Here is a 944,519-nt window from a genome sequence, read left to right on the forward strand (position 1 = left end):
AACTTTCAGTTACAGCACTATTGATCTGTCTGACAATAGTACCTTAATGGTTACGGATGATACAAAACAAGACCGACTACAATATCTCAGACCTTAATCGGTAAATTGAAATAACATTTTGGGTGAGACAATTCAAGAAAATGGTTCAGAAAAATCTGCTATAGAGGAGAGGATACAAAAGATGGAAAGAGCTTACGGTAGAACTAAGAATACTTACAACAAAAAGTACTTATCAACAAAACTTAAAATAAAGCACTACAACACGGTAGTGAAACCAGAATGCCTGTATGCCAGCGAATGTCTAGCACTGAACTACAAGCTTGATAACTTATAAATATTAGAAAGAAGAATTATAAGGAAAATATCAGGTCCTCTAAGAATTGCAGAGTTTTGGAAATGAAGAAGTATCAATAAAATTTACCAGAACATAGAAAACATATCAGAAACAATAAGAAAAAAGGAGATTGCTGTTTCTTGGACACATTTATAGAATGGATGACAATAGACTAACTAAGCGAATCTTCAAGTACCTTTGGGAAAAGAAATCAACCACCACCTGGATTCAAGAAGTCAAGAAAGACCTGGTAAGGAACAACATACGAGACGAAGAATTATTGGAAAGAAAGGTTTTTAGGAAGAAAGTCTTACAAATGGAAGGATACCAAGGGAGGAAGGAAAAGAAAACAGGCACGAAGTGGACTGAAGATAGGAAAAAGAAGCACAGTGAAACAATGAAAGAATACTGGAAGAAAAGGAAAGAAAACTAAGGAGAAAGAATTGAAATTGTAACGTGGTCCTTAGAAGGCCGGAACGCAAGAATAAATAAATAAATAAATAAATAAATAAATAAATAAATAAATAAATAAATAAATAAATAAATAAATAAATAAATAAATAAATAAATAAATAAATAAATACATTTATAATACGTAGTGAAAATCGCAATGTGTGCCGTTTCATAAGAAGCAAGAATTGGTTTATAGTGTCCCTAGTCAAAATACAGTAGTAGGCCCACGATCAAGTGTATTCATCCGGGACTTACATCGTGTTGATAAATTTTAGCCGTCAATTATCTCCGCATTGACTCTGCTTGTTACTGTATCTCCCAAAGAATCCCCTCATCACCTGGGGAGTTTTCATTGTCCCGCACTTATCTTCTTAACCTTTTGCATTATGCTGTCTTATTTAGACACAGGTGTACCCAGGGCCTGAAACGCTGCTTTGGGCACATACTCTTTGCCAGCATTTATTTCATATCATGATTGGTCATTGTCAGTACTTCTCTTACATTGTCCTTGGGATTTCTTATTCTGTCTTCTGGGTGGCAACTTGTTTTTTATGAATATGAACTGAAATATCAGCTAACTAATTTTATTGACCATCGTTAACATCTCAAATTTTTCTCTCCACTTATCAAGAACACCTTTTTCTAATGATAATCTTTGATCAAAGAAAGGGATTGTGTGTAGGTAGAAGTTATTTTGGGCCATTATGAGACATTTATGTTTCATTCGAGCTAGGACAGTGGCACGCAGATATAATCTTTGAATGTTGTTCGATTTTGCTGGGAATTCGTTAAGATACATGTTGTGCAAGGATATACTTTGTTGTGAATTCGCAGTGAGCGCGGAATTACGATGTGAGTAATCATTTTCCTAGTATGTATGGGATTATTGTGGTCGTATTATGATATGGTGAGTCTGCGAGCGCGGACTGACTATTTTTCACGCTGAAATTCTCGGCGGAGGCAATGACGATTCCTTGTGTACATCGATACATTCATCAGTATTGAATTTTTCACTTTTTTGTGGTCCCGGTACCGTGTTTTTTAAGATTGTGAATGTGCGTGTTTGCTCTCATGACGTATACAAAAAGATAACGCCTGAAAGAGGCGTGTGACTAGATTCTTATTCTGTACAGATATGGCTTAGGTTCGTGAATGAGGAAGGGACAAGGATTGTAGTAGCATTTTGCCGTTGAAAGCTGCCAGACTCTAAAAAGTAGTTTAGACCTGTCTGTGGCAACTTCTGCAGATTTTAATCGTCTTGTCTGACGGTTTTAATGTTGATTCAGGGTTAGGCTGATTAGGTTATATTAATCGTGCTATGACTTCAAATATTTATCATGAAAGACAAATAAAGGAAATGTGCGCTCTTCATGCTCTTAACAACCTTTTTCAGGAAAAGAATGCATTTAGTAAGTCAGAGCTCGATGAAATCTGTTATTCTTTATCTCCAAATGTGTGGTTCAATCCCCATAAGTCCCTTCTAGGTTTTGGAAATTATGACATTAATGTCATTATGGTTGCATTAAAGAATAGAGGTTATGAAGCTATATGGTTTGATAAGAGAAAGGATCCTAGTTGTCTGAACCTGAACAATATCTTTGGTTTCATCTTGAATGTACCGAGAGATTGCAGACTTGGGTTTGTTCAGTTACCTTTAAATCGTCGTCACTGGATTGCCATTCGACAGATTCAAGGGAACTTCTACAACTTAGATTCTAAGTTGGAGGATCCAGAAGTTATTGGTAATACGACAGAACTAATATGTTATCTTCAAGACCAGCTGAAGCTCCAGGAAAAAGAACTGTTTGTAATAGTTTCAGAAGAAGTAGACAATAATAAAAGCTGGTTTCTTGGTTCATGTTGCAGTTTCCGTGTAACTAAAGACAGTTCAGATGTACAAACCTCGAAAGTAGTTGCCAACAATAATGATGGTGCTTCAAATTTTGCAGGAGAACAGTCAAACTCATCAGATACTCGAGAGCCATGATCATCAAGCTACGTGACTGTGTGAATAATGAAGCCACATTCTCTCAAAGTAAGCAGTTACTGGCGTTATCCACTGTTCATTAAGATGCAAGGTAGCCTGCAAAACAATTCTTTAAGAGATTAAAGACTTATATGTTTCTAAGGCTGTAAATGTCTCAGGAAAAGTACTGACGTTTTGTGTACCAACACAACATTTTATGGAGATATGTACCCGAGCTTTGCAAATATTAAACAATGGTTGTGTTAGCTTAGTAGGCTGGTGAGGTTTAAAAGTAATGTTTATGAATGATTATATAGATCATGCCATTGTTACTTCTTAATAAGCTGAAAGAATATGCAAGGGCTGTTTGATATGTGAATTTGTTAGAAAGCAAATTTATACAACACAATTAAGGTAAATAAATTAATATCATACAATAAGCTATTGTCTTCTTATGTGTTGGTTAATGTTGGAGAAAACTATATTGGATCGTGACTCAATTCTTATATACAATTCTCTGTAAACATATCCGTGAGAATTTGTAGCCTATTATTGACTGCATATACTTATATTGCTCAAACTTCTCAGTACATGTATATTGTCATTTATGGAAAAGAAAGAAATTGAATTATAATTCTTCTTCCTGACCCTTTTCCCTACATTTTGGGGTCGGCACTTCACGTGGATTTGGCCCATGCTAGACACCAGGCCTATGTGGGGGGAATGTATTCATTATTGCATGTTTCTGTCAGTAGTTTGGTGTGTTGTATGTAAATGAAGAGATATGTATTAGACGAATACTAACACCCAGTTCCTGAGACAGAGGAATTAATGATTCGTAATTAAAATTCGTGGCCTGGCAAGTAATCAAACCTGGAACCCTCTGAATCAAAGGCCAGTATGCTGACCAGTCTAAGAATTGAACTCTTAAAAACGAGAAGCATGTTTGTTGCTTATTACTTGATGAAACGTTCAACACTTCACAAAGATACATTTTTCAAGAACATTAAAATCAGTTTTAAGTTATTTAATGCTGATAAAATTTTTCTCTCATTTCTAAAATGCAGTTGTTCCTGTCATCAAGTTTAAAAATTCTGTCTCATTTAGAATAAACTGAAGGTTGTACTATCTATTTTAAAAACCAGTGGACAGTGGCCCCTTCATATTATGCCTCAACGTTGGCCGACTAGCATATGCAAAATATTATGTCGTAGCTTTTAACATTGTCGGCCATTGCAACCAAGTCATGAAATTAGATTACAAACCAAGCTAGTTGGCCATGTGGTTGGGGTCGTGCAGCTGTGAGCTTGCTTTTGGGACATAATGGGTTCGAATCCCACTGTCGGCAGCCCTGAAGATGGTTTTCTGTGGTTTACCATTTTCATGCCAGGCAAATGCTGGGACTTAAATAAGGCCGTGGCCGCTTCCTTCCCAATCCTAGCACTTTCGCATTCCTCAGTCACCGAAATACTTCAATGTGTTAGTGCGACGTTAAACATACATATATACATACACACATCTTCATTGTAGACTGTTATGCCTTTCAGCGTTCAGTCTGCAAGCCTCATCTTTGCCACAATCCTCTTTTTGTAAATAGTTCTGTGGCCTCGTTTAGTTCTATACCTCTTATCTTTAAATCATTAGAAACCAAGTCTAACCATTGTTGTCTTGGTCTCCCTTTACTCCTCTTACTCTCCATATCAGAGTCCATTCGCGTCGCATGACTCCACCACCAAAGATGGTTTATGCGTACAGCTTTATCTATCAAGTTCATTCCTAACTTAGCCTTTATCTCCTCATTCTGACTACCCTCCTGCCATTGTTTCCACCTGGTTGTACCAGCAATAATTCTCGCTACTTTCATGTCTGTTATTTCTAACTTATAAGATATCTTGAATCCACCCGGCTTTCACTCCCGTAAAGCAAAGTTGGTCCGAAAACAGACCGATATAAATATAGTTTCGTCCAGGAACTGACTTCCTTCTTATGGTTAGTGCACACCAAAGTTAATGAAAACATTTCTCCAAATGTTAATAATAATATATTTAATGCAGCCAAATAGCCATAACAGAGAATATAGGTTACATTGATGGGTTACATATTTGCATAATCACGTATAGACATTGTTCTTCTTGTACAGAATTCAATGTGGTACTGTTCACACGTTTTTCCACATAGTTTGCACTCACAGTCTATACTTGGGTCATGGAAGTGTTTTGATTTGCAGAGTAGGTGATGAAAACCGTGAACTGCTAATCTTGTAATGACATGTCTTAATTCAAAATTAGCTTTTGTCCACGAGCGATCTATCATTGCCCCTGTGCCATAGAAGTCTGGTTGGACTTCTTCTCTCTTCTCCAAATGTTAATAAACTTTTGTTAACGAAGTTCTTCAACATTGTGTCCACGCCAAAATAGTTGTTCGTGAGGTTACAATTAACAAGGTCCCAGCTGCAGCTTTCATTATTTTAGTGAATACAATTAGCCTAGATAAAAGTGCAGATGCAAAGTGTGCCAATGAAAAATACTAGAAAGTCGAGTCAAATTAAGTTTGGAAAGAACACTTATGTTAATTCTCTTGAGAATGCCCCCTTGTTGACAGTAACTGAGTCTGAAATTGCAAGTAATGATACAGAAAGCCGGCTCCACAGGCTATAACTTAAAAGATTCCTAGCAACTGGTGATATTTCACTTGTCTAGAGTATCAAAACAGGCAATTTCAGTTGTTGTGTCTGACGTGTTTGAAGTTTTATACAACAATATCAAGGAATTGGTAAAGGTACGAAATAAAGAAAATCTTAATTTAACCTACCTAGTTAGGATGGTATTATTTTGATGATATACAAGCAATTATGGGAGGTTAGGTTATTCAGCGAGGAGCGAAGCTCAAAATTAAACTACATTAGAACACAACTAAATGAATATCATACAGAATTAAAGGTACTCTGTATTAGAACTTTTGCTTGCGATTTGATAGTAAATTTTTATAAGAAATAAGAAATTATCATATTCCATGCTACGAATCTACGTGCCCTAATTGCGTCCTTGCGCATATGCAAACCAAAATGTTAACGAAAATACAAAATTTTTAATGAAAAGTTTCATTCACAAAAGTTATAGAAATTTTGTTTATCAACATGCTTGAAAAGTTAATGAACGCACTATTTTGTTTATTAACATACAAAAATGTTCATGAACATTGTTCATTAACAGTGTTTATTAACAAAGTTAACAAAAACATCTTGGTGTGGACGCACCTTTACAGAATACTGTTGACCGCAACGGCGAACACGCTGCATTACCTGTACTGTACCTTGATTCAATCTCACTTACTGTTACCATCAACAACATTAAAAATTTAGGCCTAAATTGCTAATCTGATGGCCATCTTAGAATCTGCTCGAACCATTGGCAGCCATGACACTTGAAGGCAAATCATAATCCTTATTTCCTCTGAATCTGCCGTAGAAAGGATCTGGAGAAATTGTGTGATGGAGTACGGTCTTTGACAAGGTGTGCATGGTTAAACTAACAAATAAATAAATGTAGGCTATGAATTCAGTAGAATGAAGTCAGGCGAGGGTTGACGAGAGAGGTGCTATAGAAATATTAAAGTGGTGAAGCTGGTAGAATACCATGTGTGGAAGGAATGTTACACTCAGCCAGACATCTGGTGGTCTCAAGTTTAGAATCTGGGGTTGCCCCATTTAATAGCCCCTTACAACAGGCAGAGGATGCCGTAGAGATATTCTACGCTTCAACCAGTGGATGAATGTACTGCTTGTTGCGGAGCAGTTCTGTGAAGGTAGCCATAAGTAGCAAAAAGCGTAAAACCTAACAAACTACACAAAGAACCAGTATTGAAAAATTATACCAGAATGGCACTAAAGGTATGTCATTAAAAGGCAGTGGTATCTTTCTCTAAGCGTGTGAATTCCTCAATGAACTGCTGTGCGTATAACATGTCTTTCTGTAGTGAATTACTTTATTGTTAGTGTATGATGCCAAATTGTCCATCCTTCTACATACATAATTCTTCTTTTAACCAAGCAAATGCCGACAATATTCACCGAGCTTATTTCATTATAACATTATTGCAGCATTAAAAGTGTTTGAAAATGGCGTGTTTATTTTTGAATTAAACTTTAATTTACAATAACCTGTAATCTCATCAACTCATTGAACTGATAATAGGGTTAACTATTAAGGCCAACAAGTGGCAGCCACCATGACAGTTACAGGCATAAGTTAGTTCGCTGTGCTTCAACCAGGGGCGCTGTAACGAGTATGTTTAGCAGTCTTTATATTTCATGTCGTCGGTTACCATCCTGGGAGAACACACAACCTAAATACTTGAAATTACCTACCTGTTCCACCTTTGTATTCCCAGTCTAACATAGTTCTCTTGGATTTCTTACCTACTGATATCAATTTTAATCGTAGAAAGGATTATTTTCCTACCATACTCATTGCACCTATTTTCAAGTTCCAAGATATTAGATTGCAGGCTTTCGGTGCAATCTGCCATTAAGACTACATTTTCACCTAACTGAATCCCTCCCAGCCACTTAATAGTGTTACGAATAATGTTTTATTGCTCTAAATTTTTTTAGGACTAGATGATGTACCCGTGCTTTGCTACGGAATTCTACATTGTATACAGAATTCTAGGTTAAGTAGTGTACACCTTGTGAGCAAGATTGTATTGTATTGCATAGCAACGTGACTCTAGAAATGCGACGGGGAAGTCACCAAACGTCTTTTCTCATATGAAGACTGGGTGAGGGAATTTTCATTGTAATGGTAGGTCTGCTTACCTAGCATCAGTCACAATCAGGTTGGGGAGTTTTCATTATAGTGGCAGACACTCTCTCTCTACTGGCTTTTTTTATATTCTCAGAAAGACTGTCTTAGTGGTTTTCCCAAGTGAAATGAACATAGATCATTACAATGACGTCAGTGGGAAAGGCACGATTAAAAACAATATGAAATAATCAAATGAAAAACCACGCATTTTCTCACTTTTAACAAACAGTAATACACTGCTGATCTAACAGTCCAATGTTCCAGAGCTGGAATGGCCAAGCTGCAGACACAGCCGTGATCCGTGAACACTCTTAGTCTTTTTTGTCGGAGGGGGGGGGGGGGCAAATAGTGGAGAGTCCCAGGGCAAATCTGTGCCTTTTTACTCATCTCCTTCCTAGGAGTAACCGATGAGTCGGAATATCTCATTTCACTACACTGGTGGCGGAAAAATCTATCTGACTTGGAGACAAATTTTTCCTCCAAGCCAGAGGAGAAAACCCCTCTTCACTACTAATTTGGAATAAAATGAATGTAGAATTTAATAAAAGTGAAAAGGAAGATGCTTTTCTTAAGTAACGGGTCTTTTCATGGTTGAATTTTGAATTATTTAGTGAATTGTAGTGCTATAATTTGGAATATGCCTAAATTGTAATTCTAGACCAGGTCATACTACTAAGTGAGCCTCTGACAAATCTGCACACTGCTCATTCAAAACAGCGCGTCAGAGTAGGGAACGAATAGCTGAATACTATGATGAACCAGTGTGTTACGTACTAGCAATATCAGACTCGTGTATGGACCAGAGGAATGACATGCTAAGGAAAACAGTTTTCTAACTCCTCAGCTCTTTTCCGCCAATATTCAGTCAGACCGTTATACTTGGTACGCAGTCTGGCTCCATGGCTAAATGGTTAGCGTGCTGGCCTTTGGTCACAGGGGTCCCGGGTTCGATTCCCGGCAGGGTCGTGAATTTTAACCATCATTGGTTAATTTCTCTGAAGTACTTGTTTGATTTTTGTTTGCATGAAGGAACTTTACCAAATGAATGGAGAGTTGCTATAGTAGCCCCTGTATATAAAGGAAAGGGTGATAGGCATAAAGCTGAAAATTACAGGCCAGTCAGTTTGACATGCATTGTATGTAAGCTTTGGGAAAGCATTCTTTCTGATTAAATAAGACATGTTAGCAAAATTAATAAATGGTTTGACAGAAGGCAGTTTGGGTTTAGGAAAGGTTATTCCACTGAAGCCCAACTTGTAGGATTCCAGCAACATATAGCAGATATCCTGGATTCAGGAGGTCAATTGGACTGTATTGCGATTGACTTATCTAAGGCATTTGATAGGGTAGATCATGGGAGACTACTGGCAAAAATGAGTACAATTGGACTTGACAAAAGAGTGACTGAATGGGTGGCTCTGTTTCTAGAAAATAGAACTCAGAGAATTAGAGTAGGTGAAGCTTTATCTGTCCCTGTAAAAATTAAGAGGGGAATTCCTCAAGGCAGTATTATTGGACCTTTGTTTTCTTATATATATCAACGATATGTGTAAAGTGAGGAAAGCAATGGCAAACTACCTCACTCCTCATCTTGCCTAGTATGCCTCAGTTTGGTGCTGCCATTGGTTTTTGGGGTTTCCTTATAACCGCATAACCTTTGGTGGTGCTGTTTGAGGATCCAACCAGCCTCCGGGCTGATGACCCTAACAGACAACAACACATGTGTAAAGAAGTGGAATCAGAGGGGAAATCACATAAATATGACTGTAAATAAAGGGTACAGATCTCTGCACATGGTTATGAGAGTATTTAGGGGTTGTAGTAAGGATGTAAAGTAGAGAGCATGTTTGTCTCTGGTGAGACCTCAACTTGAGTATGGTTCCAGTGTATGGGACCCTTACCAGGATTACTTTATTCAGGAACTGGAAAAAATCCAAAGAAAAGCAGCTCAATTTGTCCTGGGCGATTTCCGACAAAAGAGTAGAGTTACAAAAATATTGCAAAGTTTGGGCTGGGAAGACTTGGGACAAAGGAGACGAGCTGCTTGACTAAGTGGTATGTTCCGAGCTATCAGTGGAGAGATGGCGTGGGAGGACATCAGTAGACGAATAAGTTTGTAGCCTATGGTGTCTTTAAAAGTAGGAAAGATCGCAATATGAAGATAAAGTTGGAATTCAAGAGGACTAATTGGGGCAAATATTCATTTATAGGAAGGGGAGTTAGGGATTGGAATAACTTACCAAGGGAGATGTTCAATAAATTTCCAATTTCTTTGCAATCATTTAAGAAAAGGCTAGGAAAACAACAGATAGGGAATCTGCCACCTGGGCGACTGCCCTAAATGCAGATCAGTAGTGATTGATTGATTGAAATTGAAATTGTGGGCTAAACAAAAGATAGTGTTATATTGTTTTTATTCTTTGATTGGACTTCACTGATGAAGGGAATGCATATTGTTCCAGAAACATGTATGAATGAATAAATCATTTTTCAGTCATTGAAAGTGTATTGACAAGGTGAACCCAACATAAACTATTTTAAATAGTCTTTAATAGATTTAGACAAGTCAGTACAGGATCAAATCAAATGCCCAATCAACAGTAACTAGGTAGTGTTGCTGACCATACTTCTTTACAACTTTTACAAATTTTCAAGTGTACTTGTTATTGGATTGTCACCCCTACTTGAAGCGATCACCCTGGTTTGGCTACGGATAATTAAGCTGGAGGTAGGATAAGCATCAAGGCGAATCCTCATTTTTCGGTTCATGTACGGATCTGTTTGTCTGGGGCAGCACGGTGGTGATTCTTCAATATTTGAGCAAGTCGCTCTGCTAAGCCGTTAGTGGCTGGGTAAAATGAAATGTCGTATGGCTTTTAGTGCTGGGATATCCCAGGACAGTGGCTGGGTGACCAGGTGCAATGAATTTTTGGAAAAGTTCTATTTGTTGAACAGTAGGTTCAAAATTCATTGCTTTGAAAAATGGCTGCATTGTTTGAGACAATGTTTGCTGGGAATCCATGACAAGCAAATATTGTGGAGGTACTTGTTGGTGTACTTCGTAAAATTTGCACTTCAGCCAGTTTCAATTTGGCGTCCCCACAAATCAGGAAGATGCAATTTTCAAAAGGCGCTGCATATTCAGCCTGCACTCTCTCTCACTTCTCTTCTGGTTCGTCCCATGGATGCACTGGTGATTTTGGTGGATTTTCTCTTTTTCCTTCCTTTAAGAAGGAAGCCATACTTTCCATTGTCGACTTAGTTAAATGCAACATACAATTTTTGCACTCTGTCAAACATACAAGGTTCTACAACGCTCCCATTGCTCCGCCCCTACTTCCCTGCCCCCCCTCCCCGTCCACGTAACAGTATGCTAGTTTATAACATGAAGAGGGAACTAACCTCCTCCCCTGTCAAATAGGAAGGATCCAACATTCCTCTCGCTCATCCCTTGCTTCCCTTGCCCCCCTCCCCTCTCAATGGAACAGTATGCTAGTTTATAACAAGAATAAGGAATTACCTCCTCCCCACCATCTAATGTTCCCCTCACTCATCCCCTTCCTCCTCCCCTCTCAGTGGAACTGTATGCTAGTTCATAACAAGAAGAAGGAATTAACCTCCTCCCGCCCCCCCCCCCCCCCCCAAATACAATTGGAAGGATTCAACGTTCCCCTCGCTCAACCCCTCCGCCCTTCCCTCTCCGTGGAACAGTATGCTAGTTTATAACAAAAAGAAGGAATTAACCTCCCCCACTGTCTATAGGAAGGATCCAACATTCCCCTCGCTAATCCCCTCCCCCCCTCCCCTCTCCGTGCAACAGTATGCTAGTTTATAATACGCAGAAGGAATTATCTTCTGCTCCAACCAATTGGAAGGATCCAAAGTTCCCCTTGCTTGTCCCCTGCTTTCGCCTACCCCCTCATTGGAACAGTATACTAGTTTATAACATAAAGAAGGAATTAACCTTCTCCCCCATCCAATAGGAAGGATCCAACGATCCCCTCGCTCATCCCCCCTCCCCCATCCCCTCTCCGTGGAACAGTGTGCTAGTTTATAACATGAAGGAATTAACCTCTCCCTCACCCAACCAATAGGACGGATTCAACGTTCCCCTCGCTCATTCCCTCTCCCCTCCGTGGAACAGTATAGTAGTTTATAACATGAAGAAGGAATTAACCTTCTCCTCCCCTGTACAATAGGAAGGATTCAACGTTCCCCTCCCCTCTCCGTGGAACAGTATGCTAGTTTATAACACGAAGGAATTAACCCCCCCCCCCCCTGTCCAATAGGAAGGATCAAACATACCCCTCGCACACCCCCTCCCCTCTCCGTGAAACAGTATGCTAGTTTATAACAAGAAAGAGTTAACCTACACCCCCCCCCCCCCTCTGTCAAATAGGAAGGATCCAATGTTCCCTTTGCTCATCCCCTACCCCCGCCCCTCTCCATGGAACAGTATGCAAGTTTATAAGACGAAGAAGGAATTAACCTCTCCCGCTGTTCAATAGGTAGGATCCAACGTACCCCTCGCCCAACCCCTTCCTCCTCCGTGGAATAGTATGCTAGTTTATAACACGAAGAAAGAATTAAACTCCCTCCTGTCCAATAAAAACGATCCAACACTACCCTCGCTCATCCCCTCCCCTCTTCGTGGAACAGTATGCTAGTTTATAACATGAAGGAGTTAACCCCCCCCCCCCCCCCAACCAATAAGACGATTCAACGTTCCCCTCGCTCATCCCCTCTCCCCTCCGTGGAACAGTATGCTAGTTATAACATGAAGGAATTAACTTTCTCCCCCCCCCCCCCCCCCCTGTACAATAGGAAGGATCCAACGTTCCCCTCACTCATCCCCTTCTCCTCCCCTATCCATAGAACAGAATGCCAGTTTATAACAAAAAGAAGGAATTAACCTCCCCCCCCCAACACGTCCAATAGGAATGATCCAACATTTCCCTCGCTCATCCCCCCCCTCGCCAGGCCTGCCAACCGCAAAATCTCTCCCTAAAATTCATAAGACTGACGTCCCCATTCGACCTATTATTAATTACAGACCGAGTCCACTTTACAAATTAGCACAGTTCATTCAAAAATTTCTTAAGAATAATTACAGGTTTTTATCGAATAAGTCTGTAAAAAAACACCATAGAACTAGTTGAGAAATTAAATAACTTTAAAATCCAACCACACCATTCTCTACACTCTTTTGATATTGTCAATATGTACCCCAGCATTAATGTCAAAAAATTATTTCCTATTATTGAGAAGAATTGAAACATATAGTTGCTTAAGCAAACTTGAAATTATTGATTTTATGACCCTCTTAAAATTAGTAGTTACTAACAACTTCTTCATCTTCGACAATATAATTTATCAACAAGATGGTTTGGCTGTGGGTTCTCCAGCCTCAGGGATCCTAGCAGAAATATACCTAGACTTCTTAGAACACAATTTCATTGATAACAACAACGACTTTAAACACGTATTATTTTGGGCTAGATTTGTAGATGACACATTTGTGATCCTAGATGATAGAGTTATTAACGCGGCATCTACTCTTAATAGCCTCAATAAAATTGATCCGCATATTAAATTCACTCTTGAAACAGAATCAAACAAATCAATTAGTTTTCTAGATATAACAATAAGCAGATTACCTTCATCATTATCATATATGATTTATAGAAAACCCACACATACAGCTAATACCATAAAACAAGACTCTTTTAACCCACAGACACATAAACGTGCCTCGTACAACAGTATGGTTAACCGTGCCTTCAAAATTCCACTATCAAAGGAAAACTTAAATAAAGAACTAAATATCATCCGCTCCATTGCCAAATTTAATGTTTATAATAGATATTTTATTGAACAAATTATTAACAAATTTGAACACCGTCCTAACACAACACTCTTAAAAGATAATCCTAAACCAGCTGCTTACTCCACATTCACATTCAATATAAATGCCTACAGTATTGCTAATGTCTTCAAAAAACACAATACCGTGATTTCTTTTCGAACTAATAATAGAAACCTTGAATCATTACATAACTCCAACTCCTTAAATAAAACAAGTGTCTTTTCTATATCAGGCGTATACCGTTTTAAGTGCAACAACTGTAACTCTTCTTACATAGGTCAAACTGGTCGTAACTTCAAAATTAGGTACTTTGAACACGTTAATGCAATAAGATACAACAGATTTTCGGCAGTGGGACAACACATACATGACACAAAACATATTTTCACTACAATAGACCAGGATATTGAAATTCTCAGCACTCTATAAAGGCCCTCTCCTAGACATCACTGAAAACTGTTTTATACACCTCGACCAGTTTTTCAATCCAAATCTTAACCTGAATGATATTTCTGAGAAGCCCAATGCCTTTTTCGATTTTCTCATCTCCATTTTAAATAACCTAAAGTCAACAAGTAAGCGATCAATCTTTCACAATTTACACAATACCCTCTCATGCCATTTCCCCCTTCCGCAACACCCCCATGATCCTCCTTAGATACCCCCCCATTTTCCTTTCCCTCCCACCCTCATTATTCCCCACCCTTTTCTCTATTTATCATCTCCCATTCATTTATCAATCACCACAGCAAGCTGTTTCGAGTTGAGCCTCACATTTTAATTTCTTTTAAAATTTCTTCCTATTTTTTAATATATTTTATTTGGTTTTATTCTTTTTAAAGATTTAAATTATTTTCTAATTTATATATCCGCTTCGAATTGTCGAAATTAAGTCCTACACTGTTTTCCTAAGACTTCAATTTCGTCACATTTTACTCTTCGGCCGGAGAAACAAATGCCTACAAGACCTGCCTAGAAACAACTATACATAACTGCATATCATAAGTTCAGTTTAATAACGAGTTCTCCTTCAAGTCTGCATATTAGAACAAATCCTTTAACTCATTATCGATCTCAAATTACAACATCTTCATATGTGAATGCAGCATAACAGGATTGTACTAGACCTGCTTATGAACTTCAACTAGATTTGTTTTGGCATGAAATAGTGGTGTTCTTTTTACTCTTTTGACTGTGATCATTGGGTTATGAACATCAATTCGAATTGCTTCGACATAAAATATTGTTAATTTTTTTTCTGTGATCATTGTGTTAGTTGTTTTTGGATCTTTATGTCTTAATTTTTGCACTGCTTTGCTAATTGGCTGATGATGACACTTCAAATGTGTTGAAACCGGTCCCAAATGAACAGGTTGTAACTTCTATTTGGTTCAACTTAACAACGGAGTATTGAAAGGTGGATCCTTCCTACTATATAATATTGTATATAACAGTATGCTAGTTTATAACACGAAGAAGGAATTAATCTCCCCTCCCTGTCCAATAGGAGGATCCAACATTCCCCTCACTCATCCCCTCCTCTTCCCCTCTCCACAAAACAGTATGCTAGTTTATAACATGAAGAGAGAATTACTCCCCCCCCTGCCCCGTCCAATAGGAATGATCCAATATTCCCCTTGCTCAACCCACCTCTTCCCCCCTCCATGGAACAGTATGCTAGTTTATAACAAGAAGAAGGAATTAACCTCCCCCCATCCAGTAGGAAGGATCCAACACGTCCCTCGCTCCTCCCATGCTTCCCCTCTCCGTGGAACATTATGCTAGTTTATAACATGAAGAAGAAATTAACCTCCCCCCATCCAATAGGAAGGATCCAACGCTCCCCTCGCTCATTCCCTCCCCTCTCTGTGGAAAAGTATGCTAGTTTATAACATGAAGGAATTGACCTCCCCCCATCCCATAGGAAGGATCCAACGTTCCCCTCTCCGTGGAACAGTATGCTAGTTTATAACAAGAAGAAGGAATTAACTTTCTCCCCCCATCCAATAGGGAGGATCCAACGCTCCCCTTGCTCATCCCTTGCCTCGTCTGTCTGTGGAACTTTGTGCTAGTTTATAACAAAAAGGAAGAATTAACCCCCCCATCCAATAGGAAGGTCCAACGCTCACCTCGCTCATCCCTTGCCTCGCCTCTCCATGGAACAGTATGCTAGTTTATAACAGGAAGAAGGAATTAACCCCCCCCTCCTGTCCAGTAGGAATGATCCAACGTTCCCCTCGTTCATCCCCTGCTTGCCCACCCCCCTCCCCTCTCCGAGGAACAGTTTGCTATACCCAAAAAATTTCCACTAGCCTCTCCATGATCACAGCCCTGAAACAGTAATAGGAGACATGCATTACGCTTCGACAGACCAGATAAGTACAGATGTATTTCATTAAATTAATATGGTGACTTTTGTATTCTGATACAATAACTTTTGCTAACACTTGTGCTATTGGACAGGGAGGGAGGTTAATTCCTTCTCTCTATCCTTGTCTCTATCATTGACAAGTTTATGCAACGTAAACAATACTATACATATATATAATGCTTGTTGTTTAAAGGGGCCTAACATCGAAGGTCATCGGCCCCTACATATAAATGCATAATTTAAGTGATTTGATAGAATCTGAGGATTTTCTCTTGTCAATGCACATGCTTAACACCCTTTTACTAGGCTTTCAATGTCTCAATTCCAGGCCAATAGACGTAGGGACAGGCCAGCTGTTTGATTTTTATCATGCCCAAATGAGTTTCGTTAAGTTCATTTAACACCTAATCTCATATTCCGAAAGGGATAACAGATCTATCTTGTCTAAACAGCACACCCTCATTCAGATTATATTCAGAAACCACCCGTTCATTCTGTAAATTAAAAACAAGTTTAACTCTGTTTCATGTTTCATCCTGAATAGTGTGAAATATGATTCGTTCGCTTAAAATTTGAAAAATTAGGTGCGTACACAACTGGTTAACTTCAAAACACTGTCTTGTTTTTTTTTTTTTTAATACATTAACATACTTGCCAACTTTCCCGATTTAGGCGGGAGACTTTCGACAGTTTTTTCCCGCCTCCCGATTATTCTATTATTTCTTCCGATTTTAGCTTATTTTTTGGTGAAATTCAAACATTTGTTTTCAAATCGCGCCATTTCAGCTTTTTTTACGCCAGTGGGCAGAAGTCCTTTGCTCATTGGCCGCTTTCAAGTGAAATGAAAAATGAAAACCTACAACCTGTTTTCCAGTCTTTGACCGGGTCAGGGATGGAATGAATGAAGCATATATAGGCTGTTAGTACAATGGGGTCGCCACTCCCAAAGTGATTTATTAATGACTGATAGATGCGATGAAATGAGAATGGAGAGTGTTGCTGGAATGAAAGATGACAGGGAAAACCGGAGTACCCGGAGAAAAACTTGTCCCGCCTCCGCTTTGTCCAGCACAAATCTCACATGGAGTGACCAGGATTTGAACCTCGGTATCCAGCGGTGAGAGGCCGACGCGCTGCCGTCTGAGCCACGGAGGCTCTTTTCAAGCGAAATATCGACGTTTATTAATGTGAGAAATGTGCACGAATGTGTGATGTTCATTGAAACCTGTATATCGTGACACGCTTATCGATTGTCAATCTCTCATTCTCGCGTTTTATGTTCGTGCAAGACCGCCTACAATACAATTGTCGGTCTTGGTTCATGTTCGTTCACAGTTCGCATCAGTCTAGTCGATTCTAGAGACTAGTCGTTAGACATGGAGTCTTTTTTAGTAATTTAGTGACAGAATTTCAATTATAACAGCTAGTGACTTTTCTAGAAATTTTAGGAGCCATTTGGAGATAATTCTGACTAATTTTAATTTATCTCAATATAAATAAAGTAAGAGTTTCATCTGTAAATTGCTCAAAATTGAAGAAGAATGATATTTCTGTACAGGTCATGATCACAGGAACAAGGGGAAATGCACGTTTATAATTTTCCATAATTTCTGTCTGTATGTATGTATGTATGTACGCTCATCACGATAAAATGTCTGAAGAGAATTCAATGAAAATCAGTATATGAAGTCGGGGAATAAGTCGCTACAATCTAGCCATAAATAATTTTATTGATGGTGAGTGAAATGGTAGTTTAGGGAAGGGCCTAAATTCTCAAATATTTATTATTATTGGCCCTATCGATAAATACTACATAACTAAAGTTATATATTATTAAATTTCCTATCATTTATGTCATACATTTTTACCGTGCCGGCTATGATAACAGAAATATTCGTGAATTTGTATTTTTAACCAAGCTCGTTGCTTAAGTGCGGCCAGTATCCAGTGTTCGGGAGATAGTGGGTTCGAACCCCACTGTTGGCAGCCCTGAAGATGATTTTCCGTGGTTTCTCATTTTCACGCCAGGCAAATGCTGGGGCTGTACCTTAATTAAGGCCACAGCCACTTCCTTCCCACTCCTAGACTTTTCCTGTCCCATCATCGTGATAAGACCTATCTGTGTTGGTGCGTCGTAAAGATTTTGGATTTTTGTTGCTAAGTCCATATCAGCGCCGAGGTACGAGAAAATGGATGAACAGAATTTAATGAAAATCGGTATGTAAAGTCGGGGAATAAGGAACTACAAACTACGCTGTAAATAATTTTATTCACCCTGTTCAAAATGGTAGTTGAGGGGAAGGTGCTAAAAATTTAACAAACTTCACAAAAGTTATAGAGAATACAATTTCTGATTATTTATATCTTATTCACTTTTACTGTACCGACTATAATAATATTGGTGATGGTGATTAAATTGTGAAGAATGAGAAAAAAGACTTGAAGCAACGATCGCTTAAATAAAAACACGAGGGAATCATGAAAGAAAGGACGACTCACTTTACTCTAATATCACAGAGTCGGAAGAAAACTAAATGTGAAGGCCTCCAATATGGAAAGCTCATAAAATTGATCAACACTGTTTGTTGTGATGTACTCTGTGTATTCTGCTGCCATTTATCTCCGATAGATGGGATTACTGCTGCGTATAGAGTATAACAGCCTGCCTGAATATTGGCGGGAAGTAGCTGGGGAGTTAGATCTCTCTCTTCTTTAGCATGCCATTCCTCTGGTTCATAAATTTTCTGATACTACTGGTACGTAACACACTGGATCATCATAATATTCCAGCTATTCGATCCCTACTCTGAGGCAGTGATTGGAATGAGCAGTGTGCACACTTAAATTGAATAATTTAATTTTTGTGGCCTGGTCATTCTAGCTCTGGAACTTTGAACTGGTAGATTGACACCGTAGTACTTTTCGCTAAAAGTGAGAAAATTTGCTGTTTTTCATTTTATCGAATATTTCATATGACAGCATTGCTTTTAATCGCGACCTTCATACTGACGTCATTGTAATGACCTCTGTTGACTTCAGTTGGGAAAACTATAAGGACAGTCTTTCTAAGAATTCTGTAGCGAAGCACAGGAACATGAGTTAGTTCATCATCATCATCATCATTTGCCTTTATCCAGCTGTAGCCGGGTAGGGGCAAATATGGTTCCTCTCCACTTTCTTCGGTCTTTCCACCACTCCTCCTCCAACACTGTGTCCCAGTCCAGGTTTCTTTCTATAATGCTGCGTTGGATGGTATCCTTCCATCTCAATCGTGGTCGTCCACGGCCTCTCCTTCCTTCGATTTGCATTTCCATCACCTTTTTTGGCATTCTTTCGTCGCTCATTCGCTTTATGTGCCCAATTTAAAGATAAAAATTTCATTGTTCCGTATTGAAAGTATTAACGTTAAAAATTGAATAATTGAAAAAGAGGTTCAACCTATTCAATACATAAAAGAAAGAAATGTAGTGATTACATTCTTATTTAATAGTAACTATAAATGGGACCGGTTTCGACCCTAGTCCAGGTCATCGTCAGCCGTAAAAACATGTAAAACAATGCATATGAAAAAGAAAAAGATTAAGTGAACTCTGGATCGGTATAAGATGAAACATAAATTAACGATGGGGGTAGAAATTGTGAGTCACTTAAAAGAAAACAGTATGTAATATTAAGAATGGTAGTATGGCACACGCAATGATAGGCGAAGTCTCACAATGTTTATGAATATTGGAGAACGGTCAAATGGGTTAGTTTCCACACTCTGTCAGGCACAAAGTCACAACACTATCAAATAATATATGAAGATCATAAATAACTTGAAGTCGCAGACGAATAGATTTGTAGAAGCAAACCGCCAGCTCCCGGTGATCAGCGCGGCACATTCAAGGTCATGCGCTGTGGTCTCGAACGCCAAAGTAGAATGGAGAATATCCTGAAGGTCCAGTATTTGTCTCGGTTGCGGGAAGTTAAGTACGTATATATAGAAATATACAACGCAAATCAGTATAATTGAATGAGTACTTGTGCTCCTGCTAAGTTCTTGGAAAACAGTTGACTTGAAAAAACAATTGTAAAGAGAAAAAAATATAGTAAAAAGTGCAATATCGGAAAACAAATGAAAACTTATATGCACAGTGCGCTATTTTTTAAATTGAAAAAAGTTTAGGTAATGATTGAAGTAGTCGAAGTTGGCGCAAGACAAGAGTTAAAATTTGAAAGAGGAGAACCGAAATGAAGGTCGATGGTTTTTTTTTTTTTTTTTTTTTAATAGAGAAGGTAGAATAAATTAAGAGGAAGAGTGATAGTGAAATAAGAGAAAAAATAAAAGAAATTGGTGTCTTGGAATTTGGAATTTTTGAGAAGAAGAATTAGGAAGTCAAAAAGGATATTGGGTTTTTCAGAAATGTCGTTTAAATTGAAATTAGGGTTGAAGTACTGGTCAAGGTGGATAAAGCAATTTTCAGTAATGTTTAAGAGGGGGCCTTTGTTAATGATTTTAAGTATATTCATGTCATTGTCAATGCTGGTGAAACTATGCTTGGAGTCTTGTATGTGCTGTCCTATGGCAGAGAATCTGTTGTATTGAATGGCGTTGACATGTTCAGAGTACCTGATATTGAAGTTGCGGCCAGTTTGTCCGACGTAGGAGGAATTGCAGTTGTTGCATTTGAATCTGTATACACCAGATTTAGAAAAAGCATTAGACTTATTTAGAGATTTAGAGTTGTGTAAGATATCAAGATTTCTATTGTTAGTTCTAAAAGAAATTTTCATCTTATGTTTTTTAAAAATATTAGTTATTTTATAAGCATCCTGAGTGAAAGTGAAGGTGGAAAAAGCAGTTGGTTTTATTGTGTCTTTAGATAAAGTGGTTTTTGGACGGTGTTTGAATTTGTTGATGATGCGGTTTATGAAGGAGTTGTTAAAGCCATTGAATTTAGCAATGTTGCGGATGGTGTTTAATTCATTATTTAAATCTTTTTTGGACATAGGGGTGTTGAAGGCACGAAAAATTAAGCTGTTATAAGTAGCACGTTTATGAGCTTGGGGGTGCGAAGAATCTTGTCTTATTGTAGTTGCTGTTTGGGTTGGTTTTCTGAAAATTTTGTAAGATAAAGAAAAAGGATGTCTAGTAATAGTTAGGTCTAGAAAATTAAGAGTTTGGTTGTGTTCTGATTCGAGGGTAAATTTAATGTTAGAGTCTAAGTTGTTGAGATGAAGAAGTGTAGAGGCTGCGTTGGTTGATTCCTCATTTAATATTACTAATGTGTCATCGACATATCTCGCCCAAAAGAGGATGTTGGAGAAATTATTATTATTATTATTAATTCTTGTGCTTTCTAAGAAGTCGGGGTAAATTTCAGCAAGAATGCCAGAAGCTGGTGAGCCCATAGCCAAGCCATCTTGTTGATAAATGGTGTTGTCAAAGGTAAAATAATTATTGTTGAGAACTAATTTTAAAATAGAAATGAAGTCTTGAATTTCAAGTTTACTTAGGTTACTGAATTTGTTTTATAATGGGGAATAATTTTGAAATTGGAATACTAGGGTACATGTTAACAATGTCAAAAGAATGGAGAGAAAAATTTGGTTGGATTTCAAAATTCTTTAATTTGTTCACTTAATCTTTTTCTTTTTCTTTTTCATATGCATTGTTTTACATGTTTTTACGGCTGACGATGACCTGGACTAGGGTCGAAACCGGTCCCATTTATAGTTACTATTAAATAAGAATGTAATCACTACATTTCTTTCTTTTATGTATTGAATAGGTTGAACATCTTTTTCAATTATTTAATTTTTAACGTTAATACTTTCAATACGGAACAATGAAATATTTATCTTTAAATGCACAAGCTAACCAAGCTAAACAAAAAGCCTTCTCTTACATGGGCCTTAAGATCAAGATCGCTAAATTAGGAAAAGACATCGACTTCCTGAAACAATGCATATCCTACAATCTAACCCCGAAATTTCCTCAAAGTTGTACCAGAAAAAACATTTCTTCTCCTCACATGTTAAAAACCCAAAGAATAACCAACAAAATTTGGTTAAAAAACGAAATTCGTTTCTTATACAAGAAAAAATCATTTTTAAACAACAGATTATACGAAACACATCTAGAAATTGCTAATCTTCTCCTGAGTGCACAATGGAACCTCTTCCTAACTCAAGTAGACAATAAATTATTTCACGTACTGTCAATCAAACAACAAACCCTAGAGAAAAAACTCAAAATTCTTAAGAACAACTCTTCTTCACATAAATTCCAGTTTAAGAACCGTAACACACCCTCCAAAACTATTGAACAATTCCATCCTCCCATCGTAAATCTATCTAAAACAACTCTGAGTGATGTTGAAAACTCAATTCTTTCGAAGGGCTTCAAACACAATTGGCCCAATTTCAACACGTTCAATGTAGCCACCAATTTAATTATTGAATCTGAAATAGCCATTAACAAAATGCCAACAGATGTACAAGATGAAATCAGATATGAAGTAAAAAGGAAACTCGAAAAAGTCTTCATTAACAATAACAAAAACACTTCTCTTATTAATAATAATAATAATAATAATAATAATAATAATATTAATAATTTAATTAAAGATAATAAAATCATTTCAGATCTTAAAAAGAAAACAATGACAATAATCTCATTATCACCAAATCTGATAAAGGCAACACTACTGTCATAATGGATAAAACTGACTACTTAGATAAAACCAAAAACTTTTTCAGTGACCCTTCTTTTTCTATAGTAAAAAAAGACCCAACCACAAAAATCCAACGCCTACTCAAACATACTTTAAAAAACGCTTCCCTTCTCCTCACAGATCAAGAAAAAACTAAATTAATAAACATGAACTCAGGACTACCCACTGCCAAAGCCCTCCCTAAAATTCACAAAACTAACATTCCCATCCGTCCAATAATCAATTACAGACCCAGTCCCCTATACAACACTTCTAAATTCATCCAAACATTTTTACTAAAAAATTATCGATTTTTATCCAACAAATCTATCAAAAACACTTCTGATCTAATCAACAAATTAAAGAATTTTGAAATCCAACCAAATTTTTCTCTCCATTCTTTTGACATTGTGAACATGTACCCTAGTATTCCAATTTCAAAATTATTCCCCATTATAAACAACAACCTAAACAAATTCAGTAACCTAAGTAAACTTGAAATTCAAGACTTCATGTCTATTTTAAAATTAGTTCTCAACAATAATTATTTTACCTTTGACAACACCATTTATCAACAAGATGGCTTGGCTATGGGCTCACCAGCTTCTGGCATTCTTGCTGAAATTTACCTCGACTTCTTAGAAAACACAAGAATTAATAATAATAATAATAATTTCTCCAACATCCTCTTTTTGGGCGAGATATGTCGATGACACATTAGTAATATTAAATGAGGAATCAACCAACGCAGCCTCTACACTTCTTCATCTCAACAACTTAGACTCTAACATTAAATTTACCCTCGAATCAGAACACAACCAAACTCTTAATTTTCTAGACCTAACTATTACTAGACATCCTTCTTCTTTATCTTACAAAATTTTCAGAAAACCAACCCAAACACCAACCACAATAAGACAAGATTCTTCGCACCCTCAAGCTCATAAACGTGCTACTTATAACAGCTTAATTTTTCGTGCCTTCAACACCCCTATGTCCAAAAAAGATTTAAATAATGAATTAAACACCATCCGCAACATTGCTAAATTCAATGGCTTTAACAACTCCTTCATAAACCGCATCATCAACAAATTCAAACACCGTCCAAAAACCACTTTATCTAAAGACACAATAAAACCAACTGCTTTTTCCACCTTCACTTTCACTCAGGATGCTTATAAAATAACTAATATTTTTAAAAAACATAACATGAAAATTTCTTTTAGAACTAACAATAGAAATCTTGATATCTTACACAACTCTAAATCTCTAAATAAGTCTTATGCTTTTTCTAAATCTGGTGTATACAGATTCAAATGCAACAACTGCAATTCCTCCTACGTCGGACAAACTGGCCGCAACTTCAATATCAGGTACTCTGAACATGTCAACGCCATTCAATACAACAGATTCTCTGCCATAGGACAGCACATACAAGACTCCAAGCATAGTTTCACCAGCATTGACAATGACATGAATATACTTAAAATCATTAACAAAGGCCCCCTCTTAAACATTACTGAAAATTGCTTTATCCACCTTGACCAGTACTTCAACCCTAATTTCAATTTAAACGACATTTCTGAAAAACCCAATATCCTTTTTGACTTCCTAATTCTTCTTCTCAAAAATTCCAAATTCCAAAACCCCAATTTCTTTTATTCTTTCTCTTATTTCACTATCACTCTTCCTCTTAATTTATTCTACCTTCTCTATTAAAAAAAAAAAAAAAAATAAAACCATCGACCTTCATTTCGGTTCTCCTCTTTCAAATTTTAACTCTTGTCTTGCGCCAACTTCGACTACTTCATTCGTGACCTAAAATTTTTTCAATTTAAAAAATAGTGCACTGTGCATATAAGTTTTCATTTGTTTTCCGATATTGCACTTTTTACTATATTTTTTTCTCTTTACAATTGTTTTTTCAAGTCAACTGTTTTCCAAGAACTTAGCAGGAGCACAAGTACTCATTCAATTATACTGATTTGCATTATATATTTCTATATATACGTACTTAACTTCCCGCAACCGAGACAAATACTGGACCTTCAGGATATTCTCCATTCTACTTTGGCGTTCGAGACCACAGCGCATGACCTTGAATGTGCCGCGCTGATCACCGGGAGCTGGCGGTTTGCTTCTACAAATCTATTCGTCTGCGACTTCAAGTTATTTATGATCTTCATATATTATTTGATAGTGTTGTGACTTTGTGCCTGACAGAGTGTGGAAACTAACCCATTTGACCGTTCTCCAATATTCATAAACATTGTGAGACTTCGCCTATCATTGCGTGTGCCATACTACCATTCTTAATATTACGTACTGTTTTCTTTTAAGTGACTCACAATTTCTACCCCCATCGTTAATTTATGTTTCATCTTATACCGATCCAGAGTTCACTTAATCTTTTTCTTTTTCTTTTTCATATGCATTGTTTTACATGTTTTTACGGCTGACGATGACCTGGACTAGGGTCGAAACCGGTCCCATTTATAGTTACTATTAAATAAGAATGTACTCACTACATTTCTTTCTTTTATGTATTGAATAGGTTGAACCTCTTTTTCAATTATTTAATTTTTAACGTTATGTGCCCAAACCATCTTAGTCGGCTCTTCTCTATTCTATCATTAATTTTTTCCACTCCAATTTCTTCCCGGATTTTCTCATTCCTTATTTTGTCTCTTCTACTCTTCTGTATCATACTTCTCAAGAACTTCATTTCGGCTGCCTGTATTCGACTCTCGTACTTCTTTGTCATTGTCCAAGTTTCTGCTCCGTAAGTTGTTATGGGTACGTAATACATCTTGTACATAGTATCCTTTGCTTCCATTGGCACATCTTTGTCCCATAACATATTTCTTACACTATGATAGAAACAACTTCCAGCTTGAATCCTTTTACTAATCTCAGCATCCAGTCGAGCATTCTCCATTAATTCACTCCCCAGGTATTTAAACGTTTCCACTACTTCCAGGGGCTTGTCTGCAAGTCTAATCTGACCTTTCCCTTCTTTCTCCCCTCTAGTCATAACAAGAGTTTTACTCTTTTCTACACTTATTTTCAATCCACATTCTTCAATCTTCCCATTCACCACATTCAACTGTTCTTGAACCTTCCTGTCGTCTTCTCCCCAAATCACAATATCATCTGCAAATAACATCATGTTCATTTCTCTTCCTCCATATGCTGCTTTTGCTGTTCTCATGATGTCATCCATTACTATTGTAAACAGGATTGGTGATAGAACACTTCCCTGTCTCAGCCCACTAGTTATTTTGAACCAACTTGTCCTGCCAACTTGTGTTTGCACGCAACTACAACATTCCTTATACAATGCCATGATCATGTTTATTAATCCCTGTCCAATTTCTTTTTGCACCAGACTGTCCCAAACTTTCGTCCTAGGGACACTGTCATATGCCTTTTCAATATCAATAAATGTCATCACCATATCATTCCCGTACTCCCAATGCTTTTCCATTAGTTGTCTCATAATAAAAATGGGTTCTATTGTTGACCTTCCACTTCTGAAACCAACCTGATTTTCCTGTATCTGCTTCTCAACCCTCAACCTTATTAGTTAGTTATTTGATCGAAATAGCATTGCACTCCCCATAATTGCACGGGTGCTTGATGGAATATATTAATCTATACATTTGCTAAGTAATGGCATGACTGATTCACACATGCGGAGCATGAATTCATACTATTTTCGGAAGGCTTATCAGAGACCGATCCCCTCACATACTTCCTGTGAGGCAATAGAGATGTGTAATTTTTAGTCTTGTAGCCTCGTATAGCAACAGTGGGGCTTTGAGACAATAAGTGTTATATAGTACTGTATTGCACAAGACATGCAGAATAAGCAGTTTTGACCAATTGTATCTCCTGATTTTTCCTGATTTGCATATCAAAATCTCCTGATTTTTGGTTTTCTAAAGTATGCATTAACTGTATACCTAACAGAGTCAGGAGTAACTTAATTCAACATGTGATGGAGAAAAACATGCGCCATCTTGGGCATCACATGAGCTGGAACTGTCTGCTTTGGATTTGGCTGGTGATGCATACTTTGGCGAGATGACCTTCTCTTCCACCTAATATATGTACTGACTCGGCATTCTAATGATTGGGCTTAGCACATCGAAAAACAGAGGTTATCAAGTCAGTTTTTCCACTAGAGAGAGAACCTTGACCCTATATTGTGCTGTCAGGGCTCGATGAATGGTACTCTTGCTATAATTGGGGCTGAATGAATGATAACGAAAATGATGATCTGAGCTAGCAGTAAGTATCACCATTGCCAAATTCAGATGCTACACAGACACTTGTCTGGTTAATTCCCTGCTTTTGATTCTAGAGGTAGTGACAATGGATTGCAGTAGCTGTTCCCATAAGCAACTGTACCATAAATCTCTCTTAGAAACACATCCGAAATTGTACATTGACACTGGCACTTAATTGTGAATTCGCACTCAGTCTAATTACGTTGAGTTGTGACAAAATCGACGATGGACTGTCGAAAGAGGTTTTTTTTTTAATGGATGTATGAGTTTGAATGTCCAAATTTTTGTGCTCCCTTGGAGTGATGTCGAACTTGGATGTCACTTTTTGGTTTAACTTCTGGGAGCGTATTTGTGAAACATTATATGATGTAATTTTAAATTAATGTAGTAATGGTCCAACTTTCAATACTGTAATATTCTAAATTACATTAATTAGGGACTAGTTTCGGCCTGGGCTGGCCATCTTCAGCCTTAACGTAAAACACCTAATAACTAAACAAATGTACATGCACACAATTGACATAAAAACAAATGAAAACAAATATATACAAAGTGACATTAAAAACTGGGATGGAATATGAATAAATTTGAAAATGAACTAGGTTCTAACATCTTGAGTATGTTCATCATTGAGAATAATTTCAAGTATTAAGTATTAATTTATGTACACAGAACTGTTAGTTCTAATACTGCTGATCATTTCAATAGGAACTGGTAAATGTTGATCCTGTAGTTTGTTATCAAATCTATACGTGTGGTGTTAGCTATATGTAATCCATTGGACACTGCTGTAAATAACCACTAGCTCACAGGGAACTGTTAGATGTTGTTTCATCTTCAATCAAAATAATAAATGAGATGCTCTCATGGTGCTTGTTAAATCTTGCTGAAATGTTGTTGGACATTGTCAGGACAGCACATGAAGATGTGGTTAACACAGATAAATTGTGTCTGGTATAAAATTTTTGCGATTCATTGCGGTGCCCATGAAGTTAACCTGATAAATTAGATAAAATTAAATTAATGAATTGAATGAGAGAATGTGTTAGTTAGATGGCATACATTGTACTTGCAATTCAATACGGATCAGAACCATGAAGTTTATAACCTATGATAAAACATTATATGGTCTATTAGAATGTTACTTGTGTTGCTAAAAATTGTGGAGTAACATGCCGCCTGTCACTATGGAGGTTCGAATCGGGGACTTCTCAAAGTAGTTAACGATAAAATGTTGTAATCTTGTGGCTTCAATTGGACATTCAAGATCATGCATCCAATCAACTAGAAAAAAATAAGCTCTTTGGACTTTAAAGACTGTACAATTAAACCAACCAATATAATTCCACTAGTCAGAATAACCAAAAAAATAGCTTCTTTTTTTCTTCTACAAATAATTTATTCATACAAAAAAACACATATTTTATTAAATAACATCCAAGTCAGCATGACAATTTTAAATATTTTATCAGGATACAAATAACCAGGATCCTTTATATTTTGATCTTTGAGTATAGGAAGAATGGCTGATGCCCAAATAGTCTCGTTAAAACATTAATAATTTTTAATGTAAATGAAAACTATTGTATTGAAAAGGTGGACTCTCAAAAAGTGTTATTTTTTTTAAAAATTTAAGTTGCTCAATATGGACTCAAGATGACATGTATAACTTGTAACACGACCTAGGTTGCATTTGGTAGTCAATGAGGTAACACACTCAACATTTCCCATGTAGCTGTCCAGAGTACTTTGTGATGGAGCTGACACTAGACGAACCGAGCTCGATAGCTGCAGTCGCTTAAGTGCGGCCAGTATTTGGGAGATAGTAGGTTCGAACCCCACTATCGGCAGCCCCGAAAATGGTTTTCTGTGGTTTCCCATTTTCACACCAGGCAAATGCTGGGGCTGTACCTTAATTAAGGCCACAGCCGCTTCCTTCCCACTCCTAGCCCTTTCCTGTCCCATCGTCGCCGTAAGACCTATCTGTCATAATCTATTAGCTTCATTTCTGTATTGATTGCTACTACAACATAAAAATAATTTAGAAGCCTCCACCTTATCGATACAATATTTATTTACTATAATGCATTAAATTCAGTACCGGTTTCGACCCCTATGGGGTCATCCTCAGCTGACACACATTAAATTGGTTTCAAAAACATCACATGTAAGACATTACACCTTCATACAACTGACCCAATTAAACCAAACATTAAAAAGTTGCTTATTAAAATAGTAAATGGATCTTTTTCTTTGGCTTAAAATGTATTTGTTATGTGAGGCATTATCAGCATGTCCCATCTCGAAACTGCTTTTCGTGAAGTTGATTTTCAGTTTTCTCTCTTATCCTCTTTTCCATTATCTTTGGCACCTGGGACATGCCCTCTTCTTATTGCCTGCTTTCCTATCATCTTCCTTAAAAATCTGTACAATTATTATTTTTTGCTAGTCTTCTGGAACCTCTTTCCATATACTTTTAAGCACCCAATCAGTCCATTGCTCTAGCTGCCTTTATCATGTCAACAACTTCATCTATTGCAGCAGCTTTCCCCATTTTCATCTTATAAATTGTATTTCAACTTCATTCTCGTGGTTTGCTTCCCCACTCCTTTCCTACACCTACATTAGAAAACAACACAATTAGATGTAATTCTGAAGCCAAATGGAGTTCTGCAAGAAGTGGTTCAATCAATTTCATTATTGTTAACCAGATCACCACTGATGTGCATTTAGAGCAGTCGCCCAGGTGGCAGATTCCCTATCTGTTGTTTTCTTAAATCATTTCAAAGAAGTTTGAAATTTATCAAACATCTCCTTTAGTAAGTTATCCCAATCCCTTATTCCTCTACTTATAAACAAGTATTTCCCCCAATTGGTCGTCGTGAATTGCAACTTCATCTTCATGCTCAACTAAAACAACAGATGCACAAATGAGCTCAAATCCTATAAAATTAATGGTACTTTGTCGTTCCACGCTCATGTCCTTACCCCCAAACATTTTCATAAGTCAAATCATTTGTAGGAAATGGCAATTCCTGCTCTCCTTTATTTACAAGATCATTACTTTCTCTCCATATTGCTTTCAGTGCTGGGAGTGTCTGCTAGTGATCAGAAACTGTACACCACCTGCCAGCCATGTGAAATAAGCTGCTTACTCTTTGTGTTCTATTTAAGTAATCACAGTAATAAATTTAGCGTAGAAAAATTAAAACTGCTGTATCATATTTTGGAGTGAAAATCCTAGAAATGAAAAAACTTATACATAGAGGATTTCCATGTAAATAGTATGGGTAACAATTAAGCATAAGATGATACACTTGTATAACAAACATTCTTCTGCGGCTTTATTTTCAGGGCATTTAACATATTTTACAATCACCAAAGAAAATTCCATGTTGCTGATATGAATGTTCCATCACTTTGACTTTTCTGTGGCACTGGCTCAGCTGGTTGCTTCTGCATTGAGTAAGGCTAGCACTAACTGTTGGACTTGTTCCAAAACCTTGCTGTAGCCCTCTCCAGGAACTGTTGCCAAGAATTCTTGAGCATTTCAGATTGTCTCACACAGCTAGCACTAGTTTACAAAATTGTCTTATCTGTTTGCAGTGCTGCACTAATGACCATCACATACAACAAAAGTGAAAGGGAGTGCCTTTTGTAAACACAATGGCTGTGGTAGAGAATCCATTGCTGGTCCAGGCTGTGTATTCCTTTAAAGGGAAGAACAATGATGAGGTGAGTTAAAGGAACACATGGGAGGTTGCTACAATAGAAAGGACAATTTTCACATCTTAAAATAGATGGACTCTAGACCCAAACATTAGTTTGTTCTTGGACAAGATTTTTCTCTTTCTGGATTTGTCGAGTGTTCCTATTCTGTTGATAAACTGAACCATAATATGTGTTGTAACCTATGGCTTTACTGGGAAGTAACTCCAATACAAAATTGATATCTCTAGACAACAACGAATAACATTAATCTACAGATGTATTAGGGACCAGAGTCTTGTTTCATCTTGTTTTTGGCTGTCCAGTATAGAGCTGGCAAATTCCTCCTCGAGTCCTGTGCACTGAAGTAGGCATTTGAGTCCATCACTTACCCACTAATTTTGCAGATGGTACACCTTTCCATCAAGTATATTTTGATTCTAGCTAGATGTGCAGGTAATCAGTCATGTTGAATGCTTTTTTTCCTCAGTTTGCTTTTTATTTTCTGCAGTCGCTTAAGTGCGGCCAGTATCCAGTATTCGGGAGATAGTAGGTTCGAACCCCACTGTCGGCAGCCCTGAAAATGGTTTTCCATGGTTTCCCATTTTCACACCAGGCAAATGCTGGGGCTGTACCTTAATTAAGGCCACGGCCGCTTCCTTCCCACTCCTAGCCCTTTCCTGTCCCATTGTCGCCGTAAGACCTATCTGTGTCGGTGCGACGTAAAACAACTAGCTTTTTATTTTTGTCCCGTAGGTCATATTTTTTTTCCCATTTCAGCATTGTAGGAAGTTAGGTAGGGTTAGTCAGGGTAATTATGAGACAGACCAAAAAAAGGGGAAAAATGAGACACTCAAATTTTTCTCCTCTGATTAATGATCTCAACACTTTGCATGAATGATGTTATATATCAGTCTTATATCCATTATGATAAAATAATTGAAAAATCTATGAACTATATATCTACCAGTAGACAAGGTTTTCCTGAGTGGTGTTTTTTCTAACCAAAAAAATTTCATGTGTTGCACTTTGTATTTTGTTACTCTGACTCAATCCAAAAATCCAGGGAAGTGTTTGTGGTTTTATTTCATAGTATAAGGGAGAACCTTCCTTTTCAGCTTGTAAACACAATTTTAAGTTTTTGATTTGAGAAGAAAATTCATTTAAAAAAACAGGGCTAAATATGAGACATCATGAGGATAAAAGTGAGACACTTGGTACACTTGTTTCCGTACCTAAATACTTATCCTACTTTCAAAAATCAAACGCACTGACAAAACCATAATCAAGTGAAAAAGAGTGGACCCAATAGCAAAGGTGATATCATCTGAAGAGTATTCTCAGCTTATGAGGGAAAAGCAGAAACCAGTTCATAAGGAGAATAGAAAGGGTACTGGTATTCAAAAGGCAACAGTTCCAGCAGTAAAACCTCCATCTAAGACAAGAGCAAAAGTTGATTCGTCTGTCTCAGCTTCAAGCGAAGGTGAAGATTGGCAAGGTAGCGGTGGAAGTCTTGATGAAGTTGATCTACTTGACACAGATGCTGAGGAAATGTCCATGGCAGATGAAGTAAATCTGGGTGACTTTGTACTTTTTGAACATTGAAAGTTGTGGAAAGCAGCATTCTTTTCAGTATAAACATGTTGCCACTGTTCATAAAGTACTGGGAGGTAGAGACATGAGTGGACAATAACAAAACTGCGTTAGGCTTAACAAAAATGACATATCCGTTGTGGAAAAGTCAAAATTACTGGCGAAATTGCCTGTTCCAATAATAACAGGGAAAGATAGAGGCATTACATTTGCATTCCCAGGAACAGTTGATGTTTTTGAAAAAAAAAAAAAAAAAACCCCTAGAACTACAGTTTCTGCTAACCCACTTTTAGCCAAGTGAAATGTCTCATTTTTTCACCATTCTGATTACAATGGGCATTATATATTTATTTAGTATCATTAAAATGTAACATAAATTAGGACATAAAGCTCAGGTACCATTTAATTAGATGGTATAATGTCAACAATCTATACTACATAATTTTTGTCAGGAGAATGTATAAAGATGTATCTCAAGCCTAAATTTTGTGTTATCGAAACATGGCCATTTTGTTCCTATAATAAAAGTGAGGAAAGTGTTGCAAACTATTACACCCAGATTTTTTTCCGTCTTCCTTTGACCCTAAACTGTCTCACAGTTTTTACAGTCTTCTACAATACTGTCTCACTTTTCGCCTGGGTTGTATCTTAATTCCCCCTTTTGTGGGTTAAAAATGAGACACACATTTATATTTATTTTTCAAAAGTTAATGAATACATAGTAATCTGTAGTTTCTGTTGCTTTTTGTAACACCAGTCACAACTTATTATGATTATTTGCATAATTGTCACTATTGTAGTTTGTTATTTATGAACAAAGTTGTAAAAAATGTCTCATATTTACCCTGACTGACTCTAGTTTCTTTCTTCCATTTTTCAAGGTTTTTATGTGTGATTATCTTCTTGATTGAGTTAGCTGCCATAGGTTTGCTTCTCATGTACATACTAGTACCTTCTTATTGCTAGTTTATCTGCCAGTTCGTTTGTAAAGTGATGTTTGGTATTTGAGCTATTGAGTAGTTGTATGGACTTCACTGATGAAGGGAATGTACTATGTTCCTGAAACATGTTTGAATAAATGAATGACGAGTGTATTGACATGGTGGAACCTCCACTACTCGAATTTTCAGTATCTCGAAGTAACTTAAATTTCCCGGCTGTTTGTCCCATTCTTCACCTGTATTTATTTCTCTATTACTTCAAATTTGGTTACACGAATTTCTGGATTTCTCGAAGCAAACATCCCTTAAAGCAAAAAATTCTCTGTAACTCAAATTTGTGGTTTGTGAGGAAGAGTTAACAAGTAAAGAAGGGGTTGCAGTGATGCTGGAAACTAATACGTGAAAAACTCGAACTTCTGGTGATTGGAAAAGCCTCGCTGTTTCTCGGGTGTGAATTAATTACCAGTCACCTATGAAAGCATCCCCTCGAAATCGTGGATGACATGCTCCATTTACTGCGTGGTATCGACGTGAAGTTTCAGCGCGAAGGGACAACTGCCCTGCTCATCCCAAGGGGCTCGTTCAGGTGTTAAAGGCAGTGCGCGTGGTTTTCTTGCCACCAAACTTCACATGGACCAGGGTGTGATTGAAAACTTGAAGCAATTGAGTAGGAAGAAGGCTGTTCAGAGAATTCTGAGAGGAATTGAATCCAAGGAGTCATTAACGGACATTACAATTGATAGCAATGCTGGACTGATGTGAAGGTGACTCAGGAGCATGAGAACACAAAGTCACTTGTTCCTAAAGAATGGGTGCTGTATGGACTCTGACATTATAGTGGCAATGTTTTATTAAAAACCACCTATTCAATACATCAAAATGTTATTACATTTAGAGTTTCCTCATTAATACGAAGTTATATGCGGGACATGTTTCGCTCCTTTATAGAGCACCATCAGCCAATCTAGAATCTCAAAGGTTGGTTTATGTTCGTAACTAATAAATTAAAAACTATTTGTACATTTTACAATCTTATTTTACTAAAATATCATAGAAGGCAGAATCATTGGTAGCTTGCCTCATTAACAAGGACTTAATAGTAGAAAAGTTGATAAAAATATATTCATTTAAAATTATGGTAGAATAAGTTTGCTCTCAAATATTTACCAACAATTAGTATGTCTAAAATCTTGAAGAATGACTTGTAATTCAATCTTAAGAACTAATAATTAGGTTATAGTCATTTGTAATATGAAAATGAGATTGGGCTTTCCTTTGAGGATAAGAGTCTATAAAAATTCTAAGATCTCGTCATCTTGATAATTGAAACATGTGACAGGATAAACCTTAATCTTCACGAAGTTTAAACTCTTGTTGTCATTTGACATCGGCAATGTTGTTGTTTCTTGTTACAGACATGCCAACAAGCAATAGCCTATTTAACAACTTTTAGCTACACAGTTCGTCGAATTACGGCCCTTTCAACTACGCTTCATTTCAATTCATTGCTTCAAATCTTTGGTCATTGATGTCATCAAGTTTGTACACGTTTCAATTATCAACGTGATGTGATCTTAGAATTTTTATAGACTTATCCTCAAAGGATAACATAAACTTTTAGCCCAATCTCATTTTCAAATTACAAATGACTATAACCTAATTATTAGTTCTTAAGATTGAATTACAAGTCATTCTTCAAGATTTTAGACATACTAATTGTTGGTAAATATTTGAGAGCAAACTTATTCTACCATAATTTTAAATGAATATATTTTTATCAACTTTTCTACTATTAAGTCCTTGTTAATGAGGCAAGCTACCAATGATTCTGCCTTCTATGATATTTTAGTAAAATAAGATTGTAAAATGTACAAATAGTTTTTAATTTATTAGTTACGAACATAAACCAACCTTTGAGATTCTAGATTGGCTGATGGTGCTCTATAAAGGAGCGAAACATGTCCCGCATTTTGATGTATTGAATAGGTGTTTGTTGTAATTAAACAGACTTTCAAGATGAGGTTAGTTATTTCCTATAGGTACCGTCAACGCTGCTGCTGAGCAAGAAGAATAATATGATGATTCCCATCGAGAAGAGTTGTACCATCAACAGACTAGGTGAGGCTACGTACAGAGTGAGTGGAATGTAAATGACAGTGTTTTCACAGCAATAAAGAAGGTTAACAGTAAAAAAAAAAAACCAGAAGAGACTAACAAATTATTTCCACAGGTCTTAATGGAGGTATTTTTCTTGTGTCACTACTGTATGTACTGTATCCTGTCTTCTAAAAAGTTGCTATGATAAGGGATATAATTATAAAGTGATGCTGTAAAATAGTGTTTGTTTGTTTGTTTGTATGTTTAAATACTGTTAAAAATAATGTATTCAGGATAAGTCCGTAGATACATATGATTCAATTATGTGACATACATGCTCAAAAATGACATTCTCTATATCTCGAAATAAAAAGTAGCTCCTGAGGTGATATTGAGGTTCCATTGAACTATTTTAAATAGCTTTTGTTCGTATTCTTTTACTTCCTGCATTCATTATAATCTGATGACTCAAGATTTCTTTCCATATCAAGGATGAGCTTGTCAGGGGCTGAGAAAGACTGTTGTGTTTGTCTAGTTGTACACAAAGAATATTGCTGAGCTTAGAGAAATAAAATCGTCAGATATCAATGTTTTTTTTACTATTTGTTTTACTTTTCACGATGGGATAGCACCTATATTAAAGGTTCCAAGATATCTACCATTAAGACCAAGTCGTTGGCATAGACCACCTAATTGTTTCCTTCCCACCTACTTTATACCTTTCACTAGATGATACATGTAAACTTGAACAATAAAGGTCCACTGTCTGCAGCCTTGAAGATGGTTTTTCATGGTTTCCCATTTTCACACCAGGCAAATGCTGGGACTATACCTTATTAAGGCCATGGCCTCTTCCTTCCTGGTCCTAACGCTTTCCTATACCATCATCACCATAAGACCTGTATGTGTCGGTGCGACGAAAAATAAATAGAAAACAAAAAAGTAACAAAGGTGAAATATTTTAGCCTTGTCTAAGCCCTATAAGAACCTTGAACAAGTGTCAGTTCTTACTGCAGCCCAAAATACCTTTGATTGCTTTTAACCCTTTACTGCATGCGTTTGGTGACAAAAACTTGCAAGCTTGCATTCAGTATTTTAGATTTACCAGCAATTTTTAACTGGAGCTAATACTCGTATGTGATGTGCTTTGCCATAACAGAATGAACATATGATTTTTTGCGATTATTACGATAAGCTTTTAACATGAATGGAAAATTCTAAATTCTCATGGAGGGAATTAGATATTTTTCACCAATAGAGCATGTCATTCAAAGACTGATCATTACTAGGTATTGGAAGGCACAAGCGTACTTTGAGATCGAGCCAGTGATAACTGCATTGGGAGGGAGGAGTTCCTTTGGTTGTCCACGTATTGTATTAAAAAGTGCCTTAGCTGGAAAGTCGAGACCCATCCAAAGGGATGGACTGGGGATATGAGAACAAAGCTAGTGAAGCAAAATATCTGTGACATATTAAGGCATTTCAAGGGCAGGAATCTAATGAAAGAAAACATCATAAAAATGGTACTGGAGGTCAGTGACATTAACAATTCAGGAAACCATAAAATATAAGTATATTCCACTGAAGATGCTTGGTGTGCTTTATTTAATGTTGTAAAGAAATTTTCTTGGGAGACAACTATGAGGTTCTAGCAGAAACTTTGTTGACAGCATATCAGGATAGTGTCACTTTCTCTCAAATCTTGGTGTTGTAAGAGAAGAGAAGATATGATAGCAGACTATTGTTAGTGCTTGCAGGTTCCATTTTTATGGATATTTTGCTTCATTAGTGAGTTAACTAGCAACATTGAAGGATATCCCCCATTATGTATGATATGACTTGCTTTTCAAAACATTAGGATATCCTTCATTAACTTAAAGAAGATATAGTAGTCAGCATGTACATCAACAATTGAATCGGTCAGAGCTGAAAAGCATTAAATCAAAATTGCACATTTTTTATTGTTCAATATTCTGAGGGCCTTCAAACAACATCAGAAGAAATTGTCATTCTGTTTATGGCTGTAACCACTGCTATGTGTAGAGCGATCGGAGGAGGAAAGCATTAAGTCAAAAGCAAAGCAAAGTCATCTCCGTACAGGCCATGAAGGGCCCTGGAGAGGTGGATGGTAAAGGCTTCCACTATCCGTAACCTTGGCATTTGATGGGGTAGAGTGGTTAGCTCTACGCCTGGCCGCCTTTGCCCCTGGGAATTAACCTGGTACTCATTTTTGGTGTAGGCTGAGTGAACCTCAGGGCCATATGCACCTCCAGAAGTGGAAATCTCATTTCTTAAATTTTACGACTTCCTGACGGTGATTCGAACCCACGTCGTTCCGGGCGAACCAAGCACATCTTTACTGCCTCGGCCAGGCAGCCGCTAAGCATTAAGTCGCCGACTTGTTTTCTATCTCCGCCGTACTTAATGTTTGCTGCCCTGCAGGATTCCCACGCTGTATTATTGTGTGGTATTTCTTGGTTGCTCACTACAGGGAGTGTGCATTTCTTGTGTGTTTTGTCTCCTAAAAGAAACAGACAAGACAGTCTTAATAGGAAAAGCATCATAAAAGATGCTATCCGAAAAGCTTAAACTACAGTGGGAAGGTTGCAGGTTAGTAAATACAGTGTATGTGCAGCAAGTGCTGGAGTAGTTGTGTCCTTATCATAGCACCAAGAAGGTTAGGTAACATCAAATTTGTGGCCAAGGAATCAGGTTTTCTGTAGATACTTTTTTGGTTGTGATATAAATTCTGCTGTTTTATTCTCTTTCATTTTGACCAATACCATTGTCTACAGTGAGCTGGCCCTGAATGGGACTGTAACATAGAACGGCGTGTTTTTTTAAGATAATGATCACGCAAGTAATCTTCAGATTATTTTTTATGTTTATAGGTGCCGCAAGTGTTTTGAAAGGATTGGTGACAATGATAAAGTAAACATTCTGATCAAGTTCCATGATCTGCCAAGCAAAGATTCCCAAGACTTGTATTTATTAGACCTTATTGAAGCAAGTGATATCAAACTGTGCAGACCCAGAAACGAAAACGCCGAAGATAAACAGAAGAAGCGTACTTCAAGTTTTCAGTATTGTGTGAAGATCAGTTTAAGAAGGACATTGTGTCAAAAAGCTTTCCAAAGTTTACATGCTATAGATATGAAATGGTTACTTAACGTAACTCATGCTCTACTTCGTGGAGAAGCGCCAAAAGATAAGCTTGGAAAGAATTTTTTAACAACACTTCTGAATAAGTTAATAAAGCTATACATGATCATATAACATCATTTCCTGTGAAATCTTTCCACTATGCTGGGAAGGAAGTTCAATATTTGGATGCTTGCCTCTGTGTGAAATCCATGTATGAACTTTTCTGTGGTGCATACCCTGACACAACTGTTAAATATGATTAATACAGGAAATACTTCCCGTGAAAACTTTCATTATAAATTTTGAAGATCCCTTGTGCGAAGAACTCAATTTAAAATTAGAGAGTCCTCACATCTCCAAAAATTCTAAGCTTGCTGCAAATGCTGGACTGGAAATCCATCACAGCAGGAGTCATAAATTTTATAGGTCTTTACAAGAAGTGCCAACATAGTGAGGACACAGGTGCCATAGCTTTTGATTTTATGCAAAATCTGCCTTTGTCTAGGATTCCAGTGCAAGAAGTATTTTACCTGCGTCAGTTGTAGTTTAATGTATTTAACGTTCATGATCTGAGAACTGGACAAACTGTAGTCTATCTTTACCATGAGGGCAATGGGAAAAAGGGACTAATGAGGTGTGCTTCTTTTTGAACCACTACGTAACGCATTATATTCCTCAAAGTGGGAAACACCTTCACTTATTTTCGGATGGTTGTCCTGGCCAAAATAAAAACCACACCATAGTCAGAATGTGTATGGGAGGCAGATTTCAGTCAATCACTCACAGGTTTCCTGAACGTGGTCGTTCATATTTACCTTGCCACACAAATTTTGGTGTATTCAAGAAGAAACTGAAATGAATGGCGTATGGCTTTTAGTGCCGGGAGTGTCCGAGGACATGTTCGGCACGCCACCTGGCATGTCGTTTGATTTTACTTGATTTGACACCCGTAGGCGACCTGCGCGTCATGATAAGGATGAAATGATGATGAAGACGACACATACACCCAGCGCAATTAACCAATAATGGTTAAAATTCCCAACACTGCCAGGAATTGAACCTGGAACCCCTGTGACCAAAGGCCAGCATGCTAACCATTTAGCCATGGAGCCAGATACTAAAAACTGTTGATAGACTGTATACACCTAAAGACTATGTACAGTAGTGATAATTATATGTAATAAATATCATTTTTGGTCCGTATTGATGATATTTGATTGAAATAATAACAGTAAGTTATTTATTAGACCACCTAATCAATACAAAGTCTAGTCTCGGATGATTTACATAAATTTGTTAACTAATAGTGGTACATGTTTCGCCTTCCCTGAAGGCATCATCAGCCATAGTCTCAACCTTAAATTAAAAATAAGTGTCTAAATAACATGGAATAATGAAATGAATTTTAAAATCTTGAGGAGATTTGAAGTAAAATAACATTAAAAATAACAATGATGGTTTAAAAAATACAATGTGATGAGATATAATAGTGGAAGTATTAACAAAATTAACATTAGAAGGCTGCTAAAATAAGTGCAATGGATAAAACAACAGATTGTTATACAACAAGTAGTAAGATTGCATAAAAATTTGATAGTCTGGCGGTTATAATTAGACGATGGCGAAAAATCGTATATAATCAAAGTAAAGAAGAGAGAATAAAAGTCAAAGGTTGGTCGAGAGATCTGAAGTTAATCATAATCTTGAAGATAAAAGACGAAAGTCAGAGGCATATGGTGAAGTTGTAGAACACGTTGAGGATATGAAGTTGTAGAATAGACGTTGAAGAATAGTTTCAAATAGGATCTCTATGGACCATGTCAAAATTTGAAGTAATGCTCAAATATTGCAAGTTGTGAGTTTGTAGATATCCTAGTTGAAAAGGCATATAATAGTGGAATCTGTAAAAGGAAGCAAGAAACGTAGAGTTAATTGTGTGAAAAGATATTTGAAAATATTGAAGTAGAATCGTGTGCACTTACCATTTGACGGTGACGAAGATAGCTTGTAACGTTATGAGTTAGAAGTATTTGCAACAGTAGACTTCTTGCTACTTGTGTTATAGCTGAAGGTTTGTGTTGGAGGGGGATCTGTTTGCGTTGACGTAACTATTGACTTGTTTGTAGTATTTGGAGGGGGCTGCTGTTGGTGGGAGGGAAGAAAGAGAGTGTATTACTGCGCGTGTTGTATCGGTGTAAGGCCATTGGAGGGAGCGATGTTACGGTGGGTGTGGCTATGGGTTTATTGGTTGTATTTGAATTAGAGGTACTAGCGGTGGGGGGAAGGGAGGGGGTATATTAGCTGTAGAGGAGGTGGGAACACTAATTGATGTGAGGTTGAAGATTTTTAAGAATATGTTGGTGAGGGGAGTTGATTCTCGTAATAAAATAAGGATCTGTTCATACAAGGGGCTTTTTTTTTTATCAATAATGTCATTTAGGTTCTTATCTTTATTAAAATGTTGGTCTGTCATGAGTTTACTTTTATCGACTCTTTTTAGGATATGGAGGTCTTCTTCTATTGTGGTGAATTTTTGCTCTGTGTCCCTCGTGTGGTTGGCCATTGCGGAGAATTTGTTGTGTCTTTGGGCATTGTAATGCTCGGCGTATCTGGTGGAGAAGCTGTGGCCAGTTTGGCCAACATAAGAAAAATTACATGTAGAGCATTTCAATCTGTATATTCCTGATCCAGAAAAACTATTGTCTGTGATGTTAATAGAGTTGTGATTAAAGAATAAATTACGATTAGTGTTTTTTGTTGTGTAGGCTACTTTTATTTCGTGCTTCATTAATGAATTGGTTATCGGATAAATACTATGGTTAGTGAACGTGAATTTAGCGTATTTTGGTTTGACGGGTTTCAATGGAGTTAAATTTGTAGCTAGTTTCAGTTTGGTTTTATTAATGATTTTACCAATCATACTCGTGTTAAATCCATGGAATTTAGCTATTTCCTTAATAAATAGTAATTCTTTCTTTAAATTAATAGAGGACATAGGGATCTTTAATGCTCTATATATTAAACTGTGATAAGTGGCTTTTTTATGTGAGTTGGGATGTAAAGAATCATTTTTTATGGTTGTTGGAGAAAGGTGGGTTTTCTGTATATTTGGAAGTCGAATTTGTTCAATGCTCGTGTGATTTCGATGTCTAAGAAGTTCAAAGAGTTATTGAACTCATCTTCTTTAGTGAATTTTATTTATTTATTATTAATCGATACGGCCACCTGTGGGCCACGTTTACACAATCTTTCTTCTGTCACGCAGACTGATACCCTTCTCTTTACACTCTCGCCAAAGGTTCTTGAGTCTTTGACTTCTTCTTGCTCGTTCTTCCACCGAGATGTTCCGTGGCTTCGCATGTTGCTCTTCAGACGCATCCCTCAATCCCGCAACCTCCTTCCTAAATGATGTCCTTTCTTTTATATCCTCCTCCTTGATACCTATTTCTGCCAAGTCATTGTGCACGTGTGTAAGCCATCCCGGTTGTTTTTTCCACCTTTCCTGCAGAAGTAGTATCCTGTTGGCCAATCTCTCAGGGTTCATTCTTTTGATATGTCCATAAAACGTCAGTCTCCTTTTTCTCATCACAGTCGTGATTCTTTCTACTGTCTTGTAGAGCTCCAAATTCGATCTTAACCGGAATGTGTTTGGGTCACTCGTCGACTTTCTAGGGCCTAATATTTTTCTCAAGAATCTTCTTTCTCTTTTTTCAAGGACTGGGTCAGCCATCCTCGTCAAGGATTATCTAAGTTGTTGAGAAATGATAGTATGTTATTGCTGTTGTTGATTTGTTTATCAATGTTAGCTATGGTATCGTCAACATAGTAATGCCAAAGACAGAGTCCGTTGATGTTATTAATAATCTTACTATGTTCGAGATTATCTAAGTATATATTGGCTAGTATCTTCGTCACCGTCAAATGGTAAATGCGCACAATTCTACTTCAATATTTTTAAATATCTTTTCACACAATTAACTCTACGTTTCTTGCTTCCTTGTACAGATTCCACTATTATATGCCTTTTCAACTAGGATATCTACAAACTCACAACTTGCAATATTTGAGCATTACTTCAAATTTTGACATGGTCCATAGAGATCCTATTTGAAACTGTGGTTCAACTTCTATTCTACAACTTCATATCCTCAACGTGTTCTACAACTTCACCATTTGCCTCTGACTTTCATCTCTTATCTTCAAGATTATGATTAACTTCGGATCTCTCGACCAACCTTTGATTTTTATTCTCTCTTCTTTACTTTGATTATATACGATTTTTTGCCATCGTCTAATTATAACTGCCAGACTATCTACTTTATTTTTATGCAATCTTACTACTTGTTGTATAACAATCTGTTGTTTTATCCATTCCACTTATTTTAGCAGCCTTCTAATGTTAATTTTGTTAATACTTCCACTATTATATCTCATCACATTGTATTTTTTAAACCATCATTGTTATTTTTAATGTTATTATACTTAAAATCTCCTCAAGATTTTAAAATTCATTTCATTATTCCATGTTATTTAGACACTTATTTTTAATTTAAGGTTAAGACTATGGCCGATGATGCCTTCAGGGAAGGCGAAACATGTACCACTATTAGTTAACAAATTTATGTAAATCATCCAAGACTAGACTTTGTATTGATTAGGTGGTCTAATAAATAACTTACTGTTATTATTTCAATCAAATATCATCAGTACGGACTAAAAATGATATTTATGACATATAATGTCAATGCCAACCAGGCAATAGTAAAACCTAACAAGTACTTGCACCTGAAAATTGAAATAGGCAAGATTTCTAGAGATATCAAGTTTCTTAAAGTTTGCTTGAAATTAGAGTTGGTACCTAAATTTCTCAAATCTTTACAAAGAAAAAGTCATCTCTATTCAAAATCTAATGCCACTCAGAAGAAAGTAAACAGCATATGGTTGAAAAATGAAATTAAACTATTGTTACCTCTTTTACAGTGGTAACACAAAACAAGGCACAAACACAATTAAAAGGGGAAGGTAAGAGCACAATATCAGAAATCACTACACACTCAGAAAAACATTAGCTGGCATTACACGGATCTCCAACAAAAACATGTACGTAAATATCAGTAGGGCCAACTAGTGGACAACAAACCGGGACGATGAAAAAGGCTGGGAACCTACCCAAGGCATGGACATAGATAGCGGATTCCGAAATAAATCGCCGTGATCCTTAGATTTGAAAAATATTATTTACAAAATAATTTTACAAATACATTCCAAATACAATTCCAAGTTACGAACTATAAGTTCAGTAATATACATAGATTAGAGGCTCTTTGATATTGCTTTCGTAGCAGTGTAAATTCAAATTTCAAATCATCTATACATCTAGTTACCAATGCAGTTGTACAATGCAATTTACAGTGCAGTGAAACAGGTTCCCCAAAATCTAGCGTACCTCAAGTGATACAGAACTACCAGAGGCAAACCGCAAGGGAAATAATATTAAACTACAACCTACATATCTTAGTGAAACAAGAAATGGGAATGCCTCGGAAACGAACAGGTAAGCCCAGCTGAAAAACTAAGGCGTCATAAGTAACTAATTTGGCGAATATAGGCGAGGTTAGGGCAAACTCCTGTATGAAAAGCAAATCGGAACATTACGGAAATTTTAGCAGGAACGGAATTCAAGAGTGCTTACCCAAAGGAGTGCCATCCCGGTAACCGGGCGACGTCAACCAGATAGGCTGTTCACAGACAGACAGATAGACCAAGACCGACAGAATTCAGAATACCGAATTAATTCGAACACTGCCTCGCTCTCTATATATAGGAAATTCTGGCCTTGGAGCAGCCAATCAGCGTGCACGAGTTCCCTATCGCCACCTAGACTCACCAATCACAACCTTACTTTCGGTCGCGAACTTTGACTAACATTCTAGAATACGCCTGATTGCGAATGTCGTATTTCCAGAACAGTCAGAAATATTTTCCAGAATACATTACCCACAAAACAACACACCCTGTTCCATAATTCATGTAACTTTCTGGATCCTTCCAGGAAATATAGAACAGAATTCTACTATTTACAAATGCACATGTGACCAATCTTACACAGTACAGGTTTGGTTGTTACGTTATATCATGCTTTACAAATAACAGTACAGGTTAGGTCATAATAAATAAAACATCATGTTGTACTTCACAAATAAAGTCTTAAAAACAAACACTTTCCACTTGCACTACATAGTTCACTTGTGACATCTTCCTCCCCTCGAAAGTCGAGCCATGCTCGACCATTAATATAACCTCACTGGGGAGCAAGCGATAAAACGTTCTCACACAGTACCAATAGTAAAGATACCTCACTCTAACACACACAGAAAACCCTAAACCATAAATTACTTTGTCTTCAAGAAAACAAATGTAAAACTCCTGACCAAAATACAAACAACAAAGTGTCCCCTTTCCATTTGACTAACATTCCTACAACAATTAATCCATCTAATACAACATTCTCCAACCAAGAATTAAATCTATTAGATAAAGGCATCAAACATAATTGGCCTAATCTCAAAAAAGCAGAAGACATCATCACTACCATCGCTGAAACCGAAACTAATATCGATAAACAAATCCCGATTGATAAACAGAATGATGTACGTTATGAAGTAAAAAAGAAACTCCCAACTTTGATTAATGAGATAACATCTAATGATAACCACGTCGTCTCGAAACAAATTCTAAACCTGAAATCCAAAATCCATAACAGCAACGTAGTAATTACAAAAGCAGATAACACCATAGTAATAATGAACAAACAAGATTACATCAGTAAAACTGAAACTTTTTTTTCAGACAATACCTACATAATTAACAAAGATCCAACAAACAAAATACTGGGCGAGTTGGCCGTGGGTGTAGAGGCGCGCGGCTGTGAGCTTGCATCCGGGAGATAGTAGGTTCGAATCCCACTATCGGCAGCCCTGAAAATGGTTTTCCGTGGTTTCCCATTTTCACACCAGGCAAATGCTGGGGCTGTACCTTAATTAAGGCCACGGCCGCTTCCTTCCAACTCCTAGGCCTTTCCTATCCCATCGTCGCCATAAGACCTATCTGTGTCGGTGCGACGTAAAGCCCCTAGCAAATAAAAAATAAAATAAAAATACAGCGTAACTTAAAGAACCTTCTTAAAAATTCTAACTTCATTTTAAATGATCAAGATTATCGGAAATTAACTGTAATGAACCCAAAATTCATAAAAAGGCTGTCCCCATTCGGCCTATAATTAATAGTATAAATAGTCCTACCTATAAAACTTCTCAATTCCTACACAAATTCCTGAAAAAACATTTCAAATTTCACAACTCCAACCCCATAAAGAACTCGATCGAACTTTGTAATTCCCTAAATAAGTTCAGTCTACAACCAAACCACATTTTATGTTCTTTTGACATCACCAACATGTATACTAATATCCCTATCAATAATACTATTAACATCATAAAAAAACAATCTGTTGAAACATAGCACATTGAGTAAAATCGAAATTGATGAATGGTTAAAATTACTTAATTTCGTTTTAGACAACAACTATTTTACCTTCAATAAGAAAATTTACAAACAAGAAGGTCTAGCGATGGGAGACGCGTTATCTAGAATACTAGCCGATATATACTTAGATAATCTCGAACATAGTAAGATTATTAATAACATCAACGGACTCTGTCTTTGGCATCGCTATGTTGACGATACCATAGCTATCATTGATAAACAAATCAACAACAGCAATAACATACTATCATTTCTCAACAACTTAGATAATAATATTAAATTCACTAAAGAAGATGAGTTCAATAACTCTTTGAACTTCTTAGACATCGAAATCACAGGAGCATTGAACAAATTCGACTTCCAAATATACAGAAAACCCACCTTTTCTCCAACAACCATAAAAAATGATTCTTTACATCCCAACTCACATAAAAAAGCCACTTATCACAGTTTAATATATAGAGCATTAAAGATCCCTATGTCCTCTATTAATTTAAAGAAAGAATTACTATTCATTAAGGAAATAGCTAAATTCAATGGATTTAACACGAGTATGATTGGTAAAATCATTAATAAAACCAAACTGAAACTAGCTACAAATTTAACTCCATTGAAACCCGTCAAACCAAAATACGCTAAATTCACGTTCACTAACCATAGTATTTATCCGATAACCAATTCATTAATGAAGCACGAAATAAAAATAGCCTACACAACAAAAAACACTAATCGTAATTTATTCTTTAATCACAACTCTATTAACATCACAGACAATAGTTTTTCTGGATCAGGAATATACAGATTGAAATGCTCTACATGTAATTTTTCTTATGTTGGCCAAACTGGCCGCAGCTTCTCCACCAGATACATCGAGCATTACAATGCCCAATGACACAACAAATTCTCCGCAATGGCCAACCACATGAGGGACACAGTGCATAAATTCACCACAATAGAAGACCTCCATATCCTAAAAAGAGTCGATAAAAGTAAACTCATGACAGACCAACATTTTAATTAAAGATAAGAACCTAAATGACATTATTGATTAAAAAAAGCCCCTTGTATGAACAGATCCTTATTTTATTATGAGAATCAACTCCCCTCACCAACATATTCTTAAAAATCTTCAACCTCACATCAGTTAGCGTTCCCACCTCCTCTACAGCTAATATACCCCCTCCCTTCCCCCCACCGCTAGTACCTCTAATTCAAATACAACCAATAAACCCATAGCCACACCCACCGTAACATCGCTCCCTCCAATGGCCTTACACCGATACAACACGCGCAGTAATACACTCTCTTTCTTCCCGCCCACCAATAGCAGCCCCCTCCAAATACTACAAACAAGCCAATAGTTACGTCAACGCAAACAGATCCCCCCCCCCAACACAAACCTTCAGCTATAAAACACGTAGCAAGAAGTCTACTGTTGCAAATACTTCTAACTCATAACGTTACAAGCAATCTTCGTCACCGTCAAATGGTAAGTGCACACGATTCTACTCAATATTTTCAAATATCTTTTCACACAATTAGCTCTACGTTTCTTGCTTCCTTTTACAGATTCCACTATTATATGCCTTTTCAACTAGGATATCTACAAACTCACAACTTGCAATATTTGAGCATTAGTTCAAATTTTGACATTATTATTAAGCGTATGGAATTTACAGAATGGACAAGTATATACAATATTATACAAAAGAAAAACCTGCAAAGAATACATGGTAAGTAGGGAACAATTACACATGAATATCTAAATTGTTTATCCACTGCACTAGGGATACTGGGACATCATCAAAGTCTTTTCGGTCTCCACCATAAGCACGCAGAGGGCATTCGTCCATTATATGATGCATGGTCTGGACTAAAGCACCACAATCACACGCTGGAGAGTCCCTGAAGCCCCACTGGTGAAGGGAGAATGCAGATCTTCCACAATTCGTGCGGAACCTGTTTAGTGATGCCCACGTTCTTCTTGGCAAGCTGAAACCAGCTGGGGCGTGGTTTGGATTAAAGAGGCTTGGCCACTCCGGAGCTGTACGAATCCATTGCTCTTTCCATTCCTCTTTTAAATTGAAACCAGCATCCATTAGATTCTTAGCTGTTTTCATCGGTGGCTTACGGGATTTCAGCCTTTGTCTCCAGAGATCTGCAACATCTCTATGGATAGGTAGAGTTGGATTGGATATGATCTTATTATATTCTTGAACAAGGGCTCTTGAACGTTGCAGGCTTGGTGGAGCAATGTGGGACAGGACTGGCAGCCAGTGCGTTGCAGTAGGCTTCAGAGTACCAGAGATTATACGCATGGTGGTGTTAAGTTGTACATCGACTTTCTTCACGTGGCAACTGTTAAGCCATACTGAAGAGCAGTATTCAGCTGCAGGATACACGAGGCCAAGCGCAGTATGTCGTAATGTGTCCGCTGAAGCACCCCATGAAGTTCCACACAATTTAAAGAGAATATTATTACGTGATCTCAAATTAGATCCGAGGTTTTCAAGATGCTTTCTATAAGATAGGGTTTGGTCAAGCGTTACCCCGAGGTACTTTGGATTAGGATTGTGCTTTAGCACTGAGCCATTGAAGTGTACTTGGAGTTTTGTATTAGCCAACTTGTTGTGGAGATGGAAGCAAGCAGATTCTGTCTTATTCATACTGGGTTGTAGTCTCCAGTTTCGGAAGTAAGAGCTAAGTGTATCCAGGTCAGACGTCAGGATGGCCTCGGCATGGCTGAGATCTGGATGTTGAATGGCAATGGCTAGGTCGTCTGCATAAGAGAATTTTACTGCTTTTGTCTCAGGAATATCCGATATGTAGAGATTGAATAGAAGAGGTGCCAATACTGATCCCTGGGGAAGGCCATTTTTTAGTTTCCTAAGACGACTAATGTCATCATACATGACAACACGGAAGAGCCTTTCGGTTAGCATATTGTTGATCAGTGTGGTTACAGTTTTGCAAGGGATAACTCGCAGCTTCAACATCAACCCTTGCCTCCACACAGTATCATATGCAGCCTTTAGATCTACAAAGACTGCAGATGTTTTAGTACCCCTTTGAAAACCAGCCTCAATGTGAGTTGTTAGTGCTAGCACCTGGTCAACACAGCTTCGGTTCTGTCTGAATCCAGCTTGCTCTACTGGGATCACTTTATTAATGGCTGAACTAATTCTATTGTACACAAGTCTCTCAAGGAGTTTATAGCAAACACTCAGCAATGCTATTGGTCGGTAGCTATCGACTTGGTCTTGCGGTTTACTGGGTTTCAGAATTGCAATGATCTTGCTTACCCGGAATTTATTTGGCAGATGCCCAGACGATAAGATATTAGAGTAGAATTTAGCCAACCAGAGCCTTGTGTTTGGACCAGAAACTATCCCATCAAAGCCAGCTGCTTTACCTGGTTTGAGGCTTTTAATAGCAGTATCTACTTCCAGATGTGAAAATGGTTCCGAGTATATAGAGTTCTCCTGCAAGTTGCTTTTCTGTTGTTTGAGCAACTTCTTTACTTGGACGGTATGTTTCTTATCAGAGGGCGCTCGTGACATATTAACAATATGTTCAGCTACTAGGTTGGGGGTCCTTGTGGCAGGTTCTGTTTCCTGAGAACTGCTGGACTGTTTGAAGTCCATAGTCTCCACTTGTGCTGTCGAGACTGTAACAGAGCACTCTCCACCCTCACAAGTTTCACTCCATCCAGGGACATTCTCTTTCTGCAGCCCTCTGGGAATATATTTCTTGGCAATTCCAGCAAAACGTTCGTAGGCAGTATGAATCAGACACATTTGTCAAGATCTTTTGAAAAGCAATCCCACTTGGCTTTATTGAAATTCCAGCGTGGTCGAGGTGTGCTTTTAACCAAAGGTAGTTATCATGACAGGTCTGTGTTGACTGTGGGGAAAGTTTTCCGTTACTTTCCTTATAGTAGGCAGGACAATACCATTTACATCTTCAGTGACAAAGCAAACATCAGGATTGTATTCTCTCTTCCAGCGGGCTGACTTCAAGGTTCCTCTATCTTTCACATCGAAAACCAGGTGTAGATTATTAGCTTCAGCCCAGGTGACTAGTTGAGAGCCACATTCATCTGCATCATCATATTTCCAGTTCGGATGGTGACTATTGAAATCTCCGACATATATTGCTGGATGACTCTGGGTGAGGAGCACTTCATTTGACCAAGCCACAGATGGTGGTGGTTTATATACATTTACCACTTTGATGCCCGATATGTCAACAGTTACCATGTGAACATCGTCAGTCACCGTTGCTGAAATGAGCCGAACATCTCGTAGATTTGAACGAGCATAGGTTGCTGCCCCATACATCTGGTGGTAGGTTGCCCCAATAGCGATATAACCAGGAATTTTTCCTCTCGATCTTAGCTGTTCCTCAGTCGCAGTATGAGTTTCTTGAATGGTCACTAAATCGATGTTGTTTTCAAGAAGGATTCTAGAAAGATGTTCACTCTTCGATCTGGATATGCCTTCGATGTTTATTTGGCATATTCGTAAAGAAGGTCCTAGTATCTTTGCAGGTTGGTCCTGAGAAGGACCATTTGCAGAAGTTCTCTCTGAGTCCATTTGGCCAGGAGATCAACGTCTGGTGATAGTTTGGCTGCCGATTTGTTGTTGCTCGCTTAGCACCACCTGGGGAACACGTGCAGGGCAATGTGGAGGTAAATCCTGCGGACGTGAGCAAAATTTTGACATGGTCCATAGAGATCCTATTTGATCCTATTTGAAACTGTTCTTCAACTTCTATTCTACAACTTCATATCCTCAACGTGTTCTACAACTTCACCGTATGCCTCTGACTTTCGTCTTTTATCTTCAAGATTATGATTAACTTCGGATTAACTTCGGATCTCTCGACCAACCTTTGACTTTTATTCTCTCTTCTTTACTTTGATTATATACGATTTTTCGCCATCGTCTAATTATAACCGCCAGACTATCAAATTTTTATGCAATCTTACTACTTGTTGTATAACAATCTGTTGTTTTATCCATTGCACTTATTTTAGCAGCCTTCTAATGTTAATTTTGTTAATACTTCCACTATTATATCTCATCACATTGTATTTTTTAAACCATCATTGTTATTTTTAATGTTATTTTACTTCAAATCTCCTCAAGATTTTAAAATTCATTTCATTATTCCATGTTATTTAGACACTTATTTTTAATTTAAGGTTGAGACTATGGCTGATGATGCCTTCAGGGAAGGCGAAACATGTACCACTATTAGTTAACAAATTTATGTAAATCATCCAAGACTAGACTTTGTATTGATTAGGTGGTCTAATAAATAACTTACTGTTATTATTTCAATTCATTATTATTACAGTAGTAGGGGCTGCCTGGCCGAGGCGGTAAAGGCGTGCTCGGATCGCCCGGAAGGACGTGGGTTCGAATCCCCCTCAGGAAGTCGTAAAATTTAAGAAACGAGATTTCCACTTCCGGATGTGTATATGGCCCTGAGGTTCACTCAGCCTACACCAAAAATGAGTACCAGGTTAATTCCTGGGGCGTAGAATTAACCACTCTATCCCATCACGTGCCGAGGTTAACAATGGTGGAAGCCTTTACCTTCCACTCCTCCAAGGGCCTTCATGGCCCGTACGGAGGCGACTTTGCTTTTTTTAAATTTTTATTATTTCAGTAGTGATAATAGCGAATAGTAAGAAAAATGTTGAAGTTCACATAGTGGAATACGATGAGGTGGTAAATTTCAATGCGTGGTGGCCATCGCTGTTCAAGATAACTGTTGTATGCAAGGAAAGTATGAAACTACTTAAGAACCATAAACAACCATTTGTGCCCACGAAATTCAAGCAATTCAAATACGACAGGAAGCAGACTGGAGCGATTCAAGCGTCAGTCTACATAGACTTCCCAGTCATGCATAGCCTACATTTTATCTGGGAAAACCAAAATTTTTAATCACGCCTGCAATGCCTTATGAGAGGGCATATAAGGACATTGGAAAAATAATGCAGTATGTTGAACACGAGGGACACAATTTGTACCAGGATATTTTGAGTGGCCAACTATGGCAAGTGAAAGGAAATCCTTGTGAGGTTTCATATCGTGTGTGGTACACTTGGGTACACATTTTAACAGTGGCGTGCGGTGAACTCATTCGTTACCCCAGTGGCAAAAATGAAAGCAATCGTAGCCCTACTACACTCTCTAAAGTCAACATTACCATTTTATAAGGCTGCATTTTTTGCAGAAAGGTCTTTCAAGAATATTTTGAACCACAAACTCGCACATATTTCTGAATTGATGTTCACGGCAGTGACGACTCCATCATAACTTAATCTATAGCAGATTTTAAACAGTGTACTTACAGTTTCACCCGGTGACACTTCGTGATAGTAGAGTAGTCATGGTTTTGACACAAATACACTGGGACTATTTGTTTTTAACTTAAAAAGCCTAACCTAAACTGAATCAGCATAATTTAACTGGTATTTTATCGTCGCCGAAGTTTTATGTTTTCACTTGCTTACTGAGTGTATGTGGATCAACGACAAATGAGGGAAAATATTCATCACGTCTAATAGCACACATTATATTCATGAAGAATGGCACAGAACTCCTGGAAACTTCACCTATAATGCAAGAGTAACACTAAAAAAATTCACTATATATACCTCCATTACAGACAAGCAACTACGAAATTCTTTTACTTCGCGCTTAGTTTTGTGTTCATGCTGGTCAACCTAAATATTTTTCTGCAGCTATCGGCAAACATACTCTACACGTGCCATCGATGAATTGCTTGAAAAATCTTTATACATCCCGAAATCCAAGGATAAAATATATTCATCGATATTACTATTGATTTCATAAACTGGCTCTATTTTTACCAGCAAGACGATGTGTAAATTGTGGCGCTAACATACTAACATACCTTTCCCAAGCTATTAATGGTTATGAATTTCATGTTTTTGGTCCGTATTGAACTGAGAATAATATATAAGTAATAATAATAACAACGTAAACGTTTCCACCTTTTCAATACTAAAATATATTCACAAAATTATAAATTACACGGTACTAGAAACAATAATGCAGCCAACCTAAACTCAATCCGAAATTTAATCAAAGGTACTTTTCCAAGACAATTACACTTTCTCCCGCATCCTTCAGCCCCACCTTAAGCCCTCTTCCTAAGCCATATATAATTTTATATGTCATTTCAATACAAGAACTTACTGATTTCCATGATTATAATTTTTACAACACCCCATTTATACTTTATTCTTTGTTAAAAACCTCTTAGTATGTGTATTCCTTGTATTATTAACTATTACCATAATAACATCTCATTTCATCTACCACATTCACTTGTTAGTCTTTAAAATAACATTTTCTTAGGATTTCGCCAAAAGTGATCTTTGCTCCAATACGGCTGATGATGACCCCTAGATGGGTCGAAACTAGTACCGTGTAATTTATAATTTTGTGAATATATTTTAGTATTGAAAAGGTGGAAACGTTTACGTTGTTATTATTATTACTTATACATTTTTCCCACAACCCCGCCCCGCTCCCAGGACAAGTCGATCTATCAACCAAGCGACTTAAATTTTGCTGGGGTAGCTCTCTTCCACGATGGCTCACTGGAGAACCTGAACTGAGTTAGAGACAGCTGTACCGGGCTTGGCTTAGATGTTCGTAGTTTTATAAACTTTATAAAAAGCATTTTAAGGAATAATAAGGAAATGTAAGTACAAAGTTATTTACCCCAGCGCTGCTGGGGCAGATGGGGTTCAGTGCACGCCACTGCATTTTAATAAAACTATCATGTGAATTATTCATTATAGATGAGACCATAGAGCTGAAAAGCATTAAGTCAATTTTTTTAAATTTTTTCTGAAAATAGTTTGTTACTTTAAAATTGACCTTCCATTAATGCAAATATAGCGAGACTTAGAATGTCTAATATCGACATTGCATGTTTCTTACGTTCTCTCGGAGTAATCACATTTTCTCTCTCTCCTGAAAACTGATTGAATGCTTTTCAGCTCTGACTGATTCTATTAATAGATTTTACCTGCATCAATACTGTGATAATTTCATTTTCTTAAATGATAGTCTTTTAACACTTATACTTTTGCAATGATCCTCTTGCGGGATTAAATGTCGGAACTTTTTAAATGTTTATATGTGTGTGTTTTGTAATTTTAACTTATGGGATTCAACCCCATTTGATTTGAATGACATTGTGTCCTAATGGTTAATACCCGAGGATGCCTGCAATGTACAGCCGAAACTAGTGATATAAACTATGTATTGATTAGGAGTCATATCCATCAGTACGGGCCTAGCATTGAAATTTATTGCATACAAGTCTTGTTTTTGTCGAACCTTACTGGCGAGAGCTGAAACACATGTGGAAGATGTCATACAACTGTATTTGCATCCTGGTATTTTCACGGGAGTACAGGCACTTTGATGGCATCGCTTTTTACTGCTGAGAATCAGCCACTTGTTCATGATTATGACGATACATTTAACAATGAAAAGTTACTCAGAATGTGAGAAATCCATCTGCATTGTACTGACTGACGTGGGGCCATGGGTCTTAAGGGCTATGTGGTGTGACATCACCTAATGTCAGGGTCCTTTTGCCAGCCTTTCTCTTCAGCACTTGTGAAATTCTACAGTCCATGGGAGTGGAAGATCTTTTTTGTGTGGTATATTGACAGAGAATCTGAGGATAGTATTAATTGTTCAAAAAGAGATGAAGTTCATATCATCATGTGAACCTCTAGATTACTCTTTGTGGATGACTGCTGTTCAATTAGTGAGGATGTTCAGTTTAATCAGTGTTTAGTTTGAGAAAAATAAACTATCCTATCATGGGTGGTTTGAATAGGTAATTTTATCATTATTTTTACTTTTTGACATTTCGGTTCAGCCATCTGGGCTGCATGTCATTTCATCACCATTAAGGAATTCATCACATGTAATTCCCACTTCCTTTATGTCCTTTTCGACCCTGGTGAAGCAAGCTCGTTTGGTCCTTTATCCAGGAAGTAAGCCGTCTGAAATCATTCATGTCAGGTGACATAGAAAGCGATCTTGTTTTTTCAAATAGTGTGTGTTACTTTTTCCAAGACTTTCCTCAGGATCTTCCTTTCCTTGGCTTCTATTTTCACTTTATTATTCATCACAAGTTGTTGTTATTTGCAGCTTTGCTTCAAGAAAGGTGACATCATCACCATCACTCAAAAGGAGGAGGGTGGCTGGTGGGAGGGAACTCTTGGCGAGAAGACTGGATGGTTTCCGTCGAATTATGTGAAGGAATACAAACCGCAAGGTAAGAAGTGGAACAACTAATTTGATGTTGACAATGAAGCTGCACGCATTTTACTGGCTCTTGCACAATGTTGGAATAGCAAAGAAATTTGACTCGTCCAGTCGGACCAGGTGGAGACCTTCATTGACGTCTTAAATGTAGACTGGGAGTTGTGTGTTATGTTCAGTGGCTAACAACACTTCTACAGGAAGTAGCTCATCTGGTCTTCGTTTCAGCTGTGTGTGTTTCATCTTACCACGGCATTCAGCTGTAAGACCTGCAACCACTCTTCTCGTTAATGCTGTGTCCAATGGTCTCTAATATTCTTGTCCCATTAAAATTTCCCTTTGGGTTTTTCTTTCTGTACCAAGGAAGTGGCTGTGTGGTTGGCAGCCCTGGAGATGCTGTTTTCTTTCAATGGAATTGCTTGTTGTAATTGTATTTTAACTTTACTTTATTATCACACTACTGTAAGTGACCATTGCCACCTATTTCTTAATAATAATAAAATTTTCACAACAGGCAAATGCTGGAGCTGTACCGTAATTAAGACCACGGTTGCTTCTTTCCCACTCCTAGCCCATCGCCGCTATAACACATATTTGTGTTGGTGAGCGTAAAAGATTATTTAAAAAAGTTATTTCCGTCCAGCTCGTTTTCTGCCATATTCACATTTTTGCAGCTTAAGGCGTTTCCAATTTACCCAGAGTCAACTTTCACTTCCAAAGAACAATGTACAGATGACTTTGCAAAGGATATTCTGAGTTCTATATTAATATGCCTCCTCTGCGAACCATGTGACCTTGACGCGGTGGGGAGGCTTGCGTGTCCCAATGATGCAGATAGCCGAGCCGCAGGTGCAACCATATCGGATGGGTATCTGTTGAGAGACCAGACTAACGAATGGTTCATCGAAAGGGGGGTAGCAGCCTTTCGGTAGTTGCAAGGGCGGCAGTCTAGATGATTGACTGATACGGCCTTGTAATAATACTCAACATGGCTTAGCTGTGTTGATACTGCTACACGGCTGAAAGCAACGGGAAACTACAGCCGTAACTACCTCCCGAGGACATGCAGCTCTCTCTGTATGAATGATGTACTGATGATGGCTTCCTCCCGGGTAAAATATTCCGGAGGTAAACTAGTCCCCCATTCGGATCTCCGGGTGGGGACTACACGAGAGGGGGCGATCATCAGGAAGATGGATACTGACATTCTACGAGTCGGAGCGTGGAATGTTAGAAGATTGAATCGTTGTGGTAAGTTAGAGAATCTGAAAAGGGAGATGGATAGGCTAAAGTTAGATGTAGTTGGTATAAGTGAAGTACGTTGGCAGGAAGAACAGGATTTTTGGTCAGGCGACTACCAAATTATCAACACGAAATCAAACAGGGGAAATGCAGGAGTTGGTTTAATAATGAATAAGAAAATAGGGCAGCGGATAAGCTACTACGACCAGCATAGTGAAAGAATTATTGTCGTCAAGATAGACACCAAACCAATGCCCACCACAATAGTGCAGGTCTATATGCCTACTAGTTCAGCGGATGATGAAGAAATTGAAAGAATATATGAGGATTTAATACAATATGTTAAAGGTGACGAGAATCTAATTGTGCTGGGAGACTGGAATGCAGTGGTAGGCAAAGGAAGAGAAGGTAGTACAGTAGGAGAATTTGGATTGGGACAAAGGAACGAAAGAGGAAGTCGGCTGGTTGAATTCTGCACTGATCATAATTTAGTCCTTGCCAATACTTGGTTCAAACACCACAAACAACGGCTGTATACGTGGACGAGACCTGGCGACACTGGAAGATATCAAATAGACTTCATTATGATTAGGCAGAGATTCAGAAACCAGGTGTTGGATTGCAAAACTTTCCCAGGAGCAGACGTGGACTCTGACCACAACTTGTTGGTCATGAAATGCCATCTGAAGTTGAAGAAATTGAAGAAAGGAAAGAATGCAAAAAGATGGGATCTAGACAAGTTGAAAGAAAAGAGTGTGAGGGATTGTTTCAAGGAACATGTTGCACAAGGACTAAATGAAAAAGCTGAAGGAAACACAATAGAAGAAGAGTGGAGAGTCATGAAGAATGAAGTCAGTAGGGCTGCTGAAGAAATGTTAGGAAGGAAAAAAAGATCAACTAAGAATCAGTGGATAACTCAGGAGATACTAGACCTGATTGATGAACGACGAAAATACAAGAATGCTAGAAATGAAGAGGGCAGAAAAGAATACAGGCGATTAAAGAATCAAGTGGATAGAAAGTGCAAGGTAGCTAAGGAAGAATGGCTGAAGGTGAAGTGCAAGGATGTCGAAGGCTGTATGGTCCTGGGAAAGGTAGATGCTGCATACAGGAAAATCAAGGAAACCTTTGGAGAAAGGAAATCTAGGTGCATGAATATTAAGAGCTCAGATGGAAAGCCACTACTAGGGAAAGAAGACAAAGCAGAAAGATGGCAGGAACATATCCAACAGTTGTATCAAAGTAACGATGTAGATAATTTGGTTCTGGAACATGAAGAGGCTGTTGATGCTGATGAAATGGGAGACCCAATTTTGAGGTCAGAGTTTGACAGAGCTGTGAGTGACCTAAATAGGAACAAGGCACCTGGAATTGATGATATTCCTTCTGAATTACTGACTGCCTTAGGAGAAACCAGCATGGTAAGGTTATTTCATTTAGTGTGCAGGATGTATGAGACAGGAGAAGTCCCATCCGATTTTCGGCAGAATGTTGTTATACCTATTCCCAAGAAAGCCGGTGCTGACAGGTGTGAAAACTACCGCACCATTAGTTTAGTATCTCATGCCTGCAAAATTTTAACACACATTATTTACAGAAGAATGGAAAAACAAGTTGAAGCTGAGCTGGGAGAAGATCAATTTGGCTTCAGAAGAAATGTAGGAACACGTGAAGCAATCCTGACTTTACGACTGATCTTGGAGAATCGAATTAAGAAGGACAAGCCCACGTACATGGCATTCGTAGATCTGGAAAAGGCATTCGATAATGTTGATTGGACCAAGCTATTTATGATTCTGAAGATGATAGGGATCAGATACCGAGAACGAAGAATTATCTACAACCTGTATAAAAATCAGTCTGCAGTGATAAGAATCGAGGGCTTTGAAAAAGAAGCAGCAATCCAGAAAGGAGTGAGGCAAGGCTGCAGTTTGTCCCCTCTCCTTTTCAATGTTTACATAGAACAGGCAGTAAAGGAAATCAAAGAGAAATTTATAAAGGGAATCACAGTCCAAGGAGAGGAAATCAAAACCTTGAGATTTGCCGATGATATTGTTATTTTATCTGAGACTGCAGAAGATCTCGAGAAGTTGCTGAATGGTATGGATGAAGTCTTGGGTAAGGAGTACAAGATGAAAATAAATAAGTCCAAAACAAAAGTAATGGAGTGCAGTCGAACGAAGGCAGGTGATGTAGGAAATATTAGATTAGGAAAAGAAGTCTTAAAGGAAGTAGATGAATATTGTTACTTGGGTAGTAAAATAACTGACGATGGCAGAAGTAAGGAGGACATAAAATGCAGACTAGCACAAGCAAGGAAGAGCTTTCTTAAGAAAAGAAATTTGCTCACTTCAAACATTGATATCGGAATTAGAAAGATGTTTTTGAAGACTTTCGTGTGGAGCGTGGCATTGTATGGAAGTGAAACATGGACGATAAGTAGCTCAGAAAGAAAGAGAATAGAAGCTTTTGAATTGTGGTGTTACAGAAGAATGCTGAAGGTGAGATGGATAGATCGAATCACGAATGAAGAGATACTGAATCGAATTGGTGAGAGGAGATCGATTTGGCTAAATTTGACGAGAAGAAGAGATAGAATGATAGGACACATCTTAAGACACCCAGGACTTGTTCAGTTGGTTTTTGAAGGAAGTGTAGGTGGTAAGAACGGTAGGGGTAGACCATGGTATGAATATTACAAACAGATTAGAGCAGATGTAGGATGCAATAGTTACGTAGAAATGAAAAGGTTAGCACAGGATAGGGTGGCATGTAGAGCTGCATCAAACCAGTCTATGGACTGATGACTCAAACAACAACATATTAATATGTTTGCCTTTTTTGCCACTGCTATTCTTCTTTTCATCTGATCATGTTGCCAAGATAACACAATTGTTTCACCTGATCAATTCTGATATTATCAATTTTTATATTGGTCTTGATTCTTTCACACTACAATTGCTTTCATTTTCTTTTCGTTGACTTTTAATTTCCCTTTTTTACGGGTGTATTATAACTCTTGCACTATTCTGTTAATTTTTTTTCCCCGAGTCTGCAACTATGACATTGTTATGAGCAAATCTGATACAGTGTACTATTGACTTCTCTTTAAGTACTGTGACAGTATTTAGTGTAGTGTACCTCCCCAGAAAACCTTTTGGACTGGTGTCTGTGCCGGTAGAAATTCGTGTCAATGAACCTTGTGAAAGAACATTATCGTTTCACATTTAATGTGAAATATCTCGCCATTCTTGTTTGAAATTGTTTACCATATCTTGTCGCGCTATGAAATGCTACGCTCTGGCAACTAGGCTTTAAACTTTCGAGTCTGCCTGAGGGATTCTGTGGGCATTTGGTGCCTTTAGAACCTGTTAGTTGGCCTCGATTTATTTACTGTTGGTGCACGAGCAGTTAAACTGGAGTGGTAGCAGAGCAGTGATTGTTTTTGCTTCACTGTTGTTCTGCACCTGATTTTAGTTGTTTCTGCTGTCTGCAGCATAATTTTCCTCCTCATTTTCCCTTGTTTAGTACAGTGCAGTGCTGTATTGATTTAGTGGTGAATGAAAATCAGAAACAAAGAGAGTCAAAACTTATTGTGAACTATCATTGTGAAAGGAAGTGCAAGGATCTCGTGTAATTCTTTCATTGATTTTGTTGCATGTCTACTACGATGGTGCGCACTGTTATGCACCCCTCCTTCCTGCGTCATGTCGAATTGGAATATGAGCTATCTATTCGTGGCCTTGAACCTGCCCGTACTGTTGCCGAATGCGCTCCCTGCTATCTGCTAACCTCCCTGGTCCCCATTAACCTATCAGTAATTAACAGGAACAGAGTTGGTGAGTACATGAATTTTATCTGTAATGCCTTGAGCGAGATTAATGTAATAAGGAAGGAATTTATTGAGTTGCCTCCATCGAAAGCCCAGATAAACCGGCTGAGGGCCAGAGCAAGCCACTACTCGGGTCGAATCCAGGACTTGTTGTCCATCAAGCCCGATGCTGAATTTATATCTGAATGTGCAAGGTTATTAACGGTCGTTTCAGGTATTACTGTTGATCTGGATTTGTTGTTAGTCAGCAGGGATATGGAGAAATGCTCTATATCAGTCAGTCACAATCCCATTGTACCTACCTCAAATATTCCTTCAAACCAATCTGTGTCCTCTTCATGCTGTGTGACAGCTCCTTTTCTAGAAAGTTTAGTGTCTAGGTTAAATTCTGTTTCATCTCCAAACTGCCTAAAGGAAGTTTTCCGTGGAGTGAGGACCTTTACGGTGAATTCCATCGACGAAAGTGTTAGATTTCTACGATTTCTTGTAGAGTTAACCGACACTGGAAACATCTATTCCGTCGAATACTTGGGGATTTTTAGTGCCCTCTCCCCTCATTGCGAAGGGATCCTGAAAAGGGAAATTTCAGAGGCTATTTCTCGAAATTTAACTATTAATGCATTTCATGAGCTTGTCTTGTCTAAATTCATCCCCTCCCTCGCTCTTCAAAGTCTAGTTCCGCAGTACTGTTTTAGGACGCAGTTTCTTAACACGTTCACTGCGTATTAGCAGAGCGTGACATACCCGCCAACCTGAGCAAAATATTTGTGTGGAACTCTTTAAAAGTTGTAATTATTGAAGTTTTCTACGTTGGTAGGACGAGTTCTGTCGAACTCATGGACTTATCCCACTCACGCGCCATGCGCGTCGGTAGATTACTGTGCATTATTTACTTCGGATAGCAAACAAATGCATGAAGTATGTTACAGACATAAATATATTCATATTTACACTTCTCTATTACAGAATTTGACAAACAAAAATGAAATACTTTGGCTAATTGGGTAGGTCTCGTGATGTTGAAGGAACCACATTGTCGGCCATCAGAAAAGAATATAAATAAAATGATAACATAAGCATCACGACACAGTCAAAAATGATTACTGCACATTCAAGTTACTTATAAATGTGATGAGGAATAAATGACAATTAGAAGTTCTTTCGTGTTATACACATATATGATGCAAGAATAAACGACAATTACAAGTTCAGTTTTTTTTTTGAACATATTGCAGTAGTGGAATTTATTTATTTCAAAAGCAGAAACACTCGTAAGTCTCCTGAAGAATTAAAAAAAAAAAAAAAAAACGCAGTGTCTTAGCTCACATTGAAGTGGTCTTGCTGCTCAAAGATCCCATAAATGAATGATGACGTATGACGACGATTCTGGAGAGGAAATTCGCAGGAAATGGAATATGCATGCGCAGAAATGGCTACGGATGAATCTGCTAGTAGACTGGACGTACACGATGTGCGGGATGACAAATAGAGCCTTTCTTACCATGCGGGAAACCTGTGATTTACGTTTCCTAGCAACTGTCCCACGACACACTAGGCGCGTGCTCCGCCCCTGCTTATAAAGTAGCATCACGAGCCCAGCGCGTGATCCGCATTGAACGTGTTAATGAAAACCTGCTTGCTTGTGCTCTCAACTTAAGGTTCTATTGCAAAGTTTTTAAAATTTCTATTCCTGAAGGGGAAATAGTAGCTAGAATCCTAAAAGGTATCTCTCCTTCATACCGCTCCTACCTCTCAATATCCAGGTATCCTACCAATTTCCAAGAGTTGGAAGAAGTGTGCTCGTTTGCAGAGGACGTGAAACACGGGGATGCTTCGAGACCTATTAATGTTCCTCCTCCTACTGTGCCCTCCTATCCAGTTGATCCTCTGACTTCTAATGAAGTGAATAATTGCAAATGCTTCAATTGTGGTTCCAAGAATCATTTGAAAAACCATTGCCCGACTTTGAAACTTAATTCTGGTGGTTGGTATACCTGTGGCTCAAAACAGCATCTTAAAAAGAACTGCCCCATGTCATTCCATGGGAGTGGTCGGTGATTACAGGACAACAAAGGAGTGTTTGACCATCCTAAACCTGTAAATTCTGAATCTTTAGAAAGGTCTGTCTATCCTTCACGATGCAATAAAATATCAGCTCATATTCCCTCCTCTGGTCCTTGCGCCTTGGTTGAGGTTAATAATGAACCGGTAGATGCTCTTCTCAATACTGCTAGTGTGGTAAGTTTAATTAATTCTGCTTGGTACCATCAGATGAAAACCTCATTTAAGTTACCTGAATTGGAACCTAAAATGTGTCTCTGCTAATTGTCAGTTCTTGGAAATCTTGGTTTCAGTCAAGGTCAAGTTAAGAATTGGTAATTTTACTTGGAAAATCAAGTGCTTGGTAACACTTAACCTCTCCTGTAACGTAATTGTAGGGGCCAATTTTCTGTCTAGGGCTGGACTGGTTTTGGATTTACAGTATCCAAATTTATTTTTCAAATTTTCCCCCAATTTAAAATTTGACTTGATAAACGTCCCATTGAAGATGTCTATTGTTTCTTGTGTGGGTTACCCTCAGTCTGATGAGCCTAGTGACATTGATCGCCTTGACCTGAACCATTTGGGGGACACTGAAGCCTGTCAAGTCCAGGCTCTATGTAAGGAGTTTCCGGAAGTTTTCACTAGCAAGTTAGACTTGACTGATGTTCTCGAGTATGATATTGAGTTGTCAGACCATCAGCCCGTTCGATCTCCCCCTTACCATCTTTCCCCACCCTGTATGTTGGAATTGAAGATTGTTGAGCAAATGGAGAGAGGTGGAGTCATTAGACCTTCTACTTCACCGTATGTGTCCCCAGTGTTCTTGGTACCCAAGCCTTCTGGTGGCTTTTGCGCAGTTATAGATTATTGGGTCTTGAACAGCAAGATTGTGCTTCAATCTATCATGTTGCCCAACCTTCATACTTGTTTTGGATGATTCTCTGGAGCAAAATTTTTCACGGTGCTGGATTTGAACCAAGCATACTACCAAGTACCCTTATCCAAGAGATCCATTCCCCTGACCGCTTTCATAACGGATTGGAACCTGTATGAATTTCTGAGGCTCCCATTCGGTATATCGTGCGGTGCTGCAGTGTTGACAAGGCTGTTAAATTACATTCTCTCAGATATAAAATTCAAATTTGTGTTTAATTATTTAGATGATTTGGTAATTTTTTCAAATACGTTTGAGGAACATATGCCACACGTCAGGGAAGTCTTGCAATGACTAAAGAGGGCCGGACTATCAAAGGTGGCATTTGACAGAACCAGCATGTCCTTCCTAGGACATGTAGTTTCCTCTGAAGGTGTTTCAATGGATCATTCCAGAACTCAGGCCTTCAGGGATTTCCTGCCACCTAAAGATGTTAAAGGTGTCGCCCGTTTCCTTGGTATGGTGAACTTTTTCATAAAATTTATCCCCAACTTCGCAGAGATAGCAGCTCCGCTGAACTATCTTAGGAGGAAAAATGTTAAATTCACTTGGAATAGTGCCCAGCAGGAAGCATTCAATTCATTAAAAGTTGCATTGACCAATGTGTTGGCAATTCCAGATTTTGAGAAGCGTTTCATTGTTCAAACTGATGTCTCTGGGCGCACTATTGCTGGTGTCCTATTACAAGAACATGATGACGGACATAGGCCGGTGGCTTATGTATCCTGGGTCCTCAGCGATCTGGAGAGTAAATACTCCATCTACGAACTGGAGTGTCTAGCTGTGCTGTTTACACTAGAAAAGTTTAGATCCTTTGTTGAACATGTGAATTTCGATCTAGAGACTGACAATCAGGCTCTTTCCTGGGTGTTGAATCAGTCCAAAAGGACCAGTAGGATAAATAGGTGGGCACTACGAATCTCATCTTTTAATTTCAATGTTTGGCATATCCGTGGTTCCGAGAATGTCATTGCCGATGGTTTGAGCAGGATGTTTGATGGTAATTATTGTGCTGAAGTGAACCCGAATGTCGATGAGCTTCCAGTCAATGCCATCGGTGTTATTGCCATCCTTACCGATCTTCCGTTGTTGTACCATGAATTTGGGGATCATCAAAAATTGAAAAGCATCATTGACACAATCAATAGTGGGACCGAAGTTAAACCTTACTCCTTATCTAAGGGCGTTCTCTGTTGTAAGGGTCTCAAGGACCATAACTTCAAAATTGTCGTCATCTTTAAATATTACCACTGCTCTCCCGTTGGTGGTCATTTAGGTAACTTCAAAACCCGTCAGAAAATTAGGGAGTTCTTCGTTTGGAAGAAAATGGATAGTGACATCCGAAACATGATCAAATCCTGTAAATCTTGTGCCATCAGCAAACCTTATTTAAATAACCGCGTGTGGTGGTTGTCATCGTCACAAGCTTCACGCTGAATGGAGCGGCTGTTCATCGATTTCGTAGGTCCCCTCCCTCTTCTTTAGGAAATGCCCACATCTTTGTCTGTATAGATGCCTTCTCCCGGTTTTGTTGGATCTTCCCCACCAGGTCCACCAATTCCCATACCTCCATCTCCTGTGTAAATTCCATTTTCGCATCCTTTGGTCCTCCCAAGTTCTTAGTATCTGATTATAGTAATTCCTTCACCAGTAACTCTTTCAAAAGGTATCTGTTTAAGTTGTGCATCTCCCATGTTACTACTACTCCGTACTATCCAAATCCTTCATATGCCGAGAGGATGAATCGGAATCTAAAGTCTGCGTTGATAGTGTATCATCGTGACAATCAGCCCAAATGTGACTCCTGTCTGCATTGGTTAGCTCATGCCTTTTAATTCCGCTATTCATGAGTCACATGGTAAGACGCCTATGTCTCTAATGTTCAGCTATACCCCGTACTCCCCGATGTCTAATGTTTTATGTATCGAAGATCTTCTGCCAGAATTGTCAAAGCCTAATGATGTTCAAAGGATCTGGAACGAAGCCAAAAAGAATTTATCTGTGTCATATGAGAAGGTCAAAAGGAAGTACAATAAAGATAGAAAGCCACCTAAATTAAATGTTGGTGATCTGGTATATGTTAAATTTTACCCCATAAGTAAGGCCGTGAATAAGTTTTCGGCAAAGCTTGCCCCTAGATACCAAGACCCTTGTACTGTGTTGGAGTTCTTGTCTCCGGTTTCTATTTTGGTAAGTGATCCTGTGGCAAAATGAATTAGGCGCATTCACGTTTGCCAAATTAAACTTGGTTAAACGGCAATGTTGTACTCTTTCCTCTGCTGGTTGGATGCGCCTTTGGTAACTAATCCGTACATTTAGTTGAACCTGGCACGAATACTGCGGGTTGGTGAACGAGTCAATTTGGTCCTTCCTGTATCTAGGGTTGGTGCCCCTTGTGTATTACTGTTACATTGTTTGGTTTCTTCTAGCCTGAAATCTGTTTAGCCTTGCCTGTCTTGTGGTGATGGTATTATTTCTTAAATATATTGTATTTGTGTAATCGAACCTTGTGCTCGTGTGGTGTGCAACTAAATTGCCACGGTGGAAGTCTAATTTAATCTAATTTGAAATTGTGCACCTGAAACTGATTTCTTGTTTACTCAAGGTTTAAAAAAAGGTAAATTAATGGACTTATTCCTTTCGTGGCTCAGCATAGAATTTATTGTGCTGGATCCATCTATCATCGAGCGGCTTAATCATTGTTGGGCTATGGTGCGTTTGGGATGGAGTGAGTGGAAGTGTATTGGTTGGTGTCGGAAAGGTTGTCTGCTTGCCTTGTGCAAGGACTGTATGTCTTAAAGTTGTTTCATTTTCTTACTACTGATGTTTTGTGTTCATCTATGACTAAGTGATCTAACACTCTTCCTTTCGGGTATACTAGGCAGCTGTTTCTAGTCTTGTATTCTATGTGTGAACCATTGATAATCTTATTCTACCTGTAAATGCTTTTGGTGTGGCATTTATCATCCTAACCTTTCGATTTAACATTGATTTGAAATTGTGTAGAAAATCTGTCTCCTCGTTCCTTATCTGCTGGTATTTGGTTTGTGCACTACTGCGAGGATTGTGGTTATATCCCCTGTCTTGTAACTTGGTAATGTATTTGTGGTATGGTTTTCATCCTTTGAGTTGTGGATTGTTGATGATGAAGTGTAATTTACCTTATCTACTAATTGCTGTATGGGTTGCTCGGTGGTACTATGTAGGATCTTTTTCCTGAGGGATTATCTCCTTTGTGCCTACAGGGTATGGTCCTAGTCCTCAGCTTGTACCTTGTTTTTGTGGTGTAATTTCTGCTCGGTATTGTGCTGAATTTGTGTAATGGCTGGTAAGCATGCGTTGGGGATGGATATACTTTAACCTCTTGTGAGTTGGATCGTGTTCGTGACTGGTCATTATTGTAACAGTGTTTTTGCTTCAGATGTTTGGTTATCAGGGCACTTTGGTTGGGATGTGATTTGTCCTTTAATTCACCTCTGTGTTGCGGTAGATTTGGCCATTTGTTAGTGGATCCACAACTCTGATGAAGTAACCTTTCTTGAGGGAAATATCTTGATTTTTAGTAAGCTCTGGTTTCTTCAACTTGTGCTTTCCCACTTGATCTCGGTCCGTCGTCAACATTCTATATTTTGTAATTCCAGGCTCTTCTTAAGTATCCTGCCAACCTATGGCTTTTTTTTTTTTTTTTTTTTTTTTTTCCTAGTGAAAGAATTGTGGAATCTTTAGGTTGTGTTTCTTTCCTTCATCTTTCTTTTACCAAGCATTTTCATTGGAATGGCTTCATTATCTGCCATGTATACCTTTGTGGACCATTCCTCTGGTCATTCTTCTTCGAACCATATGTACCCTGTGTCTCTCATCAATTGTATATGAGTTAGTTTACTTGTATCTGGGCGTTGTTTCTCGTGTGGTACCTTTGATGGGGCTGTTATGGATGACCTACTAATCGCGAACCCTCCAACGTGTAAACTATAGGAGTCTCCTAACGTGCCCATCGACTCTGCTGTTGCTATATTTAAGCCACCCTTAACCATGAGTTATTTTCAATGTCTTGTGTCGTTTCGGTTGGTATTCCTTTGGTCTGGTGAAAGTTTAAGGTTAACTCTCCTTGAATATTTCCCCGGGATTTAGTGGGTAACTGTGGATAGGTTGGTGATCCTATCCTAGCGAGTATGTTTATCCGCTGCTAATTTCTGATCCTGGGCAAATTGATGAGTTCACCGCTCTGTAGTTATGTGTGTATGTAATTTGATGTTTTTGCCCTCCTGATTTTGCTCCATTGATACCATACCATATTTTCCCATTGCATCATTTCTATTGTGTCTTCCTGTACCTTTAATTTTGAGACTATCAGTTTTGTGATCTCTGATCATTGAAACATTTCTACTACTTCTCCTTCTGTTATTTTAATGAGCCATTTGTGGTATGTGTTCTAGTTCTCTAGTGTAGGACTAAGTGTTAGTGTGTACCTTATGCGCTGGCATGTACTTATTTACTAGATTCTGTGCATTCCTTTTGTGGGTACTTATCGTGGTGGAGTAATCCAGTGTATTAAATGTTATTCCCGTTCTTGTTTCTTGATTGTTGTTGTATTGACTCTTCCTTTTCCTTCCGTGCCTAACCGGACCAGTGGAGCCCTCTGAGCCTCCGTTAGTTTATCGGTGGTTAATGTCATGTAAAGTTAATTGATGGATCTATTGTAACTATATACTCACCTGCTTTATTTTTATTTCCTGTTTTCCTTAACTTGCCCCCCTCTGGGCCTTATCAAAAGCTTGATTAGCCTGTTATTGCTGATTTGCGACACGAGATGATGCACATCCTTAAAACCTAAGGAGATTTGTAACAATGTACAGACGACTTTGCAAAGGATATTCTGAGTTCTATATTAATATGTTTGCCATTGCTATCCTTCTTTTCATCTGTTGTCCTCTCTGATCATGTTGCCAAGATAACACAATTGTTTCACCTGATAAATTCTGATATTATCAATTTTTATATTGGTCTTGATTCTTTCATACTACCGTTGTTTTCATTTTCTTTTCGTTGACTTTTAATTTCCCTTTATTACGGGTGTATGGTAACTCTTGCAATATTCTGTTAATTTTTTTTCCCCGAGTCTGCAACTATGACAATGTTATGAGCAAATCTGCTACAGTGTACTATTGACTTCTATTTAAGTAGTAAATTAAATTTACATATGTGTAAAACATTACTTGAATGAGTATAGAACCATCTTATTTCATTCCTTTTAAATATTACATTAAATTTTAAATTCAAATATTAAATTAAAAATAAAATAATAGAAAACAATAAATTAAATATTAAATTATATTTTTAATCAATAGCTGAAGTAGCATCAAAACATCTTGCTTTGTTTCTTTTAAACATTAAATTAAATGTAAGAACCATTTTAATTATATTTCCATTTGTTTAGAGCCTCCGTGGTTCAGGTGGCAGCCTGCCCGCCTCTCACCGCTGGGTTCCGTGGTTCAAATTCCGGTCACTCCATGTGAGTTTTGTGCTGGACAAAGCAGAGGCACCGGGCGAGTTGGCCGTGCGCGTTGAGGCGCGCGGCTGTGAGCTTGCATCCGGGAGATAGTAGGTTCGAATCCCACTATCGGCAGCCCTGAAGGTGGTTTTCCGTGGTTTCCCATTTTCACACCAGGCAAATGCTGGGGCTGTACCTTAATTAAGGCCACGGCCGCTTCCTTCCAACTCCTAGACCTTTCCCATCCCATCGTCGCCATAAGACCTATCTGTGTCGGTGCGACGTAAAGCCCCTAGCAAAAAAAAAAAAAAAAAAAAAAAAGCAGAGGCAGGACAGGTTTTTCTCTGGGTACTCCAGTTTTCCCTGTCATCTTTCATTCCAGCAGCACTCTTCAATATCATTTCACTTCATCTGTCAGTCATTAACCCCTCAGCGCCGACCTCTATACGTGGTATAGACCCCCTTTTCTTCCGTAGCCGCCGACCTCTATATGTGGTATAGACCCATACATGGTTTCGCATTTACGGCTATAGCGCGAAGAGTTTTGGTGTTATGGATATGCAAATTGTTTTGTTTCCAAGAAGACATTTTCGGGTTTATCAGTGTTCTAAATAAGTATTGAAAATCGTTAAAGTGTAGCTGCTTTTGCAAGGATAAGTATATGTCAATTATGTCTGAGCACCAATCCCTGCTTTTTTAATAGTCCGTTTGCTTCATTCTTTCCCACAGAATAAAATAAAGAAATGATGATCTGAGAAGTTTGTCTTTTCGTGTGATGTTCTTTGCTCTAATTTTGTATTAAGAGTGCGGTTTATTTATTATATTTGTCTTTATTTCTCAGCTTGTAGTCTTTTCGTAACTCTCTACGAGTACTCTGTATAGGCATCAGTTAGTGCTGCTTTCTGTCATACGACACAAGAAGCAGTTGTGCATGGTATATATCTCGTTTGAAAGACGATGTATCGACCTTTTAATCTGAAATATGTATCGCGTTGTTTTGATTCGTCATAAATGTTATTCCCCTCATTCAGTTTCGTCCTGCCGCTTTCGGTCCCGCTGCAGCTTCATCAGCTTGTGTGACGCACCGCGCTCAATGGCTAGCTCCTGCTGAGTGTAGCGTGTTTGAAATATTGTATAATTCAAATGAAAGTTTAGTCGGAAGTAGTAGTGGCAGTATTAGCAGTAGTGATAATGAAATAGATGATGTAGCAGTGGTAAATGATGAGAGTGACGATGAGGAGGAACCAGTACTTGGAAATTTCGTGTAGGAGGCTATAGATATGCATACAGGTCAAAGGGAAGCTTTCAACAGTGAATTATGATTCCTAGATTCTCCAGTAATATTTAGACAAGTCACAGGGACAAACATTGAGCAGTTATCTTATCAGTTTCAGCTGTTGGAAAGTAGCATAATGGGAGAGTTCTGCCGCCTCCTCCTCCTCGCGCGGCGCGGGAAATTTGAATTCTGGCGGGAAATTTGAATTTTGGCGGGAGATTTGAATTTTGGCGGGAGATTTGAATTTGTAAACAAAGCCACGTGCTTTTTGACAGCTGTCATCGACAACAACGCATCGCTAACCTCACTGCTGCCATCTTGACGGGCCTAAACCTCACTAGTGCCAACTTAACCTAACTAGCGTGAGGTAAACAAAGCCACGTGTTTTTTGACAGCCACGTGCTTTTTGACAGACAACAACGCATCGCTAACCTCAGTACTGCCATCTTGATGGGCCTAAACCTCAGTAGTGCCAACTTAACCTAACTAGTGCGAGGTAAACAAAGCCACGTGTTTTTTTGACAGCCACGTGCTTTTTTTGACAGCTGTCATCCGCCATCTTTAAACCACAAAGCACTGTGCTGCCCTCTTTAGATGCAAAATTCGTCACCTGTCATCCGCAGTGCTGCCATCTTGACGGGTCTAAACCTTAGTGCTACCAACTTAACCTAACTAGCGCGAGGTAAACAAAGCCACGTGTTTTTTGACAGCTGTCATCCGCCATCTTTAATCTATAGAGCACAGTGCTGCCCTCTTTAGCTACTTACCTTTGAAATGTGGTGGCGGATAATTTGAAAAATGCTTTTTGACAGCAGCCATCTTTGTGCACCATGCTGCCCTCTTTAGCTAGATACCTGTGGTGGCGGGCAATTCCACATGACATCAGCCATCTTTAATCAATAGAGCACTGTGCTGCCATCTTTAGCTAGATACCTTTGAAATGTGGTGGCGGCAAATTGAAAAATTTCACGTGCTCTTGTTTGGAAACAAACTCACGTGCTTTTTTGACAGCTACCATCCGCCATCTTTAATCAACAGAGCATAGTGCTGCCCTCTTTAGTTTGAAATGTGGTGGCGGCAAATTCCACGTGCTCTTGTTTGGAAACAAAGCTATGTGCTTTTTTGACAGCTGTCATCCGCCATCTTTAATCAACAGAGCACCGTGCTGCGGGCAATTTCGTCAGCTGTCATCCGCCATCTTTAATCCACAGAACACCGTGCTGCCCTCTTTATGGCTACTACCTTAAGCACGTAGTAGCGGGCAATTTGAAAAGTTCTGTTAGCTATCATCCGCCATCTTTAATCAAGAGAGCACCGTGCTGCCATCTTTAGCTAGATACCTTTGAAATGTGGTGGCGGCAAATTGAAAAATTTCACGTGCTCTTGTTTGGAAACAAACTCACGTGCTTTTTTGACAGCTAACATCCGCCATCTTTAATCAACAGAGCATAGTGCTGCCCTCTTTAGTTTGAAATGTGGTGGCGGCAAATTCCACGTGCTCTTGTTTGGAAAGAAAGCCATGTGCTTTTTGGACAGCAGTCATCCGCCATCTTTAATCCAGAGAGCACCGTGCTGCCCTCTTTATCGTAGTAGATGTAAATTCGTCACCTGTCATCCGCAGTGCTGCCATCTTTAGCTAGATACCTTTGAAATGTGGTGGTGGATAATTTAAAAAGAGAAATTCTACAGCAGCCCTCTCTCGACGCTAATTGCATAAGATGGCGGCTATACATGACTCCTTAAGGGTGCTTACGCAAGATGGCTGCTATACACAGGTTCTTATGAGACGCCCTTGGGATGCTTGCGCAAGATGGCAGTTATACAAGGCTCCTTATGAGATGGCCTAGGGATGCTTGCTCAAGATAGTGACTGCTCTTATGGGACGGCTTAAGTGTCCTTGCACAAGATGGCTTGAGACGCCCTAAGGATGCTTGCGCAAGATGGCGGACACAAGATGGCGGCTATACACAACTCCTTATGAGACGCTTTAAGGGTGCTTGCGCAAGATGGTTGCTACTCTTATGAAGAAAGCTAGCTTAGAGGCTAAAGTGTCGTGCTAGTTCAATTCATTAAATTTAGGGCTTAAATGCAAAATGTTAAATATATTGAAAACGGTGCACCGTAGAGCAAAACGGACAAAATTTTTCTGCCTAATACCCAGGTTCGCAGTATGAGGAACAAGAAAACCATAGTCTAATGATGGGATCAACGGTTCGGTTCCTACTTAGGCCCTTTGGCATTTGCTCTGTTTTAGCTTGTATTGAAGCGAGTCTTCGTAACAAGATCAGGTCTAACTATGGTAGAGAGTATAACGTACCGTGCTGGTTCGATTCATTAAATTTGGAGGCTTAAATGCAAAATGTTAAATATATCGAAAACGGTGCATTGTAGAGCAAAACGGACAAAATTTTTCCGCCTAATACGTAGGTTCGTAGTATCAGGAACAAGAAAAAACATAGTCTAATGATGAGATCAACGGTTCGATTCTTACTTAAGCCCTTTGGCATTGGCAGCTATCTATTTCTACAAGATGGTGGCTGCTCTTATGAGACACAAGATGGCTTGAGACGTCCTAGGGATGCTTACGCAAGATGGCGGACACAAAATAGCTCCTTATGAGACAGCCTAGGGGTGCTCGCACAAGATGGCAGCTACTCTTATGAAGAAAGCTAGCTTAGAGGCTACTGCGCAAGATAACAGCTGCTGTTATGCATGTGGTGGAGGGCAATTTGAAATTCTATGTGCTTAATCAACAGAGCACCCTGCTACCCTCTTTAGCTGAAATGTGGTGGTGGATAATTTGAAAAATTCTTTTGACAGCTATCATCTTTAAACAATGGCGACTATACATAGGCTGTTAAGACCTTATCATTCTCCTCCTCCTCCTCCTACTCCTCCTTCTCTACCTCCTCCTCCGCCTCTTATGTCAAGGCATAGCTTTATATCGAACAAGTTTAAACCTGCAACGCGAAGGCAAGCGTGTGCAGCGATAACATTATTATGCATGTTTAGACTTTCAAAACATAAGAAGAGTAGAATCAAACGCTGTACTCGATACGACATGTGATCAGAACATTGATTGATGCGTTCAGAAAACAAAATAAGTGATCAAGACTAGAATCGAACACTGTACTCAATACATCATGTGTTTAGAATATGTCAGGGGATACCCTTGTTCTAAGAAGATAAGATTGAAACATAACAAGACTAGAATAGAACACTGTAATCAATGTTGCTAACTTCAACATGTGATCAGAACATTGATTGATGTGTTCAGAACACAAAATAAGTGATCATGACTAGAATCGAACACTGTACTCGATACAACATGTGATCAGATCATTGATCGATGTGTTCAGAACACAAAATAAGTGATCAAGACTAGAATCGAACACTGTACTCAATACAACATGTGTTTAGAACATGTTAGGGGGTACCCTTGTTCTAAGAAGATCAGAATGAAACATAACAAGACTAGAATCGAACACTGTAATCGATGTTGTTAACCTCAACATATGATCAGAACATTGTTTGATGTGTTCAGAGCAAAAGTACAATTTTGATGATTTGCTTAGTGTAAAATCAAAAACTATGGAAACACACTGTGCACATATCGCATAGCTAACTCGCTCAGTAAGCAATATTGCAAAACTACAACTTCAATGATTTGCCTAGTGTAAAAATCAAAAAACACACTGTACCCATACTGCGCAGCTAACTCGCTCGGTAAACGATATAGCCAAAGTATAACTTCAAATTATTTACCTTCCATCATTCGTCTTGTGTGAAAATCAGTCGAACAAGTTATCGCATAAACATGTAACATGAAATATCAGTCAATCTGTTGGCATGGGTTACAAGCATGTAGCTTATGCGGGAAGTAAAATTAAACAGAACGCTAGTGCTATAAGAAATACTCTGCTTACATTTAAGTCCCTAGCTGTTGAACAAGTTATTACATAAATATGTAACATGAAATATCGGTTCGCAAACATATTGTTTCAAGGATGAAAGGACTCTTCCTCCTCCTTACCGCACATTCCTTGTAGGGCTAAGGGGCTAATGGGCTAAAGGGCTAAAGGGCTAATGGGCTAAAGGGCTAAAGGGCTAAAGGGCTGAAGGAGCAACAACCTCATCGATCGCTATCAGCAAGAACGCTTGTACTTTGTTAAGTGTAGAAAATTAATCTTTATTTGTAAATGGTTTCATGTTCAGAACAAGGAATGGAACCTAGGTGTTACGTCTTACCTAATAAAATCCCCGAGGTGCGATGAGTTACGTTTTTCGAACTAGTGTTTGGAACACTGAACTTTTCAAGATGATAGCAGAGAGTTTAGCAATGTTCTGTTGTTGGATTATAAATTCCGCGCTACAACATGCATAAGGTGGCAGCCTTGAGGTTTACTGCCGTAAAGATGACAAGAGTGAGGTTAACAATGTTCCGTTGTTGGATTTTAAATTCCGCGCTATAACATGCATAAGGTGGCAGCCTTGAGGTTTACCGCCGTAAAGATGGCAGCAGTGAGGTTAGCGACGCTCTATTGTCCTTCAAAGTGAGGTTAGGGTTTGTCAAGAAGACAGCTGTCAAAAAAGCACGTGGCTATGTTTACCAAACAAGAGCACGTGGTCGTGACGTCACGGTCATGTAATCAATCCTTAGCTCGACGTCGTTAAGAGCAGCATTAGGATTAGCTATGCTCAAAAGTTTCGGGGACAGAGCAGCAGTATGAATTGCCATGTTTCAAAGTGTGTACACATCACCTATCGATTTTACATGCATCGCCCATCGAACTAAACTTCATCCGCTAGATCGTGCTGCTATCTTAGCATAACCTATACACATAAAATTAAAGTACAATGAATAGCCATGTTTCAAAGCGTGTACACATTACCTATCGATTTTGCACGCATCGACTCTCGTACTAAACTTCTTCCGCTAGATTGTGCTGCTATCTTAGCATAACCTATACGCATGACCTTAAAGTACAATGAATAGCCATGTTTCAAAGCGTGTACACATTACCTATCGACTTTGCATGCAACAAATATCGTACTAAACTTCTTCCGCTGGGTTGTGCTGCTATCTTAGCATAACTTATACACATGAACTTAAAGTACAAAGAATAGCCATGTTTCAAAGCGTGTACACATTACTTATTGATTTTGCATGCATCGAATCTCGTACTGAACTTCTTCCGCTAGATTGTGCTGCTATCTTAGCATAACCTATACCCATGAATTTAAAGTACAATGAATAGTCATGTTTCAAGGCGTGTACACATCAACTATCGAATTTGCATGTATCAACTCTCGTACTAAACTTCTGCAGGTAGATTGTGCTGCTATGTTAGCATAACTAAGACGCATGAACTTAAAGTACAAAGAATAGCTATGTCTCAAAGCGTGTACACGTTACCTATCGATTTTGCAAGCATCGACTCTCGTACTAAACTTCTTCCGCTAGATTGTGCTGCTATCTTTGCATGTCCTTAAGGTACAAAGAATAGCCATGTTTCAAAGCGTGTACACATTACCTATCGATTTTGCATGCATCAAATATCGTACTAAATTTCTTCCGCTAGATTGTGCTGCTATCTTAGCATAACCTATACCCGTGAACTTAAAGTACAATGAATAGTCATGTTTCAAAGCATGTACGCATCAACTATCGATTTTGCATGTATCGACTCTCGTACAAAACTTCTTCAGGTAGATTGTGCTGCTATCTTAGCATAACTAAGACGCATGAACTTAAAGTACAAAGAATAGGTATGTTTCAAAGCGTGTACACATCACCTATCGATTTTGCATTCATCGACTCTCGTACTAAACTTCTTACGCTAAACTATGCTGCTGTCTTAGCCTAACCTATATGCATGAACTTAAAGTACGAAGAATAACCATGTTTTAAAGCGTGTACACATTACTTATTGATTTTGCATGCATCAAATATCGTACTAAACTTCTTCCGCTAGGTTGTGCTGCTATCTTAGCATCACCTGTACGCATGAACTTAAAGTACAAAGAATAGCCTTGTTTCAAAGCGTGTACACATTACCTAATGATTTTGCACGAAACGACTATCATACTAAACTTTTTCCACTAGATTGTGCTAAAATCGTGTAAGTGTGCTGCTACCTTAGCAAACCCTATCGATTTTACATGCATCGACTATCGTACTAGACTTCCTCCGCTAGAGCATGTAGCAATCGCTTTTGTGTATCCCTAACCCATGTGCACGAACTTAAAGCACAAAGAAGAGCTATGTTCTAAAGCGTGTACACATCACCCACCGATAATGTATCGAATATCGTACTAAACTTCTCCTGCCAGAGCGTACGACTATCGCTTGTGTGTGCGCGAACTTAAAGCATAAAGAATAGCAATGTACAAAAATCTTGTAAACAAAGCAGCAGCATTAAGTATAGCCATGTTTAAATGCGTGTACACATCATGTATCTATGATGCACGCAGTACTAAACGTATTCCATTAGAACGTACAAAGTTCGCATGTGTTTGTGCTGCTATCTTGGCATGGCCTATGTGCATGAACTTAAAGCATAAAGAATAGTTATGTGTAAAAAATCTTGTGAACACAGCAGAATGTTTACTACGTAGGTGTAGACATTGAACTTTGCATGCTGAGGCAGCATACTACGTGACCGTGACGTCACGACCACGTGCTCTTGTTTGGTAAACATAGCCACGTGCTTTTTTGACAGCTGTCTTCTTGACGAACCCTAACCTCACTTTGAAGGACAATAGAGCGTCGCTAACCTCACTGCTGCCATCTTTACGGCGGTAAACCTCAAGGCTGCCACCTTATGCATGTTATAGCGCGGAATTTAAAATCCAACAACGGAACATTGTTAACCTCACTCTTGTCATCTTTACGGCAGTAAACCTCAAGGCTGCCACCTTATGCATGTTGTAGCGCGGAATTTATAATCCAACAACAGAACATTGCTAAACTCTCTGCTATCATCTTGAAAAGTTCAGTGTTCCAAACACTAGTTCGAAAAACGTAACTCATCGCACCTCGGGGATTTTATTAGGTAAGACGTAACACCTAGGTTCCATTCCTTGTTCTGAACATGAAACCATTTACAAATAAAGATTAATTTTCTACACTTAACAAAGTACAAGCGTTCTTGCTGATAGCGATCGATGAGGTTGTTGCTCCTTCAGCCCTTTAGCCCTTTAGCCCTTTAGCCCATTAGCCCTTTAGCCCTTTAGCCCATTAGCCCCTTAGCCCTACAAGGAATGTGCGGTAAGGAGGAGGAAGAGTCCTTTCATCCTTGAAACAATATGTTTGCGAACCGATATTTCATGTTACATATTTATGTAATAACTTGTTCAACAGCTAGGGACTTAAATGTAAGCAGAGTATTTCTTATAGCACTAGCGTTCTGTTTAATTTTACTTCCCGCATAAGCTACATGCTTGTAACCCATGCCAACAGATTGACTGATATTTCATGTTACATGTTTATGCGATAACTTGTTCGACTGATTTTCACACAAGACGAATGATGGAAGGTAAATAATTTGAAGTTATACTTTGGCTATATCGTTTACCGAGCGAGTTAGCTGCGCAGTATGGGTACAGTGTGTTTTTTGATTTTTACACTAGGCAAATCATTGAAGTTGTAGTTTTGCAATATTGCTTACTGAGCGAGTTAGCTATGCGATATGTGCACAGTGTGTTTCCATAGTTTTTTATTTTACACTAAGCAAATCATCAAAATTGTACTTTTGCTCTGAACACATCAAACAATGTTCTGATCATATGTTGAGGTTAACAACATCGATTACAGTGTTCAATTCTAGTCTTGTTATGTTTCATTCTGATCTTCTTAGAACAAGGGTATCCCCTAACATGTTCTAAACACATGTTGTATTGAGTACAGTGTTCGATTCTAGTCTTGATCACTTATTTTGTGTTCTGAACACATCGATCAATGTTCTGATCACATGTTGTATCGAGTACAGTGTTCGATTCTAGTCATGATCACTTATTTTGTGTTCTGAACACATCAATCAATGTTCTGATCACATGTTGAAGTTAGCAACATTGATTACAGTGTTCTATTCTAGTCTTGTTATGTTTCAATCTTATCTTCTTAGAACAGGGTATCCCCTGACATATTCTAAACACATGATGTATTGAGTACAGTGTTCGATTCTAGTCTTGATCACTTATTTTGTTTTCTGAACGCATCAATCAATGTTCTGATCACATGTCGTATCGAGTACAGCGTTTGATTCTACTCTTCTTATGTTTTGAAAGTCTAAACATGCATAATAATGTTATCGCTGCACACGCTTGCCTTCGCGTTGCAGGTTTAAACTTGTTCGATATAAAGCTATGCCTTGACATAAGAGGCGGAGGAGGTAGAGAAGGAGGAGTAGGAGGAGGAGGAGGAGAATGATAAGGCCTTAACAGCCTATGTATAGTCGCCATTGTTTAAAGATGATAGCTGTCAAAAGAATTTTTCAAATTATCCACCACCACATTTCAGCTAAAGAGGGTAGCAGGGTGCTCTGTTGATTAAGCACATAGAATTTCAAATTGCTCTCCACCACATGCATAACAGCAGCTGTTATCTTGCGCAGTAGCCTCTAAGCTAGCTTTCTTCATAAGAGTAGCTGCCATCTTGTGCGAGCACCCCTAGGCTGTCTCATAAGGAGCTATTTTGTGTCCGCCATCTTGCGTAAGCATCCCTAGGACGTCTCAAGCCATCTTGTGTCTCATAAGAGCAGCCACCATCTTGTAGAAATAGATAGCTGCCAATGCCAAAGGGCTTAAGTAAGAATCGAACCGTTGATCTCATCATTAGACTATGTTTTTTCTTGTTCCTGATACTACGAACCTACGTATTAGGCGGAAAAATTTTGTCCGTTTTGCTCTACAATGCACCGTTTTCGATATATTTAACATTTTGCATTTAAGCCTCCAAATTTAATGAATCGAACCAGCACGGTACGTTATACTCTCTACCATAGTTAGACCTGATCTTGTTACGAAGACTCGCTTCAATACAAGCTAAAACAGCAAATGCCAAAGGGCCTAAGTAGGAACCGAACCGTTGATCCCATCATTAGACTATGGTTTTCTTGTTCCTCATACTGCGAACCTGGGTATTAGGCAGAAAAATTTTGTCCGTTTTGCTCTACGGTGCACCGTTTTCAATATATTTAACATTTTGCATTTAAGCCCTAAATTTAATGAATCGAACTAGCACGACACGTTAGCCTCTAAGCTAGCTTTCTTCATAGTAGCAACCATCTTGCGCAAGCACCCTTAAAGCGTCTCATAAGGAGTTGTGTATAGCCGCCATCTTGTGTCCGCCATCTTGCGCAAGCATCCTTAGGGCGTCTCAAGCCATCTTGTGCAAGGACACTTAAGCCGTCCCATAAGAGCAGTCGCTATCTTGAGCAAGCATCCCTAGGCCATCTCATAAGGAGCCTTGTATAACTGCCATCTTGCGCAAGCATCCCAAGGGCGTCTCATAAGAACCTGTGTATAGCAGCCATCTTGCGTAAGCACCCTTAAGGAGTCATGTATAGCCGCCATCTTATGCAATTGGCGTCGAGAGAGGGCTGCTGTAGAATTTCTCTTTTTAAATTATCCACCACCACATTTCAAAGGTATCTAGCTAAAGATGGCAGCACTGCGGATGACAGGTGACAAATTTACATCTACTACGATAAAGAGGGCAGCACGGTGCTCTCTGGATTAAAGATGGCGGATGACTGCTGTCCAAAAAGCACATGGCTTTGTTTCCAAACAAGAGCACGTGGAATTTGCCGCCACCACATTTCAAACTAAAGAGGGCAGCACTATGCTCTGTTGATTAAAGATGGCGGATGTTAGCTGTCAAAAAAGCACGTGAGTTTGTTTCCAAACAAGAGCACGTGAAATTTTTCAATTTGCCGCCACCACATTTCAAAGGTATCTAGCTAAAGATGGCAGCACGGTGCTCTCTTGATTAAAGATGGCGGATGATAGCTAACAGAACTTTTCAAATTGCCCGCTACTACGTGCTTAAGGTAGTAGCCATAAAGAGGGCAGCACGGTGTTCTGTGGATTAAAGATGGCGGATGACAGCTGACGAAATTGCCCGCAGCACGGTGCTCTGTTGATTAAAGATGGCGGATGACAGCTGTCAAAAAAGCACATAGCTTTGTTTCCAAACAAGAGCACGTGGAATTTGCCGCCACCACATTTCAAACTAAAGAGGGCAGCACTATGCTCTGTTGATTAAAGATGGCGGATGGTAGCTGTCAAAAAAGCACGTGAGTTTGTTTCCAAACAAGAGCACGTGAAATTTTTCAATTTGCCGCCACCACATTTCAAAGGTATCTAGCTAAAGATGGCAGCACAGTGCTCTATTGATTAAAGATGGCTGATGTCATGTGGAATTGCCTGCCACCACAGGTATCTAGCTAATGAGGGCAGCATGGTGCACAAAGATGGCTGCTGTCAAAAAGCATTTTTCAAATTATCCGCCACCACATTTCCAAGGTAAGTAGCTAAAGAGGGCAGCACTGTGCTCTATAGATTAAAGATGGCGGATGACAGCTGTCAAAAAACACGTGGCTTTGTTTACCTCGCGCTAGTTAGGTTAAGTTGGTAGCACTAAGGTTTAGACCCGTCAAGATGGCAGCACTGCGGATGACAGGTGACGAATTTTGCATCTAAAGAGGGCAGGACAGTGCTTTGTGGTTTAAAGATGGCGGATGACAGCTGTCAAAAAAAGCACGTGGCTTTGTTTACCTCGCACTAGTTAGGTTAAGTTGGCACTACTGAGGTTTAGGCCCATCAAGATGGCAGTACTGAGGTTATCAATGCGTTGTTGTCTGTCAAAAAGCACGTGGCTTTGTTTACAAATCTGTCAAAAAGCACGTGGCTGTCAAAAAGCACGTGGATTTGTTTATCTCGCGCTAGTTAGGTTAAGTTGGCACTACTGAGGTGTAGGCCCGTCAAGACGGCAGTACTGAGGTTAGCGATGCGTTGTTGTCTGTCAAAAAGCACGTGGCTGTCAAAAAACACGTGGCTTTGTTTACCTCACGCTAGTTAGGTTAAGTTGGCACTAGTGAGGTTTAGGCCCGTCAAGATGGCAGCAGTGAGGTTAGCGATGCGTTGTTGTCGATGACAGCTGTCAAAAAGCACGTGGCTTTGTTTACAAATTCAAATCTCCCGCCAAAATTCAAATCTCCCGCCAAAATTCAAATTTCCCGCCAGAATTCAAATTTCCCGCACCGCGCGAGGAGGAGGAGGCGGCGGCAGAACTCTCCCATTATACTACTATGAAAGGTTTGTTTACGTAGTACAAAATACGCTTCTCGGGCGGGAAACGAAATATTCAAGGCCGGCGCGCATCAGATATTACAGTTCCAAGGTTGCAGGAAATACGTTTTATCAGGAAATTAGCACCCAAGAGTGAGAAATCCAAACCTCAGAGATGTTTTATCGCGTGTTCAAAACACGGTGAAAAGAAGACATCGGTGTACTGCTGCCAGGAGTGTGCCTTGGGTCTCTGTCTCGAAGAGTGCTTCGAACTCTATTACACGGAACTAAACTACTAAGGAAATGTGAAACAATTATGTAATTATCTTCATGTACATAGTTCTACCATAAGGAATTCCAAATTTCGTGAATATCGGGCCACTCTTATACTAGTAGTAACGCTTTAAGTGAATCAATGTATTTCAGTCGCGCGTAGTTGAAATCTCATCCGGCCGCGGGATAGGAAGCTCTTTAAACGGCTGCGACGCTGAGGGGTTAATCATTGCCCCAGTGGAGTGCGACAGGCTACAGCATCCGGTACAATTCCTCTCCTTGCCGCTAGATGGGGCTTCATTCATTCATTCATTCATTCCATTCCTGACCTGGTCGAATGACTGGAAACAGACTGTGGATTTTCATTCATTTCCTTTTTTTTTTTTGTAAATGTCTGTGTCTAATAACCTAAAATGAAAAATATATATGTATATTGTCCCCTTCAAATTTGGCATATAAGAAATATTTGTAATATCTATGAGTGTAGATTATCATTTTATTAGCACGGGTGGAAATTTTCCCAACTCCGTGTTACAGAGAGCAGTGCTCTGGCACGAAACCGGATTTTCCAAGCGAGAGGGGAGCTGTAGATTTTTGTGTCAGGCTGCCAGCTGTCCTCAAGTGACCCACTGGGAGAAGCCAAGGTCGTCCGATCGATAACGAGCAAGGCCACGTCACACCTGACAGTACTCTAATGAAATGTAACAGCCTATCAGATGCAAGTCACTGACCAATCAGAGACTACTACGGCAATACACCGCAATCTTAAGATGATTAAATACCGGTGTTTCCAGAAGAAACCTTCTCTTGATTTTGACTCTTTCTTGGATGATTGTCTTGGGAAATCTACGCTGACATTCACGTCGCAGACACTCTTGGGTTCGATCACTCGGCAGAACAGATTCATTGTCCATCCTAGATCTACGAGTTTAGCAGATTTTACGGACGAAGTTACGTATAATTCAACAATATAATTCATCGTGTGTGTGTGTGTGCAGGGCACATCTTAAAACTTATTTGTCAGTTTCAGCTCCTACTACTTGTGAAGAAAGAAGAACTACTGCATGCTGATAGAGATAATTCAAGATGCCGCTACATCAGGAAGAGGAAGCCTACTACTATTCCATGTTAATCATCGCAGCTACAATGGTGTACTAAAATGTAAGGCAACCTGCGACATGGAGGAGACGACCGGTGGTGGATGACCTACCACATGTTCCGGGTCATCGGCAGAAATCCAGTCTCATCAATCATTTAAGTACAATTTTATAATATTTATCTGTTCATCTTTGGGGGATAATGCTTCCTTATTCATTTGACGTAATTTTCTTCTAGTCTTGCTGTAGTTGGATATTTTCGTTCTTCTTTCCATGGTGTAAGGTAGTTGTTAATTGGGTGTGAATGATTATTGGTTCCTATTAGATAGCTAGTGATGTGTGAGTGTCTTCTACATTTATTCTAGCTGTCCCATTCAATAGTATAGGAGTGATTTAAAATCATTGTCGTCGCCGATAATAATAATTTAATTTTGAAATAATTTATTTTTGTTGGAAGTCATGTGGGACAGATTGTCGGCACGTTTATCATGTCAAATTTTCCGTATACATTATTATTTTTCTCTATGTGGATTTTCAGGCGTGTTAGTGTCATCTGGTAATTTATCGAACCTTAGCTTACGCGGATTTGTGATCTCGCACATTTAATAATAATAATAATAATAATAATAATAATAATAATAATAATAATAATAATAATAATAATTAAATTTCATCATGGGTTAAATAAGAAATTAAGGGTCATGAGTGTAAATATTGTTTACTCTTATGTGTGAAATATTAATATGTGCTCTAGTAGGGTAAATGTGAGCCTGGAAAATGGCCGAATCTTGACGGATTATTTATTGCATTTATGGACTTGGGAATGGATCAGTCATTTATGTTTGACTTATGAATCCATTTATTGAGTCTCATGTGAAGAATATTTGTTGAGCATAATTTCTTCAGGTGGAGCACGTGTTAGTTGATAGACACTGATTTTAAGTAATAATAATATCGTGACTCATGAACCATAAACGGGTACGTTTGTATTTGACCTGCGTTATGTGCGTTTCTGTAACGATAATTTTCTCCGATGATATCTATCGCTGATATTCTCACGAGCATCGTTGTTGAATGTATCTTCTTTATTTAAGTGATAATCCTGACATCATCACACTCCTAGTTGATGCAAATGGTATTTCTTTACCCGATACCGTCATCAAAAAATTTCTAAGATTTAGATTAAAATTAAAGTGTAATACTCATGGACTAAAAATCGTTGTAAACATTGTAAACTGTTACCGTGTACCCCAGTGTGAATGCTGTGTATGTGATTAGTTATTATTTCTGTGGATTGTGATATTTCTTGTGATTACCATTTGACACGATCACATGTTCGTTCCGTGAGTACTGATTGAAAATATCGTTGTTTGTGTTGCTCCCATTTGTTGAGAAGTAAATCTGTAGTGGATTTTATTCCGAAATTAGATAGAGCAGGGTTTAATGTCTTAGATAAAAATGAATAAGCAAGTGTTATGTCCGGGGACAGGAGTCACAAACAGTTTATTGTAAAGCCTACAATACTAGAATTTTTCTATGTGTGTAATACTGAGGAAGGATATTGTGTTAGTTTGAGTAATTATTATGGAAATTTTTGAAGTGATAATTATGGAAAATTTTTCATTTTGTATAAATCTGAGGAAGACATGTTGAATAATATTTCGACAGAAATTTTGATTATTTTTTTTTCATTTTCAGTCTACTTGAAGTAACGTTAATTTAACACGTTAAACAGAAAGGAATATAATTTAATCGATGATGATAAATGAATCGGAAAATATTTATTAAAAATTTAATTTGTAAATAATCATGTTAATATTAGAGAGAGGTCTTCTCATAAAAACCCGTTTATTATTTTATTATGTCAGATGTAGGCTAATCCTCGTCTGTGTATTTCCAGAAATTATGTTACCAGAATTATGGGAAGAATATTTATGTTGAACCGAACGAACTGGCAGAGAAGATGTTTAAATTCCAAGATTTTGTCCGATTTAAATTGTTGTTTAAGAGTGCTGATTTGTAATAAATGTTAAAACCTAATACTTGATAGTGTTGATTTTATTGTCGCTAGTCCTTATTTCTATTCCTGCCCTAAAAATTTTTGCAAAGCCAGAAAACGAACGGTCTGTAACTGAGACTCTTGTTCTCCGGCTGAGTAGCCAGGTAAGAAGGGTGCAATATATATTTGTTCAAAATGATCATGACGTTTCACAGGCTTGGTCTATCTTGGGTATTGTATTCCCCAACACTCTCTTCATGTGTCCGCTCTCTTATTCTTGTACTTTCTTTCTGATATTTTAATTTCTCATAGGCCGGGTTGTTCACAGGTGTCCAATCCCTTGGTTATCATGTTTGTATCAGGGGTGGAGAATAACAGAAGATGGCTTCATTGTATAACTATCATCAATAAAATTGTTGTCCATTCATTTACCAATGCTTCCATCTGAGTTTTCCATACAAGTTTCTGGCCCAACCCGGCCGGACTTGCATTAACCCTCACGACTCGTCTGTCGGGCGAGACCCGACATAACATTTTATCACAATTAAATTGAAATAACAAATAACTTAATTTAATTTCTTATTTACCTATGCATTGTTTTTGCATTTTATTCGGCTGATGATGACCCAGATTGCGGTCGAAACCGGTACTGCTTCTGCTCATAATTAAATAGGAATGTAACACTACTTTTCTTATTTACTTGTACTGAATAGGTTGAACTACGTTATTTGTTATTTCAATTTAATTGTGATACAGTTCAATACGGAACATCATGAAATTTTTATCTTTAAATGACATTGTAATGCCCACTGCTCGTCTGCCGTTTCTTAGCCGACAAAATAAACGATGCTATACTGTTCTGCCATCTTTTGGTTCAGCGTGGAACTTTGTAGAATCCAGATATTATTTGACAGTCGGTCAATAATCTATTATTTAGAGGGCAGTGTAGCCGTCAGCTGTCCACTCACGCACACGAAAGGTCGAGCGATAGTAAACAAACATGGTCGCCATGTGCTCTTCTAGTCATATATAGTTTACTGTTCAATGTTGTATATGTCGGGTAACACACAAAACCACAGTATTTTTGCTCCTCTTCACCTTCCTTATTCCCTAAATGTGAACTGGCGATGTTCGGCTTGTGTACCATAACCCAACATGTGCCTGATGCTGACTGCTGGCACAATAAATCAACTGATCCCGATTTCAAGAAATTGCCGTTTAGCCTACAAACTACCATGTGATATGAAACCAGAGACTGAATAGAGTTTTTCAATTGCTTTTTAATGATAATTTATTCAGTGAAATTATTAACAAAACCATTCGGTATGCGATAACGATAATAAAATAATAATATAAATGCAAAATAATTTATCTTAAATTGCACATATTGCTTTTATTTGCTCCAGTATAGCTTGCTTAAAACGTTTATAGCCTAAATACATCATTTAAAAGCAAATGCTATCTCCAAAATCATGAAAGATGAATACAGGTCATATGAGATAAAAATTCACATTTAAATACGTCTAGTAGAGGCAACACAGAAACGAGGGGTAAGGGTTAATAGGGGGAAAAAAGGGACCAGCAGAAAAATCTTTAACTGGTGTATTGTGGGTCAAGGTCAGCGAGTTCACAACCAGCCTTATTATGCTTTTAAGACTGGCAATTCAATGTTTATTTGATATAATGTTTTAGAGCCCAGATTTCTTAGCACTAATAGGCTAGAATCCATCCTGCTCTACAGTTAGACAGGTCACTTGCATCCATCCATTGTGTGGGCTATAAGACCGGAGTATTACTTCGTAAGACAAGCCACTAGCAGAACTGAGCTCATCTTGCCTGCCTTATATTGGGAGGCTGGCGAGAATAGAAGCCCCTGGAATTCTCAGGAATCAGAAAGCTTTGGGTTTCTCTTGCATAGTCAGGGAGGCCGAGATGACAGAGGGGTCTGCCCTGGAGTGCTTGTCTCGTGTCTCACTGATTGTTTGCAGTTGCGCGCTCGTCCCAAAGCTCATTAAAAACCCATTAAAAAAGCAGACACCATCGCAGTATGAGAAACTAATTTAAGAAATGGATGATAAAATACTCTGGAAACTTACTAGGGGGAATTAGCAGAAAAATACCTAGCTGAAAGTAGATGGTGTAAAAGGAGGTGAATATAACCTCATTCTATAACTGTTGGTATGTTAGGCCAAAAGCTAACAGAGCTTCGTACGAAAAAATACCCAGAGTTTGGGTATACACTCCACAAACAATAACAAAAATTATACCATCAAAACACACATGAACATTGTGCCGACTGGAAGATAAAGTGTTAGAATTCACTGACTTTATATTGCGCATGGAAATAAATTATGATGAAAAGTTAACATCACAGAGCGCCTGAAATGACTGACATGACCTAAAATCTCAACAGATGGCAATAAAGATAACATAACTGACAAGATTTAAGTAAATAATAATAATAAAAATCGTATGGCCTCAGCTACCGTGTGCAGACATTTCGATTTTACGCCATCAGGCTGTCTGCTCGTCAATTTCGACGTTCCGTTTTACTCTAGGTCCGCTAGATGGCAGACAGAGTAAACCGGATCTCTCTTGGGCGTTTATGGCTGAGATTTAAATAATTTTGTCGGGTAAATACCAAATGTATCACCAGAGATCTTTTACATGCCGACATCGTACGACATGGAGTGTCGAATGGACTTTTTTCCGCCCTTCAAAAATCCGACTACCTCTGCCGGGTTTGAACCCGCTATCTTGGGATTCGGAGGCCGACACTCTACCACGGATCCACAGAGGCAGCTACGATTTAAGTGAACACTTTCAATAAAACTTGCAGATGGATCACCAATTTTAGAAAAATACATTATGAACTGAAATAGAAATAGTGACACACTGTGTCCTCATCCAACACCAACATACAGTCTCTCAATATCACTGGCAAAATTACAGAGGATCTCACGAATGGACATAAGGAACAGAGATTAGCAGAGGACACACCCACATAGCTGTTGACAAGAATTTGTGTCATGCTCTGCTACCTCGCCTCAGTTAACAACCTCAATAAGAATATGGGTGAGGGGCCATGAAGAAAGACTTTACATAACATAATTAAATTTAAAAACTTGAGTCATGTCTGGCGCCAGGGAGACGTGAGAACTAAAGAGCCAAACACTCCCTTTCTACATTTTGCTGTGTAGTTTTCTATGTAACAATAAAGCCGTGCACTGTACAAATTGGTACAAAATACTAACTTTAATAGTTATGTTAAATTATAGTAACAAAAAAATGTGCACGCGTACCTTTATTCATAATTCCCCTAACCTACAAGATTGCTGCCAGAAGATCTTAACTTTAAATTAAATATAAAAAAAAGATAAGTAAAGTGTGTCGCCGGTGGTGAGTTGATAGAGTCGGTGGAATCATTTAATTCTGGATTTGTCATGAAGCAATCAGTGAAAGAAACTAAGTAATGGACATTTTGAAGAAGTCTTTTTTTGTTGGTGTAAATTCATGTAAATTTCTGTGTTTTAATTTTGTGAAATTTGGGGATTTAAAGAATTTGTAAGACTTACAGGAAAGACTGTGAACTGTTAATATTTAATAATCATTATGAGTGTTGGAAGTAGTGATGGGCAGTCTGAGACGAGGTCTCGAGATTTCTCGGGATATCTCGAGACTAGCGCAGGCACTATTTCTCGCGAGAAATTTCGAGAGATCTCGAGAGCGTTGTGCGGCGAGCAGCGTGTCGTAGGCCTACAGATAGTCGGAGCTGAATGTTGTTTGTGCCGAGTATGCGAATAGCCAACCACGAACCTAATCCATTTCGTAAATACGTGTCAACAAGCGACTAGGGCGTTCATTCTCTCATTTCTATCGAAGTCTATTTTGACGCAGTATAACATAAGTATAAAGGTTACACATTCTGGCATTGTATGCACTGGTATTGTAAGTACGCGAATGAATAGGCTAAGTACAGAAACTGACGGCTACTGTAGGTATACCGACCTGGATACTAGAGGCGTGATTCGAACTCGAGACGAGGCAAGATGAGCCCTGCTGTCTATGCAACCACCATTACGCATGAGTGGAATGTGTAGTCTAAAATGCTTGAGTTTTCTCCAATTCTTTCGACAGGTTATCGTTATCAGATCCCACATTCAATATCATATTATGACCACTGCTTTTATTTACCGATATTTTGGTGACGACGGAAATAATTCCTTAAAATTTTATGGAGTATTCTCGTCATATGTAAAGTTTGCATAATTACCCAACAACAACAAGAGTACAACAAGCAATTCCATGGAGAGAAAATATTAGAAGAAATACTACTAGTTTAACACTCTAAATCCAGCTGAAAATCACCAATTCAGTGTCCGTCGTTTACAGCTTTTACTTTCCACTTTACACTAGCGCTAATCATCTTCTTAAACGATTTGATACCAGAAGAGAATCTATCAAATACTGCTGCAGGTAATTTATTCCAATACCTCATGGCCCTGTTTACGGAGGAAAACTTGCCCACATCAGTATGCTGGTTATTATTACACTACTGTAAGTGAACATTACCACCGGGATATTTCCCATTTGCGATGTATTTGTTAATAATAATAATAATAATTAGGTGTTTCGGTATATGACAGTGCAATATGTAATTGTGTCTAGTTGTACGCAACAACATGAAGACGATGTCCAAAATGCAACGTAAGTCGTGGATGTCGGTTATTTTGAAGAGATGCCACATAGCACAGCCCGCTGTGTTGTTTATTCAAAAGAAGTAAAATACGCCGGCAGAAATACTTCTGGGACGATCTGACACTTAAAAACACATACTACAAATGAAGAACAGCTCCGGCCCGGCCTGCATCACAGGAAGCTACCCTGCCGAGGCTTCGAGGTAGGGTTACATTCTGATAACAGTTATTAACAAATTATACGGGTTATTCAGCTAAGAAGTCCACCTACATAACTCGTGAACAGTTTAAGATACTGACATTCTGTTTTCACTTTCGTTAATGCTATTAAGGAGCTCATAGTTCAACATGCAGTGCTTCCCTAGGCTTTTGACAAAATTTGTCATCACACATGTTTCTATATGAGAACTGCTGATGATAACTATCAAGCTTACACTCGTAGTAACTGGGACGTCGCACAGCTTGCAGCATACGAGAATCGATCTCGAGAGCGTTACCCATCACATCTGCTGAAAGAATTGGAGCAAAGTCGGGCGTTTTAGATTACACGTTCCACTCATGTGTAATGGGGGTTGCATATGTAGCAAAGTACATCTGCCCCATCTCAAGTTCGAATAATGCACGCCTCTAGTATCCAAAGTAGGTGTACATCATATCTACAGTTATTAACAAATTATGCAGGATTATTCAGCTAAGATGCCCACGCTAAATCGTGAACAGTTTAAGATACTGACATTCTGTTTCCACTTTCGTTAATGGCATTAAGGGGTTCATAGTTGAACATGCAGTACTTTTCCAGGCTTTTGACAAAGTGTATTGGCTCACACATTTTCATATGAGAACGTTATTTCGCGCAATAACTGACCCTGATATACTATCAAGTTTACAGTCATAGTTACTGGTACGTCGCACAGCTTGCACTTCAGGAGGATGTTTATATTAGTTAAAAAGGTCCCAAACCTTGACCTAAAGGTTGTTTACAGGCTGAAGATGCCCAAAATAATGGGTGAAACATGTACCTGACCAAATGAGTCTACATAAAATCATGTAGATAATAACCACATTAAACGTGGAAAGTATTGAATAGGTGGTTTTTTATTTAATTATCCTTGATATCTATGCCTAGTCTCGAGATCTGCGACGTCAGTCTCGAGAGTCTCGAGCGAGAGCGTTGCCCATCACTAGTTGGAAGACATGGTTATTGGAGATCTCCAGTAATATGTTTGTTGTAACCCATTTTTTGTATCACCCTGCAGTTGCCACATGGAGGCTTCGATCACAAAATCGCCGAGTTTCGTAATCAAAACCTCTAGAATATATTTCCCACATTCCCATATATGGTGCTGTAATGCCATTGGTGAAAATAACATTAATTTGTATTGGTGAAACTTCGAGTCGAATCATAGGTAGCTTCCCTGATTGGCTGTTTGAGTATTTCCCTATTTGCGGCCTTTTGGCTCCTCAGCAGGAGCAAGGCTCTGTTCAGTGTCTTTGGTTTTCGTACGTCGTAACGATCGGACGGACCTTGTAAGGTGGTCCGCTCAGCTGCTCCATTCATCTTGGGGTAAGCACGTTTTCTTTTCTCAAGTGTTAAATTAAAATGTAAGTTCATTTGTTCGGAGTTTACCTTAGACCCTGGTTTTCACCGTTTTGATTTTGTAATGCCTTAGTTTGTCAGCTAGGCATATAATTTGTTTTGGAGGCAATTCCTTTTATTAACCTTTTGTGTAAATGTAAATTTTAATTTTCCTTCCGAGTTGCCTCCAGTAATTCTGTGTCAATTTAGTGTACGCCTGTTGAGCTATGCGTTACTCACTGATGTGTATTAAGAGAGGACTGCCCCTCTATAGGCCTCTGCGCTAAATTTAATTTCCATTGTTTTCCTTCCTTGTAACATTTTTAGATTGCCTTGTAAGATGTTTTTATAATTATGTCATATTCTCCGTTAAAATTTCCTTGTATATTTCAATGTCGAAGTTATGCTCGCCTTTTAAATTTAATTGTAATTTTGTGTAGATATTTACTTTTCTGAAGAACCACCGATAGGAACCTCGTGGTTCAATTTACCTTTTTCTTAATTGATGATGTTATCCTTTTAATTGGTGTTCTTTATACCTTGTTTAAATTCTATATTGTACCAGAAAAATAGCCCAACTTTATGGATTCATTTTAAAGTTAGCATGAAGTAGGTCTCAGGGCAATTCTGGGTTGTTTCTAGCTAGGGAGGCAGGGTCCTATCTACAAAATTTTTTTAAATAGATTGAAGAATAGTTTTTATTCAGAAAATGCATTTTAAAGTGCACATCACCTTACTGTTGATAGTCGCTGTCTTCAACATCGCCTTTTGATGACCTGTGCTCCTAGTTCACCAGGATGAATGGGGCTGGAACATGTTCTAGAGGTTGCCAATATTACGTTGAAATAAGGCCGGAACACCCAGGTTGGTTTGAGTCTCAAACTTTTGACGATCCGGATGATCTCCGATGTTCGGACGTTCTCTGACGTTCTCCGACGATGTTGCGGGATAATCACTCGTCACATAACTTATACGAGTGTCCAGAATTACACAGTCCCCCGACACTTTGGTTTAACAGCACTGTTTAATTCAATATGGTTGGGATATACCGTCGAATTCACTCTTAATCTTGTAGATAGAATTTATAAGTTCACTAAAGATGTAGATGCCATTAGCATCGAGATTGGAAGAAAATAAAGCACAGTTCATGAATAGAAATAATGAAACTGAAAATTGTTCACGCACAGTTTGTGGTGATTTTTCCACTAAATAAAGTAGCACTTGATGTTGAAAGAAATGTATGACTGCTCTAAAGTTTATCAAAGACACTGCTGTCAGTCATAAATAATACTAAACACTTTTACGAAGAAATAAGGTTGAAAAGAAAAGCACAGTTTGTTGTTAGGCGCACTTGACATTAAATAAAATAGGTGACTGTTCAAGAGTTTATCAAAGGCACTGCTGTCAGTCGCACACAAATAATTGACACACCGTTCAGAAGAAATAATACACAATTCTGTTTGAATTGAATAAAGAACACAGTTTGATTTCGGAGTGAATTACTTGTGTCCTAGCACATGGTTATACTTTTATCATGATAGTCATTTGCATTAACATTCATGGGAAAGTTCGAACACTTTCATAAATACTCGTGTCTATTAAGGAAATTATGCTGACTGAGATTTAAAGAAAAAATGTCACAGTTAATAGTATAACATAATAGTGTCACACTGAAATTAATGATATGTGTTCAGAGATTAAGCTCTGCTGACTGAGATTTAAAGAGGAATATCACAGTTCCTAGAATATTGCAGTAGTGTCACATTTAAATTAATATTGGTTCAGTTCCACAAGAACGAAAGTAAGTTATATCAAGAAGTTTCTACTGTACATGCGCACAGAATATAAGTTGTACTTTACTGCTGACACGACTTGTCACAAACAGAGTTCTAACACACTCAAAAATTGTAAGTTCAACTTAACTGATGGACTCAATGTCCATTATAAAGACTTTGTTATACATTAGAATTCACACACGCACAATTTATAAGTTGAACACGACTGTCAGAGTTTAAGTCCCACATGAAGACTTTAAATATTCAAAGATACTGTCAGCACTTCGACGAACACTGCAGCATGGAGAGTCAGGCTGAACACTCAGCTATGGCTGTCTGATCTGGGTAAAGTGAGCTATCCTTATATTCAGTTTGGGGCTCCTACGTCATCAGATAACGTGATGTCTTGAGGCTGATTATCTCGCAAATCCCTCGACGGATTTCCTTGAGATTTTGCAATTTGAGACGTTTATGTTATCCTCTTCAAAATGACGTATCGCTCAAGTCGCTGCGATTACTATTAGAGAAGATTCAAGTTTTTTTCAATGGAATGTTCATGAAGGCGTGACGTTCATATCCAGAACATACCAGGCCATGCAGGCTACACGTGGCATCAGGCGGGTAGTCTAGCTTGTCCCTGCAGCTACATCACATACACAGCTGTCGCTGACTCGCCTGCTCGCTCCTCTGAACGTAAACAAATCAAGTTCGCTCTGAACGTCTTGTGTGATGATGAAGTACAATTAATAGCCAAAAAATACGGCATGTACAGGTCGTAAGCGGTGCAATATATTGAGTAAAGTCAGACAAAATGGTTAATGTTCTCACGTTTCTTTCCCTACAACGTCACGTAAGATCTCGTCCTCTAGGATTTCCCGGCCTGCTTCCCATACATCCTTTCTGTAGTTGTCATGTTGGTTATCCTGTGTTGCCATGTGTTGTTGAAATTTAAAATGTTTTTCCGGGTGTATCATCGGCTGACGTTATTCTTTCAGGTTTGTTATTTTGGATGATTAAATCATTACTTGTTATATATGTACCTTGTATTATGTGCTCTTCTTCTGTAAAAAGGGTGGCTTACAAAGTGAAATGCATAAATAATGAAGCACCTTTGTAACAGGTTGTGGTTCAGGTATTACAGGTACATCAACTCTCAAGTACATGTAAATGCAGTTGGTAATCACATGCAGACCCGGTAAATTAATAGTAATTTTATTGGTCTTGCATCCCACTAGCTACTTTTACGGTTTTCAGAGATGCTGAGGTGCTTTTAATTCCTATTAAATCTACGGACATGGGGCTGACTGCCTGAGCTACTCAGCCCTGCACAGAACCACTAAGGATAGTGTGGAATTTCCTACACAAAACTTGAAATAATTAGTTGAACCCCAAGTAAATAATATTACATCAGTCTTGGGACTAGTTTCAGCTGAGTAAAAATGAAACATATCATGTGATACAATCCTTCGACCAGTACTTGTGTGTGGTTCTAAAGATAAAAATTTCATAATGTTCCATATTGAAATGTATCACAATGAATTTGAAATAATAAATAAGGTAGTTCAACTTATTCAATACAAATAAATATGAAATGTAGTAATAATTCATTTCTATTTAATTAAAAGCGGAAGCGGTACCGGTTTCGACCCTAATCTGGGTCATCATCAGCCGAATAAAATGCAAAAAACAATGCATAGGTAAATAAGAAAATAAAAGAGTGAGTCTTTCACAAAAACAGTTGAAGAGGCAAAATATGTTAATGGGGATTGGCACGGTGCAATTTTAAATCGTAAAATCTAGAAGAAGTAGAAAATCAGTCACTTATAAGAAGTAAGGCGCGATCTTCTGAATAGTAGCACAATACACGCAAATTTCAGCACTGTCTCATAATGTTTACAAGAAGAGGTGAAAAGTTAAATGAGCCAGCGAATGAGGCGGAATGTCACAATATAATTAATGAATATGAAGTCCCAAAATTTTTTAGAAGTCAAAGACGAGTCGCTTGATTGAAGCGCAACACACTCAATGTCCGGCACTGTGCTTTCAAATGCCGACTGAACTCAGTAAATAGCTTCTTGACGAACCAGTCTGTAATTGCTTCGGTTGCGAAAAAGTGTGTGTGTGTGTGTGTGTATATATATATAAATAATACAATTTAATATAATTTTTAAGTTCAAATGTCTTTTTTTTTCTTTGCTAATTGCTTTACGTCGCTTGACACAGATAGGTCTTATGGCGACGATGGGACAGGGAAGGGCTAGGAGTGGGAAGGAAGCGGCCGTGGCCTTAATTTGCCTGGTGTGAAAATATATAGGCATATGCACTTTGCTTACAGGGAGCCATGAAAACTGGGATCTCCAAAATTGATTGAGACATTTTCATTTATTCAGATCTCTGTACAATCTTTTTAAAGCATGCTCGATGTGCTAAATATACAGACATAACAACAAGCACTGCAGTGGAAAATGGACGCTGTGTTGATAAAGGTCCTAAAATGTATGATCACATTGACAAATTTGTGGAAGAGTACACTGAAAAAAAAAAAAAAAAAAAAAAGAAAAACCTTCAATACCTTGGAGAAGGTGTGAAGAATCCAATACTTAAGGCAAAATTTTGTGTGTTTAGAAGTGTTTTGTCAGATGTTGAAACTTTCCTCAGAAGATTTCAAAGTTGGAAACCTGTGGTGCCTTACCTTTATACGTTGCTTGAAGAACTTAATAATGAGATTTGTTAAGTCTGGAAAGATAGCTGAAGCAAGTACTTCCTAAAAGTTAAAATATGTGGACTTACAGATAGTGCCAATCTGCTTTCAGTAGAAGTGGATATTGGTTATGTTGCCAAGAGTTTACTCAAACAAGTTACATGTTCTGAAAAGGAAAAAGGTACTTGTAAGAATGAGTTCAAAAAACACCATGTTAGAAAAACTCAGAGAGAAAAGTCCTCTAAAATCACATTTAGCACGGAGTCTCTCTGCCCTAGATGCTCAAATCCAGTTTGGCAATGAAAAGGATTGATGTCGTTCTTGAAAACTTCCACAGCCATACAAGAATATATGATACAAGTGCTGAAAAGGCCAAACGACAGTTCTGTCTGCTAACCGAGGAAGCTCGGAACAATGCAGGAACCAACAAACAAATTAACGACTTCATTTCTAAAAGAATGGATGCCTTGGAATTGGATGAATTTTACTACAAACTTTTAGGAGAAGATGAGAAATATGAAGATCTCTGGTCTGTAATGAAACTTTGTTTCATTTTATCCCATGGTAATGCATTTGTTGAGACAGGCTCTTCTGTCAATAAACATTTACGAGTCGAAAATCGTTTAGAAGATCCACTTGTGTCCCAGAGAATAATTTTTGATAATGTGAAACACGTTGGTGGTTTAAGGAAAGTTACTATCAATAGAAGTATGCTTACCTCGATCCGAGCTTCAAGAAGAAGGTATCAGTTACAAAAAATAATTAATAACTGGTTCAATAGAAGGCAGCTCAACTTGTAGGATTCCAGCAAGATATAGCAGATATCTTGGATTCAGAAGGTCAAATGGATTGTATTGCGATTAACCTGTGGATTATGGGAGACTACTGGCAAAAATGAGTGCAATTGGACTAGATAAAAGAGTGTCTGAATGGGTGGCTATATTTCTAGAAAATAGATCTCAGAGAATTAGAGTAGGCGAAGCTTTATCTGACCCTGTAATGATTAAGAGGGGAATTCCTCAAGGCAGTATTATTGGACCTTTGTTTTCTTATATATATATATATATATATATATAAATGATGTGAGTAAAGAAGTGGAATCAGAGGTAAGGCTTTTTGCACACAATGTTATTCTGTATAGAGTAATAAATAAGTTACAAGATTGTGAGCAACTGCAAAAGGACCTTCGATAATGTTGTGAGTTGGACAGTAGGCAAACGGGGTTAAAAGTCAGGTTGTGAGTTTCACAAATAGGAAAAAGTTGTCTCAGTTTTAATTACTGTGTTGATGGGGTGAAAGTTCCTTTTGGGGATCATTTTAAGTATCTAGATGTTAATATAAGGAAGGATCTTCATTGGGGTAATCACATAAATGGGATTGTAAATAAAGGGTACAGATCTCTGCACATGGTTATGAGGGTGTTTAGGGGTTGTAAGGATGTAAAGGAGAGGGAATTTAAGTCTCTGGTAAGACCCCAACTAGAGTATGGTTCCATTGTATGGAACTGTCACCAGGATTACTTGATTCGAGAATTGGAAGAATTCGAAAGAAAAGCAGCTCGATTTGTTCTGGGTGATTTCCGACAAAAGAGTAGCATTACAAAAATGTTTCAAAGTTTGGGCTGGGAAGACTTGGGAGAAAGAAGACGAGCTGCTCGACTAAGTGGTATGTTTGTAGGTTGCTAATAAATTTATTATTTAAGCACCTATTCAATACATTAAAGAAGAGATCTAGTTCAAAGACATTGAGAAATGGTATGTTGACAATGTTATGTTCCGAGCTGTCAGTGGAGAGATGGCGTGGAACGACATTAGTAGACGAATAAGTTTGAGTGGTGTCTTTAAAAGTAGGAAAGATCACAATATGAAGTTGAAGTTGGAATTCAAGAGGACAAATTGGGGTAAATATTCATTTATAGGAAGGGGAGTTAGGGATTGGAATAACTTGCCAAGGGAGATGTTCAATAAATTTCCAATTTATTTGAAATCATTTAAGAAAAGGCTAGAAAAAGAACAGATAGGGAATGTGCCACCTGGGCGATTGCCCTAAATGCAGATCAGTAGTGATTGATTGATTGATTGATTGATTGATTGATTGATTGATTGATTGATTGATTGATTGATTGATTGATTGATTGATTGATTGATTGGTATAAAAAGAGCAATCAGAAGAGGAAAAGAAAAACATGGAGAATAGGAAAATTGAATTACAATTGAAAGATTTGGAGGAAATACAGAAAAAGTTGAAAACTGAAAGAGAAAAGCAGGATGTTGAAATTGAAGGGAAGAAAACATAAAAGGAAAACGGTAATATTTTCGATAAGTGCAAACTTACAAAATAATTTATTAATATCCACCTGTTCCACAAAAGATTTTGGAGAAAATCAATCAATTCCTTATAGTTGATTCTTTGGCAAGTGCCATTAGGCTGTTCATAACATGTATATTCGCCGCTCAACCAGCTATTCTACTACGAAACATTATGTACCCGACTCTCGCTCTTAATTATTACTAGGATGAGATTCTAATATATTGAAAATTTTTAATTAATCCACACATCATATTATAACTAATGGTGTACAATCATTGGAAAATACTATTGTAAATACCAAGACTTTTTTTTATCATTTTGATAATTAATTATAGAATCAACCTTTACATAATTTTTGACATTGTAAAAAACTTTTTATCCCTGTCACATGTGAAGTCAACAAAACCAAGTTTTTATGACTTAATTTAAAATTAGCATAACTTTCCACTGCTTTGGAGAATTAATGACCATTAATTACAATATTATTATGAACTATTAGATTTTAGGGATAGTGTTATATATAACATCTGACTCAGGGCCCTGACCTATTTAATGGCTGAAGATGCTTGCCATATCAAACACTGGCCGGGCTGAGTGGCTCAGACGGTTGAGGCGCTGGTCTTCTGACCCCAACTTGGCAGGTTCGATCCTGGCTCAGCCCGGTGATATTTGAAGGTGCTCAAATATGTAGGCGTCGTGTCGGTAGATTTACTAGCACGTAAAAGAACTCCTGCGGGACAAAATTCCGGCACCTCGGCGTCTCCAAAAACCGTAAAAGTAGTTACTGGGAAGTAAAACAAGTAGCATTATTATTATATATCAAACACTATGTAATAATTGCATCCTAATTATAAGGATTGTATTGAACAGGTGGATGTTAATAAATTATTTTGTAACTTTCTAAGTGCAAACTTTTCTTTTTCATTCATATCTTTCAAATTTGAAAACTGTTTTAAATATAGACCTAGACTAATTGGAATTCATTATATTCACCTACATTAACACAAGAGTGCTTTAAATCCACATGAAATTGCTGTGGTAAAATAATTTTATTTTCATATTTGAATATTCTTATTAATAAGTTAGTTCCTTGGAAGTGCTAAGATAAAGGTAGGCCTGCATGTTACCTTTATATATAAAGTGCCATCAATGTAATTGTTTTTCCATAAATAATTGAAAAAAAGGAAGTGGAGAGAGAATTGAGCCAGCTATGGGAATGGTGGAGGCTGGAATTTCCTTTTTTGTTCCTTGTAAAACATGCTGTTCAGTGAATTAATTTGTCACTCAGTTTTTGTGAGTCAGGGAACTTTTTGTTAGTAGGTCAGAGAAAGTCAGGGAAACTTGAGAGAATATTTGTGTGGACACTATGAAGAGTTTCGCGGGCATGAAGTGGTTACATTACTCCATCGAGAGCAATCTATGTTGATGTCAGAATTGCCTTGTTTAGTCAAGCACAAACAGCACTGAGGGCAACATATCTTGTTTAAAAGGAATTCTCATTTCTGCGTAACATATTTTCTATCTCGTGGTTCAGTCATATTCCACTTTCTCATGGCAAAGACATAGAGAAGTGATTCATGCTGTCATCAAGTATAACATAATTTTTGTTGACTGTGTTACAGAAGTTAAGGATTTTCTCTACACATGACCTTGCTTTTCGGAATCCAGCTTGATATTTACAGAGTTCTTGGTCCAGTTGATGCGCAGTGTGGTTCATAACATCGTAAGTGGTCTGCAGGAGAGAGATTCCCCGATAGTTGTTTGGATCAGTCTGTGTGTATGATTGCTGTTATCCAAACTGTAGGAATTTGCCTAATTTCCTAAAGTTTCATGATGAAGTTGTCTCCTGCAGTTCTGTAGTTACTTGGTCTTCCCCTGCAGTCTTCTTGTCTTTAAGTGATTGAATGACTTCCTTAATTTCCTGGACATTCAGTGGGACTGAAACTAGATGAGGCTACTTTGGGAAAATTTGAACTGAAACATTTCTTGAGTTAAGTAGTTTAGAAAAATATGTTGCAAGGGTTTCACTGTTAATGTAGGCAATTAATGGAGTGATGGTGGGCAATATTTAGTTAATTTTTGTTTGAACATTCTTTAGTAATTTTGCGAGTTATGTTTCCTTTGTAGTTTCCAGTTTTACTTCTTCACTTTGTTTACAAATTTTTCGTAATGATTTAGTAACTATGTTTCTAATATTTGAAACTCTTGAAACCTGGTTATGTCAGTTATGCCAGGCCTGTTGTCTGAGTTGTACGAGTGTGTTCACCAAGAATGTTAGTGGTCCTGCTTGTTCTTGTGACCATTTTTGTCGATCTAATTTTGCTGCTGCTTTCCTGAAATTTTCGTTATCTTTAATATTGTCTACGTTCTATTTTCATTGTGGAACCTGTTAAGTAAATTTTCTTTTTTCTGGAATCATGTTGAGAGAGAATTTTGTAGGAGTCTAGGGCTTTGAAGTACTTCGACATGATGTGTTGGATGTTTTTTTTTTTTAAATGTTGTCTAATTGATTCCAAAATTGTTTGGTTTCTCTTTGTTGCTAATGTTAGTTGGTGCATGTCCATTAACTAGAACATACAGTTTATTTCCAGTTTAATTGACACGGTGGAAAGGTATCCTACATCACAGCTGACAAGGGGGCATTCGCTACTCGTCACCGCCGATTTCACTCAAATTTATAAAACATATACGGTTTGGCTAGAAATGAAAGTACCCGAAGTGGGAACTCCAGATGGCCAAGCGTATAGAAATTAAAAATAAAAATATAAATGTTGACGTGGCTCTCGCACCGCATAAGCCAGTTAGTGCGGATGCCAAGCAGTAATTGGCGTAGCGGTAAGAGCTCGGACTGGTAATTCGATGGTTGTGGGCGTGGGTTCGGCTCCCCGCGTGGAGGCTGTCTTTTTTCCCTCTCAACTTTTATATTATTCATTCTCCAATTAAGCAAAGGGGTGAATAATTCATTTTATTCATTTATTTGTATGCAAAAAGCATAGAAAAGGTAAAAAAATTAGGATTTCATTGTCAGACTTTCTTCTACCTGCACCAAAAATCTATTTTTTGTGTACAGCCGCCAGGAGCAACCGTCAATTGTCAGGTGAAAACGAATCTTACAGCGAAATAACTATTCGTGTTTATGGCGCATTCCTCAAGGAGGGGAGATAGCCAATAAAGGAGAAAAAAGAAGAATTTCTGTTTGAACACGTCGGGAAAGTTTGCAACGGAAAAATTTTCCACAATTATGCGCTCATTAAAAATGACGTCCTATATGTCTTTTGCATATAAATAAATAAAATAAATTGAAATAAATGAATAATATAAAAGTTGAGAGGAAAAAGCCAGTCTCCACACGCGGAGTTGAACCCACGACCTTCGAATTATCAGTCCGAGCTCTTATCGCTTCGCCAACAACTGCTAGGCGTTCAATCTAACGTAAGTGGCTTATACGGTGCGAGAGCTGCGTCAAGATTTTTATTTTTATTTTCTATATGCTTGGCCATCTGGAGTTCCCACTTCAGGTACTTTCATTTCTAGCCAACCCCTGCATGTTTTATAAATTTGAGCGAAATTGGCAGTGACGAGTAGGGAATGCCCCCTTTGGAGTCAAGCATTGATTGATTGTCAACCTTAACTCGTTCGCGCAGGTTTTCTTTAAAAACCTTGTAATTTTCTGAATAAGACTGGCATTTATCCATGTAACTTGATTCTTCATGTACAATAATTTTAATGTTACGTTCTCTAGATTTATTTATGATATTTTTAAGTTTGGCGAGATCATTAGTCAAATAATACCAATATAGTTGGTCCGTTATTGGACATTAGTCAGAGTCATGTTCTTACGGGGATTTGAGGTACTCCCAACTTACCTTCTTGCACATTTCTGTGGTCTACCCCAGAATCCAAATAGACCATGTGAGATTTAGACCCCTGGGGGTAATTTATTTTAGAAGGTGCTTTCTTCATATTGATTTACTTGGTCGAGGTTTTGACGAAGTGTTGTTAGATCATGTGCCACATGGTCACTGCCTGTTTCGAAGTCCACATCTGTCCCAGCATTGGGATGCACTCTGAAGGGGTCAGGTTCTTTGGTTACCATAAAGACTGAGATTATTGTCACTATTTGTAACTGATGCTTTCATACTTTTTACTGAATGAAGTACTGTTTAAAAAATGTCCACTTTAGTGTCAAGAGTACATTTCAATCTTAATTTTTTTTAAAGATGTACTAAATATTAAAAAGAAAAGAACACAAAGTTAATTATAAGTTTTTCAAATTGAATTACATTTATACTAGTTTCTACTGCATTTAATAGTACAACAAATGGGCAATATCCTACATGGCCAAAATCCGACACTATCATTCAGTAATCAAACCAGAAGGATTGTATGCCTCAGAGTGTCTTATTTTGAATAAAAAAGGGGAGCTACAAGAACTGGAAAAGAAAGAAAGGAAGATCCTAAGGAAGATTCTGGGACCCCAGAAAACTACTGATGGAACCTGGAAAAAAAGGAAAAACAAGGATCTTTATAAACATACGGAAAAGATCTCAGACACAATGAGGAAGCGAAGGTTGAACTTCTACGGACATCTAGTAAGGATGGATGAAAGCAGACTGACCAAAAAGATCTTTAAGTACATTGTAGGATTGAAGGCCACCACTAAGTGGGTAGAAGAGGTCAAAAGAGATGCAGAAGAAGTTGGAATTACACTAGAGGTGATCAGTAAAAGGAAAGAGTTTAGAAACATAATCAACAAAATCAAATTTTTTGAGGACAAACCACCTAAAAAGAAGCCCAACCGGATAATCTCTGAGGAGGAGAGAAAAATACGAAGCGAAAGAATGAAAAGGTTCTGGGAAGAGAAGAGAAGAAAGACCAACAAGCCTTAAGTTCTATGCGGTCCACAGTTGGCCAAATTCGGAAGAAGAAGAAGAAGTACTTGTTATAGGGTGTGAAACATCATTATAAAAGTATGTTTCCTGGCAGATGCAGGAAGATAGTTTGACTAGTTGAAGGCTGTTCGAGCTTGCATTTGAGCAGCAGTATGCACGACATTCTCCTTGTCCTCATCTCAGCAGCAAATAGTGTGCCGTACTTGTTGGTCAGCGTGACATCACCAGCAGCGTGTTCATCCTACGTGGGCAGATGACTTGTTTGTAGATTTATCCTCATCAACACGTCGTTAAGAAATTTCACACCACTTCGTCCAAGTGGACGCCCTAACGACAGCGTAGTTGATGTGAAAGCAAGTGCCACTACAATTGAAGTGATACATCTACCGAAATGTTGTTACACATGCCCGCAAACAAAATTGCCAAGAATTGACTTTATGCAATGGAAATGCGCATGGTTCACTCCATTCAAGATCACTCCGGCAGCAGATGGAATGGCCATATGTTAGAGGCAGCTCCTGGAACAGTTGCCAACACATCCTCCTGGCACTAACGCAGGCAATGACTGCATGAGAATCTTTAGCGAAGTGGCGATCATAGAGTGGACCCTGCCCTGGTCAGAAAGGTCATAATTTAAATGTAGCAAATGCTATCTTTCCTCATTTCTTATGAAATTACTATGTACAGTAGTAATTCTTATTTGTGTGTCATGTTGCAGAATGTGGCAGCCCTGCTGGAGGAAAAATGTCCCCTTCAAAATTGCCACTGGAATTAGTTATGCAACAAAAGGCTTACCGCAACCTGGTACTCAAAGATCTGATTGACTCAGAAAAAGCCAATGTTGCAGAGCTTCAGGGACTGTTGAAGAATTTTCTTCATCCTCTAGAAAAATCTGAAATGTAAGAGTATTTGTATTTTACCTGTTTAATTGTAATGAGAAGGTCATTTTGCTATTTTTGTTTATTTATTTCTATTCTACTCTTATATGATCATAATATTTGTGTATGGAGCGGTAATGAATGGAAAAGATAACCATTGTCAACCTCTGGCTATCATTTTGCTACTAAACCCTCTACATAGAAATTAATTATACTAATAACAGGGTTACTTTGTAGACTACTTGGTGGGTAGACGAATCCATCCGCTGATTGTAACCCATGGAAGCAATTCTTCCACCCTTCTGCTGAGCGGAAACATTCTCGTCCAGCCTCAGTCGATCATTGACATCTTATCTGGTGAGGCTGACTTCGGAGTTGCCTTGTATATTAACAGAACTTCTCCTAGAAGTTACTGTGACGCATCATCCCAGGTTCTCATGCTGGATTATGATGAGATGCTAGTCAGCACAAAATCAACTGGGAAAGAAAGTTGAGATTTGTGTGAAGTCACAAGAGACTGATGGAATTGGTATAAAATGAACAACACAGTTCTATGCATATCAGTTCCGAGTAAATCAAAAGTGGTTGAAAAAATTTATTTTAAATACTATACCGGGGATGGCAGACCTTTACCGAATAGCGTGTCAGTGTGCCCTCGCAAAGCATCGTGAAACCCCTCATTTGACTATTAGATTGCATTACAAATGAATCCACTCGACTAAATATTTCATGATTTTATTTTGCAAACATCACTTGAAACATTTTAAAAAGATTTAAATTTTAATAATAAGGTATATTTTTTCCCTTAAGCTTGTAAGATTAAAAAAAATGGCTAAAGATTTAATTGAGATATACTTCTTTATTAACCCTTTATAGGACAAAAGACTGGGGGGTTTTAAAAAATATATTTTATGGTTAATTTGTACATGAAATATATGAATGACGAGGGATTTACAGCTAGTTTATGGATTTACACCTTATCTCATAAAATAGGAGGTAGGATATTGTTATCCCACTAACCATTCCAGATAGGTAATGTTTGTATGTGGGCAGTGGGATAATAATTTCCCACTTAAAAATATTTATGATAATGTGCTCATAAAGTATTAATTACTTTATTGACATCAATATAATACAATTATATAAGATACTACATGGCCTATGGAATAAAAAATGATAATGAAATCACTCAAACCTAATTTACTTTGGTTGTAGAAAAATTTGAAAATACTCTTTATGATTTGTGAAATGGTTCAAAGCATGATTTACATAACACAACATTACATTTCATGCATATCATGTTACTGTGTTTCTCCTGCTGCTAGGTAGTATACTGTGTACAGCGACGATATCTTTTTAGTAGCTCAGGTAGATGGCTGCCGATATCTGATAATCTCAGCACATTTTCGATCGTTGCTTGTCCATCAGACCTGTTTCTCTTCCTTCCGCACCCGTTCGCTGGAGAATAGCCAGGGCGTTTCTTGCTCGAAAATGACTGTAACAGTTCATTTACTAGTTGTGACCTAAACTTCAGGTGTGACGTACCTTTTGTCTTCTTCTCTTTAATTTCCGCTTTGTACACTATGTATGAATTGACAATCATACAGTCCAGGAAGTGATAAAAAATCTTGAGCCACAATCTTCTTGACCTGCCAATAAAAGATAACATGAACCTATAAGATACTATGTATAGGAATTCCAAACATAATAGGTTGTGTGTGTTGAACATTGTTTTTGCTTACCAGAGTAGGCCTAATGGACATGGTCTTCAGCATTATTATTATTATTATTATTATTATTATTATTATTATTATTATTATTATTATTATTATTATATGTGAAAAAGACCAGAAAACTGATCACGCAAAGCTCACTTAGAAGTTGTGCATATCCTTCTTTGCTAGGCAGCCTTCAGTATTTCTCTCATCGTGGTTCTTCGTTCTTCTGTCCACTTAGCTTCTGTCTTCTTCTTGTGGTTTCTCTCTGACTCTACTTCCCACTTGTTGATTTTCGTTCTGTAGCAGGTTCGGTTAGCAATGTCGGCCACTTCGATTCCTGATTTTTCCAGGTCATGGCGGATTTCTGTTGTCCGCCTATTTGTTTTGATGTTTGCTGTTGCCTCAAGTAAGATTCTTGTCAGTCTGTTTTCTGGAAGGCGTTTGCTGTGTCCGTAAAATTTCAGGCGTCTTTTTCTGATGTCGGCCGCAAGGTTTGAGAGCTCCTCGGTTTTTGTACAAGATTGCAGTCCATTGCAGATTATTATTATTATTATTATTATTATTATTATTATTATTATTATTATTATTATCATTATTATTATCATTATTATTATCATTATTATTATTATTATTATTATTATTATTGTTATTTTTTTTTTATTTTTTTTTTTTTTTTGCTAGGGGCTTTACGTCGCGCCGACACAGATAGGTCTTATGGCGACGAATTATTATTATTATTATTATTATTATTATTATTATTATTATTATTATTATAGGAAACATGCTTTACCTATGTTTGTGTTTTGAAACCACTTATTAGGGCGACTAAATAGCACAAATACAGTCCAACCAAAATTAGGCCTAGATCTTACATAAAAACCCAAGTACTGACTAAGTGCAAATGACTATAACATCTGTGTCACAAATAGATTTGCTCCTTGAATAAAACATGATAAACTGCATCTCTGAAGTATATACTAACCTTTGGAAATCTTCTGTCTTGAGTATTCCACACCTTCTTCCTACAAACACCGTTTCACTGCAGCTGAACCCATTGAGACTGCCACTGTACGCGCTCTAGGAACCACTTCCCACCTAGTGATCTAAGTGGCAGTAGCGATAAGGTTATTAAGTTTGGAATGAAACTGTGCAGCCCTCTTACACTAGTAAGTGAAACTGCATGCTCTGAAACATCTGGGAAGATAATCTCCCAAAGATCTATAAAGAGTTTTTAAGCATAATGTTAAAATATGCTATGTTGCCAGATTTTTTAGCTATTTATTACCAGTAGATGTTAAAAAACATTAAAATGTGCCACCTAGTATTGAATAGGTTCAGCCCCACCATTTTGTAGTGTGTTGTTGACAGTTGAATTGAAGCCCACCATCTCCTGAGCTTGGCCAACTCACTGTATTCAAACTCTTCGAATGGGGACAGAGTGTGAAATGATTACATGAACAGAAGAATTAAACAGACATATCGTGGAAATGAACCTGGCATCCTGTGAGATGTTGGCCTGTCCGTTGTGACCTCGTAGCAAGTGTGTGTATGTTATTGACAGCAGAGTGGCATGTTTAGGGCTTGGAAGGATAAAAAAAAAAAAGGAAGCCATTAGCAGAGTAGGTTGTCCAACATAAGGAAGTACCACCCCGCACACCTAGTGACGTAGAGCGGCATGTCTTGGTGCCAAATCAAACCAAGAGCAGTCCCGACATGTTGCCACCTACATCAACTGGAGGACATTAAAGTAACGCACATCACAATGGCAGGCAAACAACTAAACAACAGATACTTGGAGAAAAGATCCATCGAGCACCAGCGAAGAAGAGAATGACAACACGAATATAAAGACAACATTTTTGAACTCAAAGGAATGAGAAAACAGAACGAGTAGTTCAGAAATGAAACCAAGAAATCCAGCGCCTAGACAAGGAACTAGAAACCAAATGCATCACACCAAAGAGCAAAACAATCAATGCAGACAAAGCAACTAAGGAAAAAATAAAACAGCTGGAACACAGTATCCAGGCAATACAAGAGGTGGAAGAGCATAAGCATCATCATTATTGAAAGCAACAAAGACATGGGGACGAACTGAACAACAGAAAGACCTACGTACATAGGCACAGATAAACCTGGGAAAATGTTAGTAAGGGTTGAGCTCACACTCTCCATCGTGAAGAACAAGAACAAACTGCTACATACGTGACAATATGAGCAAGAAAGAACCAGGAATCCAAGTAGCACTCACAAAAAGGGCAAGAGAGGAAGGAAACATATTAAAGGTAGGATACCTGAAAGTGGATAAACTCCCAGCAACAAGATCAAACCAAAGGCATTATCCCAAAAGAGGGAACTAATAATAGCAAGGGAAGTAGAACTTGACGATGCACTAAAAAAAATTAAATTCAACATCTTATCGCTCAGCGAAGTAAGACAAGTAGGAGAAGTGATAATTGAACAAGAGAATGGTGACCTATTCTGCTACAAAGGAAGAACACCAAGCCAGAAAGGCATAGGCTTCATAATTTTAAAAAATGAAGTGAAACATATGGTAAACAAAATAATTGGAGTTTCTGGAAGAATAATGGCATTAACCTTACTCGCAAAGTTATCCAAAATTCCAATCATCCAAGCACAATGACCAGTACTGAACAAGGCTATGACTACCCTGAAGAAATAAAAATCACCTACAGACCTTGTCATAGGAGCCTTTCACAGCAAAGTAGGCTGGTACACACAAGGTGAAGAAGGAACAGAGAGTGAAACGAGAGAGGTGAAAGACTGATCTAGTTTGCATGAGAACAGAAATTGAAAGTTGTCAATTCGTTCTTTAAAAAGAATCCACAGTTAAGATGGACGTGTCAGTCACCCGAGAAGAAAACAGGAACAAAATCAAATACGATCCTCAGCACAGGACTAGGGAACTTCCAGGTGATCAAGAACCTACAGAATGATACGAGCAGTAATGAAGATCAATAGCAGGTGTATGTTCCCAAACAAGTGAGGCTGAATATAGAAACAGTGATGGAAGCAAATTTCTAGAGCATTTAGAAAAGCAACTCTCACTGCTCTGCATACTAGAAGCAGGCAACTACAGCATCGGTATGAAGGAGACTCTCATCACACTCGTAGAACGGGGAGAAAAGCTAGAACACTCGACAGCCTGTTACACTGACAAAAAAAGAAATTCAGAAAGATATACGTGAACACCAAGAAAAATGCTGGAAACCACAAAGTCCACTGGAGGAATAAAGAAGAATGTAACCAAAGGGAAACGGTGGATGTTGGAAGGCAAGAAAGCATCAGGAACGTTATATATGACCTCCCACCAGAACACGATGATGAGACAGTAGAGAGCAAGTTCCCCTATATTGCCAAGCGAAGTAAGGAGACCCGCAGTCAAGATTGCATCTAGAATGTGTTCATAAAGGAGGGAGCGGAACTTCTAGTACAAACAATTACGGTAATTTTGAATAAGATCCTGGAAACAGAAACCATTCCAGAGCAGTGAAAATCAAGGACAGTCATCCTACTATACAAGAAAGGACCAAAAGATGATCTCTATGACCAGTTTGTACAAGGCTGATGAAACAAGTGGATGAGAACCAACCGTGTGAACATGCAGGTTAGCACTCCAGACCACATTCACACTCTTAACCAGATCACAGCTAAGACATGGCCTTCGTTACTTACAGCGAGGCATTCGATTCAGTGCACCACAGGCACTAAGCAACCAAGGAATAGATTCTAAATACATGAACATTCTGGAAAAAAGTCTACAGTCAGAGCAACGAGAAGAGACTGTTAATGCTGATGACATTACAACGAATGCTTATCGAACTAAATACAACCAGTAAAAGAGTACGACTTTCAATGAACTGCAACAAAACAAAATAGGCCAACAAACTCAATTACAGTCGACAGAAATGCACTGCAATAAGTTTATCTAGGCCATCTGATTTCGCTGACACAAAGAAGTTAAGACTTAGAAGGCATTTGGGGGCTGTATTTCATACTGCTGGATAAATCATTAAACAGGAAGCTCAGACTAGAGGCACTCAACACATGCATCATTCTCGTGTTGATTTACACCTGTCAGAGCAATAAAAGTATGTCAAAGGAAAATAGTGGGCATATCATTGGAAGGACAGAGTTACAAACAAGGGACGCCACTTCAGAGACCGCAAGAGGACAGTGGACATGGGTAAGGAACAACAGGACAGTGGAAAACCATGTGGTAAGAGAACATGGGCAGGACAGCGCAATCCACAACTGATTGGAAAGACAGTGGTTCAAGCGAAGAAAAAAATGTGAAAAGTTGTAAAATAAGAGTTATGAAATAGGTTTATAGACAGAAAACTTACACGAGTGCAGTGAATAGTGTTGAAATAAGTACTAAATATAGAATAGAGACGAAAAGGAAAGGAAAGGCAAAATGTTAAAAGTAGATATAACTAAGTCAGTGGAAAAATACTATAAAAAATTACATTAGCAACCATCTCAAACACAAGATCAGTCGAACAGAGCTCCTCCTCTCGAGGAAGTCTTTTGCCCTTCATGGGGCACTACAGGTTTATTCATTCAATTTTGTGTTGAGGCAGTCTAGACTAAACGCTCCAAGTATCAGACACCTCTTTGAATAGATGGAACTATTTCTTCTTCTTCTTCTTCTTCTTCTTCTTCTTCTTCTTCTTCTTCTTCTTCTTCTTCTTCTTCTTCTTCTTCTTCTTCTTCTTCTTCTTCTTCTTCTTCTTCTCCTTCTTCTTCTTCTTCTTCTTCAGTGCGGATCACTATGAAAACAGCACTTGTGATGATGTGGATTGTTGGTGATAGCATTTCAATTTGAAAGGAAAAGGGCAAGCGGAAAGTCATCGATCTTTAAAGAGGAGTGCAAAATGACTTACCGTATTTACGCGAATAATCCCCGCCACCGAATAATCCCCACACCCTACTTTTAGGAAGGTTCGTTTTGAAAAAATTAAATGAACTAAAATTCCTTCCATTGAAAGAGTAACATAGGCATGAGCAAACATTTCACGACACTCTGCGAGGTCCACGTGGTCTTTAACGCAAATATGAACGCGTAAATTTACGGATATATCTGCTTTGCTGAACATGTTTTTTTGAGAGATACATTATCACTGCTATAAAATATATTTGCCATGAAAATTATCAAGTAGGCCTATGTATTTCATTAATCTGAACTTTAAAGTAGGCTGTAGATTGAAAGATTCGTTGTCTCCTGCATCACTAGTATCCTCTCCTAAATTACTTACAAATTTGTTACACACCATGTTTAAAACACTTTTCACACACGGTCTTTTCTTGACGCGGATATTAACACGACTGTTGGTGGATAATTATTTTTTGTGCATTGTAAACAGTTGAAACAGACACACCGCCAAACTCGGATATTCGTTTTGCGATATGGTAAAACCTCGTTAATTAAAAGTCGTTGCGATGCAAAAATCAGGCTTTGAATAACGTGATTTCGAATTAACCGCCAACTCGTACTTCAGAAATGCCAACCCTTCACGCGTCAGAAAATATTCTAAGATCCGTTACTGCATGCAATTAACATTGATTCACAGTTTAAACCTTTCAAATCCAATGGAAAAGAACTATTTCCATAATGTATTCAACAAGGTGCATTTATGATATTGAAATAATGCACTTGGATAATTCACTGACAAACATAACCTCACGCAATGAAAGAAAAAAATTAATATTCAAAGACGAGAAGTCTATGCTGGCTCCCCTGTGCAAGTACTTTATTCATTGGATTACTGTACTGTATGCATTTTAGGTGCCTTCTACTTGCATGGAAAGTACCCGATGCCCTTAAAACATCGTGACTTATCGGACTTTCCTATGATTAGGGCAGAAAGTCTTTCGCTTCCGTCTACATTGCAACACAGTACAGTGACCCCATCTCCTTTTAAAAAGTCTGTTTGGGCTAGACATAATAAAAACAGTGCAGTTTAATTGGCATTGACAGTATTGTTCGTTGCATACGAATTGATTATAATTGTCAAAAACATATCAGATGTAAGTCTTTTCAGGCGTTTGCTCTATTAACCAGCGTTTCGTCTTAGGTCTGACACTAGATTCATCAGAGTGGGATGTGTCAGACCCTACCCACTGACGCTGGGGTGTATGCAGGTAAACTTATCAGGAGCCCTTATAAGAGGCACAGTCTGATAACTGCATACACGAAATAAATCTCCACAATGGAATTATTGCCCGCCTAGCCATTCCGAATGGGAAATATTTTTCACTAATAGAGCATGTCAAAAATGTCAAAAACATGTCAAATGTAAGGCTTTTCAGGCATTTGCTATATTAACCAGCCATGCTTTTTCAGCAACTGTCGGCATCGCCAGTGTTCGCGGATTCTGCTTCTTCACACACTGCCTGTTACGTGATACTATGGTGTTCCTTAAAACACTGAATACAAAAGAATTAGGAGATCACTCGAACTTAGCAGTTATGAAACACACTATAGACACATTGAATTGAGTGAAAGTGCAGAAAGCTACCCTTGCACGTTCTGGAAGACTCATTCTGTTGTGACGCAGAGAAATTTTGAATTTAAATTACTGTGTAAAATACTATTTTTTAAACGTAAAGGCAGTTTAAAATTTAAAGTCCGAATTATTTTCTGTTTATATATGACATATGGGGGCAGTTTTCTTCCATCTGCGGTTACACAAATTATAACTGTACACCTAATATCGAAAATTAGGAGAGCCAGGAGCGTGTTGCCAACATTGAAGCAAATAAAACCCGCATCCCAATTTTGTGCCTCATTAAAAAAAAAATATGCAGGGGTTATTCGCGTGAATGTGGTATTTATTGATTTCACATACAGTGGAACCTCGATTCTCCCTTTTTTGAGAGGCCACAGGAAAAAGCATACAATACGGGAAGAGGGAAAATCCGGGAACGAATTAAAACTATCAACAATTTGGCTAAACATCACAAAAATAAAATATGTAGGATTATAATCTTACAAAAACAGACCAGAAGTACAGCCCCAATGGGGCTTGGCCTACCAAGCGACCGCTGCTCAGCCGAAGGCCTGCCGATTACGAGGCACGCATGGTCCTGTGACGAATCCTCTCGGCCGGCACCCCTGGCTCCCTAGATCGGGGTTTGCTATCTCACCATTAGATTGCTCCTCAATTAACGGTGGACCTGGAATCAGCCCTCATATCCAGGTAAAAATGCCTGACCTGGCCGGAATCCAACCCAGCACCTCTGGGTAAGAGGCAGGCAAGCCAGACCGCGGGGCCAGCTTCAAACATTAATTATATGATTTAAAAATCTCAATACTTTACTTTCCGTTTTACTGGGAAAACTTCGTCTGTTTCCCTTACGAACTTCATTTAGGTCAGCAACTTTGATCAGCCAAACTTGCACTGAGTAAATTGGGCCTGTATCAACTTTTAAAGGTTATGGTTTTGAATGTAAGTATGGATTTTCAGAAGTCTGGACTAGGCAAAAGGAAGACTTGGAGGATTTCACAAAGGTACGAAAACTGTCGAGCAAGGCTATTAGGGGCGTGAAGAGATATTATGATAGGTCAAGGCTAGAAATGTTGGATGAAGAATTCAGATGATACAACACCAGAAACTTCTATTGGGCATTCAAAGAGGAGCTTTCAGGGTATAATCCACCATGCTTTCACTTCAAGAACCCAGAAGGAAAGTTCCGCCTGTAACCGTGGGAATATAACAACTGTCAAGAGCCTAAGTAGACACAGTAGATATCTGCCTCCCATCTCAACCATATACCCTTCAGCAAATAACTACCACCATCAGCTGCCTCAACAATAACAGGGCACCTGGGGAAGATGGCATCATTGTAGAAGCCCTTAAAGGAGGCAGAACTATGATCGTAGAGGTTGTACACTGGATCATGGTTGACTGTTAGGAGACTGGCAGCTTTAATACACCCACTGCACAAGAAAGGTGACCGAATCACTGTTGCCAATAGCCTACAAGGTTCTGTCTAGGATTCTGCAGGACAATGTGCGGTCACAATTAGGGAGGATTTCGGCGAGGACAGTCCAGCACAACCGTTCTCCAATTAAAACATAGGAGGGGCGTGAACATCACCATTGTATTCGTCGACTTCACAAAGGTTTATGAATGTATTGACTGCCACACACTCTTCTCAGTGCTCCAAGGATGAGGACTGGGTTACAACAGACAGCTTCTCCAAACTAAAATTCAGATGAGAATTGTCTCGGAGTTTCAAGATGACAACTGGTGTGAGACAAAGAGATGGCCTCTCACCTATTTTCTTCAATCTGGTGCTTGGAAAATTCATAAAGACCTGGGGACTTACACTGAGCAATCTCGGAATCAAACCAGTTACCACTGGAACCAGAATACAGAAGATCGAGATCAGGAGCCTGGCCTTCGCAGATGACATCACAATGCTAACCATCAATTCTACGGATGCTGCAGTAGCTATTCAATACCTACGAGACAGCGGCGAAGACAGGACTGCAAATATCACATGACAAGAGTTAGCACCGCAGGAAAGCCCCTTTGACGACCATCTATGGAAAGATTGGAAAAGTCAATCGATTACCGTATCTCGGCGAATGGGACCATCCCCCAGTGGTAGAAACGGAACCTCCATCTTGGACAAATGTGCCAATCTCAACGCAGCATACCAACTGTCACAAAATCGTTACAACAAGAAGTGCATTTTGAAGAACGTCAAAATGTGCCATTACAAGACTATTGTCAGACCCCAGTTCTTATATGCTGCGGAGACCTTACTGATGAACAGGAAAGGTATGATGGACAATATGAAAAAAGTCAAAAGATGTATCCTTTGGAAAATTCATGAACCAAGAGGGCTTCCATATGGAACCTAGAAAGCGAACTCTCAACTGTACCAACAGTTGGAAATGGGTAACACTAGCGTGTGACGTAGGCCACTAATTTTTTACAGGTACTTTCTGAGGATGGCCAACAGTAGGCTTATGAAGATATTCTCACTCATCAGAAGCTACAAGACTGGAAGCATGTGGCTCAATGAAGTAAAAAGAGATTTTTGATATTGATGACACAGACCACCCCAAAACTTGTAGTTTCCTCTACCAAAGGTTGTTAAATCTCTTTCACAGGAAAGGAATTTTGATATTTAGAAATTTCATGATCCATATTGAAGTGGGATTACAATAATTGAATTTAAGAGGGTTCCTCCTATTCAATACAAAGACATTTATTAACGTGAATGAATCACATCTCGCTCATATGAGGTACTAGTTTCAGCACTAAACTTGTGCCGTCATCAGCCAACAAGTCAAATTGGGCAAACACAATATAACTTTAAAACACACTATAACACCTGCTCAGATGAATATGAAATAAAATATGGTACATGATGATATTGCATTTCAGTTTAAAATCCATTTAAATGACGATGACTCCATTGTTGTATACCCATGGCAGTTTGTCCAGCTTGTATATGTCTTTAGTTTCTTAATCTGTTAAAATTATGCTGCGGAGTTTAATGTCATATGACATATACACTATGTGTATTCTGTAGTTTGGTTCCGAAAAATAAACATGTATATGATGAACTTGTTTAGATCCAAATAATTAATTCCCACTTCAATATGGGTTTTGGAACCTGGAGAAGAAATTAGAAGTCGAATTAGGCAAAAGATAAGAAGGAAAGACTAAAAAGACGGAGCTGGACTGATGGATGCGATTATGAGGTTAAAGGGCGAGGCAGAGGGGAGGGGTAGAGGCGGAGCAACTGTCAGGGAGCTAAGGTGGAACGGAAGGATGTGGTAATGGGGGTAAATGATGTGGATATATACTGCGTATGGTTTGAAAGATCAAATTGTTTTTAGGCGGTCTAATATTTTTTAACTATTTAATTAAGAGATCATAAAGAATAAATGATTTCTTGGAAATTTCATTTAAGTTATAGTTAGAGTTGAAATATTGATCGCAATGAATGAAACCATTTTCGACAATGTTCATGATTGGCCCTTTGTTTCTTATTTGAAGTATCTCAAAATCATGTTCTGTATCAGTGAACTTATGATTAGAGTCGTGAATGTGTTGGCCTATAGCAGAAAACTTGTTATATCTTACTGCGTTGACTTGCTCTGAATATCTGGTTGTGAAGCTGCGTCCTGTTTGTCCCATGAAAGAGGCGCTGCAGTCGATACGCTTGAATTTAAAGATTCCGGATTTAGAAAATCTGTTAGAGGTGTTGACTGATGTTGAATTGTGTATAATTTCTGAAGTCCTATTATTAGCTCTGAAGAAAATTTTTACATAATGTTTTCGAAAGGGATTGGTGATTTGATGGACATCGTCGTTGAATGTAAAAGTAGATGAAACGGTAGGTTTAGGTTTTTCTTTTGCGAGAGTAGTCTTAGGCCGGTGTCTAAATTTATTGATTATCTGTTCTATAAATAATCTGTTGTAACCGTTAAATTTGCGGATTGCTCTTATAGTGTTGTTCGCTATTGAGGTCTTTTTTAGACATAGGTATCGTGAACATACGATGGACCATGCTATTGTATACTGCACGTTCGTGTGTTTGGGGGTGTATGGAATCTTGACGAATAGTATTGGCAGTTTGTGTCTGTTTTCTGAAGATTCTATATGAAAGAGCAGATGAATTTCTGAGAATAGTTAAATCCAGAAAATTAATTACTTTATTATTTTCGGACTCAAGCATAAATTTGATGTGGGGGGTCAACATTCTTAGACTTTCTGGAATATACAAAAATAAATAGCAACACTTTTCTTAACATCCTCATGTGGGCCAGGTTTGTTGATGACACATTTGTTATAATGGATGAAGAAATCGAGAATGCGGCCTCTACCCTGCAAGAAGTTTTTATTTGATGCTTTATTGTCCGTCGCCTTCGTGTATCATATTTCCTGCTCGCTACAGCAGCATGTGTGCTTTACGGCTGGGGATTTGGGATGGCAATTGTCATACAAGCAAGATAGGCTAGCGAATCAGTTAATCGGTTATAAATTTCATGTTGTTGGTCCGTATTGAACTGAGAATAACATATGAGTAACAACACAGTAAAGGTTTCCACCTATTCAATACAAAATATATTCACAATATTTTAAAATTACATGGTACTAGTTTCGACTCATCCAGGGGTCATCATCAGCCATATCAAAGCAAAGATCACTCTTGACGAAATCCTAAGAACAAGTGAATGTGGTAAATGAACTGAGATGTTAGTATGGGATAGGTGAGTAATAGCTAATAAATATACAAAGAATATACATAAGAGGTTTGGAACAAAGTATAAAAGGGGGCTTAGTGTTGTAAAAATTATATAATCATGGAAAATACAGTAGTAATTCCTTATAATGAAGAATGCAATGTGAAATGACACATATAAAATTATATATGGTTTAGGAAGAGTGGAGGTGGTTTGGGGGGGAAGAGGGCTTAAGGTGGGGCTGAAGGGTGCGGGAGAAAGGGTAATTGTCTCAGAAAAGTACCTTTGATTAAATTTAGGATTGAGTTTAGGTTGGCTGCATTATTGTAGGTTGCTAGTAGAAAAACTTAACAAGTTCAGTTTGCAACCTGATCACTCTATCCACTCTTTCGATATTGTAAACATGTACCCAAGCATACAAGTATCAAAATTAATTCCGATAATTATAAACAATTTAAACAATAACAGCCACTTAAGCAAACTAGAGATACAAGACTTTATCACAGTATTAAAACTAATCCTCAATAATAACTTCTTCACTTTCGACAATGTCATATATCAACAAGATGGTTTGGCAATGGGGTCACCGGCCTCAGGTGTCTTAGCAGAAATATACCTGGATTTCCTCGAATACACCAGAATTGACAATGAATTTGAAAATATTCTCTTTTGGGCCAGATATGTTGACAATGTCTTTGTAATCATGAATGAGAAATCAATTGACGCATCCACCACCCTCTTAAGACTCAACAATATTGATCCTCATATCAAATTCACACTATAATCCGAATCAAATGTAAAATCAACTTTCTAGATTTAACCATCACTAGAAACTCAGATTCTTTCACTTATAAAATATTCAGAAAACCCACTCAAACAGCCTCCACCATTCGCCAAGATTCAGTGCACCCCCAGTCCCACAAACGAGCCACATACAACAGCCTAGTTCACCGAGCCTTCAGCATACCTATGTCCAAGAAAGATCTAAAGAACGAACTCAACACAATCCGCGGAATCGCAAAATTCAACGGCTCCAGCAACCATTTTATAGAAAGGATAATCAATAAACACAAATATCGCCCAAAAACTACCCTAAAAAAAGATACAACTAAACCTCTAACATTTTCCACCTTCACGTTCAACAATGATATCTACAAGTTAACCAATATCTTTAAGAAACAAGGCGTTAAAATAGCCTTCAAAACCAACTATAAGAACATGAACGTTTTACACAATACTTCACACATCAACAGGACCAGCAGTTTTTTAAAATCAGGAGTTTATAGGATCAAATGTAACAACTGTGGAAAAACCTACATCGGGCAAACTGGTAGAAACTTCAATATCAGATACCACGAGCACACTAACGCAATAAAATACAACAGGTTTTCAGCCATTGGCCAACACATGCAAGATTATAACCATAATTTCACCAATATCGAACAAGACATGGACATCCTCGTATTAGCAAACAAGGGCCCTTTACTCGACATAATGGAAAATTACTACATACACCTAGACCAATACTTTAACGCCAGTCACAATCTCAATGAAATCTCAGAGAAACCCAACATACTCTTCGATCTATTTATCACTTTCCTCAGAAACAATAATGCAGCCAACCTAAACTCAATCCTAAATTTAATCAAAGGTACTTTTCTGAGACAATTACCCTTTCTCCCGCACCCTTCAGCCCCACCTTAAGCCCTCTTCCCCCCCAAACCACCTCCACTCTTCCTAAGCCATATATAATTTTATATGTGTCATTTCACATTGCATTCTTCATTATAAGGAATTACTACTGTATTTTCCATGATTATATAATTTTTACAACACTAAGCCCCCTTTTATACTTTGTTCCGAACCTCTTATGTATATTCTTTGTATGTTTATTGGCTATTACTCACCTATCCCATACTAACATCTCAGTTCATTTACCACATTCACTTGTTATTCCATAATAATCTTACTGTTAAAATTAACATGTTCTTAGGATTTCGTCAAGAGTGATCTTTGCTTTGATATGGCTGATGATGACCCCTGGATGAGTCGAAACTAGTTCCATGTAATTTTAAAATATTGTGAATATATTTTGTATTGAATAGGTGGAAACCTTTACTGTGTTGTTACTTAGTTAATCGGGACGAAAGATTGAGTTTCTTATCATGTGGTGGTTCGCACACCATTAACACCGTTTCTGTGCGTAATTTCGTTGGATTTGTATGCCTCATGTTTTTTCTAGCGGTTCTGTGCTTTTCCCCATGTCCAAGTCATATGTTAATAATGTATGAGACATACTGATCTGTTTTGTATGTGGTACTTTCGCATATTTCAGTGCATTTTTGTTTATTCTTATTTCATAATTTTAATGAGTTGAATGAATTTCAGGGAGTTGTGTTGGTGACAGTTTCTGCTATTTTCTCTTCAAGTTATCTCCAAGTGTTCAGAGATACCTATAAAATTAAATTTCCATACGTTTTACAGTCTAATAAAGGAAATTTTTATGCGAATCACCTCGGGAGATAAATTTTATTTCAAGTTATTGAAATTTCGAGATATAGAGAATACTGTTTGTGAGCATGTATAGCTACGGGCTTTACATTATGTTTAACGGTACTTAAAAATATACAAAGAAACTATTTTATGAAATCACTTTCATTATAACCCTTATTATAGTAACTTTCTAGAAGACAGGACACAGTACATCCAGTAGTGAAACAAGAAACATAGCTCCGTTAACACGTGTGGAAAAAAAAATCCGTTAGTCTGTTCTGTTTGTTGTGGTTAACCTTTCCTCCCTTCACGTTGAAACTTCTTGTCAATACGAAGACAGTTTGAAAAGTTCTCAGAATCACCGCTAGATGTCAGTGCTAGAGCAACAAGGTTCCCGCGCAATAATCACACATCCTTTGTGAGTGAACACATGGCGCGTCAGTGCTCTACCTGCAGGAGTGTGGTAGCTACGACTCTTTGTTGTTGTTCCCGTGTAGTGATTTGTGACAATGGAAAAAACTGAGATTCGAGCAGTGATTAAATACTTTGTAAAGAAGAAAGGTATGAAAGCAAAGGAAATTCATGCCGACTCTGCTCCTTCATTTTCAACTGTTACCAAATGGACCAGCAAGTTTAAATTTGGTCGGGAGAGCTTGGATGATGATCCGCGTAGTGGACGGCCAAAAAGTGTTACGACCCCAGAATTTATCGCAAAAGTGCATAAAATGGTCATGGAGGATCGTCAACTGAAAGTGCGGGAGATTGCTGAAGCTGTAGGGATGTCTTCTGAATGGGTATATTATATTTTAACCGAAGAATTGGGTATGAAAAAGTTATCCGCAAGATGGGTGCCGCGGTTTTTGACATTGGACAATAAACTGCAGCAGATTGGAAATGTCCGAACAAAGTCTGGCCCGTTTTCAGTACAGCCAACAAGATTTTTGTGCCAGTTTGTTACTACAGATGAAACTTGCGTCCACTACTATACCCCAGAGACAAAACAGCAGTCAAAGCAGTGGAAACATGCTGATTCACCACCACCAAAGAAAGCAAAGGCAGTGCATTCGGCCGGAAAGGTCATGGCCTCAGTTTTCTGGGATGCAAAAGGCATTCTGCTGATAGATTATCTTCCTACTGGCCAGACAATTACGGGGCAATACTATGCAAACCTCCTAGACCAACTACAGGAAAAGATACGCGAAACAGGGCCTGGTTTGGCAAGGAAAAAGGTCATCTTTCATCAGGACAACGCTCCACTGCACACAAGTGTTATTGCCATGGCAAAACTTCATGAACTGGGGTACGAATTGTTGCCACATCCACCTTATTCACCTTATTCACCTGATTTGGCACCATCAGACTTTCATCTATTCCCCAAGCTGAAAATTTTCCTCGGTAGATGGAGATTTTCTACAAGGGAAGAACTGACAGCCGAATTGGAGAGGTATTTTTCAGGCCTGGAGGAATCTCATTTTCGAGATGGGATCAAGGCATTGGAACATCGCTGGACCAAATGCATTAGTCTACAGGGAGGCTATGTTGAAAAATAAAAGCAGTTTCACCGAGGTAAGATACTTAATTCTAGTACATTCCGAGAACTTTTCAAACCACCTACGTACACGCAGCCGAGTTTCGTAAATGGAGCTCGTCATACGCGACTTCTGGGCTTGCTTTCGTATGTGACTGGTAATTAATTGACACCCGAGAAACAGCGAGGCTTTGCCGATCACTAGAAGTTCGAGTTTTTGGTTGCTGTCATATTAGTTTCCAGCTTCACTGGAACCCTTTCTTTACTTTTTAACTGTTCCTCACAAACCACAATGCCAGATTGCACAGTTAATGTTGCACAAAATTCCAGTTACAGAGTATTTTTTGCTTCAAGGGAGGAAATATTTGCTTTGAGAAATTGAGAAACTCGTATAACCGAATTTTGAGAATAGAGAAATAAATACACATGAAGAATAAGACAAACGGCTGGAAAATCTAAGGTAGTTTGAGATACTGAAAATTCAGTTAATGGAGGTTCCAGATATCGAGGTTCGACTGTGTTATTATTCGTATGTATGTGTCATAAATGAGAGTGATTAGGTACATTTTTTTGTAACCATTTTAATGTTTTTTGTTTGTTTTTTGTTTAAGATTTTAAATTTAATGGTCAATTCACATTGTAACTGTAGATATGTATGCCTTTTATCCGGTCCTTTTTTCATTTAGACCATGGCACATTATATGTGATGAAATCCAAGAAAAAATTCCTATGTTTTATTTCTAAAAGTTGGCATCTATGATAAAGATAGTTGTTTCTGTATCAAGAAAATCAAAAATCAAAATAACTTTATTTGCAAATGAGGTGTTTACTTTGGTGGCAAATGATACACATAAATGCATTATCAAGCACTAAATTTTAAATTAAAAAGAAAAGAAGACATTTTCCTAAAAGACAGCTGTACCATATAATTCACACAATTTTTTTATTAAACACACAGCTCATCTTTAATAAATTTATATTATTTACAAAATTCTACTCTTATCTTCTGTACTTACACACATAAAAACTTATATACAGTATCTGGAATCACTTCCCATAATACTATACAACTACTATAACATTTAAATTTACATTACTTTTTCTTCTTCTTCTCCTTTTTTTTAAATTACAATTTTGGTACCTAACATGCATAACGACCTGCTGCGTCTTAACCAGAGCCTGAGTTCCTGAAGGGCCTTCACTCATAACTAAGTCCAAACAATTGTACATGTGGTGTGAGGTTTCAGAGTGTTTTACTTTTGTTTACAGCCTGAGCCGTGAGGAATACAAACAGCTGGTGGGTAACATCGGCAATGTTGTGGAAACGCACCAGAACTTGCTGGTTACTCTTGAGGAATGCAGTCAGCGTCCCCCCTTGGAACAACGGGTGGGTCGAGTCTTCTTGTCGACAGCTCCACGCATGAAGCAGGTTCACCAAGCCTACTGCGCCGCTCATCCCAGGGCAGTGTGTGTGCTCGACAAGTACAAGTACGTACTTGGCTTACTTTATGTTTCTTCGGTTTTAACTTCCCACCCAAAATTTCCCCCGCAACCCCTCAAAATTTTGAGAAACCTCCCCAAAAATGTGGATGTTTAAAGAAAAAAAATTTTTTGTGTGCACTTTTGGGAAATAATACCTAAAAATACAGAAAGTACACAAGAAAAGCAACTAAAAGTGTACTGTGATGTTTTGATAGGCCAGGCGCCCCTACACACACCTCCACTTAACTATTCACATCGTTTACATTTGCTCTCCCATCTTCAACTTGTAACTTCAAAACTCCGCCCCTCCCCTCCATTCTTCTTTTCATCATCTCAAAGTCCCTCCCCCCCATACCTCTTCCTAAAAACAACATAAGAAGACGAAGAGGGGTAATTTGGTTCTTCACCAGGCTTCAAAATAGCAATTACTCGAGCCTTGTGCCATAAGTTTGGGATTTTGAGGAATGAAAGGCAGTAATTGTAAAGATTTAGAAGCCAACTTTTCATGACATTACCAAAATGTTTAATTTGCCATTCTTACATGTATGGACGGCTGCTTCTGATTCATGAAGATCACATCACTTCACTGTTCTGATTGTATGCCTTATCTTCAAAATGTTTTCTAAATGAAGAACTCTTAGTTGTGATGCAATTTTATTGGCAGTGATGTTTGCATATGTGGCACTTGTATTAGCAGTCTGAAAGCTTTCTGACTATTAACAGAAAAGTCGGTTTCCTCCATTAGTTTTAGCCGTTTTTTTCTCTTGTTCTGTGTTATTGTTGATATTAGCTCTTTGCCTGCTGAAATGGTTTTGTCACTAAAAGGATTGTCTTCACACAGTGAAAGATTATTATTCATAAGATCAGCTGTATTAGGTATTCAGCCATGAAAATATTGTGTCCTGCATCCTCAGGGCATAGGTAACCAAGATGCCTCTTCACTGCATCCACAAATTTGTCATATTCTTCTGGTGTTGGCTGGATATCACCTGCAGAACTATCCGAAGTAGAAGTAAATTTCTCCCAATTAGCTTTCTGGAAATTGAATTTCTATGGTAGGGTATAGTGATCCGTCATCCTACTGCAATAACTTGGTGCATCATAGTTCTATGTTGAGAGTTAGGTACAGGAGAGCAGACTGTCTTCATGCCTATGTGCTCACTGGCAAAAATCAGATCTGGATTGTATCTACTTTGCCAATGCCCACTATTGAAGGATGGACGAAGTTACTATCATGAATGAGAGTTAACTGGACGGTATTGGCCCATTTGAACACCTCTTCTCCATTATCGTTGTTTTGTACTATACTGTGACTGTTAATGTCACCAACTACAAAGTTGACACTGTTTAAGAAACAACAGGAGGTTTATATACAGAAGGCACGGTGCAGTTATTCTGTTCAACAGTTAATATCCTCATGTTCAGAGACGGACGTGGACATGATTTGACGATCTGGTCAAACAAATAAAGCACCTCCATACTGCCTGTGAGATCTCTCGGCAATAAATCTCAAGCCAGCAATTTTGGGACGTCGTCCTTGATTGTCTCTATGTATCTCTTGTAGGCAAAGTATGTCATAGTTGTCAGTTCAACATATTTCAGTTAGGAGCTCTGCTTTTGCTGATGAAAGTCCATCTATATTAACCCGATGAGTTCTTCGCCCGCCTATAGACGGGCTGACGCGGCCGGTCCAGCACTGCTACGTCTGTCTATAGACGGTGCGCAAGAACTTACATTTTTTTTAGTTTCCCGGCTCACTCCCGAGTGCCAATTTGATCTCTGACATGTTCTCCCATCTGTTGGGCACTTTGTAGAACTAATTGATCCCATCTGTTGGGCATTATATAGAACTAATTGATCACAGATTATATCTTCGGGAAGTTACCTACAGAGCTTTTTGTAGACGTCTGTGGAGTTCATCTGTGATGTAAACAAACGTGGCAGAACAACAATCTAGTTGCTTTTGCAGCGATGTTATTTTGGATCAAAGAATCCTTCAGTTATTAACAGCAGCGGAAAGTGATATTGGATATGATGATTTTTTTTTAATTGTTAAGTAAGAGTGATGCAGAAAGTGCTGAATATATTGTATGTGAGAGAGAAGCAGAGCCTCCTTCTAAACGAAAGAAGAAAAACATGGTGAGTTCAAAAGCTATTTTTTCACTATTTTCGTTGAGGACCGATTACTTTCAAGGAACTGTGACAGACTCTGAGGGCCAAGTAGTGTTTGATGACAACCATAAAATCGTTGATTTTTAAAAATTTTGTGTCAGTGGAGTTTGTGCAGATAGTTAAACAAATCGGCATGAGTAAGGTGAGGATTTATAGGCACTAAAAATACCCAAAATAGGCAGGCAAATATGCACTTAAAAATTGCAATATATGCACTAAAATGGTAAAAATAGGCACTAAAAACCAACCCGAATATACCATCTGCTTATCATTTAAAATTACTCAGTATATGTGAATCATGCCACTTCGTTTACGCTAAGGAACAAGTGACCACCAAAATCATGAAAAGGTAAAAGTAATAATGATTATTATTTATTATAATAATTATTAATACAATTGAAGACACTTATCTCTTACAGACAATAATTATGTGAACAGGACACTTCAAACGAATCTTAGCACGTTACACTGGGCAACCAGATATTGTTCCAAATTTTGCACATTAAATCTTTGCCTGTTGTCTGTTAATATATTTTTAAATTGTGAAAATGACCTTTCCACTTCACATGAGGTCAGGGGACAGTATGTAAAAGCAGCTAGCCCTGCTGAGGTGAAACCTAGTAGTGGTTGTGCTGCGTCGTTCCCTGCGAGAACAGCAGCGATGGCCAATGCGTCCTTCCAGCCGGGATTCCTCTGCATTATGCTTCGAAATTTGGCACTGATCTTAACTCTTATCGGTGCATTAAGGTTAACCATTGTCACCCCCATCTCACGAACAATCCCTACGGCCTTTACAGAGGAATTTCTCTTGTCTTCCAGCTGCTTTATTTGGGAAGGTAGTTGTTCCAAATTTGAAGAAATGTATGTGAAACCACTGAAAATCTTCGGATTGGCCGGTGTCGCCTTAGATTCTATAATGCTTACTCCATCTTCATCAAAACTGTCCACTACCTGCAGAATTTCATAAAATGTCACTTACCAAATTTATACAGTGTTATATGTGTTACACTTCCTAAAATAACTGCATTAATACACCTAGGATTAACCATTAAATATAAAAGAAGAATATTCCTAGGAAAACTGCTGAAAAATGGTTTGATAACCTGAAGCATAAAAGTAATTTTAAGACCGTTAATGCTACATACCTCTCCAATCTTATTGACATTCTCGGCATAGTATAGGCCAGCATACAACCACGTGCCCCAATGGGTCAGAACAGGCTGAGGTGGAAGGGGGATGTCAGGGAGTGCATTCTTGAAGGCTGATATCCGGGAAGGAGTCTTCAGGAACACTTTCTTCACACTCGAGACAACTGCATTTACCTCTGGGAACGTGACTCACTTCCTCGGCAAGTCTATGAAGTGCACGAGCCAGGCATGTAACATGCATCAGCTTCAGAAAAAACACATTTAATGCCTTTCCGGCTTTCAGCATATATGAAGCAATGTCATTGAGGAGAATTAGGTGTTTCTCGTCATTATCATTTCTTAGCTACAAAACTTCTGAAAGAGTAAATAGAGAAATTGAATAAAACATACATGACAGTTTATTTAAGTATTTATTTATTTACATAGTTTACGCCAACATAGGAGCACTTAAATCAAACCCAAATACATTTACATTAACAAAGAATTAACTGAAGATTTAGCTTGCATCATCTTCCTTTCCCAAAACCTCTTCATTCTGGCTGACCTGGCTGCCCTTTCTTCATCAGATATGACATATTGTTTGTGTTGTACAGTTTTTAATGACAATCTTATTTGTTTGTTCTTGAGAATCCTTTTTTCTTCTCTATTTTCAATTTGCTTTTTGTTTTACTTTTCCAAAAGTAATTAAATAGTTGTTTTATTATCCTATTATCATTTAATCTAGAAAGATGACAGAAAAAGGCAATTCTTCTTTTTCTCATCGTATCTGTTATAGATTCCCTTTCCCTATAAACCACTGCATTAGGCAATAATCTCCATTGTCCATCCACCTGATGTTTTTTATTAATGGTTGTTCTGAGTATCCTTCTGTTAACTTTTTGCATTGTATCAGTTGTTGCTTTGGTGTTCAATTTAAATAGTGTTTCACAAGCATAAGTCGCTTCAGGTTTAATGACGGAACAGTAATGTTGAAGTTTAGCATTTATTGAAAGAGATTTTTTCTTGTACGTTGGCCATGTAATTCGATGTGCTTTTTTTAACTTAAATGTTCTGCTTTTTATTGATGATTTGTCATTGGAGTTCCCAGTTATAATTTCACCAAGATATTTAAACTTATTCATAATTTTAATTTGTTTGGTATTGGCTAAGGTAATGGTTGGTGCTGTAACAGGGAAGGTTGGCATTATTTCTGTTTTTTCATATGAAATTTGCAATCCAACTTTTCTTGCTATGTTATCAAGTTCTTCTATTTGCAATTTAGCTTCTTCCATATCATTAGCAAGTAGTGCAAGATCATCAGCGAATGCTAAACAATTGAGTCTTATTTTTCTGCCAATCTTGATGTTAGGTTGACACATCTTATTCCATTCCCGCATGATTTTTTCCAACACACAATTAAACAATAATGGTGAGAGTCCATCTCCCTGCCGAAGTCCAGTATTAATGTCAGATGGCTTTGAGAGTTCATTTCTAAATCTGACTTTAGATTTAGTGTTCTTAAGGGTAATTCCAATAAGGCGAATAAGTTTTTGATGTAAACCAAATTCTTTTAGGATATTCAATAGTGACTCACGATGGATACTATCATACGCCTTTTTAAAATCAACAAAAGTGATAACTAACTTTTTGTTTCTAGCCCTATGATGCTTCATAATCCACTTTAAACTGATAATTTGATCTGGACAACTTCTTCCTGGACGAAAGCCTCCTTGGTATTCTCCAAGTTCACAGTCAAGTTGTTCTTGAATTCTCATGTATAATAACTTTGAAAAAATTTTGTAAGTGATATCCAGCAATGATATCCCCGATAATTGTTGGTATCTGATCTATCACCTTTTTTATGTAAAGGGTGTATTATCGCCATATTCCACTCTTCGGGCATTTTTTCAGTATTCCAAATGTCTATGAGGTATTTATGTAAATTCTGAATGGTTTGTGTATTAGCATTCTTTCATATTTCTGCAGTTAGTTGATTCTCCCCTGAAGCTTTGTAATTTTTAAGTGAATCGATGGCTTTCAACACTTCATTGTAATCTGGTGGTATAACCTTTTCTAATAGTGTTTTATTTTTTGAATGAAGGTCATACTCTAGGTATTGTGTTGGTTCTTCACTATTAAGTAATTCTTGAAAGTATTGAGCTAAAATTTCTGCATTCTCTTGGTTACTATGTGCCAGTTTTCCATTTGTATTTCTCGCCATAAGTGTTGGTGGAGTATAGTTTGATTGGTATTATCGAAACGTTTTATAAAAATCCCTCGTCTTATGTTGTATGAATGCTTCATGTATGGCGTTTAATGATTCTTTGTGATAATTTCTCTTAACCCTTCTGATTTCTTTGGCTGTTTGTTTTCTAGCATTATTTAGTTCTTCACGGGACTTTTCTGTTCTCTTTTGTTGATCATTCAACCATGCTTTGTGCCTGTTTTGAATTGCTGTGTCACTCTCCACATTCCACCAAGCATGTTTCTTTCATTTTTTAACAGGAGCAATTTCTTCAGCTATGGTTTTTAATTTTTCAATTACCGTCCCCAAATTGTCGCTTAGAGGAGTTTTAGACCTTTCAAAATACAGTTTATTATTAATTAAATAACTAGGGTTATACTTCTTCCTCCTATTGGACGGATATTTTGTTCTTTTTTGGCGTTAATTTTATTTTAATCTTGGAAATATAGTGATCTGAATCTATGTCTAGCCCACGGAGTACTTTCACATTATAAATTTCTTTGTGATAATTCACGTCCATGGCCACATGGTCAATCTGGAACTCCCCCAATTTAATATTAAGGCATTTCCAAGTCATTAGTTTGTGTGGTCTTTTTTTAAACCTTGTAGATTCCAAAATTAATCCATGATCTATACAAAGATCAATTAATCTTTGACCATTTTTATTTGTAAATTTATGCGCTGGCCATTTACCCACTACTGTATGAAATTGTTTTTCTTTTCCTGTTTTAGCATAAGTCACCAAGTAAAATTTTAATGGGTGTATCAGAGATACCTGAAATCAACTGGTCCAATTCTTCCCAAAATTTCTCTGTTTCTTCCTTTTCTTTGTTATTTTTGTCATTTGTTGGGGCATGGACATTTATCAATGTGTATGTTTTATTCTCTACTTTAACTGTTAGGAGTGCCATTCTTGGGGAGGTCGAAGAAAAAGCTTCAATTGAATCTAATATGCTGTTATGGACCAAGAATCCTACTCCAAATTGAGGAACATTCTTCATCACTCTTTTCCCTGGAGGTCCTTTGTAAAGGCAATATCCTCCTGATTCTAATGGGTCCTGATCTGTATTGCGCAATTCTTGAAGAGCTGTACTGTCTTATGCTGGTCCAATACATCTGTTAAATGTTTTAACTTGCCAACTGTCATAATTGAATTGATATTTAATGTTTGCAAAAAATGAAAATTGTCTTGGTTTATTGAATTTCAGTCTTTTCTTAACCGTATGTGTCTGCATGTCATCTGTTGGGCTTCCAGGCGCTCTGACTCGCCTTGATCTTCTATGTGACACCCCACCGTATCCGAGTGGGGTCTTTCTTTGGAGCTGCTGATTTTGTATGTCCAAACCGGTGGATTTATTCGTGAGAAGACTCATCATATTTGGCTGATTATCTGATCAATGATCAATGTTTCTGACCGTAGTCAGGGTTTACCATTCCAGATGTGATCTGGAAGGATGATTAATGAAATATGGATTGATGAATGATGAATTTGTGGAGTGGAAAAGTATGGAAGGGATCCAACACTTCGAAAAATGAAGACATCCTCCATAGGAAGACAAGGGCCACGAAGGGCGTGAAAATGAAAGACTCCCTAGCCCTCGCAAACCTAATAGCGTAGGGGTCAGAAAAGAACAAGAGTTGACCAAGAGAGGTCAGATAGGATAGATTAAAGTGAGGAGCCCGGCACAAGTAAGTGGAAGCAATACCAGGACTCATCTAAGGGCCCCGTGATCGCCAACTCGCACTCCAAAGTTCAGAGCCCATGGGGCCCCTTTTAGTCACCTCTTACGACAGGCAGGGGATACTGTGGGTGTTATTCTATTGCCCCCACCCACAGGGGAACATGACAGTTTATATATGTTACGCATTTTAAAATTAGAACTGTATTATATTTTTTATGGAAATGATTTGGGTGTGAAAGAATTACTTACGCAAAGCGTCTCTAACAATGCGAGCTATCGTGGCATGATTAATGGCCTCAATTTCCTTTGCAAGGACTAAGTGAGGTCTCCTAGGCTTGCTGGATGTCAGTTTACCAATGACTACATTGGCAATCATTCGACCATAGCTGTCTGTTGTTTCGTCTACCGAGAGCCAAAAGGGGGAGTCACCCACATCATCCCTTATGTTTTGTAGCACCTAAAACCCAGTATTTATTAAACTTAGTTGTCATAATCCTAATACTGTACACATATATTTTATTGAAAAAAAGAAAACTATACTGAACACTCAGAGTTAAAATAATATTTGAACTTACAGGTTGATAAGATGGCTCCAGATAGTTTTTTCTGAGAATCGACTGGTCAGGAATAATTCTCTTTGTATGTTTTTGCAAGAAACCCCTGAACTCCTGGTTGTCTAGCTTCCTCCATGGGATATTCGCTGTGAAATGTGCACGGCAGAGCTCTGTATTGAATGTTTTCTGAGAATTGTCCTCCATTTGGTGGAGAATTGGCTGCAGGCCTGTTGCTTGTTTTCTTGTCTTCAACATACATAGCAGTGTTCTTGTGCTTGTCCAGACAGTATTTCTTTACACATTTTATCTGAAGGGACAGAAAACAAAACAGAATATTAACTTTGAGAAATAGTGTGGAAAAACATTAGTAGGCCTGCCGTGTAGGAATTAAAAGTATTAAGCATTTAATAAACACTGTACTTACTTCTTTTGAACAGGCTTGGCAAAATATCACTTTCCCATCAGTAGTGAAATTTGAGTCGCCATTGATCCACTGCTGATACAGAAATCTGCACGATTTGTCCTTCGGCATTTGTTTGAGAAATTATTGCACTTCGTTTAGAGAATGGAAAGCACTCCCCGCTATTTCCTCCCTGACACCTTCAACTATATTAACACCAATGTATGTGGTCCACTAACAATCTGGCTCTAACAGATATTTTTAGGAGCCCAGGAATTCCAAAATTACTTGCAGCTTAGTACAATACGAGTAAACTGATGTGTAAACAGCTCTTCCCACCGGGCACGTTCTCTCTCTCTCTCTCCGCCACCTCTTCAGCAGCAGGGTGCAGAATCAAGGCTACCTCGCTCCAAGCAGAATCAAAAGATAGAACGCTGTTGTCCTCTCTAATCCCATTTAAAGTGCCTGTCTTTGGTAGCTATAAGTCTATAAGCCTGTCTTTGGTAGCTATAAGTATAGCTATAAGTATAGCTATAGCTATAAGTAGAGATGGGTGGAAATATACGACTTAAAAACTTAATTAATATTTGTCGTTTTAGGCACTTAACATGCAAATATCTTCAAAATACAATGCATGAAATAAGCATTTATTGGCACTATAAAACCCATGTATTTCCTTTGAAAATCGACTGAAACAGATTTTAGACTTATAAGCATACGATTCTGGGTTGAGGATAAAAATAGGCATTTATGACGAAATCCTCACCCTAGGCATGACAAACAACCAGTAGAAAACATTTAACTATCACCACATTCCCGGTTTAGAAAGTATTTAAAAATAACAACTTATGTTATTCTAAGTTAAATGTATTAGTTACCTACAGATTTTAGGGAATATTATTTTGGACTCTTTACTATGTATAAAAAAATGTACGCATTCAACTATATTAACACCAATGTATGTGGTCCACTAACAATCTGGCTCTAACAGATATTTTTAGGAGCCCAGGAATTCCAAAATTACTTGCAGCTTAGTACAATACGAGTAAACTGATGTGTAAACAGCTCTTCCCACCGGGCACGTTCTCTCTCTCTCTCTCTCCGCCACCTCTTCAGCAGCAGGGTGCAGAATCAAGGCTACCTCGCTCCAAGCAGAATCAAAAGATAGAACGCTGTTGTCCTCTCTAATCCCATTTAAAGTGCCTGTCTTTGGTAGCTATAAGTCTATAAGCCTGTCTTTGGTAGCTATAAGTATAGCTATAAGTAGAGATGGGTGGAAATATACGACTTAAAAACGTAATTAATATTTGTCGTTTTAGGCACTTAACATGCAAATATCTTCAAAATACAATGCATGAAATAAGCATTTATTGGCACTATAAAACCCATGTATTTCCTTTGAAAATCGACTGAAACAGATTTTAGACTTATAAGCATACGATTCTGGGTTGAGGATAAAAATAGGCATTTATGACGAAATCCTCACCCTAGGCATGACAAACAACCAGTAGAAAACATTTAACTATCACCACATTCCCGGTTTAGAAAGTATTTAAAAATAACAACTTATGTTATTCTAAGTTAAATGTATTAGTTACCTACAGATTTTAGGGAATATTATTTTGGACTCTTTACTATGTATAAAAAAATGTATGCATGGGCACAAAAGTCTAATTTTGTTTCCTATCAAAATAATATTGATCATAAGTGTAGGATTTTCCATTTGCATTTATATTTATAAAGAACGAACATTTATAAACATTTCAAGCTAATCACCCCACTGATAAGTTAAAAATTGAGGCTTCTACAAAAATGTTTACATACGAATGGAAAACTCAGCACTGAGGTACCAAACAGTCAACTGGTAACTCCGCACCGGGCATAGCTCAGCCAGGGAACGGGAGTCCCAAGGGTGGACCATTCGTTTTCTGGCTTTACTTAATTTTGAAGGCAGGGAAAGATACAAGGACTAGCGACAATAACACACAAATATAAAACAACAGGTTTTGACATTTATTGTGAACTAACACATTTAACAACAACAAAATTTGACGGATAGTCTTGATAAAATAAAATTTTATTCTTCTCTGCCAGTTCTTTTTTTTTTTTTTTTTTTTTTTTTTGTCTGCACCAAGTCTCCTTTTATGTTGGCTGACATTATTCTGTAAAAATATACACCTGGATTAGCCTACTTCTGGCTCAACAAAATTATAACAAAATGTAAATTATTTTGTAGGAGGACCTCCTTTCAGTAATTAATTTTAACAAATTAAATGAAAATGAAATTAATCTGATTTCCTTTAGCTTGAATATTAATAACCATATTCATTCATCTCAATATTTGTTTATATTATTCCTTCCTTAGGATATCGAATAAAGTGTCATTTCACTTAAAATTGAAAATTAATTAAATCAAAATGTTATCAAAATATTATTCAAAATGTCTCCCTTGGACTTAAATTATTTTGCACTATTGTGCTGGTACAATAATTAATTTCCTCAACCTTCCTCTAATATTTCGCCTAACTAATGAAAAAGTTACCTTTTAATATTTTCATCTGACAAATGAAAAGTTACTTTTTAATATTATTTCATCTGACAAATGAAAAGTTACTTTTTAATATTTGACACTTTCGGATAAATTTTTAACATTGTCGGCTTTACAAATTTAAATGGTGAACGGAGTCCACGGAAATGATCTTTCCTTATTCATTACCGTGTGATACTCTAAACTTGACTTAAATAACCAATAAAATTCCTTAAAGGTTTAAATTCAAAAATATTATGCCATTATAAAGAACAACGCTGATAATCAAAATTCAACATAGCGAACACGTGGTCTGGCCAAAATCATGGTCAAAGAAATATTACAATACACTGAAATAATACCATTCACACACATAGCATTCACACTAGGGCACACGAGAATTATTTACACTATTTACAGTGAATTCTAGCCTTTGAATATTAATTTCTGATTTTTACTCCTAAATATTGGAAATCTCTCGATGACGGTATCGGTCAAAGAAAAAAAATGATTTTACGTCTCTCTGAAATGTGATGAGGTGTAGGTAATCACTTAACAGAGAAATGAAATTAACAATGTTGTCCATGGTAATATCAGCGGTTGATGCCTGAAGAAATTGGCGACTACAAAAATGCACATAGAACAGGTTAAATACAAGCATTCGCCTTAATGGTTCATGAGTCACAACATTATTATTACTCAACAGTACATCTACCGATTAACATGTGCTCCACATGAAGAAATTACGTTCCACAAACGCATTCTCCAAATAAGACTCAATAAATGGATTTACAAGTCACAAATGAAAACCTACAACCTGTTTTCCACTCATTGACCGGGTCAGGGATGTAATGAATGAATCATATATAGGCTATTAGTATGATGGGATCGCCACTCCCAAAGTGATTTTTATTAATGACTGATAGATGCTATGAAATGAGAGTGGAGAGTGGAGAGTGTTGCTGGAATGGAAGATGACAGGGAAAACCGGAGTACCCGGAGAAAAACCTGTCCCGCCTCTGCTTTGTCCAGCACAAATCTCACATGGAGTGACTGGGATTTGAACCATGGTATCCAGCGGTGAGAGGCCGATGCGCTGCCGTCTGAGCCACGGAGGCTCTTCACAAGTCACAAATATACAGTAATAATCCATTCACAAGTCAATAAACTATAATAAATGATCCGACGAGAATCTGCCATATTCCAGGCTCATATTTACCCTAATTGAGCACATATTAACATTACACACACATAATCAAGCAATATTTAAACTCATGACCCTTATTTATTTATTTAACCTGAGATGAAAATTCATTATGATTATTATGATTATTATTATGATTATTATTATTATTATTATTATTATTATTATTATTATTATTATTATTATTATTATTATTATTAGATGTGTGAGATCTAAATTCGTGAAATAGGGATTCAACAAAGTGTCAGACGACACTAATGCGCCTAAAATCACACATGAGGAAACTTTTACATAGAAATCCGGCGTAACATAACATGCCAAAAGTCTGTCCCACACGACTTCAAAAAAAAAATTTTTCAAAAATTAAATTGTTAATTATCGGTGAGGACAGTAATTTTTAAACACTCTAGACTATTAAATGGGACAGCTAGAATGATCCTAGAAGACATGCACACGTTCTCGCTAAACTAATAGAGATCAAAAGTCATACACACACGAATGACAAAAACTACCAACTCCCGTCGGAAAGAAGAGTGAAAATATTCAAATCTACTGCAAGACTAGAAGAAATATTACCACTAATGAATAAGAAAGCATTATTTTTACAAAGATGAACAGATAAACATGATTAAAGGGTACTCAAATTGATGATGTAACTGAATCTTCGCCGATGATCTGGAACGTGGTCAGCTCTCTGCCCCGGGGTCGCTATCTCCCCATGGCGAAGATTGCCTACATTTTTAGTAGATCATCGTAGCACCAATATTCCAAATGAAGTAGTTGCAGGCTTCTTCTTCATAACACGACAGCATCTTGATGTACTCGTTCCAGCACGTGACGGTGTCTTCTCTCTTCACGTTGAGTAGAGGCTCAAACTAACAAATGGTTTTAGAATATGTCCCAGACACACACGCGATGAAATTAATTATGAAAAATACGTAACTTGTAACGAAGGAGATCTGCAAAGCTCGTAGATTCAATTACTAATGATTTAATAAATAAGCATCTTGAAGTGGACAGAAGAAATCCCTTCGAAGTTCCAGCACGCAGCAGAGTAGAGCAGCGTAGAGCAGAGATTAGCAGCATGGAGATTAGAGAGCGTTTTTTCCGGAAACACGGTTTTTTATACATATCCAGGGAAAGGGGTGTGTCACTATAATCATCCATAATTGGTTGACGTCTGTCGTTCATTTCTAGAAATTACTTCCGCTGGAGACTCACATATACAACCCGTGTGTGTCTTGGTGACCTTGGCTCACTCCTTCACTGTGTCACGTGGACAGCTGATCGCCCGCAGAGAAAAAATCAATACATTTCCCCCTTGGAAATACCGGTTCTCAACCTACTGGGAGCTGTCTCTGTTATACAAGGCTGGCGAATATCGTCCACTCTGATGAATTAACCCTAGAACTGCTGCAGGTTTTTCTGTCAAATGCTGCAGTTATTTTCCCGAACATACACCATGAAAATAAAATCATGCCTGTAATCACATATTAATACTAAGAAATCCATATTATATACCAATAGAAAGCTTAAAGACTGATCTAAATGAAGATAATTCAAATAACGAAAAATATTGCCACGATTTCTAACTATCGTAAAATGCAATTCAAAATTCTTTTAGACAAAGGAACCTGAGGAATTTGTGATAGATAATTTATTTCTGAAACATGATATTCTGAAACGAACAAGTATTTTCTTACGTATTCCTCCACATTTATCCACTTTTCATTTTGTTTGCAAAATAAAACTCAAATTTTCATCGAAACCAATTTGAGTTCTTTTCACAAATTTCAAACCTACAGCTTATCTTAGTTTTCTTTAGGTCAATTTCTTCTTTCCTGTGTTGTGATCAAATTCCTTATAACAATCTACAAAAATATCAACAGTTCACACTTATCCCTTCGCTGGTTTCTTCAAATATTGACGTACTGCCAATAATAACATAACCTGCACCGACTTGAACATCATACCGGTCATCGGAAATTCCCATTATTTCCAAGGCACCTTGTACTTCGCTGTCACTTTCACTATTTTCAGGAATAATTTTCTCGTCGGAATTAAAACAATAACCACTGTCACCATCAGTATTGTTACTAAGATCTTCGAAAATCGAGCGCTTGATTTCAGAATCGTCAACAAAGCGGGCTGCCATCTTGATTCTAAGAACATGTGAAAGTACTTTCACTTCTACAGCTAAATAAACTTGTCCAGACCAATGTTTGTGTTTTAAAGACTTTCAGCATTGAAGATAAAAGTATAAGTATTCAGGTGGTACCTTTATTATTGCCATCTGGTGACCAATTATAAACCTACGGTGGAAGAACGACACCGTCTCTCAGAAAGACGATCGCACTTGACGAAAAAGTGCACCGTCTTCCAGAAAGACGGTCCGCAGTTCTAGGGTTAAAAGGCAAATATAATAAATGCTTATTGTATGCCAAATTTGAAGGGGACAGTACAGGCTACACGGTGATTAGTTCAAGTGATTGTACTATTTTATTAAACTAGTAATAATAATAATAATAATAATCGTATGGCCTCAGCTACCGTGTGCAGACATTTCGATTTGACGCCATCTGGCTGTCTGCTCGTCAATTTCGACGTTCCGTTTTACTCTAGGTCCGCTAGATGGCAGACAGAGTAAACCGGATCTCTCTTGGGCGTCTATGGCTGAGATTTAATTAATTTTGTCGGGTAAATACCAAATGTATCACCAGAGATCTTTTACATGCCGACATCGTACGACATGGAGTATCGAATGGACTTTTTTCCGCCCTTCAAAAATCCGACTACCTCTGCCGGGTTTGAACCCGCTATCTTGGGATCCGGAAGCCGACACTCTACCACGGATCCACAGAGGCAGCTATTAAACTAGTGATTAACTTTTTTTTTTTTTTTTTTTTTTTTAGTGATATTTGTTCGTGGCTTCGACCTCTGTAGATCTTTTGCCACTACTTTCACCATATGATAGGAACCTGCGTGTAAGTGGAAGTGTAGAGTGTTGAATGTGAGGACGACACAAATACTCAGTCCCCAAGCCAGGGATATTAATAATTTACAATTAAAAACCCCTGACCCGGCCGGGAGTCGAACCCGGGGCCGCGAGGTGACAGACGGACACGTTGCCCCCTACACTGTGGGGCCGGACAGTTATTAACCATAGAAGGAATGGAATGTTCAAAGTGGCAGCAGCAGCGAGCTCACACCAAGTTTGCTAGCAGCGGTCGGCTCTCCTCGTGTGCAGCACATATTTTAAATACGAAATACTTCAAGTTCGGATGTTAGATCAGCATTCCTGGTTCAGTATATATATCCCCCCAAATATAAGTTCTTCAGTTAAGATACTCATGAGGTAACGTGAAAATAAAGTGAGATGAAATGGAGTTTATAAGTTAAACAACAGCAACTCATGAGGAAATATTTTGGAATTAAATAAAATTTTAAAGTTAGATAATACAGTAGAACCCTGTTTCAACTTGCCAGCTTTTAATGAAAATTTTCGTAAGGCCCAGCCAAATCGCCATAAGCACAATGTTATTTAAACCCCCTTCTAACGAACCCCGACATAAGCAAAGGTTCGTTTTGAAGGAATATATTTCACATAAATTACGATCGTACATCCCATTGTAATGGAAATTTGCGATAAGATACATTTTTCTAAACTTGCTTGAAATGTTAATTAACTTCAGTTTTCACGTAATCTCAGTCCGTAGTCAATGTGTTAATTAAAGCGCTCCTTTAGCGTTGTGTGGAATCACGATAAATTGGCGCAGCCTTTGGAAGTCACTGTTATCGGCAAGCAGCAGTCCCTGTCATGCTAGATGCCATTGGTTAGTCATGTCCACTGAACTGTAGGCAGTACCGGAATGACGGCTGTATGGGAACGAAGTGCAGTTTCTGGCGAGACTAGCTGTACGGCCTAGAGGCATAACTGACGTGTGCGTACATGCTGCGAGACACAAGTAACTTCACGAAATATAAACATTTAGGTGGAAGGTCTCTTGCTGATTTACAGTGAAACATACATTTCAGAAGCCTAAAAGCAATTAGAAACTGAAGAGGCTATGGATATTGAACAAAATAAAAATGTATTCTAGAAAAAATTACGGAATAAGTAAATAGTACCTGAACCATCATCGATAGACCTCAAGTTTAAGTGTACAAAATGTAGAGCTGTTCAAGCACTACAAAAAAGGTCCGTGAGGGCATATTTTTATCTCCAACCATTTGACCTTTAGAGCGATTTTAGTTCATAGTCGGTGGTAAACTTTTCAAATAAATAAATGAATAAATAAATAAATAAATAAATAGGGAATTTTCCCAAATTTTACATCCAAATAAAGTGCCTAATCTCCTCTAGGAATCATTAAGGATTAAAATAATCTTGAAAGTACATAATTTGCATGAACAGCTCAGGAGTTAGGACTGTTTTAGTTGGGGTGGGTCGCTAGTTAAGCTTAAAATATCCATAAAGATGATTAATTTCATATTGTACATCAAGCCTGCGACATTTCTACCATCATATTTTTCAGCATCCGCAATAACGGCAGTCAGTCAGTCAGTCAGTAATAATAATAATAATAATAATAATAATAATAATAATAATAATAATAACAATAATAATAATAATAATAACAATAATAATAATAATACATTTAAAAATGTATGATTAATCCCATAATGAAATTAAATATCCTTTGTCCAGTCATTATCTGAAAAAGGAGAATCTTCACTAATGATAGTTAAATAATTATGTCTCCAGTGAGGTAAGCTGCCTTAACCTATAGCCACAGCGCTGATACAACGGCTAGGCATTTCCGTCTTGCAGCACCAATCGCTGCTTAGGAATCACATGGAGCGTGCAGACCGAAGAATATCTGCAGCTTCATTCACTGTTTTTGTTCCTTTGTGACAAGTTGAGCTACGAGTTACTTGTGTCTGTGATGAGTGTTGTACTGCGAGTTACGGCGTACAATGTTGATTATGGCTGCTAAACGTAAGAAGCTGACTCTTCAACAAAAGATTGATATCATTAGTGATGTTGAAAGGGATTGTGGCGTACCACTATCGAAGAAGGGGGCAATCGAACAAGAAAAAACCACAATTCTGCAGCCCAAGTCCTCGACTGTCAGCGCGGTCATCAAAGAGATAAGAGGCTCTTCCCAGCATGAATCACGCCAGCTACTGAGAGAAGGGCCTCAGTAAAATCCAAACACAGGAAGGGGAAGCAATGGAAATCTGGGCGAGGCCAATAGGTCAACGACCATAAAAGAGGGTGGAAGGAGTATGAGGTAGAGCAATTCACCTTTTCTTATAACTTCCACACGAACAATTTTCCGGTGTAGCAGTGATTTCACATAGTCCTCAAATTATACCGCTACAGCCTCACGCCCCAAAGGCACACACCAGGGTAGGGTGGTAAGTTGAGTTTGATTACATAGGTAGATACATATAGTGACTGGCGAAACATTAGAGTTCACACGCATCGTTGTTTTAGAATTGAAGCATCACAGGGCAGGTAGTCAAGAGATGGAAGTTTTGACAGTCTTTAGCTTTATGATGTAATGGCAACAGCACAAAGTCAATGTTGTTGACAGGATTATTTGTGGCACAGAAATTATGAATACGGTGTGGCCATTACCATGTTCATACTGCCAAGTAGATGTTGTTTACACACAGTTGATGCGAGCACAGGCAATGGCTACAGTCGTACAGCATAACAGAGTGGTAATCTAGCCCATTTGCGGCACAGATGGAGAAGTTTACATAATTAAATTACGTGCGCACGTAGCTGACACATATGGAAGGGGTAGACACACCATGTATAAGATGAATATGTAGCACCTGAGAACACCAGTCGGTCACAAGACATGCATGCCTTACGGACACTGTTCATAAGTGCCAGTTCACCACAGTAGTATTAAAGTTACGTGAAATGCCTTAGATCACACTGAGGTCCAAATTTTCGCTACACTATACCGCGAGAAGTTTAACTAGACTTGCATGACTATAACTACAAGAAGTTTACAATAGTGTTTGTACAAGATATTACAATATGCCTGAAACAGGTAATTTTTCAATTATACAGTCTTCACTTGGCTCAGGTGAACCCTTTTTATTCTCATAGCAATGAGGTCACTGACGAGCAAGGAGACAGGAGTCAAGAATTGTAAAACAGTGCAGGGACCATTGAATCGAGTAGCCAATTTGGCAGCAAACTTGTTAGTTTTCTTACTGTAAGGATAAGTCTCGACAAAGACTTGATCACCCACAGATATACAACATGGCTTATGGCTTTTATCATATTGTTTACGCACATTCTCATATGATACAGCTAACCTAGCCTTGGCACAATCCCACACCTTGCGCATATCATGAGCGCACATATTTTCAGGAAAAATCTCGTCAAGTTTCAGGGCATTAGACAATAGAGAATATGGTTTGTAACTCAATATCATAGTAACAGGAGATTGCATGTGTGTCTCATGAACCGCAGTATTGAAAGCATGAAGACTGGTATCCCATTTAGATTGATCGGAATGATGGGAAGCAATGAGGGCTGATCTTAAATTGCAATTAACTCTCTCCGCAAGGTAGGGACAAGGGTAGTAGGTGGTAGTCGTTACATGGGGGATAGACAGATCGAAGCAGAATTTCTTAAAGGTATTACACCGAAATACTCTAGCGTTATCGAAAACAAGGAATTTACAAGGACCAAAACAAGAGAATGTGGATGTTAACTTAGATATAGTGGTCTGAGCATTAGCAGTCATTTTGGGAAGATCCAGCAGAAACAAGTAAAACCGTCTACGCACACAAGAGCGAACTGGTGACCCAAACGAGACCTCGGTAACGGACCCACGAAATTTATGTATAACCTCTTCATCGGATGTGTAGCAGGTGAAGAAGACGAGAAACCAACACGGGTATTCAAATTCGGTTTGCTTATGGCACAAATTTTGCAAGACTTGACCATTTTACGAATTTCCACATCCATCCCTTTCCAAATGAAATAGGATCTTATTCTTTGACGACTTTTAAATACACGAAGGTGTCCTCCGCAAACAGATTCATGACAATATTTAAAGATAGCCTGAATGAGTTCAGATGAAACAACAATTTTGAACCTTTTGTCACTACGTGACTTACAACATAAAACTCCATTGACAACAGAATAAAGTTTAACAGTGACACCAGCAGAAATCTGATCGATAATACATTTAATTTCAGGGTCATTAGCTTACACTTGCTAATGTCCTGATACTGTACTGGAAAATCAGTAAGAATTGCATTAATTGGGACTGTAGTGCCCACACAAGGTTGAGGCAAATTTAGAACTGGAGCAGGATCAGGATTATCTTCTTGAATATCAAACATGTGGCTTAAGCCATCGGCGACAACATTTTCAGATTCTCTTATGTGCCGAACAGTGAATTTGAAGGAAGAGATTCTAATAGCCCATCGAGTCAATCTACCAGATCTACGGGGTCGACTGAGAACCCATGACAATACCATATTGTCAGTTTCGAGCTCGAAATGGACATGCTCAACATACATGCGGAACTTCTCAAGGGCGAAAAGAACTGCTAAGCCCTCCAACTCATAGATGGAATATTTACTCTCTAATGGTGACAAGCATAGGCAATAGCTCGACGACCGAGATCGGAATTTTGCAATAGGACGGCGGCGACAGCTTTAGCAGAAGCATCGGTTTGGATGATAAAGGTTTTGGAGAAGTCAGGAATAGCCAAGATTGGAGCGTTAGATAGAACCACCTTCAACTGATCAAAAGCATTTTACTGGGGTTCCTCCCAGATGAACTTTTGGTTTTTCTTCCAAAGCAAATTTAGGGATGAATTTCTTGAAAAATCCAGCCATGCCAATAAATGTGCTTAACCCTTAGCATCTTTCGGAGGCTTGAACTTTTGAATAGCCTTAGTTCTGGACTGATCGATAGACACACCATTTTGGGATACAATATGCCCTAAAAAGGAAATCTGACTACGGGCGAAGTTGATCTTTGACAGCTTGACAGATAGACCAGCCTTCCTGAATCGTTCTAAATCTTCCTTGATGAGAAAGTTTCACTGTACACGATGACTCATCCAAATAGTGGTATACATAGTTAAATGTTATGTCTCCGAGAATAGAATCTAGGAGTCTGGTAAAGACTGCAGCGCCAGTCGAGAGCACGAACGGTTGAATTCGTACAAGTTCCAGTCGGTACAGAAGGCAGTGAGATGCTTGCTCTCCTCGTCGAGGAGGATGTGGTGATAGGCCTTATTGAGGTCAAACGTGCTGAAGAATTTAGCTTCATGAAACCATGCAAAACATGAGTGTAGATCAGGAAGAGGTACATCCCTTTGTACGAACAGATTTTATTTCTAATACAAGAATCAATTCCCCTCACCAATATATTCTTAAAAATTTTCAACCTCAAATCAATAAGCAGTCCCACCTCCTCTACAACTGATACACTCCCGTCCCTTCCCCTCACCGCCAATACCTCTAATTCAAATGCAATCAACAGACCCATAGCCACACCCACTCTAATATCGCTCCCTCCAATGGCATCTCACCGTTACAATACGCGCAGCAATAGCAGCTCCCCTCCGAGTACTACAAACAAGCCCATAGATCTCCCTCCAACACAAACCTACTTGTAGTAAGAAGTCAACAGTCGTCAATAACAAGTTACCCTCACCATCGTCAAATGATAAGTGTGCACAATTTCCACTTAAACATTTCATTACGATTTTTTCACACAATTAACACCACGCTTCTGGTTTCCTTTTACAGATTCAACTGTCACATAGCCTTTTGACTAGAAAGACTGAACAACGTTTTAGCATCGCATCAAATTCAGATGGTCCATAGAGTTTCAATTTAAACATTGTTCATCAACCTTCAACTATAACTTTGTATTTTTTCATCAGAGTGAACCACAACTTCACCATATGCCATTGACTTTTGACTTTTATCTCATGTAAACAAATAATTACAGGTCACTTGACTATCCTTCGACATTATTTTATTCAACATTATTTTTTGAATAATACGATTTTAATCGTCATTTTCGTTTTTGTCTAATTGTAACCGCTGGTCGGTCAACATAATTTTTTAGCAAGCTTACCTCTATTTTTAACAGACTGTTGCCTTGTTCAGTAGCCTTCTAATGTCAATATTGCAAATACTTTCACCAATTGTATACTCCTCACTCACAACATTGTACAACTCTTTTACTGTTCAAGTCTCTCCAAAGCTTTTTAAAAATTAGCTTTCTTTTATTTATACACCTGATTTTATTTCAAGCTTAAGGCAATGGCTGATGATGCTTATATACAAGGCATTTTACTTAACATGTCAGTGTAAATCAACAAAGACAAGAATTACTGTATTGATTAGGTGGTCAAATTAATAAATTAACTTATTGTTATTATTCCAATCAAATATCATCAATACTGATCAAAAATTATATTTATCACATGTAATATTAATTGCCTATAATCAATAACTGGACGGAAGCCACCAGAGGTTTTCAGTACTAAGCATATTAAAGATAAAAATTTCATTGTTCCGTATTGAAATTATTGATGTTAAAAATTAAATAACTGGAAAGGAGGTTCAACCTATTCAATACTCAAAAGAAAGAAACGTAGCAATCACATTTCTATTTAAATGGGACCGGTTTCGACCTTAGTCTAGGTCATCATCAGCCATAAAAAACATGTAAAATGTTTATGAATGTTGGAGATCAGTTTCACACTCTGTTAGGCACAAAGACACGACACCACATTCTGTCCTGCACAAAGTCACAACACTACCAATCAACATGCGAAGATCAAAAAGGCTTGAATTCGCAGACGAACAGATCTGTAGTAGAAAGCCGCCAGCTCCCGGTGACCAGCGCGGCACACTCAAGGTCACGCGCTGCGGCCAAACACCAAAGTAGAGTGGAGAACGTTTCGAGGGTCCAGAACCTGTCACGGCTGCGGGAAGCCAATTACGTATATAAAAATATACGACGCCAATTAGTACAACCGAATGAGCACCCGTACTCCAGTTAAGTTCTTGGTAAACAGTTGACTTGAAAAAACAATTGTAGAGAGAAGAAAAAAATGTAGTAAAAAGCGCAATATCGGAAAACAAATGAAAACTTATATGCACAGTGCGCTATTTTTAAAAAGAAAAAACGTTTCCTTTCTCCTCACAGATCAAGAAAAAACTAAACTAATAAACATGAACCCTGGACTACCCACTGCCAAAGTCCTCCCTAAAATTCACAAAACTAACATTCCTGTCCGTCCAATTATCAATTACAGACCCAGTCCCCTATACAACACTTCTAAATTCATCCAAACATTTTTACTAAAAAATTATCGATTTTTATCCAACAAATCTATCAAAAACACTTTTGATCTAATCAACAAATTAAAAAATTTTGAAATCCAACCAAATTTTTCTCTCCATTCTTTTGACATTGTCAACATGTACCCTAGTATTCCAATTCCAAAATTATTCCCCATTATAAACAACAACCTAAACAAATTCAGTAACCTAAGTAAACTTGAAATTCAAGACTTCATGTCTATTTTAAAATTAGTTCTCAACAATAATTATTTTACCTTTGACAACACCATTTATCAACAAGATGGCTTGGCTATGGGCTCACCTGCTTCTGGCATTCTTGCTGAAATTTACCTCGACTTCTTAGAAAACACAAGAATTAATAATAATAATAATTTCTCCAACATCCTCTTTTGGGCGAGATATGTCGACGACACATTGGTAATATTAAATGAGGAATCAACCAACGCAGCCTCTACACTTCTTCATCTCAACAACTTAGACTCTAACATTAAATTCACCCTCGAATCAGAACACAACCAAACTCTTAATTTTCTAGACCTAACTATTACTAGACATCCTTCTTCTTTATCTTACAAAATTTTCAGAAAACCAACCCAAACAGCAACTACAATAAGACAAGATTCTTCGCACCCCCAAGCTCATAAAGGTGCTACTTATAACAGCTTAATTTTTCGTGCCTTCAACACCCCTATGTCCAAAAAAGATTTAAATAATGAATTAAACACCATCCGCAACATTGCTAAATTTAATGGCTTTAACAACTCCTTCATTAACCGCATCATCAACAAATTCAAACACCGTCCAAAAACCACTTTATCTAAAGACACAATAAAACCAACTGCTTTTTCCACCTTCACTTTTACTCAGGATGCTTATAAAATAACTAATATCTTTCAAAAAAAATAATATGAAAATTTCTTTTAGAACTAACAATAGAAGTCTTGATATCTTACACAACTCTAAATCTCTAAATAAGTCTAATGCTTTTTCTAAATCTGGTGTATACAGATTTAAATGCAACAACTGCAGTTCCTCCTACGTCGGACAAACTGGCCGCAACTTCAATATCAGGTGCTCTGAACATGTCAACGCCATTAAATACAACAGATTCTCTGCCATAGGACAGCACATACAAGACTCCAAACATAGTTTCACCAGTATTGACAATGACATAAACATACTTAAAATCATTAACAAAGGCCCCCTCTTAAACATTACTGAAAATTGCTTTATCCACCTTGACCAGTACTTCAACCCTAATTTCAATTTAAACGACATTTCTGAAAAACCCAATATCCTTTTTGACTTCCTAATTCTTCTTCTCAAAAATTCCAAATTCCAAAACCCCAATTCTATTTTCCATGTCTTACATAGTTCCCACCCACATTTTCTACCTCCAATAACCCACCCTCCTAACCCACCTAAAACTACCCCTCCTTCATTTCCCTATCTTATCTTTCCTCATTACCATCTAACTTCAATTTTTTTTATTCTTTCTGTTATTTCACTATCACTCTTCCTCGTTTAATTTATTCTCCTCTTTCAAAAATTTTTGTCTTGCGCCAACTTCGACTACTTCAATCACAACCTAAAAATTTTTTCTTTTTAAAAATAGCGCACTGTGCATATAAGTTTTCATTTGTTTTCCGATATTGCGCTTTTTAGTACATTTTTTTCTTCTCTCTACAATTGTTTTTTCAAGTCAACTGTTTACCAAGAACTTAACTGGAGTACGGGTACTCATTCGGTTGTACTAATTGGCGTCGTATATTTTTATATACGTACTTGGCTTCCCGCAGCCGTGACAGGTTCTGGACCTTCGAAACGTTCTCCACTCTACTTTGGTGTTTGGCCGCAGCGCGTGACCTTGAGTGTGCCGCGCTGGTCACCGGGAGCTGGCGGCTTTCTACTACAGATCTGTTCGTCTGCGAATTCAAGCCTTTTTGATCTTCGCATGTTGATTGGTAGTGTTGTGACTTTGTGCAGGACAGAATGTGGTGTCGTGTCTTTGTGCCTAACAGAGTGTGAAACTGACCTCCAACATTCATAAACATTTTACATGTTTTTTATGGCTGATGATGACCTAGACTAAGGTCGAAACCGGTCCCATTTAAATAGAAATGTGATTGCTACGTTTCTTTCTTTTGAGTATTGAATAGGTTGAACCTCCTTTCCAGTTATTTAATTTTTAACATTACTAAGCATATTGGAGAAGTGGAGGGTCGAAAATGCCGTTGTGGAGCATTTCATCAATGATATCCTTTAGAATTTTCATTTTTCGAGGGGCCAAACGATATGGTGCGGATCGAACCACAATGTTATCAGAAACATCAATCTTGTAGGTAAGTACATTGGTACAACCCAAACAATCAGTGAATACATCCTGAAATTGGTCACACATTTCCTGAATTTTGTCAGCTTGGTTATCATTCAGATGATTTAAATCAAGCTCCACCTCAACACAGTCATCGACATCCATGACAGCCATAGCGGTGCACAAATATGTGATGCGCGTAGGAAAGCTAAGAGATTGACAGAATTTAAAACTAAGACACTTGTCTTGCAAATTAAACAGCATTCCCACCTTGGATATGAAGTCAGCCTCAATGATAAATGGACAAGACAGATCTTGCACAACAAAACATTTAATTTTCCAAGTAAAATTGAACAATCCAACCTTAATCGAAACAGATCCCAGCATTTTAAACTGTCTCCCATCAGCACTAACACAATTGAGGACCTCAGCTTAAATAGAAGGAAGTTTACATGGGCTAGACATCCTTTCATACCATTCAGCGTCCATCAGACATACAACGCTACCTGTGTCAATCAGAGCACTAACAGGTTCGTTACTGATTTCAATATCCACCATGGGCACACACATAGATATACTGGCGGAGATACGATCACAGGATGGGGGAAGATTGGTTTTCCGACAATTATAACCCTTGTTAATGCCTCTCGAACCGTTTTTCAGGTCTAGTCATTGTTTTCCTGCACGGTCAGGGGGTTTACCGCTGTTAACCCTCTTAGAAGGACAATACCTTTGAAAATGTTCCGGAGATCCACAAACATAACGACCAGGTTCAGGGTTGGTAGGAGATGACACATTAGTACGTCGAACCTACGGACACTTATTGCGCAAATGGTCCTGCGCGCCACAGGCATAACACTTCCTGACAGGATTGCATTTGGGTGAAGTTAGAAGATGGTTCTGACTAGTTCTGACAAGCGATGGAGCAGGTACGTCAACTACACGTGAAGTGTCGGCATACTTGATACTCGTTGCAAGTGATAAAAATCATTGCTATCCGTATTGAAGATACTGAATGTAGGATGCTAAAAGGTTAGTTTTTTCCACCTATTCAATACATATAAATTTTATAAATTAGGAATTTATTATTGATTCCACTTGAGACATGTTTCGCCCTTCATCGAGGGCATCATCAGTCAAAATATCACCTCTCCGCTTTCACGCACACAGCTCTAAGATCGGCAAGTGAACTAGGAGTGTCGATGACGGACAAATATGACCTATATTGAGGAGAAATACCTTCCAATATATCCTCAACCATCTCAGACTCCGGGACAGACAGCTTGAACACTTCGCAGTAGAAGCACAAATCAAGAATATAGGTTGTCAATGTCTCCTTCGATGCTTGGACTCTAAAGCAAAATTTTGGAATCAAGGTTCTTAACGCCTTAGCTGGAATATAATTTAGCAAAAGGAATTTGTGAAACTTATCGGTTGACACAGACTCATCAAGAGCCCAGGCAACTTCAAGTTTAAGTACACCAAGACAATTTGGATACAAAGCATGGAAAATCCCCTTATTGTCAATGTCAAACACATTGGCAGTTTGAGTTAGCTCAACAACAAATCTTAGGAATCTGATGACCTCTTCAATGGTGTCAATATTGAAATCACAATTCCGACCCTTGAACATATCACTAACAGAAGAGGGAACATTATTACCAGATGAACAGTGTTCGTGTAACACTCTTATAGTAGGCACAAGATCGTTAGACGTGACAGGTACACTGACATTTTTAAAGTGTACACCCTTATCAGCGTTATCATGAGTGACTTTAAACGACATAGTCTTAATTCCAAGTGAGTTAAGCATGATGCCAATATGATCAGACAACGTCACACCGAGAGAAAGTAATTCAGAACACTCCTTCAAAATCTGCACGTCCATACAAGTATCTAGTAAGGCGTGCACGTGACCTACAAGGTGTGAGATACATGCCTTAATCCTTTCTAACTGATATTTAGATGGTTCAAGTTCCTCAAAATGATTACAAATCACACTAATTTCTACCAAGGAATGCTTAATGAAGGTTGTATGCTCACGTATATCCTCAGGGCTAAGATCAGGAATAGCAATAGGTGTATCACCAACACCAGACAGCAAACCAGCATCAGAAGCAATAGTACCGGTGCTGCTCAAATTACGGATCTTCAGCTCGTAATAGAGCTCAGCATTCGAGAATCTGGTACAGGTCTGGCAGGCATCGTCGATAGATGTGTAACAAATTACCAGAACAATAAGCAGGTGCACCTGGCCAGTACTAATTTTTTTACAAAATATACACTGTTACCCACGATGAATTGCTCCACCAAGGTAATGGGTGAGGTAAACATACAGGCAGAAAAAAGGTTAGGAAGCAGGAACGAGGAGCGTACCACATTTACTGAGTTTCGGTAATAATCATTTCTCAGGGTGAAATCTTGCTCACTTCAGTAATCATAGCAACAGCGTAGTCAGAACCACGCTCTGTTACCACTCACTCTCTGTGGCGTACCGACAGTCGAAGAAGTGAGCAATCGAACAAGATCATCATTATCATCCCAAATCATCGACTGTCAGCGCGGCCACCAAAGAGATAAGAGGCTCTTCCCAGCATGAATCACGCCAGCTCCTGAGAGAAGGGCCTCAATAAAACACAAACACAGGAAGGGGAAGTGATGGGAATCTGGGCGAGGCCAATAGGTCAATGACCATAACACAGGGTGGAAGGAGTATGAGGTAGAGCAATTCACCTTTTCTTATAAATTCCACACGAACAATTTTCCGGTGTAGCGGTGATTTCACATAGTCCTGAACTGACACTAAGAACACGACGAAGATCCAGTGCTGTGGATTTGGTCAAAACTAGCAAAATAAACTGCCAGGAACTGGACCCGGGCCTCTTACAGATAACAAACATATAAGAGACGCAAAGAAATAAAAATATAACAGTAATAAGGGCAAGAACTTTAATTTATTATGGAGAGAAAAAAAAAGGTTGCATAAGTAAAGCAAGAGGGCCAAAAATCAAATAGGTAATATTAATAATATGTGGCCCATAACCAAAATACACCAGATTCATTGATTATAGCACCTTCACACACGCTTACCTTCATAAAAGACGTGATGCAAAGTATGATATAAGGACTTGGCATCTATCATAATTAATTGAAGAATATGAATTCAGATGGGTACAAAGCATTTCTTTGTAGCACATCAGGTTTAAACAGCCATAAGTTTAGGGAGTAACAGCACCTAATCATAACATTCTCCCTTTCAATTCCTCAGATAAGACATAAAAACTCTCAGCAATAAAATCACGTCCCCCGAGAATACAATATCATTAAGTAAAAGAGCATAAAATGGGAGAAGAGGGAAGGGTGCACCGAGCTCATAAAATTCAAGCAGAGACAAAAAGAGGAAGTTACCATGGTTTCACGCCAAACAACATAGATAAAACAGAAGGCGCCCAGCAAAGAATAAACCCAATTAAATTAAAAAATAGGTAAAGAAAGCCAAGGACGGCAATGCAAAATGAACCATAAATAAGTAAATTCGACACAAAAGGTATCACGGACCCAAGCGTCAGCACCACCCACGCTCACACAGAGACGAAGGGGTTAGGTCGCCGAATAGAGGGATGTATAAGAACGTCAATGCACAGCACATAACAAAATAAACAACCGCTCTCGAGCTCAGACAATATGAACCAGAAAGTGGTCCATTTTACAGAGACGGAGTGTCTCCAACACCAAAACACACAAAAGAAGGCCAATCGCGTTGTTAGCTTGTATTTATACCAAGTCTATGAAGTGGACATGAATTATACAGAACCCGCGATAAAATAATACAACATGAACTCAAGCGGAATGTTAATGAAGCAACATGAGTAAAAGGTCTCGGCCGCACACAGCAAACAATCTCACACACACACACACACACACACATGAATCCGTGTCACCTTCTGTTGTCAAAACAAGCATAGTGAATCGGTAAAGGCAAAACGAAGTTAACACACAAATAAATTAGAAACACATGTAATGAGGGAAACCTTTCTAACCTAACCATGGTGAGTGCAGAATGAAGCAATAATAAAATCAAGAGAAGATTAAAGAAAACTAAATACCTCAATTATACAAGCAATTCACGTTCTCGAAAGGCTGAGTTATGTACAGACATCTTGAATCTGTAAAAATATCTTTTGTATGCCACAAAGGCGACTTGGAAATCCAATCGTTCCATCTTCTCAAGTCAAAACTCCCCACCCAACCCACCAGAAAGATAATCCAACAAGACGGGGCAGAAAAGAAATGCTTTGACTTATGCTAACGTATGAGATGCCATCTACTGCAATAAGGAAAGATTACATAGTCATAACAACACATGATGGGAAAGAGTAATAGTTCATAGGTACAAGAGTTTGCTAGGAACGTGAAAACTTCAGAAAAGGCAAACGTACCATAAAGTGATATGGTGCGGTTGAAATATTCTAAGTGCCCCCTCGAAAATGAATTCTGTCTTGCTGATCAGACAAGAAGAATTCATTTTACTTGAAGGCTGAAGCTTGAATTAAATGTGTGCGCACGACTACAACTAAACTTAATACTAAGGTAATGCTGGTACATGAGTACAATACAAAGGTGGGTACATATTTGAGAATGTACGTTTTCTTTCAGAAATACGTGTAGACGTAACTGTCCTATCACTAAGGTCAACACAAGGAAATGATGAAGAGCAGAGTCTTTTAAGACCTGAGGTGTGTCACAGTCCAGGAAAGCGTATAAACATGTGCATGATGTAGATGTTGATTCCCATAGGGAACCTAGAATATTTGTCCTGAATGAGTAAATTTATAATACCAATATAATGGTCCGTTATTGGACATTATAAATTATCCAGCTAACTCATTCTTGGTTGCCTGCGTTTCGCCCTCGTGTGCTAAGTTAGGCTCGTCAGTTGGGGCTTAGCACACCACCCAAGACGCAAGGCTAGTGCATACCGTGGAGGCCACTGCATAGGCTATTATTAAACATGTGCATGTCGAATACGATCACACTTCATTTTCTCCATATATTACGATTCGACTCCTGGCTTTCCTTTTGTCGTTATTAATCTGATTTCTTAAAAAAGATAACAGTTTTCTATTCCTGAAACAGAAAGAAGTCTGAGTATACCGTTTTCTCGCTAAGATATAATCCAAATTTACATGGTAGATGCAGAAAACAATATGATAACTCAGTAAAAATGAAGTAAAATGTATGTTACGGTTTCCTTGGGTAATATGGTTTTAACAAGGATACATGGGCTTTGGAGAAGTCATGCGTAGTGACGTCCTCCAGCTCGACCGCCACAGGTCCCAGGAATTTAACGATCCTTTTTGGCTCAGACCATTTCTGACATTGTTTCCCGCTGGCATGGTCCGAGGAGGAACGGACAGGAAATTTCTTGATTAAAACTAGGTCTCCAACACTAAAAGACTGGTTTTCTCTCCTTGTTATACCTCGGAGCCACCTTGTTCTTCGCTTTTATCAGATGATCGGAAGCTATTTTCCATTTTTGTTCCACACTCGCGCGACGGGAAGGAGCGGAGAAATATTCGATATTCCACTGCAACATAAGCGGATCATTTGGGATTCTGCCCAGAAACAGTTCGGCTGGGGTGAATTGGCTGGATTCATGTACAGCGGTGTAGGAACCTAGGCTGGGGGTGAATTGGCTGGATTCATGTACAGCGGTGTAGGAACCTAGGCTGAAAAAAGACAAACAGGTGTCCCAACGGGACTGGTTATTTTGGTGAAAGGTAGATAAACATGTTTTGAGGTTACGATGGAATCTCTCGATTAGAGACGGTTGAGGGTGGTGAGGGCTAAGACGGATATGCTTAATAACCCACGAAAAACACATATTCTGAAAACTAGTACAGGTGAAGACATATGAATTGTCTGACACTAATGTCTTGGGAGGTCCAAAAATGGCACAAATTTGATGGATAACAATTTAGTGGTGACGGCAGAATTAATTTTCCGGACAGGGAACAGCCAAATAAACTTAGAAAAACCATCAATGACGTATAGTATGCTGATATGTCCGTTCCGGGATCTTAGTAGAGGTCTGAAGAAATCAATAAATAGTTTCTCTCCAGGAGCATTAGTCACATCGGCAGAATGAAATCCAACTTGACTATTTTGAGTGGGCTTGCACTTTTAACAAACGTCACAGGTTCTGACATACTAACAGACATCTTTCTTTAGGCTCGGCCAATAGTAATTTCAAGCGATTTTATGAAATGTTTTTAGCTGTCCAAGGTGAACTCCCAAATATGAGTCATGGTAGTAATTCAGAATCATGGTCCTCAAGGCACGGGGAATAAACACTCTTGAGGACTTGTTTCAAGGACACTTATGGTTCGAGACACCCTTCTTAATTTCGAAAGACTCGTAGCTGAGGTCATTCTTGGAAATCCCGCCCATTATCTTAACACACTCATCGTCTTGCCTTTGGAATTCACCTATATTAGTAAAGTTCCAAGGGTAATTTTGAAGAATGTTGACCGAAAGATTAGAACCAGAACTGCATTCAACGTTATAGTTGGGATTTTCCACGACATCAAACATGCGTGACAGACAGTCAGCCACGATGTTGCCTTTGCCTCTCACATGCACAACAGTAACTTTATAAGATGACAAGCGAAGTATCCAGCGGGCCGTTCTCCCTAACTTTTTTACGTTTGCGCTCATCCAAGATAAGGCCTGAATATTGGTGTGAATCCAGAAATGACGGTGTTCTAGGTAGGAGTGAAACTTTTCAACACCGAGAACGACAGCTAAACATTCTTTCTCATAAATAGAATAGCTTAATTCCGAACCATGTAGCATCTTGCTAAAATATGAAATAAGGGCCAGACTATCATTCTCTAACCTCTGATTCAAAACGGCAGAGACTGCAATGTCACTAGCATCGCGTTGAAGGACGAAGTCATTGTCTTTTTTTTTTTTGGTAGTTGCTTTACGTCGCACCGACACAGATAGGTCTTATGGCGACGATGGAACAGGGAAGGGCTAGGAGTGGGAAGGAAGCGGCCGTGGCCTTAATTAAGGTACAGCCGCAGCATTTGCCTGGTGTGAAAATGGGAAACCACGGAAAACCATTTTCAGGGCTGCCGACAGTGGGGTTCGAACCTACAATCTCCCGAATACTGGATACTGGCCGCACTTAAGCAACTGCAGCTATCGAGCTCGGTAAAGTCATTGTCGAAATCGGGACTGTGCAGTATCGGAGCCTGACAGAGGGCATCCTTGAGTTTGCTGAAAGCTTGTTCTTGAGAATTACCCCAACAGAAACGAGTATTCTTTCTTTTCAACAGGTTCAAAGGGGCAGAAATGTCAGAGAAGTTTGGGATGAACCTACAATAGAACCCAACCATACCAAGAAATCTACGAATACCACAGACATTCTTAGGTCTAGGAAACTCGCGGATACATTTCACCCTGTCAGGATTTACAGAGATGCCAGAATCAGAGATGATGTGTCCCGAAAACTTGATCCGTCTAGTACATAAGGATACTTTCTCCGGGTTGACCGTAAAACCATGCCTCTTTAGCCTTGTGAGAAATTCACGGAGATGGGCAATGTGTTCTTCAAAGGTGTTAGAAAAGATCACGACATCATCGAGGTACGAAAACAGACAGGAGAACTTTTAAGTCACTGAAGACCGTGTCAAGTATGCGGCTAAGTGTTTGAGCACCAATGGAGATACTCATAGGCACCTTATTAAACTGATACAGGCCGAAAGGATTTGAGAAAGCAGTAAATTCGCGACAACTAGGATCCAAGGGAATCTGAAAGTAAGCTGAATTGAAGTCGAAGACTGAATAAAATTTGGCTTTCGCGAAGGACTGCAAGGCGGACTCTATCTTACAATGATGTACCGGTAACGGTGGTACAAAACTAAGTCCCCGTAATGGAAATTTAAAACTTACGCGTTACACTCCAGACCGGCAGCGAAAGACTGACTGAACAGCGAGCAACAGCTGTGTGCGTGTGACGTAGAACGAGTGACGTCACAGCCTGCCTCACCGCAACACAGAGAGCCTAGACTAGTTTGGAATGTTCCTCGAGTTTCTATGGATAATAACATTCCCCACAATAATAATTAGATAAAATTAACCACATTATCGTGTAGCCCAATCCTTTATCTACATTCCTGCAAAGTTTCACGTAAATCCGACATGAGACGACGAAGTTATGAAATGAGATGTGAAGGCACGGATCGGATATAAATACAGTACTGCTTCGCTTAGCAGATCAGTGTGTGACCAGTGTGTGTATGTGCACGCATGGCAGTGGAGTTTGTGCAGTCGGTTCGCGAGGACTGCGATATAGCGTGAAGCGGCCGTCATACTTCGAGTCAGTGGACTTTAACTCAATCGCGACAAGTATGAACTTGTACGAGTTTCTTTAAACTGTGAGTGATAAACTTCTGCTCCAACGGGGCGTGATATAAATTGTGCTTCACCTGAACATCATCAAGTGACTTTATTCTACACGAGTGTCTGAGACTTGTGAATATTTTTCAAGTGCTCGTAATTTAAAGTTTAATGTTGTGGACAGGATTTGGAACAGTTTGCTCCTTACAAAGTACTGAATACTACAAGTTAACGAGACTGTGCTTTAATTCAGACTTACTCAAATTGCAAGCATGACGATGTGAACTGTGCATTTCAATTCTACTAAGAACTGTACATTCCAGTTCTACGAACATTCAGCTGTGCGTTTCGATTCTATGAACAGTCGAACCAAGGACTGTTAATACATGATTAATTTCGTTTTATTTTTATTTCATATCATTACCAGTGTGTGAACAAGTCTGAATTCATGAGTGAAACATCCTTATTTTTTTCCGATCCGATTGATTACATTGAATGGTGCTTCAAACTAAGAACTAAGTCGTGTGGCATAACTTCACATTATGCCAAGTGCTACAAACTTTAAGTGACTACTTTAAAATTCGACGATGAGTTTCGAGTGGATTTTCATTTTATGAGTGTTAAACTTATATGCTCATTCGAAAGCAGTTTTAGCATTAACTTGCCCCAAGGCTTAACGGTGTTCATTCACGTTCATCATTTACGTGGTCTATCTCAGCGCCCTTCATCAGCACCGTATGCATCTTCAAGACGTCGAATGGATCTTCTAGAACTTCCATCGAGGGAGGAATGGTGGTCCACTGGTTTTTTTTTTTTTCAAAATGGCACCCGGTAATGACGACGTAGTGTTTTATCCTCCGAGTAAATTAACTGTAAAATGTGACGAAAAGTGCGGAAAATGTCGAAGATTAGTGAAAAATGGAATGTTGTGTGATTCATGTGATTGATGGTGGCATTATAAGTGCAGAAATTGCCCTAGAGACATAAAAACGAATGAAAATGTTGACTGGATTTGTGAGCAGTATGTTCGGAATGTAGTTCGCGACGGCGTTGACGATGAAGCACCGAAAACAATCGATGAGGAATATAAAAGTGCATTAGAAATTATAAACATTCTAAAAAAGGACAATGAGACTCTTAAAGTTGAAAATCAAGAATTAAAAGAAAGACTGCGATCGCTAGAATTTGGGACTGACCATTCTTCGAGTGATATACCGGTACCAGTAACAAACTCGAGCACGTGGTGTCAAGCAGTTCATGGATGGCCGGCTAAGAAGAAATCTACAACCGAATTTCCGGAAATAAACATCAGAAATAGGTTTTCTGTCCTAAATAATTTAACTCAGGAAGAAAATGATCGCGCGCGTGATACCAAATCATCCGTTGCCGTGCCGACGTTAAAATTTAGGCCTAGATTTCAGATTCAAGACCCAGTTAGGCCTAAATCAGCAAAGGTAGCTGTGTTTGGTGATAGCCAAGGAAGGGAAATTGCGGGAGTGATAAACGACGAGAATATAGCAGCAACCGGTGAAATATATCCAGGAGCTTCTATCAGCAGTGTCCTGGAAAACGTAGAAGAAGCAACAAGGAACTTCGGGAGCGGCGATGCAGTGCTTATCATCGGTGGGACGAATGACGTAGCTCACGACGACGCCAAGAATGTAAGATCACAACTTAAACATACACTAGGGAAGCTGACCCACACTAACGTCTTTGTAGTGAACGTGCCCCACAGGCATGATTTGATTAGAGACTCGTGTGTGAACTTTGAAGTGGACAAGGTTAATACAGATATTGTTAAAATTTGTAAACATTTTCGGAATACTCAGGTTATTGAATGCAGCAGTTTTGAGAGATACTGTTATACAAAACATGGCCTCCATTTAAACAATTCAGGTAAACGAAAGATAGCAAATATTGTCCTAGATTTTATTAATCTTAAGATATGTACTGTAAAACAGGCAACTCCCTTGAGTTATAATACTGACCAGGAAAACTAGTAGAAAGAGCCAGCTGTACTTCAAGCTGGCTCAGTCAACTAGAAAAAGAAACTCAGGATAGTAAGGAATTTCAAGTTACCCAATTGCAACAGTCAAGTTTTAGGGAGGAAGGGGGTCTGAGATTGCTCTTGGTAAACTGTCAAAGTGTAGTAAATAAACAATTAAAATTCGGTACATTGATGGAATCTTATGAGACTGATGTGGTGATAGGAGTGGAATCGTGGTTGAGAGAAGGGGTGAGTAATAGAGAAGTATTTCCAGAAGGGTATACAGTTTATCGTAGAGACCGAGGAGATAAAAAGGGAGGCGGGGTGTTTATTCTGGTGAAGGAAACTTATTGTTCACATGAATGGTTTACCGATGAAAGGGATGAAATATTAGGGATAAAATTAGTTTGTGATAATATGAAGGAGGTGGGAATTATAGGAACATATAGGCCTGGAAGAGAGGAAAGAGACATGGAAATATTTGAGAAAATAATAGATTATACTCATAAAAACAATAATAATGATATGGTAATAATTGGGGGAGATCTAAATTTGCCTGAAGTTGAATGGAATGGAGCTGCAAGTGAAGCCCATGAACAGAAACTGGCAAATAAGTTAATTTGGGAGGGAGGATTTACACAAGTAGTACAAGAACTGACTCGTCTCAATAACTTACTAGATGTATTCTTGGTTAAACCATGGGAAATTGTTAATAAAACTGAGGTAATTGAAGGAATAGGAGATCATAAGGCTGTAATAATGGATGTAGGACTCGTACCAAAAAGGCTTAATAAGAGGGTTACACAAGACAAGAAATTGTACAGAAAAACTAAACTTGATGAATTTGGGACTTACCTTAAATCACAATTCAGTTGTTGGATACGTGTGGACACACTTTGGGCTAAATTTATAGGAATGATTTGGGAAGGAGAGAAGAGATTTGTGCCTGTTAAGAAGGGTAAAATGACCTGGAGAGTTTAATATCAAAAGTACTTCAGAGGGATATGTGATGATAAAAATTGGTTCATGAGGAGCCGGTATGGATTTAGAAAGAAATTTTCTTGTGAGGCACAACAGGTGGGATTTCAGCAGGACATATCAGATCAATTGGATTCAGGAGGTCAGTTAGATTGCATAGCCATAGATCTTTCCAAAGCCTTTGATAGAGTGGAACATGGAATATTATTAAAGAAATTGGAGGGAATAGGATTGGACGTAAGGGTTACACGTTGGATAAAAGCATTACTAAATTCAAGGGTTCAGAAAGTCAAAGTAGGAAATAATGTATCGCAGGAAGAGAAAGTTTGGAAGGGAATTGCACAGGGTAGTATAATCGGTCCGTTACTTTTCTTAATATACGTAAATGATTTAGGGAACAATATAACATCAAAAATAAGATTGTATGTAGATGACATGATTGTTTATAGGGAAATAAATAACATTGAGGATTGTTCAGAATTACAAAGGGACCTTGAAACTATCCAACAATGGGTTGAAGAAAATAATATGAAGGTTAATGGAGGCAAATCAACTGTTACAACTTTTACAAACAGCAGCTTTAAAACTGAATTTGAATATACTTTGGATGAGGTAGTTATCCCAAAAGATGGCAAGTGCAAATACTTAGGTGTGAGATTTGAAAGTAATTTGCACTGGAAGGGTCATGTTGATGACATTGTTGGGAAAGCATACAGATCGTAACACATCATAATGAGGCTACGTAAAGGATGCAATAAAGAATTAAAAGAAAAAAGTTACTTAAGTATGGTTCGTCCATTCTTGGAATATGCAAACAGTGTTTGGGATCCTCACCAAGAATACCTAATAAAAGAAATAGATAGTGTGCAGAGGAAAGCAGCAAGATTTGTAACAGGGGATTTCAGGAGAAAGAGTAGTGTATCAGAAATGTTAAAGGAACTTGGGTGGGAAACTTTAAGTAAGAGAAGGGAGAAAACTAGACTTATAGGATTATATAGAGCCTATACAAGAGAAGAAGCATGGGGAGATATCCGTGAGAGGCTCCAGTTGGAAAATAATTATATCGGCAGGACTGACCACAAATATAAAATTAGAAGGACTTTTAGCAGAAGCGCTTGGGGTAAATTTTCATTCATTGGGAAGGGTGTGAAGGAGCGAAGGAGTGGAACAGTTTACCAGGGGTAGTGTTTGATCCTTTTCCAAAATATGTACAGATATTCAAGAAGAGAATAAACAGCAACAGAAAAAATAAATGAAGTGTTAGAGGGCATTCGACCAGTGCAGGTTATTGTAAAAAAAAAAAAAAAAAAAAAAAAAAAAAAAAAAAAAAAAAAAAAAATGTGTGTGATTAAATTAATTCCATCCCCTGGTCTAAGGAGTTGGACAGCCAAAGTAGGGGACTGCCTGTAGGGGTGAAGTACAGTGGGGACTTCGAGGGCCCTGGGACCGCTACGGTAGCTGTGAAGGCCCTTCAGGAACTCTGAAAATTGGTGGCAAAAGGGGCTCTGGTTAAGACGCAGCAGGTCGTTATGCTACTTAGGTTCCAGAATGGGTTTAAAAAAAAAAAAAAGTAAATAAATGCAGTGTAAAGTTTAATCTTATACCAGTTGTATAGTATCATTTGAAGTAATTCCACATACTGTATATCAGATGACTATATTTTTAAGTAGTACAGGAGATGATATAAGTAGAATTTTGTAAGCAATATAAATTTATTAAAGATGAGCTGTGTGTTTAATAGAAAAAAATTTGTTAGCGTAAATTGTATTGTATTATAGGAAAATTTTCTTCTCGTGTTCATTTAATATTTAGTGCTTGACAATAGTGTATTTTAGTGTACCATTTGCCACCAAGGTAGACACCTCATTTGCAAATAAAGAGATTTTGATTTGATTTGAATCCAAGGATATCGCCAACCCTAGGGCGAGGAACACTTTCTACTGTATCTTCTGTACAGAGGTGACATGATTTTGCACTTATTAATAAACTCAAAAAACATTTTCGAAAGATTTTCTCTAAACGAACCCTCTCCCTCTGTATGCACTTCAACAGATTGGTACACGCCCTGCGTTTCTCGTGCTCACCGAAGTACCACATTTACTGTTACAGTATAATTATTAAATTAATGTAGTAATGGTCCACCTTTCAATACTATCATAAGTTGTGGTGTTGTTGTTGTTGTTGTTGTTGTTGTAGTTTGAGTCATCAGACCATAGCTTGGTTTGATGCAGCTCTCCATGCCACCCTATCCTGTGCTAACCTTTTCATTTCTACATAACTATTGCATCCTACATCTGCTCTAATCTGCTTGTCATATTCATAACTTGGTCTACCCCTACCGTTCTTACCACCTACACTTCCTTCAAAAACCATCTGAACAAGTCCTGGGTGTCTTAAGATGTGTCCTATCATTCTATCTCTTCTTCTCGTCAAATTTAGCAAAATCGATCTCTCACCAATTCGATTCAGTATCTCTTCATTCGTGATTCGATCTATCCATCTCACCTTCAGCATTCTTTGTTACACCACATTTCAAAAGCTTCTATTCTTTTTCTTTCTGAGCTAGTTATCGTCCATGTTTCACTGTTTGACCGAGATGGAACTGTTGTTTTGTTTACGATCTAACCTTACCTCTGGTGGTCGCGTATGATAACCACATATAAAAAATAAAAGTACACTTTCGGAGGACCACTTAACTGTTGTTAAGAAAATATAAAACAAAAAGAGCACACAAGTCACTTATTTATTCAGATGTACGGGAACTAAAAAACACACTAGTACTGTAAGTACTTCTTGTACATACACAATTATATATTTATACATGAGGTACTTACTGACACAAATTAACACTAGAAATATTCTTTACACTTGAAGACGTAATTGTTATTGTGCCAATGGTTGCTGCACTTGAAATGTTAATACTGTTGTGCAATTACATTATTTTATGAGACTGTTGTCTCCACATGTTACTCGCGGCATGTCTGACGCTCTTCTCCCCCGCGTCCCTAGCCAGTCACTTGCGCCAGAAAGCAGTCCTGGAAGCGAAGTGCTGCCCTCTATACACAATTTCAACAAATATAAATAAAATACTACAATAATGTTAAGTTAAAACACAAATAAGTTATAAAATTACTTAAATATAACTGTTAATGCGATATGTGCAGTAACATTCACTTCCATACAATGCCACGCTCCACACGGAAGTCTTCAAAAATATCTTTCTAATTCCGATATCAATGTTTGCAGTGAGCAAATTTCTTTTCTTAAGAAAGCTCTTCCTGGCTTGTGCTAGTCTGCATTTTATGTCCTCCTTACTTCTACCATCGTTAGTTATTTTACTACCCAAGTAACAATATTCATCTGCTTCCTTTAACATTTCCCAATCTAATATTCCCTACATCACCTGCCTTCGTTCGACTTCACTCCATTACTTTTGTTTTGGACTTATTTATTTTCATCTTGTACTCCTTACCCAAGACTTCATCCATACCATTCAGCAACTTTACAAAGGTGAAAAATGAGAGTATCCTCCTAATTCAATACAATAAATATTCCGTCATTAGACGGAGTAAACAAATTCAAACATGTTTTGGCTCATTTGAGCCATCTTCAGTGAAAAATGAGGGGAGATTTTGAAATAATTTACATAATATAAGTTGAAAAAATGCTAAAAAACATAATGAAGGAGCAAATGAAAAACAAACAAAAGAGAGCCTAGATGGAAACAAAATTAGCACAAATATACAATATTTTACATCAATATGCGGAGCCGGCCAGTGTCTTGGAAATATTGTATATTTGTGCTAATCTTGTTTCCGTCTAGGCTCTCTTGTTTGTTTCTTCATTTGCTCCTTCATTATGTTTTTTGGCATTTTTTCAACTTATATTATGTAAATTATTTCAAATCTCCCCTCATTTTTCACTGAAGATGGCTCAAACGAGCCGAAACATGTTTGAATTTGTTTACTCCGTCTAATGACGGAATATTTATTGTATTGAATTAGGAGGATACTCTCATTTTTCACCTTTGTAAAGTGAAAACCGTCAATACGGAATGATTCTAATATCTTGTAATGTAATTCAGCAACTTCTCGAGATCTTCTGCAGTCTCAGATAAAATAACAATATCATCGGCAAATCTCAAGGTTTTGATTTCCTCTCCTTGGACTGTGATTCCCTTTCCAAATTTCTCTTTGATTTCCTTTACTGCCTGTTCTATGTAAACATTGAAAAGGAGAGGGGACAAACTGCAGCCTTGCCTCACTCCTTTCTGGATTGCTGCTTCGTTTTCAAAGCCCTCGATTCTCATCACTGCAGACTGATTTTTATACAGATTGTAGATAATTCTTCGTTCTCGGTATCTGATCCCTATCATCTTCAGAATCATAAATAGCTTGGTCCAATCAACATTATCGAATGCCTTTTCTAGATCTACGAATGCCATGTACGTGGGCTTGTCCTTCTTGATTCGATTCTCTAAGATTAGACGTAAAGTCAGGATTGCTTCACGAGTTCCTACATTTCTTCTGAAGCCAAATTGATCTTCTCCTAACTCAGCTTCAACTTGTTTTTCCATTCTTCTGTAAATAATGTGTGTTAAAATTTTGCAGGCATGAGATACTAAACTAATGGTACGGTAGTTTTCACACCTGTCAGCACCGGCTTTCTTGGGAATAGGTATAACAACATTCTGCCGAAAATCAGATGGGACTTGTCCTGTCTCATTCATCTTGCACACTAAATGAAATAACCTTGCCATGCTGGTTTCTCCTAAGGCAGTCAGTAATTTAGAGGGAACATCAATTCCAGGTGCCTTGCTATTTAGATCACTCACAGCTCTGTCAAACTCTGACCTCAAAATTGGGTCTCCCATTTCATCAGCATCAACAGCCTCTTCATGTTCCAGAACCAAATTATTTACATCTTTACCTTGATACAACTGTTGGATATGCTCCTGCCATCTTTCTGCTTTGTCTTCTTTCCCTAGAAGTTGCTTTCCATCTGAGCTCTTCATATTCATACACCTAGATTTCCTTTCTCTAAAGGTTTCCTTGATTTTCCTGTATGCAGCGTCTATCTTTCCCAGGACCATACAGCCTTCGACACCCTTGCACTTCTCCTTCAGCCATTCTTCCTTAGCTACCTTGCACTTTCTATCCACTTGATTCTTTAATCGCCTGTATTCTTTTCTGCCCTCTTCATTTCTAGCATTCTTGTATTTTTGTCGTTCATCAATCAGGTCAAGTATCTCCTGAGTTATCCACTGATTCTTAGTTGATCTTTTCTTCCTTCCTAACATTTCTTCAGCAGCCCTACTGACTTCATTTTTCATGACTCTCCACTCTTCCTCTGTAGTGTTTCCTTCAGCCTTTTCATTTAATCCTTTTGCAACATGTTCCTCGAAACAATCCCTCACACTCTTTTCTTTCAACTTGTCTAGATCCCATCTTTTTGCATTCTTTCCTCTCTTCAATTTTTTCAACTTCAGATGGCATTTCATGACCATCAAGTTGTGATCAGAGTCCACGTCTGCTCCTGGGAAGTTTTGCAATCCAACACCTGGTTTCTTAATCTCCGCCTAATCATAATGAAGTCTGAAATAAAATTCAGGAAACTCAATCGTCAAAAGTTACCAGTGTTTCTCCAGAGTGTGGCATGGGCTCATCAGTTGGATACGGCACCTTGTCCAAGACACTGGCCGGCTAGCACGCTTTTAGCGACACCACTGCAAGCCATACATGTGATAAGCACAATGCAGTGCCGACGTACTAGGGCGAAACACTGGTAACTTTTGACGATTGAGTTTCCAGAATTTTATTTCTAGCTATCTCAAGCCATATTTTGGTAATAATGAAGTCTATTTGATACCTTCCAGTGTCTCCAGGTCTCATCCACGTATACAGCCATCGTTTGTGGTGTTTGAACCAAGTATTGGCAAGGACTGAATTATGATCAGTGCAGAATTCAACCAGCCGACTTCCTCTTTCGTTCCTTTGTCCCAATCCAAATTCTCCTACTGTACTACCTTCTCTTCCTTGGCCAACCACTGCATTCCAGTCTCCCATCACAATTAGTTTCTCGTGACCTTTTACATATTGTATTAAATCTTCTATCTCCTCATATATTCTTTCGATTTCTTCATCATCTGCTGAACTAGTAGGCATAAAGACCTGCACTGTTGTGGTGGGCATTGGTTTGGTGTCTATCTTGACGACAATAATTCTTTCACTATGCTGGTCGTAGTAGCTTACCCGCTGCCCTATTTTCTTATTCATTATTAAACCAACTCCTGCATTTCCCCTGATTGATTTTGTATTGATAATTCGGTAGTCGCCTGGCCAAAAATCTTGTTCTTCCTGCCAACGTACTTATACCAACTACATCTAACTTTAGCCTATCCATTTCCCTTTTCAGATTCTCTAACCTACCACAACGATTCAAACTTCTAACATTCCACGCTCCGACTCGCAGAATGTCAGTATCCATCTTCCTGATGATCGCCCCCTCTCGTGTAGTCCCCACCCGGAGATCCGAATGGGGGACTAGTTTACCTCCGGAATATTTTACCCGGGAGGAAGCCATCATCAGTACATCATTCATACAGAGAGAGCTGCATGTCCTCAGGAGGTAGTTACGGCTGTAGTTTCCCATTGCTTTCAGCCGTGTAGCAGTATCAACACAGCTAAGCCATGTTGAGTATTATTACAAGGCCTTATCAGTCAATCATCTAGACTGCCGCCCTTGCAACTACCGAAAGTCTGGTACCCCCCTTTTGATGAACCATTCGTTAGTCTGGTCTCTCAACAGATACCCATCCGATATGGTTGCACCTGCGGCTCGGCTATCTGCATCATTGGGACATGCAAGCCTCCCCACCGCGGCAAGGTCACATACTTATTTTAATTAAGATAGGACCACTAATAACAAATATTTGCGAATAAAATTTTTGGGCTTCCCCTAAACAACCATTTCTTTCAGAGTGAATAAGATTATTTATAGTTTATATTGTAGCAATTTATTTTAGAACTTTACATACTGGTTTTCATTAAGATAGGACCACTAATAATAAGAAATATTTCAGAATTAACTTTTAGGCCTTCTCGTAAACTACCGTTTCTCTCAGTGTGAAAAAGAATATTTATGGCCTAGATTGTAGCGACTTATTCCCGGACTTTACATACCGATTTTCATTAAATTCTCTTCAGTGGTTTTCTCGTGATGCGTGTACAGACAGAGAAATTACGGAAAATTAAAAAATGCATTTCCTTATTATATGGACATGACTTATACAGAAATACTATCCTTTTCAAATTTTGAGCAATGTACAGACAAAACTCTTATTTTATATATATAGATAACATAATCCAGCTTAAACTTTGAGTTCAATACTAAATAGAACATATTTCGTCCCAATTATGGAACATCTTCAGCTAAAAGATTTACAAATATTGACCTAAACAATAAAACATTTGTGATGATTATGATAATGGTGATAATATAAAATGTTCATTCATGTTGGGTGAAAATTCCAACAAGTTAATGTCCAAGTTAAAGAGTAAAATTGACGTAAGGGGTCTTGTTTGTTGAATCTTGAAGATGTCCAAGTTGAAGAGTACAATTGATGTAAGGGAAGCTGGAGAAGTATATGCTTGTTGAATATACTTCAGAATATGAACGATTTTCTTAAAATATGATGGAAACTCTTGAAAATAACCGTAGTTGGAGTTGAATTTAAAATTCACTGTTGAAATAAGTCTGAAAAGGAAAGGATGAAAATTCGTAATAATTTACGTATAGTAAAAAAAATTGTATTGTTAATACTTTTCACCTGCCACTTGCAAGAGGCTCCATGGCTCAGTGGTAGGACGCAGGCCTCTCACTGCTGGGTTCCGTGCTTCAAACCTGGTCAATCCCTGTGAGATTTGTTCTAGACAAAGCGGAGGCAAGACAGGTTTTTATTTATTTATTCACGAAGCACAAGATACAGCTACATCTTTGAGAATAATTTCAAGTATTAATTTATATACACAGAACTGTTAGTTCTAATACTGCTGATCATATAATATTTCAGTAGTAAATGGGAACTGGTAAATGTTGATCCTGTAGTTTGTCATCAAATCTATTTGTGTGGTGTTAGCTATATGTAATCCATTGGACACTGCTGTAAATAACCACTAGCTGACGGATAACTGTTAGATGTTGTTTCATCCTCAGTCAAAGTAATAAATGAGATGCTCTCATGGTGCTTGTTAAATCTTGCTGAAATGTTGTTGGACATTGTCAGGACAGCACATGAAGATGTGGTTACACAGATACATTGTGTCTGGTATAAAATTTTTGCAATTCATTGCGGTGCCCATGAAGTTAACCTGATAAATTAGATAAAATTAAATTAATGAATTGAATGAGAGAATGTGTTAGTTAGATGGCATAGGTTATATGTGACTTACCTCTCAATACAGCATGAGGTGTGTGGTCTATTGTTGAGTGTGCTTCAGACTAACTGTTGTGAGATTCAAATGAAAGGGAAGGAGAGGGGAGGGGAAGGTCCTGAAGGAGAGGGTGTTGGGGAGGGAGGTTTAAGGTGGTGCTGAAGGATGTGGGAAAAAGGATGGCTGTTTTGGAAAGGTGCTGTGAATATTATGAAAAACTGAATTATGACTTGTTGGTTTGACATTGCTGAAAATGGGAATTAGAAGGTCAAAAAGAATATTTGGTTTTTCTGAAATTTCATTAAGATTATGATTTGGGTTGAAATATTGTTCTAAATGTATGAAGCAGCTTTCAGTAATGTTAAGGGTCCTTTATTGATGATTGTGAGAATTTCCATATCTTGTTTTATGTCTGTGAATTTGTGCTTATAGTCATGCATATGCTGTCCTACAGCTGAAAATTTATTGTATTTCAGGGCATTGACCTTTTGTGTGTACGTTATCTTAAAATTTCTCCCGGTCTGTCCGACGTAAGAAGAATTAAAACTCTTGCAAATGATCCTGTATGTGGCATTATGTAAGATTTGTGCGTTTCTATTGTTTGTTTTGAAAGCTACTTTTACATCGTGCTTTTTAAAGATGTTGGTGATTTGGTAGATTTGTTCGTTGAAGGTAAAGATAGAAAGAGAGGAGTTGTTTTTCTCATCTTTTTTCAAGGTGGTAGAAGGGCGGTATTTATATACATTGATTATTTTATCTATAAAGAAACTGCTGTATCCATTGGATTTAGCTATATGACGAATAGTGTTCAACTCATTTTTGAGGTCTCTTTTAGACATTGAAACATTGAAGGCTAGGTATACTGTGCTGTTGTATGCTACTCGTTTGTGAATTTGGGGGTGTGAAGAATCTTGACGGATTGTGGTGACTGGGTGGGTTTTCTGAAAATCTTATATCTTAAGTAACTTGAGTGTCTGATAATAGTTAGGTCTAGAAAATTTATTTTCTGTTCAATTTCGGATTCAAGTGTGAATTTTATATGTGGGTCAATGTTATTTAGGGTAATGAGAGTGGTAGCTGCGTTTGTAATGCTCTCATCCATAATTACTATGGTGTCATCTACAAATCTTGCCCAGAAAATGATGTTAAAGTTATTATTATCATCAATTTTCGTGTGTTGTAAAAAATCCAGGTAGATCTCAGCTAAGATACCTGAGGCCGGTGATCCCATAGCCAATCCTTCTTGTTGATAAATAACATTATCGAAAGTGAAATAGTTGTTGCTAATAACTAACTTAAGCATAGACATGAAATCCTGTATTTCTAGTATACTTAAGCCGCTGTATTTGCTTAAATTGTTTTGAATGATGGGGTATATTTGTATGCTAGGATACATGTTTACAATATTGAATGAGTGGAGAGAATGAGTGGATTGAATGTTAAATTTTTTCAATTTATCGATCTGTTCTTTAGTGTTTTTGACGGATTTGTTCGATAAGAAATGATAGTTTCTTCTTAAAAATCTTTGAATGAATTGCGATGCCTTGTATAAGGGACTTGGTCTATAGTTAATGATCGGGCGAATGGGGACGCCGGTTTTGTGTATTTTGGGAGGGCTTTGGCGGTGGGTAAATCTGGGTTCATATTAATTAATTTAGTTTTTTCTTGATCTGTTAAAAGATATGAAGTATTCTTGAGGGTCTGCTTAAGTTGATGTTGGATTCTTGCAGTAGGGTCTTTTATTATTGTAGAGAATGAGCTATCTTTAAAAAATTGATTTGTTTTGCTTACATATTCATTCTTGTCCATTATGACGGTAGTGTTGCCTTTATCTGCTTTCGTTTTTATGATATTATTATCATTGATTTTCTTTTTTTAGAGCACGTATTTGCTTTTGTGCGAGGGTAGAATCTTTGTAGCTATTGTTGCCATGAGTAAGGGGTTAATTATGGGAGTTACTGTTATCTGGGTTGAGAACGGAGTTTAATTTTCTTCTTACTTCAAATCTTACTTCGTCTTGTTTATCTGCTGGTAATTTACTAATGGCTAATTCTGCTTCTACTGTTGTAGTGATGGCTGTGTTCAGAGTGTTGAAATTAGGTCAATTGTGTTTAGGGCCCTTGGCTAAAATGGAATTTTCGTCTTCAGTCAGTGGTACTTTGGACAAATTTATGATCGGAGCGTGAAATTGGTTGGGCATCTTAGGCCTGGTGTTTTTGTTGGTTTCTTTAGAATGGTGGTTGTTGAGTTTAGAGTTCATTAAATGCAGCTTTTTCTCTAGGGTATGTTGTTTCTTTGATAATTCAATGGATAATCTATTGTCAACTTGGGCTTAAAATAGGTTGCAGTGAGCATTCGAAAGTAAAGTTGTGGTTTTGAGGTGAGTCTCGTATAATCTATGGTTAAGAAAGGACTTTTCCTTGTATAAAAATTTGATCTCTTCTCTCAGCCAAATCTTATTTGTTCTGGTTTGGGTTTTAGTAATTTGAAAAGAAGATTGATGATTCTTAGATTTGCTTTTAAGAAAGTTGGGTGTCATATTGTGAGCGATACACTGTTTGAGAAATTTGATATCTTTGCCTAATTTGGCTATCTTGACTTTAAGACCTAAATATAAATAGGCTTTCTATTTTGCCTGGTTGGCTACGTAATAATAGGTTATAAACTTCATGGTTCTGATCTGTATTGAATTTTAAGTACAATATAATTATTAAATTAATGTAGTAATGGTCCACCTTTCAATACTATAATATGTAATATTCTAAATTACATTAATTAGGGACTAGTTTCGGCCGGGGCTGGCCATCTTCAGCCTTAATGTAAAACACCTAATAACTAAACAATTACAATTACTTACAATTACTTACAATTCAGTACGGATCAGAACCGTGAAGTTTATAACCTATGAGGACTCTATCTTAGGAAGAGGGAAACTGTCGAAGATAACCGAAGATAACCTTATAGTTCAGGACCCTGTAATCATTGACCATACGCTCTTGACCATCTTTCTTGGGGATTAAAAAGGAGGACTGCTGTAAGGTGACTTTGATGGGCTTATGATACCCTTATCCAACAAATCATTGACGCACTTCCTTATGGCGGCTAGTTTAGGAGAAGAACAAGGAAATGGAGGGAGTCTAACAGGCGTGTCATCTTTCAGTATGATACGATATGAAAACTCCTTAGCACATCCTAGCTTTGCAGACAGTACATCAGGGAATTCTTCCAGGAGACTATTTAGCATGATAGTTTGATTTTCAGACAGATCACTTAGGCCGATGTAAGATTTGTCGTCAGATAAGGAACACAGGGGCTTGTTTCTGAAGGGACTCTCAAAGGGGAAACTTTGGTTCGATCTAAAACGGAAAGTGAAGGACCGACTGATGAAGTCAATCGACAGTCCAGTAGCTAACATGAAGTCAGTACCTAGGATGAGAGGAACGGCGAAGTCTGGGACGACATTGAACCAGAATTATGAAGGTATTTTAATATCATACCATCGACAAAAGATTGATTGATGAAAGAACTACACGATCCGGTGTCTAAGAGAGCGTGAGCCGCAAAGAAACTTGGCCCAGGGTGAAGATGAAGGAAGTCCCCAAATTTTGTGATTAGGACAGTTATTCTTCGGCACCAACAGCGGGCCATCGCGTTGGTGCAAAGCTAGTTTCCCTGGTTAGAATTGCATCGAGGGCATATGTTGCGATAGACCCCAGTCAGACCACATTGACTGCACTTTATAGAAGACTTCAACCTACAGTTACGGGAAATATGTCCATCTTTACCACAATTCCAACATTTGACAGGATTCGCAGCCTTACGGCGAGATACATCTTGGCTCAAGAGAGCATTGGTAATACAGCCCGAAGAATGAGGCGATTCAAAACGATCAGTAGACCTGTTAGAATGTCGCACACTGGTTGGCGACCTAGCGAGAGAAACAGTTTTAGGCGAGGTGCGACAAGCCGTATCTGGAAAAGAGCAATCAGCAGGAGGAGGAGGGGGTTGATACATGTTGTTCAGTTGCAGTGTCGACTCAAATTCACGGCCAAGACATGATATTGTCAACATAATTTACTTCCGACCTCTTTATAAACAATTTATATTGTGGAGCTAGGTTGCAGTAGAAGGTATCGAAAATTTCAGACTCATGAATTCTAATATTCAAGCGATTAAATAGGGTAAGAATACCGGTGGCATATTCGTCGATGGGTTCATCCTTTACTTTGAGTTCTCCTAAGTATCTCTTGCTTTAATACGAAGTCCATATCAGATAACCCGAACCTAACTTTAAGCTCTTTGATGAAATCAGACCAACATTTAATTTTGTGTTTACTTAAACTGTACTATTTGCTGGCACTACCTTCCAGGAATGACGGGTACAAATTGGTCTAAAGGCATCGAGGTGCATGCCACTATATCCTCGACCTTTTCTAAAAACTCAATAACAGAGAGTCTTTTTTCTTCCCCGGAAAATTTCAAGTTCCATATACGGATGATATCAAGAGCAGGGTTAAAATAGGGAGACCTGTCGGTAATGGAATGAGGAATCTGATCCATAACTCTCATGTTCGTGCCAGGGATACGTTCATGACCACTATCACCAACCCTGATATCCGCATTGCTACAATTTGTACTAGCACGAGGTGAAGCACCATTATTAGTTTCATTATTACTCTTGTCTGGTTCAATACCCGGAGAGTCATCGGGTACCATCTCGCTATCACTACAAGCATGCTTACCCATATCGTTGTCCATAGTTTACAGATACAATATGCAAGACCAAATAAAGGAATAGTTCAAAAGATCTTGAAAATCAGGAGTGAAAGTACTAAAACACTGCACAAGATACAATCAATTGTGCGTATGTAGAAAGCAGTGTCGGTAATGGAAGGACATGTATTGCTCATAATAACATACAGTCACATCATGACGTATTTTCAGGGAGTTTGACGAGTCCAGCTGTGTTTCACCAAAAATCGCCCTTCTGGTGGAACATTTTGACCAAATCATGCTCTGCCAACCAATTGAACTGACACTAAGAACATGACGAAGACCCAGTGCGGTGGATTTGGTCAAAACTAGCAAAAAAAACTGCCATGAACTGGACCCGGGCCTTTTACAGATAACAAACATATAAGAGACGCAAAGAAATAAAAATATAACAATAATAAGGGCAAGAACTTAAATTTATTATGGAGAGGAAAAAAAAAAAAGGTTGCATAAGTAAAACAAGAGGGCCAAAAATCAAATAGGTAATATTAATAATATGTGGCCCATAACCAAAATACACCAGACTCATTGATTACAGCACCTTCACACACGCTTACCTTCATAAAAGACGTGATGCAAAGTATGATATAAGGACTTGGCATCTATCATAATTAATTGAAGAATATGAATTCAGATGGGTACAAAGCATTTCTTTGTAGCACATCAGGTTTAAACAGCCATAAGTTTAGGGAGTAACAGCACCTAATCATAACATTCTCCCTTTCAATTCCTCAGATAAGACATAAAAACTCTCAGCAATAAAATCACGTCCCCCGAGAATACAGTATCATTAAGTAAAAGAGCATAAAATGGGAGAAGAGGGAAGGGTGCACCGAGCTCATAAAATTCAAGCAGAGACAAAAAGAGGAAGTTACCATGGTTTCGTGCCAAACAACATAGATAAAACAGAAGGCGCCCAGCAAAGAATAAAACCAATTAAAGTAGAAAATAGGTAAAGAAAGCCAATGACGGCAATGCAAAATGAACCGTAAATAAGTAAATTCGACACAAAAGGTATCACGGACCCAAGCGTCAGCACCACCCACGCTCACACAGAGACGAAGGGGTTAGGTCGCCGAATAGAGGGATGTATAAGAACGTCAACGCACAGCACATAACGAAATAAACAACCGCTCTCGAGCTCAGACAATATGAACCAGAAAGTGGTCCATTTTACAGAGACGGAGTGTCTCCAACACCAAAACACACAAAAGAAGGCCAATCGCGTTGTTAGCTTGTATTTATACCAAGTCTATGAAGTGGACATGAATTATACAGAACCCGCGGTAAAATAATACAACATGTACTCAAGCGGAATGTTAATGAAGCAACATGAGTAAAAGGTCTCGGCCGCACACAGCAAACAATCTCACACACACACACGCACACATGAATCCGTGTCACCTTCTGTTGTCAAAACAAACATAGTGAATCGGTAAAGGCAAAACGAAGTTAACACACAAATAAATTAGAAACACGTGTAATGAGGGAAACCTTTCTAACCTAACCATGGTGAGCGCAGAATGAAAAATAATAAAACCAAGAGAAGATTAAAGAAAACTAAATACCTCAATTATATAAGCAATTCACATTCTCGAAAGGCCGAGATATGTACAAAGACAAATTGAATCTGTAAAAATATATTTTATATGCCACAAAGGCGACTTGGAAATCCAATCGTTCCATCTTCTCAAGTCAAAACTCCCCACCCCACCCACCAGAAAGATAACCCAACAAGACGGGGCAGAAAAGAAATGCTTTGACTTATGCTAACGTATGAGATGCCATCTACTGGAATAAGGAAAGATTACATAGTGGTAACAACACATGATGGGAAAGAGTAATAGTTCATAGGTACAAGAGTTCGCTAGGAACGTGAAGACTTCAGAAAAGGCAAACGTACCATAAAATGATATGGTGCGGTTGAGTCCTCAAATTAAACTGCTACAGGATAGCCAAGTACCTTTGTCACAGATGGCAGAAATATATGACTTGGCATCCTCTACGCTGTTTGGCATCATGAAGCAGAAGGAAGCGAAGAGTGTGGTTCTGGGGCAAAAATATGGAAGAATATTCATTCTTCGCCGTACGAGGGACTAAAAAACATTTTAGTGAAATGGTTCGTGGGAAAAGGAGCGAGAATGCTCCAATTGACGGGATCATACTTAAACAAAAAGCTTGAGAAATCGCACTTAAGCTGGGTTTGGTCGATTTCCATGCTGGTTTGATCATTGCAGAAAACGGCACAATCTTTTGTTCCAAAACATGTCCAATAACGGACCATTATATTGGTATTAAAAACATGTGCGGCGAGAGTGTGGAAGTTAATGACGATACAGTTTGAGTACTGGAAAAAGAATATGTGACCTCAACTGTTTGAAGGATATGATGCTATGGATATTTTTAACGCCGATGAAACGGGAGGGTTTTTACAATTTGCTCTCGTCCAAGACATATGCTGTTCACGGAGAAAAATGCCATGGAGGCAAAAAAAGTAAAGATAGACTGACAACATTGTTGTGTGTTAACAGCGACGGGAGTGAAAAATTACCCTTGCTAATAACTGGAAAATTTAAGAATCCAAGATGTTTCAAGAACACCCGTACACTCCCACATAGATGACATCGGATGTAAGATGGGATCAGCAGGAAGACAGATGTCCAGCTCATCCTTCAGATACATCTTTTTCCTGCGGAGTATCGAAGTGGTTTTCTTTCCTCCTAACTGCACCAGTCACCTGGAGCCTTTGGACCTGGGCATTATTCATTCTGTGAAAGTGAAGTACAGGAAGGCCCTTGTTCAAAGAGCTATTTCTTTCCTCAAAAGAAATGAGGAAATAAAATTGAATACACTCCAAGCCATGCATATGTTTGTAGGAGCATGGCAACTACTGAGAGTCAACTCAAGACCTTAGCGGTCCCTTTGACTTCTGGTAGGTGAAAAGGCTTCCGCAGCACCAAATAGTTCCCTAGGTTTGTTACTTGTTCCTGAAGTCAGGGGCTTCCTTCAGTTTGGTTGTATATTCTGGTGAACTGACTTGATGAATTAAAAATTTTTGCCCTGTATAAATATGGAAAATATATCACAGATTGTATGTTATTCGGGCTCGTTACCAACTCTTATATTTCATACATAGATGGCTATGAATAGTTACTGTTCTAAGTGGTGTATGCAGCAAAATAATAATTATTTAACATGAGATTGATATCTTATTGCACTGTGTACTTAGTAAGATTTGTTTGAGTGCATTTCATTGCTGATAAGTTCGCATACTATTTGCGACGTTGAAGATGGATCCAAGAAAACTGTTGGCAAGACTGGCTGCAGTGCAACAGTATGTTCAGTATTCATAATGGCTGCCAGACATGTGTCATGCAGTGACGCTCGAGTCCCCTGTGAAATACTTTAAGGCAAATAAAAGTTTTAAATGTATGGGAATCCGGTGTGGATTGTGGAAGACGTGGTGAAAAAGACCGCGCAGCTGACTGGTGTTTTTGTGTACAGTGTTTACGCCGCTCTCGCGGAATTTAAACTCCACGGAAAATTCAAGTCTCCAGTGAAAGGTCGACCGGCGTCCAAAGGGAAGAGTGTTCATGTGTCACAATATTCTGATTTTGTTTTAGGTGGCATTCGGAGAAAAGTGTACAGTTTTTTTCTTAAGAACAAAATTCCGACTGTCAAGAAAGTGACAACTGCAGTAAATAGAGATGCCGAGTTACCTAATTTCAGTGAGAGTACAATTCAGAGGTTGATAACGGATTTGGGATTTGTCTTTAAGAGGCGGAATAGAGCTTCAGCTTTACTGGAACGAGCGGATTTAATTCAGTGGCGTCACAAGTACCTAAGGTCAATCAAGGATTATCGTAAACAGAAGCGCACGGTTTATTACCTTGACGAAACTTGGTGTAACGCTGGACATACACCATCTAAGGTATGGCAGGACAGTACGATTAAAAGCAAATGCCAGGTTTTCATTAGTGGTGTAAGTACCGGGTTGAAAGCGCCAAGTGGAAAAGGGGGTCGTGTGATCATAGTACATTGTGGGAACGAGAAGGGTTTCGTTGATGGTGCGGGACTTGTATTTAGAGCCAGAAAGTCCAGTGGAGATTATCACCAGGAAATGGACTGTCTCAGGTTCGAAGCTTGGTTTAAGGAACTACTACCGAATCTTCAGCCGAGTAGTGTGATTGTGATGGACAATGCCTGTTATCACTCTGTCAAGCGTGAAAGGATCCCTACATCGTCTTCCAAGAAAATTGACATGCAGAAGTTCCTAAGGGAGAAGGGAGTGTACTTCGAGGATAGCTGGATATAAGCAGAACTCATGGGTTTAATTCAAACTGTGAAACATAAGTATGAAGGTTACCGTATTGACAGCATTGCTGAACTGGCTGGACATACTGTGCTTCGTTTACCTCCATATCACTGTGAACTGAACCCGATAGAGCTAATATGGAGCCAGGTCAAGGGTTACGTTGCTCTGAACAACACCACTTTTAAACTTGATGATGTCGAAAGGTTACTACAGGAAGGGATCGCCGAAGTTACACCCGAAAAGTGAGTGAACTGCGTCCGTCACATTATGGGAGAAGAGACGAAACTGTGGAATCTGGACTTCCTAATGGATGCAGAGGAAGATAGGTTTGTGATCAGCGTTGACAGTGACAATGAATCGTCAAGCGGTAGTGTCAGCTGAATAGAACAAATGGATGGAGATTAGCTACGTCACTCGTAAGTTATACTGTTTGAATACAAATCATATATTGTCTTAAGGGAATTCTTATGTTTTCTAGTGGTGCTATATCGTATGCTCTGCTGTGGCTGTTTATATATGTTGTGAGTGTTTCTGATGACACGTTTCCGTAAAGTCGCTGAATTTTAGTTTTAAGAAAGTGTCTCAATATGTAAGCAAGCAATCAAGGTGAAGGAAAATGTCACTGAAATAAGCTGCATGCCACATGTGTGTGATAGAAAACGTTTGCTCGTTTGGCTGCTCGTCAGTAGGCTCAGTTCGAACTGAGCACTCGCCGTAAATAAAACAGAAAGGGCCTTAACACGGTATGGGAATAGGATGATGATGATGATAATAATAATTTTTACTTTATATTCGTAACCGCCCTCTACGTTCAGAAATGTTGTCATGAGGGGATCGTGAGTTCGTTTTTACCTTCCGAATGACGAGACTACAATATTTGCAACATTCCTGGAAACATTGTATTTTGCAATCCGACTGTGAGAGACTGCCACTGACAGTCGTTGCACGAGAGTGGAATTGTATACTTACAGTATACTTCATTCACTACCAGATTACAGGAGCACAGTGTAATGGTGTGTCACACCCGTGAGAGCTATGTAGCATCACTAAAGCGCAACAAGATGAGACATAATCACATCACATTTTATCCCAACTAAATTTACCGTGTAATTATTAGCAGAAGAAAAAGAAGAATAAGCAGCTAGGACATAGTTTCAAGTTGGATCCAGCTGCTAAATGAAAATTTTATATATACTGTATTTAGGTTTACAGACATGCAGTTTTCAATAACTAGTCGGGATTTATTTATATAAAACTCAGAAATAAATTAGCACGCCAAAAGGGAATAAAAATTACACCAACAGTAAACTGCAGATGGAAGGGAGAAAGAGAATCGAATAGGCCTGACACTTGGAAAATACCTCTCTGTAACTCCTAACTGAAGTAATAGAAAAATAATAATCACAATAATAATAACAACTACTTAACATAACAGGAGATGAGGAAAATCGTCTTTGAAAAATACATAAATCATGGTACAAAAAATGGGAAGGGGATTAATAACATTTTAGTGAGACATCTTCCCAGTCCCATTAGCGTTGAAAACTGAATGCTTTCACTGGGCTAGTGGTGTTCTTTTCCACATTGACTCCGAGTTAATGATTAAAAACATTTTAGTGAGACATCTTCCCAGTCCCATTAGCGTTGAAAACTGAATGCTTTCACTGGGCTAGTGGTGTTCTTTTCCACATTGACTCCGAGTTAATGATTAATAACATTTTAGTGAGACATCTTCCCAGTCCCATTAGCGTTGAAAACTGAATGCTTTCACTGGGCTAGTGGTGTTCTTTTCCACATTGACTCCGAGTTAATGATTAAAAACATTTTAGTGAGACATCTTCCCAGTCCCATTAGCGTTGAAAACTGAATGCTTTCACTGGGCTAGTGGTGTTCTTTTCCACATTGACTCCGAGTTAATGATTAAAAACATTTTAGTGAGACATATTCCCAGTCCCATTAGCGTTGAAAACTGAATGCTTTCACTGGGCTAGTGGTGTTCTTTTCCACATTGACTCCGAGTTAATGATTAATAACATTTTAGTGAGACATCTTCCCAGTCCCATTAGCGTTGAAAACTGAATGCTTTCACTGGGCTAGTGGTGTTCTTTTCCACATTGACTCCGAGTTAATGATTAAAAACATTTTAGTGAGACATATTCCCAGTCCCATTAGCGTTGAAAACTGAATGCTTTCACTGGGCTAGTGGTGTTCTTTTCCACATTGACTCCGAGTTAATGATTAATAACATTTTAGTGAGACATATTCCCAATCCCATTAGCGTTGAAAACTGAATGCTTTCACTGGGCTAGTGGTGTTCTTTTGCACATTGACTCCGAGTTAATGATTAATAACATTTTAGTGAGACATCTTCCCAGTCCCATTAGCGTTGAAAACTGAATGCTTTCACTGGGCTAGTGGTGTTCTTTTCCACATTGACTCCGAGTTAATGATTAATAACATTTTAGTGAGACATATTCCCAGTCCCATTAGCGTTGAAAACTGAATGCTTTCACTGGGCTAGTGGTGTTCTTTTGCACATTGACTCTGAGTTAATGATTAATAACATTTTAGTGAGACATCTTCCCAGTCCCATTAGCGTTGAAAACTGAATGCTTTCACTGGGCTAGTGGTGTTCTTTTCCACATTGACTCCGAGTTAATGATTAATAACATTTTAGTGAGACATATTCCCAGTCCCATTAGCGTTGAAAACTGAATGCTTTCACTGGGCTAGTGGTGTTCTTTTGCACATTGACTCCGAGTTAATGATTAAAAACATTTTAGTGAGACATATTCCCAGTCCCATTAGCGTTGAAAACTGAATGCTTTCACTGGGCTAGTGGTGTTCTTTTCCACATTGACTCCGAGTTAATGATTAAAAACATTTTAGTGAGACATCTTCCCAGTCCCATTAGCGTTGAAAACTGAATGCTTTCACTGGGCTAGCGGTGTTCTTTTCCACATTGACTCCGAGTTAATGATTAATAACATTTTAGTGAGACATATTCCCAGTCCCATTAGCGTTGAAAACTGAATGCTTTCACTGGGCTAGTGGTGTTCTTTTCCACATTGACTCCGAGTTAATGATTAATAACATTTTAGTGAGACATATTCCCAGTCCCATTAGCGTTGAAAACTGAATGCTTTCACTGGGCTAGTGGTGTTCTTTTCCACATTGACTCCGAGTTAATGATTAATAACATTTTAGTGAGACATATTCCCAGTCCCATTAGCGTTGAAAACTGAATGCTTTCACTGGGCTAGTGGTGTTCTTTTCCACATTGACTCCGAGTTAATGATTAAAAACATTTTAGTGAGACATATTCCCAGTCCCATTAGCGTTGAAAACTGAATGCTTTCACTGGGCTAGTGGTGTTCTTTTCTACATTGACTCCGAGTTAATGATTAAAAACATTTTAGTGAGACATATTCCCAGTCCCATTAGCGTTGAAAACTGAATGCTTTCACTGGGCTAGTGGTGTTCTTTTCCACATTGACTCCGAGTTAATGATTAAAAACATTTTAGTGAGACATCTTCCCAGTCCCATTAGCGTTGAAAACTGAATGCTTTCACTGGGCTAGCGGTGTTCTTTTCCACATTGACTCCGAGTTAATGATTAATAACATTTTAGTGAGACATATTCCCAGTCCCATTAGCGTTGAAAACTGAATGCTTTCACTGGGCTAGTGGTGTTCTTTTCCACATTGACTCCGAGTTAATGATTAATAACATTTTAGTGAGACATCTTCCCAGTCCCATTAGCGTTGAAAACTGAATGCTTTCACTGGGCTAGTGGTGTTCTTTTCCACATTGACTCCGAGTTAATGATTAATAACATTTTAGTGAGACATATTCCCAGTCCCATTAGCGTTGAAAACTGAATGCTTTCACTGGGCTAGTGGTGTTCTTTTCCACATTGACTCCGAGTTAATGATTAAAAACATTTTAGTGAGACATATTCCCAGTCCCATTAGCGTTGAAAACTGAATGCTTTCACTGGGCTAGTGGTGTTCTTTTCCACATTGACTCCGAGTTAATGATTAAAAACATTTTAGTGAGACATATTCCCAGTCCCATTAGCGTTGAAAACTGAATGCTTTCACTGGGCTAGTGGTGTTCTTTTCCACATTGACTCCGAGTTAATGATTAAAAACATTTTAGTGAGACATCTTCCCAGTCCCATTAGCGTTGAAAACTGAATGCTTTCACTGGGCTAGTGGTGTTCTTTTCCACATTGACTCCGAGTTAATGATTAATAACATTTTAGTGAGACATATTCCCAGTCCCATTAGCGTTGAAATCTGAATGCTTTCACTGGGCTAGTGGTGTTCTTTTCCACATTGACTCCGAGTTAATGATTAATAACATTTTAGTGAGACATCTTCCCAGTCCCATTAGCGTTGAAAACTGAATGCTTTCACTGGGCTAGTGGTGTTCTTTTCCACATTGACTCCGAGTTAATGATTAATAACATTTTAGTGAGACATCTTCCCAGTCCCATTAGCGTTGAAAACTGAATGCTTTCACTGGGCTAGTGGTGTTCTTTTCCACATTGACTCCGAGTTAATGATTAAAAACATTTTAGTGAGACATATTCCCAGTCCCATTAGCGTTGAAAACTGAATGCTTTCACTGGGCTAGTGGTGTTCTTTTCCACATTGACTCCGAGTTAATGATTAAAAACATTTTAGTGAGACATATTCCCAGTCCCATTAGCGTTGAAAACTGAATGCTTTCACTGGGCTAGTGGTGTTCTTTTCCACATTGACTCCGAGTTAATGATTAAAAACATTTTAGTGAGACATCTTCCCAGTCCCATTAGCGTTGAAAACTGAATGCTTTCACTGGGCTAGTGGTGTTCTTTTTCACATTGACTCCGAGTTAATGATTAAAAACAATTTAGTGAGACATCTTCCCAGTCCCATTAGCGTTGAAAACTGAATGCTTTCACTGGGCTAGTGGTGTTCTTTTCCACATTGACTCCGAGTTAATGATTAAAAACATTTTAGTGAGACATCTTCCCAGTCCCATTAGCGTTGAAAACTGAATGCTTTCACTGGGCTAGTGGTGTTCTTTTGCACATTGACTCCGAGTTAATGATTAATAACATTTTAGTGAGACATATTCCCAGTCCCATTAGCGTTGAAAACTGAATGCTTTCACTGGGCTAGTGGTGTTCTTTTCCACATTGACTCCGAGTTAATGATTAATAACATTTTAGTGAGACATCTTCCCAGTCCCATTAGCGTTGAAAACTGAATGCTTTCACTGGGCTAGTGGTGTTCTTTTCCACATTGACTCTGAGTTAATGATTAATAACATTTTAGTGAGACATATTCCCAGTCCCATTAGCGTTGAAAACTGAATGCTTTCACTGGGCTAGTGGTGTTCTTTTCCACATTGACTCCGAGTTAATGATTAATAACATTTTAGTGAGACATATTCCCAGTCCCATTAGCGTTGAAAATTGAATGCTTTCACTGGGCTAGTGGTGTTCTTTTGCACATTGACTCCGAGTTAATGATTAAAAACATTTTAGTGAGACATATTCCCAGTCCCATTAGCGTTGAAAACTGAATGCTTTCACTGGGCTAGTGGTGTTCTTTTCCACATTGACTCCGAGTTAATGATTAATAACATTTTAATGAGACATCTTCCCAGTCCCATTAGCGTTGAAAACTGAATGCTTTCACTGGGCTAGTGGTGTTCTTTTGCACATTGACTCCGAGTTAATGATTAATAACATTTTAGTGAGACATCTTCCCAGTCCCATTAGCGTTGAAAACTGAATGCTTTCACTGGGCTAGTGGTGTTCTTTTCCACATTGACTCCGAGTTAATGATTAAAAACATTTTAGTGAGACATCTCCCCAGTCCCATTAGCGTTGAAAACTGAATGCTTTCACTGGGCTAGTGGTGTTCTTTTGCACATTGACTCCGAGTTAATGATTAATAACATTTTAGTGAGACATCTTCCCAGTCCCATTAGCGTTGAAAACTGAATGCTTTCACTGGGCTAGTGGTGTTCTTTTCCACATTGACTCCGAGTTAATGATTAAAAACATTTTAGTGAGACATCTTCCCAGTCCCATTAGCGTTGAAAACTGAATGCTTTCACTGGGCTAGTGGTGTTCTTTTCCACATTGACTCCGAGTTAATGATTAAAAACATTTTAGTGAGACATATTCCCAGTCCCATTAGCGTTGAAAACTGAATGCTTTCACTGGGCTAGTGGTGTTCTTTTCCACATTGACTCCGAGTTAATGATTAAAAACATTTTAGTGAGACATATTCCCAGTCCCATTAGCGTTGAAAACTGAATGCTTTCACTGGGCTAGTGGTGTTCTTTTCCACATTGACTCCGAGTTAATGATTAAAAACATTTTAGTGAGACATCTTCCCAGTCCCATTAGCGTTGAAAACTGAATGCTTTCACTGGGCTAGTGGTGTTCTTTTGCACATTGACTCCGAGTTAATGATTAAAAACAATTTAGTGAGACATCTTCCCAGTCCCATTAGCGTTGAAAACTGAATGCTTTCACTGGGCTAGTGGTGTTCTTTTCCACATTGACTCCGAGTTAATGATTAAAAACATTTTAGTGAGACATCTTCCCAGTCCCATTAGCGTTGAAAACTGAATGCTTTCACTGGGCTAGTGGTGTTCTTTTCCACATTGACTCCGAGTTAATGATTAATAACATTTTAGTGAGACATATTCCCAGTCCCATTAGCGTTGAAAACTGAATGCTTTCACTGGGCTAGTGGTGTTCTTTTGCACATTGACTCCGAGTTAATGATTAATAACATTTTAGTGAGACATCTTCCCAGTCCTATTAGCGTTGAAAACTGAATGCTTTCACTGGGCTAGTGGTGTTCTTTTCCACATTGTCTCCGAGTTAATGATTAAAAACATTTTAGTGAGACATCTTCCCAGTCCCATTAGCATTGAAAACTGAATGCTTTCACTGGGCTAGTGGTGTTCTTTTCCACATTGACTCCGAGTTAATGATTAATAACATTTTAGTGAGACATATTCCCAGTCCCATTAGCGTTGAAAACTGAATGCTTTCACTGGGCTAGTGGTGTTCTTTTGCACATTGACTCCGAGTTAATGATTAATAACATTTTAGTGAGACATCTTCCCAGTCCCATTAGCGTTGAAAACTGAATGCTTTCACTGGGCTAGTGGTGTTCTTTTGCACATTGACTCCGAGTTAATGATTAAAAACATTTTAGTGAGACATATTCCCAGTCCCATTAGCGTTGAAAACTGAATGCTTTCACTGGGCTAGTGGTGTTCTTTTCCACATTGACTCCGAGTTAATGATTAATAACATTTTAGTGAGACATCTTCCCAGTCCCATTAGCGTTGAAAACTGAATGCTTTCACTGGGCTAGTGGTGTTCTTTTGCACATTGACTCCGAGTTAATGATTAATAACATTTTAGTGAGACATCTTCCCAGTCCCATTAGCGTTGAAAACTGAATGCTTTCACTGGGCTAGTGGTGTTCTTTTCCACATTGACTCCGAGTTAATGATTAAAAACATTTTAGTGAGACATCTCCCCAGTCCCATTAGCGTTGAAAACTGAATGCTTTCACTGGGCTAGTGGTGTTCTTTTGCACATTGACTCCGAGTTAATGATTAATAACATTTTAGTGAGACATCTCCCCAGTCCCATTAGCGTTGAAAACTGAATGCTTTCACTGGGCTAGTGGTGTTCTTTTCCACATTGACTCTGAGTTAATGATTAAAAACATTTTAGTGAGACATCTTCCCAGTCCCATTAGCGTTGAAAACTGAATGCTTTCACTGGGCTAGTGGTGTTCTTTTCCACATTGACTCCGAGTTAATGATTAAAAACATTTTAGTGAGACATCTTCCCAGTCCCATTAGCGTTGAAAACTGAATGCTTTCACTGGGCTAGTGGTGTTCTTTTCCACATTGACTCCGAGTTAATGATTAACAACATTTTAGTGAGACATATTCCCAGTCCCATTAGCGTTGAAAACTGAATGCTTTCACTGGGCTAGTGGTGTTCTTTTCCACATTGACTCCGAGTTAATGATTAACAACATTTTAGTGAGACATCTTCCCAGTCCCATTAGCGTTGAAAACTGAATGCTTTCACTGGGCTAGTGGTGTTCTTTTGCACATTGACTCCGAGTTAATGATTAATAACATTTTAGTGAGACATCTTCCCAGTCCCATTAGCGTTGAAAACTGAATGCTTTCACTGGGCTAGTGGTCTTCTTTTGCACATTGACTCCGAGTTAATGATTAAAAACATTTTAGTGAGACATCTTCCCAGTCCCATTAGCGTTGAAAACTGAATGCTTTCACTGGGCTAGTGGTGTTCTTTTCCACATTGACTCCGAGTTAATGATTAATAACATTTTAGTGAGACATATTCCCAGTCCCATTAGCGTTGAAAACTGAATGCTTTCACTGGGCTAGTGGTGTTCTTTTCCACATTGACTCCGAGTTAATGATTAAAAACATTTTAGTGAGACATCTTCCCAGTCCCATTAGCGTTGAAAACTGAATGCTTTCACTGGGCTAGTGGTGTTCTTTTGCACATTGACTCCGAGTTAATGATTAATAACATTTTAGTGAGACATATTCCCAGTCCCATTAGCGTTGAAAACTGAATGCTTTCACTGGGCTAGTGGTGTTCTTTTCCACATTGACTCCGAGTTAATGATTAATAACATTTTAGGCAACAGAAGCGATGTAGAATTAGAACTTAGCACATTTCCACTTCAGTCACAGGCGTTGGCTCTGTAGTCGTTCACAGCGAGCAAGAACTGCCAGCCACGGAGAGAAGGGGAAGAGTCCTCGTTCGTGCCAGAGAGTTTAAATACCGTAATAACAGTCTCTGTTCCACAGTGGGTATTTGTTTCAAGAAATAGACTCTAACACACACATTTCTTCAATGTGTTGGAATAAAATATTGTTCATGGAATTGCTATATATTATATAATCTGTCAGCTTCTTCATACTTGCATGGTATATATTCAACCAATTTAAGCTTCTAGTAATACATTTTTGATAAAACCACATGATGAAGTATCATGAATATATATGCAGTTTATAGTAAATGTTGAAATTTTAGACTGAGCAACGAAAGAGCATGAGACATTAATGAGTTTAATTTCAGTTGTAGTTCGATTTGATACATTAACTCCCAATTAGAATAGTTTCACGGTGTAAATTAAATTTTACTTACCCCCTGTGGGTGGGAATACAGACGAAGAATACACCCACGGTATCCCCTGCCTGTCATAAGAGGCAACTAAAAGGGGTGACCGAGAGATGATTGAATTAGGACTATGAGATTACTTGTAATTAGTACCGTCACGCAGGGAACACCATGGGTCGCTTTTACTTGTGCATAGTATCACTATGTTAGGTACACAATAGCTTTGTGATTAGTGGCGATAGTATGTGCTTCCGGCTGGGTTTTATAGTACCTGTGATTAGTACCACTATATGAGCGACACCATGGTTCTGCCTTGCCTATGATTAATACCCACTATGTGAGGAGCACCATGGGATATTATGAGTCCCTGTGGTTAGTACACTTGTGTGAGGAACACCATAGGTTTGCGTTGCCTGTAAATGGCGCTGCATTGTGAGAAACACCATAGGACTGTGTTACATGTGCGCATGACATTACCTGTGAGCAGTACCATAATGTGTGGAATACCGCAAGTCTATGCTACTTTTGAGTAGTATCACAACATGACAAATACCATGATTTTACTTTCCTAGTGATAAGTACCATTATGAGGGGCCGATGACCTGGATTTTGGACTCCTTTTGACTATGAGCATAATCGATTCAGTATTGTGCTTTAGAAGCAGTCCCTTGGTCAGTAATACTATTGTTTATTGCTAGTTTCTCGGAATGTGGGGCATTGCGAGTTAGATCCACTGATTGTTTTAAAATTCCCATCCGTCCGTCTGTCCATCTGTCCATCTTATCTTCTGGCCATTGGAAGATTATGGAGTTTTATATTGTCATTACTTTTTGTCTCATTTCATACCATTAGGGGCTGATGACCTAGATGTTAGGCCCCTTTAAACAAGAAGCATCATCATCAATATTCAATTTTAATTAGAATATGCATGACTAGCTCTGAAATGTCAGGGGAAACTGATATGGTAATGAAGTATACCAGCGACTCAACACCAAGTGTGAGGTCGTTGGAAATAATCTGAGGGTGTCAGATCTCGAGATTCTAGATCCCATGTTGCAGAATAAACCTCATGTGTTTTTTCATGTTGATGCTGAGGTCGACATTTGACCCAATTTTACATTGCGTCAAATGATGAAAGGGTATTGGGTATATGGAAAGGACATGGTAGTAACGTTTCTAGATATTGAAAAGGCATATGACAGTGTCCCAAGTAATTTGGTAAGGAAAACATTGACAGAGGCACAGATTGGGATTGAAACAATGCAGATTGTATCAAAATTGTGAAAGCTGTGTTAGAACCAAAGTGGATCAAACTGAATGGTTCAGAGTTGAGAAGTGTATTGTCTCCCTTACTCTTCATTATCATCATGGATAGAATTCTGCATAATATCAAGGAGAAGATGATGGACGAGCAAATAGTCTATGCTCTTTGCTGCTGACATTGTAGTTTGGGGAGATAATGAAGAGGAAGAACAGACACAAGTTGATTTAAGGAATGAGGAGATAAGAAATTTTGGAATGAAGATTAGTACTGCAAAAAGCAAGACTTTGATCAAGACGAGAGGTAACAGAAAATCCAGGCGAGTGATAAAAATAGGAAATGAACCTCTTGAAGGAGTGAAAATTTTTAAAAATTTGGGCAGCATGATGTTACAAGATGGAAATTTGAATGGAGAAATTGATTTAAGAATACAGCTGTCTGCAAGTTTCTACCAGTGTGTGAGAGACATTGTATGGAACAAGGATGTGCCAGTGAAGTGAAGAAGGTTTTATACTCGTCCTATTAATAACCTTTACTGACCTATACTAAGCGGAACCAAAGTAAGGTACAAGCAGCCAAAATGAGGTTCTTGAGCAGCATACAGCGAAAGACAAGATGAGATAGAATACGAAATGAGGAAATAAGGAGAAGCATGGGAGTGTGTAAACTTCAAGAAGAGATTGATATAGCAAAGCTAAAATGATGAGCATGCCAGGAGAGAGAATACCAAAGAAGACATTCATGGATACAGAGACTGGAAAGAGGCCTAGAATGAGATGGAGGAGCTCTGTTGTGGACTGTGCAACACCCCCTAACAATTATGGTGAATGACGTTCGGCTAGTAAACGTCATAGGGAAGTGCAAACCGACCAGAACAATCAGGTAATAACACATCAAGCATACAAGGAAGAGTGCAGTAAAGCACCCATAAATAAACAAAGAAGAGGAAAGGGTCCCTAGGAATTGCTGAGAAACTCACCAAAAATAACACCAACATTTTCAAAAAATTTAGAATAAAACTATAATTGATAAATAATATTTGCATTAAAATTAAATTTGAAAAATTAATAAACTTTGGTAAAATAATAATGAAGAGAAACTTGCAAATAACAAAATTAAGCAATGAGTATATTTAATATTCAGAAAATAAATAATTTAAATGTAAATAAACCTTGTTCGGTTGTAATTAGTACTATTATATCACACCAAAATATCCTGGTGTACCAGCCTATTCTAAACATCACAAATAATTAACATATTAAATGGAATTAAAATTTAAACAAAAGAGGGAAAATGGGTTGGATGGCTAAATAGAAGGCTTTTGACAGAACCCAGTAGAGGATCATTTCCCACAATACCCACATAAACGATGGTCCCACAACACATCACATACATTTTAAAACAGTACACAAATACAGACCATAATGTCCAAATAATTAATTACTTAAATCACAAAGCCATAGTAGGCTAGGGAAGGAATAAAACCCTTGATAAGTAAGAGAACTGGGCAGTTCAGTTAACACGACCACCGCACGAAATGAGACAATCCATTATTGTATTTTCACGATGCCACACACAATTTAACACTATCGCAGACAAGACAATAATGAATAATAATCAATTATGTAACTGCCAAGCAAAAATAATAGGAAGAATAGACAAGAACTCTCGATACTCATACTAGGACTGTCCAAAACCCTCGATTAAAACCCGTAACGTTATAAGTACTTTGTTGAAATATTATCATGTTAAAATTAATGCGGGTTTACCAAAATAATTAGGACAATAATCTCGTAAAACACCCGCAGTAGAGATGGAAATAACCAATCCAACCCAAATTATATATATACCAAAGAAATATTAAAATGTACAAGACTAATAATAATAATAATAATAATAATAATAATAATAATAATAATAATAATAATAATAAAATTTAAAAAGTAGCGACTAGTGTAAGCGTAGTATTAGGTTAAACACGGGCACGAGAAGGCCGAAACACATGAAAGGATCCACGAATCAAAAATAAACATGAATACGTGCACAAAATACTGCAACGATAGCGATAATTTATAACATTAAAAATGAAAAATAGTAACCACACACGCATCCAGGACATAGCACAGAAAAATAGAATGAATCCAAGGGAAAAACAAATTTAAGCCAAAGCAATGGAGAATTTCAACGGTTACCTAAGCACGACAATGGGCTTCCGTTACACACGACACACACTTGAAGCAAGAACGCCATACCACAAAACTGAGATATCATATTAAGTCACAATAAACACACAAACTAGAATATAACTACATCACACCATTAAAGGCGTACTTACATTGATGCCAGTTATGCCTAGGTAACTTACCCGTGTTTGGCCTAACACTACTACACTCCCAAGTAAGAAATAAAATAAAACAGATTTACACTCAAATAACTATTATAATATAAGAATAAGGTTTAAAAAAGACGCAGTTCCCTTGCTGGGATTTATATATTCCCTTTCAACCTATACCCGAAGATAGGTCCATCATATTAGAAGCCGCGAAGGGCTCCATAGCTGCAATAACGTCCGTTTTCAATCAAGCCAACAGGTCAACAGACATACTCCACAATATGCCACTCGCGGCGAAACCATCTAGCATAGGTACGCGCTCTGGTGAACACAAATTGCAGTTCTAATCGACGCACACATGTGGCGTAGGAGTTCATGTTGCTGTGTCCACATTACGATCATGCACACCAGAGATAACAACTTACAGAATAATTAGGTGACGAGATGTCCCAAAGGCCACACATCAAATGAGTAGTAGACATGTAGAGCACATGTTCCGTGCCCTTACACTGAGGATTATCTGTGTCGTACAGATACCTAGTTTAATCATACAGTTCGTGTAATAGCGTCAGATCCCGATTTAATATGGTTATTGTAACAGTAAAAATGTCATCACTCGATACACACGTACCAGGCCGAGTATGCAGAGTTCAATTGCAGAAGATGAGCTGTGCCGATAAGGCACGCAATTTAAATACATATCTAGTAGACAGTTCATCGTCCGAACTATATATATTACATTATTAATGCTACAACTCGATAACAGTAAAGTAGCTAGGTGGAGGGCTTTGGTACACTACCCTACCCAGAGAGAATCTGGAAAAGAGGAAGAAGAAGAGAAGCAAACAAATGTCAGTAGTGTTCAGACAAGGGATTGGCTGTAAGAATAACTTTAAAGTACAAAAGCGAAACTGTAATTTGGTATTAATCAAGTACCGGTAAATCAGTATTCCAATTGAGATAAACAATAGAACGAAAGCATAGGAATGGCATGGGAAGAAAGGAGGGAGCTAACAGGCCTTGGCAAAGCACCACCACACTGAGCTTTGCACTATACATTCATCAGGAGGGGAACAACTAATGCCATTAACAAAGAGAAGCTATGCTATTTCAGAAATTAGGTCTGCATGCGTCGAGCAACATGCGGGATCTTATCATGGCATGGTCCGATGGCTACTTTGGTGTCATTCAACAGTGGTAGGCTGTGTGTCTCCCTGCATCCAGACGCGCAGGCCACGCACGGATGTCCAATAGAAAGACCTGCACCAGGTGAGCCGAATCTGTCCTTGGCCACTACCGTCGCAAGCAGATGATAAAATAACTTTGATTTCGGAAAGATTGGATCTGTATCCGTCGAGCAGTTCTGCTTCAGAAGTATTGGATCTGTATCCATCGAGCAGTTCTGCTTCAGAAGTATCGGATCTGTATCCATCGAGCAGTTCTGCTTCAGAAGTATCGGATCTGTATCCATCGAGCAGTTCTGCTTCAGAAGTATCGGATCTGTATCCATCGAGCAGTTCTGCTTCAGAAGTATCGGATCTGTATCCATCGATCAGTTATGCTTCAAAAATATCAGATCTGTATCCGTCGACTTCAGAAGTATCGGATCTGTATGCATAGAGCAGTTCTGCTTCAGAAGTATTGGATCTGTATCCATTGAGCAGGTCTATTTCAGAAATATTGGACCTGTATCCATTGCGCAGTTCTATTTTAGAAATATCGGATCTTTGTGCATCGAGCAGTTCTGTTTCAGATATACCGCATTTGCTCGTCTATTAGAATGCCCTGGCTTCTTGAGACAAAGAAAATGAAAAGAATCTTGCATATGTGATCCCCAGTGTAATTCATCAGAGAAGAACATCAGTCCTGCTTCGAAGCTGGTACAGGCAGTATTGTAGCTCCGATGGCATCGCACAAATGGGTGAATCTGATCCGTGCAATGCAAACACACATCAAAATTATGCGGTATATTTGTCCATCTCCTTAGCATACTGCAGTTCCAATGACGTCGCACAAATAGGTAAGCAGATTGCAAGTACGCATCAGTCATGCGATATGTCCACCACTCTGTGGAACAGTTAGCACAATTAAGTGCTATTGCTGCTATTGCCTAAAAATGTTGCACCACGTCGGGATGAGGACATTATTTTATTTTAGCTGTTGCTATTAATATAGCACGTAACAATAACTCGGGCCAATATAGTTAAGTAGATAAGTTTCATGTTCCATATTGATGATCAACTTGGTATGGGTTTAGATCCACCTAATCAATGCAATTTTGTTTACTAAATCACTGTATTATTTATATGTGGGACTAGTTTGGACCCTAGCATACAAAACACGATGGTGTGTTGGGATTACAGGGATGAGCTGAACACATTCATGGAGTCTCAAGGTGCAGCCAGTCCTGGTCTTCTCGTACTCACTACTGGACTGAGTAAACCGTTCCGTCGACTGGAGAAGTACGCTGGTATGCTGCAAGAACTGGAGCGCCATGTAGAAGAGAATCATCCTGACAGAGGTGATACGCAACGGTCTGTCAGTGTCTATAAGGAGATTGCTGTGAGTCTATAGTTTATTTATTGACATAATCGACAGCCTCCTCTTTCCACACTGATTGGTTTTTATTCTGTATTTATATGAATTGATTTGACACCTCTTTGTTCCTTTCCAAAGACAATCTCTAGTTCATGAATTTTGCTTTTGTGATGTGTTTCAGTCAACGTGTTCTGCCACACGACGTCAGAAGGAGTTGGAACTGGAGGTGCTCACGGGTGGTGTTCGTGGTTGGGAAGGTGAGGACTTGTCTTCCCTGGGAGAAATACTCCACATGGGCTCTGTTGCAGTCGGACCAGACCATCGTGACCGCTACCTCGTGCTCTTCCCTACCACATTGCTAATTCTTAGTGTGAGCCAGCGAATGAGTGCCTTCATTTATGAGGTTTGTGGCTGATATTTCTTACTCATATCATTAGAGAATAAGGGTGGAGTTTCACTTTTACTTTTGTATCTTGTGTATATTTTTAACTAATTTTTTGTTCAGCTCACAATCAGCATAATGATACCGTTCCGATTCATCGCCATCATTGTCAGTTTTCTCCGTTCCAGCAAGACGAGTTCCAATTCTGCATGGTAAATCAGTTTAGAATAATGAACACCTAAACGTGGACATTCCTAGATGGTGTGTATCGTAACTCTGTCTGTTGTGTAAAATCCTTTCCTGGTGCATGTTGTGGCTCAGGTCTTCAAGACCTTGGAAGCTTGCTCTTCCACAAAAATGTAAGGTTCAACCTTATTCTTACACGCTAAAAACTAGATTTGAATTGCTTGAAACTGAGGAAAAGCAAAGTGATAGCTGTGGCAAGAAATGGAGTCCACCATCACTCTAATGGGGCAGGGGCACAAAGAGACAGCACATGCAGCCAAACATTCTTGTTACAGAGCTCTTGTTAAGACAGCCCAATGAGCTGCAAGAAAAGACAAGGAAATAAATTGAAGTCACCAGTGCCAATAGAACTCCAAGAAGTTAACACACAGAACATTTTCATGTTGGTAAAGGAAATTCAGACTATTTTTAATACTTAAAGGAGCAATCAGATGGAAGATCCTGACTGTACAACAAAATATTGAGAATACATGGTTTGATGGCACTAGTGGTGAACTAGAACCAGCTATGCTTCAGGAAGAAGTAGGAAATCAGTATCAAATCTCTTGAGATCCTCCCATCGGTTCATTGCCCTGATGTCATATTTATCCCTAGGCACTACGTTTCTATCAAAACGATTAATTCCAGCTTTCCTGAAACCACTGATGATAAGGTCAGACCGATCATTTAATCGGGTTTCTCCCATGAGTTGCAAAAGGACAACCATGGTGATTACATTGCCACTGAACAAGTTTTGTATCCCAAGTGTTCTTGAAGGAACAAAAAACGAAAAATCTATTGGTTAAAAAAGATGACTAGTATGAGGTGGAAGTTACTTTGGCTTCCACAGCTGTGTCCAATGATCTATTGTCAACGTGGCTTTTGTGGCCATCATATATTGAAAGCACCGGCCTGTTTTCACCAAATGCTGGCAAAAGAGAATTTTTAAAATATGAGAGGAGGATCCATAGACTGTTCCAGGGGCAACTCATTGGTCTCTAAAAGAGTGGAGGAGCTCTTCCTCCAGTAGCATTGCATTTCTTGGTCCACTTGGTCCAACAACTTTACTTTCATCCAGGTTCCATATATTCTCTGGTTCAGGAGGAAGCTGCATGCTAACAACAAAGAGTATTCGGCCATTTTCTTCTGGGAATATTCCACACCTTCTGGCTTCTTCACAGACAAATTGTGGCACTTCTTAAATCCCAGGAACCAGTCCTCACCTGGAATTCCATTCTTGAAAGACTGTCCGGCTCCATGGCTGAATGGTTAGCATGCTGGTCTTTTATCGCAGGGGTCCCGGTTCGATTCCTGGCAGCGTCAGGAATTTTAACCATAATTGGTTAATTTTTCGGGCACAGGGGCTGGGTGTATATGTCGTCTTCAAAATTATTTCATCTTCATCACGACGCGCAGGTTGCCTACGAGTGTGTAAAAAATTAAAAAAGACCTGCATCTGGCAAGCCGAACTTGTCCTCGGACAGTCCCGGCACAAAAAACAGTACACTTGGTTTTTTTTTCATTCTTTGCCACAATGTTGCCAACCCCCACTTTTCCATGAGGCAAGCCTTGCTCTTCAGGAATTGCTGTGCTGCACCCCAGAGTTTTGCTTTTAACTCCTATAGAGAGTAATTTTTGGAATTCCATACTGCTTAGAAGCCCTATACAGATCCTTGTCTGATGTTGGTTTAATGCTTCATCTGAAGTCTCCTTGGAATGAGAACAGTATACAAGGTGCTGTACAGACAGGTCTTATGGCGACAGTGGGAGAGGAAGGGCCTAGGAGTGGGTAGGTGCAGCCCCAGGATTTGCCTGGTGTGAACATGCAAAACCACAGAAAACCATCTTCAGGACTGCAGAAAGTGCGGCTCTGCACGACCGATGGAATAAGAACTCCCCTTATTGGATGGTGTGCTGTAGTCCCTAAATACAGAAAACATCAGCTGGGGCAACTATAGGTCACTGGGGTTTATTAAATAATAACACCAGACAACAAATATAAAACATTTGCAGTGGGGCTCATAAAAGTATCAGTGCATTATTGCAGATTGTTATTTGTTTTACATCCCACTAAGTACTTTAGTGGTTTCTGGAGACGCCGATATGCGGGAATTTTGTACCACAGGAGTTATTTTTCGTGCCAGTAAATTTACCGGCACGAGGCTGACGTATTTGAACACATTCAAGTATCAAATATCACCGGGCTGACCAAGATCGAACCTCCCAAGTTGGGGTCAAAAGCCACTCAGCCCGGCAGATTACATTGTTTCTAAAAGAAATGTCAGCTGTAGCCACAGGGTTATTAAATATTGTTTTCTGATCACACTCAACTAGCCTATGTATGAGGAATGACTGTTGTCTTACGCCACACTTTGATCGGCTCGAGTTGAAAATCCAAGGTTTCAACATATGCACTAGTGTTGAAAGATGCAGATGCCTGTCTATTTCCTGCATTTTAATTCTTTTTGTCTTCAATTGTAAGGGATTACTCAACTTTTTCAGTATCCATAACTGGACTACCTGAACACAAATATACACCATGCTTGTCAACTTCACATCCGTAGGTAGGCTATCGCGACGTTTGCTACCCTTCACTGTATCACTCAACACACAATAAATTTCAGAATGAAACTGAACATGCGCATTCAAGTTGTCTCGGAATTAGAAAAAAAGATCCAAACACATTGAAATAATGAATGTAGAATATGGAAATTTTGGCAATATATTTGTTAAGGTAACATATGTAATTGATTAAAGGTACAAGACTACAGGTTAATATTCGTGCGAGAAAAGCCATCGCGAATTTGCCATGCTAGTCCATTAATAACCAGTTTAATCGCCTGACTGTTGAATGCAGGCATGAATTGTGTCGCACAGGTGCCGGATGTCAGCTGTGGGATGGAGTTCCATGCCTGTTGCACTTGGTCGGTCAATACAGGGGTGGTTAATGCCGATTGTGGATGACGCTCAAGTTGTCGTCCAATGCTGTCCCTCACGTGGTCGATTGGGGACAGATTGGGGGTTGAGCGGGCCAAGGCAACATGCCGACACTCTGTAGAGCACGTTGGGTTACAACAGCAGCATTATCCTGTTGGAAAACATCCCCGGGAATGCTGTTCATGAATGGCAGCACAGTAGGTTGAATCACCAGACGGATGTACACTTCTGCAGTCAGGGTGTGTGGGATAAGAGTGCTCCTGCTTTCATAGGAAATTGCTCCCCAGATGGGAACTCCCGATGTAGGTCCAGTGTGTTGATGCCGCAGACAGGTGGAATGCAGGCGCTCACCTGGCCTCCTTCTAACCAACACACGGCTGTCACTGGTACCAAGGCAGAACCGGCTTTCATTGGAAAACACAACGGACCTCCACTCCATCCTCCAATGAGCTATCGCTTGACAGCACTGAAGTTGCAGACGGTGGTGGTTTGGGGTAAGTGGGATGCACGCTGCAGGGCGTCTGGCTTCAAACTTTTCTTCAAGTAATCGATTTTGAACAGTTCGCTGCATTACTGTGGTGCCAACTGCCGCTCGAATTGCTGCTGCAGAGGCAGTCCGCTGTGCCTCAACCATACGCCGAATACGGTGGTACTCCCTCTCGGTGGTGCCACAGGGACGTCGGGAGCCCGGTCCTCTTGTGAGCGTACCTTCTCGTGACTACTTCTGCCAGCACACATGCACAGTGGAGACATTCCTGCCAAGGCATTCTGCTGTAGTGTGGAAGGAAAACCCACCTTCATGTAGACATATCATAAGGCCTCGTTCAACCGCACTGAACTGTTGATACTGGTCTCTATGTCATCGTAAAGGCATTCTTGACCCCCTCGCAGTCACTCTGTTTAATCTCGTAGGTAACTAACACTCTCGCATAGTACAGCCGGTATTTAAATCAAACCTGATGCGGAACGTCATGGGGTCGCTACTAGTGCCATGCTAATGCGATTTGCGGAAAATTTGAATCGGTGTCATCTTTCAAATGTATAAACACGCCTACCAACGTCCGTTAATCTTCTTGGTGTTTGTATTCTAGTGTAACTAACAAGTAAGCTGTATTAAGGGAATACAAACCGATTGCTGTTTTGTACTGATTTTAATGTGTGTGTGGGTTTTCCTCAATTTTACGAAAAATCTGATATAATGACAATCTGTTATAGCGAGAAAATTTTTTGCCCTGTGGTGAGTAAATTAAAAAAGAGAAAAGTGACTTTGTGTTTTATTTACAAGAAGTTAATTCTACATAATAATTATGTACTTTGTAATTATGTACTTTGTAATTATGTACTTTGAAACTGAATAAAATGTGCCTTTGTTTTAAGAAATACTTCACATGTTGTTGTAAAGCATCCGGAACTCTTACCTACAATAGCAAAGACAAGTGCTGTGGAATTTTTGTCAATTTAGTTGTAAAATGTGCAGTAATATATTAAAGTAATTGCATAGTCCCATCATCACTGGAAGAATCATAGTTGTCGTCACCTTCCCATTTCCGTTGAGTAAATAGCGTTGTCTGCCCTGACACAGTACATTCATTACGACAACATACAGGCAAAGCTATCAGGGGAAGGTAAGCAAACTGCATGACAATTCTAACAAGGAGGTTGCCTATCCAAGGGGTGAGGTGACACAGTGCCAGTTTTTCTTCACTTAAATTCTGGGAAAAAATATGCGTGTTTAGAATATATACAGTGTATTTTATATGGAGGAGTGCTTCAAACATTTAAATATAGTGGAAATGAGTTATTTCTACTTGATGTAATATTGATTATTTCTTTCCTGGAATAGTACGGTGATAGCAGGCAGCCCTGCCAATGAGAGTCCCAGAGCACACTCACTTCTGGGAAGGGTTATGAGCGAAGACCTCAACGGAATCTACAGCGGAGAAGATGGACTTCGGAACGGTGGGGAATGCGATAGAGTACTTGAGTACGCTACTCATCAGTGGCGTTTGTTTCCCATGTTAGGGTCGGCTGCACGGGCGGCTGTTCCCCATGTAAAGGACGGCCTGAATAATTGCTGGCAGTAGCTCTAAAATGCTTTTGGGTATGGCGACCCCTAAAATGAGTGGTGGTAATTATCAGCCTGCTAAAAGCGATTGTTCCGAGTGGGCAACCAGCAATTAATATTATTGTAAATGTCATGACGCTAGAGGAGTTGGTTGATTTGGAGAAGGAGAATGTTGCAATGATGCGAGTGACTGAGGAGAAAGGGAGTGAAGAGGAGGTGAGGCAAAGAATGGAGTAGGAGTGATTGTTAACAACATCCTGGATGGAATCATGGAATATAAAGGTGAAGGAGGTTGTTAAACAAAATAAGAATGGAATAGAATAGGAAAGAAGGAAGGAAGATCATGTATCAGGAAATTAAAAGTAAGTGTAAAAAAGTGGTAAATGAGAAAAAGAAAAAGAGTTGAAAAGGATGTAAATGGTGGAGAAAGAATGTTCTATGGATTACACAAAACAAATGAAGGAAGAGAGTGGAGATCCAGAGGAGTAGGTGGAAAGATTATTTTGAATAGACTCCCGAATGTGAGAAATGATGCAGATGAGAGTGTAATCGTAAATGAAGACGATCCAGAAAAGGAGAGGCAATGGCAGAGGTGGAAATGGTTGTTAAACAAATAAAAACAGGAAAAAGCAGCAGGATGGATGAAATATGTGTGGAAATGCTAAAGGCATCAGGACCTATTGGTAGAGGCACCTGTTTTTCACAAAGTGCAAAATCCCAAAATTTTTGCGAAATCTTACAAATTTGGCTCAAAAACGCAGAACTATATACTTTTAAGCAAAATCACAAAATAATTTACGAAATTATTTGGAATTGCATCCTTTGAAGTTTACGACGGAGATTCGAGGCGAGTTGTGGCAATAAAATCCGATAATCGATGCCACAATCGACATTATAATACCCTTCACAATTAATTATTCATTATTTTCCACCTAGTCGATACCATGATTGCTTAAGGCAATTTAATGGTTAAAACTGGTACATGTTTCGTATTTTATCAACATCTTCAGCCACATAACACTGTTTAGATGAAAAAATATATAAATTGACAGGAGAAGTCCATTGTAGCCAGAATTCATAAGAGCGAAAAATTTACTCGCTGTAGCGGATTGTCGTTATACCCGATTTTTGTATAAAAGTCGAAAGAACCCCCACACACATTAAAATCAGTATACAAAGGCAATCAGTTTGTCCAAAACTTGCGTTTCCGGGGATGATATCCACACTACGGCTTACTTGTTTGTTATTTTTCATGAAAGTGTGAGTTTAATTTCATTCTTAAAAATTTATAGTACCTCCTCTGCGAACCATGTGACCTTGCCGCGGTGGGGAGGCTTGCGTGTCCCAATGATGCAGATAGCCGAGCCGCAGGTGCAACCATATCGGATGGGTATCTGTTGAGAGACCAGACTAACGAATGGTTCATCAAAAGGGGGGTAGCAGCCTTTCGGTAGTTGCAAGGGCGGCAGTCTGGATGATTGACTGATACGGCCTTGTAATAATACTCAACATGGCTTAGCTGTGTTGATACTGCTACACGGCTGAAAGCAACGGGAAACTACAGCCGTAACTAACTCCCGAGGATATGCAGCTCTCTCTGTATGAATGATGTACTGATGATGGCTTCCTCCCGGGTAAAATATTTCGGAGGTAAACTAGTCCCCCATTCGGATCTCCGGGTGGGGACTACACGAGAGGGGGCGATCATCAGGAAGATGGATACTGACATTCTGTGAGTCGGAGCGTGGAATGTTAGAAGTATGAATCATTGTGGTAGGTTAGAGAACCTGAAAAGGGAGATGGATAGGCTAAAGTTAGATGTAGTTGGCATAAGTGAAGTACGTTGGAAGGAAGAGCAAGATTTTTGGTCAGGCGACTACCGAATTATCAACACAAAATCAAACAGGGGAAATGCAGAAGTTGGTTTAATAATGAATGAGAAAATAGGGCAGCGGGTAAGCTACTACGACCAGCATAGTGAAAGAATTATTGTCGTCAAGATAGACACCAAACCAATGCCCACCACAATAGTGCAGGTCTATATGCCTACTAGTTCAGCGGATGATGAAGAAATCAAAAGAATATATGAGGAGATAGAAGATTTAATACAATATGTAAAAGGTGACGAGAATCTAATTGTGATGGGAGACTGGAATGCAGTGGTAGGCCAAGGAAGAGAAGGTAATACAGTAGGAGAATTTGGATTGGGACAAAGGAATGAAAGAGGAAGTCGGCTGGTTGAATTCTGCACTGATCATAATTTAGTCCTTGCCAATACTTGGTTCAAACACCACAAATGACGGCTGTATACGTGGACGAGACCTGGAGACACCGGAAGGTATCAAATAGACTTAATTATGATTAGGCAGGGATTCAGAAACCAGGTGTTGGATTGCAAAACTTTCCCAGGAGCAGACGTGGACTCTGACCATAACTTGTTGGTGATGAAATGCCATCTGAAGTTGAAGAAATTGAAGAAAGTAAAGAATGCAAAAAGATGGGATCTAGACAAGTTGAAAGAAAAGAGTGTGAGGGATTGTTTCAAGGAACATGTTGCAAATGGAGTAAATGAAAAGGCTGAAGGAAACACTATAGAGGAAGAGTGGGGAGTCATGAAGAATGAAGCCAGTAGGGCTGCTGAAGAAATGTTAGGAAGGAAGAAAAGATCAACTAAGAATCAGTGGATAACTCAAGAGATACTAGACCTGATTGATGAACGACGAAACTACAAGAATGCTAGAAATGAACAGGGCAGGAAAGAATACAGGCGATTAAAGAATCAAGTGGATAGAAAGTGCAAGGTAGCTAAGGAAGAATGGCTGAAGGTGAAGTGCAAGGATGTCGAAGGCTGTATGGTCCTGGGAAAGGTAGATGCTGCATACAGGAAAATCAAGGAAACCTTTGGAGAAAGGAAATCTAGGTGCATGAATATTAAGAGCTCAGATGAAAAGCCACTTCTAGGGAAAGAAGACAAAGCAGAAAGATGGCAGGAACATATCCAACAGTTGTATCAAAGTAACGATGTAGATAATTTGGTTCTGGAACATGAAGAGGCTTTTGATGCTGATGAAATGGGAGACCCAATTTTGAGGTCAGAGTTTGACAGAGCTGTGAGTGACCTAAATAGGAACAAGGCACCTGGAATTGATGACATTCCCTCTGAATTACTGACTGCCTTAGGAGAAACCAGCATGGCAAGGTTATTTCATTTAGTGTGCAAGATGTATGAGACAGGAGAAGTCCCATCCGATTTTCGGAAGAATGTTGTTATACCTATTCCCAAGAAAGCCGGTGCTGACAGGTATGAAAACTACCGTACCATTAGTTTAGTATCTCATGCCTGCAAAATTTTAACACGTATTATTTACAGAAGAATGGAAAAACAAATAGAAGCTGAGTTGGGAGAAGATCAATTTGGCTTCAGAAGAAATGTAGCAACACGTGAAGCAATCCTGACTTTACGTCTGATCTTAGAGGATCGAATCAAGAAGAACAAGCCCACGTGCATGGCATTCGTAGATCTAGAAAAGGCATTCGGTAATGTTGATTGGACCAAGCTATTTATGATTCTGAAGATGATAGGGATCAGATACCGAGAACGAAGAATTATCTACAATCTGTATAAAAATCAGTCTGCAGTGATAAGAATCGAGGGCTTTGAAAACGAAGCAGCAATCCAGAAAGGAGTGAGGCAAGGCTGCAGTTTGTCCCCTCTCCTTTTCAATGTTTACATAGAACAGGCAGTAAAGGAAATCAAAGAGAAATTTGGAAAGGGAATCACAGTTCAAGGAGAGGAAATCAAAACCTTGAGATTTGCCGATGATATTGTTATTTTATCTGAGACTGCAGAAGATCTCGAGAAGTTGCTGAATGGTATGGATGAAGTCTTGGGTAAGGAGTACAAGATGAAAATAAATAAGTCCAAAACAAAAGTAACGGAGTGCAGTCGAACGAAGGCAGGTGATGTAGGAAATATTAGATTAGGAAATGAAGTCTTAAAGGAAGTAGATGAATATTGTTACTTGGGTAGTAAAATAACTAACGATGTCAGAAGTAAGGAGGACATAAAATGCAGACTAGCACAAGCAAGGAAGAGCTTTCTTAAGAAAAGAAATTTGCTCACTTCAAACATTGATATCGAAATTAGAAAGATGTTTTTGAAGACTTTCGTGTGGAGCGTGGCATTGTATGGAAGTGAAACATGGACGATAACTAGCTCAGAAAGAAAGAGAATAGAAGCTTTTGAAATGTGGTGTTACAGAAGAATGCTGAAGGTGAGATGGATAGATCGAATCACGAATGAAGAGATACTGAATCGAATTGGTGAGAGGAGATCGATTTGGCTAAATGTGACAAAAAGAAGAGATAGAATGATAGGACACATCTTAAGACACCCAGGACTTGTTCAGTTGGTTTTTGAAGGAACTGTAGGTGGTAAGAACGGTAGGGGTAGACCAAGGTATGAATATGACAAGCAGATTAGAGCAGATGTAGGATGCAATAGTTACGTAGAAATGAAAAGGTTAGCGCAGGATAGAGTGGCATGGAGAGCTGCATCAAACCAGTCTATGGACTGATGAGTCAAACAAGTACCGTATTTCTCCGAATCCAAGATGAACCTCACTTTTTCTTTCAAAAATGTGAATCAGGCTCAAAAGGTGCTTTGTAAAATCATATGAATGTCTTTGTTGTCCAGTACGCATTTTAAACGCCGAACATTGACATTCGTTATGCCGTATTTTTTTCTTGCGGCTGTACAATTCTTTATTTATGGGGGTTTAATGACCATTAATTTACAATTGGCATCGTAGTACCAAAGAGAACCCGTTGAAAATTTGCCGGCAATACCTATTCCATGCGTCTCTACAATCCAACGATCCATCAGGAAATTATTCTTGCTGTCTATAAAACTGTTACTTTTACTCAGTGTCAGATATAACCGGCAACCACTACGTGCACGTCTTGATTGCTGGATTCACAATTAAGTATTTATTTTCCACCTAGTCGATACAATGATTGCTTAAGGCAATTTTTAATGGTCAAAAGTGGTACATGTTTCGTATATTATCAACATCTTCAGCCACATAACACTTTCATTTTCGACTTCTTTAAAGCATCCTTTTTGCAGACCGCTGACTGCATTTTTTGTACAGTACGCATTTTTTTTTAGCTTTGTCTTCACGCTAACGTCAAATATTGCCTTTAGTTAGGCCTATGCACAATTATTCTACATTTCCGAATGTTTAATAACCATTAACTTAAAATTGGCATCATAATATCGACGAGAACCCGTCATTAATTTGCCGGCAATACCTTTTCCACGTATCTTTACAATACGACTATCCATCACGAAAATATTCCTGCTGTCTATAAAACTAAGCGTCAAGTAAAATAGATGCATTATAACTCTGCCACTGAGTATCCGTGACCTTTCTAAGAATTCGAAGACTCGCATGTTTTGATGCCGTTCTGCAGATTTGAGAAATGTTTTTGTAGGGGCTAATAGAACGTCATTCTCTCTTCACTATTTTTCAAGATTCAGTGACGTTACACACAGGCACTGTGCAACCGGTTGTCGCAGCTAGCGATGTATAATACAGAGGCGGTCGTTTATTGTCAACGTATTTTTTGTGTACGTGTACGTGCGGGAGTGAAAAGAAGCAGCGTGGTTACCGCAGTAGTTGCCAGTGGTATTAGCTACTGTTAGGCCGGGAATGCAAGACAGCCCTAGCCCTTGATTTTTTCGCATGAAATTCTGAGAAAAAAACGTCGTCTTGGATTCGGAGAAATATGGTTTCACTCAGAGGCTTCTGTGGGAAACATTCCAGATTTCTTCTTCAAACGGCGTTGCCTAACCTGATCGTATTTAAGGTATCATGAAACATACTGTATTTGTAGAGAAATGATAACCTCCTCACTAAAATTTACATGTGAATAGCCTTTCCGAAATGTAACTAGACGCAAGAAAATATGAACTATCCTCTGAAATTAGTGATGTTCTCTGCCATATCTTGAGGTGTGCCACATTCTTACTTAACTTCAGCCTTTATTTTTAACGAGTTGACAACTGCTTTTATTACATATGATAAAATTCATTTTTGGGTCCGTATTGAAAATATCTGCTATCGGGCATGTTATTTACGCATTTATTATGAAAACGTGTTGTCGTCTTTCATTTCGAATTTTCTTTAGATTACAGCAGTCGACAGGTATTACTAACCAACTCCAACATCGCCTTCGAATTTCGACGAGAGAGCTCGCAAATGCACAGTGAGAAAACTATACCGTACCGAAGATGATTGACCACATTTTGTGGCAAACGTTTCAGTTTTCTTATTCAAACAGCATCACCTACCCCAACTTAACCGTACTATACATATGATGAAAACACGCTTCTAGCACCAGTAGAGAAATTATAACCTTACCTCTGAAATCAATTATGCACTCTGTCATATCTCGAGGTTATCCCATTCCTACGTAATTGCAGTATTTAGCATCAACATTAAGTGATCGTTTAGTCTGCCTTTATTTTTAATGAGTTAACAATAGTTATCGGACACATTATTTACGCATTTATTACGAAAATGTACTCTTTCATTTCAAATTTTCTTTACGGAACAGCAGTCGATGGGTATTACTAATCGACCCCGACATCGCCTTCGAATGTTGACGAGAAAACTCTCTTGTGGAAATAGCGAGGAAAGATACCGAAGGTAATCGATCGCATGCAACATAATCTCTAGGGTGCATAAATATTGGTAATAGGAAAAATCGCGCGTAAGCCCTCGTAATAACAGATGTGTCGGTGATAGGGCTCTCGCTGTGACCGAAGGATAATGCACAGTTTAATATAGGAATTTTGAAAGTACAGCAAAAAGTTGGTGTTATAGTGGGGTTCTCGTTATATGCCGTACTCGCTATAGCGGACTTCTCCTGTATATACCAAAAGCTAAGATATAGTATATCGATTATCGCTAAATTAGCTTCCTGTGAAGCGAGAAATTTATCATACTAAGTGTATATAGTTACGTGTAACGTGACGGTGTAATTCCTAGTGCCTGTTGAAAATCGCTGCTGATTGGTGTGTTTAATTGCCTGTTTTGTGCTCAGTTTATTAAAATGGTTGTGACAGTTTTAATCGAGAAAAAGAATTTGCATTGGAAGGATTTTACGTGTTTGACAAAACTAGGAATGTGCAAATACTGCAATGTGTGAATTGAGTGGCAGAGAAAGGACACGTGCCTGAAACACATTAATAACAGTTTCACGTAAGAAGAACAAGGAAAAGGCGCTAACGACGACAGGCATCAGAAGACAAGCTAGTCTCACAGACACTAGTTCAGCAGAAAAACGAGTGGAAAAACGTTAAAGAGACATTCATTTTATCTACAATTCGAGCTTTGATTGAGGCAAGTATTCCACTGGAAAAAGTTGATCATCTGAGTGGGTGGAGAAATATATACCAGGTTTGTGTAATACTATACATTTTTTTTCTGAGGAAGAGATGTGTGGTTATGTTTTTATAATACCTTTGTGTGGTTATGATAGTTTTCTCGTTTAATGACATTTAGGACTAGATAATGCATACTGGATCCCTCATTTAGTTACAATTATAAATCATTTCATTCATTCAGATGATGTTAAATAACCCTCCAATATTAGGCCTATTGATTTTTTTTAAGGTGTTGGAGACTTGCCCACAGCTGGAAGACTGAGGGAAGGTTCTGTACCTCGAACCATCAAAGAGGAGGATCAAGATTAAAAGAAGCTGTGAAAGATAAGAGAGTTTGTTCTTTGTGATGAAACGACTGAAAAGAAAGGGCAATATGTAATTATGGTTTTGATAAATGTGCTTAGTTGTGGCGATAGTACAGTTCAGAAGTTATTTATAGGAGGAGTGGAAGTTACTGCAAATGTTAATGCTACAGAATGTTCACAAGCAATTATGAGTGTAATTTACAAACTTTACATTGGGTACCAGAATGTAGTGTCTATAACTTAAGATTCAGCACGTTACATGGGCAAGTGTATAAACGCAATTAGGGTTCTAGTTTCAGAAGGGTTGGTACACATGCCATGCTGGGCTCATAAACTGAATTTGGTAGCAGTGTGTGGGCCATGGAACTTCGTGCTTTGAACCAATGTGTTGTACAGGCAAAACACATCTTTCTTAATACATGAAAGAGAAAGTATGTATACATTCAATTCTTAAAACAGAAATATGAAGACTAACCCACTAAAGCTAAACTCTTCCCTATTCCTGTGATCACCAGGTGGAACTCATGCTTTAAAAGGGTTGAGTACCTTGGAGAATATCTTCTTTATCTAGTAGACTTTGTTGAAACTATTGAAGACGAGAGTGTTGCTGTAAACTATTTTGTAGCCTTGACCCAAAATGAAGTAACAAAAATTCATTACCTAATTGTTTTTCTTGTTGAGCATTGTTCAAAATGTAGTAACTTGCTCCGCTCACATTAGAGAGTTCCGACATGCCGTTAATTCATGTACTACCGGGCGAGTTGGCCGTGCGGTTAGGGGCGCGCAGCTGTGAGCTTGCATCTGGGAGATAGTGGGTTCTAATCCCGCTGTCGGCAGCCCTGAAGATGGTTTTCTATAGTTTACCATTTTCATACCAGGCAAATGCTGGGGCTGTACCTTAATTAAGGCCACGGCCGCTTCCAACTCCTAGCCGTTTCCTATCCTATCGTCGCCATAAGACCTATCTGTGTCGGTGGGACGTAAAGCAAATAGCAAAAAAAAAAAAAGGCATATACCGGTTTAAATGCAATAACTGCAATTCTTCTTAGATAGACCAAACCAGACACAACTTCAAAATTAGATACTCAGAATACGTTAATGCGATAAAATACAATAGGTTTTCGAGAGTAGGGCAACATATGCAGGACATAAAACATAATTTCACTACGTTAGACCAAGATATTGAAATTCTCAGTGTCCTAAACAAAGGCCCTCTCCTTGATATCACTGATCCACCTGACACAGCTCCCCTTACCCCCACATCCCTTAATCCCTCCCCCTTCTCCTACCTCTACTCATTATCTGAAGGTAAAGGTGGAGTAAGTTGGTGGTTTAGGATTGTCATTTAATAGAGTTGTATTTGGTCGGTGTTTAAATTGATTGATTATTCGTTCAAAAAAACCTGTTGTAACCATTTAATTTAGCGATGGAGCAGATGATATTAAGTTCCTTATTAAAGTTATCTTTGGACAACGGTATTTTGAAAGCGCTGTCAACCATACTGTTGTAAGAGGCACACTTATGTGTTTGTGGTTGGGAAGAATCTTGTCTTATGGTAGTAGCTGTTTGTGTGGGTTTCCTGTAAATAACATAAGATAATGAATAAGGTAGTCTGCTTATTGTTATATCTAGAAAGTTGATTGATCTGTTGGATTCAGTTGAAAGGGAGAATTTAATATGGGGATTGATCTTTTTGAGATTATTCAGAGTGGAGGACACATTAACAATTCTATCTTCTAGAATTACCAAGGTGTCATCTACGTATCTTGCCCAAAATAGTATATGACTGAAAACTGTTTTATACACCTCAATCAATTTTTTAATCCTAACCTAAACCTTAATAACTTATTTGAGAAACCGAACATCCTTTTTGACTTCCTTATCTTGGTTTTTAATAGATTCAAGTTGACAAGTAGGTGGTTGACCTTTCACATCATACACAACACCTTCTCATGCTACTTGCCCCTACCACAGTGCCGCCTGATCCACCTTAAACAACTCCCCTTACCCCCACATCTCTTAATCCCTCCCCCTTCTCCTACCTCTGCTCATTATCTGTCCTGACTTCCACTTATACTTCATTTATTAGCTCCTCTAAATACGTCTAGCCGCCACGGCAAGCTGAATAATATTACTTGTTTTTTAACGTACCAATTCCCCCCCCCCTCGTTGTCTAGATATCGCTGCTATCATTGGAGGGCGGGACATCTAAGTCTCGAAATTTGATAATTTGGGACACGAAATACTGAGAGAACTTAGTAGGTAGTGTAGCTGGAAATTTCCATGAGTACAACTCGATACATAAGCCTTGTTGTACAGTCACATCCCAGAATTTCTTAAGGAAAGCCTCCTTGAACTCTTCGTACGTACTGAAGGTGTACTAGGAACTTTTCTACCGTTCTAAGTTTCCTTTCCAGTGGAATTCTACAGTCGGCCATGTGATCTTCCATTTCTCGCACAGGGCTTCCTATCATCTTTTCCTGTAAACTAGCGGGGTTTGTCCTTAGGAGCACATAAGATATTATACACTGGGACCCCTCCTGCCACATTTGGAGTCGACGTCCGCTCTTCCGATCTCGGTAAGTGTAATATCTCACTCAACATGGCGGGTTCACTAGTCTGACTCAGCGACCTCTCCATACTCTGTTGTATTCAAAAATCAAATCAAAATCTCTTTATTTGCAAATGAGGTGTCTACCTCAGTGGCAAATGGTACACTAAAATACATTATTGTCAAGCACTAAATATTAAATTAACAAGAGAAGAAAATTTTCCTATAATACAATATTATACAATTTACGCTAACAATTTTTTCTATTAAACACACAGCTCATCCTTAATAAATTTATATTGTTTACAAAATTCTACTTATAATATTTCCTGTACTACTTACAAATATAGTCAACTGATATACAGTATGTGGAATTACTTCAAATGATACTATACAACTGGTATAAGATTAAACTTTACATTGCATTTATTTACCTCTTTTTTTTTTTACCATTCTGGAACCTAAGTAGCATAACGACCTGCTGCGTCTTAACCAGAGCCCCTTTTGCCACCAATTTTCAGAGTTTTCCTTCAGGGTCTTCACAGCTACCGTAGCGGTCCCAGGGCCCTCGAAGTCCCCACTGTACTTCACCCCTACAGGCAGTCCCCTACTTTGGCTGTCCAAACTCCTTAGACCAGGGGATAGAATTAATTTATTCACACACATTTTTTTTTGTTTACAATAACCTGCACTGGTCGAATGCCCTCTAACACTTCATTTATTTTCTCTGTTGCTGTTTATTCTCTTCTTGAATATCTGTACATATTTTGGAACAGGATCAAACACTACCCCTGGTAAACTGTTCCACTCCTTCGCTCCTTCACACCCTTCCCAATGAATGAAAATATACCCCAATCGCTTCTGCTAAAATTCCTTCTAATTTTATATTTGTTGTCTGTCCTGCCAATATAATTATTTTCCAACTGAAGCCTCTCACGGATATCTCCCCATGCTTCTTCTCTTGTATAGGCTCTATATAATCCTATAAGTCTAGTTTTCTCCCTTCTCTTACTTAAAGTTTCCCACACAAGATCCTTTAACATTTCTGATACACTACTATTTCTCCTGAAATCCCCTGTTACAAATCTTGCTGCTTTCGTCTGCACACTATCTATTTCTTTTATTAGGTATTCGTGGTGAGGATCCCAAACACTGTTTGCATATTCCAATAATGGACGAACCATACTCAAGTAACTTTTTTCTTTTAATTCTTTGTTGCATCCTTTAAGTAGCCTCATTATGACATGTAACGATCTGTATGCTTTCCCAACAATGTCATCAGCATGACCCTTCCAGTGCAAATTACTTTCAAATCTCACACCTAAGTATTTGCACTTGCCATCTTTTGGGATAACTACCTCATCCAAAGTATATTCAAATTCAGTTTTAAAGTTCCTGTTTGTAAAAGTTGTAACAGTTGATTTGCCTCCATTAACCTTCATATTATTTTCTTCAACCCATTCTTGGATACTTTCATGGTCCCTTTGTAATTCTGAACAATCCTCAATGTTATTTATTTTGCTATAAACAATTATGTCATCTGCATACAATCTTATTTTTGATGTTATATTGTTCCCTAAATCATTTACGTATATTAAGAAAAGTAACGGACCGATTATACTACCCTGTGCAATTCCCTTCCAAACTTTCTCTTCCTGCGATACATTATTTCCTACTTTGACTTTTTGAACCCTTGAATTTAGTAATGCTTTTATCCAACGTGTAACCCTTACGTCCAATCCTATTCCCTCCAATTTCTTTAATAATATTCCATGTTCTACTCTATCAAAGGCTTTGGAAAGATCTATGGCTATGCAATCTAACTGACCTCCTGAATCCAATTGATCTGATATGTCCTGCTGAAATCCCACCTGTTGTGCCTCACAAGAAAATTTCTTTCTAAATCCATACCGGCTCCTCATGAACCAATTTTTATCATCACATATCCCTCTGAAGTACTTTTGATATTAAACTCTCCAGTATTTTACAAACTATACTGGTCAGGCTGATTGGTCTGTAGTTCTCTGGTTTCCTTTTATCACCCTTTCCTTTATAAATTGGTATTATTATAGATTCCTTCCATTCTTTTGGTATTACACTATTATTTATGACATAGTCAAAGAGAAATTTTAAATAAGGCACTATGTACCACCCCATTGTCTTTAATACCTCCCCAGTAATTTAATCACTTCCTGCTGCTTTTCCTTGCTGAAGCAGTTGGATTTCTCTGAAAATATCTTCATTTGTGAATGAGAACCTTCTTGTTTCCCTCTGTGTCTCTCCCTCTCTATCTTCTGTTACGGTTTCCAACTCCTGACAATCATGTACTGAATCTCTGAATTCCCTACTAAATAGGTTTGCTTTTTCAGTATCTGTTAAATAGTGTTCACCCCCTTCTCCCACCATTGTAGGAATTTGGATTCCTTTTCCTTTTTGATTCCTGATATATGAATACAGCTTTTTTCATTTCCCTTTGTGGTCATTACCCTCTTGAAGTATGCCATTCATATAATTCTCTTTTGCTTCCTTTTTCACTCTATTCAGTTTCCTCATTAGCTGTTTTCTAGTTTCTCTACTCTCCCTACCCTCTTTGATTTTCCTGTTTACTATTCTACATTTTCTTTTTTAATTTTCTTATTTCCCTTGTATAATAAACAGGGTCTGAGGTCATTTTACCCTTCTTAACAGGTACAAATCTCTTCTCTCCTTCCCAGATGATTCCTTTAAATTTAGCCCAAAGTGTATCCACATTACTCCCTTCACTTATTCAACAACTGAATTGTGATTTAAGGTAAGTCCCAAATTCATCAACTTTAGTTTTTCTGTACAATTTCTTGTCTTGTGTAACCCTCTTATTAAGCCTTTTTGGTACGAGTCGTACATCCATTATTACAACCTTATGGTCTCCTGTTCCTTCAATTACCTCAGTTTTATCAACAATTTCCCATGGTTTAACCAAGAATATATCTAGTTAGTTATTGAGACGAGTCGGTTCTTGTACTACTTGTGTAAATCCTCCCTCCCAAATTAACTTATTTGCCAGTTTCTGTTCATGGGCTTCACTTGCAGCTCCATTCCATTCAACTTCAGGCAAATTTAGATCTCCCCCAATTATTACCATATCATTATTATTGTTTTTATGAGTATAATCTATTATTTTCTCAAATATTTCCATGTGTCTTTCCTCTCTTCCAGGCCTATATGTTCCTATAATTCCCACCTCCTTCATATTATCACAAACTAATTTTATCCCTAATATTTCATCCCTTTCATCGGTAAACCATTCATGTGAACAATAAGTTTCCTTCACCAGAATAAACACCCCGCCTCCCTTTTTATCTCCTCGGTCTCTACGATAAACTGTGTACCCTTCTGGAAATACTTCTCTATTACTCACCCCTTGTCTCAACCACGATTCCACTCCTATCACCACATCAGTCTCATAAGATTCCATCAATGTACCGAATTTTAATTGTTTATTTACTACACTTTGACAGTTTACCAAGAGCAATCTCAGACCCCCTTCCTCCCTAAAACTTGACTGTTGCAATTGGGTAACTTGAAAATCCATACTTTCCTGAGTTTCATTTTGTAGTTGACTGAGCCAGCTTGAAGTACAGCTGGCTCTTTCTTAGTTTTCCTGGTCAGTAATATAACTTAAGGGAGTTGCCTGTTTTACAGTACATATCTTAAGATTAATAAAATCTAGAACAATATTTGCTATCTTTCGTTTACCTGAATTGTTTAGATGGAGGCCATGTTTTGTATAACAGTATCTCTCAAAACTGCTGCATTCAATAACCTGAGTATTCCGAAAATGTTTACAAATTTTAACAGTATCGGTATGACCTTGTCCACTTCAATGTACACACGAGTCTCTACTCAAATCATGCCTGTGGGGCACGTTCACTACAAAGACGTTAGTGTGGGTCAGCTTCCCTAGTGTATGTTTAAGTTGTGATCTTACATTCTTGGCGTCGTCGTGAGCTACGTTGTTCGTCCCACCGCCGCTCCCGAAGTTTCTTGTTGCTTCTTCTACAAGCACTTGATCTTACTGAATTCCTTATTTGTTCGTAAGTCTAAGAGATCAGTCTTGTCCCGCATATGTACAAGTTCCTATTCCACTGAGCTCATCTTATTCTGGTTCTTCTGGCTAACTTCAGCCTAAGCCTCAATACTGAATCCCAATTGCTCATTATATACCTTCACTGTTTCTCGGTCTGCTGTTATCATTTTCTTCTCATCCTTCCCTTTTTCGGCTATTTTTTCTTCCATATCTTGTCTCAATTGCATTTCCATCTCCTTCGGTCGTCTGTTGAGCATTTGCAATCAGGCTACTTATTTCAGTTGACATAGGCTTGAAACGAGTCTCCGTGTCTTCACTCAATTTACCAATAGCACTCCGATTCTGTCCCATCTCGGTTCGAGCCTCATCCAAACTTGAAGTCATTTCTCCTAGCCGTCTGTCTATGTTTGCTGTGTTATCCGCCACCTTGCTTGCTAATTCCTCAACAAAGTCGCGTATCTTTTCTACCTGTGCTTGCACTTTGTTCTGTACCTCATCTAGCCGTTTCTCCAATCTCTCCATACCTTCTTTTACAACATTTTTGTACAGTGTCATTTTTTATCTCTAATTCACCTGTCGCCTGTTTTAATTGCGCGCTCAGTTCCTCACATAATTTCTCGCTATTATCCGCGACCTACTTAAATTGTTCCTCCCTTAATTCCTCTCCTAACTTTCCTACTACTGTGTCCATACGTCACACATTTTCTTCTGCTGCCAAGTCCATACATGCCAACAAATCGGCTAACGTCACTGCCATTACTATCTGTGTATAGAATACGATGGTGCGGCATGCTGTCTGTGGCTAATGGTTTGTACGTATCATCAAACCTCCATGTACTATAACTGAATTTAACATACAAGCTTCTATTACCTTACGTTAATCACATAAAACAAAACAATATGGCTCAGTAACTCGCCATCTACAAGCTTCCTACTGAACTAAATTTATGTTTGTCTAAAATCGCGATAACAACACATAAAATCAATCGCATCAAAATAATTTAGAAAAATTTACCAACTTTATAGCCCCAAATATATTATCCAAAATGTCTTAAGTTTCCTATATTTTTGGGCTCAAAGCTATGTGCTAGACAACAACACATGGCCATGTTCTTATTTCCGACTTGAGGCGATGTTGCCAATAAACAACTGCAAATGTCCGGCCTCTGGGTACAAGCTGTGGTCATTCCCAGACTTCGAACCTACATCCTAACATCTGCCCACAATAAAATTGGCCCTAAACAACAAAATGCCACACGTTGGGCCATCAATATGCACCATTTCCTGTCCTTAAATCGACTAATTCAGGGGGATGCTGTCCGAAAACTGGGCGTAAGAAAATCTCTAAATAAACTTATACTAATTAGTATATGGACAGGAGATATGGAGGCATATTTTGAAGTGAGAAATAAGGGGTAGAATGGATTTATTGTTCCAACACATAAATACGGTTCATACTAAATGAAAACCAAGACAAAGTTAGTAATATCATCCAAAATCGGTTCACAATTAGAATTAAAGAAGGTTCAACCTATTCAGTACGAAGTGTGTTGTACAAGGTGTTCAGAACATGTTATTTATTATTACTAGTACCGGTTTCGAGGCTTAATGGCGTCATCATCAGCTAGAAGTCACAAAGTGGGCAGGGTACATAACATAAAATTGTATACATGATACATGCATTGCAAAGTACAAATGATTGACTGTTTTTACATTAAGAGCTAGATGAATAATGAGTAAAATATGATGGCATAATATAACGCATAGAGGCGTTATAGTCTAGTTTTCCGTAACATCGAGTAAAGGGCCTTTGTTTATGTTCTTGAGAATTTCTAGTACAAATGATTGACTGTTTTTACATTAAGAGCTAGATGAATAATGAGTAAAATATGATGGCATAATATAACGCATAGAGGCGTTATAGTCTAGTTTTCCGTAATATCGAGTAAAGGGCCTTTGTTTATGTTCTTGGAGAATTTCTAGTTCTTGTTCTATGGTAGTGAAATTATGCTTTGAGTCATGTATGTGTTGGCCTATCCATGATGGCAAGTTCATATATTTATTATATGTTAAGTAAATGAAATACCTTTATTTAATTTCAGGGAAAATTACCATTGACTGCAATAACTGTCAGTAAATTGGAGGACGCAGAGTCGTATAAGAATGCATTCGAAATCTCAGGTAAGATTTATATTACAGTATTGACCTACATTACTTCAAACAAATGTCATTTTTGGTGTGTATTGACAATGTTGATTAGAAGGGGAGTAGACCACCTTTTCAGTACCATCAATATTCAGAAAAGAATTATTAGTGATCTAAGCCCACTAAGGAGTAGTTCCTCACTTTCGTTCCCATTATCTCTCGAGTCCTGCTAGTTGGTTTTCCTTTTTATTTCCTGTGAAAGGTTTGCAAGATTTATCAACGTTTGGTAGAGGAGACTACGAATTTTGGGGCTGTCTGAGACATCAGTATCAGGAATCTCTTTAATTCATTGAGCCACATGCTTCCAGTCTTGTAGCTTCTGATGAGTGAGAATTTGTCCATTCCCAACTTAAGTCAGTTGGTACAGTTCTGGGAGCACTCTTGGCCCCTCCGCAACATATAACAACTGGGGTCTGACAAAAATCTTGTAATGGCATATTTTGGCGTTCTTCGAAATGCACTTCTTGTTGTAATGGTATTGCGACAGTTGGTGTGCTGCGTTGAGATTGGCACATCTGTCCAAGATGGAGGTTCTGCCCTACCATTGGGGTGGAGCCATTAGCGAGATACGGGAATCAATTGACTTTTACAATCTTTCCATAGATGGTCGTCAAAGGGGCTTTCCTGCGGTGCTATCTTGTCATATGATATTTGTACTCCTGTCTTTGCCGCTGCCTCGTGTAGGCATTGAACAGCTACTGCAGCAACCATAGAGTTGTTAGTTAGGATTGCAACATCTTCTGCAAAGGCCAGGCTCCTGATCTCGATCTTCCGTATTCCGGTTCTCGTGATAACCGGTTTGATTCCGAGATTGCTCAGTGTATGTCCCCAAGTCTTTATGACTTTGTTGAGCACTAGATTGAAGCGAATAGGCAAGAGGCCACTTCCTTGTCTCACACCAGTTGTGATCTTGAATTTCCGAGACAATTCTCATCTGAATTTTAGTTTGGAGAAGCTGTCTGTTGTAATCCAGTCCTCATCCTTGGAACACAGAGAAGAGTGTGTGGCAGTCAATACAGTCATAAACCTTTGTGAAGTCGACGATGTGCACGCCCCTCGAGTGTTTTAATTGGAGAACAGTTGTGCTTGGTGCAGGACCGTCCTCCCCAAAATCCTCCCTGATGCTCACTAATAGTGTGATCACAATGGTTCTCCACATTGTCCTGCAGAATCCTAGACAGAACCTTGTAGCCTATTGGCAACAGTGATTTGGTCACCTTTCTTATGAAGTGGGTGTATTAAAGCTGTTTTCCAGTCATCAGGTATCCTGCCAATCTCCCAACAGTCAAGCAGGATCCAGTGTATGACCTCTGCGATCGTAGTTCCGCCAGTTTTAAGGGGTCCGCAATGATGCCATCTTCCCTGGGTGCCTTGTTATTCTTGAGGCAGTTCATGGTGGTAATTGTTTGCTGAGGGGTAGATGGTTCACATGGGACAAAGATATCTACTGGCCGTTGAACAACTGGTCAAAGCAATCTGCCAGAAGTTGCACGTTCTCATGCTTACAGGTAACTAACATCCTTTCTGGGTTCTTGAAGTCATGGCATGGTATGGTGGATTATACCCTGAGAGCTACTCTTTGAATGGCAGATAGAAGTTTCTGGTGTTGTACCATCTGAATTCTTCATCCAAGTTTTCTAGCCTCGACCATTCATAACATCCCTTCATGCACCTAATGGTCTTGCTTGACAGTTTTCTTACCTTTGTGAAATCCTCCCAGTCATCCTTTTTCTTAGTCAAAATCATTTACGACGGCAAGTCAGTAAGTATCTACAGTTTTGCTCTAATTGTCTTTAGGTTGGCTCTATGGCGTTGTTTGCTCAGCAGCCGCTAGATGGCACCGTTGTCTACGTGTGTGGTAGGTTTCAGCGTTATCAGATCAGTACAGTTGCGACGTAAAGATGGCCATTTACATCAAGGAGGAACAGTGTTCTGTAATCCGTTTCTTGTGATCTGAGGGTGTACTAGATGCAGAAATTCATAGAAGACTTTCAGCACAATACGGGGACAATGTTTTGCCACAGCGAAATGTTTACCAGTGGATTGAACAGTTCAATGATGGATGAGGAAAGATCCAGGTGTCCATCTGCAGCCGTAACTGATGCCAATATTGAACAAGTGCGTGGTATGATCCTGAATAACAGAGGAGTGTCTGTTGATGATGTGGCAACCATATGCTCATTAGCCATGGTTCTGAGACTGCAAAAAACGGATTACAGAACACTGTTCTTCCTTGCTGCAGACAGAGAGTCGCAACAGCACAAGCTGTACTGATCTGATAACGCTGAACGTAGACAATGCCATAGAGCCGACCTAAGACAGATACTTGTTGACTTGTACATTTACTGTAGATGTTTTGTCTGTACGTGAGAGACATCCTCAGCTGTTAACAAGATATACTGTAAAAATTGGTGCAAAAAAAATAAGCATGCACTTGATGAGAAAACACTGAAGTCTGTTATTCGGAGCCAATAGTTGACATCAATCACTAAAATGGGCCAATGTAGAGTGAAGTTGAAGCATGTCAAAAAACAATCATATGTTCCCCTGTACTAGCAGGAAAATTCCACTCCACTTGATATCGCTACCTCAACACTCTGTCTCGATTTAGAGAGGAGTTCCCCTGTTTTGCAGTCAAAAGTCAGAATTCTGTTATTATAGTACGGTAAAACTGTAACTCGTAAGTTATTGACAATTGATCACTATCAAAGGGTAGAGAAAGGTCCACCTGATTAGCTTAATGTTGTGTGCTATATAATTGGTCCTAGTTTCGACCCTACATACATTGGGGTCATCTTCAGCCATGATCTAATTGGAAACATACAACCAATAATAGGAAAACAATTTGGTATGTCTGAGTACGAAACATTGATGAAGTCTGACTACACATTTAAACTGTTGTGGTTGGTGTTGAACTATGTCAACATCTGGTCCTTATCTGTATAGTAAAGCCATTTCATTTATAAATTATGTCTTGCTGAATAGTAACATATATGTAGCTTGAAGGGGGCCTTTTGCTGAAGGCTGTGGTTACTATTAGATTGGAAACTTCTCTTAAAAGTTTGGTTTTGTCAAGGCGTTAAAGAGAAGCAGTCTGTGAAAGGAATTAACAATTGTTTTAAAAAAGATTATGGAAAATTTCTTAACCTTTTTGCTCTCAGCCTATATGCAGGGCGTTGCTCGAAGAAGCTCAAACTAATTTCTGTGATTTTCCAACAAAATTACAAAAAATCAACATGTAAACATTTTAACACTAATACAGGAAACTGTGAGTATTTCAAAAATGTATTATTATTGGTAAAGCCAAAAAAAATTTAAACTTTGAAAATAAATTATGCTTTTCAATGACAGAAATATCAGACATTATTGCATCTTTCTTCTTTACTCTTAGACCTGAAAGAAGGAACATTTAATTCTGAATAATTTGATATCAATATGATGTGTGTGCTGCAATTCGCTCATGAAGTATGACACACAGTTATTCATTGTACATGTGACAGTCCTCGCGGTCCGATGCACGGTGAGCAGCTGTGACTGTGTCACTTCCCACATAGCGGGAATCACTTTCGGCAAAAGAAGTTCATTATTACTGTCTAAATCATCTGAAAATACAAGGATATCGGCCTAATTCAGCTTTGAATATGGCCTTGCGATTATGATAAAAGGAAGATGCAAGCACGTGCAATGGCAGAGTTATGAGGAGGAGTAAAATTATAGTTCGCCAAGTACAGCAAACTCACGATTTACCAAGGAAACAAAATAAACTCTAAATAAAACTCATAGCAAGATCAAATTATTGTTTTCATAAGCCAACCAAAACAGATCCACGTAATAACAACTTCGAATAACCACAACATAAACATTCACGGTCAACAGACTTCATTTGTCGAAAATAATGTAGAGTAAAATGCAAATTCAATGCTTTAAGTTACTCCCATAATCAACTGTTACCATTTAGCAGCCACGCAAATGACCAGAATCCCCAAATAGGACAGAGCCGATGTATCGGTGCCATGAGCTTTCTCGTCATATCGGCGCGCTTAGTGTGAAAGGGTTAATAAGGTGATATTAGAGAATGCAGGTGACTCACATCAGCTCGAGTTGTTCTGCGGAGCGCTGAGTGGTGGACGGGTTGAGGGGAGTACGTAGGTTATACGTCCTTGTTGCAGTGTTAATTATCTCTTCAATTAAGATATTGATACTTTCGGAAATCTCGTTCAAATAACCATTCACTGATACATGCAAAGGTTATAAAATGATTGATGTAATGATCCTGCGTATGGAAAGAAATGCATGGAAAACAGTGACAAATCAATTCAATGCTTTGAGCGGTGGTAAATGAGATATCTATTGCACGTACATCAAGTATGGGGATTTTGAATCTGCCATTATCTGTATGTTGAGTGTGACGAGTTTGGGAAGCTTAGACTGCTCCCTGCATGTTGTCCCGGTCCCCTAAATGACCAGGTTTGGGCCGAAGCTAATTCGTCTGTCTCGTGTGTTTCCATCATTGTAAGTTGGTGGTTGATTTCAGCCCAGGGTGAGAGGGTCGCTCTCATCATAAGGGTTGTTAGTCTATATAGGCACCAGGGATTTAGCCGTGGCAGTTGTTACCAGCCTGACATTGGATGAGCCCCTGAACATGGGTACAGACGCTTCAGATTAGACACTGCTGTTAAAAACAGGAACAGATATCTTTTACTGTCAATTAGTCCTGAGCGCTGGGCTGTCTCTTCCGCCACCAGAGTCAGTCTTCTCGACAATAGTGCTGTTGAGGTCGTCACTCTTTATCTTGAGCTTTGCTCTCCATATTTATGTCCCCAGGAGAGAGGGTGCTACAGCATTATAAAACTCGAACTAGATCTGTATGTCCTATTGGATACTAAGAATAGGCCTGCACAAGTGCGGGGGCCTCCTGTATGGATCAGGTTATTTTTATTAAACTTTTTAACTTTACAGTTAACTTATAGTCTTGTAAGAGTGACTTTATCTCAGCATAGGCTAGCTTCGAGCTTGATGTCTGATCTAAGATATCGGTTGTTATTTTATTGCAATCATCCCCTTCACTTCTCCATTCATGGAGAAATTGCAGTATTTTATATCTGTTCATTTTAAACCCATTTCTTTCCATGATTCATTTTAATTTTAATTTTCCTTTTTCATGAGATTGGAAATCCAACTAAGGAGAGACTTTATCAAGGTTTGACTGATAAATAATTTTCGTTGCTTGTTTAAAGAGTCTGAAGGTAGTGAGTGATAATTAGAAATGGAAGACAGTAAGTATTTGTTAAAAAACAGCACTGGCCTCCCTTCTTTCTTCTTGGTGTTGACAACATTTGATCCTGGGAAGTCAGAAACAAGCATAAAGAATAAATTTTCTGCCAGGTATTTTTTAGTCAGTCATCACCATCACATTCATTGTCCCTGTCACTGTCTTGTGTGCCATCGAGATTGAACACTTTTTAAACATGCACAGTCAACAATTTTTCATATTATGTTTGGAGACAATGCCAGAATTTCAAAAGGTAGCAGGCACAGTGGAACACCAATGCATGGCTCCTGCAATGCAGTTTTGCTGGTGTTTTAGGCACACTCGCAGGAGGCAGTAGATTAGTTAACCTCCATATCTGAGACAAGGTACAAACCTGTTCATGCTGATTTCACGCACCACATTTTCGATCTATATTCAGACAAAATCGAATTGGATTGTGCTAAAGAAAAACGCTTTCTTCTGCCACTGCCATCTGGATTCACACTGTTGATAACTCTTGTGAGACTTCTTCTCAGAATTCTCAGGAAAAGTTTGAAGAAACTCAAGAATTTTTACACGTTGTTAACTAACAACTCGTTGGTTAAGAGCTGTTGATGAAACTGGACCTGAATCTACACGATAGCAAAAACGTAGTTTATAGCAGCTTCTGACACTACTGCGCTGGCTGATTCCTGGCCAAGGGGACATTTTTTGAACCAAGGAAAAAGTTAGCTTACAGTTGGGTAAATATGGTAGCTGTTTAACAGCTCCTACTGTCTAATTCCTTGTTAGATTTAGTATTGTTTTATAATTGCATGGTATGTTAATATCAGATTGTGTGACCAGCTGAGGATTGCCTAAGTAAGGTCGAAACTGGTCCTGTAGATTTAATAAGATAAAGTATTGATTAAGTGGAAGCCTCCTTTTCATTGTAATTGAGCTCCTACTGTGTCGACAGATTGGATTTTGTTGTGCATACTTTTCAGATAGAACTAATATTTTAAAGTACATCTCCATTTTTATTCCTCTTATTGTAGAAATGCTTGGAACATGTACATACAGCTAATAGATAAATTTTATTTTTCCCATTTTTAGCCTAGTGCTGTATCGTCAACGGACAGACAACCTTTTTGTACTTAATCCAAGGTAAAAGTGAAGTACAAGTGAACTGTCAAAATTATAATTTTTTTGTTTTGTTTTTCAGGGCCGATGATCGAACGCATTGTGGCAATGTGTCAGACTCGGGACGATCAGCAAACCTGGGTGGACCATCTGAAACAGCAGATTCGTGTCATGCGAAAGTCCTCCGTGTCGTCCCCTCCGCCTGCATCGCCACCCGCCAGCAAGCCGCAACCTCTCCCACCTCCACATGTAAGTCTGCCCGCCACATCACCTTATGCCCGTCTTGCTGCTCATTTTGCTTCACTGGTCAAGCAGGGGATTATCACACGCAAAGTGCTCAAACGTTTGCTTTATTCTCAATTCAGCGACATGAAAGTGAACATTTTAGGGGTAAAAATTCGTCGTAGTCACAAAGTGGAATACGTAATCTTTCCTCAGCGTGTCAGTGTGGGTACCAGTCCGGTCCACACGTGGATAGGTTCCAGCAGTACAGAGAGCCTCTCAAAGACAAGGCGGGACACATTAACTAGGCAGAACGCTGTGGATGAGAGTTGTGGTAGTTGTGCCAGCAATCCATTTGGTTTCATTCATTATTATAGTTCGTCTAATACTGGAAGTGTAGGTAGCGTTGTTATAGAGTCAGGCCAGTCTAGTTTTGAAAAGACATCTGCACATAGGTCTTTTTCGTGCACTGTATGTGAGGATCTAGCACACATAGATGAAGACGTCTGTTCAGGTATGAAATCAAAACCTGAGCACAAAGGGCCATGTCGCCAGATTCGACAAAGCTTGCCTTGTATGTTGCATTCAAAACACTTCAGCTCGCCAGTATCATCATCTGTTTGTTTTTTTCCCACAAGCCACAATCAAGAAGTTAGTACCAAGGATTTGCCTCAGGAACAATACTCTCCAACAACTACTCATTCCTCCAGTCTTGATTTACCTGCCAAAATGATTCCTGTTCCCACGGCAATGATGGCTGAAATTCTGTATAATCCTGATTTGTACTCGAAGGTGAAACATCAGGAAAGTGGTGGCAGTGGCAAGAGTGTGGAAAGTGTGGACACTGTGCACGACTTACCAATGTGTCGTAGCAATGACTGTGAGTTGTTAAAAAAGCAGACTAATTCAGACACTGGAGTTCGCCGTAGTCCAAAGTCAAAGCGATGCTATAGTTACCAATATATAAATATTACTACGAACAAGCCAAAGGATAGCTCATGTTGTCAGTATTGTAGAGACATCCCTTGTAGCTCTCGTTCATCTGATTCAGGTCTGGCAGACATCGCAGGTAACAGCTCTGCAATGGCCTCCCCAGATTTATCTGGCTTACGCCCTCGCATATCGCACTTCTCCATCCCGGCTCATTCTTTCACACCTCGGGAAAGTAGCGAGTTAGACTATGAGGCTCAGTGTGTGTGCACTTCACCGTTCGGTTCGACACCACGTACTTCTGCTCAACCTTCCCTTATGTCTGAAAAGATCTTTGTGGATTCCACTGAATCTGCAAGTCCATCAGTAACATCATCGTGCCTGGATGCCAGTCCGGTGACCACTCCGCAGAGTTCAACGTCTGGTATCTACCGTTCCGGGATGTATGCTCATTGGTGGCTGAAGACTAAACTCCCACTCTCTGCTCTGAGGATTGAAGCATCGCCACCCACAGGCAAGGCTCTCTTGTTGATGTTTAGACCCGCAGCAATGGTTTCTACACTCTTCACCCTCTCTGTTGTATATTCCATCTGTTATAAATATGTCGCATTAATCCACCAGTTTTATTGGCTGAATTGAGTTCTGTGTGGACTTGACAACAATTAACAATAATTCTTTAAAAGAGTTCACTCCAACTTTTGAATACAAATTGGACTATCCACTTAAATATTCATTAATAAGATGTCTTTCATAATTCGTAGAATTTGTTTTACGTTGCACCGACACAGATGGGTCTTATGGTGATGATGGGATAGGAAAGGCCTAGGAATAGGAAGGAAGTGATCATGGCCTTAAGTAAGGTACAGTCCCAGCATTTGCCTGGTGTGAAAATGGGAAATCATGGAAAACCATCTTCAGGGCTGCTGACAGTGGGACTCGAACCCACTATCTCCTGGATGCAAGTTCACAGCTGTGTGCCCCTAACCGCACGACCAACTCGCATGGTCTTTCATAATTCAGTATCTGAGGATGACCCAACAAGGGTCGAAACATGTACTAGTTTAAGTTGATAGTCCAATTTGTATTGGAAAGGTGGAGGAGTATAAATAAATTGTTTAAAAAAAGTTATTGTTGTATGTAACTCATTGAATGTTCATTTCAAAATAAGGAAAGAGAGCACTTTTTCAGCTGCAGCTTTCAAAAAAATTATTCTTTCTCATAGATTATTTTTACCTTAAATATAGTGAAGGATTGAATAAAATCCTTACCGTAATAGGAGGCCTGTTCAAAAATGAACTATACATGGAAAAGAAGTGCAGTTAGCTTTGTACTACCCTGCTGTAGTAATACAGTCTGAGTGATCATGCTGTGATTTCAGTTTGATCTCTTCAATTGACTGTAACTGTTCTTCTTTCTGGGCGAACCGGGACTAGATCAAGTAAATAGGGAGGACAGAAACAGCCCTTTCACAATTATAAGCTCTGAATTTCATTTTTGTTCCGTATTGAAGGGCAATCATAAGAAACCTTTTCAGTACAATATATCAATACATCAGTCTTGAGACTACTTTCAGCCATCTTCAGCCAGATCATGTGATAACTAAAACATATGTATATAAGATAAAGACAGTGTTGCAGGAATAATTATAACATTAAAATATATTCTTCCTCTTCCTCCTCCTCCTTTTCTTCTCCTTCTTCTTTTATGACCGCATAGGATCGCTGTAGTCAGTTCATCGTTGAGGTCTCTTTGAAGGTATTGTTCAGGCTTTGCGATCCTCCCAGTACTTCTTCAGACGCTCTGATCTTCGTGCCCTTTCCTCGGTTAAAAATGTGCGTGTTGTTGGTTTGTTTCGTGTAAGGGTAAAGCGGAGGTTTGTATTCTTAAGTTTTGTATTCAATTTTATCTTATTTGTGGTGTCTTCTGTTGTAAGGCCTATTTCCTTCAGATCCTCTCGTACTTCTCTGATCCATTTATACCCTGTTGTGGTATTTTTTGAGATGAGATTGTATTGTACTAGTTGTTTCAGAAGTCTCGAATCCTGCATCCTCATGATATGTCCAATAATCCCAGTCTCCTCTCACGCATAGTATCGGTAATGGGTACCAGCTCTTTGTATATGACTTTGTTAGGTATTATCCGCCACTTATTTAAAGTTAAAAACTTCATAACTGATCCGTATTGAACAAATAGTAACAATGTTAAAAAAGGAAAAATGTTCCACCTTTTCAATACCATAACACTGTTGCATGAATCAATATAGCAACATATTTAATTTATTAAGGGACCGGTTTCGACATCTGTCCATGTCATCATCAGCCTACACACAAAAAATGGCAAGAAGTTAACAAAATGGTAGCACTTATGACACTTTTCTTGAATTAAAAATGTGAAAAAGTGTTTCTGGTTGTGATCTTCTTGACATAATATGATGTCTTTAAATAGAGTTGGGACCTCAGGCAAGGAAATAAATCTGCAAATTAGGAATGAATAAATTTTGCAGTTGATCACAATCTTGTAATTTATTTATTACTCTGTACAGAATAACATCATCTGCAAAAAGCCTTATCTCTGATTCCACTTCTTTACCATATCATTGATATATATATATATATATATATATATATATAAGAAAACATAAAGGTCCAATAATACTGCCTTAAGGAATTCCCCTCTTAATTATTACAGGGACAGATAAAACTTCGCTTACTCTAATTCTCTGAGTTCTATTTTCTAGCAACATAGCCACCCATTCCGTCACTCTTTTGTCAAGTTCAATTGCAATCATTTTTGCCAGTAGTCTCCCATGGTCTACCCTATCAAATGCATAGATAAGTCAATCACGATACAGTCCAATTGAACTCCTGAATTCAGGATATCTGCTATATCTTGCTGGAATCCTCCAAGTTCAGCTTCAGTGGAATAACCTTTCCGAAACCCCAACTGCCTTTTATCGAACCAGTTATTAATTTAGCAAACATGTCTAATATATTCAGAAAGAATGCTTTCCCAAAGCTTGATAATGATGATGATGATGCTTGTTGTTTAAAGGGGCCTAACATCTAAGTCATCGGCCCCTTTCCCAAAGCTTACATGCAATGCATGTCGAACTGACTGACCAATAATTTTCAGCTTTATGTCTTATCACCCTTTCCTTTATACACAAGCGCTACTATAGCAACTCCATTCATTTGGAAATAGCTCCTTCATGCAAACAATAATTATGTAAGTACTTTAATTATGGTACTATATCCCAACACATTGTCTTTAGTATATCTTATCAATTCCAGCCGCTTTTCTAGTTTTCAACTTTTGTATCTTACTGTAAATGTCATCGTTGTCATAAGTAAATTTTAATACTTCTTTAGTATTAGTCACCTCCTCTATCTGGACCTTATCCTTGTAACCAACAATCTTTACATACTGCTGACTGAATACTTCTGCCTTTTGAGGATCCTTGCATACACACTCCCCTTCTTCATTAATGATTCCTCGAATATCCTTCTTGGAACCTGTTTCTGCCTTAAAGTACCTATACGTACTCTTCCATTTTTCACTAAAATTTGTATGACTGCCAATTATGCTTGCCATCATGTTATCCTTAGCTGACTTCTTTGCTAGATTCAATTTCCTAGTAAGTTCCTTCAATTTCTCCTTACTTCCACAGCCATTTAACTCTATTTCTTTCCAACCTGCATCTCCTTCTTAGTGTCTTTACTTCTCTGTTATAATAAAATGGATCTTGACCATTCCTTACCACCTTTAAAGGTCCAAACCTATTTTCACATTCCTCAACAATTGCTTTAAACCCACCCCAGAGTCTGTTTACATTTCTATTTACCGTTTTCCACCGATCATAGTTACTTTTTTTAAACTCCCTCATGCCTGTTTTATCAGCCATATGGTACTGCCTAATAGTCCTAATTTTAATACCTTCCTTTTTTTCACATTTATTTTTAACTACGACAAAAACTTCTTCGTGATCACTAATACCATCTATTACTTCGGTTTCTCTATAGAGCTCATCTGGTTTTATCAGCACCACATCCAGAATATTCTTCCCTCTACTTGGTTCCTTCACTTTCTGAATCAGATGCCCTTCCCATATTAACTTATTTGCCATTTGTTGGTCATGCTTCCTGTCGTTTGCATTACCTTCCCAGTTGACATTTGGTAAATTGAGATCACCCGCTACAATCACGTTCCTTTCCTTATCGTTTCCCACATAGCTGATTATCTTATCAAATAATTCTGAATCAGCATCTGCACTACCCTTTCCCAGTCTGTACACTCCAAAGACATCAAGTTGCCTATTATCTTTAGAGATGAGCCTTACACCTAGAATTTCATGTTTGTCATCTTTAACTTTTTCGTAACTTACAAATTCTTCTTTCACCAGAATGAATACTTCCCCTCCTACCATTCCTATCCTGTCTCTACGATACACAATCCAGTTCTGTGAGAAAATTTTTGCATCCATTATATAATTTCTCAGCCATGATTCAACTCCTATTACAATATCCAGTAAGTATATATCTATTAAATTACTTAATTCTATCCCTTTCTTTACAATACTTCTAAAGCTGAGCACTAACATTTTTATGTCATCCCTACTTGATTTCCCGCTTTCTAGGCCACCCAGTTTTCCTGAATGTACCTCCCTATAACCCTTCTAAACATATTTCCTAACTTATATGTACCACTGCGGTTTAAGTGAAGGCCATCTGAGCGCAGATCGCAATCTCCAACCCACCCATTACCGGGCGAGTTGGCCGTGCGCGTAGAGGCGCGCGGCTGTGAGCTTGCATCCGGGAGATAGTAGGTTCGAATCCCACTATCGGCAGCCCTGAAGATGGTTTTCCGTGGTTTCCCATTTTCACACCAGGCAAATGCTGGGGCTGTACCTTAATTAAGGCCACGGCCGCTTCCTTCCAACTCCTAGGCCTTTCCTATCCCATCGTCGCCATAAGACCTATCTGTGTCGGTGCGACGTAAAGCCCCTAGCAACCCACCCATTAGGATCTAGAAATCTCACTCCCAGTTTCCCACATAGCCACTCCGTAATCTCATTTAAATCCCCAATCACCTTCCAGTCAGTATCCCTCCTACACAGTATTCCACTGATAACAATCTCTGCTTCCTTAAACTTCACCCATGCTGCATTTACCAGATCCCACACATCCCCAACTATGGTGGCACTTATACCTGCTTGTTTTACGTTGTTAGTGTTTGTTGTTGGGTATTCAGCCCAAAGGCTGGTTTGATCCTCCACAGCTATACCAACAGCTGTCGATGACCTAGTCATCACCAAAGAGGTGTACTATGGAAATTAGGAGTGTGGTAGTTTCCCGTCTTTTCCCGTTAGTACAAACGTGAAACACTACCACCTTCTCCTTTCCCTCCTCCTCCTATTCTACTTTCCTCAAAATCTGCCTTAACCTAATTCCTGGATAACACTCTATCCTGGTTCCCTTTCCTCCACACACTTTTCCCACATGTCTAACTATGGAATCCCCCATGACCAGAGCCTCAGCCCTACCCACCTCATTTGATCCCCTCCCCTCGTGGTCAGTCTTATCTTTCCTGACAGCTGCAGAATCTACTTCCTCCTCCTTTTTCTCCATCCCATGACCCTGTTCCACCTGTCTTTCCCTATTCACTACTCCATATTTCCCTTTTCTACCTTTTCCCTTTCTCCTACTTCCACACTTCTTAGCAACAGTTCCCTCTTCCTCGTCTTCCCTCAGTTGTTCTACCTGCAGTGACTCGTACCAATTTCTCACAGACACCTGTTCTGAATTCTGATCCTGAATGGAGCCCTTAGCCTGCAATCTCTTTCCCCTTAAAACATTAGACCACCTGTCTTTTACAATTCCCCCATTTCCTTCCCATCCCTCTTTTACACCTACTGTATCCTGTAGATTGTTTGAGGGAGGCCTACTTTCCTTCCTGTCCTCTGAGAGAATCCTAATTATCTCCCTCAAACTCTCCAACTCCTCCCTCATACTCCTTAATGCCTGGCCACACCCACAGTTCCTACATGTGCACTCCTTAGCCATTCTTTACTGAATAATGAAAAGAAAAGTAAAAGTAAGATAACTTATTCTGGGCAAAATAAAAATTATTATTATTATTCTCATGTCAGATACATCAAAAAAAAAAAACAGTTTCAATAATTTCAAGTAACATTTAAATAATCTTGGACCAATACAACGCTACTTCAAGTCCTCTCTTCGTAGCTCGATGCAGGTCATCTTGCGTGCACAAAGATGGACACAGCGGACACTGAAGCATATGCTGAATGGTTTGATCTTCTCCGCAGTCACACTTGGTGTTGTCGCCATTGATGAAGCCCCATCTTGCCAAATTAACTTTGGACCTTCCCACTCCTGATCTCAACCTATTGAGAGATTTCCAGATTGTCCAGCTCTCATTGCAACCGGGTGGCAAACGTTCCTCAACCGCCATCTGCTCAGAGCCTTGGGGGATCTTAGTCTTCCATAGCTGTATCCTTGCCTTCTCAGCTGGTACTATAAGTTCCTGAGATGTTCGTAGGAAGCTCTTCCTAGATTTCAGTCTCTGTACTGGAAGCTCATGTCCATGCAGTAGATGAGTACTTTCATGCTTAACCTTTGTCCTTTCCTTATTTGTAGCTACTTCTCTTCGCACACCGGGTGGTGCTATCCCTGCAAGACGATAGAGTTTTTCAGTTGGAGTAGAGTTTAGACAACCTGTAACAAGTCTGCAGGTCTCATTAAGTGCTATGTTTACCTGTCTGGCATGAGATGAATTGTACCAAACAGGGCAGGCATATTCCACTGCAGAATAACATAAGTGCCGTGGCGGAAGCACGAATAGTTTTTGGTTGACTGCCCCATTCTGATCCTGATAATTTACGTAGAAGATGATTCCTGGTGGAAACTTTAAGTTTAGTGTTCATGCAGTGTTTCTTGAATGTAAGAGCTCTATCAAGCGTCACTCCTAGGTATTTTGGAGTTTCACAGTATTGTAACTCAACACCTGACCACACTATATGCAGCTTACGATGAGCTTCCCTTTTTTTACAGATGAAAGGCACAAACTTGTGTTTTCATAGGGTTAGGCTTTAACTGGTTTGCCTTGTAATAGGATGACAAACTTTTGAGGGCGATGGTTAGATTCCTTTCCACTGTCTCGAAGTCTGTACATTGTGTTGCTAGAGCAAGATCATCAGCATACAAGAAACTTCTGCTATTTGGAGCTACCGGCTGGTCATTCGTGTATATATTAAAGAGGATTGGTGCCAGCACACTTCCTTGAGTTAAACCGTTTCTTTGTATCCTCCACCGACTGCGCTGTCCTTGGTAATCCACAAAAAACCTGCGGTTCTGAAGAAGGGTTGCGATAAATCTGGTTATCTTTATATCCTTGGTCAGATTGTAGACTTTAACTAACAGAAGTTGATGGTTGACGGTGTCATACGCTGCAGTCAAATCTACAAAGACTACACTTGTCACCTTGTGTCTTTCAGAGCCATCCTCAACGAATTGTGTAAGATTCAGTAGTTGTTCAGTGCTGCTCTTACGCGGACGAAATCCAGCTTGTTGCGGTATGAGGAGAGGGTCAATCATGGGTTGAATGCGATTTAGGATCATCCTTTCCAGTAATTTATGTAGATGATTCCAAAGTGTTACCTCTACTACAGTGGTAACACCAAACAAGGCACAAACACAGTTAAAAGGGGAAGGTAAGAGTACAATACACAATATAAGAAAACACTACACACCCGGAAAAACAGTACCTAGCATTACGCGGATCTCCAACAAAACAAGAACATAACTATCAGTAGGGCCAACTAGTGAACGACAAAACGGGAAGATGGAAGGGTTGGGAACCTACCAAAGGCATTGACATGGCTTAGATAGCGGATTCCGAAATGAATCACCGTGATCCTTAGTTTTTAAAAATATTATTTACAAGATAATTCTACAAATACATTCCAAGTTATGAGCTATAAGTTCAGTGATATACATAGGTTATTCGTAGCAGTGTAAATTCAAATTACAAATCAACTGTACATCTAGTTACCAATGCAGTAGTACAATGCAATTTACAGGTTATCCAAAATCTAGCGTACCTAAAGTGATTCAGAACTATCAGAGGGAAACCCCAAGGGAAATACTATTAAACTACAATATACATATTTTAGTGAAACAAAACGGGAATGCCTCAGAAACGAACAGGTAAGTCCAGCAGAAAAACTAAGGCGTCATAAGTAACTAATTTGGTGAATCTAGGCGAGGTTAGGGCAGACTCCTGTATGAAAAGCAAATCGGAACATTACGGAAATTTTAGCAGGAAAGGAATTCAAGAATGCTTACCCGAGCAGAGTGCCATCACCGAAGCCGGGGGACGTCAACCAGATAGGCTGCTCGCAGACAGATAAACCGAGACCGACAGAATTCAGGATACAGAATTGATTCGAACACTGCCTCGCTCACTATATATAGGAATTACTGGCCTTGGAGGCAGCCAGTCAGCGTGCACGTGTTCACTATCGCCACCTAGACTCACCAATCACAACCTTACTTTCGATCGCGAACTTTGACTAACATTCTAGAATAGGCATGATCGCGAAAGTCATATTTTTCCAGAATAGACAGAACACACTTTCTAGAACACATACCAACAAAGTAACACACCCTGTACAAAAGTTATGTAACTTTCTGGATCTTTCCAGGAACTATAGACAGAATTCTACTATTTACAAATGCCTATGTTACAACATTATACAGTACAGGTTAGGTCATTAAATTATCTTATGCTCTACAAATAACAGTACAGGTTACCTCATGATAAATAAAACATTATATAGTACTTCGCCAATAAAATCTTTAAAAAGTTACATTCCACTCATGCTACATAGTTCACTTGTAACAAAAAGGGTGACAGGTCTGAAGTCTTTAGGATGATTTCCTTCCTTGCCAGGTTTGAGCAAAGCAATTACTCTACTTTTTCGCCATGTCTTTGGTATCTGACCTCTGCTCACACATCTATTGAAGAGTTGCAGAACCCATTCTTCGGTTTTAGGCCCAAATTTCTTTATCTATTCTACTCGAATGTCATCTAGACCCGCTGATTTTCCATTTTTACATTCTTTGATGACTTTTTCCAACTCCAGCATGGTGAAGGGGACTTTTTTCTTCTTGAATCTTCCTCTGTATTTTTGGCCTTCAGATTTTATTGGTTGCTTTCCCATTTAAGAGCAGTTGGTGTGCTATCTGATTTGCAGTGACATTGAAATGTTGGTTTAGTCTTCGTTGGATCATTGTTAAGGTGTTCCAATAATCTCCAGGCTTTATGGCTATCTCTTGTAAGATCTATACTTTCAATAGTTTTCATCCACTGATTCCGTTTTGATGTTGTCAATGATGACATGAGATTGTTCCCAACTTCCACTGTCTTTTCTCCTAGGGGATCTTCTTCAAACAAAGTTGCATATTCCGTAAGCTGGGCAACAAGGTCTGAGGTAAGGCCAGGGACATACCATGTCCGACAGCCTCTAGGTATGGACTTTCTGGAGCATTTCTTTACGGCATCAACAAAAGTATCGTAACACTCTGGTGTTGGCTGGATGATGGACACTTCAGCATCTAACATCTCTGCAAACTTTGACCAGTTTGCCTTTTTGAAGTTATACCTCCTTCGGAATGGAACACTGTGGTCTGACTGCTGCATAAACCTGGCACATTATTGGTCTATGCTGCGAGTTAGGTATTGGGTTGAAGACATACTTTACACATTGTTGGCTAATATTATTACTGCTGAAAATCAGATCAGGGTTATATCCTCGTCTCCATCTGCCACTGTTAAATGAAGCTGGTAGTTTAGCATCATGAATGAGAGTTAGGTAGTTTGCTTCTGCCCATTCTTACACTGCTATACCACTCTCATCTTCGTATTCATAACCCCACACATTACTATGGCAATTGAAATCCCCAATTACTATTTTTGTGTGTTGATTCTGAAAATTGGAAGGATTACTAACAGTAAATTCAACTCCAGGTGGCTTATGCAGAGAGGAGATGGTGCAGCTACCTACTTCTATAGTGAGGACTTCAATATCATTTTCCTCCGTGAAGGCTGTGGACTGAAGCTGAATATCAGGTCGGACAAATATGGCACTTCCGTACTTTTGGTGTGGCCGTTCAACAGCTAGACGCATTCCATTAATTTTTGGTCTACGCATTTCACTACTACTGTGTGTCTCCTGCATGCACAGTATGTGGCAATTGTGTTGAGTGCATAGATTTTGTAACAGTTCCTCTTTTGTTGAAGATATACCTTCAGTGTTAATAGAAATAATTGTTAACTGTGGTCCTGTAAAGGACCGTGAAGATGATGTTTCTGGTGTGAAAGGATCAGCCGTCAGCACATTTCGTAATAATGTCCGACGTTGCCCAGGGTACACCCGATTGCTATTTAAATCTCCTTTTGCCATAATTGCAATCTTCGTGGAGGTTCCTTTCGTGTACCCCAAAATAAAAATGAAAGGAAAGAAATATTATCTAGGATAGTTCACAAAGATCACACGACAATAAGGTACCGGTAATTAATATAGGCTACTACTTCACTACAATACTACTTAATTGTACGATTTTTTTTTCTACAACACCCCAACAGGGTGTAAATTGCTGTTAATTATTGGAAACAGAGAATAATACACAAAAATTACACAATTCTAAACTGCAGTTAAGTCTACAACGGAATTCTAGTAAGAGAGTTTTTACAGATACCACCGATACTGTACTACACAAATATTTCACAGTAATAGAATAAACACACTATTTTCTAATAAAATACTATAATTCACTACAATAATTTTAAACTATGTTCAGACTACGTTCAGATACTACAGTACACTACAATAATTTAAACGACATTCAGACGTATTCTAATTACAGCAGATTATTACTAAGTACAAAGAGAACAGGAAATCCCAATTAAAGTTCGAAATTCGCAAGACTACTCAAAATAATAGAAGCAGCACTCTAATTTCTAATAAGTTACTATAATACACTACCATAATTTTTAAACTACGTTCAGACGTATCCTAATTGCGATATGTTATTACTAAGCACAAATAGAAATGAAAATTCCAGTTAGGCCTAATGTTAGATATTCGCAGAACTACTGATACTCAAGGATTACCAACAAAGTTAAACACGTAGGCAGATTAATATTAGTACTAATTTATCGTACTATGCTGTAATAGAAATGAAACCTGCCATTTGTACAAAAATACACATGAATATAACAGGCAAGATACTATGTAAAATATCGTATCTACACTCCAATTCTCAACTGAAATGATGTTATGTGATTATTACAGGAGGTGGATTACTATTATTTTCCCTACTCTGCGGGGCAGAGAGTAAAAGTGTCCTTAAATACTGAAAAATATGAGGTTGTTGATAATAATTTCTCAAAAGTATTTCTGTCTAAACTACACCAGGGACTTGATTTGCAATTATTGGGATGTAGGAACTTTATTATTTGCTAACCACTCTTAAATACTGAAAGATCGAGGGTGTGAAATATAAATTACGGATACTTTAACTGCCTACTCAGAACTACAAATGATTGGAATACAAGAAACAGCTGATTTTTATTTATATTTTCTTGATGCACTACACCCTTTGTTCACGACTATAGCCAGCAATGCCAATATTTGAATACGAAGAGCGATAATGATCAATAACAATACGACTGTTAACTTTTTTGCCAGTGAAATACTGTATATTCTGTTGAAATCCTTTCTTTAAACAAAATTTACAATAGTATTGCGTATTTTAAAGAAGTTATTACCTTCGTGATAAGTGGGATCGTTGAACTGCTATTTGAAATACCCTGTCAAATGCCCGCACTATAGACTACAACCGCTGCCAAAGTTATGACTCTTTTTAATGTTCCGTCTATGTAAGTATTTTATCAACAAACCTAGCCCTTTGAGTGCCGGCTGAAATTGCTTAGTACAGTGCTAAATGTGCCAGGCCCAATTTCCTTAATATGCAGAGGTTTGAATAAATGTTCATAATTTTTTAACTACTGAAGTTAGTCGCATGAATCCTGTTTTTGGAAGGTGCTCAATATTCCATTCTCCCATTTAGCATTCCAAAACTTTAAATATAATTAATGATGAGTATGTGAAAAAATCTATAACTTTTTAAACCTTTTTCTGATTTTTTTAAAATTTTCAGTTTGAGAGCCAAAAAATGTTTGAGCCTTATACTCACCACCACCATACATGGATCTGTACACATCCTGAAAACTCACCTGTTCGGACCTCCATAATTTAAAAAAAAATCTGTATCATCGCTATATTTCTATGTGATACTGACATGCTTTACTTTGTCCATTGTGGCAACCCGTAATTGCGGGAAGTCGTTGATTCGTTCAATAAATGTATAAAACACAGAATAGTTAATAATTGACAGAAATGCAACATTTCATCGATCTGACAGTGTTTTTTAGAATTGGCAAATAAATTAGCAAAGTACTACATTGCATGAAAAAACACTATAAAAAAAGACAACGTACTAACTGCAAGAAGAGAATGAAACAAACCACAATAACACTGCTTAGGACCCTGTACTTCCATGAAAGGCATTGTAAACTGAGTGGATTATCCTCACCATTATTTCCTTCCAGTCATCAATATTTTCGTCATCACTATCACAGATATTATGACCAATTTGCACCATTATCATTTTACTGATGTGATGTTCCTGATTCACTGTCACGTTCACTATTATCAAACTCACTCTCACTTTTTTCACATTTCTAGAAAACTTCCCCCTTCTCCGAGGATTCACTTGAAACAGCGCTAATGTCTTGTTCTTCAAGCCAAGCACGTTTACTGCTGGAGGCCGCCATGTTGTATGTCAGTCAGCTGTCACTCACTCCGAAGAAAATTTAATATTTCAAAGCAAAATAACTACGGACTCTTCCAGATAGAGGACCCTGCCATCCAGCGATTATAGAAGGAAATCAACGCCGGCACTTCTCGCATAATTTCCAAGCGTTGATATAATCAACATTGGCACTCAAGGAGTTAGTAATAATATTAAAAAGAAAGAGATATTTCTTCTTTCACGCAGTCCTAAATTACAGGTTGTAATCTAGCGAACGCTTACGGAACTATTCAGTGTGAAAATTGTAAATAAATACAGTAGAAGTCTGCTATAGCGAGTACAGCATATAACGAGAAGTCCGTTATAGCGACGACTTTTATCTGTCCCTTCAAAATTCCTATATTAAACTGTGTATCGTCCTTCGGTTACAGCGAGAACCATATCACTGACGCATCCGTTATTACGAGCGATTAAGTGCGCCCGATTTTTTCCTTTACCGATATTTATGCACCCCAGCGATGATATTGCATGCGATCGATTACTTTTGGCATCGTGTCCTCGCTATGTGCACTAGCGAGTTCTCTCGTCATCATTCGAAGGCGATGTTGGAGTTGATAAGTAATACCCTTCAACTGCTGTTCTCTGAAGAAAATTCAAAATGAAAGATGATAACACATTTTCGTAATAATTGCGTAAATAACGTGGCCGATAGTAGTTGTTAACTCGGTAAAAATAAAGACTGAAGTAAATGATATCTTAATTTTAATGTTATATACGGAAATAAGTACTAAGAATGTGATACACCTCAAGATATGGCAGAGTACATCACTGATTTCAGTGGATATTTCATATCTTCTCGCGTCTAGTTAAATTTCGGAAATGCTATTTACATGTAAATTTTTTGCGAGGAGGTTATTTCTCTACATGCGTTTCACACATGTTTTCATGATACATATACGGTTAGGTTAGATGGCGTTTTTGAAGAAGAAAGCTGAGGCGTTTGCCACAGAAGTCTCTGGAGTAATACTATATTTCTCCGAATGCAAGAATTTTTTCTCTCAGAATCCCATGCGAAAACTCAAGGGTTGTTGCATTCGTGACCTAACAGAAAGTTAATGGATACCACTGGCAACTACCACGGTAACCACGCTTCTTTTCACACACGCACAGAACTCGTTGACAATAAACGACCGCCTCTTTACTATGCCAATATAATGGTCCGTTATTGGACATTATAAATTTTCCAGCTAACTCATTCTTGGTTGCCTGCGTTTCGCCCTCGTGTGCTAAGTTAGGCTCATCAGTTGGGACTTAGCACACCACCCAAGACGCAAGGCTAGTGCATACCGTGGAGGCCACTGCATAGGCTACTTGAAGCCACCAGCAGTGCCAATGCACTATGAGAGCTATGTCTCATTTCCAAAATTTGATGCCTGCCTGGCCATCAGATAATACAGATGTTGATTCCCAAAGGGAATTTAAAATATTTGTCCCGAATGAGTAAATTTATAATACCAATATAATGGTCCGTTATTGGACATTATAAATTTTCCAGCTAACTCACTCTTGGTTGCCTGCGTTTCGCCCTCGTGTGCTAAGTTAGGCTCATCAGTTGGGACTTAGCACACCACCCAAGACGCAAGGCTAGTGCATACCGTGGAGGCCACTGCATAGGCTACTTGAAGCCACCAGCAGTGCCAATGCACTATGAGAGCTATGTCTCATGTCTAATAACGGACCATTATATTGGTATTATAAATTTACTCATTCGGGACAAATATTTTAAATTCCCTTTGGGAATCAACATCTGTATTATCTGATGGCCAGGCAGGCATCAAATTTTGGAAATGAGACATAGCTCTCATAGTGCATTGGCACTGCTGGTGGCTTCAAGTAGCCTATGCAGTGGCCTCCACGGTATGCACTAGCCTTGCGTCTTGGGTGGTGTGCTAAGTCCCAACTGATGAGCCTAACTTAGCACACGAGGGCGAAACGCAGGCAACCAAGAGTGAGTTAGCTGGAAAATTTATAATGTCCAATAACGGACCATTATATTGGTATTATAAATTTACTCATTCGGGACAAATATTTTAAATTCCCTTTGGGAATCAACATCTGTATTATCTTTACTATGCATCGCTCGCCGCGACAACCGCTTGTACAGTGCCTGTATTTTTCTCAAATCTGCAGAATGGCATCAAAACATGCGACCCTTTGTATTCTTAGAAAAGCCATGGTTACTCAGTGGCAGAGTTATAACGCTTCTATTGTACTTCACACTTAGTAAAATTAAGTTTTATAGACAGCAGGAATATTTTCGTAATGGATAGTCGTATTGTAAAGATACATGGAAAAGGTATTGCCGGCAAATTTTCAACGGGTTTTAGTCGATATTATGCCAATTTTAAGTTAATGGTTATTAAACACTCGGAAATGTAGATGTATTGCCGGCAAATTTTCAACAGGTTTTAGTCGATATTATGCCAATTTTAAGTTAATGGTTATTAAACACTCGGAAATGTAGATGATTGTGTAGCTGCAAGAAAATACGGCATAGGCCTAACTAAAGCCAATATTTGGCGTTAGCGTGAAGACAAAAGAGCTAAAAAATGCGTACTGTACAAAAAATGCATTCAGTGGTCCGCAACAAGGATGCTTTAAAAAGTCTAAGATTAAAATTGTGAAATATGTGCACAAAAAACGCAAGGGCGGAATGACCATACCGCGGCGCAATAAACTCGTTCGTTGACTTTCAACGTCCGCGATTAGGCCTATACGTCGCTACCCGCTGAATTTGGCCGAACCAGCAAGCGAGACTTGCTTGTAGCGGTAGCCGGTTATATCTTACGCTGACTAAAAGTAAGAGTTTTATAGACAGCAAGAATAATTTCCTGATGGATCGTCGTATTGTAGATGCGTAAATAACATGGCTGATAGCAGTTGTTAAGTTGTTAAAATTAAAGACTGAAGTAAACGATATCTTAATTTTAATGTTATATACGGAATTTAAGTAAGAATGTGATACATCTCAAGATATGGCAGAGTACATCACTGATTTCAGAGGATATTTCATATCATCTCGCATCTAGTTGAATTTCTGAAATGCTATTTATATGTAAATTTTTGAGAGGAGGTTATTTCTCTACATGCGTATTTTTTGAAGGAAAAAGTGGGGTTCATCTTGGATTCGGAGAATTTGGAATAGGTATTGCCGGCAAATTTTCTACGGCTTCTCTTCGGTATTATGATGCCAATGTTAAGTTAATGGTCCTTAAACCCGCGGAAATAAAAAATAATTGTGCAGCCGCAAAAAGAAATACGGCATGACTAAAATCAAATGTTCAGCGTCTAAAATTAGTCTAAAAATGCGCAGGCCTACTGTACAACAAGGCATTCATATGATTATACGAAGTTCTTTTTGAGCCTGATTTAAATTTTTTGAAGGAAAAAGTGGGGTTCATTTTAGATTCGGAGAAATACGGTAGAATATTTTTTTCAGAACGAAATTAAACATACACTTTCTCGTAGTATCGGAATACGAAAAATAAACAAGTAAGCCATAGTGTGGATATCATCTGCGGAAACGCAAGTTTTGAACAAAGTGATTGCAGTTTTATACCGATTTTAATGTGCATGGGGGTTTTTCCGACTTTTATACAAAAATCGGATATAACGACAATGTGTTATAGCGAGTAAATTTTTCGCTGTTATGAATTCTCTCTATAACGGACTTCTACTGTACCACTAATCCCAGATTACTACAAACAAAGACTAAACACCAATATTTGTGGAACTAAATGTATCACACCCACACACACAGAAAATTTGCTAAATTTCTACAACTGTTAACTATTTTATCACTGAGATAATACAGAGCTGTTGGAACAGGCAACCACTTGCTGTGGGGCTGAAGGATCCAGAGGATGCATATTTTTAGTAATCACATGATCTGTTTACCTTTATTTTGGCTGAAGGTGGCCAGTAAGTGGCCGAAACTAGTCCCAAAACTGATGTAATATTATTTACTTGATATATTGTATTGACCGAGCTCGATAGCTGCAGTCGCTTAAGTGCGGCCAGTATCCAGTATTCGGGAGATAGTAGGTTCGAACCCCACTGTCGGCAGCCCTGAAAATGGTTTTTCGTGGTTTCCCATTTTCACACCAGGCAAATGCTGGGGCTGTACCTTAATTAAGGCCATGGCCACTTTCTTCCCACTCCTAGACCTTTCCTGTCCCATCATCGCCGTAAGATCTATCTGTGTCGGTGCGACGTTAAACAACTAGCAAAAAATATTGTATTGAAGAGATGAACTCTCTTGTCAATTTATTCCTTATAATAATAACACTTTTACATTCAACCTGACCTGCCACGCTTCCTTCAGTCTTGGCGAATCTTTTCCTGTATGTCTCCCCAATTTGAAGTGGCAATCAAAATGCATATTCTATACTTTGCATGGCGTATGACTAGGAACTTACGACTTTGCATTTGCATGATTATTTATTGAACAGGCCTCGTTAGTTTATTTCTCAATTAACTAAATTTGCGCATTCAGCTCGTGCGATATTGAACAACATGAACATTAGAAAGGTACTGGAAAGTATTAACCATTAGGCGGATTATAACAGCAGCTAGCAAGATATGTTCAGATTAATAGGAAAAAAATGCAAGAGTGTAGTTTTTAATACGAGCAGTGATATTATTTGAAATTTCTTTTTGGAGAGAGCAAAGAAACTTGTCTTTACAAGATGGCAGATCATGTAAACATTGAGATAAGGATTGTAGAAACCATGCTATTTGTGTGTTTTAACTTTTAACACGAAGCTATGTGTGCTGAGTGATCACTAACAGACCTTGTACTGTGTACTGCTGAATGCCCCTCTCTATATACTGTGATCGTACGGCATTGTTAAACATCGCCCAGTCGGGAAGGTTACAGCTTCCTCTGGTTGCTATCAGACTTATTGACAGCAAGCTTCAGGAAACGAAGATGATGTGCAACTGTAGCTTGTTCCTGAAAACTGTAAGAGCTCTTCAGGGATTTTGTTGTTACTCGAGCTTGATTCTCGTTAAAGATCACGGAACTATGTCAGGGTTGGTACCTGCAAGATGTTGCCAGCGCTTGTTGGGAAAGTTACTGTGGTACAACTATCCTGATCTCCATTCTCCTTGTTGTGTACTTGATGAAGACCCAGGACATGTGCGAACCCAACAGTTTTCAGTTTGGTAGCATAAAGTGTGATACTGCCAAGCTAATCACTCGTTAAGACTCTTAAAGCACCTATTAAAGTAACTGCTGCTTTGAACCCCACAGTTGGTAGCCCTGGCTTCCCATTTTCACATCAGGCAAACAAGGCCACGGTCATCGCCATAAGAGATCTGTCTGTTGGTATGGCTAACCTGTGCCACAAGCAGAATTCTTCCGGCAAGGAGATCTTCTCGTAAATGCTCCTCCACCTCCCACTGCTGGTAGGACCAAAATCCATCATGGAGCATTTGTCTATCAATGAGGGTTACGTCCATCCTCGAGAAGGCGAGTGACGGAGAAGATGTTCAGCGTCTCAACATAGGCCAGAATGGTTGTTTAACTAAACTCATTAAAAACGATTTAAAATAGTTTGTTCTGTTTCTCTGCGGGGTCTGATATGACGTGAGGTGAATCTGTCATGGCTGGTTGTGATATATGATAGTAGGAAGGGAGAGGGTGAGCCTACTCCTGTTGAATACCAACAAGGCTTATGAGCACTGCGGAGAGGCTTTTGGCACGCTATCTAGTGATTAGAAATTGCATTCTGGTTAAGTCCACCTTGTCGGTTAATGAATCTTATTTATTCACCGTACATGTTTCGAGAATAGTAAACATTCTTGATATGATACGTAACGTAGTTAACCAGTAAGCACTGATTCACTGGATATTAAACAAACATTTTACATGATTACAAGACAAACAGTTTCAAGACACCTCTCATACTTACCCCTGTGGCTGGGGGTAGTACAGTAACACCCACGGTATCCCCTGTCTGTCAACTTGGGGGCGTGGGTTGGTGACCACAGGGCTCTCAGCCGAGTCCCGGCATTGCTTCCACTTACTGGTGCCAGGCTCCTCACTTCCGTCTATCCTATCCAATCTCCCTTGGTCAACTCTTGTTCTTTTCCGACTCCGACGTTATTAGAGCACCCGAGGCCTAGGGAGTCTTTCATTTTCACGCCCTTCGTGGTCCATCTCTTTCTTTGGCCGATATCTTTATTTTTCAAAGTGTTGGAACCCTTCCATGTTTTCCCTCTGATTAGTATTATACAGAGGATGGTTGCCTAGTTGTACTTCCTCTTAAAACAATAATCACCACCTCTCATACTGCCACCTTTAATTTAATAAAACGCTAAAAAAGACACAAGTTTGCCACATGTCCAAAAACTTCCCATATCTTGTCCATCCTGCCCCCCCATCCCTGATTTGTCAAGATCAACTACTCATCTGTGGGAAGTGGTACTGATTTACTCAATGACCATTTTAAAATCCCCTTGGAAGTTTTAACATTCACTGCACGCATGAGTCCATCACTACCAGGGTAGGTCTTGACCACAACAGCCCTCCTCTACTGGAGCGGTCTTCATGAGCACGACAGTACCAAGTGTTGCACAAGGCTGCTGTAGTGTCTCCTTAGCTGGGACAGAGAGTCATTGCTTAAGTCTGGCTCCAAAAAGGAAACATGTGGGGAACCAATTAGGAAATGTGCACGTGTTAGGGGGAGGGGGTCAGCAGGATTACTGAACAAGCTTCTCTCTGACATACCAAGGTAACATGTGTCTGAGGTGATCCAAAATGTGGACAACCTGGAGGTGTAAAATGCCACTTCAACTGTTCGCTAGTTGCAAAGGTTTCCAAGTCTTTCTTGAATTATACAGAAGTAGTTTTTGTAGTTCTTTACTAGCCTCGACAAAATTAGTCCCATTATCAGACTACACATTCTCAAAATGAAATGAAAACCTACAACCTGTTTTCCAGTCAGTGACTGGGTCAGGGATGGAATGAATGAAGCCCCATCTTCGGGCGAGAATAGGAATTGTGCCGGCTGCTGAGGCCTGTCACACTCTTCTAGGGCAATGATTAATGACTGACAGATGAAATTAATTGATAGTGGAGAGTGTTACTGGAATGAAAAATGACAGGGAAATCCGGAGTACCCAGAGAAAATCCTGTCCCGCCTCAGTTCTTGTCCAGCACAAATCTCACATGATGTGACTGGGGTGAGAGGCCGCCTGAGCCACGGAGGCACCAGAGTACACATTCTACGAGCTGTTGGCTACAAATGCACTTGATGTTAGACTACTAACCAGTCCCTTAGTGCACACTTTTGGGTTGCCTTACTTCTAGCAGGTCCAGTGTAGTCTACACCAACATTCATAAAGGGACGAGAAGGCTGGACAGGAACATCAGAGTACTGTCCTCACTGCGCCCATATCTCACTACTTGACGAGTACTGCCGTCATAAACTGGAGATGATTGCCTGTATGTAGGAGAGCTCAGGTGATTTCCAGGAGGCAAGATTCAAAGGTAACACTGACTGATTTAAACTTCCTCCTACTCTGAAAACTACTTCTTCGTCCAGAAATGGATGGAGGCTGAGAAGACTGCTGCTCGATGAGATCAGTTCCTTCCTCTTCAGTGTTTCAATCTCCTTCTCATAAACGGAGTGTTGTACAATCTTGACATAAGTCCTCAATGCTATCGTTGGTGTCCATCGTACCAATCATTTTGTCAGAATGCCATAACTCCATTGAGCTTATCAAGACTTGAAAAATGCTCAGTAATTGTACCACAGTCTGTTAATGATACCAAGCTTTTAATGCTGATAGTATGGTCTTCTGGCATAGACTACTTAGTGCTAATGCAAACTTTTTCAGACCAGTCTGATTGAGGATACTTCAACCATGAAGCACCTTGTGATATTGTATACAGCAACTCAGCTGTTGGGGAAGATGGCCACTATCAAGCTTCGTGTTGTTTGGCCATAAGAACAGCTGCTGCACACAGTTACCAGCATTGTTTACAGTTCTCACTCGCATGCGTTTGTATTTCCTTAATCCAAGAACTGGCAACTGTCGAATATTCGACACTTTGGTCTTCAACATGTTCGTATTTCATCACATAATTTCCTCAGTTCTTCAACAGATGTCATGATAGTCATTCTCGATGTCCACAGCAGCTGTGAGTTCCAACCTCTTTGGGCGCATATTCACAGAAATAAATGAGTGCAGGTTGAGCACCATTGCTGTAGTGTCGAGCTCTGCTTTGCTATTCTATTTTGTAGTTTTCCATTTGGCGCGAGTTATTTACTTCTGTATTCGTGGCGAAGTTAGAGCTTTATTGTATATATATATATATATATATATATATATTGTTTGATTGATTATATACATTTTTAGTTGAGTGTGTCTCTAAATCTGGCAACTTCTTTATGGAAAATTAGTGACACATTAAGGCAAAATTTGTTAGAATATGAAAGTGACAAATCTGACTTAGGATATAGAGAATGAACCGTCAGATTCTGAATCGAATTTGCAATTTGTTTCAGCTATTTCTTCCCATCAAATATTGGAAAGTGAGAGTGATGACAAGCCCTCTGTATAATAGGAATCAATTGAGGGATGTTCCACCATTCAACACTCTATATAATATGTAACATTTATTAAATGAGTACCGGTTTCAAATCACTTGGAATCATCACCACAGCAAATAAATAAATCTGTACCGGGAGGTACACCCCAATGCCGCGCATTTAATTTCAGCGCCTAAACAAACTCCTTTAGTGGCAAAACAGTGAAACTGAAACTACACTAACATAGAACTCTACTCTGAAGATGTCGCCAGAGAAATAAGATGTAATTTTGTTATTGTGAAGATTCCTGAACTGACTGAATTTCTACTAGTTTTGTTTGCTATACATCAAGAAGTTTGGACATTTTCCCACAGATGACACTACAAAAACTATGATCATGCACCCTAGTGTGAAGTGAAAGAACTTTTGATTTAAAGAAGTTTTGTATTCAAAATTTTTTTTCTAATTGATGTTCATTTATTTTTGGGTTGGCAATATTTTCGTTTCCTTTCCGCCAGTTTTGAATCTAGCCAATCCCCAATTTCTGTAATTAATTTTCTACCAATCGCAGGCTTCTTCTCCGATTCTGAGTGTTACTTTTGAAATCTACCAATAAAATTCTGTGGGTGTGTCTTGATTATTCATGAATGATCTCGAACCTTCCCTGAGGGTTTATAAACTGCGGCTTTTCGGCCAATTGATCGTCATCTTACTGAGTGTGTGTGTCAAAGCAGGAGGCGGGCGGCCTCTTTAATCGATCGGCAGTTCATCAACAAGGTAATGGCCACATACATGTTTCTTTCTTTCTTGCTAACTCCGCAGTTTAACCCAAGGGAAAGGTCCGAATCTTTAATTATGTAACCTTCTTTTCTAAAATGTAACTTTCTGCCGGCTAATGTCAAAACCTTCATAAATCTTTAACTGTAAATCGGGGATAGAGAGTGATGTACCCTCTCGAGCTCCCCTTCATCTTGGTTTGAGGTGACTACATTTCATAACTATTTTTCTTTCTGTAATTGGTTAATGTAATTCCTATACGAGTCACCTCCATAGTTTGGGAATAGCCCCTGTTTCATCGGCCTAGTGCCCTTTAGGTTTTAAGTGTTCATATCTAGGAGTGCAAGTATTCACCTCCATTCTTTTGTGTTTGGGCCAATTAATTTAACCATTATTCTTGTTCCATGAAGGCCCAGTAGGTTGTAAGTTGTGCCTTGAGAGGCCAGAAATTGTAAGTTGATCTTGCCGTGAGTAGGCTCGGAAAACTGAGAGCCTGTTAGCTCTTTTTCAAAGTTTTTTAAAGATTAATGAATGCCTCGTGAAGGCTAGATGTAATTTTGGGAGCAAGTGCTCTTTGAATTAGGGGATTTCTGCCTTTGAGTAAATTTGTGCTCTTTGTAAATTTGAGCTTGTAGCTCAGGAAATGGAAAGCTAAGGGCTTAAAGCCCAAGGTGTTAAGGTTCTGAATCTTTGATTTTTTCCCAATCTTGTTTAATGTTTGCTGCTTGTACCTGTAAAAATTGTTAAATTTTGAGTTCTGAAAATATAACCTTCAGTTTAAGCTTTTAATTAATTTTGACATTGTAGTTAGACCCATTCACCCCAGCACCTTCTTTAACCTCTTTGTGCTCCACGGGTAACCCCGTAACAAAATCAAAAGGGTATTAACACACATTCAACATGAAATCTGTCTGCCTGTGTAGCGTAACGGTTAGTCTTATTAGCTGCCGTCCTCAGAGGCCTGCGTTCGATTCTCGGTACTTACTGGCAGGAGGGTTCGTATGTGCCTACATTTTAAAAAGATTTTCTGTCTTAGGCACTCTTTAATAATAAACTATCAAAATTGGTCACTGAAAATGGTCTTCTACCCATTTGTATTGTGCAACAATATTCTAGCATGAAACCAGCTGGTAGTTTATTATTTTAAAGAGTGCGTGAGACAGAAAATCTTTTTAAAATGTTTTTATGCCTCTTGAAAGCTAATTGTACGTCCTTAACAGCTGAATAAGATATACTTACAAAGAAATTTTATTTAAAGTTTGGTGTCATAGTAATTTTTATAATAGTTACAAACAATTTGACAATGCAAGGAGCTGTATATTTATAAGATTGCATAAGTTTTATGACTTTTCTAGAACCTATCAATGAATATTCAAGATAAACTTAAATATTATAACTAAGCGGTCCACCCATTCAATACAATATATAATGTATAGTACATGTTTCGTCCCCTAAGGGACATGATCAGCTAATAATAAATTAACATTAATATATCAGAAATAAATATTATTAAAATTGGAAAGAGACATTAAAATTTTTGACATTTAAAATAAGATCTTTGAAATTTTGTTAAAATTGTAAGTCGTAAGACAGATAAAACAATTAAATTGTCCATATTTCTCTTGTTGATATTCTTGGAAAATACCAGTTTTGCTTATAAAATCTTAAAATATCATTTGTTGTAAATCTGGAAATATGCAGGAACCTCAGCAAAAGTTGCCCTCCATCAACAACTTGTCTCTATCTGGATTAAAGAAGAACTACCAGGACAAAACCGACCCTAATAACTACAGGGGAATCTCTCTCCTAGACATAACATACAAAATATTTTCAATAATCATCCTTAATAGGATAAGTTTACAACTTGAGAAAGAACTAGGAGAATATCAAGTAGGTTTCAGACCCTGGAGGAGCTGTCCTGATCAGATCATGAGTCTTAAGTTGATAATGGACTATAACAGGAGAAGAAACAGAGATATGGTGATAACATTTGTAGATTTCAAATTTTAAGACACCTTGGACTACACCCCAAATTAATAAACATGATAAAATTGACTCTCACCAATACCAAGTCAAAAGTGAAGTTTAGGGGTGAAACATCAGAGACATTTGAAATTAAAACTGGACTACGGCAGGGAGATGGGCTCTCACCACTATTATTTAACTATGGTAATGAGGGAATGGTTTAGAAAATGTCCCCCCAAAATAAAGATTGGCCGAAAAATCAAAACAAATTGCCTGGGTTTTGCTGACGATTTAGCATTACTAGCAGTGGACATAAAAGAAGCAAAAACCCAGATATCAGAACTTCAAAACATTGCAAATAAAATTGGCCTCAAAATATCATTTGAAAAAACAGAAATTATGCCCCAAAAACCAACACAGCTAAAAGAAGTCACCATAAATGGTAATAAAATCAAAATAGTAACTCTGTTTAAATATCTTGGAGAAGTAATAACACATAACCTAAATGAAAAAATCTCAATCCAGGTAAGAACAAATAGATTAGCTAAAGCACAAAAATTAACATGGGATATCTACAAAAAGAAATGTCTATCAATAAATACAAAAATAAAACACTACAACACAGTTATAAAACCGGAAGCTACATATGCAGCAGAAACACTCTTTTACCTGAATAAACAATCAAAGACTGACAGACTTCAGAAAATTGAAAGGAGGATTGGAAGAACCTGTATCAACAAAAAATATCAGAAAGATGGACAGTGGCGGTTAATACCTAACAAAGTCGTGTACAAAGAGCTAGAACCCATTACAGATACTATGCGTAAGAGGAGACTGGGATTCTTTGGACATATCATGAGGATGCAGGACTCGAGACTTCTGAAACAACTAGTACAACACAATCTCGTCTCAAAAAATACCACAACAGGATGTAAATGGATCAGAGAAGTAAGAGAGGATCTGAAGGAAATAGGCCTTACAACAGAAGACACCAAAAATAAGATAAAATTGAATACAAAACTCAAGAATACAAACCTCCGCTTTACCCTTACACAAAACAAACCAACAACACGCACATTTTCAACTGAGGAAAGGGCACGAAGATCGGAGCGTCTGAAGAAGTACTGGGAGGACCGCAAAGCCCGAACAATCGCTTCAAAGAGACCTGAACGACGGACTGACTAAAGTGATCCTATGTGGTCATAAAAGAAGAAGAAGAAGAAGAAGAAGAAGAAGAAGAAGAAGCACACTTGATTTGTATTTCTTGGTGAAAGATTTGTTTGTCTCAAATATTATTACAATATTATAAGTCCACCTGTTCAATACAATACAATATCATCCACTATTTCATATGGTCAAAATTTTATACATAATACATAAAAGTCAATGCTACATGTTTCACCCTCCTTACGGGCATCATCAGCCTATATCAATCTTAAAAATAATACATATGGAGTCATTCTAATCTTATAAATTATAGGTTAAAATGTTGAAAAATGATTTCGTAAAACATTATACAGTAACATCTAATGCACCAAAGTATGTTAAAAAAGAGTAAATTAACTGTTTTTGAAGATTAAAACGTGGTTAAACATGAAATTTGAGAGTTTAAAACTAAAATGGATACTTTTTTTATAATATCATTAAGACTGTGATGGCCTGGAATGTAAACACAATCATCAAAGGGGGATGTTTCTTCAATATAAAAAAAGGATCCATTTTAGTTTTAAACTCTCAAAATTCATGTTTAACCACGTTTTAATCTTCAAAAACAGTTAATTTACTCTTTTTTAACATACTTTGGTGCATTAGATGTTATTGTATAATGTTTTACGAAATCATTTTTCAACATTTTAACCTATAATTTATAAGATTAGAATGACTCCATATGTATTATTTTTAAGATTGATATAGGCTGATGATGCCCATAAGGAGGGTGAAACATGTACCATTGACTTTTATGTATTATGTATAAAATATTGACCATATGAAATAGTGGATGATATTGTATTGTATTGAACAGGTGGACTTATAATATTGTAATAATATTTGAGACATACGTCATCTTCAGTACGGAACCAAAATGAGAATAGTTACTTGTAACTTGGTAGCCAACCAGGCAAAATCCAAACTAAATAGGTTTATCAATCTTAAAATTAAAATATCCAAGTTGTCTAAAGATATAACATTTTTAAATCAATGTTTAAAACTAAAATTGATCCCAAAATTTTTGAAACCTACACAAAGAAAGAACTTTACCGTCCCAAGTATGAACAAAGTCCAAGATAAAGTAAATGTAATATGGTTAAGGAATGAAATTAGGTCACTATACAAGAAGAAATCCCAATTGAACTTACAACTATATAAAGTTCATTTAACGGTAGCTCAGACATTAACCCCATTACAATGGAACTCTTTCCAACTTCACGTAGACTACAAAATGATGGTTTTACTTGACAAGAAACAGGCTACTTTAGACAAGAAATTATATCACATTTAAAAGAATCTCAAATGCAATCCATTGTACAGAATACAGATAAACAAAGAACAAGTACTTCAAATGTCCACACACCCACAATCGTTAATTTAACCAACGTGCAGTTTTCTGGAACAGAAACGGAACTCCTGAATAAAGGTCCAAAGTATAACTGGCCTAGTGAAAAAAAGGACTTAGATATTATTACCACAGTGGCTGAGGTAGAACATTTCTAAACTCCCCTTTGAAGTTCAAAATGACATTAGATTTGACATAAAAAAGAAATTACCTACACTAGCTAAAGAACTTAATGCTAAATCCGACTCTAATCAAAAATCTTTAATACGTAATTTGAGAACGAAAATAGAAGATAATAACATCATAGTCACAATAGCTGACAAGGGAGGGTCTATGGTGTTAATGGATAAGGACAATTACATAAATAAAACTGAAGAGTTTTTTAAGGATAAGATTTATACAATAGTTAGCAAAGATCCTATCGTAAGAATACAACGCTATTTAAAATCTATAATTAAGAACTCCACATTCCTTCTCAATGAACAGGAACAACAGAGACTGATCAACATGAACCCCAGCATTCCAATAGCCAGAGCCCTACCTAAAATCCATAAAAACAACATTCCCGTACATCCGATTATCAATTGCCGTAATAGCCCTACCTATAAAGTTTCCAAATATATTCATGGTTTTCTAAAACAACATTATAAGTTTAATAATAAACTTCCTTTAAAGAATTCAATCAAATTTTGCGATATTTTAAGTAAATTTGACTTACAACCTAACCATGTAATGTGTTCCTATGATGTCATAAACATGTACCCAAATATACCTACTAAAGAAACAGTCAAAATTATCTATGACAATATTTCAAAACATAGCAGCCTGAGTAAGCTGGAAATTGATGAATTTATGAAGATCCTGAATTTTGTATTGAATAACAACTTTTTCTCCTTTAATGGTAAGATTTATCAACAGACTGGCTTAGCCATGGGTGACCGTTTGTCCGGCATCTTGGCTGACATTTACATGGACTCAATAGAATACACAAAAATCAAAGAACATATAAAAGGTATATGTTTATGGCTAAGATTCGTGGATGACACTTTTGTAGTTATTGACAAAAATGTTACTAACAGCGACGAAGTTTTAGAGAATTTAAATAAAATTGACCCTAATGTAAAATTCACTAAAGAAGATGAAGTTAAACAGTCCTTAAATTTTTTAGATATAACGATCACGCGCGCCAATAATACTTTCGATTTTCAAATCTACAGAAAACCCACACAATCTCCTATAACTATAAATAGTTCCTCTTTACATCCTAAATCTCAAAAACAAGTGTCATTCTATAATTTAATACACAGAACCTTAAAAATCCCACTTTCCCCTAATAACTTAAAAATAGAATTAAACTATATAAGGAACTTGGCTAAGCTTAATGGGTTCAAAGTTGAAATGATTAACCAGTTAATCAATAAAATTAAATATAAACTATCCACGAATCTCATTCCTGATAAACCTAAAAAAACTAGTTTCGCTACATTTACATACAATAACCCAGCCATCCACCAGATCGCCAACACACTGAAGAAATACGACACTAAAATTGCTTTCAGAACAGTAAATACAAATCAAAGTATATTTTTTAATCATAATAAAGACAATTATAAAAACAGCCTTTTTTGAGATCTGGTATTTACAGACTAACTTGTGCTCAGTGTGGATTTAGTTATGTTGGACAGACTGGGCGCAGCTTTTATACGAGATATATGGGCATTACAATGCCTTAGAGCACAACAAATATTCAGCGATGAGCTCACACATGAGTGAAGGAGGACATCAGTTTACATCAATTGATAAAGATCTCACTATTCTAAAATGTATAGGCAAAGGAAAACTTATGAATGAATTAGAAAATCTTTTTAGACCAAGCCTATAACAAAGACCATAATCTTAACGATGCCACGGAAGCAAAAAAATCCTTTATATGAGCTAACTCCAAACTTATTAGGCATGGTGAATTCAAAACATAATACAATCCCGCAAACTTTTATAACTTCTTGTTCTAAAGCTTCCACCACCTCGTCAAATGTTAGGCCCGCCCATCTTGCTCCTAACAGCCCTCCAATAACAACACATGCGCGCAAGGATCCACCCACCATTACCCCCCCTCCATGTCCTTCACTGCCTCAGCCACACCGTTATAATACTAGAAGTAGAAAGCTCAGTCAAGCTAGCGTTGCTGATACAACCCGACGTACTTAATACGCACCGTACGAGTAAGTACCGCCTTAGGCATTTTTCGCAATTAAGTATTTAATTTATTTTCCACCTAGTCGATACAATGATTGCTTAAGGCAATTTTTAATGGTCAAAAGTGGTACATGTTTCGTATATTATCAACATCTTCAGCCACATAACACTGTTTAGATGAAAAATATATAAAATTGACAAAGTAATGCTTTAGAGGAAGTGTCCTTAAAATTAACATTTTTGACGTACCGGAAGTCTCTTGTACAGTACGGTATTATTTAACCAACTTTCTTCTACATTTTGTTTCAGAAAAACTTGATCATTCTTCCAACTAATGTTTCAACGGAATTATAACCTCAACTTGACTGTCTTTTAAATCCAATCGACTACCCATAATTACTGACATCCGCTAGCTTTTACATACGTTTTATCATTAGCAATGCCTCTACAAGTAGTTCCATTTTCTTTTCTACTTTCAGATATACCAACCGTACACAGTTTAACATGTTTATTACGTTCACACTTCCGTTTTAAATACCTGACAGTGATTTTACCATCTTGGTTTCAAACTATGGGAATTGAAGAAACATCCCCATTTGATGATTGTGTTTACATTCCAGGCCATCACAGTCTTAATGATATTATAAAAAAAGGATCCATTTTAGTCTTAAACTCTCAAAATTCATGTTCAACCACGTTTTAATCTTCAAAAACAGTTAATTTACTCTTTTTTTAACATACTTTGGTGCATTAGATGTTATTGTATAATGTTTTACGAAATCATTTTTCAACATTTTAACCTATAATTTATAAGATTAGAATGACTCCATATGTATTATTTTTAAGATTGATATAGGCTGATGATGCCCGTAAGGAGGGTGAAACATGTAGCATTGACTTTTATGTATTATGTATAAAATTTTGACAATATGAAATAGTGGATCATATTGTATTGTATTGAACAGGTGGACTTATAATATTGTAATAATATTTGAGACATACGTCATCTTCAATACAGAACCAAAATGAGAATAGTTACTTGTAACTTGAAAGATTTGTTGCTGGGCTGAGTGGCTCAGACGGTTAAGGCGCTGGCCTTCTGACCCGAACTTGGCAGGTTCGATCCTGGCTCAGTCCGGTGGTATTTGAAGGCGCTCAAATACGACAGCCTCGTGTCGGTAGATTTACTGGCACGTAAAAGAACTCCTGCGGGACTAAATTCCGGCACCTCGGCGTCTCCGAAGACCATAAAAGTAGTTAGCGGGACGTAAAGCAAATAACATTATTATTTATTATTATGAAAGATTTGTTGAAACTTAATAAGCATTCCTTAGATGGTATAATAAATTTAAATGCTTCAGAATTTAAAGTCAGCTCGGGGCCGTGATGGTAAAGTTCTGTGTGGTAATGGATATAATTTTATCTGAAATAAAATGAAAAAATAAAAAATGAAAACTAATATAAGTGTAAGTAACGTGAAATGGAAGATGAAATAAATATAACGTATAGTATGATTTACGGAGCTGTTAATATTCCGCTTTCAACCCAGGATTAAAAAAAAAAGAAATTAATACTATATACCATTTAGCATACAAGAATGGCTATAATAAAGAGTTTGTAAACAGGATTATAAATAAAGTAAAAAATAAGCCTAAGACTACGTTAATACAAGAACAAAAAGAAAAAGAGAATAAGTAATTTGCCATATTTACATATAATAGCAGTAAAATATATAGTATTACGAATCTATTCAAAAAACGTAATTTAAGAATCGCTTTTAGGACTAACAACACAAACTCGAAATTATTTTATAACACTAATATCGTTAATAATAATAATAATAATAAATTCCAAAATTCGGGTGTTTATAAACTGAAATGTGCTAGTTTAAAAAGTTACATAGGACAAACAGGTAGGAACTTCATTATAAGATATCAGGAACACACCAGAGCCAAGAAATACAACTGATACTCGGCCATGAGCGAACACATGACCGACTCCAATCACATGTTTACAAACATAGATAATGACCTTAAAATACTGAAAACCGTAAATAAAGGCCATTTATTAAACATATATGAGGAAATCTACATTTATCTAGACCAGAGAAACAATCCAACAAATAATATCAATGAACATTCTGAGAAGTATAACATTTTATATGAAGAACTATTAAAAGCGAAAGTTAGGAAGAAACGTCAGACTCTAACACGTCACACGCTTGGTGACACTCAGGTTGTTCACCTTAGGACACTCTCCTACTTCCCCTCCACACTCCCTGCTCAGCGTAGCAGCTACCAGTACTTGTTTTAAAGCAGTTGCACGCTTACCTCGGAGTGTCTCCACACATAGGGGCCAATAATAAGGAGTAAGTAATACAATTTTATTACATTACGTTATATTTATTTCATCTTCCATTTCACGTTACTTACACTTATATTATTTTTCATTTTTTATTTTTTCATTTTATTTCAGATAAAATTGTATCCATTACCACACAGAACTTTACCATCACGGCCCCGAGCTGACTTTAAATTCTGAAGCATTTAAATTTATTATACCATTTAAGGAATGCTTATTAAGTTTCAACAAATCTTTCACTAAGAAATACAAATCAAGTGTGCTATTTACAACAAATGATATTTTAAGATTTTATAATGTACCCGTAAAAATGTGTTCATATCTTTAAGGCGCTTGATATTAAATGAACGAGCACGATTCTTAACCTAGGGAGTGGCTTTATCATTGGAGCTGGTACAGAGAGAGGTATAGTCATCAATTTGAGAGATTATTTTGATAAATTGAGTTTATTGATCATCAAAAGCAAGTTCATATCACCTTCGTACAGCAGCGTGGAAGTGTCGTGGCTGGTTGGCACCTCCAAGTCCTGGGATGGTGCTGGACATCAACTGGGCAGGGACCACACCTGCTCGGATGAGGAGTTCTGGAATGTCTGGAGGTTCTGGAAATGTCTCGACGTTCTGGAATGTCCCGACGTTCTGGAATGTCTCGAAGATTGGCACACGTTCCTGGGTTCGATTCGAGACGTAATTCACACCTGAATTTCCTGCACGGCACTCCACACATTCAGGGCGCTGTCTGAACAGATATGACCCTTTAATTATGGTTACTGCACTCTAGATATTAAATCAAACGTTCTGGAATAATCACTCGAAGAACAAGTACTGGTAGAAATGCAAGTTCATAATGCAAGCTCACTATAAGTCAGAATGTTCTAGAGGATTACTGTCACTGCAGTCCTAAATGCATAGTTCTGAAGATTTAAAACATATTGGCAATGAATTGAATAAGTAGCACTCGGAAACTGTCCTGTTGCATTAATAAGCGAAGTGAATAGCCATTAAAGAAAATAATATTCGAAAGAAAAAGTCTGACTTCATAAATTATGGATCACTCAAAATACTGGAAAGTTCTAGGCTTTCGGGAAATGCGATATGCGTATTCCGAATTGTCACAGTCTTTAAGAATCAAAACATAAGTCCCTGTGCAGCACTTGGAAAGCATTGCATATTTCGCAATTAAACGTAATGTTGAATGTCCCCTAAGTTCAGTGTTCCAGAAATTGATTCAAAAATATAAGTTCGAATAAGTTCGAAACGTAAGTTCAATGCGATACACAACACACGTGAAATTCAATCGTCGTCGAATAAGTAAGTCCTTATGTGGCACTTCAAAAAAGAACAAAGTTCCAATGTGTAGAAATAACAAAGTTCCAATGTGCCAAAATGTTAAAGTCCCAACACGACACTCGAAAAAAATAAAGTTCCAACGTGTCGAAATGTTAAAGTCCCAACACGACACTCGAAGAAAATAAAGTTTCGATGACAATGTTCCAGTACGTCACCTTAAGAAAATAATAAAGTCTTATCGCGACACTTGGCGAAAATAACAAAGTTCCAATGAGACGCTTCAGAAAAAAAAAAAAAAAGTTCTTATATGGCACTTTAAGAAAACATCAAAGTCCAATCACGACACACGAAAAAAACAAAGTCCCAATGTGGCAATATGACAAAGTTCCAATACGATGCTCTCAAAAGTAAAGTCCCATTCAAGAATATGACAAAGTCTTGATACAACACTTAGAGACAATACCGAACTTGGATTTCGCAGACTGTCGACTAGAAGTCGACACGCACAACACTTCTCTTGTCACCCGTGTCACAGAGACGGCGGAGTGACAGACACTGAATTCGTAGGTCGGGTGGGCCTCCTTTTATACACGTTCGCATGGAAGTGTCTAGAACTCGGGTACTGTCTACCCTAATAACTTCTATAATACTCGGTGGATTTTCTTGAAATCTTAGGAGATGATGTCCATTGTAAAGGCTTTTAAGTTGGCAGTGTCAAAATAGCGATAACTTAGCTCAAAATGTACTTTTGAGGACGGGCTGGATCATTACCATATATGGTAGCAGATAGCTGGCTTACGGCGGCCACGTCACTCGCTGGGTACGTCACTGCGTTCGGCGGGCTGCCTACCTTCCATCTCGTGCGAAGTTCAACAAACATACTTCGGACTTCTGTCGTAGCGGTGTCCCCGGTACAATAAGCAAAACTGGTATTTTCCAAGAATATCAACAAGAGAAATATGGACAATTTAACTGTTTTATCTGTCTTATGACTTACAATTTTAACAAAATTTCAAAGATCTTACTTTAAATGTCAAAAATTTTAATGTCTCTTTCCAATTTTATTAATATTTATTTTCAATATTTGTAAATTTGTGTTTATGGTCTTTGATATGTTGTCCTGAAAATGAAATGAAAAATGTCTTATGTTTTATTGCATTGATGTGTTCGTTATATTGTATCTGGAAGTTCCTCCCAGTATGTCCTATGTAACTGGCTTCGCAGTCGTTACATTTCATGCGATAGACTCCTGAGTGGTTGTATCGATTTTTATTGTTAACAGATTTAGAATTATGTAAGGTATTGGCATTGCTGCGTGTGGTGTTATAAGCTATTTTTAGGCCTCGTTTTTTAAAGATGTTCATTATGGGATGTATATGGCTGTTATTATAGGTGAATGGTACGTAGTCCTTTTTGGTTTTTTCAGTTCTGATAAATTTGGATTTGGGTTGATTTTTTATTTTGTATATGATCTTATTGATCATTTCTTTTTTAAACCCATTCTGTCTGGCTATTTCATGGTTTAAATTAAGTTCTTTATTTAGTTCTTTTTTTGTTAGTGGTATGTTGTAAGCTCTATATATCATCGAAACAGACTTTCACCGTATTAGGTCGTGTTACGTACATGTAGTACGTGTTGAAGAGATGTTAAGTACAGAACAAAAATGGCCAGCCGGACACCAGTGGGATCCGAACCCACAACCTCCCAATTTTGCGTCGGTTGCTCTACCAATTGAGCTATGAGAAAAAAAAAAAAGAAAAACTTTAAACTAATTAAAAATCTTGCATATTAAGGTTACATTTGAACATTCAAAATCAAAATAATTTAATCCCTAAACGAGATATTATACTACATTTCATCTGACCCCAGTCACAGTGTCCTTCATCTTAGATGATGAAAGCGGAGACGTCCGCACTCGCTCAGTCTCAACTGCAGACAGTGTCATTTCCATTTAGACCACACTAGCGTTAGTGTCTGGGAGTAGTTGTGCGCTCTGGTGATAGACTCCGTGCACACGACTAGTAATACATTTCACCGATAGATGTTGTCAGAGTTACCTCAGCCGTCACATACGGGCTACAACGAAAGAATGTTTCACAAAAACTCGATGACGATATGCCAGCATAGGCTCATTTAAAATGAACAAAAGAAAACGTTGACAATGTCCAATGCATCTTAGCATTTAAGCTTAGCCGTGCTGTACAGGCACGTAATTTAAAACATACTGCTTCTCGAATAGAGTCTAATCCCAAGTAATATTTTGTTCCTGTAATAACGTTACAAACACTTGCTTATTTGTATGTATGTATGTTTAGTCCTCAGCCCAAAGGCTGGTTGGATCCTCAACAACTCCGCCATCAGCTGTCATAGATGGCCTAGGCATCACTGAAGAGGCGTACTAGGGAAATGAGTGAGGTAGTTTCCCGTTGCTTTCCTCACCGAGCCAGAAGTTGCTATTACATATCAGTCTACCGAGCCCACTGAAATGCATGCACCAACCAGCCCTATGAGCAATATTTTCACACCATTCATAGCAGGGACTGGCTGCAGAAGGAATGGCATTACTAGCATCACTCATACCTCAGTCACTTTCATTTTGTCAAAGCCAAGGATAAAGCTGAGACAGATCAATGAAAGTAGCAAAATTGCTCTAGCCTATACCAGAAGACATAGTGCACTGTAAACACTAGGTCCTGCCAGCAAAGGCACACTTGCTTACTTATATAAACTATATTCAATTAAATATGAAATAGAGAGTGCACAAATGTGCACTCTGAGCGCACAGCCACAGACATGCTCACTAATAACCCTCTACCATATGTAATTATATGTGATTAGTCCCACTTGCACCATTCCTTAACACTTGTACGTAAAAGTTTTTAGCAATGAAGAGCCTGATTTGAAAGCATTACTGTGATGGAGAAAATCTGTAGTTATTTACCTTCATTAAATCTAATAGACTTAAACTACTGCCTAAAGCATCAAAAACTTTTGTGCTTCATGCACCTGTATATATACCCTATAAAAAGGTAACCTAATTAAGCCAATGGGTCCATATCCCATAAATAGAATTAACCTCCTTTTAAAGGTCGATTTACATATCTCCGGGACGTGACGGCGCTTTCCGTGACGTGGCGCAATCTTCCGTGAAAATAAAATATCGCCGCCATGTAAACGAAGGGATGAGTTCCAACACTTCCGTTGACGTCATTCGCCGTGACCTTCAGTGCTTCTCCGTGATGCGTGCCGGCAATATGTATTCGCTCGCCAACGATATTTTCTTGCTTTCACGGACGTGATTTCTCTCTTCCCGCCTTCCTGCTTCTCTGCTTTCTTTGAGTACGGAGGTTATCTGTGTACGTTTGAACTGTTCTTTACCTCCCAAAATGAAGGACGAACTGCTGATTGAATTAGTGAAGGCACACTCTTTTCTATATAATTTAGCTGATTAGAAATATATGGATAGTGGTTTGAAGAAGTGTGTATGGGGCAAAATTGGCGAGAAAATATAAGCTGAAGGTAGGTAACTAACATTTTTTCCTTTTTAAGAAAATCTGTACATAGGCACCGACTTTGGCGAGGCAAGGCACTTTCTGCCCCCAACCTACAAAGTCAGGGGTATTAAAAATTAATCAACAATTTCATTTAATTTTTCAAGTAATTATTATTTAATTTTTCAAGTAATTGAAAGCAAATGCAGTGTGTCCATGAAATTTTACTTCGTCGTCCTTCAAGCACTTATATAGAGTAGAAAACTCTCCTTCCTTACCCCTGCGTTTCCATGTACGATGAACCCACTGTTTCTTCCTCTCTTTCTCCTCTTCGTCCAAGATTATAGCTATAATTAACAGTTCATCATCACTAAAAATCTCATCATGGAACATGGATTGCTGACTTATAACTGCACGGAACTGAAGTGTGAGAACAGACGTGAAAAATTAATGTCGGAAAGGATGGATACGGACACAGAGAGCGCCGTCACGTCGCGGAGATGTGTGAATCGACCTTTAATCTTTAATACTCCTGAAAAACTCCTATTTACTGCCACTTGGACGTCTACTTCGTGGTTAGGGGTCTGAATAGGGTTAGAAATTAATTTAATATCCTTTATTCCCCTGATAACCAATACAAAAAACATTATATCAACCAAAGCATCGTTGAAATACTTCCTAGTACAAGCTGTTGCCTCAGCTGTAACCAAGTACTCTTCTCCATCATCCTCATATTTACATTTTTAAGTAATCCTTTCATTACAGAATCTAGAATCTTTCAAACTCTAATCTCTTCAGCGTTGTTACTAAAAATGGTCTCCCTTTTTTATTTCTGGGTATGAAGGAAGGGTTAAGATGAAAAAATTTCTTCATTCTGATAACTTGACAAAAAAATCACCCCCCTATTATTTCTGGCTTTATTGAAATTTGGATTAATCATTACCACCTCAGTTGTGATTGGATCATTAGGTGGTTAAGTAAATTAATAGCTTACTCTTCAATGAACCATGTTGGTTGAATAATCTCGGCAGTAGTATATGAGAACTATACTTTATCATTTACACATTCCTAAGGTTGTCTGTTGTTCTAGTATTCAACACCCACCACATCTACCATATTAATAAAAAAACTTCCCGACTATAACCAACGATAGAGTTACAAAGTCCTATATGTTCCTACTTCTTGTATCTCTGGATCAGCTATCTCCTTTCCTTGGATTCTTCCTTAAATGGATGATCATCCAAACTTTGACCAATATAAACTACTATCATTACTAGGCTATCACTCGTTAACAAGTATGATGTCCTCCAAAGGTAAAGTTCAAATCACATGAGTTCTTTGATGACTGTATAATCCAATTCTGGAACCATAGACTCTTCCACAATTTTGGCACATGGTGTCTTGAGTAGCCACTGGTCGTTGAGGGTTGATACTTCTGCTGTTCATGCACTCTTTCCTAGGAAAAGTTTCCTTCACTGTAGTTCGAAGAATAGATGCCCTTGGTGGACGATACGACACCATTCTGGTTGAGTGGATTCCACAACCTCCCAATTTTCAGGGTCAGTTTGACATTTCTTTAGATTTGCCTTCAGAACATCTTTAGAGTGTTTTTGTTGCCCACCCTGTTTTCTCTGTCCAACCTTCGACTGACAGTACACAGTTTGTTTTGGAATGTGTGACTCCGGCATGCGAATTACACATCGAAGCTGGTGTTTTATTATGAGATCCTCAATGCCGGTTGTATTAGCTTGCTTCAAAAGACTTCAGTTAGTGCATCTGTCTTGCCATTTTATTCCTAGGATTCTCGTAATGCAGCGCTAGTAGGCATAGTAAGTGCGTTCTGTATGTAACCCAAGGTTCACAACCATAAAGTAGAGTTGGAGCAACAATGGCTGGTATACATACAGTACTGATGTTATGGTTGTCAAACACCCTAGGCTGCGCTGGCACACTTCAGACAGCATTTGTTCAAAGGTCTCTGCCCAGATAGGGAAAGTGTTCAATATTTTTTAAGCTAGTTTCATTAATCATGATAGGAGGACCAGCAGCGTTACAGGTCATTGCAGGTTGATATAAAATTTGTGTTTTACTGATGTTAATGTCCAGACCAATGGTCCTATATGCCTCTCTAAATGCATCTAGGGTATGCTGACGATCATCATCAGAGTTTGCCAATATAAGATTATCGTCTGCATACTGGAGTTCAAGAATAGAAGTAGTAGATACCTTGCAGTCTGCTAAGATTGAATAGTCCTCCATTTGTCCTGTATACAATTTGTACCCCCTTTGACGAAATGAAGTATGACACCAATGTGTACACCCGTTGTGATCTTAAATGGTTCTCCAGGTCCACTGTTGTTAAGGACTGCACCATTCATATTATTATGCAGTAATCAAAGAATCTGTGTGAATATTGGTGGGCAACTAATTATGGATAGTATCCTCCAGAGAGTTTCGATATCATTGAATGCCATATATAGAGACTGACCTTGTTCTCTGGATTTCTGCTGCAGTTGCCTGTCGCAGAAGATCATATCAGTTGTGCCTCGATTTGGTCTAAAGCCACATTGAACTTCAGGCAACATTTTCTCAGCCAGTGGTTTCAGGTGGTTGGTCAGTATTCTGGCGAGAATTTTGCCAGCAGTAGGAAGCAACGATATCCCTCGATAGCTGCCACATTGTGCTCTATCAACCTTGGCTCACTCCGGTGGTATTTGAAGGTGCTCAAGTACGACAGCCTCGTGTCGGTGGATTTACTGGCACGTAAAAGAACTCCTAAGGGACTAAATTCTGGCACCTCGGCGTCTCCAAAGACCGTAAAAGTAGTTAGTGGGACGTAAAGCAAATAACATTATTATTATTATTATTATTATTATTATTATTATTATTATTATTATTATTATTATTATTATTATTATTATTATTATTATTATTATTATTATTATTATTATTGTAGATCACCAGGTATAGTTCCAGTTTGCCATATTTTGTGTATCTTGATTTATCAGTTTCATTTTCCGTATTGACAGTTATCGTATGTTATAGATTTTAACACGAATTGTATATTTTAACATGCCATTCAACATGTACCACATATTTTAAAATGATATGTACCTGTATAGTTAATAATAATTAACCCACACGATTTTTAGGCCTAAAAAGATTCACCCACAGTTATTTTTGATTGTATATATAGTTAATTTTAACTTTAAGTATGCCCAATTAGAACGTAAGACATACTGTATATCTGACTTTTATAATGGACAAGGCAAATCAATAAACTTGACTTATGTGAAGATAATAGTGTACAGCTGAGGATGACCGCATGTAAAAAGGTCGAAACCGGTAAAAAAAAAAGAAATGTATTGAAAAGGTGGAAACTTTCTTGTCTATACCATATTTTGTGTATACAGTAAGTTAGTGATGTGTTCCTTTTCTTGAAGAGCTCATCAGGAATGCCATCCATGCCTGGTGTCTTATCATTCTTGAGTTGACTGAAGGCAGTTTTCACTTCTAGTAGACTGGGAGCTTCATCAAGATGGTCTTGTATAGGGCTCTGAGGAATTTGGGTAAAGATGTTGTCATCAATTTGTGTCCCAGTTCAGAAGTTCTTCAAAATGTTCTTTCCAGTGGAAGTTGATGGAGTTTGTATCTGTAAGAAATTTAGTATCATCTTTCGATTTTATGACAGTCATTCCATGGTGAGATGGACTGTATAAAGCATGGGTGTTGTTTGTGTCGGCTAGATGCTGCACTTCACGGGACTTCAACTTTTACATTTTGTTACACTTACCTTTTGGAGGTAGATTTAGGGTTATTTTCCCAGACATTGCTTTCCTTTGCATTTCTATGAGAGAATGAAATTCTAGGTCATTGTCATCAAACCAATCTGCATGTTTCTTTTTTACGAAACCAGCCGATTCTTGACAGGCTGAAAGCACTGGTGACTTGAACGTTTGCCAATGGTCTTGAACATTCTCAGTCAGCTTTTCAGCAGGGAGTTGGTGTAATTTAAATTTAACGATATCATCTTTGAGACACTCGATGTTCACCCTACATCTGATATGCTTTCCCTGCTTCCTGTACTTCTGATTAACTTGCAGAGCGATAACAGACCGTATCAGTCGATGATGAGTCCAGCAGTCATCAGCACTTATCAGAGCATCTATGATGAATACGCCATATTTGTCTCAGGCACGTACAATCACGTAATCGATTAGATGCCAGTGTTTTGATCTGGGATGTTGCCATGAAGTGGTAAAATTGTTCTTTTGTCGCAAGAGTGTGTTTGTGATTACAGGGTTATGTTCAGAACATTAGGTTAGGAGAAGACTTCCATTAGAGTTGCTTTTACCAACACATTCTTTACCAATTACACCAGACCATATTGCTGAATCCCTGCCAATTCGGGCATTGAAGTCTCCTAGAAGGATAATTTTATCTGACTGGTATATTTTTTAGAAGCACATCAAGTTGGGAATAGAATTCTTCCTTCTAGTCATCATCGGAGGTGGGATTTTGAGTTTATTAACTTAACCTTTGTGGTTTGATTTTTATAATGGCCCGTATTGACTACAATCACTACTCCATTATACCTTTGATAATTAAAAGTCAGCCTTGCAATACTTGGGTTGTTTAATTAATTGTTTTTGATCACCTCATACACCGTACGTGTTTTGAGGACCTTACTCAGTGGTTTTTTCTCTCAAAACTAATTATTTCTTGGACCCCTTAACTTAATATTAGACATCAAACTCCAAAGTTCTAAACATCTATTAACCGAAAATGTCAAACACAGATCGGATGTAAGGCTTTTCAGGTGTTTGCTCTATTAACCAGCGTTTCGTCTTAGGTCTGACACTAGACCCATCAGAGTGGGATGTGTCAGACCCTACCCGCTGACGCTAGGGTGTATGCAGGTGAACTTATCAGAAGCCCTTATAAGAGGCCCAGTCTGATAACTGCATACGGGAGATTAATCTCCACAATGGAATTATTGCCCGCCGAGCAATTCCGAATGGAAAATTCCCTCCAGTTATCAGACTGTGCCTCTTATAAGGGCTTCTGATAAGTTCACCTGCATACACCCCAGCGTCAGCAGGTAGGGTCTGACACATCCCACTCTGATGAGTCTAGTGTCAGACCTAAGATGAAACGCTGGTTAATAGAGTAAACGCCTGAAAAGCCTTACATCCGATCTGTTTTTGACATTTTTGACATGCTCTATTGGTGAAAAATATCTAATTCCCTTCATGGGAATTTAGAATTATCTATTAATCGAAATTGAATGTGTGTTATGATTAAAATGTCAATTGAATCAAAACAAATCGCTGAGGAAGAGGACAGCAAGGTCCTTGAAACATGTACGGTGTATGAGGTGGTAAAAAATAATTAAACAACTCTTAAGTATTGACAAGGCTCACTTGTAATTAACAAAGGTACATCGGAGGTGAGAGTCTGATAACTCGCTGGTTATTAGTGACATTAAGGCGAATGGGAGCCAAACCAACTCCATGGATATGAGGCCCATTCGAATTCTTCCCTTGTTTCGCTGAGTGCATTAGTGTCAATGTTGAGCAACAATCGCTGTTCGTCCATCAGAGTTCCAAATAAGAAAATCCATTCTTGTTTTGGTTTGACCACAAATGATGTAGAAATAGGCTGACTGTGTTTAGGACACCTTTTTCTAGCACCTCACGATTCCTGAACAGCGTGCTTAGTCACCAATGCAGTACACGAATTACTCTACAGCCCATCCTCGAGCAAAGCGAAGGTCACACATTCGCCGCCTGGCTTGTTGCCAGGAGCTCCCAGATAACACGCTCCTGCTCCCGACACAACTCACGGATCACCGCAGTGCTTGGAGTCGTACGTGAAGAGATGGTACAATTCTTCGGAAGGTGCTTCTGCGTGACGTCTATTATTGTGGGAATGTTGTTGCACACCAAGAGTCACACAATCCTTGACAGTTACAGAACCTTTGCCCAGTGGCATAACAACTACGATGACTGGAGGTCCCAAACTTCTGCAGCCTTCATCCACCTTCCCAGCTCATGCGCCTGGTCCGCTGTCGAGGTCTTCTATGATTTTGACCATTATTGATTCATCCACCTTTAGAGGTACAAAGGTAATCCCAAAAATAAGGCCTCCCATTTTTTTATAAATACATAGACCTGTTTATTTCTACAATGGTTTATATAGCACCTGATGAGTGTCTACATAATAATAATGAGGAAATTAAAATCAAATTAACGCCATGTTCGTGTTGCGAAAACTTCAACTTAGAAGTCTAACAAACAACAACTATGGAAGGATGTGGAAGGGCCGTGAGATCGTATCTCGGTGTGGAGAAAACGAAACACGCAGCAACCACCCTTAAGCTGAAATATATCAAAAACCTAAAGTACTACATCAAATAGAAAATAAGGCCAACAAATATTGTAAAAAAAACTTAATACTGAACTGAAATACATACTAATAGACAACAGAATACTACAGCTCTTCAGAGAGTAGGTTAGGAACAAAAGAGTTGACTCTGAAAACACAAATGCTACTATGGCTGTCCATCGAGGCACAGTCATTCAAAAACGAAAAATTAGTGAATGTGGAAGTCTAGATGAAAACTCTGTTATGTGAAAACAAATTACATTACCGCCAAAAGTTGTATTAAATAAGAAAAGGCCGAAACACAAGAATGAATTTAAGTCAAGTGAAAAGTAAAATATAGTGCATACTGTAAGAGGCTGGAGTCCCAAGGCGGGATGGACGCAAAGCACGTCCGCCCGCTGAGACACAGACAAATGCCTTGCTCACACAAGGAGCCAACAACAACACTCCAGGTCTCCATATTCACCAATAAAAAAGGTCGTTATTTCGACCAGTTAAAATACACTTCCATATATGGACAAGGTCAAGAGGGTTCGATTACGAAACATAGCAATTTCGTTGTTGAAACCTCCACATGTCAGTACAAGCTGACACAGAAGTTGGTTATCAATTTAAATGCAAGTTACAACAGACCGATGACACAACCACAACTACAGGAAATTTTTATACCCAGATCTTTTTTAACATAATTCTTCTTCATACCCATCAGTTGCAATAATTAAAGAAAATAACTTTCAATATATTCTTCGGTAATGTCTTTGTCGAGAGTCCTAAAAACCTTTTTCTAATTAACATTTTCTAATTCACATGAATTCACAAAACATAATTATTTTTTTGCATAAGCATAATGTTCCTTTTGTTTTCAAAAACAGCTGTTTTAAATAAGTTTTAAAATGATGACAAGGCCAAAATTAAATCACACTGCATGACAAGGATTTCTGCACACAGCTGTTCAATGTTGGTCACATCTTCATCATTAACGTCCTACCACAGGCGACAGTTTACATCTTGTACATAATCACCATTTCGGTCAATGCATTTTTGTAGATGCTGTGACAGTTTTTGTATGCCCATGTCCTACCAGCTCGCCGCCATGCTGTTCAGGAAGTTGTGAACCTCATCTTTCACCTCGTCGTCGGTGCTGAATTGCTTTCTTTCAACTTAGGGAAAAAGTGATAGTCACTGGGCACCAAGTCAGGACTATAGGGTGGGTGGGTGATGTTCCACTGAAACTGTTGCAAGAGAGCAACGGTTTGCCGAGCGATGTGCGGGCGAATGATGTCATGGAGAATGTTTACGCCCTTGCTCAACATTCCTCTTCTCTGGTTCTGAATTGCCTGTCTGTGTTTTTCCAGGGTCTCACAGTACCTGTCAGCATTAATTGTGGTCCTCCCAGCAGGCATAAAGTTGACCAACAGTACCCCTTTTTGATCCCAAAACACAGTTGTCATGATTTTACCGGCAGAGCATGTTTGCTTGCATTTCTGCAGCTTTGGCGAAGAGGGATGCCGCCACTGGCGTGATTGTTGCCTGGCCTCAGAGGTGAAGTGGAACGCCCAGTTTTCATCACCTGTGACATTTGAGTCCAAAAAGTTGTCCTGTTCAGCTGCAAAGCGTTGAAGAAATGTGCGGGAAGAATCAACTCATTGCCGCATGTGGTCTTCAATCAGCATGCGTGGCATCCATCTTGCGCACACCTTTCGGTATTTCAATTTTTCTGTTAAAATTCTGTGAGCGGCGCTTCGGGAAACCTCAGGAACCAAAGTGCAGAGATCATTCAGAGTGATTCGCCGATCTTCACGCATGATTTGCTCAACCTTCACGACTGTCTCGACGGAAATTGGCGGTCTTCTGCTCCTTTGTTCGTCGTGAATTTCAGTCCAACCAGCTGCAAACTCTCTACACCACTTACAAACATTTTGGCATCCATGCACGACTCTCCATACACTTCCATCAATTGGCGATGAATTTCAATCGGTTCAGTACCTTTTGCATTCAAAAACCGAATAACTGTGCGCACTTCGCACTTGGCGGTAACATCCAATGGTAGCTCTATTCTCAACGGCTGCTAAGCCAAGACTGAGTACCTCAGCACAGCGTGCGCATGTTTACATGCGAGTGCAGTAGACACTACACAGTGTTGTGACCAACAGCCACATGAAGAGAGTTCTGTTTTTTTTTTTTTTTTTTTTTTAACCAGGTGAGTTGGCCATGTGGTCAATGGCGTGCGGCTGTGACCTTGCATCCAGCAGATAGTGGGTTCAAATCCCACTGTCGGCAGGACTGAAGATGGATTTCCGTGGTTTCCCAGGCAAATACTGGGGCTGTACCTTAATTACGGCCACGGCCACTTCCTTTCAATTCCTAGGCCTTTCCTATCCCATCACCGCCATATCTGTGTAGGTGCGACATAAAGCCATTAGCTTTGTCAAAAAATAGGAGACCTTATTTTTGGGATTCCCCCTGTGGGTGGGGGACGCAGATGAAGAATACACCTACAGTATCCCCTGTCTCTTGTAAGAGGCGACTAAAAGGGGCCCAAGGGGCTCTGAACTTGGGAGTGTGGGTTGGCGACCACGGGGCCCTTAGCTGAGTCCTGGCATTGCTTCCACTTACTTGTGCCAGGCTCCTAACTTTTGTTTATCCTGTCCGACCTCCCTTGGTCAACTCTTGTTCTTTTCTGACCCCGACGGTATTAGAGCATGATGATTAGATGTTGATTCCCATAGGGAATCTGAAATATTTGTTCCGAATGAGTAAATTTATAATACCAATATAAATGGTCCGTTATTGGACATTATAAATTTTCCAGCTAACTCATTCCTGGCTGCCAGCGTTTCGCCCTCGTGTGCTAGGCTGGGCTCATCAGTTGGTACCTAGCACACCTACCAAGACGCTGGCTAGTGCATACCGGGGAGGCCACTGCGTAGGCTAATTGTAGCCACCGGCAGTGCCAATGCACTATGAGACACTTTGTCTCATTATCAAAAATTGATGCCTGCTTGGCCATCAGATGATTAGATGTTGATTCCCATAGGGAATCTGAAATATTTGTTCCGAATGAGTAAATTTATAATACCAATATAAATGGTCCGTTATTGGACATTATAAATTTTCCAGCTAACTCATTCCTGGCTGCCAGCGTTTCGCCCTCGTGTGCTAGGCTGGGCTCATCAGTTGGTACCTAGCACACCTACCAAGACGCTGGCTAGTGCATACCGGGGAGGCCACTGCGTAGGCTAATTGTAGCCACCGGCAGTGCCAATGCACTATGAGACACTTTGTCTCATTATCAAAAATTGATGCCTGCTTGGCCATCAGATGATTAGATGTTGATTCCCATAGGGAATCTGAAATATTTGTTCCGAATGAGTAAATTTATAATACCAATATAAATGGTCCGTTATTGGACATTATAAATTTTCCAGCTAACTCATTCCTGGCTGCCAGCGTTTCGCCCTCGTGTGCTAGGCTGGGCTCATCAGTTGGTACCTAGCACACCTACCAAGACGCTGGCTAGTGCATACCGGGGAGGCCACTGCGTAGGCTAATTGTAGCCACCGGCAGTGCCAATGCACTATGAGACACTTTGTCTCATTATCAAAAATTGATGCCTGCTTGGCCATCAGATGATTAGATGTTGATTCCCATAGGGAATCTGAAATATTTGTTCCGAATGAGTAAATTTATAATACCAAATAAATGGTCCGTTATTGGAGATTATAAATTTTCCAGCTAACTCATTCCTGGCTGCCAGCGTTTCGCCCTCGTGTGCTAGGCTGGGCTCATCAGTTGGTACCTAGCACACCTACCAAGACGCTGGCTAGTGCATACCGGGGAGGCCACTGCGTAGGCTAATTGTAGCCACCGGCAGTGCCAATGCACTATGAGACACTTTGTCTCATTATCAAAAATTGATGCCTGCTTGGCCATCAGATGATTAGATGTTGATTCCCATAGGGAATCTGAAATATTTGTTCCAAATGAGTAAATTTATAATACCAATATAAATGGTCCGTTATTGGACATTATAAATTTTCCAGCTAACTCATTCCTGGCTGCCAGCGTTTCGCCCTCGTGTGCTAGGCTGGGCTCATCAGTTGGTACCTAGCACACCTACCAAGACGCTGGCTAGTGCATACCGGGGAGGCCACTGCGTAGGCTAATTGTAGCCACCGGCAGTGCCAATGCACTATGAGACACTTTGTCTCATTATCAAAAATTGATGCCTGCTTGGCCATCAGATGATTAGATGTTGATTCCCATAGGGAATCTGAAATATTTGTTCCGAATGAGTAAATTTATAATACCAATATAAATGGTCCGTTATTGGACATTATAAATTTTCCAGCTAACTCATTCCTGGCTGCCAGCGTTTCGCCCTCGTGTGCTAGGCTGGGCTCATCAGTTGGTACCTAGCACACCTACCAAGACGCTGGCTAGTGCATACCGGGGAGGCCACTGCGTAGGCTAATTGTAGCCACCGGCAGTGCCAATGCACTATGAGACACTTTGTCTCATTATCAAAAATTGATGCCTGCTTGGCCATCAGATGATTAGATGTTGATTCCCATAGGGAATCTGAAATATTTGTTCCGAATGAGTAAATTTATAATACCAATATAAATGGTCCGTTATTGGACATTATAAATTTTCCAGCTAACTCATTCCTGGCTGCCAGCGTTTCGCCCTCGTGTGCTAGGCTGGGCTCATCAGTTGGTACCTAGCACACCTACCAAGACGCTGGCTAGTGCATACCGGGGAGGCCACTGCGTAGGCTAATTGTAGCCACCGGCAGTGCCAATGCACTATGAGACACTTTGTCTCATTATCAAAAATTGATGCCTGCTTGGCCATCAGATGATTAGATGTTGATTCCCATAGGGAATCTGAAATATTTGTTCCGAATGAGTAAATTTATAATACCAATATAATGAGTTAGCTGGAAAATTTATAATGTCCAATAACGGACCATTTATATTGGTATTATAAATTTACTCATTCGGAACAAATATTTCAGATTCCCTATGGGAATCAACATCTAATCATCTGATGGCCAAGCAGGCATCAATTTTTGATAATGAGACAAAGTGTCTCATAGTGCATTGGCACTGCCGGTGGCTACAATTAGCCTAAGCAGTGGCCTCCCCGGTATGCACTAGCCAGCGTCTTGGTAGGTGTGCTAGGTACCAACTGATGAGCCCAGCCTAGCACACGAGGGCGAAACGCTGGCAGCCAGGAATGAGTTAGCTGGAAAATTTATAATGTCCAATAACGGACCATTTATATTGGTATTATAAATTTACTCATTCGGAACAAATATTTCAGATTCCCTATGGGAATCAACATCTAATCATCTGATGGCCAAGCAGGCATCAATTTTTGATAATGAGACAAAGTGTCTCATAGTGCATTGGCACTGCCGGTGGCTACAATTAGCCTACGCAGTGGCCTCCCCGGTATGCACTAGCCAGCGTCTTGGTAGGTGTGCTAGGTACCAACTGATGAGCCCAGCCTAGCACACGAGGGCGAAACGCTGGCAGCCAGGAATGAGTTAGCTGGAAAATTTATAATGTCCAATAACGGACCATTTATATTGGTATTATAAATTTACTCATTCGGAACAAATATTTCAGATTCCCTATGGGAATCAACATCTAATCATCTGATGGCCAAGCAGGCATCAATTTTTGATAATGAGACAAAGTGTCTCATAGTGCATTGGCACTGCCGGTGGCTACAATTAGCCTACGCAGTGGCCTCCCCGGTATGCACTAGCCAGCGTCTTGGTAGGTGTGCTAGGTACCAACTGATGAGCCCAGCCTAGCACACGAGGGCGAAACGCTGGCAGCCAGGAATGAGTTAGCTGGAAAATTTATAATGTCCAATAACGGACCATTTATATTGGTATTATAAATTTACTCATTCGGAACAAATATTTCAGATTCCCTATGGGAATCAACATCTAATCATCTGATGGCCAAGCAGGCATCAATTTTTGATAATGAGACAAAGTGTCTCATAGTGCATTGGCACTGCCGGTGGCTACAATTAGCCTACGCAGTGGCCTCCCCGGTATGCACTAGCCAGCGTCTTGGTAGGTGTGCTAGGTACCAACTGATGAGCCCAGCCTAGCACACGAGGGCGAAACGCTGGCAGCCAGGAATGAGTTAGCTGGAAAATTTATAATGTCCAATAACGGACCATTTATATTGGTATTAGAGCATTCGAGGTCTAGGGAGTCTTTCATTTTCACGCCCTTCGTGGCCCTTGCCTTTCTTCGTTCGATACTTCATTTTTCGAAGTGATGGATCCCTTCCTTTCTTCTTTTTCTCTCTGTCTACCCCCTGTGGGTAGGGGATGCAAACAAAAAATACACCCATGGTATCCCCTGCCTGTCGAAAGAGGCGACTAAAAGGGGTGACCGAGGGATGGTTGTATTAGAACCATGAAACTACTTTTGATTAGTATCATCTCGCGGGGAACACCATGGGTCACCTTTACTTGCAGGTAGTACCACTATATTAGGTGCACCAAAGGTTTGTGGTTAGTAGTAGCAGATTGTGGTTCACTGTGGGTTTCCAGTACCTGTGATTAGTCTCATTGTGAGAAATACCACGGGTCTGGGCGTTGCCTGTGATCAGTACCACTATATGAGCGACACCGTGGGTCTGCGTAACCTGTGATTAGTACCCACTATATGAGGAACACCACGGGAATACCAGCGTCCGTGATTAGTACACGTAGGTGAGAAACACCATAGATCTGCGTTACCTGTGCGGCGTAGAATACTTGTGAGTAGTACCATCTTGTGTGGAACACCGTGAGTCTACGCTACTTTTGATTAGTACCCCAACATGACAAATACCATGGTTCTACTTTACTAGCGATAAGTACTATTATGAGGGGCCGTTGACCTGGATTTTGGAGCCCTTTAGCCAACAAGCCTCCTCGATTCAGGATTGTGCATTAGAAGTGGTCCCTTGGTCAGTAATACTATTTTTATGATAGTTTTTGGTCGATCCACTGATTGTTTTAAATTCATATCCGTCCATTCATTCTTCATGACAATTTTTATTTTAGTCAGTGGATGGTTTTGAACTTTTAATTTGTCATTACATTTTGTACCATGAGGGGCCGATAACCTAGATGTTAGGCCCCTTTAAACAACAAGCATCATCATTTTTGGGATTACCCTCGTAGTTTCCCACCTCAAGGGCAATAGAGTGCCCTAAACTCCATTTGCTCCTCCGCCTTCCAAAGACGCCGTTGCCATGATAGAGGAGGGCTCCTTATCCTGGGAGTCACTCGGTCGCCAGAGCCTCATCAGAATGCACCGCGTGCAGGTGAGGTGGACATTTGAGTAGTAGATTTCCACTCCTTACCTCCTGACGTAAACTACCAATTCATCATAACTATTATAGTAACCTTGTTCTACTAGCAACTCTTCATGGAACCCAATTAACATACAGCCCATTCTTACTCTAGGTGTTAGGGTTTGTCTTTCTTTTCACTATTGGTGGATTAACTGGAGTGGTATTGGCTAACTTCTCAACTGATATTATCTCACGAGATGTATATATATAACCTTTCCACCACATTAAAGTCTTATGACTTATCTTAGATTACAGTAACATTAATTTATTTTGAAATTAGTCAGTACATGTTCTTGTTTTTCATTGAAAACATCGAAAACATCTTCAGCCGTGATCTTGAATGACAGTCGAATGCAAAAAAGACAAGTTAGATACGTAAAACACAATATTGACAACATCTTGTCCTTGACGAGATAAAAAGTCTAAATGTCTAAAGAGTCTTTGGTTTTATCATTGTTGTCACTATTTGATATCTCTTGATGTAAAAGATGTGTTTATTCACAAAATGCCACTAGAAAACTATGCTAAGATAAAGGGATTTTAACATTTCTTAATTAATACGTGAAACGGTAGTATACAACATTCAACCCTTGATGTGAATGGAAAGGGGGAATTTTCTTGTCAGATGAAATGGACTGATTGTGTTCAAGATGGAAAGCAACTATCTGTGATGTGGTTACGTCCAAATCACCTGACCACACCTCTCACGGCTGACATGGAGCCTCCTCCTATATATTTACCGTAGCTCACCCCATATTTACTGTAGGTACGGATGTAGACACAAGCGTATTTGGTCTTCTAGGATTTGGAGCTCACCTTGTATTTACTGTAGGTATGGATGTAGACACACGAGCGTATTTGGTCTTCTAGGATTTGGAGCTCACCCCGTATTTACTGTAGGTACGGATGTAGACACACGAGCGTATTTGGTATTCTGGGATTTAGAGCTCACCCCGTATTTACTGTAGGTATGGATGTAGACACGAGCGTATTTGGTCTTCTAGGATTCAGAGCTCACCTTGTATTTACTGTAGGTATGGATGTAGACACACGAGCGTATTTGGTCTTCTAGGATTTGGAGCTCACCCCGTATTTACTGTAGGTATGGATGTAGACACACGAGCGTATTTGGTATGCTGGGATTTAGAGCTCACCCCGTATTTACTGTAGGTATGGATGTAGACACACGGCATATTTGGTCCTCTAGGATTTAGAGCTCACCCCGTATTTACTGTAGATATGGATGTAGACACACGGCATATTTGGTCCTCTAGGATTTAGAGCTCACCTTGTATTTACTGTAGGTATGGATATAGACACGAGTGTATTTGGTCCTCTAGGATTTAGAGCTTACCACATGTTTACTGTAGATATGGATGTAGACAAACAGCATATTTGTCTTAAACGATTTGGAGCTCACCCCGTAATTACTGTAGGTATGGATGTAGACACGAGTGTATTTGGTCCTCTAGGATTTAGAGCTTACCACATGTTTACTGTAGATATGGATGTAGACAAACAGCATATTTGTCTTAAACGATTTGGAGCTCACCCCGTATTTACTGTAGGTATGGATGTAGACAAACAGCATATTTGTCTTAAACGATTTGGAGCTCACCCCGTATTTACTGTAGATATGGATGTAGACAAACAGCATATTTGTCTTAAAGGATTTGGAGCTCACCCCGTATTTACTGTAGGTATGAATGTAGACAAACAGCATATTTAGTCCTCTAGGACTTAGAGTTCACCTCATATTTACTGTAGGTTTGGATGTAGATACGAGCTTATTTCATCTTCTAGGATATAGAGCTCACCCTGTATCTACTGTAGGTATGGATGTAGATGCACTGCATAATTCGTCGTCTCGGATTTAGAGCTCACCACATATTTACTGTAGGTAATGATATAGACACGCAGCATATTTCGTCTACGGATTTAGAGCTCACCATATATTTACTGTAGATATGGATTTAGACACACGAGCGTATTTTGTTTTCTAAGATTTTGAGCTCAATACATATTTACTGTAGGTATGGATGTAGATATGAGCGTATTTCATCTTCTAGGATATAGAGCTCACCCTGTATCTACTGTAGGCTTGGATGTAGACATGAGCGTATTTGGTCTTCTAGGATTTAGAGCTCACCCTGTATTTGCTGTAGATATGGATGTAGACACGAGCATATTTGGTCTTCTAGGATGTAGAGCTCACCCCGTATTTACTGTAAGTATGGATCTAGACATGTGCGTATTTGGTATTCTAGGATTTAGAGCTCGCCATATATTTACTGTAGATATGGATGTAGACACACGGCATATTTGGTCCTCTAGGATTTAGAGAGCTCACCACATATTTACTGTAGATATGGATGTAGGCACACAGCATATTTAGTCCTCTAGGATTTAGAGCTCGCCACATATTTACTGTAGGTATGGATGTAGATACGAGCGTATTTCATCTTCTAGGATATAGAGCTCACCCTGTACCTACTGTAGATATGGATGTAGAGACACAGCATAATTAGTCCTCTAGGATTTAGAGCTCACCATATATCTACTGTAGGTATGGATGTAGACACGATTATATTTGGTCTTCCAGGATTCAGAGCTCACCACATATTTACTGTAGGTATGGATGTAGACACGAGCATATTTGGTCCTCTAGGATTTGGAGCTCACCACATATTTACTGTAGGTATGGATGTTGACAAACAGCATATTTAGTCCTCCATGATTCAGAGCTCACCACATATTTACTGTAAGTATGGATGTAGATGCGAGCATATTTGGTCCTCTAGGATTTAGAGCTCACCGCATATTTACTGTAGATATGGATGTAGACACGAGCATGTTTAGTCCTCCAGGATTCAGAGCTCACCATATATCTACTGTAGGTATGGATGTAGACACGAGCATATTTGGTCCTCTAGGATTTGGAGCTCACCACATATTTACTGTAGGTATGGATGTAGACAAACAGCATATTTAGTCCTCCAGGATTCAGAGCTCACTACATATTTACTGTAGGTATAGATGTAGAAAAACAGCATATTTAGTCCTCTAGGTTTTAGAGCTCTCCACATATTTACTGTAGGTATGGATATTGACACACAGCGTATTTCGTCTTCTAGGATTTACAGCTCAGCACATATTTACTGTAGGTATGGATATAGACACACAGAGTATTTAGTACTCTAGGATTTAGAGCTCTCCACATATTTACTGTAGGTATGGATGTAGACACACAGCATATTTGGTCTTCTAGGATTTAGAGCTCGCCACGTATTTACTGTAGGTATGGATGTAGACACGAGCATATTTGGTCTTCCAGGATTCAGAGCTCTCCACATATTTACTGTAGGTATGGATGTAGACGCACAGCGTATTTCGTCTTCTAGGATTTACTGCTCAGCACATATTTACTGTAGGTATGGATATTGACACACAGCATATTTTGTCTTCTAGGATTTAGAGCTCACCGCATATTTACTGTAGATATGGATGTAGACACGAGCATATTTAGTCCTCCAGGATTCAGAGCTCACCAGATATTTACTGTAGGTATGGATGTAGACATGAGCATATTTAGTCCTCTAAGATTTAGAGCTCACCGCATATTTACTGTAGGTATGGATGTAGACAAACAGCATATTTAGTCCTCTAGGATTTAGAGCTCACCGCATATTTACTGTAGGTATGTATGTAGACACAGCGTATTTAGTCCTCTAGGATTTGGAGCTCACCACATATTTACTGTACCATGTAGACACACTTCAGCCACTAAAGAGTCTTTGGTTTTCTCTTCGTTATCACTATTTGACATCTCTTGTTGTAAAAGATGTGTTATTAATGAAATACCACTTGAAAACTATCCGAAAATAAAGTTGTGAGGGAGGGTAGGCAGAAATGGTTTGTGGATTAATCAGCACGGCAGGTGAAGTTTATGATGGGTGGTAGCATGTGTCTGCATGAACTAGTGTCGTTAAATATTGGTATGAGCATCATAACAGCATGCGATGTGTGTTGTTCATTTCCAACCCTTTAACAATTGAGTGACTGTACTAACAAACGTCAGCAGTAATAACTGATCATTACCATCAATGACTGAGCAGTAGAGTGTCTCTGGCTAACACACATTAGATAGTTTGGAAGAAATTGCAAGAAAAACACCTTACATCAGTAACTCACCTGTCCTGTCCTTTTATCATTTTTGAGCTATAGGATGCCATGTTGCTTTTTACATTTTTACTAAATTAGTAAATTCTTATGCCAAGGAAAGGAAGGACTCTTTAAAGCTAATCTTGTGTTTCAGTTGATACATTTCATATAAGTAGCCTCTCTTCCTTCAAAGATTTAAAGTTAGGTTTTTACTGTGTAAATCTTGCATCCATCATGTCAAAACTAGATCAATGCTGTATAACTGTAAGTTGCTAATGCTGTCCAGTTCCTCATGTGTTCAAGAGACAAAAAGGTAATATGATTTAGGGTCCAAGAATTCTTAATTACTAAGATATCAGTGTCTCAAATGTTCTTTGCTAGAATTTAGTTTTGAATTACTTATAATGATGCAGTCTGTTGTTTGCATTACAAGAAGTAATTAATAATTTTAATTTCTTATTAATGTAATGTTTGTCAATATGGATCATGATGAAGTTTATAATTATTGTATGTTACAAGAAGTGTTTGAAATACCTAATCCTGCAGTGCTGCAGGCTTGTTCTCATTGCGTTAGAAACATGATCAGAAATGTCTGGTGTTGATAGAACTAGATTGAGTAAGTGCAGAGGCCTACAGGATGACCTTTTTGTCTGCACTACACGCGAGGAATGTCGTGGAACAGTCGCTATAACAAGGGAGTTTCCATGTTACAGAAGAGCCTCTTGACCGGTCCCTTGTCTCCACACGTCAGCATGCTGAAAACGAGCAGCATCAGACCCGCAGTCCGCCCAGTTGACAAGGGCTGGAGCATGTCCTGCCTCCGTCCATCGCCCCCTCTCCGCCCATGTTTAGCTCTCGGCCGTGACGACAGTTCGCGCAAGTCAGGTCGTGGCTCCAGGAAACCAAGTAAGTGAGAACTCTTGTTTCATTTGTGTGAGATTGTGCTTCATTGCCCCGTTTAACTAAGATAGACAATGGTCGGCGTCAATCCCAGTTCTTCTCTCATCTTGATGTGGGAAGTATAGGATAAGTAAGCCCCTACTTTGATTAGTTGTATCATTTGCAATGAGAATAGAACCCCTTAATAAGATCTGAGTCAAAGCCAGGCTGAAATGGTTTGGTCAAGCTGAAGTGTGGTTTGAGGAGGAGGGCGAGGTGAAGACACTCGTTCGCCGCATCCGGGAAACCAGACCTGGTTCAACATGAACCGAAATACACTGCTCTCCCGGCTTGATGGTACAGGTGATTATTTTCATTTTGACCGTATTGAAAATCAATTATTAAATGTTGAACATGAATTAAGGTTAAATTAATGTTCGACGTTTAATAATTGATGGTACAGGCCCGAGAACGTGTGGAGCATCCTCCAATTGTTACTTTTTTTTTACTTTGTTGATGGTCTTCAGAACGAATTCTAGGGTGTCATGGTGTCATTGGCATAGTGATAGCTTCACGCTGATCTTTTATTCCTTTTCAACTCATCAAGGGCAATTAAAATAATTGCTTAAGGGATTGCGGAGAGCATATAGCCTTGTCTCGCATTGTCATCCTTTCGGTAAAACAGCTTCTTGATTATATGTCAGCCGATATCATATGTAACAGTACTATCAAGTAAACATAGTTGATATAAATTTCACATTTTCAATACTGTGAAATATTTATTTACCTATTCTATTCGGTTCGTTATGACCCCTAAGGATCACCAGTGACTTGTTCAGCACGTCTTCCTTCTTCCCAATACCTCTTCACTCTCTCACTCCTCTTTCTCTCTGCTTCCGTGATTTGAATCTGGATCCTGGTGTCCGTCCATCTGTGACCTTCCATGAGCTTTCTGTATTTTGGACCTGTCCTGTACTGTCATCAGTGGATATTTTTCCTTTATGCCAATAGTCTCCCAATTTTCTCTGACTTCCTTCATCCACATATTTCCAGTTAAGCAGGTTGCATTCCATACCTTCTGCGTCAGCCTACTGTCATTCATCCTCATGAGATATCTAACAAATCCTAACCTTCACTCAAGATTGGTTCTATACTCGCATATAGTTCCTGCCTTGATCTGTGTACCAAGATTTCACCTTGCATTTTGGTGCCCCATATATGTCTCAAGATTCTTCTTTCCTCCTTCTCCAATTATATGCAAGCTCTCTTGCCCAATGTCAGCGTTTCAGTTGCATACAATGCAGCATTCCTGATGGTTATCATGTAGTGTCGCAGTTTGGCGTTCCTGAAGGGGTTCTTCTTTCCATATGTAGTCATGGCTTCATATCATAGTTTCAGCAGCAGTTGAGCTTTGTCTTTGGTACTTTTGTTGCTTTGTACTTTACCCGTGATGTTCTGACCTAGCTATCGGAAGCTCTTGACTCTCTCTACCAATTGGCCTTTTACATTCCAATCAGTCTTCATATTCAGTAACTTCGTCTTGTTGTAGGCTATTTTTAGACCAACCTTTGCTGCAGTCTCGGCTAGATTTGCTGGTGCCAACTTCACGTCTTCTTCCTTCTGATGTAACAATACCACATCATCTGCGAAGGCAAGGCAATCCACTATGACATTGTGTTTGATCTTATATCCAATCTGTACACCTTCAATTCCCATGTTTCTAGTCAACTGTATCCACTGCTTCACCACTTCTTCCAAAACTAGGTTAAATAATATTGGTGACAAACCGTCGGCTTGTCGTACTCCCGTCTTAATTTCGAAGCTGTCTGACAACATACTCCGGTATTTTACTCTAGCGGTTGTAGCCTCCAATGTTTCCCCCACCAATACATGTGTCGTAATCACGTAGGATGTTCTGTAGTGTGTTCCTGTCTCTCGAGTCGTAGGCTTTTGCGAAGTCTTCAAATGTCTCTATTGTGTCCTTTCCTTTCCGGTGTCTGTGTTCTGTGATTCTCTTGAGTCCAAAGATCTGTTCTATGCAGTTTCTCCCTTTCCAGAAACCACCCTGGTATTCTTCTATGGTCGATTCAAGCTGTGCTTCCACTCTATTCAGCAATACTCTCGAGAGTATCTTGTACCCAATGTTTAGCAGCGAGATACCTCTGTAGTTGTCCAGTATTCTTTTGTCTCCTTTCTTATGTACTGGTATAATTATGACTTTTTTCCAGTCACTAGGTATCTTCTTATTTATCCAGATATCCACTATTATTCTATACGTGCTTTCTTCTATTGCAGGATCTCCTCGGTGCATATACCATCATTACCTGCCGCTTTGTTGTTCTTGAGATCCTTGGTTGCCTTCAAACTTCTGATCTGGTGGGTGCTCGTCCTTGGTTGATGTCTCTGCTGTACTGTAGTGTCATACTCCCTGTGGATCTTTGAAATATCTGCCATTTCCTCGCATACGTCTTTTTCACCTATTTCCAACTCCCCATCTTGTCCTTTCACAAAATGTTCTCTCGCCTCATAACCCTTTATCTTGCTCTTCATCTCCTAAAAGAAGGATCGTGACTTGTTTTTCTTAAACGCATGATCTTCCAGCCTCTCATTCCACCTTTCCTTCTTGGCAGCCATCCTTCTCTCTGTATGAAATGTTGACAGGTCCTCTTCCTTCTTGGTAGTCTGCCACCTTAGCTAAATGTTCTTCCTGTACTCCACCGCCTCTTCACTTTCTTCTGTCCATCACTCATGCTTCCTTCTCTTGTTATTAGAGGCCAATCATTTGGATTCTTCTCTAACCTTGTCCTTGAAGTTCTCCCATTTATTCTCCACTGTCAGGTTCTTCATGTATTGATCTCTTGTTTTTGTTCAGCAGTTCTCTTTCGATCTGGTGTGAGTTTGTGTTCGTGTTTGTCCTGGTTCTGTTTGGTATCCATCCACATTTTATTTCAGTGAGATAGTGGTCAGACTCCATTCTGCTGTTTTTTCTGACTTTGGTATTCATGATCTCCGCATGGTTTTTGTCTCGGATCGCTATGTGGTCTATCTGCCCGGACTTACCCAGGTTGTCTTTTTTACTCACCTTGGCTTTACAGTGTGTGGTCATGATTTGCACAAGTTTGCAAGCCTTTCTCCATTCTTATTTGTTCTCTTGTGCGCAGGGTAATCCCTTACAGGCCCTTTGAAGCTCCTTTCAGTGCCTAGTTATCCATTTACCTATTAATTGGATTATAGTGGAACATGTTTTGTCCCAAAATATTATATTTTAATAGGTAAATTACAGTACTGAAAAGGTGGAATTTCAGATGTATTTAACAATGTCAATTTCATAGAGTAATGCCATCAAGACCCCGGACTGGGTTTCTCTCTCTTTTTCTTGATTGTTTGTTCCTTTCCACTTTTAGCAGAAGATTGTTTAGGGCTTCTCAATCTTAGGGAGTAGTTGCTGACACAACTGCAGGCAGCACATTGCACTGAAGGATGTGCTGCAAGGGAGAGGTGTGTGCCAATCCAACTGCGAGCCACTGTAATGCTGTTTCGTGGTGGTACCCAGCATTTCCCTGGAGAGTGTAGTCATATCATTAAAGAACATTTCAATTTGAAGTACATCAGAAATCACAGATACCTGAGTAACAGAAAACGATTTTCTGTAGTCTTCCGTTCTTCTCTTCTTTTCAGTTCCAAGTATTGCCATTTTACCATTCTGTGCAGTGCTCTGCTGTTGCTGGAGTGCTGCTAGTCTTGTCTAATCTCTCTCGCTCTAGTGAACACCACTATCCATATCCAAACATCAGTCTCTTTGCAAGTTTGAATTTCTTTGCACTTAGATTTGCGGAAAATTTGTGAGAAGCCCTCTTGTATGCCAACTCAAGGTGGTTTAAATTAGCCCAACACATCGTGTGCTGCTCTAATCTGTTTGGTCTGCCCCTACTGTTCTTATCACCTTCACTTCCTCAAAAATTAACTGGTGTCTCTTCTTGTGGTCAAATTTCACCAGAACCATTCTCCTTTCTCCAGTTTGATTCCTTGTTCATTCATAATCTACTCATCTCACCATACAATATTTGAAGTAAGCAAACTTGGTTCTGCTAGTCTGCATTTTATGTCCTTCCTTCTCCCATCGTCGTGCAACAGGATTAAATCCAGATCAAGTATCCCTGCCACCCAGACCGTCTCTCGTGATGTCTGTCCATGGGCATAACTTGTTTGGATAAAGTAAAGAAAAAGGAAAGATTAGCTGATATGAATGCAGATAGAAACAGCTATAGACTAACAAACAGAACAGTTGATTAGTTAAGAAAAATTTGTTTTATAAATGGTTGTTTCGATCTGTTTGGTGTGAAGAGTTTGTATGCTCAATCAAAAGATAAGTGCAGTAATATGAAGAAAACTGATAAACTTACCTTATTTGTGCCTGTTTTAGTCAACTTCTTGCTTTTGACAAGTTGTTGACTACCTTGAGTTTCTGAAATGCACTGTTATTTCCTAAGCATGGGAAATAATAATTAGACAGTGACAGAAAATAATTTAATATGACAGTAACAAGTAGTAACTGAAAACTACCAAATATTGGTCACATTTTAGTTACAAATATTAGATGCAGTAACTATCAAGGTTTGTTGATTGTGTTTCTCAGATGAAAGAAGTTTTGAAGAGGACGCACAGATCTTGCGTGTTATTGAAGCTTATTGTACAAGTGCCAAAACTCGCTACACGGTCAACTCAGGTATGTAAGGATTCAGTGAGTTTTGTTCATTGTAAATACTCATTTGAAGTGAACAATTGAAGTCGTGTTGTATGTTCTTGTTCTTAAATATGTATATTCTCTTTGTATATTATTATTCAAATTACATCAAGTTATGAGATAACTTATAAAGCAGCTTTCAGAGTGCTGTCCAGCTTTACTAACAAACTAACTTTAAATGATTTAATTCCATACTAGTAACATTTGATCTATTTTGAAATCTTTCAAAAATACTCTAGGACCAATATTTTAAGAAACAAACGTGTAAAAAGTCTATTAAGGATGTTGTGGATCATTGGCATGAATCTTATAGAACTGTGCTACTTCAAGACAACTGTAACTGAATGTTGTGCTGATCATCTTCGCGTTCATTTATACCTGGTCTAAAAAAAATTCAGTACTCAAAATTTGGAGGGATAATAGAAGAGAATGTTGGAAATTGTGTTACATTTCCATTTAATTGTAATCCTTTACAAATAAAGTGCAATACACCTGACTTCAGCACTGCAGAGCTTTTATTGCAGCTCTTTTTAACAGCTAAATTGAAATGTAGTAATTTCCTTCACGACAAATACCTCGACGTACTGTGTTTCATTCCTACAAGGTTGAGTTATGAATTTTTTTTGCACGTGGTATTTATATATTTGTGCATGGAACTTACTAGTTTCCTTCTCTCCATTAATTTGCTGGAATTTAATTCTAAACCTTTTTTGTACAGTGTATTGAATATAGGAGAGAGAACGCTGGGGAGTGTTGGATGATTACCTAGTTCACACTTAGTTTCTAATTATTTTTTCTGTTTTTATTTCAAGTATCTCAAGGTTGTCATTTGAGACACAAACATATCAAAATTGAAAGGAGTTTCAACTTGTATTGTAACATCTACAGCTCTCCAGCAGGTTACGACTATTTGAGGTTAGTTGCACAATTGTTACTTTGTTTCCTTTCCAGTGGCATTACAAATAAAGAAAAAATTAAGAGATTTGCATTGGAATTTGAATATATTATTTGCATGCAGATCCACAAAAATCCTGTTAATTTCTTGGAAAAAGTTATTTTGGTAAAAAAAATCATAATTCAACATGTTTGTGAATTATTTTTTCACTGTTCAGAATCAAATTCTGTTCTTAATTGTGATCCAGGGTAATGAAATGTTTGATTATTTCCACTTCTATACCATTTCCTTTACTAAATTGAACTAGTTTCCCCGCATATGAGGAACCATTATTTGTTACTTTCAAGCTTTCGAAATATCTTCCTCAATAGCTGCCATATTCGTTTAAAATCTGACAAATAGTAAGCTTGTTTGGAGAAAACAAGCAAACTACATGCATTTAAAAAGTCGTCTGCAGCAGTTCCCTACACCAGCTTGTAGTCTTTTTTTGTTACTTATCAGTATATCAAGTTCGAATAAGTTGATACAAAGTTATGCTCAATCAGTTCATAGTATAATGAACATAAATCGTTTTATAAGTGACTAGCAAGCAACCATGATGCTTGGAATGTTGTGAATCGTTGTGGTAGGTTAGAGAATCTGAAAAGAGAGATGGATAGAGTAGAGTTAGATGTAGTTGGTATAAGTGAAGTACGTTGGCAGCAAGAACGGGATAATGCCCACCAGAATAGTGCAAGTCTATATGCCTACTAGTTCAGCAGATGATGAAGAAATCAAAAGAATATATGAAGAGATAGAAGATCTAAACAATATGTAAAAGGTGACGAGAATCTAATTATGATGGCAGACGGGAATGCAGTGGTAGGCCAAAATTAAATGAATGAAAAGGAGGTTCAGCCTATTCAGTACTTAAAAGAAAGAAATGCAGTAATCACATTCCTATTTAAATGGGACCGGTTTCGACCTTAGTCCAGGTCATCATCAGCCGTAAAAACATGTACAATGTTTATGAATATAGGGAGGTCAGTTTCACACTTTGATAGGCACAAAGACACGACACCACATTCTTTGTGCCTATCAAAGTGTGAAACTGACCTCCCTATATTCATAAACATTGTACATGTTTTTACGGCTGATGATGACCTGGACTAAGGTCGAAACCGGTCCCATTTAAATACGAATGTGATTACTGCATTTCTTTCTTTTAAGTATTGAATAGGTTGAACCTCCTTTTCATTCATTTAATTTTTAACATCAATAATTTCAATACGGAACAATGAAGTTTTTATCTTTAAAAGTGGTAGGCCAAGGAAGAGAAGGCAATACAGTAGGAGAATTCGGATTGGGACATAGGAATGAAAGAGGAAGTCGGCGGATTGAATTCTGCACCAATTATAATTTAGTCCTTGCTAATACTTGGTTCAAACACCACAAACCCTGGTTGTACATATGGACAGGACCTGGGGATGCTGGAAAGTATCAAATAGACTTCTTTATGATTATGCAGAGACCCAGAAACCAGCTGTTGGATTTTAGAACTTTCCCAGGAGCAGACGTGGATTCTGACGACAACTTATTGGTCATGAAATGCTATTTGAAGTTGAAGAAATTGAAAAAAGGAAGGAATGCAACGAGATGGGATCTACATAAGTTGAAAGAAAAGATGTGAGGGATTGTTTTAATGAACATGTTGCACCAGGACTAAATGAAAAGGCTGAAGGAAACACAGTAGAAGAAGAATGGACAGTCATGAAGAATGAGTTCTCTAGTGCTACTGAAGAAATGAAAGAAAGGAAAGATCAGTAAGAATCAGTGGGTAACTCAGGAGATATTAGACCTGATTGATAAACGATGAAAATACAAGAATATGAAAAATTAAGAGGGCAGAAAAGAATACCGGCGATTAAAGAATGAAGTAGGTAGAAAGTGCAGGGCATCTAAGGAAGAATAGCTGAAAGAGAAGTGCAAGGGTGTTGAACGTTGTATGGTCGTAGGAGAGGTAGATGCGGCATACAGGAAAATCAAGGAACCCTTTGGAGAAAGGAAAAGTAGGTGTGTGAATATTAAGAGCTCAGATATGGAAAACTACTTCTGGGAAAGAAGACAAGGCAGAAAGATAGCAAGAATATATCTACTTAACGAGTGCCACGTCTTTCAATAATCCATGCAGAGTTCACGAGACCGAACATAAATCCCCTTCTACCCCTGTTTACGTCGAAAAATGGAATGATGACAAGTTCACTTTATGAACGCTGGTCACTCAGTTCTAAACCATCATCATAATGATCATCCGAAAAACCTCAAACATCTGATTCATGTGGATTTCTTTCGGGTAAGTCTCTTATCCATTCCTCCTCTTGTGAATCCACCTTGCTACAAAGTGCCATTGTGGTGTGACTTACGAGTGAATAACGCAAATACAAGCTCAGATGCACAGTGTGAAGGTCAACATCAACCCGATACACACGGGGCTGGAGGAAAGTTTGAATTGCTGTATAACATTTTTACTCTCCATGAAGAAATAAGGAGACCAAATTTTCACTGTGTTCTGGAACTGAAAAAACAAAAAACATCCAACAATTCATTTAAAACAGTCCACCTAATTTTTAAGGGACTCTTCCAGCCAAACTAATTTTTGTTCAAATTTGGACTTCTGTTCTAATAAGCATTCATCTTACTACAACAAGACTAAAGAACTATGAACATTTTAAATATTGAGGTTTTATTATAACTGTTGAATGTCTTTTATCTCATTAATTTCTTTATCTATTACTGTTTTATTCGTGTCTTTTTTCTTTGTACTCTCAAGCTGAAGATGACCTCAAGTAATGTCAAAACATCTCCTATTATACAATTTCTTAGACAGACCAACAACTTTGTATTGAACAGGTGGAGAGTATACTTGTACATTTGTTTTAGGAATTTTTCTGTATACTCAAGTCAATACGGAACCAATGTAAAAATTTATTACATGTCAAGGAAATAAAACTGCACACACAGAGAATGTAGAACCATGCTTAGTAGTCGTGCACGGAGAAAATGTCTGGGCCCAGAGAACTGTCTCAGAAATGTCCCTTCCCTGCCACAACAGATAAGCTGTGATGACGAATTGCATACAGAAATTATAGTAGACAAATGAGGCAATCCACTTAATCAATACAATATAAAATTGGTACATCAATTTATTTTAATCATGGTACTAGTTTTGGCCTATTGATATTAGGACATCATTAGCCATACGATGTTAAAACACTCAAAAAACTAATTGGCCATACATATAACAAAAATAGATAGCATAATACTTGAAAATTATTCTAATCTAATATTCAATATCCATGAAAATAAGTCACTGTCTTGAGGATATAACACAACACGTGAAAATTCTTATGATCTGTTGGTATACTTCAATAAATATAAATCACATTTGTTGAACACTTGTATAAAATTAAAAGCAATTGGTGAAAAATTAAGATAGAATAGATTGATGTTAAATTATATCTTGGTTGATTATGTAATGAAACAAAGGTAAATAGGTTGTATAGTAACATCAAAGAATCGGTTAGGGGCGCGCGGGAGATAGTGGGTTCGAATCCCACTGTGGGCAGGCCTGAAGATGGTTTTCCATGCTTTCCCATTTTTACACTGTACGTTAATTAAGGCCACTGCCGCTTCCTTCCAACTCCTAGGCCTTACCTATCCCATCGTCGCCATAAGACCTATCTGTGTCGGTGTGACGTAAAGCAACTAGAAACAAAATAATAGAATGCCTGAATTCTATTGTAAGTTATTAAAATGCAGAATGTCAATGAGAGTGAACAATGGTGAGAATTATATGATTAAAGAATTAATAGACTAATCAGTGTGTTCATTTCTAGTGGATGTCAACTCAACTCAATCACTACTGATCTGAATTTAGGGCAGTCGCCCAGGTGGCAGATTCCCTATCTGTTGTTTTCCTAGCCTTTTCTTAAATGATCGCAAAGAAATTGGAAAATTATTGAACATTTCCCCTGGTTTATTCCAATCCCCAACTCCCCTTCCTATAAACGAATATTTGCCCCAATTTATCCTCTTGAATTCCAACTTTATCTTCATATTGTGATCTTTCCTACTTTTAAGGACACCAGTCAAACTTATTCGTCTACTGATGTCCTCCCACGCCATCTCTCCACTGACAGCCCGGAACATACCACTTAAAGTCAAATAAATATGAAAGTTTATTTGTTCCAGCTTTTCAATACATAAAAAGAATTTTTAAAAAAATTAAAACTGTAGGGACATGTTTTGCTCTTTAATTAAGAGCATCATCAGCCTATATCTCAAACTGAAAGTTACCTGATTGTAATTAAATTAAATATAAATGTGAAGATGATGTTACAAATGGTGAGCGAAATGGTTGATTAAAATATGGATAGTCGTAAAATTTATACACCCTCCTGAAAGTCCTTGTTCAAATATAGCAAATAGGTGTCCTGTGGAGGTTGAGGGCATAATAGAAAACTAATAGATCCTAAACAGATTGATTAACACATTAATGAATAAAATGTAGCATGGTGCATTAATACATTGCTCACTTCAAGTGAGGTCTACGGTAAATTGAAACAAGAAGAGTAGTAGAGAAAATTTATCAGTGTTAAATATTTCGAACATTGGGAATAAATCAGAGTGGAGTTCAGATCCAATTCTTAAAATTCATAGCATAGAGACGCTCCTGTGGTCCATTTTAAGTGAGGTTTATAATATTATGTGAAGAAATAAAATTGTAGTCCGAGAGAAGAAGGGTGCTTGATGGTAAGTGGCTTGTCAAATGGTAGTTGGAAGGAGTAACTTGTGTAGAATTGAAAGAGAAATTAGGATTGAAGTCTGAAACAAAAGGAGAATTGTGTTTTAAAGAAAGGAAGAAAGGAGAGTTTAAAGAGAAAATGAAGTTTGTAGATCGCTTACCTTTTTAGTAATGTTGAAATAGGTTGACTTAAAGAAGAGTTGAAGAGAAAATGTTGTTTGTAATTTCATTTATTTTCAATTGTAATTGTATTAAATGGTTGCTATGGTAGCGATGAAATGACTGATATTTAGTTGCTAGTGTTGCAGAATGAAGTGAGATTAAAGGAGGAGAGGGTTGAAGCAGTGCTAAGAGTATGTGCTGTTGGCTGTGGCGGGTAGCGGGAAAATGAGTGTAAGAGCAACTACACACTATCAGAAAACACTATACACTCAGAGAAACATCAGCTGGCCTACACGGATCTCTGCCAACAACAACATAATACGAAATATCAGTAGGGCCAACTAGTGGACAATGAACCAGGAAAATGGAAGGAACTACGACCTTCTGAGGACATGGATATGGCTTAGGTTGCAAATTATAAAATAATTCACAGTGATCCTTAAATTTGAAAAATATTATTTACAAGTGAAAATTTTACAAACACTTTCCGAACAAAATCCACCAACTTACAACTTACGAAGTATATGCTCCGTGATACACATATCTTAAAGATTCTTTTATAATGGGTTTCACTACGAGTTTCAAACTTCAAACCAACTATACAACTAGTTACAAATCCAGTAGTACAAAGCAAGTTAGTAGGTTAAAAGCAACGTAAAAACAATTACAATTTACAGTGAAGTGAACGTACTCCCCTAAACTCTAGCGTACATCAAGAGACACTGAACTACCAGAGGCAAACCCCAAGGTAAACGTATTAAATTACAATCTACATATTTAGTGAAATAAGAAATGGGAAAGCCTCGAAAACAAACCAGGAACCCCAGCAGAAAAGCTAAGGCGTCGTAAATAATTAATTTGGCGAATCTAGGTTAGGCTAGGGCAGACTCCTATACGAAATTGCAACCAAACATTACGGAAATTTTAGCCGGACGGATTTCAAGAGTGCTTACTCGAAGGTGCGCCATCCCAGAAGCGAGGTGTCGCACACGACGCAGACCAACACAGACTAAAGGCAGATCAGGCCAAGACAAGACCAAATTCTCACGAACGCTGCCTCGCTCACTATATATAGAAAACCCCTGGCCTTGGAGTAGCCAATCAGAATGCATGAGTTCGCCCATCCCCTCCTAGGTTCACCAATCACAATTCCTTCTCCCGTCGCGAACTTTAACTAACATTCTCGAATTTACACGTTCGCGAATCTTCCATTTCCAGAATACTTAGAAAATTCCTTGTAGAATACATAACCCACAAAAGGCACACAGCCTGTTCAACAATTTTCTAGATACTTCCAGTAAGTACAGAATAGAAATCTACTATTTACAAATACATATGTTACAAATATTACACAGTACAGGTTAGGTCATTACAAATAAAACATTATATCATACTTTACAAATAAAGTCTTCAAAAACACTTTCCACTACCACTATCTTGTTCACCTGTGACATCTTCCTCCCCCCCCCCCCCCCCCCCCCCGAAAGTCGAGTCACACTCGACCATTAACATAGTTTCCTTGGGGAGAAAGCAATAAAATGTTCCCACACAGTACAGATGGTAAAGATACCTTATTCTAACACACGCGATTTCTGGACGTAGACCTTCTGATAACAAACAGAACAAACTGTCAGCACACCACAGGTCCCTTTAGTAGCCAAGATTTTAAGATTCATCAGTAATTTTCAAAATTAATAAAGGTGTTCATAGATCCACCTATTCAAAAAATATCACAAAATCTACATGGATAGTCAGATTACACTCCAAAACGCCTTCTGAACCTTTTACAATTGTTTAGGCAATTTGTACTCTGTCCACCAAAGGATGTACACACTTTCTTTCTGCCAAATGTTATTCAGCTAGGAACTTCTCACTTGTTGCCAATCAGCGTTCAAAAGCCTCCTATTAGGCGAGTTATGGACTCAGTATTTTGTACCACCTTTCCACACCAGACACAGCACAGCTAGGCCACAGGTTCTTGCTGATGATGCGGCTGCCGACATGGCCGTCTGTCGCCAGCCTCCATTCAGTTTCAGTCCGATCGAGGTAGCCATGTAATTGCAGTGTCCAGTGGTATCTTGCACCAGATAAGCAGCAGGGTGAGACACCATCCAGGCAGACTGCCACCATTAGGACGTTCGTCACAGGATCGTGGTATGGCATGGTAGCGCCCAAGGCACAGAGTGTGCCTCCCAACTTGGCACTTCAGGTTGCTGTCCGAAGAAGCTGGTCACGGCAGCCACTGTAACACAAACAAACCGCAGCAGACAGGGGAATACTTAAGGAAAGTATGCTGCTGGGCTCAATGCTCTTGTGCAGTCACCCAAAGGGTGGCTTAATAAGTATACAGTAGGGACTCTCCCTCACACACCAGGGATATTAGGGCACTAGCCCCGGGGTAAGCACTGCTATCTATAATTCATCTGACAAGATTATGGTGGGGGTGAAAGGAAACTATAGGAGTTTACCCTAAACCTGAAAGTAAGGGGAATAAATTCCAAGGAGTGACCCTAAAGTAAAACCTACCTAACTTATAATACTAAATCCATTACACTAGAGGATAGCTAAAGTATTCACCTTCACAATTACTTACAACTAACTTGCAACCAAACTTATTATTACCTTATTTAAACCTTATAAATACCTTACAATAAACTTATTTTATAACTAAATTCTTACAAATAACTTACAACTTACATGGTCATCAACAACGGTATTTACCCTTCCCTACCAGACTTAAGGTACTTTGACCTGGCGGAGGTGGACTTTGCTGATCCTTTTCCTTTCGGAATCGCTCACCAATAATGTCACCGGGGTAAGGAACTTTAAGATGGTGCAGGGACCTCGAAATCTGGGGGCCAACTTACTGATAACATGGTCCGCAACACTACTGACGGGATGAGTTTTAATAAACACCTGGTCACCCACAGAGAGCTCGTGCGGCCTTCGCCCATGGTTGTAATTACGCTGGACCTTAGCGTAATAAACCTTCAAGTTCTTTCGTGCACGGTACCAATTAGCTCGGATCTTTTCTCGGCTGGCATCATCGGGCAAAAGATCATTAATTGACCATAGGTTAGATGGAGGAGAATTTGGAGTAAAAGCCAACATTAACGAAGCAGGGGTTTGCTTGTGGCTTTCATGGACAGCAGTGTTAAATGCAAATGACAACCAATTCAGTGAGGAATCCCACTTGGAGTGGTCTGAGGAGTGATAAGCGATGAGGGCAGATCGCAGGTTACAATTCACTCTCAGCATAATTGGGCTTCGGGTAATACGGGGTAGTGGTTACATGAGCAATGGATAGATCAAAACAGAAATTCCGGAACTGGGCAGAAGTAAAGGCTCTTGCTTTATCACTTACCAAGAATTGACAGGGTGAAAAGGAGGCGAATATCTGTTTCAAGCACAAGATGGTGGTGTTGGCGTTAGCCATCCGAGTGGGGAACAGCCACGTAAAACGCGAAAAGGCGTCAACACACACGAGTATGAAACGATGACCATTCCGAGATCTCGGGAAGGGCCCGATATAGTCTATGAACAGTCTTTCCATTGGGCGAGGAGCTTGCTCAGAAGACAAGAGACCTAGATGAGTATTCGGGGCGGGTTTGCTGATGTTACAAATCTTACAGGACTCGACAAGGGTACGAATCTCGCTATCCATGGATTTCCAAATGAAGTGGTTACGAATCTTCTCTCTTGTTTTGAAAACACCCAAATGACCGCCCACTGGGGATTCATGAAAATATTTGAAGAGAGCCAGGACTAGGTTAGTAGGGACTACAATTTTGGGGTCTCTACGACTGCGAGCAGGACAACACAGGACACTATTCTTAAGAATGTAGGGCTTAACATGCTCACCGGATTTAATCCTGTCGATAATCCCTTTTAACTCAGCATCGTCCTCTTGATGTTTGGATATATCCTTAAAAAGGAAGGGAGAGTCGGTGAGAAATACATTAACAAAAGCTGATACTTGTTCGGGAGATGAGTCAGTTGGCTCTGATTGAGGGTCAGAGCTGCCTGGATATGACATCCTGCTGAGGCCATCAGCCACAACGTTTTTCGTGCCACGAATGTGGCGGGCTTGAAATTGGAAGGCTGAGGTGTGCACTGCCCAACGGGCTAGACGACCGGTCTTTCGTGGCTTGGCCAGTACCAACTCAACGCCTAATTGTCAGTTTCCAGATCGAAAGGAAGATGTTCCAGGTACATTCTGAAGCTTTCTAACGAGAAGACAACAGCCAAGACTTCCAACTCATAAATGGAATAATTTCGCTCAGCAGGATTCAGGGCACGTGAAGCATAAGAAATAGGACGACGCCCTTCTTGAAATTCCTGTAGAAGAACTCCGGATATGCCTGAGGAAGAGGCGTCAGTCTGAAGGATGAAGCGTTTAGAAAAGTCTGGCATAGCCAGTACAGGAGCGTTACATAAGGCAGATTTCAAGTCCATGAAGGCTTCACGTTGGGCATCACCCCACACAAATTTGGCATCCTTTCTTCTCAAAGCATTTAATGGGGCTGCACATTCAGCAAAATTGGAATGAATTTGTGAAAGAAATTAACCATGCCAATGAATCTGGCTACAGCCTTGACGTCCTTTGGAGGGGGAAAATTCTGGATGGCGGCAGTACGAAACTGATCGATGGAGACACCCCTCCCCGACACAATATGTCCTAAGAAGGACATCTGGGGTTGTGTGAAGGAAACCTTGGATGCCATGAGGGTTAGACCTGCTTTATGCAGTCTTTCAAGCACTTCGTTGAGATGGAGTAGGTGTTCCTCGAAGGTTTTGCTAAAAATTACAAGACCATCAAGATAATTATAAACGAACTTGAACTTAATGTCCGATAAGACATAATCTAGTAACCGTGTAAGGACGGCCGCTCCAGTCGCCAGACCAAAAGGGACACGTTCGAATTCATATGGGTTCCAATCGGTTGCAAATGCAGTGAGATGCTTGGATTCTTCGGCAAGGGGTATCTGGTAATAAGCCTGATTTAAATCGAAGGTGGTGAAAATTTTTGCATTAGCGAACCAAGAAAAACAAGAGTGCGAATCACGAAGTGGGACAGATTGGAGGGCTACCTTACGGTTCAACATCCGATAGTCGACTACAGGCCGATAACCATCTTGCGGTTTAGGGACCAGAAACATGGGAGAAGAATAGGCTGACTTGGACAGGCGTATCACTCCGTCAGCAAGCATTTGATCAATGATAGCCTTCAGGGCTTTCATTTTGGGAGGTGACAACCGGTATGGAGGAGAGCGAACAGGTATGTTATCCGTAACCTCAATTTTGTATTCTAATACATTGGTGACACCTAACCTGTCGGTGAAGACATGAGGGAACTTATCGCAGAGTTTCCTAAGTTGATTGGCCTGCTCTTTGGTTAAGTGATTAAAATCAAAAGCCTTGGGTTCATCAGAATCTTCAGGAACATCGGTAACGTGGCAAGGCAGAATAGGGGAGCGATCACACAGCTCAAAGGTTCTTGCACAAAATTTAAAACGGAATCTGTTGAACTGGAGGTCCAAAATCATGCCTGTTTGAACAATAAAATTTGCACCCAATATGAATTGGCAGGATAAATCCTTTGCCACTAGAACTGGCATTTTCCAGGTGAAATCACAGACTCTAATCTTGACCTCTAGTGATCCTACAATGTTCAATGAATTGGAATTAGCAGTATGGCAGGTTAAGGACACGGATTGTAATGTAGGTAACTTGCAAACAGTTTTCGTAGAATCGTACCAGGTCTCACTCATCAAGGTGACACTACTCCCAGAGTCTAGTAACGCACGGATAGGTTCATTATTTACCTCTATGCATAAATATAGTAGTTTACAAGAAGGTATGGCAGAAATCCTACAAGATTGCAAGAAATGAACACCAGGGTCAGACTGGGAACAATCATTAGCCTCAGAATTAAATAAATCAACCAAGGTGCAGTCATGATTGACAAGACAAGAAGGCATGTTTTGGGATACAGACCAACAACATGAAATTCATAACCCTTGTTAGGATTTACCATCAGAACTGGCGGTTAGTCGTCTAGCACTACTATGGCCTGGGGGTCCAGAGCCAGAAATGTTACGTGGGCACTGCCTAGAGAAAAGCCTAGTTGATCCACAGTTACGGCAAGAAGAATTGGTGGAAGAGCCTCTACCCATGGCAGGTTTCGCATTGCCTAATGTCCCAGCCTTGGGACAATCCCGCTTGAGATGAGCCGTGGAGCCACAATTGAAGCACGAACGAGGATTATATGAGTTGGAAGCAGGTGACGGGGTGGTTTTAGAATCCTGAGGAGAGGGCATGCTTATAGGAGGTGGGGCTAATGCAAGGCGTAGCTGGTCAGCATATCGAATGCCTTAAGCGGACACTGTAATTGCTTCCAACTGGGCGAACGTTGCTAGTCGGGGTGAAAGAACCAGATATGATCTATAGTTCGGAGCGAGACCTTCAATTATGTTGGCAACAATCTGAACCTCTGAATATTGGAGCCGGAAAATCTTAGCTTGGAGCTTAATGTCTTGGACATATTCAGATAATGGCTCGTTGAGATGTTGTACTCTGAAATAGTGCTTCTGCACTAATGCAGACAGGGCACGAGCAGGAATGAAATATTCAAGCACATGTGGCATGAAACTGATCTATAGACCTTCTTTCCGAAATGGCCCTGACAATATGCTCAGAAAGAGCCCCAGAGACATGCGGGTATAGAATTTGAAATACGTTGTCGTTACTGAGATTATACACTATTGCCTGATCCTTGAACTCGGTTAGAAAGCGAAGGAAGGAAATAACTTCATCAACAGAGTTAGCTGAAAATTTAGACACCCCCTTAAACACAGTGGTCAACGGGTGAGGCAGATTGGAGAAAATCTGGGGGAAAAACAGGTGTAGGGGGTGCTTGGGAAGGCTTAGAATAGTCCAGAGGGTTTAGTGAGGCCTCGTACCTTTGATTCGGGTGCCCTTGTGTAAAGGACGGAGTACAGGATAGGTTAGGACTAACGTTATCCTGCAATGTTACGGGGGCAGACAACCTCATTTGAGAAAGGTTCTCACTAACCTGAGAGACCATTTGGACATTAACCGGTTGTGTAGAGGTTATGCAACTTGATACTGGTGGCGCTAAGACAGGGGTGTGGTTTTGCACCATTGCATCCGAACCGGATTGATTAATAATAGAGGGCAAACACTGAGCCACAACAGAATTAGCAGAAACCACAGGAAAACTTGTACAGGTACCAACATGCAAAAGAGATATATCATTAGAATGACTTACAGGTGTCCTAGTTCCAGATAATGAAACAGAAGATCCCAGGGCAGCATTAGTCACCTCAGACTCCTGAATAGGCCTAACACCAGCACTGGGTGTCAGATCGCACACTTGAGCAGCAACAGATGCATCACCAGAATTAACACTGTCACTCATTTCAGATGGGGTAGACACTTGAATTTCAGAAACCGTGTTACTTAACTTATTGCCTTCAAGCAAACCACTGATTTTGTCGAAAACTCTGGAAAACTGTTCTAGTAAGGTTTGACATTTCTGCCGCTCAACTTCCGGCAATTCGATAGACAACTAATCCTTAATCCTGTCTAAATAATGTAATAACTGCCCCTTAACCTGCGCTAATTGGCCATGCGAGGGATTAGAAGCACCAAAGGACACAAGAATGGCGTTAAATTCAGTTAACCTATCTTTAATAACGGCCAAAGACTCTCGCAACTCGTCTGTAGTTAACTCAGATATGGTTATAGATAAGTCAAGGGACTGCTTCAACAGGCTAGTGTCATCTCTGACATTGCCTGTTGAATTAATTTTGCAAATTTTAAACTCGTAAATCAGTTCTGCCTTTCTTAAATGGAAAGGATTAGGAACAGCGCGAGCCATCCTGACAGGTAGAAACAAGATTTGAAGCGATATACGAACCACAACTTTTACGGAGTTTTAGGTTAGGTATGATCACGGTTCACTTTTCTTCGTCGGCAACCCAGCGCTTGTCTCTGCTACCAAATGTAACCTTTACTACGGCGGTTACACAAAACAAGGCACAAACACAGTTAAAAGGGGAAGGTAAGAGCAACTACACACTATCAGAAAACATTATACACTCAGAGAAACATCAGCTGGCCTACGCGGATGTCTGCCAACAACAACATAATACGAAATATCAGTAGGGCCAACTAGTGGACAATGAACCAGGAAAATGGAAGGAACTACGACCTTCTGAGGGCATGAATATGGCTTAGGTTGCAGATTCTAAAATAATTCGCCGTGATCCTTAAATTTGAAAAATATTATTTACAAGTGAAAATTTTACAAACACTTTCCGAACAAAATCCACCAACTTACAACTTACGAAGTATATGCTCCGTGATACACATATCTTAAAGTTTCTTTTATAATGGGTTTCACTACGAGTTTCAAACTTCAAACCGACTATACAACTAGTTACAAATCCAGTAGTACAAAGCAAGTTAGTAGGTTAAAAGCAACGTAAAAACAATTACAATTTACAGTGAAGTGAATGTACTGTCCTAAACTCTAGCGTACATCAAGAGACACACCCCAAGGTAAATGTATTAAATGACAATCTACATATTTAGTGAAATAAGAAATGGGAAAGCCTCGAAAACAAACCAGGAACCCCAGCAGAAAAGCTAAGGCGTCGTAAATAATTAATTTGGCGAATCTAGGTTAGGCTAGGGTAGACTCCTATACGAAATTGCAACCAAACATTACGGAAATTTTAGCCGGACGGATTTCAAGAGTGCTTACCCGAAGGTGCGCCATCCCAGAAGCGAGGTGTCGCACACGACGCAGACCAACACAGACTAAAGGCAGATCAGGCCAAGACAAGACCAAATTCTCACGAACGCTGCCTCGCTCACTATATATAGAAAACCCCTGGCCTTGGAGTAGCCAATCAGAATGCATGAGTTCGCCCATCCCCTCCTAGGTTCACCAATCACAATTCCTACTCCCGTCGCGAACTTTAACTAACATTCCCGAATTCACACGTTCGCGAATCTTCCATTTCCAGAATACTTAGAAAATTCCTTGTAGAAAACATAACCCACAAAAGGCACACAGCCTGTTCAACAATTTTGTAGATACTTCCAGTAAGTACAGAATAGAAATCGACTATTTACAAATACATATGTTACAAATATTACACAGTACAGGTTAGGTCATTACAAATAAAACATTATATCATACTTTACAAATAAAGTCTTTAGAAACACTTTCCACATCCACTATATTGTTGACAATTACAATTGAAAATAAATGAAATTACAAACAACATTTTCTCTTCAACTCTTCTTTAAGCCAACCTATTTCAACATTACTAAAAAGGTAAGCGATCTACAAACTTCATTTTCTCTTTAAACTCTCCTTTCTTCCTTTCTTTAAAACACAATTCTCCTTTTGTTTCAGACTTCAATCTTAATTTCTCTTTCAATTCTACACAAGTTACTCCTTCCAACTACCATTTGACAAGCCACTTACCATCAAGCACCCTTCTTCTCTCGGACTACAATTTTATTTCTTCACATAATATTATAAACCTCACTTAAAATGGACCACAGAAGCGTCTCTATGCTATGAATTTTAAGAATTGGATCTGAACTCCACTCTGATTTATTTCCAACGTTCGAAATATTTAACACTGATAAATTTTCTCTACTACTCTTCTTGTTTCAATTTACCGTAGACCTCACTTGAAGTGAGCAATGTATTAATGCACCATGCTACATTTTATTCATTAATGTGTTAATCAATCTGTTTAGGATCTATTAGTTTTCTATTACGCCCTCAACCTCCACAGGACACCTATTTGCTATATTTGAACAAGGACTTTCAGGAGGGTGTATAAGTTTTACGACTATCCATATTTTAATCAACCATTTCGCTCACCATTTGTAACATCATCTTCACATTTATATTTAATTTAATTACAATCAGGTAACTTTCAGTTTGAGATATAGGCTGATGATGCTCTTAATTAAAGAGCAAAACATGTCCCTACAGTTTTAATTCTTTTTTAAATTCTTTTTATGTATTGAAAAGCTGGAACAAATAAACTTTCATATATATATTTGACTTTATTGTACATTTCAATACGGACCAAAATATGAGAATCATAACATGTAACATACCACTTAATCGAGCAGCTCCTTTCTCCCAGGTCTTCCCAGCCCAAACTTTGCAACATTTTTGTAACGCTACTCTTTTGTCGGAAGTCGCCCAGAACAAATCGAGCTGCTTTTATTTGGATTTTTTCCTTTTCTTGAATCAAGTAATCCTTGTGAGGGTCCCATACACTGGAACCATACTCTAGTTGGGGTCTTACCAGAGACTTATACGCCCTCTTCTTTACATCCTTAATACAACCCCTAAATACCCTCATAACCATGTGCAGAGATCTGTACCCTTTATTAACCATCATATTTATGTGATTACCCCAATGAAGGTCTTTTGTTATATTAACACCTAGGTACTTAAAATGATCCCCAAAAAGGAACTTTCACCCATCAATGCAGTAATTAAAACTGAGAGGACGTTTCCTATTTGTGAAACTCACAACCTGACTTTTAACCCCGTATATCATCATACCATTGCCCACCGTCCATCTCACAACACTATCGAGGTCACCCTGCAGCCGCTCACAATCTTGTAACTTATTTATTACTCTGTACAGAATAACATCATTTGCAAACAGCAAACAGCCTTATATCTTTCCACTTCTTTACACATATCATTGATATATATAAGAAAACATAAAGGTCCAATAATACTGCCTTGAGGAAATCCCATTTTAATTATTACAGGGTCAGATAAAGCTTATCCTACTCTAATTCTCTGAGTTCTATTTTCTAGAAATATAGCCACCCATTCACTCACTCTTTTTTCTAGTCCAATAGCATTCATTTTTGCCAGTAGTCTTCCATCAAATGCCTTAGATAGGTCAATCGCAATACAGTCCATTTGGCCTCCTGAATCCAGGATATCTGCTATATCTTGCTGAAATCCTACAAGCTGAGCTTCAGTGGAATAACCTTTCCTAAACCCAAACTGCCTTCTGTCAAACCAGTTATTAATTTCGCAAATATGTTTAATATAATCAGAAAGAATGCTTTCCCAAAACTTACATGCAATGCATGTCAAACTGACTGGCCTGTAATTTAAGCTTTATGTCTATCACCCTTTCCTTTATACACAGGGGCTACTATAGCAACTCTCCATTCATTTGGTATAGCTCCTTCAACCAAACAATAATAGATAAGTATTTCAGATATGGCACTATACCCCAACCCATTGCCTTTAGTATATCCCTAGAAATCATCAATTCCAGCCGCTTTTCTAGTTTTAAACTTTTGTATCTTACTGTAAATGTCACTGTTATCATAGGTAAATTTTAATACTTCTTTAGTATTACTCACCTCCCCTATCTGGACATTATCCTTGTAACTAACATTCTTTACATACTACTGACTGAATACTTCTGCTTTTTGAAGATCCTCACGTACACACTCCTCTTGTTCAGAAATGATTCCTGGAATGTTCTTCTGTGAACCTGTTTCTGCCTTAAAGTACCTATACATACCCTCCATTTTTCACTAAAATTTGTATGACCACTAATTATGCTTGCCATCATGTTATCCTTAGCTGACATCTTTGCTAGATTCAATTTCCTAGTAAGTTCCTTCAATTTCTCCTTACTTCCATTACCATTTCTAACTCTATTTCGTTCCATTCTGCACCTTCTTCTTAGTCTCTTTACTTCTCTGTTATAATATAGTGGATCTTGACCATTCCTAACTGCTCTTTGAAGGTACAAACCTATTTTCACATTCCTCAACAATTGCTTTAAACCTATCCCAGAGTCTGTTTACATTTTTATTTACCATTTTCCAGTGTTCATAGTTACTTAAAAACTCCCTCATGTCTGTTTTATCAGCCATATGGTACTGCCTAATAGTCCTAATTTTAATACCTTCCTTTCTTTCACATTTATTTTTAACTATGACAAAAACAGCTTCGTGATCACTAATAACATCTATTACTTCGGTTTCTCTATAGAGCTGATCTGGTTTTATCAGCATTACATCCAAAATATTCTTCCCCCTAGTTGGTTCCATCACTTCTGAATCAGATGCCCTTCCCATATTAACTTATTTGCCATTTGTTGTTCATACTTCCTGTCGTTCGCATTACCTTCCCACTTGACATTTGGTAAATTGAGATCACCTGCTACTATCACATTCCTTTCCATATCATTTCCAACATAGCTGATTATCTTATCAAATCTCGTTGGCTGAACGGTTAGCGTACTGGCCTTCTCTTCAGAGGGTCCCGGGTTTGATTCCCGGCTGGGTCGAGGATTTTAACCTTAATTGGTTAATTCCAGTGGCACGGGGGCTGGGTGTATGTGTTGTCTTCATCATCATTTCATCCTCATCACGATGCGCAGGTCGCCTACGGACGTCAAATAGAAAGACCTGCACCTGGCGAGCCGAACCCGTCCTGGGATATCCCGGCACTAAAAGCCATACGACATTTCATTTCATCTTATCAAATAATTCTGAATCAGGGTCAGCGCTACCCTTTCCCGGTCTGTACTCTCCAAAGACATAAAGTTGCCTATTATCTTTAGAGATGAGCCTTACATCCAGAATTTCATGTTTTTCATCCTTAACTTTTTTGTAGCTTACAAATTCTTCTTTCACCAGAATGAATACTCCCCCTCCAACCATTTCTATCCTATCTCTGCTATACACACACCAGTTCCTTGAGTATTTCTGCATCCATAATATCATTTCTCAGCCATGTTTCAACTCCTATTACAATATCTGGTAAGTATATATCTATTAAATTAGTTCAATTCCTTTGTTTACAATGCTTCTACAGTTGAGTACTAACATTTTTATGTCATCCCTACTCGATTTCCAGTTCCCTGTTCGCTTAACACTGCTCCCTAGGCCACCCCATTTCCGTGAATGTACCTGCGTATAACCCTTCTAAACAAGTTTCCTAACTTATATGTACCAATGCGGCCATCTGAGCATAGATCCCTGTCTCTTACCCACCCATTAGGATCTAGAAATATCACTCCCAGTTTCCCACATACCCACTTCATAGTCTCATTTAAATCTTCAATCACCTTCCAGTCAGTATCCCTCGTACACAGTATTCCACTGATAACAATCTCCACTTCCTTAAACTTTAGCCGTGCTGCATTTACCAGATCCCACACATCCCCAACTATGTTGGTACTTATACCTGCTTGCCTTACGTTGTTAGTACCAGCGTGAAACTACCACCTTTTCCTTTTCCTCTTCCTTCTCTTCTACTTTCCTCAACATCTGCCTCAACTTGATTCCTGGATAACACTCTACCCTGGTTCCCTTTCCTCCACACTCTTTCCCCACATGTCTAACGATGGAGTCCCCCAAGACCAGAACCTCAACCCTACCTACCTCATTTGATCTCCTCCCCTCCTGGTCAGCCCTATCTTCTCTCACTGTTGCAGAAGATACTTCCTCCTCCCTTTTCTCCGTCCCATGACCCTGTTCCACCTGTCTTTTCCTTTCCACTACACTGCATTTCCCTTTCTTACCTTTTCCCTTACTCCTATTCCACACATCTCAGCAGCAGTTCCCTGTTCCTCATCTTTCCTCGGTTGTTCTACCTGCAGTGACTCGTACCAATTTCTCACAGACACCTGTCCTGAATTCTGATCCTGAACAGAGCCCTTAGCCTGCAATCTCCTTTCCCTTGAAACATTAGACCACCTGTCTTCTACAATTCCCCCATTTCCTTCCCATTGCTCCTTTACACCTACTGTATCCTGTACATTATTTGAGGGAGGCCTACTTTCCTTCCTGTCCTCTGAGAGAATCCTAATTATCTCCCTCAAACTCTCCAACTCCTCCCTCATACTCCTTAATGCCTGGCCACACCCACAGCTCCTACGCTTGCACTGCTTAGCCATTATTTTATGGAATAATGGGAAGAAAAGGAAAAAGAAAATAACTTATTCTGTGCAAATAAAAATGAAAGGAAAGAAATATTGCCTATAAAAATGAAAGGAAAGAAATATTGTCTAGGATAGTTCACAAAGATCACACAAAACAAGGTAGTTAATATAAGCTACACTACAATACTACTTAGAGATATGAAATTTTTTTCTACAAAACCCCAACAGAATGAAAATTGCTGTTAATTAGTGAAAACCGAAAGTAATACACAAGAATTAGGTCTATACAATGCTAAACTGCAGTTAAGTCGACCCTAATTAGTGCAACAAAATTCTAGTAAGAGAGTTAATACAGATACCACAGATACTACAGATACTGTACTACACAAATATTTCACAGTAATACAATAAACACACTAATTTATAATAAGATACCTACTGTAATACCGTACACTACAATGATTTTAAACTACATTCAGACGTATCCTAATTATAATACAACAGGTTATTACTATGCACAAACTGAAATGGAAATTACAATTAAAGTTTGAAATTCGCAAGACTACTCAAAATAATAGAATAAGCACTCTAATTTCTAATAAGTCACTACAATACACTACAACAGTTTTTAAACCTCTTTCAGACGTATCCTAATTAAAATAGGTTATTATTTAAGCACAAATAGAAATGAAAATTGCAATTAGACCTAAAGTTTGAAATTCGCAAAAACTACCGTACTCTAGGATTACCAACAAAGTTAAATGCGTAGACACATTATTTCTTTAGTATTACTTTCTCGTACTATGCTCTAATAGAAATGAAACCTTGCATTTGGTTAAATGCTTAAGTATCGGAAGGATTGCCGTACACAAAGAAAAACACGAATATAACAGGCAAGATACTATCTAATATACCTTATCTTCACTACAATTCTCAACCGAAATCTGGTTATGTGATTGTTACAGCTGGTGGATTACTATTATTTTCCCTACTCCTCCATGTGGTGGAGAATAAAAGTGTCCTTAATTACTGAAAAATACGAGGTTGTCTACAATAATTTCTCAAAAAATATTTGTGTCAAAACTACTCCTACTACTCCAGGGACTTGAATTGCAATTACTGGGATATATGAACTTTATTACTATTAGCTAACTGCTCATGAATACTGAAAGATCGAGGGAGCGAAATATAAATTACGGATACTTTAACTACCTACTCAGAACTACAAATGATTGGAATACAAGATCAGGTGATTTTTATTTATATTTACTTGATTACACTACACCCTTTGTTCACGGCTGTAGCCAACAATGCAATATTTGAATATGAAGAGCGACAGTAATCAATAAGTATACGACTGCTAACTATTACCGTGTACTCTCTTTAACTTCTTTTTAAATGGAAGTACAGGCGTATCGTGCTTTTTAATGTAGTAAATTATTTACCTTCACGATAGTTTGAACGAATATCTATACGAAATATCGGAAAAGTTGCGGCGGAAATTACAATGAGTTACAACTCCTTATGATAATCTCCCTTTGTCAGTATTATACCAACGAACCTACAGATATTTACACATATTTTTAAAAGTTAATATTATTACATAAAGTATTTCCTAAACTTTAATTCGAAACCTAGCTAGCCTACTTAACCTAGAAAACGTAATTTACTGAAGACCAACTGAATTACTTGTTATAAAATTTAAATAAATATCACTACTCCCAATTTCTACCAACAAGCACTAGACACCACTATATAAATAGCACTAAATGAATAAAAAATGCACAAAATTAAGCTATTTCAATAGGTTTTAACTACTTTATCACTACAACAATGCAAGAGCTCTCTCAACAGCCAACTGCTCTCAAGCGCATCCAACAATGCATCTTGTTGCAACAACTTATTGAGTTGATTTTCTGTTTTGAGAGATTCATGCGATCACGATATGAGATAGGGGAGGGAACAGAGGGGGAGTTATACTGTGCAGTGTTGGATGTTGTTGATTAAAAGTGGGATGGTTGTATCAAAGTTACTGCATTTAAATTATGATCAAGTTTGACATGTTGGTCGAGTCTACGTAATGCTGAGAAGGTGACCCTTGTGTTAAGTCCTTAGGATATATAAATCTTAATTAATATCACTGAAGTTATGATTATGATCAACCATCTGCTGGCCAATATCTGAGGATATATTATGTCTAATAGTGTTAATATATTCTGTGTATCAAATAGGAAAACTTCTGCCTGTCTATTGTATGTAAAATGCTTCACATCCAATACATTTTAACCTGTGTATATAGTTGGGGACAAAACATGACGACCTCAGTACTTGGAAATGACCTGGAAGACATCTGTAAATCCCACCCTGCACCCTGCTGAGTTAATGAGGTCCATGTAATCCTTGCTTGGTATGAAGAGGTCGCCAAATCACTCTCTTCAGTCTTGACTCTTTCTTCATGCTGAGTGCAATGCAGTGACCTAGTGAGCATTATTAATAGTAAGATATGAAATAACTGATCAGTTTAGCCCAAGAGCAGTAATATGTCGGTATTCTTCCGGCGTGGGTAAATCAAGAATCCCAGTGCAACGAAGCGGAATGAAATCGGCTGCCTGGACCTTCTTCTTCTTATTATTATTATTATCCTTCCTCACCAAGAACTCCAACTAAAAGTGACAAAAATATGATTGACAGAGGTGTTAAATTACGAAAACAAACCGTGATTTGGTGAGGAATATTAAAAATTTCTTACGAGGTGTTTTAGGAAATGCCAGTGTTATAACTGGTAAAAATGTAAATGATTTAGGATCGGAAGCGACAGGAATCTGTGTTACTATAACAATAATAATAATAATAATAATAATAATAATAACTAGTTTTTCTGGGGACTCACACGTCAAATTAAATGTATTTTTCCATTTCACAAATATTTGTGGAAAATAAAGTACTATCTGCGCACTTTTTAGCGATAGATTTGTGTACAGGTGTGAGGAGTAAGGAGGGAGCTCTACTGCCAACTGAATGGAAATGAAATCTGAATTGAATCGATAATATGATCGATCGATATGAATTTTCTAAACCTCTGTTATTTTAAGCCAACAACTGTGTCACACACACATCACACAACATTTCTCGATGCGAATCTTATTCCTAGAGTGAATTCGATAGTTTGGCTTTGCTGTGTAAATAACAACAGTACTAGTACGTAAAGTGTACGCCAGACGTCGCTCAGCGATGCATAAGCGATTCATAGTTTGTGTTTCAAAGATTGCCAGTACGAAACTCGAAGATTGCCGAGGTCGACCGCTTCAGCACTAGGGTGTAAATCTAACGCTGAAAAGTGCGCAGATAGTAAATAAATAACAGTCCGCCTCCGTGATGTAGTGGTTAGTGTGATTAGCTGCCACCCCCGGAGGCCCGGGTTCGATTCCTGGCTCTGCCACAAAATTTGAAAGTGGTACGACAGCTGGAATGGGGTCCACTCAGCCTCGGGAGGTCAACTGAGTAGAGGTGGGTTCGATTCCCGCCTCAGCCATACTCGAAGTGGTTTTCCGTGGATTTCCACTTCTCCTCCAGTCAAGTGCCGGGATGGTACCTAACTTAAGGCAACGGCCGCTTCCTTCCCTCTTCCTTATCTATCTCTTCCAATCATCCCATCCCCCACCAAGGCCCCTGTTCAGCATAGCAGGTGAGGCCGCCTGGGTGAGGTACTGGTCATTCTCCCCAGTTGTATCCCCTGACCCAATGTCTCACGCTCCAGGACACTGCCCTTGAGGCGGTAGAGGTGGGATCCCTCACTGAGTCTGAGGGAAAAACCAACCCTGGAGGGTATACAGTTAAGAAAGAAATAAATAAATAACAATAATCCTATCTGTTTGAAACTTTTTATGGTTTGCAAAACACCCTAAAGAGGGAGTTAACGCCTTAACTGTCAGAGGCTACCGTCTGGGCCACGGAGGAGCCAATAATTATACTAATTATGAATAGTTAATAATAATTCAGTTGTTTCTTCATTCAGTATGAATCCATTTTTATTTTCACTTTTCAAAATTGTTTACATTACCAACTGTGTAGCCTGATGATGGTATAAAATTGGATAATTTGAACATTCATTCTGTTAACAATTATATGATAATAGCAGCAACAACAACAACAACAACAGCAGCAGGAAATTATATTATTATTATTATTATTATTATTATTACTATTATTCATGTGGCTATTTCAGCCTTATAATGTTCCGGCATTTACGTGAAATGGAAAACTACAGAAATCATCTCAAGAACAGCCGGTGGGATTTGAACCCACGGCACCTCCCGACTTCGGATTACTAGCCCATCAAACTATCACTGAGCTAGTCCAGTTTTATGGGTGGTTTAAGTTTGCATTTTAGTATTCAGGGGTCGCCCTTCGTTACCTCATAACCTACTTTAGATCGCCATAATACAATATTAACATTATTTCTTTCATGTCTAAATTCCCGTGCTACAATAATAATAAAGTTTACATCGAAATGACAGATTCCATAAAAAAGATTTTATTCCTGCTCTGGCTCGTTTGGTGCTAATGAGGTAGACTATTTGGCAACTCTGACTATGGCAGACGTAGTAAATCCTATTAGCTCCCAATAGACACTGGGTTGCCACTGGTGGGTAGTAGTGTGAGGCGAGGTCATCATGTTTTGCCTCAACTATACCTGAGTTGATAAATTTATTAACAGAGTTGATGATATTGGAACTGTGTACTGTTATTTGTGGTTTTAAATGCTATTTTAACATTGTTTCTCAAATTAATTAGTTATATGATATATTTTGCTGTTATTGAAAGCAAAAGTAGAAAATTAATTTCTGGTCTTCTCTTCCTTAATTAATTTAGATTTTAGTTTATTTTAATCTTGAATATTCATTTATTAGTAAAACCATTGTTAAAACCGTTAGATTTTGCTATGGATTTCTTGCTGATTTCTTGATAAGGGTATGTTAAATGCCCTATGTGCCGCTCTTTTTTGAGAAGTAGGTTGTAATGAGTCTGATCTTATGGTATTTGTGTGTTTTCTATATATGTTATATTCTAAATCGTTCTCAGTTCTAGTTATTGTTAAATTCAAGTAGTTCAGTGAATTGTTATTTTCTAATTGTATAGTGAATTTTATATGGGAATCCAAAGTGTTTAATTTGTCAAGTAAACTGTAGTTGTCAATAAAATGTCAATCTAAAATAGTGATATCATTGTCTACATATCTCATCCAGTGATGAACATTGTCAATTTTATTAATTTTTAGTCTCTTCATTCTTTAATCATGTAATTCTCACCATTGTTCACTCTCGCTGACATCCTACGTTTTAATATCTTACAATAGAATTCAGGTATTCTATTCTTTGATGTTACTGTAGACAGTGACTTATTTTCGTGGATATTGAATATTAGATCTGAATAATTTTCAAGTATTATGCCATCTATTTTTTTTATATGTATGGCCAATTAGTTTTTTGAGTGTTCTAACATCTTATGACTGATGCCTTACTTGTAACGATTACATTCTTAGTAATGTTACAAATAACATTACTATCACTGTAATTTATATCAGTATGACCTAATAAATGCACACACACAATTCTAATCAGCTATGAATGGCCACTCTTACTAATGGCCCTGCAGTTGAGCGTGCAGCATTGAGCTCGCATCCGGGAGATTGTGGGTTCGAACCCCACTGTTGGCAGCCCTGAAGATAGTTTTCCGTGGTTTCCCATTTTTGCAGCAGGCAAATGCTGTGGCTGTACCTTGATTAAAGCCATGGCCACTTCCTTCCCATTCCTAGGCCTTTTCTGTCCCATCGTCGCCCTAAGACCTATCTGTGTCGGTGCAACGTAAAGCAAATAGCAACTTACTAATTACTGTCTATTTACAAATCTCTCTTCTGTACACACACCAGGGAGTCCCAGCCAGTTGGAATTACCTGGAAACGGCTATAATCCCAAGTCCAGTCAACTCGTAGAGCTGCTGTGTGTAGTCCGCTGGATTCAAACACAGTGCCACTGGCTACACAACGATTGTTCGTTGGTTCGCGACTCCACAAACAATCCAGTCATTCACACAGTCCCATGTACCGAACAACTCAACAACTCAACAGTATTCAACAGCAGGTCGATACTCACAACAGCGAACATTAACACAGGCCCATTTATCCTCACACTCAGGATAGGGTATTTCCTCGCTGGCTCACAGCAATCCTCAGTCCACAGAATTACACGAACAGACTGTACAGTCTTTCGTTCTGTCGCCTCCAGTTGACGCAGTCACTGGTCACTCCGACACCACAACAACAGCTCCTGGTGGGACACATTGACCGACTGTCCGCAGCTATCCTCCCTGTATATAGCTCGTGTGTTAGTAGAGGCAGAACATTTCCCTTTGAATCTCCAAGAAACTCACCAGAACAATACACAGAAAGGCGAGAGTCACTAGTCCCTTCCTGGAAGGAGTTGGCACGTAACAGTAATTTAGTTTTTGAAATGAAATTGTAATTGATGTAAGTCTCACGGGAGCAAAATGAGAAAAAATAAATTACGATGAAGATAACTTTTTCACTTCTCAGTAGCTTCACCATTTCTGGACATTCCAATGATGTTCTTCATATTAAACACAGGTATTCCTTCAAGTGCCGCTGTAGAGCGTCTTTTCAGTAAATGCAAAGATGTGCTTCCCCCTTAATAGATCGAGGGTTAGGGATGACAATTTTAAGAACCTATTTATTTATTTACAAAGTAAAGGGAAAATCATTTCAAACTTTAAACGTCATTAACTAAAATAAAAATGATGGTAAAAGATAATTTCGAAAATTCTAAGTTATCATGTTTAGTCTAACTCAATGATGATGGCCACTTGATATACACACAAAATGAAGTAACATGTTCCTTTTTCCTTGCAGACTTTTTTATATTCCAGCCCCAAGCAGAAAAAAAGTCAGTGATTTCCTTAAGACTAAAGCATTCTGTAAAGAAGTAATTTGTAGTCATAATTGAGTAAGATATTTCTCAAGTGACTGTAATCAACCCACTTACTTTTTCCTTCCACTCTTCCCTTAACTGCACATTCACATCGTGCCAAAGGTCATATTGCAAGAAAGTTGCCAGAGAACATTTAGTTGGGATAGCGAGATGAGTGATAACATGAAAAGCTGGTTCCAGAGATGTTTGAATGAGTTGCCTCTTATTTATGAAACACAGGCGCTAGTAATGTGGAGTCTGTGTACATTCTGTGATAGATATTTATTTATACCTTCAACCGAACTCAAGATCCAACACCAGGTGTACATCGCATTGTGTTAAATTATTACAGAATTAACAAAAGAAAGCCCAGACTATAAGACAAACAATATTTGAGGGAAATACACTAGACTATAGTTCCATATACACTAAATACCTTAATTGAAAATGCTGTACTTAAGACACACTATAGCTCAGATGCCTATAAATATTCACACATAACAGATAAGATTACAGATTATACTTTGTAGTTGAGTTTTTTTGTGTGTGGAATATTTGTTACTACCATCAAGATTTGCACCAACGGTGGCTCCAGGCAGACTCACGCCTAGACCCTTCTGCGCTCACCGCCGCGCTGCGACGCGACGCGACGCTCCTCACCGGGCGGGTGAAACTGCGCGCCCTTCACTGCCAACCTGACGGCAGAGTATAGGCAAGACGCTTCATTTTTAGGGCTAGTTGCTTCAGCAAGTGAGTTGTTACACACTCCTTAGCGGATTCTGACTTCCATGGCCACCGTTCTGCAGTAATGACATATCTTGTAACCAGAAGTGAAACTTTGCTTACAGTTTAAGAATGGTAGCCCTTGAAACCTTAATATATGTCAAAATGCAGAGCTAAAGTCTAAACTATTGTAGATTTTGGTGAGTTTATTGTATATCAGACGCATTCTTACTAATGGTGAATTAACAGATCTCAATTTCGTAAGTTTCCTGCTCTGGCATTAAAATTAATCTGCTGCAAGAAGCCACTGTTGTCCATCAAGAACTCCCGCTGTAAGGTTTCACTCCTCGCTTCCAAGCTAACGTAGTTCACTGTATGATTTATTTGCTTTAAATGCAGATATATTATTGTCTGAGAAGAAGCGTGGATAAAATGGAAATGGCACACCATAGTGTAGTACAGTGGAACCTCGATTCTGCGTTTTTGGAGGGACCATTAAAATAAAACGTACAACACGGGAAAATGGAAAAACCGGGAATGAATGAAAGCCATCAGCAATTTGGCTAAACATCTCAAAAATGAAATATGTCTAATTATAATCTTACAACACTCTTAAATCAAACCAAATTTACAAACTAAATCTACAAAATGTCTCTTGAATACGGCTAGTTCAGGAACCTTGAAGCTGATTGCTGTTTTGCTATTAATAAAGGAGCCTCCTCATAATCTTATTATTGTCAAAATCCACTCCTACTGTGACCTTGGAGGAGCTATGGCTGAAGCAGCCTTCCGTCTTGTGTAATTTAAAACAAATAGCAGCCACCTTGGAGGGAGTAAATGAAGTGAATACATAGCAACATTCAGAACAGTGACAAATTGAAAGTCATATCTTTTCAAAAACTTTTTATTAGAAGACAAGTGAAATATTTTCATGATAAAAGTGCTGGAAACATTTTTACATCTGTTCAAGTGAATAGAAATATTTTTTTTAAATAGGCTAACTATAAGTAGATCCATCTTCCTCTCATTTCACTACCCCATTCAACCATCCATCATTGTTTTTAATTCATTTTATTTTAAATTTACATAGTATTTAAGATTAGAATGATTAGAATGTTCTTAAAAAGATAAACTTAGTGAATCACCTAAGCAATGTAAACAGCTGAAGATGTTCTAAAAAAGAACGTAACATGTACTGTGTTTGCTAAAATGCAAACAAACATAAGTATCAAAAAGGTGGAAGATTTTTTATTGTTAGTAAGTCTTTATAAATAGTATTTGATACGGAAAATGAAGCTGATTTCTTGCAAAATCTAATAACACCAAGCCAAACGACACGTGACCACAAGTAGTTTTTAATTCTCTCATCTAATAAAATAAAGTACATTAGTGCCCAGCATGGTGGCAAAATCCCTTCTTTCGAAATAGACTTTCAACGTATTAGGTCGTGTTACGTACATGTAGTAGGTGTTGAAGAGATGTTAAGTACAGAACAAAAATGGTAGAGCAACCGATGCGAAATCGGGAGGTTGTGGGTTCGGATCCCACTGGTGTCCGGCTGGCCATTTTTGTTCTGTACTTAACATCTCTTCAACACGTACTACATGTACATAACACGACCTAATACGTTGAAAGTCTGTTTCGATTACAATGCGGTCGTGAAAATTCAATAATCAATCCCTTCTTTTCTTAATCTTCTATTGTAATTTGGTCTCTGGTTCCTAGTCAGCTTCTGGAAATCTTGTACCATGTAAATTAGACCTACATCGATTTTTAAAGGTTATGTTGAACTCGAGAACATGGTTTCGAAGATAAGTATCGATTCTCAAGTTCTCGAACGTATTATAGTCAATTCTGCCCATCACTAATGCAATCAAATTGGAAAGAGAAAAAATATATCATCAAAACTTCAGAAATTATGGTTATTCGTCACCTTGGGTTCAGCTGGAAAGCGCGCTCGCTGCACATTTCCGTACGACTTGAAACGATACAAACCATTTACATGTAACGTGTGCAAATAAAATGACTGCGGTTTTTTACTTTTAACACGAAAACGTAAAATTTCCAGTCTTATATTAGGACCAAAACAGCAACAGGCAATCCCAAGACCTCCCATGGCTTTTTGTGTGTAAGGTGTAACATCTGTTCTGGTCTCGATAACATAATCGTATACCTACGATAACATTAAAATACTAAATTTGTGCAAGATTTTTGTTAAGAAGGAGCAGTTTTGATTCCTGCCTGAAAGCCCAATTACTATACAGTGCCCTGAGGAAAGTGCCAAAAACCTGTTCGGCAATATAATCGGAAAAAGTAAAAAATATAAACATCTAACCCTGGACATAATGTGGACATTTTATAAGTGCAAATATTTGACGAAACTCGTTCCGCCTTCAAGGAGAGCTTTTAAAGATAAAAATTTCATTGTTCCATATTGAAAGTATTAACGTTAAAATTGAATAATTGAAAAAGAGGTTCAACCTATTCAATACATAAGAGAAAGAAATGTAGTGATTACATTCTTATTTAATAGTAATTAGAATTGGGACCGGTTTCGACCATAGTCCAGGTCATCGTCAGCCGATCAAAACATAAAAATCATGAAAAACAATGCATATGAAAAAGAAAAAGATTAAGTGAACTCTGGATCGGTATAAGAGGCAATATAAAATGATGATGGGGGTAGAAACTGTGAGTCACTTAAAAGAAAACAGTGCGTAATTTTATGAATCGTGGTACGGCACACGCAATGATAGCTAAAGTCTCACAATGTTTATGAACAGCGGAGAATGGTCAAATGGGTCAGTTTTTACACACCGTCAGGCACAAAGTCACAACACTATCGAACAACATATGAAGATCTATCAATATGTTGAAGTCGAAGACGAATAGATTTATAGAAGCAAACTGCCAGTTCCCGGTAATCAGCGCGGTACACTCAAGGTCATGCGCTGTAGTCTCGAACGCCAAAGTAGAATGGAGAATATCCTGAAGATCCAGTATTTGCCTCGGTTGCGGGAAATTAAGTACGTATATATAGATACATACAACGCAATTCAGTATAATTGAACGAGTAATTATGTTACTGCTGAATTCTTGGAAAACAGTTGACTTGAAAAAACAATTGTAAAGAGAAAAAAATATAGTAAAGAGCGCAATATCGGAAAAACAAATGAAAACATATATGCACAGTGCGCTATTTTTAAAATGAAAAAATTCTGGTCATGATTGAAGTAGTCGAAGTCGGCGCAAGACAAGAGTTAAAATTTGAATGAGGAGAACCAAAATGAAGGTGTTTTTTTTTTAATTTTATTTTTTTATTTTTTTTTATAGAAAAGGTAGAATAAATTAATAGAGGAAGAGGGATAGTGAAATAAAAGAAGAATAAAAGAAATTGAAGTTAAATGGTGTTGAGGAAGGATAAGATAGGGAGATGAAGGAGGGGTAGTTTAGGGTGGGTTAGGAGGATGGGTTATTGGAGGTAGAAAATGTGGGTAGGAACTTTGTAAGGCATGGAAAATAGAATTGGGGTTTTGGAATTTGGAATTTTTGAGAAGAAGAATTGAGGTCGAAAAGGATGTTGGGTTTTTCAGAAATGTCGTTTAGATTGAAATTAGGGTTGAAATACTGGTCAAGGTGGTTAAAGCAATTTTCAGTAATGTTTAAGAGGGCACCTTTGTTAATGATTTTAAGTATTTTCATGTCATTGTCAATATTGGTGAAACTATGCTTGGAGTCTTGTATGTGTTATCCTGGCGGCGAATCTGTTGTATTTAATGGCGTTGATATATTCAGAGTATCTGATATTGAAGTTGCGGCCGGTTTGTCCGATGTAGGAGGAATTGCAGTTGTTGCATTTGAATCTGTATACACCAGATTTAGAAAAAGCATTAGACACAATGAAACCAACTGCTTTTTCCACCTTCACTTTCACTCAGGATGCTTATAAAATAACTAATATTTTTTAAAAACATAACATGAAAATTTATTTTAGCCACAACTCTAAATCTCTAAATAAGTCTAATGCTTACTCGTTCAATTATACTGAATTGCGTTGTATGTATCTATATATACGTACTTAATTTCCCGCAACCGAGGCAAATACTGGATCTTCAGCATATTCTCCATTCTACTTTGGCGTTCGAGACTACAGCGCATGACCTTGAGTGTACCGCGCTGATCACCGGGAACTGGCAGTTTGCTTCTATAAATCTATTCGTCTTCGACTTCAACATATTGATAGATCTTCATATGTTGTTCGATAGTGTTGTGACTTTGTGCCTGACGGTGTGTAAAAACTGACCCATTTGACCATTCTCCGCTGTTCATAAACATTGTGAGACTTTAGCTATCATTGCGTGTGCCGTACCACGATTCATAAAATTACGCACTGTTTTCTTTTAAGTGACTCACAGTTCCTACCCCCATCATCATTTTATATTGCCTCTTATACCAATCCAGAGTTCACTTAATCTTTTTCTTTTTCATATGCATTGTTTTTCATGATTTTTATGTTTTGATCGGCTGACGATGACCTGGACTATGGTCGAAACCGGTCCCAATTCTAATTACTATTAAATAAGAATGTAATCACTACATTTCTTTCTCTTATGTATTGAATAGGTTGAACCTCTTTTTCAATTATTCAATTTTAACGTTCAAGGAGAGCCTTTACAGTTATTGTGGCCACTCTCCGCTTTATCATTTCCGTGATTCTCTAAACAATACCACCCAAATTCGATGCTAAAGATGGACCCTTATGCTCAGTGTTGCCAACTTATATTTTTTATTTTTTTTTGCTAGGGGCTGTACGTCGCACCGACACAGATAGGTCTTACGGCGACGATGGGATAGGAAAGGCCTAGGAGTTGGAAGGAAGCGGCCGTGGCCTTAATTAAGGTACAGCCCCAGCATTTGCCTGGTGTGAAAATGGGAAACCACGGAAAACCATCTTCAGGGCTGCCGATAGTGGGATTCGAACCTACTATCTCCCGAATGCAAGTTCTCAGCCGCGCGCCTCTACGCGCACGGCCAACTCGCCCGGTCAACTTATATTTTCAAGATCCACTAAATACTACTAAAAATCCACTAAAAATCCGCCAAAAAATCCGATCTCAAATAATGAGCAATAATAATAATAATAATAATAAAACAAGTAAATGTCTGCACTCACCTGATCTGCGAGTTTCACTGGGATTAACCCCCTGCCTACGAGCCGGCGAGCTAAAATTGTTGGCGTTTTACTACCAGGTGCAAACTAGGTAAATCCCCTAGCTCAAAGGCCACACACAGAACAGGCCAGTTCATTACGCAGTCTTCCTTCATAGCATAAATATAAATGCTACTCTCTCAGAGTTTCATTATCTGTCGTCATTCGTCAACTAAGAGATAAGTAACCTTTCCCTACGCATTACAAATTTATAACAATTAACAACATTTCATAACATCAAATCCAAATAACATGTTTTCCTCATGTGACTGCTAGCTCCCGACAAGAAATACGGAATAGCTCGGAGACAGACTTGAGTAAAAATTTTTAAAAACGTAAAATGGATAAACCACTAAATTCCGCTATAATAAATCTAGAATTCCGCCATAAAATCCGCTGTTCGCTAAATGATATATTTCTCCACCGACAGTCTTCTAATTCCGCCAAATTTAGCAGAAAATCTGCTAAGTTGGCAACACTGCTTATGCTAGGTCACTGCTGATCGCTTTTCCAGTACTTACAGTACTTGCTCTAATTATCGCAATGATGGGGCATTAACGGTAAGATCCATAAATATGCCATAGTCGTCCTTTCGTGAGATACAGTTTATTGAAAAACGCTTGATCGAGGATTTTGCATTGATGGGACTGTAATTTCTGTAAGGTTGCTCGCGGGATCACGTAATTTGAATGCATTATCCGGGAAAACGTAGGTTCCGAGAACGGATAATCGAGGTTCCACTATATACGACCAAGTTAAGATGCTACCACACAGAGGCTCTCTATGCAGCGGAATGCCTTCCAATGAACATAAAAGCCTTATTGAGAAACTTGAGACCAAAGAAAGAAAGATAGATTTTGAGGAAAATCTTGGCCCCATCAAAGACAAAAGTGAATATAGAAGATGGCATAACTACGAGCTCTACGTGACACGAATGAGTCCTCTAAGGTCAACCAAGCGGATCTTCTCCTGCTTCCAAGATAATAAGACAAACTGGGTCTGGTTCAGTGAGGTAGAAAAAATTTACAAGAGGTGTGCATCATACATGATGATATCCTGGAGCACAACCAACTTAAGAAGAAACTTCAAGACTACAAGAGTTTCCAAGAAAAGCCAAAGCTTAAAACAGGGAAGGCATAGAACAAAGAATGAAAAGAACACCACTGCCAATGAATGCGGGATTACTAGGCAAGCAGACAGTTGAAATGACGTCGTTCTTAGTTGGCCAAAATGCCATGAATGAAAACATTTTTGCACTTTTAAGGCTCCCTTCCAGTGATTTGTAATATGGATGCCAAATAACTGAAGCATGTTTTAACTTGCTACAGACCAAGATTTTGAATTAGAAAATCGATTGCTTTAACACGCATAAACTCTTTAGTTGTCATAATAACAAATCCCAGAGTTTCGAATGCCTAATTGACACAGATATAGATGTGCTGCTTAAAACACATGTTATGTGTTAAAATAACCCCCTGGTCTCCGATAGACATAACTGATTTTAAGTTTGTTCCATAATCATGTATGTATTATCGGATGTAAATTTTGCTGATGCAAATGTAAGGTAAGAACATATGTTTAAAAATCAGCTACCACTGAATGTAGTGCTCCAGATGAAAACACGATCAATGTCTTCTTGTAAGTTTATCGTATCAATAAGTATAATTACAGAACCACCTAATCAATACTTTATTTTTTGCTTTGATCAAAATTAAATATACATTATCACTCACAGAACATGTTTCGACCACCTAGTGGTCATCATCAGCTGTATAAGGAAAACTTAGATGAAAAATATTGGACAATAAGCACAAGCGTTAATCTTTAGGTTATGGAAAAAATATTTGCTGTATTGATTGTTTGATTGGTAAAAGTTCTTTGGAATCTTCTCTGTTATAAAATGGCGGTCATCTGGTTAGGGCAGCTTGCCTCACGTTATCATGTCTTGGAAAGATGTTTATTCCGCACTGCCTTGGGGATCTGTCTTTGTGCACGACCTAGTGTAGTAGCAATGTGACACGGTTTGATTGTTCGTGCAATCCACAGAAGAAAAGGGAAGTGGAGTTGTGTCATCATCTAGTACTCATTTGAGGGAGGAGAGAGACTTAGCAATGATTCCGCGACGTTGTGCTTGATTATTTCATTTTTTCGTCTTATTTGTTCTCTGTCAACCCATTCCATGTACAGTATTTACTGATGTGCTCATATAAGAGGTCTTTTTGCTCATTTATTTTGTTAAGATTCCGTTCCCCATTTTCTAATTTATCAAGAATAATGTAGATGTTTTCTAGATTGTTCATTAGAGTTCCTTTATTGATCTTACTTATGATTTGAAGGTCCTGTTTGATATTAGTGAATTTGTGGTTCGCTTCTTTCATATGAGCTCCCATAGCAGAGAATCTTCTGTATTTCTCTGCATTGACGTGTTCTTGATATCTAATTATGAAGCTCCTTCCTGATTGTCCCACATACGAGGGCTATTTTTTTTTTCAAGGTCCGATTGGTCACGACAGTCAAATGCCCGCGAATATATGATGAACCGCTGCACAGATGTGTTGCGCAACGTCTCTGAAATGACCGTTATGCGCCTCACCTCAGTCCCGTCAGTAGTGAACGTGCAGCGCGCTCGTAAACATGGCTACAACGATTGCTTCGCCCGCCAAGTGTGAAGTGCGTGGTGTAATTCGATTTCTTCAGGCTGAGGGGTGCAGTGCAGCCGAAATTCATCGCCGAATAAGTCGTGTGTATGGTGAAACGTGCACGAGCGACAGCAAAGTGCGACAATGGTGCAGGAACTTTACAGCAGGGCGTACAGACGTCCATGATGCAGGCGGCCAGGGAAGGAAGCGTGTGTCAACCGATGATCTTGTTCAGCATGTGGATCAGGCAATTCGAGAAAATCGTCGGTTCACAATTTCTGTGTTGAGTGCTTCGTTTCCTGAAATTTCCAGGTCATCTCTCTACACAATTGTGAGTGAGACACTTCAGTACCGCAAACTTTGTGCGAGATGGGTTCCGAAGATGCTGTCTGACCGTCACAAAACACAGTGAATGGGCGCCGCTTTAGCGTTTCTCCAGCGCTACCATGATGAAGGACCGGATTTTTTGAACAAAATTGTCACAGGGGACGAGACATGGGTTCATTTTGAAACGGAAGAAACAAAAGAGCAATCCAAACAGTGGATGCATTCGCACTCCCCGAGTAAGCCAAAGAAATTCAAGCGAACATTCTCCAACAGAAAGTGTATGGCTACTGTGTTCTGGGACCGGAAAGGAGTTCTGTTGGTGGAATTCATGGAACGTGGTTCCACCATCACTGCAGCCGCATACTGTGCGACTATTCAACGTCTACGACGGGCAATTCAGAATAAGCGGAGAGGGATGTTGTCATCAGGCACTGTCCTCCTCCATGACAATGCTCGGCCGCACACTACAGCTGCCACCACGAACCTCCTGCAGCGTTTCTAGTGGGACGTTTTCGATCACCCAGCATACAGTCCGGACCTGGCTCCATCAGATTTTCACCTCGTTGCTCACATGAAACGCTGGCTAGGAGGACAGCGTTTTGACACCGACGAGGCGCTGCGGACCGGCGTATAAATATGGTTACAGGCGCAGGCGGCGACGTTCTATCAAGAGGGCATTGACAAGTTGGTACCATGCAACGACAAATGTCTCAATCTGCGAGGCAACTATGTTGAAAAATAGCTGTGATGTATCAGTAAGTGTTACTAATAGAAAAGTGTCAAATTTGTACTGCTGTTTCATTTCGTGACCAATCGGACCTTGAAAAAAAAATAGCCCTTGTATGTTTTTTACACTGAGTACATGTCAACTTATAAATGCCAGATTTTTGGAATTCGTCATCTTGAAGTTTATTGGCTCTATTGTGATTAAAGAATCTATGTTTCATATTGTTTTTGGTTGAAAAAGCTACTTTGGTGTTGTATTTCTTAAACGAATTTGTGATTTCATAAGTCCTCGGGTTATTAAAGGTGAATTTGACGTACCTCTTAGTCTTTTCTGATTGCTGTTTAAGTTTAATTTGTTGTTGATATTTGCATTTAGAGATGATTTTGTTGATGAATTTCAGACTGAAACCATTATGCAGGGCTTGTTGACGAATGTTAAGATTGTTCCTTCTTTCTGTCAGTTTCTGTTAACAGTATTTCAAAGGCCCTGTTGAAAAAACTATAGTAAGCAGATTTCTTTTGTGAAATGGGATGTAAAGAATCACTTTTTATTGTGGTCAGTGTAAAAGTAGGTTTTCTGTAAATTTTAAACTGGAAAATGTTGTTTTCCTGAATTGTTGAATATCTAGAAAATTGAGCATACCATCTTCTTCTTCTTTGGCTGTAAATTTAATGTAAGGGTCTAAACTATTTAAAATATTTAGAATACGTAGACTGTCATTGATTTCTCCATTTATTATGGCATAGGTATCATCAACATATTGTAGCCATAGATCCAGTCCTTCAATGTGGCTTACTGTCTGAGTGTGTTCCAAATAATCAAGGTATATGTTAGCTAAAATTCCAGAAGCCGGTGCTCCCATTGGCAATCCGTCCTGCTGATATATTTTATTATTAAAATAAAACTGCTGATGTATTTTATTATTAAAATAAAACTGCTGATATATTTTATTATTAAAATAAAATTCCAGAAGCCGGTGCTCCCATTGGCAATCTGTCCTGCTGATATATTTTATTATTAAAATAAAATTCCAGAAGCCGGTGCTCCCATTGGCAATCCGTCCTGCTGATATATTTTATTATTAAAATAAAATTCCAGAAGCCGGTGCTCCCATTGGCAATCCGTCCTGCTGATATATTTTATTATTAAAATAAAATTCCAGAAGCCGGTGCTCCCATTGGTAATCCGTCCTGCTGATATATTTTATTATTAAAATAAAATTCCAGAAGCCGGTGCTCCCATTGGTAATCCGTCCTGCTGATATATTTTATTATTAAAATAAAATTCCAGAAGCTGGTGCACCCATTGGCAATCTGTCCTGCTGATGATGACACAACTCCACTTCCCTTTTCTTCTGTGGATTGCACAAACAATCAAACCGTGTCACATCGCTACTACACTAGGTCATGCACAAAGACAGATCCCCAAGGCAGCGCGGAATAAACATCTTTTCAAGACATGACAACATGAGGCAAGCTGCCCTAACCAGATGACCGCCATTTTATAACAGAGAAGATTCCAAAGAACTTTTATCAATCAAACAATCAATACAGCAAATATTGTTTGCATAACCTAAAGATTAACACTTGTGCTTATTGTCCAATATTTTTCATCTAAGTTTTCATTATACAGCTGATGATGACCACTAGGTGGTCAAAACATGTTTTGTGAGTGACAATGTGTATTTAATTTTTCCCAACGCAAAAAATAAAGTATCGGTTAGGTGGTTCTTTAATTATACTCATCGATACGGTCATGAAGTGGACAACTTGCAATAGTTGATTGTATCTCGTGAATTTTTTATAATTTTGTAAATTTTAAAATTGTCTGCATATAATTGACATTCTGGATTTTTTTTCTTTGCAGTAAACCACTGATCCATAATAGACTATATCTTAACAGACTTTGAATTCAGGAAATCTGTTAGGAATGTACGAGTTTTTTGCGGATTTTTCGATGATACAGACCACTATCTGATCTGTAGTGAACTAAGCATCTCTAGGCCTAGGGTAGAGAAAGTGAAATCTGTCTGCAAACGAATAAGGGTAGAAAGTCTCCAGGACGAGGAAATTAGACAAAAGTACATGGATATGATTAGTGAGAAGTTTCGAACAGTAGACAGTAAGCAGGTTCAGGATATAGAAAGTGAATGGGTGGCATACAGGGATGCTGTAATAGAAACAGCAAGGGAATGCCTAGGAACAACTCTGTGTAAAGATGGGAAAAGGCGAACATCTTGGTGGAATGATTAAGTGAGAGCAGCCTGTAAACGTAAAAAGAAGGCTTATCAGAAATAGCTCCAAACAAGGGCCAAGGCAGACAGTGATTGGTACATAGATGAAAGAAACAGAGCGAAACAAATAGTTGTTGAATCCAAAAAGAAGTCATGGGAAGATTTTGGTAATAACCTTGAAAGGCTAGGTCTTTGGTAATAACCTTGAAAGGCTAGGTCAAGCAGCAGGGAAATCTTTCTGGACAGTAATAAAGAATCTTAGGAAGGGAGGGAAAAAGGAAATGAACAGTGTTTTGAGTAATTCAGGTGAACTCATAATAGATCCCAGGGAATCACTGGAAAGGTGGAGGGAATATTTTGAACATCTTCTCAATGTAAAAGGAAATCATCCTGGTGGTGTTGTGAACAGCCAAGCTCATGGGGAGGAGGAAAAGGATGTTGGTGAAATTGTGCTTGAGGAAGTGGAAAGGATGGTAAATAAACTCCATTGTCATAAAGCAGCAGGAATAGATGAAATTAGACCTGAAATGGTGAAGTATAGTGGGAAGGCAGGGATGAAATGGCTTCATAGAGTAGTAGAATTAGCATGGAGTGTTGGTAAGGTACCTTCAGATTGGACAAAAGCAGTAATTGCACCTATCTATAAGCAAGGGAACAGGAAAGATTGCAGCAACTATCGAGGTATCTCATTGATTAGTATACCAGGCTAAGTATTCACTGGCATCCTGGAAGGGAGGGTGCAATCAGTCGTTGAGAGGAAGTTGGATGAAAACCAGTGTGGTTTCAGACCACAGAGAGGCTGTCAGGATCAGATTTTCAGTATGCGCCAGGTAATTGAAAAATGTTACGAGAGGAATAGGCAGTTTTGTTTATGTTTCGTAGATCTAGATAAAGCATATGACAGGGTACCGGGGGAAAAGATGTTCGCCATACTGGGGGACTATAGAATTAAAGGTAGATTATTAAAATCAATCAAAGGCATTTATGTTGACAATTGGGCTTCAGTGAGAATTGATGGTAGAATGAGTTCTTGGTTCAGGGTACTTACAGGAGTTAGACAAGGCTGTAATCTTTCACCTTTGCTGTTCGTAGTTTACATGGATCATCTGCTGAAAGGTATAAAATGGCAGGGAGGGATTCAGTTAGGTGGAAATGTAGTAAGCAGTTTGGCCTATGCTGACGACTTGGTCTTAATGGCAGCCTGTGCCGAAAGCCTGCAGTCTAATATCTTGGAACTTGAAAATAGGTGCAATGAGTATGGTATGGAAATTAGCCTCTCGAAGACTAAATTGATGTCAGTAGGTAAGAAATCCAACAGAATCGAATGTCAGATTGGTGATACAAAGCTAGAACAGGTTGATCATTTCAAGTATTTAGGTTGTGTGTTCTCCCAGGGTGGTAATATAGTGATATTGAATCAAGGTGTAGTAAAGCTAATGCAGTGAGCTCGCAGTTGCTATCAACAGTATTCTCTAAGAAGGAAGTCAGCTCCCAGACGAAACTATCTTTACATCGGTCTGTTTTCAGACCAACTTTGCTTTACGGGAGCGAAAGCTGGGTGGACTCAGGATATCTTATTCATAAGTTAGAAGTAACAGACATGAAAGTAGCAAGAATGATTGCTGGTACAAACAGGTGGGAACAATGGCAGGAGGGTACTTGGAATGAGGAGATCAAGGCTAATTTAGGAATGAACTCGATGGATGAAGCTGTACGCATAAACCGGCTTCGGTGGTGGGGTCATGTGAGGCGAATGGAGGAGGATAGGTTACCTAGGAGAATAATGGACTCTGTTATGGAGGGTAAGAGAAGTAGAGGGAGACCAAGACGACGATCGTTAGACTCGGTTTCTAACGATTTAAAGATAAGAGGTATAGAACTAAATGAGGCCACAACACTAGTTGCAAATCGAGGATTGTGGCGACGTTTAGTAAATTCTCAGGGGCTTGCAGACTGAACGCTAAAAGGCGTAACAGTCTATAATGATAATGTATGTATGTATGTATGTATGTATGTATGTATGTATGTATGTATGTATGTAAACCACTGATGAATATTATAAAAAATAATGGGTCTAAATTTGATCCTTGCAGAACACCAAAGTTGGTTCTTAATTCATAGGATTCATGCTGATTATAAAAAACGTATTGCTGTCTACAGTTCAAGTATGATGCATCCAAGTTTAGTAGCAGTTCATGGATGCCCAAATCAGTGAATTTTTAAATTAGTACATCATGATTTAATCTACTGAAGGCTTTTGCGAAGTCTGTAAAGATACAAACAGCATGGCTGTGATCATGAAATGCATTAATTACATACTGCACAAGTGGTCGAGCGATTACAGAAGAATCCTCTGTTATGTCTAAATATTCTATTGTACAGAATAAGTTCAGATATCTTTGCAGATGTACATACATTTGGTATCTCCAGATTTGAAAATTGGGCAGATACTTCCAAATCAGTGGATAAATTTGAGTTTGCAGTATCAGACATTGGTTCCTTGAGCACATCTGACAGGAGCAACTGAATGCTTGGGCGTTAGTGTTTGGCAGCCTTTTCAGTCACATCATGCAAAAATAGAGAATACAAGTCGTCCTGCTTGGATGTCGTATTGTGGCTTCAGAAATAGGCAGCAAATCCATCTGATGTATCCCTTGATTTGTTTTCATTGCTCTGATTTGTGCTGCCTTTATTGTTTTTAATAAAATTCCAGAAAGATTTTCTGTAATCACCCAAGTTTTCTTGAACTTGTTTTATGTAATTTCAGTAACTCCTTTTTATCAAAGTTTTAACTTTTTTTTTACAATTTGATTTACGTCGCACCATCACAGAGAGCTCTTATGGCGATGATAGGATAGCTAAGGGCTAGGAGAAGGAAGGAAACAGCCCTGGTCTTAATTAAGGTATAGCCCCAGCATTTGCCTGGTGTGAAAATGGTATGGAAAACTATCTTCAGGGCTGTCGACTGTGGGGCTCGAGCACGCTGTCTCCCCAATGCAAGCTCACAGCTGTACGATCCTAACGGCACGGTCAACTCGCTCGGTCAAAAAGCAAACCATAATTTCATAGCTTCGTGGAACTGGCGGAAAACACCACTAAGCGCGCCCTCGACCTACCAGCCAGGGCATGGCATTTTCTCTTTCTATGTTCCAAAACATCTTGAAACAAGTATGTGCATTCAGTCAGTCATGTGACAAGAAATGTTCATGCCAATCGTGTCAGCCTCTTGGATGACTTCCAACGAGTGATGAGTCTAATGAGATGCATCCGATTTGATGACATTGATACAAGGCAAGAGCAAAAGAAAATAGATAGTTTGTCACCTGTGAGAGAAGTTTTTGAAGAATTCTTTGTAAGGTGACAAAAAAAGCTAGAAGGGTTTCAAGGAAGGTGCAGTTTTATTTTGTACATTCCAAATAAGACTACGAATCTCTTGTTAGATCCATATTGACGATTGAACTTCTTACAAAATTGTACAGAATTATTTTTATATCCTCCTAGTCAATACTATAATATTTTATGCCTTATTAAGACTAAACTTTACACAGAAATGTTTCGACCCGGCATTGGGTCATCCTCAGTAAGACGTATATAATTAATTAAAAATATCGGACACACAAAATGACTGTTTTAACGATCACCATCTCACAGTTTTTAATTTTCATCATGCTTTTTAAGGGAAAACTTAAACTAACATTTCATTTTGTGTATCCGCTATTTTAAATTCATTATATATGTCTTTCTGAGGATGACCTAATACTGGGTCGAAACATGTCTGTGTAAATTTCGTCTTGATTTGACGTAAAATATTATAGTATTGACTAGGAGGATATAAAAATAACTTTGTTCTTGACACGCCCCCTCACACAAGTGATATCACCAGCTAGTGACACCATGGGAAGGCGTATCACAACAAGGAAGCAACAAAATCAAAATGCTACCAAAACACAGGAAAAAATTTAAAATAAATGTGGAAGAGTGAAAATTTAACACAAGGGACCCATTTCCCAAGGAACTAAAAGGGGTGGGATCAACAAGGGAACCAGACAAGCATCTACAAGAAAAATTTATACACCCTTTTCAAAAAACAACTATACTATAATTAATTCAAAAATTAATACAAACTATTACATCTTTAGCAGCAAATAAATAGGTGAAATAAATCAATTTTATCTAGTTAGGAGAAATATTTGAAGTTTCAAGTAAATAAAAACAAATACATAAGTCATATCTACAATTATGTTTTATTTTTAAAAGGAAGAGAAATTTGGTTAAATATAGTGCTTTTTAAATTAGAATAAATAATTTATAAATCCTAAGGTGAAGTTTTTAACAAATAAATATACCATCTCTTAATTTAAATAAATAAATAAATAATTTAGGTAAATAGTACCAAATTTAAGAAAATATAATTTTTTTAAAACGAAAAACTAACCCTAGTTACCTAATTAAAAAAGGAGCTCCTTGAATAGACCTAAAATGAACCATATTACATGCAATCTACACTTAAAAATAAATAAATTTTTTAAGAACCATTGTCGATGGAGGGTTCTCCGCACCGAACGCATAGCAGAAGGAAAATGCAAATTCGCGTCACATCAAATCAATTCACAAAGACAGGTCTTGACGGAAAATATCAGTCACATTAGCATACCCCCCCCCCCAAAATAGAACCGTATTGCATAGTAAAATTAGACGCCACCAAATTTAAAACTACAAACATAAAGAAACGAGAAGTCATCATTCATATGCCGTACACTTCAAGAGAGAACCAGTCAGGTAATACAAAATGTTAGTAATCACACACTCGTAAGAGAGCAACAGCAATAGAGATCCGTACACAACGGCATCCAGAGGCAGACTCCACACGCGATAAGATAATAATAACAATGCAATAGTTACGTAACGACAGGCAGAGATAAGAGCAGATAATCAATAATAGCAGATCAGACACGGTTCGAGGTGAGATAAGGATACTCAATAATGCAAGAATGATGACATGAACATTATTAAAGCCCTCCATTAACAATGTCCTCACATTCTACAGAAACACTACATGTAAAATGAATATTACCAAAATTTTCTACCACCAAACAGACCAAAATATAACTATCTACTTTAAATTACTTTTAATAATAATAATAATAATAATAATTACTATTTTGGAAAATGAGTGTCAACAGAGATTGTTCGGTGCACAATTCAAAATGTACAATAACAGAGGAGAAACTAACCCGAATTAAAATAATGAAAATAAATAGAACAAGATATCACAATAGAATTGAACGTAAAACACCAGCGAACTTACAAGCACGGGCAGCAATAAATCAAATGAAAACACCAGCATGAAGGAAACGTCACGAGAAGTACACACAAAAATTTAGCAGAAATAAAATAAATAATATGAAAAATAAAATGGGAAATGATCAAAACACACCAAGAGTTCATCGGACACCACAATGCACATACGACGGCTCCAAAATACAAGTTCACATGACGAAAATGAACGACATAAATTACGCCTCGCAAAAAACTTACGAACATCGAACAACAAGCCACACACAAATTTAGAAAAAAACTTGTCAACAAATAAAAATAATAAGGGTGATACTTACATAAATGAAGAAAACTACATTACCAAATAATCCATAATGAATTAAGCAACCGAACAATCACTATCACTCACAAGGCAAACACTACATTTTAATACTAATACAACACTATATTCATCTTATACACTAACGCTATTCACAATCCCTGAAAGGGATACAGAATGCCTTTCACCCAATGCCTGAACTAGGCATGTTTAATATGCCAGCTGGCATCAGAGAGCCAGTTATGAGCCTCATTCTCCAGCGATTTCAAATACCAGACAGCCGTACGTAAATCGCCCAGCACACACAGCAGTCTAGTGAGTCACGCGCTATCTGTCTATCAGCGTTCAAACTCGCCACAAGTTCCACTGCGTGCGCATAGATGGCATTAAAGTACACTTTTCAGTCAGTTGAATACACTATGTTACCAACATAGAAGTGTAAAATGTGCCGTGCATATGGTCCAACAACACATACGAAAAGTCCAAATATATTATGCAGATATATGAAGACGTACACCGTCAGACTTCAGTTTATTCATTAATTATAATGCCTCATACTATTTTGTAAGAACATTCCAATAAACCAAGAAGATATGGGATTAAAATTTATGCAATATTGGATGCCAGAATTTTGTATGCATATAAGATGGGACACTGCCAGAGCGGCCCTTTTCTCTCAGTAACAAGCCAAATGGAGTCATTGGAATCTCCTATCTTAAGACCAGGAAAGAAATGTGACCTATGATAACGCGTTTTCTGATCATTATTTGGTCACAGAATTGGCTGAGAAAAAGGTTTCCTTCATTGGTACTCAAATTCCAGGTGAACTGAAGTTTGTTTGCTTTCAGGAAAGAAGCAGCGCTAGTTTCTTATGTCCCTGAAGTGAATATGTAACACTGTCTCCATTATGGTTATGCTCTTGATCCTAAATCTGGAGGTAAGATGGTTACATTTTACTACCAAATGAAAGACAGCGTTGATACAGATGATACACAGAGTAAATCCTACAACATTGCCCGGAACACAAAATGGTGCCTCTTGTATTTTCACAGCCGAAACTGAAGGGAAGAGGATTTCTTTGGAAGCTGTTTTGTTGAAGAGAGTCCAGCAACAGAAAACTTTAGTCACTGGAGAGCCTTGCTAGAAAATTGGAAAGCAAAAGCAAGATGCCCCTCCAGAAGATGAAAAGAAAAGATGCAGACTCTACCTGAAAGAAAGGGTGAGGTTGTGTGCCATGCAGCATGCTGTGAATGACTGGGAGGGCAGAGATCCATTTAAAACACCCGATATCAACATGTCTATGTCCAGTTAATTTCCAGACCATACTGTTTCATGTCCAAGAATCACAGTACCACACAACATAACCAATTGCCTTAATTAATTCTTTGGAAAGCAACAAGCATAACATAAACATTGTTGAACCTGGTTAGAGTGCTGTTCAAGATGTCGATTGAGTGCATACAAATATGGAACTCTGTGTTCAGACTTATTTTGAACTGTAGGTCAAAGTTAGCCAAATGGTGCCAAAGGTTGCTTTTGATTTTAAATCAGTTGCTCTTAAATCAAACTAAACAAAGTCCCATACTCAAATATGAAGAAGGCAATAGTTCAGTGAAATACAAATGCTCATTTTCAGATGATGATTTTAAGCAAGTTAACGTGTTAGTGCACACTAAGACGAGGTCAAATTCTACTGTAAGTTTGCCACAACCAACGTTCCTTCCTGAAATCTTTTCCATTCATCTTCAACATTCCCAGTCTCCGTAAATAGCATTGCAAGCCATAAAATTGATGCATAAAAGATAAAAGACAAAGTCACTTTACAAGTACTTCTCATTAGAAGACAAAGAGGTATGGAACAGTTTCCTGAAATGAAACTCTTATCAATGATGTCACATACTGATAACAATAGTGTATTAAAATGATTTGTTAAAATGAATATCACTAATATGAATGTTCTATCTCTGAAATAAATCTATTTCTCTAAGCCATTTTGTTCTATGTCCATCACCTCCCTGTGGCCAATGTTTTTTGGAATGGTTTGTTCACTTATTTATTTATTTATTTATTTATTTATTTATTTATTTATTTATTTATTATTAATCGATACAGCCACCGCTGGGCCATGTTTACACAATCTTCCTTCTGTCACGCAGACTGATACCCTTCTCTTTACACTCTCGCCAAAGATTCTTGAGTCTTTGACTTCTTCTTGCTCGTTCTTCCACCGAGATGTTCCGTGGTTTCGCATGTTGCTCTTCAGACGCATCCCTCAATCCCGCAACCTTCTTCCTAAATGATGTCCTTTCTTTTATATCCTCCTCCTTGATACCTATTTCTGCCAAGTCATTATGCACGTGTGTAAGCCATCCCGGTTGTTTTTTCCACCTTTCCTGCAGAAGAAGTATCCTGTTGGCCAATCTCTCAGGGTTCATTCTTTTGATATGTCCATAAAACGTCAGTCTCCGTTTTCTCATCACAGTCGTGATTCTTTCTACTGTCTTGTACAGCTCCAAATTCGATCTTAACCGGAATGTGTTTGGGTCACTCGTCGACTTTCTAGGGCGTAAGATTTTTCGCAAGAATCTTTTTTTTATTTTTTTATTTATTTATTTATTTATTTATTTACACCCACATTAGAGCATCAAAATCAAACCTTACGCAACAAAGTCTTCAAAGAATAAGTTCAGCTTTTAACATTTGACAACTTTTTCCTTTTCCCAAAACTTCTTCATTGTGGATGATCTTGCAGCCCGTTCTTCTGAAGTTGTAGCACACTGCTTACACTGGGATATTTTTAGTGATAGTCTTGTAACTTGTTATTTAGAATCCATTTCTCTTCTCTACTTTCAATTTGATCTTAAGTAATTTTAAATTCATCTAAATCCATTTGTATTTCTTTAAACCATGTGTTTTTTGTTTTACTATTCCAAAAGAAATCAAAAGTTGTTTCAAGAGTCTAGTATTTGGTAAGCGGTGTATGTGTCCAAAGAATGCAATCCTCCGTTTTTGTATCGTGTCAGTGATCGATTCACTTTCCTTGTAAAGTACTGAATTTGGCAAAAGTCTCCACTGGCCATCAATCTGGTGTTTTTTTTAAAATATTTGTCTGAAGAATTCTTCTATCAACTTTTTGCAGTTTGTCTGTTTAAATAATTTTTAAATAATGTTTCACTTGCTTCTGGCTTAACGATGGAATCTTGAAATTTAGCATTGATCGAAAAAGACTGTTTCTTGTAACTCGGCCAGGTAATGTGTTGTCCTCGTCTCAATTTTTGATGCCTTTTCGTTAGCATCTCACCAAGATATTTAAATTTGTGTACAACCTTTATTTTCTGAGTATTATTTAACATAATATGTGTAGTGTCAACTCAAAAAGATGGCATCGTTTCTGTTTTCTCAAAAGAAATTTTCATTCCATCCTTCGCTGCTAATTGTTCCAATTCCTCTACTAGAAATTTAGCTTCTTCAATACTATTTGCTAATAATGCTAGATCATCAGCAAATGCAAATGCGAGACTTTGAAGACCAGTATGAATTTCAAATGGCTCAGAGATTTCATTTCTGAACCGACCGCAGTAAGGTTAACAAGTTTCCAATGTAAACCAAATTCAGTAAGGATTCACGATGGATATTATCGTAAGCCTTTTGAAAATCAACAAAAGTGATTACTAAATTTTTGCTCCTAATCCTTAGATGTTTCATAATCCATTTGAGAGTGGTAATTTTATCAGGACAGCTTCGTCCTGGACAAAAACCCACCCAGATATTCACCAGAGTCACTATCAAGTTGTTCATGAATTCTGGAATATAAAATCCTAGAAAAAATCGTATAAGCGATATCCAGCAAAAAAATTCCTCGATAATTACTAGGATCTGATCTATTGCCTTTTTGTGTGTAGTGGGTGTATAATTGCAACATTCCATTCTTCAGGCAATTTTTTGGTATTCCATACATCAATGAGATGTTTATGTAAATTCCGAATAGTCTGTACGTCTGCATTATTCCAAAGTTCTGCTACTAGTTGATTCTCTCGCGCCGCTTTATAGTTTGTAAATGAATCAATAGCTGCATGCAATTCATTGTAAACCAGTGGTATGATCTTTTCCAGAGGTGTTTTATTTCTGAAATACAGATCAAATTCAAAATAATCTTCAGGTTCATCACTATTAAGTAGTGTTTTGAAGTATTTCTTCATTAATACATCTTATAATTAGATATGAACAAGATGATATTAAATTGACTGCCCTTCTACAGTAAAATGGAACAACCATCGATGTGCCATGACTGGATAAAGTATACAAGCAGTAAAGCCCCTTCTTTGAGGTAATATCACAAGCTCTAGGAAATAGCGTGTTTGGCAATTTATTTCATCATCATCATCTTAATTTCCCATTATCCAGCTGTAGCCGGGTAGGGGCAAATATGTTCCTCTCCACTTTCTTCGGTCTTTCCACAACTCCCCCTCCAACACCCTGTGCCAGTGCGGGTTTCTTTCTCTGATACTGCGTTGGATTGTGTCCTTACATCTCAGTCGTCACTGTCCACGGCCTCCTTCCTTGCATTTGCATTTCCATCACCTTTTTTGGCATTCTTTCATCACTCATTCGCTTTATGTGCCCAAACCATCTTAGTTGGCTCTTCTCTATTCTGTCATTCATTTTTTCTACTCTAATTTCTCTCCGGATTTTCTCCTTCCTTATTTTGTCTCTTCTACTCTTCTGTATCATACTCTTCAAGAACTTCATTTCGGCTGCCTGTATTTGACTCTCGTCTTTCTTTGTCATTGTCCACGCTTCTGCTCCATAAGTTGTTATGGGTACGTAATACATCTTGTACATAGTATCCTTTGTTTCCATTGGCACATCTTTGTCCCATAACATGTTTCTTACACTTTGATAGAAACAGCTTCCAGCTTAAATCCTCTTACTAATTTCAGCATCCAGTCAAGAATTCTCCATTAATTCACTCCCCAGGTATTTGAACATCTGCATTCCTTCCTGGGGCTTGTCGGCAAGTCCATTCTGACGTTTCTCTTCCTTCTCCCCTCTAGTCATAACTTTTACTTTTTTCTACACTTACTTTCAATCCACACTCTTCAATCTTCCCATTCACCACATCCAATTGTTCTTGAACCTTCACAATATCATCTGCAAATAACAACATGTTCATTTTTCTTCCTCCATATGCTGCTTTTGCTGTTTTCATGACGTCATCCCGGACTGGTCCAGAATTGGTGATAGAATATTTTGCGCTCTCAGCCCACTAGTGATTTTGAACCAACTTGTCCTGCCAGCTTGTGTTTGCATGCAACTACAGTCGAATCTGCCGTAACGGACACCCTTATTCAGCGGACACCTCCCTATATGGACAATTTTCCTCGGAACCAATTTTATTTTACATAAGACAAGTGTTAAATTGGCCTCATTTAAGCGGATACCTCGAACTCCGAACAGCAGTAATCGCCATTTGTCCTGTCCACTTGACTTAAGGGGACACTTTACACGTTGCAAGACAATTTATTGAGCCGGACCACATGCCATCCTTTCTTTTAAAACCATTCTTCAGGCATAAGGAAATCCCTTGTGAATGTTTGTAATATTTCGAGTGCAAGGGGTGAGAAGGTATATCGAAATGCAGTTCTACCTAGTGGTGTATAGGCCTATTCCGAGAATTCTAATTGCCCAGAAATGCTGCCAGAGACTGTTGACTCACAAGTTACCTGGGGATTTTCTTCCCTTTTTGCATCATTCTATTCATAACTCGGATTGTCGCTGATAAGGTTGAGCTCAAGTACTCAACTTGAGAAGGAAAAGACAGTACAGGCACTAATTAGTGAGACAGAAATACCGTAGCATTTCAGTTGTCTGTTAAACATGAATAACAAGGGACGATCGTGTTTAGATCTCGAGGCTAGAAGAAATGTGATTATAGAAAGTGACGAGGAAATTTCAGTGAGAAAGCTTGCCGAAAAATTCAACTGCGTGAAAACTCAAATAAACACTATTGTGAAGAATAGAACTGAAATTTTAATGTATCGCAGTTAAGAAAACGTGCTAAATTTACGCAGACGAAGCTTCACGGTTATTTCACAAAGCTGTAATGTTTGTAAATGATGTAAAATCACTCTCTATGAAATACTAACACAGAAATGACTTAGAATAATAAAAATAAAGATACGTATGCTTATATTTAGGGTGGATGTTCTTTGCCGTTAAAATGTTCGATTATTTTTACAAACGTGTTTTAGCGGACACCTCGTAATGGACATTTTTCCTCCGAACCGACGGTGTCCGCAAAAGGGAGGTTTGACTGTACAACATTCCTTGTACATTTCCATGATGATTTTTATTAATCCCTGCCCAATTCCTTTTTGCACCAGACTGTCCCAAACTTTAGTCCTGGGGACACTGTCATATGCCTGTTCAATGTCAATGAATGTCATCACCATATCATTCCCATACTCCCACTGCTTTTCCATTAGTTGTCTCATAACGAAAATGGGCTCTATTGTTGACCTTCCACTTCTGAAAACAAACTGATTTTCCAGTATCTTACTTTCAACCCTCAGACGTATCCTAGTTTCCAGTATCCTCTCCATTATCTTAGCAACATGGGATATCAGAGTACTTCCCCTGTAGTTCTTTAATACTTTCTTATTGCCTTTCTTGAAAATTGGGATGATTATTCCTTTTTGCCAATCCTCAGGGACCTCCCTTTTCTCCTAGACAATCCTGAGAACTCGATATGTCCACTGCAGGCCTACAGCTCCAGCTGCCTTTATCATCTCCACTGAAATTTCATCTACTCCAGCAGTTTTTCCATTCTTCATCTTTCTTACTGCCATTTCAGTTTCATTAATTGTAATTTCTTTATCCATTTCTTCATCAACTAATTGCCTTTCCTGGTGGTCCATTTTCCTGAAAATACTCTCTCCATCTATTTCTTATTTCTTTTGCCTTTGTTAATATTTTGCCGTCTTCATTCTTAACAAATCTGATGTTTACTTGATCTCTCTTTTTGTTTCTTAAGATACCATACAGTAATTTCTTGCTGCCCTGCATATCATCTCTCAGTTTCTGTGTGAATAAGGCCCAGCTTTTCCTCTTTTCTTCCTCCACTACTTTCTTGGTCAAATTCTTTGCCTCCGCATATTTTCTTCAACTTTCTTCAGTCTTAGATGTTTTCCATTCTTTCCATGCCATTTTCTTTTCCTTCACTTTACTCTTTACCCTATGATTCCACCAGTGTGTCTCTTTGTCTTTCACATTTCCTGATGTTCTACCACATACCTTTTCTGCATATCCAACCTTCCTTCCTTAAATCTTTTCCATTCATCTTCAACATTCCCAGTCTCCATCCTGGGTACCAAGGATATTATTTCCCTTTGAAATTATTCTTGTATGCTTTTCTCCTTCAACTTTCATACTTTAATTTTTTTCTCTCTTCTTAATGGGGGTTTTTCACTTTCCCACTTTCACTTTTCCTATCAAAACTCTATGATCTCCACCAAAGGCTTCTTAAGGAATGACTGTAACATCTAAAAGGTTCTTCTGGTGTTCTTTCTAGATGATTATATAATCAATCATGGTCTTTGATCGTCTGTAACCTCAACCATACCTGGTAAACTTCTGACTGTTTTTCTTCCTAAACCAGGTGTTTTTAACAATCATTTGGTTCCTCATGCAAAAATCCACCAACAACTCACCTTCTGGATTTACATTTCCATATCCAAAGGGCCGTACATCATCTTCCTTTTTTTGTATTTCCATTCCAACTTGTGCCTTTAGATCTCCCATTAATAGCACTTACTTATCTTCTCTCCACTTCCTCTAAAAAGTCCTCTAGATGTTCATCTATGCAACCCGTTTGTGGGGCATACAACTGAAATAGATCTTTCATGCCATTTTCAAAGTAGAGTCTCATCACCATCATCCTATCGCTGACGCATTTTGTAGACTCCACATATTCTTGGATTTCTTTTCTAAGTATGATGGCCCCTCCATTTTTTGCTTCAGGTCCTCCGCTGTAATACAGCCTGTATCCTTCCAGAGGAATCTCTCCCCTAACCCTCTTCTTGGTCTCACACTGTCCAAGTATGGCTATATCTTTTTCTTTCATGAAGTCAAGCAGTTCTTCTGTCTTTCCTGTCAGTGTCAGGACATTTACTGTCGCAATCTTGATGTAGTTTGGTGCTGGTTGCCTACTTCTCACAGTTCTCCCAGCACCCAAAGAGCTGAGCGTCGCTTTTAGCAGGGGACGCCCTAACCTTTTCCAAGGCACCATATCTGCTCTGTCCATATAGGCTATTGTTACGATGGGCTCACCACACCCAAGGCATTTTATACCTACTGCCACGTTCAAACTTAGGCCGCCCCTAACATGGAGAGAGGCGCCTTTTGTAGCCGCTCCTCTGGAGTACAGACGCTACTGGTTTGCCCTTTCCGCCATCTCCATCGTACCAAAATTCGTCTTCCCTGCCGTAGATGCTGTTGAGGACTTCACCCATAACCCAGGGCAGGGGCCCTCCATACTTACGACCCCTGGAGAGAGGGTGCCCCAGTATTTTAAAGCCCCGAGGAATTGGGCTACCTGTTGTTCCGCGGGTTGTATTGGGTATTTCAACCAGCCCTACGTACTGTAGGGGTCTTCTTTCGGCCACGTGGAGACGCACCCTGTAGGGGTCCGGTTCCTCTGAGTACTTTCAGAAGTTAACCTCATCCACGAAAGCTGGAAACCAAAAGTGTGCAAGTGGTTGATCTGCTCTCAGCATCCTGAAGGCTACTATGAAAATGGACAAAGCTCGAAAGGGGATCAATTCCTCCAGTTGTTGTTTTCTTCTCCACACCGTCACTTTGAGCCATGAATTGGGAGAGAGGTAGTATGCACCTTGTTTGATACTTACAGTGAGCCTCTCACAAAACAATTTGGATCCCCTACAGGATCTTTATAAACATCTCGTCATCAGAGTACACAAGATGTTGCCACGTCGTGCACATTAAAAAGATGAAGACTGTCGTCTTCTTCGAAAACATGCAGGCATGCTAAATCGCTGGTGCATTTACTCCAATGCAGGCAATTCCAGCAGCCATCACTTCCAACTGCAAAGTGCAGTACCTCCCATTGTAGCAGCTGTATGGTAACTACAATATGCACCATGAAAAATGGCAATGCAACTGGACCAGATGACATCCCAGCAGATATTTGGAGGTCATCAAGAAGCAGGGTTCTTAAACGAGTGTTTTGAGGAAAATGAGACTCCTTCCACCTGGTGGACCAGCATTGCAGTACCAATGTCACTGTTTGTACTAATTGCTGCCCTGGCCATCTCCTTGAGCGTGTGATTGATGCCCGTATTCATAACCATCTGACCAAACCATGCTGCTCATTTGCTGATAGAGAGGCATGACATTTCTGGACTGGTGCCCGCTTCATTTGCATGGTGTGCAACTCCTTTATGCCGCCTAGTGACTTGAACAACTTGTGAACCTGTGAAAAGAAGACCTCTCTTAAGACCGAATCAGTTCATCACTTCTGCTTTTCTCGCACTTTCTTTTAGTTCACTATTGTCCCCTATATATTCTCCATCTTCATTATCTAAATGTAGCTCTCCAGAATCACTATTTACGAGGAAACATTCAATTTCTTCATCAGCAAGAGATGAATGTATACTTCAAGACGTCATTATGGCTATACGCTACTGGGGAAAGATGTTCCACTTCAACGAAGCTGAAATAATATCAGAGCGCTTTCAAAACACACGGAATGGAGTGGTATGTCTACCGTACAGGACTTCTTTGAGCATTTCCACAGAATTTCAAAGCATGACACTATGTCCCGTTCATTTATAAGACCGGTGAAGTACACGCTGCGCCAAAACGTGTACATATTGTACCCGGAAAAGTGTTTATATCTTTGATGCGCTTGATATTAAATTAATGAGCATGGATTCTATCTAGGGAGTGGCTTTATCATTGGAGTTGGTACAGAGAGGGGTATATGTGGAAGTATCTTTGACATCCAGATGATATTTAAAATCTCGGATCTCTCCGGGTTTGTTATTGAACACTTCTGGATAAGTCTCGAAGATTCCCTTGACTGAATCTGCAATGTCTTTGTTGGCCACTGGATCTTCAATCACACTGATTGTGGAGCTGACATAGTCTAAACCATCGTCGTACATCTCATCTATCAGGGGTACATCTTCGACGGGTCCCACTTCATCAGGATCACCCTCTTCATCTCCGACTGGCGCAGTATCGCTATTTCTACCATCGAATTCTTCTTGTGGGGTATCTATCCCTTGTATCCGACCACCGTCTCCTTCGATCAGCTATAATTCTACAGGGTCAACATTATAGAATGTAATGATGTTTGCCATGTAATCAATCACTCCTCCATATTTGATGAGAAAATCAGATCCAAGGATAACATTAAATTTCATCTGAGAGATTACTAGAAAGACGTGCTCAAATTGAACATGTCCCACGACGAATTCCATAAAAGTCTGTAATTTACATTTAATGCACTTATCTGGAACAATCCCTTTGATCCTAAGTTGGGAAACAGGCATCACAAGTACCTCATGTCTTTCCTTTATGGCTTCTAATAGTCTAGCTGAAATGATGGAGGCTTGAGCTCCTGAATCTCCCAACGACATAACTTTAATGTTGCCAACCCTGTTGGTGATTACTGGCAGGCTACGTTGGATTCTTGGCCTAGACGGTGTCATGTTTTCATGGAGTAGTTCTGAGTCCTCTAGTGCCAATAATGTACCTGAGTTACGCAGAGCGGCTCTTCCCTCCTTCCGTTTTCTTGCAATCTTTCTAAGAGAACATTGGAGTTTTTTTTTTGCACCCGTTGTGTTAGGGTCTGGGGCGGGCGTTTTGTTTCTCCTACCAGCGGATTCCTGATACTCTAATGAAGCGGCTCCTCCTTGATCCTCACCTTTCCGCTGTTCTTTCAAGTACTCTTGAGTATCTCGCCATCGTCTATTCAATTCATCTCGATAAGAAACCCTGTCCTCTACTTGTTGGGCCTCTGTTGGCTTCTTCCACGTTGATCTATTTTGGTACGGCATTTTCCCTTGGTCCGGCCGTCCCTTATATCCTCGATATCGGGAAGGTGTGTTTCGTTGAGTAGGTAGTTCCTTTGGTATTTCCGGGTCAGGACGTCCCTGTGTCACAATGGCGACAGGACTGGTAGTCATTTCTTTAGTCTTACTCCCTTTAGGTAAAGATTGAGCATGGGCTGTGTCTAATCTACGAAGTATCCCATCCATTTGTTCTAGAGATTGTATATTAGCAGCTACCAGAATGTCCTGGACTTGGGCTGGGAATTGTAGCGTGATCGCTTGGATCAACTCTTGTTCAGGCAATGGTGGGTCCAAAAATTGCATCTTCTTAAGTTGCCCGATGAAATAATCTGAGTAACGGGATGTGTTTATAGAAGTATTATACTTTTTAGCATATAACTGTAATTTAATTAAATGTTGCGTCTCTGAATTCCAAAAACGTTTCAGTAGAGCTTCTTTGAACTCAGAATAAGTGTTAAAGCAAGATTTAAAAGCGAAATACCGTGATAGAGCGCGACCCTCTAGCAACTTGGAAGCGACACGGAGCTGTCGATCGGGACCAATTTTATTCTCTTGGAAATATTCTTCAGTGTTGAGTAAAAATTCCCTAGCGGTGTATTCCTCCTTCCCAGAGAATTTAGCAGGTTTGGATGATAGTGGTAATATTTGTGTTTTCGTTAGTTTTCAATAGACTAGATGAAAATAAGGGACTATCCTTCAGTTCTAAATTAGATACCTTACTACCAAGGGTTTCTATCTGTCCCTGTAGTTCTGTTTTAACATCCTTCACCTGTTGTTTAATAGTATCTTCTACCACCTTAACTTCATCTTGGAGGTCCTTCTTTAGTTCAGATACGTCTCGACATATACGCGTAACCTGAGTGTGCGTAGTATCTAATTGAGAAAAAAACTTTTTATCAAACTCTCCCTGTTTACTCTTTATAAGACTGACTTCATTATTTACTCTTTGGATGTCAGTTTTAAGCGTGTCTCTAAGATTCTCCTGAACGGAGGCTATCTTAACCTGGGCTAAGGATAATTGTGAATGTGATTCTTGAAACTGAGTTCTTAAGTCTTCTACCTCTTTAGTAATTTCTTGAGAAATTGGAAGAACAGCTTTGAAGTCATCTTCAAGAAGAGCTACAACTTGGGTTTTAATTTCTTCTTTCATGACCTCCATACTATTTTTTAATTGGACGTTTATTTCAGAAATTTTTTCATCTACCCTAGCGTTGGACTCTTTAAATTTTTGTTCAGTGCGAGCACCAGCCTGAGTAAGTCTTTGTTCTACAAACTTCTTATCTACTTCCACATTAATTTGAACTACGGATTCCCTAAGGTTAGAACTAGACTCATTAAGTTGTTCTTTCAATGACTGTTCAAGATTCATTTAATTGTTCTTTGGTCTCAACAATCCTATGTTCTAAGTTTTCAGTTGCTACTTTCATACTGAGCCTAAGGGCTTCAATCGCTGCCATAATCTCCTCCATTTTATTAAAATATATAACGCTAGCACCAAGTACAGAAATAATGATTGATACACTCAAAAAAAAAATGTAAAGATCTTTCAAAACTTGCATTCAGTCAAAGTTCAAAGTCTTAAGTCCTAGTGCCAATGTTTCAATTAGTTAAACCAAGTCTTTGAATTTAATGCAAATCACTTCTACCAAGTCACTTAAATTATGCACTTATATTTCAGTTAAGTTAGTGTCCACTGAAATTTGCAAACACTCCTATTCTGATTGAATTTAGTCACCATAGCTTGGGCTGTATGTAAGTCTTTCATGTTAAGCTCCAATGAAATCGGGCCCCACCTTGGATGCCACGTATGTTACCTCCTCTCTGTACCTGGAAAAGTGTTTATATCTTTGAGGCGCTTGATATTAAATTAATGAGCATGGATTCTATCTAGGGAGTGGCTTTATCATTGGAGTTGGTACAGAGAGGGATATAATTATCAATCTTAAAGTTTTTTTTTAATAATCTGAATTTATTGATTATTGAAAGCAAGTTGATATCAGCTTCGTACAGCAGCATGGAAGTGTTCTGGCTGGTTAGCAACTCTGAGTCCTGAGATGGTGCCGGACACGGCCTGGGCGGGGACCACGCCTGCTTGGATGAGAAGTTATAGAATTTCTCGAAGTTCTGGACTTTCTTGAAGTTCTGGAATGTCTTGAAGTTCTGGAATGTCCCGAAGTTCTGGATGCACACGTTCAGAGTGTGATTTGAGATGTGATTCATATGTGAGTTTTCTGCACGGCACTCCACACATTCATGGCACTGTTTAAACAGATACAACCTTTCAATGATTGTTACTACACTCGTAACATTGAATCGAAAACGTCCTGCAATAATCACTCGGAGAACAGGATGATTTTGAAAAGCTTACAGTAAATCAGAATGTTCTGTAGGATTACAGTCACCACAGTTCTTAACGCATAGTTTCTGAAGATTTAGAACACATTGGCACATTGGCAATGAACTGAATAAATGAAATAACACTCTGAAACTGTTCCGTCAGTAGGCAAAACGAATAATGATATTTGAAAAAAAAAGTCTAATTTCATAAATTATGGATTCACTCAAAATGCTGGAAAGTTCTATGCTTTCTGGGAACGTGACATGAGTATTCTGAGTTATTACAGTCTTTAATGAGGATAAGAATCTAAACACAAGTCCCGATGCAGCACTTGGAAAGTATTGAATATTTTCACAATTAAACGTAATGTTTGAACGTCCCTAAGTTTCAAAATTCTTCACAGAACGTAAATTCGAGGGGCACTTGAAAAAAAAAGTCATATCGTTCACACGAAAGTTTATGTTGGTAGGACACAAGCTCAACCTACACGTTCGGAAAATTTCTATGTTCACGAAAATACAAGTTCGAATAAGTTCGAAACATAAGTTCCAACGTGGTACACAACACTCATGAAAATTCTAAGTTCTTTCAATCATCGTCGGATAACCAAGTCCCAACGCAGCACTTCAAGAAAATGACGGAGTCCCTACGTGGCACGTTAAGAAAATAACAAAGTCCAATTTGACACTCGAAGAATATAACAAAGTTCCTATGTCACTTTAAGAAAATAACAAAGTCCAGTGTAACACTCGAAGAATATGACAAAGTTCCTATGTCACTTTAAGAAAATAACAAAGTCCAATGTGACACTCGAAGAATATGACAAAGTCCCAACATGACACCTTGAGAAAATAACGAAGTTCCAACACTTGGATTTCGAAGACTTTTCAACTATAAGTTCGGCACACACAATGCTCCTCCCGTCACCCGTGTCGCAGAGATGGTGGAGCGACAGATACTGAATTCGTAGGTCGGGTGGTCCTCCTTTTATACCCGTTCGCATGGAAGTGTTTAGAACCCGGGTATTATCTACCCTTATATCTCCTGAAGTATTCGGTGGATTTCCCTGAAATCTTGACAGATTGCGTCCATAGTAATGGTTTTTATGGTGGCAGTGTCGAAATAGCGATAGTTTAGTGCAAAATGGACTTTTGTGGGTAAACTAGGACATTACCATATATGGTCACGTATAGCGTGCTCAAGGAGGTCACGTCACTCGCTGCGTACGTCATTGAGTTTGGCGGGTTGCATACCTTCCACCTCGCGCAAAGTTCAATAAACATACTTCGGACTTCTCTCGTAGCGGCGTTCCCGGTACAATATACAGGTTTGGCAGACGAGGCACGGTGTTCAGTAAAGGATATATATGGGTTTGGCGTTGAATGGCTTAAAGTTGCACATTGACGTCTTCTGCGAAAACATGCCCACATGCTAAATTGCAGGTGCAATTACCCCGATGCAGTTTGCAGTGAGCAATTCCAACTGTAAATCCTGTCAAAGATGCAATACCTCCAATTGCTGCAATTGGCATTATGGTTGCTATGCGCACCATGAAAAATGGCATGACATCCCAGCAGATTTTGGAGGACATGAAGGAGCACTATTCCTGGCAGGGTTCCCAAAAGAGTGCTTTGAGGAAAATGAGACCCCTTCCACCTGGTGGACCATTCAGCTGGATCAGGAATGGAATGAATGGAAGCCCCATCTAGCAGCGAGGACTGTCGCACTCCTCTGGAGGACTGGCAGATGAAATGAAATGATAATAAATAGTGGACGGAAAACTGGAGTAACAGGAGAAAAACCTGTTCTGTCTCACATGGAGTGAGCGGAATTTGAACCACGCAGCCCAGCGATGAGAGGCCAGCACACTGCCGCCTGAGCCACGGAGGCTCAAAAGAGTCTGTTACTAATCTGCTTATCTTTCTTTCATGTAAAAACTTCTCAAGTTTGGCAAGCAGATACACAAGCCAATCATATTGACAAAGGAGGTCACTTGACTAACGTGTGTTGGGGGTCTGAACAGTTAGTGGATCTGGTTCTGTTCCTCTCATTTAATGACATGGTGGCCATGATCGTTAAGGCGTTGAGGTCTAAATGGTCTCACGGTCGAGTCCCGTTTGTCGAAAAGAATTTCACAATCAGAATGTTGGCCGACAGCTAGGTGCTGGTATACAATTTCTAATCACTAGATTGCGTGCGAAAAGCCTGAATTAAATTCCAAACCTCTCCACAGTGCTCGTATGGACTGAGGACATACAAAGTATTTTGGTATTTCTTATCTGAGCAGTTTTTTAATTGTATTGTATGGCTCGAAGGAACTGAAAATGCTTTATGCATTTCTTGTTTAGCACTGACTCCTGTTTATATGATATGAAATGTTTTTAACTGTCAGAGATACAAGTACAGAAGCAGCAACCCAGGGGGAGAATGAGCTCGTCCCGATTCCAGTGTGGAGGATGACCATTAGCTCTAGCTATGGTTGGAAAAGGGCATTTGTTGGTCGCATTCTTGAGAGCAACATTACACAAGTTACTAGCTGTGGAACCTCAAGACAATTATGATGTATTCAACTCCAAATGCTGACATACACATTCATATTAGAGTAAGGACAACCACTAAGCATTCAAAAATATATATATATATTTCTTTTTTTGGCAGTAAAATTTACTTCTCTTGACTCCTGCCCTTTTTCGATTGAACTCTTGAATTTTCTAGCTAAGGATCTGCTTTTAAGCCTGACAAATCTTTACTTCTTGACTGATGCATTTCATCTGATTGCAAGTGAAGACATGTCTTGCATGGAGCGAGCTAGGCTAGTAGGGAAGAAGAAACTCAGAATTCTACAATGAAGTTATCAGCTGGTCAGTTGGCACCAAAACCAAGCCCATATGCAAGCACAGAGCTCTGACAGTTCTTCAAGATCTTTGCATTGCTTCTTGCTTGATTGCAAGTAAAAACTAACAGCAGTGTTTCCTGGACATTGAGAGAGCTCTTCCATGACGCTCACCTTCTGCCTACTCCTGTGCTTCCTATGGCGTAGCCTTTCAAAACTGCGTATTTTGACGACGAAACAAGGTTTGGTCCTGGTCAGCAGTCTTAGTTTGTTGTGAGAACATTTTTACTATACATTGTCATTCATCGGTTAGTTTTTGTAAAGTTGCAGTGGTAACGGCTTCTGAAAATGAAAATCCTTAGCCTATTTCCAGTCCTTCGACTGGATCAGAAATGGAATGAATGGAAGCCCCATCTAGCAGCGAGGACTGTCGCACTCCTCTGGAGCACTGGCAGATGAACTGAAATGATAATGGATAGTGGACAGGGTAAACTGGAGTAACAGGAGAAAAACCTGTTCTGTCTCACATGGAGTGAGCGGAATTTGAACCACGCAGCCCAGCGATGAGAGGCCAGCACACTGCCGCCTGAGCCACGGAGGCTCAAAAGAATCTGTTACTAATCTGCTTATCTTTCTTTCATGTAAAAACTTCTCAAGTTTGGCAAGCAGATACACAAGCCAATCATATTGACAAAGGAGGTCACTTGACTAACGTGTGTTGGGGGTCTGAACAGTTAGTGGTTCTGGTTCTGTTCGTCTCATTTAATGACATGGTGGCCATGATCGTTAAGGCGTTGAGGTCTAAATGGTCTCACGGTCGAGTCCCGTTTGTCGAAAAGAATTTCACAATCAGAATGTTGGCCGACAGCTAGGTGTTGGTATACAATTTCTAATCACTAGATCGTGTGCCAAAAGCCTGGATTAAATTCCAAACCTCTGCACAGTGCTCGTATGGAGCAAGTGCACATGACGCTGTTGATGGCGATTTGCCCGTCGGATGAGGACGTTAAGCCTTGCGAAGACCCCCTGGTGCTATTTTACAGGAGTAGGCTGTGTGCCAGCACTGGGTTTCACCCTCTCCCTTCCTACTATCCATATCACATCATTCATTTCATCCCATTAACTCTCTGATGAGGTTGACATCCAGAATGGCATCCTGATTAGTCTTGCCTCATACTCCGGACCCCGTAGAGGTATCGGAACAAGGGTTGGACATGGAAACAATTGAGTGTTCATTGGTGAAAGTAAAATGTATTTATGTGTTTGTCTGAAGTGCCACACCTAATTTTAATTCAATCTGTCCAACACCAGAGTGAAGAAGCTGTTGAAGGCATGTACTGACAGGTGAACTTACTGTTGACTTTTTCGTTACTTTATTGAAATCAAGAAGCCGAGTCCCTGTCAGCTCTTGATGAAGTTAGTGTAAAACTATAACCAATTACTCAGTAACAATCATGTGAGGAGTACAACGTTTACAGATACACCATACATTCACGGTTCAGGCTTAACTCTCTTGGAGCCAGGCGGTACTGCGAGCGCCCGCCCTTTAAATTGCCAGAGCCGATGAGATCGGCCTTTAAATATCCGTGCGGAAGTTGCCAGAGCCGATTACATCGGCCGGCTGAAAATTCTGTGATATACATACTTTTTTGGCAGTCTATAGTGACGTGCATACTTTTGTGACAACCTGTAGTAAATGGGCTAGAAGATATTGTGTGCCTGACCTTGCTTTGGAATTTCTAAGAGGGTGTTCTAGCTTTCACAAGAGTTGTTTCCTGTGTTTAGAAATACCGCTAACCGGTCAGTACAAGATTGCTCCTTGCAGTGAGTGGATTCTTGACAGCAGAATGGCAAGTAGTTCACGTGATATATTTTCAGCAGGTATTGATGACGATAAATTAATGGAATATTTGGAACAATGCGAAGTGAACGCGGATGATTTATCGGATAGCGATAGTGAATTTAGTTCAGAGAGTAGTGATGAAATTATACCAGACACGCCCCCGGGATCACCACAGCTAAAGAAAAGGCGTTTATTTGTTTCTAATGGCAGTAAGGCTACTGTGAATACTGTTGTTGATGAAACTAGTGATGACGAAGATGATGATGATGATGATGTCTCTGGAGAACATTTTGTGGAAATTTCTCCCAGTGAACCTGACAACGTCCCTCAGTCTCCTGTTTCGTTCATGGAACTTCCTGGACCTAAACATGCCCCTGCGCCTGATTCTCCGCCCATATCATACTTCAATTTATTTTTCACTTTTTCTCTGCTAAACCTTATAGTCACCGAGACCAATCGCTATGCTGACCAACTCCTTACTTGTAATGAACTGTCACCTAATTCCCGCTCTCGATGTTGGAGACGCACTACAATTGACGAAATAAGGGCGTTTATAGCTGTCATCATGAATATGGGACTAATAAGAAAACCTACCATTGTTTCGTACTGGAGTACTGTAGACCATTTCATTACCCCTTGGTTTGGTGAAATGTTCTCAAGGAATAGGTTTCAGCTTATTTTGAAATTTTTTCATTTAGTTGACAACAGTAAGCTTTCTCCTCCTGGCTCTCCAAACTACGATCCCTGTGCTCGATTCCAGCCTCTTGTAGATCATGCTAATAGGCTATTTAGACATCATTATACTCCTCATCAGCAACTTTCCATAGACGAAAGTTTAGTTGGAACTAAATGCCATACACAACTACTCCAATACATGCCGAATAAGCACCATCACAAGTGGGGGATAAAATTTTGGATGTTGTGTGATGCAGTTAGTAAGTATTGTGTTGGTTTTTATACCTACCGAGGAGCAAGATCCACTGAAGACAGAAACGAAATCAGAATTAATGGACTGGCCTACACTGTAGTGACCAAACTCATGTCCCTAGGGAATTATTTTATGAAAGGTTTTCACGTTTACGCAGATAATTATTTTACTTCAATCCCCCTTGCAAAACATTTATACTCACTTGGAACATTTATTACCGGCACTATACGAAGAAACAGGAAGGGACTACCAGATGCTGTGAAAAAGCCATTTAAATTAGTTTGTAATAAATATTTCAGACAGGGGCCAATTTTACTAGTGGGATCCAAACAGAAAAAATCTCAGAAAAATCAGGTGGTGCTTATAAGTACACGCGGAGCTGCAATAGAAACAGAAGTGCCTGCAACTGCTAGAAACATTAATCAACCCAAGAAGAAACCTAACGTGATCTTAGACTATAATCGTTATATGGGTGGCATTGATACAAATGACATGATGGTGTATTTTTATTTAGATGAACGTAGAACTTTGAAATTCTGGAAAAAAGTTGCATTCAATATAATTTCGAGAATGGTCTTAAATGCTTATTTGATGTATTTAGAAAACTGTAACGGAAAGAAAATGACTAGGCTCCAGTTCTACTCCAGTATAATTGAATCTCTGAGTACTGAATGGTTTGAGAATAGACAAAAGATTATCACGAATATTCCCGTGTGTGGCGTAAAACTTTTGTCAGTTATATTAGAAAGACGGTGCGTTGTATTTAGCTCTCCGCAACAGAGAAAGAGGTCGCGAACTGTGTGCATCAAGTGCGATAAAGGCCTGCATACTAAATGTGCAGCTCTTCATAAATGCCCTAAATAAACAAAATATATTTAAACTTCTACTTGAACAAAAAACAGAGATTTTATATGACGTTGCGTTACGCTTTCTATTGTTCCTATTAGTGTTAGTGATAAGTGATTAGTGTTAGTGATAAGTGATTAGTGTTAGTGTAAATAACCTTAAGTGCTTCAACAGTGGTCACAAACTTTGAACAACATTATATAGCGGTGACGAGTCTTCTTATCAAAAATTTTCGGTGAGTAAATTTATTTTGTCATTTTCCTTCTTTTTTACTAGTGACATAGTAAATTTGTGTTTGCATTTTTTGTTTTTCTTTTTCTCGTTCAGAGCAATTATTCTGTTCATAAATGAATTTTCTATCATTACGTAAATGCCGGTCCCCACGGGTCAAGTGTAGTGTGCCTGCCTCTCACTCGGAGGTCATGGGTTCGATTCCCGGACAGGTGAACGGTTTTTACCTGGGTCTGAGTGTTGGTTCAAGGTCCACTCAAACTAAGTGATGACAATCGAGGAGAGATCTTAGGCTAAGAGAGCTACCTTGGTCTAGAAAACCATGAATAATGAACGAGAGAATTCGTGTCACTGACCATGCGTCACCTCGTAAACTGCAGGTTTTCGGACTGAACAGCGGTCGCTTAGTAGACCAAGGCCCATCAGGGCTTTAGTGCCATAGATGTTTTAATTACGCATATTGTATTGTACTGTATTGTAAGATGTTTTTAAAAATAGATACTGAAACAGAAAACTAGAAAAGGGGATTTCCGATAAAATAAAAACTATAATCTCAACTATTATTTTTTACTTTTTAATAACTCAGAACTATTTTTATATAATCTACACCACATATATAAAATTTATCTTAAGTGTTTGCCATACATCGATATATACATGAATGTTATCGGTGAGTAAAATTGTCTTATTTTCATTAGGGACATACGTTTGAATTTTAATTTTTTATATTTTTATTTTTCGCGTTCAAAATAATTATTTTATAGAATTATATTTGGAAATAAATTCTGCATTTAGTCGTATATTCTTTTGTATCTTAGATGATATTTTCAAAGTAGATATTGAGAGAGAAAGTGCAAAAATGTTTTTCTCTTCCTAAAAGTAAACATTATCGACAACCATAATATCAACAATAATACTTTTTAATTATTTATATCACTCTAAATCAGTTGTTTATTTTATGTAGTCGACGTGTAGAAAATTTCTTGCCGGTATTTGACATACACCGGTAGATATACGCGAATGTTAAAATGCACGTAATTCTACTAAAAACGGCCTGGCACTTTACAGTAGTAGAGTGCAGGCGGAGCTCTGGCCTCTTCCAGCTGCTAGTGAGCGGCCGATCAGATCGGCTCCTGGCTCCAAGAGGGTTAATATCTAATATTGTTAGCGCACACAAACACCTATGTGATGGTTGTGCTGCATAGTGAAAAAATAGCTGAACCATGAGATAGCTTCTGAAATGTTAATGGACTGATGACACACTGCACACTACGCTCAATCCACACACCACTACAACTGCAATTAGCAAGAAACAGCTGAGAGCTCCTACTTTAATATTCGCAGGCATCATATTAGCAGTTTTTGCATTATTCAATTCAGATGGAATGACAGGCCCCAAAACTTTTGAAATAAATGTCTCTGCATTATAAGCCAAAATAGCCACTTTTGTGAGAGATGAGAGCAGCAGCTGCAGTCCATTGTTTGATCCAGTTTAGACCAGGTGTGTAAGGGGTGCATGCATATTTATAAAGTTCTTTCCAAACACAGTTCCATTGCAGTCAGATGGACAGTTCCACAGTTCATGCATACAAGTGCCTTGTTTTATTATTGTATTATGGAAAGTGACAGCAGCCAACAATACACGTGACACCAAAGACAATGAACTGCATGTTGGAAAGAACTAGACTATTGTGTATTGTGGGATGAACAAAGTAAAGAAGAGCATTGTTTGTTCCATGCTGCCCTCCGGAGCAGTGGACCTGGGGCACCTGTCTCGTGGTAACGTACTGCATGACCCAGCTAGCCTACCACAATGCTTGGAATGCACACAACGGCCCGTAAAGGCACGGGCATCCACGTGGTGTTGTGGAAACTTTGTTATTCGCACACTAAGGAAAACACACTTCGACTAGACAGTGTAGATGTCACTAAACGCTTGCATGGATGTTTGCTTTTGTGATTATGAATTCATACACAGAATACTTTTCACCTGTGCACCAGTAAACTTCCACTGAAATTTTTCAAACCTATACAATCAGGGTAGAGAGACCTCTGTTTACACTGTGTTGACAGCAGAGGAGTGTTCCTGCTTCACAGTGGCTATAGACAGACTGGTGTTGACAGTAGGGGAGTGTTCACTGCTTCATAAAGGCTATAGACAGGCTGGTGTTGATAGAGGAGTGTTCACTGCTTCATAAAGGCTATAGACAGACTGGTGTTTACAGTAGAGGAGTGTTCACTGCTTCATAAAGGCTATAGACAGACTGGTGTTGACAGCAGAGGAGTGTTCCTGCTTCACAGTGGCTATAGACAGACTGGTGTTGACAGTAGAGGAGTGTTCACTGCTTCATAAAGGCTATAGACAGGCTGGTGTTGACAGTAGGGGAGTGTTCACTGCTTCATAAAGGCTATAGACAGACTGGTGTTGACAGCAGAGGAGTGTTCCTGCTTCACAGTGGCTATAGACAGACTGGTGTTGACAGTAGAGGAGTGTTCACTGCTTCATAAAGGCTATAGACAGACTGGTGTTGACAGTAGGGGAGTGTTCACTGCTTCATAAAGGCTATAGACAGACTGGTGTTGACAGTAGAGGAGTGTTCACTGCTTCATAAAGGCTATAGACAGACTGGTGTTTACAGTAGAGGAGTGTTCACTGCTTCATAAAGGCTATAGACAGACTGGTGTTGACAGCAGAGGAGTGTTCCTGCTTCACAGTGGCTATAGACAGACTGGTGTTGACAGTAGAGGAGTGTTCACTGCTTCATAAAGGCTATAGACAGACTGGTGTTGACAGTAGAGGAGTGTTCACTGCTTCACAGTGGCTATAGACAGACTGGTGTTGACAGTAGAGGAGTGTTCACTGCTTCATAAAGGCTATAGACAGACTGGTGTTGACAGCAGAGGAGTGTTCCTGCTTCACAGTGGCTATAGACAGACTGGTGTTGACAGTAGGGGAGTGTTCACTGCTTCATAAAGGCTATAGACAGGCTGGTGTTGATAGAGGAGTGTTCACTGCTTCATAAAGGCTATAGACAGACTGGTGTTTACAGTAGAGGAGTGTTCACTGCTTCATAAAGGCTATAGACAGACTGGTGTTTACAGTAGAGGAGTGTTCACTGCTTCATAAAGGCTATAGACAGACTGGTGTTGACAGTAGAGGAGTGTTCACTGCTTCATAAAGGCTATAGACAGACTGGTGTTGAGTGTAGAGGAGTGTTCACTGCTTCATAAAGGCTATAGACAGACTGGTGTTGACAGTAGAGGAGTGTTCACTGCTTCATAAAGGCTATAGACAGACTGGTGTTGACAGTAGAGGAGTGTTCACTGCTTCACAGTGGCTATAGACAGACTGGTGTTGACAGTAGAGGAGTGTTCAATGCTTCACAGTGGCTATAGACAGACTGGTGTTGACAGTAGGGGAGTGTTCACTGCTTCATAAAGGCTATAGACAGACTGGTGTTGACAGCAGAGGAGTGTTCCTGCTTCACAGTGGCTATAGACAGACTGGTGTTGACAGTAGGGGAGTGTTCACTGCTTCATAAAGGCTATAGACAGGCTGGTGTTGATAGAGGAGTGTTCACTGCTTCATAAAGGCTATAGACAGACTGGTGTTTACAGTAGAGGAGTGTTCACTGCTTCATAAAGGCTATAGACAGACTGGTGTTTACAGTAGAGGAGTGTTCACTGCTTCATAAAGGCTATAGACAGACTGGTGTTTACAGTAGAGGAGTGTTCACTGCTTCACAGTGGCTATAGACAGACTGGTGTTGACAGTAGGAGTGTTCACTGCTTCATAAAGGCTATAGACAGACTGGTGTTGACAGTAGAGGAGTGTTCACTGCTTCATAAAGGCTATAGACAGACTGGTGTTGACAGTAGAGGAGTGTTCACTGCTTCATAAAGGCTATAGACAGGCTGGTGTTGATAGAGGAGTGTTCACTGCTTCATAAAGGCTATAGACAGATTGGTGTTGACAGTAGAGGAGTGTTCACTGCTTCATAAAGGCTATAGACAGACTGGTGTTGACAGTAGAGGAGTGTTCACTGCTTCATAAAGGCTATAGACAGGCTGGTGTTGATAGAGGAGTGTTCACTGCTTCATAAAGGCTATAGACAGACTGGTGTTGACAGTAGAGGAGTGTTCAATGCTTCACAGTGGCTATAGACAGACTGGTGTTGACAGTAGAGGAGTGTTCACTGCTTCACAGTGGCTATAGACAGACTGGTGTTGACTGTAGAGGAGTGTTCACTGCTTCACAGTGGCTATAGACAGACTGGTGTTGACAGTAGAGGAGTGTTCAATGCTTCATAAAGGCTATAGACAGATTGGTGTTGACAGTAGAGGAGTGTTCACTGCTTCACAGTGGCTATAGACAGACTGGTGTTGACAGTAGAGGAGTGTTCACTGCTTCATAAAGGCTATAGACAGATTGGTGTTGACAGTAGAGGAGTGTTCACTGCTTCATAAAGGCTATAGACAGACTGTTGTTGACAGTAGAGGAGTGTTCACTGCTTCACAGTGGCTATAGACAGATTGGTGTTGACAGTAGAGGAGTGTTCACTGCTTCACAGTGGCTATAGACAGACTGGTGTTGACTGTAGAGGAGTGTTCACTGCTTCATAAAGGCTATAGACAGATTGGTGTTGACAGTAGGAGTGTTCACTGCTTCACAGTGGCTATAGACAGACTGGTGTTGACAGTAGAGGAGTGTTCAATGCTTCACAGTGGCTATAGACAGACTGGTGTTGACAGTAGAGGAGTGTTCACTGCTTCACAGTGGCTATAGACAGACTGGTGTTGACAGTAGAGGAGTGTTCAATGCTTCACAGTGGCTATAGACAGACTGGTGTTGACAGTAGAGGAGTGTTCACTGCTTCACAGTGGCTATAGACAGACTGGTGTTGACAGTAGAGGAGTGTTCACTGCTTCACAGTGGCTATAGACAGACTGGTGTTGACAGTAGAGGAGTGTTCAATGCTTCACAGTGGCTATAGACAGACTGGTGTTGACAGTAGGGGAGTGTTCACTGCTTCATAAAGGCTATAGACAGACTGGTGTTGACAGTAGAGGAGTGTTTACTGCTTCATAAAGGCTATAGACAGACTGGTGTTGACAGTAGGGGAGTGTTCACTGCTTCATAAAGGCTATAGACAGACTGGTGTTTACAATAGAGGAGTGTTCACTGCTTCATAAAGGCTATAGACAGACTGGTGTTTACACTGTGTTGACAGTAGAGGTATGTTGTTATTCTTAAGGGCAATGGTCTTGTTCTGCTCCAGAAAAATGTCATGATTTTTTTTCTTTTTTTTTTCATTTCGTTATTCTTCCATTTGCTTCAGTCAGTAGGAACTGAATTATGAATGTTTGTTAGAATCAGTAGTGATGTGGACTGCGCAAAGTCTGTACTAGGTCGCGAGCAGTTGTCTGTGTCCTTGCTCGCTACCGTACATCTCTGGCATCCATGCAGAAGAAATCTGCATAGCAGTCTTCAGCCTTGGTCCTTGTGTCACCACTTGAAGAGAGCTGCAGTCATTGAATGTGTCCACTCGCCTTTGGTTTTCTTTTTTGACAGAATATTCCAACTGTTTGATTAACATTAGTACCTGAAGAACTGATCAGCAGCTTTATCTTTATTCATTAAGAATAAAATACAGTAAAATATTACACTTTCACTGACACACACCATCGTGTGAACTGTTTGTCGCAACTAGTCTACCGGCGCTGTGCAGTCTCGTTATGGGATTGAGAACCTCGGTTTATGGTAACTCTGATTGAAATGGTAACTGGATGAATTGTAGCTGTGTATGAAAACTCTTAAAGTGTTCAACAACTTTGTGCTTTGTTTAGTCTAAAAAACCACACATTATTCACATGAACTGACCAGCTTGAGACTTGCCAGAACTGTAAGTGTTTTCATCAGCTGACCTAGTCTCCACCCTTTTACTGTGTTTCCTTCCTTTTTTATAGTAGAGAATTTTTAATATTTACATTCAAAATTACATAAGAGTAGATAAAGTAAACCTTGATTATCTTTCATAATGAATGAAGAGGGCAGGTTGGCTTGTCTGAAAGTTTCTTCTGAAATTAACTATCTAAAGTTCCTTCCAATTCTCTGAAGTAAAATGCTCTAGAAACTGTATGAGAGGACAGTCTCGCCACTGTCCATGGATTTAAAGATAAAAATTTCATTGTTCCGTATTGAAAAGTATCACAGTTAAAATTGAAATAATAAATAAAGAGGTTCAACCTATTCAATACAAAAGAGTAAGAAATGCAGTGATTAAATTCTTATTTAATAAAAAGTAGAAGTGGTACCGGTTTCGACCCTAGTCCAGGTCATCATCAGCCGATTAAAACATGAAAAACAATGCATAGGATTCAGAATTTTACAGTGTCTACCCCTGTCATTTTTATTATCGCCTCTTCTACTGATCCGGAGTGAACTTGATCTTTTATTTTCTTTTTCCTATGCATTGTTTTTCATGTTTTAATCGGCTGATGATGACCTGGACTAGGGTCGAAACCGGTACCACTTCTACTTATTATTAAATAAGAATTTAATCACTGCATTTCTTATTCTTTTGTATTGAATAGGTTGAACCTCTTTATTTATTATTTCAATTTTAACTTCCATGGAGTTTTCAAATCGTCTAACTCACTGAAGCTGAACTGGTAATGCTACGCTCGGTAGGCTGGCCTCAACACCCAATTCGGCTCATAGATGGGAATGTCATATCTTGCCTTTATAATGCTCTCAGGTACATAAAATTTTAGCTGAGATTGTTTAAAAAATGGATCTGATGATTGGTTAATTGAGAGATGGATAATCAAGGTCTGTTGGTGGTTTGTAGAATTATTGTTGTGTTATGTTAATGAGTTGCTCACCAGAACAAATTATACCACTTTTGCTTTCCGGTTGGTTGTTTCAGCCTAATCCTGGCAAGCATTTCAGTGCCTTATCCATTGTAGTCAAATGTCGTTCTGCTCTTTCTCAGGGACAAACTGTTACCATAGTCACATTGCTTGTTAGTGATAGTGATGTTTATCATATTGTTATATTTATGAACATTGTTAAGATGAGCTGTTTTGTATATTATATTGTTTGTGTTATGCAGTACTATTATTTTTGTTATCTGACTAGGCTGAGAGGTACATTGCAATTTTTGTAAACAAATCTCTCCTTGGAGAGAATTCTGTTCCATTTCCTTATTGCTGTGAGAGAGAGAGACAGACAGACATTACTGGGATAATGTCGCTTATTGTTAGCGTCTTCAAATATATCAATAGGTTATTTGTTGAAAAATTCTGTAAATATGGATTTGGCTTGTGTGCATAGCTTTCGTACTTTATGGATGGACGCATTGTTCTGGTTTTATCTGGCATCTCAAATAATTTTCAGTGTACTTCTCCAAAAGAGTATCTTACTTAGACATCCATTAGCAAGTGGTGTTTTCCCTCCATAATTCTGGTTTTGTGTGTTTATTTAACATACTAGTGACACTGATACCTCCCAGTATTTATTAGCCCCCATCTTGCTCACCGATTCTTACTTACCACCACTAAACATTCCTTTCTCTGTGACGATTCTCATTCTCCTTCTGCGATATCGTGTTTTTAAGTGCCGAATCATCCTAGAAGTATTTCTGCTGATGTATTATACTTCTTTTGAACAAACAACAAAGTAGGCTATGCTATGTGGCATCTCTTCGAAATAACCTACATCCACGACTTATGTTACGTTTTGGACATTGTCTTAAAGTTGTCGTGTACAATTACACTTTGCACAGTGATATACTGAAGTCCCAAATTATGATGCAAATACTGTATAACTTTTGTCACCATAATGTTGGTAAACACAAGCAATGGTCAAATGGATATTGAATGGTGGGTCTGATAAATTATGGTCGTTTCTTGACACGTATTTATACTTGGCACTAACAACATTCCGGTAGGCACAGGCTGCCCATCACTACTGTAGTTTCTAGAAATTGCTCTCAAAGTAACAGAGACTCTTTTCATTAGGGTGGGAGGCTCTTACAAACAAACCTTTTCATTTTAGGTTTATTGGATGTACAAATGAACTAAAACAAATTATAAACATAGTCCCACCTTTAATTTAATGTTTAAAAGAAATAAAATGTGATAGTTTCATGCTAATTCAGTAAAAATTTTATTAATGCAAATTCAATTTAATATTTAAAAAGTATTAATTAAAATTACTACAAACAAAAATGATTCCAAGCTACTTTAGCTGCTCTACAAGTTGTGTAATCAGTGTATGAGTTGTCCAAGCATCTCGTTCCTTGCTACAGATAGAATGTAGAGAAAATATTTATCCTTTTTTTCTAAAATGATACATTTGAGAGTAATAATACAGACTCACTTCGTTGCAAAACGATTACCGTAGCTGTACATCTTGTCCACAAAGCTAACTAATAAAGTGGTGTTGCTTTAAACCTTTTTTCTCCTTCAAAGTTTTGTCACCAGTAGCAAAGTAGAAGAATTTTCTGAGAAAATAAAACCAAATATTTCATTTGGGTTCTATATACTAGTGAAATGCTTGCACAGCAGTGAACAGTGTTTCGAAAGCCTCTACATTCTCTGTGTATTTTGACCATCCCTAGTGTGTGAAGAATTTTATGGCAAGAGATTTAAGAAGTGGATCAACAATTTCCGAATCTTGTATCTCCCAAAGAGGAGGGGGTAATGACAGACCTACACTCAACAAACCACCGAATTGTTGGTATTTCTATTATTGTGTTTACTGTTAGTATGAGCCACACACTGAACAGCTACTCTTGTGACAAAGCACTAGAATGCTCATCATTTCCAGTAAATGCCAAATGGCTGCAGTCGCATCAACTCCTGAAAGGTTGTGTTCCACAGTTCACCACTGGTCGCACATCTGTGCATACATTTAAATTAATTCTTCGTTATATTCCAAGAAAACCTTGTAATCCTTGTGTAACATTGAATTCTCTACTTGTAACTGAGTGATAAAAATGAAATGATTGTCGGTTATTATGCTAGTCTCTCTCTCTCTCTCTCTCTCTGTAGCCAGTTGATAATCATGGTAGAGCTGGTTTAATGTTATGTAGAAGTACGAGGTACTGCTAAAACTCCATAATCTCACAGTTGTTTGTAATTTCCCTTCCTACTCATCAAAGTGGTGCTACTTTTGTAGTTGACATTGTTGTTTTGCGCTGTTTGCTGATTTAGGGCTTTACAATATTGTGAAGTTATATTTGTAAATTGTTTATTGAATATATATTTTAAAATACTACTACAAAGCTAATTTTCTTTTGGTTATTGTCTTGTCTTCCTTCACAAGAAATTCCTTCTCTGTGAGGCTACTGCTATCAAAAGGAGCAATCTTCCGTTGTTGTTGGGAGCAGAAGTTGGTTTGCAATTGATATTTTTGATCGTAAACATTCAGCTAATACTGTACCTTTTAGAGAGTAGTCAAGTATTTTGTATGTAACAGTGATCTTGTTCATTAATATAATGTTAGAGATTGTTGCGTTTGATAGCAAGTACTGGAATTTTGAGGATATTGTGCCAGTTGACAGCAACATACATGGAAATTGCTCTTTCTGCTGCTACTGTATGCTACAGTAGTCCTGCGACTATCCGTCCGAGGGTCAGGTGGTCAGTACTGTACCAGGAAATTATTAGGGGGCCAGAGCATGGGAAGGATCTCAGGTAGTGTTCGGTTTCTTATTGGAGCAGGTACAGAGATGGATAGTATCGCAGGGCGAATAATAGATGATAACATCTTTTTGACAATATTTATTAAAAATATTCATGAAAATCACCCTGCAGTTGAAACTTCAAACTCAAATTTCCAGCCAATATTTTCAAAAATGCAAAATAAAATATCGATGATGTTGTATGTTGTATGTCCAAAATAAATATCACTTTCTTAGAGATCGTAAACACCCTACAGTTCATCTAATATGGATTTAAATACCAAAATAACACTTTGCACCTTGAATTTCATTAAGTCCATCACTCATGATGCAAGCCTACAGTTTTTCTAATACTTTTGAACATAATATTAACACACACTTTCATGAATAAGTTGATAGTTCAAATAAATAAAAAATATTTGATCACTTGCTGTATGCTCCTACAGTTCACCTAAGTTGAAAAATAAAATACAGCACTTGCAAACCCTGGAGTTCTTCTAGATGAAATTATTTCAAGTTATAAAAGATTTTAGAAAGGAATTTACAGTTCGAGAACAAAATATGAAGCATTCTTGAATTATTATGAATAGCAAGCTGAAATTCATACGAAGCATTTTACTGTTGTTGGAGCACTATGATTAACTGAGTGCTTTGTTAAAAGTCAGTTAGTGTATGTATGTATTTATTAATGAACAAAACAGGCGTTCATCCCCGAATACATGTTCACAATAATAATAAATAACTAAATAACTAATAAGATTAATAAACGTAGTCCAACCTAAGCCACCCCTCTCCACCATATACAAAATAAAATAAAATGAAATGAACAATAACGCCCCGGTTCTATACCAGAACCAACTCCATCTACACCAGTTCACAACAGCCTGGTCAATGTTTACATTCTACTGCTGGTGTTACAACTTCCTGCTTGTTATCACTCACACGTACGCAACCTTCTTGCTTCAGCATTTTCATCACCTCTATTGTTCCCTGACCTACTCCAAAATAAGCTACCACAGCAACATTACCAGATTGCATTCCAAACCAGCCATAACACTAACATAGCTTTCAATCTTTCAGATTCCACCTCCTATAGTAAAAGGCTAAATAATAACAACAATATTCCGTCATTGCATTCCAATCCATCATACCACAGCTTATACCAATCCGCGTTAACATTGCTTCCTTTCATTTCATTCCGCCATAACACTCCATAATAACAAATACCAATCACTCATATACCAACACCTCTCCAACATCATATCTCTTTCTCCTCTCCATACAAACAAACCAAAATTTACAAAATGATAATAAACTCACCTCTCTCCAGCTCCAAAAAATTAAATACTCATACCAGACACCAATACAATAATACCACCTCCCAACTCCCACGAAATCAGCCATAAATAAACCATCTCAATACCAAACCATACATCACCTAATCGTAAATACTAAGCCTTCAATACTTCCAACACCACATTTCAGCAATACAACACCAACTCCACATTATATACCACCTCTACTTGTATCACCACTTCTCCCACACCACATTCCAACGATATAACACTTATCCAACACCACATTTACCACCACTCCTCCAACTCCAAATATCAACAATAAATATACCACTTCTCCATTACCACATTTCAGCCTTCACAAATAAATACCCTCATAACCTAATAAACAACACCAACTCCACAACATATACCACCTCTACTTATATCACCACTTCTCTCACACCACATTGCAACGATATAACACTTCAACCCTGTAACATATCATAACACTTCATAAATTAATCATAACATATAATCATAAATACCAAGCCCTCAATATTTTCCGACACCACATTTCAGCAATACAACACCAACTCCACCCCTTATACCACCTCTACTTCTTCTACCATTACACTCACCTTCTACCATCCACCATCTTATACCACCACTTCTCCAACACCACATTTCAACCCTATAACATATCATAACTTATACATCACTTCTCCATCACAACATTTCAGCCCCCAAATAACACATAATCATAAATACCAAGCCCTCAATATTTTCCAACACCACATTTACCACCACTCCTCCAGCTCCAAATATCATCACCACATTTCAGCCTTCACAAATAAATACCATCATAACCTAATAAAATTACCTCTCCATCTTCAAAAATTTCGGCAATGAATAACAAATACCAATCACTCATATAATCCAACTCCACAACACCACCTACATCTCTTACTTCTTCGCCAATCCTGCCCTTTATTTCTTCTTTCTATAAAGAGCCGCCAACCTGGCCCTCAATTCTCTATCTCTCTGCTCGACATTTCGGCCCCTGCTCAGATCTCGGGTCAGATCGAGCTTCTGCCCGAGCCTCTTACCCTGCTCTTCACTTACTTCACTGCATACACTTCCCTTACTTCTCTCTTCCCTGCAAATAGTCACATTCTCACTTGGCCTCTCTACCCGCACTTCTTCACTCCGAACACTGCTATCGGTCACTTTATCACTGGACACCTCCCCCTGCCTCTCTTCACACGGTACACTGTTACTTCTTGTATTTTGCCTATCCTCTCCACTAATCGCTGTACCACTCCCTTTTTCTTCAGCCCGCTTTGACTTCATCTCTAAGTCCATCCTCAGCACACTGCTATTCGTATTTCGCCTCACTTGCCTACAGTTTATTGCACTACTCTCCTTTTCTCCCTCTTGTTTTAACTTCAATTCTAAATCCATCAATCTATCCACAGACCAGATTCTCTTCCAATTCCTGTCTGACACCACTAAATTTTGACCTCTGACAGTTGCCCTCAGCCCCTGTTTTACAGCCACCATCTTGTGTTTTCTGAGTAGCCTCTCATTTCTGATCGCGTCACTTCCCACGTCTCTCCTTATCCATATTTTATCCCTCTGGACATTTCCCGCATTTGCTAACACAATATCCGCCATCAACGTTGAAAACAATTGAACCTTTATAGGCCTATTGCCTCTAGTTCTCCCCACTCTCTGCACATCGTCAATATCCACTTCACTAAAATTTATTTTCATTTTTCCCTGTATTAGGTCCACTACTTTATAAGTAGTAATTACTTTGACTTCACACGTCTCCTCAGGCACTCCATAAATAAACAAGCACTTCTTCCTTCTATCTAAAGTATTCGCTTCCACTTCTACTTTCAGCTTTAAATTCTCCTCTTCAAGTCGCCCTACTTTTTCCCTTAATGCTACCACTTCCCCAATGTTATTTCTCACCTGTGCTGCTATGTCGTCCGTTTTTCCTCTTATCCATACTTCCATTTTTTCAATCTTACTGGACTGTTCTTCAATCATCTCTTTTATCTGCCCGAAAGGGCAAACTTCTGTCAACACCTCTCGTACAGCTCTTTTGATTGCGTCCATATTTTCTCTTTCCTCATTTCTCCTAGATGACGGGCCTGGGTTCATCTCGACTCCCCCAATACATAATAAAATTATAATCACTGCTGCCGATAACAATAGTTCTCCTTTCCTCTCCATATCCATTTTACACCCAACTGGCTTCTTTTCTTCCTTCTTCATTTTCCTTTGCCATCTTCCTATCGTCGCTCTGTAAGTCAGTTAGTGGAATTACTCACTCAAAATATGAGATGATCACCTGGTGATGTGCTGTCCTGCGGCTTGGTAGCTGGAACTTTCTGCAGCGTGCAGCCAAGGCTCGAACTCAGCACCAGCAGCGTGAGATACCACGTTAATATCCCTCGCCGACGTCCCTCGATGGGTACCACGATCGAAGAAACCACGTTAATATCCCTCGCCGACGTCCCTCGATGGGTACCACGATCGAAGAAACCACGTTAATATCCCTCGCCGACGTCCCTCGATGGGTACCACGATCGAAGAAACCACGTTAATATCCCTCGCCGACGTCCCTCGATGGGTACCACGATCGAAGAAACCACGTTAATATCCCTCGCCGACGTCCCTCGATGGGTACCACGATCGAAGAAACCACGTTAATCCCACGCTGGAAATGACGTTCGATGCAGCAGAATCTCACAAGAAGACTTTGCCAAGATTTCCGATGTTCTTTGAGATAATGACAATTGGCACTATACAGCTCTCAATTATCATTAAGATTAGTATCATACACTGACACAAGTCTCAATGCACAGTTCGTATTCTCACGTTTGATTTACGGTGATGAATACGTGACCTAGAATATCACAGTCTATGCCACAGTATGATTCGTAAGTCGAGTTAATGAAGTAATGACTTACAGTCGTTTTCAAAACGGAAAACACAGTTTTTCACATACACAGTTTATAGAATAAGGATTGAACACTGTCCCAGTTCATAATAGTCACTGATTTTGTCTTAGGTTCGACCGCAGAATAATCATCACAGTCCATAAAACACTTGAAAAAAATGCCACTAATAACAGTCTCTGGACTAATAATGTTCATAAATTAAGAAGATTTTATGACTGAATTTGCATACCGGTACGACTTAATATTGTCATAAAAACTTCTTTAGTTTCTCGTAGTGGTGATGGAAATTTCGAGAGAATACACGAAAAAATAGTCACATTTAGCCTTGTTATTTTGTGAATAGTGGAATAGTATCTCACACAGTCCACAATTGTACTAGCATAGGAGAAATGTGTCTCAGAATCATTAAAATGGTCACAAATTAGAAGTTTATTTTATGACATGCAATGTCTTAGAATATTGTCACAGTCAATGATAAAGTTCAGAGTAACGTGAAAATGACAAAGTCCACAATATCGTTTACTGATAAATGAAATACTTGACACTTCAATTCGCTATTTCTATTGTAACTTCACTCGGTTAACGCACTCGTAAATGTTATATAATGATGATTTTGTCGGTGAAAATTTTTATAACACTTCATTCGTCACGACGCTGTAGAAACTTTACTTGCGACGTGTTCGCACAATTTCAGATTGTTCGAATGTGACTTCTACGTCCTCGCAGATCGCGAAGGAGCATACTGTCCTTCTGTCATAATCGCAGAACACACTTGCTATACGCTCGGTTCATTGACCTATTTATACCTAGCTGCAGGCAGCACTCTGAATCAGGTGATGAAGGGGTGATAATCATAATCTATTAGCTTCATTTCCGTATTGATTGCTACTACAACATAAAAATAATTTAGAAGCCTCCACCTTATCAATACAATATTTATTTACTATAATGCAGTAAATTCAGTACCGGTTTCGACCCCTATGGGGTCATCCTCAGCTGACACACATTAAATTGGTTTCAAAAAACATCACATGTAAGACATTACACCTTCATACAACTGACCCAATTAAGCCAAACATTAAAAAGTTGCTTATTAAAATAGTAAATGGATCTTTTTCTTTGGCTTAAAAAGTACTTTTTATGTGAGGCATATCACCTCATTGTGCCTAATCTATTGAACATCAAATGAAGTTTACACTTGTTTACACTAGTGTTTGTAAAATTGTTACATATTTACAGCATTTATCGTCTTTAAGAATATGTATACATAAAAAGTTTTAGACCCGATGTAACAGGCCGGTTAAAAATGGATGAAATGGTAAAAACAAATAAAATGGGTCCAATTTTTTTGTTCTAATTTGTACTGTTTGTTATTGCTGCATTGTACTTGTAAATTGGTAAGTACACGATGTATATATGCTAAAGTTGAGCCTTATAATTGTTTTTCATTCGTTCCAATTTTCCTTGATTACTGCTAGTATGCAGGTGATGAAGTTATCTTGGTATACAGATGCTGTTGTGAAGAATTGCGTGTGCCATTATTAAGTTAAATCGTGCCTATTATGAGCTGAATTTCATTTGATATGCCGTACATCTTGAAGTAAGGTTTAAATTATGTCGAGGTTAGCCAATGTACATTTGTTCTGGTGATAGCGTGAGGGCTTCTTTTATGTTGTAGAATATGATATCTGTAAGTAGAAATAGTTTGTATAAGACACGGCGTGTAATAGGCTGTGAAGAGTGAGTTGTGCATTAAGGTACTTACGTTGAATGTTGGCACTGTGTGCGCTGCACGTCTGCACATCGAGATCTCTTACGTGTTATTCTGGGGCTGTAGTTCGCGGCTGCGGAGGAGAGGTTTGGAGGGATGGGTGGAGCGCCTGTGGAGGGAGCGGGGCTAGAGTAGGGGAAGTCTTTAAGTGGTTCATTTGTTTGTGTGAGTTGTTGTTTCTTAATTCTTTTCAAATAATAATTTTTTAGAAGGGGAATGACTGTATCGAAAAGAATGTTGGTTTTTTCTGTGATTTCATTTAAGTTGAAATTTCTTAAGAAATACAACAATAAACATAGACACACCAACCAAACCCGGAATATACAAAAAAAGACAAACCGAATTTGGCTTAAAGAAGAGATTAAATTCATGTACAGGAAGAAACAACATCTTAACACACAGTTGTACGAGACACACCTGAAAGCTTCACGCGACTTACCAGACACTTATTGGAACAACTTTCAACAAATAATCAATGAAAAAATAGCAAATATAGCCATACAAAAACAGAATACATTAAATAAAAAACTAAATGTATTAAAACAATCACAGGACCAGCATACACGCAATCACACACCCAATAGACAACACTTGACTAGATCTACTGAAAATGACCAGCATGTATTCCATCCACCAATGAAAAATCTAACTAGTACAGTATTTAATGAAACAGAATCCATTATACTGAGCAAGGGGCCCAAACACAATTGGAGAAATGACTCAGTATTTCAAAATATTACTACCATCATCACTGAAACCGAAAATGCCATAAACAAAATACCCCAGAAACAATTAGATATGAAATTAGATGTGAAATTTTAAAAAACATTACCGCAATATATTAACAGAATCAGTAAAGAGAACAACAAGCAAGACACCATGAACCACATACAACTCAAAAAACCTCAAAAACAAAATTCAACAAAATAATTTATTAATAACTAAAGCAGACAAAGGTAACACAACAGTTATCATGGATGAAGATGAATACATAACTAAAACCAAAACTTGCTTCCAAGATGAAACCTTCCAAACTAAAAACAAAGATCCCACCAATTGCATTCAAAAAAACTAAAAAAATTTACTGAAAAACATCTGTTTCCTGTTAAATGAACAGGAAACTACAAAACTAATTACAATGAACCCAGGACTACCTACTGCTAAAGCATACCCAAAAATTCATAAAGATAAAATTCGCATGAGGCCTATAATAAACTATAGACCAAGTCCCACCTATAAATTATCACAATTCATACGAAGATTTCTTAAAAAGCATTATGTGTTCCAAGCCAAGAAAACCATAAAAAACTCAATAGAATTCTGCAACATTACCAAAAACATAAAAATAGAACAGCACCATACATTAGCATCGTATGACATAACAAATATGTACCCCAACATACCTACACAAAAAACCATACAAATCATAGAATCAATCTCAAAAATCATAGCAAGCTCAGTAAGTTAGAAATAGAAGAATTCATAAAATTATTACACTTTGCCATCAACAATAATTACTTTAAATTTCACGATACCATATACCACCAAAAAGGATTACCCATGGGATCGCCAACATCAGGTGATGAAAATCATTTTTCGTCTGTATTGAAAGTTTTATAAACTGTATATAGGATAATATGTTTTGTTTATTTCCACCTATTCAATACATTACAAGATGTTGGCATTTACTTTAAAACATTATTCAGATGAGACATGTTTCGCCTCCTACTGTGAGGCATCCTCAGTCATTATCAAAAACCTTATTATTTTACCAGGCATCTGGTTAAAGATATTCAAAAATGTGTTTGATGATTATAAGAGAGGTAAGATTTACGTTTGTTATAAACATGTTCATGAAGTAACTAAAAATCTAATATATTGATAAAAACATATGTAGTTCTGTGTTGAATAGGACTTGTTTGATTGTACTATAGTAAAAGAAGGTGGCTTGAAGCCGTAGTCATTAATAGATGTCTAATACATAGTGGAAGGCATAAAATATCAGTTCTATGAGAATATACATTACATTCAATTGATACTAAAAACTAGTGGATTCATAGGTAGTACATATAAAATGTTCAATGAAATAACTAAAGATCTAATAAAATGATAAACACATATGTAGTTCTTTGTTGATTAGGACATCGTATGATAGTACGGCTTAAAGCCGTAGTCATTAATAGATGTCTAATACATAGTGGAAGGCATATGAAATCAGTTCAATGAGAATATATAATACAATCAATTGATACATAAAAACTCTTAGATTCATAAGCAGTACATTTAAAAATGGAGGCGTCATGTGACTATAAATGAGAGTTGATGGCTTAAAGCCGTAGTCAAAGTTTAAAGTATAGGTCAATAACTGCTAATATATAGTAAAAAGATATAAGTCAAATTATAAAGCTTAGTATAAAAAATATGAAGGAAAAACATTCCAATTGCTTGACAAAAGTTACTTGACGTTGGCATGCATTTGTCCGTGATATTTATTGGTCAACAGTTCGTAGGTTATTTTAGATTTATTAGGCAAGATTGTGTTGACAAGAAGTTCACCAGATGTTTATAGTTGGCCTAATTTGTATTAAGTCATCAAGAAAGTTGCAGAGATGATGATGGGTGGAAATTCTCAACGTTGATTTGGTTTTTTGACGTGAAGGTTGGAGAGCTGTTGTGTTCTTCTTCGATGACAATATATTTTATAAAACGTTGATTTTAATAATTTATACTATTGAAGAGTATTATGGAAGTTTGATGAGGCTGTTGAATTATTGTTGTTATAGATTGGTTCTGAAATGAAGAAAAAACTGTAGTTAATTTTGACGAGAATGAAAGAAAACATGGGAAGGTTTTGTTTAAGTGGTGTTAGTGAGAAAATGTTGGTGCTTACCTATGGCGTTGTAGGCCCGTTTGACAAGCTGTGTGAGGCGCTATTAAGATAATAATGGTCACTAACGGTTTTTACTCCTTGTGTTGTACGTATGTCGTCTGGCCAGAGGGGGGTGGGTAGGAGGGGGCGGAGTTGTAGGCTTGTGATTCGTGAACGGGAGGGAGTTGTGAATAGTAGGGGAAGCGGAGGGGCGTGTATCATTTATTGGTTTATGAATGGCGCGCGGAGGGGAATTACGTAAGATGGGAGGGGGAGGGGGGTATGATGTATTTGTTGACGTAGGGGTGTTTGTTGATACTGTTTTGAAAATATTAAAAAACTTTTTGTCCTGAAGGTTTACATTATTGAATAATGTTACTATTTGGTCATATAAAGGGCTTCTATTGTCTATTGGATCATTTAAATTCTTATTAGCATTGAATTTTTGGTCCAAAAATATGTATAAATTTTCGAATTCGGTCATAAGTCTACTTTTTTTTTTTTTTTTTTGTTTTTGTTTTTAAAATTTGAAGGTCCTGTTCAATTGTGGTAAAGTTGTGCCCCGTTTCTTTCATGTGATTGCTCATTGCTGAGTGTTTATTATGTTTCTGAGCATTGAAATGTTCTGTGTACCTAGTTATGAAGCTTCTTCCTGTTTGTCCGATGTATGAGCTGAGGCACTCATTACATTTTAATCTATAGATACCGGAGCCTGAGTATTTATTATTTTCTGAATTTATTGTATTATGGTTGAAGAACATTTTTTGGTTTGAATTTTGAGTTTTGAAAGCTATTTTGATCTCTTGATTTTTTAAGGTGTTGGTTACTTGGTGTATGATTGGGTTGGTGTATGTAAAGGTTGCGAACTTTGATTTTTCATTTTTTATTGGGGAGAGGTTTGTGGATAGTTTCAATTTAACTTTATTAATTAGTTTGTCTATGATAGAGGGATTATGTCCATTAAAAGTGGCTAGTTCTTTTATTGTATTTATTTCTTTTTTAAAATTGGTTGCTGAAAGGGGAATTTTTAGAGCTCTGTACACCATACTATAAAATGAGGACTGTTTGTGTGATTGTGGATGAAGGGAACTTTGTTTAATAGTTAAAGGTGTGAATGAGGGTTTTCTGTAAATTTGGAAATCAAACTTATTGGAATTTCTTGTTATTGTGATGTCAAGAAAATTAATTGATTTGTGGTTCTCGTCCTCTTTAGTGAATTTAATATTGTTATCCAGATTATTTAAATAAGTTAATATGTTTTCACTATTGTTGAGATTTTTGTCAATTATTACTAGCGTGTCATCAACATAACGTAGCCAGAGATTTAATCCATTGATGTTATTTATTATTTTGCTGTTTTCGAGGTTTTCCATATAAATTTCAGCAAGTATTCCGGATAAAGGGTCTCCCATGGCTAGGCCTTCCTGTTTGTATATTTTATTGTTGAAAGTGAAAAAGTTGTTTTGTAAGACGAAGTTTAGTACTTTTAAGAATTCTTCTATTTCTATTTTGCTTAAATTGCTATGTTTGGAAAGATTGTTTTTTATTATTTCTATAGTTTTTTTAGCGGGAATGTTTGAATACATGTTAATGACGTCGAAAGAGCACAGTGTGTGATTAGGTTTTAAGTTAAATTTTTTGAGAGTTTCACATAGTTCTATTGAATTTTTGGGGTGTTTGTTATGGAATTTGAAATGTTTTTTGAGAAATTTCTGGAGGAATTGTGAGGTTTTATATGTCGGGCTATTTTAGCTGTTTATGATTGGTCGAATGGGAACGTCCTTTTTATGTACCTTCGGTAGTGATCTGACGGTGGGTAGTTTGGGGTTCATATTAATGAGACTTTGGTATTCATGTTCATTAAATAAAAATGAAGAGTTTTTTAAAAGTGTTTTTAGATTACGTTGAGTTTTTGTAGTGGGATCCTTTGAGATTGTTACCTCTACTACAGTGGTAACACTAAACAAAGGCACAAACACAGTTAAAAGGGAGGGTAAGAGCACAATACACAATATAAGTAAACACTACACACTCGGAAAAACAGAAACTAGCATACGCAAATCTCCAACAAAACAAGTACGTAACAATCAGTAGGGCCAACTAGTGAACGACAATAAGGGAAGATGGAAGGGCTGGGAACCTACCAAAGGCATGGACATGGCTTAGATAGCGGATTCCAAAATGAATCACCGTGATCCTTAGATTTAAAAATATTATTTACAAGATAATTCTACATGTACATTCCAAGTTATGAGCTATAAGTTCAGTGATATACATAGGTTGTTCGTAGCAGTGTAAACTCAAATTACAAATCAGCTGTACATCTAGTTACCAGTGCTGTTGTACAATGCAATTTACAGGTTATCCAAAATCTAGCGTACCGTACCTAAAGTGATACAAAACTATGAGAGGCAAACCCTAAGGGAAATACTATTAAACTACAATATACATATTTTAGTGAAACAAAACGGGAATGCCTCGGAAAACAAACAGGTAAGTCTAGCAGAAAAACTAAGGCGTCATAAGTAACTAATTTGGTGAATCTAGGCGAGGTTAGGTCAGACTCCTGTATGAAAACCAAATCGGAATATTATGGAATTTTTAGCAGGAACGGAATTCAAGAGTGCTTACCCGGGGAGTGTGCCATCCCGAAAACCGGAGGGACGTCATCCAGATAGGCTGCTCGCAGACAGATAACCGAGACCGACAGAATTCAGGATACAGAATACCTTCGAACACTACCTCGCTCACTATATATAGGAATTACTGGCCTTGGAGGCAACCAATCAGCGTGCACGTGTCCCCTATCGCCACCTAGACTCACCAATCACAACCTTACTTTTGATCGAGAACTCAGACTAACATTCTAGAATACGCATGATCGCGAAGGTCGTATTTTTCCAGAATGAACAGAACACACTTTCTAGAACACATACCAACAAAGTAATACACCCAGTACAAAAGTTATGCAACTTTCTAGATCTTTCCAGGGACTATAGACAGAATTCTACTATTTACAAATGCCTATGTTACAACATTATACAGTACAGGTTAGGTCATTAAATTATCTTATGCTCTACAAATAACAGTACAGGTTAGGTCATGATAAATGAAACATTATATGGTACTTCGCCAATAAAGTCTTTAAAAAAAATTACATTCCACTCATCCTACATAGTTCACTTGTAACATCTTAACTCCTCTGTTTTATGAATGTAATCTTGTTTTTTCATTAAGACTACAGTATTGCCTTTGTCGGCTTTAGTTATTATTATGTTATTAGTGTCCACTTTTTTTCTTAATTCTTGAATCTGTTTTAGTGAGGACGAGTTATTTTTGTTAAAAATTTCTTTTACAAGGGCAGGTAATTTCTTTTTAATTTCGTATTTTATGTCGTTTTGTTTGTCTGTTGGAATTTGTTTATTTATGTTTGTTTCAGCTTCGGCTATTGTAGTGATTATATCTTCTGCTTTATGTGGGTTGGGCCAATTATGTTTTAAGCCTTGGTTGAATAAACGTGTTTCTTTATCTGTGAAGGTGACGTCGGATAGATTAATTGTAGTTGGAATATTGTTCCATGGAGAGGGGGATATTTTTGTATTACTGTTCCGGTTTATTGATTTTGCTTTTTCTTCTTTTAAGTGTGTCAATTTATGATTTAGTGTTTCTTGTTTTTTGTTCAATGCAATCTGTATTTTATATGTAATGTGTTGTTGATAAGAAATCCATTCTAGCGGTGATAACGATTGCGCGATAATCAAATGTTCACGATAAAGTTGTGTATTTAATAAGGATTTCTTTCTATACAATAGTTTTATCTCATTTTTGAGCCAAATGTTGTTGATTTTGTTTTGAATATCGTTAGATTTATGTTTCGGAATGTTTTTCCTTTGAGTCGATTTTAGAAATTTTGGCACTAGATTGGATCTTACACATTCTTTTAGGAATTGAATATCTTTTGAGATCTTGCTAATTTTTGTTTTAAGGTTTAGATACATGTTTTTATTAGCCTGGTTGGCTTTATTATTACAAGTGATGAAAATCATTTTCGTCCGTATTGAAAGTTTTATAAACTGTATATAGGATAATATGTTTTGTTTATATTACATTCATAAAACAGAGGAGTTCTTCTCTAATGAGACCTACACAATAATCTCAAAGGATCCTACTACAAAAACTCAACGTAATCTAAAAACACTTTTAAAAAACTCTTCATTTTTATTTAATGAACATGAATACCAAAGTCTCATTAATATGAACCCCAAACTACCCACCGTCAGATCACTACCGAAGGTACATAAAAAGGACGTTCCCATTCGACCAATCATAAACAGCCAAAATAGCCCGACATATAAAACCTCACAATTCCTCCAGAAATTTCTCAAAAAACATTTCAAATTCCATAACAAACACCCCAAAAATTCAATAGAACTATGTGAAACTCTCAAAAAATTTAACTTAAAACCTAATCACACACTGTGCTCTTTCGACGTCATTAACATGTATTCAAACATTCCCGCTAAAAAAACTATAGAAATAATAAAAAACAATCTTTCCAAACATAGCAATTTAAGCAAAATAGAAATAGAAGAATTCTTAAAAGTACTAAACTTCGTCTTACAAAACAACTTTTTCACTTTCAACAATAAAATATACAAACAGGAAGGCCTAGCCATGGGAGACACTTTATCCAGAATACTTGCTGAAATTTATATGGAAAACCTCGAAAACAGCAAAATAATAAATAACATCAATGGATTAAATCTCTGGCTACGTTATGTTGATGACACGCTAGTAATAATTGACAAAAATCTCAACAATAGTGAAAACATATTAACTTATTTAAATAATCTGGATAACAATATTAAATTCACTAAAGAGGACGAGAACCACAAATCAATTAATTTTCTTGACATCACAATAACAAGAACTTCCAATAAGTTTGATTTCCAAATTTACAGAAAACCCTCATTCACACCTTTAACTATTAAACAAAGTTCCCTTCATCCACAATCACACAAACAGTCCTCATTTTATAGTATGGTGTACAGAGCTCTAAAAATTCCCCTTTCAGCAACCAATTTTAAAAAAGAAATAAATACAATAAAAGAAATAGCCACTTTTAATGGATATAATCCCTCTATCATAGACAAACTAATTAATAAAGTTAAATTGAAACTATCCACAAACCTCTCCCCAATAAAAAATGAAAAATCAAAGTTCGCAACCTTTACATACACCAACCCAATCATACACCAAGTAACCAACACCTTAAAAAATCAAGAGATCAAAATAGCTTTCAAAACTCAAAATTCAAACCAAAAAATGTTCTTCAACCATAATACAATAAATTCAGAAAATAATAAATACTCAGGCTCCGGTATCTATAGATTAAAATGTAATGAGTGCCTCAGCTCATACATCGGACAAACAGGAAGAAGCTTCATAACTAGGTACACAGAACATTTCAATGCTCAGAAACATAATAAACACTCAGCAATGAGCAATCACATGAAAGAAACGGGGCACAACTTTACCACAATTGAACAGGACCTTCAAATTTTAAAAACAAAAAAAAAAAAAAAAAAAAAAAAAGGTAGACTTATGACCGAATTCGAAAATTTATACATATTTTTGGACCAAAAATTCAATGCTAATAAGAATTTAAATGATCCAATAGACAATAGAAGCCCTTTATATGACCAAATAGTAACATTATTCAATAATGTAAACCTTCAGGACAAAAAGTTTTTTAATATCTTCAAAACAGTATCAACAAACACCCCTACGTCAACAAATACATCATACCCCCCTCCCCCTCCCATCTTACGTAATTCCCCTCCGCGCGCCATTCATAAACCAATAAATGATACACGCCCCTCCGCTTCCCCTACTATTCACAACTCCCTCCCGTTCACGAATCACAAGCCTACAACTTCGCCCCCTCCTACCCACCCCCCTCTGGCCAGACGACATACGTACAACACAAGGAGTAAAAACCGTTAGTGACCATTATTATCTTAATAGCGCCTCACACAGCTTGTCAAACGGGCCTACAACGCCATAGGTAAGCACCAACATTTTCTCACTAACACCACTTAAACAAAACCTTCCCATGTTTTCTTTCATTCTCGTCAAAATTAACTACAGTTTTTTCTTCATTTCAGAACCAATCTATAACAACAATAATTCAACAGCCTCATCAAACTTCCATAATACTCTTCAATAGTATAAATTATTAAAATCAACGTTTTATAAAATATATTGTCATCGAAGAAGAACACAACAGCTCTCCAACCTTCACGTCAAAAAACCAAATCAACGTTGAGAATTTCCACCCATCATCATCTCTGCAACTTTCTTGATGACTTAATACAAATTAGGCCAACTATAAACATCTGGTGAACTTCTTGTCAACACAATCTTGCCTAATAAATCTAAAATAACCTACGAACTGTTGACCAATAAATATCACGGACAAATGCATGCCAACGTCAAGTAACTTTTGTCAAGCAATTGGAATGTTTTTCCTTCATATTTTTTATACTAAGCTTTATAATTTGACTTATATCTTTTTACTATATATTAGCAGTTATTGACCTATACTTTAAACTTTGACTACGGCTTTAAGCCATCAACTCTCATTTATAGTCACATGACGCCTCCATTTTTAAATGTACTGCTTATGAATCTAAGAGTTTTTATGTATCAATTGATTGTATTATATATTCTCATTGAACTGATTTCATATGCCTTCCACTATGTATTAGACATCTATTAATGACTACGGCTTTAAGCCGTACTATCATACGATGTCCTAATCAACAAAGAACTACATATGTGTTTATCATTTTATTAGATCTTTAGTTATTTCATTGAACATTTTATATGTACTACCTATGAATCCACTAGTTTTTAGTATCAATTGAATGTAATGTATATTCTCATAGAACTGATATTTTATGCCTTCCACTATGTATTAGACATCTATTAATGACTACGGCTTCAAGCCACCTTCTTTTACTATAGTACAATCAAACAAGTCCTATTCAACACAGAACTACATATGTTTTTATCAATATATTAGATTTTTAGTTACTTCATGAACATGTTTATAACAAACGTAAATCTTACCTCTCTTATAATCATCAAACACATTTTTGAATATCTTTAACCAGATGCCTGGTAAAATAATAAGGTTTTTGATAATGACTGAGGATGCCTCACAGTAGGAGGCGAAACATGTCTCATCTGAATAATGTTTTAAAGTAAATGCCAACATCTTGTAATGTATTGAATAGGTGGAAATAAACAAAACATATTATCCTATATACAGTTTATAACATCAGGTATATCGGCAGAAATATATATAGACTACCTGGAACACCAAGAAATCCGAAAACTAGACAACATCCCCTTTTGGTGTAGATTTGTAGACGATGTATTTGTTATAATAGATAACAGGCATACTAACAAAAATAAAATCCTAGAACAACTAAATAAAATAGATCCTCATATAAAATTTACTATGGAAACCAAAAATAACAACACCATAAATTACCTAGGTATATCCATAACTAGGCACAATAACCATTTAACATATAAAATATACAGAAAACCTACTCACACATCTAACACAATAAAAATAGACTCCACCCACCCACACACGCACAAGAAAGCCGCATACTATAGTATGATATACAGAGCATACAATATACCACTCACGAAAAAAGACTTAAATAAAAAATTGAATCTAATCCATGAAATAGCCAGACAGAACGGATATAAAAAAGAAATGATCAACAAGATCATTAACAAAATAAAAAACCAGTCTAAAACCAAGCTAACTACAACCGAAAAAGATAAAAAAGACTGTGTACTATTCACCTATAATAATAGCCACATACATTCCATAACTAACATTTTTTTAAAACAAGGCCTGAAAATAGCCTACAAAACCACACGTAGCAATACTAACATCTTACACAATTCCAAATCAGTCAACAACATAAATCAATACCACCAGTCAGGTGTCTACCGCCTGAAATGTAATGACTGCGAGGCCAGCTACATAGGGCATACTGGAAGAAACTTTCAGATATGATATAATGAACACATAAATGCAGTTAAACATAGACATTTTTCAGCCATGGGACAATATATTGGCCAAAAACATAGATTCACAAATATTAACAATGACATGCAAATTTTGAATACCAACCCTAAGAGCCCCTTGATCAGTATATTGGAAGAATTCTACATGAACTTAGACCAATACGTCAACCCAAATTTCAACTTAAATGAAATCACAGAAAAAACCAACATTCTTTTCGATACAGTCATTCCCCTTCTAAAAAAAAATTATTATTTGAAAAGAATTAAGAAACAACAACTCACACATACAAATGAACCGCTTAAAGACTTCCCCTACTCTAGCCCCGCTCCCTCCAAACCTCTCCTCCGCAGCCGCGAACTACAGCCCCAGAATAACACGTAACAGATCTCGCCGTGCAGCGCACACAATGCCAACATTCAACATATCATATTCTACAACATAAAAGAAGCCCTCACGCTATCACCAGAACAAATGTACATTGGCTAACCTCGACATAATTTAAACCTTACTTCAAGATGTACGGCATATCAAATGAAATTCAGCTCATAATAGGCACGATTTAACTTAATAATGGCACACGCAATTCTTCACAACAACATCTGTATTCCAAGATAACTTCATCACCTGCATACTAGCAGTAATCAAGGAAAATTGGAACGAATGAAAAACAATTATAAGGCTCAACTTTAGCATATATACATCGTGTACTTACCAATTTACAAGTACAATGCAGCAATAACAAACAGCACAAATTAGAACAAAAAAATTGGACCCATTTTATTTGTTTTTACCATTTCATCCATTTTTAACCGGCCTGTTACATCGGGTCTAAAACTTTTTATGTATACATATTCTTAAAGACGATAAATGCTGTAAATATGTAACAATTTTACAAACACTAGTGTAAACAAGTGTGAACTTCATTTGATGTTCAATAGATTAGGCACAATGAGGTGATATGCCTCACATAACAAGTACTTTTTAAGCCAAAGAAAAAGATCCATTTACTATTTTAATAAGCAACTTTTTAATGTTTGGCTTAATTGGGTCAGTTGTATGAAGGTGTAATGTCTTACATGTGATGTTTTTGAAACCAATTTAATATGTGTCAGCTGAGGATGACCCCATAGGGGTCAAAACCGGTACTGAATTTACTGCATTATAGTAAATAAATATTGTATTGATAAGGTGGAGGCTTCTAAATTATTTTTATGTTGAAGGGGTGATAATACTTCCCAAATTTTAACGTGTTATATCTTGGAAACCACTGGACGGATTGATCTCAAATTTGCAGGGATGTACTTTCAGAAATGGGCTACAATTTAGTGTTGGTCTTATGTTAATTGATCCAGGCGTTAAAAAGTTCAAAAAATGGTTTCGAGATAATTCTGAGGGGTGGGAAGATACAGGCAGTGCTGATGTCACTTGACCTTGCTTAACTCATGCGGTCTCCCTACGCAGTGCAGTGAGAATGCGAACCTTCTCTCACACAGCTGTTTGTGCATCGGAACTTAGCCGTTCACTCATGAATAAAGATTTATAACTCGTATGTGCCAGGTCCTATGCCTTCCTGGTACATGTTCCTCCGGGTCTGACGAAAAGAAAATACGTAGGATTTTCTTTTCTAGGCTTTACTCGTCTTGTTGCAATTAGGCTTATGCACAATTGCCAATGGATTTAAATATTTGGTTACACAAGGCGAAATTATCCCATCAGTCATTTTGTGGATTAAATTTCGAGCTTCTTCCCTATATTTTTCTGGAATAGGGTATGGATTTTTCTGGTAATGGGATAAGTCAGTCACATTGAGATGATACTCATAACCAGCTTTCTCTCCAGGTTTATCATCAAACACACATGAAAATTTCTGTAAAACTTCATTCTTAGCCTCCTCTAGTTTCAATCTGATTTCCGGGTCTTCAACTACACTGGCTATTGATATCACATAATCTGGACCTATTATGGAGTTTTTATCAAGTAGGGACTCTACTCTGTCCTCATTCTGGTCACCCCCTCTACTGTCTGCTACGGCTGGCGCTTCCTTGCTTGCAGCGGGCTCTTTCTAGTCACCACCGGCTTCTTCGAAGCGGGCTCCATTTTTCTTGAATCTTCAGGTTGCTTCGTCCTACCAGCTGCAGTTCTACAGAATCATTTTTCAATTTTACGAGGTTGGCATCGTAATCGATCATTCCCTTATATTTGATCATGAAATCTGATCCAAGAATTAAGTTGAAGTTAAGACATGCAACTACCAGAAAGATGTGTTCGAATGACTGGTTATTTATTTCAAATTCCAAAAATGCCCGTAACTTACACTTAACAGCTTTGTCGGGAACTATCCCTCTTACTTTAATCTGCGCTGCAGGTAATAATAAAATGTTGCTCTGATTTTTCAGTGAGTCCACAAGTCTGTCAGAAATCAAAGAGGCTTGCGCTCCAGAATCAATTAGCGTAGTTACATGTAAATTACCCGTGCGTAAAGTAATAACAGGTAATGAACGCATAATTATCGGCATTGGTGTCTGTGTGTCTTCAAACAGCAATTCTGAATCGTCAATGTGTAATGACGGCAATACAGTGATTCGATACCTCATCCTCATCGTGATTTGTAGTCAATCTCTTTACTGTGCAATCAGCGTTTTTTTTTAAATAGCGCATGTTGATTCAGGGTCAGGCGATCGTCGCTCTCTTGGTTCGAATTGTCGTTGATATTCCAGGGATGTGGCTCCAGGCTCCTCAGGATTACGATTTCTTTCCCTGACGTATTCCTGGGTATCTCTCCATCTTCTTTGTTCTCACGCTGTCTCCATGAATTTCTTGGTCGGTAAGGGTGTCTATCTTGATTTCTCTGATGTCTGAAGTTTCAAAATCAGGTTGGGTTGGTTGGTCTTATTCTGCCTTCTTCTCGTGGCCTGGGTTCTTCTCTCTCCGGCGGTTTTATTTCCGTAGAGTTCGTGCTTACTTCTCTATTTCTACTGCTTTTTGGAGTAGATTGAGTATTAGCTGTGTCCAACCTGCACAAAGTGGCATCAAAATGTTCTAGCATCTTGATGTTGGCAGCAACTAGTATTTCCTGGTCGTGAGGCGGATATTGAAGGGTCAGAATTTGAATGAACTCAATATCTGGCAGAGGCGGATCCAAGAATTGTAATTTCTTTAATTGCATTAGGAAATAATCTGAATACCATGAAGTATTGACTGAGGTATTGTACTTCCTAGCATATAATTGCATCTTAACGAGATGTTGAGTCTCTTTACAAAAAACAATATAAATATAAGTCACCACCTTATCAATCAAAATTTTGTATTGATAAGGTGGTGACTTATATTTATATTGTTTTTTGTAAAGCAATATCTATCAATACGGAAATGAAACTTATAAACAACATGTTGAGTCTCTGCGTCCCAAAATCTTTTAAGAAGAGCCTGCATAAAGTCTTCATAATTTTTGAAGCTGTTCTTAAAAGCTATAAACCAAGATAAGGCTCGTCCTTCCAGAAGCTTTGATAAAACCCTAAGTTTCCTATCGCTTTCCACCCTGTTGTCCTGTAGATAATCCTCAACGTTTAATAAAAATTCCCGGGCGGTGTAATCGTCACGTCCAGAAAATTTTACTGGCTTGTCATCCTGTACTTTAATAAGGGTCGTACTACTATGTATCTCCCTTGAAGAACCAGCAACTGTGTCATCAGTTATAGGGTCTCTTAATTTAATTTGGTTAACCTCTTCGGATAAGTTCTCAATTTTGGAGTTAATTGAGGCGTCTAGATCCTTTATTTCATTTCTCAGATCAGTTTTAATAACTTGCACGTCCTTACAGAAAGCAGCTATCTGCGTGTGAGTGCTGTCTAGCTGTCCTGTAATACGCTTGTCAAGCTCTCCTTGAGTGCTTTTTATGAGCCCTATCTCGCTTCTTAATTTGCCTACATCATTTTTCAATGCATCTTGAAGGTTTTCCTGTACCTGAGCTAACTTTACTCGAGCTTGTGAGATGTTTCCGTGCGATTCCTGGAATTCCGTTCGTAAATCTTTAAGCTCGGTGGAAAATGCCTGAACTGAAGGAAGAACAGTTCTAAGGTCTTTATCCAAAGACTTGATAACTTCTGTCTTGATTTCTTCCTTGACAGACTCTATAAATTTTCCACGAATTGGTCCCGCATGTTATTCAAGGTTGCTTCAACTTGAGCGCTGGAGTCTGTTAATTTCTTTTCGAGGCATGTTCCGGCTTCATGGAATTGTTGCTCTATTAATGCACTTGATTCTGTGAGCCTTTTGTTAATTACTTTATTGGCCTTTGCAAATTTTGTTTCTAAGGTCTTGTCGATTTTGGAGGTCAAATCTTCGACCTTCCCGTTCGAGTCAGTTAACTGCGCCTGCAGTTGAGTATTAAGCGACTTCATTTGAGTGTTAAGCTGAGAATTAGAGTCGACTACCTGCGGCTGTAATTGGTTGTTGGACTCTACCATTTGGGCCTGTAATTGGTTGTTAGATTGTACCATTTGGGTGTTAATTCAATCAATTTTAGCGTTCTGATCGTTAATGCTCAGCCGAAGAGCTTCGATTGTGGCAAGTAAATTATCCATGTTGCAAGACAGTCAGTAAAGTCAAATGTGAAATACTGCGAGCCCTTCAAGCTCAGGTTATTATCGCTTAAGTCAATGGCACTCAGATATGCTATCTTTACTTTGTCGTGGCTCCAATCGGGCCCTGTACGTTGAATCGAAATCTATTATGACTTGTATCGTGGCTCCAGTCGTGCCCTTCTTGTTCGGCGCGCCATCTATTATGACTACTATCCTTTCTGTACCAGGAAACTATTAGGGGGCCAGAGCATGGGAAGGATCTCAGGTAGTGTTCGGTTTCTTATTGGAGCAGGTACAGAGATGGATAGTATCGCAGGGCGAATAATAGATGGTAAAATCGTTTTGTCAATATTTATTTAAAATATTCATGAAAATCACCCTGCAGTTGAAACTTCAAACTCAAATTTCCAGCCAATATTTTCAAAAATGCAAAATAAAATATCGATGATGTTGTATGTTGTATGTCCAAAATAAATATCACTTTCTTAGAGATCGTAAACACCCTACAGTTCATCTAATATGGATTTAAATACCAAAATAACACTTTGCACCTTGAATTTCATTAAGTCCATCACTCATGATGCAAGCCTACAGTTTTTCTAATACTTTTGAACATAATATTAACACACACTTTCATGAATAAGTTGATAGTTCAAATAAATAAAAAATATTTGATCACTTGCTGTATGCTCCTACAGTTCACCTAAGTTGAAAAATAAAATACAGCACTTGCAAACCCTGGAGTTCTTCTAGATGAAATTATTTCAAGTTATAAAAGATTTTAGAAAGGAATTTACAGTTCGAGAACAAAATATGAAGCATTCTTGAATTATTATGAATAGCAAACTGAAATTCATACGAAGCATTTTTCTGTTGTTGGAGCACTGTGATTAACTGAGTGCTTTGTTAAAAGTCAGTTAGTGGAATTACTCACTCAAAATATGAGATGATCACCTGGTGATGTGCTGTCCTGCGGCTTGGTAGCTGGAACTTTCTGCAGCGTGCAGCCAAGGTTCGAACTCAGCACCAGCAGCGTGAGATAACACGTTAATATCCCTCGCCGACGTCCCTCGATGGGTACCACGATCGAAGAAACCACGTTAATATCCCTCGCCGACGTCCCTCGATGGGTACCACGATCGAAGAAACCACGTTAATATCCCTCGCCGACGTCCCTCGATGGGTACCACGATCGAAGAAACCATGTTAATATCGCTCGCCGACGTCCCTCGATGGGTACCACGATCGAAGAAACCACGTTAATCCCACGCTGGAAATGACGTTCGATGCAGCAGAATCTCACAAGACTTTGCCAAGATTTCCGATGTTCTTTGAGATAATGACAGTTGGCACTATACAGCTCTCAATTATCATTAAGATTAGTATCATACACTGACACAAGTCTCAATGCACAGTTCGTATTCTCACGTTTGATTTACGGTGATGAATACGTGACCTAGAATATCACAGTCTATGCCACAGTATGATTCGTAAGTCGAGTTAATGAAGTAATGACTTACAGTCGTTTTCAAAACGGAAAACACAGTTTTTCACACACACAGTTTATAGAATAAGGATTGAACACTGTCACAGTTCATAATAGTCACTGATGTTGTCTTAGGTTCGACCGCAGAATAATCATCACAGTCCATAAAACACTTGAAAAAAATGTCACTAATAACAGTCTCTGGACTAATAATGTTCATAAATTAAGAAGATTTTATGACTGAATTTGCATACCGGTACGACTTAATATTGTCATAAAAACTTCTTTAGTTTCTCGTAGTGGTGATGGAAATTTCGAGAGAATACACAAAAAAATAGTCACATTTAGCCTTGTTATTTTGTGAATAGTGGAATAGTATCTCACACAGTCCACAATTGTACTAGCATAGGAGAAATGTGTCTCAGAATCATTAAAATGGTCACAAATTAGAAGTTTATTTTATGACATGCAATGTCTTAGAATATTGTCACAGTCAATGATAAAGTTCAGAGTTACGTGAAAATGACAAAGTCCACAATATCGTTTACTGATAAATGAAATACTTGACACTTCAATTCGCTATTTCTATTGTAACTTCACTCGGTTAACACACTCGTAAATGTTATATAATGACGATTTATTCAGAGAAAATTTTTATAACACTTCATTCGTCACGACGCGGTAGAAACTTTACTTGCGACGTGTTCGCACATTTTCAGACTTTTCGAGTGTGACTTCTACATCCTCGCGGATCGCGACGCAGCATACTGTCCTTCTGTCATAATCGCAGATCACACTGGCTATATGCTCGGTTCGTTGACGTATTTATACCTAGCTGCGGGCAGCACTCTGAATCAGGTGATGAAGGGGTGATAATACTTCCCAAACTTTAACCTGTTATATCTTAGAAACCACTGGATGGATTGATCTCAAATTTGCAGGGATTTACTTCCAGAATATGGGCTACAGTTTAGTGTTGGTCTCATTTTAATTGATCCAAGCGTTAAAAAGTTCAAAAATGGTTTCGAGAGAATTCTGAGGGGAGGGAAGCTACAGGCAGTGCTGACGTCACTTGACCTTGCTTCACTCGTGCGGTCTCCCTACGCAGTGCAGTGAGAATGCGAACCTTCTCTCACACAGCTGTTTGTGCATCGGAACTTAGCCGTTCACTCATGATTAAAGATTTATAACTCGTATGTGCCAGGGCCTATGCCTTCCTGGTACAGTACCAAACCTGGCAAACTAAGGGTAGGCCGAGGAAGTGTGAAGAAGTCTTTGTGCAGGAAATGACACACACATCCATCACACAACTGAAGACAGTCATCGGTTTGGAAGACAGAAGAAGACCCTTCGTCTCCACAGCTGATAAAGCAGCGTCTGTTCCTGAGTGAAGCGGCTGCAACTCTGAAAACTACAAGGGAGAAGGCGGAAGAAGGCTACAGCTGCTTGGTATTTTGCAAGTTTGGTCTCGGGGGATACTAAGGATATTTTTCTACCCATCCCACCCACATGGGTTGGGTGCTCAAGAATAGAGCCGGAATAAAAGTGTGGCAGCGAAGGGGTTAAGGAATTTCCGTTCCGCTATTTGAATAAATGTTTTTAATTAATCCTGAAAGTAATGAAAACATGCAAACTTTGCTTGGGAGAAAGTCTGTTAGAGTCACCGAGTGATGATAGCGATGTACGCTAGATGACTTTGGTATCATTCCATTCCCGCGTGAAAAAAGTCAGTCATTCTGTAAAAACTGTGAAGTATGAATAAAAATGTTCTACAGCAGTTGAGCCCAATTACTTTTATTGTGTACTTTAAACGTAGACTGAAACAATCAAAATAGTACTTAGACTTCATCTTAATAAAAATAACATAATTATGACAATCATACATTCATTTTTAAAGCACAATTCATTACAAATTCAATGAATTCCTCTAAACTATTATGAACATTGTGTTCTGAACGTGGCATGGAGTTAAAGTTTTATCAGATAAAGAAAGGCTTATTCAATGAAGACCAGAAAAAGTAAATAAGCCTGAAACATAAGAAAAACGGCCTTATTCATTATTACCTCAAAAAGTCATGAAGTCTGCTTGGTGGCCATGAGGTCTATGCGGTGTGACACCGTGGTTAGCCGGTTTGAGTCTTGTTCGTCAGCAGTGTAAGGGAGGTGGTGGTATATGATTTCTAATCACTTGATTGCTTGCCAAAAGCCTGGATTAAATTCCAAACCTCTCCGCAGTGCTCATATGACGCTGTTGATGGGGATTCGTCCGTCTGATGGAGACGTTAAGCCGTGGTGCTATTCGACTGGAGTAGGCCATGCGCCGGCAGCAGGTTTCACCCTCTCCCTACTATCATATATCACGTCATTCATTTCACCTCATTAACTCCTCTGATGAGGTTGACGTCAGGAAGGGCATCCAGTGATAAAAAATCCATCACGACAGATTCATCTCTCCTCATACCCAACCCTGTAGGGAAATGGGATACTGCCGGGCTGAGTGGCTCAGACGGTTGAAGCGCTAGCCTTCTCACCCCAACTTGGCAGGTTCGATGCTGGCTCAGTCCAGTGGTATCTGGAAGTGCTCAAATACGTCAGCCTCGTGTCGGTAGATTTGCTGGCACGTAAAAGAATTCCTGCAGGACTAAATTCTGGCACCTCGGTCTCCGAAAATGATTAAAAATTAGTTAGTGGGACGTAAAGCAAATAACATTATTATTATTATTATTTTTATTATTATTAGAAATGGGACAAGGGTCGGAGAAACACACAAACACTTCAGAAGTCACGGGATACTAATGCAACAAGCTCTAAAAATCTTTGCATTATCACAATAGAAAGCACTTGAACTCTAGCCCTCAAAACAGTAGGATTTTGACATTTTTGAAAACAATTTTACAGACAGCTGTCAACATGTTAATTTTGATAGCAATTGGATTTTGCTCCTTTTGGTACCAATAGCCTCATTTTTATATTAATAGTATTTTGTTTCATCCCTCTGTCATCTTTCTGCAACATCATGTAACGATTGGGGGCTCAGATTACTACAACAATATGTAAATAGGTTACATAAATGCATAGGTATTTTATCATTAAGTTATATTTGGCCCAAAAATTGGTATAAAGCTTATTTTGTGCCCGTATTGCCTTTCCTTGTGGTTAAATGAGGTTTGAAGCTGGTGCTGTAGCCAGGTAGTAATTCTGAGCAGTTGGTGATTATTAACATCACTGATGTGTTTTTATACTTTCTTTCACGGGAAAAAGTAATTCAGTCTTTTTCCTATGGTGAACAGCCTGTTGTAGCCAACGGCAGTTAATGTTGTTGTTTTTTTTTAATGACGAGTGAAAGAAATATGTTCTGAGCAAAATATGGACAGTATTTAACTTCTCTTATTTCCAAGCTTTTATATCATATTTTGGCATCTAAAAAGGGTTTAAGTGATTGCATATTTCACAAGTTCTTAGATCATTGAAATATGAGCCTAGAGCTGTGTAGAAATACATACAAGCTACTTCTGTTTCATACTTGAAGCTTTACCAATAGCCTCAGTCTGCAACATCATGTAATGAGTGATCTATAGCTTTTGTGAACGTAGGAGGGGAATCCCACAAATAAGCTCTCATATTCTTTTTATACATACAGAACTCTGTCGTGTGGCTGTTGGTCACAATATTGTGAAGTGTGTTTCCCGCGCTCGCATATAAACAATAGATAAGTAAACTTAGAAATCCACCTTTTTAATACTAATATTGAACCAAATAAGTTATAACATTTGGAACTAGTTTCAACGCTAATGAGCGTCATCTTCAGACAAATATGAGAACAGGCAATCATAAATAAACATATCATCATTATATCAATGCACATATAAACACTCTTAATACGGGACTTATGATGCCCCTAAAAGTATCTGGAGAATAAAACTTCAAATAATCACAATTTCAAAATCCTGAAGCCATGATTAGAACGACACTTAACACAACATGATTATTTTCACTCAAGTTAGAACTTTTGAAAGTATTGAGTTAGACTTAGAACCGTAAGATACTCAAATAAATAAAAAGTCTTGTTATAAATGAAATGTTATACAAAGGTTGAACCACATATAGAGTTTCTCTGTAAATATGACAGTCACAATTAGAACAACACTTTAACATAATTTCTTAACTCAAGATGGAATCTTGGAAGTCCTGAGTTCTACTTACAGTAGGAAGATTCACAATATAAATAAAAGGCCTTGTCACAATTGATCAGAAGTACAAAGGATGAAACATGTATAAAGTTCCTTTATAAACCTTAAAATTATTCCTGAAAAACAAACTGTGAACAGTTGCCTGTTTTAAATGTTGTGAATTTTTTCTATGGAAATTGTGCAACAGCTGTGGATAGTTTCCTTTAATTTGAATATTTATATGTTTAAAAAGGTGAAAGTTGCAATATTAATAAGAACTTCAAGGGAATACTTCTCAGTCCAATGCGGGGTCAAAGGAGTAGAAAGAAGAATAAAGAAAATTAATCATGCAAAAAGAAACAAGGGGAAGTAAAAGTTGAAAATAAAACAAAGTAAATTGTCAGCTTGAAAAGGAAAGAGAAGAAGGTAGGTGAAACAGGTAAGAAAGAGAAGGGAACTATGGAGGGTATGCGTAACGTAAGAAAGTGTTATGCACAATACGAAAGATAGAGCTGCAGTTAGGAGTTTTGTAATACTAAGAAGTAAAATAAGAAAATCAAACAAAATTTTTGGTTTTTCGGAGATGTCATTTAAATTCAGGCCCGCATTAAAATATTGGTCCAAGTGAATGTAACAATTTTCCGTAGCATCAAGCAAGGGACCTTTGTTTACAACCTCCAATATCTCAATATCTTGATTGAATTCAGGAAAGGTACGATTAGAATCAAAGAGGATAGAATAGAATAGAGATGAAACTCAATGATAAATTTTGGTTCCAAGCCACTTGGCGCTAGTAGTTTTAGTCTCTTATCAGAGATAGCGCCACAGTGTGCATTCTGTGCAATACCTTAGTATTACTATCAACAGATAGCGCAGAGTAGCAACATCCAGCGCAGTGACGCACATCCGGTTATGCTTAAAGCTCCCCCTCCCTTCCCCTGCCACCCCCTTCCCTAGATCCTCCCCCCCACCCCCACCCCATTCGTCGATTAGAATGCAGTTCTACTATTTCCATGCCCAATACATTGTAATTCATATATTTTTATTTTCAAGTACTTACTATGTTGTAAATAATGATCTGATACCCCTAGTTCGTAAGGCATACTATGTTATTGAGAACATATCCTCACACCTCAAAGCAGCTTTAACTTAAACGAATGACACATTAACACAAAGCTGATACTATAACAAATAAGAAATCCCTTCAAAACCAAGACAGCAGAGCAAAGCATATGCAAGAGAATGGGGTATCACATCAATATCCAAGTAACATTTGAAAATAAAAATAACAGAATTAAATGCACTGACACATGAAATATATAGAAATACATTATTATAGAATCATTCCACTTCCAGCCCTGAGGTGTGCTCAAACAGGAAATACAGGATTTGAGGACTGACAAATAATGATACAAACAAAATAAGGAGACAGAAGTGTATTATTACTACTATAAAATACAGAAATAAAAAGTGACCAGCAATGTAGAAAAAAATATTAACTTGAAGTATCACATTCACAATTTTAGCACAGAAAAAATTCCACAAGTGTAGAAGACAGTGAAATAGAACTGCAGTTCCATTCAGTAGGTATGTTTATAAGCATATTTAGGTGAATTTTGTGATAAGTTGTAAACAATGTCTTGAATATAGTACTGTACATCAGTACGCATCTTCAGCACAACAGTTAGTGCACAATACATGACAATTTGCACGGCAAGTAAAATTTTAACCTTTGATATCAATGTGAACATTTTTTGAAAATATCAGAAAGACAATTTCACACATCACCGACATATCACATGGCAATTTTGACACTTACAATGATAAGTTTGATTAATGCACGATAATTCTGCACAAAATTCACACAGGTGGGAAATAATAATATTCATAGGACCACTTCTATAGGTCATTTATGTTTTAAAAACACTTCACACAGGGTTGTTACAACCAAATAACATGACTGAGACGAAGGTGACAACTGTAACTGTGTTCAATGAACATGTGATTTACTTACAGGGAACGACAGGAAGCATGACCAACAAATGGCAAATAAGTTAATATGGGAAGGTCAGCTGATTCAGAAAGTGATGGAACCAACCAGAGGGAAAAATATCCTGGATGTGGTGCTGATAAAACCAGATGAGCTCTATAGGGAAACTGAAGTAATAGATGGTATTAGTGATCATGAAGCTGTTTTTGTGGTAGTTAAAAATAAATGCGATAGAAAGGAAGGTCTTAAAAGTAGGACTGTTAGGCAGTACCATATGGCTGATAAAGCAGATATGAGGCAGTTTCTAAAAAGTAACTATGATCGGTGGAAAACGGTAAATAAAAATGTAAACAGACTCTGGGATGGGTTTAAAGAAATTGTTGAGGAATGCGAAAACAGGTTTGTACCTTTAAAGGGTGGTAAGGAATGGTAAAGACCCACCTTATTATAATAGAGAAATAAAGAGACTAAGAAGGAGGTGCAGACTGGAAAGAAATAGAGTTAGAAATGGCTGTGGAAGTAAGGAGAAATTGAAGGAACTTACTAGAAAATTGAATCTAGCAAAGAAGGCAGCTAAGGATAACATGATGGCAAGCATAATTGGCAGTCATACAAATTTTAGTGAAAAATGGAAGGGTATGTATAGGTATTTTAAGGCAGAAACAGGTTCCAAGAAGGACATTCCATGAATAATTAATGAACAAGGGGAGTGTGTATGTGAGGATCTTCAAAAGGCAGAAGTATTCAGTCAGCAATATGTAAAGATTGTTGGTTACAAGGATAATGTCGAGATAGAGGAAGAGACTAAGGCCAAAGAAGTAATAAAATTTACATATGATAACAATGACATTTACAATAAGATACAAAAGTTGAAAACTAGAAAAGCGGCTGGAATTGATCAGATTTCTGGGGATATACTAAAGACAATGGGTTGGAATGTAGTACCATATCTGAAGTACTTATTTGATTATTGTTTGGTCGAAGGAGCTATACCAGATGAATGGAGAGTTGCTATAGTAGCCCCTGTGTATAAAGGAAAGGGTGATAGACATAAAGCTGAAAATTACAGGCCAGTAAGTTTGACATGCATTGTATGTAAGCTTTGGGAAGGCATTCTTTCTGATTATATTAGACATGTTTGTGAAATTAATAACTGGTTCGATAGAAGGCAATTCGGTTTTAGGAAAGGTTATTCCACTGAAGCTCAACTTGTAGGATTCCAGCAAGATATAGCAGATATCTTGGATTCTGGAGGTCAAATGGACTGTATCGCGATTGACCTGTCTAAAGCATTTGATAGGGTGGATCATGGTAGACTACTGGCAAAAATGAGTGCAATTGGACTAGACAAAAGAGTGACTGAATGGGTTGCTATATTTCTAGAAAATAGGTCTCAGAGAGTTAGAGTAGGTGAAGCTTTGTCTGACCCTGTAATAGTTGAGAGGGGAGTTCCTCAGGGCAGTGTTATCGGACCTTTATGTTTTCTTATATATATAAATGATATGAGTAAAGGAGTGGAATCGGAGGTAAGGCTTTTTGCGGATGATGTTATTCTCTATAGAGTGATAAATAAGTTACAAGATTGTGAGCAACTGCAACGTGACCTCGAAAATGTTGTGAGATGGACAGCAGGCAATGGTATGTTGATAAACGGGGCTAAAAGTCAGGTTGTGAGTTTCACAAGTAGGAAAAGTCCTCTCAGTTTTAATTACTGCGTTGATGGGGTGAAAGTTCCTTTTGGGGATCATTGTAAGTATCTAGGTATTAATATAAGGAAAGATCTTCACTGGGGTAATCACATAAATGGGATTGTAAATAAAGGGTACCGATCTCTACACATGGTTATGAGGGTGTTTAGGGGTTGTAGTAAGGATGTAAAGGAGAGTGCATATAAGTCTCTGGTAAGACCCCAACTAGAGTATGGTTCCAGTGTATGGGACCCTCACCAGGATTACCTGATTCAAGAACTGGAAAAAATCCAAAGAAAAGCAGCTCGATTTGTGCTGGGTGATTTCTGACAAAAGAGTAGCGTTACAAAAATGTTGCAATGTTTGGGTTGGGAAGAATTGAGAGAAAGAAGAAGAGCTGCTAGACTAAGTGGTATGTTCCGAGCTGTCAGCGGAGAGATGGCGTGGAATGACGTTAGTAGACGAATAAGTTTGAATGGCGTTTATAAAAGTAGGAAAGATCACAATATGAAGATAAAGTTGGAATTCAAGAGGACAAACTGGGGCAAATATTCATTTATAGGAAGGGGAGTTAGGGATTGGAATAACTTACCAAGGGAGATGGTCAATAAATTTCCAATTTCTTTGAAATCATTTTGGAAAAGGCTAGGAAAGCAACAGAAGGGAATCTGCCACCTGGGCGACGGCCCTAAATGCAGATCAGTATTGATTATTGATTAAGTCATGTTACTCGGGTTTGGATACCAAGAAGAACTCGAAGCCTCAAGGGTGTAATCATATCACCAGTCACATAAAAGTATAAAGCTGCTGGCTTCTTTTGTGTTTTGAATAGATATGTAGCCATGAAGGAACTGTAAGAACAGTATCAAAGAGAAGAAAATATCACTTCAGTGTATTACTTCACTTTAATGGTTCCTTTTAATTAAATTACTTCCCTGAAAAAGTAATCACTACCACAACCACCACTCATTTAATCACTAAAAGAGGGTGTGGAACTGCAAGGGAAGTGTATTTCTCTGAAATTGAACGTTCCAAAATATGAATTCCTAGTATAAAGAATCTTCGGGAGCATCCCATGGTGAAATACATATACAGTAGAGTCTCGTTAATCCGAACTAATTGGGACCGGAATCTGTTCAAAATTTTCGGATTAACTGGAAAATATTTTCTAATAATAATCTTATTGTTTTTACATCCTGCCAACTACTTTTACGGTTTTCGGAGACGCCTAGGTGCCAGGATTTTCTCCCGCAGGAGTTCTTTTACGTGCCAGTACATCTACTTACACGAGGCTGACGTATACCACCGGACTGAGCTAGGATCGAACATGCCAAGTTGGGGTCAGAAGTTCAGCGCCTCGACCGTCTGAGGAAAATAGTGTCTACAATACAGTAGAATACATACTGTAATTTGAAATGTCCATTCTTTAGCATTTACTGATGTGATGTTTATGAGACGCTAGTTTAACGCTGCATCTTCGAGTAGGTTTCAATCACTACAGTAAAAGAAATTAACGCACTTTGTAAAGATAAATGACCAGTGATTGATGGTTTATGTTGATTAATTATGTCTCCATTAAGTTATTCTTGTAAAATATGACTAATAAAATGCAAGTAAATCTTCATTCTATACTGTGTTCTTTCATTTCAATAAGGATGTTTAAAAAAATGAATATTTCAGTTTGGATTAACGGGACTCTAGTGCATTATGAACTTCTAGTATCAGACCAAGACAGATAGCCTACTTAGAAGATACAGAACCACTGAAGCTTATAATACATTGAGTTTTTTTAAGAAGATACAGAACCACTGAAGCTTATAATACATTGAGTTTTTTTAGTTTACGCTGAAGTTTAGCAGATTCTTTGACTTCCCTATTATACGTGGTGCACCACCAAGTTACACAGATGAAGCAAAGAACTCTGAGAAACTTCTGCAGTAAAATATTGCCATGGCCACAACCAACATTGTGAAGCCAAGAAAATTCAATCTCTCTTTCCAAATTCCCTGCTAGGGTTTTAATCAAATCTGCCATCTTTCGATCTGCATCAAGTATTTTCTCAGTGAGAGTCACACCCCAAGCAACAGCAGAAATAAGACTTTCCGAGGGATATGTCAAGCGTCTATGATTGGGGTCCTTCTCTCGAGAGTCAATGTCTTCATGCAGAAAAAGATCTGTGTCAGCACAACACAAAACAGACCTGCAACTCTCGCAGGGACCAAGGTCCCAGAGCCTCTTTGCAATATAGCCACTGACATAGGCTGTAGAGCGCATAATGCTGTCACCTGGATATCTGGCCTCATCAGAATCAACAGTGACAGGCATTATGTCATCCACAGGCCTGGAAGTAGGCACATTAGGTTCATGACCACCACAAAGGAACTGTTGTAAATTGGACTGAAGCTCTGCATCATCGTTCATGTAGGATGTCTCCAAATGCCAAACCATTGATGATGCAGGTCTTCAGTACATCTACAAACTGCCACATTGTGGGATGATCATTGCAACCACAATGTGATCGAATCAACCCAAACACATTTTCAAGAGCATCTTGATTAAGATACCTCAGCTGCAAATAGCGAACCTCAGCAGCCAGGTTCTCACAGGTGCGGTTGAAAGCTCCATAGCCTTAATGGATGTAATCCAAACATGCTGGAAGGGCATTTTCTTCTCTTTTGGAGACTGACCTACAACCCTGGGACGGTACTGTGAAAATCAGAGTCCGAACATTTTACGGCCTTTTCCCACATCTTCCAATGTGGACTGTTAACTTCCAATCGCACTTTGAGTGGAGCTCCGTCTGTAAAAAAGTACAAGATAAACCAAGTCAGTGATATGTGACAATTATTAGTAACTTTCTGTTACCTAGGTATACTTGCTCTTTTCTATTATAAGAAATATGCTACACTTGTACTCACTCATAGGATATGGCAAACATCCAGTGAAGGAGTCCATTAAGTCATCAAACAGTTTGCAGTATTGTGCAGTCGCAAGGCCAGCCGATGGCAAGAGGCCTGAAATAAATAATGTGAATGAATGAAACTGGACATTAAATATTGATCATCAGGAGTTATTTTCTACAGCCTGTACACTTAAAATTCCATGAGAAATAGAAGCTCACCACTTCGAACTCCATCTTGCACAAACAACAGTGTTACTAAGGACTTGGGCAGCAATGTTGACATTCATCTTCGCACGGGAATCAGGTGCTATGTATGTATCGGTCAGTTTCTTGAGTGCGTGTCATCCTCATATACTGCCTCTATGTGCTTCCAGCTTGCTACACCTTCAAACTGCAAGCTGGTAGTCGTGACAACAATTTTTGCATCATATTTCAAGAGACTGTTCCGAGCACACTTAAGGAGATGGGGAGGATCAAAAATGGTGACGATGCTCTTGCCTCGGAAGGAGAAAACCGGATCATCAGTTGATAACAAGTTCTTTCCCGTGAGCTCATTCAGTGCTGCTCTGTTGCTGGGACCAAGATCACACACCGTAGCCATGACATTGGCTCCAGCATCAAAACAAGCACCGAGCACCTCCAGGATGAGCTTGCTTAGGTACACTGATGACATCCCACTGTTACTGAAGTAAAAAGCAACGGGCTGCTTCCACTTCCGTACCAGTCCACGAAGCATGAACACCAGAGCATACTTCACCGGAAGTTTAGTCCTACCCAGGTGTCCACGATTCTCCAAACCATCAATGCAATCAAATTTCGAATTGTAATGCAGGCCCTCTCTCAGTGACATCTCATCAAAGATGACATTTCCTTCAGTGAATGCTTGAGTGTGGTGAAGATGGCATCATTGATCTCAGCAGTGAAGGGCACAGAATTAATCAAGGATTGCAGTGTCCTTTCACAAGGGAGCACAAAAACTTTACTCAGGACTGGGTAATATCTTGGACTCCTCTTATAAACAGACAGTGCTAAGATCTTCTCTTCTATGGTCCAGCGCCTTCCCCATGGTCTCTTCTTTGAGCAACGTAATTGTGACCTGAAAATAGTAGCTGCAGAAGTTGACATTTGGTTCTGTAAAAACTGCTTGCTTTTACAAAAGGAAATATCTCTCAGCTCCTTTTTCTTAACCCAATACTTCTTTTGCAACTGAAAAAAGGCCTTGTGTCTCATCTGACCGTAATTCAAAAGTTTCTCCTTTAAAGGAGTTAACTCTGCCTTAGTACGCATCTTCAGCAGAGACAAGGTCAACCGCTTCCTTTTTCTCTTCCCTGAACCAGTTGATAATGAGGTACTTCCTGCATCAGTATCATTAATAACTAAATCAGTAACAGAAGAGGCTACAAACGAAGGCTTCGAAGATTCCTCAAGTGGTAGGCATCCTAGACTTGTATCGGAGACATCTGGGATTGGAGGACTAAAGGAAAGGCGAGATATGCAGCGTGGTGTAGGAGTTGAAGTGCTGGGCAAAGAAGGTTGGATCTCAAGATTGCTTGAGGACAGAAATGGAGTTGGGTTACGAGGTTCTACAGGAATAGGAGAGACGCTGGACAGGTGGAGATACATGGGGAACATGACTGAGGGGATGAGAAGGTGCACGAAGTGAAGGTAAGCCTCACCAGTAACTCGTTCTGATAGCATGTGTTAGTGAAGTGGGCACTGCAGACATATAAATGCCAGCCCCGACAACCGCTCGCCACCCACTCCTTAAATCTGCAACAAATGATACAAGTACAGTTAGAAACGCTGAATCTATATCATTTATTCATCATCATCATTAGTCGTTGTGCTCAATACTGAGCGTCGTGACCTCATAACTCCATCATTTCCGTGTTGCAACCTTGACAAGATGTCTCCATCCCGAGCGGTTTTCACATTTCGTTAATATGACCTGAAGTGGTAGCCCAGTGATCTATCCATCTGCTTGCTGTTCTTCCTCGTGGTCTACTGCCTTCAAGTTTGCCTTGTAAAATTACCCTTTCCAAGTTCTCTCCATCTCGTCTTAAAATGTGGCCGAGGAACTGGAGGTAACGTTCACTCACACCGGAAGATAGGCGTTTCTTGATGCAGAGTTCGTCCAGAATGGAAACATTAGTTCTTTTTCCTGTCCAGGATACACGTAGCATTCTCCGCCAACACCACATCTCAAAGGCATCAATGCGCTTTTTGTCTTTAGCATTCACGGTCCAGGTCTCACAGCCGTACAAAAAGACGGAGAACACTAGTTATTCTACCAAGCGCATCTTCGTGGCTTTTGATATTGCCCGGTTCTGCCAGATCTTAGTAAGTTTAACCATTGTAGCACGACCTAAGACAATACGTCTTTTTACCTCTTTATGACAGCTCCCTGTGTCATTGATGACAGACCCCAAGTATACAAATTCCTTAACTATATCCAGGTCCTTTAGGCATCCCGTAAGTTGGATTTCACCTTGCCGATCAACTACCATTAGCTTGGTCTTTTTGATGTTTATCTCTAGACCATACTGAAGACTAGTGTTCTTCACCCTTGTAAGCAGGTCATGAAGTTCCTCTTCACTACCAGCGATGAGGGAAGTGTCATCTGCAAAGCGCAGGTTATTAATTTTTCTGCCACCAATTGAGATTCCACCATTCCAGCCATTGAGAGCTCTTTTGATGACACACTCTGCATAGATGTTGTAGAGTTGAGGTGATAATATACAACCTTGCCTTACTCCATTTGTCACATTGAAAATTCCTGAGAGATCTCCATCCACCTTTATGGTTGCTGCGTGGTTTTTATACAGGCTTTTCAGTAACGATATTAAGTGCAGTGGAACCCCAAATTCCTTTAGCACCTGCCACAACTTGTCCCACATAACAATCAAAGGTCATTTTGTAGTCCAGGAAGCAAATAAAGGCAGGGACACAAAACTTGCGAGATTTCTCAATTATCTGTCTCGTGTTCAGGATAGACTCTCGTGTTCCTTTACCTGCAACAAAGCCTGCTTGTTCTGCGGATATCTGGGGAGGTTGCAGGAATGGTTTTAGGCGTTGGTTTATTATGTAGAGCAGAACTTTGCTTGCATGGGATATTAATGCGATAGTACGATAATTGGAACAATCCCTTATAGACCCCTTTTTGTGAAGAGGGATTAGTATTGATGTTGTCCAGTCCTTGGGTCATTCACCAGTTTTCCACACCATATTACATACCAAATGTAAAACACGCATGCCCTCCTCCCCCATCACTTTCAGCATTTCTCCCGAAATACCATCCATACCTGGGGCTTTGTTGTTTTTCAAATGATTGATAGCATTCACAATTTCAGTTAATAAAATATCTGGTTCCTCTTCATACCTCAAAGAAATTTCCTGTTCGGTAGAATTATTTCCTTTGCAATACAGCATTTCACAGTATTGTTTCCATCTCTCTATTGCTTTGTTCTTATCAGTCATAAGGTTGCCATCTTCATCTTCAATCACCCATGTGCATGGTTTGAACTCATGGGTAATGCTGTTGACTTTTTTAAAAAGATCATGTGTTTGATTCAGCCTTTGATGTTGGTCTATTTCATCACAAATACTGGTGAGATACCGTGTCTTGGCAGTTCTGCAATTGCGCTGTATTTTGCAGCAAAGTTCACTGTATGCTTCTTCGTCTTGCTTGGTTTGAATGCCACGTTTCTTCAGTGTGCTCCGCTCTTCTATCAGCAGTAGAGTGGTGTTTGATATCCAGGGGTGCTTAGCTTGGGAAGAATTAGTAAATGGTTCAGGGAGAGAAGAGTTAATGATGTACTTCAGGTTATCCCATGTTTGGGAGGCTGATCCTTCCTCCTATACTTGCTGGAGTTTTGGCCTTATTCTTTCTCCAAAATCTTGGAGAGCCTTTTTGTCAGTAACGCGAACTTGTGTCACTCTCTTCTTCTTGGTCAGTTTCAGTTTGATCCGCATTTTCATGGTTAGCATAATGTGGTCACTACCACAGTCTGCTCCCGGATAGGTTTTGCAATCCAGTACAGAAGTCCGCCATCGTTGCCTCACCAAAATGAAATCAATCTGATTTTGAACCCTGTCGCCAGGAGAAATCCATGTGTATCGACGCCGTGGGTGATGTTGGAAGAGAGTATTGCAGATAGACAGGTTATTGCCAACACAGAACTCCAGTAGATGCTCACCACGCTCATTTCTCACACCTAGACCGTGCCTTCCAACCACATGTCCCAAATGATTATCTTCAATAGTCTCGCCTATCTTCGCATTAAAATCACCCTGAATGACTAATATTTCCTTCTGAGGAATCTTTCTGATGGTGTGTTCCAGCAGCTCGTAGAATTCATCGATTTCATCATCCAGTGCAACTGCAGTAGGAGCATAAACCTGAATGGAGTTGATCCTACACGGAGAAGCATTCATCTTAATGGAGATGATTCTGTCAGAGACAGGCTCATATCCGACAACAGCACTGGCTAGTACTTTAGGAATCACTACAGCAACACCATTCTGACTGAGATCCTCGCTTCCAGAAAAATATATGGTGTTATCCGAGTGAGTGACAAAGTGGCCACAACCTTTCCAATGTGTCTCGCTGAGTCCAAGTATGTCCAGATCATGTAGGCTCATTGCTCTTTCAACGATAGCCAGTTTTCCTGTCTGTAAGAGACCTCGTACATTCCAGGTTGCAATCTTTCTAACTACGCGCAAAGTTGGTTTGGATTGATTTGCACGTTCAGATGCTCCTCTCAACTATGTCCCCCCCATAGATCCGACTGGGAGACTTACTCCAGACACTGATTTATGAGTAAAGCCATGAGGTTGTCCTGACCCCCAATTCCACTCTGCTTACCGACCTAGCTTCCTGCTGGGGTTGTTACCCAACCTTCCACTGGGTTGCTCAGCGTAACAGGGGCACCACGTGTAGGTAGGAAATGGAGAATTGAGGTGAGAGAGGCTAAGAAAACTCTCTTGTTGAGTTCTTATATTCGCATCACACTTCCATTTAGCCAGAGTCTCAAGGTGGTCGCAGAGACTCTCCCTAGGTCAGTTCCCAGGGCCTATATCATTTATTAGAATGAGTAAAATGGTAACAGTAAACGTTAGTGATTAGACACAGAATAGTTATGTATAAGATAATTCAAAATCGGCAATTTGTACGTGATGTTATGCCATAAAATATAATGATTTCACAGGTTTTTAAAATATATATAAATATAACCTCTTACCTTCCTTCGGATTTCGGAAGGGTATGAAACCTCACGTCCCACACCCGCAAACTAAACAGTTTTTCTTTCTATCCATTGTTCTCCTCGTTTTGTTTGCTGGATTTCTATTTCTAACAACGCAGGCACATGGATAGAATAGACCGCCAAATAACAACACAATCAAAGCAAGTGATCAAAGCAATAGCAGCATGGGAACTATCGCTTAAAATCTATACGAGTTCGAACAAGGTTAATCGATTGGGTAAAGTCGAATTTGATGCATTCCAGCAATATTATCTCCACAATGCTTGACGTTATATGACTAATTAATTTGTTAGAAGGGCCCACTGAATGAGTTTAGACTTGAAATACTTCACTTAGAAACAAACTGCCTTTAATTATTACCATCGCTCATTTCATGCTTACTTGCGTGCCATCTACAGAACCTGTACATAACTATCTACACGTTATGAATGACCTCCAGCGCCATCTAAAATAAGAGACTGAAACTACCTGAAGCTAGCTACAGATTGGAACCAAAAGCCCTATTAGAGTTTCACCCCCCTGATTAGAATCCTTCATATGCTGGTATGCTGCAGAAAACCTCTTATATTTTATTGCATTAACGTGTTCTGCGTACCTGATTTTGAAGCAACGACCTGTTTGACCTGCATATGAGCAAGAACAGTCACTACAGCAAATCCTGTAGACTCCTGATTTTGAAAAAGAGTTGCCCTTATTAATAGAGGAGGGCTTCTGCAAAATATCCAAATTTCTGATCTTAGTACGAAAAGAAATATTAACATTGTGTTTTTTGAAAATATTTGTGACTTCATATACATCTTTGTTAAAAATAAATGTTGAAAACGTAAGAGGATTTGGTTTGTTTCTTGGTAAGGTGGTTTTAGGACATTACCTAAATTTGTTAATAATTCTTTCAATAAAGGCTTTAGCTGTAGAACAGATGATTTTAAATTCTCCATTCAAATCAGTTTTGGACATGGGGATCTGGAAAGTGTGATTTACCAGACTATAATAAGAATAATTTTCTCAGCAACTATTGAATAAATTGTCACAATTTATATAGGGGTCTAGGTTTATAATTAATGATTGGACGAATGGGGATACCTGCCTTGTGCATTTGAGGGTAATATGAGTCATATCTAATGGTAGTAGCCGTCTGAGTTGGTTTTCTGTAAATACTGTAAGTAAAAGACGAGGGATGTCTTAACCCATATGAACCAACCCGCCCTTTGCTCTGACATTGCTAGGAATCTGCCAACTTTCTAGTAAGCAACCTTGGTGTTGCAAGCTTTCGGTTAAAACAGTATAGTGGGTAGTATAGGCTTGGACCCCATGTGTTTTGACTTCTATGAATACCTTAAAAAATGACGTAACTTCTTTGAATATACAACAGCAAACTCAAGAAGCCAGCATTCAACTGATAATTCTTCTTTATAATATCTTTTAGTGCACACTGGACTTTTAATACTATACGGCGCACTGAACTTTATTCATAAATAAACAACATAACTTCCGCTCAGTGCTTCGTCAATTGGAAGAGTTATTGTTTTTAATATATTGCTGCTCAATATCCCACATGGTATGTACTTTTAAAAAGACTGTACTTGTGTTTACATTGTTTATTTTTTCTTCGATATTTACGCTTTAATTTACTTCAGGCTGATGATGACCTATTACTGGGTCGAAACTAGTCCCTATGTAATTTAAACTATTTACATTTTGTATTGAAAAGGTGGACCCAAAATAATATATTAATTTACTCTATTGTAATCACAGTTCAATACGGATCTATCATTATGAAACTTATTTCTTTTAATTTCTTTTAATTATGGGTGCATAGGAGTTAATTGAAGGGCTCGGTGGAATATAGTCATAAGCCACAATAACTTAGTTCTGAGTAAATGACAAATGAAAGTTCAGCTCAATTCTGTAAATCATTCACTAAATTTGTAATAACTTTCCTTGTATAAATGAACACTTGTATGTGTTATAAAACATATGGGAGGCAGTGAAACAACACTTTGCCCTAGTATATGATTTAAGAGCATTTTTAATTAATGAGGTAACTAACATGGGCTTATGACTTTATTTGCCGGAAAGAAATTTAAATACTTAAGGGCGAATACATTTTTATTTATCAAGAAAAGCACAATATTAGAGAATGAATAAGCCTACACTTAATTATAAAAACACAATATTTGAGAATGAACACACTTAATTTAAGAAAACACAATATATGAGAATGAATACACATACTTTAAGAAAAAACAATGTGTATCTCAACGGAATTCTTCCACATCACTGTCTTCAACATTATATCCTGTAAGGGACAAGAAGAAGGGTTGATTGGCTACTGATACATTTCCAACATTTATTTTTAACAAAGATGTACATAAAATCACAAATATTTTCTTCAAATAAGTCAACACCATAGAACAAATCAAAAGTTAGACAACTTCAGTCATTTTATTCTATACATTCCTTCGATATTGTTAACATGTACCCGAGTATCAATACTTGCTTACTTTTTCCAATTATCAAAAGAAATGTACTTGGCATAAGTCAGCTTAGCAAACTGGAAATTCAAGACTTTATAACCATCTTAAGATGTTTAATTAATAATAATTACTTCACATTCGACAATGTTGTTTAGAAACAAGATGGTTTGGCGATGGGGTCACCGGCCTCGGAAATTTTAGCTGAACTTTACCTCGATTATCTAGAGCATTCCGTAATTGATAAGGATGTTAATTTTGCTAATATTCAGTTCTGGGCCAGGTATGTGGATGACACGTTTTTAATCTTAAATAAACATTCTATTGATGCACATTCTACCCTAAAAAACCTTAATACCATAGATCAGCACATCAAATTCACCCTGGAATCAGAAACTAATAGATCAATCAATTTTCTGGATTTAACAATTAATAGACATCCCTCGTCCTTTACTTATAGTATTTACAGAAAACCAACTCAAACGGCTACTTCCATTAGATATGACTCATATCACCCTCAAATGCACAAGGCAGGTATCCCCATTCGTCCAATCATTAATTATAAACCTAGACCCCTATATAAATTGTGACAATTTATTCAATAGTTTCTTAGAAAATTATTCTTGTTATAGTCTGGTAAATCGCACTTTCCAGATCCCCATGTCCAAAACTGATTTGAATGGAGAATTTAAAATCATCTGTTCTACAGCTAAAGCTAATGGCTTCCAAGAGGCCTTTCTTCTTCTTCTTGTCCGTTTCACCCTCTTTGGGGTGCGATAGATCTATCAATGGTTAGTGAGTCGTGTTTTCCTGTCCTCCTTTCAGATCTTGCCTTCCTCTCTTCTTCAGAAATTCTGTATAGTCGCTTGGGCTTCACCCCGTCTTGAAACCTCTTTATTTTATCTTTGGTTATTTTCTTTGCAGATCCATCTACAAGCATCTCTTCTGTAATTTGGAATTCTCGTAGGTCCTTCTCAGTTTCCTTGAACCAGTTCGGCTTGGTTTTCTTATTACGGAAATAGTCGAAGATCCTTTTAGTTTTCTTTTTTGGATCCATTCTTAGGATGTGGCCATAGAAGACAATTCTCCTTTTCCTTATTGTGTCGGAAATCCTTTCTGATTTCCTATACAGGGTTTCATTGCTGATGTGTGAAAGTTCGTTATTATGGAATTTGGGGCCTAGAATTTTTTGTAGTATTTTCCGTTCCTTTATCTCCAACTTTTCCATTGGACCATGCGTAGTTATAGATAGAGTTTCTGCAGCTTCAGGCTTGACTACTGTATTATAATGTCTGATCTTGGAATTCCACGAGAGGGATTTTTTGTTATAGGTGTCTTTCGTAAGCTGGAAGGCTGTTTCTATTTTGGTTCGCTGAGATTCCATTGCTTTCTTCTCAAGACCATTCCAGCTGATCCATTCACCAAGGTATTTGAAATCTGTGACGATCTCTATTTTTTGTTCCCCCATTTTCAAATATTTTGGAGGATTCTTAATGTTGGTTATTATTTTGGTCTTTCCAAAGGCGATTTTGAGACCTATCTTCTCTGCTTGCTTCAGGAGTTCGAAGGACTGACTGTTCCTTGGCTTCCTCCCACGTCTCAGCTAGTAAGGCCATGTCGTCTGCGAAAGCTAAACATTTGATCTTGATATCCTTGTTTACCGATCCCAATCGAATTCCACCACTAGTTGTCTCATCCCATTCTGTGACTACCTTCTCCAAGGCACAATTGAACAGTATGGGGGACAGTCCGTCACCCTGTCGGACACCAGTTTTGATCTCAAAAGGAGCTGACAATTCTCCCATGAATTTGACTTTGGAAAATGTGTTGGTGAGAGTTTCCCTGATGAGGTTTGTTGTTTTGTTGTCTAGACCGAATTCTTTGAGTACAGAAAGGAGACTTTCCCGGTCTAGTGAGTCATCCGCCTTTTGGAAGTCAATAAAGGTGATGACGTATGTTTTTGCCCTAGATTTCTGGTATGCCATGAGATTTTTAAGGTTCAGGATTTGTTCCGGACAGGATCTCCCCTTTCTGAATCCCGCTTGATATTCACCCAACTGATGATCTAACTGTGGTTCTGTCCTATTAAGTAAGGCCTTTGAGAATATCTTATATGTAATATCCAAAAGTGATATGCCTCTATAGTTGTAGGGGTTCATTTTATCCCCCTTCTTGTGGATCGGGTGGATGAGGGCCATCTTTCATTCTTCTGGAATTCTTTCTTTGACCCAGATTTCTTCAAAAACTTTTTGTAGGGATTCTATTGCTTCCTTGTTGGCATTCTTCCAAAGTTCGGCTGTGATCTGGTTTTCTCCCGATGCTTTGTTGTTTTTAAGGCTCGAAATGATCTTTTCTAGTTCCTCGAAGGTTGGCGGCTGTGAGTCAGGACTGGTATTTGTTGGGACATTAAATGTCATTTTTTTCTACTGGCTTTTCACAGTTGAGGAGATTTTCAAAGTAGTCAGTTAGTATCCTGCAGTTATCAGTGTTGTTATGTGCTATACTTCCCTTCTTGTCCCGTAACTGTATAGTCGGTGGCTTGTACTTCGTTGTTCTCTGTTTAAAGATTTTGTAGAAACTTCTTGCCTTGTTTTTGGTAAAGTCGTCATCTATTTTTGAATAAGCATCTGGTTTTTGTAAGCCTTTTTAATTGTTTTGAATTTTTTATTGACCATCTTTCTGATATTCAAGAAATTTTGTCTATTGCTTTCCGTTCGTTGCGACTGCCATTTGTGCCATGCTTCCTTCCTTTGTTTCAATAGATCGTCACATTCTTCTGACCACCAAACATGTTTTTTGACTTTTGTTATAGGAGCAAATTTTTTGGCTTTTGATAATAAGTTCTGTTTTATTTGATCCCAGTTTTGTTTGTGTATATCCTTTGTCGCAAGATGGTATTCTTTTGAATTTAAAATTTTCTCCGGGTCATATCGTTTGCTTGTGTGTTTAAGGACCTTGTCTCTCCTTCTGGGGATGATTTTGATCTTTATCTTCGACATGTAATGGTCCGAGTCTAAATTAGCTCCCCTGAGGAATTTGACATTTTGTATTTCTCTGTTGAACTTCCGTCTAATAGCCACATGGTCCAGTTGAAATTCACCCAAGTTAGGATTTGGTGAGATCCACGTTTTTTGTTTTCTAGGAAGCTTTTTAAAAGCTGTGGATTTCAGTATCATATCCTGGGCTTGGCACAACTCTATAAGTCTGACACCATTTTGATTGGTCCTGTTATGCGCTGGGTATTTCCCGACTACATGTCGATACTTTCTCTCCTTCCCTATCTGGGCGTTGAAGTCTCCCAATAGTATGATGTTGTGTTTTTCAGGTACCCTTTGGATGACATCGTCCAACTGATCCCAAAAGAGTTCCACTTTCTCCTTGTTCTTTCAGTTGTCCTCATTTATGGGGGCATGGGCATTCACAATAATGTATATTCTCTTGGTAGATTTGAAAACCAAAGTTGATAGTCTTTCATATTGGGACTCAAACTGGACTATGGAATCCAGGACATTCTTGTTTATTATGAAGCCAGTTCCTAGGTGTGGCATGTTTTTCATGACTCTTTGACCAACTTTTCCCTTGTATATCCTGAACTCTTCAGAGTCAAAGTTGTTTTCACCTATATAACTGGTCTCCTGAAGTGCCGTTATGATAATTCGATGATTTCTGAGAGTGTCCGTAAGGTGTTTTAACTTTCCAGTTTTAAGAAGAGAATTAGCATTGAAGGTGGCTATGAAATTCGGGTATTTGCATTTGATTTTGTTTGAGGTTTCAAGACGCTCCGACTCGTCTTTGTGTAACGCTGCAGACTCCCCAGAATCCGAATGTCTGCTTATGCACAACGGTGCACCTGAGGTAATTTGTTTCACATTACACTTTCCCATGAACGATAAACATGAGTTTGGGGTAACTACTTGAGTCACCAGTTTATAACCAAGGTTATGAGCCCTGGAGGTTTCTTCCAGCTGCCCCTAATCTGGGGTACAGACACTGACCTCAGGCCGCCCAATCTGGGAACAAACGCCTGGGGAATTTTATGTTCTTCAACCAAGATCCTCAGCTCATCCACCCTCTCTGCCGTAGGGAGATTCTTCTCTTCATCCACCATCGAGACCGTTGACCAGTTTTCACCTAGTAACCCTAGGCAAGGTTTGCCCCTTCCGCCATCTCCACCGTACCGAAAGTCATCTTCTCCGCCGTAGATCCCGTTGAGGACTTCACCTATAACCCAGGCTAAGGGCCCTCCATATTTATGACCCCTGGAGAGAGAGTGTCCCAGTATTTTAAAGGCCTTTATTGAAAGAATTATTAACAAATTTAGGTAATGTCCTAAAACCACCTTACCAAGAAACAAACCAAATCCTCTTATGTTTTCACCATTTATATTTAACAAAGATGTATATAAAGTCACAAATATTTTCAAAAAACACAATGTTAAGATTTCTTTTCGTACTAAGAACAGAAATTTGGATATTTTGCAGAAGCCCTCCATAATTTATAAGGGCAACTCTTTTTCAAAATCAGGAGTCTATAGGATTTGCTGTAGTGACCGTTCTTGCTCATATGCAGGTCAAACAGGTCGATGCTTCAAAATCAGGTACGCAGGACACGTTAATGCAATAAAATATAACAGGTTTTCTGCAGCAGGCCAGCATATGAAGGATTCAAATCGTACCTTTCCTGAATTCAATCAAGATATTGGGATATTGGAGGTTGTAAACAAAGGTCCCTTGCTTGATGCTACGGAAAATTGTTACATTCACTTGGACCAATATTTTAATGCGGGCCTGAATTTAAATGACATCTCCGAAAAACCAAAAATTTTGTTTGATTTTCTTATTTTACTTCTTAGTATTACAAAACTCCTAACTGCAGCTCTATCTTTCGTATTGTGCATAACACTTTCTTACGTTACGCATACCCTCCATAGTTCCCTTCTCTTTCTTACCTGTTTCACCTACCTTCTTCTCTTTCCTTTTCAAGCTGACAATTTACTTTATTTTATTTTCAACTTTTACTTCCCCTTGTTTCTTTTTGCATGATTAATTTTCTTTATTCTTCTTTCTACTCCTTTGACCCCGCATTGGACTGAGAAGTATTCCCTTGAAGTTCTTATTAATATTGCAACTTTCACCTTTTTAAACATATAAATATTCAAATTAAAGGAAACTATCCACAGCTGTTGCACAATTTCCATAGAAAAAAATCACAACATTTAAAACAGGCGACTGTTCACAGTTTGTTTTTCAGGAATAATTTTAAGGTTTATAAAGGAACTTTATACATGTTTCATCCTTTGTACTTCTGATCAATTGTGACAAGGCCTTTTATTTATATTGTGAATCTTCCTACTCTAAGTAGAACTCAGGACTTCCAAGATTCCATCTTGAGTTAAGTAATTATGTTAAAGTGTCGTTCTAATTGTGACTCATATTTACAGGGAAACTCTATATGTGGTTCAACCTTTGTATAACATTTCATTTATAACAAGACTTTTTATTTATTTGAGTATCTTACGGTTCTAAGTCTAACTCAATACTTTCAAAGTTCTAACTTCAGTGAAAATAATCATGTTGTGTTAAGTGTCGTTCTAATTGTGACTTCAAGATTTTGAAATTGTGATTATTTGAAGTTTTATTCTCCAGATACTTTTAGGAGCATCATAAGTCCCGTATTAAGAGTGTTTATATGTGCATTGATATAATGATAATGTTAATATTGAAATAATAAATAAAGAGGTTCAACCTATTCAATACAAAAGAATAAGAAATGCAGTGATTACATTCTTACTTAATAATAAGTAGAAGTGGTACCGGTTTCGACCCTAGTCCAGGTCATCATCAGCCGATTAAAACATGAAAAACAATGCATAGGAAAAAGAAAAGAAAAGATCAAGTTCACTCCGGATCAGTAGAAGAGGCAATATAAAAATGACAGGGGTAGACATTGTAAAATTCAGAAGAAGAAAAATGTAAGTCGCTTAAAAGAAACGGTGCGTAATTTTTTGAGCGGCAGTATGGTACACGCAGTGTTAGGCAAAGTCTTATAATGTTTATGAAAAGCGGAGAACGGTTAAATGAGTTAGCTTGTATACACTGTCAGGCACAAAGTCATAACACAATCGAACACATATGAAGATCCATAATCGTGCTGAAGCTGAAGATGAGTAGATCAATTGAAGTAACTTGCCAGCTCCCGGTGATCAGCATGATATATTCAACATCAGGCACTGTGGTTTCAAACGCCAAAGTAAAATGAAGAATAGCTTAATGATCCAGTATTTACTTCGGTTGCGGGGATGTAAGTATACAGGGTGTTAGGTGTATACGTGCAGATATTAAGCTAGTCGGCTAAGAAAAATACATCTCATAATATATGCTATGTACTTTTTACCTTGTCCTATTAGTTTGCCCATAACTGAGCCAAATATTTCAGGACCTAATGTGTTTTGAACGGCCGTAGCAGGATACGCCGGTGATGTCATTCTGTCCACGCGTAACGGAAGTACAGTAGCCGAGTATAGGGCTTGTTGAACCTGTTTCTTATCGCAGGCCAACACATGTTGTTGTGCACTTCCCCTAAAGGCTTGGCGAGTAGAAGAGGATGACTCACGTGCCAGGTCACTTGCTGTACTCGAAAACCGGTGTAGGGTACTCTGTGTAAAAAGTACACAGAATCCTTACAGTGACGTCGAAGATCCGTACAAGCACATACGTGCGAATCAAGTGTTGTGTATTTGTGTGCGATTTTTAAGACGTCAATGGCATTACTCAGTGATCCAAGCTGACAAAATGAAAGGAAATGATTAATAAGTAAATGAAATATGGGCGCAACATTTCTGTGCTGTTATTGCGACAGTCTACGATGAATTTCTGACAATAGACAATGCGGGTTGTCTATGCTTATTCATAAACTTTTTAGGTCATTGAAAGGACGGTGGACACTGAAAGAAAAGGCTATAAGTATTCAGTGAAATTGTTATTAATGAGACAAATTTCAAAAACCGTAGTTGCATCCATCGTGAACATTGCTCGAAGGAAAAAGACCTGCTGTGGAATTGCCGCCGGGCATTTCTAATAGAAGGCTTATTCTTCTTTTTCCTAATCTGTTTACCCTCCAGGGTTGGTTTTTCATGGGACTCAGCAAGGGATCCCACCTCTACCGCCTCAAGGGTAGTGTCCTGGAGCGTGAGACATTGGATCGGGGATGCAACTGGGGAGAATGACCTGTACTTCACCCAGGCGGCCTCACCTGCTATGCTGAACAGGGGCCTTGCGGGGGTATGGGAAGATTGGAAAGGATAGACAAGGAAGAGGGAAGGAAGCGGCCGTGGCCTTAAGTTAGGTACCATCCCGGCATTTGCCTGGAGAAGGGGGGAACTACGGGAAACAACTTTCAGGATGGCTGAGGTGGGAATCAGACCACCTCTACTCATTTGACCTCCCGAGGCTAAGTGGACCCCGTTCCAGCCCTCGTACTTTTCAAATTTCTTGTCAGAGCTGGAAATCGAACCCGGGCTTCGGGGGTGGCAGCTAATCACACTAACCACTGCACCACAGAGGCGGACGGAAGGCTTATTACTGAACAGTAAGTATCGATAGGTAAAATGATGACTGTAATGGACCCGTTTAATTAGAACTTCCGTAAAAATAATATTACTACTACTACTACTACTACTAATAATAATAATAATAATATCTTTACGTTCCACTAAATAATTTTCACGGTTTTCGGAGACGCTGAAATGCCAGAATTTTTTATCGCAGTATTTTTTAATGCAAATAAATCTACAGACACGAGACTGACGTATTTGAGCACCTTCAAATACCACCGGACTGAGCCAAGACCAAGCCTCCCAAGTTGGGTTCAGAAGGCCAGCACTTTACGCAGTGCTGCACCAATCATCTTGCCGGGCTGAGTGGCTCAGACGGTTGAGGCACTGGCCTTCTGAGTCCAGTCTTGACAAGGTGCTCAAATACGTCAGCCTTGTGTCAGTAGATTTACTGGTACGTGAAGAACTCCTATCGTACTAAATTCCTGCAAATCCGCGTCTCCGAAAACCGTGAAAAGTAGTTAGTGGGACGTAAAGCCAATGACATTATTATCATCATCTTACCTGCACAGTTCATAGGGGTATCTTACCTGGAGTTCCTCATAGGTACGTTATTAGAGCTTTCAGAGGATGCTCCGTTTCGACTACGCCGAAACATGTGGTTTTTACACGATGGTCCACCACCTGATATAAGCCGCTTACTGCGTGATCATTTGGATCAGTCCTTTGGTCTATGGCGAATAGGACGACATGGACCCATCAATTGGCCCGCCAGATCTCCAATGGATATTACGGAAGACTGGATTCGGAGAAGTGATTTTCGTTTGTTAGTTGCTTTACGTCGCACCAACACAGAGAGGTCTTATGGCGACAATCGGACAAGAAAGGCCTAGGAATGGTAAGAAAGTGGTCGTGGCCTTAATTAAGGTTCAACCCCACAATGCCTGGTGTGAACTTGGGAAACCACGGAAAACCATCTTCAGGGCTGCCGACATTGGGGTTCGAAGCCCCAATCTCCCGGATGCGAGCTCACAGCTGTGCGCTCCTAACCGCATGGCCAACTCACCGGGTACGGAGAAGTGAAGTCTGCAGAGTAGTCCAGGGAGGTCACTTGAACAATTGCTACGTGTTTCACACTGGTATGTCAGATGTTACACCATTTCTGCAGCGTATTGAGTTGGGAGTTCAGTTCCCAATCGATGTAGTATTTTGAGTCTCGATAGTTCGATATTCTCATAAATCCGAGCAGAAAAATTGAAGTACCGGTAACAAAAATTATAAATCTAGAGTTTCAGTTCGCGATTGCCTTGTACGTGGCGCAAGCTGAACACAACACACGGAAGACGTGCTTGTTAAAACGCTAGATATTGACCTTGAACACAGCATGGCATTTCTTCATTCTACACTGTACTGGTTTGGGTACATTGCGTGTGTATGTCTGTTGGTGTGCATGTTTGATGTTTATACACAAAACCTGTTTGTCACACTTTGTCCTCTAGTGCTAACCACAATACGAAGATACACCTGACTCATCGCAAAGAGACCTGGTTCTGGTCTTACGCATGCTATCCTGTAGTAAACTACTGCGAGCGATGTAGGCACGGGTGAAGTACATTTCATCTTGTTTCCTCCTACACCACGCATATTTTACTATTTTCTTCCCTGCCTTTCAGCTCCTAATGACCTGATAATACCGGTAATGTTATTTGCTTTACGTCCCACTAACTACTCTTACTGTTTCTGGAGGCGCTGAGGTGCTGTAATTTAGTCTCGCAGGAGTTCTTTTCACGCGCCAGTAAATCTACTGACACGAGGCTGACTTATTTGAGCATCTTCGAATACCATCGGACTGAGCCAAGATCGAGCCTGCCAAGTTGGGGTCAGAAGGCCAGCGCCTCAACCGTCTGAGCCACTCTGCCCGGCAGCAAAAAATATTATTATTATTATTATTATTACCGGGCGAGTTGGCCGTGCGGTTAGAGACGCTGGGCTGAGAGCTTGCATCCCGGAGATAATGGGTTCGAATCTCACTGTCGGCAGCCCAGAAGATGGTTTTCCGTGGTTTCCCATTTTCACACCAGGCAAATGCTAGGGCTGTACCTAAATTAAGGCCACGGCCGCCTCCTTCCAACTCCTAGGCCTTTGCTATCCCATCGTCCTATAAGACCTATCTGTATCGATGCGTCGCACCGACACAGATAGGTTTTATGGCGACAGATATAATTAAGGACTAGGATCGGGAAGGAAGCAACCGTGGTCTTAATTAAGGTACAGCCCTAGCATTTGCCTGGTGTGAACATGAAAAACCACGGAAAATCATCTTTAAAGCTGCCGACAGAGGGATTCGAAGCCAGTACATCCCGAATATTGGATACTGTTCGAACTTTGGCGACTGCTACTATCAAGCTCGGTGATGATTTAAGAGTGGATTTCTGCCGCTGGTTAATTGATCAAGCACTCAATCCAGAATTTCTGTCAAGTGTATTAGTGACACATAAGGCAATTTTTATAGAAGGAGTGTTTAATATTTAGTATACCAAGGCAACCTCTAGCACCGGCTCTCAATTAATATCTGGATGGACGCAGTGAGAAGTCTGTCTCTTTGACCAATCGTCTTTTTATTAGCGTTATTTTGCTTTACATCCCACATACTATTTATACCGTTTTCTGAGACGCTGAGGTGACGAAATTTCATATCGCAGGAGTTTATTTACGTGCCAGTATTTCTACGACACGAGACTGACGTATGTGTGCCCCATCAAATATCATCAGACTGAGCCAAGATTGAACCTGCCAAGTTGGAGATCGGAAGATAAGGACCTCAACGGTCTCAGACACTCAGACCGGTACCAATCACCTTACTTGCATAAATTTGATCGGTGTAGCTTTCCTTATGGTGACGATGGGACGGGAAAGGGCTAGTATCGGAAAGGAAGCGATCGTGGCATTCATGACGTTACAGCCCCAGCATTTGCCTGGTGTGAACATGGAAAACCACGGTAAACCACCTTTAGGGCTGCCGACAGAGGGGTTGGAACCCACTATATCCCACTCATGAGCTGTGGAATATCCCCATTCAATAGGACAAGGCAGTTCCCAGCACCGGTTCTAATTAATATCAGGATGGGTGTAGTTGGAGGTCGGTTACATCTTTTTATTAATGTTATCTTGCTCCTGTACAGTAGATACAGTACGTTACTGGAGCTTTCAGAGGAAGTGTCGCTTCGACTACGCCGAACCACGTGGATTTTACACGATGGTGCAGACATTTCCTCAACGGTAGACAGGACGATGTGGAACTATCAATTGGCCAGCCCTTATTCCAGTGGATTGTTATGCCTGGGGGGACATGAGAAACAAAGTATACCGAACTGAGGTAACCACTTCGGATGACCTCCGTGAACGTATGTTTAAGCACCAGAGGATATTATGAACCACAGTGGTGTCTTGGCTCGAATGACAAGTTGCTTTACGTCGCACCGACACAGATAGGTATTATAGCGATGATGGGGCAGGTAAGGGTTAGGAGTGGGAAGGAAGCTTTTTTTTTTTGCTAGAGGCTTTACGTCGCACCGACACAGATAGGTCTTATGGCGACGATGGGATAGGAAAGGCCTAGGAGTTGGAAGGAAGCGGCCGTGGCCTTAATTAAGGTACAGCCCCAGCATTTGCCTCGTGTGAAAATGGGAAACCACGGAAAACCATATTCAGGGCTAACGAACCCACTATCTCCCGAATACTGGATACTGGTAGCACTTAAGGGACTGCAGCTATCGAGCTCGGTGTACCAGTAAATGTACCGACACGAGGCTGACGTATTTGAGCACCTTCAAATACCACTGCACGGGGCCAGGTTCGAACATGCGAAGTTGGAGTCAAAAGGCTGGCACCTCAACCGTTTTAGCCACTCAACCAGGCAGGAAGCACGAAATGTAGGTACGTTTAATTTACTTAGTTGTATAATATGTCCATTTTTCGTTTGAAACAAAACGTTCGATGTGCTTCGATAATTCAATTCTGATTCTACTCATATGGATATCCTATGCCATGCATTTGTTCGTTGGCGCAAGGAACTGTCTTCCTTCTTCTACCTTTACGCAATGCACAACGGGGATCGTACCGCATTTCACGTCCCGGCGTGCGTATCCCAACCAATAATTAAATCACACGCTCGTACAGGTCGCGCACCGACACAGGTTTTCAGGTCATTTCCATACTCACTAGACCACAGGGCTGACGACCACAGATATCCCTATCCCCTAAAGGACGTAACAGCAAATGAACCAGTATTAACGCTGAGAATTCAATACATCTCCAGGGTCCGAAACCGATAACTAGTGTTGTCTGAAACCCCTAAGACGGAAACTAAATACTAACAACATCAAACCAGTCTGGCGATAATGTAACGTAACATGTTGTAGACTGGTAGCCTTCAGCTGTTACCGTAGGTCAGTTGCTCGTAAACATAAAACCAGTTTGGCAAGTATATTACGTAACATCTCGTGGCATTGAATAGGGAGCGCTCAGCTGTCACAGTAGTCCATTTGCTCTTAAACATAAACAGAACAGAAACCAGTTTGGCAGGGATGGCGCGTGACTTGCCTGTTATCAAAGGAAAGCTATTCATTCACAAGAACAAGGCATACTACCTATTCTAAAAACATTGTACCCCTTTGCTCTCGAAAATAACTTCCGAGGATTACTAAAAGTTTGATATATAGTGGTTCGTCACATCGTTCTCTATTGCTACAATAAATATCTGCACGTATACACCTAACACCCTGTATATAGATACACATAATATAATTCAATATAATTGAATAAGTAATTGTGATCCTGTAGAATTTTTGGAACAGTTGACGTGAAAAAAACAATTGTGAAGAGAAAAAATATAGTAAACAGCGCAATACTGGAAACAAATGAAAACATATATGCACAAGCGCTGTTTTTAAAAATGTAAAAAAATTCAGGTTGTGATTGAAGTAGTCGAAGTCGGTGCAAGGCAAAAGTTAAATTTGAATGAGAAGAACCGAAATGAAGGTGGCATTGTAGTTTTTTTTTAGGTGAAAAGAAGAGATAGGATAAATTAATAGAGGAAGAGGAATAGTGGAATAAGAGAAGAATAAAAGAGATTGAAGTTAAACGGTGTTGAGGAAGGATAAGATAGGGAGATGAAGGAGGGGTAGTTTAGGGTGGGTTAGGAGGGTGCTGAACTCTACATTGTTTATGGAATTTTAGTGTACACGTGAGCAAGATTGTATTAAATTGCATAGCTCTTAACGTTACCCTAGAAACACGACGGGGAAGTCACCAAACATCTTTTATCATATGAAGACTGAGTTAGGGAATTTTCACTGTAATGGTAGATCCACTTGCACACCATCTGTCACAGTCAGGTTGGGGAGTTTTCATTATAATGGTAGACACTCACTCTCCACCTGCCTTTTTACATCCTCAGAAAAACTGTCTTAGTGGTTTTCCCAACTGAAATGATCATACATTACAATGACGTCAGTTGGAATAGCGCAATTTAAAGCAATGCTTTCGTATGAAATACGGTACTCGAGCAAATGAAACACCACTCGTTTTCTTACTTTTAACGAACAGAACTACACTGCCGATCTAATAATCCAAAGTTCCAGAGCTGGAATGACCAAGCCGCAGAGAGCCGTGATTCGTGAACACTCGTCGTTTTTTTTTTTGGCGGGGCGAGGGTCGAATAGTGGAGTCTCCCAGAGCAAAATCTACGCCCTTTTACTAATCTGTTTCCTAGGAGTGCCCGATGAGTCGGAAAATATCAATTCACTACAATGGCGACGAAAAAATCTATCTGACTTGGAGGCAAATTTTTCCTCCAAGCCAGAGGAGAAACCCCCTCTTCACCTATAATCTATATATATAAAATAAGACTTTTGTCTGTACATTGCTCAGAATTTGAAAATAATGGTATTTCTGTATCGGTCATGTCCATAGTAACGAGAAAATGCACTTTTTACTTTTCTGTAATGTCTGTCTGTCTGTCTGTCTGTCTGTCTGTCTGTCTGTACACGCATCACGAGAAAACGGTTGAAGAGAATTTAATGAAAATCGGTATGTGAAGTCGGGGGATGAGCCTCTACAATCTAGGCTATAAATCATTTTACTCACGCCGAGTGAAATGGTAGTTTAGGGGAAGGCCTAAAATTGAATTCTCAACTATTTATGTTATTAGTGGGCTAATGAAAATCTGTATGTGAAGTGGGGGGATGAGCCGCTACAATCTAGGCTATAAATAATTTTACTCACGCTGAGTGAAATGGTAGTTTAGGGGAAGGCCTAAAATTTAATTCTCAAATATTGTTGTTATTAGTAGTCCTATCTTGATGAAAATCGGTATGCAAAGTCAGGAAATAAGTCGCTATAGTCTAGGCTGTAAATTATTTTATTCACGCTGAGTGAAATGGTAGTTTAGGGGAAAGCCTAAAATGTAGTTCTCAAATATTTCTTATTAGAAGTGTAGTCGATGAATGCTAGATAACTAAGGTTATATAGTATTAAATTTCCTATTATTCATGTCTTATACATTGTTACCGTACTGGCTATGATCACCAGGATATTCATGAATTTGAATTTTTGTTACTAAGTCCATATCAGCGCCGAGTAACAAGAAAATGGGTAAACAGTATTTAATGAAAATCGGTATGTAAAGTCGGAGAATAAGAAACTACAGTTTACGGTATAAAATATTTTACAAATCACACAGTCGAAAGAAAACTAAATGTGTAGGCCTACAATATAGAAAGCTCATAACACTGATCAACAATAACATACGGAAAATAATAGTAATAGTAATCCACCAGCTGTAATAATCACATAACCACATTTCAGTAGAATTGTAGTGAAGATAAGTTATAATATATTAGATAGTATCTTGCCAGTTATATTCATGTTTTTCTTCGTGTACGGCAAACCTTTTGATACTTAAGCATTTAACCAAACGCAGTGTAGTGTAGTGTAGATACATTGTAGTATAGATACAGTACATTTAGATACTGCCGTATCTTGCCTGCTATATTCGTGTGTTAACTTTCGTGTGTATCTATTAGACCCTAATACTAATAATAATTTGTCTAAGCATTTAGCTTCATTGGTAATCTTTGAGTACAATAGTTCTTGGAAATTTCATTTCTGTTGTGCTTAGTAGTGACCTACGGTACGGTACCGGTATCGTAATTAGGATACGTCTGAAAGTAGTTTAAAAATTACTGTAGTGTACTGTACAGTAGTATACGAGTAATATCCTATTAGAATTGAGTGTGCTTATTTTATTATTGTAAAATATTTGTGTAGTACTGGTGTAGTAGAGGTATCGGTAGAAACTCTTACTAAAATACTGTTGTTGTAATTAGGATAGGCGTAATTGCAGTTTGGAATTGTGTAGTTCTTGTGTATTATTACTTTCGATATTCAGTAATTAACAGCAGTTTTTATCCTGTTAGGGGTTGTAGAATTAAAAAAATAGAGCACGACTAAGTAGTATTGTAGTGTAGTCGTATATTAATTACCTTATTGTTGTGTACTATCCCAGACAATATATCCCTTCGTTCATTTATTTTTTGCAAATAAGTTATTTTATTTTTTAATTTATTTTTTTCCCCCCGTAAAGAATGGCTAAGGAGCGCGAGTGTACTTATTGTGGGTGTGGTGAGGCATTGAGGGGTATGAGGGAGGAGTTGGAAAGTTTGAGGGAGATAATCAGGATTCTCACAGAAGACAGGAAGGAAGATAGGACTCCCTCAAACAATGTACAGGTTACAGTAGGTGTACAAGAGGGAGGGGAAGGAAAGGGAGGAGTTGTAGAAGACAGGTGGTCTAATGTTCTAAGGGGAAGGAGATTGCAGGCTAAGGGCTCTATTCAGGATCAGAATTCAGGACAGGTGTCTGTGCGAAATCGGTACGAGTCACTCCAGGTAGAACAACAGAGGGAAGATGAGGGACAGGGAACTGTTGCTGAGATGCGTGGAAGTAGGAGGAAGGGAAAAGGTAGGAAAGGGAAATGTAGAGTAGAGGATAGGAAAAGACAGGTGGAACAGGGTCATGGGAAGGAGAAAAGGGAGGAGGAAGTAGCTTCTGCAGCAGTGAGAGAAGATAGGGCTGACCAGGAGGGGAGGGGATCAGATGAGGTGGGGAGGGTTGAGGCTCTGGTCATGGGGGATTCCATCGTTAGACACGTGGGGAAAGTGTGTGGAGGAAAGGGGACCAGGGTAGAATGTTATCCAGGAATTAGGTTGAGGCAGATGTTGAGGAAAGTAGAAGAGAGGGAGGTGGGGAAAGGAGAAGGTGGTAGTGTTTCACGTTGGTACCAACAATGTAAGGCAAGCTGATATAAGTACCAACATAGTTGGAGATGTGTGGGATCTGGTAAATGCAGCACGGGTGAAGTTTAAGAAAGCGGAGATTGTTATTAGTGGAATACTGTGTAGGAGGGATACTGACTGGAGGGTGATTGGGGATTTAAATGAGACTATGGAGTGGGTATGTGGGAAACTGGGAGTGAAATTTCTAGATCCTAATGGGTGGGTAGGAGATAGGGATCTGCGCTCAGATGGCTGTCATTTAAACCGCAGTGGTACATGTAAGTTAGGAAATTTGTTTGGAAGGGTAATAGGGAGGTACATTCAGGGAAACGGGATGGCCTAGGGAGCGGTGATAAGGGAACAGGGAACTGGAAATCAAGTAGGGATGACATAAAATTGTTAGTGTTGAACTGTAGAAATATTGTAAAGAAAGGAATAAAGTAATTTAATAGATATATATTTACCAGATATTGTAATAGGAGTTGAATCATGGCTGAAAAATGATATAATGGATGCAAACATTTTCTCACGGCACTGGAGTGTGTATCGTAGAGATAGGATAGGAATGGTGGGAGGGGGAGTGTTCATTCTGGTGAAAGAAGAATTTGTAAGCTACGAAAAAGTTAAATATGAGACACATGAAATTCTAGGTGTAAGGCTCATTTCTAAAGATAATAGGCAACTTGATATATTTGGAGTGTACAGATCGAGAAAGGGTAGCACTGACGTGGATTCGGAATTATTTGATAGGATAGTCAGCTATGTGGGAAACGACATGGAAAGAAATGTGATTGTACTGGGAGATCTGAATTTGCCAGATGTCAATTGGGAAGGAAATGCGAACGACAGGAAGCATGACCAACAAATGGCAAATAAGTTAATATGGGAAGGACAGCTGATTCAGAAAGTGATGGAACCAACCTGAGGGAAAAATATCCTGGATGTGGTGCTGATAAAACCAGATGAGCTCTATAGGGAAACTGAAGTAATAGATGGTATTAGTGATCATGAAGCTGTTTTTGTGGTAGTTAAAAATAAATGTGATAGACAGGAAGGTCTTAAAAGTAGGACTGTTAGGCAGTACCATATGGCTGATAAAGCAGGCATGAGGCAGTTTCTAAAAAGTAACTATGATCGGTGGAAAACGGTAAATAAAAATGTAAACAGACTCTGGGATGGGTTTAAAGAAATTGTTGAGGAATGCAAAAACAGGTTTGTACCTTTAAGGGTGGTAAGGAATGGTAAAGACCCACCCTATTATAATAGAGAAATAAAGAGACTAAGAAGGAGGTGCAGACTGGAAAGAAATAGAGTTAGAAATGGCTGTGGAAGTAAGGAGAAATTGAAGGAACTTACTAGGAAACTGAATCTAGCAAAGAAGGCAGCTAAGGATAACATGATGGCAAGCATAATTGGCAGTCATACAAATTTTAGTGAAAAATGGAAGGGTATGTATAGGTATTTTAAGGCAGAAACAGGTTCCAAGAAGGACATTCCATGAATAATTAATGAACAAGGGGAGTGTGTATGTGAGGATCTTCAAAAGGCAGAAGTATTCAGTCAGCAGTATGTAAAGATTGTTGGTTTCAAGGATAATGTCGAGATAGAGGAGGAGAATAAGGCCAAAGAAGTAATAAAATTTGCATATGATAACAATGACATTTACAATAAGATACAAAAGTTGAAAACTAGAAAAGCAGCTGGAATTGATCAGATTTCTGGGGATATACTAAAGACAATGGGTTGCGATATAGTACCATATCTGAAGTACTTATTTGATTATTGTTTGGTCGGAGGAGCTATACCAGATGAATGGAGAGTTGCTATAGTAGCCCCTGTGTATAAAGGAAAGGGTGATAGATATAAAGCTGAAAATTACAGGCCAGTAAGTTTGACATGCATTGTATGTAAGCTTTGGGAAGGCATTCTTTCTGATTATATTAGACATGTTTGTGAAATTAATAACTGGTTCGATAGAAGGCAATTCGGTTTTAGGAAAGGTTATTCCACTGAAGCTCAACTTGTAGGATTCCAGCAAGATATAGCAGATATCTTGGATTCTGGAGGTCAAATGGACTGTATCGTGATTGACCTGTCTAAAGCATTTGATAGGGTGGATCATGGGAGACTACTGGCAAAAATGAGTGCAATTGGACTAGACAAAAGAGTGACTGAATGGGTTGCTATATTTCTAGAAAATAGATCTCAGAGAGTTAGAGTAGGTGAAGTTTTGTCTGAACCTGTAATAGTTGAGAGGGGAGTTCCTCAGGGCAGTGTTATCGGACCTTTATGTTTTCTTATATATATAAATGATATGAGTAAAGGAGTGGAATCAGAGGTAAGGCTTTTTGCGGATGATGTTATTCTCTATAGAGAGATAAATAAGTTACAAGATTGTGAGCAACTGCAACGTGATCTCGAAAATGTTGTGAGATGGACAGCAGGCAATGTTATGTTGATAAACGGGGTTAAAAGTCAGGTTGTGAGTTTCACAAATAGGAAAAGTTTTAATTACTGTGTTGATGGGGTGAAGGTTCCTTTTGGGGATCATTGTAAGTATCTAGGTGTTAATATAAGGAAAGATCTTCATTGGGGTAATCACATAAATGGGATTGTAAATAAAGGGTACCGATCTCTGCACATGGTTATGAGGGTGTTTAGGGGTTGTAGTAAGGATGTAAAGGAGAGGGCATATAAGTCTCTGGTAAGACCCCAACTAGAGTATGGTTCCAGTGTATGGGACCCTCACCAGGATTACCTGATTCAAGAACTGGAAAAAATCCAAAGAAAAGCAGCTCGATTTGTTCTGAGTGATTTCCGACAAAAGAGTAGCGTTACAAAAATGTTGCAATGTTTGGGTTGGGAAGAAATGAGAGAAAGAAGAAGAGCTGCTCGACTAAGTGGTATGTTCTGAGCTGTCAGCGGAGAGATGGCGTGGAATGACATTAGTAGACGAATAAGTTTGAAAGCCGTTTATAAAAGTAGGAAAGATCACAATATGAAGATAAAGTTGGAATTCAAGAGGACAAACTGGGGCAAATATTCATTTATAGGAAGGGGAGTTAGGGATTGGAATAACTTACCAAGGGAGATGTTCAATAAATTTCCAATTTCTTTGAAATCATTTCGGAAAAGGCTAGGAAAGCAACAGATAGGGAATCTGCCACCTGGGCGACTGCCCTAAATGCAGATCAGTATTGATTGATTGATAACATTACATTGACCATTGTTTGTCGTGATGTGCTTTGTGTCTTCTGTTGCCCCTCATCTCTGGTAGATAGGATTACTGCTGCGTACAGAGTATTTTTATTTGATTTCCATCGCACCAACATAGATAGGTTTTATGGCGACGATGGGATAGGAAAGGGCTAGGAGTGACTTAGGCCTTAATTAAGGTACAGGCCCAACATTTGACTGGTGTGAAAGTGGGAAACCACGGAATACCTACTTCAGCGCTGCCGACAATGGGGTTCGAATCCACTATCTCTCGGATGCAAGCTCACAGCTGCGCACCGCTAACCACACAGTCAACTCGCCCAGTCGTACAGAGTGTAACAGCCTGCCTGAATATTGATGGGAAGTAGCTGGTGAGTTAGACAACTTTCTTCTTTGGCATGCAATTCCCCTGGTTTATAAATTTTCTGATACTACTGGTACGTAACACACTGGATCATCATAGCATTTGGGCTATTCAATCCCTACTCTGAGGTACTGATTGGAATGAACGGTGTGCATATTTAGCGGAATAATGACAGATGAGTGTTCATGGCAATCTGCGGCCTGGTCATCCCAGCTCTGGAACTTTGGACTGTTAGATTGGTACCGCAATCCAACCGCAGCACTGTTCGTTAAAAGTGATAAAACGTGCGGTTTTCCATTTGATAGAGTATTTTATATGATAGCATTGCTTTTAATCGCAACATTCATACTTACGTTTTTGTAATGACCTATGTTGATTTCAGTTAGGAAAACCAGAAAGTCAGTCTTTCTGAGAATCCCGTAGTGAAGCACGGGTACATCAGCTAGTTTGGAATAAAATGAATGTATAATTTAATAAAAATGAAAAGAAAATGCTTTTCTTGAGAAGCGGCTCTTTTCAGGGTTGAATTTTGAGTTATTTAGTGAATTGCGGTGCTATAATTTGGAATAAGCCTAAATTGTTATTCTAGACCAGGCCATACTACTACTACTAAGCCAGCCTCTGCCTTAAGTATGCACACTGCTCAATCAAAACAGCGCGTCAGAGGAGGGATCGAATAACTGGAATACTATGAAGAACCAGTGTGTTACGTACCAGCTGTATCAGAAAATGTATGAACCAGAGGAATGGCATGCTAAAGAAGAAAGTTTTCTAACTCCCCAGCTATTTTCCGCCAATATTTAGTCAGGCTATTATACTTGGTACGCAGCAGTAGTCCCATCTATCGGAGTTGAGGGGCAGCATAAGAAACAAATAACATCACAACAAACAATGGTCAATGTAATGTAATTGTTGATCAATGTTATGCGCTTTCGATGTTGTAGGCCTTCATATTTAGTTTTCTTCCGACTCTGAAATACCACTCATCATAGTCGGTACGCTAAAACTGAATAAAAAATTATCGGAAATTGTATTCTCTCTAACGTTTGTTATGTAGTTCTTTTCGATAGGAACAAAAACAATGGTATTTAAAAATTATATTTTAGGTGCCTTCTCCTAAACTACAATTTCATCCAAGGTGAATAAAATTGTTTATAGCTTACACTGTAGTTTCTTATTCCCCAACTCTATATACCGATTTTCATTAAATTCTGTTAACCAATTTTCTCGTGGCTCGACGTCGATATGGACTTAGCAACAAAAATACAAATTCATTGATATCCTTGTTGTCATAGCCGGTACGGTAAAAATGTATAAGGCGTAAATGGCTGGAAATTTAATTCTATATAACTTTGGTTTTGTAGTGTTTATGGATTCGACCACTAATAATATAAATATTTGAGAATTAAATTTTTTCTCCTTCCCCTAAACTACCATTTCGTTCAGCGTGAATAAAATGTTTTATAACCTAGATTGTAGCGGGTCATTCTCCGATTTTGTATACCACTTTTCAATGAGATAGGGCCCCTAATGACGTAAATATTTAAGAATTAAATTTTAGGCCTTCCCCTAAACTACGATTTTACTCAGCGTGAATAAAATTATTTATAGCCTATATTATAGTGACTTATTCCCTGACATTGAATACCAATTTTTATTAAGATAGGACCACTAATAACATAAATATTTGAAAATTAAATTTTAGGCCTTCCCCTAAACTACCATTTCACTCAGCGTGAATAAAATTATTTATAGCCTAGATTGTAGCGGCTCGTTCCCCGACTTTTCATACTGATTTTCATTAAATTCTCTTCAGCCGTTTTCTAGTGATGCGTGTACATACATACATACGGACAGACAGACAGATAGACAGACAGACAGACAGAAATTACGGAAAAGTAAAAAGTGCATTTTCTTGTTACTGAGGACACGACTGATACAGAAATACCATTCTTTTCAAATTCTGAGCAATGTAGAGACAAAATTCTTATTTTATATATATAGATTTAATTAACTGGTCTAACAGCTTGTTTCGTTAAAGATAACGAACGTATCATCTACGAACCTCAGCCATAAATTCAATCGTCTTATTTTGTCTACTATTTCATTAGATTCCATATGTCACCAAGGATAGCAGACGCTGATGATCCCAGCTTGTTTGTACACCTTATTATCAAAAGTAAAAAAAAAAAAAATTGTTTTCTAGTGTGAACATTTCTAAGTTTATAAATTCATCTATTTCTGCTTAACTCAACGGGCTGTGTAACAATGTTGATAATCTCAATGATCGGGATGCACATCGTTAACATCGAAGCTATGGATAGTATTGCGGAGGATAGTATCTGCATTTTGTTGTAGGACTACTGCCCTCAGCCCTGGGTTCATGTTTACCAAGCAGTTTGTTTCCTTCAATTCCATAGTATTGGCAGAATCACTATCAATCTGACAAATTATCCCCTTTTAAAAAGTTATTTGTTTTACTAACGTAATCTTGTTTCTTCGTCATCGGAGATTATTATTAATTCTGTCCTCTGTGGTGGTCTTGTATTTTATTATTTTAATTTTTTTTATTTAGGCCTCCTGTTCATTGTGGGGACCTCTGCAATTGCCACTTCAGATTCCGCTATCAATTTCACTAATTCCATATTTTGAATAGCCTTACCTGTGTATGGGGAACATGACGGTAACAGCACGTAGACCGCACTTCCCACTCCAACTCCGCAATCTACCGTCGAACAACTTTAATTGTCAGCCTTGCTTTATAATATCGGTAAGTTTACACTACACTCACCTTCATTTCAACCTGGCAGCATAATCATCTATGACCCAAAGGGAACGGCTTGACCACTTGGTTATACACCATTTTATATTATTTTTTAATATGATCCAATTTGATTTCGATAAGATAGTATTGGACTATGATTAAGAAGGACACTTCTGACGTCAAATCGCAACAGTGCTCCATCATTTTATCTATAGAAACATCCCCTTAATGTTGTGTTTATACGGAGATGACAAGATGGACTTTACTTCCATGCCATTATTTATCACTCATATTGTACATGTCACAGGCGGCGTGCAATTCTTGTGATACTGGGAGAAATGTGAGAAATGGGCGACCAGTAACCAAATACATCAAGATACCGACCATCAATGTAGTGACACTAACAGGGAAAGTGAAAGAAGTTGTAGATTTTATGGTTGACAAAGATATAGCATTGCTAGTTGCTTCACGTCGCACCGACACTGATAGGTCTTATGGCGACGATGGGACAGGGAAGGCCTAGGAGTTGGAAGGAAGTGGCCATGGCCTTAATTAAGGGAAACCACGGAAAACCATTTTCAGGGCTGGCGACAGTGGGGTTCGAACCTACTATCTCTCGAATACTGGATACTGCCAATATAATGGTCTGTTATTGGACATTACAAATTTTCCAGCTAACTCATTCCTGGTTTGCCTGCGTTTTGCCCTCGTGTGCTAAGTTATGCTCATCAGTTGGGACTTAGCACACCACCCAAGATGCAAGGCTAGTGCATACCATGGAGGCCACTGCATAGGCTATTTGAAGCCACCAGCAGTGCCAGTGCACTATGAGAGCTATGTCTCATTTCCAAAAATAGATGCCTGCCTGGCCATCAAATGATGTAGATGTTGATTCCCATAGGGAACCTAAAATATTTGTCCTGAATGAGTAAATTTCCATGCAGTGGCCTCCATGGTATGCACTAGCCTTGCGTCTTGGGTGGTGTGCTAAGTCCCAACTGATGAGCCTAACTTAGGACACGAGGGCGAAACGCAGGCAAACCAGGAATGAGTTAGCTGGAAAATTTGTAATGTCCAATAACGGACCATTATATTGGTATTATAAATTTACTCATTCAGGACAAATATTTTAGGTTCCCTATGGGAATCAATATCTACTGGATACTGGCCGCACTTAAGCGACTGCAGCCATCGAGCTCGGTTAGCATTGCTGAAAATCAGTGAAACATAATGGAAAGGAAAAGCTGAGAGGAAACTAAGGAAAGGATACACCTTATACTATAGTGGAAGAAGAGAAGAAAAAACTGGTGTACATCTCATAATTAGAAAAGACCTAAAGAATTATGTAGAATTGGTGGAAAACATAAATGACAGGTCGATTAATGCCAGACTGGGACTTGAGACTGGTGTTACAGATATAATTCAAGGGTATGCTCCACAAACAGGAAATACAGATATGGATCCAGAGGAATACCTTGAATATCTGGAAGACCGTATGTAGGACAAACAAGTTGTGATCATAGGAGACATGAATGCCCAAGTAGGTCAGGAAAGAAAAGGAGATGACCATTTGGATATGGGAAGAGAAACAAGGCTGGAGATATTCTGGTAGACTTTTGTAGAAGAAATGAGCTGATCATTGGTAACACCTGGTTTTGAAAGAAAAACAGTCAGAAGATAACAAGATATAGTTGGGATAACAAAATCAAAACTCTGATAGATTACATTTTGGTCGAGAAAGGTAACAGGAAAATGTTGGTCGATGTAACAACTCTCCCAAGTGAATCTTTCGAAGGAGATCACAGAGTTGTGATAGCCAAGAAAGATGGGAAAGATACAAAAGCCACGAACCTACTTTGCTGGCGAAGCGGGCGGAGAGGTGATACTCCCATGTGGCGGATACGGTGGTCCTAACCGGCTTGCCAGCGGACTTGAGGGAAATAAAATACCGCTCGCGGACCAAACACAAAAACCCCTGTGGACGGGGGTCGCAGACGAAGAATACACCCACGGTATCCCCTGCCTGTTGTAAGAGGCGACCAAGGGATGATTGAATTAGAACCATGAAACTACTTGTGATTAATATTACCATGCGGGGAACACATGGGTCGCTTTTACTTGCGCATAGTACCACTATGTTAGGTACACAATAGGTTTGTGATTAGTAGCAAAAGAGTACGGTGCTGGCTTTTACAGTACCTATGATTAGTAGCACTATATGAGCGACACCATGGTTCTGGCTTCCTGTGATTAGTACACCACAGGATAGTGCGAGTCCCTGTAGTTAGTACACGTATGTGATGAACCCCATAGGTTTGCGTTGCCTATAAATGGCACCGCAATGTGCGAAACACCATAGGTCTGTATTACATGTGCGAATTTCATTACCTGTGAGTAGTACCATACTGTGTGGAATACCGCGAGTCTGCGCTACTTTTGATTAGTACCGCAACATGACAAATACCATGGTTCTACTTTCCTTGCGATAAGTACCATTATGAGGGGCCGATGATTTGGATTTTGGACCCCTTTAGATTAAAAGCATTATCGATTCAATATTATGTTATGGATGCAGTCCCTTGGTCAGTAATACTATTATTTCACGTCAGTTTGTGAATGAGAGACATTGCGGGTCGGATGCACTGATTGTCTTAAATTCATATCCATCCATTCGTTCTTCATCCTCACGTTTTGAATTCTGGTCAGTGGAGGATTTTGGACTTTTGTCATTCCATTTCATCTCATTTCGTACCATTGGGGACCAATTACCTAGATGTTAGGCCCCTTTAAACAACAAGCATCATCATCATCATCATCATCATCATCATCATCATCATCATCATCATCATCATCAGATACAAAAGATGACAGAGATTAGGCAGAGAAAGCTAAGGGTGTGGAAATTGCAGGAGAAATAAATAAATGTAGAGTTCCAGACACACATTAAAACAACTATACCTAAGGAAGACATCAGAAGGGTCGAAAAAGAATGGGCGTACTTTAGAACAGTCATGGTGGAGTCTGCAGAAAAGACCTGTGGAAGAGTATCAGGAAGGAAGAAAAATCAAGAAATGCTCTGGTGGAATGACAGGGTAAAAGGAAGAAACAAGTTTGGCAAAGATGGCTGAGAAACAGAACAACATTGTTTGAAATCTTCTGTTTTTCCTGAACAATTTTTGATATTTGACTTTTAACAATCCCTGTACCTGCGAAGCCGGGAGTGAATCTCATTTATTTTCAACAGCGCGCACTTCCTTCACTGTTTCGGACAACAGGTTAGTGGATTTTTCAAGTATGTCTATAGTTTTACACAAGAAGCTTAGATTGGCAGATATAAACGCCAAATCATTATTCGAAGATCTGTCTTTTAGTATCTCTTGAAGAATCTCAATTGACGACTCGTCGTTTTTATCTAGCACGTTCACAACGGATGCAAAACTTTCGAAATTGTCTGCGTAGTATACCACAGCACTAAGCCAGGTACCCCACCACATAACAATAGGCAGAGGAGGAAGCGCAAGATCCGGGTTTTTCTCTTTAAAGAGATCGATTCTTGAGGGTGCTTTTACGAAGACTTTTTTGCCATTAGACACTAATTTATCCACTTGAGGATACTGAGCCCGCACAGTTTCACATAACCTGTGTAGAGCATGAACAACGCAAGTTACGTGTATCATTTTCGGAAATCTCACACAAAGGCCTTCGGCTGCCTGTTTCATGTAAGCTGCACTGTCAGTAAGGAAAAGCAATACATGGTCGTATTTTATACCTTTTGGCCAAAGTAAGTGCATGGCTTCATTGAATAACCTAGCTCCAGTGACGTGGTTTGCAGCAAGCATTTCTTTACACGCTAGCAAATAAGAATGTTCGCAAGCAGTTTTGTCATACTTCAACACACCAACTACAACATTTCCTACTTTTCTGCCACTCGAATCAGTGGTTTCGTCAATGCTCACCCACAGTTTTTCGCTATCACATACTGCCCGAATTCTCTGTAAAGTTTCTTCATAACATTTTGGGAGATAGTTTTTCCTTAATGTGGATTCGTCTGCAGGCTCAAAAGTAATGTACTTTGTTAGGAAATTTCTCAGTCCCGGATTATTTATTTTACCAAGAGGAATGTCGGCGCAAACAAATGCTCTGCACACATCTAAATAATACTGGGAATATTTAGATGGGCCTGTGTTTGAAGTAGCTGGTTCAGCTATTAGTAATTGTCGCGAACACACACGCGAAGCAGCCGCAGTATGCTTATTTCTAGACAAATGCTGGATTACTTGAGAACATTGATCTACACGTACTGTTTTACCACACGGTTGGCAAAATAAAAACTTTTCCATCGGTAGTGAAAATGCTTTTAAATTCCACTACATATTGTTGAAGACGCGACCTTGTACTCGACTTCTCTTTTGGCATTATTTTGCAGGTTACGACACACGCATTTACGGTGAATCACTGTTTCAATAAAAAGAATAGCAGCGGACACTGAAGGAAATATTTCTTATAAATCCATACAAAATCACACGACCACGGGAATGATATATGGACCAGAACAGCTAACCTTACTCTTAGGAGTGATGAAATTCCACTACCTAATGGTGGGGCAATATTCTTCCGAGTCTCCCATGTCGTAACGGAATTACGTCACCTTATCTCTCCGTGATTGCCTTTCGCTGATATTCTATAAACAAAACCCGAGAGGGCTGACTCATAAAGAGTTGGAATGACATCATGCAAGGAAACATCTTGTGCAGCGAATCAAATTGCTGTCTAAATGTAACGACGTAACCAGTGACCAGCAAGTTTTAGAACTTATGGAGGGAAGTCCATAAATAGCCGAAACATTCAGATACATTATGTTAAATACACTGTTAAAAACAATACCGTAATCGTAAAATGAAAACGTGAGCATTGTTTTATAACACAGAAGCATTTTAAATTTTATTGATCAACAAATATTGCTGATTTATGTGCTTATTATAGATTTTCTTAAAATATGTATTTACATTTTAAAAAATGTGAAAATATGTGTTTTTATGTGAAATAATATTCAGTTTTTACACTTGGGGATGCAGAATAGAAATAATGAACTTCGTAACTTGCGTTAAAACTTACGCAAAAAATATATGTAATTACATAAAAATCCGCTCCCTAGTTATTACTTGTTATACTGGATACTGGCTGCACTTAAGCGACTGCAGCTATCGAGCTCGGTAAAAGTGACAATCAACCTGGTGTTATGACCAACAGAAGCTCATCGAACCGCTTAATAATCGTACACACGGGATGTGAAGATGGGTTCCTGGAAGGAGCTTTGCTTATTTTTAAGGCCGGGGAATCGTCAGGAAATTATCATGGCCAGATGAACGCAGAGAATTCGTATCATTGTGTGCAACAGAACAAACCCCCCACGAAGTATGCTGTTAAGAAGGAAATGAAAAGCTGGCCAGAAAGGAACAATATGCCACACGGTGAGGACATCATCAAGAAAAGTGACATAGGGACACAAGGATTGATGAAGCTAATTAGGCCTACAGTCTATTGCTATAAATGTTATTTTATTTCATAGTTTTGTGTGTCACCAAGAAAAGTGACATAGGGACACAAGGATTGATGAAGCTAATTAGGCCTACAGTCTATTGCTATAAATATTATTTTATTTCATAGTTTTGTGTGTCACCAAGAAAAGTGACATACGGACACAAGAATTGATGAAGCTAATTAGGCCTACAGTCTATTGCTATAAATGTTATTTTATTTCATAGTTTTGTGTGTCACCAAGAAAAGTGACATAGGGACACAAGGATTGATGAAGCTAATTAGGCCTACAGTCTATTGCTATAAATGTTATTTTATTTCATAGTTTTGTGTGTCACCAAGAAAAGTGACATAGGGACACAAGGATTGATGAAGCTAATTAGGCCTACAGTCTATTGTCTTAAATATTATTTTATTTCATAGTTTTGTGTGTCACCAAGAAAAGTGACATAGGGACACAAGGATTGATGAAGCTAATTAGGCCTACAGTCTATTGCTATAAATGTTATTTTATTTCATAGTTTTGTGTGTCACCAAGAAAAGTGACATACGGACACAAGGATTGATGAAGCTAATTAGGCCTACAGTATTTTTAAATATTTAGTGATTAAATAAAATTCTATAAAATTGAGTTCTTCAGTAAACTAACTCGTCGATTAATGAATAAATTCCCTCCTCTCCCACCCATTTCAGACGGTACAGCACTGGCTTTCTGAGCTTACAGTAAGTTGGGTTCGATTTTGGCTAAGTGCAATGGTATTTGAAGGTGCTGAACTACGTCAGCTTTATCGTCATGTAAAATAACCTTTCGTGACGAACAAGCGAGAACATTGTTATACAGAATAGTAGAATAGAATACTCCCATCCCCGAGTTCCGGATCGCCTGAAACTGGGGACAGAGTAATCATTTATTGCTATTTTTTTATATGAATGCTTTCCTTGTATATATTACTACATTAAACTCCTAATCACTATTTACACACAATCGCTAAATTGCATTTTTTTATTTATTTCTTTTTGTCCTAGACATTAACATAGTTATATTGTCTAGGACAACATGTATCTTACCGGTACTGCTATTAATAATTAGTGTAAGTTTTTTAAGAATCCGAACAGATTTCTCCTTAGCTTACAATAGACATTATAAATGAACTGAATGGCTGAATGAGTGAATGACTGCATGTCTGGATGAGTTGCATGATTGGATTGTAATCATAAAATTGTTATACGCGCACATATTCAGCCTGGTTCATTATTATTATTATTATTATTATCATTATTATTATCTTCACATAACGAACACGCCGGGGCATGTGTGTGAGAGAGAGAATGCATTCGTAACTCGGCACACTGACGAACGAAATTGACCTGCCTGTACCTCATTTCATGTAACTTACTACATTTGAAATATAGAAAATAAATATCGTTTTCTTCTAGTATTGTAACCATCATCGGATGTTGGCCATCATTTTGTAAAAATAGGTAAAAAAAAATTATAATAATTAATACAGTACATATATTAAAATAAAAAATAATAACAGAAGCTCTTTCGATTTGCACCTTGAAGATGGACTCTGCCCGTGATAAAATTTAATGTTGAAGATGGCATACATTTCCAGTGTCAGTGGAAAATAACCTAGATTACTATTAGTCTGCCTTGTCTTAATATTTCGCTGGTCAGATGTAGTCTGTTAATAGATGAATAATGTTACCCACCTGTGATAGACAAAAATACATCGAGTGCCTTGCGGGAAGAGACCACCTGAGGACACTGTGATTGCGAGGGCTAACGTTTTCAGAAACGCAAGTACGTACACAAGCTTGGTGACGAGAAGCCAGGGGCGAGGGGAGACGCGAGGGCTAATGCATTCCTGGCCACATTCCTAGCGAAAATCTTCTCTTGAGCTCCCATCTATAATATCATTGTATCAAAATTGCAAAAGCTGTGTTAGAACCAAAGTGGGTCAAACTGAATGGTTCAGAGTTGAGAAGTGTATTGTCTCCCTTACTCTTCATTATCATCATGGATAGAATTCTGCATAATATCAAAGAGAAGATGAGGGGCAAGCAAGTAAAGTCTGTGCTCTTTGCTGATGTCATTGTAGTTTGGGGAGATAATGAAGAGGAAGTACAGACACAAGTTGATTTATCAAATGAAGAGATAAGAAATTTTGGAATGAAGGTTAATACTGCGAAAAGTAAACCTTTGATCATGACGAGAGGTAACAGAAAATCCAGGGGAGCAATATACAGGGTGGGAGGGAAGTAGCTGCCTAGTTTTAAATGTCCATAAGTTTTTTGTTAATGAATATTTTCACATGGAACAAGTTGTGTTCGGTTCTCAGGACCATGAGAATGTGTGTACCACACTAAAATTCCACATATGCACCTGCGTTGTCGACCAAACAACGTAAACGTACAAGAATGTCGTGTTTTTTAACAGATCCGGCCAATCGTCTCCAACGATAACTCCTGGACATAATGAGGCTTCCATGGTCTCCTGACAAGGTCCTTCTTTAACACAACACGCACTGTATGCCTGCTGATTCCACTCTCACGAGCTGCCTGGTGGGTTGATTTACCAGGACTGAGAGTAAATAACTCCCTCACTGCCGCTACATTTTCTGGCGATCACGGTACCGAAGATCGTCCTTTTCTTGGTTTATCCACAACTGACCCAGTTGTCATTAGCTTGGTGTGACTATTCCTAATGGTTTTAGCATCAAGTGTAGCATGAGGACAAGGGCTACAGATCGCCACACTTCAAACTGTGAAGCAACCTGGGCACGCTCTTTTAAAGTCAACCTTCCTGCCATCTCATCGTTCACTGGAAGAAGATGCTACTGCAGGTCAGGGTATTCTCAGGGATACCGTAACAAAACAAAAACAACTTTCATTAATAAATCTCAACAATTATAAAACTTATGGACATTTAAAACTAGGGAGCTACTTCCCACCCACCCTGTAAATAGGAAATGAACCTCTTGAAGTAGTGAAAAATTTTAAATATTTGGGCAGCATGATGTCACAAGATAGAAATTTGGATGGAGAAATTGATTTAAGAATAGAGCAGTCTGCAAGTTTCTACCAGTGTGTGAGAGCCATTGTATGGAACAAAGATATGTCAATGAAGTGTCAGAAGGTTTTATACTTGTCCTATTATAAACCTATACTGACCTATGCTTCAGCAGCCTGGACGTTGACTAAGCGGAACCAAAAGTAAAATACAAGCAGCTGAAATGAGGTTCTTGAGGAGCATACAGGGAAAGATAAGACGAGATAGAATACGGAATGAGGACATAAGGAGAAGCATGGGAGTGTGTAAACTTCAAGAAGAGATTGATATAGCAAAGCTAAAATGGTTTGGACACATGATGAGAATGCCAGGAGAGAGAATACCAAAGAGAACATTCATGGATACAGAGACTGGAAAGAGGCCTAGAATGAGATGCAGGAGCTCTGTTGTGGACTGTATTGCAAATAGAGGAGTCGATAGCAATAAAGTACTAGAAGAGGAATGGTGGAAAGATCAAGTAAGGTGGAAGGCTTTGGCACACTACCCTACCCAGAGAGAATCTGGAAAAGGGAATGGATGAAGAAGATTGTACATATCACAGTTTTAGTTTTCTTAGTGGTGGCCCCCCTGTTTTATTAGGTCTTAATGTAATATGTGAATTTTAACCTACACAGCTGTAGAAGAGAATTAACCTATTTCTCGGAACATGTACTATATATATCCAGTGTGAAATATAAATTAATTTTTAAAGGGGTATTAAATGCTCTATTAATTAAAGTATAGAAAGTTGCTTTTTTTTTTTTTTTTTTTTTTTTTTATGTTGACCAGGGTGATTAGATTCTTTGGTAATAATTACAGCCCAGGTTTCCATGCACTATCAAATCTCAAAATATGTATGCATTCATGCATTGTCATACGGCTAAACATGCACAATAAACTGGAAAATGTCCTCTATCAAAATTCACTTCCTTTTGAAACATTGTACAAAAACTACCCTAATTTCTCCAAATTGTCTTGATTTAAGCTCATTCGTTTATCTCTCAGCACTTGATCTTTTTACATCACAAGAAGTGATAGATGCATACTTCAATGAATACATTTGGACAAAGTGAGGTCAAATTGTACGTCTTTTGCATTTTCACCAAAATACGTCTTTTATAAGCTTGACGAATTCAAAATCAGGATTTGAACGAATTAATTTGTTCAACATATCCCTAGCTGCGGCAGCTACTTCTCCATGTGATGATTGCAGACACATTTGAATGTCCTCAATAACTGGTAACGATTGCCTGCTGTGATAACAAAGACGTGTGACGAGTGAGAGTTCCGGGTAGGAAATTCCAGGATAACAATGGAAGAGGGTTCAATGCTGCTATCTCAGTAACGTGGCACCACAGAAGTGCGATACAAGTTTTCTTTTGTTCGTCTAACATAGACAAAAAATGAGCCATCAATGATTAATGCACAATTTACGGTTCAATTTATAGCATTGTACAACTGTAAAACTGGAACAACCAAGCTTGAGTGCGGCCATTATCCAGTATTCGGGAGATAGTAGGTTCGACCCCCACTGTCGGCAGCCCTTCCCTGTCCCATCGTCGCCATAAGACCTATCTGTGTCGATGCGACGTAAAGCAAGTAGCAAAAAACTGGAACACCTTATTCCTAAGAATTAGAGATCGGCGTGGGGCTTTCCGACTGACGTCATTGTTTACTCGAGCAACAGATAAGAAAGTGTTTGATTAATTGGATTATAGGACCTGTACCGTATGTAGGCTACTAACTTTCATTGTCAAATAGGATGCCAGGAATACATTCTCTCAGTCTCTCAGTAATAGACATACTGTAGCCTATAACGTGGAAAAATTGTCCCAAATTCTGCAAACTAACATTGAGGAAAGGCACTATCATGCAAGTTAACAATATATATGCATCCAAGTTAGTATAAAAGTCATATTATGCAGTATTAAACGTCCAAATATTCGCTAGTAAATCCAAAATCTTCCAAATATGCATTTTGCATCAATTTTCTCCTAAAAAGGCCAAAACATGCAAACATGCACGGAAAAAGAACGATAATTTGGAACTGTTCAGCCGTAAAATGAATATTTTTAAAGTTTGAGAAGTGTAGCTAGCTTATTTAAAAACATGCATTTGCATGGAAATCCAGGCTCTAGTAATAATAATGGTATTAGTTTGTGTAGGTTTTCTAAATATTTGGCATTGAAATCGGTTAACATTTCTAGTTATTGTAATGTCCAATTAAAAAAAGAAAATTAAATAATTGTAACCGGTACGCAGTTACAAGACACATGGTAAGAAAATAATAATAATAACAATAATAAAACTTAAATTACATGGAATTTGAACACCTGTAAGACAAACAAATTCGCCAGATAAAACAGCATCGACAACTAAAAAGGAATGATGTGGAGCAGGCGTGGGAACCCTACCAGGGCCATGGGGAGATGTGTGTTGCAGGTTTAAAGAAAAACCAACAGTGATCCCTTGATCTGTAGATTTTTTTTTCCAAAATTAAAGTTACAAAATTAATTTTAACAATCCGATAAAATCAGGTTAAGTAACCCAAAACAAACGAGTTCAGTTGTAATTTACGAAGGGCTATTCCCTTAAGTCAAAGAGGCTAAAGGAAATAGATACCATAAACATAATGGAACTTCCAGAATATAACGATTAAAGGTAATAGCAACCACATGATAAAAACCTTGCAATATTAAGTGAAAGTTAACGGTGCTTTCAGATAATCGTGCTACATAATGGAACAAGAGGGAAACCAGAACCGATAAAACTTGATGCAGAGGCTAGCTTAACTTACTCCCACACCAGAAACACAGGCAAACCCCGAGGGAAATTAAATTTATCTATAAATTACATTGTTTACAAAACCAAACAAAAATGGGGATTGCCTCCAAAATCAAACAGGCAGACCCAGCTGAAAAGCTAAGATAATAATTAAGTGGCGAGCCAGGGCAAGTAGGGGTAAACTCCTATATGAAAAGAAAAACAAACATGAATTTAAATTAAGGTGGAAATGAAACCAACAGTGCTTACCCCTGGGTGGGAGGATCGCCGAAGTGTGTCTGTTTGCTAGAACGGCGAGAAGCGAAAGACATCAAAGCTTTGCCTTGCTCTCTTGAGGAGGGCGAAGCTGGCCCCGGTCCGATCACCACGTAACCAGTCAGGGCACAGAAACTTACATCTCGCCACCCAGATTCACCAATCAAAACTCCTGTTATCTTCTCCAACAGAAATATTTGTCGAGAACCTTCGATCTTATGAAACTAGTACAGAACTAGAACATTATTCTAGAATCAACAGGGGCAGAAAGTCCCAAATCACAAAAGTTTCACAATGTTACAAAATATCACCTGACAATAATGAAAACTACAGTTACATTTCCAAACAACTGTTTTCTACAAGTCCACCAGTCTATATAAAACACATTTTTTTCCTCTTTTTTTCCTACAAAACCTGTCACAATACTAATGAGTCTAAGACCTTCATCCTGATCAAGGTTCAAAACAAAAAATCTTCCAATAAGAGTTAAGAAGTCACAACCTTATTACATTGGTTACCACAGCTGATTTGCATTCACAGTCTCAGAAAAACAATTGTTTTTGTTGTCTGAGTGAACCATTTTATTAGTTCAATGATCTCTGAAGATGAAAAAAGAGACATTATGTAATTTCAATTGTTTTAAGTAATGTTATGATAATAATTGAACATCTATTTATTTTAATCCAGTCATTGGGGAGCAATCAATATTAATGGGGCTTATGCAACAAAGAAAGTAGAACTGGCTGAGTCAGCAAAGAGGATACATCTGGATGTGCTAGGGGTAAGTGATATTCGGGTAAGGCGAGATAACGAGGAAGAGATAGGAGATTATAAAGTGTACTTGACGGGTGTTAGAAAGGGAAGGGCAGAGTCCAGGGTAGGTCTCTTTATCAGGAATACCATTGCACGCAACATAATTTCTGTTAGGCACGTAAATGAGCGAATGATGTGGGTAGATTTCGCAGTTGGAGGAATTAGGATGAGAATTGTCTCAGTGTATTCACCATGTGAGGGTGCAGATGAGGATGAAGTTGACAAGTTTTATGAAGCATTGAGTGACATCGTGGTCAGGGTCAACAGCAAGGATAGAATAGTGCTAATGGGCGATTTCAATGTGAGAGTTGGGAATAGAACTGAAGTATATGAAAGGGTGATTGGTAAATGTGGGAAAGATACGGACGCTAATGGGAATGGGAAGCGTTTGCTGGACTTCTGTGCTAGTATGGGTTTAGCTGTTACGAATACATTCTTCAAGCATAAGGCTATTCACCGCTACACAGGGGAGGCTAGGGGTACCAGATCCATAATAGACTATATCTTAACAGACTTTGAATTCGGCAAATCTGTTAGGAATGTAAGAGTTTTTCGCGGATTTTTCGATGATACAGACCACTATCTGATATGTAGTGAACTAAGTATCTATGCCTAGGGTAGAGAAAGTGAAATCTGTCTGCAAATGAATAAGCGTAGAAAATCTCCAGGACGAAGAAATTAGACAGAAGTACATGGATATGATTAGTGAGAAGTTTCGAGCAGTAGACAGTAAGCAGGTTCAGGATATAGAAAGTGAATGGGTGGCATACAGGGATGCTGTAGTAGAAACAGCAAGGGAATGCCTAGGAACAACTGTGTGTAAAGATGGGAAAAGGCGAACATCTTGGTGGAATGATGAAGTGAGAGCAGCCTGTAAACGTAAAAAGAAGGCTTATCAGAAATGGTTCCAAACAAGGGCCGAGGCAGACAGGGATTTGTATGGAGATGAAAGAAACAGAGCGAAACTAATAGTTGTTGAATCCAAAAAGAAGTCATGGGAAGATTTTGGTAACAACTTGGAAAGGCTAGGTCAAGCAGCAGGGAAACCTTTCTGGACAGTAATAAAGAATCTTAGGATGGTAGGGAAAAAGGAAATGAACAGTGTTTTGAGTAATTCAGGTGAACTCATAATAGATCCCAGGGAATCACTGGAGAGGTGGAGGGAATATTTTGAACATCTTCTCAATGTAAAAGGAAATAATCCTGGTGGTGTTTCAAACAGCCAAGCTCATGGGGAGGAGGAAAATGATGTTGGTGAAATTATGCTTGAGGAAGTGGAAAGGATGGTAAATAAACTCCATTGTCATAGCGCAGCAGGAATAGATAAAATTAGACTTGAAATGGTGAAGTATAGTGGGAAGGCAGGGATGAAATGGCTTCATAGAGTAGTAAAATTAGCTTGGAGTGTTGGTAAGGTACCTTCAGATTGGACAAAAGCAGTAATTGCACCTATCTATAAGCAAGGGAACAGGAAAGATTGCAACAACTATCGAGGTATCTCATTGATTAGTATACCAGGCAAAGTATTCACTGACATCTTGGAAGGGAGGGTGCGATCAGTCGTTGAGAGGAAGTTGGATGAAAACCAGTGTGGTTTCAGACCACAGAGGGGCTGTCAGGATCAGATTTTTTGTATGCGCCAGGTAATTGAAAAATGCTACGAGAGGAATAGGCAGTTGTGTTTATGTTTTGTAGATCTAGAGAAAGCATATGACAGGCACTATGGAATTAAAGGTAGATTATTAAAATCAATCAAAGGCATTTATGTTGACAATTGGGCTTCAGTGAGAATTGATGGTAGAATGAGTTCTTGGGTCAGGGTACTTACAGGGGTTAGACAAGGCTGTAGTCTTTCACCTTTGCTGTTCGTAGTTTACATGGATCATCTGCTGAAAGGTATAAAATGGCAGGGAGGGATTCAGTTAGGTGGAAATGTGGTAAGCAGTCTGGTCTATGCTGACGACTTGGTCTTAATGGCAGATTGTGCCGAAAACCTGCAGTCTAATATCTTGGAACTTGAAAATAGGTGCAATGAGTATGGTATGAAAATTAGTCTCTCGAAGACTAAATTGATGTCAGTAGGTAAGAAATTCAACCGAATTGAATGTCAGATTGGTGATACAAAGCTAGAACAGGTCGATAATTTCAAGTATTTAGGTTGTATGTTCTCCCAGGATGGTAATATAGTAAGTGAGATTGAATCAAGGTGTCGTAAAGCTAATGCAGTGAGCTCGCAGTTGCGATCAGCAGTATTCTGCAAGAAGGAAGTCAGCTCCCAGACGAAACTATCTTTACATCGGTCTGTTTTCATACCAACTTTGCTTTACAGGAGCGAAAGCTGGGTGGACTCAGGATATCTTATTAATAAGTTAGAAGTAACAGACATGAAAGTTGCAAGAATGATTGCTGGTCCAAACAAGTGGGAGCAATGGCAGGAGGGTATTCGGAATGAGGAGATCAAGGCTAATTTAGGAATGAACTCGATGGATGAAGCTGTACGCATAAACCGGCTTCGTTGGTGGGGTCATGTGAGGTGAATGGTGGATGATAGGTTACCTAGGACAATAATGGACTCTGCTATGGAGGGTAAGAGAAGTAGAGGTAGACCAAGATGACGGTGGTTAGACTCGGTTTCTAACGATTTAAAGATAAGAGGTATAGAACTAAATGAGGCCACAACGCTAGTTGCAAATCGAGGATTGTGGCAACGTTTAGTAAAGTCACAGAGGCTTGCAGACTGAACGCTGAAAGGCATAACAGTCTATAATGATAATGTATGTATTGAAATTGTGAAATACTTTCGCTGATGAAGAGAGTGACATTCTCGAAACACGTACGAGTAATTACCAGTAACATGCGATGAGAGCTACAGCACTGCTATAGCTGGTGCACCAGAATATTGAACATAAGTGTAGGATTTTACGTTTGCATTTAGATTTATAATAAGCTAATAACCCCGCTGGTAAGTCTACAGTTTTTTTACACACAAATGAAGAAACTCAGCACTAGTAATGACAAGTAACGTGCAGTGAATAGAGCACTGAGGCCCCCTTAGCATGTCCAAAGTAATACTGAATTACGTTACCATACTCGTGTAATTTAGGACTAATGTTCACTTTCCTTTAAATTAAAATGTAACTTCATTTACATAAAGATAGAAATTATAAAATTACAATAGTCTGAATGAGGAAACTTACTCTCAAAAATTCACTCCATACAGTTGTTTGATTAACGTTTTACAAGCGTAGTCACCCGAATGGAAGATCGTTCTCTTTCTGTGAGAGGACAAAAGGTACACTCACAGATATGTTGTCACGAAGTATTTCCTTTCTAGAAATGGTAGGGTACAGCAGTTATCATGGATCCAAAAGTTGTTGTGCCATTACAATATGTGTGCGTACACTCTTTAAATACTTACATTATTATTGCGGACCATGGGCTGATGACTATTGATGTCATTAACATTTGTCCTGGGTCACTTTTGATCTGCTGAAATGTTGTTCACACTGTGACTGTGTTTTACTCATAATGAAAATAGAATTTGTTTTGAGTCGGTGAAGATATTTGATAGGGTGGCCCAAAAGTCATGATCGGGTCAAATTTTGGTGTTTGGAACTCCATTTTATGATTGTGGATGCGAAAGACAGAAACATTCATCATTCGTGGTGTAAGGACTAACCGAGCCCGTGTTGTACTTCTGCAAGCTCACTTTCAACCTTTACTGCTTATTCCATATTGAAAGGAGGGGATATCTTCTTTTTCATTCTCACCACTTCTGTATAGATAACTCATCTTTCGCAACCCCTTGAACAAATTGAACTATATTTGTTCACAAATTGCTCCGTATTGACATACTCATACAGAGATGCCAACTATTACGATTCAATCGTATAATTACGCCTTTATGAATCACGCACCACAAATTACGATTTTTTATTGATTTTTAAATTTAAGTGCATGAAGTGTTCAAAAGGATACACAAGGAATGACATTACAGCTTGAAATCTCAGAATATTATTTTCGGATTTCTCAGTAATCATTTATACCCCATTCCTGTTGCTCATTTAAAAATATTTATTGTTTTCTCGCGCCGAACGCAAAATAGAAAATAGGCACCTGTGAAGTGGTCACTGCCTGCTCGATCTGCATCCGATGGCTGCTTATACTGCCTGCTCATTCCGTATTTGAACGTGTAACACGACTTACAAACAATCTGCCGTTAGATGGCAGCACCAGACGTACCCACTTATCGCGTGAATACAGCTAGATAAGCATACAAGCAAAATTTTTAATCTGAAAGTAACAGAAAAATTAAAGAATTGTACGCATAAAGTGATGCTCTAGAGAGTGGTTGCTTCAGGACTTTTCGAGAAAGAGCTATCCACGAACAAGAAAGCTGGAAACTTTGTTTCTATTATACTTCCCTACATTAGTAAGCAGAGGTTTCACGAATCTCGCCACCACAGTTTCTGACACAAGTTCCTGGTGCTTATTGTTACCAAAACGCTTTAAAATCTTACACTGGCACAAAGAGGGTAGAACATAGTTTTTTATAGTCTGGAGCAGACTTGTAGATTTCTTGCAGTACGGCAGAGCCGCCTCAACAAATTTCTGTAGCCCCATAATTAGGCCAATAAATCGTTGCTGGGGATAGCGCAGTTCATCAACGGGGATGCATTAACTGAGGTGGAAACGTTATTCAAACGCGTGTTGCATTCTGTTTTTTCTTCGATTACACGCACTAAATAACCACACACTAATGCCCGGGAAGCAGTTTCTAAAGTGACACACACCGAGCTCGATAGCTGCAGTCGCTTAAGTGCGGCCAGCATCCCGTAATCAGGAGAGAGTCGGTTCGAGCCCCACTGTCGGCAGCTCTGAAGATGGTTTGCCTGGTTTCCCATTTTCACACCCGGCAAATGCCGGGGCTGTACCTTAATTAAGGCCACGGCTGCTTCCTTCCAATTCCTAGGCCTTTCCTATCACATCATCGCCGTAAGACATACCTGTGTGACTTAGGGGAACTCAGTAAATCAAGTACATACTCAGTGGCATCACTGGTTCTAAGTCCGGGAGAGTTAGCACCATCGGTGAACATTAAAATACTGGATTTCAGAATTCTCAGCAGCCATTGCACCCTCCTCCCATTCTTATAGAACTAAACATGGGTTCAAATGGCCCGTGTCCTGTCTGGTTTCCCTTTTTTGATTTGCAGAAAGGCACGCAGCAGTACATCATTTCCACTGGAAACGAGTACAGTACTACCCTACTTCCCGCTATTTCATTCTGACAAGCCTGGAGCCGGTTGGTGCTGCCACCTGCTGCGGTTATTTGAAAACGGAGTGTTTCATTGAGTGCCGTGTTAAAATGTTGTAATGAGCAGGCAGTGGAAGTGGTATATCTTGTGGAGTTGTTGTCTTTGTTCGTCACATGACCAGACTTCCATGCAGTTAGCGAGTTCTTTTGTCTTTGTTTTGGCGACAAAGTGGTGACAAACTCCGTTTCATTGTGAATACTGAGTGCATGACTGTTGAAGAAGTATTTATTGCGATTTTGGTTGCCAAGTTTACATATATTGTTATTCTGGGGTATATGTTAATCGTGAGTTATGAAATGTGAAAGGTTTGAAATAATGAAGCAATTTCCTGTGCAGGAAAATACGTGTGATGACGTTACCGTGACTAGTGACACTACTAATAAACCAAGAATAGTTAAAAAAATTAGGGAGGAATACTGGAAAAAATGACCCTGTTTACTGCGTTCCTCAAAATCTCGTTCACACTTGTTTTGTAGTGTGTGTACCCGCGATTTTTCAGATGCGGATGCATAATGATTAAGAACAAGACTGAATTCCGTGCTAATATGAACTCCGTACTGTTTAGTGCTCTGTTAGTGCAGAGGATGCACATGATATCAAAAGAAAAAGCATGTCACCGGTGCACGTTACTACTACTGCTATTTGCTTTACGTCGCACCGACACAGACCATGTACGTTTACTACCAAACAGGAACTACAAGCTGCTAAGAGAACAACTACAGTACTCAACAAAATAAATGATCCTTCAACCTCCACTCAGATATGTACTGCAGATTACCTGTTACTTTAGCAGGTAAGAATCATACACTCTTTATATGCCAGTCTTTGAATATGTTACATCTGGTTGAAATGTATTTTGTTCATTGATTTTTCAATAATATGTAAGTTAGTAAGATCTCAGGAAATAAAAGTCCTACGGCCGCCGCCGTCCCCACACCCCCCCATGCCCTGACGGCTGCATTACGAATTGCCTTTGTTTAAAGTTGGCATAGATAGCATAACACAAGGAGTTTTCCGCCCTATCAGTATTTAAGACCTTCAATAATTCAATATTAAATTGTTGTACATGTTTCAAAAATGACGATTTTCTTCTTCAGCGAATAAACATCACAAGAAAAATTGCTCATACTGTAGGAAACACTTAAACTGAATTACATAAATATTGATATTAAAACATGATTTTTTTTTTTTTTTTTATAATACATCGTGTTGAGCCTCAATGGACTGCGTGGTAACAGTCAACTTCATTTTAGTGTCTAGGTCTTGTTCTTGTTCCGGCTATGACTTCCTGCCAGTATCTTCTGAGCCCAGCGACGAGTGCCTGTTTATGCTGTTCCGTCTTCTGGAAGTTGATGCCATTTTGAAACCTTGATAGTTGTTCACCAATCTTCTGAATGCGTTCCTGTTATGAATTTCTTGGTCTGAAATACCAATCTGCCTGAGATCTTTTTTTGCATTCATGGAACCATCTCGGCCTTGTTGCCTTAGATTCAATAAAATTCCATATTCTTTTCGTTAGTCGATCATCAGTCATCCTCAAGAGATGACCGTAAAACAATAACCGTCTCTTCTTAATTGACACTGTGAGAGGTTCTGTCTTGCTGTACAAATCCTCATTTGGTCTCATTCACCACTGTCCATCAACCCAGCTCTTACCTAGGATTTTTCGTAGTATCCTGCGCTCTTTTTTCCAGCCAGTCAGCTTGACCTTTACTACTTAAGGTCAAAGTTTCAGACGCATATAATCCCTCAGGTTTTACAACTGTGTTATAGTGTCGGAACTTGGCCCCTATACTCATAGACTTTTCATTATAGATATTCTTTGTCATTTGGTATGCCTGGTCTAACTTCCTTAATTGCTTCCTCTTCTAATCCATTCTGCTGCATGACTTAACCAAGATATCTGAAATTCTTGACTCAACCAATTTTTCCAAGATTAGTGGTCATCCATTCAGGTCCATCACAGATGTTTGTCATGTATTTTGTCTTCGGAATAGAAATTTGGGTAAAAGTTCCGTAAGCGGGCCGGGCATAGCGCGCCTCGCACTCCGCTCGCTGTACGCACGGAGGCTTGGCGGCGGGTGATGCTGTCACCAACTGTTGAGAAAATGTGACAATAGGTTACAACCACTAAATTAACTTTTTTCTTGCCGTGCGGGCAGTATGCGCCGCGGCGATAGTTAAGAGCCTCTCGAAGGGAGTGTGGTCCCCGAAGGGGGCCACTGTTCTCATGACAGAGCTTGGCCTGGATTTAAAAAGATAGGTTACAGCTACTAAATTACATTTTTTTCCTTGACGATCGAGTGTTTTTATTTTGCGCAGGTTGGTGTACCGCGCCTCAGCTGATGCAAGAGAAGTTACACGAACAACATGGCGCGGGTCGCACAAGGCTGCCAATCTACGAATATCTTTTAGAAACCGGCAAATTCAGTTTAAAGACCAAGACCATACGTCTGGATTGCAAATTCAATTTAAAGACCATTCGGCTGGATTTGTTAGGTTAGGGTAGGGTGATGACAAAACATAGCATGATCCCCGGACCAATAAATATATGACTTGTTTGTTGAAAGGACCAATAACCCTAGTTTCGTGTGGAAACACGATTGGTCTGGACTGGTTCAAATATATCATTTAATGAATGAGTTAGGGCATAAAATGAATGAGCAACATGAAGAAAACGAACAAAATTTAAGTTTATGTACGTGTACACACACACTTTTCGTGACAAGAATGGAATGATAAAAACTTACGTTTATTACGGCGGGGGATACAACGTGCTCGCCGCGAGAAGAAAGTGATGGACACGTTCTTCGCAGGGGTGGCAGTATTTGAACAAATGTTCGGCCAAGTACCCTATGAAATGGTCCTTTCTGCACCCTGATGTAGGTAGGGATTCACGAACAGTCCTCCACTTTCTCTCAATAGTGTTCGTGTGAACGGCGAGATCTTCTCCAGTGAGGCGTTCTTGGTTCACTTCGTGGACGAGTCCGCTCCTATCTGTGTCCAGATATTGGATGGAATGATTGACCTTCAGGTGGAGAAAACCCTCTTCCTGAAGGCAGTCATAAGCCCGCCAACAGTAAGTAATATATGCTCCCTTATGACTTGTAATAAGGTTGCACTGCTGCGAGATTCCACGGGCACGAAAAAGAATTTCTTGTTGTTTTCCCTCTCAACACCACCGAACACCCACTGGCCCTCCACTCTACGACCACGGTTATGCTTCCTTTTCCCGAATTTCGCCTCGTCAATCTCAACCACAATGCCTATACCTCCAATTCTTGTTGAATTACGTGTGGCCCAATCTTCACATACTTCTCGGCAATAACTTGACCAGTCACACACTGTCTCCAAACTGCATTTGAGCTCGTGCTCAATGTATGGGTAATGTGGCCAGTTTGTTAATAGCCAGTACCCAACGAATCGTACGATTTTTATGTGCGAAAGGCGAGCCTCCAAAAATGTACCTCTTTTAGCAGATAACTTAAACGAGCACTCGCTTTTCCTGCACCTAAACAACAACTTTGTTTTATAACCTTTGACGTTCAATGTCTTCGCGCAAACACCACAAGGAACGGAACCTTTGATTAGCCCGTGGCTGATTAGAAGGTCGTTCAGTTTAACTTCGTCAACACTCAAAAGACTAATTTTATGATTACTTAAATTGCACCACCACAAGCCATTGCTACATTAAAAATGAGCGTTTCTTATTTTCACCGAATGTGGTAACCCTGTGGCGACTTATCATGCGACCTCTAGCGGGGAAAAAGTTACATAGGCTTCTTCACAGCTGATCGGAGCTGGCCAATGGGAGTAAAGATAATGGTGGCAATTTCTTCTTTCATGCTGTCTTGCTTTCAATTTTCCTATAAAAGAAAGAATACTTTTTGGGGCGGGATGGTGGGATTATAGCAAGCGTAGAGGAAGGATCTCTCCTCTCTGGTACTCCAGGTATTGTAAAACGTTCGTATTCAATTTTTACTAATGATTACCAATGCCGGCCCGCTTGCGGAAGCGCCACCGAAATCTGGAGTCTTACCTTTTCAGCAACTTCTGACAGCCTATTGATCTTGTTGACTGCTGAAACTATGTTGTTAGCAAAAATGGCCAGATCATCTGCAAAGGCCAGGCAGTCAACGTACACCCGTTCGTGCTTAGGACCAAGTCTGAACTGATCTTCCTTTGTTTCTTCTTGGTCTAACAACTTCCTCCACTCTCGAATGACTTTTTCCAAAACACAGTTGAAGAGGAGTAGGGATAGTCCATCTTCCTGTCTGACACCCGTTCTGATTGTAAACGGTTCTGAGATTTCGCCCATAAATTTTACTTTAGTTTGTTTGATCAAATTTCTTGACGTATCGTCCACTCCAAACTCTTCCAAAATATTCATTAATGACTCGCGGTCAGTGGAGTCATATGCTTTCTGAAAGTCAACAAACACAACCACGTAGCTGTGTCCTCCTGTCTTCTTGAACCTGATGATGCTCTTCAGGTTAAAGATCTGTTCTGGGAACAAACGGCTTTTCCGGAAGCCAGCCTGGCATTCCCCAATCTGTTGGTCAAGGTGAGCTTCTATTCTGTTCTGAACTGCTTTGGAGAGAATCTTATAGGGAACGGATATTAATGAGATGCCCCTATAGTTGTTGACATTTTTTTAATCACCTTTCTTGTACAGAGGGTGGATTAGTGCTGGCAGCCATTCAGTTGGTATCATCCCAGTTCTCCAGATATCTTCAAAAAGCTTGACTAGTGCATCTAGAGTTTCACCATTTGCCAGCTTCAGTAGTTCTGCCACTATCGAATCTTCACCAGCTGGCTTATTATTCTTTAAGCTGTTTATAATTGGTTTGATCTCCTCTTTACAAGGAGGGGGTGAGTTGGATAGTTAGTGGATCGGGTCGCACATAGGGAATCTTTCTTTTGGTTCATCACAATTAAGAAGGTTTTCAAAGTACCGAGACATGATCATCTTTGTTGGTCAAGCCCAGCTTTCCATTTTCATCTCTAAAACAAAGGCTGAGGCTTGGTACCCTCTCAAATTAGTCTTGAATGTTTGATAGAAGTCTCTGGAATTGTTTTTCCAGAAATCTTGTTCAATCTGTTCAACTGTTGTTTCTCATATAGTCGCTTGGGCCTTCGGAAAGTTCTGGCTGCTTCTTTTCGAGCTTCACGGAACACATCAAAATTTTCAGATCTTCTGGTCGAGTTCCACATTTTCCAGGCATTTGTTTTTTGGGTCAGCACTTCATCACAGACCTCATTCCACCATCTATGCTTTCTCTTCTTCGCTGTCAGGATTGCAGTATTAGCTGCTTGGAGGCGATGTCCGTCCATTTATGAGATTCAAATGTCAGTTGCTTGTGGTATTGTTCTAAGACATTTTGATTGATTTTTAACTTTCCAAGGTCGTATTTATAAATTATGTTTCCTGGTTTCAGGGCCTGGTTTCATTGAGAGGAATGAAGTTAATTTTGATCTTGGAGAGGTAATGATCTGAATCAAAGTGGGCACCTCTGCACTTTAACGTTCATTATTTCCTTAATCGCTCTCTTGGACATTGCTACATGATCAATCTGTTTCTCTCCACACACATTGCCTGGTGATCACCAAGTTTTTTGTTTGCTTGGCTTGTGTTTGTAGAATGTTGACATTATCTGAAGACTGAAGGTGCGACACAGATTGACGAGTCTTATACCATTTCTGTTAGTCATTTTGTGAGCAGGATAGTTTCCAGTTGTTGATCTGAATTGTGGTTCTATTCCTAGCTGAGCGTTAAAGTCACCTAATAAGATCTTGATGTTCTTAGATGGTATTTTCTCCAACCGTTCTTCAAGAAGGTCCCAAAACTGTTCAACTCTCTCAGGATTACGTCTGTTGTCCTCATTGATCGCTGCATGCACATTGATCAGTGTGTATTCTCTGTTACCGCAGCTGAGAGTTAGAATGGAAAGTCTCTCAGAGGGGCTGAAGAAGTCCACGATTGAACTGACAACCTCCTTATGAACAACAAAAGGTGTGCCAAGTAAAGGCATGTTCTTACCTATTTTCATAGCCCTTTTTGCCTTTATAAATCCTATACCCCTCAATGTCCATTATGTCTTCATCTAGGTATCTTGTTTCTTGGATGGGTAAGATGGTTATGTTATGTTTATCCATCATCATCGTCAATTCTTTGTGTTTTCCCACTTTCAGTAGTGAATTGACATTCAGCGTCCCAAAGTAGTATTTCTGTTTCGTCTTGAATTTTGTACATGTAGTAATGTCCTCCAAGCATCTTGGTTCAGGCTCCCCAGAATCCACAGGCCTGATTGCGCTCTTAGGAGCGGTAGATTCCCTTAACGAGGTACTACCTGGAGTAGTGTCCTTTTTGTGATGACATTCCATGATGCTTGGTTGTTCAAACCAGTATGGGTCGGAAAACTACTTCCCGGTAGTAGAACCAAGGTTGTAAGCCCTGGAGCTCAATAATAGGCTGCTCCTCTGGAGTCAAGCGCCTTTCGCAGCTGCTTCACTGAAGAACAGGTGCTGCTAAATGAAGATAGTTCATCCGCTTTATCCGCCGTTGGGACTTGGTTGTTGTCTTCCGCCTTCCAAACCGTTGATTATCTTCACCGCAACCCTGGTAGGGACCCTCACAAGGTACTACCAGCCGGGCCAGCTGAACCAAGAGGTGTTACTCCTCTATCGCTCCCCACTTTGTTCTGGCTTGTGACAGACAGAGCCTGGCTTCCCACACATTGGGCCCAGGATGGCAGGGTTATTAAAACATGATTATTGTACATAAGACATTAAAAAGTTTGCACTTAAGTTGATGAATCTGTTTGTATAGCTAAATACTGAAAGTACATACTAAAACATCATCATAAAACAAAATGTTGACAGATGAAACCTCCAAAATCTTGCCAGTTATTTGGAACTAAAATGTAGTCTGCCATGGTCATCATTTCCTTCGTCACTTATAATTAACAGAGTCTCGTGACCCATTAGATTTTGCAGTCCTAAGTAGAACCCAAACTGGTGCAAGTCCAATTAAAAACAGCATGGATTAACAACTCCTGCTGTGTCCTTTGAAAGTCAAATTGGATACTCTTCTTATTCCAAAAATAAAAATAAAAACTAACATAAGATGATGTATTTTAACGACATAAAAACCTAACTCTAAGTATCGGATTAAACTTACGTTACATAGTAAGTCAGCACAATTTCGCTCAACATACTAGTAGCAGGAGCTGAACAGCTGTGACTTTACGGACGAGGCAGAGGGAAAACACAAAAGAAAAGACCTAACCTTGACTGGCCTATAAGAGAGGGGCATTGGTCAATGTTACCTAATTTTTCATTTTCTTTTCTTCTTCAAACACTGACTTGCCAATGTAAACAATGGATTTTCCTCCCCCAAATTTTCATTGAAGTTATTGTGCCCACTTTTTAATGTTATATGTGGAATAATTTCAGTTTTAATATCAATATTCATGTGATTCAGTTTAAGTGTTTCCTGGAATATCAGAAATTTTACTTGTGATGTGTATTCACTAAAGAAGAGACTGGTAATTTTCAAAACATGTACGAAAATTTAATATTGAATTAATGAAGGATCTTAAATATTGAGAAGACGGACCTAACAGCAACCCCTTGTGTTATGATATGAGCAGAGACCTATTGCTCATTATTGTACTTCACTTGAAAAGCCTTTATTTTCATTCTGAAGATGCATTCCTTCATATTTTTAACCCACTAAACATGTATAGGTGTTGTCTGTGTGCACCGACAATTCTGTATCTCGATCTTCATTGTCCACATGGTCTTTATTGATTTTGGCCTGTGAACAGTGGCTATTTTGTTGTGGCAGAGAGCAGTGAGGGTAGGCTGTAATAATCAGAAAGTAAGAGAAAAGGGAGGATACCACCAACTTCAACCTGGTTTAGTCAGTAAGTTGAGTGTCAAGAAGAGCTGCACATTGTCTTATGGTTTGATTCCAGAATTTGATAATGTTGGTCTTTTGATGTGTGTAGTTTGTACTCTGAGAAAATGACCTGCCTTTGCAATGTTGTTAAGTTGTTTGTGATCAGTAGCTTGTAGGAAACTTGGTCTTTTTCAGCTGCTCTCCTGGACAGCCCTCAAATACTAATTGCTGAAGAGGAGAAAATTATAATTGACGAAACACCAGAAGGAGAAAAGTAAGTCCTTTGCACCATATATTTTAACGTATAGTTACATGGAAAGAAAAGTTTTAAGGCGCTTGAAGGTAGTTTTCATGAAATAGTCACTGTGCACTCTCTCATATCGAAACTGGAAAATCAACACCTAAATCATGATGAGACTACACTTCATGTGGCTGACAACCACATCCACACATAATTAAGCAAACCCCAAAAATTGTGCTTGCTCACTTGCCAGCTTTTTACTAGTAAAACAATAAATATAGGTTTTGAAAAGAAGAATAAACATTAGATGAAATATCGTATGGGTTTGGCTCGCCAGGTGCAGGTCTTTATATTTGACTCCCGCAGGCGACCTGCGCGTCGTGACGAGGATGAAATGATGATGAAGACAACACATACACCCAGCCCCCGTGCCATTGGAATTAACCAATTAAGGTTAAAATCCCCGACCCAGCCAGGAATTGAATCCAGGACCCTCAAACCTGAAGGCCAGTACGCTGACCGTTCCGCCAACGAGTCAGACTAAACATTAGATAGATCAAAACTACTGGCTCTCAATGTCAGAATTGCCAAGTTCCTTGAATAATTAAATCTAAATATCCCTCCAATACTCCTCTCAGACCATTCTTGTAATGTGCTTCCAACAGTTAACTTTGAGATAAACAACAGAGTCCTAGACCAAAGTGACAGATCTCAATTCCATCAATTATTTCTTGAAATTTCTAATAGACACAGTATAATCTACACTGAGGGATCAAAATATGAGGAAAGAAATGGTTGTGGGATTATATATCCTGAATATACCATGCTATACCGCTTGCCTGACTACTATACAGTCTTCTCTAATGAGCTCCGTGCACTAAAGCAAGCCATGTTATACATTTTTTAAACCAACACCTGCAGAAATTCCTTTGTGATTTTTCTGATTCAAAAAGTGCATTACAAGCAATAAAATCCATCATCAAAACACATCCTTGTATAAGAAATACAACTGTTGTACAACAAAATGATGAACGAAGGCAACCCTTGTGTTGGATACCCTCATGACAATGAATCCACTGATCAGGCACTACGTACCTCGCATTAGGCGATAGCTACCTCCCACACTGACATTATTACTTTAAATTATATTAACAGTGGAACTTCAAACAGTAAACTCCATGAAATAACAAAAACATTATCTTCACAACCTCCAGAGGCAAGATCAAGTCCTAATATCTGCAATAGTGAATGCCGCCAGAAGATTAAGGAGGCTCTCTCAACTCCTTCACCGTGCAATCAAATCGGTAAGTTTTTCAAAGACACTGAACTGTATTAAAAAATGTAACTGTTCAATTTAAAATCCTTTTGTTCTTCACTCTGTAGCCAAGTGTTACAGTAATTTAATGTAAAATCTAGAATTAAAGTCGCAATAAAGGTTAAAGTGACTATAAACCAATAAATTAAAAAAAAGAATGTGCAGTACTGTGTTCAACAGAATTAGATTAAACACAAAGGAACAGGTAGGGTACCAATATATTTTGTTAGAGTAAGGGCGCCCAGCTATAGAAATGAACCGTTCCCATCTAAATAAAAATATGCCAGGCCAAGTCGGTGAGCTTCGTGGTACGTTCGTTAAAAATATGGGCGTTAAGACTAAAACTAACTTCCTAAGAAGTAAATACCAATGGTACATGAATGGGAAACAGTATAATTTTTTGTGAATAAGAAGCAAATTTGGGGGTAAAATTGATTTATTGAACTAAACACATGATAAATTATTCACACTCAACTCGGGAATGAAATTAGAAAAAATTAAACTTGACTCAAACGGTCGATAAAAGTGCAACCATGTGCCGAGCACATCTGAATTTAAATTACAATGCAACACAAAGAAAACAATAATTGGTCCTAATGCCGTTCAAATGAACACAAATTTTAAAAAACATGATAAATCTTGGTAATTATCTACATCTTGTATTGAATCGATGCCGATAAGTAAGTATGCCGCTGTCCCCAAAGGAGTTTGCAATCTCGGAATCGTCCGATAAGATGTTCCTCGACAAAAGAAAATCAAGCTAGTTTCGATCCATTATTTACATATATAATCAAAGTCATAAAACACAACAAGGCAAATCCAGGCTTCACACATCCTACAAACTACACCGCTCTGTCACAATTGGATCAGCACTGAAGCTGACTTCCCTTAAAAATTAGCTCCGGGCTAAGTTAAAATGCAAATAATTAAAACAACGGCGACAGGGACAACGAAAAACAAGCACTGTCACACATGACAAAAATAAACATACAATAAAAAAATCCTGAAGGCCAAAAAAATTCACCCGTCATCTGAAATAAAATATACATGTGAAATGTCTATATATATATCAGTCCCTCAATCCTGAGGATCATGATCTCTGAAGATATTTCTTTGTACCCGTTTCCATCCTCCATGGTCTGCTATACGGGTAGATTGTATGAACGATGTCTTTGTTGCATGTTTTATGCCATCTGTCCAGCGTATAGGTGCTCGCCCATGCTCCTTCTTTCCAGGCACATTTCCCAAGATTGTGCTTTTCAAGGCTCCATTCTCCACAACACATAATATGACCAAAGAATTGGAAAATCTTCTGTTGACATTTTGCCGATAACCTTGTACTGATGTTCAGCTCCTTGAGGATGGATTCGTTGGTTTGAAATGCTGTCCAAGGAATGCGAAGCATTCTTCTCCAGCACCACATCTCAAATGAGTTGATCTTATTCAAATCTGAAGCTCGTAAAGTCCACGTTTCAGCACTATAGAGGAAGATAGAGAATAGCAGTGTCTGTACTAGTGTCATCTAGAGAAATGGAGTGATCCTTCCAAATATGAGATAACTGAGATAGGATGTTCTTGGCCATGGCAATCCTCCTTCTGATCTCTATTTCACAGCTGTTGTTGCTCTTTATTATGGCACCCAGGTACAGAATTTCTGAACCATTTCCATTTCGCTGAAGGCACTGAGTTCGTTCAGCTTATCAGGCCTATCAACTACCATAATTTTTGTCTTTTGCATGTTGATCTGCAAACCCTAACTGATGCTCTCAGTTCTGACATGGTCTAAAATCTCTGTCATTTCTGCCTCGTTAATGAGGTCCCAATAATGCATGACCCAGTCAAGACCTGGGCTAAGTAGGTTGTCAGCTGTAAACGTCACAAGAATTTCTACCTAGCAGAGAGATACATAGAGCGAGCAGGGATGGGAAGCCATTCTTACAAGGGATCCTTCGAAGGCATTCACCCTCACAACAGCAGATGCCTGTATGCAAATTAACAAGGGAAACTCCAAATGCCATCCTCTTTTCTTCTATAGGTACCGCGCTACACAACATAAATCTTTCTTCCGTTCACATTAATGCTCTTTCTTAATAGAATAACCAGGCCTCCATATCTCAACTTAATAACCGCGCAATTCTCTATCAAAGAAGACGTCACTCGGGTCTTCTTTACTCGCAGTGTGGGAGTTCGAATCTCAACTGTATCAATGAATATCCAGGCGTATTCAAGCCCTTTTCCTAATAAACAACTATCACTCATATCTTTCCCTTCACTGAAATTTTCACAGGCCTCTATTCCTGTTTCAATACTCTCATTATATTAGAGGCGATATCTGCCTTTCTTTTCCTTTTTATAGCACTCCTACCCTAATAGTTTGTCTTCTCTGTTCGAGAACGCCTTGCACTCCTTCGGTGGCCAAAAATATATCTGAAAACACGCTGCTTTAATATTCTTATCCCTCACAACATTAAGGGCGTATAGCCTCGGTAATGAAGAAGCTACCTCCTGACCGTACATCATAAACACACACAACTGAATAATCTGAAATAAAAACAAATGAAACACACTCTTATCTACACCTCATCATGTCCCTCTTTCCCATCACTAATATACACACAAAAATAAGGGCACTAGCATGCAACAGCCCTGGATTTCCAACTACGTTACATAAAATAAATCATAGCTGAGCTCTAGTGAGCTGACATTTAATATGAAATTTACATAGGATGAAACTAAGCTGACTTCTTCTAAGAACATCCTTATATAATTGGCATATCACTGATCTTTGTCGATCTCTGCTCCCACACCAGTCACATGACTGCTGTGTCTGTAGATTTACTCTGCCATCATAACACACTGAATGTTGTCACAATTAACAGCGGGTGATGGACATAGTCCTTGGAAGGTAACACTCCTAAAATGATAATATAGTTAGGAACTCTTCACTGCTCTGAGTACACGGGTACTTTACATATGCAAATATCTTGCTATTATAATGATTAAGCCAATGAGAAATTGAGCTATATTCAAAAGTTAATGTTTGACGGAATGAAAGCCGTACTAGTTCACGTATAAGAGCAATAAACGTATCGAGCACACGCTACTCTGCGATCACGATACGCTGCCTGATAAATGTTTGTACATATATTAAATGTTAGATCAGTTTGCGAGAGTTATGCTGTTATATGCATTTACTGTCTTATACTGTGTCCCTTATTTTGAATATATACTGTGCCTCCCGCACTTGGCAATACTGTACTTTGTCACAGGCGCAGTGGTAACTGCCACAATAATGGACTGTTCACTCCTGAATTTATCTGACTTAATTCGCACCAGGATGGTGCATATTAACACAGTTCTCACTGTTCATTACACTCTGTTCAAGTGTAATTAAGCACAGCAGTCACGACCGACGAACACTGCCGCACGACTGAGAAACGAATGAGATAGTTTCCCCTGATGCTTGTAGCTTTATGGTTTCACTTGCCTTATTCAAAAGACACTATAGCTTGATGGCTCAACCGCTGTGTGAAGACAAAGCGTGTGACCGTTGGAAAATAGTAATCAGTACATCGGTTGAAAGTAGCCGAAATATGAACATACATGTGTCACTGGGCAAGTTGGCCATGCGGTTAAGGGCACGCAGCTGTGAGCTTGCATCTGGGAGATAGGGAGTTCAAATACCCCTGTCGGCAGCCCTGAAGATGCTTTTCCGTGGTTTGCCATTTTCACACCAGGCAAATGCTGGGGCTGTACCTTAATTAAGGCCACGGCCACTTTCTTCCCATTTCTAAGCCTCTCCTGTCCCATCGTCGCCACAAGACCTATCTGTGTCGGTGTGACGTAAAGCAAAAAAGAAAAGCATATATTCTGTAAATTCAACCACAACTCAGTGGACATGTCAAACCGTGGAGCATAGGTTTAATAACAGGTTTATCCCGTAAGATGATAGTAGGTCAGCACTGCGATGTACAAACTTGGTAGTACAGAAAAATTTGTTCTGGGGTTCACCGTCGCCGTAAACCACGCCTTCTGACTCGCGATTGGTCTACTTTAAACACCCCGCACATCAGGCGATACTGCGGCACACCCTGCAGACTCGTTCAAACTTTCAAAATATTCATAATTTCAAGGCTTGCTACTGACCATTCTCTATCCCCATGCGGTCCAGAATGAATCTGTTGGCTAACCGCCTCTCACACAAAGCTTTCCAATATAACAAACCCACAGTGTTGCTTAATATTTAAATAAATATGTCTCAGTACGTTCTACAACCTTGAACACATGAGTGTTGCCTCTCTCTGACCCAAAACCTCCTTTCAAAGTAACTCTGCTATGAGGTGTTCTGATGTGCTATATGTGATTTCATGTCACACAACTTAGCATAATGTGTAATGTTTGATGCACTTCTTGATTGCTTTGATTGTGAGTTGTAAATTGAGTACAGTGATGCAAGTGGTGGGTCTGGTAAAACATGCAACTTTCAGTTGCTCCTCATTTGTCTGTCTCCTTGATTAGTGGAAAATAGTCATCAAAATGGTTCCTTGAATAAAGAAACTTCAGTGTTTCATGGTTTTTAAAAAATTTGACGTTGTTAGTCGTTTAAGTCAATTCTGACTGTCCGTGACCTCATTTCCTGTACTATTTCCCGAGGACTTTCCAAATTGAGATCCATGACTTCTTTGTCGCCATCAGTCTTCTGCGGCATTAAGGTGAATTGTGTCTTCTCATAATAGGACGAAAGTACTTCACTTCTTGTCCATCCAATGAGCAGCCTCAGAACTCTTCTCCAGTACCATAGTCTCACTACTGAGATCACACTGTCAAGGTTGGCCATTGCCTCTCTCCCAAGGAGCAGCCTCAGAACTCTTCTCCAGTACCATAGTCTCACTACTGAGATCACACTGTCGAGGTTGGCCATTGCCTCTCTCCCAAGGAGCAGCCTCAGAACTCTTCTCCAGTACCATAGTCTCACTACTGAGATCACACTGTCGAGGTTGGCCATTGCCTCTCTCCCAAGGAGCAGCCTCAGAACTCTTCTCCAGTACCATAGTCTCACTACTGAGATCACACTGTCGAGGTTGGCCATTGCCTTTCTCCCAAGGAGCAGCCTCAGAACTCTTCTCCAGTACCATAGTCTCACTACTGAGATCTTGAAAACACTGTCGAGGTTGGCCATTGCCTTTCTCCCAAGGAGCAGCCTCAGAACTCTTCTCCAGTACCATAGTCTCACTACTGAGATCACACTGTCGAGGTTGGCCATTGCCTCTCTCCCAAGGAGCAGCCTCAGAACTCTTCTCCAGTACCATAGTCTCACTACTGAGATCACACTGTCGAGGTTGGCCATTGCCTTTCTCCCAAGGAGCAGCCTCAGAACTCTTCTCCAGTACCATAGTCTCACTACTGAGATCACACTGTCGAGGTTGGCCATTGCCTTTCTCCCAAGGAGCAGCCTCAGAACTCTTCTCCAGTACCATAGTCTCACTACTGAGATCTTGTAAACACTGTCGAGGTTGGCCATTGCCTTTCTCCCAAGGAGCAGCCTCAGAACTCTTCTCCAGTACCATAGTCTCACTACTGAGATCACACTGTCGAGGTTGGCCATTGCCTCTCTCCCAAGGAGCAGCCTCAGAACTCTTCTCCAGTACCATAGTCTCACTACTGAGATCACACTGTCGAGGTTGGCCATTGCCTCTCTCCCAAGGAGCAGCCTCAGAACTCTTCTCCAGTACCATAGTCTCACTACTGAGATCTTGTAAACACTGTCGAGGTTGGCCATTGCCTTTCTCCCAAGGAGCAGCCTCAGAACTCTTCTCCAGTACCATAGTCTCACTACTGAGATCACACTGTCGAGGTTGGCCATTGCCTTTCTCCCAAGGAGCAGCCTCAGAACTCTTCTCCAGTACTATAGTCTCACTACTGAGATCACACTGTCGAGGTTGGCCATTGCCTTTCTCCCAAGGAGCAGCCTCAGAACTCTTCTCCAGTACCATAGTCTCACTACTGAGATCACACTGTCGAGGTTGGCCATTGCCTTTCTCCCAAGGAGCAGCCTCAGAACTCTTCTCCAGTACCATAGTCTCACTACTGAGATCTTGTAAACACTGTCGAGGTTGGCCATTGCCTCTCTCCCAAGGAGCAGCCTCAGAACTCTTCTCCAGTACCATAGTCTCACTACTGAGATCACACTGTCGAGGTTGGCCATTGCCTTTCTCCCAAGGAGCAGCCTCAGAACTCTTCTCCAGTACTATAGTCTCACTACTGAGATCACACTGTCGAGGTTGGCCATTGCCTTTCTCCCAAGGAGCAGCCTCAGAACTCTTCTCCAGTACCATAGTCTCACTACTGAGATAACACTGTCAAGGTTGGCCATTGCCTTTCTCCCAAGGAGCAGCCTCAGAACTCTTCTCCAGTACTATAGTCTCACTACTGAGATCACACTGTCGAGGTTGGCCATTGCCTTTCTCCCAAGGAGCAGCCTCAGAACTCTTCTCCAGTACCATAGTCTCACTACTGAGATCACACTGTCGAGGTTGGCCATTGCCTTTCTCCCAAGGAGCAGCCTCAGAACTCTTCTCCAGTACCATAGTCTCACTACTGAGATCACACTGTCGAGGTTGGCCATTGCCTTTCTCCCAAGGAGCAGCCTCAGAACTCTTCTCCAGTACCATAGTCTCACTACTGAGATCACACTGTCGAGGTTGGCCATTGCCTTTCTCCCAAGGAGCAGCCTCAGAACTCTTCTCCAGTACCATAGTCTCACTACTGAGATCACACTGTCGAGGTTGGCCATTGCCTCTCTCCCAAGGAGCAGCCTCAGAACTCTTCTCCAGTACCATAGTCTCACTACTGAGATCACACTGTCGAGGTTGGCCATTCCCTCTCTCCCAAGGAGCAGCCTCAGAACTCTTCTCCAGTACCATAGTCTCACTACTGAGATCTTGAAAACACTGTCGAGGTTGGCCATTGCCTTTCTCCCAAGGAGCAGCCTCAGAACTCTTCTCCAGTACCATAGTCTCACTACTGAGATCACACTGTCGAGGTTGGCCATTGCCTCTCTCCCAAGGAGCAGCCTCAGAACTCTTCTCCAGTACCATAGTCTCACTACTGAGATCACACTGTCGAGGTTGGCCATTGCCTTTCTCCCAAGGAGCAGCCTCAGAACTCTTCTCCAGTACCATAGTCTCACTACTGAGATCACACTGTCGAGGTTGGCCATTGCCTTTCTCCCAAGGAGCAGCCTCAGAACTCTTCTCCAGTACCATAGTCTCACTACTGAGATCTTGTAAACACTGTCGAGGTTGGCCATTGCCTTTCTCCCAAGGAGCAGCCTCAGAACTCTTCTCCAGTACCATAGTCTCACTACTGAGATCACACTGTCGAGGTTGGCCATTGCCTCTCTCCCAAGGAGCAGCCTCAGAACTCTTCTCCAGTACCATAGTCTCACTACTGAGATCACACTGTCGAGGTTGGCCATTGCCTCTCTCCCAAGGAGCAGCCTCAGAACTCTTCTCCAGTACTATAGTCTCACTACTGAGATCACACTGTCGAGGTTGGCCATTGCCTTTCTCCCAAGGAGCAGCCTCAGAACTCTTCTCCAGTACCATAGTCTCACTACTGAGATCTTGAAAACACTGTCGAGGTTGGCCATTGCCTTTCTCCCAAGGAGCAGCCTCAGAACTCTTCTCCAGTACTATAGTCTCACTACTGAGATCTTGAAAACACTGTCGAGGTTGGCCATTGCCTTTCTCCCAAGGAGCAGCCTCAGAACTCTTCTCCAGTACCATAGTCTCACTACTGAGATCACACTGTCGAGGTTGGCCATTGCCTTTCTCCCAAGGAGCAGCCTCAGAACTCTTCTCCAGTACTATAGTCTCACTACTGAGATCACACTGTCGAGGTTGGCCATTGCCTTTCTCCCAAGGAGCAGCCTCAGAACTCTTCTCCAGTACCATAGTCTCACTACTGAGATCTTGAAAACACTGTCGAGGTTGGCCATTGCCTTTCTCCCAAGGAGCAGCCTCAGAACTCTTCTCCAGTACCATAGTCTCACTACTGAGATCACACTGTCGAGGTTGGCCATTGCCTTTCTCCCAAGGAGCAGCCTCAGAACTCTTCTCCAGTACTATAGTCTCACTACTGAGATCACACTGTCGAGGTTGGCCATTGCCTTTCTCCCAAGGAGCAGCCTCAGAACTCTTCTCCAGTACTATAGTCTCACTACTGAGATCACACTGTCGAGGTTGGCCATTGCCTTTCTCCCAAGGAGCAGCCTCAGAACTCTTCTCCAGTACCATAGTCTCACTACTGAGATCACACTGTCGAGGTTGGCCATTGCCTTTCTCCCAAGGAGCAGCCTCAGAACTCTTCTCCAGTACCATAGTCTCACTACTGAGATCACACTGTCGAGGTTGGCCATTGCCTTTCTCCCAAGGAGCAGCCTCAGAACTCTCCTCCAGTACCATAGTCTCACTACTGAGATCACACTGTCGAGGTTGGCCATTGCCTTTCTCCCAAGGAGCAGCCTCAGAACTCTTCTCCAGTACCATAGTCTCACTACTGAGATCTTGTAAACACTGTCGAGGTTGGCCATTGCCTTTCTCCCAAGGAGCAGCCTCAGAACTCTTCTCCAGTACTATAGTCTCACTACTGAGATCACACTGTCGAGGTTGGCCATTGCCTTTCTCCCAAGGAGCAGCCTCAGAACTCTTCTCCAGTACCATAGTCTCACTACTGAGATCACACTGTCGAGGTTGGCCATTGCCTTTCTCCCAAGGAGCAGCCTCAGAACTCTTCTCCAGTACTATAGTCTCACTACTGAGATCACACTGTCGAGGTTGGCCATTGCCTTTCTCCCAAGGAGCAGCCTCAGAACTCTTCTCCAGTACCATAGTCTCACTACTGAGATCACACTGTCGAGGTTGGCCATTGCCTTTCTCCCAAGGAGCAGCCTCAGAACTCTTCTCCAGTACCATAGTCTCACTACTGAGATCACACTGTCGAGGTTGGCCATTGCCTCTCTCCCAAGGAGCAGCCTCAGAACTCTTCTCCAGTACCATAGTCTCACTACTGAGATCACACTGTCGAGGTTGGCCATTGCCTCTCTCCCAAGGAGCAGCCTCAGAACTCTTCTCCAGTACCATAGTCTCACTACTGAGATCACACTGTCGAGGTTGGCCATTGCCTTTCTCCCAAGGAGCAGCCTCAGAACTCTTCTCCAGTACCATAGTCTCACTACTGAGATCACACTGTCGAGGTTGGCCATTGCCTCTCTCCCAAGGAGCAGCCTCAGAACTCTTCTCCAGTACCATAGTCTCACTACTGAGATCACACTGTCGAGGTTGGCCATTGCCTCTCTCCCAAGGAGCAGCCTCAGAACTCTTCTCCAGTACCATAGTCTCACTACTGAGATCACACTGTCGAGGTTGGCCATTGCCTTTCTCCCAAGGAGCAGCCTCAGAACTCTTCTCCAGTACCATAGTCTCACTACTGAGATCTTGAAAACACTGTCGAGGTTGGCCATTGCCTCTCTCCCAAGGAGCAGCCTCAGAACTCTTCTCCAGTACCATAGTCTCACTACTGAGATCACACTGTCGAGGTTGGCCATTGCCTTTCTCCCAAGGAGCAGCCTCAGAACTCTTCTCCAGTACCATAGTCTCACTACTGAGATCACACTGTCGAGGTTGGCCATTGCCTTTCTCCCAAGGAGCAGCCTCAGAACTCTTCTCCAGTACCATAGTCTCACTACTGAGATCACACTGTCAAGGTTGGCCATTGCCTTTCTCCCAAGGAGCAGCCTCAGAACTCTTCTCCAGTACTATAGTCTCACTACTGAGATCACACTGTCGAGGTTGGCCATTGCCTTTCTCCCAAGGAGCAGCCTCAGAACTCTTCTCCAGTACCATAGTCTCACTACTGAGATCTTGAAAACACTGTCGAGGTTGGCCATTGCCTCTCTCCCAAGGAGCAGCCTCAGAACTCTTCTCCAGTACCATAGTCTCACTACTGAGATCTTGAAAACACTGTCGAGGTTGGCCATTGCCTTTCTCCCAAGGAGCAGCCTCAGAACTCTTCTCCAGTACCATAGTCTCACTACTGAGATCACACTGTCGAGGTTGGCCATTGCCTCTCTCCCAAGGAGCAGCCTCAGAACTCTTCTCCAGTACCATAGTCTCACTACTGAGATCTTGTAAACACTGTCGAGGTTGGCCATTGCCTCTCTCCCAAGGAGCAGCCTCAGAACTCTTCTCCAGTACCATAGTCTCACTACTGAGATCTTGTAAACACTGTCGAGGTTGGCCATTGCCTTTCTCCCAAGGAGCAGCCTCAGAACTCTTCTCCAGTACCATAGTCTCACTACTGAGATCACACTGTCGAGGTTGGCCATTGCCTTTCTCCCAAGGAGCAGCCTCAGAACTCTTCTCCAGTACCATAGTCTCACTACTGAGATCACACTGTCGAGGTTGGCCATTGCCTTTCTCCCAAGGAGCAGCCTCAGAACTCTTCTCCAGTACCATAGTCTCACTACTGAGATCTTGTAAACACTGTCGAGGTTGGCCATTGCCTTTCTCCCAAGGAGCAGCCTCAGAACTCTTCTCCAGTACCATAGTCTCACTACTGAGATCACACTGTCGAGGTTGGCCATTGCCTCTCTCCCAAGGAGCAGCCTCAGAACTCTTCTCCAGTACCATAGTCTCACTACTGAGATCACACTGTCGAGGTTGGCCATTGCCTTTCTCCCAAGGAGCAGCCTCAGAACTCTTCTCCAGTACCATAGTCTCACTACTGAGATCTTGTAAACACTGTCGAGGTTGGCCATTGCCTTTCTCCCAAGGAGCAGCCTCAGAACTCTTCTCCAGTACCATAGTCTCACTACTGAGATCGCACTGTCGAGGTTGGCCATTGCCTCTCTCCCAAGGAGCAGCCTCAGAACTCTTCTCCAGTACCATTGTCTCACTACTGAGATCACACTGTCGAGGTTGGCCATTGCCTTTCTCCCAAGGAGCAGCCTCTATTGTTCCCCTCTATATGACAGGAAGTGATAGGTTTAGTTGACATTCAACATTAGTCGAGCTTTTGCACTTCCTTCTTTCATATTTGGTAGCAGATACTTCACCTCTTCCTCACTTTCTGCATATCTAAGTTAATTTATATTTCTCTCATTTTCTGTTTCATCTAACTTGGCATTTCTCATAAATTGCTCTGCATATAAGTTAACCCATTCGCAACCTTTGATGAGCTGTAGTCGCACGTGGCGTTTTGACGGGCTCAACTCGCGATACACACTAAGGAGCTGTGTGACACTAGGATCGTCGAACAACATGTTATTTTCATCGGTATTCATTAACAGGCATTGCGGTATTAATGACACTTGTAGACAGTTGATATAGATGTTGATTCCCATAGGGGATCACTTCTATATCATCTGATGGCCAGGCAGGCATCAATTTTTGGTAATGAGACAAAGTCTCCCGTAGTGCATTGGCACTGCTGGTCGCTCCAAGTAGCCTACACAGTGGCCTCCGTGGTCTTGGTGGGTGTGCTGAGTACCAACTGATCAGCCCAACTTAGCACAGAGCGACGAAACGCTGGCAACCAGGAATGAGTTGGCTGGAAAATCTATAATGTCCAATAACGGACCATTTATATTGGTACTTGTAGACAGTGTTTTGGCAGTAATGAAGTTCTGGAAAACGAACAAGAGTTCAACCGTGAAAGTGCGCAGAGCAATGAAGAAAGTGTTGTGCACAGGTCTTCCAAATACGCGTGGCTGGTGACACAAAAGATTAGAAATTGGAAAATATATTTTGTGGATACAGCTGCGTTTCAAAAATACTTAGAAAGAAATGTAGATTCTGTCCACCGCCTAAAGTTGGCTTTTAAAAAAAATATTTCATTTGAAACATTTGTACACAGCCAGCAGTGGGTAGTGGCATGAATGAGTGAATTATCTGCATTCGTTTTTATTTTATGCATGTTTTAGTGTGGCAGGTACGCTCAAACTGCTGGCAGACAAATTCCACAGACAACACTGTGGCCATTTATTGTGACTTGAATGAGTTAAATAAATATGGTGACAATATGCAGCCTTCTTGATTCGTAATATTAATTTCCGTGTTGATGTTAACTTATTTCAAAACTACCTTAAAAAGATGTTCCACCATATCAGCACTTATGTACTGAAAGAGTTTTATTACACTAGAGGACAAGTTTCAGTTCATCATGGAGTCATCTTCAGTTCAAATATTAAAATCAAGAATCATTATACAATTACATGCAGATAAAAGATTATAGTCAAGTATCACGTTACGTAATATCAAACTGCCGGGGTTCTGGAAAATTCTTCCTCAATGTCCTATTATTTACATTTATAAAAGTGTCTCTGATTTTAAAAAAAATCATATTGAAAGTAACTAATGAGATTTTGCTGCAGTATGACTGAAGTTCTTTCCTGTAGAACTCTAACCCTTGTGTGGACTGTGGATATGTTTCTATTAAACTAATGACAGATGGGCCTTGTTTACAAAGTTCTGTGTAATCTTAGCTACATATTGGTGTTTTTCTTGTTATACACAGAGAACCAGTAAGCTTGTGATGTTTGATGTCTATTATACAGCTTGAGGTGTTGAAAATATGTGAATGTCTGTAAGGAAAAATGAAATTGAGCATTTGTAAATGATCATGACACTTGTAGGAGCTATTTGACCTTGCGCGTGAAATGTTAGCTTTTCTGTTTGTTTGTTTGGGTGTGGAGCTTGTATCTGAAGTCTGCAAGTATGAACTTCATCTGGTGGTTCAAGACTTTTTCATATTCCTGGACCAACAAACCAATTCTAATCATAATTTAAATGAACCACTAGATAAAGTTAATATCTTTGTCATGAAAACATATCAAAAGAATTAAAGAATATTGATCTTCATCATAATTATGTACTTTCCAACTTGCAAACACTCCAACCCTCCCTTCCAAGTCCAAACAAAGCTCCTCTTACCCCTACACCCCTTCCAGACTCTTTTCACATTCAGGAGTTTATCGAAATAATCTTTCCACCTATTCTTTATCTCCTCTGGATCTGTTATTACATTTCCACTCTCTTCCTTCATTTGTTTGTGTAGATGTTTTCTTTTAATTATCAATCTATACAACATTCTTTCTCCACCATTACTCACAGTCATCAACTCTTGTGTGAATGTTTTCTTTTTCTGATGTACCACTTTTTTCTTATATTTTCAATTTCCTGATACGTAATCTCCCTTCCTTCTTTCCTATGCCATGCTTTCTTCTTAACAACATCCTCCTTTCCTTCACTCTCGCCACAAATCTTCTCTGCACAGCTTACAAATGGTGCATTCTTCTTCTACACTTTCAGTTTCTGATATAAAGATGTGCTGTTGTAATTCCTCCTGAGTTCTTTTATCTTTTAATTTCCTCTGTCTTATTTCTTTTACTCTCTCAATTTTACTAGCACTACTCTGTGGTCTCCATCAAACGCCTCACCTGGTAGTGCTGTTACATCCATTAGCTGTTTACGATTTATTTTCTCCACCAAAAAATAATCAACTGTTTTTGTCCCTCTTTCACCCCAGCCATATCTAAAGCAAGTGTTACTCACAGTCACCAACTTATCTCCCTCACTGGTTCTTTCTGCATATCCGAAGGGACCTATCACTTCCACTGCCTCGAGTGTCTCCTAGAATTCCTTTAGCACCGGCTACTTCTCTTCTTCAGACTATTCCACGTATTGGAGTCAATCTTATGTATCGTGCATTAAATATGATGCTATGTATCGGTAGCTACATCTGTTTGTGTTTGATTTTGAAGTAAAGGAACTTGGTGCCTTCTATACTTTATTGCATTTGATATGTCTTAATGATACGATATAACAACTTGATGACGGACATGACTGTTGCATGCGTAACCATTTTCAACAATACAGAATCATCTGACCAATTGAAAATAGGCTTAGAAAGTGCCAACTTCAATTAATGAAATAATTTTACAAAAATGAAAAGTCTCTTCATAACATCTTGCCCCCCTTGAAAGGAGTTCTTTCAACTAAACTATTGTAACATTGTAATCTTATACCTATTGTAAAAACACTTATTCTGAACATATGCATTAATACAAAACTCTATACATACATATTTTTATCATTAAAAGAAAATAATATTGAAATTATATCTTTGATGAAAAATAACACAAAGTTAAAGATATCACAGGAAATCTTGAATTCAGTTCTCCTTGTCATCCCCTTCAATGGGAAGAGGGCATATTTTCTTGATGCTTCGGGTAAAAGTTCCACCAGCCGTCCGAACGGTGACAACCCTCTCACCATCTTGTCCAGGGTGAACTTGAACTATCCTACCTCTGGGCCACTCTAGAGGAGGGATGTTGTCCTCAATTAATAGCACCAAAGAATCAACATCAATACGTCGATTAGTATCATGCCACTTGACGCGTTTTTGCATTTCCTGCAAGTATTCTCGCTGCCATCTCTGCCACAACCGCTGCCGAATTTTCTGCAAGTGCTGCCAACGTGACAAGCGGTTATCGGGTTCTCTCAACAAATCCCTTTGCACGGGTTGCACGATCGAGTCACTTAGAAGAAAATGTGCTGGTGTTAAGACTTCTAAATCATTTGGATCATTTGGCAAGGGAGTAAGGGGACGTGAATTTAATACCGCCTCTATATCGCAAAGAATAGTGTAGGTTTCTTCGAAAGTTAGCACACGTCCCTGTGTTTCAGTCAGCAAATGTTTCATCATCTTTACAGCTGCTTCCCACAATCCCCCAAAGTGGGGTGACCGGGGAGGAATGAAACTCCACTGTATCTGCTGCTGTGCGAGTGAGGAGGTAATGGTCGTTGACCCCTTTTCCAAAAAGGATTGGATATCTTGTAGTGCGTTCGCTGCTCCAATGAAATTCTTCCCATTATCAGAGAAAAGCTGCTTACACAAACCTCTTCTCGCCGTAAAGCGTTGCAATGCAGCTAAGAAAGCTTCGGTCGTTAGCTCCGACACAAACTCCAAATGCACTGCCTTGGTACTGAAGCATGTAAATACAGCTACGTAACTCTTGTAAGTATGAATGCGGCCCTTTCTGTGGCTTTCTCTTACAGATATTGGACCTGCATAGTCCACTCCTGTGGTAACAAAGGGTCGAACAACTAACGTAACTCTTTCTTTTGGTAAATCTGCCATGCGTACCTCTGGAACTGTAGGATGGTAACAAAAGCACTTCAGACACCTCTTGACAATCCTTTTCGCTTCTCTTCTGCCGCTGATAGGCCAATATCGTTGTCGAGTTGCATGTAGCAGTTGCTCTGGGGGACAATGCTTCAGACGACGATGTTCATTTTCCATGATCATTCTGGTGATGTGATGATTTGCTGGTAGAAGCACAGGATGTCTCTGTTCTGATGTTAGCTCCGAAAAACGAAGCCTTCCTCCAACCTTAATCAATCCGTCACTATCCAGAAACGGACTGAGTGACTTTAGAGAACTCTTCTTTGGGAGGTCTTGATTATTAATTAAGCAATGTAGTACTTGAGGGAATGCTTCTAATTGTGTCCATTTGACTACCTGCTTCTCTGCTTTACAAGTTTCTTGTATTTCTAGTGAACCTTTTTTCCTTTCTGATGGTTTGAGTTTGCAGTTATAAATGAATCTTTGACAATATGCTACTATACGGCATAATTTTGGAAATGACGAGAATTTATTCAGTAGAATGCTGGTTGATGTTGCTGTCAACGTAACTGCTGTGACCTTCAGCTCTGGTAGTTCTGTTTCAAATTCTTCTGAATGCTCTGGTTGTTGACGTTGTGTGCGAAGCCAAGAAGGTCCACTCCACCACAGCTTTTTATCTTCGAGTTCTGCTGAAGTAATTCCTCTTGAGAGATCAGCTGGATTTTCAGTCGAAGGAACATGCTTCCAGGTGGTTGCATCAGTGGCTCCTTGAATCTTTGCAATCCTGTTTGCCACAAATGTCTTCAGCAGCCTTGGCTCAGTGTTGATCCATCCCAAAACAATTGTACTGTCACTCCATAATCTGATCTGACCAATTTTTTCTTTCAAAGCACTCACTGTTGTTTTGACAAGTTGTGCAAGAAGAAGGGCTGCCTCCAATTCGAGTCTTGGCAACGAATTGGTTTTTAAAGGAGCGACTTTCGTCTTCGCACAAAGTAAATTGGAAATGTAGAGACCACTTTGCATTTGACAAACTGCATAAATGCATGCTCCAAAAGCCTTCTCTGAAGTATCACTAAATCCAAACAAATCAAAAGAGCCAGAGCAATTCCCAGGATTTATGTTTCTCATAATTCTGATGTTGTTCAGTCTTTCTAATGACGTATAGTACTTGTTCCAAATCTGAAGGTGCTCTCGAGACAATGGCTGATCCCATTCAAATCCATCTACCCATAAGTGTTGCATCAACAACTTCCCTTTGATCAGTACTGGACCCACGAGTCCTAGTGGATCAAAAATCTGTGCGATTTTGGAGGCGACTTCTCTTTTGGATCTTGGTGACTGCTTTGTCAGCTCAACTCGAAACTGAAGGCAATCTTGTACTGAGTCCCAGAGGAGTCCAAGAGTCTTACTAGCTTCACCTTTGTCTAAAACCAGTAAAGTCCCTTCATCGCTTTTGCTCTCCAAATCCTGCAAGATCTCTTTGCTGTTGGACCTCCATTTCCTCAAATGCATTCCACCACTCTTGAGTATATTTTGTATTTGCCGCCGTAGCCCGATCACGTCTTCTAGAATGTCTCCACCACTTAAGCAGTCATCCATATAAAAATCATCACGAATAGCCTTTGCTGCTGCTGGAAATTCATTTTCATGAAGAGTAGCCAATTCATTTAAGCATCTCATGGCATGGTAAGGTGCTGATGCTGTTCCATATGTTACTGTATTCAACTGATAAATCCTCACAGGGGCTGAAGATTCCTCTTTCCACAAAATCTGCTGGAATGCTCGATCTTCAGGATGGATGAGGATTTGCCGAAACATCTTTTCCACATCTGCCCTCATGACATACTTATGGCTGCGAAATCTAAGTACAATGTGAAAAAGATCTCGCTGTAAATTAGGTCCTGTCATGAGCTTGTCATTGAGTGATGTCCCGAGTGATGTTTTTGCCGAGGCATCAAATACCACTCTGACCTTTGTGGTGTCACTATCTGGACGTACCACTGGGTGATGGGGTATGAAGTATGAATTTGGTACATCTTGATTTTGGTTTGTTTCAATCAAGCTCATATGTCCTAGTTTTTCATATTCATTCATGAAATCTGCATAAGCTGTCTTGAGTTCAGGGTGTCTGCTTAACCTCTTGACTAATGATTCTAATCTGTTTAGTGCGTGTATTCTTGATTCTCCGAGGATGACATCTGGCTTAATAGGGAGCCTTACGATGAATCTACCTGTTGTATCTCACGAAACGGTGTCTGTGAACTGTCTTTCACATATTCTTTCTTCTGATGTGTAATGTTGAATTTCCGGAATTGCTTCTTGTTTCGAAAATTTCTCCATCTGATCTGATAATTGTTGATTGCTAATTTTCATGCATGTTGTTGTTGATCCTTGTTTGTTCTCAAAAACTTCACCACCTATAATCCAGCCTAATCGGGTGTTTTGCAGAGCTGGTTGTCCTTCAGCTTCATTCTTGGGTGGACCTATGACTATTTTCCAATAAAGTCCTGCACCAATTAACATGTCGATGTCTCCAGGCTTGTTGAATGTTGGGTCTGCCAAGCGAATGTCCTTTGGAATAATAATCTTGTCCTTCTTGATCTCCAACTGTGGCAATCGTCCTGTTATAGTTGGCAAAACTAGAAATTCTGCTTCCACCTCAAATCCATCATTCCTTGAAGCGACATGTACTCTCGTGATCCTTTTTGTTTCCACTTTGGAACAATCTACTCCAATGATCTGTGTGTTTGTCTTGACATTCGGTAAACCAAGTTTCTTATACCGACCTTCCTTTATTAGATTCGACTGAGATCCCGGATCCAGTAAGGCTCGGCATGTCATTCTTCTTCCGTGAACATCTTTCACATCAATTAAAGCTGTTGACAAAAGTATTTGTGATGTTATTCCTTTCGCCAAGTTCACATTGAGTGAAGCTAGTGAATGCTGAGATTCGACACACAGGTTTATGGGCACTTGATCCTCTTTGAGATTTTGTTTCTGTTTGTCATCTTCCTCAGCATGTAAAAGTGTAATACCAATATAAATGGTCCGTTATTAGACATTATAAATTTTCCAGCTAACTCATTCTTGGTTGCCAGCGTTTCGCCCTCGTGTGCTAGGGTGGGCTCATCAGTTGGTACCTAGCACACCTACCAATACGCTGGCTAGTGCATACCGTGGAGGCCACTGCGTAGGCTAACTAGAGCCACCGGCAGTGCCAATGCACTAAGAGACTTTGTCTCATTATCAAAAATTGATGCCTGCTTGGCCATCAGATGATATAGATGTTGATTCCCATACGGAATTGGTAGGTGTGCTAGGTACCAACTGATGAGCCCACCCTAGCACACGAGGGCGAAACGCTGGCAACCAAGAATGAGTTAGCTGGAAAATTTATAATGTCCAATAACGGACCATTTATATTGGTATTATAAATTTGCTCATTCAGGACAAATATTTCAGATTCCGTATGGGAATCAACATCTATATCATCTGATGGCCAAGCAGGCATCAATTTTTGATAATGAGACAAAGTCTCTTAGTGCATTGGCACTGCCGATGGCTCTAGTTAGCCTACGCAGTGGCCTCCACGGTATGCACTAGCCAGCGTATTGGTAGGTGTGCTAGGTACCAACTGATGAGCCCACCCTAGCACACGAGGGCGAAACGCTGGCAACCAAGAATGAGTTAGCTGGAAAATTTATAATGTCCAATAACGGACCATTTATATTGGTATTATAAATTTGCTCATTCAGGACAAATATTTCAGATTCCGTATGGGAATCAACATCTATATCATCTGATGGCCAAGCAGGCATCAATTTTTGATAATGAGACAAAGTCTCTTAGTGCATTGGCACTGCCGATGGCTCTAGTTAGCCTACGCAGTGGCCTCCACGGTATGCACTAGCCAGCGTATTGGTAGGTGTGCTAGGTACCAACTGATGAGCCCACCCTAGCACACGAGGGCGAAACGCTGGCAACCAAGAATGAGTTAGCTGGAAAATTTATAATGTCCAATAACGAACCATTTATATTGGTATTATAAATTTGCTCATTCAGGACAAATATTTCAGATTCCGTATGGGAATCAACATCTATATCATCTGATGGCCAAGCAGGCATCAATTTTTGATAATGAGACAAAGTCTCTTAGTGCATTGGCACTGCCGGTGGCTCTAGTTAGCCTACGCAGTGGCCTCCACGGTATGCACTAGCCAGCGTATTGGTAGGTGTGCTAGGTACCAACTGATGAGCCCACCCTAGCACACGAGGGCGAAACGCTGGCAACCAAGAATGAGTTAGCTGGAAAATTTATAATGTCCAATAACGGACCATTTATATTGGTATTATAAATTTGCTCATTCAGGACAAATATTTCAGATTCCGTATGGGAATCAACATCTATATCATCTGATGGCCAAGCAGGCATCAATTTTTGATAATGAGACAAAGTCTCTTAGTGCATTGGCACTGCCGGTGGCTCTAGTTAGCCTACGCAGTGGCCTCCATGGTATGCACTAGCCAGCGTATTGGTAGGTGTGCTAGGTACCAACTGATGAGCCCACCCTAGCACACGAGGGCGAAACACTGGCAACCAAGAATGAATTAGCTGGAAAATTTATAATGTCCAATAACGGACCATTTATATTGGTATTATAAATTTGCTCATTCAGGACAAATATTTCAGATTCCGTATGGGAATCAACATCTATATCATCTGATGGCCAAGCAGGCATCAATTTTTGATAATGAGACAAAGTCTCTTAGTGCATTGGCACTGCCGGTGGCTCTAGTTAGCCTACGCAGTGGCCTCCACGGTATGCACTAGCCAGCATATTGGTAGGTGTGCTAGGTACCAACTGATGAGCCCACCCTAGCACACGAGGGCGAAACGCTGGCAACCAAGAATGAGTTAGCTGGAAAATTTATAATGTCCAATAACGGACCATTTATATTGGTATTATAAATTTGCTCATTCAGGACAAATATTTCAGATTCCGTATGGGAATCAACATCTATATCATCTGATGGCCAAGCAGGCATCAATTTTTGATAATGAGACAAAGTCTCTTAGTGCATTGGCACTGCCTGTGGCTCTAGTTAGCCTATGCAGTGGCCTCCACCGTATGCACTAGCCAGCGTATTGGTAGGTGTGCTAGGTACCAACTGATGAGCCCACCCTAGCACACGAGGGCGAAACGCTGGCAAGCAAGAATGAGTTAGCTGGAAAATTTATAATGTCCAATAACGGACCATTTATATTGGTATTATAAATTTGCTCATTCAGGACAAATATTTCAGATTCCGTATGGGAATCAACATCTATATCATCTGATGGCCAAGCAGGCATCAATTTTTGATAATGAGACAAAGTCTCTTAGTGCATTGGCACTGCCGGTGGCTCTAGTTAGCCTACGCAGTGGCCTCCACCGTATGCACTAGCCAGCGTATTGGTAGGTGTGCTAGGTACCAACTGATGAGCCCACCCTAGCACACGAGGGCGAAACGCTGGCAACCAAGAATGAGTTAGCTGGAAAATTTATAATGTCCAATAACGGACCATTTATATTGGTATTATAAATTTGCTCATTCAGGACAAATATTTCAGATTCCGTATGGGAATCAACATCTATATCATGTAAAAGTGTGTTGTGAGGAAGTCCGCATTTCTTGCATTTCGATCCTCTGCAATTTTTTGCAATATGTCCTGGTTTCAAACAGTTATGACACTGTCCTTTTTCTCGAAGCAGTTTTCTTCTGTCTTCAACTGATCGTTTAATTAATTCTTCACATGTAAAAATGGGGTGACTTCCACCACACAGATTACAGCTTCCCTGAGTCGTCGTCATAACAACTTTCTTGCTAGGTTGTTTGTCCTTCGGATTTGCCTTGGTTTTGTTATGATTTAAAAGCATGTATGATTGGGAACGCTCAGTTAAAAATTTCAAGAAATCATCCAATGTTGGCATCTTCTCTGGAGTGTTGCCTTTCACCCTTTCCTGCCAGTCTCTTTGCTCAATGAAATCCAGCTGCTTCTTTGCTAGATGAATAACCAATGTGTCCCAATATTGTACAGGTTGCTTCATTGCTTTTAATGAAGCCATGTGAGTTTGAATATGAAATTGTAATTGCCTGAGTGATTCAGACTTGTTCTCCTTAAAAACTGTAGGAAACTTGAAAAGTTCATCTAGATGTGTCTCGATTATCATCATTTGATTATCATATGTATCTACAAGCAAGTTCCACGCACTTGTGTAGTTTTCTTCTGAAATGGTAAAACCTTCAATGACTTTGCGTGCCTCGCCCTGCAGAAGACCGATCAGATACTGATATTTTTGGATATTTGTTAGTTGAGTATCATTATGAATGGTTGACTCAAAACTGTTCTTAAAAAGCAACCATTTTGTGAATTCACCGTTAAATTCCGGTAATTTAATTTCTGGTAATTTATGTATTCTTCTGTTATGATGTTGTGGAACTTCCTGTTGATGAACGGCGTTGTTTACTGCCGTGTTCATTTGAGCTAGTAAATTATTTTGAACATCCTCTGCTTCATCTATTATCGTTTGCAGTTGTGTAACTGCGCTGAAGTAAATAGATTCAAATAGCTCTCGCTCTCCCTCACATTCTTCTTCAAACTGTAATGCAGCTGTTTCATCAGTGATCTCAGTTTCCTCTATTTTCATCTGTACTTCTTCAAAAGAATTCCATAGCTCTTCACATTTTTTAATTCTAACCTTCGCCTCTGATTTTGACGTGTCATCTGTAATCGACTTTATTATTCTTGTTAACGTGCCTTTTACTCGACTACGCGATTGTTTCAATTTCGTTAGTTGCGACATATTTAAATTAAGGTTATGCTGTGAAAGTTCGAAGGGTTATGTATAAATTTAATAAATCGTGTTGCTGAATTGAGGTTATATGACAAAAGAATATGGATCTTTTATATTTATGACAACAGGAGGATCAATGGGCTTGAATTATTTTTTTTTATTATTATTATGTTGATCACTGCATGTTTATGTTTGTTACGAAAACATGCGCTAAGAGAAAGGCTAGAATCTAAGAGTACCGTATGTATAGCAAGGATGGTCTATATGTCAAAGAGACTCACGCTCTCACGGAGATTCTTGCCTTGAGCGGCTTAGGGCCGGTTGCATAAAAATCGTTAACTGTAGTTCAGTTTTGATCGAAGATCGGAAATGAACTTCGTTCTTTTCTCTGTGTGAGTTGTATAACACTAATCTGAGATCACTGAACCAAGTTCAGTTTTGATCTAAGGTCGTCGAAACAGAGTTGACAACATCGCTAAACAAGAGAGATAATTGCGATTGTATCGAATCGAGTTGTATCGAACATGCGATTTAGATAGAAACGATCGACAATTCTCGACGCCATTCGACATTCATTTGTCTGCGATACGTAAACAAAGCCGCAAAATGGAGAAGAAAGATGAGTAACAAGAAGATGCGTACTGCAAATTTTAAGAAAGAGGAAAAAGATATGTCCTTCTTACTTCACCCTCCTCAGCAGACATCTTGATGAATTGAGGTTTCAGAGCTGCAATCTCTCTAGTGACTTTGTGTATAGTCCTACTTGCAGTTCCTTTATTTACATTGAATACATCTCCAAATACTATTTGGAAGCTTCCAGTTGCGTAAAATCTTTAGTGTGAGAAGGATCATGATCATTGGATTCAGTGCATGATTTCGTTTAGTTTGTGTCCTTAATTGTAGATGTAATCTTTGTTCTAGTTCTTCAACTACACGTTTTCCTAATCGAAACCGTATTTTAAATTGTCGATCATTTAGTTCTAACAAGGGATTCCTTCTATGTTGAAACACGCGAGGAGCTCTTTGGAGTTCAAACTCTCCATTCTCGGATGAAACGTCAGAGTAATCTGAAATCTGAAAATAGCATAACCTATAGGCCCTAAGCATAAAACAGTGGAGAACAAACAACTTGTTAATAGTAGGATTATTGTTCAAATAATTACAATTAGCATTAGGCCTACTTATCATTTTATTTAATCAACAGTAGGCCTATTTATTATTTTTCTTTGTTATTATGTCATAGACACCTAAACAGATTTATTTCTCACAAAAATAATAATTATATTCCTTCTGCTGAACTTAGTTCAACCAGGTTAATCTGAGAAAATTCACCAGTCAGATTTGATCTTCCATCAAGAAGACATGATCTTGGATTAATGTTTATACAACCAAAATTCTAAGTTCAGCTTGACTGGAGATCAGTTTCAGGTGGTTGAACTCAGATTAACTTTTATGCAACCGGCCCTAAGAGAATGTAAAACTTGAAATCTTGTCGCTACTTCTTTGTATGTACTAAGTACGAAAACTCGAATCTTACTTGCCTGATTACTGATTTATGCTGCAATCCGTTGAAGTTGTTGGCCTCAGCGGTCTGATCTTCGTTATGAACGAGAATGCAATATCCGTGAATGATTCCACGAATTCGAGATGTGTTGTATTTTTGCTCCGATGCTTAACCTCAATTGCGACGCATTGTTTTCACTTCTGGATTTCACTTTTCATGATCTTGCTTGTATTGAACATCTCAGGTTATCGAGAGCCGTGCTGTTGGGCGCCAATGTTTGTGTTTGATTTTGAAGTAAAGGAACTTGGTGCCTTCTATACTTTATTGCATTTGATATGTCTTAATGATACGATATAACAACTTGATGACGGACATGACTGTTGCATGCGTAACCATTTTCAACAATACAGAATCATCTGACCAATTGGAAATAGGCTTAGAAAGTGCCAACTTCAATTAATGAAATAATTTTACAAAAATGAAAAGTCTCTTCATAACAACATCTATCCCCATTTATCCGTCAATAATACATTTTCTTTGCGCCTTCATAATTTTCCATTAAGGTAATAATCTCCTTTCCATGTTTCACAGTAGGCATCAAATTATTCTCTGATTTGCTACACGATACCTCTCAGGGGTGACTAATATGCATCAAAAAAAAAAATATATATATTTTTTTTTAACGTGAGATCAACTGGGAACCCGCATATCCTCTCTTATAGTTTACCAGCAAATCCATTTTTCCTTAAATATAAATAAAATCATCACTCAAACTCATCCAACGAGTAATCCTGCAAGAATTCAATTTAAACTAATCTGCTATAATAATGAAATAAATTGCAATAATAATTTAAATTCTTAAATTCTTGTTTGATTCATGATCATCTAATTACATTCATCGTATCCTCATTCAAAGAATTAATCAATAATGTCCTTGACTGAAATCAACTCATTATCTCGTTAAAGAAATGTGGTTCTTAATAACCATAAATGTAAAGAAAAATTTTACGAAGTATCATTTATCATAATTATCAATCTCATTAAGTAACAATCTTGCCGAATATTAATAAAATCAAAGTGTTAAGAAAATAAAAAAATATGAATACAATCAAGACCTATGAGTAAATTCAAAAGTGCTTATTTATCCTCTCATCAAGTCATTTATCTTCTCTTATATCCTCGCGTGGTTTCAATTATAACACTAGCAGAAACAGCAAAGTTCCAGATGTCATAGCTTCAAATGGCTATTTTTATAATATTCCGATAAATAAATAAAAAGTATCCTGTTACTGGATAAATATATCCATATTATTTCCTAAAAAGAGCACGTAGGAATCGTCTTAAAAATTCTAATCATCGTCCTAACAGGTCTTACATTTATCAAGTTCCACAATCGCATTTAAATTTAATCACTAAATCACGGAATCTCAGAGAATACGGTTGGTGATAATTATCTACTAGTCAATGGCAGTAACATAAATTATGAAGATGCTTTCTCCAATCAAAACATGGCTTCGACACAAATCAAACAGGACTTACTACAACATGTGAAATTCTCCTAGAAGATATGAGCCACACCCACTCCCTAGCGGTCCAAGCAACACCGACGTGAAACATTCATAGGGAATAATTTTTGAGACCTGGATCTCGTCGACTAGGCAAGGCATAGATACGGCCCCGACCTGGAAATACCCCTTGCAATTACTTAACAAGGGCAAGACTGTAGCTACAAGCAATAAAAGAAGAAATGGCTTAAAACAGGGGGTTTATTGAATAAATACGAGCGAAACATTCAAACCAAAAGAAGAGAAAGACGAAATTAACAGGCAAAAATAATCATAATGAACATGGACATACCTTATTCATATTCACATCGCTGTAACATGGCGTGAGCTCAAGGCTAATTCTTATCAAATGCACTAATATGCACTTTAAAATGCTCACCGCCTCTCATGCACACCACCATTACATCGTCGGCAGCATCATTACATTATTAAGAATTCATTCAGGTCACCCGTTTTACCAAAACTCACGTATCTGAGACACTGCTTTACATATTTCATCAGGCAACTAACAATGTGAAACGTTAGCACAACAATCTCCCGTGCCGAAGAACAAAAGGGCAGATAAGAAGAATGGGAGATGAGACTGAGCACAGCCTCCATGGACCAATCAAAGCCAAGACAGGTCCAAAGAATACAACAGGTACGCCCATGCACAAATACACAACCAACATGGCGGCTACTCAAACTGAGCACCAGCCACGGATAAGAATAAAATATACAGTTCCGTGCTGAGAACAAAACAGTGCACAGAATTTAAAAGACAATTAAAACAGGTCGATCGACATACCATCTTTTTCTCCCTCACACGTCCCAGCTCACATGCATTCAACATTCACACGCACACATTGAGGGTATCGGGAAATAAACACTAATGGCCGTTCGGATTTCGTAGTCAAATACAAACCATAAATTTATGACCCCACGGTCATCACCAGCAGGTCTCACGTGCTCCAAGTGTCTACGTGTGGCGTGCAGTTACATATAAGGTCAGAATCGAACACAACTTTATTCACATCAATAACATTTTGCGCATCGTACGACCTGGATGTACCTCCTATGGCCGAGACGAGGGGCACATCGTAGGGATCACGTAGTATTTAAGCACGCAGTGCACCAAGTCATAGCCTCAGAGACCACATTCATTCGAAACGCATCTGCTATAAGGTGTATGCCAATCCACCGCAACAGTTGGAAATGAATCGTCACAAAAACTAAATATTGAACAGAACTATTATGTGCCTGTGATTATCAATGGCAAAATTAAGAGGCAATTAGCGTGAAAGGTCCAACCGTGAAAACGTTAAGTGAATATCTAAGGCATAAAAAAAAACCACACCAAACATAGCAGCAGCCATTGTTAATATCCGCCACACATACACACAGAAGATGAGCTTCAAAGAGTAAAAGTTATCGCTCTAGCAAAACGAACGACCTCTCAGTTTAAACATAGTGTGTGCTGCTCCCTATTGGACGTCCTTAGTCATACACAGGTAAACATCGAAAGACGAGGCTGAAGGAAGCCATTTTCATAATGAAGTGTCAATTAATGAAACATGCGACAAGCATACACCTTAGTATTTATTATTTGTAAATTTATTTTGAAGACTGTATATGGTTATCAGCCTACGGATTCTGTAACGTATTACACCATATGAATAACCTATCAACCCAAAACATCCTACGCCACTATTAAAATCATGCCGCAATTACGACAACTATAACCTATGATTAGTATTATGTCGCATAATTACTACCAATAAATCATAAATACATATCTCTCATCATATCCCAATTGTAAACATTATAACTCCACATTAATCATATCAACAAATATATCCTCAGAATATTCATACTTATAATCTCATCATTATGACGTATGTACTCTTAATTACACATATAAGTATCAATCATTTCTCCCTTAGCGGCGTATCGTTTCAATATACCATTATCATATGACGATGCATTAATGGGTTAAATTTCTATTCAAATACAAATAATCACTCCTTTCCTTTAAAAGAAATACATGTATAAATGTATCAGGCTCGTATTTACTTACATTTGATGACGATCTGGCGATAACCAAGTCTTAATGTCCTACGAAACCATCTACTTCCACTCCGCATTACAGCCGGATTAAATTACATTATGTATAGCACTTTTCCTTTGTCAATAGTCGAAGTATCGTTTTCAAATCTCTCCACAATTGATTATAAGCATCCCTACATATGAATGTTGATTTGCGTAATCAAAGACTACCTACATCCATGGTCTTAAAACAATTATAATAATTTCTTTGCGAGGACACTGCACATTGAAATCAATTCTTGAATATATAAATGTCGACCTTTTAAAATCACATTACTAACATCAATGTACTACTTCTTAAAGTTAAATATATATGGTTACTTTCAATAGATAAAACTGCATGGAACTTAGCTTATATCTGCTCGCGCTACAGGACTGGGCTGGATTCCAACTCGATCTTCTTTGGTCCCCTGGCTTGAGGTGATGGCTGCGTCATATTTGGGCAGTGGTTACCATATTCGGGCTTGCAGAAACTGCTGGTTGGTGTCCATCAGTTGCCAACCCCATCTTCGGCTTAGTTGCTCATCAATTTAAGATTATTAAAATTTTATTAGTCAACCTATTCAATACAAATGATATTTGCAAAGTTAGGACTTACATCCTATTAAACTTGTTACCGTGTTTTGGTGGTAGTTATGCATGAAAGAAGGTGCTGGGTGGTGAAGGGGTCTCAAGCTACTAAAGTGAAATTAATTTTAAAATTTAACAAGGTTATATTTTCTTTTCAAAATTAGGTAACAACAAATTGAACAGGTACTTAGTAGCCGGAACACGATTGACAATTACATTTACATAGGTACCCCATTTGGGGCTTCAAAAAGTCAGAAACATAATTCGTGAGCCATGAGCCCAACCTTACAATGAACACCATACAACAAAGGGGCCGAAAACCCCCAAACATGCCAGAAACACCGGCTTCCAATTACATCCAAAAGTCTCCTTGAGGCAGAAACACAATTTTCAAAAAGGGCAACTTCCCCTTAAAATACAAGCCTATCATAGGCCACTCCGAACTCCACCTTTAAGCCGTCCTCAAAGGACATATACACAGGAGAAAAATACCCAATCTACTGAGGTCTGTTAAATGACAAGAAAGTTAATACATGACCTCTAAAATCACAATTTGAGAGGAGGCGAACTTGCACTCCTAATACACTTTGTCTTTAAGACCTATTTTGGCTCTAAGGCCACTGATGCAAGGGCTAATCCCATACTACAGAGGTGACTTAAGAAACTACTAACTTACATTACTGAAGAATAGGTTGCGAAAAATAAGTTCACCTCAAACAATGTGAGTGGGAGCTCGAGAGGGTTAACACTCTCTATCCCAGTATGTCGCTTTACAAGAGAATAGAAGAAAGGAGAAGTTACATTTCAGGAAAAGGTTACATAGGGGAACGCTTAGAACCTGCCCCGAAAGTTAAACTGCTGAGCTGGCAAAGAAAAAAATTTATTAATCGGCCATTACCTTATTGTTGACCGCTGCCGAAGAAAGAGGCGCTTCCCGCCTCCTGCTATGTACTTAATACACTGAAAGATGGAACAGAAGTGGCCCGGAGGCCCTAAAATCAGCAGTTTAAATACTCTCGCAGAAAGTTCTAGGCGTTAGGGGAAAGAAAACACCCTCCCACAAAGATTTTATTGGGTAGGACCCCGCAACAGATTCAAGTTGGGGAAAGATACACCAGATTGGTCAGAAATTAATTGAAAAAATTCGTGATTGGATACATTCAAAACAAGGGGAAGAAAGGGGTAAATATTGCCAACTTAAACAATGACAGAAAGAAATTTAACAAAGAACAAACTCCTGAAATTAAATTTTCTCCAACAAAATAGTTCTTTGACTCCGCACTAGGGTGCACTATTGTTGATCTTCAGTAGTGTCCTCTAGAAGAGAAAGTTCACACTTCTTAATACAAGCAAGACAAAAGTACGTCGAAAATGACACAGTTCACAAACTCAAAAATTTCCAAGTAGTGACATCTTCTGAGAAATTTGGAAATTAAGACCGTAGATAAAGTTCAGACTTCCTCCAGAAGAGGAGTTTCAACTGGCGCAACTTTTAAATAAACGGTGTGGAGGTGTACCGCCCGGTACAGACCTCCCCCCCCCCCAAAAGTTCCTCCACGGGGTAACACAGAAGAACATAAACTTTAGTTTGAAAATAAGTTCCAAGTTTTGATGTTGATATTAAGATAACTTGCAGAAGTATTTGAGAAATTTCTTAATTCGGTTCCAAAATTTTGTTGTTGGAGGTGAAGTGAAGTCTTTCGGTTTATAGAAGTTGAATATCTGAAGATAAGCTTTTACTACTTAAAAGTGAAGGAAAAATTTGCAATGTCCATCATATATTGCGGTTGAATTCCCAAATGTAGTTATCTCTTATAGTAACTGTCCATGTAGTTGATGTTGATAAAGTTGGATGGCCGGACCGGCCGTTGCAGCTTGCGTCCAAAAGGAGGCCGCTCGGACCCCTTAAGTACCCTGAGATACCGCTCGCCCGCACTATGAGGGGAGCAGAGTGTTGAAACACGCCGCGCCCGCGGTGAACATATACAGGCTGCGGGCCAGTAGCAGGTCGTGCGCCGCACATCAGCCTTGGCCGGGAGGAGAGCTCCGGCTCGCCGTGCACATGTCGTCCTCGCTGGAGAGGAGGGGCCCATCCCCCTCCCCAGTTGCTGCACGGCGCTGCGCGGCTGCGGGGGCACTGAAACATTAAGGCTAGGCGGCAGAATTGTGTTGGACCATCGTCTTTTTGAAGGCACAGGCATTATGGAGAGGTTGAGGGGCCAGCGGCGTGTAGATATCCGTGGCATTTAATCTTATGAAGCCACAGTGTAAGGTGGAGCAGGAGACGGGAGCGTGGTAATGGCCGTGGCAAGAACAGGATGGCAGTTTAACGGATCGGGGCGGGTTTTACAAAAGGCTTACATCTAAAACCAAAATATTATAGAAGGGGCAGAATGCCATAAAAGTGAAACTCAAAAAAATATAACCTTCATATCCTTTCAAAATAATATGAAGCAAGTTAACACAAAATTACACCGGTTTCACCTGGGACAGGTGAACCCTAAATATCCTCTCGGTGGCTGGATTACTTAACAATAAGGTAACCGGCGTAAGAAAATCGAGAATGATACAAGGCCCATGAAATCTGGGGGCAAGCTTGCCCGCGGGAACAAAATTTTTGACCATAACCTGGTCACCTACCTTCAAAGGGGTGGGTCTCCGTCCACGATCATACCTTTCCCTAACCTTTTCATGAGACACTTTAAGATTGGCTTTAGCCTTCTTCCAAAGATCTTTAATGTTGTCCGGATCTATTATCTCGGGTAGAATGTCATTCAGAGACCAGAGGTTAGAGAGCGGCGAGTTGGGAACAAACTTGAACATTAAAGAAGCTGGAGTGAACTTGTGAGATTCATGAACCGCTGAATTCAAAGCAAAAGCTATCCAATGCAGGGACGTGTCCCACCTGGAAGGATCTTCATGATGATAGGCAATGAGTGCGGACCTGAGATTACGGTTAACCAGTAGTATAATAGACGGGTTCGGCCGCCTCCTCCTCCTCCGGCTCTCGGGAGAGGCCTCCTCCTCAGCCAGTGGCCTCCTCCTCCTCCTCAGCTAGTGGCCTCCCAGTGGCCACCTCCTCCTCCTCCTCAGCCAGTGGCCTCCCAGTGGCCTCCTCTACCTCAGCCAGAGGCCTCTTCCAGTGCTGCCAACTTAACCTAACTAGCGCGAGATAAACAAAGCCACGTGCTTTTTGACAGACAACAACGCACCGCTAACCTCAGTACTGCCATCTTGACGGGCCTAAACCTCAGTAGTGCCAACTTAACCTCACAAGCGCGAGGTAAACAAAGCCACGTGCTTTTTGACAGCCACGTGCTTTTTGACAGATTTGTAAACAAAGCCACGTGCTTTTTGACAGCTGTCATCGACAACAACGCATCGCAAACCTCAGTACTACCATCTTGACGGGCCTAAACCCCAGTAGTGCCAACTTAACCTAACTAGCATGAGGTAAACAAAGCCACGTGTTTTTTGACAGCCACGTGCTTTTTGACAGACAACAACGCATCGCTAACCTCAGTACTGCCATCTTGACGGGCCTAAACCTTAGTGGTACCAACTTAACCTCACTAGCGCGAGATAAACAAAGCCACGTGCTTTTTGACAGCCACATGCTTTTTGACAGCTGCCATCCGCCATCTTTAAACTACAGAGCGCTGTGCTACCCTCTTGCGTCACCTGTCATCGGCAGTGCTGCCATCTTGGCGGGCCTAAACCTTAGTGCTACCAACTTAACCTCACTAGCTCGAGATAAACAAATCCACGTGCTTTTTGACAGCCACGTGCTTTTTTGACAGCTGTCATCCACCATCTTTAATCCATAGAGCACAGTGCTGCCCTCTTTAGCTACTTACCTTTGAAATGTGGTGGCGGATAATTTGAAAAATGCTTTTTGACAGCAGCCATCTTGCATCGCAAACCTCAGTGCTGCCCTCTTTAGCTAGATACCTGTGGTAGCAGACAATTCCACGTGACAGCAGCCATCTTTAATCAAGAGAGCACCGTGCTGCCCTCTATGTGGTGGCGGCAATTTGAAAAATTCTACATTCTCTTGTTTGGAAACAAACCCATGCGCTTTTTTTGACAGCTGTCATCCGCCATCTTTAATCCAGAGAGCACCGTGCTGCCCTCTTTAGCTACTTACCTTTGAAATGTGGTGGCGGTAAATTCCACGTGCTCTTGTTTGGAAACAAAGCCATGTGCTTTCTTGACAGCTGACATCCGCCATCTTTAATCTATAGAGCACAGTGCTGCCCTCTTTATCGTAGTAGATGTAAATTCGTCACAGCTGTCATCCGCAGTGCTGCCATCTTAACGGGCCTAAACCTTAGTGCTACCAACTTAACCTCACTAGCGTGAGATAAACAAATCCACATGCTTTTTTGACAGCTGTCATCCACCATCTTTAATCTATAGAGCACAGTGCTGCCCTCTTTAGCTACTTACCTTTGAAATGTGGTGGCGGATAATTTGAAAAATGCTTTTTGATAGCAGCCATCTTTGAGCACCATGCTGCCCTCTTTAGCTAGATACCTGTGGTGGCAGGCAATTCCACGTGACAGCAGCCATCTTTAATCATGAGAGCACCGTGCTGCCCTCTACGTGGTGGCGGCAATTTGAAAAATTCTACATGCTCTTGTTTGGAAACAAACTCACGTGCTTTTTTCTGACAGCTGTCATCCGCCATCTTGCATCACAAACCTCTGTGCTGCGCTCTTTAGCTAGATACCTTTGAAATGTGGTGGCGGCAATTTGAAAAAAATCTATGTGCTCTTGTTTAGTAAACAAAGCCACGTGCTTTTTTTTGACAGCTGTCATCCACCATCTTTAATCAATAGAGCACTGTGCTGCTATCATGCGGGTAATTTCATCACCTGTCATCCGCCATCTTTAATCTACAGAGCACCGTGCTGCTCTCTGTAGTAGCGGGCAATTTGAAAAGTTCTGTTAGCTGTCATCCACCATCTTTAATCAAGAGAGCACCGTGCTGCCATCTATGTGGTGGCGGCAAATTCCACGTGCTCTTGTTTAGTAAACAAACTCACGCGCTTTTTTGTCAGCTGTCATCCGCCATCTTACATCGCAAACCTCAGTGCTACACTCTTTAGTTGAAATATGGTGGCGGATAATTTAAAAAAGAAAAATTCTACATCAGTCCTCTCTCGACGCTAATTGCACAAGATGGTGGCTATACATGACTCCTTAAAGGTGCTTATGCAAGATAACCGCTATACATAGACTCCCTTGGGATGCTTGCGCAAGATGGCGGTTATACATGGCTCCTTATGAGGGATGCTTGCGCAAGATGGCGGTTGCTCTTATGAGGTGGCTTAAGGGTCCTTGCACAAGATGACTAGAGACGCCCTAAGGATGCTTGCGCAAGATGGCGGACACAAGATGGCGGCTATACACAACTCCTTATGAGACGCTTTAAGGGTGCTTGCGCAAGATGGCTGCTGCTCTTAGCTTAGAGGCTAACGTGTCGTGCTAGTTCTATTCATTAAATTTGGGGCTTAAATGCAAAATGTTAAATATCTCGAAAGCAGTGCATCGTAGAGCAAAACGGACAAAATTTTTCTGACCAATGATTTAACAGCTGCTGTTATGCATGCGGTGGAGGGTAATTTGAAATTCTATGTGCTTAATCAACAGAGCACCCTGCTGCCCTCTTTAGCTGAAATGTGGTGGTGGATAATTTGAAAAATTCTTTTGACAGCTATCATCCTTAAACAATGGCGACTATACATAGGCTGTTAAGGCCTTATCATGCTCCTCCTCCTCCTCCTCCTCCTCCTCTTCCTCCTTCTCTACCTCCTCCTCCGCCTCTTATGTCAAGGCATAGCTTTATATCGAACAAGTTTAAACCTGCATCGCGAAGGCAAGCGTGTGCAGCGATAACATTATTGTGCATGTTTAGACTTTCGAAACATAAGAAGAGTAGAATCAAACGCTGTACTAGATACGACATGTGATCAGAACATTGATTGATGCGTTCAGAAAACAAAATAAGTGATCAAGACTAGAATCGAACACTGTACTCAATACATCATGTGTTTAGAATATGTCATGGGATACCCTTGATCAGATTGAAACATAACAAGACTAGAATAGAACACTGTAATCGATGTTGTTAACTTCAACATGTGATCAGAACATTGATTGATGTGTTCAGAACACAAAATAAGTGATCATGACTAGAATTGAACACTGTACTCGATACAACATGTGATCAGAACATTGATCGATGTGTTCAGAACACAAAATAAGTGATCAAGACTAGAATCGAACACTGTACTCAATACAACATGTGTTTAGAACATGTTAGGGGGTACCACAACCTCATCGATCGCTATCAGCAAGAACGCTTGTACTTTGTTAAGTGTAGAAAATTAATCTTTATTGGTAAATGGTTTTATGTTCAGAACAAGGAATGGAACCTAGGGGTTACGTCTTACCTAATAAAATCCCTGAGGTGCGATGAGTTACGTTTTTCGAACTAGTGTTTGGAACACTGAACTTTTCAAGATGGCAAGAGTGAGGTTAGCAATGTTCTGTTGTTGGATTTTAAATTCTACGCTATAACATGCACAAGGTGGCAGCCTTGAGGTTTACCGCCGTAAAGATGGTAAGAGTGAGGTTAGCAATGTTCCGTTGTTGGATTTTAAATTCCTCCGCTCTAACATGCATAAGGTGGCAGCCTTGAGGTTTACCGCCGTAAAGATGGCAGCAGTGAGGTTAGCGACGCTCTATTGTCCTCCAAAGTGAGGTTAGGGTTCGTCAAGAAGACAGCTGTCAGAAAGAAGCACGTGGCTTGGTTTACTAAACAAGAGCACGTGGCTGTGACGTCACGGTCACGTAATCAATCCTTAGCTCGACGTCGTTAAGAGCAGCATTAGGATTAGCTATGTTTAAAAATCTTGGGAACAGAGCAGCAATATGAATAGCCATGTTTCAAAGCGTGTACACATCACCTATCGATTTTACATGCATCGACCCTCATACTAATCTTCTTCCGCTAGATCGTGCTGCTATCTTAGCATAACTTATACGCATGAACTTACAGTACAAAGAATAGCCATGTTTCAAAGCGTGTACACATCACCTATCGATTTTACATGCATCGACCCTCGTACTAAACTTCTTCCGCTAGATCGTGCTGCTATCTTAGCATAACCTATACGCATGACCTTAAAGTCCAAAGAATAGCCATGTTTCAAAGCGTGTACACATTACCTATCGATTTTACATGCATCGACTCTCGTACTAAACTTCTTCCGCTAGATCGTGCTGCTATCTTAGCATAACCTATACGCATGACCTTAAAGTACAAAGAATAGCCATGTTTCAAAGCGTGTACACATTACCTATCGATTTTACATGCATCGACTCTCGTACTAAACTTCTTCCGCTAGATTGTGCTGCTATCTTAGCATAATTTTATACACATGAACTTACAGTGCAAAGAATAGCCATGTTTCAAAGCGTGTACACATTACCTATCGATTTCACATGCATCAAATATCGCACTAAACTTCATCCACTAGATTCTGCTGCTATCTTAGCATAACTTATACGCATGAACTTAAAGTACAAAGAATAGCCATGTTTCAAAGCGTGTTCACATTACTTATCGATTTTGCATGCATCGAATCTCGTACTAAACTTCTTCCGCTAGATTGTGCTGCTATCTTAGCATAACCTATACCTATAAATTTAAAGTACAAAGAATAGCCATGTTTCAAAGCGTGTACACATCACCTATCGATTTCGCATTCATCGACTCTCGTACTAAACTTCTTACGTTAGACTGTGCTGCTATCTTAGCCTAACCTATACGCATGAACTTAAAGTACGAAGAATAACCATGTTATAAAGCGTGTACACGTCACCTATCGATTTTACATGCATCAAATATCGTACTAAACTTCTTGCGCTAGATTGTGCTGCTATCTTAGTATAACTTATACACATGAACTTAAAGTACAAAGAATAGCCATGTTTCAAAGCGTGTACATATTACTTATCGATTTTGCAAGCATCGACTCTCGTACTAAACTTCTTCCTCTAGATTGTGCTGCTACCTTAGCATAACATATGTGCATGAACTTAAAGTACAAAGAATAACCATGTTTCAAAGCGTGTACACATCACCCTGAACTTCTTCCGCTAGATTGTACTCCTATCTTAGCATAACCTATACGCGCGAACTTAAAGCATAACAAATAACGATGTTTAACAGCGTGTACACATCACCTATTGATTTTGCATGCATCGACTATTTTTTTACCGCCAGAGTGTACAACGATCGCATATGTGTATTGCTAACGTATGTGTATAAAGTTAAAGCACAAAGAATAGCTATGCTCCAAAGCGTGTACACATCACCTATCGATTTTGCATGCATCGACTATCGTACTAAACTTCTACCGCTAGAGTGTACAACGTTCACAATTGTGCGCTGCTACCTATGTGCGTGAACTTAAAGCACAAAGAATAGCGTGTACACAACACCAGTCAATTTTGCACGCATTAACTCTTGTACTAAACTTCTTCCACAACAGCGTGCGATCATCGCTTGTGTGTGTGCTGCAATCTTAACATAACCTATGTGCATGAAGTTAAAGCATAAAGAATACCCAAGTTCAAAGCGTGTACACATCACCTATCGATTTTGCATGCATCGTCTTTCTTACTAAACTTTTTCCACTAGAGCGTGCAACAACCTTATAAGTATGATGCTAACTTAGTATAACTTATACGCATGAACTTAAAGCATAAAGAATACTGATGTATAAAAATCTTGTGAACATAGCAGCAGCAGCAGTAAGAATAGCAATGTTTTAAAAGCATGTACGCATTGAATATCGATTATACACGTATCAACTTCTTCCTCTAGATTGTGCTGCTACCTTAGCATAACCTATGTGCATGAACTTAAAGTACAAAGAATAACCATGTTTCAAAGCGTGTACACATCACCCTGAACTTCTTCCGCTAGATTGTACTCCTATCTTAGCATAACCTATAAGCGCGAACTTAAAGCATAACAAATAACGATGTTTAACAGCGTGTACACATCACCTATTGATTTTGCATGCATCGACTATTTTTTTATCGCCAGAGTGTACAACGATCGCATATGTGTATTGCTAACGTATGTGTATAAAGTTAAAGCACAAAGAATAGCTATGCTCCAAAGCATGTACACATCACCTATCGATTTTGCATGCATCGACTATCGTACTAAACTTCTACCGCTAGAGTGTACAACGTTCGCAATTGTGTGCTGCTACCTATGTGCGTGAACTTAAAGCACAAAGAATAGCGTGTACACAACACCAGTCAATTTTGCACGCATTAACTCTTGTACTAAACTTCTTCCACAACAGCGTGCGATCATCGCTTGTGTGTGCTGCAATCTTAACATAACCTATGTGCATGAAGTTAAAGCATAAAGAATACCCAAGTTCAAAGCGTGTACACATCACCTATCGATTTTGCGTGCATCGACTTTCGTATTAAACTTCTTCAACTAGAGTGTGCGACAACCTTATAAGTATGCTGCTAACTTAGTATAACTTATACACATGAACGTAAAGCATAAAGAATAGTGATGTATAAAAATATTGTGAACATAGCAGCAGCAGGAAGAATAGCAATATTTTAAAACCGTGTACGCATTGCCTATCGATTGTACATGCTTCAACTAGAGTACAAAACTTCTCCCGCTAGAGTGTGCTGCTATCTTAGCATAACCTATGTGCACGGATTTAAAGCACGATGAATAGTTAAGTTTCAAAGTGTGTACACAACACCTATCGATTTTGCATGCATCAACTCTCGTACTAAACACATCCCGCTAGAATGTACAACGTTCGCATGTGTTCGCTCTGCTACTTTAGCATGACCTATGCGAACGAACTTAAAGCATAAAGAATAGCGATCTTTGAAAATCTTGCGAACATGGCAGCGGTAAGAATAGCAAGGTTTAAAAGCGTGTACATATCATCTTTTGATAATGCATGCATCTTCTACTAGAGCACGTGACCATCGCTTGTAAGTGTGCTGCTATCTTAGCATAGCCTATGTGCATGAACTTAAAGAATAAAGAATAGTTATGTGTAAAAAATCTTGTGAACATAGCAGAATGTTTACTACGTAGGTGTAGACATTGAACTTTGCATGCTGAGGCAACATACTACGTGACCGTGACGTCACGGAAACGTGCTCTTGTTTGGTAAACATAGCCACGTGCTTTTTTCTGACAGCTGTCTTCTTGACGAACCCTAACCTCACTTTGGAGGACAATAGAGCGTCGCTAACCTCACTGCTGCCATCTTTACGGCGGTAAACCTCAAGGCTGCCACCTTATGCATGTTAGAGCGGAGGAATTTAAAATCCAACAACGGAACATTGCTAACCTCACTCTTACCATCTTTACGGCGGTAAACCTCAAGGCTGCCACCTTGTGCATGTTATAGCGTAGAATTTAAAATCCAACAACAGAACATTGCTAACCTCACTCTTGCCATCTTGAAAAGTTCAGTGTTCCAAACACTAGTTCGAAAAACGTAACTCATCGCACCTCAGGGATTTTATTAGGTAAGACGTAACCCCTAGGTTCCATTCCTTGTTCTGAACATAAAACCATTTACCAATAAAGATTAATTTTCTACACTTAACAAAGTACAAGCGTTCTTGCTGATAGCGATCGATGAGGTTGTGGTACCCCCTAACATGTTCTAAACACATGTTGTATTGAGTACAGTGTTCGATTCTAGTCTTGATCACTTATTTTGTGTTCTGAACACATCGATCAATGTTCTGATCACATGTTGTATCGAGTACAGTGTTCAATTCTAGTCATGATCACTTATTTTGTGTTCTGAACACATCAATCAATGTTCTGATCACATGTTGAAGTTAACAACATCGATTACAGTGTTCTATTCTAGTCTTGTTATGTTTCAATCTGATCAAGGGTATCCCATGACATATTCTAAACACATGATGTATTGAGTACAGTGTTCGATTCTAGTCTTGATCACTTATTTTGTTTTCTGAACGCATCAATCAATGTTCTGATCACATGTCGTATCTAGTACAGCGTTTGATTCTACTCTTCTTATGTTTCGAAAGTCTAAACATGCACAATAATGTTATCGCTGCACACGCTTGCCTTCGCGATGCAGGTTTAAACTTGTTCGATATAAAGCTATGCCTTGACATAAGAGGCGGAGGAGGAGGTAGAGAAGGAGGAAGAGGAGGAGGAGGAGGAGGAGGAGGAGCATGATAAGGCCTTAACAGCCTATGTATAGTCGCCATTGTTTAAGGATGATAGCTGTCAAAAGAATTTTTCAAATTATCCACCACCACATTTCAGCTAAAGAGGGCAGCAGGGTGCTCTGTTGATTAAGCACATAGAATTTCAAATTACCCTCCACCGCATGCATAACAGCAGCTGTTAAATCATTGGTCAGAAAAATTTTGTCCGTTTTGCTCTACGATGCACTGCTTTCGAGATATTTAACATTTTGCATTTAAGCCCCAAATTTAATGAATAGAACTAGCACGACACGTTAGCCTCTAAGCTAAGAGCAGCAGCCATCTTGCGCAAGCACCCTTAAAGCGTCTCATAAGGAGTTGTGTATAGCCGCCATCTTGTGTCCGCCATCTTGCGCAAGCATCCTTAGGGCGTCTCTAGTCATCTTGTGCAAGGACCCTTAAGCCACCTCATAAGAGCAACCGCCATCTTGCGCAAGCATCCCTCATAAGGAGCCATGTATAACCGCCATCTTGCGCAAGCATCCCAAGGGAGTCTATGTATAGCGGTTATCTTGCATAAGCACCTTTAAGGAGTCATGTATAGCCACCATCTTGTGCAATTAGCGTCGAGAGAGGACTGATGTAGAATTTTTCTTTTTTAAATTATCCGCCACCATATTTCAACTAAAGAGTGTAGCACTGAGGTTTGCGATGTAAGATGGCGGATGACAGCTGACAAAAAAGCGCGTGAGTTTGTTTACTAAACAAGAGCACGTGGAATTTGCCGCCACCACATAGATGGCAGCACGGTGCTCTCTTGATTAAAGATGGTGGATGACAGCTAACAGAACTTTTCAAATTGCCCGCTACTACAGAGAGCAGCACGGTGCTCTGTAGATTAAAGATGGCGGATGACAGGTGATGAAATTACCCGCATGATAGCAGCACAGTGCTCTATTGATTAAAGATGGTGGATGACAGCTGTCAAAAAAAAGCACGTGGCTTTGTTTACTAAACAAGAGCACATAGATTTTTTTCAAATTGCCGCCACCACATTTCAAAGGTATCTAGCTAAAGAGCGCAGCACAGAGGTTTGTGATGCAAGATGGCGGATGACAGCTGTCAGAAAAAAGCACGTGAGTTTGTTTCCAAACAAGAGCATGTAGAATTTTTCAAATTGCCGCCACCACGTAGAGGGCAGCACGGTGCTCTCATGATTAAAGATGGCTGCTGTCACGTGGAATTGCCTGCCACCACAGGTATCTAGCTAAAGAGGGCAGCATGGTGCTCAAAGATGGCTGCTATCAAAAAGCATTTTTCAAATTATCCGCCACCACATTTCAAAGGTAAGTAGCTAAAGAGGGCAGCACTGTGCTCTATAGATTAAAGATGGTGGATGACAGCTGTCAAAAAAGCATGTGGATTTGTTTATCTCACGCTAGTGAGGTTAAGTTGGTAGCACTAAGGTTTAGGCCCGTTAAGATGGCAGCACTGCGGATGACAGCTGTGACGAATTTACATCTACTACGATAAAGAGGGCAGCACTGTGCTCTATAGATTAAAGATGGCGGATGTCAGCTGTCAAGAAAGCACATGGCTTTGTTTCCAAACAAGAGCACGTGGAATTTACCGCCACCACATTTCAAAGGTAAGTAGCTAAAGAGGGCAGCACGGTGCTCTCTGGATTAAAGATGGCGGATGACAGCTGTCAAAAAAAGCGCATGGGTTTGTTTCCAAACAAGAGAATGTAGAATTTTTCAAATTGCCGCCACCACATAGAGGGCAGCACGGTGCTCTCTTGATTAAAGATGGCTGCTGTCACGTGGAATTGTCTGCTACCACAGGTATCTAGCTAAAGAGGGCAGCACTGAGGTTTGCGATGCAAGATGGCTGCTGTCAAAAAGCATTTTTCAAATTATCCGCCACCACATTTCAAAGGTAAGTAGCTAAAGAGGGCAGCACTGTGCTCTATGGATTAAAGATGGTGGATGACAGCTGTCAAAAAAGCACGTGGCTGTCAAAAAGCACGTGGATTTGTTTATCTCGAGCTAGTGAGGTTAAGTTGGTAGCACTAAGGTTTAGGCCCGCCAAGATGGCAGCACTGCCGATGACAGGTGACGCAAGAGGGTAGCACAGCGCTCTGTAGTTTAAAGATGGCGGATGGCAGCTGTCAAAAAGCATGTGGCTGTCAAAAAGCACGTGGCTTTGTTTATCTCGCGCTAGTGAGGTTAAGTTGGTACCACTAAGGTTTAGGCCCGTCAAGATGGCAGTACTGAGGTTAGCGATGCGTTGTTGTCTGTCAAAAAGCACGTGGCTGTCAAAAAACACGTGGCTTTGTTTACCTCATGCTAGTTAGGTTAAGTTGGCACTACTGGGGTTTAGGCCCGTCAAGATGGTAGTACTGAGGTTTGCGATGCGTTGTTGTCGATGACAGCTGTCAAAAAGCACGTGGCTTTGTTTACAAATCTGTCAAAAAGCACGTGGCTGTCAAAAAGCACGTGGCTTTGTTTACCTCGCGCTTGTGAGGTTAAGTTGGCACTACTGAGGTTTAGGCCCGTCAAGATGGCAGTACTGAGGTTAGCGGTGCGTTGTTGTCTGTCAAAAAGCACGTGGCTTTGTTTATCTCGCGCTAGTTAGGTTAAGTTGGCAGCACTGGAAGAGGCCTCTGGCTGAGGTAGAGGAGGCCACTGGGAGGCCACTGGCTGAGGAGGAGGAGGAGGTGGCCACTGGGAGGCCACTAGCTGAGGAGGAGGAGGAGGCCACTGGCTGAGGAGGAGGCCTCTCCCGAGAGCCGGAGGAGGAGGAGGCGGCCGAACCCGTCTATTATACTACTTTAACCCGTTCAGCCAGAGATGGTTGAGGGTAATAAGCAGAAGTAGTTACATGAGAGATGGATAAGTCAAAACAGAATTTACGAAATAAATTAGATGTAAAAGCCTTAGCATTATCGGAAACTATGTATTGACAAGGACCAAAAGAAGCAAAGATAGTATTAAGACAAGAAATGGTGGACTGAGCGGTAGCCAGCTTAGTCGGAAATAACCAGGAAAATCTAGTAAAACCATCTACACATACAAAGATGAACTTGTTGGCATTCCCCTTTGATTGGGGGAAGGGTCCCACATAATCAATATACAGGCGCTCCATGGGGCGCGACGCTTGATGAGAAGACAAAAGACCTACCTTAGTGGACATGGTCGGTTTACTAAGCAAACAGGATTTACATGCCTTTACTAATTCACGGATTTCACCGTCCATACCCTTCCAGATGAACATATCACGAATCTTTTCACGAGTTTTAAAGATACCGAGATGCCCTCCTAATGGGGTCTCATGATAATACTTGAAGATCATAGGTACAAGAACCGCTGGAACAACAACTTTCATCATCTTATCATGCCTCGAAGGGCAACATAGAACTCCATTCCTCAGAACATAAGGGACAACATATTCCCCAGAAGAAAGGGTTTCCATTATCGGAGCCAGCGTCGGATCTTCACGTTGGTATTTCTCGATATCTCTAAACAGCATGGGAACATCTGTTAGGATGGCATTAACCTCAGATAGCATGGACTCGGGAGGTGATGGACTGTCGACCTGTTCATGGTTCTCAACGTCGCCTGAAAACATACGGCTGAGTCCATCAGCGACAACATTTTCGGTACCTCGGATATGCCTGACATTGAATTGGAAGGCAGAAATACGGATGGCCCAACGGGCTATACGACCAGTACGACGCGGCCTACCTAAGACCCAGCTTAATGCTTGATTATCTGTCTCCAGGTCGAATTTGACATGTTCCAGATAGAGACGGAACTTTTCTAAGGCAAATAAGACTGCCAACCCTTCGAGCTCATAGATGGAATACTTGGCTTCTTGAGCCGATAGAGTCCTAGATGCATAGGCGATGGGTCGCCTCCCTAGTTCAGTCTCTTGAAGAAGGACTGCCGCTACCGCCGACGACGACGCGTCCGTTTGGACGATGAATTTCTTTGAGAAATCAGGCATAGCAAGGATAGGGGCATTACAGAGAGCTAATTTCAGATCTTCAAAAGCGGCTTGTTGAGAAGGTCCCCACTCGAATTTGATGCCTTTCCTACGAAGAAGGTTCAATGGCGCCGCTCTATTAGCAAAGTTAGGAATGAACTTTCTGAAGAAATTCACCATACCAATGAACCTGGCGATACCTTTAATGTCCTTGGGAGGTTTAAAATCACGGATGGCCTGTGTTCTAGAATGATCGACTGCTACACCATCAGGTGACACAATATGCCCTAGGAATGACATAGAGGGCTTAGCAAAAGCGACCTTGGACAACTTGACAGTTAACCCAGCCTTACGAAGGCGATTCAGAACTTCTCGCAGATGATCTAGATGTTCTTCGAAGGTCTCCGAAAACACGACGACATCATCCAAGTAGTGATATAAGTACTCGAATTTGATGTCGGAGAAGACCCTATCTAGTAGCCTAGTGAGCACAGCTGCCCCCGTGGGGAGCCCGAAAGGCACGCGGTTGTATTCGTATAAATTCCAGTCCGTGGCAAACGCTGTAAGGTGTTTAGACTCTTCAGCAAGGGGAATTTGATTATAGGCCTGATTCAAGTCCAAGATAGTAAAGAACTTGGCCTTACGAAACCATGAAAAGCAAGAATGAAGGTCGGGAAGGGGCACAGATTGTAACACCACCTTCCGATTGAGAGCCCTGTAGTCAATTACAGGCCTGAAGCCCCCTTGGGGTTTCGGGACTAGAAAAATAGGCGAAGAATACGCTGACTTAGAGGGCCTAATAATACCATCCTTCAACATCTGATCGATGATTTCTTTCAGAGCCTTCATTTTAGGTGGAGATAGCCTATACGGTGGAAAACGGACAGGAATCGAATCCGTGACCTCAATTTTGTATTCGATCAGGTCAGTAACGCCAAGAGTATCAGAGAATACCTCGGGAAACGACTGACACAGTTTGCGAATACTATCAGCCTGCTCCTCAGGTAGATGTCTAAGGTCTAACAACATCTCATCCTGGGTAGGCGAAATAGAAGAACATGACACAGAATTACACTTTAATAGTGGAATTTTACAACTAGAAGCAAATTTGAATGTGCACGACCTAGACTGGAGATCGAGCACAAGACCAGTGTGAGAAATAAAGTCAGCTCCCAATATAATGGGGCAAGACAATTGCTTGGCCACAAACAATTTAATTTTCCATGTAAATTTAAAAATACGAATTTTGACCAGTAAGGAACCTAGAATTTCTAATGGAGATGTATTAGCAGAAACACATTTCACAGGAGAAGAGTCATAGACAGGTAGGTTACAAACAGACTTCAATTTCGAGTACCATTCAGCCGAAATAATGGAACAAACACTGCCTGAATCTAATAGAGCTGTTATAGGTTCGTTATTTACCTCAATCTTAAGGAAAGGAACAGGTGCGGGGGTATCCGCCGCAATCTTAAGACACTCTTTGGGGCATTCAAAGGACAGATTAGCAGATTGAACGTTCCCAGAATTTTCCATCTGCTTACCAGGGGCTGAGCCTCGGGAAGATGAATTAGTTGACTCAGCCGAAGCCACTAGTCACTTTTGATTGTTGTTGGAAGTTACCCCAGAAGTTGAGCAGGAGGGGGTGCTATTCGAATTGGGACAATTCTTGGCGATATGTGAGAAAGCCCCACATTTAAAACAGCCTTGTGATGAACCAGCTTCATTATTTGCCCTACTAGACTTGATCAGAGGACACTTATTGCGCAGATGGTCAGGCGCCCCGCACGCATAACATTTACGGGGATTGACTGGTCGGCGAGGTGGAGGCCGAGTGTTACTAAAGGAAGGCGGGGGTTCTTTCGCGACACGCAAAGAATCGGCGTATCTAACTCCTTCCGCCGAGACGGCCAACGCTTCAAGTTCCGAGAAGGTTTGCGGGCACGCCGCGAAACACAAATATGACCTATAGGGAGGTGAAATTCCCTCTACAATAGCCTGCACAATCTGATCTTCAGGAAAATGAAGGGCAAACACCCTAGTATAAAACTTAATGTCCTGTATGAAATCAGCCAAGTTTTCATCCAAGCGCTGTACCCGATAATAGTATTTCTGAATCAGAGATGACCTCGCGCGGGCAGGAATGAAATTTGCAAGCAAGTGTGCGTGAAAATCTTCAATAGATGACTGTTCAGCAATAGCTCTTACTATGTTATCTGAGAGAACACCAATAGCATAAGGATAGATTATTTGTAAAATTTGACAAGGGGAAAGAGAAAACACAAGGGCGTGATCCTGAAATTCAACTAAAAATCTTAAAAATGAAATAACTTCACTGGTGGTGTTGACAGAAAACTTAGAGATACCTCTTAGCAACATTGCCAATGGATGAGGCAAGCTGCTAAACCCGGGTGACATAGTAGGTAGAGGTTTCAGGGGCAAAGAAGTTAATTCAGAACGGATGTTACTCAACGATGCACGGCGTTCAGGCTCGTTGTCCAATGGGGCAGAGATAGTTTGAGCAGTGGGGGTTTTCCTATTTACTTCTCCCTTAGGAGACTCTTCCTCGCTACCTACATTCACTATGGTGGGTTGATCAGATTTGGGAGGAATTTCCCCAGTTAACAATTGAGTGACTTTACTAGACAATTCAGAAATAGTTTCAAGGAGCGTATTAGCTTCCTTCCTCTGAACGTCATTCACCTTTAGAGACAACAGATCATTAACTCTATTTGAAAAATGATATAGCCTGCCTTGCACACGCTTAATTTGATTAGGAGACGGATCATTTTCATCAAAAAAACTAACGACCGATGCTATCCCAGTAATGTTCTCGACGATCGTGGAAAGAGAGTCATCAATTTCTTTCTCTCCCAAATTGGGGATGGAAATGGGCAAATCAAGGGAGTCTCTAAGCTTGTTAGTATCGATAGCAACCGTGCCTCCAGATTGCACGTTTCTAATAGTTAATTCGTAGATCAACTCCTCTTTGCGCAAGTAGTTAAGGAGGAGAACATCGCGAGGGCCGGGCATGATAACAGAAAAATTTTGAAAAACCTCAATAAAAAATTTCCAGCAACTGAGAAAATGGTTAGAGTTCGGATCAAAACAGAGTTTAGCCGTCAAAAGGGGCTAAATTGAGACCCATTCAACCACGCTCTGCTACCACTTGTTACCGTGTTTTGGTGGTAGTTATGCATGAAAGAAGGTGCTGGGTGGTGAAGGGGTCTCAAGCTACTAAAGTGAAATTAATTTTAAAATTTAACAAGGTTATATTTTCTTTTCAAAATTAGGTAACAACAAATTGAACAGGTACTTAGTAGCCGGAACACGATTGACAATTACATTTACATAGGTACCCCATTTGGGGCTTCAAAAAGTCAGAAACATAATTCGTGAGCCATGAGCCCAACCTTACAATGAACACCATACAACAAAGGGGCCGAAAACCCCCAAACATGCCAGAAACACCGGCTTCCAATTACATCCAAAAGTCTCCTTGAGGCAGAAACACAATTTTCAAAAAGGGCAACTTCCCCTTAAAATACAAGCCTATCATAGGCCACTCCGAACTCCACCTTTAAGCCGTCCTCAAAGGACATATACACAGGAGAAAAATACCCAATCTACTGAGGTCTGTTAAATGACAAGAAAGTTAATACAGGACCTCTAAAATCACAATTTGAGAGGAGGCGAACTTGCACTCCTAATACACTTTGTCTTTAAGACCTATTTTGGCTCTAAGGCCACTGATGCAAGGGCTAATCCCATACTACAGAGGTGACTTAAGAAACTACTAACTTACATTACTGAAGAATAGGTTGCGAAAAATAAGTTCACCTCAAACAATGTGAGTGGGAGCTCGAGAGGGTTAACACTCTCTATCCCAGTATGTCGCTTTACAAGAGAATAGAAGAAAGGAGAAGTTACATTTCAGGAAAAGGTTACATAGGGGAACGCTTAGAACCTGCCCCGAAAGTTAAACTGCTGAGCTGGCAAAGAAAAAAATTTATTAATCGGCCATTACCTTATTGTTGACCGCTGCCGAAGAAAGAGGCGCTTCCCGCCTCCTGCTATGTACTTAATACACTGAAAGATGGAACAGAAGTGGCCCGGAGGCCCTAAAATCAGCAGTTTAAATACTCTCGCAGAAAGTTCTAGGCGTTAGGGGAAAGAAAACACCCTCCCACAAAGATTTTATTGGGTAGGACCCCGCAACAGATTCAAGTTGGGGAAAGATACACCAGATTGGTCAGAAATTAATTGAAAAAATTCGTGATTGGATACATTCAAAACAAGGGGAAGAAAGGGGTAAATATTGCCAACTTAAACAATGACAGAAAGAAATTTAACAAAGAACAAACTCCTGAAATTAAATTTTCTCCAACAAAATAGTTCTTTGACTCCGCACTAGGGTGCACTATTGTTGATCTTCAGTAGTGTCCTCTAGAAGAGAAAGTTCACACTTCTTAATACAAGCAAGACAAAAGTACGTCGAAAATGACACAGTTCACAAACTCAAAAATTTCCAAGTAGTGACATCTTCTGAGAAATTTGGAAATTAAGACCGTAGATAAAGTTCAGACTTCCTCCAGAAGAGGAGTTTCAACTGGCACAACTTTTAAATAAACGGTGTGGAGGTGTACCGCCCGGTACAAAACTAAAGGGACATGTTTCGCCCTTTAAAAGGGCATCATCTGCCTTTTTACACTCGTGCTAAAGGTAAAAATCAGGATCCTGATTGTCGATATAAGAAAAAGTATATAAAATGAGAATAAAAATTAGAATGAATATTATACAATATGTGCAATCATGAGTTCTTAAATGACAATTGACAATTAAAAATCATTTAAAATGTTTGCGAAGGAATAAGAGTTGGTATGGTTATTACATCAGCAATCTTAAAATGATCTTATAAAACTGTACAAACTAGGCCTTGACCAAATAAATAATAAGAAAGTCTATGGCTAAAGTTGCCGTATCAAGGTTCGTGAAATTCGGCTGGAAGCAACCTGATTTTAAAAGGAGAGCAAACTAGAATCCATTGGCCACTCAAGACAACATAAAACCTCTCTCGTTGATAAGTCGTAATGAAACTGTAGTAGGGCGAAACATGTCCCTTTAGACCTTAGTTTAATAGGATGTAAGTCCTAACTTTGCAAATATCATGTGTATTGAATAGGTTGACTAATAAAATTTTAATAATCTTAAATTGATGTACATTTTCTATACGGACCAAATATGAAGTTTGTAACATGTTAGTTGGTCATCTCGATGTCGTCATATACATGCGATAAAAACATATTTAACATCGTCATTAGTTCCACAATTCAATTACACAATGAATTCTCCTGTGTCTAATTTCTATTTTCAAGCAGATTATTCCAAAAAATTCAATAAAAATCTCCAGTTATAAGATTTGTAAAGTACTTTAGAGAATTTCCAGTTTGACGTAAATGTATTTTGAGTTGGCGATATTTTATTTTCCTCGAAGTAACTCGTGTTATTTTTTCGATCCGATCTTTGGTCTCCGATAACTTAATTCTTCTTCTCCTTTTAGTTTTTACCCTCGATAACCTTGATATTTATTTGAGGATCGGCGTAATATCTTTATAATATTACTCGTTCTTCCAATTATTCATCAAATCTTCTTTCGTAAAACAGCTTCTTCCTTCCTTACGTGTTGAATCTCGCGTGAAAACTTTATTCTGATGCCCAACGTAAAATGTGATTGTACACTTTGCCATTTTAACAATTTAAAAACTTCTGCATTCTTTTCATCACGGCCGCGTGGATTCTATAGTTCTGAATGTCTTACTTCCTGACCATGGCTTACTTGATTCGTTGAGTCTGTATTCTTTTCGACATATTCACGGCTTCTTTAATTCTATATGTCTGTACTTTTATTATAACATTATCATGGCCTATTTAATTCTGTATGTCTGTACTTTCTTCTAATGTATTTCTCTACTATATAATCTTTGTCATTTTATTACGATGCACGGCAAACATTGGTGTCGTAACATCTCGTGTCAATATAATTAGGGCAGTGAAATGGTACACTCTATTTCCAGTTTGGTGCATAAACTTGGATGAAATCTTTCACTCCTTCTTCCTTCCTCAGTCGTAGTCTGATTATCACTAATGTAGACTTTGCGTCCCCTCCACTGGACTCGCTCAGTCCCATCATTGCAACATTCTCCTTCTCCATAAAATCAGTCATCTCTTTTGGTTTTTCCTGTCAGGGTCATAAGATGTATAATTTCCACCTTCATAATATTATCCACTGGTTGCCCAGCATGGTGATAATTACCAACACTCATGGCGTCGCCTCTCCCAGCTACTGCCAGCAGTTATTCAGGCCGTCCTTTACATGGGAAACAAATGCTGCTGATGAGTTGTGCCTCCATCGCATTCTCCACCGTTCCAAACGTCCATCTTCTCCGCTGTACATCATAACCCCGAGCTGGAACCCTTGCCAGATGTCGTCGTGCTCTGGGACTCGCATAGGATGGGCTGCCTCCAAAGAGGGCCCCTGCCTGCTACCTGTACCTACAGCAACAAAACGCACAGGCCCATAAATCGCAAACTGTGAAACACTGTTTCAATGAACACACTGTCTCCAAGGTCACGTGACCTCAAGAGGGATGTGTGTATTGACCAATCTCCATGCATTCTGGGAGGCTGTGCACAGACTACTAGTCAGGGATCCCTAATTCATTTGCTCACCGGTATGCTTGGCTGGATCTAAGTAAATGAGTTTGGAATTCACACATGGAAATGTTTATATGAGATTGTGTCTTTTTTTTATGACTTAAGTACATAAAATATATTAAATATATTATTACTTTGTTTGTTTTTCACGTGTTTCTGACATCTGCACATGAAATTGTCCATTAAGCATCTCAATTCTACACTAGTGTCCAAAAGTCAAGCATAATCACTAAACGATGCCATACCGCCTGATAGGAATGTCAGATGGATTGCTGAACAAACGTAAGCTGAATCACACACCATATGTCACACAACTTGTCCAAAAACAGTATCAGAAAGGTTCTGATAGGTAAGGTACACCTTTTACAACAACTAACAAACATGGTAATGTCTTCCACAGCAAAATATCCTGTTAATAGGGTGTATGGTTACCCCTAACGGCCACACATGCTTCGCAGCAACATGGCATGCTCTCCATCAGATGGTCCAAGAGCTATTGTGGCAGTCGATCCCATTCCTTTGAAAAGGCAATGCGGAGGTCTTGGAAGGTCCTTGGTGGAAGCTGACGGGATGCAATTCGCCTCCCCAATGCATCCCAGGCATGTTTTACAGGATTCAGATCCACAGACCTCGCTGCCCATTTCATGCAATGAATGTCTTCCCCAGCCAGAAATTCATCCACCAGAGCAGCGCGGTGCAGTCGGGCATTATCGTCCATGAAGAGGAAGTCTGGACCAACCTCACCTCTGAAGAGTCGAACATGTGGTCTCAGTACCTCATCCCTGTATCTCCAAGCGTTAACAGTATTCCTCGGACCACCCATGAAGATGTGCAGGTCCGTACGGCCATTTAACATGGCGCCGCCACCACCACCACACTGGTCCCGTTCCACATTGCTCCTGTGGTTGTATCAGCTACCCAGTTCTCTCCAGATTAATGTGCAACGGGAATCTTTCTGCAAACTGAAGCGGGATTCATCTGTGAAGAGCACATGCCTCCATTCATTCATGGTTCAGTTTCGATGTTGACGGCTCCACGGTAATTAAAAGAAAGAAATTTCATTATGATAGGTCTGTATTGAAATGTGATTACAATAGTATTTAAATAATATATTATTCAGATCCACCTTTTCAATACAAATTGTACAATGTTTTAAATTACATAAATGTTCAGGGACTAGTTTCGACCTAACAGTAGGTCATCATCAGCCTAAAGCAAATCAAACACAAATGTATCGAAGAAGTTAAACAATGCAAAGACACTAAGGTCTTAAAAATGTACATACCATGTAAGATATTAAGATAAGAATTCGAGAGATGCGCTGCACTATGTTAAAAAATAGGTCTATGATAGAGATTCATAAAAAATCCAGTGCGCCGTACAACATTAAAAAAGTTGTTTAAGAAAGAGATCCTTAAATTGCTGGTCAAGAATTTCAATACAGGCTGGCTCCTTAAAGATGCTGCTTTTCATTCAAAGATCAACTGAGCCGAAGATATTCATAAATTCAGTACATATGGATGCAAAGCATGATGTTGGAAAGTCTCTTCTGTTTTTAGAATCTTGAAGGATGATGATTTTTTTTTTTTTTGCTAGGGGCTTTACGTCGCACCGGCGCAGATAGGTCTTATGGCGACGATGGGATAGGAAAGGCCTAGGAGTTGGAAGGAAGCAGCCGTGGCCTTAATTAAGGTACAGCCCCAGCATTTGCCTGGTGTGAAAATGGGAAACCACGGAAAACCATTTTCAGGGCTGCCGATAGTGGGATTCGAACCTACTATCTCCCGGATGCAAGCTCACGCGCACGGCCAACTCGCCCGGTAGGATGATGGTTGTTGCGCGTGAAATACATAATAGTAAATAAAGGTGGTTGGATTTCGCAGTTCAATGCGGACCGTACAGTTGACATTGAATAAATGACAGCTAAGATAGAAAGAGTTAAGTTAGGGGGAAAAAATATACATAAATGAAATATGCCACATGGGAATTACTTTGTGTTGTAACAAGCTGAGCTGAGCTGGAAATGAAGCGTGAATGAGGAGTGGAGTGGGTGAGGTTCAAACGAAGTCTTGTGAAGGAGGTGCGGGGAGAAACAGAGGAGAGAGGAAGGAAGGTAAGTGGAAAGAGAAGAGGGGGTGGGGGGAGGCGGAAAGGGGAGGTTGTCAAGGCAGGGCTGAGGGATACGGGAATACAGACGATTGCCTAAGTAAAGTACTGTAAATAGATTGAAAAATCAGACCTTGACTATTTGATTTTGTGTTTCTGAAAATGTGAATGAGCAGGTCAAATAGAATATTTGGTTTTTCGGAAATGTCATTAAGATTGTAATTTGGATTAAAATATTGGTCCAAATGTATAAAGCAGTTCTCTGCTATGTTAAGGAGGGGTCCTTTATTCATAATTTTGAGGATTTCCTTATCATGCTTAATGTCAGTATACTTATGATTGTAATTGTTCATGTGTTGTCCTACTGCAGAAAATTTATTGTATTTCAGGGCATTGACATGTTCCAAGTATCTTATGTTGAAGCTCCTTCCTGTCTGTCTAACATAAGTAAAATTACAGCTGTTGCATTTTATCCTATATACTCTTGATTTTGAAAAGCAATCAGTCTTATTAATAGAAGTTGAGTTGTGTAAGATGGTTGTGTTGTTATTGATGGTTTTAAAGGCTGCTTTAATATCATGTTTTTCAAAAACGTTAGTAACTTTATAACTATCTTCAGTGAACGTGAAGGTAGAAAATAAAGTAACTTTAGGTTCTTCCTTTTTTAGAGTGGTCAAAGGGCGATGTTTGTATTTATCGATAATATTTTCAATGAAATAACTATTGTATCCATTAAGTTTAGCAATCATATGAATATTGTTCAATTCTTTTTTAAGATCACCTGCTCATTCACATTTTCAAAAACACAAAATCAAATAGTCAAGGTCTGATTTTTCATTCTATTTACAGTACTTTACTTAGGCAATCGTCTGTATTCCTGTATCCCTCAGCCCTGCCTTGACAACCTCCCCTTTCCGCCTCCCCCCCCCTCTTCTCTTTCCGCTTACCTTCCTTCCTCTCTCCTCTGTTTCTCCCCGCACCTCCTTCACAAGACTTCGTTTGAACCTCACCCACTCCACTCCTCATTCACGCTTAATTTCCAGCTCCGCTCAGCTTGTTACAACACAAAGTAATTCCCATGTGGCATATTTCATTTATGTATATTTTTTCCCCCTAACTTAACTCTTTCTATCTTAGCTGTCATTTATTCAATGTCAACTGTACGGTCCGCATTGAACTGCGAAATCCAACCACCTTTATTTACTATTATGTATTTCAGGCGCAACAATCATCATCCTTCAAGATTCTAAAAACAGAAGAGACTTTCCAACATCATGCTTCGTATCCATATGTACTGAATTTATGAATATCTTGAGAAGACAGCGTGACTTCGGCTCAGTTGATCTTTGAATGAAAAGCAGCATCTTTAAGGAGGCAGCCTGTATTGAAATTCTTGACCAGCAATTTAAGGATCTCTTTCTTAAACAACTTTTTAAATGTTTTTTTTTTTTTTTTTTTCTAGTTGCTTTACGTCGCACCGACACAGACAGGTCTTATGGCGACGATGAGACAGGGAAGGGCTAGGAGTGGGAAGGAAGCGGCCGTGGCCTTAATTAAGGTACAGCCCCAGCATTTGCCTGGTGTGAAAAATGGGAAACCACGGAAAACCATTTTCAGGGCTGCCGACAGTGGGGTTCGAACCCACTATCTCCCGAATACTGGATACTGGCCGCACTTAAGCGACTGCAGCTATCGAGCTCGGTTTTTAATGTTGTACGGCGCACTGGATTTTTTATGAATCTCTATCATAGACCTATTTTTTAACATAGTGCAGCGCATCTCTCGAATTCTTATCTTAATATCTTACATGGTATGTACATTTTTAAGACCGTAGTGTCTTTACATTGTTTAACTTCTTCGATACATTTGTGTTTGATTTGCTTTAGGCTGATGATGACCTACTGTTAGGTCGAAACTAGTCCCTGAACATTTATGTAATTTAAAACATTGTACAATTTGTATTGAAAAGGTGGACCTGAATAATATATATTATATTATTATTATTATTTATCATATGGTTTACAATCACATCACAATAAAAGTATTTCACATCTGAACACATTAAGTCAAAATGTCAGATTGGTATCTCTAATATAATTTACACCGTTTTGAATAGCCATCAGGATCTCCTGAGAAGGCTGAACAGTTTGTCTTTCAGCACCACAACTACACTATACTATTGGCTCCACAGTAAACAGGACCGTCTCTGTGCTGGAGTGAGCGGGGTGCACACCGTTGGATGTCGGGCAAACAGCCCTGCTGTTCTGAGCCTCCGGTACACAGTTTGCTGGGAAACGGCAACCCCTGAGACAGCTTCAAGCTCCGGCCGACAATTATCTTGCATATGCACTCCGATTTCGTCGGACGGTTAAGGCCAGATATCGGTCCTGCTGTGGGGTGGTTACCCTTGGTCGACCTGGTACTGGCCGTATAGTATAACTGACCAGTGATAAAGGGAATGGTTGAGACTTCCCGAAACATGTTTGGTTTAATAAATTAGTTTTTCTTTCATTTAATGAGTGTATTGATCAAGGCGGATTCAAAAAACTATTTTAAATAGTTATATTATACATTCAGACTAGTCAATACGGACCATACACAATATTAACCTATCATGGTTAAGTTTATTAACACTGCCACTGGCCTACGACTTGTGTCTCGAAATCGTCTCCAAAGCCTGGAAATGACACTTTATGGCACAATCAAGGATTGTCTGGCCTGCTTCCAGGCGGCTGAGTATTCTACCCTGCAAAACGAGGTCCAAATGGAGTAGTCGTGTCATTATGTTGTCACGTTCACCATGAGGCTACACTTCGCACACTATAACAGGGCAAACACGACTGATGGAATATGGGGCGCAGGCACTGTCTGTGTTTACCTTGCGGTTACGCCGCTAATCAAGGCAGGGAACACTCCTTTCCTATACAGAGCAAACACGTAAGGTTGGTAGGTGCATATGTCGTGCGATTTGCGGTCTATTTCGTGTTGCCCTGCTTACATAGGACAATCTGGCCGCAATTTTAAAGTTAGATATTTGGAACATGTGAATGCTGAAAAACATAGAAGATTCTCAGCAATGGGATCACACATGACTGCCACAGGTCATAAATTTACCAACATAGAACAAGACCTGACCATCATAAAAAAGTTAAAAAAGGGCAGCTTAATGAACACATATGAAGACCTGTACATTCATCTAGACCAACTTGTAAAGAAAAATGATAACCTTAATGAGGCTGTAGAATATAAGAATCCATTATATTATCAAATTCTAGTATATTTGAAAATGCTTGAGAAGGATCACGAAAAAAGAATTGGAATTTCTCCACCTACAGATAGCCCTACAACTTATTCCTCCTCAGTTGAAGCTATAGGTGACAGCAAGAAAGTTCTTGACACACCTATATCCCCCGCTCCTCCACCTCCTCAGGTGCAAGAGCAAGGAAGAACGCATCATCAATATTACACCCGGCGCAAAACTGTGAAAGAATGACATGAGTTACTGTTCCAAAGGAAAGCAGGCTTAATAAGATTTGACAACTAGGAATTAGTTATATCTTCATCTACATTAATAATAAGAGCCGCACTGTGATATCAGGATTTCTTCATTTCGATAATTACTTATAAATTGTATAATTTTTAATTTATAAATTGATCTTTTTTCATGAATTATTAAGAAAAGAATATTTATTAGGACAATTTCTCTATGGAATATTGTACAAGTGTTTCCTTGACGACTGCTTTCTATTGTAGAAATAATTTATATATTTTCTCTTGAGTTATTTGTTTGTTTTAATCTTGTCAATCTTATGTTAATTTTAAGGGCACTTCCTCTAAAGCATTACTTTGTCAATTTTATACATTTTTCATCTAAACAGTGTTATGTGGCTGAAGATGTTGATAATATACGAAACATGTACCACTTTTGACCATTAAAAATTGCCTTAAGCAATCATTGTATCGACTAGGTGGAAAATAAATACTTAATTGTGAATCTTGCCCTGCTTACTCGTAACTTATGCTGAACTTTTTGACACGAGTGTATTTCATGTAATAAATATCATTTTTTATCTGTATTGTTAATAACAGTAAGTTATTTATTAAGTTGACCACCTAATCAATACAATAAGTCATTGTCTTGGACGATTTACATTGATCTATTAACTAAAAATGGTACATATTTCACCTAGTATGAAGGCATCATCAGCCATTGTCTTAACCTCAGAATAAAAATAAAAATAAGCACTTGAATAACATAACATATTTTTATTCTGAGGTTAAGACAATGGCTGATGAAGCAAAACATGTACCATTTTTAGTTAATAGATCAATGTAAATCATCCAAGACAATGACTTATTGTATTGATTAGGTGGTCAATTTAATAAATAACTTACTGTTATTATTCTAATTAACTAGTGTATTTGTTGATAAACTTAACCATGATAGGTTAATATGGTTGTTTGATCTGTATTGTTTGTCTGAATGTATTACAGAACTATTTAAAAATAGTTTTATTTGAATCCACCTTGTCAATACACTTATTACTGAAAGAAAACTATTTATTTAACCATACATGTTTCAGGAAGTCAACCATTCCCTTCATCAGTAGTCAGTGACAGATTATATTGATCTGTTGGCGGAGGTTCGTCTAAAGTATGTAGTAAGAGGTAGTAATCACTAGGGGGTGATATTGGGAAATGATGAGAGCCTTATCATTAATGAGTCATTGCAGATTCTGCTGAAAAAACATTCCCTCTCAATTCAGCAAAAAAGGTTTTGCACATATCTTTCATTGTTTTAAGAGTTTCCTTTAATAAATGAGCCTATTCTGATGATGATGCTTGTTGTTTAAAGGGGCCTAACATCTAGGTCATCGGCCCCTAATCGCACAAAATGAGGAAAAATGTACGGACAATTAAAAATCCATAATCCTCCACTGAGCAGAATTCAATACGTGAGGACAAAGATGAATGGATGGATATGAATTTAAAACAATCAGTGGATCCGACCCAGAATGCCCCACATTCCCAGAAAGTAGGGTTAAACAATAGTAACACTGACCAAGGGACCATTTCTAGAGCACAAAACTGAATCGATGATGCTTGTAGTCTAAACCGGTCCAAAATCCAGGTCATCGGTCCCTCATAATGGTACTTATCGCTAGAAAAGTAGAACATAGGTATTTGTCATGTTGCGGTGCATAGACTTGCAGTACTCCCCACATTTTCGTACTACTCACAGGTAATGTAATGCGCACCTGTAACACAGTCCTATGGTGTTTCTCACATTGTGTCGCTATTTAGAGGCAACGCAAACCTATGGTGTTCTTCGCATAAGTGTACTAACCATAGGGACTCGCAGTATCCTGTGGTGTTTCTCACATAGTGGGTAAAAATCATAGGCAAGGAAGAACCATGGTGTCGCTCATATAGTGGTATGAATCAGAGGTACTGTAAAATGCATCCTGAGCACACACTGTCGCTACTAATCACAAACCTATTGTGTACCTAACATAGTGATACTGCACGCAAGTAAAAGCGACCCATGGTGTTCCCCGCGTGGTGGTACTAATTACAAGTAGTATCATGGTTCTAATTTGATCATCCCTTGGTCGCCCCTTTTAGTCACCTCTTACGACAGGCAGGGTATACCGTGGATGTATTCTTCATCTGAGCCTATTCTGCCACCACCACTCTCGTTAAAAGTTTTTTTTTTTTTGTGGAGCACATTAACATACTGTATATCTAATGAAAGCAATCAATTGATCCATGAATCCTATGGAGGCACCGCCGTAACCTTGCAGAGAGAGAGCTAAGATCCCATTGTGAAGTGCATCATGACTAACCTGTGTACTTTGTCCTCAGGAGTCTTGTGGACACCGTGTACGCTCTCAAGGACCAGGTGAAAGAACTGCGCGCAGAACTGTCGACAGTCGCCCTCAGGCTGGAAGAGGAAACCAAAGCACGGTGCACCCTACAGAATTTTGTGAGATCCTTCCTTGCAAATACAGAAGACATTCCATGGCCAGAGGAGTTGTCCTGAGGGGAATTGTCCCTATCATTATGGTACTTAATATTTCAGACTTTTGTAAATAAAGCCTTTGAATGTTCTGTTGTTCCTTTCTTTGCACAGAAAGTAGATCTTGACCCCAATGTGCTTCTGTGTACAACAACGTTTCCCACAGTTGGAGCATGGAATACATTTAAAATACCTGTAAAAGAACAACGTTTACGGGTATGTATGTTATAGTGTTCTAAATGTTGAGCAAATATTCATTTATAGGAAGAGGAATTGGAAAAGGCTAGGGAACGGGTCGATCACTGATCATTCGTGACCTGCTGTTGGACCATGTATTGGTATGTACATACTGTACTCCTGTTTTCATGTTTAAATAATTCGTTATACTGCAGATTACTGTAATTAAAGAAGTCTAATATGTTTTGAAATATTGTTTAACCCTTTGCTGTTCCCTATTTAAGGGTGGCTGCCCTGTATCGTGTTTTCTGACTGGCATTTAAATCTTAATGGACACAGCAGCATAAATGCCACCCTTTAAAGAAAGTAACATAGAGGGCAAACAAAGAGATATATAAATGTAATTTCTTTCATATGTATATATTTGTACTCACCTTAATTTTGAATCTAAATATTGCCCAAGTTTCCTAAACCATTTCAGTGTCATTGCCTCACTAACGGCACGCAAAAGTCTTCTAGAAAGTAATCGCCAATTTCAGGTTATTATTAGCGTATGATGTGTACATGACAATCAAAATATACAAGTTGGTGACAGCATCAGGACTTCACTCTTATATTTTAATGTCCAAATTTTTTATCCACGTAATCACTTCTGGTGTTACTTCATAGAATTCCTCCACGGAACCAGGAAATGCACGTAGAGTGCACTCTAGAACTATGTGCTTGGAAGACTGCACTTGAGCACCACAGTCACAGCAGGGAGAATCTACCCATACCCATAGATGCAAGGCTGCGCCAGTCCTACCAGTGAAACATTGGATCCTGTTCAGGGTTGACCAGACAGCACGAGGCAAACCGAAGCCAGCCACTTTTATGCTGGAGTCGGAGATATCACATAAACCACGGGGAGATGATATCCTCTACTCTTCTCTCCAGGCGTTCCTGGAATTGAACCGAGGACATGACAGGTCCAAAGCTGTCTTCCATGCTAGTTTTTTTTTTTTTTTTTTTAAATTTCAGCCTAGTTGTAGTGTGCTGCTTTATATCATGATGAATAGGAAGGGCCTTATTCATCGCTATTCTGCACCATAAGCTGGTAAGTGCTTGTTGTCTCCTTATATGAGGGGGAGACATGTTACAAAAGACAGGCAACTGGAGTTGAGTACAGTGTGCCAGAGAAAATACAATACAGTACTCAGCTGCAGAGTACACCATGGCCAAGGCAAAGTAATGGCGTCAGCGCCCCATAAAGTTCCAGCAGGTTATTCCGGGTCGTAAGTTTGGCGGCTGATTTTTCTATGCGACTTCAATAAATCAGTGATCTGTCTAATGTTACACCTAGGTATTTTGGAGTACTACTGATTCCTGAACCATATCCTAGGTTGATAATTAGCCTCTACGTTTTTGAGATGGAATGCGGCTCTACTTCTGTCTTCGAAGGACTTGGTTGAAGTCTCCATTTCCTGATCCATCACCTAAGCAAGCAACAGAGACTAGATGCCGCTGTACTGTCCTCCTCGACCTCTCGAGTTCAGGTAAAACAATCAAACCCATGTAAATTAAAATACCAACATATGCACTTATCCTGTCAGTGTTAGTGTCTTGCCAGTGTCAGATTTTCTTTGTAAATATTGGGCACAGAAATTGGTCATCTTTCCTAAAAGCTCATAAAACTCCCATCCCACAAATAATTAAAACAAATATTTTTCTGAACTCCCGGAAGGTAAATAGTGATTTGAACCAGTATTGTTTTCCCATATTTCTAGTTCATCCAAACGATTATCGCGACTCAGGCATCACAAATATTTGTTCATGATTTTCATGATTCTCAGAAATCATTATCACTACACAATTCTGAACCACTAGTAGAAAGTTCAATATCTTCACTAATTTTTAACATACCACAAATTTTGCATTGTTTATAAACTGGTCTGGCTCATGACATAAAGACTGTCAGTCGTGTCCTGAGAGCTTGCTGAATCATGAGAATGCAGTGTGGTTTCAGAAGACCGTAATGATAGAATGATAGATTCAGCACGCAGGCAGGTCATAAAACTCTAGTTCTCTGGAGCGTTAAGAATGGCAAAGGATTAAAACATGGTGAAGTATTAAGGACAGTGCTGTAAATTGTTGGAAAGCCCCTTTTTTAAAAACATAGTTAAACCCCCATTGGAGCACTTTAATCAGTCATATACATTAAAGTCTAATAGTATTAAATAGAGTCAGCTTTTCAGCTTCTTTTTCTGCTACCAAAACTTCATTCTGTCGGACCTGGCTGCTCCTTTGGGTGTCAGTAATGGTGTGCTTCCTTCTTTCACATGTTATGACTTTTAATTACAAGTGTTTTTTCCTTAGAATTTTCTTCTCTGCCTTCAATTTGGAGCATTGATAAATTTAATTCTTCTAAATTGTTTATGATCTCTGTGAACCAAGTGTTCTTTGTTTGTTTGTTTCGTTTTTCCAGAATTAAGCTTCACTAGTCTGCTTTCTGGCAGTCTGAATACATAATAAAAAAAAGGCAAGACTAAATGCTGCAAGGCATAACAGTCTATGAAAAAATGAAATGGCGTATGGCTTTTAGTGCCGGGAGTGTCCGAGGACAAGTTCGGCTCGCCAGATGCAGGTCTTTTGATTTGACTCCCATAGGCAACCTGCGCGTCGTGATGAGGATGAAATGATGATGAAGACGACACATACACCCAGCCCCCGTGCTACCGAAATTAACCAATTATGGTTAAAATTCCCGACCCTGCCGGGAATCGAACCCGGCACCCGTGTGACCAAAGGCCAGCACGCTAACCATTTAGCCATGGAGTCGGACATAACAGTCTATAATGAAGATGAATGTATATAATTGCACTGACACTCCTGATGAAATTTCGGAGCAATAAAAGATGCACTCTAGTCGCCTGCCAAGCAGTTGTGTGGGCAGAACGTGCAGTATACTGTTTGAAAGCTGCAGCAATCATTCTCAAAGGTGAGTGCGAGTGAAAGTGAATGTGATGAAGCCCAGCCGTCTCCAAAAAGACGGAGATCTCTGGAAATGAGTTAAACAGGTTCATAAATCATCCAAACACAATTTTACAGGAAATTCCAGAATAAATTCCATTATCAACAGAAATATCCCTCCCCTCTAAACATTTTTCAACACATAGTTCACAACTCTTTATGAGATGAAATAGCTACCCATCAATATTTGCAAAACATTCCAACTCATACAGTTTGAGCCAGTGGTTCTCCATACCACCATATGAAATTGAGGGTTATTTTCCTTTATGCATTCTCATGGCTCAAGTAAGAAAACCCACCTTACAGTCTATTGGGGTTCCAAAAGTATGGTCCCTCCCTTTTTCTTCGAAATCGTTCCTCTCATATGAGGCTCATAATCCTTTCTAAATTTCTACATTCCATAAACAATGAAACCTTCACAGAAAACGACAAGTTCAGGAAAACTGCACCCATTGAAAACCATTTCATAGAAGTTTACTATTCAGTGTCCAGCTTCATGGCTAAATGGTTAGCGTGCTGGCCTTTGGCTACAGGGGTCCCGGGTTTGATTCCTGGCAGGGTCGGGAATTTTAACCATAATTGGTTAATTTCGGTGGCATGGGGGCTGGGTGTATTTGTTGTCCATCATCATTTCATCCTCATCACGACGCGCAGGTCGCCTGTGGGTGTCAAATCAAAAGACCTGCATCTGGTGAGCCAAACTTGTCCTCGCACTCTCCCGGTACTAAAAGCCATACACCATTTCATTTTTACTATCCAGTACAGTACATAGCACTAGATGAAAATCTAGTAAAATTTAGGGAAGATTATGCTAAATCCAAATCAGTCCTCAAAACAGGGCCTGATTTGGCATAAAAAACAATAAAATTTGTGAGTCAGAAAGGAAAAAAAGCCAGCCCAAGCAGAAGCAACTGGAATGTTGTCAAGTGAGGCCATAGTCATGGAACTTGGAACAGTATCTTGAGAAGGGGTAACTGGTATACCTCTCCCTCAGGGTTCCTAAATTTGTCTTCCAAGGAATCAAATGCAGCAGGAACAGTGGGTATCAGTAGGAGAAATAGGCCACAAGAGTTCAGGTTGGGGAAAATAGAGAAGGGGGAGACTGTGATGACACTAAAGTAGAGGACGGGAAAGCTGTCACTAGTCTATTGACTTGGCAGAAAACCAAATATCGGTATCTCAAAATGAAACATAAATAAACAGGATCACCTACTGTCATCTTTCCTTGCAATGCGTAGGTATGCTAATGGATATTCAACAGGAAAGATCACGAGGGTCCGCCTCTGTGGTTAGCTGCCACCCCCGGAGGCCCGGATTCGATTCCCGGCTCTGCTACGAAATTTGAAAAGTGGTACAAGGGCTGGAACGGGGTCCACTCAGCCTCGGGAGGTCAACTTAGTAGAGGTGGGTTCGATTCCCACCTTAGCTATCCTAGAAGTGGTTTTCCATGGTTTCACACTTCTCGTCCAGGCAAATGCCGGGATGGTACCTAACTTAAGGCCACGGCGGCTTCCTTCTCTCTTCCTTGTCTATCCCTTCCAATCTTCCCATCCCTCCGCAAGGCCCCTGTTCAGCATAGCAGGCGAGGTACCGGTCATCCTCCCCCGTTGTATCCCCTGACCCAAAATCCGAGGGAGAAACCAACCCTGGAAGGTAAGCAGATCAAGAAAGAGAGAAAGCAAGATTACGAGAAAGAAACAGCACTTCTAGCAGAGCGTTGTGCTTCCTGGCTCTCCGAGATGGAGCAGCTCATAAGCACTTAAAAAACATGCCGTGATTGTGTTGTGCTGGTAAGAAAGAATGAGATACGAGTCTGAAAAGTGTTTAGTGGCTTTGCATTTTCCAGAGTGTTTTAGGGTGTTTCCCACTATTAAAAATTTTCAAAGTGTTCTTCAGGTTGCAGTCCATCAAACACAGGCATGATGCACATAGCAACATGCTCAGTTCATTCTAAATTATTCTGAAAATCTCTCAATTACAGTTTTTCTTGTTGTATGTCTGCTAATTTATTTGCCTTCTTGTTGTTTGAGTCATCAGTCCATAGACTGGTTTGATGCAGCCCTCCATGCCACACTATCCTGTGCTAACCTTTAACTACTGCATCTTACATCTGCTGTAATCTGCTTGTCATATTCAAATCTTGGTCTACCCGTACTGTTCTTACTGCCTACACTTCCTTAAAACACCAATTGAACAAGTCCCGGGTGTTTTAAGTTGTATCCTATAGCTCAATAAATCTCCTTTCACCAATTCGATTCAATATCTCTTTATTCATGATTCGAACTATCCATCTCACCTTCAGAATTCTTCTATAACACCACATTCTTTCTGAGACAATGCCATGCTATATCAATGTTTGAAGTGAGCACAATTCTTTTCTTAAGAAAGGCCTTCCTTGGTTATGCTCCTTAATTATTTTACTATCTTATATTGTACTTTCTTCAAGCCTTCTAATATTTGCTGGATCACCTGACTTTCTTCGATTGGATTCCATTAATTTTTTTTAACTTATTTATTTTCATCTCATACTCCTTACCTTCATCTTCTACGGTCTCAGATAAAAAAACAATATCATTGGCAAATCTCAGGGTTTTGATTTCCTCTCGCTGGATTGTGATTCCCTTCCCAAATTCCTCTTTAATTTGCTTTACTGTCTGTTCTACATAAACTTACAACTTTATCATACACACTTAGAAATTTCACAGCTTTTAACCCCATTAAAACGGCAATCAGTACAACATTTTACTAATGAGAAACATGTTGATATATTAGAAAAGAAACAAAAAACTCTAGAAAACAAAATATCACATTTAAGAGAGAACAAAACAAAATCCGAAAAATGTAATACAAGAGTGAAACAGACTAATTCAGACCTTAAAAATTTCCCAACCACTGTAAATTTGTCGGATATTGCCTTTACGGATAGTGAAATGAGCTTACTGAATAAAGGAGCAAAATTTAATTGGCCTAACCATCATCAAATAGAAGATGTAATAACCACTGCAGCTGAAGTAGAATATAGGGAAATTGCCTTCAGAATCACAAAATGATACAAGATTCGAGGTTAAAAAGAAACTTCCAACTTTAGGAAAAGAAATAAATAATAACTCAAATCCTGACCTCACTAAACAAATCAAAGAATTAAAGAAAGTGATATAATAGTAACCAAAGCTGATAAAGGGGAAACTACAGTTATTTTAAATAAGCATGATTACATTAAGAAAACAGAAGAATTTTTTTCGAATGGAGCCTATTCGATAATACAGAAACATCCTACAGTCAAAATTCAACAGAATCTACAGAAATCGCTTAAAAATCCGCCTTTCCTCTTTAATGAACTAGTGTCAAAAGCTGATAAATATGAATCCCGAGATACCAACAGCCAGAGCCATGCCCAAAGTCCATAAAGCTAATATACCCATGCGACCTATAATCAACTGCATGAATAGCCCAACGTATCAGACTTCTAAATTTATACATCTTTATTTTTAAAAGCACTATAAATTTTACAATAATTCTACAATCGATAACTCAATAGAATTCTGTGATAAGCTTAATCAATTCGAAATACAACCGCATCATAAAATGTGTTCATATTGCCCCCATTTTCCCCGAGCTAAGCCCAGCCATCGAGCGAGAGATCCCAATCGTTGGCTATCACTTTCTAGAGGCATTTAAGGGATGTTAGGGATTGATGACCAAGCAGGATAAAAAGAAATGTTAAAACAACACTCTGACATTTATTCACATAAGCAAACAACAAATGAAAATATTCTTGCTGATATGTTTTATAACATAGAACTTTCATGATATTGCATTTCTTCCTCCTTATTTAGAGTGACACGTGTTCTTAATCTCCAGCCTTACTGTGCTGTAATGAAAACCAAAGAAAAATTAAGCCTCTTGCCTTTCCAAATCAAAATATTTGATTGAAAGAATTTAAATGAATTAACATAGAAATTCATAAAATAATTAACAGCTGTCTTGCCAACGAGGGTTTTACAATAAATGTGTTCAAAGCTTTACCAATTCAAAGTAGTCTCAACATGTGGTTTTAAGATGTACTCAACTGAATTTATCATTTACAGTATTTAATATTAGTCAATGACACCAACATGAACTTCAGTAGAGAATGAAAATTGATTTCGAAATTTTCAAAATTAATTAATTATTATTTTGATTATTATTATTATTATTATTATTATTATTATTGATTTTCTCATCATTTAATTAACCTATGTTTCATTGTCACACGATCGTGTTCTCATTACTTTTCCACCGCATTATTTACCTAATGATCGTCATTAGCATTTCAGAATAATTATTTTCAATTAATTATTAATGACTTGGTTTCATTATAACTCAAAGTAATCATGCAGCTGACGACTTCTACTTCTGATCCTTGTATTTCATTTCCATTCAAATTAATCTTAAAATATTTCAAAGTTCAACTATAAATGAGTCAGAAATTTACATTATCCACGTGTGAGCTAGTTAAATAAATTTTATTTACAAATCGAGTGCCTTCATAAAATAACGAGATGATCTTTGCTTTTAAATCTCGATAATTAAGAAAATAAATCCTAAGTTGATCAAACTTTCCCTTAAGGGCATGAAAATTACTTCTTAAGGCAACACACAACGATGAGTGTAACCTGCGTCGCAGCAAGTGCACGACCAGATCAAATTAAATGGGACCAACATGATACAAGAAAAATATACATATTTACATACACACACACACACACACACACATTCACACTAGGAAACACGTCTTTTATGTACATTATTTACATCGAATCCTGTTTTGGCAAGTTTATTCATGATTTTTACGAGTGGTCAGGACGCGTAATATCTAGCAGAAATAATCTGTGTACTGAAATTATCCTTCATTAATGGTGGCTAGTGATCGAAGTCATGGGTATCACTTGGTAGAAACACATTTCACATATCAACGTAAGTTCATCTAACTCATGAAATTATAATGGAAGATTCTAGTAAAATCCATAAGCACTACCATCGTTTGGGCTACAGGTTGAAATTATCGCGAGCGTGAGCCTTAATCGTATTATTTTTATTCCCTACCTGTGAAATACACTCGCAACACGTGCTCCAATAATTATAATCTATCTTCCGCTCCCAATACACAAGAATAAGTCAACTATCATCATTAAATCATCAATCGCTCAATTATACAAAAAATATCCCTCAGGATTGGTCATATTCCAGACCCTTCATGAACAGAGCACATTCAATCTCACATATAAGGACTCTACTGTAATTTTATGGCTCACGAGTGTTTAATTCTGTTTTACCCGATCTTTAGTCAATATTATTATTATTTAAGTGATTATTACATCTACTGATCCTCGTGGAATATCGTAAAATTAGATGACTTCATCATAAATACAACAAGTGATCTTGAAAGACACTAGGTTCGACCCTATTCACTCAAAATGTACACGCAAATTTCAGTCCAGTAACTTTCAACATTACAAGGAAAGTAGATTTATCGCGTGGTCAGTGATTATTAAGTATAAAGCTCCTAAGCATGGGAAATCATTCAAAGACAACCTACATGTCTACTCTAATAGATTCAAAATTTCATTCACACGTACCTAGTCTACCACGACACCTTAAGAAGTGGAAAAATGAAATATTTCCAACTACAACAAACTAATAGATCTACGGCTTAAAGAAGAAAGACCTCTAGTTGTACAAAAGGTAAGACAGATAAATTAAATTAAAAAGGTACTCAAGTTTTAGATGGAGTTCGAGTCCCGTCGACAGTCAATTATTCCAGCATTTTCCTCCGGTCAGTCTCCTTCCAATTACCAGATACGCCTCACATTTTACAGCTCCATGGAGGCTCTGTAGCAGGTGTCCCTCGATGAAGTGTCCCTCGATGAAGTTGTGTTGTCGGTGTTCTAAGACGACTTCCGTAGAACGCCGGTCACAAGCTGTAACTGAGATGACAAAATTAAATATTTTGCACAAGCACACGTCGAATATTAATAGCTCGTCTACACAGTCACACTTAACTTGGTTCTTAAGGCGTTTTTATTCCATAGGAATTCACTAATTCTCGCTAAATTCTAGCAGAACGGGCGTTGACTTGAACTGGAAATTACTTCTCCACGTGGTCCGATAACGCGGTGTCCCACACAGCAGCACAGCGAAGAATATTCAGGGTCAGAGCAGGATATTCAGAGAGCGATTTACTCGAAACAAGGCCTTTTTATCTTATCAGCCTGGGAGGTGTGATCTTCAACGAGAACGGTAATTGGCTGATGGTCTCATTTAATTGGCTCAGACTATTCCAGATTGTGAGTTGCGCGCGTGCAGCGGTAGTCACGTGGTTTACTCTGACCTTGGCACAGTCCTGCCGGTGTATCACCCCTCTGAACGACGAAAAAAACTCGTTCTTAGCTCGCCACTACTCCTCAAATGACATGCTGCAGCTCTAAGCAGACAATAAAACTTTTACTTTCCACTTGTTGAAAATATTCATAATATCGCCAATTTTAACGGGGACAATATGATATAACTAAATTGTACCCTTGCATACCAATTAATATAATCAAACTCAATTTATTCAGTCACAGCAAATTAAGTAGGTGTGAAATAGAATAATTCATAAATAAATTGAGATTTGTTTTAAATAATAATTACTTCACAAATCATCAAATGTGCTTGGGAATGGGTGACCCTGCATCAGGTATACTAGCTAACATTCATATGGATCATTTAGAACATGTTAAAATTTTGAATAACATTGTGACGGTGATTCAAGACAACACAAACACGAATAATAATAATTATGATAATAAATGTTGAGTATTGACATAAAAGGTGAATGAAGAAATAGTAAATAGTTGTAAATAATATAGACACTTAATAATATGTCTAAGGAAATTAGCTAAATGACGCAGTGGCGGTGAATTCACATCAGAACATGGAAATGTGACGAGCATCTTTCGATATGCAAAATTAAATCATCTACAAGGGAACACTTACAGGCCTAAAAATGACAACTTAGAGAGGAGAGTGGAAGGTGTTGGAAGCCCTATGAGGTCCATGGGAATGTATGACGTTATGGGGGAGAAAAGACTTACGATAATATACCCAACAGACAAATAATTGTTGAGAAAGTGAACATACAATATTATAAATAAGCACATAAATGAACTGCGGATTAACGGATACTTGAGATACAAAACAAAAGATGTGTAAGGGAAACAATTAAGCTGTTCGGTCACAAACAAACTTTGACATAGAGGTTCACATTAAAGTTAAATTTACGGAATGAAAGGAGGCAACCTCAAAAGAACCAAAAATTTAATTACGCTATTCAAGAAAGAGAGTTACAGTTACTTACAATCACAACTATAGTTAGAAAAGAAGGTCTGCCTCTGAAAACAACACGTAGCGGACTAGCATAATCGCTAAGTCATATAAATGCTCTATTTTGGAAAATGTGGAAAACTAGAGGAAACTCCGGCACACAAGATGAAATTCTACATAATTACTGAAGTTACATTAAGTGGGAAAGGTCCGAAACACAAGAATGCATTTAAATAACATAAGGCAATAACATAGCGCTTACCTACCTTTGCCTGCTGAAGACCCATTGCGGGTCGGACGCAACACGTGTCCGCCCGCTGCAGTGATCCAAATTCAAAGATGCGGACAAATTAACTCGCACACACGAGGAGCCACAAACAGGAAATAGAGTGATTACAAATAACCAATAGCAACACTCCAGTTTGCCACATTCATCAATTAGAAATCCTAATATACTGGGCAATAAAAACACTAGAATTTTGGCCAATGATAATTATCTTCTGGAATAATCCTTTCTGCTGACTTTGCATCTTCGCGGATATTACAAAACGTCAGGAAAGGGCCACTTACACGTGGTACACCCTGCCTCACAAGTCATGTATAAAAATCCACATTCCCTTATATCATTTACAGAATAAATCAATTTAAAACAGGAAATTTAAATACCCAGATCTCTTTGAAAATAAATCATCTTCATAGTCCATTTCTTCATAGGCCTAAATATGTAATAATTTTTAAATAAGAAAGCTACATACAATAATTTGCTTTGCATAAATTCTTCAGTTCTTTAAATGTTTTTGTTTACCCAAAATGATGACAAGATAAAATTTACATAACATTACATACATAATAAGGACTTCTGTTGCTTCACTGATTTCTGTTCACCAACGGCCACATCTTCCCCCCCCCTTCAAACTCAAGCATCGCTGGAAACAATTACTTTTTTAACTCTCACTGAGGGGGTTGTGACTACACATCCTATCCGACACTTGACACTAGAACACTTCGTTCACTTCAGGAACGTCCACACAGGTCGAAGAGTCACCAGGCGACCACCGGTATCGCTGACTAATGAAGGCGCAGACCGCGGCCGATGCCCATGACCTCCACACACGTTCAGTCCCACTGAGGTCACCAGCGAAGCTTCCTTTCAGCTCACTCGAGCCGTGAACTGACTTACACCAGCCCACACCATCGTCGGAAATTAGTGGCCAACAGGCACATAACAGCCTCCAAACAGGCACCATCATATGAAGAAGGACCATGGTATCGCAGCTACTGCAACAGAAACCAATCAGCAGCAGAAAACAGAAGAAATCGGAAACAACATCGTCCAACCATCCAGAAGAGCTTTTAAAATTATGAAGGGCTGAAGGGTGGATTTTTTGCTTTTCTTCTCTAATTAACTACATTATGAGCACCAAACCGGTGACTCCACAAAGCTCCTCAGGGAAGTTCCTTATCACAGTAACACAGTGATTCCCAGCCCCCCAGGCAACCGCTATTTAAAATTTCAAAAGGAAAATGAACGTTAAAAGACTAAAAGAAAAGCTGCCGGAGTTCACTCTAGTACCCAAAACTTTTACAAAAATCCCTAACTAAGCACATGAGTAAAATTCTAATCTTACCCCTAAAATGCATTACATTAAATTATACCTAACATGGTTACAGCAACCATGCTTATTACAACTGACATTCTTAAATAACCTATAAAATTGCCAATGTATCTGGCCGGATGTTTACGCGATTTTTTTTAATTTATAACAAAATCCCTTATAACCATTAAATTACCGTATGCATTCTTAAACACCCAACATTAAGAAAAAACCAAACAACTAAAAGGAAAAATTTAGAATGTTGCAAGGGAACTCAAAACAGGGAAATAAGTACTAAATTACATTAGCTTGCAACCACCTTCAATGAATTGAGGTTAGCAAGTCACTTCATTTACCATGTCATGTACTCATACAATTTTTGCATAGATAAACTCACATTACGTATTACGAGTCACACCAATCAAATTAAGGAGCAATTAAGCCAGGAATACCAAATCAAAATCACTTTACCAACAGGAACTCAAAAATGAAGAACGAAAGCGATGCAAGAGTGAGCATGCAGACATCCAACTCACTGATAAGAAATTAAAAAGGCACAAGTACAACCTTCATACCAGAGATTACCAGATAACCGCACGACACACAAGACCACCAAGCTTATCTGTCCTCCGACATACACACAGACAACATCAAACCACCAAAACAAGTGCGATGATCCCTGAATCACCATAACCAACGAATGGTAAAAGGTACGGACGACCTCAATACTGACTCCATCCCACATCACAAGAACACGCTACACATACACACACAAACACATCAAGAAGTACCCAGAATAGAAAAGGACAATACGTGATCTCGAGTACACTTGAACTTATCACACGACAATGAGACTCTTACGGCCAATATCGTACTACCAAGAGAGGAATGGCCTCTCAGCACCTTAAGCCCTAAGTCTAGGTACACACACATGTGCCTTCCCAAGGCACCCAAGTCAAACACACAATTATTTACAAAATGGTAGGACAGATACAGCCTGGCTGCCCAATTTAGAACCTTACTCAGTTTACAGAATCCCATACTACCGCAAATTGAGTAAATTAATTTAGAAGACACGAAACCCATAATGCAAGAAATTTTTGATATCGATAAAATTGAACAAGACAAAACAAACAGAAAATTAATTGACTAGCTTAATAAATAGCGATACCATCAAAATTTCACCAGTGACAAATTTAAAATAACAAAAATGAAAATCTTGATAACCCACAGACGTACTATGAATTTATAGCTTAGCATAAAGACACCGAAATGAACATTTGCAGAAAATCTTCCTAGTAATCATTCTTACAATCACAATGGACATCGTTCTCCATCTAGGCACCTAATATCAAGAAAAAGATTACGAGGAAACCCATACCAGATACACTAGATTTCAAACATGTCACGAGAACAAGTGCAGAGCCTAGCCGTCATCAAATAGAAGACGTAATAACCACTGTAGCTGAAGTAGAATCTAATATAGGGAAATTGCCTTTACAATCGCAAAGTGATACAAGATTCGAAATGTTAGACTGAAGAAGATTTTAGACAAAAAGTGTTAGCTTAAGACATAGTTTTATTGTTGTGTGACTTTTAAAATGTTACAAGATTATCATTAGTTTTATAGGAACAATCTTGAACCAAAAGAATTGTTTTATGATCTTATGCAATCTTAAATTAATGATAGTTTGGCTGATGATGCTCACGAAAAGGAACGAAACATGTACCATATAAGCATCATAATAAATATGTAAATTTGTACTATATTTTTATTGTATTGAAAAGGTGGCAATTGACAATACTAAAGGAATTGTATCACAAGTAGATCTTCAATACGGACAAGGAAAATGAAGTTTATAACCTGCAATGTAATGGCCAACCAGGCTAATAATAAGATTAAAAACAGATTCATTAATCTTAAGGTTAAGATTGGTAAGATCGCTAAAGACAAATATTTTTAAAAAGAATGTTTAAAATTCAAACTAGTACCAAAGTTTTTGAAATCTGTACAAAGACGAAACTTATCTATGCCAAATTTAGTAGACACTCAAAACAAAGTAAATGAAATCTGGCTAAAGAACGAGATAAAAACACATTACAGAAAAAGTCCTTTTTAAACTTACAACTTTATCGTACACATTTAGAAATCTCTGACCTAACCCCGTCTGCCATCTAGTGGGGGCCTAGAGTAAAACGGAACGTCGAAATTGACGAGCAGACAGCCAGATGGCGTCAAATTGAAATGTCTGCACACGGTAGCTGAGGCCATACGATTATTATTATTAGTACAACAATTTACTAATGAGAAACTTTGGTATATTAGAGAAGAAACAAATAACTATAGAAAACAAAATATCACATTTAACAGAGAACAAAACAAAATCCGAAAATCATAATACAAGAATAAAACAATCCAACTCAGACCTTAAAAACATCCCAACCACTGTAAATTTATCAGATGTCACCTTCACGGATAGTGAAACGAGCTTACTAAATAAATGATCAAAATTTAATTGGCCTAACCATCATCAAATAGAAGACGTAATAACCACTGTAGCTGAAGTAGAATCTAATATAGGGAAATTGCCTTTAGAATCGCAAAGTGATACAAGATTCGAAGTTAAAAAGAAACTTCCAACCTTAGTAAAAGAAATAAATAACAACTTAAATCCCGACCTCACTAAACAAATCAAAGAATTAAAAACTAAAATCAACGAAAGCAAACCAAAGCTGATAAAGGAGAAACTACAGTTATTTTAAAGAAGCAAGATTACATTAAGAAAAGAGATTTTTTCTCAAATGGAGCCTATTCGATAATACAGAAAGATCCTACAATGAAAATTCAACGGAACCCAAAGAAATTACTTTAAAATTCGTCTTTTCTCTTTAATGATCTAGAATGTCAGAAGCTGATAAATATGAATCCCAAGATACCGACAGCCAGAGCCATGCCCAAAATCCATAAAGCTAACATACCTATGCGACCTATAATCAACTGCATGAATAGCCCATCATATAAGACATCTAAATTTATACATCATTTTTTTTAAAAAGCACTATAAATTTTACAATAATTCTACAATTAATAATTCAATAGAATTCTGTGATAAACTAAATAAATTCGAACTGCAACCACATCATAAAATGTTTTCATATGATATAACTAACATGTACCCTTGCATACCGATCAACAAATCCATTAATATAATGAAAATAAATTTATTCAATCATAGTAAATTAAGTAAGTGTGAAATAGAAGAATTCATAAATGTATAAAGATTTACTTTAAATAATAATTACTTCACATTTAATCAAAAGATATATCAGCAAATGTGCTTAGGAAGGGGTGATCCTGCATCAGGTATACTAGCTAACATTTATATGGATCATTTAGAACATGTTAACATTTTAAATAACATAGATGGACTAAACCTTTGGCTGAGATACGTGGATGACACGTTTGTTATAATAGACAGTAAACTGAGCAATAGTGATAATATTTTGGATTTCTTAAATAAATTAGACAGTAATATAAAATTCACTATGGAGGATGAAAGGAACAATTCATTAAGTTTCCTAGATATAAATGTAAAGAGAGCAGGAAACAAATTTGACTTCCAGATTTATAGAAAACCGACGTTTACTCCAGTAACGATCAAAAACGACTCACTCCTCCCCAACTCTCACAAACAGGCAGCATTTTTGAGTTTGGTTTACAGAGCCCTAAAAATTCCACTAACAAACAAGAGTTTAAAGAAAGAACTTGATTTTATAAAAGATCTAGCACTCAATAACAGTTACAAAATAGAAATGATTAACAAAATCATTAATAAGGTGAAAATAAAATTGGCCACTAATCTTGTACCAGATAAAAATAAAAAATCCAAATTCGCAACAGTAGTATAATTGGACAGTTCTAGCGCCACCTCCACCTCAGGCTCCCAGATGCCTCCTCCGCCGCCGCCTCCTCCGCCGCCGCCCGCGGGAAATTTGAATTTTGGCGGGAAATTTGAATTTTGGCGCAAGATTTGAATTTGTAAACAAAGCCACGTGCTTTTTGACAGCTGTCCTCGACAACAACGCAACGCTAACCTCACTGCTGCCATCTTGACGGGCCTAAACCTCACTAGTGCCAACTTAACCTAACTAGCATGAGGTAAACAAAGCCACGTCTTTTTTGACAGCCACATGCTTTTTGACAGGCAATAACGCATCGCTAACCTCAGTACTGCCATCTTGACGGGCCTAAACCTCAGTAGTGCCAACTTAACCTCACTAGCATGAGGTAAACAAAGCCACGTGCTTTTTGACAGCCACATGCTTTTTGACAGATTTGTAAACAAAGCCACGTGCTTTTTGACAAACAACAACGCATCGCAAACCTCAGTACTACCATCTTGACGGGCCTAAACCTCAGTAGTGCCAACTTAACCTAACTAGCATGAGGTAAACAAAGCCACGTGTCTTTTGACAGCCACGTGCTTTTTGACAGATTTGTAAACAAAGCCACGTGCTTTTTGACAGACAACAACGCATCGCTAACCTCAGTACTGCCATCTTGACGGGCCTAAACCTCAGTAGTACCAACTTAACCTAACTAGCGCGACATAAACAAAGCCACGTGCTTTTTGACAGCCACGTGCTTTTTTGACAGCTGTCATCCGCCATCTTTGAGCACCGTGCTGCCCTCTTTCGTCACCTGTCATCGGCAGTGCTGCCATCTTGACGGGCCTAAACCTTAGTGCTACCAACTTAACCTCACTAGCTCGAGATAAACAAATCCACGTGCTTTTTGACAGCCACGTGCTTTTTTGATAGCGGTCATCCGCCATCTTTAATCTATAGAGCACAGTGCTGCCATCTTTAGCTACTTACCTTTGAAATGTGGTGGCGGATAATTTGAAAAATGCTTTTCGACAAGCAGCCATCTTTAATCCAGAGAGAACAGTGCTACCCTCTATGTGGTGGCGGCAAATTGAAAAATTCTACGTGCTCTTGTTTGAAAACAAACTCACGTGCTTTTTTGACAGCTGTCATCTGCCATCTTTGAGCACAGTGCTGCCCTCTTTAGTTTGAAATGTGGTAGCGGTAAATTCCACGTGCTCTTGTTTGGAAACAAAGCCATGTGCTTTTTTGACAGCTGTCATCCGCCATCTTTAATCAACAGAGCACCGTGCTGCTATCATGCGGGCAATTTCATCACCTATCACCCGCCATCTTTAATCTACAGAACACCGTGCTGCCCTCTTTATGGCTACTACCTTAAGCATGTAGTAGCGGGCAATTTGAAAAGTTCTGTTAGCTATCATCCACCATCTTTAATCAAGAGAGCACCGTGCTGCCATCTTTAGTTGAAATGTGGTGGCGGCAAATTCCACGTGCTCTTGTTTGGAAACAAAGCCATGTGCTTTTTTGACAGCTGTCATCCGCCATCTTTAATCAACAGAGCACCGTGCTGCTATCATGCGGGCAATTTCATCACCTATCACCCGCCATCTTTAATCTACAGAACACCGTGCTGCCCTCTTTATGGCTACTACCTTAAGCATGTAGTAGCGGGCAATTTGAAAAGTTCTGTTAGCTATCATCCACCATCTTTAATCAAGAGAGAACCGTGCTGCCATCTTTAGCTAGATACCTTTGAAATGTGGAGGCGGCAAATTGAAAAATTCCACGTGCTCTTGTTTGGAAACAAACTCACGTGCTTTTTTGACAGCTACCATCCGCCATCTTTAATCAAGAGAGCATAGTGCTGCCCTCTTTAGTTTGAAATGTGGTGGCGGCAAATTCCACATGCTCTTGTTTGGTAAACATAGCCACGTGCTTTTTTGACAGTTATCATCCGCCATCTTTAATCCAGAGAGCACCGTGCTGCCCTCTTTATCGCAGTAGATGTAAATTCGTCACCTGTCATACGCAGTGCTGCTATCTTTAGCTAGATACCTTTGAAATGTGGTGGTGGATAATTTAAAAAGAAAAATTCTACAGCAGTCCTCTCTCGACGCTAATTGCATAAGATGGCGGCTATACATGACTCCTTAAGGGTGCTTACGCAAGATGGCTGCTATACACAGGTTCTTATGAGACTCCCTTGGGATGCTTGCGCAAGATGGTGGTTATACAAGGCTCCTTATGAGACGCCCTAGTGATGCTTGCGCAAGATGGCGGTTGCTCTTATGAGGCGGCTTAAGGGTCCTTGCACAAGATGACTAGAGACGCCCTAAGGATGCTTGCGCAAAATGGCGGACGCAAGATGGCGGCTATACACGACTCCTTATGAGACGCCTTAAGGGTGCTTGCGCAAGATGGCTGCGGCTCTTAGCTTAGAGGCTAACGTGTCATGCTAGTTCGATTCATTAAATTTGGGGCTTAAATGCAAAATGTTAAATATCTCGAAAACGGTGCATCGTAGAGCAAAACGGACAAAATTTTTCCGCCCAATACCTCGGTTCGCAGTACGAGGAACATGATAGCATAAGTCTAATGATGAGATCGACGGTTCGGTTCCTACTTAGGCCCTATGGCATTCACTCTGTTTTAGCTTGTATTGAAGCAAGTCTTCGTAACATGATCAGGTCTAGCTATGGTAGAGAGTATAACGTGCCGTGCAGGTTCGATTCATTAAATTTAGGGCTTAAATGCAAAATGTTAAATATCTCGAAAACGGATAAAATTTTTCTACCTGATACTTAGGTTTGCAGTATCAGGAGCATAAGAAAACATAGTCTAATGATGAGATCGACGGTTCGATCCCTACTTAGGCCCTTTGGCATTGGCATCTATCTAATTCTACAAGATGGCGGCTATACATAGCTTCTTATGAGACAGCTTAAGAGCGCTTGCACAAGATGGCTGCTGCTCTTATGAGACACCCTAGGGGTGCTTGCGCAAGGTAGCAGTGACAAGACGGTGACTATACACAGCTGCTTATGATACGGCCTACAGGTGCTCACACAAGATGGTGGCTGCTCTGATGAAGAAAGTTAGCTTTGCATCGTGCAGGTATCTTTACAGAGCACTAAACCTCATACCTTTGAAATGTGGTGGCAGGTAATTTGAAAAATTCGACGTGCTTTTTTCATAAGCTATTAAGGCCTCCTCTTATGTCAAGGCATAGCTCTATCGAACGAGTTTAAACCTGCATCGGGATAGCTAGAGTAAGCGCGTGCTGCAGTGATGACGTCATTATGCATGTTTAGACTTGCAAATCACAGAAGAAACGTAACAAGGCTGGAATCGAAAACTGCACTCTATGCTGTTAACTTTATCATGTGATCGAAACATTGATTGAAGTATTTAGAACACGCAATAAGTAGAACCAAACACTGTACTCGATACAACATGTGTTTAGAAAATGTCAGGGGATATCTTTGTTCTAAGAAGATTAGTTTACCGCACATTCCTTGGCTAAAGGGCTAATGGGCTAAAGGGCTAATGGGCTAAAGGGCTAATGGGCTAAAGGGCTAAAGGGCTAATGGGCTAAAGGGCTAAAGGGCTAAAGGGCTAAAGGTGCAACAACCTCATCGATCGCTATCAGCAAGAACGCTTGTACTTTGTTAAGTGTAGAAAATTAATCTTTATTGGTAAATGGTTTTATGTTCTGAACAAGGAATGGAACCTAGGGGTTACGTCTTACCTAATAAAATCCCCGAGGTGCGATGAGTTACGTTTTTCGAACTAGTGTTTGGAACACTGAACTTTTCAAGATGGCAAGAGTGAGGTTAGCAATGTTCTGTTGTTGGATTTTAAATTCCGCGCTACAACATGCATAAGGTGGTAGCCCTTGAGGTTTACCGCCGTAAAGATGGCAAGAGTGAGGTTAGCAATGTTCCGTTGTTGGATTTTAAATTCCGTGCTATAACATGCATAAGGTGGCAGCCTTAAGGTTTACCGCCGTCAAGATGGCAGCAGTGAGGTTAGCGACGCTCTATTGTCCTTCAAAGTGAGGTTAGGGTTCGTCAAGAAGACAGCTGTCAAAAAAGCACGTGGCTATGTTTACCAAACAACAGCACGTGGCTGTGACGTCACGGTCACGTAGTATGCTGCCTCAGCATGCAAAGTTCAATGTCTACACCTACGTAGTTAACACTCTGCTATGTTCACAAGATTTTTATACATCACTATTCTTTATGCTTTAAGTTCATTCACATAGGCTATGCTAAGATAGCAGCACAAACACATGCGAACTTTGTACATTCTAATGGAATAAGTTTAGTACTGTGTGCGTCATGGATACATGATGCGTGCACGCATTTAATCTTGACTATACGTAATGCCGCTGCTTTGTTTACAAGATTTTTTTACATTGCTATTCTTTATGCTTTAAGTTCGTGCACGCACAAGCGATACTCGTACGTTCTAGCAGGAGAAGTTTAGTACGATATTCGATACATACATTATCGATAGGTGATGTGTACACGCTTTAGAACATAGCTCATCTTTATGCTTTAAGTTCATGCACATGGGTTAGGGATACACAAAAGCGATTGCTACATGCTCTAGCGGAAGAAGTCTAGTACGATAGTCGATGCATGTAAAATCGATAGCTTATGCTAAGATAGCAGCGCACTTACGCGATTTTAGCGCAATCTAGTAGGAAAAGTTTAGTATGATAGTCGTTTCGTGCAAAATCATTAGGTAATGTGAAAACGCTTTGAAACAAGGCTATTCTTTGTACTTTAAGTTCATGCGTACAGGTTATGCTAAGATAGCAGCACAATCTAGCGCAAGAAGTTAGTATGAGACATGCAAAATCGATAGTTGATGTGTACACGCTTTAAAACATGGCTATTCTTTTTACTTTAAGGTCATGCGTATAGGTTATGCTAGGATAGCAGCACAATCTAGCGGGAGGAGATTAGTACGAGAGTCAATGCATGCAAAATCCATAGGTAATGTGTACATGCTTTGAAACATGGCTATTCTTTGTACTTTTAAGTTCATGTATATAAGTTATGCTAAGATGCCAGCACAATCTAGCGGAAGAAGTTTAGTACGAGAGTCAATGCATGCAAAATCGATAGGTAATGTGTACACGCTTTGAAACATGGCTATTCTTTGTACCTTAAGGCCATGCGTATAGGTTATGCTAAGATACCAGCACAATCTAGCGGAAGAAGTTTAGTACAATATTTGTTGCATGCAAAATCGATAGGTAATGTGTACATGCTTTGAGACATAGCTATTCTTTGTACTTTAAGTTCATGCGTCTTAGTTATGCTAAGATAGCAGCACAATCTACCTGCAGAAGTTTAGTACGAGAGTCGATACATGCAAATTCGATAGTTGATGTGTACACGCTTTGAAACATGACTAATCATTGTACTTTAAGTTCATTGGTATAGGTTATGCTAAGATACCAGCACAATCTAGCGGAAGAAGTTCAGTACAATATTTGTTGCATGCAAAGTCGATAGGTAATGTGTACACGCTTTGAAACATGGCTATTCTTTGTACCTTAAGGTCATGCGTATAGGTTACGCTAAGATAGCAGCACAATCTAGCGGAAGAAGTTTAGTACGAGAGTCGATGCTTGCAAAATCGATAGGTAATGTGTACACGTTTTGAGACATAGCTATTCTTTGTTCTTTAAGTTCATGCGTCTTAGTTATGCTGAGATAGCAGCACAATCTACCTGCAGAAGTTTAGTACGAGAGTCGATACATGCAAATTCGATAGTTGATGTGTACACGCTTTGAAACATGACTATTCATTGTACTTTAAGTTCATGGGTATAGGTTATGCTAAGATAGCAGCACAATCTAGCGGAAGAAATTTAGTACGATATTTGACGCATGCAAAATCAATAAGTAATGTGTACACGCTTTGAAACATGGCTATTCTTCGTACTTTAAGTTCATGTGTATAAGTTATGCTAAGATAGCAGCACGACCTAGCGGAAGAAGTTTAGTACAATATTTGTTGCATGCAAAATCGATAGGTGATGTGTACACACTTTGAAAAATGGCTATTCTTTGTACTTTAAGGTCATGCGTATTGGTTATGCTAAGATAGCAGCACGATCTAGCGGAAGGAGTTTAGTACGAGAGTCAATGCATGCAAAATCGATAGGTAATGTGTACACGCTTTGAAACATGGCTATTCTTTGTACCTTAAGGTCATGCGTATAGGTTATGCTAAGATACCAGCACAATCTAGCGGAAGAAGTTCAGTATGAGATTCGATGAATGTAAAATCAATAAGTAATGTGTACACGCTTTGAAACATGGCTATTCTTTGTACTTTAAGTTCATGTGCATAAGTTATGCTAAGATACCAGCACTATCTAGCGGAAGAAGTTCAGTACAATATTTGTTGCATGCAAAGTCGATAGGTAATGTGTACACGCTTTGAAACATGGCTATTCTTTGTACCTTAAGGTCATGCGTATAGGTTACGCTAAGATAGCAGCACAATCTAGCGGAAGAAGTTTAGTACGAGAGTCGATGCTTGCAAAATCGATAGGTAATGTGTACACGTTTTGAGACATAGCTATTCTTTGTTCTTTAAGTTCATGCGTCTTAGTTATGCTGAGATAGCAGCACAATCTACCTGCAGAAGTTTAGTACGAGAGTCGATACATGCAAATTCGATAGTTGATGTGTACACGCTTTGAAACATGACTATTCATTGTACTTTAAGTTCATGGGTATAGGTTATGCTAAGATAGCAGCACAATCTAGCGGAAGAAATTTAGTACGATATTTGACGCATGCAAAATCAATAAGTAATGTGTACACGCTTTGAAACATGGCTATTCTTCGTACTTTAAGTTCATGTGTATAAGTTATGCTAAGATAGCAGCACAACCCAGCGGAAGAAGTTTAGTACGATATTTGTTGCATGCAAAGTCGATAGGTAATGTGTACACGCTTTGAAACATGGCTATTCTTTGTACCTTAAGGTCACGCGTATAGGTTATGCTAAGATAGCAGCACAATCTAGCGGAAGAAGTTTAGTACGAGAGTCGATGCTTGCAAAATCGATAGGTAATGTGTACACGTTTTGAGACATAGCTATTCTTTGTTCTTTAAGTTCATGCGTCTTAGTTATGCTGAGATAGCAGCACAATCTACCTGCAGAAGTTTAGTACGAGAGTCGATACATGCAAATTCGATAGTTGATGTGTACACGCTTTGAAACATGACTATTCATTGTACTTTAAGTTCATGGGTATAGGTTATGCTAAGATAGCAGCACAATCTAGCGGAAGAAATTTAGTACGATATTTGACGCATGCAAAATCAATAAGTAATGTGTACACGCTTTGAAACATGGCTATTCTTCGTACTTTAAGTTCATGTGTATAAGTTATGCTAAGATAGCAGCACGACCTAGCGGAAGAAGTTTAGTACAATATTTGTTGCATGCAAAATCGATAGGTGATGTGTACACACTTTGAAAAATGGCTATTCTTTGTACTTTAAGGTCATGCGTATTGGTTATGCTAAGATAGCAGCACGATCTAGCGGAAGGAGTTTAGTACGAGAGTCAATGCATGCAAAATCGATAGGTAATGTGTACACGCTTTGAAACATGGCTATTCTTTGTACCTTAAGGTCATGCGTATAGGTTATGCTAAGATACCAGCACAATCTAGCGGAAGAAGTTCAGTATGAGATTCGATGAATGTAAAATCAATAAGTAATGTGTACACGCTTTGAAACATGGCTATTCTTTGTACTTTAAGTTCATGTGCATAAGTTATGCTAAGATACCAGCACAATCTAGCGGAAGAAGTTCAGTACAATATTTGTTGCATGCAAAGTCGATAGGTAATGTGTACACGCTTTGAAACATGGCTATTCTTTGTACCTTAAGGTCATGCGTATAGGTTACGCTAAGATAGCAGCACAATCTAGCGGAAGAAGTTTAGTACGAGAGTCGATGCTTGCAAAATCGATAGGTAATGTGTACACGTTTTGAGACATAGCTATTCTTTGTTCTTTAAGTTCATGCGTCTTAGTTATGCTGAGATAGCAGCACAATCTACCTGCAGAAGTTTAGTACGAGAGTCGATACATGCAAATTCGATAGTTGATGTGTACACGCTTTGAAACATGACTATTCATTGTACTTTAAGTTCATGGGTATAGGTTATGCTAAGATAGCAGCACAATCTAGCGGAAGAAATTTAGTACGATATTTGACGCATGCAAAATCAATAAGTAATGTGTACACGCTTTGAAACATGGCTATTCTTCGTACTTTAAGTTCATGTGTATAAGTTATGCTAAGATAGCAGCACAACCCAGCGGAAGAAGTTTAGTACGATATTTGTTGCATGCAAAGTCGATAGGTAATGTGTACACGCTTTGAAACATGGCTATTCTTTGTACCTTAAGGTCACGCGTATAGGTTATGCTAAGATAGCAGCACAATTTAGCGGAAGAAGTTTAGTACGAGAGTCGATGCATGCAAATTCGATAGGTGATGTGTACACGCTTTGAAACATGGCTATTCATTGTACTTTAATTTTATGGGTATAGGTTATAATAAGATAGCAGCACGGTCTAGCGGATGAAGTTTAGTACGATGGTCGATGCATGTAAAATCGATAGGTGATGTGTACACGCTTTGAAACATGGCAATTCATACTGCTGCTCTGTTCCCAAGACTTTTAAGAATAGCTAATCCTAATACCGCTCTTAACGACGTCGAGCTAAGGATTGATTACGTGACCGTGACGTCACAGCCACGTGCTCTTGTTTGGTAAATATAGCCACGTGCTTTTTTGACAGCTGTCTTCTTGACGAACCCTAACCTCACTTTGAAGGACAATAGAGCGTCGCTAATCTCACTGCTGCCATCTTGACGGCGGTAAACCTTAAGGCTGCCACCTTATGCATGTTATAGCACGGAATTTAAAATCCAACAACGGAACATTGCTAACCTCACTCTTGCCATCTTTACGGCGGTAAACCTCAAGGGCTACCACCTTATGCATGTTGTAGCGCGGAATTTAAAATCCAACAACAGAACATTGCTAACCTCACTCTTGCCATCTTGAAAAGTTCAGTGTTCCAAACACTAGTTCGAAAAACGTAACTCATCGCACATCGGGGATTTTATTAGGTAAGACGTAACCCCTAGGTTCCATTCCTTGTTCAGAACATAAAACCATTTACCAATAAAGATTAATTTTCTACACTTAACAAAGTACAAGCGTTCTTGCTGATAGCGATCGATGAGGTTGTTGCACCTTTAGCCCTTTAGCCCTTTAGCCCATTAGCCCTTTAGCCCTTTAGCCCATTAGCCCTTTAGCCCATTAGCCCTTTAGCCAAGGAATGTACGGTAAACTAATCTTCTTAGAACAAAGATATCCCCTGACATTTTCTAAACACATGTTGTATCGAGTACAGTGTTTGGTTCTACTTATTGCGTGTTCTAAATACTTCAATCAATGTTTCGTTCACATGATAAAGTTAACAGCATAGAGTGCAGTTTTCGATTCCAGTCTTGTTACGTTTCTTCTGTGATTTGCAAGTCTAAACATGCATAATGACGTCATTACTGCAGCACGCGCTTACTCTAGCTATCCCGATGCAGGTTTAAACTCGTTCGATAGAGCTATGCCTTGACATAAGAGGAGGCCTTAATAGCTTATGAAAAAAGCACGTCGAATTTTTCAAATTACCTGCCACCACATTTCAAAGGTATGAGGTTTAGTGCTCTGTAAAGATACCTGCACGATGCAAAGCTAACTTTCTTCATCAGAGCAGCCACCATCTTGTGTGAGCACCTGTAGGCCGTATCATAAGCAGCTGTGTAGTCACCGTCTTGTCACTGCTACCTTGCGCAAGCACCCCTAGGGCGTCTCATAAGAGCAGCAGCCATCTTGTGCAAGCGCTCTTAAGCTGTCTCATAAGAAGCTATGTATAGCCGCCATCTTGTAGAATTAGATAGCTGCCAATGCCAAAGGGCCTAAGTAGGGATCGAACCGTCGATCTCATCATTAGACTATGTTTTCTTATGCTCCTGATACTGCAAACCTAAGTATCAGGTAGAAAAATTTTATCCGTTTTCGAGATATTTAACATTTTGCATTTAAGCCCTAAATTTAATGAATCGAACCTGCACGGCACGTTATACTCTCTACCATAGCTAGACCTGATCATGTTACGAAGACTTGCTTCAATACAAGCTAAAACAGAGTGAATGCCATAGGGCCTAAGTAGGAACCGAACCGTCGATCTCATCATTAGACTTATGCTATCATGTTCCTCGTACTGCGAACCGAGGTATTGGGCGGAAAAATTTTGTCCGTTTTGCTCTACGATGCACCGTTTTCGAGATATTTAACATTTTGCATTTAAGCCCCAAATTTAATGAATCGAACTAGCATGACACGTTAGCCTCTAAGCTAAGAGCCGCAGCCATCTTGCGCAAGCACCCTTAAGGCGTCTCATAAGGAGTCGTGTATAGCCGCCATCTTGCGTCCGCCATTTTGCGCAAGCATCCTTAGGGCGTCTCTAGTCATCTTGTGCAAGGACCCTTAAGCCGCCTCATAAGAGCAACCGCCATCTTGCGCAAGCATCACTAGGGCGTCTCATAAGGAGCCTTGTATAACCACCATCTTGCGCAAGCATCCCAAGGGCGTCTCATAGGAACCTGTGTATAGCAGCCATCTTGCGTAAGCACCCTTAAGGAGTCATGTATAGCCGCCATCTTATGCAATTAGCGTCGAGAGAGGACTGCTGTAGAATTTTTCTTTTTAAATTATCCACCACCACATTTCAAAGGTATCTAGCTAAAGATAGCAGCACTGCGTATGACAGGTGACGAATTTACATCTACTGCGATAAAGAGGGCAGCACGGTGCTCTCTGGATTAAAGATGGCGGATGATAACTGTCAAAAAAGCACGTGGCTATTTTACCAAACAAGAGCATGTGGAATTTGCCGCCACCACATTTCAAACTAAAGAGGGCAGCACTATGCTCTGTTGATTAAAGATGGCGGATGGTAGCTGTCAAAAAAGCACGTGAGTTTGTTTCCAAACAAGAGCACGTGGAATTTTTCAATTTGCCGCCTCCACATTTCAAAGGTATCTAGCTAAAGATGGCAGCACGGTTCTCTCTTGATTAAAGATGGTGGATGTTAGCTAACAGAATTTTTCAAATTGCCCGCTACTACATGCTTAAGGTAGTAGCCATAAAGAGGGCAGCACGGTGTTCTGTAGATTAAAGATGGCGGGTGATAGGTGATGAAATTGCCCGCATGATAGCAGCACGGTGCTCTGTTGATTAAAGATGGCGGATGACAGCTGTCAAAAAAGCACATGGCTTTGTTTCCAAACAAGAGCACGTGGAATTTACCGCTACCACATTTCAAACTAAAGAGGGCAGCACTGTGCTCAAAGATGGCAGATGACAGCTGTCAAAAAAGCACGTGAGTTTGTTTTCAAACAAGAGCACGTAGAATTTTTCAATTTGCCGCCACCACATAGAGGGTAGCACTGTTCTCTCTGGATTAAAGATGGCTGCTTGTCGAAAAGCATTTTTCAAATTATCCGCCACCACATTTCAAAGGTAAGTAGCTAAAGAGGGCAGCACTGTGCTCTATAGATTAAAGATGGCGGATGACAGCTATCAAAAAAGCACGTGGCTGTCAAAAAGCACGTGGATTTGTTTATCTCGAGCTAGTGAGGTTAAGTTGGTAGCACTAAGGTTTAGGCCCGTCAAGATGGCAGCACTGCGGTTAGCGATGCGTTGTTGTCTGTCAAAAAGCACGTGGCTTTGTTTACAAATCTGTCAAAAAGCACGTGGCTGTCAAAAACACGTGGATTTGTTTACCTCATGCTAGTTAGGTTATGTTGGCACTACTGAGGTTTAGGCCCGTCAAGATGGTAGTACTGAGGTTTGCGATGCGTTGTTGTCTGTCAAAAAGCACGTGGCTTTGTTTACAAATCTGTCAAAAAGCATGTGGCTGTCAAAAAGCACGTGGCTTTGTTTACCTCATGCTAGTGAGGTTAAGTTGGCACTACTGAGGTTTAGGCCCGTCAAGATGGCAGTACTGAGGTTAGCGATGCGTTATTGTCTGTCAAAAAGCACGTGGCTGTCAAAAAACACGTGGCTTTGTTTACCTCATGCTAGTTAGGTTAAGTTGGCACTAGTGAGGTTTAGGCCCGTCAAGATGGCAGCAGTGAGGTTAGCGTTGCGTTGTTGTCGATGACAGCTGTCAAAAAGCACGTGGCTTTGTTTACAAATTCAAATCTCGCGCCAAAATTCAAATTTCCCGCCAAAATTCAAATTTCTCGCGGGCGGCGGCGGCGGAGGCGGCGGAGGAGGTGGAGGAGGCATCTGGGAGCCTGAGGTGGAGGTGGCGCTAGAACTGTCCAATTATACTACTCGCAACTTTCACATTTACTAACCCAGCTATATACCAAATCACTAATACCATCAAAAAACAATATATTAACATTGCCTTCAAGACCCAAAACACAATTCACTTCATTTCATTTATTTATTTCAATTAATTCCAACGAGCCTGCAGGCTCATACATAGGAATTGTACAGGACATTACATACTGGCGGGCACTTACACATCAAAATATAGTTTGTGTATATAAGATAATTAGTAAATGGTTGAACATGTAAACACATACAATTTATAAAATATGTACATCATCAATATGAGGATTACAGAGAATTATTTCTGACTGTATTTACATTTACGTAACATGAAAGTTGCAAAGGTACACGAATGGATTATGGAGTATTTTCATTTACATCAGAGTTGCTGAAGTACAAGAATAGATTTCAGATTATTTATAATTACATAACACAGAAGATGCAGACGTACAGGAATTGATTACAGAGTATTTACAGTATATATACATAACACAGAGTTGCAGAGGTACAAGAACAGATTACAGAGTACTTACATTTACATAACATAAAAGTTGTAGGGGTACAAGAATAGTTCCAGACAGTTAGCAAGATTGTTTGGGAGAATACCTTAAATGACAACTGATATTTTGATTTAAACAGCACTGTACCTTTCCCAAAAATAATGCTTGACTCTTTGTTTGAATTTTGCCAAAGTTGGTGCTGTTTTTATCTCCAGAGGGATGTTATTAAATAACTGGATCGCAGAGAACTTCAAGCTGTTTATACCATATTTATAAGAGCAAACATTGTATAAGGCAAAGTCATTTGCATGCCTAGTACTATATGGATGGTTGTCAGAATTCAGAGTATATGTAGTGTTGTGTTGTATAAATTTATGTTTTATTTCATACATGAGTACAGCTGTATTGAATTCTGCACTCATGCTTAGGGGTGGTATGTTAGCACTTAGGTATAGATATGTTATTGGTGTTAAGAAGGGACGATTAAGTATATTTCTAACAGCTCTATTTTGTACTACCATTAGCTCATTCAAGTCGGACTTCTTACAGCGCATCCAGATTACATTCAAATATTGTAGGTGACTATGAATTAAAGAGTAGTAGATGTGTTTTAGAAGATGTTGTGGGATAAGATAACTAAGTTTCTTTAAAATTCCTGCAACAGGTGTGATCTTTTTAGTAATGTATTCAACATGGTCTGTCCAGTTCAAGTTCCTATCAATCACCAACCCAATATATTTGACAGTTCTAACTAGTTTTATTTCAGTATTCTGCATATATATTTTACTGTGTGGGATTTCATTCTGACCTTGTTTTGTCATTATCATATAATTAGTCTTTTGCAAATTAATAGTTAATTTATTTGCCTGAAACCAAAAGCACAGAGTACTGAGGTCTTCCTGCATATCCTTAACAATGGAGTCTATATTACTACCAGTATAGAACAAGTTTGTGTCGTCGGCATACAGTGTGATACGTCCTTTCAAGCGGCAAGTTGCAATATCATTGATGTAGACTAGGAAGAGAATCGGCCCTAATACTGACCCCTGTGGAAAGCCATGGGTTACCCTAATTGCTGAGCTCCTACAGTTATTCAGCACTACATACTGTTTTCTATCGGACAGATAATTATCAAACCACTTCAATGCAACACCACGAACTCCTGCTCTCTCTAATTTAGCTAACAGTCTTTCATGGTCCACTGTATCAAAGGCCTTCTTTAGATCTATAAACAACCCACCAGCCAAACTATTAAAATCTATTGACTCTTGCAGCATATTTATGAGATCTACGGTTGCTATTTCAGTGTTAGAGTTCTCACGAAAGCCATATTGTGCATTGTAAAAGAACTTATTTTTGTTTAAAAAAGTGAGAAGTCACTTTTTAACAATAGTTTCTAATATTTTGGAGATTATGGAAAGAATACAGATAGGTCTATAGTTACTAGGATTCCTCCCGTCCCCACCCTTGAAGACAGGAACTACTTTAGCTACTTTTAGCCTACTAGGTAATGTACCAGATGCCAAGGATTCGTTAATGATATCTGTTAGCATCCCACTTAAAGAATCCTGGAATTCTTTTAGAAAGTTGGCAGTTATACCATCCTGCCCACAGCTACTCTTGTTTTTTAGATTTGATATTATAGATCTTACTTCTGTTTCATCAGTTGGATATGGGTAAAATGAGTTCAAGTAACTAGGACCCGCAAGTGTTTCAGTGCTCTGGGGAGGGATTGCTGAAGCCAGGGTTTTAGCAATATTTGTAAAATATAAATTTAATGATTCACATATTTCCTGACTGTCTGTAATTATCTCGTTATCTATTTCTAGAGATGTGCAATTATCGCCTTTTGTTGTTTTTCTGTTATGTATGATTTCATTTATTATTTCCCACGTTTCCTTTGGGTTCTTGTTATGAATTCTAAATTTTTCAGAGTAATAATTGTTTTTTAAGCTCCTTTTTAGATTTGTCACATTGTTTCTACACCGGCGATATTCCTGATTGAGATTGATGTTATTCTTTAGGGTGGGATTTTTAAGTTTTGCATGTAAAATATCACGTCGCTTAATAAGTCTGAGAAGTTCAGGAGATATCCATGGCAAGCTACCAGTTCTTTGTGTTCGATGACTTTGTGCTTTCTATTTTTGTGTACCAAGCGGTAGCTGGTCAAGAAAGGAATTATACATTATATCAATTCTACTAGTAGTGTTGTTTATGACTTTTGTGTTATGTTCAGTGATATTACTACTTTCAGGTCTATCATTATTTTGGTCTACATTAGTTGCTCTCAGCCTTTTCAGTTCAAGCGATTGTGATGGAGATTTAGAATTTGGCAAAAGAATATCAAATATTAATATATTATGGTCACTTATATAGCTACCAACACGAACCGAAACGTTTTCTTCAACCACAATAAAGTTAATATAAATAGTAATCAATATCAAGGATTTGGAATATATAGGCTCACGTGCGCAGAGTGCAATTTTCATATGTTGGCCAGACTGGCCGAAGCTTTATAATAAGATATCTCGAGCATGTAAAATGCAGCCAAACACCGGAAATATTCTGCAGTGAGTACACACATGCAACAAACTGGACACAGTTTTACAACTATTGAAAGGGATTTAAAAATCTTAAGAAGAGTAGAAAAAGGAAAAGAAATGACGGAATTGGAAAACATATACATTCATTTATATCAACAATACAATAAAAATAAAAACCTAAATGACGAAATAAAAATAACGAATTCCATCTTATTACAATTACCGGAACTAATACAAATACTCAAATCAGACATAAATAAATTCTATAAACATTTTAATCCGATAAAAGTTAATGGCTTATTGACACAAACAAACACAACTCCTCCCCTCACTTCTCCTAGACTATCCCCTCCACAGTCTACTGCAGCTATCAATACGCCGCCCAATTTAACTTCCCCTTCCGCCTCCCCACCAAAACATAAAACTCATCCACACTCACTCATACAACACAAGAAATGCAAACAGGACAACAAGTAGTTCTCAAGAGGCTAGGAGTAACACCAAACAATTATGCAGTAGAAAGGAAAGTAAGTGACAATTCTTCCAATAAGATGTTATACAGAAATACAATCAAAACCATAAACATATAATTTTTATCTTTCATTACAGATATACCAAAGAGCCATTATGGAACGTTCGAGAACATTTTAAATCCAATATCACATCAGAAAGTGTTTCATCAACAAGTTTGTTCACGAACAATTTTACCCTATTGATAATATAAATTAATACCAATACATTTTATAAATGTTACTCCAGCAACGAGAACAAGTCTGTCGACCATAATGACAATTATCAACTGCAGAAAATATTCAATACAGTTATGAAGTTTTAATGACAATTATACAAGTTAAGCAACAGGAATCAACTCAACTAGCCAGATTTCAAAAGTTTTTAATTTTATTTTTATTTTTAAACAATTTTAAAAGATGTTCACCAGATGAGTTTCGGCAATAAAATGTTAGACTGAAGAAGATTTTAGACAAAAAGTGGTAGCTTAAGACATAGTTTTATTGTTGTGTGACTTTTAAAATGTTATAAGATTTTCATTTAGTTTTATAGGAACAATCTTGAACCAAAAGAATTGTTTTATGATCTTATACAATCTTAGATTAATGATAGTTTGGCTGATGATGCTCACGAAAAGGAGCGAAACATGTACCATATAAACATCATAATAAATATGTAAATTTGTACTATATTTTTATTGTATTGAAAAGGTGGCAATTGACAAAACTAAAGGAATTGTATCACAACAAGTGCAGATCCGTAACCCGTCAAATTTGCCCAAAATGAGCCTCAGCGAACCGCTGGTGAAGACGTTCCACCCTACAAGACTGTCACTATCAACGTAGACCCTCCTACCAAGTATAGGAACACATACGTGACAAGGGAACAGACACACAATGGAAAAGCACAAGACAAACTAGGAAACTTTCGAATTTAGCAGCTGGTCTGGAAACTGTCCCCAAAATAGTCCCATACCTACTCAGAAACGAACCCAGATCCAGCAAAAGACCAAAAACAACACAATATGACCGAAAATTTAAGTACATACCGAGCTAAAACACGATATCGAAATAATTTCAAAAGATCACACACGTGGAATAGTACCAAACATAACACACCAGGCGACAAGAAATATAATTTAGAAAATAATATGCCAAAACACGAGATTTACAAACAGAAAAACACTCGAAGAAATAGCCAAAAATTTACAAACATAACCTCAGAATTGTGGACGAAAGTTTACCAAAAGGGAAATTACAGAAAAAGTAAGGAAACACCGTGCTAAGATTGAACCAGAACACAATGTTCACTCTGACAATTCACACTACAATTTACCTAGTCTGGAAGGAAAACAAGCGGAACGCACGACACGCGAGGATGTAGGGTGTGTACACATTACAGTGGGTCAAACGCTCAGCTGCTTTCACACACTTCAGCTGTTCAAGAGATAAACATGAATTCAGACACAGAAGTACAGTACTTAGTACAAATTAATGGCAAAGCCTAAAGTGACAAGTAATCCCACAGATGTTAAGCTCAAATCACACGCACTGAAGAAGACTTGAAATAATTAACGAACCCCAAAAAACTTGTTAAAAATAGTGACGCACCATTTCCTCTAACTGTTAATTACAAGGTGAAACACAACAACACAAACTGCACAATGCCGCACAAAAACACGTGGTTAGATGAACTCGCACAAGAATCATGAAAACAGAAATAACGAGGGATTAAGAACACACGTAACACAACCTATATTCAAACTTAGATTTAAAATTACTTTTAGAAAAGTTACTCGAGAATGACCATTGTAAGCCTTTCATCCTTCCATAACACACGGTCTTGCTACCAATGTAACGGTGGTTTCGGATAATTACGCATACCCAGAATAATAATGTTGACATAAATATAATAATAATATTGAAAATAATAAATTTGACATAACATGTGAATCAAGGAATAATAAAATAATATAGACAATAATATGAATAAGGAAATTAGCTAAATGACGCAGTGGTCGTGAATTCACATCAGAACATGGAAACGTGACGAGTATCTTTCGATATGCCAAATTAAATCATCTACAAGGGAACACTTACAGGCCTAAAAGTGACAACTAAGGGAGGAGAGTGGAAGGTGTTGGAAGCCCTATGAGGTCCATGGGAATGTATGACGTTATGGGGGAGAAAAGACTTACGATAATATACCCAACAGACAAATAATTGTTGAGAAAGTGAACATACAATATTATAAATAAGCACATAAATGAACTGCGGATTAACGGATACTTGAGATACAAAACAAAAGATGTGTAAGGGAAACAATTAAGCTGTTCGGTCACAAACAAACTTTGACATAGAGGTTCACATTAAAGTTAAATTTACGGAATGAAAGGAGGCAACCTCAAAAGAACCAAAAATTTAATTACGCTATTCAAGAAAGAGAGTTACAGTTACTTACAATCACAACTATAGTTAGAAAAGAAGGTCTGCCTCTGAAAACAACACGTAGCGGACTAGCATAATCGCTAAGTCATATAAATGCTCTATTTTGGAAAATGTGGAAAACTAGAGGAAACTCCGGCACACAAGATGAAATTCTACATAATTACTGAAGTTATATTAAGTGGGAAAGGTCCGAAACACAAGAATGCATTTAAATAACATAAGGCAATAACATAGCGCTTACCTACCTTTGCCGGCTGAAGACCCATTGCGGGTCGGACGCAAAACGTGTCCGCCCGCTGCAGTGATCCAAATTCAAAGATGCAGACAAATTAACTCGCACACACGCGGAGCCACAAACAGGAAATAGAGTGATTACAAATAACCAATAGCAACACTCCAGTTTGCCACATTCACCAATTAGAAATCCTAATATACTGGGCAATAAAAACACTAGAATTTTGGCCAATGATAATTATCTTCTGGAATAATCCTTTCTGCTGACTTTGCATCTTCGCGGATATTACAAAACATCAGGAAAGGGCCACTTACACGTGGCACACCCTGCCTCACAAGTCATGTATAAAAATCCACATTCCCTTATATCATTTACAGAATAAATCAATTTAAAACAGGAAATTTAAATACCCAGATCTCTTTGAAAATAAATCATCTTCATAGTCCATTTCTTCATAGGCCTAAATATGTAATAATGTTTAAATAAGAAAGCTACATAAAATAATTTGCTTTGCATAAATTCTTCAGTTCTTTAAATGTTTTTGTTTATCCAAAATTATGACAAGATAAGATTTATATAACATTACATACATAATAAGGACTTCTGTTGCTTCACTGATTTCTGTTCACCAACGGCCACAACATAGAAGAAGAACCTTTGGCTGAGATACGTGGATGACACGTTTGTTATAATAGACAGTAAACTGAATAATAGCGATAATATTTTGGATTTTTTAATAAATTAGAGTGTAACATAAAATTCACTAAAGAAAACGAAAGTAACAATTTGCTAAGTTTTCTAGATATAAATGTAAAGAGAGCAGGAAATAAATTCGATTTCCAGATTTATAGAAAACCGACGTTTACTCCACTTCAATTCTCACAAACAGGCGGCAGTTTTGAGTTTGGTTTATAGAGTCCTAAAAATTCCACTAACACGCTTAATTGTGCTTATTTATAGGCTGATTCATGTATTGTGTGGCGTATTGAGGTGTATAGTGCCCCAGTTGATGTTATCTATCATACCTGTGCTCCCATTATAGAAAATTTTCACTAAATAAGTGAGTTGATTTTTTTGCCAAGACGAAAGCCATTTTGATTTTTATTGTTCAGCGTTGATTTATATGCCCAGTAGCTTTAGGTTTATACAGAGAAGCTAAAGATAAACCAACGCCATCTCGGCGGTAATTCCAACAAATTACTAAGGTAGACGCTTGTTGTCATATAAGTGTCCATTCAACGTCTGAAATAGGCTATGTTCTCAATATGTTTGTTTCTCTCTTGTTGCCATCTTTTAACTCTCTTTAATTATCCTACTATGATACCTTCAATTCATGGCTTGCATTTACATGACAAAATATTTTACACATCCCTACTTTCTGATATATTCTAGTTTCATAGTAATAGTGTCTATAGGCCTAATAAATTATCATCATTGACAAATATAATCTGCAACTACATTATTGACGTTATACATCCTGTACTATGGCTACAAATTACACCAATATGAGTACATATAAGTAAATCACACCCAGAGCAATACACAGCCTGCTTGTTGAATCCATCTATGACCACACCTAGCCAGTCTAAGATTCCACCTTCAGATCCTATTCCTATTTCTAGTAAAAATGGTCAGTCAACGAAGTTGGAAATGACCTCTGATCAAAGACAGCAAAAAGATAAACCTTACCACGACGAACTGAATAAATGGCTAGGTATTTTTCAGCATGAATTGACTGATGCTGAATTCAATGAACAAGTTACTAATTTTGTAAACTTCCTTCCCACAGCTACAGATCTACTGCCTGCTCCAGAGTCGAGTTACTAGATATATTGAAGCTCGTAAACGTGGTACTTACAAAAATAACAACCGACAATATAAAACCTACAGTAACCCACAGAGATCCTCTAGGAATGATCGTGAATGTCAGAAAGCTAAATTCGAGTATGAACTGACTCAATATGAATATTTTTACCAAAGGAGGAAAGCAATTAGAAAAATTTTAAGTGGCAAAAGAACTAATAATTTGAAACTAGAGAAAGATGTTGTTGAAGGATATTTTAGGAACAGATTTGAAACTCCTAATGATAGCATGAGAGACTCGTATATTGATTATACGAATGATACCTTAGATGATGCAATTTCAATATCTCAAGAGTTAGTTTTCTCTATTATCAAGAGCATAGCAATTGACACTAGCCCAGGTCCGGATAAGGTTTTATTGAAATCTGTTTATGATCCACTTGCTGCTAATATTTTAGCCCATATCATCAGAAGAATATTTGAAAGTGGGTTCATTCCTGAGAAGGCAGCGAGAACTGTTATTATACATAAAAGCGGTGAAGAGAATGATCTGTCCAAATGGAGATCGATTAGTATTTGCTCCATTATTCGGCGCATATTAAGTCAGATCCTTGATAAAATTGTAGGGGAATACATCCCCTTGAACCAGTTCCAAAGAGATTTTGTCATGACCCCTGGCTCTTTCATTAACGTGAATACTGTTGATGGCATTTTACGAACAGCTGTAATGAAAAAGATTTCGGGCTGCGTAGTATTCCTCGACGTCAGTAAAGCGTTCGATAGTATTGGACACAATCATTTAAAGGCGACAATAGAGAACTCTATACTACCCAGATCCGTTAAGAAGTTACTAGTCAACCTTCTCACAGAAAACACAACACAAGTTCAAACTGCTCGTGGTCATACAGATAATATAAACATCAAATGTGGAGTGATGCAAGGATATCCCATTTCACCTTTCTTATTTAACTGGGGTATAAACCACATCCTTGATGAACTCACAGACATCAAAGTATCAGAAATGTGTGGTTTTCAATTGAGTCCTAACACTGTACCTTTAACATCCCTATGCTTTGCCGACTATCTGGTGATCATAGCTAAAGACCAAGCAGCAGCTTCAATACTAGTCACTTCTGTCATAAATCTGCTTCAAGAAATAAGTTTGCATATAAATGCAGACAAATCAAATGCCATTATTATAGAAAAATGGTAAACTTCATTCTGATGATATCGTGACGGTCTCTGGAAACATTAGAAATATAAATGATAGTGAAGAAATAAAATATTTAAGGGCAACTTTCAGACAGACTTTAGTCTTCAATGAACATCAGGTACTTGAAAAATTGAAAGCTAACTTAGATCAGATTACCAGGACTAACTTACTCCAACCGCATCAAAAACTGACTGTAATAAATCAGTTTGACCCTACACTGATATACCCCTTACAGACTGTTTCGGTTGAGAAAATTCCCAAATCAAGTCTGTTAAAAGCCGACAACATGATCAGAAGCGCACTTAAAGAAATTCTACAACTTCCGAGTGACACACCGACAAGTATGATCTATGATATAGATGTTGATTCCCATAGGGAATCTGAAATATTTGTTCCGAATGAGTAAATTTATAATACCGATATAAATGGTCTGTTATTGGACATTATAAATTTTCCAGCTAACTCATTCCTGTTTGCCAGCGTCGGTGTGCTAGGTATCAACTGATGAGCTCAGCCTAGCACACGGGGGCGAAACGCTAGCAAACAGGAATGAGTTAGCTGGAAAATTTATAATGTCCAATAACATACCATTTATATTGGTATTATTAAGTATGATCTATTCGAGCCACAAATATAAAGGGTTAGCACTAATGCGCGCTACTTGGGAAGCGTACCTTCAACAGCTGAACATCAATCTTAAGCTAGAAGCTGTGAATGATTCGCACGTAAATGCTGTTCGAAATTTCACAGCAATAAAAACTCGCTGCATATCTGAACTTCAACTCGATGAAGAGACATCATCGAAATCTGTTAGACAACTGCGCGATATACTTAGAACTCGCGAATTTGAAGCTTGGTGTGCATATCCACAGAAAGGAAGAATTGTTGAGTTATTTGCTCAAGTTCCTGCTGCTAATTCTTGGGTTACCAGAAGGGATGGTTTAACTTGTTCGGAATGGAGGGAGATGTTGAAGATGACCGCGATGGTTGCACCAGTACGTACTCTGCCGGGACGTTCTACCAGCACAGGCCACTGCAGACACTGCTGTGAGTATGAAACCTTACCACATGTGCTGGGGAGTTGCCCTCAAGGAGAACTGCTTAGGATCAAACGCCAAAACATCATCAGAAACCTGATTGCTAATGCTCTTCGTCTCAAAAATCTAGAAGTGTACGAAGAAGTCCACTGCATCGCCGAAGGAGGCAGCACTCGCAGGATTGATATTATAGCGATTGACAGACGGAGGAACGAAGCAGAAATTATTGATCCTACGGTACGCTTTGAATCTTCAGCCTTTCAGCCGACTGACGTAGACAATGAGAAAAAGGGTATCTATAATCCAAACATCCCTTTCTTTCTTGAGTCGTATAACCTTAAAAAAATTTCGGTGACTGGACTTTTCTCTGGCGTGAGGGGAACAATTCCCAAATCTTTCATCACATGGCGACAAATATATAAACTAGCGAGAAGTCTACAAGATGAGATAGTCGTCTCACTCATCAAATACTCCGTTTCGATTCTTCGTCACCATTTATTTGGAGTTCATGCCATTTAATATGGTTAATTGTACCCTATCATTTTTTAAACATTCATCTTCTTTATCTTCCCTCAAAATTGTTATTGTGTATTATTCTGTGTCTTATGGCAAATCTAGGGCGTCCTGGATCAGACTAAATAAATAAATAAATAAAGGTGAAAATAAAATTATCCACAAATCTCATACCAGATAAAACTAAGAAATCCAATTTTGCAACTTTTACATTGACTAACCCAGCTATATACCAAGTCACTAATACCATCAAAAAACGAGATACTAACATTGCCTTGAAAACCCAAAACGCGAACCGAAATATTTTCTTCAATCACAATAAAGTTAATATAAAAAGTAATCAATATCAAGGATCTGGAATATATAGGCTTGCATGTGCAGAGTGCAATTTTTCCTATGTTGGCCAAACTGGCCGGAACTTTATGATAAGATATATTGAACATGCAAATGCAGCGAAACACAAGAAACATTCTGCAATAGCAGCACACATGCAAGAAACTGGACACAGTTTCACAACTATTGAGAGGGATTTAAGAATTTTAAGAAGAGTAGAAAAAGGAAAAGAAATGACGGAATTGGAAAACATATACATTCATTTAGATCAGCATTACAACAAAAATAAAAACCTAAATGACGAAATTCAAATAAAGAACCCGTCTTAGAACAATTACTGGAATTAATACAAATGTTTAAATCTGATATAAATAAATTCTATAAACATTTTAATCCAACAAAAGTTAATGGCTTATTGACGCAAACAAGCTCAACTCCTCCCCTTACTTCTCCCAGGCAGTCCCCTCCACAATCTACTGCAACTATCAATGCACCGCCTACCTTCACTTCCCCTTCCCACTCCCTGGCAAAACGTAAACTCATCCACACTCACTCATATAATACAAGGAGTGCAAACAGAACAACAAGTAGTTCTCAAGAGGCTAGGAGTAACACTATACACCTACGCAGTAGAAAGAAAAGTGACAATTCTTTCGATAAGAAGTTTATACAGAATTATAATCAAAACCATATTTTTTTCTTTCATCACAGATATACCAACAAGCCCAATTTGGAACATACGAGAACCATTGAAATTCTACCTCACATTAGAAAGTGTTTATTCACCAACAAGTTTGTTCATGAACAATGTTCTTGACAACAGAAAATTAATGCCAATACGTTTTGTACAAATGTTACTCCAGCAACATCGAGAACAAGTTAAATGTTCATAACATAGGCAATTATCAACTGTAGAAAATTGTTAATATAGTTAACGAAGTTCCAACGACAATCATACAAGCCAAGCAACACTGAATCAATACAATTAGCCAGATCTCAAAAGGTTTAAAAAAATAATAATTTTAAAGGATGTTCACCAGATGAGTTTTGTCAATAAAATATTAGACTTAGATAGAATTTAGACAAATATGTTTTAACTTAGAGGCATAATTTTATTGTTAAATGACGTAAAATATTATACGATTTGTCAATCAGGTTTACAAGAATAATTTAATCCAATAGAATAGATTCATGATCTTATATAACCTTTAGTAAATAATCGTCGCTCATCGTCGGCTGTCAAGAGGTGGGGACGTTGGAAGAATTGTGGTGAAATTCACTAACAGGTGGAAGAAAGACGAAATATTGAGTGCAAGAATACAGAAAAGAGTGTTGAACACCCAGGATATTGGACTGAAGTGCCCATCACGCAAAGTATTCATTAATGACCATCCTTCGTCCAGGAATGAGAACATTGCAAGAAGGTGCAGGCTACTGAAGCAGAATGGCAATATATTTGCCACATGGACAAGGGATTGCAAGATCTACGTCCGCGAAGCTAGGGATGGACCAAGCATGCTCATCAGCAACGAAGAAAAGATCGCACACCTCAAGAATAAACTCGGACAGTAAACGCTGCAGGTACTATACTCACACGCATTTATACTGATTTTAAATTGTACAGGACATTTATAGCAGTGAGGAAATAATAAGTTCTGTTGGGATCCAGTGTGATACTATAGAAAACTATAAATTACAAACTAAGAATCAAGCTCTAAATTCTAAATTTAAATGAATCTGTACCAATGCACGAAGTGTTAGGAACAAGTTTGAGGATATTATGCTTATTATTGATGAGGTTACAGAACTTGACATTATAGTTATAACAGAAAATTGGCTATCAGATGAAGAAACATCCTATTATAACATACCTAGCTTTGAATCTTACCATCTAGCTAGAGAGGGTACTGGAGGGGGACTGTCAGTGTATGTATCAAGAAAATGGACAACTAAAGTCATTAAGATCATTAACAGTTATCACAGTATTCTCCAAATAGAAGTATTTAGCAAAAACCGGAGATATAACGTGATTTCATATTACAACCCAAAGGAGAGTAATATTACTAACTTTATGATAGATCTTGAATTTGTTTTGTGCAATACCCGAAAATCAAACTCATTGCTGATAGGAGACGATGACGTAGATTTTCTAAAAGCTAGCAATATTTATAGGAACTATATATCCTTATTGAATTGTTACAATTTTTACCCCTGCAATACAAGGCTTCCAACAAGAATAACACCCACATCCTCAACTTTAATCGATCATGTACACTTAAACTTTGCCACTGCTGATTACTATGTATATAATGTAATAAGTGACCTTAGTGATGATAATATTCTAATTCTAGAAGGAACAACACAAATTAAAGAGAGCTCTCCATTCAGTAGTGACGCAAATATACAAACACAAATGAAAATAAATTACACGAAGCTAAATGTTTTTTCACAAAAAATACATGTTCAAATCTATCTGCTGATGTGAATGAAGCCTACGACCAGCTCTGTGCTTTTATTAGTGAGGGACTTCAAATATTGGGCAAAAACCACCAAGAAAAGATACACATAAGCCATGGGAAACACAAAAATTCCTAGAAGTTGTTAAAAGAAAAAGATCCTATATGCAAAAACTAAAGCTAAAAACCCTTCAACTGAAACAATCGAAGAGTACACAAGATGTTGCAAGGACGTAATTAAAATGAAAAGATTGCTAAAAAGGTCATATTATAATCATGTTATTAGAAAAAGGGATACTAATAAAGAAATGTGGAAGGCAGTAAACCAAATACTTGGGAGAACTAACAGTAAACCAAAAGTTACAGAACTTGTGTATGAAAATGTTCATCACACTTCTAGTCAAGATATTTGTAAAGCTTTTAACACATTTTTCGTTAACGTAGTTGAAAACTTGGTTAAAGATCTTGGTCCATGTAAGCCACCTTTGCTGTCTAATCATACGATCTGCAACTCTGTGTACTTTAGGCCAACAGATGTTAAGGAAGTTACACAAATCATAGAAGAACTAGCCAGCAAGAATAACCAAACAGATGATGGAATAAATAACATATTCCTCAAGAGGTGTGTAAATCATCTGGCCCCCTTGCTCACCGAAATAATTAATTTGTCATTGCAAACAGGAGTAATACCAGATAAATGTAAAATTGCAAGAGTGGTACCAGTTCTTAAGAAAGGAACACAATCTGACCCCAGTAAATACAGGCCACTATGTATAGTATCTTCGCTAGCAAAAGTACTTGAAGTAGTAATAAAAAAACAAGTCTTGAATTTCCTAACAAAAAAGTTTCTTCTTCAAAGTGACATCATGGCGCCCAATACCAGCAATGTTATGTGCAGTTCCTGCAAAGTGTCGCTCAAGGAGAACGAGAATTATGTACAGTGTGACGGAAAGTGTAGTGAAACGTTCCATTTAAACTGTGCACGTGTTCAAATGCTGTTTTTAAGGCAATGCTGTCAAATCCGGGAGAAATTTTATGGCATTGTAAATAATGCAAACATAACCCAACTTCGTGTAAACCGTTTTCAATCTCTTTTCAGGAGAATAAAGTCAAAGCGGACAATACAAGCCTATGTGAAACTGTGAACAACATGCAGCAAAACCTGAAAGATGTCTGCAGCTCACAGGAGTTTCAGTCCAGAAAATTTGATGAACTGCTACAGCAAAACAGTGAACTTAAAAAGTGCATAGACCATTTAACCAACGAAGTGAACAACAGCAAGGCTGGAAATAGTGTTCTCAAAGAACAAAATAATCATTTGAAGGATCAAATCAATGATCTTGAACAGTATTCTAAGAATTATAATTTAGAAATCGCCGGCATACCAGTCTCTAAGGATGAGAATGTGTATGAGATCGTATCTCAAGTTTCAGGTGCAGTTGGAGTGGAAATTCAACCTGAACGGGACATTGAATATTGCCACCGACTCCCAGCGGCTACAGATAAGGACGGAAGGAAGAAGATTCCTCTCATAATTGCAAAATTCTATTCGTGTAAAACGAAAAACATGATCATGGACAAGAAAAGAAAACATGGGAAACTTCTCTGTGCAGATATTAAAGTCAGTGGGGACACAATTGTATATCTAAATGAACACCTAACAAAACATAACCAAAATCTATATCGGCTAGCCAGAACTATGAAACACTCCATGAACTACAAATTAGCTTGGACCAAGAATGGGAAGATCTTCATGAGGAAAAATGACGACAGCCCCATACTGCAGATCAAGACTGCAGCTGACTTACCAGCAGCTCCTACGAAGCTGATAGACTGAGGATTCAAGTTAGGGTATGTATACCTGAGCCAAGTGATTCAGAAATATACTTACATTGAAGTTCTCTCTCGAAGTGTGCACCAAGCAATTACAAATAGTAATACTACACATTAGGCTATGGATATGAAATCAGATCATGAGTTAGGGATTACCTTACAAGATGATAACACCACAGGCATTGTAAACACCCCTCAAGACTTGAACAAATGAATCCAGTATACTGCAGGAATGAGAATTATGCACCTGAATATAAGTGGCATGATAACAAATTTTGATAGCATGCTAGTTATATTAAATCAACTGGACCATAAACCAGACATTATAATATTATCTGAAACCCAACTCATTAGGGATATACCCTTCTCTATTTTAGGATATAATGAGTACTTTATACCCACACAAAATTCTACACATGACAGTCTAAAAATATACACACATGTAACCATACAAAATGTTGCAATATCTGCAGTGAAAACCCTAACAGCAGCCAATGGTAGCCTACTCAACTTACAATATAATAAAGAAAGCTATTTGATACTTGCTATATACAGATCACCCTCCACAAGCCCAAAGATATTCATAGAAGAACTAGGAAATACACTTCAGCAGCTACCTGCAGCCACACATTATATAATAATAGGAGATATTAACATAGACATTTTAAACCCAACTGGTCAGTATGCTCAAAAAATTAAAAATGAATACATAAACACCTTAAGTGCTAATGGTTTCATTTCATATATCAACTCTGCAACAAGGATAACCCCAAAATCTAGAACATGTATAGATCACATACATGTTAAATCACATAGAAATAACAATTTTGAGTCATATGTTCTACATACTAGTATCGCAGATCACAGTCCTATTTTTCTGATACATAAACAAACCCAGAAACATCAAATACCACAAAAGGAAGGAAAAATAATGAACAATGCCAGAATAGATTATGAAGCTTTAAATAAAGCCTTAAAAAAGGAAAATTGGGAATCTGTCCTGAATGAACATGATGTCAACAAAGCGACCAGTAGTTTTATGCAGCTATTAACTCAACATATCTCTGAACACTCTACTAACACAAGACATGTAAGATCAAAATTCAGAAAGATAACACCATGGATCACAACTGGAATCCTAACTTCCATTAGAATAAGGGACAAATTACACCAGACAATTGTAAAGCAAAAGATGAGGTCCTCTAATAATGTCGAGATCACAAACAATATTAAGAAACATAAAACATACCGAAACTGGATAAACAGGCTCATTAAAGTAGCAAAACACAAGTACTATTCTAATAAAATTATGTCAAGCTCAAACAATACTAAAATCCTATGGAAAAACATAAATGATATAACATGTAGAAAGGAGAAAAGAAATTCAGATATAGACAGCATAAATCTTAGACTCACAAGAAACAACCCAACCAACTATCATTGCAGACAAATTTGTAGATTATTTCAGTAGTATAGGTTTAGAACTTGCTGACAAAATAATGAATAGCAGCAAAGAACCTAATGACACATGTACATATGATATTCATGCAATACCTCAACCACAATCAATGTTTTTTCTTCCCATAACAGAAACAGAATTAATGAATTACATAGCTGCACTAAAAGATGACTCAGCCAATGGCTATGACAATATCTCAAGTAAAACACTTAAAACAATTAGTTCACATATTCTACACCCTCTGCAGTATATTTTTAATCTTTCACTAATGAAAGGACAGTTTCCAGACCCATTCAAAATTGCTATCATAGTCCCAATCCATAAATCAGGCGATAAGAGAGAATTAAACAATTATCGCCCAATTTCTCTCACAACCCGCATTTCAAAATTACTAGAGATATGCATTAAAACCAGATTACTTAATTACCTGAATAAGTATAACATATTGTCTCCAAATCAGTTTGGTTTTAGACCAAAAATTAGTGCTCAAGATGCAATATTCTCCTTAACTGATTATTTGTATAAAACCATTGATAACTCCAAAAGGTCTATTTCTATATTTTTGGATTTAACAAAGGCATTTGATACCGTAGATCACAATATACTCCTTAGAAAACTTGAAAAAGTAGGCATTCGTGGAATTCCCCAAAATCTAATTAAAAGCTTTCTTTCTAACAGAATACAAAAGGTAAGAATCAAGGATACTCTAAGTAAAAGTGCTCAAGTAAAAATCGGAGTACCCCATGGAACAGTATTAGGACCAATTCGTTTTATGTTATATTCAATGGTCTGTATGAGCTAAACTGTTATGCAAAAATTAACTCATATGCTGATGACACGGTAGGCACAGTCACGGGTGAAACTTGGGAGGACACCTTCAACAGAGCTCAAGAAACCCTAGTCATAGTTCAGAAATGGCTAAACAACCACCTACTTACTTTAAATGAAAATAAAAACAAAATTCCTCTGCTTCTCGCATAATAAAATAATGCAACCCTCAGACAATCTAACACTAAAACTCCACATACCAGCTTGCAAAAATACTGAAAGCTGCAACTGTTATACTTTACAGAAATCAATACATGTTTCATACCTAGGGATAATTATAGATAGTTATCTGAAATGGAATTTTCATGCATCAAATTTGATCATTAAACTTCAGAAACTTATTTATATATTTTACATAATTAGAAATGTTATTTCAACAAAAGCCTTGAAGTCTGTATACTTTGCCTTAGTTCAATCACAACTGCAATATGGAATTAACAGTTGGGGTGGAATACTTGATTCACACTTGGCTCAGGTAAATACATGCCAGAACTACATACTGAAAGTCATGTACAAAAAGCCACTGATGTTTCCAACATATGAAGTGCAGTCAGTGACCCTATACATGCATAAAAATTTAAAACTCTTCTGCAAAGAACACAAGTCAAAAATTTGCACTAGGCTGCAAGACACAACTGGAATAAGTATACCACGCCGGAACACTTTACTTGGACAAAGAAACGGCCATGGATATACAATGCATTACCTGTGGACGTGATCAGTGGCAACCAGAATACCCTGAAGAAAAGGCTATTCACATGGCTCATTAACAATTATTACAAAGTAGATCAACTTATAAATTTCCATTATAATATTTAAATCAACTAGCACAATATTCCTCTCTACTAAGAAATCAACCTTCTCCTTAACCCATGCCCCTCCTTTCCAGCTTCTTGTTTAGGCCTATTACACCAAATGCAGAAAAACAGTTCATAAAATTACTCTAATTAAATATCACCAAAATGTTAATGGAGTAAATGATATTCACTAGATGATGTACATAATCTAGCTATTGTATTTTTGAAACCCCCACACAAGTTTACCTTATGTGGGATTCACATTGTATCTTATACTACCTTTGTATGTATATGTAAGATACTGTTTGTGAATAAAAATATATGTATGTATGTATATGTATATATAATTTCAGTATGGCTTCCTACCCAAACAGAGTACACTTTCAGTTGCTTTTGACATAGTGTCCCTGATACAGAATGCATTAGATAGTAATAAAATAGCAGCTGGAATTTTCATAGAACTTGCAAAGGCATTTGACACAGTTAACCATATCCTACTACTTAATAAACTAGCAAATGCAGGAATTAGAGGAATAGCCTTTGAGTGTTTTAAAAATTACTTAACTGATAGGAAGCAATATGTTAATATCAATGAAACTAAAGGGCCCATCTACAATGTTAAACATGGCGTCCCACAAGGGTCAGTGCTGGGACCATTACTGTTTTTAATATTTATTAATGATATAGGTTATCTTGAGTTTACTGGAAAGATATTCCTGTTTGCAGATGATATATTTATATTTTATGACAGCAGTTGTGAACAAACGATTATGGAGTATATGCAAAAAGATCTGGACATACTAACATCATGGCTGAACAACAATAACCTAGTTATAAGCACCTCAAAAACAAAATACATGATATTTCATAAACCAACACAAATTATCAATACCTGTAATGTACTAAGAATTGGCAATGAGCCCATTGAAAGAGTAAAGCAGTTTTCATATTTAGGCCTGGCTTTAGACAATAACTTAAGTTGGAATGAGCATATATCAAATGTAAGGAAAAAAATTATTAGTGTAATTGGAGTACTAAAAAGATTGAAAGACTATGGAATAAACAACCAACACTTAAGAAACATATATACCTCCCTCATACATTCACACCTTATGTACATGAATATAATATGGGGAATTGTACACAGGAAGCTATAAAGGGACTAGAAGTACTCCAAAAGAGAGCTTTAAAAATTATGTATGGATATGATTTACTAAAACCATCTGTGGAAGTTTTTCAGGAAACAAACATATTACCAGTACAATGCCAGAATAAATACTCTCAAGCTTTATATATGTTCAGGTAAAAAAAATATGATTTCTGTTAATACAGAACTACGACACAGCAAGGACATTCACACCCATAACACAAGGTCAGCAAACCAGTTTTACAGAGATTCCACTAACACTACCAAATATGGTGTTAAAAGCATTTCTTATTCAGCAAGCACAGCCTTTAAAAATCTACCTCCCAAATTAAAACAAATCAATAAGTTGTACAGATTTAGGAAACAAGTACGCAGGTACTTCCTTGAACAGTATGTTGGAGAATAAATCGATAACCACTGTGTACCTATTTTTCAACCTAAGTTTAGTTTATTTTTAATATCTTCTTTTTTCCATGTAAAATAATGATATTATGATGTAAATCATTATTTGTAAACATTCCTTGTTATATATGTAGGACTGTGCCTTATCTGTTAACTGGAACTTAAAGCTGCCAAGCTGTGATTGTAAAGGGCAGTCCCTCCTAGAGCCATTAGCTCACTGGGACATTCTATGATAAATAAATAAATAATTGGCTGATGATGCTCACGAAAGAGGAGTGAAACATGTACTATATCAACAACTTAATAAATATGCAAGTTTTTATTACGTTCTTATTGTATCGAATAGGTGGTATTATCAAAATTATAACAATTTGTATCACAAGTAGATCTTCAATACGGACAAAAAATGACATTTATAACCTGCGACCTCACGGGATCTGGTGTTTCAACACGGCTACGGCCATTGGCATTCATGCAGAGAGAGCCTCGTGTCCTGCGGAGCTAGGTACGGCTGCTTTGAGCCGTGTGGCATTATCAACACAGCCGAGTCATAATCTGTGTTGTATGGGTCCGCCGTGACAACAAATTGTTATCTGTATTTTATTTAGTTCAGTAGATATTTCGGGATTCAATTCTAATCCCTTCTTACTAAATACTCATAGCATATTAAAAGCTTTCATTCTATTGCTATTACATGTCTGCTAAAATAATTGAAATACATGACCTTTAAAATGTTGGTTACCGGTACACTGTTAAAATATTGTGATTAGACACAATTGTCATGATAAAAGTTTGCTACCGGAACCTTACTGGTTCACTATTTTAAAATTGTAAAATAGTCTATCCCTTTTCCATTGCACAGTTCCTTGTTTTGTTCTTGTATCAATCCAATGAAGTATTCTATTGATGCACAAATGTCCACGGCGAATCCATATTATTCACATTTCCCATTGTTAGCCAGGCTTCCTACCAGTCCCTATTGACTGCGAATATATATGATGCTCATGTGAACGTCTACCAGCGGCAGTGAACAAGTGTACACTTTGTTGTCGCAAGTAAGTATTGACTAGGCACACACATATAACATAGATTATTGTATTTTGTCAATACGGACCAATCGACATATTGTACCCTGATGAGATAGGCCCTAGTTTCATGATTTCATTTTGATATGAGAAATACAGATATATAGGAATATTAAATGAATACAGTGGCAGTTTTGTGTGGACGGGAAAAATTTCGACATAAGCCAGCCGTGATCGCGACTGTCCGGCGCCACAATAAGCTTGTCATTAGGGGGAAAAGGTTTCCTGGTCAGAAGATAAGAGGATTAAATCTAGAGCTCACAACAACAGAATAATGACTACCAGGAAGTAGAAGAGTATATATTTCGGACCAAGGCCGAGCAGATGCATCACCAATACCGAGAATGTGACGTGGCAGTTTTTCCACGCCCGAGGCGTTTGGTGTGGTTACGTTTCAAGGGAGAGATTTCAAACTAACCGAAACGGTGTTGACCAATGAGAAAATATATCACAGGCCCGCAGATAAACCAACATAAGAAAAACTCAGAGTGAACTCCAGTTAGCTTCTCCGATAACAATAATTAAATTATTCCAACCACACAATTGAATAGAGGGGATTTTTGTGATATCGTTCCCATGTTGAATAATGGTAATCGTAATAAATTAAAGTAATGAATTCGTGGAAATGACCCACGCTATCTCGCCATTGGTCGAGATGAGCACGCCATCAGGGACGCCGAGTTAGCGCGCGAAAGGTGGAGGACAGAAATTAAGTGATATTTCCATGATCACCGAACGATAGGAGTTCAGAATACGACACATGAATGTGTATCGCCAGTGTATTAAGTGGGATAAAGCAGGAGATCCAAATCCACCTGCATATGCCGATTTAGGAAACCAACCCCCCTCTCCAGGAAATGACCGCGGATGACCCCGGCGGGAAACCAGATCGTCCATAAAAGTCCAGTAGCGAACCTCACATCACTCAGTTCTTACCAGTCACCAGTCGTTATCGGTCACCAGTCGTGTCAGTCGTAATGGAGTAGTTGAGACTCTGACACGTTGACTCTGTAAGTCAGTACCTCGGGACGTATTCGGAGTCAGTTAGAGCTGAAAGTACGTGAATTATTAGGAGAATGAATACGAACAGTGAAATTATCCATAGTACCGAGTGTGTATAATCAGTACAATTGTATGTTGAATTTAATGAATGTCATGTGTTTAAATAATAAATAACTAACGGAACGCCGATAGTACCTTTGGAAGGCAGTGTGCGGAGCCTGAAGTAAACACCTCAAGATAGACGGTGAATAACTATCCGAGCAGGGAATTATAGGAGCTAGGCGATGATCAAGACGGCTTGAAAATAAACCAGGAAGTGCCGGTTGAAGACGCGATACGCGCCGGTTCAAATGAACGACATTTCGTCGTAATGTGTCACGACGTGTGTTTCGGGCGTATATGAAGAGTATATTGTGCGAGTGTCAGGGGTCTAGGAGCACCTATAAGTGTTTTTTTTGTTATTAATATTTTTGTGTAAAATAGTGTAATAAGGTATTAAAAATGGGTAGTCACCCAGAAGTGTTTTATTATGATAAATTTGTATTGTGCGACATGATGGACGGGTAAATCACCATGGGGCCGTAAGGCCTATATCTCCTCCGCTACGAGACAATGGAATTCTACACAGGAATGAGTACACAATTTTGATATTTAGGGGATGTTATCGCGCCTAAACGGGGTTCAGTGTAAATTAATTATGGTTACTTAACATGGTCCGCTTCCCGAGTCCATGATTTTTTTTTTGTTAGACGGACGAACTAATTTATATTAACGTAATAATGGGTTAGATTAATTAATTTGAGTATTTGTTTGTTGTATATAATGTAAATATGGGATATATTTCTTTCAATTAATGCATGCTGTTTATAATACTTTGAATTAAGTTCATTTCAAGTGTTAAATTCTTTTTTGTGCTAACCCATTTATTTGAATTTCATTCACTGCGGTGATCATTTGTATTTTAATTAGGAATAATTTCTATTAGACAGCCAGATTATGAAAGAGCCAGAGTATGGAAGATTTGTGTTGCGTACGGAAGGTCATTAAAATACTAATAATAATCATGTTTGTGAGTCGACAAAGGAAAGTAAAATAATAAATATAATAATATTTGGGCGTGTGCAAGTTAAAGTATAATAATAATAATGACGGTGCTTCGCGAGTTAGCCAGTGAAAATATAATAATCAAAGTGGAGATGACATGTAGCGTTAAAGACTTTCATTCGCGTAGTCAGTTTGATTTTACGTAAATTTTTGATTTTACGTTTTTGGACTTTAATTTAACCATTAAAATTTTGTTTAAAAGCAATAAAGGCACGTGAATTAGAATGGTCACGATATGTTAAAAGCCCAGAATGATTTGAGCCCATATTTAGAGTTGGAAGTCATGAGGGACGAATATCCGGCGTGAAATAAATTGAGCCCTATTGTTTGTAATGATGAAATAGATGAATCTCAAGGCCTAAGATGATATAAATGCATATGCCGGTGTTATTAGTGGTAGAATCCACGCACCGAGGATTATTTTATGAATTAAATGTTTGAAGAGTTCCGATGAAAGGAAATGGACTTCAAATTTGAAGGAATAGTTTAGCAATCGCCGGCATTGGAGGTATTTGCCCAGCCGCGATGTGCCATAGGTTGTGAGATGTGTCTTGGGAGGACAGGTGTCCCCATATAAAATTAACGGCAGTACGAAGTTGAAGGTACGGTCCCGAATACCGTGTTGTCCCGACCGATATAAAGCAGATCTTAGTGGTTCATAACGGGATTTAACATATGTGACTAAATTCTAAAGAGTGGATATTAAAATATCATCTTTCCATTTTTAATAATAATAATAACAATAATCATACTCCAAGTGAATCTTGTCTTAAATCGAGTGCTTAGTGCCAAGATAAATCGAAATTGTAAAAAGGGGTTATGCGTTAAACATATTAAGAGTGAACTACCGTGTAACAGGCGAATTTAAGTTTTTTAAAAATAATAATAATAATAATAAAAACTAAGCGACTTTTTTTTGAAGAATAATTTTTTATATATTTTGGACATAATAATGATGTTGGGAGATGAAATGAAAGATTTGAGATTTTTAACTAATAATAATAATAAATAAAATATTTGAAGAAGGAGAAGAAGAATAACCAATGAAGGTACTTTTTTTAAATTTATTTTTTTGATGAAATTAATAAGAGCGAGAAGTTGGAGTATTATAGCGAGGTTGATTACGGGTTACGATAATCACGATTTCCACTATTAATAATAATAATAATAATAATAATAATAATAATAATAATAATAATAATAATAAAAATATTTATGAGGAAGCTGATCATTATATTGTGCGGATAATTTAGGAGGAAGAACTAACCTTCGTTTGAAACGTCGGCAAGGTTTGGCATATAATCATCCCGGATGACAAATGATAATAATCAAATACCGGATTATAATTGAAATTAATGATAATGATAAAATTAATTGATGGTAGTCAAAGTATATGCTAATGATCAGATAAAGAATGGTAATGATATTATCTAATAAGAATAGGAGGATATGCTAGGGACAGTCATCCTGTGTCGAACTGCTCTGAACCACATGTTGGGTTTTCACGGGGAGATAGCGGTAGATACGTAAATAACCCACGGACGGCACATGTTTGCAGGGTCAGAGCATAGTAATGAACCTTTCCGTACGTCTTGTCGTATTGACAAGTGTAAATATTAAAGTAGCTTTTGAGTTAATGAACTCTACCTGGTGTGTTTGTGAATCTGGAAATAATAGGCTAGAGTTTGTCCGTATTATAAATTCCCGTTTTTTCGAGGCGATAACATTTTCTACGGTGGGTGTCCGGCTCACCAGAATGTACATACCGGAAGTGTCTCATGTCCAAACGGAACGAGGAGACGACAGTAAAAAGTTACTGTCGTGCCTTCGTCGCCGAAAGAAGATCTCCAGCGGTGAAACGTCCAATCATACGGATGTGAATTCGATCCCCAGTACCCAATTGGGACGAATTCACCAGGTGTTTTACACTACCAGAGTAATGAGGTAAAATCCAAATATTATGTCATTTATTTTTCAGGATTAAAAGTGTCCCAATGTAAATTTGTCATCATGTGTAGTATGCAAAATAAGTTAATAAATTGCTCCTCATTACAATTTCAATAGGAAACAGCTTCCATATCTTTTCATTGTAGTTAGTCCAGTATGCCCATGGAATTTAAGTTGTCACTTCCCAGTCCTATTGTGGAGTCAGAAATTTGTATCCATGAATGAGTCGTTCCCCGTAACCTTAAATTTTCATGCCCCGTTCATCCCTGTGTTCATTTGATGCGCCGATATATATTTTTTTGATTTTCTTTATATAAATTTTTTTATCATTTTCGAACTGATCACCCCTGAGATAAATGCTAGTCTGGGACTCAGGAGGTGGGCGGGTGCAATATAAAAAGGGTAAAGATCTTAAATTCAGCTAAGCCGTGTTAAATATTGCAGAAAAACCTCATTAATACGAATTCCAAGGAATCAAAAAATCTATAGAGTTCATGTCAAAAAAATTGTGTGTTAAACGAATACCCAAATTTTAAAATTTATTTTAGGCTATTGGTATATGAATTATCAAGCTACCTACTCACAAGTCATGTTAGTAAGAAAAATACGAGTATGTTTCGCTGTCATTCATGAGTATGGAAATGCCTGGTAACGTCACAGCCAATTGTAAACTCTGTGGCCACTTGGGATGTCGCAGCAAAACGTTCTTGGTGGGTGGGCGGAGTAATATCGCCCCCATTCTACTGGAGCACATCTGAACTAACAAGTTCCTCTAAACTTAGACCAGTGTTCGCCACGTGTCGAAGCCCAGCAGCTCTCTTCATGCCTTGGTCCAAGGGCTGAAGGCGTCTTGTTGCACTCGGTGGATGGGAAAAATAACTTTAATCACGTCGTACTTGTCGCGTCAAGAAAACAAGGCTCCGCGTATTCAGAAGAAAGTCTTTTACAATAATGAGGGTTTGAATTTAGCATTGCATTACCTGTAGTGGTCCGCTCCTGGCGGGAGCTGACGACACATTAAACCCCAAATGAGATGTTCTATCACCCTGTGTGATCAGGGACGAACGTGGTAGAAGAAATAAAAACTAATAAAATAAAAGTAAATAAGGACACGAGGATAGAATAGATCAGAGCTGCAGAGATCCCAACTTTCAAGAATGGCAATTCGTAATGCAGCCATTAGGGCAAAAGTGGGATGGGGGCATAGAATTTTTTTCCGAGACTTTACTAACTTACATATTACTGAAAAATCAATGAACAACATACAATTCAACCAGATGTAACATATTCAAAGACTGGCATATAAGGAGTGTATGATTCTTACCTGCTAAAATAACGTGATCTGCAGTACATATCTGAGTGGAGGTTGAAGGTTTATTTCTTTTGTTGAGTAATGTACTGTAGTTGCTCTCTTAACAGCTTGTATTCCTGTTTGGTAAACGTACACTGGTGACATGCTTTTTCTTTTGATATCATGTGCATCCTCTGCACTAACAGAGCACTTAACAGTTCGGAGTTCATTTTAGCACGGAATTCAGTCTTGTCGTTCCTCATCATGCGCATCTGAAAAATCGCGGTTACACACATTACAAAACACGTGTGAATGAGATTTTGAGGTACCCAGTAAACGGGGCCATTCTTTCGAGCATTCCTCCCTAAATTTTGAACTATTTTTGGTTTAATAATAGCGTCACTAGTCACGGCAACGTCATCATACGTATTTTCCTGCACATGAAATCGCTTCATTATTTCAAACCTTTCGCATTTCGCAACACACGATTAGCATATATCCTAGAAGAGCAATATATGTCTTATGGCGACGTTGGGATAGGAAAGGCCTAAGAGTTGAAAGGAAGCGGCCGTGGCTTTAATTAAGGTACAGCAATAATTACTTCTCCAACAGTCACGCACACAATATTATCCACAATGAAACGAAGCTTGTCACCACTTTGCCGCCAAAACAAAGACAAAAGAACTCGCATACTTGCATGGAAGTCTGATCATGTGACGAACAAAGACAATTTCACAAGATATACCACTTCACAGGTGCTGGAAGCACACACTGCGTTCGGTGCTTGAAAACTCGAAATATTCTTAAACGAAGAACAGGAATGATTACTGATAAATCCGAAAATAATATTTTGATAATTCAAGCTGTAATGGCATTCCTTGTGTACCCTTTTGAACACTTCATACACTTAGATTTTAAAATCAACAAAAAATGTAATTTGTGGAGTGTAATTCGTTAAAGGCGTAATTATGATGGATAATTCATAATTATTACGATTGAATCGTAATAGTTGGCATCTCTGGAGCTGTAGTGGTCTGCTCCTAGCGGGAGCTGGCGACACATTAAACCCCAAATGAGATGTTCTATCACCGTGTGTGATCAGGGACGAACGTGGTAGAAGAAATAGAAACTAATAAAATAAAAGTAAATAAAGACACCAGGATAGAATAGAAGAGAGCTGTAGTGGTACAGCGCTCCTAGCGGGAGCTGACGGTAACATTAAACCCTAAATGAGATGTTCTATCACCGTGTGTGATCAGGGACGAGCGTGGTAGAAGAAATAGAAACTAATAAAATAAAAGTAAATGAAGGCACCAGGATAGAAAAGAACAGAGCTGAAGAATGGAAAGAAAATATGTGGAAAAAACCAGCGGATGTGTACACTGTATGAAAGTATGACATTAACACACAGCTTGGAATGAAGCAACTGATGATGACGAACGTACGAATTCAGAAAACATAGAAACGAAATAATATAGCGCGGACATGACCTACGTAAATGCTTAATGGCTGGCAACCACGTATTACTTAACTGATAGTGTCTGTTGAAATTGTTAGGATTTCTACCTATTTCCACAGCTTCCCATATAATCCTGGACCTGTAGCGTCTAGTGTGGGCAAGAGCTCGAGCGTCTTGGAACACGACATCATGATCCAACGATCAGCTATTGCCGACTTGTCTGGCTGCTTGAGACGGATATTTCTTTGGCGTTCCTTGATGCGATTCCCAATGGACCGACATGTTTGGCCAACGTATAGAGATTAGTATTGTTGACCGTGTTAAAGGCAATTTTGACATTGTTTATTAAGAATATTGGTGATTTCGTAAATATTTTTATTGGTGTAAGTGAAGGTGGTGTAGTTGTCTGTTTTCTGAGCAGAGTTGAGGTGGATTTGTTAACAATTTTGCTGACTATCCTCTATATGAAATGCCTGCCAAAACAGTTTTTTTCTCGTTATTAAGTAGATGGTATTGAGCTATTTTTTATGATTCACTTCAAATAAAGGGACGTAAAAAGCTCTATGAATTAAGCTATAAAAGGTGTTCTTTTTCGAGAGTCCGCATGCATTGAGTCGTGATGAATGGTGTTTACGGTTTGGGTGGGCTTTCTAAAGATAGTATTAGAAAATTTGTTCAAGCTGCTGTTAATAGTGATATCTAAAAACTTTGAATTATTGATTTCAACTTCGGAAGTAAACTTGACCCATGCATCAACCGCATTTAGCTGTTCAAGGACGATATCGCCGTTGGTGATGTTGTGATCTATTATAGCAAACGTATCATCAACATAGCACATCCAGAACACAATACCATTAATTTTATTATGAATTTTGTTGTTTTCCAAATGGTCTAAATAAATTTCTGCCATTATTCCTGAAGGAATACTGTCCTGCCTGTAGATTTTCCATTGAAAGCGGATGGTTGTTAGAAGTTACGAATTCTAAAATATTTAAGAACTCTTCTATTTCCTGTGTGCTTAATTTACTATGTTTTTGAAAATTGCCCCTGATGATCTTTAAGGTTTTTTGACCGCTATATTAGAATTCATGTTTTTTATGTCAAAAGGGTACATTTTTTGTTGTGGTTTTAATACTAGGTTTTAGTCAAATTACAAAATTCTATAGAATTCCTAACAGAGCTGGGGTTCTCAAACTTGTAGTATTTTTTTAAGTTGTGGATAAATTTGGAAGACTTGTAAGTTGGGCTTTTCCTGTAGTTAACTATTGTTCTTATGGGAATATCTGTTTTATGGACTTTAGGCAATGCTTTTGGCTGTAGGAATACTGGGGTTCATGCTGATTAGTTTCTGAGAATCATATTCACTGAGACTGACGGATGTTTGTTTTAAGTTCTTTTGAATATTATTAGTTGGATCTTTCATCAGTTTAAATGAATTTTCTAAAAAAATGTTTTGGTTTGTTGCACATAGGTCTCTTTGTTCATAATTACTGTAGCATTGCCCTTGTCCGCTTTCGCGACTATCAGATCATTCTCGTTGATTTTTGTTTTAAAGAATCGCTGGCTATTTGAGGGAAAAAGGAGCTGTGGATTTGTTGATTTCAATCAGGTTAGAGAGTTTTTTACGAACATTGAATCTAATTTCTGTTTGATTGCCAATTGGCAATTTTTGTATATCATTCTCAGCTTCAGTTGTAATGGCAATAGCATATTTTAATTTAAAGGCCTTAAATTTTTGGTGATAACATTTTCTATTTTAGTAAATGCAAATTTCTGAAAAGAATCCCATTCTAAAGGAGTTAGGACGGACGAAACAAACAGATGTGCTTCATACAATTTTGTGTTGAGTAGAGATTTTTTCCTGTATAGGAACTTAAATTTCATTTCTAATTCATAGTGAATTGGACTTAAACTGGGTTTTTGTGTGCCAAAAAGAAGTATTGTTCTTGTTTTGATTAAATTTCAAGAAATTTGGTATAAGTTCATTACGTAAACATTTCTTCATTGCCTGTTTTAGATGACTTAATCTTGGCATAATTGGCATCATCATTGCATAGAATGAATTTCATTATAAAGCCTGTATTGTCGTACGTATACTTAATCAAAAAGGTATGGTCAAATGTTCCACCTTTACAATACTAATTTTTTAAATTATTTAAATATACATTTAAAAATAACGGAACTTGTTTCATCTATCTTGTAGACATCATCAGCTGAAAAGTTTTAAGATTAAGAACAAAGGACCAAGACAAAAACACATTAAAAATAATTCTGACTGCCGAATGCATCAGTTAAAATGTTGAAGAATATGCTGGAATGTTCTGAGCACAACACTTGAGTACTGTTAAAAGTGAAAATTAAAATGTTGTACACATGAGAGGGTTTAATAAAATTGGTAATAGAGTCCTTCTTAACGTGATGATGCTGTATTGACATACAGTTTGCCGATGCGTCGGTAGAAACTTGGTGATGTGGAGCACAATGGTTAGTTCCAGTAGAATGAAGATAATATGTTAAATGTATGTTAAACATGAGAGAGGGTTCCAGTCAAATGGTATTGCGTTCGTCTTGTTAGCGTGATGATGTTAACAATTCTTGATTTAAAAAAACCATGGAACCCTCACTCATGTTTAACATACATTTAACATATCATACCTGACAACTTTACAAAACCAAAAAATCAGGAGATTTTGATATGAAAATCAGGAAAAATCAGGAGAAATCAGGAGGTACAATTGGTCAAAACTGCTTATTCTACATGTCTTCCGCAATACAGTACTATATAACACTTATTGTCTCAAACTCCGACTGTTGCTATATAAGTATGTGAGTGAGATGATAAGGTATGAACTCATGCTCCACACATGTGAACCAGTCATGCACTTCGATGCCATCACTTAGCAAATGCATAGATTAATATATTGCAGCAAGCGCCCGCGCCCAATGCTATTTGTATCAAATCACAAGCTCATGTGCCCGTGCTTTGCTACGGAATTCTCAGAAACACTGTCCTGACAGTTTTCGCAACTGAAGTCAACACAGGTCATTACAATGATGTCAGTACGAATGTCACGAATAAAAGCAATGTTGTCATCTGAAATATTCAACGAAATGAAAAAATCTCACATTTAACGCAAAGTACTGCGGTGTCGATCTAAGAGTTCGAAGTTCCAGAGCTAGAATGACCGGCCGCACACAGCCGCGAACACTCCTGTGCAGTGACGTGCTCGGAACCCAATCTACCCCAACGCTAACTTTGTATTAACATTTACTTATTATTCCTTACAACGCTTTCTATAAAGTTTAGAAAACTGCAAACATCTAAGCCAAGCCAAGTACAGCTTACACTACCGCAGTTCAAGCTGGGTATCCTTGCCGGTGCGATAGAGAGCTACCCCAGCGAAATTTAAGTCACTTGGTTGAAGCATGCACTAGAAGTTTCCTTATCCTGGGAGTGGGGCTGAGCTGTGGGCCCTCCCCCGACAGCAGTTTACAGCGATAGGCCACCTACCTTAGGGAAAGTAATATTAGTTTTAATACTCGACACTCGAAGTGTTCAGCGCCACACACTAGAGACTACAAGAAAAATATCAACATGTTAACAGTATAGCCACTTGCACATCGTCTTGCTAATAAAAATAGAGCCAAGGCCGATGACCTTGGATGTTAGGTCCCTTTAAACAACAAGCATCATCAGCAAGCAAAAATAGAGCCAGTTTATGAATTCAATCTATATATATAAAATAAGAGTTTTGTCTGTACATTGCTCAGAATTTGAAAATAATGGTATTTCTGTATCGGTCATGTCCATAGTAACAAGAAAATGCACTTTTTACTTTTCCGTAATTTCTGTCTGTCTGTCTGTCTGTATGTATGTACACGCATCACGAGAAAACGGTTGAAGCGAATTTAATGAAAATTGGTGTGTGAAGTCGGGGGATGAGCCTCTACAATCTAGGCTATAAATCATTTTACTCACGCTGAGTGAAATGGTAGTTTAGGGGAAGGCCTAAAATTGAATTCTCAACTCTTTATGTTATTAGTGGTCTAATGAAAATCGGTATGTGAAGTCGGGGGATGAGCCGCTACAATCTAGGCTATAAATTATTTTACTCACGCTGAGTGAAATGGTAGTTTAGGGAAAGGCCTAAAATTGAATTCTAAACTATTTATGTTATTAGTGGTCGTATTTTAAAGAAAATGGGTATGCAAAGTTGGGGAATAAATTGCTACAATCTAGGCTGTCAATAATTGTATTCACGCTGAGAAAAATGGTAGTTTAGGGGAAGGCCTAAAATTTAATTCTCAAATATTGTTGTTATTAGTAGTCCTATCTTGATGAAAATCGGTATGCAAAGTCGGGAAATAAGTCGCTACAGTCTAGGATGTAAATTATTTTATTTACGCTGAGTGAAATGGTACTTTAGGGGAAGGCCTAAAATGTAATTCTGAAATATTTCTTATTAGAAGTGTAGGCGATGAATGCTAGATAACTAAGGTTATATAGTATTAAATTTCCTATTATTCATGTCTTATACATTGTTACCGTACTGGCTATGATCACCAAGATGAATTTGAATTTTTGTTACTAAGTCCATATCAGCGCCGAGTAACGAGAAAATGGGTAAACAGTATTTAATGAAAATCGGTATGTAAAGTCGGAGAATAAGAAACTACAGTTTACGGTATAAAATATTTTACAAATCACAGAGTCGAAAGAAAACTAAATGTGTAGGCCTACAATATAGAAAGCTCATAACACTGATCAACAATAACATTACATTGACCATTGTTTGTCGTGATGTGCTTTGTGTCTTCTGTTGCCCCTCATTTCCGGTAGATAGGATTACTGCTGCGTACAGAGCATTTTTTATTTGATTTCCGTCTCACCGACATAGATAGGTTTTATGGCAACGATGGGATAGGAAAGGGCTAGGAGTGACTTAGGCCTTAATTAAGGTACAGGCCCAACATTTGACTGGTGTGAAAGTGGGAAACCACGGAATACCATCTTCAGCGCTGCCGACAATGGGGTTCGAATCCACTATCTCTCGGATGGAAGCTCACAGCTGCGCACCGCTAACCACATGGTCAACTCGCCCAGTCGGACAGAGTATAACAGCCTGCCTGAATATTGATGGGAAGTAGCTGGTGAGTTAGATAACTTTCTTCTTTAGCATGCCATTCCCCTGGTTTATAAATTTTCTGATACTACTGGTACGTAACACACTGGATCATCATAGCATTCGGGCTATTCAATCCCTAATCTGAGGCACCGACTGGAATGAACAGTGTGCATATTTAGCGGTATAATGACAGATGAGTGTTCATGGCAATCTGCGGCCTGGTCATCCCAGCTCTGGAACTTTGGACTATTAGACTGGCACCGCAATCTAACCGCAGCACTGTTCGTTAAAAGTGATAAAACGTGCGGCTTTCCATTTGATCGAGTATTTTATATAATAGCATTGCTTTTAATCGCTACATTCATACTTACGTTTTTGTAATGACCTATGATGATTGCAGTTAGGAAAACCACAAAGTCAGTCTTTCTGAGAATCCCGTAGCGAAGCATGGGTACATCAGCTAGTTGTAATATATAAGACATTTTTTAATATTTTCGGATTTCGGAATGTACAATTTCTTTAGAGCAATTCATTGATGGCACATGTACAGTATGAACAAATAGCTAAGCGAGGTTGTCTGTAATGGTGGTATGTAGTGAATTTTTGTAGTGTTCCTCTTGGATTAAAGGTGGAGCTTCCTTCATGAATATAACGTGACGAAGTTTGTCGTTGATGCATGTACACACAGTAAGGAGTGAAACTGTAAAATACCATTTAAATGCTGCTTCAATTTATCTTCCCTCAAAATTGTTATTGTGCATTATTCTGTCTTTTATGGCAAATCTAGGGTGTCCTGAATCAGACTAAACAAATTAGTCCCAGGGTATGTTGTGAAAACCATGACTGAACCACCGCATCAAACTGTAAGTACATTGTTTAAAATCTGCTATAGATTAAGTTATGATGGTGTCGTCACTGCCGAGTATGTGCGAGTGTGTGGTTGAAAATATTCTTGAAAGACGTTTCCACGAAAAATGCAACCTTATGAAATGATAAGGTTGACTTTAGAGAGTGTAGTGGGGCTGCTCATTCCAATCGCTGCCTCAGAGCAGGGATCGAATACTATGAACCAGAGGAATGGCAGGCTGTTATACTCGGTTCGCAGCAGTAATCCAATCTATCAGAGATGAATGGCAGTAGAAGACACAAAGCACATCATAACAAACAATGATCAATGTAATGTTATTGTTGATCAATTTTATGAGTTTTCTATCTTGGAGGCCTTCACATTTAGTTTTCTTCCAACTCTGTGATATTAGAGCATCTAATGTAAAGTGAGTCGTCATGACTCCCTCTTGTCTTATTATTCAAGCGATCGTTTCTTAATGATTTTCTCCTTCTTAGAACAATTTAATCACCATCACCAACAATATTATTATAGTTGGCACGGTAAAACTGAATAAGACATAAATAATCAGAAATTGTATTCTCTATAACTTTTGTTGCGTAGTACTTTTCGATATGACCAATAAGATAGGTAATTAAAAATTGAATTTTTGGCACCTTCCTCTAAACTAACATTTCGAACAAGGTGAGTAAAATTATTTATAGCGTAGACTGTAGTTCCTTATTCCCCGACTTTGCATACCGATTTTCATTCAATTCTGTTCACCCATGTTCTCTGATTTGGACTTAAGAACAAAAATCCAAATTCATGAATATTTGTGTTATCATAGCTGGTACGGTAAAAATGTATAAGACATAAATAATAGGAAATTCATTAATATATAACTTTAGTTATGTAATATTTAACGATAGGGCCAGTAATAACATAACTATTTGAGAATTAAATTTTAGGCCTTCCCCTAAACTACCACTTCACTCAGCACGAATTAAATTATTCACGACCTAGATTGTAGAGACTTATTCTCTGACTTTACATTAAATTCTCTTGAGCCATTTTCTCGTGATGCGTGCAGATACAGACAGACGTGCATTTCCCCTTGTTACTGTGGTCACGACCGGTACAGAAATATCATTCTTTTTAAATTCTGAGAAATGTACAGACAAAACTCTTATTTTATTTATTTCTAGACAAATTAAAATTAGACAGAATTGTCTCCAAATGGCTCCTAAAATCTCTAGAAAAGTCGCTAGTCGTTATTGAAATTCTGTCACTAAATTACTAAAAAGGCTCCATATCGAACGACTAGTCTCTAGAATCCCCGGACGAGTTGGGCGTGCGGTTAGGGGCGCGCAGCTGTGAGCTTGCATCTGGGTTCGATTTCCAATGTCGGCAGCCCTGAAGATAGTTTTCCATGTTTTCCCATCCTCACAGCAGGCAAATGCTGGGGCTGTAGCTTAATTAAGGCCATGGCCGCTTCCTTCACACTCCTAGCCCGTTCCTATCCCATCATCATCATAAGAAAGTCTCTAGAATCAACTAGACTGATGTGAACGTACACGAACATAGCACGCGAGAACGAGAGATTGACGATTGGTATACGCGTCGCGATATACAGGTTTCAATAAACATCGCACATTCGCGCATATTTCTCGTGTTAATAAACGTTGATGTTTCGTTAGAAAGCGGCCAATGAGCGAAGGACTTCCGGCCACTGGCATAAAAATCTGAAATGGTGGGATTTGAAAACAAAATATTTGAAGTTCACCAAAAAATAAGCTAAAATCGGGAGAAATAATAGAATAATCGGGAGTTGGGAAAAACTGTCAAAAATCGGGAGTCTCTCACCTAAATCGGGAAAGCTGGCAAGTATGTGTTATCTTCATTCTACTGGAACTAAACATTGTGCTCTATATCACCAAGTTTCTAACGACGCATCGGCAAACTGTATGTCAACACAGCATCATCACATTAAGAAAGACTCTAATATCAATTTTATTGAACCATCTCATGTGTTCAATATTTTAATTTTCATTTTTTACAGTATTCAAATGCTATGCTCTGAACATTCCAGCATATTCTTCAACATTTTAACTGACACATTCGGCAGTCCGAATTATATTTGTGTTTTGGTCCTTATCCTTTGTTCTTAATCTTAAAACTTTTCGGCTGATGACTACAAGATAGATGAAACATGTTCCGTTATTTTTAAATGTTATTTAAATAATTAAATTTAAAAGAATAAAAATTAGTATTGTAAAGGTGGAACATTTGACCATACCTTTGCTGCAAGTAGAGGGTATTTTGTACACCCCAGAGTGTAATAGTGGGGACAAATTTTCCTTGTACCTAAACTATGAGCAATTTTAGCGACAGTGCCAAACACGGTTTAAGTATTGTGCTTGCGAAGGACCTTGGCAATTCAGTATCTGGTATTGTGAATGTAAGGCAGGTAGGCATTTCCCTTCTCTTCTTCTTTCTGTGAGCTTTGCGTAGTTGTCCCTCTGAGATGCAGGGTAGTGATGGGCAACGCTCTCGCTCGAGACTCTCGAGACTGACGTCGCAGATTTCGAGACCGATCCTCCTGTAGTGCGACTGTAAACTTGATAGTATATCTTTGGCAGTTATTGCGTGAAATAACATTCTCATATGAAAACGTGTGGGCCAATACATTTTGTCAAAAGCCTGGAAAAGTACTGCATGTTCAACCATGAACCCGTTAATACCAGTGACGAAAATGAAAACAGAATGTCAGTATCTTAAACTGTTCACGGCTCATTTGAGGTTGACATCTTAGCTGAATAACCCTGCATAATTTGTGAATAACTGTAGATAGGATGTATGTACACCTACTTGGATACTAGAGGCGTGCATTATTGGAACTTGAGACGGGGAAGATGTGCTTTGCTACATATGCAACCCCCATTACACATGAGTGGAACGTGTAATCTAAACTGCCCGCCTTTGCTCCAGTTCTTTCAGCAGGGGTGATGGCAACGCTCTCGAGACAGATTCTCGTGTGCTGCGAGCTGTGCGCCGTACCAGTGACTACGAGTGTAAGCTTGATAGTTATCATCAGCAGTTCTCATATGGAAATGTGTGACAATAAATTTTGTCAAAAGCCTAGAAAAGCACTATAATAATTTCGTGTGGCTATTTCTAGCCGAGTGCAGCCCTTGTAAGGCAGACCCTCCGATGAGGGTGGGAGGCATCTGCCATGTGTAGGTAACTGCAAGTTATTGTGGTGGAGGATGGTGTTATGTGTGGTGTGTGAGTTGCAGGGATGTTAGGGACAGCACAAACACCCAGCCCCTGGGCCACTGGAATTAACCAATGAAGGTTAAAATCCCCGACCAGGCCGGGAATCGAACCCGGGACCCTCTAAACCGAAGTTCAGTACGCTGACCATTCAGCCAACGGGTCGGACAGGAAAGCAACGCATGTTGAACTATGAGCTAATACCATTAACGAAAGTGAAGACAGAATGCCAGTATCTTAAACTGTTCACGATTTATGTCAAGTGGACTTTTTAGCTGAATAACACGTATAATTTGTTAATAATTATTATTAGGATGCAAACCTACCTGGATTCCTCACAATCATTGTCGGCAGGGTAGCCTCTTGTGATTCAGACCGGGCCGGAGGTGTTCTGTGACTATTCCTCTCCATTTATGTTATGTGTTTTTAAGTGTCGGATCATCCCAGAAGTATTTTCTGCCGACGTATTTTACTTCTTTTGAATAAGCAACACAGCGGGCTGTGTTATGTGACATCTCTTCAAAATAACCGACATCCACGACTTACGTTGCGTTTCAGATATCGTCTTAACGTTGTCGCGTACAACTACACACAATTAAATAGTCATATATCTAAGTACCTAATTATGACGCGAATACTCTATAACATTCTAAGGAGTTATTTCCTTCGTCACCAAAATATCGGTAAACACAAGCAGTGGTCATATGTTATTGAATGTGCGGTGTGATAATGATGTACACCTACCTGTCGAAAGAATTGGAGCAAACTGAAGCATTTTAGATTACACATTCCACTCATGCGTAATGGTGGTTGCATACGCAGCAAGGCGCATCTTGCCTCGTCTAGAGTTCGAATAATGCACGCTTCTAGTATCCAGGTACGTGTACCTACAGTAGCCGTCAGGTTCTGTATTTAAACCACTAATTCGTGTACCTACCAGTGCATACAATGCCAGAATGCGTTTTCCTTATAATTATGTTATTCTGCGTCAAAATAGACCTCGGTAGAAACGAACGCCCTAGTCGCTTCTTGACACGTATTTACGAAATTGCTACTCGCAAACTCGGCACAAACAACATCAGCTCCGACTACATGTAGGCCAACGACACGCTGCTCGCCGCACAATGCGTGGACAACGCTTTCGAGATTTCTCGAAATTTCTCGCGAGAAATAGTATCTGTGCTAGTCTCGAGAAATCCCAAGAAATCTCGAGACCTCGTCTCAGACTGCCCATCACTAATGCAGGACTCTATGAATCATTACCCTTGAACATGACTGAGTGTGTCCATTTCCTCCTAGGTATTTCATGGCTCACAAATTTGTGTTACTCTCGTGGCAAGTGTCGTGAGAATACTGAGGATGGTGTTGAGAATCTGCATGGAGGTAGCGATTTGTGTGAGTAGGCTTATGATAGACGGTATATCCTTCATGGTTTTTACCCTATTGAATAGTTACAATTCTTTGTTTATTTTCCACCTAATTCAATGCATAAAAATGTTTATTTTCTCTACAAGGATATTTTAGAAGGCTATTTTATTACAATACAAACATTAAAAGGGACATGTTTCGCTCGTTATATCGAGCTTCTTCAGAATTTTTAAACGATTATCTGAAGGTTGAGTCTTTACATTGAACCTTCTTATAATTAATTTGTTCATTAAAATTGTTTACATCCATAAAATATTATGACTAAATAACACATAATTAAAAAGAATTAACAATTAAAACATATCTGTGATGGACTAGATATTGATCATAAAATACTGATGTCCAAGTCATAGTAAAGTTCTAAACAACTGTAAGATTTGGCAAACAAAGAATGTTTTTAACGTAGGTTCCAAGATTTTTCTTACACTGTTTACTGCTATGTTATTTTTCTAAGTTGAATTAAACTTGCAATGTTTTCTCCTTCATTGTATTTTTGTTTTAGTTGAGAAACCACAACATTATTAAAAGATTGTGCATTGAAGGTTTGTGGTCTACTGGATACGTCATACTAGTCACAGGCGTAGCCAAGGGGGGGGCAGTGGGCCGGGCCCCCCCCAAAAATATTTCCTGAAACTAGAGCGAGGATCAGCCGTTGTCTTACGTACGTCGAAATGTTAAGTTAACGTAGCGACAAGAATCTACTAGCAGGGCTCAATAGGGCCATACATAATTCTCCATATTTGTACTGCTTCAATGAAAGGAAGACACTTAGGATTGTGATGCGCGGGGATATTTCCCTGTAGAGGTCTCACTACTGAGAATGTAACTGTGTGTTTAAAATGTCAAGCCATGAAGAAAGGGGCAATTAGCAAGGGATTACTCAGTAGGGGGGCGGAACGTGACCACCGAGATAACGGGGGCGACGGCCAGAAACAGTTGTAAGCTTACAACATCGTGTCAGCTTTTGCATATCGATTCCAGGAAACAACAATGTCCTAGGGAACCTCGGGTTGTACCGTGGTTGAGAGATGTGCTGTGTTTAATTTGCAGCGTTGGGAAGACCGTGACAGGATTGTGAGCTGCACGTTAGTTCCTCATTTTGTGCCATATACGTAACTTGTTTTGAAGAGGGACAGTTTTGTCACTGAGAATCCAACACTATGTGCATCCTCGGTAAGTTATGAAAAAGTTTTTTATTCTTACACTAGCAAGACAATCGCGGATGCGTGCCTAAGTTCGATAGGTAGGCCTATATATTTTGTCAAATGCCCCGGGAATGATTGGAACCTCAAATGGCACCATTGGCGGGCATGATAACTCAGTTACAATGGGTCTATCTTCTCATCAGGACGGCCCAGGCTTGAATCGCAGTCGATGCATGAAACATTTTTTAAATGGGAAGTCACTTTCTATTGATACTGATTCTACTTAAAACACAAGATCCCGTCCCTTACCTTTCCTTATACTTTTGAGCCAGAACCACATTATTTATGGTGGTGTATTTTGAGTATTCAACCATTACTCGGACTTACCTTGTACCTTAAGTGGTGAGTGGATGCAGTGGCCAGTAGTGTGGATACAACTTTTCCTTCGAAGGAGTTGTGAAAATATTTTTTACTTTTTATTTAGAAATTGCTTTACGTCGCACCGTAGGTCTTATGGCGACGATGGGAAAGGAAAGGGCTGAGAGTGGGAAGAAGCGGCCGTGGCCTTAATTAAGGTACAGCCCCAGCATTTGCCTGGTGTGAAAATGCGAAAACACAGAAAACCATCTCTAGGGCTGCCGACAGTGGTGTTTGAACCCACTATCTCCCGGATGCAAGCACACAGCTGTGCGCCCGTAACCGCACGGTCAACTCGCCGGTGGATATGAAAAGAAAGCCGGTCCTACCGAGTGCGGCGACGGATCTTCAGTAGGTATTGTTGGTTGTGATTGTTACCATGTACAATCATAGCTTCTGTATTCTTAACATAAACCTGCTGCATTATTGAAACTGTTCGTAAAATTGACAATATCGTTCTTCGTTTGTGAGGAAGTAGAATCTTTATTTAATTTGTCCTCTTAAAAAAGGAACCACTTTGGTACTAGACCCCGTGAAGGTGACTACCTTCCAGGCCGTAGATATTTCGATTACGGGAGACTCAAGGAAAACTCTGCTGCACCCAAAAACAAGCCTGTATCCGCCTCATCCCATGCCTTTCTTAACTCTGTCAGTGCCTGGAATCGAATGCAGGATGCCTTAAGTCAAATTTTAAAATAAGGATACCTAAAAGTAACCAGCCGGCCCCACGGTGTAGGGGTAACGTAACTGTCTCTTACCGGAGGCCCCGGGTTCGATTCCCGGCAAGGTCAGGGACTGGATCTGAGGGCTGGTTCGAGGTACACTCAGTCCACGTGTTTATAATTGAGGAGCTATCTGACGGTGAGATGGCGGCCCCGATCTAGAAAGCCAAGAATAACGGCGGAGAGGATTCGTCGTGCTGACCACACGACACCTCGTAATCTGCAGGCCTTCGGATTGAACAGCGGTCGCTTGGTAGGCGATGGCCCTTCGGGGCTCTTACGCCATGTGGTTTGGTTTGGAAAAGTGAACAGAGAAGGAAGCGACACCCCTGCAAGGCTGTTTGGCTTCCAGCTAGTTCTTCTGTCCGGCCTCGTGCATTTAGGACAGTAAGAAAACGTACGCCTTAATAAATGCTCGTCATAAAACCTTTGTAAAAATACTAACTGAATCTATTTATAACAATAATCACAAACGCCTCCTTTTCATGTGGCCCAGTAGGTTGTGTCTCTGTCCTTCTGAGTCCGAGTTCGCAGGTTCAAACCCCGGCTTGTATCGGTAACCCTTAACACGGTGTTGAAATGGCAACAGTTCAGTGTCGTTGGTTGCTGGCACGTTAATAAACATTATACATACGAACATTAGCGTCACAAAAACTCTTAACTTTATACTAGTATATTCTGTATCCCAGGCTTGCGAGGGAAAGTAATTAACACTTTACTTTACGTCGCACCGACACAGATAGGTGGGATAGGAAAGGCTTAGAAATGGGAAGGAAGCGGCCGTGGCCTTAATAATTAAGATACAGCCCCAGCATTTCCTTGGTGTGAAAATGGGAAACCAAGGGAAAACATTTTCAGGGCTGCCGACAGTGGGTTCGAATCCACTATCTCCCGGATGCAAGCTCATAGGTGCGTGCCCCTAACCGCATTGGAAACTAATAGGGCAAGGTAAATCCTATATAGCATATGTTGTAACGTGTATTTTTCCTTATCAACTAACAAAATATCTATACCCATACGCTTTACATTTTATATATATATTTGTTTATTTGTTTATATATTAGTGCCTTCAGTACAGTGGCGAAGTTAGGGCTCCAGGCCCTCTCGTACACTGAACCACATACTGATCAGAATCTTAAATAAAATACTGAGATACTTAAAATAGTTGAAACTACGTAAATTAAGAGAACTGAAAATAAATTTAAATAAATTACTTACTAAATTAATATTAAAAACTCTTTACAATGGCTAATCCTCAGGAACACACACATTCATACTTCAACCATTCAGTCAGCTGTCCTCAGCAGGTGACCTTAAATCGTGATATAAGAAAAGCTAGTTTCTCTGACCTGAGCTGGCGGGGAATTCCATAATCTGGCGATAGTCACCACAAATGATCTATTAACTTTATTTGTGCGGTGCAGTGGAACAGAAAGAATGAATCTAGAACGTGTATTTAAGTTGTGAAATGATGATAAAAAGATGAATTTAGAAGAAATATACATTGGCTGACTTTCAGCTACCACTCTGATCACCATCGTTAAAGTGTGTAGTTGCCGACGTTTATCAGACATCAGCCATGAGACAGCCTGATGGTATGGGGTGACATGAACATCGTACCCGATAGTGTAAATAAATCGCAGGCAGAAATTCAGTGCTCGTTGAAGTTTAAGTGACCGGGCGAGTTGGCCGTGCGCGTAGAGGCGCGCGGCTGTGAGCTTGCATCCGGGAGATAGTAGGTTCGAATCCCACTATCGGCAGCCCTGAAGATGGTTTTCCGTGGTTTCCCATTTTCACACCAGGCAAATGCTGGGGCTGTACCTTAATTAAGGCCACGGCCGCTTCCTTCCAACTCCTAGGCCTTTCCTGTCCCACCGTCGCCATAAGACCTATCTGTGTCGGTGCGACGTAAAGCCCCTAGCAAAAAAAAGAAGTTTAAGTGTTTCTTCTCTCGCCATGTCAACTAAAACAACGTCACAATAATCAAGAACAGGGAGAATGGGTGGCTGTATTAGTTTGGCATTTATAGTAGCTCAAATGGAAATACATCCCTCTGCCGTTTAAGAGGGTTAAGAACTCCAAAATCTTTTTACGTATTACTTTCGTGTGATCAGACCAATAACTGTTTCATTCATCATTACGCCGTGATTTTTAACCGTTTTACTGTAGGGAATAATGTTACCATTCAGTAGGATAGGCGGGATTGCGACATTGTTTGAGCAGCTCAGTAATTTTCGTTATCCAATTATAACTGTCTGATTTTGTTCATTTTAGTATAAGAGAGCTTCGTTGTGCATATTCACTGAGTTGTCGGAGGTCCCTGTTAATATCTTGTTTTGCAGTGTCGATATATTTGAAGATCGTCAACACAGAGGTCATGTGTGTTACTTCCTGTCACAGATGGTATGTCATTGATATAAATACAGAAAATTAGGGGCCGTAGAATACTGCCCTGTGGGGCAACACTAAGTTTCATTTTCCATTTAGAGACCTTGTCGTTTACTGTTACAGGCTATTGACGGTTACTCAAAAAACAACTAAAAACCTTAAGCGCAGCCAGGTCGAAATTTAGCAGTTCCATTTTCTTTATCATAGTCGGAATTACTATAGTGTCAAATTCGTTACTGAAGTCCAGAAGGATACGTATAGTGAGCAGTCGTTTGTCCATAGCGTTTCTAATGTCTTCAGTAATCTTCAAAAGTGCTGTCGCGGTACTGTGACCCTTCTCAAATCCAGATTGCAAAGGGTCCAAAAGAGCATTTTTATTTAGGTACTCCAGAACTTCCTCGTATACTAAACGTTCAAAGTCTTTAGAAAGCGCAGGGTGTACGGACATAGGACGATAGTCAGAGGGTGATTATGGGTCTAAACTCTTAGGTACCGATATAATATTGGCTGTTTTCCAGACAGTAGGGAAAGTTCCGTTTAGTAAACCGTAGTTCAGTATGTGCGTCAGTATAGGTGAGATAGCACCCATAATGTTATGTATAAAAGTAATAGGAATATCATATACACCTGTAGTCTTTGATTTAATCGAGTACAAAGCCTTTTAACCTGATTTTCTGCGACACTGTGAAATGTGAATGGTGCATTGGCTGGAGGGGAGGGCGGTGAGTCGGTGCAGTTTATTTGGGTAGGTTGAATATTCATTCTACTGAAGTAATCGTTCAGTTCGTCAAGTGGAGTGTCAGGAGTTGTCTGTCTCTGTTGATGTTTTCCTATTCCCAGAGCTCTAAGTTGGTCCCATGCGCGATTAGAGTTTAAGTTGTTAGGTAAATTCCGAAAATATATACATTAAAAAAATCTGATTAACTGCTTTGTGTGATTTCTTAAGATGCGGTTAGATTCGAAGTCTATGTCATCTAGGGTTTGTTTATAATGTCGAAATAACGAGTCACGGTGGGCCATCATTCTCTTGCCTTTATCATCTAGCCATGGACAAGAAGGACGAGAAACCTGTATTCGACGCGTGTGTATGTATATCTTTGCCGCATTATTTGTATAAAATGTAACTTCTTTATTGCTTATCACATGACCATAATTATAATAACATTATCGTATTTATTCTAAACCAGAATATTGCATCCTTACTCAAACTGTTTATTCTTGCATTCATTTCGCTTGTACTCGGAATAAGTTATATGAAATGCTGCAGTTATGTTGGGATGGGAGTGACAGAGGTAGCCGGTGAACAGGGGAGTTGTCGTCCAAGGAGTCCAGACACCCCAGGAGTTTTAACGAATGTCCTTTTATTGAGCATTTTATACATAATGTACATTAATACTAGCTTCCGGAGTCCGACTCATTGGCTGAATGATCAGTGTTGAGGCCATCGGTTCAGACGGTCCCGGGTTCGATTCCCGGCTGGGTCTGGGATTTTAATCGCGTCTGAATAATTCTTCTGGTTTGGGACTGGGTGTTTGTCCCAACATATTCATATTCAGACAACATACTACACTACCAACCACCAAAGAAACACACAACACTGATTACATCCCTCTATATAGGGTTGGCGTCGGGAAGGACATCCGACCGTAAAACAGGGCCAAATCCACATGTGCGACACAGTTCGCACCCGCGACCCGCGACTATTAGCTTCCGGAATCCGCACGAATCCACCACTTTTACTTGGATCCAAGGACACTAATTTCCTTTTTCGGTATTCTACACCACCTAAACTATGGAAGTTTGGACACCTATCAAAATAATATTCTGGATGGATGCCCCCCCCCCAAAATGAAATCCTGGCTACGCTACTGATACTAGTAGTTTTCACTGATCTTCATCTAATTTGAGTCAGCCTATTTTTACACTGATGTGTTTGTTATTGAAGAATGGCTAAAAGACACACTAAATAAATGATGCTTAGTTGTTGGTGTATTGCAACATTCGTGGATGAATGTACAGTGGGACCTCTATTATCGGTTCCCGGATCATGCGTTCAAATTACGTGGTCCTGCGAGCATGGTAATTAAATCACATTGTAAAAATCCCACATCAGTTCCTCAAAAAACTATTTCCCGTATCAACCGTCCAGAAATTTCAGTCCCATCAACGCTAAATCCTCGATCAAGCGTTTTTCAATAAACGCTATCTCACGAAAGAACAACTATGGCATATTTATGGAGCTTGGCGTTAACGCTCCGTCATTGCTATGATTAGAGCAAGTACTGTACTGGAAAAGTGATGGGCAGTGAACTTGCATAAGAGACCATTCGAATGGTATTGTTTAGAGAATCTCGGGAATTATAAAGCGGAGAGTGGCCACTATAATTGTAAGGAGATGCAGAGCATTTCAACAGCTCTGAAGACGGAACGAGTTTCGTCAAATGTTTGCACTTATAAAACGTCCACATTATGTCCAGGGTTAGATGTTTATATTTTTACTTTTTTCGATTGTAATGCCAAACAGGTTTTTGGCACTTTCCTCAGGGCACTGTATAGTAACTGGGCTTTCAGGCTGGAATAGAAACTGCTTTTTCTTAACACAAATTTTGCAGAAACCTAGTTTTTTAATATTATCGTATACGATTGTTATCGAGACCAGAACAGATGTTGCACCTCACATATAAAAAGCCATGGGAGGTCTTGGGATTGCCTGTTACTGTTTTGGTCCTAATATAAGACTGGGAATTTTACGTTTTCGTGTTAAAGTAAAAAACCGCGGTCATTTTATTTGGGCACGTTACATGTACAAAATAAATGGTTTGTATCATTTCCAACTCGTGCTGACATGTGCAGCAAGCGCGCTTTCCAGGTGAGCCCAAGGTCACAAATAACCTCAATTTCTGAAGTTTTGATGATTTTTTCTCACTTTCCAATTTGATTATTATTATTATTATTTATTTTCCTTAAATTGTACATGTACTATTTAGGGGTGGTAGATGAAGAAAGGGAAAGCCCCGCATACACGGAAGTGCCTCCATCTCCACATGTGTACATAAACTCTACCAAATATTTACATATATGTAGAAAATTTTAAATTTACATATTTACACTCCAAACACTGTACCCGTAGAATAATAATTATCTTGATTTATCCTGAAAATATTAGAGTAAGAACACCTAGCCCAGACCCCTGCATACACACGCGCACGCACACACATTCGCCCACACACACCTGTACTTGCACCCATCCTTCTTGCAATTCTACTTTATACAAGTTATATACATCGCATATGGGTTTCTATTTACATATACATTTTATTTACTTCGCGGAGGAAGTGGGGAAGAGGAAGCAGCTTTACCTCAGACGGTAGAAGGTTCCAGATATGAGCAACCCTTGCGTAAAACCCATTTAAATATGAGATCGTTGGATTAATGACGGGCAGAATTCAATATAACACATTCGAGAACTTCTGAGAATCGATACTTACCTTCGAAACCCTTCTCGAGTTAAACATAACCTTTAAAAGTCGATGTAGGCCTAATTTACGTAGTACTGGTAAAAGATTTCCAGAAACTGACTACGAACCAGAGACCAAATTACAATGGAAGATTAAGAAAAGAAAGGATTTTGCCATCATGCTGGATGCTTTTGTATCTAATGTACTTTATTTTATTAGATGAGAGAATTAAAAACTACTTGTGGTCGATTGTCGTTTGCCTTGACGTTATTACATTTTTTGAAGAGTTTGGCTAATCAAAGTTGCTGAACTGAAAGAAGTTTTTACGGGAAACCGACGAAGTTTCCCCTGCAAAAGTGAATATAAAATATCGAGGTTTTGAACTCGCGAACTGGTAATGCAGGTTTCGCGGTCTAACTTGCCTGCCTCTCATCCAGAGGGCTCGGGTTCGATTCCCGGCAAGTTTAGGCATTTTTACCTGGATATAAGGGCCGGTTTCAAGTCCACTCAGCCTGCGTGATTACCTTTAATTGAGGAGCTATCTAATGGTGAAATGGCGACTCCGGTCTAAAGAACCAGGAATAACGGCCGAGAGGATTCGTCACAGTGAACCTGCAGGCCTTCGAGCTGAGCAGGCGAAGGCCCATTGGGGCTGTAGTTTGTAAGATTATAATTATACACAGTTCATTTTTGTGATGTTTAGCCAAATTGTTGATGGCTTTTATTCATTCCCGGATTTTCCGTTTTCCCTTGTTGTATTTTAATGATCACTCCAAAAACGGAGAATCGACGTTCCACTTGATCCCTTTTTTTCATGCTTTAATGCCTAGCGGTGTCCCTTTTAACCATGCTTCAATAACAAACTCAAATCAGATGAAGATCGGTATGACGTATCCACAAACCTTCAATGCACAATCTTTCAATAATTTTGTGGTTTCTCAACTGAAACGAAAATACAACGAAGGAGAAAAACATCGCAAGTTTAATCTTCTAACATCACTAATTTCAAATACGACATTTAAATTAGCACTAAATAGTGTTGGAAAAGACTGTGAACCTACAAAAATAATTATAATAATTTTAGCCAAATCTTACAGTTGTTTAGAACTTTACTATGACTTGGACATCAGTATTTTATGATCAATATGTAGTCCATCACAGATATGTTTTAATTGTTAATTCTTTTTAATTATGTGTTATTTAGTCGTAATATTTTATGGATGTAAAACAATTTTAACGAACAAATTAATTGTAAGAAGGTTCAATGTAAAGACTCAACCTTCAGATAATCGTTTAAAAAGGCTGAAGATGCTCGATATAACGAGCGAAACATGTCCGTGTTAGTGTTGTACAGACAATAAACATTTTTATGCATTGAATTAGGTGGAAAATAGAACAAGAATTATAACTATTATATCCTAAGGAGCCGTCTTTCTTACTGGAACATCCAAGAAAGTGAAAGTGAAGGACCTTCAGTTATCATATGACTATTGAAATGATGAGCTTTGTTATGATGAGAGTAGATGCAAGGTTTCGTATCGTTGTTTTTGCTCATAAAGCAACGTGGTTTCTCGGATTTACCAATCACAAATAATACCAGCTTCACCAACACACTTTTCACTTTTAATACCAAGAGTTTGACTGGGAAAGAGATTGTAGAAAAGTCTTGTTTCGTCCATGTCGAACACATCACATGAAGCATACTTTTCTCTCACACGGTCAAATTCATATAACCAGCTGTTTGCCCCTCCCTGGCAATGTCATTTGCTTTTGACTGAATTATAGGCCCACTTAAAGGCACACTGGATGTGCGTATAAAGTAGCATTTCTATATCATCATACTTTTCACTACGAATTCAGTCAGATTTGTTCCCGGAATCTGAGGCAGTAGCATTAACTGCTCAGCAATTGTAATATTCTTTAATGTACCATGGTCTACTTCCTCTACAATTTTCAGCTTTGTGTGCTCCCTGTTTCCTTCTAGCCACGGCTCGGAATGTTACTCCTGACAAGTTTTGTGGCCTGATGTGATTACACGGATCACTGTCACTAATTCAAACAATGAGAGCGCGGTTGAATTTTAATACTGTGCTCTTTGTTTCCTTGCGTATCATGTACATGTTATTGAAGTGAGTTGGTAGGCTAGGAATACTTGGTAGTGTTCACGGTTGTCTGCATGAAGGAGTGTCAATGCTAATCCCATTATTCATAGCTTAACTTCCAAATAATCGATAGTTTGACAATAGTTTTCTTTGAAATATGCACTGTATAAGCATTTCCTGCATCCATAAAAAGAGAAACAACTTTAATAACACAATGAATAGCATTGATCGTTCGTGTTACATGAGTGATAGTGAAGCATGGAGCTAAGAAAGAGTTCGTAGTAACCAAATTCGTATTGTTGGAGGATACCTCCCAAAAGAAATAAGTGATTCTCTGCTGGAACCCAAATTTTGTTCATGTTAACCGAGTTTGTGTTAACTAGGTTTTATAGTATTGCAAGGCCATACCAGTCAATCATCCAGACTGCCACCCTTGCACCTTCCGAAAGGCTGCTAAGTTCCTCTCGACAAACCATTCGTTTCTATAAAATAATTTTCCGCCTTGTCAATACTTTATACACTTTTATTCTATTTAATTACCGTACATGTACATGTTTCGAGAGCCTCTGCTCTCTTCCTGAGCGGTGCCAAATACTAATTATCTTAGGACTATGGTTCATTGGTATCATATTTCAATTATATATTAAAATATATGAATTTTGAATTAGGAGGATCACTAAACTACTTGGACGTCAAAATAATGAGAAATGGGAGGGAATTAGAATATCAAGTTTATAGAAAAGAAACGACCACTAGTACAATTATTAAGAAGGACTCCAATTATCCAGGACAGCAGAAGAAAGCAACATTTTATAATATGATAAACAGAGCCCTTAAGTTTCCCTTAAAAAGACAAGCGTTCGAAAAAGAGATGACCACCATATATGAGATCGCGAAGAAAAATGGATACACCAAGAAATATGTAGATAAAATAAAGGACAAGTTAATAAATAAACAAAAATCAACTCTGGAAAAAGAAAAGAAAGAAAGAAAGAAAGGAGGAACGTAGCGGTAATAACTTTCCATAACACTCACGCATACGGAATAAAAAAGATATTCAACATAAAGGGCATTGAGGTCGCGTTTAAGACGAACAACAGTAACAAGAAAATTTTATTTAACTCGCATAAGGTCAACAAATTCGACAGATTTAGTAAATCAGGAGTATATTGTATCAAGTGCCAAATTGTGGGAAAAAATACATTGGCCAATCAGGGAGGAGTTTAGAGACGAGATACTAGGAGCACGTGAATGCGGTAAGACATAGGAGGTTTTCAGCAATGGGCGAACACATGGAGGAACACAATCACAATTTTACGGAAATAGACAAAGATATGGAAATTCTGCACACGACAACAAAAGGAAAACTAATGGACGTTCTGGAGAAGATAAATATATATATTGATCAGAAAAACAATAATGAAAACAAATTAAATGGACCATTAAATGAAGAAAATGCAATGTACAAATTGGCATACAATCTTATAAGGAAGGAAAGAAAGAGAGAGAGAGAGAAAGAAATAGTTCCGAGCCACAAGTACACTTCACCTCCACCCACTACATTACGTAACCGGCAGCACAGCGACTAGAGTAGAACGCACCCCGGAAGGCGGTTTCGTTGCGCAGAGAGAGACAGAAGTATGAGGTGCGGTGATCCCAATGTGGCTACTCATAACAGCATGTATGTGTAAACATTTTTTCTTCCAGTTATATCTTGAATTCCAAAGCGATGACCTGTATTTTTTGTGGGCTTAAACGGTTCCTAAAAGTCCAAATTAATTTTTAACATCAAACCCCGCGAATGTGTTGAGGAAAATTTCCGAGATATTAAGGAAGGTAAATGGATGGTTCAGTTTCAATGACGTAGGATATTCGCCGTTTTTATACAGATCAAATATTGTTGTACGCAGAACATTTTTAATGAAATCATCGAGGACCGTCACTGGCTTCTTCCTCCAGGGGTTCTTCTCTGGCGACCTGAACACCGCATTATCTTTATTTCCGAAGCTTGTTTTATCCTCTGTACTGTTTGCAGGCCGATACCACACGCGAGTGCTGTCTTCTTTTGAAGCGTGGCAACATGGCGTTCCTCACCTTCTCCGCCTATGAACGCCTGCTGCTGCATGCTTACCAAATACAAATACACTTTAAATACTGTTTCCCTCGCCTGTCGACGGAATACTTGTCTTTTTGCTCTTCCTGGATCTATCGTACACACGCAAATAGTTCCCTAAATTCGTTGATTATGATATTTACAAATAAAACCCTAAACATTCACTCGTGACCCGCACAAACAGGCACCTCTTACTGAAATGATTCTATTGGCTCAGCGGAAAACATGTCATACTACAAAGCGCGCGAATGTTACTGCGCAACCCTCTTCAAACCGCCTTCCGGGCTGCGTTCTACTCTAGTAGCAGCAAGCACAACAAGGTCATTGACAGCAGAGAGTAGAACACGTTTGTTTTCAAACTAGCACAAGTATATATTGAGAGCAAGGTTAAAATTTGACATCAAGACGAACTGAAGTAAGTAAAATACAATTCTCTGAACATCTAGATATCGTCTTTTTTATAAAAAACGTCGCTAAAGGTTGGCTGTTAGTTTGTTTATTTAAGGAATTTGACGGTTAGAAACAACGAGCAGATCATCGCGCAACCAATAGAAAAGGAGGGAAGGAGGACATATTGTTTGGGTTCAGACAAACATCACATTATTTCAATTTGCGGATAAATTAAAGGAATGAAGTAAGTAGACCTAAATGAAAATTCTCCAAATATCTGAATCGTCGTTTACTTTTTCGTAAAAAGTCTCTAAATTTTAGTTTGTTTGGTATTGTTTATTTAAGGAATTGGAAGAGAGTAAGAGGAGAAAATTTCTGATTCATAAGAAGTCTTAGAAAATTAAAGTAGACGTTAAGAAAGAAGGGAGAAGAAATATTTTTAAAAAGTGGCGAACTTCATAAATGTAGTTTATTAATTTAATTTACAACGTGGCTATTTATTATTTGTTATTTTATAATTCAGGATAGAGATAGATTTTATAGAAGATGAAGAAAGAGTTACTATTTTCAGATATTAATAAGGACATAAATTAACACAGAGATTAATTTAATTAGATTTTATCACTGATGATTGGTAAAATTCTGCTAAAATATATGACAAATGACAATGTAAATGGGCAAAAGAACAACTTAGAGTAATATTGTAACTAATTTAAAATTTAAAATATATAATTGAAATATGATACCAGTGAACCATAGTCCTATTTATTTATTTATTTATTTATTTATCGTATGATGTGCACAGATAGATTATATAAATAAGTGGACAATATATACACAATATATACAAGTAGAAGCCTATAGTTCCAAATCAAGTCCATTGATCCATTTCAAGGCCTCCTCAGTTGCATTATGAATGTCCTCCAAAGGACCTTGAAAAGCTCTCCGTGGACACTCGGCAATTACGTGGTGGATGGTCTGTGAGGTAGCTCCACAATCACACCCAGAAGACTTCTGCCAGCCCCATTTATAAAGCGTATAGCCACATCTTCCTTGATTGACTCTTATCCTGTTTAGAGTCCTCCATTGACGTCTGGGTAGATGGAATCCAGGAGGTTGAACATGAGGTAGAGTCACAAGATGTTGATTGGGAACAGAAGACTGCTGCCATTGGTATAACCAGGCGTTCGTGATGGAGAACCCAGATTCTTCCAGTGTAAATGCAGTGCGCCAGGGTGGAGATCTAGACTTAAGTCGAGGAGGGGCAGGTTGAGTAATATCCTGGTGAACGGGGAGGTTGGAGTCCTGGCTGGTCTTCTTCCACAGTTTTAGAAGAGCTTCAGACCTTCTTAAGCAAGGCGGAGGAATATTACTGAGTGTAGGCAGCCAGGCCACGTTTGTAGAGCGAATACAACCGGTTATGATGCGCATTGTTTGATTTAGTTGAGCATCAATCTTCGCAGTATGAGCACTGTTCAGCCAAGTTGAAGCGCAGTATTCGGCAACTGAATAGCAAAAAGCTAGAGCAGTAGATCTCAACACTTGGTTCTTTGCGCCCCAAGATGTGCCGGCTAATTTTTGAAGAATATTATTCCGACTTTTAATCTTGGCGGCTGTGTTGTTAATATGATGTTTATATGTTAGGGATCTGTCTAATGTGACACCTAAATATTTTGGGAAGGGACAGTGTTGTAAGGATTGATTTCTGAATGTTATTTAAGGCTTGTAGTTGGCAAATTTATTTCTGAGATGAAACACAGATACAACAGTCTTTTGGAGATTTGGACGGAGACACCACTTTTGGAAGTATGTATCTAGCTTTTCTAGATCTGCTGTAAGAATTTGTTCAGCTTCTGGAAAACTTGATGTTTGGCTAACCAGTAGTATATCATCTGCGTAAATAAATTTCCTGGACTTAGTTGCTGGTAAGTCAGCAGTATAGAGGTTGAAAAGTAAGGGTGCCAGAACAGATCCTTGTGGATGTCCATCATTCAGTTTGTAGGTTTTCCTTACTGCATCATCCGAGAAGATCTGAAAGTTTCTGTTGCTAATCATATTGCCAATGAGATTTGTAAGCTTGACACAGGGGATGGCAGAGATAAGTTTTAGCAGAAGCCCTTCTCGCCAAACAGTATCATAGGCTGCTGATAAGTCTAAGAAGACAGCCATATTAATCTTCCGATTCTCAAATCCATTTTCAATATGAGAGGTCAATGCAAAAATTTGGTCAGCGCAATTTCTTCCAGGTCTGAAGGTCTGTTCTGTGGGAAGGAGACTATTGATGGTTTCTGAGATCCTATTGTATATTAGTCTTTCCAGGAGCTTTAGAGTAACACTTAGCAGTGCAATGGGTCTGTAGCTTTCCACTCTCAGAGGGTCCTTGTTGGGTTTCAAGATCGATATTACTTTGGTCTTCTTGAATAGTGAAGGAAGGTTACCTGTCTCCAAAATATTGGAGAAGAATTTGGTGAGCCAAGTGATTGTTGCAGGTCCAAGATGCTGCAGGAATTCAGGATAGATGCCGTCTATACCTGCTGCTTTCCCGGATTTTATGTTCTTGATGCCTTCTAGGGTTTCCTCTCTTGTGAAAGGACAAGAGAATTGGGATGATTGTTGTTTTCCTAATTGCTTTTTATGTTTCAGTGCTGACCGGATTTTCCTTACAACTTGATTATCTCTATTGATCTTTGAGATAGAGATCAATGTTAACACTCAGTTTCTGTCTACCAGCTGCCTTTGATGAGTCAAGCTTTCTAATGAGACACCACGTCTTTCTACTTGAGTGGGTAAAATCAAGAGATGACAAATTTGTTTTCTATTGTCATTCAGTGATTGAATAAGTTTTGTGGCTGTTTCATTGTTGCCATCTTCCTCAAATTCCTTAAGAAGGCTCTCACTCTCTGCCGTCCATCCACGAATATATTCTTTACGGCATCCTCTTGGAATGCAGCACCGAGCAGTACCTTTTATAACTCCAACTAATCTGTCATAGTTATTAAAGGTTGGCTTAATCCATCTTATATTTGCATCAGTTTGTTCTTTAAATTTTTTCCAGTTAGCTTTTTTAAAGTTCCATCTAGGTTTCGGATAAGATAGAATGACAGGAATATACATGCCAATTTGGAGTATGACAGGCTGGTGTTGACTATGAGGGAAACTGTTGAGAACTGAGCGAAGTATCTGGTTTGGAGAGTTTGGGGATTGAGTTATGAAGGAAAGATCTGGAGTATATTCCTTACCCCATCGGGCGGAGATAAAGGTTCTTTTTTCTTTAGCATCATAGGTTAGTTTAAGATTTTCCATGTCCATCCAGTTAACAATTGCCTCCCCATTTAGATCATTTTGTTGATAGCCCCAACATGTGTGATGACTGTTGAAGTCTCCTACGATTACGGTCGGGTGTTGTAAGGATGGTAGAGGAGGAGTGGGCCACGTTGTGTTTGGTGGCTTATACGTTCATTTTAATTGTGACGGTGAAAATGTCATCTCTTGAGCTACAGTCGACTACTGCGTAGTACATAGGTAACTAAGCCATTCATCTCGTGATTATTGTGAGCCACTAACTTGAAGCCTGGGATCTTGCTTCTTTTTCTTAGTTGCATTTCATTGGCTGTATGAGTTTCTTGTAGCGCAATGACATCAATCTGTTGACCTTTCAGAATTTTAGCTAGACACTCGCATTTTGCTCTGCTCATGCCTTCGATGTTAAGATGGCATATTCGAATTGAAGGTCCGATTTTTCGGCTATAGGCTTCCGGGTCCTGATAAGGACAGATTTCCTCATTACTCTGTGCATTATGACCGAGAGGTCTTTTCAGACAGTTCGATCGCATCTCTTCGCCGTTGCTTTCTTAGCACCACCCGGGGGACACGTGTAGGGTAATTTAAGGTTTCACCTACGGACGTAAAGCAACGCTCGTCCCCCACCATAGTCCTAAGATAATTAGTATTTGGCACCGCTGAGGAAGAGAGCAGAGGCTCTCGAAACATGTACATGTACGGTAATTAAATAGAATAAAAGTGTATAAAGTATTGACAAGGCGGAAAATTATTTTATAGAAATTTGTATATAAGTCAATACGGACCAAAATGGTGAAAATAGTCAAAACCGTTCGTTAATCTGGTCTCTCGAGAGGTTGCACCTACCGCTCGGCTCCCCACTGCAGGAAGGTGACGTGGCTCAAAGGAGAGCGCCTAATATTCATGTTTAACTTTATTACTCAATCTGTGTACGGACTTGAATTACCTTATCCAAAGAAGAATGCACAACACCTACCTTTACCGCGGTACACCGTGGTCAACCAAATATTAGTCAATATTAATTATTTATATTTATTTACATTAGTCTAGTACATGTTTCGAGAAACTTAATACATTCCCTTCATCAGCTAGTCAAATTAAAATTCCTGTGCACAAAAAGACCTAGTTAAAAGGGGGCCCCCCAATTAAGAAATCCAAAACTGTTGCCAATACAATTTGACATTCTTAAAAATCGGAGAGTGGATGCATGGAATTTAATTCCGTGCAGTCGAATACGATAAAACTCACAATTCTGTATGAATTAAAATATTGAGCACTATGTTCTTGTTGTGGCATTAAGATCACTGTGTACTTGATGATCTGATGATTTCTTGTAAAATTCAATTGGAGTTAAGAATAAGATAAAATAGTGCAAAAACTTGTTGTCATGCCGAAACCATCCGTTAATGGGTGTGTTATGCAGCTAGGTGATATGAGCTTAAAATGATCTGTAAGAGGGAAAAGTAAAACAGAAACTATAATCGGAAGACTATAACATAATCAAAATGAGAATACAAAGCGTAAAATTATTAAAACTTACCAATATAATGAAACAAGAAGTACGTGAGGCTGTCATGTAACTATTAAGGATATATAACAGCGGCTGAAGTTGTTCGGCGACTGATTGCGGAGTTGCAGTGGGAGGCGCGGTGAACGGACGGAGGAGGGGAGAGTACTGCCCCTGTGTTCTAACGTCATACTTCCCCTCTTACGCGCTTTTCTTCCTTCTCTTTTGCTCTCTTCATAGCGTATTGGGTCACCAATTTAAACAAGTTATCCTCTGCCATGTGCTCGTTAAGACAATTTTCATTATCACATTTTTCTAACATGTAAATTTCTCATTTCTCAAGGTTATTCATTTGTTTACCTTTGTTTAGCGGGTCCATGTCCCGTTCAATATTAGTGAAGTGATGATTGTTTTCGTGCATGTGTTCGCACATAGCAGAGTATCTAGTATGTCTTCGTGCATTCACATGCTCTTTATACCGTACCGACACGCTCCTTCCCAACTGTCCTACATACTTTTTTTCGTAGTCTTGGCAAGACAATATATATACTCCTGACTTACGGAAAATGCTACTGGTGTTTATGCTATTTGAGTTGAACAAAATTTTATTATTATTATTATTATTATTATTATTATTATTATCGGTCCTAAAGGACACATGGATGTTGTGTTTCCTAAAGAGTTTAACCAAGCCATATGATGATTGTTTATTAATATACGTGAATGTAGCAAATTTCTTCTTTTCTTTCCTATTTACAAGTAGAGTGTTAGGTCTATTCACGACCTTACTCTTTATCCTATTGACATAGCTCGTAGGGTAGCCATTTCTTCTGGCAATATCGTGGATAATGTTTATCTCTTTATTAAATTCACTTTTATCTAGTGGCGTTCTTACTGCTCTATTGATCAAGCCGCTTTCTTGTGTTCTCCCGGGTGGTTTGAGTCTTTCCTGATAACATATGTATGTGTAGGCTTCCTGAATACATGGTAAACAAGGTTTTTATATTCAATTGTAAACGTTATGTGTTTTGTCTAAGTTGTTTAACTGGTCTAACAGCTCGTTTCGTTTGAGGTCCTATTCATTAATGATAACGAACGTGTCATCAACAAACCTCAACCATAAATCTAATCCTCTTATTTTACCGATTATTTTATTAGATTCCATGTGGTCCATATATATATCCGCAAGGATGCCAGACACTGGTTTACTTGTTTATACACGTTGTTATTAAAAAGTAAAAAAGTTGTTTTCTAGTGTGAACGTTAATAAGTCTATCTCTACTCTACTCAACGGGCTGTGTGTATTCAAGTTATGTTTAACGATGTTAATAGTCTCCGTAATCAGGATATTTGAGTACATATCTTTAACATCAAAGCAATGGATGGTATTATGTTGCGATAAAATGACGTTTTTTGTCCTGTCACAAAAATCTGTGGTATTGCGGAGGCTAATGTCTACATTAAATCTATATATATATATATATATATATATATATATATATATATATATATATAAATAAGTGTTTTGTCTGTATAATGCTCAGAATTTGAAAAGAATGGTATTTCTGTATTGGTCATGTCCACAGTAGCAAGGAAATGCAATTTTTACTTTTCTGTAATTTCTGTATGTATGTATGTATGTATGTACTCGCATCACTAGAAAACGGCTGAAGAGAATTTAATGAAAATTATCTCCATTCAAAAAATCATTTGTTTTACTAACGTATCTTCTTTATTCAACAAAACTACAGTATTACCCTTATGAGCCTTTGTAATGACTATGTTATCTTTGATTTTCTTGTTGATCATTCGGAGATTATATTTGTTTTGACATCTGCGTTAGTCTTCGTCAGATAAAGAAGGACCCCACTAACAATATGCAAAAGACATTTAAGCAAATTTTAACTAATACTAACTTCCTGATGGATTCGAAAGAAGCAAAACGCTTGGAAAATATGAACCCAGGATTACCCAAATTGAGGGTAATGCCTAAGGTACAGAAAGACCGGTCGTAAACTTCAGAAACTGTCCCACATATAAAACGGCCATATTTATACACATGTTTTTAAAGAAATATTATAGACTAGCTGATGTACCCGTGATTCGCTACGGAATTCTTCATTGTATACAGAATTCTAGCTTGGGTAGCGAACTCGTTGTGAGCAAGATAGCTCTTAACGTTACCCTAGGAACCGGGCGAGTTGGCCGTGCGTGCAGAGGCGCGCGGCTGTGAGCTTGCATCCGGGAGATAGTAGGTTCGAATCCCACTATCGGCAGCCCTGAAAATGGTTTTCCGTGGTTTCCCATTTTCACACCAGGCAAATGCTGGGACTGTACCTTAATTAAGGCCACGGACGCTTCCTTCCAACTCCTAGGCCTTTCCTATCCCATCGTCGCCATAAGACCTATCTGTGTCGGTGCGACGTAAAGCCCCTAGCAAAAAAAAGTTACCCTAGAAACGTGACGGGGAAGTCACCAAACGTCTTTTCTCATATTAAGACTGAGTTGGGGAATTTTCACTGTAATGGTAGACCCGCTTGCATATCATCAGTCACAATCAGGTTGGGGAGCTTTCATTATAATGGTAGACACTCACTCTCCACCTGCCTTTTTACATCCTCAGAAAGACTGTCTTAGTGGTTTTCCCAACTGAAATGAATATAAGAATGACGTCAGTAGGAATGGCGTCATTAAAAGGAATGCTTTCATATGAAATATTCGATCAAATGAAAAGCCACACAATTTCTCACTTTTAACGAACAGGACTAGGCTTACACGTTATAATTCTAATGTTAGGTCCGTATTGAAATGTACGTAAATACAAAGTGTGTTACAAGTGTTATTTTTTATATCCACCTATTCAATACAAAGAGATCTTTTTAGAAATTAAATAGTATTATAAAATGTTAAGGGACATGTTTCGCCCATATTAAGGGCATCATCAGCCTCAAACTCAAACCTGTATGGTGAAAAATCAGGATCCTGATTGCTCTTACAAGTCATAAAAAGATGATATCATTGTAGGTGTCTGTCCAAACATACAAATTGTTAGAATGTCCTTGGCTAAAATTGCAGTATCAAGCTGCATGTCAAAAGTTCACACGATTATACTTTCTGGAGCGTTGAAAAACTTGTTGGGGTAGAGTAATAAACAGCTCAGTCTTTATAATGAAACAGAATGTGCCTCCTTGAATATTCCTGTTAGAGGATCAGAAAAAACAAAGCTGATAAACTGTCACAGATGCCAATTTCGTATGTTGTGAAAAGACAACAGCCTTTTTAAGTGGCTGTTCAACTGGGTATAGTCTATTTAACGTGCTGAAGGAGTGAAAGTTGAATGCGTTATGATAAGATAACTGTCTTCTTTAAGTAATTGTGGGAGTAAGGAAAAAGCATTCGGTTGTCTATAGATGTATTTATCTTGTTTGAAGGAGCGAAAGTCGAAGGTTTTTCGACGCTGATAGAGTCTGTAACAAGAGGAGAGTGAATGCTTAGGAAGATATTTTTGAAGAGAATGTGGGTTTAACAAATAAAACATGGAAAATGTATAAAACACTTACCCTTTCGTCTGTAAAGATGTAAATTAGTTATGGAACGGTTAGTTGAAGAAAAACAACGTTATGTGTAGGTTCATTTATTTCTTTGACTGTTATGCAGTTGCTATGGTAGCGTTGAATGCCTGGCACTTGTGCTTCTAGTATTGTATCGATGTGAGATTGGCGGAGGAGGATGTGGTGGAGGGGAGGGGGTAGGCGGAGCATTAAATTTATGTGTTGTTGGTTGCGAGAGATTTGCATGGTCGGACAGGGAGGGATTCGTGTTGGGTTGCGGGAGAATTGTGGGGACGGACATGAAGGGAATCAAGTTAGTTAAAGTAGTGGAGGTTCTAGAAGATGTTAACTTAAGATTTTTAAGAATGTAGTTATGTTTTGAATTTAGAGTTTGCAATAATTTGGGTAAACTTTCGTATAATGGATTCTTGACTTCAATTAAATCATTGAGGTTTAGATTTTTGTTGTAGTATTGGTCCAAAAATATATAGATGGTTTCAAGTTCATTCATCAACTTTGTCTACTCTTTTAATAATTGTGAGGTCTCTTTCTATCGGCGTGAAGTGATGTCCTGTTTCTTTCATATGGGAGCTCATAGCTGAAAATTTATTGTGCTTAATGGCATTATAGTGTTCTAAGTACCTAGTTTGAAAACTCCGGCCTGTTTGACCAATATAAGAGACGTTGCATTGCGTGCAGGTGAGCCTGTATATGCCTGAGCCTGAGTAAATGTTTTGCTTGAATTGACTGTGTTGTGATTAAAAAATAATTTTTGGTTAGTGTTTGTTGTCCTAAGAGCTATACTGGTATTTTTGAATTTTATTGGGTTCAAGACCTGGTGAAAGTTTGGATTGTTGTAGGTGAAGGTAACGAATTTGGATTTTTTAGGTTTGTCAGGGATGAGGTTTGTTGTTAATTTGAATTTGACCTTATTTATTAAACGGTTAATCATTTCAGGTTTATATCCATTGATTGTTGCTAAATCCTTTATATAATTTAGTTCTGTTTGAAGGTTCTTGGGTGTTAGAGGGATTTTTAAAGCTCTGTAAATTAAACTGTGGAATGTGGCCAATTTATGGGAGTTAGGATGTAAAGAGGTATTTTTGATTGTTAATGGGGTGTGAGTAGGTTTTCTGTAAATATTAAAATCGAAGTTGCCATTAAGAAGAGTTACTGTGAGATCTAGGAAATGTAAGGATCCCCTGACTTCATCTTCCTTGGTGAATTTAACACTGTATTTTGGTCTAGGTTGTTTAAATAATTTAAAATATCGGTACTGTTGTTGAGATCTTTACTGATTATTACGAATGTGTCGTCTACATACCGAAGCCATAAGGTAAGGCCTTTTATTTTATTTATTATTTTATAATGTTCTAAAGAATCTAAATAGATGTCAGCTAAGATGCCCGATAAGGGATCACCCATAGCTAGGCCATCTTGGTGGTAAATGTTACCATTAAAAGTGAAATAGTTATTTTTTAGCACAACATTTAGGATTTTTATGAAGTCTTCTAATTCAAACTTGCTGAGGTTGCTGTGTTTTGCGAGAATGTCTTTGATAATATTTAGTTTCCTTTGTTGGTACATTAGAATACATATTAGTAATGTCAAAAGAGCACATAATGTGGTTTGCTAGTAAGGTGAATTTTTTAAAAATTTTGCAGAAGTCTTTTGAATTTTTTAAAGGGAATTTATTGTTAAATTTGTAATGCCTTTTTACAAAATAGTGGATATATTTTGAGGTTTTGTATGTCGGACTACTTCTACAGTTGATGATTGGGCGTATGGGTGTGTTTTTCTTATGTAATTTAGGCAATGCTCTGGCTGTGGGGGTTTTAGGGTTCATAAAGATTAGTTTTTGTTGTTCTTGTTCATTGAGTAAAAATCTGGAATTCTTTAATAGTGTTTTTAAATTTCATTGTACTTTTATTGTGGGGTTTTTATGGACTATTGTGTAAATCTCATTTGTGAAAAATTCTTCCGTTTTTTCAATGTAATCTTTCTTATTAATTAAAACAGTAGTCCCTCCTTTATCGGCTTTAGTTACTATTATGTTGTTATCTTTTATTTTGTTTTTAACCTCTTTAATTAATTTTGAATGATTGAGAACAGCGTTTTTATTTAAACCTTCAATTAGTGTTTTTTTATCTCGTATCTAGTGTCATTTTGTAATTCCAGAGGAAGTTTTGAAATATTCGTCTCGACTAAGATGCCCGATAAGGGATCACCCATAGCTAGGCCATCTTGGTGGTAAATTTTACCATTAAAAGTGAAATAGTTGTTTTTTAGCACAAAATTTAGGATTTTTATGAAGTCTTCTAATTCAAACTTGCTGAGGTTGCTGTGTTTTGCGAGAATGACACTTGGCCACATTTCACAGTTTAATTTACAGAGCTTTAAAAATCCCTCTAACACCCAAGAACCTTCAAACAGAACTAAATTATATAAAGGATTTAGCAACAATCAATGGATATAAACCTGAAATGATTAACCGTTTAATAAATAAGGTCAAATTCAAATTAACAACAAACCTCATCCCTGACAAACCTAAAAAATCCAAATTCGTTACCTTCACCTACAACAATCCAAACTTTCACCAGGTCTTGAACCCAATAAAATTCAAAAATACCAGTATAGCTCTTAGGACAACAAACACTAACCAAAAATTATTTTTTAATCACAACACAGTCAATTCAAGCAAAAACATTTACTCAGGCTCAGGCATATACAGGCTCACCTGCACGCAATGCAACGTCTCTTATATTGGTCAAACAGGCCGGAGTTTTCAAACTAGGTACTTAGAACACTATAATGCCATTAAGCACAATAAATTTTCAGCTATGAGCTCCCATATGAAAGAAACAGGACATCACTTCACGCCGATAGAAAGAGACCTCACAATTATTAAAAGAGTAGACAAAGTTGATGAATGAACTTGAAACCATCTATATATTTTTGGACCAATACTACAACAAAAATCTAAACCTCAATGATTTAATTGAAGTCAAGAATCCATTATACGAAAGTTTACCCAAATTATTGCAAACTCTAAATTCAAAACATAACTACATTCTTAAAAATCTTAAGTTAACATCTTCTAGAACCTCCACTACTTTAACTAACTTGATTCCCTTCATGTCCGCCCCCACAATTCTCCCGCAACCCAACACGAATCCCTCCCTGTCCGACCATGCAAATCTCTCGCAACCAACAACACATAAATTTAATGCTCCGCCTACCCCCTCCCCTCCACCACATCCTCCTCCGCCAATCTCACATCGATACAATACTAGAAGCACAAGTGCCAGGCATTCAACGCTACCATAGCAACTGCATAACAGTCAAAGAAATAAATGAACCTACACATAACGTTGTTTTTCTTCAACTAACCATTCCATAACTAATTTACATCTTTACAGACGAAAGGGTAAGTGTTTTATACATTTTCCATGTTTTATTTGTTAAACCCACATTCTCTTCAAAAATATCTTCCTAAGCATTCACTCTCCTCTTGTTACAGACTCTATCAGCGTCGAAAAACCTTCGACTTTCGCTCCTTCAAACAAGATAAATACATCTATAGACAACCGAATGCTTTTTCCTTACTCCTACAATTACTTAAGGAAGACAGTTATCTTATCATAACGCATTCGACTTTCACTCCTTCAGCACGTTAAATAGACTATAGGCAGCTGAACAGTCACTTAAAAAGGCTGTTGTCTTTTCACAACATACGAAATTGGCATCTGTGACAGTTTATCAGCTTTGCTTTTTCTGATCCTCTAACAGGAATATTCAAGGAGGCACATTTCTGTTTCATTATAAAGACTGAGCTGTTTATTACTCTACCCCAACAAGTTTTTCAACGCTCCAGAAAGTATAATCGTGTGAACTTTTGACATGCAGCTTGATACTGCAATTTTAGCCAAGGACATTCTAACAATTTGTATGTTTGGACAGACACCTACAATGATATCTTTTTATGACTTGTAAGAGCAATCAGGATCCTGATTTTTCACCATACAGGTTTGAGTTTGAGGCTGATGCTGCCCTTAATATGGGCGAAACATGTCCCTTAACATTTTATAATACTATTTAATTTCTAAAAAGATCTCTTTGTATTGAATAGGTGGATATAAAAAGTAATAACACTTGTTTGTATTCAGGACTAAGCTGCCAATCTAACAGTCCACAGTTCCAGAGCTGGTATGACCAAGCTGCAGACTGCCGTGAGCCGTGAACACTCTTCGTCCATTTTCAGCGGAGAGGGGTTCGAATAGTGGCGACTCCCAGGGCAAAAACTATGCCCTTTTAGTGATCTGTTTCCTAGGAGTACGCGATGAGTCGGAAAGTATCAATTCACTACACTGGCGGCAGAAAAATCTATCTGAATTTGAGGCAAATTTTTCCTCCAAGCCAGAGGAGAAACCTGTTCACTGCTAATTTGGAATAAAATGAATGAAGAATTTAATAAAAGTGAAGAGGAAGAAGCTTTTCTTAAGAAACGGCTCTTTTCAGTGTTGAATTTTTAGTTATTTAGTGAATTGTGTTGCAATACTTTGGAATAGCCCTAATTGTGATTCTAGACCATGCCATACTAATACTACTACTACTACTACTACTACTACTCAGTGAGCCTATGCCTTAAGCAAGTCGACTGCTCATTCAAAACAGCGTGTCAGAGTAGGGATCGAATATCTGGAATACTATGATGAACCAGTTTGTTACGTACCAGCTGTATCAGAAAATGTATGAACCAGAGGAATGGCATGCTAAAGAAGAAAGTTTTCCAACTCCCTGTCTATTTCCCGCTAATATTCCATCAGGCTATTGTACTCGGTACGCAGCAGTAATCCCATCTATCAGAGTTGAGAGGCAGCATAAGAGACACAGAACATCACAACAAACAATGGTCGATGTAATGTTATTATTGATCAGTGTTATATGCTTTCGATATTGCAGGCCTTCACATTTAGTTTTATTCCGACTCTGAAATACCACTCTTATCATAGTCGGTACGTTAAAACTGAATAAAACATAAATGACCGGAAATTGTATTCTCTATAACTTTTGTTATGTAGTACTTTTCGATAGGACCAATAACATAGGTATTTAAAAGTTACATTTTAGGCGCCTTCCCCTAAAGTACAATTTCATCCAGGGTGAATAAAATTGTTTATAGCTTAGACTGTTGTTTCTTATTCCCCGACTCTATATACCGATTTTCATTCAATTTTGTTAACCCATTTTCTCGTGGCTCGGCGTTGATATGGACTAGCAACAAAAATACAACTTCATGAATATCTGTGTTATCATAGCCGGTACGGTAAAAATGTGTAACACATAAATGGTCGGAAATTTAATTCTATATATCTTTGGTGATGTAGTATTTATCGATATGACCACTGATAATATAAATATTTGAGAATTCCATTTTAGGCCTTCCACTGAACTACCATTCCACTCAGCGTGAATTAAATGATTGATAGCCTAGACTGTAGTGGCTCATTCTCCGACTTTGCATACCAATTTTAATGAGATAGGACCACTAATAACGTAAATATTTAAGAATTAAGATTTAGGCCTTCCCCCTAAAGTACCATTTCACTCAGTGTGAATAAAATTATTTATAGCCTAGATTGTAGTGACTTATTCCCCGACTTTGCATACCACTTTTATTAAGATAGGACCACTAATAAAATAAATATTTGAAAATTAAATTTTATGCCTTCCCCTAAACTACCATTTCAATCAGCGCGAATAAAATTATTTCTAGCCTAGATTGTAGAGACTTATTCGTCGACTTTGCACACCGATTTTCATTAAATTCTCTTCAGCCGTTTTCTAGTGATGCGTGAACATACATACATACATACATACATACATACATACATACATACATACATACATACATACAGACAGACAGGCAGGCAGACAGACAGACAGAAATTACAGAAAAGTAAAAATTGCATTTCCTTGCTACTGTGGACATGACCAATACAGAAATACCATTCTTTTCAAATTCTGAGCATTATACAGACAAAACACTTATTTATATATATATATATATATATAGATTTAATGTAGACATTAGCTTCCGCAATACCACAGATTTTTGTGACAGGACAAAAAACGTCATTTTATCGCAACATAATACCATCCATTGCTTTGATGTTAAAGATATGTACTCAAATATCCTGATTACGGAGACTATTAACATCGTTAAACATAACTTGAATACACACAGCCCGTTGAGTAGAGTAGAGATAGACTTATTAACGTTCACACTAGAAAACAACTTTTTTACTTTTAATAACAACGTGTATAAACAAGTAAACGGGTTGGCCATGGGATCACCAGTGTCTGGCATCCTTGCGGATATATATATGGACCACATGGAATCTAATAAAATAATCGGTAAAATAAGAGGATTAGATTTATGGTTGAGGTTTGTTGATGACACGTTCGTTATCATTAATGAACAGGACCTCAAACGAAACGAGCTGTTAGACCAGTTAAACAACTTAGATAAACACATAACGTTTACAACTGAATATAAAAACCTTGTTTACCATGTATTCAGAAAGCCTACACATACATATGTTATCAGGAAAGACTCAAACCACCCGGGAGAACACAAGAAAGCGGCTTGATCAATAGAGCAGTAAGAACGCCACTAGATAAAAGTGAATTTAATAAAGAGATAAACATTATCCACGATATTGCCAGAAGAAATGGCTACCCTACGAGCTATGTCAATAGGATAAAGAGTAAGGTCGTGAATAGACCTAACACTCTACTTGTAAATAGGAAAGAAAAGAAGAAATTTGCTACATTCACTTATATTAATAAACAATCATCATATGGCTTGGTTAAACTCTTTAGGAAACACAACATCCACGTATCCTTTAGGACCGATAATAATAATAATAATAATAATAATAATAATAATAATAATAATAAAATTTTGTTCAACTCAAATAGCATAAACACCAGTAGCATTTTCCGTAAGTTAGGAGTATATATATTGTCTTGCCAAGACTACGAAAAAAAGTATGTAGGACAGTTGGGAAGGAGCGTGTCGGTACGGTATAAAGAGCATGTGAATGCACGAAGACATACTAGATACTCTGCTATGTGCGAACACATGCACGAAAACAATCATCACTTCACTAATATTGAACGGGACATGGACCCGCTAAACAAAGGTAAACAAATGAATAACCTTGAGAAATGAGAAATTTACATGTTAGAAAAATGTGATAATGAAAATTGTCTTAACGAGCACATGGCAGAGGATAACTTGTTTAAATTGGTGACCCAATACGCTATGAAGAGAGCAAAAGAGAAGGAAGAAAAGCGCGTAAGAGGGGAAGTATGACGTTAGAACACAGGGGCAGTACTCTCCCCTCCTCCGTCCGTTCACCGCGCCTCCCACTGCAACTCCGCAATCAGTCGCCGAACAACTTCAGCCGCTGTTATATATCCTTAATAGTTACATGACAGCCTCACGTACTTCTTGTTTCATTATATTGGTAAGTTTTAATAATTTTACGCTTTGTATTCTCATTTTGATTATGTTATAGTCTTCCGATTATAGTTTCTGTTTTACTTTTCCCTCTTACAGATCATTTTAAGCTCATATCACCTAGCTGCATAACACACCCATTAACGGATGGTTTCGGCATGACAACAAGTTTTTGCACTATTTTATCTTATTCTTAACTCCAATTGAATTTTACAAGAAATCATCAGATCATCAAGTACACAGTGATCTTAATGCCACAACAAGAACATAGTGCTCAATATTTTAATTCATACAGAATTGTGAGTTTTATCGTATTCGACTGCACGGAATTAAATTCCATGCATCCACTCTCCGATTTTTAAGAATGTCAAATTGTATTGGCAACAGTTTTGGATTTCTTAATTGGGGGGCCCCCTTTTAACTAGGTCTTTTTGTGCACAGGAATTTTAATTTTAATTTGACTAGCTGATGAAGGGAATGTATTAAGTTTCTCGAAACATGTACTAGACTAATGTAAATAAATATAAATAATTAATATTTGGTACATATTTGTTGTGATAAAGTCAATACGGATCAAATACCGGCCACTATGGTCAAGATTATTAATAGAAATATTACATTACTCGAGCCCAATTTCCCAAAAGACGAATAGCAAGGCATGCTTTACAACTGGAACCATCTTCTGTTAACACCTATGAGGGCGACACTTTCATAAATGCAGGTGCTGGCAAAAGAAAGGAGAGGGCCACTATGGGTTGAGACTTGCAAACCTAATGCACGTTGCTCACGGTAAAATTTTCTGTCAAATTTATTGTACAATAATTTAATTTTGTAAAATTTCTGTTGCTCACGGTAAAATTCAAGTTTTACAAAACCTTTGATAAATCTTTTCATAAAACAGGATATGTTCTATTCTGTAAAATTAATTTTACAAAACGAACCAATCAGTGAAGCTGACATCACGATGATGCTGGCGCTACGTTGTGAGAAGATTGTGAAGCTCGATAGTAAACAAACACTTCTTTGTAAAATGGCAGGACCTGGGTGGACTAGTGTTTTACTGGACGAATACCAGAAATATCCATATTTGTACAAGGTTAAAAGGGCACTTTGCCACAATAGAAATGCAAGAAGAGAGGCAGAAAACACAATCGCCGAATTCCTATATGAATGTTGGTCTTCTAACCTCAACTAATTTTCGACCAAGGACAGCAATCCTCTACCTTCTTCTCTTCTTTTGATCCAATCCCGAGTCCAGCATTTCCTGGCATTTCTTTTCTTCCTTTTTACCACCGTACAACACATAATTGCAGCTAAAGCAGCAAGTTTTGCTTTGTTTGTTGGAGCCATACTCTCAAACACACTAAGTTGAACAGCTGATTCTTGGTTTACAAGTTTATCGATAGATGGCAGCACATATACATCTTAGTTCAGAAGTGAGTTCATAGGTGGTCATCCCTATGTTTCCACGGATTTTATAAAATAATTTTACCGTGAGCAACACAACTTGTTTTCACCAAATTTTTATAAAATTAATTGTACAACAAATTTTACGAAACATTTTACCGTGAGCAATAGGAATAATACTGTCAGAGTTGGAAGCAAGGGAACCACACTCCCTAGTGGACGTACCCAATGGGGAGCACAGAGGAGAGATGAATGCTTAGCACCCCACCCCACCAAAAAAGTGCATTACAAATTGTAGTTTATTCCATTAAAAATTCAGTGGAAAAATTACATAACTTAAAAGAAAAACTCTAATAACAGTAGAAAAATTGCTATACATTCAACTAAATCAGTGGGATGGAGTGGCTGGCTCAACCTCTCTCCCTCCTCTTCCATCTTAACATGTACTGTGGAAACAAGGGAGAAGACAAAATGAAAGTTGGAACAGCTCAAATATTTATTCTTATCCAAACAGAAATACATCAAACAGTTATAAAAATATATATCCCACTTTTTTAAATCTACTCTTAACATACTGATTATTTTTATACAGAGTAAGCGTATCCCTGATGTGGTTTTCTACATGATGCCATGTTACAAAACTATATTTGATTGGAGAGGAAGAAAAATTACTGGCTCTGAGGTTAGATTTTACAGCACACAGAACGACATGTTTCATGGTCATTGGTCAGCCCATAGAGGTATGGAGAGCTACTGGAATAGAGTCAAAGAAGCTATGGAATAAAGATATTCAGAAAATTACTGGCAGAGAACAGCCGAAAACCATTCCACCTGAAAGAAAATTGGGAGAAACTACTTGGAGAAGACGCCACAGAATTAGTAAATGTCTGAGCATAGGCACCTCGTTTTTGGGACAATATGGTATCTATATGAATATGATTTTAACATTTCTCAGGAAGAGGTTGCTTGCTTGTTTTTTTAAAGGGGCCTAACATCTAGGTCATTGGCCCTTTGGGAATTATCCTGATGAAATCAGAAGTCTGCTACAAAGAAACAAAGTGCAAGTCAATGAAAAGAGAGGTATAAGTTAGGGATTCGAACCATGGGACCGATTGAGTGTGTAACACTGTACTGCTCCTCTATGTTAACCAACCTGCTGTCTATAACATTTATACTGTGTAATATTTTATAAGAATTACTGATTGGCTTTTAGCACTGTCACTGTGATTGTGTTTTAACATGAAGACTACATTTTCCAGTATGATCTCAGATCCCACCCATAAGTTTTCTAATTTAAATTTTGTCTAAATATATATTTTAAATTCATCTTTACAAAATTAATGTTTTTTTTTTTACTCCATTTTTTCCCCCTTTAATGTCGGTATTAGTTTTCAAGCTGTGGATATTTTCATGTACCTTGCTCGTCTTATTCGTCGCCGAGTGTGCCAGAGATCACTCCAGACTCAAATGGCGCTGTATCTGGGCTGATCGTTTGCACGATCTGTGATGTCGGGATGTGGCATCACTTGCATTACCTGTTGAGTACGTATCTGAGACTAAGCTTTGTGAAGCACAGCTACGACGACAGGAACTGCTCTTGATTATCCGAGTGGACCAAGGCTATACTCAGACAAAATGGGCGGCCACTAAAAACCTGTATTAGAAATTAGACTAACTGTTTACTCACTGGTGAGCTGTTCTCATCACGCTCCTCACTTTGACTCTACAACCACAAAAACAATATTTTTCCACCTCTGTATTACGTTTTCCTCATCTGTCATTTATGTTTGTTGGGATACGTATGCTTCAATTTCTCCCATCACCAACAGTCGGTTCAACAACACCTAAATTACTGCCCAATTTTTGATGCATTCACCACGATCTAACCATTTAATAGCATTAAGCTTGTGATAACACCACATTCATTTGACCAACAACCGATGTAGCGATTACAGTACTCACAAATCAAGCTTTGAAAAGTGACAAATGACTGTTTTGTGGATGGAAACATGATCAGCCTCTACTATATTTTATAAGACCAGGGGTTTTTAAAGTATACATACAGCAACTGCCACTCAGCTGCAGAGAGGGACGCAGATACAGTTTGCAATTAAATCATTGTGAAGAAGCTGACAGGTTACTTCTTTTTCCATTTGTTCACTTCAGCTTTAATTTTCATGATGTGCTTGGGGTAGGTCCGACAGCAGCCTCCAATATAACGCACTCCCAAGTCGAGCCATTCGTGAACATATTCCTCAACAGGACGGCACTCCTGTCCTTCCAACCACCTGTAAAAACAGAACTTCCTCATTAACCTGGTCAAAATAAAATGTAGTGTGTATCAAGAGTTGAGAATGACAACAGCAGAGAGGGTGAAACAGCAAGGAGTCTGCTCCACATGAACTTTGTGCAGGCATTTGGAACTGAACCCAGCTCTTCAGAGGGCACATCACCCTTCATGGTAACATGATGCACAGTAATAAGCAATACTAGTTGCTACATGTTGGATTGTAAAGCCCTCACTCTGGCAACAGCGAGTACATTTGAGCCACCTTTCATTCTGGAGCCTCGAAGTGGAAACAGGACCCAAGTTTCAAGGTAGGGTGTGAGACTTCCTGACGGCACCAACTTATATCAATTTCCTCGGTCTGCCTGCCCACAAGGCCTCCAGTAGATAGCTTTCTGGGGTCGCTTTTATCCAGCTTCCATCAAACTCTCAAACTCACCAACGTCTAAATGAGTGAAAGTCTGAACTCGAATGTTTCAACATGTGAAATTTTAAAGAGAAAAGTGAAGCCCATCTGATTCCTCCAATACATGTGACAGATGTGGAAACTACATACCTAGTCCATATAAACCACAAGGAGTTTTATGAGAACTTCTTTCCATCTTACATGATAAAAGAAATACAAAGTATTTTATGATATCTTCAGCAAGAAAACTGCATCTTACATTTTACATGTTGGCAATGAAGGAAACAAACATGGCCAAACAAGACCATTCGCTTGTGGGACACCAAGTGGAGAAATACTACAAATGGAAGCATAACAAAGTCAAACTTTCCTAATGTATGGAGTAGATTGGCATGGACTCACTCAGTTCCATCATTGCAACATTCTCCTTCTCCATTAAATTCTGGTTTTTCCTGTCAGGGGCATAAGATGTATAATTCCCACCTTCATAATATTAATTGCTGGTTGCCCACTTTATCACAGCTCCTCCAGCACAAGAACTGCGCATCGCTTTTAGCAAGGCTGATAATTACGCCACTCACTTTAGGCTATTGTTACAATTGGGTCGCCACTCCCAAAGGCATTTTTGAGGTACTACCAGCAATTATTCAGGCTGTTCCTTACATGGGGAACAGACGCTGCTGATGAATAGGGTACTCATACTATTCCCCGAGCACCGGGCTGTCACTTCCGCAACCTCCACCCTTCTGAAGTCCATCTTCGCTCGGAACCCTGAGCTGGGACCCTTACTGGATGCTACACACCAAAGATGAGAACTTCACACTTGAGATGCTGCAGGGCATCCACGCAATAAGTGAAAAGTAGCAGATTCAAATGTGGTATCAATTTATATAGTCATTTTTTTTTTTTTTTTTTTTGCTAGGAGCTTTACGTCGCACCGACACAGATAGGTCTTATGGCGACGATGGGATAGGAAAGGCCTAGGAGTTGGAAGGAAGCGGCCGTGGCCTTAATTAATGTACAGCCCCAGCATTTGCCTGGTGTGAAAATGGGAAACCACGGAAAACCATTTTCAGGGCTGCCGATAGTGGGATTCGAACCTACTATCTCCCGGATGCAAGCTCACAGCCGCGCGCCTCTACGCGCACGGCCAACTCGCCCGGTAATTTATATAGTCAATACCGACGAATATGAACATGGATGTAATGTTAATTCTCTAAAAAATAGGCACTACATTACTGTACCTTAGTTAGTGCCACCGAATTTGATAGCTCCACTGGCTGAGGGCATGCGGCACTATTTGAAATGCAGGAAAATGAACAAGGAATAGAGCCTTAATAAGGTAGCAAGAAAATACACAGTTCAAAAAATTAGGAGAACATGTTTCGTAACGTCTGGTATGTGAACGTTAATTTGGGAGATGATATTCCAATGCTCATACAGCATATCTTCAAATCTTAACTACTCAGGGTATGTCAAATCGAAGTTATACTCCATCTGTAAGCATAGCCATGCATTAAACTGTCAGGTGACCCCTCAAAACGAAGTGAATAGCAGTGCGTCCGTGTGTTGTTAGGTACACAGACTATTGCGGTCATTTGAGCATGTTGTACGTAAACCAGCACATCCCATGAGACATTTTAACAAGGTTCAATTCGCAAGGGGCGTCACTTCGATCCAGGAGGATGGACTTTTCGTCGTGTTGCTGTGGATCTCAATGTCTCTCGGTCAGTTATTCAATGCTTGTGGAATCCCTACATTGAGACAGGCCAGTCCACAAGGAGGGATGGACAAGGTCGTGGACGCATTACAACCCGACTGGATGACCGATATCTGACTATCTGTGCATTGCGGCATCGTTCAGTAACTGCCAGAGAACTGCAACAAGACCTCAGGAGGGTCACTGGAGTCACTGTGTCTGACCAGACAGTAACGAACAGGTTAAGAGAAATATCTTTACGACCCAGACGTCCTGTTCGAGTGCCCTGTTTAACGCAGCAACATCGCGCAGCTCGCCTTCTATTTGCTCGTACCCACGTCAACTGGCAACTTTGCCAATGGAGACCTGTGTTGTTCACAGACGAGTCCAGATTTCCCCTGACACAGTGTGATGGATGTGAACATGTACAGAGACACCATGGTGAGCAGTACATGCCAAATGTTGTCCAGGAAGGCGACCCATTCGGACAAGGTTAGGTGATTGTGTGGGGTGGCATCAGTACTGATGGCCGTACAGATCTTGTCGTCCTCCATGGAAATCTTACTGCTGTGGGGTACATTCAGCAGATATTGCTACAGCATGTGTTGGTTGCTGCATACGGTGTTGGCCCTGAATTCATACTCGTGCACGACAATGCCAGGGCTCATGTAGCACGCATCATCGGAGCTGTCTTGCGAGAACTGGACATTCAAGAGATCGAATAGCCAGCAGTGAGTCCCTGACCTTAATCCCGTCAAGAATGTGTGGGATAGGCTTGACAGAAGTGTTCGTGGGCGTCCTGTTCCACCACAGACTCTCCAAGACCTCAAACAGGTTCTCATTGAAGAATGGGACCTGATACCGCAACGTGACCTCCGTCGACTTATACAGAGCATGCCACATAGGTACCAAGCTCATGGAGGACATATACCATACTGAAGCTCTCCAAGTGTGATAAAAATCCATCCTGGAGGACTGTTATGACTTTGTTTTCGCTCCTATTTGGACATTTCCGTTTGTGTTCCGAAAATGAACACGAATCCATCAATGTTCTTTTGTATACTTCAACGCTAAAGAATAAAGGTTAAGTTGGTAATATACCTGGGTGTTTTGTGGAGCATGGCATACGTTCCCCCAATTTTTTTGAACTGTGTACTTAAGAATAATGGAGATGAATATATCCACAACACACTTACCCAAGTTTTACATCATAAATTTCTCCACTGTTTGGATAAACAACTAATGGTATTATGTCAGAGTTGTTAGTGTTGATGCCATTCATCAGAGGTGATACAAATTTTGGATTCAAACAGTTAGCTCCAACTGCCACCAGCTGAGAAGTAGTTTGCACCCAACAGCTTCGAACGGCATCTTGAAATGTTTCTCCGTGTGATGTGTGTAGCTCATCCTGATAGGATCAAACAAAATACACAATAAGAAAGTCATCAATAACATGAGTCAGGTTGTCGAGCCAGTACAAGTCAAAGGTGGTAAAGAATGGCACATGATCATAGCTGTGAATTAATGATTCTTTCGCAAGGACGATATGAATATTAAGTAAATTCATGAAAGATTTCTTGCCTAAATAAGAGATTTACGGTGTGTAACAGTATTCAGTATTTTATGCATCAAAACTCTGCTTCATTTACATACAATGAAATACAGCCTAGTTGAACGTCCCCTTAAAGCAACAGTCAAACTACAAAATGCTACATCATTGAACACAACAATGCAGAGGCAAGTTTCCTTCTGTATTCCTCACACAATGTCGATCCGTATCGTGCCAGTTAATGTGTTTTTCCAATCCCTGCAAGTATTCTTGCTGCCATCTCTGCCACAACCGCTGCCGGATTTTCTGCAGACAAGTGGTTGTCAGGTTCTCTCAACACATCCCTTTGCAAAGGTTGCATGATCGAGTCGCTTAGAAGAAAATGTGCAGGTGTTAGGATTTGTAAACCATTTGGATTGTTCGGCAAGCGAGTAAGGGGGCGTGAATTTAGTACAGCCTCAGTGTAGGTTTCCTTGAAGGTTAGCATGCATCCCTGTGTTTCACTTAGCAAGTGCCTTAGCTGCTTCCCACAATCCCCCTAAGTGGGGTGATCGGGGAGGAATGAAATAGGATTCCTTGAAGGTTAGCATGCATCCCTGTGTTTCACTTAGCAAGTGCCTTAGCTGCTTCCCACAATCCCCCTAAGTGGGGTGATCGGGGAGGAATGAAATAGGATTCCTTGAAGGTTAGCATGCATCCCTGTGTTTCACTTAGCAAGTGCCTTAGCTGCTTCCCACAATCCCCGTAAGTGGGGTGATCGGGGAGGAATGAAATAGGATTCCTTGAAGGTTAGCATGTGTCCCTGTGTTTCACTTAGCAAGTGCCTTAGCTGCTTCCCACAATCCCCGTAAGTGGGGTGATCGGGGAAGAATGAAATAGGATTCCTTGAAGGTTAGCATGCATCCCTGTGTTTTACTTAGCAAGTGCCTTAGCTGCTTCCCACAATCCCCCTAAGTGGGGTGATCGGGGAGGAATGAAATAGGATTCCTTGAAGGTTAGCATGCATCCCTGTGTTTCACATAGGAAATGCCTTTTCTTTCTTTCTTTCTTTCTTTCTTTCTTTCTTTCTTTCTTTCTTTCTTCAGGATCAGCAACAGCATAATGCCGAATTACAAAGATCCGAGCTATGTACAATAGATATAGATCTAAAATGAAAGATATATAAATATTTACAAAGGACAAAAATATACACAATAAAAACTGTACAATCGTTTATAATACATAGTTTCATAAACAATGATATTAGCAAAGAAAAATACATTTACAGTAAATACAGGAGCAGAACGGGAAAGAACAAGAAGGAAACGTTACAAAGATGTCTCGATTCTTGAACATTGCTGGAATACGTACAGAAAGGGACCTTTGGGTGAGAGAAAGCCGGGAGTAAGGAGTATGGAATAGGGTCTTCATTCTGGTACTACAGGACGGGACGTGCAGGGGGAATAAGGAAACTAAAGCAGCTTTAGGTCGGCTACTTTCCTCCGAGCAGAAAGAGTCTTGAGTTTCAGTTTCCCAAGCACATGGATAGTGCTTAAGTTGCGACATACAGGGACCCTGTTTCTGACGATAGCACAGAAAAAAAATTGTACACGGTCAAGGTGGCTGAGATTTGAAGAAGCAGAAATGGACCAGACTGGAGAGGCGTATTCAACAATAGGTAAGATACAGGAAAAGTACAATGCTCTAAGGGCATTTACATCTGTGATGTTGGAAAACCTGTAGAGTAAACCAAGGAGTGATAGCACGTGAGGTGATCCTGTTTATGTGCGAGACAAACAAAAATTTACTGTCACAATGCAGTAAGTCTTTTTGATTGTCAACAAGAGCAATCTGTTGGTTCAGTAGGTGATATTCTTCTAGAACGGGGGATTTACAAAGTGTGAACGAAATGGTGGAACACCTGGACGGATGAGGTTTAAGACGCTATGTAGTACACCAACCTGACAGTGAATCAAGTGCATTTTGCAATTGCACTGTATCTGTGGGAGAATCGATCTGCTTGAAGATTTTACAATCATCTGCAAAGAGAAGGATTTCACATGAATGGTGGGAAACAGTATCGATAAGGTTATCAATAAACAGGGCAAAAAGAAGTGGACCTAGGACACTGCTCTGCGGGACACCAGAGAGGGTGGTGGTGGGAGAAGAATTGCATCCATCAAGGACCACGCGCTGTAGTCTTTCACTCAGAAAGCTATTAATTAGAGCTAGGAGTCTACCATGCATGTTAAACCGTTCAGAAAGTTTGTGTACAAAAAGCGTGTGATCCACGGTATCAAAGGCCTTCGCAATGTCAATCAAGTTGAGAGCCCGCATGGATGGCAGACGTGACATGATGGAGGAGGATGGCCAAGTTAGATACGCTTCCAGGAAGGAAACCATGCTGCTGAGGGGATATATATGGAACTGTAAACGCAAGAAAATGCTGGTGCATGATCCTTTTACAAATGATAAAGCAGGTAATATAGAGACCGGGCGATAATTTGCGATATCCGACCTCTGTCCACCTTTAAGAGCGGGTGTGATATAAGCAAGTTTCCAGGAGCTCGGAAAGTAGCCAACTGAGAAGCACCCGTTCAATATCATGCTAATAGGGTATGAAAGAGTTACTGCTGTATTCTTAAGGAAGATAAGACAGACCATCAGGACAAAGACGAAAGTAGGGAGTACATTTCAGATTCAGTGGTAGAAATATTACTGAGGCTATGGGAAGTAACAGGTTTGATTTTAGGAAAATCAGCATACTGCACAGGTTTAACAAAATTAGAGGTAAACTATTCATTGAATAATTCAGGTCTATCTGCTTCACTGGCTACAGAATGGTCTCGGGTTACTAATTCCAGTATTCGTTTGTTGTCTCTTCTGTTATTTATAAGTGACCAGAACATTTTACTGTTGTGTCTTACTTCAAGGCAGGCTCCGTTAATATATTCTGAGTTATCCCGCCTTAATAACAACTTGTGGTGTTTGCGAAGGTCAGAGAGTATTTTATAATTTCTCTCGGAGGGCGCATTTTTCCATTGTCTCCAGGCTACCGATTTTTTTAGTTCAGCACTTTTAGTATCACTCTTCATCCATGGGGAGAATTTTCTGGATATCAAACGAGTAGGAATGAGGTTGCAGATTACAGCAAGCGTCCAATCATAAAATAAGTCCACCGCATCTTGAACTTCACCCACATGCAACAAATGCCATGGTAACAGGGACAGGGTACGATTCACAGTCTGCCAGTCAACTTTATGCCACATAGGCACAGAGCTCCTAAGGACAGGTCGATGACATCTCGGAGCACGGGGAGGGGTAAGAGTGAAAGTTGCTTCAACGGACTTGTGGTTGGAGTTAAAAATATTTCGTCCCACAGAAACAGATGAGGGCTCGTTATAGGAAAGCAGGTAGTCAAGAAGACTATTTCTGCAGGTGTTTTCCAAGACACGCTGTTTGAAGTTCAGTCCAGTAATATAGTGGTCCATATACTATTTCTCCAGGCTGACCTAATGAAGGGGAAATCCAGGAGACAGACAGATTAAAGTCTCCTAGTATGACAATGTTATCTTTGGAATGAATGGCTTTAAGCACAAAGGAAAGAAAAGCTTCAGAATAGTTGAGACATGAACGAGGTGGTCTATAGAAACATGCAAATAGATATTTTATGTTATGAAATGTAACTTCAACCCAAACAGCTTCACAGTCATTCATCAGGTCGGAGCGTAGGGTCACATGCCATTTTGATTTGACAGCGATTAAAACACCCTGTCACCGGGATCCAGTTCTATGATCGGCCCTGAATAAGGAAATCTCTTTGGAGAGTAAGATTTCAGAGTCTAACACAAAATACGTCAACCAAGTTTCACTTAAGGCGATAACGTCGAAAGCAGCTAATTCTTGAACATGAACTTCCCAGTCTGTAATCTTATTTTTTATGGACCTGATATTTTGACAGTACACAGAGAACTCATTATTCGTCGTAGGCTTAGGGTTAATTTGTACATCACCAGACAGGAGTAACAGTGTTAGTAAAACACTTAACGGAGAGCGGCGTGCATGACAGTGTAATTTCAACGAATCGTGGGTCGATGTTAGGACCGTAAGAAAACAAGACAGATTAGCTGTCGGTAAGGAAGAAAAATAAAACTTACGATCCGAAGTTAAGCAGTCTCCTGCCAGTAAGAAGGCGAGGGAAGTTTCCACATTCCACTGCATACCTGCAGGCGGATCACACGCCACCATACTAGCAGAACAGTTCATCATCTTTTACAGCTAGCTGCTTCCCACAATCCCCGTAAGTGTTGTGATCAGGGAGGAATGAAATAGGTTTCCTCGAAAGTTAGAATGCGTCACTGTTTTTCACTTAGCAATGCATTTTCATTATCTTTACAGCTAGCTGCTTCGCACAATCCCCCTAAATGGGGTGATCAGAGAGGAATGAAACATGTTTCCTTGAAGATTGGCATGCACCCCCCTACCGAGCTCAATACCTGCAGTCGTAAGTGCGGCTAGTATACAGTAATCGAGAGATAGTGGGTTCGAACCCCACTGTCGGCAGCCCTGAAGATGGTTTTCCGTGGTTTCCCATTTTCACACCAGGCAAATGCTGGGGTTGTACCTAAATTAAGGCCATGGCCATTTCCTTCCCATTCCTATGCCTTTCCTATCCCATCATTGCCATACATATCTGTGACAGTGCGACGTAAAACAAATAGCATGCGTCCCTGTGTTTAACTTAGCAAGTGTCTTTTCATCATCTTTACAGCTAGCTGTTTCCCACAATCCCCTTAAGTGGGGTGATCAGGGAGGAATGAAATAGGTTTCTTCCAAGTTTAGCATGCATCACTGTGTTTCATTTAGGAAATGCCTTTTCATCATCTTTGGACATTGTTACTGCACATATCACATTAACAATTATATCTAAGAAATTATGTCATTTATTTGTGTTTTTTAAATCTACATTATCGTAGTATTTCATTTATAAAATGTATTTATTAATGAAGTTGTGAATAGAGGGCAGCACCTCGCTTCCAGGACTGTTTTCTGGCGCGAGTGACTGGGTAGGGACCAAGGAAAAGCGCGTCAGACATGCCATGAGTAACATGTGGAGACAACAGTCTCATGCAATCATGTAATTGCACAACAGTGCTAACATTTTAAGTGCAGCCAAACCATTGGCACAATAACAATTACGTCTTTTCAAGTGTAAAGAATATTTCTAGTGTTTTTTAGTGTCAGTGCGTACCTCATGTGTGAATGTATAAATGTATATATACAAGCAGTACTTACAGCACTGGTATGTTTTTAGTTCACGTATACTGAATAAATAAGTGACCTGTGTGCTCTTTATGTTTTACAACAGTATTTTCTTAATAACATTTAAGTGGTCCTCCGAAAGTGTACTTCATTATGTGGTTATCATATGCGACCACCAGAGGTAAGGTTAGATCGTGAACAAAACAACAGTTTCATCTCAGTCAAACAGACATCTTGATTTATACATATAATTTAACAACAGTCCATTTCACTGTGAATTCAAATTTTACTAGTTCTTAAATATTTTAATTTAAATGTGAGTTTACTTAAGTTGTTATTGCATAGACTGACAATCAGCACCTTAAATTGGCATTTATGAGCAGTAGATTTGTTGAAAATAATTTGATATGGAAAAACAGCTACCCTGTAATGATTAACAAGTATATTTTTATAACAACATTATAATATACTGTATTAAAAATTGAACTATTTTTTTATAATACACCTTTGAAAGAAATTTCAATCAGAGAATAATGATTTCTGGCATTGCGTTGATAACGTGGACTAAGTTAAGTAAAATGTATTTGTATAATAATAATAATAATAATAATAATCATAATAATAACTGTACCGGGAGGTACACCTCAACCCCACGCATTTAAATGAAGCGCCTTGAAGAACGCTATCTAACACATAGTTGGTCAGCAGATGTCACTACTAAAGTAATAGAGTAATGTGGTGTTTTAAGGTTTCCTAAACTGACTGAATTTCTTTTGTTTTTTGATGTATCACAGTTGTCTACACTTTGATCTCTTCCACCAGCTTTAAAAGTAACCAATTAGTAATTTTGGGTATTTAGTTTTCAACCAATCACGATTTTCTTGTACATATTCAATTAGCCAATAAAGTGAGAGGGTGCATCTGGTTTTAGTCCAAAACCTTCTCGAACCTTCCTCCCGGGTATAAAAGCTGACGCTTTTACGAGCTAATTTGTCTTATTGATCGTCGTGTTACTGAGTGTGTGTGTTAAGAGAAGAGAACATCAGCTAAGGTAATGGCAGTAAAACGGCCATGACCTCGTTATTAACCAACAAGGACGATTATGCAAGACTACTATGAATGAAACGCTGAATAAACATAAGGACAGGGTTTATTTATAGATTAATATTAGAATCAAACATGGAAAAAGAAACCAATCGAATAACACAGAGAAAAAACATAAGACATAAACATACCTTCACAAGCGTCCCTGTTGAGTTCGTGGAGTGAGTTCAACATAAATAATCATAACACACACCAAATATTGCATTATCAGCTCACTGATACAGTACCATTAGTATTCCAATTAAATTTGCCGTGTGCACGGTAACACATGCAATGGCCTTTTTTCTTTTCAGATTACATTATTCACAGCACATATCTTTAAACTCTCAATTCGCGTGACAACAACAGAAGCCTCCTACTACCAAAAGTTCGCCCACGTGACCCGAGAGATCAACATAGACGCAAGACGTAAAGGAATGCATCACCAAAAACGCTGAGTACAGCATCTTTTGGTCCAGACACATTAAACAGGCGTGCACAGAGATACGACCGGCGGTTAGGCCGAGCCCAAACAAACACATGGCCAAGTAAACAACAAATCTGTACCAAGAAAGGAAAATGGGGTACAGGAACAAAACAAAATGACATTTATTTATTTATTTATTTATTTATTCACGAAGCACAAGATACAGCTACACTGAGCAAATTTCACTTGCACTGTCAACAGACTATTTAACAAACGTAAACTTTCATAATAAAATATAATAAACATAACAAAATATAACAAGATCAGGTACACATCCTACTAATAACTGTCCAAATCGAAAACCATAGAATGTCCATGTTCATAGCCAAGTCGTCGTGGGTCAAGATGGCGGTATAATCCCTTCACATCAACTTATCTTTAAGATACTATTTACACACCTCTCGAATTCACTTTTATTTGATGCTATATCAAGCTCTTGTCTCCTATTAATATTGTTAAAGAGTGTTGGGAGGCGGATTAGGAAAGATCGTTGAAGTATTGAGTGCTGAGTGTGGGGAATGTGGAGAAGGTCTTTGGTTCTGGTGGAACGGGAAGGAACGCGGAGAGAGAAGAGAGAAACAAGATGTTCCGAGCGGTAATGTCCATTTAAGATCTCGTGGAGGAAACTCAGGTCAGCTACCTGTCGCCTGATGTGCAGCGGTGACACATTAATTGCCATTAATACCTGCTGCGTAGACAGATTTCTGAGTTTGGGGTTTCTGTTCCTTACAATTGCAGCAAAGAAGGACACTGCTCTGTCTAACTGCTTAGTATTGGAGGGGGCGGCTGTTGTCCAAATCGGAGAGCAGTAGTTTAAGAGAGGTCGAACGATCGTGAGGAAGAAGTGACGAAGAGCAATGGGGTCAGAAATTTCTGTGAAGCGATAGAGAATACCTAGTAATTTCATAGCCTTGGTTGTATATGTTTCTATATGGGTCTTAAATTGTAATTTTGTATCGAATATTACACCTAGGTCACGCTGCTGCGTAACCACGGTGATGGGCTTGTCGAGTAGGTAATATGATGTCGGTAGAGGAGATTTACGCAGTGTTATGGTCATGTGGCTGCATTTTTGTGGATTGGGGATAAGTTTCCAAGTACGGCACCAGTTCGAGAGGGCATTAAGTGAGGACTGTAGCAGAGCTGCATCTGCTGGATTCCTAATCTCCCTAAATATCTTGCAGTCGTCAGCAAAGAGTAGGGTATTCGCTGTTTCGTTGAGTTCGGACGGCAGATCGTCCATAAACAAAGAAAACAGCAAGGGGCCAAGAGTACTGCCTTGTGGGACACCGGATGTGACTGGTAACCATGAGGATGAAGTGCCTGATATTACCACTCTCTGCCAACGGTTATGTAGGAAGCCAGCAAGAAGGGTCAGAAGACTGCCATGTATATTAAATCGTTCGGAGAGTTTATGGAGCAACAGAGTATGGTCAACAGAATCGAAAGCTTTCGAAATGTCTACGTAGCAGATGTCCAGCTGTGATTTAGCTGCAATGGCGTGTGATGCAAAGCTATGCAGAGTGGCCAGGTTTGTTAGACAAGAGCCACCTGGTAGAAAACCATGCTGCTTGGTTGAGATATACGGCAAAGTGAATGCGAGGAGACGCTGGTGTATAATTTTTTCAAAGATAAAGGATAGTGTGGGGAGAATAGAGATTGGTCGGTAAGATGAAACATTAAATTTGTTGCCTGATTTGAGAAGTGGAACAATATTTGCCTGTTTCCAGGTAATAGGAAAATAGCCCGCAGCAAAACATCTGTTAAATAATTTAGAGAGAGGGACGCAAAGAGTGCTGGCAGTATTTTTTAGGAAAAGAGGACCTATAGTGTCGGCACCGGTAGCTTTGTTGGTACGAAGAGTTTGAAGAAGGTTATGAACTTCACTTGGCATGGTAGTTATGCTTGATAGGGTTCTGTTTGAAGCTGTACCAACGGGAGGGAGCGGTTGGTTTTGTAAGGGAGGGGAGAAGTTGGAGAAGAAATACCTGTTGAACAGTTCATTGCGACCGGCGCCATCTGCTGTTGCATCGTTGTGGTTCACGCTGACAGGAATCCGCTCCGTCCTTCTCCGTGTGTTGATGAGACTCCAGTAGCGCTTGGGATTGCTGCGGACGTTTTCAGTGACAGTGTCTACGTGTGCTTTGTAGTCTCTTCTGACCATAAACCTCGCGTGGCGGCGGATTTTAACGAAGGTATTGTGAGTGTGTGGGTTAGGGAAGTCTTTCCACAGGCGCCAAGCTCTCTTCTTATTAAATAGTATCAGTCTGGTCTCTTGTGATATCCAGTGTTGATGTTTGCTAGTAGTATCCCGTTGTGCAGGTACGAAGTCTTTAATTGCAGCTTGCAGCCAGTCGTACAGCAGGTCAAGAGCCGATTCGATATCAGCTATTTCGAGCAGACTCCAGGGAAGGCATTCCAGGGCACGACACATTGCAGGTCAGTCGGCACGGCGCCAGATGTAGGTAGGGCGGTAGGATGTCCTGCTGTGAGGCTTTGAGGAGGGGTGGGGAAGGAGGAGTGTAGCATCGAGGGACTGGTGGTCGCACAGGAAAAGGTTTCTGCCTGGGGTTATTGTTTTAAGTTCTAATGAGGAGAGTAAAACTTTCAGTAGACACGAAATTCGTTGCTTCGAAGACGGCCAGGTACGACCAAAACAAGTGCACCAAAAATGTGATGGGTTCGAGACCAAATTTCCAAATCAACAGTAATCATAATATTAACCTCTCACAGTCGCACACGTCATATACACGTACCGAAGTACAAGATGCACATCGACCGGTCATCAAGGATCGTGAAAAATGATATACAAATGTAGTAATAATAAAGTGACAACTAAAAGCACATACCTGTCAAATCAATACATTACTTATGACATGAATGGTGGTAAAGGCTCATTTAAATAAGTTAAAAATCCACCTAAAGCAAAGGAAGGCGATTCCACATCGTCTAGCCTCCATTGTTAAAAATATCACGAATGAGGAAGGCAAAGATATGCGTTGAAAGATGAAAACAGTAGTCTCGTACTGCGCTCTGTGGCTTATCAAGGGATATACACAGGTTTTTCCTCGAACTGAGGTCAACACAACTTGTTGAGTAGTTAAACATAACATACGAGAAACATGCTAAAGGAGCATGGTTCACTCTCCACCTGCCTGTTTACATCCTCAGAAAGACCGTCTTAGTGGTTTTCCCAGCTGAAATAAATAAAGGTCATTACGACGACGTCAGTAGGAATGGCGCTATTTCATATGAAATATCCGATCAAATGAAAAACCACACATTTTCTCACTTTTAACAAACAGTACTAGGCTCCCGATTGAACAGTCCAAAGTTCCAGAGCTGGAATGACCAAGCCGCAGACAGCCGTGATCCGTGAACACTCTTAGTTTTTTTCGGCAGGGGAAGTCGAATAGTGGAGAGTCCCAGGGCAAAAACTATGTCTTTTTATTAATCTGTTTCCTAGGAGTACCCGATGAGTCTGAAAATCTCAATTCACTACACTGGCAGCGGAAAAATCTATTTGACTTAGAGGCAAATTTTTCCTCCAAGCCAGAGGGGAAACCCCCTCTTCACTGCTAATTTGGAATAAAATACATGTAGAATTTAATAAAAATGAAGGGTAAGAAACTCTTTTTATGAAACGGCTCTCTTCAGAGTTGAATTTAGTTATTTAGTGAATTGTGGTGCTATAATTTGGAATAGGCCTAAATTGTAATTCTGGACCACGTCATACTGCTACTACTGTACTACAAAGTGAGCCTCTGCCTTAAGTGTACACACTGCTCATTTAAAACAGCGCGTTGAAGTAGGGATCGGATAGCTGGAATACTATGATGAACCAGCGTGTTACGTACCAGCAGTACGGTATCAGAAAATGTATGAACCAGAGGAATGACATGCTAAAGAACGTGTTATAACTTCCCAACTATTTCCTGCCAATATTCAGTCAGGCTGTTATACTCGGTATGCAGCAGTAATCCCATCTATCAGAGCTGAGCGGCAGCATAAGAGATAAAGAATATCACAACAAACAATGGTCAATGTAATGTTATTGTTGATCAATGTTATGCGCTTTCGATATCATAGGCCTTCACACTTAGTTTTCTTCCGACTCTGAAATACCACTCTCATCATAGTCGGTACGGTAAAAGTGAATAAAACATGTAAAAGTGAATAAAACATAAGTGGTCGGAAATTGTATTCTCTATAAATTTTGTTATGTAGTACTTTTCGACAGGACCCATAACATAGGTATTTCAAAATTAAATTTTAGGCGCCTTCCCCTACACTACAATTTCATCTGGGGTGAATATCATTGTTTATAACTTAGACTGTAGTTTCTTATTCCCCGACTCTATATACCAATTTTCATTAAATTCTGTATTTTCTCGTGGCTTGGGGTTGATATCGTCCCTGCTCTGGCAAACTAACGAATCTGCAAATTGTCAAAAGATTAGGAGAGCTGAAAGAAGTTGTGATTACTCAAGTCAAATCAATTTTTATATTTAATTATTGGTTTTATGTGTTAGGCATACAGAACGAGCTGAAGATGTGAGACTTTGTTAGAGGGTAGACAATATATAAATAACAAAATCTAGACCAGAACTTCAGAACTACAGATTCGTTAGTTTGTCAGTTTCGCTAGTTTGCCAGAGTGGGGACGATATGGACTCGGGTGTTACGCGGTGCAGGGTCAACCAGAAGAAATGAGGTTTCAAAGTGGGCAGTACCTTGTGTGTACGTGGAGAAGAACAGGCCACAGCCCATTCAGCTGCACAACAGAAGACCTGGTTAAAGCAAAACCAAATGCACTTGATGTCACATAGTTTAACGTGGCTCTGCACCAGCCAGTACCGTCCTTTGAGCTGGTACGAGTTCAAGACAAGGTAAGTAGAACCGAAGGACTGAGCATATACCCCACACAAATTTAAGACCAAAGCAAAGAAAGTAAAAGAAAGAAAAGTACACAAGGAGTTGCCGTGGAGTTAAATTGGTATAGTATTAACCGGTTAAGATCAGTTGAAAGAAAGACCAACCAGATACTGAGTTTCAAAAGGTTTAATTTTAAAGTATTAGAACTGGTTTAACAACTGGGAAGAAACAAAACTATTAAATCACGCTCAATGAGCTGCAACATAACTCAAATATTCTATAGATGGCTGTCATTTAAGTTAAACTGAAAAAGATAATCTGGTATTTTAAGTAAGGTTAACGTAAAATTACTGACCTTCAATCTGAACTAATTTCCTCAAAAAAAATTTAGCAGTTACACTTCAAAGATTTTAGATACACTTGAGTAGGTTCAAGTTTCATGCCATGAGCTTTCACAAGTGTCAAAAATAAGAATTCAAACATGAGCCAGAAATAGGCTAAAGAAAACAACCTCCAAAAGAGGATGAAAAATAATCTAAGATTAAGAGAAATGGTTTTTAAAACATTAGAAAAGAATTAAGTACATGTGAATTATAGTGCAGGATACAGAATTCATGCCAGGGAAAAATGAATTTGCCACAACATCAAATCATTCAACTTCAACAAGCTTATATTAATAATCACCACCATGGTTACTGGCGCAGGCAAATTTACAAGGAGGCACCAATTCCAGCAATCCCACACAATAATCGGAACCAAGAAAGAACAAAAGAGAATCAAGAAAAACGAACGTCCAGTAAATAAGATAAAAATTAAGATGAAGGATAACACCAAATAAACAGAATCCATAAGGGATCGAAAACTAGAAATGAACGCTTTGGGAACTCCTTCAGGCATTACACAAATCATTGATACTTTTCATTAGCCTCTTAACAGTATCGCCACGTTACTCCCGAGAACATTACTTTAAACAGGAGCAAGCGTTTTGAAAATTACAAAATGAGAAACCCGTGTTTCAGTAGGAGAATTACAAACAGACCAAAATGTTTTGTTTTCTTTTAAATAGTTTACATTAATTTCAAGAATCAGACGATTTCCAAAGGACCACTTTCGGAGGGATAGGTTTTAATACCAATATAAACGGTGCATTCCTGGTTGCCAGTGTTCTGCTAGGCTGGGTTCCTAGCACACCTACCCGTGGAGGCTACTGCTTAGGCTAATTGGAGTGCCAATTGTCTCATTACCAAAAATTGATGCCTGCTTGGCATAGATTTTGATTCCCATAGGTTTTCACGAAGTCACAGAGCTTTTGATGATGAAAACTTTGATGCAGGCAAAGACAGTTCTGATGAAGCTTCCATGTTGGAGTCATGCGTTGTTACATACTCACAAAAATGTATCCAGCGCAGTCGTACTTAATCCACCAGATGGAAACAAAATATATCAAATGGAAACCAAAGTTTCCTTGAGGATGAACAACATCCTCGCACAATCTCCATGGTTACATCGAGGGCTAGCCTAGAGCCACAATGAAACATGTTTCTGCTCACCATAATAGCTTCCAACAAACTCCGGCTACTTCAAGTCAGACGGAGAGGTCCGTTATGTAACAATCCTCGCTAGCTCTGATTGGCCAGAGACATAGGCATGGCTAAAAGTTCAGCGCTGTCTGGCACAGAATAACGGGAAACACAACAGACAGTTCCCGTATTAAAATGAGATGTTACGGGTACGGCCTCTAATAACTTAGAAACAACAGTTGCCAGGCCTAAAACATAAATAGGGAAGGTTACCTCGGTAACAGAATTTATATTATGTTTTGTGTCCTCATACTTAATTTAAAACTTATGTATGGTTCTGACAAACAAACAAACAAACAAACAAACAAACAAACAAACAATCAATCAATAATAAATAAATAAATAAATAAATAAATAAATAAATAAATAAATAAATAAATAAATAAATAAATAAATAAATAAATAAATAAATAAATAAGCAACGAAAATACAAATTCATGAATATCTCTGTTATCTGTGTGTAACAATGTATGACATGCATGATAGGAAATTTGATTCTGTATAACTTTAGAAATGTAGTATTTATAGATAGGACCACTAATAATATAAATATTTGAGAATTAAATTTTAGGTCTTTCCCTACTACCATTTCACTCAGTGTGAATAAAATGATTTATAGCCTAGATTTTCATTAAATTCTCTTAAGCTGTTTTCTCGTGATGCGTGTACATACATACATACGGACAGACAGAAATTACGGAAAAGTAAAAAGTGTATTTCCTTGTTACTATGGACATGACAGATACAGAAATACCATTCTTTTCAAATTCTGAGCAATGTACAGACAAAACTCTTATTTTATATATATACTATAACATTTTATTTCATGGTCATCAGCGAAGGTACAGATTGGTCATATTTTAAAGTAGTCAACTTGTAAATTAGTCTTAACTAGTATTTAGTTAAAATTCAGCAAAATCTTGAGGGCGCATTATTTCTTATATTTGTTTGATGCTTTCATAATTTGTTGCTTTTGCTTTTTTTCCGTCTTATCTTGTCACTGTCATTACAGCATCATCTCGTAACATTTGACATTGTTTTGCCGGAGATGAATAGATAACATAATGCTGTTATGCATCACCTTAAGTAATATACACTTAAGAAAATGAAAATTGCAATACCATGAAGGCATGTGTTAAGTGAGGAGGTCATATACGAGAAATTCTCGCATAGTGGGGAATCATTTTCAGTAAAATTTTTATTTAAAAAAGAAATAGGTTTTGCTTAAATATTATGTTAAACTTAGCATAAAATTATACATTGCAGTGTAAATTGCGTTATTATTTCCAGTTAAAACGATTTTTCAATTCATCCAGTGTCAGTGCAAAAATTGCATATGTGCCATTTCATATTTACTCCAATTCGGAGTATTATTTGTGTTGCTTATATTAATTCATCTTTGAAATGCATAACACACAAATTAAAAACTATCAAATACTCCAAATAATAGAGACACATTCACTCAAATATCATGTTTTCCTGAAATAAAATAGAAAATTGTACTCACCACGTAGGCCTATTGTAGAGTGCAGCGAGTGATCCATGAGTTTATTCGTCACAATTTTGTCACCACAGTACATAAAATTATACTACACTGTTCAACACTATTTACACTCAATAACTATAACAAATTACTGAAGAAAAAATTGAAAAAACTATTTCAGGATGGTCACTGATAGTCGCCGACACACAGATTGTACAGCTTCTCAAATTCCCCGAGCACGGAACCTGAGACTCCCTGGCATATTTGCCAGCTGTATGGCATAGCCTGAAGCAAGGAGAGGGACACAAAGCGACATTGCATACTACACAACAATACTGAGTATGTCGCCGCTGGCCTTGTGCCATGCAAACAACGCATCTCTTATTTGCGTGCAGTCTTGATTTTGAGGCTGGATTGAAGTCTGGAAAATGTCTTCCCAAGAATCGAGTTGACGGGTGCGGGTTTCACTGATCGAATTGGCAAGGCTGCGTTAGGGGTAGCGTTCGCGTATTTCTGAAATAGTTTCTGCACAATTTGAATACGAAACTCCAGCTGAGTGAATTTACTGCCGTGTTTCTTGTATATCATGAAAGCATTGAACACTGTTATGTCCAGTAGGTGTCTAAAAATCTTGTGGTAATATTTCTTCATTCTTTTTCTCGCCATACTGTGTGGTACGATACATTGGTCCGATAAGTCCACCCTTCCCATTGAGTCATTGTACTCGATACATACCACCAGCTTCTCTTTGGTTTCTCCTTTCTTGTTTAGAACAGTACGCATTTCGGCGTAATTTCCAATTTCTTTGAAATCATTTCGGAAAAGGCTAGGAAAGCAACAGATAGGGAATCTGCCACCTGGGCGACTGCCCTAAATGCAGATCGGTATTGATTGATTGATTGATTGTTTGATGAATACTACTCAGCATGCAGACATCCTCTTGTCTTTCCATTTCAAGGCCATGAGTTTGTTTTTATACGCAAAAGCCACCTCCCCTTTTTTCAACTTTTTTCCCCATGACGTCCTTTGGAAGATTTTTTTTCTGTTAGATTTTACAGTACCGATAGCGTCTGTCTGAAACTCATTGAGCAGATCGAAGAGTTCCGGGCTACTGTAATAATCATCTAGAGCTATGAGGTATCCTTTGTTTAGAAGAGGTTCGGCTAGAGCAAACACAACAATATCTACCCCACAAACCTCATTTACTAGCTCAGTTTCCTTGCCTGTGTACCACAGGATATTCCACACATATCCTGTTTTAGCCTCACATAATTTAAAAGATTCCATCCTGAAGTGAGCTTTCTTCTTTGGAATGTACATTTGCCACCCCAAGCGAACTTTCTAAAGGAGTAAACTTTCGTCAATTGATAGACGATCATCTGGCAAATAGGACATTTTGATTTTTGATACAAGAAAGTCTAGAACTGGCTTCACTTTGTAGAGTTCTGGGGATACTTGCCGATCGTAAGCCTCATTATCTGAGAAATGTAAAAATTTCAGGAGAAGGAAGAAACGTTTCTCGGACATGGTCTCATAAAACACGGGCGTAGCAAACAATCTATTACGTGAAAAATAATGAGATAGCTTCGGCTTTTGAATTATACCCTGAAGAAAAAGTACCCCAAATAAAAGTTTTATTTCTTCCTTGTTAGTAGGAACCCAATCCCTCTCCCTGCTTCTCCTTTTCATTTTAGCTGTTACTATACTAGCTTGTATTGACTGCTGAGCATACAGATTAGTTTGCTCTGAGATAAGTTCGCACAGTCCATCATTAATGAAATGCTCATATATTTTGTCCGGTTCTTTTAAATTTAAAAGTTCGCCCTGAATTCCACTTTGGTATGTAGCTGGAAATCGGGATCTCCTACATCCCCTTACATCCCAGTCACTAGGTGGAGTAGGAGGCAAATCGCTCTCACTTTCTGACTCGCAACTCTCATCAGAGCTCGAACTCGACACCTGTCCACGACTTCTAGGCAGCAGACCTACTCCGACGGAAGCACTCGTGCTTGGAGCATCTAACAGAGGGATAGTTTCACCACTATTATCTAAACTAAAATCACTGCAACTATCTTCCTCACTGAGTTTGAGAATACCCTGTATATCATCCCTCGGAAGATCTATAATTCTTTTGGACATGTTCACAACAAGTAGGAGACGCTACATGCAGAATTAAAGCAATAAATCACACAAGATAAATTTATATACCAACAAAACAACTTATGAGAGCGGACAGTATTCAAGCCGAGACACGCAATACTACGCTCCACGCGGCACAGTGACTCAGCTTCTCGCCAAGCGCCACATAGGTTGTTCTTGCGCTACACAGCTATGTAGCAGATAACAAGGGGATTTCCAGATGAGAACATGATACACGAGGGTGAAACAATTTCTGTCAGACAGCAGCACCTCTCGAAACATAAGGAGAAAGTTTCAAATCTACAGTTTATTTCGTAACGGAGATAAAAAAAACTTTCCACGCTTCACATGACGCGCTCCCACCAGCGGGCTTGCTTCGGCCGCGTCACGTGAAGCGAGCTCCACTCTACGGGTTAATTTTCAAGATATGGAATGATGCCATGTAGGTATGTAAACGATCAAAGTTTCAGACCCATTGGATTGTTGTTACAGGTCTCCCCCCCCGTGATTGGTCACGGAGGAATCAACTCCAGTATACGGACTCTGGTGTAGCGTAGATGACTTGCAATCTGTGCAGTGAAGTGTTCCCCCATCAAACATGCCTCGACGACAGAGAAGAGCACACTATCAACAACTGTCGCCGTTTGAGAGGGCTCGGATAATTGGGCTGTGTGAGGCTGGATTATCGCTAAGGACTGTCACTGCACGTGTTGGCAGACAGGCATCTACAGTACAACGTGTATGGCAGCAGTGGTCAAATGAAGGTACCCACACTCGTAGACCTGGCACAGGCCCAGCGCGACAGACAACTGTGAGAGAGGATCGCCGCATCATTTGGATGGCCCGGATGGAACCCAATGCAACAGCAGTGCAAATTCGAGCAGCTGTGGCACCCCACGTTACACAACAAACAGTTAGTAATCGCCTGCGTGCAGCTGGCTTACGAGCCCGTGTCCCTGCAGAAGGTGTTCCATTGACCACACAACAGCGACGTGTAAGGCTGGCCTGGTGTCGAGAAAGATCAACGTGGGTCAACGAATGGCATAGGGTCGTCTTTAGTGATGAATCGCGCTTCTGTCTTACCCGCAGTGATCACCTGAATCGTGTGCGCCAACGTACCGGGGAGAGGGGCCGCCCAGATCATATTGCCGAGAGGCACACAGGGCCAACACCAAGCATTATGGTCTGGGGAGCTATTGGCTATAATGTGAAATCACAATTGGTGCTTGTTGAGGGCACTATGACTGCTCGACAGTACGTTGATAGGGTACTCAATCCAGTGGGTGTCCCTATGATGGCGAACATTGCTAATGGGATGTTTCAGCAGGGCAATGCCTGGGTTCACACTGCACGCATCTCCAGAGAAGCTCTCCACGACATCACAACCTTAGAATGGCCCGCCAGATCCCCGGACCTCAGTCCTATTGAGCATGTGTGGGACATGATGGGTCGACAACTGGCCAACCATCCTCAGCCACCCACAACTCTGGAACAACTGACCCGTGCAGTGCAGCAACCATGGGGCACAATTCCTCAGGAAGCGATCCAGGGCCTTATTGACTCCATGCCTCGACGAATTCATCAATGTATTGCAGCTCGTGGTGGGCACATCCTGTATTGATTGTTGTGCAAACTTGCGGTCAGAGGGACCTGAAAGTGTAATCATCGAATCACAACTGAACACTCGTCCTGCATGTAGCACCTGAGTAGTGTCGGTCCGATCAGAGGCTAAACACCACCGACTGTGGGATGTGATGTGAAGTGATATTAGCGTATTGCAGTCACCGTAATATTATTTTATGCCTTAATGGAATTTATTTTCTTGACTTTTGGGTGATATTTAAAAAAACAAACCCCATGGCGGAACAGCCCTGAAGAACCTTGGCCTACGAAGCGACTGCTGCTCAGCCTGAAAGCCTGCAGGTTGTGAAGAATCATGTGGTCAGCACGACGAATCCTCTCGGCTGATATTCTTGGCTTTCTAGACCAGAGCCACCATCTCACCGTCAGATAGCTCCTCAATTCTAATCTCGTAGGCTGAGTGGACCTCGAACCAGCCCTGAGATCCAGATAAAAATCTCTGACCTGGCTGGGAATCGAACCCGGGGCCTCCGGGTAAGAGGCAGGCATGCTATTCCTATACCATGGGGCCAGCTTTTTACATCCATGTTGCCTAGGCCGATGTTGGATGCTATGCGTGTTCCTTACAATTTGTGTGTGCTCCATTATTGTTTTCCATATTTGTGGAATTTTAATATTCTTCCTTTGGGATTTTTCCTTTTCCTGTAATTTGTTTTTGGGGATCTTATCTCCTGTGTCCTTGGTGTTCGACTCTGTGTAACCATGCGCTTTCTATGAAATTGTTTATAATTTAGTGTAAAAGGGGGTATCCCGACTAAACAAGGTATGTTTTAAATATACTGTTCAAATTAAGTTTCTATTCACTTTCATGGGACTGCAGTTGAGTAAATTATAAGATTTTTCTGAGTTATAATTTTACATTTTCTCTTTGAATTTCTAGGTGATGTGAACTTCACCACTATTTCAAACTACTCATTAAAATAGAATATTATTTAAGAAATTGATTTAACTCAGAATTTTTATTTAATTCTTTTTTTCTTTTCCCATAAGTTTTACATGTTTCAGATTTCTCTTCCATTTTAAGTCAACGTTGCTTCCTCTATTTTGCTATTGTCGACCCACCAGCTTAATTTTAATTTTGTAATTATTTAAAGTCATAAATTAGTGTTGTCTTATTTTAATTGAAGTGTTCCACTCGTTTGTGTGTGAGCCACTCGTCTGTCCTTGTGACTCATCGTAATTGCCTAGATTTCTCCGACGGTGCTAGGGTTGAGTGTGCTATTGTCAAGTGCGCTTGTGCACAGCGATTGTCATGTTTTCCTGGGCTCGTACCGATAGTCGACACCTGAGTTCTTGCGGTGCGGAACAGTAGTTTGTTTGCTATCGAGGTGTTTGTTTGTTATGTACGCCACATGGTATATTTATGAATACAACAGGAAACTTGGCTACAAATAATGTTTATTCTACTAATTTTAGTTGTCCTTATATATACTGAAACAAGTTTATGGGTCTTGACGTGGAGTTCATGAGGCGAGAACCCAGCAGCGTATGGGGAGATGCAGATATTCATCTTCTTGTGTTTTTGTGTGTCCTTAACTGCTCCCTCATCTGATTTCATGTTCCTATGTCTAAATATAATGAGAAAGAAGAGGAAAACCCCACTTTGCATAAGAAGGATAACCAGGCCTTCTGCTGGGGAACTCTTTCAACAGTTCAACGATAGCTTCACTTGCTATCTCAGAAGGAATAATCTCCAACATCTACCAGGGTCTGGAAGCATGAACGATACCACTAATTTAATTAAAATATAGCTGACAAGAGGATGACCTCACCTTGCATGAGAAGGATAACCAGGCCTTCTGGCTGGGAAACTCCTTCAACAACTCAATCAGAGCTTCAGCTTCTTCCAGAGCAGGAATAGTCTCCAGAGCAAGGAGATCAACACCAGCTTCTACCAAGGTCTGAAAGCGTGGACGATGCCACTTAATTAAATCTTGTTTGCTCACTGTCTCTATGTAGCTTCCTGTGTACTCGGAACCATCGTTCAGAGCACCTGCGTATGGTCCAATAGATCCCACTACTAATGGTTTTTCCACACCTGCAAGTAATGGCAATTCATGATTGAAAATGTAACACTCTATTAATTTAACACATGCTGCTGTTGGGGGCGCTCCCACTTTCTAACATGCCTAGTGAATTTCATGTTTTTGGTCCGTATTGAACAATATATAAGTAATAATAATAATAACTTAAATGTTTCCACCTTTTCAATACAATATATTCACAAGATTACAAAATTATACGGTACTAGTTTCGACCCATCTAGGGGTCATCATCAGCCGTATTGGAGCAAAGATCATTTGTGGCGAAATCCTAAGACAATATTATTTTAAAGAATAACAAGTGAAATGAGATGTTATGGTAATAGTTAATAATACAAGGAATATACATAATAAGAGGTTTTTAACAAAGAATAAAGTATAAATGGGGTGTTGTAAAAATTATAATCATGGAAATCAGTAAGTTCTTGTATTGAAATGAAATATGGCTTAGGAAGAGGGCTTAAGGTGGGGCTGAAGGGTGCGGGAGAAAGTGTAATTGTCTTGGAAAAGTACCTTTGATTAAATCAAATCAATCAAATTTAATCAAAGGTACTTTTCCAAGACAATTACACTTTCTCCCGCACCCTTCAGCCCCACCTTAAGCCCTCTTCCTAAGCCATATTTCATTTCAATACAAGAACTTACTGATTTCCATGATTATAATTTTTACAACACCCCATTTATACTTTATTCTTTGTTAAAAACCTCTTATTATGTATATTCCTTGTATTATTAACTATTACCATAACATCTCATTTCACTTGTTATTCTTTAAAATAATATTGTCTTAGGATTTCGCCACAAATGATCTTTGCTCCAATACGGCTGATGATGACCCCTAGATGGGTCGAAACTAGTACCGTATAATTTTGTAATCTTGTGAATATATTGTATTGAAAAGGTGGAAACATTTAAGTTATTATTATTATTACTTATGCCTAGTGAAACTGGAAGAGACTGGCAGTCAAGTCAATAAATTGACATTTTATGTCTGTCCTATAGTTTTGTTTCCTAACACATCAAAATCATGATCATATTACACCATAAAAAATATTAGATTCTACTGGCATACTCAACAAATTTCGGGTGTGCAGTGACAATAATCAAGGACTATCCAGGATGGAGTAAGACAGGGGTGTGTAGTCGGTACCCTCTCCTGTTCAATATTTATATCAAACTGGCAGTAAAGGAAATCAAAGTGGAATTTGGAAAAAAGTCATCATAAATCAAGAAGACAAAATCAGAGATTTGGCAATGATATTGTTATTTTTAAGTTAGTCAACAGAAGATCGGAAGAATGCTGAATGGTATAAACATAGTTTTGGAAGATGCTAGTGGCTTTATGTCGCACCGACAGACAGGTCTTGTATAATAGAGTTTGAGGTATGTTCCACCATTCAACACATTGTAAAATATATTAAATTTATTGGTAGAAGACCGGTTTCGACTCCCTCGGAGTCATGATCAGTTCTTGTTGAATATCACATCAAGGGGAATCTGATAACCACCATCATTAGGGTTGCCTACATACAACTCGATTGGTTGACATAATGACTAATGATGATTGTTATCAGATTCCCCTTGATGTGATATTCAACCAGAACTGTTGATGACTCCAAGGGAGTCAAAACCGGTCTTCGCCCAATAAATTTAATATATTTTACAATGTGTTGAATGGTGGAACATCCCTCAAACTCTGTTATATTAGTTATACGTCAACACGGAAATGAAAATCATAACCTGCGATAGATAGGTCTTACGGCATCGATGGGATAGGAAAGAGCTAGGAGTTGGAAGGAAGCGGCCATGGCCTTAATTAAGGTACAGCCCCAGCATTTGCCTGGTGTGAAAATGGGAAACCATAGAAAACCATCTTCAGGGCTGCCGACAATGGGATTCGAACCCACTATCTCCCGGATGCAAGCTCACAGCAGCGCACCCCTAACTGCACGGGCAACTCGCCCGGTTTTGGAGAATGAGTACAAGAGAAAAATAAATAAATGAATACAGAGCAAAAGTAACAGAATGCAGTCAAATAAATTTACATAACGCAGGAAATTGGGAAACGAAGTCTTAATAGAAGAAGATGGGCAACGGGAGAAGCAATGCTCGAGGTGCGGACCGGCTAACTGCGCAGTATAGAAGGCTGGGAGAATTCCATCAACTTTTGTCATCATACCTAAAAAAAAAAAAAAAAAGCTAGTAGATCACATCGCAGCTCTTCTGGAAGCAAACAGCAGACGTAGTCCCCTCTCAACTCTGAGGCTGTTATCCTAGGAACTAAGATAAATGGCAATGTCATTAGTAACATCGTAAGGATCAGTGCAGCATGTCAACAACAAGTGTCATCCTTCAAATGACAGTGACTGAGCATTGTGATCGCAGGATCCAGGATGGGTCAAGCCAAGAGGGCACTATTCACCAGTAGAGATCTCGTCCTTCGCAGGTTGGGATGCTATGTTTTTCTTGTCCTTCTGTATGATTTTGAAGGCAGGACGCCGAGTCCTTTGCTGGAGAGATGGACTGAAGCTTTCGAAATGAAGTTGTACAGAAGAATGCTGGGTAGAAAGGAAGTTCTCAGCTTGTTAAATAAGAAAAAAGAGCTTCGTCCAGGAACTAAAGCTCAGGTACATCGTAAGAGGTGAACTTCTCCAACTCATCATCATGGAGAAAATTGAAGGAATACAATTTGTGGGGAGGCGGAGAGATCTGCACCATTTGTATGGACAAACTTCTTTTGAGCTGCTGTTTTGACAGTTATCAATTGAATTGCCAATCGTATGGAGGCGGCATCCTCAGAAGACTGTCACATGAATTGTAGTTGAGAAAGAGAATAGAAACTTTGAAATGAGCTATTACAGAAGAATGCCAAAGGTGAGATCAGTAAATCTAATCACAAATGAAGAGATCAACCTGGTGAGAGAAAACCGAGTAGGTGAAATCTGATCAAAAGTGACACAGGAATTGTTCAGGAAGTATATGCGGTAAGAGCAGATTAGAACAGAATATTCACGCAGAACAAAACTACGACCGGCCCTGGTCTAGAAAGCCAAGAATAACCATACAGAGATTCGTTGTGCCAATCACAATGACCCCTTGTAATATTTTTTTAAAAAGGCATGGCGCAGCAACCCCGAAAGGCCATATCCTACCAAGAGACCGCTGCTCAGCCCGAAGGCCTGCAGATTACGAGGTGTCGTCTGGTCAGCACAACAAATCCTCTTGGCACAGTTATTCTTGGCTTTCTAAACCGGGGCTGCTATCCCACCATCAGAGAGCTCCTCAACTGTAATCCTGTAGGCTGAGTGGACCTCGAACCTGGTAAAAATCTCTGACCTGGCCGGAAATTGAACCCAGCGTCTCCAGGCAAGAGGCAGGCATGTTACCCCTACACCGCTGGTCTCGCACCTTGTAATATAACTTGAGAAAAATCAATAATCAATACACAAGAGTGGACATGTTTCAGCTCTTGGAGACATAAGATGAATACAATTGAGAGAATGTCTGGACTGTTGTGCCATGGAACTGAACCACGAGATCAAGAAAAGAGGATGGTAGTGCTAGATGGTCTGAGGAAGAAACACTTGTGAACTTGCTACTGAATATAAGTTCCTGTATAAGGTTAGGATATTTTCACTCACTGAGCAGTGTAATGAAGATTAAGATTCGAAACAGGGTTTTTACATAAGTACCGTTTTTAAATATGGATGCTGGAGCATGTTGATCATCCTTCAGCCCTCATCCCTAGGCTAGCCACAAACGCCATTACATCCGTATTTACATTTGTTCGTGCGTACTAAAAATGCCTCTGACAATTAACGGTCCCACGGAGTGTGAAGTACCGTATGTGCTGTGATTTGTTTTCTTAATGCAAAAGACATGAAAGCCATTGAAATTTGTCGCTGGTGGCGAGTTCATAGTCGGCGGAATCATTTAATTCTTGACTTGTCATGAAACCGTCATTGAAAGAAACTAAGGAACTGACATTTTTGAAGTATTCAAATAAATATTGTTTTTTGTTGTTGTTGCTGTATGTTTTATTTTTTTGTGAAATTTGTGGATTTAAAGAATTTTTAGGACTTACAGGAAAGACTGTTGATATTTAATAATCATTATGAGTGTTGGAAGACGTTGATATTGGAGATCTCCAGTAATATGTATGTTGTAACCCATTTTTTGTATCATCCTGTAGTTGCCACGTTGAGGCTTCGATCACGAAATCACCGAGTTTCGCAATCGAAACCTCTAGAATATATTTCCCACATTAAGATATATGGCGCTGTAATTCTAGTGGTGAAAATAACGCTAAATTGTATTGGTGAAACTTCGGGTTGGATCATAAGTAGCTTCCCTGATTGGCTGTTTGAGTATTTCTCAATCTCCAGCCTTCTGGCTCCTTAGCAGGAGCAAGGCTCTGTTCAGCGTCTTTGGTTTTCGTACGTCTTGTGGCTCCAGTCATCCCGGGGTAAGCATGTTTTCTTTTCTCAAGTGTTAAATGAATATATAAATTCATTTGTGCAGAGTTTACCTTAGACCCTGGTTTTCACCATTTGGTTTTGTAATGCCTTAGTTCGTCAGCTTTGTTTTGGAGGCAATTCCTTATTAAACCTTTTGTGTAAATGTAAATTTTAATTTTTCCATTCAGGTTGCCTCCCGTAATTCCGTGTCACCTGTTGAGCTCTGATGCGCACCTCTAAAGGCCTCTGCGCTAAATATAAATTTCAGTTGTTTCCTTTCCTTCCAAACACTTTGGTATTTGCCTTGTAAAATGTTTGTAATTACGTCATATTCTCTGTTAAATTTTCCTTGTAAATTTCAACATCAAAGTTATGCTCACCTATTTAAATGTAATTGTAATATTATGTAGATATTTACTTTTCTCAAGAACCACTGATAGGAACCTCATGGTTCGATTTAACCTTTTCTTAATTGATGACGTTATCCTTTTAATTGATGTCTTTATACCTTGTTAAAATTCAATGTGCTGAGTAAATTAGACTAAAGGGTAATGCTCTCACATTTCTTTCCCTGCAACATCACGTAAGATCACGTCCTCTGTAGGGTTTCCCGGCCTGCTACCCATGTATCCTTTCTCTAGTTGTCATGTTGATAACAATGCGTAACCGTGTGTTGTTGAAATTTATGATGTTTTACCTGGTGTATCATCGGCTGACCTTCTTTCAGGTTTGTTCTTTTGGATTATTAAATCATAGCGTGGTTTATATGTACCTTGTATTATGTGCTCTGTTCTGCATAAGGGGGGAAACAAAATTCATCAGCAGAAGTGTATGGAGAGCACACTATGATCGAAGCAACGGTAAGAAAACGAGTTAGAACATTTCAAGAAGGCCGAACTAATGTCCATGAGCAGAAGCGTAGTGGGCGACTGTCTGTCATTGTTGAAGACTTGGTGTTGCAAAGGTTCGAAAAATCAGACGCTTTATGATTTCATCACCAAGGTATGAGTTGCCTGAAATTTTAACAAGTGTTCTTTATGAAATTGTGATAGGAGGCTTATAAGTTGTGTTCATGTTGGGTACCGAAGCCATTTATAAGAATTTTCCATTTGGAATTGCTAGGCGGGCAATAATTCCATTGTGGAGATTTATCTTCCGTATGCAGTTATCAGATTGTGCCTCTTATAACGGGCTTCTGATAAGTTCACCTGCATACACCCCAGCATCAGTGGGTAGGGTCTGACACATCCCACTCTGATGAGTCTAGTGTCAGACTAAGACGAAACGCTGGTTGATAGAGCAAACGCCTGAAAAGCCTTACATCTGATCTGTTTCAGACAGACGAGAACCGAAAAAACCCCACGAAATCTCGTCTCGGTCTCTTAAGGAGGCCGAGGCTGGCCCCAGTCTGAGCACCAGGTAACCAATCAGTGTTTGAAGGCTTGTTGTGATCGGCACAAGACTTCCACAACAACTATAACTACAACAACAAACGTAGACAAGAGAGGTGTTGCCACCAACTACTTCTAAATACAAGCTCGAGACCTGCTGTTTGATATATTGAAACTTGCCATAGTATATCACAAGTTGGGATATATAACACAACAAAATTTCTTCATGACAAAGGCCCATATCAATAAGACGTACACCAGTTTCAGAATGTTCTCGAAGATTACCTTACGCAGCTAAAATCAACATAACTTAGAAGTAAAGGAACTGCACAGAGGACAGAAGAATGGAATCTATGTAGCATGAATTGAAAATTTTAACAAGTGTCTACCTATACGTACCATTTTAATGTGTTGAAACTTTTTAAATGTTATATATTGTGGCCTGTGTGTTTTAATATGTTTTACATACTCATGTTCTAATTTGTAACTTTTTAACCTGACTACTGATATTTTAATTATATGCTATTGTATACATTTCCATCCCCCATTAGACATCTGGATGCCTAATACAATAACAACTTGTGAATTGTCTAATGGCTAAAACAAATCATATACTAGCTGATGATGGCCGTTAAAGAGCCGAAACCGGTACTAGTTTAATCTATTAAAATAAATTGTGTATTGAATGGTGGAAAAACACATTTCTTATCTAAACTTTCCATCTTACGAAACTAGGTAGGTGGATCACAATGTTAGTTGCACTAACGCGCCGCAGCAGCGTGCTGTGTGTTGCAAATGTGGGCACAGCGGAGAAATGGACAGACACTGCCCGTATGTCTGTTAGGCAGGTCGCTGTGGTGTCTCGTCTATTATTGTGTGAATAGCGGCCAAATGCAATGGCGCATCAACTGGATGTTTATTCCAAATATGAGGTGCGTGCAACAATCCGATTCCTATGGGCCAAAAGGAAGAATTGCACGGACATTCATCGTCAAATTAGTGCTGTGTATGGGGAGCGAGCCATTTCCCGGCAAGGTATCGTAAATTGATGTTAGCAATTCAAAGCCGGACGCACGAATATCACGGACAGCCATCGCGAAGGCAGGCCCGCAATGTCCAGGACCCGTGCAAAGGCCAACAGTGTGAATGCGATCATTAGACAGAACCGGCGCATTAAACTGAGAGAAATCGCGACGCACCTGAACATTGCAAGTGATAAAAATCATTGTTATCCGTATTGAAGATACTGAATGTAGGATGTTAAAAGGTTTGTTTTTTTCACCTATTCAATACATATAAGTTTTATAAATTAGGAATTTATTGTAGATTCCACTTGAGACATGTTTCGCCCTTCATTGAGGGCATCATCAGTCAAAATATCACCTCAAGGTAAAAAATCAGGTAACTGGTTAGTAGTAGACATGTACAAATTATTACATATATTAACAACATATAAAAATTAAGTATGGGAAAAAATTTTTTTGCACAAAAGTGATGGTTGAACATGTAGGTTTAGATGAAAAGTCAGCACCAATGCCTAAAAATAACAAAGTAGAGTTCTGCAGTGGTGCTCTGGAGAAACAGTTGACGCAATCATATGAAAATAAAAAGTTTGAAAAATATTTACAATAAAACAATTAAGGGAGAAAAGGTGGAGTGTTTGGCATCAATGTTAGTAACCAAAAATTGATGTCAAAGGTTGGTAACTATACAGTATTTACATAGTTCAATTGAACAGTTGAGATAAAGTTTTTTAAAAAATATTTACATTTATCATTCAGCGTAAATGTTTGTAATAAAAACTAATGTTAATGATTGGTATCTATATAGTAATTACATTATCTAATTGAAAGTTGAGAATTTACAATTATATACATATTAACACAAGAGCAGCTGGTGCGCAAGGATAAAAAATTTTTTAGTACCAAGTGCGTCCTGATGTTTTAGAGGTTGGAAGAAAGAATTAGCATTGACATTTCAGAAATATGTAGAGCAGATTATTTTAGTTAAAAATCACCGGGGGTAGGGGAAATTTTTATAGCCAAATGAGGTTTTATAGGCATCAAGCTGAAAGTTTTCCAGTTGAAGCGCCGAGATCGGGACGGAGACTGGTCAGTGTGGCTGGAGATTCATGGGTAATCCGTGCGTTTGAACGACAACAATGGTGACAGTTAAAGTGGGTAATTGCTAATTAGGAAAAATGTTGTGGGTTGAAACATCTGCTTATTCTTTTAGTTGACTTCTGTAGCATCGATTGTGATGTAGAGACATCGGTGTGAAATGCCGGTGAGACAAAATGATATTGTTCCGTGGAATAAAATAAGGCGGACTACGGGATGAAGTTGTTGGTCTTTACTGGTCTGGTGAGATAGAATAGAGTTGCTTGTGTTGTGGACTGCTGTGGAGAGATTAGAAAGTATACGGCAACTGCAGAGTCAGAGCGTTAAAGCTGAGGTGAGGCATCTTGTTATTCTGACTGCGAAGAGGAGCCGTAGTGGCCCGCCATATTTGTGCCGATGTGCACTGGGTTCCGGCGAGTTGTTGAAAGTTGTATTTTAAGAAGTGGAAGTTATCTGTAATTGAGACATTAATAGTATTAGTTGGTGTGTAAGAAAGGTTTATGGTAAGTAATGAAGAGTGAATGTTATGTTACGTACCTGATGTGTCGCTGAGAGGTGATTGTTGATGAGTAATGGTGGACTAAGAAGGAGGCACTTGGTACAAAAAAAATTTTTTATCCTTGCGCACCAGCTGCTCTTGTGTTAATATGTATATAATTGTAAATTCTCAACTTTCAATTAGATAATGTAATTACTATATAGATACCAATCATTAACATTAGTTTTTATTACAAACATTTACGCTGAATGATAAATGTAAATATTTTTTAAAAAACTTTATCTCAACTGTTCAATTGAACTATGTAAATACTGTATAGTTACCAACCTTTGACATCAATTTTTGGTTACTAACATTGATGCCAAACACTCCACCTTTTCTCCCTTAATTGTTTTATTGTAAATATTTTTCAAACTTTTTATTTTCATATGATTGCGTCAACTGTTTCTCCAGAGCACCACTGCAGAACTCTACTTTGTTATTTTTAGGCATTGGTGCTGACTTTTCATCTAAACCTACATGTTCAACCATCACTTTTGTGCAAAAAATTTTTTTCCCATACTTAATTTTTATATGTTGTTAATAATATGTAATAATTTGTACATGTCTACTACTAACCAGTTACCTGATTTTTTACCTTGAGGTGATATTTTGACTGATGATGCCCTCAATGAAGGGCGAAACATGTCTCAAGTGGAATCTACAATAAATTCCTAATTTATAAAACTTATATGTATTGAATAGGTGAAAAAAACAAACCTTTTAACATCCTACATGCACCTGAACATGTCGTATGGCAGTGTGTTCGCCACTGTTCACAAGGACTTTGGATATCGTAAGCTGTGTCAAAGATGGGTCCCACGTCTTCTCACTGATGAGCACAAGGGACGTTTCCAATTCTCCCTGGCACTTTTGCAACGCTATGCCACAGACGGCAACGGGTTTCTGCGTCTAATCGTCACAGGTGACGAAACGTGGGTCCACCACTTCACCCCTGAAACGAAGTGAACATCAATGGAATGGGTGCACCCCTCATCACCACAACGAAAGGAGGCCAAGGGTCAACCTTCAGCCGGTAAGGTTATGGAGAGAGTGTTCTTCGACATGGAGGGTTTGCTGCACGTGGAATTCATGTCGAATGTAACGACAATCAACGCGTCATCGTATTGTCATGCGTTGCACCGGTTGCGTAAAGCGATTAAAGAGAAGCGCCGGGGAAAATTGAGCGCCGGTGTGATTTTGTTGCATGATAATACAACACCTCACAAGGCCCGCCAAATGAGAGAACTGCTGCAGCGTTTCGAGTGGGAGGTCTGGCAAAATCCACCCTACAGTCCCGACCTAGCGCCAATAAAGAAACACTGTCCAGTGACAACTACTTTCAAATTGAAAGAGTCTACAGGCACACGACAGGAAACAAACCATATGAAAAGAACCTCCAGAAAGATAGACGTGAATAAAATACGCGAAAATGGAGACAAGCTTACCATCTTTGGAAACAAGATTTAGGAAAAGGACCTAGATGCTGCTGCAACAGCGCTAGAAGACATTATCAAAGCCGCAACCTCCACAATAAACGAGAGAAAGGCAAAGAAATGGTTTGATCAACAATGCTATACAGAGAGAAAGAGAGTCATATCAGCCCTTCACGTGGCCAAACGCACTCAAAATCAGGACGACCTGATCACATACAGCAGACTCAGAAAAGAATATAAAAACCTCCTAAAGAAGAAACGAGACAATTTCACAGAACTCAAGGCTAGAAGAATGGTGGAAGAAGCACAAGAAAACCCCTACATTGCTTTAAAACCACGACAGTCACAGACAATGGGGAAAATAGAGATGCCAATCTGGGAGGCTCACTTCACGAACATCCTAAACCAACAAAACGTCAATGAAGCTCATGAAATAACAAGACAATACGATGACATCAGAAGATTTACAACAGAGGAAATTAGAAATACTATATCAATATTGAAAAATAAGAAGGCAGCAGGCCCGGATGGGATATTTAACGAGCACATCAAAGCAGCCTCGGAAGTTTTAATCCCAGCAATCACGAACATGATGAACTTATGTCTGTATAAAGGACAAATCCCGGTGAGCTGGAAAACCTCGAAAATTAGAATGATATACAAGGGAAAAGGAGAGCCACTTGACCCAAACTCGTACCGGGGAATCGCGCTAGAGAACAACTTTCTCAAAATTCCGACGAATCTTGTGAAGATAAGACTAACAGAGGAAATCGACAACAAGATCCCAGAGGAACAATTTGGATTCAGGAAAAGCCGAAGCACCCTACATGCAGTCAAAAACCTCATAGACGACATCGAGGAGGAGATAAGATTCCCAAAAGGAAAATTCCACGCAGTATTCGTCGATTTTACAAAAGCGTTCGACAATCTCAACAGGACCTTAACATGCGCCAAACTAGAACAGATGGTGGAACAAAACAAGGAACTAAGCGTCTTGATACACAACATCCTGAGTAAAAACACCATCATAATTTCAGACAACGTAACAACCTCGCAAGAAATTATACAGACAAACGGAGTGTTACAAGGAGACCCCCTTAGTCCCCTTCTGTTCAACGCAGCCACACATGACGTGGTCCAAGCAATAAGAACTTCCGCTCCGTCCCTCAAGATTTATATATACGCAGACGACATGGTGATGGGTTCTCACGATACTAACGAACTCCAGAAAGGAATAAATGCTCTAGGAACATGGGCTGAATACAATGGACTGCAAATAAACGCATAAAAGACAGTACACATGGTCTTCAGGAAAGGAGGACGCCTATCCGCAAGAGACAAAATTTACCTCAAACATGAACCTCTACAAACTACGAACAGCTTCAAATATCTGGGCGTAACGGTCCAGACAACAGCACACTCATTCAGAATTCACACAACACAACGAGCAGCTGCCGCAACCAAAGCCATCTACGACATCATGTCATTAAGCAAACTTCCCTGGATACAGCTATAGCCCTCTTTGAAGCCAAAATCGTTCCTATTCTAACATATGGAATAGAGATAACATGGGAAAAGTTAAGCTATAAAGACCGAATACGAATGGAAAAAGTGAAAGCCAGATTCTTGAAAGCAGCCCTCGGAATTTCAAAGTACACCAAGTCAAGACTAGCGTACGAACTCGCGAGAGAAACATTTCTAATAGAGGACTTGAGATGGAAATTCAATCTGCCCTGTACAGAGAAGTGGAAGAAACTGCGGTTAGAGAGGGAGAAGAAAAAAGAAGGAGATATGGCCAGAGTTCTACTCTTCAGAGGCCATAATGAACAGAGCATGGACCGGCACAAACCAGGAGCTGTGACATTTTGTAAATTCCATGGCAGTGCATGGCTACCATGACAAAATCTGTAGGTCGAAGACATACCACGACCCGGACTCGATGTGCATATGTGAACTCTTTGGTAAACATTGTGACCGATATCACGTACTGTCGTGTAAAAATCGTGTGAAATCAATCATAGACCTCTGTATTGATTAATTATCCTAATACTGCACAACTTGTGCGCACTAAAGTTTATATATATTGCACCCATAAGCGAATGTGGCCTAATTTAATTCACAATTAAATTGAATATTTCACATATGAGATATCACAGTGAGGCTGTGAAACTAGCAGTCACAAAGGAACTTTCTTGCGCCAGTCAGACGGCGAGAGAATCCATGAAACTCTTCTCTAGGCACGACCAAATTGTAAACCATCCTTCCAATAAATTTTATGACACCGCCTGGGAGCGGCGACTTGCTGGTCGTTCTCACGAGAAAAGCACGCGTTGAAGCCTGACCTACTTGGCCAGGACAATAGGGGGCCAACGACCATAACCGCCAATTCTTGGGAGGAAGCGGATGCACCCACGTTTGGAAGGGCGCGAAAGTCTCAGCCAATCAGAAAATTCTAAATTTGAATGAGCTGTCATACCGGGAAATCTACAGTCAGTATCTCGCGATCTGAAGCCCGATGTGGTAGTGAAAAACAGTGTCCTGACTTCTTTATAATATTTGGTGAATTATCAGTACCAATCTGTGGTCAATTAGTGCCTAATTATTAAAATTCAACTTCACACGGAGGAGTAATAGGATCTAGAGGAAGGAGCTGTCATGGCAGGATGAGGCCATCCACCGGAAGAAAATAACACCAGTGACGCGCGCAGTCGTGTGGATTATCCTATGATCATTTCCCGCGGCGCAATATCACATGTGAGTCGGACAAAATTTAGGAAGTTTTGCATATAAATTTTGAAAACCATAACCTACGGATGTACGAGAAAGCGCTCCCGAGGACTAGATTATTACGCCACATCCCTTCCACGGAACTATTTTCCAGGTGGTGGGAGAAATTTCTACAAAAACCCAGCGACCACAGGGTCGAATTCTCAGTGTTTAAATCAATTCTCAGTGTTTGAGTCAATTCTCAGTCGTTCTGAATTCTCAGTCGTTCTGTATTCTCAGTGTTTTTAGTCATTCTCAGTGTCTTCAGAGTTCTCAGTTCTCAGTTATTGTCTTGAGTACTTTTAGTGTTATTTCAGTATTCTCAGTGAATTTACGTTTGACAGAGTGACAGAGTGTATCAGCAAATGCATTTAGTCAGCTTTATTTTGGCTGGTAAGAAAGCGAGTAGACACTTGTAGGCATTTTTTAGAAAGCCTTGTATTATTTACTTGGGAGAATAGCATTTCAGAAAATGAACATTTTCACAGACTTTTACTGTAAATTCAGGGAGAGTAGGCAAGAATTATACTTTCAATTCAAATGAACTCACATTACTAGTCGAGGGAAACAAGTCCATGTTTTTCAGCATATTTACATAAAAACATTTCTAACCAGCAGGGAGTGTTACATGTGAGATCAGTATAAAATTTTCTCCACAACATAAACTGTATTTTAGCTTGTTTCTACCATTCTACAAACTGTTTGGCAAGCGAGATGTTTACGGGGAGAAACCAGTAAAGACAGGCAGGAAGGTGATTGACTTTCTTCAATGGAGACCGCAATAGTCAACCTTGAGGAGACAGTTATGTCCAGTAGGGTGAATGTACTGTAAGCTGTAGTGTAAACAGAGCTGAGGGATCGGCGAGCAGGCCAGCAGGTGTTTTGCAGGTAGATAGCGAGGCGATCATCCTTCTACACAACAGGCAGGAGTCTGCAGTGGCATTTCTAACTTTCACTGGAGTGAGAGAAATACGAGTGTTTTATGCTAATATAAACGTGTGTCACGGCATGGCAAGAATGTGTCAAATTTGCGTGTGTAATAATCTGGAATACCACATCAGCTTGAAGATGGAATTCTAATTTCCACCATGACCGGGGCCGGTGGGTGAACCGACCTGCCTCCACCATCACAGGTATGAGCATCATTATAATGTAAATAAATATGTAGGACCGTGGCAAAATCGATGATCAATGTAGTTTAGAGTACTAGGTAGGGTTGTAAATAATTCAAAGTTTTATAATACTGCTAATAATAATAATAATAATAGTAATAATAATGATAATAATAATAATGTTTATGTTGCACTTTCAGATAGGCTTATTGTGTGCACTTTGTTTAAGTAGATGTTTGTTTGCGTGTATTTCTGGTTGATTTTGTAGTATGTCACTTTGACAGTTAGGCAGCTTTGATATTGGATCTACGAGTGTAATGTCAGTTTATTATTTTTTTTATCATGATTTTAGATCGTTGGTTTTGAGTCGATTTTGTTGGAGTTTTGTTCTTGGGGACGCCGTCGCGATGATTTCAATGTTTATCTTGCTATTTTTGCGCATTTCACCTTGTTTTATGTTGCGGAATCATCCTTCAGATGTTAGGTTTATTGGATCATCGATTATGTCACAGTCGAAATGGTAGTGGTATGCTCATACCAGGCATCTAAGTAATTACCAAACTTTCTTTTAAAATCCACTACATTTTTATTTTGGAATGAAGCGATCTTTAAATAAACCAATTGTATAAAACTGCCGCAATAAATGGTAAATAAGATGGCATCTGCCTCCATCTAGTGGTGATACCACGATTATGAATTAATAATGAAACGCAGTCAGCGGCAAAATTCTATAGAAATTTTAATGTACAAGGATCGCTATCATTTGATAATGTTAACATCAGGCATTTGGCCTAAATTTCTGTTTATTTTAAGAAGTCCAGTCTATCACAGACATGCAAATGAAGTTTAAAATTTAGATGAGTGGTTGGATACACTCAGAGTGATGTTTCGATAATTAATTTGGTTTAATCATGAAGTTTTGTATAAGACAATGGTTATGTCGGAAAGGAAGTGTGATGTTCATGGTTGTGCTGTTTTCTTCGAATTTATTCCTTAAGTAATACACTTGCTTAGTGCAGTCCATGATTATTTAAATTTGGGTATTTTACCAAATGAGCAACAGGTGTTAAACATTTTATAACTCCTATAAGTCAGTGGTTTGATGGCATAACAGAATTTAATTTTACTTTATTGTGAGTCAACTATTTTAAATTTATTTGGGAGATATCTTTCTCCGTAATGTAATTCTGCATTTCAAGAAGGTGGTCTTTCTGACCAGAGTTTTAAACTGAGTCATTTTATTTAACTTGAAGACAGTGTCAACAGAGTCTGGTATATTTTAATTAAGGTGTTTTGACCTTCAGTCAGTTTACTTAGGCAGTTCATGATTGTTTGCAAGGCAGATCCTTACTCTTTAATATTTTATTAGTCACTGTTATTTCATTTGTTTACATTTTTTTTTCACTAGTTCAATTTACGTTCAATTTTCGCACTTTGCTTTTATTTAATAAATCAGTCTTTTATTTAATTTTTAATTCAGTCTTGGGTACCGTCATTTTAGTTAGTTTACCCCTTCTTTTCATTCCCTCACTCCTTTATCAGCGGGTGGCCTCTCCGGGGATAACGGACGGGCACGACTGAGAAAGAAGAGTCTACATGCAGTGGTGAGTATGATTTTACATGTCATTTATTACAGGAGCAGCCGGCGCACAGAAGAAAGAAGAGATCACCGCAGTTGTTGCCTTGAAAATGGCACAATATAAATAACCTGAATGAGCATACACATTTAAATAATTCCCCCGTTCCTTACTTTATTCACCTAAATTATTAATTTTGCATTCTTCCATGTTACATAAGAGTAGATTTAACATGGAGTAGGTCAATAACCTCTCCAATGCTGATGGAAGGTTCCACAGCGCTCCAGCCACTCCGCCCCACTTCTCCCTCCCCTCTCCTCTGTACAGTATACTCGATTGAAATCATCCAATAGGAGAGATCCTCATCGCTCTACAAGGTCCCTCCCATTCTTGCCCTCCCCTCTCCACGCGCAGCGTGCCTCCCAAAAACTTTCCATGACCACAGTCTTGAAATAGTGTTTGGTGACAACGGACTTAACATCGGCAGTCTAGATAAGTATGTAAGTTTTCATTATATTAATACTTGTATATATTTTATTTTTGTCATTACTGTTTCATGTTATCACTAAACTCTCCATCACTGACAAGTTTACGCTACCCAAACAATACTGTACATATATAAGATTGTTTTATAAGTGATTTGATAGAATCTGAAGATGTTCTTGTAGAACGAAACATGTCATTCTTTGTATGTTAGTGTGTTTTTTACAGGTATGTTTGTAGTGTTATAATTTACATTATATTTGCTGTGTGTTTGACAGACTGAAAAATCTTTGTTACATTTAACTAAGTCAACACTGAAAAACATGGCTTCATTCTTAACAAACAAAAACCAAAAAAACATTCTTCATAAACATTATAACCTTATTAGCTATCATTGATCTGGCCACATAACAAGAGATGCGTAGTGGACAGACTCCCAGGACATGCGAAAGAGTTTCAAACTCTCTGATGGAGGCTGTTGCCCCGGGATCTGCCAGGAATCTATGCACAGCAGAGGCATTGTCATTCATTTTTATTGCATCAAGCCATTCACTGCAAGACAATCCTTTATGATCAGGAATCCATGTATTCGCTGGAGTATACTGTTTAAACAGGACTAATCCTTTGCCTTTATGCTCTTTCTTGCTCCAGTTGTCCAAAGCTCCTCTTCTTAATTCCTGTAGAACTTTCCTTGCATCTACAAAACCATGCCTTTTGTCTCGAATAGATTCTGATAATGCTGCAATGCTCGTGCTGATATCTTGACATAAGTTTCTCGTTGAATGTAAAAAAAATGTCATTGGAAGATTTAAAAAATTTGCATGCATAATATGTTGGAGATATAATTCCCATGATGCACAAAATAAACCCACACATTTAAATTTCATTTCAGCGTATATCATATCATTCGGGACATCCATGGGAAGTTGAAAAATTTTCTTTAATGCTCCCCTAACCATAATATCAGCACCATTTATAAATTTGACTGGAACATTTTGTGGTGGTACCGTCTGAAATTTATATGATCAAGATGTTGATTCCCAGAGAGAACCATGGAATCAACATCTGTATCATCTGATGGTCAGGCAGGCAGCATCAATTTTTGAAAATGAGACAAAGTCTCTCATGGTGCATTGGCACTGCTAGTGGTCCCAAGTAGACTACGCAGTGGCCTCCACGGTATGCACTGGCCATGCGTCTTGGTAGATGTGCTACTTACTAACTGATGAGCCCAACTTAGCACACTGGGGCCACTTCTCACCTTGTGTTGAGTAGTAGTCTACGACAACAAGATCGTGAGTGGCAGTCTAAAACAACAAGGTCCAGACACCTGACGATCAAGTGTCAGCCACTTCTCACCTTGTGTTGAGTGGCAGTCTAAAACAACAAGGTCCAGACAGCTTACGATCAAGTGTCAGCCACTTCTCACATTGTGTTGAGTGGCACTCTACGGCAACAAGGTCCAGACAGCTTACGATCAAGTGTCAGCCACTTCTCACATTGTGTTGAGTGGCAGTCTAAAACAACAAGGTCCAGACAGCTGACGATCAAGTGTCAGCCACTTCTCACATTGTGTTGAGTGGCACTCTACGGCAACAAGGTCCAGACAGCTTACGATCAAGTGTCAGCCACTTCTCACATTGTGTTGAGTGGCAGTCTACGGCAACAAGGTCCAGACAGCTTACGATCAAGTGTCAGCCACTTCTCACATTGTGTTGAGTGGCAATCTAAAACAACAAGGTCCAGACAGCTTACGATCAAGTGTCAGCCACTTCTCACATTGTGTTGAGTGGCAGTCTACGGCAACAAGGTCCAGACAGCTTACGATCAAGTGTCAGCCACTTCTCACATTGTGTTAGTGGCACTCTACGGCAACAAGGTCCAGACAGCTTACGATCAAGTGTCAGCCACTTCTCACATTGTGTTGAGTGGCAGTCTAAAACAACAAGGTCCAGACAGCTTACGATCAAGTGTCAGCCACTTCTCACCTTGTGTTGAGTGGCAGTCTAAAACAACAAGGTCCAGACAGCTTACGATCAAGTGTCAGCCACTTCTCACATTGTGTTGAGTGGCAGTCTATGGCAACAAGGTCCAGACAGCTTACGATCAAGTGTCAGCCACTTCTCACATTGTGTTGAGTGGCAGTCTAAAACAACAAGGTCCAGACAGCTTACGATCAAGTGTCAGCCACTTCTCACATTGTGTTGAGTGGCAGTCTACGACAACAAGGTCCAGACAGCTTACGATCAAGTGTCAGCCGCTTCTCACCTTGTATTGAGTAGCAGTCTACAACAAGGTCAGGACACCTGACAATCAAGTATCAGCCGCTTCTCACCTTGTGTTGAGTGGCAGTCTACAACAAGGTCCAGACACGTGACAATCTAGTGTCAGCCACTTCTCACCTTGTGTTGAATGGCAGTCTACGACAACAAGGTCAGGACACCTAACAATCAAGTGTCAGCCACTTCCTCACCTTGTGTTGAGTAGCAGTCTACAACAAGGTCAGGACACCTGACAATCAAGTATCAGCCGCTTCTCACCTTGTGTTGAGTGGCAGTCTACGACAACAAGGTCAGGACACCTAACAATCAAGTGTCAGCCACTTCTCACCTTGTGTCGAGTGGCAGTCTACGACAACAAGGTCAGGACACCTAACAATCAAGTGTCAGCCACTTCTCACCTTGTACTGAGTAGCAGACTACAACAACAAGGTTCAGACAGCTGATGATCAAGTGTCAGCCAATGCTCACCTTGTATTGAGTAGCAGTCTACGACAACAAAGTCCAGACAGCTGACGATCAAGTCTCAGCCATTTCTCACCTTGTACTGAGTAGCAGTCTACAACAACAAGGTTCAGACAGCTGACGATCAAGTATCAGCCGCTTCTCACCTTGTGTTGAGTAGCAGTCTACGACAACAAGGTCAGGACACCTGACAATCAAGTCTCAGCCATTTCTCACCTTGTACTGAGTAGCAGTCTACAACAACAAGGTTCAGACAGCTGATGATCAAGTGTCAGCCAACGCTCACCTTGTGTTGAGTAGCAGTCTACGACAACAAGGTTCAGACAGCTGACATCAAGTGTCAGCCATTTCAACCCTGTATTGAGTAGCAGTCTACGACAAGTTCCAGACACCTGACGATCAAGTGTCAGCCACTTCTCGCCATGTGCTGAGTGGTAGTCTACAACAACAAGGTCCAGACAGCTGACAATCAAGTGTCAGCCACTTCTCACCTTGTATTGAGTGGCAGTCTACGACAAGATCTAGACACCTGACAATCAAGTGTCAGCCACTTCTCACCTTGTGGTGAGTGGCAGTCTATAACAACAAGGTCCAGACAGTTGACAATCAAGTGTCAGCCACTTCTCATTTTGTGTTGAGTAGCCGTCTAAGACAACAAGGTCCAGACGGCTCACGATCATGTGTCAACCACCCAGGTTGTTTGCTGCAATAAGAGACTGGCTGGTGGGACAATAAATAATGTTAAAATTGATCCTGACAGCATGATAATCAACCCAGTCCAACATGGAAAGAGATTGTACTAGTAGTTTGCAGAAGCTCTCCAGTTGCTGGTGGAGTAAGCAGGAACAGATACCTGACGATCTTGCAGAAGATGTTATTCTTAATCTTACCTGGATTTTCCGTCATGAACTGATTACACGCCTGTCGAGCGAGATCAACAGCACTGCGGATCAAGTCAATGCTCTGTTGTTCACTTAGCCCCAAATATTTCATAAAGCCTCCAACATAGGCTTGGTATGTGTTGGTACAGATTGCCTCCGATCCAGCTGGAACATACAACAGCAAGAAAAGTTTATAATCAATCAGCATGCCCTGTTTTAAGGGCTGTTTCTTTAAATCGACTTTTAAGTATTATTTGATGTCAACACAAGCTAGTCTTTAAAGCACCACAAGTTGAGGCTTCCTTTATTATCCTAGCCTAAATTGGATATATTAATTGAAGTATCTGTAGTATATATGTTAGTGAGATGAAGCACCACAGCACCACTAACTGAACGGGCGATTGTTAAGTCACTCAAGTGACTAAGCTGAGCTAAGTGCATTTTCATTGTCTCTGTGGGTCGAGTGCAAGCATCATAACTTAGGGTTATGACTGCCTTGTTCCTCCATTGAGTGTCAAGTCAGGGACTTTGGTACTTTCTGACATTCAGTAGGGAAATGTTGGTTGTAAACATTTCAGTTCAGATTTGTTCTGCTGATTTAAAAAGTATGGAAATGGTATCGTCTGACAATGTTGAATCAATTGGATCTTCATCTGAAAGAAGAGAAGGTATCGGACATTCTTATAGTCCCTATGATCGAAACTTCAGCATCAGAAAGCGTGACAGGATTTATACAACAACTATCATAACTATCACAAGTGTCGCTAAGAGAATGAAATATGGATCACAAGGGTGAAAATGAAACTAAATATCACAACTCTTATATAAAATGTATTAAATTGAACTCACAATACGGATAATATGAAGTTTGTGGTTTGTTTGACTACACAACAAGATGAAACTTCCATTATTATCGAGCTCCCGCCAGCTTGGGATCGTCTATCCTCCTTAAGCGTGTTCCAATCCAGGTTTCCTCTATTTAACTAGTCTGGGTCTCCATCCTCTCGTTTGTCATTCCACTGACCTGTTTCTTTGTCATTACACTTCCTTCGTCTGAACTGCTCAGTACTTGAAGCTTACTACAATTTTGAGGTTTTGTCTGTTGAAGTTATATTTCCCTTTCTCCTCTACTCTTTTCCATGCTGATTTTCATTACATAATTTAAAATCATCTCACTCAACATGTTGTACTTGCTGCCCCCATCACAACATTCAGCTCCCCTGTCCCCATAAACATGACCAATAACAGTTGTGTGGCCGAGCTCCATAGCTGCAGTCGCTTAAGTGCGGCCAGTATCCAGTAATCGGGAGTTAGTGGGTTCGAGCCCCACTGTCGGCAGCCCTGAAGATAGTTTTCCGTGGTTTCCCATTTTCACACCAGGCAAATGCCGGGACTGTACCTTAATTAAGGCCACGTCCGCTTCCTAGGCCATTCCTATCCCATCGTCGCCATAAGACCTATCTGTGTCAGTGCAACGTAAAGCAAAAAAAACAAAACAAACCAGTTGTGACAGCAGACCAAAACCACTCTGTCCTCCCATATCTATTGAACCGCAAGGTACACCCACCCTGTTCATTCAAATGAAGTGCCTTGAAGAATGCCACTTGATATATGAAGGTCACAACTAGTGCAAGAAGTTTGGACTTTTCTCCACAGATGTCTCTACAAAAAAAAACTTATGTTATGCCCTTTAGTGCACAGAGGAACTATTACAATCCTAAAGTAATTTTTTATTATAAGGTTTACTACACTGAGTTGATTATTCCTTATTTTTGTTATGTTAAAGTTTACGACACTTCTACCTCTTTCCACCAACTTCAAATATTGACCAACAGGAAATTTTGTATATGTATTTTTCCACCAATATTCATCTTGTTTCTATTTTATTGTTATTTCAGTCATCAGTCCATAGACTGGTGGTTTGATGCAGCTTCCATGCCACCCTATCCTGTGCTAACCTTTTCATTTCTACATAACTACTGCATCCTACATCTGCTCTAATCTGCTTGTCATATTCATACCTTGGTCTACCCCTACCGTTCTTACCACCTACACTTCCTTCAAAAACCAACTGAACAAGTCCTGGGTGTCTTAAGACGTGTCCTATCATTCTATCTCTTCTTCTCGTCAAATTTAGCCAAATCGATCTCCTCTCGCCAATTCGATTCAGTATCTTCATTTGTGATTCAATCTATCCATCTCACCTTCAGCAATGGAAATTGGGGGTGTGTCGGGCCTTAGCCCAGAGTTCTTTGGATCTTTCCCTTTGGGTATAAAAGCTGGCACATTTTTCGACCTGGTTGTCTTATCTATTGCTCCAGTTTAGTGTGTGTGTGGTTATCAAGGAGGCGGTGACCTCATCCATGATGAAGCAGTCCAGCAGCTGAAGGTAATGGCAGTCCTAGCTAGCCTGAGGGGAAGGTTTGCACACTTTACTAAAGTAAATGCAACTTTCACACTAGTCAAATGAACTCAGCCAAAATTTGGGAATAGAGAGTGTGACACCCTCTCAACTTGACTTTGAGGCGACTATGACTTTGTAACCGTTTTCTGTCTGCATCTTAAATTTTCTCCATCTAGTCACCTCAGTAGTATAGGCTTAGCCTCTGTAACTTTGGCCCACGAGCCAAACAGGGTTTGTAAACGTGTAGGAGTGCAAGTGTTGGCCTCCAGTAAGGCCTCTATACACCTGTGCCATTTTAATGTAGAAAGGTAGACTGTTGAGCGCCTACTCTTGGAATTTGATAGGGAGCATATAGGCTCTTTCTATTCATATAGTAATGTAAATATTGAATGATGCCTTTGGAAGGCCGTAACATTGTAATGTTTGGAAAGTGTTCTCCTAAGTAACATTGTGTACTTTGAATACTCTGTCTCTTTGAGCCGCAGTGCTCATGAATTATTAGGGGGCTTCAAGCTCTAAGCTTTGTTATTCAATTTTCTAAAAGTTGTTCAATTAACTTGTAAGTATAATTTGGAATCTGAATATTGCAAAGCTTTCTTTCAGAAAGAAAAAAAAAGAGATAGCAATATAACCATAAATTTAAAGTTTTAAATAAATTTTCTGATTGTCCTATCTTGACCCATTTATGCCCACACCTTCCTTCACCTCTGTAAGCCATGGAAATTCCGTATCATCTATCATTGGTTTACAAAATCCCTTGGCACTATCTCCTTTACTCCAGTCATATGGTACTGACTTTTCTTTCCAAATACCTGTAAATATCCTGTTACTTTTCTCACTTTCATTCGTTTGACAGCAGTTTCCATCTTTTCCATTGTGATTTCACTCTTGGAATGCGTCTCCTCACATTCTCCCTCTGTCATCATATCTTCTTTCAACCCTTTTCACATTCACGAGCTCATCAAAGTAATCCTCCCTCCCTTCTTTCTTGCAAGTACATATATCATTCTTTATCCACTATACATGTCTTCTTCCAACTCTTGTGTAAATCCTTCCCAGCTTTTCTCTTTTCTTCACTTACCTTTTTGCACCTTCTTTTCATTTCCTGATATTTTATCTACTTTCTTCCGTTTTATCCCTATTCCATACTTGCTGTACTTTCTCCTTATGTTTTCCGGCTCTCATTCACCTTCTTGAACATGTCCCATTCCACTTCCACTCTCTCCACCTCAGTTCAGAGTATGCGCTGTTTCAGTTTATTTTACTTCTGTCATGGTGACAAGAAAGCTGCATTTTGAAAACTGTTGTGTACCATTTTATGCAATTTCGGAAAGCCTCAAGAAAAGCCTTAGAAGGAGAAAAGTCATCGTCTTTATTTTGATATTGTAAAATCTGTTTTGACTTAAAAAATTGAGTGTGATATTTGAAATTGTCATATTGAATGCGGACAAAGAAGAAGTAGTTTTGGAAATTTGTCATACTATATACAATTATCATTTTAGTTTCTGTCTTTTGATTTGGGAATGTGAACTCTGTAAAGTAACCTGAAATTATTATATTATTATATTATTATATTTGCCTTTATTTGTAGTGGCGAAGTTAGGACTCATGGTCCTCTCTTACACTTAACCACACTTCATTAACATAGTACATCTGAGAGCAATATTCATAATCTTATCTTGAAACTACCATTACAAACTAGAATCAAAATATGAAACAAAATAACAAACTCTATAAATATTCTTAGTCATGTCTTAAACTATCGTTACAAGTTAAAAGTTGATTGACACTAAATACCCTAAGCACAGTAAACGTACATTCATACACACATTCACTCTGCCAGATTCATTCAGCCTGGCGGCACATATCGAGGAGATGCTCACGGCAAGACAACTTGAAGGAATTTAAGGATTGTATGGCTCTAATGTTGTGGGGGAGAGAATTCCATATTCTAGCTCCATTTGCAACAAAGGAACGGCTGAATGCTGCTGACCTGCTGAGAGGGATAGCAAGTGTACTGCCAGAGCGTGTGTTATGCTGGTGGAAAGAGGATAGGAGATTGAGTTGTGAAGATAAGTAGTATGGGATATTCTCTTTTAATACTCGAAAGATTAATACTGCCACGTGGAGGTTTCTATATTGTTCAAATTTTAGAAGGGAAAGTTGTCGATAATAAGGGGTAACATGAACATCATAGCGTAAGGAAAAGATAAATCTAATACACGAATTCATAGCACGTTGTAATCGGTTTAGTTGTTCTCTCGTGGCATCAATTAGTACTACGTCACAGTAGGAAAATATAGAGAGGATAAGAGTATTTATAAGCCTAATTCTCATGTTTAGTGGCAGCATATTTTGATGATATTTTAGTGGGTGAAGGGACACGTACACTTTTCTACAGATATTTGTAATGTGCTCTCCCCAGTTAAGATTCTCGTTTATAATTACACCAAGATTTCTTACCGAGTTTTCGTACGGAATAATTTTACCAGATAAAGTTAGTGGAGGAATGTTTTTGTTTTTTGCCGCACTGATTTGTTTCGTCTGCCCAACAAGAATAGCTTTAGATTTTGATGGATTAATTAAAATACAGTTTTCATGAGCGTATGCACAGATATTATTTAAGTCAGAGTTCATATAACCTATTGCTTGATTGATGTGTATAGATATTTAGGGTTATTTAATTATTCTACTAAATCAATTTGGTTACTGTGTAAAATTTTATTTGGACTTATGTTTGATATTGAACAAATTGTGTATTTTGTAATATGGTGAAACCATGTGCAGTACCAAACTTTTGTGGTAGTATGTACTGACACGTGGAGGTAATACGTGATGCAATTCTAATTACATCAGCAATCTTCTAGAATTTACGGGATGGTAATCGAAGTGTATTTTTATTGGTTGGTATAACAACCTTTCCTATTGGTGAATATGGAGATCAGGGGAAATTCCGTGTTTTCATTGGTTCCCTTATGATCGATTTCCGGTTTAGGGCTCCTCGTGAGAGTGAGTAACTGTCTGCGTCTTTGAATACTGATCACCTTAGCAGCCGGACGTGCTCTACGTCCGTCCCGTCTCGGGACTCCAGCCTTCTGGGGTTGCTGGCCTCTCACGGCAAGGGCTATTATCTTATGTGCGAGTTAATTTAAATTCCTATTTGTGTTTCAGCCTCATTTAATGCAACTTTCTGTGACGATGTAAATTTCTTTCACGTAAAGCAGTTTTCCTCTAGATTTCTACATTCACCAATTTTGGGTTTAAATTTAACTTCCTTTTCTTATGTTAAAGTTTAATCCACATCGTCGGAAGATTACGTTAGTGTTTTATAAATTTATTTAAATACCCTTTGTTTTAAAAGTGCTTAATTGTCATTTGTTTGTTTTATCTTATTTGATTTTGTTAATTATTAATATACTACTGGAGGGTGAGAACGACCTGCCACTTCCACATCCTGTCCGCAGTTGGGTTTACCATCTCATTCCCATGATTTTATGTTTTTGATTTAAAACCAGCCACTACAAATTCCATATCTTATAATTTCTACACTTCTATTTATTTCTCTCTTCTTCCTTTGGAGGAATTAGGACTAGAATTGTGTCCGTGTATTCACCATGTGAGGGTGCAGATGAGGATGAAGTTGACAAGTTTTATGAAGCATTCAGTGACATCGTGGTCAGGGTCAACAGCAAGGATAGAATAGTGCTAATGGGCGATTTCAATGCGAGAGTTGGGAATAGAACTGAAGGATACGAAAGGGTGATTGGTAAATGTGGGGAAGATATGGAAGCTAATGGGAATGGGAAGCGTTTGCTGGACTTCTGTGCTAGTATGGGTTTAGCTGTTACGAATACATTCTTCAAGCATAAGGCTATTCACCGCTACACGTAGGAGGCTAGGGGTACCAGATCCATAATAGATTATATCTTAACAGTCTTCGAATTCAGGAAGTCTGTTAGGAATGTACGAGTTTTCCGCGGATTTTTCGATGATACAGACCACTACTTGATCTGTAGTGAACTAAGTATCTCTAGGCCTAGGATAAAGTGAAATCTGTCTGCAAACGAATAAGGGTAGAAAATCTCCAGGACGAGGAAATTAGACAGAAGTACATGGATATGATTAGTGAGAAGTTTTGAACAGTAAGCAGGTTCAGGATATAGAAAGTGAATGGGTAGCATACAGGGATACTGTAGTAGGAACAGCAAGGGAATGCCTAGGAACAACTGTGTGTAAAGATGGGAAAAGGCAGCTTGTAAACGTAAAAAGAAGGTTTATCAGAAATGGCTCCAAACAAGGACCGAGGCAGACAGGGAGTTGTACGTAGATGAAAGAAACAGAGCGAAACAAATAGTTGTTGAATCCAAAAAGAAGTCCTGGGAAGATTTTGGTAACAACTTGGAAAGGCTAGGTCAAGCAGCAGGGAAACCTTTCTGGACAGTATTAAAGAATATTAGGAAGGGATGGAAAAAGGAAATGAACAGTGTTTTGAGTAATTCAGCTGAACTCATAATAGATCCCAGGGAATCACTGGAGAGGTGGAGAGAATATTTTGAACATCTTCTCAATGTAAAAGGAAATCATCCTGCTGGTGTTGTGAACAGCCAAGCTCATGGGGAGGAGGAAAATGATGTTGGTGAAATTATGCTTGAGGAAGTGGAAAGGATAGTAAATAAACTCCATTGTCATAAGGCAGCAGGAATAGATGAAATTAGACTTGAAATGGTGAAGTATAGTGGGAAGGCAAGGATGAAATGGCTTCATAGAGTAGTAAAATTAACTTGGAGTGTTGGTAAGGTACCTTCAGATTGAGCAAAAGCAGTAATTGCACCTATCTATAAGCAAGGGAACAGGAAGGAATGCAACAACTATCGAAGTATCTCATTGATTAGTATACCAGGCAAAGTATTCACTGACATCTTGGAAGGGAGGGTGCGATCAGTCGTTGAGAGGAAGCTGGATGAAAACCAGTGTGGTTTCAGACCACAGAGAGGCTGTCAGGATCAGATTTTCAGTATGCGCCAGGAAACTGAAAAATGCTACGAGAGGAATAGGCAGTTGTGTTTATGTTTTGTAGATCTAGAGAAAGCATATGACAGGGTACTGAGGGAAAAGATGTTCGCTATACTGGGGGACTATGGAATTAAAGGCAGATTATTAAAACAATCAAAAGGCATTTATGTTGACAATTGGGCTTCAGTGAGAATTGATGGTAGAATGAGTTCTTGGTTCAGGGTACTTACAGGGGTTAGACAAGGCTGTAATCTTTCACCTTTGCTGTTCGTAGTTTACATGGATCATCTGATGAAAGGTATAAAATGGCAGGGAGGGATTCAGTTAGGTGGAAATGTAGTAAGCAGTCTGGTCTATGCTGACAACTTGGTCTTAATGGCAGACTGTGCCGAAAGCCTGCAGTGTAATATCTTGGAACTTGAAAATAGGTGCAATGAGTATGGTGTGAAAATTAGTCTCTCGAAGACTAAATTGATGTCAGTAGGTAAGAAATTCAAGAGAACTGAATGTCAGATTGGTGATACAAAGCTAGAACAGGTCGATAATTTCAAGTATTTAGGTTGTGTGTTTTCCCAGGATGGTAATATAGTAAGTGAGATTGAATCAAGGTGTCGTAAAGCTAATGCAGTGAGCTCGTAGTTGCGATCAGTAGTATTCTGTAAGAAGGAAGTCAGCTCCCAGACGAAACTATCTTTACATCAGTCTGTTTTCAGACCAACTTTGCTTTACGGGAGCGAAAGCTGGGTGGACTCAGGATACCTTATTCATAAGTTAGAAGTAACAGACATGAAAGTAGCAAGAATGATTGCTGGGACAAACAGGTGGGAACAATGGCAGGAAGGTACTCTGAATGAGGAGATAAAGGCTAATTTAGGAATGAACTTGATGGATGAAGCTGTACGCATAAACTGGCTTCGGTGGTGGGGTCATGTGAGGCGAATGGAGGAGGATAGGTTACCTAGGAGAATAATCGAGTCTGTTATGGAGGGTAAAAGAAGTAGAGGTAGACCAAGACGACGATGGTTAGACTCGATTTCTAACGATTTAAATATAAGAGGTATAGAACTAAATGAGGCCACAACACTAGTTGCATATCGAGGATTGTGGCGACGTTTAGTAAATTCACAGAGGCTTGCAGACTGAACGCTGAAAGGCAGAACAGTCTATAATGATAATGAATGAATGAATGAATGAATGAATTGTTCCTTTCCTGCTTTCAGTTTTGCTACCACTACTTTTTGGTCTCCGTCAGTCCGATTCATTGTCTGAATGGTCAACACTGAGGACTTCATTTCAGAGGGTCTTGACTTTGATTCCTGGCTGGGTCGGAGATTTTAATCGCATCTCATTAAATCTTGTGGCTTGAGGACTGGGTGTCTTTCCTCTTTTTTTCAGACAAGACACCACACTACCAACCACCACAGAAACATGCAATAGAGATTACATCCCTCCACATAGGGTTGGCGTCAGGAAGGCATTTAACCATAAAACAGGGCCAAACCCACAGATGTGGGAAAAGAAGAAGACTATGGTCTCCATCCAAGGTTATTTTTACAACTCTACGATTTTCACTTTCCACCTAGAAGTTATCAATTACTGTATTTTTCCTTCTTTTTCTTCAGACATATCTTGTAATCTTTCTTTCTGAACCAAGCATTGTGCATGCTTAACCCACTTCTCTCCATATTCATTCCTCTTTCCATATCGAAAAGGTCCAATTACTTCTTCCATTCCCATGATTGCATTAAAGTCTCCCATGACAGTAAGTTCGACATCTCTCTAGTGTCTCCAGGAATTTATCCACATCATCTTTGCATCCATTCTGGGGTGCATACATCATTTTCTGTTCTTTATTATTCTATCACTTATCACTTTATTTAAGACCACTCCACTCCCATCATAGCTACAATATCCTCCATAAAATCAATCACTTCTTCTTATTTTTCAGTCAGTGACATTGAATGCCCACCACGTCGCTTCCAGCCTTGTTCAAGGCTGATTTAAAAGTGCCATTTTCATTTTAGGCTATTATTATGACACTCCCTAAACCATTTTAGAGGTATCACAGCTGCCCCTAGGGGATCGCCCAATGCTCGCCATCTGCTCATTACCGTAGCAGGGTAATCTCTCTTTTGTGATCAACTTATGAAAACTAAAATTAAACACAGACATTAAATACATCAAAAGAAGAATAACAAATCTCAGAGCCAATTACAGGCAATACCTGATAAAGACAGCCAATCAAACAGCTGGCTTTCTCATGGAACAGTGTGATATAATTGCAAGGTTCAAATTCTTATGAGGAATGCACACCGTCAGGGAATCAGGTGATACTCGTCTTATATTCTACCTAGAAGTAGTGCTTTGATTGTCATGTATGACTGATTGTAACAGGTTTCATTCTTGAGTTTAGATCAAAAAAGGCTGCAGATTGTCATGAGGAAATGATGCTAGATTCATTTTGAGAGTGACTTCTGAACAGATTTCTGAATTATTTGGAGGAAAGCAGTATAGTTATAATAGTATATAGTTCTCGACACAAAAACACAATGTCATGCAGTGGCATTCATATCTCTCCCTTGGAAACAAAACTTGAGCTTTTGCAAATAGTACAGCCTTTCAAAGGAAGAGAGGCACCATTATTATTATTTTTATTATTAGCGTATGGTAACGTACAAAAAAAAAAAAAAAAAAAAAATATGCATGAACAGTAAGCACAATTAATTTTATATACATAATTACAAAATATACAGATTATAACAGCAAAAACAATCGTGCAAGCAAAAGGCTTCAAGAGTTAGATCTAAATTCTCTAGCCATCGTTTGGCCTCAACAGAAGCCACCACGAAGTCCTGGATGGATCCAACATGTGCATTTCCAATGCATTCAGTGACAATATGGTCAATAATCTGCTTAACTGCACGACAGTCACAGGCTGGAGATGATCTCGTACCGCACCTACCCATGTCTTACGGGGGAAATCAAAGCCAGCTGGAAGATTCTTATAATTGAACAATGTCTGCCACTGAGTCGGAGCTACGCTGTTCCACTTTTTTTGCCAATCAGTTTTTTTTATTAAAATCCCTCCTAACAAGTTCCAGTGCTGTTTGAATAGGAGGAGATCTTGATTTGAGGTGGCTGAATCTGATGTTAACATCTTCATGGATGGGGAGATCAGGATTATTTTTTTAATTCTTTTTTCTGCTAGGGGCTTTACGTTGCACCGACACAGGTAGGTCTTATGGCGACGATGGGATAGGAAAGGCCTAGGAGTTGGAAGGAAGTGGCCGTGGCCTTAATTAAGGTACAGCCCCAGCATTTGCCTGGTGTGAAAATGGGAAACCACGGAAAACCATCTTCAGGGCTGCCGATAGTGGGATTCGAACCTACTATCTCCCGGATGCAAGCTCACAGCCGCGCGCCTCTACGCGCACGGCCAACTCGCCCGGTGAGATCAGGATTGGTCAATATCTTGTTGTATTCTCTAACCAAGTTATTCGATCTTCTAATTCTAGGAGGTTCTAGGTGGCTGAGCACTGGCAACCAGAAAAGAGGAGTAGATTTTACTGTGCCACTTATGACACGCATTGTTTCATTCAGGACCGTGTCCACCTTTTTAGCATGAGAGCTGCTGATCCAAACTGAAGAACAGTACTCAGCTGCGGAAAGCACCAGCGCCATAGCTGAAGTACGCAAAGTAGATGCAGAAGCTCCCCATGTGGAGCCAGCAAGTTTGTGGATGATATTGTTGCGTGACCTAAATTTGGCTGCTAGGTTGATTAGATGTTTCCTGTATGATAGCGTTCGGTTGAGAGCAACTCCAAGATATTTGGGGTTGGCATTGCGAGGGATAAGACTTCCATTAAATGACACTTTCAGGGTGATATTCACTTGCTGGTTATTTAAATGGAAGAAGGTTTCCGTTTTAATAGGGCTTGGTTTTGAGCATCACGTTTTGAAGTTTGTGCAGAGAACACCCAGGTCTGCATTTAAAGTTCTCTCTATCACATTAGCATCCACATGCTGAGTAATTATTGCCAGATCGTTGGCATAAGCACATTGATGAGATCTCGTGACAGGTATGTCTGCAATATACAGGTTAAACAGTAATCAAGAAAGAACAGATCCTTGAGGTAGACCATTGTTAATTACCTTTATTTTGCTGTGATTTGTATGCATGACTACCTGAATAATTCTATTCAAGAGCATATTGTTAATCAGATGACTACACTTTGTCAGCTTAAAGAACTTATACACAATACCTTCTCTCCACGCTATATTGTAGGCAGTTGTTAGATCAATAAACACTGCTTCACAAAACCTGTCTCAATATGTGTTGTCAGAGCAAGCACCTGATCTTCACAATTACGCTGAGGTCTAAAACCAGCCTGTTCGATAGGAATGATTTTAAAAATTAGAGTACTTATTCTATTGTAGATAAGTCGTTCCAAGAGCTTAAAGCAGACACTCATTAAGGCAATTGGTCTGTAGCTTTCGACAGAATCCGTAGGTTTACCAGGTTTTAAGATAGCTAGTATTTTAGTTTATTTAAACTCTGAAGGGAAATGACTTGTTCGGAGTATGTTTGAGAAAAACTGCACTAGCCAGTTCCTTACATTTTTTCCAGTGTGCTTCAAACATTCTGGGTGTATACCATCAAAACCCGGAGATTTTCAATTTTTCAATTCATTTAGGGCAAGCAAAAGCTCTTGCTCAGTAAAAGGAGCAGAAATGTTGGAATAAGTAGTGTACTGCTTTCTCAAATGAAACAGTTCGTTTTTTATAAACCTTCTGTGTACGTCGGGCTTGGATTTGGACAAACTGACAATATTATTAGGTGAGACCTCTGGTTTCAGCTGGGGACTGTGAGGTATTCTTCCTAGCTTCTTTAGAAGGCTCCAAGCTTTTCCTTCCATCTGTTTCATCTAGCTTCATGTAGTTTATGAAGGAGCTCGTCAGGTACATCTTTTTCACCACTCCTCTGGAAATCCTCATAAAGTACTTCACAAGCCTCACCCAACCTGGAATATGTCTTTTAGCACATGCTAGAACAGCTTTCACTAACTTTTTTCTTGCTAGTTGCTTTACGTCGCACCGACACAGATAGGTCTTCTGGCGACGATGGGATAGGAAAGGCCTAGGAGTTGGAAGGAAGCAACCGTGGCCTTGATTAAGGTACAGCCTGGTGCCTGGTGTAAAAATGGGAAACCACAGAAAATCATCTTCAGGGCTACCGACAGTGGGTTCGAACCCACTACCTCCCGGATGCAAGCTTACAGCTGCGCGCCCCTAAGCGCACGGCCAACACACCTGGTCCTTTTTTTTTTCCAAACCTAGAGTAGATACTAACCTCAGGTGAAATCTATCGTATGGTACTGTCAAGATCAGCTGAATAGCTCTCCCAGCTAGCTTTACTAAAGTTCCAACGAGGGAGTGGGAATCTGCATTCCAATTTCCTGAAGTACAGGTCGAAGTTGACTATGTGGAAAGTTTATAAGAACTTTACGAAACACAGGTAAGCTGGATCCCTGATGATCACATGAAGCAAAGCACAAGTCAGGATTGGTTTCCGAGTCCCATCTTCCTGACTTGAATGTACATTTGTCTTTTGGATTGAAAATCAGCTGCATGTTAAAAAGCTCTGACACTGACCACTGTCTCTATAACCCCACAGAGTATGATGACTATTGAAATCACCCTCACAGATGGATGTTTAAAGAACACTGTCAGGCTTCGCTACGCTATTATACTGACATTTATAATTGAATGCTTATCCTTTTATATATAACCCGCCGATATTTGCGATCTGACTCGTTTTCTGAGAGATTACGGCAAAGTTCCTCCCATTTTTCAATATTTTTTCCAGCAATCGATTTCGTACTTCCCGGGCTAAGTCCAGGTATTCCACCCGGTCAGTTGGGTCCCTAAATCTTTGCCATCTTTTCCTATAAGCATTTTTAATGTGGATCAAATCCTTGAGGAGATCCGGCGTGGTGTCGTCTTGGGTGCCTTGGCAGTACCGAACCGGCGGCTGGACTGCAATCGTAGTCATTACCCATCCAGGACCCGTTTCCAGCACGGTCCGCACATTTTTTCTTCTTCTTTGCTAGTTGCTTTACGTCGCACCGACACAGATGGGTCTTATGGCGACGATGGGACAGGAAAGGGCTAGGAGTGGGAAGGAAGTGGCCGTGGCCTTAATTAAGGTACAGCCCCAGCATTTGCCTGGTGTGAAAATGGGAAACCACGGACAACCATTTTCAGGGCTGTCGCACATTTTGACGACGGTCCAGAGCATTATTATTATTATTATTATTATTATTATTATTATTATTATTATTATCTGCTGCCAATGTAACTGAAGACAGTATGACCAGCACCATTGTCGCCCATTGGCAAGTGCGCAGGACTTCTGGCGATACGAATGACATACTTCCGTGCATTATTGACCTTATTATACAGGTGAACAATTGCACAGTCAATCTCATTCCTATCGTTTCTTTCAAATGTGTTTAAATTTTTATTTATATGCCAGAAGAATCTACTGTAATCTAAGAAGGTTCTCCAAAGGAAAAGATGGCTCTTGAAAACGAACCCAGGAAAGATTAAAAATGATCGGGTTATGATCAGAATAAGTACATTGAAATTCCACAGCCTGTTCCCAGTCATTCAACCGGGTCAGGAATGGAATGAATAAGCCCCCAGCTAGCAGGGAGGATAGGAATTGTGCCACCTGCCGAAGCCTGTCGCACTCCTCTGGGGCAATGATTAATGAATGACAAATGAAATAATATTGGAGTGTGTTGCTGGAATGAATGATGACGGGGAAAACCAGAGTACCCGGAGAAAAACCTGTTCCGCCTCTGCTTTGTCTAGCACAAATCTCACATGGAGTGACCGGGATTTGAACCACGGAACCCAGCGGTGAGAGGCCAGCGCGCTGCCGCCTGAGCCACGGAGGCTCCTTATGAGTACATTATGAACAGTAAAATCAATTGGTCTCACCTCCGTTTTCACCCCACCGTGGTTGATTAACCCCCCCCAAAGAAAAGAAGGCGTGTTTCTTTATGTTTAAAGGAGATTCCAAATACCAATGTTCACATGTGTTACCTTCCCATAAAAATAATTCACTTTTTTCCACTTACTTTCACACTCCCCCCCCTGAAGTGAATTTTCCGGCAAAAAATGTTTCTTTAATAGTAAAGGATCTTCTAAATACCGATTATCTTCAGTTTTTGAGATATGTGTCCTCATGAAATGAATTCAACTCCTTTTCACACCCGCCTCCAAAGATGATTCCTCCCCCCCCCAAAACGCGTCGTATTATTTTTAAAGAAGATCTAAATACCAATTTTCATGTCTGTAACAATTTTAGTTTTTATTAGATGTAAGTATCCTCATACAATTAATTTTTCAATTTTTCACCCCCTCCCTTCATTGGATTTTCCGAGAATACCCGTTTCTTTACTTTAACAGGAGATTCCAAATACTAGTTTTTAAGTCTGTAACATTTTACGTTTCTGAGATATACTGTAGATATAGTCTTTCTAAAAACTGACCCCAATTTATCAGTCGTGTTTAACCCCCACTAACTAGATTTTCCAAAAAAAGTTTCTGTATTTTTGAAGGAGATTCCATATACTAACTGTCTGGTCTGTAATATCTTCAGTTTCTGAGATATAAGTATCCTCATTACAGTCATTCAACCCCTTATTCACACTTTTCACCCCTCCTATTGGGATTTACAGAAAACAAAAAAACAAAAAAAATATGTGTTCTTTTATTTTTAAAGGAGATTCTAAATATCAATTTTTACAACTGCAAACTTTTTACGTTTTGAGATATAGATACACTCATTTTAAAAATTCACCCCACCCCCCACCTTTTCACCCACCCCATTATTTGGATTTTCCAAAAACAAAAAAATACGTATCGCTTAATTTTTAAAGGAGGACCCAAATTTAAATATTCATGCCTGTAATCTCTAGTTTTTGAGATATAAGTATCCTCATTAAAGGCATTCAACCCATTTTTCACTCCTTTTCATCCCAACTAACGGGATTTTCCGAAAACAAAAAATCCGTGTTTTTTATGTTGAAAGGAGATTCTAAATACCAATTTCTACATTTGAAAACTTTTACAGTTTCGGGATAGAGATACACTCATTTGAAAAATTCACCCCCCCTTTTCACCCCCCATTATTTGGATTTTCCAAAAACAAAAAAATACTTTTTTCTTTATTTTTAAAGGAGGTTCCAAATTAAAATTTTTATGACTATAACATCTTCAGTTTTTGAGATGTAGGTCTCCTCATAAAAGGTGTTTAACACCTTCCCCCCCTTTTCACGCCCTTCATGGGATTTTCCGAAAACAAAAAAATATGTTTCTTTATTTTTAATCGAGATTTCAAATACCATTTTTTATTACTCTAAACCTTTAAGTTTTTGAGATATAGATATTCTCATTTTAAAAATTAACCCCCCTTTTCACCCCCTTAGTGAAGGAATATCCAAAAATCCTCCCTTAGAGAGCACCTACATGTTAATATGAATGTATCTCCAAAATTACATTTCTCTATGTCCTGTAGTTTCGGCTCGGCGATGATGAATCCATCAGTCAGTCAGTCAGGACAAGTTCTTATACAGGGTGAAGCGAAATTCACGCACTCGGGCGTCGCAGCGCGACTCCTCGCATGCCAACAATAAAAAAATGTCTCTCACAAAAGTTCGTCCTGCGAGTATATCCGGCAGAAAAAGTACGTTGAAGAGTGGCAGTCTGGCAACACTGTAACCACATTTAGGGTAACTACCTCTGTCAGCACCAATTAATCGTGCTGTACGGTTGGTGCAGTCGATAGAGTTTTGGGTTAGTATGCAGGAGGTCGAGGGTTCGATCCTGGGTTGAGGCGCATTTTTTTAATTTGATAATTTCCATCAGACATTACATACTGTAATACAGTAAGACACCGTTTCTTAGGTCACATGTATCCTACATTTACAAAATTTAGTAACGCTGAACACGTAACACATCTAGTAGATTAAGTGGTGTGAATAAATTCATGCCCACGATGTGGAAAGTGTCTTTCAAAGCTGACCAATGAAAACGAATGTTCGTCCATTTCTAGGATCGTAGTATGTAAGTGCAAATGGTTTCTAGAGGACCCGCTGCAATTGCTGTTGACTATTAAGTTGCCAGATACCATACCACCTAGACTACATCTACGAAATAAGAAAAACATACGCCCCAACCCAGGATCGAACCCTCGACCTCCTGCATGCTAACCCATAACTCTATCCACTACACCAACTGTACAGCACGACAAATATGTGTTGACAGAGGTAGTTACCCTACATGTTGTTACAGTGTTGCCAGATTGCCACCCTTCAACGTTCTTTTTCTGCCGGATATACTCGCAGGACGAACTTGTGTGAGACACATTTTTTTATTGCTGACATGTAAGGAGTTGCGCTGCGATGCCCGAGTGCGCGGATATATATATATATATATATATATAGATAGATTGACACATCATTAACTTTTGTAGTGATGTTGAAAATGCCTGCATCAGAATTAGCTGAGACTAGTGAGGTTACAGTTCCATAAGACTTGTATCCAGGGATGTTTACTCTCGAACAAAGCTGAGACTGATCACAGGTATGAGTTTTGTGAATTATTTCCCAATGCCAGCTTGGAAAGGTAGTCACTTTTAGATCTACCGATTCCTTTGATGTTGATTTGAAGGATTCTCAGAACAGTTCTCAAGGGCTTTGCAGATTGATTCATTAGTTCCGTGTACGATTAGCGAGGAGATGATAGGTGATAAGTCTGGCAAGCAAGAGCTGACGTTCAGGTCAGTACTATCCAGGGACACCAGTGTTTTGCTCTTCTCCACACTGATTTTCATACCAAAAAGCCTCTAGTTGGATATGCACTTGTGCATTGTTGACTCCCCAGACACTAAGTCATCTGCAAACAACAATATTTTCATATCACCTGTTTCATTTAGTGTCGGCCCCATGCCTGCCTCTCGCCCGGAGGCCCCAGGTTCGATTCCCGGCCAGGTCAGGGATTTTTATCTTGACCTGAGGGCTGGTTTGAGGTCCACTCAGCCTACATGATTAGAATTGAGGAGCTATCTGACAGCAAGATGGCAGCCACGGTCTCGAAAGCCAAGAATAACGACCGAGAGAATGTATCGCGCTGACCACACAACCCCTCGTAATCTGCAAGTCTCCGGACTGAGCAGTGGTCGCTGGCCAGGCCGAAGTCCTTTCAAGGGCGTAAATGCCGTGGGGGGGGGGGGGGGGGGAGAGGGGGTTCATTTAGTATGATTATAAACACAAGTGGAGAGAATACATTTGCCACTGGAGTCTGGCTTTCCCTTGATCGCCCTTCCACATCCATTTCTCCATTAACACTTTAGATCCATCTCGTCGTAGATATAGGATGTATTGTTGACCTGCCCCATACTGCTGTTCTTCTAAATTTCTTTCACTCTTCCTTTCATCATCCTTTCTGTTATTCTCTCCAACATTTTGGCTACTTGTGACAAGAGTTAGAGAATAGATTAAAAGAGAATTTGCTAAGAAAGATTTCACACATTGAAAAACTTGTTAGTGACGAATGTAACTACAAAGTGCAATTCTAGACGAGAGCAAGAGTGGTATCGATGGTGAACCGCAGAGAGTCCCGTACATGTTTCATATCGTAATCGACAGTCGTGGTTCTTCATAAACTGACTTTGCACTGAGAAATTTTCACTTCCATCTGATTTTCTGATCCTAAACTTGTAAAATCTTGACACACGTTACAACCTAGCATTCTATTTTTTTAATTTTTATTTCAATAAAGCCAGTTGTTTCTCTGAGTTAATGTCCAACAGTCACGATCAGAATTGTTTGCCTCTTGAACTGCAGTCAATGTATCAGTACTTCACATTCACTTTATTCATTGTTCACAGGTTCAATGCTTTCTTTAATTGTGTACCGGTACTTCTCTAACTTGCTCCTACTAAACAACTACAAACTCAGCAGCATAAAATATTTTTAAAAACAACAAAAGCAGTTAAATTTCAAAATACATAAGCCCCAGATTAACTATGACGGTTAGCTACTTGCTGCTATGTTGGTATCAATGGCACTTGATGTACTACGGAAACATTAGAATGTCCTTGACAAGAACAATTTGTTTGCTGAAGGGTGAGAAAACGAACCCTCTATTCTATCGTATTCCAGTAGCCAAAAATGTGGAACGATAAAACAAAGATTACAGAAACTTCAGTTATGTACTTGAATGCATTATATCTATAGAAATGTAACAATTTAAGCCAACACGTCATAAGAAATGTGATAGGACTACTCCAAATAATAACCAATTAATTTGTTGTTTCTTTCGAGTGAAAGGTGCTGGTACTGTGTACTGTAGCATATCACCACTGGTAATAGATACATTTGTTGTTGCTAGCCATAAACTTGTGAAAAACACCGGCGAGATATTAGAAGATATTTTCCTAATAACGGTTTATTTAAACAAAAGAAAACTGGCTAAGTGCATCTCGGATACTGCCTGCGAGATGGGTTCTGTTGTGCTCGAGTTCACCTGTACTCATTAGCATTTCCTGTTTGGCTCTTTCTACTGCACTTCCTTGCAGAGGAATATTGAGTCCCTCGCCTGTCAAGTGGGGACTCCGATACTCAAATAGGTCCGAGGCTTGCTTAAAATGTTCTGAGCTCGGTAAATTCATGAAGCAGGATACTACCCTACTTGCACATAGTCTGTGTGAGGATCTCTCCTCTAACGGGTTATGGACCACCGGTGAATTGTATAGTCCTAGCCGCCTGAGCACAAGGAGGGCCATGACTCAGAATATGTCCGAGATGCCCACTCCCATTCCATAGCAACTGGTATCCCGACTCTCAGGACCACTTACTAGGCCACTCAGCCGTTGCCCATGGTTCACGAACTAGGACGTGACTACAGTAACCCACAAACATGAACCATGCAAAAGATACTTGATCCACAAAACCTAGATTCATTGGGAGTTCTTCACAGGGTACTCTTCTTTGAGCAGTTCTTGAAAATATGATTTACAAAATGTACGAAGCTCCATCCACCTGCAAGTCTACAAACACCCACAGGAAGTGTTCTCACTTTAGTACACAGAATGAAATTCGAGCCATTCCTATACGTTGGAAATCCACCCTCCACTTTTTGAGAGAATTCATATTTTTTCTTTGCAGTAAATTTAATTTTGATTAGAGATGAAGTATAGCCTGGATCTTGGGAAATACAGAAGAGATGTGTGCAGTCAAGTAATACTTACTTTACCGGGAGGTACACCTCAACCCCGTGCCTTTAAATGAAGCGCCTTCAAGAATGCTATCTAACACAAAGTTTACAACAGCTATTTCAAAAAGTTGGGACTTTTCTCCTTAGATGTCCCTATTAAAAAAAACTGATGTCATGCACTCTGGTGCAAAGTGGAGCAATGAGAAATTTAAAGAAATTTTGTGTTTATAGGTTTTCTGAACTGAAATGACTTTCTTTGTTTTTTAGTGTATCACAGTTGGCAACATTTCTAGCTCTCCCCACCAACTTGGGATCTCAACCAATAAAAAAATTCATATATTTATTTTTCTGCCAATCATATGCTTCCTGTAACTTTTCAACTGTCCAATAAAATGAGAGGGTGTGTGTGGTTTTAGTCCAGAGCCTTCTCGAACCTTTCTCTCGGGTATAAAAGTTGATGCCTTTTCGAGTTAACTAGTCTTATTGATCGCCGTGTTACTGAGTGTGTGTGTGAGTGTGTGTGTGTGTGTGTGTGTGTGAAGAGAGGAGGCGGAGTTCTCATCCACTGGCAGGCAGAACATCAGCTAAGGTAATGGCCACCATTTCTCTATCTCAATAGTTATCTCCGCAACCTGACTCGAGGGGAAGGTTCCAATCTTTAACTATGTAACTGCCAATTTCCTAAAATGTAAACTTTCTTCCTTCTAATGTAAAAGTTCAAGTAAGTCAAAAGTACTTAAACTGAAACCGGGGATAGAGAGTGCATTACCCTCTCGAGTTCCCCTTCAATTAATCTTGAGGTGATTATGATTTTGTATTCACTATTGTAAATTGTAACTTAACTTGTCCATCTAGTCACCTCAGTAGCCTCTGTATCGTCGGAGCGCAAGTGTCCGCCTCCCAGTAATTGAACCTGTTGGTTTCCATAAAGGCCCAGTAGAATGGGTACTTTATACACCTGCATTTTTTCTTCCATGTAATAGAAAAACTGATACGGTATTGTTAAATGTAGGCTGTGCCTAGAGAGGCCTGAAAGTGTAAATTTTATTGAGCAGCGACGCTCTAATCTCTTAACTTAAAGATTGCTTTGTGTAGGCGGTAAGGATTTGGGAGCGCAGTCTCCTTGCTATAATTGGAGAGCATAGAAGGTCTTTCTGTAATTTGTGTAAACATTGAGTGGTGCCTTTGGAAGGCACCTGTAATCGTTGGAGCAAAGTGCTCTGGAAAATTGTGTTTTATCCTGTAAAAGAAATTGGGAGATTCTTCTCCTTGACTATCTGTTTAAACGCAACATTGGTGATGTTCGGACCTTTGTAAATTATGAGCTTGAAGCTCAAACTGTAACCAACCTCGTTTGTTTTTTTCTTTTCTAGTTTGTACCAAACTAGCTCTGTACCTGAAGTCTTGTTTTGTTAACATTTAATATCTGAAAAGAAATATAACCTTTATTTTTTAAGTTTTAAATAAATCTTTGACTGTCGTAGTCAAACCAGCACCTTCTTTCACCTCTCTGTTCCACGGTAACACTTACTAATGAGGAAGTCCAGGTGTGTCTGTATACAAGCTTGAGGAAACCAGCACTCCACAAGGGCGTTCCATCAACAGGTTGGTCAACGTGAGTGCTCAGCTGTGTAGCCTGGATCCTAGGAAATACAGAAGAGATGTCTGCAGTGAACTAATACTTACCATTGAGGAAGTCCAGGTGTGTCTGTATACAAGCTTGAGGATGTGACGCCAGGAAACTAGCACTCCACAAGGGCGTTCCGTCAACAGGTTGGTCAACATGAGTGCTCAGCTGTGTTGCAAAGCCACCGTCAAGCACAGTTATCCGACTCATACTTTAACCTGAAAAACAATAATGTTCAGTTGTGACCTGGAAACCTCAAGTCAAAGACCTCCAGTCAGGCTCCTCTATCCAACCACCATTTTTGAGGTACTAACAGCAGGAAAGCAACCGATTATCGTGAGGTTCCCGTGCTGCTGGGAATGTGAATGCGTGTGGCGTGCTAAGCGCAAGCTGAAAGGCTCTAAAATGCTGATCACTGGATCGTTAACAAAGAAATGTAAAGACATTTAAAATTATGCACGGGAACGATTCGGCATGAAAAATGAGTTGACACAAGTTGGACATCATATAGTTCTGCTTCCAGATGGCACTAAGAAGATTAACATCACAAATGTGGACTTGAAAACTTTAAAGCTTTAATGGGATAAATTATAAAAGCAATGTTTCTTGTAATTATTATTATAGTGTTCTTAACCGTTAGAGTGCCGAGGAGGGCGACCCAACTCCCGCTAAAATTGCCGGGAGCGTGATTGCGCTCTTCTCGCTAGTGCCTTAATAAACACTAATTACTGAGTATTGTTTTGTTGATGTGTGGAAAAACTGGTTGTCGTAGGATAATAAAGGCACAGAATTTTCATTATTGCATGCAGATTGTCACTAAGTTTGCTTGTTCGGGTTTTATGAGTGCTTGAACTTGGTGTATGTTTTATGAAGTGTCGCTGAGTAGCTAGTGAAAATGGCAGCAAGGCATGATGCTCACGGTGATGTCTTCGCAGTGGAGTATTTGAGCACTTCACAGTTTAATGGAGGTGATTCTGAGAAAAATGGCTTGGACAGTGACAGCAGAGGTTATGGCAGGAACCTCGCAAGTAAGTACTGCGAATATATCTGAGAGCTTGGAGGATTCTGAACTTAGTGATGGAACAAATGAGAGGTAGTAGTAATGCTCCCCAAAGATGTGCGTTTCAGGAGGTTTTTCGTAGGAAGTGATACTCGTTATCACCCTGCACCCGTCTACTTGGAAAATCCAGGTCCAAAGCACGTCCCACCTTGCAACGTGAAACCTATTTCCTATTTCTATCTCTTCTTCACTCAGGCTCTGTGGCAGGTAATTGTGACAGAAACTAATAGATATGCGACTCAATTCTTGAGGTCAGCACAAGAATTGAAGCTAAATTCCCGCATAAACCAGTGGCGGCCTGTTACTCTAAAGAAAATGAAAGGTTTTATCACTGTATTGTTAGAGATGGGAATTACATGCAGACCAACAATATCTTCATACTGGAACACTGATTCTCGCGTCATCCCATGGTTTTCAAAAATGTTCTCAAGGAACCGATTCCAGCTAATACTGAAATTCTTCCAACTTGTGAATAATGATTCGTTGTTTCTACCAGGCCGTGACAAATATGACCCAGTCTTCTTGTGGATCACACCAACAATTTGTTCAGACAACATTACTCCCCCCGCCGACACTTTAGCATAGACGAGTCACTTGTTGGAACAAAATGTCATTCCTCTTTGTTGCAGTATCTTCCAAACAAAAAAACATCACAAATGGGGGATAAAATTCTGGATGGTGTGCGACTCAGTATCACATTATTGTTTGGGTTTTTTCTGCTAGCGCGGAACAGAGAGCAATGTCTGCGCTATCATGTGGTAAAGGACAATTTCTTTATGATTAATCTGGGCTAGCATTTGTTTTCTAAGGGCACATATTTCACAGGTACTCTCCGGCGAAACAGGAAGGATATCCCTTCAGAACTGAAAGGTAAATTTGTTACTGGTGAGGCTAGGTACTTTAGAAAGAGCGAGGTCCTGCTAGCCGGCTACCAGGAGAAAAAATCTTTAAAAAACCATCCAGTTTTGGTCTTGTCTACGCATTTCATTGCCGAAAGCAAAACTACCACCAAACCAAGAAAGAACAGACCTCCTATGGAGGTAACGAAACTAACAATTATACACCAGTACAACAAATTTATGGGGGGTGTTGATGCTTTGGATATGGTGCTATACACTTACCTAGATGAGCGCTGGACACTCAAGTTTTGGAAGAAGATTGTCTTTTCAATTTTCGCGAGAATGGTGCTGAATAGTTAAAATTGAAATAATAAATAAAGAGGTTCAACCTATTCAATACAAAAGAATAAGAAATGCAGTGATTACATTCTTATTTAATAATAAGTAGAAGTGGTACCAGTTTCGACCCTAGTCCAGGTCATCATCAGCCGATTAAAACATGAAAAACAATGCGTAGGAAAAAGAAAATAAAAGATCAAGTTCACTCCGGATCAGTAGAAGAGACGATATAAAAATGACAGGGGTAGACACTGTAAAATTCAGAAAAAGTAAAATGTAAGTCACTTAAAAGAAACAGTGCGTAATTTTCTGAGCGGCAGTATGGCACACGCAGTGTTAGGCAAAGTCTTATAATGTTTATGAAAAGTGGAGAACGGTTAAATGAGTTAGCTTGTATACACTGTCAGGCACAAAGTCATAACACAATCGAACACATATGAAGATCCATAATCGTGCTGAAGCTGAAGATGAGCAGATCAATTGAAGTAACTTGCCAGCTCCCGGTGATCAGCGTGATATATTCAACATCAGGCACTGTGGTTTCAAACGCCAACGTAAAATGAAGAATAGCTTAATGATCCAGTATTTGCTTTGGTTGCGAGAATGTAAGTATATATAGATACAGATAATATAATTCAATATAATTGAATAAGTAATTGTGATCCTGTAGAATGTTTGGAACAGTTGACGTGAAAAAAACAATTGTGAAGAGAAAAAAATATAGTAAAAAGCACAATACCGGAAACAAATGAAAACATATATGCACACTGTATTTTTATCCTTAAATGGTGCTGAATGCATACATTATCTATCAGGAAAACTCCTTTACCAAGAAAATGATGAGGTTAAAATTACATCTTCCATTATTCTTGAACTCGAAAATGAGTGGATGTCAGAAAAGAACCTCTTATCTCCAGCACAACATCCGACAGATCCAAGTCCTCCCAGAGCGCTACTGGAAATACTTCCGGGATGTAACCTAAAACAATGTGCTGTGTGTAGCAAGAAAGATGGTGGACCAGGGAAGAGATTCCATTTACAGTGCGTAAAGTGCTTGGGGGTCCACAAGTGTTAAAAGTGTAAACATGTACATGATTTTCTTGTAGATGGTGTTAAAATAATTTCAATAAATACTAGGCAGAATATTTCGGGTTTCTTTAACATATGACTATGAGCAAGTATACATCATAAGACATCCTAAGACAACTTTCTTACGCGAGTACCTACGTATTTCAGGAAACTTTTGTAGGTCTGAAAAATATAATCTGCTCCATGCTAATTTCCCAGGAAAAACATTTTCTTCTCCAAATGTGATCTTAGTTTGTATTATTTGCTATCAATATCAATACAGTTAAACTTTCTGAGCAATTTGGGACAATAATCAATTATCTGGATTTAGAATCAGGAGAATTATAGTTTATATTCTTCAGCCTTGCAAATTGGTCATAAAGCGGGTGGCATTCTTAGCATACCCACTGTAAATAGGCATGGCATAAGAGGGTAAGAATGTGCGAATGTGTAAGTGCCAGCGAGTGATAGTCAGCTGTCTCATTCTCCAGGAAGTTGTGGCGAGTTTCCTTCTTTTAAATAGAATAAGTTATCTAATATAGTGTAAAACTAAAGCTATTCGATACTATTTGTTGTAACCTTAAAAAGTTACATATGTTTGCTGAAACTAGTTTCGGTCTTACCAGAGACCATCATCAGTCAAAATCAAAGTAAAGGCGAGACATGGATATGGATAAAATTCAAGGTAACTAGAATATAAGGTAGGCTACTCCGGTGGTTGAAGCTTCCATTGGCTGGAGCGCTCTGACGTCATGCGGTATGAACGATAGCGAGTAAGGTACACAGTCGCAGTACAGCAAGCCTGTGAGTTCTCGTGCCTGTGAAACATCATCTCAATCTTTCATCAAATAATAGTCTGGTTTAGTCCAATTCGATAAGTAACGGCACTTCCAATAGATTTAAAAACGTGAAAATGCGTTAAATTTCGTCACATGCTGAGCAGGTAGAACATCAACTATGACATATACCGGTAATACAGATGTTGATTCCCAACGGGTATTATATACCGGTAATACGATAAGAAATAAAATATTGCCATGCAACTCAAAATAATTTATTTCCTGATGAAGTAAATATTTGGATCAAATGGCATAGGAAAATATGCATCATATCAACATCTTTATGGAATTATATTAAATTATTAAAACGTACGTGTCAGGAGACTTAATTACTTGATGAACCAGCCCAAAGCTTAGCCTTCTTATTGGCATATTTTCTCAGTGCTAGCTCCTTACTCTGCATTAAAATGCCATATCCTAATAAATGTCCTGGTCCTTATGTAGAGACAAATTATTTTGTCATGGAATACTGGAAATTTTGACTTAATAATAGAAATAAGAGTTTTCGCGTTTTTGCACCTGGATACAATCTTACCGTGAAACACACCAAATGAAATTTCGAACTGGGCTATATTTTTTAACCACTCATGACTGGGATGTGTGAGGCCCCCTTTTGAAATAACCGAGATCCAGTAACAGGTCTCTTCTCGCACGACATTTTTGTCTCTTTCTTCGTATTTACCGTATATCGGATCACGGATACTGTATTATTTCACGAGCTTTGAAATATATTCAGAAATATAAGTTATTAGCACATAATAATGTTAATGTTATTGGATTTTACGTCCCACTAACTATGTTTTTGAGCACCTTCACCACCGGACTGAGACAGGATCGAACCTGCCAAGTTGGGCTAACAAGGCCAGCGATCTACCATTTGTGTTGCTACTCAGCCCGGCTATTAGCACATAACAATAATTATAGAAAATATGATTTTCATTCAGTCATTTATATCTGACACCTTTTTACCATACGAGCTGTAATAATGGAGATATTCAAGAGTTTATTACAAAGTGTTTCAATAACCAAGCATTGCTGACGAGGAAGTATTGTTATGCCATCACAGTAGCAAACTAACTGGCTATGATGGTTATTGTCTTTATTGTCTTATTAATATGCAAAATAATAATACTGTGATTTGTGTTACGTCTCACTAACAACATTTACGGTTTTCTGAGACTCGAGGTGTCGTAATTTTGTCCAACGGGAGTTCTTTTACGTGCCGACAATTTATAGCGCCACACACGTTTCCATAATATGTTGACTGCATTTTAATCAGTACAGTGGTTCTACTTCAGATACTGACAACACGGACACTGTTCACGTAGTGAACCACTATAAAATACGTAAACCACAGTAAATACGTAGAAAGAGACAAAAATGTCGGTCGGTCACTTGCTTTCTTGGCTTACGCTGCGTGAACCATCAACGATAGACCCCAAGTGTAAGCGCATGAAATGTAGGGCATAGAATCCTCTACAAAAAAGTCCGCGATGGCACATACCTATTTCCAACCGGCTGCCCTCTAGAAACGATTTTATGCTACAGTCTGCGGTAAAAAATATAACTCCTTAAAATTAATCTTGATTTATGAATTTCATTTTCCGTATTGACATTTACCAATCTTCATAAAAGGGAAGAAAAATTCCACCTAATCAATACATTATTTTCTTGTAAAGTATTACAATCTAGGACCGGTTTCGACCCTTCATAGGTCATCCTCAGCTATATCAAAATCACATTTGCATTTCTATCTTATACCTCTGAAAGACCTTCATGATACATTGTTTCATAATTTTCAGTGAAAACTTATCTTAAAAACTTACAAATTTCTAAGCGTTGTGATAAAATTAAAAATTGGTAAATGTCAATACGGAAAATGAAATTCATAAATCAAGATGTTAACGCCAACCAGGCAAAGAGTCAAGCATATAAATATAGGAATATCAGAATTAAATTAATGAATACAATTAAGAACATTGCATTTTTGAAAGAATGCCTCGCTCATGACCTAATTCCAAAGTTTTTAACTAAATATAACAACATAGAAACACAAGACAGACACGTGACACTTTAAAGAAAACCAATAAAATCTGGATAAAAACTGAAATAAATTTTTTTATCGTAAAAAACAACACTTGAATAATATACTATACCCTTTACATTTGAAAGTATCCCAAGAGCTACCACTTAGCTATTGGGATCACTTCCAACATGTTACGAATGAGAAAATTGAACATCTAGCCATAAAAAAACAGAACACCCTAGACAAGAAATTAGAAACCTTGAAACGAACTCAGAAAGAAAAACAGGTGACTCACCTTACAGAAAATAATAACTTAGCTCAGTCCACAGGAGATAGAATGCATCAATTTTACCCACCATTAAAAAATCTCACGGATACAATATTTAGTAAAGCAGAGTATGAAATTTTAAGCAAAGGACCAAAACATAACTGGAATAACGCCTCAATACTACAGAACGTTACTACCGCAATAGCAGAAACAGAATTAGCCATACAGAGAATTCCGCATGAAATACGTGAAGAAGTTAGACACGATATTGTAAAAAAACTCCCGCAGTACATCAACAGAATACAAGAAAACATATCTAATAGCAATAAAATGGACAAAACACACATTAATAGCTTAAAAGAAAAGGTCAAACGTGATAATCTCCTGATAACAAAAGCCGACAAAGGGAACACAACGATAATTATGAACAAAGATATGTACATTCAAAAAACAAAAGAATGTTTCAATAATAACACATTCCGCACAATACGTAAAGACCCCACAATTACAGTACAAAGAAATCTAAAAAACTTGCTTAAGAACACACGTTTTTTACTCACCGAAGCAGAAGCAAATAGCTTAATAATAATGAACCCCCAGTTACCGAATGCTAAAGCTCTTCCCAAAATTCACAAAGAAAATACCCCTATGAGAACCATAGTAAATTAAAGATCTAGTCCCACATATAATCTCTCTAAATTTATTCAGAAATTTCTAAAAAATCACTATTTCTTTCAGGCTAATAAGTACATACGAAATTCCATAGATTTTTGCAACAAAACAAAGAACTTTAAGTTAGATAAATATCATTCCATAGCCTCCTATGATGTAACAAATATGTATCCAAATATCTCCACTGACAAAACCTTAAACATAATCAGAACTAATCTCAAAACATATAGTAAATTAAGCACATTGGAAATTGAGGAATTTATGATATTACTCAAATTTGCAGTCAATAACAATTTCTTTAAATTTCACGATACAATTTATCAACAAACAGGTCTACCTATGGGATCACCCGCCTCCGGGATAATAGCAGATATATACTTAGACTACTTAGAACATACTGCATTTAGCAAAATTGAAGGAATATATTTCTGGTGCAGATTTGTGGATGATGTATTCGTCACCATCGACGACAGAACAACCAACGAAAATGCAATACTGGATAAAATAAATGCCATAGATACATGTATACAATTCACCAAGGAATCTGAGAGTAACGGTCAACTAAATTACCTAGATCTAACGGTTACTAGACACGAAAAACATCTCACCTTCAAAATTTACCGGAAACCTACACATACAATAAACACCATAAAAATAGATTCTAATCACCCTAATCCACATAAAAAAGCAGCATATCAAAGTATGATTTATAGAGCGTTTAATATACCGATGTCAAAAGCAGATCTCAAAGATGAACTACAACTAATTCACGAAATAGCTCATAAAAATGGTTATAGAAAAGAAATGGTTAATTCCATCATTCGTAAGTTCAAATCACGACCCAACACCACTCTGACGAAAACATATCAACCCAGAAAATATTACGCAACTTTCACTTTCAATAATACAGGCGTATATTTACTAACCAATGTTCTGAGGAAGCATAACATTAAAATAGCATTTAAGACTACACAAAATAATAGGCATATCATATATAATAGCAAATCAGTAAATAGCAGTAACAAATATCTTCAATCAGGAGTCTACCGAATGGAATGTAACAACTGTTTAACAAGTTATGTGGGGCGTACAGGCAGGAATTTCACGACTAGATAAAATGAGCACGTAAACGCAATTAGGCATAATCATTTCTCGGCAATAGGGCACCATATGCATGAATATAAGCACTATTTTACAGACATAAATAACGATTTAAAAATATTAAATGTAGAACCTAAAGGTCCTTTGCTTAATATAAGTGAAGAATTATATATAACACTAGATCAGTATGCAAATCCTAATTATAACATAAATGAGTTATCTGAAAAAACTAATATTTTGTTCAATAAAATCGTTCCTATCTTAAAAAACGACTACGTCAAAATAGTCAACAGACGACGTCATACACAAGCTACGGCGCAGACAGCAAACCTCAGTGACTCCGCCCATACACACGTAACAACCTCCCCTACTTATCCCTCCGCCCCTCTCACAACAGACAACACTAGTACGAGGTACATTACTCGTCAAACGGCCAAGAAACTTGCATTTCAAACATCCAGCAGTAAGTAAATTAATTCAGGCTTTACACATTCACACAATATTACACTTCTATTGAAATCTAACTCACTTCATTCATTTTGGCTTACAGACTTTACCAGTCTTAAAAAAAGGGAAAGGAACCACTACAGTCTTACGGCATTTGATGGGAGAAAACTCCAGAAGTTAGGCCAGAACTGAATCACACATATATTCCATAATTTAACACGTATCAAGCTTATATTGATCCATTTCACAATTATAGGAAAGTGCTGTTATTTACAAATTGAACCTATAAAGATCAACATTCGACATTAAAAAAAAAAAGGCAAATTATGGAAATATAACGCAAGAATCAAGGCCAACACGTTTCAGTGTCACTAATACACTGACTATATTACTAGACATTCAAGTGTTTTTAAAACTGCTGTAGTAAATGATAAGCATTCAATTTAACAGACATTTATGTTTTATACAATGCATAATCAACATAATATGAAACGTGTAATTTTATGCAAGAAGGAACTGACATTTAATCATTAGATTTAAAAGCCAACCATACACGGCATATTTAAACATTATCAATATCTGATGTTATATAAGACAAATTGTTATAATATTTTACCACATAACAACGCAAGATCCAAAGCAATAAGTATTTTAGACTTTAAAGTACAATGATTAGACTTTAAAGTACATTAGTGTGTATGTAAAAATATTTTATAGAGGTCAACACGCATTTATATTTTGCCTAAAATAATATCACTCCAGCAATAAGGTATAAAGATGTAACATGATATTTTATTATAATTATCATGCAAGCTTTATTTATCAAATTTTACTGATAGTCTATTCACGATTGTACATAAGTATAAAAGGGATTTGATTCAACAGAATAAGCAACAATACCTAAGATAGATGCTTAATCAACCCAAGGATGCATTCTGTCAGCCCAAGGGCATGTAAATAATAGACAAAGTTTTGTAATTTTAATTTTTAATTTTAACACAACGCTTAGAAATTTGTAAGTTTTTAAGATAAGTTTTCACTGAAAATTATGAAACAATGTATCATGAAGGTCTTTCAGAGGTATAAGATAGAAATGCAAATGTGATTCTGATATAGCTGAGGATGACCTATGAAGGGTCGAAACCGGTCCTAGATTGTAATACTTTACAAGAAAATAAATGTATTGATTAGGTGGAATTTTTCTTCCCTTTTATGAAGATCCTTAAAATTAAATAAATATTTCGACATTATCCTCGAGTTCCTCATCAAAATAAATTGTTTGACCTCCTCCAGTATTTTATAAGGATTACAATAACCTTGTCAGGACATTATTTGCATGAATGGTTCAGAAGTTATGACCATTTTAGAGTGTAGTGGTAATACGCAGAAGGCGGCCAGGAGAGAAACAAGTGAGCGTGATGCGGGAAGAGACATAAAGAGAGATAAAGCATGAAATAAAGATTTGAGAAACACTCATTACAATCCCATGACTCCAATTTGAAGACTACACCTCACAGAAGACCAGGTGAACTCAGCTCAGCTGAAACAAGTGTGAAGAGAATGATGTTGATGGGAAAGTGTTGAGATATAATCAACATGAATGACAGCAGTTCCAACTCATCGGAACATAGTGATTTCTCAGACGAAGAATATTGACAGAATTGAATATTGTAAAAATTGTACAGTGTGACATTTCAAAATTAGGAAGCCAAACATTTGTAAAACTACGAGTGAACGCCGAAAGTTCGTATGAGAAAAGGTAATGGGAAGTGAAATTTACATGAGGAAATAAAATCAAAGTTTGAAAGTAAACAAAAAGCTGTGTTGATTGTGCACTGTGTTTAGTACTGATCATGGCAACAGTGTACACGATTTTACCACCCTGCCTACTGTTAATCGCAGACACAACCTGCCATCAATATTACTCTTCATTAATTCAGTATCACACTGTACGGTTACAGTGGTTGCGATTTCGATAACCATGGCTGAGTGCTTCAAAATAAGCCGAAGTTTTCAGTTGTACGTTTATCCCGGGGTGAGAAAAAATTACTGCAGGAAAATAAGAAATTTCTTTGGTATGGTTGAAAAGAATTGTAAGTCAAGTATTACACTAAGAATACATATGGCTATAACATTAAAAAATTCATTACTATCAGACAAGTAATTTTCCATGCATATATTTTTAAGTGAGCGGTTGCTAGAGAAGAAGCCAAAATTTCAGACAATATTTACCGTACTACAACCACAAATAAAAAATAATTTATGAACTTCAAAAACAATTTGTCTTATACACTCTAATGCAGAATTCTTCTTCTTCTTCTTCTTCTTCTTCTTCTTCTTCTTCTTCTCCTTCTTCTCCTTCTCCTTCTATGGCTCTACAGTTCATTGTGAACCTTGGCCTCTTCAACAATCTTCCGCCATTTATCTCGATCCAACGCTAAAACATTCCAATTCCTATAGCCCATTTCCCAAACATCTTCAGTAACTCCATCCATCCATCTGGTTCTTGGTCGACCTCGTCCTCTCTGTCTCCCTGGATTTCCATTTAATACCTTTTTAGGTACTTCCGTATCACTCATCTGTGCTACTGCCCGGCCTACCTCAATCTGGATGATTTCACTATTCTTCTAATAGGCGGATCTTTATAAATGTTGTACAATTCATGATTGTACCACCTCCTCCATGTTCCTCTTTCACAGACTGGGCCGATGATTCTTCGAAGTATATTTCTTTCGAACGCATCCAGCATTCCAGTATCTTTTGCTGTTAATGGCCAAGTTTCCGAGGCATATGTAAGCACAGGTCTTATAAGTGTTTTATTGATGGTTAATTTAGTGGTACGGGTCAAGAGCCTGGAGGAGAGAAGCCTTGTAAGAACAAAATGGGCTCTGTTGGTTGCTATTAATCTCGGTCTAATTTCATGAGAGGTTATCATTTGAGTAGGTGACTGTCGATCACAGATATTTAAACTCCTCAACTCTCTCAGAGGTGTAATTGTCCACAGTTATTGAGGGTGGCAGGTTCTCCTTATGTTTTCTGCTGGCTGATGTTCAATCCCATGCTCCTACTGGCCTGTTCAAGGGAGATGAATGTCTCTTCCGTTGCCTTTCGAGTTCTTGTCGCTGTATCTATATCATCGGGATAAGCAAGTATCTGCACTCATCTATAGAAAATTGTTGCCCTGTTCACGAGGTTTGCATCTCTCATCACCTTCTCCAAGGCAACATTAAAAAGGAGACATGCCAGCGCATCTCCCTGCCGTACACCATATGTCTCGGACATCATTCCTCCCGTTCTTATACAACTTCGTGTCCCACTCATTGTCATTCTCACCAACCTTACCAATTCCCCAGGAATTTCCAGTTCTATCATAGTATGGTACAACTGCTCTCTGTCGTGACCCTAAGGGATGTACAACAGGCTGAGGACTTGGGTTCGGAGTTCTTGGATTGGCAAATCTCAAATATCAATTATATTCTACCACTGAGAATATTCACACACACACACACACATACACACACACACACACACACACACACACACACACACACACACACACACACACACACACACACACACACACACACACACACACACACACACACACACACACACACACACACACACACACACACACACACACACACACACACACAATATATATATATACAACACAAAATCTCTGACACCAATTACTCTCAATGCCTTCTCAACTTCAGATCTATATTTACTAGTTGAATACTTAACTACGGAGTATGGCTGATTCTTGTACAGCTGACGTCTTCACTCTTCTCTTCTTGCCTTCTCTTCTGCGTAGATATCCCTGGATCTCGTTACTCTTCACGGCGATGTGACTTCTCCCAATTAAAATTGAACTGCTAGTCTATAAGCTTATTCCAACACCTACTTTGATAATCGGTGTGGAAAACCCTTGTGATTGTTTACCAACAAATCACACTCAGTTCGAGAGCCTGATATCCCTCTATTTTACTATCACTTTACTGCGTCTGCGACTGAATGCTAAGTCTACCAGCTCTCCAACAGTTCTCCCTAGTTGATTATTCACTTCTCTGTGCGATATTGCCTACCGTCGAAAAGCCTCCTTCGAGAGATGAAAGTCGAAAAGCCCTGTTGTTTACAAGTTACCCAGTTATATAGTTTCATCTATTCTTTCTTGAATAATCCCACTGATTCCTATACCACCACCACAAGTCACTAGTTCACGTCACGGCTGCATTGTTCTCTGATTGGTTCTTTCACATGGAACCACCCAGTCACGTTGTATCACACACATTGTTCCAGAACACTTTGGAAACTGTTTCTACGACTCTTACACGTGACTCTGTATATTTCCAATCCAAAAGAAGTGTGTATTTCACTTACACAATGTTTCAAAATATTGAGACACAAAGCTCTTGGCTTACGAGCTCCAAAGCAACATCGAATATTCTAAGTCCTTCTTTGAAATATTCTGTTATTTCTCTTATTATTATTATTATTATTATTATTATTATTATTATTATTATTATTATTATTACTGTCACTTATGAATTATGAGCTGTGAATATACACAAACTCTCCTATAATTTCCCTTCAAATATACATGCGTTCATATGCCTGCTACTTTTATCTCGCAGGCTTTCTAGCCTGGAGTTCGCGGATTTGAATCCCATTCGCTCTCTCGTTAATACGCGGAAGGGGCGTAGTGAGCCGTCGTTCATGACATCTCTGTGTCTAGTGTCATACGCTCCTTTGTAATCAATGAAGAGGTGATAATCTGATCTATAGTGGACTTTGCTGCGACGAATCCACACTGATAAATCCCAGTCTCTCTGAACAATTGGGAGAAGATGGTCAAATAGAATGTTGGAGAATGCTTTATATCCCAAGTTTAGCAGTGTAATTCCTCTGTAACTATCACACTCAAGCTGATCCCCTTCTAATGCAGAATTAAAGAAGGAAAATATTGGTATAACTCGTTTGGAATAGGCCTATCGGTTTGAGAGTAATTAAAGCCTAGATTTGAGTGACCATAATAAAAAGTGCTACGGTAGTTTTCTCACTTGCCTGGGGAGGTTACCTCGCATCTGTAACCTTCAGCGGGTATACTGTAAATACATTTATTTAAGATTGAAACAAGGAACATTAATTAATTAAAATCTACGTGCAGACCATGACAATGAGATGTGGAGGTGGAAGGGCTAACTGGGTTGAGATTCAAAATAAACCAATATATATTTTAAAACGAAATAGAAAGTTTAAATTACAACATAATTAAAATTGAAAATGATCATCTTGCATTTAGATCTGAAACACACACTTTTTAATTTAAAAATACAGAACCATACAAAATACATTAAAACAAATTAAACCACAAAGTAAAGTGGATGTGCTGGTGAAATACATGTCCAATAAAACACACAAGGATAAAATATCCTTAGTTGAAGCAGAATCTTATAGAGGTCATGCTAAATGGAGTAGAATATTGCCTTTACCAAAATGAGGATGGAATAGTACGAAATAACTACTCTGTTGTAACTAATGAACATCTTGGTTTCTGTTGAAACATGTTCCAGTTTATAACATAAACCTAAGTATTAAATCAAGCCATGCTAGAACGTGTTCCCAGGGGGAAGCACAAACACTCATAAGGAACCAGAAAACATTCAGGAGATTTACCGGGCCAATTACTGTGCAGGATTTAGCTGGTTAATTTCTATTAACAAATACCTTTAAAACCTTGATATTTCCACTGAAACACTTATTTTTGATGAAGTTCTCAAAACATCTCATTATGGGACAACCAAATATATGAAGTGGCACATTAACCGATTCTGACAATAAACACTGTACTGTAATGTACGTAAGGTGCATGATCCAACCAGAGAAAAGAACTGTTAAACTGTTCGCTGGCTGTGAAAGGTTGGACAGGTATCATAGAACTCACACATTCCTGGAGTACGTACTACCAGAACAAACATGGTACACACTCGACAGAAACAGGAGGATCTGTTGGTTGGCCTTTAAGATAGGCAGACCCACAGGGGTATACAAAGCAACTGTTTTACAAGGGTAATTCCAAAAATAAGTTTTGCCAGTCTGTTATACTCAGGACTTTTAATAAATAATATTGTTGTTGTTTTCTTTCACGTGCCAGTAAATCTACCGACACGAGGCTGAAGTATATGAGCACTTCAAAAACCACTAGGCTGAGCCAGTATCGAATCTGGGAAGCCACGACTTCTTATTTAGCATATCAAATATAATGTCAACAGAAAGATTATATCACATGAGCTCTCATAAATCTCTGTCATCTGCATCCCGAAAAAAGTGCAAACAGCATGTTCTATATATCGGTGTCCAAACACAGCTGGGGACAAATGGTAGTCACGGGTCACAAGATTGGAACTGTTGAAGGAAGAGCTGCCATGAGAGGTCACAGAAACCAGACATAAGCAGTTAAGGTCTATTTAGTTGAAGACTGGCTTTCAGCCTTGTTAATACATTGCAGCATCTTCGGGCAATCACTGTCCCGTCACAGAGAAAGTCGAGCAACAGAACTCCTTTTGAGTTGCATAACACAGTGCCTGTTATGTCAATGACCGGAGAACACTGATATCACGTATGCACTGGTCAGGAAGTGATCACGTCGTTTGGTGAGTGATGTCTAATGGCTCCCTCAATAAGCAGCACCGCGCCGACCTCGCCTCTTGACTATCACGGCACAATCACTCCTGCGCATGGACTCTTAGGACGCGTTCGTGAACTCCACAAATACACTGCTTGGTAGCGTACATATTAGCAGAGTCATCCGAGAACAACAAGGAGTCGTTGCTGGTTGCTATTTTGAGCTCGGTACTTCTTATCTGCCAACAAGAAATCAACTCGTGGTTTCAGACAGGATTACAAGACGTAGCTGGGTCAGTGTGCTTGCAAGTGACCATAGACTCCTTGTTGCATATCTGAGAGGAACTGAAGGGGCCAATGATTTAGATGTTAGGCCCTTTCAACAAGCATCTCTGTAACCAAGAGAACTGGAAACTGAAATATCTTGATTTGAAACAGCGGTTCCAAGAAGAGATCAGAGCCGAGACCAATAACAGATATGACAAGCTCCTGTGAGCAATGCTGATAAAATGAGAAAAGATGGTCATGATGGAATGACAGAGTGAAAGAGGCATTAACTAGGAGAAATAAGGCCAAGTCTAATGAAAGGAATAAGAGTGACCGCAGAGATAACAGATTGGAAGAGATTGCAAAAGAATATATGTACAGGAAATTGGAATTTAAGAAAATTGTACGGGAACAATTTCACCTCTAAATTGATGACAGTAAAGCAAGAATGAAAATCATCTTCTTCTTCTTTCTTCTTTTCTAGCCTATTTCAATCCACTGCTGGATATAGGCCTCTTCCATATGTTTCCATCGTCTTCGGTCTTGAGCCACTTGGAACCAGCGTGTTCCAGCCAACAGCTTTACGTCGTCGAGCCATCTCTTCTGGGGTCTTCCAATGCCTCTCTTGTGTCCCCATGGTCTCCAGTGAACAATCCTAGAGGTCCACCTGTTGTAGTCTTGTCGAGCTACGTGTCCTACCCATTGCCATTTTAGTCTTGCTACTCTCTCTAGGTTCTTCTCCTGATGTCCTCTGAACGGATCTTATCCCTAAGGCTGATCCCTAGCATCTGTCGCTCCATAGCTCGTTGTGTTCGCTGAAGCTTGCGAGCGCTTTCCTTCGTCAGAGTCATCGTTTCCAGACCGTACGTTGTAACTGGCAGCACGCACGTATTATAAACCTTGGTCTTCAGGTTAATTGGAACATCCTTGTTGGTGAGGATGAATCTTAGTTTTCGGAATGCAGTCCAACTCATACCTATTCTGCGAGGAATTTCTGCACGTTGGTTGTCTTTTCCAAGTTTTATCTTGTGTCCAAGATAGATGTACTCATCGACAGCTTCTATATATTGGTTTCCCATTTTAAGTGGTCGACTCTCTGGGCTTAGTATTTTCGTTTTATTAATGTTCATTTCCAAACCAATCTTAGCAGAAGCAGTTTTTAATTCTTGGATCATGCTTTCTAGCTCATCTATATTTTCACTTATGAGCACAATGTCATCGGCAAAACGCAGGTGGTTCAAATATACCCCGTTGATTTTTATTCCTTTATTATCCCAATGAAGGGTTTTGAATACATCTTCCAAGGCAAGGGTAAACAGCTTCGGAGAAATTGTGTCACCTTGTCGAACTCCTTTGCCAACTGAGATTTTATTGGTGATGAGGTCTTCGTCCACTCTGACTACCATTGTTGCTTGATCATAAATGTTTTCCAGAAGCTTTATATAACTTGAGTTTATCATGGCATTTTGAAGTGCCTTCATGATTGCCCAAATCTCCACTGAGTCAAAAGCTTTTTTATAATCAATGAAGGCCAGATGAATCTTGATGTTGTACTCAGTGGTTTTCTCAAGAAGAAGACTAATAGTCTGGATGTGTTCAACAGTTGAGAAACCTTTACGAAATCCCGCTTGCTCGGCAGGTTGATAAAAATCCAGTTCTCTTGTGAGGCGGTTGGTTACAATTTTAGTCAGGAGCTTGTAAAGGTGTGATAACAAACTCACAGGACGATAGTTCTCTAAATTTTCCTTATCACCTTTCTTGAAGAGAAGTATCACTTCAGCATTTTTCCAATTTTCTGGTATTCTTCCAGAGTTAATACACTTGTTGACGAGTATTCTCATGGCTTCTAGCAGATCTCTTCCACCTAATTTTAGCATTTCATTCGTTATTTTATCCTCCCCAGGGGATTTTTTATTCCTAACTAGGTCATCAGTCCCTAATGGTACAAAATGAGACGAAATGTAATGACAATTTAAAAGTCCAAAATCATCCACTGACCAGAATTCAAAATTGAGCTATTCTGGTAGAAGAAATCGAATTGAAAGAGAATTATTCAAGTTAATGCTTTCAAATGTTCTGATACGGATTTAGTACCAATCTCCAGTTTTCTCAACGGTTCAGAAGGAACTTCCATTTTAAATACGGACAGCAACGATGAACATTCATTCTGTGCGAGACGTTATGGCAGGCTTCTTAACATTGAGGACAACAAAATACAGGTCGTTTTATGTAAATCATGTATTGTGTTTCTCAAATAGTCCTTAAAAAGGCACATCGGTCCTTCCACCTTTTCTCAATTTCTCATTTTCAGTTTTGTAATCTACATGATTTTATGGCTGTCTCAAATAGAGTCGAAACATGTCCCAAAATAATTTTGTATGTTTTTGAATTAAATAGTTCACCTGTAAAGTGATGTGTATTGATTGGGTGGACCAAAACCTAACATTGTTTCTTAGTTTCAACTGTATCAATACGGATATATATAAGATGAAGTTCGTAACAGAAGACCACAAAGAGCGAAGAAAAAACATCTGTGCAGGATTGCTTGGTTGTTATGAGGCTGAAGGTGACCATTGTCACAGGCGATGAAACATGCATTTATCCCTTCGAACCGAAAACGAAACGGCAATCAATGGAGTGGCGCCACACCCACTCTCCCATGAAGAAAAGGTTCAAAATCGTACTCTCAGCTGGTAAGTCATGGCTACGGTCTTCTGGGACTCTGAAGGGGATATTCTGTTTGATGTCCCCCCTCGTGTTGAAAAGATCAACTATGAAGCGTATTGTGCTACTCTAAAGAAATTAAAGAAACCACTTCAGCGCGTTCATAACCACAAAAATGCAAACAAACTTCTCTTTCTCCATGACAACGCAAGACCTCACACAAGTCTGCGCACCTAACAGGAGCTCACAAAACTTCAGTGGACTGTACTTCCTCATCCACCCTATAGTCCGGATCTCGCACCTTCTGACTTCCATCAGTTTGGCCCAATAAAGGAAGCACTATGTAGATGATGGGGAAGATATTGATGCAGCACGATGTTGGCTTCAGCATCGACCAGTCAAGTGGTACCATGCAGGCACACAGGCCCTCACGTTACAGTGGCATAAGGCCGTAGCATTGAAAGGAGATTATGTTGAAAAATAGGGTATTGTAGAAAGATTGAGTGTATTTGTATGGTGTATTTGAATCCTCAATAAAACCAACATACTTTTTGAAAGAAAATGTGTTCGTATTTTGATAGGCTCCTTAATGGTTCTGAAAAATTGTACAGCAGGGAGGAAACTAAAGTGACATTCGAATTACATGGGCAGAAGTTGAGAGAGCCCTTCACGAGGTGGTGTAGGGGTACAGTGGTATCCTTCAGCACAGCCCTCAGAACCAACGTACACTCTCTCTCTAATTGGTCAGATCCATACAGAGAGATGGGAGATCTAGCACGAATCAAATATGTGTAGAGGGGAATGTACCTGCTCACACAACCCCCTGGTTCAACCTTGAATGTGCATTAAAGAGGGGAATGAAGGGAAGAACACATGGGCTGTCGTATGTCAACTCATTGCGGGTCAAATTCTCCTATTTCTTTGTGCGAAGGCTCGCTGAAATGTTAGTGGTGTTGACAATGGCATCGCATTCAACTATTGTAAGAAAATTAATCTTCATAATAATTTTGCAAGCACTGTCGAAAGAATAATTGATGTATTTTGTACTAAAATATGTATGGATATCAAATTTGGATGAATAACCTTCACTAAGAACTTGAATTATTGATTGATTGATTGATTGATTGATTGATTGATTGATTGATTGATGTGTTTCATTTAAAGACATATTCTATTAGTGAAATATCATACCATGCTTTTTCTTAATATAATTATGGGAAGTGGAAGAGAAATGGTGCAAAATGATGTATAAAATTAAAAGACAGAGACAATGCCTACATTTAAAAGACTTGTAAATGAAGAATATTCTTTGCAATCTGAGAAGAATAAATCATGTGAATGTCGGGGGTGGGGGTGGGGGTGGGGGGGCGTGGATTATGGAGGGGATGGTAGAGGAGCATATTGCGCACCATTTTGTGTACTGGTTGATTTATTGGTCTTTTCAGATTGTTGATCACTGAAATGAGCATGTCAAACAATATCGTGGGTTTTTCAGATACCTCATTCAGATTATAATTAGGTTTAAAATACTGGTCCAATGATACGAAACATTGTTCCGTTATATCAAGTAAGGGCCCTTTTCCCAATATTTCTACGACGTCAATGTCATGATTGATGTCATGAAAACTATGTTTATAGTCATTTATGTGTTGTCCTGTAGCTGAAAATCTCCTATATTTAATGGTGTTGACGTGCTCATTATACCTGATCTTAAAGGATCTCCCTGTTTGTCCAATGTATGTACTATCGCAACTGTTACAGTGAAATCTGTATACGCCCGATTTATCATAAGGTGACTTAATTCCGTTACGACATGGGAGACTCGGAAGAATATTGCCCCACTATTGGGTAGTGGAATTTCATCACTCCTAAGAGTAAGGTTAGCTTGAATATTTTTGTAATTCTATATATGTTAGTTATTTCTTTTTGTAGGTTTGATTTCGGTGTGTGCTTGAACTTATAAATTATTCGTTCTATGAAACTACGATTATAGCCGTTATGGACTGCAATGCTACGTATTGTTTTTAGTTCTCTATTTAAGCCTGATTTTGACATGGGAATACTAAAAGCCCGGTGTATCATACTATTATAGGTTGCCCGCTTTTGGCTGGGTGGGTGTATGGGAGTCATTATGAATGGTTGTGGCGGTATGTGTTTGTTTTCTATAGATCCTGTATTGAAAGGAATGCAGGAGCCGAGTGATTATTAAATCAGATATATATCAGCCAAAATGCCAGATGCTGGTGACCCCATGGCCAGCCCATCTTGTTTGTATATCACTTTGTCGAATGTGAAGTAATTGGTATTAACTAACACTTTGAGGATGGTTATAAAATCTGCTATTTCTAATTGACTGAGCTTGCTGTGGGTACGTAAGTTTTTTGAAATGATTGGCAGTACATTTTCTGGTTTTATGTTTGCATACATGTTGATGATATCAAATGAATGTATAGTATAATGGGGTTGCATTTTGAAGTTGTCTAGTTTTTCAACTAATTCTAGAGTGTTCATCACGGATTTGTTTGCTCGAAAAGTATAGTGTTTTCTAAGAAATTGTTGTATAAATTGCGCTGTCTTGTAAAGAGGGCTCGGTCTAAAATTTACTATGAGACGTATTGGTACTTTATCTTGAAAAATATTCCATTGTGCATTAGTCAACAACACAGTGACTTCAAGGTGGGTTTCATATAAACGATTGTTTAAAAAGGATTTTTTCTTGTATAAAAACTTTAGTTCGTTTTGCAGCCAAAGTTTGTTAGTTTTCTGGTGTACTCTTTTCTGATGTGGTAAAATGTGTCGTTTGTTATTCTTTAGAAAATTTGGTGCCAGGTTATGTATGATACACTTTTTAATAAAATTTATATCCTTGCCCAACTTCCCTATTTTTATTTTTAAGTTCGTATATAAGTTCATATATATTTCAAGATAAAGTATACAGCAAGCTAACCACTATACTTTCTCAGAAACAGTACACATTAGATCATAAATTCCAAACCCTAACCAATAAATCAAACGCAGAAATCAGACCATCCAGGAACTCGACCCTTAATAACACGCAGAGCCAAATTCTAGATCAATTTCACCCGCCCCTTATTAATCTCTCCAACATTGACTTTGACGAAGAAGAAATCGCTATTCTCTCTAAAGGCCCCAAGCATAATTGGCCTAACTATAATATAGCGAACATGACCAAACAGCTGGTAATAGAAACAGAAGCGGCCATCAACAAAATACCTATTGACACTCAGAATGAGGTTAGATATGAAGCCAAGAAACAATTAAACAGAATTCTAAATGAACTGGTTTACACTACTAATTCAATGCAACATGAGAACCGAAAAAAGATCCTACAGCTTAAGAATAAGATTAAAGACACAAAAACCATCATCACCAAAGCAGACAAAGGAAACACCACTGTTATAATGGAAAAAACTGATTATATAACCAAAAGATAAATTTTTTTTACAGACAGTTCTTTTACAATAATAGAAAAAGATCCATTCAAAAACAGCTAAAACATATACTAAAAAACATAATCTTCCTGTTGACTGACAGCGAGAAAAACAAACTGATCAATATGAACCCTGGTCTCCCCACGGTCAAAGCCCAACCAAAAATCCATAAGGAAGGAGTACCGATACGTCCCATAGTAAATTTTAGACCAAGCCCTCTTTACAAGACAGCGCAATTTATACAACAATTTTTTAGAAAACACTATACTTTTCAAGCAAACAAGTCTGTGATTAACACTCTAGAATTAGTTAAAAAACTAGACAACTTTAAAATGCAACCCCATTATACTATACATTCATTTGATATCATCAACATGTATGCAAACATAAAACCAGAAAATGTACTGCCAATTATTTAAAAAAACCTACGTACCCACAGCAAGCTCAGTCAATTAGAAATAGCAGATTTTATAACCATCCTCAAAGTGTTAATTAATAGCAATTACTTCACATTCGACAAAGTGATATACAAACAAGATGGGCTGGCCATGGGGTCACCAGCATCTGGCATTTTGGCTGATATATATCTGATTTAATAATCACTCGGCTCCCGCATTCCTTTCAATACAGGATCTATAGAAAACAAACACATACCACCACAACCATTCATAATGACTCCCATACACCCACCCAGCCAAAAGCGGGCAACCTATAATAGTATGATACACCGGGCTTTTAGTATTCCCATGTCAAAATCAGACTTAAATAGAGAACTAAAAACAATACGTAGCATTGCAGTCCATAACGGCTATAATCGTAGTTTCATAGAACGAATAATTTATAAGTTCAAGCACACACCGAAATCAAACCTACAAAAAGAAATAACTAACATATATAGAATCACAAAAATATTCAAGCTAACCTTACTCTTAGGAGTGATGAAATTCCACTACCCAATAGTGGGGCAATATTCTTCCGAGTCTCCCATGTCGTAACGGAATTAAGTCACCTTATGATAAATTGGGCGTATACAGATTTCACTGTAACAGTTGCGATAGTACATACATTGGACAAACAGGGAGATCCTTTAAGATCAGGTATAATGAGCACGTCAACGCCATTAAATATAGGAGATTTTCAGCTACAGGACAACACATAAATGACTATAAACATAGTTTTCATGACATCAATCATGACATTGACGTCGTAGAAATATTGGGAAAAGGGCCCTTACTTGATATAACGGAACAATGTTTCGTATCATTGGACCAGTATTTTAAACCTAATTATAATCTGAATGAGGTATCTGAAAAACCCACGATATTGTTTGACATGCTCATTTCAGTGATCAACAATCTGAAAAGACCAATAAATCAACCAGTACACAAAATGGTGCGCAATATGCTCATCTACCATCCCCTCCATAATCCACGCCCCCCCCCCCTCGACCAATAACCTAGCAATACCGCGATCCCCCTTCCCCTACATCATATGCTCTGCCTCCCTTCTAGTACTCGTAGTCTGTTATCTGTCTTTCCAGTAGACAGTTCCTCTCTGGCTTTATTCTCGACAACGTAGTGCTTGGGGTGAGTTTCTATTTAAATAGAAATAGTGCCTTCTCAAACTTTGTTATTCTTATGCTAATACGAAGTATATATATATATATATATATATGTATCTTTCTCCTAGGTCTGTCTTGGATTGAGATATTTCTAGAACCTCAAAGACCTTGAATGTAATGCTCCAAGAAATTCCGGTTCACCAGTCCACTCCTGTTAAGTCGATCTATATTTTAAGAACACTAGCAAAGACGGAACATTATGTATATGAATATTGCACAACATTATATAATGAAATAAGAATTTCATTATATTCAAACCCCAAAACAGAGTGAACCTGTAATCAATTCTAATAAGGAACTGTTTTGCCCACTAAATAAAATCTTTACTCAAGGGACCTCTATAATGGACAAATAATGTTTTAAAGTCTAAAATAATATCAGCCGAACTTATCATTTTACTCGATTTGCTGTTAAATAACCAAACTGCATTAACGCAAGATATTGAGTTACCAAAGACTCATACTATAACATATCTACACCTAGTACAAATTGGTTACTGTTTCCAATTTGTTAATAGGTGAACTCATTTTAATACATGTCATTTTTAGGTATTTTTGACCAAAATGCACAATTACCTTTAAACGCCTAGTTTTTTTAATTGGATGCTAAATCAGCATTTTGTAATATTTAAAGAACCTGACAAAGCTTTTACTTTAGTCAAAAATTGTATACAAGTAATGTCATAATATGTTGCTTATAATATGCTACCAATTTTAATCTTAAGTTTTAAGGACTACACCAAATTTTTTAAAATAGTTATGTAAGAATATGGTCAATTTTTATATATATTTATGTTGTATTTTATGTTAATATTGTACTTAAGCCTTGTCACAAAGCTTCCTATGGCTGATGATGGCATACAAATAATGCCGAAACCGGTCCCAATTTTTTGAAAGGTAATAAATTTGTGATGTGTTAATGACGTCACATTGTATTTGTATTGAAAAGGTGGACATAATTATCCTCAATTTATAGTGTAAATCTAGATTCAATACGGACCAAAATGAAGTTCTTAACTTTAAATAGAACCTGTTCTGAACCTCGCAGTTGCTCTCTCTGCTTGTGTAAACATACAAATATCCTTTCTGAAGCATATCAAAATACGTTTATCTGACCCTTGCGCTCTGTTGAATTAGCTAGCCATTGTGTCTGAGAGGATAATGCAGACACCCAAGTGTTCAATAGCTCTGCAAGATCAGGAGGTAGGAGCTCATTCCAATCAATTCCCCTGCTCCACGTATCCTGGAATATCAGTTTACCAACAGGGGATACAGGAGATAAAAGTCCGAGTGGATCATAGAATTTTACTGTGGTCTGCAACAACATCCTCTTGGTTACTGATCCTTCAGGTAATGTTTTAGTTATTTTGCTCTGGATTGATGGAAAAGTTATCCATTTCTATATTTCAATATATGCCTAGTACCCACGTCTCTATGTCTTGTGTCTTGTCCTACGGCTCTCCATATGCTTTTCAGTGACTGAGTTAGTGGCCCATTTTGTTAGGTGAAAATTCATCAGTGCTCTAAGCTTGTAATACATAGCAGCAATTGCACTGTTGTCATTCTCTGCGCCCATTACAATGTCATCCATGAAAGTGTTTTTATTGTTATCTAAAAGTGGGGCCACAATAGGAAATGTGGTCTTATAAGTTAATAAATTTCATCATTCGTCCGTATTGAACCAAGATTACAATTTTTTAAATTTGTATCCACCTTATTCAATACATTAAAATGTTGTTAAGATAAAAATACAACATTTATTTTATCAGAACTAGTTTCAACGCCTTATTTTGCGTCATCAGCTGATACACATTTTAGGACACATTGGCAAACACATAAGTTTATCTACGTCACATAAAACAAATTTTAAAAAACATATTGATGATCTAAAAACCGTGTTTCAAAGTCCATATTATCCGAGACTTATGAGGTCCGATGTAAGTTCGTTTGCTTCAAGAACAACCACTAGCTCAGTTTTAACAGTTCTTAAACCGTGATGTAGAATCGTATTAAAATAATTCAATAAAATCTTATAGCCGTTATAATGGAGCAGTCATGGTGAGGTGGAAATGACTAGTCGGTGCTTTAAGATGTTAACAATTATCTCATTCCTAGTTCAATGTGGAATCTAGTAAACTATCGCTTAACTGAAAAGGCAGGAATATGAAATTTACGTCTTATAACGCAAACATTTATGTGACTCGCCTCAAAAGATCGTTGTCCTTGCGAAGTACCGAGTAGCTTAGCGAACCATGCTGTGTTAGCAATCAAGTGTCCAAGGTTGGTTTGGGCTGGAGAGGGGAACGAGGGGAAAGAGGGAGGAGCAACTGAGGGACGGCAACCTGTTGGAGCTCCAGAGGGCGTGATCGTAAAAGGCAACAAGTAAAGCTATTGCGTATAATATGCAACACCGTCTTATTGTCCGGGATGTGTACATTTTTAAAAAACTCAATAAGGAAATTTTAAAAAAATTGATTTTTTGGAAATTTCATTTAAATTAAGGTTTGGATTAAAATACTGATTTAGGTGTATATAGCAGCCCTCCGTAACATCCAGCAAACCTCCTTTTCCTAAGTTCTCCAAAATCTCAATGTCCTGTTCTATAGATGTGAATTTATGTTTTAGATCATGTACATGCTGGCCTACCGCGGAAAATCTGTTATATTTTATTGCATTGGTATGTTCCGTGTATCTAATTTTAAAACTTCGTCCTGTTTGACCTAGATATGTGCACCCACAGTCGTTACAATTAAATCTATTCTTGAAGAATTACTGCCTCTTTCTCGATCATGATTTGCTGTTATTCCCATCGTCAATTGGTTGCAGAAGTTCATCATCTGAAGGTGAGCATGCCCGATGAATGAAATTTGCAACAGTGTATTCATACATGTTCCAGATCAGCTTCCATCCAAATATCATGAGAATCAGAATGACTGATTCAGAAATTTGAATCGGTGAGATGTGTTTCACTATCCTCCAATATTGGTCCCTGCCGATTCAGATCTCCACGGACAGGTTTTCTTGTGAATCAGTCGTAGGGTCAGCTACCTGCAATTTGTTTAGGTATGCCACAGTCTTAATATCTTGTGGAGCCTCTGATGCGTCATTCAAAGGAGACTTGGTATCGAAAACTATAAGTGTTCTTAAAATTATCATAAGATTGACATCTTCCTCTAAAGCATTACTTTGTCAATTTATGTATTTTTCATCTAAACAGTGTTATGTGGCTGAAGATGTTGATAATATACGAAACATGTACCACTTTTAACCATTAAATTGCCTTAGGCAATCATTGTATCAACTAGGTGGAAAATATACAAATACTTAGTTGTGAATGAGGGATTAGTCTGAGACTCAAACGTGTAACGGTCATTTCTCATTTGTTTGCAATTGTAAGTCGTCTATAAGTGATCTTGAGATAAATGTTGCCTGACCTGAATGATGCTAACTTGAGCTGTTGCCTACAAAGGCAATGTTGGTCTGATCATCTGAGGCATTGCACATGGATTGTCCGGCTCTATCGCTAAATGGTCCAAGGGACCCCGGGTTCAATTTCCAGTTGAGTTGGCGATTTTAGCTTTCATTGGTTAATTCCTTTAGTTGGGTGTTCAGCATTAGGTTTCATCCCATCCTCACAGACGCACATGTCAACTCGACACGCCATTATTATAACAAACGTTACTTCTTGCAGTTAGTACACTGGGCTCTTCCTTTTTTTCTGCAACTGGACGCTGTATGCCCCCGACTGAGGCACAGAAAACACCAGTACAATTTCTTGTTTTGCTCCGTAACATCTGTGTTTTTCTTACAGTGATTCACAAAAGGCAGTAAACTGTTCCTGCCTCTTGGCCACTTTTCCTACTCACCCTTTAGGATCGGCACGGATATAAAGAGCTGCTGCCGTAGGGACGTAACTTCACAGCAAATCTTCTGTTTTAGGATGTTACCTTCTCGTTCGGCGTGAACAACCCAGCGATGGTAAATGTCAAAGGGAAATGAGTTTAGGATCTTCAGTGCGAGTACTCGGCCGTAGGCATTCATTCACATCTTCTCCGAGTGCACGGTAAGGCTTGAATGCGGCGATTACAATCAATAAACATAGAATTAAGTGTCTCTGGTGTAGCAAAGTCCCGGTAGTCCAGGTGGGCCTGTTCCTCATATCTCCTGGCTGTCACGGCAATACCTTCAGTCAAGTGCTTTTGTTCTTCTTCTAAGTAACCTCACAGAAATGTGTGTTATTATCGATCGACTTGTGGAATTGTTCCCAGAAACGTGCCCATAACACCAGTTTCATTGGAGGGAGTCTTAATGTTGTCCAGGCGAGTTTGTCCGCGATCCTAATATTCGACATCGAGCTTGCCAGTTGTTTTCCCAGCTCACGTGAAATGGCAGCTTCTATGTATTCCTCACATATAGTCATGGTTTTATCAAGGAAGTCATGAATCTCATTGTTCTCCTGTAGCCTATCCTTACAGTACCGGTACTCATAGACTTGGTAAACTCTTCTATTTCTTGTTGAAACATCAAAGGTTTGCTTTTCCCCTTGCCCATCTTCTTTTCAATTGGTGTAGTCATGTGTACCAGGCGAGCTGGCCGTGCAGTTAGGGTCGCGCATCCAGGAGGTAGTGGGTTCGAACCACACTGTCGGCAGCCCTGAAGATTGTTTTCCATGGTTTCCCCATTTTCACACCAGGCAAATGCTGGAGCTGTACCTTAATTAAGGCCACGGCCACTTACTTCCCACTCCTAGGCCTTTCCTATCCCATCATTGCCATAACACCTATCTGTGTCGGTGTGGCGTAAAGCAAATAAATAGAATTTAAAGAAAAATAGTAGTGCATTGGTGGCACCGCCTTCCGTAATGAGCCTCTCGATATGATTTGCAACGATAAGGAGTGTGTTTGATTGGAGTTTAAGAACAACGTAGGAACTGTATTGATCTAGGAACTGTGTGAACAACATGAAGTGCGAGAATCAGCCTGTACTGTAGCATAGTTTGAAGAAAAGCCAACAGAAAGGAGTACTAATCACCCAGTCGTATGCGAGTGTATCTCCAAGGGACGTAAATAAAACAATATGGCTTCCCTTCATAATAGACTAATAAATCGTGCATCCATTTAAAGCTTTACCATGCCTTTTCTTGTAACTCTCTTAAGTATCTCAAAATTTTAACTGAATCGTAGAAATACTTGCCTAACAAGTGGAGTGGAGGCTATCTCTTCTTCAGCTGTGATATTGTTTTTACAATGGAGCACGTGTGAACATTTAAGCAGTATTTATCTGGTCTCTGACCCATGATGTATAATTTCCGTAAGTGTTTGAATGTGTTTTATCTCTTGCAGATTTTTCAGCACCATAATTTGTCATGATACATGGGAAAGCAATAAAGAAAACAACACAATACACAACTCGTCTTGATCTTCAACTGTATTTCCAAAGAACGTAACTTAGATAGAACATGTGACACAATGAACTTAAAACTAAGATATACCGCAAGACAGTTGTAAGATACTAAATGTATTCTCCTGTAGTGCATATTAATTCCCGAAAGTGCTTACACATTTCACAGAAAATTTATTGGTATCATGTTAATGTGCTTGCCGATGATGCATGTTGTTTAAAGGGGCCTAACTTCCATGTCATCGGCTCCTTAATGTACTGTTGTGGGGTATAAATCCTATCTTCCATAAGTTCTACTACTGCAAAATTTCTATCACTAAAGGAATGTCCTCTAATGTCCTCTAAACTGTCCACTTGATGCTAAAGCTAATAGAAAATGTAACCCTGTGTTATTCTTATTTTGTCCTGGACATCCGAAGGTCAGTAACAGTTTCTGTGACACAGTCATTCAGAAATGTGCATACTTCGCTTGCTTTTGAACTGTCAATACCCATAGTTACCTGCATAGGGACAGCTTGCACTATGTATACAACTGTGGCTACACATTTTAACGTGTTTTCTTTTGCGCAGATCAACACGTCTACATTTCAACTACGGAAATATGAGAAAACATCCACTGAAAAAAAAGTAAACATGTACCCTTTTCCAATGACCAATTCAATTGCAATAATGGCAATTTTGTCACTTTGTACAACTTAAATTTCAGTTTTCTTGTCACCCATATCACTTTGCTGAGCCAGGTTCCTTAGAGATTTTCAGGAGGATTGCTGAAGTTTTCACAAATATGCTGAATGCTTTCATCAGTTAAGACAGGTTAAGACAGTTGTTTGTTTAAATCATTTTCTGTTTTGTACTGAAACCACAGTTTTGAATTTATTCACAATTTTCTTAATTTCGTAACGTGTTGGCACTCATGCTCCAGGAAATTGCAGAATTCTCTTCTTACTCTCTCAGCAGACTCAGGCTTTAAAAGTCTACAATGCAGTGTTCAAAACATAATTCTGAAGCCATAAAATGCAGTGCTGTATGGACAAGCTCACACTGTAGTTTAGTACTCTGCTGTAGTTGGTCCCAGTCTGTGAAGCAGTACTGGAGCAAGTCCTTCTTCACCTGTGATTGATGTCCGCATCTTGATGTCTAATTTAGTGATACTGCACTTAATATTCTCAACCAGTTCATCAAACAAATTCTTGAACATCCAAAAACAACGGAAAAACTTCATCGTTTTTCCTCAGATCTCTGAATGGCATTGTACAAAGACTGAATGTGAATTGTTCAGTTTTGTCTATGGTTTTTCCTCCCCAATATACAGAACAACAACATCCACACTCGATATATATCTTGTGGGTGTGGCTGACAGTGGTCAGTGGCCCCTTGTGAACCGTGGTAGAAATGAATCAGGAAATCAGTCGATCTGCTGTCGCCCAGCTGGCTGAGTCTGTTCTTAAATGATTTCAGAGAAGTTGGAAATTTATCAAATATCTTTGATAAATTACTGCAATCCCAAATTTCTCTACACCGTGGAAGAATGGTCTGAATGAATCCAAACTCTGTGGATGTGTAGAACAGTGAGTAGGAGATAGACGACTTACACGTAACTTGCGTGACAATGTTACGCCAAAGGTAGTCGATGAAGAGCTGGCGGACACGGTGGAATGTGACAGTAACTGTCAACGTCATGTGAGTGAATGATTGGCCTTCGGGAAGCGGGTTTGTCGTACCACGACATTTCGGCTCATACAAGTCATGCTGCAAAGTCCGGCCTGCATGTATCGCCCACTGAACATGTCTGGGATATGGTCGGTAACCAGTGTCAGCGAGTTGTGGACTCGCATACAAACTGCACGAAGGGAGATTCCCCAGGAACATGTCCAGAACCTCTTTGATTCCATGCCATGACATTTAGAGGCTCTGATTGCAGCAGATGCAAGCTACACATCCTTAAAGGTCATGTACAGATCAGTAAACTTAATCATCTGTGTATTGTCACGTTCATAATCTGTGGTATAAGGTTCATTCCAACCATGTGTTTCCTTCTTGGTGTTGCAATTTTCCTAAACATTAGTGTGGCATCATCATTATCATTTTACAGTTCCAGTTACTGAGATATGTTCTGTTTTCAACAGGATGGGCTGGTCTACCTATTCAGTACCATATGTTATACTACTACTATTATTATTATTATTATTATTATTATTATTATTATTATTATCATCATCATTATACATCGACTAGTTTCAACCTTTCCTTTAGGTCATCATCAGCCTAGATACATTGTTTAGGGAAGATATAATATGCATACACACTTAACTTAATCTAATATGTCTCATATAGTATATCTACAACTATTAACATTCATTAACTTTACAGTCCATATAATTTCATGTATCTGTACATACGCCTTAACATTCCATTGGGCTGATATTGTCTCTATAAGACACGATGTTTTGATTCTAAAAAATGTTTTTCAGGATATGAACACTAAACATTCTAATTGACAAAGTTACTGCAACTCTTTAAAATATTTCTCTTGGGATTATTTTGAATACATCAGGTGTGTTGTTGCTTGTAATATTCATAAAATATAAGTACATTTGATCTTAAAACACCTTTGGTGTACATACACAGTTAAATGGGATAAGTAGGTATATACAGTTTTTGTACTTTGTCTTTATGCCTTATTGTAATATTAAAATATTTGGAATTAATTGTTATGATGAACACTTTTTCCTTATTTACAATAATAGACTTGCTACTATTCCTCGTCCAGTTAAACATTCTTGGTAATGTTACTGTTGTATAGTAAAACTTTTATTGCTTGAAATACATTAAAATGTTCTCATATGTAAGACTCTTGTCAATGTATTCTAATGTTGTTTGAGTGTTGTTAGTGATCTCCTCCACTGTCCTTCCCCGATCTGCAGTGTCCTCCTGCCACATGACTCTCCAAATTAATATAAGCTGTCCTTGTTGGCTCCATCCTCATTACATGCCCAAACCACCTCGGTCTGGACATGCTGACCTGATGTCTCATTTCCAGGTTCTTTAACCACATCATTCCTTAACTTGTCCAGTTTTGTTTTTTTGAATTGTGGACGTAAAGAACTTCATCTCAGACACCTGCAACCTTGATGAGTCCTTCTTAGACAGGGTGCAGATTTCAATACCATACGTTAAAATTGGTATGAAGTAATGATTAAGCATCACCAGCTTTGATTTTGTTGGTTCGAAGGCAGATCAAATATAAATGGGAATTTGAATGTACCGCTGCTGTTAGTAATAATTCTGAGGCAGGGCTTTACCAGAATGTTTGTTGGAGAAGGGGTTTGCACGTGCGTACGGCGGAGGAGAGCTGGGCTGTTTCAGTATGCGATGAGTGAGCAAAAGGTGCACACGTCTGTTGCGCAATGCATCATTATCAAATTTCTCGCAAAAGAGGGCACCAAACCTTCCGAAATATTGAGACGGCTCCACGCACAGTTTGGGAAAGAAACATTTTTGCAGACTAGTGTATGAATGGGCTACAAATTTTGTGGCAGGAAGAGAAGCTGTGGTAAATGAACCTCGTGAAAGGAGATCACGGACAAGCATCACTGCAGACAACATTGTTGCTTTCATGACATTATTTGTGAAGATCGGCAAATAAAAATTTTGCAAAATTTGTTTTTGCCATAGGAATAAGTTACGGAAGTGTTCAAGCCATCATCCGAGATGAGTCCATTTCAGAAAATTGTCTGCCAGGTGGGTTTCTCGTCCCATCAACCAGGAACAAAAAAACTTTACGCCTGGAAGTTCGTCAGAGACTCCTATGTTGCTATGAGGAGGAAGGAGAGGATTTCTTGCATCGTATTGTGACTTGTGATGAAAATTGGGTGCATCATTACACCCCAGTCATGGAGTGGCAGCGAAGAGATGAAGCAGGTCCGGTCAAGGCCAAAACATCCATATGCAACTGTTTTCTGGGACTCCACGGGTGTTTTGCTGGTGGATGTCGCCTTTTGGATGAAGCAAAAGTTGTGTATCCCAACAATCAACGCCGGCAATTGATCCAAAACACCATTCTTCTCCATGGCAATGCAAAGCCGCATACTGCCGCTTTAACATGAAAAAACTGGAGGGAATTCACTGGACACCTCTGGAACACCCTCCGTACCGTCCAGGTTTATCGTCCTGCGACTACCATTTGTTTGGACCACTCAAATAAGACCTAGGAGGACAGCTATTCGATGACGAGACAAGTGTAGAAGAGTTTGTGCGTAATTGGCTCCGCGCACGTCCCTCTACTTTCTATCAGAACGGCATCAAAAACTTAAGAATGAGATGGAGAAAATGTGTATCGAAGGCAGGACACTATGCAGAAATGATCTCTACATGAGTATTTTTTTGGTTGATGCTATACATTTTTAAATAATTTCTGTTTATATTTGATCCACTTTGTGTATGAATATTTGCCCCAATTTGTTCTCTCGAATTCCAACTTCATTTTATGATATTTCCTTCCACTCAAGCTTAACTGTCTACTAATGTCACTCCAAGCCATCACCGCTCTTCTCCTTACTGTCAAGTCTTCCCAGCACCACTGCCGCTTTCTAGTTTTCATATCAAGTAATCCTGGTGAGAGCCTAATACACTAGAACCACACTAATTGTGTTTTATATGCCTCCTCTACTTCCTTACTGCAACCTCTAAATATTCTCATAACTATGTGAAAAGATCTGTAACCTTTATTTACAATCCCATTTATGTGATTATCCCTTATGTTAACTCCTAGGTACTGTCATGCTAAACACAGTTACCCTGTCCTGTCGCTTAACTTATACAGTACAGCCTTATCCTTGCTCAGGGAGGTTCAAAGACTGTACCATATGAACTGAAGTTGCTCGTAGAAGTGAATTCTTCTAGAGGACATCAAGACCGTCCTCACAAACTGGGAAGCGGGACTCTTTCTGTTGCTCCCTGTTCCCACTCTGACATGTCTTCTTATAAATATGCCTTCAATTGAAAATTTTCCCCAAAATGACATTTCCCTTCTACCTGCATGTACTGCATGTATCATCATCCATTCACGTATTACACCTAGCATTCCCTCGCCTACTAACTGATCTCTTTTAGGTACTACAGTACTTGAGAATCTCTGGGAAATTTCCCTGTAGCCATTCTTTGAACATGAATTCAGTTTTCTCCTTAGGACCTTTTTAATGGGTCTTATTTACAACCGCTCGGCTAAAATAACCTAGATATGTGCTACCTAGTCAATGGGTGCTCCAAATTAAAAAGTGAATAACATAAAATAGTTTACTTAAATGACAAATCTTCAGTATTGTCAGCACAACTGCATCAATTAGATCGGACTATCACGTAGTGTCGCGTGTAAGCGCTCCACGGCAACAGAGTGTTACGTGATTATGAAAGAGATGTAGAACACTAGACGTTCCATTATCTCTTAATCGTGAAAATAGTTCAATTATACAGTTAATGTTTACCTGCCTCGTATTATTGTTAAAACCCAGAGGGGAATAATTTAAAATTTTATCATATTCATTTTGAACGTACTTTATCCTGCCCGCCACCCAGCTGATGGGAGAGAACACTCATGATTTTATGTATATTTTGAATTAAATACACATAACTACCATTTGAGTGAGATTCAGTCTGTTACGTCCTTGAACTCCTTTGCTGTCTGCCGGAGTACACACTCGGGCTTGTGCAGCTTGATTGCAGCTGAAAATGAACACAAACACCATCTGTTGCAGATCACTGGAAGTAGTATTTATCCTCCTTGCGTGGCCGAGCTAGAGAGAAAAGGATGTTTACACTATGGCTACTTCATCGCAAGGTGTTTCAGGACAATACTGAAAGAGAACAATACCATGATAATGATTTATGTAGTGAAACTGAGAATTCAAGTGACGACGAATCGCGTCATGATATGTCGCAAGCCGTAATTTGGACGTTGCCAATCTTGAGTCATCATAGCATCCATGGTGTAAAACGTGCTCCATATTTCTTTCTTCTTGGTATTCTCTAACACGTAGGACTTCACAATACCATAAATTCCCCAAATTTGTAGATTCCGTTCCTATCACACATAAACTACAATTTACTGAGCAAGCAGGTTTGAAATATAACAGAATTTAATGCAGCCAATGGCCAAGAAATAAATAAAATATCATACATTGCTCATTCACTACAAAATGAAGTCAACAACGTTATTCTTTCTGTACACTCTCGAAGATGGTACCGATCGCATTGTTTCTTGCACAATTTGCAAGTACAGTCATTAGTAGGGTCGTGATGTCTTGTCTTGTCGCATATTTTGTGATGGAATCCATGCACTGCGAATCGCGTCATGATATGTCGCAAGCCGTAATTTGGACGTTGCCAATCTTGAGTCATCATAGCATCCGTGGTGTAAAACGTGCTCCATATTTCTTTCTTCTTGTCGTGTAGTTCTTTTAACCCACTCTGATACACAGGTGTAGAATGTAATAGCATCCATTCTCGAAGATCCTCTATAAAGAACCTTTCTCTCACCAGCTCATATACCAACCGTGAGGGGGTAAATTTAGATACGCTGAGAACTCTTTTCAGATAAACTGCCTTGATCTTTTCCAATTCCAGAAGATTGCTCTTAGTAAGATGGTCCCATATTAGACGTAATCCGTAACTCACAATAGGTGAGATCTTCACTCTGAATAGCTTTATCGCTGTATCCACTGAGAAGTTCCTTATGTGTAAGATGTCGTGCAATGCTATTATCGCAGTTGCGACCTTGTCCTTCATGTGGTTCCTGTAGGCTATAGCGTCTTTTCGAGGTATTTAAAGGATGCAACCGTCATTAATCTTTCGTTCTCATAATATATTGGATCATGTGATGCAATTCTTCCCCCTCGTCTGAATGTCATAACTACTGTCTTATTTGCATTCAGCTGTAGGTCGTTTCTGTCGGCCCATTCTACTAATATATTGAAGGCTACTTGTAGATCTGCATGAGATAATGACGCAATCGCCATGTCATCCGCGTAAACATTCCTGGAATTTACTATTGTTATTGCGTCCATGGTCGCTATGTTAAACGTAGGTCCCCTTGAAGCACTCCAGTCATTTGCTCTATTGGGATAGATTTTGTCAGATTGTCATCAATCTGTACGTAGTTTTCTGCGAGTATGTTTCACATCAGAACTAAGAGAGATGTATCACTTTCCAAGACATGCTCCAGTCTTACCAACAGTAAAATTCTGTTGATTGAGTCAAAGGCCTTTGAAAAGTCTATGAAAGCTACATGTAATTTTCCTTTTGGGTTTCTCATCGTTTCCTGTATGTCATCTTGTAGACATTTAACTGCTTATAGAGTAGATCTTCCCTTGCGAAACCCAAATTGCTCCGTAGGTATTTTACCGTCCATGAGGTCAGTCAGTCTATTTGTGATAAGTTTTGTCAGTATCTTGAACGGAATGCATCGGGGTCTCCAGTATTTCCTTTTCCCTTATAAAACATTTTTAGAGTAGCGTACCTCCATCTGTCAGGAATGGTTCCTCGTATGAGGCACTGATTCATAATGGCTGTCCAAACCGATTTGAACACTGTTAAGCTTTGTTTAAGATGTTCGTTGAACATGTTATCTGGACCACAAGCCTTTCCATCTTTACTCTGCAGAATGGCCGCTTCTACTTCGTCCTCTGTGAACAACTGGATATTTAAATCTCTTTCATTAGTATTTTTCTTAATCGGCCACGAGTTCCTTGCTTGCAGTACCTTGCCAAAATGTGATGTCCATGTTTCCATTGCCATGTGCCTAGGAAAGTTTGGTTGCCTCGGTTGCAGAGCCTTATATGGGGTTCTTCTGCCTTTTCTACCAATTGGATTTCCATTTGACGCTGATACGCTTCCTTAACTATCTTCTTGTAAAATCTCCTTAATGTCGAATACGTCTGTACGTTTGTGTCAGTTTTTGTACGAGTCACTGCGTGAAGAGCATCAATGGCATTTCTTCTTGCCTCATAGCAAGTAACATTAAACCATGGTTTAGGTCTGCGTTTATGTCATCTTGCTAATTCCTTTGAGTTTCCCATTGTACGTATTGCTTCGTTCAAATCTCCAAGTCGTTTGCTACTTCCTCTACTACACGGTCGTCTCTCGTTGTGGGTGGAAGTCGTCTCGACTGCTAAGTGCTTTCTGATAATTACATCTTGAAGTACTATCTGTTTCATGACAAGATCTATTGTACTGCTCCCATTATGTGAGAAGTATGTGTGTTTGTCTGGATCATTGAGAAGAGATAAACCCTCTGCTTCCACAAAATCCAGTATGAGTTCCGTCTTTGTGGACTCACGATCTATCCTGTAGTTCATGTCACCGGCTAGTATGAGAGGCTTGTTCTTGTTTATATTACAGAAGGCGGTGCTGCACTCCTCTATAATAGTCCTGTCATGGGTGTCTGGTGGGAAATACATCCCCATTATGGTGCACTGTGCAGTTTTAACAACTAATACATTGTCTGTCCTCCCTTTGGACGCCCCTTGCATCGCCAACACACGTGCCACATTCATTCTTCTGTTAAGAACGTTTCTAGCAATATCACGATATCATATGTCTTTAGTCTATCCTGACTTAATGAGTTATTCACATTCTTCAGCCCTTCTATATTCCATGTTATGCACCGAAGCTTCTGGTAAGGTGGTACATTCCCGTCTCTCTTTCGGCTCAGTCTCCCGATGTTCTTAGTGATGCAATCGTGCACCTTCTGGTGTCCTCCAAAAAGGATGTATGAACCGCCTGACTAGTACTCCTTTCGGCCAGTACTGGGTTGGTTAACCACATCCAACATCTCTAATGATATTCCAAATGCCTTACTATTGCCCTGTGTTGCTAACTCGTCCTGCTTCAAGAAACATTACCAGTTCTTCCTTATTTGTAGAACAGTATAAACATCCCACATAAAGCCATGCATTTCGGGCACTCGCTTTAAGCGTGTTTCCTTCTGCGAATTTCATGCCTATTACAGGGATATTACTTTTCCTCGGCTTTCGTCTTTCAACCTTCTCCCAGTGCCCTCGTCTCCTATTTGCTGATCGTTAAACAGGCTATATATTCCTGACAATTTTACAGAACTTTCTTGAATTAATTTTTTTGAATGACTTTTCTAGTTCGTAAGGAAAATAACTTTCTCTTATGTCTTTATTTCTTGTTTATGTCATGAGTTTTTAGAACACTGTGGAGAATGCAATGTAGTCTAAGACAGTGAAAGAGTTAAGAGACAGTGTACCTAAGTTGATGTTACAAATGTGGAGAATAATTTACTGGCGTGATTAACAGTATTGAAATTCTCACTTCTCAGGGATGCAGATAAAGGAATGAAACAGAAAGTGATTACTCTATTCTATTTCTCTCACTATTGTGCCTAACTCGAATCCTACATATTTCAATATATTGTCAAACCTCTCAAATTTACAATAAGCCAGAAAGTTGAAATACAAGAGACGTTCAATAACACATCTTATTTCTCGGCCAATTTCGGCTTTAAACAACTGATCTTATTTCTCGGCCAATTTCGGCTTTAAACAACTGAAGTTTTGTTTGGTACATCTTTGAATATTCCTGCTTCGTCTCGTAGAGTTTAATTAATTTCTGGTAGGTGGCAGCGCTATAATTTGCCTTCAAAATGGCATTTTTAACGGAGCTGTGTACCAAACAGAGAGCAGGGAATCACAGATATTCAGAGCTGCTTGCAGAACGTCTACGGAGACCTGGTGAGTCATTGGGCAAGGCATGTTTCATCATCACAACAAGGTCGAGCAAACATGTCTGATCTGAACTGTTCTCCCTCATCCACCCTACAGCTCAGATCTTGTGCCTTCTGACTTTCATCGGTTTGGCCCAATGGAGAATGCACTCCACGGGAAGCACTACGTTATCGATGCAGCGTGATGTTGGCTCTGACAACGACCAGTCGAGTGGTACCATGCAGGCATACAGGTCCAAGGCCGTAGCATTAAACGGAGATTATGTTGAGAAGTAGGGGTATTGTAACAAAAGGATTGGGGAATAACATGGTGAATTTGAATCCTCAATAGAAACAACCTGCTTTTAGAAAAGAAAAAAAAGTGTTGTGTTATATATTGAACTCCCTTTGTACAAATCTAATTTCTGATATACAGTTATGACAATCTAAATGTGAAATTAAATATTCTTCTTCCTGGTAGGGACCATTTCTCTGAATGACAATATCTTATCAATAGTAACCATTACCAGCATTGCAGCAGGTTCATCAGTGGGATTGCCACACCTCTCCAGACACTGAGACACTTTTGCAAGCCTCTTTGGTAGTATACTGGGCCGATGACCTAAATGTTAAGCCCCTTTAAATAACAAGCATCATCATCATCATCATCATGGAAGTATACTATATATTGCTTCATTTTTTACAGTATGCACATTCCAACCCGTCCCGTTTCTGTATGGGATCAGGTAGCAAGTTTTTACTACCAGATGACCTTCCAGACGTCACCCTTATCAGAGGAATTAATGAGATGAAATGAATGTGATATATGATAGTAGGGAGAGGTGGTGGTGACAATTATTTTGAGAGGAAGTACGACTAGGCAACCATCCTCTATATAGCACTAATCAGAGAGAAAAATACAAGGGAGAGGGTGAAACCTGGTGTTGGCACATAACCTACTCCTCCTGTCGAATAGCATCAACATAGCATCAGCAGGCTTTTGGCATGCAGGCCAACATTCTGATGGTGAAAACCTTTTGACCAACAGGACTACAGTGTCAGACCACACAGACTTAACAACCATGGCAGGTTAGCCATGGAGCCGGACACAGATGCGAAGGGCTAGGAGTGGGAGGGATGCGGAAGGTACAGCTCCAGCATTTGCCTGGTACAAAAATGGGAAACCACAGAAAACCATCTTCAGGGCTGCAGAGTGGGATTTGAACCCACTATCTCCTGAATGCAAGCTCACAGCTGCGCTACAGTCAACTTGGTACAATAATACTGACCATGTAAGAAGGATAGGAAAGATCAAACCTGGAACAATCCTCAGAAAGAGAGAGGACTTGTAAGGAGAGCCCAGTGTACAGATCATAAAAAGTTATTTGAGAAAAATGCGTTTTGGAGGATAGGCTAATGTTGTGTAAAGGGGTCTAATATCAAGGTCATTGACCCATATGCTAATGTTAGCACCTAACACTGAAGATGGGATATTGCTGATGTGATCCTCTGTTCAGGGAACGTAACACTTGGAATTAATGTCAGAGGCCAATCACCACCATCGTAGCCGTATGCATTAACCAGCTAACATTGTAGGGAGAACACCAGTTCGAATCCTGATACTGAGAGAAGTAGGAAGTTTTTCACATTTATTGCAAGAAAAATTCTGGGATGATGCTTTACTCTCAAGTACGGGTATTTCAAGAACAGGATGACGTAGTGCACCTAATTAGCTTATAATGCCTTACATGCAGCGTACGAAGCACTACACTAAACTAAGAGAATACAAAGCCGTTGTTAAGGATGCCCGACAGACATGTTTTAGAGAAGGAAGAAAGACGCCTAAGTGAGGACACTCAAAATCCTTATAAAGCTCTGCGTCCTAAACAGCCCAAGTTTTCTCGGAACATTCCAATGGACGCGTGGGAAGCACACCTGCGGGAATCCTGCAGGAGAGAGATACGCATCCAATTGACTACCCCGTCTGTACAACAAATATTTTGGATGATTCTGAGAGTTTTACGCTTCAGCAAAAGAGAGACAGCACGTGGGAGGATTTCTATTTGTGTGTTGCAATGATCAACGGCAACTGGACACGAGGAGGTTAGGACTTGTTATAGAAGAAACTATCAAAAGTCTGAAAAATGGGAAAGCCTGTGGTCCACATGGGATTTATAATGAACATCTGAAAGCTACATTCCCACTGTTGAGTCATTTTACCAGTTAATAAATGAATGCTTGTCTGTACAACAAATATTTTGGATGATTCTGAGAGTTTTACGCTTCAGCAAAAGAGGGACAGCACGTGGGAGGATTTCTATTTGTGTGATGCAATGATCAACAGCAACTGGACACGAGGAGGTTATGACTTGTTATAGAAGAAACTATCAAAAGTCTGAAAAATGGGAAAGCCTGTGGTCCACATGGGATTTATAATGAACATCTGAAAGCTACATTCCCACTGTTGAGTCATTTTACCAGTTAATAAATGAATGCTTGAGGACGGGTAGAATACCAGACTCGTGGACTAAGTCCACAATAAAAATGATGTATAAGGGTAAAGGCGATACAGCTGACCTTAACTTGTACAGAGGAATTGCTTTGGAATGCACACTCCTAAAGACTGACTTTGCTAGTGTGTAAGCGCCTCACATTATTAATAGACGACAAGCTTCTGGACTCCCAGTTTGGCTTTAGAAGAGGAAGATCTACTACGCAGACAATTGAATGCCTACAACAGTACATCAATGAAGCTCTGGAAAAACCGAAGAGAAAACTTTATGCCATCTTTGACTTCTCTAAGGCTTTTGATATGATTAATACCATTATCCTATTAGAGAAATTACCAAAGATTACCAGGCCAAGTTACTATCTACTCTTAATCATTAAGAATCTCTTTTCGGACATCTGGATAGAGATTAGAAACAGCATCATCACATCACATCCGATAAATCAGACTGTGTTCTCCAAGGTGACCCCCTGAGCCCCTTGCTTTTCATTGCCGCCACAGCCGACATCGTAGAAGTACCGGTAGTTGATTCTGTAAATGTCAATATCCTCATGTATGCTAATGAAATGGTTCCAACGTCAACCTCAAAGCCAGATTTACAGACTACCTTTAACAGCGTGATTAAATGGGTAGAAGAGAATCAAGTGAAATTAAATGAAAGAAAGACTGTCTCTATGACCTTCAGGAAAGGAGGAAAACGGGCAACATTTCAAATGGCTGAACAACAAAGGAAGTCTGTCACAAATTTGAAATACCTGGGAATCACATTTCAAACTCTTTACAAGTGAAGGACTGTTTAAATGTTGCAATAAAATCGATCACTGACATTAAATATCTGAACTACCTTTTGCTCACATCTGCCATCGATTACTCCATCTGAAATTTAGTCCAGTTGTAATCTGTGGTTTAGAAAATGTATGGATTTACCTTGGAACAAGGCAATTGCATAGTACCGGTATAGAGAAGGTGAAAGCATCATATTTGAAGAAAGTGCTGTGCCTATCAAAGTACACCCCATCACGCCTAGTGTATCAACTGTCGAGGGAATTATTCTTTGAGGAAGAGTTGCATTTGAAGCTTCTGCTCCGGGCCACCCCAGTGTACAAGGAACTTTCACAGGAACAGCATCTGGGTGGATTTCTATTCGTGTGATGCAATGATCAACCGCAACTGGACACGACTCTACTACTTGTGGTGCATGGGTTTCACTACCATTTGTGTCAAAGGATGGACTTCCATGTGCTCTACCAGTCCTCTTCAGTGTTCTATATGGCAGGTAATATTTTAGTATTTTCGCACCTCTACTCCTTCCTTGTACCCTAATGAACATATTTAACAGCATATGACGGCGCCTACGAGTGAACTGGAGATAGCCGGCTTGTGTACCGTAACCAAAAATGTTAATTATAGACGTAATTTACACCTAGACGGAAATCAAAGATGTCACAAGCCTCGAATATGAATTAAAATAAAAGACCAGACACTGTAGACTTTATAAACTGAGAAGACCGTGTAGTTCGGTGCGTCCATCAACATATTCTCTTCTTATATCCACATAAGATTTGTAGTACCGTACGTACTTTCAATCCTTTATAATGCTATAGGCTAAAACTTATGGCGTACGGTAGTTACTGAATTTCTACCTATGTTATAATAACAGACTGCATAATAAAAGACCGACACTAAAATGAGAAAAATCCGCTAGAAATATTTTAACAAGAGTTAACTGAAGAATGGAGTAAATTATTATAGAGGGCCTATAGATGTAATATAAATAGAAAAACCGCGATATTAGATAGAAAATAATGTAGTGCAATACCAAATATCATTCAAAAAATATATATTTTAAAATGAACTATGCATTTACCTTAGCGCAGAACGTATCTGTAAAAGGTGGATCACAAATTGCCGAGAGCCTCTGCGCTCCTGCAAGTCGACAGACAGTACTGTACCCTGCTAATACCTTCTGGTGCCTTCCTCAATAATAAAGTGCGTACGCGTAGACTACAACTATTCGAAGTTAAAAATAACTTTCAGCATGGTTTCATGTAAGTTTCCAATGCCCAATGTTCAATCTCATTGCACATCGTAAGTCAGCCATTTCTAGTGAAGTAAATGCGACTGCGACAATTTGCAACCATTACTTTACGCGAAAATCATCCAGTAATGAAATTAGTCAGTGAGTTAATCCCAGTTAGCCTGTTTGGGAATGTCAGGAATGCCGAATGTCGTATTCTATTCAAGGGCGTGAAAGAGCTGTTCTGAGAGCTAGATCGCACAGTCAAGACATGTTAATTCCAAGGTCTATATATTATACACAGGTCACGACACGAATGTTATTTAATAAATCTATCTATCTATTTATCTATCTATCTATCTATAAAATAACATGTCCTGACTGACTGACTGACTGATTCACCATCGCCGAGCCAAAACTACTGGACATAAAGAAATGAAATTTTGGGGATACATTTATATTTGGGTGTAGGTGCTCACTAAGGGAGGATTTTTGAATATTCCGGCGCTATGGGGGAGAAAATGGGGGTTGCATTTTTAAAATGGGGATATCTATGTCTCAAAAACTAAAGATGTTACATAAATGAAAATTGGTATTTGGAATCCCCTTTGAAAATAAAGAGACACGTAATTTTGTGTTTTGGGATAATCCGATGAATAGGGGGTGAACAGGAGTGGCAAACGGGGTGAATTTTTAAAAAGACTATATCTGCAAATTATCTCAGACAGGTAACATATCACAGAGTGGAAAACTGGTATTTGGAATTTCCTGTAAACATAAAGAAACATAAATATATCTTTCAAAAATCCACTTAAGGGGAGCTGAAAAAGGGGGTGAATTTTAAAATTATCATATCTACAGCATATCTCAAAAACGTAACATGTTGCAGACGTGAAAATTGGTATTTGGAATCTCCTTTAAAAATAAGGGAACACGTATTCTTTTGTTTTCGAAAAAACCATTAATGAAGGGGGGCGGCTGAAAGAATTGAAAAATTACTTGAATTATTAGTATGAATATATAGGCCCTATACCAAAAAATCTAAAGATGTTACAAACGTGAAAACTGGTATTTGGAATACCCTTTAAAAATAAAGGATCACGCATTTGGGGGGGGGGCAACTTGGTACGGGGGGGTGAAAACGGAGATGAATTTATTTTACGAGGATACATATATCTCAAAAACTGAAGACGTTACAGTCGTGATATTTGTATTTGGAAGCTCTTGTAAAGAAACGGGTACCGGTACTGTTTATTTTTGGAAAATTCACTTAAGTGGGGACTGTGAAAGGAAGTTAAAAAATTGAATTTTTTCTGGAGAAACTTATCTCAAAACTGAAGGTTACAGACGTGGAAATTGGCATTTGGAATCTCCTTTAAAAATAAGGAAACACGTACTTTTGGGAAGGGGAGAATCAGCTTAACGGGTGGGAAGGGGGGAATAAAAAGGAGTTGAGTTACGCTTATGAGGATACTTAGGCCTATATCTAAAAAAAATGAAGATATTACAGGTGTGAAAATTAGTATTTGGAATCTCCTTTAAAAATCAAGAATCACGCATTTGTTTCTTTTTTTCGGAAAATCGACGTAAGGGGTGTGGGGTTGAAAATAAGTAAATAAGGAGATGAAATAATTATGTTTATAAGGATACTTTATCTTAAAACTGAAACTGTTACAGACGTGAAAGTTGGTATTTTGAATTGCCTTTCAAGATAGATAAACACGTATTTTTTGTTTTTGGAAAGTCCACTTAAGGCGGGAGAGGGTTAGAAAGAAGTGAAGAAGAAGTTGAATTATTTTTATGAGTATACATTTATCTCAAAAACTGAAGGTGTTACAGACGTAGACATGAAAACTGGTATTTGGAATCTCCTTTAAAAATAATGAAACACGTATTTTATAGTTTCCGGAAAATCTAATTAAGGGGCTGAAAGGAATTGAAAAAGCGGGTGAATTTTTAAAATGAGTGCCGGCATATCTACATTATATGTCAAAAACTTAACATGTTAGAGACAAGAAACTTGGTAATTGGAAATTCTTTTAAAAATACAGGAACATGTACCTTTTTGTTTTCGGAGAAGGCACTTAACAGGGGTGAAAAGAAGTGAGAATTAGTTGAATTATTTTTTATGAGGATACTTATATCTTAAAAACTGAAGATGTTACAGACGTGAAAATTGGTATTTGGAATCTCCTATAGAAATAAAGAAACATGTATTTTTGTTTTTGGAAAATACACTTAAATGTGGGTGGGTGTGGGGGAAGGACTGATCAAGGAGTTGAATTCTTTTTATGGGGATACTTATGTATATCTCAAAAACTGAAAATGTTACAGATGTGCGAATAGGTATTTGGAATCTCCTTTAAAAATAAAGAAACATGTATTTATTTTTTCGACTTGAGAGAAGACCATAAACATGGTTAACCGGTACAAAGAATTTCTGAGGTAAATACTGCTCAATTTTTGGGTGAGGTTTTATACTTTAGGAATTTTCGGATAATGTCTTAGTACAATGCCGAGGAACGATTACTTTGATCAAATTACGAAATTCACGCGAGCGAAGCCGCGGGTAATTGCTAGTAATAACATATTTTATTGCACTCAATGTCCAAAATAAATTTACATTAATAACACAACATTAGTCATATTTGCAGAAGGCTGTTAGCGATTCGTGCCGAGAGAGATATATATTAAAGAAATAAATCATCCGTCCTCCAATGAGGGTGACCATTCGGATCTGGAATACAGTTACAATTTCAATGGAGTTGAAAAAATATCAAAAAGTGGAAATTTAATCGTTAATGCTGTTATCGGTAGAAATTCAGTATGCACAACATTAGTTTTATAGCATCATACGTTACAAATCTTACGTGAAATACCTTGTAGAGGAGAGATGTTTTCATTGCGACAGCCAGGGACCCACCTACCGTTCCCCAGAAGTACTTTTACTTCCAACAGTCCGAAATGATCATTGTACCTGGAAACATCCACACTTTAATCACTGCGAGCAATGTCTCCTTATCCCTTTTCTCGACAGGAGCAACAAAAATGTTTTAATGGTTGTATCCCTCTACCCCTCCAAATAACCACTGTCCTTCCGTACGCCTTCCTCGATAGTACTTCGGCTTCCCGAATTTGCTTTCATCTATTTCCGTGACTACGTCAGGACCATCTATTTTTTTTTCCTTATTCGCGTCCACTCACGCCACATAAACTTCTCTACAAAAGTTGCACCAATTAACGAAAGTTGCTTGGGAAAAACTCCACTCCAACTTGATAGTCGGGCCCAGAGGTTTAGGCAAATGCAGTAGTGACAATACGCGACACTTCCGGATTTAGCCTTGTTAAAATGGGAGATAATTCGCAAGTGGCACTCCTAGTGACGTGACCTAAAAATTTGCGCTAAATTAAAAAATCAATGGAAAAACATATACGGAAATGGATAAATAAATTACGTCTAGAAAGAAAGTGTTATTAAGATATTAACTTCAAAGTTGGTAAAGCAATTCTGGATAAACGAATGAAGAATTATTTAACAGGTTATTATTTAAAGTCTGAAATTAGACATATAATCAAGATGTGAAATGGACTGCTGTGAAAGGGCTTAATATTTCATGTATGCATTACTTTTCTAGCTTTAGCATTCCCGCCTGAACTTCTGTGGCTAGATTTGTCTTTTTTCTCATTAAAAAAAAAACATTGTATCACCACATTAGGACACTCGTCAATAAAAATATCGGCACATTCCTTACACACATGATTCAATAAATTTACATTTAAGAGCTGGACAATTTTCCTCTTAACTTGAAGCCTACTAACAGAAAGAAAATCTATAAATTTAGCCCCAAAAACCTTCAAAATTTTCCTATAAGTAATACTTGCCATTACATTAAACTACGCACGGCTCTACTTCTAAATTGACGTTTTGGCAGATTTTGGCTCCGTCTGGTGATTATGCGCTGAAGCATAGGCATCCAACCAATCCCAAGCTGCCATTCATATCGATTTATATCGGCAGAGCACGATCTCGAAACCCAGTTGCCAACTCTAATATTTACATTCGCCACGTGGTTAACCTATCTCGCTCAGCGTGAATGGTATTTGGTACGCTTCGCGATCTTTTGCATCTTCCTTCAGTAATTAGTGTGTTTTTCATATTGTTGGATGGTTCTAGTGACTGAGATCAGTGGAGTGTTCCCTTTGTAGGCCATAACCTCCTTTCTGTGCCAGCCATTAGCGGTGAGTGATGTTTTATTTCCTCATTCTCTTCTATTCTTAATAATATATTCTCTTATTTGTGTCAGATGTTGTTAGTAAGTGTAGTTTTTGTGAATTTGTTTTCAATCCATATTCATTCGTTTTTCTGAATACGGTATTACATTTTACAAGGGCTGTTTACCGCGGTCGTATTACATCAGCTGTTCTCGCGGACGTAGCGCGCTGGCAACAGAGGAAAGGCGATGCTCATTTGTTTTGCGAAACTTCAATTTAGAAGTAAGGCCGTGCGGAGTATAGGATAAAGCAAATTTGCATCGTCATTTTGTTTTAACAAAATATGTACACTTCTTAAGTGAAGCACATTTTCTTCAGTGCTTGACAACGCATTACGGCATTCCAAATGGAACACAAGCAGCCACACACATATGCACATGAATTAAATCAAAACCCACAGATTGTAGCTACAACAACGCATCGGTATTGAAAGTTAACTGCTGCACCATACAATAAAATAAGCTTATTATATTTTAAGCCAGTTACAATATGGGTCGCGCAGGTCATAAGTTTAGGAAGTACTATAAAAATCTAGTGTCACTTGAAGAATATGTATACAAACACAGTATTTAATATTAAAAACTTCATATTTGGTCCGTATTGAAAGGAGACTAACACATAATAAAGGAGAGTACAAATGATCCACCTTATTTCAAAACAAAATATGTTGCTAATACAAGATCGCAACATCTTTTATTAGGGACCGGTTTCGATGTCTTTGGACACCATCATCAGCCACAATAGGTCAAAATGAGCAAAGGTATAGATATATATACATACATTACAATACAAATATAGACCATTAGTAATAAAATAACATAAAATGGGAGAAATGTACCACGTGATGGTGCTTAAAAGTGATTCTTACGAAATTTACAAGTTAGAGACTTGATGGTCAGATGATAAAATATTTAACAAATGGTTTAAAAAGTCTTTACCACTGTGTAATGCCTAAAAGTCTCGAGCATGGCATAAATAAACACAGAATGAATGTTGACTTGAACAAATTATTCCTTTTTCAGCGTCATTCGTCCATATCGAACATAGAATACTCTGTTACCGCAGTACTAAATGTTCGAGGCCTAAAAGCCGCTTCGCGGCCCTAACCTGGAGCTTCCATTTGCTTGATCGTAGTCCAATGGCTTTGTCACTACCCGGACCTAACCAACCCAGACCAATGGCTTTGTCACTAACCGGACCTAACCAACCCAGACCAATGGCTTTGTCACTACCCGGACCTAACCAACCCAGACCAATGGCTTTGTCACTACCCGGACCTAACCAATCCAGACCAATGGCTTTGTAACTATCCGGACCTAACCAATCCAGACCAATGGCTTTGTCACTAACCGGACCTAACCAATCCAGACCAATGGCTTTGTCACTACCCGGACCTAACCAATCCAGTCCAATGGCTTTGTCACTACCCGGACCTAACCAATCCAGACCAATGGCTTTGTCACTAACCGGACCTAACCATTCCAGACCAATGGCTTTGTCACTACCCGGACCTAACCAACCCAGACCAATGGCTTTGTCACTACCCGGACCTAACCAATCCAGACCAATGGCTTTGTCACTACCCGGACCTAACCAATCCAGACCAATGGCTTTGTCACTACCCGGACCTAACAAACCCAGACCAATGGCTTTGTCACTACCCGGACCTAACAAACCCAGACCAATGGCTTTGTCACTACCCGGACCTAACCAATCCAGACCAATGGCTTTGTCACTAGCCGGACCTAACCAATCCAGACCAATGGCTTTGTCACTACCCGGACCTAACCAACCCAGACCAATGGCTTTGTCACCGTACGAGATTCGTAAATTCAAAAGTAGCACCGCTACACCTAACAATGTACGACTAGTTCTTAAGATCAACAGTTGTCAGCCCTGTCCACAGCACCATCACGACCATCGCGAGAAGTCAGCAACAGAAGACAGAAGACAAACAAATAGAGTTGGGCAATGCGATTCTTTTTCAAGAATCGATTCTAACGATTCATTCAAGACTGACTACAATATATCAGACCAAGACCGACTCCAATCCTCAGACCTTAATGCTACTCTCGATCGTTCAAAGATGGCGAATCGAGTAGGCGTGATTGTTGGAAATCTGGGTTTGTTTTGGTTTGTTGTTATCGTATGCAGTCTGTGTAATTTTATTAAAGTTGACGACAAATGTTATTTTCTTTGTAGAATATAAGTGTGCGAGTGTATTTATATGAGTCAGTGGACTCAGTAATTATACTCAGTAATGTGAGAATAATTATGCTTGTTTTAATCGTGTTTTTATCCATTAAAGAACATGAGTGCACTAGGTGAACCAGGTTTTAGTCTAACTAGGCAATGCCTCTCATACAATTATTCTTAAGTTTCCTACGGAATAGAACATTAAGATAGAAATGGATTAGAAATATAAATCGTGATTATTTTGAAGTCCATGACAAAACTGTAGCGTGCATACATCATTTTGAGAATAAGTCTGAGGTTAGGGAAACCATTTCTCTACTTCCAAAAAATTCGTGTTCCTCGCAAAATATTAATTTAGAATATAATTGATATTGTGTCGATGTGCTTCAAAGTGACGAGTGATTGTGCTTTGTGGAAATGTTTGGCTGAAACTTTGGTGGTGGTGATTATTGTTTTAGGAGGAAGTACAAGTAGGCAACCATCCTCTATATAACATTAATCAGAGAGAAAAATAGAAGGGGTCCGACACTTCGAAAAATGGAGGTATCTGTCAAAGGAAGACAAGGGCCACGAAGGGCATGACAATGAAATAGACTCCCTAGCCCTCGCAAACCTAATAGCGTCGGGGTCGGAAAAGAACAAGAGTTGACCAAGGGAGGTCGGATAGGAGAGATGAAAGTGAGGAGCCTGGCACAAGTAAATGGAAGCAATACCAGGACTCAGCTGAGGGAACCGTGGTCGCCAACGCACGCTCCAAATTTCAGAGCTCCTGGGCCCCTTTTAGTCGCCCCTTACGACAGGCAGGGGATACTGTGGGTGTTATTCTACCGAGCCCCACCCACAGGGGGATTATAAGTGTGACAGTTGGAGCAATCTGTATACTGTTACACAGATGATATAGTGACCTGAGGGATTAGCTGGGTTTGTAAAGAAATAGATAGTGTGCAGAGGAAAGCAGCAAGATTTGTAACAGGGGATTTCAGGAGAAAGAGTAGTGTATCAGAAATGTTAAAGGAACTTGGGTGGGAAACTTTAAGTAAGAGAAGGGAGAAAACTAGACTTACAGGATTATATAGAGCCTATACAGGAGAAGAAGCATGGGGAGATATCCGTGAGAGGCTTCAGTTGGAAAATAATTATATCGGCAGGACTGACCACAAATATAAAATTAGAAGGAATTTTAGCAGAAGCGATTGGGGTAAATTTTCATTCATTGGGAAGGGTGTGAAGGAGTGGAACAGTTTACCAGGGGTAGTGTTTGATCCTTTTCCAAAATCTGTACAGATATTCAAGAAGAGAATAAACAGCAACAGAGAAAATAAATGAAGTGTTAGAGGGCATTCGACCGGTGCAGGTTATTGTAAAAAAAAAAATGTGTGTGAATAAATTAATTCCATCCCCTGGTCTAAGGAGTTTGGACAGCCAAAGTAGGGGACTGCCTGTAGGGGTGAAGTACAGTGGGGACTTCGAGGGCCCTGGGACCGCTACGGTAGCTGTGAAGGCCCTTTAGGAACTCTGAAAAGTGGTGGCAAAAGGGGCTCTGGTTAAGACGCAGCAGGTCGTTATGCTACTTAGGATCCAGAACGGGTAAAAAAAAATAGTAAATAAATAAATGCAATGTAAATATTAATGTTATACCAGTTTTATAGTATCATTTGAAGCAATTCCACATACTGTATATCAGTTGACTATATTTGTAAGTAGTACAGGAGATATTATAATTAGAATTTTGTAAACAATATAAATTTATTAAGGATGAGCTGTGTGTTTAATAGAAAACATTGTTAGCGTAAATTGTATAATATTGTATTATAGGAAAAATTTTCTTCTCTTGTTAATTTAATATTTAGTGCTTGACAATAATGTATTTTAGTGTACCATTTGCCACCGAGGTAGACACCTCATTTGCAAATAAAGAGATTTTGATTTGATTTTGAAATCAAAATATCAGTTGTCATTTAAGGCATTCTCCCAAACAATCTTGCAAACTGTCTGGAACTATTCTTGTACCTCTACAACTTTTATGTTATGTAAATGTAAATACTCTGTAATCTGTTTTTGTACCTCTGCAACTCTGTGTTATCTATATAGACTGTAAATACTCTGTAATCAATTCCTGTACGTCTGCAACTTTTATGTTATGTAATTGTAAATAATCTGAAATCTATTCTTGTACTTCAGCAACTCTTATGTTATGTAAATGAAAATACTCCATAATCCATTCTTGTACCTTTGCAACTTTCATGTTATGTAAATGTAAATACATTCAGAAATAATTCTCTGTAATCCTCATATTGATGATGTACATATTTTATATACTGTATGTGTTTATATGTTCAACCGTTTACTAATTATCTTATATAGACAAACTATATTTTGATGTGTAAGTGCCCGCCAGTATGTAATGTCCTGCACAATTCCTATGTTTGAGCCTGCAGGCTCGTTGGAATTAATTGAAATAAATGAATGAATGAATGAATGAATATTCATCGGGAAAATTTGGAAGTCAAAGACCAAACTGTTGTATGTGTGAAACATTTCGAATCAAAATTTGTGGTTAGGGAAAATCTCTTTCCAACCGCAAATGGTGAGCCTATTCGTATCCCTCGTAAAATTCCCAAATTAACTCCTGATGCAGTTCCTAATATTTTCCAAAATTAACCTTCTTACCATACAAGTAGACTCCCTAAAGGCAGGAGAAATCCAGAGAACGATTACAAGTGATCGACAGGGAGGAGAAGAATTTTGCTAAGGGGTGTGAGCAAGATTTAATGCCATCTCTTTTGAAGACTTCTGAAGAATTCTCGACAGCAAACAGGTGTCTCCGTTCACAGTAATTAAGAGTGAAAGTAGTGTTCTTTTTATTAAGATAGATGATGGTTGGTAAATTTAACGATGTACCATCAATGAATGTGTGTTTCAAAGTATCGAGTTCCTTAGATGTAAAAGTATTTATAAGAATATGTGTGTGCATGCTGAGAAGTTTAAGTGGAATCAGCAGTTTGAAGGAATCAATGACCTGAAGTGGAGTAAACTGGACAATTTGGTGAATCATCTTTCAAATTACAGTGATGAACATGTTTTCACATATGATAGAATTTCTGTCCTAGTGAATTTTTTAAAGGAGGCCTTGGTTCTTGACAGTGATCTGGATATAGTAAGACGTAGAAAAATTAAATTTGCTCTAGAACGGATGGAATTCTCTGTAGCAAGTCATGTACAGAATTCGTAAGAGCTTCTTATAGGGGCTGCCACAATTTCTTACTCATATCCAGGACCCTATCAGTCAATTCGTAAAACTAACGTTATGGCTCAACTCATCATGTATAGCTTCGTCTATTATTAGGTAGAATAGGTCCAAAAGGCTGTGGTATTGGATCTTCTCAAAAAGGTTCCTAATGGAGAAGTCTAAACTTTTGAATGATGAGGATCAAGTTGTTACAGTCATGATGGATGAAATTTATGTTAATGCCAAGCTGACATAAAGCAGGTAAGATAATAGGGATTGCTGAAAATGGGTCTTGAGTCAGCCACCACTATGCAGGTTTTTATGTGTTCATCCTTACATTCGAAGTACAAGGATGTCATGGGTCTCTTCCCAGTAAAAACATGAATGCTGTGACACTACTGAAACTAACAGCAGATGTACTCCAAGTTATGAATGAATTTAACTTTGATGTAGTGTGCTTTTAGTCTCTGATAATCATCGAACAAATAGGAAAATGTTTGAGCTATTAAGCTATTAAGCTTGTGTCCCTAATCCAGCTGATCCTTCCAAGTCTCTGTTTCTTCTCTTTGACAACGTGCATTTATTGAAGTGTATTCGGAATAATTGGTTAAACAGGTCCAGCAAATCATCTGTTATCCCAGATGTTAAACAGACATTCACTGTAATTGAGAACACGTTGAACATTCCTGAAGGTAAGACGACATGCCAATTCACAACCGTTCAGGCTAATTTTTCAGACTTGAGAGACTTATTTCATTCTGAAAAAGGATGTTATTAAAGCTAGCTCCAAATTTGACCAGGAAGGCTTTGTTTCCCACGGCTATTCAGAGGCAGAACGTTGCTCTAGCTATGAGTATTTTTGACCCAAAAAATATTGAGGCCTTATAGATGCTACGAAATGAGGGTATGGTTATCTCTGAGGGTACCATCCAATTTTTAAAGTTAATCTCTACATGGTGGAACATTGCTCATGTTCAGTATGTTATGCGTGACGAGAATTTACGGTACCCTCATTTGTTGGACATATGTATTTGTGTGTGGGGACCTTATCTGCCATTCTCAGCCATTGTTTGCATTGCCGTTAATTTATGTGCCTGAACTATGCCTATTTAAAATGCATATTTTGCCATTATCACATCAATAACTTCGATTTTCCGCATTGGTTCAGGAATCAAAAAATCTTTGACTTGAGCATGCGCAGTCTCTCTTGAACGGAGTGTTGCACGGCTTGACTGGCCGGCACGCCAGTCTGTTCCCGACAGATCGCCATGATGGACGCGTTTGGAGGAGTTGTGTACAAAATGCGATTGAAAGTTGTTGGAGTGGAGTCTGATAAACCAGGCTAATAGCCTCGTTAATTAAGTCATTTGCCTTACTTGTAGCGCAATAATGTTGTAGCGTGTTTCATATTTACTGTTCTTTAATATTAGTGTGATCGAACTATCTGAAGGAAGGTTCTTCATCGCAAAATGGCCTAGAACGTAAGCTATTGGATTACCGTATATTAAATTGGACAGCGAAGGATGTAAGTACAAGTATCTTCTTAATTGTTTCGAAACTGTTCTACTGCCGGATTATTTGGGGAAGAAGAATGTGTGTAACAAGCTATCTGTGACATCTATTATATATTTAAGAAAAGGTTTTGGCAACGCTGTTAATATTATTTCGTGTTTACTCCGCAACTGTAATTGAAATTAGGCCTATAGTTTATGGGCATGTCGACCACCGTTTATTCATTAAATTAAGCTGGAATTTCTTCTTCATCGGATATTTTAATGATATAAATTGTATCTTCTAAATATTAAAATGTAACTTAACGTGATTTTGGTAAAGTTCTATATCCAAATTATCATGGAGTATTTCTGGAACATGGTATATGCGCGGGTGAAAGGCCAATTATTCCATTCCTTTACTTAACTGTGATTATCGTTATGATACCGTTTTCTGTTTCCTGAAGTTAGTATTACTATCATTAATTTGGCTGGTGGATTTCTTTCTACTTTTCTTGGTTCATATTTGTGGTATCCGTTGGACTGTTGTCAATGTTTTAAAAGACGTTATGTGCTAGTATTGTTTTCGTAATGGATCATTGTTTAATTACTTATGGGATGGTTTATTTCCGGTCTTATTCGGCCATTACCGTTTTCCAGAGCCTCCTAAAATTAAAATTTTATAACTGGCATTTAAATCCTGTATTTATATTTGGTTGAAGGAAATGTTAAATTCAAAATATTATAATTATGTTATTGTAATATCGTGGTTGAGGAAGCTGAAATTTGTTTCAACCATTCCTTAAAGACATTTATGGTTTCCCTCCTCAGATTATTTTGCGTCCGTGTTTTCTTTCCTTCTTTCTTTCATTATTGCGTGTCATATTTTTATCTTATCTCCGGTACGCTAATTTTGTGTGGGCCTTACCTATTGTCTTTAAGTGGGATGTTGGCTTGATTTTTGGGAAGCTGCATGCTTCGTGTGTACCATTGTTTGTTTTCTGTGGAATTTTAAGTGTTTCCCTTTGTAATTTGTAAATTATTGGAGACATATTTTTATTCGGGTTCGTGCGATTTTCTCTTGTGTTCTTTAAATTATTTACGTGTAGTATTTTTGGTTTTCTATCGTTGCCTTAACTATTCTGTGTGTTTCCGTGTTTCTGGGGTGATTGAAATCCTTGTGTACAGGTTCTGGAAACAAATTTCAGTTTAATGAGATTAATTGTAGTATACCTACTTACAAGGAAAAGCTGGCCAGTTGTGTGATTAATATTTAATGCACGGATCCGTTTTAACATTTGTCATTGAGTGATTCTGATGGGAGCTGCAGACTCCGCTTATTTCTTGGTACTGTTACTTTAGTGTGTAATCTGAGTGTGTTTCTCGATTTTAATTATTTGAAGAAAAGAAAAATGACGTTTGTCTCCTTTTTCAATGAATTAACAAGGAATTTTACCGTTTTGGGGTATAAGTTCTTCGACTTACTTATTTTATTACAGCATAAGAATTATTTTTCATTGTTATCTGAGTGTTCACTCAAAATTTTATCATTCTAATAATAGATTGGCCATGGCAAAGAAAGCATTCCAAGATAAAAAGCATCTGTTGCCCAACAAACATATAGATATTCAAACTCGGTAGGCCTTTGCAAAAACCTTTGTATGGAGCGTGCTTCTGTATGGTTGCGAAAGCTGGACATTAGGAATGCAAGAAAAGAAAAAACTAGAGGCAGTTAAAATGTGGATCTGGAGAAGAATGCAGAGGATAAGTTGCCGAAGTCCTCAGAGAGATAAGAGAAGAACGGAGGCTGATAACCGAAATTTAAAAAAGGAAAATAAAATTTATTGGTCACATTCTGCGGCATGAGGAGTTCCTTTGTAATATCATTGAAGGAAAAATTGCTGGAAAAAGAGGAAGAGGACGACCCAGAGTGTCTTACTTCAAGAACCTGCTTCTGAAGATGAAGTGCAAGACCTACGCTGAGTTGAAAAGACTGGCTCAACATAGACAACTGTGGCAGCAGCGACAAGGCTTAGCCTTTAGAATATGATGATGATGATTTGGTTTAATGCATAATTCAAAGAGATTATTTAACATTCAATTATTTGTTCTTGATTTTGTTTATTTTTCAACATATTACAGAAAGTTATAAATATTTAAGTATCATTCATAAATTTTATCTTTTTCCCTAAATTTTAAGTAAAGGTTGATTTATTGAAAATTTCGCTTTCATTTAGTAGTTAGCGATATTGACCTGGCAACACCTCAAGTAGCTAATTTGATCTAGCCCTTTTCCTTTATGTTCTGTGCCCTCCACGCTGGTTTTGTTAATGCTGCTGCTGCTGCTCGATGGTAAGTATTTTGCTTCTTGTGCTCATTTGGTGATATTTATGGGTTTTTATTATCATACCTGTTTTTATCTTTGTCGGGTTCCATTATGAAGGGAACATACACCTTAAATGAGGATGAAAACCCAATTAATGGGGCCAGTGACACAAAACTCCTCTTAATGCAAACTTTGAAAACTTACGTTGATATCTGGCACATGTCGCAGACAGAAGGGAAACTCACTAATGACACATATACAGCTCTAACTCATACACTCCTCGCAATTGTTGATCTATGTAAATACGTTTTTGATAAGTACAATCATGACTATATACTCACATCGAAGTTACAGATAGTTTGGAGGGAACCTTGGCAGCTTATAGGAGACTGAGTGGCTGCACGTACAATGTATCTGTTGAACAGATATTTGAATCTGATCCAAGACTCAAAGTGCTACGTTTGCTGAAATTAAAGTCTGACAAGTTAGGAGAGTTTACCTTGAAGGATATAGTTGTAACATTCACCCAGAGGAAAGTAGATGAAAACTTGGATGTTTTGGAACCTGCTATTGATGAGTCTCGCTGTTCAACTATTCCTGTAGAATTTTAGTGTGTATTGCTAGTTATACGAGCATGACCTTCGTGGAGAAGCTAAGGAAAAGAGAGAAGTGTTTGGAATATAAAGTTATGCTACAGTCTGATGCTACTTCTTTATTGTGATAATATGGAACTTTATTCATACTTCACTCAGCTAAACAGAGGTGGATTGAAGCATCCTTCAGCTTTCATTCTATCCCTTACTTTTGATGTGTATTGCCTTTTCCAAACCCTTCTCAGTGTTGAATATGAACCACATTTTTTGAAATTAGACAATCAGAGAGATTCTGTAGTGAAACTAGGTCTCCAAATGACTGAAAATACTTTAAGTAATGTTGACTATATCTGCAAGTGTCGCATGCCATAAAAAAATTGAAGAAGTGGTTTTAAGTCCTGGCGAACATTTGTGTCAAGAACTACTCAGAACTTTTGTGTGACAAAAGTGTCTCCAAGAACATTGCTAAAACAATTCATATTCAACAGATGAAGAGGAGCAATACTGAGGTCGTAGGAGCGAAGCAGAAGATCCGCAAGAGTCTTAAGCTCAACAGCATGTAAACTTACCAGGTAAACTGATATTTACATAACATTACTTTCTATTTTCTACCTGTTCTCTCTTGATTGTCTTGTTACTATTTATTTAGGCAAAGTTATTCATCAGAAAGAAGCATATTGGTGGGGTGTTTCCGTATGCCAGTGTTGTTTTATTCATAATGTACCTGATGCTATAATTACATGTGTGTGTCATAGGTTATGGTTTTCATTTCCGCGTTGATGTATAACTGATATACTAGAGTTTGAGGGATGTCCCACCATTCAACACAAAGTAAATTGTTTTAAATTTATTAAGCGAAGACCAGTTTCGACTCTCTTGGAGTAGTAATCTGTTCTTGTAGATAATTAAATCAATAGGAATATGATAACAATCATCATGAGAATTGCCTACATACAACTCAAAAGGTTGACATAAAACATCATGATAAAATTATACACACAATGGCAGTTGCCCAAAACATATCAATAGGTTGTCATAAAACATAATGACAAATTATTATACATGTATGTATGTATTTATCTTGAGTAACCTCTTAGGTACTTGTTCTTTAATGTACATAATTTCAATTATTTCCTTCTAAGTAAGTACGTTTTAACATTACTCTTGAAATGAAGGTGTTCAAGTACATCAGTCTCGTATCGGTAGTTATGGACGTAAAAGAACACCTGCAGGACAAAATTCTGGCCTCTTCGAAAACGTGAACAGTAATTAGTGGGACGTAAAAGAACATTGTTATTATGGATATGTGGCGGTTTATCGTTGAAATGAAGTTATTACGTGCTACCTAACCTTCATCAGTCAGCACTTGCTGCGCCCACCATTTTAGTATCGATATTACGGTCTGATATATCGTTGTCGGTCTTGTTCATATATTATGTATCGATTCTTACGATTCGTTCACGATTCTTTTCCAGTTCTTTTGCGACTCGTTCAAGTCGGACGGAGAACGATTCCAAAGATCCATAAATGCATGAGAGGTTTCTTCACTAGTCACTACTCTGTGTACATACAAAATATCACAAGCAACATTGTTGTTGTTGTTTGAGTCATCAGTCCATAGACTGGTTTGATGCAGTCCTCCATTCCACCCTATCCTGTGTTAATCTCTTCATTTCTACGTAACTACTGCATCCTACATTTGCTCTAATCTGCTTGTCATATTCATATCTTGGTCTACCCCTACCGTTCTTACCACCTACACTTCCTTCAAAAACCAACTGAATAAGTCCTGGGTGTCTTAAGATGTGCCTTATCATTCTATCTCTTCTTCTCGTCAAATTTAGCCAAATTGATCTCCTCTCGCCAATTCGATTCAGTATCCCTTCATTCGTGATTCGATCTATCTATCTCACCTTCAAAATTCTTCTGTAACCCCACATTTCAAAAGCTTCTATTCTCTTTCTTTCTGAGTTAGTTATCGTCCATGTTTCACATCCATACAACGCCACGCTCCACACGAAAGTCTTCAAAAATATGTTTCTAATTCTTATTTCAATGTTTGAAGTGAGCAAATTTCTTTTTTTTTTAGAAAGCTCTTTCTTGCTTGTGCTACTCTGCCATCGTTAGTTATTTTACTACCCAAGTAACAATATTCATCCACTTCCTTTAAGACTTCATTTCCTAATCTAATGTTTCCTGCCTTCGTTCGACTGTGCTCCATTACTTTTTGGGACTTATTTATCCTCATCTTGTACTCCTTACCCAGGACCTCGCCCATACCATTCAGCAGCTTCTGGAGGTTGTCTGCAGTCTCCGATAAAATAATATCATCAGCAAATCTCAAGGTTTTGATTTCCTCTCCTTGGATTGTAATTCTCTTTCCAAATTCCCCTTTGATTTCCTTTACTGCCTATTCTATGTAAACAATGAAAAGTAGGGGGACACACTGCTACCTTGCCTCACTCCTTTCTGAATTGCTGCTTCTTTTTCAAAGCCCTCGATTCTTATCACTGCAGACTGATTTTTATACAGATTGTAGATAATTCTTTGTTCTCGGCATCTGATACCAATCACCTTCAGAATCTTATATAGCTTGGACCAGTCGACATTATCGAATGCCTTTTCTAGATCTACGAATTCCATGAAATTCAATACGATTCCATGAATAATTTTGTTTTACAGAACATCAGTTCATATACAGTTGCTTCTCACCTGGACGGAAACAGCTCTACTGGTCCGTCAAAATCTTACAGAGCGGTTAGGTGCTTGTACCTAAACAGCAGGAGTAACCGAAACAAACTTGAGGAAATAGAAATTCTGTCGCATATTTTAGGTCAGGTAGATATATTGGTTCTGACAGAAACTTGGGTAAAAAGTGAGGAGGCGAAATACTATAATATACCAAATTATAGAAGCATCTTTTCACACAGAGACGGCAAAGCTGGAGGTGGCTTAGGTATTTACATTTCGCACTGTTGGAAAGTAAATGTGAAAATGAAATGTGAACCTGATCATAGCTTGATATGGGTTGAAATTTATAGGAAGAAATTTAGTAGTAGTAAATATAAAAGTATTGATTTAATTGGAGGATATAACCCAAATAGGAATAATACCACACCATTTCTAGCATCGCTCAAAAATTTTCTAAGTAAAACAACTAAAATTTATGCCTATTTCTGGGTGACACGAATATTGATATCTTAACTAGTGACTAACTAAAAAGAAAATACATGAACCTGCTGCTATGATTTCAAGCAATGCAATAATGTATATCCAACACGAATATGGGATACCACAAGCACTTTAATAGAGCATGTGTCTATAACTAATTCTGGAATATATTATGATGAATATATATAAAAGTGGTATTTGATATTCTTTTGCCAAATTCTGAATCTCCATCACAGTCGCTTGAACTGAAAAGGCTGAAAGCAACTAATGTAGACCGAAATGATGATAGACCTGAAAGTAGTAATATCACTGAACATAACACAAAAGTCATAAACAACACTACTAGTAGGATTGACATAATATTCCTTTATTGACCAACTACCGCTTAGTACACGAAGACAGAAAGCAAAAAGTCATCGAACACAAAGAACTGGTAGCTCGCCAGCCTTATTAAGCGACGTGACATTTTACATGCGAAACTTAAAAAATCCCACCCTAAAAAGAATAACATCAATGTCAATCAGGAATATCGCAGGTGTAGAAACAATGTAACGAATCAAAAAATGAGCTTAAAAACAAATATTACTCTGAAAATTGTAGAATTCATAACAAGAACCCAAAGGAAACGTGGAAAATAATCAATGAAATCATACATAACAGAAAAACAACAAAAGGCGATAATTGCACATCTCTAGGAATAGATAACAAGATAATTACAGACAGTCAGGAAATATGTGAATCATTAAATTTATATTTTACAAATATTGCTAAAACCCTGGCTTCAGCAATCCCTCCCCAGAGCACTGAAACACTTGCGGGTCCTAGTTACTTGAACTCATTTTACCCATATCCAACTGATGAAACAAAAGTAAGATCTATAATATCAAATCTAAAAAACAAGAGTAGCTGTGGGCAGGATGGTATAACTGCCAACTTTCTAAAAGAATTCCAGGATTCTTTAAGTGGGATGCTAACAGAGATCATTAATGAATCCTTGGCATCTCATTACCTAGTGAGCTAAAATTAGCTAAAGTAGTTCCTGTCTTCAAGGGTGAGGATGGGAGGAATCCTAGTAACTATAGGCCTAAATGCATCCTCTCCATAATTTCCAAAATTTTAGAAACTATTGTTAAAAATAGCGTTCTAACTCTTTAAACAAAAATAATTTCTTTTACAATGCTCAATATGGCTTTCGTGATAACTCTAACACTGAAATAGCAACCGTAGATCTCATAAATATGCTGCAAGAGTCAATAGATTTTAATAGTTTTGCTGGTGGGTTGTTTATAGATCTAAAGAAGGCCTTTGATACAGTGGACCATGAAAGACTGTTAGCTAAATTAGAGAGAGCAGGAGTTCGTGGTGTTGCTTTGAAGTGGTTTGATAATTATCTGTCTGATAGAAAAAAGGATGTAGTGCTGAATAACTGTAGGGGCTCAGCAATTAGGGTAACCCATGGCGTTCCATAGGGGTCGGTATTTGGGCCGATACTCTTTCCAGTCTACATCAACGAGATTGCAACCTGCCATTTTAAAGGACGTATCACACTATATGCCAACGACACAAACTTGTTCTATACTGGTTACAATATAGACTCCATTGTTAAAGATATGCAGGAAGACATCAATACTATGTGCTTTTTTTCAAGCAAATATATTAACAGTTAATGTGCAAAAGACTAATTATATGATAATGACAAAACAAGGTAAGAATGAAACCCTACACAGTAAAATATATATGCAGAATACTGAAATATAACTAGTTAGTACTGTCAAATATCTTGGGTTGGTGATTGATAGGAACTTGAACTGGACAGACCATGTTGAATATATTACTAAAAAGATCACACCTGTTGCATGAATTTTAAAGAAACTTAGTTATCTTATCCCACAACATCTTCTAAAACAGATCTACTACTCTTTAATTCATAGTCACCTACAATATTTGAATGTAATCTGGATGAGCTGCAAGAAATCTGACTTGACTGAGCTAATGATAGTACAAAATAGAGCTGTTAGAAATATACTTAATCTTCCCTACTTAACGCCAATAAAATATCAATACCTAAGTGCTAAAATACCACCCCTAGGCATGAGTACAGAATTCAATACATGTACTCATGTATAAAATAAAACATAAATGTATACACCACAACACTACATATACTCTGAATTCTGACAACCATCCATATAGTACTAGGCATGCAAATCACTTTGCTTGATACAATGTTCGCTCTTATATATATATGGTATAGACAGCTTGAAGTTCTCTGCGATCCAGTTATTTAATAGCATCACTGTGGAGGTAAAAATAGCACCAATTTTGGTAAAATTCACACAAAGAGTCAAGCATTATTTCTGGGCAAGGTACAGTGCTGTTTAAATCAAAATATCAGTTGTCATTTAAGTCATTCTCCCAAGCAATCTTGCAAACTGTCCGGAACTATTCTTGTACCTCTGCAACTTCTATGTTATGTAAATGTAAATACTCTGTAATCTGTTCTTGTACCTCTGCAACTCTGTGTTATGTATATGTACTGTAAATACTGTGTAATTCATTCTTGTACGTCTGCAACTTTTATGTTATGTAATTGTAAATAATCTGGAATCTATTCTGGTACTTCTACAACTCTTATGTTATGTAGGGGTACACGAAAGGAACCTCCACGAAGATTGCAATTATGGCAAAAAGAGATTTAAATAGCAATCTGGTGTACCTTGGACATTATTACGAAATGTGCTGACGGCTGATCCTTTCACACCAGAAACATCATCTTCACGGTCCTTTTCAGGACCACAGTTAACAATTATTTCTATTAACATTGAAGGTATATCTTCAACAAAAGAGGAACTGTTACAAAATCTATGCAGTCAACACTATTTCCACATACTGTGCATACAGGAGACACACAGAAGTAGTGAAATGCATAGACCAAAAATTAATGTAATGGGTCTAGCTTTTGAACGGCCACACCAAAAGTACGGAAGTGCCATATTTGTCCGACCTGATATTCAGCTTCAGTCCACAGCCTTCACGGAGGAAAATGATATTGAAGTCCTCACTATAGAAGTAGGTGGCTGCACCATCTCCTCTCTGCATAAGCCACCTGGAGTTGAATTTACTGTTAGTAATCCTTCCAATTTTCAGAATCAACACACGAAAATAGTAACTGGAGATTTCAATTGCCATAGTAATGTGTGGCGATATGAACACGAAGATGAGAGTGTTATAGCAGTGCAAGAATGGACAGAAGCAAAACTACCTAACTCTCATTCATGATGCTAAACTACCAGCTTCATTTAACAGTGGCAGATGGAGACGAGGATATAACCCTGATCTGATTTTCAGCAGTAATAATATTAGCCAACAATGTGTAAAGTATGTCTGCAACCCAATACCTAACACGCAGCATAGACCAATAATGTGCCAGATTTATGCAGCAGTCAGACCACAGAGTGTTCCATTCCGAAGGAGGTATAACTTCAAAAAGGCAAACTGGTCAAAGTTTGCAGAGATGTTAGATGCTGAAGTGTCCATCATCCAGCCAACACCAGAGTGTTACGATACTTTTGTTGTTGCCGTAAAGAAATGCTCCAGAAAGTCCATACCTAGAGGCGTCGGACGTGGTATGTCCCTGGCCTTACCTCAGACCTTGTTGCTCAGCTTACGGAATATGCAACTTTGTTTGAAGAAAATCCCCTAGGAGAAAGGACAGTGGAAGTTGGGAACAATCTCATGTCATCATTGACAACATCAAAACGGAATCAGTGGATGAAAACTATTGAAAGTATAGATCTTACGAGAGATAGCCATAAAGCCTGGAGATTATTGAAACACCTTAACTATGATCCAACGAAGACTACCCAACATTTCAATGTCACTGCAAATCAGATAGCACACCAACTGCTCTTAAATGGGAAAGCAACCAATAAAATCCGAAGGCCAAAAATATAGAGGAAGATTCAAGAAGAAAGAAGTGACCTCACTGTCCCCTTCACCATGTTGGAGTTGGAAAAAGTCATCCAAGAATGTAAAAGTGGAAAATCAGCGGGTCTAGATGACATTCGAGTAGAACAGATAAAGAAATTTGGGCCTAAAACCAAAGAATGGGTTCTGCAACTCTTCAATAGATGTGTGAGCAGAGGTCAGGTACCAAAGACATGGCGAAAAAGTAGAGTAATTGCTTTGCTCAAACCTGGCAAGGAAGGAAATCATCCTAAAGATTTCAGACCTGTTACCCTTTTGTGTCATCTATATAAATTACTGGAAAGGATGATCCTAAATCGCATTCAACCCATGATTGACCCTCTCCTCATACCACAACAAGCTGGATTTCGTCCGGGTAAGAGCTGCACTGAACAACTACTGAATCTTACACAATTCGTTGAGGATGGCTTTGAAAGACACAAGGTGACAGGTGTAGACTTTGTAGATTTGACTGCAGCGTATGACACGGTCAACCATCAACTTCTGTTAGTTAAAGTCTACAATCTGACCAAGGATATTAAGATTACCAGATTTATCGCAACCCGTCTTCAGAACCGTAGGTTTTTGGTGGACTTCCAAGGACAGCGCAGTCGGTGGAGGACACAAAGAAACGGTTTACCTCAAGGAAGTGTGCTGGCACCAATCCTCTTTAATATATACACGAATGACCAGCCGGTAGCTCCAAATAGCAGAAGTTTCTTGTATGCTGATGATCTTGCTCTGGCAACACAATGTTCAGACTTTGAGACAGTGGAAAGGAATCTAACCATCGCGCTCGAAAGTTTATCATCCTATTACAAGGCAAACCAGTTAAGGCCTAACTCTATGAAAACACAAGCTCATCGTAAGCTGCATATAGTGTGGTCAGGTGTTGAGTTACAATACTGTGAAACTCCAAAATACCTAGGAGTGACGCTTGATAGAGCTCTTACATTCAAGAAACACTGCATGAACACTAAACTTAAAGTTTCCACCAGGAATCATCTTCTACGTAAATTATCTGGATCAGAATGGGGCAGTCAACCAAAAACTATTCGTGCTTCCGCCATGGCACTTACGTTATTCTGCAGTGGAATATGCCTGCCCTGTTTGGTACAATTCATCTCATGCCAGACAGGTAGTAGACATAGCACTTAATGAGACCTGCAGACTTGTTACAGGTTGTCTAAAGTCTACTCCAACTGAAAAACTCTATCGTCTTGCAGGGATAGCACCACCCGGTGTGCGAAGAGAAGTAGCTGCAAATAAGGAAAGGACAAAGGTTAAGCACGAAAGTACTCATCTACTGCATGGACATGAGCTTCCAGTACAGAGACTGAAATCTAGGAAGAGCTTCCTACGAACATCTTAGGAACTTATAGTACCAGCTGAGAAGGCAAGGATACAGCTATGGAAGACGAAGTTCCCCCAAGGCTCTGAGCAGATGGCGGTTGAGGAACATTTGCCACCCGGTTGCAATGAGAGCTGGACAATCTGGAAATCTCTCAAAAGGTTGAGATCAGGAGTGGGAAGGTCCAAAGTTAATTTGGCAAGATGGGGCTTCATCAATGGCGACAACACCAAGTGTGACTGCGGAGAAGATCAAACCATCCAGCATATGCTTCAGTGTCCGCTGTGTCCATCTTTGTGCACGCAAGATGACCTGCATCGAGCTACGAAGAGAGGACTCGAAGTAGCGTTTTATTGTTCCAAGATTATTTAAATGTTACTTGAAATTATTGTAACTGTTTTCTTTTTTATGTATCTGACACGAGAATAATAATAATAATGTTATGTAAATGAAAATACTTTGTAATCTATTCTTGTACCTTTGCAACTTTCATGTTATGTAAATGTAAATACAGTCAGAAATAATTCTCTGTAATACTCATATTGATGATGTACATATTTTATATATTGTGTGTGTTTATATGCTCAACCATTTATTAATAATCTTATATACACAAACTATATTTTGATGTGTAAGTGCCCGCTAGTATGTAATGTCCTGTACAATTCTTATGCACGAGCCTGCAGGCTCGTTGGAATTAATTGAAATAAATAAATGAATGAATGAATGAATGTACTAACGCACTTTCTGTAGATATTTTGTTTGCTTACGTTCAGTACGTAACTGATAAGTGATTTAGATATTGTCCGAAACAGCAAAATATTACAACTCACGATTCTCAAGTAGTCAAGGTTTTACTGCATAACCCGCCTCTTGAACATAATCTACAACATACCTGGAGCTTAAGGGGGGACCAACACCTTTGGCCTACAAAAATGCGATTTTTCAATTTTTTCTTCTATTTATAACTGAGCTTTACTCTTTATTACAGTACAAAATGTTTGTTAATATATCCAGTATGTTCGGAGTTATCGATAAGTTTGTTGCTCGTTTCCCGCAACTATTGTTTTTCAGAACCGTTTCCTTACTGAAATAGTGGTAGCGGACAGTAATGTTTGTTCTCCGAGCGGCAAAAGAGTGAGAAATTGTGAGGAATTCGTTGATTATGAAGGGGATTGTGGACTAATTTTCACAAGAAATCCACACGAATGTAAAAAACGAGGCGGTAAAAAGTGATCCGCAAAAGGTGTTGAAATGTAAACGTAATGAATGTCACCCGCCACCTAACCTAAGTGAATGTGACGTAGTTAAGGAGGTTGCGGAGAAGATACAAGTATCTGTTACAGAACTGAAAACTTTATTCATAGTTGAACTCAATGTTATTAAGGAACCGACAGAATTTATACATGCCCAATTTGAGAATTTCAAAACGCTCTTAAATGAGATGAGGAAAGAAAATCTGAATTGAAAAAATCCCTGGTGAGTGTAAGCAATGATACCAAACATGCTTTACATGGGTCAGAGGACCTTAACCAGTATTCCCGCAGGAACAATTTGTTAATTAGTGGACTGCCATAAACGACAAAATGTGTGTATGATTAGGTGATACAAACAGCCAGGGCATTGGGGGTTGATTTGGGTCTTCATGAGATTGTTGCTCATCGTCTGCCGTCAATAGGTGAGGAAGTTGGAAGAATTGTGGTGAAATTCACTAACAGGTGGAAGAAAGACGAAGCAGAGAATGTACAGTTCTATAACTTTTGGTTTGTTATTTGTTCTACGAAGTATCTGGTTTACTGCCTTCCACATTTCTTTAATAGTATCCCTTTTCCTAATTACATGATTATAATATGACCTTTTCGTCAACCTTTTCATTTTAAATACGTCTTTACAACATATTGTGTAGGTACTCTTCGATTGTTTCAGTTGAAGGGTTTATAGCTTCAATTTTTGCATATAGTATATTTTTTTCTTTTCGCCACCTCTAGGAATTTTCGTGTTACCCATGGCTTATGTGCGTCTTTTTGTGGTGGCTTTTGCCCAATATTTGAACTATCTACCCTAAGGTCCTCACTAATAAAAGCCCAAAGCTGGTCGTATGCTTCGTTCACGTCAGTAGATAGATTTGTGTCTGTATTTTTTTTGTGAATTATCATTTAGCTTAGTGTAATTCATTTTCATGTTTGTTTGCCTATTTGCGTCACTACTGAATGGAGTAGGCCCTACTCTCTTTAATTTGTGTTGTTACTTCTCGAATTAGAATAGTATGATCACTAAGGTCAGCTATTACATTATATATGTATTGTAATCATCAGGGGCAAAGTTTTTGAGTTTAACTGTGCTCCATTGAAGTTGAGGATGTGGGTGTTATCCTTGTTGGTAGCCTTGTAATGTAGGAGTAAAAATAGTAACAACTCAATAAAGATGTATAGTATGAATAGTGCTACCTTTTAAAACATCTACGTTATCTTCTCCTATAAGCAATGTGTTTGATTTTCTTGTGTTGCACAAAACAAGTCCAAGGTCTATCATAAAGTTAGTATTAATACTCTCCTTTGGGTTGTAATATGAAATTACGTTATATTCCTGGTTTTTGCTAAAGACTTCTATTTGGAGAATACTGTGATAACTGTTAATGATCTTAATGACTTTAATTGTCCATTTTCTTGATACATACACTGACAGTCCCCCTCCAGTACCCTTCCTAGCTAGATGGTAAGTTTCAAAGTTAGGTATTTTATAATAGGATGTTTCTGTTATAACTATCATGTCAAGTTCTATAACCTCATCAATAATAAACTTAATATCCTCAAACTTATTTCTAACACTTCGTTCATTGATACGGATACATTTAAATTTAGAAATTAGAGCTTTATTCTTAGTTTGTAATGTATGGTTTTCTATAGTATCACACTGGATCTCAACAGAACTTATTATTTCCTTATTCCTATAAATGTCCTCTACCATTTAAAATCAGAATAGATTCGTGTGAATATAGTATCTGCAGTGTTTACTGTCCGTGTTTATTCTTGAAGTGTGCGATCTTTGCCTATTTGCTGATGAGCATGCTTGGTCCATCCCTAGCTTCGCGGACGTAGATCTTGCAGTCCCTCGTCCAGGTAGCAAAAATGTTGCCATTCTGCTTCAGTAACCTGCACCTTCTTGCAATGTTCTAATTCTTGGACGAAAGATGGTCATTTATGAATACTTTGCATGATGGGCAGTTCAGTCCAATATCCAATAACTGAATAATTTCTCTAATGGCAAGATCTTAGTATTGGCATTAGCTTCTCCTATATTTTGTAATTCAGTTTCCTCTTCCACAGTCATGGCTCTCTCGATACTATTCAGTATTTCCTTCTGCATCGTATTTATTTCTTCTTCTTCCATCTCATACCTAGGATATTCTTTCATTTGGTTATCGGGTTTCTCTTCCTATATTTCCATACTATCTGTCATGTGGATGTCTTCATTCAATTTAATTCTCTCCTGGATTTTATCTGCATCCTGTCCATAGATAGGGAATCTTATTTCTTGTCTTTCCATGTCTGTAGTCATGCCTGTTACCATCATAAAGTCTATTCCCAGTATTATGTTATATTTTATTTTATTCATGGCGATGAATGGATGTTCGAAATTCATTCTTCCTATGCTGATCTCTAAATATGCCTGGATTTTGCATTCCACTGTCTTATCTGGTATTATTGCCCTGATTTTAATTTTCGACAAAGGTATCGTCAACAATTTTATCCTCTTACCTATCTCTTGGAATAACTCTCTTGACATTACGCTAACACTTGCACCTGAGTCTACAAGACAATGTCCCTCATATTACTAATCCTCGCGATTATGATAGGCAAATTATATTGGTGTTTCTTTGGATTCGCCGTTATATCGTTCTCCCAGGAATCTATCTGCGCGATTAACCAACTTGAAATTTGATGATGATGATGATGCTTGTTTTTTAAGGTGCCTAACATCGCAGATCATCGGTCCCAACTTGAAATTTTGTCATCCTTTTAATCTCTGATATTTTCTACATTCCCGTATATATAGAAATTGGCGTTTTCTGTAAACTTTCCTATTTTCTTCCAGTCTATATTCAAATGATCGAACATTCGTATTCAGTCTTTGCTCCTCCTGTTCCTTTCGTTTATATTTCTGCAGTTCGAGACTTTTGGCTCCTTCTACGTCTCCGTTTACATCTTGATCTCGGATAGCTCTTTCCCACTTATCCTTGTCCTTATTAGCTTCCTTTAAATCTTGTATGTATCTCCAATTATAATATTCCTTGTCTTGATTGCTTCCGTTTTCTCTTCTTTCATATCCGGATCTTCTTCTGCAATTACATTTGCCTCTTCCTTCTCCAAACTGATTTCTATATTGATTATACGGTCTTTATTATCTATTTCCCGCATATCTTTCACGACCATATGAATTCCTTCTACAATTGCATTTCTCTCCTTCCTTTCTTCTTCCTTTCCGGTCATTCCATTCTCTCATCTCGTATCGTTTATCTGTTCTCCTTTTTCTTTGGACATATTTCCACTTGAACCTTCCTACGTTAAGAAATTCATTCCCTCCTCAACATTTATATTCCGGATTACTCTCATTGCACAGTAGTTATATCCAGCTGCCTAAGGATATTCTCCATCTGTATTGACGTCTCCACATTCTAGCACCTAGTAACCTTTGCACATCAGGTGGAAATTGTTTTTTTATTGTCTTAATGGCCTCTAACTCACTAGGATCTGTGTCTGCGTCCTAAAAAGGGTGAAAATGGTATGCAAAGTAGTCACTAAATCTGGTCTGACCATTCGACGCGTATCTTCTTGAATACAACTCTAATCTCAGGTTTTGCTGTACCTCCGAATTCCAAAATATTCTCAGGAAAGCTGCTTTGAAATCGTCATACTCGCGAAAGCTATACTTGAATGCTTGAAACCATAGATTTGGGTTTGAATCTAGATGTTTCTCTACTATCTTCAACTTTTTATCTTCAGGAATCTTATTATATTTAAAATAATCTTCCATTTCTCTCAAAAATTGTTTGGGTGATATACTAGCCGTGTTATTAAAATGCTTTGGTGTATCATCATATGTCTTGATGATGTTGATAATAGCAGAACTTCCATTATTATTACTCTCCACAATTACTTCGCCATTGCTTTTGTTAGGTTGAGTTATTATTGTGGGCGTAGCCTCTCCTTACAGTAGGACATGGCCGATTTTGTCATTTGCGTTTCGTTACAGATCTCTTGTATTTCTTTTTGAATTTGTATGATTCCTCCTTCAGCTTTATTCATTCTCTGGCTGGCCTCTTCCTTATTTCGTTCGATGTCATTTTTCATTTTATCTAGTTTGTCACTAGTCGAACACTAGCTACTATGAAATTCACCTCCATAGTTTTATTTGCTATTTCGATTTCTTCGTTCATCTTATTGATATTTTCCTGACATCGTTCCCATTTCTCCTGTGAATCAACGCTCAGGTCTCTCATGTTTTCGGTTAATCTTTTATCTCGCCCCCTTTTAAATGTTGAAGATAATTTCTGCTTTCTGTAATTCTGAGTTTATTTGCCTCTTCATAAATTTCCTTGTTCTTCATCTCCATTATCACAACAATTTCTCCCCTTGGATCATCTCTGATCCTACTTTTCCAATCTCTGTCTTCATTATTTCACTCTGTATTCCTTCCATGATTCTGATTTCTTTCATTTGCTCTTATCGACCTTTTTCATCTCTTCCATCTCTTGTTTCATCTCCTCCATCATTGCCTTTTGTTTCCCTTCTTGCTTCCTACTTATTTCTTCCATCATTGCCTGTTGTTTCTCTTCCTGTTTCCGCATCTCTTCCTGCCTTTTCCTTTTTGCTTTCTCATTTTGTTTCCAACTTATTTCTTCCATCATTTATCTTAATGCTAATGTCCTCCGAGCAACAGCTCTTGCCCTAGTATACGCAGTTGCAGAATATTGCAGCCCTGTATGGATCAATAGCGCACCCACAGCTGAATGAGACCATGAGGACAGTGTCTGGCACACTCAAATGGCTGCCAGTATCCATCCTCCTCACCTTCGAAGGCTAACTGCTCTGAAGAAGGAATGGTTAAAATGCACTGCAAATACACTCTTTCCGATTCATCAGGACTGTAACACTCAGAAGCACGGAAGATTAAAATCTCGACATCCACCATGGCAACTAGGAAAGAGACTGGTTGAGTGAGAGGACAACATGAATAATGCCTGGAGGGAAGAGTGGGCTGCTTAAACCCTGACCAGCTAGGGTTGATACCTCACCCTTGTAGGAAACTTGCTGGGTTAATCTTGCCAAGAAGAATCTGGGCTTCGTTGAACAGAGTGCGGACCAGTTTCTGGCTCCCCAAGTGGGGACCTCACTGCGACATCGGTGACGTGGCTCCACAAGTGGGGACCTCACTGCGGTGACGTGGCTCCACAAGTGGGGACCAGACCTCACTGCGACTGTGGTGACGTGGCTCCACAAGTGGGGACCAGACCTCACTGCGACTGTGGTGACGTGGCTCCACAAGTGGGGACCAGACCTCACTGCGACTGCGGTGACGTGGCTCCACAAGTGGGGACCTCACTGCGACTGTGGTGACGTGGCTCCACAAGTGGTACCTCACTGCGACTGCGGTGACGTGGCTCCACAAGTGGGGACCAGACCTCACTGCGACTGTGGTGACGTGGCTCCACAAGTGGGGACCAGACCTCACTGCGACTGTGGTGACGTGGCTCCACAAGTGGGGACCAGACCTCACTGCGACTGTGGTGACGTGGCTCCACAAGTGGCTCACTGCGACTGTGGTGACGTGGCTCCACAAGTGGGACCTCACTGCGACTGTGGTAACGTGGCTCCACAAGTGGGGACCAGACCTCACTGCGACTGTGGTGACGTGGCTCCACAAGTGCGGACCAGACCTCACTGCGACTGTGGTGACGTGGCTCCACAAGTGGGACCTCACTGCGACTGTGGTGACGTGGCTCCACAAGTGGGACCTCACTGCGACTGTGGTGACGTGGCTCCACAAGTGGGACCTCACTGCGACTGTGGTGACGTGGCTCCACAAGTGGGACCTCACTGCGACTGTGGTGACGTGGCTCCACAAGTGGGACCTCACTGCGACTGTGGTGACGTGGCTCCACAAGTGGGGACCAGACCTCACTGCGACTGTGGTGACGTGGCTCAGGGAGGGTACCACGAACATCATGCGGCAATTATAAATCATATTCCCATCAATTGTTCCTTTGTTGATCTATCTACTTTAAGTGTATATATATAGTTTCTCTGTACCATCTATACGCCATACGAAATAAATAAAATAAAATTTCTCTTAAGCTTTCTAACATCCCCTTTTGCTCTTCTTTTCCCTTCTTTATATCTTCTTGATTATTCTTTATCGTTTCTTCCGTTCTTCGTGAATTCTCTTCTTGATCTTTCTGGTACTCTTCGAATTGTACCTTCATGTGGCTTAGAGTTTTCATTTTTATAGTTTCTATAATTCTCTATTGGCCTAACAATACTATAATTTTTAAATTACTTAATATCAGTAGAATATCTCCTATAATATACTTATTAATTACTTTTTGCTTTATATATGTATACTATCTAGGAATTGGCTTGACTGTCTGGATCAGGTTTCCCGAGCGACCTTATCCCAGTTAGCCAATGACCACTGAAATACTCGATATTTTTAAACGTGATTTTAATTTAAACTGGTTCCCAAATTTTATTTTATAATTCTTTAAAATTCTTATCCTACTATTTCCTACCATCTAATTCTCATATTTACATTACTTTTGTCAATCATAACATTACGTATAACTAGTGTCATAACTAAGCTATTTTTAATCATTCCTGCTTTCCATTATTAAATTAATTTCTTCTTATGTCAACATCTTGCTTTTATGCTAATCATCTGTTTCTTGCCTCTTGCCATCTTTCTCTTCTCATTCTTGATTTTATGCTGAAGCGACAATTTTCTTCTTACTTCAGCCATCCGTCTTTTCTTCCATTCTTGCCGTCTTTTTCTTCTCATTCTTTATAGCATCATCTTTTCCTCGTTTAAATGTTAGGCATTATTTATCTCTGTTCTCTGCCTCATATTTCTCTTCTTCTCGCTCCAGTGGTGGGTGTCAATTTCCTTTGGTCATCCTTTCTTTCCCTTATTTTCATCCTACTGTTGGGAATTAATTTTTCTTTGATGGAAGTATTTTCCTCTTTAAGTCCCACGGTGTCTTTCTCTTCTTGTTAAAGTTCACGTTGTGGTCCCAACGTTTCTTTGGTCACCCTCTCTATCTCCAGTTTTCTGCTAATTTTTCTTTGTCCTTAGGCTATCCGACTTTTCTTACGTTTTCTGCCCCACTGTTGCGAGCCAATTTTTTTGTTTGATGGCTTTATGTTTCAATTCAAGCTCCACTCTTGTATCCACATTTCTTCTTCTCGCCTGCGTTTTTTTGTTTTCGCCCTACGTTGGGCCGACAAATTTTCTTTGCGCTGTTCCCGCGTCCAGGTAAGGCCACAAAGAAATCCTGACTAGCTCAATTCATTATTATTCATCAATCCAGTATCGATTTCTGTTCGTAGGTTCCAAGAGTTAAGCCATCGGTTTAGACAAACGGTTAAATTAGCATAATATCAGCTCGTTGGACATCTCCATCTCGCGAATTAATTTCCAACGCTTCATAAATGTCTATCATACGGTACTTAATCTACGGATACTTATTTAACCTAAACATCATTAAAAGGGTGAATAAATTCATATAACATCTCTTTATTTAATTAAAAGATGTTGAAATAGAAGGGAAATTGAATATTTTGTTGAAAATCTGACTATTTCTTCACCTAACTAATCAAGTTAATATATATATGAAAATATTTAAAGCTATTTGATATCAAAGAAGAATAAATCCTGACTATATGCATCGCTTCTGTTGAAAAGTAGAAAATAATTCAGAGATGCTCATCATTATGACAGATTATTAAATTAAAATCACATTAGGTTATTCATTTCTCTGCTCAAACACAACATAATTCGTTAAATTCTTTTGTTAAAATTTTATATAATATATTGCAGATCTATTCACAAAGCTATCAGTCTATTTGCCTGCATGCATCTGTCAATCCTTTACAATTATGCTTTATATCACGTTCATTAATCGTTAGTACATTCGTTTTCTTATTCATTTTTCGAGCTTTCAGATTGAGCGTCTTTTATCTTCACACACACAAGACATTGCTTCATTTTCAAATAATAAAAAATTACCATTACTAATCATTATGTAGATCATTTATCCAAAAATAAAAATAAATTCCCAAAATTAAGTGCCAATTATTTATATCATGTGCAATCTGTCAACATGTCACCAGTAACTCCTAACACCTTATTCAATATCATTTCTGGAAATTCTGTGGTCTGTCATCTAAGATAACTTTAAGTATGGAGAACCTCTTCAGTGATATCATTGAATTGAGCAAGTAAGCATCCTAACTTTAGTCATTTAAATAAACATGATTGTGGTTAAGGACACCACGTACTCTTGCATGATGAAAAAATCGTTTTTTCATTTTGGCGCCATAAAAATCTTCATTCTTTTCTGAATCCAAATATATATAGTTTGTTGGGGTTTATAAATGAGCGTCCCATGCGTTAGGCATAACACAGAAGGTCCCTTGTTTATCTGAAGCCTCAATGAAACAAGCAATTGAGGAAGTAGTGATTTTGAATGCAGAGATATCCCTGTGGGTATTAATGATACATGGCAGCGTAGAGGAGATCGTTCGCTCAATGACGTTCTCACTGCCACCTCTGTAGATAATGTTAAAGTAATAGATGTGGAATGTATATCTAAGTATTGCTATATTTGTCAAGGTAATAAGGAAATAAATAGTAATCATAAGTGTGCTAAAACTATGATGGGTACAGTGGAGGAATGGAAACTAAGGGTGCTTTGAGAATTTTTCAAAGGTCAGTGGCACGAGGCAACGTTGGATATGTCAAATATCTAGGCGATGGGGACTCCAAAGCCTTCAACAAGGTAAATTAGGCTAAAGTGTATAGTGACACTGTTGTCACTAAGCTAGAGTGCTGTGGTCATGTTCAGAAGAGGATGGGTACGAGGCTCAGGATGCGGCGGAAGGACATAAAAGGGAAAGAACTTTCAGATGGGAAGCCATTGTCAGGACGACGTAGATTAACTGACGGGGAAATAGATCTACTTATTATTTACTACTTATTATTTATGGTCCAGCTATCAGGAGAACTGCATCATCGAATGATGTACAGGTAATGAGAAAGGCAGTGTGGGCCACATTCTTTCATAAGTGCTCCACAGATGATCACCCAATTCATGAGCTCTGTCCAAAGGGTAGTGACTATTGGTGTGGTTATCAAAGAGCACTGGTATCTGGTGAGCCTTTCACTCATAAACATTCTCTTCCTGAAGCGGTAATGGCTGCCATTAAACCAATTTACAGAGATCTGAATGACACAAAACTCCTCGCCAAATGCTTATATGGTGGCACTGATAATCCTAATGAAAGTTTTAAGCACTGTATTTGGAAAAGAGCACCAAAATGTTCTCGTTCGGCATAATACTCTCAAGAGGAGTGTTTTAGATGCAGTAATCTGTTTGAATGGTGGTGTAAGAGCTAGAATCAATGCCTTAAAAACTTGGGAATAAAATATAGACCTAACATGAAAAAATAGTCTCTTCACTGTTGACAAGGTGAGAGTACGGGATGCCGAAAAGTATGCTGAAGAGATGATCAAAGAGGTCAGGATGAGAAACAGGAATATAAAGAGGAAGAGGGAATAATTAGAACTGGAGAAAGATGATGATTATGCAGCTGGGATGTTCTAAAATACAGGTAGCTCTCTGAAAGTATACTTTTAACTTAGCCAGCTGTTTCCCGTTAATACTCATTTTTCATGTTTAGGTACCAATAACTAGGAAACAATTTAAGATAGAGGGCTAATTTTTGTACATAAACTTGCCTAATGGAGTACTTGAATGTTAACCTATTTTCATTTCTAAAAAAAGTAGTAAGTCTGGATTGGGAAGAGAAAAATAAATACATATTTTTGAATAAATTTTAAAAGAAAGCGTTCGGAATTTTTTTCTCTCATTCTGTCCCAGTAATAATGAAACCAATTGGTTACACATCTGCCATGATCCATTTCCAGTACGGTACGTGAATAAAATTTGAGAGTATTTTATTGAAAAACAAGTTAGAAATGTGTACCTGAAGTAACTCAATACAACATTTTTTGATAATGTATCTGTTCAAATTTGTATTCATTTCACACATCTTGTAAAAGCAAAGTAGTACTACATGGTCATAAACAGCTCAGAATATACTGATTTACATATGTTACAAGAATCACCCTTTAGCATAAACCCAGAAAATACTTAGTAAAATGATGGCAGAAAAATAGACATTTTTATCGTGTAAAAGTACGTAGTACATTGCTTCATTTTCAAATAATAAAAAATTACCATTACTAATCATTATATAGATCATTTATCCAAAAATAAGAAAACTTTAATAACCATTATCATCATCATTTAATTATGGAGAACTTCTTCAGTGATATCATTGAATTGAGCAAGCAGACATCCTAACTCTATTCATTTAAATAAACATGATTGTGGTTAAGAATTCTTGATAATGTAGGCTAATTCCACTCACTCTTCCCTATATGGATTCATTTTTGATGACCTACATACGGCATATGTAAATTGCATGGATCATATTCAGTGCTCGATGTGGAATACTGAAGGATTAATGTACGTTATGGAATTAAATACATGCATTCTTAACCTAAATCGCGTCAATTAACTTAATACCACCATTAAAATACATCCATCTCTTCTATCTCGACGAAATAGTAATCATCACCATCATTATTCTTCTTATTACACAACCATTCTTCATATATGTAATATCTGATTCATATTCTTCGTATCATATCTCACCCTTCACTTCAATAATCCCAATAATTCTTAACTTGACGCATACAACTTCATAATTATAATTTATCCATATATATATATATATATTCCATTTCCTTCTCAATTTTCTTCACATTTATTTCATATTGATCATATGCCTTTCTATGATCCCAATATAACCTTTATATCGTATCTCATCATCTCCGTTTCGTGGTATAACACCCTAACTTAATCATGACATTAACCACAATGTCGGTATAATATTCACAACCGAAGTAAATTAACCTCTTACTTAAAATAGACAGCATTACGAACGCACAACCTGGTTATCACTGATCAAATACATCCTCATCCAAAGGATTGTCATTTTAAGTTAGATGACTACCTATTACCCTCCTACGTTGTTATATCAATGCTATTTCACACATGAAATCACTCTTCTTGAATATAACTCTATGACAGCACTGCACAATTATATTATAGGGAATTAGAAAATGGCATTTTTCAAAACAAGTTATTTAGGTTACTTACGGTAATGTTATCTCAATAAACTTATATTTTCTTCCCTGTATTCCCTTGCAGGTGTCTCCAAATGCGTTAGGACATCTCATCAGGTACAACTGCTACATCTTTCCGGTGTCTGGGAAACATATGGGTAGGTCTTTCCTTCTTCTCCTTCATCTAGAGATAGCTCCGCCGACTTCAGGTCACCATCTCCAGACAGTCCGCTCGGTCTTCTTAGTGTATGATGCTGGCCATCTCCTGCGCAGTTAGGACAAAATACAGATAAACTTGGTCTGTTTCGTCATCTTAGTTTTCAAAGCCTTCTTACATTCATAAATGTGATGTGATGTATGTCAAAGGGTAAAACATGGAAACTGTTTAGTGAAACATCAACCAACAGCGATATTACCGGAAAAGGCAAAAGAAATCTATGCAGGGTATCTTCGGAAAGCTGCCAACAGCTAAAAGAGGGCATAGATTCACAGTAGTTTTCATGGATATATTATCGAAGTATGCCTCGCTACAGAAGATGCAACGAGCTAATTCGAAGCAGGTGATTCAAAGCTTAAGAAAACGAATATTACCAAGTATGGAGAAACCAACGAAAATACTATCAGATAGAGGGACGCAATTTACATCAGCACAATTCCAAGAAGCGATGAGGGAAAAAGGAATTAAACACATCCTATGCTCAGTGAGACACCCAGCTGCTAACCCGGTCGTAAGGTGTATGAAGGAGATATAAAAGTTTTGTCGTATATACTGTTCAAACTGCCATCGGAAATGGATAAAGGTAATGAAAGTAATTGAAGACAGTATTAACCACACAATACATGAATTAAATGGACAAATACCAAGTGTAGTACAACACAACATACAGTGTCTCCGATAAGACCGTGGGATGCAATCATTAAACAGGGAAATGATAAAAAAACCGAATCCGGAGCAAATACATCAGCTGGTTAAAGAGAGAATATATACACAATTTCAGATAATGCTAAGGAGAGTTCAACATAAGAAACTCCACCCTAAATTGAAGGAAGGTGACCTTATACTAATTGAGAAACCAATAGTTTCCAATGTATCGGGTAAAATAATTTCCAAATTCACATATTTATTTGATGGGCCGTTCGTAATAAGTAAACCATTTGGTAACAACGCGTACGAAATCTAGAATCTGGATGGTACATACAAAGGCATACATGAAGCTGTATTTCAAGGAGGATTAAAAATATGAGTAACATTCCTAGTCAAGCACGGAACATACACTGCACATAAGAAGAGTGGAATATAAATGCTATGAAAAGACAAAAAGAAACAGAGTCAGAACATTAGATAGCACAGTGATGTCATATTATAATTAAGAAAATAGATAAATATATTGCAAGCAATATATTTAAAATGACATGGGAGGAATAATGTGCGATTTCACTGTTAGGAATTAACATCTTGGAACAAAATTTGACGCTATGCCGCGAGAAAATTGAACACGACACGCAAAGTTAATCGCCAATGTCAAAATGATTGTATTCATATCAGGAATAAGTCGAGAAATAGTATCAAGAAGGCGGTGAAAAATAATGAAGGATACAGGATTGTTACAAATTTGTTATTACAAAGATCACTCCAGAAGAAACCATCTCAAGCTGCTCGGTATAACATATTGAGACGTAAAGACGACGGTATTATAGAAAAAGGCTTGAACGGGAAAGGAAATAGGAAAATCATCAAGAGAAAAGAGCCAGGCTACAGAAGTATTGCGTAGAATCGAGTATTAATAAATTGAGAAGTTGAAACGACTTATTGGAAATCGTTACGTAACCAGCTACGTCACAAGACACCACGCGAAAGTAGCACACATCATTCCAGCTACTAGCAATAAATAATAAATACTGCGCAATCGAAAACAAGATATAGGAAACAAAATCGAATTATATTTGAGATTTCCATAACCATATAATCTGCAGACTTGAGCCGAATCTAATTAAAAGAAGCATTATTTCCAATACATTTATGAATGCTAGAAGGCTTTAAATACTAAGATGACGAAACTGACCAAGTTTATCTGTATTTTTTGTCCTAACTGCGCAAGAGATGGCCAGCAGCATGTACAAAAGACCGAGGTGGACTGTCTGGAGATGGTGACCTGAAGTCGGCGGAGCTATCCCTAGATGACGGAGAAGGACGAAATACCTACCCATATCTTTCCCAGACACCGGGAAGATGTAGCAGTTGTACCTGACGAGATGTCCTAACGCATTTGGACACACCAGCGAGGGAATACAGGGAAGAAAAGATAAGTTTATTGAGATAACATTACCGTAAGTAACTTAAATAACTTGTTTTGAAAAGTGCCATTTTCTAATTCCCTATGATATAATTGTGCAGTGCTGTCATAGTTATATTCAAGAAGAGTGATTTCATGTGTGAAATAGCATTGATATAACAACGTAGGAGGGTAATAGGTAGTCATCTAACTTAAAATGACAATCCCTTGGGCTAGGATGTATTTGATCAGTGATAACCAGGATGTGCGTTCGTAATGCTGTCTATTTTAAGTAAGAGGTTAATTTACTTCGGTTGTGAATATTATACCGACATTGTGGTTAATGTTATGATTAAGTTAGGGTGTTATACCACGAAACGGAGATGATGAGATACGATATAAAGGTTATATTGGGATCATAGAAAGGCATATGATCAATATGAAATGAATGTGAAGAAAATTGAGAAGGAAATGGAATATATATATATATATATATATATATATATATATATATATATATATATATGGATAAATTATAATTATGAAGTTGTATGCGTCAAGTTAAGAATTATTGGGATTATTGAAATGAAGGATGAGATATGATACGAAGAATATGAATCATATATTACATATATGAAGAATGGTTGTGTAATAATAAGAAGAATGATGGTGATGATTACTATTTCGTCGAGATAGAAGAGATGGATGTATTTTAATGGTGGTATTAAGTTAATTGACGCGATTTAGGTTAAGAATGCATGTATTTAATTCCATAACGTACATTAATCCTTCAGTATTCCACATCGAGCACTGAGTATGATCCATGCAATTTACATATGCCGTATGTAGGTCATCAAAAATGAATCCATATAGGGAAGAGTGAGTGGAATTAGCCTACATTATCAAGAATTCTTAACCACAATCATGTTTATTTAAATGAATAGAGTTAGGATGTCTGCTTGCTCAATTCAATGATATCACTGAGGAAGTTCTCCATAATTAAATGATGATGATAATGGTTATTAAAGTTTTCTTATTTCTGGATAAATGATCTATATAATGATTAGTAATGGTAATTTTTGATTATTTGAAAATGAAGCAATGTACTACGTACTCTTACATGATAAAAATGTCTATTTTTCTGCCATCATTTTACTAAGTATTTTCTGGGTTTATGCTAAAGGGTGATTCTTGTAACATATGTAAATCAGTATATTCTGAGCTGTTTATGACCATGTAGTACTACTTTGCTTTTACAAGATGTGTGAAATGAATACAAATTTGAACAGATACATTTACAAAAAAATGTTGTATAAGTTACTTCAGGTACACATTTCTAAGTTGTTTTTCATTAAAATACTCTCAAATTTTATTCACGTACTGGGAATCGATCATGGCAGATGTGTAACCAATTGGTTTCATTATTACTGGGACAGAGTGAGAGAAAAATATTCCGAACTCTTTCTTTTAAAATTTATTCAAAAATATGTATTTATTTTTCTCTTCTCAATCCAGACTTATTACTTTTTTTTTGGAAATGAAAATAGGTTAACATTCAAGTACTCCATTAGGCAAGTTTATGTACAAAAGTAGCCCTCTATCTTAAATTGTTTCCTAGTTATTGGTACCTAAACATGAAAAATGAGTATTAACGGGAAACAGCTGGCTAAGTTAAAAGTATACTTTCAGAGAGTTACCTGTATTTTAGAACATTTCAGCTGCATAATCACTATATCTCTCCAGTTCTAATTACTCCCTCTTCCTCTTTATATTCATGTTTCTCATCCTGACCTCTTTGGTCATCTCTTCAGCATAATTTTCAGCATCCCGTACTCTCACCTTGACAGATCGCATATGATATAAATAATTGGCACTTCATTTTGGGAATTTATTTTTATTTTCGGATAAATGATCTACATAATGATTAGTAATGGTAATTTTTAATTATTTAGAAATGAAGCAATGTCTTTATCTTTATCTTTTTTGCTTGTGTGTATGAAGATAAAAGACGCTCAATCTGAAAGCTCGAAAAATGAATAAGAAAGCGAATGTTTTCCTTGTGCTAACGATTAATGAACGTGATATAATAATAATAGTTTTATTACAGCCAAATGGCCATGTAAGTAAGTACATTAATTTTAACATTTCCAAGCCACATAGGTCTCATTCTTCTGAACAGAACTTAATCAATGATTGCCCTCCACTAGGACATGTTCAGACGTGGTATCTATCACATTCACGATAGCACAATTTACACATGCATCCGAATTCAGGTTCATGAAATGTTTTGGTTTTGCAAAGCTTAAAGTGAAAACCAGGAACAGCCAATCTAATTACAATATGTCTTAATTCGTAGCTCGCTTCCATCCATCCCCGCGTTGTCATAGCATCCGTTGCGTAGAAATCTAACCAAATGTCTTCTCTTTTCTGCTTCAGTTCCGTAAGTAGTCGATCGTAATTTGTCGTGGATGGTAGTGACATCTTGAAGCGTAGCTCTTCGATCAGTAAAGAATCCCTCGTGAGAACATACACAAGTCGAGATAGTGTATACTTCGAAAGCCCCAGAGCTCTCTTTAAGTATGCGGCTTTGACTTTCTCTATTCGTCGTAGACTATTAATGTTTAGGTATTCCCTGGCGAATTATAGACCACAGGTGATTATAGGAACAACTTTAATATTGAAAAGCTGTATCGCTGCTTTAACTGACATCTCACGCAAATCTTTGATTTCGTTCACTGCTTTAAATGCCAAGATTGTCCTATTCTCTATATGTTTTGTGAAAATATCACCTCTGGTTTGGAATATGACTCCCAGATATTTGAAGTGACTAACCCTTGTTAGTTCTTTACCATTGTAATGGACTCTGTCAGTCACTGCTGGCCTTCCCCCTTTTCTGAAAATCATGTAGACAGTCTTTTGGTCATTTATGCTCAGATCAATTTCATGTGCTCATGCTGCCAGAAGATCAAAAAACTCTTTCAGGTCCTCCAGCCATTCTGCAGTGAGAACCATATCATCTGCATATACATACAACTTTACACCATCTTTGATGAATCGTGTCACATCCGAAGTGATTATTGAGAACAGAAGAGGACTTAGAGGATCTCCTGTAGTACACCATTGGTCTGTGCTATTGCATCTGATATTGATATATTATCCTGTATAAATACTGTATTGTTGGAGAGAATGTCTTTGATTATGACCGTCATGTAGTGACTCTTACCAATTAATTGTTCCAACTTTGCCTGGAGTATGTTCCTATTGACGGGCGTAGAGCTAACCACTCTACCGCATCACGTGCCAAGGTTAACAATGGTGGAAGCCTTTACCTTCCACTCCTCCAAGGGCCTTCATGGCCTGTACGGAGGTGACTTTGCTTTTTTGCTTTGCTTTGCTATGTTCCTATTGAGCATATCGAAAGCTTTAGAGAAGTCAACAAAGATTGCGTGGAGCTCCCCACCTGGTACTCTTAGTGCTTCCTCGATATCTTGTTTTAAACACTCCACTGCTTGCATGGTAGATCTACCTCTTCTGAAACCAAACTGTTGCTCTGGTATATATTGATCCACAAGTGTTGTTAGCCTATCAGTGAGAATTTTGGTCATTACCTTAAAAAGAGTGCATTCGAGTGCGATAACTCTGTACGAGTCTGGATCTCCCATGTCCCCTTTGCCCTTGTATACCATTTTGATGTAGGATCTTCTCCAATTATCTGGTATTCTACCTCTCCTAAGACATTCGTTCATCAAATAAGACCACGTTTCCTTCAAAATTGGAGTCACCGTTTTTAAATGTTCGTAGTAAATCTGATCAGGTCCACAAGCCTTTCCATTTACCATGCTGTGTATAGCGTCCTCGATATTCATTACTGTTATATTCAAAAACTCAGTTACATCTTCTGATTGTGTCTGTAGTGGTCGAGTATCTTTAACCTGAAGCACTTGACACATATGTTTTTCCCAGGTTTCTATTGGTATGTCCCTAGGGAATTTTGGTTTTCCTGGGTTCAGTATTTTATAAGGATGTCGTTCAGCAACCTCTATCTCATTTATATCTAGCATTTCTTGGTACTCTTTCTTCTTTTGTTTTATTAGCTGCTTATAGAGCTTACGAGAAAGTGTGTATATTTCAAGGTTTTCTGGAGACGGAGAATTCAAGGTAATATGTAATTTATTCAGCGTTTCTTTCCTAGCAACATGGCAGTCTGAGTCGAACCAGGGCTTTGCTTTCCGTTTGTATGGATCTGTATACTGTATAGCCTCCTGCATCTGGTGGTCTAATTCTAGAACAGCTTCGTCAAACATACCGTTCCTGATCAGTTCCTGTACTATTTCAAAATTTGCTTCTTGTATTTTGGCAAAGTCAAGTATCCTTGTGGGGTCGAGTGATGGCATTTTCTTTTTTCCATCTTGCCATAAAAGATTAAAGTTTGTTTCTACTGGCAAATGTTTTCTAATGGCAATAGGGATGACCTGTTGGTGCGTTGGATGGATGTTTTGCATGTTCGTAAATACAAGATCTATTGTACTCCTCCCGTTATATGCTACGTATGTAAATTGATTTCGCTTGTTGATTAATTTTAAGCCTTCTTCTTCGAAATATTCCATCACACATGTAGTTTTAAAATCTGGCTTGTCAATTCTAAAATTCATATCACCAGCAAGTAACAATGGTTCATCTGGGTCCGTCTTGTTTAAGATAGTACTTAATCCTTCTATTATGTCATTCACTGGAGAGTGTGGTTGGTAGTATAGGCATGCTATGGAACATCTTTTAGTTCTTATAAACAAGATGTGCTCTGAAGAGTGTATTACTTGAAAAGGTGAGAAATCGCATTTTAATAGGCACGTGATTTCACCTTTTGGTTTGCCTACATGCTCCTGGGAGGCGAAATTATGGATTGTATACATGCCTTTTGTGGACCATTCACGTGTTAGCATTGTCTCAGTTAAAATAGCAATATCGTAAGTCATGAAGAAGTTATCAGGGAGCACATTGCTTGCATTTGTCAGGCCTTCTATATTCCAAAGTAATGTCCTAATTTGTATCTGTGTGGTGCATCCTGTGCATTGGCTTCCAATATTTGCAAGTCAAATCAAGTTTGATTCCCTCAGTTCTCCTACTCCGAAACTGATACTGTCTTACGAGCACACCTTTAGGCCAGAATGCAGGTGAGCTTGTTCGTTCTAGCTCATCGAACCGTATTCCAATTTTAAAAGCTTTAAAGTAGCCTTTACTTTGCAGCTCATCACACTGTACTTCACCTTGTTTCTGCATATGCCTTTTTAGTTTATCAGTTGCGGTATCCCGATGTAACTTTCCCCACGTAAAGCCAGGCACGTCTTTCTCCTGCTTGTAATTCTGTACTTAAAGAATCCATTGTGCCCACATGGCAATACTGTCCTTTCTGACTCCTTGTTGCTTTCTAGTTACCTCTTGGTATCCCTCTCTAAATTCCATTTTATATTTGTCATGAACTTACTCTGTTGATGGATTTACACTACATTCTTCAATCTCAAATTTTTCTGGATTGTACTGCTCCTTGCTTAACGTATTTTCCCGCCTTTCTCTAATGATTGAGGAGCTTCAAGGCTTCTCTGCTCTAGGATTACGGATTCATCATAAACCGTAACTTCGCAGTTTCCTTCACTGTCGTCAGGAGCTCCGTTTGTTGTAACTGAGCTTCTAGAATGAGGGACATTTTCTGTCTCAGCGACATCTTCCAGCTCCTTACAGTACTTTATGCTTTCTGAGATGGCTTCGGCATTTCCCGGTGATGTTTTACACAGCCCATAGTTGTGCAGTCTGTACCTGCAAGTGTCACACATGCAGAGGAGATTACCTTTTTTGGAATTCAATGCCTTGGTTTCTGTTATTCCCAATGGGGTACCGGTACTATGAAACCATCACAGCCCACGGCATTGTCGTCCTTTTTGAAAGAAGCGTTACATTTTGAACATTTTGCCGCTTCCATGCTATAACTGTTTGGTGTAATGTCTTGATGCAAAGACGAATGTTATACTGAACTGTGTTAGCTCGTTGGTGTTGTGGCAATTCGAGGAGTTATAGCGGGACTTATTGCAATTGGTGTTTACTAAATGTATCTATATTCCTTGCTATCAATTTTAAAGCCAAATCCTAGAATCTATATGAACAAGTAAAGCTCACTATCACCGAATAATTATTGCAATAGTCGATTACTAGTCAACCCAAGGAGCTTTGTGAACTAGTAAAACTCGGTTCTTTCATCCAAATCATAAAATGTCCGCTGCTTATTGTAGTGCTCTCGCACTTGGCTTATATAACAATCACGATTTGGAGTTCTTCGCCTTAAGCAGATGTCTACTGAATCACTACACACGCAATACTCAGTAATTCGCAATTAATGCCACTGGATCAGTTTTGATATCTGGTAGGCCGTGATTTCAAATAGTAAACCGTCACTATCGATATACTTGTTAAAACCAACTATGGCTATTCGCACTAAGTCGTACACAATTATCACGAATAAATAAAATAATGCCTTAAATTAATTTATCCCCATATCTACAAAACTGAACGCTTAAATAAGGTGTAATTCTCTTCTAGTTTCCAAATGATCACTTTATCAGATGAGACACACACACACGACGGATAATCAGAAGTCACATTAGACTTATTGATATAGGCCCTAGAGTACGTCAGTATCACATACACCGATCACAAATTTTACACTGTTCTTGCACAATTAAATTCCCACATTATAATTAACAGATTATATACAACACTGAACACTATGATAACACGACAGAGTATTTTAATAAATTTAACCAAAGTTTCGTACGATGACTGATCTCATGGTTGGAATATCAATTCACTAATCGCACAAAGTCTCAGCGACATCATTGATTTTTTCTTTCAGCTCCTTACAGGACTTTATGCTTTCTGTGATGGCTTCGGCATTTTAGTGTTATTGATATTAAAAATATTCACCGCTAGTGACTAACATCTACACGCAGCACTTTTCGTAATACAAGTAATCAATCATCAATCAATCAATCATTGATTCAAACATGTTAGCGTTTCTTGTATTTACAACAGAGATTTAATTGTAAAGGATTGACAGATACATGCAGGCAAATAGACTGATAGCTTGTGAATAGATCTGCAATATATTATATAAAATTTTAACAAAAGAATTTAACGAATTATGTTGTGTTTAAGCAGAAAAATGAATAACCTAACGTGATTTTAATTTAATAATCTGTCATAATGATGAGCATCTTTGAATTATTTTCTACTTTTCAACAGAAGCGATGCATATAGTCAGGATTTATTCTTCTTTGATACCAAATATCTTTAAGTATTTTCATATATATATTAACTAGATTAGTTAGGTGAAGAAATAGTCAGATTTTCAACAAAATATTCAATTTCTCTTCTATTTAACCATCTTTTAATTTAACAAAGAGATGTTAGATGAATTTATTCACTCTTTTAGTGAAGTTTTAGATTAAATAAGCACTTATAATTATCCGTAGATTAAGTATGATAGATATTTATGAAGCGTTGGAAATTAATTTGCGAGGTGGAGACATCCAACGAGCTGATATGCGAATTTAACCGTTTGTATCACCCGATGACTGGATTGATGAATAATAATGAACTGAGCTAGTCAGGATTTCTTTGTGGCCCGACCTGGACGCGGGAATGGCGCACATATGACATAGAAAAGTAAAACTCATAGCAATTCTTTGGCCTTGTGTGCAGGCTTCACTTCTCCGAATCCAGTTGCGACGCATTCGAATCAAGACACCACCTCTGCTGCTTGAAGAATACGTTCCCGGAGGTCAAACAAAGTGGTTGCTTCAGTTCGATATAGGTACTTGTTTTTTCACGCCTCCACAAACGTAAACCTTCTTTGGCTTAAATTGTGGAGATCTAGGAGGAGGGGGAAATTTATGGGTCCACGTCGTCCAATCCACCGATGAGAAAAAGTCTGATCCAAATGATCGCGCACTAAGGTGGTGCACCATCGTGTAAAAGCAACATGGTTCTGCATAGCTGAAGCGACGCGTCCTCTAACAGCTCCAGTAACATACCTGTGAGGAACCGTGCAGGTCTAAGTAACCGATCTCCTGCTATACTCGCCCAAATATCAATTGAGAACCGGTACTGGAAGTCGCATTGACGTACTGAGTGGGAGTGTTCCACGGCCCATGAGTGAGTATTGTGCATATTAAACACTCCTTGTCGTGTGAAAATTTCCTCATCTGTCAGTAATACACTCGACAGAAAGTCTGGATTTCATGCTTGATCAATTAATCAGCGGAAGAAGTTCACTCCTTGTTGGTGAGAGACACCGCACTTCGTACAGTGCCCTACGCACGGTCGAACGTGTTACATAACGCGTACAATGCCCGGGATCATCGTCTACAATCTTCTTCCGCGTCTAGGGTTGTACGTGGAAGTTCAGGCCCTCTATTTTCAAAGCGTAAGGTAACACAACCAGTAACGCGAGGATTTGGCGCCCGTCTGTTGGAAAATGTTTCTCCATAGATTCTCGCTGCGCGACGCGCAATCCGTTGGGCCTCTGGACGCTACCAGCATATCAAGGTACTGGCACCATAAAAATGCTATGCGTACCACTATAGCTCATTCCACGTTAAGAAAACAGTATTGCTCTTAAGGACCTACAAGGAGAGAACACACCCCCTGCGAGACACCCATAATTCCTCGCGATTAAAGGATTTTACACTATACTTGGTAAAGTATTATGAAAGACAGATAAAAAGGACGAGGTATTTTGCCCGTGAGTTATTAAAATATCTATATAACTTTTTCTTTTTCATAAATATATTCGTAGGAGGGAACAGCCATCGCTTCGTTGCCTTCCTTCTTCTGTGTTGCTCTGGTACAAGCCTCGTGCAGCTCACTTCCGTAGTAAAGTTATCTGCAGTATTTATTTGTTGCGTGTGTGTTTTTTCAGACTTTAAATCAGTGCGTACTTGTCTTGTGTTGAGTGAGAGTTGGCTATATACTGCAGAGTATTTGTGTGTGTTCCATTTATTTCGTACTGTACAGAAGTTGTTACTGAGGATTTTGGTATTGTGGATTGCAGCGATACGTCATGACATAATTTGTACTGATAAGAGAATTTGCTGTCTGTTTTATTTGTGCTTGGTTTTGCTATTTAGCTTTTTTTCTTAAGCACAGTTAAATTTTACCACTTTTCACGACTGCATTTAATTTTTACTATTGTTTTTGTGAGCGATACGACAGCATAGTAGTATCCCGCGTTGCCTGGCGTAAATTTATTATAGTGCTATTAAAACAATGTGCGTGTTCTGACAGTTCGCAGCACGTGGCGCCGAACAAAGGAGTGGGAGCGCTGTGTTGCCACATGATCCAGCAGGAGTTACTACATCACAGTCAACATCTCTCGTTCTGCGCTAGGCTCTGCGGAAAATAATATCCATTAACGGCGATCATGAAAGAGTTAGAAAAACGTTAAATATCGTTGCTGTTATTCCAAGGTGGCTCAGCAGTAATTTTATTAGCTCAAATATCGTAACAAAAACTCCTCATTCCCCTTCCTCATAGGCTTTAATCAGTCGGGTTTTGCCCGGTGTTGATAACCTGTCATGTGATGGTCCAGATACATCCACTCCCTCCCTTTCCCCTTCACCTTCTTCCCAAGGCTCCTTTTCTTTCTTTTCTTTTTCTTTCCCTATTCTAATTACTGTAGCTTCAGAAATTTTAAAGCTGCTGCTGTTCTTTCTACAACTTTGTTAACGTCTGTCAGTGGGCCTCCATTTTCCCTTTCAGCCTCAAAATATTCCCGTAAGGCACATACCATATCGCGAGCTTGACCACAAATAGCGAAGCCATGCCTCCCCATTACGCATGCCTTTTTTCTAGGTGAATGAATTCTAGGTCGCCCTCGTTGTCGTTTAGCGGCGCTCTGAACGGGTTGCAACATTTTGAGTTCAGTAAATGAGACGGTGTTAAAATTACACTAGAGTACACAAGACTAATTTACACTACACTAGAATGCCAGCCTCAATAACGACACACTTATTAACACGAACACAATAGCACTATAATATTTAGTTGATTTAAAAAACACACTGTACAGACAATGATATCACTCAAAGTAGACATTGTTAGCCCAGCCACATGTGCTACGGTATACTATATTGGCAACGTGGAACTCGGACCGACCGCCTCTCGAAGCTTTAAGACAGCGGGGGTAGGAAATGGGAGAGTGCATGCCGGGCTGGGATTGGCTGAAACGGGAGGCGTGTACTGGTTGCCATAGTAACTGCCACCTTCTACTACCACGCTGAGAGCTGTCAGAGCACGCACATTGTTTTAATAGCACTATAAATCCAATTAAATGCATCTCTCGCCCCTCGAGCCCATATATAATATTACTTTTCTATTTTCTCCCCCAGTTTGCTTTAAACTTCAATGCTGAGTTTTCTTGTTTCCTAGTTTATCTCTGATTCTGTACAAACAAAACGTAGCCCCTGTAAACCCCCTGTCCCATTAGTTCATAAAAATAATTTCCACCTAGTTTCTTCCGCTTTTTAATCTTGAACTTAAGTACTCTTTCCCAAATTCATTTGCCACCGTTTACCCATGATGGTGTTGAACAGAGCAATTCGATATGGCAACCCTGTCGTCATAAGAGCAATAATGTTTTCTTAACTTGTATTGAATTATAGTACGGACGACAATTCGCCACTGAACAGGTGTTACTCGAGGCAGACCCCACATAAGTCCAGTCCGGTTCCATGGAAGGGGAAGGAGCCCACCTAACCACATACCCGCTGGCTAGTAACAGCAGAGCTCCGAACTGGCACAGGATACTTCTATGGCTGTTGTTGAATGTTCTCCCAGAGAGTGATTGCATTATCATCAGAGAACCACTCGACTTACCCGAGAAACACCATTTCGTCGTTTTTTATATACTGCACAACATAGTGCAAACACAAAGCGTCCGGTTAGCCTGCTGACATCTCTAAATACTACAACGAAAACAATTTTTCGCGGGTAAACGGTACACCTTTTACTGTACTATTTGCGCATATTTGAGCTTTCACTGACCCGGGGCATCGTGTGCTTGCGGCTGCTTAGTTATACCCCACCCACTCTGTATACTGATGTAGTGATGTGTTATGACAAAGGCTATTGCAATTGTAGTTTAACGCTAAATACAACATTCAATGATTTAATAACCTGTGAAAAATAAAAACGGTTACGTACAACACTGTCGGAACTGATCCTCTAAACCTTGTGATAAAATATACACATAGCAGTTTTCATTGTAAATACCATACAGCCACTGTATTTCTCGTTGCGGCATAGTGTTTTAAAAAAACGAATTGTGTTTTAACCGCATTATTAGCGAGCATGCCCAAGCATCTTCTATGTAATGCTGCGAAGTCTCCGGCAATAATGGAAGTATGCTATTTTCGACAGCCATAAACTATCAGTTCTGATAATGTAGCCTATAGTAAAGAAGTTGGCACACGAGGCTACGAAGAAAAGTGTAGGCTCAATTATTATTATGATAGGTATGTACTTTCATCAAAATAAGTTCAGCAATCTAATTTATAATTTTACTTTTTCAGCTCATATAGCTATATGAATGTTGAGTTCTAGAGGACAACTGTATTGTTTTCCTATGGACCCAAATCCAGTACCTACCGTGCACTTGTTGTTACTGAGGACAGCATGTTGTGGTATATGGATCTGCCAGTTGTAGTTCCTTCCAATATTGTTTACATATTTTTCTCATTTTCTACATACGAAGGTAGAGGCAGTAACAAGTGGCCAGTAAACAACAGTGGTGAAGACCAACGTGACATGTCCATTGTGGTAAATAGTGTACGTTCTAAAGTAAATGAAGGTTCAACCAACGGGCTATCAGATATTTCTGTGTTTTTGAGCAACAGAAACGTGGAGGACGCAACGAGAAAAGCTGTACATGATTTTATCAGAAACTCCAATGTATCTACAAGAGAAAGAGAAGAAAATTATGAATAAGATATCGTACAGAGGAAGAATTCTGATAAACTGAACAAAATACTGAGATTGCATGAAGACAAGTACGTTGTCGTCCCGTAATGTGCTCTCACAAAGTCAAGTATGAGGAGTTTTAGGTGTAAAAAAGGAGGTGAAAAGCAGAAAAGTGATTTATGAAACTATTTAGATTTTCAACTCATGTCATCAAAAGAGAGCATAATTATGTAGAGTAGTATGTGGACGAGTGATTTTCTGAAACGCATTAAAGAAAAGAAGACTTGGAAAGAAAATTTATTTATGTTTACAACTGTTACAACAGTGGACGGCAGAAAGTGAAGGTGTGCAAAAACTTTCTTATATCCATTACATTTATACAGCAAGAGAAAGAAAGAGAAATCAACAGAAAATTTGAAAATAGGGTTATGCATAATATTTCGAAACAGTGATTTCAGTAGCATGATACAGCTCATGTAGAAAGAAAGAGGTTCTGTGAATTTGTAGAGGAAGAGAAACACTGAGAAAAGACCAGTATGTAGCATGTGCGAGTTGATGAGTTCGATATTCACGTACAAAAGAAAGGGGAAGGCCAAACCACTACTTCTTGGAGGTGCCTAACCTAAGTTTTACGACCGGATGCCCTTTCCGACGCCTTCTTGAGCAGTAGGCAATGGAGATTAACATAAGAGAGCACACCTAACAGCATGGAGGAGCCTAACCTCAGTTTTACGGCCGGATGCCCTTCCCGACACCAATAGCACAAGATGGTGGTTATACACAGCTCCTTATGAGACGGCTTAAGGGCGCTTGCACAAGATGGCGGTTATACACGGCTTTTTATGGAGAATGATGACGGCTATAGACGCTTTTGCAAGATCGCTGCTATGCAAAGGCTCAGAGCATCGTACTGCCATCTTTACAAAACTAAACCTCACAGCTACTACTTTTGGCATGTGGTGGCGGGCAATTTGAAATTCCACGTGCTCTTGTTGGTAAACAAGTCCACATGCTTTTTGACAGCTGACAAGTTGACAGCAGCCATCTTTAATCAACAGAGCATCGTCCTGCCATCTTTAGCTAGTACCTTAGGCACGTGGTGGCGGGCAATTTGAAATTCCACGTGCTTTTTGACATCTGACAAGCAAATAGCAGTCATCTTTAATCAACAGAGTACCGAGTTGCCATCTTGACGGCAGTAAACATCACGGCTACTACCTTAGGCACGTGATGGCGGGAAATTTTAAATTCCACGTAGTTTGTTGACAGCTGTCAGCGACTATCTTTAAACAACAAAACTTCAGTGCTGACAGGCGCTAAATCCACATGCCTGCAACCTTACGCATGTAGTGGTGGGCAATTTGAGAAATCTTTATCCATAAGAAGCCGTGTATAGACGCCATCTTGCGCAAGCGTCCGTAGGGCGTCCCATAAGAGCAGCCGCCATCTTATGCAATTAGATAGCCGCCATCTTGCTCAAGCGCCCTTAAGCCGTCTCATAAGGAGCTGTGTATAGCCGCCATCTTGTGCAATTGGCGTCGGGAAGGGCATCCGGCCGTAAAACTGAGGTTAGGCCTCCAAGATAGCGGCTCTGAGGTTAGGCTTGCTGACTTGCGCATAAAAAGTAAGGTTAAGCCCTCCAGGATGGCGGATGTGAGGTTAAGCATGCAGTCTTAGCCAGCGCAGCCAATGAAGTGGAGGCCTCTCCCGAGAGCATGTAGAGGGGGAGGCGGCCGAAGCGCAGTCAATGTGGAGGAGGTTTCTGCATAGGGTGTGGAGGTGGAGGCCGCCGAACCAACCACTTATGCTACTAAGGTAGTAAGGTACAGCCTTGTGTGAAAATTGGAAATCACAGGAATCTATCTTCAGGACTGGCCAACGCGGAATTTGAACCCTTCCATCTTACGAATGCAAGCTTACAGCGTGCCAAGTCACTTGATGTAATGCTCTTAAAATCTCCTTAAAATATCTTCCTCTCCTAGATACCGAGAAAGTTAGCTGTCGCTCAGCTGCGAGCTGACCACACGACACCTCGTAATCTGCAGGCCTTCGGGCTGAGCAGCGGTCGCTTGGTAGGCCAAGGCCCTTCAACGGCTGTAGTGCCACGGGGTTTGGTTTTGGTTTCGGTTCGTACTGTAACATTATCAGCTTTGGCCCAGTACGGCAGCCATGTTTTTTCTGCATTCTGTGATCCTGTTGTTGTTGGCTAACCGAGGTTCTTCTGTCATTTGTTTCAGTTATTTGGTCGTATCTTTGTTCAGTGCTCTTATGAAGTCAATGATCATTATGCTGTTATATTTCTGGGTCGTGATAGTTTTTGTTTTGTAATAAGTACCGGTTCGCGTTATAATAATAAGTGTGCCATTTTAACCTGGCAAGAACAAGTCACAAATTTTATTTCATACGTCTCCTAAAGACAAGGAAGTTAAAAGGGAAGGCTTGTAAGATGTAAACGCAATGTTCCGTTCATATCCTTCCTGAGCATTATGAACAGGATTTAAAGATCAAACGTTTATGGTTGTCACTGAAGTTGAACCGAGAGGAGAATTGCTTGTTCACTTGCAGGCAAGTGCCGGAACAGTCACAGCCGCTTTGTCACCCAATTCATTTCATTTTCATTAGGTTCTCAACTGAGAAAGCAATCGGGATGTATAAATTCATCTCATTACATTCCTGACCCCGTATCAAGAAACGGGAGGAAGAGGTAGGCATCCATACAATGAAAAATAATCTGAAACCGGTCGCCATTCCTTCTCAACAGTTACATAACTGCCATGGAGAAAAGTCACCTACAAAATAGGTGAGTCATAATAATAATAATAATACTAATAATAATAATAATAATAATAATAATAATAATAATAATAATAATAATAATAATAATAATAATAATAATAATAATAATAATTCACCGGGCGGTACACCTCCATGACTTAAGTTCATATCTCGCGCCAATTGAAACTCCTCTACAGGAGAAGCTCTGAACTTTACTACTGAACTAATTCTACGGTTTATCAGAAGATGTCACTGAGTGTTTTTGATTTGCTTTTGTTTTTCATGGATCAAGAAGTGTGGACATTCTCTAACAGATGTCTCTACCAAAAACTATGGTAATACACTCTGGTGTAATGGAATGTACTCTCCTGAAGAGATTTTGTATTCCTAAGTTTTGTTTCTACTAAATTTTGTTCTGTGGTTTGTGGGTTGGCAACCTTAATCCTATCTTTCCGCCTGTTTTGAATTTAACCAATCACTAATTTCTGTAATTAATTTTTGACCAATAGTGTCTTTCTTCTTCGATGTTGATGTATAACTTTCAGCGACCCAATAAAATTGAGGGGGTGTGTCTACTCATTCTTGAAAGGTCTAGAATTCTCCACGAGGGTATAAAAACTGCTGATTTTCTTGTCTCGGGGCCACTAGTATAACATCTAACTCAGTGTGTGGATAGGTAGCATGGGGCGGGAAGCGCCTCTTTCTTCAAGCAGCAGTTCTTCTACAAGGCAATGGCCTGTTAACATCTTCATTTCTTGCTAGCTCAGTAGTTTAACTCTCGGGGAGGGTTCGAAACCTTTAGTATGTAGCCTACCTTTTAAAATGTAAATTCCTTTTCTGTCTATGTAAAATCTACAAATATCTTTTACTGTAAAGCGGCGATAGAGAGTGCTTTACCCTCTCGAACTCCCCTTCATTTTGAAATTGAGTTGACTACGTTTTTTATAACCGTTTCTTCTCTTCCTTAATATATTAAAGTTTTCTCATACGGGTCACCTCCTTGGCTTGGGATTAGCCCTTGTGTTTCGGCCTCGCGCCACATAGGTTTTAAAATTAAAAAAACGTTAGTGTAGGAGTGCAAGTAATCGCATCCATTCAAGTTTGTATTTTGGGCCATTTATTTAACTCGTTTTGTTTTCCTTTCTGAGAAGGCCCAGTAGATTGGGTACGAGGTCCGCCTGTACCATTATATGTGTGCCTTGAGGGCAGTTAGGAGCGAAGTTTGTTGTGGCCTTTGATAGGCTTGTAAAATTGAGAGCGGGTCTGCTCTTTCCTAAACTCGATCTCTGCGTCGTGCCTCTAGGAGGCTTAACATTGTAATTAGGGGCAAGTGCTCCTTGGCATGATGGGGTTTTCTGCCCCTTTGTTTAATTTTGTACCTTGGTAAAGTTGGGTTAATAGCTCAAGGATTGTGGCTGTGGAGCTCGAAGCCCAAAACCTTGTAAAAAAACCCTGAATGGGTAAAATTATTTTGTACCTGCCTTTCGTTGTTATTTCACCTAGTGGAAATTGTTAAATGTTGTTATCCGTTATTTGTTGATTTTTAAAAGGAAATATAACCTTTGTTAATGTTTTAAATTAACTTTAATTTTGTAGTTGAGACCTATTCCATCCCGCACCTTCTTTCACCTCTAACTACCACGGATAACTCCGTAACAAGTGGTAGCAGAGCGTGGTTGAATGGGTCTCTATTTAGCCCCTTTTGACGGCTAAAACTTGCTTTGTTTTGAACTCTAACAATTTTCTCAGTCGCTGGCATTTTTTCGATTTTTCCAAATTTGTAAAGTTTTGTCATCATGCCCGGCCCTCGCGATGTCCTCCATCCCGGCTATTTGCGCAAGGAGGAGTTGATCTATAATTAACAATTAGAAATGTTCAATCCGGAGGCACGGTTGCGGCCGATACCTCGAAGCTTAAAGAGTCCCTTGATTTGCATATTTCCATCCCCACTTTGAGAGAGAAAGAGATTGACGACGCTCTCTCCACGATCACTGATAATGCTACTGAGCTAGCACCTGTAGTTAGTTTTTTTAAGAAAATGATCCATCACCTAATCAACTTAAACCTGTGCAAGCTAGATTGTTTAATTTTTCGAATAGAGTTAACGATCTGTTGTCTCTAAAGTTGAATGACATTCAAAGGAAGGAAGCAAGTGTTGTTCTCGAAAACCTTTCTGATTTGTCCGGTAAGGTTAGCCTATTGTTAACTGGGACAGTCCCTCCCAAAACCGACCAAACCGCTACGGTAAACGTAGTTAGCGAGGAAGATTCTTCTAAAGGAGAAGAAAATAGGAAATCAATAGGAGTTCAACAAACCTCGGCCCCATTAGACAATGAGTTCGAACGTCGTACCTCTTTGAATAATGCACCTTCTGAAACGGCTTCTCCGCCACTTAGGCCTCTACCTACTATGTCCCCTGGCTTCAGCAGTTTGCCCCATCCTTTAGCAATGTTGCTCAGAGGTATTTCTAAGTTCTCTGTTAACTCTACCAGCGACGTTATTTCATTCTTAAGATTTTTCGTTGAATTTCAGGATCATGCACTTGTTTTTTCTCTTTCTCCGTGTCAAATCCTTCAAATTATTTACCCTTATTCCATTGGTGTCCTCTCAGACAAAATAGTCAGGGCAGTTGCCGAACAATCAACTATTGAAGAGTTTCATGCACACCTTCTGGCTAACTTTATTCCGGCTCGAGCTAGGTCATCACTAATCCAGAAGTACTATTACCGTGTACAGCGGCTAGATGAAAATCTTGCCGACTTCATCCAAGACATCAAATTCTACACCAGGGTATTTGCTCTTCATTTTCCTGAAGACCAGATTGTTCAGGCTATAGTGGACGGAATTTCACCCTCTTACACGTCATACTTGTGTTTTGCGTCGCGTCCGCAAACCTTCGCCGAGTTGGAAGCTATGGCTGTCTCTGCGGAAGGAGTTAGGTACGCCGACACCTTACGTGTCGCGAAAGAACCCCCTCAAACCTCTAGTAATTTTCGGCCTCCACCTCGCCGACCCGTCACACCCCGTAAATGTTACGCTTGCGGGTTGCATGACCATCTCCGGAACAAGTGTCCTTTAATTAAATCTAGTAGGACAAATAATGGAGCAGGTTCATCCCAAGGCTGCTTTAAATGCGGCGCTTTTTCTCATATTGCCAAGAATTGCCCGAATTTAAATAGCACCCTCTCCTGCTCAACTTCTGGTGCAACTTCCACCAACGCCAATAACAAAAAGTGATTAGTGGCATCGGCTGAGTCTGAGACTTCCTCTTCACAAGGCTCAGCCCCGGTTAAACCTGACGAAAATTCAGGGAAAAGTCAGAACTCTTCTATATTACCATATGAATGTCCCAAAGAATGTCTTAGGATTGCGGCGGACACCCCCGCACCTGTACCATTTCTCAAAATTGAATTGAATAATGAGCCTGTGACTGCTCTTTTAGATTCAGGCAGTGTTTGTTCCATTATTTCGGCTGAATGGTATTTCAAATTGAAGTCTGTTTGTAAACTTCCTGAGTTTTGTTCATCTTCGGTTCAATGCGTTTCGGCAAACTCCTCTCCATTAGAAATTTTAGGGTTTCTGTATGCCAAAATTAGAATTGCCAAATTTACGTGGAAATTTAAATAGTTTGTGGCTAAGCACTTGTCTTGCCCCGTTATACTAGGAGCGGATTTCATGTCCACACCGGTCTGGTGCTCGACATTCAGAGCAAGTCGTGCACTTTCAAATTTGATAGTTAATTCAACATCCCTTTGTTAAAGTGTACTTCTGTGTCATGTTCATCTGTTTCGCCTACCCAGGACGAGATGTTGTTAGATCTTAGACATCTACCTGAGGAGCAGGCTGATAGTATTCGCAGGTTGTGTCAGTCATTTCCAGAAGTTTTTCTGATACTCTTGGTGTTACTGACCTTATCGAATACAAGATTGAGGTTACGGATTCGATTCCAGTCCGGTTTCCGCCTTATAGGCTGTCTCCACGTAAAATGAAACCTTTGAAGGAAATCATAGATCAGATGTTGAAGGATGGTATTATTCGGCCCTCTAAGTCGGCGTATTTTTCGCCTATTTTTCTAGTCCCGAAACCCCAAGGTGGCTTCAGGCCTGTGATTGATTATAGGGCTCTCAATCGGAAGGTGGTGTTACAATCTGTACCCCTTCCCGACCTTCACTCTTGTTTTTCATGGTTTCGTAAAGCTAAGTTCTTCACCATATTAGATCTCAATCAGGCTTATAACCAGATACCGCTAGCAGAGGAATCTAAACACCTGACAGCTTTTGCCACAGATTGGAACTTGTACGAATACAACCGCGTGCCTTTCGGGCTCCCCACGGGAGCAGCTGTGCTTACGAGACTGCTAGATAGGGTCTTCTCCGACATCAAATTTGAGTATTTATACCATTATCTTGATGATGTATTTTCTGAGACCTTTGAAGAACATCTAGATCATCTGAAAGAGGTCCTGAGTCGCCTTCGTAAGGCAGGATTAACGGTGAAGTTGTCCAAGGTTGCCTCCGCTAAACCTTCCATGTCATTCCTAGGGCATATTGTGTCGCCCGATGGTGTAGCAGTCGATCATTCTAGAACACAGGCCATCCGTGATTCAAACCTCCCAAGGACATCAAAGGTATTGCCAGGTTCATAGGTATGGTGAACTTCTTCAGGAAATTCATTCCCAACTTTGCTAATAGAGCGGCGCCTTTGAACCTTCTTCGTAGGAAAGGCGTCACATTTGAGTGGGGGCCTTCTCAACAATCCGCTTTCGAAGACCTCAAATTAGCCCTTTGTAATGCCCCTGTCCTCGCTATGCCCGATTTCTCTAAGAAATTTAGCGTCCAAACCGACGCGTCGTCGTCGGCTGTAGCTGCAGTTCTTCTTCAAGAGACTGAACTAGGAAGGCGACCCATCGCCTATGCATCTAGGACTCTATCGGCCCAAGAATCCAAGTATTCCATCTACGAACTTGAAAGTTTAGCAGTTTTGTTTGCTCTATAAAGTTCCGCCTCTATCTGGCACATGTCAAGTTCGACTTGGAGACAGACAACCAAGCCTAAAGTTGGGTCTTAGGTAGGCCGCGTCGTACTGGTCGTATAGCCCGGTGGGCCATCCGAATTTCTGCCTTCCAGTTTGACGTTAGGCATATTAGAGGTATTGAAAACGTGGTTACCGACGGACTAAGCCGTATGTTTTCTAATGATGTAGAGACCCCTGAACAGGTTGATAGTTCTTCACTTCCCGAGTCCATACTACCTGAGGTTAATGCCATTCTAACAGATGCTCCCATGTTGTTTAGGGATCTTGAGAAATATCAACGTGAAGATCCGACGCTGGCCCCTATCATGGAAACCCTTTCTTCTGGGGAACATGTTGTCCCTTATGTATTGAGGAATGGTGTTTTATGTTGCCCGTCGGGGCAAGATAAGAAGACGAAAGTTGTGGTTCCAGCTGTCCTCATGCCCATGATCTTCAAGTACTATCATGAGACCCCATTAGGGGGGCATTCAGGTATCTACAAAACTAGAGAAAAGATCCGAGAAATGTTCATTTGGAAGGGTATGGACGGAGAAATCCGTGAATTAGTAAAAGCTTGTAAATCTTGTTGGCTTAGTAAACCCACCATGTCCACTAAGCAAGGGCTTTTGTCTTCTCATCAAGCGTCGCGCCCCATAGAACGTCTTTACATCGACTACGTAAGACCCTTCCCCCAGTCAAAGGGGAATGCCAACAAGTTCATCCTTGTGTGTGTAGATGGCTTCACTAGATTCTCATGGTCATTTCCTACTAAGCTGGCTACTGCTCAGTCCACCATTTCATGTTTAAATTCCATCTTCGCTTCTTTTGGTCCGTGTCAATATATTGTGTATGATAATGCTAAAGCTTTCACATCCAATCTCTTTCGTAAATTCTGTTTTGATTTGTCCATCTCTCATGTGACTACTTCTGCTTACTATCCACAACCATCTCTAGCTAAACGGGTCAATCGTAATCTGAGGTCGGCTCTTATTCCCTATCATCACGACGATCATTCTAGGTGGGACACGTCCCTGCATTGGTTAGCTTTTGCTCTGAATTCGGCGGTTCATGAATCCCATAAATTTACTCCACCTTCTTTGATGTTCAAGTTTGTTCCCAACACGCCGCTCTCTAACCTTTGGTCTCTTAGTGATATTCTACCTGAGACAATAGATCCTGATAACATTAAAGATCTTTGGAAGAAGACTAAGGCCAATCTTAAAGCGTCTCATGAAAAGGTTAGGGAAAGATATGATCGTGGACAGAGGCCCACCAATTTAAAGGTAGGAGACCAAGTTATGGTCAAAAACTTTGTTCCCGCGGGCAAGCTTGCCCCCAGATTTCACGGGCCGTGCATAATTTTAGATTTTCTTACGCCGGTCACATTGTTAGTGAGCAATCCAGCCACAGAGAGGATATTTAGGGTCCACATTTCTCAAATCAAACCCGTGTAAAATTTTGGGTTAACTTTGTCGTTTACATTCTTCCTGAACCCGAAGGTTATATTTTTATCTAAATCTTAGGCCTTCTGCCCCTTGTTTTTACATTTGGCTTTTTTATTAATCTGCTCTGTATAAACATTGTAAAACCCTCTCCTAGGGTACTCTGCTGTCCTCTCCGTATGGCCATTACCAAGCTCCCGTCTCCTGCTAAACCACACCAGTGGCAAATAAAAATGAAATAAAAGTTCCACGCCGCTGGCCCCTCAGCCTCAACTCCAAGACAGTACCCTAAAACATTATATTGCTACAAAAATTCTGCCGCCGTGATCTTACTGTTTCCGTGCCCCCGCAGCCGTGCGGCGCCGTACCGCCACTGAGGTGGGTTACGGGCCCACTCCACCCCAGTGAGGTCGACCAGTGTACGGCGAGCCGGAGCCCTCCTTCCGGCCAAGGCTGATGTGCGGCGCACCACTCGCAAACTACTCCTGGACTGTAAACAATCGTCGCGCCTGCGGCGTGCTTCACCTCGACTACCCCTCTCATAATAGCGGGAGAGAGGTATCTCAGGGTACTTGAGGGGTCCGAGCGGCCTCCTCTGGATACAGGCAGCGGCGGCTGGACTTGCTGTCAAAAGTAATCGACAGCAATCTACTTCTTCTGCTACATGGACACGTTATTTCTGCAATTAATAACTGCTTCAAATCTACCTTTGATGGACTTAGAAAATTTTCTTCTTCCATGAATTAATGGTTTGTTTCGCAATTCTACAACTATAAAGGAATTCTAAAACTGGACTTAATACAAGTCGCACCCTTCTATATCAAACCAATTAAGAAACCCCCGACTACTGAAAAATTGCTTTTTGCTCTGCTAAATTATTCTTCAACTTATCAATAACAAACTTGTACCTTGCCTTGGAATTTCTTTTTGTTTTCTTCTGTGTCACCCCTTAGAAGGACTTTTCTTTGGAGGGGGGGAGGTCTGTCCCGGGCGGTACACCTCCACGACGCAAGTTCATATCTCGCGCCAATTGAAACTCCTCTACAGGAGAAGCTCTGAACTTTACTACTGAATTAATTCTACGGTTTATCATGAGATGTCACTGATGTTTTTGATTTGCTTTTGTTTTTCATGGATCAAGAAGTGTGGACATTCTCTAACAGATGTCTCTACCAAAAACTATGGTAATACACTCTGGTGTAATGGAATGTACTCTCCTGAAGAGATTTTGTATTCCTAAGTTTTGTTTCTACTAAATTTTGTTCTGTGGTTTGTGGGTTGGCAACATTAATCCTTTCTTTCCGCCTGTTTTGAATTTAACCAATCACTAATTTCTGTAATTAATTTTTGACCAATAGTGTCTTTCTTCTTCGATGTTGATGTATAACTTTTAGCGACCCAATAAAATTGAGGGGGTGTGTCTACTCATTCTTGAAAGGTCTAGAATTCTCCACGAGGGTATAAAAACTGCTGATTTTCTTGTCTCGGGGCCACTAGTATGACATTTAACTCAGTGTGTGGATAGGTAGCAGGAGGCGGGTAGCGCCTCTTTCTTCAAGCAGCAGTTCTTCTACAAGGCAATGGCCTGTTAACATCTTCATTTCTTGCTAGCTCAGCAGTTTAACTCTCGGGGAGGGTTCGAAATCTTTAGTATGTAGCCTACCTTTTAAAATGTAAATTCCTATTCTGTCCATGTAAAATCCACAAATATCTTTTACTGTAAAGCGGGGATAGAGTGTGCTTTACCCTCTCGAACTCCCCTTCATTTTGAAATTGAGGTGACTACGTTTTTATAACCGTTTCTTCTCTTCCTTAATATATTAAAGTTTCTTCATACGGGTCACCTCATTAGCTTGGGATTAGCCCTTGTGTTTCGGCCTCGCGCCACATAAGTTTTAAAATAAAAAAAACATTAGTGTAGGAGAGCAAGTAATCGCATCCATTCAAGTTTGTATTTTGGGCCATTTATTTAACTCGTTTTGTTTTCCTTTCTGAGAAGGCCCAGTAGATTGGGTACGAGGTCCGCCTGTACCATTATATGTGTGCCTTGAGGGCAGTTAGGAGCGAAGTTTGTTGTGGCCTTTGATAGGCTTGTAAAATTGAGAGCGGGTCTGCTCTTTCCTAAACTCGATCTCTGCGTCGTGCCTCTAGGAGGCTTAACATTGTAATTGGGGGCAAGTGCTCCACGGCATGATGGGGTTTTCTGCCCCTTTGTTTAATTTTGTACCTTGGTAAAGTCGGGCTAATAGCTCAAGGATTGTAATTGTGGGGCTCAAAGCCGACATATTGGAATTATCCCCTAACACTTATAATTTCTTTGTACCTGATTTTGGCTTGTTGTTGACTTGTTAAGTTTTCAAATTCTATGTCACCACTGTTATGTTTTGAAAATATAACCTTTATTGAAATTTTAATTCATTTTTCGAACCTGTAGTTAGACCCATTCCAGCCCGCACCTTCTTTCACCTCTGCTGATCCACCAAAACTCGGTAATAATAATAATAATAATAATAATAATAATAATAATAATAATAATAATAATAATAATAATAATAATAATAATAATAATAATAATAATAATAATAATAAACCTCAGGCACTGAAGGCGTTAAACCTGACAATTATAATTTTAAATCACGATTTACTCACGGAATTTAAAAACCTTTTGTAAATAGATTGTGTATTTTCTACTGCAGCGTTAAAATGGACGTGAGCAAAGGAAAGAACACTCTCCAGTTCAAAGATATTGTACTCCAGTAGAAACACGCTAATTTAAATCGTTGACACTTTGAAACATAACTCTCGCACTAAGGTCAATGCTCGCACTGTGGAGTCAGTCTTACCACACACTTCCATTATAAACGACACAGAATTATTAAAGACATACTATTTTGATACATTCATTTGTTATATTTGCTCGTAAAAGAAGTTATGAATATAGGTTTGTGAAATTCTGTTCAGGTAGTCAAAATCTCATTGCAGGTACAATGTAGGTACCACGTATATCAAAACATCTCCATATCATCAGCTGACTCCTGACAGCAATTGGTTTTACACGAAAATTAGTATTACTAGTAAACAGATCATTCACCCAATCCGTCCGGTCCACCCCATTGAGTTCCCTTGTGAGTTTGTTCCTCATGCTCGTCCACTTAATTTACAACAATTCCTCTCCCGAATCCACTTCTTGACTTCAGAGCGAATTCTGCAGACATCCCTTGCATAGGTCCGACAGCAGCCACCAATGTAAGTAACACCGAGGTTCAACCATTCTCTGACGTAGCTGTCCACTGGTACACAATTGTCTCCATCAACCCACCTGGTAAACAATAAACAGAGCTTTAGAATCAACGTGTAGTGTATACCAACACAGCTGTGCAATGTTCTGACTTATCTCCACCTGGTAAACAATAAACAGAGCTTTAGAATCAACGTGTAGTGTATACCAACACAGCTGTGCAATGTTCTGACTTATCTCCACCTGGTAAACAATAAACAGAGCTTTAGAATCAACATGTAGTGTATACCAACACAGCTGTGCAATGTTCTGACTTATCTCCACCTGGTAAATAATAAACAGAGCTTTAGAATCAACATGTAGTGTATACCAACACAGCTGTGCAATGTTCTGACTTATCTCCACCTGGTAAACAATAAACAGAGCTTTAGAATCAACGTGTAGTGTATACCAACACAGCTGTGCAATGTTCTGACTTGTCTCCACCTGGTAAACAATAAACAGAGCTTTAGAATCAACGTGTAGTGTATACCAACACAGCTGTGCAATGTTCTGGCTTATCTCCACCTGGTAAACAATAAACAGAGCTTTAGAATCAACGTGTAGTGTATACCAACACAGCTGTTCAATGTTCTGACTTATCTCGACCTGGTAAACAATAAACAGAGCTTTAGAATCAACGTGTAGTGTATACCAACACAGCTGTGCAATGTTCTGACTTATCTCCACCTGGTAAACAATAAACAGAGCTTTAGAATCAACGTGTAGTGTATACCAACACAGCTGTGCAATGTTCTGACTTATCTCCACCTGGTAAACAATAAACAGAGCTTTAGAATCAACGTGTAGTGTATACCAACACAGCTGTGCAATGTTCTGACTTATCTCCACCTGGTAAACAATAAACAGAGCTTTAGAATCAACGTGTAGTGTATACCAACACAGCTGTGCAATGTTCTGACTTATCTCCACCTGGTAAACAATAAACAGAGCTTTAGAATCAACGTGTAGTGTATACTAACACAGCTGTGTAATGTTCTGACTTATCTCCACCTGGTAAACAATAAACAGAGCTTTAGAATCAACGTGTAGTGTATACCAACACAGCTGTGCAATGTTCTGACTTATCTCCACCTGGTAAACAATAAACAGAGCTTTAGAATCAACGTGTAGTGTATACCAACACAGTTGTGCACTGTTCCCACTTATCAGTGTGTTTATAACAGAATATCTACATACCTAATTCACTTGTATCAGTGTGCTTGTAACTGAATATCTACTTAGGTCACTTGTATCAGTGTGCTTATAACTGAATATCTGGTTAGTTCATTTGAATCAGTGTAATTGTAATGACACTGATGCATGCACGCATATACCTTCTAACCACATTGTAACTATAACTCCACTCTTACAATAATAATTATTAAATTTATATCGTAATGGTCCACCTTTCAGTACTATAATATGCAATATTTTGAATTACATTAACTAGGGACTAGTTTCGGGCTGGGCTGGCAATCTTCAGCCTTAATGCTATACATCTCATAACTAAACAAATATACATACATACACTTGATATAAAACAAATGAACAAATATACAATTGTCATTAAAACTGGGATGAAATTATGAGTAAATTTGAAAATAAATTAGGCTCTAAATTCTTAGCAACTTGAGTATGCTCATCATGGGGATTCTTTCATGTTAGTTAGTTCCATCACAGTTTCAATTGTAACCGAGTTGTGTTAGCCGTATGCAAGTCACTGGACGCCGCGGAACTGCTAGATCAATCAACGTAATGTAATGAAATGCTCTCGTAGTAGTTGTTAAAATCTTGCTGAAATGGTGTTGGACACTGTCAGGACGATGCTTAAAACAGATACATTGCGTCTGGTAAAAAATGTGCAATTCATTACGATGTCCATGGATTTAACCTGCATAAAATTAGATAAAATTAAAGAGACCGTGTTAGTTAGATGAGACTTACCTCTCATTGCGGCATGTGGTGTGTGCCTCATACTAACCGTTGTGAGATTCAAAGGAGGGAGAAGCGGGGCAAGGGGTGAGGGGAGGGGCAAGGCGAGAAGTCATGAAGGAGTGTGGGGTAGAGGGGAATTAAGGCGGGGATGAGGCTGCTGAGGAAATATGCTGTGAATATTATGACTTGTTGGTTTGACGTTTCTGAAAAGGGGAATTAGAAGGTCAAAAAGAATATTTGGCTTTTCTGAAATTTCATTAAGTTTATGATTCGGGTTGAAATATTGATCTATATGTATGAAGCAGCTTTCGGTAATGTTAAGGAGGGGTCCCCTGTTGATGAATTTGAGAATTTCCATGTCTTGTTTTATGTCTGTGAATTTGTGATTATAGTCGTGCATATGCTGTCCTACAGCTGAGAATTTATTGTACTTCAGGGTATTGACGTGTTCCGAGTACATTATATTAAAATTCTTCCCTGTCTGTCCGACGTAAGAATAATATTACATCTGCTGCAAATAACCCTGATTCTGAACTATTGAACTTGTTTATGGATGTGGCATTATATAAGACTTGTGCGTTCCCATTGTTGGTTTGAAAACTACTTTTATATTGTGCTTTTTAAAGATGTTGGTGACTTTGTAGATTTGTTCGTTAAAGGTAAAGATAGAAAGGGAGTTGTTTTGTTTATATTTATTCAAAGTGGTAGAGGGGCGATATTTATATTTATTGATTATTTTTTCATTATAGAAACTGTTATATCCATTGGATTTATCTATATTAAGAATAATATTCAACTCATTTTTGAGGTCTCTTTTAGACATTGGGATACTGAAGGCCCGGTACACCGTGCTGTTGTATGCTACTCGTTTGTGAATTTGGGAGTGTGAAGAATCTTGACAGATTGTGGTGACTGTTTGGGTGGGTTTTCTGAAAATATTATATCTTAAGTAGCTTGGGTGCCTGATAATAGTTAGGTCCAAAAAATTATTTTCCGTTCAATTTCGGATTCAATTGTGAATTTTATGTGTAGGTCAATGTTATTTCGATTAATAAAGGTGGTGGCTGCTTTTGTGATGCTCTCATCCATAACTACTATGGTGTCATCTACAAATCTTGCCCAGAAAAGGATGTTGTTAAAGTTATTATTATCAATTTTGGTGTGTCCCAAAAAATCCAAGTAAATTCTGCTAAGATACGCGAGGCCGGCGATTCTTGTTATACCAGACACAATGTATCTGTTTTAAGCACATCTTCATGTGTCGTCCAACGGCATTTCAGCTCTACGGAAACATTTCGTTATATTACGTTGATTGATCTAGCAGTTCCGCGGCGTCCAGTGACTTGCATACGGCTAACACAACTCAAGTAGATTTGGTGATTGCGCTAATTGGTTGCTTCGCGATTTCATCACTTACGGCGGATGGTTGCTTGGCCAGAGCCAAGCTTGTTCCCTCTGTCTTCTTGTTTTGACCAGCGAAAGGAGAAGTTGTCTCCTCCATCTGACGGGACTCCCGGCCCTCCGAGGTAAGCACTATCTAGTTTTTGGTTCATTTTTTAACTTTCAAATGTAGTTTTTAATTTGATTTTCTTTAACATCCGGAGTTTACCCGGGATTTCTCCCATTCGCCAATTTTAATTATGTAAAATTTAATTTCCCTTTTCTTGGTTTTAATTGCGTAAAATATGAATATTTTAAATTTCCCTTGGCTTGCCTCTAAGTAGCTTGTTCTCTTTCGGGATAAGGAAGTGTTTTAGAGAAGGCTGCTTCCTTCTGGGTTAAGATTTAATTATTTTCTCCTTTTTTCTTTCTTTGCAAATTAACATGTAGGTGTGATCTGTGAGCGTGTGCTCCTTCTTTTAAACGTATTTGGTTAAAATATTGCTGATTATTTCTGTATGTTATTTTAAAATCCCCGCCGTGAAGTTTGTACTAGTGAGATGGCTCTCTCTAAATTGTTGTGTTAACCTTAACTTGCGTCTTTGATGGCTCCGGTTGTAATGTTATATTTTATCATTATTTCAGTAAATTTCGTTTCACCAGCATTACCAATACCTTCTCACAGCCCGGGTAAGGTCCCAGCCGCTTCCCATCTCCATTCCTTTAGTTGTCATGTTGCGCAACCTGGTCCTGTGATTGTCGTGCGTGAATTTTCGATTTTGTTTGATCGGATCTGATTCTCTCTTAGACGTCAGTTATAATAATAATAATAATAATAATAATAATAATAATAATAATAATAATAATAATTATTATTATTATTATTATTATTATTATTATTATTATTATTATTTTGTTTTTATTTTTGTATACAGATTTAAGGTTACAAATGTTTATTGTGATTACAATTCAATACGGATCAGACCCATGAAGTTTATACTCCAGTCTTAGCCGATGTTTGAATATCAACGTTAGCTTTTGGGGGATCATCGCACTTTTACGTCTGAGAGCCACAAAACAACACTTATAGGCCCATAAAGCCTTGTTCTTCGACAGTTCGGGAAACAACAGAAAAATGCTGCATACTGATAAGCTCGTGACACCGACAATATAGAAATGTGTTGGAAAGCTTAGCTAACTTTTACTGAGGACCTGAGAATATTTTGCATAGACTTGGAACCTTCACATTCTTGAAGAAAAATGTGCTTGCTACTCACTTCTATTCTCCAAACTGAAATTCCCTTTTCAATCAGTTAAACAGCAAATCATAGAACCCAACAAGTTAGGGTTAAGTAACTGTGAACTTGCATTCGGGAGATAGTGGGTTCGAATCCCACCGTTGACAGGCCACGGCCGCTTGCGATAGCGAAGAACTTGGATGTGTTATCGCACAGGCAGGAAAGAGCTGCATGTCAATTGTGCTATTCTGTTTTGCTTTACCAAATGACAGCAAAAGTCCAAATTTAATTACTTCTGTTGTGTAAATATCGAATGTACCGCCAGACAGGAAATGCCAGTAGTACTTTCCCTTGCCTTCCTATATCTGACATCTTAAGTGCTTTTCTTTGCTGTTCTTTACTGTAATAATGTTATTGAAAGTTACCTCAAATGAAAGAAATGTGTTGATCACATTAAGGTTGCTAACTTTTTATTTTGACGATTTGATTCCATTAAATTTCTCATTACTATATACAAAAAATAAAACTACATTTTCATTGTATAAATAGCATATTAATATTCTTGAGTGCTGTACTTTTATTTTGACACGAGTTTTCGGTGACTGCCTATGCAAGACAACCGAGAAAAGCAATGGTTTACTTAAGGTTCTGCCCCTGTGTTTGCCTGGTACGAAAATAGGATAGCATGGAAAACCATGTTTATTGCTGCTGGTGAAGGGATTTGATTCCGCCATCTTCTGAGTGAAACAAGACTTTTGCCATGTTGTCAACTTGCTCGGCTCTTTGCGGCACACACCGGAAGAAACAAGTGGTTTATCTCAAAGACCGGTTCGATTATGAAGTTAACATTGTTTGTTATGAGCCAGCTGCATGGGATGTGTTCGCTCTAGTTTCACATCATTGGTGCATTAAAATGCAATGTGATCATGATAAACTTGTTTTGGTGCCATATCAGTGGAGAGATCATGCTGACCGCTTATGGGAAGAGTGGTTCATCCAAATATATGATAAAGTTTCTTTGTTGATTAATAGGATGTGTCCAAAATTTTCAACCTGGCTATTTGTCCAAACTAACAGACACCATAATGAGTAAACTGAAATTGCAGAGACTATGAGTGAGTTTATGAAACCATTTGATTAGTTCTGAAGTGCGCCATGCCATACTTACCCTCTTTCTGGATCAAAAGTCTCTCCACTGTTGGGGTACACGACGAGTGGAACTGGAGAGCTTGTACCATCGTTGATCCCTGTGATCAACGGAGTAACGAACTTTGGGTTAAGACAATTGGCACCAATTGCCACAAGCTGAGTAGGATTTCGCTCCCAGCAACATCGGGCTGCTTCTTGGAAGTTTTCTCCGTGCGATGTGTGATGTTCATCCTAAATAGAATGTAATTTGTTCTCAGGAACGGAAAATGAATATAACGTATACATGACACTACTGGCATTCTCTAATCCCAAAAGATAAATACACCTCTGGTGTTAAAGCACTCTCATCGTGTAAAGCATCAAGGACTCTGTCCAGACTCCCTGAGCCTTCATCAGCGTTAACCCAATAATGTTCTTTGCGAACTGACGTGTATACCTTGAGTTTGGAAGAATGTAGCATAAGTAAAAAGTATATAAAACAAATTAATACAGATTTCCCCCCGAACTAATGAACTTGCAATTTCTACTGCCTGAATACGAGCAACACCACACTGTAACACAACAGTTTCTGTTGGAAGTTCTTCTCTTTTGTCAAACTAAACCCTCTCTTGTTAAAGAGGATTGAGGGACGGATCTGAAAGTATGTGGAGAAGTTGTTTGAAGTGGGAAAAGAACAGTGAAATTAGACATTCCGAGCGGAAGAAACTCAGGTGAGTTGCCTGATATCTGCTCTACACAGGTAACAGAGGAGGCCATTGTCCAAGTCAGTCATCAGTATTTTAAGTGAGGGTGGATAAATGTAATGAAGAAGAAGCAAGACAGTTCTGACAAGGATATCATAAATATCATATTATAAATATAAAAATGCGTAAATTTGACTTGTATTTTGATAAACCTTGCAGGAAAAGGAGATCCAGGCCCTGCATTCTGGAAATTCCTTGATGAGCTCGGCCAGCGCCTCTCCCTCTGCCTGTGCAGGAATTGTCTCCAATGCCAGTAGATCCACTCCAGCCTCCAGCAGGGCCTGTATTCGTGGCCGATGCCAGTCTGCAATCTCCTGTTGGCTCACTTTTTCCACGTAGTCTCCAGTATATTCAGAGTAATCATGTAGGGATGCTCCGTACGGTCCCACCGAGCCCACAATCAGTGGTTTCTCCAAATCTAAAGGAACAAATTTAATTTTATTGAAAATATTTGAGTATGGGTTGAAAAATTGTTCATCAGTAAAGGGAAAATAACAATAAATTGTTTCAGTCTTTTCAAACAAAGAAAATAAAAAGTTCTTTAAATTACTACACTAAGAAATAACTAGCGAAGTAGTGTGAAGAAATATGAGTGGTAGGACTTCAGTCATGTTGGGCAAACCCACCTCAATGGCTTTTCCAAGTGGGTCTCGGCTTCGATTCCCAACCGAGTCAGGGATTCTAACATTCATATCCTGGTTTGGGGACTGGGTGTTTTTGTTGTCGTCAGCATCCAGGCCTCTCTGGCGGCCATACGCCATTATTATTATTATTATTATTATTATTATTATTATTATTATTATTATTATTCATTGCTATTTAACAAGTGTCCTGTGACGGTCGCCAAGGCGAATTGTGAGACAAGATACTGTGCAGCAAGCAGGCGTGGATTCCCGTTCCGTACAGTTTCAGAACATTCACAGAATTTAGGGATTGTCTCTAAATGAGGCATGAGGTTCACAAAGCACAGATGCTTATAAATACATTTCTCTCGTGTTTCTCTTGAAAATTTAACATACCTTGACTGCAGAATCCTTATATAAATTCTTAGTTAAATCGCGCATTCTGTTTAATGAACATAATGGTTAATTTGCATCTAGTACATATCCTTAATTGAAAACCCGGAAGCAGCACGGCCATCAGCCGTAGGAGGAGTCAGCGAGGGGGCTCGAACCCGTACCCCTCTCCGTGCTTTTATTACATAGGCTAAAGAGAAAATTATAATTAATTTTGTGAGAAGTGTGGCCTAAGAGATAAGTAAAGGCCTCTGCATGCGCGGTCGTTTCAAGTATTAAATTCACAGAGTAGCCGCCACCACATGTCAACTTCTCAGCACGATTACAACTGACATTACAAGAATAACTTGCATTTAAAAGCATATTACAAAGGTAAAGCATTGTGTTTTGACCAGAAAAGTAAATTTCTATGACGTTTGATAAAGAAAAAGTAAATGTATCACACAATAATTGAAGAAGAGCTCATACGGGTCAGATAGTGTAATTGCGACCGGAAAGCAGCGCCAGAGTAAACAGGTGACCCTGCGGAGTGGTCCAACAGCTCTGCATTCTGACCAGAGGAGGGATCGCCATGGCTGGTCCCCACCGTCCGCTGCCCTCAGGATGGTTTTCCATTCTCTGCACTAAGGCGAATGCTGGGACAGTTCCTTGTAGAGGCCACAGCCGCCAACTCCGTCACCTTCTCCGTGCATCTCCTTCACCGTAACAAATCTGCGTTACCGTCTAAGAGGGAAGGAATGTAGTACTAGTATCTGTGCTCATGTCTGTATCTACCTTTCCATTCTCATCATTCCTCTTGCTGTCTAACTAACCTCTCTGCCTCGGGTAGTAACCCCTGTGGGTGAAGGTGGTAGCCCCTGTCTGTCTTAAGAGGCAAGGGGCTCTAAACTTGAGAACGTGCATTGGCGACCACGGGAACATTAGCTGAGTCCTGGCATTGTTGCCACTCATTTGTGCCAGGTATCTTGTTCTTTTGTGATCTCGACGATATTAGAGTATTCGAGGCATAGGGAGACTTTCATTTTTCACGCCCTTCGTAGCCCTTCTCTTTCTTTCTCTGATATCCTTCATTTTCGAAATGTCGGATCCATTTTTCTCTCTGATTAGTATTATATAGAGGATGTACTATTTCCTCTTAAAACGATCACCACTCTCTACTTGTACGTCGTCTGAAACATTTGCCTGAGAGAATCATCGTCTCCTTACGCCTACTCTTATCGTGCAAATACGATGGATATCCTGAAAGAAGCGCTGGAATTGAATTTGGAAGAAGGGGTCCGATTTCAGCAGAAATTATAAAACACGTGATTTCAAAATATTCACTACATACTACAGATTTCGAGGAAGGTTGCCACATGATATTTGTCGTGTCACACCGACGCGATATAATTTTGACCCATTTTTCTCGTAATTCTGCATTTGCAGGGAACTCGTGGAAAGAAATTCCGCTACCTTTCTGAAGTTTACTTTTGCCGAATGGTACACAGCAATAAACAATTATTTAGCACGCGCAATAAACATTCTGTGAATAGAATATTTACAATAAATACTCTCTCGGCGTCATATACAGAACCTCATGTATATATTCATATATATTACATATTATTTTAAACTTGTGCTTAAATAGAAACTCACTACAAGCTGAATACACAAATCAACACCTTATATAATTATTTTAAGGTCTACCTCATCCTTCTGCTTCACAATTTCCATATACGTCTGTGTTAAACAGTGGAGGGCTAACACGAACTCTAGCGGCGAGTCTGGAAAGCTGCCAAACGGAGGCCTTAGTACTGATCACGTGGGCAACGGTAAAAGACTGAGGACGTGCAAAGACAAGGAATAATCAAACGAGACATAGAAGAGAGAGAATATATACAAAATATACATGTAGAAAGAGGATTAGAAAGTGAAAGGACCCTTATATAATATTCGATCCTCCGCTGTTGCTGGTCCCTAGATCAAAGGATCGTTTGTTGCACGTGGTCGGGGTGACTCACTAGAGCCCCGCCTCCTCGCCCGGGCCCAGTTGGACAGCCCTGTCCTGGGGGGTCAGGCCCAATAGGTTCTTGAGGGCCAGTCGTCGTCCTTGGTTGGCCCGTATCTCCCTGCTCTTCGATGTTGCCTGAAAAAGTGTTCAGACGTTGCTTGATGGTTCGTTGGCTGGCCTTGAGCTCCTCGATAGCTCTTCGACGTTGGCTCAGACATACCTTGATATGGGTCGACTTCTGACACGAGACAGATAGTAACTCTTTGGTTTCAATATATTTTTCTTTTCGTTTTATCTTTCATCTCTATCTCTAAAATCCATGCTAGAAACACGAGAAAAACTCTTGGTTGATCCTTGCGTTAAGCCAAGTTCTTTACTTGGGGAGGATGTAATGAAACCTCGCACCTGATATACACAACAATTCATCACCAGAGACACACACATAAATACCCGATGGAAAAAAGAAATGAAATGGATTTTAGTGCCGCGGGTGTCCGAGGACAAGTTCGGCTCGCCAGATGCAGGTCTTTTGATTTGACACCCGTAGGTGACCTGCGCGTCGTGACGAGGACACCATGTGTCCCGAGGTGTTTCGGGAACTGCACGGTAGCAGTTGACAATCAGCGGTAGGGGCTTGGAGCATGTGGTTGTACAGCTTCTTCGTTGTTATTTCTGTAGATGTAAGGAGATCCCGGGGAAGAAACTAAGTTCACATCTTAAGTATCGTACGTGCGGCGCGTTGTGATTGATATTGAGCCATGAATTTTACCCCCCTTTAAATCTTGGTGTATATTTTGTGGGCTATTTAGCTCGTTTGATAATTAATTAATTACGCTTGACCTGTTGAATCACGTCTTCGGGTGTGTAATGATAAAGGTTTTCTCTCCCTGCTCCTAAATTATGGCTCCAAAGTAAGGAATTTTTCCGCCTTGGGGCAGCCTATCCCGCCCTCCTTTCTTCTTTCTGTCTTTCATGCCCCACGCGCTTGCGCTCCCCCTCTCCCGGTTCTCCGAGAGAGGCGGCGCGCATGACGTAAGCTCTTGGGTCGTTCCCCTCCGGTCGAGGCTTTGCTCGCCTCGCCGGTCTGCTGGGACTCTTGCGCTGCACATTCGGCGGATCACTTGTATTTTTCTCGACATAAGGACCGTGAGGGGGCATGGGAGGTAAGATTCCAAGGTTTTAAACGCTACTAGGATGATGGGAGGAACTAAGTAATTGTAATGTAAAGCCATTTATTTGGCATGTCCGATTTGCTTGATGATAACAGCAAGCTCGGTCTAAGCTAACATGTTGAAACATATTTTGAAAGTATGTGTAATTCTTTCTTAAATTCGATGTTTTGTTTTAAAGTTTTCATTAGCTATTGGTGGGCACTTGAGCCTTCTTTATCGATGTACTGCCTTATAGTTATAGTAGGAGTTAACGAATTGGTTCAAAGAAATGAAATGTAACTTATCAGAATTTTCCTGGACATTCAGTTTGAGAGGCGACGTAGTTAATTGGGTTTGATAACCTTATATCGAATCTTTGATCATGTATAATTTATGAACAAGGTATGAGCGCAGTAATATCACTGTTCAAGCTGTTACGATGCTGTTCGTCCTCCCTCACGGAGGAGAGAATTGTATTACTGGTTTTATATGGGGCTGGTTCCCCTTACAGATAGATTACGAAAATGCATCAGACCTCTTCCCTTAACCACGTTAACCCCTAAGCGCTTCCGTACCTGTTCGTTGTTTATCAATTTGTTAAATAAACATTCTATTCAAGTTGTTAAACCTCTCATCTTGAGCATTGTACCCTCTGGGTTGGTGCCTACGATTGTTGGTCCAGATCGTTGGACCGCACCACTTTGGGTTTTCCTACCCGTAGAATGTCCGATAAAAATTACTAGTACCAGCGCATGGTTCGATATGGACTTAATTCTTTAATTCACTTACGAAATTTAAGCCCTGGTACTCTTCCCGTCTCGGTATTTCTTAACATTGCCTTGTGTTTTGTAACAATTATACGATGGCTACTCGCGAAATCGTTTATCCGGGATCCTTGCTGATGACGAGCTGTTATATTAGCTATTAATACGTAATTTACATAGGACCGTTTCTGTGCACCGTTATACCGAAAGTGAGGCCGTGGGTTCGGTATCCCTTATCCAGGCTAATCTCACTAATATCGCCTCAGTGACAGATTTTCTGGAGAGCGACGTAGCTTTCCCTCGTCGGCTTAAAAAAGGTACAGGGTCGCTTGATGCATTATGTTCATCGTGCGGAAGATAAGGTGTCATTAGAATTAAAGGAGGAGGTACTGAATCAGGTTCAGGATTTGAAGGGCAAATCCTCTAAACTCTTAGAGAAAGCTGAGGCTTGGCTATCCGGGCTTTCTCTCAAAACGTAGCCTGTGCTACCTTCCACTGCACCGGTAGAAGGTGAGTTAAATCAACCCACTCCTAACCTTGGACCTAATGGGCAGCGAGCTTCGTTCGAGTCGCATTTTTTCTCTTTAAATGCTCCCTCAAAACATCAGTCTACGAGTCAACAGCTAACCTTGCCATCGTATGTCTCGCCCTTTTCGAGTATTCATCATCCATTAAGTAACATGCTACTCCGCTACTCCGTGAATTCGTAAAGTGATGTGGTTGCGTTTCTTCGGTTCCTCGTCGAATTTCAGGATCACGCCCAAGTTTTCGGTTTGACGCATCTCCAAATTTTACAGGTTATTTATCCGCGTACTGTTGGAGTTCTTTCTGATAAGATTGTTAATGCAATATCGCGGCGATTTTCATTACATCAATTTCATGCACATTTACAAACTCATTTTATCCCTGTTACGGCTCGTAATTCTCTAGTGCAGCAATTCTATTTTAGAGTGCAACGATGAAATGAGACATTATCAGAATTTATTTCTGACATTAAGTTTTATGAAAGGGTTTTCGCCCTTGATTATACGGAGGAGCAGGTGGTTTCTAACATTGTGGAAGTGATCGCTCCCTCGTATCGTTCTTGTTTATGTTTTGTTACTCAGCCTCGTAACTTTGTCGAGCTGGAAGCTATGGTTGTATCTGCGGAGGGCATCCGGCATGCCGACTCACTTCCGATCGGGGTGTTACTGAGAGTTCGGTTACTCGTAATCCCGCTCCGTTAAAAGGTGTTTTTGCTGCGGCGCTTCTGATCATTTTCGTAATAAGTGTCTTTCTCGATCTCTTCAGGCGCTAGTGCCTAGTCGTGGTTCGAGTACCGAGGTACCGCCTAGGGTTTTCAATATTGTATGTTTTCGGTGTGGGACTCCTGGTCATGTGGCAGGGCATTGTATGCAAAGGCCGAATAGTAGTTGACTATATCGGGAAACGGCCAGGGACGGCCGCATTAATTCGCCGTCACCAAGTCAAAAGAATTGTACGTTTTCAGGAGAAGTGTTACCATCCTGTCCGTGCCGAGTGTTTGCAGATAACTACTGAGATTAAGGGTGTGGCCCCATTTATTAAGGCCGAAGTTGATAATGAACCGGTGTCGGCACTCTTAGAGTCTGGAAGTGTCGTTTCCTTTTTAAATGAGGCGCGGTTTACCTCGCATAATTCTGCCTGTAAATTTCCCGTCATCCACCCGGTTTCCTTTTCCTGCGTCGCCGCAAATTCTTCCAGAGTTGAAGTTTTATGTGTTGTGAAGTGTAAGATTCGTGTTGCTAATTTTCGTGGAAATTTCCTTTGTATGTGGCTAAAGATTTATCGTCTCCTATAGTTCTAGAATCAGATTTTTTTGCTTACTCAGGGTTGGTTTTGGATATACAAGGTTTAAATTTAGCCATACTACTAAAATTCCTATATTGCGGTCTAACTCTCCTTCTTCTTTTGCGATGTTGCCCCCTCAGGACGAGGTAGTCTCCGATCTTAGCCATTTGCCTGAGGATCACGCCGAGAGCATTAGAGAGTTGTGTGATTCCTTTCCCGAGGTATTTAACGAGAAACTGGGGATGATTAACTTGTTGGAATATAAGATAGAGGTCACGGATTCGATTCCAGTTATGAGTTCGCCCTACCGTTCGTCTCCCCAAAAATGCAAGCTTTGAAGGAGATAATCAATAAAATGTTGGATGAGGGGATAATTCGACCTTCTACTTCTGTTTACTCCTCCCCGTATTTCTCGTTCCTAAGCCTAAGGGAGGTTACCGTCCTGTTTTGGATTATAGGGCTTTGAATAGAAAGGTGATATTGCAATCCGTTTCACTCCCAGACTTGCATTCTTGTTTTTCATGGTTTAGAAAGTCTAGGTATTTTACCGTTTTGGATTTAAAACAGACCTATTATCAAATCCCTTTGGCAGAAGAGTCCCGTCATTTGACAGGCTGCGGTACCGATTAGAATATCTGTGAATTTTGTCGTCTGCCTTTCGGCGTTTCTACAGGCGCTGCTGTTCTCAATAGGCTTCTGGATCAATTATTTTCAGATATTAAGTTCAACTATCTTTACATATATCTTGATGATGTGGTTTTATATATTCTGAAACCTTTTAGGACCACCTTAACCACATAAGCGAAGTATTGTCGCGTCTGTGTAAGGCTAGTCTTACGGTTAAATTGTCTAAGGTATCTTTTGCGAATCCGCAGATGTCCTTTTCAGGACATACAGTGTTATCAAATGGAGTTTCAGTCGACCCGTCTCGCACCCATGCTATTCATGAGTTTAGACCCCACAGGACGTTAAATGTGTTGCCTGCTTCGTCGGAATGGTAAACTTTTCCGTAAATTTATTCCTAACTATGCTAAGCGTGCTGAGTCTCGTAAAGGGGAAGTTCGAATGGGGTACTTCCCAACAAGCTGCATTCGATGATCTGAAATGCTCCGGTACTCGCGATGCCTCATTTCTCAAATCAGACTGACGCTTCCTCCTCTGCCGTCCTACTTCTAGGATTCCGAATTGGGGAGGCGTCCCATCGCTTAAGCTTCCAGGACCTTGTCCCCTCTCGAAAGTAAATTCTCTGTCTATGAATTGGAGGATTTGGCTGTTTTGTTTGCCTTAGAGAGGTTTCCAACCTATTTAGAACATATACAATTTGAACTCGAAATAGATAACCAAGCGTTGAGCTGGGTCCTGGGCAATCCTCGAAAAACGGGCCGACTAGCCCGATGGGCTCTACGAATCTCGGCATTTCAGTTCGATGTTCGTCATATTCGAGAGTCGGACAATATTGTGACCGATTTTTTCAGCCGAATGTTCTCTTGTCAGCCTATTCAGGATGGCAACTCTTCAGATTCTGAGTCCTTAACTTCATTACCCTTTGCTGGAGCGATCTTGTCTGATGACCCAATATTATACCATGATGTTTCTAAGTTCCAAGTGGAAGATCTCATCTTAGGGCCTATTGTTCAACAGTTGAACGAGGGGAAGATTGTTAATCTATATGGATTAAGGAATGGGGTCCTTTTTTGTCCATTTCGCCATTATCGCAAAATAAAAAAGGTTGTACCCTCTGTATTAGTCCTATGATTTTTAAGCATTTGCATAAAACTCCTCTAGCTGGCCATTTAGGGAGTGTTTAAGATGAGGGAAAATATCAGAGAAAACTTTATTTGGAAGGGGCTTGATGCTGAAATCCGTGAACTAGTCAAGGCGTGCAAGATTTGTAGGGTAAGCAAGCCTTCCCTTAATTCTCGCGTCGGCCCGTTGTCATCTACCGAGGCTACACGCCCCATGGAAGGTCTTTTTATCGATTACGTCGGTCCCCTTCCAAAATCTAGGACGGATGGTAATAGGTTCGTTTGTGTCGATGGCTTCACTCGTTTTTTTTATTTTTTCCGACGAACTTAGCCACGGCAGAATCCACTATAAGATGTTTAAAAGATATCTTTCCATCTTTTGGTCCTAGCCATTACTTGGTTTCCGATAATGCTAGGGCGTTTACATCGAACTTGTTTAAGAAATGTTGATTTAGTCTGTCTATTTCTCATGTCACGATATCTCCGTATTATTCTCAACCTTCTTATGCGGAGAGTCAACCGTAATTTACGGTCCGCTCTCATCGCTTTCCATCATGACGATGTTCTGAGGTGGTACACTTCGTTGCGATGGCTTGCTTTCTCATTCAATTCTGCCACAATGAAGCACATCACTTTTCTCCTGTATCTCTCACGTTTTCATTCGTTCCCAACTCTCCCGTCACTAATCTTTGGGACATTAATGATCTACTGCCCGAAAGGATTGACCACTTAACATCAGGGCCATTTGGAAGAAGGCCAAGGAAAACCTTAAGTTCTCGTATGAAAAGAAGAGACAGCGCTACGATAGGGAGCGCCGACCTACCGATCTCGCGATTGGAGGTAACGTCTTGTTAAGAATTTTATGCCTTCCGGGAAACTCGCTCCTCGATTTCGAAGACCCTGTGAAATTATTGATTTTTTAACGCCGGTCATCTTGTTGGAGAAGGATCCCGAGTCGGAGAGAGTCTTCCTAGTTCATCTTTCGCAGGTTAAGCCTGCTTAGCGTTTTTGTTCTGTGCTGCTGTATGGCAGACTGTTTCGGCTACGGTTACTTTGATTTCATGTGGTATGGTGCTTTAACCTTGTTATCTGGGGGTATTGACTCATTTTACTTCTTGATTTGGGATTGTCTCTCTCCATAGTTAGCTTAAGAAATGTTCCCTCTGTATGTATTATTTAAGGGGAGTCCTCCAGGAGCCTTATCGCACCCGTACTGCTCCTATGCCCCCGGTCCGCTTACCTGCACTGCCTTTAGCCTCCTGTATTTTGTGCCTGTGGGCATTTGTCGACACCATTGCTGGCCATCTTCTTTATTTTACGGTGGAGCGGAGCATCCATCTTCACCCGCCGCCCCATGGGAAGGGCCCCTGATGTCTGCGCTAATTAGCGATCGTCGACTCCTGCCGCCGTCTCTTACGGCTAACTAGTTCTGAAGGATTGTGTTTTCCAGCGCCCCACTTGTCTAGAGAGGCTCTGAGACAGTTTAGTACTGTTTGCGGCTGAGTGCCGCGTATGCTACTCAATTGTTTGGCCGGTCCTGGTGGCCCCCTTTTTACCTGACTTCGATTAAATTTTGTCCACGTGTTTGTCTTGCCATATCGCGCGATAATCCTGGCAATGACTTGTCTCTTCATTCTTCTGTGCAGCAAGAATATTGATTATGTATAACTTATAATTATTAAGTGTAAAGCAAGAACGTTGTTCAAGGTAACGAACTTTGTACAAGGTATTTTAATGTGTGAAAAATATTTTCCCAACCCTGTGTTGGTGTTTAAGGGGGAGGAGGTCTGAGCTATGAATTTTATCCCCCCTTTAAATCTTGGTGTATATTTTGTGGGCTATTTAGCTCGTTTGATAATTAATTAATTATGCTTGACCTGTTGAATCACATCTTCGGGCGTGTAATAATAAAGATGTTCTCTCGCTGCTCCTAAATTCTGGCTCCAAGGTAAGGAATTTTTCCGCCTTGAGGCAGCCTATTCCGCCCTCCATTCTTCTTTCTTTCTTTCTTTCTTTCATGCCCCACGCGTTTGCGCTCCCCCTCTCCCACTTCTCCGAGAGAGGCGGCGCGCATGACGTAAGCTCTTGGGTCGTTCCCCTCCGGTCGAGGCTTTGCTCGCCTCGCCGGTCTGCTGGGACTCTTGCGCTGCACATTCGGCGGATCACTTGTCTTTTTCTCGACACAAGGACCGTGAGGGGGCATGGGAGGTAAGATTCCAAGGTTTTAAACGCTGCTAGGATGATGGGAGGAACTAAGTAATTGTAATGTAAAGCCATTTATTTGGCATGTCCGATTTGCTTGATGATAACAGCAAGCTCGGTCTAAGCTAACATGTTGAAACATATTTTGAAAGTATGTGTAATTCTTTCTTAAATTCGATGTTTTGTTTTAAAGTTTTCATTAGCTATTGGTTGGCACTTGAGCCTTCTTTATCGATGTACTGCCTTATAGTTATAGTAGGAGTTAACGAATTGGTTCAAAGAAATGAAATGTAACTTATCAGAATTTTCCTGGACATTCAGTTTGAGAGGCGACGTAGTTAATTGGGTTTGATAACCTTATATCGAATCTTTGATCATGTATAATTTATGAACAAGGTATGAGCGCAGTAATATCACTGTTCAAGCTGTTACGATGCTGTTCGTCCTCCCTCACGGAGGAGAGAATTGTATTACTGGTTTTATATGGGGCTGGTTCCCCTTACAGATAGATTACGAAAATGCATCAGACCTCTTCCCTTAACCACGTTAACCCCTAAGCGCTTCCGTACCTGTTCGTTGTTTATCAATTTGTTAAATAAACATTCTATTCAAGTTGTTAAACCTCTCATCTTGAGCATTGTACCCTCTGGGTTGGTGCCTACGATTGTTGGTCCAGATCGTTGGACCGCAGCACTTTGGGTTTTCCTGCCGGTAGAATTTTCGGTACAGATATCATACACTGCCGGGGCATTACTACTTTCACTGGGGTTGCTCTATGAATTGCAAATTTCCTTTAAGGAAGAACGCTTTGATTTTTGTATGCTGGTCAACAAGAGCGAGTCCTCCTTCAGATCTACCTAGTGAAAGTGTAGATCTACTGATCCGGAATAGGGCACCCTGCCATTTGTACCATCCTATTGCTGTAGGTATCCGAATGCCTATGATTCGTTCATAGGCAAGATTTGGCTTATATACCAGATTTTGCTGAGCGCATATATGTTTACATACTGTGTTCTGTGCTGCAGGAGTTGTCATTTATATTTAGCTTGTTGTAGAGCGCCTTTTACAGTGGTGAGATCATGGGGCCAGTTTTTCTGAATCATCTTCTGCACGCTATTGGAAAATGTCACTCCCAATATCTGCATTTCCTCTGTTACATTCATCCAGGGCAGAAGATCTCTGTACTCTCTACTTCTATTACCTATCAGCATGGTCTTGGTCTTCTGAAAGTTAAGAAGTGCTCCAGAATAGTGACCGTAAATCTCTAAATCAGAGTGACATCATCAACATAAGCAAATATATCCAAGGTTCCTGGTGAGAATGTGCGCTTTAAATTACTAATAAAGGGTTCTAACGAGATAACAAACATTATCATAGATAAAGGACAACCCTGCCGAACTCCTCTCCCAATTCTGATTGCACCTGTTAGGTAGCCATTCACATTAATCCTAGATGTTCCACCAATCACTATTTTCTCAATTATTGACGTAAATTGGGCGTTGAAACCCAGAGTTTTAAATACCTCCAGCAGATATCTGTGATTTACTCTGTCAAAAGCATGGTCAAAATCCAGTGAAATAAGCTGTCTACGTTTCTTGTCCGTCAATGATTTGCTTATTGTGTCTCGAATGTCACAGACGGTATTAAGGATGCTGCGACCTTGGATTGCACCGATTGATGACTGAATGTTGCGTCCTCAACAAAAGCGCTAAGTCTACGTTTCAAATATCGGGCGAGTATCTTGTGATCGAAATTTAAAAGAGTTAGGGGACGATAGTCAGCCGTAGTCTTGGGATGCGAGTACTGTTACACCTTCTTTCATCCGATTGTCCTCGGACACTCCCGGGACTAAAAGCCATACTCCATTTCATTCCATCCGATCAATATTCGTTCCCGTTTCAAGAGTATTGTTTAGAGCGTCAATGAGTTCATTCTTGATGACCGGCCACATCACAGCATAGAATTATTTTCCCAAACCATCTGTCCCAGGAGATCTATTTGACGCGCTTGGTACAAATCTTCTGTTAACACTGAGCATCATGTTAACCGAATAGAATAGAGCAGGCAGTAAAAAGGATTGAGACGGCGGTGGTGAACGGTCATGTAGTAGTAAATATTGCCGTTAGATGTCAGCACCATTCCCATTAATTTATATTGTGATTGATTGATTGGTGTTTAGTTCTACTGAACATAATATTTCATCGTAAATATACCACTCATTTGGACTGAAAAGCAGAAACATCTGTACGCAACATGCAAGGTACGAATAAAATAACTTGTTTTGTCTATAGCGTACCATTTCTACGGATTTTTACAGGATAGTATTAATAGTTCAATCAGTGACAATAATACGCTGCAAGGATGAATGAATATTTATTTTTTAATACGGTACCTACAATTATTTTCATTCTTCCGCTTTGCTCTATTCAGGTTAATACCATCAAATCTAGATTGTCGTCATCAGTTGAAGATTAACTGGAGAAGATTCGCATCTGAAAAATACTCAAGTTGTATATCGTCAATGATCTCTCAGTAAACATAGACTATATCTAGTTTACCTACAGTACGTAGACTTCAGTAGCGTGCATTGTGGGTATGCAGGCTAAGCCGGGCTTATCCGTTGGACTTGAGAAGCAATGTAAGCACTAATGCAACTATAAGTGCAGCAGTTTATTTTATCTTGTCATTGGCAATACTATTTTCTTAAAACAGCAATTGCTGCTATATGGTTTTCTGCAGTACGTAGCAAATAAATTCTGCACTGAGAATTCCAGCAATAGGGAGGGTACGCGACACAGCTACCGCTTGGCTCGCCCAGCGTTGAGTTTAAGGTGACGAATGCGTAGTAACCACGCCAGTAAGCAAGCTTGGTAAGCCGACGACTCATCGCTGCCCGGCTTGATACGGTGTAGCAGGGCGAAGCAGCCTTGTGCGGGTTTATTTACTGTGATTTGGCTTATTGCTGAAACAATTGTTGCGAGTGACAGCAGTGAATAATTTTTATAAGTATCCAGTTCATTTTAGAAATGAAAATTAGTTTTTTAATGTAACAATGTGAGAAAAACTTGCCTACTAGTAGGTACAAGCGTTGTAGTGGCGTGTTTGTAGGAGGGTTCGTTCTAATGATTTTGATGATAATAACATGCAACGTGGACGGTGCTGCGTCGTGCGTGCGTAATTGCGTATTTATGTAGAAGTATTTAGTGAAATATAATTTCTTCTTAGTTTCAACTATCGTAATATTTTCAAAGGCTGGCTCAATTTGTGTGACAGAACAACGCTTGGACAAACCGTTTCGTTTTAGGAGCTTATGTGAGAAACTGGAAATTATTCAGTCTGGAAAACCTTTTCCAGATGAAAAGAAAAATCAAGAGTACGTTCGCAATTTCCAAACTTCACAGTACAGAAAACAGAATAGATTAATGGAAGTTTTAAAATTAATGAAATGTTTTGCAAGAGACTGAACCGTTTGGTCCGACACTGGTTATGATAATCTGAGTAACTTGCCCAAATCCACTCAAAAGCATGAGAAATCGCAATCACACATTTCTGCACTGTTACAGCTGAGAACATATGCAGCTTGATGCTCAATTGTGTGTAAGAGAGGTGTGTTGGAGCTACTCACGAATTACCATTCTGAGGGTGCTACGAAATTTGAAAAGTGGTACGAGGGCTGTGAACTGAGTAGAGGAGGGTTCGATTCCCTCCCCAGCCATCCTCCAAGTAGTTTCCCACTTCTCCTCCAGTCAAATGCCGGGATGGCACCTAACTTAAGGCCACGGCCACTTCCTTGTCTACCCCTTCCAATCTCCCCGTCCCCTCGCAAGTCTCCTGTTCAGCATAGCAGGTGAGGCCGCCTGAGCGAGGCACTGGTCCTCCTCCCCAGTTTTATCCTCGGGTGAAGATTCTTTGAACAGGGTGCTTATTTGGGTGCACTGAACTTATTCGCCGCTTACGATGCGACATTAACTACACACCTAGAAACATCGACCGTATTTCGCAGAACTTCTAACTTGATACAAAATGACTTAATAAGGGCTGGAGTGAAATAGGTTTAGAATAAGTAAAGTCAGAAATAAAACACGGTATTTTTGTTGCCTTTCTTCTTGGCGAAACTTCAGACATTATGAATTTGTCTCAAGCATTCTGAGAAACGTTCACTGACGTCAGCGCCAAACTACAAACGTTCGACGGAGCAGCTGTCATGGCCGGCCGCATCCAGTCCTTCTTAATCTGATTTTGTCACAGTCTCCTGTATCAAGGAATGTAGAATAATTTTTCAGACCTTAAAGGGATTAGGATCATTGTTTCACATGTCCTCTAAACGATCTCATGAACTGAAATAATTTACAGCAAAGAGGTGCCTAGAAATGCTCCAACACGGTGGAATTATTCATCTCGTTTTGTTCACACAGTGAAAGAACATCGCACTTCTTCCTTCAGTTCCTTCGGAGTGTGTTCACTGAGAGAGTGAAACAGTAGTAGCGGCACGAAGTTTTATGAAACCAGCATAGACACTTTCTTTTTGATACTGATTTTTAGCAACATTCTCACCTTCACTGATATCATGTTCAATATCATTCAGTCCAAGAATTTAGACGTCCTAATTTGTTCCCAGAAAGTTCAAGAATTCAAAAGAGAGATGCTAAACCTCAGGAATAAGTGCGACGTAACTTGGGCCGAGACTCTGGTCTATCTCTCCACCAACTAAACGACAATTCCGGGAAGAAGATCCAATCATTTCAATGAAATGCCTTTACCACTCTATTTTTATCAAAATTATCGTACAATGACACGAACGCTTTGGGTCATTAAACGAATTACAGTTTACATCCATGTTGGACCCTCTGACGTATGAAGCGTACACAGCTACTTCTCCTCGTTATGCTTTTGAAAATGTTAAACTGTTCTACACAGACTTGTTTGATTTTATTCGACTGAAGAATGAACTCGCCATGCTGTACTTGTTTGACGAATTTAATGGTCAACAACCCCATCAGTTAGTGTGTTCCCTAAAAAGCAAACAATTAGATACAGCCCTGCCTGAAGTGTACATTTTGGATACCAAGCACAATAGCGTCAGTTGAAAGACCGTTTCCAGCTCACAGGAGGATAAAAACGTATCAGTGGTCAACGCAGAGGGAAGAACGATTTTCAAGCTTCTCACAACACAATAATATTAAGGGCAAGAGTGTTAGAACGACCTCAGAGAATGACAAGTAAATAAAATAAGATCAGAATACATACCATTATCCAGAGAAAAAGGTCGTCGCCGATTGTGGAAGCAACGGCTCAAGAGGTCAGGCGAATCGATAAAATTAAGATAAATTAATAAATGGCTGAAATAATAATTCGTCAATAAATTGAAAAAACTTTAATAATTCAAATCATCTATAATTTTTCGACCTCAAATTAATATATTAAAAAGAACAATTACACGATAAATGCTGAAAACCTTTCTGATCAATAAAAAAATAACCCAGTTGAAAATTAAATTCTTACATAAGCAATTACTGAATTAAAGCAGAAAACCTTTTTAGAACAATTAATAAACGCGGTTCAATTGAAAATTAAATAATTGAATGAACTATTACAGAACGAACGGTGAAAACCTTTCTAATGGTTTTCGTAGGTTGCATGAAAACAGTCAGAACCCACCAAACACACAATATCAGAAATCGCAAGAAATCATTTCTAGAACATGCAGTTAAATCCAGAAGAAGGATAAAATAATCCAATATCGCCCAAGGGACGATAACTAAAATCAAATGAGTAAGTCAAACGCAGCAGAAAACCATCCGCATGCACGCAAGAAAAATTCCAATTCAGATGAATGTCTAGACCACAATAATAAGCCGATACTCAAATGTCAGATTCAACACAGCAACGCCCCCCATTACGTTTGCATTCTATTACACCGCTGTGTTACACATGACGACCACCATGATCAAATGTGAACTCAAAGTACCGAGTAAGTCATTAGATAAGCTTTCATTTAAACCACCTTGTTTTCCTTTTATCTGCCCGAAATGGCTTGAAAATATTTTAAATAATAAATATTGATTATGATTTAAAATAAGAAATGAAATGAAACGGGCTTTCAAGGTTATACAATTAATTCGTACATCATCAACTTGTTAGGAGCTCCTTGAACATAAATTATTCATTTCGTGCACGAAACCTTATATAACTGAATGTAGAAGCTTGAATTAACACATTATTACCTTTTTAAATCGAAACCCCAAACATTTTCACATTACAAGTTAACGGCGATGGCCTGTTTTAGAGTCTAATTTTTTTTAAACCTCAAATGTCCGAAAAATCAGATGTAGGATTTCTCACATATCGTAGGCTTAAAGGACTCAGCGTCTTAACATCATAAAATAACAGGATTAGTTGCTCAGGTTAAGCCAGTAATGACATACAATGAAGCTACTTACGAGGTCGGTGTTTACGAGAAATTAAATCATTCAAAAAACAAACCACATCTTCGGCTCTTATGCCCAGATGGAAAATCCATCAGCCTGGGTCAAATGTCAAGACCATCTTCCCTTCTTGTAAGATAATTTTATCCTTAAAGCACAACCAGCAGAGTGTAGCTCAACGCGTCTTCAAGCTAAAAACCAAGAATTGAACAACTGCACTCGTTGATTGTTTGAGCCACCATTCACGGCCGAGCAAGCTTATCTTTTGGCGGCCAGATAGCAGCACCAACTAGTCACCTCGTATTTTGGGTACCAAAACCACCACTAGATGGCTCACCATCAGCGAATTAAAGGAAAGGCGATACAGTCACGATGTTTGAACTCGCGGAGATGCAGACAACAAGCTTCTGCATTCAGATGGAGACAACATAGTACCATGGCGAGTAGTCATTCTAACGCCATTACAGCCTCCCCCTCGAAAGGATCAACATGGGGTGGGGCATAACCAGCAAGCTTGATGAAAATAATCAGGTGTTTGAAACATGTATTAAGAAAACTTCCTTGCTCCATAACCAACATAAACGTGTCTCGAAGTGAGTAGTGGTGTACTTAGGGTTATGTATAACGAAGTGACATAGATCAGTCCCAGTTCGTTAGTGTTCATTTAAGTCCATGTTTTCATACACAATATTCACCAGGACGCCAATCTTCCTTGAAATGTTCACATAATACCAAAATTGTTAACCCAGCACGAGTAGTACATAAGTAATCGGAGTTCGCTCAACCACAATAAATATTAGAGACAGAAGGATCACGAAGTAGACAGGTCTTACAATACTTGAAACATAGTATTAATTCTCACTTGAACTTAATTCAGGGGCTTCAATTACAGAGAAAAGCACGGCTTCCTGAATGATAACCGTATGACCACATACATTCCATAAAAGAAATCACAAATAGAAGGAAAGGAAAGATTAAAAAATAAGATAATTAAGGAAACATAAGCATCTCCAAGCAATAAGTCAGTGCAACGAATTGTACATAACTATTAAGTGACGTTAACACACTAATCGCTTTATCATCAGCTCAGAATATGACGGTAAGCGACATAACATGCCAGACAGGACGACGCAAAATCAATTATCTGGCCTAAGAGTAAGTATAAGGAACTAAATCATATATTAAGGTTAAATTTTAAACACATACATCTGCAAAATCACATCCCACCAATGAAGGGATGAAATACTTCTTTGAAAATTCCAAATCACTTCTTAGTCAGAATGAATTATACCATTATTCAGTTTCAACTTCCATATCCACTACACATAATCTCATTCCAAACAGAAAGGAAACGATCAGTAACAGTACAAATCAAGAGACACGGAATAAACATGCTTAGTACACCGAAATTAGCTAGAGGGAGATATCAATGTTCAGAGCGATGGTAACAAGTTAGTCACAGTTGGAGACATATGCACAATTTCAGATGGAGGGTACGCGTTCAGGTTTGTCATAAACAACCGAACAATTATCAGTTACCCAAAAGACTCAATGTCGACACCTACATCAACACCCTAGAAGTACCGGGACAGAAAATGGCAAGCAGAAACATGGGAGACAAACAATTCTGAAATCTCACAGTCCCTCTACAAGGCTCCATATCCAGATAGAGGATCCGTGACTACAGTACCGACCGAATGAGCAGAATAATCCCATAGTTATCCTTCTACATCACAGAACGGTAAGTTATTACACCAACAACGCTAATCCAGAAAAAAGCATAAAATAAATGCCATAGACAGGCAGGTTAAATTAAATGAATATTTAAGATACTAGAAATTAAATAAGATGACCTCAGATGAACAGACTATGACAGAGAACATGAAGTAAAACCAAGACCAAGATGAGAGACTCTAATATACACATATTAAATAACCTTTCCCCAAAGAGTTGTAGATACATAGATGAGTTCTATTCAAATCCGGCTTGACACCAAGAAAACAGGTACAACCTCCTCTTGATGTCCACATTCCAACTACCAACAACAAGATTACCACAACAACAATCCAACACCACTCAAATGACCACCAGTGTAGATGCGTCAGCCACAAAGGGTAAAGGACATACCAAATCCTCGACAACATCCCAAAAAATCACAGAGTGCCCACCCAATATCATCATCACAATATCTACCATTATGATCTCCGAACGAAACCATAATGCCACCCCAATTTAATTCCCAAAAATCAACGCCATAATACCAAATTCCACATATTACACTAGGATCAGAAACCATACCATAAGGTAAAAGGATGCTTACGCTCCTTAGGTAATGAATCCTATATTACCTCAACCTAAATCTCACAACAACACGTGAAACCAACAAATCCCAAACACATAACAGGATTCTACAACTCTACACCAAACAATACATAGGAAACAGATTCAAATTTTGACCCAAAAACCTCAGTGAAGAAGGACAACAGCGATGTACAGACAACTATTAGACTACTATTCAAACACAAGACCACACCCTTACAAAACTTGCATAGTCTACAGAAATAATGTACCAAGGTCTATCAGAAAACAGCGTCATAGTGAACATACCAAACGCAAAGTATAGTAAGGAACTACAATGTAAACTGAGAACCAAATGACTCCCAAGAAAAACGTGAAGTACATCTAAATAGAAAGTCCAACCCTCACAAGTTTCACCTTCTCCAGCTCCGGGCGATACAACTCCACTCGGATGAAGCAGAGTACACCCATTTTCAACACAAACAACACCTTCCAAGTGCCACATTTTCAGAGGAGCACATGTTTCTTAATAAAATTATCACTGCTAAGTTACATCAGAATTTTTTTATTTTTTTGGTACAACGTTACCGAACCCAGACAGCCAGAAAATTAGATAACTTATACATATTCCACTAGAACTTCACTACTTCACTACCGACCAGAGTAGAATAGACAAATAATATCACCAAAATTCTCGTTATAGACACTTACCAAGTCAATACCAACAGCACAAAAAATGTAAATCAGGACAAGGTTCTGTTACAGGCATCCATCAAGTACACCGCTGAATCACCATACCAAGGTCACATAATTCTACCAAGAATGGCATCAATTCTCAAAATTCAATCTTCTACCACAACAGGTCCCCACTTAAATTCACAGCATTCATAATTCACAATAATAATAACCATTTAAACTTCCAGCAATTGATCAGCGAATGTTAATTCCACAGATATACCATATTTTAACAGGATGAAATCATTTAACGCAGTGTTCCTTATACTTCTCCATTTGAATAAGATTGATACCTCACCAGAGATGAAAACCATCAAGATACAGTTACACAAATATTCAGGTTTTCCAACATTGATACGAACAGGACAAATTCCACACTTCACCACCCAGATTAATCAAACAGTTACTAAATTAATTACCATCAACTTCCGGTAAGCTACATCAAGCCGCTTTCATTTGGGATAAATATACTCTCCGAATCCTTTTATCAACAGGGTCGCTGACAAGCATAGATACAGGACTCAAAAACTGCAATATCGTACAAGGTCCCTGGAATCTAGGAGCTAATTTTGAAGAAAATTTATTTATAGCCTTGCTGACAGGATAACATTTTACGAAGACTTGGTCTCCAACACTTAACTTAGTGGTTTGTCGGCCCTTGTCATAGTTTTTTCGTACCTTTTCATACGACACAACCAATCTCGCTTTGGCCCCATCCCACACTTTCCGCACATCACGAGGAGTAGATACTTGAGGAAGCAGTTCCTCTATACGAAGGAGATTTGATAGAGGAGAAAATGGAACAAAACTGAACATTAATTCCATAGGATTTTTGCCATGGGACTCATGGATAGAAGTATTAAAGGCATATGACAACCAATGAAGACAGGTGTCCCACTTGGTATGATTAGAGTGATGATAAGCTATGAGAGCAGACTTTAAATTCCTATTCATTCTCTCGGAATATGACGGGTTGGGATAATACGGGGTAGTGGTCACATGGGAAATGCACAAATCAAACAAGTACTTCCTGAACAAGTGAATAGTAAACCCAGAAGCATTGTCAGAGACTTAGGTGTTCCAAAAGAGGCAAAAATAGAATTTAAACAGGCAATAAGTGGACTGCGAATTAGTCGACCTAGTCGAGAAGATCCAGGAAAACCTGGTAAAGGCATCAATGCGCACCAATGCATGGGTATTTCCTCGACTGGAACGTGGGAAAGGTCCTACGTGGTCTATAAACAACCGTTCCATAGCTCTGGAAGCTTGAGTTGATGACAACAACCTTACACGTTTGTTTAGGTTAGGCTTACTAATGGCGCAACTCTTGCAGGACTTAACCATGGACGTAATGTCCCGATCCATGTTTTTCTAAATAAAGAACTCCGTTGTTTTTGACCTAGTTTTGAAGTTACCCAAGTGTCCACCAACAGGACTATCATGATAATATCGAAATATGACAGGAATTAAAACCTTAGGGACAACAATCTTTACCCTCTTATCATGACGAGATTGACAACAGAGTACGCCTTCAACTAAGGAATAGGGTTTGATAATTTCACCAGAATCAATTCTTTCTAGTATTTCTTTCAACTGGGGATCATCGTTTTGATGCAGACCAATATCTTGATACAACATCGGAAGATTAGTCAAGATAGTGTTCACAGTTACCGAACCAACTTGAGGTATACACTTCACTTCCAAGTTTTCACCAATCTCCTCTCCATCAAACATGCGACTAAGTCCATCAGCGATTACATTTTAAGTTCTACGAATGTGCCGAACATTGAAATTGAAGGCAGAAATTCTCAGCGCCCACCTAGTTAGTCTTCCCGTTCTTTCGGGTCTTTTCAGAACGCAGGAAAGAGCCTCATTATCGGTCTCTAAATCAACGTGCTCCACATAAACACGGAATTTCTCCAACGAAAATAGCACCGCTAAACACTCCAATTCATAGATAGAATACTTCCTCTCCAGAGGAGAGAGATCTAGATGCATAGGCGATAGGGCGTCTACCCATTTCGGACTCTTGCAATAAGACTCCCGCAATAGCCTTCCCCGAGGCATCAGTTTGGATTATGAACGGTTTATTGAAATCAGGAATAGCAATAATAGGAGCATTACTTAGATCTTTCAACAAGGTTTCAAAGGCTCTTTGTTGAGGATCTTCCCACACAAATTTGACATCTTTTCTACGTAAGGAATTCAAAGGCGCAGCAATTTCAGCATAATTAGGAACAAACTTTCTGAAGAAATTAGTCATACCAATGAATCTGGCAATCCCTTTCACATCCTTAGGGGGTTTAAAATCGTGAATAGCTTGAGTACGGGCACGATCAATTGAAATACCCTGTGACGATACTGTATGTCCTAAGAAGGAGATTTGAGATTTGGCAAAATTGGTTTTGGAAAGCTTGACAGTTAAACCTGCTTTCTTCAGTCTTTCAACTACCTCCTGTACATGCTTGAGGTGATCTTCAAAACTTGTAGAGTATACAACACGATCATCGAGATAATGAATAACGTACTTAAATTTCACATCCCCAAACACAGAATCCAGTAATCGAGTTAACACAGCCGCTCCCGTCGATAGCACAAAAGGTATAACCGTGTATTCCTACAGATTCCAGTCGGTGGCAAAAGCAGTGGGGGGAATAGATTCATCATCTAGAGTTATTTGGTTGTATGCCTGATTCAAATCAAAGGTCGAAAAATAATTAGCACCATGGAACCAAGAGAAGCAAGTATGCAAATCAGGTAAGGGCACTGACTGCATGACGATCTTACGGTTTAACTCCCTCTAATCAGTGACTGGCCTGAAACCTACAGATGCCTTGGGCACCAGAAATATCGGAGACGAGTATGGAGAGATAGAAGGTCTAATAATACCATCCTGAAGCATCTTATCGATAATTTTCTTTAATTTCACCACCTTAGGTGGGGATAACCTATACGGCGGAGATCTAACAGGAATCTAGTCCGTTATACCAATGTGGTTCTTAAACACATTAGTCAAACCCAGTTTATCAGTGAAAACTTCAGGATGCCTGGCACAAAGATCACGAATTTTACAAGCATGATCGAGAGGCAGGTGATCAAGATCTAATTTATTACCTTCGCTTTCCTCAACATCCTCATCTAAGGCACAAGCAGGATACTTTTGAAATATTACATCTTCTTGAAAATTGAAAATTCTACCAGGACAAAACTTGAAGCCAAAATTTCTATCTTGTAAGTCCAAAATCATTCCAACTCTGCCCATAAAATCAGCACCTAAAATTATTTGGTAAGATAAATCAGAGGCAACCAAACAACCAGTCTTCCAAGAGAATTCAGCAATTCTGATGTTAACAGAATTGGAACCGAGAATCCTCAATCTATCTCCATTAGCAGTGACACAATTAAGATTAGAAGCCTTAATAGCCGGTAATTTACAACAACTTTTCATCTTCAAATAGCAAGCCTCACTCATAAGTGACACCACACTACCAGAATCAATCAACCCCAATGCAGGTTCGTTATTAACTTCAAGACAAATGGTCGAAGATTTCGGAACAACATTGCTAGAAATACCTAGCATTTGAGGAAAGGGTATTTTATTATTTGCATGTTCTTCAACCAACAAGTTCTCATTCACTGCACTGGGTACACCAATGGGTCATTGAGAATTACCATTCCTCAGTTTAGGGCACTGTCTTTTCACATGTGACTTAGATCCGCAAACATAACAACTACCATTTTGATTTTAAGTCAATGTACCCCTTCTCTTCTCGGAAGGACAATTATTCCATAGATGATCCCTGGATCCACAATTGTAGCATTCTTTGATGAAGGAGGTATGACATGATGACTAGAAACATTATTGGGCTTATAAGAAACACAGGGAGGAGGATACCTAGTGTGCCGAGACTCATCGCCATGTTTAACATCCTCAGCAAATGTGCAAGCTTCCTCAAGTTCTGCGAAATTACTGGGGCTCTTAGTTAATGACAAGAAAGATCTATACTCAGGGGTAATACCCTTAAGGATTCGCGCTACCATCTCTCCTTCCGGTACCATGATTTTAAATACTACACAGAAAAACTTTAAATCCAGGACGTAACTCAACAGACTCTCATGCAAAAACTGCGTCCTAAAACAATGTTTTGGGACCAGACTCTGTAACGCAAGTGATGGGATAAACCTTGCCAGTATCAATTCATGAAATTCGGTTACAATTAAGTTATTACTTATAGCCTTAGAAATTTCTCTTTTTAAAACTCCTTCACAGTTAGGAAACAATACCCTGAAAATTCCAATAGCATCCATGCAATATACATTAGCTGACTCCGTTAATTCTACCAGGAAGCGCATGAATCTGATCGTTTCATTGATAGAATCCACAGAAAAAACCTTTACATTTTTAAAAAGATCCTTAATAGAATTGGGGGCCGAACATGACCTAACCAAAAATTCTCTAGCACAGGACTGAGGCCGCAGCAATGAGATGATGACGGATTAGTCACGATTTGAGGAGTAATAGGCTCATTAGCTTCGCCAAGACAAAATTACCTTCGTTAGTTTCAATTTCATTACTCAATGACAATTGATCGATTTTTTTGCATTAATCATAAGATCCAGTTCAACAGAAACTTTCACAACAGAAGTCAACAATGAAATGCACTGAGACATCAACTCTCCTTCAGGACCAAGAGAAATTAAATCCTGAATCCTGTTGATAAAGTGATTAGTTCTAGCTTTTAATCTCCTCATCTGATAGTCAGATGGGTGACGTTCTTTAAGTTGATTAAAAAAACTAACAATTCACTAACTGAAACTGAAAGGAAATTTACTAACTCACCCACTTGGATGCTCATGTCACCTGGTTTAACTGGAGAATCAAGGGAAGCCAGAAGCAAGGCAACGTCACCCTCCATAGATCCGGTGGACACATGGCCACGTACTTGAAGTTCGTATAATAGTTCACCTTTCCGCAACATTCTCGGCAACAACACAGCCCGAGCACCCATTTTGATATGACACAGAAAACACAGAAGTTACCAACCAACAAAAAGCCTGCCTTTCTCTTTACAAGTTTAATTTTCTAGCTTCAAATTCACTTATTATTCCAGCCAATATGATAATTGTGACCTGGGAAAATAGCCTACATCCAGCAGAAACAAGAAAGGAAAACATGCCTCTACCAGATATCAGAACGTAGCTGTACAGAAAACCACGCAGTCTGATACCAAACACACTCTCACAACACAATAATATTAAGGGCAAGATTGTTAGCACGACCTCAGATAATGACAAGTAAATAAAATAAGATCAGAATACATACCATTATCCAGAGAAAGAGGTCGTCGCCGATTGTGGAAGCAAGGGCTCAAGAGGTCAGGCGAATCGATAAAATTAAGATAAATTAATAAATAGCTGAAATAATAATTCGTCAATAAATTGAAAAAACTTTAATAATTCCGACCTCAAATTAATATATTAAAAAGAACAATTACACGATAAATGCTGAAAACCTTTCTGATCAATTAAAAATAACCCAGTTGAAAATTAAATTCTTACATAAACAATTACTGAATTAAAGCAGAAAACCTTTTTAGAACAATTAATAAACGTGGTTCAATTGAAAATTAAATAATTGAATTAACTATTACAGAACGAACGGTGAAAACCTTTCTAATGGTTTTCGAAGGTTGCATGAAAACAGTCAGAACCCACAAAACACACAATATCAGAAATCGCAAGAAATAATTTCTAGAACATGCAATTAAATCCAGAAGAAGGATAAAATAATCCAATATCGCCCAAGGGACGATAACTAAAATCAAATGAGTATGTCGAACGCAGCAGAAAACCATCCGCATGGACGCAAGAAAAATTCCAATTCAGATGAATGTCTAGACCACAATAATAAGCCGATACTCAAATGCCAGATTCAACACAGCACAGGGGGGTTACACTTCATAGGGAGCGTCCGAAGCAGTTCTGAGATGGGCCAATCAATCTCCGCCAACTAATGAAAACTAAAATTCTCTTTTAGAGGGTTAATTTAGAAGGCAGAGGTTGGCATTACACATTCAGTTGCGTGGTACAGCAAATTCAAAATATAACACCGTTATCGTTGCGCGCGAAGGGACCTTGGTCGTACGGTATGCAATAGTGCTTGTTAGACGAAAATTTGTTGAGATTCTTTCGCACTGAACGAGATTTTTGATCCAGTTTTTTGAGAGTATGGTGTGAAATTATAATTATGCACGTTCTTAGTGTGAAGAAATAGTATTATGTTCATGAACGTACTTCACATTGAACTACCTAGCTGTTGCGAGTAAACGTCTGTGTGATTGTGCTTCTTACCGGCTGTTTGGAATAAATAAATAAATAAATAAATTCAAAATATAAACTGTGTGCATTATGCTGTGTTTTACTTTCATCCTTTCCTTCTCGTGTTTTCCATTCCCATACATAAAAGTCGTGGGAAGGGTTCAACGAACGAAAGAATGAGGTTATGTTAGATCGTGATTTAGGCAAGTATGGACGTTTTGGGGTTTTATATGAATTGCATTAACATTTTCAGTAATCAATGTTGCATTTATCACTTAATGGATGTAAACTTACATTAAAATGCGAACGATGAAACAACGATAAAAGCTAACGTTATAACAGTATTGCCAACATACAAATACGGTAATTGCAATTTACTTTTCAAGTAAAAGACACGAGAGAAGCTTTAGATACAACTTTCCTACCGAAATACAATCATTATCTCTATCACAATTAAAATTTTAACAAAGTAACAACTATCATCATCGTGTTTACTACGAGGTACTATCGTGGGATTTATTTCCTTATGTTGGCAGAGAGAAAGTGGCCACTGTAGCTTCCATGACCTGTTTTCTCAGCCAACTTTATTATACAGGAGTGACGGATCTATTTCTCTTGTATGATCCTTGACACAGCAACGCACCCCATTACGTTTGCATTCTATTACACCGCTGTGTTACACATGACGACCACCATGATCAAATGTGAACTCAAAGTACCGAGTAAGTCATTAGATAAGCTTTCATTTAAATCACCTTGTTTTCCTTTTATCTGCCCGAAATGGCTTGAAAATATTTTAAATAATAAATATTTGATTATGATTTAAAATAAGAAATGAAATGAAACGGGCTTTCAAGGTTATACAATTAATTCGTACATCATCAACTTGTTAGGAGCTCCTTGAACATAAATTATTCATTTCGTGCACGAAACCTTATATAACTGAATGCAGAAGCTTGAATTAACACATTATTACCTTTTTTAAATCGAAACCCCAAACATTTTCACATCACAAGTTAACGGCGATGTCCTGTTTTAGAGTCTATTTTTTTAAAACCTCAAATGTCCGAAAAATCAGATGTAGGATTTCTCACATATCGTAGGCTTAAAGGACTCAGCGTCTTAACATCATAAAATAACAGGATTAGTTGCTCAGGTTAAGCCAGTAATGACATCCAATGAAGCTACTTACGAGGTCGGTGTTTACGAGAAATTAAATCATTCAAAAAACAAACCACATCTTCGGCTCTTATGCCCAGATGGAAAATCCATCAGCCTGGGTCAAATGTCAAGACCATCTTCCCTTCTTGTAAGATAATTTTATCCTTAAAGCACAACCAGCAGAGTGTAGCTCAACGCGTCTTCAAGCTAAAAACCAAGAATTGAACAACTGCACTCGTTGATTGTTTGAGCCACCATTCACGGCCGAGCAAGCTTATCTTTTGGCGGCCAGATAGCAGCACCAACTAGTCTAATTTCGGATCCAGTTATGCAACCTCCTGGTTTCAACTTACCCAGAAAAATCTGGTCATCACTTAATCGGATCAGAACTCAACATGGTAGATGCAACTTCTGGAAACACAAGTGGAAGATTACCAGCGATCCTTATTGCGACTGCTCTGACGTGCCTCAGACCGTTCAACATATCGTCACAGAGTGCCCACTCCGAAGATTCAGTGGGACAGTAAAGGATATCCACGAGGCCAGTGATGAAGCTGTGAGTTGGCTAACAAAACTGGACATTCAGCTTTAGCAGCAATGCAGATATTGATGAGCTCAAATGTATAAATATTGTTTGTTTATTACGTACTTGTTCTGTGTGTATAGATGAAACTGTTTTTCGTGTAATTGTACATATTTGTTAATAACCATGTATAATAACAATGTATCCTCATGCCATACGAAATATATACACTGACTGACAGAGCAAATGCAGCACCAAGAAGGAGTGGTCGGAACTTTATGCCAATTGCAGGGTAGACTGACGTCATTGAGGTATGCTCATGATGTGAAATGCGCCGCTGTGCTGCGCACGTAGCGAACGATAAATGGGACACGGCGTTGGTGAATGGCCCACTTCGTACCGTGATTTCTCAGTCGACAGTCATTGTAGAACGTGTTGTCGTGTGCCACAGGACACGTGTATAGCTAAGAATGCCAGGCCGCCGTCAACGGAGGCATTTCCAGCAGACAGACGACTTTACGAGTGGTATGGTGATCGGGCTGAGAAGGGCAGGTTGGTCGCTTCGTCAAATCGCAGCCGATACCCATAGTGATGTGTCCACGGTGCAGCGCCTGTGGCGAAGATGGTTGGCGCAGGGACATGTGGCACGTGCGAGGGGTCCAGGCGCAGCCCGAGTGACGTCAGCAGGCGAGGATCGGCGCATCCGCCGCCAAGCGGTGGCAGCCCCGCACGCCACGTCAACCGCCATTCTTCAGCATGTGCAATATCGACCAGAACAATTTCCCGTCGATTGGTTGAAGGAGGCCTGCACTCCCGGCGTCCGCTCAGAAGACTACCATTGACTCCACAGCATAGACGTGCACGCCTGGCATGGTGCCGGGCTAGAGCGACTTGGATGAGGGAATGGCGGAACGTCGTGTTCTCCGATGAGTCACGCTTCTGTTCTGTCACTGATAGTCACCGCAGACGAGTGTGGCGTCGGCGTGGAGAAATGTGAAATCCGGCAGTAACTGTGGAGCGCCCTACCGCTAGACAACGCGGCATCATGGTTTGGGGCGCTATTGCGTATGATTCCACGTCACCTCTAGTGCGTATTCAAGGCACGTTAAATGCCCACCGCTACGCGCAGCATGTGCTGCGGCCGGTGGCACTCCCGTACCTTCAGGGGCTGCCCAATGCTCTGTTTCAGCAGGATAATGCCCGCCCACACACTGCTCGCATCTCCCAACAGGCTCTGCGAGGTGTACAGATGCTTCCGTGGCCAGCGTACTCTCCGGATCTCTCACCAATCGAACACGTGTGGGATCTCATTGGACGCCGTTTGCAAACTCTGCCCCAGCCTCGTACGGACGGCCAACTGTGGCAAATGGTTGACAGAGAATGGAGAACCATCCCTCAGGACACCATCCGCACTCTTATTGACTCTGTACCTCGACGTGTTTCTGCGTGCATCGCCGCTCGCGGTGGTCCTACATCCTACTGAGTCGATGCCGTGCGCATTGTGTAACCTGCATATCGGTTTGAAATAAACATCAATTATTCGTCCGTGCCGTCTCTGTTTTTTCCCCAGCTTTCATTCCTTTCGAACCACTCCTTCTTGGTGTTGCATTTGCTCTGTCAGTCAGTGTATATATTACATATATATATATATATATATATATATATATATATATGTATATATATATATATATATACCTCGTATTTTGGGTACCAAAACCACCACTAGATGGCTCACCATCAGCGAATTGAAGGAAAGGCGATACAGACACAACGTTTGAACTCGCGGAGATGCAGACAATGATATGAACGCATGAATGTAATGGAGACAACATAGTACCATGGCGAGTAGTCATTCTAACTCGATTACAAGCTTGGCAGTTCTGTCCGTAGAAAAGGAAGTTCTGCACCAACTGAAAAGCAGAGACACTTTTTGTGGTAATATTTTCACAACATTCACAAAACAAAAGAGACGATTAGATTTCACCTTCAAGTCGACTCAAAGCAACAGAAAATCTTGTGGAGGGACTAAATGCATAGTTCTTTTAGTAGTGGAGCATAGAGCGTACAACAGAGGAACTTCTGACCAAAACGTTGCACCGATGTGTATCAGTGTCAGAAGTATTCCAGGCTCAAGGGTGAACAGGACAGAGAGTTTTCTGATACATACATAAGAGATCAACGAGATTTTTAACAGAATTGTGACGGGTGTTTCATGAAAATGGACTTGATTTCTACTAGTCTGTGAACTTTGATGTGCGAAACTGAATAAGTTTTATGAAATAACAATTTTCAGACAAAAACATGACACGGTTGCCTTCCATTTTCACTGTCATTGGGAATAAATAAACTGATCGATCTTTTAGTATGATGTCACTAGTTATTTTGTGTTTCCTGAAAAGCCAAGGATTTTACATGATACCGTAAGCTCTGGTTAGAAGTCCTTCAATTTTCTTCAGATTACACTTAGGTCTATTTGGTTACGTTCTTTTATATAATGATGTACGTTAAATTGTACGTCCTATATTGAATAGCGTACGCTGCTGGAGACTTACTTACATTGATAGTTGATACATGTTTAATCGTGAACTATGGCCAGCCAAGGACGACGACTGGCCCTCAAGAAGCTATTGGCCACGACTCCCCAGGACCCTGTGGGCTTGTCCAAATGGTCGAACCTGGACGAGGCAACGGGGGACAGTGTCACGCTCCCTAGGGCGAGGACGCGGGGCTCCAGTGAGTCACCCCGGCGACAGTGACCTTGTGCAGTGAATGCTCCGTCTTGTGAAGAAGAACACTTTCAGTTCTTGTGTGCAACAAACGATCCTTAGATCTAGGGACCAGCAACAGTGGAGGAGCGAATATTATTTACAGGTCCTTTCAGTTTCTAATCCTCTTTTTACATGCATATACAGTACTAGCTGATGTACCCGTGCTTCGCTACGGGATTCTCAGAAAGAATGACTTTGTGGTTTTCCTAACTGAAGTCAACAGACGTCATTACAAAAACGTCAGTAGGATTGTAGCGATTAAAAGCAAAGTTATCGAACAAAATACTCGATCAAATGTAAAACCGCACATATTCTCATTTTTAACGAACAGTACTATGATGCCGATCTAAGAGTCCAAAGTTCCAGAGCTGGAAGGACCAGGCCGCAGACAGCCGTGAGCACTCCTTTGCCATTGTTTTGTTAAATATACACATTGCTCATTCCAATCAGTGCCTCAGGGTAGGGATTGAATAGCTTGAATGCAATAATGAACCAGTTCGTTACGTACCACTAGTATCAGAAAATTTATGAACCAGAGGGATGACATGCTTAAGAAGAAAGTTATCTAAATTCCCAGCTACTTCCCGCCAATATTCAGGCAGCTGTTATACTCGGTACGACCGGGCAAGCTGGCCGTGCGGTTAGGGGCGCACAGCTGTGAGCTTGCATCCGGGAGATAGTGAATTCGAACCCCACTGTCAGCAGCCCTGAAGATGGTATTCCGTGGTTTCCCATTTTCACACCAGGCAAATGCTGCGGTTGTACATTCATTAAGGCCAAGGCCGCTTCCTTCTTACTCCTAGCCCTTTCCTATCCCATCGTCGCTATTAGACGTATCTGTGTCGGTGCGACGTAAAGCAAATTTAAAAAATACTCGGTACGCAGCAGTAATCCTAACTATTGGCAACAGGAGACACACAGCACATCACAACAAACAGTGGTCAATGTAATATTATTGTTCATCAATTTAATGAACTTTCTATATTGTAGGCTTTTATATTTCGTTTTCTTTCGACTCTGTGATATTAGAGCGTTTTTTAAAATTATTTATAGCGTAGACTGTAGTTCCTTATTCTCCGACTTGCAATCTCGCAATCGGTAAGGCACATTTACTTCGCATTGTGAATGCTCATCGCTGTCATTCGGTCTTACTTCACCTCTACATCCCTCACCAGCACTTCACTTACTGCTGAAATTACCTAACAAACTCAAACCACTGGATACAAGACCTCCACAAACATCATAAACGCCCGTCCCCGTTCCAAACACCCCCCCCTTATTCACTCCAAGCTATACTCACCACCATCACCCATTTTTCTCATATATGCATTTTTAACTGCACCTAAGTACCTGTTGAATTCTCCTCCGTCTTCCCATTCCTTAATAATCCACCTTATAATACTCCGCTCGTCCCCTATTCCTAATATTTTGCGATGTTTGGCACCCAATGGACTATTTCTGATCTTACTTGTTTCTTCACAATTACCTAATAAGTGAAAATCGTTGTTCTCTGCCACACAAAGTATACATACCAGCTTATCTCTGCCTTTTAACTATCCCTTACTTTTATGAAGCCCCATTATCCACCATATCAACCCTCTCCTGTTTAACCTCTCAAAGTATCTAATATTTATCCCCGTTACTTCTTCTACTTTATTAAAAACACTAAGAGAACTTCTTACTCTACTTTCAGCCAATATTTTCTGCCTATACATATCTTTAATTCTCCTTGACAGTACCTTCATCCCTCTAGCTTCTGTCTTCGTCCACACCTCTTCCCACATGTATCCCAAACCTATCATCTCCAAATATCCCTAATTTTTTTCTAGCCAGCCTCCTTTATACATGCTCTTCCGTTGTTGTTTATACGCTGCCTGTAATGCCCTCCCCACTTCCTGACTTTTTAAATTCATCCAATATCTAACTATTCTTTTCACACACTCAGATTCCTAATCCTTCCCACACATTAATTCCGCCCCTGCATTAGCTGTGCACAGCGGCAGCCCCATAACTATCTTACCAAATTACTAATAATTCGTCTTAATTCACCTCTTTTCTCATCCAACCCCCATACTTCCGCACCATACAATACCCTACCGAAAATCACCAATCTTAACACTAACCTCAAGGTTTTATAACTGATACCCGGATATTTAACTAGCAACTTTTTGACTGAGGCTAGGGCTGCCAAACCTCTGCTTTTCGCCATACTAATCTGATCGTTCCAAGTTTCTTTACTGTTAATAATGACTCCTAAATATTCCAACTTCCTTACTTGTTCCAACCTTTCTCCCTGCAGGACCCATTTCCCGTCTTCGCCTCTTCTTTTGTTTACCTGGGCTACTAACATTTTAGATTTATTCCCATTAATTCTGAAGTCCCATTTCTTCGCGAAAAGCGACACTGCATTTAAAGCTCTCTGCATCCCCCCTGAGGTTAGAGTCATCAATATCACATCATCAGCAAAAATCAATCCCGGTACCTCCAACCCATTAATTACCGGCACAGCCCAATTGCTAGCCCCATGCCCATCCAAGATATTGTTGATAAATAAAATAAACAATATTGGCGATAATTTGCACCCTTGCTTTAAACCTACGTTAGACGCTAAGTGTCTGCTCAATCTATCGTCTCCCAATTTTACACAAAACCTGACCACCCTATATATTCCCTCCACTGCCCTCATCATCTTATCCGCAACCCCCAACCTACCCAATTTCTCCAATAGGGCCTCTCTATTCACCTTATCAAAAGCTTTTTCAAAATCTATTGCTGCCATATACACCTTACTTCTAGACAGGCTCCTATAATTCTCTAAAACTGTCTTTACTATCATTATATTATCCACTGTTCTTTTCTTTTTTCTAAATTCCCCTTGGTAATCTGTCAGTATTTCATTTCTTTCAGCCCATTCACTTAACCTGTTCGCCAACACCCCAGTGTAAATTTTACTTAAGGAGTCTAACAGAGATATTCCTCTATAACTGTTCAAACTGTTCTTACTACCCTTTCCCTTATATATTGGACATAAATTCCTCTTTCCCATTCCTTTGGGTACTTCCCCCCTCATAGATCTTATTGAATAGTTTAACTATGCCCTCTATCATTGACACATTTTTTCAAATTTCTTTCCAAAACTTGTTATTTATCCCATTACATCCCCCACCGACTTGCCCCTGATTCTTCTTATCACTCTCAAGGTTTCTTCCCTTGTAATTTCCTTGTCCGGTACATAATTTGGCATTCTCCTATTCCTCCAAATTACTTCTTCCCCCGTCCCTCTCCACCGTTCTTCCCCCTAACCCCGAGTAATTCGCCAAAATACTTCACCCACTGAACTTCCTAATGCTCATTCTCTCTATACTCCTTCCACCCTTAATTATTCTATTCATCCTTTCCCATACTTTTTCAATGCTGTTAGTCTTACAATCTTTATTTATGGCTTCAGTTTGTTCCTCTAACCATGGCCTTTTTTACCTCACAAATTTTCTTTTTATACTCCTTCCTCAACTTACAGAAAACCTCCCTTTCTGCACTCCCAACTTCCTCTCTATACTCTACGAACGCACCCAGCACTCTCCTCCGCATTCCTTCACACTCTCTGTTAAACCATTCATCACCTCTTTCTTTTTTTCTTTTTCCTCCTTCTACATTCTACCTTCTGTGCTATCATCTTTATTGGGTGTAGCAGCACTTCCAAGGCTTTACCAATATTATTCTCCTCTAACGCACCTTCCCAAACATATTTCAGAAATTGTAATTCCTGTTTTGCTACCTTATCCCAATCCCGTCCCACTTTCTCTGACCATTTATACTTGTTATATCCACTCCCTTCGCCTCAGCTTCCTTCCTTATATGCTTCTCTTCCCGCCTTTTCAACATAACCCACACCGGAAAATAATGTGATTAATCCAGTCTCCTACTTCCACCCTTACAATATCCTATAACACTCCTTCCGAGCTTAAAACCATATATATCACATCACCTCCCTTCTCAGTAACACAGGTCAATTTCCCCGTACTGTCACCCCCCATTCATCCATTCAGAATATACAAATTTCCCGCAGCGCACATCTCTAGGAGCTTCTCCCCATAACTGTTTATAATTTCATCCTCGCTACTTCTACTTTTCATTGTACACCTTCATCCTCCCTACTATATACTTGGCTCTGTTCACCTATTCTCGCGTTCCGTCTCCGAATAACAACATATCCTCTTCTCCTGCAAATTTTTATCTTCTCAATCAATCAATACTGATCTGCATTTAGGGCAGTCGCCCAGGTGGCAGATTCCCTATCTGTTGCTTTCCTAGCCTTTTCCGAAATGATTTCAAAGAAATTGGAAATTTATTGAACATCTCCCTTGGTAAGTTATTCCAATCCCTAACTCCCCTTCCTATAAATGAATATTTGCCCCAGTTTGTCCTCTTGAATTCCAACTTTATCTTCATATTGTGATCTTTCCTACTTTTATAGACGCCATTCAAACCTATTCGTCTACTAATGTCATTCCACGCCATCTCTCCGCTGACAGCTCGGAACATACCACTTAGTCGAGCAGCTCTTCTTCTTTCTCTCAATTCTTCCCAACCCAAACATTGCAACATTTTTGTAACGCTGCTCTTTTGTCGGAAATCACCCAGAACAAATCGAGCTGCTTTTCTTTGGATTTTTTCCAGTTCTTGAATCAGGTAATCCTGGTGAGGGTCCCATACACTGGAACCATACTCTAGTTGGGGTCTTACCAGAGACTTATATGCACTCTCCTTTACATCCTTACTACAACCCCTAAACACCCTCATAACCATGTGCAGAGATCGGTACCCTTTATTTACAATCCCATTTATGTGATTACCCCAGTGAAGATCTTTCCTTATATTAACACCTAGATACTTACAATGATCCCCAAAAGGAACATTCACCCCATCAACGCAGTAATTAAAACTGAGAGGACTTTTCCTATTTGTAAAACTCACAACCTGACTTTTAGCCCCGTTTATCAACATACCATTGCCTGCTGTCCATCTCACAATATTTTCGAGGTCACCTTGCAGTTGCTCACAATCTTGTAACTTATTTATCACTCTATAGAGAATAACATCATCCGCAAAAAGCCTTACCTCCGATTCCACTCCTTTAATCATATCATTTATATATATAAGAAAACATAAAGGTCCGATAACACTGCCCTGAGGAACTCCCCTCTCAACTATTACAGGGTCAGACAAAGCTTCACCTACTCTAACTCTCTGAGATCTATTTTCTAGAAATATAGCAACCCATTCAGTCACTCTTTTGTCTAGTCCAATTGCACTCATTTTTGCCAGTAGTCTCCCATGATCCACCCTATCAAATGCTTTAGACATGTCAATCGCGATACAGTCCATTTGACCTCCAGAATCCAAGATATCTGCTATATCTTGCTGGAATCCTACAAGTTGAGCTTCAGTGGAATAACCTTTCCTAAAACCGAACTGCCTTCTATCGAACCAGTTATTAATTTCACAAACATGTCTAATATAATCAGAAAGAATGCCTTCCCAAAGCTTACATACAATGCATGTCAAACTTACTGGCCTGTAATTTTCAGCTTTATGTCTATCACCCTTTCCTTTATACACAGGGGCTACTATAGCAACTCTCCATTCATCTGGTATAGCTCCTTCGGCCAAACAATAATCAAATAAGTACTTCAGATATGGTACTATATCCCAACCCATTGTCTTTAGTATATCCCCAGAAATCTGATCAATTCCAGCCGCTTTTCTAGTTTTCAACTTTTGTATCTTATTGTAAATGTCATTGTTATCATACGTAAATTTTATTACTTCTTTGGCCTTAGTCTCTTCCTCTATCTCGACATTATCCTTGTAACCAACAATTTTTACATACTGCTGACTGAATACTTCTGCCTTTTGAAGATCCTCACATACACACTCCCCTTGTTCATTAATTATTCCTGGAATGTCCTTCTTGGAACCTGTTTCTGCCTTAAAATACCTATACATACCCTTCCATTTTTCACTAAAATTTGTATGACTGCCAATTATGCTTGCCATCATGTTATCCTTAGCTGCCTTCTTTGCTAGATTCAATTTTCTAGTAAGTTCCTTCAATTTCTCCTTACTTCCACAGCCATTTCTAACTCTATTTCTTTCCAGTCTGCACCTCCTTCTTAGTCTCTTTATTTCTCTATGATAATAAGGTGGGTCTTTACCATTCCTTACCACCCTTAAAGGTACAAACCTGTTTTCGCATTCCTCAACAATTTCTTTAAACCTATCCCAGAGTCTGTTTACATTTTTATTTACCGTTTTCCACCGATCATAGTTACTTTTTAGAAACTGCCTCATACCTGCTTTATCAGCCATATGGTACTGCCTAACAGTCCTACTTTTAAGACCTTCCTTTCTATCACATTTATTTTTAACTACCACAAAAACAGCTTCATGATCACTAATACCATCTATTACTTCAGTTTCCCTATAGAGCTCATCTGGTTTTATCAGCACCACATCCAGGATATTTTTCCCTCTGGTTGGTTCCATCACTTTCTGAATCAGCTGTCCTTCCCATATTAATTTATTTGCCATTTGTTGGCCATGCTTCCTGTCGTTCGCATTTCCTTTCCAATTGACATCTGGCAAATTCAGATCTCCCGCTACAATCACATTTCTTTCCATGTCGTTTCCAAATAATTCCGAATCCGCATCAGTGCTACCCTTTCCCGATCTGTACACTCCAAATATATCAAGTTGCCTATTATCTTTAGAAATGAGCCTTACACCTAGAATTTCATGTGTCTCATCTTTAACTTTTTCGTAGCTTACAAATTCTTCTTTCACCAGAATGAAAACTCCCCCTCCCACCTTTCCTATCCTATCTCTACGATACACACTCCAGTGCCGTGAGAAAATTTCTGCATCCATTATATCATTTCTCAGCCATGATTCAACTCCTATTACAATATCTGGTAAATATATATCTATTAAATTACTTAATTCTATTCCTTTCTTTACAATACTTCTACAGTTCAACACTAACAATTTTATGTCATCCCTACTTGATTTCCAGTTCCCTATTCCCTTATCACCGCTCCCTAGGCCATCCCGTTTCCCTGAATGTACCTCCCTATTACCCATCCAAACAAATTTCCTAACTTATACGTACCACTGCGGTTTAAATGAAGGCCATCCGAACGCAGATCCCTTTCTCCTACCCACCCATTAGGATCTAGAAATTTCACTCCCAGTTTCCCATATACCCACTCCATAGTCTCATTTAAATCCCCAATCACCCTCCAGTCAGTATCCCTCCTACACAGTATTCCACTAATAACAATCTCCGTTTTCTTAAACTTCACCCGTGCTGCATTGACCAGATCCCACACATCTCCAACTATGTTGGTACTTATATCAGCTTGCCTTACGTTGTTGGTACCAACGTGAAACACTACCACCTTCTCCTTCCCCTCCTCCCTCTCTTCTACTTTCCTCAACAACTGCCTCAACCTAATTCCTGGATAACATTCTACCCTGGTTCCCTTTCCTCCACACACTTTCCTCACGTGTCTAACGATGGAATCCCCCATGACCAGAGCCTCAACGCTACCCACCTCATTTGACCCCCTCCCCTCCTGGTCAGCCCTATCTTTCCTGATAGCTGCAGACGCTACTTCCTCCTCCCTTTTCTCCTTCCCATGACCCTGTTCCACCTGTCTTTTCCTATCCTCTACTCTACATTTCCCTTTCCTACCTTTTCCCTTCCTCCTACTTCCACGCATCTCAGCAACAGTTCCCTGTCCCTCATCTTCCCTCTGTTGTTCTACCTGGAGTGACTCGTACCGATTTCGCACAGACACCTGTCCTGAATTCTGATCCTGAATAGAGCCCTTGGCCTGCAATCTCCTTCCCCTTAGAACATTAGACCACCTGTCTTCTACAACTCCTCCCTTTCCTTCCCCTCCCTCTTGTACACCTACTGTAACCTGTACATTGTTTGAGGGAGTCCTATCTTCCTTCCCGTCTTCTGTGAGAATCCTAATTATCTCCCTCAAACTTTCCAACTCCTCCCTCATACCCCTCAATGCCTCACTACACCCACAATAAGTACACTCGCGCTCCTTAGCCATTCTTTACGGGGGAAAATTTTAAATTAAAAAAATAAAATAACTTATTTGCAAAAAAATAAATGAACGGAGGGATATATTGTCTGGGATAGTACACAACAATAAGATAATTAATATACGACTACACTACAATACTACTTAGTCGTGCTCTATTATTATTTTTTATATCCTACAACCCCTAACAGGATAAAAGCTGCTGTTAATTACTGAATATCGAAAGTAATACACAAGAACTACACAATTCCAAACTGCAATTAAGCCTATCCTAATTTCAACAATATTTTAGTAAGAGTTTCTACGGATACCTCTACCACACCAGTACTACACAAATATTTTACAATAATAAAATAAGACTAAATTCTAATAGGATATTACTCGTATACTACTGTACAGTACACTACAGTAATTTTTAAACTACTTTCAGACGTATCCTAATTACGATACCGGTACCGTACCGTATGTCACTACTAAGCACAACAGAAATGAAATTTGCAAGAACTACTGTACTCAAAGATTACCAACGAAGCTAAATGCTTAGACAAATTATTATTAGTATTACGGTCTAATAGATATACATGAAAGATAACACACGAATATAGCACGCAAGATACGGCACTATCTAAATGTACTGTATCTATACTACAATGTATCTACACTACACTACACTGCGTTTGGTTAAATGCTGAAGTATCAAAAGGATTGCCGTACACGAAGAAAAACACGAATATAACTGGCAAGATACTATCTAATATATTATACCTTATCTTCACTACAATTCTACTGAAATGTGGTTATGTGATTATTACAGCTGGTGGATTACTATTATTTTCCCTACTCCACGGGACGGAGAAAAAAGTGTCCTTAATTAGGCCTACTGAAAAATACGAGGTTGTCTACAATAATATCTCAAATATTTCTATCAAAACTACTACTACTACTACTCCAGGGACTTGAACTGCAATTACTGGGATATATGAACTTTATTATTATTAGATAACCGCTCATAAATACTGAAAGATCGAGGGAGCGAAATATAAATTACGGATACTAACTACCTACTCAGAAGTACACATGAATGGAATACAAAGTCAGCTGATTTTTATTTATATTTACTTGACTACAGTACACCCTTTGTTCACGACTGTAGCCAACAATGCAATATTTAAATATGAGGAGCGACAATAATCAATAACAATACGACTGTTAACTATTACCGTGTAATCTCTTTAACTTCTTTTTAAATGGAAGTTTACAGGCGTATCGTGTTTTTTAATGTAGTAAATTATTACCTTCGCGATAGTTTGAACGTATATCTATACGAAATACCGGAGAAGTTGCTGCAGAAGTTACGGTACTATTCCTTATGATAATCTGCTTTTGTAAGTACAACCAACGAATCTACAGATATTTAAAAATATTTTTAAAGTTAATATTGTTACCTAAAGTATTACCTAAACCTAAATTCGAAACAAGGTGCACCTAGCTAGCCTACTTAACCTAGAAAACGTAATTTACTGAAGACCAACTGAATTACTTGTTACAAAATTTAAATAATTATTACTACTCCCAATTTCTACCAACAAGCACTAAACACCACTATATAAACAGCACTAAATGAATCAGATATACACAAAATTAAGCTATTTCAATAGGTTTTCACTACTTTATCACTACAATAATGCAAGAGCTCTCTCAACAGCCAACCGTTCTCAAGCGCATCCAACAATGCAACTTCATACTAATATCCACCAATAGCTCTTCAAAAGGATACTTATTTGCATATGCCTAACTACTAGGATGGCAATATACGAACGCTAGATTTATTTTCTTCTCCCTTCCCTCTACCCCTCCCATATTCAATCTCAACCATATGGTTTCTTTCATATCTGTCTCTATATCCCCCACCAGTTCACTGATTTCTTCCCTAATTAGTCCTATCATCCCTCCTGGTGCGCGTCCCTTAGTCCTCTCCTTTTTTCTATATTTATATTTAATCACATACCCCTTACATGAGATCTCCCTCCCTGTTTCCAGCCACGTCTCTAAGAGTGCCACAACATCGAAACTTTTTATTACTTCCCGAACTTTCTTATTTCCTAATTTGCTTTTAGTCCCTCAATATTCACACATCCTATTTTCCAATAGAGTTATAACTTTCCCTCCCTCCCTTCTAAGTTTCCTCCTCTAATCTTACTCCTTGTAGTTCTCGCCCTCTCATCCCCTATCTCCATTCCTCCTTTTTTACCAACCTATTCCGTTCCATGCCCTCCATATTCTCCATCCCTTTACATACTTTACCCCAAAGGTCTTTTAAACTCCTACTTCTTCCTATGCTCATAACTGCTTTACCTTTCTGTCGACCAGTCCTCTTGTCCTTTCTTGCTCACTAAACCACTGCACTCTGCTCTCGCTGTTTTTGCTGCTCACCCTCACTCACCCCTTCACTGTTCTGATCTTCTGTATCCACACTGCACTGTCCATTCTGACCTGAGTTGATCTCCTCTCCTTCCACGGCTCCACTCCTCGTTGTTACTTCATTCTTCCTTCCATCTTGCCTTGTCATCTCTCCTCCCTCGGAACTAACGCGTTCGTCCATCTCCTTCATCTACGCCACTGAGTGCTCCCTAACCCATCTTCCGTTTGTCACCACCAACCTCTGACCTCTTATTCGGGCCTTTAGTCCCTGATGTCTCGCTCTCCACAGGTGTCTGTTCAAAATCTTCATATTTTCACTTCATTACTTTCCCATGTCTCTTTTCACCCCTACTTTCTGGTTCTGTAAATTATTACCGTTTCTTATCACAATTTCTGCCTTTAGAGTTAAGAAAATTTTACAGTAATTAGCCTCCGTCCTTTAGTTTTTCCCACTCTTTCCACATCGTCTATGTCCACTTCACTGAAGTTTATCTTCATCCTATCCCGTATGACCTCTACCACCTTGGATATAAGATCAATCTTGCCTTCCCTCTCACATTCCTCCACACCATATATAAATATGGCTTTCTTCATTCTCTCCTGCCTGTACCCCTCCGCTTTTCTCTTCATCATCATCATCACCTGCTCTTCCAGATGTTTCACTTTCCCTCTTAATAACTCTATTTAATTCTCATTGTTGCCCACTCTCCTGTTCGATTCCTCAGTCTTCGTTTCCAGCCATTTCTTCCTGTTTCGTATCTCCTTTCTCTGCTCCTCCACCATGTCCTTTATTTCCTGTACCTTATCCCATTGACACTTTTCCTGTGTTACCTCACTCACTACCACCTTAAGTGCTGCCAAGTCCTCCATGCTGAATTTTCCGCTGGTATTTGGGCCTGGGTTTAATTCCACCCCCCAATAACCAGCAGCACCGCTATCACTGTCGCTACCAGCACCGCTTCACCAACTTTTACGCCTTCTTTTCTTAACACCCGTCCATTTTTGGTCTCCTTTCTCTGCTTCACCTGCCATTTCCCAATCGCGGCCCGGTACACGCACTGCACTCCTCGGTTGCTCGAGCTAGACTCTCTGTTCACACATTTTCTCGTGACTGTGGGCACGACTGATACAGAAATACAATTCTTTTTAAATTCTGAGCAATGTACAGACAAAACTCTTATTTTATATATATAGATATATTCTCTCTTTTATGTCTCGTTTGATTATTTCTTGCCCTGTCTAGGGTGTGCTTTGCACGCCCTCAGTCTTTTACGAATGTGTTTACAGTAAGACTACATGATTCACTTCTCACAAATTAATTGTAATTTTGTATTTATGTAATAATAGCACGGTGAGGGGTACCGTACGGGTTCGATCCCCCTCGCTGACTCCTGCGGCTAACGCCCGTGCTGTTTCTCGTACACGCAGTGCCGCCTGCCGACATAAGCCCTGCTGGGAGACAGCTTGGGGTTTCCCAGTCACGGTATTCGTATCATACCCATTAACTTCAAACAGGAAAAATAGCTCCACGAAAGACCAGACAGAGACAAGATATTTCTTCGGAACAAATCTATTAGGAAACAAGCTCTTCAACCGCAGGAAATACATTAATTGACGAGTGCGAAATTCATGTGAACAATGTTGTCCCAATTCAAGCCAATATTCCAAGGAGTAAGAATGACAGCAGTCATCAGAAAATCAAACATTAAAGACTCCGATCGACAATTCTGAGACTGCGATAAAACCTGATGACTAACCATAATAACTTGACCTCTTCTGGGGCAAATTCATTTAATGCTTTCTTCTGGATATTTTATATTGTACAGTGAGGCTGTAGAGCCATGTTCATTTACTTAATTTTCAGGAACCTCTTAGTAATACCCTAAAACTACCTTTGTTGTTAATGGCAACGTTTGTGTACGCAGTGCATAGGTGAACCAATCAAGGATGCTGTTACAAAAACAAGTGACGTTCTTTTGTAACTGTTTTATTTCACAATTAATTGAAATTATTTCAAAACAGAGCAAATGACTAGTTTCACACTGTGAAACGACTCTATGCATTCTGGGCAAACTGGCAACACAACACTGTTTGAATTAATATCGTGTGTTCCTCTTTACAACGAGGTGCACTTGTGTGGTGTTTTTCACTGGATAGTGTCCCATTCCATCTAATACCACTTCTTGAATACAACGCATGTCAGCTCATTTCTTCATTACAGCTGGAGATTTTAGTGATAAGGATGATATTCTTCGCTTATTTCTTGTCAAGCACATTTTCACTACTGTAGGGGCTTCCGAAGCTTTGAATTCTATCAAGAACATTTCAGCACAGTTTCTTCTGATCAGTGCATATTCAGTTCAATGAAATGCATTTTCTAAAAGTAAAAAGTGTGAGATTATGTTATACCGTAATGCGAAACACATTCGCCCATTGGGCACATTTATGTGTATACTACTGATTTTCACAAACCACTTCATAGAAGCAAGCAAAATGATTATCACGATATTATCATCAAGTTGTCTCTTCACGCATAAAAATTATCAGTGTTCAAAATTTGTTATAACACTAGCTGATGTACCCGTGCTTCGCTACGGGATTCTCAGAAAGATTTTCTTTGTGGTTTTCCTAACTACAGTTAACTTAGGCCATTACAAAAACGTCAGTAGGATTGCAGTGATTAAAAGCAATGTTATCATATAAAATACTCGCTCAAATGAAAAACCGCATATTTTCTCACTTTTAACGAACGGTACTACGGTGCCGATCTAACAGTCCAAAGTTCCAGTATTGGTAGGACCAGGCCGCAGACAGCCGTGAGCACTCCTCTGCCATTGTTTCGTTAAATATACACACTGCACATTCCAAACAGTGCCTCAGGGTAGGGATTGAATAGCTCGAATGCAACGATGAACCAGTTCGTTACGTACCAGTAGTATCAGAAAATTTATGAACCGGAGGGATGACATGCTTAAGAAGAAAGTTGTTATACTCGGTACGACCGGGCAAGCTGGCCGTGCGGTTAGGGGCGCACAGCTGTGAGTTTGCATCCGGGAGGTAGTGGCTTTGAAAACCACTGTCGACAGTCCTGAAGATGGTTTCCCATTTTCACACCAGGAAAATGCTTGGGCTGTACCGTAATTAACGCCAGGACCGCTTCCTTCCCACTCCTAGCCATTTCCTGTCCCATCGTCGCCATAATACCTATCTGTGTCGGTGCGACGTAACGCAAATTAAAACAATACTCGGTATACAGAAGTAATCCCATCTATCGGACATGACTGTCAACAGAAGACACAAAGCACATCACAACAAACAATGGTCAATGTAATGTTATTGTTGTTCAATATTATGAGCTTTCTGTATTGTAGGTTTTCACATTTAGTTTTCTTTCGACTCTGACATTTGGGCGTCTCACGAAATTATTTATAGTGTAGACTGTAGTTCCTTATTCCCCGACTTTACATAACGATTTTCATTAAATTCTGTTTAACCAATTTCTCGTGACTTGGCGCTGATATGGACTTAGCAACAAAAATCCAAATTCATGAATATCTCTGTTATCATAGCCGGTAAGGTAAAAATGTATAAGACATAAATGATCGGAAATTTAATACTACATAATTTTAATAATGCTGTATTTGTCGATAGGACCACTATTGTCACAAATATTTGAGAATTAAATTTTAGGCCTTCCTCTAAACTACCATTCCACTCAGCGTGAATAAAATTATTTATGACCTAGATTGTAGCGACTTATTTCCCGACTTCGCATACCGATTTTCATTACAGTAGGACCACTAATAACAGAAATATTTGAGAATTAAATTTTAGGTCTTCCCCTAAAGTACCATTTCTCTCAACGTGAATAAGATTATTTATGGCCTAGATTGTAGCGAGTTATTCCCGGACACTAGATACCGATTTCCATTCAATCATCTTCAGCCGTTTTCTCGTGATGCGTGTACAGACAGACAGACAGACAGACAGACAGACAGACAGACAGACAGACAGACAGACAGACAGACAGACAGACAGACAGACAGACAGACAGACAGACAGACAGACAGACAGACAGACAGACAGTGCATTTCATTGCTACTATGGATACGACCGATACAGAAATACCATTCTTTTTAATTCTGAGCAATGTACTCTTACTGTATACACTAGCAATTACCCGCGGCTTCGCTCACGTGGATATCGTAATTTGATCAAAGTGATCGTTCCTCGGGATTGTACTAAGACATTATCTGAAAATTCCAAAAATGGACTAGTTTTTACCCCAGAAATTCTTTGAAAACCATGTTTGTGGTATTACCTTTTGGAGGTAAGACGTCCATGTGACATAGAACTGTACATGTGAGAAACAGTCTTCTCTCAAGTTGAAAAAATAAATTCATGTTTCTTTATTTTTAAAGGAGATTCCAAATACCTATTCCCACATCTGTAACATCTTCAGTTTTTAAGATGCAAGTATCCTCATAAAAAATAAATCAACTATTATTCACTTCTTTTTCACCCCCGTTAAGTGCCTTCTCCGAAAACAAAAAAGGTAAATATTCCTCTATTATTAAAGGACTTTCCAATAACCAAGTTCCTTGTCTCTAACATGTTAAATTTTTGACATATAATGTAGATATACCGGCGCTCATTTTAAAAATTCACCCGCTTTTCCAATTCCTTTCAGCCCCTCAACTGGATTTTCCGAAAACAATAAAATACGTGTTTCATTATTTTTAAAGGAGATTCCAAATACCATTTTTCATGTCTACGTCTGTAACACCATCAGTTTTTGAGAAAATGTATACTCATAAAAATAATTCAACTTCTTCTTCTTCACTTCTTTCTACCCCTCTCCTTTCCAAAAACGAAAAGTACGTGTTTCTTTATCTTGAAAGGAAATTCAGAATACCAACTTTCACGTCTGTAACAGCTTCAGTTTTTTAGATAAAGTATCCCCATAAACATATTTCATCTCCTTATTTACTTATTTTCAATCCCACACCCTTTACGTCCATTTTCCTAAAAAAAAATGCGTGTTTCTTTATTTTTAAAGGAGATTCCAAATACCAATTTTCACGTCTGTAACATCTTCTGTTTTTGAAATATAAGTCTCTTCATAAAAGGTGTACAACCCATTTACCCCATTTTTACCCCCTTAATGGGATTTTCCGAAACCAAAAAGTACGCGTTTCTTTAAAGGGAAATTCCAAATACCAATTTTTACGTGTGTAAACTTTTAATTTTTTAGATACAGATATCCTCATTTTGAAAATTCACCACAGCGCAGGAATATCCAAAAATCCTGCCTTAGTGAGCAGCTACATTGTAATATGAATGTATCTCCAAAATTTCATTTCTTTATGTCCAGTAGTTTTGGCTCAGCGATGATGAATCAGTCAGTCAGTCAGTCAGTCAGCCAGGACATGTTATTTTATATAACAGATAACGAAATAATTTACCAATATATCATATTCTCACACCACTTTCCATAACAACTTAACAGCTGTGAAGAAAACGCGGTTCCATGGGTAAGAAACGTGTTTGCTGCGTCCACAACAGATCTTAAAGGCCGGGCTGAGTGGCTCAGACGGCCTTCTGACCCCAGCTTGGCACGTTCAATCCTGGCTCAGTCCGGTGGTGTGTAGAGGTGCTCAAATACGTCAGTTTCGTGCCGGTAGATTTACTGGCACGCAAAAGAACTCCTGCGGGACTGAATTCCGGTACCTCGGCGTCGCCAAAACAGTAAAAGGAGTTAGGGGACGTTAACCCAATAACATTATTATTATTATTATTATTATTATTATTATTATTATTATTATTATTATTATTATTATTATTATTATTATATCTTAGAGGCCACATCTGTGTACTATGAGCGTTGGAGGAACTATTGTATGCACATTTAAAATATGCTGAATTTAACGGCATCAAATGTGCCGATGCCCGTGAAGAGATTAAAAAATTACAGGGGAAATTCGAAGACAACCCGGAAATTGATTGTCTGAATAAAGTAAAGGAAACAGCTAAATATAATGAACTAAAGACCTTTTATCTTTTCGGGTCTGGCGTGGAGAATAGTATCGCAAACGGTTACGAATGTCGGAGGACTCCTGATCTGGTGTCAGCTCCATCACAATGTATTCTGAACAGGTAATCTAAATGGGAAATGTTTGAGTGTGGTGTCGGGATTTCCCACTTAGTGAAGGAAAAACTTAGAGCGGAATGTAAACCTTTCAGACCCGCAGAGAGGAGTGTAACAGTGATTGCCGGATTAAACCGCTAATTAGGTACGGTTCCTCTACGACCGAACCAGTGACAAGTTCGTTTTCGTGGTCAATGTTGAAGGTGTATATGGTACGGATATTGGAAAATCTCCATCTCGTGAATAAACTGTTGTGGTTTGTTGTAAACGGAATTTCAATTTCCTGCCGCCTTCTTCGTCGTTAAAGAAGAGTCCGATATATTGCTTTTAGTTCAGAAATGATTAATGCCGTTGACTGACAATCATAGAACCAAAGTGTGTGTGACTCATCAATGTGATCTTTTCAGTTTAGTGAAAGAAGTTTATCGTCTCCAGAGAAACTTGTCTGTCAAAAACACATCGAACAGAGGAATTTGGGAAAAGGTGAATGTTCTCCTATACAATTATTTCTCCAGCGGTTACTGCTGCTATTCGCTTCATGAAAGAAAACCACTCGCGTTTATAAACAAAAGTTTAGATTTTTCATACGCGAAATCGACGGCGCGCTTCATGGAATAATTTATACATTTTTCACATTCCACAACGTCATTGACAGAACTCAGCACATTCGGCAAAACAATCCAGATTGCGTGCATTTCTATTCACCAGCAGATAAAATACTACAATGGTTAATATGATTTCATCGAGTTCGTTAAAATAATCCAGATGGAATCAAAACGTGCAAAACTGAAATGTCTGAGTAATGAGACGGCAAATGCTGTCTCGCTAAATGGGAAATCCATAATGGAATGTGTGTCTTATCCGTTGCAAAATGGGTTATTTTATTTCCTCACTAGACGATTTTCTGGAGACGCAACAGAAGCTCCATTTAGATATAATGACGTCACGACAGGAAACACTATAGTGTGTGCCATAAAACGTATCCTGAAATCTGGTCATGGAAAAAGGGTCAGAAAAATAGTGATAGAAAAATGTGTGTTTCCACTGCTAGCATATAACAGTAAGGAAACGACTGAAAAGGTTCTCCGTTATTTGTATGTGTCGTGCAGCAGTGGGATGATCTACTGTAACTTTCTTTATCTTAAGCCAGGCTCAAATGTGAAATTTTAGTTTCTGTATGTGCATTATCTTCTCAATTAGTAACATATATTATTTTTCATTTTATATTGGTGTTAAGGACAAACTCTCATTTAACCAACATGTGCTGTGAAGTGCTGCCATCTGCGATATCGTAATTCTTGGGGCACAGAGCAGGCAGTATAGAGATTCAGACGGCGGAAGCCGCGCATACGCATACGCTCTTATACAAATCACAAACAATCAATTATTTGCTGCACGAACAAAGCAACACACACATTAACATCACTATGAAAGCATTTGTTTGCTACGTCACCAAAGGGTAAACTAAAATGGAGTGGTCGACCGCAATTCAAAAATCATCAATCATTACTGATCTGCATTTAAGGCAGTAGTCCAGGTGGCAGATTCCCTATCTGTTGTCTTCCTAGATTTTTCTTAAATTATTGCAAATAAATTAGAAATTTATTGAACATCTCTCTTGGTGAGTTATTCCAATCCATAACTTCCCTTCCTCTATAAACAAATGTTTGCCCCAATTTGTCCTCTTGAATTCCAGCTTTATCTTCATATCGTGATCTTTCCTACCTTTAAAGACATCACTCAAACTTGTTTGTCTATTGATGTCATTCCACGCCTTCTCTCCACTGACAGCTCGGAATATACCACTTAGTGGAGCAGTTCGTCTCCTTGCTTCCAAGTCTTCCCAGCGCAAACTTTGCAACATTTTTGTAACGCTACTCTTTTGTCGGAAATTCCCCAGAACAAATCGAGCTGCTTTTCTTTGGATTTGTTCCAGTTCTTGAATCAAGTAATCCTGGTGAAAGTTCCATACACTGGAACCATACTCTATTTGGGGTCTTACCAGATACTTATATGCTCTCTCCTTTAAATCCTTACTACAACCCCTAAATACCCTCATAATCATGAGCAGAGATCTGTACCCTTTATTTACAATCATATTTATGTGATTATCCCAATGAAGATCTTTCCTTATATTAACACCTAGGTACTTACAATGATCCCCAAAAGGAACTTTCACCCCATCAACGCAGTAATTAAAACTGAGAGGACTTTTCCTATTTGTGAAACTCACAACCTGACTTTTAACCCCGTTTATCAACATACCATTGCCCACTGTCCATCTCACAACATTATCGAGATCATTTTGCAGTTGCTCACAATCTTGTAACTTATTTGTTACTCTGTACAGAATAACATCATCTGCAAAAAGCCTTGTCTCTGATTCAACTTCTTTACACATATCATTGTTATATGAAAGAAAATGAGACCCGTGGAATATGTCTCTCTCAAAGAAACGCTTACTATGTGGTGTAAAATATTATTGCAGAATATTTTATTTCTATTCCTTTTGCCTATCTAAATTTGGAGGGGCTGCCAGGCCGAGGCGGTAAAGGCGTGCTCGGTTCGCCTGGAAGGACGTGGGTTCGAATCCCCGTCAGGAAGTCATAAAATTTAAGAAACGAGATTTCCACTTCCGGAGGTGCATATGGCCCTGAGGTTCAAGTAGTATAATACAGGGATTCGGCGGCCGCCTCCGCTTCCGGCTCTCGGGAGAGGCCTCCGCCTCCTGCGGGAAATTTGAATTTTGGCGCGAGATTTGAATTTGTAAACAAAGCCACGTGCTTTTTGACAGCTGTCATCGACAACAACGCATCGCTAACCTCACTGCTGCCATCTTGACGGGCCTAAACCTCAGTGGTACCAACTTAACCTAACTAGCGCGAGATTTGAATTGGTAAACAAAGCCACGTGTTTTTTGACAGCCACGTGCTTTTTGACAGACAACAACGTATCGCAAACCTCAGTGCAGCCATCTTGACGGGCCTAACCTCAGTGCTACCAACTTAACCTCACTAGCGCGAGATTTGAATTTGTAAACAAATCCACGTGCTTTTTGACAGCCACGTGCTTTTTGACAGACAACAACGTATCGCTAACCTCAGTACTACCATCTTGACGGGCCTAAATCTTAGTAGTACCAACTTAACCTCACTAGCGCGAGATTTGAATCGGTAAACAAATCCACGTGCTTTTTGACAGCTGTCATCCGCCATCTTTTAACTACAGAGCACCGTGCTGCCCTCTTTATCGCAATAGCTGCAAATTCGTCACCTGTCATCCGCAGTGCTGCCATCTTAACGGGCCTAAACCTTAGTGCTACCAACTTAACCTTACTAGCGCGAGATAAACAAATCCACGTGCTTTTTTGACAGCTGTCATCCACCATCTTTAATCCATAGAGCACAGTGATGCCCTCTTTAGCTACTTACCTTTGAAATGTGGTGGCGGATAATTTGAAAAATGCTTTTTGACAGCAGCCATCTTTGAGCACCGTGCTGGCCTCTTTAGCTGGATACCTTTGAAATGTGGTGGCAGGCAATTACACATGACAGCAGCCATCTTTAATCAAGAGAGTACCGTGCTGCCCTCTTTGTAGCGGTGGCAAATTCCACGAACTCTTGTTTGGAAACAAACTCACGTGCTTCTTTCTGACAGTTGTCATCCGCCATCTTGCATCACAAACCTCAGTGCTGCACTCTTTAGCTAGATACCTTTGAAATGTGGTGGCGGCAATTTGAAAAATTCTATGTGCTCTTGTTTGGAAACAAAGCCAAGTGCTTTTTTGACAGCTGTCATCCGCCATCTTTAATCAATAGAGCACTGTGCTGCTATCATGCGGGCAATTTCGTCAGCTGTCATCCGCCATCTTTAATCCACAGTGCACCGTGCTGCCCTCTTTATGACATGTAGTAGCGGGCAATTTGAAAAGTTATGTTAGCTGTCATCCGCCATCTTTAATCAAGAGAGCACCGTGCTGCCATCTTTAGCTAGAATCCTTTGAAATGTGGTGGCGGCAAATTGAAAAATTCCACTTGCTCTTGTTTAGTAAACAAACTCACGCGCTTTTTGTCAGCTGTCATCCGCCATCTTACATCGCAAACCTCAGTGCTACACTCTTTAGTTGAAATATGGCCGCGGATAATTTAAAAAGAAAAATTCTACAGCAGCCATCTCTCGACGCTAATTGCACAAGATGGTGGCTATACATGACTCCTTAAAGGTGCTTATGCAAGATGGCCGCTATACATAGGTTCGTATGACACGCCCTTGGGATGCTTGCGCAAGATGGCGGTTATACAAGGCTCCTTATGAGACGCCCTAGGGATGCTAGCGCAAGATGGCGGTTGCTCTTATGAGGTGGCTTAAGGGTCCTTGCACAAGATGACTAGAGACGCCCTAAGGATGCTTGCGCAAGATGGCGGCTATACACGACTCCTTATGAGACGCCTTAAGGGTGCTTGCGCAAGATGGCTGCTGCTCTTATGAAGAAAGCTAGGTTAGAGGCTAATGTGTCATGCTAGTCGATTCATTAAATTTGGGGCTTAAATGCAAAATGTTAAATATCTCGAAAACGGTGCATCGTAGAGCAAAACGAACAAAATTTTTTCTGCCCAATACCTCGGTCCGCAGTACGAGGAACATGATAGCATAAGAAAAACACAGTCTAATGATGAGATCAACGGTTCGGTTCCTACTTAGGCCCTTTGGCATTCGCTCTGTTTTAGCTTGTATTGAAGCAAGTCCTCGTAACATGATCAGGTCTAGCTATGGTAGAGAGTATAACGTGCCGTGCAGGTTCGATTCATTAAATTTGGGGCTTAAATGCAAAATGTTAAATATCTCGAAAACGGTACATCGTAGAGCAAAACGGATAAAATTTTTCTACCTGATACCTAGGTTTGCAGTATCAGGAACATGATAGCATAAGAAAAACATAGTCTAATGATGAGATCGACGGTTCGATCTCTACTTAGGCCCTTTGGCATTTTCATCTAAGTAATTCTACAAGATGGCGGCTATACATAGCTTCTTATGAGGCAGCTTAAGATCGCTTGCACAAGATGGCTGCTGATCTTATGATACTCCCTAGGGGTGCTTGCGCAAGGTAGCAGCGACAAGACGGTGAATATACACAGCTCCTTATGATACCGCCTAGAGGTGCTCACACAAGATGCTGGCTGCTCAGATGAAGAAAGCTAGCTTTGCATCGTGCAGGTATCTTTACAGCACTAAACCTCATACCTTTGAATTGTGGTGGCGGGTAATTTGAAAAATTCTACGTGCTTTTTTCTTAACAGCAGCAGGTTTGTGATGCAAGATGGCGGATGACAACTGTCAGAAAAAAGCACGTGAGTTTGTTTCCAAACAAGAGTTCGTGGAATTTGCCACCGCTACAAAGAGGGCAGCACGGTGCTCTCTTGATTAATGATGGCTGCTGTCACGTGTAATTGCCTGCCACCACATTTCAAAGGTATCTAGCTAAAGAGGGCAGCACGGTGCTCAAAGATGGCTGCTGTCAAAAAGCATTTTTCAAATTATCCGCCACCACATTTCAAAGGTAAGTAGCTAAAGAGGGCACCACTCTGCTGTATGGATTAAAGATGGTGGATGACAGCTGTCAAAAAAAGCACGTGGATTTGTTTACCGATTCAAATCTCGCGCTACTAAGGTTAAGTTGGTAGCACTAAGGTTTAGGTCCGTTAAGATGGCAGCACTGCGGATGACAGGTGACGAATTTGCAGCTATTGCGATAAAGAGGGCAGCACGGTGCTCTGTAGTGTAATGATGGCGGATGACAGGTGTCAAAAAGCACGTGGATTTGTTTACCGATTCAAATCTCGCGCTAGTGAGGTTAAGTTGGTACTACTAAGGTTTAGGCCCGTCAGGATGGTAGTACTGAGGTTAGCGATGCGTTGTTATCTGTCAAAAAGCACGTGGATTTGTTTACAAGTTCAAATCTCGCGCTAGTGAGGTTAAGTTGGTAGCACTGTGGTTTAGGCCCATCAAGATGGCTGCTCTGAGGTTAGCGATGCGTTGTTATCTGTCAAAAAGCACGTGGATTTGTTTACAAATTCAAATCTCGCGCTAATTAGGTTAAGTTAGTACCACTGAGGTTTAGGCCCGTCAAGATGGCAGCAGTGAGGTTAGCGATGCGTTGTTGTCTGTCAAGAAGCACGTGGCTTTGTTTACCTATTCAAATCTCGTGCTAGTTAGGTTATGTTGGTACCACTGAGGTTTAGGCCCGTCAAGATGGCAGCAGTGAGGTTAGCGATGCGTTGTTGTCGATGACAGCTGTCAAAAAGCACGTGGCTTCGTTTAGAAATTCAAATCTCGCGCCAAAATTCAAATTTCCCGCCAAAATTCAAATTTTCCGCGGGAGGCGGAGGCCTCTCCCGAGATCCGGAGGCGGCCGCGGAATCCCTGTATTGTACTGCTGGTTCACTCAGCCTACACCAAAAAGTGTACCAGGTTAATTCCTGGGGGCAAAGACGGCCGGGCGTAGGGCTAACCACTCCCCCCATCACGTGCCGAGGTTACAAATGGTGGAAGCCTTTACCTCCCACCCCTCCAAGGGCCTTCATAGCCTGTACGGAGATGACTTTGCTTTTTTAATCTAAATTTGGAAATGTAACTAATAAATCTTAAAGGGTTGTTATTGTTGAGTGACATTTTGTAATGTTCTGGAAATTTTCGTGACTTTGACTTTCGTAAGAGGGGATATCTGGTCATGTTGATTCTAGAATGATTTTCGAATTGTTCGCTATTTTCTTAAGAAGGACAGTTCTGGATAATATTTCTGTTGGAGAAAATAACAGGAGTTTTGATTGGCGAATCTGGGTGGGTAGATTGTAAGCTTCTGTGGTCTGATTGGTTAGTTGGTGATCGCACCGGGCCCAGCTTTACCTTCTTAAGAGTGCGAGGCGAGATTTCGTGTTTTTTTTCGTTGTTCGCCAGTCCAGCGATCAGACGCACATCGGCGATCGTCCCTGCCTTGGGGTAAGCGCTCTTGGTTTCACTTCCATATTTATTTATATTTAATATTTGCTTGCATTTTCACACAGGAGTTTACCCCTACTCGCCCAGACTCGCCACTCAATCATTCAGATGCCAGATCAGGAGATTACCGTTGATTTTTCTTAAAATCCGCATCCTACGTATCCCTAGTTAGGTTCCTACGCCTGCCCCACATCCTTCCTTATAGTCGTCACGTTGCCCAACCTGATGTTCTTTTGTTTATACTTGATGCAGTTTACCTGATGGTTTGGTTCGTGCTAAAGGTGTTATGTGCCGTTTAATTTAAGCTTTCCTTTTTCTTTACTATGTGTCGTGTAACCACTGGGAACCGGATACAGAAAACATAAAGGTCCAAAAGTACTGCTCTGAGGATTTCCTCTCTTAAAAATTACAGGGATAGATAAAGCTTCCACTTTCCCAATGGTCTGAGTCTATTTTCTAGCAATTTAACCACCCATTCAGTCACTATTTTTCTAGTCCAATTGCATTCATTTTTGCCAGTAGTCTCCCGGGATCTACCCTGCCTAATGCCTTAGATAGATCAATCGGGATACACTCCATTTGACCCCCTGAATCCGGAGCCACGCCATACTTCACGGCCAAGATGACAGCAAAAGGGAAGTCTCGATCAGATATGAAACACACATTAAGAACAAATACTTGGATCAATTTCAGTTTTACAGTTTTTAAGTTTAAAAGGTTGGTCACTTTTGGCAGCTAGCAACGTTGACCAGGGCAACTTATCAAGTTGTTATAACAACAACAACAACAACAACAACCACAGCGAATTGCTACCAAACACTACTGCAACCTTACCAAGAGTACACAAAATAACACAAATGCACGAACAAAGAACAAAATGAAAACAAACACAATACTTACCGTAAGGGCAGTAGCACAAAACACGAAGTGTGGAGGGCAAGGCATGAATGAAAAGAGCAGGATCTTATCATTAACGGTTGACAGGTTGCCAGGTCAATATTACTAACTATCAAATAAGAGACCAGAACAAATTTAAAATGAAGAAATTTTACTTAATAAATAAATATGAAAATTTAAGATAGGTTAAAAACAGTTAAATTTCACATATATTCTTTTTTTAAAAACCATAACGTAATTAAAACTCAAAGGTGAAACACCATTTTTTAATGAATTTTACATTAAGGTAAAATGAATTTTTCTAGCAAGATAGGCTTCCTCAAATAAATACTGAAAAACTCAAAACAGATCTCATTGAATAAAGTTCTCAATAACATTTACTTAAGATATGGAAGGGTAAAATATTAAATTTAAAATAGGTTGCAACCTTTTCATATAATTTAAACGATAAACACTAGGTAATTGGTATATGGAAATTCATTATTATTTTTAATTGATGATCATCAGTATACGGGCCCGCATCTACAAATATAGCTTAAAATTGAAATTTGCTACACTACTAAAATAGTTAATTACAAGTCACACTCAAGGACACACGAATAAGGAAAATTACTGGATCCAACCCCGAATAAAAATTACACAAAATAACCGAACAAGATGAAAGCACAATGAAATTATAGCGGACAGCAATCCCAACAAAATGAAGTATATCAAAGGAAAAATTACGATAAACGTTCCGCACATAATAATAATAATAGAACACGGAAGCACACCATAGGAGCTACCAGTTATCGACGCCAAGCCACCAAAATAATAGGTGTCCATCAGATAAGATAAGAAGGGATGGCATTACGTAATAAAAACAAAGGCAGGGAGCCCCAAACAATGAACTGAATGTGGCAGGGAAACTTATGGAGAATGGCATATTTTAAGTTTAATATCGACCAGCAAATTTCAATTTTAAGATTGACGCAAATAATAATAATAATAATAATAATAATAATAATAATAATAATAATAATAATAATAATAATAATAATAATAATTTATGCAAGAGGTGATAGTACCAATTTACATAAGCTTTAGTTAATCAGTTTGCCTACGGCTTACATACTTAAGAACGAAGGGGGCTTTGGATTACGCTACAATACGTGCATGAGGTGTCATTAATTAACGCCCCGAACAATGCAAATGAAGGTCACATACAAATAACCAGCCACGAAGGCAATAGGTGCACAATCAGACGGCAAATGCAAGTAGCGAAGGAAAAATTAGGGAGGAAAACACACATCAAAATGAAATTTCAAAATAATAATAATAATAATAATAATAATAATAATAATAATAATAATAATAATAATAATAATAATAATAATAATAATAATTTATGCAAGAGGTGATAGTGCCAATTTACATTAGCTTTAGTTAATCAGTTTGCCTACGGCTTACATACTTAAGAACGAAGGGGGGCTTTGGATTACGCTACAATACGTGCATGAGGTGTTATTAATTAACGCCCCGAACAATGCAAATAACGGTCACATACAAATAATCAGCCACGAAGGCAATAGGAGCACAATCAGACGGCAAATACAAGCAGCGAAGGAAAAATTAGGGAGGAAAACACACATCAAAATGAAATATCAAAATAATAATAATAATAATAATAACAATAATAATAATAATAATAATAATAATAATAATAATAATAATAATAATAATAATAATAATAATAATAATAATAATAATAATACTCATCATGAAGAACAGTAGGCAAAAATGCACGACGACAAAACAATAAGATTTAACAACTTACACAAAATACCACCTCATAGACACATAACTAGCGATCCCAAACTCTCTACATTACATTTGTTTTGTTTTTCCTACGGATTCAGTCCAAAGGTGATACCAGATTTTGCTTACAAAGGTTACACGATACCGAAAGGGTGCGTTTATCCACTTATCCACCAGAGTCAGGCTCCATTACAAATGCGCCAAGGAGTCCACTTACGAGCCTCGCTTAACATAGCCATCTTGGACCGTGGCAGCGAACACACTGTCCTTGCTCATACAGAGCAGGCGGAAGTAGCAAGATCGCATGATTCAAAGCGCGCACCGCGTAAGTCGCGCAGCAATCAAACTATAATCCCGCGAATCATATTGATCCAGCAAATGCGTAACAATCGAAGATAAGGTATTTGAATTAAATTTGCCTGGTAACTTCCACAGTTAGGCAACAGTTCCAACAATGGCCGATAATGTAGATAATGTCTCGTTTCACAAGCAGACATGCCAGATAAATAATTAAATACTCTTAGACGCTTTCGTGTTAGAATTCCATTATGCCAACGTCACAGTTCGTATTACCTTCCCAATTGACATTTGGGAAATTGAGATCACCCGCTACTATCACGTTCCTTTCCATATCGTTTCCAACATAGCTGATTATCTATTTAAATAATTCTTAATCAGCGTCAGCGCTACCCTTTTCCGGTCTGTACACTCCAAAGACATCAAGTTGCCTATTATATTTAGAAATGAGCTTTACGTCTAGAATTTCATGTTTGTCATCTTTAACTATTTCGTAGCTTACGAATTCTTTTTTCACCAGAATTAATACTCCCCCTCCTACCATTCCTATCCTATCTCTACGATGCACACTCCAGTTCCGTAGGAATATTTCTGCATCCAATGTATCATTTCTCAGCCATGATTCAACTCCTGTTACAATATCTGGTAAGTATATGTCTATTAAATTAGTGTTGCACCAACATTTTTATGTCATCTCTACTTGACTTCTAGATCCGTGTACCCTTATCACCGCCCCCTAGACCACCCCGTTTCCCTGAATGCACCCCCCTGTAACCCTTCTAAGCAAAATCTCCTAACTTATACGTACCATTGCGGTTTAAGTGAAGGCCATCTGCGCGCAGATTCCTATCTCTTACCTACGCATAAGGATCTAGAAATCTCATTCCAGTTTCCCACATACCTATTCCATAGTCTCATTTAAATCCCCAATCACCTTCTATTCAGTATCCCTCCTACACAGTATTACACTGATAACAATCCCCGCATTCTCCGACCTAAGAGCGTAACACCATCACAATTACAACACAATTGTTATTCTTCTTGAGTCGGTTTTAAGGCTACCCTACTTAACATTCCACATGTAAGTCACTCCTCACGACACTCACTCAACGATCAATAACGAATAGCGGAATCCATTATTTCATGAAGAAAATGCAAGAGGAGAACCATGCATGACTCTAGTGGAATGCAATTATAAAGCAATAATGAGAGGTACAACGTGGTGCAGCCAGTTCTGCTTAACAAAACATCTGGATTTTCCTTTCGCTTTTCTTGTCTTAGATTGATTTTTTCTTATTGAAACAGCATCTGCAAGACCAGCGTGTGCCTCTAGCAATACCAGCTTGGCTTACCTATTGGTTTTGTGTTGCACCAACACAGACACTGGGACATGTCACATTTTCAATTATAATAATTTACACTACACTCTTCCCACCTTCACAAAAATGCGGAAACTTTTATTCTATACTAAGTGGTAGTTGAGCTGACAAATATTTTGTAGCCTACATTTTATTGTTCGCACAGTGAATCACCTATGCGGAGAAAAATGCATTATCCTATCCTTGTTGCCTGATCAAAACGAATAGAAAACAAAACAGAGCATTCTTGACATTACAATCAGTGACGTTTCTCAAACATACCAGGATTCAGTACGTCAGATGGAAACATTAACCCGTGTGCAGACCCCTATAGAAGTACGTTACGTACCGACACCTCATTATCACTGTCGTGGAGTCTAGTGTGACCTATGTAAATATCCAGTTTTTACTTCTTTGAACTTCAGTACAATAATAACAATAAACAAGCAGGATTGGTTCTATATACCCTAGCCATTTTTACTCGGTTGCTTCGTATTGTTTGAGATATATAAAAACCCTGTGTTGTTTCATGTTGAGGAAACAAGTTATTGCACTCATATGTGTGGTTTTCATTAATAAATAACCACATTGGTGACCCCGACGTGATTACATTTGATGTTCTCATTCTTTATTTCAACTGTGGAAAACTGAGCCTCTTTTTGTCTCCAGATTGACGGTATTTTTGCGCAGACTTTACCGGGCTGATTAATTTCACCGCCCCTGTTTATATTCACAAAGTTTCCGGCTCTCCATTGCGATATGGAGCATCTCTTCACCAAATTAAGAACGACACTCTACACCTCTTGGGATTTTTGTCGAAGAAGCTCACAGACACCCAGAAAAATTATTTCACGTACGGCAGAAAACTTCTCGCTGCTTACGCTGCAGTTAAACACTTTCACGTCATGCTGAAAGGACGTGACTTCCCAGTTTATACTGATCTTCATCTTTCAATAGCGTTCAGACAAAGCCTCACCTCGTCAAGTTCTCCATATCAGCTTCGTTGGACAATTCACAAGGGATATACTTGTGGCACAGACAACATTGCAGCTGACGTTTTCTCACGTATTTCTTCCATTGGTATCCAGTCAAGCTTCAGTATGGTGGAAATCGCTAAAGCTCAACAATCCGACCAAGAACTTCGTAAACTGAAGCAAACACTATTTCAACTGTGGAAAACTGAGCCTTAATTTTAAGGAACCGTACCTTGACATTTTGTCTCGAGACAGACGGTATTTTTACGGAGACTTAGCTTCGTTGCTGGGCTGATTAATTTCACATCCTCATCTGTGTTCTAGACAGTCGCATTACAAAACGGCATGCACCTCTTATGTGATGCATCCCAAGAGAAACTTCGACCATACATACCTCTAAGATTCCGGAAATCAATCTTAATCTCCATCCGCAATGGTCTGAAAAGTTCGATGAATCTCGCAAGGAAGCGCTTCATTTGGCATTCACTTAAGAAAGACATTAAAGAAAGGGCGTCCACCTGCATTCCATGTCAGAAAAGCTAAGTTTCTACTGATATCCATCAACAACATCAAGATTTAGCCACATTAAAGTTGATCTATTTGGACCTTTGCCACCATCTCAAGGATACAGTTATCTACTCACTATCATCGACAGCTTTTCGCGGTGACAAGAGACGGCTGAAGCAGCTGCGTTATCCGCCTGGATAGCTCGCTTCGGAGTGCCACTACAGACCACGGAATGCAATTTTAAAGCCAACTTTTTCAATGTCTGACTGCTACAATGCATGCAGTCCACATCAAGACCGCAGCATACCATCCAGCGTCCGAACGCTGGCGCCGCTCAGTTTACGGACGTCTGGATTCTGAAGCTCCATACGTCTTCACTCACATACAATTCACGAGCATGAAAGTTCTGCTGCCGAAATGACGTATGATGCAGGAATCAGGCTACCCGCAGAATTTCTTGAAAAGGAAAAAGTAATCACAGACATTCCATTTTTTCTTCAAATTACAAGAACTAATAAGAACTTTGAAACCTGTCCAAAATATCATCATGCCAGCAGTAACATGTTAGTCCATCCAGCATTGATGAGCAGCAAATTCCTTATTATTCGACATGATGCTCATAGAAATTCCCAGCACCAACGTACAACCATGACGAATAAAATACCAAGTGTGATCACTCCGCTCTCTTGACATTGTAGTTGGTGGTCCTGCCGGAGTGTTGCGCTGCAGTCTCAACGATCCAACTGCAACGACACTTGCGCCCAATTGCCGGCAAAGGTATAGCGACATAATTTTAACGTCTATTTTCTGAAAGTCCGTGTTAGTGTCTATGCAGTGCTTTGTGTGTGCAATCAACTAGCTTTCTATTATTTCGAGAAAATGTCGTACTGTTTCGTTCCTGGTTGAAAATCTGGTTACGGAATGAAGCGTGATGATAGACGATATTTTACACCGCGAAGTGGGCTAGAGGTAAGCAATTGTCGGCCAAAAGCAGAATATGCGACCTGCTTTTCTTCGGCAGTTTTAATTATAAAGGCGGACTGTTTCGTTGTGAATGGTGAAAACGTTAAACTTCATCGTGTGAGGTGGAAAAAACCCAGAAGCGGTGCCTCATATATTTTTTAATTTACCGAAATACCTATCCACTGAGGTAAAATCGCGAAAGGCACCCAGTAGCGAAAGGAGTGAGGACAGTATCAAGAGGATAAGGAACGAGAATCACGAAGTGAGTGAAGCAGTGATAACAGTAGGCGGTGAAGTTCAAATTCAAGGTCAGCCTAGTTGTAGTCAAATTCAGGTTCAGTCTAGTTCTCTGTCAAAATATAATGGAATATTCTCTCAGAAAGCAACCAAAGAATGCAAATCGTAATTTAATGCGAGCTAAATGCAGTCTTTCCTCAGCCAAAGCTAGGATTAATTTCCTTCAGGGGCAGATTAAGAACATCGAATTTCAATTTATAGATTGTAAATTTCGTAGTGAGAAGCAGAAAATTATTACACTGTGTTAAGGAAATGTCAAGTAAAATCTCCCAATGGTATAGGGTATAGTACAGTAGTGATTTTCTTTTAGAGAGTTTATTACTTGTAATAACATCCCCTACAGGATATGATATAGGCATAATTTGTTACCTCTTCCCCCACAAAGCCATTTGAGGAAACTCTGCAAAGGATTTAAATGTCCTATGGTGTAAATGCTATCATTAAATGAGCTGTTAAAATTGATCGAATTTATGATGTGAAACAATATTGTGAAATCATCTTACGGGCACCTAAACGTCATGACAAGTTCACCATCATTCTGATACAGATAAGTGACGTTCTTAACTTTACTGCATGGTTGCCGAAATTATATAATAGGGGAGGGTTGTCATATGAATCTCGAGGAAGAGGGGTGCCTACCAACTTGAAAATTCGTTTCCAGCCAGCATCATTCATGCACTTTCTTTACTCTGTCAATGATCTGGGAACCGTACGGACAAAACAGTTCATCAATGGCCTTACTGAACACACCTTCCGTTCGCATCTAGACAGGAACGTTCAGCTTCCTAACGAACTAGCCTACACGAATACAGGAATACGATGAATGACCTAAAGCGTCTAGAAGTGGACATTCCGGGGAGTACAAACACTTGTTCGTGTGACTGACGATGATTGTGGTTAACTGTCATCATTCATATGATTATTATTGTAGAACAACGACACAGTGTGTCTAAATTATCTGAATAAACAAAGTGTTTTTGCTCCAAAACTGATTTTCATTCAGCCATCATTGTAGAAAGGGCATATATCCATTTTTAATCTGCCAATTACCATTAAGACCTTCATATTTATTCCATATTTTATAACGTAACCTATCCACTACCGTTAACACTAACGGACAAAATACATACATTTAAAGTTTTTTGCTCCTCCTGAAAAGTTGCGTTTCTGCACATGTGCCCTTTCGTAACTGACTGATTCAATTATAGAATAGGCACTCTAATTTCTAATAAGTTACTACACTACAATGATGTTAAAACTACTCTCAGACGTATTCTAGTTTCTTAATAAGCACAAATAGAAATGAAATTTCCAATTAGGCCTAAATTTAGATATTCGCAAGAAGTACCGGTAGGTACTCTAAGATTACCAACAAAGTTAAACACGTATACAGATTAATATTAGTACTACTTTGTCCTACTATGCTGTAATAGAAATGAAACCTGCCGTTTGCACAAAAATACACACGAATATAACAGGCAAGATACTATCTAATATACTGTATCTACACCACAATTCTCAACTAAAATGCGGTTATGTGATCTTTACAGATAGTGGATTACTATTATTTTCCCTGCTCCGCGGGACGGAGAGTAAAAGTGTCCTTAAATGCTGAAAAATATGAGGTTGTTTACAATAACCTAATTTCTCAAAACTATTTCTGTCTAAACTACGCCAGGGACTTAAATTGCAATTATTGGAACTTGATTATTAGCTAACCCCTCATAAATACTGAAATGTGTAGGCTGTGAGATAACTGCCTACTCAGAACTACAAATGATCGGAATACAAGAATCAGCTGATTTTTATTTATATTTTCTTGATACACTACACCCTTTGTTCACGACTGTAGACAACAATGCAAATATTTGAATACCATGATTGACAATAATCAATAACAATTACGACCGTTAACTATTTCGCCAGTGAAAAACTGTCTATGCTGTTGAAATCCTTTCTTTAAACAAAATTTAAACAGTACCGCGTTATTTAAAGACATTATTAACTTCGTGATAGGTGGGACCGTTGAACTGCTATTTGAAATACCCTGTCAAATGCCTGTACTAATAGATATAACCGCTGCTGAAGTTACAACTCTTCTTAATATCCCGTCTTTGTAAGCAGTTTATCAACAAACCTATTGATGTTTTAATGATACTATTAAAAAGAAAGAGATATTTCTTCTTTCACGCAGACCTAAATTACACGTTGTAATCTAGCGAACGCCTCCGGTACTACTCAGTGTGAAAACTGTAAATAAATGCCACTAATTGAAAATTACTGCAAACAAACACTAAACACAATTATTTGTGGAGTTAAATGTATCACACACACACAAAATTTGGTAAATTTCTACAATTATTAACTACTTTATCACTGAAATATCACAGAGCTCTTGGAACAGTCAACCACTCGCTAGCGTATCCAACAATCTAATCAGATGAATAACACAGATTAATGACGACAAAAGGAAACCAGGAGTCGAATCGTAATATATGGAGAAAATGAAGTACGATCGTATTCTACATGCACATGTTTATACGCTTTACTGGACTGCGACACACTTTGGGTCTTCAAAAGACTCTGTTCTTCATCGTTTCCTTATGCTGACCTTAGTGATAGGACACATACGTCTATACGTGTTTCTGAAGGTAAACGTACATTCTCAAGCATTGAGTTTAGTTGTAGTGGTGCGTGCACGTTTAGTTCAAGTTTTAGCTTTCAAGTAAAATGAATTCTTCTTGTCTGATAAGCAAGACAGAATTCATTTCCGAGCAGACACTTAGAATATTTCAACCGCACCATATCATTTTATGGTACGTTTGCTTGTTCTGAAGTCTTCACGTTCCTAGCGAACTCTTGCATCTATTGTGAACTGTTAATCTTTACCATCATGTGTTGTTAACACTATGTAATCCTTCCTTATTGCGGTAGATGGCATCTCATGCGTTAGCATACGTCAAAGCATTTCTTTTCTGCCCCGTCTTGTTGGGTTATCTTTCTGGTTGGTTGTGTGGGAGTTTTTGAGTTGAGAAGATGGAAGGATTGGATTTCCAAGTCGCCTTTGTGGCGTATGAAAGATATTTTAACAGATTGAAGATGTGTTTGTACATATCTCGACCTTCCGAGAATGTTAATTGCTTATGTAATTGAGGTATTTATTTTTCTTTAATCTTCTCTTGGTTTTATTATTACTTCGTTCTGTGCTCACCATGGTTGGGTTAGAAAGGCTTCTCTCATTACATGTGTTTCTAATTTATTTGTGTGTTAAATTTGCTTTTACATGTTTCTTTCGGTATTTTCTTTTACCGATTCGCTATGTTTGTTTCGAGAACAGAAGGTGACACGGATTTATATGTGTGTGTATGGCATGGTTTGCTGTGTGCGGTCCGAGACCTTTCACTCATGTCGCTTCTTTAACATACCGCTTGAGCTCATGTACTATTATTTTATCGCGTGTTCTGTGCATTTCATGTCCGCTACATTTGGGTGGTATGAATACAAGCAAACAACGCGATTGGCCTGTTTCTGTGTGTTTTGGTGTTGGAGACACTCCGTCTCGCTAAGATGGACCACTTTCTGGTTCGTATTGTCTGTTTGAGCTCGAGAGCGGTTGTTTATTTTGTTATATGTTGTGTGTTGACGTTCTTATACGTCCCTTTATTCAGCGGCCTAAGCTCTGTGGTCTCTGTGTGAGCGTGGGTGGTTCTGAACCTTGGATCCGTGATACATTTTGTGTCTAATTTATATATTGTTCGTTTCACATTGCCGTCATTGGCTTTCTTGACCTATTTTCTAGTTTAATATATTTTATTCTTTGCGGGACGCCTTTCCATTTTATCTTAGTTGTTTGGCGTGAAACCATGGTAACCTCCCATTTTCTCATTTCTCCTCGCTTTAATTTTATGAGCTCGGTGCACCCTTCTCTCTTCTCCCGTTTTAAGCTGTTTTACTTAATGATCTTGTATTTTCTGGAGTTGGATTTTTATTGTTGAGAGCTTTATGTCTTATCCTATGAATTGCAAGGGAGAATTTTATGATAACGTGCTGTTTCTCCCTAAACTTATGGTTGTTTAGATCTGATGTGCATAAAACGATACTTTTTACCCACCTGAATTTATATTCTCCATTTAATGATGGTAGATGCCAAGCCCTTGTACCTAACTTTTATTCACGTCTTTTATCAAGGTAAGCGAGTGTGAAGGTGCGGTAAACAGTGACTCTTGTGTCTTTTGATTTTGGGACACGTATGATTAATATTATCTATTTGATTTGTGGCTCCCTTGTTCCGCCTATGCAACCTTTTTTTGATTTTCTCTTCATAATAAATTTATTTTCTTGCCCTTATTCCTGTTATATTTTAATTCTTTGTATCTCTTATGTGTGTTAACTGTAAGAGGCCCGGGTCCAGTTCCTGGCAATCTTTGCTAGTTTTGACCAAATCCACCACACTAGGTCTTCGTCGTATTCTTAGTGTCAGTTCAACTTTCATATCTAGTTTTTACTTCTTTTATCTTCACTACAGTAATAACAATAAATAAGCATAATTGGGTCTACATAGCCAAGCCATATTTTACTCTATCATTTAGTATGCCACGAGACCTTGTGTTGTTTTAAGTTGAGTAAACAAGTTATTGCACTCATACTCGCATGTGTGGGTTTCATTATCCACACTATCATTACCACATACCCAGATTCGCAGGTCGTCCATGGGAGTCAAATAGAAAGTCCTTTACTAGACCTCTTCCGAGGACACAAGAGATCATCGTTTAAAAGTATATTGAAACAATAATTGTTTGTGACAGTATACGGCGTTAGTCTCCCAAGCCTTCAGTATTCCTTTTTTCCTGTAATTATTGTACCTTTGTAATGTTTGCGACTGCAAGCCAATCATTGAATTTATCTCTGTTCACTTGTAATAACTTTACAACATGGAGCGAGACAAGAGAAACAGCGACATGTTAGACCTGCTGTCACGCTGCCATCTGTGAAGGGAGAGGGCAACATTTTCGCACAGATCTTATTCATGAATAAAACAGTTAGAGATTTTCTTGAGTTGATGATGAAAATATCTGAACACTGTTCGCATGGAAAACGTTAACTGCTTGATGTGCACAAGTTTTCCTTAAACAAAGGTTCCGTACAGAATAAGGAACGTGCATGGTCCGGAGTTTTAATTTTAATTTTAATTTAATTTCGCACAATGTGCATAATTACAGGACGTACTCTTAAGCATTTTCACAGAATTTTGTCAGAGATATTTCTCTGCGCTTACATGTCATTACGTGATACCTGTCACATGGGTTATCACAAAGTTTGCACATGCATAGTTCATCCGGGGTTTTAATTAAAAATGTGCTAATCGGATTCAAAATTTCATACAGAAATTGGAGAAGGCGGTGACTTGGCTAAGCCTGGAGATAAACTTTATCCTGTTATTTTGATGTTTTATATGGTTTATATTTCATTTTCATTATTGCTGGGTTATTTATATGATTACTATTGGATATTTTAATAATGTTTGTTAATGATATCCGTTGCATAGGACTGTAGAGCGATATTGTACGTGTTATTAACGTTTTTGGGGTTTTGTTTACAAGCATGGCAACCATATGCTGCGTTACTACATGTGGCCGTGTGCTAAAAGGTTACGTTATTGATATATAGTCAACGCTACTGTATTCTGTGTTACGGATTCATTTACACGTTTGCTTTGTAGTTTATATTTTTTAAGGTTCTTTCTGCTGCTTTACGATGTCTACGATAATTAATCTATGGTACTATCGTTCGCTTGGTGTTTATGATATTTGCTTTTTTTGATTGCTACCGAGTGAGTAAGGAAATATTATTTGACATTTTTAAGTGAAGCTTTCCCTAAGAGTATTTTTGATCAGTTTTTGGCGTTTATTCGTTGTTATTAAATAAAAGTCGAAGCGTTTGTTTGGGTCTTTTTTCTAATCCGTGACTTTACAGAGAAGAGTTGATAGCATTTTACAGCGACAAATCTGAAGGTTAGGGAACGCGCATTGTCTGCACGTCCGGTGGTTGTATTACACAGTTTATATTAATCTCAGTTTAATCGTACATACTTGGTAGTTAATAAATGATAAGATCATAAGCTGATAAGGAAAATCAAATCAAAAAACCGCAAAGCTTGTTAACAACATCGTTTTACATTTTATGACATAGAGACGGAATTCGTGAAAGCCAGTTACGAAGCCGCAGATTCTTCGTGTGTTGTAGATCATACTGCAAGCTCTCAAAATAATTTAAGTTTGAATGGAAAACCACGATTACCCTGTCCCCACTGCGCTGCGGCAAACACTACATAAAACTCAATCGCACATAAGTTGATCTCATCCTGATATCCATCGCAAAATAATAGAACAGAGACAGCCTGAGTAGTATAATTGGACAGTTCGGCGGCCACCACCACCACCGGCTCCCAGAGGCCACCTCCACCACCACCACAGCCAGAGGCCTCCGAGAGGCCTCCTCCACCACCACCACAGCCAGAGGCCTCCCAGAGGTCTCCTCCACCATCCGCGGGAAATTTGAATTTGTAAACAAAGCCACGTGCTTTTTGACAGCTATCATCGACAACAACGCATCGCTAACCTCACTGCTGCCATCTTGACGGGCCTAAACCTCAGTAGTACCAACTTAACCTAACTAGCGCGAGATTTGATTTGGTAAACAAATCCACGTGTTTTTTGACAGCCACGTGCTTTTTGACAGACAACAACGCATCGCTAACCTCAGTACTGCCATCTTGACGGGCCTAAACCTCAGTAGTCCAACTTCACCTAACTAGCGCGAGATAAACAAATCCACGTGCTTTTTGACAGCTTTAAACTTTAAATTTGAAAAATTCTATGTGCTCTTGTTTGGAAACAAAGCCACGTGCTTTTTTGACAGCTGACATCCACCATATTTAATCTATAGAGCACAGTGCTGCCCTCTTCAGCTACTTACCTTTGAAATGTGGTGGCGGATAATTTGAAAAATGCTTTTTGACAGCAGCCATCTTTGAGCACCGTGCTGCCCTCTTTAGCTAGATACCTTTGAATTCTACGTGACAGCAGCCATCTTTAATCAAGAGAGCACCGTGCTGCCCTCTTTGTGGCGGTGGCAAATTCCACGTGCTCTTGTTTGGAAACAAACTCACGTGCTTTTTTCTGACAGCTGTCATCCGCCATCTTGCATCACAAACCTCAGTGCTGCACTCTTTAGCTAGATACCTTTGAAATGTGGTGGCGGCAATTTGAGAAATTCTATGTGCTCTTGTTCGTAAACAAAGCGACGTGCTTTTTTGACGGCTGTCATCCACCATCCTTAATCAATAGAGCACTGTGCTGCTATCATGCGGGCAATTTCATCAGTTGTCATCCGCCATCTTTAATCTACAGAGCACCGTGCTGCCCTCTTTATGACATGTAGTAGCGGGTAATTTGAAATGTTTTGTTAGCTGTCATCCGCCATCTTTAATCAAGAGAGTACCGTGCTGCTATCTTTAGCTCGATACCTTTGAAATGTGGTGGCGGCAATTTGAAAAATTCTATGTGCTCTTGTTTGGAAACAAAGCCACGTGCTTTTTGACAGCTGTCATCCACCATCTTTAATCAATAGAGCACTGTGCTGCTATCATGCGGGCAATTTCGTCAGCTGTCATCCGCCATCTTTAATCCACAGAGCACCGTGCTGCCCTGTATGTGGTGGCGGCAATTTGAAAAGTTCTGTTAGCTGTCATCCGCCATCTTTAATCAAGAGAGCACCAAGCTGCCATCTTTAGCTAGATACCTTTGAAATGTGGTGGCGGCAAATTGAAAAATTCCACGTGCTCTTGTTTAGTAAACAAACTCACACGCTTTTTGTCAGCTGTCATCCGCCATCCTTAATCTATAGAGCTCAGTGCTACACTCTTTAGGTACATACCTTTGAAATATGGTGGCGGATAATTTAAAAAGAAAAATTCTACATCAGCCATCTCTCGACGCTAATTGCACAGGATGGTGGCTATACATGACTCCTTAAAGGTGCTTATGCAAGATGGCCGCTATACATAGGTTCTTATGAGATGCCCTTGGGATGCTTGCGCAAGATGGCGGTTATACAAGGCTCCTTATGAGACGCCCTAGAGATGCTTGCGCAAGATGGCGGTTATACAAGGCTCCTTATGAGACGCCCTAGAGATGCTTGCGCAAGATGGCGGTTGCTCTTATGAGGCGGCTTAAGGGTCCTTGCACAAGATGGCTAGAGATGCTCTAAGGATGCTCGCGCAAGATGGCGGACGCAAGATGGCGGCTATACACGACTCCTTATGAGACGTCTTAAGGGTGCTTGCGCAAGATGGCTGCTGCTCTTATGAAGAAAGCTAGCTTAGAGGCTAACGTGTCGTGCTAGTTCGATTCATGAAATTTGGGGCTTAAATGCAAAATGTTAAATATCTCGAAAACGGTGCATCGTAGAGCAAAACGGACAAAATTTTTCTACCCAATACCTCGGTTCGCAGTATGGGGAACAAGTAAAACATAGTCTATTGATGAGATCAACGGTTCGGTTCCTACTTAGGCCCTTTGGCATTAGCTCTGTTTCAGCTTGTAATGAAGCAAGTCTTCGTAACATGATCAGGTTTAGCTATGGTAGAGAGTATAACGTACCGTGCAGGTTCGATTCATTACATTTGGGGCTTAAATAAAAAATGTTAAATATCTCGAAAACGGACAAAATTTTTCCACCTGATACCCAGGTTTGCAGTATCAGGAACATTATAGCATACGAGAAACATAGTCTAATGATGAGATCGACGGTTCGATTCCTACTTAGGCCCTTTGGCATTGGCAGCTATCTATTTCTACAAGATGGCGGCTATACATAGCTTCTTATGAGACAGCTTAAGAGCGCTTGCACAAGATGGCTGCTGCTCTTATGAGACGCCCTAGGGGTGCTTGCGGGAGGTAGCAGCGACAAGACGATGACTATACACAGCTGCTTATGATACGGCTTAGAGGTGCTTACACAAGATGGTGGCTGCTCTGATGAAGAAAGCTAGCTTTGCATCGTGCAGGTATTTTTCCAGCACTAAACCTCATACCTTTGAAATGTGGTGGCGGGTAATTTGAAAAATTCGACGTGCTTTTTCATAAGCTGTTAAGGCCTCCTCTTATGTCAAGGCATAGCTCTATCGAACAAGTTTAAAACTGCATCGGAATAGCTAGAGTAAGCACGTGCTGCAGTGATGACGTCATTAAGCATGTTTAGACTTGCAAATCACAGAAGAAACGTAACAAGGCTGGAATCGAAAACTGCACTCTATGCCGTTAACTTTATCATGTGATCGGAACATTGATTGAAGTGTTTAGAACACTAAATAAGTAGAACCGAACACTGTACTCGATACAACATGTGTTTAGATCATGTCAGGGGATACCTTTGTTCTAAGAAGATTAGTTTAACGCACTTTCCTTGTAGGGCTAATAGGCTAATCTGCAAAAGGGCTAATGGGCTAAAGGGCTAAAGGGCTAAAGGGCTAAAGGAGCAACAACCTCATCGATCGCTATCAGCAAGAACGCTTGTACTTTGTTAAGTGTAGAAAATTAATCTTTATTTGTAAATGGTTTCATGTTCAGAACAAGGAATGGAACCTAGGGGTTACGTCCTACCTAATAACATCCCCGAGGTGCGATGAGTTACGTTTTTCGAACTAGTGTTTGGAACACTGAACTTTTCAAGATGATAGCAGAGAGTTTAGCAATGTTCTGTTGTTGGATTATAAATTCCGCGCTACAACATGCATAAGGTGGCAGCCTTGAGGTTTACTGCCGTAAAGATGACAAGAGTGAGGTTAACAATGTTCCGTTGTTGGATTCTAAATTCCGCGCTATAACATGCATAAGGTGGCAGCCTTGAGGTTTACCGCCGTAAAGATGGCAGCAGTGAGGTTAGCGACGCTCTATTGTCCTTCAAAGTGAGGTTAGGGTTCGTCAAGAAGACAGCTGTCAAAAAAGCACGTGGCTATGTTTACCAAACAAGAGCACGTGATCGTGACGTCACGGTCACGTAGTATGCTGCCTCAGCATGCAAAGTTCAATGTCTACACCTACGTAGTAAACATTCTGCTATGTTCACAAGATTTTTTACACATAACAATTCTTTATGCTTTAAGTTCATGCACATAGGCTATGCTAAGGTAGCAGCACAAACACATGCGAACTTTGTACATTCTAGTGGAATAAGTTTAGTACTGCGTGCAGCATGGATACATGATGTGTACACGCATTTAAACATGGCTATACGTAATGCTGCTGCTTTGTTTACAAGATTTTTATACATTACAATTCTTTATGCTTTAAGTTCGTGTACACACAAGCGATAGTCGTACGCTCTGGTAGGAGAAGTTTAGTACGATATTCGATACATGCATTATCGATAGGTGATGTGTACACGCTTTAGAACATAGCTCTTCTTTGTGCTTTAAGTTCGTGCACATGGGTTAGGGATACATAAAAGCGATTGCTACATGCTCTAGCGGAAGAAGTCTAGTACGATAGTCGATGCTTGTGAACTCGATAGGTTATGCTAAGATAGCAGCACACTTACACGATTTTAGGACAATCTAGTGGAAAAAGTTTAGTATGATAGTCGTTTCGTGCAAAATCATTAGGTAATGTGTACACGCTTTGAAACAAGGCTATTCTTTGTACTTTAAGTTCATGCGTACAGGTTATGCTATGATAGCAGCACAATCTAGCGCAAGAAGTTAAGTACGATATTTGATGCATGCAAAATCGATAGGTGATGTGTACAAGCTTTAATACATGGTTATTCTTCGTACTTTAAGTTCATGCGTATAGGTTAGGTTAAGATAGCAGCACAGTCTAGCGTAAGAAGTTTAGTACGAGAGTCGATGAATGCAAAATCGATAGGTGATATGTACACGCTTTGAAAAAAAGCTATTCTTTGTACTTTAAGTTCATGCGGCTTAGTTATGCTAAGATAGCAGCACAATCTACCTGAAGTAGTTTTGTACGAGAGTCGATACATGCAAAATCGATAGTTGATGTGTACACGCTTTGAAACATGACTATTCATTGTACTTTAAGTCCATGGGTATAGGTTATGCTAAGATATCAGCACAATCTAGCGGAAGAAATTTTGTACGATATTTGTTGCATGCAAAATCGATAGGTGATGTGTACACGCTTTGAAACATGGCTATACTTTTTACTTTAAGGTCATGCGTATAGGTTATGCTAAGATAGCAGCACAATCTAGCGGAAGGAGTTTAGTACGAGAGTCGATGCATGCAAAATCGATAGGTAATGTGTACACGCTTTGAAACATGGCTATTCTTTGTACTTTTAAGTTCATGTGTATAAGTTATGCTAAGATAGCAGCACAATCTAGCGGAAGAAATTTAGTACGATATTTGATGCATGAAAAATCAAAAAGTAATGTGTACACGTTTTGAAACATGGCTATTCTTCGTACCTTAAGTTCATGTGTATAATTTATGCTAAAATAGCAGCACAATCTAGCGGAAGAAGTTTAGTACGAGAGTCGATGCATGCAAAATCGATAGGTAATGTGTACACGCTTTGAAACATGGCTATTCATTGTACTTTAATTTTATGGGTATAGGTTATGCTAAGATAGCAGCATGATCTAGCGGATGAAGTTTAGTACGATGGTCGATGCATGTAAAATCGATAGGTGATGTGTACACGCTTTGAAACATGGCAAGTCATACTGCTGCTCTGTTCCCAAGACTTTTAAGCATAGCTAATCCTAATGCTGCTCTTAACGACGTCGAGCTAAGGATTGATTACGTGACCGTGACGTCACAGCCAAGTGCTCTTGTTTGGTAAACATAGCCACGTGCTTTTTTGACAGCTGTCTTCTTGACGAACCCTAACCTCACTTTGAAGGACAATAGAGCGTCGCTAACCTCACTGCTGCTATCTTTACGGCGGTAAACCTCAAGGCTGCCACCTTATGCATGTTATAGCGCGGAATTTAAAATCCAACAACGGAACATTGCTAACCTCACTCTTGTCATCTTTACGGCGGTAAACCTCAAGGCTGCCACCTTATGCATGTTGTAGCGCGGAATTTATAATCCAACAACAGAGCATTGCTAAACTCTCTGCTATCATCCTGAAAAGTTCAGTGTTCCAAACACAAGTTCGAAAAACCTAACTCATCGCACCTCGGGGATGTTATTAGGTAAGACGTGACCTCTAGGTTCCATTCCTTGTTCTGAACATGAAACCATTTACAAATAAAGATTAATTTTCTACACTTAACAAAGTACAAGCGTTCTTGCTGATAGCGATCGATGAGGTTGTTGCTCCTTTAGCCTTTGAGCCTATTAGCCCTTTAGCCCATTAGCCCTTTTGCCCATTAGCCCTTTAGCCTATTAGCACTACAAGGAATGTGCGGTAATCTAATCTTCTTAGAAGAAAGGTATCCCCTGACATGTTCTAAACACATGTTGTATCGAGTGCAGTGTTCTATTTTAGTCTTGATTGTTTATTTAGTGTTCTATACACTTCAATCAATGTTCCGATCACATGATAAAGTTCACGGCATAGAGTGCAGTGTTCGATTCTAGTCTTGTTACATTTCTTTTGTGATTTGCAAGTCTAAACATGCTTAATGACGTCATCTCTGCAGCACGTGCTTACTCTAGCTATTCCGATGCAGGATTAAACTTGTTCGATAGAGATATGTCTTGACATAAGAGGAAGCCTTAACAGCTTATGTATAGCCGCTATTGTCTAAAGATAGCTGCTGTGAAGAAAAAGCACGTCGAATTTTTCAAAAACCCGCCACCACATTTCAAAGGTATGAGGTTTAGTGCTGGAAAAATACCTGCACGATGCAAAGCTAGCTTTCTTCATCAGAGCAGCCACCATCTTGTGTAAGCACCTCTAAGCCGTATCATAAGCAGCTGTGTATAGTCATCGTCTTGTCGCTGCTACCTCCCGCAAGCATCCCTAGGGAGTCTCATAAGAGCAGCAGCCATCTTGTGCAAGCGCTCTTAAGCTGTCTCATAAGAAGCTATGTATAGCCGCCATCTTGTAGAAATAGATAGCTGCCAATGCCAAAGGGCCTAAGTAGGAATCGAACCGTCGATCTCATCATTAGACTATGTTTTTCGTATGCTATAATGTTCCTGATACTGCAAACCTGGGTATCAGGTGGAAAAATTTTGTCCGTTTTCGAGATATTTAACATTTTGTATTTAAGCCCCAAATGTAATGAATCGAACCTGCACGGTACGTTATACTCTCTACCATAGCTAAACCTGATCATGTTACGAAGTCTTGCTTCATTACAAGCTGAAACAGAGCTAATGCCAAAGGGCCTAAGTAGGAACCGAACCGTTGATCTCATCAATAGACTATGTTTTACTTGTTCCCCATACTGCGAACCGAGGTATTGGGTAGAAAAATTTTGTCCGTTTTGCTCTACGATGCACCGTTTTCGAGATATTTAACATTTTGCATTTAAGCCCCAAATTTCATGAATCGAACTAGCACGACACGTTAGCCTCTAAGCTAGCTTTCTTCATAAGAGCAGCAGCCATCTTGCGCAAGCACCCTTAAGGCGTCTCATAAGGAGTCGTGTATAGCCGCCATCTTGCGTCCGCCATCTTGCGCGAGCATCCTTAGGGCATCTCTAGCCATCTTGTGCAAGGACCCTTAAGCCGCCTCATAAGAGCAACCGCCATCTTGCGCAAGCATCTCTAGGGCGTCTCATAAGGAGCCTTGTATAGCCGCCATCTTGCGCAAGCATCCCAAGGGCATCTCATAAGAACCTATGTATAGCGGCCATCTTGCATAAGCACCTTTAAGGAGTCATGTATAGCCACCATCCTGTGCAATTAGCGTCGAGAGATGGCTGATGTAGAATTTTTCTTTTTAAATTATCCGCCACCATATTTCAAAGGTATGTACCTAAAGAGTGTAGCACTGAGCTCTATAGATTAAGGATGGCGGATGACAGCTGACAAAAAGCGTGTGAGTTTGTTTACTAAACAAGAGCACGTGGAATTTTTCAATTTGCCGCCACCACATTTCAAAGGTATCTAGCTAAAGATGGCAGCTTGGTGCTCTCTTGATTAAAGATGGCGGATGACAGCTAACAGAACTTTTCAAATTGCCGCCACCACATACAGGGCAGCACGGTGCTCTGTGGATTAAAGATGGCGGATGACAGCTGACGAAATTGCCCGCATGATAGCAGCACAGTGCTCTATTGATTAAAGATGGTGGATGACAGCTGTCAAAAAAGCACGTGGCTTTGTTTCCAAACAAGAGCACATAGAATTTTTCAAATTGCCGCCACCACATTTCAAAGGTATCGAGCTAAAGATAGCAGCACGGTACTCTCTTGATTAAAGATGGCGGATGACAGCTAACAAAACATTTCAAATTACCCGCTACTACATGTCATAAAGAGGGCAGCACGGTGCTCTGTAGATTAAAGATGGCGGATGACAACTGATGAAATTGCCCGCATGATAGCAGCACAGTGATCTATTGATTAAGGATGGTGGATGACAGCCGTCAAAAAAGCACGTCGCTTTGTTTACAAACAAGAGCACATAGAATTTCTCAAATTGCCGCCACCACATTTCAAAGGTATCTAGCTAAAGTGTGCAGCTCTGAGGTTTGTGATGCAAGATGGCGGATGACAGCTGTCAGAAAAAAAGCACGTGAGTTTGTTTCCAAACAAGAGCACGTGGAATTTGCCACCGCCACAAAGAGGGCAGCACGGTGCTCTCTTGATTAAAGATGGCTGCTGTCACGTAGAATTCAAAGGTATCTAGCTAAAGAGGGCAGCACGGTGCTCAAAGATGGCTGCTGTCAAAAAGCATTTTTCAAATTATCCGCCACCACATTTCAAAGGTAAGTAGCTGAAGAGGGCAGCACTGTGCTCTATAGATTAAATATGGCGGATGTCAGCTGTCAAAAAAGCACGTGGCTTTGTTTCCAAACAAGAGCACATAGAATTTTTCAAATTTAAAGTTTAAAGCTGTCAAAAAGCACGTGGATTTGTTTATCTCGCGCTGGTTAGGTGAAGCTGGTACTACTGAGGTTTAGGCCCGTCAAGATGCAGTACTGAGGTTAGCGATGCGTTGTTGTCGATGATAGCTGTCAAAAAGCACGTGGCTTTGTTTACAAATTCAAATTTCCCGCGGGTGGTGGAGGAGACCTCTGGGAGGCCTCTGGCTGTGGTGGTGGTGGAGGAGGTATCTGGGAGGCCTCTGGCTGTGGTGGTGGTGGAGGTGGCCTCTGGGAGCCGGTGGGGGTGGTGGCGGCCGAACCATCCAATTATACTACTAGCCTGCCATACACCACTCTTCCGCTTCACAAGGCGATGAAACTTACAATAACGAAGAAGTTTGCTCTCAAAATGAGAGTAGAAAACCGGTGGGACCAATAGACAAATAAAAAAAGAGCTTGATCCAGTGGAATTGTAAGTTTTCTTACGAAATGAGCACAGATCAGTTCGACAAGTCTGTCGACGAATTCGCTGTATTTTTAGCCGAAGTCATAGATCTCCTACCAGGTCCTAAACACCCGGCAAAAGATACTTTGAGGCGGAAAAAATGGAGATGGAAAGCTACAGAGAACTTACAAGCAACACTCAACTCCGCAGAGGGCAACAAATAGGGATTGAGAAAAGAGACGTAATGAGTACCCTACCGATATCAAGAAATGCAGTATTTATATTACAACCAGCGAAGAAAAGCAATCTGAAACTCTCTGAATGACCAAACGGCTCTCTGTACGGCTGATATCGAGGATATTGAGAATCATTTTTCAACTATTTTTGCCACACCTAAGAACTGTGAACGCGAACATTACTGTTACGGAACCACATTTATTCCATGGACTGCTGTGTCATATCTTATTGGTATATCTCTGGACATTAAAGTGACACAACACTGTTTATCTTGTTTGTGTAATCTTTGGTTGTAGTGAAGGTCATGGCGTTAGTGCAGTGAATTGTAAACTTGTTTTATGTAAATAAACTGGAGCATTTGTGTTAAATTGTGTTAACGTTACATTATAAGCACTTTTCTCAACAATTACTACGACCTGCTGATTGAAAGTGAACGTACTGTACAAGACGAAACCTTCGATGTAACGGTGCATGGCTATGAAACGAATGGCTGTGGACACGTCAGCTGGACCCGACAGAGTTCTAGTCAGGTGATGGTGGTGATTATGGTTTTAAGAGGAATTACAACTAGGCAACCATCCTCTGTTCTAGTCAGAGCTATCAAAGATGATATGGCATCAACTGTTATAGCTAAAATTGCTACGATCCGACAGAACTGTCGGACTGGAGGCCAATCACTATATGTTCAGTCCTTCGTCGTGTCATCGAGAAGGTCTTTGACACAAGATTAAGGAGTTACATCCAATTTAGCGAACATCAAAGAGGATTCATCAAATCACCTGCTACCATAATAAACACCGCTTTACGCAGATCTGTCTTAAACTCAGCAAAACCCAACAAACAAGATATTACTCTGGTCTTCCTAGACATAAGCAAAGCTTTCGACAACGTGGGCTATTTACACGTAAGGAAAACGTTACCTACTTCAATTGAGCCAAGCAAAGCTGAGCAATATAATTTGCAAGCTTCAGGAAAATAATACAACTCAGATCCAGGCCAATTTCAAGAAAACGAATCCCATTAAATTACGTCGTGGGATTAGGCTTCGCGGATGATACGGTTATTGTAGGAAAAACCCGAGACCCTGCAGTAGAATTAACGAAACTAGCTTTACAAAGGTTTCGTGAACTTGGTCTAACAATAAACCCTGAAAAATCTAAAGTTATTAATATCAGTAGGGGAGGAATAAACGAAGGACTCATTACAGTCATAGAAGGTATGGAGATTAAATGTATTTCGAGGAACTAATGTGTCAAATACTTAGGGATAAATTATACAGATGCTATGTTATTTGATTCCAAGAAGTCAATGACACTACTTCAGCAGAAACTCATCTCGTTATCATGCTGTCCCCGGCTTCATCCGGATCAGAAATTTTCCATTCTAAATTGTTCAGTTTGCCCCACGTTAACTTATCAGTTCCTGTGCGTCCCTGCAGGTAAAATACCAGGGCAATTTTTGGAAGATGGTGATAAACTTCTTAAGAGTTCATTAAAGGAGATCTTATCCCTTCCTACTGACACTCCTGATTCTATGATTTACTCAGATAAACGGTACAAAGGGTTAGGTGTTTTAGGGCAAGCTGGGAAGCCTTGATTTAGAATATAAATAGCTGCAACATTCTCAAATATATCGAAGCCACTTTAAACCTAGATGAAAAAATAACAGATGCACAACTGAGTTAAACGTAAATGGTAAAACAGAGGATATGAAGAACAGGCACGGTGAGTATGACACCAAGAAACTCAGAAATAAATTACGAGAATCTGAATTTGAGAAATGGTGCCAGTTGCGAAGTAAAGGTCAGAGAGTGTGTGTCTGTACAAGGAGTTCCCTCCTGAAAACCGCTGGGTTAGAAACCACGATGGCCTTTCTAGCACGGAGTGGAGAGATGCGCTGAAAATGGCATGCAACGTTGCACCTGTAAGAGCTGTACCAGGAAGGTCCCTTGATGGTAACCGCTGCAGAAGATTGAGTGAGACTTCTTGGGCTCCTGTGCCTTCGGTGAAGCTCTTCGAAACACTAGACATCGCAACATGAGGTCATCCATAGCACAGACGCTCCGTGAGAAAGGATTTTAAGTGCGTGAGGAAGTCCATGGCATCGGAGTAAATGGCAGCACAAGAAGGATATATATGATCGCAATTAAAGGGAAGAAAGGATATATATTAGACCCCACAGTAAGACACTCCGACCAAACAGACGAAGTGGACCGAGAAAAGAAGTATATCTACCTGCCTACAGTGCCGTATTATAAGAATAAATACGAACTGGATGGCGTAGCAGTCAGGGGTCTCATGATCGGTGCGAGAGGGACAGACCAAGGAGTTCACCGACTGGGAGATGAAAGCGCCAGACTGAGACATAATTTACTTGCTTTTTGAATGAAATTGTTTGTATATTCTTTGTCTTCGGCAGCCTCCGAGTGGAGGAAGATTTTGAAAATAAAAAAATATGGTCATAGTATAAAAATAATAAGTCCAAAAATGATAAAAGAATACAAATTAAAGTACGAAAATGTCACGTGACGCAAGTACGCGACTGTATCAGAGTGTGTGCTTTGAAGGACAAGATGCGGCCCACGTATTTCTCCTTTATGGTAAAGTTAAAGAGTATAATAATCTGAGTGTTATTTCTTGGACTTTAAATGAATCTTGCGCACACAGTGAGGCAGAAAAGTTATAAATGGTGCTACGTTCCGATATGCACTAATACATCGCATATCACCGAAAAAAAAAATTATGTGCCAAAGGATCGTAAAACTAGGAAGAAATTCCGGTGATATATCGAAAAAGTCTACAGTTTATTGCTGTGTGAATAATTTTAATGTAAGATTAATTTCTTTGAACTTTTAATCACTTTTCCATGTCTGCTATGCTAATGGTAAAACTTTAAATGTGAATTTAGGATTCTTTACTTAAATTCTTCAACATCGTGGATTACGAAAGTAAGAAACAAGCTGCTCCACGCCTAAGGCAAGAACCAAACTGATTGCTCTAATTTATCTTGGCATGCGACAGTTTTATTTATTTATTTATGGAAGAGCTTAAATATGATAACACATTTAGGCTACAACTAAATGCTGTCACCGAGCGTGCAGCTGTGGGCTTCCTTTCGAGAGACAGTGGACACTGTCGGCAGCCCTGAAGATGTTTTTCCGTGCTTTCCCATTTGCACACCAGGAAAATGCCTGGGCTTTACCTTAATTAAAGCAGCTCCTTCCCACTCCTAGCTCTTTCCTATCACATCGCCGTCATGAGACCTATCTGAGTCGGTGTGACGTTTTCCTACTCTTATAAACGCCACTCAAACTTATTCGTCTACTAATGTCATTCCACGCCATCTCTCCGCTGACAGCTCGGAACATACCACTTAGTCGAGCAGCTCTTCTTCTTTCTCTCAATTCTTCCCAGCCCAAATTTTGCAACATTTTTGTAACGCTACTCTTTTGTCGGAAATCACCCAGAACAAATCGAGCTGCTTTTCTTTGGAATTTGTCCAGTTCTTGAATCAGGTAATCCTGGTGAGTGTCCCATACACTGGAACCATACTCTAGTTGGGGTCTTACCAGAGAATTATATGCTCTCTCCTTTACATCCTTACTACAACCCCTAAGCACCCTCATAACTACGTACAGAGATCTGTACCCTTTATTTACAATCCCATTTATGTGATTACCCCAATGAAGATCTTTCCTTATATTAAAATCTAGATACTTACAATGATCCCCAAAAGGAACATTCACCCCATCAACGCAGTAATTAAAACTGAGAAGACTTTTCCTATTTGTGAAACTCACAACCTGACTTTTAACCCCGTTTATCAACATTCTATTGCCTGCTGTCCATCTCACAACATTATCGAGGTCACGTTGCAGTTGCTCACAATCTTCTAACTTATGTATTACTCTATAGAGAATAACAACATCCGCAAAAAGCCTTACCTCTGCTTCCACTTGTTTACTCATATCATTTATATATATGTTGAGTATTCAGCCCGAAGGCTGGTTTGATCCTCTACAGTTCCACCAACAGCTGTCACAGATAGCCTAGGTGTCACTGAAGAGGTTTGGAGGAATTCCCCTCTTAATTATTACAGGGTCAGATAAAGCTTCACCTACTATAATGCTCTGAGATCTATAGCAACCCATTCAGTCACTCTTTTGTCTAGTCCAATTGCACTCATTTTTGCCAGTAGTCTCCCATGATTCACCCTATCAAATGCTTTGGACAAGTCAATCGCGATACAGTCCATTTGTCCTCCTGAATCCAAGATATCTGCTATATCTTGCTGGAATCCTACAAGTTGAGCTTCAGTGGAATTACCTTTCCTAAAACCAAACTTGCCTTCCATCGAACCAGTTATTAATTTCACAAACATGTCTAATATAATCAGAAGGAATGCCTTCCCAAAGCTTACATACAATGCATGTCAAACTTACTGGCCTGTAATTTTCAGCTTTATGTCTATCATCCTTTCCTTTATACACAGGGGCTACTATAGCAACTCTCCATCCATCTGGTATAGCTCCTCCGACCAAACAATGATCAAATAAGTACTTCAGATATGATACGATATCCCAACCCATTGTCTTTAGTATATCCCCAGAAATCTTATCAATTCCAGCCGCTTTTCTAGTTTTCAACTTTTGTATCTTTTTTCTAAATGTCATTGTTATCATATGTAAATTTTAATACTTCTTTAGCCTTAGTCTCCTCCTCTATGTGGACATTATCCTTGTAACCAACAATCTTTACATACTGCTGACTGAATACTTTGGCCATTTGAAGATCCTCACATACACACTCCCGTTGTTCATTAATTATTCCTTATTAATTACGTCAGGGGATCACAACCTGTAACTTAAACACACTAGTCTTATCGAACCTACTTTATGCAGTTGGATCAGTCGCTAATGCGTATACATTGCTCCTATGGGTGAATTATGTCAGGAAACCACCACTTGTAACTTAAAACCTATTAGTCTTTTCGGTCGTACTCTAAGGAGCTGCGCCAGTCGCTAAGGCGTATACATTGCTCTTATTAGGCAATGCTAGAGATTTACGTCAGGGAATCACAACTTTTAACATAGGACCTATTAGTCTTATCGAACCTACGCTGGGGAGCAGGAGTAGTAGGGCAACACCTGTTTTAAAATAATGGGTGCTTCGTCAGCATTTTACCACGAGGTTATTGACCACTAGTTAATGACGTCATTATGACGTCTTACCTTACGTACTGAGCATGCGTAACCTCACGTAGGTAAGGTTATGTCTCCTGAATGACGTCTTAACCAAATGACGTCATTATGATATCAAAACTTACGTACGTTAGTAGGCCTAACCTTACGTTGTATGGTTATGACGTCATAATGACGTCTAACCCATCTAGTAACCACGGACACTTACCTAACCTCAATGAGTTAGGTTAGGGAACCGAGGATTTGTTTTGTTCTTGGTGGGTTGAGATTGTCCTCCCTTTCCTCCCTGCCAAAAATAGGGGGATGAGTGAGTGAGAGTTTGCACTCTCTCTCTCTTGCGAGAGAGTGGCAAAGAATTTACGCTGTGCATCACCTTTTATTGCATCGTCGTGCGGGTGGGGGGATGGACGAGGAGTGGGGAACCGCGCGCTGTGGAGAGCGATGTGCGCACGCAACCGCGCCAGCGGATAACAGCACAGTCATGTGGGAGACTTGCGAAGTAACTACAGTATCTGTCACCGCATGCACTCTTGCGGCATCTTTCCGAGTTACTACATTACGTTGGAAGAGCCGAATCGTACGGACCCCCTTCTTTCGGAAAAGTAGAACAAATACAGTTATTGATTAAACGGAATCATAATTTAATGATTAACATTACAATTAAAGAGCTATATGATGGTGTGATGTTGGCCTCGGTCTAGAAAGCCACTTTTGAGGAGCCGAATCGAACGGACCTCCCCTTGTTTCTGAAAAGTAGAAAAGTGATTGTTATTATTATTATTATTATTATTATTATTATTATTATTATTATTATTATTATTATTATTATTATTATTATTATTATTATTATTATTATTATTATTGTACCGGGCGGACACCCCTATGCCGCAGTTTTAAATCTTGCGCCAATAAATCCTCCTCTACAAGAGAAACTCTGAACTTTAAAAACTGGATCAACTCATACGTTTCTCAGAAGATGTCACTACCGAAAACTTTGTGATTATGAAGTTGTCAATACTGTGTGGATTTCAACTTGTTTTGTTTTACATTGATCAAGAATTGTGGACATTCTCTTATAGATGTCTGTACTAAAAAACCATGATCATGCTCCCTGGTGCGAAGTGAAGGAACTTTTTTTTGAAGAAATTTTGTATCCATAAGTTTTCTTATTACTAAATTTCGTTCTATTATTGTGGGTTGGCAATATTAATATTTTCTTTCCGCCAGTTTTGAATTGAGCCAATCCAGAATTTCTGTAATTAATTTTTGACCAATCGTGTCTTTCTTCTTCAATTTTGATGTGTAAATTTTAGCTAGCTAATAAAAGCCTGTGGCTCTTTTATTTATGAAAGGTCTCGAATTTTCCTCGAGGGTATAAAAACTGCTGATTTTCTTGTCTCTCGGCCACATCATCAACATCTAACTTAGTGTATGGACGTGTAGCAGGAGGCGGGAAGCGCCTATTTCTTCAGGCAGCAGTCTTCAGTAAGGTAATGGCCGCTTAACATCTTTATTTCTTGCTAGCTCAGCAGTTTAACCCGCGGGGAAGGTCCGAAACCTTTACCATGTAACCTATCTCTTAAACATGTAGAATTGTGTAAAAACTTCATATATCTTTAGTGCTTTACCCTCTCGAGCTCCCGTTCATTTGGGATTTGAGGTGACTACGTTTTGTAATTGGTTTTCTTCCTTTCTGTAATGTCTTAAATTATTCTGTATATGAGTCACCTCCATAGCTTGGGAATAGCTCCTGTTTCATCGGCCTAGTGCCTTTTAGGTTTTAAAATGTGTGTTTAAGAGTGCAAGTTCACGCCTCCATTCATTTTACATTTTGGTCCATTAACTGAACCTGTTATTTTTCTACTAAGTCCTGGTAGGTTGGGTACAAGATGCCCCTGTTTCTTTGTAAGTGTGCCTTGAGGGCAGTTAATGGTAAAGCTTGTTGTGGCCTTTGATAGGCTCAGCAAATTGAGAGCGAGTCAGCTCTTTTATATGTGGCAAAAGTGCCTCTACGAGGACTGATATGGTTTTTGGAGCAAAGGCTCCTTGAATGAAGGGGTTTTCTGCCCTTTGGACAAGAATGTACCTTGGTAAAGTTGAGCTGAGAGCTCAGAAATTGTATCTATCCCTTCCTTTATCCCACACCAAGATGCACTCTGAGGACCGATGGATGACCAAAGATGTTGTATTTCTTCCTTTCCACACTAACCTCTCATGTTTATCCCGTAGGCACTCCATATACAGAGAGTTACTTCTTTTCATTAGGATACAATAATGTTGCATAAAGAAAGAATTAATATCAGATTCTCAAATACTGAAGACTAGAATTTACTTTTGAATTTCCAGTAATGATGCATTAAAAATGCCCACCGTCTGCCATATCGTCTCACTGGCTACACTTGGTATCGTACGCGTCGCTCGTGTACCCACACACCCCATCAGGAGGCGAAGAAATCGATCATCCTCTATCTAGCCAGTGACTAGGATGTGTGCTTTAAGGTGAATGTTGAATGAAGAAGCCGACCAACTGGTGATAAAGTGACCCAGTTCCTACATATTCCGATGTCTCAGTATTTCCGAATTTCCAAATGCATGTCTATATAACCTTCTTGCCTCTATTTTGAAGTGGTGGGCTGGAGGTAAATCTGGGGAACATCCTTGTGGACCTAATATCGTGGGCGTCTTAAAAGAACAAGAGTTGATCAAGGGAGGTCGGACAGGATAGATGACAGTGAGGGGCCTAGCACAAGTAAGTGGAAGCAATGCCAGCTAAGGGCCCCGTGGTCGGCAATCCATGCTCCAAAGTTCAGAGCCCATGGGGCCCCTGTTAGTCGCTTCTTACGACAGGGAGAAGAGATGGCCAAGGGAGGTTGGATGGGGAAGGTGAAAGCGAAGAGCAAGTGGAAGCAATGGTGGACTCAGCTCAGGGAATGAAGGTCGCCAACCCATACACCTCTTATGTTTGTACATTCATCTCGTCGGAAGTGGCTTACTCACCTGCATTAGGACCACTTTCTTGTAAGAAAGTGACACAGGCCTCCTTAGCGAGTTCTACTGCAGTCTTGATTAACTGAATACTTTGTTCTCTAGTTAGGCCCAGGTGCTTCATGAAGCCGTCAACACTGGCTTGGTAAGTGTTAGTCATGATGGCGTCAGCCCCCGCTGAAACAGACAACATTGCAGTAGCTGGTTAGTGCTCGAAACATTTTAACGAAATATTTAAAGCACCATTCGCTGGCAAGTGGTGGGGAGTCTGAATGTCTCCGACGCTGCCATCTCCAAGAACTGATCTATAAGCCTACTTTCCTAGTGTGACGTGCCACGAGAGAACAACTAAACCGATTACAACGTGCTATGGACTCCTGTATTAGATTTATCTTCTCCTTACGCTATCATTTTCATGTAACCCTTCCAGAATTTGAACAGTATAGAAACCTCCACGTGGCAGTATTCGAGCATTAAACGAGTACTACTCACTTTCCACACGCTCCGGCAGGTCAGCAGCATTTAGCCGTCCCTTTGTTGCGAATGGAGCTAGAATATGGAATTCTCTCCCCCACAACATTACAGCCATAAAATACTTAAATTCATGTAAGCCGTCTTGCCGTGAGCATCTCCTCGATGTGTGCCGCCAAGCTGAATGAATCTGGTAGAGTGAATGTGTGTATGAATGTACGTTTACTGCGCTTATGGTATTTTGTGTCATTCAACTTTTAATTTGTAACGATAGTTTTAAGACATGACGAAGAATATTTATAGTGTTTATGTTATTTTGTTTCATATTTTGTTTCCAGTTGTAATGGTAGCTTAAGATAAGATACTGAATATTATTCTCAGATGTACACTGTTAATGAAGTGTGGTGAGAGGACCATGAGTGCTGTCACGGGGCTGACGAGTTTTAGCTCTCCCTAACCATATTTCGAATCTGCATTCGTGCTATTGAAATTTGTGTTATTCGGAAATAATTTCAACTAGTACTTTCTACGTGGCTTTGCCCTCTTTATTTATTTGATTCCACCTTCGTCATTGTCACCATGAGGTTATATTACTTTAATGTTTTCTCTTCGAATCCTTAAACTGGGTCTGGTAAAATTACGTGCCCTAAGTTGGTGGACGAGTCTATAACTTTCGCTTCCGCTCTGTGGGGGCATGCTCATTATTGGTGTGGGCCGCCATGAGTCGTTCCTTGTGTATGATGGAGGAAAGACGTGTATTTACTCCGCTCCGGCATTTGGTTTCCAAATGCGATATGAAGCCTGGATAAGTGGAATTTGTGTGAGGGCTCGCCCTCAGAAATGTTCTTAACCTTTTGTTTAAAAATACTGAACGTCCTCTGATTTATTTACTTTTCTTGTGGATGTGGCAAAGTACTTGAGCCTCTACGTAAGTAACGTGTTTCTGCAGCTTGAACCAGCATGCAAGTCTCTTCACAATCCTATCCCTTTTGATTTCTGGATTCTATGGAAGATGGTGTACAAAACTTCGTGTTACAAGATTTCGGGAGTGTGAACTTCTAAAAGCGTCCATCTTCGCGTTCTTTTAATTTCAGTTAGGGTATTCATTAAATCGGGTTCCCTTATTGTATCTTGATAATATGGCCTAACTGTTTCTGAAAAGTGTGGGCAGTGAAGTTTTAAGAAGATTACTTCAAATAAGAATGATGATTCGTATTTCTTCTCGTTTTGAAAAGGCAAATTGGTATATACTTATCTAACCTTTTCGGTATGTGCAATTTGAAAAGTAACTACTCTGTTTAGAGCACGAGAGGTTTCGCCTGAATTTCAGTGAACTGTTTTTCTGCCACGTTCTAATTCCGGTTAATTTATTTTATCTTGTAGTGTTTAATTATGTTCTTGGGGTTTCTTTTCCTCTTGTATATGTACCATTGTTGTATTTGTTTTGATATTGGTGGTTACTATGGACGCACGTTTCTATAGCAACCGGTTGAGTTCATCTCCACTACTATTGGCTCTCGGTCTTTGTGTCTGTGGTCTCTACACCTTGAACGTGTTTTAACTTGTTTTCCTTCCTTCTTAATTTCCATTCATTATTTTTCTGGGGTTGTTTTAATTCTATCCTCCCGTTGGGTTGTATATTTAACTACGTTTTCTGGCAGTAAGATACGAACTGAATTCTGGTGGAATCTCTGTGATGGATGTTGGTGCTCTTTAGGTATAATAATAATAATAATAATAATAATAATAATAATAATAATAATGAAAGAAAATTAAATTGCTTTGAAACTATAGAAGAGAATAACTTAAGAAAAGAAAAGAAAAGGTTTCTGCTGAATTGTAAAAACAGGTTACTAGTGTTCAATTTCTTTGAGGTTTTTAAAAATATGGAAAATATATTATTCCCTTTTCGTTCGGCCGAACATTTTAAATGTATACATCTCTTTTTTGCATTTTATGTAGATTATAGTTTCATTTCGAGGGCGTTCTTTCCTTAATTTTACACTAATTATGTTTATCTTCACTCGTATTTATTGAATAAATAATATATGCCTTGTTCTCAATGAACATCTTGTTTTGTTTCGTGGTGTTAAAACAACTTATTGCCATACCAGGGGTTATTTTGGGTTCATGGTCTGTGGGTAACTGTTGGATTTAACCTATGTTACGGTAAGTGTTTAACTTTGATGAATTATATTTTGGTGTTCCCCTTTATTTTCTTGCCTATGTTTAACTTCTGTTGCTGATAGTCGGTAAGGCGGCAGAGTGCTAACTTCGCTACCTTGTTTGCCGTGTACAGGCTGCAACATACTGAATGTTTCTATACATTCACTTATCCATTTGCTGGTCGTACCCTGCAACTTGTGGGGCTGTCCATTCCTACAGATCTCACCTCTCTCCTCCTGCCTGCTTCCCACATCCTCATGCACCATCACACTATCCGGACGTTTCGAATCCAGAATTGTATTGCTTCTTGATATACAGAAACTTAGAAAGGTATAAATCTATATTTATAAAATAACTTGTCCTGACTGACTGACTGACTGACTGACTGATTCATCATCGCCGAGCCAAAACTACTGGACATAAAGAAATGAAATTTTGGGGATACATTCATGTTAAGATGTAGGTGCTCGCTAAGAGAGGATTTTTGGATATTCCGGCGCTAAGGGGGTGAAAAGGGGGGTGAAATTTTAAAATGAGTGCATCTATATCTCAAAACTTTAAAAGTTTACAGATGTAAAAATTGGTATTTAGAATCTTCATTAAAAATAAGGAAACACGTATTTTTTTGTTTTCAGAAAATCGCAATAGGAGGGGTGAAAAAGGGTGAAAATGGGGGGAAATGGGTAGAATGCCTTTTTCAGGATACCCGTACTTATATCTCAGAAACTGAAGATATTACAGACCTGAAAATTGGTATTGATCTCTTTTAAAAATAAAGAAACACGTATTTTTTTCTTTTTGGAAAATCCAATTAATGGAAGGGTGAAAAGGGGGTGAATTTTTTAAATGAGTGAATCTATATCTCCAAACTTTTAAAGTTTGCAGATGTGAAAATTGGTATTTAGAATCTTCATTAAAAATAAAGAAACACGTCTTTTTTGTTTCTGGAAAATCGCAATAGGAGGAGTGAAAAAGGGGTTGAATGCCTTTAATGAGGCGACTTATATCTCAGAAACTGAAGACATTACAGACCTAAAAATTGGTGCTTGGGATCTCCTTTAAAAATAAAGAAACACGTGTTTTTTGTTTCTGGAAAATCCAATTAAGGGGGGGTGAAAAGGGGGTAATATTTTAAAATGAGTGTATCTATATCTCAAAACTTTTAAAGGTTATAGATGTGAAAACTGGTATTTAGAATCTCCTTTAAAAATAAAGAAACGCGTGTATTTTGTTTTCGGAAAATCCTAATAGGAAGGGTGGAAAGGGTTGAAAAAGGGGTCGAATGCCTTTCATGAGTCTACTTATATTTCAGAACCTGAAGATATTACAGACCTGAAAATTGGTGTTTGGGATCTCCTTTAAAAATAAAGAAACACGTATTTTTTGTTTTTGAAAAATCTAATTAATGGGGGTGAAAAGGGGGTGATTTTTTAACATGAGTGTATCTATATCTCAAAACTTTTAAAGTTTATAGATGTTAAAATTGGTATTTAGAATCTCCTTTAAAAGTAAAGAAACACGTATTCTTTTGTTTTCGGAAAATCCCAATAGGAAGGGTGTAAAAGGGTGAATAATGGGTTGAATGCCTTTAATGAGGCTACTTATATTTCAGAACCTGAAGATATTACAGACCTGAAAATTGGTATTTGGGATCTACTTTAAAAGTAAAGAAACACGTATTTTTTCGTTTTTGGATAATGCAAATATTGGGGGGTGAAAAGGAGGGGGGTGAATTGTTTTTAAAATGAGTGTGTCTACATCTTAAAACTTTAAAATTTACAGATGTAAAAATTGGTAGTTAGAATCTCCTCTAAAAATAAAGGAACAAGTACTTTTTTGTTTCCTCTAAATACCAATGGGTGGGGTGTAAAAGGCTGAAAAATTTGTTGAATGCCTTTAATGAGGATACATATATCTCAGAAACGAAAGGTATTAGAGAACTGAAAATTTGTATATGGGATCTCCTTTAAAACTGAAGAAACACGTATTTTTTAGTTTTTGGAAAATCCAATTAATGGCGGTTAAACAGGAGTGACAAATTGAGGTGAAATTTTTGAAAGAGTATATCTACAGAATATCTTGGAAACGTAAAATGTTACAGACATGAAAAGTGGGTGTTTGGAATCTCCTGTAAATGTAAAGAAACATAGGTGATTTATTTTTGGAAACTCCACTTAAGGGGAACTCAAAAGGGGTGAAATTTTAAAATGAGAATTTTTACAGTATATCTAAAAAACTTAACATGTTACAGAAGTGAAAAATGGTATCTTTATCTCTATTGAACATAAAGAAACGTGTATTTTTAGTTTTCGCAAATACCACTTTGGTGGTGGTGGTGGGGGAGGGGGGGGGGTAAAAGTGACTGACACAGGTGTTGAATTCTTTTAATTAGGCTACTGATATCTCAAAAATGAAGATGTTACAGACGTGAAATTTGATATTTGCAATCTGCTTTAAAAGTAAAGAAACACGTATTCTCGGAAAATCCAATGAAGGTGGGGGGGGGGGGGTGTGAAAGAATTGAAAAATTGACTTAATTGTATGAGAATACATACATCTAATAAAAACTAAAGTTGTACAGACGTGAAAATTCGTATTTGGATCTCCTTTAAAAACAAAAAAACGCGTTTTGGGGGGAACCCATCTTGGAGGGCGGGAGTGTAAAGGAGTTGTATTCCTTTCATGAGGACACATAAATCAAAAACTGAAGAAGTTAGAGTCGTGATAATTGGTATTTAGAAGACCCTTTACTATTAAAGAAACAAGTATTTTTTGCGGGAAAATTCACTTAAGGGGGGGGGGGAGGTAGTGTGAAATGAAGTGAAAAAAGAAAATTATTTTTATGGGGATACTTATATCTCAAAACTGAAGGTAATAGACGTGAACATTGGTGTTTGGAATCTCCCTTAAACGTAAAGAAACAAGCCTTCTTTTAATATTTTTTTGGGGGGGAGGGTGGCGGTAAATAAACTTAACGGCGGTGGGGGGTAGAAGGAGGTGAGACCAACTGATTTTACTGTTCTTAATGGTTTTATAAGGATCCTCCGTTGCTCAGGCGGCAGCGCGCCGGCCTCTCACAGCTGGGTTCCGTGGTTCAAATCCCGGTCACTCCATGTGACATTCGTGCTGGACAAAACGGAGGCGGGACAGGTTTTTCTCCGGATACTCCGGTCTTCCCTGTCATCAGCCATTCCAGCAACACATAATAATAATAATAATAATAATAATAATAATAATAATAATAATAATAATAATAATAATGTTCCAGACCGTCGTCAGATGTGCGGACCGCACTGGAAACGGCTCCTGGACGGGTAATGACTAAGAATGCAGTCCGGCCGCGGGTTCAGTGCCGCCAAGGCACCCAATATGACACCACGCCGGATCTCCTGAAGGATTTTATCCATATTTAAAAAGTTATAGGAAAAGATGGCAAAGATTTACGGACCCAACTGACCGGGAGGAATACCTGAGCCTAGCGCGGGAAGTACGAAATCGATTGCTGGAAAGGAAGATTGAAAAATGGGAGGAAACGTGCCGTAATCTAATAGAAAACGAGTCAGATCGGGAATTTTGGTGGATTCTCGCAGAAAACGAGTCAGATCGCGAATTTCGGCGGATTATATATCTAAGACAATAAGTATTCAATTATAAATTTCAGTATAATACCGTAGCGAAGCACGGGTATCTTGCTAGTATATATATATATATATATATATATATATATTCCCCTCCCGTGTCTCGTCCTTCTTTCTTAACGTTGGTTTTCAACGATTTCTACTACTCTTCGATGTTCTCGGTATGGATTTCGGAATTAATGTGTCCCTCCCGTCAGACAGTCACCATCCCACAAGAAGTTTTCGTACGGTAAATAAATAATCGAAATCGATACAAATACATGAAGTAGACACCACAATAAACATTCACGAAAGCTAAATAATACATATTTATTGCGCATATTTACAATATCAGTCTCAGTGATGGGCCTCGTTATTTCGATGCACTGTATAACACAAGTGTTGTGAGACTTGGGAAAGGACTTCGTTGAACACACTTCGTGGTGGACTGCCAACCTTGTTACCACATTAGGTACGATCCTAGTGCCATAAAAGTCAAGATCAAATTCATTCTTCTTCTCTGTCTTTTCCCGTATGAAGGTCTCATATGCTGCTGTGGTTGGGCTTATTAACTATTTGTTCCTGTTGTGGACAAAATTACCGTTTCTTAAGTCTGTATTCCGTGACCCACCATCACTCGATTCTCTGATATTTCATTCCCCTTTTACTCAATACTAAATTTTTGGGAACATTTAGTTAGGGTATGTCCTCGTCTCGTTTCTTATATCTAATGGTTACCTTAATTCTAATATTGTAAGATTATCAAGATTTATTAGACCTATTTTAGTTCTTCAAATCTTTAATAGTAATTTACTTCCACATGAGGAAGAAGGCGTAATATTTTGAAGCAATATTTGTAGAATTTCAAAAGTCACTGCCAGTTATGGTAAATGGACTGAACTCAAGTTAACGTTGTCACATGTGTGATTTCAACCTTGAAGTTAAAATTGGGGAGAAGTCTCCTGTCATTGTAAGTGTTAGAGCTTTCTGCTAAAGCACTATTACAAGTGGGTCTTGGAAACTCCTAATGAGTGTGATAGGATCATTTTGGTGCCTTATTATCTTCTTGTTCCCTTGCTTGCTGCTTTCTTGTTCCTGTTGCAGCTGTGTGCGCGACTTTCTTGGAGCTGTAGTTGCAAGAAGCTAAGCTGGATTAGTGCATCTAAAATCCTGTGTCATTGGAGCTCAACATTTTGTGCTGAATCTTGCAAGTCATGAGTCTGTTTACCATGTGGTGTGTTGTGCGCTGTGCTGACTGGCCATTGGTACACTGTCTTCCTGCACATTGAACAGACCGTGCTATGCCCTGTGTTGCTCTTTCGATGTCATCCACTACCAAGTAATACTGTTCCAAAAGTTATACTGACTGCATGAAAAAAGGTATTCTCAACGACGTACATAAATGGTGTTAATACTGTTGTGATGCCTTAATAATTGAACTTACCTTGTAGCCTATGCCAGGCTCTTTGGACGCTACTCTGTTCGGAGTCATATTGGAACTACTTCCAGCGCATGTACTGTACTCAACATGCTACTTCTTGGCCCCTGGTGTCCTCTTCAGGCGGGAGTCTCTGAGGCGTTAATAATGTAAAATTTACTAAAATATAATTTGGACTATGAACATTATACGAGGCATGCGTGTCTTGTGGGTACGGCTCATCTCCTGTGGTATATGCACTGTGTTACTACTAGTACGTGCCATCTGTGTGCGACAATTGGAACTTTGATTCCTCGCCAGAGGGCGTATACAGTGTAGACAGTGTTGGCCTAGACCTGAATGTGTCTGTCGATGGTTGAATTGCTGAGGAGCGCACGCTTATCAAAGCGATGTGCAGCTGCTGTTCAGTTTCTAACATAATGACCGAACTTTCTGGTATTGGTTGAGGTGGAACAACTACCCCAACAGGGAATTGTTTTTTAATACTTTATGTAAATATTAGTGTAGCTATCCAGGTGTAAATACGTATTTCAATTCTTACTTGTGAGTGCAATAGTATTAGGTGAAACACGGGGCATATATGGCATCTATGTAAGTACGCCTTTTACTTCCGTTAATATTATTTTACTGGTATGTGTCGTTAAATTTTAGTTTATGTATTCATTGTGATCTGAATTGTACCTCGGAATTTGTGTTGTATGGCGTTCAAGCTTCGAGTGAGTGTCATGTGTAACGGCGATGTCTTGATAACCTTTGAAACTTTACCTTGCCGGATGTTGTTTTACTGTGTTATTTGCTGGATGCGAGTGCATATCGCTGTCGTTGCTGTGTGTTGGTGTTGTCATTCTCATCTCTTTCATTGATGTATCTTTACGCGTGTTTCGGCTTTCTCATGCCCGTGTTTCGACCTAGCACTAATCATCACAATTTTTTCAAATGTTATTATTATTATTATTATTATTATTATTATTATTATTATTATTATTATTATTATTATTATTATTATTATTATTATTATTATTATATTATTCAATGATGGCGGCTGTGTGATAGGACGTATCGTTTGCGAGCGATAGTGAATTGGTACTTATAAGAGCAATATTTCACAATACAGACTGTATTAGTTGTGAAGAGTGTAAGAAGCAAACGCTGATCAACGGACGTTAAGGTGAGTCTGTGTGAAATGTTTAGTGTCGTTAAGAATCACGAACTACGGTTGCATGAAGGTACTTAACCTAAACGAATAAGAGTTAGGTTCGAAGCTTAGACAACATCGAAACGTAATAAGTAGTTCACAAGATCACCGCTAAAGGCGTATTGGAACAATAATTTTGTGGTACTATCACTTGAGTTGTGAGGAAACAACATTAGAGCGCAGTTGTACACCTAGTGCTAATGTGGGTCGTTCGCGTAATGTTCTGGTGATACATGGAAACATCTACTAACACAACCACGCGTGATCAAAATCAAATGGTTACTCCGAGCATCGAATCATCGAATAAACTGAAAGAATCAAACGATGTCTCGCGAGATACCGACCTAATTATCCTATCTACAGCTGTGGAACAAGGTGAGGGAGAGGGGGAAGATGACGCAAACATGGTCGAGACGGCAGAAGTACAAAACAAAGAGCTTATGTTTGTAACATTAGTCAATGAGATTAAAGAATGCGACAAAGTAAAATGGATCGAAAGATTGCAGCAGATGATTGATGCACGGTTTAGCAGGATCCCCGAGGATGGTGGCCGAAAATAACCAAAGAGTTTCAACAATGCTTTGACCAAGGAGCTCGTCAAATTGATGTCAGGAATTTATACAATCGATTCAGACACAAGAGTCAGAATATTAATGCATGTGAAACGGATAACCTCAAAGAAAATAATGCAATACAAATGCCATCTATGGTGAAGAACACAGACTTGTTCCTCACAGTGAAACGAACGTTATTGACAAATATTGATGAATACTGTAAGAAGAAAGAGGCAAAAACAAGAACTAAGAAAATATTTAGCCAGGAAATAAATCAAGAAATATTCGAAATGATGAATGTAATCATAAAATCGGAACGAGTAGAACAGTAAATAACCACGATCGCCGAAATGAATGATGTGTTGTATGCATGCCAACAGACGTATGAGATGGTGACAGCTAAAGAAAAGAAGGCATCTGTCTGGAAAAGCTCTATCGAAGCCAAGATCAACAAATTGAATAGAAAATTAGAAATAATTGATGTCCACCGCCCAAATGAAAGAGCAAGTAAAGAGTTGATTAGAATGTGTAGAGAAAATCGAATTCATTCAAACAAGAGTAGTGATATTCAGAAGATGCGTGATACGATTCTTGAGAAAATAGCTATTTACAAGAAGAAGATAGTGATAGCTGAAAATCGTATAGCATCTAGGAACACAAACCGAAAGTTTGAGTTTAATAGGAAGACCTTCTATCGTGACCTTGAAGGCGACAGATTTACAGTAAGTGAAGATATTAATCTTGAAGAAACCAAACGCTTTTGGACTACAATTTGGCAATATAATGAAAGACAAGATTATGAACAACTGATCCAAGAACTAAGTCCAGCGGAAGTGGAGGTAGATATGGATAGAGATAAGATAAAAGAGGTCATATCTAGGTGTATAAAGTACCTTGCGAACTGGAAAGCAACAGGACCTGATTTTGTATATAATTACTTTATTAAGAGGATGTATGCACTACATGAGAGGTTAGAACAACTAATCCACGAAATAATCCAAAACCCAGACTTGATCGATGAAGAGCTTTATGCTGGGATAACATATTTGATTCCAAAAGTCCCGAATGCAAACATACCGCAGCTCCTGAGGCCAATTACATGCCTTTCAAATTTATTCAAATTAATCAGCAAAGTGTTCACGGTAATAGTCAATGATTTCTGTGACGTGAACAATATTATCTCAAGTAATCAAATGGGAACACGCAACCGATGTCAAGGCGCTAAGGAACAAGCACTTATAAGCAAAACCATAAACGAAAAGTACAATAATAAATTGTGTACTGCTTGGGTGGACATTCAGAAAGCATATGATTCGTTGTCACATGAATACTTAATTGAATGCCTACGGAAGATACATACGCCAGAAAACATCATTAAATTTGTCAATAGAACACTTGACAAACAGAGAACAACATTAATATGTGGAAATAAAGTGGTCGGTGAAGTGAAAATAAATAGAGGAATATTACAAGGAGATGCTCTATCACCCAAGTTGTTCGTAATTGCTATGGAATCGTTAAGCATAATTTTAAATAAGAACTGCGAGAAGATCCAAGCAGATGAACATGGAAGAATTGAGTGCAACCACCTCATTTTCATCGATGACATTAATTTGTTCGCCAAAGATGTGCAGACATTGAACGAGCTGAGCCAGTGGACGAATCAATGTCTCAACAACATGGGTTTTACAATCAATCAGCAAAAGTCAGCGAACAATATCAATTCGAACCATATCTTTGGAGAGAAGGTAAATGACGTGGAAGGATACAAATACCTAGGAATATTAGAAGACTCGAGAAATGTAATTAAACCCGAGAATAAAGTTATCATAGCCAACAAGATCGAATCACGGGTAACAAATGTATGCCAAACAAAGTTGAACGCGAGAAACCTGTTTGCAGCAATAAATGAGTATGGGTTGTCAACTATTAACTATTAATATTGGCCTGATCCCATACGAGCACGAAGAATTTAACAACATTGATCTGAAGGTGAGAGGAATCTTGAGAGAGCATAATATCGTCAGAACAGCAGGTAATATGGAACGACTGTACCTGAAAAGACATGAGTTAGGAAGAGGACTACAAAATATTTCTGAGAAGGCCGAATTGATTTTACTAGAACTATGTAAATATTTGGCAACAAACACAAGAACGAAGTTTATCGCAGAAAGTGAAAGAAGAAATGCAACCCATCTTGGACTGATTGAAGAACATTTGAAACGGAAGTACCTAATTGAGGAAGGAAACGATGTCACGGTAAAAGTAGTTAAGCAGAAACAAAAACACATGCGAAAGGATCGAATCATGGCTAAGTCAATGCATTCCACATTGTTCCGTGAACAACAGGAGAAATTTGTTGACGTAAAACAGTCATCGTTATGGCTAATGAGGGGGAATATATCTCCACAGGAAGAAGGAATGTTTTGTAAGATACAAGACAGAAACATCTTCTTTAGTCATGGGAGTATATTCCAGAGGTGCCCACACTGCAACCAGGGCAATAAGACACTAGATCACCTGGCAACACAATGTGGACAAATGCTTAATTTGGACTACAAGAAACGCCACAATGATGTTGTCAGATGCTTGCATTTCATGTTCACCAAAAAGTATGGGTTGAATAACTCTAAGAAAATAAAGAACTATAAAGTTGAAAATGTCATATCCAATCAGCGAATTAGAATAAAGTCAGACGTCATCATACAGACTGAGCTTCTCATTGAACACAACAAACCGGATCTGATGATACATGACCTTGTAAAGAATGGAATCCTATTAATTGAAGTTGGAATCACAAACAAAAATATCCTAAAACAGACTGAAACCACTAAAGGAAGAAAGTACGAGATGCTAGCCAACGAACTCTCACTTATGTACAATGGGGCCAAGGTGACGATGGTCCCTGTGGTAATAACATGGGACGGGCTAGTTACCAACTTGTTCAAGAAGCACATGGACAAATTGGAAGTGAGCAAACAGCTACAGGCCTACCTACAGACCATTGTACTAAAAAGAACATGTGAGAGTGTGCTAATCGACTTCAGACGAGGCAACTTGGATAACGAGTTGTGGACGGAGGATTTGCGAACAATGATGGACCAGATGGAGGCGGTCCTGGTACCGTAAATGGTGTGCAAGAAGTGTGTATACAAATGCGTAGAATCATTGGATGTAACATGGACTTAAAAACTAATTGAATAAATTAATTATTATTATTATTATTATTATTATTATTATTATTATTATTATTATTATTATCGTCAGATTTCGTAAATTTTAACGTTCTTTGGTTCATATATTTAGGGTTAGGATTGTATATTTTCATCATTACTGCGTGTGTTTTATTATATAATTGTTCTCATTAAAAGGGTTTAACCCGGCATTTATTTTAAAAAGGTAATATTCTGATAATGTAACTTGTAACATAATGGGATTTCATGAAGGGTTTTGGACAGCCCTAGTGTGAGCGATCTGACGTTCGGGTCCTTATCTCTCCTTCTGATTGTTATTGCTTATCTTATCGTGGCTAGGCAGTTACGTAACTGATTGTTCATTATTGTCTTGTCTGGGATTGCGTCAAGTTCTCGTGTGGCGTCGTGAATATTATAATGCATTGTTTTCATCTTGAGGCGAGATCGTATGTTTGACTCGGTTGTGTTACTTGAAATGGCTCGTTCTCTTACTTATTAATATCGGGTTGTGCATTTATTGATTACCTTGTCTACGATCGTTTTGTGGTTTAAATTGTAAATTATTTGTGTTAATATTTTCGATTCTGTGCGGGCTTGTGTCATACATTTTGGTCTGTATATGTGTTTGTTTTAATTTTATGTGATGAGTTGCGGGACCTATGTTAATGTGAGTTTTGCGGGGAATGATCCTCTCACTGGGTTCTGTCACAAGCTCTCCTTTTAAGCTCTTCAACCCACTTTATCACTGATTCAATTTTAAAATTGCATTTAGATATATCTTCTAATAACTTGTTATTGTTAAAGCGTATGGTGCATAATTCTTTTAGTTTGATAAAATGGTACCATTTACAAGAGAACTATGTTTATTTACATTTAAATGATTTATTTACTAAATATTTATACTATTAATTATTCTGTTCGTTTCATGTTCCCTTTATTTATCAGAGTTTTAAAGTTTTTTAATAATTTCATTTAATGTAAATATTATTTACCTAATTATAGTTTTATTTTAATATTTTGAAAATTTGGTGTTGTTTTCGGTGAATGTCTCGACATTTCCTTGGGATCGTTGCCTCTTGCTTTTTATGTGGGATGGGTTTTCAGCACCCTTTCTAGCTTCCACGTATGCTTGGTATGTTGTCACCTGATGTTCTGTACTGTTTTTTTCTGTATCCTTGTGTGCACACTACCCTATGGCGTTAACTAGTCTAACGTCATTTACTGTAACTTTTAGGGGGCGTTACACAGACGCCTTGTCATCGGCTGTTGCCACTGTCCTCCTTCAGGAAACGGAACTCAGAAGGTGACCCATCGCATATTTTTCTAGGACCTTATCGGCTCAAGTGGCCAAATATTCAGTCTATGAACTTGAGGGTTTGGCAGTTTTGTTTGCACTAGAGATGTTCCGCCTTTATCTGGAACATATCAAATTTGACTTAGAAACAGATAACCAAGCCTTAAGTTGGGTGTTAGCCAGGCCTCGGCGTACGGGACGTATCGCCCGCTGGGCCATCAGGATTTCAGCTTTCCAAGTTAATGTGAGGCATATTAGAGGATCGGAAAATGTCGTTGAGGATGGATTAAGCCGCATGTTTTCGTATGAAGTGGAGACCAATGAATAGGAAGATAGTTCTTCTCTTCCCACGCCTATACTTTCGGGTATTAATGCTATCATGACTGATGCCCCAATGTTATTTAGGGATATTGAGAAATAACAACGCGAAGATCCTGTGCTGGCTCCTGTTATGGAAACCCTTTCTTCTGAGGAATATGTGGGCCCTTATGTGTTGAGGAACGGGGTTTTGTGTTGCCCTTCGAGGCACGATCAAAAGATGAAAGTAGTGGTTCCAGCTGTGCTTGTGCCTATGATCTTCAAATACTACCATGAGACCCCAATGGGAGACGGTTTAGGCATCTTCAAAACTCGGGAAAAGATCCGAGAAAGATATGGACGGTAAAATTAGAAAAATGTTAAAATCTTGTCAATCTTGCTTGCTTAGTACACCCACGTTGTCCAGCAGCAAGAGTCTCGCCTATATATTGACTACATAGCTCCTTTCCCACAATAAAAAGGGAAACGGAAATAAATTTATTCTGGTGTGTGTAGATGGTTTCACGAGATTTTCTTGGTTATTTCCGACTAAGCTGGCTACCGCTCAGTCTACCATGTCTTGTGTGAATACTATATTTGCTTCGTTTGGTCTTTGTCAATACATAGTTTCTGATAACGGTAAGGCATTTACATCTAACGTATTCCGCAAATTCTGTTTTGACCTGTCTATCTCATACGTAACAACTTGTGCTTATTACCCTCAACCATCCCTAACTGAGCGGGTCAATCGTAATCTCCGATCTACCTTAATTGAATATCATCATGAAGATCGTTCCAGGTGGGATACTTCCCTGCATTGGTTAGCTTCTGCTCTAAATTCGGTTGTTCACGAGTCCCACAAGTTCACTCCTGCATCTCTCATGTTTAAGTTTATTCCTAACACGCCGCTCTCTAAACTTTGGTCTCTTAATGACATATTACCAGAGACAATTGATCCCGATAATCTTAGAGATCTAGGGAAGAAGGCTAAAAGCAATCTTAATGCTTCCCATGAAAAGGTTAGAGGAAGATATGATCGTGGACGGAGGCCCACCAATTTAAAAGTCCGAGATTAGTTCATGGTTAAAAATTTTGTACCTCCAGGCAAGCTTGCCCCCAGATTCCATGGGCCGCGTATCATTTTAGATTTCCTAATCCCGGTTACACTATCGGTCAGTAACACAGCCACAGAGAGGATATTTAGGGTTCACCATTCTCAATTGAAGCCAGTATAAATTCATTGGTGTATTACTTTAGCCACTAAATCTTGGCAGGAATTGAAGTTTTTATCTTTCTTTCAAGAGGGATTGAAGATCTTAAAATTAATTACATGGTAATATGGAGGTCCTTTGTCCTGATAATTACAAAATCATACTAGGCATTGTCATAAGAGTCGTAAAAACGTCCCCTCCGAGAAAATTTCTGTTTTCCATTACCTGGTGCCCATTACCTTGCCTCCGCCTCCCTAAATCCATGTACTGCTCACACACACTCACCATCAAAGACGCCCGCCTTTCTACATCCTGCAAAAATAAATATTGTACTCTCAAGCTCCATCAAAACAATCTCTGTCGCCAAGATACTTATTGTTTCAGTGCCCTCTCAGCCGTCGGCGGCCGTGTCTTAACATCTGGCGAGCGATACCGGAATGGGTTTGGGCCCACTCCACTCTAGTCATGTCTCGTTCTAAGCGGCGCGCCGGAGCTCCATCTCTCCGCAAGGACTGAGGTGCGGTAATCCTACCGCCAACCCATCTTGGTACTGTACTTCAACATCTGATATGCGGCGACCATCACCATGACTATCCCTCCCGTAGTAGTGGGAGAGGTGTATCTGAGGGTACTTGGGGGGTCCGGGGGAATTCGCCTGGGTATCGGCAGCGTCGGTCGGTCTTCCCGTCAAATTTAATGGACATATCCTAAATTACCAAGACTGCAAGAAGACTTCAAAACTAGTCTTCCTAATTATTTTTTCTAAAAATAAACTTTCAGCAAGAAATTTCTGATCCATGAAATTCCAACAAATTTTTTTCTTTCTCAAAGTTCTACTTTGGGGGGCGGGAGAGGTCTGTACCGGGAGGTACACCTCAACCCCGCACATTTAAAAGAAGCGCCTTAAGGAACTTAAGGAATAAAACTTGAAAGTGCTAATGCATAAAGTTGGGACATGGTTCAGAAGATGTCACTACTGAATAACTGAGTAATATGTTATTTCAAAGTTTCCTAAAGTAATTGGATTTATTTGCTTTGTTTCGGTGTACATCAAGAAGTTTGAACTTTTCTCCATACATGTCTCTACAAAGACTGAGGTTATGCACTCTGGTGCAAGGTGGAATAATTAATGAGTTAAAGAAGTTTTCTGTTTAGAGATTTTCTCAAATAATTAACTTTCATTTATTTTGGTACTTGAAGGTTTGCGACACTTCCCTCTCTTCCCGCCAGATTTCGAGTCTGGCCAATCACATATTTTCTGTAATTATTTTTCAGCCAATCGCAGGCTTCTTGTAGGCTTTTGGTTTAGCCAATTAAAATGAGAGGGTCTGTCCGGATTTAGTCCAGAGCCTCCTCGAACCCTCCCCTCGGGTATATAAGCTGCGGCTTTTTCAAGCTACCTTGTCTTATTGATCGTCGAAGTTCTGGGTGTGTGTGTTAAGACAGAAGGCAGGGTGCCTCATTCTTCGGCAGGCAGAACATCAGCCCAGGTAACGACCACCAGTTTTCTATCTCTGTAGCTATCTCCGCAAACTTACCCGAGATGAAGGTTCTAATTTCTAACTATGTAACCATCCGTTTCCTAAAAATTTAAACTTCTTCTTGCTAATGTAAAATTTCATAAAGGCTTAAACTGTAAATTCGGGGATAGAGAGTGAGTTACCCTCTCGAGTTCCCCTTCAATTTGTCTTGAAGTGACTACGATTTTGTAACGGTTTTTCTTCCTCTAAAGAGTTAATTAACTTTCCTTCTAGTCACCTCAGCCTCTGTATCATCGAGCCACAAGCCCAAGTAGGGTTTCAAAACTTGGTTTTCAAGGAGCACAAGTGTACGCCTCCATACATTTTGAGTTTGGGCCAGTAACATGGGTACTAGATACCCCTGTGTAAACCACATGTAGGTTGTGCCTAGAGAGGCCAAGTAATGTAATTCTACCCTTATGTAAACTTAAAAGCAGAGCATGTAAGCTCTTTTGTTGTTATGTAAGAGATCTCTGTGTAGCCTTTGGAAGGCTGTGTTGGTAACCATTTGAGCAAAGTGCTCTTGAATTGAGTATTGGAAGATATCTCTCCTTATCTAACTAGACGCAATACTTGCCACGTGGTATATTTGTAAATTTGGAGCTTGAGGCTCGAAACTGATCAATTCCCTATTTTTGGGTTTTTCTATTCTTGTATCAAAATTGTTATTGTACCTGATAACTTGCTCCTTCACCTAGTGAAGAATTTTGTTAAGTTTTTGATCTGAAAATAAATATAACCTTTATTTTAACGTTTTAAATTAATCTTTTATATCGTAGATAGACGCATTCAAGCCCACACCTTCTTTCACCTCGGAACAGTATCCATTCACCTTTTTCCCCGAACGGTTTCACGAATGGGTCACGGAACTAATTAGCTAGCCTTCCTTTCAGGAAGGAAATATAAAATTCAAATATACACACGGTAGTAACATAAAGAAAATCACCAAAATGTGACAGATTTCCAATACTCTCGTAGTCAAGGTTACGGATCAACAAACATTAAAGTAACCCAGGTGAATTTCGTAATCTCATAAATATAGGAAATCATTTAAATGATAAATAACAAAAGTGCAGAAATCAGCATTTCAGCAAGGACAACAAAACTTCACACCATCGGATTGACTGCAGAGCACCAGGGGCATGAGCCAACATCCTCCTATATAGGAAACCAATCACATTCAACTCAAAGGTCACATTCCAAATATGAGGATACCTCGGGATCGCTCCTTCGTTTAAAGCTGCACTAATCTACACACACAACAGATCTCGGCAGCCACGCTCTGGCAGAACATCAACACTATCTCATATCATATTCATACCGTTCATATTTCTCATATACGAAGCCACTATTCTCAATTTAACTCTGCTTGCACGTTTATATTATCGTAAATGTCCGACTAGTTGGCTGAATGGTGAGGGCACTGGCCTTCTGTTCAGAGGGTCCCGGGTTCGATTCCCGGCCGGGTCGGGGATTTCAAACTTCATTGGTTAATTTCAGTGGCCCGGGGGCTGGGTGTTTGTGCTGTCCCCAAAATCCCTGCAACTCACACACCACACATAACACTATCCTCCACCACAATAACACGCAGTTACCTACACAAGGCAGCGGAGGGTCTGCCTTACAAGGGCTGCACTCGGCTAGAAATAGCCACGAATACACTACCTTTGGCATTATGTGATTTGAACCTTCATTACATACATGTGCCTTACAACGTTCGCTCTTAGCTACACAATTGATCTGATGAATCTAGTCCCGAACTGAATATGATAATACGCTATAAGATGTCAATCTCCAAAGAAATACTTACTGATGGCTTGTAGTTGAAGATTATCATCCCTCTGTAAGTTTATTCATTCGGGATGAATCTACCATCTCGTTAACATTCCCTATGTTCTGCATCACACTACTGTAAAATGAAACACACAGATTGCTTCACTACATCCTGAAAGAAAAACTAGCTACAAATAAGATGGAATTTTGACTTATCGTTTCTCCTCCGGTGTTAGGTCCCCTCATCATGACGGCCTGCTCCTGGGAAGTTACTCTGTCTTGATAGCTTCGGACGTATCGGTATCCCTTGTGGTGCACTCCATATGAATAAGAGATATTGCCGACATGTTCGCACTTCCCACGCAGGAACAAACACCTCTCTTAGACAACAACACTCTCGCTCCATTTGAGAATGCTCTTCTTTTCGACCAATGTTCATAATGTTCCACCTGTCATTGCCTTCATGATACGTTGTGATGTTCCCCTCTTGGAGAACAACAATTGAACGAGAAATGCACTTATGCAAGCTAAGGCGCCAGTCTTTAAGTTGATGACTTAAAAACAAAAAATTATAATAAAGCTTGGACGGACTCTCATCACAGGGATGGGGTGATAGTGCACTAATCATTAAGAAGGAGAATTAAAAATCAAAAGGCTAATTAAGGCAGACTGATTAAAATGAACCAAGAGAATAACATTTATTATGCTAAATAAAAATGACGATGGTTTGACGAGAACTGAATTTAAAATAGGAAATGAATTTAACAAAAAAATGAATGACTCTACTTCGTGAAAACTTGCAATATTTTTAACTCGCTTGCTCACCATGTAATCTTGTTCTGCTTGTCCTGAGAACGCCTCCGTCCTTGTAGATGGAAAACTGCCGGTCGTCTTTGAGGTCTTTCCATCTGCCGCCAGGTACCATTCCTGCCTTGCCAAGTGCACCGACCACTAATTGGAAGATGGCTTCGATACTAACACTCCCTATTATGCTCTATCCCATATATTGGAGATGAGCCCTGAATCACTGTTTGAAAAACCCCCTTGGGTTATGTGGAGAGGATACTCAATCAACAATCCTTCCAACTTCACTGAAATTGTGTACCGTAGTTTCATTTCTATCTAGTTTAATGCTGCCTATTGTCTTAGACTGGTACAAACTGGTCTAATACAGAGCTGTTCGTACTTCCTGATGAGAGTGGCTATACACCCATCATTCAGAAATTCCTAAGTACCGCGTCGTGGTAACGAAGTAATGAATGTAGAAGTGATAAACTATCACACTAGTCCACTATGGTACAACAACCATAAGACAAGTTATCAGACCTAAAGCGAAATACGAGATAGAAGAATGATGCCAAGAGCTCCAACACGCCCTTAAGTAAGCTTTTCTGGCTCTAATTACAGGTCGCTACACGTGGTCCAATCAGGTGACACGTCTCTCCCCACTCCAGATATTAAAGTTGATGGGTCCCAACCATGATATCAACTGTTCTTCTATTAGCACTTTCACTCAGTATCCATGGCAACATGACGCTCCTTTGAAAATATAGGCGGTGACTAGTTTGAATTACTCAGCTCCGAAATACAGTAGCTGCGATTACATCGCCTGGACACGTGCCAGCTTTTCCGAGAATTGAGTTCTAAACTTGTTGATTCTTCTTCCTCGGTGATGTGGCAAGATAGAGGAAAATCTACTGCAAGTTAAATTTAAATGAATGTCGCAAGAAACTAAATTAATATTACGATATTCAGCCCTCGTTTACAAGTCGTAGTTACAAAGTAATGAAATGTTAGTGACCAAATGATCAAACATGAATTATAATAAAATTACGTACGAAAATGAATATCATGACGTAAAAATATATCATACTTGAATTAATTAAACATAATAAAATTACCACAATTACACTGTGACGTCTGGAACGTCACAACGTCTTCCGTGCTCAAATTGAAGGTGACCTTGCCTTCAAATAATTTGAATTACTCCGTTTTCCCAGAATATTCCAGTGTACTTGATAGTCTCATTGAAATAATGACCACTGACGTAATGTAGACGCTCCGAGATACTGAATAACAGATCCCTCCGAATACATGAGGATACAGATGAAAATGCCGTAACGAAACTGACATCACGGAAACCTGCCTGGAAGATGGCAAATTCACATTTTAAACTTGACGAATGGTGGAAACATGAATGCTCTAAAGGCATTGTCAACGTCAGGGATCCGGTTACACAGTTGCCTGGGTTCTTAACAGGATACGCTGCGGAGTTAGCTTGTGACTGGAGTGCAAACCATTGTGCCCTTTCCGAGCTTTCGCTGGACTGAAACCTCCTTTAAGGTGTAGGACTGTACATAGAGTCGATTGTCTACTGTAAAAACAATTTCCAGCAATGAGTTGAAAGTGCCTGTTCCATGTTTGCATCGCCAATGAGTGAGCGAATTTTGGTGTCCTAGGTTTCAATGCTTCGAAATGACTGACGTTTGCTTTTTCTGCAAGTCACGAAAACTAAATAAAACGTCAAAAATGTCCACACTCGTCCTTAAGGTATTGATGGGTGGGAGTGAGCCTCACACAGACAGTGCAGGGTGGTCTGTCCTCAAGGATGGGGGTTTGAACCCCCGTTGCTGAAACATTCTGTAGACAACTGTACGTTCTGAAGATACAGACCAGCTGTAGTACCCGTCGCTCCTCTCCTCTCTAGCCTTTTGCACATCTTGATTTCACATACACATCGCGTTACAAAGCCGGTAGTTACTTTCACACGACCACCACTGATGTTTCGCCATGAGCTACTTTATGCCCATTATGAAGCAGGATTTATATGTACTAAATATGTAAGCCGACAGAGTTGGCAGGTTGCATCCGTGCAGCCCTGGAGATGGTTTTCCGTGGTTTCCCATTTTCACACCAGGCAAATGCTGGGACTGTACCTTAATCAAGGCCACGGCCGCTTCCTTCCAACTCCTAGGCCTTTCCTATCCCATCGTCGCCATAAGACCTACCTGTGTGGGTGCGATGTAAAGCAACGTGTAAAATAATGTACATATATATTCAGTTATTTTTGTGACAGGTCTTGTAGAAAGAAAAAAATGTGTTGTATTTGGACTGGTCGTTAGACACCAGATTTGTCTCGTGTGAAAACGGAAAACCACGGAAAACCATCTTCAGCACTGCCGGCAGTGGGGTTCGAGCCCACTATCTCCCGGAAGCGAGCTCACACCTGCGCGCTCCTAACCGCACGGCCAACTCGCCCGGTTATAAATAACTAACGTGCGGGATGTATATGATATTTCATGAATCATATTTCTGACAGTGTAGGCTTTATACAACATACCATTGTGTGGGTTTGTATATAGATGAGCTTGAGAGGAACATACAAAAATCATATTTTCATAGCATTAACTGTTTTAATACTATTTTGTCAGTATGCCGTGGTAGCAGAGTGGATACCATGCTGGACTCTGCGTACGAAGGTCCCAGGTTTGATTCCAGGATGGGTCAGGAACTTTTACTTTGAATTATAGCTTCGCATGTCGGGGACTCTGCGATTGTGCGTGTTTCAATGTTCATTTCCATCTCGTCAACTCTTCTGTAGAGGTTAGGGTAGGAAGGGCATCATGCTATAAAACAAGTACCTATCCGGAATTCACCTCCAATCGTCTAAAAATATGGAAATTGGGTCAGTAATAAACATTTTTTGTTAGAATAATTCGTACCTATTGATGTCTTATTGTTGATTTTTGTTTATTTATAGAATCATGATAAAAATGAGTTTCTTCAAAATGAGATCGAAGAGATGTTGGTTGATATCAGATCTGATTCTGAATATGGATGTGATTCAGATGCTGAGGTGTCCCAACCAGGGAGCATATGATCAGCAACCAGAAGTACTGACCAACAATCTAGGGGCTTGATTTTGAACTTTGGTTGGAGATCCAGATATGTCTAATGAACGCTTACACAACAGCGCTGCAAAGCAGAACAGAATCTGATAATTCAACAACAGTTCAGTTCCTATGTTTCAAACAAGGGAAGAAACCAACTAAATTCAACAGCTCCACATATTCTGAGCCATGCGGTCCCAATGTTCCCGTCAATTTGCTTTCTCCACGACGTGCCTGGATGGAACTCTTTTATTACTTCCTTGATGCTGCTAGATACTGGACAAAGAAACAAACTAGCCACGGGAAAGAAGCCACTTCAGTAGTATAAATTACATTTCTGAAGTGAAAACTATATGTTCTTCAATGTAAAAACCAATTTATATAATGTGGTTAAAATATTAACCACATACCACATATGTATTTTCAGTTTGCCTAAATGGATTGTGGTCGATTTTGCTACAGAAAATTGTAATAATTTTTATAATAAAATAATTTTTCATGGAATCATACACTTATTTCTCTATAAATACATAACATGGACATTAATAAAAAGGTTTCAATAAATTTCAATGAAAAAATAGTTTTGCCCTATAAAGAGTAGAAGGTGTTTTATCCATTTAACTGACGTAATTTATAGAAGAATCACGTAAGAGCAGACACGAGTGGAACAAAGCGACTCGTCTGCGGTCATAACAGTCCCAGCGGCTAAGGCTAGTAGTGATATGTGCACAGCGAGGCTTCAATTCGAAATTAAACAATGCACAGTTCGCCGCAAACACCTGCATATTTAATTATCAGTCCAGAAGAATATTTCATAATGAAATAATTGTAGACGTATTATAATGCATTTAGATGTTCCCAGACCATGAATATTAGTCCAACAGGGAAGCGTAAAATAAATGTCTTAGTTCTGGTACAATATTATTATTATTATTATTATTATTATTATTATTATTATTATTATTATTATTATTGTCGTTGTTGTACCGGGTGGTACACCTCTACGCCGCACATTTAAATTTTCCGCCTTAAAATACTCCTCTACAGGAGAGGCACTGAACTTAAAACTGGACCTACTTACATTTTTCCTCTGAAGATGTCATTGTGTGAATTTCGACTTGTTTTGTTTCCTATTTATCTAGAACTATGGACATTCTCTCATATATGCCTTTGCAAAAAACTATGATCATGCACCCTGGTGCGAAGTGAAGAAACTTTATTTGAAGACATTTTGTATTCGCAAGTTTGTTCTTTACTAAAATAGTGCATTCATTTTTGGGTTGGCAATATTTATCCTGTCTTTCCACCTGTTTTGATTTTAACCAATCAAGAATTTCTGTAATTAATTTTCTACCAATTACAGGTTTCTTCTTCGATTTTGGTGTGTAACTTTAAGCGACCCAATAACATTAAGTGGGTGTGGCGGTTTTATTCATGAAAGGTCTCGAACTTTCCCAGAGGGTTTCAAAACTGCTGATTTTCACGTCTCCTGGCCACTCGATCAACATCTAACCCAGTGTATGGACCTGTAGCGGGAGGCGGGGGGTGCCTCTTTCATCAGGCAGCAGATCTTCAGTAAGGTAATGGCCGTTTAAACATCTTTATTTCCAGCTAGCTCAGCAGTTTAACCCGCGGGAAAGGTCCGAAACCTTTACAATGTAATCTATCTTTTCAACATGTAATTTTCTGCCGCTTTATGTAAAAACTTCATACAATCTGTAAGTGTAATTCGGGGATAGAGAGTGATTTACCCTCTCGAGCTCCCCTTCATTTTTGTTTGAGGCGACTACGTTTTGGTAACTGATTCTCTTCCTTAATGTTTTAAATTTCTTTCTTATACGGGTCACCTCCATAGTTTGAGAATACCCACTGTTTCATCGGCCTAGTGCCTTTTAGGTTTTAAGAAATTACATGTAGGAGTGAAAATTCTCCCCTCCATCCCTTTGTATTTCGGGCCATTTACTTAACCTGTTCTTTTCTGCTAAAGCCCAGTAGGTTGGGTACAAGATACCCCCCTTTCATTTTGTAAGTTGTGCCTTGATGGCAATTAATTGCAAAGTCGGGTATTGACTTTAATAGGCTTGAAAAATTGAGAGCGGGTCAGCTCTTTTATGCATTGTAAAAGTGCCTCTAGGAGGCTGGACATTTGTTAATTACGGAGCTGGTGCTCCTGGTACTAGGGGATTTCTGCTCCTTGGTAAATTTATGCTTCTCTGTAAATTTTGCTCTGTAAACGCAAAAATGGTAAAAAATGAGGGCTTATAGCCGATGTGTGTTACAGAATTTGAAATCTTGGATCTCTTTCTAAGTCTTGATTTTAAATTGCTTGGTCATTGTTACCTCACTCAGTGAGAAATTGTTGTTTTTTGAAAATATAACCTTCCATTTCAGTTTAAATTTTTCTTGGCATTTGTAGTTAGACCCATTCACCCCAGCACCTTCTTTCACCTCTGCTAATCCACCAAACCACGGTAACAATTATTATTATTATTATTATTATTATTATTATTATTATTATTATTATTATTATTATTATTATTATTATTATTATATATAATTCGCTGGGGCCATCAAGGACCACGTTAAGTCTTGTTGCATTTGACACTGACCTTGGCCTTCTTTAGAGCCCAAATTTCCCTCTTTCTTTGTGAGTGGGCCTGCTTACGCTCCTCTTCGGTTGCTCGTCTCGGTTTATCCCGTTCGTCAATATTTTCTTGCGGAAGAGATCTCTGTTAAAGGCGTCTTCAGCTGAGATATGTAGCATTTGCAGGTCTTCTTTGGTATTTCTAAACCAGGGAATTGTGGTTTTGGGGTTTGAATAAAAAAAGTGAAAGATTTCTTTAGTTAACTTTCTTCTGTCCATTCTTTTCAGATGACCGTAAAATCGTGCCCGTCTTTTTCTGATTGTGTCGGTAATTTTCTCGATTTTGCTGTAGACTTCCTTGTTGGATCTCTTTTGATGGATTCCATTTCTGTACTTTGATCCCAAGATTCCTCTCACAATTTTGCGTTCTCTTTTCTCCAGTTCTTCAAGGAGTCCTTTGTTGGCATTTAGAGACAGGGTTTCGGCTGCATATAGAACTACTGGCTTCAGAACTGTTTCATAGTGACGTATCTTGGTGTTTTGGGAAAGGCATTTTTGTTGTAGATTGTGCGGGATGTTTGGTAGGCTATTTCCAGTTTGCGTACTCGGTCCTGAAGTGCTTCTTTGTCCAGTCCATTTTCCATGATGATCTCACCCAGGTATTTGAATTTGTCTACTCGGGTGATGTCCCCGTATTTTGTATGGAGTTTTGGTGGAGCCTCTTTGATGTTAGTCATTACTTCTGTTTTCTCGAACGATATCTGCAAACCAGTTTGTTCGGCAATTTCCTTTAAAATTTCAACTTGAGCTCTAGCGGTTTCTATGTCGGTTGAGAGAACAGCAATATCATCGGCAAATGCTAAGCAGTCTGTTCCGATCTCCTTGGATTTGGTTCCTATTCTCAATGGACTGTAGTTGGTTTCCTGTAATCTCACCCGCCAGGTTCTGATGATCTTTTCAAGAACACAGTTGAAGAGTATCGGGGATAGCCCATCACCTTGTCGGACTCCTGTTTTGATGTCAAAGGAATGCGAGAGACATCCGTGGAACTTCACCTTGGATTTTGTATCGGTCAGGGTGGCTCTAATTAATGCCAGCAGTTTCCAATCAACTCCAAATTCATTTAAGATGTTTAGCAGGACTTCCCGGTCAATGGAGTCGTATGCTTTCTTAAAGTCCACAAAGACAGACACATACTGCTTGGACCTTAGTGTACAATATCTGATGATCGTTTTGAGATTTTGGATCTGTTCAGCTGTTGAGCGACCTTTTCTGAACCCTCCTTGGTATTCACCTATTTGATGTTCGACTTGTGCTTCCAAACGCTCCAGGATGGCAAGTGATAGAAGTTTGTAAGTCACGGGTAGCAAAGATATTCCTCTGTAGTTGTTGATGTTCTTCATGCTGCCTTTTTTGTGTGTAATGGATGGATCAAAGCTATTTTCCAATCTTCGGGTAGGGTCTCCTTGTTACAAATTTGTTCTATTTGCTTTTGCAAGATATCAAGTGATTCTTCTGGGGCTTATTTCCATAGTTCTGCTACTACTGAGTCTTCCCCCGGCGCTTTGTTATTTTTGAGACGGGCAATGTGGCGCTTGATTTCATCTCTGTCGGGTGGTCTGGAATCTGGGTATCTGAGTAAGGGTTCCTTGGTCTCAATGGCGCTTTGCGGTTTAGAGCAATTAAGTAAATTCTTGAAGTAATCTGCCAGAATGGTGCAATTTTCTTCATTTGACGTCGCCAGTGTGCCGTCCGTTCGGTCAAAGCATAGAGATGGTGGTTTATAGCCAGCGAGTTTGCGTTTGAAGGCTCTGTAGTACTCTCTGCTTTCATTCTTCCTAAAGCTTTGTTCTATCTTTTCAATGAGAGATTTTTCGTATTTACGTTTCTCAGTTCTGAACACCCTAGCTGCTTGGGCACGTTGGGTTTTGTAGGTTTCCCAATCATTTTCTGATTTCGTAGAGTTGTACTGTTTCCACGCATTGAGTCTTTCTTGGAGGACTGATTCGCAGGCACTATTCCACCAGGCATGCTTTTTGCTTCTCTTGATTTCTGCAACGTCTTTGGCTGCCTCAACAAGGAGACTTTTGGCGTTGTTAAAGTCACAGTAATTTGGTCTAGCCTTCTCCTCGAACTCCTCGACCCTTTGCCGAAGTTTATCATTGTCGAAGCGTGTGATCTGTTTGGTTGTCTTTCTTGTGTTTGCGGGAATTTGTTTGAATTTGATAAGAGACATATAATGATCTGAGGCCACATTGATGCCTTTCTTTACCTTGACATTCATAATCTCAGGGCTGTTTCTCCTGGAGATCGCAACATGATCAATTTGGAACTCTCCGAGAGCTTGGACGGGAGAAAGCCAAGTCATTTGCTTTCTGGGTGGATGGCGAAAGTGGGTCGACATGACCTGCAGGTTGTGATTTTCGCAAATGGTCACCAGTCTTTTGCCGTTGGGATTGGTTCTTTTGTGAGCAGGGAATTTCCTATAACTTTCTTGTACTTCTGCTCACGACCTAGTTGGGCATTGAAGTCACCCACAAGAAGCTTGACATGGTGTTTGGGGATTTTGTTCAAATTTTCATCCGGTAGGTCCCAGAAATTATCAACTTCGTCTGGATCAGACTTGTTCTTATCGTTTGTAGGAGCATGTGCGTTAACTAGGGCGCAGGTTTTGTTCGCGCATTTAATTGTGAGTATAGACAATCTGTCATTCACAGGTTCGAAATTTGCAACCGATTTAAGGATATTGGTTCTAACAGCAAACGCGGTTCCAAGCATCACAGTTCCATTGAGGATTCCTCTTTGCGCTTTGCTCTTGAAAAATCGGTAGCCTTCAGATTCAAAAATCTCTTCATCTGGGTACCGCGTTTCCTGTAGGGCCACTATGGATATCTGATTTTCGTGAAGAGCTTTGGTGAGGGTTTTCAGCTTGCCAGTTTGTGTAAGTGAATTTATGTTGAAAGTTGCTAGAAAGGTTTTAGATTTTGGCCTGAGTTTTTGACTCTTCGGGGTACACTGAGACGCTCCGACTCGTCTCTTGCATGATGTCGAGTCTCCCCCAGAATCCGAACGAGACTCGTGCGCCGTGGCGTTCACGACGAGGGATTTATCCGAAGATTTACCCCCTGGGGTATGTTTCATGAAATGTTGTGCCATCATGCTTTTTGACTTGACTTTGCTTTGGACGGGTACCCATCCTTTTACAACTAGGGTTGTTAGCCCTAGAGGTTGCCTCAAGATGTTTTCTGGCTTCTGGTCATTTACCAGTCTTCGCCGTAACCCTGGCAAGGGACCAGTTTTTTTTCACGGTGGTATTTTATTTCCCTACTACCCTCTGACTCTGCTGGCGGCAGAGCCAGCGAGCTTCCCCAATTCCAATGGGACGCGCCCGATGGAGGTAACCGGTAAATCCCCACACGGGTATTATTATTATTATTATTATTATTATTATTAATGGTCCATGTATGTGGGTTACTGTAGTCACGTCCTAGTTCGTGAACCATGGGCAACGGCTGAGTGGCCTAGTAAGTGGTCCCGAGAGTCGGGATACCAGTTGCTATGGAATGGGAGTGGGCATCTCGGACATATTCTGAGTCATGGCCCTCCTTGTGCTCAGGCGGCTAGGACTATACAATTCACCGGTGGTACATAAGCCGTTAGAGGAGAGATCCTCATTTGCAATATGTGCAAGTGGTGTAGCATCCTGCTTCATGAATTTACCGAGCTCAGATCATTTTTATCGAGCCTCGGACCTATGGGAGTAACGGAGTCCCACTCCCATTTGACAGGCGAGGGACTCCTTGGAAACAACTTGGCGAACGAAATGGAATTCGATGGGGAGCTATCAATATTAATGGGGCTTATGGAGGAAAGAAGGTAGAACTGGCTGAGTCAGCAAAGAGGATGCATCTGGATGTGCTAGGAGTTAGTGATATTCGGGTAAGGGGAGATAACGAGGAAGATATAGGAGATTATCAAGTGTACTTGACGGGTGTTAGAAAGGGAAGGGCAGAGTCTGGGGTAGGGCTCTTTATCAGGAATACCATTGCACGCAACATAGTTTCTGTTAGGCACATAAATGAGCGAATGATGTGGGTAGATTTGCCAGTTGGAGGAATTAGGACTAGAATTGTGTCCGTGTATTCACCATGTGAGGGTGCAGATGAGGATGAAGTTGACAAGTCTTATGAAGCATTGAATAACATCGTGGTCAGGGTCAAGAGAAAGGATAGAATAGTGCTAATGGGCGATTTCAATGCGAGAGTTGGGAATAAAACTGAAGGATACGAAAGGGTGATTGGTAAATGTGGGGAAGATATGGAAGCTAATGGGAATGGGATGCGTTTGCTGGACTTCTATTCACCCCTACACACGGGAGGCTACTGGTACCAGATCCATAATAGACTCTATCTTAACAGACTTTGAATTCAGGAAATCTGTTAGGGATGTACGAGTTTTTCACGGATTTTTCGATGATACAAGCCACTATCTGATCTGTAGTGAACTAAGTATCTCTAGGCCTAGGGTAGAAAAAGTGAAGTCTGTCTGCAAACGAATAAGGGTAGAAAATCTCCACGACGAGGATATGATTAGTGAGGGGTTTCGAACAGTAGACAGTAAGAAGGTTCAGGATATAGAAAGTGAATGGGTGGCATACAGGGATGCTGTAGTAGAAGCAGCAAGGGAATGCCTAGGAACAACTGTGTGTAAAGATGGGAAAAGGCGAACATCTTGGTAGAATGGTGAAGTGAGAGCAGCCTGTAAACGTAAAAGGAAGGCTTAACAGAAATGGCTCCAAACATGGGCCGAGGCAGACAGGGATCGGTACGTAGATGAAAGAAACAGAGCGAAACAAATAGTTGTTGAATCCAAAAAGAAGTCATGGGAAGATTTTGGTAATAACCTGGAAAGGCTAGGTCAAGCAGCAGGGAAACCTTTCTGGACAGTATTAAAGAATCTTAGGAAGGGAGGGAAAAAGGAAATGAACAGTGTTTTGAGTAATTCAGGTGAACTCATAATAGATCCCAGGGAATCACTGGAGAGGTGGAGGGAATATTTTGAACATCTTCTCAATGTAAAAGGAAATCATCCTGGTGGTGTTGCAAACAGCCAAGCTCATGGGGAGGAGGAAAATGATGTTGGTGAAATTATGCTTGAGGAAGTGGAAAGGATGGTAAATAAACTCCATTGTCATAAAGCAGCAGGAATAGATGAAATTAGACCTGAAATGGTGAAGTATAGTGGGAAGGCAAGGATGAAATGGCTTCACAGAGTAGTAAAATTAGCGTGGAGTGTTGGTAAGGTACCTTCAGATTGGACAAAAGCAGTAATTGCACCTATCTATAAGCAAGGGAACAGGAAGGATTGTAACAACTATCGAGGTATCTCATTGATTAGTATATCAGGCAAAGTATTCACTAGCAGCTTGGAAGGGAAGGTGCGATCAGTCGTGGAGAGGAAGTTGGATGAAAACCAGTGTGGTTTCAGACCACAGAGAGGCTGTCAGGATCAGATTTTCAGTATGCGCCAGGTAATTGGAAAATGCTACGAGAGGAATAGGCAGTTGTGTTTATGTTTCGTAGATCTAGATAAAGCATATGACAGGGTACCGAGGGAAAAGCTGTTCGCCATACTGGGGAACTATGGAATTAAAGATATATTATTAAAATCAATCAAAGGCATTTATGTTGACAATTGGGCTTCAGTGAGAATATGGTCGAATGAGTTCTTTGTTCAGGGTACTTACAGGGGTTAGACAAGGCTGTAATCTTTCACCTTTGCTGTTCGTAGTTTACATGGATCATCTGCTGAAAGGTATAACATGGCAGGGAGGCATTCAATTAGGTGGAAATGTAGTAAGCAGTTTGGCCTATGCTGACGACTTGGTCTTAATGGCAGACTGTGCCGAAAGCCTGAAGTCTAATATCTTGGAACTTGAAAATAGGTGCAATGAGTATGGTATGAAAATTAGCCTCTCGAAGGCTAAATTGATGTCAGTAGGTAAGGAATTCAACTGAATTGAATGTCGGATTGGTAACACAAAGTCAGAACAGGTCGATAATTTCAAGTATTTAGGTTATGTGTTCTCCCAGGATGGTAATATAGTAAGTGAGATTGAATCAAGGTGTCGTAAAGCTAATGCAGTGAGCTCGCAGTTGCGATCAACAGTATTCTGTAAGAAGGAAGTCAGCTCCCAGACGAAACTATCTTTACATCGGTCTGTTTACAGACCAACTTTGCTTTACGGGAGCGAAAGCCGCGTGAACTCAGGATATCTTATTCATTAGTTAGAAGTAACAGACATGAAAGTAGCAAGAATGATTGCTGGTACAAACAGGTGGGAACAATGGCAGGAGGGTACTCGAAATGAGGAGATAAAGGCTAATTTAGGAATGAACTCGATGGATGAAGCTGAACGCATAAACCGGGTTCGGTGGTGGGGTCATGTGAGGCGAGTGGAGGAGGATAGGTTACCTAGAAGAATAATGGACTCTGCTATGGAGGGTAAGAGAACTAGAGGGAGACCAAGACCACGATGGTTAGACTCGGTTTCTAACGATTTAAAGATAAGAGGTATAGAACTAGAACATTAGTTGCAAATCGAGGATTGTGGCGACGTTTAGTAAATTCACAGAGGCTTGCAGACTGAACGCTGAAAGGCATAACAGTCTATAATGATAATGTATGTATGTTATTATTATTATTATTATTATTATTATTATTATTATTATTATTATTATTATTATTATTATTATTATTATTATTATTATTATTTCTATTCTGATGAAACCACCTGACAATTCCATTACTTAAACATTGTAAAAGCTATATTTTTTAACCCATTTTATAAAATCATGCCGTTGCAACCTTACTCCTGTGCATAATTACATTCCGAAAACAGTAAAAGTGGCTAGTATATCTAAAATAATAGCAGGATGGCATTGGAGTACATTTATTTATTTATCTATCTATTTATTTATTTATTTATTTATTTATTTATTTATTTATTTATTTATTTATTTATTTGGGGAAAGTCTACAGGCCCAGTCGTTGCGCCGCTGATCATTCTTCAAGGCACGTGGTGGACTGTATCTCAGAAAGCCAACTTTCAGTGGTTTAGGAGGCTTATTTTTTACTACAATTCACTGTAATTCACGTAACCCATCGCACAGTTTTCTCAGCGGAGGGATACTCTCTTTTTGTTTACATCGAGCAGCAGATTTCACCGAACAGACGCCAACAGCAACCATCGGGTCACACCTCGGTTGGTATCCCGCATCGTCCTGAGCGCACTGCAGCGCGGAACCAAGCGCATATTATCTAGATATCCTTAGGTTATGCGGGATAGTGGCAAACTCAGTGGCGGGTGGTGTTCTCTGAAGCTGGGTGTTGCACCAAAGATTTTTATAGCTTACAGAAATAACAAGAAACTCTATTATCGCTAAGTAATGAACTATATTCCTGGTAATTATAACCCAGGACTAATTTTAACTACAGTTACCTTAATAATAATGTTATTGGATTTGCGTCCCACTAACTACTTTTTTACGGTTTTCGGAGATGCTGAGGTGCCGGAATTTACTCCTGCAGGAGTTCTTTCACGTGCCAGTAAATCTAGTGCCACGAGGCTGACGTACTTCCGGACTGAGCCAGCATCGAACGTGCCACGTTGGAGTCAGAAGGCCAGCGCCTCAGTCACTCAGCTTGGCACAGTTACTCTTGCCTCACTCGAACTGAAAATTTGCCGTCTAGTTTCTCATTGAAACAAGTTGTTGGTAATAATGTGGGTGGTCTGGTATGTCGTGCGAAAGAAATTACCCAGCAAGTTGGCCGTGCGGTTAGTGTCGCGTAGCTGTGAGCTTTCATTCAGGAGATAGTGGTATCGAACACCACTGTCGGAAGCCCTGAAGATGGTTTTCCACGGTTTTCCATTTTCACACCGGGCAAACGCTGTGGCTCTGCCTTAATTCAAGCCACGACCGCTTCCTTCCAACTCCTAGCCCTTTCCTATCCCATCGTCAATGTAAGACCTATCTGCGTTGAGTGGCGTAAAGCAAAAATTGTAAATTTAAAAATCGAAATGAAATTATCGTTGCGAGAGGAAAGTAGGAATGAAGTACCGGTAATCTCCGCAGAGTGGCGCAATCTAGTGGAACTAGCTACTCTCCCTGAGACCGATAGTGGCGAGCAGGCTCGTCCCTGCTGTCCGCCTGAGTTTATTGGTCAGTTACAAAGCAGCGAACGATCAGACGTTTTATGTTGGCTTTATTAAACCTGTGTCGGTGCGACGTAAAGCAATGTTAGAAGAAAAGAGGACAAATGAAGTGTAAAATCATTGGGAGTGCAATGATATCACGCACTGTCCCTGGACAAACTTGTTTCAAGACAATTCTAAAGCAGGTACTTTTCAAGCAGTTCTGGGTGTATCGGTATCACGTATTAATACTATGTTGTAAGAAAGCACAATTATCTAGAATTGTAGCCAGAGTGCTGAGAGAGTTGCAGTTAGTACTGACACCGGAACAGTTCAGCGAGCGACCTGTGCTCGGCGTGTTATCAATTCATATTCTATTTGTGTTACGTGAATATCAAATTATAGTCGGCAATGGCTGCACCTACATCAAGCTCAAGTAGGCCGGTTCGATCCTGGACGTAGTTCAGTTTCATGCGCATGGCTGATTTGTAACAGCATCTCCTCGCTTTGTGAGAACCTACCCCATTTCCCTAGTACACCTGTTCATTGACGGCGGGGTTATTGGGGATGTTGCAAGAACTCAACATACATACAAGCAAACACAGGAATAACCATTTCCTCACCTGTCACTGCATCAGTCAACTTTGTATTTTCATCATCTGAAAGATCATCTTTAACTCTTTTGTCAGAAGCATCCTCAATTTTCTCACAACTGTCGAGCCACTAATAACAAACAGATTAGAGGAAGCTAAGATCTATAATATAATATACTGCACCTGTCCCGGGCTTATCAGGGCATCATTTAAGTAGCTCAGTTTCACAAGTAAATATTTAAATGGGATTCTTTAGATGAGAAACTTCGGAAATAACTTCCAGGGCGTCGAAGTCCAGTTTTCCCTACTTTCACTATTTCAACGGCTGGGCTCAAGAGTATAGGGGTCAATGGTCTGTTTTCTAAAAATGGGCACTAAAATGAAATATATTCAAAGTAGTGTGTAGAGTGATATGAGAGGAATACTCTAACTACTGAAAGGAGAAGATTTTGTTCCCGATAAAAACATAAAGATTTCATTATCTGATAGTCAGAGGGTAAATAATATACATAAAATAATGCCATCTGGTTACATGAAACTAAAAAATTATTTGACGAAGATCTTTATGTCCTATCGGTCTGTATGATATCTGACACTTCTAACACATATTATCTTTGGAATTCACATATTTATGAATAAGGGCGTCCTCTTTATAGACTGGCGAAAACCACTGGTATCTCTTACAAGATATATATATTCATGGGCGCCCATAGGGTAGTTTGTAGGGGGGGGGTAGACCTGGGAGTATGTAGTATTTTTAATATTTTGGAAGATGAATTTCGACTTATATTCCACAGGAGAATACCACACGCAGTATCCCTTACCACTTCTAAGTAATACCGATCTTAAAACCATTTTCTTGAAAGAAAAACAGCTGACTATATTAGATTTTTCCTATCCCTGATAGCTAGGTGGGGGGGGGGGCGTCCCACCTTGCCCCCGGGTATGGGCGCCCATGTATATATTAGGTGGCAATTCTCGCGAAATGACACACTTGTTAGGTGTCTAACACGGTTGTGAGGTTTTAATAAAATTCGGTTAAGCACATTCCAATACTCACAAATATCATATCACCGTAATTTGCATATTAAATTGATATCATTATCTTAATAAATTCATAATCTCGCCTAAGGTAAGTAAGACCTGCCTATCTTGCCCATGTTAAATCTTCAAAGTTTTGGTGCACTTTACTCAAAATCTGTTTGGGTTAGCCACTTGAAATTTTCAAGGATTACTAGTTAGAACATTATCTATAATAATAAGAAGGATTATTGGCAGAAACCAAATACTTTCATCAGTATCAATTTTTTCTTAAGGTACGATTTTTTAAACTAAAATAATGTCGAAAAATATTTATATTTCATTTTGTGTTTTATTTAAAGGCATATCCCTTCTTATTACTGTTAATTAGGGTGATGTTGATGCACGAACAAAATTTAATGGATCTATCTTTATTAGTTTTCTTATAAATTGTACCAAAGTAGTGAAAAATGTTAAACTGATAAAAATGAGGTTGAAGTTTCTCATTATAATTTGTTAGCTCTGACAATTCTTAGAACATTCTTGCCCCATAACTTGCATCATTTGTGTCCTCCTTAGTCCTCTTAAGGTTTTTCTTCAGTCTTCTGGCTCTTTTACTCATTTTTTCCACCATGAGGTCTGCTTTCTTTATTCGGATGCCATCCAACTCCTTCAGGATGTTCAGTGTGTTGTACCCTGGGAGAATGTTCAACATCCACACCACCTTAGCCCTACCAATATTCCCTTCGTTGAAGGATATAACAGCATCACAGAGTCCAAACTTGAGTGTAGTATTACCAACAAACACTGTTTTCGGAACTCTGGACCACAGAACATGATGAATGCTTCATTAACGTTCTGTGTTTTTCCATGCAGGTACTTTTTAAAATATCTGGGTGTGCCAAATCCCAATATACTGGCTTTATAGCTTCAGCTACAGCATGAGGTAACCCATGGTGCTTATCATTTTGGTCTTTCCTGTTATATTTTCACCATGAATCATCTCCCTTAGGGAAACATTTTTTGTTTTGATGAACTTGAGGGAGATTCAATGTCTATTTCAGATCCAGAAACACTACATGGCAAGCATATGGCAATGGCATTTTTAACCTCCAGTACAATGAAACTAGGCCTATCTCTACTTTCAGATAAACTAATATTATTTACAACGGGAAGTTTACGTATGTGTCAATTTCCCGTATACTTCCTCTTTCCAAAATATTTCAAACGACCCATTCTTCAATACGTCAATGCAAAATCACAGGGATTATAATACTACAACGATGTTTTGTGATCACTCGTAACATAAACACGCAATACTGGAAGTTGTCATGGTTACGAACACAATGTCTATGCTCAACAAAGCAGACCAGAAGTTAGTTCAGAAGTCTATGTATAATATTTCAGAAGTTATACGTACAAACATAAATCTCTGTAAAAGTGGGCGTTGTCTTTCACGGTGCAGCATAGTAATTTATATGTTATAAAATTGTCAATTTTCATAATTTTTGGAATTTTTTAACAAATTTTTGTTCTCTACATTGTAAACAATTAAAAACGCACAAAAAGATGTTTTTTCGCCCCACGAAGGGTCTTTCTTACCTTAAGCATGTCCTATCCTAACAAATCGCAAGGCGGACCGAATAACGTTGGTTCCTGTAAGACGTCTCAAACACAATAATACGTACACGAACATGAGCATAAGCATAAGAAATAATAAACCATCACCTGAAATCTGTTACCAGTGCATTAATTTTTCCCTCTCCGTAAATATTTTTGGACTAGCCGCATGGGCTATTGAAAGCTGTGTTCCTAAAAGTGGTCCGCCGCTTCGTTATTCATTATGTAATTAAAGGCCAAGTATACCCTTGTTTTCAAATCTTGTAACTGGAAACTTCTCCGCTGGAAAGTTTATTACGAGGCCCTTCTGTTGAGTAAGTCAAGTCAGTGCCTTACTGTATTCTCCTGCATTCTAGTGGAGTATGTATGAACTACCTCACCGCTCGCTTATTCTTTAACTGGAATGTGTGCGCATGTTATCGTAGTGGCCTAGGAGCACTGCCTGCTCGATCAGCATCCGATGGCTGCTTATACTGCCTGCTCATTACAACATTTTAACATGGCATTAAATGAAACACTCCGTTTACAAATACCCACAGCAGGTGGCAGCACCAACCGGCCCCTGTACTGTCGGAATGAAATAGCGGGAAATAGGGTAGTACTGTATTTGTTTACAGTGAAAATGGTGTACTACTGCGTGCCTTTCTGCAAATCAAAGAAAGGGAAACCAGAATGCCGTGGTATTTGATTCCATGACACGGGCTTTTTCAGGAGATCCAGTTGAAGCCATGTTTAGTTCTATAAGAATTGGAGGAGGGTGCAATGACATGACTGACTCCCGGGCTACTCAGAATTCCATAAAGAGAATTCTGAAATCCGGTATTTGAATGTCCACCGATGGTGCTAACCTTATCAACAAGCAAAATTCAAAATTTTCTGCCTCAGTATCTTCTCCCGGACTTGACGAAACAGAACCAGTGATGCCCGCTGTAGCCTACTTGATGTTCGTGAGCCCCCTGAGTCAGTGTGTGTCACTTTGGAAACTGCTTCCCGTGCATTAGTGTGTGGTTATTTAGTGCGTGTAATCGAAGAAAAAACAATGCAGCACGTGCTTGAGTAACGTTTCCACCTCAGTTAATGCATCCCCATGACAGTCCGATAGAGGAGGTCTGCGCTATCGCCAGCAACGATTTATTGGCCTAATTATGGTGCTACAGAAATTTGTTGAGGCAGCTCTACCGTACTGCAAAAAATCTGCAAGTCTGCTCCAGACTATAAAAAACTATGTTCTACCCCCTTTATGCCACTGTAAGATTTTAAAGTGTTTTAGTAACAATAAGCACCAGGAACTTCTGTCAGAAACTGTGGTGGCCAAATTCGTGAAACCTCTACTTAGTAATGTAGGGAAGTTCATACAGACAAAGTTTCCAGGTTTTGTTGTTCGTCGAAATCTCTTTCTCGAAAAGTCCTGAAGCTATCACTTTCTAGAGCACCACTTTATGCGTATAATTCTTTAATTTTTCTATTACTATCAGATTTTAAATTTTGCTTGTATGCTTATCCAGCTGTATTCACGCGACAACTGGGTACGTCTGGTGCTGCGATCTAGCGGCAGATTGTTTGTAAGTCGTGCTACACGTTTGAATATGGAATGAGCAGGCAGTATAAGCAGCCATCGGATGCAGATCGAGCAGGCAGTGCCTAGGAGTGATGGATCTTGGGAAGAATCGCCATTTCTGTTCTGTAAGTTAAACGGCATGGGTGTGTGGCGTGCTTCTCTCCCTAGCGAGATGAATTGTGAGATTATCATGGACCCAGGCTGAAGTTACTTGACCAAGGCTTAAAGCCCTAGTGAACTGCAAGGTTTTCGTTTAATTTAAATTACCTCGCCTGGAATTTGTAGTGTTTAATAAGCTTTTCTTCTACTATAAGTAAGTATGGTCTACTACTGCAGCATGAACTCTAAGTGTTTTTCCAAATCATCTTTAACCGGTTTGTTGTGTCGAAACTGAAAATTCCAAAAAAAAAGTGAAGTGTGTACTGGGACACGATGTAGTTTCGCGACATCTAAAATTACTTTTTCACCTTGTGGTATTTGAAACCTTTTTTGGGGTTATTTAAAAGAAACTGCTGTATATGTAAATAATTTTGTTAAGTAGGAACTTGCGTGTGCTGTGAAGAACTTTTGTTTAAATTCTTTGTAATGGTAAATTTAAATCCTAATGTTTGTTTATGGCTTCTAGGCCTAAAATTTAGGTGGTAAACGCCGTGTTTACCTTGGTTATCTATCAAGCGAGTTACTGCAAAGGTGTGGGATTTACGCGTGTTTTCTGTTTCCGTACTAACTTCATGTCGGTCTCACTTATTTAATTTTATTTCCTATTTCCTTTGTATTTGGGTGTTTTTTCCCTGCGTCCCGTTTTCTCTTGTTTTTAAACATGTATTTCGCCTATTGTTGATTGTCGGCCCCTGATTGGCCCTTTCCTGTGATTGACATATCGCGTGTTGTTGCTATGGAAATAATGGGATGTTGACATTGTTGAGAAATGTTATGGATATGATTTGATGCGCTGTTACGTATTTCGCTTTGTGGTTGGTTTAACCTGTTTCCTTTTAGTTGATTTTGATATTTTTCTCTCCCTGCCGGCATATTCTTTACCCGGTGTCCCGGACCTTATTATTATTATTTAATTTTTTTTTTGGGATTACTCTCTTGGAATCTTGGTCGTAATTCCCTCACCCTTGCAGGAGCTCCTTTTAAAAGAAAAACATAAAGAAAGTTTCAGCATGAACAACATACTGTTCAAGTGAAATTGATTTTCCTGATCGAAAAGAGATGTGTGATAAAACTAACTACTTGTCAAGCTAATTTTTGGATATCTAAAGATACCTTCGAGTTGAAGAGGCGTTTCAGTTTTGTATGTAGTCTGATTAATTTTCTTATTCCTTATAAATTAATTCATTTTTCCTTTTCTTGTGAGCGGTCGACCGTAGGGTTTTGTGATTTTTGAGTACTAAGTTTAAAATTTAATTTTCCAGGCTGGATATATTTTTTTAATTTGTAAGTTAATTGAAGTTGGTCATTAAATCTCTCTTTGTTTCCAAGTAAGTGGTGGTGTGTTTTTTCTTAAAAAGGGTAATTTTGAAATGACCAGGTCTACTTTTAATCCACCCCTCTGGTGTCACCGGTTAATCATATGGTGAGTTCCTGTTCTCTTTTTTCTTTCTTATGTGTTGGTCTTGCACGTTTCCATGATTCTGATCTCTGTCTTGGCCGCAGGGTCAGAACATTTGTGCTGTCACTTGGGGTGATTGTGGCTGTAATTGCTCTAAGTGCTACAAATTACAACAATAAATATCACACTTCACATACAAGAATATTCTCACCTTCAAATTTGGCCTATAATGAAGATTTTATTGTGTGTGTCAAAGGGATGTTATCATTCTTTCTTTACGGGTGATATGTTACAAGTTTACTTCAACTCAGTCGTGTTTGAACCGGTTTGAACAGGTAGGGTGGACAGTGTATTGATTTTTCAATCGATCGGCCAGCTGTAGTCTTGTGGCCTACTTGGAATTTACTTCATAAGAACACTGAAATGTCATAGATTGCTGATTTATTCTTACAAAATAATCATCCTCAGCTACAACATCATCAAAACATCACCATGACTACTATACTATTACATTCATGGAGTCCATATTAAGCAGATAGCAAAGAGTATGTTAACGTCCATGGAGGCTCAAACTCCTTAGCTGTGTAGCGAACAGGTACGGTCAGTTAGATAATTCTCCACACTCCCAACCTTGAGCCTTATCGCGGTTGCTCAACTCCAATCGATGTACCAGTTGAATGGGCCTTCGAAACACTCTTCCCTCTTTGTCAGGCAGCTCACAGGAGGTGATCCTCCCATCTCGTCCTATGATGAGTTTGGAGTTTCTAGTTAGCTTCCAAATTTGCCTTGGTAGTTTATCGTCGCTTAGCAGCGCCAGATCTCCTTGTTGAAGAAGTGGACGATTCTGGTTCCGTTGCTGAACTTCATGTAAACGATTTAGATCCAATAGATACTCGTTCCTCCACTGCTTCCAAAATGTGTTCAGTGCAGACTGTTTTTGTATCCACGTCTGTTTCATTTCTTCTGTTGTTTTGTTACTATCCTCAACATTGGTCTCAGGTAGCCTTGTTGTGTTATCACCAATAAGAAAATGTGCTGGTGTCAGCGCACAATGCTGAGGATCGTTTTCCGCATACGTCAAGGTTCTACTGTTGATTGTTGCTTCAGTTCCGACGAGAACTGTGTAAATTTCTTCATCATCGCACCGCCTACTTCCTAAGGCTTTCTTCAAACAGATTTCCACTGTTTGTACCATTCTCTCCCAGAATCCTCCCCCACCAAGCAGTGCGTTCGACTATATATTGCCAATGAATATTTGTATCATTCAAAAATTGCACATTCTCTTCTGTTTTCAGATTTTCCCACAATGTGCTGAGTTCTCTTTCAGCTTTCTTAAATGTTCGTGCGTTATCGGACCAAATTGTTCGACATAAACCTCTTCGTGCAATAAATCACTGTAAGGCGTGAATTAATTTCTTCGTATTCATATCTGACACAAGCTCCAAATGTACAGCGCATGTGAACAATGCAACGTATCTTTTCGGTAATGTGCCTCCATTCTTGGAATATAACGGACCTGCGAAGTCCACACCAGTGGTTTCAAACGGTCTGCTAGGAATTACGCCTTCTGCCGGAAGAGGGGGTTCAACTTCCGAAGCTGCCTTTGCTTTCAGTTTTTTGCACGGTAAGCACTGTCTAATGGTTTTCTTGATGATATGTCGTCCTCGAAGTATCAACAAGTCTGTCCTTAAAATACTCAACAAAATTCGAGTCCCTACATGAAATTGGGTTTTATGTTCTTCTTCTGCTAACAGTTTTGTGAAATGGTGGTCACCATTTAAAATAATGGGATGCTGCTCGTTTTCATCTAAACTGGCAAATTGTAAACGTCCACCAACTCTTAGGATGCCACGTTTGATGAATGGAGAAAACTTTCTAATTTTGGACTGCTTTGGTAGTTCTGACCTTTTCTGTAGTGCTTCTATTTCTTCTGGGAATTTTTAATCCAAAACCGCTTTGCAGTTTGGATTTTGTCTAATTGGAGTGGGTCTAACGTTTTTTCTTGATAGCGTGTATTTCGTGTAAATCGCCAAATCCATGCTGTGATCCTGAGAACTTTGGTTAATCTACTATATCTTGTAATATCGAAAACCGCTTCTGTCTTTTAGCTGCGGTAGCATGGGAAACTGTTTTCTTTCGTTCTTTTCCTGTTTTATCAAGTTCTGTTTTTGATATTTCAACTGATTTCGGCCAATACTCTTCTGGTTTTACAAGCCAATCTGGACCATGCCACCATGAGTTACTTTCAGACAGTTGAGTTGCTGTTAGCCCTCGTGTTATATGATCTGCAGGGTTTTCCTTGCCGGGGCAATGACGCCACTGTGTTGGGTGTGACTTTCGATGAATTTCATGTATTCTGTTCGAGACGAACACGTTCCATTCCGACGCGTTTCCTGTTATCCAGTGTAATACAATGGTTGAATCGGTCCAAAATTGGACGTGGTGTAATTCCAAGTGTAGTTCACGTTTGACATACTGCTATGATAGCTCCCATGATTTCCAGTCGTGGTAAAGATATTTTATGAACTGGTGCAAGTCGATTTTTGGCTGTGATTAATTCGATCCTGACATCTCCATTTATTGTCGTCTTGATGTAAAATGCTGCGCCATATATTTGTTCGCTGGCATCACTGAAAATGTGCAATTCTCTGGTCGGGTCTTGTTTGATCCAAGATCCTATCCATCGTGGAATGTAGGCTTTTTAAACCTTCTAGCCAGTGGTTCCACTTCTGAATTGGCTCATCCCAGTAGATGTTTCTCAGCCATGTTTCCTGTAATTGTTGCTGGTGATAGGAGGCCTATTGGATCGTAAATTCTTGCTGCAGTCTTCATGCACAGGGCATGAGTGCTGCTGTACTTACGGTATTCTCGACCGAGAAGTAGAATTCATCTGTATCCATATCAGTTGGAATGCCTAAAATAGATGTATTTTGGCGGACCACTTCTTTCGTTTCTCGCCACATCTGGTTCATTGTTATTGAGTTTGAGAACAATTTGGAAAGTGGAATGCTGATCTCGTTGAAATAATTTTTCATCTCTGTATAAATGTCTACCAATTCTTCATTTGTGTCTCCGCCAGGTGCTAGATCGTCAACATACACGTTGTCTTCTAGAATTCTTAATGCGTTTGGATATTTGTCTTTTATCACCGTTGCTAGCTGTCTTAAAGTTGCTGCCAGCAGATACGGGCTGCATGTCAGCCCAAATGGGAGTCGACAGAAACGGTATATTGTGGTCTCGTTGGTTCTCAGTCATCCTTCTTCTGAACGAATCATTTTAAACCAGAAAAACGAGTGGAATCTCTGTCTTTCTCATTCAGAATCAACTGTAAAAGGCTCTGCTTCCCATCTGCTGCAATGTATTTGTTGAACGTTCGTAACCGAAGTAAGGTTGCTGTTGAATCTGGATTCATGTTGGGGCCAGATGCTAAGTTGCTGTTCAAAGACAATTGGCCTTTCTCATGTGAAAAAGAGTCAAATACGATCCTCATGATCGTCTCGAATTACTGCATGATGTGGCATGAAGAATGTTTTGCCTCTTTGTGATTCCTCACTACAGAATTCAACTTGTTCGTTCTCAATGTGTTTCTGCATTGCTTCTACATAGCGCTCTTTGTATTTCTTATCTCTTGCAAATCGCTTCTTCAAACTATCGAAACGCTTTAACGCAATATTCCTGTTGTCATGTAGACTGGGTTCATCCTTTTTCCAAGGTAGGAATACTGTGCACCGTCTTTCAGTTATCGCAAATTGTTCATTGGTAGTTGTCAAGATCTTCTGTTCATTGGCTATGAATTTTCGACTTACGTCATCCCTGATTCCGATGCTCTCTAGCTCCCAGAATCTCCTCAATAGGTTGTCTGTTTCTGAGTGAATGAAGTATGAAGTTGTTTCTTTTATCGAAATCCCAGTGCGACTTCCAAATAGAATCCAACCAAAAATACTTCTGCGAATGGTGAGTGAGTCTGATAAGCGGATGATGTCATCTTGGAAGATACGTTCATGGTAATCAGCGCCAACTAATATTCCAATAGAGATGTTCTTCGATATTTCATCGGCATCTGCAAATTTTAAACTGCTGAACTGTTGCCTAATATCCATTGGGACTGGTCTCAGAGCTTGAAAAGTATGTGTAGCTTCTAAAGCTTCTATCTTGATTGCAGTTCCCGTGGCTGCTCCTGTAAGTTGAAATCGTACTCGGTTGCGTATTGTTGCTTTACCGTGATGTTCGAGCGTTGAAATAATTAAGGACTCTTTTCCAATTTTTCCAAGTTTAGTGTATCTGTTAGATCTTTGACGATATAACTACGTTCACTTCCGGCATAAAGTAGTATTTTTGTCATATGCTGATTGCCGTTGCGATCAGAAATCCACACTAATGCCGTGTTCAAAAACATCTCATGCAATTGTGTATTCCTTGTCTCTGTAGTATGGACGGCTGTAACAGTTGTTTCTTTTGTAAGTGACTCCCCTCTGGTTACTGTCATTATTGTATTCAAGGGTGACTTGCAAATGGATTTATGATGTCCTGTGTTACTACAGACTCGACATTTCTGATCTTTCTTTCTACAGTCTTTCATTTTGTGGTTTTTGCCTAAACAGATGAAGCACGGTCCATCTTTCCTTAATTTTTCTGATATGGCTGCAAATGAGACTATTTTATGGCATTCGCTACTCCAGTGGCCTCTCCTATCGCAAAAGGCGCATGTGATTGGGTTTGTTTTTGTTTCATCGCTTACGTTAGTTTAGGTGGATTATTTTGCTGTTCAGTATGCTTACTCTTTTTTATTTCTTTCTTGTATTGACTGCTGTGAAGACTGCTGTTGTAGAGAACTCTTCTCCTAAACTGTCACTGAACTCGTTCAACTTCTCTGATTGTGTTTGCTGAGTACCCATTTGTCCAGGAAATTCATCAGGGCATCCAAGTTACTATCATTGCCCTGCGTAGTGTACCAGGCGAATTTTGTTTCATCTGGAAAGGCACGTAAAATATCTGCAGATAAAAAGGAACCAAGCATGCCGGCATCAAACCCAAGTCCTTTAAGAGCTGCAATATTCATCTGGCAACTGTTATATATGCTTCTCAACTCGGTAGTAGTTGGATCTGAATTTTTTCTCAAGGTACGGAAGAAATCGATGTGTTCCTGTTCCTGTAATTTAATGTTGTCGAAGCGTTCCTTCAGCTTCTGAAGTGCGATCTTGTAATTTTCCTCTGACATTTTCACCCCATTGATGAGATATCTGGCTTCTCCTTCTACCAAGTTCCATAGATACAGATATTTGCCGACTGGCGTAATTGCCGAATTATTATGAATTGCTGATTCAAAGTGCTGATAAAATCTTGGCCAGTCTGAAAAGGTGCCCATGAAAGGTTTAATTTCAAGCTTAGGTAAGCTAGTCTCACGATTGCAGACTGAAGAATAGTTGTTTCATTATTTTCGTTTGATTGCTGCTGGGGAAACCTAATTTCTGTGATCTTCTTGTTTACTATTGCAATTAGTTTCCGGACTTTCTTTTGACGGTTTTCACACTCCTCCGCATCCCGTTCGTTCGCATCGTCTTCCTGCAACGCCTGTATCCGTTTCTGAATTTCACTCAAATCTAGTAGTAGTTCGTCTAATCTTTGCGCTAATATTTCCATTTCGATGTCATCATATCCATCTTCGATCGCTATTCGTAGTCTTTGAATAAGTTTAGTTTCCGACGATCTGGTCGCTGTTCGAATGCGTCTTTCAGTCTGTAAAACGTTTGCATTTGAAACTGTAAACTGAGCAGTAGGTGCGTTAATATTCGTATTCTCCATGTTTCACTGAACTGAATTTTGCACGAATATCGCTAACGAAAATAACACACACTACGTACATGGACATAACCGTATTCCTGTTTTTAACCTATATCTGTAATGTAATTGGTATTTTACTGCAACCTGAAGTTACACTGCATTCGTAAAGAGTCCGGGTTTCCGTATTATGTTTTTACGACGGTTAAACCTTAAGCGTTGGTTTCGTGCTGATCCTGCTAACAGAGGCTTTACACACTTGCAATATTCACTGTTTTTGCGACGCACTTTGAAACGTACACTGATGTTTCGTAACACTTCAAGTGAGATTGTTCATAATGTACATAATTACGTATATTCCTTCAAATGTATATCCGTTGCTTAAGAAATTGAATGTAAGTAGAGATCTTACTTGCGTTACCTGGTTTCTTGTTGATACGGCGATGTTGCGTGATGTCCGCGTTTCTCTTGTCGCTGATCGTTCCACAAACGGGTTTCGGCACCATTTTGTAATGTTTTACTTCATAAGAACACTGAACTGTCATAGGTTGCTGATTTATTCTTTCAAAATAATCATCCTCAGCTACAACATCATCAAAACATCACCATGACTACTCTACTATTACATTCATGGAGTCGATATTAAGCAGACAGCAAAGAGTATGTTAACGTCCATGGAGGCTCAAACTCCTTAGCTGTGTAGCGAACAGGAACTGTCAATTAGATAATTCTCCACAGGCCGCCTCAATTGAAAGCGCGTGGCGAATCTTCTCGGTATAGTACTCTCTCGAACTATGGAAACCTATCAGGTGAAATAAGGACACACCTCATGGTGTAAATGCATAAATACCTGTGTTTCAGGAATAAATGTCCCTTCCTATTGCAGCAGATTTTCGAGGACAAGTTGCGTATCATTCTACAATAATTTCCACGTGGTCACATTCTAAAACTTTTGTGTCAGTTTCAGCTTTCATCAAGACAAGAAAGTAGAGGGCCTCTTCGCCAGTTTGTCTGAAAGAGCGATCTACGAGAATCTGGAAATGGACTTTGCTGTCAACATGCGGTACTGCCTGACATGGGGGAGATAACGACTGGATGTAGATTGCCATCTAAGCAGATCACCATGTGAGCAGATTCATTCATCGACGGCGAGATCCAATTTCATCAGAATTTTAAGTACCTTCTTATAATAATTTTCCTGTTCATCTTTGTAGAAATAGTACCAGCGTATTCATTGATGGTAGTATTTCTGTTAGATTAAAGCTATTTGGCAATATTTCCATTCTTCTTTCCAATGGGTAATGGTAGTGCTGTTACGTTGCGAGTAAATGATTTGTTGGACTCTATTAGCGTAGTTAATCAATGAATGTCCTCTGATATTGTTCTAAATGTCACTCCGGATGATTAGAATGCTATTTAAAAATCATAGACCTCTCCGATAAAGATAATTTTATGTGAGATTAATTTCAAATATGTGAACTCGTGTGGGACAAAATTACGTAACACGTGACATGTTAAAATTCACAGTATATTTCACCTTACGCATTTCATTGGATTAATGCAAAGTAGTGTCATCAGACTCAGTGTCAAATTCAGATTTTGGTGAAATTAATAGTCAGCACTAATAATAATAATAATAATAATAATATTAATAATAATAATAATAATAATAATAATAATAATAATAATAATAATAATAATAATAATAATAATGAAGTTGAAGGTCGGGTTAAACTGTGAATGGTCATGAGTGGTAAATGTTATTTGCTATTATTGCCTTATGTTTGATGTGTGCTCTATTAGTGGATTATGAGCCTGGAATACGGCGGATTCTGAGGGACTAATTGTGTAATTTTATTTTGGGAAGTATGTGTCTAGAGAACCATGCCTTCTGCGAATTTTGGAGCACGTGTTGAATAATGTGGATGAGATTTAACAGTAATAATAATTTATCGTGACTCGTGAACCACATGTCCGATGACATTAATGTTTAACCATTATTTATGTGCTTGTTATTATTGGACCAATTCTTTTGAATATTGAATGGCTGATTTTCTCGATGAACAACGTTGTGATAACTGTTATTTTTCCGATACCGTCATCTGAACATTCCATGGATAGACGAATAAAAATCAAAACTTAATATTCAAATTACAGAATCCGATTGTAAAATACGCAAATAATAATCGTGTATCATTTGTGTAATTGTGGAATGAGTGCAGTAGTGAGCCATGCTAAAATGGCATGTTCATAAAAATGATGTTTCCCGTATTGCAAAAGGCTTGTATCGGCCTCAGCTCGATTGAGTTAAGTGTTTCCATGATTGTACCAGAGAGGGCAGCTCCCTCAGTCATGAGCACGGAAGATCATTCTTTCGGCGAGACTGTTGTTTTATCTCTTTGGAGCGAATCTTTGCATCGTTATGTGTGTGGAATATAAACATGGATCCCACGCAGATTGGAGTGGCGTTTTTATGCCATAAATGGGTTTTTAATTGATTTAAACTTGACCCATACTACCATCCTTCTTGTTACTTTGATTATTGATATTACAGGTATGGTAATCCTTGTATTAATATTAGTTCTACGGTTGTGTTTTGCCATTCGCCTCTTTTAATGATGGTTGATTGATATGCATCCTTCTGCTCTACAGGGAGAAAGGCCTGTGTGTCTGTTGTTGACGTGATTGTGATGTGTTCATAGCTGGGTCTCTGATTGGTTTAATTTACGTGCACTACATTGTAAAGTATTTTGCCATCGAATGAATCTACGCCCTGCGTGTCGACGAGGAGTTCCATTCGTGTCGTACGAAGTGCGTAAGCTGATGGGTTTATGCGTGACCATTGGTTCCTTCTCATCCTACTGCTAATTGTCCGCACCGTGCACGCTTTCTCTGACATATGTGAGACCTTTGTTTGTGACCATGAGAGTCATACTATATGAGTTGGTGTTCAACTTATTAACTGGAGCAATTGCTCGTATTGTTTGCCGATACCGGCAATGTCTGAATGTTTGGGTGTGCGTTGGTGAGTGGAAGGAGAGAAAGTATGACGTATCGGTCAGCTCAATTTATATTTTTGACTTTGTTTCTGAGCCTCATGCTTGTTGCCGGTACGGTGATATTTATTTTGCCTTGGCTATCGGCATGCCTGTGTTTCTCTTTGGGTTTGAATATTGTTTCTTTGGTCGAGAGATGTTTCTCTCTGTGCTATGTTGTGATATTTCACATTTTAGTTTACCTTCTCTGGGTTTTTCTTTCCTTGCTGCGTGGGAACCTTGATCTGTGGTAATTGTTGAGACGATGTGGAAGTTAAATAGACACGTATGTAAATAATTTTATTAATCTCGCGGAAAGAATGACCGAATTGATCTGTATGGATTGTATTCACATTACCACATTATGTAGCGAGATTGCAATTGAGACGGTGAGCCCATCGTATGAATAATTTAAGCTTGGTGTTTGAAAAGCTGTGCTCAGGCATTAATTTTAGGACTCCAGTTGGATGAACTCTGCACATGTACGTATCCTTTCTTTTAATTGCTGGCTTCAATTCTTGTTTCTTTTTTGAATTTTATTATATCAATAAACCGTCATTTAAATTTAGTTTTTTATTGCTAGTAGCCCTAGTCTCGTTCCTGTTCTGCATTGAAATGAGGGTCGTTTCCAGTTCAGGGCTGTGTCTTTGGCCTTTCCTAGTCGCGGTCCACGCCTCGAATCTCCCTACGTGTGTGTTTTATGGTGACGTAGATTGTCGGTAATGGAGGGGGTGCGGCTCAAATGGTAGCAGAACGTGGTTGACTAGGATATCTCCTCAAAAAAAGGATCGGACGAGGTAGAACTGGAAATGGTGATTTATGCTGGATATATGAAGTGAGTCCTAATTCTCCGTAGATTTAGTCTTGTGAAGCCAATATGTTCTGACCTTAATCCTGTGTGTTATTTATAATTTATGTATTCTTGTGACCATTTGCAAGTTTGTGTGGTGTTTCGTTACCGCTGAAACCTTGCCTAGAATATGGAAAGTCAGAAAGCTTTAGACATGAGTAACGAAATTGAAGTTTTTACCGGGAAAATCTCCAACCTTGAGAGAGAAAAGAGGGAAGGTATTGATTAGGTTAATGCATCACTCGTGTCTGGTAGCGATAGTGGTAGATGCCTTGACGATAGGAATGCTATTGCAAAGTAGAAATTGTGCCCTCGACGTTAACCGTGTGGAGCCCATTTTCCCCAATTCTAGACCCGCTAGTGATCGTAACGCTAATAACCCTGTTTCTGAAGTCGTTAGGAAATGGAAGCTAAATTTTTCTGGAGAAGGGAACAGCTCCAATGTCATTGAATTTCTTGAGCGGGTGGAAGATATCGCCGAATGTAGCTCACTACCCCTTGACCTGTTCGTTCCTGTCATCCCGGGGATGTTGGAAGGGCCAGCGTTAAAATGATTCAGGCTGATCAAAGCTAACATTCAATCATGGGACGATTTTGCTACTCGTATCAAACAGCGCTTTGGATTGTCCGACATGGACTACTGTTTAAAACAAGAAATTTTCAGAAGGACCCAGGGAGTAGGGGAAGGGACTGATGATTACGTCACCGGTATTTTGACCTTGTTCACCCGTTTGTGTGTCAAGGTGCCTGAATCTGTAATTTTCGTGCAGTTTTATAAAATCTAACCCCTGATTATAAATTATACATAAAAAGATCTCAGGTTGAATGTGTTGAAAATATTATTAATTTAGGTCGTGAGTTCGAGTCGACAGTCAGTCAGAATAAATTGTACCGTCCGCCTCCTACTCCGTCCGATTGCTCATTTTCCGACGTTGCCTGTCGTACGCCCGTCAGATCGGTCCTTTTGGTGCAACCCCTTCGCCGTCTCGCTCCTTTGGTAGTACCGATCGCAGGTCCAGCGTTGTATCTCCGCCTCGACGCTGTGTAAACGCCATTCAACCTTCTAACTCGCCAATAGTGAGCGATACTGCAGCAAGGAAGTGCTGGAATTGTGGGAAACTAGGGCAAGTTTCAAAGAACTGTCGGTCTAAGCCTCCTCTAAAATGCTCGAAGTGTGGTCTAGCTGGTGTCACTCAGCACGCGTGTCTTCGGTGCAACTCTCGACAAGGAAACTAAACGCGCACCGGCGTGATGGCCCGTCGTAGGCGCCTGATGTTGGTGTTAATAAAAGGATCTGGGGCCTTCCCTCGTCTACACCCTGGGCCAAGATTTATGTTGGATCGCGCGTATTGTATGCCTCATTAGACATCGGACCCTGCGTTTCCTTCGTGAACCAATCCCTTGTGTCTTCTATAGATTTAAAATATCTCCAAGCCTGTGAGAGCTTGGGAAAGTTCATGTCTGCTGATGGCCGTCAGGTATGTGCCGTGGGTCGAATCAAATGTCATATTAAAATTCATAATCTTTCGTGGGATTGGGCATTTAATGTTGTTCCCGATCTATCTGTCCCGGTTATTTTAGGAGCCCATTTTATGGTGGCTACTGGTCTATCTATTAATTTTATCACTCGTACCGTTGCCTTTCGATTTAAATCAGGCGTAAGTTACCCTTTTGAAGCCTCTTTCGAACGTGTTACCGTATGCGCCCTTTTGAAATCTCAACTTCCCAGCGCCTCATGTGATTTGACCGTAAACCAAAACTTGATGCTGTCTAGTATGAGAGAATGTGTTAACGACCTCATGGAAAAGAAGGTAATTAGTCCCTCCACGTCTCCCTTCAGTAGTCCCGCCTTCCTTGTCCCCAAAACGGATGGTAGATTTAGATTTATTGTGGATTATAGGAAGGTCAATAAGAATATTGTCTTCGGCAGCTTCCCCTTACCCACTATTGAAAGTGCCTTTCAACATTTTCATGGCGCTAAATTCTTCACCGTTTTTGACTTTAATTCGGCGTATTACCAATCCCTTTGGACTCCAAAAGTCGCCCTTGCACAGCCTACGCCACTCCTTTTGGACTATTTGAATTTAATAAAGTACCGATGGGCATCTCTATTGCTGGACAAGCGCTCAGCCGCGTAATTGATTCGATCTTTGGAGATCTGAGATTTTCCTATGTCTTCAATTTTCTGGACGATCTTTTCATTTTGTCACCAAGCTTTGAAGAGCACCTAGCTCATCTGAGTGAAGTTCTTGGTCGCTTGCGCAGACACGGTTTCACTATAAATCCGGAAAAGGTGTCGCTTTGCTCTAAGCGCTTAAATTTCCTTGGACATGTCATATCCGATTCCGGAATTGCTGTGAACCCCGACAGGGTTAAAGGTATCGAAAAGTTTCCTCGGCCCAAGGATGTCCGCTGTGTGAGAAGGTTCCTAGGTATGGTTGGTTTTTACAGCCGTTTCATCAAAAACTTTTCCCAAATTTCGGCCCCATTAAACCTTCTGAAAAGGAAAAACTGCCGTTTTGTCTGGGACGAAGCCCAAGCCCGTGCCTTCGATCAAGCCCCTGTCCTCCACAGCCCAAATTCTTCCCGTGTCTTTGTCCTGCAGTGTGGCTCCAGCCAACTTGCCGTTTCTGCTGTACATAACCAATCAGATGAGGACGGGAAGCCAGTCCCTACTGCGTATTTCAGCAAGTTGTTGCATGGGCCTGATTTACGATATTCTATTTATGAAAAGGAATGCCTGGCCGTAGATTTAGGTGTTGAGAAATTCTGTTCTTATTTGGAGCACCGTCATTTCTTCGTCTATTCGGATAATCAAGCCCTATCGTGGATGAGCGCCAACGTAAAGCGAATTGGCAGGACAGCTAGGAGGATCCTCCAGTTATCAGCCTACAAATTCACAGTTGTGCACGTTCGTGGGAAGGAGAATGTTGTAGCCGACTGTATGTCGCGTATGTTCAACGGGGTAAATGAGTGTGAGGCCGAGTCCGAGGAGAACTGTCGTCAGTCTGATAGTGTTGAAAGTATCAATATTTTGCAAAATTATCCTTGGTCCTTCACGGACATTTCTGAGCACCTAAAGGATGACACCGAGTGTCAAGAACTGCTGTAAGGAGTCGCTGATGGGTCTCTTCGAGACAAGTCGTTTGGTATCAAACGACGATTGTTCGTTCGTCGTAACCGTGAAAATGGTAATGACACAGTTTACGTTCCTCTCAAATTAAGATCCATGATGTTGCACTATTATCATGATTCTTACCTGGGTGCTCATCTAGGTCAATACAAAACCTTGCATCGTATCTCTCGTGATTTCTTTTGGCCTAATCTCAAAAAGGACGTATTAGAGTATGTGAGGAGCTGCGACGTAAACCTGCGCAATCTTCTCAAATTGGACCTCACTCCGCTGACATCGCGATGAACGCGGGAGCAAAATTGTCTATTATTTTGGTCCTCTCACAAAATCCAAGAATGGCAACGTAGGAATCCTGTCCGTCGTCGACGCCTTTCTAAATTCGTATGGTTGTTCCCGGTCCGCAAAATAAACTCGAGCAACGCCATCTACATTTTTTCTCGGCATACTTTTTGAGTTTACGGGCCCCCGAAGGTCTTAGTCTCAGACAACGCGTCTACTTTCAACTGTCGTAAATTTCGTTACCTGTGTTTTGGGTGGGGAGTGAAGACCCCACTATCCCAAAACTTCTCACGTCGAAAGATTTCGCCGTAATCTGAAATCCTGTCTGAGTGCTTTCCGTAGCGCTGACCAGCGCAGCTGGGATGATGATTTGGAGTTTTTTGTTTTAGCCTTCATCAGTGCTGTGCAAGAATCTCACCACCGCACCCCACATGTTTTGTTTCTAGAGGGAAGCCTTGCTGACCCGCTCCAGTTGAAATGGGACATTGGGTATCTGTCCGAGCTATCGAGAAGCATGAATATTGAGGCAAAATGGATGGGAGCCGTTGCACACTTGGTCAGAGTCCGAGACCGGGTGGCAAATAGATTCAATCAGGGGAGGAAAAAGGTCACCCTGGAAGTTGGAGACCTGGTTGTGGTAAAAATGTTCCCTATAAGCTCGGCAGCGAACCAAATCGCGGCCAAACTCTGCCATAAATGATCTAATCCCAAGAGAATTGTAAGGTTCCTGGGACGTGTAACTGTAGAATTGGAGGATCTGACGAGTAAGAGGTTATCGAAGGCTCATGTGTCTTTATTGAAGCCATATCGTCAACGGAGCCAGTAAAGCTTTATCTATTTTCCATTTTATTTTAGTCGTAACACATGTTCATTTTGCTTGTTGTATAACTACCAGTGTTCTAAAGTCCATAGAGGAAGAAAAGGGGAATGGAAAGGAATATCGGTGTCATTGGTTGAAGATGAGACGAAATAATTTGCGAATCCCTTGGAGACGTGAGGATGTTATGTTTAATTACAACTTTCCCTTGGCTACCTGACACCAACTCATGGAAGTATTGAATGAATTGCTTGAAATAGACTGATTGATTCAGCGTGATATTGTTTAAGAAAGTACAGGGCCTCAGGTCGAGGCGCACTGCATTTTATTGTGCATTGTTGTAACTCATTTTTGTAATTATGTATTTAATATATATATAGTTTTAGTTAGATTTTAGGCCCTTTAGTGTTTAGCACGCTTTAAAATGGACATATTTTTAAAAGAGTGCAGTGAGATGATGAGCCATCTGATGCTTCCCGTATTGCAAAAGGCTTGTTTCCAGGATTGTACCAGAGAGGGCAGCTCCCTCAGTCATGAGCACGGAAGATCATTCTTTCGGCGAGACTGTTGTTTTATCTCTTTGGAGCGAATCTTTGCATCGTTATGTGTGTGGAATATAAACATGGATCCCACGCAGATTGGAGTGGCGTTTTTATGCCATAAATGGGTTTTTAATTGATTTAAACTTGACCCATACTACCATCCTTCTTGTTATTTTGATTATTGATATTACAGGTATGGTAATCCTTGTATTAATATTACTTCTACGGTTCTGTTTTGCCATTCGCCTCTTTTAATGATGGCCGATTGATATGCATCCTTCTGCTCTACGGCGAGAATGGGCTGTGTGTCTGTTGTTGATGTGATTGTGATGTGTTCATAGCTGGGTCTCTGATTGGTTTAATTTACGTGCACTACATTGTAAAGTATTTTGCCATCGAATGAATCTACGCCCTGCGTGTCGACGAGGAGTTCCATTCGTGTCGTACGAAGTGCGTAAGCTGATGGGTTTATGCGTGACCATTGGTTCCTTATCATCCTACTGCTAATTGTCCGCACCGTGCACGCTTTCTCTGACATATGTGAGACCTTTGTTTGTGACCATGAGAGTCATACTATATGAGTTGGTGTTCAACTTATTAACTGGAGCAACTGCTCGTATAGTTTGCCGATACCGGCAATGTCTGAATGTTTGGGTGTGCGTTGGTGAGTGGAAGGAGAGAAAGTATGACGTATCGGTCAGCTCAATTTATATTTTTGACTTTGTTTCTGAGCCTCATGCTTGTTGCCGGTACGGTGATATTTATTTTGCCTTGGCTATCGGCATGCCTGTGTTTCTCTTTGGGTTTGAATATTGTTTCTTTGGTCGAGAGATGTTTCTCTCTGTGCTATGTTGTGATATTTCACATTTTAGTTTACCTTCTCTGGGTTTTTCTTTCCTTGCTGCGTGGGAACCTTGATCTGTGGTAATTGTTGAGACGATGTGGAAGTTAAATAGACACGTATGTAAATAATTTTATTAATCTCGCGGAAAGAATGACCGAATTGATCCGTATGGATTGTATTCACATTACCACATTATGTAGCGAGATTGCAATTGAGACGGTGAGCCCATCGTATGAATAATTTAAGCTTGGTGTTTGAAAAGCTGTGCTCAGGCATTAATTTTAGGACTCCAGTTGGATGAACTCTGCACATGTACGTATCCTTTCTTTTAATTGCTGGCTTCAATTCTTGTTTCTTTTTTGAATTTTATTATATCAATAAACCCTCATTTAAATTTAGTTTTTTATAGCAAGTAGCCCTAGTCTCGTTCCTGTTCTGCATTGAAATGAGGGTCGTTTCCAGTTCAGGGCTGTGTCTTTGGCCTTTCCTAGTCGCGATCCACGCCTCGACGTAGATTGTCGGTAAGGGAGGGGTTGCGGCTCAGTACTTAGTAATATTTTTGTGTGATTTATTGAAATGTGGTTCTGACCTGGCCACGCTTTCGTCATGTTGGACCCTGGTTTTTCTAGCGTTGTTTGTGATGACTTATTTTGAGATGATAAACACATTTATTAAATTTTATTGAATTTTACGTAAAGTTGTCGGTAAGGTACCAACCAAAGAGTAGTAAGTGCGTATTATTTCAAAATCGAATGTGCAATGTGCAAAAATTGTAAATATTGTAAAATTCATCTTCAAGGCGTCAAGTGACATGAATTAATTAATGTTATACATTATTCAAAGCAGTTTAAAAGGATTTAATAATAACTCTTGTGGATGTAATGAATTTTGGTAAGGTCTTGAATAGACATGATTCAGTAAAATTACGTAAGAGAAATATTTTCAAGCTGAATTCACACCAAAAAGGCGACGTAATATTAATGAAATTTATCCATGAAGAAGAAAGACAATGATGTAACAATTATTAATTAATTTTCTTCATTAAATTATAATTTTTTGGTAGATGCTATCGCGATAGCCTAGGATAGTTTATGAAGCCTGGAATAAATTACTGTTGTTAATTTTCTGATTTGCTGATATTCCAACCAGTGTTAGTAGGAGGTTCTCCCACAATAATTTTCATTTTTATTCAAGACAGATGTAGGCTAATGGTTATTCATTTTATATTACAGCAACATGCAAGCTTCGGTATCGTTGGAGAATGAAGGTGTAGTGTATCAGACAACTTTTGGAGAAGAATCTGAATCAAAATCCTCAAGATTAATTTGTTAAACTTTGTTATGTTGTGTTATCTGAAGTGCTAGTTATAATAAATGTCAAATCTATTGTTTTTTTCAATTATCGCCAGTCCTTAAGTCTTACCTGCCCTTTTAAAATAAGCAAAGCCTGACAGCGAATGGTCCACTGTCAGGGACTCTCGCTCTCCGGCTGAGCAGACGAGGAATAAAGGGGGCAATTTATGGAGGAATTTTGACCCTTCCAAGTCTGATGACAATGATCCATAGTTGTCACTGTTACGTGGGAGTCGAGCCCATGCATCGTCGGGTTTTGGGTGCATGCCTGAATTTCCTAGATCCGATTTAATAAAAGAAAATATGTGTCGAGTCACTTCATCTAATGACACGTCGAATATACAACGTTGGTTGCAAGATACAAGTTGCATATGAGATTTAATGCAGTGTTGGTGAGAGCGAACTTATCGTATGAATGTTGCTGGGCGAACCATGTCCGGGCTGCTCCTTTCTCTGCCCCGTCAGCTGTGAGACCAATTTCACTTTCATTTTTAAACCCTGTGCGGTATTCTAATTCGAACCTCGTGCTGCCTAATCCACGTGCTACATTATTATTATTATTATTATTATTATTATTATTATTATTATTATTATTATTAAACAAATCTCACCTTTATCAATGACCTGGTCCTTTAATTATATAAATCGTATCATTCTCTCGTCTCCTCGGTCTGTCATTTCCCTTATACACTAGTATATTAAACCTTGATCTATTACATCAGATATATTACTCTGTGCTGGATCTTCACCTTCCTCTGGTCAGCACTCTTACAATCTCTACATTACTTGTGAAACAAACCGAACCTTAAATCTTAACGACGGTGAATTAGAGTGATTTAAAATATATCTTGAAGTAGAACTTCCATCTTAAAATGCTTCACGTCTAACAATAATAACTAATCCATGAATGGCTTCCACGGGAATACAATTATCATCACCCCGATCATAGATGACAAAAATTGATGAAAATTTCCATTCCTTGAAAATACGCCTACGGCGCTCACCTGTCTTTTATGTATTTACTGGAAACATTTTTGTACATACATTTAAGCATATGACGGGATATGAAACTCATGCTAAGACACTTCGGCTTTAGTTGGTCGTCATCGGAGTGCATATCTGAAGTGTTTAGGCGGCCATCAGCGCAGCCTTGTTAGCGAGAAGTTTGTCATCTGCTTGGTCCCGTTCATCATGTCTCGAACTGTGGCCTCGTGCAGTTGAATATCTAGTCGTTCCCGCGATAGATGAATGCAGGCACTTACGGCGCGATTCTAGTTGATTCCAGTCCCGGCTTCGACAACCACTGACAAACATACAGACAAAAGGTGGAAATTGTTAATGAATACTGGTTATACGTTTTCAAATAACCTACTGGTGGTTAGATCGATTCATTGACTCAAGTGGACTAACCCGAATAGCGGCAAGTCTCTGTAAATCACTATTTATTCCCTTTTGTCACACGGCCTGATTAATGGTTGCTGTTACTTAATGTGCTGTCGCTAGATCATACAGGCGTTCTTCCCTTGCTAACACTGCTCGGTTATCTTACAGGCGGCCACTAATGTAGTCGGCGTCTCACTAACGCTGAGCGACATCGAGCGTTCTCTGAGGCATTCCCTTGATAAATATCTCTGGAAATTTAAAATACCTTTACTCAAACACCACCGTAATTGTTTCACACCAACACGTAAATACCACGGTAGCACACATCACAATGGATAATGGTTTCATTTATAGCGATTTGGCTTGGCGGCTAGGGAGCTAGCAAGTCACGCCTCCAGATTAAAATTTGCTCCACTAACAGTCAACTCTCAGTGTCGTAAGATGGGTCAAATTGTAGCTCCTGACTCCTGCTATACGCTGATCGAATTTCATGTAGATCCGATCTCTGAATCTCTTGTAATCTCGTAAGCTTCCTTTCGTAAATTCAAGTTTCCTTTATTATGTCCTGGGGATCCACCCATTTCCTTCGAATGGTCGGACCCTAACATCTGGTAGCAATTTACGCACTCCTGAATAACGTGTGTCATTACCTTTCCTTAGATCATTAATTTGCATAAAATACGCCGGTTCAAATGAGTCCTTGCTCATAAATTCCCATAGGTTATATCCAAAAATTTATTATTATTATTATTATTATTATTATTATTATTATTATTATTATTATTATTATTATTATTATTATTATTATTATTATTATTATTAGCAACTGAATACAGTGAGTTGGCAGCAGTGCGTTTGCGGGGAAATCGTGTTCACACACCGTGATAAAGCCTGCCTTCTCCTGCGCTTGGCGTGCTGTCTCGCCTCTCTGTGCGCGTAACGAGTCTTTTGATCTCGGAGCCGACACGGTGCCATTCGTATCCCGTTCTGGGTGAAAAATGCTTATTCTTGCACTATACGATGTCGCGGAAAACGGGAGCTCATGGCATGCCTATGACGTGGTATTAACGAAAACGATGGGAGACACGAGAGAAACCTCCCAGTAGGGTGTACTTGCATGCGATATTGTTATACATCCGGGTGTCTCCTGGGCAACGGACTAGGACTCTTCCTAGACGGCTGATTCTCTCACACCAGAAGTAACAGAGTTATCTAATATGAGATCCAACAAACGGTTCTTTTCAGAACCAACCTTAACAGTCATTTCTGTTAACATTGAAGGCATAACATCTTGCAAAGAACAACTTTTGTATGAACTTTGTCGCGACAAGCAGTGTGATGTTCTATGTGTTCAGGAAACACACAGAGATATGAAGCAGAAACGCCCTTTTGTTCCTGGCATGAAACTGATCGCTGAAAGACCACACGCTCTGTATGGAAGTGCCGTTTTTGTGAAGCCGAATTTAGAAGTCAGAAGTGCTTGCCAGTCAGATGAAAACAATATTGAAATTATCACCGTTGAACTAAGTAACTGTGTAATCACCTCAGTCTATAAACCACCTGCAGCAGAATTTTCCTTCATTCCACCCCACAATTTTGATAAAAGTAAAGCCTCCATTGTTATAGGTGATTTCAACAGTCACAGTCATGTATGGGGTTATGCACATGAGGACAAGAATGGTGAGACAGTTCTCTCGTGGGCTGAAAATTTTCAACTCGCCCTTATCCATGATAGCAAACTCTCTCCTTCTTTTAACAGTGGAAGATGGGGACGAGGCTATAATCCAGACCTCCTTTTTGTTAGTGAAAGCATTATGCATACATGCACCAAAGCAGTATGTCCACCAATTCCAAACACACAACATAGGCCCATCATGTGCCAAATTTTGCCACCAATAAGACCTCAAGAAGTCCGTTTTAGGCGAAGATACAACTTTAAGAAGGCTGACTGGGCAAGATTTTCCAGCATACTGGATGAGAAGATTCTGAGCATCGCTCCTGTTCCTGAAGAGTACGACAAGTTTGTTGACATCGTCCAATTTTCTTCAAGGGCATCAATTCCAAGATGTTGCAGAACCAGTTTTATCAAAGGCATTAAACCTGAAACGGCCACTTTGCTAGAAGAATATTACAAGAAATATGAACTTGATCCTTTTAGCGAAGAAACATCAATCCTAGCACAAAGCGTTCTTTCCTCAGTATCACTGGCTAAAAGAGATGAGTGGATAAAATTAATGACAGATTGTGACATGAGCAAGAGCAGTCAGAAGGCCTGGAGACTTTTACGTCGTCTCAATAATGACAATACCCAAGCCAGCACATATTCTAATATAAAGGCAGATCAAATTGCCCATCAGTTGCTAGTAAATGGAAAATCAACCCGATCTAGAAAGCTAGATAAGAAACCAATAACACGGAAGCCAAACCAAGAGAGCAACATACTATCTCCACCATTTACTGAAGATGAACTGGAATCAGCACTGAGGAAGTGCAAATTGGGAAAAGCAGCTGGACTAGACGACATTCGAGTAGAGCAAATCAAAAATTTTGGTCCTGTTACGAGGCGTTGGCTACTGGAATTAATGAATATCTGTGTCCAAGAATGCAAGATTCCCAAAATCTGGCGGAAGGCTAGAGTCATTGCTATCCCTAAACCAGGCAAAGATCGGCTGGATCCTAAAAGCTATAGGCCTATTTCCTTGCTCTGTCACCTGTACAAGGTCCTGGAGAGGCTCATTCTTGAGCGACTGATAGGAAAGGTGGAGTCGTCTCTGATACCACAGCAAGCTGGATTCCGAGAAGGAAAAAGTTGCACATCACAGGTATTAAGCTTGACACAGCATATTGAGGATGGCTTTGAGAATCGGCTCATTACAGGCGCTGTCTTCATTGATCTTTCTGCAGCTTATGACACAGTCAACCATCGGATTCTTCTAACAAAATTGTATGACATCACCAAAGACTTCCATCTAATGTGCAACATTAAAAATATTCTCCAAAACCGAAGATTCTTTGTGGAATTTCAGGGAAAAAGAAGCAGATGGAGAACACAGAAGAATGGGTTACCGCAAGGCAGTGTGCTCGCACCACTGTTATTCAACATCTATACTAATGATCAGCCTCTACCTGAAGGTACCCAGAGTTTTATCTATGCTGATGATTGTGCAGTCACTGCTCAGGCCAACTGTTTTGAAAAGGTAGAACAGACTTTATCCAAAGCTCTGAAAGAATTTACCAACTACTACAATGAAAATGATTTGAAGCCAAATCCTGCGAAAACTCATAGCTGTGTATTTCATCTCAATAACAAAAAAGCAGCTAAAACCTTACAAATCACCTGGGAAGGAATCCCTCTTCAACACTGTTCGACTCCAAAATATCTGGGAGTGATTCTGGACCGTACGCTTACGTATAAGAAACATTGCCTAAACGTGAAACAAAAAGTGTCTGCCAGAAACAACATAGTGCGGAAACTTCGAGGCACCACCTGGGGAGCTCACCCTTGCACTGTGAGAACAAGCGCGCTAGCACTGTGCTACTCCACTGCTGAGTATGCTTGCTCCGTGTGGCATAAGTCCAGCCATGCCAAAAACATAGATGTAGCACTAAATGACACCTGCCGTATTATCACAGGTTGTTTAAGACCTACTCCCATAGATAAACTCCACTGTCTCGCTGGTATAGCACCACCTGAAATCCGACGTGAGATTGCTGCTAGGCATGAGAAAAGCAAGGCTATGACTATGGAAGCCCATCCTTTGTATGCCTGTCAACCAGCACATCCTAGGTTGAAATCAAGAAAGAGCTTCTTGACAACCACTGAAGCTCTTAAAGGAACTCCACAACAAGCAAGAATCTCAATGTGGCGGGAAAAATGTCAACATTTGAGAGAATGGATGGTTCCAAAGGAAGAACTTCCTCCTGGACATTCTGAAAAGTGGACAACATGGAAGGCTCTCAATCGATTACGCTCCAGTACCACGAGATGCAAGACCAACCTACAGAAATGGGGCCTTCCTGTGGAGACAGTTTACTGCAAGTGTGGTACTAAGCAGACTAACGAACATCTTCTACTGTGTCCATCTTCTCCAGCCACTTGTACCATTAAAGATCTAATGAGAGCAACTCCAAATGCGCTTGTCGTGGCCAATTTTTGGTCAACCAATGTTTAAAATTTTTTGGTTTAATTTTTGTCTCTCTTACTTTGTACTTCTGACACGATAAATAAATAAATAAACGAAAACGATACAATTGTTTTCAAATGATCAAACGTAAATTGATACGTGAAACATCCTTCTTAAACGTACTTGGCGCTGGCGGCATTCGACATGTTCTGCGATGATTGTATAAGGAGCGTGCAAATATTGAATGTTATGACCACTCATGGTCCTAGTAACAGCATTACGCTTGCTTTTGATGAGGATACGTTGTACCTAACATAGCGAAGGGGCAGTATTCCTCCCTGTACGGGATGTTGTTTGGAAGGATGACAGGTAATGTGCATGAAGTCTCTTCTCTCTTTGTTCTTTGCTCTCCAGATTATCAGAGTTGGAGCTGCTGAAATAGTAATAACTCAACTGACCTCGTAAGAAATCCAAGTGAGTCTGAGTCACTGCTTGCGGATGAGAAGCCAAGAACTTGGCACTCCATAATGGGTTGCCGTCTACAACATCCCCCACGTGTGTACACAGCTGACTGGCGAATCCCCCATCAAGGACCACGACTTTGTTCATCGTCATTACCAAACTGAAACAGAAAGAAAGCAAGGATAATACAAGGATTCCAGTTTTATTAATTTTTTATTTGTTTAGAGTTAGTTCCCGCACATGACGCCAACGGGCTGGGAGCGCATGGAGCTGATCGTCCTCTCAACAGCGCCATATGAGTATTTCGGAGAGGCTTTTGGCACGGAGTCTAATGATCAGAAATTGTATACCACCACGTTCGGTACTCTGGTACTCGAGCCGGATTACTCCGGTGTCAAACTTGGCCTCAGCTTCCCGATAAGTGGTGCTGTAGTCTCGTTTTCGAGTGGTTAGCATGCCGATATATCTGAACTGGAAGACACAGAGTTGTGTGGAAGAAAGCTTGGCACGACTGCGGGTTTTTGACATGAATGATCAAACAGTATTATCTTGAAGTCTTATACTTGTGCAGAAACAACTTTTTTTTTGCTAGGGGCTTTACGTCGCACCGACTTAGATAGGTCTTATGGCGATGATGGGATAGGAAAGGCCTAGGAGTTGGAAAGAAGCGGCCGTGGCCTTAATTAAGGTACAGCCCCAGCATTTGCCTGGTGTGAAAATGGGAAACCACGGAAAACCATCTTCAGGGCTGCCGATAGTGGGATTCGAACCTACTATCTCCCGGATGGAAGCTCACAGCCGCGCGCCTCTACGCGCACGGCCAACTCGCCCGGTGAAACAACTTTTAAAGTATACGCATCGCTTCCTCATCTTCCATACTCACCTGACCTAGCCTTGATAGACAATCGCCTGACAGGACGATTTGCTTCGCTCAATTGAAGAAATGAAACTGAAATCGCAGGTTGATCTGCAAGCGATGGATTTCTTCCATAAGTTGGCAGTGAACTAACCGCAACGAAAAAAGATTGGCGGTATTGTGTAGGACTCTTCACTTGACCTGGGTGCACCATGTGGCTATCTCGAGGAAGTTCCAAACGGAACGATCACTGCCTCTCAAAGATCACACTAACACTCTTACTCCGAGTGACATACAAGCCTGACTCAGATAGAAGAGAGCTCCAGTGAACTGTCAAGCGGAGATACGCTGCTGTCACCTCGTAACCAAGTGCTCAGATGAACCACTACCCTCTTCCAGCTACTCAAGAAAAACAAGGCAGCAGGAGAGGACTTTATTGTGGACGAAATATGGAACCTCACCGAGATCGTGCATAACATTTGTGAATTCCATCATCTCACTGGACAGCAGATTTGATCCACTTTCTTCAGAAGAAAGGAAATATTAAAGATGTGAACAACTACCGAAGTAACGTACAAAAGCCTTACTAACAATAGCTAAGTATTAACGAGACAGTGTTTAAGCAAACCCTAATTAAACACCTCCAAAGTCACCGTCAGAGGTGTAATCAAAAGGGGATGGAATTTCCCCCACTGCTCTTCAACTGCGTCTTGGAAAAAGTTGCGAGAGAATGGCGCAAATGGCGCAAGAAACTGGTCATTTTGGATGCCCAGAGTGGAATGTACCTGTGTCAGAAGAGGGAAGGTTTGACCGTAGATTATCTGGCCTTGGCACTGATCACCTCGTCTCCGAGGTCAAGGCGGGATTCCAATTGTCACTGGAGAGAACCATCATCACGAGAGCAGGGTGAGTGGAGACTGGGTTCAGGTAACAAGTTATCAGAGGGAGCTGAAAGACTACATAACAGTTATCTACATGCCATGGCGAAACGTTTCTCGTTAAATAGGAAAGGCTTGATTGGAAAACTACAACTTCTCAGAAAAAATCGTAGGCCTAGTAAAATTCAGAGCTCTACTCGCAGATACCTAACAACCTGACCAACCTGGTCCATGACCAAGAGTGACAGCCGCCTGGTTGAAGGGAAGGAAGGAGACGGGGCGATTCCGGACAAAGATCAACAAATGTGATCTCAATAGGCCTACCGGTACTCGAATGGAAAAGAATAATAATGGGGTGGGGGTGGGAGACAAAACTGACGAGGCTGTAAATAACTTCGCTAAGTTCCTCTATTCAAAGTTCAGGCATACCGCAGTATGAGAGCCTGTTTCCAGTCATTCGACCAGGTCACGAATGGAATGAATGAAGCCCCCTTCTAATGGCGAGGATGGGAATTGTGCCGGCTGCCTTGGACTGTCGCACTCGTCTGAGGCAATGATTAATGAATGATTCATGAAATTAAACGATATTAGAGAGTGTTGCTGGAATGGAAAATGACAGGGAAACCCGGAATACCGGGAGGAAAAGCTGTCCCGCCTCCGCTTTGTGCAGCACAAGTCTCACATGGATTGACCGGGATTTGAACCACGGAACCCAGCGGCGAGGGGCTGGTGGGAGTATGAACCTCAATGGCACAGTCGTGGGTCCCGCCCCTTTCTACTTAAAACTGCGTGCATTTCTCCAATTCAGGGCTGCCACATTCTGTAAGAATCTCGAAATTCGAAATTCCCATGGTTTGCTTTTGTGCCACTGCTTGTCTGTTTGCCCAAACCATGAATCAGAGAATTAAACCCTTACTTTGAGCTATCTCCTTCTGTTTAAGGACGGTAGACACACCCAGTCCCCGGACTGTGGAAGTAACCACCGGTCAGGTCGGGAATTGAATCCGGGTCCCTTGAACCAAACGCCATCAGGCAGATCTTTTTCTCTAGAGTATTTCTCTTTGTTCACTAATGCAAATGCAAACTTGTGTTCTCATCCTGAGACGGTGCAGCTCTCTTCAGACTCAGGTGAGCTGCATGTACATGCCAACCCTCCTGCCATTCTTAAATTTCTGGCAGACCCGCGGGTCGAACCCGGGTCCGCGGGGACGGCAGCTAATAACACGGAGGCGGATCTGTTAGTTGGGAAGGCGCGGCTCCGCTCTGTGTTCTGCAAATATGCCCGCCGAGACTAAACATTGGATGACGTCCCAATGTAAAATGACTTGCAGGATCTCTCTTCGTGTAGTATTTTGTAACTTCCGTGCGTTTTCATTTCACTACCTAATGTCATTCATATCTGTTGGCCTAAACTTCAACTCATAGGCTACGTAAGAATATCTGCTGACCACCTGCAAGCCCTTACTATATTCATCGGCAACAGATTTATTCAACATCACTAAGTGATAATTTAACGTTCGGACCATGCACTCATTAACACTTAAACTCATGGAATGAACTTCGACGCAAACAGGGTTTTTAAATGGTCACATTAAGCGAGTGTAATTTCGAAGCGCCGTGTGTACATCTAGACAAGGATGTGGTGTTTACGGTGAGTTGGTGTGGCCCACGAGAGTGGCAGAACGGCGAACCCTCTCATACAGACCGGTATACAACCCCCCCAACCTTGAAGGGCCTTGGCCTACCAAGCGATCGCTGCTCAGCCCGAAGGCCTGTCGTGTCGTGTGGTCAGCACGACGAATCCTCTCGGCCGTTATTCTTGGCTCTCTAAACCGGGGCCGCTGTCTCACTGTCAGATAGCTCCTCAATTCTAATCACGTAGGCTGAGTGGACCTCGAAGGAGCCCTCAGGTCCAGGTAAAAATCCCTGACCTGGCCGGGAATCGAACCCGGGGCCTCCGGGTAAGAGGCATGCACGCTACGCCTACACCACGGGGCCGGCATCAAATATGCAAGCCCAATGCAATTCAATGGACATTGACAGAACACGTCATAGCCGATAAATATGAGATTCCATAATAACTCAGCTGACAAGTAGCCCCTAACTAACTTACAAGCTAACACGTAAAGCAGATGTGTGTGCGTTAAATCCTTCATTATTTATTTGAGTGTGTTGTACACGTAATTCTTTAATTCTATAATACGTAAGTTTCATTTATTTTGACGTGATGCGTAGAGAGCCGCATGTGTGATCTGAGAGTCGCGGCTTCTTATCGTGTGTAGTATTTATCTTCGTCCTTGCTGTGCGTCTGATTTGGGATTGTTTGTGGAGAGAACAGGTTTGCAATGAGTGCTTTATTAATCTCCGATTAATTTTGCTTGTTTTCATTGCGGCGCGTTCTGGTCTATTTCCCGTCGTGACCTAGTCTTTCCCTCCTTCCGTCTCTTCACCCGCATTATTAGTCTGAGAAGCCACACTACAGGTCGGGCGGGGGCACACTATTTTTTCCCTCAAATCTTTCTTTGCTACTGAGCATTACTCATTCAAGTCTTGCGCGCGAAAAGAAACTGCCGCCAACGCGTGATGCAAACCAGAGGCCCAATGTGAATGAAAATTGCTGCTTACATGTCAATATAATTATTTGTTATATTTCTTCTTAAAATATAAATAATAGGGGACGAGGCCATCAATTTATTTCATTTTATTGAATGCGACCATGGAGATTTGGCTGGCACCTGCTCGTTTAGGTGTTTGTGAGGACATCTTTACTGCTGCACTGTTATGGACTCTCCCCCTTACATCTCAACCTCGTCCCCGCACTGTATCCTCGGTCGGAAGCACGAGAGTTCGCGCCTTATCTTCAAACTGGAATGCGCGCTGAACCTCAGTCACTTATTGCCGAACAGTCTTCCTTACTGATGAGAATGTACTTTTCTTAGCATTATTCGAGTCCAATATTTGACTTCAAATGACGACAGAAGATTTTTAAAAAAATTCTTTCTCTAGAGAGGTCACCGTCCGGGAGCCGAGTTACTGGCTCACCTTTGACTGCGTATTCTCCTGGCCACCTGTACTAATTTATTTTATGGTTACTGTTTGGAGGAGTTTTGTAGTCACTCTGGGCCGGTATGGGCGTGCAATTTTGGGATTATTACATGATTCATTCTCTGATGTGTGATCCTAGTGATGGTGATACGTTCTGCTCATGTTAACTTGTGTGCGTCATCTGCCGCATAAGTTTCTGGCGTTTTGCTGCAATTCACTTGTTTGCATTTTAACGTCATTTCCGTTTATTTTGTAATTTTATTTACTAGTTGTAAATTCCGAAATGCACATTTCAAATAGGCTTGTGCAGACTTGTATTTACTAGGAAGTGATTTGTATACCGGGCAGTTGGCCGTGCGGTTAGGGGCTCGCGGCTGACAGTTTACATCGAGGAGATAGTGGGTTCGAATCCCACTGTCGGCAGTCCTGTATATGGTTTGCAGTGAGTAGTATAATTGGATGGTTCGGCGGCCTCCACCTCCGCCGGGCTCCCAGGGGCCTCCTCCTCCTCCTCCCGAGGGGCCTTCCCAGGGGCCCACTTCTCCTCCCGCGGGAAATTTGAATTGGTAAACAAAGCCACGTCCTTTTTTTGACAGCCATGTGCTTTTTGACAGACAACAACGTATCGCAAACCTCAGTGCTGCCGTCTTGACGGGCCTAAACCTTAGTGCTACCAACTTAACCTTACTAGCGCGAAATTTGAATCTGTAAACAAAGCCACGTGCAGTTGTCATCCGCCATCTTTAATCAAGAGAGCATCGTGCTGCCCTCTTGCAGGTAATTTCGTCAGCTGTCATCCACCATCTTTATTCTACAGAGCTCCGTGCTGCCCTCTTTATGGCTACTACCTTAAGCACGTAGTAGCGGGCAATTTGAAAAGTTCCGTCACCTGTCATCAACCATCTATAATCAAGAGAGCACAGTGCTGCACTCTTTAGTTGAAATGTGCTGGTAGCAAATTCCACGTGCTCTTGTTTGGAAACAAACCTACGTGCTTTTTAGACAGCTGTCATCCGCCATCTCTAATCAAGAGAGCACCGTACCGCACTCTTCAACTACTTACCTTTGAAATGTGGTGGCGGCAAATTTCACGTGCTCTTGTTTGGAAACAAACCGACATGCTTTTTTTGACAGCTGTCATCCGCCATCTTTAATCAACAGAGCACCGTGCTGCTATCATGCGGGCAATTTCGTCAGCTGTCATCCGCCATCTTTAATGAAGAGAGCGCAGTCCCGCACTCTTTAATTGAAATGTGGTGGCGGCAAATTCTACATCCGCCATCTATAATCTACAGAGCACCGTGACGCACTCTTTGTGGTGGCGGACAATTTAAAAGAACATGTCAAGGAATACCTTTGTTCTAAAAGAACCTTTTTCCCTACTCTGTCAAGGCATAGCTTTATCGAATACTTGAAAATTATATTACAAAGAAAGTGATTAAAAATATAATCGAACACTGTACTCGATACAACATATGATGAGAACATTGATTGGTGCACCTTCGTTCTAAGAGAAAGCAAGAATACAGTTCTGACCAGCTTGCGTAAGAGAGCGATTGTCTGCTTAGCATAACTTGCACCTAACATGCTTTTGTAAATTAGCGAAAAAAAATTCTAGTCTTGTTACATCAGGAAGGGTAAATGGCCAAATCCTGGTCTTTCAGCGTCAGGAAGAGCATCTATCCGTAAAACAATAGTTCATGACGTAAAACACTAGATACTGTAATTTAAAATCCTAAAATAGTATCCGGCTATAAAAACAGATTCTTGCGTTAGGAAGGGGCATCCATCTCTGAAACAGGACTAGGAGTAGGACAGCAGCAGCTAGCTGCTTCCTAGTGTAATTCAGGCGTTATGCCTCGCGAGTAGGTATGTACTAGCACCGGGTTTCGAATTAGCAAACTTTAGAGTACCTGAACAAGAAAATTATCTGGAATGTGTGTTTTTAGATGATGTTTGAGGCAAGCCAACACACACAAGCTACATCCGGCTGGCGAGCTGCTGTCGGAATGTGATGCTTTAGCAAAGTATGAAGTCCACTGCACGCGTACAGTCCACATCAAAATTATTAGCAGCGGTAGCAGCTTGTCGAGCTGAGCTTAGACCTTCTCGTTTAATCGTAGTACAAATACGTCTGCTTGTAGAACTTGTATATTTCAGTACCTCAGCGTCTCGTGTTGTTCTTAAAGGTCGCTAACAGGTAGGGGATACTGTGGATGTGCTCCTGAGGATTACGTCTCAGCCTAGCACCTCTTTTTACTTACAAGTAAAGAATGCCGTAGATGCAGTCTTAGCTTAATACCTTTGAAAATCGCTTCTTAGCCTAGTCCTCTCTTTGTCTACATACCGGTAGGGAATACCATAGACGCGATCTTAGCTCAATATCTTTAAGTACCTACAGGCAAGGGATACCGTAGATGTGATCTTAGCTCAATACCTTTAAGTACCTACAGGCAAGGAATACCGTAGATGTGATCTTAGCTCAATAACTTTAAGTACCTACAGGCAAGGAATACCGTAGATGTGATCTTAGCTCAATACCTTTAAGTACCTACAGGCAAGGAATACCGTAGATGTGATCTTAGCTCAATACCTTTAAGTACCTACAGGCAAGGAATACCATAGATGTGATCTTAGCTCAATACCTTTAAGTACCTACAGGCAAGGAATACCGTAGATGTGATCTTAGCTCAATACCTTTAAGTACCTACAGGCAAGGAATACCGTAGATGTGATCTTAGCTCAATACCTTTAAGTACCTACAGGCAAGGAATACCATAGATGTGATCTTAGCTCAATACCTTTAAGTACCTACAGGCAAGGGATACAGTAGATGTCGGCTTATTGCTTAGCTTAGTGCCCTCCCGTTTAAGTTCAGAGCTCGAGGATCACACCTAAATTCTGGCTCCTCGGCATCACCAGCAGGTTCGATCCCGGCTTAGTGCTTAAATACGTCAGCCTGCAGAACTCGGTGTAAGGCAGTCAGGAGAACTCTTGTTGCATAAACATTTCGTTCCAACTGTAGTGCTGACGTCTGCAACTCCTGCATCCGCCTAGTGATAAGCTGCATATTTACTCGGTGCAGCCCTGCAGTTCTCTTTACTTGCTCACCTATCCTCTAGTAGTAAAACAGAAGGTAAGATTAATTCCTCGAATATTATTATTATTATTATTGTTATTATTATTATTATTATTATTATTATTATTATTATTATTATTATTATTTACGATTTATTTTTTCTTTGTTTTGTTTTAGAAAAATCACTGTCTGTTCTAAATATTATTCTCCAGTTTACAGCCTTCAACTTAATGTAAGCCTAAACTGTTAGTTAGTGTGTAATTTCAAACTCACAACAATGTCTGACCTCAATAGATTGAAACTTGGTTTCTTCTAAACATCGCAACTCTAGGCTAGCTGACTAGTCCTTTTGATATCCTATTATTACGTTTGCTTTTACGCTAGACAGTAAAGGTCTTTGAGTTAAAGATAGCAAGGTTAGCGGTTAACAAACTAACTTGCCCTTTCATATTCTACCATCACAAGTGCTTCTACGCTAGATTCATATATTTTTGTTCTTTTTTAGGCACATCGATATCTCTAAAGTAAAGGTTTATACTGTTGCAATGTCAAACAAGAAGCTCAACATCAGTAAAAGACCTAAGAAGGGCTCTAAAATTAGAGCATAAGTTGTAGTAATTAGTATAAAATAAATAATGTAGAATTAGCATATTCTTTTATTTTAGATTAGGTATTACCTTCTCCTCCTCCTACTCATTTCTCTCGAAGAAGAATAAGAGCAAGAAAGAAGGCGTTGAGCAAATTCGTAAGTATGTTATCGTCTAGCTTAGTAAGTATGTTGAGAAGAGAATTTTTCTTTTTATAAACAGTGCTTGATTCTAGTCTTGCAATGCAGTGTTCTATAACATCAAACTATAGGTTTTCTAACAGCAGTATGTGTGTTCAAGTCTACACATGCATCGCTGCAGGTACGCGATATGTATAAAGGTATTCTCAAACATCTCGTATCGTGTTCTTTTCTAGTCTTGATCACTTATTTAGTGTTTTGAACACTTCAATTAATGTTCTGATCACATGTTAAGGTTAACAGCATCGATTCTAGTCTTGTTATGTTTCAATCTGATTTTCTTAGAACAAGGGTAATCCCTGTCATGTTCTAAACACAGCTGTACCGTGTTCGGTTCTAGTTAGTAACCTGAACGCACCAATCAATGTTCTAATTACAAGTCGAAGATATCAACATCGATTTTAGTCTTGATATGTTTCGCAAGTCCAAATATGCACAATAGTGTTATCGCTGCACACTCTTGCCTTCGCGTTGTATGTTCGATAAAGCTATGCCTTGACAGAGCAGGGAAGAAAGGAGGTTATAACAATCGTTTTCTTACGCAAGCTGTTCAGAACTGTAGTCTTGTTTTCTCTTAGAACAAACGTATTCCTTGACATATCCTTTAAAATTGTCCGCCACCGCAAAGAGTGCGACACGGTGCTCTGTTGATTAAAGACAGTGGATGTGGAATTTGCCGCCACTACAAAGAGTGCGTCACGGTGCTCTGTAGATTAAAGTTGGCGGATGTGGAATTTGCCGCCACCACATTTCAACTAAAGAGTGTGGGACTGCGCTCTCTTGATTAAAGACAGCGGATGACAGCTGACGAAATTGCTCGCAAGAGTGCGGCACGGTGCTCTGTAGATTAAAGATGGCGGATGACAGCTAACGAAATTACCCGCATGATAGCAGCACGGTGCTCTGTTGATTAAAGATGGCGTATGACAGCTGACAAAATTGCCCGCATGAGGGCAGCACGGTGTTCTCTAGTTTAAGGATGGCGGGTGACAGGTAACGAAATTACCCACATGATAGCAGCACGGTGCTCTCTTGATTAAAGATGGCGGATGACAGCTGTCAAAAAAAGCATGTCGGTTTGTTTCCAAACAAGAGCACGTGGAATTTGCCGCCACCACATTTCAAAGGTAAGTAGCTGTAGAGTGCAGCACTGTGCTCTCTTGATTAAAGATGGCGGATGACAGCTGTCTAAAAAGCACGTAGGTTTGTTTCCAAACAAGAGCACGTGGAATTTGCCACCACCACATTTCAACTAAAGAGTGCAGCACGGTGCTCTCTTGATTATAGATGGTTGATGACAGGTGACGGAACTTTTCAAATTGCCCGCTACTACTTGCTTAAGATAGTAGCCATAAAGGGGGCAGCACGGTGCTCTGTAGATTGAAGATGGCGGATGACAGCTGACGAAATTACCTGCAAGAGAGCAGCACGGTGCTCTCTTGATTAAATATGGCGGATGACAGCTGCACATGGCTTTGTTTACCGATTCAAATCACGCGCTAGTAAGGTTAAGTTGGTAGCACTAAGGTTTAGGCCCGACAAAATGGCAGCACTGAGGTTTGCGATACGTTGTTGTCTGTCAAAAAGCATGTGGCTGTCAAAAAGCACGTGGATTTGTTTACCGATTCAAATCTCGCGCTAGTTAGGTTAAGTTGGTAGCACTGAGGTTTAGGCCCGTCAAGATGGCGGTACTGAGGTTAGCGATGCGTTGTTGTCTGTCAAAAAGCATGTGGCTGTCAAAAAAAAGGCCCGTGGCTTTGTTTACCAATTCAAATTTCACGCGGGAGGAGGAGCAGGCCCCTAGGAAGGCTCCCGGGAGGAGGAGGAGGATGAGGAAGCCCCTGGGAAGGCCCCCCGGGAGGAGGAGGAGGAGGAGGCCCCTGGGAGCCCGCCGGAGGCGGAGGCCGCCGCACCATCCAATTATACTACTTCAGTGGTTTCCTATTTTCACACCAGCCAAATGCTGGGGCTGTACCATTTAAGGCCACGGCCGCCTCCTTTCAACCCCTAGGCCTTTCTAATCGCAAGGTCGCCATAAGACCTATCTGTGTCGGTGCGATGTAAATTCACAAGCAGGAAAAAGTGATTTATATTGAAGAGTTTACTGAATGATATTGATGTCAAGACCAAAATCCTCATGAGCTTTGGTTGTCATTTATTTATTTTGTGGGTTTCTGTAATGCCAAATCTTAATATTTCAAATCTTCATTTTCTTATTTTATCTTTAATTGTCTTTACTCATTTTTCATGATCACTGCTCAACTGACTTTTCTTGAATTAAGTTAATTAAGCATCCCGACCTTTATTATTGTGGTTATGTGGTCCATGCTTCCCACTGTTTTTGTTGTTGTTCCTGAGACGCTAGTGGTAGCAGTGAGTAGTTTATTATGTTGGTAATCCGTGAATGACGGAGACGAGATCACGTCTGGCCTCGACACTGCGAGTCACTCTTCATGACACGAAAGTGGGTGTTTGTTGTGCAGTTAGTGACCTGTAGAGAGGCGGAGGAGCTGGTAGAAGTTGTCTTTGAGGTGGGAAGCTACATCTAAACCACTCGTGGTCAACGGCGGGCACTCAATAATAACTCTAATGGCCAGGAAGGCGGATGAAGGCTGCAGCAGACTTGAATCCTATAATATGTATGCTACTGGTAAAGGATGTGGGTCTGTCAAGCACCGTGTGATTGTTGATGTGCACCAGCAGGATATCACGCACAGGCGCCTTGGGAAGATCGGTAGCAGTGTAGGCGGCGAGTGTGTGTTCGCCGTTGTGCTGGAGGAGAGGCTGTAAAGCTCACCCCATATGGGGAGGTCCCCTTAACATAGTCTAGCCCAGAGCAGTCGAAAGAAGCATGTACATTTTGGAACTTGGAACATCCGCACTCTAATAGACGATAACACCGATAATCGACCAGAAAGACGAACTGCAATTGTGTCCCGTGAACTGAGAAGATTTAACTTAGACTTTGCAGGCGGGCAGGTGAAGGAAAGATTAGAGAGCATGGCGGTGGTTACACTTTCTTTTTGATAGGGAAAGAGGTTAATGATCCCCGCATTCACGGAGTCGGTTTCACCATCAAGAAGCAACTTGTTGACCCTGCACCCACAGCTCCCAATGTAATTAGTGCTTATTCTCCAACTCTCACCTCTGATGAAGACCAGAAAGAAGCATTTTATTCCCAACTTGACATGCTTCTACCCAAGGCTGATAAAATCACTCTCTCGGGAGAGTTCACTGGCTTGGTGTAATTGGCAAGGATGGTGTAGGAAACTATTCTACTCACCAAGTGCTCGGAGCATACGACACCATATTCCGACAGAAAGATAAGTTTAATCAGCACCCAACGTCAAAACAGTGATTATCTCATTGAGCGTGTCTTAGACCAACACGATGTCTTAATTACAGGGGCGCTGATATGATCAGTGATGGCTCTGCATGTTCATGAACAACGAAGAAGGCTTACTAGATGCAAGCTGAACGCCGATCGACTGAACGACAATGACACAATTCCACCAACTCCCCAACAGAAAATCTTCCCAGTACATATCCTGACAGCATCGAAGAACGTTGGTCAGCATTCAAGTATGCGGACCTATCATCGTGCGACGAATCGGTCGGTTACATCAATAAAAAGCATCAAGAGTGGTTTGATGACAAAGAGCCTGATAGATAAGAGGAGGAAAACACGCACATCCGTAACTCAGCTCGGAATAAACAAGAGTGTCAGCTACTCGCGGGTTCTAAATTCCCAGGAGATGCGCCTGGCCTCTTTTCAGTGCCACACACGGTCCATCTACTCCACTGACATTAAATGATGGCCCCGAACAACTTAAAGACAGGTGCTCAATAAACAACTTCTAAGGAGACAAACACATGCGCAGGAGAATCCCTCAACTTGCTCTCTGCTGCTGACAAAATTCTTGCCAGAATTCTATCCAATCATCGAGTACCACTTGCAGAAGAGATACACAATGTGGCATTAGGCCCAATCGCGGTACTGTCGACATGATCTTCTGTGCTACACAAATGCAGGAAAAGTCCAGGGAACAAAATCGCCACCTATATATGTCATTCATAGACCTTGTCAAGGCCATAGAGATGCTCTTTGGAATACCTTAGCGCTGATTGACTGCTCTCCAAAATTAATTAAGAACCGTCGACTCGTACATGATACCATCCTTACGAATAATGAACATGGATGAACTACTGATGTACTGTGCAATCTTCGCCTTGCTGAGGGTGAACTACCACAGGAGAGCAGACAGCACGCCAACTCCAGTATGCAGATGACAATATTGTTCTGTCCAGCTTTCACAAAAGCATTCAAGAGCATCGCTCTAAGTCTGCATCCGTACTCTGACAGCACAGGGCGGGATCATGCAGAACATCCAAAACTTTGCTTACCTTAGCAGTCCGGCTCCAGGGCTAAATGGCCTTTGGTCACAGGGATCCCGGGTTCGATTCCAGACAGGGTCGGGAATTTTAACCATAATTGGTTAATTTTTCTGGCACAGGGCCTGCGTGTATGTGTCGTCTTCATGATCATTCCATCCTCATCACGACGCGCACGTGGCCTATGGAAGTCAAATCAAAAGACGTGCATCTGGCGAGCCGAACATGTCCTCGGACACTCCCGGCACTAAAAGCCGTACGCCATTTCATTCTTGACCTCTTAGCAAATAGGTGATGAAATTCAATATCGCCTGAATTGTGCTAGTGGAGCAGTCGGTCGTGTTTGATAAGCTTAACATGAGGAGGGCTAAATGGCATGAAACATCGACTTCGTTGGACAGCTCATGTCGTTCGTATGCCTGATTTTCGCCTTTCAAAGCAAACGCTCGATACCAGGGTGGACACAGCACTAATCGCCTGGTACGGCGTCGTCTTGCCCATGAAGGTCCTAGAAACTTCCAACAACAACGCTGGAGATTTGAAACTGAGAAGAGAATTGCTCGGAAAGAGCGGGAGTTCTTCGGGATCTCAACACTCGTAATGTTTGTGGCTCGAGTCACCTAACATGTGAGGAGCGAACACTGGACTGAGGTAAAGAGACACTGGCTGTGTGCCGTGACCAGCTAATTTTCCAGGTCTCGGTAACTTCAGTGGGGAAATTTATCGGACCACTTTACGTACAGCAGAGGAGCGTGTCACAGGGCTGCACAAATGAAAATGGAAATCATTGCCTACTTTTCACTTCTTTCCTTTGTTTTATGATAATGCGTCTGTTTCCTTATAGAACAGCAGGAAAGAACGGTAGGATTCTGTCCTTCTTTCCTTTGAGTTTGCCGTAATCTCGGTATGCGAGCCTCGCTATGACTGGGATGGTGAGAGTTGCATGACAAACAAAATTCGCTTCTTTTCTCCATTTATTTAGTGCATCAAGTTGAGAGCGCTCTTGTATCGTATCATGATGATGAAGATGACCCTCTAGGTGGAGACTGAAAGAAATAGGGTGCTGTACAATGCTGTAGCTGTTAAGAGCGTATCAGATAGCGCAAGCCTGGAGGAGTTCTTATCTACAGTAAATGTACATATTCTTTCATATGACGACATGCCGGCCCCGCGGTATGGGGGTAGCGTGTCTGCCTCTTACTCGGAGGCCCCGCGTTCTATTCCCGGGCAGATCAGGCATTTTTACCTGGATCTGAGGGCTGGTTCGAGTCCACTCAGGAGCTATCTGACGGTGAGATAGTGATCCCGGTCTAGAAAGCTAAGAGTAACGGCCGAGAGAGTCCGGGTTGTTGCACCGTCGAACAACAAGCTTTGTTCCCGTAAGCAATGAAGTAATACATAATTGGATTCAAGCAGAACAACACCTCTTTATGCCGCTACCGTATCGCTTCGGTAGCAAACTGTAATAACTTAAACCAAAAATGGGCTATGGTTAAAGTAACACATCTTCAAGGAACAAAGTACACAAACACACAGTAACAAATTACTGTGTCAACCCTTATACTACAGCTGAATATTTGTGTAGAGGAAAGGATGTAACGGGAGCCTGCATACCCCCATGCCACTAACAACATTCAAAAGTCCTTCAAACAAATTTTAGCTAACACTAATTTTTGGATGAATTCGAATGAAACAAAACGCTTGATAAATATGAACCCAGGATTACCGAAATTGAGGGCTATGCCTAAGGTACACAAAGAAGGCATACCTATTAGACCGGTTGTAAACTTCAGAAACAGTCCTACATATAAAACGGCCAAATTTGTACCCACGTTTTAAAGAAACATTACAGATTTAATGTAGATACAAGTCTCCGCAATACCATGGATTTTTGTGATAGGACAAAAAATTTAATTTTATCGCAATATAAAGATATGAAAGATATGTATTCGAAAACTCCAATCACGGAGACTATCAACATTGTTAAGAACAACTAAAACACACATAGTTCGTTGAGTAAAGTAGAAATTGATGAATTCATCAACTTATTAAAGTTCATATTAGAAAACAACTTCTTTACCTTCAACAACAACGTGTACAAACAAGTTAATGGGTTGGCCATGGGATCACCAGCGTCTGGTATCCTTGCAGATATATTTATGGACCATATGGAATCTAATAAAATAGTCGGTGAAATAAAAGGATTAGACTTATGGTTAAGGTTTGTTGATGACGCGTTCGCTATCATTAACGAACAATAACTCAAACCAAACGAACTGTTAGACCAATTAAACAACCTTGATAAACATATAATGTTTATAATCGAGTCGGAAGATAATAAAAGTCTAAACTACCTAGCCTCTAGCGACCCCTTGTATCATATATGATACACTGGGAATTTATTTTCTCTGGCTCTTCGTATGCATGTTGGGAAGGTTGCACCAATTGTATCACATTCGTTACACTCTACGCTATTCAACCGTCGCTTGTTTTTCATTGCTCGCTGTCCCGGTAGATGGCAGGGGAGGTTGTAATCAGGTGGAAATTGAACCATAACAACAATGCTGCATAATAAACACGGTAAGTTACGTTATTGCGTACTTTATAACATAAGATTGTTTGCTAATTGTACTCCAAGTCTGGAGATCATATTTTTATCATAGTAACAAATTTTTCAATAAAATTTCGATGTGTAACACCAAGATATATCTTATGTATCATATATGATACATTGGGTTTTTATAACTACTTTTCAAGCATTTTTCGCCTGGGTTGTCTGTGATTTAGCATTTAGATGTTTATTCTCGGAATCGTCATGTTTTTGGCTTTAATGTAATAGAACGGTGAGGTAAATACATATCAAATATGTAAGCCCATACAGAAGTATTAAAAATAAAAAATATATCGATATTTTAAGATTATGTTTCACATGATCTTCCGATTTCTTTTGTTAGGGCTGGATAATGATGAGATTTTTGAGATGTTGGATGGCGTAGATCCAAACAATTCACATATTGAAATTGAAGATGAGGATGTTGAGGCTGATATTCAAGCTCCAGCAGTTAGTACTGGCGTTCTGGAAGAAGGAGCTTCTGATGATGATGATGATGATGATGATGATGCTAATGATGGAACAGTTTCCAATGGTGACGTTTCTGCCAGAAGGGATCCTACTCAGCGATGGCGCCACAAAACAGAGTGAGTAATTTTGTCAACTGGTCCATTTAATAAATAATCAACCCAGATAAAAGCCAATTTCCACAGATTATCTCATTGTGTGTTGTAGTTCAAACAGTAAAAAGTATCTTGTTACTAATTTTATGGTTTGTTTTTCTTTTCAGGTTTCTGGGGCCGTTCATCATGCCCCTTTCATGGCCAAGTGAAGATGAAACAGTATGTGAAAGGAAAACCCCAACCTGTTGGGTTAAAAAACTTTGTCATGGCAAGTACCAGTGGTCTTCCCTTAGATTTTACCTTGTACGAAGGAGGTGGAAGGGAAATTGTGTCGGAAAAGGTTCCTCTCCTAGAGAAAATGGACAGTGGAAGAAGGGTTGTACTTTAACTCTTGGACTCTCTTCCTTCTGGTTCAACCATTTTTATGGACAGATATTTATTATCTGTGACTCTCTTTGATGCATTGTTTACCCACAGGTCCATTTTAGCTTGTGGTACAATCATGCTAAACAGGATTCCAAAATCTGTGACACTGAAACGAGATGGTGATATGAGGCGCAAAGGGAGAGGTGGAAGTGACCAAGTTGTAAGAGCAGATGAAAAGATGGTTATAGTAAATTAATTTCAACAGACTACGGTGTTGCTCCCATTGAAGACTGTAGGCGTTGGTCAAAGAAAGATGATCAGTACATACGTATTCCTCGACCATTCCTAGTCAAAATGTACAACAACTTCGTGGGAGGCGTTGATCTCTTGGATAGAATCCTCAGCAGGTATGCTATGAGAAACAGGACTAATAAGTGGACAATTAAAACAATCCACCATTTTTCGATTTTGTGTTGGCAGCCGCTTGGATCGAGTATCGAATGGCTGCTATGCAAAATAAGTGGCTAAAGAAAGACATTCTAACCTATTTCTCATTCAAGCTATGTATTGCAGAGCATCTCATCTACTCTCATGTCACTAGGAAAAATGTAGAAAGTGAAAGTGAAGACGAAGATGACGAATTAGCAGAAGAACAAAGAAAACGAACCCCAACCCAGCCACTTCCACCATTGGCAAAAAGATCAAGAAATGCCATGCATTTTAAAAAAAATGATGACTCGACAGAAGTCAAGATCAAGTTGTAGAGCTCCCGCATGATCTGCACTAACATATGTCAGATGCATAGATTGTAACGTGTTTCTATGTTTCACTTCCCAAAGGAACTGCTTCCGTGATTTCCATACCACAAGAAGGAGTTGCCTGTTGGATGGGTATGGAAAAGCAACCCTAAAATTCATTCTTTCAGTGTCTAATAGTTCTAACTAGTAGAAAGCTATGAAAGGGCTTATTTTAACCTGTATTATCATGTAAATAAATTTTCTTACAATAAATATTTGTTCTTGATACAGACCCACTGTATCATGTATGATACATCCCCACCTGCCACTCTGAAAACCCTAAAAAAAATTTAGTGAAAGTACCATTTTCAAGCCTGAAAGAGTAAAATTAATTCAGAGAATCATATTTCACGAAACAAATTTGACCTTGGGACTCTAGAGGCTAGACTAACATTAACTAGAGACAATAAAAACCTGATTTACCAAGTATTTAGAAAACCTACACACACAGATGTTGTTATTAGGAAAGACTCGAACCACCCAGGAGAAAGCGG

General features: G+C 39.2%; 4 protein-coding genes across 12 annotated transcripts in view; 2 read left to right on the forward strand and 2 right to left on the reverse strand.

The window, feature by feature from the left end:
• The first annotated feature begins 1,310 nt into the window (after positions 1 to 1,310).
• On the forward strand, positions 1,311 to 503,840 carry LOC136877191 (rho guanine nucleotide exchange factor 7). Of its 7 annotated transcripts, XM_067151004.2 has the most exons (14): positions 1,311 to 1,639; positions 30,392 to 30,520; positions 55,035 to 55,161; positions 103,297 to 103,477; positions 121,698 to 121,916; positions 190,559 to 190,757; positions 190,915 to 191,136; positions 212,820 to 212,898; positions 219,378 to 219,544; positions 275,212 to 275,404; positions 280,014 to 280,103; positions 280,934 to 281,036; positions 443,850 to 443,928; positions 502,900 to 503,037. In XM_067151004.2, the coding sequence occupies exons 2-13, from the start codon at positions 30,452 to 30,454 to the stop codon at positions 443,884 to 443,886; spliced, it is 1,686 nt and encodes a 561-aa protein (XP_067007105.2). In that variant the 5' UTR covers positions 1,311 to 1,639; positions 30,392 to 30,451; the 3' UTR covers positions 443,887 to 443,928; positions 502,900 to 503,037. The 7 variants fall into 7 exon arrangements, 5 of the variants coding, with proteins under 5 accessions (XP_067007105.2, XP_067007102.2, XP_067007106.1 ...); XM_067151001.2 differs by lacking the exon at positions 280,934 to 281,036 and having other exon boundaries at positions 502,900 to 503,840; XM_067151002.2 differs by lacking the exons at positions 1,311 to 1,639; positions 280,934 to 281,036 and adding an exon at positions 2,737 to 2,822 and having other exon boundaries at positions 502,900 to 503,840.
• Positions 219,572 to 221,086, forward strand: LOC137501469 (uncharacterized). Its single transcript, XM_068228496.1, has one exon. The coding sequence runs from the start codon at positions 219,665 to 219,667 to the stop codon at positions 221,084 to 221,086; it is 1,422 nt and encodes a 473-aa protein (XP_068084597.1). The 5' UTR covers positions 219,572 to 219,664.
• A 96,792-nt stretch (positions 503,841 to 600,632) lies between the features above and the next one.
• LOC136877193 (homocysteine S-methyltransferase) lies at positions 600,633 to 710,695 on the reverse strand. Its single transcript, XM_067151006.2, has 6 exons — positions 710,296 to 710,695; positions 667,569 to 667,727; positions 646,187 to 646,342; positions 626,403 to 626,668; positions 605,749 to 605,960; positions 600,633 to 602,448 (listed from the first exon to the last, which is right to left on the reverse strand). Exons 2-6 carry the CDS (start codon positions 667,717 to 667,719, stop codon positions 602,298 to 602,300), a joined length of 936 nt encoding a protein of 311 aa, XP_067007107.2. The 5' UTR covers positions 667,720 to 667,727; positions 710,296 to 710,695; the 3' UTR covers positions 600,633 to 602,297.
• Positions 710,696 to 771,905: 61,210 nt separating this feature from the next.
• Positions 771,906 to 944,519, reverse strand: part of LOC136877194 (homocysteine S-methyltransferase YbgG) — a 176,229-nt gene continuing 3,615 nt past the window's right edge. Inside the window, exons 2-6 of one of the 3 annotated variants that reach the window (XM_067151007.2) lie at positions 926,648 to 926,811; positions 864,318 to 864,482; positions 778,894 to 779,159; positions 778,018 to 778,229; positions 771,906 to 772,335 (exon numbers count right to left, since the gene is read on the reverse strand). In XM_067151007.2, the coding sequence (XP_067007108.1) occupies positions 772,155 to 772,335; positions 778,018 to 778,229; positions 778,894 to 779,159; positions 864,318 to 864,482; positions 926,648 to 926,804 (981 nt within the window). In that variant the 5' untranslated portion in view covers positions 926,805 to 926,811 and the 3' untranslated portion in view covers positions 771,906 to 772,154. Of the gene's footprint in view, positions 772,336 to 778,017; positions 778,230 to 778,893; positions 779,160 to 803,737; positions 804,232 to 864,317; positions 864,483 to 926,647; positions 926,812 to 944,519 lie in introns of those variants that run through there. The other 2 variants (XM_067151008.2, XM_067151009.2) reach the window with 2 other exon arrangements.

This window comes from Anabrus simplex, chromosome 7 (assembly GCF_040414725.1).
Source record: "Anabrus simplex isolate iqAnaSimp1 chromosome 7, ASM4041472v1, whole genome shotgun sequence".
NCBI lineage: Eukaryota > Metazoa > Arthropoda > Insecta > Orthoptera > Tettigoniidae > Anabrus > Anabrus simplex.

What these genes read in the sequence shown, in the direction of transcription:
- LOC136877193 (XM_067151006.2), bottom strand. Translation starts at nt 667,719, where the DNA reads ATGAGTCGGATAACTGTGCTTGACGGTGGCTTTGCAACACAGCTGAGC. An exon ending in GTTCATGACGGAAAATCCAG is followed by an intron (nt 626,669 to 646,186) that starts GTAAGATTAAGA and finishes CATTACTTGCAG; the next exon opens with GTGTGGAAAAACCATTAGTA. An exon ending in GGTTATCCTTCTCATGCAAG is followed by an intron (nt 605,961 to 626,402) that starts GTGAGGTCATCC and finishes TGATCCTATCAG; the next exon opens with GATGAGCTACACACATCACA.
- LOC137501469 (XM_068228496.1), top strand. Translation starts at nt 219,665, where the DNA reads ATGAAAGTGAACATTTTAGGGGTAAAAATTCGTCGTAGTCACAAAGTG.
- LOC136877191 (XM_067151001.2), top strand. Translation starts at nt 30,452, where the DNA reads ATGGCTGTGGTAGAGAATCCATTGCTGGTCCAGGCTGTGTATTCCTTT. An exon ending in CCTCTAGAAAAATCTGAAAT is followed by an intron (nt 103,478 to 121,697) that starts GTAAGAGTATTT and finishes TTTTGTTTACAG; the next exon opens with CCTGAGCCGTGAGGAATACA. An exon ending in GAATGCATTCGAAATCTCAG is followed by an intron (nt 212,899 to 219,377) that starts GTAAGATTTATA and finishes TTTGTTTTTCAG; the next exon opens with GGCCGATGATCGAACGCATT.